The following is a 1,057,239-nucleotide window of genomic DNA, read 5'->3' as shown; positions in this document are numbered from 1 at the left end:
TAGGGGAATCCAAGGAGGGGTGACTGGCGGGGCTCGGACCAGGTTCTGTTACCCAGAATCCTTTGCAAAGCTCAAAAATTGGCTAAAAAAACACATGTTCCTCACATTTCTGTGGCAGAAAGTTCTGGAATCTGGGAGGAGCCACAAATTTCCTTCCACCCAGCGTTCCCCCAAGTCTCCCGATAAAAATGATACCTCACTTGCGTGGGTAGGCCTAGCGCCCGCGACAGGAAACGCCCCAAAGGGCAACGTGGACACCACCAAAATTTTGGAAGAAAACAGACCTGTTTTTAGCGAAGTGCCTACCTGTAGATTTTGGCCTGTAGCTCAGCCGCCACCTAGGGAAACCTACCAAACCTGTGCATTTCTGAAAACTAGAGACCTAGGGGAATCCAAGGAGGGGTGACTGGCGGGGCTCGGACCAGGTTCTGTTACCCAGAATCCTTTGCAAAGCTCAAAAATTGGCTAAAAAAACACATGTTCCTCACATTTCTGTGGCAGAAAGTTCTGGAATCTGAGAGGAGCCACAAATTTCCTTCCACCCAGCGTTCCCCCACGTCTCCCGATAAAAATGATACCTCACTTGTGTGGGTAGGCCTAGCGCCCGCGACAGGAAACGCCCCAAAGCGCAACGTGGACACATCACAGAAAACAGACCTGTTTTTAGCAAAGTGCCTACCTGTAGATTTTGGCCTGTAGCTCAGCCGCCACCTAGGGAAACCTACCAAACCTGTGCATTTCTGAAAACTAGAGACCTAGGGGAATCCAAGGAGGGGTGACTGGCGGGGCTCGGACCAGGTTCTGTTACCCAGAATCCTTTGCAAAGCTCAAAAATTGGCTAAAAAAACACATGTTCCTCACATTTCTGTGGCAGAAAGTTCTGGAATCTGGGAGGAGCCACAAATTTCCTTCCACCCAGCGTTCCCCCAAGTCTCCCGATAAAAATGATACCTCACTTGCGTGGGTAGGCCTAGCGCCCGCGACAGGAAACGCCCCAAAGCGCAACGTGGACACCACCAAAATTTTGGAAGAAAACAGACCTGTTTTTAGCGAAGTGCCTACCTGTAGATTTTGGCCTGTTGCTCAGCCGCCACCTAGGGAAACCTACCAAACCTGTGCATTTCTGAAAACTAGAGACCTAGGGGAATCCAAGGAGGGGTGACTGGCGGGGCTCGGACCAGGTTCTGTTACCCAGAATCCTTTGCAAAGCTCAAAAATTGGCTAAAAAAACACATGTTCCTCACATTTCTGTGGCAGAAAGTTCTGGAATCTGAGAGGAGCCACAAATTTCCTTCCACCCAGCGTTCCCCCACGTCTCCCGATAAAAATGATACCTCACTTGTGTGGGTAGGCCTAGCGCCCGCGACAGGAAACGCCCCAAAGCGCAACGTGGACACATCACAGAAAACAGACCTGTTTTTAGCAAAGTGCCTACCTGTAGATTTTGGCCTGTAGCTCAGCCGCCACCTAGGGAAACCTACCAAACCTGTGCATTTCTGAAAACTAGAGACCTAGGGGAATCCAAGGAGGGGTGACTGGCGGGGCTCGGACCAGGTTCTGTTACCCAGAATCCTTTGCAAAGCTCAAAAATTGGCTAAAAAAACACATGTTCCTCACATTTCTGTGGCAGAAAGTTCTGGAATCTGGGAGGAGCCACAAATTTCCTTCCACCCAGCGTTCCCCCAAGTCTCCCGATAAAAATGATACCTCACTTGCGTGGGTAGGCCTAGCGCCCGCGACAGGAAACGCCCCAAAGGGCAACGTGGACACCACCAAAATTTTGGAAGAAAACAGACCTGTTTTTAGCGAAGTGCCTACCTGTAGATTTTGGCCTGTAGCTCAGCCGCCACCTAGGGAAACCTACCAAACCTGTGCATTTCTGAAAACTAGAGACCTAGGGGAATCCAAGGAGGGGTGACTGGCGGGGCTCGGACCAGGTTCTGTTACCCAGAATCCTTTGCAAAGCTCAAAAATTGGCTAAAAAAACACATGTTCCTCACATTTCTGTGGCAGAAAGTTCTGGAATCTGAGAGGAGCCACAAATTTCCTTCCACCCAGCGTTCCCCCACGTCTCCTGATAAAAATGATACCTCACTTGTGTGGGTAGGCCTAGCGCCCGCGACAGGAAACGCCCCAAAGCGCAACGTGGACACATCACAGAAAACAGACCTGTTTTTAGCAAAGTGCCTACCTGTAGATTTTGGCCTGTAGCTCAGCCGCCACCTAGGGAAACCTACCAAACCTGTGCATTTCTGAAAACTAGAGACCTAGGGGAATCCAAGGAGGGGTGACTGGCGGGGCTCGGACCAGGTTCTGTTACCCAGAATCCTTTGCAAAGCTCAAAAATTGGCTAAAAAAACACATGTTCCTCACATTTCTGTGGCAGAAAGTTCTGGAATCTGGGAGGAGCCACAAATTTCCTTCCACCCAGCGTTCCCCCAAGTCTCCCGATAAAAATGATACCTCACTTGCGTGGGTAGGCCTAGCGCCCGCGACAGGAAACGCCCCAAAGCGCAACGTGGACACCACCAAAATTTTGGAAGAAAACAGACCTGTTTTTAGCGAAGTGCCTACCTGTAGATTTTGGCCTGTAGCTCAGCCGCCACCTAGGGAAACCTACCAAACCTGTGCATTTCTGAAAACTAGAGACCTAGGGGAATCCAAGGAGGGGTGACTGGCGGGGCTCGGATCAGGTTCTGTTACCCAGAATCCTTTGCAAAGCTCAAAAATTGGCTAAAAAAACACATGTTCCTCACATTTCTGTGGCAGAAAGTTCTGGAATCTGAGAGGAGCCACAAATTTCCTTCCACCCAGCATTCCCCCACGTCTCCCGATAAAAATGATACCTCACTTGTGTGGGTAGGCCTAGCGCCCGCGACAGGAAACGCCCCAAAGCGCAACGTGGACACATCACAGAAAACAGACCTGTTTTTAGCAAAGTGCCTACCTGTAGATTTTGGCCTGTAGCTCAGCCGCCACCTAGGGAAACCTACCAAACCTGTGCATTTCTGAAAACTAGAGACCTAGGGGAATCCAAGGAGGGGTGACTGGCGGGGCTCGGACCAGGTTCTGTTACCCAGAATCCTTTGCAAAGCTCAAAAATTGGCTAAAAAAACACATGTTCCTCACATTTCTGTGGCAGAAAGTTCTGGAATCTGGGAGGAGCCACAAATTTCCTTCCACCCAGCATTCCCCCAAGTCTCCCGATAAAAATGATACCTCACTTGCGTGGGTAGGCCTAGCGCCCGCGACAGGAAACGTCCCAAAGCGCAACGTGGACACCACCAAAATTTTGGAAGAAAACAGGTGTTTTTTGCGAAGTGACTACCTGTAGATTTTGGCCTCTAGCTCAGCCGGCACCTAGGGAAACCTACCAAACCTGTACATTTCTGAAAACTAGAGACCTAGGGGAATCCAAGGAGGGGTGACTGGCGGGGCTCGGACCAGGTTCTGTTACCCAGAATCCTTTGCAAAGCTCAAAAATTGGCTAAAAAAACACATGTTCCTCACATTTCTGTGGCAGAAAGTTCTGGAATCTGAGAGGAGCCACAAATTTCCTTCCACCCAGCGTTCCCCCACGTCTCCCGATAAAAATGATACCTCACTTGTGTGGGTAGGCCTAGCGCCCGCGACAGGAAACGCCCCAAAGCGCAACGTGGACACATCACAGAAAACAGACCTGTTTTTAGCAAAGTGCCTACCTGTAGATTTTGGCCTCTAGCTCAGCCGCCACCTAGGGAAACCTACCAAACCTGTGCATTTCTGAAAACGAGAGACCTAGGGGAATCCAAGGAGGGGTGACTGGCGGGGCTCGGACCAGGTTCTGTTACCCAGAATCCTTTGCAAAGCTCAAAAATTGGCTAAAAAAACACATGTTCCTCACATTTCTGTGGCAGAAAGTTCTGGAATCTGAGAGGAGCCACAAATTTCCTTCCACCCAGCGTTCCCCCACGTCTCCCGATAAAAATGATACCTCACTTGTGTGGGTAGGCCTAGCGCCCGCGACAGGAAACGCCCCAAAGCGCAACGTGGACACATCACAGAAAACAGACCTGTTTTTAGCAAAGTGCCTACCTGTAGATTTTGGCCTGTAGCTCAGCCGCCACCTAGGGAAACCTACCAAACCTGTGCATTTCTGAAAACTAGAGACCTAGGGGAATCCAAGGAGGGGTGACTGGCGGGGCTCGGACCAGGTTCTGTTACCCAGAATCCTTTGCAAAGCTCAACAATTGGCTAAAAAAACACATGTTCCTCACATTTCTGTGGCAGAAAGTTCTGGAATCTGGGAGGAGCCACAAATTTCCTTCCACCCAGCGTTCCCCCAAGTCTCCCGATAAAAATGATACCTCACTTGCGTGGGTAGGCCTAGCGCCCGCGACAGGAAACGCCCCAAAGGGCAACGTGGACACCACCAAAATTTTGGAAGAAAACAGACCTGTTTTTAACGAAGTGCCTACCTGTAGATTTTGGCCTGTAGCTCAGCCGCCACCTAGGGAAACCTACCAAACCTGTGCATTTCTGAAAACTAGAGACCTAGGGGAATCCAAGGAGGGGTGACTGGCGGGGCTCGGACCAGGTTCTGTTACCCAGAATCCTTTGCAAAGCTCAAAAATTGGCTAAAAAAACACATGTTCCTCACATTTCTGTGGCAGAAAGTTCTGGAATCTGAGAGGAGCCACAAATTTCCTTCCACCCAGCGTTCCCCCACGTCTCCCGATAAAAATGATACCTCACTTGTGTGGGTAGGCCTAGCGCCCGCGACAGGAAACGCCCCAAAGCGCAACGTGGACACATCACAGAAAACAGACCTGTTTTTAGCAAAGTGCCTACCTGTAGATTTTGGCCTGTAGCTCAGCCGCCACCTAGGGAAACCTACCAAACCTGTGCATTTCTGAAAACTAGAGACCTAGGGGAATCCAAGGAGGGGTGACTGGCGGGGCTCGGACCAGGTTCTGTTACCCAGAATCCTTTGCAAAGCTCAAAAATTGGCTAAAAAAACACATGTTCCTCACATTTCTGTGGCAGAAAGTTCTGGAATCTGGGAGGAGCCACAAATTTCCTTCCACCCAGCGTTCCCCCAAGTCTCCCGATAAAAATGATACCTCACTTGCGTGGGTAGGCCTAGCGCCCGCGACAGGAAACGCCCCAAAGCGCAACGTGGACACCACCAAAATTTTGGAAGAAAACAGACCTGTTTTTAGCGAAGTGCCTACCTGTAGATTTTGGCCTGTAGCTCAGCCGCCACCTAGGGAAACCTACCAAACCTGTGCATTTCTGAAAACTAGAGACCTAGGGGAATCCAAGGAGGGGTGACTGGCGGGGCTCGGACCAGGTTCTGTTACCCAGAATCCTTTGCAAAGCTCAAAAATTGGCTAAAAAAACACATGTTCCTCACATTTCTGTGGCAGAAAGTTCTGGAATCTGAGAGGAGCCACAAATTTCCTTCCACCCAGCATTCCCCCACGTCTCCCGATAAAAATGATACCTCACTTGTGTGGGTAGGCCTAGCGCCCGCGACAGGAAACGCCCCAAAGCGCAACGTGGACACATCACAGAAAACAGACCTGTTTTTAGCAAAGTGCCTACCTGTAGATTTTGGCCTGTAGCTCAGCCGCCACCTAGGGAAACCTACCAAACCTGTGCATTTCTGAAAACTAGAGACCTAGGGGAATCCAAGGAGGGGTGACTGGCGGGGCTCGGACCAGGTTCTGTTACCCAGAATCCTTTGCAAAGCTCAAAAATTGGCTAAAAAAACACATGTTCCTCACATTTCTGTGGCAGAAAGTTCTGGAATCTGGGAGGAGCCACAAATTTCCTTCCACCCAGCGTTCCCCCAAGTCTCCCGATAAAAATGATACCTCACTTGCGTGGGTAGGCCTAGCGCCCGCGACAGGAAACGCCCCAAAGCGCAACGTGGACACCACCAAAATTTTGGAAGAAAACAGACCTGTTTTTAGCGAAGTGCCTACCTGTAGATTTTGGCCTGTTGCTCAGCCGCCACCTAGGGAAACCTACCAAACCTGTGCATTTCTGAAAACTAGAGACCTAGGGGAATCCAAGGAGGGGTGACTGGCGGGGCTCGGACCAGGTTCTGTTACCCAGAATCCTTTGCAAAGCTCAACAATTGGCTAAAAAAACACATGTTCCTCACATTTCTGTGGCAGAAAGTTCTGGAATCTGGGAGGAGCCACAAATTTCCTTCCACCCAGCGTTCCCCCAAGTCTCCCGATAAAAATGATACCTCACTTGCGTGGGTAGGCCTAGCGCCCGCGACAGGAAACGCCCCAAAGGGCAACGTGGACACCACCAAAATTTTGGAAGAAAACAGACCTGTTTTTAACGAAGTGCCTACCTGTAGATTTTGGCCTGTAGCTCAGCCGCCACCTAGGGAAACCTACCAAACCTGTGCATTTCTGAAAACTAGAGACCTAGGGGAATCCAAGGAGGGGTGACTGGCGGGGCTCGGACCAGGTTCTGTTACCCAGAATCCTTTGCAAAGCTCAAAAATTGGCTAAAAAAACACATGTTCCTCACATTTCTGTGGCAGAAAGTTCTGGAATCTGGGAGGAGCCACAAATTTCCTTCCACCCAGCATTCCCCCAAGTCTCCCGATAAAAATGATACCTCACTTGCGTGGGTAGGCCTAGCGCCTGCGACAGGAAACGCCCCAAAGCGCAACGTGGACACCACCAAAATTTTGGAAGAAAACAGAGGTGTTTTTTGCGAAGTGACTACCTGTAGATTTTGGCCTCTAGCTCAGCCGGCACCTAGGGAAACCTACCAAACCTGTACATTTCTGAAAACTAGAGACCTAGGGGAATCCAAGGAGGGGTGACTGGCGGGGCTCGGACCAGGTTCTGTTACCCAGAATCCTTTGCAAAGCTCAAAAATTGGCTAAAAAAACACATGTTCCTCACATTTCTGTGGCAGAAAGTTCTGGAATCTGAGAGGAGCCACAAATTTCCTTCCACCCAGCGTTCCCCCACGTCTCCCGATAAAAATGATACCTCACTTGTGTGGGTAGGCCTAGCGCCCGCGACAGGAAACGCCCCAAAGCGCAACGTGGACACATCACAGAAAACAGACCTGTTTTTAGCAAAGTGCCTACCTGTAGATTTTGGCCTGTAGCTCAGCCGCCACCTAGGGAAACCTACCAAACCTGTGCATTTCTGAAAACTAGAGACCTAGGGGAATCCAAGGAGGGGTGACTGGCGGGGCTCGGACCAGGTTCTGTTACCCAGAATCCTTTGCAAAGCTCAAAATTTGGCTATAAAAACACATGTTCCTCACATTTCTGTGGCAGAAAGTTCTGGAATCTGAGAGGGGCCACAAATTTCCTTCCACCCAGCGTTCCCCCACGTCTCCCGATAAAAATGATACCTCACTTGTGTGGGTAGGCCTAGCGCCCGCGACAGGAAACGCCCCAAAGCGCAGTGTGGACACATCACATTTTTTCATTGAAAACAGTGCCTACCTGTAGTTTTTGGCCTGTAGCTCAGCCAGCACCTAGGGAAACCTACCAAACCTGTGCATTTCTGAAAACTAGAGACCTAGGGGAATCCAAGATGGGGTGACTTGAGGGGCTCTGACCAGGTTCTGTTACCCAGAATCCTTTCCAAACCTCAAATATTGGCTAAAAAAACGCATTTTTCACACATTTCGGTGACAGAAAGTTCTGGAATCTGAGTGGAGCCTCAAATTTCCTTCCACCCAGCGTTCCCCCAAGTCTCCCGATAAAAATGATACCTCAGTTGTGTGGGTGGGCCAGGTGCCTCCAACAGAATAAGGCCCAAAACTTGTAGAGATACAGGGGATAGTACTGCGAGTTTATAAGGACATATTCTTTTATACATCTTTAGACTGACTCTGCTTTGGGGACCCACATACGTGAGGTGTCATTTTATTTGGGAGACTGAGGGGAACACTGGGGAGTAGGAATTTTGTGCTGGAGTGGTGATCATACGAAGAAAAGTCAGGAAAATATGCTTTTTTTTAAGCACATTTTGAGGTTTACAGAGGAGTCTGGGTAAGAAAATGTTGGGGGATCCACGCAAGCCACTCCTCCCTAGACTCCTTGGGGTGTCTAGTTTTAAAAAATGTCTGGGTTTGGTAGGTTTCCCTAGATGAAGGCCGCACACAGGACCAAAAACATAGGTGCCCTCTCCCCCCCCAAACACAGGTAGTTTTGTAATATATCGTTTTGATGTGCCCACATACGTCCGTGATGTGCCAAACACTAAAATTTTGAAAAGAAACACACTTAGGTTATGTGAAAAAGACCCCTCACCCACCAACCAAGTTGGTGGCATGCTTCATCATCGGGGTCCCACCTGAGGCACCTAGCGTGTCATAGGTGTGCTGCGACGCCTGATTACAGCGGAGCAGGTTTGGTCATTTTTACCACACATACTGGTTGGATTTGGCACGAGGGTGAGTGATGGTTCAGTGGATCAAATTTTACTAACAAGAGCTTTCACAAAAATGAAAAGCACTGTTAGTAACTGAAAGGCAAAAAACTGAACCAATGACTCACAGCTCGTGAGCTGTAAAGCCGCGACAAGGCACCAACCGCTTTACAGTCCATTCACACAACTTTCATACATGACACACACAAGGCCATTCACACCGCCAGCCACGGGCCCAGCACATTACAACACTCACATCGACAGACAGCGCCACTCAAGGGCCCATCACTTACATACGCCCACATGCCTGATACAACAATCACACCAGCTGATGGGAGTGTGTGGACTGGTGTTTGGCTTGCAGTGTGTTGCAGTAGCCAACATCAAGTCAATATGTACAGTCTCAGCCAAGCCCCACTCCACACACAATGGCATCATATTTTTTTTTTTTTTAACAGAGGAACCCCTAACTAAGTAGAAAGAATTACAAAACAACAAACACAAAAGCTCTAACTAACAACATGACAGAAATGCTAACCATGAAACTAAACACATGAAAATACAAAACAGACATGAGTTTACACTCATGGTTGTTCCCAGAAATTCTTCTGGGTGTGGTAATTCTTAAAACAAGCACCGACACACAGCCCAGGCTTTGAAGGACAATCTGGGCAGTACATTCGAGTCTCCCTCCGGATACCTCTTCGAAAACACACTCTACATTTCTTAGCTGGAAAGTCTTTTTTGGGTGTGGGAGGAATGTGCTCAGCAAAGTGGCGATCTTTCAATCTAGCCACATCCTCCACCACTGCTTCTCTAGGAACTCTGGCCTGTTCCACCACAATAAGGCTCTCTATCACTGACTCCTGAAATTTCACAAATGTCATCTTTGAGTCTGGAGACCTATCCCTAAACACAATAAAAGCATTGAAGGTTGCTAAGTGGAAGAGGTGAAGTGCTAACTTCTTATACCAAACATAAGACTTTCGAATAGCAGTATAAGGTTCCAACCTCTGGTCAACTCTATCTACACCTCCCATGTGCTTATTATAATCTAAAATGCACACAGGTTTGCGCACTTCAGCAACCTGGCCCCAAACAGTCACAGGGGAAGTACTCTCATCATGGATGGTACTTAGCATGTAGACATCCCTCTTGTCTGAAAATTTCAAAGCTAGCAGCTCCTCGTTCCGCAAGGCACAGCACTGTCCCCTCTCAAGTTTTTTACAGACAAGCTCCCTTGGATAGCCTTTCCGGTTAGAACGGATTGTGCCACAAGCAACTGTGTCCACTCTAAACAATTCCTTGAACAACTGCACACCAGTGTAGAAGTTATCTACATACAAATGGTGACCTTTGTTGAACAGTCGTCTACCAAGATCCCACACTATTTTCTCAGTAACTCCAAAAGTGGGAGGACAACCAGGGGGGTCAATATTGGAATCCCTACCAGTGTACACTCGGAAACTATACACATATCCTGTCCTACTTTCAGACAGCATATACAATTTAATTCCATATCGTGCCCTTTTGCTAGGAATGTACTGCCTAAAAACCAAACGACCCTTGAAGAGGACCAAAGACTCGTCCACACTTATCTCTTTGCCTGGAACATAGACCTCCGAAAACCGATCTACAAAATGATCAAGGACAGGCCTAATCTTAAAAAGACGGTCAGAATCTGGGTGATCTCGTGGCAAGGCTAATGCATTGTCAACAAAATGCAGCATCCTAAGAAGAAGCAAATACCGATTACGACTCATGGTAGCTGGAAATATAGCTGTTGCCATCAAGGGACTAGTAGACCAATAAGAAGCCAGTGACGGCTTCCTTATCAACCCCATCAAAAAAGTCAAACCCAAAAACTTTTTTAGCTCCTCCAAATTTGTGGGAATCCACTGGGCAGCTCTAGAGTGTGGCCTAAGTCTAGCACCGTTGTCCCTCAAATGCTGCTCCGCATACAAATTAGTCTGCTCAACAATCTCTTCCAAAAACACATCATCCATGAATAACTCAAAGAAATTGATAGGCATAAAGTTCTCTGTATTGGCGTTACACCCCGGGAGACCAGTAAAGGCAGGCAACTCTGGCTGCTCCATGTTTGGGGCAACCCAGACATCAGGTCTTCTAACGGGAAACCTTTCAGCCCCAGGTTGCTGCACTATTGGCACATCAATGTCCTCCTCTAAAACAGAACCTTCATCTGCACTGAGTGTGGCTTCATCATCAGAAGATTCCCCTCCAACAGAAACATCACTGCCAGAATCTCTGACTTCCTCCTCTGCCTCAGATGCAGAGTCCGTCTCATAGTCATGATCAGACTGTGACTCAAAAAGCATACCAACCACTTGCTGAGCGGTCATCCTGCGGCTAGCCATAATCTCTCCTGCTAAAATTAACTGGACAAATTCACCACCAACAACCAGCACTGTGTAAGACAAGTAACAAAGTGTAGCTTTGTTAGTAAGAGTTACAAACTCAAAAACTATACCGCTCACTTGCCTGAAAAAGCTTGATTCACCAGCAACTACACAGCAATCACCAATGATATCCCACTAAAAAGAAAGAAAGAAAGGCAAATTAGAAATAAGACACAACAAATATCATTGTGCACAAACCTAAGGACAATTTCACACACAATCCTGCATTTAGTACACCCCCTACAAACATGTCATTCATGCATGGCAACAATACTCCTTTGGAGTAAATTGTTTTTACTTACCTAAAACATGCAACTGTGCAAACTGCAGGTCAACCACCGCCAAAACCGCAAGGAGCCACAGCAAATAAAGCAAAAGCTTTGAACTAGAACAAAAAGGAGGAATTTTTTTTTTATCACAAATGCAAAGACTTCTTCAGTTGACAAACACCCCACCATCAAACATTTTAGAAATTGGTGCCTAAGTGGATTCTGTCATAGGGGCAGATGGGCCTACTAAAAAAATAGGCCTGTCTGCCCCAAGGAAGCCAGAAAATACCTTTAGTACTGTGTCCCCATGGAGAGCGACCCTTGCCAAAGGGGACAGCCCTCAAACAAAAAAAAACAAAAAAAACACACACAACACTATCCCTGGTGCCTAAGTGGCTTCTGCCCCCTTGGGGGCAGGTGGGCCTAAGAAAATAGGCCCATCTGCCCCCAGGGGGTGTAGAAATGGCCAACAGGTCAATGCCCCCCTTGGGGGGGCGCCCCGTGACCAAGGGGACGCCCCCCCACAAAAATAAACACATAAAAAAAAATCCCTGGCGTTCTAGTGGTTTCTGCCCCCCTTGGGGGCAGATCAGCCTAAAAATAATAGGCTGATCTGTCTCCAAGGGGTGCAGAAATGGCCTGGGTACATGTGCCCCCAAAGTGGGGGGCGACCCTTGCCCAAACCCCCCCCCATCCACTAACACACACACACACACACACTATCCCTGGTGTCTACGTGGCTTCTGCCCCCCTTGGGGGCAGGTGGGTCTAGAAAAATAGGCCCATCTGCCCCCAGGGGGGGCAGAAATGGCCAACAGATCAATGCCCCCCTTGGGGGGGCGCCCCGTGCCCGAGGGGACGCCCCCCCACAAAAATAAACACATAAAAAAAAATCCCTGGCGTTCTAGTGGTTTCTGCCCCCCTTGGGGGCAGATCAGCCTAAAAATAATAGGCTGATCTGTCTCCAAGGGGTGCAGAAATGGCCTGGGTACATGTGCCCCCAAAGTGGGGGGCGACCCTTGCCCAAGCCCCCCCCCCATCCACTAACACACACACACACACACACTATCCCTGGTGTCTACGTGGCTTCTGCCCCCCTTGGGGGCAGGTGGGTCTAGAAAAATAGGCCCATCTGCCCCCAGGGGGGGCAGAAATGGCCAACAGGTCAATGCCCCCCTTGGGGGGGCGCCCCGTGCCCGAGGGGACGCCCCCCCACAAAAATAAACCAATAAAAAAAAATCCCTGGCGTTCTAGTGGTTTCTGCCCCCCTTGGGGGCAGATCAGCCTAAAAATAATAGGCTGATCTGTCTCCAAGGGGTGCAGAAATGGCCTGGGTACATGTGCCCCCAAAGTGGGGGGCGACCCTTGCCCAAGCCCCCCCCCATCCACTAACACACACACACACACACACACTATCCCTGGTGTCTACGTGGCTTCTGCCCCCTTTGGGGGCAGGTGGGTCTAGAAAAATAGGCCCATCTGCCCCCAGGGGGGGCAGAAATGGCCAACAGGTCAATGCCCCCCTTGGGGGGGCGCCCCGTGCCCGAGGGGACGCCCCCCCACAAAAATAAACACATAAAAAAAAATCCCTTGCGTTCTAGTGGTTTCTGCCCCCCTTGGGGGCAGATCAGCCTAAAAATAATAGGCTGATCTGTCTCCAAGGGGTGCAGAAATGGCCTGGGTACATGTGCCCCCAAAGTGGGGGGCGACCCTTGCCCAAGCCCCCCCCCATCCACTAACACACACACACACACACACTATCCCTGGTGTCTACGTGGCTTCTGCCCCCCTTGGGGGCAGGTGGGTCTAGAAAAATAGGCCCATCTGCCCCCAGGGGGGGCAGAAATGGCCAACAGGTCAATGCCCCCCTTGGGGGGGCGCCCCGTGCCCAAGGGGACGCCCCCCCACAAAAATAAACACATAAAAAAACATCCCTGGCGTTCTAGTGGTTTCTGCCCCCCTTGGGGCAGATCAACCTAAAAATAATAGGCTGATCTGCCCTCAAGGGGGGCAGAAATGGCCCTAAAAGACATGCCCCCCAAAGGGGAGCGACCCTTGCCCAAGGGGGCGCCCCCCCATCCACTACACACACAATCCCTGGTGCCTAAGTGGCTTCTGCTCCCCTTGGGGGCAGATGGACCTAAAAAAAATAGGCCGATCTGCCCCCAAGGGGGGCAGAAATGGCCAACAGTTCTCTGCCCCCTTGGGGGGGGCGCCCCTTGCCCAAGGGGGCACCCCCTCCCAACATACCTGCACAGAAAATATAATTCCCTGGTGATCCAGTGGTTTCTGCCCCCCTTGGGGGCAGATCCGCCTAAAAAGTAGGCCAATCTGCCCCCAAGGGGGGCAGAAATGGCCGTAACTAATTGCCCCCACAAGGGGAGCGACCCTTGCCCAAGGGGCCGCTCCCCGCCAGCAAGAAACACGAGCAAACAACAAAAAAAAAAATCCCTGGTGTCTAGTGGGCATTCCTGCTGCCCGATCGCAATGCGATCGGGCAGCAGGAATGCTCAAAGAGACACCGGGGGAAAGGAAAAGCCTTTCCTTTCCCCCGGTGCCTCTTTAGCCCAAACCCCCCACCCACCGGGAAGAGGAACTCACCTCTTTCCTCGTCGCCGCACAGGAAGCAAATGGCTTCCTGTGCGGCGAAATCCCCATAATGAAGTCAGCGCGCGATCGCGCGCTGACGTCATTATGGGGGGGTGGGGGGGTCGGGGGTGGAAGGGGAAGGGCTTCCCCTTCCATCCCTGACTTTGGGGGGGTGGGGGGAAGCACACAGAGGGAGCGAGAGCGCTCCCTCTGGGCTGTGTGCCGAGGACGTAGTGGTTACGTCCTCGGCACAGCAGCACTGTGCCGCGGGACGTAACCACTACGTCCGCGGCACAGAAGGGATGAGGGAGAAATGTAACGAGTGGGCGGAGCCAGGTCGGGGCTAATGCAAAGACATGATGGTACTTGATGACTTCTATAATAGTTGCAGCACATACCAAATGGGTTATATAAAACCAAAACAGGTTAACTCATTACACAAAATGAAAACCAAATGTGATGATATGTTAACATTTCCTTATTGTGTAATATTTCCAGCTTCTTAATGCCATGCTGTAATTTGCTGCTTTGTGGCACAATACTCTATATTTTCGAGTAAGAGAGTAGTCAGAAAATGAACCATTATGGCACGAAGTAAACAAATCACGACCCTCCCCAAAAGAGAACTCTTGTCTCTTACATCGATCTGTCCATTCATCCTTTCATCCCACCATCCACCTCGTGATAGCCACTATTTAACCTTTACATTCTGTCATCTATTCAGTCTTTCATCCATCTTTGGGTCTTTCACCATTCTGTCCGTCCTTCAATATCCAAAGCTATACATCCACTTCTAAACCTATCTATAAAACCCATCCATCTATCCAGTGCTTAATTTGTGCTTGTTTTATCCGGTGCTGAGCACCGGCACTTATTTGTGAGGGCCGGGGCTTATTCTTATGCCTCAAGCATTTGCTGCGAGCAAAAGACACATATGTGAAAGACGGAAGAAGGAAAAACTAAAAATCGTCATAAAGGGAGAAAGTAGAAAGTTGCAGGATGAGTTGAAGGGGCAGGGGTGGCCATAAATGGATTGAAGAGGTCCGAGATGGCTTCAGGATTACGCTGCCTCAGTATTCAGTGCTTGCAGATTTAATTACAGCAGCCTCGTGTTTAAGAGAAGGGCTTTGTGCACCGGCATCTCCTAATTTACAAATTAAGCACTGCATCTATCCATCCATCAATCACTCATCCATCTCTTCATCCACCCTTTCACTCATCCATGATCATTGTTCCATCAACCCTTTCACTCCATCAATCCATCAACCCTTTAACTCCATCCATCCTCTCTTTCACTCATCCATCAATCCACCCTTTTGTCCATCCATAGTCCCTCCCTTTCATTCATCCATCCATTGTTTTATTTATACATCCAACTGCCCTTTTATTCACCCATCCAAATACCCTCTTTCACTCATTCATCTGTTTTTTCACTCATCCAGCCTTACATCAATCCTTTCATTTATTCATCCATCCATCTATACATCTACCCTTTCACTCACCCATCCATCCGGCCTTTCACTCACACACCCATCCATCCATCCATCCTTTCGTTCACTCACCCACTCTCCCTTTCATGTTATTTATTAACCTTTGTTGCGGAGCTGCAGACAGAAGAGGCCCATCAAGAAATACACTCCCCCTGGATTTCCTTTAAAATAGCTCCTTGGAGTGTCTTGATTCTCTCCATCTTTCTCTTGCTTTTCTCTCACAAAAAACATGCATACACAAGCAAGCAATCACACCGACATAAGCAGACACACAAGACTCAGGTGGGTAAAGCCATTTTGAACTCCTTACCTCCCATAGCTTTCCTAATTGGCACTGTCAGTGGAATGTCTTGATTTCTGTGTTTGCACAAATGCACACAATAGTATGAATGTGATTGATAGCATCGGGCCTGAATGGCCCTGCTCTGTCAAACACAGCTTGACAGTGAACACCTGGACATTATACAAATGAGCCCTGCTAAGTAGATCACTGGCAGCTCAGCTCAGGGCTACAGAAACGGCGTCTTGGCTGTCAGAGACAAGTTGCACTCTGACAGCCTCATGCTCACTAGCACTAACAGCCCATGAGCCTACCCTTTAATGAGTAACGGTACTCTCCTCAGCAATGGAGAATTGCTAGTACTCAACATGATAAAAATAATAAGCACTGGTACTCACTACCAGTAACTAACGGCCCATTTAAAGCACTGTGCATATAGGACAACATTGTAGAAAAGGAAAGTGGGAGATTTAAAAAATAATAATCAGGAGAATGTATTTCTCCCACTGAGTGATTTTGAAACAGACACAAGTTCAGATGGGAGACAGCCACAAAAAAAGCCAGTTTTTGCTTCAAAAATCGGGAGCCTACCACCCGAATCAGGTCTATTGGCATGTATGGTGTTTGCAATGATTTAGCCATATTTTTAGCAGCCCAACTCTTGTGTAATGTGCCTGAAAGTGTAAAAAAAAAGTGTTGTGACACAGTCAACACCGGCCACGTCAAAGCGCTTTTTTGTTTTACTTTCAACCATCCTGCACAGCAGCCACACAGCTATATAACATGCACTTAACATATATTGAAAGGCAAAATAAGAGAGCTATTTGGCTTTGACAGTCTTATCTTTGCCAGGTTGCACAGCTGCATAGCTGATGTGCAGTATGGTTGAAAGTAAAAGAAAAGTACTAGTATTGAGTGTGTCATAGCACTTTTTTTTTACTTTCAGCCATTTAGCACTGCTGTACAACATTACTAAAAAACCACATTGACGAAGCCAATAGACTTCACATTGGCAAGAACTATTGGCTTTACCAATGCCTGTTATGCCACGGACACAAGTGTAATATTGGGCTTACTTTGTGCAGAGGAGAGAGGGTGCAGACGTCACTAACTGAACACCTGTGCCTTTGACCATCATTTCTGCCGCACTTTTCGCTGCATGCAACCAGGCCATATACTCTCTATGGCCAGTGCTCGACAGACAGCAAGTTTACACTGACCATGAGGCAGAACCCTTGGAACAGCCCACGTTTCTCCCGGCGATAACCGGGCCCTCTCCCTGCCTAAGACCTCCCACACGGCGGCTGCCTCGCAGAGGCATCAGACCAGCAGTGCTCATGCTGCAGTGGGGAAGGGGAGGGCACTAGGCCATGCTCACAAGATGTTTTCCTAGAGAGGCAGCTATCTCAATAAAAAAACAGAACAAGCATTTTCAATGCAACGGGTCTCGCATTTGTTCGAGTTAGAGCTATTAGCGTTGTAAAGCAAAAAAAAAACGCAGCACGATCTCGCTATGTAAAATGCAGCGCGAGCGCGCTGCGTGGAAAATAAACAGGTAAAGTAGTCCAGACTCCAGGCTGAAAACATCGAGCTTCGTATGTTTTTGGTGCTTTACGGTGCTGTGTAGGTGGGCTGAACACCGGAAAATGCATGAAGTATGCATGCCTTTCACAAATGAAAGCAAGCAGATTTTAAAAGGCAAGCCCACAAACCATTGTAAGTGACTGGCGTGGCATGGGCGTAGTTTGAAGACCAAAGAGAGATTACAGAATGGACGGAGCACTTTGTGCTCGCCCATAAAAACAAGTTTGAAGTCAGGGAGTTTGAAGTCATCAGCATCTGGCCCTCGAATAGGCAGCTGCCCTATGTCATTGGAGCCAGCAGTGTTCATGCCCGTAAGATAGCCGCTCACATACTCGTTTTGATAGTTCCAATGTGTCTCATCCAAGTAGAGGCACTGTGTAGAGCGCTGCTAACGCAGATGTCTCAATTAGAAATTATTAATGAATGTTTACGTATTTTGAATAATGACTTGTCACAGTGCCCTTTCCTCGGGATCTGCACGCTGCTGAACAAAAGGCCCACCTCCCGGCGTCACCAACTCAGAAAGCTATCCGAGCACAGAGTTATGATGAAGCCAGGTGGGGGGAAGGGAATTAGGGTAGGGAACTGCAGGGAGAGAGATCTGAAAAGAAACGGTTAGAACAAATATGCATATACTCATTCATAACAGTATAAACTCACCAATAGACTCTTGAATAAAGGCATCTCTGTGATATCAGATTGAGAACCTTTGTGAATTGGGCGTAGCCCCTTCTTTGAATCATGGAACAAGAACAAACTGCAACCTCTGAACCTAGAGATGGCAAGAGCTTTGGACTACGGTCCTACTCTGAATATCAATCATGTAACAACTATGCATTCATAACATAAACGTTTGATCTCAGCCTAGAAATTCTCAAAGACGTAAATATGTATCTCATATATCATGCTTCTCAAAAATCAATGAAGCTATAATTTTGCTTATCTCCAAAACGTTTTCACATTTACTACTAAGGCCTGAAAGTTTTACTCATTGAACTTGAAGCGCTTTGTTAGTTGGGCAGAAGCACCTTGTTTGTTGTTCATGAAGTGCTTTGATCATCATACATGAAGTGCTTTGTTCATTATGCCAGAGAGCGCTTTTACTTGCTTTGTCTGAAGCGCTACGCTCGTTATGCTAAGGGACACTTTACTCATGTGGCCTGAACCGTTTTGATCCTCGTGCCAAGACCCCTTTACTCATGTGGCCTGAAATCCTTTGATTGTCGTGCCAAGGGCGCTTTACTCTTGTGACCTGAAGAGCTTTGCTCGTTGTGTCAAGGGGGTGCTTTACTCATGTGGCATGAAGCGCTTTGAACATCGTGCCAATGTCGCTTTACTCGTGTGGCCTGAAACGCTTTTGATTGTCATGCCAAGGGCGCTTTACTCATGGGGCCTGAAGCACTTTATTTATCGTGCCAAGGGCGCTTTACACGTGTGGCCTGAAGCACTTGACTCGTTGTGCTAAGGGGTGCTTTACTCATGTGGTCCAAAGCGCTTTGATCGTCGCGCCAAGGCCACTTTACTCATTTGGCCTGAAGCGCTTTTATCGTCGTGACAGGAGCGCTTTACTCTTTGGACTGAAAGCGCTTTGCTCGTTGTGCTAAGGGGCGCTTTACTTTTGGAAGTAACAACTCCCTTCAAGATTGGGCTCATCAAGACCTTACCGCTACGAGTACGACCTACTCGTATCTGAATTCACCATGGAAACAAGGATACTCCGATTTGCTGTCAATCTGCCATGCAGGAAATCTGCTCTTCTTCAGAGGAACCCCAACGAGGTCTGACTGCATCGAAGTCTTCGAAATAGTAAGCAATGTGCTTGGGTGTGGCTGGGCTTTAAAGGCGTGCCACACCACAAGATGGCCTCTGCCTCTAGAAACCTGGGAATTGTAGTCCATTCATAGAATAGCACTGATAAGTGCATCTTGTCCACCAATGTCCTGACCCTGCAGCTACATGAGCTTTACCACAGGGCAGGCGACGCTGATGACCACTTCTAGAACAAGAGGAGATGACAAGTGGTGAGCATGAAACGCCGCAAATATGCACAGCGGAGTTTCGGGCAGACCTGGAGCGCGCACAGCCTTATTCCTGATATTACACCCCTCTCCCAAGCGCTGTACAGGGCCCGGCTTATCAGGATGGAGGAGATGAAAGCGTTGCACCAAACGTGGTGCATGGACATGTCTTGCAGGTTCCCATGAGTCATTTTCCGGTCCGTATCCCTTCCAGGACACTAAGGGCCTGATTCTAAGTTTGGCAGGCGGCAGGAGCCGCCCGCCAAGCGGGAACCGCCAGAAGACCATACCGCGGTCAAAAGACCGCGGCGGTCATTCTGGGTTTCCCACTGGGCTGGCGGGCGACCGCCAAAAGTCCGCCCGCCAGCCCAGTGGGAAACACCCTTCCCACGAGGAAGCCGGCTCCGAATGGAGCCGGCGGAGTGGGAAGGTGCGACGGGTGCAGTTGCACCCGTCGCGAATTTCAGTGTCTGCAAAGCAGACACTGAAATTCTTTGTGGGGCCCTCTTACGGGGGCCCCACAACACCCCATACCGCCATCCTGTTCCTGGCGGGCGAACTGCCAGGAACAGGATGGCGGTATGGGGTGTCAGAATCCCCATGGCGGCGCAGCAAGCTGCGCCGCCATGGCGGATTCCCATGGGCAGCGGAAAGTCGGCGGTACACCGCCGGCTTTCCGCTTCTGGCCGCGGCTGTACCACCGCGGTCAGAATGCCCGGCGGAGCACCGCCAGCCTGTTGGCGGTGCTACCGCCGACCCCGGCCCTGGCGGTATTTACCGCCAGGGTCAGAATGACCCCCTAAGTCCTAAAGGGAAGACTCATGATATCTGGAGTCTAAGATAGATCGCACCTCATACTCCCAATGACCTTGGACTAATAGAGGAGCAGGTTATGTGACACTTGAGGGCGAAGCAGGTTTAAGAAGTGAAGTGTGAAACACCGGATGAATTTTCAAGGACGATAGCAATTTTAGTTTATGTGTTACAGGGTTCACTTGTCGCAGAACTTCATAGGGCTCTAGGAATTTTGGATGAAACATATTTTTATTTTTTAATACAAAGTTTTTCGTGGATAACCAAACTCTATCTTTGTCTGTATACGGAGGACCAGGCTGGTGTTTTTTGTCATATTGCATTTTATATTTTGTCTTTGCTTGGTGTAGATTCGTTTGCAATTGTGAATATACCTTTTTCATGTGTGTTAACATGTCCATGACTGCTGGAGTGGTTTGAGTGGAAGCAGGTAGCGTAACTGGCAAAATGTGCAGATGACACCCATATAAACCATAGAAAGGAGTTGAGTTTATTGAAGAGTGGTGAGAGTTGTTATAAGCCAGTTCTGCAAGCCACAAGAGATCCAGCCAGGTTTTAGGAGACTTTGTTGCATAACTTCGTAACTATTGTTTTAGAGTTTGGTTTAGTCTCTCTGTTTGGCCATCCATTTGTGGATGATAACTAGTGGATAAAGTCAAATCAATTTGTAAACCCTTTCACCATTGCTGCCAAAAACGTGCAGAAAATTGTGTTTCTCTATCAGAGAGGATGACTCTTGGAAGTCCATGAAGGCGAACAATGTTTTCTAAGATGATAGTTGCTAAGGTGTTGGAGGTTGGGAGACCTTTACATGCAATGAAATGAGCATATTTGGTAAGACTATCCACCACCACTAAAATGGTTGTAAATTGCTTTACTTGAGGAAGACCAGTAATAAAATCCATAGAGATATGTTCCCATGGATGATTGGGAACGGGTAGAGGTATCAATAGACCTTTAGGCTTGCTATGTTCACTTTTGCATCTTGCACATACTTCACATGATTGTAGCATTTGCTTTAAGTCATGAACAAATGTAGGCCACCAAAAATACCTTTTCATGAGTTCTAGTGTTTTTTGAGGACCTGGATGACTTGCCAGAGGATGACTATGCAACCAATGAAAAGCTGTCTCTCTTAACTCCTCAGTAGGCAGGAATACTCAAGATTCGTGTAGAGGTAGGCCTTGTTGAATGGACCTTTTGGTGTCTTGTTGTAACCACTCTTGCCACTTGGTGATGTGAAAATGATTACGAATGAGATCAAAGAACTTCTCGGCTGCTATTAATCACAACACTTTTGAAGGTGTTATAATAGGCATGGGTTTTTGTTCAGTATGTGTGATTGAAGAATCTTGCCTAGACAATGCGTCGGCCTTACGATTATCTACTCCTGGTCTAAAAGTCACTATGAAATCAAACTCTGCAAAGAATAGCATCCATCTCAGTTGCCTGGGAGTTAGTAGTCTGGCAGAGCTCATAAATTGTAAGTTTCTATGGTTAGAGTATACAGTTATGGTGTGTTTTGCTCCCAATAGATAATGTCTCCATTCTTTGAAAGCATTGCAAATTGCTAGTAATTCTTTTTCTGCTATGGTGTAATTCTGTTATGCTTCATTCAGTTTTCTTGACACATATGCTATGGGGTGCAATTGTCCAGTTTCTCTGTGATGTTGGGATAGGATGGCCCCAACAGCGACATTGGATGCATCGGCTTCCACACTGAATGGTTCCTCCACATTGGGATGAGCTAGAATGGGAGCTGAAGTAAAGGCATTTTTTAAGTCTTGAAATGCTTCCTCTGTCTCTTGGGACCAGTTGAAGACAGCCTTTTTCCTTAGCAATTTGGTAATTGGTGCTACCTTTTGGGAGAAGTGATGGATGAAGTGTCGATAAAAATTCGCAAAACCCAAAAAACATTGGATGTCGCGTACTGATTTTGGTGTGGGCCATTCTGATACAGCTTGAATTTTTCTTTCAGTCATTTGCATGCTGTCAAGTGTTAAAATGACTCCCAAAAATTCAACCTCTTTGGTATGGAATTCGCATTTACTTAATCTGCAAAACAAATTATGGTTTTGTAGAGTTTGTAATACCTTTTTTACATGTTCTTCATGTATTTCTTCAGAGTTTGAATAGATCAATATATCGTCAATATAAACGATGACAAAGATGTCTAGGTATTCTCTCCGAACATCGTTTAGGAAATTTTGGAAAGCTGCTGGGGCATTACATAGACCAAAAGGCATCACTAGATACTCAAAGGGACCATAAGGAGTCTTAAAAGCTGTTTTCCATTCATCTCCCTCTTGAATTTGAACTAGGTGATAAGCACCTCATAAGTCAAGTTTGGTGTAAATAACGGTGGATTTTACCTAGTCTAACAAGACTGGTATGAGAGGTAGTGGATATTTATTTTTAACAGTGATCTTGTTTAAGTCAATACAAGGTATCAATTCGCCATTAGCTTTGGGTACGAAAAACAGCAGAGAAGCCGCTGGAGATCGTGATGGCCGAATTAGCTCGTTGGCTAAGCCTTGATCAAGGTAGTCTCGTAGGACTTGATTTTCTTTCTCTGACAATGCATAGATTCTACAATTTGGTATATTGGCGCCGGGTAGAAGGTCGATCTGACAGTCGTACAGCCTGTGAGGTGGTAAGGAGCTCGCTTTCTTTTCACAGAATACGTCAGTATATTCTGAATACTGTGGTGGCAGATCAATTTCCTTCTCGACTGCAGTAGCAATAGAGTGTTGAAGATTTCCTTCTTTGTCTCACCTTGGTTGAAGACATTTTTTTAAACAAGAGGAAGAAGAAAAACGCAAAACCTGGTTGCACCAGTCTATGCATGGATTGTGTAACATTAACCACGGCATTCCTAAGATAAAACCATATTGGGCTGCTTGGATTATATTGAAGCAAATTACCTCACAGTGGTTCAGATTCCCATCCTCTTTGAAAATCATTTGCATTCGTGAGGTTGGTTTAGTAACGGGGCCTCCTGCCAATTCACTGCCATCAACTGCATAAACAACTTCAGGAACCTTTTTCTTGACACTGGGTATATGCAAGTCTAGTGCAGTTTGTTGGTCCACACAATTTCCTGTTGCCCCTGAATCAATTAGAACTAGTACATTATGGGGATCATTACAACACTGGCAGTAAATTCTGCGTACCGCCGTGCAGAAGACCGCCAACACACCGCCGCGGCTGTGGAATTCGGCCACAGCTATTATTACCCACAGCTCGGAATCCGCCAAAATTTAGACACCGACACAAGTCCGCCACACCAAAGGTCAGTGAAAAACTGGCGATAACAAAACCTCCACCGTCACGCCAACAGGAATACGCCCACACTATCACGACCCACGAATCCACGTGGCGGTCTTTCAACCGCGGTATTCCATTGGTGGCACACACCGCCGCGCTCAAAATACACACACTCTTACAAAACACATCCACATTGGACAAATCGAAGTACACACACCTAATACACATACACACACCACTCCCACATACTCAATACAATATAAAACACACACCCACATCACCCACAATCCCCTACGACCACAATTGCGACTGAAGGCCAGAGAGAGACACCACCATCTACAAACTAGCATCCACAGGCACTCAACACCATCACTCACACAACATTCACGCACAAAACACCACACACCCTAAACATCACCCCACACATCGCAACACACCCCACCCCACACATCACCCACACCACCCCATGGCACCGCAAAGACACCCCAAGTTTTCTGAGGAGGAGCTCAGGGTCATGGTGGAGGAAATCATCTGGGTAGAGCCACAGCTATTCGGATCACAGGTGCAGCACACCACCATAGCTAGGAAGATGGAGCTATGGCGCAGAATCGTGGACAGGGTCAACGCAGTGGGACAGCACCCAAGAACTAGGGATGACATCAGGAAGAGGTGGAACGACCTACGGGGGAAGGTGTGTTCCGTGGTCTCAAGACACCACATTGCGCTTCAGGGGACTGGCGGCGGACCCCCACATCCTCCCCCAGAACTAACAACATGGGAGGAGCAGGTCTTGGCTATTCTGCATCCTGAGGGCCTCGCAGGAGTAGCAGGAGGAATGGACTCTGGTAAGTCAAATCTTATCTACTTCATCCCCCACCCTACCTGCATGATATCACACACCCCCACCCTCGCCCTCACCCCCATCACTCCAACTCCTCACACATGACCCACTATCACAAACCACACATCCCAAACCCAAGCCCTGCATGCAACACCAAAGCATGGACACCCATCACCAATGCATGGCCACTGCACATACCCATACACCCCCCTAAACCATTATCACAGAAGGTCCCACACAAGAATGCAAGCACTGGGGTACAGGGTCACCCACCCATTGCGCACCATGGCACATAAAGATGCAATAATCATGCCTTTACACCCCTGCAGGACCCCTACCCAACGTCACTGGACAGGAGAGTCCAGAAATGTACACTCAACCCACAGAAGAGGCCCACATTGATGATAGCAGCTCTGTCCAACTGGATCTAGATGACCAGCCCGGCCCATCTGGGACCTCGGGACAGTCGGTTCCCCTCACACAGTCACAGGCAACTACAGAGCTTCCCCCCTCTGGAAACACCAGCACAGCACCCACCCAGTGGGCCCATACCTCTGTCCCCAGGACACGTCAAGCAGCAGTGTGTCCACCACTACAGGGAACCCAGGCTAACCCACCACCACAACAATACCAGGGACCTGGGGGCAGTGGTAGTGGGCACACGGTTCAGGGGACAGAGGCCCAGGAACACAGGGGAACTGGGAGGGCTGCTGTGCGACAGGGGGAGGACAGGCCCAGGGAACCCACTCTCCACAAGGCCCTCTCCAACATCATGGGAGCCTACCGCCATTCCCAGGAGACGATGGCAACGGTACTGGCCAAGTTTCAGGAGACCCAGCGGCTGCAGGAGGAACAATATTTGGGGTTCAGGGAGGAACTCAAATCCATCCATACCACCCTGGGCACCATTGTAGGGGTGCTGAAGGAACTCGTCAACACCAGGAGGGACACTGTGGCACCACAAGGGGCCCCTGACACTAGCCTGGACGATGAACTGCCCACCACCTCCGCCGGCGCTAGTGGACAGGAGGCACTGCCACAGGACCACGACAACAGCACCCCACCCCCTGCAGATGGAGAACCACCCCGCAAACAGTCCCTGAGGTCCAGGACAAAGACAGAGAACAATGCCAAGACCCCCGCCAAGAAATGAGACCACCCTGATTGTCATCCTTCTGTCCCACTTTGTCACCCTGTCCATACTTAAACTGCCCTAGCTCCACTTCCTATGCCCCTTTGGACAATGCACCTGTGAGACTAATAGACTGGACTCTGCCATGGACATTCCTCCACCATCACCCCTGACCAATTCCCAACCCCCTCCACTATTTTGCACTTAAATAAACACCCTTAAATCACAAAACAATCTGGAGTCAGTCTGTGCTTTCGAAAATGTGTATTTGTAATAACTGTTGAAAAATGCCATATCCAATGTATTGTCAACATACCTATGTCACACAGCTCCAGTCCATGCGGAAACAAAGCAGATGTCACACAGTGGGACCCACATCTGTGAAACTGAAAGGGAAAGTGACAAATCCGGGTACATACACTGGGTGAAAGTGACAGACAGATGAGAGGTAGAAGAATTAAATCAGATGTAGCAGGCAGTGTTGTCTTCTTACCTGTGTCTCACTGGAAGTATTGATGAATGACTGTGTTCCTGTTGTCTATGTCCTCTTCTTCTGCTTCCTTATCTTCACTGTCCACAGGCTCCACAGCTGCCACAACACCTCCATCTGGACCATCCTCCTGCAGAAAAGGCACCTGTCGTCACAAAGCCAAGTTGTGAAGCATATAGCAGGCCACGATGATCTGGCACACCTTCTTTGGTGAGTAGAATAGTGAACCACCTGTCATATGGAGGCACCTGAACCTGGCCTTCAGGAGGCCGAAGGTCCTTTCTATAATCCTCCTAGTTCACCCATGTGCCTCATTGTGGCGTTCCTTTGCCCTTTTCCTGGGATTCCTCACTGGGGTCAGTAGCCATGACAGGTTGGGGTAACCAGAGTAACCTGCAAATATGGAGGGACAACTGTTAGACACACATTAACCCTTAGGGACATCCCCAGACACCTAGTCACACTGTATTGGGTCCATGTCCTCACCTAATAGCCACACACGGTGCCTCTGGAGTTGCCCCATCACATAAGGGATGCTGCTATTCCTCAAAATGTAAGCATCATGCACTGAGCCAGGAAACTTGGCATTCACATGGGAGATGTACTGGTTGGCCAAACACACCATCTGCACATTCACCGAATGGTAACTCTTCCGGTTTCTGTATCCCTGTTCACTCCTGCGGGGGGGGACCAAGGCCACATGTGTCCCATCAGTGGCACCTATGATGTTGGGGATATGTCCCAGGGCATAGAAGTCACCTTTCACTGTAGGCAAATCCTCCACCTGAGGGAACACGATGCAGCTGCGCATGTGTTTCAGCAGGGCAGACAACACTCTGGACAATACGTTGGAGAACATAGGCTGGGACATCCCTGATGCAATGGCCAGTGTTGTTTGAAAAGACCCACTTGCCAGGAATTGGAGTACTGACAGCACCTGCACTACAGGGGGGATTCCTGTGGGATGGCGGATAGCTGACATCAGGTCTGACTCCAACTGGGCACACAGTTCCAGGATTGTGGTACGATCAAGTCTGTATGTGACAATTACATGTCGCTCCTCCATTGTCGACAGGTCCACCAGCAGTCTGTACACCGGAGGATGCTGCCATCTCCTCACCTGCCCCAGCGGACGTGCTCTATGGACGAGAACAGCGAGCAGAGAGTCAACTAACACTGAGGTACGTAAACACAACTTTATTCCACTATTTTTTGGAATTCGATTTATGCCTGTATTATTGTTTATGCAAGGCCTAGATATGTGTGATGCAGTCAAAATTAATGCCATGTGGCCCCCTGAAATGGCGGCTGCCTGACCTGTAAGGTGGGACAAGGGGATATGAGGTAACTGCGCTGGCGTTGTACAACGTTGCGGTAGGCTGTCGAAGGCCGCGGCGCAATCCTGCATTGGTTAACATTAGACCCTATGGGTCCCAGGAGCCAATGACGATGTACGCCAGTGGTGACGGTACGCACCGCCGCGGAAGTGACTGCCATTTTCTCTCTGTTCACTCACTTGATACCTGATCTTCGACAGGAGAGGACCTACAGTGCAAGTGCTGCTGTGACCTCAGTCTGGAAGAGACAATGGCTCATGTGTCTGGGGAAAGGGCCCCTGCCTTCAGCACGGAGGAGTTGGAGAAACTGGTGGATGGGGCCCTCCCCCAGTACACGCTACTCTATGGTCCTCCAGACAAACAGGTAAGTACACTGTGAGCATGCCGAATGGGCAATGCCTGTGTGGAGTGGTGTGGATGAAAGATAGGGGAGGGGGAGAATGAGGCGTGCATGAAACGACGGTGAGTGCATGTGCGTCATGGCAAGGGAAGGGATGCGGGCCAATGACTGTGACGTGGGAACGGTTATATCTTCTCCTTTTCCCCTGTACTATTCCTGTAGGTCAGATCCCACCAGAAGAAGGATATTTGGCGTGCCATTGCCAAGGAAGTCCGGACCCTGGGGGTCCACCACAGACAGAGCACCCACTGCCGTAAAAGATCGTAGGACATTCGCCACTGGAGCAAGAAGACGGCGTTGGCCCAGCTGGGGATGGCCTCCCAACGTGGGAGGGTTGCCCGTCGCACCATGACCCCCCTGATGTTCCGGATCCTGGCGGTGGCGTATCTGGAGTTGGATGGGCGCTTGAGGGCATCACAGCAGCCACAAGAGGGTGAGTACACTCTCATTCTGCTGATTCAGCATGCATTGGAGGTGTCTGGGTGGGGGAGGTGGGCTGTGGGTTCCCCTAGGCCAGGGCAAGTTTAGTAGGCAAGGTCCCTTCTTAAGGCAGGCCATGTGGCACCCCACCCCACCTGTGTTCAGAGCCAACTACATCAAGTCAGGCTCCTGTGACTTCCATGTGTGCAGCAATCGGGCATAGGCCTTGTACCCCGTGTCCCTGTGATTAATTAGGGAACTCAAAGTGCATGGCGTAGTGCAGGCGGCTTCTGTGTCTGTAGTGTCCGCCAACGGTAGCGGTATTGCATGCACTCAACATGTCTTTCTTCTGTCTCCCCCCCCCCTCCTTTTTGTGGTCTCCCTGTTCTTGTGTGCATTAGCATCATCAGGCGGAGGAGCAGTGGCACCGGAGCAGAAAGGAGCTGCATCCCACATGGCCCTGGAGGGCGACACAACGGGGTCAGAAGCCACCAGTGGGAAGGAGGGCGAGGGGAGCTCCACGGCGGGGACAGGAACTGAAACCAGCGACACGGACTTCTCCTCTGATGGGAGCTCCCTTGCGGTGGTGGGGCCCTCTGTGCCCCCCGCATCTACAGCCACCAGCCCCCCTACCAGCACTGCCCTCCCAGCAGCCCCTCAGCGTGTGCCCCGTGGCCGCTCACCCAGGAGGGTGGGCATCTCCTTCGCCCCAGGCACCTCACGCCCTGCCCCGGTCAGCCCTGCTGCCCTCAGTGAGGAGGCCATTGACCTCCTCAGGTCCCTCACTGTTGGGCAGTCTACCGTTTTGAATGCCATCCAGGGTGTAGAGAGGCAGTTGCAACAGACGAATGCATACCTGGAGGGCAATCATTCTGGTCAGGCAGCCCAACAGCGAGCTTTTCAGACTCTGGCCTCAGGACTGATGGCAGACATTGTCCCTGTGTCCAGCCTCCCCCCTCCAACTTCCTCCACCCAGACCCAAACCCCTGTACCTCAGCCTATCCCAAGCACACAATCAGACCAGCAGGCACACGCCTCAACACACAAGGGAAGCTCAGGCAAGCATAAGCACCACACATCCCACAGGCACTCACGCAAGCATCATACACATGCAGACATACCAACATCTACTGCCTCCACTGTGTCCCCCTCCTCCCGTCTCCCTCCTCCCTCCCAGTCTCGTCTCCACTCACTCCTGCATGCACTATATCTTCAGCCACTACCTCCATCACCAGCACACCCGCTCACTTGCACTCACCACCCCCACTACCATTCACACATCCCCTGTGTCCTCTCCCAGTGTGTCTGTGAGCCCACCTCCCAAGGTACACAAACGCAGCCACACACCCACCCAACAGCCATCAACCTCATGAAAGCCTCCAGCCCATGCACCTTCACCCAAACTCAGCAAACGTACACCTCCTACAACCACTACCTCTTCCTCCACTCCCAAACCCCCTCCATCTACCCGTCCCAGTGTGTCCAAAAAACTTTTCCTGTCCAACCTTGACCTCTTCCCCTCACCTCCCCCACCCCTTCAGTCCCCTAGGGCCCGCCTTTCCAGGTCCCAACCGAGCACCTCAGCCACTACATCAGCGGGAAAAGTGGTGCCAGTAGTAACCGGCTTCTGGAGTGCGCCAAGCAGCAGGGCAGCCAGTGTGCCAAGGAGCCAGACCACGGACAGTCCCCCACCTCAAAAGCACAAAAAGTTGGCCAATGCCCAGTGGGAGCGAGGCAAAACATCTACCACCAAAGCCTCTCCCAGGAGTACAGTTGGGACTGGGAAGACAGCTGCGCCACGTCGCAGAAAACGCGCACAGCGGACAAGACCGCCATCAGCACCGCTGAACAGGACACTGCCACCAAAAGCACCTCTGCCAAGGACACTGCCGCCACCAGCACCGCTGAACAGGACACCGCCACCACCAGCACCGCTGAACAGGACACCGCCGCCACAAGCACCACAGCCAAGGACACCGCCGCCACAAGCACCGCTGCCAAGGACAACGCTGCCACAAGCACTGCTGCCAAGGACACCGCCGCCACAAGCACTGCTGCCAAGGACACCGCCGCCACCAGCACCGCTGAACAGGACACCACCGCCACCAGCACCGCTGAACAGGACAAGGACACCGCCAGCACCGCATGCCAGTGAGCACCAAAAGCTCCAACGCTACTGAGGCCGCCACGAGCAGGATGAAGCACTCTGGGCACCAAGCCCCCTCCAGAACCAGTGGAGTATCACATCCACTACCTCAGTCCTTGGCAGGATGAAGCACTCTGGGCACCAAGCCCCCTCCAGAACCAGTGGAGAGATACATCCACTACCTCAGTCCTTAGCAGGATGAAGCACTCTGGGCACCAAGCCCCCTCCAGAACCAGTGGAGAGATACATCCACTACCTCAGTCCTTGGCAGGATGAAGCACTCTGGGCACCAAGCCCCCTCCAGAACCAGTGGAGTATCACATCCACTACCTCTGTCCTTGGCAGGATGAAGCACTTTGGGCACCAAGCCCCCTCCAGAACCAGTGGAGAGATACATCCACTACCTCAGTCCTTGGCAGGATGAAGCACTCTGGGCACCAAGCCCCCTCCAGAACCAGTGGAGTATCACATTCACTACCTCAGTCCTTGGCAGGATGAAGCACTCTGGGCACCAAGCCCCCTCCAGAACCAGTGGAGTATCACATCCACTACCTCAGTCCTTGGCAGGATGAAGCAGTAGACACTTTGAGGAAAGAAGAACTGAGTGAAGGAGAGCTGAATGGTGATCGAAAGTTGAAAAGGAAAAGAATAGCAAGCCGAAGATACGCAGGTCCTGAATGGGCATATGCAACACAAGTTTATGTGTTTTTATTTGATAGGGAAGTTCCGAGTCATTATTTTGAAGTGACCTGAAGAAAAATGATGAACTGAACTGTTGAAACAATCTGAGAAAAACCTTTGAGAAAGAGACTGATGAAATAACCGGAAAGGACATTGATAACCTGATTTGACATTTGAAACTGATTTTGATAAAGTTGCTAACCGAATATGACAAGAAAAGGGTTCCTGGAAGTGAAACTGAACTACTGAAAGAAGAATTGTCTATTTTTGATTTTGCTGCACTTTTATAAAAGTTACTTCTGGAATCTGATTTTTTACAGATCATGGCTGATGTACATAAGCAAATTAGGGATGTTAAGCGCTGTTACTTTATGAGCATTGGTTTGGCAACTATGTGTGGGATTATAGTGTTGATTGTAGGTATGTTTGTTCTTGACGCGAAAGGAGCCAAACATACTTCTGCTTTTGAGACTACTACATTAACGGCTTTAGAAAGATTTAAGTTAGACGAGAAGTATTTGCATGACTTTACTAATGTTCAAGGAGAGCTTTCTTCTAATGTTTTCTATCGCTTGTTAAGTGTGTATGTTGAGACAATGGAAAGGATTGTCTTGGGTGTACGCAGATTCCTTCATCAATCAATCAATCAATCAAAAAAATTAATAGAGCGCGCTACTCACCCGTGAGGGTCTCAAGGCGCACGGGGAGGGGCTAAAGGGGGGGTCAAGGAGGGTCACTGTTCAAACAACCATGTCTTGAAGTTTTTTCTGAAAAGCAGGAGGTCTTAGGTTTTGCGAAGGTTGGTGGGAAGGGAGTTCCAGGTCTTGGGGGCGAGGTAGGGGAAGGACCTGCCTCCAATGGTGGTGCGTTGGATGCGGGGATTGTGGCTAGTGTGAGGTCGGCAGATCGGAGGTGGCGGGTGGGAGTGTGGAAGTTCACTCTTTCGTTGAGGTAGGTTGGGCCGGTGTTGTGGAGGGATTTATGTGCGTGGATGAGGATCTTGAAGGTGATCCTCTTGTCTATGGGGAGCCAGTGAAGGGAGTTGAGGTGTGGTGTGATGTGATCGTGGCGTGGGGAGGTCCAGGATGAGGCGTGCAGCTGTGGTCTGGATTCTCTGGAGTTTGCGTTTGAGTGTGGTGCCGGCGTAGAGGGCGTTACTGTAGTCTAGCCTGCTGCTGATGAGTGCGTGGGTGAAGGTCTTCCTGGTCTCTGTGGGAATCCATTTGAAGGTTTTTTTCAGCATGCGGAGTGTGTGGAAACAGGAGGAGGTGACTGCGTTGATTTGCTGGGTCATGGAGAGAGAGGGGTCTAGGATGATGCCGAGATTGTGTGCATGGTTTGCTGGGGTGGGTGCGGGGCCTAGGGCGGTGGGCCACCAGGAGTCGTCCCATATGGTTTTGTTGGGGCCAAAGATGATGATTTCTGTTTTGTTGGAGTTGAGCTTGAGGTGATTTGTTGTCATCCAGGTGGCAGTGTCAAGGAGTGCGGCGTAGAGGTTGGTTTTGGCGGTGGTGGGGTTGCGGGTGAGGGAGATGATGAGTTGGGTGTCATCTGCATAGGAGAGGATGGTGATTCCGTGAGGTCGGAGGATGATGACGAGAGGGGTCATGTAAATGTTGAAGAGGGTGGGGCTAAGGGAGGACCCTTGGGGGACTCCGCAGATGATCTTGGTAGCAGTAGAGTGGAAGGGTGAGAGGCGGACTTTTTGGGTTCTATCGGTGAGGAAGGAGGTGAGCCAGTCTAGGGCTTTGTGTCGAATTCCTGTGTTGTGGAGGCGTGTGCGGAGTGTGTGGTGGCAGACAGTGTCAAAGGCCGTGGAGAGGTCTAGGAGGATGAGTGCGACGGTCTCACTCTTGTTGACTCTGGTTCTGTGCTGTGGTTCTTGCGGAACCCGGATTGAGAGGGGTCGAGTGTGTTGTTTTCCTCAAGGAAGTGGGATAGGCAGGTGTTAACTAGTTTCTCTGTGACCCTGGCGGGGAAAGGGAGGAGAGAGATGGGGCAGTAGTTGGAGAGGTCATCCAGGTCGGCTTTGGGCTTTTTGAGGAGTGTGGTGATTTCTGCGTGCTTCCAGAGGTCTGGGAAGGTGGCGGTGTCGAATGAGGTGTTGATTATGTGGCAGAGCTTGGGGGCGATGGTTGGGCTGGCTTTGTTGAAGATGCGATGGGGGCAGGGGTCGGAGGGGGATCCAGAGTAGATGGAGTTCATGTTTTTTTCAGTTTCGGCGTCGGTGGTTGGGGCCCAGGTGGTAAGTAGGTTTGGGGGGGGCGTGAGAGGGGTCTGAGTTGGGTGGGTGAGGGGTGTGTGTCGTGGGTGTGTGTGGTATGAAGCTGTTGTGTATGCCCAGGATTTTGTGGTGGAAGTGGTTGGAGAGGGAGTTGCAGAGGGCTTGTGTGTGTGGGGGGTCTATGTTGCTGGCTTTGGGTTTGGATAGCTCTTTAATGATGGTGAAGAGTTCTTTGCTGTTTTGGGAGTTGTTGTTAATGCGCTCCTTGTAATGTGCTCTTTTGGTGGTACGTATGAGTTGGTGGTGGGTGCGAATGAAGTTTTTGAGGGTGGAGAAGTTGGTTGTTGAGGGTTCGTGTCGCCAGGCTTTCTCCGCTTGGCGGCATTTGCGCTTGGAGTCTTGGAGTTCAGTGGTGAACCGTGGGGTGATCTTGATGTTGTGGGCGGTGATGTTTTTCATCAGTCGAGGAAGGTGTCACTTACCATAGTCTTCCCCTAACATATGGGATAAGTTGGAGTCTGTTACTAACAAGATTCTATATTCAAGAGTACATTCAATATTTTTACTCCAATCACGATGTTGTGTTTTCGTTCCTTCCTATTATTAGGTATTTGATTAGAGTAGCTAAGGATAATAACATAGAATTAATTAGAGGATTCTTTGAACCTACACTAACGTTTAGGACTGCTTATGCTCATAAGAATAATCTCACATGCTTGCTTACACCTTTTAAGAAGAGCTTCTTAGATTACACTGATGACAGGAGAAAGGCACTTAAGGAAAGATTAGAAAAAGGATTAAAGAACAGGACTTATCAAAATGATTATGCTTACACTGCAATTAAAACACAAAGGAAATTAGCTTTAGATGCATTACACGTAGAGAAGCTGTATATATATAGGCCTAAATCACGCACTGACACTTTATTTGTGGGTACGAGTGAATGTAGGCATGGGTTTTTGTATCAGCGTAAATGGACATTTATGTTGAATGGGCAGGACCCTGCGATTCTGGGGATCTACTATATGTGTGGACTTAATGCTTATTACAGTCTTCCAAGAGGATGGTATGGGACGTGTTATTTGGGATAGTATTCCCAAAGATTACTCAGATGGAGGATTTGAAAAAGTTTCCGAAATTGACAGAATTACATCGTAAAAGACAGAGGAGGGAAACCTCTTCTGTGATAGTGGGAGATATATTTGGTGGGGTGATTCCTTGAGTAGGCGTCATCCTGAATTTAATCAAGATTCGAAAGTTGACTACTATTGTGGATAACATGCTGACAAATGTTTCAGGGGCTATACTCCTGATAAATACTGAATTGGCTGCGTATAGAGCTATGACTCTTCAAAAGCGTCTTGCTTTAGACATTCTTTTAGCGAAAAATGGCAGAGTCTGTAAAATAATTAGCTCTAGGCATTGTTGTTCTTATATACCCGATAACAGTAAAGAGGTAAGAGACTTAGGGCCAGATGTAGCAAAGTTTTGCGAGTCGCAACTGTCCCGAATCGCTATTTGCGACTGTGCAAAATCGGAAATGGGATGCAAAAATCCCATTTCCGGCTCGCAAAAAGCGATGCGAGCCGTTAGCAACTCGCAAAGATTGCAACCCCATTTTGCGACCCGCAAATAGGAAGTCGCAATTTGCGAGTCGCAAGCCATATGCAATTGCAACTCGCAAATTGCGACTAGTCGCAAAAAGCCTAGTTTGCATGTCCCATTTACCACCAACTCAGAGCAGGTGGTAACCATTACCAAAGTATAAAAGGAGACCCAGAAGGCATCTGGGTAACTCAAGATGGCGGAGATATACCTGATAGCAGTGAGGAGGAGAGTCCACGCAGCCCAGCAGAGGAGGAGGAGGAGCCAGAGACAGGAGAAGATTTACAGAACAAGGCAGACACTCTTCCAGCAAACTGAGGAAGAGATATACGACAAATACCGCCTTTGCAGCGCAGCCATACTAGAATTAATTGAATTACTAAAACCACAGCTAGAACGCCAGACGCTGCACGGCTGCGCCATCCCTACGCATGTGCAAGTGCTATGCTCACTGCACCTCTTGGCCTCAGGGAGCTATCAGGGGGTCATTGCTGTGGCAGGTGGGGTATCTCAAAGTGCACTGTCAAGGTTCCTCAGGGCATTCCTAGATGCCATATTCACACACATGTCTCACTTCATATACCTACCCAGGAATGAGGCAGAAATTAACAGCACCAAGCTGCAATTTTACCAGATTGCCAACTTTCCCCATGTCATAGGGTGTGTAGATGGGACACATATTCAAATATGCCCCCTGCAAACCTGGAACATCTGTTCCGCAACAGAAAGTGTACCCACTCACTCAATATTCAGGTTGTTTGTTACGCCCACTATGTCATCACCGACATTGTAGCGAACTTTCCAGGCAGTACCCATGACTCCTACATTTTTAGGCACAGTGGGATACACCAACGCCTGGAACGTGGGGAGTTTGGAGACGGATACCTCCTAGGTAGAGCTGCATACACCTCGTAGACATACACACAGGTCACTGTGCACACCAACCAGGACTTTCTAACAGTGTAATGTTTGTGCCCAACAGGTGACAGTGCATATGCTCTACGGCCATGGATTATGACTCCGTACTTAACACCCAGCAATAATTCCGAGAGGCGATACAACAGTGCACATAAGAGGACCAGGAACATAATAGAATGCACCTTCGGATTGCTGAAAGCAAGGTTCAGATGCCTCCACCGCAGTGGAGGTGCCCTCCAGTATACCCCCATTACAGCATTCAAAATTGTTGTCGCAAGCGCCATCCTGCACAATATTGCCACCCGACGTGGGCTACCTCTCACCCCTGCAGACCCTGATTCAGAGGATGAAGAGCAGGAGCAACCACATCGCCATCATGGGGATCTGAGTATAGCAAATCAAGGCAGACTGAGACGGGAACACATCGCAACCCAATACTTTGGAAGGTACGTGTCAACTTCAACCATACTCACCTATTGTCCAAACACTCCATTTGTTAAGTGGAACAAAAAAAACTATTTAATATGTGCAGAAATTCAACTATTTACAATTACTAACTGTTCATGAACATCAAAAAGCAAACCATGCATGGGGCACATTGTGTCATGTGCCCCTACATCAGGGACAGGGTCCAGTCTATGTCCCACGGCGGCCTCTGCCAGCCTGGCTGGTCCCAGGTTATCTGCAGTGCTCTGCCTGGTACTCCCACTCCGGATCACCCTAGTGTCAGTGGCAGAGACACTGCTCACTGTAGAGCCCTCTTCGCTGTCCTGGGGTGTGTCCCCTGTGCCCCTGGACAGATGCCGTGCCTCCATTAAATCGATCACATGTGTGATCCGGCCCAGGCCTCTAGCCCCATCCCCTGCAAAGTGGCCCATTTCTACTTGGAGGCCAACTGTCCTTCTCGACAGGCCAGTGGTGTTAACTGCCAGTCTGCCAATTGATGTGGCCATCCTGTCAAGCCTCTGTAGCAGCTGACGGTCCCTGCGCCGCCCACCCTCGCCCTGTGACAGTAGTCCTGCCACCAGTTCCCTCATGGACAAGGCTAGGTCCCCAGTGTTTGTGCCAATCACATCCAATTGGGAATGGAGCTGCTGCCTGCTGGCCTCATTGCTCCTCACAAAGCAGTGCAGCACCCCACTAATACGCCCTAACATATTGTTCTGCAGGCGCTGACCACAGAGCAGCTGTGCCTCAGTGTTGGTGGTAGATGGACGGCTGGACTCAGCCTGCAGCCCTGCTCTCCTGAACCTGCGTCGCCTGCGCAGGGGTGGATGCCCTGTGTGCTCTACTGTGGAACTCCTGCCTGTTGCTGGCGCAGCCTCCTGAACCACTGTTGCAGCAGATGTGGACATCACAGGGATGGTGTTGGTCGTGCAGGTGGGAGTGGTGGCAGCTCCTGTGCTGTCCTCATGGGGCTGGCTGCTGTGGCTTGTGGTGGTGTCTTGTGGGAGACCTGTGGGACATGGGGAACAGACTGTCAGTGTCTACTATCTGTTGCACACTTCCTAATAAACATTTGCCTATGAACTGCCTACTTGACTACATTTCCCATAATGCATCATTCTGGTGTTTGCTACCCTGTAATGGAGCTATCTTGGTTGTGCATGCCCATGTGTACATGGTGGGTGGGGGTATGGCATTGATGGGGGTACAGGCATATCACTTGGTACTCACCGGTTGAGGTAGTGGGCTCAGAGGTGTCCAGATCTCCTATTCCTGTCACTGCCTCCTGCTCCAGGGTGTCCTCCACCCTTTCTTCCAGGGGTGTGGGTGGTGGTACGGATGATGGTCCCCCTCCTGTGCCTCTCATCTACCGGAGCCTTTCTGCCACCCTCTCCTTGGTCCGGGAGCGGAGGTCCTACCACTGTTTTTTGATCTCTTCCACACTCCTGTGGCTCACACCCAGGGAGTTCACTTTTTCTTGGATCTCCAGCCAGAGTTGTTTTTTGGTTGCTTCTGGCACATTGAGGGCTGCCTTTCCAAAGAGATCATCATAGTGCTGACAGCATTCTTCTGTCAGCACCTCCAGCTCCTTCTCAGAAAATTTGAGTTTTCTTTTTCTTGGTGTTTCAGCCATTGTAGCTGCTGTTCCTCCTGTTGGCTGTGCAGCAGTTTAAAATGGGTGTGGTCCTCCCTCCTCCCAGGTGTATTAGTAAACTTCCTGGCTGTGATGTCATCATCATGTGCCAGGAAGTGTTCTGGAGTGGTTTCTGGAGTGTTCTGCAGCACCTGCAATCAATTTACATGGTACTCGCAATTTGCGACACCCACTCGCAAATTGCGAGTTCGTTTTTTGAGCGGTCGCAAACAGCGACCTCGCAGACAGTGGACTCGCTACCTGCGTTGCGACTCCGGGTGCGAGTCGCAAATTGTACACGGACATTGTACCTGCATTCCCATTAGCGACACGCAATTTGCAAGTCGCACATACTCGCAGATTGCGAGTCGCTAATTTTTTTGTACCTACATCTGGCCCTTACTTACTAATCTGACTAACGCAAGTTGTGATTTGAAGGGGGTTGAAAGAACCAGGTGTTTGGGAAAAGGTTGATAAGAGGTTTGCTTCAGTGGGAAATTGGCTTGGTGGTATTTGGAATGGGGTGCTATTGAAAATCATATCAGGAATATACATTTTTATAGTTTGCTTATTAGGAATATGGGGATTATGTAAATTATGTAAAAGAATTAGATTAGATTAAAAAGGTCTAAAAATAATCAGAGGCGGGAAGAAAGAAATAGGGAAAGAATGTACAGGGAAAATTCAAGGAGAAGACAAAATGTTGAAGAGATAGAATTGTTAAAATTGTGGGTGGTAAATTTGGTGTGATTACATATTTAGTCATCAGAGGAGGGATTGCTAATGCAGATGTCTTAATTAGAAATTATTAATTAATATTTATGTATTTTAAATAATGACTTATGTAGAAAAATTAATAACGTTGAAAAAATAATGTGCAAGTTTGAAAATGTGACCTCAAAGAATGGCCACCAGTGTTCACGAAATGTACTAAAATATAATTAATACATCTGAAATATTGACAATGCATTAGGTTAATGTAGTAATATGTCATATTAAGGGTTATGAATTATGTTATTGCTTAATTAATTGTAGGCCTTAACTTAGTGAGCGCTTTGGCCTAGTTTACCAGGCCTCATGCAAAAGTTGTATTTCTTAGTGTTTAAATCAAAATGCTGACAGCGTGAACTAACTATGAAATGCTCATTGTTTTAATAAAATGCTTAGCAGAAGCTTTCTATGGAAACCGACGGACAGGAGATGAGGTCCCTCGTAAAGGGTTCTTTCCCAGGATGTGAACAATTAACACACTGACTGGAGATGAAGATGCAACAAAATTGATACCTGATGAGCCGGATGATGAGAACATCGTAAAGCAGGCCATTCAACGACATGTAAACTGTGAAATATTAGAATTCATAGATTTGGTAAAGAGACTTTATTGGGTAGAGTAATAACGTACGAATAATTGACCAATTGGAAATTGAGGGATGGGTTGGGGAACTTTGATATAACAACGTGACAGAGGGAAAGGACTTCAGATCTTACCCCGTTATGAACTGCGATTTTGAGAAGAGATTCGAAATTCTGTCATTGGGCTCACACTCTCTGACTGAGAGCCTGATGTTTTGCTGATCGACTGATGACCTGAGGACGAAGACTGATTCTGCTGCTGACCCATACAATGGATAGGTAGATATGACAATTACTGAATTGCATTCTTATGCCTTTTCTTTCTAGGTACCAACTGTGTTGACTTAATACTTTTCTTAGGTAGATGTTTTCCAAATTTGGGTTCTAATTTGTTTTGCATGAAGCCCCACATGCTAATGCTAATTGGTGTTAGCTGAGGTTACTCACGTGACGACCGACAAAATCTAGGGACAAATGGTTGACGGACTATCTTGCTAAACTTGATGGATGTCATAGTTTTACTGAATTGGGTTTTACTAATGTATTGTGTTGATGCCTTAGAATGTCTTTTGATTCAAGCTTTAATTAGATAACTTCTTCTGTGACTTGCTGATTAACAAGTGTTATTAGAATTGTTTTTGATTAGAGTTGATGATTAAAATTCATGACTTAGTATTGTTAATGAATAGGGAATAAACTTACAAAATGTATACCTAAAGGTGTGGTTATTCATGGCTGAAGAGTCATGGTGAGTGAACATTTACTGACTCCATTGATTATTATTGATTTGACTAATGATTATTGAGTATTGTGTGTTGATTTCTGATTCTGTGTCGAAGCTATGGTAAGAACACCCTATACGAATCAAAAGGTTAATCGACCTATACGCGTCCCCTTGTAAGTTTACTTATTAAGGACCGATGCGCCAATAGCGTTTAGAGCTTTATGTTCATGCCGCTAATGTCCCTGCGGCGTGACATCGTGCCCTTCTATTTCACTTATGGGGTAAGAATATACATAAAGTGTACAAGACCTTCACGGAAGTGACACCCAGAATATACGCCACGCTCGTCACAGCCCTAAATGCACACTATGAGCTAATGGCCAACAGGGACCGGAAGTGTCGCTTGATGGATTCTATGGCAGACTCAAAGAGCTCACTAGTACCGGTGGCATCAATGATGACCAAGAAGAGTTCAGAGACAGATCGTTCAAGACTGGTTTTCTCCCAAGCAGTGAGAAACCATACTGCAGGAGTCTGGAAAATCCCTATGAGATATACTCACACTTGGCAGATCAAAGGAGCTGTCGAAAGCTAGGGCATAACATATTGAAGCCGCACTACATAGGGTGATCAAGGTCGGACAAGTCAACACTGTCTAACTGCGGCGTGGCACTGAGCTTGCGAAGAGACTGCCCAATGCCAAAAGAGCATGTGAATATTGTGGAGGACCGTCGAGAAGACCCACAGACTGCCTAGCCAACAGAAAGAAGTTCACTACATCTGGCAAATATAATCACTTTGTGAAGGTGTGAAGGTCCTTGAAACATGGGTCCATGAAAAAAACCGTCCACACCATTCCTGAAGCTGAAAGAGTGGTGGAAAACATGTATGATGGTGATATCACTGAATATTCTGTGCACTCAATATTTACTGTTAGCAACAACACTGCCACCTGCAGGCTGCTTCCCCAATGTCAGCTCCATGTTGCCAAACACTTGAGCACTGCAACTATATACACGGGAGCATCCATTGGCATTATGTTGGTAGACATATATCAGGCCATGCTGAGACCCCCACTGCTAGCCACAGCAAAGGTCAAAGTCTTTGCATGCGGACAACCACAACCACTGCCCATACTGCGTAGTTTCAGTTCCAAAGCCTTGTATGGAGACATGTGTGTTGACACCACCATATATGTGGGAAAAAGGGGCCAAGGCATTATCGGCACTTGCAACACAGCAGAGACCCTAGATTTGCCTTCAGAGCACAAGCTGAAGACCTTTTGTATATCCTTGCTGAAATTGAAGACCTGTTCAGTGACATTGGTTGCTTGTAGGACAAGGTCGTGCAGCTGCACATTGATACGGCCGGTGGTCCTGTGACATCGTCGCACAGCATTTCATCTGAGACCCAAATTCGAGAAGGAACTTGACAAACTAGAATGAGCCAGAATCATTGAGAAGGTCGTGGACCCCCCACCATGGTTGTCACCCATCGTAGTTGCAAAAAAAAAAAACACAGCAGAGGTCTGCATCTACGTGGACATGGGGCTCGCTAACATCACAATTTGGTGACCTCTTTGGAGAGCTCAATGGTTCTCTAAAATAGACCTGCAGTAGGGGTACAACTAACTGACCCTACACCCAGCCTTGAGGTACATTACTATGTTCTCAACACACTCCGCCTTAATTTTGAAATCTCAAGCACAGCACAGGTATTTCAGAATACCATCCAGGAACTACTTGCAGTGCTGTATGGTGTCATCATCGTCAGTGACGAAATTCTCATATTTGCAAAATCAGTCAGAGAGCATCATCAATGTCTTTAGAGAGTACTACAACAGATACAGGATTCAGGGCTCACACTCCACTAAGAGAAGTGTGAGCTCATGAAACAATAGATCACTTTTTTCTGATATACCTTCTCGATGAACAGCATAGCCCCAGACCCAGAAAAGGTGTACGATGTCAGGGAAGCACCTACACTGACCAATGTGTCAGAGGTGCAGAGTTTCCTAAGCACTGTAAACTATTGTGGCAGATTCATACCTGACCTGACGAACCTGACTCAGCCTCTTTGCGACCTCATGAAGGCAGCAGTCCCATGGCCATGGGGTGAAGTGCAAGCGCAGGCCTTCCAGGCAGCCAAAGAGGCTCTCTCGAATGATACCATGTAGGCCTACTTTGACACTCCCAAGTCAACTACCATTGCAGTCAATGCAGGTCCCAAACCTCACCCAACAACAAGCTCAAGAGGACTGGGGGCCAGTAGCTTATGCCAGGCAATCACTCACCCCTATGAACAGAGGTACACACATATAGAAAGGGAGGCCATCGCCCCACTAGTCATGCAGACACTTTCAACTGTAAATCTATGGACACCGCACCCCTTTGTGGTGACAAGAGATCACAAGTCACTTATCCCATTGTTTCAGGGCACAGCATCCAAGCCACCTCCCTGCATCGAGAAGTGAATGCTTCAGTTGCAAGATTATGACTGCCTGGTGGAATACTGGCCAGGTGCCAACAACCCAGTTACCTGTCCCGCCATGCATGAGAGACAACAAGAATTAAAACAGAGGACACTGAAGACACAGAGGAGTAAGAGAGTTTCAAGCCACTGCCTCTGTCTCTGGACACGATCTGCAGTGCAATGAAGAAGAACAAGTGTCTACAACTAGCTTTTGTGGCAGTGTTACTGTGTGTGATTGTACAAATACTTTACACATTGCCTCTGAGATAAGCCTGACTGCTTGTGCCAAGCTACCAAGGGGGTGAGCAGGGATTATCCTGTCGCGTAGGCTCTCATTATCCTAATGAGACTACTGGATTTTGAGCAGCAAGATCGTCCACAGTGTGGGGGACTAAGTCTGACCCACGGTGAAGGACCCTTGTCACTCTAAATCTGGGTTTTGCTCCGGCCAACTAGCAGTGCCTCATCTCTCCCAAGGGGAAGAGACAATTGGGCAGCCGAGCGCATGACATCTTAGTATTTCTCAGGGAAGTCGTGGTCACTCAGGTCACAACCGGTTCTCTCATACACAGTGCGGTCTCATATATAAATGACAAAGGCAGTTTAGGTTTTAAAGATTGGTTTAATAAAACAACTGCATTTTAGATAGTAAATTGTGAGCTGCAACAACCAGAACTATACAACACAGTAGGATTAAAATAGTAACAATGAGAGTGAAGCACAAGAATAAGGCTATCATAGTGCAACTAGATTAGGTTCTCTCTAAGTTATAGTCTGAGCACAGCATGTAAAGCTCTAAGCCTGCCTTTCAGGTTCCCCCGGGAGGACATCAACCCTCATACCTGAGCAAAGGCCTGTATTCTGCATCAGCATCTGCAACGGGGAAGTCAGCATCTAGTTGTAGGTTCCTGGTCGGAATCTCCCTCTGACCTGTACTAGGACTAGAAAGTGTTTTTATAACTAACACGCATGTTCTAAGAAAATGTCCCTACGTAAGGATGTGTAGTTTCTACGAACAGTAGAGACTAAACTTCTACCGCGTTTACCGGCAATGTACTAGACTGTAACCTTGACTGAAGCACAGAGTGAGCAAGAATGCTTTGTTTGAGAACACAGTGCTGAAGTAAGCTAAACAGTGTGATAGAATGAAATAAAAACAAGACAGTGAAACTGGTTATTGTAAAATAAAAGTGCGAGGTTGAATAAAATGTATCTAGGGCAAAGTGAACAGAGGCCTAATACGTTAAGCTAACGCGCACAAAGCTATATTAAAAATGGCTACACTACAATCCTAGGTGCGTATCTCCCTTACCCTGACTAGAGCGATGGTCCCAGAGACCCCATTTCTAACAACGGGTAATGATAGCTATACACAAACACCTTCTTTTTGGGGTTTAGTAGATCGATTCAGACTCCTTGAACATTCACTATCTAATTATTGCTGTATTACTCAGAGACCATGCATTTACAGTAGCTACTTCTTATGTTCCTAACACTAATCAGGAAGAATATTTTCTTCAAACACTAGATGGGGTTCAAGAGCCCGCAAGGAGGGAGAGAATTCAGGAAGGCAACTTTAATTTAGCACCAAGCAGCACACTGGACAAGCATCCCAGAGAACAATATACAGGAGAGAGAATGTCACAAAACTGTCTTGATCGCTTGTCACCTTTAGGCTTGTACGATCTATGCAGAGCGAGGCACCCTATAGAGAGGGAATACTCCTTCTCCCGCAGTCATAAAACTTTCTCAAGAAAAGATCAAATATGGGGGACATCTCCCTTGCTCTCCCAAACAACTAGAAGAGATATGGGTCTGATCGCCAACTCTGATCATGCTCCAATAATATGGGATTTTGAGTGAGGAGAAAGCGGCCTGCATTCAAACCGCTGCCAATTTGATCCTGGAATTATGAAAGATAGATAATTTAAGAAAGAGCTTATAGATCAAATTTAGGAATACTTCTTGATCCACCAGGACACAGATGTCTCTAAGGCAGGAGTCTGAGACTCCCTTAAGGCAGTTATAAGGTGTTCGGTGATTGCAATTAGATCCCAGCAATTAAGATCATGGTTCCTGAAGAAAAATATATCTGAATGAAAAGGAACAGCAATTCTGAGACATGAAAACACTTACATTCTTGATAGAGAAGACACATGTAAGAGGACAACTAACCTTACTGTTAAATGAAAGATCACAGAAAGATCTATTTAGATTGGAGAAAATATTGTACAAAAGGGCCAATAAAGCAGATAAGCTGTTAGTAGGTAGATTGTGACAGGAAAGGGATCTGACCTGCATCCCAGATGTCAGGGACCTTAATGGGGTACTAACTGAGGCTGAATAATACAAAGGGGAAACTTTCTTAGGCTTCTACAAGTGCCCTATCAAAGCCAACAACTTCCTGAATAGGTCATTGCTGATTTACTTTGACTCATTCTGTTTCCTTTCTTTCCCAGAGACTCTATGCTAGAATTTGAGAAGAAAATTCCTGCCAAACAAGTGGAGAGGATGCTCAAAACATCTTCTGCTGCACAAAGCCCCAGGTCAACAGTCTATCAAATTATTTTTATAAATCATTAGCTTTAGCACTGATCTATCATTTTACCAAGCTGTTCAACTCTTTTCAGTCTTCAGGTGAAGACAAAGACTCTATTAAAGAGATAATTATCAGGCTCATACACAAAGTGGGAAAAGCCAAGTAGTAATGTTACGCCTACACGTCTCTACAATGTCCCTACTTAATGGGGATCAAAAACTATATAGAAGAGTATAGACTGGTGGGATGCATTCCATAACTAATAGACACGGATCAATTGGGTTTCATCAAAAACCGGCAAACTTTTGATAACATCCGCAGAGTCATTCATCTAATTGAGGAGGTGGATAGAAGATATGTCCTGATATTGATCCTAGCGACTGATGTAAAAGAGGCCTTTGACAACGTGGAGAGTCTTTTTGGCCCAGGTGAAACAGGAGATAAGAATGGGCGCTTGCATGCAAAAATGTATCTAGGCAAGCTATGTATGTACCCCTGTCTCAAATGTCCAAATCAACAGGAAGAGATTGTCTGTCTTTTTTCTATCCCATGGAACTTAACAGGGGTGCCTGTTGTTGCCAGTCCTCTTTGCGCTCTCAATGGAGTCCCTAGCCAAGTTGATATAACATTCACCTCCAGTACTGTGAATGCCCTTTGGGGGAACCCAAGATAAAATCCACCACTCACACCCCCAAGAGCTATCCCAACCACAGTCAGCTTTCTCAAAATTTATATGGCAGAACAACAAACCCAGAATAAACAGGAAGATACTACAGAGTATCTGGGAGACTAGGGGACTGGGAGTTCCCAACCTAAAGGCTTATCAAGCAGCAGCTTAGTTGAGAATCACTTTTGAATGGTCTCTCCTGGAGACTGAGAAAAATTGGCTCATCATGGAAAGGAGACTCTTGGGTGGGTCTCTGTGGGATACCCTTTGGCTACTAAAGCATGCCATGCCTAGAGTAGTATATGTCTTTGATATCATATGCCTGTCAAAGGGGTGGGGTGGGGAAATGGCTTGGAAGCTGCAATGGCGGAGTAACAACGAGAGTGAAGCACAAGAATAAGGCTATCATAGTGCTGCTAGATTATTTTCTCTCTAAGTTATATTTCGAGCACAGCATGTTAAGCTCTAAGCCTGCCTTTCAGGTTCCCCTGGGAAGACATCAACCCTCATACCTGGGCAAAGGCCTGTAATCTGCATCAGCATCTGCAACGGGGCATTCAGCATCTAGTTGTAGGTCCCTGGCTGGAATCTCCCTCTTGACGTGTACTAGGACTAGGAAGTGTTTTTATAACTAACACGCAGATGTTCTAAGACAATGTCCCCACATAAGGATGTGTATTTTCTACGAATACTGGAGACTAAACGTCTACCACGTTTACCGGCAATGTACCAGACTGTAGCCTTGACTGAAGCACAGGGTGATTAAGAATGCATTATTTGAGAACACAGTGCTGAACTAAGCTAAACAGTGTGATAAAAGAAAGTAAAACAAGACCGTAAAAATTGGTTATTGTAAAATAACAGTACGAAGCTGAATAAAATATATCTAGGGCAAAGTGCGCAGCGGCCTAGTATGTTAAATTAACGTGCATGAAGCTATATTTAAAATGGCTACACTACACCCTCCCCTTGTCGGTAGAAAGTGGTTTAAGCCAAAGCTAAAATGCCCTAAGCTGAAATATATTTAAAACCCTACTTAATTTTAGCAAGTCAAGAGGACACACAAGCATACTATTTGGCAATTTAAAAATGAGCATCCGGCCAAAAGCCGAATTCAAAGGTAAATGTCAATTTAGGACAGTTACAAATCAAGCTTCAGTCATGGAAAGCAGGAGATTCTCCACCTCGGCAGATGACAAAACCGGTTAATCCATGCCAAAAACTACTAAGGAGCAGGTGTGTTCCATAGCCCCAGTGTCAACCAAGGCAGCATCCTGTGCAGTGCCTATGAACGAGTTAATGGTAACTTCCTCCAGGAAGGGTAGCTCGTAATCAGCTTCTCTGAGCAGGCGCAGCCACAGCACGCATGTCTGGTAATGAACCCTCAACGAGAACATCAACAGATCAGCATCAATCACTGAGGGGCGTTGCTGTGAGAGACACACTTCCAGTCATGTTCAAAAGAGCACAAACGGCACCGAAACACGGGCTGCACACAATCTAAAACCGGTCTGAATGACAGAGACCAGTCACACCTAAAATGTTCCAGGAGTGTTGCTCCAAAGTGCTGCATCATGCGTTCACGACACAGCTGCCCTAATGGGAGTGCCTTCATTTGTCCTTGTTGCAGCGGGACAGCCATTGCGGAAAAACAACAGCAACAGCAAAATGCCAGCTAATAAAGCCAAAGTTATTGGAAATCCCCCCAAAATGCTTCTGAAAATTTAGTGAATAGCCGAAGGTATCAAACCGAATATAGAGGAAAAGGTGTGAACAAAAGCAATACCAACAGCTTTGAAAAAATGTGCTAATCCAGCCGTGCTGGTCGCATTAAATATACATCCCACGAGTTCACCAAAGTGTCTTGGAAAGTTCGTATTTAACAGGGACTGTATTTCCGCTGATGACCATGCCACTTGAAGTGCGTAGGTCTCACGTGCAGATGTAAGGGCCACATGCTTATGAAACAATAAAACCTTCAGTCTACTTAACTTGTCTAAATTCACCTTGGAAGTAGCAATGTGAGGCCAGATATCTGCTACCTTCCTAAATTTAGTGGGGGGAAACAACACGTTCCCGCAGCATGTAACGACCTTAGAGACCGAAACAACGTAAACTATTCCGGCCCGCATGCCACAACAGTCTTCACTATTGAGGAGGACGTAGCTGCCGTTTGAAAGCACCTGGAGCGTGCGTTTAATCAAGGGGACTGGGACTCCCTTCAGTTAGCAAGCCAAGTTCGCAATTGAGGCATTACACGCCCCATGCAAGGACAGCTGCTTACAAATCATTGAATGGCTGACTGAAGTCTCTCATTCACTACCGCTAAGAAAGACCTCTTTCATGCCATTGAGGCATTTGTACGAGAAGGGAAGCTCCCACTCCTCATGGATGTAACTATCTCCCAACTTTTCATATCTGCCTACCGGAACATGTTTCAAACAAGAAGTGAATTGTAATGTAGAAATAGGCAGATTAATAACCCCGTATATCAACCATTCTGCTGAAGGAATCTCGGCCACGGTAAAAGGCAGTCTCTCTACCTTTTCAATGTTAAGCATGACATAAGTTGCCTCCTTTTTAGCCATTAGTTGTTGTTGTCGTGTCAAATTAAAGGAAAAAAATATTTCCCTGGCACTGATGTGGTGCCACGGAACGCGACCCGCCTTTATTGTCTGAAGTGTCCAACCCAAATGCATAATGGACCTGGTCTGACTCTGTCCATGATATAAAGAAGACATATCAGATCGTATAATGTCTATAGCAGAAGAAACAATGTTGTTAGTTGTTTATATCAGGTCGGACAAGGTGTGAATCCCATTATCCACAACAGCTAATGCCTTTTTCAGATTTTCCTGATCTATCTGCCTTAACCGGGCTGCTGCGTGGTATCTTTGGGCCTGACAAAAAATCTTGTAAGTCAGTGTTGTTAGACAGGAGACTGAGATGTGTCTTAACCGCGTCAAGTGAGGATGATTTTAGCCACTGTTGGCACAATTTTCCTTTCACTATATGTTGTAATTATGTCAGCATGTTCTGGTGATATATTGCGAGGGTCTGACCTACTCGTTCAGAAACCCCCCAAGGAGGTGACAAAACGTTGATGACACCCGTTGGTATCTATCGGCCACAATAACCACCCGCCTGGATGTGTCAGTGAAGCATTAAACGTACCATTCTGGACCCAATCATTGAGCTCACTAAAAGTTGCATTTGTGTACTTTTGACAGTTATTAAATTTTGCAGGGGCAGGTATACTGGGCCTGTTTAATTCTCTAATTGTTGCTAAGCCTAAACAACTTGTCTGTTGTATTGTTTCATTTTAAAAAATCATTTGAACGGGGATGAGACATGCTCTAAACAATGTTTCTTTACCCTTGGTCTGCCAATTTTTTGTTCCCCAAACACTTTTCAAATCAACATTTTTTGACCAATATTCCTAACCTTCAATTGATAACCGGGAAACAAAGGAGTCCGAATATATACATTTTGTGTTGGTCAATAATGTATGTTTATCCCTAGTCGGAGTTACCTTATAATAATATGACTCAGCATTTTTTTGATGATGCCCAGAAAAATACGCAATCTTTTCAAAATAAGGTTTTGAACTCCCTTGCGGGGGAGTTGGGCAATGTTCCCATTGTGTACAATCAAATATCGTTTTTGGACTGCTTGCTTTATGTATGAAGTGGTGCCCATAATAATTATAGCAAAACATGTCACCATAATTTTCTTTAAAATGGTAAACATCTTCATTTTAATAGACAGTATAATATTGCAATTCTGTCATCATTGAATCAACTGTTTTCACATCCCAATCATCAGATACAATGCCTGGTATAACTATATCGTTCATGGATAACTTTAACACATACGGTATTTGAATAATTTCAGTGGGACCATATATATCAAACATTACTTTGTCCCACACAATCCCATCAGGAATTGGCACTGCAGAAATGTTCACAAAAGACAAGTTTCTTCTAATCTTATGTGATGAAAAATGTGGTTTCAAAACCTCCTCCACCTGTTCAACCGCTCATTTCTCTGGAAGAAAATGACCATGTATTAACAAGAAAAAGGTAATGACAGACCCAATCCAAGCAGAAAGGCTAGGACCATCAAAGAAAGCCACACATAGTTCCAGGGAAAAATTAAATATGTTTCTTTAAGCCAATATCTTAGCTTACGTGCACCTGACAGGTCAGCTGTCGAAGAGGCAAACAAGATCGTCGTTGTATTCGGCAAAGTAACCAGAGGCAGTTCGTGCAAAAGGCGTTGCTGTGGTCAATGGAGGAGTTGGTGTTTCCTGTGGTGGTACACAGTAGACAGCACCATCCGTCTGGCCTGTAGTCAGAGTCACTTGATCAAATGTTTCTAAGTTGCTTGTTGTTAGTGGAACTAATGCAAGATCATCATCATCCACCCCCCCCCATCTCGGAGAGGTATCAGTGTTGGTGTAAACAACTTGAAGCAGAACTTCTTCTCCAGTAGTGAGGGGGATTCAGGAACTACTGGATGTTCCTCTTGGTCGGCTGTGTAGAATCGGCCACATGTTGTAGTGTGACATTGTCAATGGAAACAAAGCGATTGTCTTTGGCACCCAGCAATGGTGGTTGAATAACCAACACAGGGACTGGTGCTCGATAAGAAGGGCCAAATTCCTTTTTCATTGCAACCTTTTCACGCACAAGAACCCCAACTCTGGGAATCCAGCCGGTAGGTGTTACTGGCACATCCTTAATTCCTGTGGAGGCAGCAATTTTAGAAGAGTTATCTTCACTGAACTGTTGTAATTCCTGTAAAACAGTGACACAATCATTTATGTCAAAAAGTGTTTCCGCTGCCTCCACACCAGGGCCATCAAGATCCGGAACAAACATTTGTGTTCCGTACCGGCACTCATATGAAGTACGACCCCCCCAGGGACCTTCTAGGCAGGTTATTTAGTGCTCTCTGAACTCCATACAGGTGGGTTAGCCAACTACGACCCGTACCTAAGACTCTGGCCGTTAAGGATTGCTTTAAATCGTGGTTTAATCGCTCCACGACAGAATTTCCCTCGGGATGAAATGGAGACGAGTACTGGAGCTGGACCCCCAACGAAGCCATGGTGTCCCTGAATGCCCTTGAGGCAAAAGCAGGGCCCTGGTCCGAATGGAATGGCGCAACTGCATATGTACCGACAAAGACTCGCAAATCTTTAATACCAGTCTGAGCATCAGCCGAGCGTTGTGGCCACACCCACACAAATCTGGAGCAAGAATCAACAGCGACTAATATATATTTGTATGCACTATCAGGTGTTAATGGACCGCAAAGATCCAAGTACACACATTGTAATGGTCTATTTGAGATTAAGAGGGGTGTCTGCGGCGAGCGCTTAGCCGTGGAAACTTTAATTTGTTGACTGATGTCGCAACAAAGGACATACTGCTTAGTCTCTTTATAGAGACCAGGCCACCAGTAATGGGCCTGTAAGAGTGAAATTGTAGCTGCCACGCCAGCATGTTCAGATGACACCCCTTCATGCGCTGCTTTAATCGATTGAGGTCTCACATCTTTATTGGGGATGTCGCGTACGCCTACGCCTGGAATTTTAACTTCAGCGTTCAGCATACTTCCCATCAAGTATTGATATTTATTGGGAAATCTTTTAGGATAAGGCGTACCATCAACCATAGCTTTTATGGCAGCCATAATGTCTGTGGCTGGTTTGGAACTCGAATGAGTCACTGCAGCTACAGTGGCGACTGCCACTGCTGACTTTGCGGCTTCATCAGCCAAAGTATTTCCAGCAACGTGTATTCCAAAGCGCTGGTGTCCAAGTGCATGCACAACATGGACTTTGGGTAGCGTCTCTTTCAGGTCTGCTACCTTCCCCCACAGGAGTCTGTGTTTTATGGTGTTGCCTTTTGAATCTCTGAACCCATTCAAGCGCCTGTAATGCAGGTATTCATTAAAAGACTGGACGCAATAATATGAATCGCAAACAATCAGTGTGAACTGTGTTGGATCCGAATGTTCTAGTGCCATCAGTAGAGCTTTTAGCTCAGCCAATTTTGCTGTACAATCCCCTAAGGTCTGTGTATAGGTATGTTGGGGACAGAATTTCTCCCCTCCATATAGCCACTCACGACCACACATGCGGCAGAATATTGATGTTTAGTTCCATTCTCTGGTTGCGCAGAGCCATCGGTGTACATGACTACATGATATTGATCAATAGGCAAAGTGTCAGCGGGAACTAGATATTCTACTTCATATTGTAGAAATTCTTGAGTTTGTAACTTTGGGTCAAAAATGTAGTCTACATCAGTGGCTGTTAAAGACGTAGCCCATTGTATCCATCGTGGATGAAGGGCTTTTGCGTTCGGGACGCTAGCTTTTGTAACAGCCTCTAGGGCCAGAATAGGAGAAACAACAATAATGCGTTTTCCTTGGGGAAGAGGTCTTTCTTTAATAACAGCCATCTGCACAGCAATGAGAATTTTCTCCGTGGGTGCAAAGCGTTGTTCAGCAGCGGAATACAAGTGTGATTTGTATGCTATTGGGACTGTCTCACCTTCATTAAATGTGACATAAGTAAAACCGATGGCCCCAGCTATTACCCTGATGACCCAATGTGTCTTATTGTCCTGTGTGTGTAAATGTTTTGCTGCTAGCATATCTGCCTGTAACTCTCGAAGAGTATGTGTATGTTCAATTGTCCAGAATTTGCTTAAAAAATCAGGACGTATTAACTCATATAGAGGTTTTTATGCGTGTAGCATAATCAGGAATGTATGTTCTGCCAAAATTTAGAAAGCCCAACAATCGTTGTAGTTTTTTAATCATATTTGGTGGTTGCAATTGTGCAAATTTTTCTAAAAATTGTGGTGCTAGGCTCTTCCCTTCATTCGACAGCTCATATACCAGGAACAGGACGCTGAGGAAGGCAATTTTTGACTTTTTTAAATTAAATTTGTAGCCGAACCCTACAACAATGCAGGCTACCCGTCTTAAATGTTGTAGTAACTCGTCATCTGTGAGATATATATCATCTACATATGACAAAGCTTCAGGGTCTATCTCGTGTAAAATAGCAGTCACACGAGCTGCAAACAGTCCTGGGCTGTTCTTATACCCCTGAGGCAAATGACATAATTTTTTCTGGGAGCCTAATGCGCTAAAGCTTGTTAAATCCCTGCTTTCAGGTGCTATATTCTGGCAGAAGAACCCATTCAAGATATCTAAAGTTGTTTTAGATTTTTTCCGCACAATGTTGCTCATTAGTGCAGTGCTATGTGAGTTTTGTATAGCATATGTACGTGTATGTCTGTTTAAATGTCTGTAGTCTAAGACTATTCTGTATGAATGGTCCGGCTTAGCTACAGGGAATAAGGGGTTATTCAACGGTGAGACACAGGGTTCAATCACTCCCTGGTATTCTAATTGCGTAAGTATTTCTCTCACCGGTGCCCTTGCTTCATGTTTTATGGGATACTGCGGTTGTGGCTGGGTTCACTTTTAATGGGAATGACATGGTATGGAGAATCCCTATCCCACCCTACGTGATTTCTATATAACGCAGGTGCTTGTGCTAGAGCCCATTCTATAGAATAGGACTCAGCGAGTTCCTCTGGAACAAGGGGCGAGAAGGAAGGTTTAATAACCTCTTCTCCATATGGGCAGGTGCGGACAAAATCAGGCGGCCAATCTTATTCGGGCAACAAAATGTCATATATTTTAACTACATGGTCCCAAAAGATTGCGTGTATGGTGCGTTCAATGTCTCCTTCCAATTGTAGAGTTACTCTATATACCCTATCGGGTTCGGAGACACGCATATCCGCTGTTTTTACTTGTATAACGTCATCAGTTGCTTTCACCTCCAGATGCTCTAGAAGATTCCGTCGAACTATTGTGACCTCTGCCGCGCTGTCTAGCAGTGCTAGAGCCCAGTTCTTGTTCTTCAAGAGAACCCTCTTCCTGAGTGGCATGTCTAACTGAGACAGCTGCCACTTTTTTCTTTTTAAATTGTTGCTTTTGTTGTACTGGTTTCTCTTCCTTCTTAACAGAAACCTCTGAAGAGCGTTGTGATTCCTGTCTCGGTTTCACGTACTCTGTTCTCCGCTCTGATTGCCCACTTCTCTCATTTCTCTTTTCCGATGAGTCCTGAAAGGAACAAGATTGGCGTGTATCAGAATATTGATATCTATCAGGCGTTTTTAAATTCTCTCTATTCCTGAGATTATATCTATTCTGTGGGGTCTCCGCTCGTGGAGATTCTCCCCTTTCTTTTTTAGGTATTTTTTTTTTTTTCTCCCAGCGTTTCTTATTACCCTCAAGTTGTTATTTAGTATTGTCTTTATTAATTTTACCCTGAAATTGAGGTTTTTGTGGTCTAGCCCCAAGGCTATCTCGACCGATACTGGAATATGTTTGCGCTATTAATTTAGGCAGCTCTCGCTCCTGATCTTGTTGTGCAACTGCTTCCCCTTTAAGGTTACTTAGGATAATTGAAGAAACTGTGGCAAAATTGCCCATCAGTTGCATTCCCAAATCTAGGGCCGGGGCAGCCCCGTATTCATCTAGAATATGTTTAAGCACTTCCGGTAGGTTGGCTAGTGTTGGTGTACCGTGTGCCGTTGTATAGAGCGCGGCAAATACTGTGTCCTATGTATTACAGTGTCCAACTGTAGGAACCATCCCAAAGGGCAAGCACATAGTTAGTATTCTATGTTTATCCTGAGGTCCCGTATGGGGAAATACTGCCTCCAGCGTATTAATTTTTTGTGCGAGCCAAAACGGAGTCTCCTCTCATTTGGCTGGGACTTTACCCATAATAGAGAGTACAGTCACCAGATTTATACCTGGTGTTACTGCATGTGGTTGTGCTGGAGCAGCACGTACCGGGTTTGTATTTAGCGTCTGCATCACAAATTGTACTGATCGTCTGTATATTGCTGTTAACTCAATATATAAGCATCGAACCTCAGCTACCGCTATGTTCGCGACTGCAGGATGTGGTGTATATGTGACCAATAAAGGCCAGGTAGGACCATCATTACTTAGTGGACCTAACCTTACTGGTAATATTATATGGAGTAGGGCGCCATTAAGCCAATTATTATGTTCTTGATAAGATAGAGGTATCTCTAAGTATGCGTACGCCCTGTATTGCCCAGGCGCGTTCGCAACTGTATATGTATGAAATGTATTTGTGTTCCCATCAACTGCTGGAAATGTGACCCAAGAGTAAAAAAGCTCTGTTCTATAGGCTGCATGGGCGTCCACCACAAACGTGACTGGACCTCCCTGTGCTGTAAGACCATGTGCTAGTAAATGTGTTGTAAGAGGATGTCTCATGTTAAGAGCTATTTGTACAACCTGGGGATTCGCCATCATAGAAGGACTAAGAGTTCAGAGAAGGCACACCAAGATGGGGTTTTATTTTTTCCTTTTAAGGTTCAAGCTTGAACAACCACCACTAAAAATAGGATTACCTATACGGCGGTGGTGGAAATCCTCAGTACCACAGACGTCTCCGTATACGGAACTGAGGTGTCATTATATAAAAATGAGACTGAGATATGCTGGTGGACCCGAAATTTAGAGCCTGACCAAACGTTGGCGGCGCCATGTCGCGTAGGCTCTCATTATCCTAATGAGACTACTGGATTTTGAGCAACAAGATCATCCACGATGTGGGGGACTGAGTCTAACCCACGGTGAATGACACTTGTCACTCTAAATCCGGGTTTTGCTCCGGATAACTAGCAGTGCCTCATCTCTCCCAAGTGGAAGAGACAATTGGGCAGCCGAGCGCATGACATCTTAGTACTTCTCAGGGAAGTCATGGTCACTCAGGTCACAACCGGTTCTCTCATACACAGTACGGTCTCATATATAAATGACAAAGGCAGTTTAAGTTTTAAAGATTGGTTTAATAAAACGACTGCATTTTAGATAGCAAAGCGTGAGCTGCAATAACCAGAACTATACAACACAGGAAGGTTAAAATAGTAACGATGAGAGTGACATCAACAATATCTTTCTAATGTATTATGAAAAACTGTACAGTAACCCTGGAGCTCTTTCTGAGGTGGCAGTGACTGACTACCTGAGCCCTATACCTTTAAGAACAGTGGACCCTGACATACGGAAAGCACTAGGTGGGCCAGTGACAGCACAGGATATTCGGGTAGCTATCAAAGAAATGCCGTATAAGAAAACCCCTGGCCCAGACAGGCTGCCAGAAGAATTTTATGCAACTTTTTATGCCACACTGGCTCCCAAACTAGAGAGAAACTTTATGCAGAATCACTTAAAATAGGACAGCTGCTGGAGTCTACTAGGGATGCACTGGTGATACTGCTCCCAAGACTGTAGACCACGGGGCCCCCCCTTCGGCGTTCTGCCCCCTCTCCATGCTCAACCTGGACTTCAAAATATTGAGAAAGGCACTGGCCATGAGATTGGCGCCACATACGCAAACTTTTAAAAAAATATATTTGTATTGTTTTTTTTACAGTTAGTACAGTCATGCAAACAATTAACTTCATTATTGTTTCGTCTCACCTTCTGCTCCACCCTGGTCCCAGCTATAACTATCTTTGGTCCAGTAATATATGTTTCCACTATTGCTATTCTTGCTGTGCTTTTGCTATCTGGTTCTATACTGTTTAATATCTGAGGCATGCCTCTGCTTCAAGTCTTTGTTCATTCATTTTTCCATTTCCCATCCTCCCCATATTTTTTCATATTTCTTCATACATCCTCTGCTCTTGTACACTTCTTTTTCTATAATTCTACAGTATTCCATTCCCAGTTCTGATACGTAGGGGGCATGGCTGAGCCCCGTCTCTGGGCTATATCTCTCTTGGCCACCATGCAACCCATGTTGATGAGCATTTTTTGATATTGTGTGTGGTCCGAGGTCTCCCATATGCTCAGTAACGCTATTCTTGGTGTTAGACTAAAAGCCTCGCCTATTGCAGCCGCCAGTGCACTTTCCACCTTTCCCCAGTAGCCCTGAAGACACGGGCAGCTCCATAGAATATGCAGAAAGGAGCCTTCCATTCCCCAGTCTCTCTTGCAGCCCACGCCGCCTATCCATCCTTTCTTAGAAGGTCTGTGAGTAGTACACCCTGTGTAACATTTTAAGCAGGATTCTTCCTTTTATTGACACTTTTTTGGGAGTTCTAGTGCTCCCACCCAACTGACATCCTCAGGGTTCCCTGTGTCTAATTACCACCTATCTCGCAGTTTCGTCAGTGAACCTTGTGTGTTCCTCATCAAAGTGCCATATGTCAGTGATCTCCCGCTCAGCAATCTGTTTTCTAATGGGGAATTTTCTTGGGTCTACTCATCTGGAGGTATGTTATTATTCAGGGCATGGGACAGTTGTCTGTATTTGAGCCACTGGTACCTGGTCTTCTTATATTGTCAGTAATGTGAGAATGGGACTAACCCATTTGTATCCCATACTTCCGCCAGCGTGGATAAACCTATGTCGTCCCATCCTTTGAATCCCTGCAGTGACAAAACCTCTTTTAAACTTCCCATAGTGGGGTCTTGGGGGTTAGTCTTTCACTCCAGCCCATCTCCTTCGTCAGTCTCCTCCGGATTTCGATTACCCTGTATGTCGCCAGGTACATTTTCAGAGGTGTTCTTCATTCGTATAATGTATGCAGGTAACTTTGTATCCCCATCCCTGTTTTATCTCTCCAAAACGCCAGGTTATCAGCCTCTGTATATGCCCAGTCATTTCCTACACTGACTTGCACTGCTTCATAGTACTTCCGCACACCAGGCAGTGCAATTCCCCCCTCGAACCTGGACCTCTGCAGTGTTTTCAGAGATATTCTGGGTTGCCCTCCAGCCAACAACAGCTTTCTTACCAGGCCATCTATCTTAATGAAGAACCTATCTGGTATTCTACATTTTGTATTTTGTATAACGTACAACATTCTGGGGCATGCCATCATTTTGAACGTGGCTGCTTTCCCTAGCAGGGAGAGTGGCAGCAACTGCCAATGTTCCACGTCTTGCTCTAAGCACTGCAGAAGGGGCGCCATATTCGCCTCATAGTAGTTAACATGGGAGGTATTATCTATATCCCATAAGTATTTAAATTTAGTTTGCTCCATCCCGAGCGGCAATCTAAGGTGGGTACTAGCGATTTATCCCAGGTAATTGCAAAGCCTGAATGTCTGCCAAATGTGTCAAATATCTGTTGGAGTCTGTCCATTGTTTGCGTCATGTTGGTTAAGTACAGTAGGATATCATCTGCATACAACTAGATACAGTCCTCTTGCCCCTGTCCACCTGGCCAATGCCAAATTTGTGTGTCCTCTCTTATCCAAGCTACCAGAGCTTCTACGGCCAATGCGAAGAGCATCGGCGACAGTGGGCAGCCGTGCCTGGTGCCTCTCATGCTATCAAACTTCCAAGATAGATGGCCGTTAACCCGTACCCTAGCTACAGGGTGGTCATAGAGGAGTCTGACCCATTTGATATATTTCGGTCCAAATCCCATCCCTTCCAAGATTCCAAACAGATATCTCCATTCCACAGAGTCAAATGCTTTGTTAGCATCTAGGGATACAATTACTTTGCCGCAGGTGATTCCCGGGCCAGAGCTATGTTATTGTGTAGGCATCTGAGGTTCAACCTGGTCCAGTGACCTGGCATGCATCCATTTTGGTCCTGGTGCATTAACTCTAAAACCACAATTTTTAACGTATTTGTCAAAACCTTTGCCAGTATTTTTATGTCACCGTTGATCAGTTATTTGGGCGTATAGGAGTCACATCTGTTCGGCGGTTTCCCTGCCTTTGGGATTAATATCACTATCACTGTGCGCATATTCTCTGACAATTTCCCTGTTCTACACGCTTCTGTCAGGGCCTTATGAAGTGGGGCAGTCACTTGTGTTCGTAGTCTTCTGAATAGTTCAACTGGGAGTCCGTTCGGTCCGGGGGCTTTACCTGTTTGCGTCTGTCTCAATACCTGTCCGATCTCCTCTACTGTAATGTCTTCTAAAGCTACTTTCTGGTTTTCGCTCAGTCTCTTTATTGGGCAGTCATCAATCAACGCTCGAATTTCTATTTCGGGGGCTGCTATTTGAGAGTCATAAAAGCATTCCAAATATGGGGCAAATGTTTCTGCTAAATCTCTGCTTGTGCGTATCGGATTACCTGATGTTTGCCGTTTCCTTTCTTCCCAGCCATGCCAGTAGCTTCCTTGTTTTATTTCCTTCTTCATATATTCTTTATAGCTTTGCTATGTAGGAGTTTTTTGCCTCATTTTTGGTATTCAGCTCTTTTCAATTCTGCTGCTCTCTTTCTGGTAGGATCCGCTTCTCCACACATCTCATCTGTGTGACTTCTTCCTCCAATTTATCTAGTGCTGCTCTCCCTTTCTTTCAATCAAGTATCTCCCCATAGATAATTGTACCCCTTATCGTTGCTTTATCTGTCTCCCATAATATCACTGTGCTTCGCACGTGTTTCTGATTTCAGCAAAGTATAGTTCAGAGGCCGTAGTCAAACATTTGGCCTCTTTGTTGTTAGCCAGGTGCCATGTTTCCATTCTCCATGGTTGTTTGGGCCTTTGAGTTTGGAGGTCAAGCGCCATCCACAGAGGGGAGTGGTCACTTATTCCTCTACCAAAATATTTTGCCTCACTAAACCTGCTGAGTGTTCCCCCTGTGGTGAAAAATTAATCTAATCATGAGTGCATTGAGTGTGCCCCTGAGTAGAAGGAGTAGCATGTATCCTCTGGGTGTAGGTTTCTCCATATGTCACACAGGCATAGTGCTTTGTAAACCCTTCTAGTCTTCCTCTTGTCCCGCCTCCCTCTCGAAGGGAACTATTTCTATCTCTACTGGTATCCATTACTAGGTTGAAATCGCTCCCAGCACTACCAAGGAACATGGGGCCTCTTTTAGAATTTCTCAGAACATTTTAAGCAGTTAATTTTGAAGCCCTGATGGAGCATACACATTTACTAACATTACATCCTCTTGTTCCAATTCCCCCAATAAAGCCATGTATGTTCCCTGTCTGTCTGTCCAGGATTGTTTTTCATGAAATGGTAGTGATCTCTTGATCAAAATTGCCACTCCTCTCGACCCAGAGGTAAATTGCACCCAGCTGTCCAGTCTGTATCTCCCCCTATCCATGCACTGATGCTGTTGATCTAGCAGATGGGTTTCCTGTAGGAACACTATGGCCCTCATTACAACCCTGGCGGTCGGTGTTAAAGCAGCAGTAAGACCACCAACAGGCCGCCGGTAAAAAAATTGGAACCACGACCATGGCGGAAACTGCCAACATAGACAGTCACTTTAACAGTCCAACTGCCACGGCGGTACAAACAAACAGCATGGCGGTCACCGCCAATAGACAGGCGGAAGACAATGTACCGCCCACACTATTATGAGAGGCCAATCCGCCACCTTTTCCAGGGCGGAACCAACGCGAACAAAAACACGGCGGAAACAGGACTTGGAAGGGGAAACACTCACCTCTACACAACCCACGAGGAACCAGGACGCCATGGAGCCAGAACTCCAAATCCTCCCTGCGATAATATTCCTGCTCCTCTACCAGGAGGACAAACGACGGCGGCAACGACCACGGTGAGTACTGCACCTGCAACACAGGGGAGGGGGGAGGGGAAAGAGAGTGACACACACATGCAACACCCCCACCCACAACAACACACACACCAATACATGCTGCAACATTAGATTTACACCCCCACCCCCTCTGGAAGAACGCAAGAACAAAAGGAAATGATTGTAACAATTGTAATCAATAAAAATCCATTAGTCGAAACTTGAAATACAGTATAAACAATTATGTACACCAACTATACAAGTCCGGATAGTGCACTATTCATAGTCCATGGACCACTGGGCCCAAAATGCATGGGCGAGGCCCACACTCGATACCAGACATCAAACGGAGAGAACACTGCTGGGGCATCAGATCGAAATGAAACAGGCACCTCAGGGGGAAGGGAAGGGGGGGCACTTCAGCCGGATGAGTGCACAACACCAGCTTCACTAGGGGGCTCCATGCCCATTGATGTATCCTGGGGAGTGCAAAGCCACAGTCTCTCAAGTCTCTCCAGTGGGAGGGTTGCCCACTGCTGCATCATGGGGAGTGCAAAGCCACAGTTTCTCAAGTCTTTTCAGTGGGTGGTTTGCCCACTGCTGCATCCTGGGGAGTGCAAAGCCACAGTCTCTCAAGTCTTTTCAGTGGGTGGTTTGCCCACTGCTGCATCCTGAGGAGTGCAAAGCCACTGTCTCTCAAGTCTCTCCAGTCGGATGGTTTGCCCACTGCTTTATCCTGGGGAGTGCAAAGCCACAGTCTCTCAAGTCTCTCCAGTGGGTGGGTTGCCCACTGCTGCATCCTGGGAAGTGCAAAGCCACAGTCTCTCAAGTCTTTTCAGTGGGTGGTTTGCCCACCGCTTTATCCTGGGGAGTGCAAAGCCACACTCTCTCAAGTCTTTTCATTGGGTGGTTTGCCCACTGCTGCATCCTGGGAAGTGCAAAGCCACAGTCTCTCAAGTGGATGTCTTTCTCCACTGGTTCTGGAGGGTGCTTTGTGCCCAGAGTGCTTCATCCTGCAACGGACTGAGGTAGTGGATGTATCTCTCCACTGGTTCTGGAGGGGGCTTTGTTCCCAGAGTGCTTCATCCTGCCAAGGACTGAGGTAGTGGATGTCTTTCTCCACTGGTTCTGGAGGGGGCTTTGTGCCCAGAGTGCTTCATCCTGCCAAGGACTAAGGTAGTGAATGCCTTTCTCCACTGGTTCTGGAGGGGGCTTTCTGCCCAGAGCGCTTCATCCTGCCAAGGACTGAGGTAGTGGATGTGACACTCCACTGACGGTGGTGCAACATGCAAGCTGGCCAGGCTCCTGGAACTGACCACCAGCCTCGTATGACTGACCACTGGGGATGGCAGCCATGTCTGCGGTGGTGCCACTGGCTCAGGATTTCGCGGGCCGCTGGTGCTGGCGGAAGTGTCAGTAGCAGCGGTGCTTGTGGCGGACTCTGTGGCATCGGTGCTGGCGGTGGGCTCTGTGGCATCGGTGCTGGCGGCGGGCTCTGTGGAAACAGTGCTGGCGGCGGGCTCTTTGGCGGCGGGGCTGGTGGCGGGCTCACTGACTGCGGTGCTGGTGGTGGTCGTTGTGGCAGCGGTGCTGGTGGCAGTCGTTGTGGCGGCGGTGCTGGTGGCAGTCGTTGTGGCAGTGGTGCTGGTGGCGGGCTCACTGACTGCAGTGCTGGTGGCGGTCGTTGTGGCGGCAGTACTGGTGACGGGCTCAGTGTCTGTGGTGCTAGTGGCGGGTTCACTCTCTGCATTGCTGGCAGCGGTGTCTGTGGCGGCGGTGCAGGTGGCAGTGCTGGTGGTGGTCTTGTCCGCCATGCAGGTTGGCGTCGACGTGGACCTGCCTTTGATTTTCTGGCCCTTCCCCACCTTGGATGGTGGCGCAGCTGTCTTGCCACTTTCCACTTTAGTTTTGCCTGAGCCCTTGGTGGCAGGTGTTTTCGCCTTCTCCCTCCGGGATGTGGGCAACTTTTTCAGTTTTGGAGAATGAATGTCCTCCAGGTATGCATTTGTTTGTTGCAACTGCCTCTCTACACCCTGGATGGCATTCAGAATGGTAGACTGCCCAACAGTGAGGGATCTCGGGAGGTCAATAGCCTCCTCACTGAGGGCAGCAGGGCTGACTGGGGCAGGGCCTGAGGTGCCTGGGGCGAAGGAGATGCCCACCCTCCTGGGTGAGCGGCCACGGGACACACACTGAGGGGCTGCTGGGAGGGCGGTGCTGGTAGGTGGGGTGGCGGCTGTACCTGTTGATGCGGTGGGCACAGAGGGGCACGCCACCGCAAGGTAGCTCCCATCAGAGGAGGATTCGGTGTCGCTGGTCTCTGCTCCTGTCCCCGCCATGGAGCTCCCCTCGCCCTCCGTTCCACTGGTGCCTTCAGACTCCGTTGTCTCGCACTCCAGGGCCATGTGGGATGCAGCTCCCTCCTGCTCCGGTGGCACTGCTCCTCCGCCTGATGATGCTAATGCAAACAAGACCAGGGAGACCACAAAAAGGGGGGGGAGAAAGAAGAAAGACGTTCAGTGCATGCAATACCGCTACCGTTGGCGGACACTACAGACACAGCAGCCCTCTGCACTACGCCATGCACTTTGAGTTCCCTAATTAATCACAGGGACATGGGGTACAAGGCCTAAGACCGATTGCTGCACACCTGGAAGTCACAGGAGCCTGACTAGGTGTAGATGGCTCTTAGCACTGGTGGGGTTGGGGTGCCACATAGCCTGCCTCACAAAGGGTCCTTGCCTACAAAGCTCGCCCTGGCCTAGGGTAACCCAATGCCCACCTCCCCCACCCAGACACCTTGTAATGCACGCAGAGTCAGATGCGCGTAGAGTCAGATGGATGTGACGGTACTCACCCCCTTGTGGTTGCTGTGATGCCCTCAAGCGCCCATCCAACACCGGATACGCCACCGCCAGGATCCGGAACATCAGGGGGGTCAGGGTGCGACGGGCACCCCTCCCACGTTGGGAGGCCATCCCCAGCTGGGCCTCCGCCGTCTTCTTGCTCCAGCGGCGAATGTCCTCTCATCTTTTCCGGCAGTGGGTGCTCCGTCTGTGGTGGACCCACAGGGTCCGGACGTCCTTGGCGATGGCACGCCAAATATCTTTCTTCTGGTGGGCGCTGACCTAGAGGAATAGTACAGGGGAAAAGGATGATCTTTAACCATCCAGACTGTCACAGTCATTGGCCCACGTTCCCACCCTTGCCCTGACGCACATACACTCACTGTCCGCTCATGCAGGCCTCAGTCCCCCCTCCTGTATTCTTCCATCCACACCACTCCAAACAGGCATTGCCCATACAGCATGCTCATAGTGTACTCACCTGTTTGTCTGGAGGACCGTCGAGTAGCGTGTACTGGGGGAGGACCCCATCCACTAACCTCTCCAACTCCTCCGAAGTGAAGGCAGGGGCCCTTTACCCAGACACATCGCCGCTTCCAGACTGAGGTCACAGCAGCACTTGAAGTGTAGGTCCTCTCCTGTCGAAGGTCAGGAATCAAGTGAGTGAACAGACAGAAAATGGCAGTCACGTCCACGGCGGTGCGTACCGCCGGCGTACATCGTCATTGACTCCTGGGACCCATAGGGCCCAATGTTAACCAATGCAGGATTGAGCCGCGTTTTTCGACCGCCTACCGCGACGGTGTTCAACGCCAGCGCAGTTACCTCATATCCCCTTGTCCCACATTTCAGATGGCCACATGACATTATTTTTAAATGCGTCACACCTATCTAGGCCTTGCATACACACAGTGACAGGCACATTGTGGATTGAAAAATGTGTGCAATAATTTTTTTTTTTACTACCTCAGTGTTGGCTGACTCTGTGCTCGCCGTTCTCGTCCATAGGGCACGTCCGCAAGGGCAGGTGAGGAGATGGCAGCTTCCTTCAGTGTACAGACCGCTGGTGGACCTGTCGACAATGGAAGACAGACACATCATTATCACTTACAGACTTGATTGTGCCACAATCCAGAAACTGTGTGCCCAGTTGGAGCCAGACCTGATTTCAGCTATCCGCCATCCCACAACATCATAGGTGCCATTGATGGGACACATGTGGCCTTGGTACCCCCCGCAGGTACTTGACGTGTCCTGGGGACAGAGGGATGGGCCTGCTGGGTAGATGCTGTGCTGGTGTTTCCTGAGGGGGGAGGCTCTGTGGTGGCATGTACCAATGTGTGGGGAACCGACTGTCCTGAGGTCCCAGATGGGCTGGGCTGGTCATCTAGATCCAGTTGGACAGAGCTGCTGTCATCAATGTGGGCCTCTTCTGTGGGGGGAGTGGACATGTCTGGAACCTCCTGTCCGGTGACGTTGGGTAGGGGTCCTGCAGGGGTGTAAAGGCATGATTATTGCATCTGTGTGTGCCATTGTGTGCAATGGGTGGGTGACCCTGTACCCCAGTGCTTACATTCTAGTGTAGGACCTTGTGTGATATTTGGTTTGGGGATCTGTGTGGGTATCTGTAGTGGACATGCTTTGGTGATGGGTGTCCATGCTTTGGTGTTGCATGCAGGGCTTGGTGTTGGGATGGGTGGTTTGTGATAGTGGGACATATGTGAGGTGTTGGAGTGATGGGGGTGAGGGTGGGGGTATATGATGGCATGCAGGTAGGGTGGGGGATGTAATAGTTAAGATTTGACTTACCTGAGTCCATTCCTCCTGCCACTCCTGCGAGGACCTCAGGATGAAGTAGAGCCAAGACCTGCTCCTCCCATGTTGTTAGTTGTGGGGGAGGAGATGGGGGGTCCGCCGCCAGTCCTCTGAACTGCAATCTGGTGTCTTGAGACCACGAAACGCACCTTCCCCCTATTCCTGATGTCATCCCGTGTTCTTAGATGCTGTCCCACTGCATTGACCCTGTCTAAGATTCGGCGCCATAGCTCCATCTTTCTAGCAATGGAGGTGTGTTGCACCTGTGATCCGAATAGCTGTGGCTCTACCCGGACGATTTCCTCCATCATGACCCTGAGCTCCTCCTCAGAGAACCTGTGGTATCTTTGCAGTGCCATGGTGTGGTGTGGGTGATGTGTGAGGTGGTGTGTGTTGTGATGTGTGAGGGGATGTGTTTGTGTGTGTTGTGTGAGGTGCGTGGATGTTGTGTGAGTGATGGTGTTGTGTGCCTGTGGATGCTAGTTTGTTGATGGTGGTGTCGCTCTCTGTGCTTCTTTCTCAATTTTTGTTGTAGGGGTTTGTGGGTGATGTGGGTGTGTGTTTTATATTGTATTGAGTGTGTGGGAGTGGTGTGTGTATGTGTATCAGGTGTGTGTATTTCGATTTGTCCAATGTGGATGTGTTTTGTAAGAGTGTGTGTATTTTGAGCGCAGCGGTGTGTACCACCAATGGAAATCTGTGGTTGAAAGACCGCCACATGGATTCGTCGGTCGTGACAGTGTGGGCGTATTCCTGTTGGCGTGACGGTGGAGGTTTTGTTATCGCCAGTTTATCACTGACCTTTGGTGTGGCAGACTTGTGTGGGTGTCTAGATTTTGGCAGATTCCGGCCTGTGGGTCGTAATAGCTGTAGCGGATTTCCGCGGCCGCAGCGGTGTGTTGGCGGTCTTCTGCACGGCGGTAAGCGGGATTTACCGCCAATGTTGTAATGAGGGCCTTTATCTATTTTTGTCTGTTGAGCACTCTTTGAATGAGGCTCACATTTAATCCTGTTGCCCAACCCATTAACATTCCATGTTAGTATTGATATACTTTGCAACCGCGTCATGGCGGATGTGTTCTGTGCATGTTTGCCCAGCCTCTTCTGTGTTTTGGTGTGGGCCCATGTTTCGCTTCTTTGTGAGTCTCGGTAAACTGAACCCCCTTGTAACTTTTTCCCCTCCCTACCTTACCGTATGGTGATTCCTGAACTAACCACCCCCAAACTTACAGTATGTGTTTTCCCCAACCTTAAACCCTAACAAACATTTTGTGTGTTCATCACCTGGGCATGGTGGCCGTCCATTGGAGCCACGCCTGTAAGGATCAACCCTCTGCTCCCCCAATTCCGTATCAAATGTCTATGTGTAACAGCTACTCCACTGGTGGGGGACTGGGGCCCGAGGCCTGAACTGACCCTTTCCAACCTTTTCAGCCCTCGTCTCTTTTCACCCCAAGTGGTCTGATGTCATAAGCATCACTTCTGGTAGGTGATCCTCTTCTGTTTCCTGGCCTATTTCCATGCAATCAGAGTCACTTTTGTTGCTCTCAACTAGTAGTGCCCTCCATTTGTTGTCCATTTAGGTGAGCATGTGTTGCTGCAATTCTTTAACGACCTTCTTCTGCGTCTCTTTTATCTGTTTTTTAGTTGGTGTTGCGGCGTTCTTCCTCTCTTTTTTGTTTTGGCATCCAACTGTTGCGTTATTCCTCCTTTACCCCCGTGTTGTCCTCGGTGGCTGCCCTGCCCTAATCCCTGGTCTCATACCCATGTCCAGGAATCCTGTGCAGTTTGTAGAAAATATGTTTTCTCTTTTAGTTCCACTCATAGTTTTGCTGGGTAGAATATTTTATTCCTCGTTGCCGCAGTACTTTCTTTATTGGTGCATACGCTCCTCTTTGGCATTGTACCAGGTTTGTGTAATCCGGATATATGGGAATTTCAGTGTTTTTAATGAACCAGGGGCCATGTTTTATCTTTCTCTGAAGTATATCAGTCTTACTAATATTGGTCTGGGTGGAGCTCCTGGTTGCATAGTACGGTTTGGAATTCTATGAGCTCTTTCTACTGAAAAGAATTTGGATGGCTTGTCTTGTAGTACACTGTTTATTAGCGAGTCTTCCACATATAACTAGGTGTTATGCCCTTCTGCTTTTTCCAACACCCGACTAGTATTACATTATGGCATCTTGACTGCCCCTCTGCATCTTCCAGTCTGGTGGTCACCTGTTGAACCCTATCTCTAGTTCCCTGCAATTCTTTATAAGATCCGCTATCAGGGGTATGGTTGTCTCTATCAGCGCCTCCGTTTCTTTGACATGATCTGATAATTTCTGGTGGTCATCTATAGCAGTCCCACTTCGTGCACCTCCGCTGCTAACTGGGTCTCCAAGGATTGTTTTGTGTCTGTAATCGCTTGTAAAATAGCAGCTGTGGTGGATTCCATTGTGTGAGGAAATGCCTCCTTGGCATGGTTACCCCCTGACTTTTTGCCTTTGCTGATGCTATGTTTTGATTTGAAAGTGTGCTGAGGCCTGCTAATCAGGCCCCAGCACCAGTGTTCTTTCCCTAACCTGTACTTTTGTTTTACACAATTGGCACACCCTGGCATCCAGGTAAGTCCCTTGTAACTGGTACCCCTGGTACCAAGGGCCCTGATGCCAGGGAAGGTCTCTAAGGGCAGCAGCATAGCTTATGCCACCCTGGGGACCCCTCACTCAGCACAGACACACTGCTTGCCAGCTTGTGTGTGCTGGTGAGAACAAAACGAGTAAGTCGACATGGCACTCCCCTCAGGGTGCCATGCCAACCTCACACTGCCTATGCAGTATAGATAAGTCACCCCTCTAGCAGGCCTTACAGCCCTAAGGCAGGGTGCACTATACCATAGGTGAGGGCACCAGTGCATGAGCACTGTGCCCCTACAGTGTCTAAGCAAAACCTTAGACATTGTAAGTGCAGGGTAGCCATAAGAGTATATGGTCTGGGAGTCTGTCAAACACGAACTCCACAGCACCATAATGGCTACACTGAAAACTGGGAAGTTTGGTGTCAAACTTCTCAGCACAATAAATGCACACTGATGCCAGTGTACATTTTATTGTAAAATACACCCCTGTGGGCACCTTAGAGGTGCCCCCTGAAACCTTAACCAACTACCTGTGTAGGCTGACTGGTTCTAGCAGCCTGCCACACTCGAGACATGTTGCTGGCCCCATGGGGAGAGTGTCACTCTGAGGCCAGTAACAAAGCCTGCACTGGGTGGAGATGCTAACACCTCCCCCAGGCAGGAGCTGTAACACCTGGCGGTGAGCCTCAAAGGCTCACCCCCTTTGTTCCAGCACCGCAGGGCACTCCAGCTAGTGGAGTTGCCCTTCAGCCACGGCCCCACTTTTGGCGGCAAGGCCGGAGGAAATAATGAGAATAACAAGGAGGGGTCACTGACCAGTCAGGACAGCCCCTAAGGTGTCCTGAGCTGAAGTAACTCTAACTTTTAGAAATCCTCCATCTTGCAGATGGAGGATTCCCCCAATAGGGATAGGATTTTGACCCCCTCCCCTTGGGAGGAGGCACAAAGAGGGTGTACCCACCCTCAGGGCTAGTAGCCATTGGCTACTAACCCCCAGACCTAAACACGCCCTTAAATTTAGTACTTAAGGGCTCCCCTGAACCTAAGAATTTAGATTCCTGCAACTTACCGAAGAAGAAGACTGCTGAGCTGAAAACCCCTGCAGAAGAAGAAAGAAGACACCAACTGCTTTGGCCCCAGTCCTACCGGCCTGTCTCCTGCCTTCTAAAGAAACCTGCTCCAGCGACGCTTTCTCCAGGACCAGCGACCTCTGAATCCTCAGAGGACGGCCCTGCTTCAAGAGGAACAAGAAACTCCCGAGGACAGCGGCCCTGTTCCAAAAAGACTGCAACTTTGTTTCAGAGGAGCAGATTTAAAGACCCCTGCAATCCCCGCAAGAAGCTTGAGACTTGCAACACTGCACCCGGCGACCCTGACTCGACTGGTGGAGAACCAACACCTCAGGGAGGACCTTCCGGCGACTCCGAGACTGTGAGTAACCAAAGTTGTCCCCCCTGAGCCCCCACAGCGACGCCTGCAGAGGGAATCCCGAGGCTCCCCCTGACCGCGACTGCCTGACTCTAAAATCCCGACGGATGGAAAAGACCCTGCACCCACAGCCCCATGCACCTGAAGGATCGGAACTTCAGTGCAGGAGTGACCCCCAGGAGGCCCTCTCCCTTGCCCAGGTGGTGGCTACCCCGTGGAGCCCCCCCCTAGCCTGCCTGCACCGCAGAAGAGACCCCTTGGTCTCCCTTTGACTCCCATTGGAAACCCGACGCTTGTTCACACACTGCACCCGGCCGCCCCCGCGCTGCTGAGGGTGTACTTTTTGTGTGGACTTGTGTCCCCCCCGATGCCCTACAAAACCCCCCTGGTCTGCCCTCCGAAGACGCGGGTACTTACCTGCTGGCAGACTGGAACCGGGGCACCCCCTTCTCTCCATTGAAGCCTATGCGTTTTGGGCACCACTTTGAGCTCTGCACCTGACCGGCCCTGAGCTGCTGGTGTGGTGACTTTGGGGTTGCTCTGAACCCCCAACGGTGGGCTACCTTGGACCCCAATCTTAACCCCGTAGGTGGTTTACTTACCTGCAAAAACTAACATTACTTTACCTCCCCCAGGAACTGTGAAAATTGCACTGTGTCCACTTTTAAAACAGCTAAATGTGTTTTAAGTAAAAAGTATATAATCTACTGTAATTATTCAAAGTTCCTAAAGTACTTACCTGCAATACCTTTCAAATGAGATATTACATGTAGAATTTGAACCCGTGGTTCTTAAAATAAACTAAGAAAAGATATTTTTCTATAACAAAAACCTATTGGCCTGGAATTGTTTCTGAGTGTGTGTTCCTCATTTATTGCCTGTGTGTATGTACAACAAATGCTTAACACTACTCCTTTGATAAGCCTACTGCTCGACCACACTACCACAAAATAGAGCATTAGTATTATCTCTTTTTGCCACTATCTTACCTCTAAGGGGAACCCTTGGACTCTGTGCATGCTATTCCTTACTTTGAAATAGTGCATACAGAGCCAACTTCCTACATTGGTGGCAGCGGTGGGATACAAGACTTTGCATTTGTTGGACTACTCAGCCAATACCTGATCACACGACAAATTCCAAAAATTGTCCTTAGAAATTGATTTTTGCAATTTGAGCTATTTTTCTAAATTCTTAAAAGTCCTGCTAGGGCCTTGTGTTAGTCCCTGTTTAGCATTTCCTTTTAGAGTTTAAAAGTTTTTGTGAACGTTTGAATTAGAACCTAGAACTAGTTTTAGATTCTTAAAAAGTATTCCAACTTTTAGAAGCATAATGTCTAATACAGAGATGAATGTGGTGGAACTCGACACCACCCCTTACCTCCATCTTAGGATGAGGGAGCTAAGGTCACTCTGTAAAATAAAGAAAATAACAATGGGCCCCAGACCTTCCAAACTACAGCTCCAGGAGCTTTTGTCAGAGTTTGAAAAGGCCAACCCCTCTGAGGATGGCAACACAGAGGATGAAGATAATGACTTGGAGGAAAATTCCCCCCTACCAGTCCTAATTAGGGAGAACAGGGCCTCTCAAGCCCTGTCTCCAAACATAATAGTCAGAGATGCTGGTTCCCTCACAGGAGGGACCAACCTCTCTGAAATCACTGAGGATAATTCCAGTGAAGAGGACATCCAGCTAGCCAGGATGGCCAAAAGATTGGCTTTGGAAAGACAGATCCTAGCCATAGAAAGGGAAAGACAAGAGATGGGCCTAGGACCCATCAATGGTGGCAGCAACATAACTAGGGTCAGAGATTCTCCTGACATGTTGAAAATCCCTAAAGGGATTGTAACTAAATATGAAGATGGTGATGACATCACCAAATGGTTCATAGCTTTTGAGAGCGCTTGTGTAACCAGAAAAGTGAACAAATCTCACTGGGGTGCTCTCCTTTGGGAAATGTTCACTGGAAAGTGTAGGGATAGACTCCTCACACTCTCTGGAAAAGATGCAGAATCTTATGACCTCATGAAGGGAACCCTGATTGAGGGCTTTGGATTCTCCACTGAGGAGTATAGGATTAGATTCAGGGGGGCTCAAAAATCCTCGAGCCAGACCTGGGTTGATTTTGTAGACTACTCAGTGAAAACACTGGATGATTGGATTCAAGGCAGTGGTGTAAATAATTATGATGGGCTGTACAATTTATTTGTGAAAGAACACCTATTAAGTAATTGTTTCAATGATAAACTGCATCAGCATCTGGTAGACCTAGGACCAATTTCTCGCCAAGAATTGGAAAAGAAAGCGGACCATTGGGTCAAGACTAAGGTGACCAAGACTTCCACAGGGGGTGACCAAAAGAAAGGGGTCACAAAGCCTCCCCATGGGAAGAGTGTTGAGACATCCAAAAACAAAAATAGTAAAGAGTCTTCTACAGGCCCCCAAAAACCTGCTCAGGAGGGTGGGCCCAGAGCCTCTTCACAAACCAATTTTGGGTACAAGGGTAAAAACTTTGATCCCAAAAAGGCCTGGTGTCGTAGCTGTAATCAGCCTGGACACCAAACTGGAGACAAGGCCTGTCCCAAGAACAGTACCACTTCTAACTCCACTCCAGCTAAAACTGGAATGGCCAGTCTCCAAGTGGGATCAACAGTGTGCCCAGAGCAAATCAGGTGTCACACTGAAGCTACATTAGTCTCTGAGGGTGGGGTGGATTTAGCCACACTGGCTGCCTGGCCTCCTAACATGCAAAAATACAGGCAGCAGCTCTTAATTAATGGGACAAGTGTAGAAGGCCTGAGGGATACAGGTGCCAGTGCCACCATGGTGACAGAGAAACTGGTTTCCCCTGGTCAATACCTGGCTGGACAAACTTATCCAGTCACCAACGCTGGCAATCAGACTAAAGTACATCCCATGGCTATGGTAACTTTAGAGTGGGGAGGGGTCAATGGCCTGAAACAGGTGGTGGTCTCCTCAAATATCCCAGTAGACTGTTTGCTTGGAAATGACCTGGAGTCCTCAGCATGGGCTGAGGTAGAACTGAAAACCCATGCAGCCATGCTGGGTATCCCTGAACTGGTGTGTGTCAAGACAAGGGCACAGTGCAAGGCACAGGGTGAAAAAGTAGAGCTGGAGTCTGGAAAAAGGGCCCAGCCTACCAAGAGAAAAGGAAAGTCAGCTGGGAAACCAGCTGCAACACAACAACAAAAAGAGAACCTCTCTTCTCCGGAAGAAGTTCTGCCCTCTGAGGGAACTGAGCCTATGGAGTTAGAACCTTATCAGGTTGAGCTCTTAGGCCCATGGGGACCCTCAAGGGAGCAGTTGTGTAAGGGGCAAGAAACCTGTCCCTCTCTTGAAGGCCTTAGGCAGCAAGCTGCTGAAGAGTCCAATGGCAAGAAAACTGGAACACATAGGGTCTATTGGGAAGATGGGCTCCTGTACACTGAGGCAAGAGATCCCAAACCTGGTGCCACTAGGAGAGTGGTAGTGCCTCAGGAGTTCAGAGAGTTCATACTGACCTTAGCCCATGATATTCCCCTTGCTGGGCATTTGGGACAAACCAATACGTGGGAGAGACTAGTCAACCACTTCTACTGGCCCAATATGTCCCAGAAAGTTAAGGAGTTTTGTGTCTCCTGTACCACCTGTCAAGCCAGTGGTAAGACAGGTGGACATCCAAAGGCCCCCCTCATTCCACTTCAAGTGGTGGGGGTCCCCTTTGAAAGAGTGGGTGTGGACATAGTGGGTCCACTTGAACCTCCCACAGCCTCAGGAAATATGTACATCCTAGTAGTAGTGGATCATGCTACTAGGTATCCTGAAGCTATTCCCCTTAGGTTGACTACTGCCCCTGCAGTAGCCAAGGCCCTCATTGGTATCTTTACCAGAGTGGGCTTCCCTAAGGAGGTGGTGTCTGACAGAGGTACCAACTTCATGTCAGCATACCTGAAACACATGTGGAATGAGTGTGGAGTGACTTATAAATTCACTACACCCTATCATCCGCAAACTAATGGCCTTGTTGAGAGATTCAACAAGACATTAAAGGGCATGATCATGGGGCTCCCAGAAAAACTCAAAAGGAGATGGGATGTCCTCCTGCCATGTCTGCTCTTCGCTTACAGAGAGGTGCCTCAGAAGGGAGTAGGATTCTCACCCTTTGAACTTCTGTTTGGCCACCCTGTAAGGGGACCACTAGATCTTGTGAAAGAAGGCTGGGAGAGACCTCTTCATGAGCCTAAACAAGACATAGTGGACTATGTACTTGGCCTTCGCTCAAGGATGGCAGAGTACATGGAAAAGGCAAGTAAAAACCTTGAGGCCAGCCAACAGCTCCAGAAGTTTTGGTATGACCAAAAGGCTGCACTGGTTGAATTTCAACCAGGGCAGAAAGTCTGGGTTCTGTTGCCTGTGGCTCCCAGCGCACTTCAGGACAAATGGAGTGGCCCTTACCCAGTGCTAGAAAGGAAGAGTCAGGTCACCTACCTGGTGGACCTGGGCACAAGCAGGAGCCCCAAGAGGGTGATCCATGTGAACCGCCTTAAGCTCTTCCATGACAGGGCTGATGTGAATCTGTTAATGGTAACAGATGAGGATCAGGAAGCTGAGAGTGAGCCTCTCCCTGATCTTCTGTCATCAGACCCTAATGATGGCTCAGTAGATGGAGTGATCTATTCAGACACCCTCTCTGGCCAACAGCAATCTGACTGTAGGAAGGTCCTGCAACAGTTTGCTGAGCTCTTTTCCCTAACCCCTGGTCAGACACACCTGTGTACCCATGATGTGGACACAGGAGACAGCATGCCTGTCAAAAACAAAATATTCAGACAGTCTGATCAAGTTAAGGAAAGCATCAAGGTGGAAGTCCACAAGATGCTGGAATTGGGAGTAATTGAGCACTCTGACAGCCCCTGGGCTAGCCCAGTGGTCTTAGTCCCCAAACCTCACACCAAAGATGGAAATAGAGAGATGAGGTTTTGTGTGGACTACAGAGGACTTAATTCTGTCACCAAGACAGATGCCCATCCCATTCCTAGAGCTGATGAACTGATAGACAAATTAGGTGCTGCCAAATTCTTAAGTACCTTTGACTTAACAGCAGGGTACTGGCAAATCAAAATGGCACCTGGAGCAAAAGAAAAGACAGCATTCTCCACACCTGATGGGCATTATCAGTTCACTGTTATGCCCTTTGGTTTAAAGAATGCCCCTGCCACCTTCCAAAGGTTGGTGAATCAAGTCCTTGCTGGCTTGGAGTCCTTTAGTGCAGCTTATCTTGACGATATTGCTGTCTTTAGCTCCAACTGGCAGGATCACCTGGTCCACCTGAAGAAGGTTTTGAAGGCTCTGCAATCTGCAGGCCTCTCTATCAAGGCATCCAAATGCCAGATAGGGCAGGGAACTGTGGTTTACTTGGGACACCTTGTAGGTGGAGGCCAAGTTCAGCCACTCCAGCCTAAGATCCAGACTATTCTGGACTGGGCAGCTCCAAAAACCCAGACTCAAGTTAGGGCATTCCTTGGCTTGACTGGGTACTATAGGAGGTTTGTGAAGGGATATGGATCCATTGTGACAGCCCTCACAGAACTCACCTCCAAGAAAATGCCCAAGAAGGTAAACTGAACTGTAGAATGCCAACAGGCCTTTGACACCCTGAAACAAGCAATGTGCACAGCACCAGTTCTGAAAGCTCCAGATTACTCCAAGCAGTTCATTGTGCAGACAGATGCCTCTGAACATGGGATAGGGGCAGTTTTGTCCCAAACAAATGATGATGGCCTTGACCAGCCTGTTGCTTTCATTAGCAGGAGGTTACTCCCCAGGGAGCAGCGTTGGAGTGCCATTGAGAGGGAGGCCTTTGCTGTGGTTTGGTCCCTGAAGAAGCTGAGACCATACCTCTTTGGTACTCACTTCCTAGTTCAAACTGACCACAGACCTCTCAGATGGCTGATGCAAATGAAAGGTGAAAATCCAAAACTGTTGAGGTGGTCCATCTCCCTACAGGGAATGGACTTTATAGTGGAACACAGACCTGGGACTGCCCATGCCAATGCAGATGGCCTTTCCAGGTTCTTCCACTTAGAAAATGAAGACTCTCTTGGGGAAGGTCAGTCTCATCCTCTTTCGTTTGGGGGGGGGGGTTGTGTAAGGAAATGCCTCCTTGGCATGGTTACCCCCTGACTTTTTGCCTTAGCTGATGCTATGTTTTGATTTGAAAGTGTGCTGAGGCCTGCTAATCATGCCCCAGCACCAGTGTTCTTTCCCTAACCTGTACTTTTGTTTTAAACAATTGGCACACCCTGGCATCCAGGTAAGTCCCTTGTAACTGGTACCCCTGGTACCAAGGGCCCTGATGCCAGGGAAGGTCTCTAAGGGCAGCAGCATAGCTTATGCCACCCTGGGGACCCCTCACTCAGCACAGACACACTGCTTGCCAGCTTGTGTGTGCTGGTGAGAACAAAACGAGTAAGTCGACATGGCACTCCCCTCAGGGTGCCATGCCAACCTCACACTGCCTATGCAGTATAGATAAGTCACCCCTCTAGCAGGCCTTACAGCCCTAAGGCAGGGTGCACTATACCATAGGTGAGGGCACCAGTGCATGAGCACTGTGCCCCTACAGTGTCTAAGCAAAACCTAAGTCATTGTAAGTAAAGGGTAGCCATAAGAGTATATGGTCTGGGAGTCTGTCAAACACGAACTCCACAGCACCATAATGGCTACACTGAAAACTGGGAAGTTTGGTGTCAAACTTCTCAGCACAATAAATGCACACTGATGCCAGTGTACATTTTATTGTAAAATACACCCCAGAGGGCACCTTAGAGGTGCCCCCTGAAACCTTAACCAACTACCTGTGTAGGCTGACTGGTTCTAGCAGCCTGCCACACTCGAGACATGTTGCTGGCCCCATGGGGAGAGTGCCTTTGTCACTCTGAGGCCAGTAACAAAGCCTGCACTGGGTGGAGATGCTAACACCTCCCCCAGGCAGGAGCTGTAACACCTGGCGGTGAGCCTCAAAGGCTCACCCCCTTTGTTCCAGCACCGCAGGGCACTCCAGCTAGTGGAGTTGCCCGCCCCCTCCGGCCACGGCCCCACTTTTGGCGGCAAGGCCGGAGGAAATAATGAGAATAACAAGGAGGAGACACTGACCAGTCAGGACAGCCCCTAAGGTGTCCTGAGCTGAAGTAACTCTAACTTTTAGAAATCCTCCATCTTGCAGATGGAGGATTCCCCCAATAGGGATAGGATTTTGACCCCCTCCCCTTGGGAGGAGGCACAAAGAGGGTGTACCCACCCTCAGGGCTAGTAGCCATTGGCTACTAACCCCCCAGACCTAAATACGCCCTTAAATTTAGTACTTAAGGGCTCCCCTGAACCTAAGAATTTAGATTCCTGCAACTTACCGAAGAAGAAGACTGCTGAGCTGAAAACCCCTGCAGAAGAAGAAAGAAGACACCAACTGCTTTGGCCCCAGTCCTACCGGCCTGTCTCCTGCCTTCTAAAGAAACCTGCTCCAGCGACGCTTTCTCCAGGACCAGCGACCTCTGAATCCTCAGAGGACTGCCCTGCTTCAAGAGGAACAAGAAACTCCCGAGGACAGCGGCCCTGTTCCAAAAAGACTGCAACTTTGTTTCAGAGGAGCAGATTTAAAGACCCCTGCAATCCCCGCAAGAAGCGTGAGACTTGCAACACTGCACCCGGCGACCCCGACTCGACTGGTGGAGAACCAACACCTCAGGGAGGACCCTCCGGCGACTCCGAGACTGTGAGTAACCAAAGTTGTCCCCCCTGATCCCCCACAGCGACGCCTTCAGAGGGAATCCCGAGGCTCCCCCTGACCGCGACTGCCTGACTCTAAAATCCCGACGGCTGTAAAAGACCCTGCACCCGCAGCCCCCAGCACCTGAAGGATCGGAACTTCAGTGCAGGAGTGTCCCCCAGGAGGACCTCTCCCTTGCCCAGGTGGTGGCTACCCCGAGGAGCCCCCCCCTTGCCTGCCTGCACCGCTGAAGAGACCCCTTGGTCTCCCATTGACTCCCATTGGAAACCCGACGCTTGTTCGCACACTGCACCCGGCCGCCCCCGCGCTGCTGAGGGTGTACTTTTTGTGTGGACTTGTGTCCCCCCTGGTGCCCTACAAAACCCCCCTGGTCTGCCCTCCGAAGATGCGGGTACTTAACTGCTGGCAGACTGGAACCGGGGCACCCCCTTCTCTCCATTGAAGCCTATGCGTTTTGGGCACCACTTTGAGCTCTGCACCTGGCCGGCCCTGAGCTGCTGGTGTGGTGACTTTGGGGTTGCTCTGAACCCCCAACGGTGGGCTACCTTGGACCCCAATCTTAACCCCGTAGGTGGTTTACTTACCTGCAAAAACTAACATTACTTTACCTCCCCCAGGAACTGTGAAAATTGCACTGTGTCCACTTTTAAAACAGCTAAATGTGTTTTATGTAAAAAGTATATATGCTACTGTAATTATTCAAAGTTCCTAAAGTACTTACCTGCAATACCTTTCAAATGAGATATTACATGTAGAATTTGAACCCGTGGTTCTTAAAATAAACTAAGAAAAGATATTTTTCTATAACAAAAACCTATTGGCCTGGAATTGTTTCTGAGTGTGTGTTCCTCATTTATTGCCTGTGTGTATGTACAACAAATGCTTAACACTACTCCTTTGATAAGCCTACTGCTCGACCACACTACCACAAAATAGAGCATTAGTATTATCTCTTTTTGCCACTATCTTACCTCTAAGGGGAACCCTTGGACTCTGTGCATGCTATTCCTTACTTTTAAATAGTGCATACAGAGCCAACTTCCTACACATTGCACCTCGTTCCTTCTCCATATCAGTCCCATCAGCTCCCAACGGGACTCTTTTCCCTTCCATGCGGGGTCTCGCCATTTAATTGAGTGTCTTAGCGCTGGCTGGGTTTTTTCAGGATTACCCTCTGTGGTTTGTGACAGGCTATTCAAGTTGGCCACAATGTATTCCAGTTCTGGAGGGTGGGGGGGATTGCGTGCCTATGTATTCACCCCATTGCTGCAGAGGCCACCATGCTATGTTGCGCTCTGTCCTCCAGTGGCCTTCTTATCGCCCCTTACCGTGAGCCAGGAGTGTGCAGAGGATGGGGGAGCACTCCCCGGCCGCCAGGGCCGAGCTCTTCCCGCTTCATGGCCTTCTTGCCCGCTGGATGTGCTTTCTCCACCCTCCCTACACCTCTTGTGCTGATCCGCTCTGCGCTGTGACTCTTCACCCCTTGGGCATGCAGCGTCTTCCCCGTTTGGGTCTCTCACCCTCGGTCACCTTTCTGTCAGCAATTATGACCGCCTCCGGCTCCGTCTCGCCTGCGTCCACTCCGTCTGTCTTCTCCTTAGTTTCTTATGGCAGCTGCCATTTTGGTTTTGCTGTGCCGCTCATCTCCGGGTTTCTCTCCTCATTTTCCCCTGCTCTCTGCTCTTCTCCCTGGCACCACTGCACCTCTGTTTAGGCAGTATGCCTTCAGGAGACCAGATCTGTGCATCTTGGGGTCTAATCACCTGTCCTTGCAGGATTAATGAGCCTCGGGCCTCCGTTTCCCCAGAGACCTCCAATAACTGCGTGCTACGCCATGCACGGCCAAGCTAAGCCCTACACATATGCAAACTTTAATACACCCAGATCAGAAAGGGTTTATTCCAACGAGAAGTACCACCCTTAATTGACTCAGACTATATCATATCATGTTTCATCCAGAAATAGACCTTCACCCGAATGCAATACTAATGTCTATCGATCTTGAGAAAGCATTTGACTCTATACAATGAGATTTCTTATTTGCTGTTATGCTTCAAATGAGGCTAGGTGAGGCATGGGTGGGGTGGGTCATGCTCCTCTATGCATCTCCCACGGCCAGGGTGCGGACTACTAGTATCGTCTCGGCTCAATACAAAATTCATAAAGACACCAGGCAGGGGTGCCCCTTGTTGCCCCTCCTGTATGCACTCACTATTGAGCTGTTGGCGAGGCTATTCCATGGGGGTGGGGCCAGAGCAGGGTATTATATTGGTTGGTAAAGTACAAATCCTATTGCTCTATGTTGAGAAATTACTCTTCTATCTGAAATAACGCTCCAGAGGGGTGGGGAGTGCAATGTCTTTGTTGGGGGGCTTTGCCACCTATTCTGGTCTACATGTAAATACCACTAAAACATACCTGTTCCCTTAAATGGCAAATATGCATCAACCACATACTGTTCAGCCAGCACTAGTCTGGGCATCTGCCTCCTTTAAATACTTGGGAATTAGGATATTCAACTCACAGACGGACCTGCAAGATGCTAACTTAGGCAGCTCTCTTAGGTCGCTTAGATCCTGTGTACAATTTTGGAGGTCCCTGAAACTGCTGATAATAGCAAGGATTTCCCTAGCCAAAATGATAATGCTACCCCAACTACTGTATTATTTTGTAAATTTGCCCATTAAAAGACTGTCTGCATGGTTCAAACAACCGGACTCACTACTGCGTGACTTAATCTGGAATGGTGGTCGGACTAGAGTCTCCCTAGAGGTCCTTCGCAACCCCCTGGATGAAGGAGGGTTGGGTGTACCAGAATTTGAGTTATATTATGTGGTGGCGCTGCAGTAATGGGTGGCGTAGTGACTGGATGGTGATGACCTAGATGAGCTGGGACCCCCAGGGGAGTAGAATAACCAATGACCTCTCCTGGCAAAATTACATAACAAACAGGAGGCAACCCCCGACTGCGGATACAGCTGGAGGCGGCTTTATGGTGTTGGAAGAGGTGCCTTGGTAGATCGAAAATGGACCCCCATTTATGCAGAGGTGCTGCCTTTGGTGGGACTCCCATACGGAGATCCCTTAACCATTTTCACACATAGGCAGCTTGCATAATGGACAGAGGTCTAATGACAGTGGGAGACTGCTTTCAACAGGAGACATTTATACCCTTCGCAGACCTAGAAGAACAGCGTGATTTACCCCGGGCCAATTTCTAACATATCGAACTCTAACACATTCCTTTAAATATTTGTGGCTGAGCAAAGACCAAGAACCGGAACCACACATGGTATTACAAAGCTTATTGACCCTGGGAACGGCTAAACATTTGGTAAAGTGGCTATATAAGGCACTACTGCATACTGTCCAAAAGCCCCTATTAAAAACCAAACAGAGGTGGGAGACATTGTTGGAGCAGGATATATCACACCCAAAATGGTGAAATATGTTGGTATATACCCATAAGGTTTCTAGAAATACGAGACTGAGAAATACCCAATTCAACTATTTGCACATGACATATTTAACACCCCAAAGACTACAGGCCATATATGGGGGGGACCCTTGACACTGCCCAAGATGTCCATCTCTGGAGGCTGATTTTGGTCATATGACATTGAGCTGTCCTGTAATTCACAGATTCTAGGAAACTGTTATTGTTGTATTGAAGAAGTACTCAACCATAACCTTAAATACTACCAGACACCTGCTTGATGAGATTATATCCTAGGTCTTGACCTAAAAAGGTAGTCAATAGGTTTGTGGACCAGGCCATGACAGTACCCAAACAATGCATAGCGAAACAATAGAAATCTGGGTTGGGTCCGACAGTACCAGGCTGGAAACAAGAAGTGACAGTAGGAGCTTGGGTGGAGAAACAAGCACTGATTCGGGAAGATAAACGAGGGATACGGAGACGGCCACTGGCGGGGCTTTGGTCGTAGTATTGAGCACCTGGTAATGCCAGGGTGAAGACACTGGAACAGACACGAGTACAGCGGCCCCTATCACATGAGACCTAGAGGACCCCTTGTAGGCGATATTGGCATTTGAGACCTACAGGCCCCAAAAAAACATTTTTTAGTTTTTGATTTTCTAAAGGAACTCATAGATAAAACAGGCACTAGGTGTAGGAAGGGGGCATGACACCCCCCCCCCCTACACTGGGAATCCCCACATGCTCCACTACATTGGTGCAGATAGATAACAATTAGATCAAGCCCTCTGAAAAAGATCGAGCGGAAATAATGATAATGGTTGACCTTGGAGAAGGACCCTAGTTTGGCTTGTTATGTTACTAGCTTGTGGTACAGTTATATCTATATTGACTGCCGGTAAACCTGGTCTATGAGAATTGTTAAACCATTAGACAAGCGTGATATAAAATATATTTGATGTTGCTACATAGCTATGCATGCCGTAATGCCAGAGTTCCACATGTATGACTTACGTTTACATTATGATGTAATCAGAATGAACAATGATTACATGTAATACCTTTGTATGACTATGTACAAGATTGTAATATGGATTTTTAATGTTAATACCAATAAAGATATGGATTAACAAATACATATGCCTGTCAAAAGAGGTGTGGGATTCCTATACACGTACTATACAGTTGACATCATACCGTCCCCTTTAACTCCTCTCTTCAGCAATCCTGGCTTAGCCTATGCTTTAGAAAAGCCACTTTTCACAAAGTGGAAGCCAGAAGATGCTGTGGGACCTGTTTTACAGGGGAGCAATCAAACCTTTCAACAAATGTAAGGCAGAATATAAATTGAACGGACAGATAGACTCAGTTATTTCCAGCTCAGGCACTGGACCAAGCAGCTTTGTAACAAATAAGTAGCCACTAGGGAGCTTACTTTCTATGAAAAACTCTTCCCTGTATTCAAGTCGACCAGGACCCTCATCTCGGACATCTACAATGCATTTACACATAGGCCACACACACATAAATAGTACAATATGCAAACGTGGGAGGATATGTTAGATACAGTAATCACAGAATCGTACTGGGCTTGGCTATGGAGTGACTTCTTGAAAATGAATCATAGTGTCCAGGGGAGAGAGACCTGTTACAAACCATGTATGATTTGTACTGGACCCCTTACAAACTGAAACATATATTTACCCTTCAAATGGCAATTGTTGGAGGAAATGTCATAGTGCGAGCACTATGCTATGCATTTGGTGGTCATGTCATCTGTTGTCTATGCTTTGGAAGGAAGTTCTTAACCATTAAAAAAGCTGGTGGGCTTGCCTATACGAAATGATCCAGCTGTAACCACCCTAGGTTTGTGCCCAAATAACTGAAAGTATCTGAAGGAAGCTCACCGGATGTGGATATTTCAGATGCTCCTTGCGGTAAGACAGGAAATAGCAGTAGGCCGAAAAAAGACAAGCATCCACCTGATACACCTTTGTGGGCCCATCGGCTCTGGAACCCCCTGGTAATGGAGAGACTAACTTCCACCATAAGAGTTGAATGCACTACGTTCGCCACACTGTGGGTTCCCCCAATATCTAATTTAATGGGGAAAACCTCGGATCTGCAATGCCCTATTACACTGAACTCCTTGAGATTCCAACTCCCGAGGAGTGAGATGTGAGGGAGTTTGAAGTGAGACTAGCCTTGTACCACTCACACAGATGACGCATGTAGGGGCACTTCCTCGCTAGAACTCTTCCTTTGGGCTATAGTAACCCCGTAGGGGAGGATGGTGGCAGGCATGAGGGAAGGTTGGTTGTGGCTTTGTTAATTATTTTACTTTACTGAAGCTATAGGTGTCAACTAATGATATTGGTGTATCTTTGGTAACAAACATTTTAAAAAAAATCATTTTTCAACACAAAAAAAACAACAACTGACCCATACTGTCTTGAAAATGCTTGTCCTATTGCAGGATTCATATTTCGTATTATAATTATTGAAAACCATATCACTTCAAAGCTCAATAACTACTTGAAAGAAAACAACTTATTAGGTGACTTTCAATCAGGTTTTCACCCAGGACATAGCACCAAAACTTCAGTGATAGTAACACCCTAATTCTTTTATGACAATGACAGCTGCCTGTTAATTTTTTTAGACCCATCATCTGCCTTTGGCAGCGTTAACCATAAAATCTTCCTATAAATCCATGCCTCTGTATTAAAATGGATGTAACACTTTATTGCATATATGTACTAATGTGTTAAAACTAACGTTCGTTCTCAGCATGGCAACGAGCGAGATGCCGTTCTGTGGGGCAGCTGTTCGATGAGGATGGCCTCATCTCTTTCGACCAACTTTGTACTGATTATGGTCTATCTGAACCACAGAGGTTTCCGTAATTTCAGGTTTGACACTGGCTCATGCACCCTTCCATATGCCAGGGGGCACAGAGACCCCTCCCAGTTTTTGAGAAACGGTTAGTGACGAAAACCTTGAACTGTCGTTTAGTCACTGAGCTGTAGGTTAGCTACTGAGGAAAGACAGCAGTCCCAACCCTCCTCGGACCACCGAGGCTTCCCTGTCGGAGCTGCTGAGGCATTTTTTTAATGTTTGATGCGTGCGTGCGTGCATGTCTGAATGTATGTTTATCTGTTAGCGAGTGTTGTGATTAGGTGTGTGAGTGCGGGTGTGAATTAATTAATGTGAGTGAGGTGTGTGTGTGTAACCTACGAACCCCCCCACCCCTCCCTCTTAAGATTACTGGCTGCTACTGGAGACAGCTGACACAAAAGGAGTGGGAGGAGGTATATTACGGGGCACAACATACTACCTGCAATGCAGAAAGTATGGAGCTCGCCACCAAGATAGTCATATACTGGTATCTTACCCCAGTACGACTGCACATGGACAACCCGAGCCGTTCTGCTGATTACTGGAGGGGCTGCGGCTCCCCTGGGGCGGCTCCACTTATTATGGGATTGTCCTAAGCTCACAAGATATTGGAATGCCATTCTAGATGATATTGATACGCACTAGGATACACAACTCCCGCATACATTGTATTGGGGATGCCCAATGCACTAACATTTCCACTCAAATCCCAGAGAGGGTGTCAGATAGGCCTGGCGCTGGGTGCAGCACTACAGAACATCTTACCACACTGAGCTAAGGGACACATTCCAGCACATCTGGGATGGCTGCACCAGCTATGGTGCATTTTAGTAATGGAAAAAATTACACTCACTCTTGCCTAACAAGGCAAATTATATCAGGAGCTCCGGAGCCCTTTTATCACACTACCATCCACAGACTTCCGAGAACTCAGGTGTCCTAGGTATCCCTGCCTTTTATGCCTAACAGATGATACTGTCCCTATCTGCCCAATATCATCTCTGTAGACAGACCACTGACGAGGGATGGAGAGCTGTATTTTGTTTATGTTGTAGGCGAGGAGTAAATAAAAAAAATAAAAAAGAGGCTCCCTGATCAAATATGGAGAGAGATCCAGGGAAATACAATAGAAGTAAAACAAACATCACTCTTCCATTAATGTTTAAAGTATTAACTATTCTGAAATAACACCGTATTAAACGCACAATGATTTTATTCATATATAAATATAAATAAATGAATGAAAATAACCAAAGCACATATGTAATAAGACAAATCTCCCCAACGACAAAACAAAAAAGCATTTGCAATGCACTAGGGTCTCGCATTTGTCGGAGTTACAGCTGTTCACAGTTGTAAACTCCTAATCGGGTTTTTCTTGCATTAAAAAAAAAAAGTGCGATTGCGCTGCTACAGTTCACACTAATAATACCCATCGGCAAAAGTGCAATTAACTGAGTAACAAGGTTGATAGTATGCGAAGCGCTGGACTTCTGCCCAGCGAGATCGCGCTGCGAAAACAGAGAAAAAGTAGTCCACAAACCCAGCGAGCCTCGCATGTTTTCTGTACTTGGTCGCTGCGCTCGAGGAGGGCTAACCACCGGAAAAGGCATGACGTATGCGTGCCTTCCACTAATCAAAAGAAGTGGATTCTAACAGGCAAGCCAACTTGCCAATGAAAGACACTGCCGTGTCGTCGAGAGAGCTCCGAGCCCTTTTCTAATACCTAAAGCGTCTCGCTAGCAATACGCATGCGCGAGCGCATGCGACACACTCTCAACCCTAAAAAAGTCAATAATTCAACCTATATACAGATAAAACTACAACGCAAACAAACAGACATGCTCGACCAAAACAAACGACATCATCAAAAATGCCGGACAAACAAATAGTGACATCAATGTATACTAACAAATAAAAATAAAGACAATAATGTTCAACAACCATGATCAAAATCATAAGAGTATGTAATTATATATTTATACAATTTCACATACAATCCTTGTAAACGGCACACAAATTCTCTAATACTTTAATTCCAGTGAATGAAGGCAATAAATGTTCAAAATATATCTCCACACAGACTAGGGAATCTTCTGAAAGATGTAAAAAGATGATGTATATCAATCTTGTCCGCTATCCACTTAATATATTGTAGTTGTCACAATTTCCGAGTTCCTCAATCGTTGATTCTCATCAAGGCCAATCATTAAATCACATCAAGGCCGACGCGCGTTTCACTGGACTAACAAATCCTAATAATCCCAAAGAACTGGAGCTACCTTCATCAGGGCACTATAGGATACTGAAACATTGTGTCGCAATCTAGGATCTAAGCATAATGGAGAATAAATATCTCAATTAAATACTGTTACATCTATGCAGGGGAATGTCTAGCCCATTGCCGTGACAGTGGAAAAATCGAGAAAGCGTGAATATTAAAAACTATACAACACACCGCCAAACCTGTGAAAAGCAAAGATAAAGAGTAAGACCCAAAACCCAGACTAAAGTGAACTCCAAAATGAGTTTCTAGGCACATGCAGAGCCTCCATCATTAATGAGTAGATACCAACGATGTCTAATCTCCATCCTACCTGATAGTACTAGCAAACCAAAATAACTCCAAATACCCCTTGAGGGGGTAGGGGGTTAGTTGACTGTAGAACAACAAACAACAGAACAACACTGCTGTATAAAGCCTCCAAGCACATGTCTATTACACAATGGTTAAGTGGTACTCAAGGAATGGCAAAAATAAATCTGCCTATCAAACAAAAGATGAACAACACTTACCCTTGAGCGTGATCGCTGGGTGGATTACCATATCTCCCTCTGCCTTAATTGCAGTCGTTTGTCGGACCTTACGCGGTCGCAATACATGCCACTTTTATACTTAGAAACAAACCCTGAGGTGAAGATAACATAAACAAGCATTTGCAATGCACTAGGGTCTCGCATTTGTCAGAGTTACAGCTGTTCACAGTTGTAAACTCCCGACCGGATTTTTCATGCATAAAAAAAAAAAACTGCGCGATCGCGCTGCTACAGTTCACACTAATGATAGCTATCGGCAAAAGTGCAATTAACTGAGTAATAAGGTCGATAGTATGCGAAGCGCTGGACTTCTGCCCAGCGAGATCGCGCTGCGAAAACAGAGAAAAAGTAGTCCACAAACCCACTGAGCCTCGCATGTTTTCTGTACTTGGTCGCTGCGCTCGAGGAGGGCTAACCACCGGAAAAGGCATGACATATGCATGCCTTCCACTAATCAAAAGAAACGGATTCTAACAGGCAAGCCAACTTGCCAATGAAAGACACTGACGTGACGTCGACAGGGCTCCGAGCCCTTTTCTAATACCTAAAGCATCTCGCTAGCGATACGAATGCGCGAGCGCATGCAATGCAGGCTCGACCCTAAAAAGGGACTATACGCCTTATCGAATGTGCCCATAGCACATGTCGGCCAGCGGCCATGTTAGAATGGATACATATGGCTTAAGAAAAAAGGTTACAAACTGCCAAGCACTCCGATCGGCCCAAATAAACAAAACCAATTATAAATATGAATAACAGCATGAAATACTAAAACAATATATATTCAAAAGACTGACCACAATGTTTGTACAGAGAAAGTTCTGTATGAAAAGTCTAAAAAAAAAAGGGTTAATTTATGACGGCCATATTGGGATGGAAGGCAAATAATCTAAACATATAACAACACAGCATTCTGATAATTGCACAAATGCGTGATTAAATAATGCGATGACCGATTAGCAATGCCAAATAAGACAAAGAGGGGCCTGATGATAAATAGCATAACAACGAAAAATGTGTAGAAAAAGAACAAAAAAAATGTAAAACTCCATCACAAATTCAACAGACAGGGGTACATCTATCTATAGAAGAAAGAACTCATAGGTTACGAATCCTAGAAGAAGTTGCTGGCAAGGTTAGAGGGCATTGTGCCAAGGCATTTCCTCGTTCAGACCTTTCTCAAAAGTCCATAAATGGAAAATCCAGAATACCTCTCTCTTTTTTCTGATAGATTCCACCAAATTTGCTCCAATAGTAGGATGACGAGTACCCAGAGGATGGGGCAGGAGGGAGGGGTTTTACTTCTTTTTTATTTGCTGGTTGGGGTATTGTTGATGATGTATGGAGTATTTGGGAATAGCGATGCACCGCTCTATGCATAGCTATTCTTTACTGCACTAGAAATGCAAATAAAGAGATTTGAACCATAAACTAACATTCAATACCTGTGGTGTGACAATGGGGGTAAAGATTGGCACTCTTACTCTTCAGCATTTAGTTGGAATACCTTAGGTCACTTCTAACTGAATTAGGGTTTACATGAGAGCTTTCCACAGGTGACTCCCAGCTATACTTAAGAGTTTTGAAAATACAATCTTATCCTCTGGGTTAACCAACTTTCAAAAATAGCTACAAAGTTGGCACCCAAAATTAAAAAAGAGATAACAATAGAATTCCTTCTGTCACCCAGACCTAGTTTCTACTTAAATGAAACATAGATAATGGCAATTCAGTCTGCAGGTTTACAGATGCAAATTGTAGATTCCAGCCAAAGAAGTAATGGTGTGAATATTCCAGGGATGCAGATTGTCAGTGCTGAGGCCCTCCACTGTATGCAAACTCAGCAGGTCATTGGAGGAAATCCTGACATCCAGAAAGTCTTAGAAGCAGTTAAACCAGTCAAGAGTATGGAATAAGCTCTGGCCAAAGTTTCCATCGAAGATGAAACAGAGGCTACTCCATCCATCAAAACTGAAACAAAGCAATTTGAGAAGGGGGCAAAATCAAAGGTTGCAATTGTGCATGCAATGCCATTGACAATAATTGCAGCAGCTACAGCTACTGTGTTGCCGAACCGAATGCTATGGCCAATGCTCCGCCCAGGCAAAATCATGTGTGAAATGTAGAAATCCAAACCAGCACACCAGGGTGTGCTGAAGTGTTCACAGACAGCTTACCCCACACAGGATAAATACAAAGCCTTGAACCATTCATGCAATTGTGCAAAAATATGAAGACACTCATTACGTTCATCGTACTTTTTGCTTTTAGTGTTCTAAAAGTGGCATTTTCAAAATTGTAGTTTAAAATCTGACTTATCCATAAGTTAGGATTTTTCATTACAATTTCAAAGACACCAAACATGAACAGATGACATATTCCCATATGGAAATTACATGTATTAAATGTAATAAGCTAAGTTCAAGGTTATTCTATGGGAGAGGTAGGCTTTGCAGTAGTGAAAACAAATCTAAGAGTAAAACTTAAAAGTACATGTCCTTCTTTTTAAATACATTGCACTCTGCCCTGTTGGTTGTTCAGGGGTCAATTGGGTGTAAGCCAATCTAACATGTTTTAAGGAGAGAGCACAACCACTTTAGCACTGGTTAGTAGTGGTAAAGTGTGCAGAGTCCTAAGGTCAGCAAAAACAAAAGCTCTAAAGGCAAAAAGTTATGGCGGAAAACCACACCAAGGATGCCAGGTCTAACAGTGGGTGAGATTAAAAAACTGATACCCCCCCACCTTTAAAATGCATTATAAGTGAGAGTTTTTTTCTGGATAGCCATGTATTATGGGTGGTTCATCCCATACTTCGTCACCCTCACAAAACCCCATAGACAACTAACTAAAATAAAAAACCCTAGTGATTTGAGAAAAGAACACCAAGTGGTATTCTCACAAGTCTTGTATGCCTCAATGACACAGTAATAAAGTACTTCAACTCAAAATACTGATCCGAACTAGTGATCAAGGCAAGCCCAGTGGGTTTGGGAGCAAGATTTACCAGTGAACACCTGGGCCCCAGTAGCATCGGAAAGCCAGGAACTATCAGACATGGAAATATACTATTCCCAAATAGAACTAGAATAATTAAAAATTAAGTAGGACTGCACCTATTTCCATCTCTATCGGTGCAGATATGTATTCATAGTCATCATTGACCACATAACACTGATAAATCTCTTAGCAGACACAGCCTCACACTCCCTGCCAGAATCATAGTCATGGCCCCTCTCAGAGAACTCCTACAAGATGTCTCTAAAAGACTCTGCAATATGATAGCTCAGGTGTCTTGCCCTTAAGCCACACCTTGCAAAACCTGATTGATGCTATTATATCAGATATTTACCCTTAACTAGTGATCACTGCAACTGCAGACAACATGTAGGCATCTTTCCTGTCCAATGTGAAAAGCAGACATTAAGCAAGCTAGAAAACTATTCATAGCACTACGGAGGATCAGGTGTGAAATCAGCGCAACCAGCAAAGGCTTCCTGCTGAGAGCACCCAGAATCATAGTCCTGACCTCTCTCAAAAAGCACTTGACTCAACTAGACCACAAAGGCCACCAGAGCATCATCAAACGGTGGTACCCTGACATGGATGTGTTGATGAAAGAGCTAGATACCAACAGCCACTGTGTCAAGCAAAGAGTAGCATGGAACAGCCAGCATCAGTCATCACAGGAGCTACTACCGAGGTCTTCTGCTCGATGCCCAGCGCAGATTTGTATATCCGCCTGCTTGAGAAACAAGTTCTGGTAGTTAAGGGCAGCTGTCACCAATAATCCGGTGGAGCCAGCACAAAGGGATGTTTTGCTACTTCACCTCCAGCCGCTTAGGATGCTCAGATCCAACCAGAGGTGGGGCCCAATATGATGCAAGGTGAAACCCTCAGCCGTCTCAGACACTACTTATAATAAGACTGCATTATCATAGCTGGTCGTCTACTTTAGTGTGACACCCAGCTGTGGTGTTTTTCCTCATGCACCCGGGGCTGCAGGGCAGGGCGCCTGTGCCCCAGTCCAGAGTGAGCCTGGTGAGGTGTTCTGCAGGTCGGTCGAGCAGTTCTTAACTTATAGAAGAATAAGAATTGTTCTCAAAGTTTTGCCCAGACGACCGCAACTGGCTCTACTGTGTGCCGACGTGAATACCAGAGCCGAGTGCTATGAATTCCACCTCAAGCCTTTTTAATTCACCGCCAGACGCTCCCTGTCTGTGCATCTTACTCATCCATGCAGGTACCTGCTGTGTCACTTCGTGTAGTTTTTTTTAACGTATTTCTCTCCCTCCTTCTTCCCCCTCTGAGTCTTGTTCAGGGTCAATGTCTGATTAGGAGAAATAAGTGGCGGACCCCAAAATGATACCAGCTTCCCTCACTCTATTTCAAGCTGGAATTGCACCTCCTCAAAAATATTTGCTACTAGTTATTCTCTCATTCTCTGCTCTTGACACTTTGAGGCTCTCTCAAAAATATGTCTTTGAACTTTAGAAACCACTTTGTCTTGTATTTTGGCTTTTAGAGATCGTAGGTCTCTCATTAGCACAAAGCTAGCTCTGTTTCCTCATTTATATGTCACATTATGCCCTATTATTGCATATGTACTCCTTTTATAAATTGCGACCTTATTCTTATGTGCATATCGTGAGACACCCTGACGACCCTCGCAGCCTTGTGCGAGACACAGTAAGCATCCACAATAAACAAATAGCACGCACGACTTGCATACATTTTGTACTTTAAATAACTTAGAAGAAAATGCAAACTAGTCTACTAACATATGACAACCGTTTACTTCTTTGCACGGAACTTGGGTTCAGGCTGTGGAAGAAACCTTATGTTTCTGTTGTGAAACCGAAGAGAGAGGGCGGCTTCATCCTGGGGCTTTCACGAGAAAGGTTTCCTTTCCTCAGTTCTGAAACCGAAACTGAAGCAGGGACGACTTCTTCAGACTGACGTCACAGAGGACAGTCGGTGAAGAGACAGAGGGGGGAGGAAGAGGGAGAGAAAAATACCAGGAAGGTGGTTGTGTTTACGAGCAGCACTTGAGCGGGGTCCCTCAGCTGTTGCGCACTACTGCTGCTTCGGACCTGTTTCTGGGCGCTGCATAGATGCAGGTATGGTCTCAAGCTGTAGCATTTTGTCACATTGGGTATTAGGGGCACAACAGGAGCAGAGGAAGGTGTCAATGGATAGGCTGAGTGTTTCACATTTCCCTTTTAAGTGGGGCAATGGAAAATGCAAAAATCATCAGACTATTCTCTTTATGCTATTGTATTCTGTTATGCTGCATACACATATTATTGCTAGCTCATATAGCATTATCAACGTCCAAGCGCCCACTAGTGGGATTGACACCAGAGTTTGAACCAAAGTATATATCTTCATAGAACAATAAGGCTTTCCAAATTAGAGCATCCAACACGATCCATATTTTCTTGTCATTGTATGGAGTGTGCACTCTGGTATGCATATATCACACACACCTGGCATTCGGGATTACATTATTCTGCTTATTGTTTCGACACTTTTATTCGACAGACACAGGGTTCGGCATAGGAACACCCCTCGATCACTGACCACCATTCCCTATTCTGAAAGTTTACTTAAGCGTTGGGGTCATTGAGTTTGCCTCTATCATCTCCAGTCTGTACACCCCCTTTGTTATACTCTAGCACCTCATTTCACATTGCACGTCTCACCACTGCCCCCAAATCTTTTGGCATTTCTATTTGTCGCACTCATAAGGTCAACGGCGCTACTGAGAAGTGGTAATGTGGGAGTCTCACTCTCAATGAGTTAAGTCTGGAGACTGGGATAAGTCACATTTCATTATTCCACTGGCTTAACCTCGAGTCTTACCTGGCAAAGACAACTAGGATATGGACAATGGACTATATGTTTGTTCAAGTTACACAGATAATAGCTGTATTGAGTCGCTTTTCGACATATTTGGGATAGTAAATTAAGGAAACTATACATTAACAGCAAAGAGCTGGTTGTGGTGTATAAAGTCAAAATAAAAAATCATGACTCTAATCCTACAAGTTATTAGTTTTTAGACGGATGGAAGCAAAAATTAAGTTTTTTTTTTTTAAATCAGGAGTGGCACGAGTTGCATATAGGTCTGGTTTTGCGTGTACAGGCACGCAGAAATTAATTTGCTAGCAGTAGCTCTTTAAAACCAGGGCTACTGGCTTTGGAAACGATTTGAAGTTATGGTGTTGGCGGATAGGTTGGTGGTGATTTTTGAGGTAGTCATATAGGTGGTGGTGATAGTGGTAGCTACGATGGTACTAGTGGTGGTATTGATATAGCTGTGGTATTAGGGGCGTACTGTTGGTTTCATATTGGTGGTAGTGTGGTATTGGTGGTGGTGTAGCAATGGAAGTGGTGTCATGTTATGTTTTGTAGAGTGCATCGTTTATCCTACGATTTCTAGGTGCTGTAGTGGAAACGACTTCTAACCAGGAAGGGTTATGTACTGAAGAGGGAGATATTGCTTTTTACTTAGATGCTAAATGAAAAATTATACCTCTAAGATCAAAGCGTTGATCAATCCAAACATTTGGGCCAACACAGGAGAAAAACTATCCTCTCCCTAGTGGATTTGCATATTCTCAACTCCTGGAGCAGGTGCAGATTAGAAGAATGTAACATTGTAGGAGTAGTGTATACGAAGATAGAAAATGAGGGTAGGTGATTGCATTATTAAATTATAACTTGTAAAAGGGAAAGGCTTTGGAGAAGAATGGGGCCCGAGGACCAGTCTGGCAGCAGGGCTTTGAATACATTGTAAGAAAAGGAGTTAGGTTTTGTTTAGGCTTAGGCAGACCGAAGTGCAGTAGTCCAATCTGGAGCCAATAAGGGCAGTGACTGCAGTACAGCAGACATTATCTGACAGAATTGGAATGATGTTACGTGGTTGCAGTGGTGGAAATTGTATTGTGTGGCAACTACATAACCTAAGTGGACACATTTAGGTTTTCATTCACTTTCAAATTTTAGAGGTGGCAGGGATAGTGCCAAATTTAACTGTCCAGAAACAGTTCATAGTAAGGAAGTGCCACCTACCATCTTGTGAAACTGAGCTTAAGCTAATTTTGGTTAATGCAGGTTTCCAATTTACAGAGACAGTGTCCGAGATGAATGGCATTTAGATGAATAAGAAGCTGAGTGTCATCAGTATAGTTATATAATTTTTTAAACCCATTTTATTTGGTTTTAAAAGATATACATAGTCTGACGGGCCGACAAATAATCATAGAAAGGTAATGTCAAAACATTTATAAACAAAAGCAATAGCCTGTGCATTTAACCCCAACCCCACCTTTTAATAAGATAGCATACAGCACTGATATCAATGCAAGCGTGAATTCTGCACCCCCAACCCCCTCTTATTCTGTGAGCATCCAAAGCTCATCATCTACCAGTTTTTCCAAGGGTCAGATAGTTTCCAGCACGATACCTCTGATCTTCCCACACCTACAAACTTTTGGGGTGTTTCTGCGGACATCCCCTTACCTTAAATACTGTTACCTCTAGGCCCATACAGTGATCCACCCCCTTCTTCCATGTTGCAAGTAAAGGGGGGGGGGGGCTCGGCCTTCCGTGCCTAGATATGTCCTATTTTGCCAGGGACAGACCCAAAAACAGTAGCAATAACTTATAAATATTACCCCTGTTGGAACCGTCAGCTCTTGGCGTGGTTTCCCCTGTTTTTTGGCCTCTGACCTCTTGTTTGATCCTGTACTGAATTAAATTTTTGTTGGCTTTAAGACTCTGGGCACTTTACCACTGCTGACCGGTGATAAAGTGCAAGTGCTCTCTGTCTACAATTGTATGGGTGATTGGTTTATCCATGATTGGCATATTTAAGTTACTGGTAAGACCATAGTATAGTGCACCATGTGTGCTCAGGGCCTGTAAATCAAATGCTACTAGTGGGCCCGCGGCACTGATTGTGTCACCCACATGAGTAGCCCTGTAAACATGTTTCAGACATGCCACTGCAGTGTCTGTGTGTGCAGTTTTAAACTGACATTTCGACCTGGCAATTGCACCCACTTGCCAGGCCCAAACATTCCCTTTCCTAAATGTAAGTCAACCCTTAGGTAGGCCCAAAGCAGGGTGCAGTGTATTTAAAAGGTAGGACTTGTACTGGTGTGTTTTACATGTACTGATAGTGAAATCCTGCTAAATTCATTTTTCTCTATTGCAATAACTATCTCTCCCATAGGGTAATAAGGGGATTACCTTGAAATATCTTTCAAGTGTAATTTCCCATTGGTAGCAGATAGAGATATGGAGTTTAGGGTCTCTGAACTCACAATTTAAATATACTTCTTTTGGTAAAGTTGGTTTTTAAATTGTGAGTTTGAAAATGCCACTTTTAGAAAGGGGGCATTTTCTTGCTTAACCGTTTTGTGCCTCTGCCTGGCTGTGGAATAAACCTCTGGGTCAGGATGACAGTTAGGCTGCTTGTGAATTCATTCTAGACAGTCACACAGAGGGAGCCGAGGTGTGCCCTGTATATCCTCATGGGGCTTCCTGGGCTAGAGTAGTGTGAGGAGCTGACATTTGCACCTGAATAGGGCTGTGCCTGTCCTTACATAAAGCAGTAGTCTCCAACCCCCTGAAATGTGTCTGGGGCCAGGGCCGGGAAAGGCAGGGTCTTGTGCACTACAAAGACTTCTCTTTGAAGTTTGCCTACTTTAAAGGCAGAAAGGAGTATAAGTACTGGACCTCTGGCCCGCAAAGTTGGAACACTTCTGGACTAGGACATTCTGCCACAAAGAAGAGCTGAATACCGTATGAGGGACTGTCACTCTGCCTGTTGCTTTGTTGTGCTGGCCTGCTGCTTGCTGCTTCTGTTCTGGGAGTGAAAGGATTGGATTTTGCTTTCTACATCCTGCTTTCCAAGGTTCTCCAAGAGCTTGCGTTGAGCTTACCTCCTGTTAAGAAGTCTTAGGGACATCAAAGACTTCATCTACCAGCATCTGGGCTCCACTGCTGACAGCCCTGTCCTGCCAAGTGATGGCAACTTCAGTCTGGGCCCCTGAAGGAGGATTTTGGTGCTACAAGAAGAAAATGCACGCATCGACTCACTGCGTCATTTCAAACCAATGCATTGCTGGAAGAAGAAAATGCATTACCCCTGCCTGCACCGGAGTGTGTTCCCCACTTGATGCAACAACCACGGTTTTCAACAGAGGTCCCAGCTTTCCATTGCAGCGTGTCAGAAGAGCCACCGCTGTGTGAGTTTTGCGCACTGCAAAATAAAACTCTGTGACGCACTGCCCTAACTATGACGCAGCAGCTGCTTAATTGCTGTGAGATTGGAGCATTGCGGCTTGACTGTCGACGCATTGTCCATGGGCACAATTTTCTTCATTAACACTGCAGTAAGTAACCGATTCTTTTTGCCGCAAACAACGCACTACTTCCCCTCTTGCAGTAAGGAACCGACGCATCTCTTCCCTTGCTTAGCAGCAAGGAACCAACACATTCCCCTGCGGCCCGCATCAACTTTGTTTTTGACGTATCTCAGGACTGCATTGATTTCAAGGTTCTACAATTGTATTGAATCTTCTAAAAGTGATATCTTTTCTTGTGTATGTTGGAATTCTGTTGTTTTGGTCTTCTATCCTCAAATAAATATTGGCCATTTTTCTAAGCTGGTGTGGAGTACTTTTGTGATGTTTGCACTGTGTTACTGTGTGTGCGCCTTCAAATACTTTACCCATTGCCTGTGAGATAAGCCTGACTGCTTGACCCAGGCTACCAAGTGGATGAGCAGGGGTCATCTTAGCTGTGTTGCTCCCTTTTCCTGAAAAGAGTGAGAGTCCCTAATTGGGCAGGGTGCAAACCATTGCTGTAGGAAGTTGACTCTGTATATACTATTTCAAAGTAAGAAATAGTGTGCACAGAGTCTAAGGGTTCCCCTTAGAGGAAAGATAGTGGCAAAAGTAGATCATTCTAATGCTCTATTTTGTGGTAGTGTGGTCGAGCAGTAGGCTTATCAGAGGGTAGTGTTAAGCCTTTGCTGTACACACAGGCAATAAATGAGGAACACACATTCAAAGACTTACTCCAGGCCAATAGGTTTTGATATTGAAAAATATATTTTCTCAGTTTATTTTAAGAACCACAGGTTCAAGATTTACAGTAAACATTTTAAATGTAAGGTACTTCACTTAGATACTTTAGGAACTTTGAATAAAAGCAATATCATATACAGTCTTTGTAAAAATGGCAATAAGCTATTTTCAAAGTGGACAGTGCAAAAATCAACAGTTCCTGGGGGAGGTAAGTAAAGGTTAGATTAGGAGGTAAGTAAAACACTTACAAGTCTCAGTTCTGGGGCATAGGCAGCCCACCATTGGGGGTTCAAGGCAACCCTAAAGTTACCACACCAGCAGCTCAGGGCTGGTCAGGTGCAGAGGTCAAAGAGGTGCCCAAAACACATAGGTGCCTATGGAGAATAGGGGTACTCCGGTTCCAGTCTGGCAGCAGGTAAGTACCTGCGTCCTCAGTGGGGCAGACCAGGGGGGGGTTTGTAGAGCACTGGGGGGGACACAATTAGGCACACAAAACACACCCTCAGCGGCACAGGGGCGGCCGGGTGCAGTGTGCAAAGCAGGCATCGGGTTTCAGGTTGGAAACAATGGAGGGACCCGGGGGTCACTCTAGCGGTGTAGGCAGGCACGGGGGGCTTCTCGGGACAGCCACCACCTGGGCAGGGTAGAGGGTCATCAGGGGGTCACTCCTGCACTGATGTTCGGTTCCTTCAGGTCCTGGGGGCTGCGGGTGCAGTGTTGGTTCCAGACGTCTGGTTCCTTGTTCCAGGCAGTCACAGTCAGGGGGAGCCTCTGGATTCTCTCTGCAGGTGTCGCTGTGGGGGCTCAGAGGGGTCATCTCTGGTTACTCACGGGCTCGCAGTCACCGGGGAGTCCTCCCTGAGGTGTTTGTTCTCTGGATCTTGAGCCGGGGCCTTGGGTGCAGAGTGTGAAGTCTCACGCTTCCGGCAGGAAACGTGCAGTCTTTGAAAGATGCTTCTTTGTTGCAAAGAAGTAGCTGCTTTTGAACAGGGCCGCTGTTCATGGTAGTTTCTTGGTCCTTTAGTCCAGGGCAGTCCTCTGAGGCTTCAGAGGTCGCTGGTCCCTCTAGGATCCGTCACTGGTTGCAGGTTTTCGAAGTTGGAGACAGGCCGGTAGGGCTGGGGCCAAAGCAGTTGTCGTCTTCCTCCTTCTCTGTAGGTTTGTAGGTCAGCAGTCCTTCTTGTTTCTACAGGTTGCAGGAATCTGATTTCCTGGGTTCTGGGGTGCCCCTAAATACTAAATTTAGGGGCGTGTTTAGGTCTGGGGGCAGTAGCCAATAGCTACTGTCCTTCAGGGTGGCTACACCCTCCTTGTGCCGCCTTCCTGAGGGGAGGTGGGCACATCCCTATTCCTATTGGGGGAATCCTCCAAAATCAAGATGGAGTATTTCTAAAGGCAGGGGTCACCTCAGCTCAGGACACCTTAGGGGCTGTCCTGACTGGTGGGCAACTCCTTCTTGTTTTTCTCATTATCTCCCCTGGACTTGCTGCCAAAACTGGGGGCTGTGTCCAGGGGGCGGGCATCTCCACTAGCTGAAGTGTCCTGGAGCATTGTAACACGAAGCCTGAGCCTTTGAGGCTCCCTGCTAGGTGTTACAGTTCCTGCAGGGGGAGGTGTGAAGCACCTCCACCCAGAGCAGGCTTTTGTTTCTGTCCTCAGAGAGCACAAAGGCTCTCACCCCAGGGGGTCAGAAACTCATCTCTCAGCAGCAGGCTGGCACATACCAGTTAGTCCTGCACTGAAGGATTGGGTAAAATACAGGGGGCATATCTAAGATACCCTGTGTGTGCATGTTTTAATAAATCCAACACTGGCATCAGTGTGTGTTTATTATACTGAGAAGTTTGATACCAAACTTCCCAGTATTCAGTGTAGCCATTATGGAGCTGTGGAGTTCGTTTTGACAAACTCCAAGACCAGGGGGGTGTTTGTAGAGCCTGGGGGGGACACAAGTAGGCACACAAAACACACCCTCAGCGGCACAGGGGCGGCCGGGTGCAGTGTGCAAAGCAGGCGTCGGGTTTCAGGTAGGAAACAATGGAGGGACCCGGGGGTCACTCTGGCGGTGCAGGCAGGCACGGGGGGCTTCTCTGGACAGCCACCACCTGGGCAAGGTAGAGGGTCACCTGGGGGTCACTCCTGAGGCTGAGGTTCGGTTCCTTCAGGTCCTGGGGGCTGCGGGTGCAGTGTTGGTTCCAGGCGTCGGGTCCCTTGTTCCATGCAGTCACGGTCAGGGGGAGCCTCTGGATTCTCTCTGCAGGCGTCGCTGTGTGGGCTCAGAGGGGTCATCTCTGGTTACTCACGGGCTTGCAGTCACTGGGGAGTCCTCCCTGAGGTGTTTGTTCTCTGGATCTCGACCCGGGGCCTTGGGTGCAGAGTGTGAAGTCTAACGCTTCCGGCAGGAAACGTGCAGTCTTTGAAAGATGCTTCTTTGTTGCAAAGAAGTAGCTGGTTTTGAACAGGGCCGCTGTTCACTGTAGTTTCTTGGTCCTTTAGTCCAGGGCAGTCCTCTGAGGCTTCAGAGGTCGCTGGTCCCTCTCGGATGTGTCGCTGGTTGCAGGTTTTCAAAGTTGGAGACAGGCTGGTAGGGCTGGGGCCAAAGCAGTTGTCGTCTTCCTCTTTCTCTGTAGGCCTGTAGGTCAGCAGTCCTTCTTGTTTCTACAGGTTGCAGGAATCTGATTTCCTGGGTTCTGGGGTGCACCTAAATACTAAATTTAGGGGCGTGTTTAGGTCTGGGGGGCAGTAGCCAATAGCTACTGTCCTTCAGGGTGGCTACACCCTCCTTGTGGCGCCTTCCTGAGGGGAGGGGGGCACATCCCTATTCCTATTGGGGGAATCCTCCAAAATCAAGATGGAGGATTTCTAAAGGCAGGGGTCACCTCAGCTCAGGACACCTTAGGGGCTGTCCTGACTGGTGGGCGACACCTCCTTGTTTTTCTCATTATCTCCCCTGGACTTGCTGCCAAAACTGGGGGCTGTGTCCAGGCGGCAGGCATCTCCACTAGCTCAAGTGCCCTGGGGCATTGTAACACGAAGCCTGAGCCTTTGAGGCTCACTGCTAGGTGTTACAGTTCCTGCAGGGGGAGGTGTGAAGCACCTCCACCCAGAGTAGGCTTTTGTTTCTGTCCTCAGAGAGCACAAAGGCTCTCGCCCCAGGGGGTCAGAAACTCATCTCTCAGCAGCAGGCTGGCACAGACCAGTTAGTCCTGCACTGAAGGATTGGGTAAAATACAGGGGGCATCTCTAAGATACCTTCTGTGCGCATTTTTTAATAAATCCAACACTGGCATCAGTGTGGGTTTATTATACTGAGAAGTTTGATACCAAACTTCCCAGTATTCAGTGTAGCCATTATGGAGCTGTGGAGTTCGTTTTGACAAACTCCCAGACCATATACATAATATGGCCACACTGTACTTACAATGTCTAAGAATAGACTTAGACACTGTAGGGGCATATTGCTCATGCAGCTATGCCCTCACCTGTGGTATAGTGCACCCTGCCTTAGGGCTTTAAGGCCTGCTAGAGGGGTGACTTACCTATGCCACAGGCAATATTTTGTGGGCATGGCATCCTGAGGGGAAGGCCACGTCGACTTTGCCTTTTTCTCCCTACCAACACACACAATCTACAATGGCAGTGTGCATGTGTTAGGTGAGGGGTCCCTTAGGGTGGCACAACATATGCTGCAGCCCTTAGGGACCTTTCCTGGTCACAGGGCCCTTGGTACCACAGGTACCTTTTGCAAGGGACTTATCTCTGTGCTAGGGGTGTGCCAATTGTGAAAACAATGGTACATTTTAAGTGAAAGAACACTGGTTCTGGGGCCTGGTTAGCAGGGTCCCAGCACACTTCTCAGTCAAGTCAGCATCAATATCAGGCAAAAAGTGGGGGGTAACTGCAACAGGGAGCCATTTTACTACACTTGCCAACTAGAGACCCCATTTCTAACAACCCCCCAGACTATCTGTAATGTGGAGGAGAATGAGTTTCAGGTCCATTGGGATCGACCAGGACAAGACACCACTGAGGCAAGACGTCACTCCCCGCCAGAACTGGTCCAGCATAGAGCAACCCCACACTGTATGTAGAAATGTTCCATGCTGTTACAGCAGAGGCAGGTCAATACCCCACAGACGATGGCCTATGTAGTACACTCAGTGAAGGTATTTAGGTTGAATCAACCTAAGGTGGGCTAAAACAGTGGCCTCCCGAGGTGCCCAGAGCCTCAGTCCAGTATGCATTCTCTAGGGCCCCTCGATCTGCCTCCCATGTCCCACTAAGGGTGAGGAATGTGTCCAGACTGTTCGAAATAAGGGTCTCATAAATCTTGGAGGTTTTATGGTCCCCCCATGTCACCCATAATAAGTTTACTCTTCAGTGAGTTAAATTCAGGGAGATAAGGCAGGACCAAGATATATGGGGTCAGCGCGTGGCAAAGCTGAAGGTAGCAATAGAATTGACTATTGTGGAGTTGTTAATGTGAAAGGACTTGAGAACTATACTATTCATGACGTCACTCTGGGTGGAGATCCCATTTTCGAAAGCCTTCCAGAATAGCCACCTGCTATAGCAGGAGACCCTACCAGAGTGGTGTCCACTCTGTCACTATTCCCCACCAACCCATCCGATGAAGGAATTGTTTCCATAGATTTAAGACTACTGTAGTCGCCGGAGGGAGAACACTGGTAGTGCCCCTGCCGTACAAGTATGAGTCTAGGGGGTAGCTCCAGTCGCCCACCTCTCAGATGCAAAGTATAGATATTGAATGTTAAACCATTAAGCCAATTCTTGAAATAGAAGAGGTCAGTGGTTGGCCATAAATGTTGAATAGGGAGGGGGACAAGGCAGCTTTATAGAGATTAGTGAGTTTTAAATTTGTTACAGAATTCCTTGTTCTAAAGCTTGCACCAACTAGCTCTGCTGCTCTGGTAACTTGTTTGAACAAAATAAGTGAGTCTAAGAGCCAGGGAGCAGTATGAGGTATGCTTATGATTTTTTCTTCATTTTAGGAGCAAGCTTATCCAGTGTTGAAGTAATCCAGGTTTACAATTTGGAGTGTCCTCTCTCGAAATTAGAGAGATAAAAGACTGCATTTGCTAAGATTACAAAAGAAGAGTTGGAGATCCTTTTCCAATTGTGAACCACTATTTTGTTATTAGCAGGATTAGCCGATAAATGGATTTGAACTGGGACAGAGATGTTTTGATTTTGTATAATTGGTAGTGGTCTGGTATTGGTAATGGTGTGGTACTGGTGCGCTGTATTATAGTTTTGGTGTGCTTTTGCTCGCAGTACTGGTATAAGTTATGATTTGGTGGTGCTTGTTGTTTTGGTTGGTTGTCATATTGGCTGTATTGGTGGTGGTGTTTGTAGTAATGATGCAGGTGGTATCATACTAGTAACAAGTATTGGAAAAGCCAATAGGACTCGCCTCTACAAGATTTATTGGCTTTGTCAATATTGTTTTGGCATTTTGTACAGCAACGCAGCTGCTGTGCAGAATGTCTGAAAGTGAAAAAAAGCCCATAAAAGCACTATCACAGTCAATGGTGGCTGATTCATAGTTTATTTTACTTTCAACCATGCTGCACTGTACTACATGGCTTAAAGAACATTAACAAAATCAAAAAGTAGAGCTATTTGGTTTTGTCTATTTTTTCTCTATGTTTTACTGTAGGCAATGGATCGAGTTACCAGGCTATGATAAGTGCTCTCCCCTGGCACGTGTAGCCGCACCAAGATGGTTAGGGTCATTGGCTCCAGAGGAGCCGCATGGAAATAAACATCAAAGTACCATAAATTGCGGTGCGATAAGGATGAGTTGGCAATTTCTTTGGGAGCAGCTGGTAGTGGAATCATTTACAAATTGCCATAGTCTTCCTGCCATAGTGTGGGGGTGGATCGACAAGGCGCGGCTCGTGATGGCTTAGGCCTGATACAAGCTTGGTCGTCACATGAGGAGCCAAAGAGGAGGAAGGAAACATTTTGCATGCTGGGAAACAGGTACGGTTGATCTTGACTCAAGGCTGCTCACATCCGACTGTGAACAGGGTGTGCTACAAAGTTCCTGAGATTGATGTCCTGCCTACCATACCTACTTGGTACTGAGCTTTCTTCCTCCTCAGCTGAGCCTATAAATGTGACCGTATTGACTACCAATTGCACACTCAAAGGGGTCATGAACAGTCTGCTTGCAGCCTTTTTAAATAACTAGCATTGCCTAGCTCAAAGTGTTGGGGAAACTACCCTGCACAACTTTTTCCTATTGTGAGCTGCTATTGCTGATTTCCCCCAGAAGACATAGATCCCAAAGGGCCACTAATTGGCGGTCATGGTGAAGGTTAATACAAAGGGGATAAGGGCCCTATCTATAAAAGACCTGCATCAACTTATCTGGCAGGAAGAAAGTGTGGACTAAGCTGCAAACTTGGGATCGGCAGCGCACAAGGCATACCGGCCAACCTCAAGGCATCAGTTACTAAAGGAGATAATCAAGTGTTGATATCGGAGCTCTGCAAAACTCACACTGCTTTGTGACAAATAAGTCCTTAGCTGACCTAGATCATTCCCTTCATCAGGCTAATCCCAGACTTGACCATGTTGCAACAAATTTTGGATAACAGGCTCACAATCAATTGAACTGGCGGCTAGGGTGACTAATTTGGAACAACATTACATGACAATATACAATTCAAGATGAATGATGAATGATGAAAATCTCTGAGATGGGAAGGTATGTGCAAGTGCTGTTCTGATATTTTCTAACGGAAACCAGAAGGTAACAAAATCATCCTTGATTGGACACACTATGTGTACTCATCTTGCCAGATTAAAAAGAACCTAGGCCCAGAAGTCCTAACAAGAATCCATTGTTTTTGCACCAAGAAATTTTGGTGGCTATCTACACGCAAGAAACAGAGTTCAGAGATGATAGGATAACTATTTTTCAGGATTTATCTGCTCTCACGTTGGCCAGCTAAGAGAAGAGAAATTAAGCTACCTACTGCATTTCTGAGATTTCTTTTAACTTGTTTATTGGGTTTTGTCAGATAAACCAATAAAACAACCTGTAACACCCAGCGCAGTGTAGACAAAAGATGAAACCATGCTACAGCTCGTGTCCACCAATCACAGATTTGTTTAGAGCAACTACAGTGCTAATTGATAGTAACATTCAAGAAGCTCTAGTGCTCCTCAAGACTATGAAGAGATATACCAACAGTAACCCACTCTTTTGTTGTATCATAAGCCAATCCAGTCCTGGGGGGGCTTGTTTTTACTAAAACCTGTCAGAGCCGCTTCACAAGTCCTACTAAATATTCAAATCCCTGGCCATCAGTTCTATTTTGGAATAGATTCGGAATCAGTTTTGCTTGGTAATTTAATACATATGTTCAAAGAGTGCCCAATATCTACTTGGGTATCAGTTGATTCAGCATCAATTCAATAACTGTCCAGTTGTTCTTTACAATAGATTAAGTCAAGTAGTTAATCATTTATTGTAAGGTAGCCCCCTCCCCCATTTCATGGACACTCTTTGCTTAGCCGCAAGAAACACCATGGCTGTAAGTCACTGGCCTACACAAGAGCTCTTTGACAGATCCAGGGAGTACCACCAGTGGCACTGCAGGTACAGTGAGGCCAGTCACGTGAGCTATCACCTTCAGCATGTTAAACCAACAGATCTCCACTCCCAGGCATATCAAAGCTAAGTGAAGGAAGTCAGTGCTTAAGGCGTCCTCTCTGAGCCCCAGTCTCTGCATGAGTTCTGGTATACAATATATTCTTTGTACCTTTTTTATCAAGTTTTTTCTGATCTTTGCACAGTAAACCCCAGTCAATTACTACAACATGTATCTTTTGTTTGTAGAAGGCACTAATGACATTAAGTATTACGTCCAGCATGTCTGTTCAATGTTTCTTGATTTCTCCCCTGGGCCTTGCTTCGTCAAGTCCTCCTGGTATCTGGTTACAGGTGGAGTCATGTTAGCAGGGTACAATGGCATGGCAGCAGATTCACATGTTTTATTGTAACCCCTACTACTCATGTGAGTACAACAGTGGTGTTTATTAGTTAGTTCATGCTTGAGGTTGGGGCTGTCCTTTTGTCACTTCGCGGTTTCCTGTTGGTGCCAGGCAGTACCTAACAGTCCAACATGCGGTGGGAAAGGCAACCACTTACGGTTGCTATGTGTACTTATGCCCTTTATAAAGAGGGCAAAATCCCCTTGTTGTTTGCAAAGTATAGGGTGCTACTGTGTCACCTTCCAGTTGTTTTTTGTGTTGGTCAAGGTGCAAGGGGCCAATCATCTCTTTGTTGTTGTCTGCTCCTCTCAGTTGTTATAATCAGTATGTGCCTCACAGTTCACCAGGGGGCCTATATGTATCATTACATATGCTTTATAAAACATTATCGGTTGGTGTTTAAATAGATGGTTCCGTTTTTACTTAGCCCAACAAGGAAGGCTATTTTGTGGGCATACTAACCATCAGGGGAGTGGTGTTAATTTGGGATCTTCTGTCACTGTAGGTCAGCACCACTTTTCTGGGTATGACAGGCTTCTGAGTGCTTTGCTCCATGTTTGAGCGCACAATTTACCTCACATGTTATAAGTTTACTGTCTCATCTGCATTATGTGCATCTCTCACTTATTTCATGTTCTCTCTCCAATAGTTGAAGATTTGATCAACACTACTTGGGACTTGCGATGCTTTTATTCACATAATCCAGGCTAGGTTCTCCAAATACCAACGTGCCTCAGTATATTTCCCTTTCAGTATCTCCTCATGCACTCTTCCTCTAGGAGTGCAGGGCTCGAAAAATCATAAAACTTTTACTAGACCTGCAGGTCGAGTAACTTAAATAATCTACTCGACCTAACTGTAATGTACTTGACCCGTAAACGGGTCTCAAATTGTGTGATCCTAGGCAAAAAGTTTACAGGGTCACCTTTTTCTCAATTCTCACATATGATTGCATCTTCACATATGTGAGCTCAGTATTTCTGCAGTAGAAAAAAACCTCTTTTGTTTGATTAAGTAGACTAAAGTTTTCTGCATGCATCACAATAATCTAGCCCACATACCCATGAGGTCTAGCCCGCATAAACTAGGACTTCTTTTAGTTTACTAACAACATTGCCATCAGGGCAGGAGTGTTTCTCAGTTTGTTTAAACACTCAATTGTAATAAATATATTACTAAACCATGATGTGGTAACATATTGTCATAACACTAACTCTCCAAGAAATGTCCAAAAACTTCTCCACTAACTTGCAGCTTTACTGATAAAACTATGTAGTGTATTAACAATCTGTGAAAATTGGGTTTCAGAAAACATATCCTTTGCACATAAACATGTAAAGTATTCTGATTTGTTTTCATCCTATTAAAATATTTTTTCATCACACAGAAATATAAAAAGGGCTTTCACAACTGCTGAAATATATTTTGAAATGTTTGCACAGTTGACTTAGTAACTTAAATGTTGTGTGTTAGGAATAACCTGACACCCTATATCATTTTATTGTACATTCTGAGCAGCAGGTCACACAGTTCAACTTACAAAGTTTTGGAACTCTGCAGTCAGAAGGAAAACAAATTGTAAGAAAACTGACTTTTGACCTCTGTCAACACAGAACAAATGTGACATAAGAACAAGATTTAAAGACATCTTTTATTGCCCCTCCACTTTTCAACTGAACAGAACACCGTTCAGGGTCAACTCACCAGAAAGAGTAAGTATTAAAAATAGCTCAACCTATTCAAATAACACTGGCAAGTGGATTTTTCGAGCCCTGGAGTGGGCTTTCTTTACCAGCCTTGACTTATTTCCAAGGAGGGTAGCAGACTTTGAGGGGGAAGATGAATGATTGGCCTCAACATCCTTATGTTCCCAGCACTGTGGTTGTTACAAGCACTCCCTTCCTTGGGCATAAACGACTTTGAACTAGAACACAGTGGGGCAGTTTCGATCCCACTCTTATACACATTTCTAAGACAGGGAATGTGGATCCAATGTCTCAGGCTTCAGAACCAGTCTCTTTAAAATGTAATTTCTAGTCTGCCCTCCAGATACAGTCTTTGTGCAAAGTGATGGTTAAAAGATGGGGCAGGCTCTAAGCAGGAGAATCCAAAGCAGGAGCACATCTAAGTGTGCGTCCTCTGTAACTGTCTGTTATCACCTTTATGAAGTAGTCTGTAGGCCCTATCTAGAAACTTCACCTTGTAAACAGAAACTGCAGTTGCACCCCTAACTTTTACCATCTAGTGAATAGCAGTGCTCAGGAAGAATAATCAGCAGCCTTTTGTTAACATTGGAATGGGATGCATTTATAAAATGCATCATTTACAACCTTAGTCATCTTGGCACCAGGTGCCTCAGAAAAGAGTGAGCTGTAAACAACAGAGGCAAGCTGCGACTAACAGAACAAAAAGGTTTTCAAAGCCTTTCACAAGGTTGTAGTAAAGTTTAACCCCTTCGCTGCCAGGCCTTTTCCCCCTCAGATGCCAAGCCTTTTTTTGGCTATTTGGAGCAGTTCGCGCTTAGGCCCACATAACTTTTTGTCCATATAAGCTACTCACACCAAATTGATGTCCTTTTTTTCCAACATCCTAGGGATTCTAGAGGTACCCAGACTTTGTGGGTTCCCCTGAGGGAGACCAAGAAATTAGCCAAAATACAGTAAAGGTTTCGTTTTTTTAAAAATAATGTGAAAAAAGGGCTGCTGAAGAAGGCTTGTGTTTTTATCGCTGAAAATAGCATCAACGAAGGGTTTGCGGTGCTAAAATGACCAGCTAGCCAGCATTAAGGAACATGCAGACTTGAATCAGAAAACCCAATTTTTCAACACAATTTTGGCATTTTACTGGGACATACCCCATTTTTACGATTTTTTGTGCTTTCAGCCTCCTTCCAGTCAGTGACAGAAATGGGTGTGAAACCAATGCTGGATCCCAGAAACCTAAACATTTCTCAAACGTAGACAAAACTCTGAATTCAGCAATGGGTAATTTGTGTAGATCCTACAAGGGTTTTCTTACAGAAAATAACAATTGAAATAAAAAAATATTGAAATTGAGGTGAAAAAAACAGCCTTTTTTCTCTACGTTTTACTCTGTAACTTTTTCCTGCAATGTCAGATTTTTGAAAGCAATATACTGTTACCTCTGCTGGACTCTTCTGGTTGCAGGGATATATAGGGCTTGTAGGTTCATCAAGAACCGTAGGTACCCAGAGCCAATAAATGAGCTGCACCTTGCAATGGGTTTTCATTCTATACTGGGTATACAGCTGTTATAATCAGTATGTGCCTCACAGTTCACAATGGGTTTTCATTCTGTACTGGGTATACAGCAATTAATTTGCTGAAATATGAAGAGTGAAAAATAGGTCTCAAGAAAACCTTTGTATTTCCAAAATAGGCACAAGGTAAGGTGTTGAGAAGCAGTGGTTATGTGCACATCTCTGAATTCTGGGGGTGCCTATACTGGCATGTGAATAACAGGGCATGTCTCAATTATACGTCTTTTTTACACACTGTCTTACATTTGGAAGGAAAAAATTAAGAGAAAGACGAGTGGCAATAACACTTGTTTTGCTATTCTGTGTTCCCCCAAGTCTCCCGATAAAAATGGTACCTCTTCTGTGTGGGGAGGCATGATGCTCGCGACAGGAAACGCAACATGGACACATCATTTATTACATTGAAATCTGATGTGTTTTTTGCAAAGTGCCTAGATGTAGATTTTGGCCGGCACCTAGGGAAACCTAGCAAACCTGCCCATTTTTTTAAACTAGACACCTAGGGGAATCCAAGATGGGGTGAGTTGTGGGGCTCTCACTAGGTTTTGTTACCCAGAATCCTTTGCAAACCTCAAAATTTGGCTAAAAAAACACTTTCTCCTCACATTTCGGGGACAGAAAGTTCTGGAATCTGGGAGGAGCCACAAATTTTCTTCCACCCAGCGTTTCTCCAAGTCTCCTGATAAAAATGATACCTCACTTATGTGGGTAGGCCTAGCGCCCGTGACAGGAAATGCCCCAAAACACTATCTGGACACATCATAACTATCAAATACAAAACTACCTGTTTTTGGGGTGGGGGGGGGCAACCTGCGTTTTTGGTCCTGGGCTCAGCAGCAATCTAGGGAAACCTACCAAACCCAGACATTTCTGAAAACTAGACACCCGAGAGAGTCCAGGGAGGTGTGTCTTGCGTGGATCCCCCAATGATTTCTTACCCAGAATCCTCAGCAAACCTCAAATTTAGCTCAAAAATCACTTTTTTCTCACATTTGTGTGTGGGATCATCACACTGGGACAAATTTCCTACCACCTAACGTTCCCCTAGTCTCCCAGTAAAAATGATACCTCACTTGTGTAGGTGGGCCAAGTGCCTGTGACAAAGAAGAGCCAAAAACATGTTGAACTTGAGGGGGAACCGAAGTGGGCTCCAAAAGGGCAGTTTGAAAAAACAATTTTTAGGCTGACAAGTGCAGCAGAATTTTTATCGGTATAGATGGGACAATATTGGGTGGTAGCAATTTTGTGGATTCCTGCAGATTCCGGAAGGTTCCATCACAAAAATGTGGGAAAAATGTGTGATTTTCAGCAAAGTTGGAGGTTTGCAGGGCATCGTGGGTAACAAAATGATGCGGGGTGCATGTGAAGCACACTACCCTGGAATCAACCAGATGCTTAGTTTTCAGATGTGTCTGGGTCTTGTGGATTTTTCTACCTGGCAGCGTCCCAAAGTCAAAAAAGTGCAGCCCTCACCGTGTCGCGCCGCGCGGTGCGGCGCGAGCCGAGAGCTCGACTTCGACCGGGCGTTCGGCTCGGGCCGCGCACCGCGTTATTAAGACGCGGCGCGCCCCCAGCCTCTCCTGCGCGTTTCTAGGCCCCAGATTTGCTTGGGGCCTCGTTCTTCCTTCTGCCTTTCACTGTCCCAGGGGTCTCTGAACCCTCTTACCTGTTTTTCTTCGTTTCTTTGTCCTTTCTTCTGTTTGCAGTCTGTTGTGTGCCTTTCTTTATGTCTTTTCCTCCTTCCCAGATTCCTGTGCTTTCCCAGCATTCCTTGTTCCCTATTCTCTATGGTTCCTCTACTATTCTGTTCTATATATTGTTTCCCTATCTAAGATGGTGTCCTTTTACTTCCTGTGGGTCACTTCCTGTTTGTTGGTATATAAGGGCTGTGTTTTTCCTCTTTCCTTGCGCTGCAACACTTTCTGCTCAGTTGGTGTCTTCGCTCCTGATTTCCTTGCCTTTTGGTTTTGGACTCAGCATTCTGTATTTTCTGATTTTTGCTCCTTTTGGATTCCTGTTTGTTGTTCTTGTTTTTCTCCAGGACTTTTCCTGTTTGGAGGTTTTTCCCCTTGGAAGGGGTTTTTCCCTCTGGCGCTACTTTCTGAAGGGCACGGTCTGTTCTTGGTGTCTCCATTGCCTACAGCACCGTGGCTACCAGAAAGAGTCGCCCCTTTTTGGGCCAAAGCCGAACATTGAAGATTCACGCCACCAGATCTGCAAATTCCAGGCGCAAGCAGCACGTGAGTCGTGACAGATTGCAGCGCCTAACCATTCCGACGTCCTCAAACACCATGGATAATACAGTGGCGGCTGCTGCAGATCCGGAGCAATCTCTGTTAACCACGATTCAGCAACAAGCCCAGGAGTTGCAACAACTACGTAATGAAAATGCTGCGTTACGACAGGCTTTGGCCCTCCGCACCAGTGATGTTCCGACAATCTCCGCTTCTACCCCTTGTTTCTCTGGTGAACCAACCAAGCTTCGCGAGTTCTTGGATGCTTTAACGGTGTATTTCGCCTTCCGACCTACTCAATTCTCCCACGACAGGACCAAGGTGGGTTATCTTATCAGTGCCTTATCCGGCCCAGCCTTGGCCTGGGCAACCCCGATGGTGGCCTCCGACGACCCTGTATTGTCAGACTATTCCGCCTTTGTGAGTCGCTTCAAACAAATGTTTAGCCGTCCTGGATTGGAAGCCTCCGCTGAAGAAGCCTTGTGCGACATCCAACAAGGCTCCCAAGACGTCCTGCAATATATAACCCGTTTTCGTCAGCTGGCGGCAGAGACCACTTGGGTGGAACGTACTCTGGTAACATTATTTCGTAGAGGACTCAAAGAAGAAATAAAGGATGAACTAGTGCATTCTACCAGAGCGGAAGATCTTCGTGGCCTGATGGATCAAGCACTGTCCATCGAATATCGTCTTCGGGAACGGAGATCGGAAAAGAAAAGGAGTAGAGGGTTTACCCAACCAAGTAGCTCCCGTGCATACCTGCAGCGTTCCGAGGAACCTCGCACTCCTGCTAGAGACATCGAAGGGGAACCCATGCAGGTGGATACTACCCGAGGTCCGCTCTCTGCTAGTGAACGAGAAGACAGACGCAAGAGAGGGTTGTGCCTGTATTGTGGTTCTGCTGGTCACATACTCCGTACCTGTCCAGTACGTCCGTCCAGACCTTCGGGAAACGCCACCTCCCGTCCTCTGTAAGAAGGGAGAGGACGGGATCTACAGCTATACCTTCCATCAGCTCCTTTAATGACAATACAACTGCCTTGTTCATCTTTCCTGTCCTGTTACAACTTCCTGACGGTCGTCAAGAAAAGACTATGGCATTACTAGACTGTGGTGCTAGTGGTATATACATGGACAAGACATGGGCTGCTGCTAACCTAGTTCCTACTCAAGCAAAAGAAGTACCCGAACAGGTACACACTGTGGATGGATCTTTGATATCCTCTGGTCCTGTAGACACCACTACCCTGATGTTAAGTCTACAGGTGGGAAACCATCAAGAACACATCTCCTTCGATCTTATTACGTCCCCTAACCATACCATCATTCTTGGAATTCCGTGGCTCATTAGACATAACCCATATATAAATTGGGTTACCCGGACAGTCTCTTTGTCTTCGCAATTTTGTCACGAGAACTGTTTTACTTCCGACAAGTATTGGTCTCCGAAAAGATCCTTAGCTACTGAAGGTGCCACTGGTATGTCCATTAATACGGTCCAAGGGGTCCCAGACCACTATTTGGAGTTTCAGGATATTTTCCAAAAACCGTCAAAACCTGTGCTACCTCCACATCGAGAATATGATTGTGCAATTCCATTAGAACCCGGCACAATTGTTCCTTTTGGGAGGATGTACTCCCTCACGGAACCCGAAAGGGAAGTTCTAAAGGAGTATCTGGACGAAAATATACAGAGTGGTCTTATTGTTCCATCGTCGTCTCCGGCTGGGGCCCCTCTCTTTTTTGTGCCCAAGAAGACTAAGGATCTTCGTCCGTGCCTGGATTTTCGAGGTCTGAATAAAATCACCATTAAAGATCGTTATCCTTTGCCTCTCATCAGGGACATACTGGAAGCAATCAGAGGGGCCCAACGTTTTACTAAATTGGATTTACGAGGAGCCTACCACCTTTTACGCATAAGAGAAGGCGACGAATGGAAGACAGCATTCAGGACCCCATTTGGCCATTTTGAATATAGGGTTATGCCGTTTGGTCTTACTAACGCCCCGGCAATCTTCCAGAGATTTATGGACTCAGTGTTTTCAGACCTACTTAATCAGACAGTCGTGATCTACCTAGATGACATTCTTATTTATTCTAGAAATCCTGAACTCCATACTTCCCATGTGAAACAAGTTCTTCAAAGACTTCGTGATCATCAACTATTTTGCAAACCAGAGAAATGTGAGTTCGACATAACGGAAGTCAAATATCTGGGCTATCATTTAAGTCCCACCGGCATAGCTATGGACCAAGAAAAGGTACAAGCTATCCTAGAGTGGCCTTCTCCTTCTACCATAAAAGAAACACAATGTTTCCTAGGTTTAGCAAACTTCTATCGACAATTCATTCTAGACTTTGCCAGTCAGACTAGCCACATAACTCACACCTTAAAGAAGGACAATTTAAAGAAGGGATTTGTCTGGACTGAGGCTGCTGAAGCAGCCTTTCAAAGCTTAAAGAGAGCCTTCACCCAAGCCCCCATCTTAAGACATCCAGATACCACCAAGCAATTTATAGTAGTAACTGATGCTTCTGAGAGAGCCATCGGAGCTGTCTTACTCCAACGACAAGAGGATGATGGCCTTGAACATCCTGTTTTCTATTTGTCTCATATCCTTTCCACAGCTGAACAACATTATTCCGTACTTGAAAGGGAATTATTGGCTCTGAAAACAGCCTGCCTTGAGTGGAGGCAGTTTCTGATGGGTTCCAAGGAACCATTTGAGGTGAGGACAGACCACCGTAATTTACAATGTTTAAGAAATTTTGTATGCCAGAATAGTCGTCAGGCCCGCTGGGCCTTTTTCTTCAGTCAGTACGATTTTTATATTACATATATTCCAGGATCCCAAAACATTCTGGCTGATGCTCTGTCTCGCCGATATCCAGAGTGTTCTCCTTCCTCATCCCAGTATCTTCTAGAACCCAGTAAGATCATTGGAGTGGCTCAGTCTTTCCTGGAAGAAGTACAACAAGAATACGCCAACCAATCGGACCATGACATGGAAGAACTAAGACCATTATTGTACAAGAAACAAGGATATTTTTATTACCAAGACCTGATATTCCTCCCTACAAACAAGGTGCAAAAGAAAGCATTACAAATGTGCCATGATTCCCCTGTAGCTGGTCACAGAGGCATCAAAGCCACACAAGAATTACTTTCACGATTTTTTTGGTGGCCTACCTGGAAACTGGATGTGGAAAGATACGTTCAGGCCTGTCCCATATGTGCCCAAGTCAAAATACCTCACACCAGACCGGCAGGATTACTACAACCTTTGCCTGTTCCATCGGCCCCATGGCATACTATCTCTACTGATTTTATGTGTTCGCTCCCACCATCAGCAGGAAACCGGGTTATCATGGTCACAGTGGATTCTTTCACAAAGATGGCTCATTTCACTGGCCTAAAAAAGCTGCCTACTTCCCAAGAACTAGGTCAAATATTCATAGATCATGTCTTCCGTCTCCATGGACTTCCACATACCATAATCTCTGATAGAGGACCTCAGTACATCTCCCGATTTTGGAAGCATTTTTGTAAAATACTGAATATGAATAGAGCCCTGTCTTCAGGGTTCCATCCTCAGACCAACGGACAGACTGAGCGTCTGAACCAAGGACTAGAGCAATATCTTCGATGCTTTTGCAATTCTACCCAAAGTAACTGGAGCACTTACCTCTCTTTAGCTGAATTTTCCTACAATAACTCAGTCCATAGTGCCTCCAAGGTCACTCCCTTTTTCTGTTCCTATGGTTTTCATCCTACCTCTTTCCCTACTTCTCCACAATCCAACTCTCCTCTACCTGCTATTAACTATTTCTCCAAACGCCTTCTCCAACTCCATAAACTAATTCGATCTAATTTGTTACATACCAAGAGGTATATGAAGAAGGCTGCAGACAAGAGACGTACAACCAATCCAAATTATCATCTGCAAGATAAAGTCTGGCTCTCCTCCAAATTCTTGCCCTCACGTCTCTCTCAAAACAAGTTCACACCTCGTTACTATGGGCCTTTCCGTATTCTCCAGTTGGTCAATCCTGTCACTGTCCGTCTTCACTTACCCCATACATGGAAGATCCATCCGGTTTTTCATGTTTCTCAGCTTAAACCTTATGTGCCTGATCCTTACTCACGTCAGTTTCCTTGTCCACCTCCTGTCCTTGTGAATGATGCTCCTGAATATGAAGTGCAGGAAATCTGTGACTCTCGTCTTTTTCATAAACGACTTCAGTATCTGATTCATTGGAAGGGTTATCCTCTCAGTGAATGTTCATGGGAAGATGCCTCTTCCGTTCACGCTCCTCTCCTGACTCAACGCTTTCACTGTTTATTCCCTCTTAAACCTGGGCCTTCGGGAGGGGGACCTACTGTCGCGCCGCGCGGTGCGGCGCGAGCCGAGAGCTCGACTTCGACCGGGCGTTCGGCTCGGGCCGCGCACCGCGTTATTAAGACGCGGCGCGCCCCCAGCCTCTCCTGCGCGTTTCGAGGCCCCAGATTTGCTTGGGGCCTCGTTCTTCCTTCTGCCTTTCACTGTCCCAGGGGTCTCTGAACCCTCTTACCTGTTTTTCTTCGTTTCTTTGTCCTTTCTTCTGTTTGCAGTCTGTTGTGTGCCTTTCTTTATGTCTTTTCCTCCTTCCCAGATTCCTGTGCTTTCCCAGCATTCCTTGTTCCCTATTCTCTATGGTTCCTCTACTATTCTGTTCTATATATTGTTTCCCTATCTAAGATGGTGTCCTTTTACTTCCTGTGGGTCACTTCCTGTTTGTTGGTATATAAGGGCTGTGTTTTTCCTCTTTCCTTGTGCTGCAACACTTTCTGCTCAGTTGGTGTCTTCGCTCCTGATTTCCTTGCCTTTTGGTTTTGGACTCAGCATTCTGTATTTTCTGATTTTTGCTCCTTTTGGATTCCTGTTTGTTGTTCTTGTTTTTCTCCAGGACTTTTCCTGTTTGGAGGTTTTTCCCCTTGGAAGGGGTTTTTCCCTCTGGCGCTACTTTCTGAAGGGCACGGTCTGTTCTTGGTGTCTCCATTGCCTACAGCACCGTGGCTACCAGAAAGAGTCGCCCCTTTTTGGGCCAAAGCCGAACATTGAAGATTCACGCCACCAGATCTGCAAATTCCAGGCGCAAGCAGCACGTGAGTCGTGACACACCGTTCCAAGTTGGACAATTTTGAGAGTTACCAAGCTCTAATGGCCCAAATGTAAAACCAAAACCCCAAATAATCAAATGTCTTCTTGCTTGCCGTGGGGGAAAATGTTTTATTGTGCGGGGGAGATCTGAAAGACTGTTACCCCCTTCAGTTGGGGTGGGGGCATAACCAGGCCCATACTGGTTGGTAGCCACCACCCCACTATTTTTTTTATTTTTTTTATTCCATGCCATCTAGCAGCCCTCCAAACAAAACACACACATACACACACACCAATCCCTGGTGTCTAGTGGTTTCTGACCAAAAACAATTTGGCCTCCCAAGGAGCGACCCTTGCCGAAGGGGTCGCTCCATACACATAAAAAAAAAAAAAAATGATCCCTGGTGTCTAGGGGTTTTCTGCCCTCCCCGGGACAGAAAGGCCTAAAACGTATTTGCCCCCCTGGGGAGCGGCCCTTGCCCAACGGGCCGCTCCCCCTATGTTCATTTCCCCCCCAAAAAAATTCCCTGGTGTCTAGTGGTTTCTGCCCCCCTGGGGGCAGATCAGCCTAATTATATTAGGACGATCTGCCCCCGGGGGGCAGAAATGGCCTAGAAACAATTTGCCCCCCCCAGAGAGCGACCCTTGCTGAAGGGGTCACTCCCTAAGCATAAAATATATATTTTTTAAAAACAATCCTTGGTGTTTAGGGGGTTTTCTGCCCCCCCTGGGGGCAGATCAACCTTATTTTGTTAGGCTGACCTGCCCCGGGGGGGCAGAAATGGCCTAAAAATGATTTGGCCCCCTGTGGAGCGGCCCTTGCCCAAGAGGCCACTCCCCTAATGTTAATTTCCCCTCCCAAAATAATTCCCTGGTGTCTAGTGGTATCTGTCCCCCCCCGGGGGCAGATTGGCCTAATTATAATAGGCCGATCTGCCCCCAGGGGGGGCAGAAATGGCCTAGAAATAATTTGCCCCCCCAGGGAGTGACCCTTGCTGAAGGGGTCGCTCCCTAAACATAAAACATAAAAGAAAGAGAAAAAAAATCCCTGGTGTCTAGGGGGTTTTCTGCCCCCCATGGGGGCAGATCGGCCTAATTATAGTAGGCAGATCTGCCCCGGGGGGGCAGAAATGGCCTGAAAATGATTTGCATCCTTGGGCAAGGGCCGCTCCCCTTATCTCCATTATCAAAAAAACTAAAATTCCCTGGTTTCTAGTAGGCATTTAATGCGATCGGGCAGCAGAAATGCTTGCAGAGACATAAAAGGAAAGGAAAGGCCTTTCCTTTCCTTTCATGTCTCTGCTGGCCCCCTCCTCCCGAGAGTAAGAGAAATGCTGAGCATTTCTCTTCCGCAACGCCATGGGAGGTGACCTCTGATGAGGTCAGCATGCTTTTGCATGCTGATGTCATCAGATGTCACTGGGGTGTCGGGGTGGAAGGGGAAGCGATTCCTCTTCCAACCCTGACCTGGAGGGGAGGCAATCGGGGGGGAGCGCTAGCAGTTCACCCGAAGGCCTGAATATGGACGTAATGGTTATGTCCATGGCGCCACACGGGCGCAGCCATGAACGTAACCATTACGTCCATGGCGCCGAACCAGTTAATATCTAATGATAGCTCATTCAAAGCTGAGAACTTGACAAGGAAAGAGAAGAACCATCTTGATCTTATAAAGCATGAAATAGGAAGCAGTTTTTAGACAAACAAAACATTATTATAGTTTATCATGCACATGCAGTAAAATGCGATTAGCAGTATTCATATATTGCATTAGATTTATCATATCATCAGATTCACTAATCCACCATATGGATATTGAGTATCAATAATAAAAAACTGTTCCTGCTACATACAGTAAAATAACCATAAACTAGCCCCCAGATCCACCTCCTGAAGTAGCCGGGACGTGTCTCCTTTTGAATAAGCAATGTTAGAAGTTTTGGGGATACACATGTGCGAGATCATCATCTAGTATGTAGGTACTATAAGAGTGTGCAGCTAATTCAGCGTGGGAGGTACATTGTATTCAAGGGGTGTGTGCTAGGACCGAAATGAAATCAGGCTCAAGTGTGAATACTTCGAGCGAAACCATCACTGACAAGAGGTACCCCAGTAGTAATTCACCAGTGCTGGGCCCTGTGTATTTTCAGTTATTCTTCTGTCCCATCTTCTGATGTCCGAGCTTTAAATCTTTCTAGTAGTGTTTCCCATTCCATTGAAATGGGCATCCTATGCAGTCCTCTGTATACTTCTCACTGTATTGCTTCGCTCTCCATCGGACTCGGTGTGGAACCTCCTCACGCCATGCATCCACTAAAGGGATAAGTGGGGAATTCCAGCATTTTGTGATTAACTGTTTTACCAGCAATAATGCTAAATTTGTAAAGCGTGTGACTGCCTTTGGGCATTTGGGCCTCAGGTTTAACCCTAATATGCGTTGCTCTGATTTATCCCATTGTCGTAAACCCGTCAGTTCTACCAATAGTTCAGAGATTCCCCTCCTGTAAATGGACTGCAGAGGGTCCACAACATGTGCATGAGATCAGCCTCTGGGGCTTGACAACGGGGGCATGCCGTGGATGACGTGAGGAACATTTTATTAATTCTGTGTGGTGTTAAATAGGCTCGGTGTAGTATAGAGAAATCTCGAATTACGCAAGATTTTCCTGGGATATTCTAATAAACTAGCCCACTCCTTATCAGTGAACACCCTGGCCAGGTCGAATTCCCATTTAGCTTTGAGTATAGCAAGTGGCGTTAGAAGATAGACCCATAGTTCTTAGTAGAGGCACTGTATAAGGTGCTCGCTATGTCTCATAGTATGGAGTGCTTGAAGGGACTCATGTGTTTTAGGTTCTTGTCTGTCCACTGCCCAGTGGTTACGAACATACCTCAGCACACTGGCATTTGTTAAGAATAGCGTTTCTGCTAATCCGTATTCATGTACAAAATCCGTGTGTGTCAGTAATGTGACCGCCCTAAATAATGCACCCACCGTAGTTACCCCCGCCTTTTCCCAGAGGCCCAGCCTAGGCAGTGTCAGAGTATCAGAAGATGTAGATAGACCACATAATGGGATATTAGGCACATAAAGTGCCAGAGAAGCAGTATGTTTCATCGCCATCTTCCAGTAAGCTATGGCAATTCGCCACAGAAGTGGACCTGTGGGTTTAGGCAGAGCAGAGTGGCAGAGCATTCTGTTTAGTAGACCTCTATTAAGTTGGGCCATTGTGTATCCTATTTCCATTATGTAATGTCCAGCCAGCCCTTAGGCCACCCTCTGTAACTGACCAGCTATACAATAGGCCTTAAAGTTGGGTGCCCCCATACCACCTCCATCTGCCAGCAGTTGTAGTTTCATTAAACTGACTCTAAATCACCCACTGACCCAGATAAGGTTGAGCAATATAATACTTAACAGTTTGAGCACAGCAATACAACCATTTTCACCAGAGCTAGACAGCCTGCCGTCAACAGGGGTAATGTGATCCAGAAGGCCACCTGGGATTTAATGGCATTGATTGCATGTATATGGTTACCTTACAAGAGGTCCTGACTTTCTCGTTATATCTGAATTCCCAGGTACCAGGGGCAATTGGATCTGTAAGTCTCCAAATCATAGTGTAGGTTTCACATAGGTGCCAGCGAAGGAGTAGGCCCATGATTTATCTGCGTTAATTTGGAGTCCTGACAAGGTTCCAAATGTCGCTAACAGCTGTGTCATCTCCCCCTGTCCCTCCCTGATATCATTGTATAGATAGTATAAGAGCATATCATCTGTGTAGGAAGCTGGCTCTGTATATACTATATCAAAATGAGATATAGTGTGCACAGAGTCCAGGGGTTCCCCAAAAGGCTTGACAGAGGCAATAATAGATAATATTAATGCTCTATTTGTGGTAGTGTGGTCGAGCAGGTAAGCTTATCAGAGGGTAGTGTTAAGCATTTGTTGTACACACACAAGCAATAAGTGAAAACACACACCGCCACCCGCCATGCGGTTACCGCCGAATGACCGCACCGCGGTCAAAAGACCGCGGCGGCCATTCTGGCTTTCCTGCTGGGCCGGCGGGCGACCGCCAAAAGGCCGCCCGCCGGCCCAGCGGGAAAGCCCCAGCAACGATGAAGCCGGCTCCGAATGGAGCCGGCGGAGTTGCTGGTGTGCGACGGGTGCAGTGGCACCCGTCGCGATTTTCAGTGTCTGCGAAAATCAATATGGGGCCCTGTGAGGGGGCCCCTGCACTGCCCATGCCAGTGGCATGAGCAGTGCAGGGGCCCCCAGGGGCCCCACGACACCCGTTCCCGCCATCCTGTTCCTGGCGGTATTTACCGCCAGGACCAGGATGGCGGGAAGGGGGTCGGAATCCCCATGGCGGTGCTGCAAGCAGCGCCGCCATGGCGGATTCCTTGGGCCAGGGGTAAACCGGCGGGAAACCGCCGGTTGCCCTTTTCTGACCGCGGCTTTACCACCGCGGTCAGAATGGCCCTGGAAGCACCGCCAGCCTGTTGGCGGTGCTTCCGCGGTCCCCGGCCCTGGCGGTCATGGACCGCCAGGGTCGGAATGACCCCCCCAATGACTTAACTCCAGGCCAATACGTTTTTATATAGAAAAATATTATTTTGTTAATTTATTTTTAGACCCACAAGATTCAGATTGCAGGTAAGTACATTAAATGTAAGGTACTCTGCATAGTAATACTTAGAACTTTGACCAAAACAGTAATGTACACAGTTTTTCATAAAATGGCAATAAGCTATTTTAAAAGTGGACACTGCAATTTTCAACAGTTCCTGGAGGAGGTAAGTACAGTTTAGTTATTACGGTAAGTAAAACACATACCAGTTCAGTCTCCGGGGCATAGTTAGCACACAGCAAAACACCCAGCACGAGCAACACAGGGCCGGTCCGGTGCTGAGGTCAAACAAGCCAAAATAACATCGGTGCCTATGGAGACAGGTGGATGCTCCGGTTCCGGTCTGCTGGCAGGTAAGTACCCACGTCCTGGGGGGCAGACCAGGGGGGTTTAGTAGAGCACTGGCAGGGCCCGACGTAGACACACAAAGCACACCCTCAACAGCACAGGGGTGGCCAGATGCAGTAGGCAATCAGGGCGTCGGGTTTGCAGTAGGATTCAATGGAGGGACCCGGGGGTCACTCAGACGTTGCAGGCAGGACACAGGGGGGCTTCTCGGGCCAGCCACCGACTGGGCAAGGGTGAGGGCTGCCTGCTGGTCACTGCTGCACTAGTGGTCGGTTTCTCACAGGCCTGGGGGCTGCGGGTTCCACTGCTTCTCCAGGTGTCAGATATCTTCCTCCTGGTCAGTCACGGTCAGGGGGGTCCTCGGGATTCCCTCTGTAGGCATCGTCGTGGGGTGCAGAGTTGTCAGCCCAGGGTTGACACGTCATCGAAGTCGCCTAGGGGTCCTCTCTGGGTCGTTGGCTTCCGTGAACACGGGACAGTGGTGGGGACTCACGCTTCTGGTGTGAGGTGAGAGTCCCTTTAAAGATGGTTTCTTCTTTCTTTGGTTAGACAGGTCCGCTGTCCACGGGAGTTCTTGATCCTTTGTAGTTGCAGGGCAGTCCTCTGAGTCGGCAGAGGTCGCTGGGCCCGCAGGATGCGTCGCTGGTGCAGATTCTCTGAAGTTGGAGACAGGCCGGTAGGGCTGGGGCCAAAGCAGTTGTCGTCGTCTTCCTTCTTCTCTGCAGGGTTTTTCAGCTAGGCAGTCCATCTTCTTTGTAGGTCGTCAGGAATCTGATGACCTGGGTTCAGGGTTGCCCCTAAATACAAAATTTAGGGGTGTGTTAGGGTCAGAGGGCAGTAGGCAATGGCTACTGTCCCTGAGGGTGGCGACACCCTCCTTGTGCCCACTCCCTCTGGGGAAAGGGGGGCATCCCTATCCCTAAGCAAGATGGAGGATTTTCCAAGGAGGGAATTACTTCCGCTCTGGTCACCTTATGGGTGGACCTGGCTGAGGGGGTGACTCCTCCTTGTATTTCTCATTATCCCTCCAGACTTGCTGCCAAAAGTGGGGGCTCGTCCGGGGGGGGGTTGGCATCTCCACTGGCAGGAGTGCCCTGGGTGCTTTATAACACCAGGCTTGTGCCTTTGAGGCTCACTGCCAGGTGTTACAGTTCCTGTAAGGGGGGAGGTGTGAAGCACCTCCACCCAGTGCAGGCTTTGTTTCTGGCCCCAGAGAGCACAAAGGCTCTCACCCCAGGGGGTCAGAAACCCGTCTCTCAGTGGCAGGCTGGCACAGACCAGTCAGTCCTGCACTGAAGGATTGGGTAAAATACAGTGGGCATCTCTAAGATGCCCTCTGTGTGCCTTTTTTTTAATAAATCCAACACTGGCATCAGTGTGGGTTTATTATTCTGAGAAGTTTGATACCAAACTTCCCAGTATTCAGTGTAGCCATTATGCTGTGGAGTTCGTTTTGACAAACTCCCAGACCATATACTTAATATGCCCACACTGTACTTACAATGACTAAGAATGGTCTTAGACACGGTAGGGGCATATTGCTCATGCAGGTATGCCCACACCTGTGGTATAGTGCACCCTGTCTTAGGGCTTTAATGCCTGCTAGAGGGGTGACTTACCTATGCCACAGGCAGTGTTTTGTGTGCATGGCACCTTGATGGGGGTGCCATGTCGAATTTGCATTTTTCTCCCCACCAACACACCCAATCTGCAATGGCAGTGTGCATGTGTTAGGTCAGGGGTCCCTTAGTGTGGCACAACACATGCTGCAGCCCTTAGGGACCTTCCCTGGTCACACAGCCCTTGGTACTACAGGTACCTTTTACAAGGGACTTATCTGTGTGCCAGGGGTGTGCCAATTGTGAAAACAATGGTACATTTTTAGTGAAAGAACACTGGTGCTGGGGTCTGGTTAACAGGGTCCCAGCATACTCTCAGTCAAGTCAGCATCAATATCAGGCAAAAAGTGTGTGTGTGTGGGGGGGGGGGGTAACTGCAACAAAGAGCCATTCTCCCACAATTTGCAAAGAGTGCGATTGTGGAATAGGAAGCAGTTGTTGACAGAATATAAGGTTCTCATCTAATTATAGTGAGGGAAATGGTGCACGTGGCAATTTCTCAGTGCTATAGAAGAGCATGTGCATCAAACAGAGTCTTCAACACAATTCTCTGTTTTACTGGAAGCCAGTGTTGAGCAATCTGTGCCTGGTGGCATGATCTGATTTCCTTAACCTTCAGACTGTGGCTTGGACAGACAAGCTTTGAATCCTTTCAACTGGTTCAAGAAAAATCTTGGTAGGCCAAAGTAAAGAATATCTCAGTATTTGATCCTGGGGAGTGTAGAGGTGGAAACTGCTAGCACCTGAAAATGGTCTGGCAGGAAAGAAAGACATTTTCTTACTATTTTGAGATACGAAAATGAGAATGAAATATGTTTACTCTGTGCTTGCATGGATAGATGAAGGTCCAGAAGAACACTAATGGATTTTACCTTCAGTACAGGAGTCGGAGTGGGTACCCAAAGCTGTAGGCCAAGGCAATTCTCACCATCTCTTTATGTTATTACCAATTACTATGAGAACAAGGTTCTCATGGAATTAATAAAGGTAGCCTCTTCACTTCACTGTCTGAGTCTCTACCCATTGGGCACAGGAATACAGGCAATGCACTTCCACTGTCTGTGGAAGCTATACTCACCCTCACTCCTGTGCCTTGTGCCTTCCTAACCCAGGGGGATCCAAAATGGATCCCACTTGCTCCAGTCCTCTGATTCATCCAACACACAGAGTCATACTTCCATGCATGTGCTATACACATACTGCACATACACCCAACATACACATAGAATACCAGTGAAAAGTTCTGGGTTTCACATAGTGGAACTTTACACAGGTGGGGTCAATAGACTACACTTTCACTGACACAAGGAAAAAAGTATTGGTCACACTTCAAGTTCACAAAAGATGGTATGCACCTACCAATGCTTCGTGTGATGTTTCCAGGGTCCTTGAGCTTGCATTTTTAAGGACCTAGGCCTCTACTTACACACTAGATTAGCATGATACCATGGTCAAAATAAAAGTCAGTATACCAATTTCATGTGGGCATTGAGTGCACGGGTATATGCCTGTTTACTATGCAGGGGACATTTGTATCCCAAAAAACACCCCTATCATGCAGGGGACATTTGCATCCCAAAAAACTCCCCTATCAGATCAGACTACCTACAACATTACTCCACTATTGGAAAATCAAGTCATCAGATCAGCAAAACTACTGGGAAAGTTCATAAGCATTCCCATGACTCATTATGGCTTTGTACTTCACAGTTTTATCTGGGTTCCTAATGAGGTAGGAGTGGTTGTTCTCAATTCGGGAACAGTCTGAATGCGCATACACTGTTAATTGCTTCAAATAAAATCCAAAGAAATTAATTGCTGTGGGATTGCTTTATGGTCGGAACCACAGCAGTATCTCATCATTTCTGAGCTGCCAACATTAATTCTTAATTAATGAAAACATTCTTTGTTTCATTGTGCGCAGCTCTTAGAAATTAAGCTTTAGCGGCACAGTAAGAATGCCTCCTGCTATCCCTTTTAATCATGGTCCTTGTTTCTAAAACCAACAAAATGAATTTGGAGTCCTATTCTATTATTCCTAGTTGAAGTAGTCAGGCAACAGGATTGCTTTGAACACTCCAGTTAAAAGTAAAAGCTTCAGACCCTAAGGACGCTCAGACAAGAGCATCAACAAGGTGCAGAGAGGCAGGGGCTGGGATAGGCGGTAGATCACCTGGCAGCAGACTTGCAGCTCGATCCTAAGGTCCAACAATGAACTTTTTAATTGCGGCAACCTTAATGTATGCTATTAGAGCTGGAATTACCATAGCTGCTGGCTCCAGCTTTGCCCTCCAATGGATCCTTGTTAAAGGATTTAAAGTGAACTCATTCCAATTACAGGGTCTCAAAAGAGTCCTGTATTGTTATTTTATATCACTATCTCTGGTATAATTTGAGTGCCTACTGCCTTCCTTGGATGTGATTGCCATTTTACAGGCTCCTTTTTCAGAATCAACCAGATTCCCTGCTACCCTTGTCCATCACTGTAGGCACAGAAAGTATAAACGAAAGTTGATAGGGCAGACGTCCACATGTATTGTAGCCATCACAGTGACATGCGATTGAACCGAGGTTATCTTGACTCAACAAAGCGGATGGGCAAGCCTGGATTGGTCATGGTCTGCTAAATGCAAACATTGCAGGAGATCAGTGTTCATCATCATATATTAGCTCTAGAATTACCACAGTTATCCAATTAACGGATGGAGCGATCAAAGGAGTCATAACAGACATTTACAGTTTTGCTGTCCCAGCTGTGTGTACTTACATGCGCATGGCTTAATCATTGAAGCAAGCATTTGCTACTGGCAGGATCAACCATTTAGCCTCACCTGCTGTATGGGAGGAGGGTCCACATACTTATCCCAGATTGACCTTGGGAGCCTGCTGTGGGAAGCCCCTGCTTGCCTGTAGAGGATGAACAGTTTGGTGGCATGAGCAATGGTGGGCCTAGGTTGCTCCATAACGATGGAAGGGAGAGGTAAGCTCAGGCACAGCATGAGCGAGACACATGGGTGCCGGCCTGGACGGCAGGGACACTCCACAGAAATGTTGTCCCAAACCTCTGTGGAAATGCACTGGGTGGAGAGGGACAATGGCGTGGTGCTTGGGGCCCAGACTGCCAGGTGGCATCTGAGACTAGCACTAAGTGATCCCATTCACTCTGGTATGACTACTGGGGGGATGCAAGCTACCAGGCTGCTTGGCCTTCACTCTGCTGCATGTGGAGTCCCTTTTGGAGAGCCTCTGTGAAAGGCAAAGTCTCCAGTTAGAGGTTCTCAGATGGGGGTGGAACCTCTTTACTTGAAACAACAGCTGAGGCTGGCCAAGCAGGCTAGTTCTAAACAGGGTAGGGTACCCAGTCAATCAGAGTACAGTGCTGGCTGTCAGCTTCACATCCTTCCCTGGCTTCTGTGAAGGCAGGCTTGAAGTAAAGGCCCATCCGACAAGGCTGGAAGGCAGCCGTGGGCATAGGGCAGGTTGACCTGGGCCCTTACAGCACCTGTGGAAAATGAACAACAAATAGGGGGGTCCCTAGTGCCTTGTCCATACTATTCCCAAGGAAGGCTACCTGCCTTTCTTATAATCCGTGCACAATGAGTGGCAGAGGGGGACAGTTGAGCAAATGTATCAAATTTCCTGGAGCCCTGGCTGGTCACAAAAAGTCAAATTATCCCTATTGCTACTTCCATGGAAGTACGCCCATTCCTAAGGCATGTACAACCAGATGGCTGAGCTAGGAGCGGCCATCTGGCCAGGCTTAAAGGACAGCGATCAGGCCGCACCATGTCCTATGAGTCAGATTCTGCTGGCTCTTGGAGAGGCCAAAGGCCCCCCGGAGTCAGATTCTTGGAGCCCAACCTGGGTCTGTGGGGAGGCCTCACAGAGCTCTGACCTGGGTCCTGGTGACCACTTTTTCACCTGGTCTGTAGGACTCCATCCTTGGCTGTATGTGACATGGCAGGGTGTGGAAGGGAGCCCAGGGTCAGGATCTTCTGTCCCGGGACCTCCAGAGCCCTGATCCAGAGCCTGGTCACAGATGTGTTTAGCCATCCAGTAAGTTTAGCACTTCCTGGGCTTGCAGGACCCCACCCAGGCTAAAAGTGATATGGCGGTCCTAGAAATGGAGCCCAGCACCATGGTCTGACCCCCAAGGACCTGCAGGAGCTCTGACTTGGGACCGGGTCAAAGCTTTTTCACCTGGCCAAGCAGGAGAGCACTTCCCAGGCTTGCAGGACCCCTTCCAGGGCTCTTTGTGATAAGGCAGGCCAGAGAATGGAACCTAGGGGTGGAGGCTTCCACTCCCGGGCTATTTGGAGCTCTGACTTGTGGCACTGTCAGAGGTACTTAACCCACAAGTAGGAGAGCCCTTCCGGTGATTCTGTATCCCTACTAGGGCACTTTGCAATATGGCAGGCTGGGGGATGAAGCACAGGGCTTTCACCCAAGGGCCAGGCAGAGTGGTATCCCGGGGCTCGGTCAGAAAGTTTTTACCCAGCTAAGCAGGGGGCCCTTCCGATGCCTGCGGAACCCCTTCCAGTTCAATCTGCCACATGGTGGACTGGAGAATGGAGCCCAGGGACGAAGCCCTTCACCCTCAGGCCAGCTGGTGCTCTGACCCAGGGCCCAGCTGAGCCCCTTTACCTGACTAACCAGGGCCTTTGTGACCCCTTCTAGGGCATTATCTGACAGGGTGGGATGAAGAGTGGAGCCCAGGGGTGGAGGCTGCCGATCCCTAGGCCAGCTGGGGCACTAACGCGGGGCTCAGTCGCAATTTCTCACCCTGCCACACAGAGGAGCACGCCCTGAGCCTCCGGGGTCCCCTTTCAGGACACTTTGTGACACAGCAAGCTGGAGAATGGAGCCCAGGGTGAAAAGCTTCTACTCCAGGTCGTCTGGAGCTCTGAGGTCCGGTCAGAGCTTTTTTACCCGGACAAGCCTGGGAGCCCCCCGGTACCTGTAGGACCCCTTCCACTCTCTTCGTGACATGGTGGGCTGCAGAAGGGAGCCCAGGACTTCCATCTCAAGGCAGCTGGTGCTCTGAGCAGGGACCCAGTCAAAGCTTTATACCTGGTCAAGCAGGGGACCCCCACTGCAGGCCTGCGGGACCCCTTTCAGGGCATTTTGTGACATGACTAAATGGAGAATGGAGCCCAGGGGTGCAGGTTTCTATCCCTGGGCCATTTGGAGCTCTACTTCAGGGCACAGTCAAAGCTTTTTACCCAGCCAAGCAGAGGAGCCCCCCCAGTGCCTGCAGAACCCTGTTCTGTGTGCTTTGTGAGATGGTGGACTGGTGCTCGGACCCCGGGTCCAGACATCCTCATCCATGGCCTGCCGGGGGACTACCCAATCTTGTAATCCATACACACACAGAGACAGAGGGGGTATTCAAGAGAATGAATCTGGCCACCTGAAGTCCTGACTGACACTTCAAATTAGCCTTCTTTGGGACTTCCTCGGCAGCCTGGAATTCTGAACACTGAGTCATGTGAAAGAAATTAGGTATCTTGTTTAATTGTTCTAAGTACAAAATGTCACCAGTGACGTTGGCATTGCACAGTTTGCACCACCCATTTTGGCATAGTAAATATCTCCAGTGTAACTTCACGCCACCCTAATTATAATTTCAAACAGCCCTAGTAGTCTCACGATTGTTAACAATGTAAAAAAAGGCAAGAACAGGGGTAACACCGAGGAGGGACAGAGTGCAGACTGTTTAGCGGACACAAACATTCTGTACCCGATGCAGTTGAAGAGAAGTGATCAGGATGATGGGGTGGAGGATTTAGGCACATAATAGCCTAAGCAAGTGCTTATAAAAGTTGCACAATGACGACTAGATGAGCAAGACAACATTGGATTCAGGAGTAGCACTAAAGGGCATTACTCAATGGTTGTATGTGCTCCTTATCAAAGGGCAGAATGGTGATTGGAAAAACCACATGAATGACACAATAATAAGCAAATGGAAGAAGAGGGCTCGCTAAAAGCCCCTATAAGTAAGTTCATTATACATATAATTTTATTAAAATCAAAAGGCCTTGCCTAACGCAAACCTAAAAATGCATGTCAATAGAACCTCAAATACAAAAGGTGACTGTGAGGAGAGTAAACAGAGCGAATTGCAGTTGAGGAATCCACCATGTAACCTGCTGCCTAGATAATGTCAGCAGAACCACTTTGAGAATGGCAGTGGCAAACCAAAACTGGCATTTCACTCTCATAAATCCGGTGTCGGTGGAAACCGAGGAGACATCACAGATGAAGAATTCAACAAATGATGTGGACATAGTGGGAGACGCTGAGATTAATACATCGCTGCTGACCTTTCAAAAAAGCTAAGCAGCCTTTGACAGTAAGATAGAGTCCGTAACTGCCCGTATGATCCACATGTAAGAGCGACTGGATGAGTAATCTGGCTGTATGGATATGGAGCAACCCCATATGTCAGACATCAAGGTTGAAGCAGCCAGAAGACATTAAGGCTAAGAATAAAGCCCTTAAAGCCTGCTTACGAAGTAATAATGTGTGCATTGCGAGGGTTCCAGAATTGATTTCTAATGGGAAGATAGAGATATTTGTGAAGCAAACCTCTCAACTGTGCACAGTCATTAGCACTCTGACCGGTGCTAGGGGCCCCCTCAATACCCAACATAGCACATCTCCTGAAATATGAAGATTGATGGTGTGAAAGGCCCTGAAGGTAGATATACATAGGTTCTGCATAGGAAACAGTCATGCGTTCTAAAACACATAAGTATGAGACTGTCAGTTGGAAAGTGAACCCAGTTGGCTAGAGGTCTAGCTCACAATGGTGACCCTCAAAACCACACTTCTGTAACACGGAGAAGTAGAACAGGGGATACGATTTATGGAAAAACATATCATGTCTAGATTGTATGGTGAGGATGACTGACTGGGGAAACACTGGCGAAGTTGATAAAAAGCTCAACCTGATAAAAAGCCTAAGGGAAACTGGAGATATTTCAGCAATAGAAAAAGCCACGACGGACTCTTGCAGCAAACATGAAATCTATATTTCATGAATTTACAAACTTTTATTGACATTATACCAGTCACAACATTCAGGGAACAAGGACAATATACAATCTTAATGAAACGGCAATGGCATAGCCATTAGCCTAGCCACTAACTGATATTGAAGTAGAAACAGCAATATGGGATATGCAGAACAGCAAAGCTCTGTGGAATGATGGGATTACCATCCGATTCTATAAGGAATATGCAGATGAGCTGGCACCACATTTGATGGCGAAGTCTTAAGAGGCAGAGGAAACTGTATGTCTGCCCTCAGTGCTTTAGGAAGCGTTAATAATGTTTCATCTTGTGGCAGATTGAGAGCTGTAACCAAACGAGAGTCATATTGGCTACACTAACTCACAAACGCAGATAACACAACACTAGCTAAATTACAGGAAAATAGACTGTTCACATCTCTGCTAAGTATGACTTAGCAAGCTGTGGAGAAGTGTGTCTCAATGGTTAGCGCGGCAGACCTTGATGCAGAAATCTGGCCTGGGACCAGGGTTCAATTCTCGCCTTGGGGGGTCTTGGGCTTAATTTCCTAGGACCTGATAATTCTCGCATCAGTGCCTAATCTAATTCATGGGTCCCGCTCTGGGCAATAGCTTGCTTAATCTCTACAATGACCCCAACAACGCTGGGATGCCTGGCTTCACCTTGGAGGTTGCCCAGGAGTAGGCACCTCACAGGGAAAAGCCAGGAGGGGTTCCACAGCGGTATGTGTACAGCGCCTTGAGACCCTAATGGTTGAGTAGTGCGATATACAAGTACGAAGTTTACAGTTTAGTATGGATTTATGCCTGGCCAGTTCGCATCCCACAACCTCTGCACATTGTTCTTGATTGTGGATCATCTGCAGCTGCAATTCGATGTGGTGGTGTTGTTTTTAGATGCTTCTAAGATATTTGGTTCCTTAGAGCAGTTGTTCTTATTTGTGGAGATGGGGAGCCTCAGGGTCGGGAGGGATAGGATGGAATGTGCCATATTACTGTATACTCAGGCCATGTCCAGTATTAAAAGTAAACTGTGAAATGGCTGCGCCAGTTGTGAAATCACGGGGAATGAGACAAAGATGTGCTCTATCGCTGATTCTCTTTGTTATTCTGGTGGAGAAACTAGCGTGTACTCTTCTTAAGCATCATTTGGTGCAGGGGCTGTCACTTAGATCACAAGCTCTTTTTTTCCTCTCAATGTACGTAGACAATATCTTAACTATTTAGTGAAGATCACTCTTCCAACCTGGATCCTGTCATTCGTGAAATGATCAGATTTGGGAGCTACTCAGGTACCATATTATCCGGGCAAGTCCCAAATATTCCCACTCACTAGAAGCACCTGCAGGTGTGACGTCCAATTTCCGTTATGATGGTGCCAAATACCTGTGTATATAGACAAAAGCTGAGAAGTCCAACAGTTCATCACTGACAACTACGGTGTAGCATTTACCAAAATTGAAGAACAGGTGAACCCCGGGATCGGAATCCTACTATGAAAATGGTAAAAATATTAATGTTCTTTTGTACCTTCACTAATATTCCATACCCACTTATGCAGTTCTCAAACTCCCTCATGATGAAACTAGCTTTAGTAAGTGAACAGCTATGCATCAGTGCGGAACGCTGACACTTTCATACAAAGTAGGTGGGTCCACAGACCCAATGTTGAGCTATACTACCTGTGTGCTCAAGCTCAATATGCACACCTGGCGGCTGAAGAGAATGCTGCTAAATATAGTAAACAAACATAATAGTAGAAGGTAAACGATAGAGACTCCTGGGCAGAATTGACACTGTGACTTGCACATGACAGGCGTGGCATAGAATGACACTATATCCCGCTGCTTGATAACCCTTCCCCCCCACTGACCACAGAGGCCAAAATTAAGAACTGACCCTTGAGACTGGGACTAAATACAGTGGGCAATTTATCCTCACCAGGAGAGTGCCCGCCGTTTCAGATAATTACAGACAATCCCCAATACATAACCCTAGACACTTTCCTCAACTACAGGCTATTGCCACCTACAGTACCAAATATGACATAGTCCCTAAAGAACCCCTTGCTTCTCTCCCCCTCGACAATGTAATAACTAACGGCAACTGATAACTAGTATCTAGAATTAATAATGCAATGCAGGGAGTAATGACCATTCATTCGACAAGAAGCAGGAGCAAATGTGAGGCCACCTGCAAATTGTGAATGGGCAGTGATCCTCCTGCTGTACACACACTGGAGGGGTTGAATGATGGAACAATGCATCCAATTACCACACATGCCTTCACAATGCCGTCATTACAACGCATGCGTCTTTACCACGCATGCATTTACAAAATTTAACTTGTAAGTATATATATTTTTTTCACTGAAAAAAACAAAGATTACCAGGACATAATAGTTAGCAAATAGAAAAAAAAACCATAGAAATTCACTTAAAAAAACTAAGGATACAGGGACTTTATAGTTAGGTTCGCATTTTAAGCAAGGGAGGGAGGTGAAAAAAATTGTATTTCCCATGTTAATTCCCTTAGGACCTTTAGACAGATCTACAGCCCGAACCAATGGACAGAATTACTCCAAATTTTGCAGAAAGCTAGCTTTCGGTATGCAGATTGGTCTTTCGGTTATTTGGTGTGAATCTGTTCAGTAGTTATTAGAAATTCAGGGAAATTCAAATTTGTATATCTCTGGCCGCTGACTATTCACGAAAAAAGACAAGCTCATGCAGGGAAATACACAGCTCTGATTGGCTGCCAACGCTTCAAACCAGGATGTGTTGGTAGCCTTCTTGGGACTCTGTCAAGTCCTAGAAAGAAAAGCAAACAAAAAAAAGAAACGGGGCCAGGGATAGACATACTGACCCTTTAGCTCTGATGCTCTGATGCTGGGGTCCCCCCAAGAGCCAAAAGGCATTTTTTTAATTTTTGGGCCGCGGATTTGCGATATTCGCAAATTTGTGGAAAAAAAAAACCAATCACTGGCTTTCGCGCTTGTTTTTTAATAAGCCCCCAGGTGGGCCAAATCCTGGGGGAATTCATAATTTTGAATGTGGGGGCCTCCAAGCCCCTCCACTGCCCCGGGTACTACTATCTCCCCAGGGCGTTTTTTGGGATATATGGTGGGGGGGAGGTGCAGGCCGCCTGTTCCCCGGGGACCACCTCCTCCTCAGGACAAATTGCTTTAATTGTTTGGGGGCCACCACCTCCCCAGGGCGATTTATGTGATATATGCGAAAGAGCCTGTGCCACCCCCGGTATCCTGGGGACCACCACCTCCCCAGGGCAAAATGCTTTAATTGTGTGGGGGAGGGCCGTCGGCCTCCCCCACAGCCCGGGGACCACCACCTTCCCATGGCATTCATCTGAATGTATTTAGGGGTGGGGCGCTCGCCCCCCGTAGCCCTGGGGAGCACCACCTTCCTGGTGCAACCGGAAAAAATGGAAAGGGGGTCCATTTCAGACCCCCTTAGCCCCACATTGGAGGGATTCCACATGGCCCCCCTCGAGGAGCCACTGAAGGCTATGTCCTACGGTGCCCAGCCCTGGGACATAGCTGTTTGCTGCGGCTTGGCTGTAGCTTTGACAGCTGCAGCCTAGTCACAGCAAACACTCCGCTAACAGGTCCAGCTGTCAGAAAGCAGAGTTTTCCTCTCTGTTCCCTGCACACAGGTATACATGCAAGGGACAGAGATGAAAGCATTGCTCCAGTGACCAGGCAGCTGCTGTTGAAGGCAGCTGCCTGCTTGCTGGAGCAATGGGACCGTGAAGGAGGCCTTGAGGCTCTCCCTGCGGCCCGAGATAGCCCGTAAAGGGCATATAATAAAATTAATTAAAATGTGGTGGAGGAGGCATTGAGGCTCTCCCCACAGTCCCAGATAGCCCATAAAGGGCTAAAGAAATATATAAAAAAGAATAGCTTAAGTGTGAAGGTCACAGACCTTCACACTGAGCATTGAGAGTTTGAGTCCAGGTGTTTTCCTGATCATTTCTCTCCTTTATATTTTTTCAACTGGAAATGTTTAAGGCTCATACTGAAAGGTGATCTTACTGTTTTTAATTGACAAATACATTTTTTTCAATTTGTGCAGAATATCTCCTTCTGAGTACATCAACCATCAAAGACTAAAAAACTCTCTATCTCCCTCTCACTCTCGCTCTCTCTTTTAATCTCTTTCTCCCACTCACACACCAACTCACAGATCCACTCAGAACCTCGTGCACCCACTTACAGCCCCACTCAGACCCTCACGCACCCACTCACAGACTCGCTCAGACTCTCACACACCCACTCAGAGACCCATTAACACCCTCATGCACCAACTCTCAGATCTGCATGGACACTGACGCACCCACCTAGACGCACCCACTAAGATACTGAAGCACAAACTCTCACACCAAGAGAGAGACTCTCACAGCCACTCTCAGCCCCTGATATACCCTCATACACCTATTTTCACACCCAGAGAGATCGGCTGAGGCTACCTCCCGCCACGCACAGACAAATGGCCATGTGCAGGGTAGAGTTGGGTGGTTAGAGGGGTTGGCCGCAGGGACTGGCTGCAGCACAGGTCTTGCAGGCAACCCTTGCTGCACTCTGGCAAAGGCTGTGCACTGTGCAAGGTTGGGTGCCTATAGGGGGTTAGCTGTGGCTAACCATAGCCGCGCATGAGCAGCAGTAGTTGGATTAACGTGTAGTAATGAAAATTGCTATACTTTAAAAAAACATAGAAATTCTCTGAAAAAAAACAAAGGTTACAGGGATAATATAGTTAGGAAATAGAATTTAAAAAAACATAGAAATTCACTGAAAAAAGGTTACAGGGATGTTATAGTTGTTAAATAGAATTAAAAAAACCTTAGAAATTCACTGAAAAAAACAAAGGTTACAGGGACGTTATAGTTACGTTCTGAATTTGCTCATACAAAACCATAGAAATTCACCTTAGAGTTATCTAAAGTAACTATAATTCGTGCCCTAAAGTAACTATAAGTTGCGCTCTTGCCATGCGCTGCTAATTACCCCACAAATTACAGCACTCATGACATCTTTGATAACATCACTGATAAAGTCACCGTAATATCTGTAGTAAAATTATTGATTACATACCTGTGCATGGCGGCGGCACGAGTTATAGTTACCTTAGAGTAAGAGTTACAGTTACTTTAGATAACTCTTACTATAACAGGTGAATTTCTCTGCTTTTGTATGAGTAAATTCAGAACCTTCCTATAATGTCCCTGTAACCTTTGTTTTTGCACTTTCACTAAGAAACCAAAGGTTACAGAGACGTTATAGTTAGGGTCAGATTTTACACGCACAAAGCTTAGAAATTCAGCAGGTAGGGTTATTTCAAGTAACTATAACTTGTTCCCACGCCATGCAAAGTTTTCTCATCCATAATATTACTGCAAATGTTACATTGTTATTATCAATGATGTCATTGAAGATGACATGAGTGATGTGATATCTGGGGTAATTCGCAGTGCATGGCAAGGGCGTGAGTTATAGCTGACCTAGGGCACAAGATATAGGCCCTCATTATGACATTGGCGGTAAGTCCCGCTTACCGCCATGCCGACCACCGCCAACATACCGACACCGCGGCGGATTACTGCTACCCATATTATGACACACGCATACCAATCCGTCACTATACACACGCACACACACAAGTCCGCCAGCCCAAAGGTCAGTGATAAATTGGTGCTACCAAAACCCACACGGTTACGCCAACAGAAATACGTCCGCAGCATTATGACCCACAAATCACCGCAGCGGACATTCAATGGCAGTAAACCATTGGCGGTACATACCGCCGCACTCAAAATATACACACACAAACAAAACAGCACCACATTGGACAATTCAAACTACACACACCTGACACACATACACTCATCACACCCACAACACTATGAAACACACACCCACAATACCCACAACCCCTTATGATGAAAAAATATTGCCAACTGAGATACAGACCAAGAGCACCCACAGAACCAGAGCCACAAAACACCATCACCCATACACCATACACGCACGTTACAGCACACACCCCAACACATCACCCCACACACCCTCACACACCACACACACTACACCCATGGCACCACAAAGACACCCCAGGTTCTCAGAGGAGGGGCTAAGGGTCATGGTGGAGGAAATCCATCTGGATGGAGCCACAGCTATTCGGATCACAGATGCAGGAGACATCTACTGCAAGGAAGATGGAGCTATGGTGGAGGATCATGGACAGGGTCAACGCCGTGGGGCAGCACCCAAGTACAAGGGATTACATCAGGAAGAGGTGGAACGACCTACAGGGAAGGTGCATTCCGTGGCAGCAAGACACCAGATAGCAGTACAGAGAACTGGCAGTGGACCCCCACCTCCTCCCCCACAACGAACAACATGGGAGGAGCAAGTCTTGGCAATCATGCATCCTGAGGGCCTTGCAGGAGTAGCAGGAGGACTGGACTCTGGTAAGTCAACTCTCTATTACTATCACCTCCCTACCTGCATGCCATCACATACCCCCACTCCTGCCCTCACCCCCATCACCCCACTACCTCACATACACCCCACCATCACAACCCACTCATCCCAATGCCAAGCTCTGCACGTAACACCAATGCACGGACCACCATCACAGACCTGCATGGACATACATCACTAAAGCATGCACACTAGAGACAATCACCTAGCCCACCAAATTACTACTCACACAAGGCTAAGCTGCCAGAGAAGTAACAACCATAGAGGGCAACACACCCATGCACAAGATGGCAAATACAGAAACAATAACACTGCATTTACATCCCCACAGGTCCCCCATCCAACGTCATCGGAGAGGAGGTGCCAGCAACATCCAGTCCTCCCCCAGAAGAGGCCCACAGTGATGACAGCAGCTCTGGATCTGGATGATCAACCTGGCCCATTAGGGACCTCCGGACAGTCGGTAACCCAGGCACAGTCCCATACCACCACAGAGCCTCCCCCCTCAGGAAACACCACCAAGGGGGCCCATTCCACTGTCCCCAGGACACGTCAATCAGCAGTGTGTCCACCACTACAGGGACCCCAGGCCACCCCACAAACACAGGACGATCAGGGACCTGGGGTCAGTGGCAGTGTGCACACGGGTCAGGGGACAGAGGCACAGGATAACAGGGAAGCTGGGAGGACTGCTGTGCAACAGGGGGAGGACAGGCCCAGGGAATCGACACTCCAGGAGAGACTCACCAACATCCTGGGAGCAAACCACCATTCCCAGGAGACGATGGGCCAGATACTGGACAAGTTGCAGGAGACCCAGCGGCTGCAGGAGGGACAGTACCTGGGGATCAGGGAGGACCGGAGGGACATCCACACCACCTTGGTCAACTTTGTAGGGGCGCTGGCAGACATGGCCAAGACCATGAGGGAGGCAGTGGCACACCAACGGGGCCCTGACACTAGCCAAAACGATGAACAGCCTTCCACCTCCGCTGCTGCTAGTGGACAGGAGGCCCCGCCACAGGAACAACAGGCCACCAGCACCCCTCCCCCTGCAGAAGGAGAACCACTCCACAAACGGTCCCTGCGATCCAGGCACAACCCAGAGAACATTACCAAGACCCTCGCCAGGAAATAAGACTCTCCTGAATGTCACCCTTGTGTCCCACTCAGTCACCCTGTCCACCTTGAACTACCATTGCTCCACTTCCTATGCCCCCTTGGACAATGCACCTGTGATACCAATAGACTGGACTCTACCCTCGACTTTGCTCCATCAGCAACCCAGCCCATTGCAATACCCCCTCCACATATTAGCACCTAAATAAACACCCTTGGAACAAATACAAGTATGAAGCCTGTCAATTGATTGAAATATGTATTCGTTTAACAAGCTGTAAACATTCCAATTCAACTGTACAGTAATGTATACATAGGTATGACCTGTAGTTGGCAGCAGTCAACACACCAGGAGCCAGAGTGGGGCACAGATATCGGAAAACAGGGATGCCAAAGGGTACAGTAAGTGGCCATAATAGTGGGAAAATCAGCCTGCCATGTACAATGTCCAACACAAAACTGTCAACGGAAGGTGAAGTTACAGTGTCTTACCTGTGTGTCACTGGAAGCACTGTCGTATGATTGATGTCCTGTTGTCTTCATCCTCATCCTCTGCCTTCTCTTCGTCACTGTCCACAAGGTTCACTGCTGTCACACGCCCATCTCCAGCCTCATCTTCCTGCAGAAAAGGCACCTGGCGTCTCAAGGCAAGGTTATGCAACATTCAGCATGCCACGATGATCTGGCACACCTTCTTGAGTGAGTAGCACAGGGAATCACCTGTTAGATGGAGGCAACAAAACCTGGCCTTCAGGAGGCCAAATGTCCTCTCGATTATTTTTCTTGTTCGCCCATGTGCCTCATTGTAACGTTCCTCTGCCCTTGTCCTGGGATTCCTCACTAGGGTCAGTAGCCATGAGAGGTTGGGGTAACCAGAGTCACCTGCAAATATCGATGGATACCTGTTAGCCAAACACTAACCCTTAGGGCCAACACCATACCCATACACCAACATATACTGGGTTGGAACCATGGGCTCACCTATTAGCCACACCCGGTGCCTCTGGAGTTGAGCCATCACATATGGGTTGCTGCTATTCCTCAAGATAAAGGCATCATGCACAGACCCAGGATACTTTGCATTGACATGGGAGATGTACTGGTCCGCCAGGCACACTATCTGCACATTCATGGAGTGAAAGCTTTTTCGATTTCTGGACACCTGTTCGTTTCTCGGGGGGGGGACAAATGCAATATGTGTACCATCAATCGCCTCAATAATGTTGGGGATATGTCCCATAGCATAGAAATCAGCTTTCACTGTGGCCAAACCCTCCACCTGGGGGAAAACAATGTGCTGCGCATGTGTTTAATCAGGTCAGACAACACTCTGGTCAGCACTATTGAGAACATTGGCTGAGACATTCCTGCTGCCAAGCCCACTGTCACTTGGAAAGAACCAGTTGCCAAGAAATGAAGCACAGATAGGACTTGCACAAGAGTGGGGATCCCAGTCGGGTGACGGATAGCAGATATCAGGTCTGGCTCCAATTGGGTACACAGCTCTGTGATTGTAGCCCTGTCAAGTCTGTAGGTGAGGATAATGTGCCTGTCCTCCATTGTTGCCAAGTCCACCCGGGGCCTGTACATGGATGGATGTCTCCAACTCCTATTCATCTGCAGCGGTTGTACTCTAGGGGGCAAAAGAGTGAGCAGCTGGTCAGTATTCCACATTTCCAAACTGCACACTGTATTGCATATTGTGACAGTAACAGTATGTTTTTGGATAGGCCCAAATGGTGCCTATGTGTACTGTGACGCAGTTAGGTGCCATGGCCTGCCCCCCCTGAAATGGTGCCCGCCTGTCCTGTGTGGATGGGCATGTGGAAATGAGGTAATGATGGTGACGTTGTGCGCCGTTGCGGGAGGCGGTCGAGTACCGCTGTGCAACTCCTCATTGGTTGTCATTGGGCCCTAAGGGTTACAGTGGCCAATGGTGAAGTACGCCGGCGGTGACGGTACGCACCGCGGCAGACGTGACCTCCATTTTCTATCTGTTCTCTCACTTGCTACCTGACATTCAACAGGAGAGGACCTACACTGCGAGTGCTGCTGTGACCTGTGTGTGGAATCGACCATGGCTTGAGTCACTGGGGAAAGGACCCCTGCCTTCACCGCTGCTGAGTTGGAGAGACTGGTGGATGGGGTCCTACCCCAGTACCGAATGCTGGATGGGCCTCCAGACCAACAGGTGAGTACACTGTGAGCGCAATGCATGGGGCATGAATAAATGTAGTGCTGTGTTAGGGCCTTGTGTAAGGGGGGGGTTGGTGGAAGGGCCCTGGGCAGCGTGGGGCCTCGTGTAAGGGGGGTGTTGGTGGAATGGCCCTGGGCAGCGCGCTGCATGTATGGTGGGCAATGTCGGTGCGTAAGGGGATGTGAGGGCTATGGTGGGACATGAGTGTAACAGGCCGGACGGTCTGATTGATACCTTTTGCTACGTGTATATTTCTGCAGGTCAGCGCCCATCAGAAAAAGGGTATATGGCGTGCCATCGCCAAGGACGTGCGGACCCTGGGGGTCTACGGCAGGCTGAGCACCCACTGTCGCAAACGGTGGGAGGACCTGAGACCCTGGGCACGGAAAACGTCGGAGGCCCAGGTAGGGATGGCCTCCCAACGAGGAAGGGGTGCCCGTTGAACTCTGACCCCCCTGATGTTCCGCATACTGGCAGTGGCCTATCCGGAACTGGATGGGTGCTTGAGGGCATCACAGCAGCCACAAGGGGGTGAGTACAGTTTCCAAATCTACTACTTGCGTGTGGTGATGTGGTCTACGGGTGGGGGATGTGGGCCTGTGGGTGCCCCTAGGCCAGGCCGGACATTGCAGGGTCGGTCCCATGTTGGGAAGAGGCTGATTAACACCACCTCTTACAAAGCTAGTAGGCATCCACTACTGGGCAGGGGTCTGTGGGTGTCAGGTATACTGCTAATGGCTTTAGGTATTCCTGTCCTTGGGCTTGTGACTAGCATTGTGACTGGTAGTGCATTGCATAGTGCGTAGGCCTGTTCCCTGTGTGAGGGTGCTGTGTACGCCAACGGTGTTGTTGGGGCAGCCATTGACCAAGTGTATCCTTTGTCTCTTCTCTCCCCTTTTTGTTTTGTCACCCTGTCCTTATGTGCATTATCATCATCTGGCGGAGGAGCAGTGGCACCGGCAACGGAGGGAGCTGCATCCCACATGGCCCATGAGGCCGAATCCACCAATGGTGAGGGCACCAGTGGGACAGAGGGGGATGGGAACACCATGGCGGAGACAGGAGGGGACAGTTCTTACAGTGATACCTCCTCCGATGGAAGCTCCCTGCTGGTGGCGGACACATCTGTGTCCACCCCAACTACAGGTACAGCCGCCACCCCCGTACCAGCACTGCCCTCCCAGCTGCCCCTCAGCGAGTTTCCCGTGCCCGCTCACCCAGGAGGGTGGGCATCTACTTCGCGCCAGGCACCTCAGACCCTGCCCCAGTCAGCCCTGCTGCCCTGAGTGAGGAGGCTATTGACCTCCTGCGATCCATCTCTGTTGGGCAGTCAACCATTGTGAATGCCTTCCAGGGGCTGGCAGGCCATTTGCAACAAACAACTTCATTCCTGGAGGGCATTCACTCTGGCATTGCGCCCCAACAGAGATCAATCCAGGCTCTGGCCTCCTCCCTGATGGCAGCCATTGTCCCTTTCTCTAGCCTCCCCCCCAACTTCCTCTACCCAGTCCCATTCCCCTCAACCCCAACCTATCCCAAGCACACATTCATACCAGCATGCACCCAAGACAACACACAGGACAGGCTCAGGCAAACATAAGTACCACACATCATCCCACAGGCACTCACACAAACACCATCCAGATGCAGACACACCAACATCCTCTGCCTCTACTGTGTCCCCGTCCTCCTCCTCGTTCACCACCCTCCCCGTAGTATCTCCACTCACACATGCATGCACTACATCCTCATCCACTACCTCCATCACCATCACGCCTATCACTACACACCCCTCACTGGCAGTCACCACCCCCACATCCATGCACACGTCCCCTGTGTCCTCTCCCACGGTGTCTGTGCCCCCTCCTCCCAAAGTAAACAAACACAAGCACTCAGACACACAACAGCCATCCACCTCACAACAGCATCCAGGCCATGCACCTGCACCCAAACACAGCAGACAGACACCTCCTACAACCACTCCCTCTTCCTCCACTCCCAAACCTTCACCCTCTTCCCGCCCCAGTTTCCCTAAGAAGCTTTTTCTCTCCACCGTTGACCTCTTCCCTACCCCTCCCCTCCCCTTATCCTAGACATCGGGCCAGGGTGGGCAGAACCCAGCCGAGCATCTCAGCCACCCAGTCCACGGCCACAGTAGTGTCGGAAGCTACTGCAGGTGTGAGAGTCTCCAGTTAACCAGCAATCAGCACTGACAGTGTGTCTGCACCAGCTGCCAAGGGGAAAGGCAAGGAGGCACCACCAGTTGCCAAGGGCAAGGATGCACCACCAGCTGCCAAGGGCAAGGGCAAGGAGGCACCACTAACTGCCAAGGGAAAGGGGCCTGCCCCTGCAGGCAGGAAGGACAGGAGGCATGGTGCTGGGACTGATTCTGAGTCCCCAACACCAACCATGGTGGTTCGACCAGCACCACTGCCAGCACCACTGCTAGCAGCAGCAGCCCCAGTGGGCAGCCGTCCGAGGCTGCAGGTGATGGTCTGGAGCCTCCCACCACCACTGCCAGCACCAACACCAGCACCGCCACCAGCATAACAGCCAGCACCACTGCTAGCAGCAGCAGCCCCAGTGGGCAGCCATCCGAGGTTGCAGGGGAAGGGCTGATGCCTCCCACCGCCACTGCCAGCACCACCACGTGCACCGCCATCTGCACCGCCACCTACACCGCCACATGTACCGCCACCAGCACCGCCACCAGCACCACTGCCAGCAGCAGCAGCCCCAATGGGCAGCCATCCGAGGCTGCAGAGGAAGGGCTGGAGCCTCCCACCACCACTGTTAGCACCAGCACCGCCACCAGCACCACTGCCAGCAGCCCCAATGGGCAGCCGTCCGAGGCTGCAGGGGAAGGGCTGGAGCCGCTCCCCACCACTGCCAGCGCCGCCACCTGCACCACCACCAGCACCGCCACCAGCACCACTGGGCAAGTCACCCACTAGAGAGACTGTGGCCTTGCACTCCCCAGGGCCAAGCACAGGGCATGTTGCCCCTTCCAGAGCCAGTGGGCAAACCACCCACTTGAGAGACTGTGGGCTTGCACTCTCCAGGACCAAGCACAGGGCATGTTGCCCCCTCCAGAGCCAGTGGGCAAGTCACCCACTTGAGAGACTGTGGCCTTGCACTCCCCAGGGTCAAGCACAGGACATGTTGCGCCCTCCAGAGCCAGTGGGCAAGTCACCCACTTGAGAGACTGTGGCCTTGCACTCCCCAGGACAGAGTGATGGGCATGTTGCCCCCTCCAACCCCAGTGGCGTTGTACCATCTTCTGGCTGAGTTGCCCCCCATTCCCTGTCCCCCTGAGGTGCTTGGATACTTTCGACCTGATGCACCTGCAGTGTTCTATCCGTGTTGTTGCAGGAGTGAGGTGGGGCTTTAAACTATGTGGTGTGGGCCTGTGGCCCACGGACATTGAGGACTGGGCAGTGTCCCTACATTTGTAAATATGTATATACTTGTTGATTTTGATGCACGTATTGCAACTATATTTATCTTATTACACTCACTTTAATCAATTCATTTTGTCCTTGCATTATTCCTGAGGGCTACGGGGTGAATATGTAATGTTTGTGCATCTGCTTGTGTGTATGGTGTTGGGGGTGGGGGTGTTGCATGTGTGTGTCACTCTCTTTTTCCTCCCCTCCTCCCCTGTGTGCTAGGCAGCAGTACTCACCGTGGTTGTCTTCGCCGGCATTGGTGTTCGCAGTGGAGCAGAAGGTAGAAGATCATGGGGAACACATGCAACTCGGACTCCATGGCGGCGTGGTGTGAAACATTATATTATATAACATAACATGCCATTAGTCCCTGAATGTCTGCACCTGTTTGCCCACTGCCTTAAATAGGACAAAGTCAGCATGCTATATGCAAATAGAGGTTTTAGAGGAATTGAACATTTTGCTATGGTGATAAACATATGAAGCCAGGGCTCCCCCACACTCATATCCATTGGTGACAGGAAGAAAATTACACATGATGCTGCTGATGCATCAGCTAGGGCAGTTGTGTGTCGTACCATTGGTGCCTGGTGAATAATATAGTGTGGAGTGCATGAAGTCACTGTAGAACACGTATTCAAACAGTTTTCAGGTCACAGGTGCCAGACTGAAAGTTGCCAACTGGCCTGTGGAACCCTCAGCCATGCTGTGGTGGCTGCTGGCTATGATATCTGAAGGGCTGGTGAGTGCAAAGACATGTTCTACAGGTAGAAAACAGGCACCCTCTGAAAAGGAGCTCTCCAGCTCCCAGGACTAATTGAATTTTGAGATGGAAGACAAAATTGTCTCTGTGGTGACTGTGCTATGGGAAATAAGGGAGCAGTGGCATCATTGTCCACTTTAATAACTTTTTTAGTGGCAATACTTTGTGCATGTGCCACAAATCCTGCTAAATACACTGCCTCTGCTGAGGTTCCTACACTACTATGAGGCTGATGGGTGAAGTAAGTAAGAAAAGCCATCAAACTGCACCCATTTAAATATATTTATTCTTCAACTAAAGAAGCAGCCTCAAGGAGCATCTAGATACAACTATGCTCCTCCAGTTCCCCCAGCTTTCCACCTTCTAAAACATTATCCCTCATTGCCAGTCCACCTAGCTCCAAGCAGGTGTCTAGTGGGTAGGTGGAAGTTCTTTGGATAATTGATGAAGGCCGGGCTTGATAATGCAGAGATTTGTAGGCATGTGCAAGGATCTTGAACTGGCATCTTGTCTGGATGAGGAGACAGTGGGGATTTCTGAGGTGGGTGGTGATGTGGGTCCATGTGGGGAGGTCCAGGATGAGTCTGGCTGCAGCATTCAGTATGGTCTGGAGTATTTTGAGGAACTGGGTGGAAATGCTGGCATAGAGTGCGTTGTTGTAATTGAAGCAGCTGGTGACAATGGCCTGAGTGATGGTCTTTCTAGAGTTAACTGGGATCCATCTGAAGATTCGGCTGAGTGTGCAAAGGGTATTGAAGCAGGAGGAGGTGACTACATTGATTTGTTGTTTCATGGTCAGTTTACTGTGGAGGATGCGTAGGTTGTGTGCATGATCTTTGGGTTTGGGGTAAATTGCCCTAGTCAAACGAACCTATGACTTAAACAAAAATTATCACCACTTATTAAAAGTTTAGCTAGTTAATTGCTAAGACATGGATAATATGCTATTAGTTAGAAGACGGGATGAAGGGTTTTTAATATTTTTACAGAAGATGTTGAAATAATCAGCGGTGCTAAAAACAAAATCTGAAATCATAGGTACATTTAATTGGGGTTATTTTCCGCTCTCCAATGAATGACAGATTAATAATATGTGGTATCGAAGGTTGGAGTAATCAAGTGGAAGAATAGGATATGTACGTTTGATTGGCTACATTGCTTTCTTTGTGTGTTTGACAGGACACCCCCTGTCGAAGGGCCAATTGTGGTCCGAAATACATTAGGGACATTGGACACAAATAAAGACATTATTAACCTGAATGATTTGAATTTGGAAATGGAATGAAATAAACACCCGGCTGACTAACATTACATTGGGAGAAAATATAATGTATTAATTTGGCAATATACAATCATGACAAAAGATTAATAAACGAGGATTTCAAAGGGGACCTCCGCTGGGCAGCAAACATGTTTTTGCTTTTGGGGATATACACTCCTGGACAGGATATGTGATCGGACATTCAGGTTTTTGCACCCCGGATCAGATGGTGACGCCCTGTGAGCACAAAAACAAATAAACAACTGGTATACCTGAATAGATTACATGAGTACGTAGGTCCCGATTAATGAATTTCAAGACCTGCTTGGATGACATAATTTGTTGTTGCTACTATTGACGTTTTTCTTCTATTCTCGTGTAAGATAGTGTAGTGCCTCGTAAGTGTGTGAGTATTTTTTGTGTGTATGATAACTAGTACTCCTGTGCCATCTCTTACATTTGTTATGGAGTATCTGCTTACGTACTGATAAGTCAGATTAGCATTTTCCAACCCTTATCTCCCGCTGCGTGTTTCTAGTTAATGTATGTTTTATAATAAGGGAAGCAGGATATTTCTAAAACTGTGACATGCCACTGCTTTGTTTCTATGTGACAGCCTTATATTTGCAACAAAAACATAACTTTAAAACATTCATCAATGTGGCTGTTTTACTTAAATGTTTTTTAAACAACAAGCCTTTCAGTGGCGCCATGCATTTTATTATTATTGTTATTATTTGTGGCAGTCTAGAATAAATCACTAGACGTTCCTAGGTAGCTACAATATCACTTACATTTCAAAACGAATACATTTTTGTGACGTTGATGCTTCAAGGGGCTCCATCAATTTAAAGTCTATACAGGCTCCCAAGCAACCTTTCCGTTTGGTGATTATCCAATTGCACACATTTATATTTATTTCAGATAACAGGCTTTCTGGGGAAAATGCGTGTTTCTTTGGCTCTTTGTCCCACTCTTGGATTCGCAGCACAGGCGAAAAGCTGCCCTCTTTGTTTTCAGCCAAAGGCACCTCAACGATTGGCATAACGAAACATGAGGGGTCCCCCCTGCACAGTACATGGAGGGGCCTCCCTCTGGACTTACGTAGGAGCTCTCAGGCCAGAGTACTGCTTTGAGGGGGTCCCCTGGCCCCTGAAGCTCAGGCCCCAACAAAACCGCAGGGGCCTTTGTTACACCAGGGACCTCAACAACGGCATAAACCATACAGATATGTTTTTATAACCAGTTTTATTGGGTTTTATAAAACATAACACAGTACAACTTGTTTATTGCACCAGCCGCAGAGAGCAAGCCAATCAATTCAGTCCTGTTGGTAGTTAAATCACACACCCTCAAACATTTTCTGTTGTAAGCATCAGCCCATAATATTCCCACCATTTGCCCCATATTGTGGAGTGTTTTTGCAGGCATCTCCTGGCTACATGGAGGGTCTCTTCTTATAGTATGCACCCATCTACTCTCCTTTGTCACACTGTCAGGGTCGGGGTTGTGAGTTATTCCAGGAGTGCGCTATGTTCCTCTTAGCCACCAAGGTCCCCACCAATCTTCTCCCCTCAAGTGATTCCCATGATAGCAATCTTGGGTGTCAGGGGGATGGTGCTCCCCAGGTCTCGAGACAGGGTATCGCCAATCTGGTTCCAAAAGTTCTCAAACACTGGGCATTTCCAAACCACATAAAAAAGGCAACATCTGGCCAGTCACAATGTGGGTAAGACAGGCTGACGATATGGCCAGCATGCCATAAGCGTCGAGGCCTAATGTATGAGGTATGGAGGTAATGGAGTTGGATCAGCCGAGAGGAGACGGCCAGCTAAAGGGGTGCCATACAGGCCTCTCGCCAGTTGGTTTCATCAGAGGGACCCACCCAGGGCTTCCATTTTTGCCTAAGGGGTCCCAAGGGCTTTGGTGCATTAACTACTAGCATCCAATAAAGTTAGGATATTCCATCCCTGCCTATGTTCCCCATGAGTAGTTTGGCTTCGAGAAGGTTGCGTTCAGGAAGATCAACCAGTTTTGTTTTATATTTGGCTAGTGCGTGTTGGATTTGGAGGTATTTGAGGAACTCGATCTGAGAAAGCCTGAAGTGAGTCTGCCTTTCCTGGAAGGAGCACATTTGGCTTCCCCACCTGATGGCCCAAGAGTGGAGATCCCTTCCAACTGTGCTGTGTGTTGTATGTATCAACCATGCCAAAGGGGAGTGCATTGGGTCTCCAGGTGAAAGACATCTTTTAGTTACTTAGGGGAGATTCTGTGGGATCAGGTTGCCATATAGGCGTCACATCAGCTTGTCCAATCCTTGGAAGGAGAGTTCCGCTCAGTAGACCGGGTCATTCCACCCACTACAAAGCCATCTATTTACAACCAGCACTTGGGTGGCACAGAAATATACTTCTATGTCAGCCATTGCTATCCCTCTGAAGTTTGTTGAGCATAGCATTTGGTCATAGCAAGGCAGGCGGGGTTGTTAGCTCTAAGAAAGGAGCTGACCTCCGAAGTTATGCTTGTGAATCAGGAGTTCGGGATCATCAGCTAGAAATTTGAAGTAAATAGAGAAAACAAGGGACAACCACCATTCTGAAAAGGGAGATCTGTCCAAGGACGGTAAATGGTAGGATGAGCCACCGCAAGAGGTCCTTTTTTATTTTGGTAAGGAGCGGGTGAGATCCAGGTGCTATGTGAGTTCGGCCTCTAGAGCTATAGGGATGCCTAAATATTTAAAGCTAAGTCGACGTATAGGTATAGAGCCTTGCTAAGAGATTGATTCGTAGTCACCTTGGACAAGAGCTAGAAGGGATTTGCTTTCGTTCAGTCAGAGACCTAAGGCCTCTTTGTAGAGGTTCAGCAACCTTAAGCACCTGGGTCTAGAAAGATGGGGATTTGTGAAGAACAACAGAACGTTGTCTGTGTAGAGAATGCAATTTTGTCTTCTAAGCCATCACCCACAACCCACCCGGGAACCTGAGCATCGCAGGACACTGGCCAAATGGGAAAGGGTTCCCAAAGAGCTCCTTTTACTTGGACTTGGTCTGTCATGTGGGCGCACAGAAGCCGTACATGGGAGCGGAACCTCAGACTAAACCCCATACAGTCAAGAACCCTGTCTAGGAAGGGCCAATCAGTCGAGTTGAAAGCCTTTTCAAAGTCGAGGAGTAGAAGGATGCAGGGATCTTAGAGTTCTTAGACATGGGCCAATGCTATGTGTGCCCACCTGATACGGTGTCATGTGCTGTGGCCTGGCACGAAGCAATATCTATCAGGGTGAACAAGGGCACCAATGACCTGAGTGAGGAAGAGGCAAGGATAATTTTGAGCTCCATGTTTATCAGGAATATAGGGCGAAAGTCCTCAACTGAGGATCTAGGCTACTCGATTTGGTCGTGACTACTGTGTTTGCAGAGTCCAGCTCTGGGGTAAAGGCCCCTGTTTCATACTCCTCCTGGTATTGGGCAAGAAGGGGCGGAGTGAGGATACCACTGAATTTAAGGTAATATTCAGAGTGAAAGCTGTCAGGGCCTGACATCCTTCCCGGAATAACCGCAGGATAGTCTTGTAAATTTCCTCTGGGTTTCAAGCAGTCTTCAGTGCCTTCTTCGATGTGGCAGGTAGTGCGGTAGCGGGATTTCTGATGACAATGGTGTGGTATTTTCACTAAATCGGTGTGGCGGTGGGCACATAACTCCAGGTAGAAGTCTGTAAATGTCTTTGCTATCACCGATGATTTACAATAATTAGTTTCCACCTCGTAATGATGATAACATTATACTACAAATTCATTCCTTGTATGACAACTCTTTTTGTCTACATTGGGACTTTCTCAAGGCAAATATTTCAAAATGTATTCTTCCAATTCTTTCACATTCAAGTTAATTCTCGATGACCAAGCATGTCTAATATCTGTGTTTGTTATTAGTATATGAGTTATAAGTACACAAGCTACAACGTGTATGGTGTCTCATCCAATCAAACGTTATGTCTAGCAAGATGTAACATTTGATCGGGTGACAAAATGGTTCAGCTGCCAATGGATTGATTGAATATGAAATGTTAAATGAACTGGAAAAATAAGGAGGCTAAAGCACATTTGAAAGGTTGGGATCCAAAACAATGAATCCTTTAGTGATTGCACCAGTGTTGGACTTTGGGGACAGGGTTTTGTGCAGGATTGAGGGGTACAAACTGCTGTTTTGCAATCGCCAATGATGTATAAGCTGTCCAGCCCAGCGGAGCCTGCACAGCTCTACATGCCAGGTAACTGGTGGGCAACCAGTAGAGTACCTTTCCATTCGAGCTGCTGCATTTATAGACCAATCTGGTTGTTGCCCATCAACTTTGGTGGGTCTCATAGAGGGCCACCTGTTTCAAAGAGGCGTGAGCAAGTACTTGCTGGCAGCGGGAGTGTTGTGGTAAGCTGTTGTTTGGCCTTCACTTGGCGTCTGATGTAGGATTTTGCAATGCCTCTTATAGGGGCTTTGCCTACCTCCCAGAATGTGGTAGGGGACTTAATAGACACTTGGTTGGTCTGAAAGTAGGCCTCAATCTCAGTAGCAAGCAAGTCCACACATTGGGATTGCATAAGATGGGTACCTGGCGGTCATCTTGATTTGCCGATCCAAAGTTTTAATTCGTGTTCTAGTTCCAGAGCGATCCTATTGGCTCTTGCGTAGACCTGCCCCTATTTAAACAAGGGCGGTCCGCGGCAATAAAGGTTGAGACACTTTTCTCTGCTATGTTGATTCTTGCTGTTTTGTAACATTTTTTTTAGATGTATTTTAGTTTTTTAATTTCAGATTTGTTTATTGGATTGGACGGGGCGTGTATTAGGAACGAGCTGGGTTACTTTGCTACTTTTGTACCAGACTCAGCAATTTTTATCTGAGTCGGGTACCTGGTGGCCATCTTGATCCACCTATTCAAAGTTTTTATTTGTGCTCTAGTTCAAGAGCACTCCTGATGGCCTTTGACAGTCCTGCCCCCATTTAAACAAAGGTGGTGCGCACACGTGCGCAATGGGTGTGCCGCTCGCATGCCAAAGGCAAGCTCATCTGCACCCGAACGAGCCCAGGGGCCAGAAATCCTTCATCTCTCACCTCAGAAATTCATAGGTACTCTTCTGAGACCCTACAGTCACTGTGTCCCAGGACCCTTCCTCTCTGCTATCACAGACCAGTATTAGGAGAGAGGCCATACCTATGCATCCACTTTGGCTGGGGCACCAACTTCATTCAGGAAACCAATCTTAATAAGTATGAGGCTGGGACTTAGCTGGTTGATGAAGTTTCAGTTTAGTTCACTGAACTGTCGCTTTTTGGTCAGACACTCCCTGGAAAGTTTTGATTTCATAAGTGACTATAATATTGATGCCCTGTTTCTTACTGAAATGTGGCTTAATGATTCATCCTCGCCTGATATTGCTCAAGCTATTGCGGAACATTACAGAATTATTAGGCAAGGTTGTATAGGAGGGCATGGAAGTGGGATCGCTATTATTTTGAACCCTAGCTTCAGTTGACGTTCTGAATCTCTATCTGCCACCAACTGCGACAACCTCATTTTTTAACTTAAGTTTTCAGAGAAGTACACAATATCTGGAGCTTTAATATATTGCATCCCTGGCCCTACCACTAGGTGGTGCCTTGTTACTGTTGACATGATTGCGCTGTTTGTTATGAATTCAGCTAATCCTACCATTTTGGGATATTTTACCATTTGTTTTGATGTTAATAATGGCTCTTCAGCGTGCCTGACTAATAACTTTTTAACTATTGCCCCTTGTACATTATTCAACTCGTACTGCGGGGCACATACTCCTCGGAGACTTAAACTTCCACCTCGAGAACACAAACGACAACAACACCGCCACCCTGCTCGACAACCTCTCCAACCTCGGCCTCAAACAGCTCGTCACAACACCAACCCACTCCGCAGGACACACACTCGACCCTATTTTCTCCGCCAGCAATCACATCTCTTTCAGCCACACCACCGAGCTATACTGGACAGACCACCGCTGCATCCGCTTCTCCTTCAAGAAACTCACAGCACACCACCACCCACAACGGATCCCCTACCGCAGTTGGAACAAGGTCACCGAAGACCAACTTATCGCAACCCTCTCCAGAACCCACGCATCGACACCACTGACACTGATGCAGCTGCCCGCAACTTCAGGCAATGGGTCGACACCTGTGCCAATACTCTTGCCCCAATCAAGAATCCCTCCAAAGGACATACCGACAGAACGGCCTTCTGGTTTACCGCCGACCTCCACAAATCTAAGCAAAGCTGCTGAAGAATCGAAAGAAAGTGGTGCCAAGATCAGACTCTGGACAACCACACAGCCCTCAAAAACGCCATCCACAGACACCACCAACTCATCTGAGCCACCAAAAGAACTGCCTTCAATGACCGAATCAACAACAATGCACAGAGCCACAAGGAGCTCTTCAACGTTATGAAAGAACTCTCCAACCCCAGCTCCAACGCCAACGACATCCCGACATCCCAAGACCTCTGTGACTCCCTAGCCTCCTACTTCCACCGCAAGATTGCAGACATCCACGAAAGCTTCAGCACCCAGACCCCCCAGGAACCACCAACTCCACAGATTCACCTCTGACCAACCTCCTGCTCTCCTGGACCCCCGTCAACGACAACGACACCATCAAAATCATGAACACCATGCACTCCGGCTCTCCATCAGACCCTCACCACATCCTCAACAAAGCAAGCTCCGTCATCGCACCCCAACCACGGAAGATCATCAACAGCTCCTTCGAGTCCGCCACCTTCCCAGAGAGCTGGAAATAAGCTGAGATCAACGCTCTCCTCCAAAAATCCACAGCAGACCCAAAGGACCTCAAGAACTTCTGGCCTATCTCCCTGCTCCCCTTCCCGGCAAAAGTCATTGAGAAGGCCGCCAACAGACAACTAACCTGCTTCCTAGAGGAGAACCGTACCCTGGACCCTTCCTAATTCCGGATTCCGCAGCAAACACAGTACTGAAACCGCCCTCATCGCCCCCACCGATGACATCAGAACCATAATGGACAGCTGCAAAACTGCGCCCCTCATCCTCCTGGACCTCTCGGCCGCGTCCAACACTGTCTGCCACCACACCCTACGCTCACGCCTCAGCAATGCTGGAATCCGCGACAGAGTCCTGGACTGGGTCACCTCCTTTCTCATCGGCAGAACCCACAGAGTATGCCTCCCCCCATTCCGCTCAGAGACCACCGAAATCATCTGCGGCATACCTCAGGGTTCATCCCTCAGCCTGACCCTCTTCAACGTCTACATGGCCCTGCTCACTAACATCGCCCGATGCCACAACATCAACATCATCTCATATGCCGATGACACCCAGCTCATCCTCTCCCTCACCAAGGACTCCGCCAAGACCTACCTCCACGAAGGAACGAAGGCCATCGCCGAATGGATGAAGAGCAGCTGCCTCAAACTCAATTCCGACAAGACGGAAGTCCTCATCTTCAGCTCCACCCACTCCGCATGGGATGACTCCTGGTGGCCTGCCACTCTCGGAATCGCTCCGACTCCCACTGACCACGCACACAACCTAGGATTCATCTTGGACCCCTCACTATCCATGAACCAGCAAGTCAACGCCATCTCCTCCTCCTGCTTCAACACCCTCTGCATGCTCCGAAAGATCTACTAATGGATACCCACCGAAACCAGAAGAATAGTCCCCCAAGCCCTCATAAGCAGCAAGCTAGACTACGGCAATGCCCTCAACGCAGGAACCACAGCCAAACTCCAGAAGAGGCTGCAACGCATACATAACGCCTCTTCACGCCTCATCCTGGACATCTTCGCCACTGCCACATCACAGACCACCTGAAAAACCTGCACTGGCTAACAGTCAACAAGAGAATCACCTTCAAACTCCTCCCCCACGCTCACAAAGCACTGCACAACACAGGACCAGAATACCTCAACAGACGACTCTCCTTCTACACCCCACTCCGCCAACCTCGCACTCGCAACCGTCCCACATGTACGCAGAACTACATCCGGTGGTAGATCATTCTCGCACCTTGCCGCCAAAACGTGGAACACTCTTCCCACCCACCTACGCCAGACCAAAGACCTCCTTACCTTCAGGAAACTTCTCAAGACCTTGCTGTTCGAGCAGTAGCAGCACCCTCTCCCACACCTTCTCCCACCTCCCCTCCTCAGTGCCTTGAGACCCTCAGGGGTGAGTAGTGCGCTTTACAAATCCCTGATTGATTGATTGATTGATGTAGGCTTTTTCAATCTGGACTGCCTGTTGGCAGCCATTCCGATACCATTACATTGGAGGGATCATTATGCAATTTCTTTATCACTTCAGACCCATTGGTCTAGACAGCCTGCACCCGGCTTGGCCAGGAGTTATCATCCATGGGCAAATCTGAATGTGAAACTGCTTAGTACCAACTTGCGGAAGAAAAGCCTAGTTACCACAGGTAATCTAGCTAGAGATGATGATGCCATTGATATTTGGATTTACTCCTCCCTGGATAGCACGTTACCATGCAAATTGGGAAAAATTAAACAGCATTGTGCATCCTCCCCCTGGTTTAATGATTCCTTATTATTATTACTTTATAAAAAATGTGAACAGACCGAGAATAGTGCAGAACTCATGATGAGGAGGTCAAACATAAATTGAACTCTGAGAAACAAGGGAAACCCAGGGATGATTAGGGACAAAGGGTAATAGTATGCTACAAGGAACAAGGGTCCTTAAGCAAAATGTCAGTAGTATCCAACGCACTGGGGATGTAACTATAGCCCAGGGAGCACAAGATTAAGATCATTAAAAACTTTAATTTTATTAATACTGAAGATTTAAATTTAAGGGTAAAACCAGTGCAGGGGCGCATTTATACAGGTACAGAACATATTCAGATAAACAAAAAGTGACAAAACCATCAAAAAAATATATAGTCACAATTTCCTTGAAGAACACTGCTGCACCCAATATTCAAGTTCATACATACACATTAGAGTCATGGTGCTTATAGTGCATTTATGCCAAAAAGTTAATCGCTCTAATAGTTATAACTTTTATAAATCATACGAGTCAATAAAAAGAGGCGGAGTAACTCCCTGTACTTGCCCTAGATGTCAATATATGCATCGAGCATGGCTTAAACAAGACAGAAATTAGGTAAGTGGTGTGTGAAAGGGAGGCACGTTTAAATGGTAAAATGCCAAAAACAAACAAGAAGGACAAACTAAATTTAAATTTGGGGGCTTGCTTTTTTTTTTTTATCTTTCAGAGGGCCACTATTACCATTAGTGCAGCAGGTGCATTCGCACTGGGACACAGAGTCTCATAGTCCACTTCATCCTATTTATTGCTGTTTTACTACCAAAAAGGGAAACATTGACCATTTTCTTTGCTAATTTTAGGGCCCAAATCCCCCTTGCTGTGGAGAGAAGAGGGTCCAAGCAACAAGGTACACTTTTCTGAAGTATGGAGTCCTACTTAACCCAACTAGGGGAGAATGACCAGGCCATCTATGCACTTAATTGCTAGAAGGAAGAGCCCTCACCCACCAATAGGTTGCATGTTTCATTATTGGAACTGCTCCTCGTCTGTCCGGTGCTGGAATGCCCAACGGGCCCCACAAGAGGGCTCTTTGCAGGAGATCTTTTGTTGAGGAGTGCCAATGTTCCCTAAAGGAATATTCTCGAACTTGTAGTTATGTGAGGTGAAGAACTGGAAAGTGTGAGATTAAAATTGACTGTCCAAAAGGATTGAGAGGCGTTTCTTCAGGACATATAATTCCTTTCTTCAGGCATTAGTCATTTTGCTTCTTGAGTCTATACTGGGGAACTTACCCGCAGGCCTCTAACCTGGAAGTGAACGGGTAATGCTGTGCAATAATATTTATGTGGGCATTTTAGGTCTCTTGCTGTTCCTTGATTGGTCTATGTGACGGGTAGCATGGAAACTAGTCTGCTCGCGATCACAGTGGGCAGACCAATGTATATCAATACTGTCCCGTGCAATGCCCTCTACACATTTATGATTGAACCACGGGGAGCAGAAAAAAAACAATGATTACTAGTAAAAAGTGCTAAATATGGTCTAATCAGAAGGAGCAAAAAAGGGGCCAGATGTGGGGCTTTTACCCATTAGTATTTTTTTTTACGTAAAAGGGCAGACAGCCTGGTTTGGGCCTCAGTCTTGGGAGTGATGGCCCAGAGGAGTGCACAGAGGAGACATGGTTGTTTGTATCACATCACATGTATTACTCTTTTTTTTTTACAAAATGCATGAGTTCCTGTTTCCTTGATAGCAGAGGGGATAGGGCAAATGTTGCTGTACAGCGGGGGAATACTTAGGACCTGATTTTTTTGAAGGGTCAGAGAGGGCGTGATGACCAGGCATGATGGGGTAAGGAGGCAAAAGAGGCATCCTGCTACTCAGAGCCCCTGCTATAATTAGTGCAGCAGGTGCATTGGGATCAAGGAAAGTAAGGGGAGCAGTGTTTTTTCCCTCCAGTTTCTGTTTGATGTATTTGCCCTTAAAGAATTCTCACATTTAATAAGACATATAAACTTAGAAAATGTGTCCCTAAAATTATCGCATAAACGCCACCATTTGCGCTCAGCCCTGCCCACCCCGTCAAGTCCTTCTCATAAAGTTTTAGAGGCTGACTTTAAAACATTTGGTTTAAGGCGGCTTGTGGCAAAGCAGTTTGAAGACCTCAGTCCAAAAGACAACTAAAAGCTGTCTGGTAGGTGAGACCTAAAAATGGGTTTCTGCAGTTATTTCTTGTTGCCTCATTCCAAGTTAGATTGGGGAAAGGATAAGTGCCAATAGAAATAAAAACATGAGCAATATATGGAAGACTATATTTTCAAAATAACGTTTCACTCGGATCAGTGTGAGTTAAAATATATGCCGTCTTTAATTTGCAATATAATGCAGTATTGCTCTATCATTAGGTAGACTATGACCCATGAAGATTCAAGGACTGACCTACAATGTAATGTACGTTTATTGAAAATAAAGCCACCTATTTGGTGTGTCTTCTAAAGGAAAGGTGATTTTTTTCTGGCTTCGACTGTTGAATGTTTACATTTTGGGGTTATTTTCCCGCTTAGATTTTCTACTGTGCCAGATCGTGAAAGGTGCTCGCTACAGTTTTTCATCTTTTTCTCCTCAAATCCCTCAAGGTTTTACAAATATTGGCATGCGTGCCCTTTTTCCAATGAAAAACAAAATCAGCAGGTGACGTATTTGTATTGGCCAGTTAAAAGGTGACTGACGTACGTATCGTATAATATCAATAAAACCTACTGTATTAACATGGTCTGCATCTGGCATTATGTACTTTGTGTAATTATTTGCCTGTGAGGAGCAGACTGCCCTTTGGATGAACGGCATGTTCAGTTGGGACCGGTGTTTCGGAAATCAGCGCGCCTTGTTATTGAAGAGGGGAAGTTATCTTTCGCTCCTGTGCATGGGGAGGCGCCTGTAGAGCTGCTGGCGGCTGCGCGGTGGAGAAAGCAGGAACCAGACACGGAGGAGGTGGCTAAGGCCGCTAGCAGCCACGATGAGCCGCTATAACTGGACGGGCGACCTGGACCCCTGCGACCTGTGAGGCTCTTGAGTGCATGTGAATGCTGGCAGGAGGTGGCAGATGCCAGCCTTGTTATTCCAGCCCTGTGTCCGCTTGTAACTTTCTTAGCTCGGTGCTGCTATCAGGATAGGTGCCCAAGCATCGCCGGAAGGGCTCGGGTTGAAAGCAGCATTTCTTAATGTTCAAACCGCGAGCCTTTACCTTTTGTGTTTTCTTCTTTTTGGGAATAAGCTGCATCTAGTCAGTGGACTAGGGCATACGCCGGTTATTTGAAGAACCGGAATTCACGACAGTTATATGGGTGGTGGGGGTGGTGAGGTGGGGTGCTTTATCGGGTGTTTCTTCACGTGTTGTGGAAATGCCATAATAAGTTCCCTTCCAGTTCTCCTACTTTTGAATATTACTTTGGTACTTACAACTCAGGATGCGGGTTTGTGTATTTGTTGTGCAGGCGGGCTCCTCCTCCAGAGCTATGGTGGCGCGTGTGTGCCAGCCCACGGCCAGGTCTGCTGTTAGCCCCCCACGCCCCCGGTGCGGTTATTAACAACCTGTGTTTGGGATTGAGGCTTTAAATCTCCCTTGCTGTGTCTTCGAGTGCAGAATTGATTTACACGTTCGTTTATAATTCTTTTTAACTTGCCGTTCTCTAACTCATCTCTTCCGCTGTTTTAGTTGTATATATTTTAAAAGGTTTAATTGTGTATGTTTTTTAAAAAAAAAACATTATCAATAAATGTGCCAAGCAATCACAGAGCTATAACAGTTTCAAACAATACAACTTACAAAATACCATTGATCTTGAATAGACTGAATCAAGACAGGTTAAAAGTCAAGTACCAGTTAAAGCAACATGAATTAATATTGTCAGACTCGGGTGCTGTAAAAGATTTAAAAAATAACACATAAATCACTATGTATCATTCCCGATATGGCGTGGAAAATCCCACTCACTATAATTTCACTTTTCGCTTCAATCATATAGGCTAATCTAGTTTGTTGACTGTCTGTTTTACTGTGGTGTTCGCGTGTCTATAATTTGCTTAGTGCGATTTTGGAAGTCTGCATTTGTTTTAAATACATGAAAACCAAATGCCAGTTTGTCCCTTCACTTCTCAGTTTGTTCCAAAGCAACAAAGTGATGCATTCCTCCTCACGAACCGGATACTCGAGGAACGTGTTTCCCCACCGGTTTAAATCACATTTCGTTTACCACGTTCTCCTAGATCACTACTACATTGTGCCCAGATTTGAAGGAAAGTTAACTCGTGGAGACATAATATACATAAAAAGGGTACTTTTTTGCAAGGGTCTCAGCTCAGAGAATAGGTTGGCTAAAAATGAGAACCACCAAATCTGTGCTATATGCTGTTGTCCTAGCCAAAAAAATGAAAGCAGGGTAAGTCTCCTTTCACCACATTGTCTCCTTTTTACTCTGAAATAGCATTCACTAGTTGTAATGAAAGTAGAAGTTATCTAGGTGTAAATTCTAAGTCAACGCACCCTTGCTTCAGCTAGAAAGCGCAAGAGTCTTCTGGGATCCAAGAAAATTATTAGGATGTAATTAAAGGGCGAGGACAGATGGTAGCATGAGGCAGATCAGTCTGCTTTTGTGCTGGGAAGGCAGTAAACCACCAAGTACTTGGTCTCTCACCCTCACGTGCTGGTGCTAGACTGGCTAGGGGTCTGATTCAGGACCTAACTTGCGTTCATCCGCTTTTGGGAACCTTCTGGAGCTTAAGAACAGCTTTGGGCAGAAACTCCTGCTCATAATTATGTTTTCTCTTGGCCTAGCAGGAGGAGGTGGAATGAGGGGCGTTTAAAGATTGGGTAGTTTCAGGCCAAGAAAAATCATAAAAATGTTCCCAGCCCTGCCGGTCTAGTGACTTAAGTAACCTACTTGACATAACTGTAATGCGCGTGACCCATAAACTGGTCTCACATTATGTGAGCCTGGACAAATATTTTTTCAGGAGCCACCTTTTTCTTTTTTTATCACATATAAGTGCTACTTCAAATGTGTGAGTTTAGTATGTTCCCTACTTTGCCTCTTAGTTTACTAATAGCATTGTCATGAGGGCAGGCCAGGTATGTTTCTCAGTTCATGTTGAAGCACACTCACTTTTAACATATTACTAAAGCTTGAGACGGTAGCACACTCATTTACAGACAGCACGTGTTCCATTGAAATGGCCACAAACTTTCCCACTGACAAGTAGTTTTACTGATAAATCTATGTAGCATACAAATTATAGTATGTGGGGCATTTGGTTTCAGTGAAGATTTATTATTTGCACATCACTAAGCAAAGTGTTCTGATTTTATCTTATTAAAATCTTTGTTTCTATCACTATTACAAAAAAGTGTTTTTCTGAATACTGAAATATATTTTGAAATATTTGCACAGTTCACCCGAGAGCCTTTCATTTCACACTCTCTGTACCCCAGCACGATTGTCAGACAGTTCACTTTTGAGAATTTACAGAATCTTTTAACTTTGCAGTTAGAGAAAGAAAAGTAAACCTGATCTCCAGGATGAAAAACAAAGCAGTTTGAGAAAGCATAAGCTTGACATTTGAACTCTGTCTCTGAACACACAGCAAACTTGACAAGATAAAAGCAAGATCTAAACACATCTTTATTCCTCATTCACTTTCTGAATGAACAGAACACCTGTACTTTGCCAGCTGAGCTCTGTCGCTAGGCTGGGCCAGTAGAACGTAAAAAAAGCTTGCCCTGATAAAATCTTACTATCCTTAATGAGTGGGCAAGAAGATTTCTTGAGGACTGAGTTTTTGCTGAGGCTGCCGGCTTTGCTGGATCTTCTGCTTTCTTTCTCATTGATTGGGCGTCATAGTTCAGCAGTATCCTTCCCTTTAAAAAAATGAATGGCTACGGTTTATATCACCAGTTGAAATTCATGCCCTTTTGGCGTCCTTTTACTCATTGAACACCATCTCTGCCTGGCGTGTTTGCCATATGGATTACTGGGCCTTCTCTGATTACACCCTCCTTTTTTAGTGTGCACCCATTTAGCATCCCACGGCCGTAATGTCCAGGCTGGAGCTATGTAGCTAACTATAGGTTTTAGTCCTCATTATAATTTTCACAAATATGGCTCACATACTCTTATCCATCACACTGCTGGGAGCTGCATCCCATTACAAAGCAACCGCCTTTTGGTGGTCGTCACGTACAACATGAAAATATGTCCCACATGGGCTCAACAGAAAAATAATACCCTTCTGTAAGAAATTGGGTTGTTGGTTGACTGGGGTGTGAGCCCTGGTCAAACAGCAACCACAGTCCTTGTTAGTGTGAGGCACAAGATAACCCTAAATTAACCTGTGCTCAACCCTCTTGTTAGCTTGGCACAGAGCAGTGAGACTTAACTTGGAGGAAATGGGTAGAATATGCGTGCAACTCTTCAAACAGTAATAATATGAAAACACCACACACAAAGGATCCCACACCAAGTAAGAAAATGGAACTTAATTTAATAAATAAAGTGGAACCAAAAACAACAACAATCCGACCTGTAGAGCTGTAATGATGAAAATGTAAAGATTTTAGTGTAAGTTGCACCACAAAGCGCCAACAGTGGATATCTGGTTGTGCCAGACACAACAAAGTCAAAAGTTTAGGCCGACTGCAGTGGAGTGTGGGCCGGCTACTGGGACGCGGTTAGGCCCGCTGAACAAAGTACCTTAAATACTATTGAAAAGGAGACTCAGCACATCGAAGTGTCCATTGATATCCACAAAATTATTATCACATTTCTTCACAAATCACATAATTCAATAGAGTTCTTATGAAAACTTTTTGTTCTTTATTCATCCACAATGACAATAACTAATCCATCATAGCCAACGCGTTTCGTCCTCATGGACTTCTTCAGGGCTATAAAAATATACAAATACATAAAATATCAATCAATATAATATTCTATATACATCCTCCACCCATATTAAATATAAAATGCCGTGAAAAAAGTTAAAATCATCAATAATCACCATCATATTGATTTTTGATTTTATTAGAGAAGTTAAACTAATAACTTAACTATAGAAAAATATAAATAGAGGGAAAAAGGCTAAAATATATATATATATATATATATATATATATATATATATATATATATATATATATTTTAGTTTTTTAAGTATTTACAATAATTTCCAACATTGTCAGTTTTTTTTATTTATTTCTCCATTTCCTTCACTTCCTCCAAAACTACCTATATCATCTTATTACGTATTTTATTATTTATTTTCAGTTTTTATGTTTTATTTCTTTAAACTTTTTCATTTTTTTTTTTTATATTTGTTTATATAAAAATATCAAATGTTACAAAAGGATAATTTCTTAGTATAATAATTGCATATATGTGACTTCCTACAAAGTGACAAACTTTATCCTCCACATTTAACTTAATTTTGGTTATCAATTAGTTTAACATTTAATTACAAACAACTCTAAATTTCAGAGATTTATTTTACATTCTTCTAATTCTCACCTTTCAGTCTTTCCAACACTATTCCATTTCCATTAAAAGTAAGGCTACATATCAATTTTTTATTGTCAATTAATCATCTACTAGGAAAAATTAAAGATGGTACACATTATTACAGAAGAAGCATCAACCCATACCTCATAGTTGCAGTATGTAAGGCACTCCACGGCAGAACGCCATCCGACCATCTGCCAATGAAACGGATTGTGTTCTCATACGTCATTTTTATAATACATTAACCATTTCCACCTGAAACAAACTGAAACACTTCCTTTTGAAATATGACGTGACGGCCATTTTGAAATGGCACTTAGACTACACTTTTATATAGGCTTTGCAATTACGATTTTATATATGATATTATTTAATCGCCCACTAAAACAAAATAGACTGTGCCGACAATAATATATGGCAAAGATGTCAATTACTACACCGGAAACACCGATCCATACCTCGCACTTGCGGCATATAATACGCTTAATATGCTAATAAATTCACATTTTTAAGCATGTGATGATGACAGCCATTTTTGAAGAGTCACCTTTTGCCATATATTTGTGTGAAATCTACATAAACGGGTTAAATATATATTATTATCTTATCATCATACTAAAACAAAGTGTGCTTTTTGTACTTGTGCAATCACTAATATCTGGGGCAAACTAAAGAACCTTAGAAAACCTAATTTTTTAAAAACATGTGATGGTGGTGGACATTTTGAAATGGCACCTTTTACATATAGTGCACTCGGCATGCCAGTAAAATCTCATTTGAAGACATATAATGGTGGCGGCCATTTTAGAGAGGCACCTTTTACCTTATACTTGTACGAAATCTACATAAACAAATTTGATATAAGTTGTTATTTTCATCGTCTACTAAAACAAAATAGACGTTTTGATACTTGTGTGATTGCTTCAACCTTGAGCAAACAAAATAACTTCATTTTAGGACATGACAACGTTTCAAACCTCGTTTTAAAATATATAACAATGGCGGCCATTTTAGAATCACGCTTTTTTTCCCCACACATTTATATTAATCATGCACAAAGGATTTTTTAAAAATATATTATTGTTTTATCTTCTACTAAGACAGGATAAAATATACCTGCTACAACCTATAACAATAATACAAATTATTATAGTGGAAACATCAATCCATACCTCACAGTTAATACCTGTAATGTACTCCACTGCCAAAAGCCATCAGGCCTCATATGAATGAGACCGATTATATGATTTTATATCATTTTAATACTCATATTAAACACTTCTACCTGACGCAAAATGGAAAACCGCACTTTAAATCATATAACAGTGGTGGCCATTAAAAAATGGCACTTCTAACTACACATTTCATTAAGTTTCCAAAAAATAATGACATTCGATATTAATATTTAATCCTTCTTGCACTGTTCGTAATCTGCTTATCCATTTTGCCTCAGCTTTTCTTAATGTCAATTCCCTGTCACCTCCCCTTTCATCATGAGGTGCATGTTCTAAACCATGAAACCAAATCTGAGTAATGGTAGGATGGGAAAACTGTACATGTGTAGCCACAGGATATTTTATATCTCTGTCTTTTTTATAGCTCTTATATGTTCCATCACTCTTGTCTTTAGACTCCGTATACTACTGCCAATATACAATTTACCACATGAACATCCCAAGACGTAAACCACAAATGTTGTGTTGCAATTAATAAACAAATTGATGGTATATTCCTTCGGGGTATTGTATTTAAACTTTTTAATTTTATTAACTTCCATTTTACATACGGAGCAACCCCCACATGCATAAAAACCTTCTGGTTTCACATCTAACCATGTTCCCACCTCATATTCATTGTGATTATCTTTTACGTAACTGGGACATAGTACATTTTTTAGAGTATTACCTCTTCGATAGACCATTTTCGGTCTTTTGGATATGGTGCCTTCTGGCAGTGTGACAGAATCCAATGTATGCCAATTTTTTCTTAGTGCATTATAAATATGACTAAGGAACACCTCAACGGCGGCGTACCTCAAGGCTCATCGCTCAGCCTGACACTCTTCAATGTCTACATGAGCCCCCTCGCCAACATCGTACGCAAGCACGACATCATCATCACCTCCTACACCGACGACACCCAACTTATACTCTCCTTCACTAAGGACCCCGCCAGCGCCAAGACCAACCTACAAGAGGGTATGAAGGACGTCGCAGATTGGATGAGGCTCAGCCGCCTAAAGCTGAACTCTGACAAAACGGAAGTCCTCATCCTCGGCAACACCCCGTCCGCCTGGGACGACTCCTGGTGGCCCTCGGCACCGCACCGACCCCCACAGACCACGCCTGCAACCTCGGCTTCATCTTGGACCCCCTTCTCACCATGACCAAGCAAGTCAACGCCGTGTCCTCCGCCTGCATCCTCACCCTCCGCATACTCTGCAAGATCTTCCGCTGGATCCCCGCCGACACTAGAAAGACCGTGACCCACGCCCTCGTCACGAGCCGCCTGGACTACGGCAACACCCTCTACGCTGGGACCACCACCAAACTCCAAAATCGCCTGCAACGCATTCAAAACGCCTCGGCCCGCCTCATCCTCTACGTACCACGCAACAGCCACATCTCCGCACACCTGAAACACCTGCACTGGCTCCCAGTCAGCAAAAGGATCACCTTTCGACTTCTCACCCACGCACACAAAGCCCTCCACAACAAGGGACCGGAATACCTCAACCGACGCCTCAGCTTCTACGTCCCCACCCGCCTCCTCCGTTCCTCTGGCCTCGCGCTCGCTGCCGTCCCTCGCATCCGCCGCTCCACGGCAGGTGGGAGGTCTTTCTCCTTCCTGGCAGCCAAGACCTGGAACTCCCTCCCCACCAGCCTCAGGACCACCCAGGACCACTCCGCATTCCGGAGACTCCTAAAAACCTGGCTTTTCGAGCAGCAGTAACCCCCCCCCCCCTTTCCCCTAGCGCCTTGAGACCCGCACGGGTGAGTAGCGCGCTTTATAAATGTTAATGATTTGATTTGATATTTAGTAACAAAACTGACTTCCCATTTTTTGTCCTTCACTTCAGTGTTTTCTTTTTCTTTATGATTTTCCTGTAATGTATCTGTTAGAAATGGGGTCTTTGGTTGACAGTCAGGTTACCCCCTGTTCAAGCAAGGACCCTCACTCTAGTCAGGGTAAAAGAGAATCACTCTCAGCTAACCCCTGCTTAACCCCTTGGTAGCTTGGCAGAGCAGTAGGCTTAACTTCAGAGCGCTAGGTGTAAAGTATTTGTACCAACACACACAGTAAATTAATGAAAACACTACAAAATGACACAACACCAGATTAGAAAAATAGGAAATATTTATCTAAACAAAACAAGACCAAAACGACAAAAATCCGACATACACAAGTCAAGTTATGAATTTTTAAAGATTAAACTCAAAAATAGCTCTTAGAAACAAAAATGCTTCGATGAGATGTTAACACGGCGTCGTGACGGAGTCGTTTCCAACAAGCCGACACCAGCGGCGCCGGACACGGAGTCGTGTAGACCCCCAAGTACAGTACCTTTGGTGAAGAGTGAAAACAAACCGATGCGCGAAGTTGGGGATTGCGGCGTCTGTGCGAAACGTTGAATCCGCGCACTTCGAGCGGCGTCGGTCACGACGTGGTGCGCCGACTTCCACAGAGTCGCGGACTTCAGCGGGGCTGCAGCGGCGTCGGGCCTGCGAAGAGCGTCGCGTTCCAGCGAAGGTCACGGCGTCGGGTGCAGGCGGCGTTACCAGATTCAGCAGCGGCGTCGGTCCGGAGACGTCCGAAGTTGGTTTCTTTGGATTTCCACCAGCTTTCCTTTCAAGGGCCCAGGAACTGGATAGGGCACCACTTGTCAGAGCAGGAGTCTCCCCAGAGACTCCAGGTGCTGGCAGAGTGAAGTCTTTGCTGTCCCTGAGACTTCAAACAACAGGAGGCAAGCTCTAACTCAAGCCCTTGGAGATTTCTTCACAAGATGGAAGGCACACAAAGTCCAGTCTTTGCCCTCTTACTCTGGCAGAAGCAGCACTGCAGGAAAGCTCCACAAAGCACAGTCACAGGCAGGGCAGCACTTCTTCCTCAGCTATCAGCTCTTCTCCAGGCAGAGGTTCCTCTTGGTTCCAGAAGTGTTTTCTAAAGTCTATAGATTTGGGTGCCCTTCTTATACCCATTTTAGTCTTTGAAGTCACCTTTCTTCAAAGGGGACTCACACCTACTTGTGAAATCCTGCCTTGCCCAGACAAGGCATCAGACACACAGCAGGGGGTTGGAGCCGGCATTGTCAGAGGCAGGCACAGTCCTTTCAGATGAGAGTGACCACTCCACACCTCCCTCCTAGCAGAGATGGCTAATCAGGAAATGCAGGTTACACCCCAGCCCCCTTTGTGTCACTGTCTAGTGCGAGGTGAAAAACAACCCAACTGTAAAACTGACCCAGACAGGGAATCCACAAACAAGGCAGAGTCACAGAATGGTTTAAGCAAGAAAATGCTCACTTTCTAAAAGTGGCATTTTCAAACGCACAATCTTAAAATCAACTTTACTAAAAGATGTATTTTAAAATTGTGAGTTCAGGGACCCCAAACTCCACATATCCATCTACTCTCTAGGGGAATCTACACTTTAATCATATTTAAAGGTAGCCCCCATGTTATCCTATGAGAGAGACAGGCCTTGCAACAGTGAAAAACGAAATTGGCAGTATTTCACTGTCAGGACATATAAACCACATTACTATATGTCCCACCTTATCCATACACTGCACCCTGCCCTTGGGGCTACCTAGGGCCTACCTTAGGGGTGCCTTACATGTAAGAAAAAGGAAGGTTTAGGCTTGGCAAGTGGGTACACTTGCCAAGTCAAATTTACAGTGTAAAAATACACACACAGACACTGCAGTGGCAGGTCTGAGACATGATTACAGAGCTACTTATGTGGGTGGCACAACCAGTGCTGCAGGCCCACGAGTAGCATTTGATTTACAGGCCCTGGCACCTCTAGTGCACCTTACTAGGGACCTACTAGTAAATCAAATAGGCCAATCATGGATAAACCAATTACATACAATTTACACGGAGAGCATATGCGCTTTAGCACTGGTTAGCAGTGGTAAAGTGCTCAGAGTTGAAAAGCCAACAGTAACAGGTCAGAAAAAAATAGGAGGCAGGAGGCAAAAAGACTGGGGATGACCCTGCATAAGCAAAAGTCCAACAGTATCCTTCCTGTTCACTTTTTTTAAATTTTATTTTTTGCCTTTCTCAGGACATCCTCATCATATCCTCTTTTGCGAAAGTCACATTCTATTGTCAACAACCTTTTCTCAAAGTCTTTTTGTTGGCTGCAATTGTGTCTAACTCTCACCATATGGAATTGATTCAATGTTTTTTTTTTTCTGGGTGAGCACTGGTGGCATGGAGTACGCTATTACATGAAGTAGGCTTTTTGAAAATGTCACTATGTATGGCATTATTATGTACATACAATTGCAGATCTAAAAAATCAATTCTATTTTTATCATGTTTAAGGGTCAATTTAACATTAAATCTATTTTTGTTCAAGAATATATGATATTCCTTAAGATCAGTCAAATTCCCATTCCATATAATCAGGATGTCACCTATATAGCGCCCATAAAAAATGTTATTAATCCATTGATGCGCTTGACGGCCCCAGGCATGCTCCACCTCAAACAAACCCATGAATAGGTTTGCGTAAGATGGAGCAAATCTGGAGCCCATTGCCGTCCCCTGTTTCTGTAAGAACCAGGTTCCATTATAGAGAAACGCATTGTTAGTTAGGATTATCTTAGCCATGTCTAATAATATGAACGTGTGTTCTAAAAAACTAGCATTACGTTTAAAGAGAAAATAATTTAATGCTTCCAAACCACAATCAGTTTGTATACAAGTATATAGACTCTCGACGTCCATAGTCACAAAAGTTAGATCCGTGTTATCCCAAATAAAATCTTCCAATTTATTCAGCAAGTCCTTACTATCCCTTAGATAGGAGGGTAATTTTTTTTACAAAAGGCTGTAGAAAACCATCTACATATTCTGACATATGTTCAGTAGGGGATCCTATACTGGAAATAATAGGTCTTCCAGGTGGAAAATTACCTTGTTTATGGATTTTAGGTAACATGTAAATGCATGGATATTTTGGATGATGTACCTTTAAATATTTAAACTCGTCATCTGTAAGTAAACCGGATTCATGCCATTCCACAAGTTGAGCATTAATCTGCTGCTGTATCCCGGCCGTTGGATTATTATCCAATCTTTCATAGCAATTTATTACAGATAATTGTCTTTCAATCTCTTTCAAATAATCCACCTTGTTCATTAGAACAATATTACCACCTTTATCTGCTTCATGTATGACTAGATCATGGTAATTTTTTACATTTGTCAGGATACCCTTTTCTTTAATGGTTAAATTGAACTTATGTGTACACATCCTATTTGTATGGTGTAGATCTTCCATTTTATATAGATCTATAGTCATTTTGCGATGAAATTCATCTATAAGACTATCTTGTGTACTGGGAGGTATACATTTCGATGGTAACTTTAAGTGACTGTGTGTTCTTAAATGCTCTTGAATATCTATATCTATATCACTCGCCATATGTATTAAATCTCCTATCTCCTCCGTGTTGTCAATAGTCACAATCCTATGGATATCCCTCAAATCAGCAATACTCAAATTTGATGTGCTAGATACATCTGTTGTATTTACAATTCTATTAGGGTGTTCCGCAATTTTTTTTTTCAATTTAGGATTTCTCACAAATTTAAACAAATCCACGTGTAAGCCCACAAAATCACATTTGGCACTTGGACAGAAACTTAATCCTTTATTTAGCACCTGTATTTCTTCCTGACTCAATACTCTTGAATATAAATTAATAATCTTTAGATCACTTAAATTATCATTAGAACATTTCAACAAATTTCCTTCATTATTGTTTGTAACTTCCGTATTTACATTTTCACCCCTTTTGAGCTTTTTGCCTGTAGTCTTGTCTGTACACCTGTTTTTATGTTTTTTTTCCCCCTCTTCTGGTCCGATGTCTTTTGTCCTGATCACTATCTTTTTGTTTCCTAACCTGAATCTTTGTACTTTGCATAAAAAATTCGAATTCGTATTGAAGGTGTTACTTGTGCCTTCTCCCGGATCACTATTGCATGAAGAGAGAGATATGCTACTTGAAGAAGTACTTGTGTTCCTATTGCGATCATTTTGTGCAGAATCTTTATTGACGAATACATCATCATAACGTCTCGCAAAAGTAAAGATTCTTCCTCTGGCATAATCATTATCATCGCGATTGATTTTCTTCTGTTTTTTGTCTTTCAAATATAATTGGTAACATGATAGTTTCTTCTTCAAAATCTCATAGTTTTTCTGTGTAGCCTCCATCAAATTAAGTTCTTTAATTTCCTTCTCTAAACGATTGATCTCTTCTCTCAACTTCTTTACTTTCCTTTCTGAATTTGTTACCAGAATGTTCATCATTTTGTAGGATGCCTCATGCAAACCTTCCTCCCATTCCTGTAGTAAATCTGCTTCCAAATCCTCAAAGTTCAGAAAAATCAAAATTCGCAAACCTCTTGGTATACATTTATTCTCCATATATTTCTTAAGGGTGGCTCCATCCCACCACTTTGCCAACTCTTGCTTTTTCAATTTTTCCAAAGCCATGAATTTAACTTTTAGTCCATCCTTTTTATTAGTTATATTTGTAGACTGCATTTTGGATCTAATTATATTCTTCAAAAAAAGATCACCCAATAGTGCTTCACGATTGTCATCAAATTCCATTTTGTTCGCACTATCTTGCAAAGGTCCTTGACCTTGACCCCCATTTTTTCTATTTCAAGTACCCTAAATACTAGTTTACGGAGTGTTGCGTGGATCCGCGTTGAAGATGTATCACACATCCAAAGCTAAGTGTTGGCTCCTACATGCCGTGAGGCAGTGATGCGAGGGCCTGTGTCATCTTTGATGACACAGTAGATGGGGCTTGCAAGCAAAGTCTGGCTTTGAGCATGTGGCGCACAGTCAGGGTGCTGTGCCGGTTCTGAAGAGCTGAGATGCAGAGTCCAGCATTGTCGCCGAGGCTGCAGTCAATGAGGGATTTGAGGGCCTGCGCTGAGGTCTAGAAAGGCTTGCAGAACATTGTAAGCCCACTTCCAAGGGTCTAAGACTGGGGTGGCAACACTTGACAGAGTAGACTCACAGATGACAGAGTTAGTTGCAGGTGCATGGTTGATGGAAGCCTGTTGTGCCTCTGTGGCTTCAGATCAGGAGGCCACCCGACTAGCGCTTGGAATCACTCTTGGTTGAAGAGATGCCAGTCTCATTGTTCTTAGCCAGGCAAGAGGGCAGTGGGCACCAGGTCAGCACAGCAGGACAGCAGTTCCTTCAAAGCAGCCGTCCAGCAGAGAGGCAGCCCTTTCAGCAGCACAGCAGTCCTTCTTTCTGGCAGAGTATCCACAGATCCAGAAGTATACTGAGTTGGTAATATCTGAGATCCAGTATATATGCCCAGTTTTGCTTTTGAAAAGCGGAGAAGCTACTAGAGACATGCTTTTGAAGTTCACAGGTGCCCTACCTTCCTGGCTTCAGTCTAACTACAGGGGGCATGCATCCCTTTGTGTGGACGCAGGATACATCCTATTAAAGTGTAAGTGGGGCTCAGTCCAGCTCCTCCCTCCCATCCTGCAGTGATGGCCCATCCAGTCACATCTATGCTCCCCATTGTGTGTGGCTGTCTGGGAGGAATACAGAAAGCTCGACTGTCATCCCCACCCAGTTATGTGATCCACCAATTGGCTGAGGCAAAAATGCCAACTTTCTAAAAGTGGCATTTTCAGAATTGTAATTTGAAATCCAACTTTACCATAAGTTAGAATTATTAAATGTGATTCCAGGCACACCAACCATGAAGGGTTTACTGGTTTGCATTTGGAAATTACACTTATAAAATGTAATAATACACTAATTCCTATGGATGAGGTAGACCTGCAGTAGTGAAAAATAAATGTAAGATTTGTTCACTACCAGGACATGTAAAACTAAAATGTACATGTCCTACCTTTTAAATAGATTGCACCTTGCCCTCTGGGAAGTCCAGGGCCTATCCTATTGGTGGTTTTATATGTATTATAAAGGTCGGTCTGGGCTTGGCAAGAGGTTTACTTTGCCATTTCGAAATGGCAGTTTGAGATTGCACACAAACGTGCTGTAATGGCAGACCTGAGCCATGTTTAAAGTAATACTTAAGTGAATGGCACATACAGTGCTGCACACATTTACAGGCCCTGAGCACAGGTAATGCCACTTTATTAGGGACTTACAAGTAAATGTTAATATGCCAATTGGGTGTAAGCCAATTCAACATGTTTTAAGGAGAAAGTACAATCACTTGAGTACTGGTTAGCAGTGGTAAAGTGCACAGAGTCCTATGGCCAGCAAAAACAGCAAGCAAAACAGGAGGTCTGAAGGCAAAAAGGTTGGAGGTGAAACTATGCCAAGGATGCCAGGCCTAAAGCCTTGCAACCACACAACCGTACACCTGTGGCCTCTGACCGTTTTCATGCTGCAGCACCGTACTTAAAATTTCTTCACCAGGTACCCCCCCCCAAAAAAAGCAAATATTTTCTCCCAATTATTCTATAAAATGCTAAGCACTACAAGCATAGTAAATGAATTTGATATGGTAGAATGGCACAACCTCTAACACAGACAAAACTGATAGGCGTGCTTCCCATGATATTACACTAAAAACATTCATTATAAAACAAGCAAGCCAAACATTTCAGGTAAGATCATAAGGTAGATGGGCATTTTAAAAGGGCAACCTTATACTAAAGCCTTAAAATTATTAAGTTAATATTATGCAAGTGTAAGAAATTCAGTTCAATTATTATTTGGGGTGGGTGACTACCCACCTCAAGGAATAATCACAACTATTGTCTGGATCACTTCTCAAAGTTACTAAATTAACCTGAGCTCAACATTCTGATAATTGTGGCACAGAGCAAACATGCTTAAATAAGGGTAGTGTGTAAATTATTTATGCAGTACCAAGACACATATAAAGTAAAAATGTTCTCAGAAGGATGGAGATGATGCGGGCCTCCCGCTGGTGACTCACATGATGGCGTATATATTGGGATGAAGAGGCTAGGACTCACACGTAAAACAGAGGTTGAGCAGACGGCTATATATGCGGCAATGTAGAGACCTCCAGGTTCATGAGACTTGGCACATTGAAAGTTCAGGGTGCCGCCCCCCACTGCAGAAGGCAACTTATACTCTTGATAAGAGAAAAGCTTTGTACGTAGTTGGATTGCAATGTTTGGGTGACAGGCATCTCGGGTATTGAGGTGGGTAGTTTTAAAACAGCACAAGGTGGTTGGGGTGGGAGGGTTTGTTTGAGGGGCAGGGGCATTTAGAGGCATGTTGGTTCAGGCATAGGTTGCTGCTGGGTGGAGTTAGAGATTTGATGGTTGCTACGTCTGACAGAACCAGACCTTGAAGGTCCTCTTCTGGAACACGAATGGCCTTGAAAACATGCTGAAAAGGGGAGTAGTGAGGAAATACTTGACACAACCCTGATATAATCCTTTGTCCGGAAACCCAATTATTCGATAATAACTGTAGTTTCCTTGTTCGAGGGCAGGTATACACTGCTCGCGCATGAGATTTGACTGGATCGCTGGTAGTCTTGAATGTGATGATTGGGGTATGGGATGCAGATACCCGGTGGAGGTAGCGATCAGCGTAGGTTTTTAGTTATTCTAATTGAAACTCTTTCCTAGGGTTTATTATACAAGGACCTGACTCTTCTGAATGGGGAGAACAGCTGATGATCGCTGTCTGCAGGGCTGCCGAAGAGGTTCCCTGATTCATACGATTTGGAAGTTCTCAGAGGTCAGAGCATACTGGGAAAGAATGGGCAATAGATTATCGAACCTGTTGGATTGTAAAGTGCAGCTCAATCCGCAGTTGATCTCCCTAGGCATATGGGGAGAACAATCGCTATGACTTGCTCTTCAGTAATGTGGCCTTGATGGTAGTGCAAAGAGATCTCATTAAATACATAAGAAGGGGTGGGGGACCGCTGCTGGCCGTGCAGGAGTGGAATGAAGGTATGGACTGGTGTATGGGGGCAGAAAAGCTGGTGTATCGCATTTGGGGCTGTCTGTGTAAATTTGAGGGAATATGGGGTTCAGGGATGGAAGCAAGAGATGAGAGGTTGAGAGGACAGGAGAGGATGAATGAGGAGGGAGGTCGCGCAGAATGAGAAAACATTATGTACTATACCTCTGTGCATAGCGGCCCAGCCTGGGACTAATATGGGGAAAACAAATATTTGCTGATTTATGCTTGAGTACATGCTTTTTACAGTTGGGGGTAGGGGGGTTCTGTTGTCTGTCTCTTTAAGAAACTCAGTAAAAATATTTAAACAAAAAAGGCCAAATGCAAAATAACAAAAATCCAAAACCAAACGAGTAAAACAGAGTAATTGTTAATGCACAAAACTGACACCAAAACGAGACACATCCAGTAAGGGGAACCAGAGATATGAGTTTTTATAGTTTTTTTTAAGTACAAAAAGCACAGAGTGAATACTAGTCAATGGTTGTGGTAGGCCAGGACCTACGTGTGCTTTGAGGTTGAGTGCAGCAAAGCGCTGATTGGCTCCACTTGCTGGGTTTGTGTTGCTCAAAGTGCTATAAGTCCCAATCCACCAAAGCAGTGTATTGCTAAAGCCCCACATGATCTCAGGGGAGACACTTTAGTCTCGGAGGGTATCGGCACAGGTCAGGAACAGTTTCCAGCCCAATTGCTACTGATCAGTTGGGCAGTTGCGAGAAAGGCCTCTTATCCCTGTACCTTGAACAGGAGGTCAGCCCTATGACACTTGGGGCCCACTTTTTTAATCTGGGTACAAGATGGAGCAGATATGGTCCTTCAGTGCTCCTCTCAAGTCACAGACAGCAGGTCCAGTCATCTTCTGTTCTTCCTCCGGTCCAGGAATGTTCTGAAGTGGGGGTCTGGAGGTGCCACATTTATGCTAGACATTAGCTTGATGGTGGGAATTACTCCAGAGCATGCCATAACAAATGGGCTAAAGGTTCCTGGGACCACCCCACCCACGTTGGCCAATTTTAAGATGGTGAAAGTCTTTGGGCCACACTAAATTTTGGCTGAGGACTGGTGTGCATGTGTGTTGTGATTGTACTGTGGTTTTCCTAGTGTCCTTCCACATCTAACACTAAAATGCATTTTGGGGCAGCCACTGTACCCACAATAAACCCCAAGACAGAAGTCTTGTAAGGCAAAAAACAAGTCCTTAATCAATCAGAGAGTGAATCCATAGGACTTGTCTTAGCATTCTGTTCTCTCCCCTTTCAAATGTGCCTCCATGGTTAAATGCGAACCTAGCAGACCTGTGAAGCAGTATTTGACACTGTAGTGTCCAAAAGGGTGCCCACAACCTCCACCTTTCTGCTGATTCAGAGGGGTCATTCCTGCTCACTCGGGTCATTTTGTTGATTACAGTGACCTATTGTGTAAATCCTGGGAGGAATTATACACCTCATTTACACGTTATTCAGGCCACGTTCGGGTTTAGAGAAACTGGAGAATTAATTCAGATTAGCCTCCAGGAGTTCCAGGCATGGAAAAAAAATACTTTCTGAAAGTTACTTTTCCTTAATATTTATTAAAAATCCACCTTCACGATTGGATTTGTATTAACTATTAAAATAGTTGTTTACTAGCTGGCCCCTTTCCAGAGATACTGTATTGTTGTTTAATATTGCTTCACAGCATTTCTTTGCGGGCCAGCCAGCCTTCCAACAGTGAAATTAGCATTGAGGTGCCAGTCACTGTACGGGCACTTTAACTTTACATTTATACATGTCCTACTTTTAATACCATGCACCCTTTTTGTGCATAAGGGTGAATTATGAATGTTCATAAGAAATGTTTTGACTTGCCCAAAGAGTTTGTTTTGACAAGTAGAGATACTGTTTTTACACTGCTACAGTTAGGCTACAAAGTGTAGGCCCAAAGCCATGTTTGCTCTGTCACTGAATTGGGTGGCAGGATAGGTGCTGCAGTCTACAAGTTAACTTCCATTCACCCTGTTCACCTTGGACATATAGTAAGGGATTATAGTTTAATTAAGTAAGTATGCCAATTAGGAATATGGCAATTTAAGCATGTTTAAATGGGGAGTGTAGTTCAAACTGTCCCCATGTCAAGTCACTTTCAGCCATTCCTGTATTTGTAGCGAAAAGTGCTGCGCATGTTCTTTTTTCAAACTCATTCTTTCACTGTTTAAAGCTAAACTACAGTTCCTATAATGCAGTGCACTGTTAGCTGAAACGCGAACATTGGCATATGATGATGTCATTTGGCACCTACTTACATATTTAACAATTCAAAATTTCAGCTGTACTTTTCAAAAGCACACCCAAATACTTTTGCAACATGCTTTTGGCCCACATATCATCCCTAAATGTATACAGTGTAATCCTTTACTTGAATTTATGAAGTTAGGTTCAAAGGGTTTGAATGCCCCCATGACACCTAATCACAGCCAGGACACAAAATATGCCGATCGATGAGAGTGGTTCGGAGTCCTTCTAATTTCTGTCTTTAAATCACAACATCGTGTATATGTGTGAAGCTTGTATTCATATTCACATTAAGTGCCTATCTGACCAGATTCTTGTCCCCACTTGCATCTCTTCATGCCCTCCTAGAGGGGCACGCTCCGCAGTTTGATAACCACTGCCTTACACAATGTATCTTGCTATCCATGTGGGTAGGCTGCTCAACACCCCACATAGAGGTAGTAAGTGCTACATAGATGCTTCAATACATCTATCAAACTATTTACCATCCTAACTGTGATGATGTATATCGTCCTTAAACCTCACCAATATTTAGGTTCAACGACCTCCTACTAACAGTTAACCATTACTCTCTAACCTCCGAGGACTCTTTTGTCCAAGGGTGCCTTATGCACTGTTGTTTCACCTTCCTTTGTTGTCATACATTATCCACTGTTTATCATGGTCTTGATTAATTGCAACCCAGTACTCTTTTGCGTGTAATCCCCATTTTACGACCAGTTGTGCCCCATGCAAATTGCTGCTTTATCTTAATCACATAATTATTTCTTGCTGTTGATACTTGGTAATCCAGGCTACATCTGTTGCTCTACCTTACATTGTTTATATATCGTACTGTTACAAGTTATCTGCTTTGTAATGTTATTAGTTTGTTCACAACTACCTAATTGTTGTCTATTTGTACTGTAATCCTTTTATTCCTCATGGTCTCCATTTAATTAGCCTAATGTCTCATTATTCACCCTTTATATTGCAGTAGCAAAACTTTGTGTTATTGTAATCCTTGCTTTAATGTAAGTAATATTTACTTTGTCGTATCTCCAGTCCACCCATGTTTGACATCTGCCTGGTGCTTTAATGCTCACCTTGTTTACAGCGCTATGAAACTCTGCATGAGTAGGTCGATGTTGTGTTAATTGGTATAAGATTTGTCTACATAGCTGTGAAATAAAGTTTAAAACTCATTAAAATACAGCAATGCATTGTACTCATACCCCTTGCCTAGCAGTTGAACAGGAGAGGGTCTGAGCGATTAGAAGCACATGATGATTAGGAAGCTTAGCCTGGGAATGGTATGTTTTACGTTAATTGACCTGTGCCACAAGGCTTATGGTCACAGCCACTGATCGCTTTTTGGTTATGCCCTACTACAATTTCAATAGCTGATGTGGATTTTATTGAAAAATGTTGACATGCTTGCATACATGGGCGAACACGTTGCACTTTGACAAACGTAACTGTAGGAGCTGACAAGGGCAGAGTTCTTTTGAGGGCTTGGGGTGCTAGTGTGATGAGTGCTGAGGTTGATGCTGTCAAGGCACTGGTGGCAGGAGTGCTTTTTAGTCAATATCTCACCCTGCATCTGCTTGACCTAAAACTAATAGATAGGATTTGGAAGTTGCTCCTTAGCTCCCAAAAACCAAATACCATGCCCTCTTACCTCAATGTTATTTGTTTCCCTGAATACTTGGCTGTTCTCATATTTGTCTATTTAACACCAGGGTGTTAAGCCAAGACTCCACCTCCTTTTAAGATAGTGATCCCTCAATGGACCTCAATTATTTCCTAGTTTAACCTTTATGGGTTGCAACTCATTTTATCGAAAACAGGAGTCACTAATCAAAAATCATATCAGAAAGTGTTAGTATGACAAAGATTTAGTACTGAAACATCACAAAAGAAATCACATTTGAGCAAACTTAAAGTTGATTTTGGAAAGAGCCATTGAGAACAAATGTATTCAGGGAACGTGACACACAAATATTAATAAATCATCATAGAAATGTATCACATTCATTGTTGTAAGTACGTTTTGCAATGCAAAACGTATAATGTATAACTGATAGGGTTTGTAAATAAGTTGACAGCTTTGTGATCCCTTAACAAAATAGGATCATTCATCATCTGGACAGAACAAGCCAGAAAGCCGTCTAAAAAAAATAAAAGGAAAACAGAAGTTTAAGATAAAAACTTATAGGTATGTAAAGTTTATGGTAGTTATCAAATCATTTTACAATAAATAACAGCTTTTAAAATTAAAAGAAAAATATACACACAACTTTCATTCTTTCGGTACTCATAGCAGTGTATCATAATCGTCAATAAATGATTTTTAAAAAATAAATGCAGATAGATTAATTTATCATTTTTATATACAGGCTGCTAGGAGCAAGATCTAAAAATCTAATTAAAGCACTAATAAAAAATGGAAATTGATTGTTAAAATAGTTGATTGCATCGCTGGTGGATCAAATATTTGCTGTGTAAATCTTTTTTTGAAGATATTGTTTGCACAGACCTAGTAGATTGGGCAGATATAAATATGTTCTATAGTGTCTGACTTAAAACTACATGAACAGAATGAAAAATTGCCCTTTGTGTTTGTTCCAAGTCCCTTAAAATTGATGCAAAGGGATATATAAACACATGAATCTTAAATATGTCTTCTTAGTGGCCTCTAGGTTACAATCAAGATATGTTTGTCTTCAGAGAGGAAATTAAATGTTAAGTCCCTATGATGGTAATTCGAAAACTTGTTGACGCCCTATGGTACTTGTGAGGTATGATTGCACAGCATGCTATACTCACATGGAGTTTTGAAGTAAAGGGGTGTGGAGAGAGAAGACAAGGAAATTGAAGGAGGTGGAGACCAGGGATGAAGATTGTGCACAGGATTGGTGAGCTAGACCTGTATACACTCATCAGAGTTATGAGGATGCTGTGCCACGAAGGTCGAATTGAGTAGCACTAAGACCAGAAGGACAAGGCAGCAAATGAAAATGGTTAATAAGTCAAAGATAGTTGGTGATTCTGGGAATTGCCTAGTAGCCTCATTGCTTTGTTACTTGAGAATTCTTTTATGAGACCGTGCAAAAGCTTGCTGGATTTAACTCTTTCCTAAGGAACGTGTTATCCAATTATAATTAGGGGGGGAAAATAGGTGAGCAGGGGACAAAAATGTACCAGGATTCAGAAATTAGCATTCATAATTCTATGAAAACAGCCGGCCTTAACTGTGCTAATGCTGTGGCAGTGAGGAGTCTTTTGTTTGTGCACTGAGGGAAGGAAGGAGCCAAGAAATAGGACTGCGTGATTGCTCTCTAATGTGATCGACAGCACGGTCACATTGGGTAAAAAAATGGGCTGAAAGAAGGCACCTGCTGGGATAAAATGAGTAAGGAAGATTTTTGGTCCCTCCGGGGGTTGATATGAATGAACTTCCACGAGAAACATTAAACAATTGCCTCATTTTCATGGAACGATCCATGACCTTCCAGAAGCCATTAGATGGGGATGGTGGAATTTAAGTTTCCAATAAATGTGATATATTATTCACAAACTTTATTGGTACAGAAAGTTCTTTATGGTACAACCACTGTCCTGGAAGTTCGTTCATATCCTTCCCCCGGAAGGAACAAAAATCTTGCTGTTATATTATTCACTTATCCAAGTCCCAGAGTACTGGTTTTCCCCGTTTTTTCAGGATAAAATGAGTGGCATTCTTTGGATGGTAAAATAGGGAGTGGCCATCTTAAAGGCATGTGGACAGTTCACCTGATAAACCAAGGGACATAATAGGAATAGAATAAGGAAAACACATGAGAACGAAGGCATTAATACAAGGCTTAAAACCAAACCTTAAATACAAAGGCTATAATTATGCAACCATGTCAGTACTTAATTGGGGTTACGAAACTGAATAAAATTAGTGGCAAGAAAGGAGAGTTAATGATTTGAGTATTCTTAACATTATGTCAATCATCCTTGCTGTTGAGGCCAGATTTCAGTGTGGCGTCTTAAAATCCATTTTAACTACTCTTCATTTAAAAGATGCAAAATGTCGTCTCCTCTCCTGGGCATGACCATCACAATAATGACTTGGAAGCAGAAATAGCCTTCAGAGTGATTTCTTTCAATGAAATACTCAACTAAGTCTGCTTCTTTGCTAGCAGATGCAGATTCTAATTTTCTGGGTGGCCTGGCCGGTGTAAAGGAGCTTACAGGGGCAGAAAATAGCATAGATAACATGCGTGTTATTGTTCAAATATGTTTAAGTGAGAAAATTGATGTTGTCATGAGTAATGTCCTTGGTCTCAATCAGATTAATAAGTGATGGTGTGTGGTTGATTTGGTCGAAAGGCAGCTCAAACCAGATGCTTTTAAATGTTTTTTTCCTTTTTTGACGGCGAACATAGAGGGCTCGAATTCAAGGTTCTCTGCTGTTAAGATATGCCAGTACTTTTGTCACAACATTTGAAACTAGGGAGAACGTAGTGACGTAAACAATTCGGTTCAGTGATTTTCTTTGTTTAGGTATCGTAGGAGCCTTCCTGGAACAGTATCAGTCTCTCTTCATAGAGCACCTGACTAGCGGTTTCGGATGTTGTCTCAATAATAACTTACTAGTCAGTGCTTTGGTTTCTTTGAAGAAGACAGCTTTGTGTTTGCAGTTGCTCTTAATCCTAAGGATTTAGCCAGAAGAAAGTGAGTCTGGGAATGATATAATGAAAACTGAAATATGAATAGTAAGTACTTCATTCGGTGGGTTTACAAAAAAGGGTGGTATATCGATGATCGTTATTCACTTTGGTAATGAGATCATGAAAATGTAACTCAAAATTGTCATTATGCGTAGTAAATTTCAAACCCTTGAAGTGAACGTTGAGCCATACACGAACCTTAACTAATGGAGTGTGTGCCTTGCCAGGTAAAAAAAAAACATCATATGGTATCTAAATTAATTAGATGATGAAATAATTACAGTGGATTCCAAGTTGTCCACGAAGAGGACTGCACAGCTGGCTGTGAAATTTGCCCCAATATTGTCTCCTTGATTTGTAAATAACACTGATTATCAAATAAGAAAGTGTTTTGTGATGGCTGGATGCAGGAAGGAAATACTGAAGGACTTTGGTACCCAATGAGGTTATGGTCTGATGTCAAACAGATTTTGAGTGACATGTATCCCTTCATCTTTGGTGTAAAGCAACTCTTTATCAAGATTTGCCAAGAGAGATTATGTTGGGTAAAAAGGTATATTTTCAGCGGTATTTATGAAATTCATTATCTCTCATTTAGCAGTTGGCTTTGGGAATAAATGTTTTTATAAAACAATCCATTCTGTCATACAAGTTCAAGTATGGAACTGCAGCCAGAAACAATAGTTCTGCCTAATGGGCATACATATATTTCTTAATTTTCAGGATTGTATATAGATCAAGAGTTCTAGAATTGTTAACATTAAGATATGTAAACTTATTGATCCTTAAATAGTCAGCCTCTTTTGCTTCTTTTGTTAATTGGGGAATCTCAACCTGGGTTCTTTTGTGGGTTTTCCCTTGAGTTTGAGATAATGTTCACTCTTAAAGAGCGATGGATTTCTTGTTGATAGTTGTCTGTCTTGTAAGAGAATTCCACCCCTTTGTTTGTAGATTGAATCATTAAAAGGTTGTGTCCTTGAATGTTTAAAATGCTGTCCTTTCTTGGCGAGAAATATTGTAAAGTGTAAAAGGTGGTGTTGTATCCCGAAAATCTCTTTAAAAATTAGTTTTTCAAAGGTAAGGATCAAGTATGGAGTTAGAGGAGGTAAAAAGTTTGAAGGGGGGGTAAACTTGTGACATCTAGTTTGATAGGGCAATGGTCTTTAAAGAAACTTTTAATCCTATTTTCCTGAAAACTATCAGTAGTTCAGTTTGAAGTTCAAGTGTGTTCAGTGGGTACAAAAGACAGTCCTCGGCCAACATGGGTAATTCGCTGTGGAGGATATTACATGGTTGAATATGTTGAAAATGGGAATTTCATGGTGGACATTTGTAATATTTGCGTCTGGTATGTTTGTCCCCATAAGAATTGTCGTACTATATCTGGCTTTAACCTTGTCTTCGTGATCTCCCCCAGTGTCTCTCTAAATATTTTGTTGTTCTTTCAAAACTGAAGCACCACTGTTTCCTTCCAGAGGATCTGAGCAGTCACTAGAAACTTCTGATGTTTCAGAAAAAGTTATAAATGTATTTTGTTTGTTGCAGTGGACCCAAGGCTGAGTATAGCCAGTGTTGGAGTAATTTCTTTTGGGATAGAATCTGTCAGTGAGGTGTGGATAAGTTATTTCTACTCTACAGTTTTGATTATCTTTATTGACTTTGTTGGACTTTTTGTTTTGTTCAGTTCAGTTAAAATCTGTGACCATGGTTTCAACCTTCTCTAATGCAACTTTTTGTCACTAAAAGTGTCAGATTCCGTAGTATGTTTTTCCATTTTATAAATTTATCCGAGAAGCTTTTAGCAATGTTCTAAGGTAGTGCCAATGCTCAGCACCATCCAATGTCTATAGCAGATCGTTCCTATATGGCTAAACCCTTGTTTGCATTTTGTTTTATCTTCCTGTGAGTACCTGGAATGTTCCTGACTTGAAGGCTTAGAGGAATGGAAATGTGTGGGCCTTCAGGTATTCACTCATCATTTTTATCACACGCTTCATGCGAATGGGTATCTTTCAACATTTTTATAACTGTTCAACAAGATTAGTAGCAGGAGATGCAGATGAAGTTATACTATCATCAAAGGACGGTTCTTCGAGAATTTTCTGATTATACTCCTTTGAGTAGTTTGGTATAAAGTCAGACCTAGTATATGAGTCTAACTAGGGTGACATGCTGGAAAAAGAGAATAAATAAGGGTGAAAAACATACATTCACTAAATGAGTAATTCAATTGAGAATTCCTCTTGCAATCAATTGGATTATGCAATAATTGCGATTAAAACAAAAATAAGGGTTACCCTGAATTCTCTATAGACATGAGTTATAATGTATTTTATCGGTAACAGCGGTCCCTAATCAGAAATCACATCAAAGTGTTAGTATAACAAAGGTTTTATAACAAAACGTTAAAGAAGAAATAATGTTTGAACTAACTTAATGCTGATTTGAAAAAGTGCCCTTATATGATTGTTTATCATTTCTCTACAATAGCACTTTAACAAGTCAACTTTGAGTTTGCTCAAAAGTTTGTCATAATGTTTATCTCTGGGTCATCAACTGCATGTAACGTTTTCCTAGAGACCTGATTGTGTGTGAGTTGCAAATAACAAGAGGGCCTTGAACAGAAGCAGGTAGAAGCAAGGAATCAGCCGATCATCCATGTATTGTCATTGTGCCCATGTGCGGAGGAAGGCTGTTAGAATAGAAGCCTGGTGCAGGAGTTGTCAAGCAAGTATGTGCTTGGGTATAGGTAAGTAGCAATTACAAAGCACTGTGCAGGCTGTGCCCATTGGCAGAGTGCAACAATTTACAGGGTATGCTTGTACAAAGAATTCAAAATGGGTGACAAAATAAAGCATACTTGGGCTGTACCCTTGAGTGTAATGGCAGATCGCTAGATGGGCAGGGGGCATATTATAACTAGTGTTCAGGCCGATCCTAGCTGAGCGCTGGGCCAAAAAATTGGAGGCAGTGCACAGAGGAGACAATTGTGCAAGAAGTGTGGGGAGATATTGCAGGGAGTTGCAAAGACTTATGAATGGGAAGAGGTGGAAAGTGAGAGACTAGAGAAAAACATTATTTAGCTCTCTCAGTAGTCCTAATTCATCCAGAATTAAGTAGATGGCAGGGCACACAACACACTCGTTTATAAAATGTTCCTTCCAGAAGTAGGAAAATTAATGCAAATGGTTTCCCAATTTGCAGAAATGCTTGCTTGCTTCCTTCGTTCTACTCACTCTTCTTAGGACTTGTGGAACCCCATGATCTTGACATTTAACATGCAGGGCAGGTGACATTCATGCTTTGTACCATGTTCCAACAGGGAAAGAGTTCAATAAAGAACCAGCCAGACTTATTTTCATGTTGGATTTTATGATGCTGACTTCTTGTTCGTACAATTATTTCTGGACTTATGTTAGTTTTCTGATTAATCCTAAACATATATTGCTATTGAAAATATTTAAAGGCTTCGTCTGCATTGAGTGAGATTCTTACAGGATGACATTAGCTGTTACTCACTGCTCACAGAGCTGTCAATTAAAGGACTTTCTGAGGACTGTGGCAAAAACCTAGGTTGATCAGCCATAGCTTTCCGCTGCCTAATTCAAAGGTCTTTATGAAATTTTAATTGTACTGGCGTAATTGGCATAATTTTCATAATTTTACGTAACTCATTTGATTTTGAATTACATAAATTATGCCAGTACATCACATTGCAGAACAAGTTTCCCATTCGGGGAAAAATTGTAAACTGAGATGTACCGCTCAGCTAATTTATTTTAGTACGAGCGGCAATATTTTGAATGAGAGTGGCTGTTCCTTTAACAGACAGGCAGCCAACATAGATTTTGGTTAGATTTTTTTGTTTGTTGGTTTGTTTGTTTTTTTTGTTTTTGGTACCCGAGCGGACCGGACCATTCAGGTAATTTTTCTCCTCAAAACTATAAACCCAAACACAAGCTGCAGTTTTTTTTAACGCGAGGGGTAGTTTCTTTAGTGTGGGCAGTCAACAAACATTTCAGGTTCATTTTTCAGCAGAGCAGACAGTTGTGAATTTTTCAATGGGAAACTACAAATATGAATGCGAATAGCAGTATTTTGAATGAAAGTGACCAGAAATCCTCTCAAAATAAGATTTTCGAGTTGGCTTCTTCACCAGACACAGTTTAAGTATTCTGTGTGAGATTTATTTCGGGTAATTGTGTGTTATTTCGCATAATTTTGTCATAAGTTTGCGCAGTTATGCTACAGCAAATTACTTGAGGTTTGCAAGCACTTAAGCCGTCTTGTTCAAAAGGAGAATAAAAGTCATAGTTTTCTCTGGTCTTCCCCTTCTTAAAAATCACTTTACAGAGGGCAGTCTTCAGGTCTGGGACCAACTCAATCTCTTGGCGCCCGATAGCTTCTTTCTGTGTTTGCCTTATTTCACAAGAAGGGAAGCCTGGTGATAGGTCTCACAATACAGTTGTCCACCAATACTTCATCATCTCTTGACTAAGAGCTGCAAAGTTGCAAATGTTTGCTCTGTTCTGCATCACAAATTACTATTTTCTATCCTCTTCCTCATTTCTTGCAAGCTGGTCTCCTTTACTCCATGCTACCATCTTCGCAGCCCTGTGCCCAACTTCATAAATCCTCCTTGGTAGCTTGGCCCATATAGTCCTCCCTTTTAGTGCCCAAGACTATTAGTGAAACTTCTTGTCAGTGTTCCAAATGTTGTTGCTCCAGTTCCATTACATATTCTTCCACCTGCCTTTAGGCTTCCCTATTGTGTCTTCCACTTACTTTTGGACATGTCAGTGCACATTCCAGCATTGTCTATTTGAATGCTTCCTTCAAGATCACTTTGAAGTCCACCAAACCAATGTTCTTGAATAATTAATTTGACATTAGTTTTCAATGTTCCAGCATATCCGGGTCATTCAATTGCAAAGCACTGAGGTGACACACACACTGAGCATTCTATCTCCGTCCTTCTCTTTCCACCCACAATTAACCAGGGTACGTAATTTGATATCTGTTTTGAAGAAAACCTTCCTGTTTACCAAGATAATCCTGTTTACTAGTGAGCCACTGATTAAAAGGAGTAATCCCTTTGATTCCTTTTCACTACAGATTTCATTTAGACCTTACACCCCACATTCACTACGTGTTAACCACCCATGTCCCGATCCTCCGCTCTCTTTCTGGATGCCCTCTTTCCCTACTCAAACAGATTTCCCCAGTTCTTAATTCACCAACGTACCAGTACAACTGTTTTCGTGTTCACTTCTGCCTCCATTAAGTTGTAGGTCTTCCTCGTATCTCAGTGTTGGGTATATCCTGTACTTCTATTTCAATAGCCTGCCCCCTCTCATGTCCTGCACTTTTCATCTTTTGCCAGCATCTTCCCTTTGAAGATTCATTGGCTCAATTTCATTTTATCAATTAATTTACTTGATTCTGGTACTTCTGGTGCTGCTGCATTATTATTGTCTGAATTTCCTTGTTGCTTGCAGCTGTATGTTTTTGTCTCTGTATTTAGGATTATTGCTGCCTGTGCTCTCGATGACGCACTTGAAATTGATTGTTTCGCCAGTGCACTGTGCTCTTTTTGGCCAGTAAGGCAACTATCGAGTTAGCCTCGACCCTACCCACTTTAAAACTAATCTTACAAAATGTGCAGCTTTTTTGCATTCTCCCCCATTGGGACTTCCATCCTTTCATTTTTGTCAGTGGGAACATCCTTTCACATTACCCCTGCTGTTTTCATGGTGTGTTTGGAAGTAACATCTTCTCCTGTGTTCGAAGGGTTGTTATAGTGGCTTTGATTGTGGCTATTTGCCATTTCTTTTCTTTTAGTGATTTTTTATTTTTTTTTGCATGTTGTGGCCATGTGGAGCTACATGCGCCTCCAATGAATTTGTTTTTGTCTAGTGATCCCCTAATGTCCGTAGTGGCCCTCTTTAGATTCAGTATATAAGGTTGCTGATATCTCTCCACTTTTTCTGCGGGAGGGGTGACTTGTGACATAGTGTGGTTTTAGAATTTCTCAAGGCAACCCTTGATTAGGACAATCAGATGGTGTTTCCCACCAGTTTATAAAATTTCTGGGCACTGATGTCTTGGATGTTTGATATTTTGCATTGAAGGGCAGCCCATATATTGATTACATCTACCTTGGTGAGCAGTAAGCCACAACAGCATTAATATTAGGAAAATTGGGAAAACCAATGTCATATGCAAGTACCCCCCATATAGCAAGTTTTTCAGCCTGGGAGTGTTCTGGAGCACACATGATGGGCAATATGGGTATATGTTCCCCCCAGGACCTTAACCAACATTAGTGAATTTAGTTTTTTTAATTATTTAATTTATGCATTTACACAGTGACACATATGGATTACCAACTCAAAAACATAACAGCTGTTTCATCTATCTACCATCCTTGCCAACCTATTTGTGCTTATATAGTGACTTGACCCTCCTGTGAGTGTCCCCGACTTGCTTGATTCATGTTATCTGTCATCCAGTCACCTCGACTACTATTTCTCCAAGTCACATTTTTTCTTGGTCTGTGGAAATCCTGGCAGTCCCCTCTGTATCTGTACCTACCACATTGGCACTCCCAGAGGCAAACCTGGTGTAGACATCTGGCCCCCTCCGCACGTTTCAGCGCCTTCAAATGTCGCTAGTGTGTCCTCCCGATCCTCAAAGTTGTCAGTTACTTTCTCGTCTCTATGAGAGAGCCTAATGTGAATCTTCTATGCCACTCTCATGGTCTAATTTTGTTGCCTTAGTGCCCAACCGTTCCATAGTGACCTACTGCTTAGCCAGGAGGGCCAGTTGAAAGAATTTAGATTGCATCTTTCATTGTATGGGTCACCATACAATACCCAGTAAGCATTGCTTAGGGGTTGGATCAAGGGCCCACGTAAACCCGGTTTAGTTTAAGTGTTGTTAGATATGTTCGATGTACATAATGAAAATAATTAACCTAACTCTGGCATTCCCGAAGACCCCTTTACCAATGAGCAAGTACTATTCCATTCATTTTCCGTGAGTTGCCCCACCAAATCAGCACCTCAGGCTGTACTAGCTATCAACTGTTTTCTGGACCTGCCCATCTCAAGAGACTTATACACCCAAGAAACCAGGTGTCCCCTTTTCCCCATGCCCAGGAGCATATGAAGGGTCTGGGACCGGGAGGGATACTCCAGAAACTCTCTCCAAATTTCCCCTGCAAGTCATGCAAATTTGGCTCTGACTCAAGTACAATGCTTTGTGTCCCTGCCAGGAGGAGACAGAGCACTCCCCCAGATACAAATCTCCCTCCTGCCATTGATCAACTGACATGGTAGAACTAAGGTTCCTAAATGGCTTCTCAGGGTTCGCTGCCATGATTATGCTGAGGTATCTAAATTTGTCAATTTCCCAGTGTAGCTTAAGGTTGGGCAGACAGTCCACAAAGGTCTTTGCCAGGGCCTCCAGAGACCACAGGATAGTCTTATTCCTGTTGACTAAGGCTTGCCATGGTACCAAACTCCCCTGGTTGCACCATTAGCTCCGGGACAGACTCCCCCGGCTGAGACAAGTAGAACAGAGCATCTTCAGCATAGAGAGAGCATGTGATTGGTGTCCCCTAGAAGAATCTCCTCACCCCCCAGGCTCTCCGAAGCTTGATGACTAGCGGCTCGAGCACCAATGCAAACAAAAGTGTTGAGAGCTATCATCATTTTCTGGTGCCACGCTGTACTCCAAAGGCCTCTGACACTACACTACTGTTTTGGACTTTGCTCTGGGATTCATATAAAACAATTTGACCCAGGAACAAAATTGCCCTCCAAATCCCATCCGTTTCAACACGTCCAGTAAGAACGTCTAATCTAGTGTCTAAGACCTTGTTGCATCACGGGCTGCTGTTCTCCATGCACTTATACTTCTTTAAAGATGTCTAACCGTTTCTAAAGTACAGTAGGGGCCAAAACAACTGATAGAAATCCTTCCGGAAAACATTGCTGCCCAGAGCTTTATCTGTGGATATTGCCCCCAGGGCCCCCAGAGCCCATCTCTCACTTCCTACAAAGTGATGTCTGCCTCCAGATATTCCTGGAATATCTGAGGTAGCTCAATCTCAGCCAGAGATGGGGTTGCCGGAGTAACAATCTGGTATACCTCACTTAATGTTTCCTAAATGTATGATTAATTGCAAGCTGAGTTATGACTTTTGCCTAATCTGGACTCTGCAGTATCATTATCCCTACCTAATATCGAGGCAAGTGACCTGCTGGGCTTATCGCCTTCCCTATACAGGTGCCACCTGTAACTCCTTTGTGTCAGCTTATCCAATCTGTCCAAAATCTCCAGGGATTTTGCTTCCTCTTTTAGCTCTTTTCCACGTTCCTCTCCTCCCGCTTCCTGCCGCTGTAAGTCTGCTAGCAGGGTTTCCTGTGTAGTCAGGTCTTTCTGTAAATGTTGCTTAACTCTGTATTCCTTCCTCAAGCATACCACAAGTGCCACTACTTTCAGTGCCTCTGACTCCTTCCCCCTGCTGATAGTGGATCCCCAGCTGATCCTCGAGGGTCTCCATCTGTACCGTGAGGTCTTCCCAACACTCCAAGTCCAGTAAGACTCTAAGACCAGCGAGGCTCCACTCTTCTGTTGCCCCAGTCAGTCAACCCTCGGTGGGGAATGATCTAATAAATACCTCGCTAGGTATCATGCCTCTCTGACCTGGGTGAGAATACCACCCATCCCCTGTACCCATCTGCTATAAGTGTGATGAGTTACAGTGTGACATGAGTATTCTCTGTCTACCGGGTGGAGTTCTCTCCATATAACTCCACTGCCCGTATTGGACATTAACTGGCACAGTGCATCCACCATGAAGGTCTTCGTACCATGATGCAGGGGATGACAGTCAAGTGCCCCGTCCAGTACACAATGTAAATCTCCAGCATCGGGACATCAAGGCAGTCCATCAGTATTTCCTGCAGAAATGTGGAATTACTATTGCCCGATGCCTGGGACATATTGGTTGGGGTCAAGGGCAACAAGTTTTCATGTTTATTTAGGCCCAACTTCCTGCAGCACAAACCCTTTGGCTGCCAGTTGACAGAGACGGGAACTGTCTGCAGTTGAAGTAATATGTGTATCCATTTGTTAATGCTGTTCAGACTTGTATCTATGGTTCAATAATGAAAAACCTTCATTATTAGGGTGAGTGCTGTAAATAAATGTTTTAAGGTCAAACTGCACTACTGACAGTGGTTCCAGCAAAAAACAAAACAAAAATAAACGTGTACACAGGTTTGAAAAGTTTAACAATATGAAGCTAAGTATAATGCTCCCAGAATGATCTCTGATTAGATGCAAATGTTTGCTGAAGCTTGTAAGCAAGAGTGATGATTCTTTGCTTTCAAAATAACAGCCCTCATTATGAACATGGCGGTCTGGGCCGCCATGCCGGCGGTAATTACCGCCACCAGCATGGCGGTCAAGACCACCATATAATAAACGTGGCAGAACTGCCACTTTTGAAACTCTGCCACCGCCAGGCTTTCACCACCAGGCAGCCTGTCAATGGCGGAGCTTCATATCGGACAATGCAGCGCTGCAAGCAGCGCTGCCCGCCGGATAATGAGTCAGGTTCCAACAGCCTTTCCCTGGCGGTACACACCGTCAGGGGAAGGCTGGCGAAATGGGTGACTCTGGGGGCCCCTACACTGCCCATGCACTTGGCATGGGCAGTGCAGAGGCCACCATGCACAGCCCCGTCGCGCATTTCACTGCCCGATTTTACGGGCAGTGAAATGTGCGATGGGAGCTGCTGCACCCGCCGCACTGCTACATTGCCGCCGACTCCATTTGGAGCTGGGGTCAATGTTCAGGCCCTGCATTCAGCTGGGCCGGTGGGCGGAATCACTGTTTCCGCCCGCCGGCCCAGCTGAATATTCTTTATGTGGCCGGCGGGGGTTCTGCATGCTGGCGGTCTTCTGTTGACTGTCGGTGCCGAACTTGGCGGGTTTTCTTGCCGAGTTCGTAATGAGTACCAAAATGTTCAAAAAAAAAAATTCAAGTAGGAAAAAACATTTCGCTACTATGAAATGTTAGGTGCTGTTTCTTTGAAGCATCATTTAGTAAAATGTGTTGATGCAAGCTAGTATTTCCAGTAAGTATTTCTAATGGAAAATCAGTGTTACCATTTTCAACAAATAAACAAGCACTGGCAAAGCCAATCAGTCCGACACTTTTTGTGAGTCTTTTGATTTCGTCAATGCATATTTTGTTTTGACATGACTTTTGTAACACTTTATTGTTGTGGGAGCTGCCAGGCCCTCACCATTGTAACAAACGCTGGCAAAAAGATAAAAACGTTTTTTGACTCAAAAAGCACACATTGTCCCCAGTGGCGTAACAAAGGCCCTGCAACCTTCTATATGGGGCCCCTCAGCACAGCCTCTGCCCTGAGTGAGTCTGGAGATGGGCCCCTCCTTGTTCTTTGCATGGAGGCCCCCTCTAGTTCAGTTACGCCGCTGATTGCCAAAGTAGTTCCTGGCCCTGAACAAAACTACTTTGTGTGCCAATACGCTCCTTGTGGAAGAGCAGAATTTGATCACTCACAGTAAAGCCAGCTTCCAGAAAGGGAAATAGAGGTTTGATCAAAATAAAATGTCTTTGTGAATGCCAGACCTAATTAGGGACCCAATTCTTTAGGAAAGTCACTAAAGTGCACTCATGGCATATGTCTTTGAGTTAGTGGCTTTCATGAATTAACAAGAACTTACAGAAGTAGACCAGGAAATCGTACTTCTAGAAAATATTTGTGAACTGTATTTTAGCACGAGCAAATATGCATGTTTATATTTACTCATGTGAAAATCTATTGAGCGTTTACAAGATCACTTTCCCTCTAACCACTTTTTTTCCAACCCTGGAAGAACTTCTACTTTTGCAATTGTCTGGAGTAAATTTCCAACCTTTCTCGTTATAGAAAAAGATTATAGAATTGCTGATGAAAATCCTTAAAACATGCAGGTTAGTAGGTTTGCAGACTCAGAGGCATTCCAGCCCTGCAACTATTGCTTACTGCCTCCTCCAGCCCCAGTATGTAGATCTGCGGAAAGGTGGCAAAATAAGGAAATTTCTATAGTAGGGATCTAAATTGCAAGTATTCAAGGCCTACTACAGTAATAGTCCTGGCATAGATAGAGAAGCTATTATCACATAATGAGATTGCTGCCATAATTTGTCGCCGCACTACATGGCACCAGAGGGACAAGTAGATTTGTTTTACAGGAAAAGTAGATTTAAGAAGCAACCTGTCCCATGGGCAAGTAGATATTTAATTAAATTCCACACCCCTGATCCTGTCTGTCATTCGTGTTTTGGTGCATAAGAGTTGAGGATGCTGGTCTCTCTCACATCTAGAATCCTCTGCATGTACCCCAGGGACCACCCACATGTACATCCCCTTGGAATATGCAGAGGAAGTGGACAAGAACAATTGTTCCCTCCATTTCTTTTTTAAATTTCTCAGCCTTTGAGTCAATTGAATGTTTCTCTAAAGACAACTTGTATGTACTTTATGTTTACAGAGAAATGTCAAAACCTTCTGTTGTTTCATGTATGTGCTCAACCCATGGACATTCCAGGTGAGGAAATTATACATATCTGTTATCATGGGTGCATGGATTCCAACGGCACCGGGTAGCAGTCCTCCCCATCTTCTTTCCCTCACAAGCCCTGCCACCTTTCCAAGCATTGAGAGGCACTCCGAAAAGGAGCAGGCTGATTTAGCATCACAGTTGTATGAAATGTTGAACAACCAACCCTACCCTTGCACCTTCCCTCCACTCCCTGAGTAAGCACTTGGGGACATTTAACCGTGTGTCTGCCCAATTCACCCCTGCCTGTTCCAACGATCATAACAGAACACCCACTGGAGAAATGTAACACTAATACTACTAGATAATAGATGAGAAAAGAAATCCAAACCAGCAATGGTTAAGGTGACACAGAGAAAGCTCCACTCAGCTGCCATAACCCTCCCTAAACAGTGCACCCTCAGGCATATAATGTCACAGAGTTATCATGCGCCACATAAATCTTATACCAGAATCACAATTGAGACCATCATTCTTTTGTCCCACTGCTGATTTGGTCTCCATCCCTCTAAAAGAGAAGGGGATACTGAACGTTGTGGCATACTACACTTTAAATCCTGGTCTCCTCTCACTCTCGGCCCCTACTCTCGGAAAAGCACAATTCACCTATTGGAAGTTGTTGGCATCACTGCTGAGTTCTCCATCTGATCCAAGGACTCGTCTTTGGCTCCATCCCCTGCAGACCGTGGTGCCTCCTCTACCACGAGTGTGCAAACCCCTGCACCATTACTCGCGAAGTCTTCTGGTTTCTCTTGCCTTGGGGCACAGATGGATCTTGAGCCACCACCCCTGCCTCTTCTCCCCCCTCTGGGGTGTATCCGAAGAGTCTTGTATTCTTATCTGGTGACCTCATTCTGGAGTTCCAGCCAGGACCACTCCTACTCCGGACTCTCAAAGAAATGTGTTTTATCTTGTGCCACCACTCTGTCTAGCTGGGTATAATGGCATATATGGGAGGTTCAGAGATCAAAGATTCTGCTTCATATCTATTAAAATGTTTCTTATAGTCTGAACCTTTCTGGTGTAGCGTCTCTCCATGGTGAACTTTGCTGACAATCCCTGAGGCTTAAACGTGTGTAGAATCCACTATTCCTGGAAGTGCTCCTATGTGGCATGCTCTGCTCCCTCCAAGAAAGCCCAAGAATTGCAATTTATCATGACTTGAAAGTCCCTCTACGTCCTCCACTCTGTCCTTCAGGGTCTTTGTTACCACCACCATCCTGGACATCTGATGTTCTTTCCTTATGCAGTGTTCCTGTTGATTGCTTCATTGATTTTTCATGATTAGATAACCTATGTAGTTACAAAGCAGGTTGACCTCAATGGAGACTGAATTAATCTTCCCCTCCAATGCCAAAGGTCCCTGTGGCACCTGTGTTGTTATGGCCTCCCAACCCATCTGAGTCTGGGGCTCCTCTCACGTCTCATCTTCCAATATGTTGTCTAGTGCATTAGCCCACCATGCAGCACATCCTTCAACTGGGAGACCAGGTGTGCCCTACCGCCATGCTCTGTCATCTGACCACTGCCGCCCACCTCCTGCCTTGTAGGCCCAAGCAGGTCAGAGCTAGTGGATAGGATTCTGCAAGGGGCACAATAGCGGTTTGTTGGGAGAGAGTCTTCCAGTAGCGACGTCATCAGTCACTGAATGTGCCCCCGAGGTACAGCATTGAAGCCACTGAACTGGTAGGCCTCACTCCTCTGGTCTGCGAGCTCTCAGCTAGGGAGCCCACCCAAAATGGCCACGCCACCCTACTCTGATTCCTACAGTCACCATGTGGTTCCACTGGCCTCCACTGGGGCAGCCGCAGCTAAGCCACAGTCCTCGGAAAGGGCCTCCAGCAAATGAGCCAGAGCCTCTGCTGCCGCCCATTCAAAATGCACCTGTTGCTCCCGCTGCGAATTCAGGTCTCAGCTCTGGGGTCTTGTTGCCACATTGTTCCCTGGTCTTGTTGCCACACTGTTCGACTGGATCACCGCCCCCCCACCCAAACAACTCCTTGTTTATCTGGACGGGTCGAGCCTTACTGTTGAGTTGTGCTTATTGCTTTTTCAGGCACGATTCTGTAGGATTATTATTTAGGGCAATAGAGCATGCTATGTTTGCGTCTGTTAGGCAATCTTTCTTGGCCACACCCCAAGCAGGAAATATTCCTACGTTCATAGCAATTGCAGTGGAACAGCAACTTTCATTGAAATGCAACATGATGAAAAGTAGGGCAAACTTTGTAGTCGCAGTGTGACCCAGAATTGGCTAGTGTGTGCTGCTCTCAGCAGGTCCAGTAAAAGTTCTCCCTTACGTTCCTCCCCTCTAGCCCCCAAATACACTCCTGCCTTCCAAACAGTCTCAGCAAAAATATGTGCTGAAAGCAGAGTGGCTGAGTCTATACTGTTAAGGTAGCTGTGGACCTATGACTTTAAAGAATGATCCACCGCATCCTTTGAAATAAAGTTTGCATATTTTTTTACACATGTACTCTTGTTCATCCATCCCTTGTTGATGCCCTTGTTTACATTTTTGATAGACGTGAGGCAACCTTGGTCATATCTAGGTAAGATTTAGTGATCATTTTTCAGGAGATTCTCACATTCAAGATTCTCTTGGAAATCTAATGGCTAAAGATGCATATTTAACACAATTAGGCTATTATCATTTAATGACTAATTTACATGTGGGTTAGGGTTCTCTTTGGAATACTTTGGTGACATAAAACTACCAAGTTCAAAGCTAGCACATTTGCTTTACATTTAAAATTAAAAGTTTCGCAGTGAACATAATTACCTCTATACTGACCTTATCCTGCATATAGTAGCGTAATACCTATTGTTTTTCCATGTTAAACTTTAGTCTTGATATCTTCGAAAAGTAATCCAAGTTTCAGAATAGCCACAGGGTTATTGGTGTAGGTCTGCGTTGCACGCTACAGCATAATATAACTATGAACTAAATGTTATTCTTGCATAATATATTGGCGGTGTTGGATGTCGTATGTGAGTCATTTAGCCATTCCTACCTTTCCCATTACCATATATATACCCGTATGTTTGCTTTTCCCGCTTTAAATGCAGGACTAGAAGTAGAATGCAAAGACAAAAACATGGCTAGATAAGATACTTGCTTTATCTGGAATGGCTTGAACAGTCTGAAATATGATCATATCCTGATCATGCAAACTACAATCAATTAAAGCCATTGTATGTGCTTAGTAGGGTCTTCATTCAAAGGCATATCAGTGCAGAGGGTCTGGTCCCTTGATGGAGAGGATGCGAGTTGCCCCCTCTTGCTACAAAACTGACTGACATAATTTAGGAGCCATTTAGGGTCTTACATCAAGGCCAGATGTGTGGTAATAGTTATGATGCAATTTGTCCCTGAACTGAAGTCAGCACTGCATATTGTTTGCAGGACTTGTTAAGACCAGCAAAATAAAATGGCGGCAGGATGGTTGCGGGGGAAATGAACAAAAGAGTATAGTAACAAATTTGATTCCTAATTGTTTCCATGGTAACCTTAAATCTGGCGATAATGTCCAGTGACGCTGTTGCTATTACTGCTTTTGGTTATCAGGTCTGGATTTTGTGCAGGATTCTGAAGGATTTCTTGAGTTTGGAAACTGTTGCCAAATATTTACTCTTTACATTAGTACAGTGGTGAATCCAGGCCAGGTGCGTGCTCTATTCACATCTTAAACCTAGATGTGTGTTTGTAATTCCTGTAGGCCCATAAGTCTGTTAGTGTTTGGCAATAAATAACCAGTTTCCAATGGATGTACATTGATTGCTGTGTCACTCTTTGGCTCCTTCGCTTTTCCCCTTTTTCTGTTTGTAACATTTAGTTTATCCAGTACAGGACGTGGTAAGGACTGCTTGGGCTTGAAGTCTGTTAACCACTGTTTTGCTTCATTAGGCTGTTGTAATGCAGACTTGTGGGTAGTGTGATAACCTATCAACACCTTTTAGTAAAAAGTAGAGCCACTGCATCTGATTGGCAGAGTACCTGCTCTTTCAGCAGAAGAGTCATTTGAGATCATGTTTCAGAAGTTGAAAACTAAATCTGTAGTTGAGCAAAAGAAGTACATTTTGACTTAAGACAAAGTCATCAATTTTTGCGTAACATCCACCATAATTAATTCATATTTTTAACATTGTTTGTTTTTATGTTGCCTACTCCATCTATTACTGTAGTCATTCTGCTTCTATGTTATGCATAGTGCTCAGATAACCCTTGGATAATTTGCTTGTACAGAATTTACTCTTTCCATATAAACAATCACTCAGTGGCAAACGCTGAACCAGTAGTTAATGAATGTCACTACATTTAAAATAAAGCAAGTGAAAAACAGTAGTTTTAAATAAATTAGTGGCAATAGCAAGGTAGAAATTGTCTTCAGGGGCTGAACAAAATTGTAAAAGAATGCCTCATGAAATTGCAAACTATGCAGAGATAAATGTTGTTGGAGTTGCATTGAGTTTTTGTGTTTTCCTTTGTTTTCAAAGCATGGACCCGTTTACATATGCAGAGGTTCTTAAAACCGCTGGGAATCAAGATTTCAAAAGTTGTCGCTATGCTTTTGCCATTAGAAAATACGATGAGGCAATTGGCATTCTGATTCAAGTTCAACATTTAAGGTAACTATGAACCTCATTGCTCACTTTTTTCAACGCACTGCATGATTTTCACTATGTACTAGCACCCCAAATAGAATACTAGGGAGCCCCTCAGCCAGTGATAATACTTAGCTTCTGTTCCGAATCTGCTTAGTCAGTCTGCAAGCTTAGTTTTCAATAACTAGCAGATGAAGACAGCAGTTTAAAGTTTCTCTCTTTCGTGCTTCTCCATGTCTCTTGGCCACTCTTCTTCTCCCAGCTCTCCTTCGGGCAACGGCTTGGGAGTTATAGGGTTTACATTTAGGGTGTGATAGGCATGGGCTGTGAAGAGTGATAGGAGAGAATTTCATATAAAGAAAGGCTGGCATTTGTGATGATGGGAGAGACCTTTGATAAGCAGAAAGGAGGAATAGGAATTCTGTGAACCAGCACATAGCTGCAGCGAAAAACCAGTGATAAGCTTACCCGCAGAGAGGAAGAGGTGTTTGTATGGAATGTTTGATTGACATAGAACTAATGACACAATATTGTGCCCTTTTCTTACGCTCAAAATTGTAAGGTTGGAGCAGGCAGACTTTAATGCCTGTCCACACATTGCATGATGCTACATCATAATTTTGATATCATTGAAAATAAATCTCTAGTTTGAAATGTTTTTTGGCTGGCAAAATTTCTCTTAAATCATTCCATATTCTGAGCACTGACGTTATTTTTTTCATTCCTCTTAGGATAGCAGTAGTTGTAGAGCAAATGTATCTCATAAGTGCCTCTTAGACTGCTTTAGTAGGGTTTTCTACAAATGTGAATTGTTTGTATACAATGTTGTCACCCTAGACCATAGATTGCTTGCAAAGTAATCACTTTTATTATTCGTTCTCTGGGATGTAGGACCCACAGTATTTGTGTGTATCCCTGAAAGATAGGTGGAATTTAGGTCTCAGAGAAGTAGTCAAAGGTGTAGTGCAAATTTTCCAGACATTATCTAAAGACGGTAGGTGGTCAGAATCAATCCGCTTTCTTAAGAGGACTCAATTGGTTTATTTTATTGGTTTTATAGACATACTTTCAAAACATCAGCTGTTAATCAACACAGGTTATTATAAGGGTTTAAAGCACAGGAAAAAAAGTCAGATGAATCAATGCAAACAAGTGCAGATACAGAAAGTGACACATCAGATAGACTCTATAATGATTCCTATCATCAAAAAGCAGCAGATTTTAACATGAAATTATGTCTGTTGGCTTAATAGATCAACAGTCCCAATAGCCTGTCCCTGTTATTAAGTCAACTGATCAAAAACATTTAAATCCCTCTGAGTGTCACCAGGCTTGACAACTCATCCAGCAACCTGTTCCTTGAAGAGTAACCTGCCCCTTCTCACATCCACCTTCATTCCACCGTAGATGATGTCTGCTGCCCCTCCATAGAGGGCAACTGCTTTTTTCAAAGTTTAATAGAATTTCCCCAAATTTGCCAAAAGTTGACTCCTGCAGTTTCCCACTCTCCATTTGTTCTCCTGCCTAAGTGAGTCCCTTCACCCTCAAGATATTTTACCTTCGTCAAGGGGGACAGACAGACACCGGCTTGGTGCCCACAATATGTGGATTATCTACATGCTCAGTTTCTCAACTCAAGGGATAATAGCAGTGCTTCATTTGAGACAGTGGTTTCTGAAGCTCAACATCATCACTTAATTGTCAACACCGGCACTTATGACCGTCTGCGGCATGGTTGCACTGTTTTTCTAATTTAAAGATAAGCAAAACAACAGTTGTTTATTATTTCAATATACTTAAAAAATGACTAATACCTGCCACCAAAGCTGTTCTTATAGTGTTGGGGGTCTGGAATAGTCTGAACTGTCTCTATTCATTAGCAGCACTGGCAGAGGCAATGGGTGGTGCAAGCTACCAAGCTTCTGTGGCCTCCTGACAAGGGCCCCAGGTCTTGCGTTTTTACAAATTGAGACTAGGTAATACAAATTGTTTGTAAGGTGTATATACATCACTAGCCGCATATAACTGGGGGATCCAACAAAACAACAATTGAAATGTGAAAAACAAGAGTAAACTTTGCCTCAATACGACTAAAATATGTAAAATGTTGTGCTGCATATCTTCTAATAAATAGTGAAATGCATTGTGCTGCATATCTTCTAATAAATAGTGAAATGCATTGTTGTGCATTAGTTTGTCGTTCCTAGTGGTACAATTTGTGTGAATAGTCTACTCTGTAATTTCTGTCCCAAACCTATGCTGACCAACCACCCTCATAAACCCTTGTATTGCTATCACTGCTAAGAAAAGTGTTTGTGATGAAAATGTTACAAAGGAGATAGAAAAAAAGTTGGAATGAAAATTGGGGACAATAAATGGCACATGGTGACCAGGCTGGGATGGAGATAATGATAGTGAGAGACAAAGAAGGGTGAGTGGGAAATGATGTATCTGATCTGAATCTGAAGAATAGATACCCTCAGGGCAGTCCTACAGTCACTCAGCGTCACTATTTGCATGTGGTCTACCAGGATGATTGGCTATCTGTATTTTTATTGCTTCGTGCATATGCCTTCTTACTTTTCTCATGTATGTATGATCTGAACTCTATATGTACAGCACTCTGATACCCTGACGGGACACTTTTGCGCTATATAAAACTCCGGCAGTTAGAATTTATAAAGCACAGCAATTCACCCGTGATGTTGTCAAGGTGTTGGCGTTGCTAGCTGCTTCGCAGTGCTCTGTTTATTTGAACAGCCGTGTCTAGAGTCCTTTTCTGAATGCCCAAAGCAATGGGTCGTTCCTGAGGTGCAGGGGAAGGTCGCTCCAGGTGAGAAAAGGAGCGACCTTTGCTGTTGGATCAGCGGATCCTGGTGATTTCTGCGAGGTAAAGGGAGGCAGATCGCAGGTGTCTGGTCGGTTGGTGGAAAGTCATTCCTTTGTTGATGTATGCTGGTACTTTGTTGTGCATCAATTTGTATGCGTGGGTCAGCATATTGAACTGGCATCTCTTCTGGATCAGGAGCCAGTGGAGATTCCTGAGGTACAGGGTGATATGAGTAAATCTGGGGAGGTTGAAGATGAGTCTTGTACTGGGTTTTGCATTGTCTGTAGTCTCTTCAGGGGGTGTGTAGTGATTCCTACATAAAGGGTGTTAACGTAGTCCAGCCTGCTGGTGACGAGAGCTCGAGTGACGGACTTCTGATTTTGATTGGGAGTCACCTGAAGATCTTACGCAGCATGTATAGGGTGTGGAAGCAAGGGGACGAGACTGTGTTTACCTGTTTCTGCATAGATAACTTGCTGTTGAAGATGATGCCGAGGGTGTTGGTGTGGTCTTTCTGGGAGGGGAAGGGCTGAGTTCAGCAGGCCACCAAGTGTTGTTCCATGCAAGATGTTGTTCCCAACGATGAAGACTTCCATCTTGTCAGTGTAAATTTTGAGAGAGGTGTCATTTATCCAGTTGTCAAGGTTCACCATACGTCTATGGAAGTTAGTTCTGGTGATGGAGGGGTCTTCTGACAGTGACATGATGAGCTGGGTGTCGTCGACCTAGGAGATGATGTGGAGTCCATGCGATCTGACGGTGTAGGCCTGGGGGGGGGGGGGGGGGGGGGGGGGGGGGGGGCGGGTCATGTCATGTATGTGTTGGAAGAGTGTGGGGCTGAGGGATGATCTCCTTGGGTTCCAATGTGAATGGTGGGAGACTGATTCTCTGGGTTCTTCCAGTGAGGTAAGAGGTGATTCTTTTGAGGGTGTCTCCCTGGATTACAATTCGGTGGAATCTGTTGATCAAGATTTGGTGGGGTGATGATGTTGAAGGCGGCTGCCAGGTCTAAGGAAATGATGGCTGCTGTTCCGCCACGGTCTAGGAGGTTCCTTTTGATGTTGGTGGCTGCCATCAGGACTGTCTCTGTGCTGTGGCTCGCTCCGGATTGAGAGGAGTCCAGGGGGTTGTAGTGTTTCATGTGTTTGGTGAGTTACTTGTTCATTGCCTTTCCAAGAACCTTTGCCAGAAAAGGAAGCAGTTAGATGGGCCAGTAGTTATTCGGATCTGCTGGATCAGCAGATGGTTTCTTCAGGAGGAGCCTAACTTCAGCTTGTTCCTATCTTCAGGGAAGGGGAGGCCATGGTGACGGAGGCGTTCAGGACTTTCTTGAGCTTGTCGCCAATCATATTGCTACAGAGGTTCAGGATATGGGGGGACATGGGTCCAAGTTTGCTCCTGAGCGTAGGGAGTTCATGATGGAGATTGTGGCTTTTGTTGTGAGAGGGTCACAACAGGTGTGCAGGTTTTCGGAGTTTGTGTTCGTGGGTATGAGTAGGTTGATTCTGTCAGCTACAGATGAGGGTTTAGGTTTGAAGTTCTCGTAAGTGGCTGAGATCTTGTTGTGGAGGAAGTCCGCCGAGGTGTGTCAATTCTTGGGAGGGGATGATCTTGTTCCCAGTGGCTGTGGGGTTGGAGAACTCCTTTGCTATGGTGAAGAGCTCCTTGCTGTGGTTTGTTCGGGCTTTTATGCGGCCTGCTGCAGTGTTCTTCTTTGTTTCTCTCATGAGGCGGTAGTGCTGGTTGAATACTGTTTTGTAGGTGGTTTGGCCTTCCGTCTTTCGTTAATACGCCACTTCATTTCTAGTTGCTGGGAGTTGCGTTTGGAGGATTTCAGCTCTGTGGTGGACCAGCTAACTCTCCTGGGTGGTACTTTCGGTTCGGCTGGCTTGCCAGGGGCTATTGTATTGGCGCTGTTAGAAATGAGGTTTCTGATTGCCTAGGGTATACACCTAAGCCAGGCAGAACCTACCCACTCTAGTCAGGGCGAGGGAGTTACACACCGAAGATAACCCCTGCTCACACACTTGGCAGCTTGGCACGAGCAGTCAGACCGATTGCAAAGGCAATGTGTAAAGCGATTGCACAACACACACAACCAAGGAAACACAACACCATGTTATATGAAAATAAACTGTATTGTACCAAATATCATTAGACCAAACACAACGTCAGTAACACCCTACTATACAAGCAGTTGTCAGAACATTACTCAGTTACTGGTACTCTGCGAAAGCCAGCAATAGTCACATAAAACACATAGGTTACTGGTTATTCTGCAAGATGAGCAGTAGTCAGGTAAACAGTTTTATTAGAAATGCACATGTCATGGTAAACATGTGTCACCAGTAAGGCCAAACAACATCATGACTGCACATATCATAAACACCATCATGTATGCTCACTAAATGAAACATTCTTATGTGGCACCAAAACCGGTGAGTACGATCTGCTACCCACCCAGGCGCTACAAAAAGGAATGCTGGGCAAAACGGGGATGTCCGTGTCCTAATCTGGGAGCTCCTACACTCCAATTCCTACACCTGCAGTAATGTGGCGTTATTGTGGGCAGTACTGGGGACCTCCGTCAAGGGTCACCACCTCAGACTGCTATAGGCCACCCTAAAACAACAAGTAGTGGGGCCCAGTGGGGGCAGGGGATCTCTGATGAGGTTACCCACCCACGAGCAGAGGGGCCCAGCGGGGACAAGGGATCTCTGCTGAGGTTTCCCCGAGCCGAGGGGCCCAGCGGGGACAAGCGATCTCTGATGAGGTTTCCCGCCCATGAGCCGAGGGGCCCATCGGGGATGGGAGACCTCCGATAAGGTCTCCTGCTTGTGAGCCTCACTCCCAAACAGGCAGCCCAGCAGGAATGGTGGGGGGGCCTCCGATAAGGTTTCCTGCCAGCTCGCCAACTTCTGCGACACGGAGGAGGCCTGGCAGGAGCGAGGGGCCTCCAATAAGGTTTCCCCTCTTCCAGGCTGCCGCTCCTCTGCCAGTCTGACACGCCCGCACCGACCTGGTGCACACTCCTCCTTTCACAGCTGTCTTGGGCCGCAGTGGTGAATGCACCAAAGCAGGTGCCTGCCTGTTCCCCGGGGGCATTCTCCCACGCTCTCCTCAGCCCTGGGGTCACCAATCCAAGAGAAGGCTTCGTGCATGCCAGATTTTCTCGACCTGCCCGGGTCGCTGCAGTGTTTCCTCACTCTGGCAGAAATGAATAAGCGATCTAGTCAAATAAAGCAATCTAGTTAAATAAAGCTCCTCACAAGCTTAAACAAATACAATGCAGTGCACTTCCTGCTCTTACGGGATTCGACCGGCATAAATGAAATAGCGCTCCTCACACTCTTTAATCAAATAAAGCAAAGTGATTCAGAGATCAACAATAAAAGCGCTCTTCCTGCACCACGGCGATCAGTTGAATGCAGTGCTCTCCAGCGCTAGGAGGCAGGGAAAAGCTGCAGGGGAACAGGGGGCACACCACTCAGCCCCTGGAGACAACGAATGGGGGAATGGGCAGCAGGGCCCAAGCAAGCAGGCCAGCACAAAGGGTTACAGCCAGTGGCAATTTTTCCTAGTGACCCAGCAGGTCACAGGTCAGCACAACAGCAGCAGTCCAAGGCGGTTCCTGGTAAGGCCCTCCAGCAGCATCCTGTGTCGAGTTCAGTAGTCCATTCATGTATGAAAATGTGGGGGAAAACCCCCTGTACTTACACTCATTTTGCACAGTCTCCACAAAAGGGGAGAAGGGGTTCCAACCAGTCCTAACTGGTTCTAGGAGTGTGCCCTCTCTCCTCCAGCACAGGCTCCAGACATCAGTGGGGTGTAAACAAGCCCTTTGTGTAAGACCAGGGCACAGCCTTTACAAATGCCGGAATGCCCTGCCTCTCATTCTGTCACCCCAGGAAGACCATTCAATATGTAGATACCTCTCTGTGACACCTCCACCCTCCCTGTGTACAGGCTGTCTGAAAAGTATGCACAGGGCCCATCTGTCACTGAGCCCCACACGAGGATTGGAGTAAAGCTGGAAAACACAAGAGTCATAAGCACAGAGTAATGCTCACTTTCTAGAAGTGACATTTCTATAATGGTAATAAAATATCCACCTACAGCAGTAAGCAGCATTTCTCATTACCATTACAACCATACCAAACATGCCTATGCTACTCCTCATAGATCAGACAATACCACCCAGGCACAAGGTAGGGTACTTCCAATGCAATCCTATGAGAAAAGCAGCACTCACAGCAGTGAGAAAATAAATAGGCTGTTTGTCTCTATCAGGACAGGCCACACAACTAGACGCATGTCCTGCATTTTACATACATAGCATCCTGCCCAGAGGGCTAGCTAGGGCCTACCTTAGGGGTGACTTATGTGTAGTAAAATGGGAATTCCAGGCCAGGCAAATACATTTAGATGCCAGGTCCCTCTGGCAGTAAACTGTGCACACAGGCCCTGAGCTAGCCGGCCTGGACTCCTTCTGTGGGTGGCGCAAGCTGCACTGCAGGCCCACTAGTAGAATTTAATATACAGGCCCTGGGTATAGGGATACTGCTGTACAAGGGGCTTACAGGTAAATTAAATATGGCAATCAGGTGTAAGCCAATCATACCAAGTTAAGAAGGGAGAGCACATGCACTTTAGCACTGATCAGCTGTGGTAAGGTGCCCAGAGTTCTAATGTCAGCAAAAAGGGTCAGAAAATAATTGGAGGAGGAAGGCAAAACATTTGTGGATGACCCTGTAAAAAGGGCTAGGTCGAACAGGCGCAGTCCATGATCCACTGGGAGAAGGTATTTGCAGCCTGTTCTGGTTCGGGTGATGGGTCTGGGAGGTGGGAGTTGAGAGAGTTATTCCACTGGTCTTCTTATAACTTTTTCCAGTTTCTGCGTGTGGAGCTGGGAAGCGTGGTACCAGTGCTGGTAGATCCTGGGATGGTGAAATGGATGCTGTATAGGTCAGTCCATATAAATGCATCAAATAAGTAACCAAATAAATGTGGTGCTAGCAAATGTAGTGGGTGGGGCATTGGTGGGTTGGTAGGAAGAACTTGAAGGTGAGGCAGGTTGAGCCTGTTTTGTAGTTGTTGACTGGAGAGAAGGGGTAGTGAGGGAGCTAGGTTTTCACATCGGAGAGCGGGGGTAAAGAGTGGTAGTGAGCTGTGTTTTGGGGAAGGATGGGCAGAGTAAGGGGAATATTGTGCGTGATGGAGGAGTGAGAAGCGGTAGGTGAAGGGAATTGGAAAGGTTGAAACAAGATGATGTGGATGAGGCACAGGGATCTTCGGTTGGTAGTTGGTGACATGGATGGGGGCAAAACATTCCATCATTTGCAGTCTGTATCTCGTTTGACCACCAAAAATCCTAGTACTGCCAGCATTCTCTAGTGTATTGATCTGCCCATTCCCCCACCCATTATACTCAACAGGACCACCTTGGAATCTGGCACAGTGGGGGTGCCGTGGAATTCAATCAAGGATTCGTGTATCATCTGCCAGTATCTCTGGATTGCCTGACATTCCCATATAATATGATAAAAGGTGCCTGTCTCCCTCCTGTACTGTGTACTTTCTGGCCATTCACTCTACCCATCCTTCATAGCCTATTTGAGCTAAACTAAACTCTAGCTCTATGAAAGTAATTTCCTGGCTTTTTTTTACATTATCACAACAAGACGCAAGGCAAAAGCATGTGATACTTTGTATATCAGAACAAAGAGCAACAGGGGGTACAATAAGTCCACAGCAGCACAAGAATCAGGGGGAAAGAGACACTTGCTTTTTATACAAGTTAGGAGGTGCAGCCCCATGGCAAGTGAGGCATGCTAGGATTACACACTCCCCAGGGTGACGCCATGCATAAAGAAATAGGTAAAACAACATATAAGGTTAACAATCGAAAATATACAGAAACAGTCTAGAGGTCTGGGGGGTGGGGAGGCTAAAAATCACAGTAGTTTAAGCCATATACCAACACTAGGTAAAGACAAATATGGGAAGCGGCATGGGTGTCCATCCATATCATTGTGAAAGTCCACGTTGTCTGCACCATTGGTCAGCAGGGGGACCGCCAGCGAGGTGCCTGGCGCATGTTGGGGCAGTAGGGCCGGGCTCCAGAGATCTCCCAGAGGATCTTAGTGAGGGTCGTATATGTGGCATGTGGTACCTGCGGCACCTCTGACTATACCAGTGGTCATGCAGGGGCATCTAACTTGTCCTGTAGCTTAAGCGCATAAGTGTCTCAGAGGGTGATCCCACCTCCCTCCCCCGCAGATGAGTCGTAGGCCATGACATCAGCTGTCACCTGTTTAAGTACCACCTGGTGCGCACAGGCAATCAGGGGTGATTGCGCTGCCTTACAAGACATAGCTGTGGGTCGCCTGAAGAGGTCCAGAGCCAGATCAACTAGTCGCAGGTAATGTTTGGTGCCTTTTGTACGTTTGGTGACTCCTAGCAAGCAGAGGATGAGGTCCTGTGACAGCCTCACATCAACCGTTGTTGAGATATGTTTCATTACTTGCACCAACACCTGTGCCAATGTGGGGCATTCCCACACCATGTGAAAAAAGGTCACGTCTTGGTGGACACACTGGAGGCACATCAGGGCCACTCCCAGGAACATCCTATGTAGCTGATGTGGGGTGAGATGCATGTGATGCAGGTAATTGAACGGAGTGATCTTGAATCGGGCATTACAGGAGATACGTTTCACCTGTTTGATCGCCATCTCCCATTGCTTGGGTGTCCGAATCGCCCCCAGGCATCCGTCCCTGCAGGGCTTGCCACGCAATGCAAGATCAGCATATAATACTTTGATGGCCCTCCGACCCAAGCCATGAGTTGATATGCACTGCAGCCCATGATGTAGGGGTTGGGGGCCTCCCGATCAGCCACCCAACTATTCCTGCTCTCAATAACAAGGGAGTTGTAAGCCAAGAATTGGGCAGCTTCCAAGCCATATACATCCTGCAAATTGTTAATGCTGCACGTCCTCGTCACTGTATAGGTCTCTCAAACAGGACACCTCCTGTCAAGGGGTCAGGTTGTGTGCCTCCAGGAGGGCCCTCATCCTAGGCATGCTTCAAAACAGCAACCACAGAGCGTAAGCGTCAAGCCACACAAGGGCTGAATGCACCTGTTCAGCAATGCTTGGAGGTGCATGCCAGCCTACTTCTTCCCTGGGATGGGCCTCCAGGCGTTAGTAGCCAGTCCAGAATCCCCATGCTTCCCAGCTCCTCCCTGATCGACCTACTCTCGCCTATTGCGCCCCCCACCCGCCAGTCCATGGGCCACTGGAGTTGTGCCGCCGTAAAGTAAAGCTTGAAGTCTGGCACCCCTTGGCACCTCTAGGCCCCTTTGTAATTGGTCACTTGAGCATCCCAATGGAGACACACTTATAAGCTCTGTCCCATGCTAAATCGTAGCTGTCCAAAAAGAGCCGGCAGCACCCTCCTGAGTCTCTTGGGTAAAACAGGACATCGTCCACTTACAACTAAACTGTTTGCCAGTACGGCCTCACGCCACTCCCCAGTCCACCCTCCTTGCTCACAGCAAGGCAGTGAAGGGGTTTAAAAGCTAATGCAAAGTGTATGGGAGAGAGGGAGCAGCCGTGCCAAGTACCCGCTGCCAATGTGGAATTGACACAATATCTGGCATCCTGTTTGCTGTGTAGAGCAGTCGAACCCAGTTCAGGGACTCCGGTCCCATCCCCGTGGCCTCCAAGACTAGTAGGACGTATGACCACCCAAGGGTGTTAAAAGCTTTCTCAAATTCCAAAAAGACAGCCACTGGGAGCCCTGCTGTTCCCGCAACCACACCCATAATGTGATGTTGTGGGAGGTCTCCCTGTGAGGAATAAACCTGCATTGGTCTGGGTGAACCAGTGGCTGGAGCATCGGAAGCAACCTAATGGCCAGCACTTTGCTTAAGATTTTATAATCAATGTTTGGCATTGATAGAGGTCGATAGGAACTCACTTCCACAGGTTTGGTTCCTGTTCCGGTTTGGTTTGGTTCCACACTTCCTGGTTTGGGCAGCACCACTATGAGGGTTTCACGGGGAGGTCAAGCATCCTGCCTAGTTGGTGTGCCTTGCGGTATAGTATTCTCCCAGGAAACCCATTGGTTCCCGTTGACCTTGTTGCAGGCCATTTGGTGTATCGCTACCTGTACTTTCTCAGTCTGAAAGGGGTGCTCCAGCTCTTGGAGCTGCAAGGGGGTCTGGCAGGAAAGGTCTGCCCCATAAATGTAATCCCAGAGGAATTTAAGGGAGGGGCTGGAGGGCAGATGAGCTTCATAGTACGGGGCAAAGGCTTCATATATGGCTGCCTGCGAGAGTATAGTTTACAATATTGCTGGTGGGAGAACATATCCATCCAATAATGGTTCTGGGGACCGGAGAGCCCATAACCATGCCAGTGTACGGCCCAGCTTATCTCCGTCCACATGCTGACGAGCCAATGAGGCCTTGTAATTGATATTGCTAAGGCGGTCTGTCTCTTCCTGGCATTGACCTCGCAGTTCTGGCAATTAAACGCAAGTCTCTACTACTGTCACCGCCTTTATCTCGGTGGCACGCAAGCACAACTCTAGCACCAGAGTGGTGCTAGAGGGTTGCTCGCTCTCCCCACACAGTCTTGTAACAGGGCCTCCCCTCATGACCACCTTCATTGCGTCCCACTCTGCCCCCTTGGATCCAGCAGTCCCTTCATTCTCCGCAAAATAGTGAAGCAGATTGAGTGCTATGGGTGTCTGTAAACCACATCCAGGAGGGCCTCGGTCTGCAGTCACCAATTTGGGATCAGCACCCTGCCCTCCCCAACTAAAGGCCCTCTTAAGGGGGCTGTGGTCCGATATCGTCTGGCCTGAGTACTCACAGTCAACACACAAGGCCAGAACTCTGCACTGCAGAGGATGTAGTCAAATCTGGTGTGTATCTGGTGCCCCAGAGCATACTAAGAGTATTTGGCGTCCCCTGGGTGACCCAATCTTGAAGCTGAGTTATAGATGCCCATTGTCTAAAGTGTCTGGTAGTCTGCAGGCCCTATATCCCAGGGAGGGAAGTCACAGAGCAGTCCATGTCAGTGCGGCGTGTACAATTCTAGTCCCCTCTCCGTACACTTTGGCGACCTGTTCCGTGGATGAGCAAGAAGGGTGTTTGCGTGTGAGGTGGCGGTGTCCTCGACTAACAACGGACCATCCTAGTAGGCTTCCCCCTCTGTGCTTGGCTGGTCCTGCACCCTCTTGTTGCACAGCCACATCCATGTTTCATCTGAGGAGGAGAAGTGAGTTTTACCGGATTACACCACCCTGAGCTTAACAGGGAAGAACAGGGCCTATGCCAGTCCCTGGGCCCCCACCTGTGTCTTAACTGCTCCTAAATTATTGCAATGCCTTTGGATCTCTGTGGTGTATTCAAGATACGCTGTGATCATATTTCCATTGTATATCCAGGAGCCCTTAACACAGAACAATTACAAGAGAAGATCCCTGTATCTGTAGTTGAGCAACTGTGCAATCACTGGATGTGGGTGGGGGGGCGTGATATGGGGATGACCCGGGGTTCTGTGCGCCCTTTCAGTGGAGAAGAACTTTGGGAGCAGTTTGTGTGAACCGGTCCTTAAGGAAGAGCTCCAAGTTGGAGCCCTCTGTCCCCTCTGGGAAGCCCAGGAAGCGGATATGGTTGCGCCATGAGTGTCCCTCAGTATCCTATGCTCTCGCCTTGAGGTCACGCACCTCGGTCTGCAGTAGTTTCAGTTAATCCTGCATGGTCACCAGTGAGAGCTGCATCAATCAGGGGATCTCTGCTTCGTATACTCATTCTGCAAGCTTGGCCGGTCCGCCTGCAGTAGCCCAGTTTCTATTTGGCTCACCCCAAGATGGGTTTCCATGGTGGTTTTAGAGTCCTGGATAGCCTGCAGCACTTTGTCAGACATTCCAGTATGCTTTTCAGGAGTACTTGCCAGTTGACAAATCAGGTCTTCTGGAGGTTGGGGAGGTTTGGAGGCCTTTGGTTGAAACATGCCTCAATAGTCACCGTACATGGCGACCAGTTACGCAGGGCGAGGGGATGGGTGCCAGGTCTCCGATGGCCAGCAGGGCCCAAGTGGGGCGAGTGCCCTCGAGCAGCCAGCCAGTGAGGTGTCCAGCCCAGCACCTGGGACAGTAGTCATATGAGTGAGTCATATAGCGCCAGAAGCCCTCCACCCCAGCACCAGAAGCCCCCAGAGACCAAGCAAGTGGGTGAGGAGTGCCTCCTGTGTTGTTCAGTTTCTCAGCACTATCTGAGCAAGAATGCCCCTGAAACAAGGCACACAGGACCCTACACTGCAGTGTTCACCAGGGATCTGCTTCCTTGGCCGTTGCAAGGGCACTGCTTAATGCACTGCACCGTAACAGTTGGTGATTGTGCACAGCAGGGAATGGCAAAGCCGCGTGCTCATTCAAGTTATAGCCACTGGAAGGCCCGATCTCTGCAGCCCATCAGTGCGTCCTCCATGTAGGTGTGAGGGACAACAACCCTGGGCAATCCCTCATAGCAATCAAGGAGTGCGGGGCACTGACCACACAACACTTGCGCTACAGGATCCCAGCACTATACATTCCAAGTGCCAGCCTCTCTCGGGAGTGATCCAGGCTTGCCGCTGGGCCTACCTCTTCGGCTGCCCCCGGTCTTGGCAGCCATGTCAGGGAACTGACTTATCGCTCTACTCCAGCCAGCTGTCTCAGGGGAGGGTCCTGCAGTTATTTAGGGAACTCATAGGGTGGTAGAATGTAGGATACTAAGTGGTGTGCCTGAATCGGAGCAGAGCCGCACAGGAAGGTGATTGCTCTCGCTGCCATCAAAGCCATGTCCCCTCTATGAAAGTAATTAATTTGATTTAATTTGAGGTTGGAGGGAATAGCCAGAACATGGGCTGCCATCCTGGCCTCTTGCTGTTTGTTATAGCCTGCCTCCCCTACATTAAGATCCCGGGAGGCCTGAAGCCCTCCAACTGTGTTATTCAAAACCAAGAATTGACATAATTTTGAAATCATCTTGCTCCTCAAGGGCTCCATCGATCATTTTATTTCTAGGGTGTTAAAGGTCCTGGATGCTCCTAGTTCGCCCTCATATGTTTCAAAATGTGGCGGATATGTGGGTATAAAACTAGGACTTGTGTAACTGGAGTTCCTCCTGCAACCTTTGGAAGGACTTAATTTGATCTTGCACACATATATCACCCAAACTTGAAAGGCCTTTTAGGTCCCAGGTTCCAAACCCCTTCACCTGCATAACACGCTTCAGCCAATTTCCAATCTACAACATGGTCTGGTTAGTAAACTTATTCAGCCAGTTAGTATGTTACCTCTCACCAACACAAGATCGGGATACTTGTGACTTTCAGAAGTACCTGGGCTGGGGCGCCGCCATACAACAGGGCCAGATTCCCTGGTTTCTCAACGGTAACCAAGTCCAGCATGAACACTGAATCATGCTGATCTCCAAACAGCCACTGCACAATTGGGTAGAGCTAAGCTGCGCAGTAGAATAGCCTAAGATCTGGTACTCCCAGCCCACCTTCCAAAAGGCTAATTGGGGAGCTTTCTAGCCTGCAGATATTTAATGACTATAGACTGCAACTTGGAGAAGTAAGTAGGCGAGAGGTTAAAGGTTTTGCACTACATATAAGAATCTAGAAAGAGTAATTTTGTAGAGTGACCCCCTACACATTATGGAGAGCAGCAGCCGAGCTCATGTCTCCAGTTTTTTTTACAGGTGCATTGTAGCAGGGGTGAATTTGTGAGGTCCCAGGCCCCTTGTTGGTTGCAAGAGAGGGTCATTCCTGGATTCTGGAAGTGGGTTGTTGCCACCCGAAGGTGAGAAAGGAGGACCGTCTGGAGAGGGAGAACCCACAATTGTAACATGTGGTGTTCTTCGGTTTGCCTAAGGTGTTTTCATATACTTTGAACATCTCCTTTACCTTTTGGAAAGAGCCCAGTGGGATCTGCAGGAAGATAAGTAAATCATATGTATATTGTGTAACTCTGTCCTGCGATTTGGACCAGCAGAATCCCATTATCTGAGCGCCTCTTAGGAACCATACTGCCAGGGGCTTCACTGTCAGGGCAAAGAGTAGGAGGAAGAGTGGGCACCCCTACTCAGTGCTGTCTTTCAATGTGGAATAAGGTAGATAGTGCTTCATTCATCCTAACATGCATCAGTGGGGTGTTTTTTAAACCTTTTTTAGAGTTTCTGAAATAAGTAGGGCCAGTCCACAGTATAAAAGCCTTCTTGTAATCAATAGAAAGCATCACTGCTGTAGCATATATGTCAGAGATTCTAGCCATTGCAGCTTGCAAGCTCCACAGAGACTGCCTTGGACTTCTGCCGGTCATGAAGCCATTCTGGTTTTCTTGGATAAGAGTTCTTATCACTCTCTTTAGTCTTGGAGTCAGTAATTTGGGTAGGAGCTTCACCTTCGGTAAGGCATTGTGGCCTCTTGCGGTTCGACTTACATACTGCCATTTGAAGGCTTCCTGGGTTTAAGGATTGTAACAGTCGAGGCCTTTCTGATATCTATCAGGAGGGAGGCCCCATTCCTGTTTCTGTCAAAAGCCTCAAAGTATGGTGAGAGTAATGTAGAGAATTTCTAAAAGAATTTGATGGGATGGCCGTTGAGTGGCCATTCCTGCTGGCATATCCACCATAGCTGTTTGTATCTCTTCTATTGTAAACAGTAAGTCTAGTTCATCATGCTCTTCTTATAATAATTTGCAAAGATTTATGCTGATTTAACCGAAGTAGTAACCAGACAGCTTGCTGAATCGAGAATCACGGGAGCTATCCTAGCCACCTCTACCTCTGTGATAACCAGTATAAACATTTGCTTGCTTTGTTTCCGAATTCATGCATTTTATATCTGAACATTGTCCACACCAGGTTGGCCATATCCGTATCCATAAGCTTAATCTTTAATGTTTGGTGAAGCTACTGAAGGCGCCTACTCTCTATTTTTGTTAGCTCATTTGGGGCTCCCAATTCCATCTCCCGAATTTAAGACTCTAGTTCCACAATCTCCTTCTTCCTGTCACATTCCCTACCCTTAATATGTGAAAAGGTTTGCCCCCAAATATCTGTAGGGAAGGCCTCCCTAACTGTACCCGGAGAGCTCACCAAGGGGAAATTTAAATTGAAGTGGTCAGCAGTCGCAGTCTTAAGGGAGTACTGAAAACCCTTGTCTCTAAGCTATGATGCATTAAGGTGCCAGATACCTTTAGCCCCACTTCATGTAGGATCGTTGCACCTCGACTGGTGCAAGGTCAGATGTTAGTTTCAACAGTAGTGGCCAAGTTTGTCATTGGGACAGAGTTGTAGTTTAACCTGGAAATAGCACTTATGTGGGGCAGAACAATGCATGTACTGCCTCTAATTTGGCTTTCCTAGCTGACAGCATCTTCCAACTCCAGATAGGCAGCCATATATCCAAAGTCTGTGGTCTGACCTCGAAGGCAGGGGATTTTAAATCGATATCTCTGTCCTATTGCATGAAACTTGCCCCAACCATTAGTGCTCCTAACGGAGGCACCAACATTAGTGTGGTAATAGTTTGTAAAGAACGGCTGACCGGGGAAGGGGTTGCGCAGATACTGCATATTTGTTGTCCATGGGGCACCCTCCAGCAGCCCTTCTTCTTTTTTTAAACAAATTTGATTGCTGTTTCATATTGTAATAGTCATTTTGCATTTTGTCACAGCTAAATAAAGATGTAGTAACTTACAATCGTTATACATCATAAATCGTACAGTAACTGTCTACAGAGAATTTAACGAAGTATATAATGCTTGAATTCTTGCCAACTTCAACCTAACCCTCCCCTCACCCTCATAACTTTTAACTACAAATTGTGTCGCCCTTGAAATAGAGTTATATTAGTAGCTAAATCTACTATCCAGTCCCAAGACTTACATTCCTTCTGTTACCACAAACGTACCTGTTAGACCTGACTGTCTTAGGGTGGTCAGTCCCCAACTTCTTGCCTGCCTCCTCTATTTTCTGACCCTGTTTTTGCTGGCTTTAGGACTCTACACACTTTACCACTGCTGACCAGTGCTAAAGTGCATGTGCTCTCTCCCCAAAACATGATAACATTGGCTCCTTCCCAATTGGCATACTTATTTACCTGCAAGTTCCTTGTAAGGTGCACTAGAGATGCCCAGGACCTGCAAATCAAATGCTACTAGTGAGCCTGCAGCACTGATTGTGCCACCCACATAAGTAGCCCCTTCACCATGTCTCAGGCCTGCCATTGCAAGGCCTGTGTGTGCAGTTTCACTGCCACTTCGACTTGGCATTTACAAGTACTTGCCAAGCCTGAAACTCCCCTATTGCTACATATACATTTCCCCTAAGGTAGGCCATAGGTAACCCACAGGGCAGGGGCAGCGGCTCTGTAAGTAAAAGGAAGGACATGTACTTATTTGTTTTGCATGTCCTGGTAGTGAAAAACACACATTTGTTTTCCACTTCTGTGAGGCCTGCCCTCTAATAGGCCAGCACTAGAACCTCCCTTATAAAGTTTTAAGTGGTAGTTTCTGATCTAAAAGGAGTAGCCCTGTCATGTTTAGTATGGCCAGAGTGGTAATAGGAAATCCTGCTTACTGGTGAAGTTGGATTTAATATTACTATTTTAGAAATGCCACTTTTAGAAAGTGGGTATTTCTCCGCACGTATTGCCTTCCGTGCCTTACAGCCTGTCTCCAATCTATGTCTGGGTTGTGCTGGTTGACAGCTCCCCTTGTGCAGTCCACCCAGACAGCCATAAACACAGGACACTCAGTCACATCTGCATTCATCTGCATACTAAATGGGTCTCCCTGGGCGGGAAGGGTGGAGGGGCTTTCTCTTACACTTAAAAGGCAGTGGCCGGCCCTCACACAAAGGACTTCTAAATTCCCCCCCCCCCCCCCCCCCCACACCCCTCTACCCCCAAAAGGATCCTGGCAGGCAGGGCTTGGTTAAAAAGGGGAACTTGGACACTTCATAACCACACTTTGAAGGTTCCCCCACTTCAAAGGTATTTTTTTCAAATTAATTTTGGGTATATATATACTGGGTCTCTGACCCCACCAAATCGGACACTTGGATCTACACTTGGACTCTGTCAGACGGAATTCCTGGCTGCCCAAAGGTCTCTTCTGGACTGCTTTGCTGAGAAGGACTGCTGCCCTGCTGCCTGCAGGCCCCTGACCCTGTTGGAAGGACTCAACCTTCCCCATAAGTGCTCTCCAGTGGCTTGAATTGAGCTTGCCTCCTGTTCTGAAGTCTCAGGGCCATAAAGACTTCACTAAAAAGAAGAAAATCCTCATGAGTCGGAAAAGGCCTGCAGAAATTTATGCAGCGTCTGCCTCGTGGCTGAAAATTCACTACCGGATCGATGCAGTGCATGCTCCTTCTTACCAGCACGTCAAGGATTTTCAACGCATCGTCCCTGGGTGTCAAAATACCCCCGCATCGCAGTGAGGAACCAAGGCTGTGTTCCTGGAAATCGACTCATCAGCTTGCAGCATGGAAAGAAATGACATATCGTCCGTGCGGCCGGAATGTCTGTCTTAAAAGGTTACAACCACTGATTCTTAAGGATTGAGACTCATTTAAACCTTTAAAAAGTGATATCTTGACTTGTGCATATTGGATTTTGGTCTTATTTTATTCAGATAGGTATTATCTATTTTCATAAACTGGTGTGGAGTATGTTTTGTGGTGTTTTCACTATGTATGTATGAGTTATTGCACAAATACTTTACACATTGACTTCTAAGCTAAGCCTGCCTGCTCTGTGCCAAGCTACCAGAAGGTGAGCGAGCACAGGATAACTTGGATTGTGTGGTGACTTACCCTGACTAGAATTGTGGTCCCTACATTAACAAGGGTGTACACCTTTGCCAACTAGAGCCCCAATTTCTAACAGTACCTATCTGACCCAAATGTGTCTTTGACACTTTCATAGGGAGGGCCTTGTGGAGCAGGTCTGCAACCCCATAGGTGCCTCTAGTAAACCTGGCGTGGTATGCCCTAGTGTAGCTGTATTGATCCCATTTAGTTCCCATCAGATTGTGTTCTTTTAGCAGGAGCACCTCTGGAGTATGGTGCTTGGCATAGGACATAGCCTCCTCTTGCTTTATCTTGTCTAAGACCCGGTAACCTTTCATATCCGAATTTTATAATATTCCTGCGTAACACTCATCAGTGGCAATTATTGTTCCCAGTATTTGATTCAACATGGCTGAGTTGTAGTTGGACTCTTGCTCTAGGCAAGACTGGTGGTTTAGGGATGACAGCACTTTTGTTTGTAGCAGTCGCGGCTAGAAAAAACCAGAAGGGACGGGGGGGGAGGTGGTTTAAATAACAATTAAAAAACAAACAAAAAAGCCACTTACCTCCTCCGTCACCCCAGTGTCAGGTTTGGCTGGGAGCGCCCGTCCCAAGCCGGCCAGCCAAACACACATGCGCTCTGAAGGGAGTGCTCTGTGCACTTCCCTCAAGTCTTCGTCATCCCCATTGCCCACACCCTTTTTCAAGAAAATTATAATAAACAGTTAGTATTGTTTTCTTGAAAAGATTTTGCAGCTGCTTGGAGGTATGGGAGGTGATGCTCCTCCACTCTAATGGAGGAGCAGCCCCTGGTTTGTAGGCGACTAGGCCAATCCTACAACAAGTCGCAACCGTCAGCCCAACCCTCCCAGCTCACAAGCAGTACCTCACCTAAAACCCAAACAGTAATAGGTGATTTGTGGCAGCCTTTACGCATGGCTCAAGACTGCGACATCAACTGTTGCCCTCAAAACAAAGCAGCAAGGTACCATTTCGCCACTCATTGTCTTTAAGAAATGTCTTTTGGCTGTCGAGTTGGCTGTTGTTCCTGGTTTGTCAATAACTATTCCACGGGTCTCAATGTTTTTTGCTTAAGAGGTATTTCCCATGATCATAAATGCAATCAGCAAAATGTCCATCCATGGTAAATATATTTCTACACATAATTTACAAACTTCACTTTTGAGCATGCCATTCTTCCTTTCCACCGCACCCACTGCTTCTGGGTGATAGGCACGGTGGAACTTTGCATCTTCACCTGGAGCTTTACACACCATACAACTCTGACATGCCCCTATTGCACATTTTATTTTATTTTTGTAATTAATGTTTTTTTTTTATTTAACTCAAAACATGGTCATACAGTTCAGAAAGTCCCCTCTACCGATGTGTGCAGGACTGTGCAATATTACAGTCCCCAAATAAGGATACCTGTCTGGCATCATTAGATCACATCACAATTTCATTCACTTGTATATTTTCCTTCTTTAAGCCAAACCAAGCCTATTGGCAGATAAGTATAGATAGAAATGATGAAAGCATTAAATTTCATTTTTTGAGGTAACACAAAAAACATTTTACATGTATACAGAATCAGAAGGGATACTAATACTTTTGACCACATATTATTCTGGTGTGTCAGGCTCTGGTAACGGTCTCATCAAATTTCTTACTTCTGTTACAATACTTAAACATATAACAAAATATTTTTGGCAAACATCCCATTGCAATGCAACAACAATTGTTTTATACTGCAGCTTCATGTTTAATTAAATCTAGTTTGAAACCTGTAATTGTTAGCGGGTTTTGGAGCTATCTTCACCCTTTTATACCAGGGGTCTTCAATATGGAGTATTCAATTCACAATCTCTCTTCTGGGGCGATGTTGTGGTAATGACACAAATATCCAGTGAGGGGACACAGTAACTGTCTCCCTCATGGTTATAATGTGCTATACAATTTTGTGTGTCTTCCTTAGCATTGAAGGGATATTCATTCATAAACTAGTGCGCTTCTTGGGTTTTGCAACCAAGGGTCTGACCGTGCTCAGTGTAAAGTAAATTGACACCAACCATCTGGTTGTCCCCTTACCAAAATGTCAGACACTGATGCCTCAGCCTTGGTTAGTCTTCCCTTAAAGAGCCTTCCAGATGTCTTAACTCTGGGAACTTGAGAGCTGAGTGTCTAAACTTGCTCACATTAAAACCTGCCGGCGCCGGTCATGTGATTATCTCTTTACTGAAACATCAGACTTAACACCGGTTACCCAGTCTTTGCCTCACTACTCCTACTCTATATTTCTTGATATAATTGGGCTGTCTTACAACCTGGCTGGTCCCTCCTGCCCATGAACTGAGTGTCTGACAGTGCTCAGAATAAAGTCTGATGACACCAATCTTTCGATAGTCTACTTACCAAAATGTCAAACGCCACCACTCGCTGGTTTCCTAGCCTCAGTTACTTTCCGGGGAAAATGTCCCTTCCAGGTAAAAACCCCTGGGTAATACACTGTCAATTTTTTTTAGCATCCGGCTGAAACCCGGATTACGACTATCATCCGGCTGGAACCAGGATTACCACATTTCATCCGGCTGGAACCAGGATTACCACATTTCATCCGACTAGAACCAGGATTAGAACATTTCATCCTGCTAGAACCGAGATTACCACATTTTATCCGGCTGGAACCAGGCTTACTACATTTAATTTCCTACATACGTTGTAGTATTAGAAAGTATCCAAACAACTGTGAATGTTTCCTTAATCTTCTACATTGTCATTGCCAAAGAATCATGCAATTGCATATTTGAAGGTATGGAGTCCGGGTTGTCCTCACACTAGACGGCAACCTAGGAACTTGCCCTCCCAGGTGAATAGGCAGTATTTTAGTTACACAGGGTGTCTGCTTACCTTATTTTCTGCACAGAAATCTATTCAATCAGTGCAGGCAGCTCTCCATCGGCAGCAGTCAGCGAAGACAAACTGAATTATTGGCTGGACTGCCAAATGTTGACTGGAAAATAAGGAAAGATGAGATCTGTTGGCAACACAATATAGGTTTAATTACAATATGGTCGTAGCAAAGAGAGCATTTACTATGAATGCCTTAACGACAACACCGGAACCACAACAGCGTCTTTACAAGTCTTTTTTTTTATCATGACTTTTTTTATTCCACAAATGCCTTTTCAACAAAAAATGTAAGTATTTTACAGGTAATATAAACCATATATATAATATATCTATATCTATATCTATACCTAGAGGTTGACACAACTATTGACAAACTTAAAAAAGATTCTGAAACAGCCAAAGCAACTAACCACACCCAGTAGAGGCACCTTTCATAAAACATAGTTTAGAGGAGGTTTCAAACCACCAGCCTCAGAAACCACAACTTCCCAACAAAAGCAATCCTCACAATTTTACACAAAAGGATCATTTAGAGGCTCCTATAGAGGATCCAACAATAAAGGAAGAGGTAAACCATCCACTTCTAGAGGTTCCTCTCAATCAAATAAACAGTTACTTTTTCGCCATTCCCACCGAGCACACATCTCCTGTGGGAGGAAGACTGGTATAATTCTACCCACAATGGCACAACATCACTACAGATCAGTGGGTTGTGTCAATTATCCAACATGGTTACTGGCTTGAACTAATTTCTATGCCACCAAACATTCCTCCTCATTCACGCAGATTTACTCAAGAGCATCTCATTTTATTAAAACAAGAGGTACGATCACTACTGCTCAAAGAAGCAATAGAAACAGTACCTATATCCCAACAAGGATCCAGACTATATTCACTATACATCCTCATACCAAAGAAAGATGGTACTCTCAGACCGATCTTGGGGCTCAAACCCCCAAATCTATACATACTTTCACAACACTTCCATATGGTCACTCTACAGTTTGTCATTTCCCTATTACAAAAACAGGGTTACATGACCGCATTAGACCTCTAAGATGCTTATTAGCACATTCCCATGCATCCAGCACTTCGAAAGTATCTAAGATTTGTTGTCGCAGGAAAGCACTACCAAATCAAAGTGCTACTATTCGGGGTAACAACAGCACCAAAGGTGTTTACCAAATGCTTAGTTGTGTTTGCAGCATTCCTCAGGAGAAAGCACATGTATGGCTTCCCATCTGTTGACGGCTGGCTTATAAAAACCAGTACACTTCTAATTTGTCAACAACATACTCAGTACACCATACAAACATAAACATCCTACACAGTCTAGGATCCACCATCAATTACCAAAAATCTCACCTTCAACCATTACAGATACAACCGTATTTAGGAGCAATTCTAAACACTCAGTCAGCATTAGCATGTCCAAACCCACTCAGGTTTCAAGCATTTCACGATCTCATATTGCAGCTTCATAAATAGCAATAGTACCCAATGCTAGACTCCACATAAGGCCACCACGGCAGTGTCTCTCTCAGCAATGGTGTCAGGCACATTGCCAAATTCAGGATTTAGTGTTGTTGGACTGCCAAACTTACCACTCTCATTTCAAGATCCAGTGCCTCAGACCATTATCACAACAGATGCATCAATGATTGGTTGGGGAGCTTATCTCAACAACCTCAATATACAGGGGAAATGGGATTCAATCCAACAAACTTGTCACATAAACCACTTGGAATTACTAGCAGTATTCCAGCACGCAAAGCTGTTCAGACACAAATCACACTCAAAATGGTATTATTAAGGACAGACAATATGATCACAATGTATTACGGGGGGCACATTCATCACAGTTGTCCTTTCTAGCACAGACAATATGGAAATGGGCAATTCACAATCTCGTTCAATTAGTGGCAGAGTATATCCCAGAGATACACAATCAACTTGCGGACCTCTTAAGCAGGACGCAACAACAAGTACATGAATGGGAGATTCACCGGCAGGTGATTCAACAATACTTCCAGATGTGGGGAACACCAGAAATAGACCTTTTTGCCACAAAAAAAATCACAAAATGCCAAAGCTTTGCATCCAGGTACCCACACCCTCAATCCAAAGTCAATGCTCTGTTGATGAATTGGTCTAGGATATTTGCTTGCGGTTTCCACCTCTCCCACTAATTCCCCTTCTGATCAAAAAGATTAAACAAACCTCACTCACTGTGATACCCATAGCTCCCACGTGGGCACGTCAGCATTGGTACACAGCACTATTGGACCTGTCTGTAATACCACGTCACAAACTACTAAACAGAACAGACCCATTGACTCAAAGGAGAGGTCAAATCAGACATCCAAATCCCAACATACTCAACCTGGCAATTTGGATCCCGAAGTCATAGAGTTTAGCTACTTACAACTTCCATCAGAATGCATGGATATTCTAAAGGAAGCATGCAAACCCACAACTAGACAATGTTATGCAGCTAAATGGAGGTGCTTTGTCTACTATTGTCAACCTAAAAAGATTGACCCACTGAAAGCATCAGTACAGGATATTGTTTGCCATTTGCTACACTTACAAAAAGCTAACCGTGCATATTCCTCTATTTAACAGCAATAGCTGCTTACCTCCAAAACAGACAACCTACTTCTGCCCTGTTTAGGATTCCTTTTATAAAGGCTTTTATGGAGGGTCTTAAAAGGGTTATTCCACCTAGAGCTCCACCAGACCCTGTTTGGAATCTAAGATTGTACTCACCATACTTATGGGGCCACCTTTTGAACCCATGCATTCTTGTCCTCTTCAGTTTTTATCATGGGAGGTTCCTTTTTTTTAGTAGCTATCACTTCTTTAAGGAGAGTTAGTGAAATTCAAGTGTTCACTTTAGAGAAACCGTTCTTTCAAATTCACAGAAACAAAAAAGTTCTTAGGACAAACCCAAAATTCCTACCAAAGGTGGTTTTACCTTTTCATATCAATCAGTCAGTAGAATTGCCAGTCTTCTTTCCACAACCAGATTCAGTTGCTAAAAGAGCTCTTCACACCCTTGATATTGAATGAGCTCTTATATACTATCTAGACAGAACAAAAGATTTTAGAAAATCCAAGCAACTTTTTGTGGAATTTCAACAACCTCACAAAGGTAATCCCATTTCAGAAAATGGATTAGCACAATGGATTGTCATATGTATACAAACCTGTTATCTTAAAGCTAAAAGACAGTTACCAGTAACTCCTAAAGCTCATTCCACTAGGAAAAAAGGGGCTTCAATGGCATTCTTAGGGACTATACCAGTGCAGACATATGTAAAGCAGCCAAATGGTCTACACCACACACATTTACTAAACACTACTGTGTGGATGTGTTATCTCGCCAACACTATTTCAAACTACTCCAACTCCACAGGCTAGCCACTGCTTATTTTCGGGAGGGGACTGCCTTACAGTCTATGCAAAGCATGTGCATCTACAGCTACACATGCCATCGAACGGAGAACGTTACTTGATCAGTAGACATGCTTGTGGCATGTAGTGCTGTAGATTCACATGCGCCCTCACTCCTCCCCAGAAGACATTGTAGTATTATATATTGTAAATATGTATATACATTGCATGGACATCTCATTTATTTACTGTATGTATACATATACACTCTTTACTTCACCCTCCTGCGGGAAAACGATCTAACAAAGGACTCGATGCCCATGTGCACTATCACAGAGAGGAGTTACTCGATCTTGTGACTCGAAAACCTTCTTCGAACAGAAACAACTTGTAACACTCCAAGCCCAACACTAGATGGTGGACTTCAAAGTATGTGAATCTACAGCAGTACATGCCACGAACAGATGTCTACTGGGTAAGTAACATTATCCATATGTATACAGGGAGTGCAGAATTATTAGGCAAGTTGTATTTTTGAGGATTAATTTTATTATTGAACAACAACCATGTTCTCAATGAACCCAAAAAACTCATTAATATCAAAGCTGAATATTTTTGGAAGTAGTTTTTAGTTTGTTTTTAGTTTTAGCTATGTTAGGGGGATATCTGTGTGTGCAGGTGACTATTACTGTGCATAATTATTAGGCAACTTAACAAAAAAAAAATATATACCCATTTCAATTATTTATTATTACCAGTGAAACCAATATAACATCTCAACATTCACAAATATACATTTCTGACATTCAAAAACAAAACAAAAACAAATCAGTGACCAATATAGCCACCTTTCTTTGCAAGGACACTCAAAAGCCTGCCATCCATGGATTCTGTCAGTGTTTTGATCTGTTCACCATCAACATTGCGTGCAGCAGCAACCACAGCCTCCCAGACACTGTTCAGAGAGGTGTACTGTTTTCCCTCCTTGTAAATCTCACATTTGATGATGGACCACAGGTTCTCAATGGGGTTCAGATCAGGTGAACAAGGAGGCCATGTCATTAGATTTCCTTCTTTTATACCCTTTCTTGCCAGCCACGCTGTCGAGTACTTGGACGTGTGTGATGGAGCATTGTCCTGCATGAAAATCATGTTTTTCTTGAAGGATGCAGACTTCTTCCTGTACCACTGCTTGAAGAAGGTGTCTTCCAGGAACTGGCAGTAGGACTGGGAGTTGAGCTTGACTCCATCCTCAACCGGAAAAGGCCCCACAAGCTCATCTTTGATGATACCAGCCCAAACCAGTACTCCACCTCCACCTTGCTGGCGTCTGAGTCGGACTGGAGCTCGCTGCCCTTTACCAATCCAGCCACGGGCCCATCCATCTGGCCCATCAAGACTCACTCTCATTTCATCAGTCCATAAAACCTTAGAAAAATCAGTCTTGAGATATTTCTTGGCCCAGTCTTGACGTTTCAGCTTGTGTGTCTTGTTCAGTGGTGGTCGTCTTTCAGCCTTTCTTACCTTGGCCATGTCTCTGAGTATTGCACACCTTGTGCTTTTGGGTACTCCAGTGATGTTGCAGCTCTGAAATATGGCCAAACTGGTGGCAAGTGGCATCGTGGCAGCTGCACGCTTGACTTTTCTCAGTTCATGGGCAGTTATTTTGCGCCTTGGTTTTTCCACACGCTTCTTGCGACCCTGTTGACTATTTTGAATGAAACGCTTGATTGTTCGATGATCACGCTTCAGAAGCTTTGCAATTTTAAGAGTGCTGCATCCCTCTGCAAGATATCTCACTATTTTTGACTTTTCTGAGCCTGTCAAGTCCTTCTTTTGACCCATTTTGCCAAAGGAAAGGAAGTTGCCTAATAATTATGCACACCTGATATAGGGTGTTGATGTCATTAGACCACACCCCTTCTCATTACAGAGATGCACATCACCTAATATGCTTAATTGGTAGTAGGCTTTCGAGCCTATACAGCTTGGAGTCAGACAACATGCATAAAGAGGATGATGTGGTCAAAATACTCATTTGCCTAATAATTCTGCACTCCCTGTATATATATATGTATAATAATGGGTTTATACTTAGTTATAAAATAGTTAAATTTTTGTTGGAACAGCATGCATGGTAAAGGCATATGGATGGTAGTAAATTAACAGGTAAGTTTAACCCTAATTATTACATATAATCTCACCCTATTAACCCATAATCCCTAAAAGTATCCTTGCCACCCAAAAACCCATACCCATCCTAAAATTACCCTTGCCACAAAAATACATACCCACCCTAAACTCTAAAATTACCCTTGCCACTCAAATACCCATACCCACCCTAACGTATATCGATAAATATATATAATAAATGTGTGTGTATCTATCTATATATATATATATATATATATATATATATATATATATATATATATTCACACAGATACACACATAATACATTTTAATACTTGCCAAAATACTTATATTTACGTGTAACTTTTTTCCATGGGTATGCCGCCAGAAGGAAAACCCCAAGTCTGTGCAAGCAGGTGGTGAGAAAACAAGCCGGAAGAGGGAACGCTGTTTGAAATAATGTGATATTTACCAAAGAATAAGAAATGGTGGATGATGCTGGAGAGAAGTGAAGATAGTACGGGTGAAGGATGTTGGATACCTAGCGTTAGGAAAGGGAAAGGGAAAAGGTGGTGTCAAAATTGTTTGAGCAATGTATTGCGGAGATTGGTGGAGAAGGAAGTGGAGCAACTGAAGGAATACAGAACGAGAACATACTGAGTAGGGTAAGACGCCTGGAAAAATTATGAAAACCAAACTTTCTAAATGGATGGAAAGCAGATTTCTTCAATGTTATCTCGCGGCAGGGTGAGCGGCGAGGGTGCCAAACAATATTAATAGCTCCAAGCTATGAAAATTCGGACATGTTGCAGGAATCATCGGGAAATAATACAGAATCCTCAAAAAAGAATGATGGAAATACTATTTAAATATGCGGAAAAGTATAGACAGAAAATAATGGAAGAGATTGAGAAATTGGAAGGTGAAATCCAACAGGATGCTAATCAGGAAGTGATCAGGTAATTTAAAGGTGATATGAAGGAAAGGATAAAAAAGATGAGGTGTTAAATTCAGAAAGGCCCCAAAATTCTAAAGAGACAAGATTGATTATGACAGAGGACTAATTTATACCTTTGGGAAAAAATTTGAGAACATTAGCAGACATAGTTTAATAAAAGTGAGAGGACTGTAGTGTGCCGAGTTCAGAAGTGGACACGGACTTGGAAGAAGGCACAAGTCAGGGCACAAAAAATGAAATTTCCACGGTCTTTGACGAGTTGCATTACTTACGCAAACCAGATTAGCCAATTTACACCCCAGAGATTGACAACCATATCAGAAAATCCAAAGAGGAAGAGGAGAAAAAGACTGGTAGGGGGCGAGGATTAATAAAACCAAGCTGGAAACAGACAAACCAGTGGGTTTGGCAAAAAGAGATGAAGGGTAGTGATACCATTGTAAATTTGTCAACTATAATATTAACTGAAAGGGAACAAAACATCTTAGCCCTAGATCATTCGCTTTGTGCAGAAGAATATATGGACTGTACACAAACACAAATTGATTTGTATAAACGTATAAGATCAATGAAGTTGAAGAAATACTTTATGTTGCAACCCAATTTAAAAAATTGAGTCACTGAGGAGGGGCCATAGGGAGTAATCAGAATCAAGAGCATCTGCAATTGGCGGACCTTAAGTTAATGAAAGATCTGTTTGAACTGGAGAATGAAAACATGGGTCGTGGGAATATAATAACAGGGGAAAATATCATATTGAGGGAAGGATCAGAGGTCTCTCATGACTGTCAAACACCATTTGCAGAGAAGTTTGAATTTACTCCACCACTTCGCAAAGATGGGATTGGACTTTTTTAGTGATTTAGTCACTAAAAAATGTATAGAGTGCTATAAAGGAGTAACAAAAAAATCATGTTATAAGAGAGTGTCAAATGATGCAATAAAGAGTGTTAAGTAACAATACAGTGATGAGTTGAGTGAATCGCTTAATAAAGGGTTGTTGAGTTATGAAAAACATCAGTTTTTGAAAATTGAACATGCAAGAACTCCAGCCTTTTATTTGACACCAAAAACACATAAAGGTGGGGTCAATCCTCCAGGACGCCCAATAATTTCAGCTATAGGAAGTTGTTGGAAATTGGGTCTCTAGTTGGCAGAGGCATAGACCCTTGTCCAAGCAGGGACCAGAGTCCTAGACAGGGTAAGTCGCAACACAACCCAAATTAACCTGTACTCACTCTCTGGTAGCTTGGCACAGAGCAGGCAGACTTAACTTAGAAGGCAATGTTTAAATATTTGTGCAATAATTCATACAGTAACACAATGAAAACACAAAAGTACACCACACAGGTTTAGAAAAATAGATAATATTTATTTTAATAAAATAAGGTAAAAACAATGACAATCCAATGTTCACAAGCAAAGTTATGAATGTTTTAAGATTAAATTACACTAAAGCGTTTAGAAACACAATAGCTCCAATCGTTTTACAAGCCTTTGTGGGGAAATACTGTGAGTATGCCTGTGAGTCTCAGTGTTGGATAGTGTATGTGTGTGTATATTTGTACATGTCTGTTTGTATACCTTTGTGTGTGGCTATAGATGTGTGTGTGTGTTGGTTGTTTACGTCACTGTGTTTTGTACCTGTGTATCCGTTTGCATCTGTTTCTACATACATGGGTGATTCTGTGCATCCGCATGTTGTTGTGTTTGTATCTTTGTATGTGTTTATGCATATGCCTCTACGCATATATCTGTGACTCTAGACATGAGCATCTTTTTGGGCAAATTAGCTAAATTCTTACTTAAAGAAATAGACTTATTTTTTGGTGAAATATCCAGGGCAGATGATGATCTTCGGTGCACCAAGCATGCTGAGCACTGTCAGGATAACTATGTATGTGTGATTAGAAGCCTCTTCCAATTTGGAAGCAATTCACAGATTAAAAAAGAGCATTTTACATTTAGCGGCCCTGCTGAGTTGACTACTTCCAATTACAACCCTTTGTGTCTGGAAGACTTCTAACATACTCACGAGTGTCTCTTCAAGCAGCAACTTATGGCTGCACATGTGAGCATAGCCAGGAGGTGGAACAGCAGGGAGATTATAGTTAGCATACCATAACTTCGCTCGGGGTTGAGGGTTTGCTTCAGAGAGAAGACCTCAGTAAGGTGCACCTGTCCTAATCGTTACGCAGATGTAATGCATACTTAAAAGTGAATGTTGCAGAGTGTATTTTGTATTTCAAAATGTTAATCAGGCTGACTGTCTTTATGTGGCTTTCATATTGTTCTGACACAAATTGCTTCCCGAATCTGGTGCCTGAATGGACATCATATTCATGATGTGTCTGCGCAGAAAAGAAGAATACAGAAAGTGCATGGGCAGGCACTGTTCATTTTATATCACTTACTTACTTCAACATTGAAGATCCCAGCCCAGAAGAAAGATGATGCCCTTTGAGGCATGACCAGTGCAACCCTGCAGTGTGGGGTCAGTGAGTCTGCACCACACGTTGTAGAAAAGGATGGGGTATAGCTTCCCCAATTAACATGCAGCCTTGGAACTATAGGGATAAAGCCTGAAACACCCGGGGCTGACTCTAGGAGTGAAGTCATCTTGAGGAGGTCCTTCAGCACAGAAAATCAGGGCTTTGCTGGTCTGATAACACCATAGGCCCCAGGGCTGTGAAAGTGTCAGCCTGGCAAATTTTGGCCCAAGAGGCTGGCGTAATCGCACCAGCACATGGAGTTGCCTTCTTGACACTGACCTGCAACCGGTGCCTGACCCACACGTAGAGCGACGATCCGTTTAACAGCCACAGCAGGCAGTGTATCGGCATCTGTTGTATAGGTACTAGACAGACCTTCCAGCATTTTGCGATTCGCGAAATTAGATAACGACTCCAATGACCACAATATTTACCAGTGTGCCACAAAAGCCCCCAGGCAGACGCCGCTGGCACAAAAAAAAAGGTCTCCCGGCAGATGCTGTGCAGGGGCAGCCCTGTCTCCGCTGCCGGGGTCCTGGCTTCCCATGCAGAGAGACTCCGTGCTACCGCCGCCGCTCTGTCATACTATGGTGAGTGCAGTATGCGATGTGGGCATACCATACTGACAGCTGCCCTGCTGCTGGTGCGTTTGACATAGACTGCATGCGTAACTTAGTTTACAGGGGCCTGATGGTCCGGTATTTCAGGTCTGTGGTACACACTGCCAATTGACTTGTTTCCACTAACAAAGGCAGCCATGCCACTCTAGCTTTAAATTGTTTCTCAACACAACTGTGGTCGTTTCTGGCTCTCGGCCAAGGTGTTTTTGGCCTTCACCCTGTAGAAGTTGTAGTCCCATGTAGAAACACTGCCAACTCATTGGCGGAAGGAGGTGTTCTAACACAGTATTCTGGGAGGACGTTCTCCCCATAGGGCAGCACATCGCCGTCCACTAAAGTGATTTAAAATAATCTCAAATGGTAATCATATTCCCGAAATGAAATAAATGTTGAAACAGCCGCACTGTATGCAGGATATTCTGAAGTTGTGACCTGTGGCTACAGACCGCAGTAGACGTTGGAGGGCGCTAAAGAGGAGCAATGCTAGGGAGTCTCCTCTAGGACAAAAAGCAAACATAACAGCTAAGGGAAACTGCAGCATTGGATGGCTTTATCATGATTTTCTGATTGGAGGACTGTTGTTTTTTTAATGTACAAATATGTCTGTGGGGTAGTTTAGACACAGCTGTCAGTGACACACGGGAAGGAAGGGTGTTAGATGCAGCATCCTTGAGAAGTCTCTCCTGTGGACTGGGATCACAGGATCAAGGACCCAGTGACCGGGTCCGAGTTCCTGGGCATTACACAGGAGGACACATCAAGGATGGAGACAGACACCCTGGTGGCAGAAGATTGGGGTGCAGGTGCAATATTAGAATTGATAGTACAGGTCCGGAGAAGCAGATACATAACTCTGGCGGATACTGTATGAGACACCCCGCCTCGAATTGGCCCATTGACATGGTGGCTTCAGATTGAAAGACTCCCGAACGTCTCCCTGCACAGCGGAGAATGAAGGTGTTGTGCTCCTCTTTCTGAAGGGCAAGGCCTGGTTTTGGGCAATCAGTGAATGTCACAGTAGTGCCTGCCTCAATGAAAGTGTAGACCAGTGGTTCCCAACCTTTTGACTTCTGTGGACCCACACGTTATCATTATTGAAATCCAGGGACCCCCCACTGAGTCATTACTGAAAGCTGGGGTCCTAATCTGTTAAAACTATTTATTTTTCTAAGCAGTCGCGGACCCCCTGAGGGTGCATCGCGGACCCTCAGGGGTCCCCGGACCACAGGTTGGGAACCACTGGTGTAGACTGTCCAGTCAGTTCAGTGCAAAACCCACAACACCTGATCCTTTAAAGCTTCACAAGTGCCAAAGTCCGGTGTGCTTTCTATATATTGTATAAACCTCACGTTGCATATCGCTGCCTGATTAGCTTTCTTGATGGCAGATTCAGACAACATTTTAACTGTTGGGAGACATTGGCTTCTTTGCCGACCCAATCCCTCCGCAGTAATTGAAAATGTGTTTGTGCTTTGTGTTGAGTTGTGTATTTGTTTTGGGAATTTGTGTAATCCCGGTTCATTTGCTGACATGACTCATTGAGTTCAGCAGGATTCCTCCTTCATGAATAACAAAGAAACACTCTCAGATACTTTAAATGTGCCTATTTTAGGGTGAGATACTCTGCTAAAACAGTTTTTATTGATTTAAGGCTGAAAAGGAATGGTTAAGAGTAAAATAAAGTACATCAATAATACAGCGAAATTCTACGTTTTGTGCTGCATAATTTGCAAGTCTATGCCGCAATATTCCAGGGGGGCGAGGGGTGTCTGACTAGAGTACCTACAAGCCAAATAGAGGCAGAAAACATAGAAAGCTCAGCCCCTGTGCCCTAAGGAAAGAACTGCCTCTGTAAGTGACTAAGCCTGCGCGGACTGCAACACTAAACTAGCACCATGCCCTGATCTGGGGTCGTGCTGCTCGTAGAGGAGCGCCTTTAGAGTGGTTCTGTAACTTCTGACCCGACGGCTCACCACAGAGCTCACCCAATGCCCGGAAGTTGGCTTGAGACCAGCCAGAGACCTGCAATGCTCCTGGAGCCTGCACAAACTCCGGTGTACGCTTCTGCTGCTGCATGTGAACTTCACCTGAGCACCACTTGCAGCTGGCGTAGCTCCTGGAAGCAGGAGGGGGAGCAAACGCCTGTCGCAGTGATGAGTCAAACAAACTGTTGGGACTATTCAGAATAATGGAGCTCACAGATTCTAGAGGATAGCGTTTACCTATGCCCACTTCATTTGGCAGACAGAGTCAAACCTCGGAATGGGGGAAGGAGGGAAAAGGGTAATTGGAGATCCCTGAGTGCAGTGGCCTCGCACCAGTGAAATGCTTGCATTTATAAGCTGTACTATTCAGTATTACGTTTGCTATACTTTCTATTGAAACGGGACAAACACTGGGATGAACTTTCAAATTATGCTACTGCTGTATGTTTGAGTCGTGACTTTGAAGCAGCACACACTACCTCCCTGAGAACCATTGGTCTGTTGGCCATCCCTACCACTGAGTGTCAAGTGCTGAAATGGTGGTACATTGCCCAGTTGGTAATGCAGTAGTGGGGAAGACCCTGGGACATCCACGTCAAACAACTCCCGCCCACGCAGCGGGGTCCCAGCAGCTTCCGCTTGCCCCTTGGCACCATGAACGCGGTCTGACACTTGTCTCCTATTTGTTCCTTCTTGAATAAGGGTGCGTTGGTAGATTTCTGTGTCTGTGCTGGCTGATACTTGGGAAGTTTGGCTGAGAGAAATTCTGACCCTATGTGAAGTAGTACAGAAACTGTATTTCTGTGGTATGTCCCACTTGTGCCCACTTAATTGGGATGCAAAGCTCCGTGATGTCATAATATATGGTGTTACGTTTTACGGCCTACTGTAGCTTGGCAATCTAAATGTATACCCTCATTAATTGTGTCTTTGAGATGTCTGACCAGTTATTGAAATATCTACCGTTCACAACGACAGAATGCCGTGATTTTCCCAGTATCTTTTATTTGAAAGCCTTCAAATATCAGTTCTGGCACCGATGCAGGGCTCTGTTTCCTTGTAATGTGCTTTTTATTGTCTTTAGCCTTACGATACTGTGGTGGTTTTGCAGTTGTTTTTATAACACGGTTACCAAGACAGAGTCGTTTAATAGTTGTCTTAGGAATTTCTTCATAGTTGAATGTAGTCTCCTAGCATTACACCAAAACACAAACTCAGTATTGTGATTACTTTTGTTTTACTCTCATAGCAATGAAGTGTAGCCTGTATTTGGCTTTAGTTTTTTTTAAAAACATTTGTATTTTTGTTTCCCTTATTAGAGATTCCCGTAAAGATTTGGCAGTGCTGTTCTGCAACCGATCAAATGCTTTTTACAACCTTGAAAAATGGGCTGAAGCGCTTTATTCTGCTGAGCAGAGTATTGCAAATGATCCCACCTACATCAAGGTACTGTTTACTGTCTTAAAACTATATCACCCACTGGCATCATAACAAACATTTGTTCTGTGTAAGAAGTGTTATATTCAAGATCTTGTTACTTCACACTCATGCCACAGATTTTGATTCTCCGGCAGCTGACGTTACAGCATTAGTGTGTTGGTACTGACTGAGTAGCGTTTTCTGTATCTCAGTTACGTAGTTTAATCATGAAATAACCCCACCACTGGCCATATGAACCTTTGTTTGTCAACAGTGAGAAATAAAAAGGAGCAAACATCTATATCAATCCAATAACATTAAATCATTAAAAGCTTTTAGCAAAGCCAATAAAGAGAATTTGTGCAAGATGAAGAGTTTTATTTTCCGTTCATTTAGTATTTAATCAGTTATTCAGTAAAAAAAATAGTCTCTTATGCATCAACAATAAAAATGAACACAATTCAACAATTGATATTTCAATATAAGGTAAAATAGAACATTAGTGAAGATGACAGTAAAAATTGTAACAATGCATCACGCTTGTTCCTCAAAGGAAGCTTCCTAATCTAAATACATTAGTATAAGGTAAATTCAGATAGTCCATAATCGTGTCAAACTGGAAAGTGTTCTCCGCTCTAAATCAGCAGACAGTCAAAGAAAATAGGTTAAGCAACATCTCGTATAGAGAAGTATTAAAAACTCATTGGTGAGTCTCCTGTTAGTGAGTCATGGAAGCTTCCCGGCTGCTGCTCCAGGAACATGCACTAATATAAACACACAATATTCCAAATGGCAACAAATGTCTTTTAGTCTCCTGCATCATCCAACAGGATTGTAGTATGTGCCTGGGAATAGGTAAGCTTCCTTTCTTCTCACACTTGCACAGTAGTCTTTAGACGTTAGTCCTTGAAAAGTTACATCGTTCATATTCTGCTTTCAAGACTTTGCTTCTCATGAGCCATCATAACTGTTGCCTCCTCTCCTCCTGGTGAGAACCCCATCATCAGTTGTCTAATGCAAAACAAATGCCTGTTCACTAACTAACATAAGGATTCTGGGAAGTTACATCTGCAGCAAAAGAGAAGAAACATTTTGTGAAAAAAATATCGGTTAAACATTGAAGCAGGCCTTCCAATGTTAATGCATTACTTTCAGTTGACATGGCATCAACAGTGGGGCTTAATTAAATCAGCATTTATTTCACTCGTAGGCCTGTAATATTTAAGAATGAGTACCTACTACAAATTTGCATTTAATATATGTGCTAATTTAATGTAGACTTTTGCACATTCTTTTTTTTTTTTTTTTTTTATAAATAAATTTTTATTGATTTTGCATGAAAACAGTAATAAATACAAATCAACATGATGCCAACGGGCATTTAAACAATGATGGTCGAGTCCTAGGTCCCCCCCACACCTTGTTGATACATACAATATACAATCTTTAAACCTAAAAGCCTGCCGTGCCCTCCCACCTCCCCCATATCTTGTTATGCTTATTTAAGCAACCTCTGGCCTCATATATGTTTCTCACGCTGCGCACACCAATCCACCCCCGTCTCCACTTAATCAGTGTCGGCGCATTCTTTGCCTTCCATTCTGTCATTATATCCCTCTTGGCCACCAGGCATGCCACCCCTAAAAAGGTCCGGTCTGATCTTTGCAGCCCAATGTCACCCATGACCCCCAGGAGGAGGGGCACTGGCAACCTCTCCACCTCCTCCTGTAAGACCCCAGAAATCTCCTGCACAACCGCACCCCAGTAGGCCGCTATTATCGGGCATGCCCATACCATGTGGAAGAAGTCAGCTGTGGGGCTCCCACAACGTGTGCATTCCGCCGAGGAGCGGAGGCCCGCTCTGTGCAGTTTGTCGGGCGTGAGATATGCGGCATGCAGAAAGTAGGTTTGTATTAATCGGAGGCGAGTGGCCATTGTAAGAGAGCGCGGGGCCATCAGTGCTTCTGTCCAATCCATGTCCTCCATGGGACCCACCCAATCCTCCCACCTCTTGCGAAGTCCTCCCAGGGGGCCCGCCGCGACGGTAGTTAGGGTGCGATATATCTGGGAAACCCCTCCTCTGCCCAGGTTTCCCATCAGAGCCTTGGCTTCCATGGGGCTATGCTCGGGGATGATGTCCCCAGTCTGTACGTGGACTAGTAGGGCATGGCGCAACTGAAGATATCGGTAGAACTGTGTCTTGTTCAAGGCGTATTGTTTCTGGAGGTCCTGAAAGGACCGCATATGTGACCCTTCCCAGATATCACCCAGAGTGGAGATACCTATGTTGTCCCAGGTCTGAAGGCCCTCCAGGCCTGCCACATGTTCCAGCTGCCTCCCGTGCCATAGCGGGGTCTGTTGGGTAAGGCGTCCCCACCACCCCGTCACTTTCTGAGCCGTCCGCCATCCCTGTAGTACCACTTTGGTTACATCTGGGGTATCTCGAGGGATCGGATTCCCATAAAGGGTGCCGAAGATCTGTGGGTAGCCCATTGTTTGTAGTTCTAGTTTGTATGCGGGGTCTGACCAACCACCTACCACCCAGTCATTAATTACAAGTGTATGCATCGCTAGATAGTAGTATTGGATATTAGACATGCCTAAGCCCCCCTCGTATATGTCCCTCTGACATGTTTTAAGTGACAATCGTGCGCGAGTTCCGCCCCATATGAATTGGCGCGCTAAGGAATCCATCTCTCTGAACCATTTCGTGGGGACGGGAAGTGGGAAGTTCTGTAGGAGGTATAGGAGCCTGGGGAGGATCATCATCTTGTACAGCGCTATTCTGCCAAGTAGATTCAGGGGGAGCACCTTCCAGCGCAGGAGGTCGAGCTTGATTTTCTTTGTTAGTGGCGTGATATTAAGTTCCCACGCTAACTCGGGAAGAAGTGAGATATGTATTCCTAGGTATTTGAAGCTGTTTCTCCGAACTGGGATGTTTCGTTGCCAGTCTATACAGTCGCGAGAGCGGTGTAGGGGGACTAGCAGGGACTTGGCTGGGTTCAGGATCAGTCCGGAGGCTTCTGCGAAAAGTCTCAGGATTTCTAGGACGCGTGGGCCGCTTTTGGATGGGTTGGAGATATACAGGAGAACATCGTCTGCGTATAATGCCACTCGGTCTTCCGAACCGATGGGCCAGTGCCAGCCCTCAATCAATGGGTCGCTTCTCAGTAGTATCGCCAAGGGTTCTATTACTAGCGCAAAAAGTAGAGGGGATAGCGGGCATCCCTGTCGCGTTCCACGGCCAATGGGGAACGGGTCGGAGACTACTCCATTCACCCGGACTCGGGCAGTCGGATTAGAGTATAGGAGTTTCACTAATCCTCTGAATTTCGGTCCGAGCCCATTTTTATGCAGGACCTGTTCGAGGTAAGACCAATCCACCGTATCAAAGGCCTTTTCAAAATCAAGTAGAAGTAGTGCCAAGTATTTGTGTGACAGAGTTTTGCGGTGCGCCAAAGCCAGATGTAACCGCCTGATGCAGTGCCTGGTACTACGGGTAGGCATGAAGCCACATTGGTCAGGGTGAACCAGAGTGGGCATTACCTCTTTTAGTCTGGAGGCAAGGATCGAGGAGAGTACCTTAATTTCGACATTTAGGAGCGAGATGGGCCGGTACGCTGAGCAGTGTCGTGAAGGGGGCTGGGTTTTGGGGATCACCACAATTGTCGCTTGGTCAATCTCAGTGGGGAAGCGGCCTTGGTTTTCAGCTTCGTGGTACATGTTAAGTAGGTGGGGACCCAGGATGTCCCTGCATTTACTATATAGTTCTGCTGGGAAGCCGTCCGGGCCTGGGGTTTTGCCCGTTGCCAGGCTGGATATTGCACTGCCAATCTCTGCAAGGGTAATGGCCTCCTCCAATCTATTTCTTGCCTCTGGGGACACCCTCGGAAGGGTAATATCGTTTAGTAGTGGGGTCTCTCTCTCAATGGGGGGGCGTGGGTGCTTGGCATATAGACGCGTATAGTAGGAGGCGAAACTATGTGCAATTTCTGCAGATGTTTTAACAAGGGAGCCCGAGTCCTCTAGGATCTCGGGTATAATTCTGTCAGCCATGGGGCGGGTGGCTAGCCAGTGCAGCAGCTTCCCGTTTTTATCCCCCCATCCATATATTCGGGCTGCTGAGGCTCTCCACATGTGTTTGGCCGACTCCAGCATCATATGTTTGATATCCTCTCTCACCCTAGTCAGTCGCCTCATGGTAGAGGCCGAAGCCGAGTTTACATGCTGGCGTTCCAGTCTTAGGGCCTCTGTTTCCATTACAGAGATCTGGGAGTTCTGGTCTCGCTCACGGGACCGAAGAATGTATTTGGCGTGCCCTCTAAGAGTAGCCTTACAAGCGGCCCATATTATTCCCGGGGATTGAACCGAACCTACGTTAAGTTCAAAATATTGACTGAGGTGATTCCTGAGCTCCTGCGTGTAATCTTTATCCTGCAGGTGCCAAGCGTTCAGGCGCCACATAGGCCGCTTGGTGGGGTCTACTCCGCCTAGTCGGATACGTATTGGCGCATGGTCCGAGACCCCTCGGGGGAGAATCTCTGCCCCGGTGATGTTTAAGAAGTCCAGAGCGGGCATAAACACAAGGTCTATTCTGGATTGCGTCTGGTGGGCCGCGGACGTGTGCGTGTACTGGCGCTCTCTGGGGTGCCAGGTGCGCCACACCTCGCACAGGCCGAGGCTTTCCGCCCAATTGCTTAGGGCTGAAGCCCTCTGAGATCTATTGGTGGTGATTTCCCCAGATATGTCCAGAGTTGGGTCAAGGACCGCATTGAAGTCGCCTCCCAGTAGGGTGGTCCCTTGGGGAAGTCCTGAGGTCACTCGGTGGAGCGAAAGTAGGAAGGTGTCAAGCCCCGCTGGAGGGGCGTAGGCACATACAAGGTTTAACGGGTGCCCCTGAAGAGTCCCTGTGACTACTACGAATCTACCCTGTGGGTCGGACTGCGTGGCTGTGATCACCATGGGTAAAGATCGGTGTAGTAGGATAGCCACCCCTCTAGAGCCTCTGGAGAACCCTGCGTGGTATACTCTATCATATCTTCCTCGCGCGAGCATAGGGCATCTGGATCCCAGGAGATGGGTCTCCTGGAGGAGGACCACGGAGGGGGAATATCTACGGAGAGTGTGGAATACTGCTGATCTCTTGATCTTGTCTAATAGGCCATTTACATTCCAGGAAAGGACTTGGGTCATCGAGGGCCAAGCGTGAGGTGTGTAGGTGTTACGCAAGATTTAGTGTGCGGGTGTAAACCCAGGGACGACCATTTCAAACAATTTGGCGAAATCTTAAAGTTACAAACCAGGCTGACTAACTCGTAGCCCTTTAAACCCAACTCAAACTCCTCCCCCCCCTGAAACTCCCCCCCTCCCCATACTCCCACCCCGGAAGCATCTGTCGCCCAAAAACCCAACCAAAACCAGACAGCCAGCATTGCTGTCGTTGGGGTGGAGTGATGGACCCCTCCTTTCTTTCGGATCAATTGCAATTAGCGGTCGCAAAACGAGCATTCAACACCATACTTTAGAAGGTCTCCGGTGTCGTCAACGGCAGTCCCACCGGGGCCTGCCCGAGCACATCAGGAGCGGCCAGTCTCTTCCCGCGTCCAACGAGGGGGCCGCACACGACTTGTCAGCCGAGCACCGGAGATTGACTTAGGCGACCATCTTCTGTCACTAGGGCCGGTGTCTGAGGCCCCGGAAGAGCATCTGCTGTGATCTCAGTCTGTGAGCCTGAGTCTTGGGCCGTCTCGCCGTCCGCAGGAGTGTTCAGGTCTTTCCGCCTACCTTTCCGAGATCTGGTGCGTCGCCTGCTCCTCCGGGGCCCTTCTGAAGAGGGGGGTACGATACTAGGGGTTTTCCCGGCAGCCCCCGGGGGACCCCTCCGGGCCCGATGCCCTCCTCCGTCAGCCAGTCCCACGCCTCCTCAGGTGATTCGAAGAATTATGCTTTCCCAGCCATGAGAACTTTGAGGCGAGCAGGGAAGAGGAGCATGTACGAAAGTTGCATTGCCCTGAGTTTTTGCTTAACCTGCTCATACGACCTGTGGCGGGTTTGGACCTCTCTGGTGTAGTCCGGAAAAATTAGGATTTTGTGATTTTCCCATTGAAGATCTTCCAACCTCCTCGCTTCTTTAAGGATGTTGTCTCTGTCTTTAAAATTAAGAAATCGTGCGATCATTGGGCGCTTCGGGCCGCCCGGAGGGGGGCAACGTGCGAATGCCCTGTGGGCTCGTTCAACTGCGAACAGGGGCGAGAGGGATTGGTCCGGCATCCACGTTTTGATCCATCTCTCTAGGAACTCGGAGGCCTTGTCATCTTCTATACCCTCGGGGAAGCCGATAAAGCGTAAGTTGTTGCGTCTTGCCCGGTTTTCAGCATCCTCTGCACGGCGGTGAAGCTCGTTGGTTCGGGTCTGCAGTTGGGCCACTTTGATTTTGAGGTCAGACAAATCAGTATCATTCTGGGAAACTCGGGATTCCACCTCAGTGATTCGGTTTACTGCATTTCTAAGGTCTTGTCTGATGAGGCCCATATCCACTCGTACTTCTCCGATCTTGGTTTCTACTGCTGCCTGCAATGATTGAATAGCTTGGAGAATGGCGCTCACTCCGTCCAGGGTCGGACCCCCGCTGGCTGTGTCTCCCACTCCCCGCTGGCCCGTCGTCGTCGTGAACTGATCGATTTTTTTGTTGGGAGGGTGGAGGCTGTTTGTTCGCCTTGTCTTTTCCCATCGTGGTGCCCGGGGCGGGGGCCGGGTGTGTCACACTCCCCGTATTTATGTTTTCAAGCCCAGGTTTTCAATTTGTTTTCCGGTGTCTTTGACCAGGGAAGGTATCGCTGTGCCGCTCCGCGCAGGGACGGTGGGGTGTCACTGTCTCAGGGGCGTCGTCTGGACTAATTTACTCTCTCTTGGGGCCCTGTGGAAGCATCTTTTGCCGGTACCGTTGAAAGACCTGGTCGTTGGCTCCCATCCGGTAGCTCCCCTCCTCTCACCCTCTGCCTAGGCGAAAGGGACTCACCATAGATCCGGGCTCAAGTCTCACCACACCCAGGATCTGGTGTTTCCGTAAAGGGCCCCGTTTCGCCACACTCTGGCCTCTACTTCTCAGATCTGTCTCGACAAGGATCAATTGTCTATAGTTCGAGGCCTTAAAGTTCAGACTGTTTTGGGGTATGTGTCTCCACTTCTCGGATCCTGGTCTGCTACCAGCTCTTGGTGTGGGCCTTGGCAAACCCCCTCCGGACGGAGATCTGAATGGGGTCCGGAGGTGGGCCACTGCCTGTCCCCTTCACCGTAACAATGACAGGGGAGGGGGGGGTTTCACGACTCGTCGACCCCCTCTCCTTCCTTCTCCTCCACTCCTGGGCCCCGGGTAGTGTCTTCGTCCTCCCGGGCGGACCGGCCCGACCTCCAGTCGAGTCCCGACCCCCCGCGTGGCCCCAGCCCCTATTACGTACCAGGATGGGGTTGCGGGGGGAACAAGCAGCGGCGGCGGTCTTCCCGTTCTCGCCCGGCCGCTTCACTTCCGTCTCGCGGGCCAGGCAGGATGGATGGGGGGTCCAGGCCTCCCGGCCTGCACCCGCAGGTCAATGCATAGGGTGGGGCCGCTCACCTGGTGCCTTCTTCCTCGGCCGCCCGGCCACAGGGATCCGCCGCCGGGGCCCGGTCCAGGCCCCCCCAGGGACTCTCTCCGTTCTTTCAGCCTGCTGCGCACGCCATCAGCTCAGCTATCGGCCTGGCCTCGGCCCAGCCGGGCGCGTCGCGGTCGCCATCTTGTTTTCCCTTCCCGGGATCGGCCCGATCTCCGCGCGGGCATAAAATGCAGGATCTCCGTTTTTTTTTGCCGTGCGCGACCCCCGCGAGACCCAGGGTCACAGGGGTGTCCGAAACGGCGTCTTTCAGCTCCCTTGGACCGCGCTAACTATGGGCGGATGACGGAGGGGTCCAGAGCACTCTCAGAGTGCGACCGCCATCTTGACGCCCGAAGCCACACCCCCAGACTTTTGCACATTCTTAATAAGTTTTTTTTATCTTTGCAAATAAAATTTGCTGTTGCAGTACTTACCTAAGAGACATGGCCTACCATAGAGAGCCCCACGAAATGGTCAGCTTTGAATCTGCTATTGGTTGGTGTATTCTGAAGTGATACAGGACTCTTATTCTCTACCACATGATATGCCCTTCTCTTCCAGTTATGTTGCCTCTTGCCACAATAAGACATTACTTTTCCCACACCCTGTTTGAGCTTCCAACTGTAACTCTTTGACACTTTTAGCTTGTCTCTTGTTTTAATCTTCTCAGTTTTTCCCCCCTCTAGTTCTTTCTACTTTCTTCTACACCTCTAAATGACATTCAACAAGAATTTTGCACATTGAAATATTTTCATGGGGGCCCCATCGCGTTTTGCTGCTACAAACTTCTAGATGCCTAAATAGACTATTCTGCAACCGCTAGCCATTGAAGTGTTAGTTCGAATGGAGATCAACGCTTCAATCTCCTGAAAATACATTCAGCTACATCTTGAGCTCAAACAATACTCTCTGAGGCACCTCCATGGATTAAAGATAAGCTTCTTTGCTGCTGCCTACCACCTATGTGTTTCATGAGCTGAAATAACAGACATCTATGAATGAACTAATAAAAAGCTGTCAAATAACTGTGAAGTGGCTTCTTGGCTGTGCAAACACCATATATACATACATTGAACGACTTAGGAACTTATACTGCCTCAACACAAATGCCACAATTTGAACTTGCCACCTAGTGTATAGAAACAACCTGTGTTGCTGTAGATACACATGCATTGCATACTCCTGCCATGTAATGTTGGGTCTGGATGTGTGCAAATGGTTTTTCTTCCAAGAACTCTTTTGAATCACAAGGTAGAGTGACTCTTCCTCGACTCCATTCTTTTCTTTCCACCATCTGGTTCAGGCGTGTGCTCTGAGGTGACACCATTGTGATGCTGTTTTTGGTTCATGGTAACTTCTCTTTCGTCTGTATAGTCTTTGATCGCGTTTCTCTTTTCTCTCGCATATTGACGTTCTGCTAGATTTCGATCGAGCAGAATCTCATTCGACCATGTCCCCTCCGGGACCTTGCCCTTTGTGCCAAATTCCCATCTCCATTGGGTCTCTCAAGAATGCCCTACTGGTGATGGAACTTTGTCCTTCTGTTATCATCATCGCTGCCATGTAAACTACCCCGGACTGGCTTACATTAGGTCTGCAACCTCTGCCAATCGCCAGCGAAGCAGAGCGAGAACAACATCCTCAGCCATTGGAGGCAGAGGAAGATGATTTCTCCATGGGGGACATTTCCAGATCTCATTTGAAGATCGATCTGGAGGTGGAAGACCACCCCCTCACTCAACAGTCTGTGAGTACTTTATCCCCTCCCCCCGAGCAAAGAAAGGCTCTCAGTCCAATGCTGCCTTCCAGTCATGTTCAGCACCATGCAACTGGTTGAGCCGCACCATCCTGCTACGGATCGGCGCTGAAAAGATTTTCCAAGCCAGGTGCCTCCGCCCCAGCAGCTTCAGTAAAGGACCGCCTCTGCATTGAGCTGACCCTTAGCACCGAGCCGACAACTAGCATCTACTTCTTCTGTTTTGACACCGAGCGGGCCTTCATCAACTAAACAAACAAATGTTGGGTCCTAGCATTTTGAAGCTGTAAGATTCTAGTGCACCAGTCAATCCCATCCTCTGCCAACTACAACAACAGTAGGATTCGAGACAAAAGCAGATTGTTTTACATCCTCATATGGGTTGTATTGTTGCACGCCCATAATCTGCTGCTGTTCTACCAACCAAGAGATAGTTGTTGCTCCAAGAAGCCTTGGACACTCCAATCCTCGCAAAAACACACAAAAAGGCTGATATGGCTACCAGCCCTTTACCTCTCGCAGCATCACCACCACCCATCCAAAATCCTTTGCCTTTGCTCTCCCCACCTCACGCTTCAGGGGATCCACTTGACATTTCACCTCAGGAGTCTCCACACTCTGACATAGCTGGCCATGGCTTTGGGAGAACACTTTTGCCATCCCTCCACAGGATGATCTGTGGGATAACTAGGACATAGAGCCACCAGGGAACATGAACCCTGATCTATAACCTACCCCGTCACCTTCTGATGACTACATCATACCAGGAACTCATTGTTAGGGCTGCTTCCTTCCTTCCGTCAAGTAGAACTACTTAAGAAGCCCTTAGAGGAGGGTTTTCTTTTTTAAGCACTTTCATCCACTTGCTGTGCCACCCACCATCTATCAGTGCTTAATGACATGCTCAAACATACTACAGACATCTTTAAAGACCCTAATAGAGCCAGGATTATAACACCCAGAGGGGAGAAAAAGTGTAAGGCCTCCTCATCTGACCCCATATATATATTTGGTGTCAACTTCCACCGGACCCCTTAGTCATTACCCCTGCTGGTAAGAGGGCAAACTCCCACGCCAGTGGAGACGCCCCACCACCCGATAAGGAAAGCAAAATAATTGATGCTGTGGGTTAAAGGGTTGCAGGGCAATCCTCTAGCCATTGGCAAACTCCATTGGCCTATTTGCAAGATTTGACCTAACAGAGGATGTCTACAGGATTTTCTATCCACATGGCAAAACATTACCTCAGAGCAGTAGTTGTTGGATATTATCCAACATGGTTATTTCTTGGAGCTCATTTCCACACCTTACAACATTCCACCTCGCAGACACAGGCGATCACTAGAACATCAAACATTACAAAAAGAGGGGGGTCAAACCCCTCCCATTAAAGGAGCTATAGAACCCATCCCCAAACATCAGAAAGGTACAGGAGTGAACTCACTATGCTTCCTCATAAAAAATTAAAAAAAAAAACAAAAAAAGGGTCCCTCAGGCTCATTATGGACCTCAGGCCCTAAACAAATAAATCTTATCAGAGCTCTTTCACGTGGTAACCCTTCAGGATGTCATTCGCTTCTGCCTCAAGGCGACTTTGTCTGCACTAGGCCTAAAGGACACTTGTGTCTACATTCCAGTACACCTGGCACATTGTCAATATCTCAAGTTTGTAGTAGGCAGAAGGCACTACCAATTCAGAGTCCTCCACTTTGGAGTGACTACCTCACCTAGTTTATTCACCAAGTACCTGGCAATGGTAGCTGCTCACCTACGAAGACAGGGTGTCCATGTATTTCCCATATCTGGACGAGTGACAATAAATCAACTCCACTAATTAGGTTTCATCATCAATGCCAAAAGGTTCCACCTCCAACCACAGCATATCCATCCCTGCCTAGGATCTATTCTCAAAGCAGAAATAGGCCTAGCCTATCCCAACCAAGTAAGGAGCCAGTGTTTTCAGACATTTTTCTCCATGTTCCAAACAATTTCACAGCTTTCAGTCAGGACAGTGATGCATGTCTTAGGCATGATGGCCTTCTGCATTGTTATAATACCTCACGCACGGCTACACTTGTGTCTGTTATTTTAAAAGCGGTGTCATACAGAGGGTCACGGGGATGATCTAGTGTTGATCGTCCACCTGGCTGATCACTCTCTGCAGTGATAGAACACCAAGCACCTGTCCACATGGACTCTCCAGCCCTGGTTCACAGCTCTTCTCGACTTTTCAGTAGTGCCCCACAAGAAGCTCCCGAACAGGCCTGGCCTTCTCACGCAGTTCCATGGAGAAATGTGGCATCCAGATCCCAAATCTCTCAACCTAGCAATTTGCTCCTGAGGTCATAGAATTTGGATACCCTAGTCTTCTCCTGAGTGCCTGCAGACCCACTATTCGGGCATGCTATGAAGCCAAATGGAAAAGATTTGTCTACTACTGTCACTCCAAACAGATTCTACAAGTACAGAATATTGTCTGTTACTTGCTCCATTTACAGTTATCTGGCCTAGCCTTCACTTCCATACGGTTACATTTAGCGGTAGTAACTGCCTATCTTCAAAATAGGCAAACACATTTCTCTTTTCAAAATACCAGTGATTAAGGCCCTCATGGAAGGTCTCAAAAGGGTAATTGCACCCTTAATCCCCTCTGCTCCCTTCATGGATTGTTAGCATTGTCCTTGCACGACTCGTGAGCCCTCCTTTTGAGTCCGGTCATACTTGCCCCCTTCAATTTCTCTCTTGGAAAGTGGCATTTATGATTGCTGTTACCTCACTCCGATGTGTTAATGAGCTTCAGGCATTAACTTGAGAAGAACCCTTCTTCCAACTTCATAGAAACAGGGGTGTCCTCCGCACCAACCACAAATTTCTTCCAAAGGTAGTCTCTCATTTCCACAATCGACTTACCTGTTTTTTCCACAACCAGATCCTGTTGTGGAAAAGGCCCTCCATACATTAGATGTTAAAAGAGCCCTTATGTACTACATTGACAGGACAAAAACTTTTAGACACTCAACAACTTTTTGTTGCTTTCTCACATGTCATAAAGGAAAGGCCATATCCGAACCAGGTCAGATGGATCGTTAAATGCATTCTAACTTGTAAAGTCAATGCTAAAGGAACTTTACCTGCACATCCTAGAAGACACTCTACTTGAAAGAAAGGAGTGGCTATGGCCTTCCTAGGGAGCATTCCAGCAGCTGACAAATGTAAGGCAGTTACCGGATATGCACCACACACTTTCACTAACCACTACTTTGTGGACGTTCTAGCATGCCAACAAGCTAATAATGGGTAAGGCAGTGTTACGTACACTTTTCAATGCAACTGCAACACCCACAGATTAGGCACCATTTTTGGGGAGGACTTCTTCAGTCTATGCAAAGCGTGTGTATTTACATCCACTTATGCCTCAAACGGAAGATGTTACTTTACCTGTAAACATCTGTTCGTGGCATATAGTGCTGTAGATTCACATGCACCCATCCTCCTCCCTGGACACCTGTGGCTTTTACAGTTTTTCTCCTCTTACTTCTTTTCCTCTTATGCTGGGACATCTCTTTACTTATCATTTTGTTGCACACTCCACCCTCGCCCGCCTTGCGGGGAAACAATCTAACAACGGAGTTGATGCCCGTGCACATTAGCATCAAGAGGAGGAGACACCATACCTCGTGACTCAAAAGAGTTCTTCGAGGAAAAACAAAGTGCACACATCCGGACCCAACACTAGATGGCAAAGAAAATGCAAAGCATGTGCATCTACAGCACTACATACCACGCACAGATGCTTACAGTGTAAGTAACATTTTCCTTAATTTTACCCAATCCTTCTAACAATCTTCAACAATAGTGTCTCGAATATTCTTTTGATGACTGCTTGCGTTTTAGGAGTTTTTGTAACATCACTCGTACATGGCCCCTTTAGAATAATAATAATAATGATGTACAGCAGTGTACCTTTCATAATGTCCCATACTAGGAATTCTGTCAGGCAGACCATACTTGGTACATCAAAAAAGAAGCACTAAAGTAAATAGGTGTAACTAAATAGCCTAATGCCAGCATAGGATACAAGGATGCTGCATAGCAAATTACTATTATGGAAAAGATGCCACTTAAATCTGGCAGTGTTTCCCCCTAACAAATTACTGAGTTGAAATCTATTCTAGAAAGACTTGATGTTAGGATGGCTACTTTTTCAGTGACGCTATGAAAATACTGAATTTGCTGCCTTGTATGTTCAGTGGTGGAGAGGACACACCAGAAAGCCAAAATGTTCTGTAAATGAATGTACTTGAACATTAACGACCACAACTGCGCACACACAAGAAGATAATCTCATGATTCCTGACAGGGGCTTCTCATTATGTAGGGCCTGCTCCCATCTCGCCTAGATAATGGTTCTTGGAGGCCTCCCAGATCAACCAGTCTCCTTAAACTTAAAACACAGTGGCAATATTGGTAAAAGGAGGCATGAAGAGCAACTGCAAATCTTTTCTTCTCATCAATCTATATCCACTGCCTCCTGTCTAAAAAGAGAATTTATTTTATTCTATACCTTGCTTTTGGTACACACCAGCATACCTTAACTACAAATTTGATTTTCCTTTAGGATGCAGATAGCATGACAGTATTTGATCAACTATACCGCAAAAATTAAAAATATGAAAAAAAACAAACCCCCATAACTAAAGATTTGCTTGCAGGGCTTCCTGCATATGAGAATGGATTGCAGAACAGAAAAACTGAGAGAAGCTGCTTGATAAGCTTTTAAGACACCCTTCTAAATGCATCTGTTTAAAACCTTCATCACTACCCTTTTTCTGGGGTTCTGTGTCGGTTTACCATATTGTTGTGTTTGAATGCACTTCATGTTACAATGCAAAGAACAATGATACATTGCTGTAAATCAGAACATAAGTAGCTCATGCAACTCATTTGTGGGCAATTGTATCACAGCCACTGAGGTTTCTATCCCCCATTGGCTAACTTCATATTATTGCTATATTCCATGTGAAGGTTACATCTCTCCGGTGCACCTTCCTCTGTGATTGATATTTCTATTTATCTCTAGCATTCAGTTGGGAGACATTGTTTTATAAGATACACTTTTACGTATTTCCTTGTTTGCAGGAGCCATACATAGATTCCTGACTAGAGTGCGTGGGAACTTCTAAATTTTAAAATCATGAACAACTGTTTATTTGGGGATGTTGGTTACAATGGGATTTGGATTTCAGCAGATGGGATATTCTTTAACAATGTGACGGAGCAACCTATCCGCCGAGTTCTAAATCAGGCCAGAGTCTTTTTGGAATGTTTCCTGTACTTACTAGATGCCTCTGCATGACAGGCTCCTCTCAGCCTCTTTTGGGTGAGCCATCCCCACAGAAGAGTCCCACAATGGGTTCCTCCAGTACACAGGAAAACACTACGTAGCACTTCATGCCCACTCCTCCTCACTTGAAGAGCAAATATATCTGCACCATCCATGTCGACATAAGATGGAGGGGAAAACCTGGTTGACAGTATTTGGAGCAGATGACAGTAGTCCACTCTCTCACTGAAGGCAACTTATCAAAATGCCTGCTTCTTTCACCATAACCAGCTGCTTCCACCACTGCCAGTTCTTCCTAGTGAGATGACAGTAGTCACTCGAAAAAGAGGGGTACATTTGTATGTTCCTTTAAATCAGAGAGGCCTGCTGTGTGTGACTCCCTACCCTTCCTATAATGCTCTCAATGCATGTGTGATTGTTGTGGAGGGAAGGCAAAAAAATCCGAAATCCCACAGAGGCCTGCTGCAGAGGGAACCCAAAGCTTGGGCACACACTCTTAATGAGTGACGTAGGGGGCATTCCCATCCCAACTGACACTTTCTTGGAAAAAACAAATAAAAGACTCTAGCTCACAGTTATGTCTGAGCATACGCCGAAAGCGAGCCATAGCCATAGTCCTGAAGGGCTACCACCACTACACATTTCAGTCTTGCTGTTTAGCCCCAGATTGGTCCATTGGCATATACCAATTGCCTGGAACCTGTTGCTGTGTGTCTCATAAGGTACTGATTCTATCTGTACCTACACAGTTAGCTGACCCAGTCTGTGAGACTGTCTTGATCAGATGCGGAATCAAGCTGTGCAGGCCACCTTGAATCCTACGAATCATCTGGGCCTTTCATTAAACAGCAAGAATTCCTCTTTTGCTTACTTTCCTGGATTCAGTCTTCAGCATGGTACTACAGATAGCTGTGCCTTTGGAGGGCAGTGTTGAAGCTTTTTTCTCAAGGAAGCCATTCAAGTTCAGCGCTTCTGTGGTAGAAGTCTTTTTGAATTCTCTTTGCCACTCACTGGAATCTGTCCTTGAGAACAATTTAAAAATATCTGCTTTCTCACTGACGTAAGGTATTTGGACTCTAGAAGGATTAAGTCAGGCCAAAGTCTTTCTTCAACTTGGAATTATGGTGGTGTTAAAACCAGAAAAACTCCTAGATGCAGGTGATGCTGACCAGTGTTAAGATTTTGCGTGCCAAATAGGCAGTTGTCCCTAAAGATATGACACTTGACGCTCTGGACACATTCCCTATATTGCAACAGACTTGGGTTCTCAAGTACCAGACAAGAGCTGTGTCTTCAGAGTCTGTGCCTGGGTCTGGAACTGTATGGCTTTTAAATTTGTAAATAAAGTTTGTACAGTACTTTTCTGACTTGGCTTACGCTGTATCTGATCTTAAATTCATGAGACAGATTCTCTGCATCCAAAGTCGTAGTAAATAACTCTGTAGTCATTGCTTACAGAAGGGCTGCTGTTGTGTACTGTAATGCAAAAACATTATTATTGTCCTTTGCGTCCTTTCAGCATTTGCTTGTCTCCTGCTGATGTCAAGGCTGCAGTTCTTTCCTATTTCAGTTTGTTTTATCATATTCCCTTGTTCTTCCACCATTCAGTTAATGTGGCCTTTCATCGATCTTGGTGACTGTTGCAGAGGGTTAAGAGAGTAGGTGGATTTAGTGTTGGTGTTGGCGATGCCTCTTTATAGTTAACTGAGCAAGGCTTTCTGTAGAAAATCTGAGCACTGTCTCTCAGGGTAATGACTGACCATATGACTGACTTATATTAAATTGAGAAAGATTGGGGTGCAATTGCCCTTTGTAGGAAAGTGCCACTGTTGGCATGGTTACCCCCCCACCTTTTTGCCTAGTGTTGATGCCAACTTTAATTGAAAGTGTGGTAGGACCCTGCTAACCAGGCCCCAGCACCAGTGTTCTTTCCCTAAAACTGTACCTTTATTTCCACAATTGGCACATCCCTGGCACACCTCTTGGAGAAATGATTAGAGCTAGGAGGAATTGTAGTAAAAATAGTGACTTTCATGCTGAGATTGATCATATGGGACACAGGTTTTTAGCTAGGGGATATTCAGAGAAGACTATTAATAAATCAATACAGAAAGTGAAAAAAATATCACGTAGACAGACACTAGGTCAGGATACTCGGAAGGGGGATACATCGAGCAAGAAGAAGGTTCAGAAGATTAGAATAATTTTAGACTATACAGAGAAGTCAAAAATACTCATTAAGAGTATGAATAAGCATTGGTCAATATTAACCCAGGAAGATGTACTTAATAAATATATAGGCGATAGACCTGATGTTGTATTTAGAAGGGGAAATACCCTTAATAATATATTGAGTCCGAGTTATCCACTAGAGAGGAAGGAGTTAGATTGGCTAGGGAAGCGTAATCTAGGTTTCTTTAAATGCGGATCATGTACAGTCTGTAAATGGGCTTGGCAGCCCAAGAAAGATTTTGTGGACAGCACAGGCAATATAGTGTCCATCAAATCACATATTGATTGCAATACGAAATTCGTAGTCTACATGATTGTATGCAGATGTGATAGGATATATATAGGCAGTACAATTAGACCATTGAAGGTTAGAATTTCCGAACACTGGAGGGCAATAAATTTGGAGGATGATCGCTACCCAATAGCGTCCCACATGAAGGTATGCAGTGCACAGACTAAATATAAAACATTCAAATTTTTTGGTTTTGACCATTGTTTGGTTAATCCTCGAGGTGGAAATAGGGAATTAGCCCTTAGAAGAAAGGAATCATATTGGATCCTACAATTAAAAGCTGTAGAACAGGGTTTGAATACCGAATATGAAATGGAATATTATCTGGGAGACATATAATGTGTATAAATATAACTTTATTATCAGGTAGAATAACCTCACTCAGTATTATAATTAGCTAGTATAAGAAATATAGATGAAATGGCTAGTATTAGGATACTAGCACAATTACGATATATTGTGGATTTAGATTGTAGTCACCTTTTTACTATTTGTAATATGCTGTGAACATTTACGTTATATAAATAATATGCTGCACTTAGTAAGCTGTAATATATGAGTTTCAGCAGCTGAAACATCGGGGGCAATAATAATAACAAGTATGTGCACTCGCATCTATAAACTTCCGGACTTGTGTAAGTCCGCTTTCTATTTCAATCATTAGAAACACACAGGCGCTCTTATTGAGCAGTCCGTTAACGATGTCTAGTATGTAGATGGCGGTACAAAACGCCAATAGCCGAGTAGCCTCGGCTTCGGTCAAACAGAATCCGACAAGAAAGCGTACTCACGTTGGAGCCACTAAATATAGAGATACGGTGAGAAATGAGAACACATTAAAGCATATCTTAAATAGATATGCATTTGTATTGCAGAAAGTTATAAAATTTTGCTTATACTTAACTCCCTCTGAGCAGAATTTCGAAAAGGAGATACTTTACTCAAACAGCGGCATATCGATATGTGAATAAGAGAAATATGTCATTAAGGTAGGATTATAGTAGAATTTTAGCTTTATGTATAAATCACAAAGAGTAAGGTGATAAGAGGGGGAAAATTAGGGAAATAGTCACCGAAGAGATTGCACATTTTAAAATTGACTGGTACACATAAGTGGTATGTGGTATGGTGCACTTAGGTTACACACCAGTTTGACACTGAGGTCACTAAGGAATTGGGTTACATTATAAATAGATGATTGTGTTTTAAAGGGTTCCCACTGCACATTTAACTTAATTATATACAATATGACATTTATATGATATATTACAACAGCAAATATATATACATTGTCGTAGGAGGTCCTGATGAAATCCAAGGGTACTCCCAGGATGAAACACGTGTTGACTACAGGGCAACAGGACGGATACTTATTTCAAGGATAATTTTGGGATGGACTCTGATTTCATGGACAATGTGGATATTATTAATATAATGTTATTTTTCATTATGGATTAATGGACAATGAATTTTGCACTGTATGTTTAAATTGTCAATCATATTAAATGAATGATTTTTAGGCTAAGATTGAGAATTAAGTCTATTTGAACAGATTAACTTGTTATTTTATGTTTAATAACAATACATGTGTGCAAATATTTAGTGTGTAGTCATCCCTGGCACACAGTTTAGTCCCTTGTAAAAGGTACTCATGGTACCAAGGGCCCTGCGGCCAGGGAAGGTCTCTCAGGGCTGCAGCGTGTATTATGCCACCTTAAGGGACCCCTCACTCAGCACATGCACACTGCCTTACAGCTTGTGTGTGCTGATGGGGAGAAAAAGACAAAGTCGACATGGCATCCCTCTCAGGGTGCCATGCCCACAAATCACTGCCTGTGGCATAGATAAGTCACCCCTCTAGCAGGCCCTACAGCCCTAAGGCAGGGTGCACTATACCACAGGTCCACAGGTGAGGGCATAGCTGCATGAGCAATATGCCCCTACAGTGTCTAAGTCTATTCTTAGATATTGTAAGTGCAGTGTAGCCATATTGAGTATATGGTCTGGGAGTTTGTCATTACGAACTCCACAGACCATAATGGCTTCACTGAATACTGGGAAGTTTGGAACCAAGTTTCTCAGCACAATAAACCCACACTGCCAGTGTGGGATTTATTGAAAAATGCACACAGAGGGCATCTTAGAGATTCCCCCTGTATGTTAGCCCAACTGCTAGTGTAGGACTGACCGGTCTGTGCCAGCCTGCCACTTTTAGACAAGTTTCTGACTACATGGGGGGTGAGTGCCTTTGGGCACTCTGTGGTCCGAAACAAAGCCTGTCCTGGGTGGGGGTGCTTCACACCTCCCCCTGCAGGAACTGTAACACCTGGTTGTGAGCCTCAAAGGCTCAAGCCTCGAGTTACAGTGCCCCAGAGCACTCCAGCTAGTGGAGATGTCACCCCCCGACAAAGCCCCACTTTTGGTGACACATCCGGCGGGAAAATTAAGGAAAGCAGGGAGGAGTCACCACCCCAGCCAGGACCACCCCTAAGGTGTCCAGATCTGAGGTGACCCCATCCCTGCAGAATCTTCCATATTGGTTTGGAGGACAGGGACCAATAGGGATAGGAATGTGCACCTCTTCCCTAAGGGAGTGGGCACAAGGAGAGTGTAGCCACCCTCACGGACAGTAGCCATTGGCTACTGCCCTCTGACCCCTAACGCCCTTAAATCTAGGATTTAAGGGCCTCCCTGAACCCAGCTCACCAGTTTCCGGGCGACCTACAAGAAGAAGGAGGACTGCAAAGCTGAAACACCAGCAGAGAAGAAGGATGACAACAACTGCTTTGGCCCCAGCCCTACCGGCCTGTCTCCTGCTTCAAATGTAGTTGCAAGGCTGGTTCTGGTCTGAAAGAAGTAATTGCTGGTATCCAACTGGCTGGTCAAATACAATGGCTCCCAGTCATCAAAAGGTGTCATTTCAAACAGGGCCAGAAATCCTGTATGGCCTCATTGTTTTTCTGGCACTAGCCAGTACAGGGCCTAAGATCTCAGTGTGCCTGTTTGGTCTGAGCAAAACTAGACAAGGGGACCACTACCTGGTGGTTGAGATGGTCAAAACCTGGAACGCACTTCTAATCGTCCTGTGTGCTCAACAAAACTTTCAGGAAACTACTTAAAAACTTTCTGTTTACTAATAACATCTAGTTCCAAACCGGAGGAATGAGGTGTTGTCAGAACCCCTCTTTAAGGGCCACGAGGCAAGCAGGAGCTACTGGGCCCAACTGTGGGGTGTTGAGGCCTTTTACTTGTGATGTCCTAGGCATCCAACCTACTATGGATCATGAACAACTGGGCCAAGTACCCATTCAGCACTTGATTCTCCGGAATAGCGTGGCTCAGCCAGTCCAAGGCTGTCTCAAGAGAAGGTAGATACAGGGGGTGAACATAGGCTCACAACTCAAAATACATGCAACAGATGCAGTAAATTATTGTCCAGTCAAATAATCACTTTTATGAAAAAAGAGAAGGATTTTTCTTTTATTGTTATCAGTACCAAGGTAAATACGACAAAAACACAGAAATTCACAGTCCCCTCTGAGGTCAGGACTCTAGTGGTTTATAGGCAGTTCCCTGTATCCCACTCCCTCCTCACTCTAGTAATCGTGATTATTCCCCATTCACTTTACCCAACATCCAGGGTAAACCCCTCTGGTAATCTGAATCTAAAGAGTCCACTCTGATTCCATTAGAAAGTTCTAAAGTGTTCAGTGACAAAGCGCTATCTGGCAAGCAAGTTCCCCTGGGACCGAATTGACCCAAAGGCAGTCTATTTAAAAAAATATATATTTTCATTGGCATTTCAACACATAGCAGCTGTGCGTCACAGGTGGATACATAACATGTGAAAAATACTCTCCCACACCGCACCCACTCCCACTCCCAACAAACTGTTCACTCTACCACAGCGTTAGATTGATGGATGTTCAGGGCTGCAGCAGATTGTTAGGTAAGAAGCCACGCTACAACTACACCTTGTCCTAGAGATGTATTTATCTACAATAGGTAGTCAGGAACACTGGGTGCCAGCATAGCCAAACAGGTCACAGAGCAGTATTTCTGCTCCAGTTGTTCAGTTTATCGACAGCCTGGTCCCTTCCCACCATCATTTCATCTACAGAGACCTAGTATCAGGATGCTCCAGCAAATTGGCAAGCATAACTGCCCATGCTTGTAAGTCGTCTGTCTGCTTTGTATCTCTCCTACATAGACGAGTACGGCTCTCCTCAGTCACCGCCTGTTCATCCACATCCTTCACCCACATGCGCACCTCAGGAGGAGACGGGGATAACAAGTGAATTGTGATTCGTCTTTTCGCCAGGACCATCCCCAACACCAGGAATTTCCTACTCTTTGCCTTTTTTTTCTGGACGGGGATTAAGCCCAATAAGAAATGTTTAGGATCCCCAGGAACCATCCAGCTTGTTGCCAAGTTTGATTGATCTACTACTGTCTGCCAGAAAATATCCAAAACACTACATCCCCAGGTCATATGTGGGAAACCTGCATTTTCCAACAGACATCTAGGACAAGCCGAGGTGCATCCTGGGTAAATAACATACTGTGTAGCTGGGATTAAATTTACTTGGTGTATAATATTATATTTAATCAGCTTGAACATTGCACTGGCAATGGATTTTTGTACAGCCGAATGCACTACCTCTCACTCCTGATCAGTGATTTGGTCTCCCAATATGGTTTGCCACTTCTCTTGTATGTGCAAAGGTCTATTTGGAGCATCCTTATGGAGGGCGGTATAGCAAAGAGACTAATTATCTGCCCGCCATTTATAGCATGGTGACTAAGGTGCTAGACTCCGGTGGAACCTCTGGGAAAGAGGGCCATATATCCCGAGTAGTGGCAGCCATTTTTGCGAACTGCAAGAATTGCCCCCGACCCAGTCAAAATATCTCCAATGCCTCTTGTAGTGTTATAAACCTGTTATTTGGATAGAAATCCTGGTCCAACCACGCACCCACCATTTATCCATCACCATCAACTGAGTAATTTGGAGGAAGGGCTTCAGGGACCATTTGGGTAGATTTGGAGCTTACGGTGTGTGCCTGATCACTTGACAGACCGCTCACTTCCTTGCCCTACAAACATGACTAATCAACATAAGGTACAGAGGTCGGGACCCTCTACCCTAGCATCAGTAATTCTGGAAGGGGGGTGGCACCTTGTGAACCGCCATGGAGATACCTCTCCCAGTTGTCCTCCTCATCCAACTAGTGCACTGCATGTTGCAACTGGGCTGCTAAATAATAAAGTTCCAAGTCTGGTCCTTTTAATGTTGACATAATTACCCATATCCTGCCGGAAGCCTGGAGCAACTCAGCTATGAATTTGCTAAGATCTAGAAAGTACTTTCTAAGATTATCAAAGAGCACACCCTGAAAGACGTACAGGCATCGCAATAGGACCACCATTTTGACAAGCGCCACCTTGACCATTAATGACAAGTGTAAGGTATTCTAGAATTTAACGAATGGCCAAAAGCCACCCAGGACCCGTCCTATATTCGGGGATACGAATCTCTCTGCTTGCTTATCTAGTCTAATACCAAGATATCATGTACTAGTGGTCTTCTACGGAAGGGGCAGTTGCAGAAGTTGACTGAGTAGCGTCTCACCACACAGTCCATCCGGACTGGGGATAGTGGGCACCACTGTCTGGTCCCGGGCTGAAGGCGAAATTGGTTAGACACGGTCTTGCCAACCCGTACCCTTGCCACCAGCTTCTGGTAAAGCAGCTGCGCCCATTTGATGAACACCTCCCCTGTTCCGAGTTACGTGAAACCTGCCACAGGTAGTCCCACCCAAGTGAATCAAATGCTTGCTATATGTCAAGAAGTGCTAGCGCACATGGTTCCTCCCATATTTTAGGCACATGCATAACGAGTGACAGTGAGCCAATTACACTGGGAGTTCCTGCGGGGGCGACACCGCATTGATCTTCATGTACTAATTCCCCTATATGGGCCAATAACCTGGTTGTTAGGAGTTTGCTGAGGATCTTTGTGTCCATGTTGAGCATGGATAATGGACAGTAAGAGGAAACCTCTTTAGTATCGTTACCAGGATTAGGAAGTCAAAAAGTCAAAACAGCTTTATTAAGTTAAATAAAAACATACAAACACACACCAAATACAAATAATAAAAAATATAAAATGTATACACAAAACTAAAAACACTTGTGTCTTAAAAACCAGTACCCTATTTTCTAACAAAGGAGGTAATCAGCTAATAACCATCCTCATAATAATAATCTTAAGGACCTGCCCTTCTCCTACATCTCATCATAGTCACAAAAAAACGAGCAATATGGAAAATTTCCTGCACGCTGCCCAGCATTTGGAGGTAGATTAATGCTGGTCTCGCCTGTACAAGCCCCTTCCCCTTTAAAAGTGTTTCAGTAAACATTTTACGTGGGGGCCGACAAAGTTCACACAACAAAAGTGAACGGTATCTTGCGCTGACCGATTGTCGCACGAGATTGGCCCACCTCCTCCACAATGTATATCCCTTTGAGCCTAGCTACCAACCAGTGCACTAAGTTTAACCTAAACCTGGTCAGAAGATATCTTTGATAGGATTTCCTCATCTCAAGCAGATAAGGCTCAGCGGTGGGACTGGATTTAAGCACAGTTTAAGACAGCAGAGGGGGTTTAGCTACTTCTCTGGCTTCACTCTCCTTGTTGGCCACTAGAGTAAAATGCTTTTGCGCCCATTTCAGATCTTTTTTGGTGAGCACACTTGGAGACTCATTCATCTCTGGGAGGCCAGGTATTCTGCTCCCTTACTCCAGGCCAAACAATCCTTGAGAATCTTCTGATTCAATAGGTGAGCCAGATATGTCCAGATCCTATTCCAGAGAGCCAAGGGGGCTAGGATCGCCTGATCTAACAGATACCCCATACCCAATTCTAAATTCACAATAAATGAAGGAACTGGATGTGGTACCAAGAGAAGCCTGTGCAAAAACTTGTTTTCCCCAATTTGTAATGCGCTGCAGTCCTTGTATCTCCAAACGTTGCTTCAAAAACATGCTACTGTTATACATTTTGCCTTATACACCTTTAACAAGGCCTGCATAGGCCTTGTCCCCAGTCTTTTTGCAAAATCAAAAACTGCCAAAAAACATTCTCATCAAACATAATGCCCAGATAGGAAACGGTTTGGGACACTCACAACCTCATTGGATCCCCCAAAGGATTTTTACTGGTTCCTCCATCTGGATCCCAGTACCTTCATGTGGGATTTAACAAAGTTAGTACTCCAATCCACTGTTTCCATAAACTCTTTGTACCCCTTAAGTAAGCTTTGCAGACCAGGTGCTGTGCTGGCCAGCAGGACAGCATTGTCTCCATACAGGAGCACTGAAATAGACTGGTCTCCCTAAATGTCGCACTCTGGGCAGGGCTGAAATGGTTGATATAAAGTGTAAATAAAAAGGGCACTAAAATGCAGTCTTGTCTCACACCCCGCTGCACACTGAATGCAGAAGAAAGGCTCCCGTTTTGGTTATATCTTACTGGAGCACTAAGATCGGTGTGAAGGTCATGCAAATAATTGACTAGGCAGGGCTCCATCCCCTTACAAATGAGAAGGGATGACAATTTCGATTTATTGACTCTAACAAATGTGGCAGTTAAATCCATAAAGGCTAAGTAAAATGTCCCACCATTTACATCCGTGGATTTTTATATTAAAAGGTGGAGATAAAAGCTTTGTTTGATAGTCCCTTTCCCTGCCCTAAAGCTGTATTGTAAGTTCAAAATTATGTTGTGTTGCTCTGCTCAATCATCAGTCTAGCTAAGAATACTCTCCCAAGCTCCTTCACTGTAGAATCAATAAGGGAGATCAGCCTATAAGCACCTTGGGTCATCCCTTGCCCCTTTCTTGAATACTGGCACGATAATAGAGCGCAACCAGGGTGGGGCAAAGTCTGTTTTACAAACTGCGTTGAACACATGAGTTATAATTTTTGCCTAAAATGGGGAGTTAGATTGATACAAATCATATCATTAGACAGTGATACAATGGCAAGAAGGTCTTCTTCCTAGCTAAATGTTACATCGACATCTACTTTTAAAAGCTCCCTCCACGCCTTTTCTTTAATTTCCTTTTTACGATCCGCAGTGGTAACCTTGCATATTTTCCTTGTCTGGGTTACAATATTCTTATCCCGGAGCTCTTCTTTTTGGGCTTCTACCAACAATCTATGGGCAACAGAACATTCCCGGACAAAACATCTTTCCCCTCCCTTTTACAGTCTACCTGATGACTGTAGGAGGCTGGCACTATATATACTATATCATATGTCCTCTGTGATGCAGGCAGTCCTCTGAAGGCTTCTCGGAGGTCGCTGGACCCGCAGGATGCGTCACTTGTCTTTTGCAGGGCTTTCTGAAGCTGGTGACAGGCCAGTAGGGCTGGGGCCAAGTCAGTTTTCATCTCCTATCTTCTCTTCTAGGTTTCCAGCTTAGCAGTCCTTCTTTTTTCTTTCTTCTTGTGAGATCCCCAGGAATCCGGCAAACTGGGTTCAGCAGAGCCCCTAAATCCTGGATTTAGGGGCGTTACACAGGTCAGAGGGGAGTAGCCAATGGCTACTGTCCCTGAGGGTGGCTACACCCTTCCTGTGCCCACTTCCTTTGGGAGGGGACACAAACCTAACCCCATTGGTCCCTGTCCTCCAAACTAAGATGGAGGATTTTGCAAGGAGGGGATCACCTCAGTTCTGGACACCTTAGGGGTGGTCCCCGCTGAAGGGGTCACTCTTCCCTGCTTTCCCTAATTTTCCAGCTGGACTTGCCGCCAAAAGTGGGGCTTTGTCCAGGGGATGGGCATCTCCCCTAGCTGGAGTGCCCTGGTGCACTGTAACAAGAGCCTTTAAGGCTCACCACCAGGTGTTACTGTTCCTGCAGGGGGAGGTCTGAAGCACCTCCACCCAGTGCAGGCTTTGTTTCTGACCACCAAGAGCACAAAGGCTCTCACCCCATGTAGTCAGAAATCTGTCTCTTAGTGGCAGACTGGGACAGGTCAGTCCTACCCTAAAGGATTGGGTCAAATACAGGGGAGATCTCTAAGATGCCCTCTGTGTGCATTGTTCAATAAATCCAACAAAGGCATCAGTTTGTGCTGAGAAGTTTGATACCAAACTTCCTAGTATTCAGTGAAGCCATTATGGAGCTGTGGAGTTCGTAATGACAAACTCCCAGACCATATACTCAATATGATCACACTGCACTTACAATATCTAAGAATGGACTTAGACATTGTAGGGCCTTATTGCTTGTGCAGCTATACCCTCACCTGTGATATAGTGCACTCTGCCTTAGGGCTGTAAGGCCTGCAAGAGGGGTGACTTACCTATGCCACAGGCAGTGGGGTTGTGGGCATGGCACCCTAAGAGGGGTGTCATGTCGATTTTGTCTTTCTCCCCACCAGCACACACAAGCTGCAGTGGCAGTGTGCATGTGTTTAGTGAGGGGTCCCCCAGGGTCGGCATAATGCATGCTGCAGCCCTTGGGGACCTTCCCTGGCCACAGGGCCCTTGGTACCAGGGGTTCCTTTTACAAGGGACTTAACTGTGTGCTATTGTGTGCCAATTGAGGAAACAATGGTACAGGTTTTGGGAAAGAACACTGGTGCTGGGGCCTGGTTAGCAGGATCCCAGCACACTCTCAGTCAAAGTTGGCATCAATATCAAGCAAAAAGTGTGTGTGTGTGGGGGTAACCATGCCAACAAGGGCACTTTCCTACACGGACAGATCGTAAGAAAAACACTGAAAAGATCCGACCCAGAAAACCCTTCGTTTAAACAAACATTTACTGCCTCACTGCATGCAATAAAAAGTTTCATTATTAACTGATCCGGGACAATCGTGACCACTTTAGCCTACGGGCTTGGTCTTGCGGGGTGATATCGGAGTTTGACGGACCTAGGGCATGATTCTCCTGTAGGCCTCCTGCCCCACTGAGGGACGGGAATAGAGGGTTGGGGTCACTAAATTGGTTCCATTTAATCTTGAAACGAAGCACATGCCTGCCCAAAGATGACAAAACAAAGATATAATAAATTGTAGTATTTGCCCCTCAACCCACATAAGTTGGAATACCCCAAGAGTAGCAGGTTGAATTCTGCCGAGATTTCTTCTAACAACATCACCTGTAGTCCATGTTCAATGTGCCCACCACCGTGACTGACCAGATCCAATTCATCATACACATTACACCCACTGTAACAGAGGTGTAGGTTAAAGTCCCCTAAAAGGAAAATTCATTAAGGAGAGTTCAGTTTTCCTCTGAATGATTCTAAAAATAAATTGTGACACTGTAAATGCTCTGTGACATTAGCCCTCTCAAATGACTTATAAAAGTTCACTATCAGTATATCCGGGGCAATATTAAAAACCAGCAGCACTGCCTGAAGTTGGACCGACCTAGTGACCACCTTTTGGGTATTACAGGGGAGTAGTTTTAGGGAAATTAGCCTGAGCAAGACCCCATTTGGCTCTACTGGCCACAGAGGGCTGGGCAGATTCATCAAAGGAGATGTACCCATTCAGAAAAAGGGTAGATTTAACTTGCCAAGTTTCTTGCAGGCCTACAATGTGTTGTTCCCACAGCTAATTAACTAAGCTGGGGTCCTCCTGTTTCCCTCCTACACCTACAATATTGCAGCTGAGCATGTTTAAGACACTTGCATTACCAGGCATGAAGTTGTCACTTGCACAGGAGCTGCGGGGTTGAACTCTTCTCACACTCAATGGCTTGCTGAGATTGGGGCTTTATAGATACAGAGCCCATCAGTCAGTCATTGGAGGTCAGACAGCTCTGGGGCAAGAATCTGTTGGACAGATCAATAGGGGTGGCATTAGCACTTCTGATCTGGGGTAGCAATCCATCCCTGGTGTTTCTATGCGGGCTAATATCCCTCTGACCCCTTACAAACCTGGGTGGGTAAAAGTAACCCAGGGGAAAAGTCCTAATTCCTTTCACCCGAGTATTTGCTGTATTGTTCAACACAAAACCTGCTGCTTCCACATGATTGAAGTTCAATATTATACAATCCCCCTCCACTACTTTCTCTGTGGGGCCCACCCACCTAACCATAATGATATGCAAGAACACCTTGGCCCCTACCCCTATTGCATTTGAACACCGAAACCTAACTTTTCGTAACAGCTCTGATGCAGATTTTTTGTCCCCTGGCTTTAACTGGGGAAACCCCACTAATAACACCACCAATGGGGGTGGGGAGAGGAGGTGCAGCCTGCGTGTGCCCCTTTTTTTACCTAGAAAGGGCTAGGGGTAGATTGGGTTTGTTGGCCACCTTCCTTGTTTGCTGTCTGTTGCTTAGCCCAGCCTCTGCCAGCTGCTGACAGACGCGGACGGGCTCGCCCTTGGCCCGGGCTTTGCCTGGGTGCATCCAGTGCAGCTGGTCCCTTCTCCTGCAGGTAAGTGGCTCCTGCCGCAGTTGATGCTGGGATGTGTAGGTGGCTGGCTCCCAGTTAAACAGTCTACCGTGCAGCGGGTCCCTTCTCCTGCAGATAGGTGTCTTCTGGCGTGTGCACAACTGTGGAAGTGACTCCTGCCACACACTATGCTGGGATGTGTAGACGGCTGCCCCTCAGCCAAACAACAGGCTTAGGAACTCAAACAATGAATGCCTCCCTCTTTGAGTCTGGAAGTCTCCTGATATGCCGACAGTAAGCAATCTGCTGGGCTGTTGGCTTTTTTTTTTTTTTGGGCTAAAATTTGTCCGGTAGGCTGTCTCGCCTTGGGGGCTTTGGATGTATTAAAAGTACAGATCGCAGCCACAATTTCCTCCTTAAATAATGGTGCATCCAAGGAGTTCTTGTGTCCTACTGATAAACTGGCCATCTGTAGCTTTGAAAGGTATGCCCCCATTCTAGTCGGACAGAGAGGACTCGTTTGCACATAGATCTTTTTTAAATGGATTGCAAAGACCACCGCTATTCCCTGCTGTGATGACACCACCCGACCCCAAAGTCAATTTTACTTGCACTTCGAAGTGTCTGGAGTTCCTGACCGCACCCCTTCCGCGGGCTCCAGAGCAATAGCAGCTGATTCAAGTGAGTTCACTGTGCACAGCCCAGATGGGCTGCACTTGGCGATCCCAGAGTTTCTCACACATGGTTGGTGTCCTGCAGCGAATGGAGGCTCCTTGTGACTCCTCCTTGCAGGGGTAAGTCTTTTAGTCCCTCCTTTGATGGAGAGAAGGTAATGCAAAGTTCCTGATGCTGGTCCAGTGTCCCAAAGTAGGTACGTGGTGGTTCCCATGATGGCCTCGCTCCTACCGCAACAATCCTGGTCTGGTCGCACTTCTTGCTAGTTCTCATGACCCCCCTCTATCATATGGGATCATCATACCTCTCCTATACACAGGCACCAATCCATTTGTCACAACAGATGACTGCATGGGGGCACCTCCTGGCATATGGGGTTGCTGTTACTTCACCAAGAAATGAGTACGGCTCTCTCCACATGGAAATTTGCCTAGGGCAGCCCCTCTTGGCATACAAGGCTGCTAAATCCTTGCTGCACATGGACTCCAGCCCGATCTGCACAGCGCCGATTGGTGCGGCGACATCCACAGCTCACTTCTTGGCAGCCCTCACCTGGCAGACGAGGATCAGTTACTTCATCCTGCACCTGGTCAGCAACCTGACCAGTGCAGCAGCTGTACCTCAGCTCAGAGAATCCACTCTGCAGGATTCCCTACTGGACCTCACTCCTTCCAAGGCTCTCCTATTCTTCATAGCGAACACTGGTCTTGTTAAGCAGGCAGGTGCTGATGCTCCTGGGGCAGATGGTCTTGGGTTCCCTGGGTGATGTCCCCTCACCAAGCAGAGAGACTAGCAGGCCTTAGCTCCCAGTCTTGGACACAGGCAGAATTCTTGCAGGGCTTCTCCTCGCACAACCTGGCTGCCTGCTTGACAGCTGACAATTTTTGGTGTCTCAGGCTCCCCTTTTTATTTCCATATCCAGACACTAAATTTGATTTAGAATCTGAGTCTTCAAAGTTTATGTTGGGAATCTGCTTCCTTTTGAATTGCCCACTCCTCTGCTCTCTCTTCCTTCAGAAACCAGTCTGTCACCTCAGGATTGACTCCAAAGCTGGATGTAAGCCACAGTGATTTGTGTATCAAAGGTTACTTCAGGTCTAAGCCCTACTCTGATTCTCTTATCAGCCCGTCGCCTTTCTGAGATGCACCCAGACCCCTTTCCTGTGACTTTTCTCCGAATCAAAGAACACCCTTTGAAGTGTACATGGAAAGCCTGGCTCTCATTTCTCTAGTGTGTCCCACCCAGCTTTCAGGTATGCAGCAATACACACATCTTTCTGTGGGGATTCCTCTACCTCCTCATGTTTCACCATGTAGGCCTGGGTCTCCGAAAATGGAACCCATAATCTGCCATGTATTCTACCATTTACAGGCAAACAAACACACAGTGCATGCATTTATTTGCACAGAACTGTATACATCATGTACTGTGTAGGAAGATGGCCTGGTGTGTGGTGAATACCTATGGTATTTTCACCTTATACCTGATCCAGGTATCCCCTTATTAGTGAAGTTTAGGCAGTGACCAGAACCCAGGCTCTCTAGAGGTAGCTGTAGATGAGCAGCAAAGGCTCATGCAATACCATTGTAGTCACACAGCACTTACACACATGAAAGAACCATACAGTGTTACAAAAATAAAGGTACTCTTTTTTTAGTGACACAATTACTAAAACACTAGATAGGCAATTCTCCAATAGTAGGTAAGTAAACACACTATACATGTACAGTAACAATCAGGAAATAGGCATAAAAAGTAATAGAAAACAGTGAAAAGCAATAGGCAGTACTGAAGGCATAGGAGGAGACCAGACATATACTAAGAAAGTGGAATGTGAAGGTCTGGTCCCCACCCAAGGAAGTGTAATCGGTAAAGGGGAGCTGGAGGTACTAAGAAACCCCAGAGGTAAGTACTGGAGCACCCACCTGCGACCAGGAGGAAAGAGGTAAGTTACTGGTTCTACCCAAACCAACCCACGGGACTTCAGAGAAGGATATTGCAAGAGCCAGACAAGCGTGCAAGCAACAAAAGATGGTTCCTGAAAGAGGAAGACCTGGAAAAGAAGGGGACCAAGTCCAGTTCCAGTTGTAGTATCCGGTGGAGGCAGGAGCCACTACCCATTCGTCTGTGGATGCAGGAGTTGGTCGACAGCGAGACGACGACGACGCCCTGGAGCAGAAGAAGAGCTCCTGGATGATGCAGTCGACGTCCCATGCCGGATGAAGGATTGCAGTCAGTCTGTAATGTAGAAAAGCCTCCTACAAGCCTTGGCAAAGGTCATGGTTGGAGGAAAAGTGGAGCTGCCGGGGACCAGCAAGGTCCAAGGAGGGATCAGCCCACAGTGGGAGTCCCAGGCGACCCTCAGCAGTGCAGAGAGTCCAAAGAAGAGGAGGCAGCCCCCGCAGAAGACCCACAGGCAAGGAGCCTAGGAGTCGCAGAGAGGCCCAAGCAGCACACCTGAGGAGAGGTCCCATGTGGCAGGAGAAGCACGCAGAGGGCTGTGCATCGCAGGGAAAAGTGATGGGGTCTGGGGCTACACAGAGCCTGAAGATCCCTTGGAGGAGATGCCAACAAGCCTTGGTAGGTGCAACAGACGTGGTGCATGGGGGTACTGTCCTGCGTGGGAAGGCAAGGACTTACCTCCACCAAAGTTGGACAGCTAGCAGAGAGGACCCAAAGGGACCACTCCGGACCACCACCCGAGGTGCAGGATCCACGCAGCTCAGGATGAGAGGAGATCCATGCAGCTGGTTGTCGTTGGTGCCTGCCGATGCAGGGGAGTGAATCCTTCACTCCAAGGGAGATTCCTTTTTGCTTCTTGTGCAGGACTGCTGCCGTCAAAGGATGCACAGCCGGGGAAATTTTGTAGTTGCTGGAAGGAGCCGGAGAAACAATGTTGCAGGGCGAAGTTGTCGCTATTGCTGCAGATCGTAGGTTCCTGTAGAGTCCATTTGGGGTACCAGGGGCTAGAAGTCGAAGTAAACGGTGCAGAGGAGTCCTGCTGGGGTCTTCGAATCGGAGGACCCATCCAAGAGGGAGACCCTAAATAACCCTGGAAGAGTGATTGTTCACCTAGCCAGGTGACCACCTATCGGGAGGGGGCTCTGAGTTCAGCTTCCTGACCTGCCCACTCATATGCTCCCAGAGGCCTCTACTCACCTTGAATTCAAGATGGAGGAGCTCAGGGCACCACCCCTGGGGTGGTGATGGACAGGGGAGTGGTCACTCCCCTTTCCATTGTCCAGTTTCGTGCTAGAGCAGGAACTGGATGTCCCTGAACAGGTGCAGACTGGTTTATACAAGGAGGGAACTAAATGTGCCCTTCAAAGCATACCAGTGGCTTGGGGAGGCTACCCTTCCCAAGCCATGTAACACCTATTTCCAAAAGGAGAGGGTGTTGCCTCCCTCTCCCAAAAGAAATCCTTTGTTCTGCCTTCCTGGGCTTGAACTGTTCAAGCAGCAGGTGGGCAGAAACCCGTCTGAGTGGTGGCAGCGGCTTGGGCTGCCCTGAAAACCCCAGAAAGCTGGTAGGAGAATTGCTGGGGGTCCTCTAAGGAGCCCCCAGAGTGCATGGCATCATACTTCCAATACTGGCAACAGTATTGGTGTATGATTCCGACATGCTTGATACCAAACATGCCCAGGTTCGGAGTTACCATTATGTAGCTGGTTATTGCTAGTGACCTATGTCCAGTACATGCGTAAAATGACATCCCCGCACTCACGAAGTCCATGAAAACGGAACTGGAGTTTGTGGGGGCACCTCTGTTTATGCAGGGATGCCCTCACACACAGGTACCTGCAACCTTCCCTCTGGGCTAGGAGGGCGTACCATAGGGGTGACTTACAGTGACCTGGTGCAGTGACCTGTAGTGAAAAGGGTGCATGCTCCCTTTCACGCAGTCTGCAATGGCAGGCCTGCAGATACACTTTGCATGGGCTTCCCATGAGTGGCATAATATATGCTGCAGCCCATGGGGGGCCCCTAGTGCCCCAATGCCCTGGGTACCATATACTAGGGATTTACAAGGGGGCACCAGTATGTGAAATCTGGGGTGTTTGTGGTCCAAGCAACCAAGTTTAAAGGGAGAGAGCAAATTTCCTCTTTCATTTATTTATTCAGTATTGTTGCTTGGACAGACATGTGGTGCTGGAGAATGTTCTTAAATAAGGCAACCTTCTCCAAATCTATGGAAGCTTGAGTGCTGGAAAGAAACATTTACTTGCAAAGGTGCCTTCGCAAAGGTGCAAACGTTCTCTTGCAAAGGTGTCTGATTGATTTGTATGAGAACCTCATTCCTGCTGCTCTGATATATTTCACGTTGCATTTATTATTGGAGAGCCAAAGAAGGTCAGCAGGATATGGAGTTCAAGCCTATATACCATATGGGGCAATAAAAGGGCTCAAATGCCCAGGTGGATAGGCCACCTAGACAGGTGTATTAAAATTAAGTCTTTATGATAGATTTGTTAAAATATTGAGAATTCTAGGCCATATAAAATTATGAAAGGTACCAAGCATGGAGGGCTGCCTTTACCGTTAAGCTTTTATGACTTGTGTCTAAGAAATCCAAACACTATCTAGTGGTGCCACAAATGTTTAAAATAGGTGTCTCCAAGCAGTTGATCACAAGCTACCAGTAGTACCCAGACACCTTCAGAGTAGCTTGCTCCCCAGGGTTCATTTAAATAAGCCCAAGGTCACATTTTCCTTTTAAGGTTACAGGAAGGTTGTGTTTATTTTACATTATTATCATTAGGCTGCAGGTAGCAGGTCCTGATAATGATGAGTGCTCAGTCAGATTTATGACATAGCCTGGGGCGCAAACATGAAGACCTGAAGCACTGAGGAATTCAACTCTTAAATAAAAGGCCGTCTTAACTCAATATTGGGCCATGAAAAATGCTTCTGAATGTTTTAAATGATAGAAAATTCAAATGAAGAATTACCTTAATGATCAAGTTAGCTTCTCATTTTAATTTTCTACATTTTCAACGTGTCAGTTCTCGCTCCTGGTGGCCAGTATATGCTGCCATAGTTATTACTGAAAAAGAACTTCATTTTTTAAAATAACAAATTTAAAGTGAAGAAAAATATTTCTATGAGACATTAAGGGCCTGATTTAGATCTTGACGGTATTACCGCCAAGCTGTGTTGGTGGTGGACCCAAGAAGACAGTCAAGTCAACAGTGTTCTGTCCGATGTATTTAGATATATTTTGGCTGAGCTGAAAACTGCCACAACGGTGCACCCTTCTTAACCGTCAGGCATGGGGGTTCCCGCCAGCCATATTAAAATGTTACAGTTGGATAGGCGGTGTACTGTCAGTGGTTTGCTGACAGAGGGAGGACATCGCTGGACCCAATGGCCATCGGAAAATGGCAGTGGTCGCAGAATACAGCTAAGTCATACACACACTCTACCGTTGCCATGTGTGCCCCCCTGCATCACACACATGACACAACACACCACATACACACCAATATCCATTGAAATTCCACCACAAAACGTACACATACACATGTGCATCCATCACACAACATACACACACTAGTGACATTGCACCCACACACGACCCAACCAGAAATACACATTCATCCACACAAACACATGCACACACAAGCACCACTACACATCATGACAGTGACCGCCACACAGCATGCACTTGAATTCTGTTTTCAGCAACACAACACAACTTATGCAACAACATCCACGCCATATGCAAGTGGCACACATACTGACACCACCATATCACATACCCCCTTCCCCCCACCCCCACATACACAGTCAGTCTGGGTTGCTTACCTTTATGTCCGGCGACTGGAGTCCCGCTGTGAGGAATACTTTCCTATGGCGCCTTTGCGGTGGATGAGAATGGGACACATTTAAAGTGCAGAAAAATATTCAATATTATGAACATTATTGTTGAACTTTTGTGTGCCCTTTAAATTTCTCCCATTAAAAGAACAAACAGTTGTATGTCTATTAGTCATATAATGGTGCCACACATGCTGAAAGTTATGTTCTGTGCCACAAGTATATACGACACAGGCTGTGAGTCACCCATACACATATATGCCATTCAGATGCACACATGTTCATACATACCGGAAGACCATGTTCTCACTGATACACATGGCAGCCTTTTCATAGTGTCCCTAGTCAAAATATTTTGTTCAGACCATGGTATCTAGCTCTATGGGCATTAGGTTAAGGCCAGTGAAGTTAGGTGTTGGGGTGTCTTGTAACAATGCTCAAGTTGCTTGGCCTTCAGTAGCTCACAATGATTTTCACTGTTTAGAAGAAGCTCTCACTTCAGAAAAGATTGGAGACCCACGATTTAACACCATTCAGAGGTTTATCTTCAGTCCTGTAATATATTGGTTAATTCATTTTAACCTTCTTTGGTCGGCATGCTTTGCAATAGGTTATGCACTGTACTTTTTCATGTATCTTTTGGCCACATATTTTACTTTGTTTATATTGAGATTTTTTTTCCTGTCTGTTTTTTTTCAGGGTTACTACAGAGTTGCATATTCTTTACTACAGCTGGGCGACACCTGTTCTGCACTCATGATATTTTATAGAGGCCTGCTTCTGCTTTGGAACACCACAGATACATCACAAATAGTGGATTTTCTGGTTGGAATACTTGGAAGCGTCAATGGTAAACATACTCTTTTTAATTATGTGAAATATGTTGTGTTAAGTTATAAAGAGACATTTTTAAAATATAATTTTTTTCTAGTGTCCAAGCATTTCTGTCAGCCAGAATAAGAAAAGTATTTAGCTGAAAAGTAGAATATTAAAATAATTGCGCCCCTGTTCCCATAAGCTGTGTTCACTAACAGTTGAGATTCTTTACTGGAAAAATGTGGTAACTGTAGAGTGCATTGAAGAGAGTGATCAATTAGAAACACTCATTGTTTATTTCTTGCTTTCTAATCTTTACCCCAAGTGTCAATTATTGATGGATTCTGGGTGCGAATCACCCCTTATGTTTTTGTGTGTGTCTTGCTTTGTTAAGGGAAAGGAGGGAATAGAAGCAAAATGAATGCTGATATAGTAACTTACAACCCCCTGAGTAGGTTCTTGTTCAATTTCTTTATTGGATTTACAACATACAACATAAACCACAAGAACGAGCATAATGAAGACGCATTAGCACAACCAGCTCGTTCCCAAAATTGAATATGCAACATTACAATGAGAATGCACGTCATCATGCATACCGTATCATCCGTAACTGACAAGCGCTGCATAAGGGGTGGCCAATTCTAGGATACACCATCACCCTCCAGCTGGTTACTAACCACATTCACGATTGATCCATGTCAACACACCATATTGAGATGCCCCTCCCCCGAGCATGGTTCAGGTCGCAGCGCCTCAGTACCTAAAGCCCCATTGTCTGATTGGGGGAAGAAAGTCATGAAGAGGTGTGTAGCAAGGTGGCTCACTTTAACAAAATTCGGAGCCAGCAGTGCACATTTGCTCCAACCAGGGATTTCCAAGCTGTTTGTCACTTGTATAGGATAAAAGCCAAGGCAGTGAACCTATGAAGATATTTATCCCCCTTGACCCTGGACTTTTTGGTGGTTTTAATGTCCAGGATAGCCTGCAAGATCCGTCAAACTGGCCAGAATGTTTGTCAAGGGTGGCTTTGAGGTTGCACAGTGCACCATCCCCCCTGTCCTGCTCCACGTCCTGGGACGAGGTTGCTCCATCGATAGGGGAGGGACTCTTGGTTGGCCGTGGTTTCACTATTGTCTCAGTTCAGTGTGAGGCACGGCTGACCGTGGTACGGTGATGGTCTCCAGGGCGGTAGTCAACAGAATCCCCTGTTCTGCCCTCTTCACCTGTTGTGGCGGGGAAGGGTTACCGGCATGTTGACTCGGGTACAGCATATCAGCTAGTTTCTTGCCCCCCTCACCATCAGCCACCCAGGTCCAAGACACCAAAGATCACACCAGCTCACCAGGCTGCATCCAGTCCCCCAGCCGGTCACCTCCTTTTGTGCCCCACAGGCATGTAGATAATACTCCTGCACTTCGGGCAACCACCACGGGGTCACAGCTCAAAATGTCAACTGCACGGCCTTCTTTGCTTGGGCCTCTCTGCAAGCAGGGCTCATCAGTCAAGGGCCTGGATGCTGCCCAGGCTAAACACAGGGGCCCCTGATACAATGACACTACACCTCACTGTCAGACAGAGGGCTTTCAGGGGATGCAGCCTCTCCTCCCGCTCACTGTTTCCAGCCCAGACGGGATCCAGAAGGCTCCAAAGAGGTTAGGCTGGCATCACAATGGTAGGCTGCAGCGTCGTCATGCGGCGCGGCACTGCACTGCCAAAGTCGTCACTGGTAGGTGGCCTGTGCCCTTGAAGATACCTACATCAGTCCACACCCCTGGAAGGCTTCACCTAGGGTGTTCCTACATTAGGAGCCGCTCTGCGGTGTTGGCCCGATTGGAACCTCCCCGTGTCCCTGGCAGATCACTTGCACCTCACGGCATCGGGCAGCACGGGGAGGATGGTGCGGCACTGCAGTGGCTGTAGGTGGACTCACGCATCCAGGATGATGTTGGAATTCAGCCAGGCCAGGGTCGAAGCTCAGGCAGAGACATCTGCTCCACCACCATCATGGCCAAGCCGTCCATTACCATGAGTAGTTAAGACCATTAAGTGGTCAGGGTGCATGTGGCAAGGGCATTAATAATTTGAAGGGTATAGAAGGGAGAAGATTATTACTTCGTAAACATCTGAGCACACAATTTAGCAGTTTTCTAGCTTGTAATGAAAATAGTCAAATGGGTTAAATGCTGAACCTAGGAAGTGGGTTGCAATAAAAAAGAAGTCACATCAGTGATTAGTTTGAGTAACTACAGGATAGACTAATACTACAAAAATCTGAGGCAAGAGGTAGCAAGTGAAATGACTGAATTAAAAGAATTTTAAGATGTATACTGGAGTTCAAAAAAACAAAAGATACATCTAGAAGGTGAGACTATATAGTAAACACATTCTGGGATTATTTTAATGCATGCAAAATGTTGTACAAACAAAAGGGTAAAAAAGGTTGAATTCTAACAATGATGTAGGAGAGGACAGGTTTGAGAGGCAAGTACAAGAAAGAAGGAAACAGGTGCCAGGGGATTGTAGATGTTATATGGTGGTAGACAACAGGTAGAATCGTTGACAAGTTAGTTGTAGGAGTGGTTGTAAGGGGCTGTATAAGGGATGTCTCACACTTTAAAGGATGGTTTATACAGATAACACTTCAGCAGTAAACCAAGAAAAGTGAAGTGATGAAGATAGATCTTTGGGGCTGAAGAGCTCATTGCAGGAAGTTGTGAAATTACGGCTTATCCATTAGTATTTGGGTTTGGACGAAGGCCTGAGTAGCTGGGTGTAAATTAAAGGTAATATGAAAGAAAAATTGGTTCCTTCGAATTCATTTGGGATCAACACTAATTAAGGTCACAAGCCAGAGCAAGCCCCCGTGAATGGAATAAAACAAAAGACAAATTATCATACAAGGAAATATAATTAGTACAGAACAGAATTATAAAATGATAAATGGAACAATGGTGCTCCTGATATTGACGTGGTGCAGGTGAAAGAAACAGAAGGTGCACATCTACAAAATGCAGCGATCATTAATACAGATTTACACTCCAAGACCTCTAATGACCTACAGCGGTATTATGTCTGTTATTTGATTGTCGCCAAACAAAATAACTGTCATAGATTCAACCCTCAAAGTGATTTATCACAGTTCTTCATCAGGACAAGCAACCTATAAAGAACAATGGTGCTGCCCATAAGTCCACTGAACGATACAGTGGCTATAATATTATGAATCAGCAAATGCAGCCCGTTAGAAAGACTCCCTTCTACTGGTCATGTTTCACAGTATAATGTACGTCATTGTGTTAAACAAAATGTTCTCCCTACAGTAATTACATGCCAGGCAGGTTCCACGTGTGTAGTGTTTCGTAAGGCATGGTAAACCCTATTGTGACTGTATAGTTAGTGGGGTGATACTGGGAACTGCGGCCCTTACAATCATATCGCATATGTTCTGTTCCCTCTTGAAATACTTCATTTGTCTGTCGTTCTGATTATGGTGTCCAGCACTAAATGGCAAGGCTTGTGCTAAATGTTACTCATTACTTGCTGTACAAAATGTGGTGACCGATATGAGTCGTTCTTCACTCTGCTTAGGCCTAGGAACTAAAAGGTGAACTCCCTTTACTTTCATAGAATCAACTTGTGTTTTTTATTAATTTAAGAGGTCAGAGAGGTTGACACCTGTTAATATTATGACCATATTAATGAGTCTGTCAGACTGCATTTACATATTCATAATATTACAGCCATTACCTTTTTCAATTGACTTACGGTCAATATCATTGTTCTTTATACGTTAGTACCTGTAAGCTTGTTCTGATGAAGACCAGTAATAAGACCCCTCTTCCTTTCCCACCCAAAGTTAATAGTGGTGACTGATCCATCGCTTCTTGGTTGTTGCACCATTTGGGAGGCATGGAGATCAGAGTCCTCTGCTCTCCAGCAGATCTTGCTCCACATTACCTTCTGAAGCTGAGGGCCATCCGCATGGCATTGAAAGCGTTCCTGCCATACATAAAGCAGAGGCTAGGCCAGGTGCTCACGGACAACACTCATGGTACCGCAACAAACAGGGTGGGGTGGAGTCGCTGGTCCTGTGCCTGGAGGTCTTGCGTCTCTGGAAATGTCTGGACCATCAAGGAATTTTCTGGATGGTGAATCACCTGGCAGGATCATTGAATGCCAGAGTGGACAAGCTCAGCTGTTGAGGCCTAGCAGATCACTAATGGCAGTTACACCCAGAAGTCGTACAGGGTCTCTTCCGCAAATGGGGAGAACCATGGCTCAATCTATTTGCCATTGCCAAGAACTTGCAATGTCAGCAGTTCTGAGCACTGGAGTTTCCAAGGAGTCTCTTAAACTGAGTTGTGTTCTGCATAGAGTGGAACTCGTGACTCCTGTATGTCTTTCTGTCGATACCACTCCTGCCACGAATTCTCAAGAAAATCAGTCATTCTTGTGGCTGCAGGTTAAGCACGGACTGTATGGTATTCAGAAGTCCTGGGCTTGAGCATGTGTCCTCTGATCAGGCTCCCCCACTGAGAGGGTCTGCTAGTGCAGCAGCAAGGCAGGGTTCTGCACCCAGACCTTCACAATCGCCACAGTTCATGTGGCGACACCTTTGACCTTCCTCTGGAGGGGGTTGATGTCAGCTTGGCAGCCAGGCATGCCTCAACAAAAACTGTGTACACTGTCGATCAGACAGATTTGTGGCTTGGTACAGCACACTCCAGATTGACCACCTCCAGGCCAAGTTATCTGATGTCCTCTCTCTTGCCGGGCATGGCTTTGGGCACAGTTTAGGGTTGTCTTCCGGCTCTTTCAACCTTTTTGTGCTTGCCAGATCAACCCTTTTTGTTTATGTCATTGGTTGTGATGGAGTTCTCTGAAAGGGCTTTGGGCACAGTTTAGGGTTGTCTTCCGGCTCCTTCGACCTTTTTGTGCTTGCCAGATCAACCCTTTTTGTTTATGTCGTTGGTTGTGATGCAGTTCTCTGAAAGGGCTGCAACACTTGTCTCCCCTCCTTTTGTTATGTCCCATTAGGATCTTAATCTGGTTCTGCCTTCTCTGATGTACACTGTGATCCAACTGCTTTACAACTGTCCTTCATGGTTCCTTACTATCAAGATTGTGTTCCTTATTACCATTAGCTTTGCACGGTTGTGAGTGAGCTTCAGGTGTTTTGTGTCAATGTGCCATTCAGTTTCTTCTTCCCAGACCAACGATTTTTGCAAAATAAAGGCATCCTTAAATACTGAAAGTTCTGATGCCATTCCACGTCGGTCAAACCATCACCTTGCTGACTTTCTGTGATCTGCATCACCCCTGTAAGGAGAAGGAGAAACTTCATTGCTTGGACCCCAAAAGAATGCTGAGCTTCTACATAAAAGTCCCAAAGAACACCGGGTGGACGATGAGCTCTTAGTTGGGTTTACTGGAGCAAAAAAAAGGCAAGGCAATGCAGAAGAGAACCATCTGCTGCTGGTCGTGCTCTGCATTACGATCTGCTACGCACTGGCAAAGAAGCAGCCTCCTAAAGGACTGCGTGCTCCCTCTACCAGGGCCAAAGCTGTCGCCACAGTGCCTGTCCTACACATTTGCCATATGACTATTTGTGTGTTCCTCCATGCATTCGAGAGCAATTATTGCCTGGACAGTTGAGTTCACTGAGAGGGGTGTGTAGCCCGCTCAGTCCTGCAGGACCTTCTGGTTTGAGTCATCCACAGACCCACCTCCAAATAGGTACTGCTTTGGTATCTATTCAGAAGGCGAGCAATCTGTGGCCTTACATTCTCTATCAGAAGAATAAGTTACTTACCTTCAGTGATGCTCTTTTTTGGCAGAGACTCTATGTAGGTGCTTATTCCTTGCTGGCTCTGCCATCCTTACTGATCTATGGTTATACTCTGCCCCTTAATAAGTCCCAGGTCTAGGAATCTGCACACTGTCTACCAGTGTGCTTTTGGGTTTCTGCATCTAGGGGCCGGGACAGCCCCAAAATCAACTGATGTCAGCATGCAGGAGTTGCACCGTACCACCTATCATTTCTAGAGCACAATAGCGCCTAAGTGGAGTCACAAGGCGCCACCTTCCAGCATGCAGAGTACTGCCGAAATGTTTCTGGATACAGTCTGATACCTGGGGAATATCCAAAAGTTGAGGAATCTGCAGCTAGCAGAAAGAACATTACCGAAGTAAAACCAGCTGGAGAAAGAAAACTTGCTGGAGTGAAATACCAGGGTGTAATGGCAGAGCATAGGAACAAAGCCCTCCTGCCACTGTTGCTAAGTGTGGTGTAATGGCTGCTTGGACGTTTCATTTTGTGCTAGTGATTGTTCCACCAGAACCACATCATCCACCTGCTCCTGTCCTTCGGTGCCCCAGATGGGCAGTCCTTGCTTTTCTGAGGGCCCTGCTTAAATTCTGCAGCTGTACCTCCTTGCACCACGACAACACCAAGTCTGCTCTGTGTTCTTGATTGGTGCTGTGCATAAAAATCAAGATCCTTTTTCCTAAGGGACTCCTGCTTACTTTTGGACTATTCTCATTTTTGTTGGCCTTTGTGCCTTACAATCTGAAGAAAATTTTACTGGTCTTCGTAACAATATGTTTGTAACATGTGTTGCTCTAAATGCACATGCTCTGCAATTCTCCTGCCATATAGTGTTGAGCCCACATTTTTGCAACTTGTTTTTCTTTGAAGAAGTCTGAGTCACACGCGAGCCGTGTTGTGACCCACCCTTGGCTCCACCTCAGATTGTTTTTTTTCACCTTCAGGCTTGGATGTTCAGGAACTCTGCTCAGAGGTTGACTTGTTAATACGCACTGGTTCTTCTTTCTCCGTTCCTCCTCCAATTCAGCAGCCTTCCTCTTTGAACCTTGTGATGAAAACAACACATTGCACCATTGACTTCCGACTGTGATTCGATGGGAACCGGTCAGTGTATTTCAGTCTATCATGGCTTTGAGTCGCCTGAGTCCTCACCAAGGGGACTTCGAGAACGAACCTAGGGCACCGACATGGAGTTGACTCAGTCCTTCTTCTATCCTAGTTGTATCACAACATTTTCATGGAAAAGCTATCACAAGGTTTGTAACCTCTGCCTCTCCTTGGGAGCAAGCGGAGAACTCTCATGAAGCCTGCCTCATCTTCCTCTGCAGGACAACATTTGGCTACAAGAGGAAAGAAGGTGAGCCTATTACAGGATGCAAACACAAACCTTATTGGGCATTGTTGGAGCTGAAGACACACAACGCACTGAAGAAGAAGCCAGGCTGTCAAGCATTTCAGCACTTCAAGGATAAAGTCCACAGGCCATCTTTTTGAGTTCTCTAACATCAAGGAGGAGGCAGAGTTCCTCGAGCTACTGGTATCAAAAACAAAGTCAAAGCCATGCAAGCCTTAGTTGACACCTGAAAGACCCTAACCAAGAGGACCCCTGTGTAAAACTGGGTGTATGGTTCTCTACCTCCCAGTGTTGAAGATCAGGCTCATTTAGCTTCTGATCATTTCAAAGAGCCAGTAAAAGTCATGACGGCTACTTCATGTGTATAAAACAAGTGTAAGTCTGGCCTAGATGTCACATCTTATATACGTGGACAGATTGTGCTTTATCAGTTGGTGGTTCACGCTGCCTGTAAAAGGGTTTCTGCACAGGCCCTTGTTATGCCCCTCCTGTTGACAAGGAGTCTAAAAGGATTGATGCTTTGTGAAAGCACTTAGCATTTGGTACAGTAATGCACTGGGGTAGTGTCAGTTTGTCGGGCCTTCTCTCCAGTTACAGCTGGTACTGTTAGTTGGACCAGAATGAACTGGTAAAATACCTACAAGAGGCCCATTATAAGTGACACCCGGAAAACCTGCGGCAGTGCTAACATTTGATGTGCACATGATGCCGCAAATATGGCTGCAAGGTGTGTTTACACCACTGTAGGAATCTGGCTCTGTAAATAGTATATCAAAGTAATGTATAGTGTGCACAGTCCAGTGGATCCCCAGAGGCTTTACAGAGGCTAAAGTAGATAATACTAATGCTCTCTCTTATGGTAGTGGGGTCGAGCAGTTAGGCTTATCAGAGGGTAGTGCCAAGCATTTGTTGTACACACACACAGTCAAGAAATGAGGCACACATTCAAGGACTATCTCCAGGCCATTTGTTTTATGTATCAAAAAATATATTTTGCTACTTTATTTATAGAACAAGAAGACTCTTTGTTTCATGAATATATCACTTTTAAGTATCAAATGCACTTTGTTTAGAATTCACAGATAAAACAGTTTTCAGGTAATTGATACTTTTCGGTTTCAAAATTGGACACAGTGCAATTTCTCATAGAAAGCAATGCAGTCCTAGGGGAGGAAAAGTAGCAATACAATTCACAGGTAAGTACTTGACTTATGATCCCCGTCTTCAGGGGTGTCCACAGGGCAAAGTTTAGGTGGACACCAAGAGTGCACCACCAGCAACATGGGGCCGGCCAGATGCAGAGGTCAAAGTTGGTATCAGGTGCCCAATAGAATCCATGGAGACAGGGGGCTCTCAGAGAGAAACTGCTTGAGATAAGTACCTATGACTTTAGGGCACAGACTAGGGGGGTGCTCTGATCAGCACCAGGGGTAGGGGGGCGCACAGGTCAGCACCAAACACACACCCTCAGCAGCATGAGGGTGGCCTGGTGCAGGATGCAAACACGGTCGGGTGCCAAATGCTTTTCAGTGACGGAACCCCGGGGGTTACAGAGATGCTGCAGGCGTCACCCAGGGAGTAGACTGAAGAGAACTAACTGCTCGACAGGTAAGAAGAGAGACCACTGGACGTTGCTGGACTGTCAGTTGTGTTCCCCAAGGCCAGGGGGCTGCAGATGCAGGGGTACCTTTAGGTGTCAGGAAATCTTCACCGGAGCTGGTTGTGGTCAGGGGTGTCCTCTGTGTTTAGGCTGTAGGTGTCGTTGTGTTGGTCAGGAGGGGTCAACCCAGGGTGAACTCAAGGTTGGAATCACCTGGGGACCTTCTCTGGACCAGTGGGCCACCTAGACAAAGGCCATGGGAGTCTGGTGCAGAGCGGACAGGACTTTCGGATCTGGGTCCTTTGTGGAGTCCTTTTGGAGGTTTCTTTGTGGAAATGGCCACTGTCTTCAGGAGATATTTGGTCCTTGGGTAGGCATAGAGTCCTCTAGGGTTTTGTAGAGGTTGCTGTTCCTTCAGGACGAGTCCTCTTCTTGTAGCTTCTTCTTGTTAGGTCGCCAGGAATCTGAAGAGCAAGATTCAGGGGTGCTTCTAAATACTAGATTTAGGGGTGTTACAGAGACAGAGGGCAGCGGCTAATGGCTACTGTTCCTGAGGGTGGCTATACCCTTCCTTTGCCCACTCCCTTTGGGGAGGGGGGCACATTCCAAACCTTATTGGCTAAAATCCTCCAAAACAAGATGGAGGATTCTGCCAGGAGGGGTTTACCCAGCTCTGAGAGAGAACTGTAACTAGTGTCATAGAGAAGCACTGCTACATTTTGCACACCACAGATCTCCATAGACTAATAGTGACTGAAAGTTCTGGTTTGAAAGTTTGGAGGTGTGGCTGAAGGGTGATGGTATGGCCTCTTGTAGCACCGCTTCCTCATACAACACAGCACTGCAGGAGGTGAGTAACTTGAATATTTATTAATTGTCTTCTTCTTCGACTCCCAGCAGCCGTTCTCCGCCAGTTAGACTCTGACATCCCTGGAGCGCCCAGTCATGACACAAGTCTGGAACTTGGAAGTAAACCACACTCCAAGTTCCAGTTACATAACATCTTAATTCATAACACATCCTCCTCCCTTACAAACACTGGGTAGGAAGTATTAAATATAACTATATTATGTTTCACTATAAAGCTGGTAATAGGAACAAAATAAACATTATAAAAAACATTATTCTGCATCATAAAGCTAACACTAAGATATACACAGTTAATGAATATAATCATATCTTAAATACCCAGGAAGACTGATTTCCTTTCTGAGTCGTGTTTCATTTATTCCCAAGTTTGGTGTATCAGATCCACTTATGGTTTGTCCTCCAGCATCACCCCTATCTCGTACAGTCACTCCTGTGTCACCTCTATTCCAGGATGACTGAACCAATTCTCAATCTATCATCAACATGAATGCACTATTTCCTTCCTCCCTGTCTCCTATTCCTTGTTGTCCCCCTCTTTGGTACAAGGCCACCCGCCTATTGTTCCATTTCTCTCCATAGTCCATCTCAACAGAAAATCGAAACACACGCACCACCCTGAATGGACCTCTGAACTTAGACAGACCATTCCCTTTCCATCCACACCGTACTCTAACCCAATCACCTTCCTGTACACGCTTGTTGATCCTGTCCTCCACAAAGTGATCCTTAACTGCCCCCCTGAGCTTGTCTTACCACATCCTTCATCCATGCGGGAACTGACTTTGTTCTGGGCCTTCTCCCACGCATCCCTCCAAATGGGATTTTACCATTTGCCCCAGGAGCACTCGTGCGATGAGCACAGACTATCTCCCTCACCATTATGCCAACATCAGGTCCATTGGTAATCACCATCTGAAAGGTACCTTTGACCATCCTATTAACTCTTTTTCACAATCCCATTACTTTGTGGATTATATAATGAGATGCGATTGTTTTATTCCATAGGATGCCAGAAACCTCTTCATCTCATGTGAAGTTAACTGTGTACCACTATCTGTGATAATCACTAACGAAACACCCTCTTCACACATTACTTCTTCTAACAATGCAACCATACATCAGGTGGTGATTTATTTCATGAACTCAGCTACTATCCATCCAGTGTGTAAATCCACCATCACCATGGCATAGCTCAGCTCTCATCTCATCTCATTCATAGGTCTTAAGAAGACCATACATACTGTGTGCCATGCTTTCCGTGGATCTTTACATGCCCTAAATCTGCCTACATTCCAACTTTCAGGTGTTTCTCTCCCTCTTTACATATACCATATTTGACTATCTACTAATGTTCTTCCTCATCCATGCTGGGCCATCACCACTCAGCTCTCAACCTTTTTTCTGTCTTGGATTGGCCCAGGTGTCCCTCATGTGCCATCTCTACAAGTCTCTGGCGTACACACTGAGGAAGAACAAATTGTTCCAATCTCATGGTCATCATATCTTCACATACCAATTCATCGAGGAATTTGAGGTAAGGTCTCATAGGAAGCTCTACCAAACTCTCTCTACTTCCTCCCAATAGAATTCAGCGCTTAACTTCTCTAAGCGTAACATCAGACTCCATCTCCTTAACCCATTTCTGCATGTAAATGGCATGCACACTACTAAGTTACAACTCATCCCTCACTGAAGCCACAGCACCTTCATTCCCCTTTGTCAAAACCGCTGGGTCATCCACCTCCCGCCATTCAATGACAGTCTCAACAAGCAGTCAGCTTGAGAATTCCGCCATTCCTGGATGTGTTTCACTGTGTAATTATACTCTTCTAGGCAAGTGGCTATCCTGACTAACCTCGCAGAATCTTTACCTGCTCCACACGGTAACAAGATCTTAACTAGGGGCTTGTGGTCTGTATGTAGAACACATTTTGAACCCCACAGTCTGAAGTACTCTGCACCCCACGCTCCTGCAAGGGCCCCTCGCTCAACTTTCTTTTTTTTTTTTTAACGGGTGGGGGGGTGCAAGTCAGGCCTAGGGAGCACTTCCATTTTTCTACCTGCAAATAATTGGGATGAAGTTGATAAAGGGCACGTGCGACAGGGACTTGTCTTGAGTGACTTGGAGTACGCACTGCCAGTAATCTGCTGCTGCAGGCCAGTGCACAACATTTTTGTCACGCTCTTTCTGCCTGCCATAGCGCTTTCTCCTTGCTCTTGGCAGGTTAAAAAAAACCCAAAAAAAACCCAACATATTAGCAATTTTGATATGGATCCTACAGCACCATCCACATTTGCCAGTCCCACACATGACAATAGACCCGATTATGGCCTCAATGGGGGAAATACGTTCTCCCAATTTTATTTTTATCTTAATTTTTTTTTTTACTCCCACTTTCCTCTTAGATGTTTGCATGTATGTGATTTCATGATTACCTGCTTTTCCTGAGTAGCTGAAGAACACGGACAGCAACAACACTCCACCACTGTCCTGATTGTGCCTGGCCCTGCCTAAGCAGACACGCTCTTTATTTATTAGGCAAGACATCAAGCGCTGGTGATCCAGACCATTCCAGACGCTGACAGGTGTGGCTTCCTTTTCTTCCCTACACGGCATTCCCACATGGGTTACTCAGGGCTGCAAATGCACATTACAAAAACCTAACAAGTTTGATTTATTTGCACTGTGATTCTTTATTTTTAATTCTACCGTACAGCTCAGTTTTAAACGTAACGTCTTTGAATGGAGTCGTGCGGTAGTACGAAAGAAAGAACCACAGTGCAAATAATTCAAACTTTTTAGGTTTTTTGCAGTGTTACGATGTAAATTGTATAACCCATAATGTTTGATTTGGTTCCACTCTTAGTCTTTCTCTTTCATACTACCGTGCACCTTTGTTAGCTGTACGGTAGTATGAAAGAGAAATACTTGCAGTGAAAGCAGTGCTTAATTTGAGATTGTGGTTTCCGGTGGAGGGCACCAGCACTTATTTTTGAGGGCCGGCACTTAGTTTACTGCATCTGGCATTTGCTGCAAGCAAAAGGCACATATGGGAAAGATGAAGGAAGAGAAGGACGGAAACGCTTGGGAGAAAGCAGAAAGCCTGCAAGAGTGAGCTGAAGGAGCAGGAAGAGGATGTAAATGAATTAAAGATGTCCGGGTTGGCTTCAGGATTACCGCTGCCTCAGTATTCTGTGCTTGCACATTTAATTGCAGTATCTGCGTGTTTCAGAGGAGAGCTTTCAGCACCAGCACATTTTTATTTACAAATTAAGCACTGAGTGGAAACAAATCAAACTTGATGGGTTTTACAATTAACAACATAACATTGCTAAAACCTAAGAAGTTTGATTTATTTGTACTGTGATTTCTTTTTCCTACTAACTACTGTACAGCTCCATTCTAAACGTAACATGTCTTTAGAATGGAGCTGTGCAGTAGTATGAAATAGAAAGAATCGCAGTGCAAATAAATCGAACATGTTAGGTTTTTGCAATGTTACAAAGTAAATTGGTAAAACCCATCATGTTTGAATTGTTTCCACTGCGAGTCTTTTGCTTTCATACTACTGTGAAAGCATTTCCAACGTTCCCAAGAGGTGCGCAGCGCCCCTGGGGAGTTCCAACGGCACACCGGGGTGCTGCAGCACACACTTTGGGAAACACTTCCCTAGGTATTCTACCTGATCCTCTAGAAATATGCATTTATCCCGCCTTAAGGATAATCCTGTCTCCCTTATTCTGTGGAGAGACTCATCATGTAGCTTGATCTGTTGTTAGGCATTCTTCATATCCAATTTGGAGAAATACCTTCCCCTACCTATAGCCAAAACCAATTTGTTTATGTTCGGCAACAGGTATGTGTCCACCACCACATTCTTGTTAAGGGACCTCAAATCCACACAAAACCTGTACATGCCATCTGCTTTTTCAATGATCACCACCAGAGATATCCGTCAGGACCTTTCAGTTGGTTTAATTACACCTGAAAATATCATCTCTTCTAGCATTTCCTTCACTGGTGCACAAGCTACTAGAGGAATCCTACGCAGCTTAAGTTGGAGAGGGACTGCATCAGGTTTTAACACAATTTTGTGGACGTTGCCCTTTAAGTAGCCCAATTTTTCCTTAAAGACTTCCTGAGCTTCCTTTCAAATATCAGACAGTGAAAGGTCGCTGACTACCATCACTTGGTTAGGCACCCTAGGGTTAACCACAGTATTCAAATTGTACTGGTGCATCCACCCCAAAATAGTGGGCCCATCCTCTGCCATACAATTTGCCTTTAATTGATCTCCCACCAAATTCCACAGTTGTCTCCATGTAACCTACAATATCTATTTTTTCGCCTTGATACCCTACAGGATTAATTTCTTTAGGTAACCGGTTAATACCTTTCCAGTAGCTCACAAACATCGCTTTAGGAATAATAGTGTATATGGAACCTGAATCGATCATGAGCGCCACCGTACACCCATTGACTATGAACTCTGCTTTAAATCGGTCGTTCTTTCCCTGCACTGTGTCCACGTCATTAATACAGAGACATATGTCTTGTTGATCTGTCATTTTACTACCCACTCTAACATAGCCACCTTGAATTTATTCCCTTGTTTACATACTGTCGCAAAATTACCTCTGCAGCCACACTTCAGACAATCTTTATTTATGGCCACACACTTACGATAATCAGCACTATGATAGTTACTTCCACATCTATAGCATGCTCCGGAAATTTGTTTTGTTTTGGTAGCAACCCGACCTGACTTAAGCACTGTGTCCACATCACAGTCCTCCTTGGCAATCATGGGGACCTCACCACTGACACGTTCCTTCTTCTCTACTTCATGCATGCAGAGTTGAGACTGCTCTACTACTTTGGCAATGTCAATAGCATCTTTGAGAGATGGATTTGTAGCTGCCCATAAACGCTTCTGTGTTTTTTTGCACTTGCAATGCACTTTTAAGGGGTCCTGAAGTAGTTACTCTGTCATTACCCCAAATTTGCATTTTAAGGAGAGTTCCCTTAATTTTGACACAAATTCATCTATTGATTCAGACTCTCCTTGTGTAGGGGTATACATTTTGTATTGATTCAACACTATATTAACTTCTTTCACAAATCTTAGTTCCAGACGTGTCTTAGCTTCCTCATAGACATCTTCCACAGGATCACCATTAGGCAGAGTGATACTAGGTAAGTACTTCAATGCGTTGCCTCTTCTTACCTAAATAATTGAATAATAGTGCTTTTTGCCGTGGTGCACCAAAGTTTGTACCATCCATTGCCTCAGTGTATGTCTCAAACATACTTATCCAGTCCTCCCACTCCATTGATAAAGGACCAGGTTCTGACATAAATATTGGTTGTGAAACATGGCACCTTGAGCTTGCATGATGGCTAAGGATGAGTAACCAACAGTCTTCAATAAGGGTATGTATTGAGAAAGAAGGCCACAAGTGTAAAGATGTTCAGTGATGTAGAGATTAAACAAGCTGCATGTTCGATGGCATGTGTAGCTGCAGATACACATGCTGTGCATATATCGCCATTTAGTGTTGGGCTCGGAGTGTTACAAGTTGTTTTTTCTTTGAAGAAGCTTTTTTCGAGTCACGGGATCGAGTGACTCCTCCTCTCGGTGATAGGGCGCATGGGCATCGACTCCTTTGTTAGATTGTTTTCTTTCCGCTGTCGGGTTCGGACGTGTTCCCTCTCGCACCAGGATTTTCGGTTCGCTACTTCTCTGAACTTTCCATCCTTTCTCTTACCGTCGGCATGGTTTCGAACGCAGTTTCCCACTGCGCTCGATCCGATCGTACCGTCGGGATCGGTTAAATGCCATTCTCGGGCCTGTTTGGGCCTACTGCGTCATAGGCTCGTGGATTGGACTCCATTCCGATTTTGTCATCGGTGCCGCGGCAAGTTTCCATAAACAAATCAGCACTTTGTGTGTAATCTCTACCTTTCTCTAGCCCATCGGAGAGAAAGCTGTGAGGCGTGTCGGTCTTTTCGATCTACAAAAAATGTTACGCGATCAAAGAGCAAGAAGATTGGAGATGGCATCGAAATTCACAGACCCCCACCACTGACATCCTTGGCGAACAACAGGCACAAACAGCGGTCTCCATTCTAGATTCGGAAGAAGACAGCCAGGCAATATCACCCCCAACCCCAGCAAGTAAAAAACCTCACAAGGCCTTGGGTGCACCACTGCTTCTTAGCCATGGTCCCAAACGAAAACAAACAATTGTCGACCGACCCTTGGGTTCAGCGCTGAAAAAGGCCAAGACAGTCACCCAACAGGCTACCACACCTGTTTCAGTGTCTAGGTCAAGCAGAGTCGGCGCCCTGCTACATGGGAGCCGAAACAACCTTGCTCCACTTCGGAGCTGAAAACATCTTCCTGTAAAGAAGTAAGTGAACTTTCGACTCGAATGAGGCATGCTGCCAGGAAACTTAGAGTATTCTTTTAAGGCACACAACATGTTTTAGAACAACAAGGGGATGAATCAGACATTCAACCCATTCTGGAGTTTATGGACAATAAAAAAAGGAGAGTTCAAATCCAGAAAGAGACTGGAAAATTATTGCTTCTCCGCCTCCGCTTACCAAAAGGAAATTAGCATTCCAGGAAACTCTGGATACTGCCCCGACACTGGCGAAAATGTACAAACAAAAGGAAAAGCCAAAAATTGTTGAGCTTTCTCCACCACAGTCGCCTCAACTTACATTTTCTCCTCAACCTCTTACTCCACCACCTTCACCCACACACTCATATTTCCTCACACGACAAAGATAGAGGTGATACTAGTTATACCATAGATCCGTGGGATATGTATGACTCAGATCCAATCCCACCTAACGATCCTGATTTGTATCCCACAAGGCCATCTCCACCCGAGGATACTACAGCGCACATTCAAGTTATCTTTAGGGCAGCTGCATATCATGGGGTGCAAATGCAATCTGAACCATTAGGGGAGCATTTCCTTTTCAACATCCTATCCTCAACTCACAAGCAGTACCGGTGTTTACCAATGCTCCCTGGTATGCTCAAACATGCATATGATATTTTTAAAGAACCTGTTAAAGCTAGAGTTTCAATACCCAGAATTGATAAAAAAAAAATATAAGCCTGCACCAACAGACCCAATTTATATTTCTCAGCAGTTACCACCAGGCTCCATTGTAGTCAGTGCAGCCAGGAAGAGTGCGAACCGTCAGTCCTCTGGGGATACCCCTCCCCCTTACAAAGAGAGCCGCAAATTTGATGCAGCAGGTAAAAGGGTAGCAACACAAGCAGCCAATCAATGGCGTATTGCTAATTCCCAAGCCCTTTTAGCTAGGTACAACAGGGCACATTGGGATGAGATGCAAGAATTCGGGCAATATCTCCCCAAAGAACATCAAAAAAGAGTGCATCAAATAGTGGAGGAAGGGCAAGCTATTGCAAACAATCAGATTAGGTCTGCTTTAGACGCAGCTGATACTGCAGCTAAAGGAATAAACACCAGCATTACCATCAGGCGACATGCTTGGCTAAGGTCCTCAGGTTTTAAACCTGAGATACAGCAGGCGGTCCTTAATATGCCGTTCAATAACCATCAGCTTTTTGGACCAGAGGTGGACACAACCATTGATAAACTCAAAAAGGACTTAAACAGCAAAGGCCATGGGAGCCCTTTATACTACACCGTTTCGGGGCTCCTTTCGTAAACCTAAATTTAGAGGAGGATTTAAATCACAAGCTACAGAGGCTTCCACATCCCAATCAAAACGGGGACAACAGTATTACACTAGGGGGTCTTCCAGGGGTTGTTTCAGAGGACAACATTTCAGGTCCAGAGGTAAATTCCCTGCCTCAAACGGTGCTTCTGCCTCCTCAAAACAATGACTTCCCATCCAAACCACAGCAACATACATCTCCTGTGGGAGGAAGACTGCAACATTTCCATTCTCAATGGCAACAAATTACAACAGATCAATGGGTATTGTCAATTATCCTCAATGGTTATTGTCTAGAACTCACCTCTACTCCACCAAACATTCCACCCCGTTTTCACATGCTCTCTCTTGAACACATTGCTCTACTGAAACAAGAGGTACAATCTCTACTTCTAAAAGAGGCAATAGAAATAGTTTCCCATCAGTTAGAAAGGGACAGGAGTATATTCTCTATACTTCCTCATACCAAAAGAGGATGGTGCTCTCAGACCTATTCTTGATCTCAGGCCTATAAATCAATATATCCTCTCAGAGCATTTTCACGTTGTCACTCTGCAGGATGTCATTCCCTTGTTACAAAAACAAGATTACATGACCGCATTAGACCTAAATGATGCTTACTTCCACATTCCTATACACCCAGCTCACCGCAAGTACCTAATGTTTGTAATAGCAGGCAAGCACCATCAATTCAAAGTACTATTCTTTGGGGTAACAACAGCACCAAGAGTAGTCACAAAATGTCTAGCTGTAGTCCCAGCATACCTCAGAAGACAGCACATACATGTCTTCCCTTATCTAGACGACTGGCTAATAAAAGCCAGCACCATTCTAAACTATCACCAGCATACACAATACAAACCCTACACAAATTAGGGTTCACAATCAATTACCAGAAACCTCACCTTCAGCCAGCACAAATCCAACCTTATCTAGGCGCAATTTTGAACACTCAGTTAGCGTTAGCCTACCCAAATCCACAACGAATACAAGTGTTTCACACTCTCCTTTCCCAAATGCGGGCTAATCAAACTTACACAGTAAGGTTTGTCATGAGGGTATCAGGAATGATGCCATCATGCATAGCAATAGTGCCAAATGCACGTCTAAACATGAGACGACTGCAACAGTGTCTCTCGCAACAATGGTCTCAGACACAGGGTCAGCTACAGGATTTAGTAATGTTGGACCGCCAAACTTGCAAATCTCTGCAATAGTGGAATCACACCAACTTATCAAAAGGGCGGCCATTTCAGGATCTAGGTGCCACAGACCCTAATCACAATAATGGGACTCAATCCAGAAAACTTACCACATAAACCACTTGGAATTGCTGGCAGTGTTTTTAGCCATTAAAGCATTCCAACCACAGATTGTAGGAAGTTGGCTCTGTATGCACTATTTCAAAGTAAGGAATAGTATGCACAGAGTCCAAGGGTTCCCCTTAGAGTTAAGATAGTGGCAAAAAGAGATAATACTAATGCTCTATTTTGTGGTAGTGTGGTCGAGCAGTAGGCTTATCAAAGGAGTAATGTTAAGCATTTGTTGTACATACACACAGGCAAAAAATGAGGAACACACACTCAGAGACAATTCCAGGCCAATAGGTTTTTGTATAGGAAAAATATATTTTCTTAGTTTATTTTAAGAACCACATGTTCAAATTTTACATGTAATACTTTGAATGAAAGGTATTGCAGGTAAGTACTTTAGAAACTATTGAATAATCACAATAGCATATATACTTTTCAAATAAAACACATATAGCTATTTTAAAACTAGACACTTAGTGCAATTTTCACAGTTCCTAGGGGAGGTAAGTAATTGTTAGTTAAAGTTTGGGTCCAAGGTAGCCCACCGTTGGGGGTTCGGAGCAACCCCAAAGTTACCACACCAGCGGCCCAGGGCCGGTCAGGTGCAGAGGTCAAAGTGGTGCCCAAAACGCATAGGCTTCAATGGAGAAGGGGGTGCCCCGGTTTCAGTCTGTCAGCAGGTAAGTACCCGTGTCTTCGGAGGGCAGACCAGGGGGGTTTTGTAGCGCACCGGGGGGGACACAAGTCAGCACAGAAAGTACACCCTCAGCAGCACGGGGGCGGCCGGGTGCAGTGTGCAAACACGCATCGGGTTTGTCGTGGAAATCAATGGGAGACCAAGGGGTCTCTTCAGCGATGCAGGCAGGCAAGGGGGGGGCACTCCTCTGGGTAGCCACCACCTGGGCAAGGGAGAGGGCCTCCTGGGGGTCACTCCTACACTGGAGTTCCAATCTTTCAGGTCCTGGGAGCTGCGGGTGCAGAGTCTTTTCCAGGCGTCGGGATCTGGGAGTCAGGCAGTCGCGGTCAGGGGGAGCCTCGGGATTCCCTCTGCAGGCGTCGCTGTGGGGGCTCAGGGGGGGCAACTCTGGCTACTCACGATCTCGTAGTCGCCGGGGAGTCCTCCCTGAAGTGTTTGTTCTCCACCAGTCGAGCCGGGGACGTCGGGTGCAGAGTAGCAAGTCTCACACTTCTGGCGGGAAACGCAGTTGTCTTGAAGTTGCTTCTTTAGAATCAAAGTTGCAGTCTTGGGTGAACAGGGCCGCTGTTCTCTGGAGTTTCTTGGTCCTTCTAGAGCAGGGCAGTCCTCTGAGGATTCAGAGGTCGCTGGTCCTGTGGAAAGCGTCGCTGGAGCAGTTTCTTTTAGAAGTGGGGAGACAGGCCGGTAGAGCTGGGGCCAAAGCAGTTGGTGTCTCCGTCTTCTCTGCAGGGTTTTTCAGCTTGGCAGTCCTCTTCTTCTTAGGTTGCAGGAATCTGAGTTCCTAGGTTCAGGGGAGCCCCTAAATACAGAATTTAGGGGTGTGTTTAGGTCAGGGAGGGCAGTAACCAATGGCTACTAGCCCTGAGGGTGGCTACACCCTCTTTGTGCCTCCTCCCATCCCAATTGGGGGGGATCCTCCATCTGCAAGATGGAGGATTCCTAAAAGTCAGAGGAGTCACTTCAGCTCAGGTTGCCTTAGGGGCTGTCCTGACTGGCCAGTGACTCCTCCTTGTTTTTCTCATTATCTCCTCCGGCCTTGCCGCCAAAAGTGGGGCTGTGGCCGGAGGGGGCGGGCAACTCCACTAGCTGGAATGCCCTGTGGTGCTGTAACAAAGGGGGTGAGCCTTTGAGGCTCACCGCAGGTGTTCCAGCTCCTGCAAGGAGGAGGTGATAAGCATCTCCACCCAGTGCAGGCTTTGTTACTAGCCACAGAGTGACAAAGGCACTCTCCCATGTGGCCAGCAACATGTCTCGAGTGTGGCAGGCTGCTAAAACCAGTCAGCCTACACGGGTAGTTGTTTAAGGTTTCAGGGGCACCTCTAAGGTGCCCTCTGGGGTGTATGTTACAATAAAATGTACACTGGCATCAGTGTGCATTTATTGTGCTGAGAAGTTTGATACCAAACTTCCCAGTTTTCAGTGTAGCCATTATGGTGCTGTGGAGTTCGTGTAGGACAGACTCCCAGACCATATACTCTTATGGCTACCCTGCACTTACAATGTCTAAGGTTTGGCTTAGACACTGTAGGGGCACAGTGCTCATGCACTGGTGCCCTCACCTAAGGTATAGTGCACCCTGCCTTAGGGCTGTAAGGCCTGCTTGAGGGGTGACTTATCTATACTGCATAGGCAGTGTGAGGTTGGCATGGCACCCTGAGGGGAGTGCCATGTCGACTTACTTGTTTTGTCCTCACCAGCACACACAAGCTGGCAAGCAGTGTGTCTGTGCTGAGTGAGGAGTCCCCAGGGTGACATAAGATATGCTGCAGCCCTTAGAGACCTTCCCTGGCATCAGGGCCCTTGGTACCAGGGGTACCAGTTACAAGAGACTTACCTGGATGCCAGGGTGTGCCAATTGTGTAAACAAAAGTACAGGTTAGGGAAAGAACACTGGTGCTGGGGCCTGGTTAGCAGGCCTCAGCACACTTTCAAATCAAAACATAGCATCAGCAAAGGCAAAATGTCAGGGGGTAACCATGCCAAGGAGGCATTTCCTTACACAACCCTCCCCCCCCCCCAAATGAAAGAGGATGAGACTAACCTTTCCCAAGAGAGTCTTCATTTTCTAAGTGGAAGAACCTGGAAAGGCCATCTGCATTGGCATGGGCAGTCCCAGGTGTGTGTTCCACTATAAAGTCCATTCCCTGTAGGGAGATGGACCACCTCAACAGTTTTGGATTTTCACCTTTCATTTGCATCAGCCATCTGAGAGGTCTGTGGTCAGTTTGAACTACAAAGTGAGTACCAAAGAGGTATGGTGTCAGCTTCTTCAGGGACCAAACCAGAGCAAAGGCCTCCCTCGCAATGGTACTCCAATGCTGCTCCCTGGGGAGTAACCTCCTGCTAATGAAAGCAACAGGCTGGTCAAGGCCATCATCATTTGTGTGGGACAAAACTGCCCCTATCCCATGTTCAGAGGCATCTGTCTGCACAATGAACTGCTTGGAGTAATCTGGACCTTTTAGAACTGGGGCTATGCACATTGCTTGTTTCAGGGTGTCAAAGGCCTGTTGCCATTCTACAGTCCAGTTTACCTTCTTGGGCATTTTCTTGGAGGTAAGTTCTGTGAGGGCTGTCACTATGGATCCATATCCCTTCAAGAACCTCCTGTAGTACCCAGTCAAGCCAAGGAATGCCCTGACTTGAGTCTGGGTTTTTGGAGCTGCCCAGTCCAGAATAGTCTGGATCTTAGGCTGGAGTGGCTGAACTTGGCCTCCACCTACAAGGTGTCCCAAGTAAACCACAGTTCCCTGCCCTATCTGGCACTTGGATGCCTTGATAGAGAGGCCTGCTGATTGCAGAGCCTTCAAAACCTTCTTCAGGTGGACCAGGTGATCCTGCCAGTTGGAGCTGAAGACAGCAATATCATCAAGATAAGCTGCACTAAAGGATTCCAAGCCAGCAAGGACTTGATTCACCAACCTTTGGAAGGTGGCAGGGGCATTCTTTAAACCAAAGGGCATAACAGTAAACTGATAATGCCCATCAGGTGTGGAGAATGCTGTCTTTTCTTTTGCTCCAGGTGCCATTTTGATTTGCCAGTACCCTGCTGTTAAGTCAAAGGTACTTAAGAATTTGTCAGCACCTAATTTGTCAATCAGTTCATCAGCCCTGGGAATGGGATGGGCGTCTGTCTTGGTGACAGAAGTAAGTCCTCTTTAGTCTACACAAAACCTCATCTCTCTCTTTCCATCTTTGGTGTGAGGTTTGGGGACTAAGACCACTGGGCTAGCCCAGGGGCTGTCAGAGTGCTCAATGACTCCCAATTCCAGCATCTTGTGGACTTCCACTTTGATGCTTTCCTTAACTTGGTCAGACTGTCAGAAAATGTTGTTTTTGACAGGCATGCTGTCTCCTGTGTCCACATCATGGGTACACAGGTGTGTCGGACCAGCGGTTAGGGAAAAGAGCTCAGCAAACTGTTGCAGGACCTTCCTACAATCAGATTGCTGTTGGCCAGAGAGGGTGTCTGAATAGATCACTCCATCAACTGAGCCATCTTTAGGGTTTGATGAGAGGAGATCAGGGAGAGGTTCACTCTCAGCTTCCTGGTCCTCATCTGTTACCATCAACAGATTCACATCAGCCCTATCATGGAAGAGCTTAAGGCGGTTCACATGGATCACCCTCTTGGGGCTCCTGCTAGTGCCTAGGTCCACCAGGTAGGTGACCTGACTCTTCTTTTCTAGCACTGGGTAGGGGCCACTCCATTTGTCCTGAAGTGCCCTGGGAGCCACAGGCTCCAAAACCCAGACTTTCTGCCCTGGTTGAAATTCAACCATTGCAGCCTTTTGGTCATACCAAAACTTCTGGAGCTGTTGGCTGGCCTCAAGGTTTTTACTTGCCTTTTCCATGTACTCTGCCATCCTTGAACGTAGGCCAAGTACATAGTCCACTATGTCTTGTTTAGGCTCCTGAAGAGGTCTCTCCCAGCCTTCTTTCACAAGAGCTAGTGGTCCCCTTACAGGGTGGCCAAATAGAAGTTCAAAGGGTGAGAACCCTACTCCCTTCTGAGGCACCTCTCTGTAAGCGAAAAGCAGACATGGCAAGAGGACATCCCATCTCCTTTTGAGTTTTTCTGGGAGCCCCATGATCATGCCTTTTTAATGTCTTGTTGAATCTCTCAACAAGGCCATTAGTTTGTGGATGATAGGGTGTAGTGAATTTATAAGTCACTCCCCACTCATTCCACATATGTTTCAGGTATGCTGACATGAAGTTGGTACCTCTGTCAGACACCACCTCCTTAGGGAAACCCACTCTGGTAAAGATACCAATGAGGGCCTTGGCTACTGCTGGGGCAGTAATCGACCTAAGGGGAATAGCTTCAGGGTATCTAGTAGCATGATCCTCTACTACTAGTATGTACATATTCCCTGAGGCTGTAGGAGGTTCAAGTGGACCCACTATGTCCACACCCACTCTTTCAAAGGGGACCCCCACCACTGGAAGTGTAATGAGGGGGGCCTTTGGATGTCCACCTGTCTTACCACTGGCTTGACAGGTGGTACAGGAGACACAAAACTCCTTGACTTTCTGGGACATGTTGGGCCAGTAGAAGTGGTTGACTAGTTTCTCCCACGTCTTGGTTGGTCCCAAATGCCCAGCAAGAGGAATATCATGGGCTAAGGTCAGTATGAACTCTCTGAACTCCTGAGGCACTACCACTCTCCTAGTGGCACCAGGTTTGGGATCTCTTGCCTCAGTGTACAGGAGTCCATCTTCCCAATAGACCCTATGTGTTCCACTTTTCTTGCCATTGGACTCTTCAGCAGCTTGCTGCCTAAGGCCTTCAAGAGAGGGACAGGTTTCTTGCCCCTTACACAACTGCTCCCTTGAGGGTCCCCCTGGGCCTAAGAGTTCAACCTGATAAGGTTCCAACTCCATAGGCTCAGTCCCCTCAGAGGGCAGAACTTCTTCCTGAGAAGAGAGGTTCTCTTTTTGTTGTTGTGTTGCAGCTGGTTTCCCCAGTTGTCTTTTCTTTCCTCTTGGTAGGCTGGGCCCTTTTTCCAGACTCCAGCTCTACTTTTTCACCCTGAGCCTTGCACTGTGCCCTTGTCTTGACACACACCAGTTCAGGGATACCCAGCATGGCTGCATGGGTTTTCAGTTCTACCTCAGCCCATGCTGAGGACTCCAGGTCATTTCCAAGCAAACAGTCTACTGGGATATTTGAGGAGACCACCACCTGTTTCAGGCCATTGACCCCTCCCCACTCTAAAGTTACCATAGCCATGGGATGTACTTTAGTTTGATTGTCAGCATTGGTGACTGGATAAGTTTGTCCAGCCAGGTATTGACCAGGGGAAACCAGTTCCTCTGTCGCCATGGTGACACTGGCACCTGTATCCCTCAGGCCTTCTACACTCGTCCCATTAATTAAGAGCTGCTGCCTGTATTTTTGCATGTTAGGAGGCCAGGCAGCCAGTGTGGCTAAATCCACCCCACCCTCAGAGACTAATGTAGCTTCAGTGTGACACCTGATTTGCTCTGGGCAAACTGTTGATCCCACTTGGAGACTAGCCATTCCAGTGTTAGCTGGAGTGGAGTTGGAAGTGGTACTTTTCTTGGGACAGGCCTTGTCTCCAGTTTGGTGTCCAGGCTGATTACAGCTACGACACCAGGCTTTTTGGGATCAAAGTTTTTACCCTTGTACCCAAAATTGTTTTGTGAAGAGGCTCTGGGCCCACCCTCCTGTGCAGGTTTTTGGGGGCCTGAAGAAGACTCTTTACTATTTTTGTTTTTGGATGTCTCAACACTCTTCCCCTGGGGAGGCTTTGTGACCCCTTTCTTTTGGTCACCCCCTGTGGAAGTCTTGGTCACCCTAGTCTTGACCCAATGGTCCGCCTTCTTTCCCAATTCTTGGGGAGAAATTGGTCCTAGGTCTACCAGATGCTGATGCAGTTTATCATTTGAACAATTACTCAATAGGTGTTCTTTCACAAATAAATTGTACAGCCCATCATAATCATTAACACCACTGCCTTGAATCCAACCATCCAGTGTTTTCACTGAGTAGTCCACAAAATCAACCCAGGTCTGGCTCAAGGTTTTTTGAGCCCCCCTGAATCTAATTCTATACTCCTCAGTGGAGAATCCAAAGCCCTCAATCAGGGTTCCCTTCATGAGGTCATAAGATTCTGCATCTTTTCCAGAGAGTGTGAGGAGTCTATCCCTACACTTTCCAGTGAACATTTTCCAAAGGAGAGCACCCCAGTGAGATCTGCTTACTTTTCTGGTTACACAAGCCCTCTCAAAAGCTGTGAACCATTTGGTGATGTCATCACCATCTTCATATTTAGTTACAATCCCTTTAGGGATTTTCAACATGTCAGGAGAATCTCTGACCCTATTTATGTTGCTGCCACCATTGATGGGACCTAGGCCCATCTCGTCTTTCCCTTTCTATGGCTAGGATCTGTCTTTCCAAAGCCAATCTTTTGGCCAACCTGGCTAACAGGAGGTCCTCTTCACTGAGGCTATCCTCAGTGATTTCAGAGGTGCCGGCCCCTCCTGTGAGGGAAGCAGCATCTCTGACTAGTATATTTGGAGACAGGGCTTGAGGGGCCCTGTTCTCCCTATGTAGGACTGGAGGGGGGAAGTCTCCTCCAAGTCACTATCATCATCCTCTGGGTTGTCATCCTCAGAGGGGTTGGCTTTTTCAAACTCTGCCAAAAGCTCCTGGAGCTGTTGTTTGGAGGGTCTTGAGCCAATTGTGATTTTCTTTAGTTTGCAGAGTGACCTTAGCTCCCTCATCTTAAGATGGAGGTAAGGTGTGAGGTCGAGTTCCTCCACATTCACATCTGCACTAGACATTATGGGCCGGATTACAACTTTGGAGAAGGTGTTAATCCGTCCCAAATGTGACGGATATACCACCAGCCGTATTACGAGTTCTGTAGGATATAATGGACTCGTAATACGGCTGGTGGTAAATCTGTCACTTTACCGTCACTTTTGGGACGGATTAACACCTCCTTCAAAGTTGTAATCAGGCCCTATGTTTCTAAAAGTTGGAATACTTTTTAAGAATCTAAAACTATCTCTAGAACTTAATTCAAACTTTCACAAAACTTTTAAACTCTAAAAGAAATGCTAACAGGGACTAACACAAGGCCCTAGCAGGACTTTTAAAAATTTAGAAAAATAGTACAAATTGCAAAAATCTATTTCTAATGACAATTTTTGGAATTTGTCGTGTGATCAGGTATTGGCTGAGTAGTCCAGCAAATGCAAAGTCTTGTACCCCACCGCTGATCCACCAATGTAGGAAGTTGGCTCTGTATGCACTATTTCAAAGTAAGGAATAGTATGCACAGAGTCCAAGGGTTCCCCTTAGAGGTAATATAGTGGCAATAAGAGATAATACTAATGCTCTATTTTGTGGTAGTGTGGTCGAGCAGTAGGCTTATCAAAGGAGTAGTGTTAAGCATTTGTTGTACATACACACAAGCAATAAATGAGGAACACACACTCAAAGACAATTCCAGGCCAATAGGTTTTTGTATAGAAAAATGTATTTTCTTAGTTTATTTTAAGAACCACAGGTTCAAATTTTACATGTAATACTTTGAATGAAAGGTATTGCAGGTAAGTACTTTAGGAACTTTGAATAATCACAATAGCATATATACTTTTCAAATAAAACACATATAGCTATTTTAAAACTAGACACAGTGCAATTTTCACAGTTCCTAGGGGAGGTAAGTAATTGTTAGTTCTTGCAGGTAAGTAAACCACCTACGGGGTTCAAGTGTGGGTCCAAGGTAGCCCACCGTTGGGGGTTCGGAGCAACCCAAAAGTTACCACACCAGCAGCTCAGGGCCGATCAGGTGCAGAGGTCAAAGTGGTTCAATGGAGAAGGGGGTGCCCCGGTTTCAGTGTGCCAGCAGGTAAGTACCCGCGTCTTTGGAGGGCAGATCAGGGGGGTTTTGTAGGGCACCGGGAGGGACACAAGTCAGCACAGAAAGTACACCCTCAGCAGCATGGGGGCGGCCGGGTGCAGTGTGCAAACACGCGTCGGGTTTGTCGTTGAAATCAATGGGACACCAAGGGGTCTCTTCAGCGATGCAGGCAGGCAAGGGGGGGCTCCTCGGGGTAGCCACCACCTGGGCAAGGGAGAGGGCCTCCTGGGGGGCACTCCTGCACTGGAGTTCCGATCTTTCAGGTCCTGGGAGCTGCGGGTGCAGAGTCTTTTCCAGGCGTCGGGATCTGGGAGTCAGGCAGTCGCGGTCAGGGAGAGCCTCGGGATTCCCTCTGCAGGCGTCGCTGTGGGGTCTCAGGGGGGGCAACTCTGGCTACTCACGATCTCGTAGTCGCCGGGGAGTCCTCCCTGAAGTGTTTGTTCTCCACCAGTCGAGCCGGGGTCGTCGGGTGCAGAGTAGCAAGTCTCACGCTTCTGGCGGGAAATGCAGTTGTCTTGAAGTTGCTTCTTTAGAAACAAAGTTGCAGTCTTGGGTGAACAGGGCCGCTGTTCTCTGGAGTTTCTTGGTCCTTCTAGAGCAGGGCAGTCCTCTGAGGATTCAGAGGTCGCTGGTCCTGGGGAAAGCGTCGCTGGAGCAGTTTCTTTTAGAAGTGGGGAGACAGGCCGGTAGAGCTGGGGCCAAAGCAGTTGGTGTCTCTGTCTTCTCTGCAGGGTTTTTCAGCTTAGCAGTCCTCTTCTTCTTAGGTTGCAGGAATCTGAGTTCCTAGGTTCAGGGGAGCCCCTAAATACAGAATTTAGGGGTGTGTTTAGGTCAGAGAGGGCAGTAGCCAATGGCTACTAGCCCTGAGGGTGGCTACACCCTCTTTGTGCCTCCTCCCAAGGGGAGGGGGTCACATTCCTATCCCTATTGGGGGGATCCTCCATCTGCAAGATGGAGGATTCCTAAAAGTCAGAGTCACTTCAGCTCAGGTTGCCTTAGGGGCTGTCCTGACTGGCCAGTGACTCCTCCTTGTTTTTCTCATTATCTCCTCCGGCCTTGCCGCCAAAAGTGGGGCCGTGGCCGGAGGGGGCGGGCAACTCCACTAGCTGGAATGCCCTGTGGTACTGTAACAAAGGGGGTGAGCCTTTGAGGCTCACCGCCAGGTGTTACAGCTCCTGCAAGGGGGAGATGATAAGCATCTCCACCCAGTGCAGGCTTTGTTACTAGCCACAGAGTGACAAAGGCACTCTCCCCATGTGGCCAGCAACATGTCTCGAGTGTGGCAGGCTGCTAAAACCAGTCAGCCTACACGGGTAGTTGTTTAAGGTTTCAGGGGGCACCTCTAAGGTGCCCTCTGGGGTGTATGTTACAATAAAATGTACACTGGCATCAGTGTGCATTTATTGTGCTGAAAAGTTTGATACCAAACTTCCCAGTTTTCAGTGTAGCCATTATGGTGCTGTGGAGTTCGTGTAGGACAGACTCCCAGACCATATACTCTTATGGCTACCCTGCACTTACAATGTCTAAGGTTTGGCTTAGACACTGTAGGGGCACAGTGCTCATGCACTGGTGCCCTCACCTATGGTATAGTGCACCCTGCCTTAGGGCTGTAAGGCCTGCTAGAGGGGTGACTTATCTATACTGCATAGGCAGTGTGAGGTTGGCATGGCACCCTGAGGGGAGTGCCATGTCGACTTACTCGTTTTGTCCTCACAGGCACACACAAGCTGGCAAGCAGTGTGTCTGTGCTGAGTGAGGGGTCCCCAGGGTGGCATAAGATATGCTGCAGCCCTTAGAGACCTTCCCTGGCATCAGGGCCCTTGGTACCAGGGGTACCAGTTACAAGGGACTTACCTGGATGCCAGGGTGTTCCAATTGTGTAAACAAAAGTACAGGTTAGGGAAAGAACACTGGTGCTGGGGCCTGGTTAGCAGGCCTCAGCACACTTTCAAATCAAAACAAAGCATCAGCAAAGGCAAAAAGTCAGGAGGTAACCATGCCAAGGAGGCATTTCCTTACACAGATCATACACAAAACAGACTTAATAAGGAAAGACAACATGACAACAATGTATTAACTGCAAAAACAGATTCATCCCAGTTGTCCCTTCTAGCACAAACAATTTGGCAATAGGAAATTCACAATCACATTCACCTGCTAGCAGAATACATACCACGGATAAACAACCAGCTAGCGGACCTCTTAAGCAGGACACAACAACAAATACACGTATGGGAGATTCACCCACAAATAATTCGATATAACTTTCAGATGTGGAGAACACTAAACATAGACCTTTTCACAACAACCGAAAACGCAAAATCCCAAAACTTTGCGTCCAGATACCCACACTCTCAATCCAAGGGTAATGCTCTGTGGATCAATTGGTCAGGGATATTTACTTATGCTTTTCCCCCTCTCCTGTTAACTCTGTTTCTGGTCAACAAGATGTGTCGCACTTCCCTCATTATGATACTCACAGCTCCCACATGGGCACGTCAACACTGGTACACAACACTATTGGATCTGTCAATATTACCACATCACAAACTCCCAAACACACCAGATCAATTGACTCAAAACAAGGGTCAGATCAGGCATCCCAAACCCAGTATGCTCAACCTGGCAATTTGGCTCCTGAGGTCAAAGAGTTTGGATACCTACAGCTTCCATCAGGATGTATGGACATTCTAAAAACAAGCACTTAAACCGACAACCAGGCAGTGCTACACAAATAAATGGAAATGTTTTGTATATTACTGCCAACGTAAAAACATTGATCCTCTTAAGGCATCAGTACAGGATATTGTATGTTATTTTCTTCATTAAGAAAGCGAATCTTGCATATTCATCTATTAAAATTCATTTAACAGCAATATCCGCCTACCTCTAAAACAGACAACATACCTCTCTGTTTAGAATTTCTGTCATAAAAGCTTTTATGGAAGGGCTTATAAGAGTTATTCCACCTACAGCTCCACCAGCTCCTGCCTGGAACCTTAACAATGTGCTCACAAAACTTATGGGACCACCATTTGAACCAATGCATTCTTGAGCTCTTTAGTTTCTCTCATGGAAGGTTGCTTTCCAGGTAGCAATTGCTTCCTTAAGAAGAGCAAGTGAAATTCAAGCATTCACTTTAGAAGAACCCTTCTTCCAAGTACACAAACACAAAATAGTACTTACGACAAATCCAAAATGTTTACCCAGAGTGGTTTCACCATTTCACATTATTCAGTCAGTGGAATCATCAGTCTTCCTTCCACAGCCAGATTCAGTTGCTGAAAGAGCTCTCCACACTCTTGATCTCAAAAGAGCGCTACAGACAGAATGAAAGACTTTAGAAAATCTACACAACTTTTTGTTGCTTTCCAACAACCCCTTAAAGGTAATCCTATTTCCAAGCAAGGATTAGCCAGATGGATAGTAAAGTGTATTCAAATTTGCTATCTTAAAGCTAAAAGGCAACTATTCTTACTCCTAAAGCGCATTCCACAAGAAAGAAATGTGCTTCAATGGCATTCTTAGGAAATATACCAGTGGCAGACATAGGTAAAGCAGCCACATGGTCCACACCACACATATTTACTTAACACTACTGTCTAGATGTGCCATCTCACCAACAAGCAAATGTTGGTCAAGCAGTGCTTAGAACACTATTTCAAACTATTTTAACTCCTACAGGCTAACCACCGCTTACTTGGGAGAAGAACTGCTTTTCAATCTTTGCACAGCATGTGTATCTGCAGCTACACATGCCATAGAACGGAAACTGTCACTTACCCGGTTTACATCTGTTCGTGGCATGTAGTGCTGCAGATTGACATGCGCCCTCCCTCCTCCCAGGAAGCCTGTAGCCATTGTAGTAATTTATCATGTAAATATGTATAATCATTGCATGGACACCTACTTCACTTTCTATATATATATTTGTACATACACAATACTTCACTCCTTACTTCACCCTCCTGCGGGAAAACAATCTAACAAAGGAGTTGATGCCTATGTGCACTATCACCGAGAGGAGTCGTCACTCGATCCTGTGACTCGAAAAAAGCTTCTTCGAAGAAAAACAATTTGTAACATTCCGAGCCCAACACTAGATGGCGATATATGCACAGCATGTGAATCTGCAGCACTACATGAGACGAACAGATGTACACTGGGTAAGTGACATTTTCCGTATTTATAAGATAGTTATGAAGTTCCAAAGTAGGTCAGCGAGTCACTGTTGCCTCTGTTCGTCACTGTGCCCACAGAAGTAGTAACAAAATTGCCAGCACGATGAATATACAATTAACTTAAGCTGTGGTCCACGCACAGGTTGTGTTAGGAATGACCTACACAATTGGTGTGCGTATCACCATATGCGGCCAAGTGAAATTGACCAGCATCCGCAGTACAAAAAAGCGAAGTGGTCTGCTGGTGTGCGTATCACAAGATGGCGGCCACACGCTGAACCTGTGTATGATGTGAGCACATTGGACGTATGTAGGAACACGTCACAGCATATGTTGGCTCAAGGCCAGATGCAACTCTCACCACCGCTTGAGCTTAAAGTTCGGCACACTGGTTACCGTACACACCCACGTTGGCCACTAGATCACAGGATTCTGGATCCACAGATTTTGGCAGCAAATGTAGGATCCCACGTGGATCCACCGTTCGGTACTGTTCGGCTGCACTGGGCTTCAACTCCGCTCCCCACTGTATAAAACGACAGTGTAGGCATGCAATGGGTTTCAGTTTCGAGGCATAGATTCACTGGCTGGTTGAGTCATGGCCAACTTCTTTGTAGCACTGCTTCCTCATGCAACACAACACTGCAGGAAGTGAGTAACTTGAAGTTTTATTAACTTTCTTCTTCTACGACTCCAAGCAGCCATTCCTCCACCAGTAAGACTCTAAATGACTTCCCTGGAATGGCTCGGTCATGACAGGAGTCTGGAACTTGGAAGTAAACCACACTCCAAGTTCCATTTACATATTATTGTACATCATAACAGACCCTACTCATAGCAAATCAGCCTCCCTGAACCCATTCTCTCAATGCCACCTATGTAGACAAAGCAGGAGGAGCCACTGGCTCTCTTGTGTAAGTGGAAGACCAAGTCAAATCAGGAACCCATAGGACCTGGGGGGAGAGGGGCAGGCAGATAGGTCACCTGTGCTTGCTTGTTACACCCCAGGACAGAGATGGCAGCATGAAAGCTGATCTTTTTGAGAGTCTTCATTCATTCAGAAGAGCTGACGGAGGAACTCAAGACTGATATTGAGAAGAAGTTAACTGATCTACGTGCTAACCTCAGCAGTAAAATTAGTGATCTACGTGGAGCTGTGGAACTGGCAGAGGTCAGGATAGTAGAGGAGGAAACCTGGGTAGGTTCACTTGAGGCCTCCAGAATGAACACAGACCAAGAATCCGTAATCTGTTGTGAAGAAACTTGCAGGGGTCCTCACAAAAATAGACTAACTTAAAAAAAACGACCTAGACTCAACAACCTAAGAGTAAGATGCTTAAGATTTGACAAGGAGGCCCGACCTTGAAGCATTTATTGTGGGCATGTTTTCGACCCGCCTGGGAGATGGGCATCCTAGGGTTCACGTTCATAGAGTGCATTGAGTGGGCACCAGATAAACACAACACACTCTTAGTCCGAGAGACATCTTAGTAAATTTTCATTACTGTACTTTAAAGGAAAATGTTTTAAGAGCAGCGACGGCCTGAGAAGTGATTTTTGAAGAATGCTTCTGTTCAGTTTTTCGGGATGTTTTGCAGCCCACCCTTCAGACATAACTCCGTTTCAAGCTGATCACTGAGAAGTTAAGACCAGAAAAAATCTGATACAGATGGGCATATCTGTTTGACATTGGCTTTACACTAGAGGGAACAGAATCAATTTGCAGAAAAACTGGAGTCTGCAAAACATCTGAAGTAAGACCTGACTGAGGAACAGGCCCAACGAGAGGGCCTGCCCCGGGCAATGACACGACTGGCTCGGTCAGTGAAAGTCAGCACTGGCATACACATAGACCTCTACGATGCAACAATACAATTTTAAAAGACACTGGAAGTAAGTGACTCAGACGCTCCCAATGCCATAATAAAGATGGATCAGTTCCTCGGGTCCCGTTATGTAACGCTGAACAAACGTGATCTACTGGTATTCTGGGTAATTTGTTGAATAATTGGCTCCTGATTGTGAAGGAGCAGAGGAAATGTGCAGTGGTAAAATAACTTGACTGACGGCTATGCTGATGAAGGTTATCATGATGTTCAGTGTGTGAACTAACAGAATATGGAATTTTTTGTAGCGGTCGGGGTGAGACCTATTTAGATTTTTTTTGTTTAAAATGTTTTATAAAGTTCGAACATGACATGCCGTAGCTGCGGATCACGTCGCGTGGACTGCATGGTTGTTACGCCCGCGCGCTGGGGACGGCGGCTTCAGCTGCTGTCATTGACACGGGGCTTGTGGTGGGCCGTTGTGTGGCCTGTCCCGACTATGTGGTGCAGGAGTTTTCCGAGGCTCTCCTCGGGGCGGGGATCTGCTCAGAGACTGCCCGGAGCTTGCGGCCGGTCCGCCGGGGGCTGGCCAGGGCCAGGTGGGCTTGCGGAAGCCGGACAGCCGTGGGGAGCGGCGGCGGGAGTGACCGGCATTACGAGGTCCCCTCTGCATGAAACTGGAGGGATCCTCATGAACACCAGGCGGGGCGACATACGGGTGTGCCTGTGTGCCGTCCCATTTCAGGGAAGCTGCGCTGCTGCTGTGCAGGAAGGGGCCTGTGTGGTGGGTGGGGGAGGGTGGTCTTACCGGGCCCAGGCCTACACCGCAGCTCCCCTTCCATAGATATGTGCCCGGGCGCCATCGCCAGCCCCGCGCGACCTGAAGCTGCTCATTAGATGGATAAATGTTACGGCTAACTGAGATCTGGCTGGGCGCAATCGGATTGCAGAGCATAGAGGAAGTCTGGGAGCCTCGATCAGTTCTCGGTGATAATGCACAATGAGGTGTGCCTGCTTACATTAGTTCTTTCTCCACTTGGCACCCTTCCACCCCATTTTGGCAAGCACTCGACACAGGCCATGACTCCTGGCAGGATGGCAGCGCAATAGCACAGTCATGCTGCCCTAGAAATGATGCTTTATAATCATCAGCTGATGCGCCTCACTGCACATTCATGCAACAGACATTCCTTCAGGAACCATACTATTTCCTATCCCTGTCTCTGTGCAACTGCGCACTATGCCATAGCCAGCAAGGGAACATTGTTGCTTCAACAGCGCAATGAGCCATTACTGTCTGTCTGGACCCTGTTTCCAGGGCTCAGGCCTGCCCGCAGGCTTGCATTATGGCTTATCAGTTGGGATTGATCCTTGACTTGCCAGTACCACTTATGATCCTCCAGTTAATTCCACCCTATCTCCATAATGTATGGCAGGGTATTTCACAGAGCTATCACAAAATACACAAGAACTGACCACTTATAATTACTTGTTAAAGCATGTTTTGTATAACACACCTGGTACAAATATAATTACTTACAGACGGAACGTCGCTGTTGCCCTTCTGTTCTCCCACAGCCCGTCCTGCCTCGATTAAGATTGCTGTCTGGGCCTGGTATCTGCTGGATGGCAGCGAAGTGCGTTTGTCAACTATGGGGTGCTCGCATTGTAATGCTCAGGGCACCGCAATGCACCCTTCAGCTGCCTCCTCCACTACTAGTACGGGCAGCGCAGCGCACCTTCGGTGACTCCACCCAAAGCAACGACTCTAGAAAATAAACTTGATTCTGTACTGGCTGCTATAGAACAATCCAGAGTATCACTAGAAGCCAAAATTGACAGTGTGTGGCTTCAGACCTAACTTTGTTACATGCAGGTCACAGCAAGTTGTCAGACAGAGCCGGCAGAGCAAACCCTCATGGATCTCCAACTGCAAACCAGTACTGCAATCTCTTCTGTATAATAACTGCAAGGCTGTGTAAGAATCCTGGAACAGAGAGCTGAAGGTGTTGAAGAAAGGTCAAGACGGAATAACATTCATGTGGTGGGCTTGCTGGAGAATATAGAAGGTCAGGAAGCACCACAGTACATGGAGCATTGGCTGAGAGACCTACCCTGCCCCAGGTGCTGTCTCAGTACTTCACTATTGAACAAGCACACCGGGTCCACACTAGGAGGCCCCCACCTGGTGCTGGTCCTCACCCAATGGTACTGTGATTACTACCCTTTCGGGACCAGGACTCCTCCGTACGCGAGACCAGAAAGCTCCCGGAAATCAAAGTAGACAATGCTCAGGTTATGTTCTTCCCGGACTACACTATAGCAGTCCAGAAACAATGTGGCTCATTCATGGCAGTGAAAATGAGAGACTGCAAGCTAGACTTGAAATATTCCCTTCTTTTCTCTGAACGGCTTCGTGTGTTTGCAGGAAACACCACACATTTCTTTGGCTCTGCGTAAAACGCCTGAAAATGGCTAGACGCACGCAGATCGAATGCCAGCCGATCCTCTTTGTCAGGCACACACATGACTAGAGGTCGGACTGGTGGCTGCCAGTGCTGAACTGGTGGAGATCAGCCAATGGCCCCTAAATTGACACCAAACCTGGAGGAGATTATAACAGAACATCAGCGGGCACTGCAATATGCTGCCACTGTTGCAGATAAATCCTGACTGTCTGAGAAGTATCTATGCCCCAAACTTGGAGCAAGCACCCTTCCTGTAGTCGCTCTCACAGACTCTCATAATCTTGCGACATTTCATGGCTGCTAGGGGAAAATTTTAACTGTGTGCTTGACACCACATTGGATTGTTCCTTTCCCCCATTACATAGCAGTCTGGCATCTGCAACCAGTAGCCTTAAAAGACCCCCCTTTTTGCGAGTCAGTTGCCACAGCAATTACCAAATGTTTTGACCTTAACACCGACACTAATGAGGCGTGCTCCACGGAATGGGACGCTTTCAAGGTCACACTGAGGGGGCACTGTATGGGTCTGTGCTGGAACATAAGACTGCAACTAGACACTGAAATTCGGAACCTTGAACATAAGTTGCTAAGCCTAGAGAATGAGACAGTGGTAACTGACCCTTCTAGGCAATGCAGGCTGGCTGAGGCGCAGGGAGAATGCCTTGCCCTGCTCAAACGCTTGTGCTGCCATAATAACACTGCCCACTTTGCCAAAATTCATGCAGAGGCAGATCAGTTTGGCACCCTCCCTGTGAGGCTGGTAAGGTGAGTCTGCCTGGGTAAACCCACTGCGGCACTCTGCGCTTCTTCCAGTCCTATGTTATACAAACAACATGAGATACATCAGGAGCTGGTTAATAGATATACTTTTCAATACCGCTCAACCATAACATCCCCAACGGAGGACAATGCCTCTTATCTCTCCACAATGTCCCTTGCCTCCCTCACCCTTGATCAGCGGGAGGAGCTGGATAGTCCTATCGGGCTACTTGAAATACGGAAAGCAATAAGGATGTTGGCGACGGGTAAGACCCTGGGGCCTGATGCACTCCCGGCAGAGTTCTACAATGCCTATGCCACACTCCTGGTCCCCGATTGCACTCACTATATGCCGGACCGTCGGGAACATCTAGGCTTCCAGCCTCTCTCAATGATGCGCCCCTTGTTCCCCTACCAAAGCCTCACAAAAACCCCGCGGCCTTGAGTTCTTACTGCATATTGGTGCTATTGAACACAGATAACATGATTCTGGCAAAAGTATTGGCGGATCGCCTGACCCCATTTGTGCCGGGCCTGGTACACCTGACCAAAACAGGTTTGTTCCAGCCAGAAACGCATCACTTAAGCTGCAACACTTCTTCCATGTAATGGAGTTCACCCTTGTGCCTTGACCGCGGGCGGGTTGCCTGGTCCTCGATCTGGAGCAGGCATTTAATTCCTTGGAGTGGGAGTACTTATTTACAGTTCTGCCCCATAATGGGTTTAGGGGAAGATACTTAAAGCTGGTCCACCTGCTCTTCACATTTCCAACAGCTGCGGTGAGGACAAGCCCGCTGATTTCAGACCCTGTTCGTGTGGGCAGGGGCACACGTCCGGGCTGTCCATTGTCACCGCTACTGTTTTCATTGCCAGTGGAGCCCCTGGTAGCCTGCCTCCGCGAGCTAGGTTGTGATTGGGGTATACTTCTTGGAGACCGTGTTCATGCGGTTTCCCTTTATGCTGACGACCTCCTGGTATACTTGGATGCCTCAGCCATTCCTGAGTTGATCACTCTTGCCCTTCACCAGCTTGCTGATTTTCGGGACTCAAGGTTAATTGTGTTAAATCCGGCATATTTCCGCTCTCTACGCATGCCCCTATCCGTGAAGCATCTCCCTTAGCACCCCATCTGGCCTGGGAGCCACACACGGTTTGGTATCTGGACCTACAAATATACTACAAATCGTGGGATCTACTAGAGGGCAATCTAAAGCACACTGTTATGCCCCTGTGTGCCCAGATGGCCTTTGGCAATCTTGTCCATGGCAGGGAGGGTGGTTACTGAAAATGATGGCCCTCCCGCAGCTCTTATATTACTTTGACAACTTGCAGTTGTATATCAGCACTTCCTTTTTTCGATCCCTGGAGACGGTCATTAGACACTTTGTGTGGGGCAAATCTATATATCGTGTGGCACTCAATAATTTGTACCAGCCTTTGGACAGAGGGGGTCTAGCTATCCCTAATTTTGAGCATTATTATTTAGCATCCCAGCTCCAGTGGGTTGCAAAATGGCTTGCTGTGAAGCAGCTGATAGAAACCGCTATATTGCTGCCGACCTGGACCCATGATAGTATGCTTCCGTTGTTCTACCCCTGTAGTCATCCACCTCCACCTCAGCTGACCTTATAACTGGTAGCACACTGATGCTTCTGGCGCATCAACCTGGTTTAGCCATATGCTCCAGTCCTGCCATAGCAGGGCGCGCCACGTTGGAGCTGCTTCACTACCATAATGGTGGTAGCCTTGTGTGTGGTGGCTGAGGTGCAGACACTGGGAGACCTGTATAACGGCGCACTCTTATCCTACACCTCTTTTGCAGAGGCAACAGGCCTACTCCCTGGGCAATTCCTAAGGCATGCATTCATTACTAGCACCTTACAAGGGAAGTGTGCATACTAGGACTGTACAGCAGAAGCAAGAAGCAGAAACACATCGTCCTTGGTCGATCTGGGACTGCTTCTAGCAAAACGATTGATCACACGCAGGTGGAAGTTCCCTGAGCCTCCACATTTGGTAGTCTGGAATAGCTCATTTTTTAATTGGGCACAGGCTGAGAGTGTGGCGCTGTGATGCGAGGATGCAATGGAGCTGCACAGGTAACCTCTGGCCAGTGGGTGGGACACTATAATGGCAGTCCTTTACACTGACCTCACTGATGTATTGGAACTGTGCAGTTCAGAGCTGTCCCCTGCCACTGCAGTTTGAAGGGGGCACCACTCTAAATGCTTCCTTAAGCGCTGATGGCGCTTGATGACACACACTGGCTCCCCCTGTACTGCACCTTGGTGTTTTCTGCTGAGTAGTGCTTAGATTATACAAACCCATTCCAATGCTGAAATGGAGAGCAGGGCCATAGAGTGTATCAGCATGCTAGTTATTGTTATGTTCCTATCTTTTCATACTTGAAATAGTCTGTAAAGATTTCGACACATGCACAAAATGCTGTATGTTGTTGATGTATTTGGATGTCCTGCACCTAGTCCCAACTCTGACACATCTACTTAAGATTGTCGTACGGCTGTGTTAACGCTACGCAATGCTACCCACTACCTAGCTATTCTAGTCTAGTGGGTTCAGGCATTGCTAGAACTGTATGTGTTACGCAGGTGATGTGTGCCCTGCAACTTAATTTATAGTGTTTCATCTCACAACTACATAGGGTAATCATTGTTATAGAATAAGTCACATAGTACAACTGTGTCTGTATGGGAACCTTTTTGTTTAAAAACAATAAACAGGTTAAAACAAAATAAAGTTCGAACATGACCAAAGACTGTCAAAGCACTGTTCTCAAGATTGGAAACAGAAGCAAAGACCTGAAACATAAAAAAACATGACATAAAACATGAAACATTAAACTGGAACAAAATATGATATGGTTCATCAGAACTATTATTAAACATCCACAACTCGGTTGTGAAGCACTAGGACATTTCTCAGAGACGGCATTCTGGGGTCTTGAGATGATTTGGTTTCAGGAGTCCAGGTGAACAGGGTTTGTGTGCAGTTCTACTGGGATGGGTGTGCTTCTGCCCTATTGGTGGTGGTGGTGGTGGTGGTAGTAGTAGTAGTGGTGTAATCACAGGGTCCTTGGGTACAGGCTAACAAAGACTTTGTGAGGAATCTGTTTATCAGGATCCTTTTCACCTCTTTTTTGAAAATGGGTCGATGGGTTTGACCGTATCGCAGGTGGTGGAGTTGTCCATGTCCTCATAGCCCATCCTGAAAAGGAGCGTGTGTAGGTTTTTTGTTTCCTCAATCTGGGGGTTCTATCCTGAGGGAGCTTTTACTTCAAAACATTTCTACCATGTAGCTGGGCTCATCTTAGTGCAAGGCTTTATGAGAGAGGCAGGCAATTTAAAGTTGAGTTATAGCTTCAAAAGGAAGCCAGTTGAGAGACACAAGTGAAGGGGTAATGTGGATAAGCGTCTCGTGCCTGTTACCAGTCTTACTGCTGCATTGAGGGTTGATTTTAGTGGAGTGATTCTCTACTCTGGGAGACCTGTAAGGGTTGCACAGCTATATTCTAGTCTGGAGACCACTAATGTTTGTATTGCTAGTTTAAAATCTGGTGATGGCAGGAAAGGTTTCACTTTCTTCAGTAGGTTGAGTTGGAATGATGCAGTGTGTGTGGTTGCACTGACATGCTTGCATGTTCAGATTCTTATCCAGTCTTAATCAAAGGGATTTAGTGGCTTCTATAATGCTAGGTTTGCAGTTGATGGTGTCTAGGTCATTAAGCCAATTATGGATGTGTGGAGAGCTGATATGAGGGGTGATAAGCTGGGATTCTGTTTTCAGAGTTCGGCTTGAGGTTGTTTTGAGACAGCTAGGTTTCTATTTTACCTAGAGTGTTTTTAAATTGGATGACATCCTCCACGGAGGATATCTTTAAGTGTAATTGCATATTATCCATGTACATGTGGTAAGCAAGGTTCACTTGTTTGAGGATTTCCATCAGTGGCTCCATATAGAGCTTAAAGAGAGTGGAGGGAAACGGTGGACCGTATTATGATTCTGTGTCTCACTGGTGAAGCATTTTAAAGTCTGCTGCCTAATTTGATTTGTTGCGCGTGGTTCTGCAAGAAGGATGCAAACCAGTTGGGCACATTCCCTGATAGCCCTTTTCTGGTTTCCAGCAATCCTAGTAGGCTGTTGTGATTGACCGTGTCAAACGCCAATGAGAGGTCTAGGAGGATGAGTAGGCAGACATTATTGTGGTCTAGCATGTTAAGGACATCGATGGCTGTTTCTGTACTATAGCATGGTCTGAATCCTGATTGAAGTTGGTTGAGCAGGTTGAACTGCTCAATATGCTGACATAGTTGGTTGTGCACACATTTTTCCAACAATTGGGCAAAAAAGGTAATGTTCAGCACTAGCCAAAAGTTGGTAAGCGTTGTAGGGTCTGCCCCAGCTTTTTTCAAGAGGGGTGTCACTTGCCCAATCGTCCTGCAGTCCTGGACTATGTCTTGTTTTAGTGATGAGTTTACAATCTTTATAACTTTGGGGAGAGTTCCTAGAAACCTTAGGGGGAGTTGGGTAAGTGGGAAATAATAGTTGAGGGAGAATTTAATGTAGTATAAGACCCCCCAAAAAGATAGAACTACGGAAGGTCCCGGTCATAATGGAGCATTTTCTAAATGACTGAGGTGGTGAATGGCTGACTTAGGTTTAAGAGATATTTGTAGAGAACAACATAAAGTAGACAGTGAGAATAGATTTTAACTTACTTGCATTCTGGGTTAGTGAGGCCGAAAGTGACATTATATCAATGTTGGACCATGCAACTGTCTCTATCAAATTACAGTTGGACATAAGATCAGAAATACATTTGCGCACCTACACCCTCTTTAATAAAAGACGCAGTATTCAAAGAACAGATTGGACAACAAATGGAGGAATAATTTCAGATAAATAGAGGAGCGAAGACGTGAAGTGGCAGGAGAGGAGAAGGAAACCTTTAAATACACAACTGTGTAGATGGTTTATACCTCATTACGTTAATGAGACAAAGTTGTGATAAAAAGAGGACTTGCTACTTTCCCCTCCTCACATACACCATCAAATTTTGTGCTGGCGTTGCAAGAATAGGCTTTTCACAAGTGACGCGAAGCAGATTCCATCACAAGCTCAGATGTGTTCAGTCGCCACCGCTTAAATCACATCGACAGTGCAAACCTGAATTCCGCTTGGATGAAAAGGGAGAGGTTAAGGTATACCCTATTTAAATACTGGATCTTACAACCCAACTTTAAACGGGTATATCAAAGGCACTGTTTGAAGCACTGCTCTCCTATATAATAAGCACAAGAGGAGTCCTTTCTCTGGACTATAGTACATGCATTTAGACACAGAAGCGCGCCCAATGTAGCCACACATATCAAGAGTGGAAAAGAGCACTTCAGAAGTGTATATCGAAGAAACAACGGGAACTGTTGAGAAGATACTTTAAAATTCGACAAACTTGCCTAGATGCAGAGAAATTCACTTCACTCATGTATAGCTGGTATTACATCCAAATCTCACCTCCATTGTATGTACTGTAATATTAATTCGAATGGTTGAAGGGAATGAGGAGACATAGGAGAGCTGCTGATTTATTGTTTTTTTAAATCTGTTTATTACGATTACACAACAAACAATTGCTTGTGGAATTCACACACTGCGGTAAACAGGCCCACTTACACTTTCCAGTAGACCCCTAGGAGCCAGGTATCTGCATCAAGAACAAATAAGGAACCACCTGGCACATCCGGCTTCCCCCAGTTACACTCAAGACTGTCTTTTTAGCTTGGTCTCAGTGGCTTCATCCGCACTAGTATGGCTGTACTTTGTGGGGTTTTAGCCACATCTTGTTTAGCGTCATCAGCAGTTTGCCAGGGACCCCACACCTTATCAAATTTGTAGGGGCAGCCGCGGACCCTATTGACCTACTCCTCAGACCTCATACAGCTGTTTAGAATTGATTCCCACTTGGCCACTGATGGGATCAATTCAGCCTCCCAGTACCGAATTATGTCCCCCCTTGCAGTCATCGAAGCTAAATTGCTGAAAAGGCTTGTGTATCTGTCCAGGATTTGTTCCCCACCAAACACCCAGAAACACTAGTTGGGGAGTGAGTTCTAGGGTACTCTCAGTAGCTGTTATTTTCCTGTGGACTTTCCCCCAGTACCCTTGTATCTATGGGCATTCCAATATGGTGTGTAGCAGTGCTCCTTGCTGTTAGTACCCCCCATGACATTGGTCAGCTTTGATTTATCCCATTCTTAGCAACCTATTTCTTGTGAAGTACTCCTAGTGGAGTAATTCTAGTTGCACTAACTGGAATCCTGCAGTCGATCCCCAGTGCCCTTCGGGACATGCCTCTCCTGCATACAACGAAGAAATTGACTCCCAACCAGCACAAAATCTGCTGCAGATTTGGTGGTGATGCCTCAGACTTACTCACTTTAGGAAAGAGGTGGTAAAACTGATACACAGTGTCCTGGGTTATCCACTACCATTGGAACACCAAGTGGTGGTTCTTGTTATCAGACCGGAGGGTTATGACGCCATATCTAAACAGAAGTGGTATGTGGTGCTGCAGTGCATGGGAGCAGTGACACTATACCATCGTTTTTAACTGGAAAAAGATTACGTACCCTATGCTCCAAATTGCTTCAGAGACTATAGGCAATATTAACAATGGAGAAACTACCAAACAATGTCAATGGCACACATACGAATTGTGAGGGCTTTTGGAAGCCGCTGTTGGAACCCTTTGTGATTTAGAGTGTTCTTTAGGGGTGTGCCCATTGCAATGAAGAGCTGTGGGCCTATTCCAGTAGAACTCTAATCCCAGGACGTACTCGCTTAGGGACCCCACATAAGATATCAATTTAGTTCCGGAGTTCTACCATGACCAGTTGAATAACTTATCTGATAGAACTTTGATCTTGGGAAGGATAAGGGAAGATTTGTTTTATGTTGTGCCTTTTCACTTTTACCCCTGGATTCTCGCGTTGTATTTGCTACATTGATGTTCTTAAAAAATGATTAAAGAGAGCTGACACAGTAGATTAAGACAATACACCATTGATGTGAATTGTTTTTTCGTTTTTTTTATGTTCTTGTTATATGAAACAATAAACAGACACCTTAGAAAAGGAAAGGATAATGAGTTAATTCTGGTTAAACGGGCGATTCAAAACAAAAAAGTGCAGTACTTTGGCTGTTTATTCACCGCCGGTGTTCCCATCCATGTGGTATAAACTTTGTGGCAGATACACCTCACTGCCATTTCTGCAGTTAATGAAATGTGTAGGGCTCTGTGAATAGAATGCTCTTTGTTTCTGGATCTTCCAAGAAAACTGAGCCACTTAAAGTGTTTATTTTTATGTTTTTGTGACCCAGTGCTTGAAATATGCTATTTTGTATACAATAGATGAAATCATACATCCAGCTGCCTTTTTCGATGTCTTTGAGAATATTTTGCGACATGGATTTGGTGCAAAAGTGTGGCAGATGGTCCTTGAAAGGCTGGCGAAGAAAGACTTCTGGGGGGTAAGAATTGTTTTCTGTTGAACTATTGGGAAAAAATAAAAACAACTTCATGCACTCTTTTGCATCTTTTTCAAAGATGAAAGAATACTTGAATACGGAAATGCAATTCAAGAACGTTTGTTGGACTTTGCTAGTAATCCTTTCCTCACAGTTAATGTACTTTGTAAATCATTTTCTCACATCTTTCCGACAAATATACACTTAAAAAACCGAAGGTCACAGGGACGTTATAGTTAGGCTCTTATTTTAAACGTACAAAACCTTAAACCTGGTATAGTTAGTTATTTCAAGTAACTATAACTCGTGTCCTGAGGTAACTATAACTCGCGCCCCCGCATGTACAGTTTTTTATTAATAATTTTCCAACAAATGTTACAGTGATATTATCAATGATGTTACAAAAGATGTCATGAGTGCTGGAATATCTAGCAGTGCATGGTGAGAGTGTAAGTTACAGTTACCTTAGGGTGCTGGTTATAGTTACTTGAAATAACGCTAACTACAACTGTTGAATTTCTATGGTTTTGTACGTTTAAAATGAGAGCTTAATTATAACGTCCCTGCAGCTTTTGTTGTTTCAGTGAATTTCTAGTTTTAGTTTTTTTTAAAATGCAAAGTAATTTTCGATACATTACTTTCATCCAACCACTGCCGCGCATGGCCTTTGGCCATGTGCAGCAGAAGTTCACTGCAGGCCCTGCAGCCAACCCCTGTAACCACCAGCCGTACGCAGTTTGGGTTTGCCGCAGAGCCTGGCCTGGAGACAGGCCCTGCAGCCAGTCCCCTATAATCACCCAATCCTCAGATGGAGAGAGAAAGTGAAAGATTGAGAAAGAAAGGGTTTTGGAGAAAGATTTGTAAGAGTGAAACAGAGAGAGAGAGATCGTTTTTTAGGCCTTGATGAATGATATACCTAGAATGAGATATTTCCGGACAAATTGAAAATATTTTTTTTTTTGTCAATTAAAAACAGTAAGATCACCTTTAAGTATGTAACTTTAATATGTGTAGTTAAAAAGAAACTAAAGCATGAAAGTGTGAATGTCTGAGACCTTAAACACTAAGCCAGAGGTGACTCCTTACTGTGCAGTGTCCAGACTTATGTATGACATTCAACCCACAGATTTTGAGGGGAAAAACTTCAATGTTCCATCCCTATGAATGTTTAACAGTCAAACCACTAGAAAATAAACAGACACACTGTCATTCGATACTAGGATTTGAACTTTCAACCAACTGACAGCCCAAGAGCTTGACTATGAGGCCAGAAGTGACCCAGGTCTGCTGTCCATCAAAACATAAATATAACATTTGCGCCAAACATGTTGCTAGTTTGAGGTCATTGCATGGAGTCACCCTTGCAATAACAATCTCTCTCTCTCTCTCTCTTCCATGGAACAGAAAAAGAGAAAGAGAAAGTGATAGAACCGTGGAGGGAGCCTGAAGGCCCCCGCAGTCCTAGCCAGCTTCCCACGTCTGGCAGGAGTCTGTATTGCTCCCACAAGCAGGAAGCTGCTTGAAATAGTAACTCCCTACTTTCTGCAGCAAAGTATTTATCTGTGTCCCTGCACACACATTTGCATGCGATGAAACAGAGGAAAACACTGCTATGTGCAAGCTGGAGCTGTTTGACTGCTCCCACTTGTAGAAGGCAAAGTGTTTGCTCTCACTTGGCTGGAGTTGTCAAAGTTCCTGCCAAGTGAGAGCAAACAGCCATGTCCCAGGGGTGGGCACCCCGGGACATAACAGGAGCTGGCCCTGGTGGGTGGTGGTCCCCGGGGCCTCTATTGGCTCTATGGGGGGGTGGCGTGAGGTGGTGATCCCCGGGGCTGTGGGGCCGTGTGGGCCCCCACATTCCTTACGATTTAAGCCCTGGAGAAGTGGTGGTCCTCAGGGCTGGGGGGAGTTGCATGCCCTCGCATTCCTTTTGATTTAAGCCCTGGGGAAGTGCAGGGGCCCGGGGCTGTGTGTGTGTGGGGGTGGAGGGGGAGAAACACCCAGCCCCACGTATTCATTATTATCAATCCCTGGGGCTGCGGGGAAGCCACACGCCCCCGCATTCCTTATGATGTAAGCCCCAGGGAGGTGGCGATCCCTGGGGCTGCAGCGCACCCCCCCCCGTTCTCCCTTCTCAGTTATATGTGATTCCAGCTCCAGGGAGGCGGTGGTCCCTGGGGCCGAAAAATACCATAGGAGGTGGGGGCCCCATACGCTCACCTCATTTATTTCAACATGCCCCTGGGGGCTTCATAAAAACAAGCTGGAGCCCACACTTGTTTTTTTAATTTTGCTGTGAATTTGAGGCAAAAAATTTTAAACAAAAGTGCTTTTTTGCTTTGGCGCAGTTCCTCATGGTACCCTAGCACCAGAGTTAAGGGTTAGCGTGTCACTATCCTGGCCCCTTTTCTTTTTTTCACTTTTTTTCAGTGAGTCCCAAGATGACTGCCAACTGGTTTCAAGTGTTGGCAGCCAAACAGAGCTCTGCAGCTCTCTGCACAAGCTCTTATTATTCGCGAAGCCCTACATATACATTTTTTTTTTTCTTTCCCGGGCCCCCGCTTTTACTATAGAAACATTATCCTTACTATAACATCTACTGGCGACCTCCAATAGGTTATGTGTGTGTGTGTGTGTATATATATATATGTTCGGTGGCATGTGTAGCTGCAGATACACATGCTGTGCACATCCCGCCATCTGGTGTTGGGCTCGGAGTGTTACAAGTTGTTTTTCTTCGAAGAAGTCTTTTCGAGTCACGAGATCGAGGGTCTCCTCCCATTTCGGCTCCATTGCGCATGGGCGTCGACTCCATCTTAGATTGTTTTTTTTCCGCCATCGGGTTCGGAAGTGTTCCTTTTCGCTCCGTGTTTCGGGTCGGAAAGTTAGTTAGAATCTCGGAAAAATCGTTGGTATTGTTTGCGTTCGGTATCGGGTTAGTTATAACAGATCGACACCGACTTTTGAAGAGCTCCGGTGGCCCTTTGGGGTTTTTTCGATCCCCCCCGTCGGGGCCTGGTCGGCCCTGCCACGGGTCTCTTCAAGGCTGATGGAACGGACCCCATTCCGCTTCTGCCCAAAATGCCATAACAAGTATCCATATACAGATCAGCATCTGGTTTGTAACTTGTGTCTGTCTCCAGAGCACAAGGAGGATACCTGTGAAGCCTGTCGAGCGTTTCGATCGAGGAAGACATTAAGAGACCGAAGAGCAAGAAGCCTGCAGATGGCGTCGGCGCCGACAGGACAAGGGCGTTTGCAGGAGGAAGAAGAAAGCTTTTCCATCCATGAATCGGACTCGGACGAGCTCGATCCCGAAGAAACGCCGAAAACCGTGAGTAAGACGTCGAAACATAAAACTCACGAGAAGACAACAAAAGCCCAGGGGACGCCACCGCCAACAGGCCATGGCTTAACCCGAAAAATAGGTGACCGATCATCGGCACCGAAAAAGGGCACGCTGGTGGCGAAGTCATCCGACTCCGGTCGAGATACCGCCACACAGCAATCTCGGGCTTGAGATAGTGGCTCCGAGCAGGTTCGGCACCAAGACAGCGGCACCGAAATGAGTCGGCACCGAGAGACCACGACGCCGAAAACAAAAAAGGTTTTGTCGGAACCGAAAAAAGTAGCCGAAAAGGTTTCGATACAGAAACATCCGGCTTCGGAACCGAAATCAGGTTCCTACACAGAGGAACAAGGACTGTCCTCACAAATGAAAAAACATACATTTGGACAGGAATTAGAGACAATGGAGCAGGACTACACCCAAAGACGGCTCCACATCCAAATAGAAACGGGAAAGATCAGCACTCTCCCTCCTATTAGGATGAAACGCAAACTTGCCTTCCAGGAGAAAGGCAAGCAGCCACAGGCAAAGGTGGCTAAACAAGTAACCCCGCCACCATCTCCACAATGCTCTCCGCAAACATCACCGGCAGCCACTCCACCTATGATGCAATCCCCGGCCCACACAGGGATGAGTCAAGATGACCCTGACGCATGGGACCTTTATGATGCACCAGTGTCAGATAGTAGTGCTGACTGTTATCCAGCTAGACCGTCGCCACCAGAAGATAGTACAGCCTACGCACAAGTGGTGTCGAGGGCAGCGGCATTTCATAATGTCAGCCTACATGCAGAGCCCATTGAAGACGACTTTCTATTTAATACACTGTCGTCCACACACAGCCAGTACCAGAGTCTTCCCATGCTACCTGGGATGCTCAAACACTCCAAACAAGTGTTTCAGGAGCCTGTAAAAGGAAGGGCCATTACTCCAAGAGTGGAGAAAAAATATAAACCGCCACCAACAGACCCTGTGTACATCACACAACAGCTAACACCGGACTCAGTTGTAGTAGGGGCAGCTCGCAAAAGAGCAAACTCACATACTTCAGGAGATGCACCACCTCCAGATAAGGAAAGTCGCAAATTCGACGCAGCAGGCAAAAGGGTGTCGGCACAGGCAGCAAACCAGTGGCGTATTGCAAATTCACAGGCTTTGTTGGCCAGATATGATAGGGCTCATTGGGACGAAATGCAACATTTTATAGAACATTTGCCCAAGGAGTTCCACAAAAGAGCACAGCAAGTAGTTGAAGAAGGACAGAGTATCTCCAACAATCAGATATGGTCAGCTATGGATGCTGCAGACACAGCTGCTAGAACTGTTAACACAGCAGTAACAATAAGGAGACATGCATGGCTGCGTACATCAGGATTTAAACCAGAAATACAGCAAGCTGTGCTCAATATGCCATTTAACGGACAGCAGTTGTTTGGGCCGGAGGTGGACACTGCTATCGAAAAACTTAAGAAGGACACTGGCACGGCCAAAGCCATGGGCGCACTCTACTCCCCACAGAGCAGAGGCACATTTCGAAAAACACAGTTTCGAGGGGGGTTTCGAGGGCAAAACACAGAACCCCCAACCTCACAAACAAGGCCCACTTATCAGAGCCAATATCTGCGTGGAAGTTTTCGGGGACAATATAGAGGGGGACAGTTCCAAAAAAATAGAGGAAAGTTCCAAAGTCCAACAAACTCCGCAAAATAAGCAGTGACTTACAAGTCACACATCCCCAAAACATAACACCTGTGGGGGGGAGACTAAGCAAGTTTTACAAACATTGGGAGGAAATAACAACAGATACTTGGGTCCTGGCAATTATCCAGCATGGTTATTGCATAGAATTTCTCAAATTCCCTCCAAACGTCCCACCGAAAACACACAATATGTCAAAACAACATATAGATCTTCTAGGACTAGAAGTTCAGGCGTTGCTACAAAAAGAAGCAATAGAATTAGTACCAAACCAACAGAAAGGAACAGGAGTTTACTCTCTGTACTTTCTCATACCCAAAAAAGACAAGAGTCTGAGACCTATATTAGATCTCAGAACATTAAATACCTACATCAAATCAGATCACTTTCACATGGTGACATTACAAGACGTAATCCCACTGCTCAAACAACAAGACTACATGACAACACTAGACCTAAAGGATGCATATTTCCATATGCCGATACATCCTTCACACAGAAAGTACTTGAGGTTTGTATTCCAGGGGGTACACTACCAATTCAAGGTGTTGCCGTTCGGAATAACAACTGCGCCAAGAGTTTTTACAAAATGCCTAGCAGTCGTAGCTGCACATATCCGAAGGCAGCAAATACATGTGTTCCCGTACCTAGACGATTGGTTAATCAAAACAAACACGCTAGAACGGTGTTCACAACACACAGAGTATGTCATAGAAACCCTCCACAAACTAGGTTTCTCAATCAACTACACAAAGTCACACCTTCTGCCGTGTCAAACACAGCAATACTTAGGGGCGACAATCAACACAGCAAAAGGGATTGCCACGCCAAGCCCGCAAAGGGTTCAGGCATTTCACAATGTAATACAGGCCATGTATCCAAATAAAAAAATACAAGTCAAAAAGGTATTGAAACTCCTAGGCATGATGTCTTCATGCATAGCCATTGTCCCAAACGCAAGGTTGCACATGCGGCCCTTACAACAGTGCCTAGCATCACAGTGGTCACAGGCACAGGGTCAAATTCTAGATCTGGTGTTGGTAGACCGCCAAACATACACCTCGCTTCAATGGTGGAACAGTATAAATTTAAACCGGGGGAGGCCTTTCCAAGACCCAGTGCCACAATACGTAATAACAACAGATGCCTCCTTGATAGGGTGGGGAGCACACCTCAATCAGTACAGCATCCAAGGACAATGGGACACTCACCAAAAACAGTTTCACATAAATCACTTAGAACTATTGGCAGTATTTCTAGCGCTGAAAGCATTTCAACCCATAATAAGCTACAAACACATTCTTGTCAAAACAGACAACATGACAACAATGTATTACCTAAACAAACAGGGAGGCACACACTCAACACAGTTGTGTCTCCTGGCACAGAAAATATGGCATTGGGCGATTCACAACCACATTCGCCTAATAGCACAATTTATTCCAGGAATTCAGAACAAGCTAGCGGACAATCTTTCTCGGGATCACCAACAGATCCACGAATGGGAGATTCACCCCCAAATACTGAATACTTACTTCCAAAGTTGGGGAACGCCACAAATAGATCTATTTGCAACAAAGGAAAACACAAAATGCCAAAACTTCGCATCCAGGTACCCACAAGATCAGTCTCAGGGCAATGCGTTATGGATGAGTTGGTCAGGGATATTTGCTTACGCTTTTCCCCCTCTCCCACTCCTTCCATATCTAGTAAACAAGCTGAGTCAAAACAAACTCAAACTCATACTAATAGCACCAACATGGGCAAAGCAACCTTGGTACACAACACTACTAGACCTCTCAGTAGTGCCTCATGTCAAACTACCAAACATACCAGATCTGTTAACGCAACACAAACAACAGATCAGACACCCAAATCCAGCATCGCTGAATCTAGCAATCTGGCTCCTGAAGTCCTAGAGTTCGGACATTTAGACCTTATACAGGAATGTATGGAGGTCATAAATCAAGCTAGGAAACCTACCACTAGACATTGCTATGCAAATAAGTGGAAAAGATTTGTATATTACTGCCACAATAATCAAATTCAACCCTTACACGCATCTGCCAAAGACATCGTAGGATACTTATTACATTTGCAAAAATCAAAGCTAGCTTTCTCTTCCATTAAAATACATCTTACAGCAATTTCAGCTTACCTGCAAATTACGCACTCAACTTCTCTATTTAGAATACCAGTCATAAAAGCATTTATAGAAGGTCTAAAGAGAATTATACCACCAAGAACACCACCAGTTCCTTCATGGAACCTCAACATTGTCTTAACACGACTCATGGGTCCACCTTTTGAGCCCATGCACTCTTGTGAAATGCAATACTTAACATGGAAAGTTGCATTTTTAATTGCCATCACATCTTTAAGAAGAGTAAGTGAGATTCAAGCATTTACCATACAAGAACCATTTATTCAGATACACAAGCATAAAGTAGTTCTACGAACAAATCCTAAATTTTTACCAAAAGTCATATCACCGTTCCACTTAAATCAAACAGTAGAATTACCAGTGTTCTTCCCACAGCCAGACTCTGTAGCGGAAAGAGCACTACATACATTGGACATCAAAAGAGCGTTAATGTACTACATTGACAGAACAAAACTAATTCGCAAAACAAAACAATTATTTATTGCTTTCCAAAAACCTCATACAGGAAATCCAATTTCTAAGCAAGGCATTGCTAGATGGATAGTTAAGTGCATTCAAACCTGTTATCTTAAAGCTAAAAGAGAACTGCCTATTACACCAAAGGCACACTCAACTAGAAAGAAAGGTGCTACCATGGCCTTTCTAGGAAATATTCCAATCACAGAAATATGTAAGGCAGCTACATGGTCTACGCCTCATACATTTACCAAACACTACTGTGTAGACGTGCTAACAACACAGCAAGCCACAGTAGGCCAAGCAGTACTACGAACATTATTTCAGACAACTTCAACTCCTACAGGCTGAACCACCGCTTTTGGGGAGATAACTGCTTACTAGTCTATGCACAGCATGTGTATCTGCAGCTACACATGCCACTGAACGGAAAATGTCACTTACCCAGTGTACATATGTTTGTGGCATTAGTCGCTGCAGATTCACATGCGCCCACCCGCCTCCCCGGGAGCCTGTAGCCGTTTAGAAGTTGATCTTGAACATCTGTATATTTGTAAATATATATATTACTTTAAACTACATTATGTACATACGTATTCACTCCATTGCTTGGGCACTATTACTAGCATATACAACTCCTACCTCACCCTCTGCGGGGGAAAACAATCTAAGATGGAGTCGACGCCCATGCGCAATGGAGCCAAAATGGGAGGAGTCCCTTGATCTCGTGACTCGAAAAGACTTCTTCGAAGAAAAACAACTTGTAACACTCCGAGCCCAACACCAGATGACGGGATTTGCACAGCCTGTGAATCTGCAGCGACTAATGCCACGAACAGATGTACACTGGGTAAGTGACATTTTCCATATATATATATATATATATATATATATATATATATATATATATATATATGTTCGGTGGCATGTGTAGCTGCAGATACACATGCTGTGCATTATCCTGCCATCTAGTGTTGGGCTCTGAGTGTTACAAGTTGTTTGTTTTTCTTCGAAGAAGTCTTTTCGAGTCTCGAGACCGAGGGACTCCTCCCTTTCGGCTCCAATGCGCATGGGCGTCGACTCCATCTTAGATTGTTTTCTTTCCGCCATCGGGTTCGGACGTGTTCCTCTTCGCTCCGTATTTCGAATCGGGAAAGTTCGCTAAATATCGAAAAATCTACGGTATTGTTCTCGTTCGGTACCGGGTTAATGTTATTATATAGGCACCAATCGCAGAAGCGCTCCGGCGGCCCTTCGGGGCTTCCGTTCTTCAGCGGGGCCTGGTCGGCCCGACCACATCCATCGTCGGAGACTAATGGACCGGACCCCCTTCCGCTTCTGTCCGAAGTGCCACTCGAAGTATCCCTATACAGACCAACACCTGGTCTGTAATCTGTGTTTATCACCAAAACACAGGGAGGATACTTGTGAGGCTTGTCGAGCGTTTAGATCTAAAAAGACCCTACGTGATCGACGAGCGAGAAGACTGCAAATGGCGTCGACACCGAGAGAACAACTCGACGTCGGAGAGGAGGAAAGAAAACTCACACAAAGATCGTTAAGGCCAAGGGGACGCCACCGCCAGCAGGCCATGGCTTAACCCATCGAAAAGAAGGTGACCAAACATCAGCACCGAAAAAGGCTAGAGATTTGCCGTAGACTTCCGACTCCGGTCGAGATTCCGGCACCGAACGATCTCGACACCGAGAGTTCGACTCACTCAAAGTGAGAAAAATATCGTCGGAACCGAAAAATACTTTTTCTGAAACATCGGTACCGAAAAAGCGGCTTTGGAGCCGAAAAGAAGCTCTTACACAGAAGAGCAAGGACTTTCCAGCCAAATGCATGAAAGACACAGGTTTGAGCAGAAAATAAGTATGGATGAACCAGACCATACGCAAAGGAGGTTGCATATCTAGAAAGAGACTGGAAAAATACAAACTCTTCCTCCAATTAAAACCAAAAGAAAACTGGCATTTCAGGAGACAGAAATGCAGCCGAAGGCGGCCAGTGAAAAATCCCCACCACCAAGGTTTTCACCACAACCTTCCCCACTACACTCACCACAACTGTCTCCAGTGAGAACACCTCCAATGCAGTCACCTACACATACAGGGATGACACAGGATGATCCTGATGCATGGGACTTATATAATGCACCAGTATCAGATAACAGTCTGGATTGTTACCCAACAAAGCCGTCACCTCCAGAGGACAGTACTGCATATACGCAGGTACTGTCCAGGGCAGCTACGTTCCACAATGTAGCAATGCATTCTGAGCCAATAAAGGATGATTTCCTGTTCAACACCTTGGCATCCACCCACGCTCCCTACCAGAGTCTGCCAGTGCTCCCGGGTATGCTCAAACATGCAAAACAGGTATTCCAGGAGCCAGTTAAAGGAAGGGCTATCACGCCTAGGGTGGAGAAGAAGAACAAGCCTCCCCCAACGGATCCTGTGTTTATAACAGAACAACTTACACCAGACTCGTTGGTTGTAAGAGCAGCAAGAAAGAGGGCAAACTCTCAATCGTCAGGAGACGATCCACCGCCTGACAAAGAGAGTTGAAAGTTTGACGCAGCGGGCAAACGAGTGGCAGCACAGGCGGCCAATCAATGGCGGATCACTAATTCGCAAGCCCTACTTGCTCACTACGATAGGGCACACTGGGACGAGATGCAACACATTATACAACATTTGCCCAAAGAACACCAGAAATGTGCCCAGCAGGTTGTGAAAGAAGGACAGGCAATATCCAACAACCAAATAAGGTCCACACTAGACTTGGCAGACACGGCAGCACGAACGGTCAACAATGCGGTAACCATTCGCAGGCATGCATGGTTAAGAAGCTCTGGATTCAAGCCAGAAATCCAACAAGCGGTGTTGAACATGCCTTTTAACCAAGAACAATTGTTTGGGCCTGAAGTGGACACAGCAATTGAAAAGTTAAAGAAAGACATGGACACGGCCAAAGCCATGGGCGCGCTGTAATCCCCACAAAGCACAGGCACATTTAGATAGCCACAATTTAGAGTGAGTTTTCGAATGCAAACACCAGAGCCTTCCACCTCGCAAACCAGACCCACCTACTGGGCACAATACCAGAGGGGAGGGTTTCGTGGCTCATATAGATGGCGACAATTCCCAAGAGGAAGGGGAAAGTTCCAGACACCTAAAACAAGCCAAACCAAACAGTGACTCCAATGTCACAAAACCCCAACACTTATCACCAGTGTGGGGGGGGGGACTTAATGCATACTATCAGAACTGGACACACATTACCACAGACGCATGGGTCCTAGCCATTATCCAACATGGTTATTGCATAGAATTCACAAATTTCCCGCCAGATGTGCCCCCAAGGGCACACAATCTGTCCAAACAACACTTAGACCTGTTACAAATAGAGGTCCAGCACTATTACAAAAACAAGCAATAGATTTAGTACCCAACCATCAGAAAGGAACAAGCGTCTACTCACTATATTTCCTAATTCCAAAGAAGGACAAAACGTTAAGACCTATCTTAGATCTCAGAACACTGAATCTCTTCATCAAGTCAGACCACTTCCACATGGTAACACTTCAAGACCTGGTTCCCTTACTAAAAAAGGAGGACTACATGTCAACATTGGATCTCAAGGATGCGTACTTTCACATACCCATCCATCCTTCTCACAGAAAATACTTAAGGTTTGTAATACACGGCATACACTATCAATTCAAAGTGTTACAGTTCGGGATAACAACTGCCCCAAGGGTATTCACAAAATGCCTAGCAGTATTAGCCGCTCACATAAGGAGACAGCACATGCACGTATTCCCATACTTAGACGACTGGCTAATAAAAACCAACAGTCAACAACAGTGTCGTCTTCACACACAATACGTTATAGAAACTCTACACAAACTAGGGTTCTCTATAAATTACCAGAAATCACATCTGCAACCATCCCAAATACAACAATACTTGGGAGCAACACTCAACAGACAAAAAGCAATTGTCACTCCAAGTCCACAAAGGGTCCAAGCGTTCCAAAGTATAACATCAAGCATACAGTCAAACCAACACTACCCAGTAAGGTTTGTAATGAAACTTCTAGGCATGATGTCTTCATGCATAGCCATTGTCCCAAATGCAAGATTACACATGCGGCCCTTACAACAGTGCCTAGCAAAACAATGGACACAAGCACAGGGTCAACTTTAAGATCTAGTGTTGATAGACCGCCAAACACACTTCTCGCTTCAGTGGTGGAACCCTATAAATTTAAACCAAGGGCGACCATTCCAAGACCCAGTGCCTCAAGCTGTGATCACAACAGATGCTTCCATGATGGGGTGGGGAGCACACCTCAACAAGCACAGCATACAGGGTCAATGGGACAATCGACAAAAACAACTTCACATAAATCATTTGGAACTGCTAGTAGTGTTTCTAGCATTAAAAGCATTTCAACCTCTAGTAGCCCACAAACACATTCTTGTTAAAACCGACAACATGACAACAATGTATTATCTCAACAAACAAGGGGACACACACTCGTCACAACTGTGTCTCTTAGCACAAAAGATTTGGCCTTGGGCAATTCACAATCACATTCGCCTGATAGCACAATGCATCCCAGGCATTCAGAACCAGTTAGCTGACAATCTCAGTCGAGATCACCAGCAAACTCACGAATGGGAAATTCATCCCCAGATCCTACAGGATCACTTCCTCCGCTGAGGAACACCAAACATAGACCTATTCGCAACAAAAGAAAATGTAAAATGCCAAAACTTCGCGTCCAGGTACCCACACCCTCAATCCAAGGGCAATGCACTATAGATCAGTTGGTCAGGGATATTTGCTTACGCTTTTCCCCCTCTCCCACTCATTCCTTATCTGGTCAACAAACTAAGTCAAAACAAACTCAAACTAATACTCATTGTACCAACCTGGGCTCGCAAACCGTGGTACACAACACTGTTGGACTTATCAGTAGTACCTCACATCAAATGACCAAACATACCAGATCTGTTAACACAACACAAACAACAGATCAGACACCCAAATCCAGCATCGCTCAATCTAGCAATCTGGCTCCTGAAGTCTTAGAATTCGGACATTTAAACCTTACACAAGAATGTATGGAGGTCATTAAACAAGCTAGAAAACCTACGACAAGACATTGTTACGCAAACAAATGGAAAAGATTTGTTTACTACTGCCACACTAATCAGATTCAACCACTACAAGCCTCCACAAAGGACATTGTAAGCTACTTATTACACTTACAAAAGTCTAATCTAGCATTCTCTTCCATTAAAATACATCTCACTGCAATGTCTGCCTATCTGCAGATTACACATACAACATCGCTTTTTAGAATTGCAGTGATCAAAGCATTTATGGAGGGGCTAAAAAGAATCATACCCCCAAGGGCACCACCAGTACCTTCGTGGAACCTTAATATTGTATTAACACGGCCACCATTCGGACCCATGCACTCTTGTGAGATGCAATACTTAACTTGGAAAGTAGCCTTCCTAATAGCTATCACATCACTTAGAAGAGTAAGTGAGATACAAGCATTTACTATTCAAGAACCCTTTATACAAATACATAAACATAAAGTGGTTCTCCGTACAAATCCCAAATTCCTATCAAAGGTCATATCACCATTCCACCTAAACCAAACAGTGGAACTCCTAGTCTTCTTTCCGCAACCAGACTCAGTAGCTGAAAGAGCCTTGCATACTTTAGACATAAAGAGAGCACTAATGTATTACATTGACAGAACAAAACAATTTCGTAAAACAAAACAATTGTTTGTAGCCTTCCAAAAACCTCATGCAGGTAACCCTATATCCAAACAAGGCATCGCCAGATGGATCGTTAAATGTATTCAAACTTGCTATATTAAAGCAAAAAGAGATCTACCTATTACACCAAGAGCATATTCCACTAGGCAAAAAGGCGCCACAATGGCTTTTCTTGGGAATATACCTATGACGGAAATTTGTAAGGCACCCACCTAGTCTACACCTCATACATTCACTAAGCATTACTGTGTAGATGTGTTAGCAACGCAACAAGCCACAGTAGGACAGGCTGTATTAAGAATATTATTTCAGACAACTTCAACTCTTACAGGCAGCCACCGCATTTTGGGGAGATTACTGCTTATTAGTCTATGCACAGCATGTGTATCTGCAGCTACACATGCCACCAAATGGAAAATGTCACTTACCCAGTGTACATCTTTTCGTGGCATGAGATGCTGCAGATTCACATGCGCCCTCCCACCTCCCCGGGAGCCTGTAGCCGTTATTAGTTGAATGAAAATTGTAAATTTGTAAATAAATATTATTTTAATACACATTATGTACATACATACTAACTCCATTGCATGGGCACATCTAGTATACTCACAACTCCTACCTCACCCTCTGCGGGGAAAACAATCTAAGATGGAGTCGACGCCCATGCGCAATGGAGCAGAAAGGGAGGAGTCCCTCGGTCTCGTGACTCAAAAAGACTTCTTCGAAGGAAAACAACTTGTAACACTCCGAACCCATCACTAGATGGCAGGATAATTCACAGCATGTGAATCTGCAGCGTCTTATGCCACGAACAGATGTACACTGGGTAAGTGACATTTTCCATATATATATATATATATATATATATACATATGTTCGATGGCATGTGTAGCTGCAGATACACATGCTGTGCACATCCCGCCATCTAGTGTTGGGCTCGGAGTGTTATAAGTTGTTTTTCTTCGAAGAAGTCTTTTCGAGTCACGAGATCGAGGGACTCCTCCCCTTTCGGCTCCATTGCGCATGGGCGTCGACTCAATCTTAGATTGTTTTCTTTCCGCCATCGGGTTCGGACGTGTTCCTTTTCGCTCCGCGTTTCGGTTCGGAAAGATAGTTAGAATCTCAGAAAATTCTACGGTATTGTTTGCGTTCGGTATCGGGTTAGTTACAACAGATCGACTCCGAATTTTGAAGAGCTCGGTGGCTCTTCGGGGTTTTCGATCCCCCGGCGGGGCCTGGTCGGCCCGACCACGTGCATCTTCAAGGCTAATGGAACGGACCCCATTCCGCTTCTGCCCCAAATGTCACAACAAGTATCCCTATACAGATCAGCATCTGGTCTGTAACTTGTGTTTGTCTCCAGAACACAAAGAAGATACTTGTGAAGCCTGTCGAGCGTTTTGGTCGAGGAAGACATTAAGAGACCGAAGAGCGAGAAGACTACAAATGGCGTCGGCGCCGACAGGACAAAACCACTTGGAGGAGGAAGAAGAAACCTTCTCCATCGAGGATTCGGACTCGAACGAGGTCGATCCCGAACAGACGCCGAAAACCGTGAGTAAGACGTCGACACACAAAACACACAGAAAGTCCACTAAAGCCCAGGGGACGCCACCGCCAGCAGGCCATGGCTTAACCCGGAAAATAGGTGACCGACCATCGGCACCGAAAAAGGGCACGCATGTGTCGAATGCATGCGACTCCAGTCGAGATACCGGCACAGAGCAGACTCGACCCCGAGAAAGCGGGTCAGAGCAATTTCGGCACCAAAGCGAGTCGGCATCGAGAGACCGGAACGCCGAAAATTAAAGTGGCGTCGGAGCCGAAAAAGACTGCTGAAAAAGTTTCCATTCCGAAACATCCGGCCTCGGAACCGAAATCAAGTTCCTACACAGAGGAACAGGGACTGTCCTCACAAATGCAAGGACATAGGTTCGGACAGGAACTAGAGTCAATGGAGCCAGATTACACTCAAAGAAGGCTCCACATCCAAAAAGACACAGGGAAGATAAGTACTCTTCCCCCAATTCGGATGAAAAGAAGACTTGCCTTCCAAGAGAAAGACAAGCAGCCACAGGCAAAGGTGGCAAGACAAGTAACCCCGCCACCATCTCCACCACGCTCAACACAACCATCACCGATAGCCACTCCACCACTGATGCAGTCTCCAACTCATACTGGAATGAGTCAGGATGATCCCGACGCATGGGATCTTTATGATGCGCCAGTATCAGATAACAGCCCTGTTGGATTTTTGCTTATGCAGGGTCATCCTGAATCTTTTTGCCTCCTATTTGTTTCTGACCTGTCGCTGTTGGCTTTTGAACTCTGAGCACTTTCCCACTGCTAACCAGTGCTAAAGTGCATATGCTCTCTGTGTAAATTGTATGTAATTGGTTTATCCATGATTGGCCTATTTGATTTACTAGTAAGTCCCTAGTAAGGTGCACTAGAGGTGCCAGGCCTAAACCTTCCCTTTTCTTACATGTAAGGCACCCCTAAGGTAGGCCCTAGGTAGCCCCAAGGGCAGGGTGCAGTGTATGGATAAGGTAGGACATATAGTAATGTGATTTATATATCCTGACAGTGAAATACTGCCAACTTTGTTTTTCACTGTTGCAAGGCCTGTCTCTCTCATAGGATAATATGGGGGCTACCTTTAAATATGATTAAAGTGTAGATTCCCCTAGAGAGTAGATCGGACATGTGGAGTTTGGGGTCCCTGAACTCACAATTTAAAAATACATCTTTTCGTAAAGTTGATTTTAAGATTGTGCGTTTGAAAATGCCACTTTTAGAAAGTGAGCATTTTCTTGCTTAAACCATTCTGTGACTCTGTCGTGTTAGTGGATTCCCTGTCTGGGTCAGTTTGACAGTTGGGTTGTTTTTCACCTCACACTAGACAGTGACACAAAGGGGGCTGGGGTGTAACCTGCATTTCCTGATTAGCCATCTCTGCTAGGAGGGAGGGGTAGAGTGGTCACTCTCATCTGAAAGGACTGTGCCTGCCTCTGACAATGCCGGCTCCAACCCCCTGGTGTGTGTCTGAGGCCTTGCCTGGGCAAGGCAGGATTTCACAAGTAGGTGTGAGTCCCCTTTGAAGAAAGGTGACTTCAAAGACTAAAATGGGTATAAGAAGGGCACCCAAATCTACAGACTTCAGAAACACTTCTGGAACCAAGAGGAACCTCTGCCTGGAGAAGAGCTGATAGCTGAGGAAGAAGTGCTGCCCTGCCTGTGACTGTGCTTTGTGGAGCTTTCCTGCAGTGCTGCTTCTGCCAGAGTAAGAGGGCAAAGACTGGACTTTGTGTGCCTTCCATCTTGTGAAGAAATCTCCAAGGGCTTGATTTAGAGCTTGCCTCCTGTTGTTTGAAGTCTCAGGGACAGCAAAGACTTCTCTCTGCCAGCACCTGGGGTCTCTGGAGAACCTCCTGCCCCGACAAGTGGTGCCCTATCCAGTCCCTGGGCCCTTGAAAGGAAAGCTGGTGGAATCCAAGTAAATCGACTTCGGCCGACTTCGGACCGACGCCGCTGCTGAATCCGGTAACGCCGCCTGCACCTGACGCCGTGACCTTCGCTGGAACGCGACGCTCTTCGCAGGCCCGACGCCGCAGCAGCCCCGCTGAAGTTCGCGACTCCGTGGAAGTCGCCGCACAACGTCGTGACGGACGCCGCTTGAAGTGCACGGATTCAACGTTTCGCACAGACGCCACGATTCCCGACTTCGCACCTCGGCTTGTTTTCATTCTTCACCAAAGGTACTGTACTTGGGGGTCTACACTACTGCGTGTCCGGCGCCGCTGGTGTCGGCTTGTTGGGAACGACTCCGTCACGACGCCGTGTTAACATCTCATCGAAGCATTTTTGTTTCTAAGCGCTATTTTTGAGTTTAATCTCTAAAAATTCATAACTTGACTTGTGTTTGTCGGATTTTTGTCGTTTTGGTCTTGTTTTGTTTAGATAACTTTTTCCTATTTTTCTAAACCAGTGTTGTGTCATTTTGTAGTGTTTTCATTAAGTTACTGTGTGTGTTGGTACAAATACTTTACACCTAGCGCTCTGAAGTTAAGCCTACTGCTCTGCCAAGCTACCAAGGATGTAAGCAGGGGTTAGCTGAGGGTGATTCTCTTTTACCCTGACTAGAGTGAAGGTCCTTGCTTAAACAGGGGGTAACCTGACTGTCAACCAAAGACCCAGTTTCTAACATTGGTGATCAGCGGTTGGGATTTGGACTTGTATTTGTACTTGACATACAGTGATTAAGTGTACACTACTGGTTTGAGTTCAGACCACTACGTGACCACATACTACTTGTCTTGTGATTCTGCTTTTTGTTCTCTGATGTCCTCCCGGAAGTATTGCTAATATTTTTGGACTTTGGTTTTTGGTTGTGACGCCTTTGCAGAATGGAAGTCAATTTCTGGCACCTATTTATGTATAAAAAGTGGCAGCTTAAAGCATTCTGCATGGAAAGGGGACTGGCTGTGAACAAGAAATCCAGAAGGGAGGATCTTGAGTCAGCCCTGTTTCAGTATGAATTGAAACATTGTCAGGCAACACCACCAAATGAGTCTGAGGAGGATAACTACTCTGAGGAGGAGGACTACTCTGAGGAGGAGGGCAGTGGCCCTGAGGAGGTAACAGAAAGAGATGATTGGCTCCTAGCCCGAATCCGGAGTCTGGAAGAGCTAGATGCAGAGCTTGAGAGGGCTGAGGAGAAGAGAGCCTTAGTCCTGGAAAAAGAAAGGATTACAGCTCAATAACTGAGCTGTGAAGAGCTGAAGCTGGAGGCCATGAGGGCTGAGTCCAGTTCAGATGGTGGCAGCAAAAATCTTGCATCCAGTACTGCTGAAGAAGTGCACATGCCCAGAGATGTGGTGCCCTACTTGAAGGAGGGAGTTAACACACGCCAGGAGGTTCAGGGGTATGAGGTAGCTCCAGTGATGCACAGGGTCCCTGAGGTGGATTGGGGAACTGGCATGGGGAGTCATATTCCTACTGGTGGGAGGGACACTCTACTGACTCTAGCTGAGAGTGACAGGGAGAGGGGTTCCCTCCCAGGTAGAAGTCCTGGTTATGGAGTGTGAAGACATCCCAGAAGACTGTGGGTTGAGTGTCAGGGACAGTCAGGTACTGTCTCACCAGTCTCAGGAGGGTGATGTGGGGTGCTTTTTCAAAGCAGAGTCACTGGATGGTTGGCTGAAGGGTACTTTGGTTAATTCATGTAAGGGGCTGAGTGATGTAATTGCTGGAGAGCATATGTCTAGTCCTTATTTTCCAGAGCTACGCCAACACCAGGTGGAGTGTGAGTTCTCTGACCCCAGGGAGCTTACAATGGAGGCAGACCTCTTGGTGAGTACCAGAGAGTCTGAACAGGCATTTGGGGGGGCTCCTGAGAGGAGTGGTCTAGGTATTTCCCAACCAGGTGAGGTAGGGAAGGATTGTAGTGTCCCAGGTAGGTCCCGGTGTAGTGGGATGGGTGAGGGACCCCATGTCCAGTCTCTGAGGAGAGGGAATGGGGATGGGCTGAGGTCCAAGGTGCCCGAGATCCGGTCCCAGGTCCTGGAGGGTTCCATGAGGGAACACCAGGAGGGGAGCCTAGCCTGTACCATAGGGCCATCTGTTGAGGGAGATTCCACAGTGTCAGGAGAACTTGGGGGGGCGGCTGTAGCCAGCATCCCACCAGTTCTGGTGTCTGGCAGTACCACTCCTAGTGAGGGGGTGCAGAAGTCCAGACAGAGGGTTGAGAGGGGGTTGCGGACCCCAGTGGAGAACCTGGAGGGTCAGGGGTCAGCTCTGAGAGCAGAGCCCCCCAGGAATGACCTTGGTGAGACCATTTCTGGGTTGGGGGAATCCAGACTCTGTCAGATGGGCAGAGGTCAGGAGACCTGCGCCAGCGAGACTCTTGTGTGGCCCTTGGGGACAGTGTGTCCCTTGAGGGGGGTAAGTTTGCCCCCCTGGAAGTCCTGGTGTGCCAGGCAGTGGTTCAACTGCAGGGTGGTGACTCTGGGTTGAATGATCAGGTTCAGGAGGTAAACTCTGACCTGGTGGGGGGGGTAAGTGTGCTCCCAAGAAAGTCCTGGTGCGCCAGGCAGTGGTTCAACCGCAGGGTGGTGACCCTGGGCTGGATGACCAGGTTCAGAGGGTAAACTCTGACCTGGTGGGGGGAGGTATGCCCCCCAGGAATTCCTGGGTTGCCAGGCAGTGGTCCAGTCTGTGGGTACAGACCCTGGACTGGAGGATCAGGTGCAGGGGATAAACCCTGACCTGAAGAGGGGGGCGGTTTGCCCAATCACCCCCCCTGGTGTGATTTCAAGGGGTACTTTCCCTGAGGGGTGGGTGCAGCACCCTGAGAGTAGGGGAAGGGGAGAGAAAGACTCACCCCTGACCCCAGAGCAATCTAAGGGTACAAACCCTGGATTGGAAGGCCTGGTTCAGGGTGGCCCCCCTGACCTGGAGGAAGGGGCTACTGCTAACAGTGCCCCTACCATGTTGTCTTCTGGGGGGGCCACTCCTAGTTGGGTGGTTCAGAACCCCAGAAGAGAGGGCAGGGGGAGGGAAGCCTCACCCCTGGCCCTGGTCCAACCTGAAGGTACAGACCCCAGGTTGGAGGATCAGTTGCAGGTTAACATCCCTGCACTGGTGGAAGAATTGTGCAGGACTGCTTCTACAAGCACCCGGACAATTTTTTTACTCTGGGGGTGCCGCTCCTGGAGGGAGGGTACAGAGCCCCAGAGGGGAGGACTAGGGTCAGATTGTCTTCTCTGACCTGGTGGAAGGGAGAGTGGTCAAAGGGTGTCAGGCACCTGGGGCTACTGCCCCCCACTCTCCGCAGTTACAATGCTTGGAGAGGCGTGAGGTCGGGCTCTCATCCCTGACAGTTGTCTGGGGCCACTGTGGCTTGCTGTCCTGGTGGACAGAGTTGCCCCTGGGGGGGACGAGAGTCACACCCCAGAGGTGGAGTGGGCAACACCACGGTGTTGGGCCTGGTGGTACTATCTGCCCATTGCAATACATCTGTGAGCAAAGTAAAGTTAGGCGCTGCACAGATGGTGTCTGCAGATGTGGAGAAGGGTTCCCCATGGGTTAGCTTAGTGGGCCCTGAGAGTATGGACAGAGGGATCCAACTGGAGTCAGGAAGGCGTAGAACTGGAACATGCCCCTGCTGTTGTGGGCCTGGGTCCTTGTTCTATCGCCCCAATCAAGGTATTGATTGTTCTCCCCTGGCTTTAGGCTGCTAGGGGATCGTGTTGGATTTTTGCTTATGCAGGGTCATCCTGAATCTTTTTGCCTCCTGCCTCCTATTTTTTTCTGACCTGTCGCTGTTGGCTTTTGAACTCTGAGCACTTTCCCACTGCTAACCAGTGCTAAAGTGCATATGCTCTCTGTGTAAATTGTATGTAATTGGTTTATCCATGATTGGCCTATTTGATTTACTAGTAAGTCCCTAGTAAGGTGCACTAGAGGTGCCAGGGCCTGTAAATCAAATGCTACTAGTGGGCCTGCAGCACTGGTTGTGCCACCCACATAAGTAGCTCTGTAATCATGTCTCAGACCTGCCACTGCAGTGTCTGTGTGTGTATTTTTACACTGTAAATTCGACTTGGCAAGTGTACCCACTTGCCAGGCCTAAACCTTCCCTTTTCTTACATGTAAGGCACCATTAAGGTAGGCCCTAGGTAGCCCCAAGGGCAGGGTGCAGTGTATGGATAAGGTAGGACATATAGTAATGTGATTTATATGTCCTAACGGTGAAATACTGCCAACTTTGTTTTTCACTGTTGCAAGGCCTGTCTCTCTCATAGGATAATATGGGGGCTACCTTTAAATATGATTAAAGTGTAGATTCCCCTAGAGAGTAGATGGACATGTGGAGTTTGGGGTCCCTGAACTCACAATTTAAAAATACATCTTTTCGTAAAGTTGATTTTAAGATTGTGCGTTTGAAAATGCCACTTTTAGAAAGTGAGCATTTTCTTGCTTAAACCATTCTGTGACTCTGCCGTGTTTTTGGATTCCCTGTCTGGGTCAGTTTGACAGTTGGGTTGTTTTTCACCTCACACTAGACAGTGACACAAAGGGGGCTTGGGTGTAACCTGCATTTCCTGATTAGCCATCTCTGCTAGGAGGGAGGGGTAGAGTGGTCACTCTCATCTGAAAGGACTGTACCTGCCTCTGACAATGCTGCCTCCACCCCCTGGTGTGTGTCTGAGGCCTTGCCTGGGCAAGGCAGGATTTCACAAGTAGGTGTGAGTCCCCTTTGAAGAAAGGTGACTTCAAAGACTAAAATGGGTATAAGAAGGGCACCCAAATCTACAGACTTCAGAAGCACTTCTGGAACCAAGAGGAACCTCTGCCTGGAGAAGAGCTGATAGCTGAGGAAGAAGTGCTGCCCTGCCTGTGACTGTGCTTTGTGGAGCTTTCCTGCAGTGCTGCTTCTGCCAGAGTAAGAGGGCAAAGACTGGACTTTGTGTGCCTTCCATCTTGTGAAGAAATCTCCAAGGGCTTGATTTAGAGCTTGCCTCCTGTTGTTTGAAGTCTCAGGGACAGCAAAGACTTCTCTCTGCCAGCACCTGGGGTCTCTGGAGAGACTCCTGCCCCGACAAGTGGTGCTCTATCCAGTCCCTGGGCCCTTGAAAGGAAAGCTGGTGGAATCCAAGTAAATCGACTTCGGATGACTTCGGACCGACGCCGCTGCTGAATCCGGTAACTCCGCCTGCACCTGACACCGTGACCTTCGCTGGAACGCGACGCTCTTCGCTGGAACGCGACGCTCTTCGCAGGCCCGATGCCGCAGCAGCCCCGCTGAAGTTTGCGACTCCGTGGAAGTCGCTGCACCACGTCGTGACCGACGCCGCTTGAAGTGCACAGATTCAACGTTTCGCACAGACGCCGCGATTCCCGACTTCGCGCCTCAGCTTGTTTTCATTCTTCACCAAAGGTACTGTACTTGGGGGTCTACATGACTCCGTGTCCGGCGCCGCTGGTGTCGGCTTGTTGGGAACGACTCCGTCACGACGCAGTGTTAACATCTCATCGAAGCATTTTTGTTTCTAAGCGCTATTTTTGAGTTTAATCTCTAAAAATTCATAACTTGACTTGTGTATGTCGGAGTTTTGTCGTTTTGGTCTTGTTTTGTTTAGATACATTTTTCCTATTTTTCTAAACCAGTGTTGTCATTTTGTAGTGTTTTCATTAAGTTACTGTGTGTGTTGGTACAAATACTTTACACCTAGCGCTCTGAAGTTAAGCCTACTGCTCTGCCAAGCTACCAAGGGGGTAAGCAGGGGTTAGCTGAGGGTGATTCTCTTTTACCCTGACTAGAGTGAGGGTCCTTGCCTGAACAGGGGGTAACCTGACTGTCAACCAAAGACCCAGTTTCTAACAAGCCCAGACTGTTATCCAGCGAGACCGTCACCACCTGAGGACAGTACAGCCTACACACAGGTGGTGTCAAGAGCAGCGGCGTTTCATAATGTCACCCTGCATGCAGAGCCTATCGAGGATGACTTTTTATTTAACACACTATCGTCCACACATAGCCAGTACCAGAGTCTCCCTACGCTACCTGGAATGCTAAAACACTCCAAACAGGTGTTTCAGGAGCCTGTGAAGGGCAGGGCCATAACTCCAAGGGTGGAGAAGAAATACAAGCCGCCACCAACAGACCCTGTATATATCACGCAGCAATTAACACCAGACTCTGTGGTAGTAGGGGCAGCTCGCAAGAGAGCGAACTCACACACCTCAGGAGACGCACAACCTCCAGAAAAGGAGAGTCGCAAGTTCAACGCTGCGGGGAAAAGGGTTGCAGCACAAGCGGCCAACCAATGGCGCATTGCCAACTCACAGGCATTGCTGGCGAGATATGATAGGGCTCATTGGGACGAAATGCAACATTTCATTGAACGCTTGCCCAAAGAGTTCCAAAAAAGGGCACAACAAGTGGTGGAGGAAGGACAGAGCATCTTGAACAATCAGATACGCTCTGCAATGGATGCAGCGGATACAGCTGCTAGGACAGTAACTACAGCAGTGACCATAAGGAGACACGCATGGCTGCGTACATCAGGATTCAAGCCGGAAATACAACAAGCTGTGCTGAATATGCCATTTAACGTACAGCAGTTGTTTGGGCCGGAGGTGGACACTGCTATCGAAAAACTCAAAAAAGACACAGATACGGCCAAAGCCATGGGCGCACTCTACTCCCCACAGAGCAGAGGCACATTTCGTAAATCACAGTTTCAAAGGGGGTTTCGAGGACAAAGCACGGAACCCACAACCTCACAAACAAGGCCCACTTATCAGAGCCAATATCAGCGTGGAAGTTTTCGGGGACACTATAGAGGGGGACAGTTCCCAAAAAGTAGAGGGAAGTTCCAAAGTCCAAAAACTCCACAGAACAAGCAGTGACTTCGACGTCACAAATCCCCAACACATAACACCAGTGGGGGGGAGACTAACCAAGTTCTACAAACAATGGGGGGAGATAACAAAAGACACTTGGGTCCTAGCAATTATCCAGCATGGGTATTGCATAGAATTTCTAAAATTCCCTCCAAATGTCCCACCGAAAACACACAATATGTCAAAACAACACATGGATCTTCTACAACTGGAGGTCCAAGCGTTGTTACAAAAAGATGCAATAGAACTGGTACCAATTCATCAGAGAGGAACAGGAGTTTACTCGCTGTACTTTCTCATACCCAAAAAAGACAAAACTCTAAGACCTATATTAGATCTCAGAACATTAAATATCTACATCAAATCAGATCACTTTCACATGGTGACACTGCAGGACGTAATCCCATTGCTCAAACAACAAGACTACATGACAACACTAGACCTAAAGGATGCATACTTCCATATACCGATACATCCTTCACACAGAAAGTACTTAAGGTTTGTATTCCAAGAGGTACATTACCAATTCATAGTGTTGCCATTCGGGATAACAACTGCGCCAAGAGTTTTTACAAAATGCCTGGCAGTAGTGGCTGCTCATATCAGAAGGCAGCAAATATATGTGTTCCCGTACCTAGACGATTGGTTAATCAAAACCAACATGCAAGAACGGTGTTCACAACACACAAAGTAAGTCATAGAAACCCTCCACAAACTAGGTTTCTCACTCAACTACAACAAGTCACACCTTCAGCCGTGTCAAACACAGCAATACTTAGGGGCAACAATCAACACAACAAAAGGGATTGCCACTCCAAGTCCACAAAGGGTACAAGCATTTCACAATGTAATACAGGCCATGTACCCAAAACAAAAGATACAAGTGAAGATGGTGATGAAACTACTAGGCATGATGTCCTCATGCATAGCCATTGTCCCAAACGCAAGATTGCACATGCGGCCCTTACAACAGTGCCTAGCATCACAATGGTCACAGGCACAGGGTCAACTTCAAGATCTAGTGTTGATAGACCGCCAAACATACACCTCTCTTCAATGGTGGAACAATATAAATTTAAACCAAGGGCGGCCTTTCCAAGACCCAGTGCCTCAATACGTAATAACGACAGATGCCTCCGTGATACGGTGGGGAGCACACCTCAACCAACACAGCATCCAAGGACAATGGGACACTCAGCAGAGACAGTTTCACATAAATCACTTAGAACTACTGGCAGTATTTCTAGCGTTGAAAGCATTTCAACCTATAATAAGCCACAAACACATTCTTGTCAAAACAGACAACATGACAACGATGTATTATCTGAACAAACAGGGAGGAACACACTTGACACAGTTGTGTTTCTTGGCACAAAGAATATGGCATTGGGCGATTCAGAACCACATTCGCCTAATAGCGCAGTTTATTCCAGGGATTCAGAATCAGTTAGCAGACAATCTCTCTCGGGTTCACCAACAGATCCACGAATGGGAGATTCACCCCCAAATACTAAACACTTACTTCCAAAAATGGGGAACACCACAAATATACCTATTTGCAAAAAAAAAAACGCAAAATGCCAAAACTTCGCATCCAGATACCCACAGGATCAGTCTCAAGGCAATGCGTTATGGATGAGTTGGTCAGGGATATTTGCATACGCTTTTCCCCCTCTCCCACTCCTTCCATATCTGGTAAACAAACTGAGTCAAAACAAACTCAAAATCATACTAATAGCACCAACTTGGGCAAGGCAACCTTGGTATACAACACTTTTAGACCTATCAGTAGTACCTCATGTCAAACTACCAAACAGGCCAGATCTGTTAACTCAACACAAACAACAGATCAGACACCCAAATCCAGCATCGCTGAATCTAGCAATCTGGCTCCTGAAGTCTTAGAATTCGGACATCTAGACCTCACACAGGAATGTATGCATGTCATAAAACAAGCAAGGAAACCAACCACAAGACATTGCAATGCAAATAAGTGGAAAAGATTTGTTCATTACTGCCATAATAAACGAATACAACCCTTACACGCATCTGCTAAAGACATCGTCAGCTACCTACTGCACTTACAAAAGTCAAAGCTAGCCTTTTCAGCCATTAAAATACATCTCACCGCAATTTCAGCTTATCTGCAAATTACGCACTCAATATCACTTTTTAGGATCCCAGACATAAAGGCTTTTATGGAGGGTCTGAAAAGAATTATCCCACCAAGGACGCCACCAGTTCCTTCGTGGAACCTTAACATTGTCTTAACACGGCTCATGGGTCCACCGTTTGAACCCATGCACTCATGTGAGATACAATACTTAACATGGAAAGTAGCATTTCTAATTGCCATCACATCTCTAAAAAGAGGAAGTGAGATACAAGCATTTACCATACAAGAACCCTTTATTCAGATACACAAGCATAAAGTAGTTTTACAAACAAATCCTAAGTTCTTCACCGTACCACTTGAATCAAACAGTAGAACTACCAGTGTTCTTTCCAGAACCAGATTCCGTAGCTGAAAGAGCACTACATACATTAGACATCAAAAGAGCATTAATGTACTACATTGACAGAACAAAACAAATTCGAAAAACAAAACAATTGTTCGTTGCTTTCCAAAAACCTCATGCAGGGAATCCAATATCCAAACAAGGCATTGCCAGATGGATAGTTAAATGCATTCAAACCTGTTATCTCAAAGCAAAAAGAGAACTGCCTATAACACCAAAGGCACACTCAACTAGAAAGAAAGGTGCTACCATGGCCTTTCTAGGAAACATTCCAATGACTGAAATATGTAAGGCAGCCACATGGTCTACGCCTCATACGTTTACCAAGCACTACTGCATGGATGTGTTAACAGCACAACAAGCCACAGTAGGACACACAGTACTACGAACTTTGTTTCAAACAACTTCAACTCCTTCAGGCTGAACCACCGCTTTTGGGGAGATAACTGCTTACTAGTCTATGCACAGCATGTGTATCTGCAGCTACACATGCCATCGAATGGAAAATGTCACTTACCCAGTGTACATCTGTTCGTGGCATGAGACGCTGCAGATTCACATGCGCCCACCCGCCTCCCCGGGAGCCTGTAGCCGTTTTTAAGTTGATCTTGAACATTTGTAAATTTGTAAATATATCGCTTTAAACCACATTATGTACATACATATTTACTCCATTGCATGGACACTATTACTATAATACACAACTCCTACCTCACCCTCTGCGGGGAAAACAATCTAAGATGGAGTCGACGCCCATGCACAATGGAGCCGAAAGGGGAGGAGTCCCTCGATCTCATGACTCGAAAAGACTTCTTCGAAGAAAAACTACTTGAAACACTCCGAGCCCAACACTAAATGGCGGGATGTGCACAGCATGTGAATCTGCAGCGTCTCATGCCACGAACAGATGTACACTGGGTAAGTTACATTTTCCATATCTTTACTCCAAGAATGCGCACTCACGCTGGCTGTTGTCCTTCATATGAATTAATCCATGCCCAACTACAGTAATAACACTTGACAAACATGTTTTGGCTATGCGCTTTTCTGAATGTTAAGATACTGGCCACAAATTGCTGTCTTTTAAATCTTCCCACCACAGTTCGTGTAATGCTGCAAGACGATAAACCTAAATGATGACACCAATTTCCTTCACTAAGCGACGGCTTCTTTGAACATCTGTAGACACACATGTATTGTGTTGTGATGCAGACACACACATTCTAAATCCAATTGGAGAACTATTAATAAATGTTGTTAAACATTGGGCAAAAAACATAAATACTGCCTAATAACAGAAAAAAGTTATCAAACATAGGCATTTCCCTTCTAAAAACCCTATATTACAACAGAGGAAAAAAACGTGTAACCTCACACCGCCAAGCGGCATGGACAGCTAAATCAGTTGATACAAACATAATAAGTTGATACAAACATATCAGGAAGACATCTACCCAATAGCTGGTCAAGACTTATCCAATTTCAATACTGTAAAACAGAACATGACCATATAATATGCAAAGAAAACCCAATCACCATAATCAAAAAAAGAAAAAAGAGAGAAGTTAGTGAACACAATCATTACAAACAAGAGCAATGGCCGAGCAAATACTATTTCATAATTGCTGAAACCATGGACAAAGTAACAGCTAATTACACCACAAAAAGTAGACAGATCATTTCCTATGAGTAATCAGTTGTCTTGGACAAATAAGAGATCCAGAAAAAAAATACACAACATCCAGGGAATCAGCCAATGCGTACATGGAGCTCCCCATCCTGGTTCAGTCCTCCCAGGTATTGGCTGTTCAAATGGATGATGTACTCAGATTCCAATCTTCTCAAGAGGAGCTCCCTGTCCTCTCCTCTCATGTTCAAAATAACCATGCCAATCCCAAAGAAAGGCATGCCATGAGTCTCCTTTCCATGCAATTGATTCCAGTGAAGTGTCACCGGATAGTTCAAGTTATTGTTCTTGATGGCATACAAATCCTCAAGGATCATTTTCTTCACTGGGAAGGTAGTACTCCCTACATACTGTAATCCACATGGGCAAACCAATACATAGATCACATAATCTGAATTACAGTTAATGAATTTCCTGATCATAATCACCCTTCCTGTAGATAACATAATTGTCTTCTTGTTTATACTATTTGCACATGCTTTAAATTTTCCACACTTGGAAAAACTCCTATTGTTCCTTCAACCCAGACCCTGAGCACTTGGCAGTGTAACTATGTACCAACAAGTCTCTCAATGATTTCTTCCTATAGGTGATGAGAGGACGAGAACTGACCAAATTAGCAATAATTCTGTCAGACCTAGACAGTGACTGTGCTTTTTTTAAATTCTGCTTACTGCAGCAGATTCACTATTGTATATCGTAATAGGTCTTACCTCTTTAGTATTCTTGATCTTACATTTGGGAACTAGGGGACTTTCCCTGCTGACTTCTGCAACCTTATTGCGCTCTGCAATGACCACTTTACCAGGATATGCCCTTACTTTAAACCTGCTAATCATTCTCTTGTTTTCAGATCGGAAAGCACTATGGGTGCTACTATTCTTCTTTGCCATGAGCATCTCCCCATAAGGAATGCTCCACTTAAGGTTGGGTGGGTGATGGCTCCGGGCAAGCAAGACACTGTTACTGGCAGTACTCTTCCTATGTAAACTGATTTCTATCGGCCCTTCCTCCACTGAGACCACGAAATCCAAGAACTCCATATTGGACCTATCAGTTTTGTGTGTGAACCTAAGATTCAAGTCATTATCTGCAATCCAAATCAAAAAATCATCCAACTTCTCCCGAGGACCATCCAAAATTAAAAATAAATCGTCAATGTACTGTATCCAAAAAGCTAAATGCTGTGCCCAATCTACATAATCATCTGTCACAATCCATTCTGCCTCCCACCACCCCATTAAATTCTGGCATAACTGGAAATGAAGCAGCTTCCCATTGCCGCCCGGTCCTCTGTCTGTACCTCTGATCTTCAAAGAGGAAAAGGTTATGCTCCAAACAAAACCTCAACATTTCCAAAAGCATCATGGCGTGGTCATACAGGGACAAGGCCTTGTCCCTGAAAAAGTATTTTTAGGTTTTAAGGGTGTTTTTAGGGTTTAGGGGGTGGGTAAGGATGTTTTTAGGGCTTAAGGGAGGGTAAAAGAATATGTCCGTCAGAGTGTTTTTAGGGTTTAAGGGTGGGTAAAAGTATTGGGTGGTGCTTAGGGATGGGTAAGGGTATTCGGGGGTAAGGGTGTTTGTGGGGTTGCTAAGGGTATAGGGTGGTAAGGATATATTTGTAACATGTGTTCGCTGTAGATACATATGCTTAGCATACTCCTGACATCTAGTGTTGGGCTTGGACGTTTACAACTTGTTTTCCTTCTAAGAAGTCTTTCTAGTCACAAGACATGGTGACTCCTCTTATAGTCTGTATTGCACATAGTCATTGGCTCATTTGTTAGATTGTTATTCTCTGCCATTGCGTTTGGACGTCTATTTTGAAGCTCCGGGACTGAAGCGTTAACACCTTAAATGAGGCCTTTTCAGTGCCTTGATTCATAACCCTTTGACGGATAACACTTGGAAGAGAACTAGCAACTGATTTTCTCTATATATTTTGTTATACCCACCCGGGCTTGGGCTTGGTTCGACTTCCAACTTCACCGCCACCTTCTTCCACTCGATGTAGACAAAGTGATGGAAAAGTCTCCCTTCACTTTTTCCTCCAAGTGCCACGCTAAATATTCCAGACAGTCTGCAACCTGTGCCTGTCTCCAGAGCACGACGAGACGTTGTGTGAATCTTGCCTGACCTTCTGGTTGAAGAAGACACTTCACTAATGGGCCCCTGCCACAATGCACACCAAGCTGAAGATGTGCCTGATATCTTTGGGGATCAACCACTCGACCTCCAAACCAAAGATGACATTGAGGAAGAAGCAGAACCCCATGGCGTGCCTATGGATCGCCCCATCCTACTTACCATCAACGGGGAAGGGTTTAACTCTGAGTACAAGCCTACAACCTCAAAAGGGCACGTGAGACCACTGGTGAAAGACACCCACCCAAGCACATACACAGTGGCTTACGGAAAACCTCTGACCATGAAGGTGTTCGGCATAAGGCAAAAGAGTAGACACCGGTACCTCCCCCTAAGGAAGCACCGAAAGGCACTGACTGTCCTGTAATTGAAGCCAGCTTTGCTGCTGAGGTAAAAAAGACACACCTCGATGCCGGAAAAGCCTACAAGGCCCTTGGTGACGAAAGCTTCACCTTCAGAACTGACAAAAGCCCCGGCACCAAAGGCATTTCTTCATGCCATGCACACAACAGTGCCAGAAACGCCTTTGGAATCCAAACCATCAGTCCTGAAACCACCCTCGGTGCTAAAAATAACTAATAATGCCACAGAGCTGGAAACGTGGCTTGTTGAGCTTATACTCATCAAACTGCAAAACAAAACTCAATGCCAAACAAAAGACTCTGTATATTAACCTGGGCACTGGAAGAGTATTTACAAAACCACCACCAGAACCATCAAACATGCTCTGTAAGCAGTAGAACACATTTGAGGAGATTATGGGGCCTAAACCACAAGACTCAACAAAAAACCATAAAAATAGGGGTACTAGCCCCATACTGTTTCCTCGACTCCCACCTCCTACTCCATTACCTCTACCATCTCCTCCACCATCTATTGCTCCTCTGCTGCCAACACCAGTTATACCCCTCTCTTATCCATCATCACCACAACATTCCCCTCATGCCCACCTGCATGGATTAGCTGCTCTATCGTCTTTCTGGGACGCATAGCACCGGATAATATTAACCCCTATGAAGCACTATATTTTCCAGATCTGCAGGGTGACCCTGTCAATCTTAATTAAGCATGGGATGACTGATATAGACCCACAAGATGATACGGACGTGACCTTTACCCCTCAAAACCCTCCTCACCAGATGACACAACAACTTACCACGGAGTCCTTCTCAGGGCTGCACATTACCGTAAATGAGATATGCACACACTAGAAGATGGGGATGATTTCCTCGTAAAAACGCTATCCAGATCATAGCATACAGTACAGTTCTTGCAAATGTTGAAGGGCATGGCTTGGCAGTTCGGGCTGGACTGTTCCCAAGGGGAACAGGGTCAAGACTGATTTGCATATGGCTGGGTCCAAACTGGGGTGGCATGGTGAGCAAAAGAACAGTGGATTAAACCCAGATCTGTGACTGGGGGTGAGTGTTTGCATTGTTAAGCACTCCGTCCATCATCTTTTTGTGTTGCTAACGTTGCTCTAAGTGGGAAGGGTATGCCCAGACGTGGGTTCTGTGCTCACTGTGCCACTGGATTCAAGCTAGCCTGGCTGTCCTGGTTTGGGCTGGACTTTTCCCATGAGGACAGAGTAAAGACTGATTTGCATATGGCTGGGACCAAACTGGGGTGGCATGGTGAGCAAAAGAATGATGGATTAAACCCAGATCCGTGACTGGGGGTGAGTGTTTGCATTGTTCAGCACTCCGTCCATCATCCTTTTGTGCTGCTAAAGGACATGCTTAAGCCCACAGCAGAAATCCTTAAGCAACCCATAAAATCAAGGGTCCTGTTCCCAAGGGTTCTCAAAAATTATAAGCCTTCTCCATCCGACCCAACGTATATCAAGGGGTATGTTCCTCCTGATTTTCTGGTGGTACGTACTGCCAGAAAATGGGCCAGTTTGCGGTGGACTGGCGAGGCTCTCCCCACTGACAAAGAAATCAAGAAGTATGATGTGGCGGAAAAGTCTGTGGCAGCACAAGCTGCTAACCACCTTAGGACAGAAAATTCAGTAGGCCGCCTCTCTAACTACAACAGGGTACATTGGGATGGAACACAAGAATTACTCCAGCATCTCCCTGACCAGTACAAGCAGAGAGGGGTAGAACTGGTAGAGGATGGGAGGATAATATCAATTTGCCTTTTGTGCGGCAGAGACAAGCCCAAGGGAAGTTAACGCCAGCATCATTATCAGGCGCCATGCATGGCTTGGAGTTTTTGGTTTCAACCGTGATGTACAACACCATCTACTAAATTTGCCATCCATTCGATGGGGGGGACATCTCTTTGCACCACAGGTGGATGAAATGCTAGAGAAAATTAAGAAAGGGACCAATACAGCAAAGGCTATGGGTGCCTCCATGCCATCACAGGGGTTCCTTTCAGAGAGGCCAGTATAGCTGGGCATCGAAGATAAGCACCTCCATAGACTCAGCCATTGCTCAAAACCCACAGAGCTCATATCGGTCACAGTAAACCCAGGGGGCATACCGTAGGTCACAATATAAAGGCAAAAGAGGTTGAGTTTGTGGATCTGCTTCCAAAGGGCCCACCTCCACCAAACAGTGACTCTCTATGCCTCCCCCTCCGCACTTCACACCAGTAGGGAGATGCCTTCAGGACTACCATGCAGACTGGGTACAAGTTACATCAGATCAGTGGGTCTTTTTTTTTTTATAATAAAAGATGTATTATGTCTTGATCTCACATCTCCATCTCCCAGGATCCCACCTAGAACACAGGCTATGTTAAAAGAGCATCTGTCACTCCTGCAAGAGGAGATTCGAGCTCTGCTTCAAAAAGGGGCTGTAGAACCGTTCCCAGCAAAACATCAAAGACAGGGCGCACTTGCTGCACTTCCTCATTCCAAAGAAAGACGATACTTTAAGGCCTATAATAAACCTGCGGCCACTCAACAAGCACATCCTGTCTGAGCACTTCCACATGGTATCACTCCAAGAAGTAATACCATTGCTACAGCCAGGAGACTTCATGAAAGCCATAGATCTCAAGGACACCTGTTCCCACATTCCAATACATCCAGCCCATCAATGCTACCTTTCCATTTTAAGTATGTGGCTAATTTTCCTAGTTCTAAGTGTTGCCATTTGGAGTAACTACTGCACCAAGAGTATTCACAAAATTGTTGTTAGTAGTAATAGCTTATCTCAGAAGGAGGGGCACATGCGTGTTCCGATATGATTGGTTGATCAAGAGGGCAAGCAAACAGCAATGTCTGCAGGACACTCGGAAGGTAATCAGCCTTCTACGCAAGTTGAGCCTGATTCTCAATACAACAAAATCTCCCCTTCACATTTTACAAGTGTAACCGTTCTTAGGCGCAACCTTGGACTCCCTCACAACCAAAGCCTATCCCAGTCCTACAAGAGTTCAAAAGTTCTTAAAAGGTGTTAAAAGAGCCATTGATAGAACAAAACTCAGCAACTTTTTATTGCTTTTTCAAAACTACAAAAGCGTTTACCTATCTCAAAATAAGGAATCGCAAGATGGATAGTAATTTGTGTACATACTTACAAAAGCTAAGCAATTGCTACCCTATGTAAAAAAAAAAAAAAAAAAAAAAAGCATCTATGGATTTCTTAGGAAACATTCAACTAGCAGTTATCTGTAAAGTAGCTAGATGGAATAATTCACATACATTCACGAAACACCACTGTGTTGATATCTTAGCTAATCCAACAAGCTATAGTGGGTAAAGCTCTATTATTAGCACTTTTTCAGACATCAACGTCAACCATTGGCTAGCCTCCTCCTTTGGGGACTGCTACTTAAAATTTGATGCTAGGCATATGAATGTAAGGTTAACACGTGCTGCAAATGGAATAGATTACTTACCCTGTAAGCATTTATTCTTAGCTTGTAGTACTGTATATTCATATCACCCACCTTCCTCCCCGGACGCTAATGGCTGACGTACACACCTCTCTACTAAAAAAACTCCTTATCAAAACTTTACATGCGTGTTCATCTCTGAGGTCACTCTACTGCTCCTATCCTAAGGTCACCCGATGAGCCAAAAAACTATCTAACAAGGGAGGCGACGACCAAGCGCAATACAGACTATAGGAGGAGTCACCATACCTTGCGACTTGAAAGACGTCTTCAAAGAAAAATAAGTTGCTAATATCTGACCCCAACACTAGATGGCTGGAGTATGCTAAGCATATGAATGTACAGCACTATACGCTATGAATTGATGCTCACAGGGTAAGTAGCATATTCATTTTAGGGTGTTGGGGTGGGTGAGTTTAGGGGTTGATAAGGTAATAGGGTGGGAAAGTTAAAAAAAAAAAAAAAAAAGTGTATGTATATGTGTATATATGCATATTTATATTTATTTTACAGTGGTTTCGAGTAGATTGGTGCAAAGTAGAATGCAGTGGAGTGGAGTAGAGTAGAATGGCGCAGTGTAGAATAGAGTTGTGCAGAATAGGGTGGAGTGGCGTAGAGTGGTGTGGAGTTAAGTGCAGTGGCATAGAGTGAGCAGTGGATGGCCACAAGTACCTGGTCCATGCTGTAGGAGAGGGCCAAATACGAGAAGAGGACATGACACCTGTGTGCCGTGACCAATTGGGGCAAAGGATATGAGAGCAACGCTGAAGCTAACAAATGGTAAGCTATGGGTGGGCTGTAAGCCCACTGTATATAAACAGCTTGTCCCGCAGAGACAGCACATGCACTATCTATTCGAAACTTTTAAAATTGGTATATGAATCACAGCGCGCTCAGCGTACGGATAGCAATCAAGCTGAAGCAATCAGTACTGTGTGCATGCTCCAGCTGAAAGAAGAGGAAGTGAAGGCGCCACATGCTGTCCAACTAGAAAGCAGTAAATAAGAGTGAGAATGAAGCCAACGGACAGTAAGTAATGGGTGTATTGCAAGCCCCTTGTGTGTACAGTTTCTCTCAAACAAGAACACATGCAGTGCATGCGCTGTTGCAAGTAATACTTAAACTCCAAAAAGGGGCTTTTAACCCACCCACTACCTATCATTGGTTAGCATCATTGTCACTGTAATTGTTTTCCTTTTTTTTAGTATGTATCTGCGCTTCTCTGCTTTGCTTCGTCTCTGTGTTTTTTTTTTTTTTTTTTTTCCCTGGAGCATGGACGCAAGTACTCATTTATTTCTTGGTTAGTGTTCTTCTGCCCTGCTTGCACTTAGATTGTGGTACTTTATTTTTTTGTGAGCATGTTCCTTTTACACACTCCTATACCATTCTATCTTGTTTTTTAGCCGCTTTTGTGATCCTTGTTTTTTGCTTTGCTGTCTTGAGCCCACCGCTTCCCTCACACGTTTGCTTTCCAGAATTTTCAAACCATAACTTTCCAGTAAGCCGTTTTTCTCTGAACAGTATTTTCCAAACTGCATAACAAAACCATGTATTACATTTAAATAAAGTTCCATGTTTCACTATTGATGAAGTGTGTGTCTCTTTATGACTTATTCATTTTGGTTACATTCTGTGTAATGTCGCCTTCCTACCCAATTTGGGAAAGCCAACATAAGTTGCATGTTTTTTAAATTCTACCAACTGGTGATATTGGTGCTTGTCTAAATGCGTGTAAATGTGTTCTATTAGCCATTCATAGGTTGTACGTCTAAACCATAATCATACTCGTGCCGTAAAATACTATTCAGTGACATGCCATACTATACAATAACTAACCATAATATGCAAGAACAAACCAGACCATACAAGACAGTCCCTAGGATAACATACCTATCTTGTAGAAACAGAACCTTTACACGTACATTTTTAAAACTCCTGATAAAAATCCAGACGCATAAAAACTAAAAAAGATCCGGTCTTGCCTGTCGAAAACTCATGGATAACAGGAGTGGGCAAATAAATTTGCCCTGGAGCATGTTAAATTTTGGGCAGGAAAAAATGATGTGCAACATATCGCAAGCAGAAATATTATCACACTCGCACAAAGGAGGTTTCAACGTCTTAAACCAGCTGCCATTAGGATACAGCATCTGATGGAATATGCCCAATCTAAAATACATCAACAGCCGTCAGTGATAATTGTACCTTAAAAAAAACAAGGTAAGGTTCCGTCCCACTGACCGTCTTCACCGAAGAATATACTGTCAAACGAAGCTCTTGCAAAAAGCAGATTCCTTCCAACCTGGTGTCACCCTTGTAATAAAAGCCTGCTTTAGTTCCGCTGAACTAACTATTGTCTCCAGTTCATAAAAGAGTTCTGGGTTACCAAGCTCTTTCAAATTCTTCAAAATGTATTGTAACCAGGGAAAGTACAGCATGTTATCCAGACCCCGACAGTCCTGGGTAATTAACGTATTCAACTTCCACTCCTCCTTCATCCAAATATTTAACCAAAGCAAAAGGAGTTGGAGTTGTATCAGGTCTGTAATGTAGCCCAGACTAAATTCTTCATGGGCAACCTCGGAGGGAATCCCCTGTGGAACACCCAGAAGAACCCTCAGAAACCTATTTTCCACTATCTGAATCTGTTCAAACCGGACATATACAAGTTTGCTACTGGTATGTACTTGGCCCTGAAGACTTCTATCAAAATCTTGATTGGCTTTTGACTTAGTTGTCGAGAAAAGTCCCTGTGTCAGTCGTGCCCTTTTAAAGCATATTGCATTCTTCTTGACCAGTGGCTCCCAGCTACAGGTGAGACAAGCAGAATGCCCAGGTAGGAAACATTTTCTGTCTTACTTAAATGATGACCTTTTGCTACAAATTGTTTCGTTTTAGTATTCTTGGAGCCCACCACCATCACATTGGGTTTAAAAAAAATCAATTGACAGGTCATGACTGTCCATAAAATCAAAATGACATCTAAGAGACGCTAAAGGCTCAGTGCCGTGTGGGCAACCAAAACACCATTGTCTGCGTATAGGAAAGCGGATATAAATCTATCACCCACTCGCGGGACATCCAGGCAGTGTTCAGTAAGTACTGCTTTGAGACAATTAATATATAGAATAAGAAAATGAGCCAAGATACATCCCTGTCAGACTTCTCTACTCAGGTTAAAGTGTTTGATGCATTTGCCAATGGGTCCAGATCTTATTGAAGCCGTTAAACCATCATGTAAGTCTCTCAAAAAGGCAGCAAATGTATGTTCTACACCCACAACCCCAGCTCAGCCCAGAGTTTAGTTCTATTCACGCTGTCAAATGCAGAGGAGAGGTTAATGAAGGCCATGTGTACAGAACCCATTTTTGTTTTTGTATATTTGGAAGTTAGCAGCAATAGGTTGAGATTTTGCTCTGAAACCATACTGGATATCGGACAAAATGTCATGCTCATTGGCCCAGCTAGCAAGACTTTCCATGATCACCTGACCAATTATATTAACTTCTGTATTTATCAAAGAAATTGGTCTGAAGCAGGCGGGGTCGTATCTTTCCCCCTTCTTGAATTGTGGTCACAATCACAGACTCGCACCATTCAGTAGGAATGGAGCCATGGAGTGCTTCATTTATATCCTGTGTCACAGTGGGTGCCCAGAGAGCCACCAACAATTCGAACAGGTCACATGGGACCCCATCTGGACCGGTCTCATTCCCTGATGGCAGGGATGTAATAGCTTCTCTAACTTCTTCCCACTGTATTACCAGCCTTGCAGCTGACTGCACTGCCGAAATTGGAGGATCAGAGTCCTCAGTCATACAGGGTTGAAAAGTGAACAGGCAGGCCTGCACGGGGACTGACGCAACCTGGACTGCCAGCTGTACTGAAGTAAACAGGGGGTGATTGATGACCCTCCAAAATGCAGCACTATCCTGCAATTCACTATCCACCTGAAGGCTATCCCACATTTCCTTTTTATTTAATTCTTCCTGTCCTTCAGTACCATGTGGTAGTTGGCCCTGCTCTTTGTCACCTCACCACTATCCCGGAGCTTGTTTTTAAGAACCAGCAGCTCTTTATGGGATCTTCAGCACATCTTATCAAACCATCTACAAGGGGGAGGTGGCAAAACAACTTCTGTTTTATTTAGGGCAGTCTCACTATATCTGCACAATGAGTCAAACGCAATAGGAATTTGGTCATCTGATGCATCTGCATCTAGCCAGATCTAAAAGTCAGATTGACAGGTGTACAACATGTTAAGTTAAAAATCCTCTGGGGAAATCCTGGCCCATTTCACTCTTCAGCCCTGATCCTTAGTAGTAACAGAGTCAATATACGAGTAGGTGGGGCCTGTTCACTTCGAATCCCACTTAAAAGTGTCTGAGAGGAGATTATGATCACTAAAAATGTCCCAGTCAATGCTAAATTTTAACAATAAGGAAAATATCCAGGTAGAAACAAATATAAAATCGATTGTGGACCCTGCCCCTAAGCCTTTAAAGGTAGGTGTTCTCCCTTCAGCAATAGCATCTTTCTTATTAAGCAAACTGACCAAGTTAAAATCCAAAATCAAATTATGAAGTCACCCTGAACTGAATGCTTAAGATGGACCTGGTCACTAGTGGCACCCTCTAAATTAGGTGTGTCATAGCGGTAGCTATCTGAGCAAGGATGTAGATGAAAATCCCCCATCAGAATCAGCCTTGTGTATTGGGAGGCATGAGAAAGATAGTCATTTATAAACACACTTAAATCCTTGAGAACATCTTGATGCCCCTCCCCCTAAGTTGAAATATACACATTAACGGCTACAATCTTTAAAGTATTCGGGAAGGACAGAAGAACCCCCAGGATAGGAGGTGAGTTACAGGAAATCCTCTCCAAACTGCAATTCAGATCCAATTTGATAAACCTGGTTAAAAGCTCCTTTGCTCACCCACGAGGCGAGGGTAGGACTTCACAATAAAATGAAACATAGCTATCTACAGATCTCCCTCTGTTTCCCAAGTATCCTGGTCATTTATTATATCAAAGGGGTTAATCTTCTCCATCCAGCCTACATCGCCAGTTTTACCCTGTATCCTGGCAATGGTCCAGCTCATAACTTTCAGCTCTCTTTGATGGCTAGTGACACCCAGGCCAGCTAAGGGATCATTCTCACAGGCCAATCAGTCCTGGTCATTAAGCCCACTTAGTGGGTCAAAATGATTGTTCAAGGAGAGGTGACATATCTGCCCTTGAGGATGCTGGAGACCTGAAGTACCCCATTATATCTCTGGCGTACACCTCTGTCCCCCCCCACCTCCTCCCCACCCCATGATATTGTTCGCCCTCAAACAATGGTTGTTGTATGGAAAAAACTCAAAGGAAGTATTACAATTCTAGTACTGTAAGTTGTGGAGGGTGAAGAATTATGCAGTAGGAGCCCGGCTGTTCTAACATTGGAAAAGTTCACAACCACACAATCCCCTTGATACATATTGGATGAGTTTCCTAGCCAGCCCACTCTGAGTCATTATAATCTCCTTGAAGAGATTCTGGGTAAGATTGAACCTGCTAGGTTAGCCAGTGAACTATTGTGTTTTTAAGTTGGTGATAGTTCTCAGTTTCATTGGAATTATGGGGCGGAACAATAGCCAGAACAACGACATACAAAGTGGATGCAGGAGGAAGTGAAATTATCACCTCACATGGGGTGTCTGTCGGAGAGGGCATGCTTGGATTATGCACAGATGGATACAGTGGCCTACCCAAACTACTTTCTGCTGTGTACCAGAGGGAGTCGATTGCCCAAATTAATGAAAGTGGATTCTTGTGCTCTTGCTTGGTCCCCATGTGGGTTTAACAGTGCTGGCAGTGTGCCTAAAGAGTTAGTGTTAGAATTGCTAAGGCACATTAGGCCCCTTACTTCAGCCCTTATCGAAGGGAGAGGCCTATTGGGGCGATCCACCTGGGAAATATTATTGGTATCATCGCTAACTACTGGCAGGCAGGATATTTTATTTGCAGTATTAGAAGAACAAGCAAGACTGGACCCTTCTGAATCTCCCAGTTTTTCCACCACCCTCTCCAGAGATCCGGAGGGGGTGTCATGGCAGGAGCCAGCTCCCCTCCCCTCCCCTCCCCGCCTGGTTTATTATGTGCTTGAGATGCACACAATGGGGACCCCCTTTTGCGTTTCATCCTAGCACCCCCCCACACACTGCAATCAAAGTTGAAGGTTCAAGGACCTTTCTTCTAGCTCCACAGACAGAGGTTGGTTATCCGCACCAACCCCAAATTCCTCCACAGCCAGATTCAGTTGCAGAGAGTGCTGTTCACACATAAGATGTTGATATCTCCCTTATGTTCTGCTTTAATAGAACTAATATTTAAGAAAAACGAAACAACTTTTTTTTGTTTTTCCTCCACCCGTAAAGGAAAGCCTATATTCTAATCTGGTATTGCGAGATGGATAGTTAAGTGCATTCAAACCTGTTATGATACAGCCAAAAGAACTCTACTTTCACCTCCTAGAGCACCCTAGGGTGAGCACCCGTCTGTAAATTTCACAGACCATCCATGTCTGATCACTCGCCGGTCAAGTTGGTGCTGGCAGTGCCGGGGGTTCCTGGACGTGCATACACGTGGCGTTTACTGCATTGGGCACTACGGGATCAGGCATTTCGGGAGGAAGTCTGTGAGGCTATTATTCAATATTTTGCTGAGAATTGCAGGTCGGTGAGTTCTGCAGGAACTCTATGGGAGGCATTTAAGGTGGTAATTTGTGGTATATGCCTCTAAACAGCATGGCGTGTTGAAGATGCTGCGGCGGGATTTGGCCGACCTGGAGGTGCAGATAGTAGAAATGGAAAAGTATCTGGTTGTCGACTGGTCTGGAGATACACTAGCGGCTTTGAGAAGCATTGTATCACAGTATGAGGCTGCTTAGCTCGAGGTCTGTTTTTTGGGGAAACATGCCAAGGCAAGGAGATATGGAGCGGGAGAGAGGGCGGGGCGTACATTGGCGAGTATGCTGCGTAAGCCATGCGCCAGTAACTACATTGTTGAATTGAACAGAGCGTCTGGCGAGCGAGCGGGTGGTGGGAACGGACAGAATCATGCGGGTCTTTACTGATTTTTTTTTGCGGAATTGTATGCAGAGCCTTCTGGACTGGATGTTGAAGCGGCACAGGACTACTTTTCCGCGATTAGTTTGCTCTTGTTTGATGATTCTCACAGGTCCCATGTTGATGTTCCCTTCTCCGTGGAAGATGTAAAACAGGCGTTTCACAGTTTGCCAGGGGATAAGGCTCCTGGCCTGGATGGCCTAACTCTGTCCTTTTATTAGGAATAGGCGGATATCCTAGCGCCACACCTTTTGGAGGTTTACGCGGAGTCAATGGAGACTGGGGTTCTCCCCGCCTCTGTACGCGAGGCCTTGATTGTCACTGTTCTAAAGCCTGGTAAGGATCCGTGCAGCTCTGACTCGTATTGGCCGCTCTCCATGATTATTATAGATAATAAAATCTTAGCTAAGATGATAGTGGCGCGATTACAGCCTTTGCTCCCGAAGCTGGTGTTACCGAACCAGTCTGGTTTAGTACTAGCCCAGTCTACATCATATAATCTCCGTATGTACTTCGCTGTTGCGAGTACAGCTGAAGCTGAGGATGATGCGGCGGCGGTGTTTTTAGACGCTACTAAGGCTTTTGATTCTCTGGCGTGGATGTATATGTTCGCGCTGCTAGCCAGAGTAGGACTGAGCGCGAGGTTTGTACAATTGATTTGCTTGCTGTATTCGGAGCCTACCGCTAGGCTGCGAATAAACTGAATAGTTTCTGACCCGTTTCGAGTGGCTCGGGGGACTCAACAGGGTTGCCCTCTATCTCCGCTGCTTTTCGCAATAGCAATGGAGCCGCTGGTGGCGTGTCTGAGACAGCACCATAATCACACAGGGCTGGCGTTTCACCAATGCCCAATATTAATATCCATGTATGCGGACGATATTGCACTATATGTTCGCGAGTCGCGGAATCATCTTGATATTCTGCTGGATGACATAGTGCAGTTTGGTGCTTTCTCTGGAATTACGATCAACTGGTCTAAGTCGTTGGTGATGCCCCTCTCGCGGGAACGCTTAGATTTTCCTCCAGGTACCCTATTGTGATGGGCTGATGGCCTGGTGCGTTACCTGGGCGTCTGGCTTAGTGGAGAGGTGGAGACGCTCTGGTCTGCAAATTATGGTAAGGCAATAGCGTGGTTGGAAGACAGGGTAGAGACGTGGCGCTCGCTGCCGCTCTCGCTTACTGGACGTATCACGATAGCTAAAATGGTGATGCTGCCCATATTTTTATACTTGTTTGTGAACTTACCTCTTGTTCTTACTGCAAGCTTTTTGCAGAGACTTTGCTTCGCGCTGATACGGTTGGCTTGGGCGGGAGGGCAGCCCAGAATTTCCTTGGTAAAGATGACACTCCCATTTGAATTGGGTGGCCGTGCTGCTTCGGATTTGGAGCTTTACTACTACTGCGCGCAGACTCACTTTGCACATTTCTGGATACGTCCCGTTCGATATTTGCCGCATCTTGCGCCAGAAAGTGATGCGGTGTGGCCGGACGAACTGTTGCAGGTGATTAGGAGCCCGTCTCGGTCCAGGTCGCGTGGGGTGGACACGGTGGCCTGTACGGCCCGGGCTTGGACTGCTTTGCTGCGTCGGGCTGGTGTGCGTGAGCCATTCGCCCCTTCGATGTTGGTACTTGATGTCACGGATGAGCAGATGTTTCGGGATGCCCAGCTGCGTGAATTTCTCCGTGAATCGAACTTAACTACATTGGGAGGCTGGTTTGTGGAGGGATGGTTTATTGCATCGGAGATAGCGCTGGGGGACAGAAGAGACACTGCGTTACACTGGTTGTATGTGCTGTACATTGGAGCGATGCTCTGTGCACGCTTCCCTGAAGCCCCGTTGGCGTATCAGGCACTGGAGTTAATGTATTGAGCGCAATCACCACGCAAGCTTATTACTAAGCTATGTAATTGCTTGCAGAGCGAGAAGATGGGGACAGAGATTACTGCTAAGGCGCAGTGGGAGGTGGACATTGGTGAGGCCATATCTGCTGAGATGTGGAGAAAATGCTGTGCGCATATGAGGGTGCTGTCCCCCAATTATACGATGCGTCTTATCCATTTCAGATTTTTGCAATGCTTGTACTACACCCCCATAGTTTGCATGGTATGGGTCTGCCAGCGTATTCTTGTTGGCAAGGTGTGGTGTCCCGGATGCAGATTTACTACATCTAGCGTGGAACTGTGCGGACGTGCGTGCTTATTGGATTGAGGTGCTGCAGATGATTGAGGAGATGACTGGTTGTAGACTGGTCGCGGAGACCGCGTCTTACTTACCCCAAATCCGCCATTACTCGGCAGGCTCCCCGGAGACGACGTTGCGTTCCCCTAGCAACGGGGGGACGCCACGCCGTAACAGCTACGACGACTTCCTGGTTCCGGCAGGAGAAAAGAAAAAGGACGACGATCCTGCGGGGAGGGAGAACGCGACGGTGAAGCAGAATGAGACGGAGAGAACGCCGACCGGGAGAACAAAGTCACCAGCAACCCCATCGAGGAAGCAGGAAACAGACCGCAGAAGAAGTGAAGAAACGCGGGAAACGGCGAAAGGAGAGACGCCGGAGACACGAGAATGCCGCCATCACCCCGGAGGGTCGTGGCCTAACAAGGTACGGTCCCTCCTAGGGACAGGAGGGTTACGGGGAATCACGGGCACTGGGGAAAGGCCTCAGGGAGGCGGGAGGAAGGACGGGGAGGGTGAATAAGTCACAAGGGAAGGGGAAGGAAGGGAACCAGGCACAATACGAACACCAGGAGCCCTAAACCCCACCTCTGACCACCCCCTCACGGACCTACCCTGCTTGCTACCCTTTCCCTCACGAGCACAATAAACAACCCGTTCCCACAGAAGGACTTACCTGTTCATTTCTTTTCTCTTCATGCCGGAACCCGAGAGAGACGCCCACCTCCTTTACAACCGGGATACACCAGAGGGAGAAGAAACCTAAGAAAGAGAGAAAGAAAGAAATTGAGAAGAGAAGAAACCCGAGGCTTATCAAATATCTAGAAATACTGAATAAGTGAATGTCTTGTGAATAAAACAGAGAATAAAACTTCAAGCCTAAAACGCCTATCCCCTTCTCTGACTCTCCTTGATCCGCTCGTATAGCAGCCTACCACAGTGGTGTCAGAAGTGGGATTTAGTTCCCAGGTGGGCTTACGAGCGTGCTTCATCATGAGTGAATCCCCATCCCTCGAGGATATGATTAAGCAACTGGCAGAAGGACAAAGACATCTGCAGTTGGTGTGGGAAGCACACCAAAGAGAGGCCAAGGAAGACCGGGAGGCCTTACAATCGGCCTTAAAAAGTCAGGCTACAATCTTAGCCAATAACCAACTAGTACATGAGACCGCATTACAAAAGTTAACCGATACAATAGCGACCAGTAAGGTGCATCCAAACGTTCCGAGTTCGGTCCTACAAAAGTACCAGGAGGGGGAAGACCCAGACTCGTTTTTACTAACTTTGAGAGGGTAGCCTCATCTGCTCAATGGCCAGAGGACTGCTGGGGTCAGTATGTGGCACCCCTGCTTACTGGATTCCTACAGACTGCATACCAGTCCGCCAACCCTGACGGTACTACCTCATACAAAGATATAAAAAAAAGTATCCTAGGGCGAGTCGGACATGATACGGAATATTATAGTTTAAAATTTAGAAAAATAAGGTGGAGTACGAATGAAGACCCTCGCTCCTTCTACTTTCGGGTGAAAGACTTGGCTCTAAAATGGTTGGGACCCATAGGGACAACCCGGGAAGATGTCATTAAGACAATTACTTTAGAACAGTATTTAGATTCCCTGCCCCCTAGTACTAAGAACTGAATCCGTCAACACCCAAAGGTGGACACTGAGGTTGCTATTGATTTGGCTTGTGCTTTCCATCGTTCCGCAGAAATTAAACCCTTGTCTCCGAGACCTTTCCAAAAACCTCCCACCCCTCCACCAAAACCAGTTCCAAGGTATTTCCCAGAAGAAACACGGTTCCCTAAACCTGTAGAACATCACCCTATGCAATCCCCACAATGTTTCCACTGTGGAGAGTGGGGCCATATTGCTAGAATATGTCCAAGGAAAGCTGAAGGACCGGAACCCATGGAAATTGGGGTCACACGACGTAGAGTTCTATGTACAGGAAAAGGGAATGAGAAATTTAGATACGCGGTCACCATAAATGGACAGGTCATCTCGGCATTAATCGATTCCGGGTGCAGCCAATCTGTAATCCGAAAGGGTGTTTTTTTTATTTTTATTTTTTTATTTTTTTATTATTGGAAGGAAACATATAACACATATATTCTTAAGTCATTATACACTGAAAGCTTACAATATAATAGAATATAGGGTGGAAGAGATGAGAAGAAAAACATCGCCAAGTTAGATCATACGTAATACGAAACACAAAACCTAGCCACCCCTCAAATTCTATCTAGGAGTGGTGCCCATTAATTCAAAAGGGGGTGGCCCCGATCATTATGGGCCTGTATCCAAGCCTGAAACAGACCCCATATTGTCTTCCCTTTCCTCCTGGCCTGTCTCCCCTTCCGTTCATACAATGACATCTCCAAATAATATACAGACAGCAGCCTAGCCAACCATTGTTGCCAGGACGGGGGTCGTAGATCCAACCATGCTGTTGATATACAGATTTGAAACACCGCCATGGCTACAAAGATAAACGTTCTATGTGGTCCAGCGATTTCGCCATCAGTCCCAAAGACCATGATCTCAGGTGTAAGGACAAGATCATAGCCCACTACCTCCTTCAAAACAGATTGGATACCTTCCCTTGAGGCTTTTAATTCCCCACAAGTAGCCATCATATGTATGTGATTGTCATTGGTGATTAAAAAGTTGGTCTCTCCGCGGCAGCATGGGTTTATCCCAGGAAGAGATACAACTAATCATATCCGGAGAGTTCTAGCACTCTTTGATTCCACGGAAGTTGCAAAAGAGCCTATGGCAGCTGTTTTTTTGGATGCAGAGAAGGCATTTGATCGGGTGAATTGGAAGTATTTGTGGTACGTTATGGAATATTATGGGCTAGGAAAGAAATTTATTACAGCAGTAAGGGCTTTATATAGATCCCCGGCTGTGAAAATACAACTAATGGGAGGACAATCTGAGACTATCTCGATTAGGAGAGGCACCAGGCAGGGGTGCCCATGCTCTCCTCTTCTGTTTGCCTTGTATATAGATCCTCTGCTGAGACAATTGGAAGAAAATAGTAAGATTCCACCAATCCATAGGCAGGGATGGGATACCAAAGTCTTAGCATATGCAGATGATATAGCCATACTAACCCCCTCTCCTGATTCAGCACTGAGAGAGATTGAAGTGGTGACGAAAACATTTGGAAGGTTTTCCGGATATCTGCTAAATGGAGCTAAGACACAGCTGCTGGCTAATCAATATACAAATATTAAAGATACACGGAGGGTGGATCATGCAGTATATTTAGGTATTAATATTACACCAAATGTAGATGAAGTTGTAAATTTAAATATAGATCCCATACTTGCCAAATTTAGAGAAGATGCATGCAGATGGAATAACCTACATTTAACCATTGTAGGACGATGCAATATGATAAAGATGATCTTCCTCCCGAAGCTGTTGTATCTATTTCGTGCTATACCATTGAACTTTACTAACTTAAAATTTAAAGAGATTGATAGAATAATCATGAGATTTATATGGGCATATGGTAAGTGTAGGAGATCGAGCAACTTTATGTCTCTTCCTCGTGAAAGGGGTGGGTGGTCCCTACCGAATATAAAATTATATCAAATGGCAGCAGCCTTTCAGTATATGCGCCCGCTATTGGGACCTGACACAGAAGGAGCTATAAAGGCTGACAGCCCCAAAATATACGAGCTGCAGATAGGAGCTGCAGCCAATGGGTGTCTGGTAACATACCATGAGCCTGGATATTATAAGAAAACTAGGTATAAAGTCTTAGAAGCGGCTCCCAAGTGCTGGCGATTATGGTACAAAAAGAAAGGATTTGGTAGATACAACTATTATACCATGATCGAGAAGAATCCACTACTCCCTGAAATATTTCACGATAAATATATGGCAAAGTGGTGAACATCAGGTATAACCAGGTTAGGAAACTTTTTTGACAACTCGGGGGTCAAGACGTTTCGAGATCTACAGGAACAGTATGGTCTACAGAAAAGGGACTTCTTCAAATATCTACAGATAAGGGACTTTTTAGGGAAAAAAACAGGGGGGGTCCAGGGATTTAAAAGTAACCAATTGTTGAATGATATTCTGGCTAAGCCCAGCATAACTATTAGGTCAATTTACCCTATTTTAATGATAGAACAAGCAGATGATCTAGAAAAGAACAAGGAGAGGTGGAGTAAGAAGTTGGCAGATGGTAGTAACAACTTTTTGAGATCACTGGAGTTGGGATGCACTATTCTATTATCATCTTCCTTACAAGCGCAGCACTACAAGACTAGGTTTGATCTGTATCATACACCAGCCCATCTCGCCAAATGGGGATGTGTGTCAGGAACAAACTGTCCAAGATGTGGGATGCACGGTTCAGATATCATACATATGTAATCCGGAAGGGTCTAGTCCATCTTGATGCTTCCGTTACCGACAGCTGGGTCTCCATCTGTTGTATACATGGAGACAAAGGAAGTTATCCCCTCACAATGGTTAAGGTTGAATGGGGTCCCTTTCAGGATATGGTTTCGATAGGGGTTATGGATCGATTAATCGAGGACTGCATTATAGGGACTGATTATACTCGATTCTATGACCTGTTAGACCTAGTCCGCGGATCCACTGTGACTCCCGAGTGGTGGACCGAAGCCCCTTTTTCCGATTCCTCCATTGAAGTTCCACCCCACCGAAAGAAACTCACACAAAATGAGAAAAGACTTGAGAGAAAACAATATCAGGAAGCCCGAAAGATGAAGGAAGTTCCTAAACTAGTAGCAGAAATTAGCAGCAGGCCCATCTCCTTCCAAACCAGCCAGAGAGAAGATCCTACCCTTTCCCACGCCTGGAGCTCGGCTAAAACAGAGATCACCAATGAGGTGGGTCCCTATTTTCTTGTCAAGAAAAACCTCCTATACCGAATAACTATAACTGTTACGGGAGAAACCAAGCAACAATTAGTAGTCCCTGAACCATTTCGAGCCCAAGTACTGTTTTTAGCCCATAATCAACCCGGGGGAGGTCATTATGGTCGGGAAAAAACAGAAGAATATCTTATGCGAAAATTCTATTGGCCCGGAGTGTATGCTCAGATACGCAGATACTGTTCCCAATGTCCTAGATGTCAATTAACTGAACCAGGAATGCCCCGGAAAGCACCACTATACCCTTTACCCATTATTGATATCCCTTTTAAACGGGTGGGTATGGACCTCGTAGGGCCCCTACTTCCCTCTTCTAAAGGACATACTTCCATTTTAGCCATAGTTGACTATGCGACTAGATACCCCGAAGCCATACCCCTCTCCAGCATGACAACCAAAACAATAGCACAAGCCATGACAACAGTGTTCTCCCGAATAGGTTTTCCCCAGGAAATACTGACAGATCAAGGTACACCCTTTATGTCAAAACTCATGAAACAGATGTGTCGGATATTAGGGATCACCCAACTACGGACCTCGGTCTATCACCCCCAGACAGACGGGTTGGTAGAACGATATAACCGCACTATAAAGACATTGCTGCGGAAAACTGTGGACGAGTCCGGTCGCAACTGGGATCAGAAGCTTCCCTTGGTCCTGTATGCCATACGAACCCACGAACAGTCTTCTACGGGACACAGTCCCTTTGAATTGGTTTTCGGGAGACAACCTCGTTGTCTCCTGGATATGGCCGCCGAGACGTGGGAGGAAGAAGGGAAACCCCTGATTGACTATATCCACCAACTCAAAACTCAGTTACAGACCCTCTGGGACGACGTCCATAGTCATTTAATCACGGCTCAAAAACAACAAAAATCATACTATGACAAGGGAAGCAAAATACGTTCTTTTCTCCCCAATGATCAGGTCCTCATCATGCGGCCTACATCGGATCATAAACTGATTGCTAAATGGCAAGGACCCTATAGGGTTATTAGAGCAGTCTCTCCTGTTACGTACCTATTAGAGATAAACACCGGCCCGAGGAAAACCCAAATTTACCATATAAATTTCTTAAAACAATGGAGACCTTCGGAAGAGACTGAGGAACAAACAAACACCGGTTGTTTTGTCTCCTCTACCAAAGAACGGGAACTAGATCTATGCCCTTTAAGAGTAACACATCCAGAAGAGAAACCCAGTATTAATAAGGAGCTAACCGAAACTGAAAAAAATCAATTATACACCCTAATCGAACAACATCCCCATTTCTTCTCAGAAATACGGGGAAAAACTTCATTGATATCTCATCACATTAAAACACCTGAAGGCCATGTAGTACGTCTCCCTCCTTATCGCATCCCTGAAGCACGAAAACCCATCATTGAAACCGAAGTCGAAACAATGTTAGCGTTAGGGGTCATTGAACCCTCTAACAGTCCCTGGAATTCCCCGGTAGTGTTGGTTCCTAAACCAGACGGATCGATTAGATTCTGTATTGATTTTCGCAAACTTAATGAGATCTCCCTGTTCGACACCTACCCTATCCCCAGAGTGGATGACATCTTAGAGAAATTAGGGAAGGCTCGTTACTTATCCACCCTTGACTTAACCAAGGGGTATTGGCAGATACCCCTCCACCCCGATGCCAAAGAAAAAACAGCCTTTTCAACCTCCTCCGGTCTTTATCAATTCACGTTTTTACCTTTTGGTCTTCACGGCGCTCCTGCGACTTTCCAGCGCCTGATGGATCGAATCTTAAAACCCTTCCAGACCTTTACCGCAGCCTACCTAGACGACATTGTCATCTTTAGTGAAACCTGGCAAGATCACTTATTGCATCTGCATACAATCTTCTCTGCCTTAACTGGGGCCGGTTTAACTGCCAACCCTAAGAAATGTTTACTAGGAAGCACTGAAGTCTCATATCTCGGTTATGTCATAGGGAGCGGCACTCTACAACCGCAGAAAAGCAAAGTTGAGGCCATACTCCAAGCTGCTAAACTAAGAACGAAGAAAGACCTACGATCATTCCTAGGCTTAGTAGGGTACTACCGCCGATTTATCCCCAATTATTCTACCATTGCTGCCCCTCTGACTGACCTCCTGACTAAACAAAACCCCACGAAACTGGCCCCATTTACCAACTCCCAACAGAGTAGTTTTGATTGATTAAAACATTCCCTTACCACAGACCCAATACTAAAATGTCCCGATTTCTCAAACAGTTTTCACTTATATACTGATGCTTCGGACGTCGGTCTCGGAGCTGTACTCACCCAGCCCGATGGAGAGGGTTTTGACCACCCTGTGGTTTTTCTAAGTAGAAAACTGTTTCTGCGAGAGACCCATTACCCAATTATCGAAAAAGAATGTCTCGCCATCAAATGGGCTGTGGACTCCTTGCAGTATTATCTTTTAGGCAGGTCCTTCGTTTCATTTACTGTCCATGCCCCTCTCACCTGGCTTGCCTCTCACAAAGACACCAACTCCAGAATCTTGAGATGGTTCCTAAAGCGGCAACCATTTACGTTCCAGGTACGCCACATCCCTGGTTCCCAACAAGGTCCTGCCAACTACCTCTCCCGGTTTCCTCCTTCGTCCTCCTCGGTCCTCGAGCAGTCCCGATCATGGGTAGGGGACTGTAGACGGGTCGCGGAGACCGCGTCTTACTTACCCCGAATCCGCCATTACTCGGCAGGCTCCCCAGAGACGACGTTGCGTTCCCCTAGCAACGAGGGGACGCCACGCCGTAACAGCTACGACGACTTCCGGGTTCCGGCAGGAGAAAAGAAAAAGGACAACGATCCTGCGGGGAGGGAGAACGCGACGGTGAAGCAGAAAGAGACAGAGAGAACGCCGACCGGGAGAACAAAGTCACCAGCAACCCCATCGAGGAAGCAGGAAACAGACCGCAGAAGAAGTGAAGAAACGCAGAAACGGCAAAAGGAGAGACGCCGGAGACGCGAGAATGCCGCCACGACCCGGAGGGTCGTGGCTTAACAAGGTACGGTCCCTCCTAGGGACAGGAGGGTTACGGGGAATCACGGGCACTGGGGAAAGGCCTCAGGGAGGCGGGAGGAAGGACGGGGAGGGTGAATAAGTCACAAGGGAAGGGGAAGGAAGGGAACCAGGCACTATACGAACACCAGGAGCCCTAAACCCCACCTCTGACCACCCCCTCACGGACCTACCCTGCTTGCTACCCTTTCCCTCACAAGCACAATAAACAACCCGTTCCCACAGAAGGACTTACCTGTTCCTTTCTTTTCTCTTCATGCCGGAACCCGAGAGAGACGCCCACATCCTTTACAACTGGGATACACCAGAGGGAGAGGAAACCTAAGAAAGAGAGAAAGAAAGAAATTGAGAAGAGAAGAAACCCGAGGCTTATCAAATATCTAGAAATACTGAATAAGTGAATGTCTTGTGAATAAAACAGAGAATAAAACTTCAAGCCTAAAACGCCTATACCCCTTCTCTGACTCTCCTTGATCCGCTCGTATAGCAGCCTACCACACTGGTCTTGTCCTCCCTTTTACCCCTAAACTTGCGCTTCTCTGCTATGTGGAGGAGATACCGTTAGCTCATAGGAGGCTGGTGGGTCTACTGCTGCTGTTGGCTATGTGCTGGGGACGTGGGCGGCTCCCCTGAGGATCTAAATGGCTGCGGAATGCCTCGTTTTGCCAAGAACAACTAATGATCTATTGGGAGTTGGTGCCTGAGGGATCCCGGCCTAGGGACATATGGGCTCCGCTGGGCTCTTTCTTAGAGTCCAACTTGTGAGACTGTAGATGGTGAGCTGCACCTTGTCACGTGTACAGAGGTTTAAAACTCTGCCTCTAACATCCATGTGCCTTGGCCGATGTACTGGAATGGATGATTGTATTGGCTTTTTGCGTCTCTTTTTATCCTTACCCTTTTTTTTTATTTCTTACTGTTAGTTGTGGGTGGTGTTTTACTGCCCTACGGATATATCCTGGATGCTGTTCCGTGCCTTTCTGATAGTCAACTTTTCAGCACGCCCGTTGGTGGGTGTAGAAACTGGACATGTTAGACTGGATATAGGGGCTGATTGCTCCATGTAATTGATATTGGATGTGCTGATATATCTATCTGTTCTTTGATTTTTGAGCTGGCATATATAAGAAATTGTTTTCGCCATTCTTGCGGGAGGGGATGGTTTTGTTATTTGTTAAACTTAATAAAAATAAAATAAAAAAATATTAGAAAAAAAAAAAAAAAGAATTCACAGACCGTCCGTTATTTCACTGTCAGGTCCGTTGTCCGTGATAATTCTTATTAAAGATGCCTTTTGTCCGTATTTCTGGGTATTGCAGGAATCTGATGTCTCACTGCGAGAAGCCTCAAGATATTTGGAGCACTTTCTGTTGGTGGCCAACTCGCACTTTTTTAACTGAAGAGACTTAAGCAGCCCCTCACCAATGCCACACAGAGTGTGGACTGGCCCATTGTCATTCTGTCTGTGGCTGAATTTCACATACAGAATGACAATGGGTCATTCTGCAATTACAGCTTGTGATGCGTCTGCTTCTGCATCAGCCTAAGGCAAGGCATTCTGCTTTTGTCAGGGGCCAGTACCACATAAACAGGAGCCATGCTTTGGGGTTCTGGCTGCACTCTTTACTTCCCTGCAATTATCAGGCCATCATAAAAATGTCAGTTTAATTCTGATGATTAACATATCTCTTGGAGAGATGCCTGAGTTTTGGCTAATCCCAGTTTTGACTCGTAAAGCATAGCAGGGATATATTCTGCATCTTGCAAAGCACAAAGTATAAAAGGCAGTTAAAAGATCTGTGTTTATGTAGGTAGTTCAGTGGGTTCCTGTGTTTAATAAGAAATATTTATCAGTAAGAACAACCCCAACCACTGTGGTTATGTTTTAAACCCTCAGTTTGTATTTCTTCAGACCAAGCACTCTTAACATATAATCCGGGCAACTGAAATATGCAGTTCTGTGGCTGCTTCTTTTTTCTCATAATTATTGATTTGCTGCATTTGCCATATAATCCATCATCTGTTGCATAACCTGCAGATATTAACAAAAACAATTTGCTTCTAGCTTAAAGTGATCTAAAGTTACTAAAAAAGTGGCAAGATGTGTTTGCGCACAGTGGAAGGCCCTTCACACATGTTGACTGGTCATCTTTCAGTTGCTTATTTTTATATTAAGTTGTTAAGATGGTACTAGTGAGTTAAAATATTTGCCCAGACAGTAATACCACGAATTCAAATAAAAAATAATGAAGAAATACTATCAAAAAATGTCCACTCTTATGCAGCTTAATTTGCCATTCTAGCCAAACAATTTAGTCAACCCTACCACATAATTCTAGTGACCCTGCATATAATGCCTACTAGTATGAATAGCATGTAACTCCTGCACCTTGCAGCCCTCATTGTCTTAAGTACCATTTCCTCTACATTGACTTACACACTTATGAGTCATTGTCTCTGAATAATGTGTGTAATGTAAATCACTCTTGACACTCTACATTGAGACCAGTAGCACTGTAAAAGAAATTAAATACACATGGGAGAGGGTCTATGGAGAGATGAGGCACTGTTGAATGGTGGTACTGAAAGAATTCTTGGAGAAGATCTTGGTGGGGGGGGGGGAAGCAACGCCACCAAAGAATGTCACACCTGGTGCAATCAGCAGTAGAGCCGGCCCTGCCAGGGGTGCTGCTATCGTCCCTGCAATCTGCAGTGCCCCAGGCTGTAACACAAAAGCACTTCAGGAGCTGATTGTGAGATGGAATGGTAGTAAGCCAAAATCTATGGATTTCATTTTATTGTAGTCGCTGTTTCTGTACAGTTTTTATTGCAACATTCCTAGTTAATGGTGAACAAAGAGCACAATTAGAAATGTTTAACAAAACAAGACCAATGTGCACTAATCCTAAATTCTTCTAGTGCCACACTGTAACCTGCCAGACAAGCGCCTCGTGCAGGAGCCTTGGATGGATCTTTACCTCATTATTTGAAAATTAGCCTTTTCCTTACAAATAGCGATTTTTCTCTCTGTATGTATCTGTTATTTCTATAGTGTGACCCCAGTTAAAAGGCAGCAGAATGCTGTACAAGATTCAAGGCAATATTTGTCTGAACGCCTGCGCCAAATCATTGAGGAGCATATTTACCAACGTTTCATGCAACACAGCGCACCAAATGAAGTTGCTGCACTGCATGAAATGGAAAGAGCAGAAGAGCACCATATTTTCAAAGATGTAGTGCAGTTCTGCTCTCTCCTAATACTGTCACACTTGTGGTTGCCTAGTGACAAAACATTGTGATCAGGTAAGTTGTTTGAGCAGGAAGAGAAAACTATCCTTTGAGGCCAGTTCCTCCTTGCACGTGAGCTACAGAATGCAGCACACATGCAAAGAGGAAGAAACAAGCAGAAATAAAGATATTTCTCCTCATTACCCCATCTTCAGAGAGGTCCCCCATTTTGGTGTAAACCCATTTTTACAAGTCTTTGTGAATATAGATTTGCATAAAAATACATGGGTGGATGCACAGGAACGCTCGTGCACTATCCATGTAATGCCTGCCTGAAAGAAGGTAATACAAGGCAGTGCTATGCAGTGTATTGTGTTATTTTCTTATTTTTTTTATTTACAAAGCCACACCAATTAGGATTGTTGCCAATGTGTACTAGAAGAACTTCTTTAAGCTAGGCTTATTTTCCTCATTCTTCAGACAACTCATCTTGATAACTGAAAACAATCTTACCATAGATTGCTGCCAAGAAACAGCGATTTGTCAGAATGTTGGAGGTATAGAAAGAGGCATGACAAAAGGGCACCCATCTGGTTTTCGCTCTCTTTCATAGCTGCTAGGCATCTCCATGCCATGGTGGTCACATTCTGTCAATCTTTTTTCTAAAGTAACCGAGCATTGCAGGGGTATAATGCAGGGCCATACAGTTCCTGTGGCTGGGGGTGGGGGGGGGGGGGGGTATCCAGAGGCGGCACCTCTCTTCAGAGGGCTCCTATTCAGCCCAAAGTATATAATATGTGAGATATGGGAGGCTTAGGATTCCTCACCACGTTCTGCAAAGGGGTGGGCCCTGTTATTTTCTGCTATGCTACTGAAGCATTATATTCTGGGACATGTGTTGATGTAGTTTAACCTTTGGGCATAACTAGAGGTGTCACACATGATATGCAGGTGCTTAGCAATGATAATCATTAATTTCGTCATATAATAATTGATGTTACTTTCTTTGGTGGTGACAATTTTAAGTCTTGTAAGGATGAGTTGGCCTTGCCAGAGTCCAAAATGTGCCTTAAACTTTGCACAGAAACTTCTGCAACAGAGACTGACATCATTCAAGGTTTTTGCATTTGCTCAATAGTGTAATTAATCTGTTCTGGGTACCCTGTATTATACATTGCTATTATATCTGTGTATGTAGTAGGTTTTTGTGTAGTTTGCTTCAGACCTTCAAATGGGAAGATTACCTGTCTTGCTCTTGGTCACCTTTAGTGACTTCATTCACTTGAAAAGGAGTCTTGGAAAGCTTCCAACTACAGGCAGCTAACTATAAGAGGCAGATGACAAGAACTAGCAGTTCTCACAGCCCCTTCAGACAGGACAACCAGCCTGAGGTCCTGCAGCACTTGAGGATGAGCACAAGGTATTCTCATGCAGAGAAGTGACATTGAAGTCAAAATCTGGGAAGGGAGTAAAGGTAAACCTGAAGACTGTGTAGAGGCTTTGCGTAAACTGTGTCCGCATGGAGTTGTGGACATGTAAGTGACCAGGAAGTTCAGTGATCTGCTGTATGAATGGCCTGCACCTGAGCAATAGCCTAAGGGGCTGAAGGTGAAGAGAAGATTCAGGAACCTACAGAACCTGAGGTTAAGCAGTGTGAGCAGGACTCTTTTGCAACTACTGGTTAGCAGGAACCTCTGGGAGCTAAGATTGAGGCCACAGTTATGAGGCCTGAGCGTAAGCTGGAACCTTGAGGACCTATGTTGAGTATTACAGCTGGGAACTTAAGAGTGAGTCTTTAAGGCTTAAGGGTCAACAGGAGCTTTAAAAGCCTAGTGGTGAGTGGGAACCTAAGGGCCTTTGAGAGTGTATAGCACCAAAAGTGCGGGGAGTTAACAGAAGCATTGGTGAAGCTCATGGTGGCATGGTCCTCACTGGCCTGAGTGTAAGTAGGAGCTAGCAGGTATGAGTGAGCACGAGATAGAGGGCCTAACAGTCAACAGAGACATAAGATGAACTAATGCTTAGCAAGATTCCAAGCCACTAGGGAGTGATCAGGATTGCAATGACACCTAAGAAGTGAGCAGAAGCCTTTTGGATCCTTTGTGTACGCAGCATCCTCAGGGATGTATCTGTGAGCAAGAGTCTCAGAGGACCAGAGAGTGGAAATTGGTTTAGTGTCCTGAGGATGAGTAAGTAGTTTTAGGACCAATTGATTATGAGCAAGAGCCTCACTGCCAGTCAGCAAATAGAATTCAAATCTAAGGGTGCACATGACCCTCTGGAGACCTGTAGGTTTGTGGACAGTGGGACTCCCCATGAATGAACAGGAGCTTTAGGACCTAAGAACAGAGAGATGTCACAGTGATTTGAGAGTGAGCAAGAGTAAAGTGAGATTCATGGTTAGGCAAATGAGTCAGTAGGCCAGCAGGTGAAATGGAGTGGAAAATGGAGCATTCAGTCCTATCCAGGGTTACTGGCCTACAGGCTATAAAATATGTTATTTACCACAAAGCTCTCCCAAATTATTCACCTGTTACAAACCAATCAATCCTTCATGAAGGGTTATAAACCACAAATGTGAGCCACTTTTTAGGGTGCCTATTAAAGGATTGCAGGTGGTTGGGGAAATGGCGGAGAGAATTGGGGTGAGGAAGTGGAAGCATCGCACACAGGAGTGAGCAACATTGGGAGCCGGGGGAGAAGCACACAAGGAGTGAAAAATTCAACACAGAGGAATGGGGTAGAGAAGAACACAACGCCGGGGGAAGAAGCAAGTACACGAGAAGCACCCTAAAGTGACAGCATCACAAGCTGGGACGGAGAAGCGCATGAGATCGAGAACAGCACTGAGCGCGAGGAGGGTGGTTGGGAAGTACACAAGAGAGAAACACAGCACAGTGGTGGTCATTTGGGGCAGGCACAAAAAGGTGAGAAGGAGAGAGTTGAAAAGATATGCACTCATAAGAAGTACTTAACCCATTAGAACAAAAGGTTCCCTAAAAGTGATCCAGTGGAAGAAGAGAAGCCAGCACATGAGAGAGAAAGTAAGCAGGCTACGTCCCAAGGAAGGGACAGACACAAGACGAACAAGCTGGGACAAGGAAAGCCATTGAATAAGAAGCAAGCAAAGAGCTTGACAATAAAGGCAACCAAAGGTAAGGAATGGTGGGCTTGTAACCCCCTGTAAGTTCTTGCACTGTCTGGTAAGCTCGACTTACAAATGTACTTCACACAGTATAAGAGGTTCCCCAGCAGCTTTTAGACTTGCTGATTAACTCGTTGCATACATTTACATTTCTTCAGGTAACAGGCACCCTGGAGAGAAGGCGTGTTTCTACTTTAACTGTCTGTCCCTCCTCCCGCTTCAGAGCACAGGAGACCCTCTCTTTCCTTTTCAGCCTGACTCAACTCAAGATCAAGATTAATCATGGAAAAACTGTTGTTTTTTTAACCAAAATTATGGGATCTGTTCTGGTAAACATAAGAAAGCTTGGGAATGTTGTTCCCAGGAGATTTTGACCACTTTGACCTCTGTTCAGAACCCTCAGGCAGAGTTCTGCACAGACTTAAGCAACATGTGCACTGTCCCGCTTGGCTTCCCTAGCAAAGAGTAATATTGGGAGTGAAAGGTCTGACATGCAAGTTACATAGTGAACCATCACATAATCTCTGTTCACTCCCTATTCAAACTCTTTCTCTCTTTTCCCCCTTTCTGTATCTTTTCCCTCCTCTCCCCTACCTTGCCATTTTCACTTTCTCTCTCTCTCTCTCTGTATATTTCTCCCACAAGCTTTTTCTGTGTTCCCTCTACCTTGCCCTATGTGTCCCCTGCCTTTTCCCTATTTCCAACCTTCTGTCTGTCACACTCAGCATAGTTATGTATCTCATTTTCACTCTTTTTTTCTGGCCCATCTTATTCTGGTCTCTCACCATCTGTTCTTTCTCTCTGTCAGCTGGCCGATCCTTGCTTGCTTTCCTCTTATCTCACTGTTAACTCTCACTGTACCAACATTCTGTCTCTTTGTCTTAGTATATATCCTTCTGTCCTCCTTTGTCACCATCATTCTCTCTGTTTCACAGTCTCTAGTAGTTCAACAGCCTGTGAAGTAAGTCTATGTCAGTAACAACCCGCTGCTTCTGGCACTATTGTTCATGGTCAGCTGTCAAATTCTGTTTGGGGCTTATATGTTTGCTAGTTTTATCATTGTTAACTATGTCCAGCTATATGTGAATGGTTGCTTAATACTCCAATGTGTAATTTAACTAAAGAACATAAACATATTTTAACTTGTACTTCTGTCAGCTGTCTATTTTATAATCGTGCATCCTCCTCAGATGTGTCCATAAAAATGACCTTTTGTCCTGAACTTTTGTCCTGTATTTTGACCCTTTCCCCTGAATTTTTATTAGCCGGAATTTGCCCTCTTGCCCGATGGTCACCCTAGAGTATACTCTACTTAGAATAAAAGTGCATCCATGGCTTTCCTAGGAAACATTCCAATAGCTGACGCATGCAAAGCAGCCACAGGATCTGCACCACACCACACACTTTCACTAAACATTATTGTGTGCATGTTCCATCATGCCGACGTAGGTCAGGCGGTGCTATGTACACTTTTCCAGACAACTGCATCACCTACAGGTTAGCTACCGCTTATGAGGAGGACTGCATTACAGTCTATGCAAAGCATGTGTATCTACAGCCACACATGCCTTGAATGGAATATGTTACTTAACCTATAAGCATCTGTTTGTGGCATGTAGTGCTGTAGATTCACATGTGCCCACCCTTCTCCCTGGACACCTGTGGCCGTTGCAGTTTTACTTTCTATTCACATGGACATCTCATTACTTACACTTACTCTACATTCCATTCTCACCCGCCTGCGGGAAAACAATTAGGGTGGAGGCACCAGGCTTGGAAAGCCTTTTCAGCACCGCCCTGGAGCAGGACTGGGCAGTTGTACCAGTTGTCCGGTGCCGAACATGACCGGAAGGCAGCATCGCACCAAGAGCCTCTCTTTGCTGTTCCAGAGGGACTGCATGCTTTTTAGCTGAAGGCTATTCTTAATGGTTTCGGGGTGAAGGGATACAGTACTCACAGATTGTGGAGTGAGGGGAAGGTCTGACAACTCTAGATCAATCTTAAAATTGGATCTGGAGCAGCCCTCTATGGAGAAAGCATCTTCCTCAGCCGCTGAGGGTGTTAGTTTCCCTCTGCTTTGCTGAGACCGAAAAGATCCAGTGTATCTACCATGCTCCTCCACGACATCTCGAGCTGAAGAGCGCAATGTTCTTGATAGGTTTTCCTGGAGCAGAAAGATCAGCAAGCGTTACAGTCGGCCTCATTGTGTTCCAGCGACTGGGCCAGGTTGCAGACCTGGTGTCAGTCCAGGGGTAGCTTGTATGGCAGTGAGGACTATAACCAAAGGGTGTCTGTTCCATCACGAGCAGGGTATTATTGAGAGACCCAATGGAGATGGGAATGGGCCCCAAAGGTCAGGGCCCTGGAGAGGACGCGATTGAATGAAACCTGGCTTGATCGCAATATAGCGGAACGTCGATGCGCGAGAGAAAAGAGAAGCACAGTTGAATACTACACTGATGAAAGAGAAGGTACCATGACTCGAAAAGAGCATCATAATGGTGTCGACCCGGGGCACTTGAGCATACGTCCAAACCCGACGTTGGAAAGAAAACAATGGAGTCGATGCCCATGCGCATTATCACCAAGAGGAGGAGTCACTGTACCTTGAGACTTAAAAGACTTCTTCAAAGAAAAACAACTTGCACACATCCAGACGCAACACTAGATGGCAAGTTTATGCAAAGCATGTGAATCTACACCACTTCATTCTACGAACAGATGGTTAATGTATTCCTTTCCTTTTACTTGTACTCCTCTTCTTACCTCTCCCACTCCTACATTGTTGCTTGCCCTGCTCCCCACCATCCTCCTGCATTGTCATTTCTGTTCGCACCCTCCCCATTGTTGCTTAACGTCCCCCCTCCACTCCCCTTTGTTGCTTACCCCTCCTGTTCTGCCATTTAAAAAAGCACCCAAACGACACACCAATTGTTGTTAAGATGCTACAAAGAAGCAGACACTGCCCTTCTTACTCTGCATGGCCTTTTTGGTCCTGTCTTAATGCGGGTCCAAAAAGGTGGAGTTCTGCTCAACATAAGATTAAGGCAGGGATCATTCCCATATTAAAATAGAAAAATGGATTGCTGTCCTTCACGGTCAGTGCTGGTTACGTCATAGCCTTTTTGCCTTTTCTCTCATCATGCTGCTGTACAACATGGGTAAAAGGAATTGACAAAGCTTAATAGGTCTTCCCTAGGCTAGACCTCTTGGCTTTGCCAGTGAATACTGGCTTTTCTTGTTTCAAAAAAGTTTTTATTTTTATTTTTATATAACAGCCATGGTTTATCCCTGGTATTGTTTAGTACTATTTTGTTCTCTAATATATTTACATTTAAAATTCCTTTAGCTTTTTCTCATTTTCCCCTTTGCTTTTTTACTTTTCAGCCATGGCTTGCAAGAGTAAAGGGGAAATATTCATATGGAAAAGTTTTAAGAAGAGTGCCTCCTTTCAGATATTCATATTTGGGACTTGCATGTTCAGTATGCAATGTGTTTTATAGATGACCACAGTTTTTAAAGCTGTGGACACACCATGAAAAAACACCCCAGGTGCTCTGTAGCATATGCAGGCCCGTATGCTGTTTGTTACCCATTTAGAGTTTAAGTACAAGAAATTGACATGAAAATCTCTTATCTCGTAGTATTTTGGTCATTTAGAGAAATTTAATGCATGTTTGAACACTTACTGAGTTTGCCCGTGATGATGAAGTCACTCTTAAAGTGCTCCCAGGCTATAAGTCTTAGTAACTGGCTTGGGAAGAAGACCCATTGGATTCTGGGTGGGTAGAGGGAAATGGAAGTAAGTGTGTCTTGATAAAAAGAGCTGGTAAAGGATTTACTGGACTAAAAAGCATGAACTCAGAATATTGATTTTTAAGAAAGAATCACTTGATGTTCATCTAGTTTTGGTAATTCTTTAACGCATTTGCCACTCTATGCAGAGCTCAGGTTTCCAAGATGTGAGGCAGCATGACCAAATGGACATGAAGCCTTGTCAGTGAGAGTGCTGCACCCATAGTCCCCCTCGTGGGTGGATGTTTATGGACAGCAGACTGGGGGAGAGTAGGAGGGCTATCTGTCTTTTTCTCTGTCGGTGTCCCTAACATGCTCATACTTGCCCCTTGACCTCCACTGAAGAAGCTTCATCTATTCGAGCCTTGTGTGGCTCGCCACCTTGTCACTTCTGCTGTGTTTGTCGTGCTGCTCAGCACCTCACGTGCTTTGGCCTCTGCCTTTTTTCTTGCCTGGTCAGCCCAGGTCGCTTGGCTCCGAAGCCAGCTGGTGAGCCTGATCCCTCTGCTACCTCCACCATGTGTAGTCTTCAGGAAATCAAGGGGAGCAGGGTGGACACTGGAGCAGTAAGACCCTGTGCCTCCTTCACCATCAGTGGTGGTTTACAGTGTCCTGTGTCTGGAGACAGCAGCAGTCAGTGAGGGCCTTGCAGCTTTGCAGCTCGCTTTCCACGTCCAGTCTACCTTTGAGCTAAGATCATCTCCTGTTTTTTGCCATTTTGTGTGGTGTGGGCTTTTTTCTGTCAAAACATTAGAGCTGACTTACTGAGACTTCTGGTGTATTGAGGATTCTGATCAGTCTTATCCGAGCTGCCAAAGTGATGGTGAGCTCAGGTCATCCTTGTTCTGTTTTGGTGATTGTAATTTTAGCTGGATTAATCCAGTTTACAGGGATAGGGCGCAATCATGGCAGAAGTTGTGTCATACTGCCAGCCACGCCCCCCTGGTCTCCACTAAGTTATGTAATTGTTCAGAAAAAAGCATTGCATACTTTATATCTCTCTTTTTTCACTGCTTTGAAGATGAATTGTTCTTAATGGGCAGCCTGAGTATACTCTGGGGAAAAAAGTATTTCAGCACCTTTTTAGTGTAAAGGATCTCTGATTAAAGCATTGGGTAACATGGTATGGGCAAAGGGACCCTTCGGACTCTTTAAACAGAGAAAAAGTACGGTAGGGCTTTTGTGCACCTATACTTTATCAAGTCTTCAGCAAAAAATTAGATACTCTGTCCTTTGCTGTCTCTGCAGCTTCTACAACGCGTGCACTTTTGTGCCTTAGCTGGCCCTCTGCTGCCACGTGTTGACACTGACTAGAGTTTTGAGACTGTACATTTCAACACACCACATTGTTTTGAAATATAGATGCCTCTGATATGTGCCTTCAAAACTTCCTATAGGGTTCCTGCACTGCACACTAAACCTTTATTGATCTCAAAGCAATCATTATTCGCTTAATGCACCTCTGCTTTAAAAAGTGCTTCCTAATAAAGCTTCAAAAAGAAGTGCTGTATTGGCTCCCTAGTCCATCACGAGGGAATTATTAGTGATAACAGTACTGTTGAGTGATCTGAAATGGTGCACAGGAGTATTTTACTTCCTATGCCCATGGTCTGTGTTAGTAACCAGTAGTGGAAGCATAAAGTTGCATCCCATAGTGTAGAATAATATTAGACTGCTTGCCCAGCAGGTTTTTTGACACCAGCCTTCACCCAGATTGTATTATAGCTTGATTTGTACAATTGTTGTTGAGGCAGATCGAAGCGTTGTGGCTGCAGCCTCCCAAAATGTCAATATGAGGATCTATTGCAGGAAGGAGATGACCTAACAAAACCCCCAAAATAGTGGCAAAGCCTACATGTGCGCCAGACAAGTATATTAGGTATGTGTTTGTCATATAACAGACAGTATATTATGAGGCATTGGTCCTCTGTGTCAACCATGACCCAGCTACATTGGAACAGTATTTCAGTTGCATCATTTAATCGCCTAACATTCCATGAGAGTAATATCACAACAGAGCCTTCAGGGGTAGGCTTCATAGCCTTTGAGTCAACATTAGATATATTATTTTCCTTCTAATTGCTATTGCCTATACAGTTACTGTAATTGTTCAAGAGCGTCACATGTATGCTGATCTCAAAAGCATTAATCCACAGAGGTATAGTAAACCGCTAAACAAGAATGTAACATTAGCCACCCCTTGCACTTACTTCTTATCCAGTTGACCTGTGTAACTCTTAAACCCACCTCAAACTAAAATCTTGGATACCAACAATAACCAGATTAGCTGGCATCTGGCATTGGGGTAGCACCATTCCACCACCCTACTGAATTCCATAATACATTGATGTGTGGCCCACTTGTTATAAGCTACAGCATGCAGTACAGTATAATATCATATGTTCCTATCCATCTCAGGTCATTCTTGGCATCTGGTAAGCAACAGTGTAAATGTTCCAGAAGCATGAATAACCATAAATCTTTGTAGTACTCAAATAACTCTGAAGCAAGTGCCCGCATATCCGCATATGGAGTTGCACAATTCTAATGCTCCTCGTCTGAAGACTTAAGACTTTCAGGCTATGTTGCTGCCAGCTGCATCACCCTCTCCACTCTCTCCTGTGCGTTCACAAGAGAAGTGCTTTTGTTTGTACTTACCATAATGTTTGGCCAGAAATTAAATGTGTCCTCGGGGTCCATTGCTGCTTGCCTCTTAAAACATATTTTCAGTTTTGCAGGGTGTGCCATGACATATTATTCCATATGACTGCAAGGTTTTCTTAACTGGCAGGAACATCCTTTTTACCTGCTGAACCAAAGGGATGAAGTTAGCGAATATGGCAGCACTTCACCCTGGTAAGAGAAGTTCCTGTCCTCTTGGCAAAAAAAAAAACATCTGGTTAATGTGGCTACAGTATTTGGGCTTTAAGGCTGAAGCAGTGAAACGAAGAGTTGGCCAAAAGGGATATGATTTGAGATCTCATGTGACATTCTCGTCAGAGGGTAGACAACTTTCAACATACAGCTTGGAATCTGTGGGGACAAAATGGATATTTTTTATATTTTTAGTTCTTTTGGAAATGATAAATGTGACTTTTGGTGGTATGTCTCTACCTAACAAATTCAAGGCCTTTATAGCAGAAGCTTTCCGATAAGATGCTAGACACAGCAACATGGTGAGCTTGTCAGGCAATTGTTTTCTGGTCAATATTTAATTAGAAGGTCCAACCTTGGGGACAGTGAAGTACAGTGATAACATTGCATGGGAGCGTTTATTTGGGCCTAGGGGCAGAAATAAATTAAATCCTCCTGAGGAGCTTTGTAACCAAATGATGTCCCCTTACTTTGTGGTCTGCCACTGGAATTTGACTGCGTACAGAGCAAATCTGTAGGAATTTACCATTCTGGAAGAACCCTTGCTACCAGAATTGCTAGGAAGTTGACTATGAAAGTCATATTTGCCCCCACAGGATCAACATCCTGTTAAGAGCACCAAGGTGCTCATCTATCCCATGCTGATTAATAGCTGCTGTGGATGGAGTCTGACCAGGCTTTGTGCATGAAGAAGAGAGCCTGGTTCAAAAGTCCTGGCACTTACCATCAACACCTGAAAAATTCCATGCCTCTAGTTAGAGCTAGATGAGGAAGACCAAAGTGTGTGTTTGCCCCAGAGGCTCCAGGAGTAGATTCAGAATGAGGGGAAGGGAAGGTTTGCACAATATTTCTAGCAGGTAATCTAGTAGGTTTGGGAACTACAGTTGTGTTCTCCATATAGGTGTTACTAGGATGACTGTTGCTGCTTGTTTCCTGATCTAACAAGTTACTCTAGGAATCACTGTGAAGGTGGGCATTGGTTGCTAGAGCTAGCTGATCTGGCCTCTAGCTGTAAAATAATGAAATCTGGTTAAGTCAATCTAAAGCCAAAAAGATCGAAGTTGCAGAGTTGTTGGATCTTCGCTTGCTGTAGGGCTTTGTAGTGTAATGGTCCTGAGAAAATCACGTGAATGGAGTGCTAGAGAAATCCATCATATGAGCTATCCAATGCAGACTGGCTGTCTCTTTCGGAAGAACTGTGCAAATATCTCTTTTTGATGCCATTGAACATTTGTTCTGGAAGATAAAGGGTCATTGTTGTTGAATCTTAAGTAACTTTGAAAAAACTCGAATTTTGTCCTGATTCATCTCGAATCTAAAGTCCTGAAAGAGAGAAATGGTTAGGTGAAGAATTTGGAGTAAGACATCTGGGTCTTGTTCCATGATCAATATATCATTAAAGTAAATTATTAGGAGAACTCTGCGTTTGCTCAGAAATTAAGCCACTGCTTTTGTCACTTTTGTGACATACTAGGGGGCTGGTGATGAGACTGCATAAATAGAAACCTTTTAGTGAAATTAGAGAAAACATCTGTGAGGTGGAAAAAGGGGAAAGGAAAGATACACGCCCTTCAAGTCTAGGCGGACTGTGTCAGGCAATGAAGTCACCTTCTTTTAACAGATCTCTGAGGAGACAATTCCCTTCATTCTGAAGTGTCTGTAAAGGATCCATGTCTAGAAGACTTTGGTGTTGAGGACTAGCCTGTAACCTCTTCTTTTTTTTTTTTTTTTTTGTCTGCACTAAATATATTGCTTACAAAGCCACTGGGGTGTTGTGGTGTGCAACAAATCACTTTCGTTTTAAGTAAAGATCATATCTTTGGAGGAATCCGCATAGGCTACATAAATCTGTGCATCACCGATCCTTTAAAGAATAGCAATAAACAACATTTCTGACACAATTCCTTTAAAATAAAAAAGGGCTACTTATCATGGCTGCTTTAAGAAGGAAGAAAGAGGTGGTGCGGTGGTCATCAAGAGTGTTTATATGTTATACTGGATTATGATTGGTGAATGACCTGTGGGTTTTGTAGTTCTTCCATGTTACTGTGGTTTGATGCTTCCTTGTGGCTGCTCGTAAATGAAGCAAATAGGAGATTGCCTTATCTGACGCATTCACTATTTCTGTAGGATCCTTTGGTCTCAGAACGTTTGGATGGTAGCTAACTAATCCTCCCACTTAGCAGGGATTCTTCTAATGGTATGTGTCAAGGACTTTAGGCTTGTTGTCTATTAAAGCAGATATGAAAGATGGTTCACTGGCAAACCATCCTTCGTGTCTGTTTTAACAGACAAAAAGCCTCAAGTTCTTGAGAAATTCCAAATCCCTGCTAAGTGGTGGGTGTAGTTCTGTTTGTTCTGTGAAACATTTCAATATTGTAATGCTTTCAGATATGTTTTCTAAACCACCTTTGTGCCACTAACAACAAGTAACTTAGAACTGGCAACCTGGAACCAACGTTTATATGTGCTGCCAGCTGTGAATCAGTGTTAATTTTATTAGAAAGTGGTAGTGCTTAGAAGTTCCCTCTCCCCTTCCACTTTTAGCCACATAGCACTACATTTCAGAATATAGCAAATGATAAAACCTCAGAGTGAACAGCAAAATATTTATCCATTACATTGAACAGCGAACTGCAGGCATTAGACAAGGCTAATTGTATGTTTTGCCTACTGATGTAAAAGACCTGTGTGTACTATATCAATACTTACAGTGGGCATCAAGTCAGCCAATAGCTTACCATTTTTTGGCATTCTTGTCAATCTCATTGGCTTGTATCTTTTTTGATGGTTGTCCTTCCTCTTGGGTTTTTCTCTGGTGAAGCACACCTTGTTTATGTCCGTTTTATTGGATGTATTGTATTCTTTCAATGCTTACATTCAGCGAATTGAATGTTTTTTTTTTTTCTGTCAGCAAGCCATGGGAATGCATGTGTTTTCTTGCTCTCTCGATCGTGTGTTGCTTCCTCCCTCCACCATCTGTGTTGCTTTTAGCTCCCCCCGCTCTATGATAGCTGTCCACCTCTTCAGAATAATAAATGTTGGAAAAAATGGTGTCTCATCATGATGCATAATTTGGCATTCGTGGCATATACATTATCATATTGTGGGGGCTTTTTTGCAGATGCTGTTCCGCATTACCGAACAGTATTTATGTTTCTTTTTACTGATGTGAAACAGCAGCAGCAAAAAGCACTAGCAAAGCAAACATGTTGGGTAACACCATTGAAAGGTGAGACCTATTAGCTTTCCCAATGGTTGTTTATAAAGAATGCTCATGGCAGACAGGATTACTAGCAAAGAGGATTATTTCTTGCACAGTACTTCTTTTCTCCCTCAGTTAAGGCTAGCCATTAACCAATCGGTGCCAATGTGAGAGTAGCTATCTGTTGTCATTCAACAGTCCGCATTGATAGAATAAAGAGAGAGCGGATAAAAAATGAATACTTGGCTCTAATCAGTAATCAGACGCATTACATCATTAAGCATTTAATTTTCTTCCATGAAGAGAAAGGTGGAATGCAGGATACCCCTGCTAAATAAAACATTAAGTTTACCTTCTAGTTCACAGTCTCCTGGTGTTCCTTCCACACCATAATTTCCCCTCGCAGGTTTATCTTAACCATCATCTTCAGTCTCTGAAAATGAAACCATTCCCCTCCTTTTTGACTGATCTCCACACCCTTGGCTGCAGAGCAGAAGATGAAGCATGTGACCTCCCCTGCCTTCTCCCTTTGTTGTATTTGTTTGTCCTCCTTAATCCTACTTCTTTGCCTGTGTTCTCCCTGCCAGTGAGACTTTCAAGCTTTTTTCCCATTGAATGCCTGGTGAATAGGTCTCCTTCTTGTCTTTTCCATTGAGTGGCTTGATTTATAGTGTCAGTGTTTACTCTTTTTGTTTACTTCTTCCTCCATTCATAGTTTTTGTCTGTTCTGTTGGCTATACAGGCAACACAATTCTTCTATTCTGCTTTTTTCACTGTTGATAGCATCCCACACATGCTCCTGTGGATCCAACCTTTTAGGCCCATTTCACTCCTGATTTACTTCACAAGGCACGACCTTGGTAGCCACTGCAATGCATCACCAAAGTGCTGCTCTTCTCCTGCCAAAGCTCTTCAACCCTGCCACCTTGCTTCCTGATGCACCAGTGTGTTTGCCGGCCTCCCAGCTGCCAGTAACTTCTTACTCCCAAGCATGGTGAATCTGCACCATCCTACTATCTTAGTAAAAATACTTTAGGCAAACACTTCTCAATGGTTCACAATTTGCTCACTCGGTTCACCTCCCTGCTGTTCCTCTTGCTTTCCAATGTTATAATGTTTCAGCCTTTTGAGAGTAAAAGTGTTGGATATAAAAGTGGGAATGTATTCATAGCCCATGTACCTCTGACTACATTGACCTCAATATCCACCACATTAAGCTTTATTTTAACTGTTCGGTATTTGTTAATAACTACATTTTCCTCCACAGAAGTGAAGCATATGAGATTATGTTGGGGATTTCTGTACTGTAGGTAAATCATGTGTCCACTTTGTGGAGAGGCTTTCATCTTAGCTTCATTTTCTAGAAAGATTGTTTTCTTCTGGTCTTTGGCTTCTTATTTTGCCAGTGTTTTTACATTTTGTATTGTTGTTAATATCCTGCTTGCAGTATGTATATTCATAAGAAGGTTTGTCTATTTCAGTCTTGTCTGCTGTTAGCAGCACAGAGAACGAGATTGCCAAGGGACCTTCATGTCACACAGCTCTCATTGAAAGACCTTTTTGAGGTACAGTGTTGCATGTTTTCTTTTTTTTTTTTTTTTGCTATAAGATCTTGAACAGTGTCCATGAAATTGCTGATTACTAGCAAGTCCGTAGCAATGCCAAAATGAGTCTCTTTAATCATTAAACGGGACTGCAGGCAGACTTTCAAAAGGTCTGATGTCAAATAAGGTTGTTTTGCCGTGTGAACCCATTTTTGGTTACAAATGCTGGGTATCATTATGCATTCTAGTGGTTGTGACAGGAAATGGTTATGCTGGAAAGATTCATCTTTTGGACCTCAATCAACGTGGAGTCAGTACAATTTACTATGACATCGTTCAAAAGCGCTGAATGAGATTCTTTTTTCGGTCTGATTTGACTGAATAGCTGTCTGCATGTCTTGCTGCTCTTTATTTTTAGAGCCCTCTTCTCTTTTGTAGTTCTCTGATATTCATATCTCTAATTTTAGCAGCCACCATTGTCACAGCTTTGCATTTTATCTGGGTTCAAATCTCAACTAGCACAGTCCCAGGTTTAGGTGTTTTCTTCTCTGGTCCACACATAGGTAGAGGTAGTAAATTATGGACATCCAACACCACAGAATAGTCTGTACCGAGCCCCTCTGTCCATGGAAAGTGGAGCTTTGGTGCCTTTTTGATTTTGATTTAAGGTTCGGAGCTACCCCTAAAATGTTAAGTTTTTGTACACAACATGTGTTGTCCACCAGCTCCTCGTTTTGTTTTAAGCACTCTAGTGGCAACTGCTCAATGCTTATACAATTAATGCTCCAGTTTAGGCCCCTCAACTATACCACCAGGCTTCTGCCTGGTGGTCATAATCACCGCAGCCCTGGGGATTATGAGTCCCCGACCGCCAGCCTGGCCACGGCAGTAAACACCGCCATGGAAAGTCTGGCGGTAAGGGGGACTTGGGGTGCCCCTGGGGGCCCCTGCACTGCCCATGCACTTAGCATGGGCAGTGCTGGTACCCCCAGGCATAGCCCCGTCGCGCATTTCACTGCACCCGCTGCACATCAGTATTGCTGTCTGCTCTATTACGAGCCGGCAACAATGTTGGTGTGACTTTTCCGCTGGTCCAGCGGAAAAGTCGTAATAGGGAGCCAGAAATACCGCCAGCACTGGTAGCCTCGGCGGTCTTTTGAAAAGACCGCCGAGGTTGTAATGAGGGCCTACGTCTCAGTAAGCCCTGTAAATCAGAAGTTCTAATGATCAGGAGAAAAAACATAGCTTGTCCAAAACCTTAATTGACATCCTTCAGGGCAGAGTTGCATAGGCTTCAAACCCAGCCCAGGTCACATGCTGGTTCTCCAATCAGTTTTAGCACCACGCAAAACTGCAGTATTAGACTGGCAGCAGGTTGTCTTGGGCTCCAGGGTCTGTTTCTGCCTGTTCTCCAACCTGACCCTTGAGTGCATTGTCTGATGCCACAGCATGTACAACTCAACCTTTACCATTCAATTCCTTTACCACACAGGTAAGTATTTGTGCCTTTACCTTGCAGGTTAGTATTTGTTCTTGGCATATGTGGCTGTAGCTACACATGCTGTCCATACTTTCTCCATCTAGTAATGGGCTTGGACGTGTACAACTTGTTTTTCTTCTGAGTTAGTCTTTTGGACTCAAGAGACTTAGTGACTCCATCTATTAGTGGTATTGCACATGGGCATTGGCTCCATTGTTGGATTGTTTTTCTCAGCCTTTGGGTTCAGACGTGTTGAAGTGAGCTCCGGTTCTGTGCAGTGTAGTGTTCTCTCTGGGTCTTCGGATCTGTTCCTCGTCAGTTCTCTTAAACAATCATGTTCTTCATTGATCTCCACTGTCGTGTATCTTCCACTCCATGCCGGTCACCAGCTTCTCGACTTCCGTCGCTTGAATCCAGAATGTCAGTACTCCATTTCGCTTCTGCCCCACTTGCCATGCCAAGTACCGAAGAACCGATCTCCATGAGGTTGGCAACCTTTGCTTGTCTCCTGATTATTGTGAAGACCCTTGTTCGGCATGCCTTGAGTTCTGAAACAAGAAGACGCTTCAGAACTGGCAAGCTGATGGAATCCCCTGTGCTTACATTGTGCACAGACAGGTGGAGGAAGCACTGCAGACCTCTTCAGTGAGCAAGAGGAGTCGGATGTCGAGCAACCGGATGCCCCATGTGCCAAAGTCAAGGTGGCCTTTTTGCAGAAAAGTATTGATTCCTGAGGCAGACATCAGGACAGAAGAGACTCCGACGGTGAGTACTGGCATCCCTTCTACTCACCAAATGGAGGCACCAGCTTTGAGCTCCTGTGCTGCCTCTGAGGCCTTCGGTGCACCACTGCTTCCCAGTTACGGTCAACAGCATCATTCCGATTCGGACCCGATGCCCATTACACACTCATCGCTGAAGGTCTCCTGTAAACCTTGAGCATCCAAGTTGACCACCCGTTTGGCACCGGACTTGAAGATGCAGGCTCACCTGCTTTCGGATTTTAAAGAAGTGGACCAGAAGTATTCAGAGCAGAGACCCCCCCCCCCCAAGCATTTGGAGCCAAAGGACATCGACTCGAAGCATTCGTAGCCGAGGCATTTGGCGTAGAGATAGTTTGGTGCTGTCTGGAGGTAAGCCCTGTTCGGCTCTGTAGGAAACCAAGCATTTTGCAGGTTGTTCCCCCACTTTTTGCCTTTGCCCCCATTTGGACTACTGGCTGCTAGTTTGAGACTCTGACAGGGCACTGGGTCCCTGCAGACCAGATCCCAGTGCCTGTGTTTTTTCTCCTAAAAGTGTCAAATGTCTGATCTACCTGGTTGGCAAGGACTTTAGCATCCCTGTAAGTCCCTAGTAAATTGTATCCCTGGTATCTAGGGCATGGGTACTAAAGACGGTCCCTAAGGACTGCAGCATGTATTATGCCACCGTAAAGGACCCACACACAAGCATATGCAGACTGCCATTGCAGAATGTGTGTAATGGTGCAAACCATTTTGAAAACACAATATTGCGCACACCCTGTGCGCAATGCCCACAACCACTGCATACAGTATGTGTGAGTCAACCCTACGGCAGGCCTTAGAGTCCTAAGGCAATGTGCATTATATTACTATATTATTGCAGGTGATCAGACAGCCAGTGACATGACGACTGCACTGAAACTAGTGGTGTTTGGTATCAAACACCTCGTCTTAATAAATCTGAGCTGATGCAAGTATCAGATTTATTATGACGTGCACCCAGAGGGCACCTTAGAGGTGCCCCCTAAAAATCTACAAGTCTCTTAGTGTATTGGCTGACTGTTATCGACAAGCCGGCCACCACAGATGTGTTTCAGACCCCCTACAGGTGAAAGCCCCTTCTCTCTGAGACCAGAAACCGTGCCTTCTCTGGAGGAAGGTGATCGCACCTCCCTCAGCAGGATGGCTAGCGATTGAGCATATCAGAGCCATGGGTTTCTAAGCCCCTACCGCCTTTAATATGCGACCCTGGGATCTGCCACTCCTTAGGAATGCCACTTCCTGCTCTGAGGCCCATTTGGCACCAGAACAGGTGGGACATTAGTTATTCAGGAGACGTGTTTCACTTATAGGCTAGTCACACCCCTAAGGTGGGCCACCTGAAGGGGACACTCGGGGAAGGGTTCCACTATTTTGTTTTTGTGAAACTAGAATCTCTGGGTCGGCAATATGCCCACTCCCCCAGGAAAGGGTCATATAGGTGGTGCAGTCACCCCTGGGGTACGTAGCCCATTGGCTACTACCCTACACTCCCTAAACACCCCTAAATTATGTTTTTAGGGGTACACCTGACACCAGGACGTCAGATTTATTTACTGGGAATCAAAGGAAGGACAAAAGAGTCGTCACCATGAGAACAGAGGTCTCAACCACCACTTAGTGCCAAATCCTGCCCTGCTGCTGAAACATCGACAGTTGCACCAACGTGACTCGTCTCAAAGCTGTGGAGGACTATCCAGCTCTTCAACAACCAGGCAGCATCACCCTTTGAGTGAAGGAGACATCCCCTGCATCTGCAGGTACTGTCCCCATCTCTCCAGTACACCGTTTTGCCAGCCATTAGGCTCACCGAGGGAGCATCACGCCAGGAGGAGGTTTCTGAGACTAGTAGGTCAGCCCTGCCTCTCTGCCGAGTTTGGAGACTCTAAGCCCTCCAGGATCCCCTCTGCACCAGTAGCCTGACTAGCAGGGCACTTGCGCTCATCAGGGCTTGTTTGTGTCCAGTTCAAACACCACTGCCGCCAAAGCTTGCCTTCACATCGAGGGACTGCAGGAGAGATGAGCTCCTCATCCAGAGTGGTGCTGCTATTCACTCCTCTGCAGGTTGACAGAGAACTGTGGGAGTCTCCTAAATGGCTAGCCAGCACCCCTGCACCTGAGCCCCCCAGCCCTGGCACGACTTCTACCTGTATCCCCTTTGCTTAGGAGTCCCCACGAGCCAAGCCCCCCCCCCCATCAACTTCTGCTGGACTTATCCCCAAGTCCTCCCTTGCAGACTCTGTTGTTTTGACAGGCCCCTTTAAACTTTTACTGCTGTAGTGCTCAAGGCTACCCACACAACCAGCATCTCTGTAACCAGACACACCAGGGCAGGTAAACCTGAACTTCTGGTGGTACTAGGGACCTTGCCTCCCCAACACCTTAAGTCCTAAAGGATACCCTCTACAACCATTCCTTCTAACTCTGCAGTGTATGTTTCTCCCATAGGATAGCATTACTGCTTTGGAGTCTCATGCTTCCAAATCTGACAGCTTGCTATTTTAACTGTTGCACCTGTAAAAATCAATAACGTCCAAAGTGCTTCAGCCAATATCTACGATCTTGGTGTCTAAATATATATAAAAATGTGTTATTTTTCTAAATTGTTGTCAGATTTCCTTTTTGAGTGTGTGCCTCATTTATTGACTTTGTTTACACAACAAATGCTCGACACTCCCCTCTGGTAAGCCTAAGCTGCTTGCCCACACTACCACAAATAGAGCACTTGGTATCATTAAAGTAAGCCCTTGTACACCAATAATGGTCATCTGGACTTCTTACATAGTGTACCCTCTACTTTGGTACACTACATAAAAAGCCAGCTTCCTACAGGCTCCCTTCAGTCCGCCATCTACTGCTGCATCTTCCGCTGCCACTGAGAAATCCGACCAAGCAATCCTCCAGCAGCTGCAGGAATATCTCCATGCCAAGGAGCAGTGAATCCACATCCAGCCAGGCACTAGGCGGATCCTGGCAAAGCCTCCACAGGTCTTGGTTCCACATAAGAGGAAATTGACTTTTGAGGAGGCCATCAGCCCACCTGTGCCTCCCACTCCCAAAAGGCCTAAAAGGCATGACAAAGCTACCTCTCCACTACCTCCTGATGGGCCTTGACCTGCACACCCTCCTTTCACTTCACCTTCTTCTCCTTTAGTCCATGAGGCTTCTCCTCAGCATGCACCACAGGGTTCCTCACACTCAAGGTGGGGGGCGGTAGACCGCGAAAGGCGATCATATGACCCGCCTCAACGACCAGGCCCCAGAGATGATTGAAGCAGAACCCCTAGCAGACGGGACACAGACTCAGACTTATACCCTGCAAAGCCTTCCCCCCAGATGGAATTACCTCTTATCAGGAGGTCCTTCATAGAGCAGCTGCCTTCCAAAATGTGCAGATGCATGTGTGGCATGAGGAGGTTGATTTCCTCATGGGGTCCCTTTCTTCCAGACATCGCTCTTTACAGTACCTTCCCATGCTCAAAGGGGTTCTCAAACCAGATACAGATATATTTAAGGAAACAGTTAAAGCGAGGGTAGTTACACCTAGGGTCAAAGAAATTGAAGGCCTTACCTAGTGACCCTCCTTGCATACGAGGCCAGTTACCTCCTGACTCTCTAGTTGTGCATACAGCTAGGAGATGAGCTAATGTTCAAACCTAAGGTGATGCTCCCCCTCTGGACTGGGAAATCAAAATATATGATGCCGGGAGGAAAAAGGGTAGCAGCAGAGTCTGCTACGCATTGGCTCATTGCCAACTCCGTCGCCCTACTATTCTAGCACCACAGATCCTATCAAGATCAGATGGTGGACCTGGTCCAATGTCTCCCAGAGCAGTACTGCAAGAAAGGACAGGAATTGGTGGTGGAGGGAAAATGTATCTCGAACACCAATATCATTTGTGCTCTGGATGCCCTGACACAGCTTCTCACAGAATTAACAGTATCATTCTCTTGCTTCACCATGCATGACTGCGCATGTCTAGTTTTAAACCAGAGGTCCAGCAGCACTTCTAGTGCAGCAGAATGTCCCCTTCGATGGCCAACATCTCTTTAGCCCTCAACTCGATGAGATGCTAGAAAAATCAAGAAAGAAACTCACACTACCAAGGCCATGGGTTCTCTACCAACACCCACTCCTGGTGGCTCCTTTCGACACTCCCGGTACCGTGGAGCAGCAAAACTTCCACCACAGAAACCTCTTCCATCTTCACAAAGCCCACACAGCAATTGCCTTCCTGAGGCTATTACAGGGCTGGCTACAGAGGCAATATTGCAAAGTTAGAGAAAGCAGCGCAGCTCCAAAAGGGGGGGTTCCCTCAAAACAGTGACACTCCTCCTCACCCCCAACCACCTAACACTAGTCGGGGGAAGGTTGCAGGAGTTTTTGCCCAGTTGGTCAGAAATTTCCTCTGACTGTGGTTCTCGACAGTGTACAGGAGTGGTACTGTCTAGAACTCACTCAGACACCACCAAACATACCTTCTTGTCAATGCAAAAGGTCCACAGAACATTTGCGACTTCTTCAGGAGGAGATACAGGCCCTTCTCATCAAGGGGACCATACAGCCGTTTCCACAACAACACTATGGAAAAGGGGTTTATTGCCTGTACTTTCTTATCCCCAAGAAGGATGGCTCCCACAGACCCATCCTTTATCTCAGGCCCCTCATAAAAAAAGCATTCTGTAGGAGCACTTCCACGTGGTGAATCTACTCCGCGTCATACCACTACTCCAGTAAGGTATCTTCATGGATGATCTCTATTTGAAGGACGCCTACTTCCATATACTCATCCAGACAGTGCATCGAAGATGCCTGAGATTTATAGTGAGTGGACAACATTGAAGAGTGCTTCTTTTCGGGGTTACCACAGCCCAAAGGTCTTTACCAAATGTCTGGCCTTAGCTGTAGCTAATCTCAGGAGGAGTGCTAAAACACGTTTCCTTACCTGGATAACTGGTTAATCAAGAGCACCATGCGTAGCACTCACCCAGACTACCATCCAGACCTTCTACGATCTAGATTTCACCATCAGTCTGACTGAATCACACCTTCAGCCTTTTCCAGTGCAGACCTTTCTCAGGACTACCCTAGACTCACTGGTGGGGAAGACATTCCCCAGTCCATCACAAGTTCAAGCCTTCCAAAACATGCTGCCTCTTTTTCAGCCAGATTGTCAGGTAACAGGCAGAACTGTGATTCCCTTGCTTGGCATGATGGCATCCTGCATTGCCATAATTCTGTACACCAGACTACACATGCACCCATTGCAGGAGTGTTTAAGCGGAATGGTGGTCTGAAGTGAGGGTCATCTGGAGGATCTAGTATTGGTTTGGAGCCTCAGACACTGCTCTCTGCAGTTATGGAACACAACCTGTTGCAGGGCACTCCTTCCTTGACCAAGTTCCGCAAGAGACCATCACCACGGACACCTCACTTAACAGCTGGGGGGCGCACATCTCAATCACTTCACCGTTCAAGGAAAGTGGACGTCTGCATACCAATGCCTCCACATTAACCACTTGGAGGTGCTGGTTATACTGCTTGCATTCCAGACATATCATGGTCTCATACAGGAGAAACCTGTACTGATAACCACAGACAAGACTGCCATGTTTTACTTAAAAAAGTAAAGGGGCAGAGATTCAACACATCTCTGCAGTGTAGCCTAGCGCATCTAGCAGTGGGCAATACATCACAGAGTACATCTGCTCATCCAACACATTCCTGGGGTGGACAACGATCTTGCAGACCTGCTCAGCAGGACACATCAACAAGAACACGAATGGGAACTCCATCCCCAGGTCCTACTCCCTTACTTTCAACAAAATGCCCAAAGATTGCCACCAGGCTACCACACGCACAGTCTATGGGCAATGCACTATGGATGAACTGGTCAGGGATATTTGCCTACACTTTCCCCCCTCTACCACTCCTGCCGTGTGTGGGCCAAAGGCTAAGACAGACATCCCTCACTCTCCCCCTAATGGAACCAATCTGGGCCCACCAGGCATGGTACACCACACTAGCAGAAGTCTCTCTAGTTCCGCTTGAGAAGCTCTACAAAAGGTTGGACCCACAAACTACAACATTCTCTGATATCACAGCCATTAGTAGCTCAACCTGGCGATCTGGCTCCTTAGGTCTTAGGAGCTTCGTTACCTTAACCTTCCAGGGGAGTGTATGTCTGTTCTTAAGGAAGCATGCAGGCCCACTACCAGGGACTGCTACGCAGTTAAATGGAAACATTTCATGCACTATTTACCCAAACATGTCAAGCTTTTCTCAGCATCTGTAAAATACATTGTCTGTTACCTACTCCACCTGCAGAAGTTGGGGCTTGCCTACACTTCCATTAGGTTACATCTGGGTGCTGTAGCTGCCTGCTTGCAGAATAGGCAACATGTGCTTTTGTTCAGAATATCAGTCAGTACCTCCAGGATTGCAGAGAGGTGTAGGTCTCCAGCAATTGACCATGTATGATGCCCAACTGCACTATATACAGCATTCCCTGCAATACCTAGGGGGCATGCACATTATCCTGACGGGGGTGGATTCTCCCTCATCTGATTAGTATTTGTATGAGGTATTGGTTTAACCACACTCTTCGGTTTTTGGATTGCACACCTCACCTATTTGGACACTCATCCTGATTCCATGTAGAGTAGGATATTTTGACAATCCTAACAAAGTGCCTTAGCACTTTGACTTCCATGCTAGCATGAATCATGTTGACATCCACTCAAGATTGATCCCTTGAGATACAAAGTAACGTTATTTCTACGCTCTAAACTTGGAAAAGCCTTTCTTCCAGGCCCATCACCATAGGGTGGTCCTCAGGGCCAGTCCTAGATTTCTCCCTCAGGTGGTCTCAGGTTTTCAATTTAACCAGACAGCCGAGCTCCTGGTTTTCTTCCCGCACCCAGAGACTGTTACAGAACACATTCTACATACTTGATGTAAAGAGAGCGCTATTGTAGTAAGTTAACAACTTTTCGTGTCACACTCCAAGCCACACAAAGGGAATGCCACTTCCAAAGTGGGTGTTGCATGTTGGTTGGTCAAATGCATGCAGACTTGTTATGCAAAAGCTAAAGGAACCCTGCCTGTCCCACCCAGACCTCATTCTACTTGGAAGGCTATTTAGGCAAAATACCATTATATGACATCTGTAAAGCAGATATTTGGTCCATGCTTTATACCTTTACCAAATTCTACAGTTTAATTGGCTTAGCTAGACACAAGCTGGAGTTGACCAGGCTGTCCTGTGTACGTTTTTCCAATCTTGTGCAGTATCCTCAGGCTAAGCTGCCGCTTTAAGGAGGACTGCTTTACAGTCTTTGCCCAGCATGTGTAACTACAGTCCTGCATGCCACAAACGGAATGTGTTTCCATGTAAGCATTTGTTCGGGTCATGTAGTGCTGTATATTCACATGCGCCCACCTTCCTCGCCGTTTGCTTGACGTTGTTGCAGATATTATTTTTTTTCATTATCTTTAATACTTTGCTCTGCAAGGGCATCTTTACTGTATTGGTAGGCTTCATGTCCACTTGCTCACTCCGTGTGGGGGGGAAAAGCTATCTAACAATGAATCCGATGCCCACGCACATTACCATTAATAGGTGAAGTCACTAGGCCTCGTAACCTGAGAAGACTTTGAAGAAAAACAAATAGTACACGTCCAAACCCAACAGTAAATGGCATAAGTATTCACAGCATATGAATCTACAGCACTATATGCCACATTCAGATGTTTACAGGGTAAGTAACATTTTCCCTTTTTTAACAAAACAATTACATTTCTTTTTTTTTTTTAAGGGCATAGTTGCGGATAGTGGTAAAAGGAATTAAGGATAGTTTTAGGGTTGGCCAGTGGTAAACAGAGGTAAGGGTAATTTTAGGGTTTAGGTTTGGACAGTGGTAAAGGGGGGTGCTGTGTCCTATAGGGTGAAACAGCCTTTACAGCTCAGTATTTACCAAGCATTCTTTTACCACATAGATAAGCTGTTTTTTTAATAATATAATCTTTTTTTTTTTAAACTGCCTTTATTCACATTTCAGAGTAAATAATTATAATGCAACTGGGTACAGCATATATATATATTTTTGTTTAACTTCGAGTAGCACCCATAGATTTCCAGGATATCAGGTCATGGTAAGGAATACATTAGCAGTGTACAATGTCATTGTCAAGGATATTCTGCATAGTGACATTGTTACATGTCAACAAACCAGCTCAACTGACGAGGTACTACGGGAGTTCGGGGCCTTCCCTTGTGCTTCTCATTCCTCGTCACCCCCATGGGGGCTAACTGCTTCCCCCACATGGCTTAACATAATGGAACAAATCACAACAAGGGGCAGACAAAACTGAAGAGCAGTACAACCTTTCCAACTAACTGTCTCTAGTGTGCTGCAGCGCGCGACCATAAGTAGATGTAAGTGTGAGGGAGGGAGAGGGAGCTATTATGAACATTCACCCAGGCTGCCTTAATGCCCACATAGATGGCGGTCTAAGCCTCAAGTGGCATACAGATGGAAAGAAGGGGGGGAATATAAGGGTGTTTGTGGTGGGGGATATGGAGGAAACAGGGGGAGACCCATCAAATTCTGGAAAAGACCAGTGACCAATTCTTCGTCCACTTCGCTAGTCCCACCTCCCTGTACCGTCACTCATGCTCACTGTCACGCACATCCGAGTCATCCCCTTAGTCAGTGTCCTGCTCTTCCCCACCAATGGGGGTATTCCCAATATTCCAAAACTTAAGACCACAATCCCGCTATGGGCCATTTGTACACTCCTCCTGCCTCTTCCCCTGCAGAACTCTCTCCACCACCACCGCGCACATAGTAACATCTCTTGCCCATACGCACACTGTGGGCCCTTGCCTAGACTTCCAAGTCATCGCAATCCTTCATCAGGCCTGCCCGAGAGCCAGATATAAAAGTCTGTCACCCACTTTCTTAGTTTTGGGTCGAGGGAATCTCCTCAGGAGACACACTTCTATAGAGCACATTAGCATATTGCCAATAGTGGCCTTCAATCTCTCCAACACCTCCCCCCGAGTATGTTTGTATGTGGGGACAACCCCAGGTCATGTGACAAAAGTCAGTGTCGAGCTGTGCATACTTTGGACATATTCTGGGTTTCCCCACTATATATGGACCGAGCCTTCGCAGCGTCTGGTAAGTCATGCATCCATGAACTCCCTGCCCCCCACTTCCATTTCCCTTGAGTACATATAAAGGATGCCATACCATTTCGCCAAGAGCCCTATAAAGCCAGTTCACCAAATGTCTGGCTAACCTCTTCATCACCAGGAGTTGAGGTAACCCATGCTTTGGGGGCTCATCCTCGCCTCTGTTCCAGAGGTCCCAGAATGTCTGAGCTATAGCCTCATAAATCAGGAACTGGCCCAGCTGCAACTCATAATAGTCAGCCAGCTCCCCAAAAGGCAGCAAGACTCCCAGCAGTTTTTCTTCGTTACCACCCATCTCTGTCCATTCGCATATCTGTGCTGTGGTAAAGTACACTTGGGGTTTACCATGCGGCACACTGACCAGTGGTAGCAAGGAGGCATTTAGCTATTGTCCACTGGTACGTTGGACGTTAGAGATGGCTATTTTCGCTATGATTGGACTTTTCAGTGACCTCCAAAAGGGGACACATGACTTCAAGGATTTCTGAGACCCTCCCAGATTACTCTCTTGTAGGTCCCACGGTTTTCTGTAAATCTGGATTCCCAGGCACTTGAATGTTGCTGGGAACAAGCACATTTTTACCCAGCTGACCTCTAAAGTGCACCAAACTCATCCAGTAGCCGCACCCTATGCCTATTGTCTGAGGCCCCATTCGCTAAGTACAGCAGGAGGTCATCCGCATACAATGAAAGGATGTGTTTGCCTCTGCCCTTCCATTCCAGCTTGAGATTTTCTGCTAAGGGCTCGATCACCAAGGCAAATAGGAGAGGAGGCAATGGGCATCCCTGGCAAGTACCCCAGTGGATGTCATAAAGCTGTGACACTGTGAACCCCGTTCTCACCCTGGCCGTTGGACTGGAGTAGAGTAGGTGCACCCATCGAATCCAGGAAGCCCCAAGACCCATCGCCCTCATGCCCTCCTCCAAAATGTCCCACCTGACCATGTCAAGCACTTTTTCAACTGTCAAGCACTTTCTCAAGGTCGACGGACATAATCATTGGTGGGGTTAAAAAGCTTTTCGGGATAGTACAACACATGGCACAGACTCCGGAGATTAATGGAAGTGTTGTACAACCCATTCTGGTCAGGGTGAATGAGCAGTTGCATATGGCGCCACAGGCGGGTCACTAGTATTTTGCTCACTATTTTAAAGTCCATGTTAAGCATGGAAAGAGGCCTAAACCCTGCCGGTGTCGTGTCTGGGATCTTAGATTTGAGACCATTGGGCCACGGAGTTTTCCCAGGGACCATGTCCTTAATTGCAGATTTGATCTCCTGAGGCATCACTGATCCTCCCCCTCCTCCCCCGCCCCCAAGCCGTCACTCACCCCCCTAGACAAAGTCCAAGTGGAAGCCACCCCAGGTATCCCCCATCAGTTCAGCCGGCACTGAATTTGGGTGCCTATACAGCTCAAGGAAATAGTCCTGAAAGGCCTCGTTAATGGGTGCCACAAATCAAGTGATGAATCTCTAAGCCATCCCCTCCTAGCGGGCACTGTTCACGTGCTCCCTATAGTTGTGACAGTGTAGATGCTCCAACACCACTTTATATTGTTCTTTTGAAGCCCTTCGCCTTGTGTGCTTATCTGGGTCTGTGCTTAAACACTAGTCTAGGAGCTTGAGCACCTCCTCCAGCTCCCACCAGATGTGTTTCCTGCATCATGGGTTTATGTATCCCTCGACATTCAAGGTATTTGTGTATGTTGTGCCACTTAGCTGCAGACCAATTCCCCTAATTTTCCATGACCGGAGTTGGAGCCTTTGACGCACATCAGTCATTGGAAGAACATCCTACCAGTTGCTTCAGTTCTCCCCTACATTCGCCCCCCAACACACACACGCAGCCCCCAAACTAACGCGTACTACAATCCCTGAGACAGCAGACAATCCGATCATACCCAAATAAACCCTCCCAAGGGCACTCCTGCAATGGCTGGCCGCCCAAACAGTGAAGATAACTGTGCTGCAAGCATGACTCCAATGAACCCTCTACGGAGGCCCAGTGTAGAGGAGCAAGTGTCCACCGAAAATCTGCTTTGCATCGGCCCTGATATAACTTTTTGCCATCCCTTGGGGGATCTCTCTACCAATTGGAGCAGCTCATGGCCTTCGCTGCCATCACAGAGCAGTACTGTTAGTACTGGAGTGGTAGTGCATGTGCGGGGTGGTGGTACGTGAGGGTGGGGGCGTTCAGCCCAGCAGGTCCAGGAGGGCAGTACCCTTCATTCAAGTCAGTGTCCATCCCTCCCTGAGCCCCTCCCAAAGGGCATTGGTCTACTGGGACAACTCTCGCCAGCCAGACCCCCCAATACCCCACCTGCTGAAACCCCCAATAAGCAAGTACCAACAAAGAAGCACTGGGGCTCACTCAGGTAGCAGAGCTTAACTGCCACCAACCCACAGAATCTTGCACGTGACAGAGCCCCAGCGATCAAATGAGCTCCTCAGCGGTCTGTGGTCTCATGACTCTGATTTCGCCGCTGCCCTGGGCCAAGTCATCCTAATCAGACTGCCCAGTGCGCTAGCCAGAGGACGCGCTCCTGATCGAGCCTGCTTGCCTGTGCAGGGTAATGTCCGCCGTTGCCCTATCCATCTCCGGGGAGCACCAGTGTCTGGCTTTGCACGTGGCCTGTGCAGCTGCCATTCACTGCCTTCGGCCCCCTCTTCACCGTCTGCACGGCTCAGGTCTCTGCCCAGTACTTGGGGGGGCCTCTCTGTGCAAGGTCTGGTGTTACCTAATGCGGGCGCGATGCGCATTCGCCCCACCGTTTAGCTCGCAGCCCTGTTGCATGCAGGTAAGTGTGAGCCTGCCGCCACCATGTTGATTCTGGCCTGGTCTTCAGAGCACTGCAAGAAGCTGTGTCCTTCGGGGTCAATAGCGCTCTGTAGAGAATCCATGAAGAGGATTTATGCCGGACCGATGCTAAGTTGCAGGTTTATGAATCCACCATCATCAGCAGCTAGCCTGCCCCCTCCCCCTCAACAACATCTTTGTTAGGGTAATATTAGAGTTTAGGGTTGGGTAGTGGTAAATAAGGGTTAGGGTAATTTTAGGATTTAAGGTTTGATGGTGGTAAAGGGGAGTTAAGGGTAATTTTAGGGTTTAGTATTGGACAGCGGTAAAAGAAAATAAAGGTACTTCTAGGGCTATGGGGTGGGTAGTGGTGTGGGAGCGAACACCAGTAATCATCTGAACCCCAATCTTCTGATCACCATGAATGTTACCAGTTTCTTTAGTAGATCTACCGGTTAGAATCTACACTACTCATGGAAAACCATACATTTAGCAGAGTGAAGCAGAATAAAATCAGTACACTAATAACTGAGTTCTAGATCAAAAATGAGGTAAACATACACTTATTATAAAAGTTTAGTAAATGCTTTACAGAGAAGAATCATATAAATGCCATGAAGGGTCAATTACAGAATCGTAAAACTTAACCATATTTAATCAAAACCAAGTAAACCCCAAGGGTCGAACTCATAAAGAGCCCCAATTGCATTCTTGCACGGAAAATCTAGGGCAAGTGGACAAGTCTTATAAAATGTACCACGCAGCACAATAAATGGAAAATGAGCGAGTGAGCTCCTAGAAAAGCAGAATGAGACCATCATTACCAACGCCCAAGATCTTTTATACCAAATCATATTTCTATTAATAGACTCTGCAGTCAGCATGGTATGATCATGGTTCGAGTTGCATTGGCAAATCAGAAACAGCAACGTAATATTTTTAAAACTACATATTCATTTAACACTAACTCATTTATTAAAATAAACAAATTCTTCCACCTAATCCCTTAGCAACTGCACTCTGGAGTTGATCAACAGAAAATGAAACGTTTTCCAGACAGTGGCTCATAGAACTAACTCCAACCCCGACACATCTTCAGCAGAACTTCCAGTAGAAGTTCTTGAGTATGATATTTTGGGCACACAATGGAAGCTTCATTCACTATGCACACACGTCCTAATACAATAGTTCAGATTTAACCTTTAACCTTTGACGTCATTCACCCTGTGCTCAGTGGAAAGCAGAGGAGAGAAGGTTTGCCACGGTACACTAATTAGGAGGGGGGAATGAACAGGAGCAGGTTGTGCAGAACACCTAAAACTGCTTCCACATTAAAGCAAGTGACAGTTCATATGAAATGTGGCAGAACTATTTCACAGTATTAGTTACACTTCTAAATGCCTCAGTAAACTTGTTTCCAGTACAACATCATTAATTTATCTGTTTCGGCTCTATGGATCAAGGCATGGGTGGGAAACGATCTGTGGCAAAGGCATGCATGGTTATAGCATCCGTTGTAAAGTCATACATTTTCCTATAGGTTTGGATGTTATAAGAGTGAGCCCAACAGGAACTGCACAAGTCACTTTAGGGAATCACATTGCACTGCAATACCATCTAGGGAAGAAAGGAACAGGAGCGGTGAGTAATCGCCGCATCAAGTTTTGCAGGTGCAGTAATGTTTACTAGGCCTGAGACCGGACCATCCTGTATCCCAAAGATTTGTCTCCCTGCATTACAAATGTTGTCATTCTAGCTCTTCCCCGGCCTCTGATGTAAAGTACCAGCTTCAACATGAATGCTGCACTCGAGCTCCTCGAAGACATGCTGTCAAGTAGCCTTAAAAGTACATTCTACTGAACTAAACCTTTTAAGCAGGCGTTTGTGTAAGACTGTTCTGTGGAACTACAATGAAGAATGTCAGACTTTGAGAACCATCCAAGCCCAAGGGACTGTATCAGTGTAGCACTGATGTCTAACCATGCATAATCTGTAGCACAAACCACTCGCGGTTTGGCAGTGTTTTCTGTTTATTCTTGTAGAGTGCCTCTCAACAACGAGCTTCATTCACACTGCGGGACACTCCTTTCACTACTCAAGCCTTTATCCCTGTTTTTCAGTTTGATAATTGACTTGATCTCATCAGGAATCTTCAAATGGCTTTGTTGTGCATGGAAATCGAATGGTTAATCCTCAGTTTCACAGCATTCTCTGCCATACAGGGCCATGTTATTGTGACCCATGCATTGGTTCTTTCATTTTTCATGCTATGTGCCCTTTAAGACTGCTCCAGCCGCCCTTTCTGATTACCACAGCAAAGAGACTGTACGTACCCTCTGATTCTATAGCCAGTGAGACAGCGCTGCTTTCACTCTCTGGGGTACTCCAGTAGCATCTGCCCACAGCCTTATGCAAGTCAAGTCTTTAGAGTGTGTGAGAAAATGGTTTCCTAAACCTTGTTCACTCCAACCCCTGAATTTAGCAATTTCAAATCTGATTCCACTTTTGAAGGGCAAGCAAAGCTGTTGTCTCACGTACCTCTCATAGAAGATAACTTTTGTTATCTATTCCTTCCACGGGGAGTGTTCCAATATAGTTTTTTTTCGTTTTCGGTCAACAGGTGAACTCCGTAAGTGTTTATTTAGGTATTGGTTATTGCTCCTGCCAAAATACGACTCTGGATCACTTGCAACTATAAGATCAATTGATTTGTTAAAGTTCCAAATACTGCGAGGCGTTTAGCCCTCGTGCCTTGCATTTGAATTAAGGTGTCAGTTTATGAAAACCCTCTTGAAGGACTGTAAGAACAAAAATGATCAACACCTGATTATGAACATTTGAAAATAACATATTTATGCATCTTGCCCTTCTCTTCCCCCCCAATTTATGTATATCCTGCACCTAGTGACAGGACCGAAAGCTGCTTCTTTTTACATATTTTCATTCAGTTTATGATAAACATTACATCACTATCATGTGAAGGACCTCAATACATAGCGGAACAAATAAAAAAGGGAAAGTCACAAAGTACTGTAAGAGACACACATAGCAGTAAACAGAGACCATAATGATGATTGTGTACCGGCTAATAATGGGGGGCCCTTTCTTCAAACACTATGCAGACTTACTAGGACAGCATATATTTAACACGTTCCTGGAGGCGAATGAACATGGGTCGCTCACCACTCACCCTAGGCAGGCGGTAATAGTGGTGATGCCCAAAGATGGGAAACCGAAGGACGGTTGTGGGTCCTATCGTCCAACCTCACTCCTCAGTGTCGAAGTGAAAGTACTAGCCACCAGGCTACTGAAAGTTATAACACCACTGATACACTGTGACCAATTGGGCTTTATGCCCGGCAGGTCCACAAGATACAATCTGTGGCAAACGCATAATTGATTGAACAAAATCAAAAATAGAACTGAACCGCATGTGTTTTTAACCTTGGATGCAGAGAAGGCATTCAATGCGGTGCACTGGCCCTTCCTTGAAGCAGCATTGGTGAAATTTGGGTTCGGTCCCCACTTCAGGAAGTGGGTTCGGCTAATATATCATGACCCATTGGCATCAGTTTGAGTGAATAGTGTAACATCCTCTGACTTCCCAATTAACAGAGGTACCAGACAGGGCTGCCCCCAGCCCTACCTCCTCTTTGTCCTCACAATTGAAATGCTGGCCAGCAGAGTTTGCAATCACCCCAGTGTTAGGGACTTCCAAGTGTCAGGGGAATCCGCAACAGAAAATAAAATCTCGCTCTATGCGAACAATATTCTAGTTTACGTTACAGACCCCGCTTTGTCCCTCCCCACACTTTTACAAGAGTTTGAGAACTATGGGGGGTATACCTTTCATGGGGTGAACTTCAAGCTCCTTCCTTACCACACCATCTGTCCTACTCCACCCTGGGGTTTAAGTACTTTGGTGCATTCTTGACATTAAGAGCCATATTTACAAACACTTTTTCCCATAGACACAGAATGGGGAAAAACCTTTGCTACATCTGGCCCTAAGTGACAAGGAACGTTACAACCGCAACCTAGGTAGAGTGATTTCTTGCTTCCGTGAGCACATGGGGAAATGGTGAAAATTGCCCCTTACATTACTGGGGAGGGCAGCCATTTTTAAGATGGTTTCATTACCCAAGTTACTTTACTTTCTACAACACACAACACCCCCAGGTGTTTACCATAATAGACAGGGACATGCAAACGTTATTGCGGGATGGTAAACACCCTAGAATATCAATAAATGTATTGCAACACAACCCGTACAATGGCCGGATAGCCCTCCCAGACTTCCGTGCTTATTATTGGGCGTCTCACCTCATAAACATAAATGTTTTTTTTAACCCCAATGAACCACCCCACATTTCTACTGGAGCAGTCACAATGGGTCCCAAAGTCTTGTCTGCGCTATTTATATGGGGCCCATGGGACCTGCGTACTCCTGCCGCCCACTCCCCCCCCCCCGGGGTAACAATAATGGCATGGGGGAAAGCAGCGAGAGCCATAGGCTGGTTTGGTAAACCCACTATGGAAACGCCGCTATGGGAGGGTTGCTGGCTTCATGAACTGAAGAAACTTCCACAAATTTGAGTCTAGGGCTTAATAGGTATGTCCAAACTGGGTGACTTACGACAGAATGGAGATATCATGTCGTTCTCTACACTCCAGAGGGAATATGGGATGCACAGGAACTCATTCTTATTTTACACAGAGATTTAAACATGCCTGGGAGGCAGAGTGTCTCTTTTTAGGTTTGAGTTTGTGGGTTGTTTTTTCTCATGAGCATTGGCCTGTGGTTGTTAAGCGGATGCCAAGATACCATTGTCAACTCTTTGCCTATGCTACATTGGTAATTTTCATTAACAATGAAAATAAAAATACACATATAAAAAAAATGTAAGAAGGGGGCATTCCTAAGGTGATGTACCCTGTGGGGCTTATGATTGGGGTGGCCCAGTCTCACCTTCCATGATTCTGTCAGACATTTCTTGCCTTTCTTGAAGATAGTCGTGTACGTTTTCACCAGTTTGCACAATTTCTTCAGCTTGTAACTATTCACTGGAATATTTATACCTCATCTGCAGTGAATGACCCTGCTGATGAATCCAGTAAATCATTATCCTTCACTTTGCTAATAATATTCCAGAGGATACTTATATATATAGACGATTTTGCCCTTTTTAGATTTGAGGTGCAGGCCACATGCACAATGTGTCAAAGAATATTAAAACTTTACAGCTGGCACCACTTTCAAAGCATTTATCACCTGGCCCCAGTAGTCACCAATTACAGGGCAGGACCAATTCATATATATAAATAAATCTGCAGCCTGGTGGCATCAAGGGCACCCTCCGGTCTATTCTGGGTATATCTTACTATAGTTGTGAGGGGTCAGTTTGGCCCTATCTAAGCTCATGAGTCCTGCAATTTCATTCATAGTAAATTATTCTGAGGGAGGGGATGCGTCCTGGTCAACCTCCCCAGCATCACTGTGGCACAGCAGTCCTTTTGGCAAATGTTATAAACTGTCCCAGGTCAATCAGGAATTTGTGTTCAGCTTCTTCAAATGCAATAAACCTTTCCCATTCCTATATATCTCTCAAATCTCTGCACCCTCCCTCTGTGCAGACTGCTGTTTGTTTTCATTTAAAAAAATCCAGGTGTGTCCATATTTCCGTGGTGAACATAAAAGGGGTTCCCAACACTCCATATCAACAAAATTGTTCCCAGATATGACATTAAAGGCACTAGAAATGGCACCACTTACATTTCTCACCTTGGATCAAGTGTGCTGGATCCAGCCTATCCAGGAGATAGAAGCCCATCGGTAGCGTTCGTTCTCTGTTAGGGCTTTCATCCATCTATAATGGGAGGTGCTGCAACTGAGACTCTAGGTACCAAAACTGAAAGTTCTCAAGTGCCAGAACCTCCCACCCCCTCACACACAATACGAACGTTTGTGTCCTATGTTTGATTCTGGATCGTGTGCCATTTCCCAAAACAACGTGGTACATATAGTGTCAGTTCTATGGAAAGTAGTTTGGCGGGGGCACAACGTACCCTTAAATACATGTAAACATCTGGGATCTATCATTTTACTACAGTTTACCCTTTCCATAACAAACACTGGCTGTATCTGTAAAAATCACAGAAGGGAACACTACAGTTCCCGTAGTACTCTTTCAATATTTAAGTTGCTATTTTCTGCCCTTGTATGTGATAGATGATTTCGCACATATAGGCTGCAGTGTCATTTCCAAATCCAGAGTTAACTCCCCCTCCCCCCCTCATAGGAAACAATGTAATCTTCACCCAGTTAGTTACGACGCAAGAGATTTGTTTAAATTCTTAGAGCTATAGCAAATGTAAAACTGAACCCAAGGGGTCCACCTGTTCGCTCGTGTAGTCAAGAATATCGTCCCTATACAGCAAGATCATGCAGAGTTTGTGACTTATGACTTGTCTGAATCCTCCTGCCTGCAATTTCTAGCCACAACATATTTGTCTTTTGCCATGTAGCAAATGTCATGTCACTTTGCAGATAATGTTTGATTTTGTTCTAGGGAATAAGGGTGAATCAAGACATAAGATGCAATCTCTGAAGCACGGCTTCATACTGGGTTCCTCATCATTCTATAAGGTAGAGGAGCATTATGTCCAGAAACATATGATAGAAATGGGGTCTTTGGTTGGCAGTCAGGTTACCCCATGTCCAAGTAAGGACCTTCACTCTAGTCAGGGTAGGTCACACACAATCCAAATTATCCTGTGCCCACCCTCTGGTAGCTTGGCACTGAGTAGTCAGGCTTAACATAGAAGGCAATGTGTAAAGTATTTGTGCAATAAATCATGCAATAACACAGAATAACACCACAAAATACTCCACACAGGTTTAGAAAAATATGGAATATTTATCTGAGTAGGTTAAGGTCAAAACGATCAAGATTTGATAAATACAAGTTAAACTATCACATTTGTACTGATCAATAGTGTCTTATAGTTCTTAAAAACAACAATGGTCTCTTGCGAGCGCAAAGTACTTTGTTTGCGTCTAAATTATCCGCACGGGAACGCAGAGGAGGAGGTGCGTGGAAAACAAAGTGGTGTGCGTCGGTTTTCCGGGCGCACACAGACAATTGTCAATGCTTTTCCACGCCGCAAGGCCTTTGCGTTGATTTCTGGCGCACAGACTTGGATCCTCTTCAGATTGCGGGGTATTTGGACACCCCAGGGACGATGCAGAGAAATCCTGGGAATGCCGGACGAAGTCACAGGAGCTGCGTCGATCCGGTGGGAGATGTGGGGAAATTTCTGTTGAACAGCAGGTACTGCGGCGATTCCTCTCGCAGGAAGTCGGGTTGCGTCGTTCCGGCTCGGCGATGCGTCGATCCAGTGGCCCGTGGAACGGATTTCCAGTCGCAACGCTGGCGCTGCATCGATCTCTTCTTCAGGAGCCGGGCTGCGACATTCCGGTTCGGCGATGCAGTGATTTTCTCACCGCGGGGCAGGCTGTGCGTCGGTTCCGGCAGGCTGTGTTGATTTTTCGCCGCATAAGGAGTTCTTTGCAGAGATGAAGTCTTTTTGGCCCTGAGACTTCAGGAAAACAGGAGGCAAGCTCAATCCAAGCCCTTGGAGAGCACTTCTCAGCAGACCCAGAACGCAGCAAGGCAGCAGCAAGGCAGCAGTCCTTTACAGCAAAACAGTCAGGTGAGTTCTTTGGACAGCCATGCAGCTTCTCTTAGCAGGGTGCAGGTTCTGGTTTAGAGTGTCTTTACCAGATGGTATCTTGTCAAGAAGTGTCTGAGTTGGTAGGGTCAGGGACCCAGTTTATATACTCAAATGTGCCTATGAAGTGGGGAAGACTTCAGAGAATGGCTTAGAAGTGCACAATGTCCCCTTCCAGTACAATCCTGTCTGCCAGGGTCCCAGTAGGGTGTCTAGCAGTCCATTGTGTGAGGCAAGCCACTGTCCTTTGAAATGTAAGTGTCAGGCCCTCCACCCTTCGAGCCCAGGAAGACCTATTCAGTATGCAGATGTGTGCAGGTGTGACTGAGCATCCTTTGTTTGTGGTTGTCTGGGTGAAATGCACAAGGGAGCTGTCAGATAGCCCAGCCCAGACATGGATTGTATAGCACAGAAGGTTTTAAGTGCAGAGAAATGCTCACTTTCTAAAAGTGGCATTTCTAAAATAGTAATATAAAATCCAACTTCACCAGTCAGCAGGGTTTTGTATTACCATTCTGGCCATACTAAATATGACCAGTTCACCCCTTTCTAATCTGAATCTACCACTCAAACAGTTTATGAGGGTAGCCTTAGTGCTAGCCTATGAAAGGAGCAGGCCTCACAGCATTGTAAAACAAATTTAGGAGTTTTACACTACCAGGACATATAAAACACATATGTTCATGTCCTGCCTTTTACTTACCTAGCACCCTGCCCCAGGGGCTACCTAAGGCCTACCTGAGGGAGGACTTATGTGGAAAAAGGGGAGTTTAAGGCTTGGCAAGTACTTTTAAATGCCAAGTCCAAGTGGCAGTGAAACTGCACACCCAGGCCTTGCAATGGCAGGCCTGAGACATGGTTAAGGGACTACATATGTGGGTGGCACAATCAGTGCTGCAGGCCCACTAGTAACATTTAATCTACAGGCCCTGGGCACATGTAGTGCACTTTACTAGGGACTTACAAGTAAATTAAATAAGCTAATTGGGTGTGAGCAATGTCACCATGTTTTACGGGAGAGAGAGCATATGCACTTTAGCACTGGTTATCAGTGGTAAAGTGCACAGAGACCTAAAACAGCAAAAACAGGGTCAAAAAAGTGGAGGGAGGCAGGCAAAAAGTTGAGGGTGACCACCCTAAGGCTTGTCTGATCTAACAATATCCCTTCCTGCATGGTTAACCACTTGAGTCAAGATGTAGCACATCTTAGTAACATTTGCGAAGGTGACAACCCCAAATGCATCTCATTTAAAAGCCCTCATGTAACTGACAACTTGTTACAGCCAGATCCTATCCATTAAAATCTGAGGCAGTAGCGATATTCGTGCAGAAGGTGAAGGGCCTTCAGGAACTGAGCTTTCACTGCACCAATGCTCTTTTGTGTTGCACCATTGACAACAGTTATTTTCCTAGTCTGCATTTGCATTGCAAAAAAAACAAAACCTTGTGGGCCTTGTTTAATCAGCTAGAGCATGGCTCTGTCTGCGCTGCAGGCAATAATATTGCTCCGCAATTGTGGGTGGTACACATTGGGTTTCTATTTCGCAGTGCCCAACGTGCGCAGCCACACATAAATACTAAGGTGGATATACCAGTACTTACTATCTCCAAAGCCTACATAGCGGCACAAATAAAGACAGCAAGAGGTTCCGGGGCACTTAGTCCAAACGACGTCCCCACCTCAATATACAAGCAAGACCAGGAACTACGGAGCAAAATACTCTCAACTATTCAACTACTTTCTCAGTAAGAACTGTGTCCCAGAGTCCTGCCAAGGATCAATCCTACACCAGATGTACAAAAAAGGCCCTTACGCAGCCCCAGGTAGGTATTGTTTACTTGCACTATTACACACTGAGGCAAAGATCTTCACTGGAATCCTCCAACGGGAACTGGAAAATGGGCGGAGGACACCGGGCTGTTCTCATGCACCCAAACAGGCTTCGGCCTCAGTTCGAGTACGACAGAGAACCTAGTTGAGCTCAGCACCCGTTTATTGAAGCAAACTCAGAGAAAGCAACTCCTCTACACATGCTTCATTGACTTATCTAAAGCCTTCGACGATGTGAACAGGAACCTGCTGTGGCACAAATTAGCCTCATGGAACCTCCAAGAACCAGGGCAAAGGTCAGCCTGGGTACAAACATGGGGCTATCCTCAGCCATTCCAACAGGGCGAGGTTTAAAACAGGGCTGCGTCCTCTCCCCTGCATTATTTAATCTGTTTATTTCAGATTTGAGTCCAGCCCTGGCAGAGGCGCACTTACATTCCCAAAGCGGGGACAGCACTTGATGACGTCACTTCGATATGCTGATGATATTGTTCTAATGAATCTAACTCCCATCGGCTTGCAAAAACTGCTTGATACTTTGGTCTCATACTGCATGAAAAATAGGATGACAGTCAATTTAGATAATACTAAAATAGTCATCTTTGTGAACAGCTGGAATAAAAGGAGGGTAAATGGTACCTAGACAGCAGTTTAGTAGAAAAACGCCCTGGTTGCAAATATCTAGGCACTTGGCTACAAGAGTGGCACTTGCCCAAGCTCCACCTAAGTGCCCTGAAGCCGTGTCTGGCTTCATTGATGCTGGCTTTCCAAAACTTACACAACAAACTACCCACACCTGTCTGGAAACCAACCTTGACAGGAACTAAATCCAAACTGATTCCATTGCTGTCTTACGGATCAGTGGCTTTTCCAGGTCAAACGAGTTCATTCTTAAACAATGCCCAGAGCTAAGTCTACCGCCTGACATTTCACCTTCCACAACATACGTCACCAGCGCAAATGTGAATACAATTTGGGCTACTCGAGCAAGGCCTAGCAAAAAAACTGCCCTTCTCAAATATCCGTCATCAGTAAGAGAGGGCTCTCCGAACACTCTGAAATCTATATTTTGGAAGGAGATTCAGGATCACAGCTAAATAAACTGCTGGGCAAAAGCAAGAAGTGAGGCTTTAAAATCGCTGGCCTTGCAACACCGGTGGCACGCCCGTTTATCACAGCATATTTTTAAATTACCGTGAACTAAGAAGCTAGGATTTTATCCTGGCTACAGGACAAGGAACGTTTTCACATACGCAGACACTCCTGGCGATGCGTTACTACTTATAAATCACCAGCGCTGCAGGGCTAGCTTTTTGAAAGTATCAAAGGCTATTATAAATCCAAATTCTTAGCATTAAGGTTGGCCTGTTACCACCATCAAAGGATGCAACGCCATCATAGGCCCCAAAGCCAGTGCCGTTTTCATGTCAGCTGTTCCAGGGGCCGAACAAATCTTTCTTGCACATAATATGCATATGCCCGACTTTGCTCACGGTGCGTGGAAGGCTCTAACAAAATCTGATCAACACCAATGGAGTAAGAACATGCCATCAAGCCGTGCTGCTGTGCCTGCAGGGCCAGAGTCCTGAAAGAATAGCATGCTTTGTGAAATTAATTGCCACTGCTGCACAGCAGTACAAAGCAGCCGCACAACTTAATGGAGGAATCACATCCTAAACTTTTTGCCTTACCGTCATTTGCACTTCTAATGCATGGGCACTTTACGCCTTTAAGCGGGTTGTATCAGAGATGGCAGGGGATAGCACGAGTACTGCGTCTTCTGTTGTGCTTTACTTTGCTAATTCTGTTCTGTGGCATTTTATTATCAGATTTCGGTGTGTACTTGTCTCTATTCAAGAGGCTGAAGAACGTGTCCTTAGGGAACAATATGCACTATGGATGTGTCCCTATTTCGTCATAAGGTGCTCCCCTTCTAGCTTTTGTTTGCTGTTCAATTTTTGTTTTCTTCTATGTATCAGCAATTTAATCTATGCACACAGATATGTCCCAGAATATTTTATTGTACATTTTTTAAATCTGGCAAACGCATCTCTGCTGTGCACTATCTTCTTCAGTGAGCATATACATGAGCTGATGTCTTGAATTTACAGTTTTATTAAAGCTCTTTAAAGGCACTTGACCTTGTTAGGTAGCGATGACTTTGAATACAAATGGTAAAATGCCCAAATACCTGTTGCAGCAAGAGTGTGACTCTTCGGCCCAGACCCCTGAAGCTAGAATTGCAATCTTCAAAGACACAAACACACATTGGTGTGTGTTTTCATTGCTGCAACAGCTACTTGGGATTTTGCAATACTATTCTATAGCTCAGTGTCATGGTTTTTAATGTGTGATCATCTGTAATGTCAATCATTAATAATTTGTCTATGTGGATGAGGCCAACAATTTTTGTGACCATTGTGTTTTTTGTTCATGGCCAGAAATATGTTCACTTGGGGCAGTATGAGAGAATGGAAGGCGTTCCATCGCTGGTACAATGGCTGATTTTCATTGGTGCGGATCCTGAAAGCATTGGGCCAGATCCTCTTCATTCCATTATGAGACTTTGCATCAAAGCAAGTAAGTGTGATACAGATTAAAAGTCAGGTGCAGTCCTGTATAGATGACCATGCACAACTATTTTAACCAAGACTTGTTAAGCTTTGGCAGGCAATCAAGGTACACATTTTGACATTTTATTGCCTGCAGCTTAAAGTGTTCAATATCTGTGAGTACCTTCTTCCACAGATATTTGGGCTCGTAGTTGGAAATCTGCGCAGACCCATGTATCCTGAGGAATGCAGACCAGCAATACGTAAACTCACTTCTGCCTTAAGCGAAGCTCAAGCAAAAAAATGAAAAACACCTAGCTGTGCCTCTTAAGCATCACTCAATATGACTGACTCGATGCCAAGTTCATTCTCAATCATCCGTCGCTTCAGGGACCACTCTTACCTCAGACATCATTTCAACTTGTCTCCTACTTATCACTGTAGATTGACTCTGCTCTCGCTCCCAGCAGCTTCTGTCTCTCTTATGTGTCCTTTACTCCATGCCAGCCCCTCTTTTGTGGCCCCATCTCCTTTATCACTACATACCATTGTGAAATAATCTCTATTTTAATTCATTTTGCTTCTTTGATCATTTATGACCTCTGGCACTCTGACTCTTAAATTGTGTCTTCTCTCAAACCATGCAATGCTGGTCATTAACTTTACTCCTGAATAGCGTTTTCTTCACTAAACTTCACCTTTAATCTTGTTTGACTGCCATTTGCTCTCTAATAAGCCAGTTCTTTCTCACTTATCTTAATTTTATTTGCATTTTACTTTTGCCTGACATCTGTACTCATCTTCATTGATCTGTTCGTGGTTTCTAAATCTGTTGACAACACGTTCTTATTCAGTGCTCTAGCCTTGCTTGGCTTTGCATGAAGCTCTTTAATGGGTTTCCTCATAGCACTTTCAGTGCTTCTTTTCATTTTCTTTCTGCTTGGATCTGTTGTCATCTACCTTTCTCATTCGGAGTGCATCACCAGCTTCTGCCCAGGGGCCTCTGTGCGCCTTGCTCTTTCTCTTCTCTCAGTGCCATTAATGCTTAATTGCATGTCGTCTTCTCATTTCATTTACTCCCTGACTACTATTTGCTAACAAATGTTGTTATATTCTCATATGGTTCACTCATAATTTATTTTCTAGTTACCTCTACTCTGTCTGCGATTATTTCTTTCTTTCCTGATACAGTCAACTGCTCCCCATGTGACAAACGTTTTAAGGCTCCATTATGTTTACAGTGACCACAGCGGTTCGATTCCTGCACATCACTGGCTTTACCCTCATCTCCTCTTCCAAATGCCAAGTACACTCATTGATAAACTTGTCATGCAAAAGTGATAAATGGAATGCTTGTGAAAGTTTCAGCCACTGGCATTGGGATCACATTGCAGTCCATTGTTTTTTCCTACTATGTCTCTTTTGACTGAGACCAGTCATATACGATTAAGCATTGGTTCAGCTTCAATAGGAATAGTCCCCCATGAATTGCCGGGCCAGGTCCCCTCAGAAAGAGCACTCAAGCAACCCAGGCTAGTTGATGTTCTCCGCAGTGCCACTTAAGACAGAGATTAACTGGATGCAACATGATCCTAGTTCTGCTCCCTTAGGAATTCTGCTCCATTAGAAACAGTCCAACTCTGAACCACTAGATGAGATCCCTTCTGAACAGTTGGATTACTGCAATAGGTTGTTTGGGGGCCCCAGAAGTAGAAATCTCTCCAGCCCAATTAACAAAATTACCAACTTTGCAAAATATAGTATTTATTCTCCCACGCTACCACTACTCCTCCACAACGAAAAACAAGAAGATTGGCTGTCCCAACCACAAAGGCCTGTTTAAATTTCTTGCATTGGTTTTAAGTGAGATTAATGGGTTCCGGGTCCTTAATACTACTAATTTTCAGCTGGTAACTGTATCAAATCCTTCTCCATTTTCCATTGTGTTTGTTACAACTCTGATTTTTGATAATTACTTATGACTGTAGATTCCTAGCCTTTAGAATTTTCCCCAGCCACCAGGGTGGATCTGGAAGTTTTCACAGCAGTGCTCCCGAATTCATCTAGATGGCACCATGCAGCACCATGTTTGCAGTAGAAGTCATGGAGTGAAGTAACGTATAAGTGTCACCCCTTCGGTTCGATGTCATTTCTTTCTTTTTGAGCCTTCAAGAATGGATCTGGAACTCTGCACCCTTTTCCATTGGTTGACGATTTTCTCCAAATTAAATCCATTGTGCAAGGGAATGATGTTCGACCGAAATAAAGGGTTCAAACCCGCACAAGGTGTACCGTTAACATTTGAGCTCTAAGGCTTGCGAATAATGTGCCTTCATGCACCTGTAAGTGAACTAGGCCCTTGACTTGAAGATGTACGTCGCCGAACATCAAAGGAAGTCACAACCCTCATGTAAATCCCATTCCCTCTTCAAGTCGAGGGTGCTGACTCATTCCTGCTTTCAAGGCCGCTACTGCAACAGGCCTTACTTGCGCTCTAAGTGGACAAAAAAGCATAAGATGTCAAAGCAGGACTTGACCCCATCCCGCCAATTTCGTGAAAATACATAAAACCGTTTTGGCGCTACGTCTGTCTAAAACATGCATTGAAAATGCATTGGCGAAAAATGTTTCTTAGGACACCCTTTTTTTTTTTTTCTTCGCTCCCCCTTGACAAATCACCGCAAAACTTTGTGCCAATGTATAAAAAGCAATAGATCTACAATGTTTTTGGGAGATTTGTCAAACAGGCACAAAGTTATTAGCAAGTAAAAATCAGAGGAATACCTATCGATATGGCTATCCTCAATCTGTATTTAAATATATTTATATATATTTATTCACTTAAATAAACCAAAGGTTACAGGGACGTTATAGTTAGACTCACATTTTAAAAGTACAAAACCATAGAAGTTCGCCTGTTAGAGTTAGTTATCGCAAGTAACTATACCTCATGCCCTAAGGTAACTATAACTTGCGCTGCTGCCATGCACAGTTTTTTTCCTCAAAAATCTTACTGCAAATATTATATAATGATGTTATCAAAGATGTAATGAGTGCTGTAATTTGTAGAGTAATTTGCAGTGCATGGCGAGGAAGCGAGTTATAGTGACCTGTGGCACAGAGGGGTACTTTTCTTTTGTGGTTCCCGGGACTACTATTTGCTGGGGTGGGGGTCTGTGAACCCTCCCCTTCCCCCACCTTCTTTTATCCGCCCCCAGGACCTGGCCCACCCGGGGGCAAAATAAACAAAGCGCACAGGAGACAGTGCTTTAAAAAAAATAATAATAATAATCTCAGAAAAGTCTGCGGATCCACCCACAGATTTTTCCATTTAAAAAATATAAATAAAAATAATGCCTTTTAGCCCTGGTGGGACACCTATACCAAAGCTAGGGGCTCAGGGTATCCTTACCCTGGCACATTTTTCTTTTTTTAAAGTTTTTTTGTGGGACTTGGCTGAAGCAGAGTCCCAAAATGGTTACCAACACTTCGTGGTTGAAGTGCTGGCAGCCAGCCAGAGATCAGCACGGGGACAGTTGAATCCACGGATACTCCATGTCCCTAGATATCTTTATGTTTTAACTTCTAATATCTCAGAAACTACTGAGCGGATTTACACCAAATCACTAAAAGCACATTCTGCACACCAAGATCTATCTTCCTGCTAAATTTGGTGTAGTTCGGTTTAGCCGTTCAGGTTGTAGGTCTGTCTAAAGACCCTATGAAGAAAATGCATTTTGGGACCCCCTCCCCTTCGTCTCGGCTCCCGCTTGACGGATCACCCCGAAACTTTCAAGACAGCAGCAGTACCTAGAGTAGTATAAGTTAAGAAAATTTCATGAAGATTTGTCAAGCGGCAAAAGAACAAAAGCTCTTCCTATAAAAAGTAGGTCCTAACTATACCTACTGGCGATCGCCAGTAGGTAATTTATTTATATATATATATATATATATATATATATATATATATATATATATATATATATATATATGTTTGATGGCATGTGTAGCTGCAGATACACATGCTATGCATTATTCCTCCATCTAGTGTTGGGCTCGGAGTGCTACAAGTAGTTTTTCTTTGAAGAAGTCTTTTCGGAGTCACGGGATTGAGTGACTCCTCTTCTCGGTTATACTGCGCATGGGCATCGACTCCGTTGTTAGATAGTTTTCTTACTGCTGTTGGGTTTGGACGTGTTTCCTCTCGCTCCGAGATTTCGAATCGGAAACTTTAGAAAACTCCCTTAATCGTCAGTATTTTTTCGATCGCGTTTCCACCTAGCCTTCGAACTGATAGTACAGTTGAAAACTAAATTTCGTCCTTCTGGGTTCGTGTTCCCTACTCGGGCCTATTCTGGCCTACCACATCGAAGCATGGTGGATCGGACTTCATTTCGATTTTGTCCCGGATGCCACACAAAATTTCCATACACAGACCAACACCTTGTATGTAATCTGTGTCTTTCTACCAATCACAGAGAAGAGGATTGTGAGACCTGTTGATCGTTTCGATCCAAAAAGACCCTGAGTGATTGGAGAGCCAGAAGACTGGAAATGGCGCTGAAAAGTACAGAACATCTCGACACCATGGAGGAAGAACAGGCGCAGACGGCAGTTTCCATCAGACACCGACTCTGAAGAAGAATCGGAAGAAGATAGGCCTATCACAGCTGATCAGCATGTGAGTACGACTGCCCCTACGCCTACTTATAAAAAGTCCTCAAAGACCTTGGGTACACCACTGCCAGAGAGCCATAGTTCGACCCAAAAAAAGACTCTTGTTGACGGGCCCAAAAAAACTACCATCATCGGAGCAGAAAAAGTCTTCTTATTCGGAAGAACAAGGACTTTCGAGCGATCTTAAACCGAGCTCAAAATAACAGGATGAGCACTCATATAGACTTTCTGATCATGTTTCTGAGGACACAGAAATCCAACCTATTCTTGAGATCATGGATGAAAGACAATCAAGGATTCATTTACATAAAGAGACTGTCAGAATAATTACTGCACCTCCTCTACAGACCAAGAAAAAGTTGGCCTTACAAGAACATTTAGACACTGCGCCACCACCAGCAAAGAATTATAAACGGAAGGAGAAGCCATTACCTATCCATACTTCTCCCCCCTCATTCACCACAACTTTCTTTTTCGCCACCACCCACTAGCCCACTCCCTTTGCCTTCACCAACTCATTCACAATATTCTCATGGTGACACAGTTGATCCTTGGGATCTCTACGATCCAGATCCTGTTCCTGACAATGACCCAGACTTATACCCTTCTAAGCTTTCTCCACCAGAAGACACAATTGCATACACGCAGGTTATTTCTAGGGCAGCAGCGTACCATGGAGTGCTTATGCACACTGAACCCTTAGAAGAGGATTTTCTCTTTAACACATTATCCTCCACGCACTCAAAATATCAATGCCTCCCAGTGCTACCTGCCATGATTAAGCATGCGGATCAAATATTCAACGAACCAGTCAAAGCTAGGGTTATAACACCTCGCATTGATAAAAAAATATAAACCTGCTCCTACAGACCCTGATTATATTACCCACAAGTTCGTCCAGACTCAGTGCCGCTAGAAAGAGGGCTAATAGCCAATCGTCAGGGAATGCTCCTCCCCCTGACAAAGAGAGTAGAAAATTCGATCCTGCTGGCAAGAGCGTAGCGACACAAGCTGCAAACCAATGGTGAATTGCAAACTCACAAGCCTTGCTAACAAGGTATGATAGAGCCCACTGGGACGAGATGCAGGAACTCCTACAACACCTGCCAAAAGAACACCAAAAGGACACAACAGGTTGTGGAAGAGTGTCAGGCCATAAGCAACAACCAAATACGGTCTGCCCTTGATGCTGCAGAATCAGTAGCTAGAAGCGTGAATACTGCCATCACTATACACAGACACGCATGGCTAAGTTCTTCTTGTTTCAAACCAGAAATACAGCAGGCAGTGCTGAATATGCCTTTTAATAAAAACCATCTGTTTGGCCCTGAGGTTGACATTGCCATAGAAAAACTCAGAAAAGACTCAGACACTGCCAAAGCAATGGGAGCCTTAAATACAACACCCTAAAGAGGCTCCTTTCATAGGTAACAATTCAGAGGAGGATTCAAGCCAAAATCCTTCTACCTCCCAGGCAAAACAAGGGCAACAGCAACAGCAGTACCAGAGAGGGGGATTTAGAGGTTATAATAGAGGCCAATACTTTAGAACCAGAGGCAAGTTCCAGGCTTCAAAACAAGCCACTACCCCATCCAAACAGTTACTTATTTACCATCCCTCAACCCCACACATCTCCTGTGGGGGGCAGACTGCAGCAATTCCACGCCCACTGGCAAAATATCACCACAGACCAATGGGTATTGTCAATTATCCGCAATGGCTATTGCCTAGAATTGATTTCTACCCCTCCAAACATTCCTCCATGTTATCACAAGCTGTCCCCAGAACACAATGTTCTATTACAGCAAGAAGTACAATCACTACTACTAAAACTGGCAATAGAATTCGTCCCACATTCTCAACAAGGAACAGGAGTATACTCACTATACTTCCTCATTCCCAAAAAGGATGGCACTCTCAGGCCCATCCTAGACCTCAGATCCCTAAATCTATATATCCTGTCAGAACACTTTCACATGGTAACTCTGCAGGACATCATCCCACTACTACAAAAACAAGATTACATGACTGCATTAGACGTCAAAGATGCGTATTTCCATATACCCATCCATCCAGCTCCCAGAAAATACCTAAGGTTTGTGATAGCAGGAAAACATTATCAATTCAAAGTCCTATCATTCGGCATAACAACAGCTCCAAGGGTATTTACAGAATGTTTAGCGGTAGTAGCAGCCTACCTAAGAAGGCAACACATTCATGTCTTTCCATATCTAGACGATTGGCTAATAAAATCAAGCATTTTTGTACAACGTTAACAACACACTCAATACGTATTAGAGACCCTACATACACTAGGGTTCAATCTCAACTACCACAAATCCTATCTTCAGCCAGCACAGGTGCAACCACACCTAGGTGCTATTCTCAATACGCAAAGAGCCTTAGCCTATCCAAATACACAAAGGATACAAGCTTTTCCAAAATCTCATACCACAAATGCAGCCAAATCAAAAATACACTGTAAGATGTATCATGAAACTATTAGGAATGATGGCATCCTGCATAGCAATAGTACCGCATGCAAGACTAAACATGAGGACACTACAACAGTGCCTCTCACAGCAATGGTCTCAAGCACAGTGTCAATTTCAAGATCTAGTGTTGTTAGACCACCAAATGCACAGGTCCCTTCAGTGGTGGATTCTCAGCAATTTAATGAAGGGGCGGTCATTTCAAGACCCTGTGCCTCAGACCACAATAAAAACAGACGCATCAATGATAGGTTGGGAAGCTCATCTCAACAACCTTACCATTCAAGAGGAATGGGATTCAAAACAGCTAAATTATCACGTAAACCATTTAGAATTATTAGCTGTGTTCCTTGACCTAAAAGCGTTTCAACCCCTTCTCAAACACAAGAGTGTTCTGATAAAAACACAAAAACAGACAACATGACGACCATGTATTACCTGAAGAAACAAGGCGGGACACATTCATCTCAACTGTCCCTTCTAGCCCAAACAATATGGAAATGGGCAAATCACAATCACATTCATCTATTTGCAGAATACATTCCAGGAATACACAGTCAGCTAGCGGATCTCCTAAGCAGGTCACACCAACAGATATACGAAGGGGAGATTCACTCTCAGGTACTTCAACAGTACTTTCAAAAGTGGGGAACACCAGAAATAGACCTATTCGCAAAAAGCGAAAATGCAAAATGACAAAACTTCGCATCCAGACACCCACATCCTCTATCCAAGGGCAATGCTCTATGGATCAACTGGTCAGGGATATTTGCTTACGCTTTTCCCCGTCTCCCACTTCTTCCCTTTCTGGTCAACGAACGACATCAGACCTCTCTCACCATGATACTCATAGCCCCAAGGCGGGCACAACAACATTGGTACACAACACTCCTAGACCTGTCAGTAGTACCTAACTCCAAACTTCCAAACAGACCGGATTTCTTAACACAAAACAAAGTACAAATCAAACATCCAAATCTCAGTGCTCACAACTTAGCGATTTGGCTCCTGAAGTCATAGAATTTGGATAGTTAAAACTTCCATTAGAATGCATGGAAGTTCTCAAATAAGCATGCAAGCCTACAACTAGGCAATACTATGCTAACAAATGGAAAAGATTTGTTTACTACTGTCAATCTAAAAATACTCACCCACTTACAGCATCAATACAAGATATTGTATGCTATCTATTTCATTTACAGAAGTCAAATCTAGCATTCTCATCCATCAAAATCCATCTTACTGCAATATCAGCATACTTGCAAACTATTCAACATATCTCTCTCTTTAGAGTCCCAGTTATAAAAGCCTTCAAGGAAGGACTAAAACGTATTATTCCACCTAGAGCACCACCTGTTCCTACTTGGAATCTCAATATGGTACTCACCAGACTAATGGGCCCACCTTTTGAACCCATGCATTCTTGTGAGATTCAATTATTAACATGGAAAGTTGCTTTCCTAGTGGCCACTACTTCATTGCGAAGAGTTAGTGAAATACAAGCATTCACTCTTGAAGAACCTTTTTTCCAAGAAACTTTAGAACTAATCCAAAATTTCTGCCAAAAGTAGTATCACCTTTTCACATAAACCAAACAGTGGAATTGCCAGTCTTCTTTCCACAGCCAGATTCAATTGCAGAAAGAGCCCTTCATACTCTTGACCTTAAAAGAGTACTATGTAGATAGAACAAAATAATTCAGAAAAACAAAACAGCTTTTCGCTGCCTTTCAACAACCACATAAAGGGAATCCTATCTCTAAGCAAGGGTTGGCAAGATGGATTGTTAAATGTATACAAACATGTTACATTAAAGCAAAAAGACAACTTTTAATCACACCTAAAGCACATTCCACTAGGAAGAAAGGTGCATCTATGGCATTCTTAGGAAACATACAAATGGCAGACCTATGTAAAGCTGCCACATGGTCTACACCACATACATTTACAAAACATTATTGTGTAGATGTATTTCAAAGCAACAGGCCAATGTTGGTCAAGCTGTCTTAAGAATATTATTTCAAACAACTCTAACTCCTACAGGCTAGCCACTGCATATTTTGGGGTGAGTAACTGCTTTGTAGTTTATGCATAGCATGTGTATCTGCAGCTACACATGCCATCGAACAGAAAATGTAACTTACCCAGTGTATATCTGTTCATGGCATGTAGTGCTGCAGATTCACATGCACCCTCCCCGGAAGCCTGTAGTCATTGCAGTTTTTTTCTCTTTTGTACCTATGTATATACATTTACATTTGTATGGACATCTATTCTTACTTACTATTTCTATACAACATTTATATTATTACACTCTATCACTCCTTACTACACTCTTTTACGGGAAAACAATCTAACAATGGAGTCGATGCCCATGCGCAGTATGACCAAGAGGAGGAGTCACCCGATCCTGTGACTCTGAAAATACTTCTTCGAAGAAAAACAACTTGTAACACTCTGAGCCCAACACTAGATGGTGGAATAATGCATAGCTTGTGAATCTGCAGCACTACATGCCATAAACAGATGTACACTGGGTAAGTGGTATTTTCCATATATATATATATATATATATATATATATATATATATATATATATATATATATATATATATATATATATATATATTTGATCTAGAGGCACACACATTATACACCACTCCACTGTGCGGTATTACGCAGTACATCCATTCACTATACACCACTCTACTATCTTTCTCTGTATGCAGCTCCACTCTCAGCCCACTCTGTTCCACTGTACTCAACTCCACTCTACTGTATTTCACTGGATGCCACTGCACTCTATGCCACTGCACTGGAAACTACTTCACTGTACACAACTACACTCCTCCCCACTCCACTGTATGCTATTCTACTCTTTGCCACACCACTCTCCGCCACTCCACTGCACCACACTCCACTCTATGCGAGCCCACTCTGCGCCACTGTGCGTCACTACACTGTACACCAATCCACTCTACACCCTTCCATTCTACACCATTCAATTCTGTGGCATTCCACTCTACTGTATGACATACTACTCCACTCTACTCTAAGACATGCCACTCTGTTGTACAAAATGACACGCTACACATTACACCGTACGGTGTTGCACTCAATGCAACTCCACTTCATGCCACTCCACTCAAAGGTTTTCCACTCTACGTCACTACATTCCACGTGTACAACATGTTACTCAACTCAATGCCATTCCAATGTATGCCACTCCACTATATGGTATCCCATTGTATGTTACTCCATTCAGCGTCACTCCACTCTATTGTATTCCACTCTATGGCACTCCACTTTACTGTACGACAAACTAATCGACTCTACAGCACTCCATTTATGCCACTCTGCCCCACTCCATGCTACATATTCCACTGTATGTTATTCCAGTATACAACACTCCTCGCTAGGTGACTACAGTCCATGCCACTCCACTCTACGCTATTCCATTGTACGCTATTCGACAGTACGTCTCTGTGCCACTCTACCCTACACCATTGTATTCTACACCACTCCAATGTATGCTATTTGACTATGATACTTAAGTCTACACCACTCCACTTTTCTCCACTTTACCCTACGCCAATCTACTCCACTCTCCGCCACTCCAGTGTATGCCACTCCACTAGAGGCTTTTCCAGTCTATGCATCTCCACACAAGGGGACTACAGTTACTCAGCCTTACCCCATTCCTCTCTATGCCACTCCACTCTATGGCACTCTATTGTATGTACTCCACTCAATGCTGTTCCACTATATGCTAATTGACTGTATGCCACTGTGCCACTCCACTCTTTCACTCTACACTACTCCACTCTATGCCACACCACTCCATGCTATTCCACTCTACACCACTCCAGTCCGTTCCACTACATCACTGCACTGTATGGCACACCAGTCTGACAATCTATTCCACTATACTCTGACCCTCCATTAAAGATGTTCCATTTAGCAACACTTAAATGAATGACATGCAACAGTACAATTTTCAACACTTTTTATTATAAAATATAAACCAATGACATTCAAATTAAAAAAAACAAAGGTTAAGGCTATGTTCTAGTTAGGAAACTGTATTTATTCTTTACAACCCCAACTTAAACTTTGCAAACAATAGAACTTCTAAAGTTAGAGGTGTAAGTTAAATTTTGTAGTTTGTGCACCACTTTCAAGTTACTCCAAGTAGCTCACCTCCGTTTACAGTCTTGTCTCCTTAATCGCTACATTACACTACATTTAATATACCTTGCCACTCAACCATGCACTGTCTTCTCACAAACAATGTAATTTCAGATGTCATAAATGTTATGAATTCATTCTATAATTTCACATGCTGTAACTTATGTAATGTAAAAGGGTATAAGCAGTTCATGGAGAAGTTGATTATTGGTTGATTTAAGTACTCTAGAAAGATTTGAAGTATTTGAGTGTAGTGTGGGACACTATTTAACTTTTTTGCTTATGGGGTTCTGCCTTTATAATGTTATTTTCACACACACTGTGGAGGATTCATTGGTAGGTTTTTGTAACCAGGACCAGCATGCAAAAGTGAGCTCGTTGGGTGTGTGGATCAAGGCTCCAAGATCAGCTCTTTTTATGAAAGTGTTTTTTTTGTTTTACTTTTTTCTACCAGCCCTGTAAGAAATGAGAAATGCTATGTTAACTGTCATTTAACTTTATTTGCTTAGAAATATGGAAAACATATTTTTTTCTGTCCGCTCCAGTGATAAATGACCTCATCTCCCAGGTCTTTTACAACTGATGTCCCGAGACCTGTCCTACTACAGCTCTGCAAACTGGGCAGGTAGAACCCTTTAATGCTTGACTCTCACGGTAGTGTAGGAAAGCAGTAACAGGCTACTCAGGAAGTTTGTGTGGGTTGCTCGACTCCACACTCAACAGTCAACCAGCAGACAAAATAATGTTCACCTTAGTGGTTGCCTTTACAAGAAAGAAAATACTATGGTCACATTTATACTAAGGACTACGCGTTTAAGGTCATTTCTTCCCGAGTGCTCTCCCTTTTATACTACACACCAGCTCTGCTCCCTTTCTAATCTCACCTTGGTATTGCCTCTAGCTTTGGGTATCCTCTCTCACTTTCAAAAAGAATTGTCTAAATTCAGCTAAGCTGAGGTCATTAAATGCCCACATTTCAACTGCCCTCAGTCCTTTGCAGTATCTCACCCCTTATTTGGTAGGTGATTTCCTTAAAGTCCCCTGATCTGAATGAGTATCCATGCAGCCCTCCCGCACACATTAGTGGGATCCATTGCGATCTGACAGCTTTGTGCGTGAGGTGGAGTCACGTTTCACAGTGCACTTGCCCAGCCCTTCTGTTAGAGATTGCAGCAGTCCTCAATCCTGTCTGCATGTGCCTCAGTCATGGCAGACCTTCAGCGACCCTCTTCGAGAAGATATGGCCTGTGAGTCATGCTGAGAACAGTCTGAGTCGGTTATGGTTCCAGATGGACCAAAGAAATTAATGACCTGCGTGGACCCACTGAAGTTGGGAAGATACAGCCCGAGTCTTAGGGCCAGATGTAGGAAGCCTTTTGCATGTCGCAAACTGCAAAAAACGCAGTTTGCGGCATGCAAAAGGCCGAATGCGATGCTCATCCTCAAATTGCGAGTCGGTACCGACTCGCAATTTGAGGATGGGACTCGCAAATAGGAAGGGGTGTTCCCTTCCTATTTGCGACCGCATCGCCATGCTGAGTTGCTTTGTGACCACGAATGCGGTCGCAAACCAACTCGCAGTTACCACCAGTGTCACACTGGTGGTAACTCATTCGCAAAAGGGAAGGGGTCCCCATAGGACCCCTTCCCCTTTGTGAATGCCGAAAAAAATATTTTTTCAGAGCAGGCAGTGGTCCTATAGACCACTGCCTACTCTGAAAAAAACGAAACCAAATGGTTTCGGAAGTTTTTTCTTTTTGCAACTCATTTTCCTTTAAGGAAAACGGGCTGCAAAAAGAAAAAAAAAACTGCTTTATTGAAAACGCAGTCACAGACATGGAGGTCTGCTGACTACAGCAGGCCACCATCCCTGTGAGTGCAGGGACTCGCTATGGGGTCGCAAACTGCGACCCACCTCATTATTATTAATGAGGTGGGTCTTTGCGACCCCATAGCGAGTCGCAGAAGGTGTCTGAGACACCTTTCTGCATCCCATTTTGCGAGTTGCAATTTCGGAGTCGGTCAGACTCGCAATTTGCAAGTCGCAAAATTTTCCTTTCCTACATCTGGCCCTAAGTCCTTAGCAGGCAGACAGATAAAGCCCACCGGGCCTATACTAGTCTGGTAGATGTAGCACTCCTCTGGGCCTTATGTGTCCTGGCAGAAGCGGACCTTGTCTAGGCTGAGGATCTGTGCGTGGGAGACCAAGGGTGCCCAAAGGCACCAGGAGCCTCCCTATATCACTGTAATGCAATCTACATCTTTCTGAAATCCCTGCAGCCACTTGGGATACACTGGGCTTTACTTCTCCTGCAGAGTTTGTTGTTCTAGTATCCTACTTCCCTCTCTCTGCAGAGAACAGGCTTCTCTGGCCTTCAGGGCAGGTTCACACCTTCTCCGTCAGACAGACACTAGCCCTTGTTGCACAGCAGTCCTTTGAGTACTCTGCATACCACTCCTTTCCTTGCACAAAGGACTTGGAAATGGAGCAACATTTTGAGTTGCACCTTTACATAGAACCTCTGCACAGGGGATGTGGATTTACTTTTTTTTACTTTAGAATCCGTTTGGGATGGTTCTCCTTTCATCTGCCCTCACCAGGTCCAGAATTCCAGACACAGCCTTTGTGTAAATTAAGGCTTCTCACAACAGGTAGCGCTGGGGTTGTCTCTGTCTTGGAGTACCCATAACAGAGGCATAAGGAGGCCTAAGAAGGTGTGAGGTTTCTGCACTTAACTGTCATCAGCCAAACTGAAGGACTAATCAGGTAAAGGCAGATGGACACCTTGAGTGTTCATCAAATGACACAATTGAGACTGCAGTCCCACCACTCACTCTACCAACCATCAAATGGCAGTTTTGATGAACACTAATCTGCTCTAAAGTTGGCCCTGTCTCCTTTCCCTCACTTCAGTGCCCACCTCCTTCCTCCAGCTGCAGGAATTCAAGCAGTACCTTTAACAGTCCTCATTCTCCATCTTTGCTAAGCCCTCTGTAGGGAGTTCAAAATGGTTTCCTCTGACATCCATTACTGTGGCTCACCCAAACACAATATGTGTGCTTCACTCACCACACATACGGACATGTTCACAGAATGTCAGTGCAAGTCCTAGGTGCACACAATGGAGTGGAAATTCATACAAGAGGGCCAGAAGGCGTTAAACCAAGTGACCCAGAAAAAAAGGTCTGATAACGCTGTATATTTCTCCCACCCACGTGTGGCGCCGCTGCTGCTCGCTGATCCTTTTCAGTATACCCCTGGGAGGAACAGTAGTCTACTGTCAATACCTAGGGCATGCTTTGTGCTCATCTCCAGATCATGTCTGGTTCTATCCCTCATTATCCGAGACAAGCCTAAGTCTCTGCACACATGCTTAGATTAGCTTGACAATAGGGTGAAAATGAAAAGTTGGGATTTTAAGTCTACATGCAATTAGGTGCCCAGGGTAGGGAAATGCACCTGTATGCCATGCAGTGGACATTTCTATCCCGCCACCCGTCTAAAAATGTTATTTAGCTATTTTTCTTTTAATAAAGATGATTGATGATCAGGAGTGGTGCCATTTTGAATATGAGAGACCTTCTTTAGTAGTAAAGCCTAAGTTTTCACTGAGTGGATAACTGTACTGTTCGAGGGATTGCCTGGTGAGCGATGTATAATGCTTTGAATGGGATTCTGCTGGCTACTGACAGTGTAAGAACTTGAAGGCAGTGGTGATGTAGTCACGCCTGCTGAAGTTTCACTTGTCTTGTCTTGCTGCATTCTGGATCTGTTGTGATTTATTGAATAGGTGATAGGAGTCCAGTATAAATCCTATTGTCACAGTCTATATGTGACAACACTAGCGGTGTAGAGGCAAAAACTCTGTGGGAAAGTGGCAGGTGATGGAAAATTCCACAAAGGAAGAATGCATTATTGGTCACTTGGTGGGCCTTTGGTTTGGGAGAGAGATATGGTTAAATCTAAGATTTCTTCTAGATTCTTTACTTGTATATAGGTGATGACGATAGTTCAAGTTTCTTGGGCCAGGCGTGGGTGGTATTGTATTTTTGCCATGCCCCTAAGGTTCAGTCTTGGTTGTTGAAGAGCTAAGTTTCAGGTGATTCTGAAGCACCAAAGCCTATTTGGCCTCTAGCATTCGATAAGTACTGCCATGTCCACGCCTGATGGTTTTTAAGTACTGCCATGTCCACGCCTGATGGTTTTTCCTGCTTAAGCATGATTTGGGTGTCTTCAGCGTAATAGTTGGAAGGGAGTTTGAAAGAGTCAAGGATTTCAGGGAATGGGAACTTATACAACAGAACAACGCCTGAACCTTGCAGGATACCTACTCTGTTGGAAAACAAAGGTGTGCGTAATAGAGGAAGCGTGGTGATTTGGATCCAGATAAAGGCTTTGCCTCAGATTTCTAGGTCAGTCTAGTGTGTGTTTTCCCTTTCCACCCCTATGTCACAAAGATCAGATTTCTAACCCCCTGGTGTAGTGACTTAGTTCAATGCACTAATACAAATTAGAAATCCAGTTAGACTGCGATTCAGACACAACCCGCTGAGCAGTATTGTGTAGGAAGTGTTTCCTGGTAACGATCAGTCCCACAAGATTAGTTCAGACACAATGGAAATCCAAACTCTCTTCCATTTATAAAATGTACACTCAAAGATCACTAGAAATGGAATATGCAGTTTAAAAAACTATTTTAAAATTCGTAATCTAGCACACATGATATGGAAGGTAGCATCAAAGAATCAAAGAAAGCAATTCATTAACAGTGAAAACTACAGGAAAAACTTGTAAGATTGTCATTGGATTTTGTAGCCTCAACATTCTCACTATGCTGTCTCTTAAGTCTCTAGGTGCTGTGCTAGTTCTAGCAGAATCAACAAATATAGCCCCTCAATAAGTCAGTGAAGCAGGAGCCTTGCCTGATTCGTGCCGGAGCATGCTTTGGTTGAGGTGGAATCTGGAACCGTGCCCATCTTGGTCTTGTTCGCTCGCATCAAGTCCTCTCCTAACAAAGACTGAATACCTTCCTGCTCGCCATTGTTACCTTATATTTTGAAAATAAAGATGGGATTAAGTGGACACCTAAGCAACAATAAGCCAAAACATCACGGGCAGCAAATGTGTCCTCTCAATTCCTTAACTATAAACAATTAAAACATGTCCGCTTATACCATGAGCAAACAAGATGCCAGCAATTCTGCCCATGTCTGAAATAAAGTCACACTTTATTTGAAAAGAAATAGAAGAATCTGAAATAAAAATAGAAACGTCTAAACCAATAATATAAAGGAAATAAAAGCATCTAAAAAAGGCTTTTCTGAGCATGTCTCACTTTCGATTAAAGTAATCTAAAAGTCTGAAAAAGAGGTGATGAAAATCGAAGCGCCAGGGCAGACAAATGATGGAACCAATTTATCTGAAACGGAACGCTGATGGTATTTACAACAGCACTGGAATAACTTTTAAGTTAAGGAGTAATTATAGTGAGTCCGAATGTTCTTGCAGCTACTTATTGAACTTTTCTAAACTAAAGAATTTTGCAGATATTTATTTAAATATTATGAATGTGTTTGCAGATGTTTGATTATCACCACTTCATGACACATTTGCAGACCAGAAGAATATGCCAGAAACATTAATTTTATGTAATCACAATTACTCACTCGTTGCATATCCAGTAACACGTCTTCATTTCAATTTTAAAAGGTCTCTGCATTGAAAAATACGGTGCTCATGACAAATAAGCTTTGGTGGCAATAGCTGATTGTCAGCAGTTTTGAGAACTAAAGATGTGTCAAGAAGAAGGGCGGCATCGGTGTAGAAATGGACTATATTTCTGAGGTTTCTCAGTTAATAAGTAATTCATATTAATTCTCTGCATCTTGCAGGCCCGAAACCACTTTTTTTGTCAGAGAGGATTATGTTTTTCTTGAGAAAGCCAGATTTAAGTGCAGGCTAGTTTTTCAATGAGTTTCCTCAGCATGCTGTGTTTTCAGTTGTTTATAATTAGCTGCTATTGCTTAAAGTTAAGTGTTCAAATTCTTCGAGTCCTCCTTTCTTTTGACTTAATGTAGGAAGTTTTAATTAAATAGGCAACTCTCAAGTTGAGATGGATGAGGTAACTGCTCTGACTACAATGAGAGCAGAGGGCTCAGTGAGTAATATTTTGAAAATGGTATGAGGTGCGTAGGTCCTTTGAATATTCAGTGATAGGCTTTGTCATCTCAGCAATGCATTTTGTGGAGAGTATGTTGAACAAGCTAAATGTGGGCTTGATTACTGAGGTTTAGAGTATGTGGGGATGTCTCTGATTGCTCTCTGTTACAAATGGGACATTAAGGCGTTTGCCCAGCTCTTAAGTAGTTCTCAGCGTTTGAATTGCTCTTTGCTTCTGTTTTTGTTACTAAACTCTGATGATTTTGAAGAGCTTGTTAGTTTGAACTCTGTTATCTTATATGTTATGTTTTGTCTTTTTAATTGTTTATTTTTAGGACTAATGTTGTGATTACTTTCTCCACTGTTTATCCGGAGTTCTAGTTATTGTGTTGGAATTTTAAATCCTATATAAAGTATTGTTTTTGTAATTTTATGAGAGTTTAGCCAGCCCATCTTTTCATTGTGATGAGAACCAATGATGAGAATCACTGAAAGAATTAAGTCCATTTGTCATTCTGATCATATTTGATGTTAAGCAAAATATCCCATTAGGGGCTATGATTTTATCAAGAGTGTGGCCTGAGTTGTGAGTGCTCAAAAGACTACTTAGCGTTGGTTAGGACCTTCAATTATAGAGATGTACAATGAAGTATGACACAAATTTGACTTGTCAACCCATATGTTGAGGTAAACCAAGATAAGTTTGGACGGTCTGTGGTATTGTCTATAATGCGGTCCAAGGGGGTGTCTGGAAAGGCATTGTTTCATGGGTTGGTTGGCACATAAGCAGAAGAGGGGTGGTGAAAATGTTATCAACTGAGGAACCCACCTGTAGGGCTTTGCATTCCTGTGCTGTGAGGTTACTGATGAAAGTTGGTAAAGTATTTTTATGTACCACTGCTTTTCCTGCAACCATTGTTGTGCTCTGATATTTTTGATTTTTTTTGTATGGGATTAGGTATCCATTACAGATGGCCTCATATAAGTTGTGTAGCATCATCATTATCATAATCATCCAGCCGCGCTTTCATGATCAGTAAAAGATCCCGTTAGAAATTCATTAGTATCTCATTTATATGGATTCTGTTATTGCTTACATATCTCACATTAATTGGGGTGCAGAAAAACTGGTGGAAAGTTGGTTCAATGTGCAATCCGGAGATCTGAAATTAGCTGGTGACGTTGGTGATATTGTAAAATACTCCTCATGGAGTGGTTGCAGGAGTTGCAGTAAAAGCATTGTGGTGGATCTCCTTTCTGAAGCCTTGACTTTGAAGGGAACACATTGATGCAAGGTTTAAAAAGTATGCACAGACCAGGTGGACCAGTTTTGTTAAGTATGTGGAGCACATGATTGTATGCAACAATAATAGTTATTGCAATGACTCTGGCCTATGAGGTAGCAGAAGTTGTAAAAATGCAATGTTTTTTGTCTGGGAAAGCAGCATGTTTGTTGAAAAGGTGGGTTATGCAAGTTCTTGTTCTGATGGTTTCTATGCCCAGAACGGCGCCAGAGACTGGGCCCAAGGTGGGACAGTTTTTTCACTGTGGTGGTCAAGGATGCATTATAGATATTTGCAGGGTTAGGAGAAGGTTTAGGAGAACGAGGGCATGGTGGAGGGTTATGTAGAAGTTAATTTATTGATCTGTAAAGTGATTGTGCTTTTTAGTGATTTTAAAGCAGTTCGTAAGTTAGTTGGAGAAAGGTTGAGAGATAAGTAAGCATGTTGTATAGCACGTGGCAGTTTTGCCAGAAAATAATTGATATAGAAAGGTCTGTGTAATAGGGGACTGATGTAGGAGCATAGGGTGCACGTGAGAAGTAATTGAGAAAAGTTCATAGACTGGGTTATTAGCTAGGTGGCGAGAGGTTGAAGGGAGTTGTTCGAAATTGGGTTGCTGGTTGACTGGGGTGTGAGCTCTGGTCAAGAAGCAGCCACAGTCCTAGTCAGGGTAAGGCACAAACCCACCCCAAATTAACCTCTGCTCCCACCCTGGTACCTTGGCCCAGAAAGGCCAGAACTACTCACCCGTGAGGGATTCAAAGCGGGGGAAAGGGGCAGAGGGGAAGCATGGATCGTCCATCAGTGCGGTGGTTCTTCAAATAGCAATGTCTTCAAATAGCCATGTCTTCAGCTCTTTCGTGGAGTTGAGGAGGGGAGTAGTCTGTCTGAGGTGGGGCGGGAGGGCGTTCCAGGCTGTGGTGGCAAGGTAGGAGAATGAGCGTCTCCCTGTTCTTGTTTTTCTGATGTGGGGTACTTCGGCGAGAGAGAGCTGGGCTGAGCATGGGGTCCTGTGGGGTGCGTGGAAATTGAGTCGCCTGTTCAGGTAGGCTGGTCCGGTGTGCGTGGGTGAGGATCTTGAAGGTGATTCTTTTCTTTATGGGAAGCCAGTGTAGTGTGCACAGGTGCTGGGAGATGTGATAGTGTTGAGGTAGGTCGAGGACCAGTCTAGCGGCGGCGTTCTGGATGTTCTGTAGTTTGCGGGTGAGTTCCTTGTTGATTCTGGGGTAGAGCACGTTGCTGTAGTCCAGTCGGCTGGTAAAGAGGGCGTGAATTTGTGCAACACTTAAAACAGTAACAACAACACACAAAAAGGATCCCATACCAGGTTAAAAAATAGAACTTAATTTAATAAATAAAACAAGACCAAAATGACAAAAATCCAATCATTAGAACCAAAGATAAACACTTTAAAAGAATAAACTGTAGCATAGCACCTAAAAGCATAAAGCGCCAACCGGGGATATCTGGTTGTGCCAGACTGGGGCAAAGTTACAAATTCAGGCCGACTGCGATGGAGTGCTAGCCAGCTACAGGGACCCAGTTAGGTCCTCTAAACACAGTACCTGAAATCCCGGCTGCGGATCGATGCTGACGCTGCGCTGAAGATGCACCACACAGTTGAAGTGATGCGGCAAGGTTGCTGTGCAGGGTCCTCGTCAAGGATCCCATCGATTGTGCTTGTGATGCGAAGTCCAGCTTCAGGGATGCGGCACACAGCTGTTGATGCCTTAGTTCCAACAAGCTGTGATGCAGAGTTCGGCGTTGTCGAGGCAGGTCAGCACAGCAAAGCAGGAGTCCAGCAGAGTGGCAGTCTTTCCACAGCAGAATGGTCCTTCTTCCTGTCAGAGTATCCACAGGTCCAGAAGTTTGCTGAAGAGGTGGTGTGTAAGGTCCTTCTTTTATGCACAGTTGTGCATTTGAAGTGGGAAGAAGCTTCTACTGGCATGCCTTTGAAGTGTACATATGCCCTGCCTCCCCTGCCCTGGTTCCAAGCTGGTTGAAGTGAAAATGCAGTGTTGTGTTAGGCCCTTTGTGGTGAGACAGGACACAGTCTGTTCAGATGTAAGTGAGGCTGAGCCCAGACCCTCCCTCCCATCCTGCCAGTGATGGCCCATTCATTCACACTTAAGCTCCCATTGTGTGTCTGTCAAGAGGAATACGCAAAGCCCAACTGCCAATTACACCCAGCCATGTGACCAGGCAGGTTGCAGGCACCAAATGGCTAAGGCAAGGAAAGGTCAGCTTTCTAAAAGTGCCATTTTCAGCATTGTAACTTAAAATCTGACTTCACCATAAGTTAGAATTTTAAATTAGGATTCCAGAGAAACCAAACTTAAAGGGTCTATCTTTTCCCATTTGGAAATTACACTTACAAAAATGTTATAAGGCAACTCCAAATTAAGAGATAGGTCTTGCAGTAGTGGAAAACAAACGTAAGAGGCTTTTTTCCTACCAGGACATGTAAAACTTAAAAGTACCTGTCTAACTTTTAAATCATTGCACCCTGCCCTTGAGGCTGTCTAGGCCCTACCCTAGGGGTGACTTATCTGCATTTAAATGGAAGCTTGAGCCTGGCAGAAGGTTTACTTCATTGTCTAGCAATTTGGAAGCATGACTTTGCAGTGTGCCAGCAGTATTAGAGCCACCGTTCTTCAAAGCTAAGGGATATTTTCTTTTAGATCTCATAGTTGTTGTCTGTGAGTAGGACTCCATTCATGACCCAGTTTTCAGCCTGGGAAGGGCTCACTTTTTGACTGATTGGCCCTTCCTTTGTTGTCAGCTGTCGTTGCTGCATCTATGACAAGCACAAACACTAGGTTTTTTCAATTCACTTGGGACCTATAAGTAAATTAAACATGGGATCAGGGGATGTGTTGTGTGGTTCCACCATGTATTCCATTTGCCGACCTTCAGACTCACCTTGCTCTTTGCTGTACCCAGTTCCACGTCCCCAGGTGTTATGATGCTCGCCTATAGGCAGTCACAGACTGCCCCTTAGAACATGATTATTGATGGGGAGATTGGGCCGTGGGGGCATCTCCCAGCTGTACAGCACCCTCATAAGTAGCGCCCAGGAGACACTAAACCCACTCTGACACAGGTGGGAGAGATAGATCAGGGAACTGGAGGAAGTTGAATGGTGGGAGGCATGTATGGCCGCTAGGAAGCTAGCGATATCTGCACATCTACGCCTGGTCCAGCTCCACTACCTCAACCAACTGTACGTGACTCCCGAACGACTGGGCTATGCAGGTATCCTTTCAGGCACCAGATGTCCAACAGCCCCCAATCTCCAACAGTAGACTTCTTTCATATGAACAGGCTGTGTCCGCAAATTACCCGCTCCTGAACCCAGATTAATACTGCCCTCTCGGTGATCTTAGACAAATCAGTCATATTGACTCCGAAAGTGACACCTTTGGGGATAATGGATGACTTTAGGGGAACACAGGGAGATAGGGCTGTGGTAAGGTTGGTGGCCATACTGGCGATAGACAGACCCTCCAAAGTTGCCACTGTGGTATGCTGTCATGGACTGGTGTGCCAACAGTAAGAACCAATTTATGCTGTCCGGGGATGTCCGCGGACATTGTGTAAAATTTGGGGTAAATGGGACTGCCATAGGTTGTTTTCTATGATGAGGACTATGCTTTCAGTTATGGATTGATGTGCGACGGGTGGGAGGAGAATGAGACTGAAAACAGGGCGCATGTTTTTTTTTAATGATATCTTGTTTTCATTTGTGACATCTTTGTTAAAACCAAATAAAATTTGTTTATCAAAAAAATAAATATGCCAATTGGGTATAAGCCAGTATTACCATGGTTTACGGAGAAAGCATCTTGACCCTGGGTAGCAGTGGTAAAGTGCACAGAGTCCTAAGGCCAACAAGATCGAATTCAGCAAAAAAGGGAAGGAAGAAGGCAAATGGTTTAGGGATGACCCTATAGAAAGGGCCAGGTCCATTAGGAGTGTTATGGGGTTGAAGCAAAGGAAATGGAGGATAAACCAGGGAGTGGGACAGTTTGAGATGAAGAAATTAAAAAATAGGGTGAGAGAGATGGAGTCCTAAGTGAAAGTGTGAAAGGAGGAGTGGGGAAGAGGAATGGAGTATAGGGTGAAACAAGGTGAGTAGGGAGATACGTGGGTACAGTTGATATTACCATGACCACTTGGATACTTCCTGGCATATGGTCTGAAGTAGCAGAAGCTAGGCTGCCAGGATTATGCAGTGGTGCAAGATACTGACACAAACGGGATTACTAATATGGATCTTGATTGTTCCTTTATAGACGCACAAGGGAAAGATTTGTGTGAGGTGGATGGAGAATTGTTATGGAGAAGAGAAAGCTAGACTACCAGGATCATTATTGAAAACACTGTGCTGCAGAGGTAGACAAGTCGACAGTGAGCACATGAATACTTAAGTTGTCGGAGCATGGATTAGGTGTGTTCTGGTGCACAACATGTAGGCTGCTAGGACCACTTGGTTATTTCCTGGTGGAAGTTTACAAGAGGTTAACAGATTTTCGAAAGAGAATGAATAACTTTGTTTTATCAGTACATGGGTAGCTTATAGTTTGCTTAATATTCAGATCCATACTATCTTTTCTGATTGACATTCATTCCTCAGAATCACTAAGTGCAACTCTTATAAGACTTTGACAATGTTTCTTTGTTTTTCCTCTGTAGAAGAAAACAGCCTTCTGAAATGGTTACTTAACAGTAAACCGAAAATGAAAGAGAAGATCAACCATCAAGATAAAGATGGCAGTACAATTCTGCATGTTGTTGCTGCTTTTCCTACAACTCAGGCCAATGGATATAACATGAAACGTATGTATGACGACCACATAAATGTCGTTGATAACAATGTTAAAACATTTTGACTGCTAATATGCAGTAATGTCATTCTGAAGTGAATCTGCAAAAACAGACACTGGAAATACACAAGAGAAAGCGTCAGGAGAGAGGCTAGCAGAGCTGTGGAGATAATAATAGACATAGATATTCATTCTGCGAACAGAGGCCATCTTGAGTTTTTCATACAATGTTTATTTGCTATTGTCTGAATGCAGCAACTCAAAGCCCAAATATCAGAACATTATTTCCTGTTAACAGTTTCAAGATTATTACATTCCAGTAATTGACTTCTTAACCACCCATTCACTCTTACCCTCTTTTTCAGTTTTCATGACCTGAATGGCTTGACAACCATTCCTTTTCGACCTACACTATTATCTGAACATTAATCAACTACCAGTTTGTGACTTGCATATAAAAGTTAGTGCATCTTATAACATTTACTATATCCGTAAAGGCAGTTAGTCATTAAAGGGTAGTTTGATTAATTCATGTGAAGGGCTCTTTGATGTGATTGCTGGAGAGCATATGTCCAGTCCTTGTTTTGCAGAGCTACGACAAGACCAAGTGGAGTGTGAGTTCTCTGACCCCAGGGAACTTGCACTGGAGGGAGACCTCTAGGTGAGTACTAGAGGGTCTGAAGAGGCCTTTGGGGGTGCTTCTAAAGGGAGTGGTCTAGGTATTTCCCAATCAGGTGAGGTGGGAAAGGATTGCAGTGTCCCAGGTAGGTCCCAGTGTAGTGGGATGGGTGAGGGATCCCATGTCCTGTCTCAGGCGAGGGAATGGGAGTGGGCTGAGTCCCAGGGTGCCCGAGATCCAGTCCCAGGTCCTGGAGGGTTCCATGAGTGAACGCCCGGAGGAGAGCCCAGCCTGCACCATAGGGCTATCTGGTGAGGGAGACCCCGTAGTGTTGTAGCCAGCGTCCCACCAGTTTTGGTGTCTGGCAATACCACTCCTAGTGAGGGGGTGCAAAAGTCCAGGCAGAGGGGTGAGCTCTGAGGACAGAGCTCCCTAGGAATGACCTTGGTGATGCAATTTTGGACTGGGGGGGAACCAGGCTCTACCAAGTGGGCAGAGGTCAGGGGACCAGTGCCAATCAGGCTCTCATGCAGCCCTTAGGGAAGGTGTTTCCCTTTGGGGGGGTTGTACTCCCCAGGAAGTCCTGGCTTGCCAGGCAGTGGTCCAGCCTGAGGGTCGTGACTCTGGGTTGGATGATTTGGTTCAGGGGGTAAGCTCTGACCTGATGAGGGGTAGATGTGCCCCCCAGGAAGTTCTGGATTGCCAGACAGTGTCCCAGTCTGACGGTACAGTCCTTAGGCTGGAGGATCAGGTGCGGGGGATAAACTCGGACCTGATTCGGGCCGCGGGGGGGGGGGGGTGGTTACGGCGGTTGAGCCCAATCACAGTCCCCAGTGTGATTTCTAGGGGTACTCTCCATGGGGGGACAGAACTCTGGGATTAGGGACAGGGGAGAGCGAGACTCACCCCTGACCACAGTTCAATCCAAGGGTACAGACCCTGGGTTGAAGGGCCAGGTTCAGGTTATTTCCCCTGACCTGGAGGGAGGGGCTACTGCTAACAGTGCCCCATCATGTTGGATTCCGGGGGGGGCATTCCTAGTAGGGGGGTGCAGGACCCCAGAAAGAAGGGCAGGGGGAGGGAAGCCTCACCCTTGACCCTGCTCCAACCTGAAGGTACAGACCCCAGGTTGGAAGACCAGTTGAAGGTTAACATCTCTGCACTGGTGGGGGAATTGTGCAGGACTTCTTCCCCAGAGGGGAGGACCAGTGTCGGGCTGTCATCCCTGACCTGATGGAAGGGAGAGTGTTCAAAGGGTGCCAGGCACTTGGGGCTACCGCCCGCCACTCTCCACCATCACAGTGGTTGGAGAGCCTTGAAAGGCCTGGGGCCTGGCTCTCACCCCTGACAGATGTCAGTGGCCACTGTGGCTTGCAGTCCTGGTGGACAGAGTTGCCCCTGGCGGGGGGACAGGCGTCACAACCCGGGGGTAGAGTAGGCCACACCACTGTGTTGTCCATGGTGGTACTGTCTGCCCCCTGGGATGCATCTGTGAACAAAGTAAGGTTAGGTGCTGCAAAGATGGAATCTGCAGATGAGGACCCATGGGTTAGCTTAGTGGGCCCTGAGAGTATGGACAGAGGGATCCAACTGGAGTCAGGAAAGCGTAGAACTGCAACATGCCCCTGCTGTTGGAGGCCTGTGTCCCTGTTCTGTCGCCCTAATCAGGGAAGTCCATCAAGGTATTGATTGGTCTCCCCTGACTTTATGCTGATGGGGGGTTGTGTTGGAAATGGCCCTTTTTGCAGGGTCATCCCTAAACTTTTTACCTCCTTCCTCCTAGTTTTCCGACCTGTTTTTGTTTGCTTTAGTACTCTGGACACTTTACCACTGCTAACCAGTGCTAAAGTGCATATGCTCTCTGTGTAAATTGTATTTTTGATTGGTTTATCCATGATTTGCATATTTGATTTACTTGTAAGTCCCTAGTAAAGTGCACTAAAGGTGCCCTGGGCCTGTACGTCAAATGCTACTAGTGGGCCTGCAGCACTGGTTGTGCCACCCACATAAGTAGCCCTGTAAACATTGCTCACACCTGCCACTGTAGTGTCTGTTTGTGCAGTCTTGACCTGATGATTTGACCTGGCAAGTGTACCCACTTGCAAAGCCCAAACCTTCCCCTTTCATACATGTAAGGCACCCCTAAGATAGGCCCTAGGTAGCCACAGGGGGCAGGGTGCAGTGTATGTTAAAGATGGGACATGTACTGATGTGTGTTACATGTCCTAACAGTGAAATACTGCTAAATTCGGTCGTCACTGTTGCAAGACCTATCTCTCTCATAGGTTAACATCCAGGCTGCCTTTAAATATTATTAAAGTGTACATTCCTTTTGAGAGCAGATAGAAATGTGGAGTTGGGGGTCTTTGAACTCCTAATTTAAAAATACATCTTTTGGTAAAGTTGTTTTTTTAGATGGTTAGTTTGAAAATGCCACATTTAGAAAGTAGGCATTTTCTTGCTTAAACCATTCTATGACTCTGCCTGTTTGTGGATTGCCTGTCTGGGTCAGTTTGACAGTTGGGCTGTTTGTGAATCCCCTCTAGACAGTGAGACAAAGGGAGCTGGGGTGTAGCCTGCATATCCTGATGAGCCATCTGTGCTAGAGTGGAGGGAGGAGTGGGCTGGGCCTGCTCTCTCACAAGGCAGTCTCCAACCCCTTGGTGTGTGTCTGGGGCCTGGCCTGGGCAAGGCAGGATCTTGTGAACAACAGAGACTGTCCTTTGACATTTGCCTACTTCAAATCAGAAAGGGGTGTAAGTAGTGGACCCAAAACCCCATACTTTAGATTTCTTCAAAATTACTTCTGGATCCAAGAGGAACTTTTGCAAAGGAGAAGAACTGGAGAGCTGGAGGAGGAGTACTGTTCTTTTGCCTGTGACTGTCCTTTGCTGGGTTGGCCTGCAGTAGCTGCTTCTGCCTGAAAGAGGACAAAGACTGACTTTTGTGTGACTTCCCACTGGTGAAGAATCTCCAAGGACTTGAACTGAGCTTGCCTCCTGTTGTTGAAGTCTCAGGGACATCAAAGACTTCTTTGAGCCAGCACCTGGACTTTCTGATGAGACTCCTGCCTTGCCAAGTGGTGCCCTAACCTGTCTCTGGGCCCTTGAAAGATGAAGCTGGTGGAAAAGGACAGAAATCCACGCACAGACCACAATGTGGGAAAACTTTTGATGCACATTCCGGGACCGCAGCTGATGAACAACGCACCGCTGGCCTCGTGGCGAAAAATCGACGCTCCACCTGCATCGCAGTTGGGAGATCGATGCATCACGGCTGGAGAAACGACGCGAAACACCCTCTAGCAGCTGCTGATAATGACACAAGCACCACGCAGTACTGTTTCCTGACACCGTGCGACCGGAGCGAAACATCGCTTGGCGTGAAAAATCAACACAAACTCTGCCTGGACCCAAGGTGCCCTTCTGGGAATCGACACATTGCTCTCTTGCGGAAGGGAAGAAACAACACACGCTGAGCCGAGAAAGAACAACGCAGGTTCTCGCTTGTGAGTGAGAAATCGACGCATCGCTGGCCTTTTTGACGCACGCTTGCCTGTGCGGCTTTATTTTTTACGCCAACCAGGTACTTTGTGTAACAGCTGCATTCTCACTGTTTTCTAAGAATTAAGACACTTAGGGGGTCATTCTGACTCCCGCCGGGCGCGGTCACCGCGCGCCCGGCGGGAGCCGCCAAAATACCGTACCGCGGTCGGAAGACCGCTGCGGGTATTTTGAGTTTTCCCCTGGGCTGGCGGGCGGCCTTCAAAAGGCCGCCCGCCAGCCCAGGGGAAAACGACCTTCCCACCATGAAGCCGGCTCGTAATCGAGCCGGCGGAGTGGGAAGGTGCGACGGGTGCTACTGCACCCGTCGCGTATTTCACTGTCTGCTATGCAGACAGTGAAATACAAGCGGGCCCTCTTACGGGGGCCCCTGCAGTGCCCATGCCATTGGCATGGGCACTGCAGGGGCCCCCAGGGGCCCCGCGACACCCCCTACCGCCATCCTGTTCCTGGCGGGCGAACCGCCAGGAACAGGATGGCGGAAGGGGGTGTCAGAATCCCCAAGGCGGCGCAGCTTGCTGCGCCGCCTTGGAGGATTCTGACGGGCAGCGGAAAACCGGCGGGAGACCGCCGGTTTTCCTGCACTGACCGCGGCCAAAGCGCCGCGGTCAGAATGCCCTGCGGGGCACCGCCGGTCTGTCGGCGGTGCTCCCGCCGACCCTGGCCCCGGCGGTCTGAGACCGCCGGGGTCAGAATGACCCCCTTATTCTTTTCAAAATTCATATCTTGACTTGTGTATGTTAGATTTTTATCGTTCTGGACTTGTTTGATTTAGATAAATATTACGTATTTTTCTAAACTGGTGTGGTGTCCATTTTTTTGTGTTTCACTGTATTACTGTGTGGGTTGGCACAAGTACTTTACACCTTGCTTCTGAAACTAAGCCTGCCTGCTTACGCCAAGCTACCAAGGTGATGAGTGGGGGTTAACTGAGGGTGATTCTCCTTTACCCTGACTAGAGTGAGGGTCTTTAGATAGCTGGCTCTGTATATACTATATCAAAATGAGATATAGTGTGCACAGAGTCCAGGGGTTCCCCAGAGGCTTGACAGAGGCTGAAATAGATAATGCTAATGCTCTATTTGCGGTAGTGTGGTCGAGCAGTTAGGCTTATTAGAGGGTAGTGTGAAGCATTTGTTGTATGCACACAGGCAATAGAAGAAACACATATTCAGTGACTTAAGTCCAGACCAATAGAATTTTATATACAAAAATATGTTTTGGTAATTTATTTCTAGAAACACAAGATTCAATTTGCAGGTAAGTACATAAGATGAAAGGTACTTTGCATTTATATGATCAGGACTTTGAATAGAATTGACAATGTATAAGTTTTTTCTTAAAATGGCAAACGCTATTTTAAAAGTGGACATTCTCTCGTAGGGGATTTCCATGTATAGTCTTAAGCGCTGAATAGTTCCGCACGCCTGCGGGGACCCCGGAGCACTGGCCTGAAATTGTCTTCTTAAGTGTAGATTTTCGCCTTTCTTCAGGAAGGCCTGCAAAGTCACTTAAGAATGTCAATATGCAGCCTAGAGGAACGGCTACAAAGGCCAAATTCTTCATCCTACTTGGTTGAAAAAAGGGTACTGTAACGTAGATATGCATTAAAATGCATGGATATTCTAAGGATTTAGCAGAAAAATCTTTCACTAACCTTTTTGCAATGTTAAATAAGGATGAAGCAATGCAGGGCAGTGTAGCCCATAGGCTCCATTATACAGAATGAAAAATAAGCGGTGCCTTTAAGAGCAGATGGTCTTCCTCTATCCCATCATGCATAGCAAGAGGCAGTTACCTCCGTTCTTTTTTCCGTTTCCTTCTAACAGGACCCTGAAGCATTGAGCTCCACCTATTTATAGGTTTGTTCACAAAAATTTCTCATCAAATCATTTTGATTCCAGTTTTACTCGACATTTTTCAACTTGCTTGAGTATTTTCTGTCCTTTTTTGTAAAATTCTGACAAATTTAGGCCACTTTTTGACAAGTGCCCTCGCTGTGGCAGAAAAAAGACCAAAACAAACCTACACAAGGTCTGTATTATATGCCTTCCAACTTCTCATATACCAGATGCCTGTGAGATATGCAAGAACTTCTCCAGGTGCACCCTGCGTGACAGTGTGAAAATTCGCCTCCATGCCAAAGAGGACAGCAGACAGAGAAAGCAGCCTACCAGCAGGACCTTAGAGCGAGGGGAAGGTCAGTCTTCCACCAGGGCTCTTACTTTGTCGTCCAGGACAGCTCCTAAACACAGTTCTGGTCATAAACGACGCAGGTCCCGATCGACGTCGAGGACATCGACGTCGAGGCAAGTAACAGCGCTGACATGTTCAGCGTCGAGAACAAGCTCGCTGGCGAGGAAGCGACACCGCTCGTCAATGTCAAGAGTCTACACGCCATCGAGGTGACATGGACATCCGACGTCGAGGAGTGCCTCTCTCTCAAGGTTGCTGTCAACACGGCATGAAAGATCGACATCGAGGGATACCCGACGTCATAGACGATCGACGTTGACCACCCAACGTCACAAGGAATCACATTTGAGGGATACCCGATGTCATGAAGGATTGACGTCGAGAGGAACACGTCAACGTCATACTTTGACATCTAGGAGTCTGTCGAGGAGGTCTCCAAGGAAAAGAAGGAAGGTTTACTCCACATCTGAATCCTCTGCCTCTCTTGTGATACTACCATCTTCTCCTCAGCCTTCTCCTCCTCAGCCATCTCCTCCTCCACATACGACAATGCCTTTGTCGCTCTCCTCCTCCAGCTCCAACCGCTCCTGTGGCGCCTTCTCAGATACTGCCTTTGGAACCGGCCCTTAGGACTCCTGCAGGATCCTCGAGACATTTGCGTCATCAGTCTTCCAGACGCTCCTCTACATCGAGACACTGCCATCGTCATGACTCAAACAACAGGTCACAATCTTGCTTCCATCATAGGAATTCCTCATCGTCTACTAGGGACTATTCTCCAACTCTGTCTGACTCTCCATGAATCTCACCGATTGATGACGTAAGCACTTTTCAGGAGGTCCTTGTCCAGGGTGCTGTAGGAGGCTGGACTGGCTTGTAGTGAGTACCAAGGGTTACTTGCACCTTGCACCAGGCCCAGTTATCCCTTATTAGTGTATAGGGTGTCTAGCAGCATAGGCTGATAGATAATGGTAGCTTAGCAGAGCAGCTTAGGCTGAACTAGGAGACGAGTGAAGCTCCTACAGTACCACCAGTGTCACTTGCACAATATCATAAGAAAACACAATACACAGTTATACTAAAAATAAAGGTACTTTATTTTTATGACAATATGCCAAAGTATCTCAGAGTGTACCCTCAGTGAGAGGATAGGAAATATACACAAGATATATGTACACAATACCAAAAATATGCAGTATAGTCTTAGAAAACAGTGCAAACAATGTATAGTTACAATAGGATGCAATGGGGACACATAGGGATAGGGGCAACACAAACCATATACTCCAAAAGTGGAATGCGAACCACGAATGGACCCCAAACCTATGTGACCTTGTAGAGGGTCCCTGGGACTATTAGAAAATAGTAAGAGTTAGCAAAATAGCCCACCCCAAGACCCTGAAAAGTGAGTGCAAAGTGCACTAAAGTTCCCCAAAGGACAAAGAAGTCGTGATAGGGGAATAAGGCAGGAAAGACACAAACCAACAATGCAACAACAATGGATTTCCAGTCGAGGGTACCTGTGGAACAAGGGGACCAAGTCCAAAAGTCACAAGCAAGTCGGAGATGGGCAGATGCCCAGGAAATGCCAGCTGCGGGTGCACAGAAGCTTCTACTGGACAGAAGAAGCTGAGGTTTCTGCAGGAACGAAAAGGGCTAGAGACTTCCCCTTTGGTGGACGGATCACTCTCGCCTTGGAGAGTAGAAACAGGAACTACGAGGATGCGTGAAACGGTGCTCACCCGAAGTTACACAAAGGAGTCCCACGTCGCCGGAGACCAACTTAGAAAGTCGTGCAATGCAGGTTAGAGTGCCGTGGACCCAGGCTTGGCTGTGCACAAAGGATTTCCGCCGGAAGTGCACAGGGGCCGGAGTAGCTGCAAAAGTCGCGGTTCCCAGCAATGCAGTCTGGCGAGGTGAGGCAAGGACTTACCTCCACCAAACTTGGACTGAAGAGTCACTGGACTGTGGGAGTCACTTGGACAGAGTTGCTGGATTCGAGGGACCTCACTCGTCGTGCTGAGAGGAGACCCAAGGGACCGGTAATGCAGCTTTTTGGTGCCTGCGGTTGCAGGGGGAAGATTCCGTCGACCCACGGGAGATTTCTTCTGAGCTTCTAGTGCAGAGAGGAGGCAGACTACCCCCACAGCATGCACCACCAGGAAAACAGTCGAGAAGGCGGCAGGATCAGCGTTACAGAGTTGCAGTAGTCGTCTTTGCTACTATGTTGCAGGTTTGCAGGCTTCCAGCGCGGTCAGCAGTCGATTCCTTGGCAGAAGGTGAAGAGAGAGATGCAGAGGAACTCGGATGAGCTCTTGCATTCGTTATCTAAAGTTTCCCCAGAGACAGAGACCCTAAATAGCCAGAAAAGAGGGTTTGGCTACCTAGGAGAGAGGATAGACTAGCAACACCTGAAGGAGCCTATCAGGAGGAGTCTCTGACGTCACCTGGTGGCACTGGCCGCTCAGAGCAGTCCAGTGTGCCAGCAGCACCTCTGTTTCCAAGATGGCAGAGGTCTGGAGCACACTGGAGGAGCTCTGGACACCTCCCAGGGGAGGTGCAGGTCAGGGGAGTGGTCACTCCCCTTTCCTTTGTCCAGTTTCGTGCCAGAGCAGGGCTAAGGGGTCCCCTGAACCGGTGTAGACTGGCTTATGCAGAATTGGGCACATCTGTGCCCAAGAAAGCATTTCCAGAGGCTGGGGGAGGCTACTCCTCCCCTGCCTTTACAACATTTTCCAAAGGGAGAGGGTGTAACACCCTCTCTCAGAGGAAGTTCTTTGTTCTGCCATCCTGGGCCAGGCCTGGCTGGACCCCAGGAGGGCAGATGCCTGTCTGAGGGGTTGGCAGCAGCAGCAGCTGCAGTGAAACCCCAGGAAAGGCAGTTTGGCAGTACCAGGGTCTGTGCTACAGACGACTGGGATCATGGGATTGTGCCAACTATGCCAGGATGGTATAGAGGGGGCAATTCCATGATCATAGACATGTTACATGGCCATATTCGGAGTTACCATTGTGAAGCTACATATAGGTAGTGACCTATATGTAGTGCACGCGTGTAATGGTGTCCCCGCACTCACAAAGTCCGGGGAATTGGCCCTGAACAATGTGGGGGCACCTTGGCTAGTGCCAGGGTGCCCTCACACTAAGTAACTTTGCACCTAACCTTTACCAGGTAAAGGTTAGACATATAGGTGACTTATAAGTTACTTAAGTGCAGTGTAAAATGGCTGTGAAATAACGTGGACGTTATTTCACTCAGGCTGCAGTGGCAGGCCTGTGTAAGAATTGTCTGAGCTCCCTATGGGTGGCAAAAGAAATGCTGCAGCCCATAGGGATCTCCTGGAACCCCAATACCCTGGGTACCTCAGTACCATATACTAGGGAATTATAAGGGTGTTCCAGTAAGCCAATGTAAATTGGTAAAATTGGTCACTAGCCTGTTAGTGACAATTTGGAAGAAATGAGAGAGCATAACCACTGAGGTTCTGATTAGCAGAGCCTCAGTGAGACAGTTAGTCACTACACAGGTAACACATTCAGGCACACTTATGAGCACTGGGGCCCTGGGTGACAGGGTCCCAGTGACACATACAACTAAAACAACATATATACAGTGAAAAATGGGGGTAACATGCCAGGCAAGATGGTACTTTCCTACACAACCCCCTCCCCCAAACCAAGGACAATAAGACTAGCCATGACCTGATGAGTCTTCATTGTCTAAGTGGAAATATCTGGAGAGTCCATCTGCATTGGAGTGGCTACTCCCAGGTCTATGTTCCACTGTATAGTCCATTCCCTGTAGGGATATGGACCACCTCAATAATTTAGGATTTTCACGTTTCATTTGTTTTAGCCAAAGTAGAGGTTTGTGGTCTGTCTGAACAATGAAGTGAGTGCCAAACAGGTATGGCCTCAACTTCTTCAGAGCCCAGACCACAGCAAAGGCCTCCCTCTCTATGGCAGACCAACGCTTTTCTCTAGGGGTCAACCTCCTACTAATAAAAGCAACAGGTTGATCCTGGCCCTCAGAATTAAGTTGTGATAGGACTGCCCCTACTCCTAATTCAGATGCATCAGTTTGGACATAGAATTTTTTAGAGTAACAAGGGCTTTTCAGGACAGGTGCAGAGCACATGGCCTGCTTCAGCTCCTCAAAAGCTTTCTGAAAGTTTGCTGTCCATAATACCTTTTTAGGCATTTTCTTGGATGTGAGGTCATTAAGAGGGGCTGCAATGGAGCCATAGTTCTTAATGAACCTCCTGTAATACCCAGTGAGGCCTAGGAAGGCTCTCACCTGAGTCTGAGTGGTAGGGGGAACCCAATCAATAATTGTTTGGATTTTCCCCTGAAGTGGTGCAATCTGTTCCCCACCAACAAGGTGTCCCAGATAAACCACCTTACCCTGCCCTTTCTGGCACTTTGAAGCCTTGATAGTGAGGCCTGCCTTTTGCAGGGCCTCCAAAACTTTCCATATGTGGACCAGGTGATCATCCCAGCTGGAGCTAAAGACAGCTATATCGTCCAAATATGCTGCACTGAAAGCCTCCAGCCCTTGCAGGACTGTGTTCACCAACCTTTGAAAAGTGGCAGGTGCATTTTTCAAACCAAAAGGCATTACTGTAAATTGGTAATGGCCTCCAATGGTTGAAAATGCAGTTTTAGGTTTAGCATCTTCTGACAATTTGATCTGCCAATACCCTGCAGTCAAATCAAAAGTGCTTAGATACTTGGCAGATGCCAGTGTATCAATGAGCTCATCTGCCCTGGGTATAGGGTGAGCATCAGTTTTGGTTACCAGGTTGAGACCTCTATAGTCTACACAAAACCGCATTTCCTTCTTTCCATCTTTGGAATGGGGTTTTGGTACAAGTACCACAGGAGAAGCCCATGGACTTTCAGAGTGCTCAACCACTCCTAGTTCTAACATTTTCTGCACCTCTTGCTTTATGCAGTCCCTGACATGGTCAGGCTGCCTATAGATCTTACTTTTGACAGGTAAACTGTCTCCAGTATCTATAGTGTGCTCACACCAAGAAGTGGTACCTGGCACAGTAGAGAAGAGTTCAGAGAATTGATCTAGGAGATTTATGCAATGGTCTTTCTGCTCAGCAGTAAGACAATGTGCCAAAACTACACCTTCCACAAGAGCATCTTGTTCTGTGGAAGAGAAGAGATCAGGTAGAGGATCACTGTCTTCTTCCTGTCCCTCATCAGTTGCCATGAGCAGGGTGAGATCAGCCCTGTCATAGTAGGGTTTCAGGCGGTTGACATGGAGCACCCTAAGGGGACTCCTGGCAGTGCTTAAGTCAACTAGATAGGTGACTTCACCCTTTTTCTCAACAATTGTGTGGGGTCCACTCCATTTATCTTGGAGTGCTCTTGGGGCCACAGGCTCCAAGATCCACACTTTCTGCCCTGGTTTGTACTGAACCAAAACAGCCTTCTGATCATGCCATTGCTTCTGGAGCTCTTGGCTGGCCTGAAGGTTTTTACTGGCCTTTTTCATATACTCAGCCATCCTTGATCTGAGGCCAAGTACATAATCCACAATATCTTGTTTTGGAGCTTTTAAAGGTTGTTCCCAACCCTCCTTGACAAATGTTAGTGGACCCCTAACAGGGTGACCAAAGAGGAGTTCAAAGGGGCTGAAGCCCACTCCTTTCTGGGGTACCTCCCTGTAGGCAAAAAGGAGGCATGGTAACAGGATATCCCATCTCCTGTGGAGTTTTTCAGGGAGACCCACAATCATGCCTTTGAGAGTTTTATTAAATCTCTCCACCAGTCCATTTGTTTGTGGATGATAGGGTGTAGTGAACTTGTAAGTTACACCACACTCTTTCCACATGGCCTTTAAGTATGCAGACATGAAATTGCTTCCCCTGTCTGATACTACTTCCTTTGGGAAGCCCACCCTTGAAAATATTCCCAGTAGGGCCTTTGCCACTGCAGGTGCTGTAGTGGTCCTTAAAGGAATTGCTTCGAGGATATCTTGTGGCATGGTCCACTACCACCAAGATAAACCTATTCCCTGAAGCAGTAGGAGGGTCAAGGGGCCAACTATGTCAACCCCTACCCTTTCAAAGGGAACCCCAACCACAGGCAGTGGGATAAGGGATGCCTTTTGAGTGCCACCTGTCTTGCCACTGGCTTGACAGGTTTCACAGGACTTACAAAATTCCTTTGTGTCCTCAGACATCCTAGGCCAATGAAACAAGGGAACAAGTCTGTCCCAAGTTTTCATTTGTCCCAGGTGTCCAGCTAGGGGAATGTCGTGGGCAAGAGTTAAGAGGAACTTTCTGTACTCCTGAGGAATCACTAATCTCCTGGCAGTTCCAGGTTTAGGATCCCTTGCTTCAGTGTACAAGAGGTTGTCCTCCCAGTAAACTCTGTGAGAGTCACTGACATCCCCATTAGCCTGTTTGACAGCTTGCTGTCTTAGACCCTCTAGTGTGGGACAGGTTTGCTGTGCCACACTCAGCTCCTCCCTGGCAGGCCCCCCTTCACCCAAAAGCTCAGCAGTGTCTGCTTCCAGCTCCTCTGGTGTAGGTTCTGCACAGGGTGGAAATTCTTCTTCCTCAGAAGTAGAATCCACTGTAGAGGGAGGGATAGTAGGAAGTGGGTTGCTTCTACTAGCCCTAGCTTTAGGGAGCACTTTGTCCATTGTTCCAGGATCCAAGCTTCCCTGTCCTTTTTGCTTTTTGACCTGAGCCCTGGTTAAAGCAAAAATATGCCCTGGGATGCCCAGCATTGCTGCATGGGCCTCCAACTCCACATCTGACCAAGCTGATGTCTCCAAATCATTTCCTAGTAGACAGTCTACAGGTAAATCTGTGGCTACCACAACTTTCTTTGGACCAGTAACCCCCCCCCCCCCCCCAGTTGAGATTAACAACAGCCATGGGGTGGCTAAGTGTGTTGTTGTGAGCATCGGTTACTTGGTACTGGTGACCAAGTAGGTGTTGTTCAGGGTGGACCAGTTTCTCTATGACCATAGTCACACTGGCACCAGTGTCCCTGTAGGCCTGAACCTCAACACCATTTATTAGGGGTAGTTGCTTGTACTTATCCATATTAAGGGGACAAGCAACTAAGGTGGCTAAATCAATAGCCCCCTCAGAGACTAACACAGCCTCTGTGGCCTCCCTAACAAGACCAACCCCAACTAAGTTACCAATAGTGAGCCCAGCTACTCCCTTGGATTGGTTATTAGTAGGTTTGCTCCCACCACCACTGCTATTAGTAGGGACACTAGGTGTAGCAGTAGGGGTTGTAGTGGTAGGAGGCTTGGTGCTTTTCTTTGGACAACTGGGATCTGTTGTCCAATGGCCTTTTACTTTACATAAATAGCACCATGGTTTCTTTTCTTTGTTTTGATTAAAAGAGGATTTGGGCCCACCACCCCCACCAGAGTGTTTTTGTGGGCCTGATGAAGACTCATTTTTAGATTTGTCCCCACCCTTGTCAGAAGACTTACCATCCTTCTTTTTGTTGCCATCTTTGTCACCCCCTGTATGAACTTTTCTGTTCACCCTTGTTCTGACCCATTTGTCTGCCTTCTTTCCCAATTCTTGGGGAGAGGTCAGATCAGAGTCCACCAAGTACTGGTGCAACAAATCAGACACACAATTATTAAGAATATGCTCTCTCAGGATCAAGTTATACAGGCTGTCATAATCAGTAACTTTACTGCCATGTAACCACCCCTCCAAGGCCTTCACTGAATGGTCAATGAAATCAACCCAGTCTTGTGAAGACTCCTTTTTGGTCTCTCTGAACTTTATCCTGTACTGTTCAGTGGTTAAGCCATAACCATCCAGGAGTGTATTCTTAAGAACTGTAAAATTATTGGCATCACTTTCTTTCTCAGTAAGAAGCCTATCCCTACCTTTTCCACTAAATGATAGCCATAGGATAGCAGCCCACTGCCTTTGAGGGACATCCTGTACAACACAGGCCCTCTCAAGTGTAGCAAACCACTTGTTAATGTCACCCCCCTCCTTATAAGGGGGAACTATCTTATGCAGATTCCTGGAATCATGCTCTTTTGCAGGATGACTATGGGGAATACTGCTGCTGCCACCATGGGTTTCTAAACCCAACTTCTGTCTTTCCTTCTCTAATTCTAAAGACTGTCTATCCAAATCCAGCTGTTGCTTTTTAAGCTTCAGTCTGGTTTGTTCCACCCTCAACTTATTGAGTTCCCTTTCTAACATTCTGTCATCAGGGTTGGTGGGAGGGACATTTCTAGATACAGAAGTATGATGAGAATGGACAGAAGGAGACCTGTCCCTTACAGAGGGCACCCTAACAGCTTGGCTGACAGTGTAATGTGAGAGCACACCATCTGTATGATGTGACTCCACCTCAGTACCAACTATGCTAGACTGTCTAGTAATGGGCAGGCTAGGAAGTTTCTTTCCTGAATCTTTTCCTGGGGGAGTCCCTGGATCAGATTGGGAACCATTAGCTACTTTTTCAACAGATGGGGCACTTTTTGCCTTATCTTGTTCTCTAAGCATGTTAAGTAACAATTCCAAGGAAGGATTCTTCCCTACACTCAAACCTCTCTCTACACAGAGACTCCTTGCTCCTTTCCAGCTAAGGTGGTCATAAGCAAGTTTGGACAGATCAACATTTTGGCCTGTGCCAGACATTTTTAGAGAGAGTTAAAGTGATAGAAAAAGAAAAAAAAGTTTTCAGAACTTTTTTGAAAGACAGAAAAAAACTTTTTAAACTTTTAAGAACTTTTTGAAAGTTTAGAAGTACTTTTCAGCACTTTAGAAAAGAGTGAAAAGAGGAAATGCAAAACTTTTTAGCTATGTGTACACACACTGAACTTGTTTTGTATATTTTTCTCTTATGAAAAGTACAATGACAAGAGTGGTAAGTAGTCTCAAAGCACTTATCCCACCGCTGCACAACCAATGTAGGAGGCTGGACTGGCTTGTAGTGAGTACCAAGGGGTACTTGCACCTTGCACCAGGCCCAGTTATCCCTTATTAGTGTATAGGGTGTCTAGCAGCATAGACTGATAGATAATGGTAGCTTAGCAGAGCAGCTTAGGCTGAACTAGGAGACGAGTGAAGCTCCTACAGTACCACCAGTGTCACTTGCACAATATCATAAGAAAACACAATACACAGTTATACTAAAAATAAAGGTACTTTATTTTTATGACAATATGCCAAAGTATCTCAGAGTGTACCCTCAGTGAGAGGATAGGAAATATACACAAGATATATGTACACAATACCAAAAATATGCAGTATAGTTTTAGAAAACAGTGCAAACAATGTATAGTTACAATAGGATGCAATGGGGACACATAGGGATAGGGGCAACACAAACCATATACTCCAAAAGTGGAATGTGAACCACGAATGGACCCCAAACCTATGTGACCTTGTAGAGGGTCGCTGGGACTATTAGAAAATAGTAAGGGTTAGAAAAATAGCCCACCCCAAGACCCTGAAAAGTGAGTGCAAAGTGCACTAAAGTTCCCCAAAGGACAAAGAAGTCGTGATAGGGGAATAAGACAGGAAAGACACAAACCAACAATGCAACAACGATGGATTTCCAGTCGAGGGTACCTGTGGAACAAGGGGACCAAGTCCAAAAGTCACAAGCAAGTCGGAGATGGGCAGATGCCCAGGAAATGCCAGCTGCGGGTGCAAAGAAGCTTCTACTGGACAGAAGAAGCTGAGGTTTCTGCAGGAACGAAAAGGGCTAGAGACTTCCCCTTTGGTGGACGGATCCCTCTCGCCTTGGAGAGTCGTGCAGAAGTGTTTTCCCGCCGAAAGACCGCTAACAAGCCTTGCTATCTGCAAATCGTGCGGTAAGCGTTTTTGGATGCTGCTGTGGCCCAGGAAGGACCAGGATGTCGCAAATTGCGTCAGGAGAGAGCGGGGACGTCGAGCAAGACAAGGAGCCCTCTCAGCAGCAGGTAGCACCCGGAGAAGTGCCAGAAACAGGCACTACGAGGATGTGTGAAACGGTGCTCACCCAAAGTTACACAAAGGAGTCCCACGTCGCCGGAGACCAACTTAGAAAGTCGTGCAATGCAGGTTAGAGTGCCGTGGACCCAGGCTTGGCTGTGCACAAAGGATTTCTGCCGGAAGTGCACAGGGGCCGGAGTAGCTGCAAAAGTCGCGGTTCCCAGCAATGCAGTCTAGCAAGGTGAGGCAAGGACTTACCTCTACCAAACTTGGACTGAAGAGTCACTGGACTGTGGGAGTCACTTGGACAGAGTTGCTGGATTCGAGGGACCTCGCTCGTCGTGCTGAGAGGAGACCCAAGGGACCGGTAATGCAGCTTTTTGGGGCCTGCGGTTGCAGGGGGAAGATTCCGTCGACCCATTGGAGATTTCTTCGGTGCTTCTAGTGCAGCGAGGAGGCAGACTACCCCCACAGCATGCACCACCAGGAAAACAGTCGAGAAGGCGGCAGGATCAGCGTTACAGAGTTGCAGTAGTCGTCTTTGCTACTATGTTGCAGGTTTGCAGGCTTCCAGCGCGGTCAGCAGTCGATTCCTTGGCAGAAGGTGAAGAGAGAGATGCAGAGGAACTCGGATGAGCTCTTGCATTCGTTATCTAAAGTTTCCCCAGAGACAGAGACCCTAAATAGCCAGAAAAGAGGGTTTGGCTACCTAGGAGAGAGGATAGGCTAGCAACACCTGAAGGAGCCTATCAGGAGGAGTCTCTGACGTCACCTGGTGGCACTGGCCACTCAGAGCAGTCCAGTGTGCCAGAAGCACCTCTGTTTCCAAGATGGCAGAGGTCTGGAGCACACTGGAGGAGCTCTGGACACCTCCCAGGGGAGGTGCAGGTCAGGGGAGTGGTCACTCCCCTTTCCTTTGTCCAGTTTCGCACCAGAGCAGGGCTAAGGGGTCCCCTGAACCGGTGTAGACTGGCTTATGCAGAATTGGGCACATCTGTGCCCAAGAAAGCATTTCCAGAGGCTGGGGGAGGCTACTCCTCCCCTGCCTTCACACCATTTTCCAAAGGGAGAGGGTGTAACACCCTCTCTCAGAGGAAGTTCTTTGTTCTGCCATCCTGGGCCAGGCCTGGCTGGACCCCAGGAGGGCAGATGCCTGTCTGAGGGGTTGGCAGCAGCTGCAGTGAAACCCCAGGAAAGGCAGTTTGGCATTACCAGGGTCTGTGCTACAGACCACTGGGATCATGGGATTGTGCCAACTATGCCAGGATGGTATAGAGGGGGCAATTCCATGATCATAGACATGTTACATGGCCATATTCGGAGTTACCATTGTGAAGCTGCATATAGGTAGTGACCTATATGTAGTGCACGCGTGTAATGGTGTCCCCGCACTCACAAAGTCCAGGGAATTGGCCCTGAACAATGTGGGGGCACCTTGGCTAGTGCCAGGGTGCCCTCACACTAAGTAACTTTGCACCTAACCTTTACCAGGTAAAGGTTAGACATATAGGTGACTTATAAGTTACTTAAGTGCAGTGTAAAATGTCTGTGAAATAACGTGGACGTTATTTCACTCAGGCTGCAGTGGCAGGCCTGTGTAAGAATTGTCTGAGCTCCCTATGGGTGGCAAAAGAAATGCTGCAGCCTATAGGGATCTCCTGGAACCCCAATACCCTGGGTACCTCAGGACCATATACTAGGGAATTATAAGGGTGTTCCAGTAAGCCAATGTAAATTGGTAAAATTGGTCACTAGCCTGTTAGTGACAATTTGGAAGAAATGAGAGAGCATAACCACTGAGGTTCTGATTAGCAGAGCCTCAGTGAGACAGTTAGTCACTACACAGGTAACACATTCAGGCACACTTATGAGCACTGGGGCCCTGGGTGACAGGGTCCCAGTGACACATACAACTAAAACAACATATATACAGTGAAAAATGGGGGTAACATGCCAGGCAAGATGGTACTTTCCTACAGGTGCTATCAAACTTAACATCCCTATAGCAGTACCTACACCGAAGACATCAGGTATCTTTGAAGCTCTACACCAATGCTCTTCTGCAAGACCCTCGCTTCCATTGGTCCCAGGTCTGCTTGAACCAGTGATGGACTTGTGCTTGACACTAGCCACAGCCAAAACTGCACCTTTTAAACTCCAGAAGAAATACCGCCCTCCAGAACAGGATCCTTTATTCCTCTCCTTCATCCTCCTCTCCACCAGACAAGGAGAGTAGAAAGATAGATGCGGCAGGCCGCAAAGTCTGTTCAACATCGACCATTTCCATTAATACAGCTAGTGCCACGGCCCTTTTGGGAAGATATGATTGTACTATTTGGGACTCCATCATTCAATTAGCTGATCACCTTCCCAAGGATAGGAAGGAAGATTTCCTTGAAATTATTTACAAAGGTGCCATGGTCTCTAACCAGATTATAAGCGCAGCAGCGGATTCTTCTATTTTAGCAGCACGTGGATATTGTCATGGGATATCCCTGAGAAGACATTTGTGGCTACGTCTTACTTCTCTCAAACCTGAAGTGCAGCAAAGGATACAGAACCTCCCATTTCCAGGTTCTACTCTGTTTGGGTCTCATGCGGATGACGAGATATCTAGGATGAAAGCAGAACTAGACACTCTTAAGGCTGTGGGCATCGAAAAACCGAGAGAACAGCGAACGTCTTTCCATCCCTACCACCGTAGGTTTTTCTCTTAAAGACTCCAAACTCCTCAATGGGTGCCACATAGATCTCAGCACCAACAGCACAAGAGATCGTTTTCAACTCAACGCAAACAGACACGTGGGCGGTCCACTCCACAAGCCGCCCATGGAAGACGTCAAACATCTGCGTCTAAACCCTGAATCCTTACTTCCCCCTCTTCCCTTACCCACTTCGATAGGGGGAAGTATTTCGCATTTCCTGGAAGAGTGGCAATACATAACATCAGACGCCTGGGTTTTAAATATTGTGCAGAATGGCTATTGTCTCAGGTTTTCCAATTGTCCACCTTCTATTCCACCAAAGCCTTCCAAATTCCACCTCAACGCTCTCAAGGTAGAGGTAAAAAACCTATTACAAAAGAAGGCGATAGAACCAGTTCCCAAAGATCAGTGGGAAAAGGAATCTACTCGCTGTACTTCTTTGTGCCAAAAAAGGACAAGCACGAGTTCAGACCCATTCTCGATCTAAGAATAGCCAACAAATGGATTCGGAAGGAAAAATTCAGAATGTTGTCTTTGCATCATATCTACCCCCAGCTTCACCAGGGCGATTGGCTTTGTTCCATAGATCTACACGATGCTTACTTTCACATTCCTGTTGCCAGAAAACATCGGAAGTTCCTAAGATTTCTTGTCGGACCAGACCATTACCAATATGCAGTGCTACCTTTCGGCCTCAAGTGAGCAACCAGGACGTTCTCCAAATACATGGCGGTGGTGGCAGCCCATCTAGAATCAGCTGAAGGGCAATTGGGAGGACAGGATTTCTCTCTCTCCATATGCAATACAATCCCTCAAGTGGTAGTGTTCTCCGAGCAATCTCCCGAAAGGGATGCCTTTTCACCAACAGGCGCCCACACAGACGATAGTCACGGACACACCTTTACTAGGATGGGGTGCCCATATGGATCATCTACAGATTCAAGGCTCCTGGTCTCGAAAGGAGAGATCGTATCACATCAATCTCCTAGAGCTAGGAGCAGATCATCTCGCGCTCAAAGCATTCCTTCTGGCATTCACCACAAATACTCTGCTTCTTCAAACGGACAATACAGCCACCATGTATTACTTGAACAAGCAGGGGGCACCAGATCCAGGACTCTATCTCTGGAGGCTCAAACAATCTGGCACTTGCTTCTGGCCAGGAACTTAACAATAACAGGGACTCACCACCCTGGCGTAGAAAATTTTCAGGCAGACGCTCTCAGCAGAGCGATAGACGAAAATCACAAGTGGGTTCTACCTGACGACGACGTCCACTGCATCTTCTCCATGGGGGTACCCCCTCTATTCGCAACACCAGAAAACAAAAAATGCCTAGACTTTCCCTCCAGGTACTACCATCCAGGGACATTGGGGAATGCCCTATGGATAGAATGGTCAGGAACATGTCTTTACGCTTTTCCGCCGCTTCCCCTGATCCTGACAGTCCTCATCAAACTGTCCCACTCCAAAACCAAGATGATACTCATCGCTCCGGAGTGGCCACCGCAGTGGTGGTTTACGGACCTTCTTCACTGGTCACTCCATCCACATCTCAGGCTACCATGCTGACCAGACCTTCTCACGAAATTTGAAGGTCAGATGAAACATCCCAACCTCTCGTTGTTGAATTTGGCAGTATGGCTCCTGAACTAGTACAGTATGGTCACCTTAACCTTCCTCAGGACTGCATGGATGTTCTAAGAGTGGCAAAACTACCTTCTACAAGATCGGCATATGCCTTAAAGTGGAAAAGGGTCTGCATGTGGTGTCTGAACAAGAGCTTAGATCCAACGACATGCGGAGAGGATGTTATTCTTCCATATCTGTTGCACTTAGCAAAATCTGGCTTACAATTCTCATCCATCAAAGTACACCTGGCAGCTCTGACTGCATATAGGAAAAGTCCTTCACAAACCTCTTTCTTTAATATTCCAGTCATTAAAGACTTACTAGAGGGGTTAAAAAAGATTTTTCCTCCTAATAGACGTCCTTCTCCCCCATGGGAGTTTAATATAGTTCTTTCACGTCAGATGCAGCATCCCGTCTCTCCAACATCTTACTTGGAAAACTGCCTTCCTTGTAGCAATAATTTCAGCTCGCAGGGTTAGTGAGATCCAGGCCCTTTGCACTCAGGAACCATATACAGTTTTCCATTCCTCCAAGGTAGTAATGAGAACCCATCCTAAATTCCTACCCAAAGTTATTTCTGACTTTCATGTTAACCAGACTCTCTCTTTACCAACTTTTCTTTCAAAACTCATCTACTCCGGCTGAGAGAACACTTCTCTCTCTGGATGTGGAGAGGGTTCTGAAATTGTATTTAGACAGAACTAAATCCTTTCACAAGTCACAACAGCTGTTCATTAACCATGGAACAGTTCGAACAGGCCTGGCCACCTCCAAGCAATCTTTGTCAACATAGATTGTCTCAAGTATTTTGCTTTGTTACCAGTTATCCAATAAGTCCCTTGATGGCAGACCTAAGGCACATTCCACTATGGGCGATGCAGCCACGGCTGCATTAATGAGAAACATTCAGTTACATGAAAGTCTATCCGCAATTTTACTAAGCATTACTGTCTTGATTCGGATGCTAGGGCAGATGCTCAAGTAGGACAGGCTTCTCTTAGAAACCTCTTCGCATGATTTCATATCACTCTATTGTTCTGTCTACTCCACCGCTGTCAGGGGGATAGGATTGCTAATCTATTCAGCACTTATGACTATACTGGAAAGTTCCGGGGACCGACACTGCTCATAGGTGAACCAACACTTGTGGTTCTACACCAATTCATAATGGATTTCTGAGCCTGACACCTCCCCGATGGGGCCCACCAGTAATACTTGGAGGGTTTCGAATTAAATTGTTCACAGACATTTTTTTCATAAGGATTAGGTACTTACTTAGGTCCTGAAGAATCGCATGAGATCATTTTTGACTCAATATAGCAAGAAAAATGTTGACCTTTGATGGAGTAACACAGTGACTGTGTACTCTCCTTTTGTACCATCTTTACTATGAGTCCTAGTAAATTGTTTATATTTTTTTGTTTAGGGAATGTAGACATTATTTTACCATATCCATATGTAGTGTTTTTAATCATGTCAGGGGTATAAATATCAGAATAAAAGGTTCATTTTTACCCCTAGCCATTTTTAACTTTCTCTATACCAATCCTTTTTTTCACGACTTGACCGGCTTCACATCATTTGTCAAAAGATCTCCGGCAAAGAGCCCCTTTGTGGGGCCCGTCAGCCATTGCAGTGCCGGCCTGACGAGGAGCATAGCCCTATGATGAAGCATGTCACCGGAAGGTGAGTGAGGGCTCTTGCTTCAAGCATATTGCTTCCCCCTTTTTTGGAAACCTTGGTCTAGTAAACCACAACCCTCTCTTTTTTTAGTTCTTTTTTAGTGTTTTGGAACTGTGTGTATATATTGTTTGGATATATTATTGGGAGACATACACACTGGACCAGGAGTTGTTTTTTCTCCAAATCTCCCACTCTGCCCCTCCTTTGTGAGTTTGATATACTGGAAAATCCCCTACGAGAGAAGGAATAGCTTCTTATCTGTAACTCCAGTTCTCTCGTAGGGGTATTTCCATGATAGTCCCAAGCGACCCTCCCTCCTCCCCGGTGGAATAGACATAATAATATTAATAAGGATTGCTAATTCACAAACTCCTTCATATCGGCTATCAAAGCCTACAGAAAGAACTGAGGCAACTGCCTCTTGCTAAGCATGATGGGATAGAGGAGGACCATTTGCTCTTAAAGGCACAGCTTCTTTTTCATTCTGTATAATTGCAGCCTATGGGCTACGCTGCCCTGCATTGCTTCATCCTTATGTAACATTGCAAAAAGGTTGGTGAAAGAATTTTCTGTGAAATCTTTAGAATATCCATGCATTTTAATGTATATCTACGTTACAGTACTCTTTTCTAAACCAAGTAGGGTGAAGAATTTGCCCTTTGTAGCCTTTCCTCTAGGCTGCATATTGACATTCTTAAGTGACTTTGCAGGTTTTCCTGAAGAAAGGCGAACATCTACACTTAAGAATACAATTTTAGAACCGTGCCGGGTCCCCGCAGGCGTGCAGAACTATTCAGTGCTTATGACTGTCATGGAAATACCCCTACGAGAGAACTTGAGTTACAGGTAAGAAACTATTCCCTTTTCTTCAACAGTTCCTGGGGGAAGCAAAGATAGTACAGTTTTGCAGGTAAGTATACAACTTACAGTTCTCATCTCCGGGCTGTAGGTAGTCAGTCGTTGAGGGTTCAAGTTAAACCCAAACAACCACCACCAGCAACAGAGGGCCGGTCGGGTGCAGAGGTCAAAGAGGAACCAAATTAAAGTGGGCTCGTATGGAGACAGGGGGTACTGGGAATCCGGTCAGCCAGCAGGTAGGTACCCGCGACTCGGAGGACAGACCAGGGGGATTAGAAGAGCACTGGAGGGTCCACAAGTAGGCACCAAACACACACCCTCAGTGGCACAAGGGCGGGTGTGTGCAGAGTGCCACAGGATGTCAGGTTTCCAATGCTGGTCTATGAGGAGACCCCAGGGTCACTCATCCGGAACTCGTGGTGAGGGGGGTCCTCGGCATTCCCTCTACAGGTGTTGTGGTGGGGGTTTGCAGGGGGAAACCCAGGGTCGGCTCTTGCTCACTATCTCCTGGGGACCCTTTCTTGCTGTATAGACCACCTGGACACTGGATGTGGGTGCACAGGGGTCAGGACTCGTGAATCTGGAGTGAAATGGGAGTCCTTTGTTGTAGGTTTCATCAGACAGAGCTGCTGTCCTCAGAAGTTCGTGGTCCTTTTGGGTGCAGGGCAGTCCTCTGGAGTTGGCAGAGGTCCCTTGGCCCGCTGGTCTTTTTGCAGGTTCTTTGAAGCAGGAGACAGGCCGGTAGGGCTGGGGCCTAAGCAGTTGTTGTCTTCCTTCTTCTCTGCTAGGGGTTTCAGCTTAGCAGTCCTTCTTCTTGTAGGTTGCCAAGAATCTGATGAGCTGGGTTCAGGTAGGTCCTTAAATCCTAGATTTAGGGGCGTGTTAGGGGTCAGAGGGCAGTAACCAATGGCTACTGTCCCTGAGGGTGGCTACACCCTCCTTGTGCCCACTCCCTTTGGGGAGGGGGACACATTCCTATCCCTATTGGTCACTGTCCTCCAAACCAAGATGGAGGATTCTGCAGGGAGAGGGTCACCTCAGTTCTGGACACCATAGGGGTGGTCCTGGCTGGGGTGGTCACTCCTCCCTGTTTTCCCTAATTTTCCTGCCGGACTTGCCGCCAAAAGTGGGGCTTTGTCTGGGGGCGCGGGCATCTCCACTACTACCTAGAGTGCCCTGGGACACTGTAACCCGAGGCTTGAACCTTTGCGACTCACCGCCAGGTGTTACAGTTCCTGCTGGGGAAGGTGTGAAGCACCTCCACCCAGGACAGGCTTTGTTTCTGGTCACAGAGTACGCAAAGGCACTCACCCCATGTGGTTAGAAAGTCGTCTGAAAGTGGGAGGCTGGCACAGACCATTCAGTCCTACACTTGCAGTTGGGCTAACATACAGGGGGCATCTCTGAGATGCCCTCTGTGTGCATGTTTCAATAAATCCCACACTGGTATCAGTGTATATTTACTGTGCTGAGAAGGTTGATGCCAAACTTCCCAGTAGTCAGTGAAGCTATTATGGTTCGTGATGACAAACTCCCAGACCATATACTCAATATGGCTACACTGCACTTACAATGTCTAAGAAAGGACTTAGACACTGTAGGGGCATATTTCTCATGCAAATATTCCCTCATCTGTGGTATAGTGCACCCTGTCTTAGGGCTGTAAGGCCTGCTAGAGGGGTGACTTACCTATGCCGCAGGCAGTGGTTTGTGAGCATGTCACTCAGAGAGGGGTACCATGTCGACTTATTATTTTTCTCCCCACCAGCACACTCAACTGCAAGGCAGTGTGCATGTGCTAAGTGAGGGACCCCTAGGGTGACATGATACATGCTACAGCCCTTAGAGACCTTCCCTGGCCACAGGGCCCTTGATGCCATGGGTACCTTTTACAAGGGACTTAACTGTGTGCCAGGGCTGTGCCAACTGTGGAAACAAAGGTACAGTTTTAGGGAAAGAACACTGGTGCTGGGGCCTGGTTAGCAGGGTCCCAGCCCCCTTTCAATCAAAGTTGGCATCAACACTAGGCAAAAAGGAAGGGGAGGGGGGTAACCATGCCAACAGTGGCATTTTCCTATAGGGTCCTTGCTTGGACAGGGGGTAACCTGGCTGCCAACAAAAGACCCCATTTATAACAATGTGTTTTGAAGGACGTATACAGCCATTGAAATTGGTAAAAGAGCTCATACGGTTCATTTGTAGAAACTCTGTGGCCTCCAGAGTTATATATATGCCTAGGTAAATTAAAAGCTTCAACGCCAAACGTATATTACACCTCTGGGTATATTACCCAGTGGGAATATACAGGATTTATCCCAATGAATATGGTGGCCAGCAGAGTCCCTGCAAATATGGTAGATTTGCACCAATGGCTATGGACAAAGTGAACTGCCAGAGGTATAGTAGCACGTCATCTGCATATAATGGTATGTGCGCCTCCCGATTCCCATGGCTGCTCACCCCCTGTATCAGTGGGTCGTGTCAAACCCAGAAGGCCAGTGGCTTGAGCACCAATGCAAAAATCATTGGTTGAAGTATACAACTCTGTTGCTTGCCCTTTTGTAAGATGAATGGCCATCACTCAGTCTCGCAATTTGTTCCGTAGTCAAAAGCCTGACCCAGCCACAGTGCTTACGGCCGAAGCTGACACAGACAAGGACTGCAAATAGATAATTCCATTCTATGCTATCAAACACCATTCTTTCATCTAAGGATATCACCACCGCTGGGTGGGCTCACACATCTTTTTTCATATAGGGTACACATTACAGGCACCTCATATTATGTCTGGTCCCTCAAGGTGGCATGAACCCAGATTGATCTGGGTGGATCACCGTAGTGGTCACCCTGTGAAGCTGGGTTGCTAACACTTTGGCTAGTATTTTAGCCTCAACATTAAGTAGAGAGCTGGGCTTCTATGACGCACAATCGTTTTTTTTGTTTGTTTGATTTTTTGGTTGGGTGACCATCACGATGGTCGCCATACTCTAGTCAGTTAGCAATTCTCCCTGCTTTAGTGCACTCTGAAACATTGCTATCAGGAGTCTGGCTAGCTTACCAGCCATACCTTTATAGAGTTCGACAGGGAGCCCATTCGGGGCCAGTTCCATTCCCGACCTGCAGGTCTCTCAGTGCCCTAGCTATTTCATCCGCCTTGAAATCACGGTCAAGGGCTGCCCTGTCTTCTTCAGGCAGAGGCTGGATACAAATATTTTTGAGGAATTCAACGCAGTGCTCATACATCACAATGACAATTGAAATATATATCTCCTCAGAATAAGTTGGAAATGCATCTGTAGTGCAGTGCCGCTTTTTCTCACTTCCCCCTGTACGATTATGTATCTCTAGCACCCAGATCATATGTTGATCTCTTTTCTTTAGCCATGACAGTAATGTACCTGCCTTACTATCCACGTTGTACAGCTAACGCTGGGTGGCCAAGGTCTGGCCTGAGATGAATTCTCCACCACTTCCCTAAATTGACACTGTTTGAGGCAGAGCTGGAGGTTGTGGTCAGCATCCTCTTGGGATAGGAGACAGAGTTCCATTTCCTGTATATCATGTTCAAGCGTGTCTAAGTAGGCCTATTGTGCCCTTTTGTTTTATACAATCATGGATAGTGCCTGACCCCCGATCACCGACTTGAACGCCTGCAATAAAACACGGGCAGAATCCACTGTACCAATGTTTTCCTAAAAATAATCTGTCTAAGTTTTCCTCTTAGGAGTTTGTCCTTGAAACCGACACATGGGATTGCGTCCCTGCATCCTGTCCGCCCTTAGAATATCACCCCCATTGGAGAATGGTCTGAAATGCCGCGCACTTTATGCGGCGCATTCCAAAATCTTTGTGCCTATGGGTATTGCGTAAAGAGGTAGTGCAATCGGGAGAAGCTGTCATGTGCCTCTGAGAAGTAGGTGTACTGGCGCTCAATAGGGTTTGGGCTCATCAAAGGTCCATCAGGCCTAATGCCTCTGTAAACACAGGCAGGTGCCTAGTCCTCATCAGATCTGGTTTGTCTCATCCTGTCGACTTCAGGGTTCAACTACCGCGTTCATGTCCCCTCCCAGGATAGGGATGCTAGGTGGTATATCTAGCACCAAGGTGCCTAGATCGAGCAGCGTCAGTGCATGAAGTCAGGTGGGATATAGACTGAACAAATGTTTGAGGTAAGACCCTTCCAACTACCAGACTGTCCCACAAATCTGGCCGATAGATTGCATCACGTATGGCGCGAAAAGAAGGGCATAGATTTTCTTGTTTAAACAGGATCCCCGTCCCCCTAACGTCTGTGTATAGCCCGCATGTGCTGATAGGGTGTCGCCATGTCTATCCAGTGCCTTGTAATGATTGCCCTTGAGGTGCGTCCCCTGTAAAAGTGTGTAGAGGGAGTACCCCTTCAAGTATTGCAATATAATAGTCCCCTGAGCTTACTCTCCAGTCCATTCAGAATCCATGTTAATAAATTTAACTTCTTATTATGAGGCGTACCTAGCGTTGAAAGGGAACTAGATTGACCCTTAGGGTTGGCCATAATGGCTTAGGAAAGATAACAGCTGGGGCCCAATCTCCAAATCTCCTTCACCCCTCCCACACACAACTATACTGAAAAACATTTTAAAATAAGCAATTGCAAACTCAAAAAGCAATAACTGTAAAATGTCCTAACTTCCCTCTCCCAGCCCCCCTAAAAGGCAGGCTAAGAATTGTCCACCATCCCATTATTTGGCATGCCTGTAGCCCCATCAACAACGTAACTAAATCACAGGTGTGGCTTGAGGTCGCTTAGAAAAATAAATTGGTTAATAGATATGACATCAGTTTTGATACCGTAGGTTATCTATGTCCCAGGGTTTGAATGCTTCCGTGTCCCAGATCCCCTGAAGTCGCAGCGTAAAGATAAGTAGTCACGTCTCCCAAGGTGTACTCTGTCAGTCTTGCAGCTAGCAATGCCATGAAAGTCTAGCGTTCGCTCATCATTGGTGTACAATATCCAGTCCACAGTTGCACCTACTGTCTTAAAATTCCTCCTGTTCTGGCTGTTCATCCAGATGATCTGCACTGACAGCTATGTTTGTTTTTTTGACGTCAACCCCTGCGCCCCTTTGCATCTGTCCTCCTGGGATACGCCAGCCCCCTAGCCAATCCCAAGCTTCCTCCGGCATACGAAAGTGCCAAGCGATAACTCAGATCTTTGCCGGGAACAGCATCATATATTTCAGTTCCAATGCACACAGTGCTTTTTCAACCTGCATAAGGCTATGTCGCTGCTTCTGCACTTGTAACGTGAAATACAGAAATAAGCATATCATGATAGTCTCAACTTTCACATCGCCCTGCATTCGGGTTGTTTGTAGTATGGCATCACGATTTCTGTGTTTGAACAATTTAATAATAATGGTCCCTGGTTTGGGCCTCGGGGTGGGACCGGCGCCCTGTGTACCTGTTCGTTTGTGAAGAATTTTGAGAGTCTTTTCGATCAGTGTGTCAGAGTTATAAGGTCTTCCAAGAAGAGCTTAACACTGGGCCTCTCCCCTCTCTCAGGTAACCCACTACCCAGATATTGTTCCTTCTTGCCCTCCCCTATTGGTCCTCGAGCGTGGCTGCCATGAGAGCATTTTCTTTTGCAAGACTTTGTACTTTCTTCAAGTGTTTTGGTAGTGGCCTGCATTGAGATAATTTTTGTTTCTAAAACAGTCATCTTATCTGTCAGTTTCTTAAAGTCTGCGCTGAGGAGGGTGAAATCCACTGTGACTGCTCCGAGTATGGGTTCAGTGGTCCCCCTTTAGGGCTGTTATAGCTGCCATTATCTCACTCAGGGAGAGTTTTCGGATGGGCAGGGCCTCCTCTCTCCAGGCCTCCTTAGTCCCCTACTTTGCTGCCCCTGACACCATAAGGGCAACTGCATATCTGTCCATTTTTATTAAGCTCTGTGGACCGTGGTCCATGATCACCCACCATGACTAACCACACACACTGTAGTCCCTACAAGTCGTAAGACACACATAGCAGTGTGTCTCAAAGACAATCCTCTGGGCCCCCTCCTGGCAGAGTAAGATCGTTGCTGGTATATTAGAAAAAAACTCTTAGAGGCACAGCAATGCGCAGCAGCCACCTCTCAGTTCATAAGGCAATATCCCTGCCCACGACGTTGGGATCAACCATGCCATGTCCTTCGTCCCAAGCTCCCCGTGGCTGCCTCAATCCAGTCCGCATCTGGTCGGCTTTCGGCAGGCACCCCCAGGCCACTGCAGATTCATCTGGTTCCCCCCGCTCCAAATGCTGCTTGTTTTTTTTTTTTATTAAGAGAGCCGCCTAGGCTCTCTGACATGCATGTTCTGCAGACCCCACACTGGAGCCTCTGCTGCTCGCTCTTGGGCTCCCTGGGCACAGAATTTGCTCCACAGCCTCTCTGTCCCTCAACGCTATTCTTCCGTCCTGGCATCAGCAGGACAAGCTTGACCCTTACACACCGGCAGTGCTGCTCAGCCCCCAGTCTGGCATTACCTCACGGGCCACCCAGGAGAGACCTCACTTCAGCTGAGATTAACAGGACCCCTGGCTTCTAGTACACTTCCTTAACATCTGGAAAATGCCTTTGGTGCTTGTATACAAACACTAATTTTGCCCTCGTACAATAATACATTTCGGTGGTTGGTCCAACATCAGGTCTGAATGACCACAGCAAAAACATGTGTTTGGCTTTTAATGCCTTCATGAATAAGAAAACTATTTGGCACCAAAGTGATCGGAGATCGGGGCATTGCCTTGAAGTCTTGCTGAAGCGGAGTCTGAAATATGACTTTAAATAAAGAATCTTCTGAGCCTGTCTTGAAACCTGCACTCGGTATAAAAAACTTTGCCTACGGTTTCAGGCATAGACATTGAGATGCAAGCAAACCATCCAGGGCTTTGAGCAGATACACCACCGGCTCATACTGAGGATACACCCTCTCAGGTCCGACCTCGAATTGAGCCCTCAGTTTAATATCAAGGAATAGCACAGAGAGCGTCATACCTTGTGTTGAGGTACCTCACTTACATAAGCCTCGTCATTCGGCATTGCTCACTTGTGTTGAGACTGTTTGTTGTTGAAAGGACATTTTGGTGCCAGAAGCCTCTTGATTGAGGCCAGAGCATCAAAGAGGGTGTCGCATTTCCCTTAGCACGGAGTTCAACATCTAAGTCAATTAAACCTTTTGATGCTCTAAACTCCTGCTTATGAAGAGTGAATAGCCTGATTCTCACCAGAGCACCACTGAAATTAACCCTGGCAGTGGTCAGATTCTTGGACAGCCTTCATTCCTCAGTTCACGTTCTTCACAAGTAATGGAAACTTACATCTGAGGAAGACATTTCAGAGAAATTGAAGGCTAAACCCATTTCTAGAAAGAGGAAGGATGCCATTGCCATGCCTCTACATCAACCACATATCTCATTAGATAATTTGCATTGTGGAAATATTTTTATTTGGTATTTCCAGCAAACAACAAATGATGCCCAACAGTGCACCTATAACTGTAACACCTTTGGAGTGAAAAGATGTGTACTCAATGTTACAGCAACATATATTGCAACATATATTGCCATGAGGAAACGCAACTCATTCTTGCCAGCATCAACGATTTAATTGTTAAAGTCAGTTGGATTCAATAAATCATTGGGACTGTAGTGATGAGGGAGCCACCTCACCAATGTCATAATCTATGCCATAATACTTGATCTACGGACAACAAACCTTGTAAAATTTCCTCAGGCATCCTCTTGCTTTATATGTAACTTTTTCTGCTGCCATAGACAGGTCCATCCCTGTTTTCCATTCCTTCAGGGTTGGAGACTCTGAGGCTCCCCAGTGTTTGGCTACATCCCTTTTTGCCACCGCAAGACCCAGGTTGCTGAATATGAGCTTGGCTCTTGATATGTCCACATCTATGGGTATGCCCAAGAGGACATATCTTGGCTCACCCGGAAGGGATTCCCCCAAGATTGCCCACCACTACTTTACTTCAGTATGCCTGTTCTTTAGGTCACTCCCAGAGTGTGTGCAAAGAAGTACCTCTATTGGTTGTACACCTCAGGCAGTGGGGGGACTCTAGTGTTACAAATTTATGTAGGCCAGCATGGTTGTAATACACCATATGGAAGATTTTGAATTGTAGGGGTCTTAGCCTCGATTTTTTAGACAACTTCCTCAGGTGCGTCAGGGCTCCCTCCCAACCAGTATCGTCCATTTCACCTACTTCCCTGCCCCATCTTTCCCTCCGTTTCTTTAAGGAGTCGGACAGCTTATTATGAATTGTTTTCTAGGTCCGGTAGCCTGACTTAGCCTCCAGTTCTCCATGTAATAGTCTACCTTCCAAAGGCGCATATTCAGGGATGTCCGTTGTTTCTAGCTCTTCCGATGACCACGCATGTTTGAGTTGTGCATATTTGAAGTATTGTGTGTCATTAAACTGGTAGTCTTGTTGAAGGGAGCTAAAAGGCACCAGTTCTCCATCTTCCAAGAGATCACCCAGCTTGGATATCCCAGTAAGGTCCCACTCTCTAAAGCCTTGTAGTTTTCCTATTTCTTTCAGTCTCGACGCAAGCCATAATGGGGTGTCCCTGGTTATCTTCATTTCTCAACCCATGTAGTTCTCTGCCTTTGTCCAGACCTCTATCGTCATCTGTGTTGCCGGTAGCAGTTTCTTCATTCCCTTCCCCCCATATAAGTAGTGCATGTAGGACCTAGGTCTGAATTGACTTATTTCCAGGACATACATGGAATGGTCTCCGGGTGCGTGGCCCCAATCATAGATTACTATTAGGTACTATTATAGTAGTTTTGGCAGGGTAATCATTTTAAACATGGCGGCCCTTCCTAGCAGCATTAGGGGTAGTGCCTTCCACCGGTCTGCATCCCCATGGAAGTCTGTCAGTATTCTTCAGAGATTCTCATCCAAGCTGCGCTCCCTGTCTGGCGCCACATGTATTCCTTGCTACTTGAATCCTTCTCTATCTATACATAATCTCCCTGGGATTCTCTGTTTTGTCCAGAAACCACCCTCCCCCTGGGTATAAACTTGATTTGTCACAATTTATGGTGGATCCTGCATGGGTGCCATATTGCTCGAAGATCTAAAATATCATTGGAATTGTCTTGTGTGGTTGGGTGACATATAGTAGGATGTCTTCCGCATAAAGTGAGATCTTCTCATCATCCCCTGTGGCCTCCCTTATGTGGGAGCCCGGTATGCCAGGATTTGCTGATACTATGCCAGTGAGTGGTTCCAGAGAGAGAGCGAACAGGAGGGGAGACACAGGGCAGCCCTGCCTCGCCCCCTCTCAATAAAGAACTCTGCTGATAAGGTCCCATTTACCTTGACCGCAGTTACTGGGTGCCTGCATAGCAATGCTATCCAGGCCTGGAACATAGGCTCAAATCTCTGCAGGACCTGCATCAAAAATGCCCAGTGTACCACGTCGAAAGCATTTTGAGCGTCTAGGGAGAGGAATATGGATCATATGCATTGTGACTCATAGTGTGCTCAAGATCAGTTGTCTGACTAATTTCCATTGTACCAAAACCGAGGTCGACTGATGAACTGGAGCGCGATTGGCACTACTACAGGACAGATCCACAAGATGTCCGGTCCTTGGACCCTTAATCTCACCATGAGATGACCATTTACTACTCTGTCACATGTAGAGCAGCAGCACATCATAAGGTCCCCATGCATGTGGAGGAGAAGAAAAGTGATTTCCTTGTGGAAAAATTCTCTAAGTGACTATGTTCAAGTGTTCTGTGGAAACCTTAAAGGACCCTATCAAGGTCAGAGGTGTTAATTCAAAAGTGGAGAAAATGTGTACGTCTGTTCCACAGGGTGCTTCTTTAATTCGTGGTCCTGTCCAGTTCTACTCCTTGATGGTATATACTTCCTGAGCTCTCATGCAAGTCATGAGAGCTATACCACCACCAGACAAGGAGTGCCAGAAAATTGATGCAGTGGGCAAGAGTATTTCCTTGGGAGTGTTGTTTTGTAATCTCTGTTGCATTGTTTGAAAGCTAAGGCAAATAGCTAGCACAAGACATTCAAGATACAACAGTTTACTCAAGCCCCACCACATACCTAGCATAAAAGAACATCTCCTCTGCCAATATTCGTAGTGCCCTGGATGTGGTCAACATTGTTTCAAAGTAGGTAAACACAAGCATTCTGCTTCATTGCTAGCCTTCGCTTAGGATTTCTGACTGAAGTACAGCAGCTTTTCTCTGACATGCCATTTGATGGAAAGCAACTCCTTAGGTTTAAGACTTTGCATAAAATTAAAAGGACGCTGACACCGCTGAGGTGATGGATATGCTCCAACATTAGCAAAGCATGTTAGAATTGTGCAGACCACAACCCCATGCTAGCATCAAAGCAGCATTGTCTGCCCCTGATGATAATATCAACCACAGCAGAAGCCTTTTCAAGTAGACCACCGCCAACCGGTGGCGTCAGTCCCATTTGGATCCCCGAATCCGACATGGAGCCGGAATGGAGTCGACCAGTGGCCATTCCAGTGCTGACAGGACCCCTGTGTCCTAGGTGCCTGAGCCGATTCTGAAGGGCTAGGCCTTGGGGAAGAATGGGAGGGGTCACTGGACCCTTTAGAATACCAGTGAGAAGGCCAGGAAAGTGTGGACTGGTGTGAGGATTTGGGCGATCTCAGCGGACTAGATACATCTCTGGATGCTGGTATGCTCCCCCTACCGTGGCTACAGACAAGGAAGCAAGATATGCAAGGGTGGTGAAAAGGGTGGCTGAGGTCCTAGCGCTTGAGTTGACCTCGATGGGAGTCAAGACTAACATTTGACGGAAGTACTACAGCCGGCAGCTTCCTCTTCTGAACCCCTGCTCCCTTTCAGTGAAGCACTAACAGATGCCCTACTGGGAACCTGGTCCAAGCCCAGCACAGGAGCTCATGTGAATAAGATAATTGCCCGCCACTACCGCCCTGCACCTGGGGACCCAAACTTCCTCACCCAACAACCCATCAACGAGAGACTGGTGATCCAAGCCTCTACCTGCAGCATATCCAGACAGGGAATTCAAGAGGTTAGATAGCGTCGATGTTTTCTTCCATTAGTATGGTATTGCGGTCCATGAACCCCACATGCTTATTGGGCGGCTAATCTCACATTTTGTAGGACACAGTTGTGCAACTGCTGCCACCGGTTCTGGAGGAAGTCTGGGCCTTTCTCTTCCAAGCAGTCAACGAGAGAGAGTCACAGCAAAGTTCACGATGCGATGTGGTTTAGATACGATCGACTCGCTGGGCAGAACGGTTTCCACAATAGTGGCGCTCCCATGCCACGCCTGGCTTTTCAGGAGATGTCCAGACTTCCCTCATGGAAGATGGCAACCGTCTCTTTGGTGAAAAGGCAGACTTGGCGCTAGAGAACTTTTAGGACTCACAGGCTATGGCCCCAGCTGCCCGCGTCATCTCCAGTCTGTCTTTCGCTCCTTTCATGGCTATGTAAGCAACGTTCCAGCGTGCCCATCCTATTCAAGCCACCGTCCTGCGCAGGCTTTTCAGCCTCCGCACAGACGAGGTGCATACTAACCCAGTGGGCCAGGTACCAAAAGGTCTGCAACAAACACCAACCCCCGTAGCTGCAACCCCACAAATCTCCTAATCTTGCCCTAGAAGATCATGGGAGTCAGGTTGGTGGCAGAATCAGCCATCATCTCCATGGCTGGCGGCCATAACTTCGGACAGGTGAGTCATACAGATCATTTGGAGGGGCTACTGCCACCCTTTCGAATTCTCCCCTCCCCCTATGCCTCCATCTCACAACCGGCTGGCAAAGGATAATTTCTCCTTTCTCCATGACGAAGTCACAGCTTTCTTGGCCAAGGGAGCTATAGAGAGGGTTCCGATGTCAGAAGTAGGCAGTGGTTGTCTTCCTGCTACTTTCTTATTCCCAAAAAGAACAAGAGTCCCAATCCTATATCTGCGGACCCTCAACCCCTTCCTCAAAAAGGAGAAGTGCTCACATTGGCTCAGGTCTTGTCTGCCCTGGATTCAGGAGACTTGATGGTAGCGTTGGACTTGCCGGATGCCAACTTTCCCCATCCTGCCTGCCTGTCCATCGGCGCTAGCTGCAGTTTACGGAAGGCCACAGGCACTTTCAGTTCACTGTGCTCCCTTTTGGCCTAAGCGGAGGCCCTTGACTTATCACCAAGGGTCAGGTGTGTTATCTTTCCTTATCTCAGTGATTGGCTGTTGAAGGCGGGTTCACCCCAGGCTGTCGTTTCCCACCTTCAGACTACAGTGAACCTCCCACATTTGCTGGGGTTCACTATAAACGTGCCAAAGTCACACCTAGTTCCCTCTCAGATGCTCCCTTTTATCTGAGCTGTTCTCGACTCAGTGCAGTTTTGGGGTTATCCTCCTGAGCAGCTAGTCCGGGATATTCAGGCTGTGATACTGATGTTTTAGCCTCTTCTGGATTTCGGTGAGAATGACTCTGAGGCTGCTGGGCCTCATGGCCTCCTGCATCCTGCTAGCGACACATGCCAGATGGCAAATGTGAGCTCTGCAGTTGGATCTGAGGTTCCAGTGGGTGCAGCATTAGGGGAATCTGTCTGGCATGGTCCAGATCTTGGGGGGAACTGCAAAAGGCCTGCAGTGGTGGCTAACGAACCGCGATTGGGTCAGATGAAGACAACTTTCCCTTCACCAACCAGATCTCACAGTAGTGACAGATGCATCCCTTCTGGGATGGGGCAGCCACCTGGGTGAGCTAAAGATCAGAGGACTCTGGTCTCCGGTGGAATCCAGACTCCACAAAACCATGCTGGAGATCCATGCGATCCAACTAGCACTGAAAGCTTTTTTACCCTCCATCAAGGGAAGGCTGGTGCAGGTGTTCACAAACAACACCACCGCCATGTGGTACTGCAACAAAGAGGGCAGGTGGGTTTGTAGACCCCTTTGTCAAGCGGTCCTGCGTCACTGGACATGGCTGAAACTGCAGGGAATTTCTTTTGTGGTTCAACACCTGGCTATATCTCTGAACACCAAAGCAAACAAACTCAGCCGTCAATATCTAACAGATCACAAATGGGGTTTCCATCAAGAGGTGGCGCAAGGTCTCTTTCTGCAGTGGGGAGAGCCTTGGTTAGATCTGTTCACCTCTTTCAAGAATGCACAATGTCAGCAGTTTTGTGCCCTGGAGTTTCCAAGACAGCTCTTGCTCGGAAACAATTTTCGTCTTGAATGGAGCTTAGGCCTCCTGTACGTCTTTCCACCCATATCACTCCTGCCCAGGGTTCTCAAGAAGATCAGGAACGACTGGGCCCAAGTTGTCCTTGTGGCTCCGGATTGGGCACGGAGAGTTTGGTATCCCGAGCTTCTCAACTTGAGCATCGATCCTATGATCAAGCTGCCCTTTCGGGAGGATCTGCTGTTTTAGCAGCAGGAGAGGGTCTCTCCGCCTTTCTTCATGGAGAATGAGTGGTGACAGTTGACAGCTTCGACCTTTCTCCCAAAGACTGCAATGTTATTCTGTCAGCCAGGAGTCCCTCTACCAAGACGGTATTTGCCTGCCAAAGGAAGAAATTTGTATTATATTGTACAGAAAAGTCCATTGATCCTTTTTCTGCTTCCCTTTCTGATGTCCTTCTGTTTATTCTTACCCTTTCCCACCAGGGCTCTGCACTGGGCACTCCGGAAGGTTGCCTTTCTGCTATGTCTGCCTTCTTGCGGATGCCTGACCAACCTTCTTTATTTATGTCCCCTGTTGTAGCTAGGTTTCTCAAGGGGCTTGCACAAGTGTTTCCGCAGGTCCTTTTTTTATGCCTCAGTGGGATCTTAATTTGGCTCTCACATTCCTAATGTGTGCTCCTTTCGACCCTCTGCGTAATTGTCTCCTCCGTCTGCCCACTATCAAGACAGCCTTTCTAGTGGCAGTAATATCTGCATGGAGGGTGAGTGAGCTGCAGGCTTTATCATCCAAGCCGCCATTTCTGTCTGTTTTTCCAGACAAACTGACGCTTCGCAGTAGGGCCTCTTCCTGCTGGAGTGTTAATACCGTTTCATGTGGGCCAATCCCTCACCTTGCCCACTCTCTACACTCCTCCACATCCCTCCAAAGAGGAGGAGTGACTCCACCGCTTGGACCCAAAAAGAGCCTTGTTATTCTACCTTGGCCGCACATGAGAGTACCAGGTGGGTGAACAACACTTCGTGGGGTATGTTGGTACAAATCATGTTTGAGTGGTGCAGAAATGAACCACCTCCTGATGGGTTGTTCTCTGCATCAAAATCTGCTACACACTGGCCAAAAATTAGCCTCTTGAGGGCTTACGGGCTCATTCTACCAAAACTAAAGCTGCGACCACTGCGCTAACACTTGGAGTCCCAGTCCTGGACATCTGCCAAGCAGGAACATGGGCTTCCCTGCACAGATTTACCAAACACTACTGCCTGGACATTCAAGTCCACAAGGACAAGCTCTAGCCCCACTCAGCCCTGCAGGACTTCCAGGTTTAGAATTTGTCCGCAGTCCCTCCAACTGGTGCTTGGGTATCTATTCAAAGGCAAGAAATCTGCAGCTATAAGTCTCTATCACATAAACAAGTTACCTTTGGTGACGCATTATCTGGTAGAGACAATATCTAGCTGCAGATTCCTTACCGACCTTTGCATCCTCCCCACTCCGTGGACAGATTTCTAGGGTTAGGGATGATCCCTTACAGAGCTCTAGATTAAACACACCGGTGTCGGTGCACTTCATGGCTCTGTGTTCCTGGTGTGGAATGTGGTGAAAAGTAACTGACATCAGCGCGCCTATATAGGTGATGCGGATGTCACTTCTGACGACAATGACGACACATGGAGGTGGCCGACGCCTCCTACCAGGGCGCAGGGGTGCTGCTCATGAAAGACCTTCCGAATCCAGTCTGACGAAATTCAAAGGGAAGGAATCTGTGGCTGGATATTGTCTCTACCAGATAATGTGTCACTGAAGGTAAGAAACCTTTTCTTTAACGTAAGTAGCTACTTTTTAATAACAGTAGGTTCGATGGCATCTGTCGCTGTAGATACACATGGTATGCATGAGCGCTCGCCATCTGGTGTTGGGTCGGAGTGTTACAAGTTGTTTTTCTTCGAAGAAGTGTTTTCGAGTCACGGGACCGAGTGACTCCACCTTCTGTGCTCATTGCGCATGGGCGTCGACTCCATCTTCGATTGTTTTCTTTCCGCCATCGGGTTCGGACGTGTTCATGTCGCTCCGAGTTTCGGAACGGAAAGATAGCTGAAGACGGAAGATTTTCGACGGTATCGTTGCGATCCGGTTAGAGATAGACACATACGACGACGCGTTGAACATCGAAGCGCTTCGGTGCCCTTCGGGGTAGATTTCGGCACCCCGTCGGGGCCTAGTCGGCCCGACCGCGTGGAGGACAACGCCGATGGATCGGACCCCGTTTCGATTCTGCCCCGAATGCCACAACAAATATCCTTATACGGACCTGCACTCGGTCTGTAATCTGTGCCTGTCACCCGAGCACAGTGAAGAATCCTGCGAGGCCTGTCGGGCGTTCCGGTCCCGAAAAACTCTGCGCGACCGTCGAGCGAGAAGACTGCAGATGGCGTCCACGCCAAAAGAGCGTCGACAGTTCGAGACAGAAGAGGAACAGGAGGAATCCTTTTCCATCCAGGATTCAGACTCCGACGAGCTACACTCTACAAGAACTGTGAGTAAGACGTCGAGATCAAACCTTAAAAAAGGAAAGAAGGCCCAGGGGACGCCACTGCCAACCGGCCATGGCTCCACCCAAATTCTCGGTGACCAACAATCGGCACCGAAAAAGGCCCATTCAGTGTCGAGATCGTCCGACTTCGGTCGAGACACCGGCACGCAGCCTCCTCGGGACCGAGAGAGTGCTAAACAGAAGCATCGACACCGAGAGTTCGGTGTCGACACCGATCGACGCCGAGACAGTGGCGCCGAAGACCATAGAGGCCAAGAATTTTCGGCACAGAAAAAGAGGAAGGTTACCTCGGAGCCGAAAAAACAATCGACAGGGCTTTCGGAGCCGAAAAAAGCGACACCAGACCCTGTTTCCGGCTCCTATACCGAAGAGCATTCTATGTCTTCTCAAATGAAGAAACATAGATTTGAACAAGAACTGCAATCCACTGACGTGGATCACACGCAAAAGCGTATCTTTATTCAGCAGGGGACTGGGAAGATCAGTACCCTTCCACCTGTCAAACGAAAGAGAACGCTTCAGTTTACTCCTCAGCAACAAACAACACAAAAGGTAACACCTCCTCCCTCGCCTCCACCTGTAACTCCGGCTTCGCCAACTTACACCCCATCACATTCGCCAGCTCACACCGCCATGAGCCACGACGACCAAGATCAGGATGCGTGGGACTTGTACGACGCACCAGTGTCTGATAACAGCCCAGACACATACCCAACTAGGCCATCACCACCGGAAGACAGCACAGCCTACTCACAAGTGGTGGCTAGAGCAGCTCTATTCCATAATGTGGAACTACACTCGGAACAAGTAGAGGATGATTTTTTATTTAACACCCTCTCCTCAACCCACAGCTCCTACCAAAGCCTGCCGATGCTCCCAGGCATGCTACGCCATGCAAAGGACATTTTCAAGGAGCCAGTTAAAAGTAGGGCAGTGACGCCTAGGGTGGACAAAAAGTATAAGGCGCCTCCTACGGACCCTGTCTTCATCACCTCTCAGCTGCCACCAGACTCTGTGGTGGTAGGGGCTGCCAGAAAACGGGCAAACTCACACACTTCTGGGGATGCACCTCCCCCAGATAAAGAAAGTAGGAAGTTCGATGCAGCCGGGAAGAGGGTTGCTGTCCAAGCAGCAAACCAGTGGCGCATCGCAAATTCACAAGCGCTGCTAGCGCGATACGACAGAGCCCACTGGGATGAGATGCAGCATCTCATTGAACATCTCCCAAAAGATCTGCAAAAAAGAGCAAAACAGGTTGTTGAGGAGGGTCAAAACATTTCCAACAATCAAATACGCTCCTCCATGGATGCAGCAGACACGGCCGCAAGAACCATTAATACGTCGGTTACCATCCGTAGGCACGCATGGCTCAGAACGTCTGGATTCAAGCCAGAAATTCAGCAGGCAGTGCTTAACATGCCAGTAAACGAGAAACTTCTGTTCGGTCCGGAGGTCGACACAGCTATAGAAAAGCTCAAGAAGGACACTGACACTGCCAAGGCCATGGGCGCACTCTACTCCCCGCAGAGCAGAGGATCTTATAACACCTTCCGCAAAACACCTTTTAGAGGAGGGTTTCGGGGTCAGGCCACACAAGCTAGCACCTCACAGTCCGCACCGCCCACCTACCAGGGACAGTACAGGGGAGGTTTTCGGGGCCAGTATAGAGGGGGGCAATTTCCTAGGAATAGAGGAAGATTTCAAAGCCCCAAAACCACTACCAACAAGCAGTGACTCACACGTCACTCACCCCTCCCACACAACACCAGTGGGGGGGAGGATACATCAATATTACGAAGCATGGGACGAAATAACTACAGATACATGGGTCCTAGCAATTATCCAACATGGTTATTGCATAGAATTCATGCAATTCCCTCCAGACATACCACCAAAATCACAAAATTTATCAAAATACCATTCACAACTTCTAGAGATAGAAGTTCAAGCACTACTGCAAAAAAATGCAATAGAATTAGTACCAAGCACACAAATAAACACAGGAGTTTATTCACTGTACTTCTTGATACCAAAAAAGGACGAAACACTGAGACCAATTCTAGACCTCAGGGTAGTAAACACATTCATCAAATCAGACCACTTTCACATGGTCACACTACAAGAAGTGTTACCATTGCTCAGAAAACACGACTACATGACAACCCTAGACCTCAAGGACGCATATTTCCATATACCAATCCATCAATCACACAGGAAATATCTAAGGTTTGTATTCAAAGGAATACATTACCAATTCAAAGTATTGCCTTTTGGTTTAACAACCGCTCCAAGAGTATTCACAAAGTGCCTAGCAGTAGTCGCTGCACACATCAGAAGGCAGCAAATACATGTGTTCCCGTATCTAGACGACTGGCTAATCAAAACCAGTTCGCTCACACAATGCTCAAACCACACAAATCAAGTCATACAAACCCTCTACAATTTAGGGTTCACCGTCAACTTTGCAAAATCAAACATTCTGCCAAGCAAAGTACAGCAATATCTAGGAGCCATAATAGACACGACAAAAGGAGTAGCAACGCCAACTCCACAAAGGATCCACAATTTCAACAGGGTCATTCAACACATGTCTCCAAACCAAACAATACAAGCAAGAACAATACTACAGCTCCTAGGCATGATGTCCTCATGCATAGCCATTGTCCCAAACGCAAGACTGCACATGAGGCCCTTACAACAGTGCCTAGCCTCACAGTGGTCTCAAGCACAGGGTCACCTTCTAGATCTGGTGTTGCTAGACCGCCAAACTTACCTATCGCTTCTATGGTGGAACAGTATAAATTTAAACATAGGGCGGCCTTTCCAAGACCCAGTGCCACAGTACGTAATAACAACAGATGCTTCCATGACAGGGTGGGGAGCACATCTCAATCAACACAACATAAGAGGACAATGGAACATACATCAAACAAAACTGCATATAAATCATCTAGAATTATTAGCAGTTTTTCAAGCACTAAAAGCTTTCCAACCAATCATAACCCACAAATACATCCTTGTCAAAACAGACAACATGACAACGATGTATTATCTAAACAAACAAGGAGGAACACATTCAACGCAGTTAAGCTTGTTAGCTCAAAAAATATGGAAGTGGGCAGTCCACCATCAAATTGGTCTAATAGCACAGTTTATTCCGGGGATCCAGAATCAGCTGGCAGACAATCTCTCTCGAGATCACCAGCAAGTCCACGAATGGGAAATCCACCCACAAATTCTGAACACCTACTTCACACTCTGGGGAACACCACAAATAGACTTATTTGCAACAAAAGAGAACGCAAAATGCCAAAACTTCGCGTCCAGATACCCACACAAGCAATCCCAAGGCAATGCCCTATGGATGAACTGGTCAGGAATATTTGCTTACGCTTTTCCTCCTCTCCCTCTCCTTCCTTACCTAGTAAACAAATTGAGTCAAAACAAACTCAAACTCATTTTAATAGCACCAACGTGGGCAAGACAACCCTGGTACACAACACTGCTAGATCTGTCTGTAGTACCACACATCAAACTGCCCAACAAACCAGATCTGTTAACGCAACACAACCAACAGATCAGACACCCGGACCCAGCATCGCTGAATCTAGCAATCTGGCTCCTGAAATCCTAGAATTCGGACACTTACAACTTAGCCAAGAGTGTATGGAAGTCATAAAGCAGGCCAGAAGGCCATCCACTAGACACTGCTACGCAAGTAAGTGGAAAAGATTTGTTTGGTACTGCCATCATAATCAGATACAACCACTAGAGGCAACTCCAAAACATATAGTAAATTACTTGCTCCATTTACAAAAAGCAAAGCTAGCCTTCTCTTCTATTAAAATACACCTTGCAGCAATATCTGCATACCTGCAAACTACATATTCAACTTCCTTGTATAGGATACCAGTTATCAAAGCATTCATAGAAGGGCTTAAAAGAATTATACCACCAAGAACACCACCTGTTCCTTCATGGAACCTAAACGTGGTTCTAACAAGACTCATGGGCCCACCCTTCGAACCCATGCACTCTTGCGGAATACAATTCCTCACCTGGAAAGTTGCCTTTCTCATCGCCATTACATCTCTAAGAAGAGTAAGTGAAATTCAAGCGTTCACAACACAAGAGCCTTTTATACAAATACATAAAAATAAGGTCGTCCTACGACCTAATCCAAAATTTTTACCAAAAGTTATTTCTCCATTCCATCTAAATCAAACGGTAGAATTACCAGTATTCTTCCCACAGCCAGATTCTGTGGCTGAAAGAGCACTACATACATTAGATGTCAAAAGAGCATTAATGTACTACATTGACAGAACGAAGAACATCAGAAAAACTAAACAGCTATTTATTGCATTCCAAAAACCTCATGCAGGTAACCCAATATCAAAACAAGGTATAGCCAGATGGATAGTTAAATGCATCCAAATCTGCTACCTTAAAGCAAAAAGACAACTGCCCATTACTCCCAGGGCACATTCAACAAGGAAAAAAGGTGCTTCAATGGCCTTTTTAGGAAACATCCCAATGCAAGAAATATGTAAGGCAGCCACTTGGTCTACGCCTCACACATTCACCAAACACTACTGTATAGATGTGCTATCCGCACAACAAGCTACAGTAGGTCAAGCTGTATTAAGAACTCTATTTCAGACAACTTCTACTCCTACAGGCTAAACCACCGCTTATGGGGAACTAACTGCTTACTAGTCTATGCATACCATGTGTATCTACAGCGACAGATGCCATCGAACTGAAAATGTCACTTACCCAGTGTACATCTGTTCGTGGCATCAGTCGCTGAGATTCACATGGACCCACCCACCTCCCCGGAAGCCTGTAGCAGTTCAGAAGTTACCTTCAATTTTGTACATTTGTATATATATTACTTAATCCTTTAATAGGTACATACTTACATTTTTCATTGCGCGGGCACTATTACTATAGTACAACTCCTACCTCACCCTCTGCGGGGAAAACAATCGAAGATGGAGTCGACGCCCATGCGCAATGAGCACAGAAGGTGGAGTCACTCGGTCCCGTGACTCGAAAACACTTCTTCGAAGAAAAACAACTTGTAACACTCCGACCCAACACCAGATGGCGAGCGCTCATGCATACCATGTGAATCTCAGCGACTGATGCCACGAACAGATGTACACTGGGTAAGTGACATTTTCATTTCTCTTCTACTCCTCATCGTTAGTTCACCTACCTGTAGGCAACCCAATTGACAATCATTTGCACGGTTTCTGGTATGTTAAGAACAGGGAAAGTAGAATGGCATATGTAACCTGTTGATCCCCATATTGGCACGGAGTGCGTATTGTATGTGCACTGGGTGCTTGGTTCAGAGGAAAATGTTTTCTGGTTCTCACACACCTTTGCACCACCCATCCCATGTAAGTTTAGGAAGGTGGTTAGGACTAGAGTTCAAACTTCACTGTCTTTATTGAGTTGTACTTAAGAAAACAATAAAAGAGGACTAGAAGAAAAATTGCCAGCCTCATCCGGATTACATTCAGGGTTGTATTAGTGTTGGTTGTGTACATTCTGCATTTGAAACATCACATTCTGCAAGAAAATACATATTTTGCTGTAGCATCACTTTATTTGATATATATATATATTTTTTTAAATCATAGGTCAGTCAGAAGATGTGCAGATGCTCCTAAATTTCGGAGTTGATCCTAGTTTACAAGATGTCCATAACAGGGTTGCTGCAGATTTACTGAGGAAAACCAAAAATTTTAAGGCTGAAGACCTAATAAAGAAGCACCTGGCTAGACAAGAAATCTCTTCCACTGTTCCTAGCAAAATGCCAGGTACGTTACACTGAAATTTATTTTCCAAAAGGGTGCCTAATTTTTTTGTGTCAATCACTTTCTTGCGTTCGTAGCTCATGTTGATTATTTTCATGTTAGTCATTCAGATTTTTCTTGCAACGTCTTTTCTTGTGGTGCTGGGGTTCTCGGTGATTATTGGGAAGTAAGCAGCATGGGTGCTGTTTGTGGCATTTGTCAAACAATCGCAAAGCTCACATGCTTCAATTAGATAGCTGAGCTTCTCACTTGGGGACTTGTCTTTCGAGTTAGAGACGATGAGTAGTGAAAGCTTGCTTCATGAAATAGAGGGGCTTAGAAACTCAGGTTTGTAGCATATATGTAGATTATGTGTTATGCACTCACCAGCTAAGCTTTTTTAGATGCTTAATTCATGAACACAAGCACCCTTCTTGCCATGGGGGGAAAAATTACAATGGGTGGTGCTTCTGTGAACCGATTTTTTGTGGCTTTTGACAACGTAATCAGGAGTCATTCTCTTAACTGAAGGAAATTCATTGAAGAAAAACAACTTGTAACATTCCGAACCCACTCTAAATGGTGTGAGAGGACACAGTAGGTGAATCCACAACACTACAAATATCAAACAGAGAGCTACAGCTAAGTGATGTTTTTGATTCCCTTGGAAGAGAGTACATAATACTCAAAAACATTTTGTACATTGGCCCTCTTTACAACCCTGGCGGTCGGTGTTAAAGCGGCGGTAATACCACCAACAGGCCGGCGGTAAAAAAAATGGGATCAAAACCACGGTAGAAGCCGCCAACACAGACAGGCACTTCAACACTCTGACCGCCACGGCGGTAGCAACAAACACTGCGACAGTAACCGCCAACAGACAGGCGGAAGTCAACATACTGCCCACCCCATTACAAACCCCCCCCCCCATCCGCCAGCTTTTCCGGGGCAGTACCAATGCCATCAAAAGCACGGCGGAAACAGGACTTGAAAAGTAAACCACTCACCTCTCGACACTCAACGAAGAACCAGGACGCCATGGAGTCCGAGCTGTAGGTCCTGCCCATACTGGTCTACCTCCTCATCTACCAGGAGTACAAACGGCGGCGACGACGACTACCACGGTGAGTGCTGTACCTAGTACACAGGGAAGGGGGGAGGAAAAAGAGAGTGACAGACACCCGCAACACCCCCACTCCACCCTCACCCACACCCACACCATACACAAAAACACATTCAACAACATTACATTTATACCCCGTAACACTCTGGAAGAACGTAAGGACAAAAGGGATAGAGTCAAATCAGTGATATATTAGAAATAGTCAGATATACGTAATAATTTGAAAAACAGTACTTACAGAAATATACAATATGTACATAAGGCCGTACATTGTTCACTCAAAATGTCCGTGGGCAGCTAGGCCAAAACTCATAGGCCAAGCCCACACTTGACTCCTGCCTCAATACCGAGAGAACACTGCAGGGGCATCAGGTCGAAAAAACACAGGCACCTCAGGGGGACAGGGAATGGGGGGCACCTCAGCCTTAAGATAGAATAACGCCACTGCTCCTCGAGGGGGCTCCATGCCCACAGTGATGTCCTGGGGACTGCAAGGCCACAGTCTCTCAAGTCTCTCAAGTGGGTGGTTTGCCCACTGCTTGGGTCCTGGGGAGGTCAAAGCCGCAGTTTCTCTAGTGGGTGGTTTGCCCACTGCTTGGGTCCTGGGGAGTGCAAAGCCACTGTCTCTCAAGTGGGTGGTTTGCCCACTGCTTGGGTCCTGGGGAGGTCAAAGCCACAGTCTCTCTAGTGGGTGGTTTGCCCTCTGCTTGAGTCCTGGGGAGGTCAAAGCCACAGTCTCTCAAGTGGATGCATATCTCCACTGGTTCTGGAGGGGGCTTTGTGCCCAGTGTGTTTCATCCTGCCAAGGATAGAGTGAGTGGATGCCTTCTTCCACTGGTTCTGGAGGGGGCTTTGTGCCCAGTGTGCTTCATCTTGCCAAGAATATAGTGAGTGAATGCTTTCTTCCACTGGTTCTGGAGGGGGCTTTGTGCCCAGTGTGCTTCATTCTGCCAAGGATAGAGTGAGTGGATGACTCCTTCCACTGGTTCTGGAGGGGGCTTTGTGCCCAGTGTGCTTCATCGTGCCAAGGATAGGGTGAGTGGATGCATATCTCCACTGGTTCTGGAGGGGGCTTTGTGCCCAACTTGCTTCATCCTGCCAAGGATAGGGTGAGTGGGTGCATATCTCCACTGTTTGTGGAGGGGGCTTTGTGGCCAGTGTGCTTCATCTTGCCAAGGATAGGGTGAGTGGGTGCATATATCCACTGGTTGTGGAGGGGGCTTTGTGGCCAGTGATGCAACACTTGGGGTGTGGCAGTTCACAATCCCTCACCTGGGTGTCTGAGGCACGAGATTTGCAGGGACCAGGTTGCATGATAGTCCATGGAGGCAGGGCTAGACTCCATCTGGCGGCATCTACGGCTGCAAACTGGTGGTAGTTCCGGTGCTGGTGGGGGTGCTGCCGGTGGTGGAGGGAGGCTCTAGTCCTTCTCCTGCAGCCTCGGATGGTTGCCCACTGGGGCTGCTGCTGCTGGTAGTGGTGCTACTGTCAGCGGTGTAGGTGGCGGTGCTTGCGGTGTTGCCTGCGGTGGTACTAGCGGCGATGCAGGTGGCGGTGCTGGCTGTGGTGCAGGTGCCGGTGCTGCCAGTGGTGGATGGAGGCTCCAGCCCTTCTCCTGTAGCCTCGGACGGCTGCCCACTGGGGCTGCTGCTGCTGACAGTAGTGGTGCTTGCGGCAGTGCAGGTAGCGGTGCTTGCGGCGGTGCTGGCTGCGGTACAGGGGACGGTGCTGGCAGTTGTGCTGGTAGCCACCAGGCCTTCACCTGCAGCCTTGGATGGCTGAAGTGCCTTGCCTGGTGTTTTGTGCCCCTTCCTCACCTTGGCAGATGGTGGTGTGACCTTGGGTCTGGCAGCTGGAGTCTTTAAGGTGGTTGTGGCTCCTTCCTCTTGCTGGATGCTGTCTCCCTCTTCACCTTGCCAGATGACGGAATGGTTTTGGCCTTGGCAGGGGTTGTTGGCACACTGGCTGGGCTGACGGGTGCCCACTTTGAGCTGCAGGAACCACAGCGGATGTCGACTTGGTGGCTGAGGTGCTGGACTGGGTTCTGGTCAGCCTGGCCCGAGGGGAAGGACGGGGGTAGGGGTAGGGAAGAGGTCAGTATTTGCCAGGAAAAGCTTCTTAGAGACACTGGGGTGGGAAGAGGGAGAGGGTTTGGGAGTGGAGAAAGAGGGAGTGTTTGTAGGAGGTGTCTGTCTGCTGACTTTGGGTGCAGGTGCATGGGCTGGAGGCTGTTGTGAGTTGGATGGCTGTTGGGTGGGTGGGTGGGTGCTTGCGTTTGTGTAGTTTAGGAGGAGGGGTCACAGACACACTGGGAGAGGACACAGGGGACGTGTGCATGGATGTGGGGGTGGTGACTACCAGTGAGGAGTGTGTAGTGATGGGCAGGCTGGTGATGGAGGTAGTGGATGAGGATGTAGTGCATGCAGGTGTGAGTGGAGACGCTACTGGGAGGGAGGAGGATGATGAGGAGGAGGGGGACACAGTGGAGGCAGTGGATGTTGGTGTGTCTGCTTGGGGATGGTGCTTGTGTGAGTGCCTGTGAGATGAAGTGTGGTGCTTGCGTTTGCCTGAGCCACTTTTGTGTGTTGATTTGGGTGAATGCTGGTCTGAAGGTGTGCTTGGGATAGGCTTGGGTTGAGGGGATTGGGACGGGGTAGAGGAAGTTGGAGGGGGAGGCTAGGGACAGGGACAAGGGCTGCCATCAGGAAGGAGGCCAGAGCCTGAAATGCTCTCTGTTGGGCCGCCACGCCAGAGTGAATGCCCTCCAGGTATGCATTTATTTTGTTTGTTGTAAATGCCTCTTGACACCCTGGATGGCATTCAGAATGGTTGACTGCCCAACAGTGAGGGATCTCAGGAGGTCAATAGCCTCCTCACTGAGGGCAGCAGGGCTGACTGGGACAGGGCCTGTGGTGCCTGGGGCGAAGGAGATGCCCCCCCTCCTGGGTGAGTGGGAACGGGAAACATGCTGAGGGGCTGCTGGGAGGGCGTTGCTGGGGGTGGGGGGGGGTATTGGCGGCTGTACCTGTTGTTGGGGTGGGCACAGAGGTGTCCGCCACCACCAGGGAGCTTTCATCGGAAGAGGAGTTGCTGTCTGTAGTGTCCCCTCCTGTCCCCTTCGTGGTGCTCCCCTCGCCCTCCGTCCCGCTGGTGCCCTCACCGTCTGTGGATTCGTCCTCCAGGCCCATGTGGGATGCAGCTCCCTCAATCGCCTGTGCCTCTGCCAGATGATGCTAATGCACATAAGGACAGAGTCATCGACCGCCTACGGCAACGGCGCACAATGCCAGCGGAATTACCTCATTTCCACTTGTCCCTCCTCAGAGGTCAGGCAGCTGCTATTTCAGAGGGGCACATGGCATGGCACCTAACTGCGTCACAGCAGACATTGGAACAGCAATTGACTTTCGGATTCAGATACAGGTTCTGTAAAGGAGAAGATGCATCGTTATTTCAATTGATGTGTGAATATGACCCTCTGCTCACCATTTTCCTCCATAGGCTTCGACCGCTGAGTATGAATATGAGATGGCGACATCCTCCGGTGTACCGACCCCTGGTGCACCTTGAGACAATGGAGGACAGACACATTATGCTAACATACAGACTTGATCGGGCCACAATCCAAGAACTGTGCGTCCAGTTAGAGCCAGACCTGATGTCAGCTATTCGCCAGCCCACAGGTATCCCTCCTCTAGTGCAGGTCCTGTCAGTGCTCCATTTCCTGGCAAGTGGTTCCTTCCAAAAAGCAGTGGCCATGGCATCAGGAATGTCTCAGCCAATTTTCTCCAACTTATTGACCAGAGTGTTGTCAGCCCTGCTGAAAGACATGCACAGCTACATCGTATTCCCCCAGGTGGAGGATTTGACCACAGTGAAAGCTGACTTTTATGCCCTGGGACATATCCCCAACATCATTGGTGCCATTGATGGTACACATGTGGCATTAGTCCCCCCCCCCGTTCCCCCCTGAGAAATGAACAAGTGTCCAGGAATCGAAAAAGCTATCACTCTATAAATGTGCAGATGGTGTGTTTGGCGTACCAGTACATCTCCCATGTGAATGCCAAGTATACTGGCTCTGTGCATGACGCATTTATCTTGAGGAATAGCAGCATCCCATATGTGTTGGGCCAACTCCAGAGGCACCAGGTGTGGCTAATAGGTGAGCCCAAGGTCCCCACCCAGTATTAGTTGGTGTCTGGGTATGGGGCTGTCCCTAAGGGTTAGTGTGTGTCTAACAGGTATCACTCGATATTTGCAGGTGACTCTAGTTACCCCAGCCTCTTATGGCTACTGACCCCAATGAGGAATGCCAGAAAAATGGCAGAGGAACGTTACAATGAGGCACATGGGCGAACAAGGAGTATAATTGAAAGAACCTTTGGCCTCCTGAAGGCCAGGTTCCGGTGCCTCCATCTAACAGGTGGATCCCTGTACTACTCGCCCAAGAAGGTGTGCCAGATCATCGTTGCATGTTGCACAATGTGGCCTTGAGACACCAGGTGCCTTCTCTGCAGGAGGATGAGCCTGGAGATGGTCTTGTGGCAGCGGTAGAGCCTGTGGACAGTGAGGAAGAGGAGGCAGAAGAAGAAGATGTGGACAACAGAAGTAATATAATAGAGCAGTACTTCCAGTGACACACAGGTAAGACACTGTAACTTCACTTTACATTTCAGTTTTCTGTTGGACATTGTACATGGCAGCATGATTTCCCCATGTCTGTGGCCACTTACTGTAGCCTTTGGCATCTCTGTTTTTAGATCTCTGTGGCCCACTCTGGCTCCTGGTATGTTTACTGCTGCCCGCTAAAGGTCATACGAATGTGCATTTAACTGTACATATGACTTGCAATGCTTTGATAATGTTGTACTAATACATATTTGAATCATTTGACAGACTCCAGATTTGTATTTTTTTCCAAGGGTGTTTATTTAAGTGTTCATAAGTAGAGGGGGATGTGCAGTGGGCTGTGGTGATGGTGGAGGAATGTCCAGGATAGAGTCCAATCTCTTGGTATCACAGGTGCATTGTCTAAGGGGCATAGGAAGGGGAGTAATGGCAATTCAAGGTGGATAGGGTGACAGAGTGGGACAGAAGGGTGAGAATCAGGAGAATCTTATTTCTTGGTGGGAGTCTTGGCAATGTTCTCTGGCTTCTGCCTGGATCGCCGGGACTGTTTGCGGCGTGGCTCTCCTACTGCAGGGGGTGGGGTGCTGGTGGCCTGTTGTTCCTGTGGCGGGGCCTCCTGTCCAGTAGCGCCGGTGGAGGTGGAGGGCTGTTCATTGGTGTGGCTAGTGTCAGGGGTCCCGTTGGTGTGCCATAGCCTCCCTCATAGTGTTGGCCATGTTTGCCAGCACCCCTGCAGTGGTGACCAGGATGGTGTATATGTGTTTGAGGTCCTCCCTGATCCCTAGGTACTCGTTCCTGCAGCTACTGGGTCTCCTGGGAATGGTGGTATGCTCCTAGAATGTTGGTGAGTGCCTCCTGGAGAGTGGGTTCCCTGGGCCTCTCCTCCCCCTGTCGCACAGCAGTCCTCCCAGCTTCCCTGTTGTCCTGTGCCTCTGTCCCCTTAACCGTGTATCCACTGCCACTGACCCCATGTCTCTGATCATCCTGGGTTTGTGGGGTTGCCTGGGGTCCCTGTAGTGGTGGACACACTGCTGAGTGATATGCCCTGGAGACAGTGGCATAGGCCCGCTGGGTGGGTGCTGTGGTGGTGTTTCCTGAGGGGGCAGGCTGTGTGGCGTGTTGGGACTGTGGCACGGTTACCGACTGTCCAAAGGTCCCTGATGGGTAGGGTTGGTCATCGTGATCCAGGCGTGCAGAGCTGTTGTCGTCACTGTGGGCCTCTTCTGGGGGGGACTGGATGTTGCTGGCAACGCCTCTCCGGTGACGTTGAGTGGGGGTCCTGTGGGGATGTAAATGCAGTGTTATTGTTTCTGCGTGTGCCATCTTGTGCAGGGGTATGTTTCCCTCTATAGTTGTTATTAGCAAGGCAGCTTTGGCTTGTGTGAGTTGTGATTGGTTTGGTTAAGTGGTTGTCACTAGTGTGCATTCTGTGGTGATGATGGGTGTCCATGCAGGTCTGTGAGTGGTGTCCATGCATTGTTGTTGCATGCAAGGCTTGGTATTGGGATGGGTGGGGTATATGTGAGGTGGTGGGGTGATGGGGTGTGGGTAGGGGTTGTTGTTTGTGATGGCATGCAGGTAAGGTGGGGGATAAAGTAGTAAAGAGTTGACTTATCAGAGTCCCGTCCTCCTGCTACTCCTGCGAGACCCTCAGGATGCATGATCACCAAGACTTGCTCCTCCCATGTTGTTAGTTGTGGGGGAGGAGGTTGGGGTCCACTGCCAGTCCTCTGTACTGCTACCTGGTGTCTTGCAACCATGGAACGTACCTTCCCCCATCTTCCTGATGCCATCCCTTGTTCTGGGGTACTGTCCCAAGGCGTTGACCCTGTCCACGATTCTCCACCATAGCTCCATCCTCCTTGCAATGGACGTCTGCTGCACCTGTGATCCGAATAGCTGTTGCTCTACCTGGATGATTTCCTCCACCATGACTCTTAGCTCCTCCTCTGAAAACCTGGGGTGTCTTTGGGGTGCCATGGATGTGGTGTGAGTGGTATGTGTGGGGTGATGTGTTGGGGTTTGTGATGTGAGGTGCGTGGATGGTGTATGGATGATGGTGTTTTGTGTCTCTGATTGAGTGGATGCTCCTGGCTTGTCTTTCTCAGTTAGCTATCTTTTTTTTTTCATTGTAAGGGGTTGTGGGTAATGTGGGTGGGTGTTTTATATAGGATTGGGTGTGGTGTGTGTATGTGTGTCTGGTGTGTGTAGTTTGAATTGTCCAATGTGGTGTAGTTTTGTAAGTGTGTGTGTATTTTGAGCGTGGCAGTGTGTACCGCCAATGGTTTACAGCAGTTGAAAGACCGTCGCGGTCATTCGTGGGTCCTGATACTGTGGGCGTATTCCTGTTGGCGTAACAGTGTGGATTTTGGTACCGCCAATTTATTACTGACCTTTGGGCTGGCGACTTGTGTGGGTGTCTGTATAGTATCGTATTTCTCAGTGTGGGTCATAATACCCATAGCGGAATACCGCCATGGTCACAGTATGTTGGTGGCCGTCAGCAAGGCAGTAGGCGGCATTTACCGCCAGGGTTGTAATGAGGACCATTGTCTTTTAAAAAGAAAACGACTTTACTCAACCCTTGGGTAAATAGAACAGTTAATAATAGTTATGACCCTAAGCATTCTTGCAGCTCATAGATGGGGCCCAATTATGAGTTACCAAAAGCAGTATCTCTGGGGAGGCGGACGAAAGACTGCTCTGGTGGGAGGTGGAGGATGCAGGCAGAGGCACAGCCTGGTCAGACCCTACAGCACCAAAGGAAAGCAGACAGTTCTTCCCCAGTCAAGCCACAGACCGGCAAGCCACTTTATCTCCCAACACTGCCCGCCCCTACCTTACTGCCTTTTGCCACCTGGACAGAGCTAGCAGTTGATGGCAGTGGTAAATTCCCCAGAATTTAGCAAAGCTCCCTGAAGAGACCCTGTAATGTCAGTCTGCCAGGCTTTCCCTGTTATGGAGAGTTAAACTTGTGATTGATGTTAATTCACGGGGAAATACAAACCACAGCTGTTCATTCCAGCCCCAGTATTTCTCCACAGAAATAACCGGGAACTCGTAGTGGGACCCTCAACGTAAATGCAAATCCTACTTACAACATTGTCACTGCGGCTAATGTTATCCTGTGGGCCAGGTTTCCGTCGACCCTGGTATCTTGGGGAGCACAAAACTCTGTACGCAGGGACAAACATGTTGGAATTGTAATTTCATTTCTGGTCCTAGACCAATTGTGGGTATGCAACTGGAAAATGTGGCTGTTTTCTCTGCAGCTCATTTCAGTACCCAGTCCAAAGATAAAAGGTGTCACACCCAAAACTTCCTCCAGCTCCCTGAACAGCGCCTACTGCTAATGAAGTCCCACAACAAGTTAGAGTACAATAGGTTGTCCTGTTGTCTCATGGCACAACTATAGCTATGGACCAATACCCACTATGCTGTTCCAGTAGCCACCCCAAGGGCCTGCATCTCAGGAAACACTAGTTGTAATTAAGATAACAGGAGTAATCTTTGTAGTTACTGATAACACCATTCCCAACTGGAAACTGATGATCGCCACTCTTCTAAAATATCTACAGAATTGTATAGACACCCCAGCTCCCCAGGGCAAGCAGTTTAAGATCCTGAAACAATGCTCAGCGAAGTGCAGCCGTGGGACTAATATGTCTGCCAAAGCAGGGTGAGGGAGGAGAGGACCTGGGAGCAGCTTGAATTGGCTGAGCGAAACAATCGGTGGGGCTGTCTCCTGTCCCCTCTCTCCTGGGGAGGACACAGCAATGAAGAATGGGGTATCAGGAACCCTCCCAATACCCCAATGGAAATTGATGCAAAGCTGCGGCGATGCACTGGGGAGGCCCGCGGGGGAACCTGAGGTACCCGGCAGAGCTAACAACCTACCCAGACAGAGTTTGCCGCAGCACTGGGCCACCATGGACTGAGGAGGTGCATCAACCCCAAGAGGCCCAGTTTGAAGGACAAGCACACTGGGGATGGCAGGTGAGTGGGGATCTAACCGAGCACTCTTCTCTTCCCCCTGTCTGGGCAGATTGCCATTGCGGTGGGCTCACCGGCTGCAGTCAGTGGCAGGACGCCTGCCACTGGAGCATAAGGGCCCCTCTAGTGAACTGTTGCTCAGGCGATTGCACATTAACTGAGAACCCCGGAGCATAGTTAGCATGACCCCAGTAGACCACCCATGACTCCAAGAGACTGTCAAGAGCCGGGCTTTCTCACTGTGGTAGACGACTGACTGCCGGAGCTGGCTCAGCAGTGGTCAGCAGTAGAGATTTACAGCCATCTCTTCCTACTGACTCCAGTCCTTGCCACCTGAGATACTGTATTAAAGCTGAGACCATGTCCTCTTGGCTGCCCTAGGGACTCTATCCGGAGGCCGCCATTGCCTCAATGCTGTACAGACTGCAGTCTATGGCCTATACTGTGATGGTGCGGCGGCTCACTGCTTTCCCTGGGGAAATAAGGAGTTAGCTAATCTGATCCTAGCATAATTTATAGCTACACCCGGCACCCCCTCAACTCCTCTAGAAATGAAATAGACAGTGTCACCGAGTCCAAGTACTTTATTACTTATGCTGTGGACTAATCTGTGGTAGTCAGGAAGGCAGCAAAGGGAGAAAATACACCCCTGACTGCAGTGTCAACTACCTGAACAGAGCGGCAATATCACAGTGAGCTTTCCTAAAGTCAAAGCAGGGACTAAAGCAGAACAGACGGGGACTTGAAGAGCCAACCAGTGAGCTAGGGAGCTGACTAACCGAGCCCACCATAATGCTGACCATGTTTGCCCAGGAATCTGATGACTCTCAATCAGGCAACTCCATTTGGACTTGGTTATTCCCCCCCCCCCCCAAGCAACCGGAGTGGAACTCCTCCCTACCTGTATAAAGAGATGCACAACCACTATTGCACATCCCCTGCCACAATGGGGAAGACTACATGAAAAAGGGACCAAGACGTGGGGAATGCCTTAGAGGGGCTGTCGGTGTTTTTTGCGCTGGAACACACTCACAGAGTGCCCACAAAAGCCCCGCCTTTGGGAGCACCTCCACGCCCAGTGGTGACCCATCTGCTGTATTATAAAGATCAGGATCACTTACTACGGCAGGCAAGACAGTGAGACAACATCATGGGCAAGAACATGTGAGTGATAATATTCCCAGTGCAGCAGGAGTGCTCTAACTTTCTAGACGCTAAGAAGAAGCAATGAGAATTAGGCATTCTTTATGCCATGCTGTTTTGAGTCCCTCTGGAGATTGTTCACCCCAGCAGAAGGCATCAAATTTTTCAAAGCCCCCCAGGATCTTTGGGCCTGAATAGACTAACATCCCCAAGCTGGAACCAGCCACGAGCCTTGCAGAGCACGACTGTGAAGATCCAGAGCTTGTCGTCAACGGACATCCAGCAGATAAGCACTCCCATCCAGAGGTGAAGCCCTGCAAGAACGACAACAGACAATAGAGGCGGTGGTGTTGTTGAGCGGTGGAGGGTCTGACCTTTCATCGCCAAGCAGTGGAAAGGGACAGAGGGATTCAGACACAGATCAAGACTTCTGCAGATCGAGGGTCTTACGTATGGAACTACCGAAGGTCACCCCCAGAATGGCTGATGGACGTATTTGGCATGGCAAGCCTCCTGGGGACTTTTTTGAGCTGATAATCAGTATAGTAACCGATGGAAAACTGGGGGTGGGATGTAGGGGGGGGGGGCTTGTGTATTCATCTGCAACAAGATCTACCGAACAGAGTATCAGAAGCTGGAAGGGCGGCACCACAGGTAGAGCGGCTCCTGGCTGGTACAACCACTTTATACCACATTGCAGGTACTCCCACTAGACTCACAGTTCGGTTTACCAGTTTGGATGAGGGGTGCAAAACTTCTTGTCCTGGGGAGTGGCAGCTGGGGTATGTAGTTAGATTGATAGTTATCGGGGACCCAGCGAGTCGAGACCTCGCACAGAGTCTGCAGCATCCCAGTGGAAGACCTCTGATCTGGACTAGCCAACTATGAGCTGGTGTATGGAATGGAGTGGTCACCAAAGGGACAATCAGATGGCGATGCCGTTGACACATAGATTCCTCTCCTGGAAGGTCAGGGGAATTCAATCCATGACAAAATGCCATAAGTTATTTTCATAATTGCATAGGAGAGGGATTTACGTAGCACTATTGCAGGAGGCATACCTCACTGCTAAGGAGGGAGCTGCAGTATAGGGCAGTTGGAGAGGGCAAACATATTACACTACATACTTCGTTTATGCTCTGGGAGTCCTAATCTGGATTAGAGCAGGGGTTCCCTTTTAATTCACGGGGAACATTATTGACCCGGTGGCAGATACATAGCAGTGACAGGCAGACTTGACGGCTGGGACATCTCCATAATCAGTGTCTATGGTCCCAACATAGACCAGAGTGCTTTAATCATGAGAATATCGGCCCCACTAGCCCCATATCTGATACACTCCGCTATTATGGGGGGATACTTTAATTGTGTGACGGACCCACTGACGGACCGCTCACACCCTCTCATGAGGGATTCTCCGACATACCCCATTGCTTAGGCCGTTGCAGATTGGAAATCACGCTGGGGGCTTATAAACACCTCTACCACCAAGATAAACCTATTGCCAGAAGCAGTCAGACGGTCAAGGGGGCCAACAATGTCAACCCCTACCCTTTCAAACGGCACCCCCACCACTGGCAGTGGGATCAAGGGGGGCTTTGGGGTGCCATTAGTTTTACCACTGGCTTGGCAAGTGATACTAGAGCGACAAAACTCTTTTGTGTCTTCTGACAAGTGAGGCCAGTGAAAGTGAGGGACCAGTCTGTCCCAGGTCTTACTTTGCCCCAGATGTCCAGAAAGGGAAATGCCATGTGCTAAGGTCAATTGAAACTCCCTATACAGCAAAGGACTGGCCAGTCTCCTGGTAGCACCAGGTTTTGGGCCCCTTGCCTCTGTTTATAGGAGATTATTCTCCCAGTACCCTCTATGAGAGTCACTGACATCCCCTGCTTCCTGTTTGACAGCTTGCTGTCTTAAATCCTCAAGTGCCGGATTGGTTTGCTGAGCCACACTTAACTCCTCCCTGGCAGGCCCCCCTGCACCCAAAAGCTCAGCTGTGTCAGCCTGAAACTCCTCTGATGTAGGTTCTGCACAGGGAGTAGTCTCCTCCTCCTCAAAAGGGGAATCTTCAGTGGAGGGAGGGATCGTGGCTAACATTTTACCCTTTCTACTCCTAGTTTTGGGAAGCTCTTGGTCCATTGTTACAGGATCCAAGTTTCCCTGTCCTCTTTGCTTTTTGGCCGGAGCCCTAGTCAAAGCAAAGATATGCCCAGGAGTGCCCAGCATTGCTGCATGAGCCTCCAACACCACCTCAGCCCAAGCAATAGTCTCCAGATCATTGCCTAGTAGGCACGCTACAGGTAGGCCTGTGAATACCACAACTTTCTTTCTACCAGTAACCCCCTCCCTCAGTTGAGATCAAAAACAGAAATGGGGTGGCTAACAGTGTTATTGTGGGGGTCAGTCACTTGGTACTGATGACCAAGTAGGTGTTGCTCTGGAGCTACCAGTTTTTCCATCACCATGGTGATACTGGCACCTGTGTCCCTGTAGGCCTCAACCTGAACACCATTTATTAGAGGTTGTTGCTAGTACTTATCCATATTAATGGGACAAACATCAAGGTTGGCAAGGTCAGTGCCACCATCAGAGGCTAACACAGCCTCAGTGGTTTCCCTAATTAAACCAAACCCCAGTACATTACCCAGAGTGAGCCCTGCTACACCCCTGGACTGGCTATTTGTAGTGTTGTTTTTTCCCACCACCACTGCTATTACTAGGGGCACTGGTGGAAGCAGTGGGGGTTGTGGTGGTGGGAGCTTTGATGTTTTTCTTTGGACACGTACTGGTACTTGCCCAAAGGCCTTTGTTTTTACACATGTAACACCAAAGTTTTTTATTCTGTTGGTTAGAAGAGGATTTAGTCCCACCCCCAGAGGATTTTTGTGGGCCTGATGAAGACTCCTGTTTTTTATCTTTGTCCCCCACCTTTGTCATGTGACCTACCATCCTTCTTCTTGTCTTTGACACCCCCTGTGTGAGCTTTCCTGCTTACCCTTGTTCTTACCCATTTGTCTGCCTTCTTTCCCAATTCTCGGGGAGAGGTCAGATCTGAGTCTACCAAGTATTAGTGTAACAAATTAGACACACAGTTATTCAAAATATGCTCTCTCAAAATTAGATTATATAGACCCTCATAGTCAGACACTTTGCTGCCATGTAACCAACCTTCTAAAGCCTTCACAGATCAGTCCACAAAGTCTATCCAATCTTGTGAAGACTCTTTTCTGGTTTCTCTGAACTTTATCCTGTATTTTTCAGTGGTTAAGCCAATTCCATCCAAGAGTGCAGTTTTAAGAATAGTGTAGTTGTCTGAGTCTTCTTCTCTGGCAGTGAGAAGCCTATCCCTCCCCTTGTCAGAAAGGGACAACCACAGAATAGCATCCCACTGCCTTTGAGGGACCCTATGAACTTTGCAGGCCCTCTCAAGTACAGCAAACCACTTGTAAATGTCATCCCCCCACCTTGTATGGGTAAACAATTTTATACAAGTTTCTAGAGTCAATGGTGTCTTCCCTGACTCCATAACTCCTGAAACGGCTGCTGCCACCATGGGGAACTAACCCCAACCCCTGCCTTTCCCTTGCCACAGCCTCTGTATCTAGGGCTAGCTGTTGCTGCAGCAACCTCAGCCTGGACTCCTCCAGTCTCAGTTTCCTGAGCTCCCTATTTATGGATTTGTCACCTGTAGTGGAACCATGGGACCTCTCAGAAACTGAGGTGATATGGGAACGGGCAGAGGTGGATCTTTCCCTAACTTTACTAACCCTAGTAACCTGAGCCCTCCCAGAGTGACTGCCCCTCCCACTGCCAGCTACATTAGAGGGTTTACTAGGGGGAAGATCTTTGGAAGAGCCCTCTCCTGAATCTATAGGATGATTCCCTGATTCTAAGGGTGGAGAATCTTCCTCCTCCTCTTCCTCCTCCTCCTCATGGTTACCAGTCTGTTCCAAGTCATCCTGAAGCAGGAGGCTCAGAGGATCATTTTTGTTAGGGTTCCTCCCTACATCTAAGCTTCTCTCTGAGCAAAGCCCCTTCAGATCTTTGAAGGTCATGCCCTAATAGGGAGTACCTATGACCTCAGAGCTGGGCTCAGCAGTAGACATCAAGTAGTGTGAGTGTTAGTGTAGTGTAAGGAGAAACCTACACTACCTAACTTCTAGTCCTTTAAAAAGGAAAGTAAGAGACTAGACCCTGTAACTAGGTATATGTGTATAGCTCTAGGTACAGAGTATTCTTTCCTGTGGAAAGCACAGGTGACAGTGATAAGGCAATTGCAAGTACTTATCCCACCGCTGCCACCAATGTAGGAGGCTGGCCTAGTTTGTAGTGGGTACCAAAGGTACTTACACCTTATACCAGGTTCAGTTATCCCTTATTAGTGAAATGTAGTCAGTGTCTAGAAGTCAGGCTCTCTAGGGGTAGTGTGGATGAGGAGCCAGACCTAAGTAGGAGACATGCAAAGCTCATGCAATGCCACTCTAGTCACACAGTACTCACACACATGAAAGAAAATACTCAGTGTTACAAAAATAAACTTTATTTTGGCGACAAACATGAATAAAATACCATAGAGACTATACGCCCTTAGGAGATAAGTAATACAAAAATTATATACACTAGTATGCAGAAGAAGTTGTAAAAACAGTTAGAAAACTGTGCAAATAGTGAAAATCATAATAGTTAGAAGTGGGCTTGGGGGAACACAAACCATATACTGAGGAAGTGGAATGTGAAAGTCGGTTTCCCACCTAGGCAAGTGTAGCTTGTAGAGGGGTGCTGGGAGTATTAGAAAACAGCAAAGGTAAGTAATAGAACCCATCCGAGAGCCCAGGAAAGCAGGAGTAAATCACAGTAACTTTCCTAGAACACACAAGAAAGAAGATTATGCAAGAACCAGAAGATACTGCAAGACACCAGCGATGGATTTCTGGACCTGAAGACCTGTGGAAGAAGGGTACCAAGTCCAAGAAGCACTGACGAGTCCAGGGAGAACACCAGCCCCTGCTAACCCGGATGAAGGTGCAAAAGAAGAACCACTGGTGAAGAAGAACAGTCAGTAATGCACCCAGGAAGACGGATGCGGGTTCCTAATTTTGGTGCAGATGATGTCCCACGCCGGATGGATGACTGCAGTCTGGTTTGAGTCGTTGGATTCCACCAACAAGCCTTGGCACACGTAAAGCTCGCGGTTAGGGGCAAATGGTGCTGCCTGGGACCAGGAGGGACCTGGTGGTCTCTACCCATGAGAGGGAGACAGAGGGGGCTCTCAGCAACTCAGAGATCCCTCAGAAGACCAGGCAGCGTGCACAGGAGTCCCACAGCACATGCCAAAGAAGGTGCAAAAAGGAGGCCCATGCAGCACTGCACAAAGGGCTCCCAGGCCGCCGGAGAACCACACAGGAGGATGTGCGTCGCAGGAAGGAGTGCTGGGGGCCAGAGCTGCATGGTGCACAAAGAACTTTGTGGAAAGATGCCAACAAGCCTTGGCAGCTGCTAAACATGCGGTGCCCGGGGGCACTCTCTTGCGTGGGGAGGCAAGTTCTTACCTCCACCAAAGTTGGACAGTTGGTCGTCGGGACCACTTCAGTCTACCACCTGTGTTGCTGGATCCACGCACTTCTTTAGGAGAAGGGACCCAAGCCACCGGTCGTCGCAGTAGAGGGGTGCCTGCTGAAGCAGGGAAGTGACTCCTTCACTTCAAGGGAGATTCCTTCGTTCTTCTGGTGTAGACTGAAGACTGGCTGTCCTCTGAGGATGCAGGACCGGGAAACAGTTGCTGGCAGGAGCTGATGATACAATTTTTGGAAGAAGTCGCCTTTGCTTCTTTGTTGCAGTTGTAGAGTTCTTGTAGGGTCCAGATGCAGTTTCTTCAATAGGAAGGAGAAGTATAGGATGCAGAGGATTCCTGCTGGAGTCTTGCAATCCGAATCTGAAGAACCACCCAAAAGAGAGACCCTAAATAGCCCTGAAAGGGGGATTGGTCAGTTACACAGGTAAGCACCTTTCAAGGGTGGTGATGGACAGGGGAGTGGTCACTCCCCTTTCCTTTGTCCAGTTCGCGCCAGAGCAGGGACTGGGGGTTCCTGAACCGGTGTAGACTGGATTATGCAAAGAGGGGACCATCTGTGCCCTTCAAAGCATTTCCAGAGGCTCTGGGAGGCTACTCCTTCCCTGAATGTAACACCTATTTCCAAGGGGAGAGGGTGTAAGATCCCTCTCCCAAAGAAAATCCTTTGTTCTGCGTTCCTGAGCTTGAGCTGGCTAAGCAACAGCAGGGTAGAAATCTGTCTGTGAGCTGGCAGCACTGGGGTCCTCTAAGGAGCCCCCAGAGTACATTGAATCATACAACCAATGCTTGCAAAAGCCTTGGGATATGAATCCAAATGTTTGATACCAATCATGGCCATATTGTGAGTTACTGTTGTGAAGCTGTACATAGGTAGTTACCTATGTCCAGTACACGCGTAAAATGGCATCCCTGCACTCACAAAGTCTGGGAAAATGGTCCTGGATGTCCTGGGGTCACCTCTGCTAGTGCAGGAGTGCCCTCACACACAGGTACTCTGCACCCAGCCTTCAGGGTTGGGAGGCATGACATATGGGTGACTTACAAGTGACCTGGTGCAGTGTAAATGGCAGTGAAAGGGTGTATGCACCATTTCACAAAGGCCTGCAATGGAAGTTCTGTAGAAGCCTTTGCATGGGCTCCCTATGGGTGGCAAAAGAAATGCTGCAGCCCATAGGGATCCCCTGGAACCCCAATGCCCTAGGTACCATATACTAGGAACTTATACGGGGTGGCCAGTATGCTAATTTTGGGTGAACTACTGGGTTGCCAGAATGCAGTGACAAAATCTAGAGGAGAGAGAGAGCATAATCACTGGGGTCCTGGTTAGCAGGGTCCCAGTGAACACAGTGAAACACACTGACATCAGGTAGAAATTGGGGGTAACATACCAAAAAGAGGGTACTTTCCTGCAAAGACTATATCCCCAAGCATGTGATTATTTCTACTTCTATGCTCTGCACGACCTACACGTCTGGCTCAGCACTTTCCTTTGGACCCCAAATTTACATGCCTTATTACATGGCGCTGAGCACTTACCCTGCATTGTTTCAGATCATAATCTGATCCTACTCTCGATACGGACGGAACACCCCAGACTTAGCATACCTACATGGACTTTAAAACCTGACTTCCTTGAGGACCAGCTATACCTAGAGTCAATCAGGGAAAAGATAAGAGGTTACTTTCAGGATAATGCTGGCCTCCCCTGATGGAGTAGGATGCTTTTAAACTAGTGCTTCGTGGTCAGTGCATTGCAGAGTAAATGGGAGTCCGGTAGACCTTGATGAAGGAAGTGCTTGCGGCAGAGCAGGAATTAAGGGAAGTGGAGAGCCAAAGTTCAGGACATTCTTCACTACAGCAACTGCTCCTAGATGCTAGGGAAAGAGTGGCAACTCAATCTGAGAGGCTGAGGTGTTTGGATTATAGGAAATACATAGAGCGGGCACAAGCATAGAGAGATCGGTTGAGCACCTTGCTGGTCTAGCTAGTAAACCCCACGAAGAGGGGTTCAACCATAGTAGAAACGACCTCCGAAGAACGTGCTAGACTGTTCACCCAACTCAACACCAATAATCAATTTTTTTAGGTATTATTGTGAATTATGCAGAGAGGGAGCACTGCAAGATACACAGGCGTTACAGGCCTACTTATCCTCGGCACCTCTCTCAAGGCTAACTGTGGAAGAGAATGAGAACCTGGGTAGAGACATCACATTGCAGGAGGTTAAGGGAACAATAAACATGCTGGCTGGGGCAAAACGCTGGGTACAGATGGTTTCCCAGTGGAGTTCTATATTACTTAGCTGTGGAGTTAGACCCTGGATTAGCGAAGGCTTCATAAGGTGGCTAGGGCCTTAGGAAGCTTCTCAACGACCATTCAAGAGGCATTGGTGGTGCCACTCCTTAAACCAGGGAAATCTCCAACTGATTGCAAAGCCTACCAAACGCTTTTGATGTTGAGTGTCGACTACAAGATATGGAGCAACATACTAGCCCCCAGGCTGCTACCGCTGATGACTAAATTAATACTCCCAGACCAACCGGGGTTTATTCTCAGCAAGAATACGTCCTTGAATATACAGTGACTGATGTTAATTCTAGAGACTACCTTGTGTTCTGTAGAAGGCATTTGTGCTTTTCGTAGACATCAAAAAAGCTTTTAACAGCTTTGAATGGGGGTTCCTTGATGAAGCATATGCAAATGGGCGGATGTTTTTCTGGCCTGGACACAGCTTCTTTATACACACCCAACAGCTAGAGGCGCACAGGCCAGACTGTTTCTACCAGCTGCAAAGTAGGCAGAGGGGCGAGACAAGGATGTCCTCTATTGCCCCTGCTTATTGCGTTGATCATGGAACCCCTGTCCAGCTGAGCCAGAACAAGTGGTTGGTACCAGGGGCTACAGATTAAGGCGACTCCTCAACATATAGGGCTTTATGCAGATGACTTACTGATTTTCCTCAGAGACACGAAAGCAAATCTCAAGGGCGCAAAGAATGTGCTGGAAGAATTTAGTACGTTGTCAGATCTGAAAGTTAAATTGGGAGAAAACTGGATTACTCCCAACCTCTGAAGGTCGTGATGCCCTTGTGGGCCTATGGGACCCTACAGTGGTAACCTTATTGGCTACCTTACCTAGGGGTCATAATCTTCCACAACTCCTCCGCCCTATGAGAGGGAAACCTAGGTTTGGCAGTAAGGAAACTAAAGACGCAGATAGACTTCTGACGATCACTACCACTGTCGGTGGCGGGACACGTAGCCCTGCTGAAGATGGTGGCTCTCCCTCGCCTATTGTACTTTTTTGGGACACTCCCCATTTGGATCCCCAGCGCTCTGTTCCGGGAATCAGACTTGTTAATTACAACATTCATATGGGGGCATAGCCATAGAAAGCGGTAGCCTTAGCAAAGTTACAATGCAGGGGAAGGGGAACGTTTCCAGATTTCGAGGCGTACTACCTCTCCGCACAACTGCAGTGGTACACTCAGTGGTTGGTAAGTAGAAAAAACCCGGAAAGACAGTTTGGCCTCTCAGTTCCTGAAGTCGGACGTCTGGTGATAGAAGCACCCAGAATGTCGGGGCTGGAGAAGGCTTTTGGGGTTTCAGGAGCGGGTAGCAGCAGGTACGAATAACATTGGTGACCTGTTCCGCATAGCTGAACTGCTGCATTCGAGGACTTCGACCTCCCTCAGAGGCATTTCTTATTACCCTGGGCAGAGACAGTAGCCGTCCGCAAGCACTGGAAGTCAGGCTCCAACGAACCTTGGCAACTCAAATGCTGCCAATGTATAGCGCTGTACTCTGGCACATTCAAGGCGGTTAAGTGCCTTTACAGGATATTATTCTTCAGCCACTAGAGACTATGTGGACCAGATGGGAATAGGACTTGGAGACCCCCATATCAGATGGAGACTGCGAGTCAGTCTTAGACAGAATACCCAGGGCCTTTAGGAATGCTAGGCTCAAATTGATACATGTTTGCATACTGCACTGGGCATATCTCACCCCAGGTATTGCCAACAAATACTTCCATACCAAAGATACAGCTTGTCCTATGTGTGGCATGATAGGAGCTAACTTACTGCATATGCAACGGGCCTGCCCCGCACTGCATCATTATTGGGAGGAGATGATCCGAGTACTGTCGGAGATCACTGAAAAAGACATTCTTGTCTCTCCAGGGCACTGCTTATTACACTGGTTTCCCTACACCTTCAAAACCAACACTGCTAGCAAGTTCCAGAACTTAGCGTTATTTATAGCTAAGCGAGAAATTGTGAGACACTGGAAGGCACCAGCAGGCCCACGGGTGCTTTCATAGCGTAGTGAGTTAGAGAGAAGGGCAGGTTATGAGGGAGCAGTACTGCTAAGGGAAGCATGGAGGGGAGTTGGTACCTTAGAGACAGTCTAGCCATGGGAGACAATATTAGATAGCTTGAAGAACCCAGACTCCTGACTCTGAGATCCTCACTCACTGGGTCACCTGTGCCTGCTGCCCCCGCGTGAGAAACGTTCACCTTAGGAATGCACACATCACACCATGGGAACACATTAGGCACGAGCTGAGGCGTCGCAAGGGTGCGTATTAGAATACTACTCTCTATTGGGGATCAGCAAAAGACATGATAGATTTCCACACTGACACTTATTTCAAGGTCTCAACTGCTGGAGGGGTCGGGGAGGCAGAGAATGAACGGAGTGGGATAAGAATAGTTCCTTGGAGTGAGACTTTGCCTTTGTTTTCCTTCTTTTCTCATACTCTCCACATTCTTCGCAAACTTCAATACAATCTGTTTAAAAAAAAAAAGACTCCTGCTCATTCACTTGTAAAAGACACCTGCGACTGCAAGATACTTCTGCAATCAGAATTCCATGCTCCACAAGCAGTTATTGCACTTGGTTACGGCATACCATATGAGTGTGTATGTATCCCTGATTCCCCTGACATTCTCCACTGTTGAGAATCAGACTTAATAAGTAATTCACTTTGTAATGCAGGAGTATTTTGAATGTCCGAAAACATATTAAAGTTATAAATTAGATAATATTTCGAAACCAATTTAGTAAGAAGGAAAATTTATAATAACTGAAATTATACCAAAAAAAACAAAAATCTCTGAAGTAGGTCATGAGTTATGTTTTCTCTAAAGAGAATGTAAAACTCTTCATTAGAAAACAATGGGATGCCTGAATGTCAATTCTATTCTGTGGAAGACTAATACATAGGTTCTCTTCAAGGATGACCATGATGGAGCTAGGATCTTATATAGCCTAGTGGCCCAACCTTGTCAATAGCTTTAGCTTTTAACTTAGAAACTTCTTCAGAGCTAAGAATTCTTAAGTAGGACAAGATTGAATGAGAGGAGTATAGCCTTGAGATTTGCTTTCGAAAGGTCCAAGCAGGATAACCCTGAATATTTCAGTCAAGCTTGCATCCTTTTCACCTAAGCTTAGCACCTCGTCAAAAGCTGAATCACGTATTTATTGATACTCTAGTGACCACAAACTTTAATTTCAGGACCAGATGTGGGAGTACCAAGCCATGGATGTCAAGTGCTTTTTAACCTCTTTCTTCAGGAACATAGACAGATGTCCAGTTTCTCCTCGTTTTCTCCAGAGCAGTACAGCACACTCTGTTCCTGGGACCTCTCAGCATTCCCAGCCTTCAGGGGAGTGGATCAAAAGCAGTGGCCCTTCTGGAAATGTCTTAAGTCACCTCTTTTTGTGCTGTGCAAGAACCCAGCCCTCCTAGCTCTTAGAATAGCGGTTAAAAGCAGGATTCAAGGGAGAGCTGAAATTCACTCCTGTCAACCTATTACCTTCCCCCCTTCGCCATTGGAGTAGGGTGCCAGGGAGTCTTTTGAGGTTTCTTTTCGAAATGTTTCTCATGCGCTTGTTGTACTAGAAGTGTCTTTGAGTAACTAAGCTGGCAAACGTCTGCATTCCTTTACCAAGGGTATGTGAATTTGCAAGGTTGGACTCCACATAGTGTGCTTCAATGTGTCAGAAGACTCTCTTGCCTCTGGGAGAGCACCTGTTATGTGGATTTCACACATTAACCAGCTCCCTGAAGTTGGAAGGATACTAATTAAAATTCCTTGCAAGAAGTACCAGCACACACCCACGATGATGATGAGGAAGGGGACAAGTTGCTACCCCCATTATACTGAAGATTTACTGTATGTACTAAATCCAGTGAGCTAAATATATCTCATGAACTGGAACTAGACCTGCCACCTGGACCACTAGCGGATTAAAGCACCTCATTTGCAGTGAGAGGCCAGCTGAAGCACTAGAATTGCATTTGCTAAACAAAATAAAGATATTATCTGAGATTGCTCAGCCAGGGGCAAGCTTCATCTGAGCCGTTGTTGCCATTTAATGAATCCCGGAAAGTTGTGCTTTTAGCTACATGGTCTAAGCCTTGTTTATGCCAGCCAGTCAGTTGACATGTGGCTATGCAACATAGTCCAGTACCCTCTGTCCTGGACTGCCCATCCAAGAACCGTGCACGAGAGAGCCTGATCATGCAAGTCCTGACAAGGAAAGTTAATCTGCATTCCTTTCTGACCAACCCGCCAGATAGTTAATTGCAAAGGGCAGGCAAGGTTTTCTTCAGTCAGTGTACCACACAGATCTATTAGTGCAGTCTGCCTTCTAGAGTGATGCACCCCACACTGGGATATGGCTGGCACCATCTTGCCAGCCATCCCAGAGTTCCTCAGAGCGTCAATAAAACAAACTGTGCTGGATGGTCTAGATGCAGCCTAGTAGGTACTCCGAGCTAGACTGGTCACGACAGACTGCATTAGCAGAGCTTTTGGCTGTAGTGTGACGCTCAAGAGGGACTTCTAGATGTGTTCAAATGGGTTTTTCTGGAGTTGTGCAAGTGTCTGTAATGGATATGCCCGCTGAAGGCTCCAGGCTATATGGGGAGAAGTCTGATTTGGCACTTAAATGTGAGTAATTTCCCCACCAGTACAACAAATCTAGGAAACTGTTCAAGGGGTCTTGGTCACAAGACAATGACTGCCTTCCCAGCCTGTACTACTGAAACCAACCCAGTCTTTTTGAGGCCGCATACGTGGCACCAACAGGAATCATTCAGTCCAGTAGGAATAGCAAACCTCAAATTCTTCCCATTTTGCAGCAGCTACAAAGACACTTTAGTTTGTCCTCTTAGGTTAATGCTTGTCCAATTAGAGGCATAGTACGTCATTTCCTCCCCATCTGGAAATCCTTCACGTGATTCTTCAGAAGGACAGGTTCAAAATTCTCACTTTGGCCTCGATCCTATTAGCTCTTCACCTTGGAGACTAAGTAACATCTGTGGTGTATTTTGGTATACCCATCCTGAAGTCCCTCATGCTTTACTTGTGATTCAAGGTAGGCTAGGGGCATATTTCATTTACCATGCTTCCCTTCAGCATTACCTCAGTGCCATGGATGCTCATTAAAGTGATACTGGTGGTCATTGCCCATCTTCAAATCCCCGAAGTACAAGCATTCCTGTACCTCAGTGACAGGCTGCTGAAGGCTTGCTTGCCACAGTGCATTGTACACCACCTCCTGATGACTCTGGAACTGTTAACATTGTTGGGTTTAACTATAAATGATCTGAAGTACTATCTGATTTCCTCAAAAAGGCTTACATTCATTAGGGCAATTCTGGACCTGGACGCGCTCAGGGATTTCCTGTGGCACAGCAAGTCTGGGACATTCAAGCTATGATCCCTGTGTTTTGAGATTGGTTCAAGGTTTTGGTAGAATCGCTTAGATTCATCTTGGGCTCCTAGCCTTGTGCATAATTCTCATCCCAAAAGCCAGGTGGCACTTACAGTCTTTGCAGTGGAAACTCAGATGCCAGTGGACCCAGCATCAAGGATTCCTCTTAGATGCCTCAGATCTCCTTGGAGACTGATCCTCTGTGGTGGCAAATACAAACATGACCTACAGGAGACCACTCTTCCTCCACCAACCAAAGGTCACTGTGGTGACAGACATGTCTCTGCTGGGTTTAGGGGGGTGTTTAAGAGATGGTCTCTGAATGAAAATCGGTTCTATATTAATCATGTGGAGTTTTGGGTGAGCTGTCTGTCCCTTAAAGCCTTCCATTCAGCAAAGAGAGACTAGGACAGGTCCATATGGAAAGCATACCTGCTATACGGTACTACAAGAAACAGGCTAAAGTGGGGTCCTGGATTTTTTGTCAGTAGGTGCTATGTCTCGGGGGGTGACTGGACCCCCTAGAACATCTTTCTGGTTGCCAACCACATGGCTGGCTCTCTAAATGGGAGAGTGGATTAATTGAGCAAATTTCATCTGCCACGAGTGGTATCTTCATCTGAGGTGTAGCCTGGCATCTTCGAGCAGGGGCTGTAACTCTTTCTTCAAATATTCACCACTGTCAAAAGATCATTGTTAACAGGTTTCCTTTAAGGCACTCATTAACAGATGCATTCCGACTGGAGTAGAAAGATGACTCCTGTGTTCATTTTGATCCCTACCTCTCCTGCCTTGAGTTCTGAGGAAGATCAAGACCTCACCAGTCCAAGTCATTCTTATTGCCAGAACAGTGCAATTCCCATAACTTCTGAGCTTTTGTTCTCCGATCAGGCTTCCACTACAGGGGGGCCTGTGGCCTTCCTTTCCCGCAATAGAGCAGGGTCCTGCATCATTTATCACAACCTGCACCCCCATGCATGGAGATTGAACAACAAAAGCTAAATGCATTTGACCTGGTGTCCAAGGTGACAGAGGTGACCTTCCAGGTGTTTTTCCTCAAATTTGATCTACGGTGGGCTCTGGGACAAATTTGTCAGCTGGTGGTGGTGCCTGATATACTGACCCCTTGCAAGTTAGACCCAATGATGTTCTTTTGTCTGTTCTTTTATTAGCCCAGCAAGGCCATGCAGTGGGCACACAGAAAGGTTGTCAGCCCTTTTGGTGTTTCTCTATTGACTTGACTGAGAGTATTTGTTTAAGTCACCAGGTACGATGCATTTTATAACAAACATTTGACTCACATTTCCACCTCCCATAAAACCATTTTTAATACGACAATGGGATCTGAATGTAATCTTGATATTTCTCATGTGCAAGCCCTTCTAGCCTATGCAAAGCTGTTGGTTAAGGCTCTTAAAACTAAGGACCACTTTACCCATTGCCATTACATTAGCACACCATGTGAGCGAGCTAGAGGCACTTTTGGTACTGACGCGTAGGCTCTCATTATTCGAATGAGACTACTGGATTTTGAGCGGCAGAATCGCCTGCGGTGTGGGAGACTAAGTCTGACCCACTGCAGGTGACTCCTGTCACTCTAATCCGGGTTTTGCTCCAGCTAACTAGCAGTGCCTCATCTCTACCCAAGGGCAGGGATGACTGGGCAGCCGAGCGCATGACATAATTGGTTTCTCAGGGAAGCCGTGGTCACTCATGTTTCATCCGTTTCCCTCAGTTATATTGGTCTCATATATACAAAGACAAACAGAGGCAGTATGCGTTTCAATAATGATTTTAATGAAGAGACTGCATCTTCGATAGCAAAGTGTGAGTTGCAATAACGAGGACGACACAGCATGACAGTATTAAAATTGTGACAGTGAAGCATAAGAATAACGCTACCATATTGTCACTACAGTCAATAGACTAATTCCTACCTAGGCTATAATAGAGCACAGCATGTTCAAGGTCTAATTCTGCCCTTCATGTTCCCCTGGGAAGACATCATCCCCCATACCTGGGCAAAGGCCTGAAGTCTGTGTTAGCATCTGTAGCGAAGCATTCAGCAATCAGCATACAGTCGTGGTGCTCTGGCTGGAATCTCCCTCTAACCTGTAAGGGACAGAAAAGTGTTTTTATAATAAAACAGCTGATGTTCTTAGAAAATATCCCTATGTAAGGATGTGTGTTTTCTACGAATGTCGGAGACTAAACTTATACCACGTTCACCGGCAGCCTTGGAAGAAGCACAGAGTGAGCAAGAATGTCTTGTTTGAGAACAGACTGCTGACTAGCATGGCCTTCCTACTGAAGGACATAACTCCCTCCCACTTACCCAATCTGTTACTTGGCCAGCATTTGTTGCACTGCCCCACCCTTAAAGGGAGGAGAACAGGCTTGATCCCTAGAAGGTCCTTGGTTTTATATCAACGACCCAAAATACTGTGGATTCCTTCAAGGCAAAGTAGGGAAGGCAGCCCAGCAGAGGACTCTGCAGAGGTGTGTGGTCCTCTCTAGTAAGATCAGCTAGGCACTTGTGAAGACGCACCCCCTGAAGACCTGTAGGCTCATTCCACGAGGGCTAGGATCTCAAAAACTATTTTAGTGTGGGGGTATCTGTCCGAGACACTTGTTAGGCTGCAACGTAGGTTTTGGGTAACCATTGTGACCCTGAGAGTCTATCTGACCCCACCGACCCATATGACCAGCCTTAGACACATGGCCAGCTGATGAACCCTGGGAAGCCTACAATGTAGCGTCTCCAGAAGATTTTGATTTGGAACACTCTTCAGTTAGGACATCCTCGCTGGGTGACACCACGGCATACGGTGAGCTCATTCTGAGGGCCGACAGGCACCATAAGGTGGAGATGCATGTGGTGCAAGAGGAAGAAGACTTCCTTGTTGAGTTACTTTGCAAGTCTGAACACATGATCCAATTTCTATCCATTCTTAAAGACATGCGTAGATGATCTGCTGGTAAAGGTTAAGGTGGTGACATCTAAGCTAGAAAAAAATGTACATGCCGGCACCCTGTGACCCCATTTACATTAGGGGTTCCCTCTCTACCACCTCCCATATCCCTCCTGACCACATGCAGTCTGTAGTGTCCAGTCCACTTGCATATCTCAACTTTTATTAGTCAGCACTGCTAAATATGCATGGTGCACCGCACTATGCTCACTTGACTGCACAATCTCACCTGCTGTGCGAGAACCAGGCGAACATGGAGTTGGTGTCCATGCGCACTGTGCACCAGGGAAGGAATCGCAGCGCATCTGATAACTCTTCAAATCAAAACAAGTTGCAATTGTCCGAGCACAGCACTAAACGGCAAGAGAAGGCAGAACATGCAAATCTGCAGCACTGCAGCCTACAAACAGATGGCTCACAACGTAAGCAACATTTTCCTTCTGGTGGACATTCTAAACGCAGATTGATCTTTGCTCTCCCATCTCCCAGTCCTGTGGAGTGGACTCCTTGCCATCTAATAAGGTCTCAATTCAAAAATCAGCACACTCTCTCAGACATTTTGTTTTGCTCCGTGCGTATGAGGACGCAGAAGGAAAAAGATGCAGGAAACTGATGTCAGCGCACAGGAGTGTCTCTTCATATGAAACTCTGCTCTGTTAATTGCAGGGTTGGATGGAGCAACTGCTAACCCCCACAGTGCTACTTTTGGCACATGCAAGCATTGCTGAACAATTCTCAGGATCCGGCAGTCTCCCTTCAGGGTCCAGGTAAAAAGATCTCAGCCCTTGGACTATTAACCCACTGCTTCCGCCAGCAGCATAGCCATCCTCTTTGAAAGGGTACACCTTGGGTGTTCCGTCATTCGAGCACAATGCCAAGAAGAAGAGCTAGAGCACCTATACTGGATTTCTATGAATATCAAGGCCTCTGGAAGAAAATGTCAGAGCAAACAAGAAAAATGTTACAGATCAGGACTGTCAGATTTACTTAGCCATGGAGTGGACTTGTTATCCCAACATCTCCGGCTTGATAGTTGACCTCTGAGGAACACTTATATACCCTTTATTTATTTTTATAATGGATGTAGCTTGCTTGTACTTCTGCCAGCAGTTACTCTCATTGGTGTATTTTGTGTTTCTCTAAAGCTTAATTTGGGCTTTTCATTGATATTTTTAATACAATGCACCAGTTTTGCATAGTTATAATTTATGCTTTTTTATCGTTAGCTGTATGCACATGCATAAAGACGCGACTAACTATATTAATCGTAGTTACTAATTTACCTGCATGACATGTAAAATCACCCCACTGATTTTCTTGGACTTCGTTTGACGAGTTCTTTGGCTTATGGTTTCCTGCCTACTATCAATGGTGCAACCAAACTCCCTTTCTCTCCCTTAGATAAACGTGAAACTGCACCTTCAACGGATCTTAATGCTCTACTTCTAGCCGCCACGGAGCAGTTTACAGCATACTTCAGGAAGAAGGAACGGCTCAAAGAAAAGACTGAAACTTTTCTTAAGAATAAGAGTGTCAAGACCTTTCTGCAGCTACTTTCTTTAGTGCAAGGTAAAGTTGCAATACATTATAAGTAATGGCATCAGCATTTTGTAAGGTACCGTTTGTCTTTCACTGTGTTAAATTAGAGCTATAATTTCATGCAAATCATGTCTTATAGCGCCGTGCATCCAACTAAGTACAGATAGTCGCAGAAGAAAGTAGTGAACGGTTACTAGTGTATTCTGTTTGTCTTGTGCAATCTGGCTTCACGTTGTGCTTCGTCTAGGACAGACTAGTTTTACCTTAACAGTTCATATGCCAGTCATTTCCTGACAATTAGTTTGGATACATTAAAATAGCTGGAGGGAGATTATCGAAGGCATTTGGACTTGCAAACGGTTGTTTAACATGGGGTCTTTGCACTGCCTATAAAGAGATTCTCAGTTTGAACAAATTATGTGGTTTGCTTCTGTATATGTGCTTCAGGTCAGAGTTCTAGAATTCCTTGTTCTTGGTACCAATGCCATCATTCTGATGTAGAGTGAATTACCGGGCAGTACTTTTATTGCAGAAGACATCCAGTACCGCTCCTTACGGTTTTACCCTTGGGCTAAAATTGCTCCCCATTATGAGTTTTCGAAGTTAGAACAAGGGATAATGTGATGAATCTGAGTTACTGCCTCAGTTTTCTGCTCAGTTTCTCCTTTCTCCCATGCTTATGTTGCTAAGTTGTACCAGGCAAAATTACCAGCGATTTGCTTAGCTTCACTTGGCACTATGTTTAAATGAGAGGTAAAAACACGAAGACCAGGAATTGGTTTCTTTTACTACATTTTTGTACTTGGGATTCGTATAGCTCTGCATCAAAAATAAATATGTACTAAAATACTCACATTTTGGCTGTGTTGGGGCTCTTTCCTGAGGTATCATGTCAGTGGGATCAAATTGCTTTTTGTTTTGCTCAGTAGTATAATTTCTGTTTTGCTGCCATTCAGTTATAGGAAATGTTTCCTCACTAAATGATTGGTGGTTTAAGGAGTCGTGACCCACCACTATCCAAGTTGGGCACAGAGTTCTAACCCTTTCCTCTTGAAATCTGTCTTTTATCTTGCCATCCAGTACCCATTCCGATGGAATTGATAGAAGAGCTGTGAAATGGTCGTGGAAATGGCCCTGAATGGAGAAGTGTGTGTGCTCAATACATGTTGTTATGGCTGACTAGATTATGCTTCAGGCCTAGGATAGTGATTGGCCTTGGAGGCCCTGCGGTGACTATCATACCGGCTGGCCTCGGGATTCCACTGTACCTGTTCTGCTGTGTCAAACTTGCGCTAGCTCTCACTTTTTTGAAATGCTGCTTGCCTACTAGGGATGAGATGGTGATTATTGTGGTGAACAAGTGTGTATCACTTTAGCATTCAATTATGGATATTTTTGTGTTGTTGGGATTTGATACGGGAACGCAGCCGCGGGGGTAGGTGTCTCATTGCACGCCGGTAACCTCACAAATTCATTGTGAACCGGGCAACAGGCCTGCGTGATCCCATGAAACACTTCCTCTAAATAGAGATGGGTGACTAATAGGAAAGGGAAGCCAGTCCGGTTTACCTCTAGTAAGTGACCAATGACGTCTTGACTGTGAGCGTTAGGTTGCAGGAGCTGATGAATTTTCCTTTGTTTTCAATTGGAGAAGTCCAATGAATAAATAGGTCCTGAAGAAGCGTCAAGGGATCCTGTTGGACCATGAGAGACGCGAAACATGTCGACCGTATATTGACCTTATACTGAGGGACTTCGGATAATTACCGTCTTCCTTTGTTTTGATTTTTGTACGAGTGTCTGAGCATTACCTCTTGTTTCACTCCCTTGCTACTTTTTTAATCTTGACCAATTCCCAACAGCGAACAATAAATTATTTAGTGAGGGTTTTGAGCCAATTTTATCCTCTTCTTGTCTTTTTTCTTTCCTCTTTTTCGGACCCACATGTGGTTCCGCGGCTTCATCATTAACTAAAAGATCTCCGGCAAAGAGCCCCCCTTCGGGGGGTGCCCGTCAGGCATTGCAGTGCCGGCCTGACGAGGAGCTGTCCTATGATGAAGCATGACACCAAATGTGGTGTGTGAGGACTTGTGCTCCTGATTATCAGGACTTCTCCCCTTTCCCGCTCACCAGTTTTGGAACAGTGTATTATATTATATTATCAGTTTGACTGGAGGGTGTACACTGGACCACATAATCCTCCGATCCCTTCTCTTTATTTGAGGGATTTGATACGTCCACTGAAATTAGGGGCAGGCAATGTGGAAGGCGTGGGGTTATGGGGACTTAAAGGGTAATGTGAAGTCAGACAGGGAAACAGTGTTGTAGTATGCAAGTTTGTGGATGGCATGCTGGCAGTATCTCCGGATAGAGTGGGAAGAATATGGCTTATTCATAAGAAATAACTGATGCTGAACCATACATAGCCTGTACATGCATTTTCATGTAATGGGGGAAAATAAAGATTTTGCGACAAATAGACCGGTAGCATTGTTGACATGTCAGTCAGTCCACTTCAAATTACATTTTATCCACAACACCCACTTCACCCTCCCAAGAGATTTTTTTTTGTAGTGGGGTTGGGAATTTTAGCCTTACAGTGGACCCCACTGCAGAGAGTATAAATCCACCCAGAACAGGCCAGGCAGATGGAGCAAAAAACATTAAATAAAGTGTGGTACTGAAAAAGTGTATTGATGATACTCCTCAGTGCATGATTCGAATTCTCACATTGGTATATGGTTGATATCAAGGGATGTTGTGAGCTGAAGGACAATGAAGACCTCACCCACACATTATAGGACCACTCACCAGTGATGCTGAGGATAAAACTCCTAGACCAAACATGGCAGACTTTGTTGCACAAGAAGCTTCCTATTTGAGGCCTTGCAAGACTGTTTTAGGTGTCAGACTACATTTGGTGCTCTAATGCCCATTTTTGATAGAGCAGTTATGGAGGATGGGCCTCGGATTCTATATCATAAGCCTGATGGCAGATTCCATATAAATAGATATGTTTCTGATGTATTTGCTATAAGTAGACCACACACTATTATCCTATTTACATTGGCAATGGAGCTGTTAGCTAAGGGAGACTCACGCAGGAGCACTGTACCCCAAACAGGAAGTTGTAACTGTTACTATATGAGGACGACATCTTGCTTTTTGGTAAGCAACTATATTTTAGTATGGAGTCCATTATTGGGGAAATTAGATTTTGAGATATCTTTGGCATTAACATTAATTGGGAAAACACAGGTGTTCCTGCTCACACTGACCATGACGAGGCTGCTTGAGCATCCCCTTTCATGGCGAGAGGAGTCCTTTAAATTCATGAGCATTCACATGAACAGAGAGAGACAGGATGTGATTCAAGATCATTTTTGGCTTGCAGTGCACTCTCTATCAGCGCAAGTGGAGAAGTGGATAACATTGACTTGTAGACAGTGGAAAGAATAGCCTTTTTGTACTAACAACATATCTACATACACAGATACTCTCATATTCTTTCTTTGGTAAGCTCTGTGCCCTTCTATCTAGACTGGTGGATGGGATGAATGATCCTAATCTCCGTTGAGAGGTAATTACACTACTATTTGAAAGGGGGCTGTTTTAAGACCCAGAGTTGGAAAAGTATCATTTTTTGCTTCTAGTACCATTTTGCTATAGACTAGTTGCATCCATCAAGTTAAACCAGACATCTGCCAATAGAGAGAGACCAGGTGGAAAAGGGTGAGCGTAGGACAGAGTTTACTTGCCAACTACCAAAGCCCTTCAATCTCATCCACAGTGTTCAATGCATGTGCTAGGCAATTTGGCCACTGATGTACTCACCTGCTATTAATATGGCTATTTAGCCACTGCTGATGTTCGGCAAGTCAGTTATAGGCACTTTAGCACATACAAAGGTGCTGCAAATGGAGCACTCGCTTCTCAAAAGCACATTTTAAAGTCTCAAGCAATGTAGATGTTAGTGAGATTTAAATACTCTGGACACAGTGTAATTTAGGGTGCCCCAAGCCGTCCGGCTTTTTTAATCTTTCCCTGGGCAGGCAGTTCCCCTGTTGACCCACATGATGCGTTCTGTTAGTATTAAGTGCTGCATATTGAAGTTGTGTTAATTGTATAAGGAATACAACGCTGTACCGGACAACCGGGTGTGGAAAAAGGGGGACTCAGATTTTGGATTCAAGATAGCTGAGAGGTGTTGGCGGGACAGCTATACACACACCAATCAAGTATTCATAAACTACAGACACATACTTTTATACTTCAGATTTCTGAACAGACCGTCACACACTGAATCTACTGCGTAAGGTAGTCCTATTGGTACAGCTTAAATGTATATGTGCATACCATCAGGCAAAATTCCTGCCCTTAGCCTGGTCATGTCCTGGAATCAAAACATACTGCCACGCAGTTGCTGATATTATATCTGAAATAGTTGTGACACTGGTCGAGTGCTCCTCACTGATAATGCTGTTGTCAGTAGCATAACTAGGATGCAATGTGCCCTACTGCAAGCAAAGTAACTGTGCCCCCTTTCTAAGATGACATCTCAGAATGTCAGCTGCCCATGATAGTCCGCAGCCTCCATGAACATAGTCTGCATCTGCCATATCAAACGTCCCTCCCATTCTAATACACACACTGTATTTCCACTCCCCCACATTGCACACATTGGTGACTATCCTGCTCTCACACAAGCACACTCATCACACACAGGTACACTGCTCGCTAGGGAAAAGCATAATTAGGACAGATGGTGGCATAAGAGGCACAGGTTGAGTACTTGGTGCATTGGTACAGTAGTGCAATTTAAAGCTGTTGAGCTAAGTTACACTGAAACCTCGATGCCCACTGAGGTGATCTAGTCTACCATCAGCCACACTTGGACCAGCACTGTAGGCTATGTGAGTCTTCTCTTTGTGAATGTTTGCGTGGAAGAGTGCAGTAGAGAGATGTATTCTTTTAACTTGCCCATCCCTTATCCTAACCCAGAGCCATAACTCTTATGTATTGAAAAAAATAATTAAACGTGTAATTTTGAGATTTAAAAGGAACATTGTTTTTAAAAAAATAAGAAATTCATTTACTTTTTGGTATGACTTGTATGTATGGTGACTTTTACACCACAGCGAACAGGAATGCATGCCTCTTAAATAAGTTATTTCATATCTTGCTGTAAACATTACTTTTATGTTAAATCAAATTAAGTAGAGAATTTTGACTTTTTTCTATTTGACATCCGCAGATCACAATGCATAAAGTCATTTTAAGATTAGAGATATTTGCTGTTAACAGTTACCCCCCCCCCCAATACATGCACATAATATATGGTCTAGTGGTAGACATAGTTAGCCAAGACACATGCCAGGGATCACAACTGGACAGTTTGAACCCCCCCCAAACCCTCCTTCCCCCTCCCCCGCCATCAGTAGCCACAGCAAACCTTTTACAACAAAAGGATAATAAATTATGTTTACTATCCTTTAGTTATGAAAGGGGTGAGGCCATGGGAGATGACGGAGATGAGGGGAGTGCTCCTTGCACTCCCCTCAGTGCCCATGTATGTTTGGCCGGCTGTCTCGGGCTGGCCAAACACACATGCGCACTGTGCTCTCTCCAGCCGGGCACTGTGTTGCCGAGCTGGAGAGAGCAGGCACAGGCTCCCAGTCTGCTTGGGAGCTCCCTGGCTGGGTACTCCCAGCCAATCCTAACACTGGTCTGAGTGTCAGGATTGGATGCAGGGCAGGCTGGGAGCCTGTGCCTGGAGTGGCGAGGGAAAGGGGAGTGGTGCAGCGGCAACAGAGCAGGTAAGTTTTTATTTTTACATGCCACCACGCCACACCGGCCTGCCACTTCAGAGCGCAGCGAGTCGCGACTGGACAATTGGTGATTTGATTTGATACACACTGATATTGTTCTAGGAGGGTGATCAAGTGGCGAAGCTGGGTTGTATTGCTGTTTACGTTAGGCAGGGATGTGGTTGAATAGTTTACTGCAGATATCTTTTGCCATTGGATGTCTCACTGTTGTACTTTAAACATAAAAATCAATAATGAAATGTTCTATAAATTTTTTTGAGAAATTAGTAATGCATGTGCAACTTTCTTTGCTATCACGGCCTCTAGAAATGTAAAGATAGTCAACGTTTTGAGTTGTATCATTACTTGTTGACTTGCCTTCTTTACATATGTAAAGCTTAAAATTTCCTGCAACCTGTGCAGTCGCTATCTACACCAATTTTTATGGTCTGACTTGACAGCACAGCTGTTGAGAGACAGTTATGTGAGATCCACAAGGCCCGCATGTTGGGAGGCAGTAGTACATGTTTTGATAGGGCAGACGTCATATGCTTCCACAAAAAAGTGCTTTTCTGCCACGAAAATGTGATCATTGTGTCTATTTATATAGCTGCTTGTGGTTGAACTTTAGGGTACACACACATTACATTGTAATGCTATTAAAGTGTCTTAGATAGCTAGATAATGTGTGGTGTTTTTTCTGGCAGCTGCACAGATTGGAGGAGGGAAGTCATTAATAGAGTATTACAACTTCAACCACGACTGGTTTGTAGTTTTTGGCGTGACTAGAAGAACCCATGAAGTTCAGAGGCTCACGCTGACGGAGGCCCATTCATGTGTATATTTTAGGTTTAAATGTTAATGAATTTTATGTTTTTGAGGTTACCTGTAGCTGTTGGTGAACTTTTATGATAAAGTACTATTGGCGTTTGCTAGAAGGGAAATTAGTTTAGCCCTCGGCAGATCACCCTCTTGCCCCCACCGCATTCTCCCAGCCTTTGTTTTAGTGTCCTATTACCCGAACCCCAGGACATAGTTTTTGGGTGAAAGGAAGGAATGGTTTCATAAACCTCCCACCTGCCAGTTTAAATACTACGGTCGGAATCTTTTTTAGAAGGCACGTCTGCCACTAAAGGTAGGGTTTGAATCCGCACATAAAAGTATTCCATCTTGTATCTACAAATCATTAATATTAAAACGTCTCCTATTGGTGCAAGCCCTCTAAAGAAGGTAAATGCAGTGACCTGGGAGTTCAGTTTGCAATACTGGCAGTGGCTCCATATAAAAACGTGTGTACTTTTGTTAAAATTAACAAATAAAAGCTTTGTAATATGCTTCCAGAATAATCCTTTATTCTCTACAAACGCATGCAAAAACACGAAAGCAACATTGCTGGTTGTTTGCTTTCAAAGTATAATGTGCAAAAATTTGAAACTTGAAAGATTTTTTTTTTTTTTTGCTGGACTACTGTGCCAAATTTAGTTTAAGGCATCGTTTAGTAAAACATTTTTGATGCAGGTCAGTATAAAAGATTAATAATGTGAAACCATTACAGGCACAATTATGGGCAACATGAAAATAAATAGTGTGCCGTATTATTTTTAAAAGTCACTAAGTGTCCTTGCATTGGTTCAGATTACAACTTTAAGAAATTAACGAGTTTACAGAAGCAGGCCTGGAAATTGGTTTTCTTAACAAACTTTTGTGAAATTCAGTTTGGGATTGAGCAGATATACTTGAAAATCTAATGAATGATTTCAAATTCACTTTCTCTACACTTTATTTTTCTCTTTCCTCTGCAAAACGTTTTACCTAGAGGTGTGTGGTGAACTCCGCTCTGCTAGCAGAGTTCACAGAGTTTTTGCACTCTGCACTCCAAGAGGAGCCCGGAGTTTGGGGAAAAAAAAACCTCTGCCAGACGGCGGAGCAGAGTTCACCAGCGCGCCATTGGCGCCACCCAGTCTGTACTTTGTTTTACTGCATCACCTCCAGCTCCGCCCCACCCTCCCTCCCTCCTGCTGCTATTGCCACTCCTACTACAGGGCCATTGTGCAGACCTGGCGCAACTACTGCTAGCTGATGAGTGACGCAAGGGGATTAGGGGAACTCTAGCTAAGGCTTTGCTTTCTGCCGGTCGGCCTGGGGCTGCACCAGCACTAGTTCCATTGCAGGCCTCCCTCCTTTCACTGTCCTGACCTTAGCAGCAGGGGGCAGAGGGAGGCAGATACAGGTCGCTGGCAACAGGGACCCTGGACCCAGACAGCATTTAGACCCTGGTGTCGCATTCTCTTCAATGTGCACACGGGGCTGGCATGGGGTATGGACAGTATTTGCATACGGAGGAAGAAGGGTCTATGCTTGGAAAAAAGGTAACTTGCAGTCAGATCTCCACTTGAAAAGAACCCATCACTCCAGAATTCCTGGGAAAGGAAGTGGTGTTAGGGGTACGCTGCTGAGGCCAGCAGGGAGAGCTGGAGAAGGGGTGAGCATCAGCTGCTCAGGACCGGGCGGCATTCTGCCACACTCGGAACTCCATGGAATTTCACTGAGTTTTTAGATAACTGTGGAATTCTGTGGAGTAGAACTCGCAGAGCTCCGCCCACTCCTAGATTTACCCCTGCTTTCCTGCTTTTAGCAGGAGTAAATGTCCAACCTTTTCCAGTGAGTGAAGAGATAGGAACGAAGAAGAATACTCGTATACATGCTAGTTTATAGCTGTACACAGATGACCATGGAGTTCCAGAGCTGGAGCTACTACTTTCCACATATTTCATCCCCTCTATGTACTTTTGTGGAATGGTGGTTAAATAAGAGACTTGCTACAATCCAAGCCCTGTTATGCACCCTCACATAATCATAGAAGCTATTATCAGAGCGCTATTATAATGAGAATGTTGCCGCATGAAACCAAAAAGGGACAAGCGGATTTTCATTTTTACAGGACAAGTAGATTTCTGAATTATCCTGTTCCAAAGAAAAGTAGAAATGTTAAACTATTTCACACTCCTGCACATGGCTTCCCATGAGAAGTGGCCTTGGAAGGTTCATATGAACCCTTCACATAGCTTACCAGAATACAGTGGGGTGAACTGTGCTGGGATGAAAGACCATGTGGTCCATCCTCTCTTGTGACCTGTAACCATGCCCCCCCATGGGCTCTTAGTTGGAGTATGGGAGGGGATTCCAATTCTTGCTGTGAAATCCCCACTTGGAGTTTCCTAGATTTGTCCCCCTTTCTATGCAGGCGTTGTCTGTAACGAGTGAGGGTACACTTGTCCAGCGTATTGCAGAGGTCATGCAAATTGCGGCTTGTCTCCACTACCCCTGTCTGGCCTCGGGAGAGTCTGCCTCCTCCTTCTGGTGTTCTGCTAACTTGCTCTCCTAAAGCGATTGACAAATCTTTATGTGATTACTTCATAGATAGTAGCCTCAAAGTCCAGAGTGCTGGCATCCCCTTGAGTTCATACTGGACTACTTTGAAGAGGATGAATGGCAGTCACCGGTCTATTCAAGGAAGGCGGCTTAATAGGCATGCTGACAACCTACTGGGCTTATCACTGTTGGTGTGCTGTAGCTCTGCTTACTTTGCATAGCCAAGGCACTGAATATACTCTAGTAACTTTACATGATGTTTTCTCTTCACAGAAAGGGCGTTTCTCAGTTGGATCAGGTGCTTCTCCAGACTCTAAGGCATGTAATTGCTGTTCTGTGTTCTGGAGTTCTGTCTCCTGTATCCTCTAGACTCCTATTGTGAAATAAATAGAGGCTCACATACTATTATCTTCAATGCTTCTCACTCTGTTGGGACCGAAAATGCTGTGCCTATAATTGTTGTAATAATCAATTATTTCTTAATGTATTTCATCAATAAAAACTGAGTCTTCCAGGAGTGTAGCTGGGCGGCCGATGGAGTGAGTCAAGAAACCTCAAAGCTCTGAGGAGCAGGCCCTCACTCGTTCCATCCTGCTGCTGTAAGCTCCTCCACGGGGACCCCATCTGTCATATAAACACTGCGAGGCCCCCAGGAGGAGACAAGCCATCGAGGGGAGGACCATTGTGGGGCCAGGAAGGGCGGCCGGCGGATGGCCCAGAACACCGCAAGGGTCTCTAAGATGGCAGCCGCCTCATTCTGTCAGATCTCAGGGGAGACAGGGAGTAAATAACGAGCATCAGTAGAGCCCAAGGGGGCATGGTGAAGAAGAAGTTACGAGACCTGGGAGTGGAATATTCTATGCAGTTTCCAGCCCTACTCCAAGTGATCACACCGACAGGAGTACAGTTCTTCCTCACTCCACAGGAGGCTTGATCCTGGGTGGAATACGAGCCTTAACTGGGCCGTAGTGGGTGAAGATCACACAGGGAAGAGGAAACGTAGTGCACGATCCCAGAGGAGGGGAAGATCAGTGGTGAGGGGATCCCCCACAGCAGAAGAGGTGCATCAGGAAAAACTGAAAGCGGTATAGAAGTAGCTTCCATCAGTGGGAGGACATCTGAAGAACGAACACTGCCACCGCTGAACACTATCACAAGCTCAGGCTCGGACAATGACTCGAATATATTGCTCCCCTCTAGTGAGGGTTTACCAGTGGTGAGCCCCAGCTCAGCTGATGATCTGATATAATATGACAAGTTGCCTATGAGTGTGATAATGAAGTGCCTGTTAATGGGACGTGCATTCACCAGGCATCCCCCCTGGGGAGCTGGGTGCAGACTTTTCTAATGTCTCATACATGTCCCCAGGATGGAGGGCTACAGGATGCTGCAAGCAAAATGTTGATTGAATCTGGGTGGGGGCTGGGCTTCTTGAGGGCCGACTACTGCCTGGTTTACCTCCCTGAAAGTTTTATACTGAAATAAAACTGTTGCTTAATCTGATGTTTGTATGGGGAAATGTTTCTTCCTGTCCTGGGGAATGGGAGTTGGGTTGTTAGTTACTCAGATTTAGTTGGGGAATGTTGGGATTCACTGCTGGTGTGGATAAGGTCGACAATACATGCTGGGCTGATGTGGGGCATACTGCATAATCTCCTATGGAGTGATGGGGTGAGTGTCCACTTCCCGATCCAAATTACATACCCCTCATGGAGCACAAACAAAGTTATAAGATAATCTCCTGGAATGTCAGAGGCATTGTGACAGGGCACAACAACGAAGGAAACACGGGCCGATGTTTGAGTCTCCCAGGGGGACTCCAACGAGAATATCAGAAGCGCTTACGGAGGAGCGTGCATAATTCATCCAGCCAAATCATCCCCCAGAGCAACAGGAAGAGAGAAAAAGGAAAGCCGGGGCGAACGGAGATGAAGGACCAAAGGAGAAGAAGAGCGGGGACCCAGTGGAGACGGGACCATGCCAAAACAGCCTTGGACCAGAGAACAAGATCTGGTAACCCCTGGGGCACCTAATTGTTATACCCCAAGCACGCTGAAATCCACAACAGTAGATAAAAGTGACAGAAGCCTTGGGCACTCCAATTTGTCAATCCTAAGCATGGTGAAACCCACAGTAGAAGAAAAATAAAAAAAATAAGAAAGAAAAGAAAAAAATACAATCAGACCCAATCAGAGCAGCAGGAGGAAAACGAGAAGTTGGGGAGTTGAAGGGTCTATTGTTTGAGGTTCTCAAACTACTCAAAAAAACTGACTCATCTCCTCAGTGCACTTCGATTCCAGCGCCAGCACAATCTTCCTGCCCTTTGGATCCGGTTGTGTTGCCAGTTAATTCTTCATCGCTTGGGGATCTCAACAAGGGCTCTTCCAACAAGCCACCTCATGGGAAATATTTGGCCACTTCGACAGTACATTCAACATCTTCTTTCTCTAACTCTGACCAAATTGTGGCTCATTCCACTCGTGTCTAATTCAAACTGTATCTATTTGTGCAATGTCCCTCCTCTCACATCTCACACCAGAGAAGATACTTCCTCTCTTATCAACAAGGTTTCATATTGGATCCGCCACACCAGGGGCTGTGCCTCTATTATTCATTCTGATATTGTCTTTGCTTCTCGTGTACGTAGCTGTCCTGGTGGACGTGACACCATTAAAATTAACCTTGTTAATTCTGAGCTAGTTAGGGGGCTTTTGCAGATGGAAGCCCGTAATATGTTAAGAACTGATTTGGACCTATATTTTAGAGAAAGTTTGTCGGTTACTGGCCATAAGATCTTGCCCGCTTATCCTCTTAGGTCCAAGAAAAATCATTGTAACGTTCCATTTTCCGCTGCTATGTCTGGTTCGCTGTCTTTCCCTGTCGATGGGGCCGCCTTGGTCCACAATCCCAAAGGTGCTGATACTCGAGACCCCGTTTTGTTAGGGGACACATCCGATATGGATTGACTACGTCCTCTTAATTCCTGTAAATCCAGTGTGCCACACGAGTTACCTCAAAGATCTTTAATCAGCCCAGGTGGTCCTATTTTAAGTGCTTCATTTTGTATTCCTACAGTAATTCCTAATCCAGTTCCGGACATTGATTCTGGCACGCTTACTTGTAGCACTCCATCTTCTTCAGGGAATTTATTGTCCTGGAACGTGTCAGGTATCAAGAGCAAATTGTTTGATTCTGAGTGGGGGGCTTATGTTGAATCTTATTCCATCTGCATGTTTCAGGAAACTTGGGCAACGGATGGTGTGTACAGGCAAGGTTACTGTTCGTTCACAAAAAAGGCAATCCAATCCCCTAGGGGAAGGGCGGTTGGGGGCCTATGTACTTGGGTCAAGCTGTCTGAGATGGGTAAGGTAAAGGAAATTGCTGTTGACTCTTGTGACATTTTAGCCATAGCAATACAGCCAAGATCTGGTACCCCTGTGTTATGCATTAATATTTATAACCGACCAGGCCCTTCTAACCAACAGTCTGATACTATCCATCTTCTGCATAATTTCTTATCTGAATTTCATTCTAAATATCGTGTCATCATCGCAGGCGATCTCAATGTCCAAATTGAACTTGGCTCAGCCTTTGTTGAGTCCACTCAGGCTGAAGATGAAGTGTGGAATGTTCCCCCGCTTTCATCTCAATCTATGTCACTTATTCCCTCCCCTAGGGCGTCTCAGATAATAGACCTTGCACTTACATACGGCCTTTGTTTTGGAAATGGCCGATTTCCAAACGATAATCCTGCTAGGCCCACCTTTTTCAGAGGACACTATAGCAGTTTTTTGGATTATGTTATTTTAGATTTACGAATTTGGCATTTCATAACTAATGTAGAGGTGGGTCTTCCCCGTACTAGTGACCATGCCCCTTTGCAAATTGCATATAAGACAGCCTTAGTTTCAGTGTTTGATCTGCCCACTGTTTTGGTTGATTCCAACCATCTGTTGGAACTGTCCACTAATAGGCGTGCTGTAAAGTGGCCCTCGTTTCTGGAATCTAATCTGCTGAATAATAAGCTTGGCGCTATAATGTCCTGTCATCAGCTTTTTGAGGATTCCATTGTATTATCTCCTTCAGAAATTATGTCCTCCCACGCGGCTCTTTTTGTGGAACTCAAGGAGCTTTTTACCAAGCCTTTTAAAACTCATTTAAAACCTTCTGCACCTAAATGTAAATGGTTCGACAAAGGGTGCCGGGTGACCAAGCATCTTTTATCTGAAGCCTTAAAGTCAAAGAACCGGGATGCCATTACACATGCGAGAAGGAACTATGGGCCTCATTCTGACTATGGCGGGCGGCGGAGGCCGTCCGCCAAAGTACCGCCGTCAGAATACCGCTGCGCGGTCAAAAGACCGCCGCAGTAATTCTGAGTTTCCCGCTGGGCTGGCGGGCGACCGCCAGAAGGCCGCCCGCCAGCCCAGCGGGAAACCCCCTTCCACGAGGATGCCGGCTCCGAATGGAGCAAGCGGAGTGGAAAGGGTGCGACGGGTGCAGTTGCACCCGTCGCGATTTTCAGTGTCTGCTATGCAGACACTGAAAATCTTGGGGGGCCCTGTTAGGGGGCCCCTGTAGTGCCCATGCCATTGGCATGGGCACTGCAGGGGCCCCCAGGGGCCCCACGACACCCGTTACCGCCAACCAGGTTCTGGCGGTCAAAACCGCCAGAACCAGGCTGGCGGTAAGGGGGTCGGAATTCCCATGGCGGCGCTGCAGGGGGATTCCTCAGGCCAGGGGAAAACCGGCGGGAAACCGCCGGTTTCCCTTTTCTGACCGCGGCTTTACCGCCGCGGTCAGAATAGGCCTGGATGCACCGCCAGCCTGTTGGCGGTGCATCCGCGGTCCCCGGCCCTGGCGGTCCATGACCGCCAGGGTCGTAATGACCCCCTATGTGTCTACTCGCAAGTTATCAAAACTTAAATATGAGGAACATTTATGGGAGTGCCTGGCGGAGGCTGCTAGTACTCGTGATGCCAGGCTCTTTTGGACTTTGGTTTCGCGTAGTGATTCTGCCCTGTCATCTACTCCTGAATGTCATATCGATTCAGGAACTTGGTTCTCCTATTTTGGGGAACTGTATGGCTCTCGGTCGGATTTTGATGATACTTTCATAGATTTTGCACTGTGCCAGCCTGAAATGCCGCCCTTTACCTTAAAAGAAACAGAAATGGCAATTTGTGCTCAAAGATCTGGTAGGGCCCCTGGCCAAGATGGTATTCCTTCGGATCTGTACAAATCAGATCTATCTGTATGGACCCGGTACATCAATAGGGTATCGAACACTGCCATGGCAACTCGATCTTATCCGGTCTCGTGGAAGATGGCAATTATTGTCCCTGTTCACAAAAAAGGAGACAAGAGTTCCCCCGGGAATTATAGACCTATTAGCTTATTAGATAACTTGCAGAAAATCTTTTCGTACCAGTTGCTAACCAGATTAAAACACTGGATAACGAAAAACCAGGTCCTAAGTCATCTCCAGGCGGGATTCAGGGACAAGGTACCATCGATCAGATCTTCCGATTTACTACCATCAAGTGGAAGATCGTAGACGCAGACAAAGGCCACTTATTTGTGGCTTTTGTCGATTTGAAATCTGCGTTTGACCTTGTCCCGCGTGCCAAGCTCTGGGAGGTCCTCAGCACTACTGGTGTTACGGGTTCTATGATTAATATTATCAAGGATCTTCACTCTGACAACTGTGCTAAAGTCCGCTGGGGTGTTACTGGCGACCTGACTCCAGCTTTTTCAACATCACGTGGTGTGAGGCAAGGGTGCGTTTTGGCGCCCACCTTGTTTCTTTTGTTTATTAATGCTTGTTTGCCATCCCTTTTAGATTGCCAAAGTGATGCCCCTAGCCTGGGCGGGCAGAAGCTCCCTTGTCTTCTGTTTGCAGATGATACTTTACTACTATCACATACTGCCATGGGCCTTTCTAGACTGCTCTCCAGATTTCTGGAGTTTTGTATTGACCATGGGCTATCAATTAATTCAGCAAAAACTAAATACATGGTCTTTGGGGACATTAGGCATAAAATGAAGAGGCCTGTACATTTAGAAGGTGTTCCCTTAGAGAGGGTGGGCACCTTTGATTATTTAGGCATAAAAGTGGAAGATTCACATCTTTGGCAAGCTCAACGCCAAAAATCTTCATTATGCCTGAAGCAGAGGGCGGGTGGTATCATTAGATTTGCCTCCAGATCCCCCAAATTTGCAATATCCCCTGCCCTCTAAATATATAAATCCCAAGCTAGGGGGGGCGCCTTATATGGCGCCGAACTCTGGGGCCATTGCAATTTCGCGAATTTGGCAAGGGCAGAAAATCAGTTTTTAAAAATGTTGCTAAAGGTCCCATCGAGCACTCCATCTTTGCCCATTCGACTGGACCTAAACCTCTTCTCAATCTCGCAGATTGCTGCTTTAAGGCCCCTGTTGTTTTGGATTCGGTTATGGACAACAGATGCCCTAATCCCTTTTCGTTGTGGGCTTCTTAATTTGGTGGGCCGTGCTTCTATTATCAAAATTAAATGGTGTGTCTTTGTCGAACAATCTTTTACCCAACTCAGCTTAGGGTCCTATTGGCAGGATCCTATTTCTATTCCTAAAAATGCTGCAGAGCTGTTAAAGGAAGCCTTTTGGCATAATGTTCAGGTTGGCCAATTTGCTAGTTCTATCCCATTGTCTATGTCTGACAATTTCTTATCTGCCAAATGTCATTATGAATTTGAGCCTTTTATGGACGCAGCGTTATCTCCATTTGCTCATGCCCATTTTATTAGGTTCAGAATTGGGTCCCTTCCTTTGTGCTGCTTAACGTACAAATGGCCCAGCTCAATTAACAAATCTAAATTAAGCCCGATGGGTTGTAAAAGTGAAGAGACTGTTTCACACGTTGTTTTCCACTGTCATGTGTACCATAAACAAAGAGCACTTTGGCTCATCCCGCTTTGCAAACAAATAGGTGTTAGATCTAGTTTCCATGCTGAGAGAATTTTAAAATGCAACCCGTCCGTCCAGATAGTTTTACCAGTGGCAAAATTTCTTGAGTCAATTTGGCGGTTGAGATTAGCAATTTTAAGGAAAAAGACTGGGTAGTTAATTCTTAGTTTTATCTATGTATATTTATTGAATTTATGATGCATGATTGTAGTTTCTGTTTCATAGGATATAGATATTGGTTTATTATATTATTGATTATTTATTGATCTAGGGAACCGGTCCCTTGCCTTATGTTGTGAGATTTTCAAAATGTGATTCATCCGTCTAGATAGTTTTATCAGCGGCAAAAAAAATTGAATTATTCTGACGGTTAAGATTTGTAATTTTAAGGAGTAAGATTGGTGATTCCATTTTTAGATTTATTTATGTATATTTATCAAGTTGGATGCGTGATTTTAGTCTTTACTCTTTAGGATACAGATATTGGTTCATTATATTATCAACTATTTATTGATTTATGGAACCAGTTTTTTGCTGAGTGGACCCTTTTTTATACTAAGAGGTGTTTACCTGGTTGTTATTTCGTTTGATTTTTAAACTTTTTAAATTTCCTACTGTGTTTTTATCTTTAGTACCTTCTTGTTCTTAAAGTCCTTTTTCTCTTTGATGTGTATTGTACTTTTATGGTATGTTCTTTTACTTACCGAAATAAAGTTAAATGATGATGATGACACTACATTCTCTGCTTATGCGCGGGAAGTACTGATAGGGATTAGGACGAGCTTGCCTTTCTCGCTAGTGCGCACAGAGGTGGACCCAAAAGGGAGACACGTGGCAGTGATGGGTAGGCTAGATGGACAGGACATCTCACTGATCAACATTTATAGCCCCAATATCCACCAGTCACTCTTCCTCGACCTATTGACAACACGATTACCTCATGTATTTATGAGTAGGGTAGTTTTGTGAGGTGATTTTAACCGGGTACTGGACCCTGAGATGGATTGGTCTCATCCCCCCCCTTGCTGGATTCGCCTGTGCGCAAGGCGGCAAAGGCTCTGATGGAGTGGCAGGAACACTGGGAGCTTCGGGGTAGCTGGGGCACCCTCCATCCCCTAGAAAGGGACTAGTCCTTCTTTTCAAGGATGAATGAGCTGCATGTCCGATTAGATTTTTTTTTTTTCTGTGCTCCTCAGGAAATTCATATCAAGGTGGCAAGTATCAAATACGTAGCTTGCACACATTATCAGATCATAACCCAGTGTTGCTTAGATTGTCCTGAGGGAGACCGCTCGCTCCAATACCGAGCTGGCGGCTGAGTCCAGAAGTACTGACGATCCCCCCTTTCAGGAAAAGACACAACAGCAAATAGTGCATTACTTTGCTGAAAATGAGGGCTCGGTCTTGGACTTTCGAGTAGAGTGGGAAGCGTTCAAGGTGACTAGGGGACATTGTATTTCGGAGAGTGTCTGGGTTCGGTCCACCTTGCTAAAAGACATTAGAAATGCAGAAATTAAACTATGCTCTTAGGAATCAGATAGACCGGGCCACCCTGAATTAGAGCTGCAGCCACAGGAGGTCCGGGAGCAAGTACCTGAGCTCACAGAGTGGCTCTACTCCTTCGATTATAAGGCCTATATTGCACAGAAGCATAACGAAGGCGATCGGGCAGAAAGCTTTTGGCTTGGCTTGCGAACCACACGCGGCGAGGCTCCCTCATAGTGAAAATAAATTAAAGTTCCGGGACACCTCTGAAAACTCAGGAGGAAATAAATGCCTACTTTGTTGCTTTTTATCAAACCATATACTGTAGCAGATCCTTAGATGACTCATCTCAACAAACTAGATTTTTGGAAGATAGCACTGTTCCTCGCCTGAGCATTGACGAGGCAGAAGCACTGAGGGAAGGAATAACTGTCTCTGAAGTACTGGGGGCCATTAAAAGAATGGCCTAAGGCAAAGTTCCAGATTCGGATGGCCTGCCACACCACACCAGCGGGAGAAGGGGGGCAGGGGAGGTAAGAGGATTAGTAATTATACCCCAAGCAGTTGGTAGATGTGGACGTGAAGTACCGATTTTGATAGTAACTGCAGATTTTGCAAATATACATGCATAATACTGAAATCATGTGCTATAATGGAAGTATGCGGATGAAGATTGCATTATTAGGATCAGGAGGGGAATTGCTGATTGTTTGAATGATGTTATGCAAAATCCAATAAAATGTGTTTAAAAAAACAAAAACAAAAATCTGGGTCTTCAAACCACATTGGTTGGAGTTTTCAGATGGGTATTGGCAAGGTTATTCTGCGCCTCTTGAAGCCCATTTCCATCGGGCAGTGATCTGATAAGGTTTTCCTTAAGTATTCCAACTAGTATATGTCTGACCTCACTGCGTACAAACAAATTACATGATCCAGTCGAACATGCAACATATGTACTGAAGAATAGCAGGAGTATTCATGCAGTCCCTCAGTTCTGCAGCACCAGGAGTCAGTTAAAGACCAGTGTGTAAGCCAGGTTCTCAGGACCTTAGTGTTGCAGTGTGTCGGCAAATATGGAAGAGATGATTCTGACCGGTTTAGTGTTGTGTCTGTGATGCAGTTAAAGTTTCCTCCTAGCATTCATGGGGTGTTCAGCCAATCCCAAAGTACCTGTGAGATCTCATCAAAAATACACAGCTGCTCCACAGTGGGGAAAAAAGGCTACCCAAAACTAGTGGTCTGAATAGCTGGACATAGCGTCCTGCATGGTCAGTGCGTGTATCTTTAACTGTGAATGGTGTGTCAGGTTTTAGCCAGATCACTCCACCCCAGCATACGCCAAGAGAGATGTATACTAAAACTGACTTCTCCATTTATGTTCTAGCTTTGATTGCTGTTAGGTATCTCTCTTGGAGGAACACAGTGTTCTCTCCTCTTGAGCTGAGCATGCACTTCATACCGTTTAATATCTGTCCTCATTCCCCTGATGTTCATGGTGGTTACTGTGTTCACCCTGGGGTCCATTCTCTTTATCAAATAGCTGTGGCTGTCTTTGGTAAGTTTGCCAGCATTTACACGGACATATCAGAAAAACCAGGTCAGCAGTCCTGATGAGATGTAGCCAGTAAGGCCTCTCTAAAGGCTGTTGCAGGTGGGGCAATCTGGGGTGGCAGCCATTAATCTTATTCTGAGGCACAATCACCTCCATTTCAGCTTTTCTATGATTATCATTTGGCCATGGCATGAGGACATGGGGGAGACCAGCTGCCAGCCTATGCCCATGTGTACCTGCCCTCAAGCTGGTCGCACTTTATTACGGGATCCTTATTCCATGCAGTGGCAGCCTTACTTGTAGAACTTTCTCTATTGTTGTTTATTCAATGTGTTCCTCTAGCATGGCAGTCTCAGGGTGATCCTCTCATAGCTGCCTCTATCTCCAGGGCTGCCCGCCACCCCACTTCAGCTTGATCCTGGCAGGATAGTGCATTTAATCGTGTTTTTCGCAGGCTACGCCACCTGCGCAGTCGTGGTTACTTAGCTAGGTGCCAATCATCAACAGCTGTCTTCAGACATTTCTTCTCATCCGGTTAGTATTGTTCCAGCCAGTCACATGCATTTTTCAAATCAATGAAGAAGTGCCAGCGGTGTGACTTTATAACTTTGAGCTTGACCGGGAACAGTAGCGCATATTTAAGGTCCGGATCTGTGAGGCACTTTTTATCTGCCAGGAAGGAGGCTGTTCTGTATTTTACCGAGTGTGAACACTGGGAAGATCAGTGCTCTAGAGTTTCTAACCATCAACTGTCTTCTTGTCCTTGATGGTTGAAGAAGGGCCTCCCGATCTTGGTCATTGATTATTCGTGCAACCATCGGGCGTGGTGGAGCTCCATGCAGCAGTTTCCTGGTGGGTACCCTGTGGGTATGTTCCACAACAAAATAAGGCGATAGAGCAGTTGCAGAGATTTCAGTCCATAATCACTTTTCAATTTACCCGTGGAGTTTAATCCTTAAGTGTTCTCTGTTAGCCCAGCTATATGCAGATTATTGTGTTGTGCTTGACCTTCAGCAACTTTATGTTGGTTATCACTGAGAAAGTTGTGGTCAGTGGCTACTGTACCACAGACATTTTAGCTTCAAGGACTGTTCGCATACCTTCATACGCTGCAAAGATGCAGTCCAGCTTACCCTTATCAGACGTTTTCTCTATGATAGCAGGAGTCCCACTTGGGGAGATCAAGAAGGGGTCTGGCTGCTAATCCACAACTTTCCCCCCCTGAGATGTTGTCCTGTTTGATGTACTGTCGCCCATCTGTAGCACACAATCGCCAATTCTGTTTCCAACTCACTGTTGCTGGATACTTAGGGTAAGTTAAATCAGTGGAGGTACAGCCCGCCATTCACCTGAGTAATCCAAGGGGTACTCTGTGCACTCAGGTCAGCAGGTGCAGCTGCTCGGGGTTCAGATGGTGCTACGCACACGTAGACAGTTAGCTACATCCCGCACATTTATTTGTTTTTTGATACTTTCATTTTCTGCAATGGATTTGATTTCCTATCTGCCTAGAAATGTTGGTCGTAAATGTTTCAGCAGCAGTGTGTACATAAATTCATGGTTTAGCCATGCAATCTGTGCAGGCTGTCCACCTCATTATCTGACCTGAGAGCATGTCATGTTTTCTACCAGACTTTGAATGTAAGGAAATCCCCAGGAGATATCTTCCCAGAACCTCCATTTAAGACTGCTTTACATAGCTTTCCTTTGAGAGAAACCTTTTAACTTCATAGAAAGTGAATTCCCAAGAAATCCCTCCCCATGCTCTGCCTGTCTTGTAGAAAAAATATTTTTGATGTTTTTGCACACTCAATGCATTTGTCTCCATCCAGACCACAACCGTATAAATTAAAAATCTTTTCTCAAAAGAGGTTTTCTGCTTGGACTTTGCCAAGAGACCTTTGGCGTTCGTGTACGAGCCTGTCTCCTAGGCACAGACTTCAAGTCTGCCACCTGTTTCAGCTTCTGAGAATCCCTCCACCATTCTGCTATTATTCAGAATTTCTTGTTGGTTGTACCTGTTTAGAAACAGCTTCACTTGATTACGTTATTGTCTAGTAGTCCTCCTGTGTCATAAATAAAACAACAAATACAATAATTCAAGCTGTCATAGACTCCTACTTCTCAGTTGCCAGATCTGCTGTCAAGGTGTTGTTGACTTCGGTTCTGTCGCTGGCAGAGTTTGACGAGTCCTCGTCTTCACCGATAATGTCAAATCTGTAATCATCGGCTACAAAGAAGTCTACTGCATGCTCATCAGTATCCTAACATTGTCACCTGCGTCTCCGTCTGCACTTCTCCAGTCATCTACTGCAATGTTTGCACTGCTGTCGCTGACCTTATCAACACTTGACTGAATCAATGACCTTATCTGCACTTGCTTTGTTGACTGCCATGTTGTATAATTCTGCATGATTGTGGTATTTTCTACACTAACAGATGCAAGTTTTACTGTAAAACGTCCTAGCAGACAGCGTGTCTTCCAAAAGAATCACTTTACAGGCACTGGCTCAGGTCCTGGAGGAGCCGCTTCCGAGCTAGAAGTGTAAAATTGATGCAGGTGAGGGAGAACATCAGAGGCTTTTTAACTGAAGAAGTACTTCCTACAAGTCCTCAAAATGGGCATTCATTTTGTACCATTTGTAGAATCTGAGGACGGTGAACCTTTTCCACTTTTTCAGGCATACACATTGTCCATACTGTTATAAGCCTCTCCCTCTGCATCATCATAGATCAATAGACATTATGACATGCTTGTTTATGTTTCCGCCAGGTCCAAGTTTCTGTTAAATTTCTGAACTCTTCATATAATATGATCCCCAGGAGGTTTATTAAAGCTTTCCTGCCCAAGGGCCATCACCTTACCAATCAAACCGATGTCTTCTTCACCACTGCCAGCTCTACTACCATTGGTGCTGCCAGTCATACCTGTGCAGCAACACCTCCAGCAGCCAGTAGACCCTGCTCTGTAATTACTACACCTTGCACTCCCACAGAGTCTATGTCAAGCGAGGAGAAGAATGGTGAGACATGGTGAGACTTGGTAGTTGTCAGGTAACCAGGTTTAATACTCTGGAAAGTGTTACTGCCATGACCACCACAAGAGTAAAAGTTATCAGTGCTTCTTTCATCCTCAAGTGTGATGATACAATTGAGGCATGTTATTGATCTTTTTTTGGAAAATGTACCAGAAGTAGACCAAATTTAAGCTAAGGAAATCCTTTGTTCTAACAGACGTCTCCATGGACTGTGCATATGTCACCTTCTGTCAGCTGAACAGTTTTGCTGGTGTGTGTAAACAAGCATGGTTAATACTTATTTGGTTAGTTCTGAGGTGCACACATGTAACTCTGTCACAAAGTTAAGTCTATCCCGTCCGCCGAAATATGATTCCCATAGGAAATCATTTACAGTATAGTAATATTTATATATAATAATAATGTTATATTTCGGCAGACAGGTTATCTGTCTCCATTGTGACGGAGTAATCCGGAGGAATCTAAATCAGGCCCCAACTCTGTGCTTAGTAGGTAACCGGGAATGATTGAAAACTAAACATGGAGGAACATAAATATCTTGCAAAATATACGTGCACAAACACATCTTGTGTTTAGAATAACTATCCCAAGCTATCCCTCTATAGGATCTTTTAAGATGAAAATAGTTTCTACTTAACATCCGTAGAACTGCAAAACAAGGAACATCATTAACAGCCTTTGCTTCCTTGCTCTTAGCAAAATACACAGACTAAAAATCTAATACATTGAACACAACACACATTAATATAAATATACATGTATAATGCACTCTTACGGATCCACTCGGTTTCTTCACAGCTCCTGCAGCCAACCCTATTTTTAAAAGTGCACCATTACAACTAGTCTTCAGAGTTAAAAAAATAAATGAGCAAGAAAAAGATCAAACTTTTTTTTTTCTTTCAGTCAAACTCAAATCTGATAGAGACATCTAGCTGTGGATTCCCTACCTTAGAATTCTCCCCCAGGTGCCAGACTGGATCTGAAATTTGTTTTCCAGCAGTACCTCTGCACATCGGGAGAGGGCATTGTGTGACTCTTTTGCGACACCGTCCACTGTATGTGACGTTGACGTAGTCCATATAATCCCCTCTCTGACGCACTGATGTCAGTTGCTTCTTTTCCACGCTTCCGACGCGGAGCAGTTCCTCAGGTAATTTTTGGACTATCTCAACATTTTTCTGTCAAAGGAACAGTGTGCCCCTTTTTTCCTCATGTCCTCTGGGTTCAAAACTTGTGGGTCCTGTGTTAGGCAGATGTCAGCCACAGACCTTCATACAGTTTATATGTGGGGCTTCAGGGAACACCACAACTCTGAAGATTGTGGCTTCTGACATCTCCTTCGCCCAAACGCATTGCTGTAGCAACATATGAAGATTCTTGCGGCATGACTGCTGGAGGCCCCATGTCACCATCAATCTTGTCCAAGGTCCCAGGAGCGATTGTGAGGCTGATCCAGGTGGCTTTTCTACGAGCATACGTCACACTCGAATAAAACAAAGGATAAGACATCGAAACGCAGGTGGTCAAAGTCGCTGCATCCACCAACATCACGTAAGCCCTACGTTTCTGACCCCCTCTCCCAGCCTCCGACTGAGGAGTCTATACATGAGTCCACCCCACGCCTCCCTGCTTTCCCTGGAGATGGGGCGACCCTGGCCCACATGCAGAGTTACTATAATTCCCTCCGTGCCATCTTTTGGCCCCTACCTCCCTCTGATGCTCTTTGAAGCCCCAGCTTTGCAGATCAGCCTTGCAGTCAACAAACACCACATGTGTTCTGGACTGCTTTTCCCCATGTGTGTGGGATTCAGTGGTGCTCCTGCTTCCTTCGCTTCCGGATGAGCCCTGGTGCAAACTTGTCCTGACACTCCAGGAGCTAGGTTTGCAATAAAACTCATTAGGTCGAGCCAGGGCTCATTCGCTAGCGCTACGTCCTAATGCTTGGCTACGCCACTCTGGCTTTTCAGAGGCTGTCTAAACCACTCTGGAGGACGTGCCGTTAGATGTCGCCGGCCTGTTCGGCACACATGACACTCAGTAGGGTGTTCCTGCCTTGTGCAGGTATTACTATTATTTATTAAGGACTTTCGATGACAGCGTTTTGTTGCTTCTATTTGGGAGGTATATTTTTCATCGCCCTAAGTGGGTTTAACACCTGTTGAAACAGAGTTTTCTATTTTTCTCTGAAGACGAGCTGCCCAAAAGGTAGTCCTGTGTGGTATGTACCCTGCTCTGTGTAGAGCATCTTCTGTATGCCTTATAGGCAATAGTAGGTACATTTGTGGTACTTTCCGCCCTGTGAGCCTTTCTACATGGCTCATCGCTTTGCACAAGAGCCTATTTACGGTCAATCTCTCGTTTCTCGTTGCTTTAAACCTGGAGTATTACTTATGCTTCTCTTTCTAGGGTTGTTCTACTTCTCCTGAGGGACTCTTAATTTCCCATGCAAATTGGGGCAGGTGCTAACGCTATTCCACATCCATGTGTCCTTGCACCTCTTTAGCAAGCTGCTCTCACTATACTTCAGAAGCATAGGCTCTTGCTGCTGATATCTCTGGCACGGGTGGTAAACAGGTCCGAATTCCTTTTTGTGTTCTCTTTAGTATGGGATTTTTCCTTCATCCTTGTACCCTGCGGGTCTTCTTTATTTGTGGCATCTTACCTACATTCCTACACTGTGCAGATCATGCTCACAGCACTCTTCTCTTGTGCTGCCATCCTTGTTGTCCTTACACTGACTCTTTCCGCAAGGAAATGTGTGATACTTATCGCTTAGATGCTAGGCCTTGTAGCTTTGCTACTACCGGCACCTTTTATGCAAAAATCCACACACCACCCTGGGCCTAAAGATATTGCCATATTTATTCTTTAGGCACTGCCATGGAGCCATCTTCTGTGTTGGTGGTTATCTTCCATCTTACAGTGGATATCTGGTAGTTTATGCATGTTCTTGGAACATTAGGGATCTGTCTTTCTTAGGGTTAGTTTGTAATAGGGATTGGTTACTGCCTTCTAACATAGTCTGCATGGTTGGTTCATTTCACTGTAATTTACAGGGTGTCACAATATTTCTAGCCCTCCATGGGTAGCTGTATACCGCTTCTGCATTAGGGTTCCTTACCTAATAAGGGAATATTCCCCTCTTGCTGTATTAGGAAAGTGGCCCTTTTGGCATTGTTACCCATCCAGGGTGCCATGCCCACAAACCCCTGCCTGTGGCATAGGTAAATCACCCGTCTAGCAGGCCTTACAGTCCTAAGGGAGGGTGCACTGTGCCACAGGTGAGGGTATAGCTGCATGAACAATATACTCCTACAGTGTCTAAGTCCATTCTTAGACATTGTAAGTGCAGTGTGGCAATATTAAGTACATGGGCTGGGAGTTTGTCATTACGAACTCCACAGCTCCATGATGGCTTCACTGAAAGTTGGGAAGTTTGGTATCAAACTTCTCAGCACAATAAACCCACACTGATGCTAGGGTTGGATTTATTGTACAATGCACACATAGGGCATCTTAAAAATGCACTCTGCGTTTTACCCAATCCTTTAGTGCAGGACTGACCAGTTTGTGCCAGCCTGTCACTAACAGACAAGTTTCTTACCCCATGGTGTGAGAGTCTTTGTGCTCTCTGGAGCCAGAAACAAAGCCTATCCTAGGTGGAGGTGCTTCACACATTTTCCCTGCAGGAACTGTAACAATTGGCGGGGAGCCTCAAAGGCTCAGGCCTCCTGTTACAGTGCCCCAGGCCACTCCAGCTGGTGGAGATGCCTGCACCCGCAGCACTCTGTCCTTGGGGAATCAGACTGATGGTCCAGCAACGTCCAACGGGTGCCTTCCCTACCTGTCCAGCCTTTAGTTTCCCAGAACCACCCCCCGGGACCTAGCCTGCAGCATCTTTTGTGATCCCCGGGGTCCTCCTATTGAAAAGCATTAGGCACCCTGCACCAAGCTGCCACTGAGGGTATGTGTTTGGTGTGAACCTGTGGCGCTGACCTAAACCCCCCAGGCCTGTGTCCTGGAACTGCGGGTACTTACCTGCAATCTGCTTTCTGCCAAGCACTGCCGTTCCTCATAGGATTCCATTGTAAACCTGATGCCAACTTTGACCTCTGCACCCAGCCTGCACTGTGTTGCTGGTGGTGCAATCTTGAGGTCAGCCTAAACCTTGTCCTGTGGACATCCTGACCCCCGAAGACTGGAGTCATAAGTAGTGTACTTACCTGTGCTAATACTCCACCCCCTTCCAGGACTGTGTTGACTCCTGTGAAAAATTGCGCTGTCAACATTTGAAATAGAAAAGTGTTACTTACTTGTAAACTGCTTAACTACAAAACCTAAACAAAGTACATTTGTTACGTATGGTTGACACCTATTGACAACTGTACTTACCTGCAACAAAGACCTTGATATTGTAAAAAAATATATTTTTGTGATATAAAACAATGGGCCTGGAGTTAGTAATCGAGTGTGTGGCTAATTTTTTTGTCTGAGTGTGTACAACAAATCCTTTGCACTACCCTCTGATAAGTCTAACTGCTCGACCACACCACCACAAAAGAGAGCATTAGTATTATCTACTTTAGCCTCTGTTAAGTGTTTGGGAGAACCCCTGGATTCTGCACACTGTACCTCATTTTGGAATAGTATATACAGAGCCTGCGTCTACACTGTGTACCTTACGCCCTTTGGAAGATGGCCATACAGATTAGTATAATGAAGGCAGTAGGCATGCCTTGTCTTATACCTTCCAGTGATTTTAATGTCTCCTTTTTCCTGTAGGAACATTATTTCCAATAATCAACAATTGTTGCTCTTCTATAGGTTGAAACTCCTTTCGTTGATTAAATTTTTACTACGTTGTTTTCAGTTTGCGGACTGCAACTTTGTGGAGTTTTGTCCCTAGAGGACTTTGGATTTTACCTTTTGTTGTGTACTTCAGCCAGGTTTTCATCTGCTGTCTTTATTTGGTATCAGTGACCTGTTTGTGGGCTACTCAGTCATTTGCATTTATTTAAATACTTCAGCAGCCTTTACTTTACTGCTGTGTGTGATGTTCTCCACACTTTCCATCCTCTTAAATTAGTACTATCTTGCTTATTACTTGACTCGGTCCTCATATATATTTGACATCATCGTAGTGACAGCTTCTGTCTAATATATATGTTCAGTGGCATGTGTAGCTGCAGATACATATGCTGTGCATATTCCGCCATCTAGTGTTGGGCTCGGAGTGTTACAAGTTGTTTTTCTTCGAATAAGTCTTTTTTCGTGTCACGGGATCGAGTGACCTCCTCCTCCTCGGTGATAGTGTGCATGGGCATCGATTCCTTTGTTAGATTGTTTTCTTTCCGCCGTCGGGTTTGGGTGTGTTTTCCTCTCGCTCCGAGACTTTTGATTCGGAAACTTTATATTAACATTATTCTATCGTCGGTATTGTTTTGATTGCGTCTCCATCTGCAATCGATCAGATAGTACCGTTGGGATAAAGAAAAAAAGGCTCTTTTGGGCGCTTGCGCCCTACTTGGGCCTGTTCAGGCCTACCACACCATAGCCTAATGGACCGGACTCCATTCCAATTTTCTCCTCTATGCCACTCCGAATTCCCTTACACAGATCAGCACGTGGTATGTAATCTTTGCCTTTCTCCCGAACATTGAGAGGAAGATTGTGAAGCCTGTCGGTCATTTCGGTCGAAAAAGACATTGCATGACCGGAGAGCAAGAAGACGCGAAATGGCGTCAAAATATACAGAGTCCACCAACACCTTAGAGGATGAGCAGTCACAGACGGCTGTTTCGATTCAGGACACCGACTCCAAAGCCGAATCAGATGAAGACAGCTAACCTATCACAGCGGCTCAGCATGTGAGTACACCTGCCCCTACGCCCACTTCGAAGAAATATAAGGCTTTGGGTGCACCACTGCAAGAAAGCCATGATTCCACCCGAAAGAAATCTGTCGGCGACCGACCCTCAGGTTCGGCGCCAAAAAAGGCCAAGTGACCTCATCAACAGGCCATGCCAGTTTTGGTGCCGGAGTCGAGCAAACACATAAAAAGCTCCACCTCCGAGCCAAGCTGACGTTCACCCTCTTCGGAGTCGAAAATACAACGCCCGGCTTGGGAGCCGAAATCCCAGCTGGTATACTCGGGCCCGAAAAAATGAAGTGCCATTTCGGCATCGAAAAAATCCTTCTACACAGAAGAGACAGGACTTTCGAGCCGTCTAAGGCACATTTCAAAAACAGTTACTGAACAATCCTCTAAAGGCTTGAAACCATCTGAATATCAATCTGAGGATTCTGTTATCCAGCCAATCTTGTAGGTTATGGACAGTAGACCGAGAAGGATACATATCCATAAGGAGACAGCAAAAAATATTGATTCCCCTCCTCCTCAGACCAAAAGAAAGCTGGCATTTCAAGAGACTCTTGACACTGCTCCACCACCAGCAAAAATATTTAAGACAAAGGAGAAGCTGTCACCTCTGCAGCTCTCGCCACCACATTTGCCACAGCTTTTTTTTTCTCCACCACCACTACCCTCACCATCACACTCCCACACCTACTCACAGGGAGATACAGTGGACCCTTGGGACTTGTATAACCCAGATCCTGTACTTTCAAATGACCCAGATCTCTATCCTATCAAACCTTCACCACCAGAGGATAGTACAGTTTAAACTCCGGTCATAACTAGGGCAGCTGCATACCATGGGGTTCACATGCATGCAGAACCACTGGAGGAGGATTTTCTCTTTAACACATTATCTTCCACCCGCTCACACTACCAGTGCTTACCAATGCTGCCTGGTATGCTTAGGCATGCTGATGATATATTTAAGTAACCAGTCAAGGCTAGGGTTTTAACCCCAAGAATAGATAAAATATATAAGCCTGCGCCAACAGACCCAGTCTACATTTCATAACAAGTTCGACCAGACTCTATTGTGTTCAGTGCTGCTAGGAAAAGGGCTAATAGCCAGCCTTCAGGGGATACTTCCTCCCCCCCCTCCCTGACAAGGAAAGTAGGACGTTCGATGCTGCAGGGAAAAGGGTAGCTACACAAGCAGCTAACCAATGGCGTGTTGCCAATTCCCAAGCCCTGTTAGCGAGGTATGACAGGGCACACTGGGATGAAATGCAAGACTTCTTGCAATATTTACCCAAAGAGCATCAGACGAGAGCACAACAAATTGTTGAAGAGGGATAAGCAATCACTAATAATCAAAATAGAGGCTCTTAAGGAGGCCAACACTTTAGAGCCAGAGGAAAGTTTAATACCTCAGAGTGTCACCACTCCCCCAAAGCAATGACTTCCTCAACCTCCCACACGTCTCCTGTGGGAGGAAGACTGCAACAATTGCACTCTCACTGGCAAAACATCACCACAGATCATTGGGTATCCACAATGGTTACTGCCTAGAACTCATTTCAACTCCACCAAATATTCCCCCTCGCTCTCAAAGACTCTCTCAAGAACACAATGTTCTGTTAAAACAAGAGGTTCAATCTCTATTACTAAAAGGAGCAATAGAAAGGGTTCCAATAGCACAACAAGGAACATGAGTATATTAACTATATTTCCTTATACCAAAAAAGGATGGTACTCTCAGACCCATCCTAGATCTCAGACCTCAAAATCTATACATCCTGTCAGAACATTTTCACATGGTCACTCTACAGGATGTAATTCCCCTACTACAAAAGCACAGGGGCAATGCTATATGGATCAGCTGGTCAAAGATATTTGCTTACACTTTTACCCCTCTCCCATTAATTCCATTTCTGGTAAACAAACTGCGTCACACCTCTCTCAACATGATACTCATAGCTCCCACGTGGGCACGCCAACACTGGTACACACTTCTGGATCTGTCAGTAGTGCCCCATCACAAACTTCCAAACAGACCAGATTTGTTAACACAGAACAAGGGTCAAATCAGGCATCCCAATCCCATTGTACTCAACTTAGCGATTTGGCTCCTGAGGTCATAGAGTTTGGACATTTACAACTTCCATTAGAATATATGGAAGTTCGAAAACAAGCACGCAAACCAACAACTAGACAATGCTATGCAAACAAGTGGAAACAGTTTGTTTACTACTGGCAACCCAAAAATATAGACCCACTTAAAGCATCAAAACAAGTTATTGTATGTTACCTGCTGTATTTACAAAAAGCAAACTTAGCTTTTTCCTCTTATTAAGATTCATCTCACGGTTATATCAGCGTACTTACAAACCATACAACATACTTCTCTCTTCAGAGTCCCTGTCATAAAAGTCTTTATGGAAGGACTTAAACGTATTGTTCCACCAAGAACTCCACCAGTTCCTGCATGGAATTTCAATATCGTACTCACAAGATTAATGGGACCACCATTCGAGCCCATGCGTTCATCTGATATTCAATTTCTCACATGGAAAGTTGCTTTCTTAGTAACAATTACTTAATTAAGAAGTGTTTGTGAAATTCAAGCATTCACTCTAGATGAAGCATTTTTCCAAGTACACAAACATAAAGTTGTACTTAGGACAAATCCGAAATGTTTCCCAAAAGTAGTTTCTCCTTTTCACATTAACCAATCAGTGGAATTGACAGTCTGCTTTCCACAGCCAGACTCAACTGCTTAAAGAGCTCTTCACACTCTTGACCTTAAAAGAGCTCTAATGTACTATGTTGACAGAACAAAAGAGTTTAGGAAAACTAAACAGCTTTTTGATGCTTTCCAACAACCACATCAACGTAATCCTATCTCAAAACAAGGATTAGCTAGATGGATTGTGAGATGTACTCAAACGTGTTACATAAAAGCAAAATGGCAACTTTTTGATAACTCCTAAAGCACATTCCACTAGGAATAAATGTGCTTCCATGGCATTTATAGGAAACATAGCAATGGCAGACATATGCAAAGCTGCCACATGGTCCACACCACATACATTCACAAAACATTACTGTGTGGATGTATTATCAAAGCAACAGGCCAATGTTGGTCAAGCAGTACTTAAGACACTACTTCAAACCACTTCAACCCCTACAGGCTAGCCACCGCTCTATTGGGAGAAGGACTGCTTTTTAGTCTATGCACAGCATATGGATCTACAGCTACACATGCCACCAAACTCAAAATGTCACTTACCCAGTGTACATCTGTTCATGGCATGTAGTGCTGCAGATTCACATGCACCCTCCCTCCTCCGTGGAATCCTGTAGTCGTAGCAGTACTTATTTGTACATATGTATATATATTTACATTTGCATAAACATCTTATTTACTTATTACATTTAATTGTACATTTACATTCTTTCACTTTATCACTCCTTCAAAACAATCTAACAAAGAAGTCGATGCCCATGCGCACTATCACCGAGAGGAGGAGTCACTTAATCCAGTGACTCGAAAAAAAGACTTCTTCAAAGAAAAACAACTTTTAACACTCCGAGCCCAACACAAGATGGCGGAATATGCACAACATGTGAATCTGCAGCACTGCATGCCACGAACAGATGTACACTGGGTAAGTGACATTTTCCATATATATCTTTACATAGGAAATTATTTTTCTTTTTCTTTCTACCTTATATATGGTCCTAGATGTGTTAACATTATTTCTGGCAGTTTTCTTAGGCTAATCCCACCTTGGGAGCATGTGGTTTTTATGTTCATATTGCCTGTTGTCTTTCAGCGCAATTTTGTTCCACTTCCATGGTCACACTTTTCCAATGCTTTTCAATGCCTTTATGACTTTACTTGCCTGTGTCCGTCCCACAGCTCTTAATGTGTGGTGCATGTTCTTTCTCACCTAAATTCCTAAGAGTATCTGGTTTCTTTTCTAGGCTGGCTTGTTCTAGTTTATGGCGTTTGGTAGGATCAGTTGTGATCTGCATTAAAATCTGCTACGGATTGGCCAAGAAGTGACCTTCTGATGGCTTGTGTGCTCATTCTACCAGAGTCAGAGCCATGACCCCTGCATTAGAATGCAGAGTTTTGGTCCTGGATATCTGCCAGGCAGCAACGTGGGCTTCCTTGCACATGTTTACCTAACAGTCATTCAGGTATGTTTTGACTGGCATTTTGGCCATTCGGCCTGGCAGGTCTTCCTTGTCTGAAATTGGTCTGCGGACCCACTTCATGGAATGGTATTGCTTTGGTAACTAATTCTAAGATAAGATAAGGAATCTGCTGCTAGACGTCTCTATCAGATGAACAAGTTACTTACCTTTGGTAACGCCAGAGATACGGTCAAGCCATAGATTCCTTACAGATCCTCCCTGTTCTGCAAACTGATTTCTAAGGACAGGGGCTCCCCTTACAGGAGAAGCTCTGCAAACTGTTTCTTCTTTTTCTCTAAAAGATCCCCTTTTTGGCATTAGGATGCCTTCATTGGGAGTTTGAAAATAATTGACACAGGTACGTCTGCTTCTTGGCGCGCTGTTTCCGTAGGCAGTTTCTATAAGTGGCTTCACGTTTTGACGTGGAAAATAGTCACAGAAGAAATTTACGTCAGCGCAACTCCATCTCCAGATCTAAGTTAAGGAATGCATCCTGTCTGTACCAGATAAGGCACTACGTCTTTTAGGATATGTCTCTGTAATGCAAAATGTTCATAGTACATTCCTTTAGGCAGCAAGGTCCTGGTTGCAGTAACTTTCTAGCAAAACTGCCAAGTAAAGACACTGTGTATCACGTGGAAGATCATACCTGAAGACCCAAGATAGCTGCCTCGTCTCTCTGGAGCGATTGTGGTTTACTGTGAAAAGTAGTTTATTGCTGGTGCTCTGTGTCACAGCACCTTCTCTGTGCACACATTCCAGTCAGTGCTAACCTTTCATTTGCTAAAAGACCCTCAGTACAGATGGCCTTCTTACACATGGACCAGACTTCCCAGTAAACAGCAATTACAGTCCTGCTTCCTGACAAACAGAGCGCCTTTCCTTCTACACAATGCCTTGCATATGGTGTGACAATGAAAATTAATGAAAATAATTGCATTGTAATGTCCTATATTCTGAATTACAACCCCTTCCCCCTTGTTAGCTGGTTTGATCGTTAGTAAAGGGTTTCTCAAGGTTTGTAAAGGAGTGTGTTCTTTATTGAGATTGTGCCGGATGTACCGGTTTTGTTCAGTTTCCTTGGTTCTCCATGCATGACTTAAACTGAAATACTTGCCATGGCGGGCATTTTGTTCCATCTTTTTTTTTTAGTTATTCCACTCAAATAATCTGAGCCCTGGAACATTCCTATCCAATGAGTTGTGTGTTGGCAAACTAGAGTACAGGTATTTCTTTTTCACCTTTCTTGGGGGAAATAATTCCTATTAGGATAATATTCTCCATATTTCAAGTGCAGTAAGGGAGCCAGGAATATCTTTGCTTTTTATGCCTCCATTTGACCTAAAGTCTGCTGACACCTCACCATTCATCAATTCAGATGTTTAAGTGGTGGTTACCAATGCTTGTGTAATGGAATATATACATTTGTGCACTTTCCACCTGTACACCACCAATGAACCTTTTTTTTGTTGACAGCTGTTAATTGAAACTTTCTCATCTGAGAGACACTTCTTGCTGAAAATTCCTTACCTTTTAATTCTCATCAGGCGTGAGACTGGATCTGGAAAAGTTTTTGAGAGCAGTACCCCTGTGCGTCGGTAGTTGGCGTCAGTCAGCTCTGCGTCCTTCATCGGCAACGTCTGCGCGGAAAGTGACGTCACAGAACCTATATAAGTGACATCTAGGTGTGCTGACGTCAGTTCTTTTCTTTCTATGCCAGAACTTGTGCTGTTACGGGGAAGAGCTATAGCTCTTTTATTTTCTGACTGAAGTTTTTTTACATTTGGTCGACTATTTTTGTGGTTTTCCTCAGTGTGTTGAGGATGTCATCCAGGAAAACCAGTTTTAAGCCCTGTGGAGCCTGTCATCGGCTGCTGTCGGTGACGGATCCACCTGTTGCCTATCTGTGGTGTTTGGAGTGCAACCACAATCCGAATTTGTGCTCCTATCTCCGGGCCATGAATCAGAAGGATTTGAAGGAGCGGCCCCTAAAACTGATGGCAACCTAGCACACAACTCCGCGCAGGTCAATATCCTGGTCGAGTCTTGGGATTGGTCACAGACTCCAAAGTTGTCGTCGTCCCACTCCAAATCCTCAGGGCGATCAGGTAAGTCGTGACACAAGAAGGACAGCATGAAGTCAAAGCGGTCTGTGACTTCTCTTCATCCGTTGGCCAATGCGACAAGGTAGCATCTGCGTTCTAGGCCTTGTTCCTCTGAACCTGGGCCGGATCAGCACCTCCCTGACTTTTCAGGAGCTGGAGCTACCTCAGCCCAACGTAGAGTTCTATGAGGTCATGCCCCTTATTTCTGGGCAGTCCAATCCTGTCAACGCACCTTTGGGCCCCACGGGCCTTATTGGGTTCTGCACCGGCAGTTTTGACACCTATGGGCTCCCCAAAGATGCAGTCCTAGATCCAGACCGTCACCGGTTGTACCATGTCAACGTTCCTAGGCACCTGTCCAGATGCCGACGCTACCTGTGGCGCCCACTGGCAGCACCTATTGTCATCCACCTCTCTCCAACAAGGAGCCGGAAGGGCATCTCCTGACGCTGACTCAGATGCCAGCAGGCGCTTTTCCTCTTAGACCCAAACCCAAGCCCTAATCCCTTGGGCCTCGGGGAGGACTGGGAGAGGTTACAGGAACCCTTTAGCACACCATCCCTATGAGGAAGAAATGAACTGGAGTGAGGATCTGGATGAAACCAGTGGACTGGATACTTTTCCAGATACTGGTATGCTTTCTTCCCCTACCATGTCTGTGGAGGAGGGAGCTTTGTATGCAAAGGCGGTGCGGAGCGCGGGCGAGGTCCTAGACCTTCAACTACCCTAAGTGGCAGTCAAGGCTAATCTCTTGACAGAGGTGCTACAGCCGAGAGTTTTCACATCCAAACCCTTGCTCCCGTTCAATGATGCCCTCATGGAATTCCTTTTGGGTACCTGGTGCAAACCCAGCACAAGGACTCCTGTGAATAGGAAGATTGTCCACCTCCATCGGCCTGCTCCCGGGTACCCAACCTCATGCAACACCCTACCCCTGAGGACTTGATAGGCCAAGCCTCAACTTCCCACAGCACTTTCCATATCGCTCCCATGGATAGGGAATCCAAGAGGCTGAATTCATTTGGAAAGAAGATATTTTCTTCCACCAGTCTGGCATTGCAGTGCGTGAAACCGCGTGTCTTTTGGGCCGGTATCCCCACACCCAGCGGGACACAGTTGCACAAGTGCTGCCACAGGTTTTGGAGGAGCCCCCAGTTCCAATGCTTTCATAGGCAGTTGCCAATGGAAGGGGATGCATTAAAGGTCACAATTCTTTGCAGACTTGAGAAAACCGATTTGCTAGGCAGAGAGGTTTCTATGACAGTGGCCCTGATGCACCACACCTGGCTATGGACATCTGGCTTTACGAGGGATGTCCAAGCTTCTGTTATGGACATCATCTTCGATGGCTCCCGTCGCTTTTGGACTCAAGACAGATTCAGTGCTCGAGCTCTTCAAGGACTCCCGTGCTTCGGCCAGATCCTTGGGCCTTGCAGCAGCCCTCTCGCTCCCCTCAGTCTGCCTTTCGCTCCTTCCGTGACTACGGAAGGGACTTCAAGCTGCACCAATTCCCAGCCAGCCACCGTGCTGTGCATGCTTCCCAGCCTCTGCATGGACAAGGGTGCGGTACCCACAAATCTCATGGGTCAGGTGGTCAGCAGTCTGGTCAGTTCGCCACCCCCACCCCCTGCATCAGGTTCCAAAATCCTTCTAGTCTGACCCTTTACCACCATGGGTTCTCAGTTGGCAGCAGGATTCACCATCACTTCCCCCATTGACAGTCCATAACATCAGACAGGTGGGTTTTGTAGATAGTCTAAAGGGGCTACACTCTCCCCTTCAAGACTACCCCTCTACCCGTGCCACCATCCCACGACTGGCTGAGGAAGGATAATCTGTTCCTTCTCTCTTCGTCAAATGAGCCAAAGAGAGGGTTCCAGTGCAAAAGTATGCTGTTCTTGCTATTCCTGCTACTTTCTGGTTCCAAAAAGAATTAAGGTCTTCACCCTATTCTAGATCTATGAGCCCTCAATCTCTTCCTCAAGGAGGAGTAATTCAGCGTGCTCACGTTGGCTCAGGTCTTGCCTGCCCTGGACCCAGGAGACTGGATGGACTGGATGGTAGCGCTGGACTTGGAGGATGCGTATTTTCACATTCCCGTCCTGCCTGCCCATCTGCGCTATCTGCGGTTTACGGTAAGACACGAGCATTTTCAATTCTCCCTGCTCCCCTTTGGCCTTACCAGTGACCCAGGGTGATGGTGGTGGTTGCAGCTCATCCGTGGAAATCACTGGTTCCAGTCTTCCCCTATCTTTGCGACTGGCTGTTGAAGGTGGGCTCGCCACAGGCTGTCGTCTCCCACCTCAAGACTATGGCGAACCTCCTGCATTCTCTGGAGTTCATTATAAACATGCCAAAGTCATACATTACTCCCTCTCAGGTGACCCGTTCATCATACCTGTTCTGGACATGGTGCAGTTTCGGGTTTATCCTCCCGAGCGAAAAGTCTAGGATATTCAGGCTATAATGCCAATGTTTCAGCCTCTGTCTTGGATTTCAGTGAGACTGACTCTGAAGCTGTTGGGACCTCCTGCATCCTGCTGGTGACACATGCCAGATGGCACATGCAGGCTTTGAAGTGGGACCTGAAGTTTAAGTGGGCACAGAATCAGGGGAATCTCGCCAACATGGTCCAGATCTCGGAGGGAGCTGCAAAAAGACCTGCAGATTCCTCTCCCTTCCCCAACCAGATCTGACAGTAGTGACATGTATCAATCCTGAGATGGGACAGGCATCCGGAAGTGGTGGAAATCAAAGGCCTCTGGTCTCTGGCTCTACATCAACCTGCTTGGGTTCCGAGCGATCTGACTGGCATTGAAAGCCTTTCTACCCTTTGTCAAAGGAAGGCTAGTGCAGGTGTTCAAAGATGACACCACCGCCATGTGGTATTGCAACAAACAGGGCAGGGTGGGGTCATGGACCCTTTGTCAAAAGGCTCTGTATCTTTGGACATGGCTGGAACAGCAGGGCATATCCCCGGTGGTTCAACATTTGGGGGGCTCTCTGAACACCAGAGCAGACAAACTCAGCCAAACATGCCTAGCGTATGACGAATGGTGTCTCCACCAAGAGGTGGCACAAGGACTCTTTCAGCAGCGGGGAGAGCCCTGGTTGCTTCTGTTTGCCTCAGCTGGGGATGCAAAATGTCAGCAGTTTTGCACAATGGAGTTTCAAAGGCGGCTTTCGCTCGAATATACTTTTCATCTTGAGTGGGATTCCGGCCTCCTGTATGCCTTTCTGCCCATACCTCTCCTGCCCAGAGTTCTCTAGAAGATCAGGATCGACCGGGCCCAATTCATCCTTGTGGCTCATGTCTGAGCACTGAGAGTCTGATATCCTGAGCCACTGAGCCTGGACATCGATTCTTTGATCAGGCTTCCGCTTCAGGAAGATCTTCTGTCGCAAAAGCAGGGAAGGGCTCTTCGCCCAAACCTGTTCACTCTCCCTTCTGTTGTGGAGATTGAGCGGCGGCATTTCACTGCTTTTGACCTTCCTCCTGAAGTCTGCAATGTCCTCTTGCCAGCTAGGCATCCCTCCACCAAGAATGTAAACGTCTGCCGTTGGAAGAAATTTGTGGCATGGTTGCAGAACAATCTGTTGATCTTCTTTCTGCCCTTCTTTCTGAGGTTTTACTTTTCATTCTTTCCCTTGCCCAGCAGGGCTCTGCTTTGAGCACTCTTAAGGGCTATTTATCTGCTATTTCTGCCTTCCTGTGGTTGCCTGATCAACCTTCTTTGTTCAAGTCCCCCATTGTACATGGGTTCCTCAAAGGTCTTAATCATTTCTTTCGTCCTACTCCATTCATTATGCCCCAGGGGGACCTTAATTTGCTTCTAACATTTTAATGGGTGGTCCTTTCGAGCTTCTACACAATTGTCCCCTCAGTCTTCTTACACTGAAAACAGCCTTTCTTGTGGCAGTTCCATCTGCTCGCCGAGTGAGCTGGAGGCCTTGTCATCTAAGCCGCTTTGTCTCTATGTATCCTGGCAAACTGGAGCTTCGCACAAGGGCTTCTTTTCTACCAAAAGTGGTCACACTTTTGGTAGGCTAATCTATCAGCCTGCATACTTTTTACGCACCCCCACATTGTTCTGAGGAAGAGAAGAGACTCCACCATCTGGACCCAAAAAAAAGAACATTGGTGTTTTTCCTTGGCTGTACCCAAAAGTTCTGGGTGGATGGCCAACTTTTTGTGGGGTATGTGGGTGCAAAGAAGGGTTAGGTCGTGCAGAAGTGAACCATCTCTCTTTGGGTCGTACTCTGCATCAGGTTCTGCTACGCACTGGCCAAGAAGCAACCCCGTGAAGGTTTGCAAGCTCATTCCACCAGGGCTGAAATGCAACCACGGTGTTAGCACACAGAGTTCTGGTCCGGAACATCTGCCAGGCAGCAATGTGGGCATCGCTGCACATGTTTACCAAACATTGCCTGGATCGTCGGGTCATGGGGACGGGCACTTTGAACTTTCTCATTTAAAATTGCTTTGCAGACCCACCTGCTTGAAGGGTATTGCTTGGGTACATAAGGAAGGTAACGAATCTGCAGCTAGAAGTCTCTATGAGATGAACCAGTTGCTTACTTTCTGTAACTCCTTATCTGGTAGGGACTATGGGCTTGATTACGACCTTGGCAGAGGGGATTACTCCCTCCCAAACATGCCTGATATCCTGCCCACTGCATTACAAGTTTTATTATATTCTATGGAACTTGTAAAGCCGCGGATAGGATATCTGTCACTTTTGTGACACAGTAATCCCCTCCGCCAAGGTCGTAATCAGGCCTTATATCTAGCTGCAGATTCCTTACCGACCCACCTATCATCCTCCCCACTCCGCTAATGTCTAATGGATTTCTAGGCACATGGATGACCATGTTCAGGGCCCTAGTTTTGACTCACCTGTGGTCAGTATTCTTAATGGCTCTGTGCTTCTGAAAAGTCTTAAAAAGAAACTGACGGTGCACCTGGGTGGTGCCTATGTAGGTACTGCTATGTCACTTGCGGGGCAAATGCTGTTGCCGACGGACGTGGAGCCAATCTACGTCACCTATCGCCGAGCAGGGGTACTGCTCACAAAAAATCTTAAGGATCCAGTCTGACACCTAGGGAGAATTTAAAGATAAGGAATCTGCAGCTTGAAATATTTTCTACCAGAAAAGACTTTACAGAAGGTAAGTAACTTGTTCTTCTCTTACACAGTAATTTGGTACTGTGGGGCCTTTACACAAATCCACATTTTCTTACATGCAACAATTCAGTTCAGTGGGGTCCGTGGGGTCCTTAGAGGAGGGTTTCTCCTTCACCTTCCTAGCTGTTTTTTTCTGTTCGTTGGCTGAGGTAATCTGTTACTCCATTGTCAAGCTTTGCATGAAGTGCCACAAGTAGTTTGCAGTAGCTGACCTGCATACCCATTGTGTGTTCTGCCTGGTGAATACGTTTCTTACATTGGTTTTCTTAGCCAATATTTTGGTAACATGTTTCTTCTTAGTCTGTCATGTATGCGGAATAAAGGTTGTCAGCATCCACTCATTTTATCTTTGTCAGGAATACTCCTACTCATAAACATGACCTTGTACAACACACTTTTTTTTGTCAGTGAGACAGCAAGGCTTCCTTCCCAAATGCACTCTTACAGGGAGATCACCATTGCTGTCTGTATGAGAAAACTGAATAGTAATCATGGGAGCCAAAACCCCTCGGGGGAGGAAAAGCATTTTTTGTCAATTCCTAGTGACTTGTTCTGGTTGGGTCATGGTTACAGGTTACATCTATGGTGCACACATGGCCCACATGAATGAGCCTTCTGGAGCTGCAGCTTAGACTGCTACACTTAAACCATCAATTGAGATACATGCCCTACTCTTGATGCTAGTTTGCCAGTCAGCCAGTGCTTTGTAATGTTCAGTTAGTTTCTGTCTCTAGGCTATGTAACATTGGAGGTTGAGCCCTTTTCTCTCTGGACATATTGCCAGGACTAGGTTTCCATCAGCTCTGTCAATCCAGACATTTGTACAGAGAACTGACTGGTCTCATGGGTGCCCACCTGTTAATTTTCAGCCTGAAGAGTCCCATATTGTCTCCAATCCTCCTCCTGCGGATAAAGCAGAAAAACAAGGGATATCCTTTTAAAGCCTTAAACAGGGCTTTATTTTTCTGTTCTACATGATATTTTATTATTCAATTAGCCTCAATTTTAGTGATAAAAGTGCTGCACATACATATGTTATATAAATGGAAGGAAATGTGAAGAAATCTAACCTACTGCTGTACGAAGTCCTTATTTACAAAGTCTGACTAGCGTGTAGCAGCAGGTTTGAGTTGCTCTGAAGATTTCTTCAACAGCGGAAATAGTGACACCTAAAGTGGAACCAGGGTACAAACCGCTCCCCTTTGGGTCCTGTGTTAATTTGGTTGCACACAACCCAAGACTCTTTGGCCCTCATTACAACCCTGGCGGTTGGTGATACAGTGGCGGTAATACCGCCAACAGGCTGGCGGTAAATACTGCTAAATTATGACCATGGCGGAAACAGCTCAGACAGATAGCCACTTTATCACACCGACCGCCAGGGCGGAATCAACAGGCACCACAGTGCTAACCGCCTACAGCCAGGCGGAAGCCAATTTTCTGACTACTGTATTAAGACACAGGAAACCGCCACTTTTTCCAGGGCGGTACCAACGGCATCAAAAGCCTGGCGGAAGCAGATCTCAGAAGTCAAAGGACTCACCTGTGGATACTCAGGGAAGAACCACAACGCCATGGAGCCAGAGCTGCACATATTTCCAGTGTTTATTTACGTCCTGCTCCACTACAAACACCAGCGACGGCAAAGACGACCACGGTGAGTACAGCCGCCTAGCACACAGGGGAGGTGGGAAGCAAAAAGAGAGTGACAACACCCCCACCCACAACACCATACACACAAGCAGATGCAGTAACATAACATATTTACCCTGTACCTCTCAGGAATAATGCAAGGACAACTCCAATAGAGAAAAGTGAGTGTAATAAGATAAAAAGTAGCAATACGTCCAAATCAAAAAGGTATATACATATTTACAAATGAAGGGACACTGCCCAGTCATCAATGTTCCTGGACCACAGGGCCACATTACAAAGTCCAAGGCCCCACTTCACTCCTGCAACAACACAGAGAGAACACCGCAGGAGCATCAGGTCGAAAATAGTCAGGCACCTCACGGGGAACGGGAGGCACCTCAGCTGTCAGATGGAACAAGGCCCTTGGTCCTGGAGTGGTCAACATGCGCTGTGCTTGGTCCTGGGGAGTGCAAGGCCAAGGTCTCTCAAATGGGTGACTTGTCCACTTGCTCTGGAGGGGGCATCGTGCCCTGTGAGATTCATCCTGGGGAGGATGGTGTGAGTGGATGGCTTCTCCACTGGTTCTGGATCTGGAGGGGGCATCGAGCCCTGTGAGCTTCATCCTGGGGAGGATGGGGTGAGTGGATAACTCCTCCACTGGTTCTGGAGGGGGCATCGTGCCCTGTGCTCTTGATCCTGGGGAGGCTGGAATGAGTGGATGGCTTCTCCACTGGTTCTGGATCTGGAGGGGGCATTGTGCCCTGTGAGCTTCATCCTGGGGAGGATAGGGTGAGTGGATAGCTTCTCCACTGGTTCTGGAGGGGGCATCGTGCCCTGTGAGCTTCATCCTGGGGAGGCTGGGGTGAGTGGATGGCTTCTCCACTGGTTCTGGATGGGGCATCTTGCCCTGTGATCTTCATCCTGGGGAGGATGGGGTGAGTGGATGCCTTCTCCACTGGTTCTGGATGGGGCATCGTGCCCTGTGATGCAGATCTTGGCGAGTACAAGGTCACAATCTCTCAGCTGGGTGTCCTACCCACAGAATTTGCAAGGGGCAGGCCGCACAACAGCCCATGGAGGCACGTTTACAGAATGTCCACCGGCGGTGACGGCTGTTCAGTGGTGGTAGTGGTGGTGCTGCTGCTGCTACTGGTAGTGGTGGGGGAATTAGTGGTGCTGGTGGTGGGAGTGGTGGGGGGAGATTCCAGCCCATCCCCTGCAGCCTTGGACGGCTTCCCACTGGTGCTGCTGCTGCTGGTGGTGCTGCTGGCGGGGCTGGTGGTGGTAGTGGTAGGGGGAGGCTCCAGCCCATCCCCTGCAGCCTCAGATGGCTGCACCACCATGGTTGGTGGTGTGGGCTCTGACTGAGTCCCAGCACCATGCCCCTTGTCCTTACTGCCTGCTGGTGCAGGCCCCTTGCCCCTCCTGCCAGCAGCTGTGGGTGGCTCCTTACCCTTCCTTGCTGCAGCTGTGGGTGGCTTCTTGCCCTTCCTTCCTGCAGATGGGGCTGGCTCCTTGCCCTTCCTTGAAGCACTTGGGCAGGCACCCTTTCCGCCTGGCTGTCTGGTGGCCGGGATCCTTTCCCACCTGGAGTTGCTGGGGACACTACTGTGCCAATGGTCTAGGTGGCTGAGGTGCTTGCCTGGGTTTTGACCTCTCTGGCCTGACGTGAAGGACAGGTGGGGGAGGGAAAGAGGTCAAGAGTGGAGAGGAAAAGCTTCTTAGAGACATTGGGGCGGAAAGAGGGAGAAGGTCTGGGAGTGGAGGAAGAGGGAGTGGTTGTAGGAGGTGTCAGTCTGCTGTGTTTGGGTGCATGTGCATGGGCTGGATGCTGTTGTGAGGTTGATGGCTGTTGGGTGTCTGAGTACTTGCGTTTGTGTACCTTGGGAGGAGGGGGCACAGACACAGTGGGAGAGGACACGGGACGTGTGCATGGATGTGGGGGTGGTGACTGCCAGTGAGGGGTGTGTACTGATAGGTGTGCTGGTGATAGTGGTAGTGGATGAGGATGTAGTGCATGCAGGTGTGAGTGTAGACGCATCTGGGAGGGAGGTGGAGAACAAGGAGGAGTGGAACACAGTGGAGGCAGTGGATGTTGGTGTGTCTGCATGGGGATGGTGTTTATGTGAGTGCCTGTGGGATGGAGTGTGGTGCTTGTGTTTGCCATGTCCACTCTTGTGTGTTGTCCTGTGTGCATGATAGTCTGCCTGTGTGCTTGAGATAGGTTGGGGTTGGGGTTGAGGGGAATGGTACATGCTGCACGCTGCCCATGGCCCATCCACCAAACCCCCACCCACCCCCCACACGAGGCCTTCACACACAGCACTCCATGCATTGCATTCATGCCCCATGCATCGTACTCACCTGTTGGTCTGGAGGCCCATACAGAAGTCGGTACTGGGGTAGGACCCCATCCACCAGTCTCTCCAACTCCGCCGAGGTGAAGGCAGGGGCCCTTTCCCCAGTCACACTTGCCATGGTAGGTTCCAGACACAGATCACAGCAGCACTTGCAGTTTAGGACCTCTCCGGTTCAAGGTCAGGTAGCAAGTGAGTGAACAGATACAAAATGGAGGTGATGTCCGTGGCGGTGCATACCGTCACCACCGGCGTACATCAACATTGGCCCATGTACACCATAGGGCCCAATAATAACCAATGAGGAGTTGCATGGCGGTTCCCGACTGCTTTGTGCAGTGGCACACAACGTCAGCGGAATTACCTAATTTCCACCTGTCCCTCCATATAGGACAGGCGGACGCCATTTCGGGGGGGGGGGGGGCGGGGAGGGAATGGACCCTAACTGCGTCACAATTCACAATTTCACATTCTGGACATATGTCACCAAAATACTGTAACAATCGCAATATGCATCGTACTGTAGTGGTTAAAATGTATAGATAATGACCAGCTGCTCACTCTTTTGTCCCCTAGATTGCAACTGCTGCAGATGAATAGGAGATAGAGACATCCCCCTGTGTACAGACCCCTTGTGGACTTGGCAAGAATGGAGGACAGGCACATTATCCTCATCTACAGACTTGACAGGGCCACAGTCACAGAGCTGTGTGTCCAATTGGAGCCTGACCTGCTATCTGTCACCCCACTGGGATCCTACCTTTTGTGCAAGCGCTATCAGTGCTCCATTTTTTGGCAACAGCTTCTTTCCAAGTGACAGTGGGCTTGGCAGCAGGAATGTCACAGCCAATGTTCTCAATTGTGCTGACAAGAGTGTTGTCTGCCCTGATTAAACACATGAGCAGCTACATTGTTTTCCCCCAACTGCAAGATTTGGCCACAGTGAAGGCTGACTTCTATGCGATGGGACATATTCCCAACGTCATTGGTGCGATTGATGGGACACATATTGCATTTGTCCCTCCCCCCCGGCAATATGAACAGGTCTTCAGAAATCGAAAACGTTATCACTCGATGAATGTGCAGATGGTGTGTTTGGCGGACCAGTACATCTCCCATGTCAATGCTAAGTAACCTGGGTCGGTGCATGATGCTTTTATCCTGAGGAATAGCAGCATCCCAAATTTGATGGCGCAACTCCAGAGGTACAGGGTGTGGCTAATAGGTGAGCCCTGGTTCCCACCCAGTGGATGTTGGTGTATGGGTATGGTGTGGGCCCTAAGGGTTATTGTGTGGCTAACAGTTGTCCCTCCATATTTGCAGGTGACTGAGGTTACCCAAACCTATCATGGCTACTGACCCCTGTGAGGAATATCGGGACAAGGGCTGAGGAACGTTACAATGAGGCACATGGGTGAACAAGAAGGATTATTGAACGTACCTTCTGCCTCCTGAAAGCCAGGTTTTGCTGCCTCAATCTAACAGATAATCGTGGCATGCTGCATGTTGCACAGCCTTGCCTTGAGACGCCATGTGCCTTTTCTGCAGAAGGAGGAGGCTGGAGATGCCGTGGGGCAGCAGTGGACCCTGCGGACTGTGAAGATGAGGCAGAGGATGAGGATGAGGACAACAGAAGTGCAGTCATTCGTCAATACTTGCAGTGACACACAGGTAAGACAGTGTTATTTCACTTTTCATTGACAGTTTGATGTGTGACATTGTCACTGGCAGGTTGTGAATTCCTACTTCTATGCCCACTCACTGTACCCATTGGCATCTATTTTTGCAGATGTTGGTGCCCCACTATTGCTCCTGGTGTGTTCACTGCAGCCAACTAAAGGTCTTTACTATGTATGCATTACTGTACAGTTGAATTGCAATGTTTAAAGCAAGTTAAACAAATACTCACTTAAATCATTTGACATACTCCATCCTTGTATTGTTACAAAGTGTGTTTATTGCAGTGCTCTGATGAAAAGGGGGAAGTGCTATGGGCTGGGGAGATGATGGAGGAAAGTCAAGGTTAGAGTCCAGTCTATTTATAGCACAGGTGCATTGTCCAAGGGGGCATAGGAAGGGGAGCAATGGCAGTTCAACGTGGACAGGGTGACCGAGTGGGACACAAGAGTGACACTCAGGAGAGTCATTTCCTGGCGGGGATCTTGGCAATAGTCTCTGGCTTCTGCCTGGATTGCAGGGAACGTTTGCGAGGTGGTTCTCCTTCTGCAGGGGAATTGGTGCTGGTGGCCTGTTGGTCCTTTGGCGGGGCCTCCTGTCCACTAGCGGAGGTGGAGGGCTGTTCAGTAGTCTGGCTAGTGGCAGGGCCCCGCTGGTGTGCCACTGCCTCTCTCATACTGTTGGCCATGTCTGCCAGCACCCCTGCAACGGAGACCAGGGTGGTGTTAATGGACTTCTAGTCCTCCCTGATCCCCAGGTAGTGTCCGTCCTGCAGCTGCATGTTCTCCTGCATCTTGTCCAGGAACTGGCTCAGCGTATCCTGGGAATGTTGGTATGCTCCCAGGATCGCGGTGAGTGCCTCTTGGAGAGTCAGTTCCCTGGGCCTGTCCTCCCCCTGGTGCACAGCAGTCCTCCCAGCTTCCCTGTTGTCCTGTGCCTCTGTCCCCTGAACCGTGTGCCCACTGCCACTGACCCCAGGTCCCTGATTGTCCTGAGTTTGTGGGGTGGCCTGGGGTCCCTGTAGTTGTGGACACACTGCTGATTGACGTGTCCTGGGGACAGAGGTATGGGCCCCCTAGGTGGATGCTGTGGTGGTGTTTCCTGAGGGGGGAGGTGCTGTTGTGGTGTGAGACTGTGCCTGGGTAACCAACTGTCCGGAGGTCATTGATGGACCAGGTTGGCCATCCAGATATAGGCAAGCAGAGCTGCTGTCATCACTGTGGGCCTGTTCTGTGGGGGGACTGGATGATGCTGGCACCTCTTCTCCGGTGGCATTGGCTGGAATACCTGTGGGGATGTAAATGCAGTGTTATTGTTTCTGTGTGTGACATATTGTGCATGGGTGGGTTTCCCTCTATCGTTGTTATTGCCCTGGCAGCTTTGCCTTGTGTGAGTTGTTTTTTGGTGGGTTAGCTGATTGTCTCTAGTGTGCATGCTGTAGTGATAGGTGTCCATGCAGGGCTGTGAGTGGTGTCCATGCAGGGTGGTGCATGCAGGGCTTGGCATTGGGATGAGTGGGTTGTGATGGTGAGGTGTGTGGGAAGTGATAGAGTGATGGGAGTGAGGATGAGGGTGGGGGTATATGATGGTATGCAAGTGGGGGGAAGAAGTAGTTGAGAGTTGACTTACAGAGTCCAATCCTCCTCCTCCTACTCCTGACAGGCCCTCAGGATGCAGTATTGCCAAGACTTGATCCTCTCATGTTGTTAGTTGTGGGGGAGTAGGCGGGGGTCCACCGGCAGTCCTCTGTACTGCGAGCTGGTGTCTTGCTGCAATGGAACGCACCTTCCCCCGTAGGTCCTTCCACCTCTTCCTGATGTCATCCCTTGTTCTTAGGTGCTGTCCCACGGCGTTGACCCTGTCCACGATTCTCCGCCATAGCTCCATCTTCCTTGCAATGGATATCTGCTGCTCCTGTGATCCAAATAGCTGTGGCTCCACCCGGATGATTTCCTCCACCATGACCCTTAGCTCCTTCTCAGAGAATCTGGGGTGTCGTTGTGGTGCCATGGGTGTGGTGTGAGTGAGGATGTGTAGGGTGATGTGTTGGGGTGTGTGATGTAAGGTGTGTGTCTGGTGTATAGGTGATGGTGGTATGTGGCTCTGGTTGGGTGTGTGCTCTTGCTGTCTCTCTCTGCTGGCAATTGTTTGTAGTCGTGAAGGGTTGTGGCTAATGTGGATGTGTGTTTTATAGTGCTGTGGGTGTGTGGTTGTGCTGTGTGTGTATGGGTGTCAGGTGTGTGTAGTTTGAATTGTCCAATGTGGTGTTGTTTTGTATGTGTGTGTGTATTTTTAGCACAGCGGTATGTACCGCCAATGGTTTACCACCATTGAATGTCCGCCGTGGTGATTTGGGGGTCATAATGTTGTGGGCGTTGTTCTGTTGGCGTAACAGTGTGGGTTTTGATACCGCCACTTTACCACTGACCTTTGGTCTGGCGGATTTGTGTGTGTGGCTGTATAGTAAGGGATTGGTGTGTGTGTGGCATAATATGGTTAGCGGATATCCACCGCGGCGGCGGTATGTTGGCGGCAGTCAGCATTGTGGTAAGTGGGATTTACCGCCAATGTCATAATGAGGTCCTTTGTCTTCACTGCATAGACAAGAGATTAAGAATTTAGTTGCTGTGGAAGGAAAGAAGCAAGTACCAGTAGCCACTCATGGGTAGAATTTCCAGTTTTACAGTGGTAATAAGTTGTTAACATTGATTAAAAGTGGCAGTATATGAAAGAGCTTATGCAGTACTTACCACAAAAACAGGCCAACAAGCAAATTGCGAAGCAACATAAGATCTCAGAATTCTGTAACCAGGAATGCACACTGATTCCATACTCCAAAGCCCTCATGTTCCTCTTGCGTAACACCTCATCTTGAATGCCAAAACCTTGAAATACTCCTTCAGAAGCAAATTGCCTGGCAGCCTCCACAGATCGAAAGGCATAAGGTGACACTGCTTGGCAGAAGGCAAATCTTGGTAATTTTCAATCAGCTTTATCCCCACCCAGATGAAGGAAGTGTTCAAGGAAAGCAGCCTGCAGGCCTCCTTTTAGATGCTTGTACTGCTGAGTCTCTCCAGGATGTCGAGCATCTTCCTCGGGTAACCTTAAAACCTCTTGCATCAACTGATAATAAAGAAGAGCCTTATTTTGATGGATACTTCTACTTGCAGATTCCTCACCAAATAGAACAATCCCAGGAATCAGGCTGTATTAGGGAACTTCAAAGCTCTCACGTCGCTGGTAGGGGGCACTAGCTTTGAATCAGCATCCGATTTAGTGTTTGGTGAGATTATTGAAGCCATATAGCACCAGCCATCGCTTAATGACGTCTGTTCCCTTTCTTCTGCACCTTTGATGCTGATCTGGAGCTTGCTGTCTCTGTGGCATTTATCTCCCACAAAAATTCAGAACAGTGCAGCTCCATGTCCCTGCTATGAAATCCGATTTGAAACCCTGTAGGGATTGTGAGGGACAAATGTCCATAACGGACCCCAACGCAGTTTGTGATTGGTGACTGAGGTTGGACTGCAATTCCCATTCCTGTATTTCTTGTCAAAGCATGCACCACAAGACCATAAAAGAGTGAATGACAAAACACTTAGGTAGGCTCAGCATGTCCGTCAACGCTACTAGCACTCGAGACATCACTTTGAGTCCCCTTCAACTTCAGGGGGAAAAAAACAGAAGAATAAGAAGGGGTAAGAAGTGCTCCAAAGTAAGCCACCTTGTCTCACTCTATCTCCCGCAGGACAACCTTCAGAGCTGGAGTTTGTGAACTTGACCCTGGATGACCCCTGATTCCCCCACAAACCCCTCCACCTCCCTTCTGTGCGGCCCGCTCAAGTGACACCACTGAACTTGGATCAGGCTCATACCTTTTTGAATTCCTTTTTGCCTAAGCGTACACTGCCAGAGGTGCTGACGCCAGTGTTTTCCGAATTTCTAGCACCACGTTCGGATCCAGCAGCATTTCTTAGCGCTATATATTTGATCTTCACGAGGTGCCCCTTCCAGCTGACTGCTCCATACAGATTTCATATGTTCATTCCTTTGCCTCCGATGCACCTCGACCCAGCCCCAATGGATACACTGCCTGCGCCACATTGCTTTGATTCAGCTAATATTCAATGCCACACCACTCAATGCCATGAATAGCGCTGCTGCCATCACCTCTGGATACGGTGCCACTGAAGCCACAGCCTTATTTTGTTCTGCAGAACAGATCCTGTAAGGATGCTAAACGGCTCCTGGAATAGGAGACGCATAGAAACAGTCTTTGTGATATTTGTGGCACAGACTCGGACCCTCTGGACCTTGTACCCTTATGGGGATCAGTGTCAGGAATTTCAAGGGTTATCTTCTGCCATTGTTCTACACAGCTCTCCAGAACTAAATGTGCACTTCCTTACTGTCCCACTAACGCCTGGTGTCTCCCCTCACAAAGTTATTCGCAAGGCTGCTAAAGTGTTGGACTTATAGCTTCGAACTGCGTAACACAAGACCAACATCATTACCAAGGGTTTCCTTCCATCTACGTGTGGCAGAACCTCTCCTCCCCTCCCCTTCAGATAGACCATTTTAGAGTCTGTCTTTGCAGCATAGGAAAGAGCCCCTCTTCCTCCCCAGTGATCAACAGGCTTATTGTCTGTTGTTATTTCCCTGCTCCAGGCAATCAGCTTTCCTCTCAACCCACCTCTAGCCAGTGTCTAGTCATACAAGCTGTCTCCTCTGCAGGCCAATCAGGAGGAACTTTCCGAACAGCACCTTCTGACAGGGAGTCTAAACACCTAGAAACCTGGGACAAAAAGTCCTTCCCAAGTAGCATGACCCTGAAATCATTGAAGGCCAACTGCATCTTGCCATGTTATAACTATGGGCCAGATTTACAACTCAGTGGATGGGTTACTCTGTCACAACAGTGACGGATATCCCGTCCACTGAAATCTAAATCCCATAGGATAGAATGGGATTCAGATTTCAGCAGACAGGATATCCTTCACCGTTGTGACAGAGTAACCCATCTGCTGAGTTGTAAATCATGCCCTTTGTCTTATGGGATATGGCTCTGATGATACTACCTCATGTTTCAGAGGACATGAGGCAGAGTTTTCAGGAGTTGATTCACAGCGGCCACAGTACCTCTCGAGACATCATTAAATTAGGACTGGACATGTCTGATTCAGTGGCTCTGGCAACGGGCACCTCTATTTACATGTGAAGACACGCTTGGCTTCAGACATCAAACATTTCAGCAGATGTCCAGGAGAATCTTATGAATCTGCCATTTAACAGGACATGTCTTTTTGGTGACAAGGATGATTTGGCTTTGGAGCGTTTTAAGATCACTAAAGCTATGGCTCGCTCTCTTGGTTTCCAACAACTTCCTCCCTCAAGAGACTATTGCCAATGTTACCACTTTCGTAGGCTTCTTGAGAGGATCTTCCTTTTGTCACCAGCAGAAATATCAGCTGTAAACCCAGCAATAGCCTAATCCGTTGGTCAGACAGTAATAGAGGTGGATTCAGAGGAAAGGTCCATGGGTCCACCTTGAACATTCCTCCTCATTTCCTCCACTGCATCAGGAAAGCAGACTTAGGCCCTAATTATGACCTTGGCGGGTGGCTGAAGCTGCCCGCCAAGATCGGACCGCCGGGCGCCCGCCAATGCGGCCACACCCCCGCCACGGCCATGTGGAGATCCCCGCTGGACCGGCGGGGATCTCGGCCGCAACACAGGAGCCGGCTCCAAATGGAGCCGGCGGTGTTGCGGCTGTGCGACGGGTGCAGTTGCACCCGTCGCGCTTTTCACTGTCTGCTATACAGACAGTGAAAAGCTGCCTGGGGCCCTGTCAGGGGGCCCCTGCACTGCCCATGCCAGCCTTTTCCAACCGCCAGGAAAAGGCTGGCGGTACGGGGAGTCGCGGGGCCCCTGGGCAGCGCTACCCTGGCGGATTACTACCGCCGGGGCCATTGTGGCGGAAAACCGCCGGCCCCGGCGGTGCGACCGCGGCGCTTCCGCCGCGATCGTAATGACCTGAGAAGCACCGCCAGCCTGTTGGCGGTGCTTCCGTCATTATAGCCCTGGCGGCCTTGTACCGCCAGGGTTGTAATGACCCCCTTAGTTTGCTTTCCCAAACCACTCTGAGCCGGTAAGAGGGCGGTAGTCCAGCTTTCTCCTGGCCAGGGAGGCCATCACTTTGGACAGTCAGCAAAGGTGAAAGACATCCAGATAATTCGAAATTCAGAAAGGCATTAAAAGCAGACTGTTATTTACAGAACAAAAGCCTAGCTACCATACAAAGGTAGGCGCATTCATCAACACAATTATAGCAGATATGAGCATATGGCCAATAAATGTTGTCATACTGTTTTCCTTTTTGCCTTTTTCCAGTACTGGAGATGAGGGAAACTTTTAAAAATGTAATGTGCAGATTTAATTTTGATCCCAGTGATTGAGATTTTGCCTGCTCACACTCTGATAGGTCTTCTCAAGGTTCTCCTTCAGCCTGTGCCTCTCCTTATCCACAGCCATATGCTGCAAGCCCTTCTTGGGCACTCCAGGTTTCACTGCATTGCATATGCTAATAACTGGGTTGAAGTTCTCAGTGTAATTCTTTAGTTTGTCCAGATGATTTTCAGATGCCCTCATACTTTCACTCAGCAGTAGCGGATCCTCGGCTTTTTGCTACATTTTGCTAACCACTGATGCCCATGTTACCTTGTGTCCTTAATCAGTTTGAGATGACTTCGGATTTTGAGGACTTTCCAGTATGGTTTATTATTCCCATCTCTGTTTAATATTTTACCTTTGTATGTGGCCCTTTTTAGTTGACGCAGGCCTCTGAACACCAGACATTTTTGTTAACCTTGAATCCCATGCTGCCTTTTAAGTCTGATTCTCTTTCCTGAACATGTGTGCTGTCATGTAGAAGTCTATGAGTCAAAGTGTTTGTGGTACACTTTTATTGGTGTTGTGGTAACAGCCTCGGTGAGTTGGGTTATGTATTACAGGTGCATTTAATAAATTGTGAGTAAGTTGCATGGGTGATACAAACATTCAGTGAAACCAGCACAAAAGGTGATGATATAATGCATTGGGAGTAGGGTCTAGCAGTGATGTGGTGCAGTAAAAAGGAGAATCAAAATGGTCTAAATGTGACATCACATGTGCTAGATGGGAGCACCCATCTTTCTACATTCTTATCGACTATACAAAAGGCCAGAGTGCTCTTATTCTTGTTTAGGCTTGCAGTGGGGTATAGAGTTTCTTCAAGAAACTTGCATAACGGTCGCAGAAAGTATTAAACTTACTTTAAAAGGAAGAGGGCAGGCATACTCAGCCACATATGCTAGGGGAACAAGACTTTTGGTAGTGTCAGAGACCCCATTCCAGGATTGTAAATCACTATTTGATCAAATGGTAGGTTTTTCTGGTTTGTAGGTTCTTAGTCTAGAATTCTGGTTCCTTATCAGATGTGTCAAAGATGGATCTTACTTTTTTTTCCAATACATTCTGAATGTAGTGTCTGTATTTAGGTATACCCAATTCAGAGGTGAGGTATGTGCATTTATGATTATATTAACTGTGGAGTAGGCATCTCTGTAAGATTACAAAACACCTGGAGGTTGGCAAATGTGCTTCTAAGAGTGCTGGGAAAGGCATTTATAACAGTTGTGTGGAAAACAGATCAGTCCGATAAAGAAATGTCTTCAGTTCCTCACGTATTGACACACATCGGGGAATACAGTACCTCATCATGTGCCATGATTGCCAACACACATACACTCCCCATTGAAAGAAACATACACCTGCAGCAGACATAGAGTTTGTATACCTCTGCGGTGGCTCGTGGCAAAAGCTTTTAAAGCATCTGGATTTTTTGGCAGCTACTGGAGAAGTAATTAAGCAGTACTTAAAAACAAACTGGAACTCCAGTAGCTCAAGGCTCACTGAATGGTAATCCTTCAAGGTGGACCTGAGCGTGCAGTACACAATAGATATATGGGATCAAGTTTGAATTGAAGAAGGCTGTTACTGTGCATTAAGACACCATTGCAGAATAGCGTTGCACAAGTTGGGTAGGTGCAGGATATGCTTGAACAGTTTGTTTGCATTAATGAAGGACAGACACAAAAGTACATGGGGTGTGGGTTAGACAGGAACAGTATGTCCAGGTCCCTAGTAACGAATTACCCAGGTTAAAATATGCTGGCATTGTGAAATGGAGATGGGTTACATGCCAGCAGCCAGGCTGCCATTACCAAGGTGTTTGAAACCCCACTGAAAAAACTATAATCTCAGCCACCTAAGCCTGAGCCCGACCAAGTATAACATGTTTTAAACAGGACTTGAATACTAGGGCATCCATGGTATCGAAGAGGTGTTGGGATTGATCAAGTGTATCTTGAATACTAGGGCAACAATGGGATGGGAAAAGGTGTCGGGATTGACCAAGGGTATTATTAGAGAGAAAGCACCACAACAGTATAGACTGCCTGCAAAAATAATATCAAACATATTTAGTTGAAACAGGGACTTAGTCAAGTCTTTCTGGATTCTAAGGAGATACAAATCCTTCTGTGGCGATGCAGGAGCCTGTGCTACACGTATTTCTAAAGCTGTATAAGCATCTGTCCGACTGTGGGTCATAAAGGCCTTTTGCAGTGATTAATACAGACCTAATGATTATAAGTAAAGCTCTTGCACCTAAACTATTCGGCGATGTGGTCTCGTGCCTCGTAAAGGCATCAGATTGTATTCATGATCTGTTTGAGTTAAAGAAAAAAGCCTCTGCAACTGTTAGTTGGAGGTACTTTTTAGTATTGCGGTAAATGGATTTGGGTCTAATTTGATGGGCTGATCTGCCTGAAGCAAAACCAAAACCAGGGATATTGTCAAGCCTGGAATCTGGAGAGGTGCACTCAGAGAGATCCCTCTCTTGTCCATGTTGAGTCTGGCCTAGATGAATGGGAGCTAAAGTAAGGAACGCCACTCTTGCAGTCATGTTGTGTGCAGAGGACACTTTAAAATAAAAGTAAACCTGAAATGTATGTGTCGATCTTGCTGTTGAAACTGGAGACTTTCAGAGCAATTTCTTGTCTGTGGACCACTTGCAAAAAGTTGAGTTGTTTCCACAGTGTAGAATTGTGGGACTTAAAGTGCATGTGACATGCGAAACAGACTGCAATAGTTAAACCTTCAGGTCACACATGCAGGAAAGAAACGTATAATATGGACAAGGTAACAGAGGGCCAGCAAGGGTCTACAGCATTTTTGATTACACACTCACTTTCTTTCATGGATAGTGTGGCGTTGGCAAAAACTGTAATACTGCCCAGATTCTATGTGTTCCAGTGTATGATGTGGGCCCTCCCAATGCACATTTTGAATACCACATTCCACGTATGTGTCTGCTGTTCTTTAAAATGTGGAAATAGGACGTCAGTCAACAGATGAATTGAAGATGTGTGTCTGTCTGTGCAAAGGTAGAGAATCTTTGTTATATGTAGTTTCTCAGCCTTTGAATTGGTGCAGGTATCCAACCAGGGCATTTATTTTTAAATATGCAATTAGAGTGGTCGGGGATCTTTGGAGCACAATTCTTGAGATGCTGTTAGAGGCGTAAAACATTGGTACACTTGTGGCGCTGACTGGTGAAACTTTAACTGGGCTGTATATAGCACTGAGAAAGGATAGGACTTTGCCGTTATAGGCAACTAGGGAAAGATGGGGTACAGAGTCTTGGAGCCCCTGACAAAAGAAGAATGTCAAGCAGGTTTCTGAGAATGCCAGGCTTTGCTAGTATAACTTAGTTATTAACAGATATCCTGTCAGCCCTCTAAAGTGATGAATACCGTGTAGTCTGCACTTTCATCCTAATACTCAGGCTTAAGGCGAAGGGATTACCTTGTGCAAATAACGTGGGTAAACCCACTCATTGAAGAGTGCCAGGAAGAAGCTATAACCAGGTTGCACATTGCAGTGGGGCTTCTGCATATGCTAACAATACCAAACAGTGCCTTTTGGGAGTGATCTAGTAACCAAAGAATGGACAAGTCAGTTACAAATTTGCTGTAATCATATATTCCCTTCCACATTTTAAACTATAGATACCGGTTTGTGTAAAATGTATACATCAGTGTGGTTTAAAAGTGCACTTGAAATAAATGGGCTTGCCCCCTTAAAACGTGTGAACGCCCCCATTCGAGAATCTCATCATAAATGCCTCTAAACCTCAAAGTTGATAAGGAAAGCTTCCCTTTCCTTATCAACTTTGATACAGAGCAACACTATCAAACAGAGAACTCAAGATTCTGAGATGCTTCTAGGAGCTATCTCACCCCAGAAAACATAACACGGTTAGGTGGAGAATCTTTAAATGCTCTAATTCACCTCTCTTTGGCACAGATTCTTATTCCTTGCCCATAAGGACTACTGTTGCCCTAGGAGCAGGCCTTATCAATAACACAGAGTTTTATATATGTGATAATACAGAAGCATCTGTCGAACACATGATCATCAGGTGCCCAATTCTTACTAAATTTTTGTAAAAAATATGATGAATAGTATCTTAACTCTAGATAGCCCCAACAGCACCCCAAACTTCATCCAAGTTTCATTTGAATCACCAAAGCCTGTGATTGCCGAGTCACTACATTATTTTTGGCTAGTTTCATAGAACCATTAGGAGATAAATGGACACTGGTTCCCCATAGCTGCCAAGTTCTTAGATTACTTATGATTGACATTTAAACTGTTTCAGTGAATTTGTGTGTGTGTTAGAGAGAGGGAAATCTGTTGATAAAATAAGACAGATCAATTTGACACAATAATATAGGTTTAATTGATTTTCTGCTGGGAACAACAGGCAGTCTCAACATAGAGGCCATCACTGAAGTTCAAAGTTCTGGTTCAAACACCAGTAGCATTTATACTGTAAAAACCACAAAAAACTCTGGCCAAGAGTTCACCATTGACGTAAGCAACTACAAGCAGTAAAGATAAGATAATGAGGTGCCTCTGCAAAGAAGCACTTGCAGGCCTCATGGGTGGGTAAGTTACACTGACGTCATTCACCATATCTATCTTTCTGCACAACAAGAGATTATGGGCCTGATTACAACTTTGGAGGTGGTGTTAATCCGTCCCAAAAGTGACGGTAAAGTGACGGATATACCACCAGCCGAATTTACGAGTTCCATAGGATATAATGGACTCGTAATACGGCTGGTGGTATATCCGTCACTTTACCGTCACTTTTGGGACGGATTAACACCTCCTCCAAAGTTGTAATCAGGCCCTATATGTTGCGTGCTGCTCATGATAGTCCTGCCTTGCAAATAATTATCTGACCCTTACACAGTTCCCTTACCACGATATGAATGACTTGTGGTTTTTAGGACCCCTCTACTAAGGAAGGATACACTCTTTTGTTCCACCCTGTTCGTGCTAAGTGAACATTTTGAAAGCAACAGTTGGTGCAGCTTTAAAGAAAAACTCTCATTCTAATGTGGCTTGGGCCTCTTGTGTGTTTCAGCACAGCTAACTTAACAATGCAGCATGTGTATAAGTTTCCTAAGTAATAAGTGTTTGTCCTAAATATGACCTGCCTTTTCTATTGAACCGACAGTCTGTCTTTTTTTAACATGTCATGTATTAAGCCTTTCACTACTTACATTGGTTTACAACTATCTCTAGCCTAAAATGTTTGTATTGGGATTTGGGAACTTATGTTTGTTTGTATGTGATGTATTCCTATTCTTCCTACATAATTCCTCCCTCTAGTTGATTATTCAACTACTTTTCCTATGAAACTAGGGGAATCATCAAATACCCACTACTCTGTCCCTCCCAGTTTAGCTGTCATCCTTTTGCAACATACTATTACCTGAAAAATGAGACACATCAAAAGCAACAACACAATCAAAGGCAACAAGGCCTTGAATAACCCTGACATTCAGGACGGGACCCATTCGAACCAGCCCTCGAACCACCCATCAGGGGCACCCCCCCTCATCGATCATTTTCTTTTGTAGATCATGCAATGTCTGAATGGCCTGAGTTAATGTCCCATTGTCCGCATCATTGGCTGGCACATAAGTACAACAGGCCGATCCAATCTTCTTACACACCCCTCCTTCCATGGCCGTCATTAAATCAAGTACATATCTGTGTTGCATTACCATCAGCCTAAGGGCTCGGAGTGTTTCCTTGATAGCATTGAACCCATCTTCAGTTGCATTTATGGTCTTCATCAATTCAAAGCGCGTGATCTGCAGCCAGCGTGCAGTTGCCTTTGCCTGAATGAATGGTAGGTTGCTACCAAAAAAGATTTGGGCATCATTAAATAGTCTATGTTCCTGTGGAACGTCTTTCCACACTTTAGTACCAAGAAACTCAGCAGATCGTTTTGTCCGGTAATGGTGAAGCAAGGTTGTTGGACGGCTCATGGGATGGTCATGTAACTGAGAGATGTCCACACCTGGTATTACCAGGGAGGGGATGTGCAAAGTCACTAGGGAGCAGAGGCCATTCCAGTTCGGGGGTAGTTGCATGTGGAGCCGGGCCCCACACATCCAGTAGTGATCCATCAGGCTGGAGATGCCGCCCTGCATATCAGCGTTGTAGGTGGTGATGTTGCAGTTGAGGTTACTCCCCACTTTCACTGTCCCTTTGCCTCTGAAACAAAGAGAAAACTGTGTTAATTTCATTGCTATTCTAGGGTGTATGATAGTCCCTGTCCATGTATATCTCTGTATGTTCGCATCCCATATTTCCTATTATCTTAGTAAAGCTTAGTGGACCTTGTGTTTTGGTACCATTCCATAATGATATTGCTCTACATGAGAACTTGGCCTTGGTATGCCATTTATCATGGGCAAATACTGATCCTGTGATACTAATAACTGGCCTGCCTGCGCAATCAGGGGGCAGGGGTTTAGCTAAATAGTTACTACATTCAGATGATGGGTAAGACCTTCCAAAAATACCTTGACGTAATACCCATTTTTCCCAATCTGGGTGAAACATTGTTTGCCCTGCTTCCTTCATTCTTGATATCTCTTCCATTATCTCTTGTTTTCCTGTCAGGACTTGTAGGACTTCTGGGGTGGTGTCAAATCTAGTTGTGTTAACTCGTGCAGTAGCAGGACTAACGTGAGTTGGCTGTAGCTGTGCTCTCATTCTGCATAAAAATAGGTGCAGGAGACAATGTGTAATGTTTGAGGATACCACTTTAGGGAGATGCAATGTATCTACTCCAGCAGCATGGGGGATGAGAGAGCATACATAACAAATGGTGTTGGATGTGCCTATACTGTGCATGTGCTGATAACCACACATTGTCAAACAAAGCAATATGGAGAGGGTGATGGTCAGTATCATTATCAACAGTTCTACGCATGCGTGTAATAATTGATATAGGATCAAAACAATTAAAATATCCAAGGGCTAAAAGCAGCAATATCAGTGCAACGAGGAGGAAAAACAAACATAAAATACATAACTTAAAAGAAGAATTGTCTAAGATTGAAGCTTTAGAGGGAGGCTTTACTCCAGTTGTTTCTCCTGTTCTCCCCCCTCTTTTTCCTGCTCGGTATCCAAAGGGATGGATGGCATGGTTGGTGCCAGGCGGATATCCTGGAGGTGGTACCATGGTTTGTGGCCTTGGACTTTCACTGCTGTAGTTGTTCTGTCTGTCACTGGGAAGGGTCCATTGAATTTGCAGTCCTTCCACTTTCTGACAAAATTGCGAATATATACTAAAGTTCCCAATGGTAATGGTGTTTGTTGATCCTTAACAGGAGATGTGTTGGCGCGCTTCTTGGCTGCACGTGTAACCTGTTTAGAGAAGAACTTTGCAACTTTGGTTAGCTCAGACATGTATTCATTCATTTCAGTTAGTACAACTTCAGGTGCACTCTCAGTCTCCAATTTATGTCTAGTTGATGGCACAAATGTGCTCATTGTTCTGCCTGTCACTATTTGATGGGGAGTTAAATGATGATCTGATCCTGGGGTATTTCTCTGTCAGAGTCACCAGATCCTTGGGGTCTGTGCACGTTCCCAACACTTCCACCACAAGACAGCTCCAATACTCTGATTAGATTTATCACAGAGTCCAAGAGAGTCCAAGTGGGGAAAAGGGGATTAGGATGGGAACAGCTGGGAAGGAGACCTGTAGGAAGCAAAAGGCTAAAACACAACATCAAAATTACATCTCATGAATTCAGTACCATGCTACAACTCTAAGCTTCGTCTTTTCCAAAAAACATGAACAACCCTAGAATAGTTCTAAAACTGACTAGGCTTTAGATGACCGAATACCTGAGGAGGAAACAGGAAAAGTTAAATAGGACTTTCAGATTCGAGTACTTTCTTTAGCATGAGAATCAGGAAACACTCTGAGCAATTTCTAAATAACCATATGAATCTCCTTTTAAGAATACATATCACGAACACACAGCATTACATCTAGAATTCTGGTATTGTTGTGTTCATCTCAGAAAAAACATTGGGAAGTGAATTGCGCACATTGCAGATTTTTATATGAGTATTAAACACCATAAAGGATTGTGCACCATGAAATCACACAACGTAGATTCAAGGAATAAATCACGCAACGTGTCAACTTGAGATGCTACCAAGAAAATTTCTTAGAATAGTAGCGCACAGTAATTTACATTATTTATACACGCGGAAAGAATTGCGCGTCTTGCCGATTCAAATGCTGCCATACAAATATCAAGAAATGGTAGCGCACAATGAACAACATGAAAAGCACTCAGGGAAAGAATCGCGCGTCTTGTCGATTCAAATGCCACCATGCAAATGCCAAGAAATGGTAGCGCACAATGAATAACATGAAAAAACACTCAAGCAAAGAATCGCGCGTGTTGCCGATTCGAATGCCACCATGTAAATGCCAGAAAATGGTAGCGCACAATGAACAGCATGAATTACACACGAGAAGTGAATCGCGCGTTTCGCAGATTCGAATGCCACCATGTAAATGTCAAGAAAAGGTAGCGCGCAATGAACAACAAAGTTAAATGCTCATGAAACGAGTTGCACGTCTTGCCAACTCGTAAAACATAATGTAAATGTCAAGAAATATCAGCGCGCAATGAACAACCATGTAATAACGAAGTCAAATCTTTATGGAATAAATTGCGCGTCCTCCCTATTTGCAAACCACCATACAAATGTCAAAAAATTGCAGCGCACAAGTAATCTGTTATTCATTTAAGAATTAAAATCAAGAATATGAAAATTCTCAATTACGGTGTTGGGAAATGTCCAAACACCGTCTTACCGCCTGGAAACAGTGATCACCAATGAGAGATGAGTGCAGAAGACTGGAAAATCCAAATAGGCCGCCGGGGCAGGAGCTCAGGAAGAAGCTGCTGCTCTGCACCGGGACCTCTGAATAGTGAGCACTGGAAGTTGGGCTGACTCTCTTTTATAGAGTCTTGGCCCAGCCTAGAACCACGCCTAGGCATGTTGCAGGGAAAGTCTCTAGAAGGCCCTGGAAAGGGACCACACCCTAACACACTCTGAATGTCTGCAGCAATACATTGCAAATGTACAGTATTTATAAGCACCTTAAAAATGAATCTTTTGGATGGAATTCTGCAATGCAAAAGGTTAAACAATAACATATCATCCCAATGCATAAATTACATTATCTTGCGAGTGTTGGGTTTTTGCATTCTAGATGCCCGTAGAGCGCGCACTGTCCTGGTGTTGACATTCTCAAAGCAAAGAGGGCTAGTGAGAGACAGTAGAACCATTTTTTTTTTCAATGTCACACATAGTTTACTTATTCTGTTCTTGAGGAGGCCATTAAGGCGCTCCACAATTCCATTGCTTTGCGGATGATAAGCTGAGGACAATTTGTGTGTTATTCCTAACAAGGTGGTGAGGTGAGAAAAGATATTATTGACAAAATGGGTGCCATTGTCTGATCTCATCCCCTCAGGGACACCCCACCGCGGTATTACCTCATGGATCAAAAAATTTGCAGCAGACTTGGCATCACAGTGAACACAAGGTCCTGCTTCAATCCACCTTGAGAATGGGCCGACTACAACTATAAGATAGCGATAATGATTGCATCTGTCAATCATATCAATGTAGTGAATGTGCAGTTCCTTAAAGGGACCTTGTGGGCGAGGTATTGTGAAAGCTATTACCTTAGAGGTGGGATTTGGTGAATACTGCTGGCTCACTGTGCAGGTGTGTATGTACATTGTAATCATCTCATGTAAGTAAGGGACAAACCAATCTTGACGCATTTGGAGGGACATATTGTCTCTAGCAGTATGTGAAGGAAGATGTAGCTGGTTTAGAGCTATCAGTAGCAATGCTTGGGGCATGACAGGCTTCCCTGTTGATATTTGGCTGTATATTAAATCTGTTCCTGTCTGTGTGCATCCTCTGGCTTCCCACAACTGTTTCTCATGCTCTGGTGCATTTTCTTATATCTCTCTTATATGCAGGTGAGCTGTCTCTGTGTAATGTCTGGATGCATTCAAAGGGTCTGAAGATGTCAATGTTTCACTAGCTAACAAAACTGTGGTATGTGTATCACTAAGAGGGCGTGTTGCTGCATCTTTGGCTGCCCAATCAGCCAGGGCATTTCCACGGGACACAAAATCCTGAGCATTAGTGTGGGCTGCGCATTTCACTACTGCAACTGCATGTGGCAGTGTTAAAGCTTGTATCAAGTCCTCTAAAAGGGGGCGGTGCATGACAGGGCTTCCATCAGACTTGAGAAATCCCCGTCTGTTCCACCGCATAATGCTGGAATGCACTGTTGTAGTGACATAGGCTGAATCAGAGTATACTGTTATTATTTCTCCTTCCCCTTGTTTGAGGGCTGCCACTAAAGCTACTAATTCAGCAGCCTGGGCTGAATATTGAGATGGCAAAGTTATCTGTTCAGTTATCTGCAGTGTGTCTGAGGAGTTGTACTGCATGGCTCTGACCACTCCAGCACCTGTAAGTCTTACCCCTGTGTCCTGATCTATTGTGGAAGAGCCATCCACAAAATATACAACATTACCTGGAATGGGGTCTTCTGTTGCTTGGCAACACTCATCTGGAGTATATGTGGCACAATCATGGGCATCATCATCAGTGTCTGAAATGGGGTGTGCAAAGAAGGTAGCAGGATTGACTGTGTGGCATTTAACCACCTTCAAGGATGGTAATGATAATATTATCTCATAGCCTGATACTCTCTGTGTTGTTAGTGTTGTTTTAGCTTTCTGAATTATTGCAAACACAGCATTTTCAGCATACAGTGTCAAGGGTGCACCCATGACAATGGGAGCACTTTCCTCTACTGCAAAGGCTGCTGTGGCTAGTGCTTGTTCACAAGGGTAATGACTTTTCATGACAGAATCAAGTAGGCCACAAAAATATACAATTGGTTTGTGGCCTAAAGGATACTTTTGGGTGAGGACAGCCGTCATCACCTGGCCATTACAGTGGCAATAAAGAAAAAACTCTTTGTTATAGTCTGGTGTTCCTAACACTGGTGCATTTGTTATCTCTGTTTTTATCTTACTGAGGGTTTGTTTCATCTCCGTAGTCCATGTTATCCTGTCTTTCTGTGTTTTCGCCTGTTTGACAGATGCAAGCAGTGGGGATATTAAAGTACTGTAGTCAAAAACCCATTCTCTGACATAATTACATATGCCTAGGAACTTCTGCATTCCTTTCACAGTCTCAGGTTCTGTCATCTGCTGAATGGATTCTGCTTTCCCGGGCATAACTCGGCGGCCTGATGCTGACAGTAGTTGTCCCAAGTATTGAACTTCTTCCTGGCAGTACTGTAATTTGTCCCTGTCTACCTTGTAACCTCTTTGAGCAAGGGTGCACAACAGGGAAACAGTGTCCTTTCTACACTGCTCTTCTGTTCGACTACAGATCAGTAGGTCATCAACATACTGCAACTCTGTGCTGCCACATTGAAAATTGGTGAGGTCATTCTTGACCGTCCTGTTAAAGACACTAGGGGACTCACAGTACCCTCGAGGTGATCTGGAATAGGGGTACTGTGAACCACGATAGGAAAATGCAGTCAAATAATGACTGTCTTGGTGCAGGGGAATACTGAAAAATGCATTCTTCAAGTCTATGACTGTAAAGTATCTAGCATCTTGGGGTATGTTGGTTAGGATGATGGAAGGATCAGGTACTACAGGGAATTCTGATATCATTAAGGGGGCGCAGGTCTTGAATCATGCGCCACAAATTTCCCTTGGCCTTCTTCATAGGGTAAATTGGGGTGTTGCAGGGGGATACACCTGGGTATATGACTCCCTGCTCCACCAATGCCTGTATAACAGGTGCAATGCCCTCCTCTGCTTCTTTGGATAGAGGATATTGTCTCACTCTTGGCAGTATTGCTCCTTCCTTCAAAGTTATTCTGAATGGTACGGCTGTGCGGGCGAGGCCTACATCATAAGGGCCTTTTGTCCATAAGTTAGCGGGTACCTGCGCAAGGTCATTATCTTTGATAGGACTGGAGACATTTATTGGTATCACAGGCCTTGTCTCCAGTGTGGTGCGTAAAGGTACATTGTTTTGAAAAACAATCTCTGTCCTTCGAAAGTCATCAGCAAACAACTGGTCATCTGATATGTCGCCCACCTGCATGTTGGGATCATAAAAGATGACACATGCCCATATCGCACCAGTGTGGTCACTTACCATCAGTGTCCCATAGGTGGGGGACACTTCTAGAGCCTCTATTTCCAGAATGAGGTTTTTGTCTAATGTTTCAAAATAGGGGCCCTGTCGTCTAAAGAGAAAGTTTTTGGGTAATTCAACTAGTTTCCCTGTCAGTTCTGGTGTTTCTGCTATGATGGTGTACACTGCTCTAGTAAAGGCTAAAATGTCTACAGGTCTGGCTCTAACTTGGTTACCATTTGGGGGGGTGTAACCATTGTCATGATGCATGTACTAGATACTTCAGGTGTTGAACAGATCCTAGTCCCATCCTCTTCAAAGTGAATAGTCAAGTTTAATTTTGCCATGAGATCACATCCTAGCAGATTAGCTGGTGCATTTGGGGAGAATAAGAAACATCCATCAACATACCTCCCCCCTATTTCCATCTCCACAGGTTTAGTGAATGGAACCCTCATTACATCCCCGGAGAATCCCTGTGTGTCCATTGATAAATTTGACAATGGCAGTCCCTTCTCACGGATGCAGGACCTAGTGGCCCCAGTGTCGATGAGAAAGGTGTACTCCTTGTCATTTATGGCTGCCATCACAGTGGGTTCCTCATCTGGCCTGTGGGTTACCGATAAGACTGGACACATGAGACTTCTCCTTGGGCACCTTCGTTGGGCATATCCTCCCATGTAGTTTTGCTGGAATGGGTTCCCTCCCCTGACAGTTACCCCTCCTTGTAAGTTCTGGTGCTGCAAGGTGGGCTGCACTGCCTGCTGTGGCCCATACTGTATTTGGGGCACTGATTGCTGTAACTGCTGAGGCTGTATCTGTGGTTGAGGCTGCAGTTGTATTTGGGGCTGTGGGAGATATGTCACTTGGGGACTTGTGGCAGGTTGTGCTACAATGCCACCAGGCGGTACCATTTGTTGGCCATAATTTGCCCTTGTCTGGTTGCTAAGTTCATCTTCCTTTTTAAACCTACAGTCTCTAATGAAATGTCCTGTCATTTTCCAATCGTGGCATGTCTGTTCACTCTGGAATGTGTTTACTCTATTTCCCCCAAACCTTCCTCGCCCTCCTCTTCCATTATTCCTGTTATTGCTTTTCTGGGCATACTGGTAGGGTTGCATTGGGGTGCCTGAAGGAGGCATTCCCAGGGACACTGCAGCTAACTGGGTGGTGGCAGTGGCAATTCCTTCCTCTGTTTTATTGGCTAGTTTCTGCTGGACCAATTTAGCTGCTGCTTTCTCTATTTTATCTTTCTCGCTCTTTTCCTTTTCTTGTCTCTTCTTACAAAAATGTATTATGTGTGCTTGTATCTCTGTCCATGGTTTGGCCTCCAAGGCCACTATATTATCTAATGTATCCTGCACTTCAACTGGCAGACCCTTTTTCACTATATTGAAAAATAGTATTGCATTCTGTCCAGTTACATCCCAACTCTCCCCCACTTCCTGTGTCCATGTTTCCTTCATTCTGCTAAGGAATTGGGCTGGGTCCTCATTTGGCTGCATTGTTTGTGCCATAAGGGACCCAATGTCTGGCCTGTCTGGATACATTTTCCTCAGTTGTTTCCAAACAATTCCCCTTAATCTATTAAAGGGTGCCCCATCACATTTTGGGTTAGTCAATGTCACATCCTTTACTCCTGCCTTTGTGAACAGTGTGTCTGTCTCATCTCCTATAAGGGAACTTAGTAAACTCTTAATGTCCCCTATTGCAAGAGTAATCCCTGCAGTATGTTTCTCCAGAGCTGCTATCCATTTCCCAGCACCCTCAGCAAGTTGTGGCAACTGTTTTTTAAGATTTTCTTTGTCCATCTGGGGCCATGGTATATATTGAGGTGCCCCTGGGCCCTTGAATATCAAGGGCAGTTGTGACAGGACTGTACTCCTATTGCCAGTAGGGTGACGAGAGTCATACTTACAAGCATATCTCTGCCACACCCTTAAACTTTTCTGCATATAGGGATAATCCCAGTAAGGATCCCCTGCACCCTGAAAAATGCACATTTCTGCATTAGCCATGTCTCGGGGTTCAAAGGAACTTCTTGCGGCCATGGTGTCATCTGTGATGCCAATCCTTCTGTCCAACCTGCTATGTTGTCAGTAAAAGGGACAACATTATACCAACTATTTTTATACTGAGCTACTATTTCATTGGGTGTCAAATTATTGCCAGGACATACAGGGAATGCACGTGCCATGTCTTTACTCAGTGTCATTTTTCCTGCCATATCAAATGTTCCCTTTCTCTCATATGGGCGTGCATGCGCCCCATCAAATACTAATCTCTGTAATTCTCTTGGCTTCTTTTGTAAAGTCTGTCCTGTCTTACTGTTTTCTTCTCCCTCACAGGCATATTGTGACTGTTCCTTGTTATGGTCCTCAAGAAGGGACATTCTTTTAACATGTTCAGTGATGTCATCTAATGCCCCCACTTATCCTTTGTAGGATTTTTTTAAACCACTATCTTCTTCACCTAAGCTGCTATGTGTGGAGACTATGTCATCTAGTCCTTCTTGTTCAATTATTTGTGGCCTAGGTAGGGTCCTTGACTGCCTCAGGGGGCCCTTTCCCCTTTTCCCAAGTCGCTCTCCCCGTCCATCTTCCTGCTCTGTGACCCACTTGCCTACACTATTCTCTTCTGCTCCTGAGTGCATGAACCTCCAGCACTCTGTGGGAGGACTTTCTGGTGTGAAAGCTAACCTTCTTGTCTCATTTTTAATATTGGTACTCGGTTTTTTCAAAACACCTTCCTTTTTCTAGCCCCCTCCATTCTCTGTACCCCTCTTGATCCCTCATTAGGTATACCTTCATTCTTCCTAGTGGGGGACATCTCGTCCTCTAAAGGAGGTGTAAATGTGGCATCTACTGTCCCTATGTATTTAGTACTGTCCCCACCTGACATTTCCCATGGTGTACTGGCCATTTGAGGACATGGAGATGGGTGAACATATTCTCTATGTTTAGAAAAAGATTCTAATGGTGGGCTATACTCTGGGTCTGTATATCCCACAGCAGGTGGATGTGAAGAGGTGGGTAATGAGTGTGGGGCACCAGGTTGCAATGTATACATGCCCCCTGTACCTTTGCACTGCCTAACCTTAATTGCACATCTTGATAGGGGGATGGAGGAGCGGAAGGGAGGGTTTGAGGCTTTGTATTTGACTCATTCATATTTGTTTCACAAAAGACCCTCCATTGGTCTAGTGTGATCTTCCTTTTCTCTACTTTATTTCCCTTGTATTTACTCTGTAGGAAGGTGGCCATGTGTTCTATTATTATATTATCAAATGTGCCCTCTTTGGGCTATGCATGTGCAAGTTTTAATGTTGCTTTGTGCCATTCCTTACAGTATTTTCCTATCCTGTCCGTGTCTCCTGAGAACACTTTAACCATGTGTTCTAAAGGAGACCCCATATCTGTTTAGTGAACTTAATCTTTTGTACTATATGTTTTACCTCTAAATGGACTTCTATTTACTTCCTACGGTATTTCTAGACTTCACATAAACTATTATTAGGCTGTGAAGGTGAACATCAGATATATATATATATATGTATATATATATATATATCCCTAATCTCTGAAAGACTTTGTTCATTTACATATATATGGGGTAGGTGCATTTATGTGTGGCCTAAGTGGTTTGTTTGCCTGACACAACAAACAATAATGTTATTGTGATATATATACATGTTTATAAATTACTCATATTCTAAATTCCGTATTGGGAGGTCCCTAATAAATGCATACAGTAGGAGGTCTAATACTAAATATGAGTCTGTTATTGCAGGGAATTCACGTGACTGTTGCCCATGGTTCCACTGAAAAATTGCAGTAACTTCAATATATTCACTTTCCGGCCACAAGGTGGCACCAGTGTCACACATGAAAAAAAAGAAAAAAAACTTTACTCTTGGAAAGACAACTGCAACAGGTTTTGTAGATTTAAAAATAAACTCTTTTATTCTAATTATGCGAATATCCTGTTCACATCTATCTGAAAGGTAGTTAAATATATTTTGTATGTATAGTAGCTGATAATTCTCCTTCTATTTGTATACCTTCAATATATTTGTGTATGTCCCAGTCTATACTATTTGATAATTCATCTAACCTCCAATCTTGAGGCTCTATAGTTTCATAATGGGGATAATAGTTAGTAGTGTCAATATTTGTTATGAGGTTCATGACGCTACTACACTACTTTTAACTTGGAGGATAATGTCCTTGTATTAGTTATTTGAATATTTTTTTTTTAATTGTCCAACAGGCATTTCTCTTATGTCAATGTAGGTTGTTTTTAGGCCTAGGGGTGATATACTATAAATACCTAGGCATTCATAAACTTCTGACTTAAAAAATTATTCTATGGTATTGATATTGCTGATCTACTAAGGTCAGTTCTGTTGCAGAGGGCGACAGCCTGACCGTTATAAAAATTAATAATTAATTCAGGGATGTGGAATGAATTAGTTGACTTTTTTGGGACATTACTTCACTTTTGAGTATACTGTTATAACTTAACCTTCATAAGAATAGGAGGTCTGATACTTATTCCTAAATCATACACTAAATAACATAAACTTATATATTGACATTATTATGTGGCCACATTTCTATTTATACATGCATATACATACACAGTAATTTTCAGTTTCATACTAGGGCAAACAAAATTCTACTGGTCACTTCCCTCTGGATTCATAGAGGGGACAACTTTTCACTATTTGCAACTGTAAATTGTGACTTCCAGACTTAAGGTCTAGGTTAGGTTGACATGAGTGTTCTTTAGAACATACACTGATTGCTCTGCCCCAAGTCCACCACTACTCCTGACCACTTTTGACTTACTTAGTCAAGCTCCCTGTATCTTCCGGACTTACCACCGGGATCCCTTAATATTATCTCAATTCATACACAATCTTGCATGCAAACACACAAATTACATACATTACAGTGTCAAAATTGTAAATGTCTTTATAAAATAAAAGGAACAGACCTCGTACTTTGTCCACTTCACTACCTTCCACTGAGACCCATCTGTCCCCACGAAATCAGAGATTTTTTACGTAAATGTTGGCATCTCCCTTACCTCTTTAAAAAGTGCGCAAATCACCTCATGGAGACAGGCAGGGCCCCCAGTCTAGCAGTTGGTGAGATCAAAGTAGAGCTCCTGGCTGGCTCGCCAATATGTTCGAGGGAAATCTGTTAATAAAATAAGACAGATCAATTTGACACAATAATATAGGTTTAATAGATTTTCAGCTCAACATAGAGGCCATGACTGAAGTTCAAAGTTCTGGTTCAAACACCAGTAGCATTTATACTGTAAAAAACACAAAAAACTGTGGTCAAGAGTTCACCATTGACGTAAGCAACTACAAGCAATATAGATAAGATAATGAGGTGCCTCTGGAAAGAAGCACTTGCACTTGTTGGCCTCATGGGTGGGTAAGTTACACTGACGTCATTCACCATATCTATCTTTCTGCACAACAAGAGATTATATGTTGCGTGCTGCTCATGGTAGCCCTGCCTTGCAAATACTTATCTGACCCTTACACAGTTCCCCTTATCACGATATGAATGACTTGTGGTTTTTAGGACCCCTGTGCTAAGGAAGGATACACCCTTTTGTTCCACCCTGTTCATGCTAAGTGAACAGTTTGAAAGCAACAGTTGGTGCAGCTTTAAAGAAAAACTCTCATTCTAATGTGGCTTGGGCCTCTTGTGTGTTTCAGCACAGTTAACTTAACAATGCAGCATGTGTATAAGTTTCCTAAGTAATAAGTGTTTGTTTGTCCTAAATATGACCTGCCTTTTCTATTGAACCCACAGTCTGTCTTTTTTTAACATGTCATGTATTAAGCCTTTCACTACTTACATTGGTTTACAACTATCTCTAACCTAAAATGTTTGTATTGGGATTTGGGAATTTATGTTTGTTTGTATGTGATATATTCCTAGTCTTCCTACATCATGTGACATTCCAATGCTTTACGTAGTGGATGCTGGAAGTGAAGCACTGTTACTGCAAGGACATTTGTAGTTACCTTAAGGGATATGCAGAGGTTTTGGTGCCAGTAGCTTGTAAGATACCATATATATGTATACTTTGGTTATGTAAAACAGACCATAGTATTAACAGCCGTCAAAGGCAGCACCCCGCCACCAGGGACCCCTGTGCTACATCCAAAGAAATGATATCTGATCTATCAGGGACTTGAAGGCATAGGGGTATTCTAACCTGAAACAGCACAAGACTCTCCTGGCATCTAATCCAATCCAAAGTCCGTGAAAGTCAGAAGTAAAAAGTGTCATAAAACCACATTATGATGTGTAAGACAAAGGTGCAGAGTAGATATATGGCATGTGTGACACACACAACCAGGCTGTATTTTTGCATTTTAGGAATTTTTGGCCTCTTGTTTATCCCTCCCAACTTCACAGTAGCAAACACTTCAGCAGCTCCAGTTCAGACATTTGGTTCCATTTGGAAATGTTGTGCACACTCTGCAGGGCACATGTTTCAGTCTCATTAGGGACTAAGGCAGAGGTTACCATGGCAGCATCACCTCTCCCTCGTTTCTAGTTTTTACCTTGAAGCAGCTGCCTGACACTTCGCACAGTGGTGCTGCTATTTGTGTGTAGATCACCACCCTGAAAGCGCCTCTAGCAGTGCATGAGGAGCTGAGAGAAGTGCTCTGATTAGCGTGACATTGTATTTCAGTTCGGAAATGGAAAGATCAGGCACTGAAAAACGTTAGTTTAACCTGAAGTGCGTGGCACTTGGTAGTGCTGGTAAAGACTTGGCTAACAAATCTACTTATGAACGTTCCTCATCTCATCTGCCCCTCTTCTCCAGCGAACTGTCTCATATTCTCTCGTCCGAAGAAAGAGTCTGAGACTGGGACCGCCATCCTTCAGTGGCTGGGATAGTTCTGTCTAGGGTAATTCTAGAAAAGTATCCACTAGGGCTGATTTCCTGTTCGGTGTACACATACTATCTGAACATTAGGTGCACCTGTGTCCACTAGGGTGAATTTCCTACCTCAATGCGAAGTAATGAGCCCTATCAGATGAGGAAGAAACAGTCCCCATGTTTACTTTCTGTTCCTTCTCCCCCTATCGATTTTACTTCCACTGAGAAGAATTGTTCGAACTTGCTGTTTCCACCACAAATGCATATTAGTAACAACGTCTTTCACAAAATGTGATTTATTGAAAATTCAGAACACTTACACGTTCTTTCTCTTCCACAACAAGTAGCAATTGCCTTTGTACTCTGTGACAGAATTCTTTTTAACCTGGGAATGTTGTATAGCACCACTGAGCCGTATTTTTGCAGTTCTTGTGACTTTAGAAAAATATCAATAATAATCTATTACATTTAAAAAAAAATCAAGTTACCTAGAGCCCTCTGCCTACAGCTCTCATCACAACCTGTCAATCACCTAATATCTGTAAAACAGTTAATATTTTAATTTATCGTCACAGGCAGTGTGTTTGGAACTCTTTGCAGACTCTGGATTGTCGGTCAGTCAGCCTTTATTTCCCAGCGTCCTCAAAGCATTTAGATTAACTTGTTCTGATGTAAAACGGTGCAATGAAAGGTAGAATTGGTATCGCTTTCTGACAATAGGTGCAGATTTATCCATGTGGCTTTATTGGCGCTGACAGCCCTTCTGGAAACTTCATAAGATCTAAAGCCTCTGTTCTCAAAGGCAGACTCTGCTGCTCGCTCTTAGAGCCCCACGTTTACATTGTTTGTGGAATGTGCAAGTCGAATAATTTTTTTAAGGCTTTAGAGAGTATAATTGATGAAGAGCCGAGGCTATGTACAACTCCAGTAGGTAGCTTTCTGAGAATTTGTCCTGATTACAACGCTTTCTAAAGTCTCCTTTTTGGGGCTGCTGAATAAATCCAGCATAAGTGAACAAAAGGCAGATGTGCCATTCATTTTATATCCTTTTTTTCTTTTATTGTGGTACCTTTTTCTTGAACGCTTAAAAAGATATTGCCCAAATTAATTATGTCCTGGCTTGATGGTGAAGCTGCCACCAAAGAACTATGTGAGCTTCACTAGAGGGGGTTGGCTCTGCCCACAAGTTGGAAGCCAAGGTTACATGCTTTGATTTGACAGAAGGTGTGTGCTTCAACAAAAAAGTGCTTATCTTCTACGGAGCTGTGATCATTTTAATTGTTTTGCTTCATGAACTCGAACTGTAGGGGGCAAACGCATGAGACTGCAATACTATTTAAGTGTCGCCAATATCTAGTTAATTTATGGTGTTTCCCACTGGGAGTAGCACATAAGGGAGGAGGAAAGTCATTATTAAGCTATGTGAAAGTTTAGGTCTGGCATGACAGTGCAACTTTCACATGACCTTTTTAACTTACACCAATATTATTCTACAGTTATTTGCTTCCAAACAAAAATATATATCCATTATGTGCTATTTACTTGTAATGTTTCACATTACCTTACAGCATTCTTTTAAAGTCAGACCTAGTGGCATTGCCAATGCTTGTTTAATTGTTTAGCATTAGTACACAGCGATCCAGTTACTAAATGTCTTCTTGTTTCAAATTAGTGTGGTTAATTTTTTTTATAAATCTTTTGTCTTACTTTGCAGAAATTCCACCAGAAATAACCTGTGATATTGCAGATAACTATGCTAAAATGATAGTAGTTCATTTATTATTTACACAAAAGTGGCACGAGGTCTTGCTGCTGCTCACCCGGAATGCCAGCGGGGATGTACTAGAAAAAGGAGGGTTGTTCAAAAACTGCTGCCTTTCAGACTTCAATATTGGCGTTGTTGTGAAAGACCTTAGACCATACAAGCAACGGATACAGCTACTGAGATGCCTTCTTGAAAGGGGAGGTAAGCATTCACATATATTTGCTCTAACTTTAGCTATTTTGTTTTCTTGCCCTTGCCAATGTGTGTGTGTACGGACATATGTTTAAAATGTCGAACCAATAAGGAAGAAATACTATTACAGAGAATAATATACCATTCCTACATCATTTCCCCAAGCACAATGAGTGAAAAAATGAAAACTCAGATTTCCCTAAGAAACTGGCAAACAACTTACTACTCTAATCTAGGACTCAGTGGCACTCCCGGGGCCTTTAGAGGGTGGTGGGGGAAAAGCTGGGGAGTAAAGTAAAGCAGAGACACCTAGAAATGCATTTATGAATCTTTTATTACCCTGCATAGTTACATTTAAAAAAAACTCCCAAGAATATATGACCCCTTATCCCCTTGCTGTATTTGACCTGGAACATTTATATATGCCCTGATCCCAAAAGCCAGTACCCAGTAAAGAATTAGCAAATCCACGTTCATCCATTGCAAGTGTTTAGAACCTACAAAAAGCTTAAGCCATCTTACCAGGAGTAAAAACGTGTATTAAATGGCATGTGTGGCTATAGATACACATGCTTTGCATAAGTCTGCCATCTGGAACTTACTCCATTTCGTTTTTGCCTTTGATGACCGTTGAAATTCCCACACACCAACCATCACCTGGTGTGTAATTGCTGCTTGTCCCCGGATCACAAGGAAGAAACCTGCGATGTCTGTCGGTCTTTTTGTTCCAAAAAGACCCTCCAAGACTGAAGAGCTCGTCGACTGTAGATGTTGTCGAAGACACCGGATGACATCCCTGATATCTTCGGGGAAGAGTGTGCACAAGAGGAGATCGCACACACGGCTTTCTCCATAGAAGATACGGATGTTCAATCGGACATTGAAAGCCAGCCTCTCACCTCGGCTCAACCTTAGAGTACATCAGGCCCAGCCCCCCCCCCCCTTAAAGACTTTAAAAAAGGCACACAAACTGGTAGTCGGGCAAACACTGCCTTTCTGCAATGGTCGGATCTGAAAATGACATTCGGATGCCCCACCTTTGGGCTCTGCACCGAAAATAGCCAAGACTAAAAAGTCTTCATCATCAACCTCCTGCTTCAATCCAACACAAGACTTCCGCTCAGAAAGCTTCAGAACCGAAAATTCTGCATTCTTGAAACTCAAGCTTTTCTTCAGAAGTGTTACTAGTGGAGCCAGTTCTTGAAATAATATACGCTCGCCAGCGCCTGCTCCATACTCAAAAGGGAACAGGACAAAATGCCTTTCCTCCTGTACCAATTAAGTGGACACTGATTTTCAGAAGGCTTTGGACACTGCTCCTACACATAAAAACGTCTCCAGAGACACGGATAAGGCTCCAATCCAACCACAGCCTTCTCCGCTACACTCGCCTGTCCTTCCTCTTACTCCACCACCTCCACAATCTCCTCCACCTATTTTTGAGCCACAATTTTCACCATATGGTTCACCATCAACTCATGGAGATGGTTTGGGAGCTATTCCACAGGACATAGACCTATGGGATTCATATGATCCAGATCCCATACTTCCAAATGACCCAGATATATATCCTGCACGTCCTTCACCTCCTGAAGATGCAACATCATATCACCAGGTCAGAGCACGGGAAGCTGTATATCATAACGTACAAATGTATTCTGACCCAATTGAGGAATATTTTCTTTTTGACACATTGACTGCTACCCATAAAGAAAGTCAGTTTCTTCCCCTGCTACAAGGCATGCTCAGACATGCCACAGACATTTTCAAAGAGCCGGTTAGATGTAGGGTCATCACTCAAAGAGTTGACAAAAAATATGGGCTGCCCTTACAGACAATATATATATATATTCAGAAACATGTCAATAGTCAATCAACAGGAGATACACCTCCACCTGACAAAGAAAGCAGAAAAATAGACAGGAAAAAGAGTAGCTGCACAAGAAGAAAGTCATTGGCTTAATGCCAATTCACAGGCACTGCTAGCACGCTATGATAGGACTCACTGGGATGAAATAGAAGAACTCTTCCAGTATCTCCCAGAGAAACATTGCAAAAGAGGACAAGAAATAGTTTCTGAGGGCCAAACTATTTCAGATAATGCCATTAGGTGTGCCACTGATGCAGCTGATACTGCTGCATGTGGTATTAATACCAGCATCATCATTAGAAGGCATGCTTGGTTCTAATGTTCGGGTTTTAAACCTGAAATCCAACAGGTAGTTCTAAACATGCCTTCCGATCATCTGTTTGGTCAGAAGGTGGAGGCCACTATTGAAAAACTAAAAAAGGATTCAGAAACAGCAAAGGCTATGTGAGCCCTACTCACTACACCACAAAGGGGTATTTTTGGTCACCAACAATTCAGGGGAGGATTCAAATCCTCATCTAATGAATACTCCTCCTCACAAGCTAAAGAAGGCACCTATTTCTACTGCAGAGGTTCCTTTAGAGGTTCATATAGCGGTGCAAGCAATAAAAGCAAAGGTAAGGCATCCACCCCCAGAGGATCCTCCTCTAATACACGCCAGTGGCTACCTACAACTTCCACAAACTCACACCTCTCCAGTACGGGGAAGATTAATGCAGTTTCTCCAACAATGGGCAGATATCACCACAGACAAGTGGGTTCCATCAATTATCCGACATGGTTACTGCCCAGAACTCATGTCTACAACTCCACATATCCCCCTTCGCGTTCACAGGCTCTCACAAGACCATCTTGCTCTTCTAAAAGCAGAGGTTAAATCCATTCCTCTCAAAGGGGTTATAGAACCAGTTCCTCTCTCACAACACGGTCTAGGAGTATATTCTCTACACTTCCTTATACCAAAGTAGGATGGGTCCCTAAGGTCAATTCTAGATCTGACTACTCAGTCTGTACATTCTTTCAGTGCATTTCCGTATGGTCACTCTCCAAGATGTCATTTCCCTGTTACAACAATGCGACTTCATGACAGTTCTAGATTTAATGGATGCATACTTTCACATTCCCATTCACCCAGATTTGTTGTTGCGGGGAAACATTATCAATTCAAAGTTTTACCATTCGGGGTCACAGTCGCTCCTAGGGTCTACGCAAAATGTCTTGCAGTGATTGCAACATTTCTCAGAAGGAAACACATACATGTATTCCCTTACTTGGACAATTGGCTCTTCAAAGCCATTACCTTCCAACAGTGTCAAAGTCATACTCAAGTCACAGTAGACCTTCGCCACACTCTAGGGTTCACAATCAACTTTCTCAAATCCCACCTTCAACCTTTACAGATACATCCCTATTTAAGAGCAGTCCTCAATACTCAGGCTGCTTTGGCAAATCCAAACCCTGCACAATTTCAAGCTTTCCAGACTTTCCTTTCACAGCTACAACAAAACCAATCTTGCATAGCAAGAACAGTGTTGCAGCTATTAGGGATGATGGCGTCCTATATTGCCATCGTTCCCCCATGCCTGATTACACAGGAACCCCTTATAGCAGTGTCTGTCTCATCAGTGGTCTCAGTCACAGGGTCATCTTCAGGTTCTAGTGTTGTTGGACCGCCAGACTCATCCCTCTCTGCAATGGTGGAACACCACCAACCTTTCCAAGAGGCGGCCTTTTCGAGACCCTGTACCTCAGATCACTCTGACTACGGATGCATCATAGACCGGTTGGGGAGCACATCTGAACAACCTCCCAATACAGGGGTTATGGGATCCAGTTCAACAAACTTCTCACTTCACCTATTTGGAGTTACAGGTAGTCTTTCTAGCACTCAAAGCTTTTCTATCTCAACTCTCCCACAAAGTGGTTGTAATCCGCACAGATAACACAACAGCCATGTATTATCTGCAGAAACGGGGGACACAATCTCCTCAGCTGTCCCCACTTGCTCAGACAATTTGGAAATGGGCAATTCACCACCACATTCACTTACTGGCAGAGTATCTCCCAGGGATGGACAATCACTTTGCAGACCTCCTAAGCAGGATGCAGCAACAAGCCCATGAACGGGAACTTCACCGACAAGTACTTCACCAGTACTTTCACCTGTGGGGAACACCAGAAAGAGATCTTTTTGCCACCGCAGAACACTCAAAACGCCAAAACTTTGCATCCAAATGCCCTCACCCTCAGTCCAAGGGCAATGCTCTGTGGATGAATTGGTCAAGGGTATTTGTTACGGTTTTCCACCTCTCCCATTCATTCCATTTCTAGTTTGCAAACTGAGACAAACATCACTCACCATGAGCCTTATAGCTCCCACATGGGCATGCCAGCCTTGGTACACCACCGTATTGGATCTGTCTGTGGTTCCCCATCAGAAACTTCCCAACAGACCAGACCTTTTGGTTCAAAAGCAAGGCCAAATCAGACCTCCAGACCCCCAAAACACTCAATCTGGCGATAGAATTTGGATATTTACAATTCCCTTCTGAATGTATGGACATTCTTAAAGAGGCACATAAACCTACACCTAGACAGTGTTATAGTGCAAAATGGAAACGTTTTGAATGCTGCAGTCAACTTAAACACATTGATCCACTAGAGGCATCAATACAAGACATTGTTTGTTATCTGCTACATTTACTGAAGGCAAATTTAGCATACTCATCTATTAGACTTCATTTAGCATCTATAGCTGCTTACCTCCAAGATAGACAACACATTTCTTTGTTCAGAATTCCTGTAATCAAAGCATTTATGGAAGAACTTAAGAGTGTTATTCCACTCAAGGTTCCTCCAGCTCCAGTATGGAACCTCAGTGTTGTCCTTACTAGACTCATGGGTCCACCGTTTGAACTCATGCACTCCTGCACTTTGCAATTTCTTTCATGGAATGTTGCCTTTTTAGTGGCTATCACTTCCCTAAGACGTGTAAGTAAAATACAAGCTTTCAGTTTACAAGAACCTTTTTTCCAAGTGCATAAAGATAAAGTAGTTAGGACAAACTCTAAATCTCTACCAAAGTGCTTTCGCCATTTCACATTACCAATCAGTTGAGTTACCTGTCTTCTTCCCACAGCCAGACCCAGTTGCTGAAACAGCTTTGCACACACTAGACGTTAAAAGAGCTCTTATGTAGTATATTGATTGGGCTAAAAGTTTTAGAAAAAACAAACAACTTTTTGTAGCTTTTTCAATGCCTCACAAAGGTAATCCAATCTCTAAAAATGTATTAGCTAGATGGATGGGAAAGTGTATTCATACTTGTTACCTTAAAGCTAAACGACAATTGCCTGCAGCTCCCAGAACACATTCCACCCGATAAAAAGGTGCTTCTATGGATTTTTTTGGAAACATTCCAATAGCAGGTATTTTAAAGCTGCTACTTGGTCTACAGAACACACATTCACTAAGCATTATTGTGTAGATGTTTTAGCTCGTCAACAAGCAAATGTTGGCCAGGCACTGCTCAGGACACTTTTTCAAACTGCCCCAACTCCTAGAGGCTAGCCACCGCTTTCTGGGAAAGGACTGCTTTACAATCTATGCAAAGCATGTGTCTTTACAGCCACACATGCCATTGAACGGAAAATCTTACTTACCCAGCAGACATCTGTTTGTGGCATGTAGTGCTGTAGATTCACATGCGCTCTCCCACCTCCCCGGAAGCCTGGAGTCATTGTAGTAGGATTATTTCACAAATGTTGTACATATGTATATACACTGCATAGACATCCTTTTTTATATATTACCTATCTATATATCTATCTATGTATATATATATATATATTTATATATATATAGGAAGATGAAAGATCACAAGAAAACCATGGCAGCCAGGGCAAAAATCTGGATCCCAAAGGATACAATGAGCCACAAGAAAATGTAATATCCAAGAAAGTGACTCAAACAGATGATCTCACTAAAGAACAAAAATATATTTCTACTATAACATTTCATCTTCCGCCTTCCTGAGGTAGTACAAGATGGTTTGCTCAGTGGCTGCACAGCTGACACTGCTGGATTTTCAAAAAGCATCATGAGTGAAGATTCCAGTTGGAATGTGGAATCAGTGCAGTCCTGAGAACTCTTCAGATATGCAGAAATCAAGTGGTATTGTCAGTGATGTTCAGTCCATCTGGATGTAGTGATTTTAAACAATACATCCAGAAATTTTCTCTGATGTCCACTGGTTCTTCCTTTAAAACATGTTCCACAGGGAAAATCTTCAAATCTGATAGCAAATGGTCCACAAGGTTAAAGTGATTGGCAACAGGCTGATCAGGTTTCTTGTTAATTATTGCTGATTTGTGGTTCCTGAATTGTGTACGGAGGTCATTCACAGTTTGGGCTGTTCTTTACAGATTTGACGTTGGCACTGAATCACATAAATCATGCATGTTGAGTGACATGTACGATGCTGTCTTATTCCATAGGTCCTTCTTGTAACAGAGCTACAGGGAGTGCAGAATTATTAGGCAAGTTGTATTTTTGAGGATTAATTTTATTATTGAACAACAACCATGTTCTCAATGAACCCAAAAAACTCATTAATATCAAAGCTGAATATTTTTGGAAGTAGTTTTTAGTTTGTTTTTAGTTTTAGCTATGTTAGGGGGATATCTGTGTGTGCAGGTGACTATTACTGTGCATAATTATTAGGCAACTCAACAAAAAAAAATATATACCCATTTCAATTATTTATTATTACCAGTGAAACCAATATAACATCTCAACATTCACAAATATACATTTCTGACATTAAAAAACAAAACAAAAAAAAATCAGTGACCAATATAGCCACCTTTCTTTGCAAGGACACTCAAAAGCCTGCCATCCATGGATTCTGTCAGTGTTTTGATCTGTTCACCATCAACATTGCGTGCAGCAGCAACCACAGCCTCCCAGATACTGTTCAGAGAGGTGTACTGTTTTCCCTCCTTGTAAATCTCACATTTGATGATGGACCACAGGTTCTCAATGGGGTTCAGATCAGGTGAACAAGGAGGCCATGTCATTAGATTTCCTTCTTTTATACCCTTTCTTGCCAGCCACGCTGTGGAGTACTTGGACGCGTGTGATGGAGCATTGTCCTGCATGGAAATCATGTTTTTCTTGAAGGATGCAGACTTCTTCCTGTACCACTGCTTGAAGAAGGTGTCTTCCAGGAACTGGCAGTAGGACTGGGAGTTGAGCTTGACTCCATCCTCAACCCGAAAAGGCCCCACAAGCTCATCTTTGATGATACCAGCCCAAACCAGTACTCCACCTCCACCTTGCTGGCGTCTGAGTCGGACTGGAGCTCTCTGCCCTTTACCAATCCAGCCACGGGTCCATCCATCTGGCCCATCAAGACTCACTCTCATTTCATCAGTCCATAAAACCATAGAAAAATCAGTCTTGAGATATTTCTTGGCCCAGTCTTGACGTTTCAGCTTGTGTGTCTTGTTCAGTGGTGGTCGTCTTTCAGCCTTTCTTACCTTGGCCATGTCTCTGAGTATTACACACCTTGTGCTTTTGGGCACTCCAGTGATATTGCAGCTCTGAAATATGGCCAAACTTGGTGGCAAGTGGCATCGTGGCAGCTGCACGCTTGACTTTTCTCAGTTCATGGGCAGTTATTTTGCGCCTTGGTTTTTCCACACGCTTCTTGCGACCCTGTTGACTATTTTGAATGAAACGCTTGATTGTTCGATGATCACGCTTCAGAAGCTTTGCAATTTTAAGAGTGCTGCATCCCGCTGCAAGATATCTCACTATTTTTGACTTTTCTGAGCCTGTCAAGTCCTTCTTTTGACCCATTTTGCCAAAGGAAAGGAAGTTGCCTAATAATTATGCACACCTGATATAGGGTGTTGATGTCATTAGACCACACCCCTTCTCATTACAGAGATCACATCACCTAATATGCTTAATTGGTAGTAGGCTTTCGAGCCTATACAGCTTGGAGTAAGACAACATGCATAAAGAGGATGATGTGGTCAAAATACTCATTTGCCTAATAATTCTGCACTCCCTGTAGTTACTGAACGTTTTGTAAAAGGTATTCACATGTGATGCACCTTTTGGAATCACAGCAATGAACTCCTGCATTTGTTACAGCTTGCTTAAGTTCAGCTCTCACAATAAGTGATCGTAAATTGGGAGCTCTGCGGTAAGCAAAGACATCTGTTTGAGTCACTTCTTTCACATATATATATATATATATATTTATATATACACACACACTCCTTACCTCACCCGCGCCTGCGGCAATACAATCTAACAGAGGACTCGATGCCTATGCAAAATATCACTGAGTGGAGGAGTGACTCAAAAATATTCTTCAAACTGAAACAACTTGCAACTCTCCGAGCCCAACACTAGATGCCGGACATGCAACGCATGTGAATCTACAGCACTACATGCACCGAACAGATGTCTGCAGGTTATGTAACATTTTCCTTCCTTACTCTGTGGTCACCATTCAGTTTAACGGGGAAACTCAGGGAGGCAACAAGGCCTCTTATGGCCATGTACTTTTTTTTCACAAGCAGTTTTTTTTCCTGGCAGGGAATCAGGATTGGAAGTCAGGAAACGCCAGGATTTGACAGTTGTCACATAACATCACTTCGGGACCACTCTTTTTATTGAAATACTTCTTGTTTGAATAATTTGCCATCTTTAGCCGTTTTAATGAGTAGACTACCTTAGCTTCCAAAGGTGAACGGCTTTCCACTGATCTCAGTTATTCTTGTAAAGTATTAATGCTACCAGTTTTGGATATCTTGTGTCAAGGGATCAAAGAAAAAGGCCTTCTTCCTTAGCAGTACCATAAGGTCTGTTTAGACGGCACCAATTAAGTTAGCTTCAGTCTGATTTAACACTCATTAGTCATTGTTGGTAGGAAAATATTATTTAACACAGCTAAATCCTATTCAGCATCAAGTATTTTTGATCAAACATTACATTTTAGATTTTTAGAGAACTGGAATGTTGTCAGAGAGTGTGTGGGCTAAGCTGTGGCTGAGGTCTGACAAAATTAACCAAGCAACTGAGAAGTAAAATTTAGTTTCTTTGAGGAATTCTGAGCTGCTCTTTGGTGCTTTGGCATTGGAAGCATGCCTGGCCTCTGATAAAATGCATGTTTGATGATCAGAACTCCAAAGCATTACGGTTCTTAAATAAGATAAAACTTCCAAACCGATACAGTTAAAAAAAAGAAACACATTAATGATATATCATATCTATGTGAGGACGAAGACATGTTGAAGGTGACTCAAGATATTTTTGCATTTAAACTTGTTTTAAAAAAGATAAATCTGTGACCACACTAGCTGACTGTCATTTTTAAAAACAGGCACAAGGGTGGTCAGCAGTACAATTTGTGTTTGGCACTCAAATCGGTATGCCCAAGGGGTAGTTTTAAAACATAATAATTAGTAGTAAAACAGTTTACTTCATAAATATAGTTTCGGCCACTTGCCACAGCAAATGGCATGCTTTTAGTAGTCTGTTGACAGCACATTTTCAGATTTTCAAAAATTGTATGAATAGTTCTTTAACTTCTTTTCTGGTATCCCAGATATCCACAGTCCTTCAGGAATTGTTCCTTGGCCACCAGGGCACGTGTACCATTAGGAAAGAGACTTTTCCTCACTACCAGTCAGGACCACAGACAAAAGTAAAGTCTCTGTTTGCCTTGCTGGTTTTCTTTCAGTGGGATGCGGTTCTCTATCTCTTGAACTTTTCTCGCTTTCCCCAACCCCTGGGAATGAGTTTCCATAGCAGCTAGTCTCTTTTGGATAGTGTTAGACCCCTGTCTTCCTTTTTGGAGTCAGCAGGGGACCAGATTACCTGGTCCTATCACAGTCTTCCCTGGTCCAGAGATTCAGAAAAAGCTGGAATCAGTAACTCCACTGTCCTTCCCAGGAATAGAGCAATTTTTCCACTTAGGTCACCCAATTGTTTCTGTCAGGGGATCCTCTCTGATATTCATAAACAATTTGCTTATCTGTCTGCTTCAGGCCCGGAACACCTATTTGAGAATGACTTTTAAAGTGGGAACACTCCTAAAAGATGCAACCTTTTCTTTTACCTTTTTTTAAACTTTAAAAGTAGTCCCAGTTTTTGAAATTCAAATGCATATTTGGCTGAAAAGACTACTGTACTACCCTTTTGTGAAATCCCCAAAGTAGAGCAAACATAGCTTTCAATAGGGTTGGCACTCACAGTGCCAAATTAGGACATTTACTTTTTAAGAAGTCATCTGTCAGGATGACTTCCCATCATGCGCTGCATGGTCTGTGAGACTTCATTTTTCCAGTTACCCGGAAATGCTTCCCTGACAGTGCCGCCTTTTTCATGCTCTTCTTTTTGGCTGAAATCCTGCGCTTTGTTTTTGAGTATCATGCCTACTCTGTTCAATAGATGGCCTTAGTGGGGAGAGGAGTAGTCCTGGAAAGACAAACACAATGGTTGTTTTGCCTGTCTCCTGGATTCTCAATCAATCACAAAGTCTAGGATCTGCTCAGAGATGTCCTACAAGTGCAAGGATGAGGTGGGAGTTTGTAGAAGGGAGTTCGATGGAAGGCAGAGTGACGATGATATGCCACTCTGCCTCACGGTCCACTGCTTCTAGAGAGGTGAGGGATCTCTCAACCGCCTCTTCTGCACTTTGTGTATCAGGGTCTGATTCCCATTTAGGACACACAGGCCACTCCTCAAGTCACCGGTACTCCCTGTCGAGGCATTGGAGTTCAAAACAATAGTTGTTAAGGCACTCATCATAGCTGGACTTCTGGTACCTTTCTGTCATTATCTGGTGATTCCCACTCACAGGGATCTGCCTCTGCTTTAGGTGGAGTCACAATTTCAATGAGGGATCTTCCAATAACTACTTTGATGCTGACACCAGGGAGAAGGTCAGAGCTGAAGACACATCCTTAATGTTTCATCTGTGGAGCCACAATCTTCCACTGTAGATCCTCTTCCTGGCCCATCTATAGAGGCTGAGGCCAATCTTTCTAAAGCTCAAGTGCCTGCACATCAACCTTTTAGAGGGGGATAACTCTCCTATGCCACCTTCTGCTCCGTAACAGAGACCTGGCCGTTTCTCTTCAGGATGAAAACTGCCAGAAAAGGAGAAAAAGTCTGTCATTCTGACACTCAAAGAACATAAGTTTGTAATTTTCTTCAGCACGCATATTTTTGAGTCCTCTGAGAAGACCCTCAGCTTCAGCAGACTCTGATCTCTGTGGGCTTTCTGTAGGTTCTCCAGACTCACCATCTTCTAGAGTTTCCCCAGTGGATGATGTGCTGCACCTTGCAGGTCAGATACGTAACATTCCAACTGTCACTCCTGTCTTTAAGACATTTTGAATTTTTGAGACTGTGCTTTGGAAGTCCCAAGCAACACCTGTGCTGGCCCTTGTCTCCAGACCCTGATTCCTTACTTGTTCCTATTGTTTCCTTATGTTGCTACAGGTCTGACCTCATCTGCTCTGCTAGGAAAAGAAAGCAAGAGGATGAAATACCTTGGCAAGTAGTATATTCAGTTTCCTCCGCAATGCTCAGAGTTGCCAGTTCAACCTCACTACTTAGTCAGTTTAATAGAGAGTGATGGAATTCAATAAGCTGTTTCCTTGAAAGTCTCTGAGGACTAAAGCCATAAGAGTATACTTGAGGAAGGAATGATTACTTCTGACCTGCTCTTCAGATATAGATCTGTGTGCCAAAGGAGACAATGTGAAATGCCACGCCTTTGTCCAGACCTTTTCCACAGTGTGATCCTTCAGCTGATTCACAGAAGTGGGCAAAGCAGCAGGCACGGGGATTTGTCTTGAGATTTGAAACATTACATGTTTACTCTGAGAGTCACCAGGTATTTTAATATTCGCTGCATGGGCATTGACTCTGCTTTAAATCACAACATGATTGAACATATTTAATTATATAGATTAGCTGCTATGCAGTATTTCCTTTGGCAGCCAATACTGGTCCGGTAAATATTGATAGTTCTGTTCTCTGCCCAACCCCAGCCTAGGCTTTCAAATCCAAGTTGCTGCTTTTCTATAATGGTAATGAACAGTGCAAAACCTTAAGTTTTAATGAATGACTCACTTGAAAGGCCTTAATACATTTTTGGCACGTGACGTCACCTGCAGCCTAATGGAAAAAATAGATGTTATCAGCTAATACTTGTACAAAATGAACATGCCCAGATCCTACTTTGAGGGATGTTCCCTATTATATGACTTAGTGGCTGACTTGGCTGTATGAAGTAATTAATTGGATGGTTCCCAACTATAACTTGGATCACTACTTTCTGGGTAGGGATACTTAACAGATAAAATATTGGACAGTGTCCCATCAAGTTTTAACAATGCTCCTAAGTCACTTTTATTCTTCCTGACAATGCTGAACACTCTTTTAAGTTCTGCATTTGAATGAGGTATTAAAAGTGTCAACCTTGCAAACTTAAAAATCAGATTGAATCACTTTTCATTACTTGTGCCTGTTACAATCATACGCTACAAGTAGTGCCATAAATATCCATTCAGTTATGGCCCCTGCCATCTCCATCATTCATAAGGGCTTCTGAATGTAGATTGTTCTATTTCCTCATCAGAAATGCTTTGATTATCTGAGAACCCATTAAAAAGCTGCAGGACCTCTTCTTCTGAAAATCTGAGAAGGCTGGACAATCTTACTGCTAAGTACTCAACATGTGTCCAAGAAGCATTAACACAGTTTATAGTATTTACCCATTTTGCATTGACAGTTAGGGGATTATTAAGTGGGAATTTCTTCTTAATGAAGACTAGACTTCAAGTACTGTTGTGCTGCCTTGAAGACTTGCTTATATTTTGCTTCCGAGATGTCTCCATCATTGAATAGTTGAAGCAGAAACGTTGTTGTATATAACGCTAGGAAAACATCTTTTGGTAACTTGTACATGTTTTTATTATGTAAAAGTCCCTCAGGGAGTTTTCTTGAGTATCTTTGGTAGTATGATGCACCGTGCTATCTTCTTGCTAAGATCCAGCATGGCTTTGTGTAAAATATGAATGCATGGTTCTTGCCACTGCGAAAGAGTTGAACCACATGAAAAATTAAACAGTAGGTGAACCTCTGTTAAGGGATCTTCATACAATTTCTGAAGATGCTGAAATGGTACCTCATGGAAATTCTGACTCCGGAAGTAAGACTTAAAATCCTTATACTTTGTTAGTGCCCTTTCAACACAGCCATCTAGTTGTTACTTGCTTTAATCCTTTGGTGTACTCCAAATCGCAAAATTCCACACCTTTTCTTTTAGAGCTTTTTTCAAACCAATAAAAAAGGCCTCTCATATTATCTTCATTGTGCCCAGTAACTGATGTATAGCCTTCAGAAGCCATTAGATGAGCAAAGTGACAGGGTCGTCCAGACATAAAGATACTACTGGACTCCTTCGTAAGCCTGGTAGCAAGTGAATTTTTACAGCTAATATTAGTAGCTGTGTTATCAACTCTCACAGAGACACAGTTTGTAAGTGGGATCTGATCATGCTGAAACGTGCTTTTCAATGCAGAAAATATGGATTCAGCAGTTGTTCCATGTTCTCCAGATGTATGGCACATAACATGAAAATAGTTTGTAACAACATGTGCTCTTTCCACATCAAACACATTTAAAACCAAAGAATTCATTTTCTCTACACCAGTGTCATTAGAACCATCAATCACCATGCTAAAGGGTTCACTAAGACACAAAGCTATTAAATAATTTTTGCCTTCTGTGTCCATGCCGCCATTCAAAATAGAGGTTGTTTTTGTATATTCTGATGTATACGTTTTTGCAATTGCTGAACCTGGAAACATTGATCTGAATAATGAACCAATATGGTCTGTGGTTGAAAATGGTAAATTATGCTGCACCATAAACTGTGCAACTTCTACTTCAGCCCGAAGTACTTTTTTATCTAGGTTTTTGGCAGCTGCACTCACACCAAACTTCAGTGTTTGCTGTGTTTTCGTCACATTTACTCTCACTGTAATACAGAGGGTGACAGGAAGCATCTGTATGTCTTGTCTCTGACTCCTTGATGTTCACATTTCATTAGTTTTAAGCAAACAAGACACTTCGATGAAAAAGGCTCATTATTCACTCCACAGACAGGGTACTCTTTACCCCAAGGTAAATTAAACGTTTGTTTTGTATGTTGCTGCACCATCCAACCTCCTTGTCTTAATAACCTGACCACTTCCCTGGCTACTCTTTCTCTTTTTTTGGCACAGGACACCTATCTTCATCATCAATCGAGATTTCATAACTGTACAACTATCCTTCAGTATTATTGTCTGCTACCAACAACATTCTGTGCCGAACTGAAATAAAGTTACAAAAAAATATTGGTCACACTCCAAAACTCATCCTATCCTTAAATCTTTTATTGAACTAATGACCTCTAAACACTGACTGCATCCAATAAAATACATGTCAGTTAAATAGAGGACTGCGTGGGCACTAACCCCTACACCGGCACTTAGAGGTTAATGGCAGGCATGTTTAGGATAAACCAGTGTGGGTTTGTCCACATGAGCCGTTGCCTGCTAAGCATGGACAAGTGTATGCCCTATAGGTTTGTCTAGGGACACCAGAATTTAGGAGAGCAATCCTTAATCCAAAATTAAAGGTGAAATGCTAGGCAATATATTTAAGGTGATAGTGCTCTGGGCTGTCAAATTCTATGATTTTATTATAGAATTATTATATTAAGTTATCATAAAAAATAAGAGCAGTATTAAACCTCTCTAGGTTGAATAACACAGATCTGCCAAAACCATAGTTAAACTCAGACTGCCATATAATGCCTTACATGATGAGACAAACATACCTAATATTAAAAAATGCAGTCCTTGTAGAATGTGCCAGTGGGAGTTATCAAAGACATGCCACCTAGAAATCATATTTCTACTGCTCTTAAAGAGCTAATCTCTGAACTAGTCAATTAAATAATTCAATTTAAAACTCTCACACTAGTGCAAGAGTCACTCATGTCCAACATTTGAATATATTAAAGTCTTTTCAATGATATATAATCCTGAAAGACTCCCTAGATCTAATGGACATACTTTTTCCAAAAGAAAGAATAAGGAAAATCTGGGCCTGGAATAGATATTTCCCCTGTAGTGACTGTTGCCAGGCTAACAGAGTACAAGAAGACCTGTGTCTTTGTTAGAATTTTTTCTTCTTTAGAAAAGCAAAAAACCTGGTCTTACATGCTTAATAAGGGACTGTGTCCCTCTGCTGCTTGGATCCTTTCAGGTAGTAAAGTGCTTTAGAAACACATGATGGTTTATGGTGGTACCTCGCGTCTATCATCATTGACCTGGAGATCAATCATTCTCTGCCTTTAAACCCTGTGGAACACACTGCCTGCCCATCTTAATTCTATTTGGTACCTTCTTGCATTCTGAAAGATGCTGAAAATCTCGCTACCTTTTAGAATTGTAAGACTAGTCTTTTACCTTACCTACAGCTACTCAGCTACTTTATTGTTGCTTCTCATTGCCATTAAAACTCCCCTTGTACATAGGGTATAGAAGTGTAAAATAACATGACATTGCTCTAACATGGAAATGACAGCCTTACTTTTCACTTCTCATGTGCATTGTGGTACTGCACTTGAAATAACCAACTGTACTGCTTCTGCTAGTGATGTACTCTTACACCATTGAATGGCAAGCACATTTGGTGGTATAGCAGTTACTGTAAAGGTAATACTATTGCAGAATACTGGGTACTAGTTTGCCTTTTGGTTGCCAGATAAATTGTGAGTTTCTACTGACTTCTCGGAATCCATAAAGAAATATCTTGAGATCATATTTGATAGTAACCTTCTATTTGAAACACATATCACTCAACGTTCTCACACTTATTCTGCATACTGAGGAAAATTCTCAATTTTTTGCCAGAATCTAACAGTTCTTCAGGCATTACTGATCTTGATTGCCACACATACCTATTTTCCAGGCTACATCATATTAAAAATGCAGCTGCTCCTGTATACTGGGACTAAGTGAAAACTTACATATTTCAGATGACTTAATATCTTTATTGTGCTTCCAGTCAACACAGGATGCTTTTGGAGAGCCTAGTTTTATGCCAAAAAGCCATTTATCTCTGGTATCCTCTTTCTCTTTATACGCAAAATCATTTCAAACATTATGCCCCTGCAGCAACCCTTAGATCTCAATCTACTATTTTATTTAGTGATCCAAACTTTTATAAAGACTTAATGTGAGGATTGTGCTTCCCGATTCTAACTGCAAAGACTGAACTGCCCTTAGAGCTCAGAACCATTCCCAGTCTTCTTTTCTTTGGAAAAAGGTTGAAAATATATGTTTTAGTACTCCATTAGTTTTTTTTTTTTTTTTTAATTGTAGGTTTAAAAAAAAACAAATTTACTATGATGGGCTGTGATATTCGCATAATGCCCTTTGGGTAGTTGTTGTGCTCTACAAATATATAAAGTACTTCAAATCCAAATTAATGCTGTTTGAGCAGTAGCAGCACCTCCCCCCCACCCCCCCTTACTCAGCACCTTGAGACCCTCACAGGTGAGTAGTGTGCTTTACAAATTCCTGATTGATTGACTGCCTCAACTGGGCAGAAGTATGAAATTTGAAGGCTTTAGCAGTATGGTTAATTATATTATAACTAATGTTGATGCTTGGAACTTTTTGACTTCATATTTTGACTAAAGATGTTCTAGCCAGCCTATGACAAAGACAAAGGTTTTCAACATGCATTGGGCATGATAAATGGTTTGTAAGCAGGTGTATGAGGAGGAAGCTATGTGGAAGAGTAACAGGCCCAAATCTTGGGACTTCATAAAGAATCCCTTGCATAAGCCCTTCATTAAGGTAATTATTGTAAAATGAATTAAGTGCTATTAATCCGTCAAACCACTGCGCCACTGGTTCTTAACCTGTGGTCTGAAGATCCCTGGGGATCCTGAGGCCCACTCAGGGGGTCGGCAACTGTTTTACAAAGCTAAATAAAGTTAAAATTAATAAATTAACATTAATAAAATATATACAAGTAAAGAAGCAACATTGAAAATGGAACCCTTTCCTATGTTTGTGAATTAAACAACATATTTCATCATCATCATCATCAAATACTTTATTCGGTTCACATAACAAACCATAACAGACATCAGATATATACATACATGATTCTCATACATATAATAAATTACAAAGTTAATAAGAATTTCGAATACGAAAAGCAGCATATATAAAATTTAACACCACTTGTATTATCCCTTCATTTCCCAATTTGTATAAATGAAAAAAAAGCAAGGTAACTAGACCTAATGCCCATGGACAACAATATTGGCCCTATAAACCGTCTTCTAGGTGCAATATATAAGGTACAGAAGAGTACAAAGTGCAAAGTGCTTGGGTCTGATTTACCATCACAACAGCATGGCGGAAGTCTCTTAAACCAAGTGCCTCGGGTGGGGAATGCTATTAGGTAGTGTATAGTATTCAGACGTAACCTAGTAAATAAAAACCTATGCCGCTCAGAGCTGATAATATCCAAATATAACATAGGATGTAATTGCTGTAGCGACAACCTCTCCTGCTCCCTGGGTGTATTAGTAGTTAATTTTGGATCCTAAATTAAATGCCACTATATCTCCATGATCCTTTTAATATCCCGTCCCGCTAAAGAATCAGGGGCAAGAAAATACTCCCATGCCTCAAGACGGAGAAGTGTGGAATGAACATATCTAAGCCAGGGTATGTCCATCAACCATGACAGTGACAAACAATCCTTGATCACTGATCTACACAGATGGGCTTCAGGGTTTGGGCCCCAACTTTTTAGAAAATCTAATAAAGAGCATTTATGTCTCTCTGAAATTGCAATACACAAATGCTAACTAAAAATTTCCAATTAAAATCCACAGCAACTGGGACACCCAAATAAGTAATATTGGGAACCTTAAATATTTCTATACTTTCCAGGACACATTTTTTTACTTTTTGATAATTTTGGGACGCTCTTCATCACAAATGACTTTATTCTGTTAATTTTAAGACCAAGGTTTCCCGTAAACATTTAAAAAGATTTGGAGACCATTTGCTGTCCTCGAAGTAAGTACACCATTGTCCGCATAAAGCAGAACTGGAGTTGGGTAGGTAATAATGAGTGTCTAGTCCTTCCCCATAGCACATAAAAAGTTTTCCAACCCATTTACATAGAGAAGGAAGAGAAAGGGGGCCAACACACATCCCTGTCTTACCCCCTTTAAAGAAGCAAATCTTTTTGTTAAATCAGCCTCCTAAGTATAACGAACTCATGCCGAAGTACAGGCATGGAGCCTACTAAATAGGACAATTATATCTGTTTCCACCCCCATGTTTAACATAACAGTCCACAATTTCGATCTGTCAGCTGTGTCAAAGGCACAGGACAGATCCATGAAGGCTAAGTGTACACAGCCTTTTTTTGCCTTTGTGTATTTTGGAACTATCAAGGTCAAATTAAGACTTTGTTCAACTGTACCTAGCCCTGGATGGAACCCATACTGTACCTTTGACAGACAATTAGTCTCCGTAGCCCATTTTTCCAATTTATTTAAAATCACTTGTCCTAATATCTTGACTGAACTATCTAAAAGGGAGATTGGGTGAAAGCATTGTGGGTCTGCCCTATCTCCCTTCTTTCAAATAGGCACAATAATCGCTTCTCTCCAGGTGTCTACTAAGGGACCTATCATAGCAGAGCTCAAAACATTAGTAAGCAATGATCCCCAGAATCCTGGCATCATTTTATATATGTCTGCTGGGATTCTATCTGGGCCAGGAGCTTTATCAGAAGGACAGTTTGAATAGCCTGTATTACATCAACTACTTTTATTGTATTGCAAAAGGCTGCACCTACCAAGGCATTTCTCACTGCCATGGGACAATTAATTTCTTCCTGAGAGAGATTATTCGGTGTTATAAAAAAATAAAATAGAGAAAAATGGTCCATCCAAGCTTGGGCTGGAATAACAGTGTCTATTATAGTTTTATCCTTATCATTCAATGGGGAAGAATTGACCACTTGCCAAAAAGCCTTTGTATCTTTTTGTTGCTTGCTTCGATAAGCTCATCCCAGGCGATCTCCCTCAGTTCATTCTTCCTAGCAGTAAGAGTGGCCTTATATGTCCTTCTTGCAGCTTTAATAACATATTGGTTTTGTGGGACAGAGTTGGTTATCTTCTTTAAATCTTTAAGGGAAGAGGTACACGCATGGTTGAACCAGCGGGTCCTCTTTCCTTACTAATACTTGAAAGTTGGAGTTTGTCAGCCATATACCTTGTCAAGGCAGAAAATGCCTCGACAATTTTATGTGCAGGCATGTCTTTCCCGAATACAATCATGACCTCTTCCCTTTTGTTCATCATGAAATCTCTAAAAAGCTATACATATCAATTTTTTTCCACCTAATAGTCAAACCTTTCTTGTTGTTCCACCACCCTTGAGTCCTTATCCAGACCCAGTCTTGTTTCTAGAATTAAAGGGTTATCATCACTCATACAGGCTTACATCACCATAAACATCCCAACAAAGGTGTTAAGCTCTCTAGAGTAGACAGTAAAATCAATTGTGGTGTGAGCATTTCCCCCCATAAACGTGGGAACCCCCTCAACCTCTGGTGTTGGAAAGAGCAAATAATTAGCAGCCATCATGCGATTGAGCGCATTCCTACAAGGGGAGTGTTTGAAATGCTGCATGGGACGATCATATTCGTCATGGATCCCACAGCAATCTAAAAATTCTGGTTCACACAAATGAGCGTTAAAATCATTGGCTCAAATTAGCCTAAGATCCTTCTTACTCCCATTCAGTACTTTATATACCCTGATCTCAAGGTTGTCAATCACGCTAGCATCTGACGGATCAAAAATATTATTATAGTAGTTGATCAGCAACACATCATACTACTTAGTTAGTTTAGTTAGTTTAAGAAGAAGAAGCGGATAATGTGGGGTTATATCCATGACACGCACATCTACCCCTTTTACCAATACAGATACAAATGTGACCAAGCCCTCCTTAGCCCTTCCAGAGGGAGACTTAATGGCAGGAACGCAGTAGTGAAGCTATTAATATATGGGGGGGGGGGCTGGGGCTATGAGCCAAGTCTCTTGACAACAAATATAAGATTTTTGAGATACCATTTCTAACCAATCCGAATTATCCAGTTTAGACCTTAATCCTGCCACGTTCCATGAGATAATCCCCGGGGCTGCCACATTAGAAGTATTCAATGCTCCGACAGACTGCAAATTAGGCAAGTGTGGTATGTCTGTCTTCGGATTTCCTCCTAAGGGACTTCCAGTTACTAGTAGTCAATCCAATTGCTCCAGAGAGTTCAAAGGCTCAAAACTGTTGGATAATGGTAAAAGGCTATCAGAAGACTTAGACTCACGAGGGTAACAAGGTTTCTGTTTATCTAGGTCAGTGAGACAGGGCAGCTGGGCCTGCGAGGAAATGCTAATAAAATCTGTTAGTCGTTGTACTCTGATATATCCTAGATCTAACACTGGAGTTAAAAAAATGATGGTACAAAGTATAAACTAGTTGTGGGTTCCTAAAATGTATTATTATGCAGTCCCCTTGTGAGGCCTTGGTAGATATGCCTATCCATAGAACCCTCCTAACAGTTAAAATTTCCCTGGAGGGGTCTGTCCTCCACCCCGAATGCTTTCCGACCCAGTGAAGTGTGGGACTCAGAATGTGATGAACCTAATATAGGAGCATTTTCTAAAATTAAGATGTACGGGGCACATGCCAGCGGAATCCTCAGCTAAGATGCTTGGGCACTTAGAGACACAGTGGGGGAAACCTGTGTCAGGCCCTTACCTGCCACACACTTGTGAACCCTCTGCTGATGTGGTAAATTTATGGAATGACCTATAATTACAGGACTCAAAGTCCTTGAAATACGGTCCTGCACATGATTTAATCTTCCTCTTTAATCAAAAGAAACAACTGGGTCTAGTGGATATGTAGGCTCAGCAGAGTCAGACTGGGATTTTCCCCTCGTAGTGGTGGCTTGGCTGGCATTTTCCTTGCCACTAATCGGGCATTAACTTTTCCTTATAAAGATTCCACTTTTTTTAAAAACCAAGGACCATAATTGCCTTATATCATTAAAATAATTGTCGAACTGACTAAGATGATCATTCGAGATAATAGGTGGCTTCTTATTACCAACCCGCTCCCCGGTTGCCTTCTTAGATGTCTTTAATTGTGGCTTTCCCTTTCCATTCTCTGTTTCTATTAGATCCTTCTCAGATAAAGTGGACTTTACACAAAGCGGAGCTACACTGGGGGAGGGGCTTATAACATTGTGGGGCCAACTGTCTACTCCTTTCTAAAGGGGGACTTTCGGAGACTGTAAGGGAAATAGGCTTGATTGAGAGATCCTGGTCCAATATGACACATGAGTTCCTTAGACTTTACAGAGGGAGCTATATCTTCCATCTCACTTTTTCACGGTTTCTCTAAAGTTGTTCCCAGACTGGCTTCTACCCTCCCTATCTCCGATTCAATTGCAGCCATCACGGAGGTAAGATAGCTAGTTATCAATTTAGGCCCGGGATCCCTTGATCGTACGCCCACCACCCCATGGGCGCCTTTACGCTTCCCAATCAGGCCTACCAAGTCTGCCATCAGGGAGGTGAAAACTAGTGTAAGTTATCTGTAATCTTGGAGATGTCAGCACGTGCCCTACAAATATCCAGAGCTAAGTAATAAAGAGATTGGGCCCGGCCCGGCCTTCTCTGGCTGCTCACAGGTGCAGATGAGCCCCCTCTTGGCCCAGTCTTCACCAGGGCACATCCGCGCGCGTCCCACGCATTGTGCCCAAAATCCAACTTTATGCACCTCTGGGCGCGGAAGAAACTACAGGGGTGGCTTCCTGCCGTAAAGATAGCTGGGAGAGGTAGTTTCCCGGTCCCCATCACAGCATGTCCCAACAACATATTTTCGATAGTTGAGCATTTGTATGCGGTATTCTCATTTTTGTGTATTGTTAGGCTTTCGGGAGAGATGCCTGGCTTCCAATAATGACTCAGTGTGGGAGTCCCGTAATGATTCAGTGGGGAGGGTGGTTCACCTAATTCAACAGCTTAAGAACCACTGCCTTGCTCTGTAGTCATAGAGCACAGTCAACCAAAAAAGTCTTCTCTCGTTTTTATGTAAATGTCACAGGTATGTGGAGCACCTACAAGACTATCTACTCACATATTTCCAAATTGTTACTGTATGAATGTTCAAGCTGAAATGGAGGCCACAGAAGAACACATCTGGACAGTCTGTTTGCTACAGGCATACCACTGTACAGTTAACAAAACTTTGTGACTGATAGCATATGAACACGTTATAGGTGCTCTCTGTGAATAATTTGTTATAGAAACTGTAAGCAAGAGACTCTCCTGCCTTTCTAGCGAAGAATCTTATTTGCTTATACTTACATGATATTTCATGTTTTCTGCGCCGCCAGTTCAGGGAAAATACACGATGAGTCCTATCAACACTACCCATCAAAGATGGCGAAAAATATTATCCATAATTACAAGATACTTTTTTTGATAGATTACAGAATAATGCACAGCGTGTGAGTCTAAAGTAGTCACCAGTTTTAAATCTAGGTTTACAGGATAGTAAGCTTACATTCTGCATTCCTCTCCAGCATGTTTACATTTTATTTATGCTAGCTCTTGTCACCTTCTTTCTTTATTCGTCAGGCATATGTCTTATGTATGCAGTTCAAAACTCTTTTAACAAGAAACTTTAACTTGAGCTTACCTTATCTTTGAGTAAGCGCGTTTATGTCCTTCAGTTAAAGAGCAAATCCTGCAGTTATGCCTGCAGCCTTCATAGGTGAAATGAGCAATTTCCTTTGGGATGTGGCGGTCTCTGTCTCAGGCTGGCGTTTTACCAGGTTGAGGATTTAGCATGCAGGAAAAATCTTTCTCTCCTTCCAAGTGGAAGCATTCAAGGAATTATTGGATCTTTTCAAGGGGAAGTTTCAACCTAAAGTTTGAGGCTTTGCTTTGGTCTGCCCTGCTCATTGTGGAATCCTCCTCTATCTGTCACCCGTTACCCAGTGATCTCCAGAAGAGAACGGATTTCTTTCTGTATTATTCTGGTATTATGCTGGTTGGATTTCTGTAATCCCTACCCCCTACATAAATGCTGATGCCAGTTGGGATGGTTGGAGTTTCTCTAAAAGGTTATACAGTGTGCCTTGTTAATGTGCCCTTTTGCCAGTACATAATTTTCAATAATGCAAACAATATAACAAAAAGGCTTTGCGGTTCCGGTTTTCTCTACATTCTTCTACCTTTGTTACTCCTGCTTTAAGTTCTGAAGAAGATCAGGAATGGCTGGGGTCTGGTCATTGTGATAGTCCCAGATTTGCCCAGGAGAGTGTGGTACTCTAACTGCTGACCCTGAACATGGACCTTCTGCCTTGCCTTGTTTCAGTAACAAGGCATAGCTCTTCATCTAATTCTCCACAATCAACTCCGCTGAGATGATCCTCTTAAGGCCAAGCTCTCGGGTGCCTTGACTTTTGTTTTTTCACTGTCCCCGCAGGATCTTGCAGTGTGCAATCATAATCATAATTAAAAAATTAAGTAGACCTTCATTTGGTCCTCATGTTTTTGATGTGCTTGCCCTTCGAGCTTGTACACAATTGGTCCTTGCAATTTCTAACAAGGTGGTATTCCTCATTGCAGTTATTTCTGTGTGCTGTATCTGAGCTAGAAGCACTCTCACTACAACATCAATGCAACTTTTATTCACACAATTTGGTGCTGCGAACTTCCACTTCCTTCTTGTGAAAGTGGTGTTGCCCTTCCACATGGGACAGTCTGTCATTCACCCTTCGTTTTCACTGCTTCTCACTCCTCTGCGGAGGAAATACTTCACTGGCTGGACTCATGAAGAGCTGTTTTTCACATTGACCACACAAAGACGCACAGAGTAGATCAGTTTTTTTGATGGCTTTGCCAGTGCTAAGAACTGAAAAGTGGCCCACAAAGAAACATGTCCTTGTGGAATGCCCTATGCATTAAACATGGTACACTGTGGTCCAGAATAAACCTCCTCATGGCCTTTGAGCTGCCATTCCACCAGAGCCAAAGCCACCATGATGATACTGGCAAGAGGAGGTCCAGTGTTAGGCATCTGCCAGACTGCTACATGGGTGTCACTACACACTCTCATTACTGCCTCAACAATTCTGTCTGCAGTGGGAGCCTTTTCACCTCCTCAGCACTGCAGGACTTCATGGGGTAAGTCGACTCTTCAGGCTCGCCACCTTTTGGGAGGTACTACTTTGGTAGCTATTCAAACAGTGAAAAATCTGTGGTGTGACGTACCCATCAATAGAACAAGTTACTTTCCTTCTGTAATACTCTTCATAGTGCATACTCTATCTAAATACATATTCCTCACTGTCTTTCCCCATCTCCGTTCTGTGGAGAAGAATTTTCAGGTTCTGGAAAGTTTCCTGGTTGGATGTTGCACCCTCCCTGCATGTCATGGTCAGTGCAGGTCTGGGATTGCAGAAGAGGTTGTAAGGAAAATTGACCTTGACGCTCAGGGGTTGCATCTTTAAACAGCTCTTCCGGAGGTGACGCCCATACCTTTCTACTAGGTCTGTATCACTTCAGAAGATGACACTGGCCGGCCCCTGGGAACAGATGCTATGAAAAGGTGCGGGTCCATTCTGGCGCCTGGGGAAAATTGAGAAACCTGCATTTAGATAGTGACCATCAGAATGAGCGATATCAAACGCTGAGTAGCATTTTGGTTTACATTAATCATCCTGGAGCTTATGCAAGCTACATCTGCTTTGCTCTTTTGAACTTTTCATAGCAGTCCATAAGGACAGGATGTTTTTTTGGTTTCTTCATACCTAAAGTACTACCAAAATTTTATCTGTTCTTGGGACCACCTTTCCACATCTTCAGTGCCTTCCCGACTGAGGATCCTTTTATCGTGTTTAACATTAAGCACTCCTCCTTTTGCCTCTACAAAACCAGGGCTCTGTGCTCATCAGGCAAGCTTTTGCGACATTTTGGAGGCTCTGCAGCTGCTAAAACCAACAGTGCCATGTGTGTTACATTATGTATAACTTATTGCTGCAATCTGAAAGGGTCAATACTCCATCCAGTGTCTGGACACATTCAACTGGGAAAAAGGAAATGACAGTGTACCTTTTAGAGACAGCTATTGTTGGTGACTCCATTTACATTGTTGCTCCAGTTCTTTTTTGAGGATTCTTTCCAAAGCAATGCAAGGTTTGGCATTTACCTTCTTTTTTTGCCTGTGCCTAAGCTGCTTGGTGCTGTCATTTCACCCTCCTTTTCTGATTGTCATTTGCTGTGAAATTTATTGTAAAATTGAGTATGGAAAAGAGCCAAGTCATAAAAGGATACATTTACCTCTATGTTGACTGTTACTCTTAGTCCATAGACTCTTTTCCAGTGTCCACACCCTTTGACTGATCCCATACTCGTTCACACTTGTTGTATTTTTATAATGTCAGAAATTGGCGTTGTAGGGAATCTGTACAGGCATGGAGCAAGTTGTATGTGATGCATGCATGCATGCACATTACCGCTGCCCTAAATTAACAGTAAAACATGCAGTTGCCTACCCCTTTAACAGACAGTGGGTAAAAACCCACAGGGTTATAATTCAAAAATATACTAAGAGCCTGAAATAATCGAGTCACCATAAAGTTAACTTTATTATTTCATATTAATTTGAATGTAATCACTAGTGAGTCATCTGTGATGGAAATACTTTATTTTAAAATGATGCAAGAAGTTCCCATCGAAGTTACATACATCATAACTTTTAAATAGTACAACCAGGGTTGAGACATGTTGTAGAAAGTTTAATTTCATAATGTCTTAAACTTGCGTTTGAAAAGCACATATTATCTAAAAGTTTGTCTTTGTCAACAGCCTCTCCTGATGGCTATGGAGCCATTGCTGAAAAACCTCTTCGTACATGTTTAAAAAAGGGTGATTTTCAATCTGCTTATTTTCTGCTGTCGAAGGGAGCAGATCCTCTGAATATTTCTCTCATTGAAGGTGACACGCCACTACATGCTTCAGTTTCCATCATTTTAAATGCAAACATTGAAATAGGTAAGCATTTTAGTTTTTTCTGGTTGGCTAAGTTTGGCACTCCATTACCTAATGTTTTATTGCTCTCTCTCCATCAGAGCGCTTAGAAGCTGAGTCAGCATTCTCTTTAAACAAGAAATTAAATAATAGTGATATTTTTCACTTTTTGAAGGTTACCTAAAAATGCCTCTAATATTGGGTTCCTGTGGTATCTGTATAAAGGGCGGCCCTCTGTTTTTAGCATGGCAGTGTTCTAGGCTCTGGAATGGTTTTGAGTTGAGTGGACAGTTAACTTGGAGCTGTGGATAGGGCAGTAATAAAACCTCTGAGAGCTTTTCATACGTTATCCGCATCAGATGTACTTTCTTTCACTGGTGACGAACGGATTACTACCCCAACACACAGAAACTGCTTTTATTGATGTTGCTGTCAGCTGCCTGTAGTTGGTAGCTGAATACAGGCAGAAGCGTCTTGACAGCTATCATCTAAATACGTCTGTTAGGAGGAAGTGTCTGCATTGCGTCTACATTGTGAATCCAAGTAGCCAGGTACGAAGCAATTTTACTTGAAAGAGACAGTGGTATTTGTGATGCTTCAATGTGAGAAAAAAGGAAGTGCATGTGAAAGACTGTGGTATCAGTGACGCTTCAATATGAGAAAAAAGGTAGCACGCATATGCAACTGCCTTTTTAACTCTTTGGGAAGACTGCTGTGCTGCAGGGTATCTCTGTGCGATGACTTTAAAGGTTCGTGGGTGCAGTGATTGCGCCTGTGTGGCTGCCACTTGGTCTGTTTGGGGAATTCATTACTCCCTAATGTAGATATTGAGAGTTTCCAGGACAATTGCTTGACAGCCATTTTATTATTTGCCAGGTGGTTATGAGGAGCAGGAAAACAAGCTCTGGATACTGGAAAAAGTATATTGGCAGCACATTTGGGAGGTCTATTTTGGCCAAAAATTTTAAATATTCAAGGAGCTGCTGTGCCAATTTGTATTTAGTGTGTATTCAACCATTTTATGGAAGTTTAATTCACAGTTCTTTTATCAATTATTAGAGTACAATTTTTACGTTATTCTTACTGTATCCACCTTATTGTGTTAACTAAACCATGCAGAATGTGACACCACTGAAGTTTTCCTAAATAGCCCTGATGAACCATCTATACAGTGGGATAAATGAAAGAAGGAGTTCTATAACTATGTCAGAGTTTGTGGCACTAGCTTGAGCCCCGAAAGTAAATTAGCACTTTTGTTGCATACTTTAGGAGTAAGTCAGGATGTTTTGAAAAATCTACCTAAACTCACTCTAGAAGAAGCACATGAGTTTGAAGTGGTTATTAAGAAATTGGATAACCATTTTTGCCATACATGAGCACTATTTTAGAAAGATATCATTTTTGTGGTAGAGTGGCCACTGCCTAGTCTTAAAAAATGAAGCTTCACAGTTCATTTTTTTTCTTCTGTTTAAACACATCTTGTTTTCCTTATAGGATAATGGGCTGCATTTAAAAGCAATGACAGACATTGTGGTCTGCTTAACCCCACAACATGCCACCATCCCTGTGATGGCAGCAAGTCCCAGTGGGTCACAAAGTGCAACTTACCATGCAGATATTTGCTTCCTAATTGCGATTCATTAAAAAAATCACAATTAGGTCATCGCTATTCCTATTTTTGTTCATCTAGTCCATAACCTATTATTAACCTATTATTAAACTTGTTGGAGGATTCGCAGGGAGTTGCCTCAGATGTGGACAGATGGGTCACATGGCCAATAGCAGTGCATGTCTCTCATTGAAAGCTGAATAATCAGTGTAGTGTTAGGGCTCATTTCATGAGGTGTTACCGCTCTGATTGGTCCAGTCTCTGCTGCTCTGATAAGTCTGGGAAACCCGCAAAAAATATAATTAAGACCTGTTGAGTAAAAGAGTTTGGGAAGGAGGTACTATTACACATTAAGAGAAAAGATTAAACACTTAGGCAGCTGATAACCCAGCTGACAAAGTTATGGTGGGTAATGTGGTAGTGAATATGCTGTTTGATTCTTGCTTAAGACTCACGATTAATGATGTGGTTTTGAAAAAAATCTTCCCTGGCACAATTCTTTGTTGCATGGATTTCAAGTCGGGGGGTTACGAAAGGCAAGAAATTAAGATGCAAAGTTATTTTATAAGCACTCTGGAGTATATATGGTGTATAATTCCTTCTAAATTGTATGTGGTTTACAAGGATAATAAAAGCCAGGTGTGGCCTTAAAAAAGAGTTGGACGTTTTTCTTAATTCAAATGGGAAGCCTCAAGTGGAAGTTAGACAAATTGTAAAATAATGTGCTAATTTTGTAAGTGAACTTGTTGGAGGTATTTTCTAATAAGCTAGGACGTGTCAAGGATTACTTTAATTACATAAAACGTAAATCAGGGGCTATGCAGGCCTCGGCCAAATTGAGGAAAATTCCTCCAAGTGTGGAGCAGGAGTTGTGAAAGGAGCTATAAAGATTGGGCAGCAAAGGTATTACACTTCCGGTGGAGGCTACTGAATGGTCAGCACCCATATTGGTTGCAAAAAAACATTCAGGTGCTATTTGCTTATGTGTAGATTTGAGGGGTTGAACAAGGAGGTGGTGGATAGATTCCCACTACCAACCATTTCTGAAATGATGTCTACTATATGTAATGCAAGAATTTTGTTTTTTTACTACTCTTGATCTTGTATCTCCATATCATCAGATCAGATTGCATCCTGACTCGCAGGCTCCTACAGCTTTTGTAATTCTCATGGGGGCATTTAAATTCTTAAGGATGCCTTTTGGTCTTGTATCTGCAGCTTCTGTGTTCCAGTAATTAATGGTTTCTGTACTCAGGAAGTTGGAGGGAGTACAATGATTTCAAGATGATGTGCTCAGTTATGGGAGCAATTGGGAAGTACATAATAGAAGACTTTTTGCTGAGTTGTAAAGATGAAAAGATGTTGGCCTAATTTTGAATGTTGATAAGTACTTGTTTGGTAAGAATAACATTTTGTATTTGAGACACACTATCATATCTCAGGGGGTTAAACCAAAGTCTGAATTAGTGCATACCATATGTAAGTTATGTTCACTGAAGAACAAGGATTAAGTAGTGACCTTCTTGGACATGGATGAATTTTATAAGTAGTTCCTAAGCAATCTTTCCAATAAAACCAAGGAAGGGCACAGAGTTTAATTAGAATGATGATTGTCAGAAAGAGTTTGATGCAATTAAATGAGTTGCCTAATGCTCCATAGCTCAGTGCCTTCAAAGCACACAGGTTAAGTAAAGTTGTTACTCATGCTAATAGCAAAGGGTTGGGTGCGGTTCTGCTGCAGTTTGATGAAGGTGAGAAGCACACTATTGCATGTGTGTCACGTGCACTAAGAGGGGCTGAACAAAATTACTCTGTTATTGAGAAGAAGCCTTTGCAGTTTGCTGGGTGGTCAAAACAATGTAAGTATTTTCTATAGTTGAAAACGTTCACTGTAGGAACAGACCATAAACCCTTAACGGAGATTTTCATGAAGAAAGGGCTGGATAATGTTCCAGCCAGAATATGTAAATAGCTTGTGGAACTACAGAAGTACGTGTTTACTGTTGAATATGTTACTGGAGTACAGAATTGTACTGGGGACTGCTTATCCAGGTGAGTTTCAGATCAAAATGCACATTGTGATAGTTTGAATAATACCATATAGGTTGATGAAAGTGTGTGTGTTGTGACGGATGGTGCCATTGGTGATGAGGAGTGGAGATCTGAGGTAAAGAAGTATGGGGCTTTAATGCCTACTGTTTATACAGTTTTGAATGGGTGGCCTACATAAATTGTACTCAAATAACCTGTCTGTTTTGGATAATCAAGGACAAACTCTGTGTTCATGATAGGTTGGTTTTCAGAGGCAATCCTCGTGTAGTTCCTGAAGGCATGAGAAATAGGATAATAGAAATGGCTCATGAGGGACATCTCAGTGTGATCAAAAGAAAAGATCAGATCAGATTTCTGGTGTCCTGCTTTAGCTATTGAGTCTGAGAGGAACATTTGTGAATGTCTTAAAGAAAGTGTCAAGATGCATAACATTAAATGTGTGCTCTTGGTTTGCAATGAGCTTCCCAGAGGGCCATGGCAGGTAATAGCTCTTGATTTGGTGGGTCGATTAAACAATGAGAGACCTGCAACCTATTTGTTTGTTGTTGTCTGTCTCTTCTCAGGATGGCCTGAAGTGGTGTGTGTTAGATATAACTTCAGGAGCTGTTATTCATTTTGTGGAACAGCTTTTCAGCAGAAAAGAAGCACCAAGCATTATACTGACAGACCATTGGTGAAGTTTTGCTCCAGAGAATTTGATGATTTTTTGTTGTCATATGGTGTAAAACACAGGAGGTCAACTTTACACCATCCAATGGAACTCAGTATGGCACTAAAACAGGAATATCAGATAGCTAAAAATAGTGGTCCGGATTGGAAAAAAGAGCTACTGAATCATTTGGCTTCTTATTGTCTTCCCCTCTTATGAAAACAGGGAAGTTCCATTTGAACTATTCAGAGGGTGAAAACCCAATACTAAATTGGTGCCAGGGTGGATGGAATAAACTTTGAGTAATTGTCTCTATAGATGACGATTAGAGAATTAAAAAGCAAGATAGTTAAATGGAAATTCGCATCTGAAGCTAGATATGTTGTGAAAGAATTTAATGTTAAGGTGAGCAAATGGGTACAAATTAAAGCTCCAGTGGGAGCTCATCCTGGGCAAGAGTTTACTGCACCAAGAAAAGTTGTTAACATTGTCAGGAATGCCTTCACAACTGAGGATAATAGAATTTGGAACCTCTATAGAGTGGTTCTTTTAAAAGAACAGGAGGATGACTATGCTGTGTCTGGCGAAGGACTTAAGAATATTACAAAAATGATTAATAGGTCCTACAATGGGAATTATAGTTCTTCATGTGGAATATTTGTAATGTCAGAAAATGTTAATCCAAAAAGGTTTTGCAAGAAACCTAGTTATCTCCATGACTATGTAAAACATGAATTTGCAGTTAGTACATTTATCATATTTTGGTTCGTGAAGTATTTGATATTGTGACTTTTTTAAATCACTTCAGTTTTGTTCTATATATGTTGTTTAATATTGTGTTTTAACTGTAGTTTTGTTCTATAAAATTGTAAAACAATTTTTAGGTGAACTGGTATGTATGTATGATCTTAATGTTCATTATTAATGCATGCATTTTTTTGTTTCAAGAGGAAAGACGTATGCATCTGTATAGAGGGTGGTCTTCTGTTGTGAGTACGGCAGTATTGTTGGTCTCTGGAACACTGGATGGGGTTAGAGTTTAGTGTACAGTTAACCTGGAACTTTGGCTGGGCGAGTAATCAAACCTCTTTTCCTACCTTATTTATCCATGTTGAGTGGACTTCATTTCAGTTTATTTCTTTGCTTTCGCTGTCAAATATTTCAGATGTTAAAATTCAAAGTTTGCACTAAAGGATTACCCGTATAACTATTTACTTCATACTCAAAGCTTGTCTTGACTGCAAGTCAGAGAGTAAAATGGTCTTTTACAAAACTGATAAAAAAAATGCACGGGGGCTCCTGAGCATCAGAGTTTTGCATACCAGGCCTTTTGTTAAGCACTTGATGGCTCTCTTTGCCCTATTTCTTCTGGTTTTTAGGGACTGGATGTCATTTGCACAGTGTAGAGTTGTTGGCCCAGTTTCTTATTGCAACACATTCTTCTTAGGAATCTTTTTGTGCAGTGCATTTTTGTTTTCTCAAAATGACACAATGGCAGTGTCTTGTGCTGGAGCAACCCTGGCCAGATTTTGCAAATTGGTAGGAGGAGCCTGTCATGGATTTTCCTTCCTGCTTAAACATGCTAAAAACATACCATCTCCTCTTGTGCTCATTAAAGAGGTGGCCTCAGTGCCATAGAATTAATCTGTGGTCAATTGAGCCCAAATCTGGTGTCTGGTGTATATTAAAGAGCATCCAACACAGAGTCACACATTGGTTACGTCTTCATAGGGTCTGTTTCTTTGTGGAGTATTGCCACCAGGGCAGTCAGACAGATTACTAAGATGAGGTGTTAATGTCTTTTTCAGGATGGAGAGAAACCAGAGATCATGTCTGCAGTAAGACTTAGTCTGACAACCTACACTGATGTGAATCTATTCCAAGTCCATAAGGTGTAATTTATTTTTAAAATGTCTCAGAAAATCTTAATTAAAATTGTGTGATGACAGGGTATCCTAACTTTAGCAAGCCCTCCCTTCCACAGCATCACAATAAAGTTGAATATGAATCCTTCATGTCTTTCACTGTCATTGCTTAATCGAATCCTCATGGGGAGGTGAGGTGTTAACCCCTTAGCTGCTGGGCCTTTCCCCCCCAGTGCTGAGCCCTTTTTTGGCTATTTGGGGTAGTTCGCGCTTAGGGCTTCATAACTTTTTGTCCACATAAGCTAACCACGCCAAATTTGCGTCCTTTTTTTCCAACATCCTAGGGATTCTAATGGTACCCAGAGTTGGTGGTTTCCCCTGGAGGAGACCAAGAAAATAGCCAAAATACAGTGAAAATTTAGTTTTTTCCAAAAAAATGGGAAAAAAGGGCTGCCGAAGAAGGCTTGTGGTTTTTTCCCTGAAAATGCCATCAACAAAGGGTTTCTGGTGCTGAAATCACTATCTTCCCACCTTTCAGGAACGGGCAGACTTGAATCAGAAAACCAAATTTTTCAACACAAATTTGGCATTTTACTGGGACATACCCCATTTCTACTATATTTGGTGCTTTCAGCCTCCTTCCAGTTAGTGACAGGAATGGGTGTGAAACCAATGCTGGATCCCGGAATGCTAAACATTTCTGAAAACTAGACAAAATTCTGAATTCAGCAAGGGGTCATTTGTGTAGATCCTACAAGGTTTTCCTACAGAAAATAACAGCTGAAATAAAAAAATATTGAAATTGAGCTGAAAACAACAGCCATTTTTCTTTATGTTTTACTCTGTAACTTTTTCCTGCGATGTCAGATTTCTGAAAGCAATATACCGTTTTGTCTGCTGGACTCTTCTGGTTGCGGGGATATAAAGGGCTTGTAGGTTCATCAAGAACCCTAGGTACCCAGAGCCAATAAATGAGCTGCACCCTGTAGTTGGTTTTCATTCTATACTGGGTATACAGCAATTCATTTGCTGAAATATGAAGAGTGAAAAAGAGGTATCAAGAAAACCTTTGCATTTCCAAAATGGGATCAAGATAAGGTTTTGAGGAGCAGTGGTTATTTGCACATCGCTGAATTCCGAGGTGCCCATACTAGCATGTGAATTGCAGGGCATTTCTCAAATAGACGTCTTTTTTACACACTCTCTTATATTTGGAAGGAAAAAATGTAGAGAAAGATAAGGGGCAATAACACTTGTTTTGCTATTCTGTGTTCCCCCAAGTCTCCCGATAAAAATGATACCTCACTTGTGTGGGTAGGCCTATTGCCCGCGACAGGAAATGCCCCAAAACACAACATGGACACATCCTATTTTTTTTATAGAAAACACAGCTGTTTTTTCCAAAGTGCCTACCTGTAGATTTTGGCCTCTAGCTCAGCCGGCACATAGGGAAACCTACCAAACCTGTGCATTTCTGTAAACTAGAGACCTAGGGGAATCCAAGGAGGGGTGACTTGCGGGGCTCGGACCAGGTTCTGTTACCCAGAATCCTTTGCAAACCTCAAAAAGTGGCTAAAAAAACAAGTTTTCCTCACATTTCGGTGACAGAAAGTTCTGGAATCTGAGAGGAGCCACAAATTTCCTTCCACCCGGCGTTCCCCCAAGTCTCCCGATAAAAATGATACCTCACTTGGGTGGGTAGGCCTAGCGCCCGCGACAGGAAACGCCCCAAAGCGCAACGTGGACACATCAAAATTTTTGGAAGAAAACAGAGGTGTTTTTTGAGAAGTGCCTACCTGTAGATTTTGGCCTCTAGCTCAGCCGGCACCTAGGGAAACCTACCAAACCTGTGCATTTCTGAAAACTAGAGACCTAGGGCAATCCAAGGAGGGGTGACTCGCGGGGCTCGGACCAGGTTCTGTTACCCAGAATCCTTTGCAAACCTCAAAAAGTGGCTAAAAAAACAAGTTTTCCTCACATTTCGGTGACAGAAAGTTCTGGAATCTGAGAGGAGCCACAAATTTCCTTCCACCCGGCGTTCCCCCAAGTCTCCCGATAAAAATGATACCTCACTTGTGTGGGTAGGCCTAGCGCCCACGACAGGAAACGCCCCAAAGCGCAACGTGGACACATCAAAATTTTTGGAAGAAAACAGAGGTGTTTTTTGAGAAGTGCCTACCTGTAGATTTTTGCCTCTAGCTCAGCCGGCACCTAGGGAAACCTACCAAACCTGTGCATTTCTGAAAACTAGAGACCTAGGGCAATCCAAGGAGGGGTGACTCGCGGGGCTCGGACCAGGTTCTGTTACCCAGAATCCTTTGCAAACCTCAAAAAGTGGCCCAAAAAACAAGTTTTCCTCACATTTCGGTGACAGAAAGTTCTGGAATCTGAGAGGAGCCACAAATTTCCTTCCACCCGGCGTTCCCCTAAGTCTCCCGATAAAAATGATACCTCACTTGTGTGGGTAGGCCTAGCGCCCGCGACAGGAAATGCCCCAAAACAGAACGTGGACACATCAAATTATTTCAGAGAAAACAGTGCCTACCTGTGGATTTTGGCCTCTAGCTCAGCCGGCACCTGGGGAAACCTAGCAAACCAGCACATTTTTGAAAACTAGAAACCCAGGGGAATCCAAGATGAGGTGACTTGTGGGGCTCGGACCAGGTTCTGTTACCCAGAATCCTTTGCAAACCTCAAAATGTGGCTAAAATACCACGTTTTCCACACATTTCGGTGACAGAAAGTTCTGGAATCTGAGGGGAGCCACAAATTTCCTTCCACCCAGCGTTCCCCCAAGTCTCCCGATAAATATGATACCTCACTTGTGTGGTTAGGCCTGGTGCCTGCGACAGGAATAGATCACACAACAGTCAATGTTGGTCCTTACGTGAGGCAGCTGTTGACCCTGGGGTGATCCATTCCTGACACAGGCACTAGGTGTAGGCACTCAAGTGGGGTAGTGTTTTTATCAGGACAGGTGAGGAGTCCCTGGGTGGTAGGAATGTTGTGGATCCCAGCATATTCCTGTAGTTTGTGTGACAGAAATGCGAGAAAAATAGAGTTTTTTTTCAACATTTCAGCTTTGCAGGGTATTCTGGGTAAGAAAACTTTGGGGAATCCACACAAGTCACACCTCTGTGGACTCCCCCGAATGTCTAGTTTCCAGAAATGTTTGGGTTTAGTGTATTTCTCTATATGGCCGCCGAATCCAGGACCAAAAACACAGGTGCCTGCCTTACAAAACCAGTTTGTTTTGCCATAGACAATTTTGATGTCTCCACAATATGATTTGGGTGGTGGAATTTGGGGCTGAACTAAATTGGTGAGCTCCCAAGAGAGCACTCTCTCTCTGCTTGCCGCCGCATTCACCTGCTCTCTGGGTTGGCCTAACCCACTATTACCCAGTTGCACGAACAGCTTGCGAAGGGACAGCAGGACTGTCCTCATCACCTCCCTCATAATGTACTGGAAGAGGAGTTTTCGAATGGGACTCCTCTGACTGAAAAATCACTCCCAGAGTCTGCGCCATTGTCCTATCCCTCAGATGCTGTCTCAGTATCTGATGTCTCAGTCTCTGATCCTATGTCAGAGCGGTCCTCTATAACCCAAGTGCAGGCAGCAGTCATCCATCAAGATGCCATCTCTGCTATTGGCTAAACTGTTGCTCTAAAACACTAGCCTACGTAGACAGTCACAAAATCGATGGTGTGTGTGAGATACGTGCAACAGTAGAGGCCACCTTACCTGCGCTTCTTCCCTCAATCAGCACGTACTTTCAAGACACTCAAAAAACACCTTGTCACATACCATTCGTCACAGTCTTTAGCACCTCCTGCGCCCAGTCCAACAATCATTATTGGTGCTCCCACTCCCTCCTCCTCGGATTCCCTCATTACCACCCAGCAAAAGTGCCCTTCATCTCTCCATAGACTTTACTAATGTACTCAGCTATTTACATAAAATACAGATGTGCTCTTTGCAGTAGGCATATAAACCTTCTGCGCTTCTTTATGGCACTAAAACTGCCACTAGACAAGTCGGACCCTTTTCCCCCCAGGGAAACCACACACATATTGACAAAAGTGATGTATATATGACAGCCAACCACCTGAAACTCAACTCAAGCAAAACTGAAATAATCCTCTTTGGCCCTCACCAAAAAAACCTGGGACCCCCCATGGTGGCCCACCACGCTAGGCCCTGCACCCACCCCCGCCAACTACACACGCAACCTCAGCATCATCCTAGACTCCTCCCTCTCTATGACCCAACAAATCAACGCTCTTACCTCCTCATGCTTCAACAAACTCCGTATACTGAAAAACATTCAAATGGATCCCCACAGAGACCAGAAAAACTGTCACTCACGCACTCATCAGCAGCAGGCTTGATTACAGAAACGCCCTCTACGCCGGCACCACTCTAAAACTCAAGTGCAAACTACACGCATCCAGAACTCAGCAGCACGACTCATCCTCGACCTCCACCGACACGAACACATCTCTCCCCACCTCAAATCCCTCCACTGGCTCCCCATTGACAAAAGGATCACCTTCAAGATCCTCATCCTCACACACAAATCACTCCACAACACAGGCCCTGCCTACCTCAACGAGAGTCACCTTCCACACCCCCACACGAAACGTCCGTTCAGCTGACCTCTCTCTTGCCTCTGACCCCCGCATCAAACACACCACCACCGGGGGCAGATCCTTCTCCTACATTGCACCCAAAACATGGAACGCACTCAAAACCCACATTCGCAAGACCCAAAACCTACTTCTTTTCAGGAAGGGCCTCAAAACCTGGCTTTTTGAACAGTGAATCTCCTAGCCCCTTTCCCTCCCCCCCGTCCCCCCCCCCAGCGCCTTGAGACCCTCACAGGTGAGTAGCGCGCTTTATAAATCTCTTTGATACAGATCTACCTATATATATATATATATATATAAATATATATCTACATAGATATATCTATAGATATATCCATGTACCTAGATATATCTATCTACATAGATATATATATATAGATATATACATATATTTTTTTTTAGTTGTTGTATGGTTTCCTTGGGGGCCAAAATGGCCCCCAGGGAAACCCTACAACATCTAAAAAAAAAATTGCCCCCACAGGGCATAGGTGCCCCCTGTCATTTCATTTTTTTTTTTTGTATTTTTTTTTTTGAAGAAAAAAAAAAATCCCCTGGGGGGGGGCACCTACCTTTTTTTTTTTTTTAAGAAAATTATGGCGGGGGGTGGCCCGTTTTCCGGGGGGGGCCGCCCCCCAAAAGTGAAATCCCTGGTGTCTAGTGGGGTTTCCTGGCCCCCGATCGCAGCTGTGCTGCGATCGGGGGCCAGGAAACCGTTTCAGAAGGCCTCATAAGAAAGGGGAGACTCTCCCCTTTCTTACGAAGCCTTCTGAAACTGGGGGCCAGGAAACACTTTCAGGAAGGCCTCGTAAGAAAGGGGAGACTCTCCCCTTTCTTACGAGGCCTTCCCGAACGTGAAAAAGGCCGTTTTCCCCATGAAAGCAGGAAGCGGCCGCAAGGCTGCTTCCTGCTTTCATGGGGAAAACACCTTTGCAACGTCAGCGCGCCTCGCGGCGCGCTGACGTCACAAAGGGGCGGGTGGGGGGCGGGGGGAGACACGGTAGCTTCCGTGTCTCCCGGGGGGAAAAAAAAATAAAAAATAAATCCTCGGGTGCGACGCACCCGAGGATTTATTAATGCCCTTCCTGGTGTTGGCCACTGGTCGTGACCCGCACCAGGGAGGGTGTGTGGGCGTCGGCCAGTGGCCGACGCCCGCACTTAAGAGGTTAAGATGTAGTTGTGACAGTATTCTGGAAACCCAGATCGTCACCCTGGAAAAAGTTTGTAGTTTTTTTCTCTGTGTGGACCTATACAACCAGACCAAGCAACTTCAGAAAAACTGCAGTATTAAAAAGTGCACATTCATAGAACACAAGAAATGCGTGTAAATTCTGCAAGACCACTGTTAAGTGTTTTTGCTATGATGCAGTGGATCATTGTGCTGTTTCTGTACTTTCTAACCCTGGTCACTTTGATTTACAGGCCACCCGGCCTCCGCACAGCTTTCAGCAACTCGATCGTCGACATCATAGCTCCCCACGAAATGGCATCCACGAACTACCTTCTCCTTGGTAACCTCAACTACCACATCAACAACAACCACAACACTGCTTCCCTGCTCGAGAACCTCACCACTATTGGACTCAAGCAACAGGTCACCTCACCAACACATATCGCTGGACACACACCCAAACCCATTTTGCCCGCAAGCAAAAACATCACTATTGACTCTGCCTCCATGCTGCACTGGACCGACCACCCCTCTGCATTCACTTCATCATCCTCACACCTACAGTCTACCTTAGAACCTCCGCTCTCCCCAGAGGAAATGGAACCAGACCACAGAGGAGCAGCTCACCAACACCCTCAGCACGTCTCCACCCATGTATGCCCCAGACTCAAACATCTCAGCACCGAACCTCCACCAATGGATCATCGAATGCGCCAACAAACTAACTCCACTCAAAACGACCTCAGGTAAACACAGTGCCAAGAAGGCCAGCTGGTTCTACCCCCACACTAAAGGACTCCAAGCGTACCTGCACACGGCTAGCAAAAAGATGGAGAAACAGCATATCCCCAGAGGGCATCGGGGCCTTCAAATCCACCACCAAATCCCACCATCACCTCATCAGATCCTCCAGAAAAGCCGCCCTGCAGGACCGTATCAGCGCCATCGCACTCAACACTAAAGGACTCTTCGCCATGGTTAAAGAATTGCTCCATTGGATCCCCCTCACCACGGACAAGACCGGCTCTATCATGTGCAGCATCCACTCCGGAGCCGCTACCGATCCCTGCCCCCACTACGTTTTCAACAAAGCCAGCACCTCATTGCATTCGAGCTCTGCAACACCCTCAACTGCTCCTTGGAGACAGCTACTTTCCCTGAGGTCTGGGAGCATACCGAGATCGGCCTGCTCCTGAAGAAACCCACGGCCAACCCCATGGATCTTAAAAACTACCACCCCATCCTGCTGCTTCCTTTCCCGGCCAAGGTTGTTGAAAAAGCCATCAATGCACAGCTCCACAAACACATTGAGGACAACAACATCCTGGATATCTCCCAATTAGGATTCAGCACAAACTGCAGCACAGAGACCACCCTCCTCCCCACTACAGATGACATCTGCTCGTTCCTCAAGTGTGGCCAGACAGCAGCCCTCATCCTACTGGACCTATCGGCCACCTTCAACACTGTCTCCCATCACACCTGCTGCTCCAGACTCCACGCAGCAGGCATCCGCGGCAGGACCCTAGAGTGGATACACTTCTGACTGGCAGAACACAAAACATCAGGCTCCCGCCATACCTGTTAGAACCTATGGAGATCAGCTGCGGAGTACCCTAGGGTTCCTCCTTGAGCCCCACACTCTTCAACTTCTGCATGGCCCCATTCGCATCCATTGTTAGAAGCCATAGACTGAACATCGTCTCCTATGTCGATGACACCCAGGTGATCATCTCACTGACCAAAAACCCTACAACGGCCAAAAAGAACTTCCACAACGGGATGGAAGCTGTTGCTGCCTGTATGAAGGAGAGCTGCCTCAAGCTCAACTCTGACAAGACCAAGATCCTCATCCTGGGACCCTCCACATCAGCCTGGGATGACTCCTGATGGCTGACCACACTAGCAGCCCCCCTGCCCCTACAAACCACACACACCACCTCAGCTTCACCCTGGATCCACCGCTCATCATGACCCGACAAATCAATTCTGTCGCCCTGCCTGTTTCTACACCCTCCAACTCCTCCGGAAGATCTTCAGGTGGATCCCAAACAACTGTAGAAAGACTGTAATCCACGCCCTGGTCACAAGCAGACTCGACTAAGGCAGCACTCTCTACACCGGTACCACCAAGAAGAACTTAAAAAAACTAAACCCATCCTGAAGGCCTCTGCCAGACTCATCTTGAACACCTCCACCAGACTCTTCCTGAACATCCCCCACCGTGAACTCATCACCAGACACCTGAGAGATCACCACTGGCTCCCCGTCAAAAAGAGAATCAACTTCAAACTCCTCATCCACGCATACAAGGCCCTTCACAACCTGGGACCCACCTACCTCAGCCACCACCACACCTTTTACTCCCCTGCCAGACCTTTCCACTTCTCTCAACAGGCACTTGCCACCGTACCCCTCATACAGAAGACCTTGGCTGGAGGAAGATCCTTCACCTACCTCGCAGCAAAGAGCTAGAACACCCTGCCTTTCCATCTCAGGCAGTCACCATCCCTACCATCCCTACCGCAATTCAGGAAGGAACTTAAGACTTGACTCTTCGACTGAAGCTCAGAGGTCCAACACCAGAGTGCCTTGAGTCCCTCACAGGTGAGTAGCGCTTACAAACACTGATTGATTGATTGTCTTGATAATGACTATCATCATCATACACCATCAGAACCATATTTACTCATGACATAGAAAGCAAACCAAAATCATTAGACTCATGACTGTAATTATGCAAATTTATGTTGACTTGAACCATCTCTGATGTTGCTGGAAGAAAAACCCAGTTGAGCGTTTGCCCACTGTTTATTTCACTGTTGAATGAAAGAGACATTCAAGGGCATCTGTTCTGCTCATAATTCTCTAGCACCCTATGAATAAGGGAGCAGAGTTGAACATCTGTGGAACCTTTAGTAACTGCCTAATATACTGCAGCCTCCTAACAGCAATGGTTAGTGTACGACTAGAGACATTTAGTAGAAGCATAAGGTATTGCTTCCTGCTGTAGAAAGGATTTGTGTCCAATTGTGAGACATTTAGAAGCTACCTAAAGGTACCACAACAAGCAGATGCCGGACTGTAGAAATTTCTGATAACAGAATAAGGTATTTCTGCCTGCATCAGGAAGGTGTTCATTGCAGTTTTTCAAAACAATGAGGACATACAGGAATGCCATATTTATATTGATTTAAATCTCATATGCAAGCATTGCAAAAACAATAGGTCTCCTTTCCTTTTTTCAGTTACAAATCACACCCAGTGTTAACTGTGCTCGTTTATACTTAACTTACTGGTTGCCTATAAACCAGCTGATATCACAGATTCAGCCTCCATCTCAACCTGAGCCATGCATATGTTTATTCAGCACTCTTTAAGAATTCATCAATGCTTGGTAATAGCTTTTTAGGTGGTTGGTGATTGGTGTGGTCACAGTGACACATGTGACCTCAATTCCTGCTGCGTCTGACTACTCTGCTGGGATAGTTTCTATAAGCAAGCTTTGTGGTAAACTGATCAGTCTGGCTGTCAGAGTAGTTGTGCCTGATCAGTAGGTACCAGCCAAATGGAAGATTCACTGTGCTCCAGAACAGAGCAGGGAGCTTTCATATATCTCTTTAATGCTTTCTTTAATGATTAGTCCACCCTCTTTCACCATGTATTTAGATAAGATGCCTTTTGCACATTGGACAGTCCAGGCTCGAGCCCTCCCTCAGCCCATGACTCTTAGGTCTCGGTTCAAGTTGTGAACATTTTGTGTTTGTACAGAAATGTTCTGCTTCAGTAATAACAGCAGTAGCTGGATCTGAGTAACATCTCAGTATGAATGGGAGACTGGACACCTTGTTCCAAGTCCTGAGATACAACCTTAGATTCACACAGTGCCTTGGGGACTAGTCCCATAAATTTGAGACGCTCCCTTGGTGCTTTTGCAGCCCTTTTCATTTTAAGAGCTTTCCAGGAATGTGGGTAAATCCTTAGAGCAGTGATCAGAATACGAGTTACTGAGCCCTAGTCCCATGATGTTATTTGTGCCATGGTTCATTCTCTGTCATCCTTGCCTCCCTCATGGCACCTGGGCATGGTAAGTGTTCTCAGGTGTTGTAGCTGCTTTCCAGACTGTCCTTGACTTAGCAGGTTCACATACTCAGTAGAGGCTTTGATAGTGAACCCTGCCCTGTGTGGTGCCCCCTCTGATGCAAGCCAGAACAGTTGTTGTGGGTAGCCCAGATTCTGAAAACATTCAGAGAATTAAAATCACTTACACCATGAGAGACTATGCCAAAGATATTGTTCTTGTGGTTCTTACTCAACAAGTACTGGCTACTTCTGTACCTCCCTCTTAGGAGGTTTGTTCCTTCACTTCTATAGTGAAGAAGGCCATGAAGGTGCTTAAATTCCCTCTTCTTGATTTGGAGCCATGCTTTAACCTACTAAAATTTGGAGTTGTGCAACGGGCCGGGTACTTTCAGACCACAGAGTCGTTCCCCCGCATTGTAACTGACTCCACTTCTGCTCCCCATCATTCTTGACCCCTTGAGATTGGCGACTCCACAACAGCTCTGTAAGCTGAGGGAAACCATGGATAAAATTTTCAGTAATCCTCTGGATCCCTCTGGAGCGCCATTTGGCCTAAGAATCCGAGGTGATCTCTAATCTGTTTATTGGCGACAGATCCATCCCCAACTGCCCCACTCAAACTCGACCTGACCTTCTTGAGATTTGCTCAGGTGCAACATCTATGCCGTCTAGTGTGCTGCGACAGATGCGCCCAGCCCAAGTCTCGATGCCGTCACTGGCATCCGAAATGAAGCAGATACTGTTACTGGATTCTGAGACCCTCCTACCCCAATACCAAGGTCCCAAACACCATGCCATTACATCTAGTCGGATCCAGAGACATACACTCATATGAGGAGAGTGACACTGAGGAGAGTGACACTGGAAATAACGCCACTTATGGGGAAAGCAATATATTCTATGTCTTACAGGATGGCACTAACATGGAAACCTATCCAGACATTGGTCTTTCTTCCCAAAACCCAGCTATGGCAACAGACAAATCTGCCTCCTTGTCTATAGTGATCAAAAGGGCAGCAGAGGTTTTGGATCTTACTCTGCCCACAGAACAAGTTAAAGCAAATGTCTTCAACCCTAGACAAACCAACCAAGAACCTCTACTTCCATTCAACAAGGCCTTGGCTGATGTACTGGTGGGCACCTAGATAAAGCTAGGATCTTGACTCCCAGTTAATAGGCAAGTGGAATGGCATCAATGGCTTGGTACAGGGGGTCTGGATTTTTTATTGTAACATCCTACTCTGGAGAGGTTAGTGGTACAGTCATTTACGAGTCACCTCAACCCTAATGCTGTCCCTCCAACCTCCATGCTAAAAAAATAATATTGTAGACATTTGCCAAGCTGATTTTTTTCTTATGCCGGCCTTGCTCTAAGATCTGTTAACATGTTTGGCTCCCTGGGCATGTAGTGTGAGACAGAGTGGCAGACCTCTTGCCAGCTGTCCCTGATGACATCCGACCAACCTTCAGCCGCCTATCATGGATGGTCAGGATGCAGGAAAGTACTCAATTCTCTTCAGCTTATACATGGCTGACTGTCTGGGGAGGGCAGTTGGAATAAACGTGGTGCTTGAGCACCACACATGGATATGCTCCACAGGTTTCTTTTCCGATGCCCAAAAATCCTTGATGGGTATGCCCTTTGATGCCTTCTAGGCTGTTCGGAGCAAAGGTGGACTCACTCTTGGAACAGTTCAAAGAAAGCAAAGCCACTGCTTACTCTCTAGGTCTAACTCGGTTCAGCAGTCTCTCCTACAAAATTGTCCCTTTCGAGGCTTCGGCAGGGAATCAAAGCAGAGGCTTCACCAACACAGGCCTCTCCATTAACAGGCCGAAGATCAAGCCAGTGGCATCTTGGCCCCCAGGTTCAGAGGCCTACCCAATCCCCAACCCCTGCTCCCACAGCTGCCACAAAACCATTTTAATTTACCTTCAGTAGCTCAAAATCACCTGGTGGGAAGTAGTACCATCCTCTACCTCCCCAGACGGAAAAGCAATGCATTGAACCAATGGGTCATGGAACCCGTTATTCTCTACTCATCCTGTCATATCCCCCTGACATGTCACCCTCACCAAAACATCTCTTGGAGGACTAGTTGCCCATACTGCGTGGTGAGGTTAACTCTCTTGGGTGAAGAAGTAATAGGGAGGGTGCTGGTTCCAGAGATTAGGACTGGCTTACACCTATTATTTTCTGCTGCTGAAAAAGGATGTAGGCCTTTGTCACATCCTGGATCTGCGCCTTCTGAACTTCTTCTTCCAGAATAACAAGTTCAGTATACTCACCCTGTCCCAAGTCCTGTCTGCCTTGGACCCAAGAGACTAAATGTTGGTGTTTTATTTACGAACGGATCCCTATTTTCACATTCTGTTTCTTCAATCCCACAGGTGTTACTTCTGGTAGTTTGAGGTAGGCCAGGAACATTTTCAATCCTCCGTGCCTTAATTTGGCCTTACCTGTACACCTTGGGTGTTAACAAAGGTGATGGTGGTGGTCAGAACCCGCGTCTGTGGAGGGCAGGGGGAGCCATCATGGAGCTGTTGAGCTTGTAATGACAAACTCCCAGCCCACGTACTTTATATAGCCGCACTGCACTTCCAGTGTCCAAGAATGGACTTAGACACTGTAGTGACATATTGCTAATGCAGCTATGCCCTCGCCTTTTATATAGAGCACCCTGCCTTAGGGCTGTAAGGCCTGCTAGAAGGGTGCCTTACCTATGCCACAGGCAGTAGTTTGCAGGCATGGCACCCTGAGTGGGGTGCCATGTCAACTTTGTCTTATTCTCCCCACCAACACACACAAACTACAACGGCAGTGTGCATGTGCTTGGTGAGAGGTCCCTTACGGTGACATAATTAATGCTGCAGCCCTTGGGGACCTTCCCTGGTCACAGGGCCCTTGGTAACATGGGTACCTTTTACAAGGGGCTGTGTGCCAGGGATGTGCTAATTGGGAAATCAATGGTACAGTTGTGGGAAAGAACACTGGTGCTGGGGCCTGGTCAGCAGCATCCCAGTACACTCAGTCAAGTCAGCATTAATATCAGGCAAAAAAGTGGGGAGATAACCTTGCCAAAAGGGGCACTTTCCTACAGTTATACATAAAGATTTGTTATGGGCTCGACAGGAAGCAGCCCCCAGAAGCCTTATGCTCTCATTTCACCAGAGCCAAGGCGGCTACCACTGCTCTGATGCCTGATGTGCTAGTCCTGGACATCTGCCAGGCTGTTACGTCGGCGTCGCTCCACGCATTCACAAAGCACTATTGCCTGGACAGTTAGGTGCGATGGGACAGGCACTGCTAAGATCATAAGTCTCAGATCTGCACACGGCTATTCTGATTTCTGTTGGCTCCAAGTCCAGAAGTGAGGATGGAGATCAAAAAAAAAGAATCTGATGTCAGCATACAAAAGTGGCACAGATATAAGGGCCCAGCAAACACATCGAGGATGGGATGAATCTAATGCAGAGTCGCATGACACCCCCTTCTGACGTACAGGGTAACTGCTTCAAAGGTTTCTGGATTGCGTCTGACTCCTAGGGAAATTCAGAAGGTGAGGAACCTGTAGTTAAAATCACTACCAGAAAAAAACGTTGCTACAGGTAAGAAAGTTATTAATTGAGACTATTTTGTATGAGATGATAACCGACCAGCTTAACAATAAGTGTTTATTTCATTATTTTGTGTTTTAAATCCCTGTCTGAACACATCGAGTAAGCACACACTTGATGGCAAAAGGGCTCTTGCTGGCCAGAACTGCTGGATTAGGCTAGTATTGCAACATGTTACATTTATTAGAAATTATGGAGTGAATGTGTTTTTTCTAGCCATACTAACCTCAGCTAGCTTCTTTTATCAAACTCTACGATATATTTCCCTCATGACTGCATATTGAGGATTATAGCTACATTAAATAACAAGGCAGTCATTGCAACTATCCTATGCTAAGTAGATGATAGTTCTCTTGATTGTATGTGTTATGTTCTGTAGGTCACTACAGCACTCTCCTGATTGCTGTTTCATGACTCCTGGTTTTCTGCTACTACAAGGAAATGTAAGACTGCGGAATACCTTTTATAGACTTTACATCAAGAGATTTACATTGGATTATTCTGCATGCACTAAAAAGTTTGGATCAGAATTCCATGAACTCTCAGCTCCTGACCTCCTTATAAAGACAGTGAAGTGTTATATAGTAATGAGAAAAATGATATTAGGGTCCTCTCCAGCTAATAAACCATTTTTATTTTGGGCTAAAACAGAATGTACTGATGTTTGATTACATTTAATTCGTGGTGAAGTGATCATCTTCAGAAAGAGATCCTGTCTCATAGAAATTGTGAAAATGCAATCCCAGAATTCTGAATTACATTCTTGGATCTAAAACCTTTTCAGAATTCTCATGATTCAAAAAATTAGTTGGTGATAAAATTTACCTGGCAGCATGCTTTAATATAATTACGTTTTTAAATAGTTTCCTGCTGACTTGCAGCATATAGAGATGAAGAACATGAACTATTTCTTTGCTTTGGAGTTTTGAAACTTTTAATATAGTTTTACAGTACTCTGTTTGAAAGTCATAACCTCAAAACAAGGCTTAAACTCGATTGTTGAAATTGTTTTTTCTTTATTCATTTCAGGTGACATTGGAGTTAACTTCCTGAATCATCTTCTGGACTTGTACAGTTCTAAGCCATCTGAGTTTCCATATCTTGACCCTAATACCCAAGATAAACAAGGAAACACTATAATGCACATTTTGTTCCAGAATGGAGGTGCCAAGAATTTTAAGAGGGCCCTAGATTTGTTATCCAAATTTGAAATTAATTTAAATCTAACAAACACGCTGGGGAAAGATGCAAGGCACAGAATAAAAAAGAATGACATGCGTCTCATTACATGGGAGAAGGCTGTCCGGGAAGCCAGAAAGAAATACCCAGTTATTCAGTCTTTGAAGTCTACAAAGTCAGTTCCTACTAATAATATTCAATCCTCAAAACCACATCAAGCCTCCTTACTGGCAGCACACAGTTTAAAATCGGAAACAAAAGCACATCAGGACGAATCTCATATTGCTGAGGCTGTTGCTGGTTTGGTGAATGAACAAAAGTGCCACATTAAAAATCCTGTTTCAAGAGAAGAAGTCAAGCCATTAACACTCCGAGAAACCCTTGCACAAAAAATCACTGTCTTGATCAAGAAGCTTGAGCTGTGTAAACCAGAGATGGAGACATTGCAGGTAGCAAAGCTTTCTCCAGCAGTAGCTGGCACTTCAGGTATATTAAGCATGCCATCAGAAGCCATTGCCACTGAAACTTCAGTTGCCACTAAATGTAAATGTCCTGATGCTCCTTTGCCGGCTTCTGAGAGTGTACCCTGTGAACCTGCAATATCAGTTTGCGATGAAGGAGAAGATGTGGATGCTAGTGAGTTAGCTAACTTGCAGGATTTTGATAACATGACATGGGAGATAGAGTGTACATCGGAAGCACTGAAGAAGTTGGGCAGCAAATCCATACCACACTACATGAAAAAGAAAATCATCTTAGCAGTACAGCAACTGGGAAATGGAGATTGGGTCCAAAGTCTTCAGAAGCGTTTGAAATATTTAAACAGCGACATACAGTTGTATGAAGCCAAGTTAGACAAAGGCGGCAGAATGTTATGGGAGCTTGCCATTGATTTCTCACCACGTTGTAGTGAGGACCCAGAAATGATTATAGAAACTGAGCAATCCCTGTATTCTGTGGAAAAATCTGGCAGGGTGTATACAGAAATCATAAGAATATGGGACATTGTTCTTGACCATAACAAACTGAACCATGCTATAGACAATATATGTAGTGCATACAACCGTGGCTTGTCCTGTATCCTGCGTAAGAAGCTCAAGGGCATAAGTAAATCTCAGCAGTCCTCTAGCATGCATGTACAAAAACGCATTCCTCAATGTTATGTTGAAGATGTTGAGGTGGAAAAATCCAGAGACTTGTTCATACCAGATTATTTCCCACCAGCTAGTGCAGTGGAAACGGAATATAACATAATGAAATTCCATAGCTTCAGTACCAACATGGCACTTAATATAATAAGTGAGATGAATTCTAGTGTTGAATATCCCTTCAGAGTTGGTGAGTTGGAGTATGCAGTGATTGACCTCAATCCTAAGCCAATGGAAGCAATCATTTTAATTGGCCGTAGTGGAACAGGGAAGACTACTTGTTGTCTGTATAGACTATGGAAGACGTTTCATTCATACTGGGAGAAAGCAGAATCAGTAGGTGGCCCTTGGTTGGTAAAGAACACTTGGCATAGACGAAAACAGAGCATTTCTGAAGGTGAGGATACTGAAGAGGAAGATACCATTGACGTTTCAGACTCTAGTGATGAATCTGAGACAAGTGACTGCTCAGATGATGAAGCGAACAAAGGCATTAAAGGTGAAGACCATTGTTCTGATGCCAATGAAGATGAAAACAGTAACAAGGAAGAGAAACTGGAACATTTTCATCAGATTTTTATAACTAAAAACCATGTTTTGTGTCAAGAGGTTCAACGGAATTTTACTGAGCTTAGCAGGTCTGCTAAAGCCACCAGCCATTTCAAGCCAGTTGAACCTACAGTGTACAGGCTGCAGGACCTCAAAGATGAGAACTTTCCTCTGTTTGCCACCTCAAAGCAGTTATTGCTTTTACTTGATGCATCAATGCCAGATCCATTTTTTCTTAGGAATGAGGATGGTAGTCTTAAAAGGAACATTGCTGGCTGGTCCACAAATGATGAATTACTGCTGCCTGATTTGTTAGATGATGATGATGAAGGTGAAAATGAAGGAGATTATGAGGAAGAGGATAAGTCTTCGGAGGCCATATCAAAAGAAACTGACCCTCGTGTTTTTGTGACATTTGATGTTTTTGCAAATGAACTATGGCCAAAGATGGTGAAAGGCAAATCCCTCTATAATGCTGCCTTGGTTTGGAAAGAGATCAAGTCTTTCCTGAAAGGGTCTTTTGAAGCTCTGAACTGCCCCCATGGAAGGCTTTCAGAAGAACAGTACATTAAGTTAGGACGGAAGAGAGCACCAAACTTTCAAGAAGATAGAAAGGAAATCTATCGCCTGTTTTGTCTCTATCAGCAGGCTAAGTCTCAGAGAGGTTACTTTGATGAAGAAGATTTCCTGTTCAATTTGTCTCAAAGGCTGCAGAAACTCGAAGAGCTTTCATGGTCCATCCATGAACTTTATGGTGATGAGATTCAGGACTTCACTCAGGCTGAACTAGCGCTTCTAATGAGATGCATCAATGATCCTAATTCAATGTTCCTTACAGGCGACACAGCACAAAGTATAATGAAAGGTGTTTCCTTTCGATTTAGCGACCTACGCTCTTTATTTCACTATGCCAGCATCCATTGCTCCAAAGACAAGCACTGTGCTGTTCGGAAGCCAAAACGGATTTATCAGCTATATCAGAACTACAGATCTCACTCAGGTATGGCATTTTACATGCAATCATTTCATTGTGCTTTTATCATACTTATGAGGTGTTTCTACACATGCTTTGTATGTTATTTAAATGTTTCTTCCCAAAACTTTTAAATTCCTATAAACAACTCAAGCCTCTGGCTACTGTACCCTAAACCTTGTCAACCGCAGAAAATATTAAATAATCCTTAGGTGTGGTGAAGATTATTTTGAGGAGTTGTTATGCAGGTATATACACACTTCCCCTGCTAACGATAATGGAGCCCTTAGCCCGCATTACCAGCTCTAAATATGACTTAAGCCCTGCTTCTGGCATTCTATCTGGAGTGGTAAAACCGAGTGGCATTCGCCACTTGCCTGTGAGTGACTCCGGATCTGAAATTACTGAGTCTGTAAACTCCAGACCTGAATATCCTGGACACAGAGATACCGGGCCTGGTTCACTGTGTGTGGATATACCTTGTGAGAAACCTTTGCATGGACTGAGTGTAGGAGCACAGTTCAGCCCCCACCGCCCTGCGACCCCTGCAGCACCACAAGGGAGCAATGCTTCTTCTGGTTGAGGTTAGCAATACATCTCCAACTCACCTTTCCCTTAGCACCCTCCTCCCAAGAGCATAACATAATGGGAGCATACATGTCTATTGGGCCACCCCTACCCTAAAAAGCTCCCTCACCCCCCAGCTATTTCTCCTGCCTACATTTTCAACATGTTCTGGCATCTTTGCCTGGTCTGAGCATGTGGAAAATATCAGCAGAATATCCCAAGTAATAGGGCAAAATACATACAACAGAACCCAGAGTTCCCAGGTCCATGTCATTATTCCCCCTTTTGGGCACAAAACATATTATTGCTGGAATTTGTAATGAGATACAGTCTGGAATTGAGATCCGGCCCCCTGGTATCCTCGTACCAAATTTCGGCAAACTCATAATCAAGCCCATAATGTTTTATTGCTGCAGCAGTTACCGTGCTGGAAGCTAGTGTACTTTAGTTGTTTATTTTAGCCTTTGTTTTATAAATGTGATATAAATCTGGTACCTAATATTTTAGAAATGCATTTAATTTGCTTTATTAAATCAGACATAGGAGCAAGAATTAATATTTCTATATTTTATTGCTGGCGCTATTTTTAGAATGGAATTTTCAGTCTGCTGTGTACATAGATTTGTTTGCTACAAGTGAAACAGGCTACATGCTTGCCTGTCCTTCCAGCCATGATCAGTAAGGGGCATTAAATTGTGACATAGACATTGCAGATTCCAACGTCTCCAGCAAGTCATAGCTCAGCCTTTCGTCAAATGTTTTTTAAAAAGTGTTAGTTTTTCGTATTCATCATTAAAAGAAAACAATTTTATTTTTTTAAACATGAAATCATCCACCTTTTTCATAATGAATGTTCCTATATTATGAGAAGGTGTTGAATGACTATATACACATGCACTATGAGACTTGGCAGGTCGTGCCCGTGGTTCCACAAAACTTTAGGGCCTCCTTGGCTCCATTGATCCATGATGGGCAGGGAGTGGGCACATATGTCAATGGCTCAGGCTTAGATAACACAGATTGCATTGTCAGGGCAGTCAGTATCAGTGTTGTGCTCCACAGACATGCCTAGATGTGGTCCACTGGTTTTTCTGATGATATGCAGGCATTGCTGATTGATAAGCACTTTGATGGGTCTTGCTTCCTCTGAAAGATGGTCTCCATTGGGGAATGTTTTCAGTGTAGAAGGGCTCAAGTGTGTTATGCAATGTGTGTCCCTGGCAAAGCAATTCCCCCCATCAGTTCTGCATATTTAGGGGCCACTGCAGGAGGAAGGCCGGTTGGCAGTCACATGTGTGGTGGTCCCACAGTACTTTAGGGCCTCCTTGGCTCAGATGATCCATGATGGGCAGGACATGGCAAAATACATCAAATGGACAGGCTTAGATACCACAGATTGCCTTGGCAGGGCAGTCAGTATCAGTGTTGTGCTCCACAGACATTCCTATTTGTGATCCACTGGATTTCCTGATGATATGGAGGCATTGCTGCTGGATATGCAATTTGATGGGTCTTGCCTCTTTGGAAAGAGGTCTCCATTAGGGAATATTTTAAGTACAGAAGGGCCCAAGTGCGTTACTTGCAGCTGTTGCCCTGGCAAAGCAATTTCATCATCAGTTCTGCTAATTTAGGGGCCACTGAGGGAGGGTAGGCCTGTTGGCAGTCACACCATTCAGAGACAGTGTTGCAGCAAACAGCCCAGTTGTTTCGGGGTTGTGGATGCAGTACCAACAGACATCACATAGACCAGCAAGGGAACATTTCTCCATCGCCTCATTCCCTGCTACAGTGGCCAGCAAGATGCTTTTGTTTGCCCTTTGCTGTTGACACCCATCTAGTGAGGGGCACAATTCGTCATTTTCTCCCAGGTTGATGATCCATCACGTCTGACAAATACATTTTGCAGAATGTACCTCAACATCAGGCTCACGGCAGTCAATTGTGGACTACCTTCAGATGACTGCCAAACTTCTAATATTGCTGGAGTTCATCATTAATGACCTGAAGTTCCACTTGATTCCCTCGCAGAGGCTTCCATTCATTCAGACAATCCTGGATATGGTGAGGTTCAAGGTGCAGCGAGTATGGAAAATTCGGACTATGATCCAGATGTTTCAGACTTAATTTTAGATCTCTAGTCTGTCTCTGAGACTTCTTGGCCTCTTATCCTTGCATATCCTACTTGTTAACTATGTTGGTCAGCACATGTGGCCCTGCAATGGAACCTAAAGTTCTCATAGGCCCAGCAACAAGGCCGCCTTTTCAAACCTATCAAGGTCTCAAAAGAGGCAACCCAAGATATGCAGTGGTGGCTGATTAATCACAATTTGTCCTGCTGTGGGCCCACTCAGTACTGACTATGGTGACTGAAGCATTGCTACTGAGTTGGGGTCATCAGGAGGGTGGTGGGGCAGAGCTGAGGCCTCTGGCCTCCAGTGGAGGGCCAGCTGGACTTCAGCCTCCTGGAGCTACTGGTGCGCTGTTTTGCCCTGTAGGGTTTCTTGTCAATCAAGGATAGGCTAGCTCAGGTTCTCACGGACCTGGGATACTGCCATGGGATACTGCAACAAGCAGGGTAGAGTGGAGTGCTAGGCCCTTGGCCAGGACTCTTTGCACCTCTGGAGCTGGCTGGAACTACAGAACATCTTCCTGGTCACCAAACACCTGGCGGGGACCCTGAGTACCAGAGCAGACGAACTAAGCAGCGGTCACCTAGAAGATCATTAGTAGCGTCTACATACAGAGGTGGCACAGAGTGTGCTCGACCAATGGAGAAATCCTTGTATCATTCTTTTTTGCCACAGTCAAGAACGCACAGTCTCAATAGTTTTGTGCATTGGAATTTCCGCAAGAGTGCTTGTTAAAAGACTCATTCCAACAGCAATGGTCCAGGGGACTCGTGTACGCTTCCACCTCTCTTCTCATCTAACTCTCATGCTGTGAATTCTGAAGGAGATCAAGAGAGACGGTCTCTAACTATCCTAATTGCATCAGTTTGGCCAAGAGTGTGTGGTTCTTGAGCATCGGCCCTCCGAGCAGGCTGCCACTTCAGGAGGACGTCCTCTCTCAGCAACAGGGCAGGATTCTTCATCCAAACCTTGCAACTCTTCTTGGAGATTGAGTGGATGCAACGAATTAGGACCAAATTAAGGTCCCACTGGGGCATCACAAGCGGTTTGGGAGGGAACATGTGTAAAGTTGAGAGTTCCAGAAGAATAGACAGTGTGAAAAGCATACTCATTCCTTAGCACTTCGGCCAAAAAGCAATGGCAGGCATTCTGGCATTATGACAGCAATGGAATTCCTAGTAGCCCCGGATGTGAGACCTAAATGTACATCAGGGGCTCTCCCACTTTATGGCTCTTGTTTAAAAACAATTATGATGCCATTCTTTTGAAATTATTATTTTTCCCGGTCCGAAAGAGCCTGGTATGAAAGAGGACCAGAACAGTAGAGTAATTAGTAATTGGTAATAATGTTTATTTTCTTTCGTTTCAACTTTCACCAACGTGTAAAACAAATTAACCACCTCAGATGGTTTATTATTTCAAAGTAAAAGATTTTTAAGCAATAATAATTTAAACATACTTTTAGCAGTCATTTATAAGCTGACAAAATCAGTTGAAAATGTAAACAGACAATTGTAAATATATATGTAAGCAGCCTTATACAATTCAGGGATAGCTTGTGTTTTTGCATGACTAAAATAAAAAAAATAAAACCTGACGCAAATCAAACATGATGCAACCCTGCACCAAATAACACACATTGACAGAAACTGCCATGACTGCAGTTCCTGCCAATGCTTGATAAATGTCTGCCAGCTTGGCGGTCATTTATAATTTTGGCGGTCAGGACTTCCGTCAGGGCGATGGAGGTATTTACTCCATTGCCCTGGCGGAACAATGGGCGAGCGCAAAAATACAAATAAGGCCCCCCAAGTCTCTTTAGTCAATTTTGATGAATTCCATAATTACCACTATTTTAATGTACAGTGTGTATGTGTCTTGTTTTCCTATGTTGTTATTTGAGGCTACACTGATCCTGTATGTTACAATTTTGTTTTCCTGTTCTCCTGGCCTAGCCCATGTGGAATTTTGTATGTGAATTACTATAATTGGAAACATTATGATTTAGACTTTGGATGAGAATATTGAGAATTTCCCAGTCACTTTGAGTTTAAAGGGTGCCTTTAAGGAAAGGTCCACGCTGCCACCGGCCAAGCTCATTCTTCCCTTCCATCGACTCCCTCTGGTACTTTGGAGGAACCATTTCTTAACTCTCCTTACACTGATCTCTCTGCATTCTCCCAATGTTGCCTTCTTAGAATGTTATTCCCTTCGCATTCACTTCTCCCTCCCCACCCTAGAGATACCATCCATGGCTCTCTAAGCCTATTGGTTTTGTGTTTCTAACATCCTTCCCTCCCTCTCTCTTACATCCACCATGGTCTATTATTCCAATCTATAACATTCTCACCAACCACTTTTGATCATCTTCATCTTTTGTGGGTGTTTTCTGTCCGTTGTATGATCAATCAAAGAACATCAGCATTGATTGTAACGCCAACTGTAATCAATGAACACGCTCTGATCAGGAAAAAAGCATCAACTTTAAGGTAGCTTCTTCCAAGTTTACCTAGGAACTTAATAAGAAAATAATTACTCGGGAAAGAAGAATTGTCATGCTACTGAGACTCTTCCAAGTCCCATCTGGAATACTTCTACATATCCAGGAGACCTTACAAACCCACATTTCTGATGGACACTTCTAACCTCAGATTCGTCACCATGCAAATACCTCTGTGCTGGACCCTCATATGTGCACCATCCTTGAGTGCTTACGTCCATTCCTTGCTTTCCACACCTTCAGACATGGATCCTGAGCTCACTCACTCAACTTTTTCTGTCATATTGATGAGTTTTTGTCAAATGTTTTTCTCCACAGTGTGCAAGGGGCCATGTCCCTTCTAAAGACTACAGGGCTTAAACCTTGCAAATACAGTTACAAACAGAGAGTCTGTGACTGTCACTAACAGTCTGTAACAGACCCTGACCAGGTATGTCTCTAGTGCCTAAAGTCTTTGCATGACTCCAGGGCTTGCGGACTCTGCGCTAGAATAAACATCAAGGCTATCTGAGAAAGTTAAGCCAAGCTCTATCTTGCTGTGCACTTGTAGAGGAAGCTTACCTGTTCCCCTGGCTGTTCCTACAAAAGGTCCTCTTCCCTTTCTAAGTTGTCTGGTAAGCCCAGATCAGACAGCAAAAAGTAAGAAGTTGAAACATAACCCTCCCTCTTTCTACTGTAAGACCAGTTCCTCCTTTTAGTGAAGCCTTGACTATTTCACTAATGATCACTTGGGCGAAGCTTCACTCTTGTTCATCAGTCAACAGACAAGTTGCCAGACAAGACAATTGTGCTCCTGGAAAATCCACCCTTCCTTCTGCAACACCATAATCCTTAAATCCTTAAAATTCAACCCTAACTCATTCTCTGCCATGCCTCCTGATCAGGAATCCAAAAGTATGGACGCATTCTGAAAGAGAACGTTCTTTTCAGCTAGCCTCTCCTTCTACTCAGTGAATGTTAGTTAACTCCAGTGTCCCTCCCTGCATGCGTTGTGGGATATGATCGGCAAGATCTTGCAATAGTCCCCAGAGAATTCTGTGCCATCCTTACACAGATTATATAAAACGGACAAAACACCTTGAAATACGTGATTAACTCTGGGCCAGTATCCACTGACTGTGTGTGCAGGACAGTTGTTACCAGTGTGGTGCTTTGCCACAATGCTTGTATGAGAGCTACAGGCTTGTCAAGTGATGTTCAGGCATCACTAATGGACATACCATTTCATGGCCCCCATCTCTTCAAAGACCAGGCAGACTCCGCCCTGGAGCATGTAAAAAAAAGCAGGGCCACAGCGTGCTCGGTCAGCCTTTCTAAGCCCATTTGGCATTATTGCCAGCAATTTCACCTCCTTTGAGGCTTTTGAGGAGGTCTGGCACAAAGACAACACCAAAGTCCACCTCCAACAACAGATCCACGATTCTTTTTGAGGCCTGCACCAGAGGTCCAGCTGACAACTTCCAGGCCCTCTGGCAGCATACTGCTCAGTTCCCATCCCCTCCTGCCACCACACTATGTTATCTTGCCCTCAGTGGTACATGGACATATTTGTAGGCAGAGCCTTACATCTGACAGATAGGTGCTTTAGATAGTCCACAAAGGACATGTCTGCCATTCCTTTCCATGCTGCTGTATATTCTACCTGCACCAGAGCGGCTGTCGGGACCATTTGTTCATCTTGCAGCAGGAAGTCCAGACTGTTTTGGGCAAAGGAGCCATTGAGAGCATCCTGGTATTGGAAATTAGGAATAGTATGTTATTCCCATTATTTACTGTTGCCAAAGAAGGAGGGACACGTTTGTCCTATTTTAGATTTCTGCTCTATCAATTTACTACGGAAAAAAGTGCAAATTCAAGAAGGCCGAAGTTCTGTCTCTCGTAGATCCAAGAGACTGGATGGTAGCGCTGGTCCTGCAGGATGTCTGCTTTCACATTCCCGTCCTGTAGTCCCACTGACGTTACTTGTGGTTCAAGGTGGGCCAGAAGCATTTTCAGTGCTCTGTGCTCACTTTCAGCCTAGGCAGTGCTTCTTGAGGGTTCATGAAAGTGATGGCAGTGTTTACAGCACACATTGAGAGGGTGAAGATACTGGTCTTCCCGTTCCTTAATAACTATTGAAGGCATGCTTCCCACAGTGAGCAGTAGTAGATCATCTTCAGATGACAGCGAACCTAACATCTTTGTGATTTTCAATCCGTGTGCCGGAGTCACACTTGACGTCTTCGCAGATGCTCATTCATTGGAGCCATCCTAGATGCAGTGCAGTTCTGAGCCTTTGCTCCAGTTAAACAAGTTCTGGAGATTGATGTTTCATCCTCTGTCCTGGGTCTCATTGAGAGTGGCTCTGAGACATTGGCCTTTTGTCCTCCTGCTGGTCGACTATACCAGAAGGCACAAGCGGGCTCTGTGTACTCTGCACCAAGGGAAACTGTCAGATTCCATCAACATTTCGTAGGAGACTGCAAAAGGTCTGCAGTGGTGGCTGCTTGACCGGAATTGGACCAGCTGCAGACCACTCTCCATACCTTACCCAGAGCTCATAGTGGTGATGGGTGCCTCGCTCTTGGATTGTGGAATTCATCTGGTAGAGGTGGAGATCAGAGGTCTTTGATGGAGACCTGCCTCCATATCAATCTGCTGGAGTTGCAGGCTGTTTCCTTGGTGCTGAAACCCTTCCTACTGCCCTTCAAAGAGAGGCTGGTTCAGGTCCTCACAGACTATACCAAATCCCTGTGATATTGCAACAAGTGGTGCAGCGTGGGGTTCTGCATCCGTATCATTAAGCCTTGCAGGCTGAGTCACCAACGGCATCTCTCTGGTAGTGAACCACCTGGCGGAATCTTTAAACCCCAGAGTGGATGAATTCATTTGGCGACACCTCATGGATTACAAATGGCAACTGCATTTGTAGATGGCGGAGGGCATATTCAGTAGTGGGGAGAGCACAGTTTAATTTATTTGCCACTTAAGAGAACGCGCAACATCAACGCTTTTGCACTTGGTGTTCCAAAGTAGACTTTCTCAGTGATGCAGTTCCATTGAAGTGGTCTCAGGACTCCTGTATGCCTTCTCCCCACTACTCCTCTCCTGCCCAAGTTCTGAAAATGATCAGGAATGACCAGGCCAGTGTCATCCTAGTAGGCTTGGTTTCGGCTAGGAGAGCAGGGTACCTGAAACTTCTGGACATGAGCATCTGCCCTTAGAGGAGGTGGAGGGAGAGATGGTGAGATCTTCTGTCGCAGCCGGAAGGCAGGGTCCTGCACCCAGCCTGCACAACCTACACCTCCAGGTTATGGAAGCTGAGCAGCGACAGTTCACTGCCCTCAGTCTTCCACCCGCATTCATGGATGTCATTCTAGCTTCAAGGCACCTATCTGCAAGTCTGTTTATGCTTTACGCTGTGGTAAGTGTGAGGCTTGGTGGAAGTTCTGGCACACCGACCTGTTAAAAGCAAAGTTGTCAGATGTTCTGCTTTTTGTGCTGTTGTTGGCCCAGCAACAACCTGCTGTGGACACATTAGGGTTACTTGTCAGCATTTGATGCATTTTTGCATTTCCCGGACCAGCCATCCTTGTTTAAGTCACCAGTTGTGATGCGGTTCCTTAAAGGCCTATCCCATATGTTTTTCCCAGACGTTTTATAATGCCGCAGTGGGACCTTAATTTGGTCCTTACCTTCCTGATGCATACTTCATTCGAGCCGATGCACAGCTGTCATTTGAGGCTGTTGACTCCTAAAACAGTCTTCCTCATAGCTATCACTTCAGCTTATTATGTGAGCAAGATACAAGCTAAGTTTGTTTACCCATCATATACATACTTTTAAAAACTGGTGTTCCGGACTAGAGCGGCATTTTTGACATAAGCTGTGATGCTCTTTCTCATCAGACATTACCATTCCAGCATTCTGTGCTCCACCTCACCTTTCTAAAGAGGAGGAGAGGCTTCACCATTTGGACCCCAAAAGAGCCTTCAGCTTTCACACCAGTTGAAGCACAAACCATCAGGGGTATGATCTGCTCTTTGTTGAGGTTTGCTGGGGGAAAAGGGGTTTGCTGGGGGAAGGAAGGATAAAGGCATGTAAAAAATGTAGAGGCAATAGGAGACAACGTGAAACGTTCCCTTGACAGCTGTACAACTACAGTGTTTTCTCCACATACCACTCTCCATCGGGCCTTGCAATGACTATAATTAGGAAACTCCTCAGGAGAAATAGACTAGCAAAGTGAGTGTATAGCATATGAATGTATGCTAGTATGGTATGCACAAGTCCATACCTCTCTTGAATGCTACAGGATATGAGACCTTCACTTTCCAAATTATAAACTGGGATCCAGATCCTTAAGAGAGATAGGGACACTGGATGTGCCAGTAACACGACTGAAACAAGTCAAGCAGTGGGATGCCTTACAATAGTTATCCCTAACATCTCCATATTCACTTGTTGTTTAATACATTTCTAGAATCCCCTAATAAAAATCTTTTGGATCATCTGTCCATATTTTTATTCTCATGTTGCATCCCCATTAAAAACAAAAGGAGGTGCATTCTCCTTTAAACACAGCACTTCACTTCCCCCCTAAGAATTTTGGAAGTTGAGGTGAGTCCAATAGTGACGCATGCCACCTAGGTTGATGGGTGAGGGTTTGCCTTACATTTTTACAATTTTTCATGAAATCAACACATGCGGCATTGGAGTACTCACTTCCTCAGGCAGATTCTCTGGTAGTACCCTTATGTGTTGTTTGCCTGTTTTTGATTACTTATTGCGTAACTGAGAAAGCAATCGTGGATGGCCTACTGCCTCTCTTTCTTTTTTTTTTTGGTGATGAGCGGTGCAGAAAAGGACGATATCATGTACAAACCTTTGTAATATGATCTGCTAGTCATTTGCCAAGAAGCATCCTCCGGAATGGTCTGAGGACTCATTCGACCAGAGCTCAGGCTAGTGCCAGTGCCTCCTTGTTGGCATGCTGAGCACCCTTTCTGGAGATCTTTCAGGCTGCGACATGAGTGTCAATCTATGGGTTCCTAAAGCACTACTGCCTTGATAGCCAGGTTCTTTGGCAGGAGCACTTTGGCCTTTTGGTCCTGCACAATTTTCTGGTCTGAGACATTTCACAGATCCACCACCTGTGAAAGTACTGTTTTAGTATCTATTCACAAAGTACAGAACCCGCGGTTAGAAATATCCATCAGGAGAACAAGTTGCTTACCTTCGGTAACACTTGTGGATACTTCATCTAACTACAGATTCCTCACGGTCTTCTCTCTTCCCGGTTCTGTGAAGTGGACTTCTTTCACCATCCATAAAAAGATTCCATATTAGAGATTAGTTAATAAGCTCTGTGTCATTCGGCGTGGACAGAAAGGAAATTATGTCCGTGCTTGAGGGTGGCACATATATGTGGCCCGGGCATTACCTCTGGGGTGTGACAAAGTTGACACTGAGCTGAACGACACCACCTATCAGTGCACAGGAGCAGTGCTAAGTTAAATCTGTGGATCCAGTCTGGAGCCCAAGGGTGTTCACAAGGTTAGCAATCTGCAGTTAATCATCAGAAATGTCATTTCTGAAAGTAAGTAACTTGATGTTTAGAGCCTAAGCAATTTCTTTAAGACACAAATAGATTTGGCTAACAAAAAAAAACAGAGTACTCTTTGAAATTGTTAATTCATGCATTAACCCTTTGCCCCCCATTACCATAGATGATCCAGATAAGAAATGTGAAGAAGTTAGTCGTTTTTTGAAGATACTATCAAAGTGATCGCATGTTTTTACTGCCACACTCTAGTACTTCCCTGCCTACTATTCCAAGAAATTGCTGTAGTCAGGTACTGGTTTGTTTTAAAGTCGATTTCCCAGATGCAATTGCGAAACACTTTACTCTAAAATCAAACCTTTTCATAATGTAATTGACACACTATCGCCTATTCCAGCCAAAGGGATGGGCACAAGCCTTATGCCTCATTGGCCTGAATTTATTAATCTCTCTCTTTCTCAAGCAGTATTACCTGACTGTCTAAAAGTAGGTCATGTTACTTCTTTAAAAAAAAAAAAAAGCCTTCAGATGACTCAAGTGACTTAAATGCTTTCAACCCGATCACAGATATCTACTTTCTTCCCAAAATTTCTGACAAATACATGAGCAACCTATTGATTTTTGTTTTTAAAGGCAATAGTCTCCTCCATGTCTTTCAGTCCTGTTTGAGAGTTGGCTCCACCACTGAACCTGTCAACCTACAAATTATCGATGATGCTCTGTGCATCTTCTGCAATGTAGACTTCATTGCCTTCTTTATTAGCAGCTTTTAAACACAGCTTACCATGATTTGCTTTTTCGAATATTAATGGAATGTATTAATGTGGATGACAGGTTCTGGATTGTTTTTTTCATATTTAACTACCAGTTCACAGTTGATAAAAATTTGCAGGTCATTCTTTGTCCTTGCTCCTATTGCACAAGAAGTTCCAGAGAGGTCAGTCTTAGCCCCAGCATTCTTAAATCATCATCTTGAACCCTTGGCCACTAGCAACAATTGTTATCCTACATCATTAGTATGATGACAATACCCATTTATATCTGTAGGTCTACTTTCTTGCTGATATCAACTTAGGTGCCTCAACTCTCGATAAGATGCAATTTTGGAAGTCAGATCATCGCAAACACAAACTAACAAAACTGAATTCATACTCATTTAAGCTAATTTCTGTGATAAGCTGGAGCGGAAATGACAGGACCTCTTCACCATCCTGCGTTGTACCTCTTCGATAATTGTAAGTCCTGAATCGCTAAGCTTTACGTGTGATTCTAAACAATCTGCAGAAGCGTAACCACTTCATGGGTATATGAGCTTGTCAACAAAGACTGTTCAAAGATTTTAAACTTTCCCCTTTGAACTGCAACTCAAGGATGCAATCTCAGTCTTGGTTTTGTCCAGACTTGTATAAAGGAGCAAGATTCTCACCACTAACCATAAAAGCTTTCCCCATTTAAAGCCTCACTATGTGCCATATCACAGCTGGCCTCGGGAATTGCCCACTTACAGCAGATATCCCCTGTTCTGCAGTCTTGCTTTGCTTCCAGTAGAAGACACAAAAAAGGCAAACTGGCATGCTGAGAGTATATACTTTAAGATCATAAGTACCCCTAATACCTGACAAAAACACTTCCTGTTTCAGGGGTCTTGCCAGATTTGCACCTTGGCCACCCTTTTCCTTGAAACATGTCTTTTCAACTAAAACCTTTCTGACCCAATCATTCTCTGACTGTACCTAAATTTTGGAATGTCATACCACCTGCTGTTGGAACAGTTTTTTAGGAAGCTCGTATGCCTCTGTAGTAAGTAATACGTTTTGAATTGAGGTTGCTACACTGCACTGTTACATCAATTGATGTAATTTCCATGCCCAGGCAAAAGGAGACATGGAACAGACATCAGGGAGCTGGGTTATGCGCAATGTAGCTCCAGTGATGTCACCATGACTTACTGACAGTGGCATCAAGGTGGAGTCGGCTTTCCCTGCCTGTGAGGGAGAGCAGTGCCAGAAAAATCTGGATTCAGTCAAGCTCCGGAGATATTTGAAATGTGAGGAATGTACAATCAATTCCCAGAATTTCATATTTTGTGAAACAAGCCAACTATTAGTTGATTTACATCTTCATTGGAGACAAGGGCGTAAATTTACGTGTTCTTAGCTCTTCACATTTAATTCCACAAGGGTGTGATAATCCTTGCTTCTGTGTCTTTATAAATAGTAGTATAAAGCACCTTTATGCAGAGTTGTCACCTTTTGAACTCCCCCGGATGCCTGACTGGATCTGGAAACGTTTGCAGCAATTGTTAGTTTGCACTGATAGGTGGTGCCATCAGGCTTGCCACTTTCTCATTGTTCCTTTGGAAGTGATTGATGCCATACTTCCATCAGTTCCTTTTTTCCTTCGCCCGTTGACACAGATCCAGAGCTCCACTCCCGAACCTTTTTCAGTGCTTTACTGTCCTCGAAATAAATTTTATTGACAGTGAGCTCAGAATGTCTACCCCAAAAACTAAAGGTTTGAAGCTCACAGTAAGCAGATGTTTGTCACAGACCAACACAAAGTCTTTGGTGAGTTGGACCTAAACATGATTTGAAGTCATGCAACAATGGTTCCTGATGGATTTGAGGGCCATTAGGGAGTGGGAAGCAAAGATTCATCGACAAGTATGAGGCGAACAACTAATCACGTTTATGATCATGGGACTGCTCCGGCTCTAGGTCCTGGTCCTCATCCAGCTCCCCATCCTGTGGTAAGGCTGCAACAAAGTACAAGGATACATCACAGCTCAAACACAAGAAGTCCAGACGGTGATCCTCCTTGTTAGAAATGGGGTCTTTGGTTGGCAGGCAGGTTACCCCCTGTCCAAGCAAGGACCCTCACTCTAGTCAGGGTAAAAGAGAATCACCCTCAGCTAACCCCTGCATACCCCCTTGGTAGCTTGGCACAAGCAGTAGGCTTAACCTCAGAATGCTAGGTGTAAAGTATTTGTACCAACATACACAGTAACTTAATGAAAACACTACAAAATGACACAACACGGGATTAGAAAAATAGAGAATATTTATATAAACAAAACAAGACCAAAATGACAAAATTCCGCAATACACAAGTCAAGTTATCAATTAAAAAGCAAAAAGAGGCTTCATGTAGTTTTAAACACACACTAACACTGTGGGTGCGTCAAAAATAACCCCGCACGGGCGAGTGTGCGTCAAAAAGGGCTTACGATGCGTCGATTTCACTCACAAGCAAGATCTTGCGTTGTTTCTCCTTTTGTTGGGTCGGGCACGTTGTTTCTTCTCTCTGCAGGAGAGTGATGCGCCGATCCGGTCAGCACTCTCTGGTCTGGGCAGGCCTTGCGTTGTTTTTACACTCCCAGCAGTACTTGCGTTGGAAATCCAGCCGCACAATGATAACCCGAAAACCAAGCAGCGCGGGTTGCGATCTCACCAGCCTCCATCAGTGATGCTGCACATCGTTTCTCCAGCTCCATGTGTCGATTCTTTGGTCGCGTTACAGGCGAGCGTAGATTTTCAGCTGCGAAGCCGGTGGCGCATCGATTTCCCAGCCGTAGATCGGAGTTGTGGCGATCTTTTCCCCGCACGGCGTTCTGTGCATAGATTTCCTCCTCTTAGGCTGCCAGCTTCTCCTTTCAGGGTCCCAGGAACTTGATGGGCACTACAAGGCTGAGTAGGAGTCTCTCCAGACACTCCAGGTGCTGGCAGAGAGAAGTCTTTGCTATCTCTGAGACTTCGAACACCAGGAAGCAAGCTCTAAATCAAGCCCTTGGAGATCTTCGCAAGATGGAAGGCACACAAAGTCCAGTCTTTGCCCTCTTACTCTGGCAGAAGCGGCAACTGCAGGATAGCTCCACAAAGCACCGTCATAGGCTGGGCAGCTCTTCTTCCACAGCTCTTCTCAAGGCAGAGGTTCCTCTTGGTTTCCAGAAGGGTTTCTAAAGTCTGTGGTTTTGGGTGCACTTTTTATAACCAATTTCTCCTTTGAAGTAGGCCTACTTCAAAGCAAAGTCTCTCTTCAATGTGAAATCCTGCCTTGTCCAGGCCATGCCCCAGACACTCACAAGGGGTTTGGAGACTGCATTGTGTGAGGCCAGGCACAGCCCTTTCAGGTGTGAGTGACCACTCCTCCTCTCCCTCCTAGCACAGATGGCTCATCAGGATAAGCAGGATACACCCCAGCTCTCTTTGTGGCACTGCCTAGTGTGAGGTGCAACCAGCCCAACCAAACTGACCCAGACAGGGAATCCACAAACAGGCAGAGTCACAGAAATGGTATAAGCAAGAAAATGCTCACTTTCTAAATGTGGCATTTTCAACACAATCTTAAAATCAACTTCACTAAAAGATGTATTTTTAAATTGTGAGCTCAGAGACCCCAAACTCCACATGTCCATCCGCTCCCAAAGGGAATCTACACTTTAATCATATTTAAAAGTAGCCCCCATGTTAACCTATGAGAGGAACAGGCCTTGCAACAGTGAAAAACTAATTTAGCAATATTTGTCTGTCAGGACATAAAAAACACATTACTGTATGTCCTAACTTAACCATACACTTCACCCTGCCCTTGGGGCTACCTAGAGCCTACCTTGTGGGTGTCTTATATGTAAGAAAAGGGAAGGTTTAGGCCTGGCAAGTGAGTACACTTTGCAAGTCGAATTTACAGTTAAAACTGCACACACAGACACAGCAGTGGCAGGTCTGAGACATGATTACAGAGCTACTCATGTGGGTGGTACAACCAGTGCTGCAGGCCCACTAGTAGCATTTGATTTACAGGCCCTGGGCACCTCTAGTGCACTGTACTAGGGACTTACTAATAAATCAAATATGCCAATCGAGGTTAAGCCAATTACATACACATTTTGTAAAGGAGCACTTGCACTTTAGCACTGGTTAGCAGTGATAAAGTGCCCAGAGTAACAAAAACAGCAAAATCCAGCACACATCAACAACCTGGGAAACAGAGGCAAAATGTTAAGGGAGACCACACCAAGGATGAAAAGTCTAACACTCCTCCTCTCGCTCCCATTCCAGAGAGGCTATGTGCAGTCAGCATTCAAAAACCCTGAATCTGCATTCTGATTTCGACCCCATTCTGTTGTGGAGCCGGTGTGCCATGAGTTACCCGGAAGATCTATAACTCCAGAGCAAGTAGTGGCCTTAAAAACTGAAGTGTTAGTCGTTCCCGATGATTCAGGTCCCCATGAAGCATGGATTTGGGTCTTCTGGGTCTCCAGTCAGATTTCCGCCAGTTGGGATCGTTGCAAATTGACCCCTAGATCCCTGCTGCCAGCATCAGACCATGCCACCTCTACCTTGATGAATGCCGGTCGGTCCAGATCGGACCAATGCTGGTCCCTTAGAAACACTGATTTTGGATCCAGAGCTAAACTCGTCTTGGCTCTCGGCCAGTGTCTTACTTTGAGGTCTCTACGGCTTAGCCAATAGTATTGGAAGGTACTGCAGTAGTGCCTCTGCTTCTGCACTGGCATCGTCAGTGCTTAGAAACCTTGGTTGACACAGAACCTAGATATAAAGGAATTTCATGATGCCCCACATGGTGCATGTGTTGAGGAAGGGGCTAACAATTTGCCCCCTCACTGTACTAACGATGGGCTTTACTTAGACAATGAGAATGGAAGTGGTCTTCATATGGCAGCAGAAACTGATTTGGATTCCCCTTAGAGCCCCCTTGTGAGGTGTTTCTTGGAAGTACAGTTGCATCCTGTAGAAAATAAAGCTAATATTCTTACTAAGTTCTGCAACCTTTACTGAAACCCTGACAGACAACTGACATGCTTTATGGTACTTGAAGCCTTGGCTGGTGCTGCTGGAAAGGTGCCCCATAGCTAAGTACTACAGACCTATTTAAGGTCACTTCCATTTTCACTCAGCACACTTCCTAGAAAGCCCTGCAGTGCAGGCTAAAGTGAACTTGAATGCCTTTCCCACTGCTATGCCTGATAGAGAATCTAAATGGATTGATGCACTTGGCAAGAGCTTGTTCTCTCCCAGTCTTTCTCTACACTCTTAGAATGTGGTCTGCCGCTTTGGCAAACCCTCCTATGCCCCCAGACTTGAAGAGTGAGATTTTGCTTTTCCTGTCCAAGGAGTTTCAAAACTCTTTTGCACAAATAGTCCATGAACAGGATAGTGTATTGCAGACTGGACTGGACACCTCAGACTGTATTGGTCGTGCTAGATGCACTAGGGTTGTTGTTTGTGGTCATGCTTAAATGAATGCCACAGTTTTCACTAGCAATGTACAGGCTTCACTCCTGGGCATGCCCTTTGGTGGCTCCAGGCTGTTTGGAGACAAGACTGATTCAGCTCTGAGTGGTTCAAAGATAACCATGCTTTGGCTCACTTCTTGGACTTGCCAACTCTGACTTGCTAGTTCCACCAACAATATCTGACATTCAGGGGTTACTATCAGGGCCTAAATTATCCATCAAGAGCAGCCATTTAAGGCTATGCAGCAACCAGCTCATCTCTTTTGAGGCTCCAGGGGCACATGGTGGTGGCAGATGATGGTGTTAGCAGTTCAGGTCTTGTCTTCCTCTTTGCCTGGCCCCACACCACTCTGATGAAAAGGTCTTTTATGCCAAAGCCCCTATTGTGGAGTGCATTTCAAAATGGCAAGAATTTAAACAGGCCTTTTCAGTGCTCTACCATATCTAAACTGCTATAGAGGACGAGGACACTGCTTCAAAAGGCTTCTGAATAATCAGACATTGCTTTTCGACTTTATTTCTATACTCTCGCGTAACCTGCTCATTTCCTTGACACTGCAAACCATGTAGAACCTAGAGTGGCCCAGGACTGTGGGGTATGCAGTGAACCAGGTATTTGATTTCTTCATTCTTGACAATAAAGTAGACACAGACATAGTAGCTTCCTGCAGGATATAAGGCACAATAGAATGATAAGGTCAGAGGCAACTCCTTTGTAGACAGCCCATCTATATCTGGCCACTTCTCAAACATCTGTAACACTTTATTTACATCCTATAGTTGTTAATGCTTGCATTCTTGGAATTCGACTATTCCAGTCCCCTTTAATAGTTTGCACGCTAGTGAGTGTTCCTCAGTTTAAATTTCTGCCACCGAAATAGAGCCTGCTGAAATGGCCTATATGTAGAAAGCTTTTCCATTTTGGCCATCCAAAGGGAAAAATGTAGCATCCACCTTCACAGGATTTACACCCCTCTTGCTCACCAGAGACCAACAATGCCTTTTACTCCATTCTGATTGATCCCTCTTGTGCTTTGTGGAGACCTTTGACTATTCTTAAGTAAGCGAACAGTCTATTCATAAGTAGAACATTTGCTACAGTCTTTTGAAATGTGTTATGCCATCAGTTGTAAAAGACTTGTATGGTTGATTGGGTGAATCTTCCACTTAGGCCCCAGAAATAAGGTTCAAAATGGGTAAGGGTGATTAGAAAATTACAAGAAAAATACTGGAAACCGTGCTTCAGTTATCAATTTCGGGGTCTCTGGAGTCATTCTTGCCTTATGGTGCCTGACATTGATGTCATTTTAAAAAGTGAGGGGGGGGACTTGGCATAGTAGAAGGTTCCCACCCACCCCCCATATTGGAGCCCAGGGATCAAATGGTCTTCTGTTAATCAGCCTTTCACCTTCTTGGGGCAGTGATATTTAGTACATTGTAGTTGCTAATGCGCCACGGAATCCTAGCTAGTATTAATACTGAATAGTGGATTCTGTGTTAGAGGACGATGGATCGAAGCATCATAGGTTTGAGGGGATGCCATCAATGGGAAGTGCGAGGATCAGCGATATCAATAACAAACAATATTGTAACCTTTCAGTCAATAACTACACCGGTTTATTAAGAAGTCATAGATTTATTTCCCTAAATTAACAATGCTCTCACAAACACCAATTAGAAGCATATAAGATCAATAGCGGTTGCTTAAAGCGTCGTATATATCTCAGTCTGATTAATACAATCAAACAAATTGTCTCCAAAAGAATCACACTTATTAATAATACAAAAACTGGTAAGAATGGTAAAGTATACATTAGTTCAGCATCAAATGATCTCAAAACAAGACGTGAGCATTTCAAGATTAATTCCCTCACTAACCACAGATTAGCATCAACATGTTGGGCTTCATGTGAAAAGAATTTAGTAACACAAATTTAGGAAAACTTCTAAACTAATTATAATAAGTAAATATTATTAATGGGCAGCAATAAAATCATTAGTTGCAGCTGGTATCTGGAAAGCAAATGAGACACAATTCACAGTTTAATAACATACGTTACCAATGACAAAATAGTAGCAGCAAATGGCCTGCTTCAGCTTGAGGACACTATCAGTTATGCCATCAGAAGATTTGGGCCTAACGACAGCTAAGTCTCGAACCATCAGACTCGAACCTCATCTGCCCTGAAAATCCTTCTCTCCTAACATCTTCAAATCTACCCAGGTTGTTATACTAAATTCTAATAAACTCCTGATTGGTCAGTCAATGGGGTGGTTTCATTTCAGCCAATCAACAACTAAATTGATGACCTAAAATTCAACAAATCTGCGCTAACTACAACATTTTTTAATGTATCGTTGTTTCTTCCGTCTCGTCTGTAACTCTACTGTCATCGCCTCTTGAATATCTTGTTCTCAGGAAGAAACTTTTACAGTTTCCATCTACTTCCATCCTCGAGGAATGACCAGATATTAGTAACATTCTCAAACAATAGGACATTTCAACTTATGCAATGCTTGGTTAATACATGACCTCGTAAGACATAACGCTGCAACCCACTAGGGGTAGCTGCGGATACATCTACACAAACTTCGAAAACACTTTTCTGAAAGCTCTGAATCATGGAAAATAACCACAGCGTCTGAATAATATTTTGCTCAGCCAAGAACAGAAAAACAAACATTTCAAAAGTTACCTGTTTTACACATTAGTTCATTACACATTTTTACTATGAAAATCATTAATAAACATATTAGAAAACTCACTCTCACAATCCCTCCTCTGATGACTATTCATGTTATCACATCACTCTTTAATAAATGTATTTATTGTCATTAGATTCAAAACTATCTCATTTATTTTCAAATTATTTCTTTTTCTTCTCTTATTTCCTTTGTAAAATGTATTCATTTCTATTTCAAGACTTCTTTTATTCTTTTCCAACTCTCTCCTTTTAACACATTTTATTACTATATATGTTCCTCAAATTCCAATTAAACAAAACACAATTATTGACACCCATTTTGCTATTGTCAAAATAACATTTCTTCCCACATTACTAAACCAATTTCCCACAGCTTCAATTCCTTTTCCAGCCTTTTCCCAAATTGTAGCTTCTGTTAGTTCCTTCAAATCCTTACTATTAGTATTAGTCACATTAGTGATTAATTCATTAACTTTCCCCGAGTTATCAGGGATATAAGAACAACAATGATTATAACCTAACAATTTACAAACTCTGCTCTCCTTTGCTAAAAGAATGCCTAATGCAAGGCGATTCCAAAGGGCCATAGCTCTTGTAGCAGCCAATTCTGAATCCAGGAGAATGATAGCTCCGGATTATCTTGTCAACATGTTATCTACTATTGTAGACAACTTTTGAATAATAATTGAATTTAGGACTACTCCAACTGAAGGAATAATAGCCCCAAATATGTCTTCCACAATGGTAGAAATTGATTTGCGCTTGTGTCTCGTTTGAAATTTCATCGAATCAGGAATCTTACTCAAGTCTTCCAACTGATACATTTTTGGAAAGACTATTCCCAAATAACACGCCCCATACCACCCTCTAGGAAGATGGTAATATGCATTTCTTCCACAAATATAGCAAATGCCAGGTATTGGAGGATCCTGTGCATTCATCGTAAAATTCCTCTTACTCTTAAACATAAAGACATGCCTTCATTCACTCTTTCCAACAAACACTCTATCATTTTTACTCCAAGGTCTATGTGTACAAAGTTTTCCTACATGCTCACCATCTATTGTCACTTTACCTTGTTTAGTGATGTCAGTATAAGCATAATATACTCCAGGATTTCTACTAATAATTCCCTTATCCATATTTGCCTTTATTTCTCTCCTTCTGTCTTCTGTGTTATCTAAGAACTTCTTTTCTACTGGCGTTAGTAAACAATTTAGGTTATTACGATGACCAAAGGCCGTACCAAAGGTTAAATGAGGCTCAAAGAAATCTCTCATAATTACTATGTTATTTTCTTTGGCTATTTTATTCAAATATCCTATGACAGGTACAATGGATAATACCATATCATAGTTTGGATACAAATATTGAATATATTCTTGATTATAGTAATGCATTAGCAAAAGACTGCAGCTTCTAGCCTGTTACACGTAGTTCCTCCTTCTACGGAAGCTGGAATCTGCGTACATACATAACAATCAGTCGCATCAATCACCTCAACATACTCATGCAGTAAGCAATAGAAAACATTAGAAGAAAGTTCTTTCTCCTCATGTAAGTATTTGACATCTATCATAAATGTATCTTTGGTTAATGACTTATCAGCCAAGTCTAGAGAACTTATTTTCACAGTCTGATTTGCTCCATCGATCTCATAAACAGACACTCCCACAAATAACAATAAACATATCAAAACACTTGTTACTGCTGAACCAATACCAAACACTTTACATCTAATCCTACTGTTTTGGTCATGTCAGTTACTCATTTTTCTATGTTAGAAAAAAATAAAAAAGCAAAAATTCTTAAAAAAACACTAAAACACTTCAAAAATCCCTCCTAATTTTGTTTTTAATGAATTCATTTACTCTTGAACAGTTCCTTTATCAAGTTCAGTATAGCAGCTTGTCTAGTCTCAGTCTTTTATTTGTCTTCTTCAGTAATTTTCGATATCTGTCTTTTCAGTATGAGTTTCAACTCTCAATTGTCATTTTCTTTAACCCAATGTCTCTTTCTTGTGACTCTTCATGTTCCAAAGTCAGAATTTTCTAAGTCTCTATTGAAAAAAATAACTAAAAAATTCTTCTTGCTAGTCACTTGTATTTAAATATGTCCATTCAGGTCCAGCATAGCTCCTACTTGCAACTCTTTTTCTTTTTGGTTGTCTTCCACTTTCACTATCTTCTCCCCTAGTGTGTTCTTCTCCAGGCAATTCTCTTTCCTCTGGTATTGATGGTATTACATCAACTTTTCCACTTTCTGCAGTCTTCTCTGGCCAATTGTCTCCTTTCAATGTTCCTTTTGTCAATACTCTTCTCAATATTGAGTCTTGACTTGCCTTTGGACCTTTCTCTTCTGACGTTCCCGCAATTGGTTCTGGAAGAATATAATCCACTGGGGTGGAACTATTCTCAATTCCTTTCCCAACGGGGTCTGTCCCTTCCTCTGTTTGGTTTGACAAACCACCAGCTACTGAGGTCACCTTTCTCTGCGCAGATCTTTCTTCTGTTGCTTCTCGTATTTCACTCTCATTCGAGTACTCCCTCCTCGGATGAAAATCAGTCTTATTTCATTCTTCTTGGACTGATTCTTCTACTCCTTTTACAGCTTGCTCAACCTCTTCACTGTTCAGTTCTCTTTCATCTGTTATAGGAGTAGGTACATCTCTGTCATTCTCGACATTTTGCTCACTTTATTTTCCTCTGTTTCCAATGTTCCCAACTGTTGGTAATCTCAACAGTTCCTCTTCTCTTTCTGTTGGGTCATGCACTTTTTCTCGTATGGTTCACATGCACCCAATTCGGCAAACCAGCACACTTCACAGCAGTCGTTGTAGTGAGCGCGATCTGATAAGGTCCCTTCCACCGTGGTTCAAGGCAAGACGTGCGTCCGTATAAGCATCCAGTCTCCCTCTCTCAGAATATGTCCTTGACCTTGAGTTTGTTGAGCTGTTGCAACTTCCACCTGGTGAGAAAAAGACCGAACCACAACAGCCAGTCTTTATAAGTAATCTAGCACCATATCATCTGTAATATTCACAAGTGCATTTGCAGGTATGGCTGGGAATCTCATTGCTCTCCCCATCAGTATTTCATGCGGAGCCAACCCAGTCTTTCTGTCAGGAGTACTTCTCATTGACATTAGTACTAGAGGTAAAGCATCTGGCCATTTTAAATTTGTTGATGCACACACTTTGGCCAATGGTGATTTCAGGGTTCCATTCATTTGCTTTACAAGACCTGAAGCTTCCGGGCGATAACTGCAATGTAATCTCTGCTGGATGTTTAATGCCGGAAAAAGCAATTTTATCACTTCATTATTGAAAGGTGTCCCCCTATCTGATTTAATTGAAACCAGAAAAACCAAAACGTGGAATGACTTCTTGCAAAAGCGATTTAGCCACAGTAAGACTGTCATTTCTCCTCGTAGGGTAGGCCTCAATCCAATGACTGAAAATGCACACAATCACCAACACATATTTCAAACCAGCACATGCAGGCATCTCAATGAAATCCATCTGCATTATACTGAATGGACCTCCTGCCACACCTATGTGACCCATGTTGGCAATTGTTCCTTTGCCGACATTCATTTGCTGGCATATTATGCCCCTGTGGCACACCAGCTTTGCCACTTGTCTGAATTTTGGATTATACCAGAATTGTTTAAAACTCCTGATCATTGCATCCCTTCCAATATGTGTTTGACCATGGTAGTACGTTGCCATTTGCAGCAGTAGACTGTTTGGCAAGACCACCTTTCCCTCTATTGTTACCCGAATCTCATCCTACCTTTGGATGCATCGATGTCTAATCCACTCTCTCATTTCCTCTTCTGGAACATTGTTCTGTATTGCTTTCAACTCATATAATGTCTCCTCCATCTGCACAGTGAAATTTTCATAAATTTCTTTGTTTTCAGACATCAATTCCCAATTTCCCTTGATTGAAATTCCATTTAGAGCACAAAATTTTGCAACCTGGTCTGCATAAGCATTTCCCAGTGTTACATAATCTTGTCCTCTCTGGTGTGCACTGCATTTGACCGCTGCAATTTTCTCTGGTTTCTGTACTGCTTGTAACAGATCATGTATTCTTTCCCCATTTTTCACAGGTAATCCTGAAGAAGTTAGGAACCCCCTCTTTGACCAGATTTGCCCAAAATCATGCACAATACCAAATCCGTATTGACTATCAGTTTAGATTGTTACTTTCATTTGATCTGATAATTGATATGCTCTGGTAAGAGCCACCAACTCCGAGACTTGTGCGGATATCACTCCCTTAAGCCATGAAGCTTCTAGTATGCCTGTGACTGTACACACTGCATACCCCGCTCTTAATGCACCCCTGTTGTCTCGTAAGCAAGCACCATCAACAAAAATAATTTGATCATTGTCTTCCAAACAGGTGCCTTTGATGTCATCTCATAGTTTGGTACATAGTTCTGTCACTTCCAAACAATCATGTTCAACATCATCTATGTTAGATAGATCTTCCCCCTTGTAGGAAGTTGGCTCTATATATACTACCTCAAAGTAAGAGATAGTGTGCACAGAGTCCAAGGGTTCCCCTTACAAGTAAGATAGTGGCAAAATTAGATAATTCTAATGCTCTATTTTGTGGTAGTGTGGTCGAGCAGTAGGCTTATCAGAGGTCAGTGTTAAGCATTTGTTCTACACACACAGGCAGTAAGTGAGGAACACACACTCAAAGACATACTCCAGGCCAATAGGTTTTTATATAGAAAAATATATTTTCTTAATTTATTTTTAGAACCACAAGTTCAAGATTTGAAGTAAATACATAAAAGGCAAGTTACTCCACACAGGTAAGTTAGGAACTTTGAATTAGAGCAATAAACATATACAGTTTTTGTTAAAATGCCAATAAGCTATTTTAAAAGTAGACAGTGCAAAAATCAACAGTTCCTGGGGGAGGTAAGTAAAGGTTAGATTGTGAGGTAAGTAAGAGACTTATAAGTCGCAGTTCCTGGGCATAGGCCGCCCACCGTTAGGGGTTCAAGGCAACCCCAAAGTTACTACACCATCAGCTCAGGGCCTGTCAGGTGCAGAGGTCAAAGAGGTGCACAAAACACATAGGCGCCTATGGAGTACAGGGGCGCTCCGGTTCCAGTCTGCCAGCAGGTAAGTGCCTGCGTCCTCAGGGGGCAGACCAGGGGGGGTTTTGTAGAGCACTGGGGGGGTCACAAGCAGGCACACACACCCTCAGCGGCACAGGGATGGCTGTGTGCAGTGTGCAAAGCAGGTGTCGGGTTTTAGATAGGTAACAATGGAGAGACCTGGGGGTCGTTCTAGCGGTGCAGGCAGGCACAATGGGGTGGGGGGAGCTTCTTAGGCCAGCCACCACCTGGGCTAGGCAGAGGGTCGCCTGGGGGTCACTCCTGCACTGAAGTTCAGTTCCTTCTGGTCCTGGGGGCTGCTGGTGCAGTGCTTGGTCCAGGCGTCGCAGTCAGGGGAAGCCTCTGGATTCTCTCTGCAGGCGTCGCTGTGGAGATCAAGGGGGGTCGTCTTGGGATACTCACGGGGTTGCAGTCGCCGGAAAGTCCTTCCTGTGGTGTTTGTTCTCTGGATCTCGACCCAGGGGCGTCGGGTGCAGAGTGTGAAGTCTCACGCTTCCGGCAGGAAGAGTGAGGTCTTTGGAGTTTAAGAAAATTTGCAAGTTTGTTGCAGGTTGTTGAGCAGAGCCGCTGCTCACTGGAGTTTCTTGGTCCTGGGGGTCAGGGCAGTCCTCTGAGGCTTCAGAGGTCGCTGGTCCCTGTTGGAAGCGTCGCTGGTTGCAGGTTTTCGACTCAGGAGACAGGCCGGTAGGACTGGGGCCAAAGCAGTTGTCGTCGTCTCTGCAGGCTTGTAGGTCAGCAGTCCTTCTTTGTAGTTCAGGTTGCAGGAATCTGATTTCCTGGGTTCTGGGGTGCCCCTTACTACTAAATTAGGGGTGTGTTTAGGTCTGGGAGGGCAGTAACCAATGGCTACTGTCCTGGAGGGTGGCTACACCCTCTTTGTGCCTCCTCCATGAGGGGAGGGGGGCAAATTCCTAATCCTATTGTGGGAATCCTCCAAACTTAAGATGGAGGATTTCTAACTGCAGGGGTCACCTCAGCTCAGGACACCTTAGGGTCTGTCCTGACTGGTGGGTGACTCCTCCTTGCTTTTCTCATTATCTCCACTAGCTGGAGTGCCCTGGGGCATTGTAACACGAAGCCTGAGCCTTTGAAGCTCACTGCTAGGTGTTACATTTCCTGCAGGGGGGAGGTATGAAGCACCTCCACCCAGAGTAGGATTTGTTTCTGGCCTAAGAGGGCACAAAGGCCCTCAACCCATGGGGTCAGAAACTCGTCTCTCATCAGCAGGCTGGCATAGACCAGCTAGTCCTGCACTGAAGAATTGGGTAAAATACAGGGGGCATCTCTAAGATGCCCTCTGTGTGAATTTTGTAATAAATCCAACACTGGTATCAGTGTAGGTTTATTATTCTGAGACGTTTGATACCAAACTTCCCAGTATTCAGTTTAGCCATTATGGAGCTGTGGAGCTCGTTTTTGACAAACTCCCAGACCATATTCTTAATATGGCCACACTGTACTTACAATGTTTAGGAATAGACTTGGACACTGTAGCGGCATATTGCTCATGCAGCTATGCCCTCACCTGTGGTATAGTGCACCCTGCCTTAGGGCTTTAAGGCCTGCTAGAGGGGTGACTTATCTATGCCACAGGCAGCATTTTGGGTCCATGGCATCCTGAGGGGGATGCCATGTCGACTTTGCCTTTTTCTCCCCACCAACACACACAATCTGCAATGGCAGTGTGCATGTGTTAGGTGAGGGGTCCCTTAGGGTGGCACAACACATGCTGCAGCCCTTAGGGATCTTCCCTGGTCACAGGGCCCTTGGTACCACTGGTACCTTTTACAAGGGACTTGTCTGTGTACCAGGGATGTGCCAATCGTGGAAACAATGGTACATTTTTACTGAAAGAACACTGTTGCTGGGGCCTGGTTAGCAGGGTCCCAGCACACTTCTCAATCAAGTCAGCATCAATATCGAGGCAAAAAGTGGGGGGTAACTGCAACAGGGAGCCATTTTCCTACACCCCTCATTTGGTAATAGAGTTGCCGGTTAAGCACTGTGCACCTTTTTATTGTCACATTTGGTGCCCCAACAATAACTGTTTCCTATCGAGTCAATCTTGCATTAGTCAAATATTGTGTCTTTGACCTTGTCGGTAAACTTTCTTTTGAATGAGGTACCATCACTGTCAGAGGATAACACATCACAATATTTTCACTTTGAGTTATACTTTGCTCAACTGCTGCGACTGCTCGCAAACATCCGGGTAGGGCTGCTGAAACATTATCCAAGGTAGCTGACACATATGCTACTGGGCGATTGACACCACCATGTTTTTTTGTCAAGACAGATAAAGAACATCCATCTCTTTCATGACAAAACAATAGGAAAGGTTTTGTGTAGTCAGGCATACCTAAAGCTGGTGCTTGACCCAAACTCTCCCTCAACTCAGTAATAGCTTTCACACACTCTTCATTCATCATTATAGGATCCAAAACATCCTTATGTGTCAATCTTTGCAATGGCTTTGAAACCGCTGAAAAAATGTGGAATCCACTGTCGACAATAACCTATCATTCCCAAAAACATTCTCAACTCTTTTTGTGAATTTGGCATTTTCATTTTCATTATTGCTGACACTCTTTCTCTCTGTAAATTTTCCTCGACCCTCTCTCAATCAAATGTCCCAAATATTTCACCTTTTGCTGACAATACTGAACTTAGCAGGATAAACTTTATGACCATTGTCTCCCAGGATGTTCAACAGTGCAATCATATCCTCCCTACCGCCTTCCTTGGTTTTCGAAGCAATCAACAAATCATCAATGTACTGTACTAAAGTCGACTGCTAAGGCATCACCAACGACTCCAGGTTCTTTTTCAAAATCTGATTGAAAAAAACCCTTGAGGAATCCTGCACCAACAGTAGACTCTATTCAGGAACTTGAAACAAAAGAGATATCTGCTGTCCTCATGAAGGGGTCCTGAAAAGAATGCTTGGCAAAAATCAATGACTGTGAACCATTCTGCATCACATGGAGTCTGAAACAATATCACTGCTGGATTTGGTACCACTGGACCACATTTCACCACGTAATTTATTTTACTCAAATCCTGAACCAAATGTATTTCCCCATTCGGCTTTTTCAAACCCATAGTTGGTGAATTACATGAACTGCTCATCACTTCTTTTAAAACTCCTTGCTCCAAAAACTGTTCTATCAGTGGTCTTAGTCCTTCTATTATTCCATTTGTCATTGGGTATTGAGCTGTTTGTGGAAACACCGCATTCTCTTTCACTGCCACTTTGACTCCCTCAATTCCTTTAATCAAACCAATGTCTTTTACTGAAAAATCCCAAACCTATCCCAGACCTTTTGTTTAACCCTTTCCTGCAAATCATTCGGCAAGTCTTTCTTTTCAAACACTGGAAAGAAACTTATCAGGTCTTCCAAATAGTTTTCTTCATTTTTTCTCATCTTCGTCGAACGCTTGGTCATTCTTCACATTCAACAAAGCTAGTTCACAACCTTTCATTCTTTTTCCTTCATCAACTGACAAATCTTCCTCATCAATACTAATAGTCTCCATTGTAATTCCCTTCCTGGAGCACATAATTGAACAATGTATCTTGCACAGCAAGTCTCCTCCCAACAGCGATACTGGACTGCAGTCACAAAGAATGAAACTATGATAGTCTCCTTAATTTCCAATTTTCGCAAGAACTGGTTCCGTAAGGGCATTAACCAAGATAGGTATGTCTGGTACCCCTACTGTCCTGATCGTTGAGCGCATTGCTCCTGTGTCGACCAAGAAATTAACCTCATGACCATGCACTTCACCCTGCACATAAGGACCTCTCTGATCCACATCTAATGATGCAGCCATCATATACTCCTCCTCATCTGAACTATCCAACGGCCATTCAGCGTTTATTTCACTCTCACTTTGTAAGGGAAATTGTTCAACTGTTTTTGCACTTTTGTTTTTACTCTGATTAGTGACTACTTGGGAAAGCATAACCTGTTGCTGTTCTATTGGGCTCTGTCATTTGAACCTGTCTTGGTATTTGCACTTGCTGTACAGGCACCTTCTGCACCTCTGGCTGCATTTGTTGCATTTGTGGCATTTGTACTTGTTGTACCAGAGGTTGTACATTTTGCATTTGTTGCACCGGCTGTAAAGGCTGAAAACCTTGCATATTATTCACATTATTCTGGAAATGTCGATTTTGACCTCCCATTCTAGGTCCTCTCATGCCTTGAAATGAATTTGACAGCATTTGTTTGCTGAATCATTCCTCCCTGACTCAACATCAGAGACTGCCTTTTCCAATGCTCCAGCAATCCGCAAATGTGACAAGGTAACACTTTTCGCTGCTGTTGCTCATCCTGCATCACCACTGAACTCAAGTCCACATTTCTATTAACTGTTGGAAGCATCATTCCACCTCGACCTCTACCACAACCTTGATTCGGAAACAAACTATTTCCCTGCAGCAACTGTTGGAAATTTCCCTGCAACCCTGTCTGGGCAGCCTTAATCTGCATCACCATTGCCTTTTCTTTCAGCTTCTTCTGCTTCAACTCAATTTCATCACTACAATACTTACCACACAGCAAAACTTCGTCAATTGGCTTTGCTTGCCAACATATCAAATGGTTTTTGATTATTTGACTCACATATGGTTTCAAACCATCAACGAATCTGAACACCAAATGATTCATGTTTTCTTTTTCAATAGTTTCTGCACCACTAAATTGTTTGAATGCCTTCAACAATCTCTCATAATACGCATGAACAGACTCTTTTCCCTCCTGCGTGTTCATGCTATACGCTGCCAATCAACTCTTTTTGGCGAAACTCTCATTTTTAGAAATTCAGTGACTTTATAGCAATATTTCATTACTTCAGGAGATGGCGCACTTGTTTTTAAATCTCCCTGCTGTTCACTCGTCGGTCAATCGACGTTCCTTTTACATTCGACCCACAAATCTGCTGGTACTACAATGTCAAAAAGAGTATTCAAGTCTTCCCACAGACACTTTGAAAGTTTCACAAACCTATCTGTCTGCTGATACCACTCCATTGGCTTTTCTCTTAGTCTTGGGTAATCATTTGTAAAGCTTATGATATCACTTCTTTTCCAGGGTACATGTATACAATTCCCTCCTGGCGTTTCTCTCATTGGTAAAACTTTTACTGCGTCTCCTGCTTGTGTCCCATCATCTTTCTTTGGTCTTTCTCTTTTCCTGTCCCATTTACTCTCCCATTTATCAAATGCCCTCCAAACCTGCACCTTCTTAAGTAACTCTTTGAGATGTGTTCTCATCCCTGCAGATCTCATATGAACAAAGTTGTCTTCCTCTAAACCTAATCTATAGCTCCTTTTCAATGTTTTCATCTTTGTCAAATCAATGTCGTAATCATCTGTTACATCTTGTAACTGTTGATAAACTCTGTTTGCTCCTTTTGTAATGACTTTACATAGATATCTCAATTGCCCTTTGGTATAAGAGTCAAGTCTGTTCACTCCCATTATTCCCTGTAAGAGTTCACTTCCTTCCATGTTTAATGTTACTCTGTTTATAATTTCTTCCTCTCCTGTTGTTTTGTGTTGTTTAAGTCCTCCAACCATTCTGTTATTTCTTATGCAGACAAGCCTTTCAGTGATACTCCACTGGCTTGTGCACCTGCTCTTCGCCCTTGCCTTGAACTCATACTTGGTTGTGGAGCCATTGTTCCCGATGTCTCGACAGGAGACAAATCATTTAAAGAATTTGTCTCATTTAACCTTTGTCCCTGTCTATTTTGTACATTTATCAATGAATTCTCTCCACCATTGTCTACGCAAACATTATGGAGTAACTGGACCCATCGTAATAGGTACAGTAATTGCATCTGGATTCATCAGTGTTCCAGCTCCCGGTGTTTGTCCTGCACTCATGCTCTGCATCTGTGGAATATGTATATGTACAGGTTCTCTTATTATCTTCCCTTGGCGACCCTGTGACCGTACAATATTTGCAGTTGTTCTCACTGTCTGTATCTCTGGCTGTATCTCAGGAATGTTCATTTCAAACTGTTGTCTATTACCCAACGAGTCATTAAAACTACTCCGCATCTGAGCTCTCTCATGACTCAGGTCACTTCTTGCTGATACTGAAGTCAGTGGTGCAGTAGGAATTATATTACTCGTACCGCTCCCATTCAATCTATTTATATTCTGCTGTCTCACATCTGGCGGAAGATATGTTTCTACAACATGATTAACTACCTCATCTTCCTCCATTTCATCATCATTAAACATGACTCATTTCGGCTCTTTTGTGTTCTGTTCTAATTAACCCTTCTTTTTCTTTCCATCTTTTGTTTTCGCCTCGTCCTAATTTATTCTTGCTGGAAATAATCTAACCCTGTGTAACATATCTGTTCTCCACCTTTTCTATTCCTCATCCCACATGGTTTCAGACTGTGTTTTTCCTACCCTTTTCATTTTCTTTTCATATTTTAAAGCCTGTTGCTCCTTCGCTACAAGCTCCCATACCGCTAATGCTTCATATTGCGCTGGCCTCAGTGGAGGTTTAAGACTGTACATCTTTGACCTCAAGTTATCCAGAATTCTTAAATAGAACGTAACATGTTCAGGAAGAGCTAAACAACCTTCTTTCTTTGTCATTTTGACCCAATGTTTCAACCAAAGACATGCCGCTGCACCTTTCTCCTCAAACGCAATATAGGCTGGAGTATTTTCTAGCGGACAAATCTCTCCTTCAAGTACCGGAATGTACTCCTCACCCCTCAACGCACATCTCAAAGCTTTTAAAAACTTCATTTCTGACTCAATTTATTCAAACACGATGTCCACAACAAAAATTATTTTCAAACTCAATTGAACAAAAACAATACAACAAGCAGTAAACAAAATTAAAGAAAGAATAACCAATCATGTAAAGTGACTGCAATCCCACAATTGTCTTCGACCCCCTCGCCTTCCAATCGCTTTACTCTATTGTCGGACTGATTGACAAATTTGTGTGCGTCTCCTTTCTGTCAACCAACCAATCCCAGTGCAGCACCACTATGTCACTCTCCACACATTCACTCCCCTCAGCACCCTCGCTGAAACGCTAACAAAGCCTATCGTACTAAACCTTTCACAAACCACACACAAATCAACGCAACATTAATTCGCAAGCTACCTTAAAATAGGAAAACAAATTTGCTCATATACTACTGGTAGGTTAACACAAACGCTTCAGAACCTTCCAAAGAAACCTTCAACTTTCACCTACTACTTTTTCACAGTTCCCAAAATCATGAGTAGACTTCGACCTGCAAACTTTACTTCTCCACTGTTCCTTGGATTATTGTCTAGTGTACTTAGTACTCACCAAGTCTTCAGTATAATTCCATTCACACCAATTTCTCACAAACTCGATTTACCAATCTTGACGGATCAGTCTACTAAATGAACGAATTACAACACATACCAAGTGTCTCTCTACACTTATCAACATACTCTGGAGTCCCAGACCTCTCTCCTTAGGTCTGTCATCAACAACCATGTGGATAATTTTTCCTGCATAAAGTACCACACTCAAATGAATAACCCCTCTTCCCTACTCTCATACTTATAGGAGTATGCCTAATCCATCCAATCTAATCATCTAATTTGAGTATCCCTACTCCTCTAGACTCAAATCCAACATGATCATCCGCAAATTAGCTAAAGCTGTGCAAGCGCAAAACACTTTATTCACCTCAGTCAAATACAACCAAACATTGCCAAGAACATACCCATCAACCTAGGGGCTCTCCAAGAACCAGGGAAAGTAACTTAAGGCAACTAGCCACTCATCATGTCAAATCCGTTTAACAATTTTAGAAAAAAGGGAAAAGAAAGAAAGAAACAACGAACCACTTTAGCACACCCAAACCTCTCATACCCATTATGACATCATCAAAACAATGACAACCGTAATCTGCTACCAAAAACTGCTAACGTGCCATGGAATCCTAGCTGTATACTGAATAGTGGATTCTGCATTAGAGGACGATGGATTGAAGCAACATAGGTTTGAGGGGATGTCATCAATGGGAAGTGCGAGGATCAACGATATCAATAACAAACAATAATATAACCTTTCAGACAATAACTACACCTGTTTATTAAGAAGAAGTCATAGATTTATTTCCCTAAATTAACAATGCTAATGTCACAAAATAACTCTCAGGCACAAATGATAAGCATATAAGATAAATAGCAGTTCGTTAAAGTGTTGTATATATCTCAGTCTGATTAATACAATCAAACAAATTTTCTCCAAACAAAATCACACTTATTAATCATACAAAAACTGGTAATAATGGTAAAGTATACATTAGTTCAGTATCAAATGATCTTAAAACAAGACGTGAGCATTTCAAGATTAATTCCCTCACTAACCACAGATTAGCATCAACATGTTGGGCTTCATATGAAAAGAATTTAGGGAAACTTCTAAATTAATTATAATAAGAAAATATTATTAATTTGCAGCATTAAAATCATTAGTTGCAGCAGGTACCTGGAAAGCAAAAGAGACACAATTCACAGTTTAATAACATACGTTACCAATGACAAAATAGTAAAAGCAAATGGCCTGCTTCAGCTCGAGGACACCATCAGTTATGTCATCAGAAGATTTGAGCCTAACAACAGCTAAGTCTTGAAACATCAGACTCGAACTTCATCTGCCCTGAAAATCCTTCTCTCCTAACATCTTCAAATCTACCCAGGTTGTTATATTAAAGTCTAATAAACTCCTGATTATTCAGTCTATGGGGTGGTTTCATTTCAGCCAATTGACAACTAAATTGATGACTTAAAACTCAACAAATCTACGCTAACTATAACATTTTTCTCCAATGTATCATTGTTTCTTCCGTCTCGTCTGTAACTCCATTGTCTCATCGCCTCTTGAGTATCTTGTTCTCAGGAAGAAACTTTTACAATTTCCATTTACTTCCATCCTCGAGGAAAGACCAGATATTAGTAACATTCTCAAACAATAGAACATTTCAACTTATGCAATGCTTGGTTAATACATGACCTTGTAAGACATAACGCTGCAAACCACTAGGGCTAGCTGCGGATATATCTACCCAAACTTATAACAAAAAAAACACTTTTCTGAAAGCTCTGAATCTTGGAAAATAAACTCAGCGTCTGAATATTATTTTGCTCAGCCAAGGACAGAAAAACAAACATTTCAAAAGTTACTCGTTTTACACGTTAGTTCATTACACATTTTTAGAATGAAAATTAATAAACATATTAGAAAACTCATTCTCACATAGTCTTGCCATGTTTATCTCGCAAGCTCATGCTTCCAACCTTTACATGGTATGAAGTGTGAAGGCTTATCTGCACAGCTTCCTGCACCGCAGCTATTACCACTTCATAGTGTCCATTGCTCACTGTAGGAAGCTGGCCTGGTATCTGGTGAGTACCTATGGTGTTATCACCTCATACCAGCTCCAGGTATCCCTTATTAGTGAAATGTAGAGTGTCTAGGAAGCTGCTGTTCTCTAGAGTTAGCTGTGAATGAGCTTGCAAGACCTATCTAGGCGACATGCAAAGCTTATGCAATACCACTATAGTCACACAGCCTTATCACACATGAAAGAACCACACAGTGATACAAAAAAATAAGGTACTTTATTAGAGTAACACAAATACTAGAATACTAATAGGCAGTCCCACCAACTGGAGATAAGTAAACACACTATCGTATACACATAGCAATCAGTAAATAGCATAAAAAGCAATAAGCATTGGCAAAAGCAATAGATGATGGTGTATGCCCTAGGGGAGGACCAAACCATATTCTAAATAAGTGTAATGCGAGATACAGTCCCCCCACCCTAGGATGTGGATTCGTTACAGGGGAACTGGAGGAACTAGGAGCCCCATGAGGTGAGTACCACAGTGACCCCCACCAACCAGGAAAGCATTGGGAAGTACCTGGTTTTCCCCAAACTCAACAGGGGGGCTCTGGAACAGTTTTGTGCAATACCCAAACTGGAAGGTTAATTCTAGCAGAAGAGGACCTGCAAAGGAAGCGGAACCAAGTCCTGTGTGTGATAGTGTCCGGTTGTGGCAGGAGCCACTACCCACCCTTCTGTGGATGCAGGACCAGGCCGATGGAGGACGAAGAAGACCAGCTGTGCAGCGCAGGAGATTAAGAGGAGTTCCTGAAGTGATGCAGATGGTGTCACACTCATCTGTCAGGTTGCAGTTGGTTAGTTGTGCTGGAGAACCACCAACAAGCCTTGGCAAATTAAAAAGACAAAGAAGACGAGTTGCAAGGCTGAAGAGGACCAGCAAGGCCCAGGGGACTTGCCCCAAGGAGGGGAGTCCGGGGGGGACTCCCAGCAGTTAGTAGAGTCACAAGAAGAGGAGGCAGCCCCGCATGCAATCCACTGGCAGCAGTCACAGCTGTTGCAGTGAGGCCCATTCAGCACTCCTGAAGAGGAGTCTCACCTCGCTGGAGCAGCAGAGCGGGGACTGTGCTTGTCAGGAAGAAATGTTGGAGGTTGGGGCTACAACGGAGCCTAAGATCCCTTGGAGTAGGAGCAAACAAGCCTTGGTAGCTGAAAGAGTCGCAATGCAAAGGGGTACAGTCCTGCAAGAAGAGGCAAGGGTTTACGGTCTCCCAAGTTGGACAGCTCATGGAGAGGATCAAGGAGACTACTCCAGACCACCACCTGTGATGCAGCATCCACGCAGTTCCGGAGGAGAGCAGATCCATGCAGCCAGTCATCATTGCAGTTGGTGCCTGCTGATACAGAAGAGTGACTCCTTCACTCCAAGGAGGTTCCTTCTTAGTTCTTCTGCAGGCTGAAGACTCGCCACCCTCCGTGGATGCACAGCTGGGTACATTTTGCAGTTGCCCGAAGGAGCCGGAGAAACAATGTTGCAGAGCAGAATTGTCGCTGAAGTTACAGATTGTTGGTTCCTGGAGGGTCCAGTCACAGTCCCAGTGGTGAAGTTAACGATACAGAGGAGTCCTGGTGGAATCATGCACGTCGAATCTGAGACCCACCCAAGAGGGAGACCCTAAATAGCCTAGAAAGGGGAATTGGTCACCTAGCAGGGTGACCACCTATCAGGAGGAGGCTGTGATGTCACGTACCTCACCTGGCCACTCAGATGCTCCCAGAGGTCTCTTTCCACCTTGGATTCAAGATAGCAGAATCAAGTGGCCACCTGGAGGGTCTCTGGGCACCACCCCTGGGGTGGTGATGGACAGGGGATTGGTCCCTTACCTTTCCTTTGTCCAGTTTCGCACCAGAGCAGAGACCGGGGGTCCCTGGACTGATGCAAACCGGTTTATGTAAGGAGGGCACCAAATGTGCACTTCAAAGCATACCAGCGGGTTGGGGAGGCAAGGGAGAGGGTGTTACCTCCCTCTTCCCCAGGAAATCATGTGTTCTACCTTCTTCTACCTAAGTTGGTCAAGCAGCATGAGGGCAGAAACTGGTCTGAGGGGTGGCAGCAGTGTGGGCTGCCCGGAAAACCCCAAAAGACTGGTAGGAGCAATGCTTAGGGTCCTCTAAAGAGCCCCCAGAGTTCATCAATCAATCAGTCCATTTTTGTAAAGCATGGCTACTCACCCATGAGGGTCTCAAGGCGCTTGGGAGGGAGGAGGGGGTGGTGTTGGTTTAGCCTCATCCGAAGAGCCTCGTCTTGAGGTTCTTCCTGAAGATGGTGAGCAATAGACTTCGCCTGAGCTGTTAGGGCAGGTTGTTCCAGCTCTTTGCTGCGATGTAGGTGAAGGATCGTCCTTCAGCAGTGGTTTTTCAAATGCAAGGGATAGTGGCCAGAGCCAGTTGAGCTGAGGGATCTGGTGGGGGTGTGGAAGGAGACGCAGTGGTTCAGGTAGGCTCGTCCGATGTTGTGTATGGCTTTGTAAATGTGGGTGAGTAGCTTGAAGGTGACTAGTTTTTCTATTGGGAGCCAGTGGAGGGTCCTCACCTTCTGGTAGATATGTTCTTGGCATAGGAGGTTAAGGACAAGTCTGGTGGCAGCATTCTGGATGAGTTGCAGCTTTTTGATGTTTCTCGTCATTGTGCCGGTGTTGAGAGCTTTGCCATAGTCAAGCTGGCTTGGTACTAGGGTGTGGGTGACTGTCCTGCTGCAGTCTGCTGGGATCCATTTGAAAATTTTCCGGAGTTTGGATAGGGTGTGCCAGCTGGAGGTGGTGACTGAGTTTACCCGTCGTGCTCGGTCGGTGAAGGCGGGGTGCTGAGAGATGTGGGCCACCTGGAGTCGTCCCACACTGAGGTGGCATTTCCGAAAATGATGATCTCTGTCTTGTCAGAGTTGAGCTTAAGGCAGCTTTCTCTCATCCAAGTGGTGATGGCTTACATTCCAGAGTGGAAATTCCTTAGTGCATTGTTGGGTTGTTTGGTGAGGGAAATGATGAGTTGTGTGTCATTGGCGTATGGCACTTTTTTCATTCTGTGGCTTCTGCCGATGGCCGCGAGTGGGGTCATGTATATGTTGAAAAGAGTTGGACTCAGAAAGGATCCTTGGGGAACTTTGCAGCTGACTCCTTTGGGCTTAGATGTGTATGGAGGGAGCCTGACCCTCTGAGTCCTTCCGGAGAGGATGGGGTGGATCCATTTCAAGGCTGTTTCGTGGATTCCTATGTCGTAGAGTCTGGTGCATAGTGTGTTGTGGGAGACCATATAGAAGGCCGCTGAGAGGTCAAAGAGTATGAGTGCTGCGGTGTGGCCACGGTCTAGAAGTGATCAGATGTCATTGGTGGCTGCAAGAAGAGCTGTCTCCGTGCTGTGGTTGCTGTGGAACCCGGACTGGGAGCTGTCCAGAGAGTTGTTGACCTTAATGAAATTTCGGAGTTTTGTGTTGATGGCTTTCACCAGTACTTTAGCTGAGTAGGGTAGCAGCAAGATGGGCCAGATGTTCTCTAATTCTGATGGGTCCACCAAGGGTTTCTTCAGGAGGGGGTGTACTTTCGGCATGTTTCCAGTCCTCAGGGATGGTGCCAGTGTTGATGGAGCAGTTTATCGTATTCCGGAGCTCGGGGCGATGGATGTGCTGACTCTGTCGTAGATGTGGTGCGGGAAAGCATCCATGGGGACTCCGTAATGGGTGCTGTTCATGATGCTTTCTGTTTCCTCTGTGGTGAGCATGGACCAGCTGTGGATGGTCTGGGTGGGTTCTGGGGAGGTCGGTCGTAGGTTTTGCTGCTGGATTGGTTTTCCGGGAGGAAGCTGTCGTAGATATCTTGGATGTTGCAGTGGAAGAAGGTGGCCAGTTTGTAGCAGAGGTCTTGCGACTGGGGAATGCTGGTGGCTTCAGAGGGGGGATTTGTGAACTCGTTGACGACTGAGAAAAATTACTTTGTGTTGTGTGTGGAGGAGTTGATGCGTTCCCAGAGTGCGTTCTTTGTTGCGTTCTAGATGTGTCGGCGGTTGCGGCTCTGAAGGAGGCGAGGTCTGCTCTGGTTTGGCTATTGCTCCATTTTTTTCTCTCAGCGCCTGTGGGTGCGCTTGGATTTTTGGATTTCGGTGGTGAACTAGCTGGGTTTCTTTGGTATGTGCTTGGCCGATGTCAGACGGAGGGGGGACTAAAGTGTTGGCGCGTTCGGTGATCCATGCGTTGAGATTGCACGCTACGGTGTGGCGTCATCAGAGGGAGGCCGGAGGGATTTGGCGAGAGTGGTGCTGAGTTGCTTGTTGGTTATTTCATTCCATTTCCTGTATGGGATCCTGGGGGCGCGGATGCAGCTACAGGGTGCGGTGATGGTGAAGTGCAGGCAGCTGTGGACTGTCTAGTCTGGGGGTAGAGATGGCCTCTATGGTAATCAGGTTGCTTGAGGTGAAGATGGGGTCCAGTGTGTGTCCAGTGATGTGCGTGGGAGCGGTCATCAGCTGTCTGAGGCAGAGTGTGGGGAGGTTGTTGAGTAGAGCAGTGGTGTTTCGATCGTCGCAGTCCTCGAGGTGGAAATTCTGGTTATTGAGGGGAGGTAGTCATTGGATGCCAGGGCCTGGGGGGTGCTGATGTCTTCAATGGCAGACACAAATGCTGGGTGGGGGCCTGGTAGTCTGTAGACCAGGGTGCCGCAGATGGAGTTGTGACCGATGTGGACCAGGAAGCGAAGGTGTTCCATGGTGGTGCTCTGTTCTCCTGAGGTGGCCTTGATACGTAGTGAGGACTTGTTTACGATGGTGAGTCCTATGCCCGGGTGGGAGGGCCAGTCTTTCCTTAAGATGCTGTATCCATCCGGTATGGCGATGTTTGGTCCCTAGGTGGGGTTGGTCCAAGTCTTGGTAAGGGAGGCGATGTCCGGTTGGGCGGTGTTGATCAAATCCCAGAGTTCGGTGGCATGCTTGTGGAGGGAGCGGATGTTCAGGAGTAGGCAGTTGATGAGGTTGTGTTGGGTGTTGGTGTTTCCAGGTGTGGGGAGTACCTTCTGCTTGTTGTGGCTGGCACTGAAGTTGCAGTTCCTCCATGAAAAATGTCTGTGGGTGTCCTTGGGGGATGTGGTGCAGCAGTCGCTGTTATGGTGGTGGAGGGTCACAGTGTCGTAATGGATGCTGGCCAGGGGATGGCTTGATGGACATCCAGGGTTCCTGGCGCTGGGTGCGGTCCCAGTGCGGATGGGCACAGACGGGCTTGCCTTTGGTGCGCCAGAAGCGCAGCTGTGCTGCGCGCGCCATTAAGAAGGGGAGCGGGCGGAGGTCCGGTCAACTGAGAGGCGGGAGGGCGAGAAAGGCACTTTGCTGGGGTGGTGAAGGGGGTATTATCGGTGCGGGAGGGAGAGAGTCAAGGAAAGGACAGAAAAAGAGGAAAGAGATGGAAGAAGCCTAAAGTAAAAACGAGTGAAACAAAAGGCAGAAGTATAGAAGTAGGAGTAAAGTAGAGATAGAGAGACTTACTTGTCGTTGGCCACTAGATTACCAGGAATGAGGCACAGGCTGGAGCCTGCGGGTGGAGGACGGCCTTGAACTGAGAGTCAGGCAGGCTCTCAGTTCGTTCCCAGGCAAGGCAGAGGCAGCAGCCAGAGGAGCTGGGGAGGGCAGCAGACACTGACCAGGAGTGCATGGAATCCTACAGCCAATACTGGCAACAGTATTGAGATACGATTCTGACATGTTTGGTACCAAACATGCCCAGGTTCGGAGTACCATTATGTAGCTGGACAAAGGTAGTGACCTGTGTCCAATACACAGGTACAATGGCTTCCCCGCACTTATGAAGTCCAATGTAATGGAGCTGGAGTTCGTAGGGGCACCTCTGCTCATGCAAGGGTGCCCCCAGACACAGGTACCTGCACCCTGCCCTCTGGGCTAGGAGAGCCTACCATACAGCTGACTTACCGTGACCTAGTGCAGTGACCTGTTCTGAAAAGATGCATGCACCTTTTCACGCAGGCTGCAATGTCAGGTCTGTAGACACATTTTACATGGGCTCCCATGAGTGGCACAATACGTGCTGCAGCCTATGAGGAACTCCTGGTGCCCGGACTTATGTGGATGCACCAGTATGACAATTGTGGGGTGTGCAAAGTCCTAAGCAACCAAATTTAGAGGGAGAGAGCACAATCACTGGGGTCCTGGTTAGCAGGATCCCAGTGAAAACAGTTAAAGCATAGTGACAGCAGGCACAAAGTGGGGGTAACCACGCCAAAAAGAGGGTACTTTCCTACACAACCTCCCCCCTCCCCACCTCCAAACAAAGGACAAAAAGACTAACCTTGCCCATTTGAGTCTCCTTTGTCTAAGTGGAAATATCTGGAGAGTCCATCTGCATTGGAGTACTTACTTCCAGGTCTATGTTCCCCTGTATAGTCCATTCCCTGTAGGGATATGGACCACCTCATAAGTTTCGGATTTTCACTTCTCATTTGATTTAGCCATAGGAGGGGCTTGTGGTCTGTTTGAACAAGAAGTGAGTGCCAAATCAATTATGGCCTCAGCTTCTTCAAAGCCAAGACCACAGCAAAGGCCTCCCTCTCTTTGACAGACCAATGCTTTTCCCTGAGGGTCAACCTTATGACAGCTACAGGTTGATCCTGGCCCTCTCCATTAAGTTGAGACACTATTATGAAGTCAGAAGCATCTGTCTTCATAATAAATTGCTTGGAGTAATCGGGACTTCTTAATACAGGAGCAGAGCACGTGGCCTGTTTGAGTTCATCAAAAGCTTTTTGTCAGCTAGCTGTCCATAAGCCTTACTTAGGCATCCTTTTGGATGTGAAGTCATTTAAGGGGGCTACAATGGAGCCGTAGTTCTTAATTATCCCCCTATAGTACCATGTGAAGCCTAGGAAGGCTCTGACTTGGGTTTGAGTTGTAAGGGCAGTCCAATCCAAGATGGTTTGGATTTTGCCCTGAAGTTTTTGAATCTGGCCTCCACCTACCAGGTGGCTCAGACAAGCCACCTTTTCCTGCCCTATCTGGCACTTTGATGCCTTGATAGCAAGGCCTGCCTTTTGCAGGGCCTCCAGTATACTCCCAAGTTGGACCAGGTGATCCTCCCATGTGGAGTTAAGAACAGCTGTATTGTCAAGATAAGCTGCACTGAAGCTTTCCAGGCCTTGGAGAACTCTATTCACTAGCCTTTGGAATGCTGCAGGGGCATTCACCCATTTTTGTGCTCTGCCCTTTTACTGCTCCTGGGCTTCCCTCCCCGCCACTGCTGCCTGGTGGCCCCGTCCTCAAAGCACTTTCCCGCCCTCCCAGGTGACCCATCCCTTCCTCTCTTCTTAAGGGTGGCTGCTGTGCGTCTGCGTGCGCTGCTGGGAGGCCGAAAGGGTGCCCAAGGCAAGCCTGTCTGGGCCCGTCTGCGCCCGTCCACACCTGGAACGCGGCCAGTGCAACAGAACCTAGCTCTAGCACATCCACTGATACGATGCCAAAACCCTTCACGCACTGAACCTAGGACTTTCAACCGCCTGCCCCATTACTTTCCCCAGAGGCACCCACGTACCTTTTGACTGCCACTGCACCTTTTCCGCAATCCAAACACCAGACCCCCCAGCCGCAGAACTGTCAAAAAACCCTCCAGGTCACCTCAAGTGCATCCTCCTCAACATCCGCTTCCTGCACAAGGATGCTGTGAAACTTTGGGACCTGATAGACTCCACCTGCTCGGACATCACCTTCCTCACTGAGACATGGACAAACACACATCTGAACGGACATGACTATCGCCATCCCCAAACTGCTCTGCAATGACCGACCTTCCAGACCAGGCGACGAACTAGCCATCACCTACAAAACCTCCTCCACCTATCAGTCAACACACAGGAACACTCTTCCCTCATGGAGCACCTCCACTTACAAGTCCATTTCACCCCGAAACCACCATTCCTGGCACCCTCATCTACAGACCACGTGGCTACTCCCAGCCTTCAGCGACTCAATCGTTGACTTCATAGCCCCCCACGCACACGCCTCCACCAACTACGTACTCCTCAGAGACCTCAACTTCCATGTTGACGACCACAACACCTCATCACTACTCAGGAATCTTGACATAATCGGTCTCAAACAATTGGTCACCTCACCAACGCACATCGCCTAACACACTCAACACCATCTTTTCCGCCAGCAGCAGTGTCACCATAGACGACTCAACACTGCTACACTGGATTGCATCCATTTTGCCATCACCACACCTACAGCTCACGTCTACATCGCCCGCCCCCCCCCTACAGGAAATGGAACTAGACCACAGAGGAGCAACTCATCAACACCCTCAGTAACTTTCCACCCCGACGCAACAGATGCCAACTCCTCAGCACTCAACCTCCGCCAATGGATCGCCGAGTGCGCCAACACCCTAGCTCCACTCCGAACGACCACAGGGAAGCACACCACTAAGAAAGCAGATGGTTCACCACTGCACTTCAGGAATCGAAGCGCACCTGCAAGAAACTGGAGAAAAAATGGAGGAACAGCAAATCCCCGGAGGACCATGCAGCCTTCAAACCTGCCACAGATCCCACCATGGCCTCATCAGATCCCACCATGGCCTCATCAGATCCACCGGAAAAAACACCATGCAGGACCGGATTAACGAAACCACTCACAACACAAAAGAACTTTTTGATGTCATCAAGGAATTTGCCAAACCACAAGCTGAGGCCACCAACATCCCTCCATTCCAGGACCTCTATGACAGACTAGTCACCTTCTTCCTTTGGAAATTCAACGATATCTACATCACCTTTGGACCCAAAGACTCTCTGAACTTATGAACAATGCCCCAACCCGGATCCACTGAACCCCCACTTTTCGTACACGCCTGGACCCCACTCACGATGGACGAGACTCGCCCCATCACGATCAACATCGACTCTGGAACCCCCCCTGACCCTTACCCCCACTACATCTTCAGCAAGGCCAGTACCTCAATCGCAGCCGAGCTCCGCAAGACCATCAACGGCTCCCTACAGTCAGCCACCTTCTCTGGAGACTGGAAGCATGCCGAGATCCGCCCGCTCTTTAAGAAACCCACAGCTGACCTCCAGGGATCACAAAAATTACCTCCCCATCTCGTTGTTGCCATTCCCAGCCAAGGTCACCAAAAAAGCAATCATTGCTCAGCTCCGTTCAACACATCGAGGACTGCAACATACTGGACATCAGGATTCAGAACTAATCCCAGAACCGAGACCGCCATGATCGCTGTCACAGATGACATCCGCTCTCTCCTTGACTGCGGCCGAACAGCAGCCCTCATCCTACTAGACCTATCGGCCGGCTTCAACACAGTGTCCCACCGCACACTAGGCTCCAGACTCCACACAGCAGGCATTCATGGCAAGGCCCTTTGGTGGATACACTCCTTCTTGACAGGCAGAGAATCAGACTCCCGTCCCACCTGTCAGAACCTACAGACATCAGCTGTGGAGTACCCCAAGGATCCTCGTTGAGTCCCACGCTGTTCATCATCTACATGGCCCGCTCACCCACCCCAATCATCAGAAACTGACTGAACATCGTCTCCTACACTGATGACACCCAGCTGATCATCTCCCTGACTGAAATTCCCACAACGGGCAAGAAGAATTTCCAAGAAGGAATGGAAGCAGTCGCCGCCTGGATGAAGGATAGCTGCCTGAAGCTAAACTCCGACAATACCAAGATCCTCAACCTGGAAACCCTCCACATCCGCCTTGGATGACTCCTGGTGGCCCTGAACACTTGGCAGCCACCACCCCAACAGACCACGCACACAACCTCAGCGTTGTCCTCGACTCAGCGCTCACCATAAGAAGACAGGTCAACTCCGTTGCCTCCACCTGTTTCCACACCCTCCAACTCCTACAGAAGATCTTCAGATGGATCCCAAGCGACTGCTGCAAAACTGTGACACGCCCTGATCACAAGCAGACTTGACTACGGCAACTCTGCTCTATTCAGGAACCACCAAGAAGAACCTGAGCAAGCTACAGCAAATCCAGAACGCCTCTGCCAGACTCATCCTGAACTTCTCCCGCCAAGAACACATCACAGGACACCTGAGAGATCTCCACGGGCTCCCCGTCAAGAGGAGGATCAACTTCAAGCTCCTCGTACACGCTTACAGAGCTCTCCACCACCATTGACCCAGCTACCTCAAACATCGAATCACCTTATACTGCACTGCCAGATCTCTCCTCTCCTCCCAGCAGTCGCTCACCACTGTACCCCACATAAGAAAGTCCTTGGCTGGAGGGAGATCATCACCTACTTTACGGCAAAATGATGGAACACTGCCATGGGGTGGCACAAAGTGTTATTGTGAGCATCAGTCACTTGGTATGTATGACCAAGTAGGTGTTGCTCAGGTACCACCAGTTTTTCAGTCATCATAGCGACACTGGCTCCTGTGTCCCTGTAGGCCTCAGCCTCAACACCATTAATTAAGGGATGCTGCCTTTACTTACCCATATTAAGGGGACAGGCAGCTAGCGTGGCAAAGCCAGTGCCACCATCAAAGACCAGCACAGCTTCAGTGGTCTCCCTGACTAGCCCACTACAGTCCCCAAGATGAGCCCAGCTACACTTTTGAACTGACTACTGTTATTACTATTATGACTACTATTGCTGTTTCTAAGGGCATTAGGGGTAGAAGTGGTATTAGTAGTGGTAGGGGGGCTTGGTACCTTTCTTAGGACAGGTGCGGTCACCTGCCCTATGGCCTTTATGATTACACATGTAGCACCAAGGTTTCTTAAAGGATGAGGAAGAGGATTTAGTCCCCCCCCCCCAGAAGAGTTTTGTGGGCCTGATGAAGACTCTTTTGGTTTGTCTATGTCCCCATCTTTGTCCTGATGCTTACCTGCTTCCTTCTTCTTGTGGTCACCCCTGTACTCACCCTGGTGCGGACCCACTTGTCTGCCTTCTTTCCCAATTCTTGGGTAGAGGTCAGATCAGAGTCCACCAGGTATTGATCCATCGGATCAGAAATACAGTTATTCAAAATGTGCTCTCAGATTGTATAAGCCCTGGTAGTCACTCACTTTGCTCCCATGCAGCCTGCCTCCAGAGCTTTAACAGAGCAGTCAACAAAATCTGTCCAGTCCTGGGAGGACTCCTTTTTGGTCTCCTGAACTTAATTCTGTATTGTTCAGTGTTTAGGCCAAATCCATCTAAGAGTGCATTTTTGAGTGCTGTATAATCATCTGCATCTTCTTCTCTGACAGTAAGGAGTTTGTCTCTGCCTTTGTCAGAGAAGGAGAGCCACAAGATTTGTGCCCACTGTATTTGGGGGACCCTTTATACTTTACAGGCCCTCTCCAAAGCAGTGAACCATTTATGAATGTTGTCTCCCACATTGTAAGGTGGGACTATCTTGCTCAGGTTCCTAGAATCGTAGGAGTCCTCCCTGACTCTGGTGTCCCTAAAGCTAACATTGCTGCCACCATGGGGAGGTAACCCCTAATCCTGTCTCTTCCTTTCCATTGCTAAGGCCTCCCTATCTAGGGCTATTTGCTGAATCTCAGCTTGGCCTCCTCCAATCTCAGTTTCCTGTGCTCTCTATCTAAGGAATCTTCCTCTGAGTTGGAGCAGAGGGTCCCCTCAGATACTGAGGAGACGTGGGTATTGACACAAGAGGAACTATCATCCAGAACGCCACTGCCAGACTCATTCTGGACCTCCTTCACCAAGAACACATCTCCCAATACATGGCCATACACAACGCAGGACCAGCCTACCTGAACCACGGCGTCTCCTTCCACACCCCCGCCAGATCCCTCCGCTCTACCCACACTGCAGCAAAGAGCTAGAACAACCTCCCCCTGCACCTCAGACAAAGCCCGTCGCTCACCATCTTTAGGAAGAACCTCAAGACATGGCTCTTCGGATGATTTCCACCAACCCCTCCCCCTGTTCTTCCCCCCCCCCCCCCTCACGCCTTGAGATTATCACGGGCGAGTAGCTGCACATTACAAATATTGATTGATTGACCTATCACCCCTTCTGGGGACTCTAAACCAACCCTCTAGGAGTAAAGGTGGGCCTACTGGAATGACCCCCCTTTTCACTACCTGCAGTGCTCCTAACAAGGCTGTGGTGTTCCCCATATTCTTCCTGACCCTCCCCAGTATAGCCTAAATCTACCCTGTCTAAGATGGGAGGGTTATCCTCTACATCTTCCTCCCCCTGGCTACCTGTGTTTTCTTGGTGTACTTAACAACTAGTAGAAGACTTGCCTGTGAAAAGTGACTAGTGACGAAGTGGTAAGGCAATCACAAGTGTCTTATCCCACTGCTACACCACCAATGTAGGAAGCTGCCTGGTGTGTGGTGAGCACCTATGGTGTTATCACCTTATACCAGGTCCATGTATCCGTGATTAGTGAAGTGTAGACAGTGTCTAGTAAGCCAGAGCTCTCTAGAGGTAGCTGTGGATGAGCAGCCAAGACTTATCTAGGAGCCATATAAAGCATATGCAATACCACTATACACACACAGCACTATCACACATGAAAGAACCACACTGTTAAAAAATAAAGGTACTTTATTAGGGTAATACAAATACTAGAATACTAATAGGTAGTCCCCCCCAACTGAAGGTAAGTAAACACACTATTATATACACATTAGCAATCAGTAAAGAACATAAAAAGCAATAAGGATTGGCAAAAGCAATAGAAACTAGTGTAGGCCCTAGGGGAGGACCAAACCATATAAGTGGAATGGGAGATACAGTCCCCACCCAAGGATGTGGATTCGTTAGAGGGGAGCTGGAGGAACTAGGTGTCCCAAGAGGTGAGTACCAGAGTGACTCTCAGTGACCAGGAGAGCAGAGGTAAATATCTGGTTTCCCCAAACCCAAACCAGGGGACTTTGGAATAGGATTGTGCAAAACCCAAACAAGACTGGAAGAACCCAAAGGTGAATTTTGGCAGAAGAGGACCTACAAAGGAAGGGGACCAATTCCAGTTTGTGTTGGAGTGTTCAGTTGTGGCAGGAGCCACTACCCACCCTTCTGTGCAGCTAGGTGATGAAGAGGAGTTCCTGAACTGATGCAGATAGTGTCAGATGTTGTCTTTCGTGTTGCAGTTGGTTAGTGGTGCTGGAGAACCACCAACAAGCATTTGCAAATGCAAAAGACAAAGAAGACGAGTTGCAAGGCTGAAGCGGACCAGCAAGGCCCAGGGGACTCAAACCAAGGAGGGAAGTCTGGGGTGACCCTCAGCAGTCAAGATTGTCACAAGAAGAGGAGGAAGCCCCCACAGGCAACCTACTGGCAGCAGGCACAGCAGTTGCAGTGAGGCCCACTCAGCACACCTGAAGAGTAGTCCCATGTTGCTAGAGCAGCAGATGGGAGACTGTGCTTGACAGGAAGAAGTGCTCCAGGCCGGAGCTACACGGAGCCTAAAGATCCCTTGTAGGAGGAGTAAACAAGCCTTAGTAGTTACAAGAGTCTCGGTGCACAGGGGTACTGTCCTGCAAGGAGAGGCAAGGGCTTACAATCTCCCAAGTTGGACAGCTGGTAGAAAGGAGCACGGGGACCACTCCAGACCACCACCTGTGATGCAGGATCCAAGCAGATGCACGCAGCTAGTCGTCGTTGCAATTGGTGCCTACAGATGCAGGGAAGTGAGTCCTTCACTTCAAGGGAGATTCCTTCTTACTTCCTGTGCAGGCTGAAGACTCGCCGCCCTCAGAGGATGCACAGCTGGGGAAATGTTGCAGATGCTGGAAGGAGCCGCAGAAGTTGCAGATTGTTGGTTCATTAAGGGTGCAGTTGCAATCCCAGTGGCCAGAAGATGAAGTATGCAATGCTGAGGAGTCCTTCTGGAATCTTGCCCGTCAAATCTGAGAACCCAGTCAAGAGGGAGACCCTAAATAGCCCAGGAAGGGGGATTGGTCACCTAGCAGGGTGACCACCTATCAGGAGGGGGCTATGACGTCACCTATCTGACCTGGCCACCCAGATGCTTCCAGGGGCCTTTGCCCCCTTGGATTCAAGATGCAGAATGATGCCTAGAGGAGCTCTGGGCACAACCCTTGGGGTGGCAATGGACAGGGGAGTGGTCCCTCCCTTTTCTTTGGTCACTTTTTGCACCAGAGTAGGAAGCGGGGTCCCTGGACTGGTGCAAACCAGTTTATGCAAGAAGGGCACCAAATGTGCCCTTCAAAGCATACCGGTGACTTGGGGAGGCTACTCCTCCCAAGCCATGTAACACCTGTTTCCAAGGGAGAGGGTGTTATCTCCCTCTCCCACAGGAAATCCTTTGTTCTGCCTTCCTCTGCCTGAGCAGGAGGGTAGAAACCTGTCTGAGGGGTGGCAGCAGGATGGGCTGCCAGGAAAACCCCAGAAGACTGGTAGGAGCAATGCTGGGGATCCCCCAGAGTGCATGGAATCGTACAACCCATACTGGCAACAATATTTGGGTATGATTGACATGTTTCTTACCAAACATACCCAGGTTTGGAGTACCATTATGTAGCTGGACAGAGGTAGTGACCTGTGTCCAGTACACGGGTAAAATGGCTTCCCGCACTTACGAAGTCCAGTGCATGGAGGTGGAGTTCCTGGGGGCACCGCTGCTCATGCAGGGGTGCCCTCACACACAGGTACCTGCACCCTGCCCTTGGGGCTAGGAGGGCCTAGAATACGGCTGACTTACAGTGACCTGGTGCAGTGACCTGTTGTGAGAAGGTGCATGCGCCTTTTCACACAAGCTGCAATGGCAGGCCTGTAGACACATTTTGCATGAGCTCCCATGGGTGGCACAATGCATGCTGCAGCCCATGGGGAACCCCTTGTGCCCCATATAAGTCCCTAGTATATGATACCTAGACACCAAGGACATTGGGGCACCTGTAGTTCCAATTGTGGGGTGTGCAAAGTTCAAAGCATACTGACAGCAGGCAAAAAGTTGGGGTAACCATGCCAAAAAGAGGGTACTTTCCTACACTCGCTGCCCCTCTTTACAGGAAAAAATGGGTTGAATCCTCTGTGGTCCTGCTTGCATAACCCCACTCTGATAGACTTGTACAGCATGGGGGCTTTGGCTGAGGCTGAATGAGTGTACCCATGGGTGCACATATCTTAACCACAGACGTTGGTGCATTATTCAGTGTAAAGATGTGGATGAACGTAACACATTCCTTGATAGATGGCTTGCCAAAAAGCTTTCCCTGGGCAATTGACTCTGCAGAAGCTAGCTCCCCTGGCTTAGGATCCACTCAAATCAAAATGGAACAACATTTATCTGCTGAGATGGTACATTTCACGTGACCCAGAAGACATTTGGTTTTTTGGGCCAACCACAAGAAGATCTTGGGAGCTATTAGCATGCCTTATTCTTTGCCAGCACAGCCATCTCTGACAAATCCAGTAGATTGTCTTGGAAGGCCATGAAGATATGACTTCTACCTATGTGGAGTCCTTGGTAACCTTCTCCATTAACGTGACCATAGTACGATTTGGCTCAGGCATAGGGAGTACCATGTTCTCTATCCGTCACCTCACTCACAAGCTGTTCTGACCTTCTTATCCAAGGGTTTGCAGAGCCTCCTTCGTCGTAGGTATTTTAAGTGCTGGGGTGGGAGGGGTACAAAAATCTGCGAGGTTAAAGATTTCCTCTACCTTCTTTATTTTGTACTTTTTTTTTTTTACCAAAATGGTGGTTACACCTCCGCTTCTTCTCTCCCACACAAGGCAGGTAGCATAAGATACATTTCCAATCCTATTTCTTCTTAAATGAGTTTGAAAACGTCTCAAGATTGAGTTTGAGTTTGGACTGGCATGCTCTTCTTCACAGGCATAGGACGAATGTGCTGTTGACATTAAAGCTTGTTTAAGTTTCTGTATCAGACTCATATCTCTTTGCAGGCCCCTCTTATTTATCCCCCAGCTGTATTGGTACTTTGGAGGTAGAGCTTCCATCCAATTGGGGCCAGTTCTCCTATTGTGTCTTTGGATAAGAGTGCTAAAATAGAGATGTCTAATAAAGTAATTTTATGTCTGATCGAAATAAGCAATATAGCCAGCGGCCACCATGTGGACTGAAAGTATTACAATGCTTACTTTACTGCAGTAAAAAAGCTTAGCTGTCAGCGGACCAAAAAGGCACAACTCCAGTGCCACTTAACTGTTTAGGGCCTTTCAAGGCACCCCAATGTGCTGTTTAAATGCAAACCATGAGCAATGTGAGAAACTCTCTGAAGCTGTCCGGGCAGCCTTTGGTGCATGTGTAGAATCTCAGGTCAGCTAACCAGCTGAGTGAGGAGCACAGTGACCACACAGTTGTTTCTAGTTGAGAAATCAGTGACCACTGTTCCTTAAAGACTAAGCCACATTAGCTGTGTGGAGTAAAAGGAGAAACCGGACTGCTTATTCTCTGTACTGTTTCCCAGTGAGTCATGGGCTGTAGCATCTGGTATCCAACCCATCCTTAAAAACTCCATTGAATGGCACTCACAGAAGTTTGTGGGTCTAGCCTAGCAATGGTGACAAGGCCTCATCTGCCCTGTTGTGTCTGCTCCCAAAATACACAACATGCTTGTAGTGATGAGAACATGAAGCAGGTACACATCGCAGCTCATTCACGCTGTTACAGGTTTATATTTCTGCAAGTCCCACTTGAATCTATTGTCACCTGGACAAGCCCCCCCTTTTAAAAAGCGTTGTAATGCTAATTAGTGATCTTAACTTTCCTGGATCCACTGTTAAACTAGAATGTCACTTGATACCAGAAATAAGCTGCATGCTAAATAATCCTGGTGCAAATCTTTATTGCATATGGCGTATAGCCTACGTGTTGCTTCATTCAGGATTACTCTTTAACAGTGTTTTCATGATGAATGTGTCTGTGTTGAAAAAAAAAAGATTTCATAAACAACTGGATTTTTTATCTTTTTGTAGGGATACTGCGTCTGGCATCTGGGGTTGTTGATTTACTACAGTACTATTTTCCAGAATCCTTTGATAGACTTCCTAGGGACTGTGGTTTGTTTGATGGTCCAAAATCAACATTGTTGGAGTCCTGCAGTGTTAGTGACCTTGCCATACTTCTACGAGGCAACAAAAGAAGAACGCAACCAATAGAATTTGGAGCTCATCAGGTTAGTAAATTTGATATATGGTTAACGGATTTGCATCTTCGTAATGGTCCAGTATTAAACAAAGGTCCCTAAAAATCTAAGTAGCTGCTCTTTAAGTAATTGTGAAAATTCTAATTTTTGCACATCTGCGCAAGTGGCAACATCTGGTCCTGAGATCTAGGCATTAGCAAACTTCTCTAATTTGTTCTTCCTTTTCCCCTGCTCTCTGTTTTTATATACATAAACTTCGGATTCAGACTCAAACGTGACCAATAAATTGGTCAGCAAAGCATAGCAACAAAGTTGTTGTATCATTAGCAACACAGTGGATTTTAAAAACTGGTGTCTTTTGAGGTCTCTAAACGCCGAATTGATTTTTTGTGCTCATGAGATGTCTATGGAAACACAGTTTTACTACCAGTAATTAATCCTTTGTGATTGTGTAGTTAATTTGGAAGGTGATAGTTTGTACTGGGAAAATAGCTGTAGGCCGACCCTGTGCTGTATCCTCGTGTTACAGATTTAGAGCTCCATCTATCCTGTCAGTTCGAGAGAATTTTCACATAGAAACTTTTCAATGGGGAAGGAATCTCCTCTCCCAAAACCATAGGGTTTAAACCATGCAGGCACTGTCAGCGCTAGGTGTCAGTAATAGACAACAATATTGTCTGTCTCATAACTTGCATTATGTGACTGCTGTGCGACCGAAAGGCCATCTGCAGCTGCTAAGCCAAACTTGCAGTTCAAAGAAAGTTGAAAAAGTCCTGGTCGAGGTCACAGGTGTGCCCGTCTCTTGATCGTTTGTCATCAAAGTCATGAAACTAAGGTACATTGAAAAAAACTACTCATCTAAAAATGGCTATCGTTCTTCATACCACTCCCAGAGTTGCACGATACTCCCTTTCTGCTCCTGCTCCCAATGCTTCCTGATCATTCCTGGCCATTGGTGACCCGACAACAGTTCCATTAGCTAAGATAGGTTATGGGCTAGATGTTTATTACCCATTCAAATCCCCCAGTGTGCCTTGAGGCCCTAGGGATTTGAGGTGGCCCCTATTGTGATTATTACAAGCTAATCTGCTTCAATCTAATCTGCTAATCTGATTCAAGCTAATGATGCCGACTACTCTCCTTGATTCGAGGCAGGTCCATGCCAACTCCAGCCCTGATGCAATGTCTAATGCCACCTCCAGTGCCACAATTGATGCCACCAGTCCAAACATTGATACTGGCATTCATGTCACCGACATCGGAAGTGGAGACAATAGTTTTCTTGGACTCAGAGACTAATCTGCAGCCACCGTCCAGGTTGCATATTACACACCTTTACTCTGATTTGGACCCTGAAACGTCCCAACAATATGATAACAACCCCGATGACCTTAACAATGATAATAATCTATTCTGGGACTTGCAAGACGCCAGTGGCCTGGATATTTGTCCAGACATTGGCCTTTCCTCCTCATATCCTCTGTTGGTAGTAGAGGAGTCTGCCCCTTTCACAACAGCAATTAGGAGAGCCGCAACACTTTTAGACCATAGCTTACTTATTACAAAAGACAAAACAAATCCTCTGATGGAGGTCATTAATCCTGGAGAGACGAGTCAAAATCCCCTTCTCCCCTTTAATAAGGCCCTTTCTAATGGGCACCTGGGCAAAAATAGGTATTTTGCCTCCCAGTCAGCAGGTAAGTAGCAAAGTGGCATAAGCCTGACCCATGGAAACTCAAATTCCTCTTGCAACTTCCTACTCTGGAAAGCCTGCCACAAGCAGAATTAAACCTAAAGCTTTTCCTACCACCTCACCTGATAGAGAATTTGGCAACCACATATTTTCCTCCTTCCATCAGTCAACACTAGCTGCCTTCTGGGAAGGTACTCGAATGCATTGTGGGATAGAGTGACAGACATCTTGCCAGCTATTGTTTATGACATTGGCCAGCCCTACAAACTCTTGTATGGGACAGTCAGGAGGTGGCGAAGTATTCCATATGCTCAGCTCTGGACACTACTGACGGCGGACGAGTGTAGTGCTTAGGCGCCACACTTGGTTTCACTCCATTGGCTTCTCATATGACATCCAGCAATTATAAATGGACATGCCCTTGTATGGTTCCAGGTTCTTTGGAGCGAAGGTGGACTCAGCCTTGGAGAGATTTAAAGAGAGCTAGGCCACTGCCCAATATTTAGGCCTAGCTCCACTCACTTTGCATTTCCCCAAAGAACATTACCCCTTTTGAGGCTTCAGGAGCGGATACCAGCAGAGGCAGTGTCAGAGCGTGCTCCTGCAACAACAGGCCTCTCAGTGGTTTCTCAGGTAGAGGCCGGGGATCAGGCCGACAGCGTCTAGGCTCTCAGGGACATCAATATACAGCTGCTGAACAGGTACTTTAGGTCATCTTTAGCAGTGCACGATTGCCCAGTGGGAGGCCGCATCACATTTTACCTCCCCAGACGGAGGAGCATCACATCTGACCAATGGGTGCACCAAATTCTGGAACCCTACTGACTCTCTTCCCTGCTTGTTTCACCCCCCAGATATGCCAATTACACTACAACAACTTCTGGAGGACCATCTGTCCAAACTCTGAGGAGACGTTTGGGGTCTCTTGGCCCAGGGAGACATACAGAGGATGCCTGTGTTGGAGATTGGGGCTGGTTGTTACTCCTGTTATTGCTTGGTGCTGAAGAAGGATGGAGGTCTTTATTCCATCCAAGGTCTTCGCTCTCTGAACTTTCTCCTCCAGAAGGAAAAGTTCAAGATGCTCACCCTGATCCAAGTCCTGTCTGCTCTGTATCCAGGAGACTGGATAATGGCATTGGATTTGCAAGACTCTTATTTTCACATTCCCATCCTGCAGTCCCACAGATGTTAAATGCGGTTTCAGGTAGGCCAGGAGCACTTTTAGTTCTCCATTCTGCTTTTGACCTCGCCAGTGCAACTTGGGTCTTCACGAAGGTCATGGTGGGGGATGCAGCTCATCTGCTGAGATTGTGAATACTAGTCTTCACCTCCCTCAGTGACTGGCTACTGAAGGCGGATTTGCCACAGTCATCAACCAATGGTTGTGCCAATGTGACCTTCCCTGGCGACGGCAAAGACATTGACGCTTCCGCCGTTGGTCGGGCCCACGATCAACGTAGAGCCCATACTTATACTAGGTGCGGTGGCGGACTGACGTTGCTCGATGCTGGTTCCGGCTTTGATGGGGATTTCAGGAATTGGGCTAAGCTAGTGGTCTGGATACCTCTCCTGACACTGGTATGCTTTCTCCCCCTACCGTGGCTATGAAGGGGAGAGGGTTATGTTCTGTGGTGATGAAAAGGGGGTGTTTGAGGTCCTCGGCCTTGAGCTACCTTCTGTGGCAGTCAGAACTAACCTCTTGACTGAGGTGCTTCATCCTGGGGCTTCCAGCTCTGGACCCTTTTTACCTATTAATGAAGCCTTCACTGACGTCCTTCTGGGTACCTGGTCCAGACCCAGCACAGGGGCTCCTGTGAACAGGACAATCGCCCGCCACCAACAGGCCTGTGCCGAACTACCCTAAATTCCTGACCCAACACCTTGCGCCTGCGAGTCTTGTCATCCAGGCTTCTTCTTCTTCATTGGCTGTATTTCCGTCCGCACCCTCACATAGGGAATCATAGAGACTTGGTCAACTTGGAAAGAAACTGTTTTCTTCCACCACTTTGGCATTGCGGTCTGTGAACATCGCATGCCTTTTTGGCCACTATTTCCATACCCTATGGGATACAGTCACACAGATGCTGCCGCAGTTCCCAGAGGAGGCCCGGGCCATTCTCTCCTAAGCTGTTGCTGACGGAAGAGATGCAGCCAAGTTCACTATATGTTGGGCAGATCAGTTGTATCGACGGTGCCCTTACGGCGCCACGCCTGGTTGAGGACGTCTGGATTTTCAGGGGATGTTCAACAGTCTTTCATGGACATGCCCTTTGATGGCACATGTCTCTTTGGAGACAAAGCGGACTCAACACTTGAGCGCTTTAAGGAGTCCAGGGCTACGGCTCGGTCCCTTGGCCTCACAGCTTCTCCTCGCCCCCCACAATCAGTTTTTCACCCCTTCCATGGCTAAGGAAGGGTCTATTCCCCTGAAGCCTTTGAGCCGCGTATGCTGCACAGCCTCTGAGTGGCCGTGCTCGTGGATCAGGGAGCCAACTGTCCACCCAGTCCACCTCCACCCCGCCTCCAAACCTTCCTAGTCCTTTGCTCTATCTTGGACCAGTTGGTGGCAGGCACTGGGAATTCATTTTGACAGACAGGTGGGTTTCGACCATGCCACTATCCTACGATCGAATGACAGGTCAGAGGCAGATCCCTCTCCCATCCCCAACCATAGTTCACCGTTGTGACAGATGCGTCACTCCTGGGCTGGGGCTGCCACATGGGGGAGGCAGGGATCAGAGGCATCTGGTCTCTGGTGAAGTCCGTGCTCCACATCAGTCTGTTGAAGCTCAGGGCAATCGGGCGTCCATTGAAACCATTCCTTCCCTCTCTCCAAGGGAAAGCGGTGCAGATGTTCACAGACATCACCACTGCCATGTTGTACTGCAACAAGCAGTGTGGAGTGGGGTCGTGGACCCTTTGTCAAGAGGCTCTGTGCCTTTGGACATGCTGGAACGTAAGGGCATATCCCTGGTGGGTCAACATCTGACAGGCTCCCTGAACGCCCGAGCAGACAAACTCAATCGTCGATGCATGGTCGATCACGAATGGCATCTCCATCCGGAGGTGGCGCAAGGACTCTTTCAGCAGTGAGGAGAGCCTTGATTACATCTGATCGCCTCTGCAGCAAACGGGCAATATCAGCTCTTTTGTGTGTTAGAGATTCCAAGGCAGCCCTCTCTCAGCGGTGCTTTTCATCTCGAGTGGAACTCAGGCCTCCTTTACGTCTTCCCACCAATAGCACTTCTGCCCAGAGTTCTGAAGAAGATCAAAAATGACTGGGCCCAAGTAATTATTTTGGCTCCAAACTGGGCACGAAGAGTATGGTATCCCGAGCTTCTGCACATGACCATCGATCCTCCGATCAGACTGCCCTTCGGAAACATCTTCTGTCACAGCAGCAGGGGATGGTTTTTCACCCGAACGTGTCCAGGCTCCGACCCTTGCATGAAGATTGAGCGGCAGCAGTTCACAGCTTTTGACTTTCTGCCCAAAGTCTGCAGTGTTATCTTGGCAGGCAGGCGTCCCTCCATCAAAACGGTATGCGCCTGTTGTTGGAACACATTTGTGGCACGGTGCACCAACAAATCTGTTGATCCCCTTCTTGCACCTCAGTCTGGGGTTCTCCTGTTTATTGTCTCTCTTGCCCAGCAGGGCTCTGCTTTGGGCACCCTTAAAGGCTACCTGTCTGCCATCTCTGCCTTCTTCAGACTGTCAGATCAACCATCCTTGTTCAAATCTCCCATCGCTGGGATGTTTCTTAAGGGACTCACTCACATGTTCCCACCTATCTCGTTCATAATGCTGCAGTGGGATTTGAACCCGATACCTACATTCCTTATGTGTGCTCCATTTGTGCCGCTACATAATTGTCCCCTGCGGCTTTTCACACTGAAACCCGCTTTCCTTATTGCCACCACCTCTGCTTGCAGAGTCAGAAAGCTCCAAGCTCTTTCTTTGAAGCCACCTTTTCTATCTGTCCATTCTGACAAGGTGGTGCTTTGTACCAGGGCCTATTTCCTCCCTAAAGTGGTCATGCCCTTTCATGTAGGCCAATCCATCCCTTTGCCTACTTTTTTCGGAACCTCCACATCATTCTCATGAAGAGGAGAGACTCCACCGTCTGGATCCAAAAAGAGCGTTGGCTTTCTACTTCATTCGTACAAAAGATTTCCGAGTGGGCGATCCACTCTTTGTAGGCTATGTGGGTGTGAAGAAAGGACAGGCGGTGCAGAAGCGGACCATCTCTTGATGGGTTGTCCTCTGCATCAAGATGTTCTATGCTTTGGCAAAGAAGCAACCCCCGATGGTTCGTGCGCTCATTCCACCAGAGCAACTGCTGCAGCCACAGTGTTGGCATGGGGAGTTCCGGTCCTGGACATCTGCCAGGCAGCAACATGGGCGTCTCTACACACGTTCACAAAGCATTACTGCCTGGACAGTCAGGTCCGCAGAGACGGCTAATTTGGCCGTTCGGACTGGCAGGACTTTTTAGTTTGATCTTGGTTTGCAGCCCACCGCCGAGGAAGGTATTGATTGGGTATCTGTTCTGAGGTAAGGAATCTGCAACTAGAAATCCCTATCAGATCAACAAGTTACTTTCGGTAACAAATTATCTTGTAGAGACATATTGTAGTTGAAGATTCCTTACTGACCCGCCCGTCCTCCCCGCTTGCGAACTGATTTCTAGGGACAGGGCTCCCTTTTCAGGGCCCTAGTTCTGGCACACCAATATCAATGTTCTTCATGATTCCACGCTACTGGCATGGAAAGTTGTGAAAAGAAACTGACATCAGTGTGCCGGGGTGGCGCCTATATTCTACCGAGACGTCATCACGGCCAACACGACCCCAAAATGCTCACGTTGTCAACCGACGCCACTTGACGGCACCCCAGGATACTGCTTGAAGAAAACTCTCCAGATCCAGTCTGACGCCTGGGGAAAATTTTAAGGTAAGGAATCTGCTACTAGAACATGTCTCTACCCAATAATTTGTTACAGAAGGTAAGTAACTTGTTCTTTCGGACTATGATCTCTGTTTCAACCTATGACCTCTGTTTCAACCTATGACCTCGGTCTGGGTAAAACCTGCTCTGTGGTTTCTTATTCTGTTGGCTTCCTGTATCCTGTTTGTGGACCACCCCCAGTGGCACATGCGGACTCTACAGTGGGATCAGAAGTCTAAGTGGGTTCAACACCAAGCAAACCTGCCAGACTCCAACCAGGTGTCAGCAGAATCTGTAAAGGACCTGCAGTGATGGCTGCGTGGCCGCAATTGGACCAGGGGCAGATGCCTCTTCCTAACCCACCCAGAGCTAATAGTCATGATGGGTGCATCATTGCTGAATTGAGGAAGGCATCTGGGAGATGTGTAGATCAGGAGATTCTGGTCTCTGGCAGAAACTTGCCTCCACATCAACCTGCCGGAGTTGCAAGCCATTTGCTTGGCAATGCAGATGTTCCCTTAATACATCAAGGAGGAATGGGTGCAGGTTCTGACAAAAAACACTACTGTCATGTGGAACTGCAGGAAACAGGGTGGCGTGGGGATGTCGGCCCAATGCCAGGAGGCTCTAAATCTCTGGAAGTGCCTCTCCCTGGTTGCCGAACACCTGGCAGAATATTCAAACTCCAGGGCTGATTAACTCAGCCGACGTTGCCTAGCTGATCATGAATAGCATTTGCACTTGATGGTCCAACAATGAGTAGAATCCTGGCTCAGTCTGTTTGCCTTTGAAGAGAGCACACAGTGTTCAAGTTTTTGCACTTTACTAAAACCATTCTTTCTCTGGGATACCATTCGCCTCTACTGGGGCCTTTCTGGCCTTGTTTCTCCTGCTCAGAGTACTGAAAAAGATCAAGAAGAACCCGGCCCAAGTCATACTATTGGCCCCAGACTGGGAGAGGAGAATTGTGGTACCCATAACTTCTGGCCCCCCACTTCGGCAGCCCCTTCGAGAGGACCTCTTGTTGCAAGAGTAGGATTGGGTCTTGCACCCAAATTTGCACAACCTGTACCTCAATGCCTGAAGATTGTATGGCGGCAGATGACTGCTTTTGATCTCCCTCCCGAAGTGGTTGATGTAATTCTATCAGCCAGGTGTTCTTTTACTGAAACAGTGCATGCTGGATGCTATGGGAAATGTGTTGTCTGGTGTTCTTCCTCTGCTATGCAACCTTTACAGGTAAAGTTATCTATCATTCTACTTGTTTGTCTTTCCTCAGCCTAGAAAGGCTTGCTGTGGTAACAGTTAAGGGTTATCTTTCTGTCTTTTTGCATTCGCCAGATCAGTCATTTCTTTTCTCATCACATGATGTGATATGTGTCTTGAAACGCTGGTCCATATGTTCCTGCCAACATTTTGTAATGCAACAGTGGGTTCCTAATTTGGTACTGACATACCTGACGTGTAGTCCTTTTGAGTCCTTTCCCAGCGACTTTCTATGTCTGCGCACCATAAAAAGTGTATTCTGCCTTGCCATAGTAAATGTACTCCAGGCCTTGTCCACCACTTATATCCTTCTTTCAGCATTCACATCATTCTCTTGGACAAAAGTGGCATTCTTGCCAATAATAGTGTCTTCCTTCCACATAGGGCAACTTATCACTCTGCCAGCTTTCTATGTCCACCCATCCAAGGAGGAGGAATGGTTCCATCAGCTTAACCCCAAGAGAGCCTTCCATTTTTCATTGATTGGACCAGAAACTATTGACTGGACAACCAACTTTTTGTGTGCTTCTCTGGGATGACAAAAGGGAAAAGCACCATATCCCAATGGATTATTTTATGCATGAATATCTGCAATGGGCTAAGTAAAAAGCAGTGCCCGAAGGCTGTGCACTCATTCCACCATAGCAAAGTCTGCTACCACTGCTCTGGCACATGGTGTGCCAGTCTCGAAAATCTGCCAGACTGCTGCTTGGACGTCTTTCCCCATGTTCCCAACCACTACTACCCAGACAGGCAGGTGGGCACTTTGCTCAATCTGTTCTGAAGGATTTTCTGTTCTGAATCATTACACAGACCCTCCACCTTAGGAAGTACTACTTCTGTATTTATACACAAGGTGAAGAATCTGCGTTTAGAAATCTCTATGACAAGTACAAGTTTCCTACCTTCAATAATACCTTTTCTGGTAGAGAGACTAACCGCAAATCAGTCACCAACCCACTCACCTCCCAGTTCTGTAGTATGGACTCATTCAGTCCACTAATAAGATCCCAGTCTAAAGAACTGCAAAGTGACAGACTTTGATTTCTCTGGGTTCTGTGTCTGATGGCACGGACAGAAATCAGAAAGAAACTGACATCAGCCCATGGAAGTGGTAGAGATTTAGTAGCCCTGACACATTTGCGTGGGATGGATGCGACGCAGAGCCCCACAACACCACCTACTGAATTGTGTGAGGGAATTGCTTTTGAAATATCTCCCTAGCCAGTCTGGCACCTCGGAGTATTCACTCGGTGAGGAATCTGTGGTTAGGCAGTCTCTACCAGAAAAGACGTTACAGAAGTTAAGTAACTTGTTCTTTGAATAGAATACATCAAGGGTGTGAGTTTGACAGTGATATGACTTGGCATCTAATCCTGGTCTGTCACTTATAATATTTTATGAAGCGTGGGGTAAAAAAAGGCAACGTCACTGAACCCTACTAGCCTGATTTGCCTAATTTTGGGTGCTTTAAACTATCTTTTCTTGAGTGCAACATTAATAAAAAAGGACGTTCATTAAAAACAATTGCATGCCTAGTCAAAAGCTCACATAATATTGCAAATTTATATGTTTTTCCCAAACTCTTATTCTGTGTCTTTTGATGCATGTCTGAAAAACTCTTAAATTCACTACTGCAAGGCCTGATTCTCCCAGAGGATAAATTTGGAGTTACCTTATTACATTCAATAAGCTGTAACTTCCAAATGGGAACAGGTACCTCGTTCATGTTTGGTATCCTTGGAATTGTAATGAAAAATCATAACTTAAATTGAAGTATTTTAAATCACAATTTTGAAAAGGCCACTTTTAGAAAGTTGCGTTTTCTTCTATGAGCCAATTAGTGCCTGCAACCTGTCTCTGGGTCACATGACTGGTGATAGTTGACAATTGGGCTTTGTGTATTCCTCCTAAAGAGCCACAGGTGTGCCTCGATGGGCCATCACTGGAAGGATGGGAGAGAAGAGAGGAGCTGTGCACAGCCCCACTTAGACCTAAATAGAATGTGTCCTGGCTCCACACAAAGGGCTGCATATCCCCTGTGTGGAGCCAGGTGAAGAAAGGCAGGGCACGTGCACTTCAAATGCATGCCTTCAGCAGCCTCTTCCCCACTAAACGGCAAAACGGGGTCTGAACATTGGGCCTAAGGCACCACCTCTATAGTACGTTTCTGGCCGTGTGGGTACTCTTGTCAGGAAGAGGGACTGCTGTGCTGCGGAAAGGACTGCCTCTCTGCTGGACTGCTGCCTTCTTGCCTGGATGAGAAGGACTTGATCTGCTTCTGTTGAACCCTGGACACCAGAGTGATTCCAAAGGCTAGGTGGATAGCCTCATGACTTGAGCCTCAGAGACAGAAGGTTCCAACAACCTTGACCCAAACACATAGACTATGCGATCTGTGAATCTGCCCTGCCAGGAGGTTCCACTCCAGTCCTGGACCCTTGGAAGTGGTCCTAAGGTGCTCTGTTAGCCTCTGCGGACCCAGCAGAACCAATACATATTTTCTGCTGCGCAGTGCCCTCTCTGTGTAGGCCCTTGTATCTCTTGTCGACAGCAGCCTTGATGATGACGCCAGACTCCACCTTGCAGCTCCTCTGAACCTATGCAGCGCCCCTACTGTGTAACACTTCCTGGATGCCGGACTGCACATCAAAAGCTCCTGCCAACGAGATTCTCTACCACGATGCAGGACCTTGCATCGCACCGAATCTCAGAACCAGCGCATCACCTCAGCTGCACGGGGTATCACCTTGGCTACATGGCACATCTTCAACACAAACCAGGATTTAAGGTACTTTGTTCAGCAGGTGTAACTGGATCCCTGTACTCATGCACATCCCATCGTGGTCAGCCTGAACTTTTGACTTCATCCTGGTTCGGTGATACCAGATATCCAAAATTGCCGCTTTGTGCTTTTTGGCACTATTTTCACTAAAATAAAAATAAAAAATCCTTCAGATCTGCTGATTTTTCATTTTAGTCATGTTTATTCCCTATTTTTCTAATGTGGCGTGGTATCCTTTTTGTGTGGTGTTTTCACTTTATTACTGTTTCAAGTGTTGCACAAATACTTTACACATTGCCTCAGAACTGCCAAGCTACCAGGGGATTGAGCACAGGTAAATTTGGGGTCTGTTTGTGCTTTACAAGAATTGTGGTTGCTGCTTGATCAGGGCTCACACTCCAGTCAATCAAGAACCCAAATTCTTACGCTGACATACTATGGATCCTAAGCAACTGGTACACTGACATATTATGGTTCCTGAGCGACTGTGCCCAAGTACTCCTCCAGCAGTTGATCTCTCTAAGGTAGCGAAGATCGAGCAGACCAGGGCTTCGGGAGGTGGTGAATGAAGACAGGCTCTCATGCAGGGGTCCCTGCACAGCACTGCATACTAATCTGGTGAGTTTAGCACACAGCAGAAGAACTTTATATGAGTGAGCCTGTATACCTCACTCCTGCCACACTGGTCTGATAGCTTCTAGTGATCACTACGTGGTATGCTGCTAACACAGAACTTGTGCAGCTTAGCTCCTGAAAAAGGCAATAGCCTTTCACCACTGTGAAGGTAGAGCTTTGGGCACCTCTTCTGGTACAAAAAGACAACATTCCTTGAGACAGGCCTATGTCATGACACCTGAATGCTCTGTATTCACCCATGACAACAAAAATCAGCACCAGCGATCCAGAAATCGTTGCAGTTGAGTCACTCAGGGCAGGGGTGAATTTTCATCACCATGCGACTGACTTTTATGTAACAACCCCCATCAGCTCCTTCGACTGCATAAAACATGCCAACCTAGAATGCAATGAATGAGTGGGCTACTAGTGCGAAGATACAACATCTGCCGGATGTAGCATGACAAACATCAATCACTTGTCATTCACGTATCCATTTGAACGGGATCTTTGATTCTTTGCTAGTATTTGCATTTGGCATAGGAGGAACTTGCGTATTTCTGTTGAAATCGAGCTTTGCACAATTTCCCAGAATTCCTTCTGTGGCGTGTCAGAGCATATGCACAGATAACTAGCAACCTACCATCCAACTGACCCTTCACAACTATATACCGTTCATCAGAGTTTATTATCAACGTCTCTGTGATGTAAGCAATGTTGACTCACACTATCGTGCTCCTAACATAGATGTAGTATTCAGTAAGGAAGAGTTGCCCCTTCCACCTCCTCTGCAGCCTCAACCCTTCAGACTGCTAAAAGTCTTTACTGGTTACCTTTTAAATGTTGATTCCCTTCTTGCACAAATAGGAGTATTATTTATGCATTTCCATTGGACTGCCTAGGCCTTTTACATACCAGGTTAGGATTTTATGAGTTGCCATCTGCTTCATATATTCTTTCTGGGCCACCCTAATACGGATCACAATGTAGGTACTGTTTTTCCAAGTGGGTCTTGGCTTAGGAGAATACCCACCTTGCCTACTCAAGTGGCACCTGAGCACTCTTACCTGCAAGATAAAATCCAGTGATGTGTTCAAGAAGCAGAGTTGCCCTGAAGAGATAACTCATATAATCCTCCCCCAGGAGGCTGGGTTTGAAACTACCATGGCCCAAGCAACACTGAAAATTTCTAGATAGACATCCTAAGGCCACTTTTGGGACCTTGAATGCCTTAAGGTGTGTGCTGAGGATGTATGGGGACCCTGATTGCCATTTGGTAATCTAGTCACTTTGGTTGCCACTAGATGTGACTACCTCTAGTGTTCCCACCATTTTACTGGCTGTTAATTCCACCATTTAAGAGTACATGGGTAATCTACATATTTGAATGTAAATGACCAGGAACAGGGCAGGGCCCGAACCGGCAGCATGTGCCTGCCTCTGGAAGAACACTCATCCCACCTGCCTTCAAAAGTTCCTCAGCCATCACAGGTGTAATTTCTGGCAACTGTTCATTGTCTAAGTTCATGCTGTCTGAGTCTGTTGCTGTGTCTCACTCTGCAGCCTCTCTGTCTGCCCTGTCATCCTAGGCCTCCTGCTCCACTGGAACATAACAGCTGTCATTCTTATTTCACCTTTACTACATTGTTCTCTGGTTGGTATGTGCCTGTTCCTAGGCCACTTCCTACTGTTTTCTCCCTCTTTTACCCCTCTAAATGGCTTAGTCACTGTATCTTCAGGGTCCACTGCCATTGCTCAGCCAGTTCTCTTGATGCCCCTGAATCTGTGAAGTAGTGATGTCTTCTGTCATTCAGAATAAGTGATTTAGAAGGAAAGAGAAGCGTGCATTTTAGGCGTCGCATTGTAACATACTTCTTGACCTTTGTAAAAGTGTTGCTTTGTTGTTGGACAGCGGTAGTGAAGTCGTGGAACATGTATTTTCCACTATGAGCGGGCCATTCCACCTGGCAATGTGGCAGAGGTGGTCTTTGCCTCTGTAATTTAAGAGTTTGGCCACTACTGATCGAGGGAGGGCACCAGGCTTAGGGGGCAGTGCGGGTTGTCTTTATGCTTATTTGATCAAACTAAATTGTGAGCAGCCTCTGGAAGCCACAAAGCTAGTAATTCTTTCTTCCAAATATCACTTCATAAATGACAGTTAACCTTCTCAAGGAGTCCCCCCATCTATATATTACTACATTTGGATCGCATATCTGAATCTTCAGCTCTGTTTTCTAGGCATTGCACCTGTTCACACAGTTCTCTGACTTGTCTCTGAGGCCCCTTCACTGATGGAGAACTGCAGCCATACCATTTCAGCTTCTGCCACTGATCCTGAAATGTTGTTCTGATTTACTCTTAGCAGATTCAGGTTTGTCACTAAAGGTTCTATTTTGAGTTGCAGAGGTTTTCAGGATTCACTTCTTGCTGCAAAAATCAAATCCAGTTTAGTAGTTGCTGCCATTCCTCTGCCACTGCTGTCTGTATAATTCCTGTGTCTCTTGCCCCTTTATTTCTCATTAACACTGGTTTGATCGCATGTGGTATGGCTGCTCTGCTTTTGCCATTCGTCAACATGCGTGTCTGGCTCTCGAGGCATTAGTTTGTCCAGTGCCCAAAGCAAAATTAAGTGTAGGAGTGCGAGCAGTCCCCCTTCTCTTCTTACACTCCTGTGGTTAATCCCCTGTGTGTGCCCCTGACCCAACCGGAGATTGTTCATTCACTCTGCTGGTGGCCCGACTAACCATGTGCTGCATGAGTCTCAATTCCTCACAGTAGATCCGGTTTGGATCTCCTCCTGCATTCCTGCGTCTTGTACAACTAGTGCTGTGCAACCCATTGGGAAGCTCATGTGAGCATTGGCCCTTGTTGCTAACACATATTATTCTTTTGTCTCAATCTGCCAATGTTGTGGTATCTGCAGCTCTGTCCTTTCAGAGAAATTGCACAGGCTCCATTAAACTCTCTTCGGGTCTTCCTCCGGAATCCTCCTCCATCGGTCTGCACATGTCATCTGAGTTCCAGCATGGCCTTTTCTGATTGTGCAGTGCTGGCATGTCACTGTTTCTCTTGGAAGCAAGCCTCCTCCACTGCTTCTCTACTCCCCAAGGTTGATGCTGACTGAGGGATCAGCACCATGCCATGGCATCCATTTCTCCTCCTACACTTCAAGGACAAGCCACAGGTGAATTAAATGGTGGTTTCTCCGTTTGGAGGTTTATAACTGCAGTTCCAGAATGCTCTTCTTGGATTGCCAGTCAGCATCACCACTGGTCTGCTATTGAAGACCACAGCTTAGGCTTGCTTGCCAGGTAGTTCACACACCACAGTCCCAGCTAGTGGATGCGGGTGGTGGTTTGAGCTCCAGTAAAGTCCTGGATCACACCATTGTATGAGGAGCTGAGCTGAAATGCAATTGTTCTGCCAACATGTTCAGCTACACTGCAATTCTATTTATGTAGTTAAAAGTAATTGCATAAAACATGAGTAACATATAATGACAGCACAAATAAAAAGAGCTAATGCAAAACGTATTTGGAAATTATTACTATCAAATTCAGAAAGACATCTGCTTACCTTATAATAGCAAAATTAACATATGCTGCATAACCCTATCACAGTGGTTGTCCTCCAGTCTTCCACTATTTTTAATTTTTGGAAATGCTTCATGATAGAATACTGTAGTGAGTACTGCCTGTATCTCATTTCCAAAGAGAAAATAAGCGTTCGATGGCATCTGTCGCTGTAGATACACATGGTATGCATGAGCGCTCGCCATCTGGTGTTGGGTCGGAGTGTTACAAGTTGTTTTTCTTCGAAGAAGTGTTTTCGAGTCACGGGACCGAGTGACTCCACCTTCTGTGCTCATTGCGCATGGGCGTCGACTCCATCTTCGATTGTTTTCTTTCCGCCATCGGGTTCGGACGTGTTCATGTCGCTCCGAGTTTCGGAACGGAAAGATAGCTGAAGACGGAAGATTTTCGACGGTATCGTTGCGATCCGGTTAGAGATAGACACATACGACGACGCGTTGAACATCGAAGCGCTTCGGTGCCCTTCGGGGTAGATTTCGGCACCCCGTCGGGGCCTAGTCGGCCCGACCGCGTGGAGGACAACGCCGATGGATCGGACCCCGTTTCGATTCTGCCCCGAATGCCACAACAAATATCCTTATACGGACCTGCACTCGGTCTGTAATCTGTGCCTGTCACCCGAGCACAGTGAAGAATCCTGCGAGGCCTGTCGGGCGTTCCGGTCCCGAAAAACTCTGCGCGACCGTCGAGCGAGAAGACTGCAGATGGCGTCCACGCCAAAAGAGCGTCGACAGTTCGAGACAGAAGAGGAACAGGAGGAATCCTTTTCCATCCAGGATTCAGACTCCGACGAGCTACACTCTACAAGAACTGTGAGTAAGACGTCGAGATCAAACCTTAAAAAAGGAAAGAAGGCCCAGGGGACGCCACTGCCAACCGGCCATGGCTCCACCCAAATTCTCGGTGACCAACAATCGGCACCGAAAAAGGCCCATTCAGTGTCGAGATCGTCCGACTTCGGTCGAGACACCGGCACGCAGCCTCCTCGGGACCGAGAGAGTGCTAAACAGAAGCATCGACACCGAGAGTTCGGTGTCGACACCGATCGACGCCGAGACAGTGGCGCCGAAGACCATAGAGGCCAAGAATTTTCGGCACAGAAAAAGAGGAAGGTTACCTCGGAGCCGAAAAAACAATCGACAGGGCTTTCGGAGCCGAAAAAAGCGACACCAGACCCTGTTTCCGGCTCCTATACCGAAGAGCATTCTATGTCTTCTCAAATGAAGAAACATAGATTTGAACAAGAACTGCAATCCACTGACGTGGATCACACGCAAAAGCGTATCTTTATTCAGCAGGGGACTGGGAAGATCAGTACCCTTCCACCTGTCAAACGAAAGAGAACGCTTCAGTTTACTCCTCAGCAACAAACAACACAAAAGGTAACACCTCCTCCCTCGCCTCCACCTGTAACTCCGGCTTCGCCAACTTACACCCCATCACATTCGCCAGCTCACACCGCCATGAGCCACGACGACCAAGATCAGGATGCGTGGGACTTGTACGACGCACCAGTGTCTGATAACAGCCCAGACACATACCCAACTAGGCCATCACCACCGGAAGACAGCACAGCCTACTCACAAGTGGTGGCTAGAGCAGCTCTATTCCATAATGTGGAACTACACTCGGAACAAGTAGAGGATGATTTTTTATTTAACACCCTCTCCTCAACCCACAGCTCCTACCAAAGCCTGCCGATGCTCCCAGGCATGCTACGCCATGCAAAGGACATTTTCAAGGAGCCAGTTAAAAGTAGGGCAGTGACGCCTAGGGTGGACAAAAAGTATAAGGCGCCTCCTACGGACCCTGTCTTCATCACCTCTCAGCTGCCACCAGACTCTGTGGTGGTAGGGGCTGCCAGAAAACGGGCAAACTCACACACTTCTGGGGATGCACCTCCCCCAGATAAAGAAAGTAGGAAGTTCGATGCAGCCGGGAAGAGGGTTGCTGTCCAAGCAGCAAACCAGTGGCGCATCGCAAATTCACAAGCGCTGCTAGCGCGATACGACAGAGCCCACTGGGATGAGATGCAGCATCTCATTGAACATCTCCCAAAAGATCTGCAAAAAAGAGCAAAACAGGTTGTTGAGGAGGGTCAAAACATTTCCAACAATCAAATACGCTCCTCCATGGATGCAGCAGACACGGCCGCAAGAACCATTAATACGTCGGTTACCATCCGTAGGCACGCATGGCTCAGAACGTCTGGATTCAAGCCAGAAATTCAGCAGGCAGTGCTTAACATGCCAGTAAACGAGAAACTTCTGTTCGGTCCGGAGGTCGACACAGCTATAGAAAAGCTCAAGAAGGACACTGACACTGCCAAGGCCATGGGCGCACTCTACTCCCCGCAGAGCAGAGGATCTTATAACACCTTCCGCAAAACACCTTTTAGAGGAGGGTTTCGGGGTCAGGCCACACAAGCTAGCACCTCACAGTCCGCACCGCCCACCTACCAGGGACAGTACAGGGGAGGTTTTCGGGGCCAGTATAGAGGGGGGCAATTTCCTAGGAATAGAGGAAGATTTCAAAGCCCCAAAACCACTACCAACAAGCAGTGACTCACACGTCACTCACCCCTCCCACACAACACCAGTGGGGGGGAGGATACATCAATATTACGAAGCATGGGACGAAATAACTACAGATACATGGGTCCTAGCAATTATCCAACATGGTTATTGCATAGAATTCATGCAATTCCCTCCAGACATACCACCAAAATCACAAAATTTATCAAAATACCATTCACAACTTCTAGAGATAGAAGTTCAAGCACTACTGCAAAAAAATGCAATAGAATTAGTACCAAGCACACAAATAAACACAGGAGTTTATTCACTGTACTTCTTGATACCAAAAAAGGACGAAACACTGAGACCAATTCTAGACCTCAGGGTAGTAAACACATTCATCAAATCAGACCACTTTCACATGGTCACACTACAAGAAGTGTTACCATTGCTCAGAAAACACGACTACATGACAACCCTAGACCTCAAGGACGCATATTTCCATATACCAATCCATCAATCACACAGGAAATATCTAAGGTTTGTATTCAAAGGAATACATTACCAATTCAAAGTATTGCCTTTTGGTTTAACAACCGCTCCAAGAGTATTCACAAAGTGCCTAGCAGTAGTCGCTGCACACATCAGAAGGCAGCAAATACATGTGTTCCCGTATCTAGACGACTGGCTAATCAAAACCAGTTCGCTCACACAATGCTCAAACCACACAAATCAAGTCATACAAACCCTCTACAATTTAGGGTTCACCGTCAACTTTGCAAAATCAAACATTCTGCCAAGCAAAGTACAGCAATATCTAGGAGCCATAATAGACACGACAAAAGGAGTAGCAACGCCAACTCCACAAAGGATCCACAATTTCAACAGGGTCATTCAACACATGTCTCCAAACCAAACAATACAAGCAAGAACAATACTACAGCTCCTAGGCATGATGTCCTCATGCATAGCCATTGTCCCAAACGCAAGACTGCACATGAGGCCCTTACAACAGTGCCTAGCCTCACAGTGGTCTCAAGCACAGGGTCACCTTCTAGATCTGGTGTTGCTAGACCGCCAAACTTACCTATCGCTTCTATGGTGGAACAGTATAAATTTAAACATAGGGCGGCCTTTCCAAGACCCAGTGCCACAGTACGTAATAACAACAGATGCTTCCATGACAGGGTGGGGAGCACATCTCAATCAACACAACATAAGAGGACAATGGAACATACATCAAACAAAACTGCATATAAATCATCTAGAATTATTAGCAGTTTTTCAAGCACTAAAAGCTTTCCAACCAATCATAACCCACAAATACATCCTTGTCAAAACAGACAACATGACAACGATGTATTATCTAAACAAACAAGGAGGAACACATTCAACGCAGTTAAGCTTGTTAGCTCAAAAAATATGGAAGTGGGCAGTCCACCATCAAATTGGTCTAATAGCACAGTTTATTCCGGGGATCCAGAATCAGCTGGCAGACAATCTCTCTCGAGATCACCAGCAAGTCCACGAATGGGAAATCCACCCACAAATTCTGAACACCTACTTCACACTCTGGGGAACACCACAAATAGACTTATTTGCAACAAAAGAGAACGCAAAATGCCAAAACTTCGCGTCCAGATACCCACACAAGCAATCCCAAGGCAATGCCCTATGGATGAACTGGTCAGGAATATTTGCTTACGCTTTTCCTCCTCTCCCTCTCCTTCCTTACCTAGTAAACAAATTGAGTCAAAACAAACTCAAACTCATTTTAATAGCACCAACGTGGGCAAGACAACCCTGGTACACAACACTGCTAGATCTGTCTGTAGTACCACACATCAAACTGCCCAACAAACCAGATCTGTTAACGCAACACAACCAACAGATCAGACACCCGGACCCAGCATCGCTGAATCTAGCAATCTGGCTCCTGAAATCCTAGAATTCGGACACTTACAACTTAGCCAAGAGTGTATGGAAGTCATAAAGCAGGCCAGAAGGCCATCCACTAGACACTGCTACGCAAGTAAGTGGAAAAGATTTGTTTGGTACTGCCATCATAATCAGATACAACCACTAGAGGCAACTCCAAAACATATAGTAAATTACTTGCTCCATTTACAAAAAGCAAAGCTAGCCTTCTCTTCTATTAAAATACACCTTGCAGCAATATCTGCATACCTGCAAACTACATATTCAACTTCCTTGTATAGGATACCAGTTATCAAAGCATTCATAGAAGGGCTTAAAAGAATTATACCACCAAGAACACCACCTGTTCCTTCATGGAACCTAAACGTGGTTCTAACAAGACTCATGGGCCCACCCTTCGAACCCATGCACTCTTGCGGAATACAATTCCTCACCTGGAAAGTTGCCTTTCTCATCGCCATTACATCTCTAAGAAGAGTAAGTGAAATTCAAGCGTTCACAACACAAGAGCCTTTTATACAAATACATAAAAATAAGGTCGTCCTACGACCTAATCCAAAATTTTTACCAAAAGTTATTTCTCCATTCCATCTAAATCAAACGGTAGAATTACCAGTATTCTTCCCACAGCCAGATTCTGTGGCTGAAAGAGCACTACATACATTAGATGTCAAAAGAGCATTAATGTACTACATTGACAGAACGAAGAACATCAGAAAAACTAAACAGCTATTTATTGCATTCCAAAAACCTCATGCAGGTAACCCAATATCAAAACAAGGTATAGCCAGATGGATAGTTAAATGCATCCAAATCTGCTACCTTAAAGCAAAAAGACAACTGCCCATTACTCCCAGGGCACATTCAACAAGGAAAAAAGGTGCTTCAATGGCCTTTTTAGGAAACATCCCAATGCAAGAAATATGTAAGGCAGCCACTTGGTCTACGCCTCACACATTCACCAAACACTACTGTATAGATGTGCTATCCGCACAACAAGCTACAGTAGGTCAAGCTGTATTAAGAACTCTATTTCAGACAACTTCTACTCCTACAGGCTAAACCACCGCTTATGGGGAACTAACTGCTTACTAGTCTATGCATACCATGTGTATCTACAGCGACAGATGCCATCGAACTGAAAATGTCACTTACCCAGTGTACATCTGTTCGTGGCATCAGTCGCTGAGATTCACATGGACCCACCCACCTCCCCGGAAGCCTGTAGCAGTTCAGAAGTTACCTTCAATTTTGTACATTTGTATATATATTACTTAATCCTTTAATAGGTACATACTTACATTTTTCATTGCGCGGGCACTATTACTATAGTACAACTCCTACCTCACCCTCTGCGGGGAAAACAATCGAAGATGGAGTCGACGCCCATGCGCAATGAGCACAGAAGGTGGAGTCACTCGGTCCCGTGACTCGAAAACACTTCTTCGAAGAAAAACAACTTGTAACACTCCGACCCAACACCAGATGGCGAGCGCTCATGCATACCATGTGAATCTCAGCGACTGATGCCACGAACAGATGTACACTGGGTAAGTGACATTTTCATTCCTCTGCAGAGGCTGATCACATTCTGGAGTACAGCAGTATTGACTTTCTCCTTCGGGGCAAGTATTGGGGCAGATAAAGTTCTCATTAATTCTGCAGTTGAAACATGCTGTTGTGTTGGTACATTATCTCAGACTCCTGTTACCAAGAAAATGAAATGGTCCAGCCTAGTCTTCAAATATAATGATCTAAACATAAGCTGAACGCACTCATTTACTAGAATGCTTTGCTAAAATAGACTTTGCCCTTCAAACAGTCCCTCAATACTGATTTTAATGTTAAGTTTCACAGTTGGCTGTGAACTCCTGCAGATAAAAACAAGAATTATGTCTCTTGTTTTGGGGAAGAAAGAAGGAGGAATTTGAGAAATTTCCTAGTACAAAATGTAATACAAATGAGAACCATGATTAAAAATTAAAAAAATCTCATGGAGTGTTATTGGAGGTAGCACAAATTTATTGGAAGCTCTTGGATTTTCGAGGTCTTCAGAGGGTTTTGATAACAGACAAAAGAATAGACTAAGAGTAAATGCAGTGCCAGTAAGACATTGAGTTCTACCGTGGCCTCTAGTACATCCCACCTCTGACTGTAGCGGTCTTGATTTAAACCATTGTTACGGGTAACCTTAGATCTGATTTTGTCAAAATCACATTGGACATCACGCTCAATAAACTCCTGATAAAACGTACTCAACTTACTCCCGACACCTTACTTGGGACAGCAAGTCCAACCTGTACCGTGTGCAAGAATTTCCGTCACCCAGCTAAACCTGGGTTATAAACTATATCCCACTGATGATGCTAACAGGCAATACAAAGACATTTGTTTTCAATATTTTTACTGTCGTAGTCTTTCTTTCTGTGATGTTCATCCATCCACTTATCAGTTTGTACGTTTTCATTAACAATATAAGACAAGTAATTGGAGACATCCCGTTTGTGTTTTGAGTACAGTCATGAATGGCCAATGGGAGCCAGGGACAATATTCTACTCAGATCAAGTGAAGAAGGATAGTTAAGATGGAGGGGCAAGAGCAAAATAATTTTGCTGGTTATCTATGAGAAAAAAAATTAAACGCATCATGAAGTCTCAATGTGTGTTGGTTTTTAGTCTCACACAGTTAGATGTTGCTAAAGGTTAGGTGTGGAAGCTGTCTGATACAAAATAGTTCATCTACCTGGGTGACTTGAAGAAATAAAATGGATTTAAACTATATGCAGTTCTCTGGAAGCTAGAGTTCTGCCTAATAAACCTGACTAAAATAAACATGCATTATAATATTTATTTACTTCATGTTAGTATGACATCTGGAACATAAGAGAAATATTGTGCACTCTTCGAGTGACTTAAACCTATTTAGTCTTGGAGAAACAGTTAACATATACTGCTGACGCATAATTATTGTGAATTATTTTTGTTGTAGGTGATACTGGTTGCAAACGAAATGGCAAAAGAAAAGATTCCAGAGGAACTTAGCCTGGCTCTTGTATTGACCATTTATGAAGCTAAAGGTTTAGAATTTGATGACGTTCTGCTGTACAATTTTTTCACTGATTCTGAGGTATTGGATTTTTCATACAAACATATGCAGTACAAAGTTGGCTACTAAAAATTCTACCATTATTTAAAAATACATTACATATTGAAAGAAGATCATGTTGATTTCTACATGTGTGCTTTTGTGTCATTCTTTTTACGAATGTTAAATCAGTAGATGTATTTATTGCATGAACACAAGGTAGACATGATGTTGCAGTGCAAAACAATACTGGTGGCTCGGTTTGAGAAGGAGTGTGAATTTCTCTTTCTCTTTATTGTGTTTGATGTAAAAAATGCATTTGTGAATTTCTTAGTACAAAAGCAAAGATTGTCCCGATAGGAAGTATTCCTGTTTAGTACTCAAATATAGGTAATGAAACGCCAAGAAACTGTTCACTGAGTTTTGAAGGACAATGAATTAGTATTGCTGATCCTTTGGGTTTTAATCATAAATTAGAAAGTATACTTTTCGTCTCCTTATCCTCTGTAAAGGATAAACTGTATGATTGCACAACAGTAACCTGCTGGTGTGTAATGGCATGCCTGGGTGTTTGCTCCATTAGCATCTGTTCCCTCCTGCTGACATCACCAGATTTTGTTATGGATGTCAAGGCCCCTGTGTCTCTGGGTTTTGAGATTCAGCATAAACAGTGTTATAATCTCATAAGCTGACAAAACATGGATCAACAGGTTTCTATTAAGGATGTTCATATATGTTTATGTTGTATTTGTATACCGTGAATTTAGCTGTAAGGTAATGGAACAGTGATTAGTTTCAAAGACACAGATACAGTCAACAAGTGTGGATGGAAAGCTAGAATCTGAGAGTCAAAGAGAAAGAGGGCTGCTAATTTGTTGTGATCCATGGGCCCATGAGGCATTGTTATGGTTTTCGGGGGCCTGCTAGAGGTGTCCAAAGGCAATCTGATGATTTCTGAGGGCCAGCTAAGGTAATATAGGAGCAACCGGAGATTACTGAGGGTAGGCTGAGAATCTCTGAGGACATGCTGGTCTTTTCTTAGGTCACAACAAGAGCATCCAAGGGCATGCCAGTGGTTTTCAGGTAACAGCTGTGGCTAATTGAAGACAATGTGGAGGTCTCTAATGATGTGCTGAGGGTTTACGATGGGTAACTGGGAGTGTCTAAAGGCAAAAACACTATCTTTGAGTGTTTTTATGCACTAGTCTGCTGTTACTGAAGGCAAGCTTATCTTTTCTAGTTTTGTCTAAGAACGATCTGTGGATAGTTGATGGTGAGCAGATGTCCAACAGTAGGCATGCATTGATAAACTATGTTGCCAGGGTGCCAGTAGTAGGTCTTGGAGGACCTGCTGGAAGCATATGAAGGTAAGCAGAGTTTGAGATACTAGCTGGGGTGTTTTAAATGTAGATTTAGGGACTGGTGTGAGTTATCCAATGCTCAGATGGGTGTTTGAAGGTTGGCTGAGCCTATGTCTTTCAGTCTTTGAAAGTTTAGCAAGGAGGTGTAAGAGCTGATCTGGAATGTCTAGAGTGGACCAGAGGTGTTTGAGAGCTAGCTGAGAGAATCTAAAAGTAGACAAAATGTCTCTGTGATATAGCTCAGGGATCTCTGAAGGCCTTTTAGGATTGCCAGAGTACATGAGCCTAGGTGCCCTGGGATGCTGGTGGTTCAGCTGAGTGTGTCCGATAAAAAGCTAGGGCCCTCTCATGATATCAGTCTCTGGGTCATGACTGGGAGATGGCTGGGAGATGGGGGTCAGTTTTGCAGCTTTGTCACCAGGTCTCAGCTCTCTGAGGGGTCCACTGCACCACTATTTTGACTTATACTATCCAAATGTGGGGCCCCATTTTGCTTGTTTGCAATGGGCTCAGAACCCTCTATAAACTATTTTTGGAGGTGTCTAAAGATAGGAACATTACAAGGAGCAGGTGGAGGGGCACCCTGAACATTTTTGCCCAAGATCAGAGCCCCTGATGGCCCCAAGTCTGTGATTAATTTCCAGGTTTAGAAGGGCAGCAAGAGCCTAAAAATGCTAAATGTACCTTTCTTTAGGTTTGGGTCTTTGGTTCCAAGGAACATGTAAGTAAAGAACAAACGTTGCTTGAATTTTATCTTTTTGCTGGCTCGTCTGAAGCTTTAAATGCTTTAAGTTTCAATTTCGGCCAACCGTACTACGTTAAAAACCCTGCTTTCTTGAAGGTCCATAGCTACTCCTCTGAAGTAGTTTGCTTTTCCATCATCTGTACAACTTCTCACGTATGTTTGATAAAGGGCATTCAATTTTTAGTGGAAGGATATTTCTGAGTAGTCACGGAGTTCATTGGTAATTTAGCTGTCTAATTCATATTATTTTTTTGTACAGTATCAGTCTCCTGTTTACCTATTTACTTCTGATTTTGTTGTATTTTTCCTTAATAAATGGGAAGTGGTAAGGTTGCATAATATCACCTCAGGTGAATGTGTATACATTAAATCTTGATAATCAGTTTCAAAGCATCATAAAATAGAAATGTAGTACGTTAAATAGTTGATGTAAGTTGGAAAATACTAAGTAAATGAAGTGAAAAATGAATTGCTACAACTTTGACATGGTATTTTGTTAGTCTAGTACATGTCTTAGCAAGGTTTTTGCCATATGGCTCCCACTAAGCAGCACCAAATTACAAGATAACCCCTGAAACAATGCTGTGTTCTTTGAAGCATGGGGAATAATCTAGAAGCAAGAATAAATATCATATGCTGTGCACATTCCTGCCATCTAGTGTTGGACTGTGATGTTGCATGTTTTTGTCCTTTGAAGAAGCTGGTGAGGGTTCGAGGTGACTCTTGACACTCTCCTGAGACCCACAATTTACCAGGACATAAATTCCACCTCAAAATTGTTTTTTGCCCTCATTGGGTTTGGGCACATTTTCACTGCTCTCTTACTGCTGCACAATGAAAAGAAAACGTCTACACCAGAGGCCCAGGGCACCAAGCTGTCTCAAGAGATTGAAGATAAATTCACAGACATTGATGCTTCAGGACTGAACTCTATGACGATCGTAAGAGAATGACTTGAGTGTGGGGAAAAGTTTGGCAAATTCAACACCTCAAGCAATAGTAAATTCCTATGGTAGCGCCAGAAATGGATCTATCTTGTGAGGGACCATGATGAAAGCACCTGCTCTGTGTGCAACACCTTCCGTTCAAAGAAGACCATTAGGCGCTGATGGGAAAGAAAGTGGATGCACTATTCCACGGTGACTGACCAAGACACTACCAGGTTGCCATCTGTTGCTGAGGAAGCTCCATTAGTAGACTCCGATAACAAAACGGAAGGCTGTTCTGGTGGCTCAAAAACCCGTAAGGAGTGTAGACCCTTTTATGTCTTCTCTCAGACCTTCAGAGACCATGATTCTCTATGGCTCTCCATGAAACCCATACCGAGGACAAGGATCACATCTCAGGTTTCTGGTTTGACATTGAGGACCTTGCATTTCACCTTTGGCTTCAATCAGACATGGAGGATATTTCCCCAGGGTATCAACCTCAAAAAACATCTGGTCTGCATAGAATGTAATGGTTCAGAGAGCACCATGCCTTGACCAAACCGCCTTCTTCCTCCCTCCCACAAACAAAAAAGATCTGGCAGGGCTCTGTTCATTCAAAGTGGTTGAAGACGTTCATTGCCAAGAGATACCTTTAATGGTGCAGGATTCTCGAGTCCAGTGCAGGGAGCCTCAAAGCCAAGAGGATACATGTCTTCAGCACTGAGCACCACCAAACACAGCCTCCACTCCTAGCACACCACATCCTTATCACAAGGCAGGTGAGTTGCCTTACACCAGGCAGACAATACTTTCAACAGTGACTGCTCACCATTGAAGGTCAAGAGAGGCTGTGAAGTGGGCACTGACTCCCAGCGTCATTGAACACTAAGATTAGACATGTTTCAGGGCCAAACGTTGGGCACGAGAGATCATGGCTTGAGCATAACCTGATGACAGACTTGGTGGGAGGTGAGTAGCATGTGGGAATGGAACCGCTATACAGAAGCATTGACTGAGGCCGCATGGGCAGAGAGAAAGCTAAAGAGCTGAGGGGCCATGGGCCTGCTGTACTGCACTGGAGGGTGTTTGCTATAATGCCATGGAAGGAAGGAACCATTGTGAGCTCGAACAGGAGGCCTAGAAGCCTGTTAACTGCCTATGCATCAGATCACTGGCATCCTGCATAGTGCAATAATAAGGCCCATTGAATGTCTAGAAACAAGGCAGGAATGAAGAGATGTCGTCCAATATAAAACTACAGAGCTACAGGGGCAACCTAGCAAAACTCCAGATGCTGAGGAAACATGAAAAGGGGAGCCATTGTGCCACCTTCGTCAGGTTCCCCCATTGGAGAATGTGAGCAGTGAGTAGGAGCCACTGCAGAGGACTCCATGGGGGGACTTAAAAGAGTGACAGTGAGTAAGAAAAGAAGGCATACTCACTCTTACATCCATTCCTTGTTTTCACTTGAAACAAATAACGTGTGCAACCACAAGCCCCACCCTGGGGAATGATGAGTACCATCATAATAAAGACAGCATTTGATGACGCCACCAGGCCTAAAGACCACTAATTGTGACCTCCCTTGAGTGCGAGAGGACCTTGTGCAGACTCTTGATGGTGAGTCAAAGAATCCCTCTTCAGACCAACAAGTGGGATGATAGGCACATAGGTAATCCTGAGAAGAAGGTGCAGATATGTGCAGCCGGTTGTGGAAGCAGGCATACCTAGACAAAAACTGCTCACTTTATTAAAAATGCTGGAACTTTCATTGCCCAAGAGCGCATGCACTATGGACAAGCAGATGTCTGAGAGATTGCCACTCATGCCTGCCTGGAATGCTGGTGATTGGCAGGCAGTCTTGTCTAGAGTCCTTCCATACTACAGTAATACATGGCTTCATGGTAAAGACCTCAGTACGGCAAATAAGTACAGCAAATAAGGTCAGACTACAGGCCACCAATGACCTTCACCAGACAGAAAGAGGAAAGGAATTGAAAATGGATTGTAATAGTAGCCCCCAAGTAATTGAAAATGGCAAACCACTACAGGACGGACCAAACAAGGCGGTGGACAAACATCGATATGAGCCATTGAACAAAAAAAGGCACAGTAGGAACTGGCACAAAGCAAACTCAAAGTAAAGGTTCAACACAAATCAGTCAAGGAATCTGTAGAGCACACTACACACCCGTGACTGTCTCAAGGCGGTGAGGTGGGGAGGGGGGCACTGCTACTGTTCGAACAGCCAAGTCTTGAAAATTCTCCTGAAGGTAAGGAGGTCCTTGTTCTGACACAGGTGGGTGGGAAGAGTGTTCAAGGTCTTGGCGGTGAGGTGCAAGGATGATCTGCCGCGGTGTGGAAGGAAAGCTGTCTGTTGAGGTATTCTGGTCCGGTGTTGTGCAGTGCCTTGTGAGCGTGGTTGAGGAGTTTGAAGGTGATTCTCTTGTTGAAGGGGAGCCAGTCCAGGTCTCTCAGGTGGCCTGTGATTTGGCAGTGGCGGGGGATGTCCGGGATGAGGCGGGCGGAGGCGTACCGGATGCGCTGCAGCCTTTTCTGGAGCTTGCCCTTGGTTCCTGCATAGAGGGCATTGCCGTAGTCCAGTTTGCTGCTTATGAGGGCTTGGGTGACTGTTCTTCTGGTTCCGTGGGGATCCATTTGTAGATCTTTCAGAGCATGCGGAGAGTGTTGAAGCAGGAGGAGGAGATGGCATTGACTTGCTGGGTCATGGATAGTGAGGAGTCCAGGATGCATCCTAGGTTGCGTGCGTGGTCAGTGGGAGTCGGAGCGGATCCAAGTGTGGTAGGCCACCAGGAATCATCCCATGCGGAGGGGGGAAAGAAAAAAAAGAAACCGTCCTGCTTCCGCAAACCACAGTCATAGCAATGCAAGTTAGGGAGCTCACAGATTAGGTTCTCTACCTGGAAGGCTTTGTAAAAGACACCAAGTGGCGAGCCAGATGTGACAATTTACAAATAGTTGGATTACCTAAATATGTTGAAGGAGGCAACACACCGCTACACATAGAAGAATGGCTCGAGATCACAGTGACCATCCAAGTACTGTCACCACTATTTACGGTAGAGCAAGTTTGAGTGCTTGCAGAGAGGCCACTTTCTGGAGCACCGCATTGCCCGTTTGTTGCAAGAATGTTGAACTACTGTGATCGGGATGCCATTATGCAAAAAGTCAGAAGAAGTGAGCCACTGGTCAAGGGGGATTTTAGAGTGATGCTGTTTCCAGACTTAAATCTGCAGTTCAGCATTGCAGGTCTTTTCAGATTTGAAAAAAATAAAGGGAGCCCGAACTCAAATTTGCCCTCCTTATTTTTCAAAGAACTCAAAGGGGCATATGCTCAGATTGACCACTACCAGGATGACAGGCAAGACCAGCAAAAGGCAACCAAAGTGAGAAGTGACAGTGCTACTTAGAAACAAACAAATGACCACGGAGATTCAAATACAGTATATTAAAGATTAATCCCACCAAGTCGCAAGCACAAGTACGTCGCAAGGTCACGTTGGAATCAGCAGCAGCCTACATAAGACTGCTAAATATCCATCTAACAATGAATCTGAGGAAAACACTGACTGAATGGACTCAAGTAGGCCTTTTGCCTTGCCTTGACCTTGACAGTGCAAATGGCTGAGGACATTTTGTGATAAGCACAAAAGGTCACAAATGGATGAACAGAACGCTTAATACTGAACTTGAGATGTATATGATCGTGAAGGGAGTATGTTGATGTCTGGGGGAAGTATGGCAATATGCACACGAAGAACAAGGAGCAATGACTGTGGGGGTTGGTGTGTGAAGTTAGAGCCAACAATTCTTTATATATCATGCCCCACTTAGATCACAAAACAAATATGCGACGAGATCAAAACACTGTAGATACTGAGAGAACCTATTCCTTCAAAAAGGTAATATGTATACCTCTAAGCAAGGACTTGGGACAGGCTGATGGGTCAAATACTGATAAAGAGTGACTTACTGTGCACCTTCAAGATATAAATGTTCAGATAATCTTGATTGTAATAACAAAGTGTTCGAGGCATGTGTGGCTGTACACATGCTCTTGCCATCTAGTGTTGGGTCCTGATCTCTGCAGGTTGTTTTTCTGTGAAGAATGTCTTTAAAGTCCTGAGTTAGAGTGACTCCTCCTTCTCTGTAATACTGCTCATGGGCATCGATGCCATTGCTAGATTGTTTTTTTTTCTCTGTTGTCTGGCTCGGACGTGTGTGCTACTGCTCTGAGTCAAGACCGTCGTTGAATCTCTAGATTGGTTCTTTCCTGTTGCCGTCAGTATTATCAATCAGGGTTTCCTCATCTGCAAGTTGAACTACAAGCAACAGTTGAGTCGACGAAGATTTGTTGTGGCCCATCAAGGGCCTCGACCTTTGGAGCCTTTCATCTTCGTCTCTGAATCCATTTAAGAACCAATGCCCTCCCAGTGATGTAATGAACACCATTTTGATTCTGTCCACGGTGCTATGCAAAATGTCCCAGGGCTGACTCCTACCAGGTCTATAACCTGTGTCTCTCCCCAAACCACAGGGAGGGTGACTGCCCAAGTCCAATTTCTTTCCAAGAAATGCTCTGTGATTGTTGAGCACTCTGCCTAGGGATGCAGCGCAGATCGTCCAATGACACTCCCAATCTCTTTGAACATCAGGACTTTGTACAGAAGCAACACCAAGATGCTTCACTTGCTGAAGAAGAGGCTTTTTCCTGTCTCCGCCAGTTCGGAATCTGATCCCGAATTTGAGTTTCCCATAGTCAGCGTATCGATATTGATGGGATCCGGCTCCTTTATGCGAACACACATGCTTGTCTGCGGTCTAGGGGACTGGTCTCAGAGCCCATACAACTGGAGAGGGGCACTTGACAGGGTTGTACCCTTGGCAGAGTTGCTGCAACGAGTGATTAAACCATAGGGGATAAGGTTGGGAGAGACCAATCATATAGGGCCTGATTCTAACTTTGGAGGACGGTGTTAAACCGTCCCAAAAGTGGCGGATATACCACCTACCGTATTACGAGTCCATTATATCCTATGGAACTCGTAATACGGTAGGTGGTATATCCGCCACTTTTGGGACGGTTTAACACCGTCCTCCAAAGTTAGAATCAGGCCCATAGTCTCCCTGTACGCAGATGACATGCTGATATACCTGTGTTAGCCTACTTATTCTGTTCCTATTCTTCTCAATCTCCCTAAGGCATTTGGCGCGGTTTCAGGTTAACTCTGATAAATCTAAACTGTTCCCCTTGGGGCGGATGTTTGATGAGCCCGTGGATAAACTACCGGCCGTCGGCAGGTTAAGCTTACCACCCTGCAACAACCCTGGAATAGAGGGGGATTGGAGTTCCCATGCTTGGAGCTTTACTGTATGGTGGCCCAACTGCAGCATGCAATCCATTGGTTTGACGAGACCGATAATTGGGAAAAACTAATTGAGACAAGGATCTACCTGTTCTCCTGATGTCCGGCACTGGGGTGCCTCGGGAGATGCCCTACGTTATCCGCCTGGTAGCGCAAGTCTAGGAGAGGGTGGTATGACAGGTCCTCCGTCTGGATACATATGCTCCAGGAATGCCCATATGGGTGATGCAGCCCTTCCTCAGCATTGTTGTTTCAATGTTGGTGAAGCGATGGAGGAATGGAGGGTGTGAAGACCTGGGAGACCTATACCTGGAACAGCTATGGCTACCTTTTCTCTGGGGAAGGGGCAATATCAGTGTCTTAAGATCTCTCACACGGCCCAAGAGGTCTGAGAGGAGCAGGTTAAATCTATCACATTAACCACTATATTAGAAATGGCTCAAGACCGTTGTCTGATTACTCATTTATATTGTGCCCTTTGAGACGAGCCTGCCAATCCAGACCCTTTGGGAGGAGCCTCTGGAGTGACCCTTCACACCCAGAGAATTGGAGAAGATGCATGAAAGAGTGCAATTTTATCATTTCGTTCACCTAACGTGTCTTACACCTGTAACTCTTCACACTATCTATGGGACTTGGCCAAACAATTGTCCATGATGTAACTTTCAGCCAGCAGACTTTTTACAAATGGTCTGGTCCTGTCAGTTTTTAACCTACTATTGTCGGACAGTTCTTAGTAGTCTTAAAAGAGCAACAGGATGGCACATGCAGTCTGAATCTTATCAGTTATTATTAGGCCTGCTCCCATCCCCTCCCAAGAAACAGTTGAGTCATCGCATTCTAAAATTGGGCCTTGTCCTAACTAAATGACGCATTGCTGTGGGCCGGTTGTGATCGACGCCCCCACGGTTATGACATGGTTGCGTGATGTCTTGGAGTGGGATGGTGCAGAAGAGGTAGGAATGTTCCATGTTCATATGCATGACAAACTAGAGGACGACTTGAAGTCATGGTCAGCCATGCTCACTGATCTACAAGCAGCAATAGAAGAGAGTGTGAATCGGTTGAGCACTCAGACTACAAATACCCAAACTACAGGGAGGGATTGCACACACTTTCTCCAATCTCTGATGTGTCACTGCAAAGTCTGGGGTGATTCTCCTATCCACACATATCCCATCATTCCATCAATGGGACCTATACACAGAAGCAGACACAGGGAGGGGGAGAGGGAGTTCATCTTTTACATAGTTCATTAAGTAGGGATCCAGAAAACGGAGCGGGTTCTACATAGCTTTGATTGATTTACAGTTGTGTTTTTTGATGCGTATGCTATGCCACTTTCATATGTTTTGATGATGCAATTTGTATACAGTTTGCTTTGATTTGTATATTATAGGTGTTGAGATGCATATGTGGTCAGACATTTACTAATACTATACCAACTGTGACATTATCCAATACTTAAACGATCTGCTCCGTTGTCTTTGTGTTATCATTAAGAACAACAACAAAACTCAATAAAATGTCTTTTTTTTAAAAAAAGACAGCATATCGATGGAGACTGGCGTAGTAAGTATGCCACCCCATTGCCTCTCAGTCTCAAGTCAAATCCACTAAAAAACTCATGCCTCTACAGCAAGAGGCCATCAGACCACCTCTACCTTTCAGCCATGGATGGCTCAGAGAATCAAGTTCAAATGCTCAACCCTCCAGCTCGGCGCCAACACACCACACAAAGCCGAAAGCTTTGGTGCCAGCAACTTCTACGGCCTCCACTCCCTCCAGGTCGACACAATCGTCGACCGCTTTGGCACCAAAACAAAAGAGCAGATCAGAGCAGAAACCCTCGAAGGCAGTGCCAGAAAAGACTGAGACTACTCTGGAGCCCATTCTCCACAAACTGCAAGAGAGACTAGACATGAAACAACAGCAGGTCCAGATTCAGACTTAAACTGGGAGGATATTAGCGAAACCACCTCCTTCTCAGCCACCATCTTCCAAGAGGCAACTCTCATTTCAGGAGACTTTGGATGTACCCATTCCATCCAAAAAGAAGTTGAACAAGGCCACCAGCCCTTTGCTTCCAACACCACCATCTCCACCACCATTACCACAACTGCCTCCACCACCTCTACCAGACATGCCTCATTCGCCACACTCTGATGTAGAGCCATTAGATATCTCCCCTCAGGGCTCCCTTGGACATTGGCCCCCTTAACCCTGCAGATGATTCTTTTCATCTTCCCCAAGACACTGAACCCTGGGACTCATACAATGTAGATCCACCAGGGGATACACACCCAGACCTGTACACAGCATGCCCTGATGACTCAGCCACATACCAGGAGTTTATAGTGAGGGTTGCTACTTTTCGTGGGGTAAAACTACATAAAAAACTCTTTAAGAGAATTTTTGTGTTTGAGACGCTCTTTCATTGGCAGAAAATACCTGCCCATGTTAAAAGGCATGCTCCACCATACAGAAGAAATCTTCACGGAGCCTGTTAGGGTACATGTTATCAATCCCAGGGTTGATAAAGAGTACAAAGTCTTTCCCTCTGACCCAGTATACATAGGAGGGCAAGTACCACCTGACTCACTAGTATGTCACAAGTGCTAGAAAGCGTGTTAATTCCCAAGTATCAGCAAACACCCCACCACCTGATAAGGAAAGCAAGGGAATTGATGCTGCGGGTAAATAGGTTGCAGCGCAGTCTGCAAACTGATGGCACATCACCAGTTCAATTGACTTATTACCACTATATGACCAAACTCACTGGGATGAGATGGAGGAAATCATCCAACATCGCCCAGATAAGCACAGGAAAAGGGGACAGAAATTAGTTGATGAAGGCAAAACAATTCCCAAATGCATCCATTAGATGTGCACTGGACGCTGAGGACACAGCAGCCAGGAGTATTACTACAAGTGTACTCCTTCGAAGACACACATGACTGCACGTTTTTGGCTTCAAGCCTGATGTCCAGCAGAACATTCTTAATTCCCCTTTTGACAGGGAACATCTTTTTGCCCCACAGGTCGATGATACCTCCGAAAAATGTAAAAGGACACAAACAGCGAAGTCCATGGGAGCTCTTCAGACCCCTACATCGAGGAGCTCCTTTTGCTGCTCCTTCTATTGTGGAGGCTCAACGACCACCACCACAGAAGCCTCCACCTCCTACCAGCATGGCCAGAGCCAGTATTGTCCCACAAAGCCCTAATGTAGTGTCTCCTATAGAAGAAACACCATCAAAGGTAGAAGCAAAAGTGTTTCCCCACGTGGTATTGCCACCACCAGCAAGCAGTGACTCCCTTTGCCCTCTTCCCCTCACCCCGATCATATTACACCTTGCCGGGCTTACACAATTTTTTTACCCATCTAGCAACGGATAACAACAGACCAATGGGTTTCGGACATTATTCAATATGGTTATTGTCTGGCGCTCATTACCACACCTCCCCACATTCCACCTCGCACTCATCAGCTCTCAGTAGGACAACAAACATTAGTGAAACAGGTGATCCAGGCTCTCCTCCTCAACGGAGCAATACAACCCGTCCCTCTCCAGAACCAAGGTAGAGGAATATACTCTCTGTACTTCCTCATACCCAAAAAGATGGCTTTCTGTGGCAAATCCTAGATCTAAGGCCGCTGAACGTGCAACATTCTTTCACAAGGTTTTCACATGGTCACTGCAAGACATTCCACTGCTTCAACAGAGCGCCTTGAGATCCCGTGCTTTATAAATGTTGATTAATTGATAGACTACATTAGATCTCAGACGCATACATTCACATCCCAGTCCACCCAGCCCAGTGCAAATGTTTCAGGTTTATGGTGGACGGGAAACACTACCAATTCAAAGACCTTCCATTTGAGGTCACAGCTGCACCATACGTTTTCACCAGATGTCTGGCAGTAGTAGCTGCCCATCTCTGCAGACAAAAAATACATGTTTCCCTACGTGGATGACTGAGTTATAAAAACCCACAACCTAACAACAATGCCATCCCTATACTCTGGTAACAATAGGGCTAGCCCATCCTAATTCCACAAGAGTTCAACATTTTCAGGCCCTATTTCCTCCTTTTCAGCCAAACCAGCAGATAACAATAAAAACAGTCATGCATGTTTTAGGGAGGATGGCTTCCTGTATCGCTATAGTACCCCATAGCCGTCTACACATGCATCTGTTGCAGGAATGTCTTGCTCATCGGTGGTCTTAGTCACAGGGTCACTTAGGGGGTTATTCTAACTTTGGAGGAGGTGTTAATCCGTCCCAAAAGTGACGGAAAAGTGACGGATTTACCACCAGCCGTATTACGTGTCCATTATATCCTATGGAACTTGTAATACGGCTGGTGGTATATCCGTCACTTTACCGTCACTTTTGGGACGGATTAACACTCCTCCAAAGTTAGAATAACCCCCTTAGTTTTGTTTACTGCATTTATAGAGTGCATGACTACCCAAAGGCTTCCCAGAGCTAAAGCTGAACACTAAACTAGGAAGTGCCTATACTGAGAATAATAACATCTTCATTTTCCTGCGAAAGGAGGGTTCCGATTTGTCTTGACGAAGTCCCAGAGGGAGAGAGTTCCTGAGGTTGGCCGCTTTGAAGGCAAAGGATCTGCCTCCCTGTAATGCTTTCTTAACACTAGGGGTGCTAATTAGCGAGGCGGTAGATAATCTGAGTGCCCTCTGAGGAATATAAAATGTTATGATTCACCTAAGGAAGGCCGGACCCTTATTATGAAGGGCTTTGTGTACCGTACACATGGCTTTAAATTTAATACGCTGTTCTATTGGAAGCCAGTGGAGCGAAGGCAGAGCTGATTTAGCAGAAAGATGTCTAGGATTGTTCATGAGTAAATGAGCAGCAGCATTCTGCACAACCTGCAATCTCTTTATTACTTAGCGGGGACAACTCAGGAAGAGAGCATTTCCATAGTCTAAGCGTGACAATATAAGGGCCTGAATGATGAGTCTTTTGACCAAAAAGGTAACAACTTTGAAAATGTTCCTGATAGTTATTAGCAGGCTAAAACAGATCACTGCCAGCTTTTTGGGTGGCATTCCATAGTGAGGCGGGTGTCTAACCAGAAACCTAAGCTCTTTATGTTCTCTTTAGTCGGAGGGAGACCTTTTAATCCTTCCAAAACAGGGGCCGGGGACTCGAGGAGAGAGAAGTTCCCAACCAACATTACCTCTGATTTCTCGTAGTTGAGCTTGAGTGCACAGTCGGCCATCCATCTGGCCACATCCAGACGACAAGAAGATAAATTAGCCTGTTCAAGGTTGACATTTATAGAGAAAGAGAAGACCAGCTGAGTGTTGTCAGTATAGGATACTAAGAAAAGCCCCCTGATTCCACGATATTGGCTAGAGGGGACATATAAATATTAAAAGAGTGGGACTCAGAGGAGAGCCCTGCGGGACCCCACAGGTGAAGGGGAACGTGTTAGAACAAAATGAATGGTCAAGAACTTGGAAGGTCCTATCTCTCAGAAAGGAAGAGAGCCAATTGAAAATGGTCCTTTCAATTCCTGCCAGTGATATTCTTTGAAGTAATATATTATGATCCTCAGTATCAAATGCAGCGCTCAGGTCTAATAAGATGATAGCTGCGTATCCACCTGAATCTAATCGTTGTTGGGTGTCTTCTGTGACGGCTAAAAGGGCTGTTTCAGTACTGTGTTGTGGTCAGAAGCCCATTTGAGTGGGATGGAGAAGTTTATGATCTTTGAGATAGCCTGTCATTTGAATATTGACATGTTTTTCAATTATTTTGGATGCTATGGGGAGATGAGCAATTGGTCTGTAATTACTAAGAAGGGTTTCATCTAGCCTGTTTTTTTTTATAGAGGTTTAACCACTGCATGTTTCCAATGTTGCAGTATATGGCTAGATATCAGTTAATAAAGCACTATATCAGAGCCCAGAGCTAAAATATACAGGGGAGCGGGATCTAAAGGATCTTTAGTTCCAGTTTAGTTTTTTATTACTTACTTTAGTGATTATGGTTGTTTTATGGTTGTTTGGCCAGATGCTAGTTATATACCTGGCCAAGAGCTGCTGGGAAGGGAACATATCACCCAGGATGGATATAGAGGATCGGTTGAAACTAATGCATGAGTACAGAGAAAGTAACTGCTTCTTTATGCAGCCAGTCACAAAGGTGATAAACATAAGAAACCGATAACCCAACACAAAACGTGGGGTCAACTAGCCTTTACATAATAATGACCTGGAATATTCAGGGGATGGGGACAACAAATAAGAGGTGAAGTGTGCAGGCACAACTGAAGAAATACAATTCAAATAGAGCTTTGCTGTAAGAAACACACTTGACTACAAAGAAAGGACAGGCGTTGAGATGCAGATGATGAGTTCATTTGTTTTATATGGCATTCTCAGCTTTCCCTAGATGGATGGCGATACGGATAATTGCTGGGATATTTTTTGAGGCCTACAAAGTATACCTGGATATAGAAGGACGATATGTACTGATTAGGGGTCGTTTGGATGGCCACCACATAGTACTATTCAACCTGAATGATCCAAACAATAATAGCTGCATTTTCTAGCAAGTGTACTGCAGAAACGAGCAGCTGTGATTGATATTCCCTATGTGGTAAGTGGAGGTTATAACATTGTGCTCGATGTAGAACTGGTTCATTCACACCACCACTAACCAACACACCTGTCATAGATAACAAAAACGCACTGGCTACCTGGTTACAAGAATGGCCACTGGTAGGCCACAGGTGCAGTAAAAATATGGAAAGGAAGGAGCACTCCTTTTATTCAGCCTCACATGGTCTACATGTCTGACTGAACCAAATACTTTGCCCAACTGAACTGCAAACAAGTGCTTGCCATGCAGCATGTATGGTGAAAGCACTCTTAGACCTTCATCCACTAGAGCTAGGAATGACCTGAGGTACAAACCTAAAGCCCATCCCTTTGTGGTAACTGCAGCCAACCTGGTTACAGGGCACTGTGTTCAAAGAAACATTGAAGGAAATTATTGTTAATTAGTTAAGGAAGATGAAGCTAATGTGCCCCCTTACCTTATCAGAATGGGATACATTTAAAGTAGTAATCAGGGGGATGTGAACTTGAACGGGTGCAGCAATGGAAGTAGACTTGAAAGAAAGTTAGAAGGCTCCTTACAAGGGCTGATACAGTATGTAATAATGCACCCTGCGGACACAAACAATTGAAGGCAGCTAGGGAAAGCCATGTGAAGTTAATAGAGCGCTTGGTTATTGATATGCCATACCCACAGAAGATTCATTAGAAAGTGATTGGGCTGGCTAGCTACTAGCGTGGCTGATTAAACCGAATCATAGAACATGTGGATACTAGCCATACATGGTGGAATGGGACAGGTGGTGCACACACAGGATGAGATCAATACAGTGTTCAAGAAGTACTATGATTCAGTCCCACAGGCTGAAGTCCTTGCTAAGTTCATAAAGAGCGTAGAACTCCCCCAAATGACCCAGGAAACAGGAAGGGTGCTGAAAGCCTAAGATCAGAAATGCCATATGACCTTAGGCCAGGGAAAAGAGACACCTGGCACAGGTGGACTGGCAATTGAATTTTATGCAATGTACGAATCACAGCAAGCCTCTGGATAGATAATTCTGCAAAACTGCAGGTGAAATGAGACTGTTACCGGCATCCACACACAAAGTACTGATGGTCTCACTACTAAAACGCCAATATTACCCACTTGCACAGTCGTCCTACCGTCCATTATCAGCGGTGAACACCGAGTATAGAAGTCTAAGCAAGATACTAGCTGACAGATTACTAGACAGTTTCCGTGGCTTGATACATGTTGTCTAAAATGTGTTTATATTGCAGTGTATTACCTCTCTAAGCTTGAACATATTTTATTAGATCCTTGATCAGGCCCCACACTACTGGCCCCCGTCAGTCTGCCTAGCATTAGATCTTGAACAAGCCTTCGAAGCACTTCACTAGAAGTATGTGACAAAGGTACTTGAAATGTTCAGTATAGGGAGACAAATTATTAATTGGGTCAGGCTTTGCCAAAACTTTGTCAATATGGGCTATCCTACATCAGGGATATACATTTTTGAGAGGGGCTAGGCAGGTATGTCCGCTCGCCTGTTATATTGCGCCCAGCAGTTGAGCCACTAATGGCAAAAATAAGGGCTCACTGACACAATAGGGGTGTCCTGATAGATGTGTCCAGTTATACCATCTACTTATATGCAAACTGTATGCTTTTGTATATTAGGGATATTACAGAGGACAATAAACTAGTAGGAGATACTTTTTTGAAATTCCGTATTGTTTTAGGATTGAAAGTCAGCTGGGGCAAATCATGCGTATTCACATTTAAAGGGTTACAGACCCAGAATGAAGTAATCCTGGGAAACAATATGCTCAGATGGGAACCATATACATTCTGGTATTCACGGATTAGCATATATCACACAGAGGCAGATCTACTGGAGAGCAACTTAAAGAGGGCATTGCGCTCCCAGGTTGCCTTGTGCTTCATGCTACCATCATCTATAATGGGCTCCATAGCAATAGCAAAAATGTTATTGATTCCTATGGTCCTTTATTCTTTTGTGAACCAACCACTGCAGATCACGCAGACTTTTTTCAAGAACTAGACATACCCCTAAGAGACCTCATATGGGGAACTCTGTGCTGGCAGGAAACCCTGGTTAAGTTGAAGCTACAGAGGAGTCGACGTGACCTGGGAGCCCGAAGTTCTAGGGTTATTACCTGTTGCAGTGGATGGCGTTGCCGCTGGCAGGACATAATTTACTGAATACCAGATATACATACACAGAGAATAAGGATGTGACCTTGCATGCAGTCCTGTCTCCTGCGTTCAGCCACCTAAAGGCCTTTTACACTTGGTTCGAACCACACTGGGGTACATGAAAATGCTATAATGTATACACCTCCAACCCTACTGTACGCTTCAGCACTGCTCCTTAAGGATCTCTCCACAAAACGCAGCATACACATCTCTAAAAACCTAACTAACTGGGAAGACGCAGGCAGAAGTACACTAGAAAACTTATCGGAGGAGAAAACATTGCACAGCTTCTAGATGTTGGTTGACTGTTTTGGGTTACACGCAGGTCCATTCCTATTATGGGTCAGAATCTTACATGCAGTGCAGACAGGGTGGGCTGGAGTATAAACAGAGCTTAAGGCGCATGCAGTGATATAGACACTATACACTATGGGGAACAACAAGAAATTGACTACATGGCTGTACAAAGCTATTCAAGGGCCCACAGTGATAACACTTCAGCCATTGTGAGATAATTGAGGGATGGCGGTATGGCTGGCTCTACACAATAAAGAGTGGCACAAAGTGCTGGGATAGCCTGCAGGATATCTTACAACGTTTGCTTCAAATAGATGCAGTTCAATATTCTACCTCACACCTCAGAAATTAATAATGATATACCCAGGAAAAGTCCCTGACCCCCCAGATGTCACCGCACACAAGCAGGAATCAGACATATGATTTGGTGTTCTGTAGCAGTAAAGGTGTCCAGATTTGGATCCCATAGAAAGTTGTTTGTTGGAACTGTTTTCTAGACCAGAGAAGAAAAGGGTTACTACAAAATTCATTGACCTCGCTTTCTTGATAGCCAAGAGAGCAATAGCAATTTAGTGGAAATCTCCCAGTGCTGATTGCCTGGAAAAAGAAATAAGAAGAAAACCGAGGCTCATTAAGAGGACTGTAGCGGGACAGTGGGAAGCATTAGCTCAGTCGCATAAAGGCACAGCCGCACAAAGGCACAGCCGCACCTAATAGTTAAACTGAACTAGGATATACCCAGATACTCAGATATTTTTTTTTTAAAAAGCGAAGTCCCGGGTCAACGAAGGAAGACATCACAACCAAACGAACTCCTGACATACAAATAGTAGGTACTATAGGAAGGGCAAATAATACTTGAAACCGCAGACCAGTCCCTTTCCAAGGAACAGGTGTATGCATAAAACAAGACCTTCCTTACTGGAGAAGATACATAAACACAAACCAAGGATGGGGTTAACGGCACAGGGCGTTATAGATACGAGTTATACCCCACCATGGGTGATAGAAAGATGGGTGGGTTGTTGGGATAACGGGGCAAAAAATAACAAAAAAGTAATGTACCTCACAAATAAAGCAGTGTCCATGAAACAGACCCTTACAATACATTATTTGTAATCAAGAATTTGAAAGAGTGGAATGTATTGCAGCTATGTTATTTGTGTTGCAATAAATGATGATAAAACCATTTAAAATATGCCTCTTTGCATGATTTATGGCTTTGGGTAAATGCACACAAATAATTAAAAATGTTTTGTTATCCTTGCGTTTAGTGCTGTCAGCTTTGCAGCTGAAGTTTAGATTTTCATTAAGTATTTATATTTCAGGCGTCCAAGGAATGGAGAATAATTTCATCCTTTGTTACAACATATCAGTCAAGTGATGATAGCAAGCCCTTGATTGAAGTGCCCATAGAGAAATTTGGAGTGCCACAGTGCAGGCCGCTGGCCTTAAATCCAGAAATGCACAAGGTAATATTTGTCTCGTAAAATGCTTATCTCCTGTGACAGGGGTTCAACTTTTTAACTTAAACAATGAATGCCTCTATTATAACTGGTTTTGTTTTCACGATTGACCATATTTTTTCACGTAGATGCTAAATGGAGAATTGAAGCAATTGTATACGGCCATTACTAGGGCCAGAGTGAATCTGTGGATCTTTGATGAAAACCGAGAAAAACGAGCTCCAGCTTTCGAGTATTTCATGAAACGAGATTTGATTCAGATTGTGAAAACGGATGAAGATGAAAGTAAGCATTGAGCATTCATTTTTTAAATTCATTGGTTATTTGTTAAGGTTGCTAAACCTAACAAGCGAAAGCTTGAATTGTCCCATTACTTTGGTGTAGTCTCTCATGATGTTACATTGTAATTTATGTGTGCATCATATACATATTACATTTTGCATTTGCTATATGTCTAAATTGCATGAGCCAAGACTTAGTAGGTAGAATGAATAGAAAGAATGTGGTAGAAAAGAAGGATAAGAAGGTCAGTTGATCTCCCGCACTTGAGGTGGCTAGGATATTTCTTAAATTGTATGAATTAAATTAATCACGAAGTAACTTCCAGAATGGACAGCGATATTACATTTGGGGTATTTTATACCTTGCAGCTATATCAGCTTTCACTCTAGTTTTACTATCAGCCTACAGAAGACATAAGGATGTACGAGCATTACGTGTGTGAGAAAACATTACTTTTCAATAGGAGTATTACCTAGGAGAAACATCCCACGTCCATCATAAGGTACTGTAAATTAAATTTTGACAAAGTGCTGTTATAAAACTTACTTCATGGCCACGCATCATTAACTGCCACTCTGTGAGCCACTACAATTCAAAAGCACTCGTGGCGTTCATTCTCTCTACATGTTAAACTGCTCCCATAGACATCCTATTTGTTCTGCTATTGAGTCTCAATACTTGCTGTAGCCTCAAGATCTAATTCCTGTGAAAACACACGGTGACGACGGTGCTCATCTTAGCAGGTCGGGATAGCATATGTATTCTTCCATAGACAACAACTGAGGAAACAAGACTTTTCATGTACGCTCACTGATTCTTATTTCAATCAATCAATCAGTTTTTATAAAGCGCAACTACTCACCCATGAGGGTCTCAAGGCGCTGGTGGTGGGTTTGGGCATCATTCGAGGAGCCATGTCTTGAGGTTCTTCATGAAGATGGTGAGTGATGGGCTTTGTCTGAGGTGCGTGGGTAGGTTGTTCCAGCTCTTGGCTGCAAGGTAGATGAAAGATCTTCCTCCGGCAGTGGTTTTCTGGATGCGTGGAATGGTGGCTAGTGGCTGCTGGGTGGGTTGGAGGGATCTGGTGGGATTATAGGAAGAGATGTGATGATTCAGGTAGGCCGGTCCGATGTTGTGAAGGGCCTTGTAGGTGTGGATTAGTAGTTTGAAGTTGATTTGCTTCTCCACCGGGAGCCAGTGGTGGAGTTTCAGCTGTTGGGAGATGTGTTCTTGGTGGGGGAGGTTCAGGACGAGACTGACGGCGGTGTTTGGATGAGTTGTAATTTCCTGGTCTTCTTTGTCTTGGTGCCAGCGTAGAGTGCGTTGCCGTAGTCGAGCTAGCGTGTGTCTAGGACGTGGGTGACTGACTATCTTGCTTCAGTCCTCCAGGATCCATTTGAAGATTTTGCGGAATTGGCAGAGGGTGTGCAATCAGGAAGAGGTGACCGCATATACCTGTCGGGTCATTGTTAGGGAGGAGTCAAGGATGATTCCCAGGTTGCCGGCGTAGTCGGTCGGAGGAGGTAGGACACTGAGCGATCTGGATAACCAGGATTCATCCCAGGCTGAAGTGGAGTTTCCGAAGATGATGAGCTTGTTCTTGTCTGAATTGAGCTTGAAGCAGCTCTCCCTCATCCAGGAGGTGACGGCTTTCATTCCGATTTGAAAGTTCCTCTTGGCTTTGTCTGGGTCTTCAGTGAGGGATATGATGACTTGTGTGTCACCGGCATATGAGACGATGTTCATTCCATGGCCTCTGACAATAGCTGCAAGCAGGATCACGTAGATGTTGAAGAGCATGGGCTCAGGGAGCTTACCTGAGGGACTCCGCAGCTGACTTCTGTTAGTTTGGATGTAAAGGGTCGGAGCCTGGCTCTCTGTGTTCTTCCGGTGAGGAAGCAGTGAATCCATTGCCAGGCTTTTCCTCTGATTCCTGTATCATGGAGTCTGGTGCATAAGGTGCTGTGGGAGTCCCTGTTGAAGGCTGCTGAGAGATCGAGGATTATGAGTGCTGCAGTGTGGCCGATCAAGGAGTCTGCGGATGTCATCTGTGGCTGCAAGAAGAGCTGTCCGTGCTGTGGTTGCTGCAGAAGCCAGACTGGGAGGTATCCAGAGAGTTGTTGTTGTCGATGAATTGTTGCAGCTGTGAATTTATGGCTTTTTTCCAGGACTTTGGCCGGGTAGGGTAGTAGTAAGATGGGCTGGAAATTCTTTAACTCCGGTGGGTTGGCAGTGGTTCTCTTCAGGAGAGGGGTGACTTCAGAGTGTTTCCAATAATCGGGGAAGGTGGATGTTTTGATAGAGCAATTCAGTATTTTGCAGAGTTCGGGGGTGATGGATGCACTGGCTCTGTTGTAGACGTGGGGAGGAAAGAGGTCTGTGGGAGCTCTGGAGTAAATGCTATTCATGATGATTTTAGTCTCTTCTGTGGTGAGAGTGGACCAGCTGTGGACAGTTTGGGTGGGTTCTGGGCTGCTGGGTCAGTCATAGGTTCTGATGCTGGGCGGGTTCTGTGTGTGGAAGCTGCCATAGATGTCCTTAATCTTGCAGTGGAAGAAGGTGGCCAGTTCGTTGCAGAGGTCTTGCGATGGAGGGGATGTTTGGTGGCTTCAGAGGGAGGATTGGTGCATTTGTTGATTACTGTGAAGAGTTCTCTTGTACTGTGAGGGGAGGTGGTGATGTGTTCCCTGAGTGCAGCTTTTTTTCTAATTCACAGCACGGTGTTGGGCACACTCAGTGTGACGTACACTGTGAGTAAATACAGTACTTTGTCTTCTTTTACATGTCATGATAGGCATACCCACATTTATGTGGCTATCATAGTACAATGTGGTGATAGACACCCACTAAATTATGTGGCCATTATCCTTTCTCTTCTACAACACGGTGATCGACACACCCCAATTTGAGTGGCACAGCTTGAATTAAGTGATTATCATCATTTCCCATCTACAGCGTGCTACCATATTACAACGCAGTGATAGGCACACCTTGAATTAAGTGTCTATCATTCTTTCCCTTCTACAATGCGGTGATAGGCTCACCCCAAGTTGAGTGGTTACTACAGTACAACATATAAACTCAACACAGTGATAGACACACCTTGATTAAGCGGCTATCATCGCAGTAATTCCATCATTTAGTGAACATATTTTATCTATCAGCATGTTTTTACTATATTCTCTATATATGTAGTAATTCTCTATGTAATCCACATATACATGTGTTTATTCAGATGCAATATAGAATATAGTAAAAACATGCACACAAGAGCAAAGAACTCTTCAGCATCATTAAGGAGTTCACCCAACCCAACAGTGAAGCAACGGACAACCCATCCTCACAGGACCTCTGTGACAGACTCAACACCTACTTCCACCACAAAAACAAGACCATCTACGACCGCTTCAGCAAGGACAGCCTTCGTGCAGAACCCCCTCCACCAGAACCCGACACCAACAAAGCTATGATCACCACCTGGACCCCCCTCACCACCAAAGATACGCTAACAATGAGGTCCTAACACTCTGGGGCCCCCATGGATTCATACCCCCACCACATTTTCAACAGAGCCGCAGACACCATCGTCCCCAAGCTCCGCCTCACCATCAACCGCTCACTAGCTGCCGCCACCTTCCCTGACTACTGGAAACACGCTGAGATCAACCCCCTCCTCAAGAAACCCTCTGCAGACCTCACCAACCTCAAAAACCTCCGGCCCATCTCCCTACTCCCATTTCCTGTGAAAATAACTGAAAAATCAGTGAACAGCCAACTTGCCACATTCATAGAAGACCACAACATCCTCAACATCTCCCAATCCGGATTCAGGAAAAACCATAGCACCGAAACAGCCCTCCTGGCTGCAACAGGCCACATCCACTCCCTGCTGGACAAGGGAGAGACGATGGCTCTCATCCTACTGGAACTCTCAGCTGCCTTCTACACAGTCTCCCATCACACCCTGAAGACTCCACGAAGCCGGCATCAGAGACAAGGTCCTGGACTGGATCCAGTCCTTCCTCTCCAGCAGACTCAACGAGTGAGACTCGCCCCCTTCCTCGCAGACCCCACACCCACCACCTGCGGAGTGCCCCAGGGATCCTCCCTCAGCCCCATGTTGTTTTACGTCTACATGGCGCCGCTAGCCACACTAGTCAGAAGCTACAGAATCAACATCATCTCCTACGCCGACAAGACCCAACTTATTCTCTTTCTCTCCAACGAACCCAGCAAAGCCAGACACAACTTCCATGAAGGCATGGAAGCAGTCGCCAACTGGATGAGAAACAGCTGCCTTCAACTCAACTCAAACAAGACACAAGTACTTATCATGGGCCCTCAACCCCAACGCGTGGGACAACTCCTGGTGGCCACCCACCCTCCGAAACCTGCCCACCCCCACCAGCCAAGCCCGCAACCCCCGCATGAACCATCAAATCAACTCAGTGACCTCCACCTGCTTCTGCACCCTCTGCCTTCTACGCAAGTCCTTTAAGTGGGTCCCCTTCGAACATAGAAAGACGGTCACAAACACCGTCATCACCCGCAGACTGGACTATGGCAACTCACTCTATGCTGGAATCCACAAGAAACTCACCTGAAAACTACAAAACATCCAGAATGCCGCCGCCAGATTGGTCCTTGACTTACCTCGACACTGCCACATCTTGCAACACCTGCATACACTGCACTGGCTTCCCATAGAGAAAAGAATCACCCACAAGATCCTCACACACGCACACAATGCCCTCTCCGACACCGGAGCAGCCTACCTGAACCAGCGACTCACCCTCCACGTACCCCACTGGACCCTACACTCAGCACAGCTCTCTCTCACAGAAGTACCACACATCAAGAAAACCAGAACAGGAGGACGTTCCTTTTCCTACCCCGGAGGCACTGCCTGGAACGCCCTCCCTCTCCACATCAGACAAACCACCTCCCTCTTCAACTTCACAAAGGAACTGAAGACATGGCTTTTTTTTAAGAACCCCCTCACCGGTAAATGCTACACTCCTCCTTTAAAGCCCCCCCCCCCCCCAAGCGCCTTGATACCCTTACAGGTGAGTAGTTGCGCTATACAAGCACTGATTGATTGACTGAATTCTGCCACAGCAGTTTTTCTGCAAGCCATGGAGGATGTGTTGGGAGGGGTTTTTTCAGAGTGAAAATATATTGGGGCTATGTGCTGATTTATGGGATTAATCTTGAAGAGCATGATCTGAGACTAAATATAGTTTTAGGAAGATTTAAATTGAAAGGTTTAACATTAAATGAAGAATAAATGCAAATGTAATCAACAACACATTGACTACTTAGGACACAGGTTGAGTGGAGAAGGGGTGAGACCAAAAGAACAATTAGTTAAAACCATAGGTGATCTTCATGTTCCTGAAGCTAAGGCAGAATGATTAACTTTTCTCAGCATGGCTGAGTATAACAACAATTTTGTTCCTTTTTTTGCCAGTCATACTCAAAGCAATTATTGCTAAAAAAAGGGCATCAAGTTTAATTGGTCCACATTGTGTGAACAAGAATTTCAAGATGTTCATTTCTGAGTAAAGCTCCACCTTTACAAAGCTTTAATGTTAAAGACAATACTATTTTGTATCACAGAAGCCAGTTCCAAAGGCCTTGGCATGGTACTAAAACAAATTAGAGAGTGAGTAGAAATAACTACCATGTTTATATCTAGGAGTTTGGTAGGGCCAGAAAACAGATACTCTGTAATTGAGCGTAAGGTTCTTTCCATCAACTGGGCCGCAAAGAAATTGAAACTTATTCTCTGGGGGGTTGAGTTTGAAGTGAGGACAGATCATAAACCCCTCAAAGCAATATTTTATAAAAAGAACCCGGATGCTGTCTCAGGCTGAATCTGTAAATGAGTGGTGGCTTTGCAAGATTACATCTTCAAAGTGGTGTATAATCCTGGTGCAAAGAACAGGGTTGCGGATTGTTTATCACACCTGAGTCCAAAACTAGAAGAATATGATTCTGAGGGAGTTGGTGAATTGTGGGATTTTGATGAGTTACAGTTTCTGAAGTCACCTGTTGAGTGATACGAGAAGGTGAATGAAGAAATTATTTGAAAAGGATAAAGTCTTAATGGAAGTAGGAGAGTTAGTTAGGAAAGGATGGAATTCAAAGAAATATGTAAGTGAAGAAGAGTTGAAGTTCTGGATGGTGAAGGATGAATTGTTTGAAAACAATGGTTTACTTTGGAGAGATACTAAATTAAAACCTCCAGGTCAAATTAGACAAAAACTCATATAGTTGTGTCACCGTGGCTATCTGGGTATTTCAAAAACCAAAGAGAGAATCAGGTTACATTTTTGGTGGCCGGAAATGGACCTACAAGTCGGAAGATGCGTCAGGGAGTGCTTTGAGTGTTGTTACAGTGATAATAGTTTAAAAAAAAACAAAAAAACAAAGTACAGCCCATGATGATAAGGGATCACCCAGTGAATACATGGCAAGAAGTAGCTCTAGATATTTTAGGTCCAGTTACAAGCAAAACTGGTCAGTAATATGTATTAGTCCTTATAGATATGTTCTCATTGTGGCCAGAAATTTTCATTACGCAAAGTATAGAAACTTGTAAGGTGGTTGCATTTCTTAAGGAATTGTTTAGCAGGGAAGGACTTCCAAATTGTATTCTGATGGACAATGGTGCCCATCTGGTGTCCAAAGATATGAAAGAGTTTGTATTCAAAGGGAGTAAAATGCAAAAAAAAAATTCTTGCTATTATCCAGAGACAAAGGGAATGGTGGAGAGATTTAACAGAGTACTAAAGAAGTCCATTCAAATTAGCAAGGCACAGAATAAAGACTGGAAGGTAGGATTATTGGGGCGAATTGAAGTTTATCGCCTTACACCACACATTATGACAGATAGAGTGCCTCTTGAGTTATTTTGAGGGAGGGAGGACACCCAACACAATTGTGAACCCATTGTGGTTCAAATGTAACAAATTTGAGAAAAAACTAAATAGGAAAGGTGGAGATAAGGAGGGTAATTGGCAGGAAACCCAGCAAATAAAATTGTGGAAAATGAAGCAGAAGTTTGATGTGCGCAAAGCTGTTCGTACAACAGTGGTGTTGTGGGGAATGTGGTGAAGGTGAAACTGCCACAAAAAAGTGGAACTACAACATTTTCCACACCTTTTCAGGTGGTGAGAGTATTCCCAAATTCAGTTAAGCTGAGTGACAAACGTATTTGGAATTTAAATGGGATTGCAGTGATGCCTGCTGAACCAAGAAACAAATGACCACAAAGTTTGGAAAGAAACGATAGACGACAAAGTATGGAAAGATGGGAAGGTCCATCTGAGAGTAATGTAGGCATTGAGCTAAGGCGTAGTGGGTGTCAGGTAGTCCCTCCCAAATACATGAAAGATTATGTCTAAACTTTATTGTATGAACGTTATACTGTATGAAGTTACATTTAATTTTTTCTTTGTAATTGTATAATATGGTCATTCTTAAGTTGTTTGTTTTGTTTCAATTTTAATTTTCTTACTTTGTGCAAAAGAGAGAAGGTGTTGTAGTATCTCACGGTGTTGCATTGTAATTTATATGTGCATCATATACGTATTACATCTTGCATTTGTTATATCTGAATTGCGTGAGCCAGGGCTTAGTAGGCACAATTAATAGAAAGAATGTAAAATGTGGTAGGAAAGAAGGATAAGAAGGTCAGTTGATCTCTAGAGCTTGAGGTGACTGGGACGTTTCTTAAGTTGCATGAATTAAATTAATTAAATTAATCTTGAAGCAACTCCCAGAGTAGACAGCGATATCACACTAGTTTTTCCTTGAATGAAGTTAGAAAGCATACTTGTTAAGCCTCTTCCAAAGCTCCACCTGGTCACCTTTTATTAGCTGTCAAAAATTTGTTCTCATCGTATTGTCCTTAAACACAGGTAGATGATTCCAGCCATGTTAATGATGCCAGAAATAAAGAACATAAACCACAAAACTCGTAAAAGTATCTGTTCTTACCATATGCTGCCAATATTTTAACTTTTTATATATCAGCCTCTGTAAAAACACTCCCTTGACTTGTTTTTCATAAAGTCCTGCTGATAATTACCCTTTAGAACAATTTGCAGTGACTAACTTTGCTTTTTCTATGGTTTCATGTTCTCAAATAGTTGCAGTTCCATTGCAGAATACTGGTGCAGTCCAAACTTATTGGCAAAGGCTGTAGATGTTTTGAAAGTTTTATCATTTGATCATGTTATTTTTGGAGAAATAGCTGATCCTAGTACTTGTGGGGCTTTTTGCTCTTCCGCTTTAAACTTTCAAGAAAACAAAGTTCAAGTGTGCTGAATAAAACGTTTCTTGGTAGTTTATCATTCTGAAAATCCAACGTGGATCTCTCATTATTTGATAAACAGAAATATGCATGTGAGCATAGAAATGACTGCTTTTAAAGCAACTTTGGAATTATTGATTAAAATCAAAAAACAAATGTGGGTCAACCGAAAAACCTTGAAAACACATCACTCACTTTATTAGTCCTATTGCTACAGCTCCTTCCTCCCATCAGATTTTATTGTTTCACACTGTATAGTTACAGGACCCCAATCATGCAACGTATAGGAAATGGAAAACAAAGGAGAAGGGGCAAGAACACAAACTCCTAATAGTTATAGTCACCAAATACAAAATTATAGCCCATTCTCATCAGCCTCTTCCGCTATTCTTCAGGTGATTTCCCCCCATGTTCTTCTCTGAGTCATGATGGAAGTGACCATATGTTCTGAGATGTCAACAGTAGCTCTTCCTCTTTTGCTGAACATAGTAAATACAATAAAGACAATTGCAAGCATTTGGTTGCCAGATACAATCTTGTGTTTCCTTGCCATTGGACTCAGAGTCCTAACCCTGATCTCCAGGTCCCTTCCACTACTATCCATCTTCTGTTGACTTTGAGTTGTATAATGGTGGCTGTTGCTTACTACAGGACTTGACAAATGTCTCCTCTGACTTTTTATGCAGTCCTCTATAGAGATTCATATTCTTGGGACCTCTTTTGCTACTCAGTGGAGTGTTTTTTTGTTTTTTTTTAATTGCTACATATTTTTGATAAGAAGCTTACTTGAAGGCACTCATGTTGAAACCATAGTCAAAGTATCAGATTCCAAAGAAGTTGGATGTAGTACAGCATAACAAAAGAGACATTTACTAGAGTTAAGGTTGAGTTGTGGCTAGGATTGGTTAAAACACCTTTAAGTATGTTAAAAAGACATACTTAGAGGTGCGCTTAAAAAAACACTGTTAGTGAAGTTATGACTATGCAACTAAAACACTAAAATTCACTAGCTATGAGTAGCTCCACAGTCCATAACTTGCACAGAAGTCCAGCAAACCACAGCTCGCACAAACCAGATGCAATGCTTAAGACCTCACAATATTCATACTAATCGGTAACAGCACCTAAAAATTACATTCATGGTCATGGTCGGGGATTTCACCCTGCAAGGTTTACTGGTACACCTGTTTCCTGCTTCTGCAAAGTTTACTTTTAATTTCCTTTTAGTGCACTAGGAACGGGGATTTGCCTGGCTCCTGTCCCAGTCAGCGGCCATCTTAGGTCAGATGTTTCCTTTACACTGTTTCTTTGTGTTATTTTAACTGCGCTGTTTTTTTCCAGTAACCCCGCCTGGAAGGGTAGGCTGTGTAATAGGAGCGGAGTTGCTGGGCTTCAGTTTCTTTTACTCTGTACCCACTTGTTTCTGGCGTCTGACACGACTTAGCAATGCCCTCTTCTAGGCAGGCTATTTAAGCATGATAACTGTGCAACGCAGCAGGTTTCACCCCGCAAGGTGTACTGATAAACCTGTTTTCTGCTTCTGCAGAGTTCGCTTTTCATTTCTTTGCAGCACACTAGGCGCTAGGAGTTGTTCTGCTCCTGTTCCAGTCGGCGGCTATCTTAAGGCAGGCCCTGCTGGTTTTTAAATTCTGTTTGTGTTTTCTTTGCCCTGTTTCTTTGTGTTGTTAATTGGACTGCGTCGTTTCTTTCCAGTAACTTCATCTGTGAAGGTAACCTGTCAGACAGGAGTAGAGCTACTGGGATCCAGTTTGTTTTACTTTGATCCCCCTTATTCCTGGCGTCACCTTAGACACGCCGTCTTCATGGCAGGCTATTTAAACATGATAGCTGCACAGGCACTCAGTGGGCGCAACACTGGTGCACCTAAGGCCAGCCCGTCTGAGCTTGTCTTCTCTTGGAGAGCGCTAGTGGCCAGGGCCTCATTTTGATAGAAGCTGGCCATAAAGCGCTATATGGCCAAGGCGATTCTGCAACTTGCCCCAATCATCTCTGGAGTATTCAGGCACTCAATAGACGACTCCAAGAATGAAGTTAGTTGTGGAAGAAAACAGAGGTGGCCTCAACTCTCACGTGTCATGGTGCTACCCTTTAAACTGCAGCTACCTACATAGACATATGGTGGAGATTCGTGACTTTCTGACCGACTACCAGCCAGATGTGTTTTTTCTCACTGAAATCAGGCTAACAGCGCCCCTAATAACTTGCACTCTAACCTACAAGACGATGCGATCATGAGTTCGGATGGACAAACTCAGAGGGTAGGTGGAATTTTGCTAATCTGTAAATGAACTTTACCCTGCAGCTTTTCTGAAATTGAGATTACGGTATGTGAACAGGTGGTTTCTTCAGTGACATTGTCCAGTAACTGTACATTAGCTGGGTTCTTGATTTACTGCTCACCTGGTGAGCCTTACAGTTTACCACTACTTTCGCTGATATTTTGCCTGCCTATACCATGCTCTAATTTCCTAATTTTGGGCGACTTCAATCTTCATTTTGAGAATACTGCATGCCATTCGGTTATTTATCTCATTGATAACTTAGAAGCATTCCTATTTACTGAACTGATTCATGCTTCTACACACAAGCAAAGGCATATCTTGGACCTGATATTTGCTAACTCTGTGTGAGTGTGGCTCCTCTTATACTTCCTGTACGGTTGGACCATTTTATTCTTCCTTTTCAGATTGCTGTATCCGTTCCAGCCTCTGCGCCGCCAGGTGACCAGCATTTCCAAATGCGGAACTAGTCTAGGGTTACCCCAGCTGTATTTACGGCAGCCTTGAGTGCTAACTGCCCCAATTCTTAGAGACTGCATAGACACAGCAAACTCACAAGTAGAAAATTGGTTTAGTAAAGCGTTAGACTGCATTGTGCCTTTGACAACTTGCACAGCTACTCTCTCCAAACCATCTGCGGAATGGTTTAATGATGAACTTTTGCTACTAAAGAAGACTTGCAAGTGCCTAGAGTGCCAGTCGCATAGGACCTATAGCATTTTAGATAAAAACAACTATGATAAGGCACAGAAGATATATCACAAACACATCTGGCTTAGAAGATGTCAGTACTATGCTCATAAGATAGAGCATGCTCAGAATTCATCCAGCGATATCTTCCTCATAGTGAAATCTTTGTCTTCCCTGGAGTGTGTTTCTCCCCATAACACTCCATTGATGGAAAACTGCAACTTGATCACTCAACATTTTTCAGACAAAGGTGCTAAGATTTATGCGATGTTTCCTAAGGAAGTTAGAGAATCTTTTTCCCTGAAATGTGACCTGTATCGTCTGATTCTACGAGAGGATTTCTTAGTATTAACACTCTACCTTTGCATGAGCTGCATGCTCTAGTACCCAAAGTTAATTCGGGATCACCACTTGATCCAGTCTCACCCTCTATGTTGGAGCGGGGAAGGGAGATGATACTACCTAGTTTGTGTGACCTTCTTAATTGATCTTTTAGGACAGGCCTGCTCCCCCAGAAGTGGAAATGTGACAGTAGTGCCCCTGATGAGGACGCCTACTCTGGATTCAGCCAAACCAGAACATTTCAGGCCCATCTCCATGTGGAAAAACATGTAACCAGCAGTTTAGGAGGTATATTGAGGCTAATGACCTTCTTCATGAGACTCAATCAGGGTTTCGTCCCCAGTACAGTACCAAATCTACACTGCTGTAAACTTCTGAGTTCTTTAGACTCATTGCTAATGAAGATAAGACTGCAGCATTGATGATGCTGGTTTTGAGCGCAGCGATCAACACCCTATACAATGGTCTTTTGGCCGAACGAATGTGGTCTTACGGTGTCATAGACCTTGCTCTAAAATGGCTGACTTGTTTCCTTCAAAATCATACCGTTCAGAATATCCAGCAATCTTGTTTGTCTGTGGACTTTACACTACAGCAGGGGTTACCACAGGAATCAGCAATGAGCCCAACCCTATTTAATCTGTATATGCTCCCCTGGTGAATGTGATAGATTGTCGCAGCATTAAAATTATGTCTTACGCCGATGACACTCAACTTATCATCTCCTTGACATAGGATGAGGGAACCTTGGCAGCCATTTGTCACACCTGCTCGGTCAACCTAGCTGAATCGATGGACTGCAATTGCCTCAAACTGAATGTTGAGAAGACAGAAGTTATTATCTTGGAGAAACATCCTTCGATGTGGTTCACTGCTTGGTGGCCAGATACCTTAGGGCCAGTACCTATCCCAAAGCAGAAAGTCAAGAACCTTGGGATCTCGTTTGACAACAGTCCCATATTTGACAGCCCGATATTCAGCCTCGCGGGAGTTGGTTTTCGCATTCTGAAAATGTTGCGTAAAATCATAGGCTTCCTTCGAGAAGTACTCCGAATGCTATTAGTTTCCAAATTGGATTATTGCAACATACTTTATCTGGGTGCAACTCAAGGGAGGCTAAGGATGCTCCAAAGGATACAGAATGCGGCAGCATGCCTACTGCTGAACATCCCTAGATGCTCCTCCTTGGGCCCAGCTCCCGGCAAACTTCATTTGCTTCTGATTAGCAAGAGAGAATCCTTTAAAACTCTTTACTTTTGTCATTACATTCTGAACAACAAAGGCCCTACCTACCGCCAACGTCTTGATTAAAACCTTACCAACCTAGTAAGTGTCTCAGATCCTCCAAAGCTGGGCTTACGGCAGTTCCAAAGGCGAAAAGAGCACGTATGGGCAGTCGTTCTTTCAGCCTCTTGGCTTCCAAACTCTGGAATACTGTTCTGCTGGATCTGAGGCTAGAACACTCAGAACTGATTTTTCTGAAAAAAACTAAAACCTGGCTTTTTAGGCAAATTAATTAGCTCTTCTCTGCCTGGACTCTGGTGCTTGATCTCCTAGTGCCAGGACACTCCGTATGGAGTAACCAGGCACTTGACAAATATCCTATCATTATTATTATTATTATTATTATTATTATCATTATCACAAAGTTTATGGTAATGTTAAATCTCGAAGATTATTTGACATTTGTAACTTTTGTCACCTCAATAGTGAAGTTGTGAGAATGTTTTTTTTTTTTTTTTTAACCACATGCTACTGTAGGCCAACCTGGGGGCCCGGGGAGATTAAAAAATAAAAGGAGTGTGGCAGTGTTAACTCTTCAGCCTGGGGAAGTCTCAGTTCCCAGAAGATTAAAATTAAAAGGAGCGGGTGCACCTTACTCGGCACTCCAAATTGCTGAAAATGCTGGTGATTTAGGTCAGGGTAACGCTTTTCGACCAAAAAGGTCTTAGTCATAGCCCTACATCATAATGTCATGCCCCATTTCCCTCTAAAAATACACCTCAGGTTTGTGAACATGAAAGAAAGACTCCCGCCGAGCTGGAGCGTATCGGCGATGATCATACTAAACTCGCAAAGCATTTTATTCTAACACATCATATCAAATCTAAGACGGTAAACGTTTAATGGCAACTTTAATTTTCAAAACAGAAAAGAACATGTAATTAGAAAAATGTATTTCATCCTCACATGACAAAAAGACATCTAAACGATGTACAGTATTTAGCCAAGTGGCTAAAATAAACCTATTCTCTTATAATAAAGGATACCTAAACATGAATTATAGAGTCAATGCATTATAACATTTCATCTCAAATCTAAGATGGTAAAAGCTCAGTAGCAATTTTTATTTTCAGAACAGAAAATTACAGATAATTAGAAAAATGCATTACAAAAAAGGCTCTAATATCAAATGCAGTGTTTAGCCAAGTGGCTTAAATATACCTATTGTCTAGTGATATAGGATACCCAAAAATAAATCATATATTCACCAGGTGATTTTAACATCTCATATTCTAAGACCAAGAGGTAGATCAAACTCTATAATGTGATCATTCATGCACCACAGATACCAGCTCACAGTGTGTATATATGTGCAAAAACCACAACATGACTAAGGCACATTTCCGATACAAAATACAAAAAGAGGGAAAATCATTCAAATAATAAAAACATCTCGGGATCCCTTATAAAAATAGGAACCCTGGAAAAGAAAGATCTGTTAGACACTGGCATCTTTTTAAGGTGGACAATGTGTGATAGGGTTGGGAGGTTGTTCTCAGCCCTAAGATCACAAATAAGAAGAGTTGCTTCTTATAGGATATGTTAGTGCATAGCTACCTGGTCAAGCATGGTAACACCTGGCAACAGGACCAGCAAGCTCTTTACAAGTGTGCTAGGTTTAAAGCAGAGGAGCTTAAAAATAAAAGGAGCAAGGAAGTGCTTACTGTTCTCCCTGGGGAGAGTAAAGGTTTGCAAAAAATATATTTATATGTTTGATGGCATGTGTAGCTGCAGATACACATGCTATACATACATTTCGCCATCTTGTGTTGGGCCTGGAGTGTTACAAGTTGTTTTTCTTGGAAGAAGTCTTTTTTCGAGTCACAGGATCGAGTGACTTCTCCTCTCGGTCATAGTGTGCATGGGCATCGACTCCTTTGTTACACTGTTTTCTTTCTGCTGTCGGGTTCGGACATGTTTCCTCTTGCGCCGATATTTTCGATTCAGAAACTTTATATATCTCTATTTGAACATCGGTATTGTTTCGATCGCGTTTTGATTGCGTTTCCATCTATAGTCGAGCCAATAGTACTGTCGAAAATCAGAGAACACCCTTTTGGGCGTGCATGCCCAACTTGGGCCTATTCAGGCCTACAACGCTGAAGCCTGATGGATCAGGCTCCATTCCGATTCTGTCCTTGATGGCACGCGAAATTTCCTTATACAGATCAACACGTGGTATGTAATCTCTGTCTTTCTCCCGAGCATGGAGAGGAAGCCCGTCGTTCCGGTAGAAAAAGACACTGTGTGACCGGTGAGCCGGAAGACTTGAGATGGCGTCGAAAAATACAGAGTACGTCTACACCGTAGTGGAAGAACAGGACCAGATGGCAGTTTCCATTCAGAACACCGACTCTGAAGAAGACTCGGAGGAAGATAGCCAACCGATCACTGCGGCTCAGCATGTGAGTACAACTGCCCTTACGCCCACTAACATAAGACCAGTTAAGGCCTTGGGTGCACCACTGCCAAATCTATCAAAAGCGCCACATCCGAGCCGAGTCTGCGTCCACACTCTTTGGAGTTCGATGTCCAGCTTCAGAGCTGAAACCACAGGCTGTATCTTGGGGACCGTAAAAGTTGTCAACTTCGGAGCCGAAAAAAATATTTGAATACAGAGGTACAAGGACTTTCGATCCGATTAAAGCAGAGCTCAAAGACATTGGATTAATAGTCCTCTAAATCGCCTAAAACATCAGAATATATTTCTGAAGATTCAGACATTCAGCCTGTACCTGAGATCATGGACGTAAAACAATCAAAGATTCATAGCCACAAAGAGACTGGGAGGATCCTTGCTTCACCTTCTCCACAAACCAAAAGAAAGTTGGGGCTTCAATAACATCTTGATACTGCTACACCACCAGCAAAGATCTTTAAAAGGAAGGAGAAACCATTACGTTTTCAAAATTCTCCACCACATTCGCCACAACTTTCTTTCTCACCACCATCTGTTAGCCCACCACCATTGCCTTCACCAACACACTCCCACACTTATTCGCATGGTGATACAATTGATCCCTGGGGTTTGTATGATCCAGATCCCATACCACTTAATGACCCAGACCTCTGTCCTTCCAAACCTTCGCCACCAGAGGATACAACCGTATACACACTGGTCATTTCAAGGGCAGCTGCGTACCACAGGGTGCTTATGCATAGTGAGCCCTTAGAAGAAGATTTCCTTTTCAATACACTATCCTCCACGCAGTCATGCTACCAGGGCCTGCCAAAGTTGCCTGGCATGCTCCGACATGCAGACAAAATATTTAAAGAACTGGTTAAGGCTAGAATTTTAACACCATGTATAGACAAAAAATAAAAGCCTGCACCTACAGACTCAGCTTACATCACGCATCAGGTACCACCAGACTCTGTTGTCATCAGCGCTGCTAGAAAAATGGCCAATAGCCAATCTTCAGGGGATACCCCTCCCCCTGACAAAGAAAGCAGGAAGTTTGATGCTGCTGGAAAGAGGGTAGCTACACAGGCAGCTAACCAATAGCGCATTGCCAATTCACAAGCCTTGCTAGCAAGATATGATAGGGCACACTGGGACGAAATGCCGGAATTGTTACAACACCTGCCAAAATAACATCAAAAAAGGGGTCAACAAATTGATGAGGAAGGTCAGGCTATAAGCAATAACCAAATAAGGTCTGCTCTTGATGCTACAGATACAGCAGCTAGGAGTGTAAATACTGCCATAGTCATAAGTAGACATGCATGGTTAAGATCTTCTGGTTTCAAGTCAGAAATACAACAAGCAGTACTGAATATGCCATTTGACAAAAAAGCACATTTGTGGTACTGAGGTTGACACAACAATCGAAAAACTCAGGAAAGGAACAGACACTGCAAAAGCACTGCAACACCTTATAGAAGCTCCTTTCGTAAACAACAACTTAGAGGAGGCTTCAAGCCACAATCTACAGATGCTTCCACCTCCCAACCTAAACAAGGCCAACAACAATACCAAAGAGGAGCATTTAAAGGCTCTTACAGAGGCCAACACTTCAGAGCCAGAGGAAAATTCCAGGCCTCAAAGAGTGTCACCACTCCATCAAAACTGTGACTTCCTAAGCATACCACAACCCCACACATCTCCTGTGGGGGGCACTCTGCAGCAATTCCACTCCCAATGGCAAAATATTACCACAAACCTATGGGTACTTTCAATTATCCGCAATGGCCATTGCCTAGAACTGATTTCTACTCCTCCAAACATTCCTTCTCGTTATCAAAGACTGTCCTCAGCCCACAATGTTCTGTTACAACAAGAAGTATAATCCCTACTACTGAAAGAGGCAATAGAATTAAGTCCAAAATCTCAACGCGGAACAAGGACATATTCACTATACTTCCTCATTCCCAAAAATGATGGCACTCTCAGACCCATTCTAGATCTCAGACCACTAAATCTATATATCCTGTCAGAACACTTTCACATGGTGACTCTGCAGGACATCATTCCACTACAAAAAAAAACAAGATTACATGACTGCATTAGATCTCAAAGATGCGTATTTTCATATCCCCATAGATCCAGCTCACCGAAAATACCTAAGGTTTGTAATAGCGGGAAACCACTACCAATTCAAAGTTCTACCATTCGGCATAACAACAGCTGCAAGAGTATTCGCAAAATGTCTCGCAGTAGTAGCAGCTTACCTAAGAAGACAACACATACATGTCTTTCCTTATATGGACGATTGGCTAATAAAATCAAGCAATCTTATACAATGTCAACACAGTCAATACACAATACAAACCCTACACACATTAGAGTTCACTGTCAATTACCAAAAATATTGTCTTCAACCAACACAGGTTCAACCTTACCTAGATGCTATTCTCAATACACAAAAAGCCTATCCAAATACATGAAAGATACAAGCTTTTCAAAACCTCATACCAAAAATGCAGTCAAATCAACATTACACGGTAAGGTTTATCAAGAGACTATTGGGAATGATGGCATCCTGCATAGCAATAGTGTTGCATGCAAGATTAAATATGAGAACACTACAACAGTGCCTCTCACAACAATGGTCTCAATCATCGGGTCAATTGCAAGATCTAGTGTTGTTAGACCGCCACACACACAAGTCCCTTCAGTGGTGGAATCACAGCAATTTGATGAAGGGGCGGTCATTTCAGGACCCTGTGCCTCAGACCACAATAAATAACAACAGATGCATCAATGATGGGAGCTCATCTCAACAACCTTACCATACAAGAGGAATGGAACTCACAACAGTTAACTTATCACATAAACCATTTAGAATTGTTAGCTCTGTTCCTTGCCCTAAAAGCATTTCAGCCCCTTCTGAAACACAAAACTGTCTTGATAAAAACAGACAATATGACAACCATGTATTATCTGAAGAAACAAGAGGGGACGCATTCATCTCAACTGTCCCTTCTAGCCCAAACAATTTGGAAATGGGCAATTCACAATCACATTTACTTACTGGCAAAATACATCCCAGGAATACACAATCAGCTAGCAGACTTGCTAAGTAGGACACACCAACAGATACACGAATGGGAGATTCACTCTCAGGTACTTCAACAGTACTTTCAAAGGTAGGGGACACCAGAAATAGACCTCTTCACAACATGCGAAAACTCAAAATGCCAAAACTTCGAATCCAGGCACCCGCACCCTCCGTCCATGGGCAATGCTCTATGGATCAACTGGTCAGGGATATTTGATTACGCTTTACCCCTCTCCTGCTAATTCTCTGGTCAACAAACTGTGTCAAACTTCTCTCATCATGATACTCATAGCCCCCATGTGGGCATGACAACATTGGTACACAACACTCCTAGATCTGTCTGTGGTACCTCACTGCAAACTTCCAAAATGACAGGATTTGTTAACACAAAACAACGGTCAAATAAGACATCCCAATCCCAGTGCTCTCAACTTAGCAATTTGGCTCCTGAAGTCATAGAATTTGAATATTTGCAACTTCCATTAGAATGTATGGAAGTTCTCAAACAAGCACACAAACCTACAACTAGACAATGCTATGCTAACAAATGGAAACGCTTTGTTTATTTCTGTCAATCTAAAAACATTGACCCACTTACATCATCAATACAAGATATTGTATACTACCAACTTCATTTACAAAAGGCAAATTTAGCTTTCTCATCTATTAAAATTCATCTTACTGCTATATCGACATACATACAAACTATGCAACTGTAGGAAAGTCCCATCTTGCCTGGCACGTTACCCCCATTTTTACATGTATGTAAGTTTGTTTTTGCCTGTCTCACTGGGATCCTGCTAGCTAGGACCCCAGTGCTAATAGTTTGTGGCCTGAAAGTGTGTACCTGTGTAGTGACTGTGTCACTGAGGCTTTGCTAATCAGAACCTCAGTGCTTATGCTCTCTCTGCCTTTAAAATTGTCACTATAGGCTAGTGACCATTTTTACCAATTCTAATTGGTACACTGGAACACCCTTATAATTCCCTAGTATATGGTGCCTAGGTACCTAGGGTATTGGGGTTCCAGGAGATTCTGATGGGCTGCAGCATTTCTTTTGCCACCCATAGGGAGCTCAGACAAATCTTACACAGGACTGCCACTGCAGCCTGATTGAAATAACGCACGTTATTTCACAGCTATTTTCACTGTACTTAAGTAACTTATAAATCACCTATATGTCTAACCTTCAGTTGCTGAAGGTTAGGTGCAAAGTTACTAAGTGTGAGGGCACCCTTGCACTAGCAAAGGTGCCCCCACATAGTTCAGGGCCATTTCCCCGGACTTTGTGAGTGCGGGGACACCATTACACGCATGCACTACATATAGGTCAATACCTATATGTAGCTTCACAATGGTAACTCCGAATATGGCCATCTAACACGTCTAAGATAATGGAATTGTCCCCCCATGCCAAATCTGGTATAGGGTGCCAATCCCATGCATCTCCGGGGCTCCAGTATGGACCCTGGGTACTGCCAAACCAGCTCTCTGGGGTTTCCTCTGCAGCTACCGCTGCTGCCAACCACACAGACAGGATTTTGCCCTCCTGGGGTCTGTGCATCCCAGTCCCAGGAAGGCAGAACAAAGAATTTCCTCTGAGAGAGGGTGTTACACCCTCTCCCTTTGGAAATAGGTGTTAAAGGCTGGGGAGGGGTAGCCTCTGGAAATGCTTTGAAGGGCACAGATGGTGCCTTCCTTGCATAAGCCAGTCTACATCAGTTTAGGGAACCCCCAGTTCCTGCTCTGGCGCGAAACTGGACAAAGGAAAGGGGAGTGACCTCTCCCCTGTCCATCACCACCCAAGGGGTGCTGCCCAGAGCTCCTCCAGTGTGTCCCAGACTTCTGCCATCTTGTATCCAGAGGTGTGGGGGCACTCTGGAGGCCTCTGAGTGGCCAATGCCAGCAGGTGACGTGATAGACCCCTCCTGATAGGTGCTTACCTGACTATGTGGCCAACCCTCCTCTAAGGGCTATTTAGGGTCTCTCCAGTGGGCTTTTCTTCAGAAAACGACTTGCAAGAATTCACCAGAGTTCCTCTGCACCTCTCTCTTCGAGTTCTGCCAAGGATCGAGTGCTGACTGCTCCAGGACGCCTGAAAAACTGCAAGAAAGTAGCAAGAAGACTACCAGCGACATTGTAGCGCCTAATCCTGCGCTGGCTTTCTTGACTGTTTCCTGGTGGTTTATGCTTTGGGGGCTGCCTGCATTCATCCTGCACTGGAAGCCACAAAGAAATCTCCCGTGGGTTGACGGAATCTTCCCCCTTCTCCAGCAGGCACCAAACTTCAGCGTCACTGTTACTCTGGGACCCCTCTCATCCTGATGAACATGGCCCCTGGAACACAGGTGGTGGACCCAAGTGACCCAGACTGCCCAGTAGTCCAACTGTCCAAATTTGGAGGAGGTAAGTCCTTGCCTTCCCTCTCCAGACAGTAATCCTGTGCACTGCGTGAACTGCAGCTACTAGGGCTTCTGTGCACACTCCTACGAAATCCTGCATGCACAGCCAAGCCCAGGTCCCCAGCACTCTGTCCTGCAGTGCTCAGCTCCCTGAGTTGATCTCTGGCTTCGTGGGACCTTCTTTTGCAGTGTTGATACGACTGCTGTGTTCATACTTCTTGAACCCATGTTCAAGTACTTCTGTGGGTGCTACCTTCTTGTGCGTGGGCTCTCTACGTTGCTGAGGGGCCCCTCTCCTCTCCTAAGTGGCGACATCTTGGTCCGTCCTGGGCCTGGGCAGCACCCTTTTTCTTCAACTGCCACTCTTGCAGCTAACAAGATTTGTTTGCTGTCCTTTGCCAAATAAACAACTCTGCATCCTCCAGCACTACGTGGGACAAACTTCTGCACGAAGGAGAAGGTCCTAGCACCTTTCGTTGTTCCAGAATCTTCAGCTTCTTCCATCCGGAGGCAGCCATTTTGCACCTTCATCCGGGGTTTAGTGGGCTCCTGCCCCTCTGGACACTTTCACGATTCTTGGACTTGATCCCCTACCTTTGCAGGTCCTCAGGTCCAGGAATCCGTCTTCAGTGCTTTGTAGTCTGTTGTGGTCTTTGCAAAATCCTCTATCACAAGTTTAATGTGTTTCTAGGGAAATAGTAGTACTTTACTCCTACTTTCCAGGGTCTTGGGGTGGGGTATCTTGGACACCCTTAGTGTTTTCTTACACTCCCAGTGACCCTCTACACACTACACTAGCCTAGGGATCCATTTGTGATTCACATTCCACTTTCTTAGTATATGGTTTTTGTTGCCCCTAGGCCTATTGCATCCTATTGTATTCTACAGTGTTTGCAATACTTTCTGACTGTTTTACTTACCTGATTTTGGTTTGTGTGTATATTTTGTGTATTTTACTTACCTCCTAAGGGAGTATATCCTCTGAGATATTTTTGGCACATTGTCACTAAAATAAAGTACCTTTATTTTTAGTAACTCTGAGTATTTTCTTTCTTATGATATAGTACCTATATGATGTAAGTGGTATAGTAGGAGCTTTGCATGCCTCTTAGTTCAGCCTAAGCTGCTGTGCTATAGCTACCTCTGTCAGCCTAAGCTGCAAGAATACTACTAATCTACTAATAAGGGATAGCTGGACCTGGCACAAGGTGTAAGTACCATCAGGTACATACCCACTATAAACCAGGCCAGCCTCCTACAACAACATACCTCTCTCTTTAGAGTTCCAGTTATTAAGGCCTTCATGGAAGGATTAAAACGTATTATTCCACCAAGAACCACACCAGTTCCTGCTTCGAATCTAAATATTGTACTCACAAGACTAATGGGACCACCATTTGAACCCATGCATTCGTGTGAAATTCAATTTCTAACTTGGAAAGTTGCTTTCTTAGTAGCAATTATTTGATTAAGAAAAGTTAGTGAAATACAATCATTCACTCTGGAGGAACTTTTTTTCCAAATACACAAGCATAAAGTTGAACTTAAAACTAATCCAATGAGTGAGAGAGTGTTTTTTATAGGGCGCACCACACAGCTTATAACTCAGCAGGTACAGAGACAGCCTATAAAGTAGCCTCCTCCTGGTATTATACCCCGACTAGGATCCATGCTTGGAATCATGACAAATCTAGTCTCTGCTGGAGGGGGCGTGGGGGTGGGGGCTCGCTTGTGCACTTACTATGGCATTGTCCCAAACTACACCACTACTGGAAGGACATACTAGACACTGTGGACAGGGCCTTTGACACTCAGATCCCTAGATTTCCTGCGTATATTTTGCTGGGTCTCCCCAACCCGCTCACCTTTCCCCTAAGATCTTTGAAAGGCCGGCAGATGGCCTTAGCCTTGAATGCTGCTGTTCAGCTGTTGCTATCTGTGTGGGGGACAGAGCAGATCCCGTCAACAGTCTCTTGGCTGCACAAGCTCCGGTTTATCCTCGCTATGGAAAAGCTTACCCTGACTTCACAGCAGCGGAGTGGGGACTTTAGGGAACTTTGGCAACCGTTATTATGTATTCTATCTGGGGAGTTTTCAGAGCTGACATGTCCAACTTATCTGAGGGTTCTGAATTTGAATTGATTACCCGGGAGGTCGCCTAAGAGGGGATGTTTATTCTTGACTAGAACTATATGGTAATAGAGCCTGAGATCGTTTGATTATTGCATTGTCAACCAGCAGTGGGGAAACATAGTTGTGTTAAACATTTGATCTTCTTTTTTTATTGTTTGCAAGGCATAAGCTAATTACGTGCCTTTTGGCAAAACTGTGATGTAGTACATGTGCGATGTTCTATAATTGAAAAATTTAATAAACAGATTTGATCCATAAAACTAATCCAAAATTCTTGCCAAAAGTAGTCTCTCCTTTTCACATTATCCAAACAGTGGAATTTCCAGTCTTCTTCCCACAGCCAGATTCAACAGCTGAAAGAGCCCTTCACACTCTTGAACTTAAAAGAGCTCTAATGTATTATGTAGATAGAACAAAAGAGTCTAGTAAAACTAAACAGCTTTTCGTTGCTTCTAACAACCACATAAAGGAAATCCTATCTCTAAACAAGGTTTAGCTAGATGAATTGTAAGATGTTTTCAAACATATTACATTAAAGCAAAACAACAACTTTTGATAACTCCTATAGCTCATCCACTAGGAAAAAAGATGCTTCTATGACATTTTTAGGAAACATTCCAAGGGCAGACATATGGAAAGCTGCCACATGGTCCACAACACATACATTTACAAAGCATTACTGTGCTGATGTACTTTCAAAGCAACAAACTAATGTTGGTCAAGCTGTACTAAAAACGTTATTTCAAACTACTTCAACTCCTACAGGCTAGCCAACGCTTTTTTGGGGGGTGAAAGGGGGGTACTGGTTTTTAGTCTATGCATATCATGTGTATCTGCAGCTACACATGCCATTGAACAGAAAATGTCACTTACCCAGTGTATTTCTGTTTGTGGCATGTAGTGCTGCAGATTCACATGCACCCTCCCTCCTCCCCGGAAGCCTGTACTCATTGCAGTTTCTTATTTGTACATATGTATATACATTTACATTTGCATGGACATCTTATTTACTTATTACATTTTGTACTACATTTACATTCTTTCACTCTATCACTCCTTCCTACACCCTTTTGCGGGAAAACAATCTAACAAAGGAGTCAAAGCCCATGCACACTATGACCGAAAGGTGGAGTCACTCGATCTTGTGACTCGGAAAAAGACTTCTTTGAAGAAAAACAACTTGTAACACTCCGTGCCCAACACTAGATGGCTGAATCTGTGCATAGCACGTGAATCTGCAGCACTACATGCCACGAACAGATGTACAGTGGGTAAGTGACATTTTCCATGTGTATATATATATATATATATATATATATATATATATATATGTTCGGTGGCATGTGTAGCTGCAGATACACATGCTGTGCACATCCCACCATCTGGTGTTGGGCTCGGAGTGTTACAAGTTGTTTTTCTTCGAAGAAGTCTTTTCGAGTCACGAGACCGAGGGACTCCTCCCATTTCGGCTCCATTGTGCATGGGCGTCGACTCCATCTTATATTGTTTTTTTTCCGCCATCGGGTTCGGACGTGTTCCTTTTCGCTCCGTGTTTCAGGTCGGAAAGTTAGTTAGAATCTCGGAAAAATCGTCGGTATTGTTTGCGTTCGGTATCGGGTTAGTTACAACAGATCGACACTGACTTTTGAAGAGCTCCGGTGGCCCTTCGGGTTTTTTTCGATCCCCCGTCAGGGCCTGGTCGGCCCGGCCACGTGTCTCTTCAAGGCTGATGGAACGGACCCCATTCCGCTTCTGCCCAAAATGCCATAACAAGTATCCATATACAGATCAGCATCTGGTCTGTAACTTGTGTTTGTCGCCAGAACACAAGGAAGATTCTTGTGAAGCCTGTCGAGCGTTTCGGTCCAGGAAGACACTAAGAGACCGAAGAGCAAGGAGACTGCAAATGGTGTTGGCGCCGACAGGACAAGAGCGTTTCGAGGAGGAGGAAGAAACATTCTCCATCCATGAATCGGACTCGGATAAGATCGATCCCGAAGAAACGCCGAAAACCATGAGTAAGACGTCGAAACACAAAACTCACGAAAAAACCACTAAAGCCCAGGGGACGCCACCGCCAACAGGCCATGGCTTAACCCGAAAAATAGGTGACCGATCATCGGCACCGAAAAAGGGCACGCTGGGGGCGAAGTCATCTGACTCCGGTCGAGATACCGCCACACAGCAATCTCGGGCTCGAGATAGTGGCTCCGAGCAGGTTCGGCACTGAGATAGCGGCACCAAAATGGGTCGGCACCGAGAGACCACGACGCCGAAAGGAAAGAAAGTTTCGTCGGAACCGAAAAAAGCAGCCGAAAAGGTTTTGATACCGAAACATCCGGCCTCGGAACCGAAAACAAGTTCCTACACTGAGGAACAAGGACTGTCCACACAAATGAAGACACATAGATTTGGACAGGAACTAGAAACAATAGAGCCAGACTATACACAAAGAAGGCTCCATATCCAAAACGAAACAGGGAAGATCAATACTCTCCCTCCGATTAAAATGAAACGCAAACTTGCCTTTCAGGAAAAAGACCAGCAGCCACAGGCAAAGGTGGCTAAACAAGTAACCCCGCCACCATCTCCACAATGCTCTCCGCAACCATCACCGGTAGCGACTCCACCAATGATGCAATCCCCAACTCATACAGGAATGAGTCAAGATGACCCTGACGCATGGGACCTTTATGACGCACCAGTGTCAGATAATAGTCCTGAATGTTATCCAGCTAGACCGTCGCCACCAGAGGATAGTACAGCCTACGCACAGGTGGTGTCGAGAGCAGCGGCATTTCATAATGTCAGCCTGCATGCTGAGCCCATTGAAGACGACTTTCTTTTTAACACACTGTCGTCCACACACAGCCAGTATCAAAGTCTTCCTATGCTACCCGGAATGCTAAAACACTCCAAACAAGTGTTTGAAGAGCCTGTAAAAGGAAGGGCCATTACTCCAAGAGTGGAGAAAAAATATAAACCGCCACCAACAGACCCCGTGTACATCACACAACAGCTAACACCGGACTCAGTTGTAGTAGGGGCTGCGTGCAAAAGAGCGAACTCACATACTTCAGGAGATGCACCACCTCCAGATAAAGAAAGTAGAAAATTTGACGCAACAGGCAAAAGGGTGGCGGCACAAGCAGCAAACTAGTGGCGTATTGGCAATTCACAGGCTTTGTTAGCCAGATACGATAGGGCCCATTGGGACGAAATGCAACACTTTATAGAACATTTGCCCAAAGAGTTCCAAAAGAGAGCGCAACAAGTAGTAGAAGAAGGACAGAGTATCTCCAACAATCAGATACGGTCAGCAATGGATGCTGCAGACACAGTTGCTAGAACTGTCAACACAGCAGTAACAATAAGGAGACATGCATGGCTGCGTACATCAGGATTTAAACCAGAAATACAGCAAGCTGTGCTGAATATGCCATTCAACAGCAGTTGTTTGGGCCGGAGGTGGACACTGCGATCGAAAAACTTAAAAAAGACACTGACATGGCCAAAGCCATGGGCGCACTCTACTCCCCACAGGGCAGAGGCACATTTCGAAAGACACAGTTTAGAGGGGGGTTTCGAGGACAAAGCACGCAACCCACAACCTCACAGACAAGACCCACTTACCAGAGCCAGTATCAGCGGGGAAGTTTTCGGGGACAATATAGAGGGGGACAATTCCAAAAGAACAGAGGAAAGTTCCAAAGTCCCAAAACTCCTCAAAACAAACAGTGACTTCCAAGTCACACATCCCTAACACATAACATCTGTGGGGGGGAGACTAACCAAATTTTACAAACATTGGGAGGAAATAACAACAGACACTTGGGTCCTAGCAATTATCCAGCATGGTTATTGCATAGAATTTCTCAAATTCCCTCCAAACGTACCACCGAAAACACACAATATGTCTAAACAACATATAGATCTTCTAGGACTAGAGGTTCAGGCATTGCTACTAAAAGAAGCAATAGAATTAGTACCAAAACACCAGAAAGGAACAGGAGTTTACTCTCTGTACTTTCTCATACCCAAAAAAGACAAAAGTCTGAGACCTATATTAGATCTCCGAACATTAAATACCTACATCAAATCAGATCACTTTCACATGGTGACATTACAAGACGTAATTCCACTACTCAAACAACAAGACTACATGACAACACTAGACCTAAAGGATGCATATTTCCATATACCGATACATCCTTCACACAGAAAGTACTTAAGGTTTGTATTCCAGGGGATACATTACCAATTCAAGGTGTTGCCATTCGGAATTACAACTGCACCAAGAGTTTTTACAAAGTGCCTGGCAGTCGTAGCTGCACATATCAGAAGGCAGCAAATACATGTGTTTCCGTACCTAGACGATTGGTTAATCAAAACCAACACGCTAGAAAAATGTTCACAACACACAAAGTATGTCATAGAAACCCTCCACAAACTAGGTTTCTCAATCAACTACACAAAGTCACACCTTATACCGTGTCAAACACAGCAATACTTAGGGGCGACAATCAACACAGCAAAAGGGATTGCCACTCCAAGTCCACAAAGGGTTCAGGCATTTCACAATGTAATACAGGCCATGTATCCAAAACAAAAAATACAAGTCAAAATGGTGATGAAACTCCTAGGCATGATGTCCTCGTGCATAGCCATTGTCCCAAACGTAAGGTTGCACATGCGGCCCTTACAACAGTGCCTAGCATCACAGTGGTCACAGGCACAGGGTCAACTTCTAGATCTGGTGTTGGTAGACCGCCAAACATACACCTCGCTTCAATGGTGGAACAGTATAAATTTAAACAAAGGGCGGCCTTTCCAAGACCCAGTGCCACAATATGTAATAACGACAGATGCCTCCATGATAGGGTGGGGAGCACACCTCAATCAATACAGCATCCAAGGACAATGGGACACTCACCAAAAACAGTTTCACATAAATCACTTAGAACTATTAGCAGTATTTCTAGCGCTGAAAGAATTTCAACCCATAAGCCACAAACACATTCTTGTCAAAACAGACAACATGACAACGATGTATTACCTAAACAAACAGGGAGGGACACACTCAACACAGTTGTGTCTCCTGGCACAAAAAATATGGCATTGGGCGATTCACAACCACATTCGACTAATAGCACAATTTATTCCAGGAATTCAGAATCAGTTAGCAGACAATCTCTCTCGGGATCACCAGCAGATCCACGAATGGGAGATTCACCCCCAAATACTGAATACTTACTTCCAGAGTTGGGGAACACCACAAATAGATCTATTTGCAACAAAGGAAAACGCAAAATGCCAAAACTTCGCATCCAGGTACCCACAAGATCAGTCTCAGGGCAATGCGTTATGGATGAGTTGGTCAGGGATATTTGCTTACGCTTTTCCCCCTCTCCCACTCCTTCCATATCTAGTAAACAAGTTGAGTCAAAACAAACTCAAACTCATACTAATAGCACCAACATGGGCAAGACAACCTTGGTACACAACACTGCTAGACCTTTCAGTAGTGCCCCATGTCAAACTACCAAACATACCAGATCTGTTAACGCAACACAAACAACAGATCAGACACCCAAATCCAGCATCACTGAATCTAGCAATCTGGCTCCTGAAGTCCTAGAGTTCGGACACTTAGACCTTACACATGAATGTATGGAGGTCATAAAACAAGCTAGGAAACCTACCACTAGACATTGCTATGCAAATAAGTGGAAAAGATTTGTTTATTACTCCCATAATAATCAAATTCAACCCTTACACGCATCTGCCAAAGACATCGTAGGATACTTACTACATTTGCAAAAGTCAAAGCTAGCTTTTTCTTCAATTAAGATACATCTTACAGCAATTTCAGCTTACCTGCAAATTACGCACTCAACTTCTCTATTTAGGATACCAGTCATAAAAGCATTTATGGAAGGTCTAAAGAGAATTATACCACCAAGAACACCACCAGTTCCTTCATGGAACCTCAACATTGTCTTAACACGACTCATGGGTCCACCTTTTGAGCCCATGCACTCTTGTGAAATGCAATACTTAACATGGAAAGTTGCATTTTTTATTGCCATCACATCTTTAAGAAGAGTAAGTGAGATTCAAGCATTTACCATACAAGAACCATTTATTCAAATACACAAGCATAAAGTAGTTCTACGAACAAATCCGAAATTTTTACCAAAAGTCATATCACCGTTCCACTTAAATCAAACAGTAGAATTACCAGTGTTCTTCCCACAGCCAGACTCTGTAGCTGAAAGAGCACTACATACATTAGACATCAAAAGAGCGTTAATGTACTACATTGACAGAACAAAACTAATTCGAAAAACAAAACAATTATTTATTGCTTTCCAAAAACCTCATACAGGAAATCCAATTTCTAAACAAGGCATTGCTAGATGGATAGTTAAGTGCATTCAAACCTGTTATCTTAAAGCAAAAAGAGATCTGCCTATTACACCAAAGGCACACTCAACTAGAAAGAAAGGGGCTACCATGGCCTTTCTAGGAAATATTCCAATGACCGAAATATGTAAGGCAGCTACATGGTCTACGCCTCATACATTTACCAAACACTACTGTGTATATGTGCTAACGGCACAACAAGCCACAGTAGGCCAAGCAGTACTACGAACATTGTTTCAAACAACTTCAACTCCTACAGGCTGAACCACCGCTTTTGGGGAGATAACTGCTTACTAGTCTATGCACAGCATGTGTATCTGCAGCTACACATGCCACCGAACGGAAAATGTCACTTACCCAGTGTACATCGGTTCGTGGCATTAGTCGCTGCAGATTCACATGCGCCCACCCGCCTCCCCGGGAGCCTGTAGCCGTTTAGAAGTTGATCTTGAACATCTGTATATTTGTAAATATATTACTTTAAACTACATTATGTACATTACTCCATTGCATGGGCACTATTACTAGCATACACAACTCCTACCTCACCCTCTGCGGGGGGAAAACAATCTAAGATGGAGTCGACGCCCATGCTCAATGGAGCCGAAATGGGAGGAGTCCCTCGGTCTCGTGACTCGAAAAGACTTCTTAGAAGAAAAACAACTTGTAACACTCCGAGCCCAACACCAGATGGCAGGATGTGCACAGCATGTGAATCTGCAGCGACTAATGCCACGAACAGATGTACACTGGGTAAGTGACATTTTCCATATATATATACATATACAGGGAGTGCAGAATTATTAGGCAAATTAGTATTTTGACCACATCATCCTCTTTATGCATGTTGTCTTACTCCAAGCTGTATAGGCTCGAAAGCCTACTACCAATTAAGCATATTAGGTGATGTGCATCTCTGTAATGAGAAGGGGTGTGGTCTAATGACATCAACACCCTATATCAGGTGTGCATAATTATTAGGCAACTTCCTTTCCTTTGGCAAAATGGGTCAAAAGAAGGACTTGACAGGCTCAGAAAAGTCAAAAATAGTGAGATATCTTGCAGAGGGATGCAGCACTCTTAAAATTGCAAAGCTTCTGAAGCGTGATCATCGAACAATCAAGCGTTTCATTCAAAATAGTCAACAGGGTCGCAAGAAGCGTGTGGAAAAACCAAGGCGCAAAATAACTGCCCATGAACTGAGAAAAGTCAAGCGTGCAGCTGCCACGATGCCACTTGCCACCAGTGTGGCCATATTTCAGAGCTGCAACATCACTGGAGTGCCCAAAAGCACAAGGTGTGCAATACTCAGAGACATGGCCAAGGTAAGAAAGGCTGAAAGACGACCACCACTGAACAAGACACACAAGCTGAAACGTCAAGACTGGGCCAAGAAATATCTCAAGACTGATTTTTCTAAGGTTTTATGGACTGATGAAATGAGAGTGAGTCTTGATGGGCCAAATGGATGGGCCCGTGGCTGGATTGGTAAAGGGCAGAGAGCTCCAGTCCGACTCAGACGCCAGCAAGGTGGAGGTGGAGTACTGGTTTGGGCTGGTATCATCAAAGATGAGCTTGTGGGGCCTTTTCGGGTTGAGGATGGAGTCAAGCTCAACTCCCAGTCCTACTGCCAGTTCCTGGAAGACACCTTCTTCAAGCAGTGGTACAGGAAGAAGTCTGCATCCTTCAAGAAAAACATGGTTTTCATGCAGGACAATGCTCCATCACACGCGTCCAAGTACTCCACAGCGTGGCTGGCAAGAAAGGGTATAAAAGAAGGAAATCTAATGACATGGCCTCCTTGTTCACCTGATCTGAACCCCATTGAGAACCTGTGGTCCATCATCAAATGTGAGATTTACAAGGAGGGAAAACAGTACACCTCTCTGAACAGTGTCTGGGAGGCTGTGGTTGCTGCTGCACGCAATGTTGATGGTGAACAGATCAAAACACTGACAGAATCCATGGATGGCAGGCTTTTGAGTGTCCTTGCAAAGAAAGGTGGCTATATTGGTCACTGATTTTTTTTTGTTTTGTTTTTGAATGTCAGAAATGTATATTTGTGAATGTTGAGATGTTATATTGGTTTCACTGGTAATAATAAATAATTGAAATGGGTATATATTTTTTTTTGTTAAGTTGCCTAATAATTATGCACAGTAATAGTCACCTGCACACACAGATATCCCCCTAACATAGCTAAAACTAAAAACAAACTAAAAACTACTTCCAAAAATATTCAGCTTTGATATTAATGAGTTTTTTGGGTTCATTGAGAACATGGTTGTTGTTCAATAATAAAATTAATCCTCAAAAATACAACTTGCCTAATAATTCTGCACTCCCTGTATATATAGATATCTACATCCACTAGGTAGTCAAAGTTAGGACCATGTTTCTATAGAAAAATTGTTATTTGACTAGCCTACATGTTTGGCCCAGGCGATTCTTGTTGCACACTGAAAATTTTGGGATGATCTGTCAAGAAGGGGCGAGAAAAAGCGCGGGGTGTAAAAAGTTGAGTTTCCCATGTTAATTACCATAGGACATTTAGAAACAACTACAGCCGAAACCACTGGAAGGAATTACACGACATTTGGCAGAAAGCTAACTTTCTGTACACAGATTATACTTTCGCTTTCTTGGTGTAAATCTATTTAGTAGTTTGCTTGAAATTAAATCAAATCCAAATTTGTAAATCTGGGTTGTGCATAACTCCAAAAATCAGCAATTTTCACACATATGTGCGCAAAAAGAAAGGTTGCAATTGGCTGACCGCAACCTGACTAGAAAGTTGCGGCCGCCATTTTATTTCATGGGACTAGGTCCCTGGGGATGGAAATCCAATGGCATAAGTGCTCAGGGTGAAGGTACCCTGACCCTAGGGGTGTGATATAGGTGGGTTTTAGGGGCAAAATATAGGTTTAAAATATTTTTTTTGTCACCATATGTAGTATTTGCTAATTATTGTGGAATATTCGTAATATGAAAACATTTAAAAGAAAACCACACTTGTTCATACACTAATTCATTCAATCATACATGCACTCAGAGACTCAAGCGCCCACTCACACACCCACTCAGACCACTTATAGACTCAGGCACCCTTTTTCAGACCCACTCAGACACTCACGCACCCACTGACAGATACACTGGCTGAGGCAGGACCTGTGGCCAACCTGCGCTGAGCTGCACATGGCCAAAGGCCTCTGTGGTGCGGGGTTGGGTGGCTATAAGTGCTTGGCTGCAACGTATAGTAATTAAAATTACTTTGTTAAAAAAACATAGAAATTCACTGAAAAAAAAAACAAAGGTTACAGGGACGTTTTTATTAGGTTCAGAATTTTCCCGTACAAAACCATAGAAATTCAGCAGTTAGACTTAGAGTTAGATTTCAAGTAAATATAACTTGCGCCCTAAGGTAACTTTACCTCTTGCCTTTGCCATGCACAGCTAATTACTCCAAATATTATATAATTGATGAGATTTTGTATGGCATCTTTGATATTATCACTGCAACATTTGCAATAAAATTATTAATACAAAAACGGTGCATGGCAAGGGTGCAAGTGATAGTTACCTGACGGCGAGAGTTACAGTTACTTGATAGAACTCGAACCATAACTGCTGAATTTCTATGGATTTGTACGAGTAAATTCATAACCTCATTTGAACGTCCCTGTAACCTTTGCTGTTTCAGTGAATATATATATATATATATATATATATATATATATATATATATATATATATATATATATATATATATATATATATATATGTAAATGTATTGTTGCAAAAGGCAGCAATAAAAAAAAAAAAATGAAAAGGTGCATCCCAGAAGGCACTGGTACTTCCTAATTTGTATTTTTTGCACTTGGTGCCCGAGAGAGCAGGGAGGCGCTCATATATTTTTTTATAGCTATGGTAGTACCCAGGTGCAATGGTGAGCTTCTCAAGACACCCTAAGTAGTCTATTGAAGCACTTAGCTGGCACCGTATGCCTCTCAGGGTATCGTGGGTATGACCCTGGTAGAGTTTTCCTTCTGTACTATGAGAATTCTTGGAGCTTTGCATTTTATCTTTGTGGCAGTATTTTATAAGGATCTCTGTTGTGGGGTCTTAGACTGCTTAACAGCACCAACATAAGTAGGAAAAAATTCTAATGAACAGGGTGTTTTGAATATCAAAGGTTTCAATAATATTAATAAACATAATTGTGATTCATTGTTTTACTAGATATTGCTTTGGAAACATTATGCTAATCTTACATTGAATACTTTTTATGACTGCTAGTAATGTATTGCGATAGTTAGGAATATGATGAAATCCTCGGGATGCTAGGAGGCTAGAATTTAATACTAGAATTTTATACTTGTACCCCATTATACAGCGTTCCACGTGTTTGAGAGAGAACTGTGGGGTTAGGGATAATCCTTTGCAGGAGTATCAATAGCTATAGTCTATCACCATTGATATTTCCACTTACCAACCTGTACATGTATGTGAATTAATGTGTTGTGTTAAGTAGTGTGTGCATAATAAAGTACTCTTCCCTTGTCATAAGGGAAAGCAGTGGCTGGTCAATTAATTATTGAGTCTCTTATGTTGCACAACACTTTGATACTGGGCCATGGCCTGCAGCTGGCCCTTGCCGTGCACAGCTGAATGACATGTGCAATGTGGTTTGGGTACAGAAGGGTGGCTGAGCCAAGGGCATGGCTGCTGCCCAGGCCCTAGGGCCAATCCCATTGTATGCTGTGTGGGTTGGGCAGACGTGGGTGGTAGGATGCAGGGCTTAGCCACAGACCAGGTGCTGTAGACAATACCCTCTACACACAGCTTTCAGTTACAAATAAAGCAGATCATAAAAACAATGAAATTCACTGAAAAAACGCAGTTAAACTATGAGTTTTGGTTCTGGCTCAAACTCAGGGAAATTTGCCAGTTGTGGTTAGCAGTGCTTGCAACACACGCCATACCTTGTCAACGGTGATGCTGAAAAACACCAATTTGACAATGGTTAAAAAACAAAAAAAAAATGATAAAGCATGATACTGTGGCAGACCCTTGCCTAAGCCCAGGTGATCACAGCCGAGCGAGGTGACAGGTTAAGTAGAGCTGCGGTCCCAAAAAAAGAACATGATACAAAGAAAAATCAGAAAATCACTGAAGAAAAGATAAAGTGATGTTATAGTTAGGTCGTGTCATAGAATCTTGACGCATGTTAGAAAAAAAACATAGCAATCCATTAGAAAACAAACAAATGTTAAAGTGATGTAATAGTTGGTTGTTGGTTGTTGAAATAAAACCAGAACTTACATTTAAAAACCTAAAAAGCATTGACTCACTTTTTTGGAGCCTGGATTCTTCCAGTGAGGCAAGGCTGTGGGTAATCAAGCCAAGTGAGATGACAGGTGTAAATAAAGTTGCGGTCCCAAAAGAAGAATGTGGTACAAAAAAATATCAGAATTTCACTAGAAAATAATAAAATGATGTTATATTCAGTTAACAGGATCCTAACATATGTTAGAAAAACAGAGAAATACACTGGACAATAAAACAGATGTTAAAGTGATGTTCTAGTTAGGTGTTGAAATGAGACCAGAACTTAAATTTAAAAACCTAAAAAACACTGAATTGTGCCTGATATAGTTCAGTGAACTAACTATACCTTGCCTTCCATCATGCACCGCTTATGACCAACCCCTTCTCTAAAATGTGCGTAGTGAAGAAAACAGTACATCTATGGAGAAGCTCCATCAGCTGTGTCCTTGTAACCATCGAAGAAGAAAAGGTTTCCCAAGGAGAGATTGGAAAGACACTGCAAGCATATAAACAGCCTTCTAAAGTTTGAAAGACTGTGTTGTTTTTGCCCACTTTTAACATCGTGGATTCTTTAAAAAAATGTATGTGACCCTACTTAGAAAGTAGGGCTGAGACGGAAACATTTTCCATGGGTAAATGTCAGTTGATTCTACGAGAGTGGAATTTTAGTTGAGGCATTAAAACCCACCTCAAATAATATTCACATTCCTTTCCAGGGTGAGCCACAAGGTCATTTAATAACAGACACTTAGTGCAAAAATCAACAGTTCCTGGGGGAGGTAAGTAATGGTTAGATTGTGAGGTAAGTAAGACACTTACAAGTCTCAGTTCCAGGGCATAGGCAGCCCACTGTTGGGGGTTCTGGGCAACCTCAAAGTTACAACACCAGCAGCTCAGGGCCGGTCAGGTGCAGAGGTCAGAGAGATGCGCAAAACACATAGGTGCCTATGGAGAACATGGGTGCTCCGGTTTCAGTCTGCTAGCAGGTAAGTACCTGTGTCCTTGGGGAGTAGACCGAGGGGGTTTTGTAGAGCACTGGGGGGGACCCAAACAGGCACACAAAACACACTCTCAGCGGCACAGGGGCGGCTGGGTGCAGTGTGCAAAGCAGGTGTCGGGATTGCCATTGAAAGCAATGGAGGGACCCGGGGGTCATTTAGGTGATGCAGGCAGGGCACAGGGGGGCTTCTCAGGCCTGCCACCGACTGGGCTAGGAAGAGGGCCGCCTGCTGGTCACTCCTGCACTGGAGGTTGGTTCCTTTCCGTCCTGTGGGCTGCGGGTGCAGTGCTTTGTCCAGGCGTCGGGTCCCTTGTCACCAGGCAGTCGTGGTCAGGGGGAGCCTCCAGATCCTCTCTGCAGGCATCGCTGTGGGGGTGCAGGGGGAGTAGTCTCAGGTTACTCACGTAGTCGCAGTCGCCTGGGAGTCCTCTCTGCGGTGTTAGTTCTCTGTAGGTCGAGCCAGGGGCGTCGGGTGTAGAGTGTGAAGTCTCAAGCTTCCGGCGGGAAGAGTGAGTTCTTTAAAAGTTGCTTCTTTGTTGCAAAGATGTTGCTGTTGGTGAACACTGCCACTGTTCTCAGGAGTTTCTTGGTCCTTCGGGTTCAGGGCAGTCCTCCGAGTCCTCAGAGGTCGCTGGTCCCTGTCGGATGTGTCGTTGTGCAGGTTCTTTGAGTCTGGAGACAGGCCGGTAGGGCTGGGGCCAAGTCAGTTGTCGTCTCCGTCGTCTCAGCAGGGCTTTCAGGTCAGCAGTCCTTCTTCTTTGGATAGGTTGCAGGAATCTAATTTCCTGGGTTCTAAATTTAAATACTAAATTTAGGGGTATGTTTAGGCCATGAGGGCAGTATCCAATGGCTACTGTCCTGGAGGGTGGCTACACCCTCCTTGTGCCTCCTCCCTGAGGGAAGGGGGGATATCCCTGATCCTTTTGGGGAAATCCTTCAAACTCAAGATGGATGATTTCTAAAGGCAGGGGCCACCTCAGCTCAGGACACCTTAGGGGCTGTCCTGACAGGTGGGTGACTCCTCCTTGTTTTTCTCATTATCCTCTCCTGCCTAGCCGCCAAAAGTGGGGGCAGTGCCAGGAGGGGCGGGCATCTCCACTAGCTGGGATGCCCTGGGGTGCTGTAACAAAAGGCATGAGCCTTTGAGGCTCGCCACCAGGTGTTACAGTTCCTGCAGGGGGAGGAGAGAAGCACCTCCACCCAGTACAGGCTTTGTTCCTGGCCACAGAGTGACAAAGGCACTCTCCCCCTGTGGCCAGAAACGTGTCTGGTTGTGGCAGGCTGGCAGAAACTGGTCAGCCTAGCACTAGGAGTCAGACTGGTATTCAAGGGGGATCTCTAAGATGCCCTCTACGTGTATTTTCCAATAAATCCCACACTGGCATCAGTGTGCAATTATTGTGCTTTTCAGTGTAGCCATTATGGAACTGTGGAGTTCGTGTTTAACAAACTCCCAGACCATATACTCTTTATGGCTACCCTGCACTTACAATGTCTAAGGTTTGGCTTAGACACTGTAGGGGCATAGTGCTCATGCACATATGCCCTCACCTGTGGTATAGTGCACCCTTCCTTAGGGCTGTAAGGCCTGCTAGAGGTGTGACTTACCTATGCCACAGTCAGTGTGAGGTGGGCATGGCACTCTGAGGGGAGTGCCATGTCGACTTAGTCATTTTCTCCCCACCACAAGCTGTGAGGCAGTGTGCATATGCTGAGTGAGGGGTCCCCAGGGTGGCATAAGACATGCTGCAGCCCTTAGAGACCTTCCCTGGCAACAGGACCCTTGGTACCAGGGGTACCATTTACAAGGGACTTATCTATGTGCCAGTTGTGGGAACAAAGGTACAGTTTATGGAAAGAACACTGGTGCTGGGGCCTGGTTAGCAGGGTCCCAACACACTTTCAATCAAAACTTAGCATCAGCAAAGGCAAAACGTTTGGGGTTAACCATGCCAAGGAGGCCTTTCCTTACAAAATGGATATGGAAATTACACTGGAAGAGATTAAGGCTATCCTGCAGTTACACATTTCCCCTGCTGCCACCACACCTAGCAGGAGCAACTCCACAGATGCCAGAGAGCCTCTTATCTGAGCCTCTGAGCTACTTTTGCCCCCCTATACACACCCTCCAAGTGCCTCTAAAAGGCTGCCACCACATCTACCTGTGAGGAGGCAATTTTTCCATTGTGGTCTGCCAAATTAATCAAAGGGGGCGGGGCACTCTCCCTTCAAAGTAGCCAAGCCAGCAACTTACTCCACGTATCCCCCTCCCGATGAAAGTGCGGCTTATGCTGAGTAATTGTGTATGCATCTAACCTATCCCTTTTATCTGCTATGCTCCTTCGCGGGCTCAACAATTCCTGGTGATTTTCTAGGTCAGTCAGGTCACATCTCTGTAATCTTGCTGGTCTCTCTATCCTGTACAAGTAGCTCCCGCAGAAGATGCCTACGCTCTCCGTATGTGAAACCCATCCACTGGCTTCTAATCATTGCCTTCATGGCATCCCATTGAACCATGTGGGCACTGGTTGAGCTCCAGTTAGTCTGCAAATAGTTAGTTAAGGACTGCCTGCAGTGTTTCCTGCTCGGGCCGCGAGTAGGGTCGGCGGTACGTTTTTCGGGACGCTGGGGCCACTGCGGCCTTTTCCCTCAGTTGTGGTGTGCATTGTTGCCCGCGGCGAGGTCGGAGGCCCAGAGTTGGGTGTCTGACCTCACCGCATTCAGCTTGCGGCATGGATGGCCGCCGCGGGGAGTCAGCTACATGCAGAATCACAGATGTCCCCACGGTCTCTGTAACTACGCCTTGTTTTTCTGGGAATCCTAACAAATTATGTGACTTCCTTGATGCCTTGACTGTTAATTTTGCGTTTCAACCTTCTCAATTTGCTCAAGACAAGACCAAGGTGGGATATATGATCAGTGCCTTGTCTGGTCCGGCCTTAGCCTGAGCAACTCCTTCGGTAGCCATAAACGATCACTGGTTATCTACATATACAGCCTTCGTTGATGCCTTTAAACAAATGTTTGAACGTCCTGGATTGGAGTCTTCTGCAGAAGAAGCCTTATTTGACATCCTGCAGGGTCACCAGGACGTCTTACAATACATCACTCATTTTAGGCAACTGGCAGCTGAAACCACTTGGGTGGAACGCATCCTTGTCACCCTTTATCGGAGGGGGCTTCGGGATGAGATAAAGGACGAATTAGTGTACTCCTCTCGGTTGGAAGATATGAAAAGTCCAATGGACTTAGCACTATCCATTGAACATCGCCTTTGTGAACATAGATTAGAGAAGAGTAAGAGTTGTGTACAACCACCGACAGGAACAACACGTACAGTCACCTATCATCCCGAAGAGAGTCGATACGATTCAGTCATCTCGAGAGGCTCCTGAAGAGGAACCAATGTAAATCAACACAGCTCGTGGACCTTTAACCGTCATAGAACGTGAAAATGTACAACAGAAGGGGCTATGGCGTTATTGTGGTGCTTCTGGTCACTTGATTTGCGCTTCAAAGTTTTCAGGAAAAGCCAGACTCCTGTCCTCTGTAAGAAGGGAGGGGGCGGGATGTTCTGAGATTCCCGTCTATTTCCTCTTCCAAGGAACAGCCCTCTTTCTTTTATCTGTTACATTGCAGTTACCAGACGTCCGGGAAGAAAGAGTATTAGCATTGTTAGACTGTCGAGCCAGCGGAATATACCTTAATGTGTTTTGATACTTCATCGATACACACGCGTACTCGCGCTTCACGTTTTGACTCATTGGAAGGTGGATTGATATAACTGATATCAGATAAATTGCTTAACGGAATTATTCTGGGATTCGCTTGTAAGGAATACTTATGATATAGGACGCATCTACATATATGTTTAGCCCTGATGAAGTCATTGGGAAACTCCCGGACGAAACACGTGTTGGCTATCAATTTTGATGCGGCTGCTAAAATTTAAATAATAAGCTATATCATCCTTTGAAGAATATGATTGAACCTTGATTTGAGAAAATCTGGACTGGCTATCAATTTGGATGCGGCTGCTAAAGTTTAAATAATAAACTATATCATCTTTTGAAGAATGTGATTGAACTTTGATTAGAGAAATCTGGACTTGGACTTTGGATCATAGCAATCTTGGAACAACAGATCAATTAATTTTACTATTTGGATTTGGACAGTGATACTGTAATTGGGGATTATGTTGGAAATAATCCTATTAATTTTCAGAAATATATGACAAAACATTGCCTATGTATACTGACTCATGAGTACTATTATTTTTCATGTTATAATGAGTGCCTCTTGTACTTTATATACCTTAATGAGGCATGGGCTAAGGGGAAGGGAATCTTTTGGATACTTAAGCGCATACTCAAGCAGGTTCATACGGTTGATGGATCCCTTCTTGCCTCAGGACCTGCACAGATACCACTACAACCTTAGGTTTACAGTTTAGGAAACACCAGGAATATATTTCTATTGATTTGATTTTTTTCACTGAATCATATGATGATCCTAGGTATACCTTGGTTAACACAACACAATCCCTATATTAATTGAGAAGCCAGAACTCGCTTGACTTACTGGTCACCAAAGAGCATCATTTTAACAGAAAAAGAGGTGGGTTGTTGCATCAACTCTGTACAAGTGGTACCCAGTCATTACCTGGAATATGCAGACATATTTCTAAAACCCGAAAAGCCAGTGCTGCCACCGTATAGAGAATAGGATTGTGCCATTCCTTTGGAACCTGGGACAGTGGTGCTTTTTGGAAGAATGTGCTCACTTTCTGAGCCCGAAATGAAGACACTTGAGGAATATCCAGAGGAAAATTTACAGAGCAGGTTGATTACTCCTTCTACCTCTCCTGCTGGGGCTCCTCTCTTTTTCGTGCCAAAGAGGAGGATGGATCTATGTCCCTGTATAGACTTTCGCGGGTTAAATAAAATTACAATAAGACTGCTATACTCAACCTCTCATAAAATATATTCTAGAAGCTGTGAGAGGAGCAAAAAAGTTTACCTAGTTGGATCTCAGAGAAACCTATCATCTTCTATGAATAAAAGAAGGTGATGAGTGGAAAACTGCCTTTTTAACTCCTTTGGGCCATTATGAATATTGTGTAATATCTTTTGGCCTAACCAGTGCCCCATCTATTTTTCAACGGTTCATGGACTCTGTGTTTTCTGACCTTTTAAACCAAACAGTTGTTTTATACCTAGATTATATCTTAGTATATTCCACACATCCAGAACATCATACTACACATGTAATTCAAGTCTTAGAAAGACTCTGACAACACCAACCTTATTGCAAACCAGAGAAACATGAATTTGATAAGTCTAAGGTGAAGTACTTAGGTTATCATATCAACCAAATCGGTATTGTCATGGATTCCGACAAGGTTTAAGCCATCCTAGTTTGGCCATCTCCTTCTCCTGTCAAAGAAACCCAATGCTTTTTAGGATTGGCCAATTTTTATCGACAGTTCATAGCGGATTTTGCACAGCAAACTAATCATAGCACACAGACTCTCAAGAAAGAGAATCTACGGAACAGTTTCTGTTGAACAGAGACCACAGAAACAGCATTTCAGGACTCAAAACGAGCTTTCACACAAGCCCCAATTTTATGGCACTAAGATGCCACCAAGAAATGTATAGTCATCACTGATGCCTCAGAGAGGGCAATAGGTGATTCACTATTACAAAGACACAACAACAATGGATTAGTACATCTGTTTTTTTACCTGTCCCATGTATTAACTGACTCAGAGTGCAATTACTCAGTTTTGGAACGGGAACTGCTTGTGTTACAAGCAGCATGTAACAAATGGAGACAGTTCCTAATGGGTACAATAGAAACCTTTGAAGTTAGAACAGATCACTGAAAGTTAGTGTCTTTGTACTTTTCGATGCCGAACAAGTCATCAATCCCGGTGGGCCTTCTTTTTCAGTCAATTTGACTTCTATGTAACTTACATCCCTGGCTCTCAGAACATTTTGGCAGATGCGTTATCACAATTTTATCCTGAAAAGTGCCATTCTTCCTTCACAAAATATAATTGAACCAGATATAATCATCGGGTAGTGCAATCCTTCCTTAATAAAATGAAATCTGAGTACTTATCCCTTTCTAGAGATTAAATGAATGACTTACGTCCACATCTTCGAGAGGATAAGGGATATTACTATCATAAGGATGCATTCTTCCTCCCAACTAAAAAAAGTTAACAGACGCACTACAGATGTCATGATTCTCCCATTGATGGTCATCACAGTATTAAAGCCACTCAAGTACTACTCCTTTGCCCTTTTGGTGGCCCACAATTAAAAAGGATACTAAAATCTATGTGGCTTTTTGCCCCCTATGTGCACAAACCAAGGTACCTCATACCAAAGCCGCAGGACTGCTTCAGCCTTTACCCATTCCCCCAGTTCTTTGGCATACTGTCTCCCGATTTCATGAGATCCAGAACTACCTCTTGTTTGTTTTTTTGAGACCCTTACCACAATCTAAAAACTTCCTTGCAGCATGCAAGGGACTTGTCACCTCCCAAAACGACAGGCTTCAAACCCTGTTAGGACTGTGGCAATCAAATGTTTGTGACAGGCCCTCATCACATATACCTTGCGTCAATGAAACCAAAGGTCATTCAAGACTGGGAGGCAAAACTCAACATCACCAATCACCAGAAGACTCAATGACGACACTGATCCAACTCTAAAATGTGGCCCTGGTCCTCTTCAAGATCTGGAAGTCGCAGGAGTTGTTTGAGAGATCCGTGATCATATGAGTCAAAGTCTTGGGGTAAGTCAAAGAAAGAAAACACAAGAAATACAAGCGGGACATGGCCCCTTCCTACCACTCACACTCCCTTGAGAACATGAAGGGCAATGCAATAATCTCAATCTTGCTTCTAAAGTCAGTTGACTTTGGAGCCAATTCCACAGCTTGTTCTGGTACAACCAGAGTATCTGGGGCCATTCACCACTCCTAAACAGATTAGAGAGTTCCTCGAAGGCATGCTCTGACTCTTTGGATCGTTGCTGACTCCTGCTGGTGCACCCGTAGACCCCATGGAACAAAGAGGTTCTTCACATGGATTATTCTAGCGGATTGGCCCTCAGTGCCAGATGAGACACCCGAGCCTTCACTAGGGCTGTTTCAGGCTCCAGTCTTAACCTCCTTCTTGGTGCCACAGTCCACCCCTATTCCACGGACTTGGATGCCAATGCCGACTCCATTTACGTCAGAAGACGAGGTCTGTTCAACCTCGCCCAAGTCCGCTCTTGGCTGCCATAGAGGCCCCGCTTTCTCTGCTAGATTTGCCTCCACCAAGAAGAACACATATCATGCATTCCTTGTTCGGCAGGTAATCAGACAATGTTAATGTGGAGGATTGACCAACCTTATCACAGGGAGAATTGATATGTTGACCTGCAGGAGGCTAGTGGTTTTGATACCTCCCGTGAGTCGGGGCTCCTCTGACCGCCTGGTCCCGCCACTGGGGAGAGTGCTCTGTATGCCATGATAATGCGTAAGCTCCCCACCTTGGAGGTAAAGACAAATGTTCTTACAGAAGTGTTTCTGCTGGGGCAAACATACATTGATCCTCTCTCGCCTTTTAATGAGGCCTTTACAGATACTTTGTTGGGGACATGTGCCAAACCTTGCTCTGGCCTCCCAGTCAACTGCCAGATTGCACAACACCCCCACCCTCGCAACACTGGATTTTTCTCCCAGCTCCACTCTCCTTGAAGGTTAGTGTTGCAGGCTACTGTGAGTAAGACTAACCCCTACATGTTCCCTACTAACCCACCCCACTCCCAGCTCCAACCTCCCCTTCAGGAATCAAAGTGGGTGGAGATATTAAGGAAAAGCATCTCCGTTCAGTGAATGCCAACTAACTGCTGGGGCACTAATCCCATGTTTTTTGGAGATTGATGCCTCATGTCTTCCCAGATGTCTCAGATCTTGGACTTGCCTTTACCCAGGCTTGTCTGCCCACGTTGCCACTGCATCATCCCTATGGCTCCTTTTCCTGCTTCGGCAGAGGTGCCCCACACTGCTAACTAAACTAACCTCCTCAAGGATCCCAGTCATTTCGCGGTCGAGGCTATGGTGCAGAACACCCCTGCGGTCAAAGCCAACAGGCCTGCCAGTCCACTACAAGACATTCAGCTTCACCTGCCAAACCATTTTAGCATGCCCTTGGTGGAGCACAGCCACCTGGTGGTAGGCAAAATCTGACTTTGGATTCGTAGCCATGACATTGGATAGGTGATTACTGCAAATTGTTTGGAAGTGCTATGTCCTACTCTTCCTTTCCACACCGCCGCATCTTCCAAAATCTCTCCAGTGACTGACTGAGGACCTTTTATCTTTTTTGCTACAGGAAATTCAAGCCATTTTGGGTAAAGGGGCTATTGAAAGGGAGCCGGTGCCAGAAGTAGGACTTAGTTGTTATTCCAACTTCTTTCTGGTGCCCAAGAAAGCCAGAGGATTTTGTCAGATTTTAGACCTGCTTCCTCCTAATGCCTTCCTCTATAAGGAGACATTCAAAATTCTCACACTGGCTCAAGTCTTGTCTGCCCTGCAGGACGCCTACTTCATATACCCATTTTGCAGGCCCATCAGCTCTACCTGCAGTTCATTGTGGGACAGTATTACTTTATTTTTGCTGTGCTTCCCTTTGGTCTCACCAATGCAGTTTTGACATTCACTAAAGTGGTAGTGGCCATAGCAGCACAATTTGCAAGGTTAGGGGTCCTAATCTTCCCCTGCCTTGGCAATAGGGTGTTGAAGGTGGGCTTGCTCGATCGTTAACCCCATCTAGAGGATGACAAACCTCTTATCTTCTCTGGGGTTCTCTATCAATGGTCTTTAGCTGTACCTGACTCCCTTCCAGACGCTTCCCTTCATTGGAGCATAGGATTCATTCTGGACAAGATTCAGATTCATGCCTTTTCCCCAGAAAAGAAAGACCAGGACATTCAGGCTATGATCCCACCCTTTCAGCTCTTCATTGGATTTCAGTGAAGTCCACTCTAAGGCTGCTGGGACTGATGGCTTCCTGCATCCTGCTGGTTGAGCATGCCACACGGCATATGCAGTTTCTGCAGTGGGATCTGAAGTCTCAGTAGGACCAACATCAAAGGTTCCTCTCCAACCATGTTCATATTTTGGAGGAGACTGCGAAAGATATGCAGTGATGGTTAGTGGACCACAACTGGGTTAGCTTACCTGCCCAAAGCGGTCAGTGGTTACCAATGCATTGCTTCTGCGATGGAGTGGCCATCATGGAGAGGTGAAGATCAAAGGCCTCTGGTCTTTAGCGGAGGCCTGGCTCCATATCAAACTTATGGAGTTGAGGGCCATTTGCCTGGTGTTGAAAGCCTTCCCTCCATATATCATGAGGAGGATGGTATAGGTGCTCATGGACAACACCACCACCATGTGTAACTTCAACAAACAGGGTGGGGTGGTGTCAAGGACCCTACTCGAGGAGGGCCACTGCCGCTAGAAATGCCTGAACCACCAAGGAATCTTCCTGGTGGTGAACTAGCTGGCAGGACTGTTAAATTGACAAGCTCAACCAACCGTGCCTAGCATATTAAGAGTAGCAGGTAAAGTGAAAGTGGCTTCTGCACATGGGGGGAGTACCTTGGTTCAGTTGGTTCACCACCACTGAGAATGTGCAGTGTTAGCAGTTCTGCACATTGGAGTTTGCAAGGTGTATATTACTTGGAGATGCATTCCACCTTGGGTGGAACTCTGGACTTCTATATGGCTTCCCACCGATACCACTCCTTCCTTGAGTTCTCAAGAAGATCAGGACTAACTGGGCCCAAGTCATTCCAGTGGCCTTGAACTCGGCATGGGGAAGAAGGTATCCAGGGCGCCTGAGCATCTGTCCTCTGATCGAATGCCCCTGGCATATTTGTTATATGGGAGCATGTGCATTTCTTAGGTGAAAAAGATAGAATCTACCTCTTGACGAAAGAATGACCTCTTGATGAGATGCCCCCCATTCTTATCCAGGATGCCTGAATGTATCACACAGTTGGGTTTTCTTACTGGATAAGAACGGATAGATATGAGAGATTTTGCCTCACATTGTTATGAAAGGAATGCATGTATTGGATGAGTAGGGAGTTCTTTGTCCCTGAAAAAGACCTCTGACCATATTTGGCACATTGTTAGGTCACAACATGTTGGCACTTAGAATTGGTTGGGTGAAACATTAATTTCTTTCTTATTATCACATCATTTGATTTTATCCCGTACCAAGGTAACCCACTAATAAAGAAATGTCTGAGTATATCCATAAACATTTTTAACCTATGATCTGGACATCTGAATTTGTCTTGTGTATAAAATATCTCAGAACTAACCAATTTTGGTTGAGTCCATTCAAGTGGTGCCATCTTACTCCAATTTAAGATGTCACCTATGATGAAGCATGCTATAAGTTAAGGGTGAGGCAACCTCTCAAATATCTCTATAAGCTTATAGGTCAGGACAGTCTCCACTCCTTGAAGTAGGATTTTTTCACATTCATCTCTTTCAGTACTCAAGTACCTTGTGTGTTAGTGTTCCCCTCTAGGTGGATTTGTTGTCTCTGCAGCGAATCAGGGTTCTGTACTTGGGCCTTTGGAAATCTCCACCTTCATGCTTGGAGATTAAGTGGTGAAGCTAAACATCTTCATCCTTCATCTGGATGGTGGTTGATGTCATCTTGGGTGCCAGGCGTCCCAAAATGAAAACTGTATGCACCTGTAATTGGGACAAATTTGTGGCTTGGTAAGGTCCTCACTAGATAGACCCTCTCCAGTCAGAGTTATCTGACACTTTATTTGTTTTGGCCGATTCCCACCAAGGCTTTGCTCTGGGTACAGATAAAGGATACCTTTCAACTTGTTCTGCCTTAGTTGTTTAATCCTCCGGTAGATGGGCGTTTTCTGTAAGGTTTACAAATTTGTTTCCTCCCTCTGCCTTTGCCATGCCCCAGTAGGACCTTAATGTGGCCCTCACATTTCAGATGTGCACTCCCTTCGAGCTGCTTCACAGCTGTTCCTTGTGGTTTTTCACCCTCATGACATTGTTCCTCATCACCATAACCGTGGTGCAGCAATTGAGCTCCGTACTCTGTCTCAAACTACCACCTTCCTTCCAGACTAGCTGGCTTAGTGTATGCAGGCATCTTTTTTGCCTACAGTTGTGCTGCTGATCTTATACACACTGGTAAAAAAGCAGCCTCCAGAAGGACTGCATGCTCATTCTACCAGGGCCAAGCTACTACTACTTCTTTAGCATGTGGAGTCTCTGTCCTTGACATTTGCCAGATGGCTAGTATGCATTCTTTCATATAGTCAAGAACTAATATCTTCAAAACAGTCAGGTCAGGAGAGGGGCACTTTGCTTGCTCAGTCCTGAAGGACTTTCTGGGTTGAGCCCATTCACAGACCCACCTCTCATATTTTGGGTTCTGTGGTTGGACTCTATCCATTAATCGAAATGTGCAAACTGCTTACATCAGTTTGCTATGGTGGCTCTACTTCTGGGGGCATGGACACTTTAGAAGTCAGCTGATGCTGCGTGTCATTTCCAGAGCACAATGGCATCAGTGCGGAGGCACACTGCACCCCCTCCCAGCATGCAGAGATACTGCTGAAATGTTTCTACAATTAGTCTGATGCCCGGGTAATATTCAAAAGGTGATGGATCTGCAGCTAGATAGAGTTTCTACCAGAAAGAGTATTACCAAACGTATTTAACTTGTTCATTATTATGAAACTGGTTTGAACCGCTGAATGTTACAGTATTAGTAAGGACAAGGATGATTATTTACATTACTGAGTCACACTGACAGTCTGTTTGCAATGATAATGCCATAGAATTCTGAGTGCTGAAAATATTAAGTGGCAGATGACTGGCATTGCCTTTGAGGTGGTCGAGTTATATGTGCGGGGAGTGATAGCTATGTGCTCCTTAAAGTAATTTTCTATATTTTAACATTTCTGGGCAGTGCCATGCCTATTTTGGCACAGAAGGCTTGCAATCTTGGTGTGTCATTTTAACAACACAGAGTGCCTTCCAATAGTACCTCCTTCAAAAAAGTGTTTTTCTTCTTCGTTTTCAGGTCTTGATGATAGTATGTTTGTTAAAACGTCAACTCCTGAAGAGTGGATTGCGCAAGGAGAGTATTATGCCAAACACCAGTGCTGGAAGGTATGTTCTGCGTTCAGCTTCATTCTTAATGTTGCACGTACACTTTCAACACTAGGCCGTTCTATTCTAGAACATCGTCCCTGTGTTTCTTGACGTTTGACTTTGTAACCATTGTCATTTTAGCATAAGGAAAATGCTTCTTCTGGATTGTCCATATATCATCTTATGGCCGCATTAAATTATGTTTTACCTGATAATGTTCTCCTCTGTTTGCCTAAATTGCTTCTCATAATATGTTTGTTTAGCTGTGTTATATTCTGCTAACATGACACATTTTAGCTGCTTCCTGGTTCCCTGGGACACTAGAGTGGGCACACATTTCTAAAACATATATATATTTTTTAACATAGTGAGCATCGTGCACCATGAGGTGATCATTGCTACATGATTCTTTCTCCCCTGCTATCTCTCAAGCGTCATTGTTGGCCACTGTATAGCCGTTGTCCATAGGTGAGTTAGTTACTAGGGCCACTCGCAGGAGAGGACCTCTAGAGTTGACTTTGTTGACCCGGCATCCTATCTGTACACAGTTGCAGCAAGCATCCTTTAGAGATATTTGTGGCCTTGAATTCATCTTCAGGACTTTTAAACCAAAGGGGCAGGTTTTTATTTTGAACATTGCTATAACAATGCACTGGCTTTAGTGAATTATCCCAAACTACTCTGGTTTCTGTTTAAGACCTATTCTAATAAGTAAGTTTATGTTGCAGCCTACCAGACAGCTCAGCAGTCTGGTTTGCTGAAGACATCTTGGGAACTTTCAGAAACTTGACCCAGGAATTAATCCCACCCATTGATTACCATTGGCTTTGTGGTTTGTAAATCACATTTTCTGACTTTCTAATTGCTGGCTTTATTTGCTTTAGGCTCTCCAGATTCTGTTCATCCCTGCATAAACCGCGTTTACTGTATTATTTCACAAACTCCTTTTCTGTAAACAGGCATTTAAATCTTGTTCTTAGCTTGTCACATTAGCTGTACATTCAAAGACTGAGGTCGAATGTCAGGTGCTATCTTCCAAGTGTGCTTGGTTACTTTTCTTCTTTTGACTTCCAATTGAGAGGATTTATGTGACAATCTTGCTGGAAACTGGGGGTAGGAAAGAGGTTGTTTCCAGCACTTAGCAATGTACAAATGAACTATGTAAGTATTTCAGAAAACATCTGAATTAGGAACACAAATGAAACACAAATCTGATAGAGACTTCTAGTTGCCGATTCCTTACCTTAGAATTTCCCCCCTGGTGTCAGACTGGATCCGGAGATTTTTCTTCGAGCAATACCTTTGCGCGTCGGTAGGTGGCGTCGGTCGACTCCACATTGTAGTCGCCGTGATGACATCGGGAGTAGTACATAGACGATGCCTTCACGCAGTGACGTCAGTTCTTTTCTTTCCACGCCACGCGCTGATCTGGAGATAGCTACCCTGGTCTCTTTTTGACTTGACTTTGACCGTTTTGTCGAGTTTTCGAGTGAGATACTTGGTGCGTTGAGGATGTCCCCGAAGACCAGTTTCAAGCCGTGTGAGGACTGTCAACGCCTGATATCGGTGACAGATCCGCATTGGGTTTGTTTGTGGTGTCTCAACCCGAAGTCGTGCTCAGAGTGCTGGGCTATGCACTCAAAGGCCTTGAGGGAACGGTCCCTCAAACTCATGGTGGCCCGGCACTCGACTCTGCGTAAGTGTCGGTCTCGATCGAGAGGAAAGTCTTGAGATTGTTCGCGGAGCCATCACCACTCATTGGCTTCAAAATCTTTGGGTGCAGGTAAGAAAAAGAAGTCGAAGAGGTCCCATGGTTCTCTGACTTCGCCCTGTCGCTCGGCTGACATGACGTGGGATGAGCGTCGAAGCTCAAGTCCTCCATCCTCGGAGCCAGCGTCTGGGTCCGCTCCACGCTTCCTCGAGTTTTCCGGAGCAACCCCCGCCCAACTTAAAGAATTCTATGAGGCCATGCACCTCATCTTTGGCGGACCGACCCCGATACGGAGCCTTCGGGCCCAAAGGGTTCCGTTGAGGGGCCTTCGGGTTCCACGCCAGATGCTTCGGCTACGGCCACTGAGGGCCCCTCTGTATCCGCCCGCGATCGATTGTTGAAGCTCCCGATGTCGGTAGTGCCCACTATCAACGTCAACCCAATCCTTATCCCTGACGACTCGGAGTCAGAGCGGCATCGACCGCTACCCTCTATGTCTTCGATGGGGCCTATTCACCCCAGGTCAGATTCAGACCCTTTTTCCAATGGGTACGAATTCGGGGAAGGATTGGAGCGGTCCCTGGACCCTTATGAATACCAGGATGACCCACCTTTGGACTGGGTACAGTAATTGGGTGATGCTAGTGGTCTGGATACTTCTCTAGATGCTGGCATGCTGTCTCCTCCTACCGTGGCTATGGCTGAAGGAGCAACTTATCGTATAGTGGTCAGTAGGGCAGCTGAGGTCCTTGGCCTTGAGCTTCCTACTGTAGAGGTCAGGTCCAATCTCCTGACGGAGGTGCTTTGGCCAGGGGCTTCACATCTGAACCCTTTTTGCCGTTCAATGAAGCCCTCACCGATGTTCTTTTGGGTACTTGGTCCAAACCCAACACAAGGGGTCCTGTGAATAGGACTATTATGCACTGCCATTGGCCCGCTCCGAACGACCCTAAATTCCTGTCCCAGCACCCCATGCCTGAGAGTCTTGTCATCCAGGCTTTCTCTTCAGGCGCATTCCCTTCCACACCCCTGGATAGGGAATCAAAAAGGCTGGAACAATTTGGTAAGAAGTTGTTTTCTTCCTCCAGTCTCGCGCTGCGGTCTGTAAACACTGCTTGCCTTTTGGGCCTCTACACCCACTCTTTGTGGGATACAGTTGCGCAAGTCCTGCTGCAGATACGTGAGGAAGCCCATACTATTGTATCCCAAGCTGTCAACGATGGGAGAGATGGGGAGAAGTTCACAATCCGTTGTGGGCTGGACACAACCGACTCTCTGGGCAGATTGGTTGCTACGACGGTGGCCTTGAGACGCCACGCCTGGTTGCGTACTTCTGGTTATGTCCAACAGTCCCTCATGGCCATGCCCCCAGGCTACAGCTCGGTCCCTTGGTTTTTCCTCAGCCCCTCGCCCCCGCAGTCTGCTTTTTGCCCCTTTTGTGGCCACAGAAGGGGCTCCCTGTCACGTCCTCCCCCCCCAACCACTGTGCCACCCATGCTGCCCAGCCGCTGGGTCGAGGAATCCCCACGTGGGCTTAGGACAGGGAACAGGAGGTCTGCCTAGTCCACCTCTGCCCCACACTGCAGCCTCCAAACCCTCCTAGTCCGTCCCCTCACTCCCATCCAGTTGGCAGCAGGATTCGCCATCACCTGCCCCACTGGGAATCGATCACTACGGACAGGTGGGTTTTGCAGATCGTTCGAAAGGGCTACTCCCTCCCTTTCGAATCTGCTCCACCAGCCATGCCTCCATCCTTCAGCCACCTCCCAGAGAATCATTTGTCGCTTCTCCGCCTGGAAGTTGCAGCTCTCTTGGCCAAGGGAGCTATAGAGAACGTACCAGTGTCTGAAGTAGGTCGTGGTTGTTATTCCCGCTACTTTCTGGTGCCGACAAAAGGCCAAGGGCTTATGTCTTATCCTAGACCTTCGGGACCTAAACTACTTCCTCAAGAAGGAAAAATTCAAAATGCTCACCCTTGTTCAGGTTCTGTCTGCCTTGGACCCAGGAGACTGGATTGTAGCGTTGGACTTGCAGGACGCTTATTTCCACATCCCCATCTTGCCTGTCCACAGACGTTACCTACGATTCGTTGTAAGTCACGAGCACTTTCAGTTTACCGTGCTCCCTTTCGGCCTTACCAGCGCCCATCGGGTATTCACAAAAAAGATGGTGGTGGTTGCAGCTCATCTGTGCAGGTTAGGGGTCTCAGTCTTTCCCCACCTCGACGACTGGCTGTTGAAGGCGGGCTCGCTCCAGAAAGTCGTCTCCCACCTTGAGACTAGGCAAACCTACCTCACACACTGGGGTTCACTATAAACATGCCTAAGTCACACCTGACTCCCTTTCAGACCCTCCCCTTCATCGGAGCTGTTCTGGACACAGTGTACTTTCGGTCTTATCCTCCCCAAAAGCGAGTCCAAGACATTCAGGCTATGATTCCGATCTTTCAGCCTCTGTCTTGGGTTTTGGTGAGACTAACTCTGAGGCTGCTGGGCCTCATGGCCTCCTGCATTCTGCTAGTAACACATGCCAGATGGCATATGCAGACTTTGCAGTGGGACTTGAAGCTCCAGTGGGCACAGCATCAGGGGAATCTCTCCGACATGGTCCAGATCTTGAGGGGACTGCAAAAGACCTGCAGTGGTGGCTTTCAAATCCGCATTGGGTCCACAGCAGATCCCTCTCCCTTCCCCAAGCAGATCTCTCTATAGTGACAGATGCTGGGTTGGGGCAGCTATATGGGAGAGCCGCAGCTCAGAGGCCTCTGTTCTCTGGCGGAGTCTGGGCTCCATATCAATCTTCTGGAGCTCCGGGCGATCAGGCGTGGGTTGAAAACATTTCTTACCTCTCTCAAAGGGAAACTAGTGCAGGTGTTCACGGACAATACTGTCGCCATGTGGTACTGCTACAAACAGGGCGGAGTAGGGTCCTGGACCCTTTGTCAGGAGGCTTAATGCCTCCGGACATGGCTGGATCGGGGCATTACCCTGGTTGTTCAACATCTGGCGGGTTCTCTCAACGCCAGGATGACAAACTCAGCCGATTATGAATGGCATCTCCATCCGGGGGTGGCGCAAGGTCTCTTTCAACAGTGGGGAGAGCCTTGGTTAGATCTGTTTGCCTCCGCAGAGAACGTGCAATGTCAGCTGTTTCAGGCGTTGGAGTTTCCAAGACGGCACACGCTCGGAGACGCTTTTCGTCTCGAGTGGAACTCCGGCCTCCTTTACGCCTTTCCACCTATACAACTTTTGCCCAGAGTTCTCAAGAAGATCAGGAACGACTGGGCCCAAGTCATCTTGGTGGCACCGCACTGGGGTCAGAGAGTCTGGTGTCCAGAGCTATTAAGCATGTCCATCAATCCTCCACACAGACTGCCTCTTCGTGCGGATCTTCTGTCGCAGCAACAGGGTACGGTTCTTCACCCGAACCTGTCCAACCTCCGCCTTCATTCGTGGAGATTGAGCGGCGACAGTTGACGACTTTTGATCTCCCACCCTAAGTCTGCGATGTTATCTTGAAAGCCAAGTGTCCCTCCACCAAAACTGCATATGCCATTTGTTGGAATAAATTTGTGGCAAGGTGCGCCAACAAATCTGTTGATCCCCTATCTGAGGTTCTTCTGTTCATTCTTTTCTTGGCCCAGCATGGCTGCTTTGGGCACCCTTAAAGGGTATTTATCTGCTGTTTCGGCCTTCCTTAGGTTATCTGATCAACCCTCACTTTTTAAATCTCCTATTGTGAGTAGATTCCTAAAAGGCCTCACCCATTTATTTCCTCCCACGCCATTCATCATACCTCAGTGGGACCTCAGTCTTGTCCTTACTATTTAATGTGTACTCCCTTTGAGTCGATGCACAATTGTCCCTTACGGCTCCTCACCTTCAAAACTGTCTTTCTTGTTGCCATCACCTCTGCTAGCAGGGTGAGTGAGCTTCAAGCCCTTTCGTCTAAACCCCCATACTTGTCTGCGCACCCTGACAAAGTGGTGTTGCACACTAAATCTTCCTTCCTTCCAAAGGTAGTTACGCTTTTTCATGTAGGCCAGTCCATCACCTCGCCTACTTTCTACGCACCCCACATCCTTACATGAGGAGGAGAGACCCCACCATCTGGACCTAAAAAAGAGCATTGGCGTTCTATCTTAATCGTACTAAAGATTTCCGGGTGGACGATGAACTCTTTGTCAGGTATGTGGGTGCGAAAAAAGGGAAGGCGGTGCAAAAACGTACCATTTCTCGATGGGTACTTCTTTGCATCAAAATGTTCTACGCTTTGGCCAAGAAACAACCCCCTAAGGGCTTGTGTGCTCACCCCACCAGAGTAACTGCTGCTTCCAATGCACGCATGCGGAGTTCCTGTCCTGGACATCAGGTCCGTCACGACAGCTCCTTCGGTCATTCGGTCCTGCAGGACTTCCTGGTATGATCTTGGTTCACAGCCCACCACAGAGGATGGCATTGCTTGGATATCTATTCTAAGGTAAGGAATCTGCAACTAGAAGTCTCTATCAGATGTACAAGTTACTTACCTTTGGTAACGATATATCTGGTAGAGACATATTCTAGTTGCAGATTCCTTACCACCCTCCCATCCTCCCCACTTTCGAACTGATTTCTTAGGCGTGGAAAGTTGCTAAAAGAAACTGACGCCACTGTGTGAAGGCGGTGTCTATGTACTACTCCCGATGTCATCACGGCGACTATGACGCCAACGATGCCTGCGGAGACAACCAACACCACCTACTGATGCTCAAGGGGATTGGCCGAAGAAAAATCTCCGGATCCAGCCTGACGCCTGGGGGGGAAATTCTAAGGTAAGGAATCCACAACTAGATTATGTCTCTACTAGATATTAGTAACTTGTACTTTTTGTTATTTCTAAAGTTTGTTGGAAACAAGTACTTTAAAATGATCAAAACAAATCATTACATTAGGTGATGCAATTTCCACACATTTTAAGTGGTGCACTGTATAGTTTTATTAGTAAAAACTGTATGTCTGGGCAAATGTATTAGTCATTTCATTTGAAAATGTTTTGTCTGTGATGGCAGTGTCTTACCATACCATGCATACTCCGCTTTATGGCACTCTTCTGTACCCTGCACCACTCCACACCACTGCACTTTACTCTACACCACTCCATGCCACTGCACCACTGTGCCACTTCTTGCTACACCTCTGTACTCTATCCTGTACCATTCTACCCTATGCCAATGCACTCTTCACCACTCTACACTACACCGCTGCATTATTTGCCGCTTCACTCTACACCACTCCAATCTTGGCCACATCTGTTTACTCTGCACAACTCCACCCTCTGCAACACTGAACTCTACACCACTGTGCTATAACTCTATTGCAATGCACTTTACGCCAGTGCACTTTACAAAACTCATCTCTATGCCCTTGCATTCTATGCCAATCTGTGTGCGCTCCAATCTAATCTGCACCACTGCACTCTGCCACTGCGCTGTACACCACTTTATGCCACTTTTCACAACTGCACTCTTCTCTGCACCACTCCACTCTACACCAATACAGTCTACTTTGAAACAATCTACTCTACGCCACTCTACTCCACTCTGTGCCTCTCCATGCCACTGCACTCTATGCAGCTTTACTCTTAACGACTGCACTATACTCCAATGCACTGTACACAACTGCTCTCTTGTCAGTCCACTCTATGCCACTACACTGTACTCTGCTTCACTGTACTCTACGCCAGTGGTTCCCAACCTTTTGACTTCTGTGCGCCAGTGGTTCCCAACCTTTTGACTTCTGTGGACCCCCACTTTATCATTACTGGAAGACAGGCCCCCCCACTGAATCATTATTGGAATCTGGGGACCCCCCCACTGAGTCATTGCTGGGGACCCCAGACTAAACATTGTTGATTATTTGAAACTCAAAGCAATACACACAAAAATCAGAAACACGCATTCATCAAACACATACACAAATCATTTGCAAACAAAGATAAATACAAATATATTTTAAAAAAATATCTTCATAGGAAGGTTGGAGCTTTTCTAAATTCAATTGAAGCCACACTTAGTCCATACTATATTCAGTTTGATTCTCCTGCACTGGTGCTACAAATCAATCTGAGGGTACTAATTTAATTTTTTGCCTTTAATTTCAAGTATGTTTTAAAATGCCCAGTTTTCCATTTCGCCACTTTTCTTATATACACTTTATTAATCTGCTAATATTTAATTTTCTAAGTCATTCTGGACTTCCTGAGGAGACTTTTTGAACCCCCTTGGGTCGCTGCACCATAGGTTGGGGACCACTGCTTGTTACGCCACTGCTCTCACTGCTTTCCACACACTCCACCCTACTCTACCCTCTGACACTCTAATCTGCAACACCGTCACTGAACTCTACGCTGCGCCACTCCACACTACACTGCTCCATTCTGCCACTGCACACTACGGGCACTATACTCTGCACCACTCTATGCTACTCAAGTCTACTTTGCTCTACATCACTACACTCTATGGCACTCAACTCTATGCCACTGCCCTCTGCATCACTTAACTCTACGTCTCTTCACTGTGCATCACTCCATACCACTGCACTCTGTATTACTATACTCTGTGCCACTGCACGCTGCGCCACTCTACTGTATGCCACAGCACTCTACTATGCACCACTCTAATCTATGCCACTGCATTCTAAGATGCTGAATTCAATGCCACTGCACTAAACGCCACTGCACTGTATGCCACTATACTCTGCACCATTCTATGCCAATGCCAGTCTACTCTACTGTATGCCACTCCAGTGGAACTTCAAAATATACCACTCCAGTACACAAAACTCTCTGCCACTTCACTCTACAATACTCTAGTCCACTCTTACCATTCCACTTTACAACACTCACTGTTCGCTATTCCACTATACTACACTCCATGCGACTCCTCTACGCTGCTAACTATTAGCCTTGCTGAACAGCAGCAGGTGGTGTAAACATGGCTAATACATCGGCAAAGGTAATAGCTTTTTCATAGGCGAGACCTATTAGTTTTCCCAATGCTTTACGCTGGGAACTCTAAAACTACATCCCTGATTTTTGCCTACTGTCAACTAGGGAGTGCCCTTTCACCTAGCTGTCGCAATGCATACTCTTGCTGAAGCTGTTAAGTCTGCCATGCTTTTGTACATTCATATCAGATCCAGTTTTTCGTTGAAATGTTTAGACTGGGGCCTTGTTGTTTTTTTTGCATTTCTCTGCTTTGAAGCTCCCATTGCACATTTCTTTTGTTTGTCTCTGTTTTCCTTCTTCTACTTTTTCCAGTCCAGGGCATGTTGTGAAGTCATGCCCGTTTTATACATGCGTGTCTTGGACAACTCTATATGCCCATGTGGGCCAGGGTAATCGTACTGTAATGCAACAGGTGTCCTGTGGGCCTCATTCATCACAATATCCTTTAAGTGATTGTGAGGTACTTTCCACAACTGGTATATTCGTTAGTCGTTTTATGAACAACAAGTTTTAGCAAAAAAGTAGATGGCAAACTTTTCTCTTTTTAATAGCTCGTATACTTGAAATCTTTGAAATTATCTGTAGTATTTACAATGTGGTAATAATGGTGACAACACAGTGCTCAATAGTGAAACACGTGTGTTTCGCTGTGTGTATGCATATATATGTATGCATATATATATATATTATTATTATAATATATATTTTTTTCTACTTCCTCCAATCGCGGGTCCTGGCGTGCTGCCCGATCGCCGACGGTGCTGCTGACACGGCATACTCGTTCACGCCTCTTCAAATTGCACGATCCTGCTTTGGGATACAGAACAAGAGCAGCACTCCTCATGGGTCCCAATTAAATTTATTTTATTGAGCGATAATCACTTTGCATGTATCTACATTATATACAAGCATAAGACATGAAGATGTTTTAAGGGCAGTGAAACATTATTTAAGAATGAGACCTATTAAATATATGACGCACAATTAAATGTTATTGGAAATTATAGATTGGTGCTTATCAAAAAATATCTTTATGTTTAACAATGAGCTATCTCGGCAGTTAAGGGGATCAGCTATGGGTACTTGCTTTGCCCCCAGTTGTGCAAATTTGCATCTAGGATGGTGGGAGCAGCAGGTACTAGGGGGCCAAACTATGAAGCATTGGTCAATCAATATCTTGGAGTGGCTAAAATATATAGATGATCTCCTCATATTATGAAGAGGCCCTGAGGAAGAGGCCAAACAATTTATGTTGCAAATTAACAAGAATGAGTTAAATGTGAAATTTACAGCTGAAACAAGTAAGGAAGCCATTGAGTTTTTAGATGTGCTGGCTAAAGTGGGTGATGGAGGAAAACTAGAAATGTCCATGCATAGGAAACTTACAGCAGGTAATACTGTTCTTCATGCTAAAAGTTTCCACCCAAGGCCCCTGATTAAGAGTATCCCTTTTGGGGAAATGAATAGGGCCAGGCTGGTATGCAGCTCTGAGGAAGACTATGAGGAAACAAATGAAGGACCGTTTCAAAGATAGGCGATATTCAGAGGTAGTCTTGGTAATAGCCCCTAATAGAACCAAGAGTCAGAAGAAGGAGAAAGGATTCTGTTTGGGGACACAGGGAACAAAATGAAATCCAAAGAAGAGCAGCCCATAGGTTTATCACTAAATACAGTGTAGAGCATCAGAGGGTATGGGTATCCTGCAAAAACACTGGTACTTAATAAAGAGGGATCTCGTAATAGGCCCAGTAGTGACTAATTGCCCACAGATTACTTATAGAAAGTAAATAGCTTTGAGGGATTATCTTGTGAAGAGTTAAATGGGGGCAGGGAATACACAGCGGTCATGACTCACCCATAAGAATGGCTTTAAAAAATGCATGAAGTGTAAAGCATGTAAACAGGGAGAGGACATTCTAGAGATTGAAACTCCTTTCAAGAAAAAAGATTATAGTAAAAGGAAACCTTACATGTAGGGCAAGTTTTGTGGTCTGCATCTTAAAACATCTTTGTGAGAAGAAGTATATTGGGAGGACAATGTTACTAGTACACAAACGCATAATACAACACATACAAACCATAACAAACAAGGACCGGAGCTACCCAGTAGCACTGCATTTTGAAACGATTCGTAGTAGTGATCCCATGCTTTTAAAATATAGCTGCCTGGCACATGTTCCTAAAAGAAGAAGAGGGGCCAATAGAGAAAAAGAAAATTGTAAATTGGAAGCAAGATTGATAGTAAGGAAGCTTATGGTTTAAATATAGATGGAGAGTTATATATGTTTGTTGGGTAATGCCTGAAAACTGTGTGTACAACAAGGAAGTGTGTCAGAAATTGATTTTTTAGGTTTAGGTTTTTGCTTTAATTATAGGGAAATATGGAGGACAGAAATAGTTCTTACAGTTTCATTTTATTTTGAATCATAGCACACGTTTTTTGAAAAATAGGTGTTACCACTTGGATTCTCTTAGAGCTGGAGCAATGAACAGGCGGATATAGAATAAAAGAACATTTAATGTGTAAGAGTAAATTATGATATTCCGCCACTTGTGAAAAATAGGCAAAACTGAGAAAAAGAAATGCAACATAAAACAATGTATTGATTGTTGAAAAAATAACTAAGGTTTAATCAAATTATGTTTGGTGAATTATTTTGAAAAGCAATCCATTATAAGATGGTGTAAGTATGCTAGAAAGTGAGATGAAAGAGTATAGTCTGTCATCTCTGTCTATGGAAGACTTATAATGCACCAATAGAAATAATATAGGATGTCCGTAATTCACGATGTTAAAATAAAGGATCTCTTAAATCTATGTACAAAGATGAAAATGTAGTATAAAATGGGGTGTCTGAATACAAAATGTTGAAATCGAACAATGTTTTAATCAATGAAATATGTTGAAAAGAAAACTAATCCAAGATGGCGTTAGAAAGTGCGATTAAAGAGTTGTCCGTTATGTCTGACTATGGAGAATCTAAGATATAAACAGTAATAAATTTGCCGCCCATTAGTCGTGAACAAGGTTGCAGCGAAGCAACGGAAACGTGTTGGCTATTGCTCAGTATAATAAATTTAGTTGGGGCCCACAAGGAGTGCTGCTCTTGTTTTTTATATATATATATACCTATTGGTGGTCACCACAAGGTAGTTATAGTTGTTTTTTGAGTTTCCTATATCTTTGGAAACGTTTGGCGAATCTTCACAAAATCCCCCAAACTCCACCCCCCAGCCCCCCAAACAAAAAAGTGGCTTGGTGATTCTTGTTGCACACAGGAAGTTTTGGAGTGCTCTGTTGCATGTCCCATGTTCATTCCCATAGGACCTAACAACACGTCTACAGCCCGAACCACTGGACAAAATTACACCAAATTTGCCAGAAAGCTAGCTGCCAGTACAGAGAGTATGCTGTTTGTTTTTTGGTGTAAATCCATTCAGTAGTTTAAGAGATATTTAAGGGCAAATATATTTGTATATCTCTGGCTGCGAATATTTTGTGAATTATTCTCAAACATTTGGGATTTTTCACAAATATGTGTGCGAAAAGAATTAGTGTTGCGTTGGCTGACTGCCATTTTACTTCACAAAGCACGGTTCCCGGGGATGAAAATTCAAATTGAAAGTTTCATAAGGGGTCAGGGTGAAGGCACCCTGACCCAAGGGTGTGCTATAGGTGTGTTTTGGGGGCAAATTATAGGTTTAATATAATTTTGCGCCACAACATGCGATATTTATGAAAATTTGTGAATTGTCAGAATGTCTGTGAAATATTCACAAAATATTCACTATTATGAAAAAAAATTGAAAGAAAAACCACAGACTCATTCATACACTAATGAATTCACTCATACATGCACTCAGAGGCTCAGGCGCCCGCTCACACACCCACTCAGACACTCATGCACCCAATCAGACATTCACACATCCACTGATAGAGACAGGCTCTGTGGCCAACCGGTGCAGGGTTGACTGGTTCTAAGGGCTTGGCTACAAGCCCAGGCCTTGCGACTAACCCCCGCTGGGCACGACCAAAGGCCGTGTGCTGCCGGGTTTGAAATAATGTATGGAAATTAAAATTACTTTAAGTTTAAAAACCATCGATATCCACTGAAAAAAACAAAGGTTACAGGGATGTTACGCTTAAATTCTGAATTTACTCATGCAAAACTATAGAAATTCAGCAGGTATAGTTAGTTTTTTCAAGTAACTATAACTTGCACCCTAAAGTAACTATAACTGGTGCCTTCGCAATGGTTAAAAAGCAATAAAAAAAAAAAAAATCAGGAAAATCCATGGATTCATCCGCAAATTCTTCAGTTTTATTTTTTAGTTTTTTTATTTTAAAAAATGTGGTCTCCTGCTTTTTTTTTTATTTTTTATTTATAGCATTAAACCCCTGGGCACCGCCACCTCCCCAGGGCTATCCATTTAATTATTGCTGCAGGCTTGTTGCCCCTCGCCTCCCTGGGATCACCACTCCCGGGGCTATACTTTATTTGGAGTGGGGGACAGCGCTGCCCCTCCCGCCACCTGAGGACCACCAACCCCGGGGCACAAAGTAATTTATTTGCCGGGAGCCACATGCCCCTCTCCCCCTTTGCCGCCCCAGGGACCACCATCCCCTGGCGCAAATGATAAAAAAAAAAGAAAGGAGTTACCCATTGGACCCCCAAGCCCCGGAGACCACCACCCCCAGGGTTATTCTCATTGGAGGGGGATGCATGGCCCTCCTCTTCAAGCCACTGATGGCCCTAGGAACAGCAGGACCTTTAAAGAAGATCCCGCTGTCAAACAGCAGAGCTTTCATCTCTGTGTGCTGTACCCATGCAGGGGACAGTGATGAAATGCTTCATCAAGCAGGGATCTGCATTGGCACTGCAGGAGATGCTTTAAGGCTTCCCCTACAATGTCAGGTAGCCCGTATAGGGCATTTTATAAAGAAAAATATATATATATATTTTTTTTTTTAAAAGCTTAATGAATAAATCAATAGGAAGGGACCGCAGGGGAGCCGTTGAGAGCTCCCGTGAGGTCTCAGAAAGCCCATACAGGGCTTAAAAAAAAAAAAAAAACTTGCTCAGTGTGAAGGTCACAGACCTTACCTTTACAATGAGCTCTGGGGGTTCCCATTACCATTTTGTTTGTTAATACAAGAATAATTAAAAAAATATACATTTTTGGTTTTCATTTGGATCGAAATATCTCATTCTAAGTATATCAGACATCAAAGCATAAAAAAACTCTTTCCCTCTCCCTTTCATTTTTTCTGTCTCTTTCAGTCAATTTTCCCACTTACACACCCAGTCAGACACTTGCGCACCCCCTCACAGACCCACTCAGACACTCATGCACCTACTCACACACCCACTCTGACGCTTATGCACTCACTCAGAGCCCCAGTCAGACCCTAACGCACTCACTCAGACCCACTCAGATAGTTACGCACCCACTCACACATCCACTCAACACTCACTGTCACAAACCCAATCATAGACCCACTGAAAATCATGTACCCACTCACAGACCCACACACACACACTGACACACCCACTAAAACACTGATGTTGGCACTCTCACACCCAGACAGATAATCTGACAACCACTCTCATCCCAGATACACCCTCTCACACCTATTCTCACACCCAGCAAAGCCCCGGACAACAACTGCCACACACGGCTAAAGAGCAAAACACGCAGTATGGGGTTGGGTGGTTAGGGAGGTTGCCCGCAGGTTCTGTCTCTTTCAGTCAATTCTCCCACTTACACACCCAGTCAGACACTTGCGCACCCCCTCACAGACCCACTCAGACACTCATGCACCTACTCACACACCCACTCTGACGCTTATGCACTCACTCAGAGCCCCAGTCAGACCCTAACGCACTCACTCAGACCCACTCAGATAGTTACGCACCCACTCACACATCCACTCACACTCACTGTCACAAACCCAATCATAGACCCACTGAAAATCATGTACCCACTCACAGACCCACGCACACACTGACACACCCACTAAAACACTGATGTTGGCACTCTCACACCCAGACAGATAATCTGACAACCACTCTCATCCCAGATACACCCTCTCACACCTATTCTCACACCCAGCAAGGCCCCGGACAACAACTGCCACACACGGCTAAATAGCAAAACACGCAGTATGGGGTTGGGTGGTTAGGGAGGTTGCCCGCAGGTTCTGGCTGCAGGCCAGGTCTTGCGGGCAACCTCTGCTGCACATTGGTGAAGCCTGTGCACAATGTAAGGTTGGGTGGTTATAGGGGGTTGGCCAGGCCCTGTGGCCAACTGCTGCTATGCATGCCCGAAGGCCCTGCGCGGCAGTGTTTGGATTCACGTATAGTAATGAAAACACATATACTAATGAAAAGGACTATACGTTAAAAAAACATAGAAATTCACTGGAAAAAATAAAGGTTACAGGGATGTTATAGATAGGAATTAGAATTTAAAAAAATATAGAAATTCACTGAAATAGTTAGGCTCACATGTTAAACTTAAAAAACCTTAGAAATTCACCAGTTATAAATACAGTTATCTCAACTAACCATATCTCGTGTCCTAAGGTAGCTATAACTCGCACCTCCCCCGTGCACAGTTTTTTCATCAAAAATTTTACTGCAAATATTACATTGATATTATCAATTATGTAATCAAAGATATCAAAAGTGCTATAATTTTTGGGTAATTGCCAGTGCATGGTGAGTGTGCGAGTTATAGTTACCTTAGGGTATAAGTTATAGTTAATCGCTCAGAGACACTTTTCTTCTCAAGTTGAACTCGGGTCTCCTGTACGCCTTTTCGCACATACCATTTCTGCCCAGAATTCTCTAGAAAATCAAGAATGACTGGGCCTTGTAGGTTCGGGCTAGGCACTGAGAGTCTACTATCCTAAGCTGCTGAGCATGTCCATCGATACTTCGATCAGACTCCCCATTTGGGAGGATCTTCTGTTGCAGCAGCAGGGGCGGGTTCTTCACTCAAAGCTGTCCACATTCTGTTTTTTTGCTTAGAGTTTGAGCGGCGAAAATTGACAGCTTTTGAACTTCCTCCTGAAGTCTGTAACATTATCTTGGCAGCCAGACGTCCCTCCACCAAAACAGTATATGTAGGGAGCTGTGTTCTGGTTGCAGTACTTCCTTCCCCCCTCTCCCCTCTCCCAAACACATGCACACTTTTTGATGGGTTTTTGAATGTAACTTTGGCTGAAGTGCACTAGGTTCCTGCTCAACCGTTCCTCAGTGCAAGTGTTTCTTCCGCAAAACAAGATACCTGGCAACTTAATCCCAAAGTGACCAGGCCCTTTGACAAGCAGACTGCCAACCCAGACTGTGTGATAAGATGCTCCCAAAATTGAAAACATGACATGTACACACTTGTGCGCTATGTCCCCTAAACCACTGCTTGTAATATATGTAAGTCACCCCTACTGCAGGCCTTCCAGCTCTAAGGAAAGGTGCATTATATTGCAAGTGAGGGCATATATGCATGAGAAAATATGCCCCTACTATGTCTTTGTCGATTCTTAGACATAGTAAGTGGACAGGGAAGCCATTTTAAGTTAAATACATGTGCTGGACACTGGTCAATACACGTTTCCTAGCTACATGATGGCTTCTCTGAACATAGGGATGTTTTTTATCCAGCATCTCATATTATAAACCCTCACTGATTCCAGTGTTGATTTAATAAAGCGTGCCTCTAGATGGCATCTTAGAAGTGCCCCCCAAAAAACCTACTGACTACTAATGTGTTGACTGACTGGTCTCAACCAGTTCAGCCACCATAGACACGTTTCTGAACTCCTGAGGTGAGAGCCTGGACTCTTGTGAGACCAGGAACAAAGCCTGCTCTAAGCGTAGGTGTTGACACATCCCCTATGCAGGATGTGCATCCCAAATCGAGAAGCTTGAAAGGCGAAGCCTCCTTTGTCATGCGACCCACGTCTCTCCAGATGACGGAGATGACCACCACCCCTGCTCCATCCTGACCTACTTCTTGGCGGCTAGACGGGGGGGGGGGAATTATTAAGATTAGCAGATGTGCCCACCTCGTGCTAGTCCTACCTCTAAGGTGGACTAGCTGATGTGAACACCACTTTTCAAATTCATCCATCTTGTTTTGGACTATATTAGCAATCTAGGGTCAGGTTTATGCCCACTTCCCACCTGAAGTGGCCTTATAGAGGGTGTAGTCACCGTAAAGGTAGGAAACTCATTGGCTGCTACCTGGCACTCCCCTTAACGCCCCTAAGTTAAGTATTTAGGTGGCACACCTGAACCACGGATCTAGAGAAGGATGAAGAGGAGTCACTGCCTGGGGAGAACAGCAGAAGAGCTGTGGACGTTTGGTTCCAACTCTCTTGACATTCACAACAGAAGCTGGCGACCTTCCAAAGCCACAGGTAGCTTGTCAGCACTTTGGAAATTGCCAACAGACTCCCTTGTACTAGAGTAGCAACTTCCCTGCAGACCGCAGGCACCAACAAGCAGAGTCTGGTTTACCGCCTTGCAGCTCTCTGGCCCGGCCAAAGCGCAGACGACCAGGACAAGGTACTTGTGCTCTGGAGGGCTAGATCTGTCTCCCCACCAAATTTGAAGACAACAGGGCCAACTGGTGTCGTGAGCATGAACCCCCAGAGACTGGACACCCTGCCCCCAGCACTAACAGCAAGTCCATTCCGGATTCCCACTGCACCAGGATCAAGCAGCCATCAAGGGACATCAGCACCACAGAGACCCACTTCATGAGTGGCCCAGCAGTCTTAAGTTTGCACCCACCAGCTGTTGGCCACTTAAGGTGAGGAGCATCTTTGAGCACCAACCCAGCCACCCTAACCACTCTACCCTAGCCGCCCAGACATTGAAGAACCCGCTGTGCCGCCTTACTCTAAGACGCCTGGTGACATAAGCCCCAGTTTGGTAACACTCTGATTTGGCCCCAAAGCCCTCTTGCAGCCTCCTGAAGAACTGCTGGTAGTACTTTGGACCTTTGCCCACTACGACTCCAAGCCCTGAAGATGAACCCCTAACACTGACTGTATTTATCTTTATGCATCTCTGAATTTTCCTTCTATAGGATTGCATTGTGAGTAAAGGCACACAGGTTTAAACATTTTACTTACCTGTGAAAATTCATAGCAAAATCAGTACCTACTTGTGAATGAAGTTCTTGCTTTCAAAACATATATAAAAAGAAGTGTTTTTTTTTTTTTTTTTAATTTGTCCTCAGATGTATTCTTTGACTCTGTCTCATCTCAAGTATTGCCTCTCTGAGTACAACAAATGCCTAGCACTCCCGTCTGATAAACCTCACTGCTCGCCCACACTACCACAGAAGAGAGCATTAGTATTATCTACTTTTGCCTCTGCAAACCAATTGGGGATCAACTGCGCCCTCAGCATGGTGTACTTCTTTTTAGTGCACCATATAGAGAGCCAGCTTCCTACAGTATATGCCTGTTGTTGGAAGAAATGTGTGGCTTGGTGCACAGACAACTTTGTTGAACTTCTTTCTGCCCGTCTCTCTGAGGTCCCATTTTTTTTACTCTTCCCTGTCCCAGCAGGGCTCTGCTATGAGCTCTCCTAAAGGTTATTTGTCTACCATTTCTTATTTTTTGAGGTTGCCTGAACAACTTTATTTGTTTAAGTCCCCTATCGTACATAGGTTCCTCAAAGGTCTTACTCGTCTCTTTTCTCCATCCCCATTCATTATGCCCCAATGGGATCTAAATTTGTTTTTGACATATCTGTTGTGAGCTCCATTCGAGCCTCACTACAGTTGTCTTCTCAGACTTCTCACTTTGAAAACTGCCTGCCTTGTGGCCATTACATCTGCCTACAGTGTAAGTGGGCTTGTAGGCATTGTCATCTAAGTCGCCGTACCTTTCCATGTAGCCTGACAAAGTGGTGCTTTGCACAAGGGCCTCCTTTCTGCCAAAAGCGGTTACTCCCTTTCATGTAGAGCAATCCATCACCTTGCCTACTTTTTATTCACCCCCATATCCTTCTAAAGCAGAGGAGAGACTCCACCGCCCGGACTCAAAAAGAGTGTTGGCGTTATACCTTGATCGTTCAAAAGAGTTCCAAGTGGATGGCCAACTCTTTGTAGGTTATGTGGGTGGAAAGAAAGGTCGGGCAGTGTAGAAACGGACCATCTCCAGATGAGTCGTATTCTGCGTTAAGATCTGCTAAGCACTGGCTAAAAAGCAACCCCCTGAGGGTTTGCATACTCATTCCACTCAAGATGAAGCTGTGACCACTTCGTTGGCATGCTGAGTTCTTGTCCTTGACATCTGGCAGTTGGCAAAGTGGACATCTCTGCACATGTTTACCATCCACTACTGCCTGGACAGCCAGGTCCATAGGGATGGGTGCTTTGCATGTTCGGATGTTCGGTCCTGGAGGGCTGTCTAATATTAACTTGTTTCGCAGTCCCACCTCCGGGTAAGGTATTGCTTGAGTATCTATTCAAAGGTGATGAATCTGCAACTAGACGTTTCTACCCGATGAACATGTTACTTATCTTCTGTAGCGCCTTATCTGGTAGAGACAATATCTAGTTGCAGGTTCCTTACTGATACTCTGTGAACTGATTTGTGGGGCAGGGAATGCCCTTTCGGGGCCTTACTTTCTTTATGACACCGCGCTTCTAGTGTGGAAAATCGTGAAAAGAAACTGTTGTCAGCATGCCGGGGTGGTGCCTATATAGGATACGTGACCTCATATCTGGTACGGTTGATGACAGATGCAGAGCCGATCAGCGCCACCTAACTGGGCGCACAGGGGTACTGAACACGAAAATCTGGACTCAGTCTGACACCTGGCGAGAATTCAAAGGTAAGGAATCTGCAACTAGATATTGTTTCTACCAGATAAGACGTTACTGAAGATAAGTAACTTGTTCGATTAGCTGAGTCTATCAGACTCGTTATTAAGCATAATATTATGCCATGAACACACTTATACAAATGTAACACTCATATTCTATGGAATTACACATATGGGGGCTACCACTCCCCACATGAGTAATTCCATATGTACAACAAACCCATCAGCTCCTGTTGTACCGTTAATATAGCCTAGATGACCCTTACACACTTTTCCTGGTTCCTAGATGCCTGTACCAACGGACCTGGGAGAAGTAGGCTATGGTCTATCATTTCAAACCTACTACTTTGAGGTGTATATAGCATGTTTACTAGTACAAGCCCACCATATTGCACATATCTTTTTTGTCATACACAATGGTTATATATATGATGTCTGTACAATTGGAAGGCAGTAATGCGTCAGCATGTGCTAAAATAGGATACCCATGTATATCATACTTAATCACCTACCCTGACTAAGCGCGGCATTTAAGGAGTTTAGGATACTTCATCTCCCTTTGTTGATCAAGGTTGGTCAGTGTGTAGCTGCAAAACCAAGAGCCTTCTCAGGTCATGTACATCATCAAGTCCTTTTGTAATGCTCTCCAGTAAGTCCTTCCTTTTGCACTCTCTTACCACTAGTAAAGTTGTGATATGACCGCCTCTGTAGTCCAGAGCCAGTACTTCCACAACTTGCCAGTAGATGTTTTCAGTATATCCTTTTTTCATAAAGTGTCAAATTAGTGGGCCGTCTTCAGTCTTGCATTTAGTCCTGCTCCACTGTGGTGCAATTAGTTGCTTGATAATCTGTAAAGGAATCATATACACAACATCTGGAACTATAATTAGAATGTTGCCTTATAATATTGTTCTACTTATGTGGCCATGACACTTCAGTCGCAAGAACTGCTTACTCTTTAATGAAGCAGATGTTTCCACTTCTGAAGGAATGTATTGTACCTAGTAATATATGCCGTACAATAACTCCTCAAATGGTGGTACTAAAAGTTTCGCTTCCTGTTATGTAGAGGTTCCCCGGTCGGGTGTGTAATATGCAGCTGTTGGTAACCCTCAAGTGGGTGAAAGCACTTCATCTAAAGCCTCCTTTACTCACCACATTTAGTACCAACGTGAAGTGCATTAGAAGTCATAACGGTGACTCAGTACTGGCAGCTTCAGTACCATTTACAGTGACATCTTCAAAACACTGAATTGACACTGGTGTATCTGTCACCAAGAGCACCTTCCACAAGCAATCACAGCTGGCTTTTGTTGACACAGATCCCAACACAAGGTACGTCACTACCCTTGCAAAGGCAACTGAAGGCTTGCTCATTAAATTTAAGTTGGCTATTGAAAGCACTAGTTTCTTGGTGGCCTCACCCAGTCCCTTGCCAAATATATTATTGCACGTTAGGCCCCAAATACTGAAAAAAGCCTTGGGAGCTGAGATGAAACTCATTTCTAAGTCAGTAGTGTTCTTGTCTCTGAACAAGATGCATGGAGTACCCAAGTACAATTTGGCCTCCATATCTTGGAGCCCCCGTCATTCAATGGTGGTAATGGGTGCTTCTTTGAAGTGAGACGCTTGTATGATCAGGATGATTAACCTTAAGAAGCTAAAAATTAAAATTGGTGGTCGAATTGCCTTTTTCTTCACATATCAACTGAAAGCACACTCATTGACTTTTATTTTAAACAATTGCCTTTCAAACTGAGGGCACAGTTGTATTGTCCAGTTCTCACTCTCCATCTCGCTGTGCATCCAGGCACATGCCTGGTCATGTCCCTTTTTTGCCTGCAGCACAAAGGACATATGAATTTGTTGTGGATACCTGTAATGTTGGCCACTGTCTAGAATTTATAGATTATCCAAGTTCCAGATGATGTCACTGGATCTTGAGAGAGAAGCTGACAGCTGTGGAGGGTGAAAACGTGTTTATGCTTGCTGTGGGTTGGTGGTATCTAATAAAGCTCATCTACTAAACTATATGTCTGAGCGTAACACTGGCGACGAGGGCGTCACCACCAACCCAGAACCCACGAATTTCCTACCTGTTGACATCTGCTCTGGTCGAGGTCAGCTGATTGAAGGTTCCCAGCTTGGAAACTTTGATGGGAGTCGCAGTGGTGAAGTCCTGGTTGCGCCGATTCTCCATCCTGTGACATTGTTCTTCACCGGCGGCAGATGTAAACTGATGGCAGCACCCCTGGTGCTGTGATGTCTCCGCAAACCTGAATCCTTGGAGGCCTGCGCTGGAGGAGTACAGCGCTATCTTCGTGGTTGCCACTGGTAACATCCTATTTAGGGATCTGTTTTTACAAAATTATTATTTTTTGGATCCCTGTGTTTTTGTTTCCTGACGCGCAAGCTTGTCAACGGCTCCTTTTTCGACCAGCGCACGAGGAGCGCGAGGCGCTGCACACGCAGCCATAGCGACGGCCAACAGCTTCTTCCAGCGCGTGAGGAGCGCGAGAAGTTGCACACGCAGCCATAGCGATGCGTCTCTTCTTCCTGGAAAAGGGAGGCGTGTGGGCGTAGGCTTTGCAAGGAGCCAACAGCTTCTTCCTGTGCTTTGCGTCGTGCACTTCCTTTGGAGCACTAGACCACAGACTATATTTCGCAAGCCAACAGCTTCTTCCTGTGCTTCGAGTCGTGCACTTCCTTTGGAGCACTAGACTGCAGACTGTATCTTGTTCACGTCCTGTGTGTGATTTTATTATAGAATTTTCACTTTTATGTGAAGTTGTAATGCAGAAGATGTTTTGAACATTAGCATTTCTATTTTTCTGATGCTCATTCAAAGTTTAACTTCAGGTACTGAGTTGTTCTACTTACAAGCTGGAAGTGAATATATTTATGTATATTAGAATTCTGACATTCTGTTTCTACTGGTGTCCTGTTCCATATCTTGCCTGTACCATCTGTTTTAGGTATTGTTACCCTTGGTTCATTTGTGCTATATAGTAAGCTCATGATGGCTGCTCCCATGATGTCTTAACCGCCCCCCTTTTTGTCTGATAAGGGGGACCCCATTCTTCCTTAGAAACGTTGGAAGAATCTTTTTGACTCTTAACTATTAGCAATTGGGGGGGAAAAATTCTCTTCAGCCAGAAAACAGGCTATTTTGTTGCACAATTTGGGAATCGAAGGTAGGAATATTTACGATAGCCTTGAAACCCTACCTGGAGGAGGAGCAGAGGGAGAGCCCAGAGATATTTCTGAAATGCCAGTAGCGATTTTAGCTGCACATTTTGAATCCAAGCTCAATGTCGTTTTGGAAAGGCACAAATTTTTTGCAAGATCCCAAGGGAAATCTGAGAGTGTCGGAAACTGTTCCAGCATTACGCACATTACACTTACATGTGACTTTGGCGATATCACAGATTCCCTCATTCGCGACCAATTAGTCCGTTGTACAAACAATAAGAGGGTTCAGGAAAAGTTATTGACGAAGAACCCTGATTTGAAAGAAGCCATTGCAATTGTCGAGGGAATGGAAAGTACCAGCAATTGGATTAAGGAGATGAATGACCATGAAGAGGACAAATTGTGCATGGTCCAAGCAACTCAGATTCGGGAAGAGATTTCGAGGGTCAACAACGACAGCAGAGCCCCAGTACCCTCTCTGGAAAAAAAAAGAGAAATTAAACATCAGCGTTGTTATCGTTGTGGCAACTCTGGACACACGGCAAATAGCTCAAATTGTTTTGCACGGAATTCCCTTTGTAGGAAGTGTGGAAAAAAGGGCCACTATGCCAGGGTCTGCAATAGTGACAAATGTAACATAGATTCTGTAACTGACAATATTAGCAAAATGGTTTTGTGTATCGAACCTGATATTAACCAAATTGAGAACAATGGTAACATGGTGGATATTGGGCCTGTCGTCATGCCTGAGTGTGCCATTAAGCTTGATGGCAAAACAATTACAGTCTTAGCGGATTCGGGATCTCCTTACACCATGGTGGGAGAAAAGAACTGGCAAGCGATTTTTGGGGAGGATTTCCAGTCTCTAATTGAACCTGGTATTAATCCTGTTAGTTATGGTGGCACTAAGGTAGATGTAATTGGGTACAAGGTCATGAGGATTCAATTTCAGGATAAAACCACTTTGGGGAAGGTTTACGTAGCGAAGCGTAGCAACAATTTGCTAGGTTGGCGCCACCAGCGTGACATGGGAATTAAGTTAGATCCCAATTCTCAGTGTCAGGTTATGGTGGTGAATGAAGATCTTGAAATTCTTAAGGAGTTTCCCCAAGTATTTAGTGACAGGTTAGGATGTCTAGCTAACTTTGAACACAAGATTATCCTTAAGAAGAGTGCCATTCCATCTGTGCACAGGGTGAGAAGAGTTCCTAAGTTAATGCTAGAACCTCTCACAGCAGAATTAAACAAGCTTTTGAGCGCAGGTGTAATTGAAGAGATAGAATCATCTGAGTGGTTGGCTCCCATTGTTCTTGCACCAAAAGACAGTGGAAAACAGATCCGCATGTGTGTGGATCTGAGAGATCTTAACAAACATATATGGGTAGATCAACCCTTACCTCACATTTCTGAAGAGTTGTCAGGCCTGGGTGGATCAAAAGTGTTTAGCGTGTTAGACCTATCTTCAGCTTATCACCAAATCGTTTTACATCTGGATTCCAGGCATCTCACGTCATTTGTGACGCCTCTGGGAGCCTACAAATTTTTAAGAATGCCCTTTGGGTTGGCCTCTGCAGCCACCTGTTTTCAACAAATTATGAAGAAGATCTTAGGGGAAGTCTCTGGTGTCCTATTTTTCCAAGATGATATCTTAGTCCATGGCAGTACTGTAGAAGGACACTACAAAGCTATTAGAGAGGTGTTGGGTAAGCTGGCCCGTTCAGGTCTTATTGTTAAGAGGGAGAAGTGTAAGTTTAGAGTCTCTTCTGTAACTTACTTGGGCCATACCATCTCCAGTGAGGGAATTAAGCCCAAGTTGGAGTTGGTTGATTCCATTATCCGTGCACCTCAACCCAGAGACAGGGATGGAGTAAGATCCTTTTTAGGTCTAGCAGAGTACTACTCTAAATTTATTGCCAACTTCTCGAGTGTGACGCAACCCCTTAGATCTCTCCTAAAGAAAGGGTGTGAATTTGTTTGGACAGATGAGTGTACAGCCGCCTTCACTTTTGTGAAGGATTGTATTGGGAAGATGCCCACCTTAGGACATTTTGAGACACATGCCAAAACCTTCTTGTACACAGATGCCAGTATTAAGGGGCTGGGAGCGGTTTTGATCCAAAGGGCTAACCAAGAAGAGAAGGTAATTGCCTTTGCATCCCGATCCCTCAAAGGGGCGGAACAACAGTATTCTGTGATAGAAAGAGAGGCACTTGCGTGCATGTGGGCAGTTAAGCATTTCAGATTCTATTTGTGGGGCTTGCCTTTTATTGTAAGAACAGATCACAGATCCCTTGTTCAAATATTTTCTTCTAAGAAAGGGGAAGAATTGACTCCCAGGATAAAAAGGTGGGTTGAAGGATTAATGGAATATAATTTCTCTGTTGAATATGTGCCTGGCCCAAAAAATATGGTGGCTGATTTCTTGTCCCGAACATCGGTTGATAGTGATGATGAGTCTGAAGATGAGGTGGAAGTTAATTGGGTGAGGGAGATGGCCATATGTGAAGATGAATGGAAGACTGCAGCCATTCAGGATTCCGATAGACGTGATCTTACTGGATTCATTGTAAGTGGTTGGCCTGAGTTCAAGAATGTTTCTGATTCTCTAAAGCGGTACTGGAACGTAAGGAATGAACTGTCACTAAGTGGGGTGAATTATTTCGTGGTACCAAGTCCATACCTCCAATAAGTCTGAGGAGTAAAATTGTTAATTTGGCTCATGAGGGTCACTTAGGCAGGAATTTGACTAAATCTAGGCTAAGAACAGTTTATTGGTGGCCAGGTTTAGATCGAGATGTTGAAGCGGTGGTCAAGGATTGTTTGACCTGTGCAAGAAATGATAAAAGCAAAGTTCTGTCTAAATCTCCACTCTCTCCTGTTGCAGTTCCAGAGAAACCTTGGGTGAAATTAGGTCTTGACTTTATGGGTCCATTCCATCTCTTAGCAGCTAATGAGCGATATGTCATGCTCTTAGTAGATTATACCTCGAAGTGGGTAGTGACTAAATGAGTGAATGTTGTGGACACTAGAACTGTGATTGAGTTCTTAAAGGAAGAATTTTCGCGGGAGGGTGTACCAAGTCATTTAATCACAGATAATGGTGTACAGTTAACTTCTCAGGAGATGAAGTTCTTTTTGGATTCCGTAGCCGTTGTACACCTGAAAACAGCCTTGTATTTACCTCAGGCCAATGGCCTTGCTGAACGCATGAATAGATTAGTAAAATCCTGTGTCCAAGAAGCAATTGATACCAGAGTTTCCCTGACGGATCTTCTGAGGGACCTATGGTGGGCATATCGTAATACCCCCAATTGTATCACTGGTATCGCCCCTTTCGAATATATGAGGGGGAGGGCTGGATGTACCAAAATGTTTCCTGCCTGGTTTAGAAATAAGTTTGGTCAAGGAGATCTTGATCAAGAGAAACTTAGTAAGGCGTCTAGTTGTAGAGAGGATTATCAATATAAGTACAAATTGCGGTATGATGACAAATATGGTGTTTCAGGTGTTAAATGGAAGGTTGGTGACATGGTGTTGCTGAAAGATCCCGGGTTCAGGACCAAGGGCAGGTCAAAATTCAAAGGTCCTTTCTGCATTAAAGAAGTCAGGAAGACAATGGTCCTTGACAATGGAGATGTGTGGAGTATGTCCAGAATAGTGAAATGGAATAACCGGGTGGCAGAATTTCCTGACTCGGGAGATGATCACCTCCTGAGTGAGCCTGAGCCTAAAACAACACCATGCATCAAAGCTTCTAGATTACGCTCCAGACCAGTGTGGTTGAGAGATTATGTATTTTACTAATTTTTTGTAACTTTGTTATTATTTACCTTTGTGCATTACAGGCATTGTTGTTTTCACATTACAGTTATTGCCATGTTATAATCTTTTATCCTTCTGATTTATTTTCTTTTTGTATGTAAAGGGGATGTGTTGTGGATACCTGGAATGTTGGGCACTGTCTAGAATTTATAGGTTATCCAAGTTCCAGATGATGTCACTGGATCTTGAGAGAGAAGCTGACAGTTGTGGAGGGTGAAGACGTCTTTATGCTTGCTGTGGGTTTGTGGTATCTAGTAAAGCTCATCTACTAAACTATATGTCTGAGCATAACAGAATTATTGTCCATTACACTGCTTATATTCTCACAGAATTGCTCTCAATGTTGGCGTAGGGAATTATGTTTACTTTCTTAGTCAATGTTTTAACATTTTTACAGAATGTAAAAAATTCTCTGATTCTTCTGTGCATGACGTTCGCTACATGTAGGAGTAATTGAAATGTATGATGCGCCTATATCTGTTACAGCATTGAATTGTTTTTCACAGCTCTTTGGAGATTTCCTTACCAATATTAGGTAACGTGTAGACTCACCCCTTGCTTTGTTTCAGGTGGCAGCTAAATGTTATCAGAAGGGAGGAGCCCGTGACAAAGAAAAGCTTGCCTTAGCACACGATAGTGTTATTAAAGTACAAACAAAGAAAGCCAGCCCTAAGTAAGCACTAAAAACACAATTTTAAATGTTTTATTTTGAAATATTGATGATATACAGAGTTTCTCCTGCACAGTTTTTAGGGGATTTTCTATGTTTTATGAGAGTGCTTGTCAATTTATTGGACTTATTTATTTTAGGGAAAAACAGATGGAGTACATGGAGCTATCCAAGACCTATTTGGAATGCCAGGAACCAAAATTGGCATTAAAGTGCTTGACTTACGCAAAGGAATTCCGGCTTTGCGCAGAGCTATGTGAAAAAATGGGAAAGGTATCAACCTCTTTATCAGCTATCACGCTATTGGAGGACTAACATGTCTATTCCTCCTCATTTGAAATGCAGAATACTGTACGGTTGCTATCTTATGTTGGGTCTAAAAAAACTTTTTTTGTGCACAGTGAAAGATCTCACAGTAGCCAGAACTGCTTTAACTTGCACAGTAGTTTTATGATTGGAAATCTTAATGCGAGCCTACTTGACCATTTTGACAGTCTATTAAATTGTCTTGTAAGCATCACTGTAAGCATAATCTGTTTATAGATTTTCTTCCATAGTGAGTTAACATACTCGTCTACACTACAATGGATACATGTTTCAGCAGTGCATGGTTTGTATAGCCCATTACGTAAGTAATACAATTAGTTGAATTAAATAGTATTCTCCACCAAATGTGAGCATAGTCTCATTTATGAGAGAAGGCCTGCAAATTGTGACCGATTATGTATGAAGTAAATGAGCCTTTAACAATGAAATATAACTTCTTGCAATTCCTTTATCAGTTATGAATTCTAACCCAGTACCTGGATGAGACTTCACTGTACTAAATCATTGTGTGTGCACAAGTCCCAATAAGAGCCTGTCCTATTCTGCTGGAACAGTGGCTTTCAGGTGCACACGGAATTCTTTCCATGAAAGGGGTAGTGGGGATGTGTCTTTTATTTTCTCCATGCAACGCTAGGCTTTCAGATTTGGCACATCTGCCTTTTTCCAAATGGGAAAGAGATCCAGCTATCCAGTGTATAAGCTGTGCACCTTTTGGCCAAAATTATCACCAGGTCTGAGTCTACTACCAGCTTTCTTAGTTTTGGGCCTCGATTATAGGCCTAGGAGGCACGCATCTCCTGCATGCAATCCTTCCTTGCCCAGTAAAGTCTCGAGGTGATCAGTTAATTCTCTCCAAAATACCTGTACCTTACGGCAAAACCACACCATGGGGTAAATATCTGTGTTATCGTGGGTACATCTAGGCCAGTTTATGTATTCTGTCTCCATAATGAAATTATCTCTTAAGCATCATATAAGTTGAGCGGTGGCTGCTGTAAATCTCAACGTGAGGGGCAGGCAAGGGGGCGTATTGGGAATAGGGGGGAGTAATAAAGGAAAAATGAAAAGTTACCTTTTTCCGTCGCCGCTGCATTGCTCCTCTTCCCTCACTGTGGTGTCCCAGCATTCACTGGGACACCAGCACAGGCTCCCCATTAATCCTGGCGCTGCTTACATGCTAAACCTACCATGAAACCGCATCAGGATTGGTCTGAGTGGCTTGGACTGCCGCACAGACACAAACCTGCGTTCTTTGCAGTTTCTCCAGCTAAAAGACAGCCGGGCTGAAGAAGCCTAAGTGCGTATGAGTGTTTGGCCAGCCTGAGACAGCCAGCCAAACACACATGGCTCTTAGGTGCACTCTCTCCTCCTCCCCCTTCCCACCTCCCATGGCCCAGCCCGCCCCCCCCTTCACATGCTGCTGGCTGAGCCAGCAACTGAAACCCTACCTTAGCATGAGAATCCTAAAGATCCCCAGTGGCTAGAGAGCTTGGTGTAATTTTCAACCCTTTGATACACTCTGGTACCGCCTTTGCAGTTCGAGACCAAGTACTTAATAAAAGCCAGATGGGCTTGTGTCTCCCTTTGCATGTGGCTAAGACACTGACCATTTTCCTATCACTTAGTAAATTGGATTATTGTAGTATTAATCCCAAAATCACAGGACCCGGATCTTAACTCTGCAGGCTGAGCCCTTTTCAACCTGCCAAGGCATATACCCACCACGTTATTAATGGATGAAGGGGGATGGCTGTTCTCTGGTAATAGGTCCAACCACAAGTTTCTGAAAGCTGTATTTAAAGTCGTGTGCTATACTTTGTCAACATACGCACTAATCAGATATTTACGATCTACCAGATTGTTCTGATAATGCGCAAACCAGTATATTTAATGCCCAGATTCCGATCAATCTCTTTTGGATGCCCTTCACTGGAACTCGCTGCCTCACGAAATACGAGCTTGCACATCACTCTGACCTCAAAAGTTCACTCAAATGCCATGTTCTTTAATGGCAACAAAAGAAAGACTACGGGTATATAGTATACCCAAACTGTAAATAGAAGTTTTTGTGAAACACTACCACGTAAAGGTCTATCCATCACATTCCGAATGATTGCCAATGCCCCAGTCACCGACTCTGGTTTGTTATCCATAGTTTCTGCCTATCAAACGGTGTTAGACTACTGTTCGTGTGTAAGACATTTCCATTAGAAAGGTCTTGCTGCTTATATAAATAAGTCAGTATGATGAAATGACTCTGACTTCAAAGGCAGGTTTATTGGCCTGGAACATATGAAAAAGCTTGCAGCCATTTGTGCATATTTCCCGTCTAAATGTGATGTACTTGGAAGATTCTCAGAAATAAATTTACCGTCATTTCAGTAGGTGAAAGTGTATAATCTTTGCCCCCCTTCATCTCATGTACTGATTTTTAGATGTTAACGTTCCACTACGCAGTGTTGGGGGGGGGTGTGTGTGTGTGCAATCTGGAGATCTGTAATTAGCTTTTTGCCCTGGCTCCCTAAAGGTTATATTTTCGACATTTATTTGGTTCTTTTTCTCCTTCTAACATGGTTCGATTGTCCTCTCAGCAGTGGTGATTTCCATCCTCATAGTACCCCTAAGTGGGCAAACTGTGTCTGAGTTTGTACACGTGTTTGTTTATTTTTTTTGCAGCGTGTTTTTGTCTGAATGAACGAGTCGTACGATTTTAGTTTGTGCTTTAAGAAGCATAATAAATAAATATGTGCTGCTACACACCAAATAGAGCTGCAGACTAGAGGTAGGGTTTGGGGTGGGGATTAGGACGGGGCCAGAGGTAGGGCAAGAATTGAAGCATTTATTGAATGGAGGATTTCTCTGTGTGGAACGGTTCATTATGGTAAAGATGCATTTCCGTCAACGGTAAAGTATGTTTTGTCTTTGCAGATACTATATTATTACCTTTATCAGTAACTTCAAAATGTTACCTGTGTGCAGGTGGCCTTTGCACATATGGCCCGTAAAAGAGATTTGAATTTTCGCAGTATGCACAGTAATGGATACTGTAGGCAATTTGAGAAAAGAAACCTGGATAAGTGTATACCCTGATCCTATTCTAATTAATAGATAGGCAGATGCCATCAGGCTTCATCTGCATAATATTCATATTACAATGGTGATGCAACAGTACCTTTTTATGTTTAAGGCAAGGTGCAACCTTTTGCCTTTTTGTAGTTCGCTCATGTCATGCCTTTACAATTCTCAGGACTAAGCACAGAACAGGAAAAATGAGACTCATTGATAGAAGAAAAGTTTGTATTTGTTGACATGCAATTTCTTTCTCCGACAATTGTTAATATTCTATTATTCTGATAGATAACTTCTAACTGCAGATTCCTTGCCTTTTGAGTACCCTAGGCTTCAGACTTAATCCGGATATTTTTTAAGCAATTGCTCCCACATACCAGTAGGTGGCTTCTTTGCTCTTCTTGGCGGCCTTGCACCATCTGCATGGTAGCATCAGTTTTTTTCCTTCACCGCCCTTGTGTATGGATCCAAAGTTCTTCTTCCGAACACGTTCATTTCTAATAGAGACTTCTAGCAGTATTCCACTCTTAAAATACTCCTCAGGCGTCAGAATGGATACGAAAAATCTTGAGCAGTACTCTGTCACGCTAATAGGTGGTATCAAACGTCTCGCTGTTGTGTAGGCATTGTCCCAGCCGAATATGGTGTGTGCGGTGCCTGTACTGTATAGGTACCACCCCATTGCACTGACATCAGTTCCTTTGTTTCTACACCAACAGTGCGGATCCAGAGAACTACCCAAGTCATTTTTTAACCCCTTTTTTATGTTTTGTCGACTTATTTTTAAAATTTTTGCTCCCAGTGTGCTTAGGGATATCCCCTAAAACCAGTAAGGTTTAAACTCTGGAGCCTGCCATAGACTGTCTGTGATGGACCTGAACAGTGACTTAAGGGCTTGTCCTAACTGCCTTATCATGAATCCTAAAGCACTTCCAGGGTGGGCGATAAAGCCCCTGGCTTCTTGACATTGGGCGATTACGCACCCCTCCAGTCACGTGGAAGGTCCCAGGCCCACTTTCTGAGTCATTCCTGCTGGTCGTCGTCATGGTTAGAGTCATCAGGTAAGTCCCATAAACACAAGAAATCCCAGAAGTAGTAGCACTCATAGACTTTCACTGTGCCAGTCCAAGTTGACGGATGAGGCACAGGATCAACTCCTCAAGTTTAGGCTCTGTTCCTGCACTCGACCTGGATATCCCGAGCCTGGGTTTCCTCACTCCTCCTGGAATTAACCGGGAGCTGGAGTGATCCCCAGCTATGTCTGAGAATTTTATGGTTTTGCGCCTCATATTTGGGTGACCGAACTCCTCTGCAGTGCTTTCAGGCTCCACAGGTTCTAGAGAAGCCCCTACTGAGTGTCCACCGGCGGATTTGCCCTTAGTGCCAGTTGGTCCCTCTAGATCTGGATTGACTGGTCGTGAATCCACAGTCTGTCATCGGGTTTCAATGGCCCTGACCCTGTCATCTTTCAGACTCTGATATGGTCACTCAAGGATGACACCGATCTGCACCAAGCCATCCGGGTTGGAGACGGTGCATTCTTTCTTAGATAGTTTCTGAGGATGGTATGACTCTGGTGGATCTCAGGATCCCTATGGTTAACCTAATCCCCTTGGAGAACCTTTGAACTAAGATAACTGCTGTGAGGACCTGGCTTATACCAGGGGTTTGGACTCCTTGCCAGACACTGGCTATAACGTCAAAGCAGTTGGTGGTACAAATTGTTTGGAGGGTTACGCCCTGCTATTACACCTTTCCTTCTTCACATCCCACCTGTTCATAGCCTTCAGCAAATCATGCCACCATCCTTCTACTGAAAGTTCAGTGACTTTTGACAAAAGTACTCGTAAAAAATGAACTGGAGGCATAAAAAGGTGAAGACTGTTATTACAGCTATTTTTTGGTCAATGGAGACATCAGACTGATTTTTGGAACTTCCCCCCTTAAACACCTTTCCTTGGAAAGACAAATTCAAAATGCTTATCCTAGCCCAAATCATTTATGCCGTTCATCTCAAAGATTGGACCTGCTGGACGTGTGCTTTTCTGTGCAGTCACACAAACGCTACCTTTGATTCCTAGTGCGATTGAAGCATTGCCAGCGTGCCCCTGTAGTAATAGTATTCTTTATTCGGCTATAGAAAACCATAAAAGAACCACAGTACAGAATACAAAATAAAACTCATAAAGACATTAAAATCACACAATAAATAATAAAAAGTAAAAACAGCTGAGCTATTTCATGCATCAATTAAACTCTATATCACATACTCTCAATGTCATCAGCCAAATATATATAAAACTATCAGTATCACATTGCTTTCTCCCTACTACTTAAATTAATTACAACACAGCTAATTGCGTAACTTCTCTGCTTATAGTCTTTGGCAGCGGTTCTGTACCAAAACATAAAAACAAGTTACCACCGGACTCGAGTGCTGGCACACTAGAGCCAGCACCATCACTTGGCATCCTATTTTAAAATCTTGCTCCTTAATCTCCAAGTGTACAGTAAGAATCTAGATAATGCAAACACTAGCCACTCAGTAGGTTCACTTCTGAGGATCCTCATTGTATCTTTGAGATGCCATTTGCTTAGGGTTCGGCACAAAGGGATCAGCTGCGAGTTTCTAGGTGCAGAATAAGGGGGACAGAAGAACCAGAAGTGCTCTTCTGTTTCGACAGTAGCCAGACAGGTGGGACAGGTAGGAGCGATTTGAGAGCCTTTCCACCCGCTGCAAAAATAATTTACCTGCAGAATGCTTTATCTAAATTCTAAAAACAACTATTTTGCTTGTGGCGGTTCATTATGGTCCAAAAATGCTTCCTTCTGCATGGTATACTTGAATTTTAGGAACCTCCCCATAACTGATCCCACAGTATTACTAGACAACTAGTTCTCGTGGAGAGCTCCAATATCTCTTCTTCAGGGGAATCAAGTTAGATTTCTGGATAAGTTCAGGTTTTGCATTTCCAACCTATACAATCATGTTCTAACATAGTTAAACCATGGTATTTTGGCCCTTGGATCAAGTACTCTTAGTTCACTGAATGACTCCCTCAAAGGGAGTGGAGAATTTTTGCTCCAATTATTATCCAGTATGCCAATAGCCTAAGTGCAATCACATGTGTTATATTTTTTTAGGTTGGTATCCAATCGAACTGGAACTAGGGGTGAGTTGCGAGGCAGTGTAGGAATAGATCTTATGAAAATTGTTTTCCACTTTTTCCAGGACTCCCACCTTGCAAAAACCCCATATTTCCACTCCATAAAGGGCAGTTGCTACTCCTTTCACCCTATAAATTTCTAGTGATGGTGTGACTGGTCTGTAGATGGAAGCTTTCAACCTATTGGCCATTGAAAACCCCACATGCTGCAAGATAAGTTGGCTTTTGACTGGCTGAGGGGGCCCACAAAAATGTTCTTGCAAGCCTAACCTCCAAATAGTCAAACTTGTTGACCTGCTCAAATGTTTGATCTCCTATCATAATTCTGCCCTTAGATTTTGGGTAAATGTCATGAATTACATTTTTGAAAAAATTTCCAACCCAAACTTTAAACATGAGGGCAAGAACTGCGAGTAAAGTTTGTAGACCCATTGGAGTCCTCGACACCAGTAAAGTATCATCTGCAAAAAGCAGGGAAGATACTGCTTGATTTGCTATCTTTGCAGATCCCCATTGCAGTTCACCTGTGTCTCAATAAGCCCATTGATATATAGGGTGAACAGACTAGGGGCTAGTACACAACCCTGATGAACTCCTCTGTTCACTGCTATACTTTCGGTCAATTCACCATACTTCCCCCCCACCTCATTTGAGCATAATTATTGTTATGAAGTTTCATTAAAATATATAAGGTGGGATCCCCATTTTCTCAAGTTTGGCCCAAAGTTTAGTCCTAGGGTTAAGATTGAACGCTGCCCGCAGGTCTACAAATACAACGTAAATATGTTCCTTCTTAACAGTCACATATTTCCACAGTATTAAGAGGATTTGGCCCGCAGTACTTGTGTTGGTGCTAAAACCTGCTTGTAGTGGAGACAACACTTGTTCTTCCATCCACAATTGGATCTTAACTAGTAGCTGTCAGCAGAACAGCTTCTGCAAAACCTCAATCAAGCTAATTGGCCTGTAATTTACTGGGTCTCCCCTGTCTCCTATGTTATAGATAGGCACTACTTCTGCACCCACCCTTGAGTCAGGTATATCAGTCCCTCCGGTAATGGCGCAGAATGTTTGGTTCAAAATGTAACCTCAGACCCTTGGTTCAGAGGAATAACAATCTCTCTGGATTTTATCAAGCCCCGGTGACTTACCTTTATTTAAGTTAGCTAGAGCCTCCATAGTTTCCTTCATACTGAAAGTAATTGAATCTACCTCCCCCAGTGGCATTTAAGGCCCATACACTCCCAGTAGTTTGATTCTACGTTTGATCTGACATTTTCCGAGTAGAGTATGCTAAAATGTCGTACCCAGGTCAATGGCTGAATATGATAGTCTTCTTCCTTTACTTGTGAAAGTGTACCTTTTGATAGTGCCAGAACTGCCTGCTATCCTTTGTCAATGCTACCTTAGTTAGGTCTCTCCACAACTCTTCTATCCATTTCCTTTTGGCACCTTGCTGACTTTTCTTATATTTTCTCAGTTTCCCCAGAAAAAGCTCACTGCATCTACTTTTAATGGCACTCATTAGGCACTCATCCCTCGCTGCCTCACAAAGATGGTCATACCAGGGTGCTTGGGTTGAGATGACTGCTTCGCACCTCACCCCCCATAAAAGCAATATCTTAATCTTCTCTAACAAACTAGTTGAATTATCCTTTGTCTCCTGAGCCTTACCATTTAACTCCCCCCAGGGGGATGAAAACCTGCAAAACGATTATGTAAATTTTTGCTAGAGTTACATCATCTTTTTCAATTCAGGGCCACTTTACCCTGCTCCTGTTGTTACTCACTATGACTGGGATCTGTGTTTCTTGTTCTGATTGACCATGGACAGGAGTGGGCATTTGGGCAAGCTCTAATGCTAAACCATTGTGGTCGCTGTCTAACCGTTCAGTCTCACCCATGTCGCTCACATGATGCCACAGGTTCACATCCAGCCTGACATAATCTATCCTAGTTTTGCTGTTGACCCTTTTAAATGTATGGCTCAGACCCCTCTCAGATGGGGTCTGACAGTTGCAGGCTTGCAGGCCATACTTAAGTGTAAGAGTGGCGACCAGCAATGCAACTTTTGTGTTCCTAACATCATTAGTGTTGTCCAAGTTAGGGATGCCTCTTTTCTGATCTTTATTAACCGTTAACTCAGTCATTATTTCCAAGAGTTCCAATATTGTGTTGCACCCCCATCTTGTTCCAGGTAATCATCTAAAGCTAATAGGGTAGGCGAATCCTGGTGAAGTGAGGTGATCCTGTCATAGGTGTTAATCTGAAGAAGTGATTGCTTCCACTTGTTTACCGTGAGACTTAACCCTACTATATCTGCAGATTTAATATCTACCTGTCCGATGGTACAATTCAACAATGGCAGAACCCAAATAGCTAAACCTCTAGATGGTCTACCTGTGGGGTAAGGACGTGCTTCAGTGCTATAATTCAAAAATCCCACTCTGACACTGGCTGGGTAGCCCATGTCTCTGTTAATCTTGGTTTTCCGCCCCGCTAAATTTCACAAGACTGTCTTCAGCCTGGAAGTTTCTTGTGTAATCCTGGAGGTTGATAGTGGCAGGAATTGCACACCACCCCCGGAATCAGCCACTATTAGGTAATTAAGTGGATTTAAGTATGTCATTTTATTGAATTCCAAGCCCTCACCCTCCACTACAGATTTTAAACTCTGGGGTGGCACACCCTCCTGTCGTCAACCTCCCTCCATAGGAGCAGTCAGCGCAGCCTTATTGTCAACTGAAGTCCCTTTGTCAGCGGGTACTCAGGGGGTGGTTCCCTTATCATTGGGTTGCCTGCTGTCATTGGGTAAACTAAATTTAAACTGGATCTTAGAGCCGTTTAGGGGAAGTGTTCGTTGATTTAAACTTACGAAACCAACCCTAAGTGATTCATCAAATATATCCAAGATTAATTAGTCATACCTCTCGTTATAATGGCAGCGCCGCACAGCTGAAATGTCAGATCTAATAACTGATAGGCAGTGTCTAACCTGCCGAGTCCAGTGTGTAACTTTATTAACTAGGTATTCTCTTGTCTCCCTAGCTCTTGGTGCCAATTTAGGAACATTCACCATGTAAATCTTTTTCCCCAGGGCTCCCTGTCGGCTTTTGAAACCTAGAGGGGGAGCAGTCCTCATGCTTATTACTTCATTCATCAGTGGGTCTCGCCTCCCACTGAACGACAGCTTCCGCCCGCTGTGCTCATTTCTTTAGGGTATCTGTGTCATGACTGTTGTGCAATTGCACTTTCAACCCTGGAGTATAGTAATTGTTGTGTAGCTGCTTGGTAAGATCTGTATTTACCCTCTCCTCATGTACACGTGGACACAAATCGCTTAATCAGGGATGCATCTGATCCTAGCGTCACTCCATGTATGGCCTCACATTAATCTGAAGTGGTCTGCTATTCTCCGTTGATGATTTATTTCCGCTATCCCCCAAGTTTGCGTCCTCTCTCAGGCCTATATGCAGATCCATTTCCCTAGCTTTGTACCCTAATGTGGGAGGGGTAACCACTTTATCTATAGCTTTTCCCAGTTGTATTCTTATGTTTGTTATTTCAGTCATCAGTTTTTCCACATAACTTTTCAATTCGTTTAGCTCGCACCGGCAATTAGAATTAATACAAACTTCATTGGTATTAGATTTAGAATTGTTACATCATTGCATATGCTTGTAAAAGCTTCCCTTCTCGTCCTTCACCAACAACAGTTGAGTATATCAATTGGAGCACGCAACCTTAATGACAAAATCTTCTCCCTATGGTTGCCCCTTTGAGTCCCCTCTCGTCTCACCTAGAGGTGTATGCTCTAGTAAGACTGAAACAGCTGCCCCTGTCCCACATCCTCTGACATTCAAGTCCAGGGTCGCCACTGTTGCCCTGTTTTGGGGATGCAGGCAGAACTTGTTGCTGGTCCCTTAAATCAGTGGCGACTACGTTTCCCTTTTTTAAAAAATTAATTAATATCTCTCAAACTTTTCAGTACCGCTAGGCAACTTCTCCTTACTCAGTAGCATTTCAACCTTCTCAATGAGATTATCAATGTCTTCTGCCAAGCAGTTTTTGGCCACATTGTTGGGTAATCGTTTTTTGCCTTTAATCACCCCTTGCGGACTCCCTTTGGCCTTCCTATTCCCCATTTTTTAGATACTAAGTTAAATTTAAGTCTCAAACAATAAAAGGAAGTAACTTACAGTACCATTGAAGAGGCCAAAGCAGCAGATGTCAGAGGTGTGGCCCAACCCATCCCAACCTCGTCTGGGCTCTGACGGATGCAGATGGACCCGCTCTAGGCCCGGCCTTTGCCCAGGCATATCCTGCACACATCCCGCGGCACGGTACTGTTAGCGCTTTAAATAGCATACGGAGACTGGATACTGCAGGTCAGGCCAGCCCCTCCTGTCTGGGGACAGAGGGAAGGTCAGGGCAGGGTGAATGCTGGGTGGCGAAGTGCCACCCCAGTACAAAATAAATGTCCAAGTTGGGCCTCTCAACACTTCAGTGTCACCTCTGCTCCTCGGGTGTTCACAAAAGTGAGGGTGGTAGTCGCATCCCATCTTCACAATTCAGGTATACATCTATTCCCATACCTCAACAACTGGCTGCTGCATGAGGGCTCACCGCAGTCAGATGTAAAACATCTCCAAACTGCGGTCAGCCTTGTAGTCTCAACTGTCACGTACACAGATGACATTGGGGTAAGACAAAGGCATCATAAATCTTACCCATTACTGAAAAAAAAAAAAACACTCAGGTAAACAGAAACAGGAAATATTGTGGCAACAAAAGAAAATGAAGTATGGAGAATAATAAACTTCAGATCCCTTCAGCTAACAAAAGTGTAAGGATGGATCATTTACAACTTCATTCCATATAGCCCTTCAGATAGAAAAGTTTCTTACTCTTCCTTTTCTCCCTTCTGTTGTTGTTGCCCTTCTTTGTACAGTATGTTAAGGACAGACCCTCATGTTCAGTACAGGAAAACCATCTCAGATTGCTTCCTTTCCAGGTACCACTATGACAAAGTAAAAATGGCTCACTTTTTATCCTTGGTTTAAACTGTGTTGTTGAAAACTTTTCCTTTATGAGTACAGTGAACTTAAACCATTCTTTAGTACACTCTGGAGTGCAAATCTCAACTGCTCTCCCTCTTTCACTCTAATTTACCCTCTCCATTCTTTTGATCACATCTCAGTTTTCCTTTTCAAATTTTCCTCTGTTCTTTTGACCTCCATTTATCAGAAACAGAATCATTTACCACACCTTTCTCCCAACACTTCCATCCAGGAACTAAGTTAGAATTGGGTTTTCTACCTCTGGGGAGTTCAAAAAGCATTTTACTTGTTGTGTAATGTGGACACAGTCTATACAGAAACAGTTGTTTCTGTAGCAATCCTTTTCATTCCAATCTATTAACTTAGGCTAATTGTATACCTTTCCTGAGTGTTTTATTGAATTGTGTTACTATTCCAGGACCTTCAAGATGTTAAAGTGAACATCTCTTATGATTTATGCTACAACTAAGGAGGAAATAATTTACATTTCTGGAGCAACATTTTACACCACTAGCTGTCAGCGCAGACCTAGGTTACCCTTCCCTTCTAAATTCATTTTGTAAATATCTTATGACTGATTTGGAAGTAGCCTCACCCACACAAAAAGCTTCAGGTCATGTAGAAAATAAGTCTTCCGCCATTATGAGATAAGGAGTGGAAACTTCACCCTTCAACAGTCGCACAATGTCAAGAGCATTTTCTTCCGATGGACCTGTAGGAAGTTCCCTAAATGCCATGGGAGGGACACACATTTTACATATGTTGTCTATGATAGCACACTATCCACAATTTCTTATCTTCCTAACAACTTCTATGTCAATCCCTTAAATCTTCATGGAGCCGCTCTTTAGTTTTAGCAATACCTACGTGTCCCTCATGGTCCTTATCCATTGCACTACCCCTATGGCCTCAGGGTTCAGCCAATCAGGCCTCTGAAAATAAACCATCCTGCACTACTAGTACATTTATTATCTCCTAATGTGGTCTTACTTCAGATATTTTCATTTTCTTCTCAGGTCACCCACATACTATGTATTAACCACACATTTGAACAATCACATCCTTTTCTACTTTGTCTCTCCATTCCCTCTCTGATATTGAACTGTAATTGATGGCACATATGCTTTTATCTGCATCTCCAGTTTCTTCTGATCCCCCACTTTCCAAAACAGAGGCCCTCATTACAGCCTCGGTGGTCTTCTGAGAAGACCGCCAAGGCAGCGGGCACCAGAATACCACCAGTGCTGGCGGTATTCCTGGCTCCCTATTTCGGCTTTTCCGCTGGGCCAGCGGAAAAGTCACATCAACATTGCTGCCGGCTCGTAATAGAGCCGGCGGCAATGCTGATGTGCAGCGGGTGCAGTAGCCCCTTACCGCTAGCCTTTCCATGGCGGTGTTTACCGCCGTCGCCAGGCTGGCGGTCGGCTCCCTGGGGATTATGAACGGTATAGTGGAGGGACCAGTGGTATGGCCGTGGCTATAGCGCCACAGTCATAATAGCTGGCCGAACACCGCCAGCCTGTTGGCGGTGTTACCGCCGGCAACCAGGGTCGTAATGAGGCCCAGAGTTTTTTGCTATTAATCTTGATAGACAGTACACAGCGTCATTTGAAGCTCCCGAAATGTATTCAACTGTAAACGTGCATTCCTGAAGTTCTGCCACCCACATATGAATGCAAGCAGAAGCTATGTCTAAGCCTTTCCTTGTGAATGTTCCATTCAGGGTTTGTGATCACACCTTACTGTAACAACTTTTGCCCACAAAAACACTGACATTTATTTACAGCCCAGCTTACTATCAAAGCTTCTTTTGGAATAACTGTGTAGTTAAGTAGAGCTCCTTTCGTAAGTCTTGAGGCACAATTATGACTTTTTCTAACTGTCTCTGTCTCTGGAGGAGAACAGAACTTAACCTTTTACCACTTGTATCGGTCACAACTATGTTGCTTGGAACAATGTAAAGGCCTGCTCACAACCGTCATCCCACCCAAACCCAGATTTCATTTTACACAGATCTCTTAGAAACGTAGGTTTAGAAGACTCCACCGTACTTAAGGAAAAAAAAAAGGTAACACTCCCTCTTTATGTTGTTGTTTTTGCAAACCACAAATGTTACTAAATAAGTCTTGTTTGAGTTTGAATCCTTGGTACCAAATAGTGTGACTTAAAGTTAATTTCGTCACTCTAGGACTCAAAGCACCCTACTATTCTGTTCCATCCCAGGGCTTTCCATAAATGGGCACAATATCCTGAATACATTTGACACATACCTAATCTCTCAACAAGTAATGCATGGTATGTTGAAAAACGAATGCTGCTTAGACCTGTCCGAACGGCATGCTATGAAACTCAATAAAGCCCATGCTAGTGCTGAAAGCTGTAGGGGATTGTGGTGGAACATGAAGTCTTATCTGGTGGTATGCAGGTGCTAGGACATGAGTGGTAAAACACCTAGAATCCAACACGTACGCAGCATTTTCCATAAAACTGAGTGGAGAAAACGTCTCTACAACGACCTTTCTATTTGAACTCCTAAAACCTACACAAAATCTTATGTCTCAAAGTGCTGCCACAACTTCAAATTACCACTTGGTTGCCTTTCCTGGTATTTGTGTACTTTCCAGCACAGCCTCATCATTTGTTGTTTCACATCTTTCTGTACATACAGTGGAATCTTTTTAACTTTTTCCACAACAGGATTTGTTCTTTTTTTATCTTATGTACATAGCGTTTCCAACATTATAGTTTAGGACAAAACACACTTAGGTATTGTTTAGTAAAATCTTCAACCCTTAACTTCTTTGAAGATCATGCACAAAACTGAAGAGAGAACTCTGGGTAGTTTCCAAGTTTAGCTGGAGAGCAGTTCCAGTAAGGATCACCCTGCAACACTCTAGACTTGCTTACCTGAAATGTCTGTTTTTCTTGCAAACTTTTTAAGCATAGGATTGGCACAGTGCCATCCATGCCGAGCTAGAAAGTAACAACTGTAGTAACTATAACTTACACCCTAAGGTAACTATAACTCACGCCTTCGCCATGCACAGCTAATTACTCTACATATTATGTAATTAATGGGATCTTGTATGGCATCTTTGATACCACTGCAACGTTTGCAATAATATTACTGATAAGAAAACTGTTGTGAGTTATAGTTACCTTAGGGCGCAAGTTATAGTTAATTGAAAGAACTCTAACTGCTGACTTTCTGTGGTTTTGTACAAGGAAATTCAGAACCTAATTTTAACGTCCCTGTATCCTTTGTTTTTTTTTGTTGAAAAAAATATATATATTTATTTGTATACATATATATATTTGGTTGTCAGCCTTAGGATAACGTTACATTTACAAAACTCTCTGTTGTTGGCCAGCCCAGAATGTTTCCACCTTAATTGCCACTTGCACCTTCCTTGGTCATTGGGTTGATCCGGTGATGGTACCAACAGAGCAGTTCAGCTCTCATAAATTGGGTGGGCTAGAGCGGGAGCCAGACCAGTGACAAATTAGCAATACACTATGTGTTCAAATGTACTGATAACTGTTACCAAACAAACACTGTCTAGACAAATTAAGAAGATGCTTTTGTGAATAATTTTGTAGACAAAACGTATTTCAAATACAAATTTTACTCAACAAACTGTGCCAAAAATAGTCTCAGAGAGAGCTACATATCACTAGCCAGTTGAAAAACTACCTGTGTCCACAGGCAGAGTGCCATCACGCAACTGACACTGGACCTGCCTATTAACTAACCTGTTAAAAGAGAAATAAAACATACTGTTAAGAAAACACATGTGCAAACTAGGACATGCCTGCATTCTGCTATGAAAACTGGTGGCTGAACAACAGTAACTGGGAATTTGAGCATGGCTTGTGTACTCAACACGGTATTTCATCTATTCTGTATATATTCAACTTTCCTAAAGAACAGTTGATTTTTTAAAAAACTACAGTTGTCTGGCTTTTTTTTATGCTATGTGGCATAAGTAGTTCCAGCTTTAATCTAAATGGTCACAGTATGGTTTAATAGTACAAAATGATGTAGTATACTAATTGGAGGCTGCCATGTAAAAGTATGTAACTCAGAGATTCCACACCTATAGGAAGCTATCATATTGGAGTCAGGTTTCTTACAGAGCTAAGGTGGTGTTGATGCAAGACTTGTCAGAATGGTGGTACAGTGTGTCACATGCAGTTGAAGGGACTCTGCTAGTGCAACTAAGAAAGGAAGTGGAAAATAGACAATAGTAACTAGTGATCAAAGAGTGCTTTAATTGACATAATGTGCTGCATATGGTACTCTGCTTTGGCATACTGGTGGCACACTGATACTACTGTGTTCACCCCTGTATTAATAAGGTCATACCCAGGAAATAAACTCTCTTCAGAGAAAAGGAGAACTTGTAGTTGTGTCTCCCTTCTGCTAGTGAGTTACTCTGTGTTAGACAAGGAGTGTTACAAGATTCTCTGACAGGTTTGTCTGACTCGTATATGTAGGTGAAGATAAACTGAGTCATGCCCTTGTACTCCCACAAGCCATATGCACACATAATGATTGGTACTTTACAGTCATACGATATGATGATATACAGATCAGAGTGAATGTTACATGGGCCTCATCCTATTTCATCACTCATCACTAACCTAAAAATCCCAACCCTAACTTTGACATTCACCCAATCTACGTGGCTTTATTAGTTTGCTAAATGTAAAATATATGCCAAACCATGTATAGTTTTGCCGTATACCTTATGCTGTCATCGGGTCAGTGGTTAGAATACACCCTTTCAGCATTTCCCATTACCAACCATTTCATTTGTTCAACTTCACCCCAGCCCCAGTTCTTGGTATACCTCTATCACTAATGATATCTTATGGAATGAGTGGAAGTTTCATTTCGTGGTTCGCTCCTGTTTTCCTACAGAAATGTGCAAAAATGTACCTAATTTCACAACCCTCAAACAAATATTAAACAAGACTGAAGGTCTCCCAGAGCGAAAGCCCTCTTCCGCGGTTTCACAGTAAATGAATAATTGCAAGTGAATTTTGCATACACACCAGCTATAAGAGACGTACTATATGCTGTTTGTGCTTTCCATCCCCATCCCATGCTTCCCCAACATTTGGATTCGTTCCTGGCAGTCGGCATGGCTGTTCCCCCATGTCAAATAAATTAGTTTAATGGGTCCTCGTCCTGCACTTCCTCTTCATCCGTGAGCTGCTTCCATGGGCCCCACACCCTGTCAGATTTACGGGTTGGGCAGCAGGACCAATACACTAATTCTTCCTGCCACATACACCAAACCAGAATTTATCTTCAATCAGATATCTTTGGAGGTACCTAAGTTCCCCAGCAGTGGATTATGGCCCTCATTACAACCCTGGCGGTTGGTGATAAAGTGGCGGTAATACCGCCAACAGACTTGGCGGTAACTACTGCCAAATAATGACCATGGCAGAAAGAGCTCAGATAGACAGCCACTTTACCATACCGACCGCCAGGGCGGAAACAACAGGCACCGGCGGTAGCCGCCTATAGCCAGGCGGAAGACAATGTTCCACCCACCATATTATGACATTCCAATCCATCACCTTTTCCGGGATGGTACCAACGACATCAAAAGCCTGGCGGAAACAAAGCTCAGAAGGGAAAGGACTCACCATTGGAGACACAGGGAACAACCACGCCACCATGGAGCCCGAGCTGCAGATTTTTCGTATGATCTTCTACGTCCTGCTCCATCACGAACACCAACGACTGCGAAGACGACCACGGTGAGTACAGCCGCCTAGCACACAGGGGAGGGAGGGAGGGAGGAAAAAAAGTGACACATACAACACCCCCCACCCAAGCTCCTCCTTACCCCCACCCCCAACACACAATCAGATGCAATAATAAAACATATATACCCCATACCCCTCAGGAATAATGCAAGGACAACACAAATAGATGAAAGTTAGTGTAATAAATAAATACATCAAAAATACGTACATCCAATCTAAAAGTATATACATATGTACAAATCAAGGGACACTGCCAAGTCCTCAACGTGCGTGGGCCACAGGGCCACATCACAAAGTCCAAGGCCCCACTTGTCTCCTGCAACAACACGGAGAGGACACTGCAGGGGCACCAGTTCAAAAATAGGCAGGCACCTCAGGGGGACAGGGAATGGGGGGCACATCAGCCAGCAGATAGAACAACACCACTGGTCCTGGAGGGGCCAACATGCCCATTGCTCTTTGTCCTGGGGAGTGCAAGGCCACAGTCTCTCAAGTGAGTGACTTGCCCACATGCTCTAGAGGGGGCAACATGCCCCGTGCTTGATCCTGGGGAGTGCAAGACCACAGTCTCTCAACTGGGTGACTTACCTACATGCTCTAGAGGGGGCTTCGCTCCTTGTGATCTTCATCCTGGGGAGGATGGGGTGCGTTAATGCCATACCCACTGGTTCTGGAGGGGGCATCGTGCCCCCTGATTCTGATCTTGGGAAGTGCAAGGTCACAGTCTCTCAGCTGGATGTCATACCCACAGGATTTGTAGGGGGCAGGCTGCACAACAGCCCATGGACGCATGTCTAAAGAATGTCCGCCGGCGGTGACGGCTGCTCAGTGGTGGCAGTGGTGCTGCTGCTGGTGGTGGTTGTGGGGGGAAGCTCCAGCCCATCCCCTGCAGCCTCGGACGGCTGCCCACTGCTGGTGGCCATGCTGCTGCTGGTGGTGGTTGTGGGGGGAAGCTCCAGCCAATCCCCTGCAGCCTCACATGTCTGCACACTGCTGGTGGCAGTGCTGCTGCTGGTGGTGGTTGTGGGGGGAAGCTCCAGCCCATCCCCTGCAGCGTCAGACGGCTGCCCACTGCTGGTGGTGGTGCTGCTGCTGGTGGTGGTTGTGGGGGGGAAGCTCCAGCCCATCCCCTGCAGCCTCAGACAGCAGCACACTGCTGGTAGCAGTGCTGCTGGTGGTTTGTGGGGGGAAGCACCAGCCCATTCCCTGCAGCCTCGGACGGCTGCACAACCATGGTTGGTAGTGGGGGCTCTGACTGAGTCCCAGCACCAGGCCCCTTCTCCTTCCTGCCTGCTGGTGCTGGCCCGTTGCCCTTCCTGGCAGCAGCTGGGAATGGATCCTTGCTCTTCCGGGCAGCACTTGGGCAGGCACCCTTTCCGTGAGGCTGCCTGGTGGCCTGAATCCTTTACCACCAGTAGTTGCTGTGGATACTACTGGGCCCGTGGACTGGGTGGCTGAGGATCTTGCCTGGGTTTTACCCACCCTGACCAGACGTGAATGACTGGGGAGGGGAGGGGTAGGGAAAAGGTCAATGGTGGAGAGGAAAAACCTCTTAGGGACATTGGGACGGGAAGAGGGAGAAGGTTTGGGAGTGGAGGAAGAGGGAGTGGTTGTGGGAGGTGTCTGTCTGCTGTGTTTGGGTGCGGGTGCATGGGCTGGATGATGTTGTGAGGTGGATGGCTGTTGGGTCTCTGAGTGCTTGCGTTTGTGTACCTTGGGAGGGGGGGCACAGACACAGTGGGAGACGACACAGGGGACATGTGCATGGCTGTTGGGGTGGTGTCTGCCAGTGAGGTTTGTGTCCTGATAGGTGTGCTGGTGATGGCGGTAGTGGATGAGGATGTAGTGCATGCAGGTGTGAGTGTAGATGCAACTGGGAGGTAGGTGGAGGAGGGGGACACAGTGGAGGCAGTGTATGTTTGTATGTCTGCATCTGGATGGTGTTTGTGTGAGTGCCTGTGGGATGAAGTGTGGTGCTTGTGTTTGCCTGAACCACTCTTGTGTGTTGTCTTGTATGCATGCTGGTCTGCCTGTGTGCTTGGGATAGGTTGGGGTTGAGGGGAATGGGATTGGCAATAGGATGTTGAAGGGGGAAGGGTGTAAACAGGGACAATGGCTGCCATCAGAGATGAGGCCAGAGCCTCTATTGATTTCTGTTGGGCCGCCAGGCCATTGTGAATGCCCTCCAGAAATGCATTGGTTTGTTGCATTTGGGCTGCCAGCCCCTGGATGGCATTCACAATGGTTGACTGCCCAACAGAGATGGATCTCAGGCGGTCAGTAGCCTCACCACTCATGGTAGCAGGGCTGACTGGGGCAGGGACTGAGGTGCCTGGGGCGAAGGAGATGCCCACCCTCCTGGGTGAGCGGGCACGGACAACTCGATGAGGGGCTGCTGGGAGAGCGGTGCTGGTACGGGGTGGGGTGGCTGTACCTGTAGCCGGGTTCGTCACAGAGGTGTCTGCCTCCAACAGGGAGCTTCCATCGTAGGAGGTATCTGTGTCCGAACTGTCCCCTCCAGTCTCCGCTGTGGTGCTCCCCTCACCCTCCGTCCCACTGGTGCCCTCACCGTCGTGGACTCTGCCTCCAGGGTCCTGTGGGATGCAGCTCCCTCCATAGCCGGTGCCTCTTCTCCTCCGCCAGATGATGCTAATGCACATAAGGACAGGATGACAAAACAAAAAGGAAGGGGGAATAGACAAAGGGAATACTTGGTCAATGGCTGCACCAACACCACCGCTGGCGTACACAGCACCCTCACACACAGGGAACAGCCCTATGCAGTGCGCTACCAGTAACAATGCTAGTCACCAGGGCATGGGGAAGGACACATACTGCCAACTGCAGCATACCTGGGACCCACAAAGCCCTGCCCAGAAGTGGATGCCTACTAGCTAGGTAGGAGGAATATCACATCAGAACCCTACCCAACATGGGACCTACTCTGCAATGTCAGGCCTGGCCTAGGGGCATCCACAGGGGCATCCACAGGGGCACATCCCCCACCCGGATACCACCAAACCATGCATAAGTTGTGATGATGGGCACTGTACTCACCCCCTTGTGGCTGCTGTGATGCCCTCAAGCGCCAGTCCAGCTCCAGGTAGGCCACCGCCTGTATGCGGACCATCAGGGGGGCAGGGTTTGATGGGCACCCCCAGCTGGGCCTCCGCGGTCTTTTGTGCCCAGCGTCTCCGGTCCTCCCACCGTTTCCGACAGTGGGTGCTTTGCCTGCCGTAGACCCCCAGGGTCTGCACGTCCTTGGCGAAGGCACGCCACATACCCTTCTTTTGATGGGCGCTGACCTGCAGAGAAAATATACACAGGGAAACATATTACTCAGACCGTCCTGACTGTCACACACATGGCCCACCATACCCCTTCCCATCCCCATTTACACAGACATGGCCTAGCAAACAAGCTGCATGTCGCCCAGGGGACATCTGCCAACCCCCCCCACCCCCCACCCCACATGAGGCCTTCACACACACCACTCCATGCATTCATGTCCCATGCATCGTGCTCACAGTGTACTCACCTGTTGGTCTGGAGGCCCATACAGCAGTCGGTACTGGGGTAGGACCCCATCCACAAGTTGCTCCAACTCTGCCAAGGTGAAGGCAGGGGCCCTTTCCCCAGTCACATGAGCCATGGTAGGTTCAAGACACAGGTCACAGCAACACATGCAGTGTAGGGCCTCTCCTGCTGAGGGTCAGGTAGCAAGTGAGTGAACAGACAGAAAATGGCGGTGACGTCCGCCGTGGTGCATACCGTCACCGCCGCCGTGCATCACCATTGGCCACTGTACCCCATAGGGGCCAATATTATCCAATGAGGCGTTGCCTGGCGGTTCCCGACCGCCTCCCACAATGGCGCACAACGTCCGTGGAATTACCTAATTTCCAGCTGTCCATTCACACAGGACAGACGGACGCCATTTCAAAGGGGGGGAGGAGGGGCAGGCCCTGGATTACAACTGCGTCACAGTTCACAATTGTACAATCTGGACAAATGCCACATATACATTTCAAAATAACATCATGCATTGTACTGTTGTGGCAACAATGTACAGTTTATGACCGGCTCCTCACTCTTTTGCCACCTAGATTGCAACCGCTGCAGATGAATAGGAGATGGAGACATACTCCAGTGTACAGACCCCTGGTAGACTTGGCAACAACGGAGGACAGGCACATAATCTTCACCTACAGACTTTACAGGGCCACAATCATGGAGCTGTGTCCCCAAATGTAGCCTGACCTGATATCTGCTATCTGTCACCCCTCTGGGATCCCCCCTCTTGTGCAAGTTCTGTCTGTGCTCCATTTCCTGGCAACTGGTTATTTTCAAGTGTCAGTGGGCTTGGACGCAGGAGTGTCACAACCAATGTTCTCAGTAGTGCTGACAAGAGTGTTGTCTGCCCTGATTTAACACATGTGCAGCTACATTGTTTTCCCCCAAGTGGATGATTTGGCCACAGTGAAGGCTGTCTTCTATGCAATGGGACATATCCCCAACATAATTGGGGTGATTGATGGGACACATATTGCATTTGTCCACCCCCCGGCAAAATGAACAGGTCCACAGAAATCCAAAGAGTTTTCATTCCATGAATGTCCAGATGGTGTGCCCGGCAGACCAGTACTTCTCCCACGTCAATGTAAAGTATTCTGGGTCTGTGCATTATGCCTTTATCCTGAGGAATATCAGCATCCCAAATGTGATGGCCCAACTACACAGGCACCGTGTGTGGCTAATAGCTGAGCCCTGGTTCCGACCCAGTAGATGTTGGTGTATGGGTATGATGTGGGCCATAAGGGATAGTGTGTGGCTAAATGTTGTCCCTCGATATTCGCAGGTGACTCTGGTTACCCCAACCTATCATGGCTACTGACCCCTGTGAGGAATCCCAGGACAAGGGCAGAGGAATGTTACAGTGATGCACATGGGCGAACAAGAAGGAGCATTGAACGTAGCTTTGGCCTCCTGAAGGCCAGGTTTCGGTGCCTCCATCTAACAGGTGGATCCTTGTGCTACTCACCCGAGAAGGTCTGCCAGATAATTGTGGCATGCTGCATGTTGCATAACCTTGCCAGGTGCTTTTTCTACAGGAGGAGGCTGGAGATGGCCGTGTGGCAGCAGTGGACCCTGTGGACAGTGAAGATGAGGAGGCAGAGGATGAGGATGAGGACAACAGAACTGCAGTGATTCAACAGTATTTCCAATGACACACAGGTAAGACAGTGGTACTTCACATTTCATGGTCGAGCCTGCGCTAGCTTGCGCTTACGCATGCGTATCGCTTGCGAGAACCTTTAGTAGTTAGAAAAGGGCTCGGAGTCCCGTCCATGTCACATCAGTGCCTTTCATTTGTTCGCGGGCTTGCCTTTTAAAATCTGCTTGCTTTCATTAGTGGAAGGCATGCATACGTCATGCCTTTTCCGGTGGTTAGCTCTCCTCGAGTGCAGTGACCAAGTACTGAAAACATACGAGGCTTGCTGTTTTCCGTCCGGTTTGTGGGCTACTTTTTATCTTTTTTCACAGCGCAATCTCGCTTGGCAGAAGTCGAGGGCTTTGCATGATATTGACCCTGTTACATAGTTAATTGCACTTTTGCCGGTTATGTAGATAATTGCACTTTTGCCAATAGGTTTCACTATGTAGCAGAGCGATCGTGCTCTTTTTTTCCCATTTAATGTGGCAAGAAAAATCCGGTTGGGAGTTTACAACTGCTAATAGCTCTTACTCAGAGAAATGCGAGACCCGTTGCATTGCAAATGCTTGTTTTTTTCAGATTGTCACTGGCAGGCTGTGATTTCCCACTTCTATGCCCACTCACTATACCATTTGGTAACTCTTTTTGCAGATGTTGGTGCCCCACTATCACTCCTGGTGTGTTCACTGCAGCCAACTACAGATCTATCCTATGTGCACATTACTGTACAGTTGAATTGCAATGTTTGAACCTTGTTAAACTAATACATACTTAAATCGTTTGACATACTTGTATTTTTTCAAATTGTGTTTATTGCAGCGCTAAGAAGAAAAGGGGGAAGTGCAATGGGCTGGGGTGATAGAGGAAAGTCCAGGGTATAGTTCCAGTCTATTTGTAGCACAGGTGCATTGTCCAAGGGGGCATAGGAAAGGGAGCAATGGCAGTTCAAGGTGGACAGGGTGACAGAATGGGACAGAAGGGTGACAATGAGGAGAGTCTTATTTCCTAACGGGGGTCTTGGAAATAGTCTCTGGCTTCTGCCTGGATCGCAGGGAACATTTGCGGGGTGGTTCTCCTTCTGCAGGGGGAGGGGTGCTAATGGCCTGTTGGTCCTGTGGCTGGGCCTCCTGTCCACTAGCGGCAGCAGAGGTGGAAGGTTGTTCAATTGTCTGGCTAGTGGCAGGGGCTCGCTATTATGAGGCTGCCTCCCTCATAATGTTGGCCATGTCTGCCAGCACCCCTGCAATGGAGACCAGGGTGGTGTTAATGGCCTGCAGGTCCTCCCTGATCCCTTGGTCCTGTCCCTCCTGCAGCCACCTGTTCTCCTGCATGTTGGCCAGGATCTGGCCCAGCGTATCCTGGGAATGTTGGTATGCTCGCAGGATCTCAGTGAGTGCCTACTGGAGAGTCGGTTCCCTGGGCCTGTCCTCCCCCTGGCGCACAGCAGTCCTCCCAGCTTCCCTGTTGTCCTGTGCCTCTCTCCCCTGAACCGTGTGCCCACTGCCACTGACCCTAGGTCCCTGATTGTCTTTGGTTTGAGGTTTTCCCTGGGGTCCATGTGGTGGTGGACACACTGCTGACTGACATGTCCTGGGGACAGAGGGATGGGTTCGCAGGGTGGGTGCTGTGGTGGTGTTTCCAGATGGGGGAGGCTCTGTGGTGGTGTGTGATTATGGCTGGGTAACCGAGTGTCCGGAGGTCCCTGATGGGCCAGGTTGGTCATCCCGATCCAGGCGATCCGAGTCTTTCATCACTGTGGGCCTCTTCTGTGGGGGGACTGGCTAGTGCTGGCACCTCTTCTCCAGTGACAGTGGCTGGGATACCTGTGGGGATGTGAATGCAGTGTTATTGTTTCTGTGTGTGACACTTTGTGCATGGGTGGGTTGCCCGCTTAGGTTATATTTGCCCTGGCAGCTTAAACTTGTGTGAGTTGGTATGTGGTGGGCTAGATGATTCTCTCCAGTGTGCATGCTTTAGTGATAGGTGTCTATGCAGGTCTGTGAGTGGTATCCATGCATTGGTGGTGCTTGCAGGGCTTGGCATTGGGATGGGTGAGTTGTGAAGGTGGGGGGTGGGGGTAGTGGTGGAGTGATGGGAGTGAGAGTGGGGATATGTGTTGGCATGCAGGTAGGGGGGTGATAGAAATAGAGAGTTGACTTACCAGAGTCCGGTCCTCCTGCTACTCCTGCCAGGCCCTCAGGGTGCATGATTGCCAAGACTTACTCCTCCCATGTTGTTAGTTGTCGGGGAGGAGGTGGGGGTCCACCGCCAGTCCTCTGTACAGCGAGTTGGTGTCTTGCTGCAATGGAACTCACCTTCCCCCATAGGTCGTTCCACCTCTTCCTGATGTCATCCCTTGTTCTAGGGTGCTGTCCCACGGCGTTGACCCTGTCCACGATCCTCTGCCATTGCTCCATGTTCGTAGCAATGGATATCTGCTGGACCTGTGCTCCAAATAGCTGTGGCTCTACCTGGATGATTTCTTCCACCATGACCCTTAGCTCCTTCTCAGAGAATCTGGGGTCTTGTTGTGTTGCCATGGGTGTTGTGTGAGTAGTGTGGGTGTGTAGGGTGATGTGTTAGGGTATGTGTTGTGAGGCGCGTGGGTGGTGTATACGTGATGGTGGTGTGTGGCTCTGGTCTTGTCTGTGGTCTTGCTGTCTCTCTCTGGTGGGAATTGTTTGTAATGGTAAAGGGTTGTGGGTAATGTGGGTGTGTTTTCTAGTGGTGTGGGTGTGGTGTGTATATGGTTGTCAGGTGTGTGGTATTTAAATTGACCAATGTAGTGTTGTTTTTTTTGAGTGTGTGTATTTTGAGCGAGGCGGTATGTACAGCCAATGGTTTACCGCCTTTAAATGTCCGCTGTGGTGATTCGTGGGTCATAATGTGGTGGGCGTAGTTCTGTTGGCGTAACGGTGTGGGTTTTGATCCCGCCAGTTTATCGCTGACCTTTGGTGTGGCGGATTTGTTTGTGTGTCTGAATAGTGATGGATTGGTGTGTGTGTGTGTGTCATAATAGGGTGAATGGATATCCGCGGCGGCAGTCAGCATGGCGGTAAGTGGGAATTACCACCAATGTCATAATGAGGGCCTATATCTTGCGTGGCCAGCGCCGGACAGTAGAACCATTGTGTGTATTTGTCTAGGGACTGCTCACCCTAAATATCCAATGTTACTAAGGTCGGAGAAAGGCTTAAGGTTGTCCCAACTCCCTCAGTAGTGTTTTACAAATTGTGTCCTAGTATTTACATAGGCATGGGCAATCCCACAAAGTATGTACCAGAGTACCCCACTGCCTGCAACTTCTGAGGCATCAAACATTGTCTACCTTGCCGTTCTGGTGTCGTATGCTCTGTGTAATATCTTTAGCTGTACCTGCCAGAAGCCTGCCCTTATGGCCTCCTCTCTAGAGTAGCGACAGGCTTTTTCCCAGGGAACATCATCCTCAAGTCTCCCCAGATTCCATTCCCATTTATCCCTGAGTGATGTGAGGGGAGGAAGGCTGCTAAGAAGTGTGGCATAATTATGCTATACCACATGTTTATGTAGTAGGTTCCCCAAGACACTCATCTCCATCAGTGTCTTCTCTGGTACCTTGCCCATGTTGTCTGTTTGGCCCCTCATCTGCATGGATCAGAGAATTTGACTTCCTGCCAACTCACATTGTGTCTGAAAGTTTCTGAAAGGGTATCACATCCCCATCTCACCATCTGTCCCTATGTTTAGATATGCCCATTTGGTGCCATTTCCTGTGTCCTTCTATCTTCTCCAGGTCTTTCAATACCTCAGTGTCCCAGAAAGGTACTTGCTTCCCTCCCCATCCTGTGGTCACTGTCTCCTTTCTCCATATTCGCACTACTGTTGTGGTTGGATGTGGAAATGCGATCGTCCGGTCATTGACTATCAGTAGCTGGTATGCCCAGTGATATAACTTTTATTTTCGGAGAGACAGTCCCCCATCATAAGGTTTTCCAGTTAAGGCCGAAAGAGCTATCCTGGGGGATCCCCTGTCCTGTGTCTCTCGTCGTCACATCCACCTCCTGGATGAACCGGCAGGAGACCTCCAATGGAGTGTTCTGTAGAACTAATAGGACTTTGGGTAGATAGAAGACGGCCCAGCCTAATAGCTACAAGGGGAGCCTTCACCAGTGTTTGACACTCTTTTTATAGTTCTCTAGAACCATTCCCAGGTTTTGTTATAAAACCCATCTCGGTCAGTTGTCAAGTAAATCCATAGGCATATAAATCCTGTGGTTTACCATTTCAGTAGACATTCCCACTCTTTGCCTGGATCCCAGTTCGTCAAAGGGTATGCCACTGACTCATCCCAGTTTATGCAGTCTCCCTCGTGGGCACCAAACTCCTCTCTAATTTGTAAGACCTGTGGTATCGAGTACTGAGGGTCTTCTGTGTAGAGAGAGGAGTATACCATCTGCATTAAGCCATATCACACCCTCCCAGTCCGTATCCCATCTCAGCCACTGTAATAGGCCAGTGGTTCTGTTGCCACTGCCACGAGAAATGGGGACAGCGGGAAGCCCTGTCGCATACCCCAACTCAGTTTCAATTCAGACGAAACCACCCCCTTGATTCGAACCCTTGCCAGTCACTCTCTGTATAGTAGCTCTATCCATGACATGAAGGATGGGCCAAAGGCCATCTTTAGCAGGACTGCCCACAGGTATGGTCACTCCACTGAGTTCAAAGCCTTCTCAGTATCCAGGATTGGAGTACTGCTGGCTCTTGCAAGCATTCCCTGCAGGCCAGACAGACGAAAGTCTCCTCAGATTGCACCTCGTTGCCATTTACAGCATGGGGCTAGATTGGCGTGGCGCAGTAACCTTGTCCACGAACTTTAGGAGGCGGATGGCTAGTATTTTGGCCAGGATCTTCATTTCAACATTAAGTAGAGAGATTGGCCTGTAGGAGGCCCACTTATCCGGTGTTTTCCCTTTCTTAGGGGTAAGCATTATGGTAGCTTGATGGCAGTCTCTAGGTAGAAACCCTTCTTCTTTCTCAACTTCAAATCTGGCCGTAAGTGGCCCTATTATATTAGATTGTACTGTGAGGAGCTTGCTGGGTGTGCACATCAAGGACCACAGGGCCCAGAAGCTTGCACGGGACCTGATTGCCCTCTGCCCCGTGCACGCTCCTGGAGGCGGTTTGTTTAAAGCTGACTCTGCTTCCCGCTGCGTGGGTGTTGTACTTATTATTTTCGATTACTGGAAGTGATTGTGTTTATCTGCGCCCTCCGGATGAGTTGTTGTGTTTCTGGTTTATTAATGCGAGCCTCTCGCTATCAGTTTTGAGGTGTTTATTTTTGGGACCTTTTCTGTCAGGGGCAAATGTAAATACCTTCTCAAGGAGCAAACACTAGTCACCTCCCCAAAGCCTACTACAATCGACAAAATGCTCCAAAAGGTGATTGGAGTTGTGGCAACGGAAATTGAACTTATGGAAAGGTGCTTATCTTTATCCAGCGATCATTCTAGTTCTCCAGTGGTAGTTCAACTGCCAGCCCCTGGAGGTTATGAGTGCCTCAATAGTGGCCATGCGTACTGTAACCGTGACTTGAGTCGGGGCTCCCCAATCGGGACAACTTGGGGGATGATGACCATGGTTTAGGGCTATCTCGTAATGCCACCAGACTACTATCTAAGAGTGTGGTCCCTAGTAAATTGAGGCAACTGGAAGTCCAAAAGGGCATGGTGGCTGAGGAGGTTGAGAGTTGTGGTGACCTCAAGGATACGGGCCCTGTGGAGCTTTCTAGTATTGAAATCTTAATGGGTTCATCGCCACTGGGGTCAGTTCATCACATTCTTCTGACCGCAATCCTTAATATGTTGATGAATGTGTGGGCGGCAGAGCTCTCGCCTTTGGTAGTATGTCTGGAAAGACTGGAATTAACCAGTAGGGTAGTCCCTAGTAGGGCCCCACATGCTGGCAAAGATGGTCACGTTGTTGGGGGTCCAAAAGGAAGCTAGCCAGTAAACTAAGCCAAGGGACACTACCATGAATCTCGTTTTAGCACCCCCTTACAGTGGGAATGTTCTTGATTTGAGAAATCTGGGGTATGGCAACCCCAGGTCCTCAGGGTCATGTAGGGGTGGGTCATCTCAGAGCCAAGCTGGGGGAGGTCCAATTCTTGTGCCTAGAGAGGTAGGGGTAGCTGTAGATGTTTTCAAGGTGGTTTAGTGTGAGCCCCCCAGTTATTAATTTGCCTACTGCCTCTTGCCCATACATGGTGGTTGTAGGAAGTTGGCTCTGTATATACTATCTCAAAGTGAGAGATAGTGTGCACAGAGTCCAACGGTTCCCCTTAGAGAGTGATAGTGGCAACATTAGATCATTCTAATGCTCTATTTTGTGGTAGTGTGGTCGAGAAGTAGGTTTATCAGAGGGTAGTGTTAAGCATTTGTTGTACACACAGGCAATAAATGAGGAACACACACTCAGACTTAACTCCAGGCCAATAGTTTTTATACAGAAAAATATATTTTCTTAATTTATTTTAGAACCACAAGACTCAAGATTTGAAGTAAATACATAAAATGCAAGGTACTCCACATAGGTAAGTAGGGAACTTTGAATTAAAGCAGTAATATACACAGTATAGGTTAAAATCAGCTATTTTAAAAGTGGACACAGCGGAAAAATCAACAGTTCCCGGGGGAGGTAAGTTTGGTTAGGTGTTGCAGGTAAGTAAAGCACTTACAAGTTCAGTCTCCTGGGTGTAGGCAGCCCACCGTTGGGGGTTCAAGGCAACCCCAAAGTCACCACACCAGCAACACAGGGCCGGTCAGGTGCAGAGGTCAAAGGAGGGCCCAAAACACATAGGTGCCTATGGAGCACAGGGGTGCTCCAGTTCCAGTCTGCTAGCAGGTAAGTACCTGCGTCCTCTGGGAGCAGACCGAGGGGTTTTGTAGAGCACTAGGGGGGACACAAACAGGCACACAAAACACCCTCAGCGGCACAGGGGCGGGCAGGTGCAGTGTGCAAAGTTGGCGTCGGGATTGCTATTGAAAGCAATGGAGGGACCCAGGGGTCACTTGGGTGATGCAGGCAGGGCACAGGGGGGCTTCTCGGGCCAGCCACTGACTGGGCTAGGAAGAGGGCCGCCTGCTGGTCACTCCTGCACTGGAGGTTGGTTCCTTTCGTTCCTGAAGGCTGCGGGTGCAGTGCTTTGTCCAAGCGTCAGGTCCCTTGTTACCATGCAGTCACGGTCCGGGGCAGCCTCTGGATCCTCTCTGCAGGCGTCGCTATGGGGGTGCAGGTGGTCCGTCTCAGGATACTCACATAGTCGCAGTCGCCTGGGAGTCCTCTCTGCGGTGTTAGTTCTCTGGAGCTGGAGCCAGGGGCGTCGGGTGCAGAGTGTGAAGTCTCACGCTTCCGGCGAGAAGAGTGAGTTCTGTAAAGTTGCTTCTTTGTTGCAAAGATGTTGCTGTTGGTGAACACTGCCGCAGCTCTCAGGAGTTTCTTGGTCCTTCGGGTTCAGGGCAGTCCTCTGAGTCCTCAGAGGTTGCTGGTCCCTGTCGGATGCGTTGCTGTGCAGGTTCTTTGAGTCTGGAGACAGGCCGGTAGAACTGGGGCCAAGTCAGTTGTCGTCTCCGTCATCTCTCGCAGGGCTTTCAGGTCAGCAGTCCTTCTTCTTTGTGTAGGTTGCAGGAATCTGATTTCCTGGGTTCTGAGTCGCGCCTAAATACTAAACTTAGGGGTATGTTTAGGTCAGGAGTGAAGTATCCAATGGCTACTGTCCTGGAGGGTGGCTACACCCTCCTTGTGCCACCTCCCTGAGGGGAGGGGGCAGATCCCTAATCCTATTGGGGGAATCCTCCAAGATGGAGGATTTCTAAAGGCAGGGGTCACCTCAGCTCAGGACACCTTTGGGGCTGTCCTGACTGGTGGATGACTCCTCCTTGTTTTTCTCATTATCCTCTCCTGCCTTGCTGCCAAAAGTGGGGGCAGTATACTCCAAAAGAGGGAACCCTGTAACCCTAACCTGCCCTGGGTACTACAATAATCATGAACACAAATAGTTAGCAGGTAGGGACGAATCACACCATTATTTTAAGAGACCAGTCCTAAATCCTGTTTTCATGGGTCAATTACTTTCCCTTATTTATTTAAATCATTCTAAAAGGTCAGCAGTGGCTCGTTGGTGAACACTCTATAGCATAGATATATACATGACATAAATATATACAAACCATAAATATATACAAAACATTACAAACATTTTATGGAACGAATCTCAGTAATGGCAATATGCCAAAGGAGGGTCATGCCCGACACCATTTCATTACATTGTGGTCACTGTTACAAGATTGTAGTTGTAATCCACTAAAAATGTGATGATTGAGGGTTTTTAGCTGCACCCACCTGTCAAATACCTATACATTTATTTCCAAAGGCATTATGTAGTGCATATTAGATTTCTTGTCTGAGTAAATTGACTCAAAAAGCCCTCAATCTCGCAAGAGATGTGTCAACGCGCTTCGGCCTCATCAGTCAGGGCCTCATCAGGACTATCAGGGGGCAGTGACGCCTCTTTATTCCGTTAGGCTTAGTAATACTTGCTGATTGCTGCATCTACTATCAAGATGGTACCTAATTTGTAATTTCAATTGGGCACGTTCACTATCAGAGCCTGGAGGAATCCTCTTATTAGCTCGACCGATGCCGCTATTCCGAGTATCAATCGAATTGAAGTTAGATATTTCAAATTCCGTGCGAGAGCAGCCGGTCCTCTGCTACTCGCGTGTTTCCACCTGGGACAACTCATTGTGGCCCACTGCTCTCGGAAGCACTCTGGCCCCTACCGACAACGCCCGCAACCTCAGCTTCATCCTGGACTCAGCACTGTCAATGAACGGTCAAGTCAGGGCAGTCTCCTCTTCCTGCTTCACCACCATACGCATGCTCCTGAAGTTCTTCAAATGGATCCCATCTGAATCCAGAAGAACAGTCACCCAGGCCCTCGTCAGCAGCCGCTTAGACTACGGCAACACACTCTACGCTGGAACCACTAATAAAGTGTGGAAAAGACAGAATGCCTCCGTCTGTCTCATCAAGAACACCCCCAGACACAGCCACACCTCGGCCCTACGGAGAAACCTGCCCTGCCTCCCAATATACAAGAGAATAACATTCAAGCTTCTCATGCAAGCCTACAAAGCCCTTCACAACACCGGACCAGAATACCTCAACCGCAGACTCCACATCTACACGCCCACCACACAACTCCGCTCTGCCGACCTTGCCCTCGCCACCATCGCACGCATCTGGAAGACCACAACCGGAGGAAGATCCTTCCCACGCCACGCCGCCAAGACCTGGACCTCCCTTCCTATCCACCTCAGCGCCTTTAGACCTTAGCAGGTGACTAGTCGTGCTCTACAAGTCTATTTATTGATTAGAAAAGGTTAGAAAACTGCAAATGGCAATAACCAGTACTGACCCTAGGGGAGCCCAAACCATCCCCCCAAAAAATGGAAAGCGAACACAGGACCTCAGTAAGTAGAATGTGTAGTGGGAGCTGGGAGTATTAGAAAACCACAGAGGTAAGTAACACAGTACTCCCCCAAGCGACCAGGAAAGCAGGAGTAAATCACTGGAATTTCTCCAAACCACCCAGAAGGAGGACAAAGAAGACACCCAGACAAAACTGCAATAAACCAGCTGTGGATTCCTGGAGAGGAACACCTGTGGAGAGAGGGAACTAAATCCAACCATCACAGTGGAGTCCATGAGGAGTAGGAGCTACTACCCACCCAGCTGTACTTGCAGGAGTTGGTCGACAGTGATGAAGATCAGGTCAGTGCCGCAACCCTGGATCCGGAGAAGAGTTCCTGATGGATGCAGAAGATGTCCCACGCTGGGGTGAAGATTTCAGACAGGTGTCGGTGCAGGAATTCCACCAACAAGCCTTGTCAAAGGCAAGCTTGCGGTTAGTGGAAAAGTGGTGCTGCTGGTGACCAGCAAGGCCCAGAAGAACTCAACCGAGGAGGGGGAGTCAGAGGGCACCCTCAGCGTCGCAGAGAGCCCACAGGAGTGGAGGCAGCACACAGGAGTCACAGAAGGAGCCCACTCAGCACTACAGAAAGGGATCCCATGCCACAGGAGAACCACGCAGAGGACTGTACATCACAGGAAGGAGTGCTGTGGACTGGAGTTACACATTGCCTGAAGATTCCCTTGGAGGAAATGCAAACAAGCCGTGGTAGCTGCAAGAGACACGGTGCATGGTGGTACTGTCCTGCGTGGGAAGGCAAAGGCTTACCACCACCAAAGTTGGACAGCTTGCAGAGAGAACCAAGAGGCCTACTCCAGACCACCACCCGTGATGCAGGATCCATGCAGCTCAGGATGAGAGGAGATCCACACAGCCGGTCGTCGTTGAAGCAGGTGCCTGCGGATGCAGGGGAGTGACTCCTTCACTCCAAGAGAGATTCCTTCTTCTAGTGCAGACTGAAGACACGCTGCCCTCAGTGGATGCACAGCCGTTAGAAATGTTGCAGTTGCTGGCAGGAGCCCTGAAAACAATGTTGTAGAAGAGTTCTCCTTCTTGAAGTCAGCTTGTCGAGTCCTGGAGGTTCCAGTCGCAGTTCTAGAGGCCAGAAGTCAAAGTAGAGGTTGCAGAAGTGTCCTGCTGGAATCTTGCAAGCTGAATCTGAGGACCCACCCACGAGAGAGACCCTAAATAGCCCTTAAAGGGGGATTGGTCACCTAGCTAGGTAAGCACCTATCAGGAGGGGGCTTTGACATCACCTGCCTGGCCTGGCCACTCAGATGCTCCCAGAGTTCCCTGCCAGCCTTGGAAACAAGATGGCAGAACCCAGGGACCCTCTGGAGGAGCTTTGAGCACCACTCCTAGGGTGGTGATGGACAGGGGAGTGTTCCATTGTTCATTATCACGCCAGAGCAGGGACTGGGGGTCCCTGAAGTGGTGTAGACTGGTTTATGCATGGAGGGCACCAAATGTGCCCTTCAAAGCATACCAGTGGCTTGGGGAGGCTACCCCTCCCAAGCCAGTCACACCTATTTCCAAAGGGAGAGGGTGTTACCTCCCTTTCCCAAAGGAAATCCTTTGGTTTGCCTTCCTGGGCTTAATGGGAGCAAGCAGCAGAAGGGCAGAAACCTGTCTGAGGCCTGGCAGCTGCTTGGGCTGCCCGGAAAACCCTGTAAGACTGGTGGTAGCAATGCTGGGGGTACTCTAAGAAGCCCCCCAGAGTTCATGGAATCATACTTCCAATACTTGGAACAGCATTGGGGTATGATTCTGACATGTTTGATACCCAATATGCCCAAGTTCAGAATTAACATTGACCTATGTCGAGTACATGTGTAAAATGGCATCCCCACACTCACAGTCCAGGAAAATGGGCCTGGAGTTTGTGGGGGCACCTCTGCTAGTGGATGGGCGCCCTCATACACAGGTACCTGGACCCTGCCCTCTGGGCTGAGAGGGCCTACCATAGGTGTGACTTAAAGTGACCTGGTGCAGTGACCTGTAGAGAAACTGGGTGCATGCACCTGTTTCACGCAGACTGCACTGGCAGGCCTGCAGAACCCTTAGCATAGGCTCACTATGGGTGTCAGAATAACTGCTGCAGCCCATAGGGACCCCCTGGCAACCCAATGCCCTGGGTACCATGTACTAGGGACTTACATGGGGGACCAGTATGCTAGTTGTGTGGAAGGGAAAGGTACAGCTACCAAACTTTACAGGAAAGAGCATAACCACTGGAGTCCTGGTTAGCAGGATCTCAGTGGGCACTGTCAAACACACTGACAACAGGTAGAAAATGGGGGTAACCATGCCAAGAAAGAGGGTACTTTCCTTCACCCTTTGACTATTATCCGTACCTTTGACGGAAACAATAGGGTGTAGTAGAGATTTAGTTTCCGTAATTGTTGTTTCACCCTGAGGAAGGTCTTCCATTGGCGCTGCACTGCCGCTGTGTAATTTAGGTAGATGTTTGCTGTGCTGACCTTGAATTTCATTGGGCTGCACATACAGTCTTTGTGCAGGATTGTATCTTGATCTCAGAAGTTGAGCAGCTGGGACACTTCTGGCCTGGGTGGGGCTCCTGGTGGTGATGTCTTTCCAGGGATCCTGTGGGTGTGTTCAACAGTGAACCACTTGGAAGTTTTGCCTTTCAACACTGTTGAGGACAGATGTTTCTCAATAAACTGTTCCATACTGGGGCCTTCGGACTCTTCTGGGATGCCCACGAAGCATACAGTGTTCCGGCACGAGCGGGCTTCTGCATCATTCAGTTTATCTGCTTGGGTGGGCAACTTGATTTCTAGCATCCGCATCCTGGTGGTACAATCAGATGTGTGGCCCAATTGGGCCAGCTTCGATTCCACTTGTCCTGTCCATCAACTTTCTGTGATCAGTCTTCTGGAGGTGGGCGCTCTTGGACACTGTGTTTATCTTAAGCTCCAGGTCCATTTTAGCATTGTTGCCTTATGAGTTTCCAAGCCTTTTTCAGTCACCTCTGGCTGGGGGTCTTTACCCTGGCTCTTGTTCTGAGCCGTGGATTCCATCTGGGCAGGTTAGTGACCTTTGGGCTCACCATGAATGTGGTCTCGGGTGTCTGGCCTATCACTCCCCAGCAACCTTTGAGGGATCTGAACAGATCTAGGGTGCGGTTTGCGAGCTGGGTATTTTTTCAGGTAAGGGCAACCACCAGTCAGCTATTTCTACCACTTTCTGGAGAGGGTCACTTTTCCCTTGCCCACCGGCCCTGCCTCCACCCTACCGCAGCAATCCTTCGGCACTTTCAGGGACTAATTGGTATGCCCCAGGTGGCAGTCTTCGCCTTCCATTAGTGCTATTTACGATGTGAGCCCTGCCACTCTTGCTGTCCTTGCCACTGGTTGCAGCTGGCTCACCTTGCCGTCCTGGGGTCCGCAGCCACGTCTCCCCTTCCCCCTTGCTCCCCCCACCCCACCCCTACCCCTTCTGATGCGTGGCCCTTATTACTAGCACTGGTTGCTCCAGAGCTCCACAGTCTGCCATTGTACTGTGGAGGCAGGCTACTCAAGCCTCTTGAAGAGTCCATCTGGTTGTATCCCACTATGCTCCTCTCATCTGTGCGTCAGCCTCTATTCGCCTGCGGGGCGCTACAGCAGCGGCTGCTGGCAGTGCCACAATTGTCTGCCAAACTCTGGGTGTCAAAGCTGTGTGTTTCGGACTCCTGAGGGAACAGGATAAGTGACTTTGCGGGATTGTAAGGTCAGAATTCAACTGACTCACTCCATGTGTCCTTGGCTTACATCCCCTCGCTACTTTTGCTTCTTCCTCCCAAGACAGGTCCCTTTCCTTGAAAAAGCAGTTACAATTTGTGCATTAAAGAATTGGAAAGTTTTTCCTCTGAATAACATCAGAAAACATGGAGTTTTTAAACTGGAAAAATATGGTGACTGAGCACACAGTTGTTGGCATTACCTTTCGAACATTTAGTCCGTCCTAGGTCTGGCAACTTTTATATGCAATCTCAAATATTAAATATAGTAATGTTTACTTGCAATCATGCCTGCCTTGCATGTAAGCATGCAGACAAAAAGGCCTACCACACGTGACAATACAGTGACTTTCATTGCATCCTATGGGCATATAGATAGCCATTTGTTCCTTCAGAATTAAATTGAACACTGGAAAGTTTTTTTAAAAATTGATAAAATACTACTACTAATCTTACCCTTGTAAATGTTTATGCTCGCATGAATAGATTGAAATACGTAAATGCACTGTCGAAACATGGTATCCGTAAGGCATCTTCTCGTCGTGTCTCCTTTAGATTGTTCTTAACAGCAGTTTGATTATGCTCTTTGTGCAGGCGAAAGATGCTGCATACTTCTATAAAAGGATCCAGGACCTTAAATCAGCTGCCAGATGTTTTGAACAAATCCAAGAATTTGAGCTAGCGCTGAATATGTACTGCCAGGAGAAAATGTATGAAGAAGCTGCTCATGCCCTTGAAAGGTACTTTGTTTCATTTATTTATGTTGACTGATCAGGATGTTATAATATGTCCTAAAGGGGTGCACATGGTTGCTTAAGTGATTACATACCTGTATCTTAGCTGCACTGCAATTTTTTTAATGTGCTTTATTCCATGCTTCTGTATTTTCTGTACAGTTTTTTTTTTTTTACTGAGTGTATTTACGGATATGCGCCATCTTGCTTAGCTGCATTTCTCAGAGTTCAGCTTCAGTTTATATCTGGCACACTGATTTCTGTATTTAAGAGCAGGAGTGGTGATAGTAAATTAAAAACTGCCATTAACAAGGTTTAGGTTAACGTGAAAAAGCACTGCAAAGTTTCACTCTTTCAATCCTCCATTTTAGTTATTTTGTTTAACTGTTTCAAAGAAATACATGTGTTCAGCAAGGTATAAACAGAATCGCGAATGCGACCGTGTTATGTCCGGAACAAAGAGCAAGAAGGACAAATGTTCTCAAATGTGGAGTTTATTTCGCAATCAACACCTACGACCTCACAGCTCTGAGTCCGGCAACTGTCTGGCTTCAGAATGCCTTGAAGTCATCCGAACTCCATGCGAGCAACGTACTATAGAGGCCAATGGCCTCTCAAAACAAAAGATAACAAAGGTACAATTTAAAACACAACACATCTCCCCCCTTAAAGAAACAAAACAACCCCCAAATAAAACATCTTACCCAAATATACTTTAGACTGCAATACCATATAACTTATAATACAAAGAAAATATGACATCATAATACATTGAAAATATTCCTCTATCTTCCTTAGTACATCACATATTGATTTAAATATTTAGGTCTTCCAGCACATCTTTTAGGCCTATTCACAATACCTTCCAGATTTACACTTCCTTCAACATCGCCCACAACACCCAAAACATTCATGTCCAAATTACCCATACTTGCATTACCCTGCATCCTGTTATACTGGACATCTTCTCCTGAGCCCCTTCCAATATCACTAGATTGTCCTAGAATCACATTTTCTCTGTCCTGTGGAAAACTGCCATGCCTCGCATTCTCACCCCACCCTCCCCCAAGGGCACCCCCGTCAAGACCAATATCATTAGACCCGCTTCCAGCCCAACAACCTGAATATTGCATACCAGGAATCACATCTGTCACTTTCACCACACTCCTCTTAGTCCACCACTTGCCACCCTCCACCATAACTGAATGTTTAGATACTTTCACGACCCTAGTTGTTTGGAAAAAAACTGGACAGACCCTTACCCTGATGTTTTTTCACTTGAATTACATCACCCACACCAAATTGAACCTCCTTAACTCTCTTGAGCTCGTCATACCTCAATTTGCTCCTGGCTTGTTGTCTATCCACCTTGTCCTTCACTTGACTAAAATCAGTCACAACATCACTCCCCAAAGTCTCCTGCACAACCCACTCAGGAGATAATTTGTTACAAGAATTCCTGCCTTTCAAAAGTACAAAGGGAGCTATACCAGTAGAAGAATGTGGCGTGTTGTGATAACACCAAATACTTTCTGCTACCATCTCCCATACGTTTTTTTCGAGTCCTGATGGCCAATTTTATAGTCTCCTTGACTAATCTATTTACTCTCTCAACAAGGCTGTTGCCTTGCGGACTATACAACGCAGTAGTAAGATGCTTGACATTGTCTTTTAAAAAACTTAACCATCTAGTGCGATACAAATTGTACCCCATTATCTGTGACCAAAAACTTGGGAATACCTTCCCAATTAAAAATGTCTTTCAAAAATTAAATTACATTGGTGGTATTGGGTTCACTTTAAAACTTGTGTGAAACCCACTTAGAATGATAATCTACTACAACTAATACGTATTTCTTTCCATCATTGAAACGCCCTATAGGACCAATAAAGTCCACACCCAGCTTCTGCCATGGCTTATCAGGAAATGGCACAGGACACAAAGGCACTTCTCTCGTAAGCAAACTTTTATCTGCCCCCATGCAAGTGCAACAATTTTTAACTGCCAATTCCACCTCTGTATCCATACCTGGCCACCAATAATACAATCGCAACCGCTTCCTAGTGCCAGTGATTCCCACATGTCCTTCATGAGCCAAATTTATCAATTTGTGCCTTAATTCAATAGGAGGTATCAATCGTTCCCCCCTCCTTGACCTTGCTGAAAGGTTTTATCACATCAGGAACGCTATTCCCTGCAGGCCAACCCTTGCAAATATACTTTTTGAGAATTAACAAAGAATTATCCTCATTCATAGCCTCCGTCCATGCCTGTCTGGAAATGACCTCTCCAGAAACCAAAACACCATCAACCATCCCCACAACAACATCCTCCTCCTCCATTTGCTTCCCCTAAAGATGACTGTAAACAGGACACCTGGAAAGGAAATCTGCCCAGCCATTATTCTCTCCAGCAATATGCTTAATTTTCATGTTGAATTCATTCAGTTTAGCCAATAATCTGGTCAATCTAGGACTAGTCTTATTAAAAACTTTATCATTCCACAAATAAACCAGAGGCTTGTGATCAGTTACCAAAGTAAATTCTCTCCCCCAAACATGTTGAAAAGTGGTTGGCACCTCAAACACAAGCTAACGCCTCCCTCTCTATCGTACTATAATTTACCTCGGCCTCAGAAAGACGCCTAGACGCAAATGCAATAGTGTGCTCTTTACCACCTACTATTTGACTTAAAATAGCTCCCAGGCCAATCCTACTCGCATCCACCGTAACGACAGAAGGTACGTCTTCATCGAAAGGATGAAGAGCAGGAGTCTCCATAATGAGAGTCTTGAGAGTTGAGAAAGCTTGTGCCTGTTCATCTTGCCACTGGAATTTCTCACCCTTCCTCTACATCTTCCTTAATGGCTCAGTAAGATAAGCATAATATTGCACAAATCGCGACTATTACTCACAAAGACCAAAAAAGGATTTCAACTGGTCTTTGTCCTTGGGAGATGGTGAATCTTCAATGGCTCTTAACAAATCTTTCTTGGGTAGAATTCTTTGTGCACAAATCTTATGACCTAAATAATCAACCGACTCCACCATGAACTTGCATTTCTCCTTCCTTACTGTAATCCCGTGATCCTCTAGGATCCCAATGACCCTATCAAGCTTGAGTACATGTTCTTGAATTGACTCCGAACCTATCAGAATATCGTCCTGATATGCCAACACCCCAGGCACCTCCCCAAAGAACTGATACATTAATTTCTGGAAAACAGATGCCGTGGAAGCTAATCCGAAAGGCATCCGCAAAAACCTGTAAGCCCCAAATGGTGTGACAAATGTCGTAAGAGAAAGAGACTCCCTACGCAACTCAACTTGATGACAGGCGGACTTGAGGTAATTTGTGGAAAATACCTTCATATCCCCCAAACGTGCCAACAGATCCTGAATCTTAGGTAAAGGGAAACAATCAACCACAATATTTTTATTCAAAGACCTCAAGTCCACACATAACCTCAAGTCCCTCGTTTTTTTTTTTAACTGCGACCACAATCTGAGAAACCCATTGGGATGAATCAGCCGGTTCAATAACACCCTCGTCACATAGTTCACGTAGATGTTCCTTCAACTTCTCTCTGATGCTCAAAGGCACATTACGCACTTTGTGCACCACAGGTACAGCATCAGGTTTGAGAATTATTTTATGCTCGTATCCTTTCACAGAACCGAACTTGTCCCTGAAAACCGCAGTATGCTTGTTGAAAACATCTTGAAGAGTGTCTAGTTTTATCTCCACTTTCTCAATCAACGTGATGGGTCGATCAGTACCTGGCCTTAGAACCATCCCAAACAGTCCTTTATCTTTCCACCCCAAAATATTGTTCCCTCTTTTGGCCACATATACCTTGGTATTAATAGTTTTATGCTGATAGCAAACCTTCTCAAGAAAATACCCCATCATATCAATTTCTTGACCATCAAATGCTATTGTTTTTATGTCAGCAGCCGATAAGGGAAGGTTGCTCCAATATAAATGATAATTTGAATCAGACACAATTGTTATAGGTGAGCCTGAATCCACTGTAACACCCAGCATGACTTCCCCTATTTTAATTTCACATACTGGATCCTTTGAAGATTTGCAACTAGAATTAAGATGAGACATCTCATCAACAATTAAAACACATCTTTTCATAAAATCCACCTCCCCTTCATCAACTTGCCTATCAATGGCTTGCTGATGTTACCTTTTGTGATTGTTTGCATACCCGAGCAAAATGACCAGTCCTCTCACATTTCATGCACACTTTCCCCAATGCAGAACAATTTGAGGAATTGGCCATATGCGACTTAGAACCACATCTGAAACAGAGTAAAATGTTAGCATTGTTCTTCTTTAAATCAGGAGTACTTGACGCAACTGTCTTAGTTTTCTGTAACACAACACCCACATTTTCTGCCTGATTTGCCTTCATTTTGCTTAACTCTTTGGAAGCTATCACTGAACTCTCAATGCCTCTAGCAATTTCTAACGTTTCACACAAAGTTGGATTACTACAACATAATATTTTTTCGTGAATCCTAGAATCATAACAGTTCACCATGAGCTGGTACTGATCCAAAGGTCCTAAAAATGTATGTCTCTCAACAATAATACTAAGGTCATCCTTAAAATGATTTTCTAGTCTTTTCACGGCTTCAGTAAAGACATCCCAACCATCACTAGATGAAGGTTACGCTTGGGGTTGGTGATCAAAAATCCTCTGACCCTCCGTACCAAGGCAATTATACAAGATTGCCTTCTTACGAACTGCGGAAAAGTTCACTCCATCAATCGCCACCAAATAACTTTCAAAAGACTTGAACCAGTGATACCATTTTATCGTGCGAATGCCTGGTTCAGATGAAAATGCCACTGGTAAATTTGCCGTTTGCATAATGAAACAGTAATTTAGAAACCAAACATGCAAAGATCCTCTGCAGAAGAAAGCGCTGAAGATAAGTGTGCAAATCACTGTACCAATTCGCAATATGCGCTTTCTAAAATGTTGAAATGTTCATTCTTCAGCAATAATCAGAATAAAAGTGTGCGAACCACTGTACACAGGTCCGCAAGTCCAGGGGTCTGTAGTCAGAAACTGAGGTTGCGGATGTGAATCACCTCACGTTGTAGTCAGCCAAAATTCAAAATGTAGGTGTGCGAATCACTGAAATTAGATCCGCAAGATTAGAGATGCAGGAACTTTTCTACCAGATTCCCAACTCAGTGTCTTCAACATCAGAAATCTCGACTATGAACCGCATGCCACATGAAATGTTACCAAGGAAACTAAATAAATAAGGAAAAGCACGTCAACACAGGCCCGAGTAACGTTTCCATGGAAACCAAAACATGCTCAAACCGAGTTCCTTGGGAACGCAGGTGTCTGTAGCTAGGAAGCAGAATGAAAAGCTGTGCCGTGCACAAGCGCAGTTACCGGCCAAAAATTAAACTTCGGCGTTAAAGGCTTGAAACCAAGACAGTCTCCAATTTTCTTCCAAACACGTCTTGACTGCAATAGCACTCCAATCATGCACAAGATGTAAACTCACTGGAAGAACCGAAGGAATTGGAAGACAAAGGCTACGAGGACATGAACTCAGGAAATGCGTCACGCAGGTTCTACAGGTGTTGATGACACAACTCGTCACCAATTTATGGTATGTCCGGAACGAAGAGCAAGAAGGACAAAGTTCTCAAATGTGGAGTTTATTTCGGAATCAACACCTACGACCTCGCAGCTCCGAGTCTGGCAAATGTCTGGCTTCAGAATGCCTTGAAGTCATCCGAACTCCATGCGAGCAACGTTCTATAGAGGCCAATGCCCTCTCAAAACAAACGATAACAAAGGTACAATTTAAAACACAACAGACCGCCACCTTGATTTCATACCAGAAGCACAGATGCCTTTTGTATGAGCTTTAAATGTTGGAGAGGCTGATAGATTATATCTGCTGCCACAGTTCTTTTTCCCTTAAAATCACAAGCAGTGTCTCATGTTTTTTCTCTGCCCCCAACAAACCAGGGGCATTATGCTCATGCGTTGATTACAGTGATAAGCGGTCAGAGTAAAAATAAAACAAGATCTGCTTCCTCTAATTGGAGTTTTCTTTTGACTGTCTGCTTCATAGCAATGTTTACCTAAACAGAGTAGAACTCAGAGGGTTTGTATAATTTCATTTTGATGGAGCAAAGGCGACATATTGGACATATTTGGGCTTTTGGAATTTCACATGATGTTTGGCCTATGCAAAGGCCCTGACCTCATTCTGACATGTCATCAGATGTTTTTGGAATACATCCCAAATTACAGTTTGGGAAAGAGAAAAGCAATAATACTGTGAGCTGCGGTTGTGCTACATAAAAATTGCAAATAAATGTCATGTTTGTTTCATGTGGTCTAACTAAATGTGTCCATCACTGCCATAAGGAGCACATGGGTCATGGTAATGGGGATTAGAATCTGGAAGAACTTCATTTATATACCCAACTTTGCGAAGTGCAGTCTCCAAAAGGAGCTAAATTAATGTCCAATGGAACAATGCTCTGTCTGCAGTCCTTCTTTGAAAAAAGTTTTTTATTGTCGCAAACTTATGTTCAGATTTTACCAACGTGGTTATTGTTACTGACATTCCTTACTTGTTTTGCATGCATTCCCAAAGGTGATTTAACTTCATTGCATTAAAATAAATCCTGTGCTAAATCATCCATCGTCCTCACGCATATGGTCGAGGCAGACTTATCCAGTGAAGCCATGGATCTTACACCATTTCAAAATTGGACAGAGAATCATCAGGTGCATCCTACAACTTCCTACCCAAGACTTCCTTCGTCTGAGAAGTGCAGTTATGCATTGACTCAAAAGAAGCTTTCAGCTGCATGCACTGTGTAAGGAAATGCCTCCTTGGCTTGGTTACTCCCTGACTTTTTGCCTTTTGTTGATGCCAATTATGATTGCAAGTGTGCTGGGACCCTGCTAACCAGGCCCCTTGCACCAGTGTTCTTTCCCTAAACTGTACCTTTGTTACCACAATTGGCACAGCCCTGGCACCCAGATAAGTCCCTTGTAAATGGTACCCCTGGTACCAAGGGCCCTGATGCCAGGGAAGGTATCTAAGAGCTGCATCATGTCTTATGCCACCGTGGGGACCCCTCACTCAGCACATGCAAACTGCTTCACAGCCTGTGTGTGCTGGTGGGGAAAAAATGACTAAGTCAACATGACACTCCCCTCAGAGTGCCATGCCCACCTCACACTGCCTGTGGCATAGGTAAGTCACCCCTCTAGCAGGCCTTACGGCCCTAAGGCAGGGTGCACTATACCACAGATGAGGGCATATGTGCATGAGCACTGTGCCCCTACAGTGTCTAAGCCAAACCTTAGACATTGTAAGTGCAGGGTAGCTATAAGAGTATTTGGTCTGGGAGTTTGTCAAACACGAACTCCACAGTTCCATAATGGCTACACTGAAATCTGGGATGTTTGGTATCAAGCTTCTCAGCACAATAAATGCACACTGATGCCAGTGTGGAATTTATTGTAAAATGCACCCAGAGGGCATCTTAGAGATGCCCCCTGAATATCAGTCAGACTCCTAGTGCTAGGCTGACCAGTTTCTGCCAGCCTGCCACAACCAGACGAGTTTCTGGCCACATGGGGAGAGTGCCTTTGTCACTCTGTGGCCAGGAACAAAGCCTGTACTCAGTGGAGGTGCTTCTCACCTCCCCCTGCAGGAACTGTAACACCTGGTGGTGAGCCTCAAAGGCTCATGCCTTCTGTTACAGCACCCCAGGGCATCCCAGCTAGTGGAGATGCCCGCCCCTCTGGCCATTGCCCCCACTTTTGGCAGCTAGGCAGGAGAGGATAATGAGAAAAACAAGGAGGAGTCACCCACCAGTCAGGAGAGCCCCTAAGTTGTCCTGAACTGAGGTGGCCCCGGCCTTTAGAAACCCTCCATCTTGAGATTGAAGGATTCCCCCAATAGGATTAGGGACCTGCCCCCCTCCCCTCAGGGAGGAGGCACAAAGAGGGTTAGGCACCCTCCACGACAGTAGCCATTGGCTACTGCTCTCCTGACCTAAACACACCCCTAAATCTAGTATTTAGGGGCACCGCGAACCCAGGAAATCAGCTTCCTGCAACCTACATAAAGAAGAAGGACTGCTGACCTGAAAGCCCTGCAGAGAGGACGGAGATGACAACTGATTTGGCCCCAGCCCTACCGGCCTGTCTCCAGACTCATAGAACCCGCATCTGACAGGGACCAGCGACCTCTGAAGCCTCAGAGGACTGCCCTGAACCCGAAGAACCAAGAAACTCCCAAGAACAGTAGCACTGTTCACAAACAGCAACAACTTTGCAACTTTCTTGCAACTTTGAAAGAACTCTGGAAGCGTGAGACTTCACACTCTGCACCGGACACCCCCGGCTCGAGCTCCAGAGAACCAACACTACAGGGAGGACTCCCAGGCGACTGCGACCTCGTGAGTAACCTGAGACGACCCCGCTGGACCCCCACAGCGATGCATGTAGAGAGTATCCAGAGGCTCCCCCTGACCACGACTGCCTGGAACAAAGAACCCGACGCCTGGACCAAGCACTGCACCTGCAGCCCCCACGACCAGAAGGAACCGAAATCCAGTGCAGGAGTAACCATCAGGCGACCCTCTGCCTAGCCCAGTCTGTGGCTGGCCCGAGAAGCCCCCCTGTGCCCTGCCTGCACCACTAGAGTGACCCCGAGTCCCTCTGTCACGTAGGCTCTCATTATCCTAATGAAACTACTGGATTTTGAGCAGCAAGGGCATGCACAGTGTGGGGGACTGAGTCTAACCCACGGTGGATGACAGCTGTCGCTCTAAATCCAGGTTTTGCACCGGCTAACTAGCAGTGCCTCATCTCTCCCAAATGGTAGAGACAATTGGGTAGCCGAGCGCATGACATATCGGTACTTCTCAGGGAAGTCGTGGTCACTCAGGTCACAACCAGTTCTCTCATACACAGTGCGGTCTCATATATAAATGACAAAAGCAGTATAAGTTTTAAAGATTAGTTTAATAAAACAACTGCATTTTAGATAGCAAAGCGTGAGCTGCAATAACCAAAACTACACAACACAGTAATATTAAAATACTAACGATGAGAGTGAAACACAAGAATAAGGCGATTATAGTGCCTCTGAGGTCTATGGGCTATTCTCTCTCTAAGTTATATTTTGAGCACAGCATCTTAAGCTCTAAGCCTGTATTTCAGGTTCCCCTGGGAGGACATCAACCCGCATACCTGAGCAAACGCCTGTAATCTGCGTCAGCATCTGCAACAGGGCATTCAGCATACAGTTGTGGGTCCCTGGCTGGAATCTCCCTCTTGACGTGTACTAGGACTAGAAAGTGTTTTTATAACTAACACGTAGATGTTCTGAGAAAATGTCCCTACGTAAGGATGTGTATTTTCTACAAATGCTGGAGACTAAACTTCTACCAAGTTTACCAGCAATGTACCAGACTGTAGCCTTGAGTGAAGCACAGGGCGATCAAGAATGCATTATTTGAGAACACAGTGCTGAACTAAGCTAAACAGTGTGATAGAAGAAATTAAAACGGAAATGAATAAAATGTATCTAGGGCAAAGTGCACAGCGGCCTAGTATGTTAAACTAACGTGCATGGAGCTATACATAAAATGGCTACACAACACCTCCATTGATTCCTATTGAAAACCCGACGCCTGCTTTGCACACTGCACCTGGCCGCCCCTGTGCCGCTGAGGGTGTGTTTTGTGTGCCTACTTGTGTCCCCTCCAGTGCTCTACAAAACCCCCCTGGTCTGCCCTCCGAAGACACAGGCAGACTGGAACCGGAGCACCCCTGTTCTTCATAAGCGCCTATGTGTTTTGGGCCCTCCTTTGACCTCTGCACCTGACCGGCCCTGTGTTGCTGGTGCGGTGACTTTGGGGTTGCCTTGAACCCCTAACAGTGGGCTGTGTATGCCCAGGAACTTGAACCTGTAAGTGCCTTACTTACCTGAAAAACTATCCAATACTTACCTCCCCCAGGAACTGTTGATTTTTCCACTGTGTCCACTTTTAAAATAGCTTATTGCCATTTTAAATAAAACTGTATATGTTACTGCTCTAATTCAAAGTTCCTTACTTACCTATGTGGAGTACCTTGCATTTTATTTATTTACTTCAAATCTTGAATCGTGTGGTTCTAAAATAAATTAATAAAATATATTTTTCTATATAAAAACTATTGGCCTGGAGTTAAGTCTTTGAGTGTGTGTTTATTGCCTGTGTGTGTACAAAAAATGCTTAACACTACCCTCTGATAAGCCTAATGCTCGACCACACTACCACAGATTAGAGCATTAGAATGATCTAATTTTGCCACTATCTTACCTCTAAGGGGAACCCTTAGACTCTGTGCACACTATCTTTTACTTTGAGATAGTATATACAGAGCCAACTTTCTACGCACCGTTTTTGAGGAAGGGCATTGCAACCTTCAGTATTTAGGAGACTAAGGTGCTCATTATGAACACGGCAGTCATGCTGGCGGTCAAAACACTGACCGCCAGCGTCCCAGGATCCCGTTGTTTCTGCACGCCGGCCCACAGAAAGGCCTGGCCGGGACATTGACGGCGGCTCCACATGGAGCCTCCGCCAAAGCCTCTGTGCGGCGGGTGCAGCTGCGTCCGTCGGGGAGATCACTGCCCAAAAATCAGGCAGTGACCTGCGCGACGGGGCACTGGACCGGGGCCCCTGTACTGCCCATGCATCCCTGGGACACCCCCTCCACCAACCTTTCCCTGGCGGGCTAACCCACCACGGAAAGGCTGGTGGATCAGGAAACATTATCCGATGGGTAGCGCAGCTACCCTGTCGGATAGTGTTTCCACTCACCATCAGGCTGCCTGATGGCGGAAGCCTGGCGGTGAGTAAGGGCTGCTGATGGCGGCCCTCACCTTGATCATTATGCGGCGGGTTGGCTCGCCATGCCGGCTGGCGGTTTCAGCCACCAACGCTGGCATGGCGGGCCAACCCGCTGTGTTATTAATGACCACCTAAGTCCTCCTAGTTCTTGCTTACCATCATCTAGCACTCAAAGCTTGCATTTTTCTAAGCACATACCAGACACATTGGTACACTGTTATTTTTGCTTTCTATAGCTTTATAGTCATATGCCACCCAGATACATAATACAACAAGCATTTGCAATGCAATCGCTCGCGCATTTTCTCGAGTTAAAGCTACTAGCGTTTTAAACTCCTAACCGGACTTTTCTTGCCACATAACTTGAAAGTCAAAAGAAAAACAGTTTCACATAAGCGAGCCTATTCACAGCGCCACAGCCGGCATGAGCATCAGCGACAACGAAAGACACAAAATGAAAAAGAAGTTCACTCTCAGTCAAACTTATAGGCAAAAGTGCAATTAGCCATGTAACAGGGTCGATATCCAAGGCGGTAACTAAACCGCTCTGAAGGGCAGGCCCACGACCGAGTGATAGTGGTGGGCGTGAGGTGGGCGTTGTTAAAAGCCCAGATACATACCAACACACACTGTGCTCAACGTAAAAAGCAGATCCTTTTAAAATAGCTTTCACTGTATTTTTTAAACTAAAAGGGGGCGTATGATCCTCAAGTTTTGAGTGAAGTATTTCATCATTGCATTAGCCCTAAGAAACCCTATAATCCTAATATAAATAATAGTTAACTATGGATTAGGTCCGTCAGTGCCCTATGCAGTACAAACATCTTCATTCTTTTTACATCATATCATCACATTGTTTTAAAAATATAAAGATAAAGACGACAAAAGCTTATATTCACCATCACCGACATTAACCCAGTTGTGGCATGTTCACTAATAGTCTGGGTGGTGGACATAAAGGCCAGTCTAGTCACCCAGTCCTGTATGACATTTGTATCCCTTTTGTCTTACGTGAAAATGGCTACTGTCCTCAGTTTATATTCAATGCATGGTGGGTTCATCATCCTCAAAGTGGTAATCCACTTAGTGTTTTCTACTGTGGTTTATTTGTTTCCTTTGGTAATTCAGACTAGCACAGCAGGAGGTGGAAGACAGCAATGTCTTCCCCTAACATGCACGCATTTATCCTGCTATTTCCATTCCTTCCCAGGTAGTACTGCTTCTCAACTGGTAACTCAAAGCAGAATATTAATTATGTCTTGCTAGCTCCGTTCTTGAATTTTGGACTTATGCAACAAATTTGTGGGATCTACACAGCACCTTATGATAAAAATATGTAGGCAATGTACCACAGCAACAGAAGTGAACATCCTTGGCAGGGAGCTTCAGTTCAAAAACAAAAAGTTCTTAATTGCTTTTCTAAATTGAGAAGTGTAGTTTTCAGTCTAGCATCCAGAGGTAAGGAGTTCAACCGGTCAGTACTCAGGGCTGAGAATCTCCATTTTCCCCTGCACAGAAAGTGGATTTTAGTGACCGAGAGGAAACCAAAATTCCCTGAAGACAAGTTTTGGCTGGACTATAATTCGAGACTATCTTTTGCATGTGGGCCAAAGGCTTCCACAAATAAATTGAAATGTCAAACATAAAAGTTAAAATGCAATTATTTTAGCTTTTGAAAGCCAATGTAAGAGGCACATGTCCCGGGAGATGCTGTCTGCTTTACTAATTTTGAGCACTTAGCATGGGCCTGCTGCAGGTGAGGAAGCCCTCAGTGCAGAATTATTCCCACTGGCCATTGTCTAATTTAGAGTTGGTGATAGAGCCTACAATACCATGATAATGGACCGTAGAAAAGGTAAAGCTTTTTTCAACTTATGTGAGCATAAGACAGCAGACTGGAGTGTGAAGCTAAAATGTGTGTTGAATCTGATTTTGAAGCTGTGAGCCTGTGTTTTAAAAGAAGTGGGAATTCTGAACAGAACAGGCTGTGGTTTAGCTAATTCTTTCGACTACAGTGACTGACAAAATTCACTAAGCAGTGTTGCAGTCATACTGCAGTTCTGTTTAACACAACTATTATTTATTAGGGTGGAACTTTGTTAATGTCATCCTTTTATGCCTTGTAAACATTTAGGATTTAGTAGCCAGAGACATGGTTCACAGTGTGTCTTTACTGAGAGTTTCTTCTGGTGAATGTCAGGGGCAAAATCGACAATTAGCTGATCAAATATTCTCTTCGTGTCACGTTATATTTCTTGGTATTATTTGGTACTGTGGATCACGCTCTCCTTCCGATTTGAAATCTTTGTTTGGGTTTCTGACCAAGATTTGATGTGGTTTTTTTTCTTCCTAGAGGAAACATCAGTGTGCAAACATGGATCCATCTCCTTGTCATCTCAAACCATTAATTAAGGGGTCACATGTGTAGGCAAGTGTCCTTATTGGCATGATTAACACACACACATATCTCTTGCTCTCTCTCTCTTGCTCTCTCTCTCCTCCCCCCCCTCCCACCTGAGCGTGTGCTGGGATCCTGCTAACCAGGCCCCAGCACAAGTGTTCTTTCCCAAAACCTGTACCATTGTTTCCACAATTGGCACACAGTTAAGTCCCTAGTAACATGTACCCAATGTACCAAGGGCCCTGTGGCCAGGGAAGGTCCCGAAGGGCTGCAGCACGTAATATACCACCCTGGGGGATACACTCACCAAGCACATGCACACTGCCTTTGCAGCTTGTGTGTGGTGATGATGATAAAAAGTCAACATGGCACCCCTCTCAGGGTGCCATGGCCACAAACCACTGCCTGTGGCATAGGTAAGTCTCCCCTTTAGCAGGCCTTACAGCCCTAAAGCAGGGTGCACTATACCACAGGTGAGGGCATAGCTGCATGAGCAATATGCCCCTACAGTGTCTACGTCCATTCTTATACATTGTAAGTGCAGTTTGGCCATGTTGAGTATATGGGCTGGGAGTTTGTCATTACGAACTCCACAACTCCATAATGGCTTCACTGAATACTGGGAAGTTTGGTATCAAACTTCTTAGCAGAGTAAACCCACACTGATAGCAGTTTTGGATTTATTGGAAAATGCACCCAGAGGGCATTTTAGAGATGCCCCCTGTAAGATAGCCAAACTGCTAGTGCAGGACTGACCAGTCTGTGCCAGCCTGGCACTTTCAGACGATTGTCGGACCACATGAGGTGAGAGCCTTTGTGCTGTTTGTGGCCAGAAACAAAGCCTGCACTGGGTGGAGGTGCTTCACAACTCCCCCCCTGCAGGAACTGTAACACCTAGCGGTGAGCATCAAAGGCTCAGGCCTCATGCTATAATGCCGGAGGGTACTCCAACTAGTGGAGTTGCCCGTCCCCTGGACAAAGCCCCATTTTTGGCTGCAAGTGAGGCCGTAAAATTAGGGAAAGTTAGGTGTCCAGAGCTGAGGTGACCCACTCCTTGCAGAATCCTCCATCTTAATTTGGAGGGCAGGGATCAATAGGGTTAGGTCTGTGTCCCTCCTCCCCAAAGGGAATGGACACAGGAAGGGTGTAGCCACCCTCAGGGACAGTAGCCATTGGCTACTTCCTTCTGACCCCGTAACACCCCTAAATCCAGGACTTAAGGGCTCTCCTGAACCCAGTTCGTCAGATTCCAGGCGACCTCACAGGAAGAAAGAAGGAATACTGCTAAGATGAACCCCAGCAGGGAAGACTGAAGACTCAAACTGACTTGCCCCCAGCCCTGCTGGACTGTCTCCAGCTTCTAAAGTCCTGCTAAAGAAGGTTACACATCCTGCAGGACCAGCGACCTCTAAAACGCCTGAAGAGGACTGCCTGCATCTCACAGGACCAAGAACTCCCATAGACAGCGGCCCTGTCAAAGAAGAAACTTCACCCAAGGATTCCAGAACCACCCTGGATCCGCCAGTCCTGTCCACTTTGCACCCAGCGCCCACGGCCAGTGTCTAGTTGGCCCAACCGACTAGAGCTGGCTCACAGGCGATTCTGAGCAAGTGCCCACCTTGGGTAGACCCCTCCTGTCCAACACGACGCCGCCTGCAGCTTGAATCCAGAAGACCCCCCCTGACAGTGACAGAACCGGACGATGATTCCTGACGCCAAAAGATACCCCTTCACCCATAGCCCTCTGGCCTTGGGGAATCCAGCCGTCAGTGCAGCAGCACCCAGCACTCAGTCCTCCTCCTTGTCCAGCCTTTGGTTTCCTGGAACCGACCCCCTGGATTTCAGCTGCAGCATCTTTGTGACCCCGGGGTCTCTCTATAGCAAAGCATTGGGAGCCCGATGCTGTGTTTGCACCCTGCACCTGGCTACCCCAGCGCCGCTGAGGGTGTGTGCTTGGTGCCTGTGGGCTCCCTCCCCGTGCTTGTCTAAATCCCACTGCCCTCGAAAACACAGGTATATACCTGCAAGCAGGCCTGATTCCGAGTGCTCCCAGTCTCTGTAGGAGCCCATGTTAAATCAACCTCAACTTTGACCTCTGCACCTGGCCGCCCCATGTTGATGGAGGTGGGTGTTTGGGGTTAACTTGAACCCCAATTTGTGGACATCCTAACCCCCAGAGACTGGAACTGTAGTCAACTTTTAAAACAGATTATTGCTAATTATTCGAGAACCGTATAATTTGCCAATTCTAAACAAAGTGATATTGATACATTTGTTGGATATTTGCGTGCACATATACTTACCTGCAAATTGAATCTTATGGTTCTAGAAATAAAGTAGCAAAATATATTTTTGCTATATAAACACCATTGGCCTGGAGTTAGTCATTGAGTGTCTGCTTCATTTATTGCTTGTGTTTGTATACAACAAATGCTTTGCACTACCCTCTGATAAGCCTAACTGCTCGACCACAGTACCACAAAAGAGAGCATTAGTATTATCTACTTTCATCTCTGTTAAGCCGCTTGGGAACCCCTGGATTCTGTGCACACTATATCTCATGTTGATGTAGTATATACAGAGCCAGCTTTCTATAACCTGGAACCCTGTTTCAATGTTTATATTCTGCACTTCTATAGCTGATAATTTCTGAAGACTTAAATTTAATTCATATGAGGTAATTTCAAATCAATCTATGAATAAATAATTGTGAGGATATATTTGGTTATCTCCACCCTAAACAATATAAAAAAGTGTGTTTAGGGGATAGTGGTCAGAAATGTAATGCAAAGAAAACAGAAATTATTTTACTTAGTTACAAACATCTCCCCACACCCTCTGTTATCTGCAGGCAACTTGATGTTTTGCTGGACATTCTTATAGAGTTTTGGTAAGGTGAAACTTCATGATGTAATGGCAGATGATGTTCTAAATTCCAAAGATGATTGGATTAGCAATTTCTATGGTGGTATTACACAAAAATATTTACAGCATTTACAATGTTCCCAGAAATTTATTTGAGGGGAATTTTTGATCCAAGAAAGCAAAATCCTACGCCTGAATTCGAAAGTCTATTTACTCACTTTCATTGGGGGCAACGGTGAGCTCTAAAATCTTGTACATGTTGTATATGTGATTATATATGTTATTTAGAAGACTATTATCTTGGAATTGTTAGAGTTGAACCTGAGGAACAATTAAGGTGACCTTCCTTGTGGCACTGTCTTTCTTTTGTACTAGAAGCAAATTCAGAAAGGAAGTGGGTGGAGGGCTACATGTTTTGCCATCCTGGGTCCTACGTTGCCTCCCGAATGTAACTATTTGCCATGTAAAAAGCCACATCTGCACCTTTTCACTTATATCTGTTTTAATTTTTCAAAAAGAGCCCCGTGTTAAGGGTAATGTTTCACTATCACCTCAAGGATGTCTAGCATAGTAAGGGAACTAGGAAAGGTTGCTTACTCTTGCCAGTGATTTTTGCCATGGCACATGAACCTTTGGTGGCCTGGATTAGGGAAAACCCATGGTAAGGAGTTTTACGGTGGGAAGAGACATGAGACGAAATAATTTTATTGTACCCTTATGACATACAAATGTATGTGTCACAGCTGGAGAAACAATTCCCAGACTCCTGAATATATTTCAGCTATTCTGGAATTATGCAGGATACTCGACAAATTGGGAAAATCCCACCTCTGTTAGTTGTCAGGACAACATCCATTAATCCAAGAAGATTGCCCAATGCAAGTCTCAAAAAAGGTCTTCTGATATTTGAGAATGCGTGTCACACGAAATGAAGGCAGATTTCTACAAGAGACTTTGTACAGCCTGCTAGCCAATTTGAAAGAGCATGTTAAACACTTGAGGGCACTGCCACTATCGTTGCTTGGAAGGTCAGCCATGTTCAAGATGGTGATGCTGCCTAAGCTCCTATATTTCTTTGTAGAATACCCCATAAAATATCCCGTTGTCCTTCAGGCAGGTGGAGGTGGAGAACAGACTTCCATCATGCAATGGGACACCACAAATTGCCATCAAAAAGTTAATGAACTGAGTCTATGACAAGGGTAGAGCGCTTCCAGATGCTATAAGTATGACTGGGCCTTTACTCTGCAGCACGAGACAGCACTTAGAATTTAACTGGCATGCCATGGAAGATAAGAGGTACCTTCCAGCCCTATATAATAAAAGACCAGCTCACCCACTGACTGGGCATACCCAGACAGTAGCAACCTTTTGAAAGGAAATGCCAATTTTCTTAGGATGGGAAGGCATGATCCAGAAAGAAAACATCATTATGGGACAGTGTCACTTTAGCAGAGGTGAACGATCTACAGGGGCTTCTTGGCTGGGTCCATATAAGAATAAACAAGATGGGGGATGACTGAGATAATGGGGAGGTGATCCTGATGGGAAAACATAAACATGAATATCAACTGGCAGACTCAGAAAATTTCAGGTACATGTGTCGTAAGGTTGCTTTAGCTAGGACACAAGCACATTATTTTATCCTTTTTTGGCTTAGGCCTGCAGCTTGTGCCCTTTCATCCATATACACGGCATGTTATTAAATATTTATTATTTTAGCAAAGGCTTTGTTTAGTGGAAGCTGTTTTTATTATTTTATTGGTTGTCCTTTTGCACAGACTTTATTATTCTTGTATTGCACAACATATTTACTTTCTCCAAGGCTGACTATGGTAAGCTTATTAGCTATTGCCAGTACAAAGTGCTCAACATGTCCCAAACTCCTCTTATACACCGAAATGTACATGTTGTCATGTCAGGGTACTTTCTGAGAACATCTAATGTTTAATATAAAACACCTAATTGCCCCCTTCACATTAGAGGGGATTTCCAGTTATTGCCATTGAATGCTGCATGCCGACTTTGCAGTTTCTGCTGAGATCTGACGCCTGCTCTGCCCATATGTGGGAGGACTTGCAATAGACCAACAGACCTCTTCTTTACCTACAGCCATGGGTATGGGGGATGGGTTCATTCCAGGGGGCTGATGGGCAGATTAGGGCTTACACTGCCATGCTCTTGTATAGAATATTAGTAGTTCAGGTAGGGATTCTAGAACCATTATTATGACAGTATAGTGGGACTTTTCCTATGTTTCACTTTCCTTGTCACTGTTCTGTTTTTATTATTTTTTATCCTCCTCATAATCGCAGTGCATGCCCTTTTATATAGAATACAGTTGATTCAATAAAACTTATTGAACCTAGTCCTGCTTCTGTCTGTCTTTGCCTGCATGAGATGTGCGACTGAGAGAAAGGGGTAAGATCTGTTCCACCACGGGTTCTCATGCAAAGGGCTGCCACAAATTACCTTTACCCTTGGGCTTTGGTGAAGTGCTGCTAGCTGGCCGAAAGGGCTAGGCCAACAGCTGTTACACGGCGTAAGATCAGACTTAGTCCCCCAGGCTTAGTGGTGCTGCCGCCCAAATCCAGCAGTCTTGTTACAATAACTGGAGTCACTTCAGGACACATGCAAATCAGGTATGTACTTTTTGCACGCATGGTGGTACAAATACCTCAATGGAGGACAGAATATTGGATCTGCTTGTGTAGAAAAATACCATATTGTGGATATAGAAACATTCTCTATAATGCCCTAAACACTCTCTCAAAATTAACAATGGCCTGGGAAACCAATGTTAGGGAGTTTGAAGAGGAGGAGTGGAAGGAAGCGATGAGCGCCCCTCATGAAGTTTCAATAAGAAAATGTTTTAGGTTGATCCAGCTGCGCATACTACACAGATCGTGGCATACCAGAATAATGCCTGAAAAAATGGGGGAAATAGCTATGGACAAATGTGGGCGTGGCAGTGGAAATGCAGGATCTTTCTTTCATATACTGTGGTCCTCTACGGGTATAAAGCAATATTGAGCGGGGATTAAAGGGATGTCTGCATTTGGTGACCAGTGCAAATTGAGGACGCTGCGAAAGTAATATTCCTGCTTATTTTAAAGAATGAAGAGGATCCACCAAAATATGTAAAATTATTTGTGATAGTGGGACTGATGATTGCATAGCCAATAGGTGGGGACATGCGATGCATTAGATATACAAGAATGGAACATGGATATAAACAGGTGAATGCTTGCCAAGGAACAGATGTATGGTGGAAGAGGGAGCGAGAGTAAATGGATACAAAAATTGGCAAACCTGGCAGCACTACAGGGGAATCCCTCTCAATTCATAAAAAATAAAAGCAGTGTGCCCCTTGAATAGGACAGGGGTGATGTGGAAAGATGAACTGCCTTACGGACTAAGAAAGGACCAAACTATTGATGGTGAATTATGGTAAACAAACAGCGGAGCTCAACATAGTTCTGATGGGAATGTTTGGTTTTCTTGTTTAAATGTATTGGAGAAAAATGTAATAAACTTATTTTAATAAAAAAAGGGTGTCCAGTATGAACAAAATGGTAAATCCCTTAATACAAAAAATAAATCCATATTTCTGAGGAGGCAACTTGTGAAAACCTCTGGCATCAATTCCTACTGCCAGCTCATTGTTTTTTACTTCATGGTAGATTTTCATTGTGGGAGTTCAAAGCTGACTGTTAGGAAATGCCTCCTTGGCATGGTTACCCCCTGACTTTTTGCCTTTGCTGATGCTAAGTCATGATTTGAAAGTGTGCTGGGACCCTGCTAACCAGGCCCCAGCACCAGTGTTTCCCTAAACTGTACCTTTGTCTCCACAGTTGGCACAACCCTGGCCCTCAGGTAAGTCCCTTGTAACTGGTACCCCTGGTACCAAGGGCCCTGATGCCAGGGAAGGTCTCTAAGGGCTGCAGCATGTCTTATGCCACTGTGGGGACCCCTCACTCAGCACATGCACACTGCCTCACAGCTTGTGTGTGCTGGTGGGGAGAAAATGACTAAGTTGACATGGCACTCCCCACAGAGTGCCATTCCAACCTCAAACTGCCTGTGGCATAGGTAAGTCACCACTCTAGCAGGCCTTACAGCCCTAAGGCAGGGTGCACTATACCACAGGTGAGGGCATATGTGCATGAGCACTATGCCCCTACAATGTCTAAGCAAAACCTTAGACACTGTAAGTGCAGGGTAGCCATAAGATAAGAGTATATGGTCTGGGAGTTTGTCAAACACGAACTCCACAGTTCCATAATGGCTACACTGAAAACTGGGAAGTTTGGTATCAAACTTCTCAGCATAATAAATGCACACTGATGCCAGTATGGAATTTATTGTAACATACACCCAGAGGGCATCTTAGAGATGCCCCCTGAATACCTACCCGACTTCTAGTGTAGGCTGACCAGTTTCTGCCAGCCTGCCACACACCAGACATGTTGCTGGCCTCATGGGGAGAGTGCCTTTGTCACTCTGTGGCAAAGAACAAAGCCTGTACTGGGTGGAGGTGCTTCTCTCCTCCCCCTGCAGGAACTGTAACACCTAGCGGTGAGCCTCAAAGGCTCACCCCTTTTGTTACAGCGCCCCAGGGCATCCCAGCTAGTGGAGATGCCCGCCCCTCCGGCCACTGCCCCCACTTTTGGCGGCAAGGCTGGAGGAGATAATGAGAAAAACAAGGAGGAGTCACCCACCAGTCAGGACAGCCCCTAAGGTGTCCTGAGCTGAGGTGACCCCGGCCTTTAGAAATCCTCCATCTTGAGTTTGGAGAATTCCCTCAATAGGATTAGGGATGTGCCCCGTTCCCCACGGGGAGGAGGCACAAAGAGGGTGTAGCCACCCTCAAGGACAGTAGCCATTGGCTACTGCCCTCCCAGACCTAAACACGCCACTAAATTCAGTATTTAGGGGCTCCCCAGATCCCAGGAAATCAGATTCCTGCAACCTGAAAAAATAAGAAGGACTGCTGACCTACAAGCCTGCAGAGCAGGAGCAAGGGTCCCTCCATTGTTTCCTACCTGAAACCCGACGTCTGCTTTGCACACTGCACCCGGCCGCCCCTGTGCCGCTGAGGGTGTATTTTGTGTGCCTACTTGTGTGTGTCCCCCAGTGCTCTACAAAACCCCCCTGGGGACGCAGGTACTTACCTGCTGGCAGACTGGAACCAGAGCACCCCTGTTCTCCATAGGCACCTATGTGTTTTGGGCACCTCTTTGACCTCTGCACCTGACTGGCCCTGAGCTGCTGGTGTGATAACTTTGGGGTTGCCTTGAACCCCCAACGGTGGGCTGCCTATGCCCCAGAACTGAGACTTGTAAGTGTTTTACTTACCTCCTAATCTAACCTTTACTTACCTCCCCCAGGAACTGTTGATTTTTGTACTGTGTCCACTCTGAAAATAGCTTATTGCCATTTTTTTACAAAGACTGTACATGATATTGTTTTCATTCAAAGTTCCTAAAGTATCTAAGTGAAGTACCTTACTTTTAAAGTGTTTAATGTAAATCTTGAACCTGTGGTTCTTAAAATAAACTAAGAAAAGGTATTTTTCAATATAAAAAACCTATTGGCCGGGAGTAAGTCTTTGAGTGTGTGTTCCTCATTTATTGCGTGTGTATGTACAACAAACGCTTAACACTACCCTCTGATAAGCCTACTGCTCGACCTCACTACCACAAAATAGAGCATTAGAATGATCTACTTTTGCCACTATCTTACCTCTAAGGGAAACCCTTGGACTCTGTGCACACTATTTCTTACTTTGAAATAGTATATAGAGAGCCAACTTCTTACATTGGTGGATCAGCGGTGGGGTCTAAGACTTTGCATTTGCTGGACTACTCAGCCAATACCTGATCACACAACTAAATTCCCAAAATTGTCATTGGAAACTGATTTTTTAAATTTGAGCTATTTTTCTACATTTTTAAAAGTCCTGCTAGGGCCTTGTGTAAGTCCCTGTTAGCATTTCTTTTAGAGTTTAAAAGTTTTGTAAAAGTTTGGATTATGTTCTAGAAATAGTTTTAGATTCTTAAAAAGTATCCCAACTTTTAGAAAAATAACGTCTAGCACAGAAGAGATGGTGGTGGAACTCAACCTCACCCCTTACCTGCATCTAGGGATGTCAGAGTTAAGGACCCTCTGTAAGCTAAAAAATATAAAGACTGGGTCAAACCCTACCAAAGTTAATCTCCAGGAGCTTTTGGCAAAGTTTGCAAGAGACCCCTCCTCTGAGGATAACCTTACAGATGGGAAATTAGTGACCTGGAGGATAATTCCCTCCCTCCTGTCCTAGTTAGGGAGGCCAGGGTCCCTCAAACCCTGACTCCACAAGTGATAGTCAGAGATACTGGTTCTTCCACAGGGGAGTCCAGTAACTCTGGAAGCATTGAGGGCAGCCTCAATGAAGATGACCTCCTGTTAGCCAGGATGGCCAAAAGATTGGCTTTGGAGAGACAGCTCCTAGCCATAGAGAGGGAAAGGCAAGAGATGGGTTTAGCTCCCATCAATGGTGGCAGCAACTTAAATAGGGTCAGAGAAAATACTGACATGCTAAAAATCCCCAAAGGGATTGTAACAAAATATGAAGATGGTGAATACATCACCAAATAGTTCGCAGCTTTTGAGAGGGCTTGTGCAACCAGAAAAGTAAACAGATCTCACTGGGGTGCTTTCCTTTGGGAAATGTTCACTGGAAAGTGTAGGGATAGACTCCTCACACTCTGGTAAAGATGCAGAATCCTATGACCTCATGAAGGCTACCCTGATTGAGGGCTTTGGATTCTCAACTGAGGAGTACAGGATTAGGTTCGGGGGGGTCAACAATCCTCGAGCCAGACCTGGGTTGATTTTGTTGACTTTAGTCAAAACACTAGATGGTTGCATTAATGGCAGTGGTGTAAATGATTATGAAGGGCTGTATAACTTGTTTATGAAGGAACACCTTTTAAGTAATTGTTTCAGTGATAAACAGCATCCGGTAGACCTAGGTCCAATTTCTCCCCAAGAATTGGGAAAGAAGGCAGACCACTGGGTCAAGACAAGGGTGACCAAGACTTCCACAGGGGTGACCAAAAGAAAGGGGTCACAAAGACTCCCCAGGGGAAGAGTGTTGAGACATCCAAGGGAAAAAGTAAGGAGTCTTCTACAGGGCCCCAAAAACCTGTACAAGAGGGTGGGTCCAAAGCCTCTTCACAATCCTCATTTGGGTACAACGGTAAGAACTTTGATCCCAAAAAGGCCTGGTGTCGCAGCTGTAGTTAGCATGGACACCAAACTGGAGACAAGGCCTGTCCCAAGAAAGGTTCCACTTCAACTACTACTCCAGTTAGCAGTGGAATATCCAGTCTCCAGGTGGGATCAACAGTGTGCCCAGAGCAAATCAGGGTCCACACTGAAGCTACATTAGTCTCTGAGGGTGGGGTGGACTTAGCCACACTAGCTGCTCGGCCGCCTAACATGCAAAAATACAGGCAGCATCTCTTTATTAATGGGAATAGAGTAGAGGCCCTGAGGGATACAGGTGCCAGTGTCACTATGGTGACAGACAAACTGGTTTCCCCAGGACAATACCTGACTGGACAAACGTATCCAGTCACCAATGCTGACAATCAGACTAAAGTACATCCCGTGGCTATGGTAACTTTAGAATGGGGAGGGGTCACTGGCCTGAAACATGCGGTAGTCTCTTCTGCTATACCAGTAAAATGTCTGCTTGGAAATGATCTGGAGTCCTTAGCATGGGCTGAGGTAGAACTCAAAACCCATGCAGCCATGCTTGGTATCCCTGAACTGGTGTGTGTCAAGACTAGGGCACAGTGCAGAGCTCAGGGTGAAAAAGTGTTGGAGTCTGGAATAATGGCCCAACCTTCCAAGAGAAAAGGAAAGAAGACTGGGGAACCAGCTTCAGCACAGAAAAAGAAACAGAACCTCTCTTCTCAGGAAGAAGTTCTATCACCTGAGGGAACTGAGCCTGTGGAGTTAGAACCTTACCAGGTTGAGCTCTTGGGCCCAGGGGGACCCTCAAGGGAACATTTGTGCAAGGGGAAGAAACTTGTCCCTCTCTTGAAGGCCTAAGACAGCAAACTGCTGAACAAGAAAAAGGAATTGTCAGTGGAACACACAGGGTCTATTGGGAAGCTGGACTCCTTTATACTGAGTCAAGAGATCCCAAACCTGGTGCCACTAGGAGAGTGGTAGTGCCTCAGGAGTTTAGGGAGTTCATTCTGACCTTAGCCCATGACATTCCTCTTGCTGGGCATTTGGGACAAACCAAGGCATGGGAGAGGTTAGTCAACCATTTCTATTAGCCCATGCCACCTGTCAAGCCAGTGGTAAGACAGGTGGCCACCCAAAGCCCCCCCTCATTCCAATTCCAGTGGTGGGGGTCCCCTTTGAAAGAGTGGGAGTGGATATAGTGGGTCCACTTGAACCTCCCACAGCATCAGGGAATCAGTATGTCCTAGTAGTAGTGGATCATGCTACTAGGTACCCTGAAGCAATTCTCCTTAGGTCCACTACTGCCAAAGCCCTCATTGGTATTTTTATCAGATTGGGATTTCCTAAGGAGGTGGTTTCTGACAGAGGTACTAGCTTCATGTCAGCTTACCTGAAACATATGTGGAATGAGTGTGGAGTGACTTACAAATTCACCATACCATCCACAAACCAATGGTCTTGTTGACAGATTTAACAAGACATTGAAGGGCATGATCATGGGGCTCCCTGAAAAACTCAAAAGGAGATGGGATGTCCTCTTTCCATGCCTGCTTTTCGCCTACAGAGAGGTGCCTCAGAAGGGAGTAGGGTTTTCTCCCTTTGAACTTCTGTTTGGCCATCCTGTTAGGGGACCACTAGCTCTTGTGAAAGAAGGCTGGGAGAGACCTCTCCATGAGCCTAAGCAAGATACAGTGGATTATGTACTAGGCCTACGTTTAAGGATGGCAGAGTACATGGAAAAGGCTAGTAAAAACCTTGAGGCCAGCCAACAACTCCAGAAGATGTGGTATGACCAAAAGGCTGCTATGGTTGAGTTTCAGCCAGGGCAGAAAGTCTGGGTTCTGGAGCATGTGGCACCCAGGGCACTTCAGGACAAATGGAGTGGCCTTTACCCAGTGCTAGAGAAAAAGAGTCAGGTCACCTACCTGGTAGACCTAGGCACTAGCAGGACCCCCAAGAGGGTGAGCCATGTTAACCGCCTAAAACTCTTCCATGACAGGGCAGATGTAAACATGTTAATGGTTACAGATGAGGACCAGGAAGCAGAGAGTGAACCTCTCCCTGATCTCCTCTCCACTGACCCTAAAGATGGCACAGTAGATGGAGTGATGTACTCAGACACCCTCTCTGGCCAGCAGCAAGCTGACTGCAGGCAAGTCCTCCAGCAGTTTGCTGAGCTCTTTTCCCTAACCCCTGGTCAGAGACACCTGTGTACCCATGATGTGGACACAGGAGACAGCATGCCTGTCAAGAACAAAATATTCAGACAATCTGACCAAGTTAAGGAAAGCATCAAAGTGTAAGTCCACAAGATGGTGGAGTTGGGAGTGATTGAGCACTCTGACAGTCCCTGGGCTAGCCCAGTGGTCTTGGTCCCCAAACCTCACACGAAAGATGGCAAGAGAGAGATGAGGTTCTGTGTGGACTACAGAGGGCTTAATTCTGTCACCAAGACAGATGCTCTCCCCATTCCAATGGCAGATGAGCTAATTGATAAATTGTGTGCTGCCAAATACCTGAGTACCTTTGACTTGACAGCAGGGTACTGGCAAATAGGAATGGCACCAGGATCAAAAGAGAAAACAGCATTCTTTACACCTGATGGATGGGCACTACCAGTTTACTGTGATGCCTTTTGGCTTAAAGAATGCCCCTGCCACCTTCCAAAGGTTGGTGAATCAAGTCCTTGCTGGCTTGGAGTCCTTTAGTGCAGCTTATCTTGATGATATTGCTGTCTTTAGCTCCAACTGGCAGGATCACCTGGTCCAGCTGAAGAAGGTTTTGAAGGCCCTGCAAGCTGCAGGCCTCTCTATCAAGGCATCTAAATGTCAGAAAGGGCAGGGTACTGTGTTTACTTGGGATACCTTGTAGGTGGAGGCCAAGTTCAGCCACTCCAACCCAAGATCCAGACTATTCTGGACTGGGTAGCTCCAAAAACCCAATCAAGTCAGGGCATTCCTTGGCTTGACTGGTTACTATAGGAGGTTTGTGAAGGATTATGGATCAATAGTGACCCCCCCTCACAGAACTTACCTCCAAGAAAATGCACAAGAAAGTTAACTAGACCTTGGACTGTCAAACGGCATTTGACACCCTGAAGCAAGCAATGTGCACAGCACCAGTTTTGAAAACTCCAGATTACTCTAAGCAGTTCATTCTGCAGACAGATGCCTCTGAACATGGGATAGGAGCAGTCCTGTCCCAAACAAATGATGATGGCCTTGACCAGCCTGTTGCTTTTATTAGCAGGAGGTTACTCCCCAGGGAGCAGCGTTGGAGTGCCATTGAGAGGGAGGCCTTTGCTGTGGTCTGGTCCCTGAAAAAGTTGAGACCATACCTTTTTGGTACTCACTTCATAGTTCAAACTGACCACAGACCTCTCAGATGGCTAATGCAAATGAAAGGAGAAAACCCTAAACTGCTGAGGTGGTCCATATCCCTACAGGGAATGGACTTTATAGTGGAACACAGACCTGGGGCTGCCCATGCCAATGCAGATAGCCTTTCCCGGTTCTTCCACTTAGAAAATGAAGACTCTCTTGGGAAAGGTTAGTCTCATCCTCTTTCGTTTGGGGGGGGGGGGGGGGGGAGAATTGTGTAAGGAAATGCCTCCTTGGCATGGTTACTCCCTGACTTTTTGCCTTTGCTGATGCTAAGTTATGATTTGAAAGTGTGCTGGGACCATGCTAACCAAGCCCCAGCACCAGTTTTCTTTCCCTAAACTGTACCTTTGTCTCCACAATTGGCACAACCCTGCCACTCAGGTAAGTCCTTTGTAACTGGTACCCCTGGTACCAAGGGCCCTGATGCGAGGGAAGGTCTCCAAGGGCTGCAGCATGTCTTATGCCACCCTAGGGATCCCTCACTCAGCACATGCACACTGCCTCACAGCTTGTGTGTGCTGGTGGGTAGAAAATGACTGATTGAACTTATAACTACAACTAACATATACCCTTCACCACAATATCTTGGGAATGGAGACCAGTTATAGTAAATCACCTCATAATACATGATTCAGAAATTGAAAACAGATATTTGTTATCATTCTCGTGATCCCTTATATCTCCAGTAGAGTGACATGCCATAATTTAAAATAATTCATGTCACAGCCTAAAAGTTGAATACCCATATTGTGCAATACACAAAACCTATCAAATGAAAAGTATAATGAATCAAGTACGAGCTCCAACGTAAAGCCTTGTGCCATATGCGCTGTCAAAATCAGGCCACGAATATTAATCCATTACGGTATTGGGTACGATAATGGTTAAATCAGTTAAGTAAAAATGACAAAAAAGATCACTCATGGCATGATGGCGTCTACCGTCGTACTAACACTAAACGATAATGATTAGTGGGCAAAAGTTAGTAGTGTTTACTTAAATATAAACTAAAAGAACGGGGTATAGCCGTAAATCAGTGGCAATTATCATATACAGAACAGCTCACAAAACTCGTTCCGGCATTGGGTACGGTAATGATTAAATCAGTTAACTGAAAATAACAAAAAGACCCCTCATGGCGCTACGGCGTTTACCGTTGTACTAACACTAAAAGATAGTGATTAGTGGACAAAAGTTAATGCCGTTAGCTTAAATATGAACGAAAAAAACGGGGTATATCTGGAATTCAGTGGCCAATTATCATGTGTAGAACAGCTCACCTGATGTGTGTAGAGGCGATGCCAAATACAGAAAGTTGTTGCCGCGAGTATCGGTCGCGAGTGCACTAACATTTAATACTGGAAATGCTTCCTCTTATAAAGCCGCGGAGGTAAAGGAAAGACTCAATTAAACATCCTTCCTTGTCCGCCATCCTAAAGGTACAGCCTCACATCGGTCCCCTATATGAGGATTCTCGAAGTGACACTAAATGCATCTCTCACCAAAACAAAAATCATATATAATGCTCCAGCTAAAATCAAAATGATACCATGTTTATTTTCTCCAAATTTAAGTGGATACAAAAAAAAGAAAGAATTGTAATATCGCAAAGTCCGAGCCTGAGTACGCATAAAGCCAGGGAAAGCAGCAAAACATTATTCCTAAACCAGATATAAATAGACTGTTCCGAGTATTTAAAAGGACTGCGATACCATCCTTAAGTCCCCTTAAGAAGACTTATCCTCATCCGTTGGCCGACAAGACGAGAGAGCATCTAGGCCTCCTTCCTAGGAACCTTCGCCGACTCCATGTCTCCATACGTTTCCTGTACCCAGAGCAACCCCTGTCCAACTTCGAGAGTTTTATGAGGCTATATGCCTCATTTTTTGGCAGCCCGACTCTGCTGGAGTGCCTTTGGGCCTCACTGAGTCAGAAGGGACTCCTTCGGGTTCGTGCCAACAGCTTCATCTTCTGCGCCAGGGGGCATCAATGGATCTAGTCCTGGATCCGAACAGTCATCAGTCATACCACCCCAACTTTCACTGACACTCCCTGCATCAACCACACCATCCCATTCTCATTGCTGAAACTGACCCGGATGAGCATCATTCGCCACTGACTCAGATGCAGACAGGAGCCTTGCCTCCTATCTCAGATCCTGAGCGCCTTTCTTATGGGCTAGGTTATTGTGAGGAATGGGTGGGTCTCTGGACCCTTTAGAATGCCAACTCCAAGACCGTATGGACAGGTGTTCAGACTTTGTTGAGGCCAGTGGGCTGGATACTTCTCCAGATACTGGCATGCTTTGTCCTCCTGCTGTGACTGAGGAGGAGGGGGCCTCCTAATCAGTGGTGGTGAGAAGAGCAGCTGAGGTCTCTTGGACCTCGAGTTGCCTTCAGTGGCAGTCAGGACTAACCTCCTGACAGAGGTGCTTCAGCCTGAGGTTTCCTCTTCTGAGTCAATACTCCCCTTCTTTGAAGCCCTTACTGATGTCCTACTGGGTACCCAGTCCTGTGAACAGGCCAATTGCCTGCTGCAGTTGCCCTGCTTCGGGGGTCCTAAGCTTTCTGACTCAACACCCCATCCCTGAGAACTTGCCCATCTAATCCTCTACTTCCCAGTATGCGTTCACCTCCGCGCCACCCGATAGGGAATTCAAAAGGTTGGACACACTCGAGAAGATTTTTTGCTTCCTCCCAGCCTAGCATTGTGGTCTGTGAACACATCATGCCTTTTGGGCTGTTATTCCCACACGCTGTAAGATACGGTTTTGCAAGAGCTGCCATATGTCCTAAAGGAGGCCTGGGCTGTACTCTCTCAGGCAGTTGCCGATGGAAGAGACGCAGCAAAGTTCACTAGACGTTGGAAAATGGACACAATCAACTCAGTGGGCATAGCAGTTTTGTCTACAGTGGCCTCGAGGTGCCACGCCTGGTTGAGGATATCTGGCTTTTCAGGCTACTTTGATGGCATCCGACTCTTTGGAGACAAGGCAGACTTGGCTCTTGGGCGCTTCAAGGACTCTTGTGCTACAGCCAGGTCCTTGGGTCTCGTGTCAGTCCCTCGTCTCCCCAGTCTGCCTTTAGCCCCTTTGGTGGCTATAGAAGGGGCCTCCAACTCTGTCTGTTCCCAACCAGCCACGTTGCCATGCATGCTGCCCAGCCGAGGGCGTGAGATACACTGACCTTGTGGATCTGGAAGCCAGCGGTCTGGCCAGTGCAACACCCCCACCCCCAGCAGCCTCTAAGACTTCCTAATCAGACTCCCTACCAAGGGCCAGTCAGAGCCAGGAATATCCATCACCTGTACCGCTGGCAATCCATCACATCAGACAGGTAGGTTTTGCAGCTAGTCCGAAGGGGCTACTTCCTCCCCTTTGAGACTACCCCGTCCATCCATGCCACCATACGATTGGATGACAGACAATCATTTATTCCTTCTCCGCGATGGAGTTAGCGCTCTGTCGGCCAAGGAAGACATAGAGAGGGTTCCGGTGCCAGAAGTAGGTCATGGTTGCTATTTCCACTACTTTCTGGTGCCCAGAAAGGACAAGGGCCTCCACCCTATCCTAGATCTTCGATCCCTCAATCTCTTCCTCAAGAAGTAGTTCAGATGCTCACTCTGGATTAGGACCCAGGATGCTGGATGGTAGCGTTGAACTTGAAGGACGCATATTTTCATATTCCCTTCCTGTCTGCCCACTGACGTTTCTTGTGGTTCGCAGTAATACACAAGCACTTACAGTTCACTGTGATCCCCTTTGGTTTTACCAGCGCCCCTCGGGTGTTCACCAAGGTGGTGGTGGTGGTTGCAGCTCATTTGCACAGATCAGGGGTTTCAGGCTTCCCCAATCTCGATGACTGGCTGTTGAAGGAAGACTCATCCCAGGCTGTTGTCTCCCACCTCCAGGCTACGGCGGACCTCCTGCATTCACTGGGGTTCACTATAAACTTGTCATAGTCACACCTGACTCCCTCTTAGATGCTCCCTTTCATCTACGCTATTCTGGACACAGTGCAGTTTCTGGCTTACCCTCTCAAGCAGCGAGATATTCAGGCTATGATACCAGTGTTTTAGCCTCTATCCTAGATTTGAGTGAGAATTACTGAGGCTGCTGGGCCTCATGCCCTTCTGCGTCCTGCTGGTGACATATGGCATATGCAGGCTCTGCAGTGGGACCTGATGTTACAGTGGACGCAGCATCAGGAGACTATCTTCATCAAGGTCCAGATCTCAGAGGGAACTGAGCAAGATCTGCAGTGATGGTTAACAAAGTGCAATTGGGCCAGCGGTGTAGGAAGCTGGCTCTGTATATGCCATACCAAAATGAGGTCTAGTGTGCACAGAGTCCAGGGCTTTCCAGAGGCTTAACAGAGGCAAGTTAGCCTTATCAGAGGGTAGTGTAAAGCATTTGTTGTACACACACAGTCAAGAAATGAGGCACACACTCAATGACTAACTCCAGACCAATTGTTATTATATAGCAAAAACATGTGTTGTTACCTTTTTACGAGAACCAAAGGATCTTTGTTGCAGTTAAGTACAGTTGTAAGTATGAAGAATATGTATCAAATGCACTTTGTTTGAGCTTTGCAGATAAAGCAGTTTACAATTAAGTACATTTTTCAGTGACAGTGCAGTTTTTCATAGGAGTCAGTAGATTCCTAGGGTGGGAAAAGTATTAGCACATTTAACAGGTAAGTACGTGACTTAAGATTCCAGTCTTCAGGGGTTAGGATGTCCCCAGGTCAAAGTTCAAGTTGACCCCAAAGTGCACCACAATCGCAAAACTGGGCCGGCTGGGTGCTGAGGTCAAAGTTGGCGTTGGGTTTGCGGTGGAATCCTGTGCCTCCACTGGGTGTTGCTGGACCATCGGTCGGATTCCCCAAGGCCAGAGGGCTGCGGATGCAGGGGTACCTTTAGGCATCTGGAATCTTTGTTGAATCTTGTTGCGGTCAGGTGTGCCTTCTGGGTTCAGGCTGCAGGTGTCTTGGTGGTGGCTAGAAGGGGTCAAGCTAAGATGGATTTTAGGTCAGAATAGTTGGGTGCAGAGTGGACAGGGCTTGCGGTTTCTTGGTTAGTTCTGGGGTCCATTTTGAAATTTCTTCTGGACAGGGCTGCTGTCCTCGGGAGTTCTTGGTTCTCTGCTGGGCAGGCAGTCCTTTGGGGGTTTGTAGAGGTCGCTGGTCATGCCGGATGCGTTGCCTTCTTGGAGTAGGGGTCTTTGAAGCTGGAGACAGGCCGGTAGGGCTGGTGCCAAGTCAGTTGTCGTCTGGAGTCTTCACTGCTGTGGTAGGCTTAGCAGCCCTTCTTCTTTCTTCTTGCGGTTGCTAGGAATCTGGTGAGTAAGGTTCAGGGGAGCCTCTAAATTTAGGGGCATTATAAGGGTCAGAGAGCAGTAGCCAATGGCTCCTGTCCCTGCGGGTGGCTACACCCTTCCCTTGCCCACTCCCTTTTGGGAGGGGGTGCATTCATAACCCTATTGTTCCCTATCCTCTAAAACAAGATGAAGGATTCTGCAAGGAGGGGGTCACTTCAGCTCTGGACTAGCTGCAGTGGTCACTCCTCCCTGTTTTACCTAATTTTCTCAATGGACCTGCTGCCAAAAGTAGACCTTGGTCTGGGGGGTGGGCATCTAGCTGAAGTGCCCTGGGGCACTGTAACAGGAGCCCCGAGCCTTTGAGGCTCACTGCCAAGTGTTACAGTTCCTGCAGGGGGGAGCTGTGAAGCACCTCCACCCATTGCAGGCTATGGGTCAGAAACTTGTCTGTTAGTGGCAGGCTGCACAGACTGGTCAGCCCTGCTCTATAGGGCTGGGTAAAATACAGGGGACATTTCTAAGATGCCTTCTGTGTGCATTTTACAATAAATCCAACATTGGTGTCAGTGTGGGTTTACTGTGCTGAGAAGTTTGATACCAAACTTCCCAGACTTCAGTGAAGCCATCATGGAGCTGTGGAGCTTGTAATGACAAACTCCCAGCCCAAGTAATTAATATGCCCACAATACACTTACAATGTCTAAGAATGGACTTAGAGACTGTAGGGGCATATTGCTCATGTAGTTATGCCCTCACCTGTGATAAAGAGCACCCTGCCCTAGGGCTGTAAGGCCTGCTAGAGGGGTGACTTACCTATGCCACAGGCAGTGGTTTGTGGGCATGGTACCCTGAGAGGAATGCCATGTCGACTTTACCTTTTTCTCTCCCCACCAGCATACACAATCTGCAATGGCAGTGTGCATGTGTTTGGTGAGGGGTCCCTTAGGTTGGCACAATACATGCTGCACCACTTACAGACCTGTTCATAGAGCCCTTGGTACCACTAATACCTTTTACAATGGACTTAGCGGTGCGCTAGGGGTGTGCCAATTATGGAAACAATAATACAGTTCTGGGAAAGAACACTGGTGCTGGGGCCCAGTTAGCAGGATCCCAGCACACACTCAGTCAAGTTAACATCAGGTATCAGGCAAAAAGTGGGGGGTACTGCAAAGAAAGGACCAGTTTCCTAGAAGAGGAAGATCCCTTTCCCTTCCTCAACCACATCTGACAGTAGTGCCAAATGCGTCATTCCTGGGATGGCATAGCCATCTGGGAGAGGTGGAGATGAGAGGCATCGGTCTCCAGCGGAGTCCGGACTCCACATCAACTTGTTGGTGCTCTGTGCGATCCAATTAGCATTGAAAGCATTTCTTCCCTCTGTCAAGGGGAAGGTGATGCAGATGTTCACAGACAACACCACTGCTATGTCGTACTGCAACAAGCAGAGCTGGGTGGGGTGGTGGACCCTTTGTCAAGAGACTCTGTTCCTCTGGACGTTGCTGGAACAGCAGGGCATATCCCTAGTGGTTCAACATCTGGTAGGCTCTCTGAATGCCAGAGCACACAAAGTCAGCCGAAAATGTCTACTGGACCATGAATGGCATCTCCATCCGGAGGTGGCACAAGGTCTCTTGAACAGTGGAGAGAGCCTTGGTTAGATCTGTTTGCTTCTGCAGAGAACATGCAATGTCAGGAGTTTTGCGCGTTGGAGTTTCCAAGGCAGCCATCGCTCAAAGACGTTTTTCATCTTGAGTGGAACTAAGGCCTCCTGTACGCCTTTCCGACCGTACCTTTTCTGCCCAGAGTTAGCAAACAAAAATCAAGAAAGACTGGGTCCAATTAATCCTTATGGCTGCGTACTGGGCACGGAGTGTCTAGTATCCCGAGCTGTTGGGCAGGTCCATCAATCCTCCAGTCAGACTGCCTTTGGGAAGATCTTTTGTCGCAGCAGCAGGGAAGGGTTCTGCACTCAAACCTGTCTACTCTCCGCCTTCCTGCATGGAGATTGAGTGGCGGCAGTTGACAGCTTTAGACCTCCCGCCCAAAGTCTGTAACGTTATCTTGGTAGCCAGGCGTCCCTCCACCAAAATGGTATATGCTGCTTGTTGGAAGAAATGTATGCATGGTGCACAGACAAGTCTGTTGACTCCCTTTCTGCCCCTCTCTCTCAGGCTCTGTTGTTTATACTTTCTTTTGCCCAGCAGAGATTTGCTGTGGGCACTCTTAAAGGTTATTTGTAATTTCTGCTTTTTTGAGGTTTACAGATCAGCCTTCTTCGTTATTGTACATAGGTTCCTTAAAGGCCTTACACATGTTTTCCCCATCCCCATTCATTATTCCGTAATGGGATTTGAATTTGGTTTTGACCTTTCTGATGTGCTCCTTTCAAGCCTCTCCACAATTGTCCTCTGAGGCGTCTCACTTTGAAAATAACCTTACTTGTAGCAATTACATCTGCTCACAATATGAGTGAGCTGCAAGCATTGTCATTTAAGCTGCCCTACATTTCCATCTATCCTGACAAAGTGGTGCTTTGCACTAGTGTAGGAAACTACTGTTTTCTAGCATAGTTACCCCAACTTTTTGCCTGATGTCAGTATTGTAGGAAGCTGGCTCTGTATATACTATATCAAAATGAGATATAGGCCCTCATTATGAACACGGCGGGAAAGACTGCACCGCCGGCGGTGGCGTTAACTACCGCCAACAGGCTGGCGGGCTGGCCTGCCAAATAATGAAGCACATGAAAAACAGACAGCCTGAAAAACACTCACTGCCAGCAGAGGAGTGTCGATAGTGACGTAAGAAGCCGCCCACAGGCCGACAGAACGGCCCTACCCACCCAACAAATAATGAAGCACTAAACCGCCGTCAGTTCTGGGGCAGGAACCACTGCCACTCAAAGTCAAGCGGAAATGAACCAAATAAAAGGAAACACTCACCGGAGGCTCACACAACACGCCGAAGAAGACATGGAGAGAGAGTTGGAAATCATGCCAGTGTTGCTTGTTGCCATATACCTCCGTGACCATGAACGCCGACGAAGACGACAACGGTAAGTACAGCAACCTACTAAACAAGGAAAGAAAGGGCAAAGTGACATACCCACCCACACCCACAGCCCATCACAACATCACAAGCCAATCACACCTGAGCAAGAGCTACTTACCTGACACAAGCCCAAGACAACCTGCCCAAAGTACCCACATGTGCACAACAAACCCTCCCCCCCCCCAAATAACCAATAATCTCTCTCCGCTTCAAAGGTTTCATGATTTGATATTGCACAAAGCGGAGAGAAGGCAGTTCCTGCTCAGTACTTGCTCTTATAATTAACAAGACACGTAAAACCTCATGTTCTATCTCAAGTGGTCATTTTAGAAATGTAAGGAGGTTGCAGAAAGCATCCTTAGAATGAGTTTCTAATTGCAATTGCTGAATGCCCAGACAATGGTTCAAGTTTTTATGTTTAATTTTATTTTTCTTTCACTCAACCGACACCTCCATTGACTTCAGCAAGGTTTTCTGACGTCCTTTCACCCCAATGCTTCTGGGTCCCCTGGTGTAGGTACTCCTGTCTTCTGGGTATTTTTGGGTGCGGACACTCTCCAACCTTCCTCCTGTCTTTCGGTTTCCTCAGCGTCCACTGGAAGGCTCTTGAAACTCATGAATTCCAACCACGACTTCAGTCTTTGGGACGATCGGGTAGTTAACTATTCTGCACCCGGTCGCTGGGGACACTTGCTGTGCTTACCTCTGGTGTTTTTGTTCTTCCCTAGCTAACTACTACATTTACTGTGGTTGTGTTCACTATTTAACATTCCACTTACGTAGTATATGGTTTGTCCACCTCTTAGGGCCCTGTACACTTCATGCTATTTCTACTTATTCTTTGGTGTATATATTGTGTGTAGATATCTCCAAAGGGATATATACCAATGCTAGGTTAGTATCTAGTCCTGTAATAAAGAATCCTTTATTTTTGCAACTCTTGTGTGGGAGTTACTGTGTAACTGCTGTGGTATTCCAAGTGTGTTACATTCCTCCTGGATAGGCTTCAGCTGTTCACCTCAGCTACCCCTATTGAGCGTTCGCTATCTGGACATCTAAACACTATCACTAAGGGTTGCCTGCACTCAGTATAGGATGCTACAGCATAGGAGTACACCATAAACTGAGACAGCCTCCTACAACTAGGGCCTCCTTTCTACTAAAAGTGGTTGCGCCCTTTCATGTAGGCCAATCCATCACCTTTTAGGCACATAATTCTAAAGAAGAGGAGAAACTCCACCTCCTGAATGCATAAAGCAAGTTGGCATTCTACCTTGATCGTACAAAAGAGTTCTGGATGCATGATCAACTCTTCATCGATTATGTGGGTGCGAAGAAAGGTCGGGGAGTGTAGAAGTGAACCATCTCCCAGTGGGTCATACTTTGCATTAAGATCTGATACGCACTGGCCAAAAAAGCAACCACCTGAAGGTTTGCATGCTCATTCTACTCGAGCTACAGCTGCAACCACTGTGTTATCACATGGAGCTGCAGTCCTTGACATCTGTCAGGTGGCAGCGTGGGCTTCTCCACACACATTTAGCAAACACTACGGCCTGGACAGTCAGGTCTGTAGGGACAGGTACTTTGCTCGTTTGATCCTGCAGAACTTTTTAATATGATCTTGGTTCCCACACCCATCTATGCAAATGGTATTGCTTGGCTATCTATTCAAAGGAAAGGAATCTGCAGCTAGATGTCTCAATCAGATGAGCAAGTTACATACCTTCTCTGATGCCTTATCTGGTTGAGACATATTCTAGTTGCAGATTACTTACCCACCCACCCATCTTCCCCGCCCTGCAAACTGATTTCTAGAGACAGGGACTGCCCTTTCAGGTCCTTAGTTTTGATGCACAATCATGAAAAGAAACGGACATCAGCGTGTCTGGGTGGTGCCTACAAAGGACCCCCAATGTAATTTCCGACGAGGGCGAAGACGGATTCAGAGCCTATGAACGCCACCTAACGACACACAGGGGAACTGCTCAGAAAATTCTTCAGCTCAAGCTAATGCCTGGGGGAAATTCAAAGGGAAGGAATTTGCATCTAGAATGAGGCTGTACCAAAGGTAAGTAACTTGTTCTTCAACATCATATGTGACCCACTCAACAGTTTAAGAGGTGTAGGTTATTGAATTTGAAACTTTTAAATGAAACTGATGCATAGTGGTTGGTGAGCTTAATTATAGGACCCTACCTTTGCAAGAGTCGTGGCTGCAATATGTGTTTGGCCCATATGTGTGTTTTTACATACTATCCGTAGTACTGGCAAGCCCCGGAATGTCACTTCTTATAGAAACAATATTCTGAAATCTGGCTGAGCGAACCTACACTGCTAACTGTTGTTACAAGTAGTACTATGTGTGCTTGTTGCAAATAAAGTTCTACCTGACATTTCAATCTGGCCAACCTTTTCTGTTACAGGCTGTGTCTTACCAAAAAAGAATATTCAGCTTGAATCTGTAAACATGCATCGATGATTCCTATAGCAATTCACACTGTTGTGAAAACCCAAGCCCTTATGTTTGCAACTAATGCTCAGTGTATTGTTTAATCAATGATTTTACAGTGCCACGCTCATGCTTGAACCATTTTAAATAATTTTATATCATATTATTGTTTATTCCAGTTGTGGTACTACATGTGCTTATTGTGTTTCATTGGCTTAGATTTTCAGGTTAATTTCAATGATAAACTGAAATTGAGAGCCTTTTTTTATCTCCCCCCCCCATAGATATCGGGAATTACACCCAGAGTCCAAACTGTCCTACACTACAAACCAGTTTTATTTAGAAGCTGCAGCTGAATATTTGAGTGCAAGCAAACTAGCAAGGATGAATGAAGTTCTAACAAAGCTGGATACCGAGGATCAGTTGATCTTCCTAAAATCTCACAAACGCTTTACCCAAGCTGCAGATCTCATGAAGAGTAAAGGAAGGGACGAAGAAGCTGCCATGATGATGCGGCAACATGGAGAGCTCTTAGAAGCAGCTAACCTCACTACTAAAACAGACTTTCAAGTCTCATGCTTGTTGGCAGCTGCTCGTTGTAGCCTGACAGGTTATAAGACAATAGACAATGTTGAAAGCATTCTTGAGGAAGTTCTGGAGCTATGTTGGCAAAGACAATTATCCGGCTATGCAGAAGCAACACTTATTAAAGGAATGTTGAAAAAGGATTGTTCGCTACTCAAAGATGCATTTTATAAATTTAATCGTGCTGGTCACAATGCTGGCATGGTTGAAGCTCTTTTTGAATACAGCCAGTGTGAGGCTGAAAGCTCAGTTCTGTTAACGATGGCATCACCCGGTTTAGACATGCTTGTAAATTTAAGTAAAGCACTTCTGAAGGCGGGCAACAATGCTGAGAAAGAAATGGTCAAAATGTGTTTTGAATTTTTTGGGATTTTACAATTGGATCATAACCAGTGCCTGATTCCTTTGAATGAGGGTGCAAGAATTTTACAGATGTTGTCCAGTGCTGACACCGATATCAGTAGAAGGAAAAAGAAAGGTAGCGGTTATTCCCTAGACATAGCAGATGTGACAGTTTTGCTGAGGAAACACCTCCTAATGCGAATGTGTTGCATTGCTCAAAAAGTATTGGGGCAGGAGTATTCTGATGTTTGCCCAAACTTTTTGGTAGGTCTTGATTGCAATGAAAAATGCAAAGATTTTCATCGACCTCTACTAAGGCATGAAGCGAAGTCTATTTTACAGCGCAAGGTACGCTTAGCAACTATCAATGGACTGTTATTGCAAGCCATAGATCTGTTTCCAGAAGAACTGTTGAATGAAGATAAAGAAATAACTAATATTTTACCAGCAGATAAGTATTTGTTTTGCAAATCTCTTCTTGATTCCTTCTTCCCTAAACATTTCCACCAGAGAATACTTTCGGAAAACATTCCAGTATGCAAAGAACTTTTAGATTTCAAAAACCAGTTCTCTAAACCTTGTAAGAAGGTGTTGAATGACTACATCAATTTCAGATTTAAGATTGAAAATGTTCGAACACGAAGAGAATCAACTGATTTGTGGTTGGAAGCAATGCATGTGTTCATTTTGTCCTCCCAATATCCTGAAGAACTTGAAAGCTTCTTTGTGCGTGAGGAACGGTACTATAACAAAGAATTTAACTCAGGAGAGGGAAAAAGAATAGATGGTAGATTTGGGATGTTGTTACCAGACCACCAAAAGGGAGACAACGCACATATGTGCTTCATGAGGCTTCTTCAAAGTTGTATAGACCAGTTGTATGTTGACAAAAACCCAGAAAACTGTAAACGATATTTTTTTAGATTTATGAATGTGATAATCAAGAAAAGGCTTGTCCCTGGTATTGGAAATACAGTTATGCTACTTGAATTCCAATTTGTTGTCTGTTGTGCAGTCCTAATGCGCCTTCAGAAGAAACTCTTTGTTTATTTACCAAAGAGTTACATCGCTCTTCTTCATTTTTGGGAGTTTATGTTTAGTAGAAAAAACAGAAAAATGTTGATCAAAGATACATTTTCTATTTTATGGGAGTACATCCCAAAGGATGTAACCAATGCAATAAAAGAGTTCAGATATCATCTTTTTTACCTTGCAAGAGTATTGTGTGGGGACGTAGATCAGTCATTCAATGTTATTTTGGATGCTTTTAACGAACCAGATTTTATTATCTCTGGTGAAGCTGAGCGGGCAGTTGTGTTGTGCTTAACAATGTTAGTGAATATTGGTGGAGTTTTTGAAAATCGAGTGAAACCCCTCCTACGTAATATTTTTCAGGAAATAAAGGCGAAACTCATTAATATGAAAGAGAAATTCTCTTCCAAGGTCCCTGAAAGGTTGGTTGAGGTTGTAGAAAGAGTAACCATTGCTACAGATATAGAAGAAATTGTCGATAGTCTTCAGAATCTCCTAATTTTCCGAGATGATGAGCATTTGGTTGAGTGCCACTGGAGGTGGGATTCTAACTATGGCAAAGGTGCTGTAAGGGGCATCTTCTTTGAGAAGATTCAACAACTGGATGAAAGTCATCTGGAGCCTCTAGAGTCGTTTGAGGAACCTTATATGGAACATGAAAAATACTCGTATACAGAAGAGAAAGAAGATCTGTTAGCAGCAATTGCCTCTCAAGTGCAACAGAAAGCATGTGTTTTACGGAAATTGGGACACATTTTTCTTATTGTCTACTTTTGCATGAAGTTAAAGAAGAGAGCATGGCTTTCAAAATTAGAACGTCCAGGCAATGAGGATGGCAAGTTAGTACCTTCCAACTTTAGAAAAGCTGATGTTGACCAAACACAGTGTGACATTTGTGGAGTAAAATTTCAGCACAACCCTCAAAATTACTTCAGCCAATCTAGGGAACTAGAAATGGATGGTCATGGAATTATGACACCTACAAGCACTGATGTGGAAATGTTACATGACTTAAATCCACTGGAAAGTAGCATGTCTTACTTTGACCACATTGCTATGGATGAACATAAAACAAAGACAAATGCCTACCATAGATACCTTACTTTTTTTAAACTTAAAGTGGACCCATTTCTACAACAAAGAAATGATGTAATGCAGACCATTGAACTCATTGCTAAGGATCATCTTGCATCGAAGGAGCATTCACATGTGGTGCAGGAAAAAATCCAGAACTTTAGTAAGAGAATTGCCGATACAGTTGAAGATGTATATAAGAAAAAATGTTGGGCTGATGGTAAGTTAAACTTAATTTTTATACAGCTTGCATTTATACAGTCACTTATTTTGCATTTATATTAATTGCATGACAATTATAACACTTATTACATTAAATTTTAAACTATAATCAAGCCAATGTAGATATTCCTCTCTATTTCCCAGATTACCATGTCCAGCAACTGCTTTTCACTAGAGGATTTTCTACTTTTAGAATTTTGATTGAGCTGCTCGGGAAGAGCTTCCTGAGCTTGTAAAACATTTTTTGATAATGACGATCAGCACTCAGAATGCAAAGAGGTCTCATTGGAGAGGGGAGAGTCTCCCCTTTCCAATGCTATCTCTGCCCACTGGATTCCTGTTTGAGGATCGCCACAGGAGAACAATCCCCAAGCAGGGTTCCACCCACAAGACACCATGGAATTGGGGGAGTGGCCCCTTAGGCAAGGGCTTGGCTCCCCCTAGCCCCATCAAAAATGTTAGTCCCCTCACAAGACCTCCCATTGACCTTGGTTTGATCCATTTCTGTTTTGGGCACTAGTCCAAGCCGCACATGTGGCAGAGCGTTTTTATCGGCACAAGTGGGGTAATGCTTGGTGGTAGGAACTTTGTGGATTCTTGCAGATTCGGGAAGTTTTCGTCACAATCATTTTCGGATTGTGTGATTTGAAGCACAGTTGCAAGTTTGTAGGGCACTGTTGGTAAGAAAATCTTGTGCGATCTACACAAGGCACCCCACCCTGGAATCCCATGGTTGTCAACTTTTCAAAATTGCCTGTTGTTCATAGGTTTGCATGGGTGGTGCCACAGCATAGACCCAAATACTGCAGCTACCCCAATTGCTTATTTCTCAACATAGCGCATTAGGGCCTTTTGGGTTGTTGTCTCGTAGCCCACCCGCACAAGTTGGGTACTTTTCTTATTGGATGACAAGTGGAAGCTCAGGGTGGCAGGACATATGTGGCTCCTTTGAGAGTCTAGAACTTTCCGTTAAAGAAATGTGAGGAAAATGTTTTTGTTTTTAAAACTAAAGTTTAACTTTTGCGAGGCCTTCTGGGTAAAAGTACCTAGTGAGAGCCAAGCAAGTCACAAGGCCTTATACTCCCCTGGCTGTCTAGTTTCACAAATGCAGGTTTGGTAGGTTTCCGTGAATGCTGGCCGAGCTAAATCCACAGCTACCCACTTTGCAAAAAAAGGGTCATTTTTGGGCGGAAAAATTTGATGTATCCAAGTTGCATTTTGGGTTGTTTCCTGCTGTGGGTACTAAGCCTACCCACACAAGTGAGGTGCCATTTCTATCAAAATAAATGTGGCAGCATAGAATTGTAGTGCATGTATTACTAAATGGATTTTGCTGCATTTTAGCCATTCAAATGTAAGCCAGCATATAAAAAAGAAGACATTCCAAAACCACCCAAAAGGACGAAAGTGAAGAAAAGAAGACACCCAGACAAGACTGCAAGAAACCAGCGGTGAGTTCCTTGTGAAGAAGACCTATGGAGAGAGGGGACCAAGTCCAAAAGTCACAGTGGATTCCTGGAGGAGTAGGAGCTACTACCCACTCAGCTGTACTTGCCAGAGTTGGTTGACAGTGATGAAGATGGAGACTGGAGCATTTGGATTCAGATCTGCAGGCAGGTAAGTACCCGCGTCTTCGGAGGGCAGACCTGGGGGGTTTAGAGGAGCACCGGGGGAGTTAGGGATCAAACACACACCCTTAGCGGCACAGGGGCTGCCGGGTGCAGGGTTCAAACAAAGCATTGCGTGGGGAAGGAGGGGCACATTCGTAACCCTATTGGTCCCTGTCCTCCAAACCAAGATGGAGGATTCTGTAGGGAGGGGGTCACCTCAGCTCTGGACACCTTAGGGGTGGTCCCAGCTGGAGTGGTCCACTCCTCTGCTTCCCCTAATTTTCCGGCCGGACTTGCCCCCAAAAGTGGGGCTTTGTCCGGGGTGCGGGCAACTCTACTAGCTGGAGTGCCCTGGGGCACTTTAAGACTAGGCTTGAGCCTTTGAGGCTGACTGCCAGGGGTTACAGTTCCAGCAGGGGGAGGTGTGAAGCAGCTCCACCCAGGACAGGCCTTGTTTCTGGCCACACAGAGCACAAAGGCTCTCACTCCATGTGGTCAGAAACTCGTCTGGATGTGGCAGGCTGGCACAGACTGGTCAGTCCTGCACTCGCAGTTTGGCTAACATACAGGGGGCATCTCTAAGATTCTTTCTGAGTGCATTTTTCAATAAATCCCACACTGGCATCAGTGTGGGTTTATTGTGCTGAGAAGTTTGGTACCAAACTTCTCAGTATTCAGTGAAGCCATTATGGAGCTGTGGAGTTTCACAAATTCCCAGACCATATACTCAGTATGGCTACACTGCACTTACAATGTCTAAGAATGGACTTAGACACTGTAGGGGCATATCATATTGCTCATGCAGCTATGCCCTCACCTGTGGTATAGTGCACCCTGCCTGAGGGCTGTAAGGCCTGCTAGAGGGGTGACTCCATCCTACGGGCACTTACCGTACGACCATCTGGCACTTCTCCGCAAGGAAGTAGCGGCTCTCTGCCAAGGGAGCTATAGAAATTGTCCCTGCACCAGAAGTAGGTTGTGGTTGTAATTCCTGCTACTTTCTGGTGCCCACAAAAGACAAGGGCCTACGTCCTATCCTACACCTTTGGGCTCTCAATTTCTTCCTCAAAAAGGAGAAATTCAAAATGCTCACCCTTGCTCAGGTCCTGTCTGCCTTGGACCCAGGAGACTGGATGGTAGCATTGGAATTGCAGGACGCGTATTTCCATATTCTCGTTTTGCCTGCCCACTGACGTTACCTACGAATTGTGGTAGTTCACGAGCACTTTTAATTTACTGTGCTTCCCTTTGGCCTTACCAGCGCCCCTCGGGTGTTCACGAAAGTGATGGCAGTAGTTGCAGCTCATCTTCACAGATCAGGGGTTTCAGTTTTCCCCTACCTTGACGACTGGCTGATAAAGGCTGACTCTCCCCAGAACGTCGTCCACCCATTCAGACTATGGCAAACCTCCTGCACTCGCCGAGGTTCATTATAAACGTGTCGAAGTCACACCTGACTCCCTCTCAGACGCTCACTTTCATCAGAGCTGTTCTGGACACAGTGCAGTTTTAGGCCTATCCTCTCGAAAAACTAGTCCAGAATATTCAGGCTATGATTCCAATATTTCAGCCTCTATCCTGGGTTTCGGTGACTCTGAGGCTGCTGGGCCTCATGGCCTCCTGCTAGTGACACATGCCAGATGGCATATGCAGGCTCTGCAGTGGGATTTGAAGTTCCAGTGGGCACAGCATCAGGGAAATCTCTCCGGCATGGTCCAGATCTCCAAGGAAACTGAGAAAGACCTGCAGTGGTGGTTGTTCAGTCCAGATTGGGTCAATGGCAGATTCCTCTCCCTTCCCCAACCAGATCTCACAGTAGTGACAGATGCTTCACTCCTGGGATGGGAGGGCCACATGGAAGAGGTGGAGATCGGAGGCCTCTGGTCTCCGGGCGGAGTCTGGGCTGCACATCAACCTTTTGCAGCTCCGGGCGATCCAACTTGCATTGAAAGCATTCCTTCCCTCTCTCAAAGAGAAAGTGGTGCAGGTGTTCACCCACAAAACCACTGCCATGTGGTACTGCAACAAGCAGGACAAAGTGGGATTATGGATCCTTGGGCAAGAGGCTGTTAGCCTTTGGAGATGGCTGGAATGCCAGGGCATTTCTCTGGTTGTTCAACATCTGGCGGGCTCTCTGAAAGTCAGAGCAGATGAACTCAGCTGTCGATGCATAGTCGATTACGAATGGCGTCTCCATCTGGAGGTGGCGCAAGGTTTCTTTTAGCAGTGGGGAGAGTCTTGGTTAGATCTATTCACCTCTACAGAGAAAGCCCAATGTCAGCTGTTTTGCACGTTGGAGTTTCCAAGGCAGCACTTGCTCGGCGGCGCTTTTCATCATGATGGAACTCAGGCCTCCTGTACACCTTCCCACCAATACCACTTCTGCCCAGAGATCTGAAGAAGTTCAGACAAGACAGGGCCCAAGTAATCTTGGTGGCTCCAGACTGGGCACGAAGAGTCTGGTATCCTGAGCTATTGAGCATGGACATCGATTTCGGGAGGATCTTCTGTCGCAGCAGCAGAGGACGGTTATCTGCCCGAACCTGCCCAGACTCCGCCTCCTTGCGTGGAGATTGAGCAGCAATAGTTGACGACTTATGACCTTCCACCCGAAGTCTGTAATGTCAGCTTGCAGCCAGGCGTCCCTCTACCAAAACGGTATACGCTTGTCATTGGAAGAAATTTTTGGCATGCTGTATCAACAAATCTGTGGATCACCTCTCTGAGGTTCTCCTCTTCATTCTCTCTTGCCCAGCAGGCCTCTGATTCTGAGGCTGTGGACATCACAGCCTCCTGCATCCTGCTGGTGACACATGCCTGATCGCATATGTGAACTCTGTAGTGGGAACTGAAGTTCCAGGGGAATCTCTCTGACCTGGTCCAGATCTTGGAGGTAACTGCGAAAGATCTGCAGTGGTGGTTATCGAACCGCTATTAGGCCAGAGGCAGATCTCTCTCCTTTCCCCAAACAGATCTGACAGTGGTGACAAATGCTTCACTCCTGGGATGGGGTGCCCATCTAGGAGAGGTGGAGATCAGAGGAATCTGGTCTCCGTTGGAAGCAGGACTCCACATTAACATGTTGGAGCTCTATGCGATCCCGCTGGCATTGAAAGTCTTTCTTCCCTCTTTCAAGGAAAAGGTGGTGCAGGTGTTTATGGACAACACCACCACCCTGTGGACCTGCAACAATCGGGGGTGGGGTAGGGTAGTGGACCCTTTGTCAGGAGGCTCAATGCCTTTGGACATGGCTGGAGCAGCAGGGTATATCCCTGGTAGTTCAACATCTAGCAGGCTTTCTGAACGCCAGAGCGGAAGAACTGAGCCGAAAATTCCTAGAAGATCACAAATGACTTCTCCATCCAGAGATTGTGCAAGGTCTCTTTCAGCAATGGGGAGAGTCTTGGGTAGAGCCGTTTGCCTCTCCCGAGAATGCACAATGGCAGCAGTTATGCGCCCTGGAGTTTCAAAGGCAGCAATAGCTCCGAGACCCTTTTCGTCTTGAGTGGAATTCAGGCCTCATGTATGCCTCTCTGCCCATACCACTCCTGCCCTGGGTTCTCAAGAAGTTCAGGAATGACCGGCCCCAAGTCACCCTTGGCATGGAGCGTCTGATATCCCAAGCTTCTGAGCAGAAGGATCCTCTGTTGCAGGGGAGGGTCCAAACTGGAATGGCATGGGCAGCAAAAAAACAATGGATTAAACCCAGATCTGTGACTGGGGGTGAATGTTTGACAATGTTCAGCATTCCGTCCATCACTTGTTGTTTTTGCATTTGTCGCCCTAAGTGGGAAGGGTATGCCCAGACGTGGGTCCCTTGCTTCCCATGCCACTGGATTCAAGCTAGCCTGGCTGATGAGGGGTGAAACCCCGAAACCGGTCCCAGGATGCTTGTTTCCAGTCCTGGGAAGACCTGGCCTAGCAGTTCGGGTTGGACTGTTCCCATGGGGGACAGGGTCAAGACTGATTTGCATATGGCTATGTCCAAACTGGAATGGCATGGGCAGCAAAAAAACGATGGATTAAACCCAGATCTGTGACTGGGGGTGAATGTTTGACAATGTTCAGCATTCCGTCCATCACTTGTTGTTTTTGCATTTGTCGCCCTAAGTGGGAAGGGTATGCCCAGACGTGGGTCCCGTGCTTCCCATGCCACTGGATTCAAGCTAGCCTGGCTGATGAGGGGTGAAACCCCGAAACCGGTCCCAGGATGCTTGTTTCCAGTCCAGGGAAGACCTGGCCTAGCAGTTCGGGCTGGACTGTTCCCATGGGGGACAGGGTCAAGACTGATTTGCATATGGCTAGGTCCAAACTGGAATGGCATGGGCAGCAAAAAAACGATGGATTAAACCCAGATCTGTGACTGGGGGTGAATGTTTGACAATGTTCAGCATTCCGTCCATCACTTGTTGTTTTTGCAGGGGAGGGTTCTTCACCTGAACCTGTCCACTCTCCTCCTTGCATGGAGATTGAGCGGCTGCAGTTGACAGCTGTTGACCTTGCTCCCAATGTCTGTAATGTAATCTTGGCAGCCAGGCGTCCCTCCACCAAAACAGTATATGCCTGGTGTTGGAAGAAATTTGTGGCATGGTGCACAGACATGTCTGTTGACCCCAATTCTGCCCCTCATTCAGAAGTTCTTTTGTTCATTCTTTCCCTTGGCCAGTAGAGCTCTGCTTTGAGCACTCTTAAGGGACATTTGCATGCTATTTCTGCTTTTTGTGGTTGCCTGATCAACCCTTCTTGTTAAATTCTCCTATTGTACATAGGTTTCTCAAAGGACTTACTCATCTCTTCCCTCCTTTCCTGTTCATTATGCCCAATGTGATCTGAATTTGGTTCTAACATTTTTGATGTGCGCTCTTTTCGAGTCCCACCACGATTGTCCGCTCGGGTTCTCACATTGAAAACAGCTCCCTTGTGGCAATTACATCTGCCCGCAGAGTGAGTGAGCTGCAGGCCTTATCGTCTAAGCCGCCCTACCTCTCTATTTGTCCTGACAAAGTGATGCTTCGCACTAGTGCCTCTTTTCTGCTCAAAGTGGTCATGCCTTTTCATGTAGGCCAATCCATCACCTTGCCTATTTTGTGCACACCCCAGATCCTTCTAAGGAAGAGGACAGACTCCTTCACCCAAAAAGAGCATTTGTGTTCTACCTTGATCATACAAAAGAGTTCCGGGTGGATGACCAACTCTTTCCAAGGTATGTGAATGCAAAGAAAGGTAGGGCAGTGCTGAAGCTGACCATCTCCAGATGGGTTGTACTCTGCATTAAGATTTGCCACCAAGTGGCTAAAAAGCAACCCCAAGGGTTTGCGTGCTCTTCCTACCAGAGCTAAAGATGGGACCACTGCAATAGCATGCAGAGTTCCGGTTCTGGACGTCCGTCAGGCAGCATCCTGGGCTTCTCAGCACACATTTACCAAACAGTATTGCCTAGATAGTCAGGTCTGTAGGAATGGGCACTTTGCCAGTTTGGTCCTGCAGAACTTTCTTGTTTGCAGACCCACCTCCAGATATTGCTTCAGTGTCTGTTCATGGTTAAAGAATCTGCAGCTAGAAGTCTCTATCAGATGGACAAGTTACTTACCTTCAGTAACGCCTTATCTGGTAGAGTCTATATCTAGCTGCAGATTCCTCACCAGCCCACCCATACTTCCTGCTCTGCAAACAGATTTCGAGGGGCAGGGACTTCACTTCAGGGCCCCGGTATTGACACACCAATTGTCGGTGTTCATCTGATAGAGACTTCTAGTTGCAGATTCCTTACCTTAGAATTTTCCCGAGGCGTCAGACTGGATCTGGAGATTTTTTCTTCGAACAATACCCTTGCGCATCTTTAGGTGGCGTCGGTCGACTCCACAGGCGTCGTAGGCATCGTGGTTGCCGTGATGACGTCGGGAGTAGTACATAGACGCCGCCCTCGCGCAGTGACATCAGTTCTTTTCTTTCCGCGCCACGTGCTGATCCGAGAGAGAGCTGCCCTCGGCTATTTTGTGGCCGAATTCGACTATTTTGTCGACTTTTTTGGTGTGACCTTTGGTGCGTTGTGGATGTCCCCGAAGACCGGGTTCAAGCCGTGTGAAGACTGCCACCGCATGATGTTGTGACGAACCCTCATTGTGTCTGCTTGTGGTACCTCGAGCGCGACCACGACCCGAAGTCGTGCTCCGAGTGCTTTGCTGAATGCTTTGAGGGAGCGGCCCCTAAAGCTGATGGCGGCCCAGCACTCGACTCCGCGTAGATCCCGATCTCGCTCGAGAGGAAGGTCTCGAGATCGGTCGCGGAGCCATCACCACTCGTCTTCTTCGAATTCTTCGGGTCAAGGTAAGAAGAAGAAGTCGAAGAAGTCCCATCGCTCTCCGACTTCACCCCGTCGCTCGGCCGACACGATGCGTGACGAGCGTCCACGAACTAGGCCTCCGTCCTTGGAGCCTATGGGGGGTTATTCTAACTTTGGAGGAGGTGTTAATCCGTCCCAAAAGTGACGGAGAAGTGACGGATTTACCACCAGCCGTATTACGAGTCCATTATATCCTATGGAACTCGTAATACGGCTAGTGGTATATCCGTCACTTTACCGTCACTTTTGGGACGGATTAACACTCCTCCAAAGTTAGAATAACCCCCTATGTCTGGGTCGACTCCGCGCATCCCCGAGTTTGCCGGAGCGACCCCCGCCCAACTCAAGGAGTTCTACGAGGCCATGCGCCTCATCTTTGGGCGTGCTGACCCCGATACGGCGCCTTCGGGACCAACGGGCTTGACTGAGGGGCCTTCGGGTTCCGCACAGGCGGCTTCGTCCCCGGCCACCGAGGTTGCCTCCGGATCTGTGTGCGGATCCACACCAACGCCGGTCACACAGTCGACACCTTCCCTGGCGCCGGGTCATTTAGCGACGCTCCCGACGTCGGTAGTGCCCACTATCGACGTCAACCTGATTCTCATTCCTGACGACTCAGAGGCGGAGCGGCCGCCTCCGCCATCGGCTTCGGTGGGCCCCATTCTCCCGAGGTCGGATTCTGACCCATTTTCCTATGGGTACGAATACGGGGAGGAATTGGAGGGGGCCCTGGACCCTTATGAATACCAGAAAGACCCTACTATGGACTGGGCACAGTACTTGGGCGAAGCCAGTGGTCTTGATACTTTTCCTGATGCTGGCATGCTGTCTCCTCCTACCGTGGCTACGGTGGAGGGAGCTACCTATGGTATGGTGGTTAGTAGGGATGTTGAGGTCCTTGGCCGTGAGCTACCTTCTGTCAAAGTCAGGTCTAACCTTCTGACGGAGGTGCTTCAGCCTGGAGCTTCTACGTCCGAACCCCTTCTCCGATTTAATGAAGCCCTCACTGACGTCCTTTTGGGTACATGGTCCAAACCCAACACGGGCTCCTGTGAACAGGACTATCGCTCGCCGCCATTGGCCTGCGCCAAACGACCCGAGGTTCCTGTCCCAACATCCTACGCCTGAGAGTCATGTTATCCAGCCGTCCTCTTCTTCTGGCGAGTTCCCTTCCGCACCCCCGGATAGGGAATCCAAAAGGCTGGAACAATTAGGTAAGAAGTTATTTTCTTCCTCCAGCCTCGTGCTGCGGTCCATGAACACCGCATGCCTTTTGGGCCGTTATTCCCACTCACTGTGGGATACGGTTGCACAAGTCCTGCCGCAGATACCAGAGGAGGCCCGTGCTATCGTCTCCCAAGCAGTCAAAAATGGGAGAGACGCGGCAAAGTTCACGATCCGTTGTGGGCTGGATACGACAGACTCTCTGGGCAGATCAGTTGCAATGACAGTGGCCTTACGGCGCCATGCCTGGTTACGTACTGCAGGCTTCTAGTGGGATGTCCAACAGTCACTCATGGACATGTCCTTTGATGGCACCCGTCTCTTCGGAGACAAAGCGGACTCGGCCTTGGAGAGGTTCAAGGAGTCCCGGGCTACGGCTCGGTCCCTTGGCCTTTCTGCCGCCATACGCCCCCCACAGTCCGCTTTTCGTCCCTTTCGTGGCCACAGAAGGGCCGCCCTGTCGTGTCCTCAACCCATCCTCCGGGCCCTGCACGCAGGGCAGCCTGTGTGTGGCCGGGGGTGCGGAATCCCACGTGGTCGTGGGACAGGAAACCAGAGGTCTGTCTAGTCCACCTCTGCCCCTGCAGCAGCCTCCAGATCTTCCTAGTCCGTCCCCTCACTCCCACCCAGTGGCAGAATCTGCCATCACCTGCCCCACTGGGAACATATCACCACGGACGGGTGGGTTTTGCAAATAATTCGGAAGGGCTACTCCCTCCCTTTCGAATCTGCACCACCACACATGCCACCATCCTTCCAAACCCTTTCAGAGGATCATTTGGTGCTTCTCCGCCAGGAAGCCGTGGCTCTCTTGGCCAAGGGAGCTTTAGAAAGGGTCCCTGTGCCAGAAGTAGGTTGTGGTTGTTATTCCCACTACTTTCTGATACCAAAAAAGGACAAAGGCTTGCGCCCTATCATAGATCTTCGGGACCTGAACTACTTCCTCAAAAAAGAGAAGTTCAAAATGCTCACCCTGGCTCATGTTCGGTCTGCCTTAGACCCAGGAGACTGGATGGTAGCGTTGGACTTGCAGGACGCTTATTTCCACATCCCCATCCTGCCTGCCCACAGACGTTACCTACGATTCGTGGTAGGTCACAAGCACTTTCAATTTACCATGCTCCCTTTCGGCCTTACCAGTGCCCCTTGGGTGTTCACGAAAGTGATAGCGGTGGTTGCAGCTCATCTGCACATGTAAGGGGTCTCAGTCTTCCCCTACCTAGACGACTGGCTGTTGAAGGCGCAATTGCCCCATACAGTGGGTTCACACCTCCAGACTACGGCGAACCTCCTGCACCAGCTGGGGTTCACTATCAACGTACCAAAGTCACACCTGACTCCCTCTCAGACGCTCCCTTTCAGCAGTTCTGGACACAGTGCGGTTTCGGGCTTATCCTCCCCAAAAGCGAGTCCAAGACTTTCAGGCTATGATTCCAATCTTTCAGCCTTGGTCTTGGGTTTCGGTGAGACAGACTCTGAGGCTGCTGGGCCTCTTGGCCTCCTGCATCCTGCTATTAACACATGCCAGGTGGCATATGCGGGCTCTGCAGTGGGACCTGAAGTTCCAGTGGGCGCAGCATCAGGGGAATCTCTCCGACATGGTCCAGATCTCGGAGGGGACTGCGAAAGACCTGCAGTGGTGGCTTTTGAATCCCAATTGGGTCACTGGCAGATCCCTCTCCCTTCCCCACCCAGATCTCTCTATAGTGACAGATGCGTCGCTTCTGGGTTGGGGCGGCCACATGGGAGAGGCAGAGATCAGAGGTCTCTGGTTTCCGGCGGAGTCAGGACTCCACATAAATTTGCTGGAGCTCCAAGCGATCAGACTTGCGTTAAAAGCATTCCTTTCTCCTGCCACAGGGCAAGTAGTGCAGGTGTTCACGGACAACACTACCGCCATGTGGTACTCCAACAAACAAGGCGGCGTAGGGTCCTGGACCCTTTGTCAAGAGGCCCTATGCCTCTGGACATGGCTGGAACATCAGGGCATTAACCTGATGGTTCAACATCTGGCAGGCTCTCTCAACGCCAGAGCAGACAAACTCAGCCGCCGACATACTGTCAATCACGAATGGCGTCTCCATCCAGAGGTGGCGCAAGGTCTCTTTCTCCAGTGGGGAGAGCTTTGGTTAGATCTGTTCGCCTCTGCAGAGAACGCGCAATGTCAGCTATTTTGCTTGTTGGAGTTTCCAAGACGGCACTCTCTCTGAGACGATTTTCGTCTCGAGTGGAACTCCGGCCTCCTTCACGTTTCACGCCTATCCCTCTTCTGCCCATACTTCTCAAGAAAATCAAGAGCGACCAGGCACAAGTTATCTTGGTGGCTCTGGACTGGGCTCGAAGAGTGTGGTATCCAGAGTTATTGAGCATGTCCATCGATCCTCCACTCAGACTGCCTCTTCGGGCGGATCTTCGGTCGCAGCAGCAGGGGACGGTCCTCCACCCGAACCTGTCCAACCTCCGCCTTCATGCGTGGAGATTGAGCGGCAACAGTTGACGGCATTTGCCCTTCCACCCGAAGTCTGCAATGTTATCTTGGCAGCAAGGCGTCGACTAAAACTGTATACGCCTGTTGCTGGAATACATTTGTGGCATGGTGCACTAACAGATCTGTTGACCCCCTATCTGTCCCCCTTTCAGAGGTTCTTCTATTCATTCTTTCCTTATCCCAGCAGGGCTCTGCATTGGGCACCCTCAAGGGGTATCTGTCTGCCATTTCCGCCTTTGTTAGGCTTCCTGATCAGCCCTCACTCTTTAAATATCCTCTTGTGAGTAGGTTCTTAAAGGGGCTCACCCATTTATTTCCTCCCACTCCCTTCATCATGCCTCAGTGGGATCTTAATCTTGTGCTTACTTACTTGATGTGTACCCCCTTTGAGCCAATGCATAATTGTCCCTTACGGCTCCTCACATTCAAAACTGTCTTTCTCATCGCCATCACCTCTGCTCGCAGGGTGAGTGACCTTCAGGCCCTTTCTTCAAAACCTACATACTTGTCCGTGCACCCGACAAAGTGGTGTTACACACTAGGGCTTCCTTCCTTCCTAAGGTGGGTACACCGTTTCATGTAGGCCAGTCCATTACTTTGCCTAACTTCTATGCACCCCCACATCCTTCCCATGAGGAGGAGAGACTCCACCGTCTGGACCCAAAAAAAGCGTTGGCGTTCTATCTCAATGTACTAAAGACTTCCGGGTGGACGATCAACTCTTTGTTGGCTATGTGGGTGTGAAGAAAGGGAAAACGGTGCAGAAACCTACCATCTCTCGATGGGTGCTTCTTTGCATCAAAATGTGCTACGCTTTGGCGAAAAAGCAACCTCCTGACGGCTTGCGGGCTCATTCTACCAGGGCCACTGCTGCATCCACTGCGTTAGCACGCGGAGTACCTGTCCTGGATATCTGTCAGGCAGCTACGTGTGCGTCTCTGCAAACGTTTGCTAAGCATTACTGCCTGGACAGTCAGGTCCATCGGGACGGCTACTTTGGTCGTTCGGTCCTGCAGGACTTTCTAGTATGATCTTAGTTCGCAGCCCACCACCAAGGATGGCATTGCTTCGGTATCTATTCTAAGGTAAGGAATCCGCAACTAGAAGTCTCTATCTGACGTACAAGTTACTTACCTTCGGTAACAAAATGTCTGGTAGAGACATATTCTAGTTGCAGATTCCTTACCGCCTACCCATCCTCCCCGCTTGTGAACTGGTTCCTAGGGACAGAGATTCCCCCCTTTCAGGTCCTTAGCTCTGCTGCACCAATATCAGTGTTCTTAGCGGCTCTGCGCTGTGGCGTGGAAAGTCGGTAAAAGAAACTGACGTAACTGCGCGAGGGCGCCGTCTATGTACTACTCCTGACGTCATCACGGTGACCACGATGCCTACGACTCCTGCGGAGTTGACTGACACCACCTACCGATGCACAAGGGTATTGCTCGAAGAAAAAATCTGCGGATCTAGTCTGATGCATGGGGGAAAATTCTAAGGTAAGGAATCTGCAACTAGAATGTCTCTACCAGATATTTCCTTACCGAAGGTAAGTAACTTGTATTTCATGGCTCTGCTCTTCTGGTGTGGAAAGTTGTGAATAGAAACTGTCAGCGCAGCTAGGTACCACCTACAATGTCATTTTGGGCGTGGCCAATCAATGTCACTTACCGGCACGCAAGGGTATTGCTCATGAAAATCTTCCGGATCCACTTACACCTGGGGAGAATTCACAGGTATGGAATCTGCAGATAGATATAGTCTCTACCTGATAAGGCGTTACCGAAGGTAAGTAACTTTTCCTTTAGTTTTCTAAAGACAGATTCCTAAAACTAGTTCCGTATGATTTTCCCTGACGTGCAAGGGGAGTACTTGTTAAATGTTTGGGTTCCGGTACAACTTTGCGTTTGCATCTCTGCAGGACGAATTATACATCCATCCACATATCTGGCATTAAGCAGTTTGTCCCAACATACATATGTCTGCAAGTGTCTGTATATTAAGAGTTTCCAGTGGATATTTGTACCTGCAGATTGATACACTTTTAACTTTGCCAAAGTGTCCAACTGGATCCGGAAACTTATCATATGTTCTCTCATAGGTAGGTGGTGCCGGATCTGTCTTTGTGCCGGATGCATCCTTTTCATCCATCCTTGTTAAGGTCCCCAAATGTGTTACTATTATTTTTTAATGTGCTTACATATATGAATCCCCCTACACCCTTTGCCATGTCTCAGAAGGACCTAAGACTGTTTTTGACTTTCTTAATTGGGGCGCCGTTTAAATTGAACACAGTTTCCAGCTGCAACCGAACTGTTCCTTTTGGTGGCCATCACTTAATTGTGTTTAATCATTGAGTCGAAGGTGCAGTGTGTCCATACACCCTTCACATGTTTCTACCCAGGAAAACTGGTGCTAAGAAGTGAAGTCGCTTGTCTGCCCAAGGTGATTACCTATTTCATATGAAGCACTTCATTACTTTTAAGAGAAGAGACTATATCGTCGGGCCCTCATAGGGCAGTCAGTTTTGATGTTTATTGGATGAAAGAGATCAGGAAAGACACTAGCTCTTAGTTCTTTATGAAGAAACTAAAAAGGGCAAGCTGCTCCAGAAAATAACTTTGTCATGCTCTGTTGTCCACTACCTTAAATGGGTCATGTGCCCTTCCTAAGAAGAAGCCACAAGAGGGAATCCGTTCTCATTCCACCAGAGCAAAGGATTCTGCATCTGAGCTGGTCAAGGGTGTTCGTGTGGCAGAGATTTGTCCCACAGCAGTATGGGCTTGCCTTCACATGTTTGTAAGGCACTGCTGCTTGGAATCGGTTGTGAGGAGGGACCATTTTGCATTTCTGTGCTGTAGGATTTCATTGGCGTACTACTCCTCCAGACCTACATCTGAGAGAGGGTACTACTCTGTGTCACTCCCCAGTGCTCTTTAGGGCATATTGCTTGAACCTGAAGCCTTCTGACTCCATGCCACCGCAGGCATGGAAAGAGTCACAGACCACTGTGTAATCATGTCTGTCCTGCACCATTCATGACATCTGCCTGTGAGTTGATATTGATACTGTTCACTAAGCTGTTTTCTGCACCACCCTTGAAGTTGACAGAAATAAGCCTTGAGGCAAAAGAAAAGGCCCTTGGCACAGCCTTGTCCTACGGCGGGTGATCCCCCGAATGGAGGAGTTAGTGGGATCAGATTCTAAAACGTTGGACATGCCTGATGAGAACTATGGCTGCACAGAAGGTGATGACTCAGGCTGACAATCTTTTCCCTCTATATAATTGTACCTTGATTTCTGAACTAGCAGTGGCCTGAATACGTAAACATAAGGGGACATCCCATGCCCCCTGGTTCTTCTATAGAGAAAGTGTCTGTGTTCACCACATTGGAACAGAAGATTCAGAAACACTAAATCTAACCTAGCCCTATGAGGAGCAATACATGTAACATTTTGACCGAAATGTTACTAACTTCCTCTTCAGCTGCAGAACCAATGCTTCCCTTTTAAAGAGTCACTGGTAGTGCCAGTTGTGCCTGCCTGGAAGAAAACCTTTTTGGGCTTAGCTGTTCACAGACAGATTGCCAGGCGACATAGTTGTGCTGCAGGTGACCAAAATTCTTGTCTTCACACCTGTCATCAGAGACCCTCCTGGTTCAAGCCTCTACCTCAAAACCAAACACAAGTGCCTTTCCTAGGCTTCTCTGGTCAGAGAAACAAAGAGAATGGACACCATGGGAAGTAAAGGCTTGGTTACAAGCATTTTCACATTCAGTATAGCAAAAACCACATGCTATCTGGGCCATTATCTCCTCACTCTGTGGGAATGTATGTAGCTGGCCATTATAAGCCTCCCAGACCACTTTAGAAGTGCCTGTTCTTCCTTGATCATTGACAGCTGGATTGTTTTCTAGCAGTGCCTGACGTGTTGTCTGGAATCTGCAGACACCATGATCCGAATCATGGGTGGGTACAACTGTAGCCATGCCTGGATGCCTTCCACTGGCTTTTTGGGAGATGCTCAGGGACCCTCATAAATAATCCCTTCAATGCCGTGTAGCTCTAGGAGGAGTAGGACAATGTCTCCCTGAAATGCTTTAAGAAAAGCACAGTCTGAGCCCAGGCTCCCCATTAAGGCAATTATTCCAGCAGTATAGAACATGTTGAGTTTGGCATACAACTCTCAGCATAGGCAGTCTTCTTAACTGGTCCAGATCCCCCCTCACAATATATTTACTGCTCCTTTCAAGCATGAATTATTTTAGGGGATGCCAGCAGCAGATCCAGCCTCCAAGCTCATACTGGCTCTGCTGCCCCGAAACCCCTCTGACTCTTCCATACAAACCCCACCTCTGCCTTCTGAACTTCTTCATTTCGCAGGACATGTTCAGAATGCTGTCCTTGAACCAAGTCTTTTTGGCCCTGAATGGGTGTGGTTGATGGCCATTTTTGGATCTCTAGGAGGCCTACTTCCATCTTCCAGTTCTCACAGGCGTTACCTGAGGCTTACTGTGGGATCCCAGCATCATTCAGCCATAGTCTTGCCTTTTGAGCTGACAACTACTCTTTGTGTTTATGGTCATGGCAGATTTAGTTCGATAGTGGTCAGTATATTCCCATACACATACTTTGATGATTAGCTAGTGAAAGCAGAATCACTGGCACTGGTCAAGGGGCATCTTCAGTGCAGGATGACTCCCCATTATGACTTGGGTGTTACTGTTGACACCCAGAAGCCTCACCGCATTAAGAGGATCACAGATATTCAGGTGACAATTTGAGATTACTGACTCAGACACAAATTCAGGTTCTGCAAATCTTACATCTGTTTGTCATCATGCACCCTGTTGGTGGCACATTCTAGATGCCAACTAAGGCACCTCAAGTGGTGCCTGCGATAGCAGTTACTCCGGGTGCCCACCTGGTCGACAGGAGGGACGTGACTTTTGGTGTGCGTCAGAACAGTCTACATATAAATGTGCTGGAGCATCATGCTGCCTGCTTTGCCATGAAAACATTTCTGAAGGATACTTGTACCTGTAGAATCCTCACCATATGAATCCTCCAAGGTATTAAACTGGTTTCAGAAACAGCTTTTTCATGCCAGCAGATGGCACTTTGCTTCCATAGAGCTATGTAAGGGGCCAACCGGTGTGCTGATATCAGTTTCTTTTTTTCCCTCACTTTTTTAACACTGATTTGGAGTGCCCTCCTTAGTTGTTCTTGCAGTAGCAGTGCTTGGAGTTTAGGCACCCAGTGTGCACATAATCTTCTTGCAGATTTCGTGCTTGACCTCATCTCACCTTAATCTTCCTTCACTGAGCATTTAGATGTCTCGTCAGTCAGTGGGGCATTCCCCTACCCCTCCTTCCCCCTGGTCATGCTTCTGGCGTGGCTCCAGGATTAGCTCTATGATGCCTCCACCTTTGGGGCCTTCTTTTAGTGACCATTTCCCTTCCTTCTGCTTGAGGGGTATTCATCCTGTCTGGAGCAAGGCCAGTTTGTGGGGCAGGTATTTGGCAGTGGCCCTTACTTTAGTCTTGTCATCATCCTCAGATGTGACCTCTTCCTGGCTGGGCAGAATTCTGACACTGGGTTCGACTCCATGCCCTGTGCTGCTTTATGTGGTTCCAGCTTTCCCAGTGCCCGATGCTGATCTCAGTCAAGTGCTCCGGTGCACCTCTTACCTCCAATGTGCCTTTGTATCTTACAGCCTCTCCTCCGATGATGACACTCACTTCTGCATTGGTCGACCTTGCTGGTCTTATCGATGTTGATTCAACCTCAATGACTCTAATTCTGCGGGAAGCCTTCTCGGTTTCTTCGGCTTTGATGTCCACATTGGTGCAGGGTATGACGTCCTCAGCGCCACCTGATGCTTTCCCCGTTCCTTGGTGCCAGAACATGTTCTGAATGGCGCATATAGTTCAGCAAATATTTGTGTGTTTGAAGGACCCATCTGGGTGTGCTGCCTAACTGCCAGTAGTCTGTGATCATAATATATGTTCATTTAGTGATTTTGAGTCATTACCCATCATCATTTCGCATTCTGGTGCTCTGATATGGAGGGAGGTAGCTTTCCTCCTCTTTCAGCTTGTGACAGTAGGTTGATCTCTCAGAGCAAATTCGACCTAGATTAGTATTTTGAACCATTCTTCGGAGGACTGTTCTTACCTGTCCCACCTTTCATACTTGGAATGACCTCTGTCTGTGGAGTCTGACCTGTTGGCAGAAATCCCAGTGCCTTATCCTTCATCATCCAGAAGCCTTGTTTCACTTACTTGAAGCACTGAGGGACCCGGTTCTGGTGATCTGAGGCAGGTCTGGCTCAGGCTGTTGAATCACATTTCAGTGTGGATGGTCAGCCATCTTGCTTTCTTTACCTATAATGGATGGTTTGGCCTGGTTTCCTTCTTTGACTTCTGGAGTCGACTGCACTTCTCATTCTTTGTCCTCCACTCTTTCAGAGTAACAGCCTGTTTGTGTTTAGGGGGAAGGTATTCTTATCAGTGGCCTTAGCCTCCAATCCTGTGATGCCACGTATTTGTTGAACTATTACTCCCGTGCACTTTGGGAGAGGGTAGAGTTGGTGTTCTACTCCCTCCATATCATGTCAGTGGGCACTTTGATAATCTCTGTTTGATGGATTTGGTGCCAGGCAGTTCTCCAACCTTGCCTTGATTCAGCATACCAAGTCCATAAAATCATCTATGTTCCTGAGTTATTTTATCCATATTTGCCATTCCCCATGGATAGTCAGACTGCCCTATTGAATTTCCCCTTTTGCTTCTTCTCTGGAGAGGCTGCCTCATCTCTGAAGACTTGTGGACCATGGAGTGCTTAAAGCTTTCCTGGGAAGTCATCACTCCTTCTTGTCGACTCTTGGGCAGACCAAGTTTTCTCACTGTTTCTAGAGGATCGTTTTTTTGGTTTGCTTTTCTGCCCTTCCAGTAGGCTGTATTGTTTGGCCTTTTGATCTTATTTGTTCCATCACCTAAAGACTGGGTTCGGGTGTTATAGATGCATTTTGTTAATCTGGCTATTTTTGGTTCCTTACTGACTTAGATGATTTGCTGTCTTCCATGCTGCTGCTGTGGTGGAGGCTGCCTTCATTCCTCAGCCTAAACCTGTGTGTGGCAGGGTCAGGTTAACGCTGAAAGTCTCATTTGGTTATAGTCTTCTTCATTACCATCCTTCAATGGCACTGTATGAGATGATGTTAGTTTAGTTAATAACTGTCTAGACTTTTCTTTGATGATCTAATCATTGCCCTTGTCGGACTTTAAATGACCAATAATGTGCCCAAAACTTAATTTAGGAAAAGCACAAATGGAAAACCTGAAAAAAAATGGAGAACAAGCTACCTCCTATCTGATAAAGATGGATCAGGCTGCCACAGACAAATTTCTTTTCTCGAAAATTCAAGCCATGAGTTAACTGCCCCAGAGAGATTTAAACAATGTTTGTTTCTCCTTGTTTTTACAGTCCTATTATCACAACTTCTCTTGATTCATGTGAAAATCTTGTGATATTCTTTCTTGTAAAATTTGCAAAAATCCACCAGAATTTCTCTGACCTAAGTGAAATTCCTATTTCAATAGAGTTTTCTTATTATTCTTCCTCCTAGTTTGGAACCTCCTTATGTCGGCTCAATAACATTTCTTTAGCTGAATCTGAATAACCTATCTTAAACTGTAAATCAGGTTTACATGCGATCCTGCTTCAGTCCTGCCCCAGTTCCCAGGCTATTGCCAATCATGTAATCAACCCTTTGTTAAAATCTTTGTTTGACAACAGCTACAGCCATGCAAGTCTGAAAGCATGCCAAAGTGGTCCCTTTACTGAAAATAACATGTACGAAGTGAGCTCTGCTGGCACATGTCAGGCCCCATCATTCCTGCCTGCTGCTTTGAAGATGCTGCAGAAAATAGTTGACACTCAACTTTCATACTATCTGAAACAACATTCCTTACTTCATACATCTCACTGAAGGAACTGATCCAAACATAGCACTGAATCAGCTCTTCTTGAAGTATTTGAACTCATCACAATTACCTTAGATCAAGGTAATTTAGCCACACTGGTATTACTTGACGCATCAGCAGTGTGTGGCACCATGCATCACACCATGCTCCTACAAAGATTAGCTGCCTTAGGCTTTTGTATCTCTACACTACAATTGGTCCAATCGTTTCTTTCAAACAGATGACATACCGTCTCTTGTCTGCTATTCACTTCCTCTACTAATCCTCTTGTATGGAGTTCTGCAGAGCGTATCCCTTAGCCTTACCCTTTTTAGCATCTATTTGGTCCCACTTGCTTTACTTACTCAGTTTTTTGGTCTTAGTTTCATCTGATATGCTGATGACACACAACTCATGCTCTCTATCGAGGACAATCCTTACATGACATATTAAATTTTCAAGGCTTGCCTTACAGCTGTAACAACATGGATGAAAAGAATCTGTTTGAAGATTAACATCGATGAAATAAGATAATCTTGATTTATGGCACTTTACACTCCATCTGATACCTTCCTGGTGGCCCACTTATCTAGGCACTCTGGCAGCCCCTGCCACCATCACCAGAAACTTTGTAGTCATATTTGATTCAGACCATTTCTTTCATGGTCCGATCTCAGCAGTAGCAGCAACATGTTTTACTCTGCTACGTTCTTCGAAATAATCCTTGAAAACCTTTTTGTTAGGCACTCGCAATGCAATTGTCCATGGCTGAATCACTGCAAGAGTGTACTGTGCAAACCCTTTGTACCTCAGCCTGGCATGCTACCAGATACACCATCCCCATTTAGCCTAAAATACTCACTCCCTACTGCCCTACCAGATTGCTTAGGTAATCCATAATGCTCCTTCAGAAAACTCCGAGATTCTGCCATACTAGAAAAAGATGGCACTCCTTCTCTGCTTACGGACTGTCATATGCGTGTCCTCGCAATATATGCACTGAAACTTGCTTTAGAAGAGAACTGAAAACTTGAGTATTCAAGAATGCCTAAAGAGTGTCTTGTGCACCCCTTTTGGTCACTTAGTGCAGGCACACTCATCAGGGAAGCTATGTGCTCTACAGATACCCTTGTTCATTCATTCCTGGTCTTGTTAACAGAGTCGTGTTTGCCTGTGGCACACCCATTTTCGATCGCCCGCTTGTATTGGAGCAACCAGAAGCTGCTTACTTTGGGTGTTTTTCTTGTGAGCAATTTTGTCTAACATTTGCATCCCTGTTTCATCCCTTGGTTCTATTGGAAGGGACTGCCTTGGATGCGGTTGCCTGAATTGAATGATTTCACTTATGTCTTATAACTCACCACCCCCTAATGCACTGGGTTGTTGAATTTGAGTTGGATCGCTGTGAGGAATTGTTGTCCAGGCTCCTTTTGGTCTCATTTCAGGAATGTTGATGTGTCCTGGGATGTTAGCTCAGTGGGAGTATGTGGACTGTTTTTCTGCTGGTGCTGTGGTCCCTTTCTGTGAAATCTCCCCTTTTCCTTATCCCTTTTGACAATTGTACCTTCCTGGCTTCCACTATGCTTGAGAAATTTGACCTTCAGTTCTCGACATTTTGAAACTGTTGTTGGTATGGTTGACAGTCAAGGTCATCCTGTGATCCTCAGTAGGGCCACCAAACTTATATGTGTCCGAGAAAGTTGTTTGTCCGGCACCATGGCTATTATTCCATCCGATGTCACCCTTAAAATTGCATTGGTGACCAGTATACTATTGCTGGTGTGGTTTCCGCACAGTGGAGTCTGAGACCCAGATCATCTTTACTCTGGACCCGGTGTATTGGATGGTGTATATGAAATTGCAGGACGCATCCTACAATGTGCCTTTCCTGCAATCCTCGCAGCATTTCATCCATTTCATTGTGGTGTCAGAACACATCCCAGTTGACCACAGCATGTTCACAAAGCTGATGGCGGTGGCGGTGGCTGCGGCCTATCCTCACATGTTGAAAGTTTGCATAATCCTGTAGCTCGATGGCTTTTGGAAAAAGGGCTTCCTACAATCAGTCATGGACCACCTCCAGGGGTGACAATCTCACTACTCTCTTACCTAGGATTCTCTATCAGTAACCAGAAATCCCACCCTCCGCCAGTACTGAAACTTTTGGGTACAACGGCCATAATGGACACAGTAGCCTTCAAAGATTTTCCATCCTCACAGTGATTCCAAGACATTCTGATGGATGTATCAATGGTCAGTGTAGCATCATGTGATCTCTGTACTCAGTGATAAAGCTGTTGCTTTCCCTTGTCATTGCCATAAGCAAATGTTTGCACTGTCTTCCTTGTTCACAGTTAATAATAGCCTGTTTTATGTAGCATTTCTTAGGCATTTCTTTGCAATTTCCAAGCTCATTTGTAACCACCTTATTTTGTTACATGTTTTGTTGTGGCTTTAATAACTTACTACTGCAAATACAACAAGAACATGCATCAATTAACATTTCCTGTTTTATTGCAAATTGCATCTCTTGCATATAGATGCAACAGTAATACCAACAACAAAAGGAATTTTAATTCACTAGATCAGTGGTTCCCAACCTTTTTACCTCTGTGGACCCCCACTTTATCAGTACTGGAACCCGGGAACCCCCACTGAATCATTATTGGAATCCAGGGACCCCTCAAATGAGTCATTACTGAAAGCTGTGGACCTAATCTGTCAATGTTATAAAATTTTCTAAGCAGTCGCGGACCCCCTGAGGAGGCTTTGGGGACCCCCAGGGGTCCCCGGACCACAGGTTGGGAACCACTGCACTAGACCCTGGAGAGTACAATATAGTCTGCAAATCTGATAGGTCTCCGTCAAATTATCCTGACTAATCTTGTTCTAAAAGGCGGTATGTATATCCAAAAGTGGATGAGACTGTAAGTTCAAACATTGCTGTCTGAGTTGTCTATGTTTAATGTATTCTCCACAGTAAGATCGAGAGCGTGGTGACCTATTGTCTCACTTAGTGTTGTGTTTTAGCAAAATGTCATCCCAGTCAACTGCATCCTTCACTTTACCTTCTCCACTCCTCAGACATTGATTCACCTTGTCCTCTACCTGTACAACTCAGCTTTTTTATACAGGTATGGATGGGGGCTGGGTTGCTTGCTAATTGATTGATCTCACCCTTTTAGCCAACAACAGGGCTAGGTCAGTAAACTTGCAGTTGATTTGTCTGCTTTTGGTCTCTACATTAACCCCAGGAGACTAGTTTTCCTCTAATCTGGTCAATGATTGACACCAAGCACATGCTCAGAGCCAGGCAAAGCCATGTGATCAAAGGAGGCATCTTTCCCATTTAACATTGGACATATGTGTTGCACCTGGAGGAAGATTCTATTTAATTGTGCCAAATTGAGATATGAGCAATAAAAATAATTGACCTGGAGTATCTTAAAACACATTTTTCAAGACCTTAGCAGTGTGTCAAAGTGGGGCTTCCCATTCACCATCAGTGAGCTCTGCCTTGAGGTTATGCTCCCACTGTCAGACTTCGCAGGTCTTTACTTTGGAGTTTCCTAACTGCCCTGTAAAATAGTGTCACTGCATGGTGATGTCCCCTGTGTCAGTATGAAACATAGCACCTAGTCTGTCTCGAATTCTGCTTTCAGCCTTCCCCATATCCTCTCTGCTGCCTTACACAATGCTGCATGCATTAAAAACTGTCCAATATTGATCTTGTAATATATTGCTCTGTAAGCTCATCAAATGGGCTGATTTGTTTAAGTGCCCTACTGTGCCAGCTCCAGCCCTGGAAAAGTTTGCCAGACGCATATAGCCTTGTGTGTTCAGTTCTGGGGCTGCATCGTATGGGGAGCTCTGAAGTGTGTCTGGTGTCTCCCTGTTTTCTGTTAATACCTTTCTCAGCTGTATTTAACTACTTTCAATAGCATGGACTGTGGCGTCCTGAGGGCCTGTCACTCATATATATTCAGCTATCTACTACTCGGCCCTGGCGCCACATATGTAAGCACAGGGACACCCAATAGGCTCATCCATGTCGCTGTCCCATCCCCTACAGTCAGAGATAACTTCTCTAAAGCCACTCTCTGTTTGCCCATATCCTGATCAGGTCCACGAGGATAGCCTTCAGGTCAGCGAAAAAGGACCTGCCCAAATGATTCCCACTTTAAACCCCATGTTTGCCAGCACCCTGAAAAGGTACATTCAGTTTTGTGTGACAAATACCTTTTCCATGTCATTGGAAACTACAACCACATCTTTGTGTACTCTGGATGCATTGTCTAGTGCATGAAAGTAGTGGCACACGTTAGGAGACAAACTTCTCTCTGGTATAAACCTGTGCTTTTCCGGGATCACCAGATGTGTGAGAACCCCTCTGAATCCTACTCATCAATACCTTCCCCAGCACCTTACATCAACTCAGGTCTGGGTCTCGGCCTGGCTTATGGAGGTTACAATAATTGCCCCTCCTGTAGTTGGGGGTAGCCTGACTTTGTCTTTAGCTGCAACATAGAGTTATTGCAATTGCTTTTCCAATCGTGGGTGCAAGGCTCTATAGAATTCGGCTGGCATCCTGCCCCTCCCTGGGGTTTTCCCTGGCATTTCAACACCTCCCCTGTTTCTGCTAACATGAGAGGGTACGCAACAGCCTGTTAAGGAATCAGTCGCCAGAGATGACCTGCCTATATGTAAGCGTTCTGAGTTTCAGTAGCAACCTCTTAACTGTTGGACATATCAGTGTCTATAGTATAATCCGCCATTAAATCATTAATGTTCACCCGCACATGTAACAGGTGTCTGCCACCATTTCTCAGTACTGTAATAGGGGTCTGTTGTACATCTGATCTGACTAGAGGAGTTAGCTATAGCACTGCCTTGTCACACTCTTGGCTCCTCTTAGCTGTTTACTCTTCGTGATCGTGCTGTCCTCATTTTTCACACATCTTCTTGTAAGTCTGTCTTTTGGGTGCCATTTCTTGCTGTTTGTGTTTTGAAGCTAAAACTTCACCCTGCAGTTGGCGTAACTCTTAATCCATCCTGCCAAATTTCTCCTATAAGGTCGCCCCTCAATCCCACTGTTTTAATGCAGGGCCCTCTAATGTAGACTTTAAAAGCCTCCTATTATGGCGAGATATCCCATGTGGATACCTCATTGACCTTGAAGTGAAGATTTATTTCATTTGCTGACATATTCTTGTGAACTTTGTCTTCTAGTGCCTATGGTTGTAATTGAAATCTTGGGATCTTAGTGAGTATTCTTCTCTATTGTAGTATTATCACCAAGGGGTTGTGAGCAGACACTTCGTCAGATACTCTGCTCTGTGTCCGCATCCCTGGAGATACGTGGTTGCAAAAACATGTCTATGCAGGTGTGTAAGTTGTGAAGCAGTGAATAATGTGAATACTTATGGCCTGTAGGGTATGCAGTTTCCCACATGTCTCTCCACACATCTGCTAGGTCTCAGTTACCAGCCCAAGTATCCAACCACTCAGCAGCAGTGCGCAGTAAACGGGGGTGCAACAGGTCTACCTGTATGTCAATAACACAAATAAATTGCCACCTTTTAGAAAATCGTCTATTAGCTCTCTGGTTAACAGTGAAGCAATCACCTGAAACAAATCAGCCTGCCCTTTGTTAGGGAAGTACGCCAGTGGTTGGAGCTTCGTATCATCAACATGCCTAGGCACTTACATTTGCATCCCTCTAGGTCTGTCTTGTAGTCTTTGACCCAAAAAAGGACCCCATGTCAAATCCAGGTGAATACTCCCCTGGCATACGCCAAGTAGGACATAAAAAACAACTGGCCTATCCATTTATGCTACAATTTCTTGCCCTCTGTCTCTGTCAGGTAGAGCTCATATAATAAAGCAATATGAATCCCTCACCTCTTTAGGTAAGTATTTACCAGGTGGCTTTTCGTTATGTCGTCCAGTCCTCGAATATTCCAGGTCATACAATTATAGTGCGCCATCTTATCCTTTTGCGTGGAAGGTATGTATTTGTTGTTGTGTTGACCATTGCCCTTGGCCTGTATTCCCTCACATGCTGGGATGTAGCCTGTGTGGATGAGGTTACCACCTTGCTTAAATGCAAACTGCAGTTTTTTCTTTATCTGCTAATTACTACCTGGATGGAACTATGCAAATACCAGACAGACTGAGGGCCTGATTTAGATCTTGGCGGTATTTCTGCCAAGCTGTGTCGGCGACGGTGGTGGTCCCGAAAAGACAGTCAAGTCAATGCTGTTCCACCTGCTGTATTTAGACGTTACAGCCCTGCAAACAGTAGATTGGCGACGGATTGCTGACGGAGGAAATCGGTGTCGGAAGCCAATGGACTTTGTACAATGACAGTTGCTATGGAATAGAGGTAAGTGACACACACACACACACACAATGACCTTTAGCCATGTGTCCCCATGCACTACACACTACACAACACACCACATTCACACCATCATCCTTTCAACACAACCCGTACATGCTGAAAACACACATTTCCATACATCCATGAAACAACATACACACACCATTGACCCTGTACCCACACATGACACAATCACAACAACCAACGCAACTACACACCCATCTACACAAACTCACAAGCAGAACTACAAACAGCACAACAACATCCACCACGCAACACTCACCTTAATGTGTCACATGGCAACACAACAACATCGATCTCACATGCAAGTGACACACATACGGGGACAACCACACTACCCCCCCAGCCATTCCACACACATACACACAGAAAAGATGTCACAATCCTAGCAGTGCAGGTGCCCTTGCAATGCGCACACAAAGTCACTGTTGACAAGTGTGAATGTACTGTTGTTGTGGTGCCAGCTTTCATTTGGCAATGAATACTGACACCACAATGGCACAAGTATATGTGTACGATATGCGTGTTGTGCCAGTGACCCCAGCCATGTGTGGCACAATTGTTTCCCTGACATATGCATGTCACAGTAATTAGAAAAAAATACTGTGACATGTATATGCCTACAGTGGTCCCGACCTACCATGCACTGCCCACCCAATGTACCCTGGGACTGCAGCACCCCTATCTTTGAGTCTGGAACCTGGGGGGGGAGGGGTGGGGTTGTGTTTTCTCCATGGATCGGTAGCAGCAGCGACCGCAGATGTTTTCCATTTGTGTTCAGTGGAAAACAAACGTGGAATTGTGGGAAAAAGGTGAGTTTTCGCCCCTCTGTCCCCAATTCACCAACTCAGAAGTGGAGGTCGGACGCCTCTTTTTTCTTGACGGTAAGGCACATCCACATTTGCAAGGCGCAAGGGTGGCTAGGGTCTCGTCAGCTTTCACTTTTCCCCCTCCTGCTATTGACGCAGGTGGTATTTCTTAGCAGAGACATCGGTTCAAATTAGAGCTTTTGGCTACGGGACCACCAGCATCTAAATACAGCTGGCAGACCGTCATGGCAACGAACTAATTTTCAGTCAAAGGCTTGACAGCAAGACTGTTACCTCCAACATCTAAATCAGGCCCTGAGTCCGATTTAAGCCTCTTGTGAGATATGTGTACCCACCCTACTGCACCCTAGAACAGAGTAGAAGGAGCAGGTGCACCAAAATCCAGTCAAGGGCCCCAAGCACAGATCTTTGTTTACCCAGTACTGTCTTTAGCTGGGCCATTGCATCGAATATCTGTGTGTTTAGCCCAGCCGTTCATTCCAAGCCCTGTTCATCTACTTAAATTAAAGAAGGTCATCTGCTGATTTCAGTGTCACCTTAGAAAAATGTCCACTGTCCGAGCTCAACACCATTGATGTTTCTGCGTCCTCTTCACTGTGGCAGTTCGATCACTCTGGCAATGAATAACCAGATCATGAAAGGCAGGTGCAACAAAAGCGCTTCGTTCTGTTCTCCACTTGCTCCATTTTCAGGTTGTGAGCTAGGACTGATGGGCACCATGTTCCTGATCTTTCTTCCTGTGTTTGCGCCTCCTTGGTCCAGTTCCCCTGACCTTGGAGGAAGTTTCAGTGAGTGATGTGTCCTGTTCAGTCCAGTCCCACACCTTTCGTTTCAGTGAAAAAGCTTTTTTGACCCTTCATCCTTTTCAATTTTGCCGAGAGCATAGTATATTTTCACCCTATTTTGCGAAGATTCCTTTTCACTCCCAGGAACCATTCTCTGTGGTGTTGTGTTGCATTGCTATTGTGTGGACCAGGATAATTTGGGCTTTATGGTATTCCACTGTGAAATGCAACAGTTTCCAGGCTATGTGCAGTATGTTGTGTCTGTCTTTGTAATGCAACATCTGAACCATAATGGGCCTTTGTGCTCCTCCCAAAATTTGCAGACATGTTGAAACCTGCTGTGACTTTCAATGAAAAACAAATACAACAACGTTTGTGTCGCCACTAATCCTTGAATTCAGTTTTCCAGGTATTTGACCATGTTGTTGTCTTCTGTGCCTTCAGGTAGGTCTACTGCATGAATGTTGCTGCACCTAATCCTACTTTCTATATATTTGGCATTATCTTTCAAGAACCTCACCTCCTCCATGAGATCTTGCACCTGGCCACTTATCTCTGATGCCTTTGGACATACCTCCACTGGAGTTTGCTCTGATTGATCCACGCTGCCCGTCAGCTTCTTCTGGTTTTTTCGAAGTAGCCCTAGATTTATTGCTATAGTGTCTACTTTTAATTCAGTCAACTCTTTTGCCTCAGTTGTCTCCAGTATTGCATTTAATTTGTCTGGCATGTCATTCTTAGAACTATTTGTATATGTATGTCTCTGTGTACACAATGGTAAATGGAAAAATTGGGAAAAACTAGGCTATCTCATACTATGTATCTTAATTATTGTGGCTACGTACAAAAAAAAGAATCACATAATTAGAAAAGGAATTACAAAAGTTCAACTTTTCCCATTTAGATTCACTTCATTTTGAGAAATGTGATGATTTTTTTGCCTTGAAAATGAGACCAAACATTTTCAGATTGGTAAAGCAGCACCAGTTGAGTCCGGCAACATAGATACGGTTGATAATGAGGATAAAACTGCCACATTTTGCATAACAGTGGGATCTGACACAGCAGACACTATTGATCCACAACACAGTCAGCATGGGTGGTGATGACCGAGGTGATGGCATTGGTGGATTGTCATATTATCTTCCATAACACTGCAGCTGGATTGGATTACAATACACTTAATACATTCTCATTGGTCTAATTATTTCAGCTATTTCAAGGATCGTTGTTGTAGGTTGTTCCATCAGGATGTGGAGATAAACTGTTTCAAAACGGATCATGTACCAGAAAGGTCCGTCTCGGGGAGCTTGAAACTTTTGAAATGACAAAGTCCAATTATCTATTTGCCAGTTCAGTAGGTCTCCGACGAAGTAGAATGCTATTGCATTACAACACTGTTGTTCAGGCATTAAGATGCCACTTCCATTCACATTGGCATAGATGCTGGCTTTATTTCTTTACTAAAAAAAAAAATGAGAATTGCACAGCAACCTGTCAGAAATGTAATTGATTTTCCACCAAAACGATTTAAAAACAGTGAACTGAAGAAGGGAGGAATGAATCCAAAAATATTTTTCAAGCCAGTCATTAAGCCAGATTCAGTGGGTTTGAAAACATAAACTATACTTGTTGTATTGATGCATGGGAGCCTCAGAGGTTAAAGACACATCTTTCTGTGTGAGAATCACAAGCTTGTTTAATTTATCAAAGTGCATATTTATCATAGCTACTTTTTGCCAGGGAATACTTTCTGACAGATCCTTTGGAGGACAATAGAGTGCAATAGCAGAACATTTCAGTGTTTTGGAACAGTTAAAACATAGACAAAAACCGGTCAACCCACTGCAACTTTCGTTCTAGTTAAATGCAAATTCTTTCCTGGTAGACGGGCGCAGGATAAAATCACATAAATCCACATCTGCATTATTCTTTGACAGGTGTTCCTTCAAAACCTTGAAACTGGAATTACACAGATGTCTTTGGCATAACTTGCCAGCACTGTACATGGTCCCAGTCATAGGGGAATAGGTCTTGTATTGAGAGTCTGGTCTATTTGCTAATGAACCAGCAGTTTTAGACAGGTATTTTTCATGAACTCATCAGTATTTATAGGCCATAGTTCTATTCCATTTGAGTTGAACATTATATTTTATTTTACATTATTTGCTATTTAAGGTAACTGTCGAGCAATAGCGTTTTCTTTGAAATCTCAACTGAAAAACGTCTCAAATTATTTTTTGCAATTGATGGTGTCTTCAAATCTTTAAAAGACTTAAAGCGCATACATGTTGTCTGCTGTACTGGTTTGTTCAGAAAATTGATTTCTCTGTAACATGCAGTCCCTAAACAGGGTATCAGTGTCCTAATTTGCCAGAGTTTGGGGCCAGATGTATCAAGCCAGTTTGCATTCACAAAATTGCAGCATGTGCGAACACAAAAAGTCATTTTGCTATGTATTAATCCCAAATTGCTCTTCTGTAACATTACTGAATCTCTATTGGGGGAATGCGAATACATCCCGATTCAGTATTTGGAAGGGGAATGTTAGGGCATCCTTTCCAAATACCTGAAATGTAATTGCATGAATGTTTTGCGAGGGAATTCTGGTTGCAGAACATTAATATTTTACCACCAATTTAAAGTTGATGGTAACCCATTTGCAAATGGGAAGGGGTTCTACTGGAACCCCTTCTCCATTGATAATGTTTTCAAAAATAGTTTTTAAGAGCAGGCAGTGGTGCTTCCGACCACTGCATACTCTTTAAAAAACAAACGAAAAAAAACAAAAACTTTAAACTTAATTTTTGTTTTCTAAACACATCTCTTTTAGTTTTAAGAAAATGGACTGCATTTACAAAAAAAGATTGTTTTATTAAAAAGCAGTTACAGGCATGGTGGTCTGCTGACCCAAGCAGGGCACCATACTTGGGATGGCGAATCCTAATGGGTCGCAAATTGAAACCTGCCTCGTTAATATGCATGAGGTAGGTAGGACTTACTAGGAATTGCTATTTAAAATTTGTATGTTTTATACATTAGGAAACCAGAATTCCTAATGTTGATACATGTGGTGCTTGGTTTTGCAGCATCAATCTTTTCTGGATTCACATGCTGTCATAATTCTGCCATTTAGTGGTTGGGTCTGGAATATTTCAACTTTTTGTGTTCTGTAGTCCTTTCTTTATTTTGTGTTTTTATTGTTGTTGGGGGTCGACTGATCTGCCCATTTGGTGCTTCCTGTGATACTTTATCTCCTCCTTCGGTAGCTCCCACCTCTTGTTGCCATTTTCTTTTTTGTGCCATTGGGTCTTGAAGCCTGCTGAAGGAGCTCCAACCCAAGGAAAGGGTTTTTGGGCAGCAATTCCACAAATTTGTCAAAGATCCAATTGCAGTTGTCCCCATCACTGACAAAGAGGTACGGGAGGAGTTTTTGGAGAGAGAAGGGCTTCGAAAAACCTTTGGAGCATGCCCGTTCAGGTGGCTCACTGAAGGCCTAAATGGAGAAGACACCCTTCCAATTTTGCGATAAGGACTACCACAAGTTCTGCCAGAAGGACAGACACCCTGTCTGCAACCTCTGTCTTCCCATCAACCACAGAAGCGAATACTGCATCAAAAGCTCTAAGGGTGAGAGAGAGACAGAGGCCCGCCCATCACAGCTCACAGGACCAGCAGACAGCACCATCCCTAAGAGACCTGAGTCTCTCCAGTGAAAAGGAGGACAGTCTCGCCGAGGAGGTAGAAGGAGAGGTGCTAAACGTTGGAGGGAAGATCATTGAAGGTCAGGTGACAAAGTAAACAAAGAAACCAGAGGTAAAAGAGTCATGGACCTCGAAAAAATAGCCAAAGTCACATAAATCTGACTCAAGGTTGTTGAAGGGAGCCTCTCGTTGAAGAGCTTGTCGACTGCTGGCACGCCCAGACAAAAAGAGCCTCTTGGAGCCCTCAAAGGAGACTCCGCAGGAAGACTTGATAAATCCAAGACATTGAAAGACGGTTGAGGAAAAGGCACTTCACTGTCAAAAACAGGCAGGCCGCAAGCAGAACAACAAAGCTTGATGAACAAGACTTATTTGAAAGACTCTTTGACGCTGAAGAGGAAGACATAAAGGCCCTCATTACAACCCTGCCGGTTGGTGATAAAGCGGTGGTAATACCGCCAACAGGCCAGCAGTAAAAAAAAAATGGAATTATGACCACGGTGGAAACCACCAACACAAACTGCCACTTTAACACTCTGACCGCCACGGCGGGAGCAACAAACACCGCGACGGTAACCACCAACCACCAGGCGGAAGACAATGTACCGCCCACAGCATTACAACAGGCCTATCTGCCAGCTTTTCTGGGGCGGTACCAACTCCATCAGAAGCACTGCGGAAACAGCACACAGAAGGGAAACGACTCACCTCTCGACACTCAAGGAAGAACCAGGACGCCATGGAGCCCTAACTGTAGGTGTTCCCCATGCTGGTGTACCTTCTCATACACCAGGAACATGAACACCAACAAAGACGACGACGGTGAGTACTGCACCTAGCACACAGGTGCAGGGGGGCAGGAAAAAGAGAGTGACACACAAGCAACACCCCCACCCCCAACACCATACACATGCAACAACATTACATATACACCCTGTGACCCTCAGGAATAACGCAAGGACAAAAGGAATGGAGTAAAATGAGTGTAATATTAGTAATTTTGAGAAATATGTTCTTAAAGCAATAAACAGTATGTACAATATATACAAAAGGAGGGACAATGCCCACTCAAAAATGTCCGTGGCCCACTGGGCCAAAACACATAGGCCAAGGCCACTCTTGACTCCTGCCTCAATATGGAGAGAACACTGCAGGGGCATCAGGTCGAAAACACACAGGCACCTCAGGGGGATGGGGAACGGGGGGCACCTCAGCTGGGAGATGGTATAACGCCACTGGCCTGAAGGGGGCTTCATGCCCACTGCTTGGTCCTGGGGAGAGCAAGGCCACAGTCTCTCAAGTGGGTGGTTTGCCCACTGCTTGGTCCTGGGGAGTGCAAGGCCACAGTCTCTCTAGTGGATGGTTTGCCCACTGCTTTGTCCTGGGGAGTGCAAGCCCACAGTCTCTCAAGTGGGTGGTTTGCCCACTGCTTGGTCCTGGGGAGTGCAAGGCCACAGTCTCTCTAGTGTGTGGTTTGCCCACTGCTTGGTCCTGGGGAGTGCAAGGCCACAGTCTCTCAAGTGGGTGGTTTGCCTACTGCTTGGTCCTGGGGAGTGCAAGGCCACAGTCTCTCTAGTGGGTGGTTTGCCCAGTGCTTGGTCCTGGTGAGTGCAAGGCCACAGTCTCTCAAGTGCCTGTTTTATACTGGTTCTGGAGGGGGCCTTGTGCCCAGTGTGCTTCATCCTGGCAAGGAGGGGCTGAGTGGATGGCTTCTTCCACTGGTTCTGGAGGGGGCCTTGTGCCCAGTGTGCTTCATCCTGGCAAGGAGAGGCTGAGTGGATGGCTTCTTCCACTGGTTCTGGAGGGATCCTTGTGCCCAGTGTGCTTCATTCTGGCAAGAAGGGGCTGAGTGGATGGCTTCTTCCACTGGTTCTGGAGGGGGGCCTTGTGCCCAGTGTGCTTCATCCTGTATGGGGCAAGGTCACAGTCTCTCACCTGTGTGTCACACCGACAGGTGTTGCAGGGTCCAGGATGCACTACAGCCCATGTAGTCAGCACTACACACTGCTCCGGTGGTGACAACTGCTCAGCGGATGCCAGTTGTGCTGCAGGTGGCGGTGCAGGCAGTGGTGATGATAGCCTCCAGGCCTTCACCTGCAGCCTCGGACGGCTTCCCACTGGGGCTGCTGCTGCTGGCAGTGGTGCTGCTGCCAGCAGTGCAGGTGGCGGTGCTGGCTGCGCTGCAGGTGGCGGTGCTGGCTGCGCTGCAGGCAGTGGTGGTGGTAGCCTCCAGGCCTTCCCCTGCAGCCTCGGACGGCTGCCCACTGGGGCTGCTGCTTTTGGCAGTGGTGCTGCTGGCGGCGGGCAGGTGGCGGTGCTGGCCGGGGTGCAGGTGGCGGTGCTGGCCGCAGTGCAGGTGGTGGTGCTGGCAGTGGTGGTGGTAGCCTCCAGGCCTTCACCTGCAGCTTCGGATGGCTGAAGTGCCATGGCTGTTGTTCTGTGCCCATTCCTGCCCTTGGCAGATTGTGGTGCCTCCTTGCTTCTGCCAGCTGGTGTCTTTGTCTTGCCCTTGCTAGGTGGTTGTGCCTCCTTCCCCTTGTTTGCTGGTGTCCCCTTCTTGCCCTTGCTAGGTGGCGGACCCTTCTTGGCCTTGGCAGGTGGTGCTGGCACACTGGCTGGGCTGACGGGTGCCTCCTTGGAGCCTCTCACACCTGCATTAGCTGCAGAAACCACAGTGGCCGTGGACTGGGTGGCTGAGGTGCTGGGCTTGGTTTTGGCCAGCCTGGCCCGAGGTGAAGGACGGGGGGAGGGGCAGGGAATAGGTCAGTGTTGGCGAGGAAAAGCTTCTCAGGGACACTGGGGCGGGAAGAGGCTGAAGGTTTGGGAGTGGAGGAAGAGGGAGTGGTTGTAGGAGGTGTCGGTCTGCTGTGTTTGGGTGCAGGTGCATGGGCTGGATGCTGTTGTGAGGTGGATGGCTGTTGGGTGTGTGTGTGCTTGCGTTTGTGTACTTTGGGAGGAGGGGTAACAGACACAGTGGGAGAGGACACGGGACGTTTGCATGGATGTGGGCGTGGTGACTGACAGTGAGGGATGTGTATTTATAGGCGTGCTGGTGATGGAGGTAGTGGATGAGGATGTAGTGCATGCAGGTGTGAGTGGAGACGCTACTAGGAGGGAGGTGGACGACTAGGTTGAGGGGGACACAGTGGTTGTTTGTGTGCCTGCATGTGGATGGTGCTTGTGTGAGTGCCTGTGAGATGAAGTGTGGTGCTTGTGTTTGCCTGAACCACTTCTGTGTGTTGATTTGGGTGATTGCTGGTCTGAAGGTGTGCTGGGGATAGGCTGGGGTTGAGGGGATTGGGACTGGATAGAGGAAGTTGGAGGGGGTGAGGCTGGAGACCGGGACAATGGCTGCCATCAGTGCGGATGCCAGAGCCTGGAATGCTCTCTGTTGGGCCGCCACACCAGAGTGAATGCCCTCCAGGTATGCATTTGTTTGTTGCAAATGCCCTGCTACACCCTGGATGGCATTCATTATGGTTGACTGCCCAACAGAGAGGGATCTCAAGAGGTCAATAGCTTCCTCACTGAGGGCAGCAGGGCTAACTGGGGCAGTTCCTGAGGTGCCTGGGGAGAAGGAGATGCCCACCCTCCTGGGTGAGCGGGCACGGGAAACACGCTGAGGGGCTGCTGGGAGGGTGGTGCTGGTACGGGGGTGGCGGCTTTACCTGTTGTTAGGGTGGGCACAGAGGTGTCCGCCAGCGAGCTTCCATCGGAGGAGGAGTCGCTGTCGGTAGTGGCCCTTCCTGTCTCCGTCGTGGTGCTCCCCTCGCCCTCCAGGCCCATGTGGGATGCAGCTCCCCCCGTCGCCGGTGCCTCTGCTCTTCCGCCAGATGATGCTAATGCACACAAGGACAGGGTGACAAAACAAAAAGGGGGGAAGAGACAGAGGATACACTTGGTCAATGCTAGCAACAACACTACCGTTGGCATACACAACACACAGGGAACAGCCCTATGCACTAGGCCATGCACTACCAGTTACACTGCTAGTCACCAGCCCATGGGGTACAATGCCTAACGCCATTAGCTGCACACCTGAAACCCACAGGACCCTGCCCAGTAGTAGATGCCCACTAACACTATTGGGGTTGGAGCGCATCTGATCTTGCCCATCATTGAACATACCCTGCCATGTTCACCCTGGCCTATGGACACCCACAGCCCACATCCACCACCCAGGTATTACCTTAACGTGCGCAAAGTCATGATTCTGAATCTGTACTCACCCCTTTGTGGCTGCTGTGATGCCTTCAAGTGCCCATCCAACTCCGGATAGGCCACCGCCAGGATGCGGAACATCAGGGGGGTCAGGGTACGACGGGCACCCCTTCCTCGTTGGGAGGCCAGCCCCGGCTGGGCCTCCGCCGTCTTCCTTGCCCAGCAGCGCAGGTCTTCCCACCGTTTGCGGCAGTGGGTGCTCTGCCTGTCAAAGACCCCCAGGGTCCGCACCTCCTTGGCGACTGCACTCCAAATACCCTTTTTCTGATGGGTGCTGACCTGTAGAAAAATACAGCAGAAAAGGGATTAGTCATACCATCCGAACTGTCTTACTCATGGCCCACCATATCCCCCCCGATCCACTTACGCACATACATTGCTCACCATATATGCAGCACTCTGCCCAGGTCCCCTCAGACCACCGCTACACGGGGCTTACACACAAACCAACCAATCCCTACATTCATGGCTCACGCATCATGCTCACAGTGTACTCACCTGTTTGTCTGGAGGACCATAGAGTAAATTGTACTGGGGTAGGACCCCATCTATTAGTCTCTCCAGCTCCTCGGAAGTGAAGGCAGGGGCCCTTTCCCCAGACACTCGAGCCATTGCTGCTTCCAGAGACAGGTCACAGCAGCAGTTGCAGTGTAGGTCCTCTCTTGTTGAAGGTCAGGTGGCAAGTGAGTGCATAGATAGAAAATGGTGGTCACGTCCGCGGTGGTGCTTACCGTCACCACCGGCATACATCGCCATTGGCTCCTGGAACCCATAGGGCCCAATGATAACCGATGCAATGTTGCGCTGCGGTCATCGACCGCCGACCGCAGCGGCGCACAACGCCAGCGGAATTGCCTCATTTCTACTTGTCTCTCCTCACAGGTCAGGCAGCCGCCATTTAAGGGGGGCACAGGCCATGGCACCTAACTGCGTCACAGCAGACATTGGCACATCAACTGACTTACAAGTTCACATACTGTTTCTGTAAAACAAACATAGCATATTAATCTGAGTTTATGTTTGAATATGACATTCTGCTCACTGTTTTTCACCCTAGAGTTCAACCGCTGAGGATGAATAGGAGATGGAGACATCCCCCCGTGTACAGACCCCTGGTGGACATGGCGACAATGGAGGACAGGCACATTATCCTGACCTACAGACTTGATAGGGCCACAATCCAAGAATTGTGTACCCAATTGGAGTCAGACCTGATTTCAGCTATCCGCCACCCCACATGTATCCCCCCTCTAGTGCAGGTCCTGGCAGTGCTCCATTTCCTGGCAAGTGGTTCTTTCCAAGTAACAGTGGCCATGGCATCAGGGATGTCACAGCCTATGTTCTCAAACGTGCTGACCAGAGTGTTGTCTGCCCTGCTGAAACACATGCGCTGCTACATTGTATTCCCCCGGGTAGAGGATTTGGCCACATTGAAGGCTGACTTCTATGCACTGGGACATATCCCCAACATTATTGGTGCCATTGATGGTACACATATTGCCATCAATATATACACTCCCCCCCCCCTTCCCCCCCCGCACTGGAGAAATGAACAAGTGTTCAGAAATAGGAAAAGCTTTCACTCTTTGAATGTGCAGATGGTGTGTCTGGCGTACCAGTACATCTCCCATGTCAATGTCAAGTATCCTGGCTCTGTGCATGATGCCTTTATCTTGAGGAATAGCAGCATCCCATATGTGAGGTCTCAACTCCAGAGGCACCGGGTGTGGCTAATAGGTGAGCCTATGGTCCCCACCCAGTTGATGTAGGTATATGTATGTGGGTTTGTCCCAAAGGGTGAGTGTGTGGCTAACAGCTATCCCTCAAATATTTTCAGGTGACTCTGGTTACCCAAACCTCTCATGGCTACTGACTCCAGTGAGGAATGCCAGGACAAGGGCAGAGGAACGTTACAATGAAGCACATGGGCGAACAAGGATGATCATTTGTCAAAGAATTGCCAGACTCCATTCTTGAGTTTGTTCCAAGGGTGTTCATTTAGGTGCTAATAAGTGTAGGGGGTATTGCAATGGGCTTGGTTGCTGATGGGGGAATGTCCAGGGTAGAGTCCAGTCTATTGGTATCACAGGTGCATTGTCGAAGGGGGCATAGGAAGTGGAGCAATGGCAGTTCAAGGTGGGCAGGGAAACAGAGTGGGACAGAAGGGTGACAATCAGGAGATTCTTATTTCCTGGCAGGGGTCTTGGCAATGTTCTCTGGCTTCTGCCTGGATCGCAGGGATCGTTTACAGGGTGGTTCTCTTTCTTCAGAGGGTGGGGTGCTGGTGACCTGTTGGTCCTGTGCCTGGGCCTCCTGTCCACTAGCGACGGCAGAGGTGGAGGGCTGGTCTTCGTTTTGGCTAGTGTCAGGGGCCCTTTGGTGTGCCACTGCTTCCCTCATGGCATTGGCCATATCTTCCTGCACCCCTGCAATGGTGACCAGCGTGGTGTGGATGTCCCTCAGGTCCTCCCTGATCCCCAGGTACTGTCCTTCCTGCAGCCGCTGGGTCTCCTGCAGCTTGACCAGTATCTGGCCCATGGTCTCCTGGGAATGGTGGTATGCTCCCAGGATGTTGGTGAGTGCCTCGTGGAGAGTGGGTTCCCTGGGCCTGTCCTTCCCCTGTTGCACAGCAGTCCTCCCAACTTCCCTGTTGTCCTATGCCTCTATCCCCTGAACCGTGTGCCCAATGCCACTGACCCCAGGTCCCTGATCGTCCTGTGTTTGTGGGGTTGCCTGAGGTCCCTGTAGTGGTGGACACACTGCTGATCGACGTGTCCTGGGGACAGAGGAATGGGCCCGCAGGGCGGGTGCTGTGGTGGTGTTTCCTGAGGGGGGAGGCTCTGTGGTAGGTTGGGACTGTGCCTGGGTCACCAACTGTCCATAGATTCCTGATGGGCCAGGTTGGTCATCGTGATCCAGGCGTGCAGAGCTGCTGTCATCACTGTGGGCCTCTTCAGGGGGGGACTGGATGTGGCTGGAACCTCCCCTCCGGTGACGGTGAGTGGGAGTCTTGTGGGGATGTAATGCAGTGTTATTGTATCTGCGTGTGCCATCTTGTGCATGGATATGTTTCCCTCTATGGTTGTTATTAGCAAGGCAGCTTTGGCTTGTGTGAGTTGTGCTTAGTTTGGCTAAGTGATTGTCACTAGTGTGCATGCTGTGGTAATGGGTGTCCATGCAGGTCTGTGATGGGGTCCATGCATTGGTGTTGCATGAAGGGCTTGGTATTGGGATGGGTGGGTTGTGATGGTGGGGTATATGTGAGGTAGTGGGGTGATGGGGGTGAGGGTAGGGGTTGTTGTTTGTGATGGCATGCAGGTAGGGTGGGGATAAAGCATTAAAGATTTGACTTACCAGAGTCCAGTCCTCCTGCTACTTCTGCGAGGCCATCAGTAGTGTAGAATCACTAAGACTTGCTACTCCCATGTTGTTAGTTGTGGGGGTCCACCGCCAGTCCTCTGTACAGCTATCTGGTGTCTTGCTACCACGGAACGCACCTTCCCCCGTAGCTCGTTCCAACTCTTCCTGATGTCAACCCTTGTTCTTGGGTGCTGTCCCACGGCGTCACGACTCTCCGCCATAGCTCCATCTTCCTAGCAATGGACGTCTGCTGCACCTGTGATCCAAATAGCCGTGGCTCTACTCGGATGATTTCCTCCACCATGACCTTTAGCTCCTCCTCGGAGAACCTGGGGTGTCATTGAGGTGCCATGGGTGTAGTGTGAGTGGTATGTGTGAGGGTGTGTGGGGTGATGTGTTGGGGTGTGTGCTGTGAAGTGCGTGGATGGTATATGGGTGATGGTGCTTTGTGGCTCAGATTCAGTGGGTGCTCCTGGCTTGTCTCTCTCTCACTTGCCAAAATGTTTCGGTCGTAAAGGGTTGTGGGTATTGTGGGTGTGTGTTTTATAGTGTTGTGGGTGTGGTGTTTGTAAGTGTGTCAGTTGTGTGTAGTTTGAATTGTTCAATGTGGTGTAGTTTTGTTAGTGTGTGTGTATTTTAAGCGCAGCGGTCTGTACCGCCAATGGTTTACCGCGGTTGAATGTCCACTGCAATGATTCGTGGGTCATGATGCTGTGGGTGTATTTGTGTTGGCGTAACGGTGTGGGTTTTGGTACCGCCAGTTTATCACTGACCTTTGGGCTGGCGGACTTGTGTGGGTGTCTGTATAGTGGCGGATTTCTATGTGTGGGTCATAATACCTGTAGCAGTATACCACCACGGCCACGGTATGTTGGCGGCAGTCAGCATGGCGGTAAGCAGCATTTACTACCAATGTTGTAATGAGGGCCTAAGTCTCAACACCGATGAAAAGGCGGCAGAGATAGAATGGAAGAGAAGACGTCTCAAGGCCAAAATGGCTGCTCTTAAACAGAAGAAGAGGGATTTCAACAAAAGCCTAGAAGGGTTCCACATACCCCAGAAGATTTTGAAGCCGAAAGACCACATGCAAATTCACAAGGACATAATTGTTTTGAGAACAGATCCACGTTTTTTACCAAAAATAGTTTTGCAAATTCATATAAACCAAACTAATCAAATGCCAAGTTTTTTTCCCCAAAAAATCAAAGGATCTAGCAAAGAGAGCCTTACATTCATTTGATGCTCGGCACACAATTATGTACGTTGAAAGAACAGGACCATGCAGGAAGACAAAATACCTCTTTGTCTCCGTTGTGAACAACAAGATGGGAGAACAAGTAGCCAAGGATAAAGTGGTCAGATGGGTCTCTGAAACTATTCAGATATGCCACACAAATTGCAGAGAACATTGAGCTCAAATCCAAGAGTGCATTCAACTCAAAACAAAAGAGCAACCATTGGCTTTCTGGCGAATACACCATTACAGGATATTTGTATGGTAGCCACATGGCCATCCATGCACACTTTCACAAAACACTACTGTGTGGACATTCAAATGAATGCTCAGGTGGGTCAAATGGTACTAAAACATCTGTTTACAAATACAAGTCAATCTTCAACCCAACCACTGTGAGTCAAATATACTGCTTCATAATCTATGCACTGCATTTGAATCCAGAAAAGATTCATGCTGCAAAAGGAATAGTTTCTTACGTGTAGCTGTAGTTTTGCAGCTTGAAGATTTTTCTGAATTCACAAGTGACCCACCCATCCCCAGCAAGAAGATGGAGGGGGGAAAAAAAGAATTTGAAGATAGCAACAAAAGATGGGTGCTTCCGGAGGAGAAGATACAGCATCACAGGAAGCACCACATGGGCTGATCCGTTGACACCCAAAGACAGCAAAAAAAATACAGAAAGAACATGAAAAAAGTTGGAACATTCTGGACCCAACAACTCAATAGCGGAATAATGCACAGCTGCAAAACTACACTATCCGATAGAGACATCTAGCCACAGATTCCTTAACTTAAAATCTTCCCCAGACACAAGCCTGAATCTAGAAACTTTTTTCACATCTGGGCATCGGCAGAGGGTGTCACGTGACTCTGTAATGACGTCACCCGTCAGATGTGATGTCAACTGAGTCTATATAACAGCCATGCTGATGCCAGTTCCTTCTGTTCCACACTTGCAGCATGGGTCCGGAGATGGTTATTCTGGCTGTTTCTGCCTCTCTGGACGGTTTTTGTCGTCTTCGGAAACAGTGTGCTGTGTCTTTGGGATTTTAACCCTGTGGGTCCTGTGCACGGCAGATATTGGCTACGGATCCCCAATTGGTGTGCATGTGGTGCCTGGGTGAGCACCATGCCGCTAAGTACTGTGGCTCATGTCACCAACTTTGGCCGAAGGCTCTTCGCAAGCGTAGGATGAAGCTTGTGGCGGCGAGGATGGAAAGAGTCTAGGTCTTCCTGTCACAGGAAAGCTCCCTCTTGGTCTGACCTCCGCTCCCGGAGCAGTTCCAGAAATCACTCTAGTGGATGCTGTTCTCCTTCAACGTCCACAGGTAAGTTCCATAGACCGTCAAGGCCTTGGCATTTACCAGCCTCGATGCATTCTACCTCCTGCCATTCCTCGGCTGAGGAGATGAGGTCAGGGTCTTACCCACACCTTCCTCCCTTTCCAGGAGATGGGGCAACTCTTGACCAGATGCGCGCATATTTTTCTTTTTGCACACCATCATTGGTCAGCCACCTTCCTCTGCAGCGCCTGTTGGCCCCAAGTAGGTGCGTGATGCATTGACTGTGGCCACGCCAGCGGGTTCGCCCTCAACTTCAGTTAGGCCTGCAACTTCCTCTTATGTGCCTACTACGGTGCCAGTGCACAGCTCTCGGGGTTCCCACCGCTGGCACCGGCATCCTATCAGCCGACTCTGTCGACTTGGCTGGTGGCACCAGTCGAAGTCAATATTTTCCTCTCCGTCTGACGTCGCAGCTTCACCTTCTCAACACCAGTGGAAGTTGGGAACAGCCCCAGTCCTTCCTCCTACATGACTCCATTCCAGTTGCTCCTGCTGCAGGGGATGGTGGTGAGGTGGTACTGGAGTTGGGGCCTCCAAGAGAGGACATCTGGTTATCTGATCTGGCTACTGCTAGTAGCTTGGATTCTTATCTGGCCTCGGGCCTTCTGTCCCCTCCTGGTCTTGCTACGGAAGCAAGTTCCTCCTTTACGGAGATGCTCAAGAGGATTGTGGAGGTGTTGGGTCTCACCCTTCTCTTAATGGAGTTGGCTTCTGGTCCTTTAGTTGATATACTACACCATAGCCAGATCGGGGTTGAGACGGTGCTTCCTTATAGCGAGGCTCTGCATGATGTCTTGTTGGGTGCTTTGGCTAAGCCTGCTTCTGGGTCTCCAGTTGACCGGAATATATCACATAGGCACCGTCCTGCCCCGGTGACCCAGTTTGTTTGGTCAGACAGCCTACTCCCCGCAGTTTTGTGGCTCAGGCCGCTTTACATTTCCCTGATATGGAGTCCCTTCCCCATGCTCCTTCTGATAGTCTAGAGCCCTAAATGCCATTGGCAAGCATATTTTTACCTCCACATGTTCTGCTCTATGTTCTGTGAAAACATCTTGTGTCCTTCGACGTTTCTGTCATTCCTTATGGGACTCTTTAGTGAACAGCTTGCCCTTGTTTCCAGACTAGGTCAGGAGTATTCTTACTCCTATAATTCAGGATGGACGGAATGCAGCTAAATTGATCATTCACTGTGGCATAGATTCCACTGACTCTGTGGGTCGAGCTATGGCTTCCTCTGTTACCCTCCATCCCTGTGCCTGGTTACTTTCCTCAGGGTTTTCTCTGCCAATACAATCTACATTACTGGACATGCCATTTGATAGTGCACAGGTTGGCTCAGCCTTAAGACGTGTTCGGGATAGTATGGGGTGGAGCTATGATTTAACCTCATCTCTCTCTCCTCCCTTTGGCTTTTTCATCATTACTATGAGGTTTTCAGTTATACCGTTCTGCTTCATTGGGAAGCCGGTGGGTGTTCCTCCTTGTCAGGTGCTGAGTTTCCCTGGCCTGTCACTTCATATCTTATGCTAAGTTTTTTTTCTTATCTTTATTGCTTTTTATAAAGTAATGATTTCTGCTTTATTCTTAATGTTGCTCACTTAGAGGTTATCGTTTATAACACACCTGAGGTAAGGTGATATCGGTTGCTTCACTCTGAAGACAAGCTTATGCTTAAGAGTCCTACCTGTCTGGTATACATCATACTTTAAGTGGAGTATTCACGCCCTGTGCTGAGCAAATCTACCTGGTTTTTCCCTTAATGTGTTCTTTTTTTGACCCAGGTTATACAGTTCGTTTTTCTAACTTTTGCCTTTATACCATTTTACTAGTATCCCTTATAGGGAACTGGAGACATTACCAACTCTTGGTTTTCTTTATCATGAGGAGTATTGGTTTCCACATCCCTGTGTACTGTCAAATTGGTTAGCTATGCTAGTACCTTTTGACAAGTGAATTTCTCTTTTTCATGTGCTATCACTCTTTTCTTCAACATTTTCAGACCTTCCTTGTTCTGGTCTTATATGCTTGGTATAGATTTTTCCATAGTGTCGAGCTGTTCTTTGCACATTCTTATTTCTTCCCTCACTTTGGTCGGTCCATCATACGTTTTTATATTGATGTATTGCTGGTCAGTTCTGCTTAGTGTATTGTATAGACTTCTTGTTTTTTAGCTCTTTGGAGTTCTCTTACATTTGTTGCACTGGCATGCAATACTTCCTTCCCTTTGGAGACATTTTACCCTCTTTTTAGGGGTTCTTCTTTTTCTCTATGAGGATGTTTTGTCTGTCAGATTTGAAAATAAGGTCTATTATATGATATTCATATGGATGCAGTTACTTGTAGGTGGTTCTTATTGGATGTATTTTAAATTTGAACTAATTATTTTCCTAAGAATCTAGTCAATTTATGATTTTCATCCATTAGGTCTTTATAAAACAATAATACAAAAATAACCTTTTTAATCACCTTATGTGATGATCCTTTGTACATCCAGGGGTATATACATATATATAGATATACTACATATGCGTTGGTTCTTCCTTCCAATGTCAGTAGCTATGTCTTTTACACATCTTTTGGATGCTTTCATTGTATTTGCTACTTTCCTGTGGGTTATGTATTTCATTGCCCATTATTACTCTTGTTCTCTTCATTCGGGGCAACTCCCTGTCTTCTCTACACAAGCTACTCTGTTGTCTTTTGATCTACCTCTGATTGGGACTTACTTCCCATAGCACGAGATTCTGCTCCTTGGCTGGTTACTCTGCTTTGTGTTCCAACAGCGTAGACCTTCCCGTACGGCCTGTGTCTAGGAATATATATATGTATATCCTCTACTCTTTTTCTGCTACTATCATATGATCATGGGTAGTCTTTCTTATCCATGTTTTCTTGTCTTTATATTCTCAATGATTTGGTCATTCCGCAGTCTTGCTGACCTGTTCGCACATGTGGTTTAATTCCCTTTAAAGTGCACACCGTTTATTTCCGGTACTTCTGCTTGCCTTTCCACTGATTGCTTATGTTTATATGGCTTCTTCATTCGATGTTTTCTTTATGGTTCCTGGGTCCTATTCAGTGGTTCCGCTGTGGAGTCCTTAGTAGTGCAATATGTTGAGGCTCACATACCTTTGTCTGTAGGTCAGTCTTTTCTCATTTTTCTAGACTGTTCCTGTTCTCAGAACATAATATTCAGGGTATCGAACATACTTTTCATTGTGCAGTCATGGTTGAGTTCTCCCATGTTCTTCACGTTTTTGTATCCCTTTTCTTTCAGATGTCTTTTCTTAATGGCGATGTTATTCCTCATAGGACATTTCTTTGAGTACTTAGGCCCTCATTATGACATTGGCGGTAAAAAACGCCTACCGCCGTGGTGACGCCCACCAAAAGACCGTCACCGCAGCTACCATCCGTTCGTCAGATTATGACCACAGCCGGACTTCCGCCACAATAAGGGCAGAAATCCGGCCGTGGCCATACTGGTGGATGGTGGTAAGGTGGTTCTGCTTCTACCTGCACCGCCATGCCAGTAGACTGCCGCCAGTAGTATCATGACCTGTGATATGGCCTGGCGGTGTTCTGCTGGAGGGCGCTGCTGGCAGTAGCAGCGCCCTGTCCCGTTCCATGATGGGAGACCACCTGGGAGAAGGTAAGTTGGGCTTCTGACAGGGGAGGGGCTTGGGGGTGGGAGGTGTTGTGTGTGTGTGGGGTTGTGTGCATGAATATGTGAGTGTGTGCGTGAATGTGTAGTGTTGTTTGCGTGGTTGTATGCATGTGTGTGAATGCGTGTAAGAATGGAAATGTAAGTGTGTGTCTGCATTTCACTGTGAATGTGTGTACGAATGTGTGCGAGCATGACTGGATGTATGCATGTATGCCAGTGTGAGTGAGTGGGTGTATACGTGGTGCGTGTCTGCGGGTGTGTGCGTTTATGGGGGTGGTGGGGGATCGGAATGGGGGAGTGTGGATGGAAGGGGGTAGGGGGCATCTGGGGAGTGTTTGGGGGGGTGGGTGAGCCTCCTACCTGTGACAGGGAAGGAATCTCCGGCCCGGCGGCTGCCACCACCATGGTGGTCTGAGTGGAGTAGTGGCGGGTTGCTCGCAGCCAACACACCATTCTCATAATGTGGTGGTATGTACCGCCAGCCTGTTGGCGGTACTGCTGCCACATTACTACTCACCGCCGGGGTCATAATGACCCCCTTAGTCTTTTTCTCCAGTACTAAATCAGCTTTCCTTCTGGATAAAAAGCTTCCACTGTGGTTATTGCTTCTGACACAAGATTGTCATGTTAACGTGGATGAGTTTATTCTATGCACTAAGGTGGATGGGCTTCTTTCTGTGTTCTCCTGTTTTATGCTGTTATACACCTGTGCTTACTTCCACAGGTTGAGATGTCATAGAACCTGTTTTTAATCTCCCTCATTTTTCTTCTTCTCCGGTCTTTTACTCTGGTTCTCGACCAGTTTAATGACACTTGGAAACTTTTGAGAGCGTCAGTTCGCAGTCCCTCCTCTGGAGATTTTATGCTTTGGTATCTGATTCTAAGTTAAGGAATCTGCGGCTAGATGTCTCTTTCAGATGGACAAGTAAACTTAACTTCGGTAATGATGTATCTGGTAGAGATTCCTTAACGACCCTCTCTTCCTTCCTGCTTTGCGAGCTGAGTGTCTCTGCAGTCTCCATAGATTTAATTTCTGAAATCTACTCCTGAGCTTAAGAGTTAGATGATAATTCCCACAAGGTGTCTTTGTTTCAAGCACACTGTTTCCTTTGTCAGTTTCTATTGTGACTTCAAGTTCTGAGTGCAGAAAACAATCACGGAAGAAACTGGCGCCAGCGGGGGAGTTATTTAGGCTTCGTTGATATCACATCCGGTGGACTACGTCATTACAGAGTCACGCAACACCCTCTTCCGAGGCCCAGACATACTGAGGGAAAAAAGTTTTGGGATCCAGGTTGGTGCCTAAGTTAAGGAATCTGCAGCTAGATCCTGTCTCCACCAGATACATTGTTACCGAAGGTAAGTAACTTGTTCCACAGGTAAGAAACTATTTGTTCCCCCACACACATTTATAGTTTCTTTCAAGTATGCATCATTTTGTTCTGCCAATGAATCAATAGAGTGTGGAATAAATAAACCTGTGATTGGTGATCAGGTTCTTTTTTAACTTCTGTGGCTAAAGTTCGGTCATCACTCTTGAAATAAGGAAATCTTTTCTAGAAATTTGTAGGACGGTTTAAGGGTGTGTCACAACCATGCTGCCACTGAGTGTAATTATATATTTCAACAGGGCTGTTTGATCGGATATAGATTTGTAAAATATGAATATAGAGAGTCAGCAGGTTTGAGACAAATATCATACTGGGGTTGTGTCAGCAGGTTTGAGACAAATATCATACTGGGGTTGTGTAGTACAGTAGTAAGCCACAACAATAATACATTGTTACTCTGATGGATTATGTTGTTTGGCCTTTCAGTCTGCTATAGTTTACCATTCCTTGTAGTCATAACTAGTATGAGTTTTGTTAGCATTCTTGAACGTGGGGAATGTATATTCACTATTGTAATGCTCTGTCTTGGGGAGATAGAGTTGAATAATACAGTTCTGTTACACTTGGAAATATGTTTTCTCTCCCATTCAGTATATTTTCTCTTGTGACTTTTTAAGCCACAGTGATTTATACATAGGTTAGACGGATGCTTACGAATATTGTTGCTGAGTAAGAAGAGGCATCTTGCTCCTTTGTTTAGATTGGATACCCACTATCTGCCCAGATTAATGAACGTTGGAAGCCAAGGGTCATCGAGCAGGGTTAGTAGCTTAACAGAAATCATGCTGTGAACTTAGCGGTTTAGGTCTGTTTTACTGAGTGTAAATAACAAATGGATAAGTACATAATGAGGATATACTGAGGGTAAAATTATTGCTCTAGATCTTTCTTACCAAGTATTATGGTGAACCATGAGTAACCACACCTTTAGTATCAATTAGAAAGTTTATTTCAATATATATTAACAATGCTAGCATCACGTAAATTAGTCTCAAAACCACATGATACAAGTATAGAAACAACACAGGTTGACCAGTCCTCCTAAAGAATTGCAACTAAACTAGAGCATTCACAATCAGTACCTCTAAAACCAAAGTACAAAGCAACAAAAAGAGTAATTATGGAATACAAATAACATACATTAAGATGCTCAGCAATTGAGCTACATCAAGTCAGTACCCTAGTCAGTTGGGAAAAAGTCTCTTTGTCATCAGATCAGCATTAGCATGTTCGGCTTCATGCAAAATATTTTAGTCAACATTAATTTGGAAAACATCTATGGCTTCTATCAAAAAGCAGCAGTTGGTAACTAGAAACGAAAGACAAATTATTAAAGACAATTAAGGCTTTATATCTTTCCTAGTTAAGGATCAGCAAGCAGTGAATTTCTTCATCTGGCAGACATCAGTTCAGGAAGCATCAGCAACAGGACATGACAGGGTTAATGGTTCAGAATTTGGACTCTTAAGTTCTCCAAACCATTAAGAGAAATTTCTAAGGCAAATAGCAAAGACACGTCGAGCTATAAGCATTGAGCACAAGAGTGATCACCAGCATTTAAGCGTGGAGCATGCAAATAGTAGACTAAAGTTTCAGCAGCTAAATTGTCGGATAATGGCCCCCAATAAGAGAGCTTGTGAAGTGGCCTAACGTTTTTAGTGCAGTGCGGTTAAATTAAAGTTGTCCCACATTGTCATAGGTCAGAAAATCATACAAGAGTTTATCAGTCCAATGAGAATAATAATCCATATCAGCGATATACTTCGAAAGCCTTTCACACGTCAATGATTGGTTTTTCTCTTTTTGTGCATGTTGTTGAGTTTCAAGATGCAACATTTAATGTTTCTTCCGCTCCTTCTATTAATGCAGCCAATGTTAATTTCCTGAGAGCATTAGTTTCTCATACATCTAAACTAGCAAATTGTATCTATTGTTATACTTTGACACTTCTACACATTACCTAATATGCAGTAGCTTATGAAGACAGGAAAACATTTGCTTGTTTGCAGGCTTTGGTCAACCTCCAAGACAGATAAAATTCGTTAGCATTGTGATCAGCAAACATGAGATCATATTTTATTCTGACATTGCAGTTTCAATAATTGGAAGACATTCATTTTCAAGATTAGGCCTTTGCTAACTTGAGGCCTACTGTTAATTTAAGCTAACGCATAGCATTTAATCGAAAGTATGACATGTTGCTGTATTTTATTATTAATATAGACTCTAAACACACATTATTATTTTATTAATCCGACATTTCATATTTTATGGTGGCCAATCAAGTGGGCAAATTTTACGGGTTACATGTTATTTTTTATATTAAGTCTTTTTCTATGCATTTTCAAAATATAAAATACATAAAATATTTATTAGCAAAGTTTCAGCGCTCACACATTCTATCTTTGTTTACACTCATGTCTCTCAGAAACATATAGCCATATGAGTGTGTTGTTCTCACAGCGGGGTGCCGTCTATAGACAATGTCAGTGAGGGTTTTGGAACTCCATTTAGTATTGGTTAATTAGTGAACTGTCCTCAGTAAACGCGTTTTAACTTTGTATACTAGCCTGTGTTTTTGACAAATATAGCTGCAGAGGCTCGTAATTCTTATTGCACGATACAGTCAATGGATAATATGTCAGTATAGTTTCTAGGACATCGCATAGTATTGGTTAAGTAGCGAACAGATGTTATACTTAATGAACACATTTTATGTTTGTTCAAACTCTAAATAGCCTTATAGTTGAATGTTGCTTTTACCTAATCATCCCACAATTTGATTATAAGATACATTTGGTGTATAGCACAAGATATCTAAAAGTGTTTTGGTCAAACTTTTCTACTGGCAGGATAGGTTTTCTGATGTATTAGTATTATGATTTGAGGAGCTCAAGTGAGGACACCTCTGACTCTGGTACAGAAAGCGTTTTTTCCTTTCTGTATTTTTAGTAAATACATATTTCTTTTTGTTGTTACAGTTTGAAAATTACAAACCCTACAAAGACCGCTTGCACATGTTGATGAATTCATCTTGTATGTTTGATGACTGAATATCAATTAGTTTGCGAGGCAAAGAGCATGTTAAGGTTGCAATGGTCAATAGAACATGCCCTTTTTTATTATGACCTTTGAGTCCCTTATGAATTTAATTATGGTGTAATAACATTTGTGATAAGAAGAACTTGTATGCAAATTGTATGCAATTCTTAAAAGATACGTTTGAGTTTACTAGGCAGGCAACAAATTATACAAGATAATGAAAATGAGTCTGGGTTGACTGAGACGCGTCATGGGATGCTTTAGAATCAAGACTTTTTTCATATTTCGTCTGTTGCATGTATCTGATATCAATCCACATACACGTTGAGCTATTTAGCGTCATCATCACTGATATTTTGCTGGTTGATTTGTCGTTCCTATGAGCCCTTTCTGGTCTTCTATTTACTTTTGGTCTGTTCTGCTCCTGCTCAGGATTCTGCGATTCTTCATTAGAGACCACTAATGGCTGAGGGTTCCTCAAGTCCCTTGGAAACTGTTTTTCTTTCTTCTTGTTTCAGCACCGTGGTGAAGGGTAAAGTTCTTTGCTGCTTCTTTCTTTTATCAGTCTAATTTCTAATTTCATCTTGTACTGAAGGTAATTTTTGGGCTACTTGGAAGATTTGGTGCTTGACTAATTGTGGTTATTTTATATTTTTATCTTTACTCCTTTTTTATCTGTTGAATTCTGTCTGAACTGGTTAATGTGGTTCTCTTTTTGTTCCAACACATATCTGTACATTTCTTTGCTTTCTACCTAAAGAGTTATATGGCCCTGAAGAAGCAATGTTTGACATTGATGACCTGTGTACCGTTTTCAGTGTTTATGAAATAAATATCTTGAGCAGGTAATTGACCTTGCATAAGAGAAAGTGGTCTCATCTGATTATATCTATTTTATGAAGAAGAAAGACTAAAAATAATAACCCGGTACCCAAAACACAGTCTATCTTTTTTAGTTAAAGGATGTGTTGATCTACTCCAGAGGTACCTTGGTATCAATGGAGCGTTTGCTGAACAGAATCAACCTCACAGTTCTTTTTAGTGTGATCGATCAACACCTTCCTGTTCTTCTTGGCACCAGGAAGCCGCAGCAAAATTACTGTCTGTGTGCAGTCTACCCCAAGAAATGGAACAGGTGGTCTGTACAATGGTCTGAAGAATTACTTGTCTGGGATCTTTCCTTGAACTAACTCTCCCACCTTGGGAGTTACTCATAAGCAGCATTAGTGGCGTTATCTTCGTTGGAAGCAGAGCTGGAATTCTTCACTTTGGATAGTTTACCACCCTACCTGGTGAGATACACACCGGAATTTGATAAGACGCAGTGCCTTTTGACGGAGAAAATAGCCATTACCGTTAAAAGAGGTGACGTTGCCCCTCGATAGTCCTGATGAGGCCCCGATTGAAGAGGCCGAAACGCGTTGACAGATATACCGGTGAGATTGTGTTCTCTAAATTGAAATCAACAGCAAAAAATCACTTTATATACACTACAAAATACCTCAAAAAAATTTAGATAGGTATTTTGACAGTTGCTTGTACGGGAACTATCAATCATCGCAATAGAGTGGATTACAATCATAACTTTGAAAGTGTGACCACCAGTGTCTTATAAAGAAAGGTTGTTGGGCCCAACCCTCTACTGACGGTACGGCCAGCCTTGAGGCTTTGAGGAGCTAGATGCTGGCCTGAGTTGAACCATGCAAAAAATGTGTATTTGATGTCATGTGTATAATGTTTTCTGTTGTAAATATTTGGTATTTTGTATAACGCACCAATGAGTCATTTTTTGCCTTGCATATAATTAGTTGAAATACATTTTGGAAAATAATTAATCCATAAAGACAGTATTGAGCACTGTTTTTCTAAAATAGATTTTTAATCTATCCCTACCTTTAGACCATTCCTATGTTTATATACAGTTGGGCGTCGTCGGCATAGGAGATGATGTTGAGGTTGTGTAGCCGGGCGACGTGGGTGAGCGGTGCCATGTAGATGTTGAATAGTGTAGGGCTGAGGGACGATCCTTGGGGAACGCCGCAAATGGTCTTGGAGGCTTTGGAGCGGAAAAGGGGAAGGCGGACGCTCTGGGTTCTGCCGGAGAGGAAGGAAGTGATCCACTCTAGAGCTTTGTCCCAGATCCCTACGTTGTGGAGGCGTGTGCGTAGGATGCGGTGGCAGGCGGTGTCGAAAGCGGCCGAGAGGTCCAGGAGGATGAGGGCCGCGGTTTCGCCATTGTCAAGCAGGGCCCTGATGTCGTTGGTGGCGGCGATGAGGGCGGTTTCGGTACTGTGGTTGCTGCGGAACTCTGACTGGGATGGATCCAGGATGTTGTTTTCTTCGAGGTAGTGGGTCAGTTGTCTGTTGACGATCTTCTCGATGACCTTGAATGAGAGCTGGGAGATGGGACGGAAGTTCTTGAGGTCTCTCAGGTCTGTCATGGGTTTCTTGAGTAGGGGTTTGATCTCAGCATGCTTCCAGCTCTCTGATGACTTTGCAGAGGTGGGGTGCGATGGTGGTGCTTGCTTTGTTAAAGATGTGGTGTGGGCATGGGTCTGATGGAGATCCAGAGTGGATCGTGCTGATGGTTTTGATTGTGTCGTCTTTGTTCACGTTGGGCCAGACGAGCAAGGGGTCGAATTTGAAGGTGGGAGGAGAGTCTGAAGAGTCAGTGATTGGCAGGGTGGTCTGGCTGTTGAAGCTGTCATGGATTTCTGTGATTTTGTGGTGGAAGAAGGCAGCAAGGGTGTTGCACAGGTCTTGTGAAGGTGGGATGTCGTTTCTGCTGGAGCTGGGGTTGGAGAGTTCTTTCATGATGTGTGCGTTGTTGTCCAGGTGGTCTTTGAAGGAGGTTTTTTTGGCAGATCTGATGAGGTGATGGTGATTGCGGATGGCGTTCTTGAAGGCGGCGTGGTTGTCCGGTGTCTGTTCGAGGAGCCACTTTCTTTCCAGTTTCCGGCAGGTTTTCTTGGAGGCTCGAAGGTCCGAGGTGAACCAGCTGGCTCTCTTGTTGGCACCTCTGTTGGAAGGTTTATTGAGCGGGGTGAGTGTGTTGGCGCAGTCGTCGATCCAGCGTCAGTGGTTGCAAGCAGCGAGGTCGGGATTGGTGGGTGGTTTTCGGTCGAGACTGGTGTTCAGCTGGTCTTGGCTGATTTTGCTCCAGTTGTGGTGGGGGATCTGTTGGGTGCGGTGGTGCGTGGTGGGTTTCTGGAAGGTGAAGTGGATGCAGCGGTGGTCGTCCATGGGAGTTCAGTGGTGTGGCTGAAGGTGACGTGGGGGCTGGAGGAGAAGGCAGGGTCCAGCGTGTGGCCAACGGAGTGTGTTGGAGTAGTGACGAGTTGTCTGAGTCCAAGGGTGGCAAGGTTGTCAATTAGGGTGGTGGAGTTGGGGTCGTTGTTATTCTCTAGGTGAAAGTTCAGGTCGCCGAGGAGGGCATAGTCGACAGAGGCTAGGGCGTGCCTGCTGACGAGGTCAGTGATGGAGTCGCAGAACTGAGGCCGTGGTCCGGGGGGCTCTGTAGATGAGGGTTCCTCCTAAGGGTGGTGTTGGGGTTGGTGTAGATCTGGAAGTGCAGGTGTTCGGCGGTGCTGAGGGTGTCGTTGGTACCGGTCGTGACCTTGATGGTGTTCTTGTGGACGATGGCGATTCCGACTCTGTTGGTGCGATTCCTGCGGGTGATCTTGTAGCCATCCAGAATGGCTATGGCGATGTCTGGGGCCGAGGAGGCGTTCATACAGGTCTCCGTCAGGAAGGCGACGTCCGGGGTGGAGGTGTCGAGCAGGTCCCAGAGTTCGATGGCGTGTTTGTGTGCGGAGCGGGTGTTTAGTAGGATGCATCGGAGGTAGTTGCGGTCAGGTTCAGCCAGAGGTTTGGCGATTCCGAGGCTGGTGAGGCCGCAGTTCCGGCAGGTGAAGGGTCCCTGGGTGTGCTCAGGGGAGGCCAGGAAGCAGGCGTGTGCTCGTCCGGTTTTGAGTGCGTGGAGGGTGCTGGCGGTGTAATGGCGCTGCTGGCCGTGGAGGTCTTGGGGACCAGGGGTCCTGGCGCTGGGTGCGGTCCAGGCGCGGACGGGCTTGCGCCTGGCATGCCTCTGGCGCGCCAGTGGCGCAGCCGCTCAGCTGCCGCCATTAAGAAGGGGAGGTGGGCGGGAGGAGCAGCTGGGTGGAGGGAGTGGGTGGACCAATGGGAGGGTGCAGGGCCGCAGGGGACGCAGCGGCATGGCCGGGGAACCTGCAAGAGCTGGAGGAGAAACAAGGCAGCAAGAACGGCACAGAAAACGAAGCGGGCACTGAAAAGGGCACAAATGCAAGAATCACAGGTCTGAAACAAAATTTGATGTGCAGGCAATGAAATACAGGGCAGGTGCAGAGAGTGCTAGATACTCCTTACCAGAACAACAGCAACAGCAGGGCAGCAGGAGGGGATCAGGGACACGGGGCAGAATGGATGGTCTGCCCGACGCGAGGAGTCGTTCCTGGCCTTAAGGGAGGTAAAGGGTCACTCATTGCGCAGCACAGCTGCCGCCATTAAGAAGGGGAGGTGGGCGGGAAGAGCAGCTGGGAGGGCGTGGACCAATGGGAGAGCAAGGGGGGCAGGCATGCAGCAGCAGGGCCGGGGAACCGGCAAGAGCCGGAGGAGAAGCAAAGCAGCAAGAACGGCACAGAAAACGAAGCGGGGCACAGAAAAGGGCACAAATGCAAGAATCACATGTCTGAAACTAAATTTGATGTGCAGGCAACGAAATACAGGGCAGGTGCAGAGAGTGCTAGATACTCCTTAACAGAACAACAGCTGCAGCGAGGCAGCAGGAGGGGGTCAGGGACACGGGGGCAGAATGGAGGGTCTGCCGGACACGAGGAGTCGTTCCTAGCCTTAAGGGATGTCAGGGGTCACTCTATATCATATCACTGGGCGCCATTATCGAGTAGTACACTCAAAATCCCGTCTTGGGTCCTGTCAGGTATGTTTACCGAACCTTAGTCTCAATCTTGAGTAACTGTGGCTGTGAGCAGTAGGGCTTAGCAAAGGAACAATTTGTAAAGTATTAAAAAACACCAAACAACAGAATAAGAAAGACACACAACACTAAAGAAACAAGACACCAATTTATAAAAATAGATTCGATTTTTATGAATTTTTAGAGACCTTTAGCATCAATATTCACCAGAGGTTTCTGGAGGTACAGATTTTATGGATCAAATCTGTTTATTGATTTTACAATTATAAAACATCGCATACGCAACACATCGAAGTAAAGCACTGAGGTTCAGAAACAACTTACTTCATGCGCAACGAAAAAGAAAACTTTAAATACAATATACAACTTTCTTTCCCCACATCTGGCCGGTAACACAAGAGTCAAACAGCTCCAGGCTCCTTTACAGTATAGACCTGGTCCTATGAATACATCCCCCCTAAAAGATCGCCCCCTTCACTCAGTTCAAATTCAAAACCCTCAAGTAAGTCGGACATGTCAGTTTTGAGAACTCCCCAGATAAAAATTCGCAAAAATGGTTGCCAAAGTTCTTTAAAGTCCCCGCTCCTCTGCTGAGAGGTCAGTGTAAGGAAATGCCTCCTTGGCATGGTTACCCCCTGACTTTTTGCCTTTGCTGATGCCAAGTTATGATTTGAAAGTGTGCTGAGGCCTACTAACCAGGCCCCAGCACCAGTGTTCTTTCCCTAACCTGTACTTTTGTTTCTACAATTGGCACACCCTGGCATCCAGGTAAGTCCCTTGTAACTGGTACCTCTGGTACCAAGGGCCCTGATGCCAGGGAAGGTCTCTAAGGGCTGCAGCATATCTTATGCCACCCTGGGGACCCCTCACTCAGCACAGACACACTGCTTGCCAGATTGTGTGTGCTGATGGGGATAAAATTACTAAGTCGACATGGCACTCCCCTCGGGGTGCCATGCCAACCTCACACTGCCTATAGGTATAGATAAGTCACCCGTCTAGCAGGCCTTACAGCCCTAAGGCAGAGTGCACTATACCATAGGTGAGGGCATAAGTGCATGAGCACTATGCCCCTACAGTGTCGAAGCAAAACCTTAGACATTGTAAGTGCAGGGTAGCCATAAGAATATATGGTCTGGGAGTCTGTCATGCACGAACGCCACAGCACCATAATGGCTACACTGAAAACTGTGAAGTTTGGTATCAAACTTCTCAGCGCAATAAATGCACACTGATGCCAGTGTACATTTTATTGTAAAATACACCCCAGAGGGCATCTTAGAGATGCCCCCTGAAACCTTAACCAACTACCAGTGTAGGCTGACTAGTTTTAGCAGCCTGCCACACACCAGACATGTTGCTAGCCACATGGGGAGAGTGCCTTTGTCACTCCGTGGCTAGTAACAAAGCCTGTACTGGGTGGAGGTGCTTTTTACCTCCCCCTGCAGGCACTGTAACACCTGGTGGTGAGCCTCAAAGGCTCACCCCCTTTGTTACAGCACCCCAGGGCACTCCAGCTAGTGGAGTTGCCCGCCCCCTCCGGCCACGGCCCCACTTTTGACGGCAAGGCCAGAGGAAATAATTAGAAAAACAAGGAGGAGTCACTGGCCAGTCAGGACAGCCCCCAAGGTGTCCTGAGCTGAGGTGACTCTGACTTTTAGAAATCCTGCATCTTGCAGATGGAGGATTCCCCCAATAGGGATAGGAATGTGCCCCCCTCCCCTCAGGGAGGAGGCACAAAGAGGGTGTAGTCACCCTCAGGGCTAGTAGCCATTGGCTACTAACCCCCCAGACCTAAACACACCCCTAAATCGAGTATTTAGGGGCTCCCAGAACACAGCAAGATAGATTCCTGCAACCTAAGACGAAGAAGGACTGCTGAGCTGAAAAACCTGCAGAGAAGACGGAGACACCAACTGCTTTGGCTCCAGCTCTACCGGCCTGTCTCCCCACTTCTAAAGAAACTGCTCCAGCGACCCGTTCCACAGGATCCAGCGAGCTCTGAAGCCTCAGAGGACTACCCTGCATCTAGAAGGACCGAGAACTCCCGAGGACAGCGGCTCTGCTCCACAAAGACTGCAACTTTGAAACAACACACGTTTCTGTCAAAGCCCAGCTCACCTGAGTTCTTGTTCAGTTCTGATGGAGGTTGAAGACAATCCGACCCCACCCTGAAACTGCTTGTTCCAGCACACTAGTTTTTAAAACAGTGCACTAAGAACAGAAGCTCAAGGGAAGGGGGGAAGTGGATAAAATAAAAAAAAGAGAGACAACACCGTTCTTGCGTTTCCACTGTTGAAGTGCTGCACAAATCTGCGGCCCTTTCTGACTTCTGTAGAAACTGGTGCCTAATGAAACATAAACAAAGAACAGATAAGTGCAACCTATTCCTAAATGGGTTCCTGACTATCCCTTTATTTATTGGAAATTCTCTTCTAAAAGTACCTCTTGGATCCTGGTCTCTAGTTTCCAGGTTTGGAATGTGTTACTGCTCTGGGATGTGTTTTCTATTACTGTTAAGCTTCTAAAAAATTAAACAAATACCGTTATCAGAATTACCAATATCAAACATTCATCATAATATAACTAAAGCCTAAATTCCCAATAGCAGACTCACTTTTCGCATATTTCCAGAATCTTTTATAAAACAAATACTGTACTTTTACATCAAAATACAGCATGTAATTTGTGCAAGTCCTTGATTTACTGTTTTCCTTGCTGTCAATGGTTTCCACTGTTCGATTCCCAAAAGTTCCATGAAAAAAAACAATGTCCGCTTCACAAAGTCCTGCAAAATAATCCTGCAACAAAGAGCCTTAATCACAATGCTCGTGGAAGGCACTTCGCCTCAAACTGTCTATACACGAATCCAGAAATTGCCGTCAAAGCTCCCTCAGGTAATAAAAAGTTTTGCACTTACTTGTTGCTGGCAAGAGATACTGATCAGTCTAACCTTGTCTTCTTTCTCTTTTGCAGGTTACTCGTAGGAGAGAGGCTGAGGCAAGGAGGAACCGGAAACCGGAAGAAGGAAGAGCCAGCAGCTGCGCCAATTGAAGTCAAAGAAAGTCTGTAAAGAGCAGGAGTGCCAGCGCCGAGGGATCTGTTCTCAGGTAAGCGGGAGGTAGACGAGCACAAGCACTGGGTGAGGCTCGGGGGATGCCTTTTATAGACAGGGCTGGGTGTGGTTCGAAGAGCTAGGTGTGGTTTGAAGGGCTGGGTGTGGTCCTCACATGCTGCACATGTTCTTGGAAGGTGTGCAGAGCTGGGTGTGGTTTGAAGAGCTGGGTGTGGTCCTCACATGCTGCACATGTTCTTGAAAGGTGTGCAGAGTTTCAGTTATTATGCAAATGAGTTGGATTAACACATGGCCTAGGGAGGAGTGTTTTAAAGAAGCCTTGGTAAAAGCAAGGCCCAATGTGTAAACAAAACAGCACATTAAACAACATACACAGAAGCCATGGGGGGGGGAAGGTGAGATAACAAGAAAGGCTTTGAATAGTAAGTTTAAAAGGGAGCTATTACAGAACCCACTAGTGCAGTGAGAGGGGACATGCTCTTTGCTGTGTACAAACCCTAACAGTTGCCCCCCTCAAAGGCCCTCCTACAGGACGGGGTTTTCCTGGATTTTTTAAATAAAACCGTCTAATCAGCTGTGGGGCATGTACATATGATGCTGGTTCCCATGAATTCTCAGATTCATCATATCCTTTCCATTCTACTAAATAAAACAGACGTCCACTAATTCTTTTTGAGTCTTTTATGCTTTTCACTTCATATTCCAGATTTCCTTTAATTGGTATGGGTGGAGGTGGTGGTTCAGGTCGGGTTTTTGAGTTGTACGGCTTAAGCAAGGACACATGGAATGTAGTATGTACTGGATATTCTTTTGGTAAATCTAATTTTACTGTTACCGGGTTTACTATGGCAGTTATACTAAAGGGTCCAATGAAACGTGGTTGCAGCTTTCGGGATCCCTCTATGTTTAGGTTTTTTGTGGAGAGCCATACCTTGTCACCAATTTTATACATTGGGGCCTCAGACCTGTGTTTGTCTGCTTGTCTTTTCATGCTTTCCTTGTACTTTAATAAATGTTTCCTGGCTTTGTCTTGTATGTCACCTAACCTCGTTAGTCTATCCGTTACTGTAGGCAACAGGGAATCTTCTAACAAAATGGGTATAGCTCTTGGATGATACCCCTGCAAGAAATAGAATGGTGAGCAAAGTAGAGCTGAATGCTCAGTATTATTATAAACAAACTCTGCTACAGGAAGAGCTTCCAACCATTCACTAGAATAATCAGCCAATAAACAACGTAGCGTTTGAAGTAAGGTTTGGTTCAGTCGTTCAGTCTGTCCATCTGTCTCTGGGTGGAAAGCAGTGGATAAGGCCACATCTATTTTCAGTTTTTCACATAATTTTTTCCAAAATCTGGAGTTGAACTGGCTCCCTCGGTCTGACACCACTTTGCTTGGCAAACCATGTAAACGCACAATTTCCCTTATAAAAATATCGGCAAATTCTGCCGCCGTGGGTAATTTCCGTAATGGTACAAAATGTGCCATTTTAGATAAAAAATCCACTATAACCAACACTGTTGTGAAGGATTTTACAGGTGGTAAACCTACAATAAAGTCTACGCTCACAGTGTGCCAAGGTTGTTTGGGTGTTGGCATTGGTATTAACAAGCCGTCAGGAGCCTTATGAGAAGATTTATGTCTTGCACAAATTGGACAGGTAGTGACAAATTGCTTAATGTCCTTTCTTATAGTGTCCCACCAAAAGTGTTTTTGCACATTTTCCAGGGTTTTTACCCAACCAGGATGACCTGCCAACGGTGAGGCGTGATGCCAAATTATCACCTGTGTTTGTAATTCAGAGGTGGGCACTAACAGCATGTTGTCGTGATACAATAAACCTTGTTGTATTGTGTTATGGGAATCCTTTAACCAATCCTGAGGTGCTATTTGCATGTGTGCATTATATAGATCTGTGATGAAATCCTTCTGTTGTACTGGTGCCAACAACTTTTGGGGAGGAATAATGGGTTCTCCTATTTTATCTTGTTTCATGTCTGAAGTATGTCCGTATCTAGATAACACATCAGATTGAATTTGTTGTGCACCTGGTCTATAGGTTATAACAAAGTCAAATGTGCTAAAAAAAATTAACCAGCGCATCTGACGTGGTGTTAGTGCTTTAAGTGATCCAAAAAACTGTAGGTTCTTATGGTCAGAAAAGATTGTAACTGGGTACTTGGCTCCCATTAAATGGTGCCTCCATTCTGAAAAGGCTACTTTGATAGCTAGTAGTTCCCTTTCAGCCACAGTGTAATTTTGTTCAGCTGGTAATAACTTTTTGGAATAGAAGGCTATAGGATGTAACTGGCCATCTACTGCATCTCGTTGAGAGAGAACTTCTCCTAAAGCTACTTGTGAAGCATCCGCTTCAAGAAAAAAGGGCAAGTCAGGATCAGGATGTTTCAGAATTGGGGCTGAAGTGAACTTTTGTTTTAGGAGTTGAAAGGCGTGTGCCGCCTCATCAGTCCAAATAAATCGTTGCCCTTTCCGCAACAAGGTAGTTATTGGGGCTGCAATGTCTGCAAAATGTGCAATAAACCTCCTATAAAAATTGTCGAAACCCAGAAATTTCTGAATATCTTTTACAGAGGTTGGTTCTGGCCAATCAGCAATAGCACTGATTTTCTTTACATCCATAGTTATTCCTTGAGGTGACAGGCAGTATCCTAAAAAGTCCACCTTGTTGACATTAAAAGTACACTTTTCTAACTTAGCAAAAAGATTATTTTCTTTTAACTTTGATAATACTGCACGAACATGTTGGGTATGTTCTTCTGAGTTCTTAGAGTAAATGAGGATGTCATCTATGTATACTATGACACAAACGTCCAGGAATTCGTGTAGGACCTCATTTATAAAGAACTGAAAGGCCGCAGGGGCATTACATAACCCAAAGGGCATTACTGTGTACTCAAATAAACCAAACTTTGTCTTGAAAGCTGTCTTCCACTCATCCCCCTCTTTTACTCGGACCAGGTGGTAAGCTCCCCGCAGATCTAGTTTAGTGTATACAGTAGAATGTCTTAATTGATCCAACAACACAGGTATTAGAGGAAGAGGATATTTATTCTTTATTGTAGCCTTATTTAGTCCTCTATAATCGATACACGCGCGCAGGGATTTATCCGGCTTCGGGATAAAAAAGAGTGGAGATGACACTGGAGATGTGGAATGACGGATGAACCCAGACTGTAGTAGGTCATCTAGGTAGGTTCTTAAGTATTTGGTTTCTTCGTCAGTCAAAGCATATACTCTGTTATTAGGTAAAGGGGCCCCTGGGATAAGATCTATACGGCAGTCATAAGACCGATGTTGGGGCAGCACACTAGCCTTTACTGGATCAAAAACGTCTTTAAAGTCAGAATATTCAGGAGGGAGACTTGGTTCATCTTGTGTAACACTAGCACAGTGTAATACTGTGCTCTGTTCTGTACCTGCTTCTTGATAGCAATTGGTTCTACAGAAAGAGGAATCCAAAGTAACAGTTCTATTCACCCAATAAATTTTTGGGTTATGAGTTGTTAACCAGGGTACCCCGAGAATCAAACCAAAATTAGGAGTATCTATCAGATCAAAGCTAATCACCTCTGTGTGCCCGTTCTGACAGACCATAACAAGTGGACTTGTTTGTTTTGTGATTAATCCAGAGGTCAATTCTGACCCATCCACTGCACATACTGCTTCTGGACAAGGCTTTAGGCACATAGGAAGTCCTAAGATTTCAGCTAACTTATTATCCACAAAATTTCCTGTCGCGCCTGAGTCCAGTAGGACAGGGAGAGAATGCCTCACTTGGGTAGTAACAATTAAAACGACCTGAATTATGAAATGTCTAGGTATGTGCGGTACCCTGAAGGCTGCAGCATTAGAGGTTTGATTAAGATGTTTTCTCGAACAAGTAACCTCTCCCCTTGTCGAGCTTAATCGTTTCCCGATTCAGTTGAGGAGGTGGAGGAAACAGCACCCTTTCGTGGAGTTTTAGGCTTTACTGGACATTCTCTGGCAAAGTGACCTGCCCTGCCACAATATAAACATAATTGAAATGTTCTCCTTCTTTCTTTTTCCTCTGATGTGAGTGGACCTCTGAGTGTCCCTATTTGCATAGCCTCTGGTTCAGGGAGTTTATTATCTGTGTCTTTCTTCTCGTGTCTAATAAAAGTTAACCGTGATTCCAGTTTGTATTTATCTCTCTTTCTTTCTCCTAGTCTATGTTCTAATTTCACAACTAAATCTACAAAGTCTGAATAGTCTTTTGGCAAATCAACGATATGAGCCAGCACGTCTTTTAACTCGTCTCTCAAACCTTTATAAAAAAGGGAGACACGCTTTTCTTCTGGCCACTGTGTGTCGGTGAGTAAACGATTAAAACTAGTGAGATAGGTCAATAAATCCTTGTTACCTTGTTTAAGATTTAAAAGCTCATTATCACTTGCCTGCATGAAAGTGTGTTTTGCAAAGAGGCTGGTCATGGTACGTTTAAATTGATTCCAATTATGGAGGATCGGATCATCTCTATCCACGAAAGGAATTGACCAATTGGCTGCTGTGCCACCCAAATAAGACAAGACGAATGCCACTTTCGTATCATCAGTAGGGAACTGTTGTGGCTTACAAATGAAGTGTAATTGACATTGATTGATAAAAACATGGAATTTGTTACTATCTCCATGAAAACGTTCATGTGCTGCTAAGGGCACAACATTAGGAACATTAACAGTAACCTCAACTGGGGAAGGCAAAGTTGTATGTTTTGATGGCGCCCCTGTCTCTGAGGAGGTTTTAAACAAAGGCGTAGAAGCTGTGTTCCACTGAGATCCCCTAAATTTATACCTGCTTAAATCCTGTTTTAAAGAGGTATTCTCCATCTTTAATCTCTCTATTTCCTCTTGCATATGTTGCAAGATGCCAGACACTGATTCATTATGAGCCAAGTCCTCATTTAGGGCCTGCGCCATATCCGTGACGTCAATGCCCTCTATTTCTTCCCCGGTATTCATCGTCCACCAGAACTGAAATTTTTTTTTAAGGCTTGTGCTTCTGTCAAAGCCCAGCTCACCTGAGTTCTTGTTCAGTTCTGATGGAGGTTGAAGACAATCCGACCCCACCCTGAAACTGCTTGTTCCAGCACACTAGTTTTTAAAACAGTGCACTAAGAACAGAAGCTCAAGGGAAGGGGGGAAGTGGATAAAATAAAAAAAAGAGAGACAACACCGTTCTTGCGTTTCCACTGTTGAAGTGCTGCACAAATCTGCGGCCCTTTCTGACTTCTGTAGAAACTGGTGCCTAATGAAACATAAACAAAGAACAGATAAGTGCAACCTATTCCTAAATGGGTTCCTGACTATCCCTTTATTTATTGGAAATTCTCTTCTAAAAGTACCTCTTGGATCCTGGTCTCTAGTTTCCAGGTTTGGAATGTGTTACTGCTCTGGGATGTGTTTTCTATTACTGTTAAGCTTCTAAAAAATTAAACAAATACCGTTATCAGAATTACCAATATCAAACATTCATCATAATATAACTAAAGCCTAAATTCCCAATAGCAGACTCACTTTTCGCATATTTCCAGAATCTTTTATAAAACAAATACTGTACTTTTACATCAAAATACAGCATGTAATTTGTGCAAGTCCTTGATTTACTGTTTTCCTTGCTGTCAATGGTTTCCACTGTTCGATTCCCAAAAGTTCCATGAAAAAAAACAATGTCCGCTTCACAAAGTCCTGCAAAATAATCCTGCAACAAAGAGCCTTAATCACAATGCTCGTGGAAGGCACTTCGCCTCAAACTGTCTATACACGAATCCAGAAATTGCCGTCAAAGCTCCCTCAGGTAATAAAAAGTTTTGCACTTACTTGTTGCTGGCAAGAGATACTGATCAGTCTAACCTTGTCTTCTTTCTCTTTTGCAGGTTACTCGTAGGAGAGAGGCTGAGGCAAGGAGGAACCGGAAACCGGAAGAAGGAAGAGCCAGCAGCTGCGCCAATTGAAGTCAAAGAAAGTCTGTAAAGAGCAGGAGTGCCAGCGCCGAGGGATCTGTTCTCAGGTAAGCGGGAGGTAGACGAGCACAAGCACTGGGTGAGGCTCGGGGGATGCCTTTTATAGACAGGGCTGGGTGTGGTTCGAAGAGCTAGGTGTGGTTTGAAGGGCTGGGTGTGGTCCTCACATGCTGCACATGTTCTTGGAAGGTGTGCAGAGCTGGGTGTGGTTTGAAGAGCTGGGTGTGGTCCTCACATGCTGCACATGTTCTTGAAAGGTGTGCAGAGTTTCAGTTATTATGCAAATGAGTTGGATTAACACATGGCCTAGGGAGGAGTGTTTTAAAGAAGCCTTGGTAAAAGCAAGGCCCAATGTGTAAACAAAACAGCACATTAAACAACATACACAGAAGCCATGGGGGGGGGGAGGTGAGATAACAAGAAAGGCTTTGAATAGTAAGTTTAAAAGGGAGCTATTACAGAACCCACTAGTGCAGTGAGAGGGGACATGCTCTTTGCTGTGTACAAACCCTAACAGTTTCCCACCGGAAGCGTGAGACTTTGCACTCTGCACCCGACACCCCCGGCTCGACTTGTGGAGAACAAACACTACAGGGAGGACTCCCTGGCGACTGCGGGCCCGTGAGTAGCCAGAGTTGACCCCCCCTGATCCCCCACAGCGACGCCTGCAGAGGGAATCCAGAGGCTCCGCATGACCGCGACTGCCTGCTTCAAAGACCCGACGCCTGGTAAGGACACTGCACCCGCAGCCCCCAGGACCTGAAGGATCCGACCTCCAGTGCAGGAGCGACCCCCAGGTGGCCCTCTCCCTTGCCTAGGTGGTGGCTACCCCGAGGCCCCCCCCCCCCCCCCCCCCCCCTTGCCTGCCTGCATCGCTGAAGAGACCCCTTGGTCTCCCATTGAACTACATTGCAAACCTGACACCTGTTTGCACACTGCACCCGGCCGCCCTGTGCCGCTGAGGGTGTACTTTTTGTGCTGACTTGTGTCCCCCCCGGTGCCCTACAAAACCCCCCTGGTCTGCCCTCCGAAGACGCGGGTACTTAGCTGCTGGCAGACTGGAACCGGGGCACCCCCTTCTCCATTGAAGCCTATGCGTTTTGGGCACCACTTTGACCTCTGCACCTGACCGGCCCGGAGCTGCTGGTGTGGTAACTTTGGGGTTGCCCTGAACCCCCAACGGTGGGCTACCTTGGACCCAACTTTGAACCCTGTAGGTGGTTTACTTACCTGCAAAACTAACACTTACCTCCCCTAGGAACTGTTGAAAATTGCACTGTGTCCAATTTTAAAATAGCTTATTGCCATTTGTGTGAAACCTGTATATGCCATTTTGCTAATTCAAAGTTCCTAAAGTTCCTAAGTGAAATACCTTTCATTTAAAGTATTGTTTGTAAATCTTGAACCTGTGGTTCTTAAAATAAACTAAGAAAATATATTTTTCTATATAAAAACCTATTGGCCTGGAATTGTCTTTGAGTGTGTGCTCCTCATTTATTGCCTGTGTACAACAAATGCTTAACACTACCCTCTGATAAGCCTACTGCTCGACCACACTACCACAAAATAGAGCATTAGAATTATCTCTTTTTGCCACTATCTTACCTCTAAGGGGAACCCTTGGACTCTGTGCATGCTATTTCTTACTTTGAAATAGTGCATACAGAGCCAACTTCCTACAGTCAGGGTGAGCTTTTCCATAGCGAGGATAGAGTTTTTGTAGCCATGAGACTATTGTCGGGATCTGCTCGGTCCCCCAGGCGGACAGCAACAGCTGTATTGCGGCATTTAAAGCTAAGGCCATCTGCCGTCCCTTCAGTGATCTCAGGGGAAAAGTAAGAGGGTTTGGGAGGCCCAACAAGATATATGCAGGGAGTCTAGGAATCTGGGTGTCAAACGCCTTGTCAATAGTATCTATTATGTTCATCCAGTATCGATATAATTTGGGACAGTGCCATAATAAATGTACAAGGGACCCCCCCTCCACCGCACCCCCTTCAGCAAAGACTAGATTTATCATGATCCCATGCGTGGATCCTAGCTGGGGTGTAGTACCAGGAGGACGCCACTTTGTAGGATGTCTCTGTGCCTGCAGTACTGTAAGCTGTGTGGTGCGCCCTATAAAAGATACTCTCCCACTGATTATCCAATAGCTCTCTCTCCAGTTCCCTCTCCCGTCTCAACTGACCCTTAGTCTTGGGCGGGCCTCCCCCGCAAAAGAGCATAGAGCTTGGAAACCACGCGTTTATCCCCTTTTTTCATTAGAATCCATTTTTCAAACAATGTTAGCGGTCTATCTATTAATGTCCTATTGGCTGGGAGCAAGGCCCAATGTCATATTTGATAATACATCATCCATTCGGCCTCAGTTAGGCCGTATGTCTCCCTCAGCTGGTCAAAAGGGACAACCCCCTGCTCATCGAAAAAATATCCCACCCTTTTACAGCCCCCCTCATACCATTGACGCAATGCCACCTGGCTGCAGGCCCGGACCAAAATCATGGTTCGCACCCAAGGGAGTCATTGGGGATGGGAAGGTCGTCAAGCCCGCCCTGGCAGCCACCCGATCCCACACTCGCATCGAAACCTCCATGACCGGGGAAACATACAGCCCTTGTGCCCTGTGTCGGCCCCCAAACCACGGTTCCTTCCATATGTGTGAGCCAGCCACTGCCTGGTCCATGAAGCACCAGTGCTTCTCAGAAGACGGCCGACTCCATTCCAAGAGGAAACGCAATTGCGCTGCTTGGAAGTATCGAAGGAGGCAGGGGACCGCCAACCCGCCCTTCTGCTTAGGACGATACAGTACCTGTTGCGGTAGCCGCGCCGCCTTCCCTTCCCAAATAAATCTTAGGACCGTTGTTTGGAGGGTCACTATCGTTCGCGGCGGGGGCTCCAGCGGGAGCGCCTGAAATAGATACAGTATACATGGTAAAATGGTCATTTTCACTGCCGCCACCATACCCAACCAAGAGAGTTTAAGTCTCCCCCAAGTCACACTGCACCTCCCGGATTAGTTTTGCGTAATTCAGCGATGCCGTGCGGGCTACCGTGGAACCCAGCTCAATCCCCAAGTACGGAAGCCCCGAGGAAGACCACATAAAATGGAATCGGGCCTTCAGGTCCCTTTCATGCTCAGCGCTGATGAACTTGCCCATAGCCTGCGATTTTAGCATATTCATCCGGAATCCCGAGACCCGTCCAAACTCCTCTAATACTCCCATCAATGGGGGCAAAGAGGTGGTAGGCTCCGCCAGGGTAAGGATGACGTCATCCGCATATAACGATATAAGATGTTCATCCCCCCCAAACTTCACACCTCTAATCAGAGGGTTGTCCCGGAGCTTCTGCGCCATGGGTTCCATGTAGAGCGCGAACAAGAGGGGCGAAAGCGGGCACCCCTGCCTGGTCCCTCTTTGGATTGCGAAAGGTAAAGAGAGCGTCCCGTTGACTCAAACTGCCGCCCGAGGTGCCTGATAAATGCAGCGGATCCATGCCATGAAACCAGGACCCAGCCCGAATCGCTCTAGCACCTTAAAGAGGTAAGGCCAGTGAACCCTATCAAATGCCTTTTCAGCATCGATGGAAAGGAAGAGCGCCTCCCTACGGGACCGCTCGGTCTTATCCAGCAGATGGAGCAGTCGCTTGGTATTATCACTACACTGCCTATGCGGTATCAATCCTGCTTGGTCTGGATCCACAAGCCCCGGCAAATAATAGTTCAGACGGTGTGCCAGAATGCCAGTAAATAGTTTCGCATCAATATTGAGGAGGGAGATCGGCCTATATGAGGCGCATTCCTAGGGGTCTTTCCCCGGCTTAGGGATAACCACAATAGTAGCGTCTAGCATATTAGGCGCGAGGGCGCCAGTTTGACGAAAGGAATTAATGAGTCGCACCAGGACTGGTACCAGTTCCGTACAGAAAGATTTATAAAAGAGCGCTGAAAAGCCATCAGGGCCGGGTGACTTCCCGGTCTGCAGCTGTGCAATTGCTGATATGACCTCCTCTGCCCTGATAGGTTGATCCAGCGAGGCTGCATCCCCTTCAGTCAAGGGAGTAATTGCTATACCCTCTAAGAAAGATTCTGGTGCTACAGAGCCAGGCTCCTCTGCCCGATAGAGACCTCGATAGAATTCTGCAAAAGCCTCTGCTATTTGATCGCGCGTATATGCTTCAGCTCGCGAGGGCGAGCGGACCATTTTTATCAATGACGCCGCGCACTGCGCTCTCAACCTGTGCGCCAATAGCCTCCTGCACTTGTTACTTCCTGCGTAGTACCTTTGTTTAAGGCGAACTGCTGCATACTCTGCCCTGTCCCAGTCCAACCTCCTCAGCTGCTTCCTCACTTTCTCAAGCTCTCGCCAAGTTCTAGGAGCACCAGTGTGCTTACGCGAACGCTCCAGGACCCTCACTCGCTGCTCTAAGTCCTCCCTGAGTCGGCCTCTTGCCTTATTGTCCCTAGCGGAAAGCGACATCACCTCGCCCCTCAGCACAGCCTTCAGTGCCTCCCACAGCGTCACAACGTTTATGATCCCATCATTGTTAAAGATGAGATAATCAATTATTGCCCTTCGGATCGCCTCTAACTTTGCCCCATTCTGGAGCATCGAGTCTCTAAAACGCCACCCTGATGCGCCTACCCTCACCATGTCCACATGAATTACAACCGTTATCGGGACGTGATCGGACAAGTCTCGAGGCTCAATTGCTGAATCTCTAACCCGAGGGAGAAACTCCTGTGTTGCCAGAAAGAGGTCCGACCTAGCATATGTTTTAGTTGCTGCTGAGTAAAAGGAATAATCCCTCAACGTGGGGTGCGCACTCCTCCAGACATCCACCAAGCCACACTCACTCAGCCACTGTCGACCAGCATCCGACAAAGAACCCGTCTGCCCATACCGGTGACCGGAGCAATGCAGGCCGCCGTCCATCACCAGATTAAAATCGCCCCCTAACAGGACAGCACCATCAGGAGATTGGAGCAGTGGAGTCAAAGCCTGTCTTAGGAAGATTTCCTGCTGGGAGTTAGGCGCATATAGGGAAGTAATAGTGAAGGAAAAGCCCCCCAGTCTGAATCTCATTGCTAGAAGCCTCCCTGGAACCTCATGCAATTTTGATTTCACTTCCCCAGGGAATGAACGTGAAAGAAGTATCCCCACCCCTGCATGCTTTGATGGTAGCGAAGACCAGAACTGTCTGGGGAACCATTTAGAGCGCATGCGGAAAGTATCTTTTAAAACCAGGTGCGTCTCCTGCAGGAGATAAATATGAGTCCCCGATCTCTCTAAGGCAGATAGAATGGCTAACCTCTAGGTTGGGTTATTGAGTCCCCGAACATTTAAGCTTTTACATTTAATGATCATGTCCTATACGGAGGGGAGCACGCAAGGGATAAGAGGGCGCAACAGAGGGCCACCCCCTATATAAAGATCTGGACCATCTGGAGCACCCAGACCTAAGGGTATCACTACAAGGAGCCAGTATCGCAGGGAACCCCAACAACAAGCAACTAACACGCACAACAGGTGCATAGAAAACAAAAGTCCTCGGACGTCCATCTTCGCGAGGTGAAGTCTCCACGGGCAGTATATCCAACCATGTTAATTAACCAAGTCCAACGCCCCCGCCGCCCCGACCCTCTTCCAAAATCAGCATGGTATCAGCCACACGGCCAGAAGCAATACCGGGCACCCCCGGCGGCCCTCACTAGGCTTAAGTCCTGGCAGCCACACTGTTCAACACAGATTCTCTCTCTGACCTCAGCTCCGAGGCCATTGGGTGTTGCACCTTCCTTCCTTTCTCTTTCCTCTGCCACTGGGAAGGACCCCCCATTGGCTGGATCGCCTCCTCACTCGCCTCTCTGCCCAGATCCTCCAGACCCAAGATACGGCTGGCTTCCAAAACAGACTTCACTTGACGGAGCTGCTCCTCCCAGCGGAAGACCTAGCGGAACGGGTGGCCCCAAGAATAGAACACATTGTGTGCACGCAAGTGATCCGTGATCATCTAAATTCTCTCCTCCTCTGCAAAGTCCGCACAGATAAATCGTGAAGTAGTTGAAGTTCATGCCCTCGAAAAAGTACCTGCTGAAGACTATGGGCCTGCTGTAGGATCCTTTCTTTGAGAACAAAATTATGGAGACATGCTAGAATGTCCGGAGGGCGATCTCCATGGCCACCCGCACGCCCGACACGGTGCACTCGGTCTAGTGCCACCTCCTGGGTCTCGTCCGGACTGAGTATAGAGTGAAAAAGGTCCGCTACAATGCTATCCTTTTCAACACCAGCGGAGCACCTTTAATACAGATATTTTGTCGTCGGGAGCGGTTTTCCAAATCCTCGACCGTTATCTGGAGGAGGTCCTGTTGCTCTCGGAGGCGTACGACCTCCTGTTTTAGGGCCGCTACATCTTCACCGCGTGGGACCACACCATCTTCTAGCTGGGAAACTCGTTCACCCAAGGAGGTAACCTCACCTTGCATTTCCCTCACCTCCTGAGAGATGTCCCTGCGCAGCTCTTGGATGTCGCCCCTGAGTGAATCAAACAGGGAGGTCAGAAAGCCCTTCGTCACGGGAGAGCTCTCATCCGGGTCCAACTCCACCCGATTCTCCAGGGCTCTCGCCACAGGTAGGTCCTCCGCGGCACTCCCAGATGGCAGGCGCGGCCCGGCGAGCATGTCCCGCAATGAGCGCTCCCGTTTGGGTTTAGACGTCGCCATATCACGTCAGCCTACTCACGATTCGCCGATTCAGCCCTGCAAAACCGCAAAAATCTCCGTCTGAGACCGACCAGCAAGTACCACTGCGCCAGGGTCCGCTCCTGGTTCCAACACCCGACAGCCACCACCTCCAAAGGTCCTCTGCCGCTGCCTCTTCTACCGTGCACACGGCCCCTCTATTAATTACAGTGTGGGTGGCCAGATGTGACAACACCAAGTCCAGTCAGCAGGGCCCCTTGTCAGTTACCGGGGTCTCAATCTTCTACACAGCCCACCTCATGGGCACCGAGGTGAAGAGCGCCGGTCCGCAGGCCCCGGTCCAAATTCACAGGCGAGGGCGCCCTTCTCCCACAGGGCTCTCCGGCATCCAAAGGACAGGGCACCCTCCACGACACAGCCACTCATGTGATCCAGAGGGAGCCCCCTCGGCCCCACAACCCACCGGCGCCACGCTCACCAGGCCACCGGGGGAAAGCTCCTCACCCTGCCCAGGCCGCCTCTCGCGCCGCTCCGCGGCCGATCTCTGTTTCCCCGCAGGAGCGGCGCGGCTTGAGTCAGGGCCCCTGCCGCGCGGCCAGGTACCCCCAGGGGTGCTGCAAAGTTCGGGGGGAGCCTTGGGGCTTCCCCCCACCGGGCCGAAAGACGCTATTGTAGGCCAAGGCGGCGGAGCACGGACGGGAACGTCCTAGCTCGCCGCCATCTTGGACACGCAGATTTTAGAAGCAATAAATAACTTTTCCATCAACCGCAAACAAGCATTGGTCAACAAAAAGTTTGGAAACCTTTGGCAAGTGTGGAAAAGTAAGTTCCACAACTCCAGCCCAAGTTGGGTGACCATGCAGGATGACCACCATAGACTTCAGTGGAGTGGTCCTCATGCTGAGGCATGCAGGCAAAAAGATGCTCAAAGGATACTGCAGTCGTGGTGCGGATTATGGGGGTGCCCTTGTGATGTTTCCACGGTCCCCGGGTGAAGTGGGGCAAAATTGACCACAGAGGCTGGGGTCCCTCGAAGTCCTGTATGTTGGAATAGCTGCCCAGCCAATGCTGGACTGCTGGTTAGTCTGCACCGCAGTTGGGGCAAAATCCATTGATGGCTAGTGTCTCTTGGGTATGACAAATCCGGTACTGGATAGCATTCCCGTGGTCAGCAGACACAGGTGCATGTTTTGGCTATCTCAGATTTGTCCTCTTGGGTGCCATGCTACCGGTAGCGGCAAAACCTCTGTGGGAGCTACCAGCTTTGCGACTTGGCAACTTCAGCTCTTGTGCCCCTGGAACTGGTTCCAGGAGTTCAGCCAACTGTTCCTTGGAGTCACTGCTGTTGTTGAATGTCGGGAAGCAACTTTTTCCCCGAGCCAGGAGCTGTAGGCACAGTCCTGTCTTTACCAGCCCAAAGGACAGCAGATGCAGTCCTTCTAAGCGTGCAGCTCCTCTCAATGCAAGTCCAGGGGCAGCTGGGAAATCCTCTCCCGATTCCCGCCTGATCTGTTGGTCAGGGTGCCAGGGTTGCCATATTCATTCCAGAAAGGATCCCTAAGGGTGCCCCTGATCACTAACCAATGGATTACAGGTCCCCTCCTTCCTAGTGATGAAGTTCCTATGATGTGTGGCATCTGGCTATCCGAGAATGCCACATTCTTGGCCCTTGTGCCCTGGCAAGATGGCACAACACTTCTTCGGGGGTCAGGAGCTTGGTACCCAACCCTAGAGGTGTGGCTACCTGAGAGCTACGCTCCCAGGGTAAAACCAGCTTGGGGGCAAGTTTCCACTCACTGGCCCTGCCTCCATTCTGTCTACAGGAGCAAAATGCATCCTGCTCAGGGGTGTTGGGCCTGGCGGCCCATCAAAAGCGGCTTCTCCTTTGAAGCTTGCTTCTTGGCTAACTCCTCTAGTGGCCACCCTGGCAGAGGAGGTGACACATCGCTGCTGTGGCACTGGCTTTGTACACAAGTCTCCCCAGGCGGTCAGAAAGCTGTCTGTGGGTGTGTGTCTTCGTGCAGCTACCGGACAGGCAGAGTACAGAGTGCCAACTTTATAAAAAACTGCCTACCTTTAATAGTGACATTCATTTTGGCCTGGCCATAAGGTCGCATTTAATGCCATAAATAATTTGATACCTTACATGCCCCAGTCTGCTAGTCCCAGTGAAAGGTTTTACCACATTGGGATACCACACAGTAACTCTTTTAGCTAATAGGGCTACCAATTTTATCCACAGCAAAAGAGTGTTGCTTTTCAATCATATTGAAAAGCATGTGTCTTAGTTGACAAAATGCAGCTCCCTGCCATTGGACTCCATAGGAATTCTTTAGGAGAGACTTATATATAATGTTAAGGGATAGAGTGGCTTTGCCATTGGTGTGAATGGCTAAGTTGGACTGGCAGTGAAACACTGTCCTTCCAGTCTGCAGTTGCAGGCTGGGAGCCATTTTATACCTTGTCACACATAGGGTGGCACAAACAGTGCTCCAGCCCTGAGTGTACACTCTTACAAGCCCTAGGTACCCTGGGTACCATATACTAGGGACGTATAAGTAAGTCAAGCCTTCTCAAAAGTGTGTACCAAATTCATCTCGTACTTTGTATGTGGTTAAAACACTGGTTCTAAGGTCTGGTTAGCAGGCCACAGTGCACTCTGAGTCGAAAAATCAGCAGCTAATTGTCCAAAGATGGGCAAAAACTGGGGGGAGGCCTGCAAAAATCCAGTTTACTTGCACTGGAGGTTTGTGCTTACAGGTCTGTGAAGAAGGTGGGTGACAGAGGGTATGGGTATTGTTTTAAACATAGAGGAAAAGGGGGAGGGAGACCATTTTGAATAATGCTCCCCTTCCCTCCATAAAGAGCGGCACAGTTGAGCATCCTCTCATGTTGCACCTCACTCTTGTTAACAATGGGACAATATTTTGCTCCCAGTGCCTCTGTTGAGAGAGGGCTACTGTCATTCCTAGGATTGGAAGTTGTCACCCACAGCCTGGCATCTATCACTGTCTGGACAGTGTTCTCTGAAGTGGCATAATTGTTGATTTCTCCAATTGACTCTGAGCCGTGGTGCATCGCCATTGATCATCAGGATCTCCACGATTCGTGGGACTGTCTTGTGATCTCTGGACAAATAAAGGCATGTCATCTGCATATAGAGAGACGTGGTCTTCAGATTACCTCTCCCATCTGCAGCTGTTGGACTCTGTCATCCACGCAAGTATGCTCCACGAGGGGCTTCATCACCAGTGCAAATCGCAGAAGTGAAAGAGGGCAGCCCTGCTGGGTGCTCTTACTTTGGGGGGGAAAGGTGATAGGACTCTGTTGAAGCTGACTTGTGCCCACAGGTCATTGAAATGTTCTGTACCAACAAGGAGCGTGATGTCCTCAGGTAGCTCAGCCACGTGGACCAGGGCTAGATGCAGTCGGCTGAGACAGTGCCTGGTGTCTCGGTTGAGAATAAAGCTGTTTTGGTCAGCATGTACCATTTAGTGCACCACCGTGCATAGGCAGGTGGCCAACACCTTGGCGAATATTTTGACTTTAAAGTTAATGAGGGAAATGGAGTGGTAAGAGCCACATTCCTCCAGAGGCTTCTCTGGTTTAAGAATTACAGTGATAGATGACCTTCCTGATATCTCGAGGCAGCCTCTGTTTTTTCAAATGCATCCTCATACAAGATTGATAGGTGTGGGATTAACAGGGAGGAGAATGTTTTGGAGAACTCTAGAGAGAAGCCATTTGAACCCGGAGTCTTACCAGATGGCATAGAAGAGATCTCCTGTTGGATCTCTGCAGCAGTAATTGGGAAGTCAATGTCCTCCTTCTCCCCTGCCTCAGTAGGTGGTCATGGATTATGGAATTGTCCAACCTGAAGGGTTGGGGGGCTGTTGGCTACCTTGCAGGGCTTCATAGTAGGAGGCTAACTTCATCAAGAGGAGGTCAGCCCCTCAAATCATTGTCGCGCTGGGGTTACTCCACTCTTTCACCATGCTGTATGGCTGGCTAGTGGTCGCAAACCAATATATTAATTTCTCTGCTTTATCCCTTATCTCATAGATGAGAGTGAAACCAGCCGTGGCATACCATGTGTAGTAGTTTCTGCTTGAGGGTGAATCGAGTCGAATTGAGCCCGCCCTGTGTATCCGGTGCGGGGGAGGTCAAGATGTGTGATGAAGGTCTCAATTCTAACCAGTTTACCTCCCAATGCTGGGTTTCCACAAATGTGAGAGAAGGCCCTGTCTGAGGACCATTTTGAATACCTCCCAAAGCACGGTTGATGAAGTGACCATTCCCTTATTGAGGTCAAAATAGTCAGTGTGCCAGCAAGAGTCTGGTTGAGTGGAGATGCCTGGAGGGTTGATGTAAATATATGCAGTTGTTCACGTAGGCTGGGCCTGTGTTGTGGTCTGTGCTTTGCATGTGTGGGTGAGTTCTACTCTCTTGATCAGTCTGTAACGGATTTTAGCGGGAGTCAGAATTAGGTGTATTTAACTCTGTCACCTTTCCAGGTACATCAAGATCAGACACATACATAGGTACAACAAAGAGTCATTCATTTGGGGCGTGACCACTTCATTCTCCTCTAGACAAATTATTTAGTGCTCACTAAGGCCCTCATTACAACCCTGGCGGTCAAAGACCGCCAGGGCTGCTTTGGCTGAAGCACCGCCAACAGGCTGTCGGTGCTTCAGAGGGGATTACGACTGCGGCGGTAGCGCCGCGGTCGCACCGCCGGGGCCGGCGGTTTGCCGACACATTTGCCCCATGCAGGGCCCCATGCAGCTTTTCACTGTCTGCTATGCAGACAGTGAAAAGCGCGACGGGTGCAACTGCACCCGTCGCCCGGCCGCAACACCGCCGGCTCCATTTTGAGCGGGCTCCTGTGTTGCGGCCCAGCGGGGATCTCATAATGACCGCAGCGGGGGTGCGGCCGCATTGCAAGGTCATAATGAGGGCCTAAATTCCTTAGCGATTATGCAGCCAGGTCAATCCTGTATCCAATACCATAGCATCCAAAGCTTGTTTAAATGTACTGTTAGCTTTTTCTGCTATGCTGTTTATTTTCGGGCTGAACAAATGCAAATGTGGCAGTCCTACCTGCAGAGTACACATACCATCCATATTATGTTGTATTGACTTGTAGAGCGGCTAATTGCCCGAGAGGGTACTCAGGCGCTTGGTCAGGTGAGTAGGTTTGTGTTCCCAAAGATTCTTATAAGAGCCATGTCTTCAGCTTCTTGCAGAACTCAAAAAGTGAGGAGTCTCTGATGTGTTGACAGAGATTGGAGAATGAGCGACTTCAAGTTTTGCTTTTTCAGATGTGTGGGAATGTCTGCGAGTGAGAGTGAGTAAGAGCGTAGGTGTCTGGTGGGTTAATGAAAGTGTATGCGGCTGTTCAGGCATACTGGTCCTGTGTTGTGTAGGGCTTTGAATGTGTGCATGAAATGTTTGAATTGGCTGTGGTTGTAAATGGGGAGCCAATGAAGATTTCTGATGTGCGGTGTGAAGTGGGTGTGGCATGGGAGGTCAATTATGAGTCTTGCAGCGGTGTTCTGGACAGTTTGTAGTCAATGTAGGAGTTGTTTGGAGATTCCGTGTATGGTGCCGTAGTCCAGCGTGCTGGTGATGAGTGCTTGCTAGACTTTTGTTCTAAGGCAGCCATTTGAAGATTGAATGTGGAATCAGGAGGTGCACACTTTGTTGACCTGAGACGTTATGTTGAGCTTGTCATCTAGGATGATCCTTAGATCTCTTGCATGGTCTGTGGGTGTGGGTGCTGGTCTTACATACGACGGCCACCAGGTGGAGTTCCATGGGGAGGTCTTCTTGCCGAAGGCCAGTACTTACATCTTGTTGAAGTTGAGCTGCACACAGTTGGTTTGCATCCATTCTGCTACCATGGTCATGCAGTTGGTGAAGTTGGTTATGGTGGTGGTTGGTTTGTCTGTCAGGGAGAGGATCAATTGGGTGTCATCAGCATAGGATATAAAGGTATTGTCTTGTGATAGGATGATGTTGGTGAGCGGTGTCATGTATATGTTTAGAAGGGTGGGGCTGAGGGAAAATCCTTGTAAGACTCTGCATATCAATTTCTTGGTCTCCGATGTGAAAGGTGGCAGCCTGCCCCTTTGGGTTCTTCCCGGAGATAGGAATAGATCTATTTGAGAGTGGATGATTGTATGCCAATTGTATGTAATATTCTGATGAGTGTGTAATGGGAGACAGTGTTGAAGGCTACAGAGAGGTCGAGTAGGATGAAGGGCCCCTGTTTGTCCTCTGTCCAGGTTGATTAGAATGTCATTGGTGGCGGCGTTGAGTGCTGTTTCGGTGCTCTGGTTTGTTCTGAATCCTGATGAGTGTTGTCTAGAAGATGATGAAGTTCAAGGTGGGTTGTGAGTTGCTTTTTGATGGTCTTCTCAATCACTTTGGCTGGATAGGGAAGCAGATGGGTTGGAAGTTGTTAAGTTGATTCAGGTCGACTGTGGGAGGGTGTTGATTTCTGCAAGTTTCCTTTCAGCTGGGAAAGTTGCAGACGTGATGGAGGTGTTGATGATGTGGGTCAGCGTGGTGCTGCTTGTTGATATTGCCAGGTTGTAGATGTGGTGGGGTATGGGTCTTTTGGGACCCTGGAGTGGATGGTCCGCATGATTGACACTGTGTTTTTCCTGGTGAGGGTTGCCCATTTGGTCAGGTGGGCGTCTCAGTTTGTGCTGGGAAGGTTAGCAATGATTTCTCTGGTGTTGAGTTTGGTTGGTGCGTGAAGTTGCTGTAGATGTTTGTAATTTTGCTGTGGAAGAAGTTGGAAAGGTTGTTGCAGTGTTGCTGGGAGGCAGCAATGTTGGTGACAGTGGTTGAGGGTGAGGTGAAATCCTTAATGATCAAGAAGATCTCCTTGCAGCTTCGTTCGATGTGGTCTACTAGTGCTTTTTTCTTGGTGTCTCTTATTTGCTGGTGATAACATCTGAGTGCAGCCTTGTAGGTAGTTGTGTCGGTGGTGCTGTGGCTGGCACTCCATTTCTTTTCTACAGTGTCATTTGGTGCTGCTGTAGTTTTTGGTGTACCAGCTGGCCAGCTTGTATGTCTTGCTATACTTTTTCAGTTTCATCGTTGCGAGGGAGTCCATCCAGTTGTTGATGTCCTTGTCGAGGTTGTCTATGGGCTAGGTTGACCCACAAAGAGGGCTCTTAGCCAGTCTACGTCTGCAATTTTGCCCCAGCTGTGCTTGGAATGCTGAACCTGGTAGGGGTGTTGGCTTGAGGTTTGTTGATTTGGAAGTGGATGATGGAATGGTTGGTCCATATGAGCAGTGTGGTGGAGTTGTATTTGATGCTGTCACTTGTGGTGAAGATGGGATCCAGTGTGTGTCCTGCGGTGTGTGATGTTTGTGGGACAAGCTCCATAAATGCCTTTCAGGAAGAATGTAGGACAGATTTCTGAATGAAAGTTATGTACTCTGTCTATTGATACTAGGCACAATGAGTGTTTATGAGTATGAATCGACCACAGCCATTATATATCTATATTGATTGACACTCTGGATTGGACTGATATGCTTGAGGGATATCACCCCAAACAGTTTGTTGGAGATGGTAAGGGGAGTTTGTGCTGGCCTTACAACAGTAGAATGTTTTATTTTTTGGCAAATGTTGAAGTGGTGTACATATTTTTATAAGTGTTTTTAAATATGGCCACTAGTATTGTTGCTATAGCATTAATACCGTAGCACTTGTGCTAATATGAGCCAAAGCTATCCCCTTGTGATCTGCCATGACTAGATCTAATGTAGCTCACTCCTTGTGAAACTGCCTATCCCCTACCCAGGATTAAAAACCACTGGAAAATTATAACTGATGAAAGTATAGGAGTATTTCGAGGGGGAAAAGAGGCTCCCTACAATGTTATCTGTATTTCCACTAAAATGTCTGCATCAATCTTATTTCGAGATTGAGTTACAACAGCTATATTAAAGGTTTGCTCCGCTGCTTTTGGAGCCATATCTGCTGCACATTTACATTTAGCATGAATTACTTAACTTTAATGGGCTCAGGTGTGCTCCACATGGACCAAAGGAAGCTGGTCCTATTAAATTAAACAGCTCACTTAACCCAAATTTGTTTACTTTTTACTGAATTCCCCTTTATATAACTGAATTGGTAAATCTTCATTATAGCTGAATCATTTGTGGAATGAACACTTGGTCCCACCTCTCTTGCTTTCTGTAGAATGTATGTGCTTTAATCCCCATTCATGTGCATTTTTTTCCCTGTGTTCTTTGGGTACTAAGGAGGAAAACACTGCATTATTACCTCCCCATCTTGAGATGCATCCCTTATAAAAACCGGAGGCCTCTGAGAGGATGCGTCTGACAAATGAGACCAGAATGTAGCTGTGATTTTGCTCAATTTATCACCCTCAGTTTGTATGTCATAACCCCTGTCTGGAGGGTCTACATGTTCATCCGGTGTCTCAACTTGTATATATACTCTAGTTGGAGTCACCATCAGGTGCTCTTTGAGAGTTTTGCAAACTGTTGTCACTTCTGCCACACTGTCCTAAAGCTTTACTGTCCAAGTCCCAGCCTGTCCCATCCCGTTCACATCTTTCTGTACTTTTACTGCCCCCCGAGTCCTGTAAATACTTACTTTGACCCTGCTTTCTAATTCTATCACTGTTCCTCAAACTATATATCCACCTCTACCGGACTCGTTTGTTGAAGGGAGTTGAGTTCTGTTTTTTTTCACTTTGTTTTTCCTTAGCCTGCAGTGCATCTTTCTTCTTACAGAGCCCTCAGTCTCATGTTTTGCTTTGAGTTGGTCAGGAAGCTAAGTACCATAGCCCACACATTTGTAAACTTCTAAAATAAGCATAGGAACCTCTTGTTCACCATCTTGAACAGGAACACTGCCGACCACTTGCACTGTGTCAGAACTGCAACTTATCCTTGAATGCTACTCAAAACTATATAGGAAATTATCTCAAAATTACCTAATCATTGTATACCTAAAATGAGCAGATGCAGCTCCGTGCTCGTTCTGTATGTGTTTTAACTCCTCAGGTAACACAGCTAGTAAGGGTATGCCTTGCATAGCAGTATAAACACCCACAAGGGTTGTTCCTCATGTAGTACAGTTTTCTACAGATGGTATAATACTAGGTGGAGCACACACACTTAACATTCTATGTCAGTCCGGGGGTGTTATGTGAGGACAGACTGCTTCTAAATTTTGTGAAAGATCCAGAGTGGAAAATCATCTTGCTTCACAGGTACTTTGCCTATGATGGCATTAATAGTCTGTGGCCTAAATTGCTAGCACCACTGGATACACTCATTGTGCAGGACCAGGAACAAATGCTCCCATAGCAGTCAATTGTAAAACATTCTGTTGAAGCCCCTTATATATAGCCACTATTTGGTTTAGTTATTGCTTTACTTATACTGCTCTCAAAAGTTAATTTGTCACAATATGTTGTATACCCAGTCAGTATGTGCCAGGTAGTCCCTTAATTGCGCACGGGATCTGTTCTAATATTCTGTACTACATGGGGTAGTTGACCCCAAATTATGCTTGATGTTTTTGATATCCCACCAAAACTTAAGAGCTGCAATATAGTTCACAATTAGCCGGACATACAGCAGCTCTGTATGTATGAAAAAATCCCCATTTGGGATTTACCACGTCAGCCTCCACCCAGGAGTAAATTATTTCAAAGGGGTGTGCAGCATGTACATTTACTACAAAATGTACCAAATGTACCAACCCACGGTGTTAGGGAAACCCCTAACCAAGAATTGTTGTGTAACTGATGCCTCGAAATTTACCCCTGTTGTATTAGGTTGCCCCATTATAGAACAAATTTAAAAAACTGCACTCGGAACTAGAAATAATCTTTTATAACTCAAACACTGACCCACAACAGAAAGGAAATACCCAAGTGCCTGACTGCACTCTGAAGGAGGTCTCTAATGTTACCACAGACGTCTCCCTTAATAGTAGCAGTTGGTATCTTGTGTGTGCCATCAGATCAAGCCCCATGTTAGGCGCCATTGATATGTTTTCTCTCCAGAAAACGACGTGGGAATGGGTTTTCCTAGACCCTCGGATGTTAAGCTCTTGGTCAATGTACCATCCTGAGACCCGAAACCTGATGGGCTGCCACCCATAGATCTTTACTTAAGTTAGATTTGTTCTAAGTATCAATCAAGCCAATGAGATTTTACTGGTATAGTTAGTAGAACCCAAACCATCTTTCATCATGGAAAGGCACACTCAAGAACAGTAGGATGCCAAGAATATATTTTCAAGATTTATTTAAAATCAAAATGTTATACTTGTGCATACAGTATGAATAGTAACTTTTATGGTAGCTTATTAAGAGGGTGAATAATGAAAATATTGCAACATTGTGATCACATCATGAAGATTCTTTTTTATCAATATCCCCAACCCCACCTTCCTGTGAGCTAATCAAAACTAAACTTAGCACCAAAAGAGGCCTACTTTGAGTTTTAGAGATGGTTCACACCTGTGTCCCTCTTCTGAACAGTAAAACGGAATGTTCAGCAAAGAATCCGCATCTGGCTCTTCGCATCTGCATGTATTCTTATGTGTATCTGCTGGCAGGCAAATAAGCCTGGCGAGTGTAGTTTGGATATGCCTTCCCAATAGCCTTCTGCATGACCCTCCGGCTCGAGTCATTGGCATGAAGTTCCTCGCTATCGTATTACATTCTGGTATTAGCTTATATACTGTGTCTAAACATTGTTTGCCATTTTCAAAATAAACAATTAGTAATAAAACCCTGGCAGAACCTTCACTTACATTCTGTGCAACCTTGCCTATTGTTCAAAAGCAGTAAGTGAGAAATTATGATATCAATTCCTATGAAATGTTGTTTAAAAACAATCACTAGAAAAGAAAATTCAGTTCCTATAAAAAAGCATGAAGACATTCAAGCAGAAATAAATGTTAGGTTGCAATGAACAACAATATAAATGTGCATCTATATTTAAAGTCTCAACCTCAGTAAACAGCATATATTATTCAAGGATGGGGACACCTATAAGAGGAAACATGATGATTATAATACTCTGGCTTGTGCTACAGAGGGACATTATCTTGTTCCTAGTGTGGAGGCATGCACTATTCTTTGCGCTTGCTGACCCTTCAGACCATTTTTCTTACTGGTGTCACTTCTGCGAGTCATGTCACTGAGTTAAAACACCTTGTTTCATAACAGGTTGGTATCCCACAAGACCATGTTAATTAGCATTAGGTGGATGACCAGTTCCTCTTTAGCTTTGCTGGTGCAAATTAGGATAAGACAGTTTAAAACAGACCCTTTCTAAATGGATCTTCTTATGTATCAAAGCTTGCTGTGGCTTGTCCAAGAAGAAGCCTCTTGAGAGTATTTGGACTCTCTACAGGGGGCAGAAGTCATCACTGCAGCTTTTGCTAGGTGTGTCCCAGTTCTGGGCATTGCCTGGTTACAATGTGGGCACCTGTTCACACATTTATCCGGCACTACTGCATTGATTAGGGTTCACAGGAAAGGCACTTTTGCCCACCCAACCTTGCAGGACTTCATGGTGTAAGGTCCACTCTTTAGAACCTCCTCCTTTGAATGATTAGTACTTTGGAATCTTTTCAAAAGGTGACAAATCTGTGCGTAGACTTAACCATTGTAAGAACAAGTTTTCCTTTGATAACACTTTTTCTGTTGGATAAGCTAACCACAGAATCCTTACCGACAAGTTGTCCTCTTTTAGCTGAACATTTTTTTACGTTTCAGAATTGGCAGGAGAGGCACCTTTACTAGCACTTCCAAGGGTTCAGGACTGGTTCGGTACCACCTGGTGGTCAGGACACCCTCCAGGGAGAGATCAGGTGCAGGGTTCAAGGTCTCTGGAGCTTATAATGTGCCTGTAGCTCACACAGAAGACCAACCAACTACCCCTTTGAGTCACTCTGGTAGTCTTAGGTTGAAGCAGCAAAGCAGGCCTCAAGCAGCAGGCCAGACCTCGGAGGGCACAAGGCTAGCTTCAAGAAGGAAGGCAGTCCTCTGAGGTACAACAAAGGCCTCAAGCAGCAGGGCAGTCTTCTAAAGTACAAAGCAATTCCTTCTGGGGGTTCTTCGCAGGTCCAAAAGTGTACTGAAAAGTTGGTGTCATGGTCTATTATTTATACCTGGTGCCAGCCTTTGAAACAGGGAAAACTTCTTACACCCTACATCTAGTTCTGTAAATTTCTTTCATTTTCCCTGAGAAGGCTTCAAGTAGTCTAGGGTGAAAATACTCAGGTGTCAAGTTATTTTGTGAGTCTGCTGGAGGCAGCTCCATCCTAGCAGGATGGCCCATCCTGCCAAAACGTAGTCCCCCGTGTATCACTTTCTGGGAGTAACACAAAGGCCAACCATTCAGTCATGTGACTCAGGAATCTGGCTGCAGGCACCAGATGGTTAGGGCAAGAAAATGCCAACCCTTTAAGGCAAAGATTATCAGCATTCAAAAGATTTCTCCCTATGTTAAAAAATGTTCCGCCACCTGTTAAGCCAGATGACATTGATATTAATTGTGTTCAGTTTAAGGCAATTTCCTTAGATCTGGCTCCACCCTGGACTCCTGCCCTTCTGCAATGTTAGCAGCTGATGTGATTAATCTGGTGATTAATAGAGTTTTCAGTTGTTCTCTATCATCGGGCGTTATGCCAGCTGTGTGGAAACTTGCTAAGGTGGATCTGCTCCTTGAGAAGCCCTCTTTAGATCCCAACATCTTCAGCAAATATAGGCCATCTCTCCGTTGTCAGCGTTTGCTAAAATGCTGGAAAAGCTGATCAATTTCCAACTGTGACTATTTGGAGCACTGCATCCTAGTCAGTCGGGGTTTTGTCCCTGACACATTACTGAGACTGTGATACTTGAAATATATGACCATATTGAGATATCTTTAACTCAAGGCAAAAATGTGGCGCTGATTGTATACGATCTATATGCAATGTTTGGCATCGTCCCACATATGATTGTTTTATAGCATCTCGCCAACCTAAGGGTTGGTGGTTTGGTGTGGGACTGCTTGAAGCCATTCCTTGATTCTAGAGGGCAGTCGGTAAGGGTAGTAGAATTTTCTTCAGGTGTTAAGGCAGTGAGGCAAGGAATGCCTAAGACCCCTCCTCAGAGCCCCACCTTTTGTAATGTCTTTATGTTTCCACTGGCTTCATTGGTGGAATGATTTGGTTGTAAAATGATTTCCTATGCGGACGATACCCAGTTGCGCTTTGCTTTCGAGGGATCTTTTTCCTTAGTAGAAAATTCTTTCAAGGAATGCATGTTGCGGCCTTTGATTGGGTTCAGGGAAGCTAGTTAAAATGTAATTCGGAGAAAACGGAAAATCTTCTCTTTGTCTTAAACTCAGACAGCTGGTGGGCAGCTGCTTTGTGTTCTGCTATGATGCCCCGGCCCTGAATCCCCTCCCCCCAACCTTTAGAAGTGAAAAATAAATTAGGGTGTCAAATTGGACAATCAACTGTCCATTCAACCCCATATTTCTGCAGTTGTTGGTTTGAGTTTTGGGTTGCTTCACACTTTCGAGAAAAGTCTGGATCTCCTTCCTTTATATTGTAGGAAGACAGTGATTCATGCGTCGGTCATATTGTGGCTGGATTATGCAAAATCTTTTTATTAAGGGGTGTCTGAGACTTCACTAGGGCATCTCCAGGTGGTGCAGAATAGTGCTTTGCGGCTCATTTTGAGATTGCCTCGATGGACATTGATTCCCCCCCTACTTTTTAAAATCTTTGCATTGTCTGCCTATCAAAAAATAGATCCTTTTCAAATCACTCTCTGGTCCACCGAGCGGTGTGCCGGTTCAGCCCTGGCTATCTTGCCAATAAATTCCTTTATCGTCCTACCAGAATTTTTGTGTTTGACATCTTCCTTCGATAATGATATTTTTTTTGGATACATAATCCTGCTCCAATTCCTCTCTGCTCTTTTCTCCTCCCCTGTAGAGTAAGTTCCATGAATAAAATTACCTCAGAGGGATGCCGAGAAGCAGTTGCATGACTTTGGTCTAGCTGTGGCGCCCTGCCTTGTACATTTTTAGACAGCTGTGTATTTTTCCGCTAGTGAGCTCGGCAATAGTAAAAGTCCCCTTTTCTTTACTGTTGCTTTTGATATTGGTGCTGGGCTCAGATGTCAGACGAACACCAAACGTTTACCCAGTCTGACTGAAAGTGCCTATTACCCACTCATCCCAGACGCCATGGTGACTAATGATGTTGGCAGCATATTTATCTCCAGAGAAAAATGAACCTTTTTACCTTTACTCATGTAGAGAGACTCCCCATTGGCTATGCCTATAAATGGCATGGCCACCCCCCAATACTGGGTGTCTCTGGGGTGTGTCTGAACAATGGCTAATGTATATTTGAAATTATGTGTAGCAAATGGACTGGTGGATGCTAGAATCTTGGTGACTACTTGTGTATTGCACAGACGAGCTGGGCTGGTGATGTCCATTTATGACCTTCGTCATCCATATACACACTCTGTTGTCCCGTTCCCCGAAACCTGTGCAGTCGCCAGCAGATGAGGTCACCTGTCAATTTCTTTTGTTTTACAATCTATTTTCCCTGCCCTTATTAGTAGGACCCTTCAGCATGTCGTACATCAGCACGTCAGATGGACGGAAGCGTCATTCTCATAAAAGCTTTTAGTAGCAGATACCACATCAGTGGCAGCAGCCTCAACCCTAGAGGGGTACAATTCGGGGCAACATAAGGTAAAGTCCTGAGAGCCTCCAAACGGTAACTTGTTTCACCCCGCTTGATTACTCAACACCAATTGACTCTTTGTTCACAGAAGTACCCTCACATGACCATGGTATGCTAAATCGAGTTTAAGCAGTGGCCACTAAATCTTTCCGAAGACAGGACCACCAAAAACGGTTCACCTCGTCTCCTACGGGAAGTGTCACCCTTGTTTACTAGACGCACAGTAGTAGAAGTCTCTGTATATTTCTGATACCCTAAAAAAGATGGTGCTTGGAGACCAATTTAAACTAAACATTTCGAACATTCACTTAAAAATGTGAAAACTGCAGAAAGTCATTTAACTTCTTTGGTCACTTGAATATTCCCCACATCAACCTGGGAATTCTGCAATAAAGGTATTCATGTAGCATGTTTTAATTTAAAAAACTCTTTTTTTTGGTTTTTCGTAGGATATAAAAAGTATGTACCCTGCGGCCCAAGTACAAACGTAATAGCTTGACCCAGGTCATATAATTAGGGCCAAGTCCCAGTAAGCGATATAGCAGCTCTGCCACTGGCACTATAGCTGATGCAAACAGGAGAGGTCACAAATGGCACCCCTGACGGATGCTCCTATGCAGTTGGAATCTACACGAGACCACACCACCTGTGTGTATCCTGAGACCCGGGTCCGTGTAAAATAGCAGGCTATATATTTTGGGCCAAGTCCCACTTTGTTAAAACATGTCAGAAGTATTCTCAATCCATGGAGTCGAACACCTGTTCGATATCTAGAAATGCCAGGGCATAGACTTCCCTCTTCCTCTCACAGAAAGCATAAAAATGAAAAGAGGTGGCGAAGTACAGTCTGTACTAAAGAATAGGCACAAAGGGACTTGAAATGAAAAAGAGGTGAGCACTAATGCAGAAAAATACGGTAGGAAATGAAACATTTCTGGATCAGGCTGAGGAGTCTACCGTTGCTAGGCAACTAGTAGAAAAAAGTATCTAAGTGTGCAGGATAAAGGCATCCTGACCCTCTAGTAATTGAGTGGAGGTCTTTGAGGCATTAGTAGTGTGATGAAGCAAACTGTAATTTCTGTTTAAAAAAAAAATATTGTGAACCAGCTGGAGTTTGCGGTAAATTCTCACAACACAATCACAGGATTATGAAGAAGAAAAAAAATAGGCAAGTCCCTCTCCATACCCTATTAAGCAAACCCCGATGGCCTAGGGGAGAGGTTTCAGTGGAGAGGCCAGTCCATACATACCCCATACTACACACGCCCGTCATCCTGTGGAGTGGTCTCAGAGAGATGCCAATTCCTCCCCACACCCTACTATACACACCTGTCACCCAAGGGAGAGATGTCAGCGGAGAAACCAGTCCCTCCACACACCTTATTATGCACACCGGTCACCACAGGAAGAGGTCACAGCAGAGAGGCCAGCCTCTTCCCACACCGTATTATACATACCCGTCACCGTGGGGAGCGATCTCAGTGGAGAGGCCAGTGCCTCCCCACACTAGTACACACCCTCTCACCTTGGGGAGAGGTCTCAGCAGAGAAGCCAGTCCCTCCTCTCATCCTACTACGCACATCTGTGTGGTTTTGTTAGTTTAAAATAGTAAATCTTAACTGACGTTCACCTAACTATAACACCCCTTTAAACTTTGCTTTTATATTGAAAAAGTTGGACCTTTGGCTGCGCCACCTTGTATCCATGCAGATACCTGCATTTTAAAATAATCCAAACACTATTGTATGCGAGTTATTTTTAATGCCACTTTAATCCTACTAATCATGTCTTGTCTTCAAATTGGTACAACCAGAAGAGGGCAAAGTAATTTGAGGTCCGGTATTGGTGTGTAGATTGTTATAGACATTCTGATTTGTTATGCAAGAGCAAATCAAGCAGTGCCAGGTATACCATGCAGTACTCCACTCTGAAGAACAGAGCAACTAATATTTTGTTGAATCATTCCCTTTGTTGGTACTTATAGATATCAGTTCACACATTCAGTAAACTTTACTGTGACTAAAAATAAAGCACAGATTTAAGGACCACTTCCTCTTCTACTTTCCGCCAGCTGCTGCATTAGGAGGTGAGGGTGTAGGTATACAGTCCATGCACAGCATGTACATCTACAACACACTTATTACAAACAGAAATAGTTATATACTTGTAACACTCTGTGGCGTAATATGCTGGAGATTTAAATTTGTCCTATCCACCTCTAAAGAGTATCCATGTAGCAGGATACCAAATTAAATGTTATTCATGTTATTCAGGTTAGAGACATAGACCGAGACATATGTATTTAACCCAAATTGTGTCCCTGTGCAATGTGGGTTTCAGTGAACTTTATCAGGAGTTATTTGAAACATGCCTGAAACTAAAAAAAAAAAGTTGTAGTATTCCAAACACTGCAATAAATGGCAGGAAAGTACACAACGTGTTAATCTACAACATAGCACACTCCAAACAGATTCTATCCTGTAATGTCTTCCCTTCCACCAAAGGTGATAACAGCCACCATCCTTGTGGTGAACAACAAAACCATATTGACGTAGTGCTTGTAGAGGCTTCTTGGAGAAAAACCTTTTTGTTTCTTCTTCTGTGTGCTCTCTGCAGCATTCTCTGGAGTAACGTGTTTCCACAACTTAATCCTTTAAAAATGAACCGACCAGTGGGCAACCAGCTGTCAGCAAAAGTCTAAGGTCTCGATCCTCCCTCTTGGCCACTTCCCTGACCATTTTACTGTAATTCAGCTCTTTAGGAAATCACCCCAAGCAGAGGACATATTACACCCAGCAACTTCAGTTCGGAAAGCGGGAAGAAGGGGGAAACAAAGTGTGTGGCATAGTATTTGTTATGCTACGAATGCTATCCCAGTCTAGGTCAGCCAGGCTCTTTCCCTTTTACACTTTCTGCAGAGCTGAAAACCCATCTACCAAAGCAGTATTTCAACGCAGCCTAACCACCTGGTTGCTCGACCACCCATGTAAAGTTCCAGTTCATTTCCCCCTCTGTTTCTGTTGCAGTAAATTCTCACAAGCAGAGGTCTCCTCTACTTTAAACTACACCATACCGTCCCCTTTTTAATCCACCTTCAGTAGCATCAGCAGTTCCAGATCCTGAGCCTCGGATTCTATCTCCCCCTTCATCAACTACTCAGAGGGAAGATGTTGAATTTTCGAGGAGGCACTCTTACAAGACCTCCAGACACAGTCTTCTGAGCAGGCTCATAAAGCCCAAAAAAGAAGAGCATTCAAAATATAAGACTGAGAACTATTTGCCCTAAACATACTGCAAGTGATGAGTTCCATAGTTATGTGTCACCACTAATGTCTTCTAGACGGCACCCTACAACTAGATATACTCACTTTTTAGACTTGCATACTCTGACTTCATAGTTCCTCGACTTGATTTGTTCTCCCATTTCTCAGACAGATAACCTGGTAATCTTCTGTGAGATCTCAGTGCAGCTAGGAAGATTAATATTGAAGCCAGTGTTTTGGAGTACAAACCACTGTCATTTTTAGAATCTTCAGATAAACCATATGGCCAAACCATTGGTCCTTTGGTTTCTGGTCTTTTAGAACTAGGCATGGATACTTTTCATGCTTCCTTCTTGGTTGGTCTGTGAAAATTTGTCTGGAGAAGAGAGATAAAATGGCTCAATCAGATCATTGATTCCATGAAAAAAACATGAAAATTCCCTTGATCAAGACTGCAACTTAAAAGATATATGATACGTTTGGCTCCACTTCTTGATCTCCTCCAGAAATACTAAGGATGGCAATGGATACTCCTGGGAAGAGGGTATTCCAAACAATGCCTATTGCAGGCTGTCAGTGCTGGTGTCCCCTTTTCCCTGCCCCCAGAAAGAGAAGCCATTGACCCAGAGAATATAGGGCCTGCAAGTCATGAGAAATCCCCATTTGAGCAGACCAATACCACTAAGGCTAAGCCCATTACTCTATGACCATGACTCTTCACTTTGCAGTTTACAATGCTTGCCGTTGCATTTGCTTGTGTTTTTTTTACCTTTTTCCCGGTGTTTGTAAAATCTAGGTTTTTAGATAGTTTACAGCTTTACTATGCAGTGCATTCGTTTTGGCGTGAGGATTGGAATCTTCCATCTTAGTGTATTGATCGCGATCATTATATTTCTGAACATTATTGAAGTATTCCAACATTCCTGTAACAGCTTTACTTTGTTGTTTTCATTTTCAGGTTTGAGCTGATGTTTGATGATATGAACAATACATTATTTTGTCAGCCAGTGATCCATTGTATTACATTTCATTACATATTTAATTTTTGTAATAAATTGAATACCATTTATATGTACATAGTACTCATGACTGCACATTATCTGTGCTGCACTATACTTCTATCACCCCCACACAAAGTTCCTTGCTAAGCCTTCAATACTCTTCCACATCTACCTGCAGAGAGCCAAGAAGGCCAACTTTCTGCTGCAGACCGAAGTACCTAGATCCTAGTTAGGAGGGAAAACGAGTACTGTTTTCTTTGATGTTGCCTGGTTGGCCGAGTGACTTCACAGGATGGGTAAAAAGATTGTGATTATGTCTAAAACCTATATTACTTCTGCCTGTGCTGTTACTAATGTGTCTGGGGCATTTGTAGTGCACTTGTCTATGCTTTAACCACTTTTCATATGGTGGAAGCTTGCACTATTGCTGCCAATTCTGTATCTGGTCTCTGTGTGTAGGGAAATCGTGATCTGTTGCTGTGCTATCAATTCTTTGTTACTAATGGTTGGTACACCCTTTTCAACACACAAAAGCCAAAATGATTGGCGTTGCCAATGCTTATTGAAAGACTTGAGGCTACATTACCTTAAAGCGTTACATGCAAACCGATCAGTGTTAGGACACAAGATACCATGGATGCCCAGGTTCGTCCAGTCACTGATGTTGTTGTCTTAACGACAGGAAAAAGATAACTGTTAAAACCAAATGTTGTTTGCAAATAGCTTTCCATATTACTCTCTAAGAAAAACACATTTATTTTCAATTTCAGCTGAAGGGCTATTGCTGGCAGATGTTGATAATTTGGCCAAACATATTGCAGATGCTCAGGACTGGATGAAGAAAAAAGGAGAGAAGAAAACAGAAAAGGAAAGTAAGTCTTTGCATTTTAACCACATAGTAGCGTTGTATGGTTATCTTTATTGTTCAGCAGAAAATTGCTCACATTCATGCTGAACGCTATGATGGGAAATAGACAGATTTCAAGGATACAGTTCTAAATAAGCACATCAACTGGGTTTGTGAGTGAGAGTGTGAAGAGTACTTCCATATACAGCAACAAAAAAGTTTTTGCCCCATATTGCCAACAGCCCACTTTCCAAATTGGATTTGGGCGGGTGTGCAAATTTATATCTGTCTGTCTTTTAGCTCTATAAAACAGTTGAAGTTTTCAAATGGATTCAAGTTTTCCTTTTTCTATTTCTCCATTTCTCACCTCCAACCATTTATTGCATGTGCCCTGAATTTATCTCTGTCCACTCTTCCCCTTGGTACCTTTAACGTCATTGCAAGAGAATACCAGAAAATTAATTCAGACGCGAGTATTTCTTAAGCTTTTCGTATTTGACAATCTGATAGAGACTTATAGTTGCAGATTCCTTACCTTAGAATTTCCCCCAGGCGTCAGACTGGATCCAGAGATTTTTCTTTAAGCGGTACCCTTTTGCGCCGTCAGATGGCGTTTGTCGACTCTGCGTCCGTCGTTGTTGCTGTGATGACATTGTCGTCATGTATAGGTGTCATCCAAACACTCTGAGGTTAGTCCTTTTCTTTCCGCGCCAGTCTAAACACAGATCTGGAGATGAGCTACCCTCAGTTGCTTTTTGACTGACATTTTGGTCCGTTTGTCGAACTTTTTGACTTCTTGGTGGGTCAAGATGTCTACCCTTAAGACTGGTTTCAAGCCGTGTGACTCCTTTTACCGCACCCCATGTGCTTGTGGTGTTTGGAGTGTGACCCGAAGTCGTGCTCAGACTGCCAGCCAGGAACCCGAAGGCTTCGAGGGAGCAGTCTCTAAAGCTCATAGCGGCCCGGCGGTTGGCTCCGCATTCACTTCTGGTCTCCATCGTGAGGAAGATCACAAGAACGTTCACAAAGCCATCACCACTCATCCTTGTACCACCATATGTCCTTAGGACATTCAGGTCACAAGGAGACGAGTTGAAGAAGAACAAGTGTTCTTCAACTTTACCCCGTCTCTCAGCTGATGAAATGCGGGAGGAGCATCATCCTTCTAGGCCTCCGTCCTTGGAGCCTGCTTCTGGGTTGGCTCCACACCTCCCCGGGTTTCCGAGCTCCAGAGCCACCCCTTCCCAACTCAGGGAATTTTATGAGGCCATGCGCCTCACATTTGGGCATACTCACCCTCCTCTGATGCACTCTGGCCCAGTTGGATCGGCGGAGGCCCCCTCAGGTTCCACGCCCGCTGCTTAGGCTTCAGCTCCAGGGGGCACCCCAGGATCTGTTTCCAGATCTGGCCCAACGCCAGTCGTGCCATTGCGACCTGCACTGGTACAGAAGTTGATGCTTCTGACATCTGTTGGACCCATAATAGATGCCGATCCCATACTTATTCCTGACTCCCACCTGGAGGCGGAACAACGTCACTGGACGCTGTTTCAGACTTTGACGGGGACATCTCTCCCCAGGTTGGATTCTGACCCTTATACCGATGGGTATGGGTGCAGTGAGAGTATGGAGGGATCGCTGGACCGTCTAGAATACCCGTTTGAAGACCCTTACATGGAGTGGGCTCAGGAACTGGGTGAAGCCAGTGGGTTGGACACCTCCCCTGACTCAGGCATGCTTTCTCCCCCTACCGTGGCTAAAGAGGAGGGAGCCTCCTACTTGATGGTGGTGCAAAGCGCCAGCGAGGTCCTGGGCCACGAGTTCCTGTAAGTGGCAGTCAGGACTAACCTCCTGACTGAGGTGCTTCAGCCCGGGGCTCCTACATCAGAACCCCTATTGCCCTTCAATGAAGTCTTTATTGATGTCCTGCTGGAGACATGGTCTAAACCCAGCACAGGGTCTCCTATCAACAGGAAAGTCGCCCACTGCCATAGGCCTGCTCCTAATGACACTAAATTCCTAACTGAACACCCTATGCCTGAGAGTATAGTCATTCAGACTTCTTCCTCTTCTAGCGCATTCCCTTCCACACCCCTGGACAGGTAATGGACCAACTTGGAAAGAAAATGTTCTCTTTCTCCAGTCTGCATTCCGGTTCATGAACCTTTTGGGCTGCTACACCCATACTTTATAGGATACTGTCTCGTAGGTGCTGCCACAGCTCCCGGAGGAGGCCCGGGCCATTCTCTCCCAAGCTGTTGCTGACAGGAAAGACACAGCCAAGTTCACGATTCAATATGGACTGGATACCACCTGGGCAGATCGGTTGCGTCAACAGGGGCCCTCCGGTGCCACGCTTGGTTGAGGACGCCTGGCTTTTCGGGAGATGTCCAGCAGTCACTTATGGACATGCCCTTCGATGGTACGCATCTCTTCGGAGACAAACTGGACTATGCGCTTGGCCTAGCTTTAAGGAGTCCCGGGCTATGACACGTCCTTGGCCTCGCAGCTATCCTTTGCCCCCCCTCGGTCCGCTTTTCGGCCCTTTTGTGGCAACAGATGTTGCACCAAACCACATTTATTTCCCTCCAGCCGCTGTATCATGTCTTCATGGATTAGGGAGCCAGCGTTTGGCCCAGTACTGCCCCCAGCCTCTCCCCACTGCAACTAACTCCAGTCCCCCAACCCCCACTGCAGGTTTTTCAAATCATCCATATCGGCTACTCTGTCCCTATAGACAGGGTCCCTATGCCAGAATTAGGTCATGGTTGCTATCCTGCTACTTTCTGGTGCCCAAAAATGACAAGGGCCTTCTTCTTGTCTTGGGCCTCTGGGCTCTCAGTCTCTTCCTCAGGAAGAAGTTCAGAATGCTCACTCTGGCCCAGGGCCTTTCTACCCTGGAGACTGGATGTAGTGTTGGACTTGCAGAACGCCTATTTCAATATTCCCGTCCTGTCTGCCCATAGACATTGCACGCACTTTGTGGTAGGTCACGAGCACTTTCAGTTCACCGTGCTCCCCTTCAGCTTTACCAGTGCCCTTCGGGTGTTCACAAAAGTGATGATAGTGGTAGCAGCCCAACTGCACTGGTTAAGGGGTACAGGCTTCCCCTAACACGAAGACTGGCTGCTGAAGGCAGGCTCGCCTCAAGCTGTCATCTCCCCCTCCAGTCTACAGCGGACCTCCTGCATTCACTGGGGTTAACTATAAACGTGCCAAAGTCACACCAGACTCCCTTTCAGCTGCTCCCTTTCATTGAAGCTGTTAGGGACACAGTGCAGCTTCGGGCTTATCCTCCTGAGTGGCAAGTCCAGGATATTCAGGCTATGACACCAGTGTTTCAACCTCTATCCTGAATTTCGGTGAAAATGCTTCTGAGGCTGCTGGCCCTCATGGCATCCTGCATCCTGCTAGTGACACGTCAGATGACATATGCGAGCTGTGCAGTGGCACCTAAAGTTCCGGTGGGCACAACATCAGGGGAATCTCTCCGACATGGTCCAGATCTCGGAGGGAACTGCGAGAGATCTGTATTGGTGGTTAAGGAACCGCAGTTGGATCAGAGGCAGATCCTTTTTTCTTCCTCAACCAGATGTGACAGCAGTGACAGATACATATCTCTTTGAATGGGGTGGCCATCTGGGAAAGGTAGAGATCAGAGGCTTCAGGTCTCCGGCAGAGTCCGAACTCCACATCAACCTGTTAGAGCTTTGGGCTAGAGGGCTGGCATTGAAAGTATTTCTTCTCTCTCACAAGGGAAAGGTAGTGCAGGTTTTCAAGGACACCACTGCGATATGGTACTGCAACTAGCGGGGTGGGGTTGTGGACCCTTTGTCAGGAGGCTCTGCGCCTCCAGATATGGCTGGAACAGCAGGGAATATCCCTCATTCAACATCTGGCAGGTTATCTGAACATCAGAGCAGATTAACTTAGTCGACAATGCTTAGCTGATCACGAATGGGTCTCCATCCATAGGTGGCGCACAGTGTCTTTCAGCAGTGGGGAGAGCTTTCGTTATATCTGTTCCTCTCCACAGAGAATGCACAGTATCAGCAGTATTGCGTGTTGGTGTTTTCAAGGCAACAATCACTCAGAGACACTTTTTTTTCGTCTTGAGTGGAACTCAAGCCTCCTATACCCCTTTCCTCCCATACCACTTTCCTCCCATACCACTTCTGGCCAAAGTTCTCGAGAAGATCAAGAACAATCAGTCCCAAGCAATCCTTTTGGCTCTGGACTGAGCAAGGAGAGTCTGGTATCCCGAGCTACTAAGCATGGCCAGCAATCCTCCTATCAGACTTTACCTTCAGGTCGATCTTCTATCTCAGAAGCAGGGAGAGGGGGGTCTACACCCAAACCTTTTCACTCTCCGCCTTCTTGCATGGAGATTGAGTGACTACAGTTGACAGCATTTGACTTTCCTCCTGAAGTCTGTAACGCAGTTTTGGTAGCCAAGCTTTCTTCCACCAAAACGGTGTACGCCTGTCGTTGGAAGAAATTTGTTGCATGGTGCACAGACATGTATGTTGACCCCCTTTCTGCCCCTCTTTCTGTGGTTTTGCTTATCCTTTTGCTGGCCCAGCAGGGTTCTTCTATGGGCACTCTCAAAAGTTATTTGTCTGCTATTTTTTCTTTTTTAACGGTGCCCAATCAACCTTCTTTGTTTAAGCCTCCTATTCTACATAGGTTACTCAAGGGTCTTGCACATATGCTTCCTCCATCCCCATTCATTATGCCCCAATGGGATTTGAATTTGGTTCTGATATTCCAGAAGTGGGCTCCTTTTGAGCCTCTCCACAATTGTCTCCTCAGGCTTCCCACATTGACAACAGCCTTCCTTGTGGCCATTACATCTGCCCTCAGGATGAGTGAGCTGCAGGCGTTGTCATCTAACCCGTACTACTCTTCCATCTATCCTGACAAGGTGGTGCTTCGCATTAGGGCTTCCTTTATGCCAAAAGTGGTCACTCCCTTTCATGTAGGCCTCTCCATCACCTTGCCTACTTTTTATACACACCCTTCACATCCTTCTAAGGAAGAGGAAATACTCCACTGCCTGGACTCAAAAAGAGCATTGGAGTTCTACCTTGATTGTACAAAAGAGTTCCTGGTGGATGATCAACTGCTTGTCGGTTATGTGGGTCTGAAGAAAGGTTGGGCAGTGCAGAAGCAGACCATCTTCAGATGGGCCATACTCTGCATTATGATCTGCTAAGCACTAGCCAAAAAACAACCCCCTGAGTGTTTGGGTGCTCATTCTACTAGAGCTAAAGCTGCGACCACTACATTAGCACAGGGACTTCCAGTCCTTGATATCGGTCAGGTGGGTGGCAACACAGGCGTCTCTGCACACGTTTACTAAACACCATGCTCTTTCAGTCCAGTGGGACTTTCTAGTATGAACAAGTTACTTACCTTCAATAATGTCTTTTCTGGTGGAGGCAATATCTAGTTGCAGATTCCTTACGTACCCACCCATCCGATTTCTAGGGGCAGAGACTCCCATTTCAGAGCCTTCGTTTTGACACAGCAGTGATCCTTGTTCTCGATGGTTCTGCGCTTCTGGTGTGAAAGGCATGCCAGGGTGTTTCCATATATATGACCTGCGACGTCATTTCCAGTGCGGGCAATACTGACAACGGACACAGAGCCTATCGACGCCACCTAATGGCATGCAGGGGTACTGGTCAAGAAAAATCTCCAGACCCAGATTGACATCCTGGGGTAATTCTAAGGTAAGAAATGTGCAACTAGATATTGTCTCTACCAGATAAAGAATTACCAAAGGTAAGTAACTTGTTCTTCAGGAGCAATGTAGGGGTACATTCCTCTTTAACATGAAAAGGACATTCCTTTCCCATTCCTGTTCATCAGATGCTCATACCTTCAAAATTCCTTATTGTAAAATAGTTTACAAACATGTTATATTAAGATTGTAAAGTGCTGTACATTCTTAGGACAACTTCAGCAAGGGGACCTCTAACTTCTTTCTTTTTCATGAGGGGATGATCCCATGCCTGCTTTACAGAGTACATGAATATAATTTGAAAATCTTATTATTAAACCCAGTGTCCCCTATTTAGAAGTCTCACCCCAGCCCCATTTCCCTGAATGCCCAAAACCCCCATCCAGGTCTCTTACACTATTTATCCACTGCGCACCAAACCTCAGTTTCTGCTCAAGGTTCTGTTTGTAGTTATACCACAACTAATCCCCATGCTGCATTTCTGTCAGAGACATGGAGGAGATAATTGACTGCTAAGTCAGTCTCATCACTCGTAACTCTCAGATGCTTAGGACAAGTTATTTCCCTATACTAGTACAACAGTTATGTTTTTAATGTAAACCAGGTTCATGGAAACCAGGTTCTAGAAGTGCCATATGAGGGAATTGACAATTCTTGGAATATTTATTTTTTATTTTTCCAATAACTAGTGTGCCCCCCACCCAATAGGTCAGCAAAAGCAGTTTAATAACCAACAGTAGTCAAGTTTGCAGTTTGCCCATTGGGGTACATTTAGGATATTGAGTCCGAGATGGGAGATTAGAAGAATGCATGTTAAGTGGCTTTGATATTGTACTCCCCACAACTACTTCTGTCTTGTTAAGTTGTTCATTCCAAAATGTCTTTATATGGAGAGATTTCCAAAGAATATGATTCAACGACCCTGTGTCCAACGCCCTTTGAATATTGACATTGTGAATGAACTTAAGTCTTATCTGCATATAGTAACAGCTATATAGCCCCTTTGTCTAAAAGGTTGTTTATGTTCCAGGGGATCCCCTGTAGTTGCTGCTGCAGGGGGAAGAGCAAATATCATGATCATGGAAGAAGTTGTAGTCCTGAGGGATTGAGTTGGTGCCAAAAACAAACAGTAATCGCTCCAACTTCCCCCACCCCCATGCTTCTTGAACATGAAGCTTCTGTTGCAGGATTGTCTACAGCCTGGTGTCAACAGGGCATTTGTGCAGTCATCTGCAGTGGATCTGGCGCTACACCAGGATGAGCTGTTCCTTTTCCCAACAAAGAGCGCCAACACCCATGGCCCAACGCTGGAAGGATGTCCTCAGCAGTCTGTAGTGGGACCACAAGCGCCCTAATGAGTATGGCAGTCGATGTCAGACTCTGGCCATCTTTCTTTACTCCAGTATGTACAGTGCCCCACTGGCTCAGGACAGCACAATCATTGGAGCTGAGCTGAGTTGAGTTTCCTTTTATCAGGGATGTCCCAGAGATTCAGGTCTCGGGTTGCCGTTAACGTTCATCGGTCGTGAGGGCTGTCTCTTTTGTCGCCTGTACATCTGGGTGAGTCATGTCTCTTACAGCCATTTCAGGCTCAGAGTATATCTGATGGCTTGGCTGTCGATCTGGCACTCTACCAGGATGAGCAGAAGCGATGCCTATCACGCAGTCATTGCCAGGCTCCCCCGCAGTGAGGCACAAGATTCCCCCTCTGTGAGGCCATTGGTCCCAAGTAGTAGTGGTGCGTGTGGGTGAAGCTGGATCCTCTCTTCCATCCAGCAAAACACTTCATTAGGAGATTCAAAGAAGAAAGTCTGCAACTGGTAAATTACTTTAAATTTTGCAGGAAAGAGAAGCATGTAGCAAATGTTCAGGTTTCGATGCTCCCTCTTGACTTCTACGAAAGACTTCCATTGCTATTGCACAACCCATGTGTAGTCCGGAATTATCATGATTTTGTAGGATGGGAACAAAAGAATGTTCTGGGTTCCAGAAAGTGTGCAGGATGTAGAAGGGCTAGAATGACTGATGCTTCTGAGCCATCTTTGGCGGATATGCACCCCCACCTCATCATAAAACTAATGTTTTGACATAAATTCTGCATCCTGGGCCAGAAACATCTGCGCCTTTGCTCTTATTTAATATTGCCCTCACAGATACTCTGATGGCTATGTTAGCGCTTTTCCCTTTGTGCAAATTTACGGGCCTTAAAGCACCTCCAGTTAAATCAAAGTTCACAACTGAGGCTGCTCAACAAAACAATATATTGAATAAGTGTGAAGCACATTAGGATCTGCAACAAAGACAGATAATGTAGGAAGCTGACTCTGTATATACTATATCAAAATAAGGTAGTGTGCACAGAGTCCAGGTGTTCTCCTGAGGCTTAACAGAGACTAAAGTAGATAATACTAATGCTCTCTTTTGTGGTAGTATGGTTGAGCAGTTAGGCTTATCAGAGGCTAGTGCAAAGCATTCGTTGTACACACACAGGCAATAAAGGAAGCACTCTCTCAATGACTAACTCCAGGCCAGTGGTTTTTATATCAAAAATATATTTGTTACTTTAGTTCTAGACCACAAGATTCAGTTTGCAGGTAAGTACACTTTGGCAAGCTATACGTTTTTTAAATAAATAGCAATAATCTGTTTCAAAAGTCAATAGTGCAATTTTCAAAGACAGTTCTAAGGGGGAAGAAACGTTAGCACGGTTTCAAGGTAAGTGCAAGACTACAGTTCCAGTCTCCGGGGATTAGATTGTCCACAGGTAGGGGTTTAAGTTAACCCCAAACACCTACCACCAGCAACACGGGGTTGGCCGGGTGCAGAGGTCAAAGGTTTCCTGTCGGATTTGCTGCCAAAAGTGGGGCTTTATCTAGGGGCGGGCACCTCCACTAGTTGGGTTGGAGCGCCCTGGGGCACTGTAACAGTGGGCATGAGCCTTTGAAGCTCACTTCCAGGTGTTACAGTTCCTGTAGGGGGAGGTGTAAAGCACCTCCACCCAGAAAAAGCTTTGTTTCTGGCCACAGAGAGCACAAAGGCTCTCACCCCATGTGGTCAAAACCTCATCTGGAAGTGGCAGGCTGGCACAGACTGGTCAGTCCTGCACTGGAAGTTTGGCTAAAATACAGGGGTATCTCTAAGATGCCCTCTGGGTGCATTTCGAAATAAATCCAACACTGACATCAGTGTGGGTTTATTGTGCTTGGAAGTTTGATACCAAAGTTCCCAAACTTCAGTGAAGCCATTATGTAGCTGTGGAGTTTGTAATGACACACTCCCAGCACATAGACTCTATATGGCTACACTGCACTTACAATGTCTAAGAATGGACAGACGCTGTGGGGGCAAATTTCTCAAGCAGCTATGCCCTCAACTGTGGTATAGTGCACCCTGCCTTAGGGCTGTAAGTCCTGATAGAGGGGTGACTTACCTATGCCACAGGCAGTGGTTTGTGAGCATGGCACGCTGAGAGGGGTTCCATGACAATTAATTTTTTGGGGGGTGGGGAGGGAGGGCGGTGTTTCCTAAAGTTTTCTGAAGCAAAGAAAGAGAAGGCTGTGCAGAAGAGCACCCTTTCGAGGTAGATGGTCCTCTGCATTAAGATCTGCTACACACTGGTCATGAAGCAGCCCCTCAAAAGTCCGAGCACCCCTTCCACCAGGAGCAAGTCTTCTACCATTGCATTTTCATAAGGGATTCCTGTCCTTGATATCCACCAAGCTGCACGTGTACGTTGGTGCACACATTTATGAAGCACAACTGCCTTGACAGGCGAGTCTGGTGGGAAGGACACTTCGTTCTGCAAGATGTTTTGGGCTGAGCCCTCTCCCCAGACCCCCCACCTTGCAGAGGTAGTTTTCATATCTATTCTATGTCAGTAATATATGAGATGTTATCCGATGCTGAAATGGAGAGGAACCCCACCAACAAGTGCATGAGATTACAACTTTTCCGGGTCCAATCTGGCACCTGGAAATATCCTGTAGATAGAGTATCCACCAGAAACATTATTACCAGAGGTAGAAAACGTGTTCCTTTAGACCTTTCTGGAAGGTTAGCAAATTTGACTTGGTCTCATATATCTTTTTTTTTTGATCTTGGGTATTACGGATTGGAGGCTAGAATTCCTCTAGTCCCTCTCTGTCCTCTTCTAGGTTGAAGTTTCATTCTAAGGTAGATGAAAAGACCGAGATATAGCACTTGGTATGTGCTGCACACCATTTTAAAGCTTATTCTAGCTTCCTGTAGGAACCCAATGAGGTTTCTGAAAATAGGAATGAGGCATTTGGATGTTCTTTGGCCTCTTTGACAAAGTTGCGTCTTTGTGGAGGCTGGCGACCTGGTGGTGGTGTCGAGGAATAATAAAACCAAGGTTGCACTACTGCACTGATGTCAAAGAGAAGGATAGTAGATTTGAGGTTCCTTACTATGAAGAGTTGAAATGAAATAGTTTTGGTGAGTTTGGCACATTTCGCGGTATGGGCTGTGTGAGCGGATTGTTTTCATAGTGTGCCAACCCATCTGTGCTTCCCTCTTTTAGTGGAGCTCTATTCATTTGCTCTCTTTTCTTTTTATGCTATTTCATCTCTGGCTTATCACCATTTAAACGCTTAAGTTATTTTGCAACTCTTTAAAGAATTTCCACTTGGCCCTTCCGTGCCTTTTAATTTTCATTCTATATTCCTCTTCCCTTTTTTAGGTCGAGCATGGCAGCGCGCAAGTGCTTCTTTTCGATGTGTTGGCATAGATCTGGGCTTTTAACCACGCCCATCAATGTCACTAGGACATGGGCTTGTCTTTCAAAAATCCTTTGTTTTCGTTGGTAACTGCTTTACGTTCGTCCCTCCTTAGGGCGGTTTTGTTACCGCCTTGGTCATCGACCCTGTTACATATATAATGCACTATTGCCGATAACTTTTCGAGCGAACTTCTTGTTTTCTTTGTTATCAAGCACTCCACAAGTGCTTGTGTTTTCAGGGTCTCCCATATCACTGTTCATGTTTATTTTTCCTCCAAATCTCCTTCACACTGCGTTACTTGTCTATTATATCTCTCCCCTCCGCTCGTCCCTAATCTTTCTCTTATTGCCTTTCCCAGCCCTGTTTTGACTGCTCTTGGTCTGGAACTTTTGATGTGGGTGCAAGCGTGACTTGGCTCCACAGGCAGCACATGTGTATTCCTCCTTTTTCAGATGTCTTCCTACCCGCAGGAGCAGTGCTCCCTGTCAGGATAGAGGAAGTTCACCCGCACCTCACGCAGGCGCTTTCTTTGCTTCCACATTACGGCAGTTTGTCCACTTTTACCTCCTCCATGGTACATTCCTTATCTGTCTCATGACCACTTTAACTGCACATATCATCTTATGGTCTGTCTCTCCTTTATTTTCGTGACCAGAAAATCACGTCTTTGACGTGACACTCTTCTCCCTCTCACAGAACCTTTCCTTGGATGAAAATCGAATTGAGCAGTTTAAATATAGCTGTTTGTTTGTGGGCGCTTTTGCTGTTATATGTATGTATGGGTGTCTAATGGTACCTAAGTGGTCAATTGGAAGGCTGACAAGGGCTCTCTGGTTATTTAATCTTTTTTGCATCATGCATTCCAAATCATCCAATGATTTCAGAACACCAGGATAAAATTACATTTTGTCTTTTGGGCACTCCCTTTCTCCTTGCAATAAAGCCTTTTTGGTGTTCTCTTTCGGGAATTTGTGGTTGTTCCAGAAGCCAGTCGCCTTAAGTGGCTTTACATTACCTGGGCAAAGATTTCACTTCATTAGTAGCAGATTAACAACCGAATACAGTAACAAGTAGCTGGGAGATGAGTAGTCAAGCTTTGCCAAAGCCCACGTTTTTAATAACGTGATCCATTTGAGGTATGAACTGTGGCCATATCCTTGATATACTTTAGGAAAAAAGGCAAGGCTCTTTCAAACTGTCTCCGTTTTTGTCTTTGTGTCTCATGGTTGCTTGCTTAAATTAACCAAAAAATTGCGTGACAATGGCCCTAACCTTAATCGACCTCTTCACCACCACCCGGCTCCCACAGTCTTAGCAACAAAATACATTTTCTAGGTTATAGGCTGCGTAGGGTGAAGAGGGAGAGTTATATAGAACAGACCCATATTAACTGTAAATACACTTCAGTGAAAATACAGCACTGTGCAAAGTACGAGAGGAGGTGCGTTCCGCAGCTAGAGCGAGAACATATACCTTGTTTAAATCAATCTTCCAGTCATCTAGTTTTGTTGTTACAAGGAATATTTTGCACTCTCCCAATAAATATTTTTCATCGTTTAGTAATAGTTCAAGCCAACCCATTTGGAGCACAGAAGGGGCTCATCCTCCAGGGGATGCAAGAGAGGAGGTGTGATTATGCACTAGGGTTATATATCCCCTTTTTAGGTCGAGCGCACAAGCACTTTGACCTGTTGTAAGTATTGTGGGCTTTTAACCACACCCACCACACGCCCATCACTTTCACTGGTTCCTGGGTTTGCCTTTCAAAAATCCTGTGCTATCATTGGTAAATACTTTCCGTTTGTCCGTCCTTAGGGCGATTTTGTTACCGCCTTGGCCATGGACCCTTTTACATGAAAAATTTCACGGTTGCTGATAAGTTTGTCAGCAAACTTCTTTTTCCTTTTGTGTCTCTTTCGTGCTCATGCTCATGGCAGCCATGGCGCTTTGAATCAGCTCGCTTTTTCATTTTCAAATTATGTGGCAAGAAAAGTCCAGTTAGAAATTTACAACGCCGATAGCTCTAACTGGAGCAAATGCGAGACCGATTGCATTGCAAATGCTTGTTCCTGCGATACATGCTGTGTTTCGTGGTCTAATTCTTACTCACATTCTCTTCCTCTTCTATAAAGTGTACCCCAGGCGGTGGTCCTTGCCCATATCTCTGTATACCTAACTCCCTTCTTTAATTATCTCTCCTGTTAACATTTCTCGCAATATTTATGGCCATAATTCCAATCTCTTTAGCGCCCTTCCGTGTTCCATCGCATTTTTCATTTTAACATTTCTTACTGTCTTTCAGCAAAAAGTGTTTAAATGTATTTTTGCGCATTACACATCAAACAGTATAAAAACTGAAATCATTGCCCGCCCTTCTTTTGTCCTTTTCCACTTAACATCTTTTTCTCTCTTACTGCTCTTTAAATCTTATCTTTACCCTTGATTATAGTATCTCTTTTTCCCTGCCTATTTAAGCTGTTTCTTGATCCTTTCACTTTCCAGTTTATAATCTTGAAGTTTGCCTTTTCCGGCACTTGCAGACAACAACAAAACATCTGCCTCTGATTTTGTCCCATTGATTGTTAGTCCACCCTACTGATTGTGCTGCCTGGTTATGCACTTGCTTCTTTAAAATTAGTCTTTAACTCTGCCATCCTTATTTTTTTTAATTTATGCCCTACTGCTCAACTCTTTGGTTTCCATGTTTTTCCAATTACACTTCTTTTGCACAGTCTTTAAATCTGCTCAAGGTTTCTATATTTCTTCCTTTTCTCCATTCTTTTGACCAGTCTATGCTGGACCACCCCACTGCCTTGTTCGCACTCAAAATAGAAATCTATACGTAATGTTTTCTCTTCTTGTCCCTAATCTCTGGAACTCTCTCTCTATTTCTGTATAACTCTTTGCATCTTTTTCAGGTCTCTGAAATTCTGTCTCTTTAACGAGGCATTCTCTTGTAGCAAAATGTATGTAGTATGTGTATGTGTAGGAGGATGGCTCAGTGTATGGTGTACACCTATAGGTGAGGCACCCTGTCTTGAGCCCAGGCAAACCTTTGTAATAGTGTAAAAGGTTGTAGGTAACCAGAGCTCTTAAAGGGTAACTGTGGAGAGCAGCTCAGGCTTATCCAGAAGGGTGTAAAGCAGTTGCACATACCACACAGATCAGTCACCGAAGTACACACAAGAAAGCTCACCAGTGTTAGAAAAATACTGTGGTATTTAATATAACACAAACACTAAACTCACTTTGGTATATTTCATAAACGAATCTATGAACATACAAAAATATGTTCAGAAACAGGTAAGCACAGGCATAAAATAATGTGGGCACCGACTAGAAGGCCAAACCATATACTAAGAAAATGGAATGTGAAAATCACTACCAACCCACACTACCACTCAAGGACGCTCAGGACTGGGGAAGCACTGGAACACCAAAGGTAAGTAGATAGGATTCCCCAGGCACCTGTCTGCAGAGATGTTAATATAAGTTAGGTGTCCATAGGATAAGGTGTTGAAGTCACAGTTGGATTTGGAGTGTCTTAGGACCCTTCCCAGAGGACCCTAAGGAAACCCATTGGCACAAGTAAGGTTCGAGAGTGCCCCCTACCTGTGGATACCCAGAGAAGTGGAGTACCTACAACCAGGAGCCCAGGTGCATAGGGGTGAAGTCATGTCAGAACCTCCAGTTGAAGTCAGTGGGGACTTCAGTTGTCCAGCTGCTGTCGAGACTTGTGGACCAGGTCGGTGGAACCCAGGCATGGATTCCAGAAGAAGAGGACCTAAGGAAAGAGGAGAGTCCACACCACCCAGAGGTGTCCAGGCGGTGCAGGAGGGCAATGTCCAACCTTGTTGGAGATGCTTTCCTGTTGGACGGTGGTCAAAGAAGTGCAGCTGTGGAGTCCTGGTGATGCAGGAGGAGCCCAGGAGTTGTTCACAAACTGTCCTATGCCGGTTGTCGGCTTGCGGAGGAGTCAGTGGTCAGGAGAACCACCACCAAGCCTCAGCAAATGCAAGAAAGCATTGGACAGAATGTTACAGGATTTGGAAACCAGCAAGGACCTAGAGACTCAGCCTTTGCAGCTAAGTCAGGGCCAGCCCTCAGCAAGCAGGAGAGCCAGCAGGAATCGTTGGAGCCCCCCAGGAGGAACCTCTGGCAGCAGGCACAGGGAGTTGCAGGGAGGTCTCAGCAGCACAGCAAAGAGGGGTGCCCACATTGCAAGAGTTGCAGGAAGGATGTCGTTCTTGGAACTGTGTGATGCTGGAGGCTGTGACTTCTTGGAGCTAGGAGTTCTTCAGACTGAAGTGCCAACAAGCCTTGGCAACAACAAACAGACACAGTGCACAGCCAAGCATCTCCAACAATGGACCTCAGACTTCTCAGATACAAAGAAGACAGGTCAAACCTCTGGAGAGCCACAGGACCACCACCTGTGTTGTAGAGCCTTCAAGATTCAGTGGGACAGCAGGATCGACAAACCGTTAATTTACATTCCAGCGGATGCAGGGGAGTGACTCCTTCACTCAGAGGGAGATTCTTTCTTGCCTCCCTAAGTGCAGGCAGAGTTCTTGTGACTCTGGAGGATGCACAGCCATGGAGGTTGCAGAATCATTGCAATGCATGGGGACAAAGTTGCAGTAGGAGCTCTCCTACTAGGTGCAGTCTTGTCTTGAGTCCCAGGGAAGTCCAGTAGCAGTTCCAGTGTCCAGGTTGCAGAAGTGTTTTGCAGAGAGTCTTCCGAGTTGTTCCAGAGACGAGCACAGAGATGAATCTAGGGTCCTACCCTCAGGGGAGCCCTTAAGTAACCCAGAAAGGGGTTTGACAACTTCTGCAGTGACTCACCTTTTGGGAGAGGAGGTCAGGGACGCTAATGTGGTGGACTGACCGGTCAGATGCTCCCAGGGGCCTCTGCTCATCATATTTCCAAGATGGCAGAATCAAGTGTCCACCTGGTAGAGCTTTGGGCACCTCCCTAGGGGAGGAGCCAGACCAGGGGGGTGGGGGGGCGACTCCCCTCCCCTTTGTGTGGTTTTGCGCCAGAGCGGGAGCCGGGGGGTTCCTACACTGGAATAAACTGGTTTGTGCAAGGAGGGCATCAAATGTGCCCTTCAAAGCAGTCTGGCGGTACTCAGAGGCATCCGCACCCCAGAGACACCTATTTCTGAAGGAGAGGTGGTCGTACCTCTCCTCTACAGTAAATCCTTTGTTCTGCCTTCCCTAGCACGAATTAGGCTCATCAGCAGGTGGGCAGAACAATGTCTGGGGTCGGCAGCAGCACAGGCTTGGATGCAGACCCTGTAGTGCTGGACAGGCAGACATCAGGGAATCCCCTAGGGAACCCCCAGAGTAATTGGTATCATGCAATTAACACTGGAATCAGTATAGTTGCATGATTCCAACCGGTTTGAAACCAAACATGCCTAGGTTCGGTGAAGCCATTATGTAGTTAGACATTTGATTTTGACCAGTGTCCACTACATACCTTAAGATTGCTTCTCCACAATTATAAAGCCCAGGAAATGTAGTCTGAGGCTTGTAGGTTCACCTCTGCTCATGCAGGAGTGCCTTCACACTTAAAACCATGCACCCTGCCCTTGGGCCGAAGGGCCTTCCTTAGGGGTGACTTTTTAGGGTCAGAGTGCAGTGACCATGATATAAGGTAATCCTTAAATGTGGGGTGAAAGGTGCATGCACCATTTCACACAAGCTGAAATGGCAGCTGTGTAGTCACAGTTTGCATTGGCTCCCATGGGTGACTTAATACATGCTGCAGCCCATGGGGGACCCCTGGTGTACCAATGCCCTGGGTACCTAAGTACCATATACTAGGGACTTACAGGGGTACACCGCTATGCCAATCCTGGGTTGTAGAATACACTTACCAACTAAATTTAGGGGAGAGAACACTGACACTGGGATCCTAGTTAGCAGGATCCCAGTGTGCTACAGTCTAAACACACTGACACCAGGCAAAAGGTGGGGTAGCCATGTCAGAAAGGTGCTTCTTTCCCACAGTATTTTAAATTCTGTCCATCATAACTAAATTGCTTTTCTGTGCACTGTTATCATGTACCATCATTAATGCTTGTGTGTGCAGTTTTTGGGTGTAAGTGATATGTACATAAAATGAAATAAAATGACAGAAAAATACTTTCAAAGGTAGAAGGATCCACAGATGACACACAGATCTTTATGCCTCCTGGAATCGTACCCTCAGTCTTTGGCGAATGATGTGTAAAGACATTGGGCAGGGATAATTGCTTATGCTTTTTTTACTTGTATCAACAGTCTGTTACTATTTTGAAACAACTTGATGGGACAGCCATATCAAAAGCTTGAATTGAGAGATTAATTGTTAGATGCCTCACAGAGTTTGATGTGTTGAGGCTAAATAAATACTTGAGGGACACCATGAGCACATTTAATTCATGACAGAGGCCTAGTGGCCTTGTGGGAATCATTCCCTCTCCCGACATATGTAAAGAAGCTACATTGACATCCTTTCACAAAACAATACCCAAATATGTTATTGAAATACACTTCACACCTCGAAAAATGTGGCCTCAGTTGATATAGCAAGAATCACTAGGAAAATCACTGGGAAAATGAATGGACGGCTTTTTCAACAGCATTCAGCTAGTCCCCCCCCACCCCCACCCCCCCACCCCCTATGTAGAAAATCCAGCTCAACAGCAAACAGTCAGTACTTGCACGGAAAACGGAATACTTAATTGCACATGTGCCCCATGCCACCTCAATATGTGCCCCCATGCCACCACTTTTCAGTATGTACCGATTCTCCAATCTTAAAAAGGCTTGAAGGCGACTATCGTCCGGCTTTAATTACTCTAAACCTGCCTACAGCACGCACTGAACAACTATCACTCTTGGGGTCCAAATGCAAGTCCCTTGAAACCTAGGAGAATTATGTGGAATATTCTGAATATTTCAAATGTAAACAAGCGGCAAAACTGTCAAAGTCAGAAATTAAAGACATATTTCAACAACAGTTAGGTTCCACATTACTGTTATGGCCAGAAGTGATGAATACACACTCGGCTACGTGGCTCTTGGTAACCCAAACCGTGCATCACTAGCACAACCAAGTACGGAATAAAATAACGTTTATTCCTGAAACGAACAAAAGGAATAACGTTTGAACTTCCGGACAGCAAATTGAAAGATTGCAAACTAAATTTAGGAAGAAAATAATGAAGGAAACAAAGAAGCATTTTGAAAATTAATAGCAAATGTTATTTAAATTATCAAAATTAAAAGATCAAAGGACATTTTGGAGAGTCATCCATAGACTGGATGACTCTCACAATCTTCAAACTGAAAACGGAGTAACATCGTTGAATGGGCAATTAACATTCACAAGAGACCAATCTGAGAACACAAAGGTCCGTGCATCAGCTTACAAACATGAGACCATAAAAATGCCTATAGCAGGGAGAATAATGAGTATTGTCAGTTAATTAGTACACAAAGCACCCAATTGATCCTAAAGCCGTGCAGAAAATACCTAGCTTATTTCTAAGAGCCGATTTAGCCTACTGCCAAACGTGCTTTACTCCTCTGTACAAAGAACCATTCCAACTATCTACTGTCACAGAATTTTTGCGTGGTTCGTTTGTGTGTCATTTCTTTTACAAAACAACCCATCAGATCCATATTGCTGTCGGCTAATAGCGCTTTTGCAAGTTGAGGATAAAGCAAATGCAAGAATCTTACTTGAAGTATTGGAATCATAGAGTGAACAAAAACAAATGATTCCTTTTTTCCCCAAACAGGCGCTAGAACTGGATGCACCACAATAGATTTTTTTTTTTCAAAATCTCTTTATTGTGTGAGATACAACAAATGATACATGCGAATCACTACTTTGGTCCATAATAATCGGATCAATTTACAATAGAGAAAAGTCAAAGGGGGAAGTCTGTGGCTGAAGGGGTTGGGGGAATGGGTTTTCATATCTCAGTAAATTTAGTAGCAAGCGATGTAGACCTTCCATTAACACAGTCCAGTTACAATAGGAGGCAGGCAATCCGATGTATTGCATCAGCACGTGCTACAACAACTTAACACATTCTATGTTTAAATATTCCAGGCGCCAATCGCATCTGTGGGTGCCTAATATTCGCCTATTCTTCTATGTGTGACAGTGGTAAGGTGTGCGAGTGACGATTACATTTGTCCCTCCAGGCCCTTTACTTCAGGCCTCCTACCAGGGTTCTGAGTAGAGACTGTGTTCTCTTGTGCTAATGCCTGCATGCGTAGTTGTGAGAGTCCCTGACGTGTGATGCACTGTATCTCAGTCTGGTAACCTCTCTTGCATCCTCTATCTGGTCCCCATGTGGGCACTGTTTCTGGTGTGTAAGCCCTTCATGCCGGGTGCCATCCCTTGAGGGTTTTGGGGCGGGGGTGCGGGTGTCATCCTTGGCCTCAATTGAAGTTATACATTTATCTAATCCTTTTATTATCAACCTCCTGTCTTGGAGTGAGTGTAGAACCTGTGCTTCCGCCCTCGCCCATTTCAACAGGTCCCCCAACCATTGATGTGTGTCCAGCGTATTCAGTGCTTTCCATTGCATTGCCATAAGGTGTTTAAACAGCACAAATGCCATGTCTATGCACCTGTTTCCCCTTCTTGGACCTCGTGCGTACCCCGAGTAGACAGGATTCGGGTGTAGGGGATAATGGAATTGTGGATTACGCAACACCTCTTTCATCATGCTGAGCGCAGTAATCCATGCCATTTGTGACAACAGTGTTGGGAGAACCTGGTCCCATCTCGCCCTCGCTCTGATTTGAGCATCCTCGGGGTTCCCAAGTAGAATACTATACAGCTGGGATATGTTGTAGTGAGATCCAAGGCCCGCTAACAAATTGTGTGATAGGGGTGAGGTTGTGGGTTCACTGTCCCCTTTTCGCCAGACTCTGGGGTGGTTCTGAATCCATTGTAATGGCCATAGAAGTTTCGCTGTCACATAGTACAGCTCGTAATTCGGTGTGCCTAGACCCCCCCCGTGCAAGCGGTAAGTATTTTTTAGCGAGTGCAACTCGCCGGCGGCCGTTTCCCCATATTAAGTCTATCAACAAGTTATTCAGCGTTTTAAAAAAGGAACGAGGGATAACTATTGGAAGTGCTATGAAGTAATATAGTAGTCGTGGGAGAATTATCATTTTCGCAATCACTACTCTACCCAAAGGTGATAGCAGTAGCATGCCCCAGAATGTTAGGGAGCCCCTAATCGATCTGACCGCACGTCCTAAATTGCCTTCCCTTAAGGCATTCTGCTGCATTGTGGTATATTTGAATACCTAGATATTTAAATGTGGTATAGCACCATGGTAGTCTATACCTTGTGAGAGTGGATCTGAATTCCTCTGGGACCGTGGTCAATGGGAACAACCAAGATTTCGACCAGTTGACATGTAATCCAGGTAGGTCCCCGAAGTGATCTAATAACTGCAAAATGTCTGGTAACGATGATGTGCATTTGTGCAAATATATCAGCGCATCATCCGCGTAGAGGGATATGATCTGTTGTCTGTCACCATCAGGTATACCCTACTGATGTGCCCGTTGTCTGAGCTGAGCTGCCAAGGGTTTGATCGCTGATGCGAATAGCGGCGGTGATAATGGGCATCGTTGCCTAGTGCCCCACCCAATAAGGAAACTTTCAGAGATGATCTTGCCCGTTTTAACCCTAGCTGTGGGGTTAGAGTACAGAATACCAATACATGTCAGGAATACATGGCCGAATCCCATGTTCTGCAGGGCTTCTCTTCGGAAAGGCCATCCGAGAGTATCGAAAGCCTTCTCGATATCTAGGGATACCGTGACCCTATCGTGCTCCGACTCCAGAGCATCTGACATGAGCCGCAATAGGCTTCTACTATTTAGGAAGGTGTTTCGTCCTGGTATAAACCCTAACTGGTCTTTGTGTACCAAGTGCGGCATCAACAGGAGTAATTGATTCACAAGAATCTTGCCCAATGGCTTAAAATCCAGGTTCAACAGCGATAAAGGCCTGTATGACCGCACTTCTAGGGGGTCCGACCTGGTTTGGACAAGACTACTATTGATGCTTCGTGCTGAGAGTCTGAAAGCTGCCCTTTTGTTTGTGCTTTGTGTACCATCTGTAGATATGGTTTAAGTATCTGCGAGGTGAAAGTGTTGTAGTATTCCACGGTAAACCATCGCTACCAGGAGCCTTGTTGCGAGCTAATTGTCGCAAAGCCGACTGGATCTCTTCTGCATCTATGGGTTTCTCTAACTCCATCTGTTGTAGTGGAGAGAGATGAGTGAGAGGAAGTGAGTGAAAGAAGTCTGCTACCTGTGCAGCTGATGGGTTGGGTCTCGCTGCATACAGACTGCTGTAATATTGCTTAAAGGCATTGCTTATATCTACCTGCGTGTTAACCACTATTCCAGAGTCAAGCCTTATGACTCCTATGGGAGTACGCGGTAGCTCACCACGAATTAACCAAGCTAGTAACCTGCTGGAGCGATCACCTTCTGAGTGCGTTCTAGCAATGTAATGACGATAGTCATATTTCCGCAAGCGCATGTCCACCTTATTCCTTCATGTTTGTGGTTCGTGAAGGGCTTCAGGGTCAAGCGTGCCCTGCACTACCGCGCGCTCCACGTTGCGTAGGTCTGTTTTTAGTTGTCAGCTTGTGGGACAGTGTGCGCCGCATGCCACCCGCTGTAGACAGTTTGTGGCCTCTCACCACAACCTTGTAGGCATCCCATTCTACTGCGTGGGACGTGGCCATCCCTCCAAATAATTTGAAATTTACTCAGCCATTTCCTGGCAATTCGGAGGGTCCAGCAGCATGTCTGGTTGCAGGCGCCATGTGGGTATGCGAGCGCGTGTTCTTCCCCATTGCATGGAGGCCATCATTGGGCAATGGTCTGATAGTGTTTTAGCTAAGCCTCAGTGATAGTACAAGCCAGTCCAGTAGAGCTGAGCAGCAAGTCTATGCAGGTATGCAATCTATGAACCGGGGAGTAGAAGGAGTAATCCCGATCTATGGAGTGGAGAAGGTGCCACACGTCGTAGAGTCCCCTCTCGGACATCCACATCGCCAGCACACGTGATATTTTCCTTCTGGGAGCGCCGTCTAGTGGTGGGTGGACCTATTCATGTCTATGTCTGGCACACAGTTTATTTAGGTAGCCCCCATATGATATTGGTCGTTGGGTCCCAGAAGAGTGTAGACATAATTGATAGGAGAAAGTCCCCCTGTTTCGATTTGGGAGCATATAGCTCTGCTATGGATAGTGGTTTGCCATCCAGTGAACCTTCCAATAGAACATAACGGCCATCGGCATCTATCGTGCAGTGCCCCACCTCAAATGGAACCTCTGGAGCCACCCACACCAACACCCCTTTGGAAAATGCTGACGTCATTGTGTTGTATATTAGTCCCTGCCATTTGGTTTTAAGGGTGTGTAGTTCTGCTGTCGTGAGGTGCGTTTCCTGTAGTATCGCAATGTGGGTTCTGTGCCGTTTGAGATATGTATATATCCTGCTGCGTTTAGTGGAATTGGCAATGCCTCTCATGTTCCACGTTAATACGTTATAGTTGTTAGTACCCACGTGTTTGCGAAATTGTGAGATAGTGTATTGTCTATTGCTGTGTTGCACTGGATCGCAGTCAGAATGGGAATCACCGTTACCATCAGATCATCACTATCTGTGTGTTCATCCCCCCTTCCCTGACGCAGCTTGGTCGGTGTTGAAATGCATGTAATAGAATAGTAACAATAAACAAAGTGCAAACTTACTGGGCTACGCCCAACTTGTCACGTGTAGGCACAACGGGTGCCACTGTTAACAATGGTATGAACAGTGTCCATTCAGGAACCCATGGGGCGTGAAGGGGCATGGGTGAAAGGAGTCGAATTCTCGTAGGCTTTGACCCGATTCGAATAAACTTCTCACCCATTCTATCCCGTCTGCATAGTCATTCGTTTTGCCAATGTCTTGGTGTCAGGCCTCGGAGGGTGCACCAAACAGGACAGTGAGTGGATATAGCCGGGGGAAACGCCTGGACCCACCGAGCCACCCACGAGTGCCAGGCCGGTCTCAGCGCCTCCTGCGCAGCCAGAAATTCTTTGGTCTAGATCTTAGGACTACAATGATGCGCCAAGAACCACAGATGGCAGGCCAATTTAGATGTCGTCTGCTGTGCGTGAAGTCAGTTCTGGGCCAAGTGTAGAAGGGGTTGTGGAGGCACTGGAGTGGCCCTGCGACGAGTCAGAGTACATGCTTTTATCCTCACGACGGATGGCATACTGAATTGATTCAAGCTGGTTAGCTTCTATCAAGGTCTGTGCTTGGCTCTCGGCTGGTTGTGCCCTGGATGGGCACACCGTGATTCCAGATTTCTTCTTGCGCCGAGATCGGGGTATAATCCATTCGTCTGGTTTGGAATCATCATGTTGTGGTTTAACCAGGCTCTTGGCATGTAACCAAGTCCATGTGTCTTCCGGGGATGGGAGGCTGTGAGCTTTCCCCCCATCTACCACCCGGAGTCATGCTGGGAACAGCAAAAAGTAGGCAATATTACATTCACGCAGAAGTTGCTTAACCTTTGTGAAGGACGCACGTTTGCGCTGCACCTCCATGGTGTAGTCGGGGTAGGCGGTAATATTATTGTTGTCTAACTGCCAAGGGCCCTGCGATCTGAAGCTCTGGAGGATCAGGTCACAATCGCTGAATTTGAGGAGCTGTGCTATTAAGGCCTGGGGCCCCCGGTCGTGGAGGCCTGCTTGGGATACGGTGAGCACGTTCGACTGTGAGAGAGGGTGACACCGCGTACTTCAACCATTGCTCTAAAAATGCCTCAGCGTTGGGCATCTCCACTCACTGTGGAAACCCCAGAAAACATATGTTATTTCTCCGTGACATGCCCTCTGCATCTTCTGCTCTGCGTTTCAGTGATGATACCTCTGTCTCCATCCGCTTCAGCTGGTCCTGTAGTTCTTTGATTTCGGGTCAAACTGTTGTAACTAGTTTCACCTCCAGCACCACCAAGTCTATTTTTCCCTCCAGGGTTACCTTGGTGTCCAGAATGGCCTGTAATAGCTTGTCGAATTGAGTGGAATGGGCCTTTGAGGTCTCGTTCATTTGTTAGAGGGTCACAGCATGGTCACTTGTAGTGGTGGTGGTGAGTAACATTTCCCCTCCAGTGGACGGTGGCGGCCGCATCAGCTGTGGTTTAACCATGACTGTAGGTGACTCTACCCTCTGCCGCATGATTACCCAAATTATCTATGGCTTCACTCAACTCAGTCCACCGACAGCCACATGTTGCACGCATACATCCATGGGCGATTCAGCACTACGGAATCCGCCACTGTTGCGAGGCACTTAGTATCAAGCCTATGCCCTCTTCACGTAACAGTTGGCTCATACAGCGTGCTACGAAGGTGTGGTCCTGCGCACTGGTTGAGGCGGCCTGCCAAGCCCCACTATGCTCGTTTTGTCCAAGGGTGACCATGCAACTTGTGTCTCTTTTATGATACACTTCCAAGCGCCTACAGGAAGCCATCTGCCAGGTCTCGCGAAGCCCCCAACCGAGAGAAGGACCTGCACTCTCGGGCGTCCTCACGTCAGCTCTCGTTGATCCTAGGCCGGCCCCCAGGCTGTGTAAGCGCACCAATCACAATCTTCGGATCTCGCAGTGTCGGGCGGCCCGCTGTCACGCTGTGCGTCCTCGCATTGGCGCCCACAGGTTCACGTGGTCCTCGCAAGTCGCCGATGTGACTCCACACTCATTCCGTCACAGCCGGGTCCCGCCTCCTCTTCACGGCCGGCGCTCCAATCCGCCAGGCCTCATGGCTCTGCCGCGCCAGCACTCGTGGTGAGCAGAGCGCGCCCCAGCGGCTTCTTCCCCGGCACCACAGGACTGCCCCAATCACATTGGCAGGCACCAGGGAAGTCTGGGTGGGGTATACTGCAGGATTATTATCAGGCTGAGAGCGGAGCTCACTAGTTAGCATCCGCTCCGGTCGCCATCTTGGCCACGCCTCCTTGGATGCATCACAGTAGATAATATCGTGACTGTATCATTCTTGGCACAGCAAGTAATTACACAGAAAAGTGCTCCTCTGTTCGCCTGACTTTGTGGTTACTCTGCCGCTTTTGGGAAAGTAGGCAGATGCATATTATGATTAAACTGTTGCCATGGGGAATTGTGGCCCATCTATTGAAGGTCATCATGTCACTATATTCTGATACCGTAGTAAAAGTAAAAATTAGCAGGGGTCACAGTGTCTCAAAGCAAATAAAAACAAGTACAGGTCTCAAACAGGGATGCGTCTTAGCAACTGTATTTTTTTAATCTCTATACAGCTGACATTTGAGACACGATAAGTAATGCGAGGTCATTTCCACCCAGAATACAGAACCATCATCTTCAATTCTTTCAGTATGCAAATGACATGGTATACTGGATCAAACCTATATTGGCCTGTAGACATCTGTATATAAGTTACATGAGTTAAACTTTGACCATAAATTAGAGATGAATGAACAGAAATCCAAGGTAATGTGTTTTGGGAAATCTGCGTATAAATCCAAGAAAGAATGGCGCCCTGGTTTGCCATTTTGGGCTGTACTGCATCCTAGAATTATCTTGGCGTTTGGCTAACGGCCAGGCACACCAAGACCTCTATCAGCACATACTACTCTCACTTTCGGCTTACACGGACCTCAGGCCAAATTACGAAGTCCATCAGTTAATTCACTTTTAAAGGTAGCGAGCACTGACCCATGGACACCGAGGATTCCCTTATGGGATAGCACTCGCTTTGGTCTTGATTCAGTGTAGCACAGAAAACTCGTTCACTTGCTGATGAGCACAGTAGGAGCACAACCGTGCCTAGTGTTTGTCTTACTTAGACAAGACCTGGCATGCAAAAGTGATCTTTTAAAGTATTGTCAACTTGTTGACAACGCAATGAAAGGCAGCCTGAAACAAGTTTTTGGCTCAGTTATAGAAGGAAGAAAAGCCACTGGCAACCCATGGTCCAGGTTTCTGTTAGAGGGAATCCAAGCTCTTGCAATAGGCACCATTTGGTAAAATAAACCAACAAGATTGGCTCTCAGTCCGGCATTTGAAACACAAACAATAATGATAAGTTGTACAGAAGATACTGTGGAGTTGGCATACATTTTTTCACATTTATCATGGTTTCCTATAACTGTACGCACGCTCAATATTACCTTTTGGAACGGATACATAAATCAACACAATAAAAAACTTCGAATTAGATTTATGCTTCTCCCAATAAAATAATTTAGATTTTCTCGGTCCTCTAAAGCATTCACAAATCTAAGGTGTAGGTTCAGAGTCATTAGCTCACCTCCTTTATTGCTGCCCGGCAGTCAAGCTAGAGCAGCAAATTACCTAAAACAAGTCATTGTTGCTAACAAACTGACTATCTGTAATGAGGAATTAACACTGAACACATCCAACTTTGCTGATTCACAACATTTCTACTCATTGTTTTTAATAAAATGTAACAAACATATTAACCAATCGCCATTTTTAAATTCTTGTCAGTTTTTTCACGTATTCAATCAATTATAACTTGATCGTTATGACCACTTGTCACTCTAAATATATCTCATTCTGCTGTAATGGTTTTGATTAATCCTTTACAATAGCATTTTAATTTACTTGCTTACTCAAAATGCCTTTTTTCATTTTACTTGTTTTGCTTTGAATAAAAATATTTGTTTTTTTATAGTATTCAGGTTACCTTTAATCAGATATAGGGTAATCAGTGGCAATAAACTCATGCGAACAACAGAATAAAGTAGCTGACTGGTTACATGCTGTGAAATGTTGTGCTGCTGATTGTTGGTGCAGAGGATAAATGTATACCGAAAGGTAATCCCAGATATCACTGTCTTCATCTTGAAAGATGCAAAGTCGCAAAGGATGGTGTGACATACCAGTGCATCCTGAGAAATATACTTCAGCTTTGCTATAATATCAAGGTCAAGTCTTTCATCTGGAAATAACAGTTCCAGCCAGTACAGCACTTACCACAAGTGACGATAAAGTATTTAATTCAAAGCATTTGCACTGCCCCCTGAAAGGACTGCATCTTTTGGGCAACTTGCTGCTAACCGATCAACTTTTCATCATTAGTGCTGTGTGCACCACATGTACTTTCGTTGCAGTTGGTACTTTGCAGGCTAGCTGGGATGAGGTGATCGGATGCCTGTGTTGCTGGGGTTTATTACCTCTCTGTACTCTGCATAGGCAGTTTCTTGTTGATTCTCATCTTCTTCCTCAACCAGACGGGTCCTGCGGAGTTGAGTTCAAATCTCACCTGATAAGAAAATGTCTTTTTTGCACACATTTTAATGCTAATATCCCAAAGAATAAATGTTTTCTGTTTCTTTTTCTGGCCCAGATTTAGTTTTTCGTCCTGAGGGAGAAAGTGGAATATTAGTTGGGTTGGATAGTAATCCAGCACATGTAATAATGCCACTAATAATGCAATTCTTGCTGGGTCCTGTAAAGGTTTCAGCAATTTAAACCTAAGCTTAGTCCCTGGTAGTTATGGCACATAGCAGTTAGGGCTTAATTTAAGAAAATGTGTAAAGCATTTAGACAAACCAAAATAGTTGAAAAAACAATACAATTAAAGAGCCACTCAAAATGATATAAATATAGGATAATTTAATGCACAAAATGACATGCAGCCAATAAGAAGAACCAGAGGTATGAATTTAAATACAAATAGTGCCAAAAGTCGCAAAGCTGTAATCCCAGGCAACTGGTCGCACTAGACCACAACAAGGCTGTGGTTTAAGGCAGACCACAGTGGAGTGTGATTTGGAGACACAGGACGGATTTTTCCTGGTTGTAAAGTTACCTTCCTACTTTGCAAAGTTTCAAGAAGATAGAGTCCTCACCTGGGCAAGGTTGCAAGATAGATCCAAAGATGGGCTTGTTGTCGGATTGGTTGGTGGAGGACGTGATCTCAGCTGAAGCTGTTGACTAAAGTGGTAAAACCCCAGAGTTTGTGCCCCGGAAGTGGTCAACATCGATTGACTACTGCTCAGCATTGAGCCCAGTGAAAATTTCTACCTTTGGACTTGAAAAAAATTCTGAAAGTCATATTTCCTCAGCAGGGCAAGACTGCAGCTCAAGAGAGTCTGATATCGTTGAAAGCCGGTTGGTGTCAGGCCAGCTGAAACCTATTTACAGCTGCAGAGACAAACGTAAGACCCACTGGCGAAGTGCACTTGATGGATCAGCTGGCAGGTTCGTCCCGACAACCCCCCAACAGGTCTTCAGGCAAAAATTTAGCAAAATTTCTCTAAGTCTGAGATTTCTGGGTTTAGATATGAAGCATACATTGTGACACCAGTCAAGGGTTCCAGGGCCTCTGGAACAGTCCTTTGGGGTCAGGATCCACTCAAACAGAAGCTACAAGCAGGGCCGGTCCAGTTGAAACTGGTCAGCTGGACACTTTCAGGAAAGTGGGCATCTTGCAGGTTTTGTGCCCATTAGCTTAACAGGATTTCAGCGAACTAACCCTTGGAGTCCAATTCTTAGTCCTTAGTACAAGTGGGAGCAGGTCCAGCCCTTAGGGTTCTCCTCACAGGTTTCAACACTAGGTACAGTCTTTCTTCTGTCTGTCACAGGTCTTAGAGTGTTATGAGAAGGGTGCTTAGGGGTGTCAAACTTATGCCAGGAAAAAGCCTCTTGTTGCGGTCTCCCCTTAGCCACAGAGAAAGTCCGCCAGCTGACCCTTGGAATCGGCTTCTCAGCTCTGGGTAGAAGTGCAAGTAGGTTCAGCCCTTCAGGTCTGTACATGGGTCACTGGCAGGAGATCCAGTCCTCTCCTGTTCTTAAGCAGTTTCAGATGTGTTCTGATTGCTTGAGGTGCCACCATTTTAGGATCACGGAGTGGGGGAGGGGGTTGGACTTATGGACATTTCCTTACCAATGAGAATAAAGTTCCAAAGGTCAAACCTTCATACTTTTGCATCATGTCCTGTTTGTCTTATTGAAAACAATCACACAATCCATTATTCCGAGTAAATTTCATAATGGCAGCCCCCTTCTGGGGTGTCTGGTGTCCCATTCAGAATTGTGTTTAGGGAAAGGAGCAGTCCCCTCCTTCTCGACCCCACCAAATTAGTTATGTCATCAGCCTCCCCTCCCACTGGGCTGGTCCAAGCTGGCTAGAATTGGCCCAGGGATCCAAGGCCAACGCTGCATGGAGCCTGCTTTTGGGGCGCCTTTGGGGCATGCTTTTGCCCGGCATGAATCCACATTGGTCTAGGTGGATTAGGATGGGTAGTACCTTTTTCAGCCTACTAGCTAGTATTGTGGAGAGAATTTTTATTTCATTGTTGAGGAGGGAGATAGGGCGGTAGGCCGCACAGGATGTTGAAGGCAGATGGGACTTCAGTATCACTTCAATGGTGGCCTGACCCAGAACCGAGGAGAAGTTTCCCGTCCACTCGGTTTCAGCATAGAGGCTCAACAAGTGGGGGGCTAAGAGGTCACTGCACTTGTGGTAGAGCTCAGCCAGAAATCTGTCCAGGCCTGGGGTCGAGGCTGATATAGCCTTCTTAATGTCCTCCAGCGCTATAGGCTCATCTAGGTCCTCTCTACCTGCTACCGAAACGCTGGGGAGGGATACATCACACAACAGGGGAGCCTCTCGCTCCAATGGGGATTGCGGATGTTCTGCATAGTCTTGCATAGCGCTCGTCAAAGCCCTGAACGATAGCCTGGGCGTCTTGCAAGAACCACCTGAGTTGTCAATGATTTCAGGGACAATTCTAACAAGCAAGGGTCGCGTTGCCACACACTACGGTAGCTTACCATTGTTATCACCCCTTCCTCAGATACTGAGGAACGCCACATGAGTTTTGCAGATTCAAGTGTGAGATGACGGATTTCCTCTCAAATCAGTTGCAAGTGCCTGGTCGTGGCCGCATGATTTGTAGAGGAGAGTTGCATTTTGAGACGTAGTGCCTGGGTCTCAAGGCCTGTTATTTGCTGGTTCTTCGATTGTTCCTGCACCCGGAGAGATGCCTGGCATGCTCTCAGAGGGTGGCTTTACAGGCGGCTCACAATATACCCATTGACGGTACAGAGCCAGTATTGTGTGTGAAATAGTGGGCGATTTCCTCTCTCTGAGCTTGGACATAGGTTTCATCTTGAAGGTACCAGGCTTTAAGTTGCCAAATAGGGCACCTGGCCTTGCAGGGTCGTACATCTGCACCAGAAGTGGTGCATAATCTGAGATTCTATGCAGGAGTATCTCTATATTCGTGGCCCGAAGAACATTGGGAGTTGGCATCAAGAGGAGGTCTATTCTCGAGTGCGTGTGATGCGCCACTGATGTATTCGTGTATTGATGCGTTATGGTGTGCCAAACCTGCCACACGTCGCAGAGACCCAACCCCTCCACCCAACACAGCAGCTGCTTGGCCCGGCCAGTCCGGCTCGCCGAGGGTGCTCCAGTGGCATCAGTCTCTGGGCTCATGACAGAGTTGAAGTCACCCCCCAGGAGTGTCAGACCTGGGTGGAGTTGCGCCAGCACCTCCTGGAGGGTCACTAGAAAGTGCACGAGTGCTCCAGGGGGAGGTGTAAATACTCAGGAGGTTAACCGATTGGCTGCTGAGTGTGTAACGGCCCTGTGGGTCCAGCTTAGTTGCAGTGATCGCAATGGGTACTGAGCAGTGTACAAGGATTGCCACTCCCCTAGGGCCTCTAGTGAAGCCCACATGGTATATCTTATCATAACCATCTTGTGAAGGCATTGGGCAGTGTGCGCCCAGCAGATGCGTTTCCTGGAGCAACGCTATTGAGGGGGCGAAGAACACCAAAAACCACGTATCACTTAATCTTGTCTAGGAGTCCATTAACATTCCAATAAAGGACCATTTTTAGAAGCCCAAAAGCGTGCAGGGGACAATATGTGTATGAGTTTAGTTTGTGCATGTCAGCTTCCCAGAGAGGCGGGGCCCATGGACGGGATGTCCCCCCAGGAGGGTCATAATTGTGATGCGGATCTAGGGACGGGATTTGATGTGACTAACTGAAAGAAAAGTGTTAACATAGCTTAAACACAGCCGTAATAAAACATATTCCCTTAAACTCCCCCCCTCCCCATGCTTCCATCCCGGAAGGATCTGTTGCCCAAAAACATAACAGAATCCCCTAAACCAGAGTGTGTGTATTAGGTGTGGAGTGGTGAACCCGTCCATATAGTCGGAGTTCTGCAATAAGGCCCCTACCCCGCTTCTGATATTGGCCCTGAAGTCCCCCTCAGTACCTCATAGCTCATCAGGAACAGCGTTTGCCCTTCGTTTCAGGCTAGAGAGAGAGTTTGGCTTAGGCGGTCATCCACTAGGGACATGAAGTCCTGCCCCTGCTCAAGCAGGCGTTTTCAACTGGCTCCGACTGAGTCAGGGGTCCCTTAGGGTCAGTCTCGGATAGTCTAGGTTCTGCACTTTGTTTCCTTTGTTGACCTTGTGCGTCCCCGCCTACGCTTCAGACCCAAGGAGTCATCCCGTCTGACTATCAGAGAGCCCCCCCATCGAGGGGGAGGCCCCCTTCTGGCAACCTGATGCTCTTCAATGATCCAATCCCAGGCAGTTTCTGGTGTATCGAAAAAGAAGGACTTTCCGTTGAAAAGGACCTTGAGGCACACTGGGAATAGCAGCGTAAAAGACAGTTGCATTGCTCTCAGTTTCTGCTTCACATATTCATACAAGTGGCCTTTGTTCTGTACCTCCCTTGTGTAATCGGAAAGATCAGGATTTTGTGGTTCTCCCACCGGATGTCAGATTGTTTTCTCACTTCTCCAAGGATGAGTGCCAGTGATCTGTGGGACGCCGGCAGCCAGGTTCGAAGCCACGTCTACAAGAACTCGGCTGCCCGTTTCTCCTTAGCATCGTCTGGGAATTCGACAAATCGCAAATTGTTGCGCCAGGAGCAGTTTTCTGCGTCTTCGGGTCTGTGGTGGAGTTCGCCTGGGCGCATCAGCAACTGAGCCACCTTGGATTTAAGGGCTAATATTTCATCCTCAATTGTGGGGACGCTGTCTTCTGCTTCCTTGATACGGTCCACTGCCGTCCAGAGATCTTGCCGGAGCAGGCCCACATCCTCACGTACTTCACCAATTTTGGTCTCAGCTGCCTGTTGCGAGGATTGAATCGCCTTGAGGATAGTGTCCAGCCCCTCAACCTCTGGGTCCCAGAGGTCGAGGCACCACTCCTCTAGGGGTTCGAGTGGGTGGCATATTGGTCAATGCATTGCTGCGATGCAGGCAGTTGTTTTTTATCTTTGTCCTTTCCCATAGTACGACTGGTGGGGGGGCCCGGGAGCACACTGACGACCCTTCATCCCTATTACTTTGAGACCACCAACTGTCCGGGGGGGTTGCATGCCAAGCACCAGGGTTGGTCACCTGGATCCCCAACACTCCACCCCTCATGCTGATTTTTGCACATGGGGTCGCCCGAATCTCGATATCTCTCTCGGCCACTCGGTCTGTTTACCAGGTTACCCTGTCCACACGGTATGTGGCCCGATTCTCAGCCTCCCCTCTGGCCGCACCTTTATCACTTCTGCACACTTGCGCTACCCCAGCAGGGCGGATTGGCTCTGCCACCTGGCCAGGCCTCTGCTCCATCAGTTGTCTCCCCCGGCGGGGGCCTCTCTCCGGCCCGCCACGTCCTCTGGGCCTACTCTGCTCCCCGCTGCTGCCGCTTACAGTCGGGGCAGCTTGCGCAGGACATTTCTCATCATACTTCGGCCCCACCCGGGTGCCTTGGACTGGCCCAAACCCACGGCCGATGCTCCTGCTGGCCTCCAGGCCTCCCAGCTACTGCGGGCATCTCCACTCCTTCACCACATCTCCGGGGGACCCCGATTGCCTCAGATGAAAGTTTTGCCGCGGGATATTGGGGCTTGTGCAGGTGGATGACAGAAGGGTCCGGAGCATTCTCAGACTGCTACCGCCATCTTGACGCCCGAATCCACGACCCCTAATTTTGGACATCTTAAGGAGTGCATTCACAATTGTGGCCACATACTCTAGGCCAGAAGGGATCGTCTTTTGGTTGTGATCCGTTACGGTTCTCTCTTGGCTACTCAGCAGTTTTATTTTTGAGGGCACAAAGACCCAGCTCCTACAACAAATTCCGAGGTGATAATTTGAGCCTTTTTAATCCACCATTGCTAAAGGAGAGGTTAGACAAATTGTTCTGCCCACATGATGATTGATGTGTATATGACACCAGCACTGATCAAATGACAAACATCAAATATCACATGGTTGGCATAACTATCAAAATTCAGTCCCATACTTTGAAACTTCATAATGTTGCCTTTAAATGTGTAGGTGCAAAACGCACTTTGGACATAATATGCAAAATCACTGACACTACAGCAAACTATTTATTGTACACAATCTACTCACTCGTCTACGTTTGTGAAGCAGGCAGTTTTTTAATGGAAGACATTCTTCTCATACAATGTATACATTTAATACAACAGACGAGGGTCTTCTAGCCAGCACATTCCATGTTGATGTTAACTCAACTATCCATTATAGCAAACATTGCTTAGTGATACCATCAGCAACTGTGAAGTAATTCTATTAGCAGTTATATACCTTGACAACACATTGCTTAGTAAATGCCAGAAGGCAAATCAGTCTACTAAGGCCCTCATTACGAGTAGGCCAGAAACTGCTGCCATATTTTTCGCACCTGATAAAATCCAATCCCGCAGGCTTGGAATTTATTGTACAATTTGTTGTGCAATGAACAGCAACCAATTATGGATTTTCTCCAATAATGGTGAATAAGATGAGTATTTTGTTGTATACTGTACAGTAATCTGCATCTCCAGGTACTCACTGGCCATTTTCCCCTCTATGAACATCGGCAGCCGTGACCTACTGAAACGTAGCCAGCGGATGCAATTTTTAACACTATGCCCATAATTCCTATATGTGTAGTAACACAAGTTAACACACACACTGGAATTTAACAGCCAACTTGTTATGAGGGTAATGTACTTTGTTTCCACTAAAATCTGTCTTCGTGCATGGGAAAGGTCATAATGAGGTGGGGAAATGTATGCCGACTAATCATACTAAGGGCAGCTTTACAGCATTATTTCTACAAACAATACAAATTAACAGTAACAACCCTGTGGGCATACAAGTATAGGAAACAAGCTTTTATTTAATTGGGTCACAGAGTTGGACTTTACAGAATGAACCTCAGTAGATCGGGTTGGTTATGTGGGCGTTGGGAAATCTTCACTGGTGAGAAGATTAAAATGATCCATATACGGAACTCAGTGGATACAGAACTTATAATGGAGGTGAACTCAGATTGAAATGAACTCAATTGAAAGGGAATTGAAGACCAATTAAAATCAGTTGGGATTTGGGGTGCATTATTGTTTTCAGTGACTTTCGGAGCTCCATTCAGTTGTCTCTACAGTGTGGTTTAGCCCGAGCAAAACCTGTTACTCATTTTATATTTCGTTCTTTAGGCTGTCTTGGATCTTCTGATTTTTGCAGCTCAGACAAGGACGGCTAAGTGACACAGCAGGGCTGGGTTTGAAGTGCATTGTGTCACCCTTAAATATTGCTTGTCAGTGCGTCTTACAAAGTTTGCGTTGGCTGTTCGCTGGTGCATTGCCTCCCATTGTCTTCCTTCTCCCAGAAGCTGGAAAGTGTGTATCAGTGCTGAGATGTAAAGTAGCAGAAGAATTCATGCAATGACTTGGATGCTGCAGCCCTTGTCCATGGAAGGTGGGACTGAGATGGGTGGAGGAAAGTGAAAACTCCACATGCTGGAGCAACACTCATAATGACCAACCAGACCTTATCCTCTGGTACCATCTACTGCAGTGTCTCCACACGTTCTCTTTCTGTCAATATCAGTGGCCCTGTAGTTCGTTTTGGTCATTGTTGACTTCCTTTCGACTAGAGTACTACAATGTAGTATTGCCCAACTAAAATTTCTGCAAAATTTAACAGTACCTAAAATTTCTTACATTGTCTTGATTAACCTGATCAGTTGACAGAATAATCGTTTGGGCCATATCAGTGCTTTGAAATTATCAAAATTAAGCAGTAAACATCATTTCTACGTCTAATTGAGTCTGCCAGTTTGCAATGGAGGTGCAGTGCTGGGGCTAACAGACGAACTAGTGCTTACGCCTGTGAGACATACAGGAACAACTGGGATTGTGTCTTCATTGGAGAAATCTTTGGGTGGCACCAGGCAATGCTTACTGGCCTTGCAAGTCTCCTGTAATGGCGAAATCTCTCCTGTACTAATATAGCCACATATATTACGGGAAGTGCTGCTCCACGGCTTGCTCTGACTGGCCTGGGCTTTCTGTGTTCGTATCTGGATGAAACCTGTCCTTGCAGTTCAGGTTTGAGTGGTCCAATAAGACCAGGACCAAGGTTAATTTACAAATAGTTAGTTGTTTTCGAGATTGGCTCAGTTGGTGAAAAACATGGGCATGAATGCTTCCCCAAAAAATGGCCAGTGGATGTGGTTAATTCAAGTAGTTTTTCCGTCACTGTTGTTCGTGGCGTCATGGCTAGCAGCTGCCTGATGGGGCTGTCAACTGTTCTTGATTAAGAAATTGGTGGTGAGTCAGGTTGTTCCCTCTACTAACAAGATGGCTCTTAAGTCAGGTTATGTCACTAACCCGTATTTATAGCCCTTCAACCCTTCCTCGAAATCCAGATGTCGTTGCGGGGTCTCGGGGCCCTCTGCAGCACAACACACAACAGTGTGTTACATCAGACGTATTGTATTGTTTTAGTACTTAGTACAGAATAATATCAACTGGGAGGGGCGTGGGCACAATTGGACAGCCATTCCTCTCTGATAGCCTCTGAGTACTTTTTAATTTGGAAAGATGAGTTGCTCATATGGCCATATTATTGTTTATAGTCCCGAGTATCTGCCTTAAAGATCCGATTCTGAAAAATGATAGTGTCTTCCGATATACCAGGAAAACATGCACGTACTGCGTACGAAAAATATGCCATTAACCAGGACAATGCTCAGAAGGCTTATGCTCAGATGGGTGTGCTATGTATGCACCTTGGAAAGGGCAACAACGTATGATGGATGTTTTCAAAAGCTATACTACCAGCATTTCAGTATAATAATGATGTCTGTTAAGCGTGCTTCTAGTTTAGCATGCCTTTATTGAAAGTTACGTTTATGATAGTTTCCTTCTAATTAAAGTCGGCCGAAGAAGAGGGTGTAATTGCTTTCCCTTCGAGCATGAGATGTGCACCGTCGCATCTAATGCTTCAAGAGAGGTGCTTGTAATCCAAACAAAAGTGACTCAAGGAGGTACTGTTTTCATAAAGAAAATAAATATTCAAGGGGTTATGAATAGTCCAAACGAAGAGCAACAAAGCTCCTTCAATGGGAAATTTAGAGGATCCCTCAATATATGTTCAAACATTTAAGCAAATGCCATTATATAGTATTTCAGGACAGAAAGCGCGGTCAGTGATTTCATAGTGAGTAAGATGATCACCAAATGAGTGTACATAAACAAAGCATTGGACTAAGACATTCTATAAGTAGGATGATTTTTTATACAACAATATTTGGTTTGCTATGGATGATAATTGATTCTAACGTTTTCAAATGGTGATTGATTTACGTTTACTCCACGTAATTAAACTAACTCACTCACGCTACATGTCTCAACACAAAAGCATAGGAATGGTGGTGTTATGCGTTGCTAATGGGTGCTGATGTGGTGCCGAGGACAATTCCCCATTCCCGTTTGAAAATGTGACTTTTTGGTTAAAATTCAAATAAACTAATCGATAAGGAAGGCTGTTACGAACAACCTGCTTGCCACCATTACATCACCACTCCATTTGCTACATTCTAGCAAAAGAATAGTGCTTTAAAGTCTGCGTGCAGCTTATGTATCTAATACAGTCATGCTGAAGCGTGAACATGTTACTTTAGTGCAACAACTATTTTATAGCTTGCAGCTTATATATTATATGAACGTGATGTGTGTTTTCGGACACAGAAACGCATATATACAGACATAAAAGTAATTAAAAAAAACATACATTAATAGAAGTTATTTTTGAGGCATATAATTAATGAAAAAGGTACAGTTATTGTCATTGCCTCTTCCCTAAATCATCTCATCAAATACGCGGTCCTTTCTTTTAGTTCTGACATTAACATTATATATATATCACACTTAAGCAATATATTTTTTTTCTCTTCTTTTCTTTGCCCTTTATGTGCTATCTGGGACTGTGGGTGAAGCCTCAAGGCCTCCCCCACGTTCCCTCACTATTTTTTAATTTATTTTATAATATGACCTTGCAAGCTGTTGAGGGCTGTGGGGGAAGCATCAAGGCCTTCCTCCCTGTCCCTCACAAATTTAAAAATGATTTTGTTATATGCACTTATGGGCTATCTGGGACCATGGGGGAGCCTCAAGACCTCCCCACGGTCCCATTGCTCCAGCAAGCAGGCAGCTGCTTTTAACTGAGGCTGCCTGGTTGCTGGAGCAAAGCGCTTTTAACAGCAGCTTCCTGGTTGCTGGAGGAAAGCTTCATCTCTGTTCCCTGCACACATTCCTGCGTGCAGGGAACAGAGATGTAAAGTCTGCTTTTTGACAGCGGGACCTGTTTGACAGGTTCGGCTGTCAAAAAACGGACTTTGTTGTGACTAGGCTGCAACTTCAAAGCTTCAGCCAAGCCAAAGCAAACACCAATATCCCTGGGAAGGGCACCCTGGGACGGGCACCCTGGGACATAGCAGGAGCCAACTGTGGGGGACGGCGGTCCCCAGGGCCATCAGTGGCTCCTCGAGGGGTCCCACGCGCCCCCTCCATTGTAGGGATAGCCCCAGGGATGTGGTGATCCCTGGGACAAAAGGGGTGAAGGGAAGTACGAAAATGACCCCCCCATTTTTTTTTAATGAAATCCCTGTGGAGGTGGTGATCCCCGGGGCTGCGGCCCCCTCCGCATAGAAGATGGCAAATGCCCTGGAGAGGGTGTGGTCTTTGGCTGTGGAGGAAGCATCAGGCTTCCCCCACATATGTAAAGCATTTTTTCCCCAGGGGTGGTAGTCAGCACAGCCCCCCATGCTCATATTACATTATAGCCCTGGGGAGGTGGTGGTCACTGGAGCAGCAGGGGGCCGCACTGCCCCCCCCCCCCCCCCCTTCCACATAAAAGATTGGAAATGCCCTGGAGAGGTGGTGGTACTTGGCTGTGGCGGAGGCCATCGGGCCTCCCCCACATATGAAAAGCATTTTTGCCCCAGGGGTGGTGGTCAGCACAGCCCCCCACGCTCATGTTTCATTATAGCCCTGGGGAGGTGGTGGTCCCTGGAGCTGTAGGGGAGGCTATTGGGTCTCTCCCACCCCCTCCCCCACACACATATTAAAAGCATTTTTGCCCCAAGGTGTGGAGGTGCCTGGGGAGCAGGGGCCGTGTGACTCCTTACTGCTCATAATTCATTATAGCCCCAGGGAGGTGGCGGTGCGGGGGCTGTGGGTGGGGCCATTGGGCCTCCCCCATAAGATAAAAGCATTTTTGCCCTGGGGAGTGGTGGTCCCCAGGCAGCGGGGTCTACGTGGCCCTGCGCTCATATTTTATTATTTGCCCCAGGGAGGTGGTGGTTCCCAGGGCTGTGGGGGGCCTATTATAAAAAAAGAGTGCTCAGGAGACCTGACCCACCTAGGGGCTTTATTAAAAAAAAAAAAAACAAGCACGGAGCCTGCTCTTGTTTTTGTTTTTTATTTTTACTGCAGATTCGCAACCCCTTCGGGATTCTGCAGTAAAAAAAAAAAAAAAAAAAATGCCTTTTAGCCTGGGGGGGGGGGGGGGGGGGGTACCTCTGGGACCCCATAACTAGAGCTATGGGGTTAAGGTGTCGTACCCAGACCCGTTTTGTATTGTTTATTCTTTTTTTTCAGGCACTCTGCTTCTGCCAAGTCCGAAGATGGCTGCCAACACTTCAACGGCTTCCTTATTGAAGTGTTGGCAGCCAATCAGATCGGGAGGTGTTGCCAATCCTTCACATCCCTTTATGTACAAATTTGGATTTTCTTTAATTTCTCCAAAACTATTGACAAGATTTACACTAAAACAAAAAAGGTCACTTTCTGGACCAGAACCTACCTTTCTGCCATATTTGGTGTAATTCCGTCCAGTAGTTTCGGAGCTATCACTGTTCAAAATCCCTATGAAAAAATGAAGGACTTTCCGCTAATCATATTCATTGATTGGACTATTCTGGTGTTTTCACATTTTAGTTTCGCCCACCTCAACATGGGTCAGTGGGTCTGTGTGAGTGATAGTATTTTACCTGTTTACATGTCATTCCAAGAGGCAAAGAAGTTTGTGTAAACGGAATCTGTTCTGCTCTGGTTTTGTAGTGACACATTGGCTCTGCCATCACTCTTCTTTGCCATTAAAAAGTATGATTAGGTGTAAGTCCAGGCGTACAAGGAGGATACATTTTTGGGCACAGATCCTGTCCAGTGCATGTTCTTGTCGTTAGTGTCTCTCCCTACAAGCACTCCAGTTGGTAGTAAACCATCTGTTCTTGCTTCATTCCACATTAGCTCCTTTGTTAATGCTTTATTGATCAATATAGCCTTTGCAGTGTCTTCAATGAACAATTATAATCCATAACTTCTGAGCATGCTCGCAGCAAAGTCTCCTCCGAGCCTGCTCTTTAAAGCAGCATCTCTTCTGCAACTCCTGTGTTTTCTCTTGCTTTCTTGATCTAGCACTATCCCTGCCTCTAAAACAGCCTACTGTTACACCGTGACTGGCATCAGCCGCCAACATTCCTCTCCTTTCTTGATAAATTACAGCTGCAGACCCTTATGTCCATTCTCTACAATTATGTTTTATCCATTGCTTCTTTTTAGGGTCGAGAGTCCGACATATGCCTCACTTGCAAGACTCTGTGTTCAGTAAAGGACTTGGAGCCCGCCTATCACTCACCATTTTTTGCCTTGTGTGACACTCTTCTTTACAGCCTTTTAACTCGTCAAGGCCCTCCTCGTATCATTTCCGTTCCTCTGTGTGGAGCAGGGATCAAGCCCTAATTGATTCAACCTAATTAGTTCCTGTCCGCTATTTGTTATTTTTAGGTCGAGTGCGCAAGCGCTCTAACCTGTTGTAATCTATCTGTAGGCTTTTTACCACACCGGCCACACGCCCATTACTATCACTCATTCGTGGGCTTGCCTTTCAAAAATCCTTTATCATCATTGGTAATTGCTTTATGTTTGTCCCTCCTTGGGGCAGTTTGGTTACCGCCTTGGACATCGACCCTGTTACATGGATAATTGCACGATTGCCGATACATTTGAACTTCTGTTTCCTTTTGTGTTTCTCCTTCGTGCTCATGGCAGCCATGGCACTTTGAATCAGCTCGCTTTTGTCAACTGTTTTACTTTCATTTTCAGTTTTAGTGGCAAGAAAAGTCCAGTTAGTGATTTAAAATGTTAACAGCTCTAACTCGAGCAAACACAAGACCGATTGCATTGCAAATGCTTGTTAACTTCTATTGCCCTGCAAAGAGAAGGCTTGTGACTGGCAAAAACGTACCCAGTAGGACAAACTAAATTGCAAAGTTTTCTTTTTTAAAGCTAACTTTTTTATTTTGCCAGGTTGTCTTTTCTCAGTTTTCATGCATGTTTTCTTTTGTTTTTGCTCATGGGTGCTGTCGTCAAAAGATGACAATTAACTTGTTTGAATTAGCATTTTGAATAGGAGGTGCTGAGTGTGTTCTCGCCTTTCCTCAATACTGCCTCTTCTATGGGCTAAGAATAGGTGTTGAGATGTCACAAGCTACAGAGATATAAACTGGAAGACAGTCTCACTCTCGGACAGACTCAGGGGCACCAAAGTTATAAACTGGGGGGAAGTCTCACTCTCGGACAGACTCAGGGACATCAGAATTATAAACTGGGGGGCAGTCAGACTGTTGGGCAGGCTCACCAGCCACGCAGAGTTATAAATTGGGGGGATGATCACACTCTTCGGCAGGCTCACAGAAGCAGAGTTATAAACTGGAGGGGATAGTATCACTCTTGGGCAGGCTCACAGACACACCAAGTTATAAGAAGGGGAACAGTCTCACTCTTGGGCAGGAGTACCGGCAATGCAGAGTTATAAAGTGGGGGACAGTGTCACTCTCGAGCAGGCTCACAGACACTCAGAGTAATAAACTGAAGGACAGCCTTGCACTCTGGCAGGCTCACGGACACGCCGAGGTGTCATGTTTGGGCAGGCTGACTGGCCTCACTGTTAAATGGAGTTTCACAATCGAAAGTCAGATTTTTTTCTAAAAAAATATTCCTTTTTAGGGTCGAGCACGCAAGTGCTCTAGCCTGCTGTAATCACTCTGTGGGCTTTTAACCACCCCCACCGCACACCCATCAGTTTCATTGGTTTGTGGGCTTGGCTTTGAAAATCATTTGATTTAATTTGTGAAAGGCATGCATACTTCATGCCTTTTCCGGTGTTTAGCCCTCTAGCGCACCGGCCAACTACTGAAAACATATGAGGCTCCATGTTTTCCACATGGCTTCTGGGATATTTTTTCTTTTAATCTCCTACGCAGCACGATCTCACTGGGCAGTAGCCGAGTGCTTTGCTTGACATTGACCTTGTTACATGGATAATTGCATAACTACCGACACGTTTGACTGCGAGCAAACTTGTGTTACCTTTTGAACTCTTCTTTACACTCATCTCGTGGCACTTTAAATCAGCTTATGGAAAACTGTATTACTTTTCATTTTCAATTTGTGTGGCAATAAAAGTCCGGTTAGGACTTTACAACACTTATAGCTCTAAGTTGAGCAAATGCAGGACCCACGGCATTGCAAATGCTTGTTTTATCTAAGCCCTGAATCTCACTCCGATGGGCTTTTGTGTCATTCATGCTCTGACCCACACAATTCAAGTTAAGGCAGTGGTTGCTTCCACTGAGGGATGAAGGAGGAACTGATTCACAGTGAACATCGTTATCTTCCAAATGTTATTGTCTCTGTATTTTTATAGCATCCTCCTAAAACTGATGAGACTTCTTTACTCTTGTGTGCAGCACTTTCTCCGCTACCTGGAGAGAACGGTGAGGCACTGTCCAGTAGCCAGTCCCACTGAACTGGCCTATCCTGGTCAGTGCGTGTATTTGTGGATGTGCAGGGTTTGTTGCCGCTGAAAGGCAGATGGTCAGGGCTATAGAACATAGAGATGCAGTGATGAGAGCAGCACATTACCAGCTGAGGTCCCTCTGGACTTCTGGCGGTTGTGGCCAAGTATTTGCTGAGGTATGGCTGGGAGTTAGCAGGGGATGTGTAGGGTCAAGGTACGACGAATGTAGGGTGTAGTGTAGTATGTCATACGAGGGTTGACTTTGGCACAGAGCTGTTGTGATAAAAGTAAGACAGGTTGCGTGGAATGGTATCTTGTGGCATTTATTGCATGGGCTGTGTTTAGATATAGACTAATGGGTTTAAGTTTACAGTTTTGTTTAATGCTGGCTGCACTACGTGAAGATTTCTGTTGTAGGTGTTACGGTAAATTTAAGTATTCAGTTCTGCCAGTGACACGTTCCTTTTGAATGGCCCTTGGTTATTTGTTGGTTGCTTGGGAGCAAGGTGTACCTGGTGTGTCCGTGTATGGTTTGGGGAGTGATGTGTTGGTTGCTGGAGCGAGGTGTCTCTGATGTTTCCTTGTGAGCTTGGTATAGGGTGTTGGAGTGGCACATTGCAGTGTGTATCATCCTTGGTGAGTTGTTGGTTGTTTGGGAGTAAGGTGTCTCAGGTGTTTCCTGGTGAGGGGGTACAGGGTGTTGTAGAGTGTCACATTGCAGTATGTATGGCCCTTGGTGATTGGTAGGTTCCTTGAAGTGAGGTTTATGTGGTCTTTCCTGGTGAGCCTGGTATAGGGTGTTGTAGGGTGACACGTTGCAGTGTGTATGGCCATTGATGATTTGATGGTTGCTTGGGAGCAAGGTGTATCTTGTGTTTCCTGGTGAGCCTGGTATATGGTGTTGGAGATACACATGTTGCAGTTTGTATGGTTCTTGGTGATTTGTTGGTTGCTTGGAGTGAGGTGTATCTGGAGTTTCCTTGTGAGCCTGGTATATGGTGTTGGAGTGGAGAGTGATTTGTTGGTTGCTTGGGAGCGAAAGGTATCTGGTGTTTCCTGGTGAGCCTGGTATACAGTGTTGGAGAGACACATGTTGCAGTCTGTATGGTTCTTGGTGAACTGTTGCTTGGGAGCGAGGTGTATCTGGTGTTTCCCGGTAAGCCTAGTATGTGGTTTTGGAGAGTGACATGTTACAGCCTGTATGGCCCTTGGTGATTTGTTACTTGCTTTGAAGCAAGGTGTATTTATTGTTTCCCCGTAAGCGGGTGTATGCTGTTGTACAGTGACACGTTGCAGTCTGTATGGCCCTGTGGGAAGCTGGCCTGCTGTTTTGTGGGTGCCTACGGTACTTACAACTTATGTCAGGTCCAGGTATCTCCTATTAGTGTAGTGTAGGCAGTGTCGAGAAGCCAGGCTCTCTAGAGGTAGCTGTCCATGAGCAGCCAAGGCTCATCTAGGAGACACGCAAAGCTCATGCAGTACCACTGTAGTCACAAATCACTTAAACACATGAAAGAAACCACTCAGTGTTTAAAAAATAAAGGTTCTTTATTATGGTAACACAGCACCAAAAATGCTATAGAGGCAATAACCCCTTATGCGGTAAGTAATACACAAGCTATATATACACTAGTAGTAAGAAATAGGCATACAAATAGTAAGAAAACTGTGTAAAACACAATAGAGAATAGTGACCCTAGGGGGAGCACAAACTATATACTAAAAAAATGGAATATGAGAGTTGGGCCCCAACCTAGGTAAGTGGAGTGTATAGAGAGGTGCTGGGGGCACCAGAAAAGCACAAAGGTAAGTACCACAACCACCCCAGTGACCAGAAAAGCAGGAGTAAATCACTACAAGTTTGCCAATACACCTACTAAGAAGAAAAGAAGAGAATTGCAAAACCAAGAGATGACTGCAAGAAACCAACGGTGGATTCCTGAAGAGGAAGACCTTTGGAAAGAGGGGACCAAGTCCAGAAGGCACAGCAGAGTCCAGTGGGGGCAGGAGCCCCTACCCATCAAGCTGAGGATGCAGGAGTTGGTTAATGGTGAGGAAGAAAAGTCAGCACTGCAGCCCTAGAGTCGGAGTCGAGTTACTGGAGGATGCAGGTGATGTCTCATGCTGGAAGGAACATTGCAGTCAAGTTTGTGTGTTCGGATTCCACCAACAAGCCTTGGCACAGGCAAAACTCGCAGTAGGCGGAAAGTGGTGCTGCCGGGGACCAGCAAGGCCCAGGAGGAGTCAACCCAGGAGGGGACTCAGAGGGGGCCCTTAGCGTTGCAGAGAGCCCACAGAAGCATAGGCAGCACTCACAGGAGTCCCACAGAACGGGGACACAGAAGTTGCAAATAGAGCCCACACAACACTACAGAAAGGAGTCCCACGCCGCAGAAGAGCCACTCAGGGAGCTGCGCGTCGCAGGAAGGAGTGCTGGGGACTTGAGCTACACGATGCCTGAAGACCCCTTGGAAAAAGTACCAACAAGCCTTCACAGCTGCAAAAGATACTGTGCACGGGAGTACTGTCCTGCGTGCGAAGGCAAGGGTTTACTTTTACCCAACTTAAACAGCTGGTAGGGAAGAACAACAGGACTGCTTCCGACCACCACCCGTGATGCAGGATACATGCAGCTCAGCAGAAGAGGGGTTCCACGCATCCGTTCGCCTTCGCTGTTGGTACCTGCAGATGCAGGGGAGTGACTCCTTCACTTCAAGGGGGATTTCTTCTTCTGACCTGTGCAGACTAAAGATGGACTGTCTTCAGAAGATGCACGACCAGGGAAATGTTGCAGAAGCTGGAAAGAGCCGTGGAAACAATGTTGCAGGCGAAGTCTTTGTTGCATCTTGTTGGGTCCTGGAAAGTCCAGATGCAGTTTCTTTAGTCAGAAGTGGAAGTGGAGGTTGCAGAGGAATCCTGCTGGAATCTTGCAAGCTGAATTTGAGGAACCACCCAAAAGAGGGACCCTAAATAGCCCTGAAAGGGGGATTGGTCACCCAGCTGGGTGACCGCCTATCAGGAGGGGGCTCTGACGTCACCTGTCTGACCTGGCCACTCAGATGCTCCAAGAGTTCCCTGCCAACCTTGGATTCAGGATTGCAAAACCCAGGAACCCTCTTGAGGTGCTCTGGGCACCACCCCTGGGCTGGTTATGGACAGGGGAGAGGTCACTCCCCTTTCCACTGTCCAGTTTCACGCCAGAGCAGGGACTGGAGGTCCCTGAACTAGTGTAGACTGGGCTATGCACAGAGGGCAACAAATGTGCCCTTCAAAGCATACCATTGGGTTGGGGAGGCTACCCTTCCTGAGTCCAGTAATGCCTATTTCCAAAGGGAGAGTGTGTAAAACCCCTCTCCCAAAGGAAATCCTTTGTTCTGCCTTTCTGGACTTGAGATGTTCAAGCAGCAGGAGGGCAGAAACCTGTCTGTGAGGTTGCAGCAGCATGGACTGCCTGGAAAACCTCAGAAGGCTGTAGGAGAAATGCTGAGGGTCCTCTTAGGGGCTCCCTGAGTACATGGAATCATTCAGCCACCACTGGCAAAAGTATTGGGGTATGATTCCAAAATGTTTGATACCAAACATGCCTAGGTTCAGAGTAACCATTATGTAGCTGGACATAGTTAGTGACCTATGTCCAGTACATGCGTAAAATGACGTCCCCGCACTCACAAGGTCCAGGAAAATGGATCTGGAGATTGTGGGGGCACTTCTGCTAGTGCAGGGGTGCCCTCACACACAATTACCTGCACCCTGCGCTCTGGGCTGAGAGGGCCTACCATAGGGGTGACTTATAGTGACCTGGTGCAGTGACCTGTAGTGAAAACGTGTGCATGCACCCGGTTCACGCAGACTGCAATTGCAGGCCTGCAAAACCTTTGCATGGACTCCCTATGGGTGGCAGAATAACTGTTGCAGCCCATATGGAACCCCTGAAGCCCCAATACCCTCGGTACCATATACTAGGGGCCTACATGGAGCCATCAGTATGCCAGTTGTGGGATGAAATACAGAGTTTTGGGAGAGAGAAGCATAATCACTGGGGTCCTGGTTAGCAGGATCCTAGTGAACACAGTCAAACACACTGACATCAGACAGAAAAGGAGGTAACCATGCCAAGAAAGAGGGTACTTTTCTACAGGCCCATGGTGATTTGTTGGTTGCTTGGGGGAGAGGTGTTTCTGGTGAGCCTGGTATAGGGTGTTGAAGCATGCCGCTTTGCAGTCTGTATGGTCCTTCATGATTTGCTGGTTACTTGGGAGCAAAGTGTATCTGGTGTTTCCTAGTGATCCTTGTATAGGGTGTTGGAGCTTGCCACATTGCAGTCTGTAGGGACCATGGTGATTTGTTGGTTACTTGAAGTTAGGTGTGTCTGGTGTTTCCTGGTGAGCCTGGTGTAAGGAAATGGCTCCCTGTTGCAGTTACCCCCCACTTTTTGCCTGATACTGATGCTGAATTGACTGAGAAGTGTGCTGGGACCCTGCTAACCAGGCCCCAGGACCAGTGTTCTTTCACCTAAAATGTACCATTGTTTCCACAATTGACACACCCCTGGCACACAGATAAGTCCCTTGTAAAAGGTACCAGGGGCCCTGTGTTCAGGGAAGGTCCCTAAGGGCTGCAGCATATGTTGTGCCACCCTAAGGTACCCCTCACCTAACACATGCACACTGCCATTGCAGATTGTGTGTGTTGGTGGGGAGAAAAAGGCAAAGTCGACATGGCATCCCCCTCAGGATGCCATGCACATAAAATACTGCCTGTGGAATAGGTAAGTTACCCCTCTAGCAGGCCTTACAGCCCTAAGGCAGGGTGCACTATATCACAGGTGAGGGCATAGCTGCATGAGCAAAATGCCCCTACAGTGTCTAAGTCTATTCTTAGACATTGTAACTACAGTTGTGGCCATATTAAGTATATGGTCTGGGAGTTTGTCAAAAACAAACTCCACAGCTCCATAATGGCTACACTGAATACTAGGAAGTTTGGTATCAAACTTCTCAGAATAATAAACCCGCACTGATTCCAGTGTTGGATTTATTAAAAAATGCACAGAGGGCATCTTAGAGATGCCCCCTGTATTTTACCCAATTGTTCAGTGCAGGACTGACAGGACTGTGCCAGCCTGCTGCTAAGAGAAGAGTTTCTAAGCCCATGTTGGGAGGGCCTTTGTGCTCTCTGAGGACAGAAACAAAAGCCTGCTCTGGGTGAAGGTGCTTCACACCTCCCCCCTGCAGGAACTGTAACACCTAGCAGTGAGCCTCAAAGGCTCAGGCTTTGTGTTACAATGCCCCAGGGCACTCCCGCTAGTGGAGATGCCCCCCTCCGGACACAGCCCCCACTTTTGGCTGCAAGTCCAGGGGAGATAATGAGAAAAACAAGGAGGAGTCACCCACCAGTCAGGACAGCCCCTAAGGTGTCCTGAGCTGAGGTGACCCCTGCCTTTAGAAATCCTCTATCTTGATTTTGGAGGATTCCCCCAATAGGATTAGGGATGTGCCCCCCTCCCCACAGGGAGGAGGCACAAAGAGGGTGGAGCCACCCTCAAGGACAGTAGCCGTTGGCTACTCCCCTCCCAGACCTAAACACCCCCCTAAATTCAGTATTTAGGGGCACCCCAGAACCTAGGAGACTAGATTACTGCAACCTAAAGACGAAGAAGGACTGCTGACCTGAAGCCCTGCAGAGAAGATGGAGATGATGACTGCTTTGGCCCCAGCCCTACCGGCCTGTCTCCCCACTTCAAGAAAAACTGCAACAGCGACGCATCCAACAGGGACCAGCGACCTCTGAAGCCTCAGAGGACTGCCCTGCATCTAAAAGGACCAAGAAGCTCCCGAGAACAGCAGCCCTGTTCAAGAAACTGCAACTCTGTGCAACAAAGAAGCAACTTTTAAAGACCACACGTTTCTCGCCGGAAGCGTGAGACTTTCCACTCTGCACCCAACGCCCCCGGCTCGACCTGCGGAAAACTAACACTACAGGGAGGACTCCCCGGCGACTGCAAGCCAGTGAGTAGCCAGAGTTGACCCCCCTAAGCCCCCACAGCGACGCCTGCAGAGGAAATCCAGAGGCTCCCCCTGACCGTGACTTGCTGCCTAAAGGAACCCGACGCCTGGAAACCACACTGCACCCGCAGCCCCCAGGACCTAAAGGAACCAAACTCCAGTGCAGGAGCGAACCCCAGGCGACCCTCTGCCTAGCCCAGATGGTGGCTACCCCGAGAAGCCCCCCCCCCCCTGTGCCTGCCTGCATCGTTGAAGAGACCCCCGGGTCTCCCCATTGATTTCCATTGAAAACCCGACGCCTGTTTGCACTCTGCACCCAGCCGCCCCTGTGCCGCTGAGGGTGTACTTTCTGTGCCTGCTTGTGTCTCCCCCGGTGCCCTACAAAACCCCACTGGTCTGCCCTCTGAAGTCACGGGTACTTACCTGCTGGCAGACTGGAACTGGGGCACCCCTATTTCCATTGAAGCCTATGTGTTTTGGGCACCACTTTGACCTCTGCACCTGACCGGCCCTGAGCTGCTGGTGTGGTAACTTTGGGGCTGCCTTGAACCCCCAACGGTGGGCTACCTTGGACCCAACTTTGAACCCTGTAAGTGTTTTACTTACCTGTGAACTTAACAAATACTTACCTCCCCCAGGAACTGTTGATTTTTGCACAGTGTCCACTTTTAAAATAGCTTATTGCCATTTTTGTCAAAACTGTACATGCTATTGTGATTATTCAAAGTTCCTAGAATACCTGAGGGAAATACCTTTCATTTAAACTATTGTTTGTAAATCTTGAACCTGTGGTTCTTAAAATAAACTAAGAAAATATGTTTTCTATATAAAAACCTATTGGCCCTGAATTGTCTTTGAGTGTGTGTTCCTCATTTATTGCCTGTGTGTGTACAACAAATGCTTAACACTACCCTCTGATAAGCCTACTGCTCGACCACACTACTACAAAATAGAGCATTAGAATTATCTCTTTTTGCCACTATCTTACCTCTAAGGGGAACCCTTGGACTCTGTGCACACTATTTCTTACTTTGAAATAGTATATACAGAGCCAACTTCCTACACCTGGTGTATGGTGTTGGAAAGTGACACGTTGCAGGTCTGTGTAGTCCTTTGTGATTTGTTGGTTGCTTTGATGCAAGGTGTATCTGGTGGGCCTGGTACATGGTGTTGGAGAGTGACACGTTGCAGTCTGTATGGTCCTTAGCCCTATGTTGATGACATGGGAGTGTGAAGTTGGCGATTTCAGAGTGTGCTGCTGGTTATGGTATTTGCTGCACTTGGCGTTGTGTTGGTTGCATGCCAGTATGACAGTGGTGCATAAAGTGGGTTTTGGCCGGTGCTTGGCGTTGGGATACAGGACTGAAGGGTTCTGTGTTTAGTACACTTTAGTTAGTTGCTAAAACATGGTTCTTTTCATACATCTCTAGCTTGCTTTCAGACATTGAGGCACTCTGAGTCTGTTTAGTATTGCTGAAAAATTAGAAGTTGTCATATGTAATGTTAGGTCGAGGGCGCCAGCGCTTTGACCTGTTGTAAGAATTTTAGGCTTTCAACCACGCCCAGCACTTTTACTCGTTCGTGGACTTGCCTTTCAAAAATCACTTATTATCACTGGTAAATGCTTTACGTATGACCCACCTTGGGGTGGTTTTGTTACTGCCTTGCACACTGAAGCTGTTACCTGGATAATTGCACAATTGCTGATACTTTTGACTATGAGCTAACTTCTTTTTCCTTCTGTCTTTCTACTTCGCGCTCATGCTCATGGCGGCCAGGGCACTTAGACATGGCTCACTAATGTCAACTAATATTTTACACTTCATTTTCAATTTATGTGGCAAGAAAAGTCCAGTTAGGAATTTACAATGTCAGTGGCTCTAACCTGAGCAAATGCGAAGCACATTGCATTGTAAATGCTTGTTTTTTTTGTTCTTGTATTGCTGCATTCTGAGAGCAGACCTCTGAGACAGGAGGTCCAGTAGCATAATTAAATTTGATGGGGCCCCCCTTTAAAATACATGGGTTCACCACCCCCCTCGACCCAGTCAGAAGCTCTCAGGCCAGGGGCCTGGCTCGTGCACAGTCCCTGTCAGTGAGTAGTGTGCTACTTAGTGGGCCCGGGGGAGCTGTTGGGGCCACCGCGCTGCAGGGGTAGCAGGGTTATTGTCATGCAACTGAGGAGGCATGGTTTTAACACTTTGTATGGAAACATGTTTGTTTGGGATTCTCATTCCTCTGTTATATTGCTTAGTGAAAGCTAGCCTCCGAAACCAGTGTTCTTCCTTTAACCTCATTTTTTAGGGTCAAGCCTGTGAGTGCATGCGCTAGCACATGCAAGACACTGTTGTGTACAGTAAAGGGCTTGGAGCCCGCCTGTCGCTCACCATTTGTTGGTTTGCGTGACACTCTTCTTTGCAGCCTCGTAATTCGTCAAGGCACGCCTGGCATCATTTCCGTTCCTCTGTGTGGAGCAGGTATCAAGCACTAATAAATTTCAACCTAATCAGTGCCCGTCCACTGCTCCCATTGTGGTCAAAGGACTATTTTGTTAATTTTAACTCGGGGTGCCCCGCAAACAGAAGGCTTGTGACTGGCAAAAAACGTGTCCAGCAGGACAAACAAAATTGGAAAGTTTTATTTTTTAAATGTAACTTTCTTTTATTTTGTTAAGTCGTCTTTTATCAGTTTCCACTCATGTTTTCTTTTGTTTTTGCTCGTGGGCTCTGTTGTCAAAACATGATAATTAACTTGTTTGAAATATTTCAGATCTATTGCATTGCAAATGCTTGTTTAAACTTTTTATTAGAGATTTAGTTAACGTGTCTCAAAAATGCTGTTTGAGAAATCAGCTGGCATAGGAGTATAGCATTTTGCTTAGGTCTGGCATCAGCCAGACCATTTGTTCTTCAAAAAGAAAACTTCAAAAAATAATTATGGGCCTCATTATGAGTCTGGCGGTCGGACTACTGCAGTCCTGGCGGTCCGACTGCCACATTATGGCCGTGGCCTGCAGCCTGACGGTCCCGGCAGTTGTAATTCATCAGGGCAGCTCTGCGGGGGGCGTGGCCAAGCCGTCGTTAATGGCGGACGTGAGCTGAAGAAGCTCTGCGTCCCGCCCGGCTTATCTGGCGCCACAAGGCGGGTCCGGAGACCAGCGGCGCCCGGTCGGAGGAGGAGCCGGCATCGGAGCGGCCCCGGGCTGAGTCGGGGCTGAGTGCCGACCCTCCGGAGCGGCGCACAGAGGATTTGAGCCAGGCCGACGTGGGCCTGCGGCCTGCCGCACTCAGCTGGGCCGAGGGAGCGGATACGCCGCAGAGCGGCAGGCGTGCAGCGGTGTGGCCCGGCCGAAGGAGCCGTCTTGGGGGAGGATCCCCTAAAGAATCAGTGCCCCATCGGGGGCAAAGAAGAGCCTGTAAGCGCGACAGGCGCGCGGTTGGGGGTGCCGGCCTGCCGGGCGCTTAGGTGCTGCGGGGGAGAGCCGGCCCCGCTGATCGTGTGGCCTGGATTGCAGGCCTGTCCCACGCCTCAGGTGCTTGCTTGTGGCCATGGAGGGCTGGCATTGGAGTCCAGTGACCTGGTTGCCGGCGGAAGGGAAAAGACACTAGAGCAGCTGGCGGCTGGGCTGCTCGTGCTGCTGCGCGGTGTTGGCTTGGAAGCGCAGGCAAGCGGGCCCAGCTTGGTTTGATGTTTTGGCGCAGTACTGAACGGATCGGCGTTGGAGGAGACTGGATGGCGGAGTAGTCACCGGCCACGAAGGTAACAGTGGAGAGTGGTCCCCCTTTGGTGCCTGGTGCTGAGGAGCCTGGTTAATGCGGTAACTAACGGTGTAGAGCTGGAGGTGGACCCCGGGTGCCCATTTTGCTGCTGGACCGTCGTATTGGTTGTAGTGGACCCTCGGCCGGATATTTCTGCGCCAGCTGCGTACATTAAAGGGCTCTGGACTGCTGAAACTGGTGGCGTGACGGCTGGTGAGAGAACGGACATTGGGTGGAACCCGCAGCGGCTCTGATCATGGCGGGGACAGGCCGTCTTGGCTCTGGCACTGGAACTGGGAGGTCGCAGGACGCTGCAGCGCAAGACAGCCAGAAGTTGGATGCTGTGCTGGCTGCGGTGGAGCGCATTGGAGACTCGTTGGAGCGGGCTCGCACATCATTGGAAGCAAAGATAGACAAGGTGGCCAGTGACCTTGTCCTCCTACACGGTGACCACCGCAAGCTGGTGGATAAAACAGGTACGATAGAGGCACGAGTGGATGAGCTGATGCCAGCGGAGTCTGCGGTGGGGGATGCTTTGACGTGTGGCAGAGCTGGAGCATCGGGTGGAAGATGCGGAGGGGCGCACTAGGAGAAACAACATACGGGTGGTTGGATTGCAGGAAGGTGCAGAGGGCCGAGACGCAGTGGTATACTTTGAGAACTGGCTTCGGGAGCTGGTGCCGGCGGGCACACTAACACCCTTTTTTTCGGTGGAGCGGGCACATCGAATCCCCACGTGGCCAAGTACTCCGGGAAGTGGCGCTCGTCCTTTTATAATTTGCCTACTCCACTATGCGGATAGAGGTATTATACTTAAAACTGTGAGGTCCTCCCCGCCGCCTCAAGTGGACGATGCGCAAGTACTGCTGTTCCCGGATTACACTCTGGCCTCCTACATGCCCTTGAAGCGTAAACTCCGAGCTCTGGACCTTGATTACTCTCTACTATTCCCTGCCAAACTCCGCATTGTGGCTGAGAATAAGTCGCACTTCTTCACCACGCCAGAAGCGGCATGGGAGTGGTTGGAGTTAACAGGCCGCGCCTGGGGTCGTGCAGTGGAGCGAAATGTACCCGCATCGAAGAGCAGGCGCAGTTGGGCAAGGCGTGGCCGCAGGGGCGGTGATGCGCCCACGGAGGCCGTGACCCATGATTCTAACCTGGAACAGCTCATGCAGGAGCGGCGGGAGGTGATACACTCTGCTGGGGCCATTAGTGCCTCCCCGGCTGCGTCGGAATCAGAAACTGAAATTTCACAGCCTCCCAGTGACCGGCCTGCCACACTGGATAGGCTCTCGGAGTTGGGCTTTACGGAGTGCCCGCCTGTAACACCGGCCACTGCAGACAAACTTTTCTAGGCGCTGCAGGAGTTGATCTGGCCGACCAGGCAATGCTGTGACCATCTGTTTGGAGTCTTGGGCTGCCTGAATTACACTGAGAATATATTGCTTAGCATGTGCTGATAGTTGGCCCAGTTGCCGGGCATGGGACACTCTGCTGGGCAGGCCGAGCGGGCCGTTGCTGGTATTTTAGCTGTCTCAGATTGCTCTTAATATCTGTAGCCAGCCGCTGCCCCCCCTCTTTTATCCACTATAGCCGGGTTGACTGACTTAAGAAGGGTTTGTTTCCTTGAGTGATTGGCCTATCCCTCCTACTAAAGGAGAACTAAAATGTGTGATTGTGATGTTGAAAGTTTAAGTTGTTGGGTTTGGGTGGAGACCAGTTGTTTATCTGCTCTGATGGCATTGGTTCTGTTCTGGTTATGCTGGAGGCTACATACAGAGCGCCTGTTCAGGTGTTGGGAATCCGCTACTGCTAGTGCTACGCTTGAGGGCGTGATGGGCGGGGGTGGGTGTGCTAGGCTCTCAGCGTCATGAATCCATACACCGCGATCACTTGGAATGTGCGTGGCATCCATACGCCTAAGGGCAGATACGTTATATATTCATATCTTAAAAGGCACTCAGCACATCTAGCTTTTCTGCAGGATACCCATCTGGCACTCTCAGAAGCTCCCTCGCCTGCAGCGGCGCTGTAGAGGGCAACTATACGCAACAGGTAATTCCGCTTACGCCAGGGGTGCCCTGATCTGGATTAGGGCAGGTGTCCCCTTTGTAGCAGAGGAGCAGATCCTAGACTTGGAAGGGAGATTTGCCCTGGTTCGTGGGAGGCTTGCGGGCCGGGCCATTATACTGGGATCTATCTATGCCCCAAATGTAGATCAGGCTTCCTTTCTGCATAGTCTGTCCCAGCGCCTGGCAGGATGGAATGCCTACCCTTGGTTACTGGGGGGGGATTTTAACAGTGTGCTAGACATTGACTTAGATCGTTCCTTCCCTCCATTGCCTACGTCCCCTGTAGTGGCAGCCGCGCATGGTTTAATGATTTGGACGCAACACTGGCAACTGATAGATGTATGGCGGCAGCGGCATGCTGCAGACGGAGTTTACTCGTATTATTCTGCCCGCACTCCCTGCATGTGCATCTGGACAGGATGCTCTGCACGCGGAATCTGACCTCTGCGATCGTAGATATAGATTACCTGGGGCGTACGCACTCAGATCATAAGCTGCAGCTTATGCGTCTGAGTTGGGATTCTTCTCCCCCAGCTGTCCCCACCTGGAAACTTAGGCCTGAGCTGTTAGAGGATGCTGCTTTTAAGGCATCACTCTACACGGCGATCCCGGAATTTTTTTAGCATAATGATGGTACTGCCTCGTCGGGCTTGCTGGAGTGGGATGCCTTTAAGGTTTTCATTCGAGGTTACTGTCTGGGGACCCAGTGGAATTTGCGCTGCTCAATTGAACGCAACCTGACTCGGATAGAATGAGACTCGCTGCGCCCAGAGAGGGAGGCTGCTAGAAGCCCCGCAGAGGAGGCATTGTTGTCCGAGGGCTGTGCTGAACGTCTGTCACTACTTGAACGGCTGCGCTGTCTGAATTATGCTGCACACTCAGCGAGAATGCATGCCCCGCCAGACAAGTCGGGCAGGCTACTGGCCTGGCTGGTCCGACGCGATTGCGAGAATGGCCCGGTTATGGAGGTTCGCTCGGAGGCTGGGGGTCTGTTGCATACGCCTGGGGAAATACACTCTGCGTTTACACGCCATTACCAGGCGTTGTATGCCTCAAGAGCGCTTCCGGATGAGTGGTCTTGTAGCGAGTTTCTCACTGGAGTGGAACTCCCATGTCTGAAGGAGGACCAAGTGAGGGCGCTGGAGGAGCTTCTTGCTCTTGATGAGATACAGACCAGTATTTGTGAGCTAGCGTCTGGCAAAACACCGGGCCCAGACGGTCTATCGGCTGACTTTTACAAAGTTTTTACTTCAATTCTGGTAACCAAGTTACTCTGTGTTTATGAGGAGGCAGTTCAGAGGGGATGCTTGACGACATCTCAGAGAGAAGCGCTGCTGGTGTCCCTTCCCAAGCCTGGTAAGGACCCGGAGGAGTTGGTCTCAAGAGGTTGGGAGACTGTTGCAGCGATTTGCTTCGTTGTCTGGCCTCCGGGTCAATTGGTCCACATCAGGCCTTTTCCCTTTTGACTCTACGCTTCCGAACCCAGAGATTTGTCTTGCTGGGAGGATTGTCCCATGGCAGTCGCACACATTCCGGTATCTGGACATCCGTATTTATCACCGGGAGGGAGACCTAGTTGATAGCAACCTTAAGAGAGCGGTGTCTTCGATCAAATCCCAAATGGCTTTCTGGCAGACGCTGCTGCTGTCGGTGGCAGGCAGGATAGCGCTTTTAAAAATGATAGTCTTAACGCCCCTATTATATTACTTTTCTAACCTTCCGCACTATATCCCTCCCAGCTTCTTTAGGAGTCTGGAATCGATGTTGATGGAATTTATTTGGAATGGGGGCCGCTGCAGAGTTGTGCTAAAAAAAACTGTACTTGCCGCTGGAGAGAGGTGGCCTGGCGGTTCCTAATTTAGAGCACTACTACCTGGCCTCTCAGCTCCAATGGGTGTCCAAATGGCTGGCGGGCCTTCATCTCGCGGATATGGCGTCCATGCAGGGCTCTTGGTCCCTTATTTCATCCACTCGCACGCGTGGCATTGCTGGAACAATTATTCCTCAAGGTGGCATACAGCTGTTATCGTAGGTCCCTGCGCCTCACTGGGGGGTGGTCCCATTCGCTCCAGCCTTGGTGTTGTTGGGTACTCCGCATGGCCCTAAGATCACATCAGGCTCCGAGTTGCGCGCATGGCATGCAGCGGAGTTTTATACACTAAGTGACCTCTACGAGTATGGTAGGCTAATTCCAGTCTCTAGGCTTCAGAAGTCGGGGCTGCCTGCAGGGCAGTTTTTGTTATATAACTCGTTGTTGAGGGCTTTGATGTCCAGGTGGGGTGATGTGTCAGTGGCCCCTCCCACGCACTTGCTGATACAGTACATACAGGTGATGGGGCGGGGGCGGCACCCGATTAGATGGTTTACTGATGCGCTGCGTGCACACAGTCCTAGAACGTGATGCGCTGCGTGCAACCTGGGATGGGGATGCAGTCACCTCAGTCACGGATGCGCAGTGGAAGTCCGCCCTCTCTGGCAACAGTAATATACCCCGTAATTCTAGATTTCGTTTGATCCAATTTTATATCATTCACAGGGCCTACCTTACTACGGCCCGAGTGAACAGATATTTTGCTCGTCAAGATGCAGCCTGTCCCCGTTGCTCTTATATAAATGCAGACATGATACATATGCTATGGTCCTACCCATCCTTGTGTTGCTTCTGGAGGGCAGTGGTGGGCCGCCTATCGGAGTGCACATCGCGACTGGTTCCGTTCACCTGGGAGGCGTGTGTGCTGGGCCTTTTTCCCAGAGGCAAGCAGCATAGAGCTGCGGTGCGATTCACGGACCTGGGCCTGATAACGGCTAAACGCCTGATAACTCGTAGGTGGAAATCGACCAACCCACCAGCTGAACAGGCCTGGAAATATTTATTTGAGGTGTGGGCAGGAGCGGAGGGAGTGGCGTTGAAAAGAGAAGGCGCGCTGGGGCTGCGCAAATATCCACTGTCGGATAGCTGGGAAGAGATGTTGTCATGCCTGCGGAGTATGAGTCGGGGCCCAGCTGAGGAGGAACCAATTTAACTGTTGAGGTGGATGTGCGCCTGCTGAGGGAGCGGAAATGTGTGGTGGGGGGGTTGATGTCTGGTTGCTTGGTTCGGTACCTAGCTTGGAGTCGGAGCTAGAGGTTACCAGGGCGATATGGATCTGTGGCCTGTATGTAATCCCGTCCTCCATTGATACGATTGGATGATGCAGAGAGGTTCCCATGCCGATAGTGACGCGCTTGAATCGCAATCTACTGACTGTATAAATAGTACTCCAGCGGTTGTTAATGTTTGCATTGTTATTTGTGATCTGTTTATGCTATATGTCTACCAGCAAGAAACAAAAACACTCAAACGTAGGTAGGAATGTGCTGATCCTCCGGAACGGTTTGCAGAGATATGGAACTATCTTTTATCCTTTTAAGGATTTGCAAGCTTACAGCTTCTTACATATGAACCCTCTCTCTGTGACTTATATGTCAGTTAATAGGGAGCTGTGTCAGCTTGGGCAAACTATGGCTCAATATGTTGACTAGAGGTTTAGTTATAAAGCCATCTGACACCTACCTTTTTCGGATGTGTGTATTCAAGTGAATTGTAATTGCACAAAGCTGTTATCCTGATGCTGTTGACAGTTTAATGTTATGATATGACAAAATAATAATAAACAGATTTGTGAAGAAAAAAAAAATCAGGGCAGCGCTGCCCTGGGGATTACGATTCCCCATCCGCTAGCCTTTCCATGTCGGTTTACACTGCCATGGAACAGATGGCAGAACAGGAGTGTCGGGGGCCCCTGCACTACCCACGCACTTGGCATGAGCAGTGCAGGGGCCCCCATGCACAGCCCTGTCGAGCATTCCACTGCCCGAATTACGGGCAGTGGAATGCCTGACAGGTGCTGCTGCACCCTCAGCACCGCCACCTGCTGGGCCAGCGGGCGAAAACACTGTTTCAGCGGGGTTTAGCCTGCAATGGTGGAATGGTGGCTTGATGAGTATGGCAGGCGGCCTCTGCCGCCCGCCAACTCATAATGAGGACCTTAATGCCTAAAAGGGGAGTTTCAGTCAGGCCTTTTGCATCCATTGCTTTAGCCGAGGGAAAGGTTTAGTTGTCTCACCAGCCTCTGGTTTTTGAAAAAAATCATAATAAGAACACATACATAGGAGGGCTTTTGGTCATCCTCCTTCACGCCTTGGTCTGTTGAAGTGTCAACACTTAGGGCCAGATGTAGGAACAGAAAATGTTGCGAGTTGCAAATTGCGAGTCATACCGACTCGCAATTTGCAACTCGCAAAATTGTATGCAGAAAGGTGTCTCAGACACCTTCTACGACTCGCTATGGGGTCGCAAAGACCCACCTCATGAATATTATTGAGGTGGGTCGCAAATTGCGACCTCATAGCGAGTCTCTGCACTCACAGGGATGGTGGCCTGCTGGAGACAGCAGACCTCCATGTCTGTGACTGCTTTTTTAATAAAGCAGTTTTTTTTTTTTTTATTGCAGCCCGTTTTCCTTAAAGGAAAACGGGTTGCAATTCAAAAAAATAATGAACCCATTTGGTTTCATTTTTTCAGAGCAGGCAGGTCCATTGGACCACTGCCTGCTCTGAAAAAATATTTTCACCGACATTCACAAAGGGGAAGGGGTCCCATGGGGACCCCTTCCCGTTTGCGAATGAGTTACCACCCACTTCAAGTGGGTGTTAACTGCGAATTGCTTTGCGACCGCTTTCGCGGTCCCAAAGCAATTCTACATCGCGGTGCGAGTCGCAAATAGGAAGGGAATTCCCCTTCCTATTTGCGAGTCGGATTCACATTTTGCTAGTCGGTACCGACTCGCAAAATGTGAATCAGCATCGCGATGGCCGTTTTTCATATTGCAAACTGTGTTTTTCGCATTTTGCTACATGCAAACCGGTTCCTACATCTGGCCCTTAGCTTCCTCCCACCACAGCACGGGGCAATGGGTAAGCCCACTTCAAGTACTGGCTTTATTCACTTCGGGTGATGACAATTTGCTCTTCTTTCATATGTGCCTAGGAAGTAATTTTATTTCAGTGAGGTTGGTAGGCCATTCTCCAATTTCAATTCTGCTATCATTTCATGTTTTTTTAATTCGTTTTGTGTTCTAGTCTTTTTACTTTTACTTTTTTGCGAAGCATGTGCATACCACCTTTAGATTTTGGATTTACTTTATATTTACACTTTTAATGTCTATTACATGTGTTTGCCAAAAAAAATCAACGCTAGACAGATTGGCTTTGCTAAGGATAAACAACCTTCTAATTTGACCAGTGGTGCACTATGATGGCAGTAGTGACCTTAACCATAACTGGCCAGTTGTAGAGGTCTTATCCTTATCCTTTGATGTGAGTTTTTTCATTTCTTTTTTTTCTGAAACCTGTGTGGACCGACATCTGTGGATTGTGGACCACCATAGATTGCGGCCATTGTAATGATCCACGCGTAGATTTCAGGAACAGGCTGTAATTGCAAAAGTGTTTCTTTCGTGATAGGCATCCTTGTTCTGGACGTCCACAGATAAAAACCCTAGTCGATTTTATTTCCCGAGGATCATAACGAGCAAGGGCTCCAATGGCTGACGCAAAATCTCTCAGCCGCTCGGAATTGTGCGTATCAGTCGATCAAGTGTACACTTGGCTTGTGCATCAATCAGATTGTTTCTTTTCTCTTTGAAAATTGAATCTGCAGGTATCTTTGTGAACTCTCGAGGCCCAGATATATGGCATTTTGCTGAATTAGGACTTTTATTTATTTAAGATCTCCAACACTGCTCAGCACGTTTACTTCATACAAAAGAAAATCTCTTGTGATCTGGGCTGTATCTTCGTGCAAAGTTAAGTGTCAAGCTGGCCAGGAACGATTGCGGTGTTCGGTGCAGCAATAACGTTTAGATTGTGTGTGCGCACCCACAAACCCAGGGGACGGTGAGCCATACGTGTTAAAAGTATAACCGAAAGAAAAAGTGGCATTTCCTTTAAACTAAGTGCCGCAGCCATTGCGCCGTTACATAAACACAGGCATAGCCATTTGGGATAAGAGGTGCGAAGCAGTAACCCTAGCAGTGTGCTTGAGATAAGGATCTTTATATCTTGTCGGTGTTCCGTTGAGATCTGGGATCAGACTACCATTGTCCCTCGGCAAATGTTAATTTTCAAAGAAAGAAAATCTCTTAATTCCAGTCCCAACCACTTGATAGCAGTATGTGCAGAGCACGCGAAACTATATGTAGAAGCTTTAGTAACAATTATTTGAATGGTCGTCGACTCTCGCTTGTAAAACACAGTTCAGGGAATACGGACATTTCCTAAAATTTATTTTTCTCTTTTTGTTCAGGTTTGGCACCTGAGCACGATTACGAGCATGAAGTTGATGATCATTGGTTCACGTTTGAAGAGTTGTACAGTAAAAAGAAGCTAAAGAAAATGAGAAAAAAGAAAAAACTATAGATCAGAAAATCGACGTGACTCCCAACATGAAAATTAAAAGATAAAAACGTATATTTAAAATCTTACTAAAATCAACGTTTTGCTATTAGTTGAAGGATTCCACATGTTTAAAGAAGAGTTTATTCAGTGGTCTTAGTCATATACATGTCTACAACATCTCATATATATTTTCTTTAAAGTCAGATGAAATTGATTTTTCATGCATTGTCGTTTGGGAAACCTTAATTATCGATTGTTGCTATCCTTAACGAACTGTTCATTTTATGAAGAAGAACAAGTGGATATTGAATAAGTGAAACAAGGAAGAGGGTGACATTCCGTCGACATTAATTCCATCATTTTTGCTATAATAATACCACTTCCCATGCCTTCGTGGAATAATTTGAGAATTACATTTTAAACCTGAATTGTTGAAGCTGGTTTGTTTCCTGAACATTGTACAAAGAGCTGGAACTACCATTGATTTATAGTTCATAAATAACCAGGAAAAGCAGCTTGATTGTGGGATGTAGAAGCAATAAGTGAGGGAGAAGACCTGTTTCAGTGCGAGTCGAAACGGCAGCCTCCGATTTTATATTGCAATACCAATATTGTGGTGCATTATTGCACCAGATAGTGATGTTGGCTGGTTTAAGCAGTAGGAAACCTGCTGTTCTTTCACTTGCTGCCTGAAATATCCGTCCTCGCCAGCACCATTTCTCCTTTAAAAATTTAGCAATATTTACTGATCTCTTAAATGGTTCAACATTCCACGCAATACATTTTTGTACGTACGTTAAACCGTAAACACTGCTGATTATCGATCATTGATTTGTAATTCATACTCGTTCCAAATCACTGAAATAAATGCTGTTCAATTCATTTTTGTTCAGCCTGGAAACTGATCTAAGTTGATCAACCCCTCCACGCATCACCAACTTTCTATAGTGTTTGGCTACTTATTTCAAGTAATATGGTAACTCACAGAAATACACCTGTTACTAAGGTGAAATTTGAACAAGGACTATAATGTGTGTATCTGGTTATCTGCCATGAATATGTTTTATCTTCATATGCCTTTTTGGGCTTCACTGCACGCAGATTGCGAATCTCAGGTGCAGTCCACAGGTTGGTTACAGTGAAAATCTTACAACTGGAGTTAAAGGGAAACAGGGGGAGGGGGCAATTATATAAGCTGCTTGTGCGAGGGACGTCTGTGAGTAGGTTTAGGAGTTAACCTAGTGTTTCCGGATTCCGTGCCTTTGAGACTAAAATAGAAGGGACATACTGTGCTCAGCAAGTATGTTAGAAAACTACGAAAATGCATGCACTAAGAAGATGATGCTTAAGTGAGATTCTGTGCTAGGACTGCCAGGACCCACCTTAGGCATAGGCGGCTGAAGGCACTTATATTTAGAAGGTCACATGAAGCTGGCCTTGTAAACTTTTTAAATCATTTTTTTTCATGTAGAATGCCAGTGCCTGTTGTTCTCTCCAGGTTCTCAATACATTTTCCAGTCCCGTAGTCTCCCTTTATTTCTCTTTCAAACCCCCTTATCGCCCCTCCCAGGCTTCTTACCTCCAGCTGGTTTCTGTAAATGTGAAGCACAGCTGACTGGGTGATGGTGGTTTGTTGGTGAAGGCTAAATGGGCATCAGGAGGGGCACCAAATCTGTTTTGTCCTGGGGCGATAACTGAGCAGAAGCTGGCCTTGGGGACCTCCTAGCCTGATGCAGATAAAACGTCATAAATACAGCTGCACACTGTAAATCTTGGAGGCTGTTACTGGAGAATTGCCTTTGCTTATTGACCAAAACTAAAATAAAGATGTGAAGTTTGCAGTGAGAATTTGCTCTGCTTAGTGCAAGATGTGACAGAGATAACATGTCAAAAACATTCTACTGTGTGAAAATCGAAATCTTACCTTTATTATTTTTGTATATAATTGAATACAAACATTGTTTTAGTGCCTGAATGCAATCTGCAACGAAAGACATAGTGAAAAAAATGTACATTTGTTTGTAAGAAAGAAATATTTTCATGTTTTCAATACTGTTTGCTGGAAATTCTTTTAATCAATCCATATATTTTAGAATTGAATTGTCAGCAAAGTTTTGTAAAATTAAATAATGTAGTTATTAGTTGTTCTAGACAATGTGACATAAAATGTTAGGACTTATTGAAAATAAAACCTCTTGTTTATTATGCTGTTGTATGTGCTTTCTTTGGGTAACAGCTTTTTGTGCGTGCTATATACTGGACTATCTAATAGAGACATTAGTTGCAGAATCCTTACCTTGGGATTTCCCCAGGCTTCAGTCTGGAACCAGAGATTTTTCTTGAGCAATACCCCTGCGCACCATAAAGTGGTGTCGATTGGCTCTGTGTCGGTCACCGACCACGTCAGATACGACGTTGCAAGTCCTATGTAGGTGCCTCTCCGGTGCACTGACGTCAGTTCTTTTCCTTTCATGCCAGTCAGCGCAGATACGAGTAAACAGCTACCCCTCAGTCTTTTTGCAACTTTTATTGAAACCTTTTTGAGTAATTCTACTCCTTGAGCTCCAAGGGATGGCTTCTCGCAAGATCCATTTCAAGCCCTGTGGTTCCTGTCATTGGATGATGTCCGTGACAAATCTGGAGCTCGTGTGCCTTTGGAGCGCAACCACTACCAAAGTCGTGCTCAGCATGTTCATCACTAAAGCTTATGGCGGCCTCTTGCTTGCCTCCGTGTAAGCCCCGATCTCGGAAGGTCTCTGGATCGTCTAGGAGCCATGCCCCTCTTCCTCGTCCCCCTCCAAGTCCTGGGAATGATCAAGTAATTCAAAGCATAAAAAGAAATTGAATAAAATGAAATGTTCTTCGACTTCACCTCACCCGTCAGACGACGAGACGAAGTAATGGGAGCGTCATCAATCTAGGTCTCCCACTGCAGAGCCTACATTTGGCCCGATATTCCCAGAGCCGGAGCAACCCTTGCCCAACTCGAGGTTTGAGGCCATGCACCTCATTTTTGGGCCCTACAGAGTCAGAAGGGGCGCCTTTGGGTTCGGCACCAGCAGGTTCGGCCTCGGATCCAAGGAGCACACATGGCTCCCTTGCTGGATCTGGACTGGTGCCGGTAATACCACCTCAACCTTCTCCGCCACGGCCCGAAGTTGATGCTCCCAGCGCCGCCCATGACCCTGGGCAGCACCGCCCCATCCTCATTACTGACTCGGACATGGAGCCAGATCGGCATCATATGGCGCCGAATCCAGCGCTGACATAGGCCTTGCCCTCTGTCAGATCCTGTGCCTTATTCCTTTTGGCTTGGTTATGGTGTGGAATTGGAGGGGTAGCTGGATCCTTTAACTTCAAGACCCCATGGACTGGCGTAGGGACCTGGGTAAAGCCATCTGACTGAATACCTCACCAGATACTGGCATGCTTTCTCCCCCTACCGTGGCTACAAAGGAGGGAGCTTCATATTCTATTGCGGTGCGAAAAGCAGCTGAGGCCCTGGACCTTGAGCTACATTGGGTGGCAGTCAGGACTAACCTCCTGACAGAGGTGCTTCAGCCCAGGACTTCATCCTCTGAACCCTTACTTCCCTTTAATGAAGCCCTTACGGATGTCCTACTGGGTAACTGTTCCGAACCCAGCATAGGGGCTCCTGTGAACAGGACAAATGCCTGCCACAATCACACAGCACTGGGTGACCAAGGTTTTCTGATGCAATGCCCCAACCCTGAGCTCTTGCTTATCCAAGCCTCCACTTTGAGGGCACGTTTCCTTCGGCACCCCCAGATTGGGAATCAAAGAGGCTGGATACACTTGGGGGAAAATATGTTTTCTTTCGCCAGCCTGGTATTGTGGGCCGTGAACACCGCATGCCTTTTGAGCCATTATTCCCACATGCTGTGGTATGTAGTTGCGCAAGTGCTTCCACAGGAGGCCCAGACTGCACTTTCCCAAACAGTTACAGATGGGAGAAAGGCTGCAAAGTTCACGATCTGATGTGGACGGCACCCGACTGACTCACTGGGCAGAGTAGTTTCATAGACCGTGGCCCCTGGGCACAGTAGTTGCATAGACAGTGGCCTTAGTGGCCACATATGGTTGAGAACGTCTGGCTTTTTGGGAGACGTCCAAGCCAATCTTATGTAAATGCCCTTTGATGGCACCCATCTCTTCGGAGAGAAAGCAGACTGTGAGCGCGAGCCCTTCAAGAAATCATGTGCTACCACCAGGTCCTGGGGCCTCGCGGCAGCCTCTCGTCCCCCTCAGTCTGCTTTTCGCCCCATCAGTCTGCTTTTCGCCCCTTTTGTGGCTTCAGAAGGGGCACCTAGCCACATCCATTCCCATCCAGCTGCGCATTCCTCCCGGTCTCTGCGTGACCGGGTTCATGAGATCCACGTCTTCGTGGATCAGGCAGGCAGTGGTCTGGCTAGTCCGCTGCCCCCCCACATCCTCTCACAGCTGACTCCAAACCTTCCTAGTCTGACGATTCCTCACCCAGGGACCAGTCGGAGGCAGGATCTGCCATCACCTGTGCCGTTGGCAATCCATGACATCAGACAGGTGGGTTTTGCAGATAATCCGAAGGGGCTACTCTCTCTCCTTAGAGACCCTCCCACCAACCTTACTACCATCCTATGATCGGATGATGGAGGATCACTTGGCACTTCTCCGAGAGGAAGTTATGACTCTCTTGGCCAAGGACACCATAGAGAGGGTTCTTGTGCTAGAAGTAGGTTGTGGTTGTTATTCCAGCTACTTTCTGGTACCCAACAAGGATAAGGGCCTTTGCCCTATCCTAGACCTTCGGTCTCTCAAGCTCTTTCTCAAAAAGGAGAGAAGTTCAAAATGGTCATTCTGGCTCAGGTTCTATCTGCCCTGGATCACGGAGACTGGATGGTAGCATTGGACTTGCAGGATGCGTTTTTCCATATCCCTGTCCTGCCTGTCCACAGGCGTTACTTGCTGTTCACAGTAGGCCACGAGCACTTTCAGTTCACCATGCTTCCTTTTGGCTTTACCTGAGCACCCAGGTGTTCACCAAGTTTATGGCAGCTTATCTGTGCAGATCAGGGTTTTCAGCCTTCCCCTGTCTCGACTGGCTGTTGAAGGCGAGCTTGCCCTAGGCTGTCGTCTCCTACCTCCAGATTACAGCAGACTTCTAGTATTCGCTGGAGTTCACTATAAACATGCCAAAGTCACATCGGACTCCTTCTCAGCTGTACCCTTTCATCGGAGCTCTTCTGGACACTGCAGTTACGGGCTTATCCTCCTGATCGGCGAGTCCAGGGTATTCAGACTATGATAGCAATGTTTCACCCTCTATCCTGGATTTCGGTGAGACTTACTCTGAGGCTGCTTCTCCTCATGGCCTCCTGCATCCTGCTGGTGACTCATGCCCGGTGGCATCTTGCGTGGGACCTGAAGTTTCAGTGAGCGCAGCATCAGGGCAGTCTCTCCGACATGGTCCAGATCTCTCAGGGAATTGTGTGAGATCTGCAGTGGTGGTTAAGGAACTGCAGTTGGGTCAGAGGCAGATTCCTCTCCCTTCTCCAACCAGATCTGACAGTAGAGACAGATGTCACTCTTGGGATGAGGCAGCCACCTGGGTGAGGTGGACATCAGAAGCATCTGGTCTCTGGCAAATTCTAGACTCCACATCAACCTGTTGGAGCTCCGGACGATCAGACTAGAATTTAAAGCATTTCTTCTCCCTCTCAAAAGGAATACCACTGCCATGTGGTCCTGCAACAAGCAGGGCTGGCTGGGGTTGTGGACCCTTTGTCATGAACCTGTGTGCCTCTGGAGATGGCTGGAACAGCACAGCATATCCCTGGTGGTTTAACATCTGGCAGGCTCTCTGACGGCAGAGTAGACAAACTCAGCTGCCAATGCTTAGTCGATCACAAATGGAGTCTCCATTCAGAGGTGGCGCAAGGACTCTTTCAGCAGTGAGGAGTGCCTTGGTTAGATCTGTTCACCTCCTCAATGAAAACTAATTGACAGCAGTATTGCGTGTCAGAGTTTCCAAGGCAACACTTGCTTTTCGTCTCAGTGGAGCTCAGGAATCCTGTACACCTTTCTGTCCATACCACTTCTGCTAGGAGTTCTCGAGAAGATCAAGAACGACCGTGCCCAAGTAATACTTGTGGCTAGAGACAAAGAGTCTGGTATCCTGAGCTACTGAGCGTGGACATCGATCCTCCACTTAGTCAGCTCCTTCAGGAGGATCTTCTGTCACAGCATCAGGGGAGGATTCTCCACCAGAACCTGTAATGTCTCAGCCCTGCTGTGTAGAGATTGAGCGGCGGCAGTTGACTGCTTTTGACATTCCAGCTGAAGTCTGTAATGTAATCTTGGCAGCCAGGTGTCCCTCCACCAAAATGGTATATGCCTGTTGTTGGAAGAAATTTGTGGCATGGTGGACAGACAAGTCTGTTGACTCCCTTTCTGCCTCTCTTTCTGAAGTTTCGTTGTTTATCCTTTCTCTGTCCCAGCAGAGCTCTGCTGTGGGCACTCTCAAGGGTTATTTGTCTGCAATTTCTGCTTTTTCAAGGTTGCCTGATTAACGCTCTGTGTTTAAATCCCCTATTGTAAATAGGTTCCTTAAAGACCATACTAAATATGTTTCCTCCATCCCCATTCATTATGCTCCAATGGGATTTGAATTTGGTTTTGACATTTCTGATGTGCGCTCCTTTTGAGCCTCTCCTCAATTGTGCTCTCAGGATTCTCACTTTGAAAACAGCCTTCCTTGTGGCCATTACATCTGCCTGCAGGGGGAGTGAGCTGCAGGCATTGCTATCTAAGCCACCCTACCTTTCCATCTATCCTGACAAAGTGGTGCTTAGGACTAGGGCCTCCTTTCTACCACAAAGTGGTTACCCCCTTCCCTGTAGGCCAATCCATCACTTTGTCTCCTTTATATGCATCCCCAGATCCATCTGAGGAATAGGATAGGCTCCACCACCTGGACCTAAAAGGAGTGTTGGCATTCTACCTTGGTCGTAGCAAAGAGTTCCGGGAGGATGATCAACTCTTTCTTGGTTACGTGGGTGTGAAGAAAAGGGCAGTGCAGAAGAGAACCATTTCAAGATGGGTTTTTGCTCTGCATTAAAATGTACTACGCACTGGCTAAGAAGTAACCCCCCTGAGAGTATGCATGCCCATTCTACCAGAGCTAAATCTGGGACCACTGCTTTAGCATGCAGAGTTCCAGTCCTTGACATCTGTCAGGTGGCAACATGGGCATCTCTGCACATGTTTATCAAAACTACTGCCTGGACAGTCAGGTCCGTAAGAGTTACTTTATGTAGCTAGTTTTCAATTTGGTTGAAATGACAATATATGCTTTTTACATTAGTTAAGTTGGAAACAGACAAGTGGTGCTGGGACCATCTCTTGTGTTGATGGTTATGACATCCATTTTGTGCTCTAAGGCATGTTTGGAGCTTCCGATCGGCACTAGGATTTGCTAACCTCATGGTTCAGTGCCAGCAGTCAGGGATACACTCCTTCCATTCAACCTTGCCTTGTCATCCCAGATGAGTGTTTCATCGTCTTCAGGACCATCTGCCTCGCCACACTTCCCCAGCGACGGCAGGCAACACAGCAAATAAGGGTGGGGGGAGCCGGGGCTCCGGTCTGTACTTCAGCCACACAGGCCACTTCTCTTGTGCTCTTGCAGCCCAAAGTCCTAGGCCTTGGCCCGGGTGCAGTGCATAGCTCTGACAGTAGGCTGCACGGTGCCTCGCGACCAGCCATGCTGTGCTTTTTGCCTTAACGGGCCCTCATCGACCAGACCCATGCTCTGCAACACAGGTCTGTCAGTGGGCTCCCGGCATCTACCCCAAGGCAGCTGCATGCGCCAGAACTCAGGAGTACGCACCGGCTGGGATGCAGCAGGATTAGGCAGAAGTATGACTGGTTGTTGGGGTGCTTTCCCCTAGCATGTCTCTTAAGCCATTTTACATGACCAAGCTCCTACCAAGACATACCCCTTGAAATGGGAAAGATTGTGTACATCAGTAGCAGATAATAACATAGATCATCTGTCCATTTGTCTGCTTGAAATATTGCCTTATCCACTTTGTCTGGCACTGTCTGGATATAAATATACCTCTTTGTGTTAATTTGGCAGCAGTCTCAATAAATCTCAGAATGCCAATGATACCATCCCTTTTGTGTTCCTTAGTGGTAACAGAGTTTGTTCTGAAACTGCTCATAAATACACAAATAACTTGTGTGGGTAGTAAACAATGTTCTAGATGTACTCATGAAAAGCATCTTGGAGCCCTTTCACACACCCACTCTGGAAATATTGTGTTTGAAACAGCTACTTTATTAACCAGCAGAGTTGCAGAGATCCACGCATTACCCATTCAGCCCTTGCACCTTAAATTTGAAAACTCTAGGATTATACACGTCATAACTAAAGGACTGTCATCTTTCCAGTTGAAATGGGAACTCCCTCAGGCTGGTTGGGGTTTGCACTTGTTGGGCTTGTATTACTGTTAAAGATTCGCCTTTGACAGGACAAAGACTGACACAATGAGATTAGTTATTTGTACTATAAGGAAATGTAACAAAAAAGTGTCCTTTTCCAAGCAAGGTGTAACCTGTTGGATTTCCACATACACTACTTTTTGCTGCAAGAAGTCTGGCAGAGAAGGCAGACGCAGTGGGTGGGATCATTCTACCAGAATAATAGCAGTCACAGCTCCACTCTTTTCTGGGTGCCCACTGCTGACATCTATATGGCAGCAATATGAACTTCAATGTATACTTTTACAAAGTATTACTGCTGCAATGTCCAGAAGATATCCGAGAAGGCAGTGAGTCAAATGGTGCTGTAAAATCTATTTAAGGTAAGCCTTTTTCCTGCTTTGGTGTCGTGTGTTTTATTATTCTTGCTATGGTAATCCCTATTCAAACATGAATCTATGAAAGACCCTGTGTTGGAGAAGAAAAGAACATCTTTATTACCGTTAGTAAGGTTATTTCCGGTTGATAGGCTTCCTAATGGCAGATTCCTCACCTGTTGAATGGACCTGGAACGTTATCACAACACTTGCTCTCATACACCAGCAAGTGGCCCGAATGGATCCATCTCTCTGAAGTGATGGCACGGGCTGCATAAAGATGCACCATTTTGACCTCTTCTGCACTGATTACCTGCAGCAAATTGGAAGAATTACAGTGTGCTAAATATTATTTGGGACCTTTTTAGAACCCTAAACGTCATCTCGAAAAATGAGAGAGGGCAGTCAGGAATCTACATTTAGACATCATAAAGAGAGTTACTGAAGATCAGTAACCTGTTCTACTGATGGATACTTATAACTGCATATTCCTCTCGTTTTGAACAGCTATCAAAGCAGTACCTCCCAAACGGTGGAGAGTTTGAGGCGTGAACGTACACTAGGAGGACCTGCAGGACTTTGTGGGCGAAATAGCTCTTCCTATAGACTTGATTGTCAAAAGAGTAATGCCTGGTGAAGGTGTGTATAGATGTCTATGTAGCAGCCTGGCAGATATTCAAGACTTGGGAACACCTTTTGCCAACACCCTGGAAGCAGCCTTGACTGGAGGAATTAGCATAAAGGCCCTCAAGGGCCCCCTTTTGGTCTTCTGTGCACGGCATGTCTTTATGCACAGGATGATGTACCTAGATAAAGTTCACTTATGGGGAGTCTTTTCTCTCTTAACACTTAAAAGACAATAAAAAAAAAAACAGGTCATCCACCCAGTACTCTTTTCTGTGCTTAATTTAAAAGCTTATAGCTGTTTTTGGGTCCAATCAGTGGAGCTCAAACTACTCATTGAGTGGACCAGAAAAGCCGGGCGAGTGATGGACTGTCTCCATTAAAGGGAGATAACACTTCTGGCAAAAATGTAGCGCAAGTTTGCATCGCAAATTAAACTGGAAAAATGGTGGTGTATGTAGGTTGCACTGACAGAAATCTCCTAGATCAGCAATGTCTTGCAAATAAAAAACGTAAGAATCAAATTAAGGTCCCTTTCAGGCCTGGGGAAGGATTTAGGGACAAAGGTGTATGTAACCCCCTTCGACTGACATATAACTACTGTTGGCGTAGGTGACAAATGTTGGTTAGGCAAATGTAGAAAAAGCTGAAAGGGTCAACAAATAACCTTTAGCGGTGCTTAATGAAAAGCATTGCTAGGCCAGAGATAGATCAAATACAAAAACATCCAACAGTTTGGCCTGCACAGGGTCAGCATGACTATCCCTGCACCCGGCTACAAACTTTGTCCCAATGAGCAGAATAAATAGATATGTTAGATGGACCCCTAGCTGCAATAATATTGCCCTATACTTCAGCAGGGAAATCAAATCAGCTCAGTTGGTGCAGCGCAATCTCCCTACATGGAGGTGTAGGTTGCCATGTTGCTGAAACAATCCTGTCATGTTGCTAGAAAAAGAGGTCGTCCTGAAGGGATAGCCACACTGCTGGTCAAGTGCTTGGGTTTAACATATTAGAGTATCACACTTTTCTGGTCAATTTGGACCTATCTGGATGATTTGTGCCCAGTATTGACTGGTTTTCAAAACTCAAAGCAGAGGTGGAAAAGAGATTTAGGAGACTTGCATCCCACTGGAGGGACAGTGCATCTCCCAGGGATCATCCTGGCTGAAACTACAGTGTACAATAATTATTACTCTGTGCATTGTTGGTGGTGGTGAAAAGATCCAATCAAGGCACATCCCGTCGGGCGAAGATGCCTTGAACCTCCTTGCAAAAGCACCTTTTGTGATTTGCCTACTGATGGCTGGTGAGCTCATCCACCCAGGCATTCTCTGAGCCCACCAAATGATTGTCTGAGATCCCTTGAAGGTCCATCAATTTCCAGAGATACAGACCTCCTGGTGTGGGATCCACAACCGCACACATCCTTGATTTTTGCAGTTCCACATGGCAATATGTTGTCCAATAAGAAATAAACTGGCTTCCCCTTGGATGATCGGAAAAAAACCTTTAGAGCCAAGCAAATGGCGAGGAGTTAGAGAAGGTTGATGTGAGCCTTCTGTTTTGTGACCAAAGACCTCTAATCTCCATCTCTACCAGACAACCACCCCAGAAATGATGCATCTATCTCTACTGTGAGCTCTTAATGGGGTAGCAAGTTTGGTTAGTGTCCAAAAGCCACCAGTAAAGGCAGGCTACCAACTTTGAAAAGCACATGTTGTCCAAAAAGTAACCCCAGTGCTGTCCTCGTTGCTGCAGACATTCACTGCAAAGCTGGCATGTGGAAATGGGCACATGGGACCAGCAGGATGCACATTGCCAAAAGGCCTCAAAGCCTTCTGCACTAGAATCAGTGGAGCTGAAATATTTATATCATAACCTGAATGTCCTACACCCTCTGCAGGGGTGAAAAGGCCTTGAATGCCACCATGTCTAGAATGGTCTCTATGAGATAAATCATCTGAGTAGCATGCAGGTGCAATTTCAGTGATGAATTGTTATTTGTAGGGGCTCCATAACTGATTACAGTGAGCCCACTTTCAGCAGCCAGTTGTCATGGTACAGGATAACATTTATCCACAACCTGCAAAAATAGGCTGCGACCATCATCTGAGAAGTAGAATGGCAACCAAAGGACTGCAGGATGGGCTAATTAAAGTATGCATTCTCAGGTACACCATTCAGATCCTGGAACAGGGTTAAAAATCAAAGGTCTTGAAACAGGTTAACTCCTCCATATTTTTTGTGTGACAAAGTTACGGGAATAGCACCCCCTGGCCTTCTCATCCTTTTTTTCACTGAACTTTTTGCACAAGGATGGAGGCATGATATGCTGAAGTCTGAACAAAAACAGATAGGATATGAAGGGGGTGTAACTTTGTTGAATCATCACTGGTCTGAAGTTATAGCATGCCAGACAGGCAGGAAAAACAATAATTCTCCTCTCTGTCAGTAATGCATGATAGTGGCGGGGGAATCAAATTAGCTTGTCCACAGCTGCAGCCAGTGGGAGGAAGAAGAGGACTGCTGTCCCTAGTGGTGTTAATGATCTATAACCACCATGCTCTCTTGAGCTGCAAAAGGTCTGTATTGGCTATAAGGACTGTTGGTATTGCCTTTTGTGCTAGGTGAATCCTTAAGCATGTTTTTGGTATTGGTAATGGAATTGGCTGGCTGCGGAGAGCAAATAGAAAGAGCGAGTGTAGCAAAGTATCCTTTTGGTTGATCACCCCCACTTTTTGCTCTAGCTACTGCTGGTTGTGATACTAAAAGTGCACTGGTGCCTTTTAACCAGGCCCCAGTGCCAGTGCTCTCTCCCCAAATTGGTAACTGTGAATCGGTATCCCCAATTTGTATTATATCACCCTTATATGTCCCAAGTATATGGTACCAGTGGTACCCAGGGTATGGGCGTTAAAGGGGGACCGCAGGGCTTGAAGCACATATTGTGCCACCCTATGGGCCAGATGTAGCAACAATCGGATTTGCAACTCGGAAATTGCGACTCCGAGCGACTCGCAATTTCCGAGTCGCAAAACCTAATGCAGAAAGGTGTCTCAGACACCTTCTGCGAGTCGCTATGGGGTCGCAAAGACCCACCTCATTAATATTAATGAGGTGGGTCGCAAATTACCGCCCCATAGCGACTATGGGCACTCACTAACATGGAGGCCTGCTGTAGTCAGCAGACCTCCATGTTCGTGACTGCTTTTAAATAAAGCAGTTTTTTTTTATTTTTTTAAGTGTAGCCCGTTTTCCTTAAAGGAAAACGAGCTGCACTTAAAAAAAAATCTGAAACCTTTTGTTTCGGAATTTTTTCAGGGCAGGTAGTGGTCCCTTGGACCACTACCTGCCCTGAAAAAATATTTTTGGGTCCATTCACAAAGGGGAAGGGGTCCCATGGGGACCCCTTCCAATTTGCGAGTGGGTTACCATCCACTTCAAGTGGATGGTAACTGCGACTCCATTTGCGACCGCGTACGCGGTCGCAAATGGAATTGCATACCACTGCGAGTCGCAAATAGGAACACCCCTTCCTATTTGCGAGTCGGAAATGCATTTTGCGAGTCGGTCCCGACTCGCAAAATGCATTTCTGCATAGGAAACTCTGGTTTGCGACTCGCAAACAGCAAAATTTGCCGTTTGCGAGTCGCAAACTGTTTCCTACATCTGGCCCTATGTGACCTAAACAAACTACTGACAGCAGGCCTGCCATTGCAGACTGCAGGAGCCTTGCAAACTGCTCAAACTCAATTGTGCCCACACCATGTGTGGCACAGTCCCTGCACTGCTATTAATATATGTCAGCCACCCCTAAGGTAGACCTCCAGAGCCAAGGAAGCAAGGTGCATTATATTAAAGGTTCGGACATATAGCTGCAAGCTTATATGTCCCTGTAGTGGCCTTCCTCGTTAAAGGCTATTATAAGTCACAGATGGCCCATAGGATAACATGGGTTGGCACCAGGGCAAACCTGAGGTCTCTAGCTCCATTATGGTACCACAAAAATGTGTTACGTTTGGTATCAAACAATGTGCCTTCTCACCCCTGACACAAATCTCGTGTCAAGAGCGCTGTAGAATGGACCCAGAAAGCAACCTTAGAGTTACCCTGTTTTCCTGTGCTTTGGCTGGCGTCTCGTAGCTGCTGTTGCCAAGACAGGATTCTGCCCCCCCGGGCAGAGAGCAAACACTCTGAGGAGTAAGGACAATAGCCTGGACAGGAAGGAAGTCACACCTCGCTCCCTCCCAGAAAGGCTTGTGAAGTGGCACATCAAGGCAGTGAGCTTCCAAAGGCCCTTTGCCTCTGATATGCAATCAGACTGCCCCTCAGTGGAGGACAAAGCCGTCCCACTGCCCCTTGGCACATTTCCACCTGGGCAGGTGAGAAAATTAGTCAGGAGGCGTACACCCCCAGAACGCTAGCCACACCTCTAGGGTCTGTACAGACGAGGAAGAGGCAAAATAGAGGGTTCTGGTTAGAAAAGGTGTCACAACCCACTGGATGTGGTCACCTCAGAGGCGGATTAGCTGCTGGGGCTAGTAGCCCATTGGCTTCTTGCACCCATACACCTAACATCCTTAAATGTATAATTTAGGGGGCTCCCCTGTCACTAGATGTTTAGATCTAGCAACTTGCGACAAGAGGACAAGAGAAGACCCACATTGATGACTAAAGGGACCTGCTTGAACAAAAGGTGTGATACCTTGAACCCATGGCAACACGCTGGAACTGCTCGACTGCGGCTTGCCCTCAGCCAAATACCGCTTCCCCCCAGAAAGAGGGACACTTTGTGAGCCAAAGCAAAAGAAAACGTGGTCAAAAGCAGGGGACCAATTGATACTTCTATTACCATCAACAAAGAGTTATTATTACTCTCTCGGTGATCTGATTTCTTTACACAGTTTATTTAAGCATTTCAGGGCAGGACGAAGAATCCAAATACTATAGCCTTAAAACCCGCCGTAGCGGGCTCTACCGGCTATTAAAGGCCAGCTCCCCGCGTTAAATGCCCGAACCGAAGGCGAGGGCATTTAACAAGGGAGAGGGACTTTAATAGCCGGTAGAGCCCACTACGGCGGGTTCTAAGGCTATTAGAACATTCTGCCACACAGGGCAGAATGTTCTATTAAAAAAAAGAAATGTTCACGGAGCCCGAGGGGATTTAAATCCCCTCGGGCTCCGTGAGGCTTTGTTCACAGCTGCTGCTGTGAACAAAGCGAACATTGGAATGTTGGCGCTGCGGGCTTTTACCGGCCAGTAAAAGCCCGCAGCACTCCATTGTTTTCAATGGAGCCCCCAGCATTCCAATGTTCTAATAAGACATAAAAACAAAAAATTGCATCTCAATCATACCCAAAACATAACAAATACAAGGGAACACTGAAATGGGGATGTAACACAATCATAAAATATAAATCACAAGCAAATTGTCTCACAAGATTTTCCTCTATTGGAGGTAAGAGTGGTTACATTGGCCATTTACAGTCCTAATCCACCTGACTGCGATGGTTGTAGGATATTCTACACGCAATTGTTGATAGCTTGTCAATTTCTTCTCAGGACTCTTTATATTGCGTGGAATGGGTCTCAATGGTAGAATAAATTTTAGGCCCAACCTTGCCTTAATCATAAAGTGTTGACGCGTTTCGGCCCGTTCATTATGGGCCTCGTCAGGACTAAATGGAGACAACTCTTCCTTTACTGATCTCTTATTCTTATGCCTGAAAAGGCACTTCTCGTCTATTGGGGTCTTCAGATAAATACTTTACGGGATTGCCAGCACACTGTGCGTGTCACGTGAACCATCCTTTCAAATCTCGGCCGTTTCGGTGAGTCGGAGTGAGTTATGCCGAGGTATCGGGAACCTCTGGATGGACGGCACACAAGCTTGCCGTAACGAGACCACGTTTTCTTTTGCTTGTTCTCTTACCCAGGTCACGCTGGAACTGCTCGACTGCGGCTTGCCCTCAGCCAAACACCGCTTCCCCCAGCAAGAGGGACACTTTGTGAGCCAAAGGCAAGGACAGACTCCCTTGGACTAGTGGAGTGGCACTAGTCCCCTGCACACTGCAGCTAAAAAGTACTCCCTGAAACTGAAAAAGCGCTAGCCATTTGGCCATTCGAAGGATTGCCTGAAGACAGGTGGTCAAGTGTGTAGGAAGCTGCCTCTGTATATACTATACCAAATTTATGTATATTGTGTACAGATTCCAGTGGATCCCCAGAGATTTACGGAGGCCAAAGGAGATGATACTAATGCTCTCTTTTGTGGTAGTGTGGGCAAACAGTTAGGTTTATCAGAGGATAGTGCTTATCATTTGTTGTACACACAGTCAAGAAATGAGGCACATAATCAATGACTAACTTCAGTCCAATGTTTTTATATAAAAAATATACATTGTTGCTTTATTTATAGAACCAAAAGGATCTTTGTTGCAGGTGAGTACAGTTCCAAGAATGTATCATTTTTAAATATCAAATGCACTTGGTTTGTAAATCACAGTTAATATAAGTTTCAGGTAAGCAATACCTTTCAATAGCAAAAGGAGACACAGTGTAAAAAAATTATTGAAGGCAATGCAGATCTAGGGTAGGAAAGTACAGTGTACAGGTAACTACTCGACTTATGTTCCCAATCTTCGGGGGTTAACGTGTCCAGAGGGCAGGGTTCTAGAGAACATCCAGAGTGCACCATCAGCAGCACACGGCCATCCGGGTGCAGAGGTCAAAGGTGGTGTTGGGTGCCCAATGGAGACTGGGGGCACTTAGAAAGAAACTGTTTGCAGGTAACTACCAGTGTCTTCAGGGCACAGGCCCCAGGGGTTTAGATCAGCACCAAGGGGGCCACAAGTGAGAACCAAACAAATACGGCGTCAGGCACCCAATGCAATTGAATGAGTAATTCTGGGTTGGCAAGAGGCTGCAGGCTTTGCCCAGGGAATCAGATGAAGAAAACCAATGGCTGGACGGCTAAGAAGAGATCCCACTGGACATCGATGGACCATCAGCAGGGTTCCCCAAGGCCAGGGGGCAGTGGGTTCAGGGGGACCTTTAGGCATCAAGAATCTTTACCGGAGCTGGTCGCAGTCAGGGGAGTCCTCTGGATCCATGCTGCATGCTTCGTCATGTTGGTCAGGAGACGTGTACCCAGGGTGGACTCGAGGTCGGAATCGCCTTGGGACTTTCTCTGGGCCGGTGGGCCACCTGGGCTCGGGCCGTGGGCATTGTGTGCAGAGTGGGCAGGGCTCGCAGATCCAGAGGGCTCTGGAGTCCTTTTTGAAGGGTTCTTTGTGGACAGGGCCCCTGTCCTCAGAAGTTCTTCGTTCTTAGGGAGGGCAGGTAGTCCTCTGAGGGTTTGTAGAGCTCGCTGCTCCTGCAGGATGAGTCATCTTTTGTAGCAGGAGTCTTCAAGCTGCAGACAGGCCGGTAGGGCTGGGGCCAAGTCAGTTGTTATATGGAGTCCTCACTGCTGGTGCAGCTGTTCAGTCCTTCTTCATTAGGTCGCCAGGAATCTGAAGAGCAAGTTTTAGGGGTGCCCCTAAATACTAGATCTAGGGGTGTTATAGGGGTAAGGTGGCAGAAGCCAGTGGCTACTGACCCAGAGGGTGGCTACACCCTTCCTGTGCCCACTCCCTTAGGGGAGAGGGGCACATTCCTAACCCTGTTGGCTAACATCCTCTAAAACAAGATGGAGGATTCTGAAGAGAGGGGTTCACCTCAGCTCTGGGCACCCGAGGGGTGGTCCCAGCTGGGATGGACACTCCTTCTTGTGTTTACTAATTTTTCTGCAGGACCTGCTGCCAAAATGTTAGACCTTGTTCGGGGGCGGGCATCTCCACTGGCTGGAGTGAGGAGCCTTTGAGGCTCACCACCAAGTGTTGCTGTTCCAGCAGGGGGGAGGTGTGAAGTACCTCCACCCAGAGCAGGCTTTGGCCCTGACTCCTGAGAGCACAGTGGCCCTCACCCCATGGGGTCAGAAACTTGTCTAGTGGTGGCAGGCCGGCATAGACCGATCAGCCACACACTAGAGAGTTGGTTGAATTTCAGGGGAGATCTCTAAAATGTTCTCTGTGTGCATTTTTCAATAAATCCAACACTGTCATCATTGTGGGATTATTGAGATCAGAAGTTGGATACCAAACTTCCCAACATCCAATGAAGCCATCATGGAGCTGTGGAGTTTGCAATGACAAACTCCCAGCTCATGTGCTTAAACACTTCGCTGCCAGGCCTTGTCCCCCTCAGGTGTCAAGTCTTTTTTTGAATATTTGGAATAGTTTGCAGTTAGGCCCTCATAACGTTTTAACCACTTAAGCTATCCACCCCAAATTTGCATCCTTTTTTTCCAACATCCTAGGGATTCTAGAGGTACCCAGAGTTTGTGGGTTCCCCTGGAGGAGACCAATTAAGTAGCCAAAATACAGCTAAAATGTAGTTGTTTTTTTCAGACAAATGGGATAAAAGAAAACATGTGGTCTTTTCCCTGCAAATGGCATCAACAAATGGTTTGCGGTGCTAAAGTCACCATCTTCCCAGCTTTCAGGAACAGGTAGAGTTGAATCAGAAAACCACATATTTCAACACAAGTTTGGCATTTTACTGGGACATACCCCATTTGTACTATTTTTTTGTGCTTTCAGCCTCCTTCCAGTTAGTGACAGAAGTGGGTGTGAAACCAATAGTGGATTCTGGACAGCTAAACAGTTCTGAAAAGTAAACAAAATTCTTAATTCAGCAAGGGGTCATTTCTGTAGATCTTCAAGGTTTTCCTACAGAAAGTAACAGCTAAAATAAAAAATATTGAAATTGAAGTAAAAAAACAGCCATTTCTGTCCACGTTTTCTTCTATAACTTTTTCCAACTAAAGCAGTTTTTTAAAAGAAATATACTGTTATATCTGCTGGACTTTTCTGGTTGAGGGGATATTTAGGACTTGTAGGTTCATCAAGAACCCTAGGTACCAAGAGCCAATAAATGACCTGCACCTTGCAGTGGGTTTTCATTGTATACCAGATATACAGTAATTCATTTGGTGAAATATAAAGAGTGAAAAATAGGTACCAAGGAAAACATTGTATTTCCAAAATGAGCACAAGATAAGGTGTTGAGAAGCAGTGGTTGTTTGCACATCTCTGAATTCCAGAGTCCCCATACTAGCATGTGATTTATAGGGCATTTCTCAAATAGACTTCTTTTTTACACACAGTCTTACATTTGGTCTTACATTTGGAAGGACAAAATGTAGAGAAAGACGAAGGGCAATAACACTTGTTCTTCTATTCTGTGCTCCCCCAAGTCTCCCGATACAAATAGTTCCTCACTTGTGTGGGTAAGCCTAGTGCACGCGACTGGAAATGCAACACATTTTTACATTGAAATCAATTTTTTGGAAAGTGCCTAGCTGTGGAGTTTGGCCTCTATCTCAGCCTTCACCTAGGGAAACCTACCAAAACTAGACACCTTGGCGAATCCAGGATTGGGTGACTTGTGGGGCTCTCACCGGGTTCTGTTACCCAGAATCCTTTGCAAACCTTCAAAATGTGTCAAACAAAAAAACACTTTTTCCTCAGAGTTCAGTGATGGAAAGTTCTGAAATCTGAGGGGAACTACAAACTTCCTTCCACCCAGCATTCCCCCAAATCTGACGATAAAAATGGTACCTCACTTGTGTGGGTAGGCCTAGTGTCTGCAACAGGAAATGCCCCAAAACACAACATGGACACATCAAAATTATCTATTACAAAACTACCTGTTTTTGCAAGGTGGCCTCTGCGTTTTTGGCCCTGGGCCCAGCAGCCATCTAGGGAAACCTACCAAACTCAGACATTTCTGAAAACTAGACACCTGAGGGAGCCTAGGGAGGTGTGACTTGCGTGGATCCCCCAGTGTTTTCCTACCCATAATCTTCAGCAAACCTCAAATGTAGCTAAAAAAATCACATTGGGATCACCGCACTGGCACAAACTTTCTATCACCCAACCTTCTCCTCAGTTTCCCAATAAAAGTAATACCTCACTTGTGTAGATGGGCCAACTGCCTGCGACAGGGAAGTGCCAAAAACATGTTGAAATTGAGAGGGAACCAAAGCGGTTCCAAAAGGGCAGTTGGATAAAAACCCTTTTTAGGCTAACAAGTGGGACAGATTTTATCTGTATAGATGCGACTATGCTGGGTGATAGGAATTTTGTGGATTCCAGAAGGTTCAATCACAAAAATGTAGGGAAAATGCATGATTTCCTACAAAGTTTGAGTTTTGCAGGGCATTGTGGGTAAGAAAATGGTGTGGGGTGCATGTGAAGCACACCACTCTGGACTCACCCAGATGTTTAGTTTTCAGATATGTGTAGGTCTGGTAGATTTTCTAGGTGATAGCGTCCCAAAGTCCAAAAAGTGCAGCTGCTCACCATTCCTAGAGGGATGGTATTGAGAGTTAGCCATGCTCCCTTGGCCCAAATGTAAAATCAAAACCCAAAATAACCAAAATAATCAGATGTCCTCTTGCTTGCCATTGAGATAAGATCGTTTAGTTTGTAGGAGGGGCGGAAAGACTGTTACCCCCTTCAGTTGGGGTGGGAGCATAACCATGCCCATACTGGTTGGCAGCTCCCACCCCTCTATTTATAAATTCTCTGGCATCTAGTAGGCTTTCTGCCCCCCCGGGATGTGGGTTGGGGGTAATTGCCCCATCTGTTACAACCTTCCTACCACCTCCTCCTCACCCTGTAATTGTATAGCCCTAGTTTTGGTGAAGCTTGCTTTAGAATGTTGGTGAGAGACTGTTGACAAGACAGAGCGAAGGAGGAAGCGGATAGTGGAGACCGAATAAATAACACCCACTAAATGAACTCCTCTTCATGGTATTATATACAACATTTATTGGCGCAGAGGGTTGTGCGCAAGGGGGCAGAACGGTCTTTTTCCCTTCTGTGTGTCTCCGCTTCCAGACGTATGTTTTTGCACGCTGCCCTCGTGTTCCTTGCCGAGGGAGCAGTGGCGGCCCGTCCTTTAGGGTGGAGGGGCCACGCCCCCCACCTTTTGCCCCTCATGAAGAGTGTCTGTCAGGCTAAACAAAGGCCAGCCTGACAGACACTCTTCATTTTCAGCTCAGACAGCCAGGAGTGATCCATGCGCGATTTGCGCAGACTCCTGGCTGCCTGAGCTGAACTTTGCTGGGCTGAGGAGGTCACAGCTCCTATGAGTGTGACCTCCTCGGCTCAGCAAAGGTGCCTCGAGGCCCTCCCCTGGGTGACGAGGAAAGCGTCACCCATTGACACTCGCCCTGGGCGCTTCAGGTTTAAGCCCTGAAGCGCCCAGGGCGAGTGCCAATCAGTGACACTTCGTCACAGAGTGCGGTGGGGTCAGCAGTCTCACTGACCCCATCACACTCTGTGACGAGGCTAGGACTGCTGCCTTCCCTCATTGGCTGACCTAAAGTTTTAAATTGAATGTTTGGTGCGCACGTGCATGTTTGAGTGTTATGAGTGTTGTTAATGGATGTGCGGGCGAAAGAATGAGTGTGTGCGATCTTTTAAAATGAATGTTTGGTGCGTGTTTGAATGGTATGAATGTTGTTAATGGATGTGCGTGCGTGTGTGAAAGAATGAGTGTGTGTGATGTTTTAAAATGAATGATTTGTGCATGTTTGAATGGTATGAGTGTTGTTCATGAATGTGTATGTGTGTGTGAAATAATGTGTGTGTGTGTGCCCCGCCCCCCTCCCTCCTGTGGCTGCCGGTCACCACTGCGAGGGAGTCTAACTCATCAAGCATCCTCCGAGGAAATAAGGTGCTGTGACAGCATTTTATGAATGCCCCATTCTAACTTAATTCTCCTGGGAGCGCATAACGAAACTCTGATCCTCACAAACAATGCGGTCTTACAGGGAAGTCCTCGCTTTCCTGGACAATCAAGGGTTAAGCCTGTAACCGATCCTGTGAGGCATGCCCCGCATTGCAAAGCACCCTCGACGAAGTGAGCTCTCTGCCCTAGGAGGCAGCGCAGGCTTTCCCCTACTGAGTGTGTCTCTGCTGCCTGCCGTAGGACTGTGCACATGTCTCAAGAAATTACCCTAAGGGAATTATTTTCATTGGTTTTCTTCTACCAACAAGTACGGCGACAAAATTTATTCTGCTCGCACAAATTCCGCACCGGGGTGCATGTAATAGGCTCTCCGACGGAATTTCACAAACGTATTACAAAGTCTTCGTATTGCTGGGAAGTGAAAAACTGGTCCGTACCACGTCTAGTGAGGCTTGCCCTCCTCGTCAAACAATGGCGTTTCTGGCATTTTCAATACACCAAATATCGCCAGACTCTCTGATTTCCCAACCCACACACCACGTTGCCTCAATTACTTGAAATAGGCTTTGCGTGTCCTTTCGAATTGCCAGTGGCACGCACAACATATTAAATATCTTTTTTGCAACTGGCTCCTCATATGAACTGTACATGAACATATTCCCAGCACTACTTATTAGTGAAGAATGCATAAGCTATTTATGCAAATGGAACTGCAACATTCTGAGAGCAAATGATTTCAGAATGCAAACGTTATTGAAGATCACAATTAGTGCTGTTTACTGCAGTAAGGATTGCATGTATCACAGCAATTTCTGATGCTATATTACCACCTACTGGTTTCTTTATGAATATACCAAGTATTTTAGAGCTATTAGAATTTTTAGGCTAAACTTATTCGCTGAAGTGAACTTAAATGTGTGAATTAGTGAACTGTATATGTTTTATTGAACGTACAGCCTTATCATTCTAACAATTTCTTATTTTAAGGTGTTCATCCTGCATTTTATGTAAGTCTACTTGAAACAGTCCTGATTAACGACCTTTTGTCCTGGTGCTTAATTGTGTACAATTGGAAGAAATATATGTACTACTACCTAATGCTCATACATATAATTAAATACAACAAGTATCAATATTTTCTTTCCACCATGGCAGCTGCCAGTATGCTACAACCTACACCCTTCTTAAATAAACTGGGGGAAACCCAGCGAACCACAGGATGAATGAGTACACGTCTTTGAAACCTACCTTTTAGCGATAGATGGTGAAAAATTTAGCCCAGTAAAAAAACTGCATATTTTGCTGCACAACCTGGGACCCCCACGGCAGGAACATTTATTAAACAATTCCTGAACTGGATGTAATGGACAATGACATAGATGAATACAAAATTGCTTTATTCAAACTTCAAAATCAATATGGAAACAAAATCAATATTGTTTAAGAACGTCAGAAATTCTTCAGTCGTGTGCAAGGTATGCAGGAAAACATAAGTTATGTGGCAGCATTTCAAGGTTCAAGTAAATTCTATGATTTCAGAAATCTCACCGATTCATTAATAAGAGACCAACTAGTTAGATGTACAAACAGCGTAAAAATCCAAGAGAAATTACTGCAAAAACAACCAAACTAACAGGAAGCTGTGGAAATCGCTAAATCTATAGAACACACAGCGATATGATTGAAAGAAATGAAAGTCACGGTAGCAAATGAACAGATTACCAAAATATCAGAAGAGGAATTTGAGAGTAATATATGTACAATTCAACTAAAAAAGATCCGAGCAAGGAATATCATCAAAAATTGTATTTAATGCTGAATAATGCGATGTGTTATCGATGTGGTAGCAGTAACCATTTGGCATACCATATCAATTGCCAAGCAAAGTCTGCAATATGCAGGAAGTGCAATAAGAAGGGTCATTTTGCCAGGGTATGCAGAGACTTATCAGGGAACCCAGGATGAAAAGAGAATAGTGTTCAAGAGGAAGATTTCCAAAGTATAAAGAAAATTATTTTACAAATAAAAGAAGACAATATATTCAACCAAATAAAGTATCCTGTGTGTTCGATATTAGTTTAAATGGCAAACCTGTGAAAATGTTCACGGACTCGTGTTCACCATTCACACTTATCAACGCTTCTGACTTCAAGTTGATAACCAACAACAACAATTCTGAGATCGAGTCTCCAGATATTTCACCGAGAGGATATACCAAAGACCTGATTCCTATTAAAGGCATGATTCATACAGATATCGCTTTCAAAGACAGATCTACCGTTGGCAAAGTGAATATAGTACAAAAAGGCTCTAATCTCCTTAGCTGGCAACATCAGAAAGAATTAGGAATAATATTAGATCCCAACAACCCGGAGCAAGTACTACTGGTGGATCAACCCTCTGCAAGTGAACACATGTATAATGAATTCCCTGAAGTATTTACAGAAAGGCTGGGACTCCTGAAGCAATACCAACATAAGATCAAGTTGAAAGCAAACTACAAACCTGTGGTACGCAAAACAAGACCAATACCGCACTTAGGCCCATATTTATACTTTTTGACGCACAACTGCGCCAACGCAGTTGTGCGTAAAAATTTTTAACGCCGGCTAACGCCATTCCAAAGCGCCATGCGGGCGCCTTATTTATTGGATGACGTTAGCCGGCGCTGCGGACTGGTGTGCGTAAAAAAAAATGACTCACACCAGGCAGCGCCGGCGTAGGGGAAAATGGAGCTTGGGCGTAAAAAAATGGGGCAAGTCAGGCTGAGGCAAAATTTTGGCCTCAACCCGAATTGCGCCATTTGTTTTTACACCCAACCCCCATTGAAATGACTCCTGTCTTAGAAAAGACAGGAGTCATGCCCCCTTGCCCAATGGCCATGCCCAGGGGACTTATGTCCCCTGGGCATGGTCATTGGGCTTAGTGGCATGTAGGGGGGCACAAATCAGGCACCCCTATGCCACAAAAAAAATACGGAAAAAAATACCTACCTGCACTTACCTTTCTTTCCCTGGGATGGGTCCCTCCATCCATGGGTGTCCTCCTGGGGTGGGCAAGGGTGACAGGGGGTGTCCCTGGGGGCATGGGAGGGCACCTCTGGGCTCCTTCTGAGCCCATAGGTCCCTTAACGCCTGCCCTGACCCAGGCGTTAAAAAACGGCGCCCATCAGGCTGGGCGCCGTTTTTTAAGGCCTGCCCCCTCCTGTGCGTCAAAATGACGTCACAGTATAAATATGGTGCACAGGCCTTAAAGTCATTTTTTAGAAGGGAACGCCAACCTTGCATATAATTAACGCAAGGCTGGTTCCCCCTTCTAAAAAATGGCACACATGGTGGAACTTTGACGCCCGCTGCGTCGGACGTCAAAGTATAAATATGGGGCAGTGTTTGCGCCGAATGTGCGTCAAAAGGTTTGACGCACATTCGGCGCAAACAGAGTATAAATATGCCCCTAAATGTGGAGCCCATTAGAAAAGGAGCTCGCTAGACTAAGAGAATTAGGGGTCATACAACCTATAGACTGCTCAGGATGGTTATCCCCAATTGTTTTAGCCAGAAAAGCTAATGGTAGCAACATCAGAGTATGTGTTAATCTATGTGACCTTAATGACAATATTTGCATTGAAAGACATCCGCTGCCCCGCATCAATGAACTGTTAAGCACTATGGGAGAAGCTACATGTTTTTCCGTACTTGACCTATAAATGGCATATCACCAGTTAGAACTACACCCGGAGTCCAGGTGTTTAACTGTATTACCCACTCCCATGGGTACTTTCATGTTCAGCATAATGCTATTTGGTCTAGCATCCGCGGCTGCAGTGTTCCAGAAAATTATGCAGCAAATTCTAGAGGGGATACCCAAAACCATGTGCTTCCAGGATGACGTTTTTATTTACTGCTCCACAGTGGAAGAACACGATAAGGTACTACGCAGTGTCCTCATCAAGCTCAAAATAGCGGGGCTCACCCTACGGAAAGACAAATGTAGAATCAGAGTCAGTATGGTGGATTATTTGGGCCACACCATATCCAAGGAAGGGTTCAAATCTAAAATATGCATACTAGAAGTAATGAAGGAAACTCGTGTCACAGAAACTAAAGTGGAACTTAAATCGTTCTTAGGCTTGGCAGAATATATGGCAAAGCAGAACATGAAAAACAGAGGTGGTGCACCACATGTAAAATTGTATCAGTTCATATGTACGAAATTCAGTCCTTTTATGATGAGGTGTGATGGATCGTCTCTTTATTTTCTTTCAGTCATATATTTTCTTCCACTTCAAAATACATAATGTTAGTGGTAACAACAGCCAACGCGTTTCGTCCTTAGACCCATGACTGTAACATAACGTACAATAAAACCTGAAAGAACAAACAACACTGAAAGTTAACAAAGTAAAAATTAAAAGTAAAAAAGACTACACATAGGTAAGGACCTGAATAGATATGGTTACATAAGATTAAATAAACAACAAGGAAAAGGGGGGGGGGGAAACTGGCAAGGGAATGTGGTGGTAAGGTTAAGAGTAGCCGAAGTGTTAGGAATTAGGGAAAAAATGTGTATAGTCAAGAACAAATACCCGGTGTGATCAGCTATGATGCAAAAATCATAAGTGCAAAGAGTACTCATTAAACATGCGTAATTGTGTGGCAGTCCGTGAATATGAAGAATGGACATACCTAGTCCAGTTCTAGTTGTTCTCAGGTAATGAGTATCCTCATGTACGTGGTTATTGTACATCTGATATGGAGAGAGGGTAGAAAAAGAAGAACAAAAAAGACCAGACCCATATTTAAAAGTCTAATAAGAAATCACAGGCTATTATTGTCAGTAGATATAGTAGAAAAGCTCCAATGGTAGGAATCAGGTCTGGTCCCAAGTTCTTCCTTCAGGGAACCCGTATTTGTATGATTTAAAAAGGAATCACAAAATAATATTCCCAATAAGTAGAGTTGGAATGTTCCACCAATAGAAGTCTGAACCCGGGCCCTTCAGTAAAAGAATTGTGCTGATATTATATACTTAATTATTGAAGTAAAAAAAGTCGCATTTAGGAAATGAACGCCGTTATAGCACAGGAATACTAGTGCATGGTCCAGTCGGACAGCAAGGGTTGCCATGTTATATATGACTCAGTAACCACAAAATTATCTGTGGTGTCCGTACGATGAGAAGATTAAATAATTATTGACACAAAATAGTAATGCAATACAGTCTACTCGTCACGATCGAGAGTAAGGTAAAGCCTTGCTGGGTTACAACACGGACAATTAATTACATTACATATGCTGTTGTGATTGGTTTTTGGGAGATGGTGTTTTATTGGTTGCTAGCTCCAGAGATGCATTTTATGATTGGTGGGTAGGGCTGGGATTCTGATTGGCTGTTGGTACTAGGGCTGTGATTGGTGGATAGGGCTAGGATTCTGATTGGCTGTTGCTTCTAGGGCTGTGATTGGTGGATAGGGCTAGGTTCTGATTGGCTGTTGGTTCTAGGGCTGTGATTGGTGGATAGGGCTGGGATTCTGATTGGCTGTTGGTACTAGGGCTGTGATTGGTGGATAGAGCTGGGATTCTGATTGGCTGTTGGTTCTAGGGCTGTGATTGGTGGATAGGGCTAGGATTCTGATTGGCTGTTGGTTTCTAGGGCTGTGATTGGTGGATAGGGCTGGGATTCTGATTGACTGTTGGTTCTAGGGCTGTGATTGGTGGATAGGGCTAGGATTCTGATTGGCTGTTGGTTTCTAGGGCTGTGATTGGTGGATAGGGCTGGGATTCTGATTGGCTGTTGGTTCTAGGGCTGTGATTGGTGGATAGGGCTAGGATTCTGATTGGCTGTTGGTACTAGGGCTGTGATTGGTGGATAGGGCTGGGATTCTGATTGGCTGTTGGTTCTAGGGCTGTGATTGGTGGATAGGGCTGGGATTCTGATTGGCTGTTGGTTCTAGGGCTGTGATTGGTGGATAAGGCTGGGATTCTTATTGGCTGTTGGTACTAGGGCTGTGATTGGTGGATAGGGCTGGGATTCTGATTGGCTGTTGGTTCTAGGGCTGTGATTGGTGGATAGGGCTAGGATTCTGATTGGCTCTTGGTTTCTAGGGCTGTGATTGGTGGATAGGGCTGGGATTCTGATTGGCTGTTGGTTCTAGGGCTGTGATTGGTGGATAGGGCTGGGATTCTGATTGGCTGTTGGTTCTAGGGCTGTGATTGGTGGATAGGGCTGGGATTCTGATTGTCTGTTGGTACTAGGGCTGTGATTGGTGGATAGGGCTGGGATTCTGATTGGCTGTTGGTTCTAGGGCTGTGATTGGTGGATAGGGCTGGGATTCTGATTGTCTGTTGGTTTCTAGGGCTGTGATTGGTGGATAGGGCTGGGATTCTGATTGTCTGTTGGTTTCTAGGGCTGTGATTGGTGGATAGGGCTGGGATTCTGATTGTCTGTTGGTTTCTAGGGCTGTGATTGGTGGATAGGGCTGGGATTCTGATTGTCTGTTGGTTTCTAGGGCTGTGATTGGTGGATAGGGCTAGGATTCTGATTGTCTGTTGGTTTCTAGGGCTGTGATTGGTGGATAGGGCTGGGATTCTGATTGGCTGTTGGTTCTAGGGCTGTGATTGGTGGATAGGGCTGGGATTCTGATTGGCTGTTGGTTTCTAGGGCTGTGATTGGTGGATAGGGCTGGGATTCTGATTGGCTGTTGGTTCTAGGGCTGTGATTGGTGGATAGGGCTAGGATTCGGATTGGCTGTTGGTTTCTAGGGCTGTGATTGGTGGATAGGGCTGGGATTCTGATTGGCTGTTGGTACTAGGGCTGTGATTGGTGGATAGGGCTGGGATTCTGATTGTCTGTTGGTTCTAGGGCTGTGATTGGTGGATAGGGCTAGGATTCTGATTGGCTGTTGGTACCTAGGGCTGTGATTGGTGGATAGGGCTGGGATTCTGATTGTCTGTTGGTTCTAGGGCTGTGATTGGTGGATAGGGCTGGGATTCTGATTGGCTGTTGGTACTAGGGCTGTGATTGGTGGATAGGGCTGGGATTCTGATTGTCTGTTGGTTCTAGGGCTGTGATTGGTGGATAGGGCTAGGATTCTGATTGGCTGTTGGTTTCTAGGGCTGTGATTGGTGTATAGGGCTGGGATTCTGATTGGCTGTTGGTTCTAGGGCTGTGATTGGTGTATAGGGCTAGGATTCTGATTGGCTGTTGGTTCTAGGGCTGTGATTGGTGTATAGGGCTGGGATTCTGATTGGCTGTTGGTACTAGGGCTGTGATTGGTGGATAGGGCTGGGATTCTGATTGGCTGTTGGTTCTAGGGCTGTGATTGGTGTATAGGGCTAGGATTCTGATTGGCTGTTGGTTTCTAGGGCTGTGATTGGTGGATAGGGCTGGGATTCTGATTGGCTGTTGGTTCTAGGGCTGTGATTGGTGTATAGGGCTAGGATTCTGATTGGCTGTTGGTTCTAGGGCTGTGATTGGTGGATAGGGCTAGGATTCTGATTGGCTGTTGGTTCTAGGGCTGTGATTAGTGGATAGGGCTAGGATTCTGATTGGCTATTGGTTCTAGGGCTGTGATTAGTGGATAGGGCTAGGATTCTGATTGGCTATTGGTTTTAGGGCTGTGATTGGTGGATAGGGCTAGGATTCTGATTGGCTATTGGTTTTAGGGCTGGGGCTGTGATTGGGGGTCAGGAAATAGGGCTGTGACTGGTGATTAGGGCTGGGCCTCCCATTAATTGGCTAAATCAGGGTTTAAAATTGGATTGGCTAGGGTTAGGACCAGCTTCTTATTGGCCAGTAGGGCTATAAAAGGCTAGGATTCAGGGCGTCTCAGCCCGGGCGTCGAGGCAAAGGGCGGAGAGGACAAGGGCAGCTGTCTGTTTGGGTCTGTTCGGGACAGGTAGGGACTAGGGACTAGGGCCAGAAATGCTGCCCAATTCCCATTCCACCAGGAATGGTTTCTGCCCCAACACATCCCTCAACATGCAAACACATTATCTGCAAAGATATCCAACTCATGCATCACAAACTGACCATAGACATATTGCATTGCCCCACCACCCAACACAATACCCTACATACAACACATATACACATACACCCCATAACTACTACAGTCAAACACCTTCATACTCACAGCAAACACTACTCTGTCCCCTCCCACTAACACTACCTGCCACCGCCCACACAATACAAAACTACAACATACAATTCTCTCAGTTTCAGTCTCCCAGATACACACTCTCTACACATACTAACCAAAAACACTATCCGCTGTTCGCTTCACACAGACCGCCTGAACTCATAACAATGCCAAAACCCTGCCTTCAAACACATCTTCTACACACACTCTTCCCCTCTGCTCACCAATTACACACAACCATACAATCCCATATTTCACTCCACCACACATATTACCTCTTCCAGTCATCTCAACTAATACTTATCTCCCTGACACACATCCATCACCTCATATACACCTCATACATTCATCTCCAAAACACATCAACACCCCATCTAACACTCAATTTCCACTTAACAGCACTAACTCACATACAAGTCCCTCACCAAAAACAACTACACCAATAGCCCCTCTCATTATTCCACAAAAACAATACCAACCACAAACATCAGCACATCAAAGCAACACAAACTTACATTACACTCATCATCATACCCACTCTCACCCCCAAGACTACACAAAGGATACAAATTCCATCCTATCTCCACCCCTACCCCCCCACTCTTCACAAACACCTACCACAAGCACCCCATCCCAGCAACCTTCATTCAGTCGCCTCTCCTCCATTGCACAATTTAGAGCCTTACATCATGATCCACATGCTCCGCCACCACCCCTAACCCATACTCCATCCACACTAAACAAACGCAAACAAAATAAAAAACAGGCCACTCATAGCAACCTCGCATCCCCTTGTTTGTTTCATAATAAAACTACCCTACAAAAAACACTACACTCCTCATGGCTCTCTCAGCCACCAAGTTCACCACCCACACACACAGACCCAACAAAATGCCTCCTTAACCTGCTGGAAGAGGAACACTATGTTGAAAAGCAAGACTATTGTGAGCCTCAAACAGTTAACACAACTAGCAACTCTCCTGCTTCAAGCTCACATTATACTACTTACCCTTCTACTAAACAAAACAACACTACCACAAACACACCCTATCTAAACTGCCAGCTCATAAATGCTCGATCACTCTCAAAAAACAAGCACCACATCTACGACCTGCTCACAGACACACAAACTGACTTACTATTCATTACGGAAACCTGGTTGGGAGATGACATGGCACCAGTATTGCACGAAGCCCTTCCTCCAGGCTATCAAACCATCACACAAAACTGTATAGGCAAGAGAGGAGGTGGACTAGCTATTATATTCAAACAGGCAATAATCCTCAGTAAAACAGACAACATCTCCATACAAGGTTGTGAAGCCCTCCTTACCAGATGCCACCCTACTCCAACTTCCACCTGTAACTTTCTCCTCCTTTACAGACCTCCACCTAACAACTCCACTTTCCCAGATGCCTTTCTTGACATAGTCTCAAACCTTATTACACTATACTCCAATCTATGCATTCTTGGGGATCTAAACATTTGGTTTGACAAACCCAATATGCCCCATCCAAAAGCTATCACCACTGGCCTAGTCACATTAAATCTACATCAGATTGTACACAATCCCACACACATCGCTGGTCACATCCTAGATGTAATTTTTGCTAAGCCTGAACTTGTTACTATTCATAGCATCACACCAACCACCTGGTCAGACCACCATCTGATAACTTTCCGACAGACAACTCCACAAATCAACACACCCCACAACCACTTACATACATACACCTATCGGCCATGGAGAAAACTCAATTTGGATCACTTAGAAACACAACTAACAGCAAACACAGATCTAGATACAATCAATTCTGTACCTAAACTTTATGAGTGGCTACAGGAAGCTTTTGATGTCCTAATACCACTCAGAAAAACTAAACATGACAAAAGAAAACCAACACCTTGGAGAAACACAGAACTTAAAAAGATAAAGAAACAAATCAGAAAGTTGCAGCGGACCTGGCTCAAAACAAACAACAGTCAAGACAAACTGCAGCTACACAAACTTAACAGGATATACAAATCATCAATCAAAAAAGCTAAAAAAAGATACTACTCAGACAGAATTCTAAATGCTCAATCTACAACCAAGGAATTTTACAAAATTCTCAATGAATTTCGAAAACCCACATGCATGGAAGGAAGTCATCCCACCACTCAAGATTTCACAAACAAATTGGCAACGCACTACACAACCAAGGCAGAGACATTGGACTCCTATTTAAAACAGAAGAAAACCATCAGCACCAACCCCTTTACTAAAATACCCTTTAAGAATAAACCATCCCAACCTCTACAGTCCTTCAAACAAATATCCCAGGATGAATTTATGGATTTGGTCAAAGCAAGCAGACCTTCTGGTTGCCCTTCTGACCCTTGCCCACCACAGATCTTCAAGAACATCCTGCTATCTACTTCCGCTGCCACACCTGTAAGAAGAATCATCAACAACTCTTTAACTTCAGGAACTTTTCCTTCAGACCTGAAAAAGGGATACATACGACCATTATTAAAGAAAACAAATCTAGACCCACAAGACCCCAACAACTACAGACCTATCACAAATGGACCTTTCGTGGGCAAATTGATAGAAAGAGCAGCATTCGCCCAGATGTCACAATTCATGGAAGACAATTCTATACTTTCAGACTTCCAAACTGGATTCCGCCCAGGAAGAAGCACTGAATCGGCACTCATGGCAATCTGGGACGATCTTAAAAACACAGTTGACCGAAATGGAGTTGCTGCACTACTTCTCTTGGACCTCTCAGCTGCCTTTGATACGGTTGACCATGACACCCTAACTCAAAGACTCCACAAAGCCGGCATACAAGGGATTGCGCTCGACTGGATTACTTCCTATCTCCAAAAAAGAGCAAATATCATCCACTCACCCCCCTTCTCATCCGAACCCTACCTCACAAAAACAGGGGTCCCCCAAGGGTCAATCATCTCACCTTTGCTTTTTAACATCTACATGATATCTTTACCAGAACTGATCAATGATTTCCATCTCACATGCTACAACTATGCAGATGACACACAAATACTACTTCAATTAGAAGACCCCAAAAACATTGAAAACTCTCAAATCTTCAGTCGCCTCAGAGCCGTTGATCAGTGGATGACCTGGAGCCATCTCAAACTAAATACCTCCAAAACTGAAATACTCATATGTGGTGACTGGAAACATTATGACCCTCTGTGCGTCTGGCCTAACGATCTCGGACCACCTCCTCAATTATCCAAGGAAGTGAAAAACCTAGGAATCACCATGGATTCCAAACTAACTATGAATGCCCAAGTAGACAAATTAGCACGCACAAGCTTCATCACCTTAAAGACTTTACGACGCATTTTCCCTCACCTCGGATTTCCACACAAGGTGCAAGTTACTATCTCACTTGTATTATCCAAACTGGATTATGCCAATAGCCTCTACCATGGATCATCTCTATCTGTTATGAAAAAACTACAATGTATCCAGAATTCCGCAGCCAGGCTACTACTACATATAAAGCCGCAAGCCCACATCTCCCCTGCCTTGAGAGCACTACACTGGTTACCCGTTGCCAGAAGATGCACTTTCAAGCTGCTTTGTATCACCCACAAAGCTATACATGGAACAGGACCACTTTTCATCAGAAAGAAAATTACCAAATACATCCAACAAAGAACCCTCCGCTCAAGACTGGCACCCCGCCTTAGAACACCACCATACAAGAAAAAGACTGTAGGTGGTACATCTTCTCCGTCCAAGCAGCCAAACTATGGAATTCATTACCCCCAACTATAAGAGCCACAGATAACTTTCTTGTTTTCAGGAAACTACTCAAGAGTTGGCTCTTTCCTTCATAACCACCTTCTTCAAACAACTATGAACTGCATATGCCTATGTGGATAATTATTTTTTCAGATTATATGTATATTTCTATTTATTTATAGTTTCTTTGGAAACTAAAGCAAGGCTGTGCGCTCAGAGATCCCATAGCAGAAAAGATCTAGAATCCATCCTGGAGGTGAACTGATGATGTACTGGAGCGTAATCTGTATCTGACTGTGACGCGCGGGTTCTATCTTCCTCTGCTGGAGACACAGAGTAGAAGGTTCTCCCTTTATAAAGCACCTGTAAGCTCCGCCCGCTGAGCCACGCCCCGTCCACCCTCGAAGTAGGTAAAGGAATTCCTGCCTTTTACCACGATGATGGACAGCTTTTCAAAACGACCCCACTGCGTTTACCGCCGATTTCCGGTGGTGCGTTGTTGATGCTCAGAAGCACGAGGACATCTCCACAAAGACGCACTAGTAACAATCACATTGCCAAAGGCACACAAGGTTGCTGGAGACGTTTACCCCGTGGCCCATCAAGTACCCTTAGTGTACAATATAAACGGGGCGTATAAAAACATGCTAGGTTACGCTTACTTACATACTCGTAGAAAATACTCCGGTTGGGTAGGCCACGATGCTCATTTTACAGAAACTAAACCTCAAAGGAAACACTTACAAATATAATCGTAGCAGGTGCCGCAGTTGAAGCTCAGCTTCTGGAAAGGACAAGCCACCCTAACTCTTGGGCTTGGCAAAGATAAAGCAAGGCTGTGCGCTCAGAGATCCCATAGCAGAAAAGATCTAGAATCCATCCTGGAGGGGAACTGATGATGTACTAGAGCGTAATCTGTATCTGACTGTGATGCGCGGTTTCTATCTTCCTCTGCTGGAGACACAGAGTAGAAGGTTCTCCCTTTATAAAGCACCTGTAAGCTCCGCCCGCTGAGCCACGCCCCGTCCACCCTTGAAGTAGATAAAGGAATTCCCGCCTTTTACCACGATGATGGACAGCTTTCCAAAACGACCCCACTGCGTTTACCGCCGATTTCCGGTGGTGCGTTGTTGATGCTCAGAAGCACGAGGACATCTCCACAAAGACGCACTAGTAACAATCACATAGCCAAAGGCACACAAGGTTGCTGGAGACGTTTACCCCGTGGCCCATTACGTACCCTTAGTGTACAATATAAACGGGGCGTATAAAACATGCTAGGTAACGCCTACTGACATACTCGTAGAAAATACTCCGGTTGGGTAGGCCACGATGCTCATTTTACAGAAACTAAACCTCAAAGGAAGCACTTAGAAATATAAACGTAGCAGATGCCGCAGTTGAAGCTCAGCTTCTGGAAAGGACAAGCCACCCTAACTCTTGGGCTTGGCAAAGATAAAGCAAGGCTGTGCGCTCAGAGATCCCATAGCAGAAAAAGATCTAGAATCCTTCCTGGAGGTGAACTAATGATGTACTGGAGCGTAATCTGTATCTGACTGTGACGCGCGGTTTCTATCTTCCTCTCCTGGAGACACAGAGTAGAAGGTTCTCCCTTTATAAAGCACCTGTAAGCTCCGCCCGCCGAGCCACGCCCCGTCCACCCTCGAAGTAGGTAAAGGAATTCCCGCCTTTTACCAGGATGATGGACAGCTTTCCAAAACGACCCCTATGCGTTTACCGCCGACTCCGGTGGTGCGTTGTTGATGCTCAGAAGCACGAGGACATCTCCACAAAGACGCACTAGTAACAATAACATTGCCAAAGGCACACAAGGTTGCTGGAGACGTTTAACCCGTGGCCCATCACGTACCCCTAGTGTACAATATAAACAGGGCGTATAAAACATGATAGGTAACGATTACTGACATACTCGTAGAAAATACTCCGGTTGGGTAGACCACGATGCTCATTTTACAGAAACTAAACCTCAACAGGAAGCACTTAGAAATATAAACGTAGCAGGTGCCGCAGTTGAAGCTCAGCCTCTGGAAAGGACATGCCACCCTAACTCTTGGGCTTGGCAAAGATAAAGCAAGGCTGTACGCTCAGAGATCCCATAGCAGAAAAGATCTAGAATCCTTCCTGGAGGTGAACTGATGATGTACTGTAGCGTAATCTGTATCTGACTGTGACGCTCGGGTTCTATCTTCCTCTGCTGGAGACACAGAGTAGAAGGTTCTCCCTTTATAAAGCACCTGTAAGCTCCGCCCGCTGAGCCACGCCCCGTCCACCCTCGAAGTAGGTAAAGGAATTCCCGCCTTTTACCAGGATGATGGACAGCTTTCCAAAACGACCCCAATGCATTTACCGCCGATTCCGGTGGTGCGTTGTTGATGCTCAGAAGCACAAGGACATCTCCACAAAGACGCACTAGTAACAATCACATTGCCAAAGGCACACAAGGTTGCTGGAGACGCTTACCCCGTGGCCCATCACGTACCCTTAGTGTACAGTATAAACGGGGCATATAAAACATGCTAGGTAACGCTTACTGACATACTCGTAGAAAATACTCCGGTTGGGTAGGCCATGATGCTCATTTTACAGAAACTAAACCAATAACAATAAAATACACACACACTCTTTTAAACCTGTCTGACTAAGTATTTTTTACCCATGATTCTAATTATGTATTGTATGTGCATATGTGTGTGTATTCATGTGTGTGTGTGTATAAATATATATATATGTGTATGTATGTGTATATGTTGTTTCTGTGCCTGGCATGTTTGTGGATCATTGCATGGGTTGTTATACTAGATATCTATGAATTTCTGCTCTCTTTTTATCACACTTATCTACTCATCACTTTTATGTCATGTCTCTATCAAACTATCCTCCATTCTCACTCGGACTCATCCCAAATCCCTTCGACCACTTTCATCTCCTAAATATCTCTGCCTAAGCTCTTCCCTCCACCTCCACATCTAACTCACCAAACCTCACTCTACCTCTGTGACCTCCCACACAACCCTACTAAATTCTCCTGCATTCATCTCACCCTGCTACTATGCTCCCACTAACCCTTCCACATCCTCTTTCTCCTCCGCTCCCCTTTTATTCATCCCAAGCCTTTGGATTGAGTAAATGAAGGATAAACTCCCAACTAACACTTCTGGATTTCTTTCCTCCTCCACCCCTCCATTACTCCAGTCAATCTAACTAACAAACTCTCATATCCGCAACTCAAATTAACTCATAATAATACTAAAACTGTACTCCTTATTTAAATTATACTAATCCATCACTAATTCTTGTTGGGTACCGGAGTAGCCTGCTACTCATCGAAAAGCGCTTCGACGCCTCGTCAGGGGTAGTAAGCGCTATATAAATACGATTACAATTACAATTACAATTACATTACTTCCTGTAACCATATTGCTTGTCTGTATTTTATATGATTTTTGTTGTACTTGCTCCTAGATTAACCCAAATGACATAATATTAGGGCCATGGATAGAATTACCATGCCACAGATGAATCGTATATTGAAATGCCATAAGATCTCTTATGTATGCACTCTGTTTACCATCTGTTATATATGATGTTGCTTCCCTCTGCACTGTATCTTACCGACACATTAATTGAATCATTATGAAAATATTATTGTTTTTCTCCAACCATAATCAAAAATAATTATCATTTGATTTGTTTACAAGTTGCATACATATTTTTGCCTGTGTCACATTTTCTATTACTGTCACCTAAATACCCTAAGACCGAACACACCTCGTGCACAGTAAAACCTTTTTCATGCGCCACTGGGTGATCATTGTATGAATACCCTATTCTTTGACAAGCGTCTAGTATTTACTTTTATTACAACATTAGATAATTGGACCCACCAAGGGCAATCAACATAAGTTATCTACCAATGCTAAACGAGGGGTGAGCCTGCTGATCCTCTCAGAGATCATTTTAGACGATTTTAGACTTGTATATTTTTTAAACTGTGAAATTGATTTTATTTTTACTGTGAGGGGGACTGCTATTTGGGACCTGTGTTTAGAGGTCCAGTAGCCCTCACTCCACTACTTTAATACCCGTTTTGGGGCTGTTCCTTTACTCGCGGCCGCCATTTTTCCTTTGCTGCATTGTGCCTTTTGTGGCAGCCATCTAGGAAGGGTTAGCGGTCCAGTTTCTCTTTTCTGGATCACTAATTGCCGGTTCCAGGACTATGTTAGGCACCATGCAGCGAGTGCGTAGCGGTCGCGCGCAGCATACGTGCCCCTGGCACGCCGGCACGCCAAAGGCAAGCCCGTCTGCGCCAGGTCGGGCCTGGGGGTCTGTCTCCTTGATCTTTCCTCAAGGGTTAAAGAGACCCTACCTATCTACTGTTACTCCTCTAAGAATCTACATGACTTGATACCCCTAGGGAATAAGGATTGTATCACATGTAGAGAGTTTACCAGAAATATGTGGCACTGCCCTGCCTGCCACTGGACTTCCGATCCCATGGGGGTTGAGCTGGATATGGGGTTTAAACCTCCTACCTCCTTTCTCTACACAAACTGCCGCTCATTGGCCGCCCACAAAGTCAACATTAATTTACTATTAACCAAGGTTTCTCCCTCTGCGTTGTTTCTAACCGAAACTTGGCTGAATGATGCCTCTGACCCTGATATTATCCTGGCATTACCTATAGGATATCG

The 1,057,239-nt window shown here is 45.7% G+C and overlaps 1 protein-coding gene across 2 annotated transcripts; it reads left to right on the top strand.

Moving 5' to 3' along the window:
- The first annotated feature begins 90,400 nt into the window (after nucleotides 1-90,400).
- On the top strand, nucleotides 90,401-1,021,536 carry TRANK1 (tetratricopeptide repeat and ankyrin repeat containing 1). 2 transcript variants are annotated; one of them, XM_069214995.1, is made up of 24 exons: nucleotides 90,401-90,544; nucleotides 193,576-193,707; nucleotides 228,188-228,314; nucleotides 264,155-264,305; nucleotides 308,232-308,350; nucleotides 377,405-377,488; nucleotides 403,729-403,867; nucleotides 427,334-427,477; nucleotides 472,062-472,241; nucleotides 500,781-500,948; nucleotides 573,472-573,723; nucleotides 599,664-599,849; nucleotides 620,545-623,391; nucleotides 674,546-674,745; nucleotides 697,058-697,195; nucleotides 716,023-716,166; nucleotides 716,289-716,445; nucleotides 764,311-764,399; nucleotides 791,513-791,616; nucleotides 791,754-791,886; nucleotides 828,083-828,228; nucleotides 866,149-869,117; nucleotides 959,266-959,367; nucleotides 1,019,240-1,021,536. In XM_069214995.1, exons 2-24 carry the CDS (start codon nucleotides 193,577-193,579, stop codon nucleotides 1,019,350-1,019,352), a joined length of 8,823 nt encoding a protein of 2,940 aa, XP_069071096.1. In that variant the 5' UTR covers nucleotides 90,401-90,544; nucleotide 193,576; the 3' UTR covers nucleotides 1,019,353-1,021,536. The 2 variants fall into 2 exon arrangements, with proteins under 2 accessions (XP_069071096.1, XP_069071086.1); XM_069214985.1 differs by lacking the exon at nucleotides 90,401-90,544 and adding an exon at nucleotides 154,627-154,774.
- Nucleotides 1,021,537-1,057,239: the final 35,703 nt, after the last annotated feature.

The sequence above is a fragment of the Pleurodeles waltl genome, chromosome 2_1 (assembly GCF_031143425.1).
Source record: "Pleurodeles waltl isolate 20211129_DDA chromosome 2_1, aPleWal1.hap1.20221129, whole genome shotgun sequence".
NCBI lineage: Eukaryota > Metazoa > Chordata > Amphibia > Caudata > Salamandridae > Pleurodeles > Pleurodeles waltl.
The sequence above is the reverse complement of the archived record's forward strand: the minus strand, read 5'-3'. Positions and strand labels throughout refer to the sequence as shown.

What these genes read in the sequence shown, in the direction of transcription:
- TRANK1 (XM_069214985.1), top strand. Translation starts at nt 154,731, where the DNA reads ATGAGCCGCTATAACTGGACGGGCGACCTGGACCCCTGCGACCT. An exon ending in CATTGAAAGACCTTTTTGAG is followed by an intron (nt 377,489 to 403,728) that starts GTACAGTGTTGC and finishes GTTCATGGCCAG; the next exon opens with AAATATGTTCACTTGGGGCA. An exon ending in ATTTTTTCACTGATTCTGAG is followed by an intron (nt 697,196 to 716,022) that starts GTATTGGATTTT and finishes TTTATATTTCAG; the next exon opens with GCGTCCAAGGAATGGAGAAT.